The 1,144,661-nt window shown below is 40.2% G+C and overlaps 13 protein-coding genes, 1 long non-coding RNA gene and 3 pseudogenes across 58 annotated transcripts; 5 read left to right on the forward strand and 12 right to left on the reverse strand.

The window, feature by feature from the left end:
* The first annotated feature begins 2,304 nt into the window (after positions 1 to 2,304).
* NR2E3 (nuclear receptor subfamily 2 group E member 3) lies at positions 2,305 to 8,367 on the forward strand. The gene is made up of 8 exons (XM_036907577.2): positions 2,305 to 2,392; positions 2,894 to 3,020; positions 3,190 to 3,293; positions 3,383 to 3,631; positions 3,748 to 3,923; positions 4,818 to 5,064; positions 5,312 to 5,417; positions 7,462 to 8,367. The coding sequence occupies exons 1-8, from the start codon at positions 2,311 to 2,313 to the stop codon at positions 7,592 to 7,594; spliced, it is 1,224 nt and encodes a 407-aa protein (XP_036763472.2). The 5' UTR covers positions 2,305 to 2,310; the 3' UTR covers positions 7,595 to 8,367.
* A 3,284-nt stretch (positions 8,368 to 11,651) lies between these two features.
* On the reverse strand, positions 11,652 to 370,191 carry MYO9A (myosin IXA). Of its 8 annotated transcripts, none has more exons than XM_057488942.1 (44): positions 370,095 to 370,191; positions 316,667 to 317,577; positions 298,180 to 298,274; positions 290,725 to 290,787; positions 284,412 to 284,511; positions 282,895 to 282,951; positions 251,570 to 251,667; positions 247,907 to 248,033; positions 243,574 to 243,663; positions 230,831 to 230,947; positions 228,125 to 228,259; positions 220,074 to 220,195; positions 215,221 to 215,362; positions 203,269 to 203,464; positions 194,549 to 194,668; positions 185,141 to 185,216; positions 169,696 to 169,839; positions 168,751 to 168,790; positions 163,215 to 163,337; positions 156,887 to 156,967; positions 145,540 to 145,650; positions 144,549 to 144,671; positions 142,904 to 143,053; positions 141,761 to 142,080; positions 139,561 to 141,153; positions 136,560 to 136,659; positions 135,850 to 136,065; positions 125,414 to 125,526; positions 116,277 to 116,419; positions 113,558 to 113,781; positions 112,992 to 113,108; positions 107,076 to 107,264; positions 105,832 to 105,879; positions 67,991 to 68,102; positions 65,981 to 66,042; positions 57,469 to 57,661; positions 55,846 to 55,974; positions 54,915 to 55,020; positions 54,045 to 54,176; positions 53,178 to 53,301; positions 51,844 to 51,897; positions 19,114 to 19,316; positions 16,966 to 17,108; positions 11,652 to 16,356 (listed from the first exon to the last, which is right to left on the reverse strand). In XM_057488942.1, exons 2-44 carry the CDS (start codon positions 317,504 to 317,506, stop codon positions 15,893 to 15,895), a joined length of 7,935 nt encoding a protein of 2,644 aa, XP_057344925.1. In that variant the 5' UTR covers positions 317,507 to 317,577; positions 370,095 to 370,191; the 3' UTR covers positions 11,652 to 15,892. The 8 variants fall into 8 exon arrangements, with proteins under 8 accessions (XP_057344925.1, XP_036763727.2, XP_036763726.2 ...); XM_036907832.2 differs by lacking the exon at positions 370,095 to 370,191 and adding an exon at positions 369,789 to 369,929 and having other exon boundaries at positions 135,850 to 136,062; XM_036907831.2 differs by lacking the exon at positions 370,095 to 370,191 and adding an exon at positions 369,789 to 369,929.
* Positions 370,192 to 370,484: 293 nt separating this feature from the next.
* On the forward strand, positions 370,485 to 383,272 carry SENP8 (SUMO peptidase family member, NEDD8 specific). The gene is made up of 2 exons (XM_036907841.2): positions 370,485 to 370,567; positions 381,986 to 383,272. The coding sequence occupies exon 2, from the start codon at positions 382,022 to 382,024 to the stop codon at positions 382,658 to 382,660; it is 639 nt and encodes a 212-aa protein (XP_036763736.2). The 5' UTR covers positions 370,485 to 370,567; positions 381,986 to 382,021; the 3' UTR covers positions 382,661 to 383,272.
* A 12,353-nt stretch (positions 383,273 to 395,625) lies between these two features.
* On the reverse strand, positions 395,626 to 428,332 carry GRAMD2A (GRAM domain containing 2A). Of its 4 annotated transcripts, none has more exons than XM_036907837.2 (13): positions 427,964 to 428,332; positions 403,294 to 403,386; positions 402,947 to 403,126; positions 402,446 to 402,503; positions 402,032 to 402,107; positions 401,325 to 401,428; positions 400,665 to 400,763; positions 400,491 to 400,562; positions 399,920 to 399,982; positions 398,883 to 399,009; positions 398,536 to 398,632; positions 398,079 to 398,183; positions 395,626 to 397,819 (listed from the first exon to the last, which is right to left on the reverse strand). In XM_036907837.2, exons 1-13 carry the CDS (start codon positions 428,221 to 428,223, stop codon positions 397,813 to 397,815), a joined length of 1,341 nt encoding a protein of 446 aa, XP_036763732.2. In that variant the 5' UTR covers positions 428,224 to 428,332; the 3' UTR covers positions 395,626 to 397,812. The 4 variants fall into 4 exon arrangements, with proteins under 4 accessions (XP_036763732.2, XP_057344928.1, XP_057344929.1 ...); XM_057488945.1 differs by lacking the exon at positions 427,964 to 428,332 and adding an exon at positions 419,802 to 420,615; XM_057488946.1 differs by lacking the exon at positions 427,964 to 428,332 and adding an exon at positions 408,369 to 408,529.
* Positions 428,333 to 429,672: 1,340 nt separating this feature from the next.
* PKM (pyruvate kinase M1/2) lies at positions 429,673 to 455,313 on the reverse strand. 2 transcript variants are annotated; one of them, XM_036907829.2, is made up of 11 exons: positions 455,157 to 455,313; positions 444,756 to 444,937; positions 444,075 to 444,166; positions 439,751 to 439,882; positions 439,116 to 439,302; positions 438,326 to 438,596; positions 436,984 to 437,134; positions 436,618 to 436,770; positions 432,970 to 433,136; positions 430,944 to 431,125; positions 429,673 to 430,331 (listed from the first exon to the last, which is right to left on the reverse strand). In XM_036907829.2, the coding sequence occupies exons 2-11, from the start codon at positions 444,907 to 444,909 to the stop codon at positions 430,225 to 430,227; spliced, it is 1,596 nt and encodes a 531-aa protein (XP_036763724.1). In that variant the 5' UTR covers positions 444,910 to 444,937; positions 455,157 to 455,313; the 3' UTR covers positions 429,673 to 430,224. The 2 variants fall into 2 exon arrangements, with proteins under 2 accessions (XP_036763724.1, XP_036763725.1); XM_036907830.2 differs by lacking the exon at positions 432,970 to 433,136 and adding an exon at positions 433,518 to 433,684.
* Positions 455,314 to 461,867: 6,554 nt separating this feature from the next.
* Positions 461,868 to 488,221, reverse strand: PARP6 (poly(ADP-ribose) polymerase family member 6). 8 transcript variants are annotated; one of them, XM_057488947.1, is made up of 25 exons: positions 487,975 to 488,213; positions 487,274 to 487,353; positions 486,546 to 486,805; positions 484,431 to 484,628; positions 483,735 to 483,812; positions 482,907 to 483,001; positions 482,397 to 482,457; positions 482,064 to 482,154; positions 481,567 to 481,633; positions 478,771 to 478,920; positions 477,576 to 477,786; positions 477,008 to 477,061; positions 475,477 to 475,572; positions 474,779 to 474,871; positions 474,021 to 474,146; positions 472,728 to 472,793; positions 471,761 to 471,828; positions 470,469 to 470,517; positions 470,108 to 470,220; positions 469,139 to 469,211; positions 468,358 to 468,427; positions 463,269 to 463,348; positions 462,836 to 462,899; positions 462,582 to 462,666; positions 461,868 to 462,244 (listed from the first exon to the last, which is right to left on the reverse strand). In XM_057488947.1, exons 4-25 carry the CDS (start codon positions 484,431 to 484,433, stop codon positions 462,142 to 462,144), a joined length of 1,896 nt encoding a protein of 631 aa, XP_057344930.1. In that variant the 5' UTR covers positions 484,434 to 484,628; positions 486,546 to 486,805; positions 487,274 to 487,353; positions 487,975 to 488,213; the 3' UTR covers positions 461,868 to 462,141. The 8 variants fall into 8 exon arrangements, 6 of the variants coding, with proteins under 6 accessions (XP_057344930.1, XP_036763718.2, XP_036763716.2 ...); XM_036907823.2 differs by lacking the exon at positions 487,274 to 487,353 and having other exon boundaries at positions 486,546 to 486,802; XM_036907821.2 differs by lacking the exon at positions 487,274 to 487,353.
* Positions 488,222 to 496,106: 7,885 nt separating this feature from the next.
* On the reverse strand, positions 496,107 to 535,870 carry CELF6 (CUGBP Elav-like family member 6). Of its 12 annotated transcripts, none has more exons than XR_008992665.1 (14): positions 535,332 to 535,870; positions 531,511 to 531,593; positions 523,153 to 523,201; positions 506,400 to 506,540; positions 502,971 to 503,099; positions 502,785 to 502,864; positions 502,269 to 502,647; positions 502,034 to 502,183; positions 501,779 to 501,841; positions 501,445 to 501,525; positions 501,215 to 501,358; positions 500,442 to 500,597; positions 500,198 to 500,269; positions 496,107 to 499,565 (listed from the first exon to the last, which is right to left on the reverse strand). XR_008992665.1 is itself a non-coding variant. In XM_057488951.1 (14 exons), exons 1-13 carry the CDS (start codon positions 535,591 to 535,593, stop codon positions 500,470 to 500,472), a joined length of 1,587 nt encoding a protein of 528 aa, XP_057344934.1. In that variant the 5' UTR covers positions 535,594 to 535,870; the 3' UTR covers positions 496,109 to 499,565; positions 500,442 to 500,469. The 12 variants fall into 12 exon arrangements, 11 of the variants coding, with proteins under 11 accessions (XP_036763711.2, XP_057344935.1, XP_057344932.1 ...); XM_057488951.1 differs by lacking the exon at positions 500,198 to 500,269 and having other exon boundaries at positions 496,109 to 499,565; positions 502,269 to 502,401; positions 502,504 to 502,647; XM_057488949.1 differs by lacking the exon at positions 500,198 to 500,269 and having other exon boundaries at positions 496,108 to 499,565; positions 501,445 to 501,522.
* Positions 535,871 to 539,180: 3,310 nt separating this feature from the next.
* On the reverse strand, positions 539,181 to 539,652 carry LOC118923699 (nudC domain-containing protein 2-like; annotated as a pseudogene).
* Positions 539,653 to 547,889: 8,237 nt separating this feature from the next.
* Positions 547,890 to 579,276, reverse strand: HEXA (hexosaminidase subunit alpha). Of its 6 annotated transcripts, none has more exons than XM_057488955.1 (16): positions 578,981 to 579,098; positions 578,552 to 578,828; positions 557,614 to 557,706; positions 556,652 to 556,717; positions 555,757 to 555,850; positions 555,412 to 555,458; positions 554,799 to 554,909; positions 553,840 to 553,941; positions 553,231 to 553,363; positions 552,471 to 552,651; positions 551,456 to 551,542; positions 551,113 to 551,185; positions 550,228 to 550,411; positions 549,934 to 550,024; positions 549,219 to 549,323; positions 547,890 to 548,125 (listed from the first exon to the last, which is right to left on the reverse strand). In XM_057488955.1, exons 6-16 carry the CDS (start codon positions 555,412 to 555,414, stop codon positions 548,062 to 548,064), a joined length of 1,134 nt encoding a protein of 377 aa, XP_057344938.1. In that variant the 5' UTR covers positions 555,415 to 555,458; positions 555,757 to 555,850; positions 556,652 to 556,717; positions 557,614 to 557,706; positions 578,552 to 578,828; positions 578,981 to 579,098; the 3' UTR covers positions 547,890 to 548,061. The 6 variants fall into 6 exon arrangements, 5 of the variants coding, with proteins under 5 accessions (XP_057344938.1, XP_057344937.1, XP_036763697.1 ...); XM_057488954.1 differs by having other exon boundaries at positions 557,469 to 557,706; XM_036907802.2 differs by lacking the exon at positions 555,757 to 555,850.
* Positions 579,277 to 590,849: 11,573 nt separating this feature from the next.
* LOC118923594 (NADH dehydrogenase (ubiquinone) complex I, assembly factor 6-like) lies at positions 590,850 to 591,790 on the reverse strand (annotated as a pseudogene).
* Positions 591,791 to 594,314: 2,524 nt separating this feature from the next.
* On the forward strand, positions 594,315 to 602,330 carry TMEM202 (transmembrane protein 202). The gene is made up of 4 exons (XM_036907799.2): positions 594,315 to 594,649; positions 600,918 to 601,067; positions 601,391 to 601,522; positions 601,997 to 602,330. Exons 1-4 carry the CDS (start codon positions 594,430 to 594,432, stop codon positions 602,152 to 602,154), a joined length of 660 nt encoding a protein of 219 aa, XP_036763694.1. The 5' UTR covers positions 594,315 to 594,429; the 3' UTR covers positions 602,155 to 602,330.
* Positions 595,336 to 596,896, reverse strand: LOC130679630 (uncharacterized). The gene is made up of 2 exons (XR_008992667.1): positions 596,254 to 596,896; positions 595,336 to 595,544 (listed from the first exon to the last, which is right to left on the reverse strand). It is a non-coding gene; the product is annotated as an uncharacterized LOC130679630 (long non-coding RNA).
* A 16,230-nt stretch (positions 602,331 to 618,560) lies between the features above and the next one.
* On the reverse strand, positions 618,561 to 623,920 carry LOC118923593 (probable sodium-coupled neutral amino acid transporter 6; annotated as a pseudogene).
* Positions 623,921 to 640,354: 16,434 nt separating this feature from the next.
* LOC130679629 (40S ribosomal protein S27-like) lies at positions 640,355 to 640,685 on the reverse strand. The gene has a single exon (XM_057488956.1). It carries the CDS (start codon positions 640,670 to 640,672, stop codon positions 640,421 to 640,423), a length of 252 nt encoding a protein of 83 aa, XP_057344939.1. The 5' UTR covers positions 640,673 to 640,685; the 3' UTR covers positions 640,355 to 640,420.
* An 11,765-nt stretch (positions 640,686 to 652,450) lies between these two features.
* Positions 652,451 to 785,694, forward strand: ARIH1 (ariadne RBR E3 ubiquitin protein ligase 1). 2 transcript variants are annotated; one of them, XR_008992666.1, is made up of 15 exons: positions 652,451 to 653,137; positions 698,490 to 698,557; positions 729,434 to 729,578; positions 745,634 to 745,726; positions 746,227 to 746,282; positions 766,053 to 766,119; positions 767,428 to 767,534; positions 769,382 to 769,424; positions 769,956 to 770,027; positions 772,817 to 772,947; positions 776,242 to 776,299; positions 779,921 to 780,181; positions 781,193 to 781,305; positions 781,554 to 781,681; positions 782,341 to 785,694. XR_008992666.1 is itself a non-coding variant. In XM_036907797.2 (14 exons), the coding sequence occupies exons 1-14, from the start codon at positions 652,763 to 652,765 to the stop codon at positions 782,423 to 782,425; spliced, it is 1,674 nt and encodes a 557-aa protein (XP_036763692.2). In that variant the 5' UTR covers positions 652,452 to 652,762; the 3' UTR covers positions 782,426 to 785,694. The 2 variants fall into 2 exon arrangements, 1 of the variants encoding a protein (XP_036763692.2); XM_036907797.2 differs by lacking the exon at positions 781,554 to 781,681 and having other exon boundaries at positions 652,452 to 653,137.
* Positions 785,695 to 798,932: 13,238 nt separating this feature from the next.
* BBS4 (Bardet-Biedl syndrome 4) lies at positions 798,933 to 883,933 on the forward strand. Of its 8 annotated transcripts, none has more exons than XM_036907789.2 (16): positions 798,933 to 799,106; positions 835,659 to 835,710; positions 845,140 to 845,219; positions 847,274 to 847,337; positions 848,560 to 848,671; positions 849,618 to 849,690; positions 860,072 to 860,125; positions 861,820 to 861,947; positions 864,276 to 864,330; positions 865,269 to 865,337; positions 866,290 to 866,442; positions 866,541 to 866,712; positions 876,760 to 876,829; positions 877,432 to 877,603; positions 878,137 to 878,338; positions 882,508 to 883,914. In XM_036907789.2, the coding sequence occupies exons 1-16, from the start codon at positions 799,083 to 799,085 to the stop codon at positions 882,615 to 882,617; spliced, it is 1,590 nt and encodes a 529-aa protein (XP_036763684.2). In that variant the 5' UTR covers positions 798,933 to 799,082; the 3' UTR covers positions 882,618 to 883,914. The 8 variants fall into 8 exon arrangements, with proteins under 8 accessions (XP_036763684.2, XP_036763689.2, XP_036763686.2 ...); XM_036907786.2 differs by lacking the exon at positions 798,933 to 799,106 and adding an exon at positions 799,200 to 799,415 and having other exon boundaries at positions 882,508 to 883,909; XM_036907788.2 differs by lacking the exon at positions 798,933 to 799,106 and adding an exon at positions 799,201 to 799,415 and having other exon boundaries at positions 877,462 to 877,603; positions 882,508 to 883,908.
* Positions 883,934 to 890,149: 6,216 nt separating this feature from the next.
* Positions 890,150 to 917,459, reverse strand: ADPGK (ADP dependent glucokinase). 3 transcript variants are annotated; one of them, XM_036907796.2, is made up of 7 exons: positions 917,147 to 917,459; positions 911,718 to 911,943; positions 905,386 to 905,448; positions 899,464 to 899,584; positions 894,812 to 895,008; positions 894,090 to 894,188; positions 890,150 to 891,723 (listed from the first exon to the last, which is right to left on the reverse strand). In XM_036907796.2, the coding sequence occupies exons 1-7, from the start codon at positions 917,377 to 917,379 to the stop codon at positions 891,172 to 891,174; spliced, it is 1,491 nt and encodes a 496-aa protein (XP_036763691.1). In that variant the 5' UTR covers positions 917,380 to 917,459; the 3' UTR covers positions 890,150 to 891,171. The 3 variants fall into 3 exon arrangements, with proteins under 3 accessions (XP_036763691.1, XP_036763690.1, XP_057344940.1); XM_036907795.2 differs by having other exon boundaries at positions 890,150 to 891,726; XM_057488957.1 differs by lacking the exons at positions 905,386 to 905,448; positions 911,718 to 911,943 and having other exon boundaries at positions 890,150 to 891,726; positions 917,147 to 917,282.
* Between the last annotated feature and the right edge of the window lie 227,202 nt (positions 917,460 to 1,144,661).

Here is a 1,144,661-nt window from a genome sequence, read left to right on the forward strand (position 1 = left end):
GTCCCAAGTATTTGTGTGAGCGTTCTTCTTGCTTTCTCATTCTCATCATCAGCGAAACAAATGACCTCATAGGGCACCTGGCCTGGCTGACGCCTCCATCCTGGAACCCTTCCTTCCCTTGCACCCACGATTCTCCCTGTCAGCTCCCTTGCCGGAGGCTCTTCCTCAGCCCCAGCCGCCAGGACTAGAGGCCCTCTGTAGGCGCTCTCCTCCCTGCATACCTGTGCTCATGGTACCCCCTCAATCCTGGGGCTTCAGGGACCACCTCCATGCGGACATGCTGGGGACGGGTTGGTTGAGGCGTGCGGCGTGGGTCTTCACGCCAGGACTCCCGGTGGATCTGTGGGCGGAAGCTCGGGGCAGAGACCCAGGCGGAGCCCGGTGTGGCCACAGAAGCCAAGAACTTTTGCAAGATGGCCAAGGAGAGAGTGGAAAGGTGTGCCACCAACCTCTGGGCACACTGAGATGATGACGAGTTCAGAAAGGGGAGGGAGATGCTAACAGGAAGAAGAGGGGGAGATGCGCTCTGGGAAAGAGGGACAGGTCAAGCAAGGTCAGGAGGTAAGATGGTGCTGGACACCTGGCAGTGCAGGGTCCTGAGGGCTGCCTGTCAGCATGGGCTGGGGGCGAGCACAGGGGCAGAGGAGGCCAGGGGAGGGGCCTCAGCCGGTGGCCTCGATCTTCTGAGGCCCCAGAAAGCAGATTACCCTGCAAAGCCCCCCGAGCTGACTTTCCAAATCCCCGATAGTGCTTCTCTGTCACAGTGAGAGTTAACCCCACTTACATAAGGGACCTGGCCCACCCGCTGTGCCCTTAACTCCGTGACGCTTCCATACGCTTCATACAGTTCCCACTGACCTTTGGGCTCTAAAGACGGGCCAAGCCCTGCCCCCAGAGCTAAGCCCGGGTCGGCTGAGGATGGGGGTCCCCTCCAGGCCTATATGGGGCTTTCTGCGCCACCTCGGGCACGTGGTAGGGGCAGAGGAGCGGGAAAGGAAAGGCAGTTACTGAGGATTGCTCTGTGGTCTTCTCAATAACCTCAAGAAGCCGCAGTAAGAACAGTCCCCATCATGGCTTGTGCTTTTAGTCAGTACCAGGCACAGAAACGCCCTGAGAATTACCTCAGTGTCCCTAACTACACTATCAGACAGGTATTCTTGTCACCCCTTTTAACACACAAGGAAACTGAAGCTCAAACAGCTTAAATCACTTGCTCAGGGACACGCAGACCGCCTGTGAGAGCAGGGATTTGCACGTGGGTCTGTCTTGGCTTCCTCCACATTCCCTCTGGGGCTGGGACTTTGTCCACAGAGAGATAGATGCGTCCTTCCACCTCTTCTCAGAACCATTTCTGTGCTGGAGCTGAGAAAGCAGGGGACAGCCTGCCTAGGACTGTAAGGCCAACTCAGGGACAGGAGGGGAGGCTGCCTGAGAGCCTGTAACCGGGCTCCCTGGCCTCTAGTTCTGCAGGCCCCGCCCCCCAGCCCACCTGCTGCCTCACAGGCCTGAAGGAGACCCCCCACATTGGGTTCCAGCCTCCCTGCCTCTGGGCCACCTTAGTTCCTGTGTTAGACCCGTTCCCATGTGTGAAGGGGGCTGACTCTGCAGTGGGCGTCTAGGCACTGTTGGCCTTCCAGGGAGGTGAGGTCCCTGAATCCTGATCCCCAGTCAGTCCCTTATGAAAGGGTTGGGTGAGACCCACAGGGCAGAGAGCTGGACCCACCCAGAACCCACAGTGGGCACCGCATGCACAGAGCCCCACACAGACTCACACACAGCTTGGCAATGCACACTTGCTCACAGACACAGGCTGAGCAGCTCAAAAAGATTAAAGTCTTGGGGGCCGTGGAATCCACGCCACCCTTTAAGGTTTGTCATTGAAGGGTGAACGGCTTGAGAGCACAGGGCAGAAGGGACCCAGGGACACTGGGCAGCCTGGGGGCTGCTGTGGGGGCAGCAGGACTGACCTGCTCCAGGGACACCGTGGTAATGCTGCAGGTGTGGCTGGTTGATCCCCTGTGGAGACAGTAAAGATTAAGAGGATCACAAGCTGCGTCCTGAGCGAAATCTCCTCGAGCCAGAGCTGCTGCTGTGAGAAGTTGGGGCAGTCCCTGAGTCCAGAGGGAGGGAACAGGAGGCAGGAAGAGAGAGGGAGACCGCCCGGGCAGGGAGAAGGAGAAGCAGAGATAGAAGAGACACTGGCACAAACAGGGAGGCAGAGGCTGGGCCCGCCTCAGCACCCAGGAGGCGTCCCCTCAGGCAAAAAGGCAGAGACTGCCCTGGCGGCCCAGCACTGGGCCCTCAGAGCTGATGAGCTCCAACGTGGCTGCAGCTGTGGCTGCCTCCAGGAAGGAGTCCCCGGGCAGACGGGGCCTGGGGGAGGAGCCGACAGGTATGGCTTTCCTGGAGGTAGGGTCGGGGACACTGGGGAGTGGAGTGCGGGCCAGAGGTTTGCAGGGACCAAGGGCTGTGGGCAACGTGAGGGACCTTGCTGGTGGACTCAGAGTCCTAGACACAGGGGCCCAGCAGAGCCTCCACAGGCCGGCTGAGCTGATGGGGAAGGAAAGAAAAGAGAAGCAGCCTTAGGCTTTAGCAGCAGAGGTCCCCGAGACATGTTGGCAAAAATGTTCTTGTGGGAGGAGAGCCTGAAGCCACCTGCGGAGAGGGGCAGTGGGAGGTGCAGAAGTGGCGGCAGAGACAGTGCTCTGGTTGGCAAGCGGCCGAGAGGGGTGGGGCGGGGTGTGTGATAAGGGAGACACTTGTGTCCAGACTTCGGGCCACATTTAGACACAGGAGTGGGCAGGAACCTGGGGACAGGGAAGGGGAATGAGTGGTGGAGGACCGGTGTCCCTGGGAAGGGGTGCAGCCCCGCCCAGCCCTGCCCTGCCCCCAGGCGCGGGCCCCCCGCTGCGGTGTCGCGTGTGCGGGGACAGCAGCAGTGGGAAGCACTACGGCATCTACGCCTGCAACGGCTGCAGCGGCTTCTTCAAGAGGAGCGTAAGGAGGCGGCTCATCTACAGGTGAGCGAGGGCGGCCCGCCCGGGGAGCCCCACCAGCCTCCTGCCCCTGGGGCAGCCTGGCAGGGACGGAGGGTGTTCAGGGAAGAAGGGGCTAGGGCCAGCATGTCCGGACGCTGCAGCCCAGGGTCTGGGCAGGACATGGACATCCTGGGGCTCCCTCTGCCTGCAGGTGCCAGGTCGGGGCAGGGGTGTGCCCGGTGGACAAAGCCCACCGGAACCAGTGCCAGGCCTGCCGGCTGAAGAAGTGTCTGCAGGAGGGCATGAACCAGGACGGTGAGTCGGGAGCCGGTCTGGAGAAGCGTGACAGAGGAGACGGGGGTGCATTCCCACTGGGCTCTTCTAACCCTGCCTGCCCCCCACAGCCGTGCAGAATGAGCGCCAGCCACGGAGCACGGCCCAGGTCCGCCCGGACAGCGTGGGGTCAGACAAGGAATTGCAGCTGGAGCCCCGGGGCACCCGCTTGGCCCTGGCAGGGCCCAGTCCACGGGGCCCCATCCCTGCTTCTGCAGCCAGAGCCCTGGGGCCCGGGGCCTGCACACCTCCAGGGCAACAGCACTTCATGGCCAGTCTTATAACAGCAGAAACCTGTGCTAAGCTGGAGCCTGAGGATGGTAAGTGGGAGGATGAATAAGTTCCTGGGTCACAGAGGAGGTCACAGCTCCTGGTCTGTATCCTCACATTTGGAGCCCTGAGCAGGGGCTAATGTCACAACCTTGGCCTCCAACAGCTGATGAGAATATCGATGTCACCAGCAATGACCCCGAGTTCCCCTCATCCCCATATTCCTCTTCATCTCCCTGTGGCCTGGACAGCATCCATGAAACGTCAGCACGCCTGCTCTTCATGGCTGTCAAGTGGGCCAAGAACCTGCCCGTGTTCTCCGACCTGCCCTTCCGGGATCAGGTACACCTGTCAGGGGCCGGGGGTGGGCATGAGTCAGCCAGGTGCAGGTGATGATTGTGGTGTGCAGGTGATGACTGGGGTGCACAGGGCTTGCAGATGGTGACCATTGGGGGTGCACATGTCTGAGTCAGTGATGGCTGGAGGTAATGTCTCAGGGTTGAGACTGTTGGAGGTCTCATATCTCTGGGCAGTGAAGATGGGCAGGGAAGGCACCTGGGGGACCACAGTGGCCAGGGTTACACAGGGACCAGGGAGTTGAAGTCAGTGCTCCTGGCTCCCTGGGTCTTCTTTCCTCCTGGACCAGCCCTCAGGTCCTGCAGATGCTCTGCACTTGACAGGAGGGTCTGCATACCCGGAACAGCACAAGCAGGCAACTCCGGGTTCCCTTGGAGTGCAGATGCCTCTGACTTCGTGAAGGGTTTGAATTTCAGCCCAACCTCTTCACCTCTGTGATGCTGCTCTGGGCTTCTCCTGGGCAAGCAGACCTGTCATGATAAACTCGGGAAGAGGGGCCCACGGTGGGACTGAGCCCCTCGACAGTGGTTTGGATGGAGTAGCTCAGGAGGTAGGCCTAGTCTTCCCTGTACCCTCAGCTTAGCGTGCTCGTGGGAGTGTCTGCGAGGGGCTCCAACTTTCCCATTTAGGCTCTCTTAAATATTCCATCTGTGGTTCTGGATGGAACCATTAGAGTGAGATCCAAGGCCGCTGGGCCAGATGGTGCCAAATCCCCGAGCTCTTTGCCCCTGGCTGATGTCAGGTAGAGGTCAGGAGAACATTCTGGGCACCCAGGACCAGCCCTTCCTTTCCTAGGGCACCAGGAAGGTGGCGGAGGCTACAGGCTGAGCCAGAGATGCTGTGCATCGGCCATCACACTCCCTCCCTCTCTGTGCACAGGTGATCCTGCTGGAAGAGGCGTGGAGTGAGCTCTTCCTCCTCGGAGCCATTCAGTGGTCTCTGCCTCTGGACAGCTCCCCGCTGCTGGCCCCAGCTGAGATGTCCGCTGCTGGCCGCCCCCAGGGCCTCCTGGGGCTGGCCAGTGCCGAGGCTCGCGTCCTGCAGGAAACCGTCTCACGCTTCCGGGCACTGGCCGTGGACCCCACCGAGTTCGCCTGCATGAAGGCCCTGGTCCTCTTCAAACCAGGTAGCTGAGTCTTTGCCAAAACCTTAAAGAAAAGGGATTGGGGATGAAGAATGGAATCCCGGTGGCTTCCTTCTGCCTCTGGCTCTTCCTCCGTAACCCCGCCGAGGCCCAGATATGTGCAGGCTTCTTCCTCGGCGGGCAGGAGGAGAGAGGTATAGGGCTGGGCACCCCCCTCCGGGGCCCCTGGCAGGCTGTGAGTGGAGCAGGGTGGGCTGGGAGGGTTCTAACTGCTTCTGCTTCTCTCCAGAAACTCGGGGCCTGAAGGACCCTGAGCATGTGGAGGCCTTACAGGACCAGTCCCAAGTGATGCTGAGCCAGCACAGCAAGGCCCACCACCCCAGCCAGCCTGTGAGGTGACCTGATCGGCTGCCTGCGCGCCCATCTATCCTTCCAATCTTTCACTCCCTTACTCACCTCTCTGACACCGTCTCAGGGCTGCACCAATTAGCTCAAAGGTCTCAGTTCAACCAGCATGTATCCAAATGTATCCCACATCTGCTGTGTATGCCAGACACAGTGCCAGGCCCTGGGAATGGGGACCAAAAGGTGCATTAAGACAAAGTTGATGCCTTCCAGGGATGCCCAGCACAGTGATCACACCAAGATGAGAACTACCCTAGGCAGATATTGAGGGTTGCATGTATCTGAAGGAGACAGAGACCCACTGGGTACAAAGCAGAACTGAGGGGATTTTGAGAAGGCAGGATTGGACTTGGAAGGATGGGCAGAGGGGAGCCACTGTAGGTGCATGGGCAATAGCCCAACCCTGCCCGGGTTTGGGGGACCGTGGCTGCAGTCTGGGAGTGTGGCTGGGGAGGGTGGGGGCAGGGGCCTGTGCTCTGGGTCAGCCCCACTTGGCCCAGCACCAGATACAATGGAGCCCCAGCAAGACTGGACCACATGGCCTCCAGGCATCTGTTGGCTATTTTAGACCAAATTATCTACATTTTATTAGGGCTCCCAGCAGTTCTCTCTGAAGAAGTAAGCTAACATGGGCAGCTTCAAATCACCTAATCTGATAAATTATCACAAGAAGAGGTAATTTCCTTTTCAGATATGTCAAAGTATACCAGGAATATACTGTGTTGTACAGAAAGATTGCTGCTGCTTATAAGTATAGGGAGAACTGTTCCTAAGGCCTGACATGGCATCCTATGAATGGTCATCACAGACACCAGTGGTCCTCCTAGGCCAAGTTTCTATGGGGACCAGCTCCTGGAGATGTCTGGGCATAGGCTTTGTGTCAAATTTCAATATTCTTATTAAGATTTCCTATGTCACTTCTATAGTGGTCTAATGCCAACTACATGCAGAAGTGAGTGTGGAGAGAATGCTTTGAGATTCTCTAAGTCAGTGGATTTCAGTGTTTAAAAACTAATACTCAGGAAAAAGACAATTTCCATTATAACTCAGTATACACATAGATATTTCTATTGCATTTTTTTTTATAGGCTGGTTGTGACCCACTAAATTTAATTCCAGACCCACTAATAGATGCATTCCTGCAGTCTGACAAAGAATTTCTCCACCTGACTTTTATAGTTACCTCTTTCTAACATTCTTTAGACTGGAAAACAGAAGAAGAGAGGCTCGGGGAGCGTGTGTGACTGTTCAGCACATCCCCTTGGCACTGACAAGAGAAAGAAAGCCCTTGGGTTGGCCAAGTTCAGCAGATAATTGGGGGGTGGGGGAGGCTCCTTACAGAGCTCCGTGGAGGAAGTTCAGGGTGGAACCACCCCACTTTGGAGTGGCCTTCTTGACGCTGGGTGCTGACCACAGCTGTCGGCACTCCTTCCCAAAGAAGGTCTGACCCCTCTGTCTCTTGGGCCTTCCCCATCCGCCCTCTCTGCACCAGTGACCCCTTCCTTGGCAAATGGTTCTTATTACTACAATTACTTTTTTTCTGGATGAGTTTCCCAGCTACAAAAATTATGCTTCAACTTCAGAGCACTTCACTAATGGTAACTCTATCATCCTAGGTGGTTTACAGAAAGGAATTATATTTTTATTCAAATACATATATAAAAATTACCGTGGGGGCAGATGGGAGGGACAGCAAAAAAATATATAAATTATAATCATAATTATCATAGTCAAATATATGATTAATAACTCATATATATTAATATAAATAACTTCTCATTTTATAACCTTGCACATAATATTTATTCACTATTTTCATCACACTCCTCAACTGAACATATTGAAAGGGGGCCACCATGGGTTGGGGCAGGTGGCTGCAACCCCTCCAGTGAATGGGGACTTCCCTCAAAATTCCTGCTTACCCACCCTGGGTACCTCTCTTCTCTCCCTTCCCCTCTGCCTTCCCTGGGGGCACCCCAGGACTCCTGCTCAGAAGCTGGTAAGAAACCTGATGGTGGCCTCTCTCCTGTTCAGGTTTGGGAAATTACTCCTGCTCCTGCCTTCTTTGAGGTTCATCACTTCTGAACGTGTTGAGCTCCTCTTTTTCCGCAAGACCATAGGGAATACTCCAATGGAGAAGCTCCTTTGTGATATGTTCAAAAACTAATGTAAATGGAAGTAAAATGGGTACAGCCACTTGGAAAACAATCTTTTGGGGCTAAACATTTGCTGTGACCCAGCCATTCCACTTGTAGGTATGTGTACAGAGCAGAAATGTCCACCACGTATTCATAGCAGCTGTATTCATCATAATAGTCCCAAACTGTACACTGAGAGTAAAACTGATTAATACATTGTGGTTTATTCATATAATGAAAAACTAAAAAAGTGAACTCTGTGGCATCTTACTACACTGATGGACAGTGACTGCAATGGGGTATGGGGGGAACTCGATAATATGGGTGAATGTAATAAGCACATTGTTTTTCATATGAAACCTTCATAAGAGTATATATCAACAATACCTTAATAAAAAATAAAAAACGTAAAAATTAAGAAAAAGTAGTGATAGCTCTGGGAGATGCCAGTTAAATTGGAGGGCAAAACTCCATGCCTAAAATAAAGACCATGGGAACTGCTTTCTTCTGCAAAAAAAAAAAAAAGAAAAAGAGTGAACTACCAATACATGTGACGACATGGATAAATCTCAGACATAAAAGTTGAAGGTACGAGTTCTGCTTACACGAAGCTCAGGAACAGGCGAGACCTGCCGATGGTGGTAGAAATCAGAAGAGTGGGTACCTCTGGAGTGGGGGTCGGGTAGTCGGAAGGAGGCCTTAGGGGGCCTCTGGTATGCTAGAAATGTTCTTCATTTTGATCTGGGTGCTGGTTTCACAAATTCACTCATTCATAAAAATTAACTGAGCAGCACACTTAATATTTGCATGCCTACTATACCACGTTAGGCCTCGATAGAAGAGTGAAAAACAAAAGCAGGAAACTGGATGTGGCCCAGGCTTCCCTTTGAGGACACTGCAAGAAGGAGCAGAGGGTCTCGAATCCCATCTAGATTCCCCTGTGAGTCAGAGTCCGGAGACACAAATTCAAGCCCAAACAATCTCCCACGAGTCAACACCCCAGCTTTTCTCCAGACGGCATCCACCACCCCATGGCTTCTCGATCTCTCTCTTCCTTATCCTTCCTCACCCCTCCATAAACAAAGGTGAGTTACCAACAAAGGCAGCTACAGCCAGTTCTTGTGAGCAGGAATCTCCATCACTTCTTAATTTCCTTATGGAAGATAAAGCTTAGACAAACCTCATACTTCTCAAAGACAGACCCAGAAGACCTAAACAGTAATAATACTAACAAAATTTAGCATCTACCAGGCATTTTATATACTAGACAGTGGCCTGAACCATGAATGTGCATTGGTATTTAATCCTCAGGTGAATTTGGGGGTACAAATCATTCTCGTTTATAAATGCACAAACTGAAGCTTAGGGCTCAGACTTCGGTGGTATCTACTTACCTCTGGCACTGCCTCGTCCCCATATCCCTCCACGCCTGCAATTGGCTGAACAATTCTGTTGCGTTTTTTGTTTGAAATCAAGATGGAAAAGGTAATGTGAGAAATCTGTGCAATCCTAGGGGTTCTCTGCCCTTTGGCCTGTGTATGAACCCTAACCGACATAAATACCCTGCCGTGATGGAGAAAGGACGGTTCTGAACACTCTGCTCTGTAAACAATAGCTAGGCTGGTGCCCAGAGTGGAGAGTGTGGCAGTCCTGCCAATCACAAACCCCTCCCACTGAAGCACTCCAACCACTTGAGTCTCTTGATCTTCTGAAAGCATCAGACTTGCCTCAGTTATTCAGGTCATTTAATGTGTATGATGCCATCACCCTATCCAATTCCCTATCAAAAGTTTTATCCATAAGGTTTAAAGAACCATATATAGAAAGCCTGGGCAGAGGCACTTAGCTAAAAACGTGTTGACATATGACCAGATAAGCCCTGCTGTGTCCCAGTCTTGAATTTGAGAACCTAAGACTACACAGGAAGCTGAAGTTCCAGGCTAGTGTCTGAGACGTGTGAACACAGCAGTTCTACACTGGGAAAGATTGTTTGGGATGGCCAGGGCAAGTCTTGGAGAATTAGAGGAGCTACATAAACTGGATTATCTGCTGTCAACCTGGCATTAATACCAGCCCCTACCCCCAACCTCCCGACCTCCATCATCTCAGATCTTGTGTTCGTTGCAGAGATGCCAGGGACTACATTTGCCAGGATCCCCTTCCCCTATGGTTTGCTAACAGAAGGAAGATTTGAAAGGTAAACGAGAAGCCATCATTCTCTGGAGGCAGTTGCAGCCAGTTGTGTGGGAAGATAGAGATTTCACAGCAGCCTTCTTTGGTAGCTTCCAGACAAGCTTTTGAGAACTTTAGAACTTGGCTGAGAGCCGTGTTGGCTTTCTCAACTGTCGGGTACTTCTCTGACCTTTGTTTCCTCGATGTTTATGTCAAGTCCTCAATTCTTTGAGTGGCTTCTTTTTTCCTAATACAATATGGCTTTCTGTTGATCACAGGATTTACTCAACCTCCTGCAGTAAATCAGCTCCCCTGAAATCCAGATGGGTGACAGCTTCCACTGCAGTTAGGACTAGGAGAGGGGAGAAAGCTTTTTTGCCTTCAATGCATAAGTGCCTTTGGTTATGAAGCATATAGAGGTAGTCCCCGTGGGCCTATCTTGGCCTTTCAACCAGTTGTCAGATTTGTAAGACTCTTTCTCTACTTCTCCACCCTTATGGGAATTTTTTTAAAGGCAGATAAAGACTCAAAGATACCAAGAAGCACCCATTTAAATTATAAATATAATTTGATAGCAGAATCCAGATACTGTGGATGACTAGCCTCCATCTAGTAGACATCACTGGCTCTCCCCAGTGGAAACCCTGCTCTACAGGTGCAGGGAGCTTTGTTTTGTTCACCAATGTACTCCAAGCACCTCAGGCAGGTGGGTGTTGGGTATGTTTGTGGGATGCGTGGATAAAAGGCCACACAGAACTGGGAAGTGACAAAGATTCAGCAGACAGATATCATGTGTGTCTCATTTCCTTCCATTGTCGTGTCCCTGGCTCTAAGATGCTGAACTGCTACCCAATCTAGGAGAAAGAACAAAATGTAAAAAATGAAAGCTCTGGTCTCTTTAGAACTCCTTACACCTTTCTGCTCTCATCTTCTCATTTGGAAAGGCTTATTGTAGGACTGAGTAATCACAGGGGCAAGTTTTAAAAATGTAATTTCTAGGTTTTCTTTGATCAATTAAGAAAATTTTAAGAAACACTTCACTGCCATTTCTATGTAATGTCAATGTAATGCAAAACTGTAAAGTTAATACATATGGGAATGATAGTTTCAGAATTTAAAATAAATAAATAGAAAAAATTTGATTAGGGGATAACTCGCTACATTAATTTCTTTGCCATTTCATCTTATACCTGGTTTGACATTTGGAAACCCCTGATCTCACCCAGTACCTAAGTGCAGCCACCTTTTGTTAAGTGCTGGGGATCCAAGAGTCAGCAAGATGTTCCTTGCCTTGGGAAGTTTACATTAAACGGTTTTTAGATGCCACAAATATTGAGTTGTTCAGAACACAAGACATCTAACCCAATTTAAGGGGGAAGAGGAAATTTCCAAGTAGAACTGCCTTTTACACTGAGAAGAGTCAGTAGGAGTTATCCAGAGAAGTATACTTGGAGAAAATAACTTATTTTCAGACAGAAAAACTACATCCAGCAATGGCAAATGACTTTCCCAAAGTCATGCAGTAAAATGGCAGGACAAAATGACCAAAAAAACTAGGTTGGAATTCTCGGGCCCTCTATTAACAGGACATTGCTGCTGCTTCATGGCCTTTCCTGGTGAGAATCCTAAATGCAGATTTATTGCCTTTGCCACCCACCTAGCTCTAAACTGATTAAACAAAGTCTTGACAGCTAGCAGCTAGGATCATTTACAGGAAACTAAGAGCTTGGATCTCCTGCATTTGAATTCAGTGGAGTTCCAATAACTACCACCTCTGCACTTTGTCAATCTGGGGCTCAATCCTTTTTTTACCGAACCAAATGGTCTAATAATAATCACTGCTGTTGTTAGGGCTGGGTTGGAGCGGGTTGAGGTGGAAGCCACAATGGTCAGAAAACAAACCACACATATTGCTGCTTCTAGAAGCTTTGTTCTTTAATGAGCCATGGAGTGATTTGTTCATCAAGCTGCTTTTGTGTAGCCACACAGCGCATATTTTGAGTGACACAAACTGCACTTTATACAGATGATGTCTTGCTTGCTACCCCCCTTAAAAAAAAAACCCAAAAGGAAATTACAAAGTGCCTGTTGATTGCATCAGGAATGTAAGCAGTTCTATGGGTGAGATAAACCACTCTTCTTATAGAATTATTCTGTTAAACAGTAAAATGATATTATATTTCACAGGATATGTCCTTTTACAATACATAGTCTTTTAAAGATTTACACTCAGCATACTTATAAATTACTTTAAATCCATTAAAATAATATAATACTAATCTGTAGTCCACACCTTTCCCCTAGTGAATATAATTGCTTGGTTAAAAAGGTGCAACTTTTATATGACCTAAAAGGGCTGATAAATACCTATTAAGTATGGGTGGATAGCAAGATGACAGCCCCTTTTGTGGGGCTTTTTTGAAAATAGTTTGAACCAAGAGACAAACAAGACCTAACAGACCCATCTCCACAATCATCATTTTGCTGTTACCCTTTAACACCAAATCAAATGTGGGAGTGGTTCCAGAGACAAGGGGTTAACATTATTTTAGGGGCATGGAGAGACAGAGGACTCCCACAAGTACCAAGGAATTTTACTATCAAGGATAGCACGGTGTGGGCAACAGCGCTGGCGTGACGTAACACATTTGTCAACAGAGAATGACGCATGCCCCACGTCTAGCTCCCCGCTGAGAGGAGAGGAGAAAGGAGAAAGGAGGATGGGGAAAGCCAGCTGGACTGTGTTTCTTTTAACAGTTAAAACTCTTTTAGTTTTGAACACATCCTGAGAATATTTCTTCTCTCTAGTTCACCAAAGTGCTTGTGAAAGGTACACATTCCTTAGTTACAGCTGAACTCCAAGGGCCACAGGCACTGAAGTGGGCCTGTGGAACCTTGCTGGACCACCTCTTTTCAGCCTGCTTCTGGGACCCTCTAAGTTTGACATTGAAAACAATCCTATTGTGATAAACACAGAATCTCCAATTATTTCCCAGCAGGGCAATAGCTGTAGCTGGTCTCCAAACATGAGAGGGTAGGGCTCTGGTGTTCCACCCTGACCTCAGGACTCCCTGTCTCTGCCATATGCACACCGGAAAGGCTGTATCTCCCTTTGTGTTATCAGAAGCCTAGAGTGGCAGAAAAATTAAAATGACAGGAAGTACACAAAGCATTACAAAGTAAAGCATGTCACCTCCCTGAAGCCTCCCTGTATTTGCTGTTGAGGCAATCTGTTTCTATGTGACATACAATGTGACCCTGAAATCACACTTCTCTCTCCCATTACATTTCCTATGATAAGGAATATGTTGGCTTTAATGTAGACAACTAGGCTTTGACTGGGGCTGGCAAAGTGTGAAATGAACAAGGCTTGACATTTTGGAGTACAGGTTCCAAATGTGGGGCTGCCCCAGTGCTGCCATGCAGATATTTTCTTTCGAGGCATTTGAGGTCAAAGGAAACAAGCACAGGAGAAGTGACAGGAACCCACACTGGACACACATTAAAGTTACACATCTTAATCACAAGTGATTATGATAGCGCATCACTTTGTGATGACATAACTTTAACCACTGGAGAGGACCAGTTAGCACGAGATGGAAGGAGATATAGTACTTGGTTCTTATAGTTTTAAGAGTATGGCTTTATCTCTATCAGGCCAACAATGCCTGTTATCCTATGAGAACAACAGCTTTCTTTCCTTCAAAGGGAGGGTCCTACACTTTGCTCTCCATTCTTACAACTGCATGGATTTCTCCTCCCCATTACCCTCCATTCTGGCAGCTTGCTAAATGACTAGAAACCCACAAATCTAGCAACCAAAAAACAAATAGCAAAAACTTTTATTTAATTTTATCCAAATTCAGGTTTCAGGTCCCTGAGAAAAATTATAAAGTCTCTTAACACCCATCACTTAGTTCCTATAAAGTGACCTATATGAGTAGTTTTTTAACTGCCAAAAACTTAGCAAAGAACAAAAAAAAACCCAAAAATCCACAAAGATTTAGAAGGCAAAATATAGGCCAAAATGTGTTTTCTCTGGGACAAAGGAAATTATTCAACAAGGGTAATCTCTTCTCTTGTATGGTCATCGAGCCCATGTTCTGGAACACAGGGAGAGTAGGCATCAGCACCCAGCACTGAACAGCACAGAAGGCCCAGCGCACAACGCAATCTCCCGGGACACCGCGCAGCCTGTGCAGCCTGCTGTGGGGCCCTGGGGCCCCAGCAATCCCACTGTGACACAACCATGCTGAGGGGTTCTGTGAAATTCAAATTCTAAAAGCTTTACACTTATTACTCTGCTCAAAACAGCACAAATAGGGTGGCAGGTGTTTGCAGGACATAAAATCTAAAATTTACTTAGTAACCATCATCATTCTGGGGACTTAAAAAAGTTCCTTTCCCTAGCTCATTTCTGAACCCAAACCAGGAAGAAGTAAGACTTCTGCTACCTTTAGCTGCCACTCAGAATGACGTTCCAAGTCTGACCTCTGGGACTCCACAGTAACCACTGAGGCAGTGGCATGAGGTTCAGTGTTGTGTAACAGGAGAGCCTGTGTCTTAATAAGTCTTAGTATTTCCATAACTTCAAATCATAGAAGTATGAAAAGAACAACCAACCAAAATTCAGGTTATATATGGTAAAGGCTCTTTTTAAGAACAGTGCAAGTGGTAGTTAGACAAATGCATTTAGCAACTTTAAAAATAAACATTTTCACATATCTCAAGAAAGAGTATCATGTTTCATTTTCCATATATTATAAATAGCAAAGACAGATTTCTAATCCCACAAATGCTAAGAAGCTTAAAATGCTATTACAACTCTGGTGCACAGAGACATTCAGGTGAAAAAGATGGTTTGATTTTTCCTTTAACCCAGGAATGAGTGGCTCTCACTCCCCTGTCCACTGGCCCCTAATTTATGGAAAGAAATTCCACAGGGAGGAGGGAAGCATAAGGTTAAAAAGAAATCTGTATACTATACATATATATTTACAGTAAACTTCAGTAACCAGAATATTAACAAAAATAGTTTCAAGTAGTCCTTGATTTTTTTTTTCTCATCTATTTTAATACTGATGATCTGAGGAAAAGAAGATAAAAGTTGGAGGGGTCATATTAAAAACTCGAATATTTTTGGCAGCTTTCTGTAACACTTATTCATGCAGTGTTGTGTGTAAATGTTCAGTAGAAGGGATTAAATGGTCACACTATTTGTCTGAGTTTGTGGTAGATATCCACCAGCAGATGAATAGGTTCATATGTGATCTTCGGTTTACTCTATACAAAGAGAAAAGCATGGATGGATTAGGATGAAACCCTCATGTTTAGAGATGATCACGTCTCTGGGAGATTTAAAAAAAATTAGAGGAACCTGATCCCAGACCAGGGAATATGAGAACAGTATGGCTACCGAAACTTTAGCCCATGCAATGCATTTGGCAGAAACTAACTAGGAGTTAAACCAGCATCAATTACTATGACACCAAACATCAAAAAAAAACCCATGACTTTCTCTTCATTGTGTAACCAGATGTCTGAGAATCATGCTGTGATGGCTTAATGGAAACAACTGCTTTTTTACTTTCCCTAGAATATAACATGGAGTATTTTTCCAAAATCTTAAAATAGGGTGCTTAGACTTTTTGTTTATAAATCCTTGGAAAAAAATTATATTCTAACCCAGCTCCTAACTATCTCCAAATTAACCCAAACACTTTTGCCTGCATGGTGAAGAAAGATTTATGCTTTCTTCAAATGTCAGAAATCAGTGGGTTCCTCAGGCCCACAGCGTAACCCCGCCGAGTTCAACACCTGTGGCTAGGAAGGGAAAAGAGGACAGAGGAGAGGCAACTACAAAGACCTCCGCAATTGACCCAAATCCCCTGGGCCGGGGTGGCTTTGTTAAGTGAAATCTCTAGTCAATTGAAGCAGCCAAGGCACAGCCGGCACCATTCCCAGCAGGCTTCAAAGAGGCCCTTCCACTTCTGCCGAAGACCCAGGAATTCAGCACACAAGGTCTCAGTTGTATGCTTGCAGGAAACGGGACCACAAGTGGGATGGATTATTGTGGATGAGGCGATGAGAAGCAGCCCCAAAGACGAGATGTGGTTTAAGACTCTGTGGCCATAAAAGGACACACAGCTGCCAGTTCAGACCATAAACTCATTATTTCCAAAGAGAGTTAGCTGTTGGGTGGAGCTGCAGTCTGGGTCCACAGTTTTTCTGCGGCTAGACACCACTGTCCCCTCTGGAGTCTCTTTGGTTTTCTGAGGTGAGTTTTTCACATTCTTTAATTTTTGTTTTCCCTTTTCAGGGTTGAAGGTTCCTCTGCTGATGAACTGAGGCCTGTCTTCTAGGGATTTGGTCTGGCCCGGGGGCCCTTCCATTCCCAGGGCCTCACCAGCTGAAGCAGCTCGGTAGAATGGAGATTTGGAATAAATCTGAAATCGTTTTCTGGTCCCACGGGAAGATGCAGTGTTAGACGGACAAAGAGGAGACACCGAGGAGTCCGCTGAATCCCAAGAGTGTTGCTGCCTTTTTAGCTGCTTACTCAACCTGCTCGACGGTTCAGACTTGCCAGCTGCCTTCAGGGAGCCCAGGGCTATGCTTCTCTCTAAGCAAAAAGAGGCCAAAAGCTGTAAATGACAGTTCCCTCCAAAGCAAACCATCACGTGATGAATAGGTGTCACTGTTTACATGTGAAATTGGGTGGGCTAAGATTTTGAGGGTCCAGGCTGACCTACTTTGTGCACAGTCATAACTTCAAGAAGAACTCCCCATCCATTTCTACATTTATCATTTCAGAATCAACCCCAAGGAAGTCTGGTTTAACTATGCCATTAAGAGAGGCCTACAACTCACTGTCAGGCTGTATAGTAAGCCTTACCTCTCACAGCAGGGCACAACTTCTGCTACTCACCCTTAGAAAATGGACCACAGGTCAGTAAGACAACATGTATTGTGATTATTGGCTTTTCTCTGTGGTAAATATAGGAGAAAACACTAAATTACCCCAAAGAAGGCATTACATTGAAGGCTTGGCTAATGAACCACTTTATATAGAAGCTTCATGAAGACTAGTATATTCCAACTCCTTAGGACTGTGCCACCTTTTCACATAAGGTCAAGGCATTCTTGAAATGGACTTCGTCTCAGCTTGGGATTCTTTATTCCTCCCTCTGCAAAACAAATCTGGAGTCTTTTGTCTAATATGTTCATTTACCTGATCTCTCAGAGATGGCACCTTCAGTCTCAATATTCAAATTTTCTGAGCTATCGGCAGTCCCAATGGAGGCCTCAGACTCAAGGGTTTCATCATCGGAGGCACGAGGTTCCAGGACAAGCATCTCAAATGTTAGCTCCTCCCTGTATGATACAATCAAGAGATCCACTAGCATTTGGTAAGAAGTGGAAGAAGACAACAGGAAACAAGACTTTCCATGAAAGTCAGAAATTTAGGTAGCAAAATAGTCACATTCCTTACTGTTCCCATCCCGGGTGGTGATAAGGACCTATAAGCCACAGTAATGGTGCAGGCTAAAGACAGCAAAGGCTGGGACCTGGAATAGGGCTAAGGGTGAAGTGGGGAGGATGCTGCTGCTGTCAGGTATTTTGGTAAAATGAACTCTGGGCTGATAATCAGGAGATCAGGGTTGCAAACTATTAACAATATGTCAGCAAAGTACTTTTCCTCTCTCTGGACCTCAGCTTCCCCATCTACAAAGCAAACAGATTAAACTAGATGGTCTCTAAGATTCCTTCCAGGTCTCAAACTATTTTCCACAAAATTTACTAACTGGATACAAACTGTATTTTCTACTTTATCTAGAGAAACCTCTAAATGAAGTAAAACATTGATCTTTCTGTCCTTTGAAGCTTAGGCCATCTCTACTTAAATTATACTCAACTCTTCTTCATCAGTCACCCACGTACCACTCAGTATGTCCCCTCATTACCTGAAGTCTTTGGTACCTGGCTCCTAATCTTGCTTTCTCACTAATGCCTGATATCAAACAGTGTCTTTATGAAAGCTCACTTTAAGACCTGAAAACTAAAGTTCCTTTATGTCTGCAACTTCTAACATTTCCTCCACTTTATCTAGGCAACCTTCTCCAATGGGCAGATCCTAGAGTTTGTATTACCTGGAAATACATCAGCCCTGAATCCAGTACTCCACTCTGTCCACAGCCTCCTTATCCTTCCAATTCTTACTCCCTTTTCCATCAAGTCTCCTCATTTTCAGAGCCCTCTTCACTTCCACTCTATCTAGTTTGAACCATTCATCTGTCAGTACCTCTAATATAATCTCCTGAAGGGTAGTCTCACTAGCAGTTATAATTGTTATAAGCCAAGTGCACTCACACTTCTGAGAATGTGCCCATTCTTTTTTGTTTCTCTGGAAAGACTTTCCCATTCTTAACAAATTCCTATTCATTCTTCAATGCCTCGAATACCATTTTCATCAAAGCTGAGTTATGCCCTCTTTTCAGATCATTCTTATATTATAGTTAGCCCCTGGTCAATAAACACCACTTCTGCCTTAATGTTCTGCAGAGCTGAGACCTATCTGCTTTTTCAGATTGGCTAAATTCTAGAACCAATTTCAACAGGCAAAAAAGTACTTTTAAAGACTCATAGCCCCTCATGGATCAAGCTCTCAGATATGGGATCCAGGGATCCTGGAATTCAGGAACAAAAATCCCCTTAAAACTTTAGAGTCATCATTGTCAACTGAACCAGTATACAGAACCTTTAGGGAGAACCAAGGGATGTTCATATTATCTCCAAGATGTAGTGTTACCCACACCTGCTCCAGTGATAGTGGCTGTCACAGGGTTATTTATTTGTCCCTCTCCTAAACTCAACCGATTATTCTACTGAGTCTCTGAGCACCCTCTAGAGTTGCTGCCTTTCCCTGACCATCCAGTTCTGGCCCCGTGGCACTACTGATCTTCAGATAATAATCTTCCTTCATGGAGTTCTGAATAATGCCCATTCTTGAAAGGGACTTTTTCTAAGGACTGAGAATCCTTATTCCTCCTTTTAGAGACAAATCTGTTCATCAGTGCCGCTCTCTGCCCTTTTAGGAACTTGGCTAAGGCTGCCCACCCTGCCCAGTGAGCCTCTCCAGGGTCATGACTATCATACCAGCTTTAGGTCTCTCTGCCACAGAGCTTCCTTTGCTGAGGTGATAGCTTTCACACTGTTACCTGAGTACAGGCAACATATCCTTGTCATCTCTGCATCCCTATCACCTGACACAGTCCTTGACAGATAGGAAATACTTAACAAGTAAGGAAAAAGAAAGAAAAGAAGGAAGGAAATGAAAACAGGTAACAACTGGTTGCTCGCTTTCCCCCTGGAAACTCACTTCTCCTTCTGTAGGCTCTCAATCTGCTCCGTCAGCACTCGCTCCTCCTGCTGCATAACTGCTTGCTGCTGTTCTGTGATGTCGGTCTCCACGGCTGCCTCACTAGTCAAGGTCTCTTCGGGGATGTCAGACACAGAGGGCAGCTGAGCAACAGCAGGAGAGGAAGCACCTGGATAGTTTCCTCGACGAAGACGCCCCTTTCCCTGCAAAGAAATACATGTTATAATGTAAATTGAGTGGCTGCATCGGTTTTACATGGCCCATTGAGGGTGACAAGCATTATGTGCATCTCATTGAGTGGCAGGAATCGTGAAAACGCTCTGCAAGGCCTGTGACATTTAGTGAGGTACCACCCATCAAACTTAGGTTACACATTTCTGGCAAGAGCACTGGGAAATGGGTACTTCATGGGAGTGTACGAACACATTATTTACTGAGATGAGATTCTTTCAGTCTAAGCTGCATCCACTCCAAACTAAATATGCACATGTGGCTATTTAAACTTAATTAAAATTAAGTAAAAGTAACATTTAGTTCTGCCTTCATACCTGCTGTATCTCAAGTGCTCAGTACCCACAGGGAGCTTGTGACTACCCTGTTGAACAGTACAGACATAGAGCATTTCCATCAACACAGAAAGTTCTGATGGAAAACACTACTCTGTGACTTTAGCCCTGAATGCACAATCTCTCTAGGAACACTACAGATACATGTCCTGAACTCAGTTTTATTTAAAAAAGAGTAATTTATATATCACAGGGTGCTAGTGAGAGATATTCTCTGAGAACAACTCAATAAACTTCTTTCTTGAGGTCAGGGTTCTCACTGCTTTTAAATTGGTCACCTTGTATATGATATAATGGCAGCCTGGGTATTTCAGATTAAAGCTCCTTCTGAGAACAACTGGACCAAATGTAAAAACCCAACATATTCTTGAAGGTATGAGAGAGCTAACAAGGTAGACCAAGGAGAGGCTAGCCCAGATTTAGGGCTAATTTAAATTTAAGATGAGGTGGCTATGAGTCAAACTTTTGACAGACTACAGCAGGGGTCAGCAAACTATGGGCCAAATCTGGCCTTGTGCTTGATTCTATAAATAAAGTTTTACTGAAATACATTATGCTCATTAACTCATGCACTGTCTACAGCTCATCTGTATAACAATGGCTGGATTGATTGCTGCAACAGAGATTATATGGCCCACGAAGCCTAAAATATTTATTCTCTGGTCCTTTGTAGAAAAAGTTTGCCAACCCCTGGGGTAGAGAATAGTTGGAGTGCAGACCCATGCCAGGGTGTGGACAGCTACCTGGTAAGACCTCCATGCCTGATGCTATAATCCCCAAGGTTTGTATCCTAGACACAAGGGCATACACTGAAATTATAATAGTCCTTCCAGACATTACAGCCTAGCTTTAAGTCATTTGAATGATCCAAAAAATTGCAATCCCCAAAACTGGATTAAAGTAATTCTAGCTTGCTAGTGTCCTAAGGCCTGGCAGAAAAAAAATTAAAACACTATCTGGAGGAAAGAAACATAATCTCAGGCCTCAAAATATTTTTACAAATAATTTCTCAAATACTATTTCTGACACACAATCAAAGGTAACTAAGCACAAAAGGAGACAAGACAATGTAAATGAAAACCAGTAAAAAACAAAACAAAACCCAGAAGCCCTTAATGACCAAATATTGTAGCTATCAGACAGACTTAAAATAACCAAGCTAAAGGAAATAGAAAGACATAGTTGAATTAGGGAACTGGAAGTTAAGTCAGAAGAAAATATTGAAAAATCAAGCAGAGAAAACAACACCACAAATTTTTTTCTGGAAAAATCCAGAAAAGAAGGCAAAAGTTAGGGAGGACACAATAAAAAGATCTACTGAATGTAAAAAGAATAACAGGAGAAGAGACAGATCCTGTAGAATATTGAAGAGATAATGGCAGAGCATTTTTCAAAACCAATGAAAGATATCCACCTATTGATTGAAGAAATTCTTCAACCTCTAAGAAGTCCATATACAGATGTAACTACTAAAAATTAAAGGCAAGAGAAAATATTAAAAAGTCATAAAAAAAAGGTCAGCAAGAAAGAAGCAGCCATTAAATGGCTTGATTTTCAACAGAAACAAGGCAAGGTAGAAAACAATAAATAGTATTTTCAAAGTGATGAAAAGAAAAAGTAACTGTCAACTTACAATTCTAAACATAGCAAAATATCCTCCAAGAATTAAGCTGAAATAAAGAGATTTTCAGACAAACTAAGACAAGAGAATCTGTCATCAGCAGTCCTGTACTAAAGGAAATACTAAAGGGCAGACAGAGAATGACCAATGAAGAAAAGTCAGGGAAGGAAAAATGAAAAACAAAGAAAACCGTAAATATATGAGTAAATCTAAATGAATACTGACTGAATAAAACATAAGAGTAATATGTTGGATTTAAAATACACAGATAATTAAAAAGACAACAACAATAGCAACTGCATCATATAATAGCTAAAGCATATTAAAGTCCATGCATTATCTGGGAAAAAGATTAAAGTATCTATTAATTAATTGACTTTGAAGATCATAGATTTATGTTGTAATTTTTAGGTTAACTACTAAAAGAAAGTAAAAACATTTAAAGCTTATAAACTAACAAAGAAAAAATGGAATAAAAAGTAGTCAAAACAAAAAGGCAGAAAAGAACAAAAAAGGCAAGAAAAGAAGCATACATCAAGTGGGAAAAAATAAAAAGCAAATAAAGTAGATTCAAATACAAATATATCAGTGATTACATTAAATGTAAATAGAATAAATGCTGTAATTCAAATCTGAAGACTGTCAGATGGTATTAGAAAAAGAAAACCCAAATATATGAAGCTTACAAGAGACACATAAAACATAGAATTAAGAAAGGCTAAAAGTAAAAGGACAGGAATAAAAGATATACCATGTCTAATAAAAAAGAAAACTGTTGTAGCTACATTAACTCTAGACAAAGTAAACTTTAAGGTAAGAAAGGTTACCTGAGAGGAATATTTCACAATGATAGAAGTTCAAATTGCGAAGAAGATATATTTACAATTTGTAAGTTCCTAAGAAATGGTTTCAGAAGATTTCAAGTAAGAAATACTCAAAGAAATAGACAAAGCTATAATCAGCACAGAGAGTACAATTGTATACACATAAATTAGTAAAGTTATAGCACTGAACAACTCAATAATATAAGTGACCTAATAGACATATGTAGGATTCATTATAAATTTCCAAGGGTTAAGATAACTTGTTTCACCTCTAAATTAATTTAAATTAAGTTTTCTGATAGTGCAATTACAAAGAGAAAACTAAAAGTCACTAAATATTCAGAAATCAAGAAAGAGACTTATAAAACACCCATGGCCAAAGAAAAATCAGAATGAAAAATAGAAAATATTTTGAATTAAACAATATCAACATTTGTGGGATACAGTATTAACTCTGTCTACCTTTAAATTATAGCTTTATAAGCATACATTAGAAAGAAGTAAAGTTAAAGATTAAAATAAGCATCTATTTTAGGAACCAGATAGAAACTAAATAAACTCAAGGAAAGAAAAAGAAATAAAGATAATAATAAATAAACATTAGAAAAATGAAGACCAAAGCCAAAGTGCAGCTTTTTGAATGACTAATAAAAAATTTTAAACCCTGACAAGATTGATAAAGAAAAAAAGAATTCACATATAACTAACCACAGGAATAAAAAAGGGGATATTACTACAAATCTTATGGACAATTAAAAGGATAAGAAGGTACTATGAATTTTATGTCAATAAATCTGAAATTTTATACAAAGTAAGAAATTTCTACAAATATCCAAGTAATTAATTACTGTCATAGAAGAAATTAAAATTGTGAATAATATAAACTGAATCCTTTCCAGAGAGAAAACTTTAGGCCTAGATGACTTCACTAGCAAACAAGAAGGACGAACTACAAATTCTTCCACAGAATTTAATAAAAGAACTATTTTCCAACTCATTTTTAGAGGCCAGCATTATCTTGATCTCAAAACACAACAAGGACATCAAAAAGGACTATTACAGGACAATTTTACTTATGAACACAGGTAAAAAAAAAATCCTAAATAATACACTGTAAACTGAATCAAGCAATATATAAGAGGAACACTACCCTCATGATTGAGTTGGACGTATTGCAGTGATACAATGATGGCTTAACATCAGAAATTCACTCATTGTTAATATGGTGTATCAATAAAATAAAAAGTCTCACAAACACCTTAATACATGCAGTACAGTCATTTCATAAAGTTCAATATTAAGTCACAATAACAATTCTTAGAAAACCAGGGATAGAAGGTAACATACTTAATCTCATAAAGCATTTACAAAACTTCTACAGCAAACATCATACTTAGTAATAAGAAACTGAATCCAAGAATGATTCCCATCAACACTGTACTGGAGGTTCTAGTCAACACAAGAAAAAGAAAAGGCACAAGGACTATAAAAGAACAAATGAAACTATCATTATTCATGAACAGTAAGACTGTAGAGGTATGAAATCCAAAGGAATTCACAGAAAAATTATTAGAATAAGTGAGTTCAAGGTTGCTGGAGGGAGGCAGAGAAAAAGACGGTGGAGTAGGAAAGCAAGATGGAAACCTCCTCCCAAAAACACATAAAAGAAGAAAATAACAGTAAATACAACTAATCCTGAAAATGACCTGAAGACTGCAGAACAGACCACCTACACCTGGAGAAGAGAAGACCACACAGTAAAGGATAAAGTGGCAGAGCCATGCTCAAGCAGGACCCAAGCCCTCCCCTGCCACCATCCAACAGGTGGGAAAAAGGAGAACAGAGTAGGGAGGGGATAGAAGCCCAGGAACTCTGAAAGCCTGGCCCTGGAGATCTTCTCTGGGGACACGAGTCCACATTGCATTGGGTTTTGGTGATTAGAGGGTCTGGACACCAGGGACAGGCAAGCTCTGCCAGTCCTTAGACCCAAAGCAGAGGTGGCAATCTGAAAGACTTGCCAGCAGTGGGAGGAGTACCACAGGGGAAAGGGTTGGATGGAGCTCTCCCCTCAGGAGAAAGGGCAGGTGGAGGATATCTCCCCAGCCCTCGGGGGCCCCAGATGCTCCACTGCCCTCACTAGCAACTCAGCCCTGATGTGCCTCCCTGTGAGCACTGCTGGCAAGACAACCCACTCGGACCAAAGGCAGCATCAGACTTTGTTACCTGGCAGGCAGAGAGAGACTCTCCCAGCTTTCTCAGCCCCATTTCAGCCCAACTGGATAGGTGCCCGCAGGAGCCAGCTCCAAGAGCTCCTTCCTCCCCACAGGGGTCCAAGCCCAGTGCTGTGCATCCCGCCCTGCCCCAGAACCACACAACAGCCTGCCCAACCCATTAACCCTGCAGCCCCACCAACAGCAGAGCAAGCAGAGGGCAGCTGCACCCACAGCACCCCAGTAGCTTCTGCTGATCACAAAGGCAGCTGAGACTCAGACCACTACGAGACAGACAGACAGGCAGCCCCGCCTACTGCACACCAACAGCTGGGGCCCCTGAAAAACAGAACCAGGCACTGGAGAGAGAAGAGTCTTGAGCTTCTGGACACTACAGGACACCTCCTTCATAAGCTATTACTCCACAGGCCAGGAAGCATAGCAGATCCATCTACTACAAAGGAACAAACAGGGAAACCCTGAAAAAATGAGGAAGCAGAGAAGTACGTTCCAAACAAAACTACAGGACAAGATACCAGAAAGATGGCTAAATGAAATGGAGATCATTTTGAGATCAAATGGAGACAAATCTTGATAAAGATTTCAAAGTGAAAGTCATGAACGTGTTCAACGATTTACAGCAAAATATTCAAGACCTCAGGGAGGACTTCAACAAAGAGATAGAAGAACTGAAAAAGAGCCACTTAGAGCTGAAAAATACAGTAATTGAAATGAAACATATAATGAAGGGATTAAAGAGCAGATTACTGAAAGTAGAGGAGACACTCAATGAGATGGAAATCAGAGAACAGAAATACAACAAAGCTGAGGAAGAGAAAGAAAAAAAGATCTCTAGGAATGAAAGAATGATAAGAGAGTTGTATGACCAACCCAAATGAAACAATATTTGCATAATAGGAATACCAGAAGGAGAAGAGAGAGACAAAGGGACAGAAAGACTCTTTGAGGAAGTAATTGTTAAAAAACTTCCTCAATCTGGGGAAGGAAATAGACACTTAGGTCATAAAAGTTCAAAGAGCCCCTAACAAAAGAAACCCAGGGAAGACAACACCAAGATATAATAATTAAAGGGGCAAAGATCAAGGATAAGGAGAGAGTACTGAAAGCAGCCACAGAGAGAAAAGAAAGATTACTTTTAAAGGAAACTGCATTTGCCTATCAACAGACTTCTCAGCAGAAACTTTACAGGCCCCAAGGGAGCGGCATGAAATATTTAATATACTGAAACAAAAGGACTTTCAACCAAGAATCATCTACCTAGCAAGACTATCATTTAAATTTAAAGCAGGGATTAAACAATTTCCAGATAAACAAAAGTTAGAGGAATTCACCACTACTAAGTCAGCCTTACAGGATATGTTAAAGGGACTGCTGTAGATGGAAATGTACCTAAGGCTAAATAGCTTTCACCAGTGAAAATAAACCCACAGTAAAGGTAGAAGACCAATTAATTGCCAAGCAAGTATGAAATTAAAACAAAAGAAGCAAAATCAACTACACACAAGGCCAGTCAAGGGATACACAAAAAATGCAGATTAAAATATCTAATACATAAAGTGAGAAAAAGGACGAAGATGGAATAGAAAAAGTATCTTTAGTTGTTTGCAATAGAGTAATCAGAAATTTAAGATGGACTGCTATATAGTAAGGAAGCTATCTTTGAACCTTTGGTAACCACAAAACTAAAGACTAAATAAATACACACACAAAAAAAGGAGAAATCCAATTACAACACTGAGGAAAACCATCAGTAACAAGAGAAGAGTACAGAGTGGAAGGAAGGAACAGAGAGGAACAATAACAGCCAGAAAATGATTAATAAAATGGCAATAAATACATATTTATCAATAATCCCATTAATTGTAAGTGGACTGAACACACCAATCAAAAGACACAGAGTGACAGAATGGATAAGGAAACAAGACCCATCTCTACAAGAGACTCATTTCAGACCCAAAGACATGTACAGACTAGAAGTTAAGGGATGGAAAAAGATATTCCATGCAAATAATAGGGAGAAAAAAGCAGTAGTTGCAGTACTTGTATCAGACAAAATAGACTTCAGAACAAAGAAAGTAACAAGAGATAAAGAAGCACATTACATAATGATAAAGGGGCCAGTCCAACAAGAGGATATAACCATTATAAATATATATGCACCCAATACAGGAGCACCGACATATGTGAAACAAGTACTAACAGAATTAAAGGAGGAAATAGAATGCAGTGCATTCATTCTAGGATACTTCAACACACCAAAGGACAGATCCACCAGACAGAAAATAAGTAAGGACACAGAGGCACTGAACAACACAATAGAACAGATGGACCTAACAGACATCTACAGAACTCTATACCCAAAAGCAGCAGGATACACATTCTTCTCAAGTGCACATGGAACATTTTCCAGAATAGACCACATACTAGGCCACAAAAAGAGCCTAAGTAAATTCAAAAAGATTGAAATTGTACCAACCAACTTCTCAGAAGGTATAAAACTAGAAATAAATTGTACAAAGAAAGCAAAAAGGCTCACAAACACATGGAGGCTTAACAACATGCTCCTAAATAATCAATGGATCAATGACCAAATTAAAATAGAGATCAAGCAATATATGGAGACAAATGACAACAACAGCACAAAGCCCCAACTTCTGTGGAACACAGCGAAGGCAGTTCTACGAGTAAAGTATATAGCAATCCAGGCCTATTTAAAGAAGGAAGAACAATCCCAAATGAATAGTCTAAAGTCACAATTATTGAAACTGGAAAAAGAAGAACAAATGACGCCCAAAGTCAGCAGAAGGAGGGACATAATAAAGATCAGAAAAGAAATAAATAAAATTGAGAAGAATAAAACAATAGAAAAAATCAATGAAACCAAGAGCTCGTTCTTTGAAAAAATAAACAAATTAGATAAGCCCCTAGCCAGACTTATTAAGAGAAAAAGAGAATCTACACACATCAACAGAATCAGAAATGAGAAAGGAAAAAGCACGATGAACCCCACAGAAATACAAAAAATTATTAGAGAATACTATGAAAATCTATATGCTCACAAGCTCGAAACCTAGAAGAAATGGACAAATTCCTAGAAAAATACAACCTTCCAAGATTGACTAAGGAAGAAACAAAATCTAAACAAACCAATTACCAGCAACGAAATTGAATTGGTAATCAAAAAACTACCCAAGAACAAAACCCCTGGGTCAGATGGATTTACCGCTGAATTTTATCAGACATATAGAGAAGACATAATACCCATTCTCCTTAAAGTTTTCCAAAAAATAGAAGAGGAGGGAATACTTCCAAATTCATTCTATGAAGCCAGCATCACCCTAATAGCAAAACCAGGCAAAGACCCCACCAAAAAAGAAAATTATAGACCAATATCCCTGATTAACATAGATGCAAAAATACTCAACAAAATATTAGCAAACTGAATTCAAAAATACATTAAGAGGATCATACATCATGACCAAGTGGGATTCATCTCAGGGATGCAAGGATGGTACAACATTCGAAAAAATTCATCAACATTATCCACCACATCAACAAAAAGGACAAAAACCATATGATCACCTCAACAGATGCTGAAAAAGCATTTGACAAAATTCAACATCCATTCATAATAAAAACTCTCAACAAAATGGGTTTAGAGGGTATGTGTCTCAACATAATAAAGCCGCAGTCAACATCATACTTAATAGCAAAAAAATGAAAGCTTCTCCTCTAAGATCAGGAACAAGACAAGGATGCCCACTCTTATCACTTTTATTCAACATAGTACTGGAGGTCCTAGCCATGGCAATCAGACAAAACAAAGAGATAAAAAGGCATCCAAATTGGTAAGGAAGAAGTTAAACTGTCACCGCTTGCAGATGACATGATTATATATAGAATATTCTAAAGACTACCAAAATACTGTTAGAACTAAAAACTTAATTCAGCAAAGTTGCAGGATACAAAATTAATACACAGAAATATTTTGCATTCCTACATACTAACAATGAACTAGCAAGCAGAAAAATCAGGAAAACAACTCCATTTACAATTGTATCAAAAAGAATAAAATACCTAGGATTAAACCTAACCAAGGAAATGAAAGACCTATACCCTGAAAACTACAAGATACTCATGAGAGAAACTAAAGAAGATACCAATAAATGGAAATACATCCCATGCTCATGGAATAGGAAGAATTAATATTGCCAAAATGGCCATTCTGCAATCTACAGATTCAATGCAATCCCTATCAAAATACCAACAGCATTTTTCTAGAAACTAGAACAAATAGTTCTAAAATTCATATGGAACGACAAATAGACCTTAAATAGCCAAAGCAATCCCGAGAAAGAAGAACAAAGCTGGAGGATTAAGCTCACTGACTTCAAGTTCTACTACAAAGCTACAATAATCAAAACAATTTGGTACTGGCACAAGAACAGATCCATAGATCAGTGGAACAAAACGGAGAGCCCAGATATTAACCTATATATATATGGTCAATTAATATACAATAAAGGAGCCATGAATATACAATGGGGAAAGGACCGCCTGTTCAACAACTGGTGCTGGAAAAACTGGACAGCTACATGTAAGAGAATGAAACTGGATTATTGTCTAACTCTATACACAAAAATAAACTTGAGGCCTAAATGTAAGTCATGAAATCATAAAACTCACAGAAGAAAACACAGGCAAAAATATCCTGAACAAAAGTATGAGTAGTTTTTTCCTGGACACATCTCCTCAAGCAATGGAAACAAAATAAAAAATGAACAAGTGGGACTACATCAAACTAAAAAGCTTCTGTACAGGAAAGGACACCATCAGCAGAATAAAAAGGCATCCTACAGTATGGGAGAATATATCCATAAATGATTCATCTGTTAAGAGGTTAACATCCAAAATATATACGGAACTCATATGCCTCAACACCAAAAAAACCAGTAACTCGCTTAAAAAATGGGTGGAGAACCTGAACATTTTGCCAAAGAAGATATACAAATGGCCAACAGGTAAATGAAAAGATGCTCCACATCACTAATTATCAGGGAAATGCAAATCAAAACCACAGTGTGATATCACCTCACACCAGTTAAAAAGGCCAATAACCAAAAGACAAGAAACAACAAATGTTGTCAAGGATGCAGAAAAATGGGTCCCCTCCTACATTGTTAGTGGGAATATAAATTAGTTCAACTGTTGTGGAAAGCAGTACGGAGGTTCCTCTAAAAACTAGAAGTAAAAATACCATTCAATTCCACTAATTCCTCCTCTAGAAATTTACCTGAAGAAAACAAAATCCTGGATTCAAAAAGATATATGCAGTCCTATGTTTATCGCCACACTATTTGCAATAGCCAAGATATGCAAGCAACCTGTGTCCATCAATAGATGAATGGATAAAGAAGAGGGCACATATATACAATGGAGTATTATTCAGTCATAAAAAGAAATCCTGCCATTTGCAATAACATGGATGAATCTAGAGGGTATTACGCTCAGTGAAATAAGCCAGGTGGAGAAAGACAAATACCATACGACTTCACTGATTTGTGGAATATAAAACAAAAGCAAAACAGAAGGAAAAAACAGCAGTAGACTCACAGACACTGAGCAGTGACTAGTGGTTACCAAGGGGAAAGTTGGGGTGGGGGAGGGGAATAAAGGGGCACAAGAATTCGCAATCACAATGTAAGTTAGTTATGGGGAGAGTAGTACAGCATGGACAATATAGTCAATGATCCTGTAACATCTTTCTACATTGATAGCAACAGCACTAGAGGGGATGAGGATTTAATAATATGGGTAAGTGTTGAACTATTGTGTTGTACATCTGAAACCAATATAAGATGTATTATCAATGATAGTTCAATGAAAAGAAAAATAAAAAACAAAATTGTTGGATACAAGGTGAAAAATATCAATATCAATTGTATTTTTATTTAATGAACAATGTAAAAAACAATGTAAAAATCTTTAAAGAACATTTATAATGGTATTAAAATATTTAAATCTTAGTAATAATCAAACCAAAATGTGTAAGATCTCTACATACCAAATTATAAAACACTTTTATGAGGAATTAATGATCTACATGAATGGGGAGATATACCATGTTCATGGATGGGAACAATGAATATTGTTTAAAAATGTCAGTTTCCCCCTAATGTGATCTGTAAATTCAATGCCATCTCAATAAAGAATCCCAAAAGAATTTTTGTGAAGCTGATTCTAGAATATATATGGCAACATAAAGAGCCAAGAATAGTCAAAACATTATTCAAGAAGAAGGCAGAATGACTTGTTCTAGCAGGCATTTTCAGAAAGCTATAGTAATTAAAATAATTGTGTTAAATATAAAGAGCACCAAAATAAAGAGACAGATAGATGCATATATAGATTTGTGATTTATAACGAGGGAAACTTCAGGGCAGTATGGAAAGGATGCTTTTTTAATAAAGGTGCTGGAAAAACTGGATCCATGTAGAAACATAAAAACCACTCCGTATATTGTACCACATATAAAAACCGTCTCTAGGTGGACTATATACCTAAATATGAAAGGTAAAACAATAAAGCTTTTAAAAAATAATACTTTTTATAACCACTAGTAAGTAGTAAAAAATTTCCTAAATCTGACCGAAAAAGTACTAGCTCAAAGGAGCAGATAGATAAATTAGACTATATTAAAATTAAGAACCTCTGATTCATCAACACACAACTTTATGAGAAGAAGAAATTTGCAACAGAAATAACCAATAAAGGACTTGTATCCAGAATTCATAAAGAACTCCTACAGATCAGAAAAGGATGGACAATCGAAGAATGGGCAAGAGTTTAGAACAGGTCCTTCATGAAAGAGGGTATCTAAATGGCCAGTATACGTAGGAAAATTGCTGAAACACATTATAGTCTCAGCACAGAAATGCAAATTAAAGCCACTTTGACACACCTACTAGAATGGCTAAAACTAAGGAATCTTGAAATATAAGTGCTAGGGAGGAGGTGCAGCAATTGGGAACTCTTATATACTGCTGGTATATTATGACAATTTTGAAAAAAATATGGCTTTATGTACTAAAGTTGAAGATACATATATTCTAAGCCAGCAGTTCCACACCTATACACCCCCAATAAAAATATATACATGTGTCTATCAAAAATAAATGTATCAGAATGTTCATAACATCTTTATTCATAATTCTCCAAAACACAAGCTGAATGTCCATCAACAGTAGAATGGATAAATTATGCTACACACATACACTGAAATACTATAAAGTAACAAAAATGAGCTACGACTAAACACAACAATATGGGTAAGTCTTACATATCAGGCTGAGTGAAATAAGTCAGATATACAGTAATACATATTATATGATTCTATTTATATGAAGCTCAAAACAGGCAAACTGAGCTATAAGGCTTGAGGATACATACTTCCATGGGAAAACAACAAAGAAAGTGAGTAACATAAAATTCAGGTTACTGCTTACCTTTGTGGGGAAAGAAAGGATTGTGATTGAAAAGAGAAAAGAGGAGAGCTTCTGGGGATGCTGGCAATGTTTTATTTCTTGACTTGAGGGTGGATATTCACTTTATAATTCATATTGAATTATAATGAATATAATTCATATTGAATTATAATTCATCATAATGAAGATGTATATGCATGTTTCTGTGCTTTTCTTTACATGTTGTATTTCACAGTTAAAAAAAGGTATTTTAAGAGCTTTTCAGAGTTAGCTATTTATGCAAATGTACTAATATCTTTTGATCAGCAAGGGACAATAAATGGGCAGATTTCTGAGTTGATTTTGGAAGAAAGGAGGAAGATATTCTGTCTCAGAAATAGAAACTGCTAATATAGCCCAGGTGGTGAAGTCAAAGTAGAGGGCAGTGCTAAGGACATTCAGGCTAACTCTTCTAAATTCATGTGTTCTAAAACACAATGGGATGTGAATCAGGAATGATTACAAGATTGCTATTCCACTGTTAGTTCTGAGATCAAGAAATGAAGAATATATTTTAAAAAAGGCAAAACAAAAGATCAGTCTACAAATTTAACAAGGGATGACTCAGGAGAAGAGGGCATTGTGGAATGGAGGCAGAAACAGGGTTTGGAGTTAGTGTCAATGCATTGTTAAAGTCCATTATGACTGGTCAGAAACACATCATAAATTCTAGGACATCTTCCCCTTTCATTTGATTTTGACTATTTTAATGAAGCTAAATGAATAACTAAAATGTAAGTATCATATAAAAGCCTTAGGGAGCTGGAAATATTTGAGCTTACTCCTAGTATATACTTCAACTATTCAGTAAAAAAGAGTTGTCTTTGTTCAATGTTCATATACCATCACAGAGCCACTACAGGTCTGATCTCTTTTAAGACAGCATTAAACAAAGATAAAGGAAAACCTGAAATCCCTAGAGCTCAGAGTTCTCTTGTAGGTCAAAGAAAATACATCTTAAAGTTGATTACACAGAACTTTTAGAAATGGGATAATGCCAGTATTGTATTAAAAACTGGATATAAACTTGTATGTCGTTAAGTTTTTTTTTATTCTGCAAATTTATCAAATTATTAACAGTAGTTTTCTTAGTGGTATGACATCCTTTATTCTCTATACTTTTCTGTACTTTGCAAATTTTCCATAAGCATGAATTTGCTGTTTACAAAAATGGATGTTTTTAAGATCAACATTCAAATATATATTTTCTAGCAGTGCTTTTACCATTGTTTTTTAAGTAAGTGCAAAAGTCAGCACAGTGAAAAGGCAAGTATTTTCTTGGCATTCTGATAAAAATAGATTTGACCTCATGGACTCCCTCAAAGGGTTGGTAGTAGACACTTTGAGAAGTGTGTCACAGTATCCTTTGTTCATTTTTACAATAGGTAGCTAGTTTTCTCCGATTTGTAATAAGGGTTTCCTTTTATTAATTAGGGAAAATTAGACATTGTGACATAAAGTCTAAATATTCTTATGATGTGCCATTTCCCTTTTTGCCTTGCTTATAGTCATTTTTGTCCTGAAGTATCTATAGTTCTATATAATAGAAAAACCTTCTCTACTCCAAGATTACAGTATACTTTTCTATCCCTATATATTGGGATTTTATTGTTTTTTGATTGATTACACACTTAATCCAAGTAGTAAAACACCTATAAAGCCCTATTGTAATCCTTTTCTGAACAGTTATTCCAGTGACTTTCCAGCTTAAACTTTAAAGACAAATTATTCCTAAAACCAGGATATCAACTACATTTATCTCCAAATAGTGATTAAGTGTTAGGGCTGAAGTCTCACTAATCCATGATTTAGTATCATATATAACATTCAGATTTCCAATCCCTCACAGCATGTGAACAAAGTTACTAGGGAAAACTGGACTACCACTACCAAAGATGTCACAATTAACACACAATCTGACCAAGAGCCAAGATCAGGGAGGAGTTTAAGACAGTAACATGCTTATGAAGAGTTAACTATTTTCAGTTTGTATACAAAAATAAGCTACCATTAGATTTCATCCTTTCAGAATGGGAGGAGGTGGGATTCCCTTTTTTTTTTCCATAAATCTGTTACATATGTTCTTTGTGGTTTTTATGTGGACATACGTTTTCATACCAGTTGGAAAAATACAGTGGGGCACAACTGCTGCGACCATATGGTGACACTATGCTTAGCTTCACCACTATCTGGCAAGGTGTTTTCTCAAGAGGTTTTGTATTCCCATTGGTGATGAATGAGATTTCCTGATATCCCACATTCTTACCAGCAATTAGTATAGTCAGTTTTTGGTATTTAGCCATTCTAACAGATAGACAGAATATGTCACTGGTGTTTTAATGTGCTTTTCCCTAATGTACAATGCATATCATTTTCCAATAAATGCCCAGTGTTGAACAACTTATACATGTTTATTACCCACTTATATATATTACTCAGTAAAGTATCCACTCATTTGTCCTATTTATTTTAATTTGGGGAGTTTGTTTTCCTATTGTGAAGTTTTACTAGTTCTCTGAATATTGCACATGCAAATCTTTCTTCAGATATGTGTTTTGAAAATATGCTTAGTCAGTGGCTTGTCTTCTTAAAAAAAATGTTTTCAACCAAACTCACAGAACAGAAAGTAGACTGCTGTTTGTCCAAGGCTGGGTTTGGGGGAATTGGGTGACAGTGGTCAAAGGGTATAAATTTCCAGTTAAAAGATGAATAAATTCTGGGGATGTAATGTACAGCATGCTTGACTATAGTTACAAAACTGTATTATATACTTGGAAGTTGTTCAGAGAGTAATCTTAGATGTTCTCACCATCAAAAAAGAAAAAAAAGGTTACTGTGAGGTGATGGATGTGCTTATTAACCTTATTGTGGTAATCATTCATGATATATACATATATCATCAAATCATCATGTTGTAAACCGTAAACTTCCCAATGTTTTATGTCAATTAAATCTCAGTAAAACTGGAGGCGGACAGTAATCAAGACAACTTGGTACAGGCACAAGAACAGACCTATAGACCAATGGAACAGACTAGAGAGCCCTGATATAAACCCAATGGTCATATTATATATGATATGGTCAATTAATATATGATAAAGGAGCCATGGACATACAATGGGGAAATGACAGCCTCTTCAACAACTGGTGTTGGCAAAACTGGACAGTTACATGCAAGAGAATGAAACTGGATTATTGTTTAACCCCATACACAAAAGTAAACTCAAAATGGATCAAAGACCTGAATGTAAGTCCTGAAACCATAGAACTCTTAGAAGACAACATAGGCAAAAATCTCCTGAATATAAGCATGAAGAACTTCTTCCTGATTGCATCTCAAGCAAGGGAAACAAAAGCAAAAATTAATACATGAGACTACATCAAACTAAAAAGTTTCTGTATGGCAAAGGACACCATCAACAGAATAAAAAGGCATTCTATAGTATGGGAGAATACATTTGTAAATGACATGTCCGACAAGGGGTTAACATCCAAAATATATAAAGAACTTACACGCGTCAACACCCAAAAAGCAAATTAGCCAATTAATAAATGGGCAGAGGAGATGAAGAGACAGTTCTCCAAAGAAGAAATTCAGATGGCCAACAGAGACGAGAGGATGCTCCACATCACTAATCATCAGGGAAATGTAAATTAAAACCACAATGAGATATTATCTCACCCCAGTTAGGATGGCCAGCATCGAAAAGACTAAGAACAACAAATGCTGGCAAGGACGTGGAGAAAGGGGAACCCTCCTACACTGCTGGTGGGAATGTTAAGCTAGTTCAACCATTGTGGAAAGCAATAAGGAGGTTCCTCAAAAAACTAAAAATAGAAATACCATTTGACCCAGGAATCCCATGCCTTGGAATTACCCAAAGAATACAACTTCTCAGATTCAAAAAGACATATGCACCCCCATGTTTATCGCAGCACTTTTTACAATAGCCAAGATATGGAAGCAACCTAAGTGTACATCAGTAGATGAATGGATAAAGACGTGGTACATATACACAATGGAATACTATTCAGCCATAAGAAAGAAACAAATCCTACCATTTGCAACAACATGGATGGACCTGGAGGATATTATGCTCAGTGAAATAAGCCAGGCAGAGAATGCCAAATGATTTCCCTCATTTGTGGAGTCTAACAACGAAGCAAAACTGAATGAACAAAATAGCAGCAATCTCAGAGACTCCAAGAAGGGACTAGTGGTTACCAAAGAGGAAGGGTGTAGGATGGCTGGTGGGGAGGGTGGGTGAAGGGGATTGAGGTGTATTATGTCTAGTACACATGGTGTGGGGGATCATGGGGAGAACAGCGCAGCACAGAGAAGGGACATAGTGGATCTCTGGCATCTTGCTGCACTGACGGACAGTGATTGCATTGGGGTATGGGTGGGGACTTGATAATATGGGTAAATGTAGTAACCACATTGTTTTTTCATGTGAAACCTTCATAAGAGTGTGTATCAATCATACCTTAATAATAAATTTTTTTAAAAACTGGGGTCTGAGGGGAACAACCCAAATGTTTTTAGAGCTCTAATAAGGATGTATTTACAAAATAGTGATTAAAAAAATTATTCTGACTGGATAACTACATGCAAAAGAATGAAACTGGACCACTATATTACACCATACACAAAGATAAACTCAAAATGGATTAAAGACCTAAATGTAATACCTGATAACCATAAAATTCCTGAAAGAAAACACAGGCAGTTTTCTCATGACCAAATATATATTCCCTAGGTGTATCTGGTCTTCATCCACAGCTCCATGGAAAAATCTTAAAGGTGAAATAGTTGTTTTGTCATGTTGATGAGAGACTTTTGGACCCCATCCAGGGGCAGGGGCTGGAGGTTCAATCAGTCAATGGCCAATAATTTAGTCAATCATGACTATGCAATGAAGCCCTCACAAAAACCCCCAAGAAGAGCTTATCACTCTCTTGGAACCTACTTCCACACTTGGGGAACCAGAAAGCATCCACATGCCACCGAGCCAGGCCCTAAGCTCCACAAGCATAGAAGCTCCTTTATTTGGGACTTTGCCCTATGTATCTCTTCATCTGGCTGTTAACTTGTATCTTTTATGGTATCCCTCATTAAACTGGTAAATGTGTTTTCCTGAGTTCTAACAGCAGCTCTAGCAAATTAATCAAACCGAAGGGGAAGGCTGTAGAATCTCCAATCTGTAGCCAGTAGGTCAGAAGCACATGTAACTGCCTAAGGCTTGAGACTGGTGTCTGGAGTCAGGGGTGGAGGGCAGTCTTGTAGGACGGAGCCCTTAACCTGGGGAATCTGGTGCTGTCTCTGGGCAGACAGCATCAGAATTGAGTTGAGTTCTTGGACATCGGGGTGTCTGAAAATTGGTTGGTATTGTGTGCATGGGAAGACAACCTCCTCACCTCCACCACAACACACACTGGAATCAGGTCCAGGAAACCAAAAAGAGTTGTACTATTACTGCTGTGTATACTACTGTTGTATGTATTAAAAAAATTAACTGGCATTAGCAATTTTTTTTTGGATCTGTCTCCCTAAGCAAAGGAAATAAAACCAAAAATAAACAAGTGGGACTATATCAACTAAAAAAGCTTCTGCACAGCAAAGGAAACCATCAACAAAATGAAAAGGCAGCCTACTGAATGACAGAATATATTTGCAAATGATATATCCAATAAGGGGCTAATAGGCAATATATACAAAGAACTCCTATAACTCAACACCAAAAAAACAATCTGATTAAAAAATGGGCAGATATAGTCAATTTTCCAATGAAAGCATAGAGATGGCCAATAAACACATGAAAAGATGATCAACATCACTAATCATCAGGGAAATGCAAATCAAAACTTCAGTGAGGTATCACCTCACACCATTCAGAATGGCTAGTATCAACAAGACAAGAAATAACAAGTGTTGACGAGCATGTGCAAGAAAAGAGAATGCTCATACACTGCTGGAGGAATTGCAAATCAGTGCAGCCACTATGGAAAGCAGTATGGAGGGTTTTCAAACTAAAAACGGATGTATCGTATGACTCAGTAGTTCTACCTCTGGGTATTTACCAGAACAAAACAAAAACACTAATTCAAAAAGATATATTCACTTGTATAACACTGCAGTATTATTTACAATAGCCAAGGTATGGAAGCCACGTAAGTGCCCATCTATAGATGAATGGATAAAGAAGATGTGCAGTATATATATTGCACAATGGAATATTACTCAGCCATAAAAAAATAATTAAATATTAGCATTCACGACAACACGGGTGGACCTAGAGGGTATTATGTTAAGTATGTTAGACAGAGAAAGACAAATACACGATTTCACTTTTATGTGGAATCTAAAAAAAATTAAACAAAACAGAAAGACTCATAAATACAGAGAAAAGAACTGGCAGGTGCCACAGGGGTACTGATTTCCTCTTGTGTTCTTCAACAACTGCCCTTTTAGCTGCACTGAGATTTTTCTTGGTTTTTCTGGCAGTATGAAGGTGAACAAGTGTGGTGAAGTGCTTGCAGGATGCAGAGAAGTAAAGCAGCTCTGCAAAGCTAGATTGCCTAAGCTGTCCTAGTACTCTTTATTTTTTACAGTGTTTGATTCACTTGGACCATCATTTTAACTTTTGCTTTTTCTCCCCCACATGGCTATTCATTTTTCCTTCACCATTTATTGAATGATATTCCTTTGAAATGCCACTCACTTTAATGTTTTATAATCTTTTTTTTTTTTTTAGGATTTCCCTAGCTCCTTAGTTTTTCATGAATTTTAGTTTCAACTTGTAAGATTCCTCAAAATATTATTTTGTATATTTACTGAGATCACATTGTAGATAAAGGATTACAAAACTCTTCCCTTGTCTAAGGGAATTTGATCTTTGCTCAAAGTTCTAGCTCAGGACCCCTGGGAAACTTAATAAAGATAGCATGTAGATGACGTTACTAGATGACATTGCCTCTGGCAAATATTACCAATTGGTGAACTGCATCTGGAGAAGTAGGAATGATAAATAAATTATAAATATCTGGTAGGAAGCCATATATTTGGCTTGATTAGACATATCTTAATGGCAGTCTCAATTAGACATATCCCTTGAAGGAACCCTGGGAACTATGACTTATGGATATGAAACTTCTAAGGCAGAATGGGTCTGCACCTACTGGATATATACCTCTTTTTCCTTGTACCGGAGCTGTGACGTGGGAGGCTAGAGATAACTCCCTTATGTGTGGTAGCATGGACTGCTACAAGGACTCTGGCAGAAGAGGCAGACCTTATGCTGTCTGCTGGCATGCTGTGCCTTCCTTCCCATACCCTTCCAAGTTGATTCTGATGCCAACGTAGCCCATGGTAGTCTTATGAGTGCGAGTTTAGTTGAGTGTAGGAAGATACCTCTTTCCATCCTTTTGGGTGTTAAAAATAATAAATGAATATATGAATTTAGGAAGAACTGATATCTCCATAGAATTTAGTTTTCCTTTCCAAATGCACTTGTTCAAGTCTTCTCTTGCAATTCTTGGGGTTTTAAGGCTTCCTTTTATAAGTCTTCCATATTTCTTTTTCCAAATTTCTTTTAAGTGCAGTCCTTGGTATTTCATGTTGCTGTTTTGAGTGTGTGTGTGCTAATACAAATGGGTCTTTTCCTTTTGTTATATCATGAAACTGTTAATATTAATGTTATTATTTGTAGCGACACCCTATTGAATTATCTTACAATCTGCAATTGCTTTTTAGTTGATTTCTTGAGTTTTACATATATACAATCATACTGGAAATAGTGATAATTTTACCTCTTAAGTTTTAAACTTCTGACTCCTTTTTAATTATCTAATTCCATTAGTGAGTACCCCTAGATCAAAATCAAATAACAGTGGGGATAAAGGACATCTTTACCTTTTCCCGATTTTAATCAGAATGTTACTAAAGTTCTTCCATCAAACAAGATGTTGGCCTTTGGGATGAGACAGGTATATTTTATCAATCTATCCTTTTTAAAATAAGAATTAAAAAAATAATACTTATATATCAAATGCCTTTTAAATATTTATGAGGATAGTATGATTTTTCCCCCACAGATCAACTAATATGATTATGTTAATAGATACCCTAATACCCTTATAAAGAATATCCTTTCATTCCTAGGTTAAAATCCACTTGGTTAGGTTTATGATTATCGATTCCTGTTTATGTTTGCTAATATTTTAATTTGGAACTTTGGGATTAATGTTGATAGTTAAGGCAGCCCCCCCACCCCCACACACACATCAATGTATCAAGTGCTGTTCTTACGGCTTTACAATATTAACTCATTTAATCCTATGAGTTTGGTACTTAACCCCAGTTTATAGGTGAGAAAACTGAGGTATTGAAATTAAATGACTATCCATGTCTCAATAGTAAACTGGTGCTAGGACTTAAACACAAAAGTCTAGTCTAGAGCACATCTTGTATTATGCAGCATATAATACTTTTATGTCCAGTTTTGTTGGCTTTTCTTTTGGGGGGAGGGGTGGAGAGGTTGTGAGAATCAATGTTACACTCTTTTCTTAAAAAAGGATCTTTCCCTCTCCACTCTGGAACAGTTTAAACTGTACTGTAACTACGTCTTTAGAGGGTTTGTAAATTCCTCTGTGGAACTGTTTTTGTCTGGTGTTTTTATAGGAGGAAATGCTTAGATAATTTTCTCTAGCTCTTTTTTGTAATTGATCTATCGATAATTCTTCTTTTGAAGGAAGTTTTGGTAAAGTATATTTTTCTAGAAAACTTTCCATTTTTAAACTTATTTCAGAGTTGAATAAAGTTACAGTATCAGTCCTCCAAGATGCTGCTGGTCATTCCCATCTCTCAGTACTCATGCCCTTGTGTAGTTTCTTCCACACAAAAGAGGGCTGATCTGTGTGATCACTGCAGAAATGAAGAATGCAACTTTTGAGGGTAGGGTATAACAGACATTGTGAACTTCTTAGCCCTATGGAGAGGTCAATGTGATGAAGAACTAAGGCTCACCAGTATCTCACTAATGCTTCAAAACAAAGTCTAATGTGGTTTTAACTTAGGCCTCCCTTCTGCACAATCCCATATCCAAGATTCTAGCAATTCTTAGCTATACAGCTTTTTCCAGAATTAAGTTATGTATGCTTTGTACCAACATGCCTTTCTCCATCTGGTTAGTTTAGACTCATCCCTTAAGATTTAGCTCACATGTCAGCTCCTCTACAGCCTTGCCTAGTACTCCAGACAAAATTAAGTACTTCTTCTTTAATACTCTCACCACATAGTACACAGTACTGTCTGATCCCTCCCCTCTCTCCTTTTAAAACATTCTAATACCCACAGATTCAGTCATCTAATCACATAATTTTCTGAGAAAGTGTACATACAATTCTACTGTCTACTTTATCTGAGGATGTATGCTAAAACAAAAATCGTTAATTATTTGACTTGGGTCAAGATTCTGTGAGACCAATCCATAATAGGCTTCTCCATTATTCTGTGGGACGAGTTGACAATAGGCTTCTTTCCTGTTAACAAAAATACTGGGAACTAAATGTTTCAATGTGGAGGACATAAGTAAAAATATCCTTTGAGGTATTCCTCAGTTGAGCCCAACATTTCCATTTTCTCCTAAGACTTAGAGAGATAACAATATAAATGAGTAAAAGGTACACCAAAGTATTAAAATGGATAGGCCTATGATGAGAGTTTTGATTTCTTCTGAAAATGCTATAAGGCTCACAGTGGAGAACGATATGGAAAGGAATGGCAAGGCATGGTGAATGGGGCACAAAGGAATTCAGTATTTTGAGTCAAAGTAAGCCCAAAGAGTTGACAACAGATGAAATTAGAGAGATATTCATGGTGGTGATAAAAAAATGGACTGCGCTGCCCTTAAAATACCTGATGACAATGTAGGGAAAAACATTTATTACCCTCACCAGATAGTTATAACAATTTAAAAAGATCCAAGGGAAACATCTGTAACAGGGTTTCTCCATGGGTTGAACATATATGGTGGAGAAACTATGCACCATCTACATAGGACTGTATATAACTAGCTAGAGCATAGATTTCAGGATTCTAATGAAATTTTACCTCAAAATAGTACTTTGAGCCAAAATTGGTATCACTGTTGATCATCTTTTGTTAAGTCACAAAAATAGTATGCTAGGAATTGAATTATCACATCACTTGAGGAGTCTGCTTTCCTGATAATGAGAGGTCCTATATCTAAGGTTTTCTAGAAGACTGGCTGCTTTGCATAGGGTTACAACAAGGTAACCAGGCTTGTTCAAAAATTCCAATGCTTGTGGTTAGGATTCACAAGATAATGGGAATTAGCTATGTATTTTAAACACAGCCATTATGTGTTTGTGTGTGTATTTATGCCTTGCACATGAAAAGAAATTATCCTCATCAAATATTTCTGTACAGTGTAGCGAGCTGGCAGTGTTACAAGTACTGTACAGCAGTGGTTCTCAAAGTGTAGTCCATGGATTCCTGGCAAGGGCTAGGAGGTGTCTCTGAGCCCATTTAAAAGGGTCTGAGATGTCACAACTATTTTCATAATGTTACTAAGGTGCTATCTACCCATCTTACTGGTTGACATTTGCACTAACTGTCCAAAAGCAATCATGGGTACAACTGCTGGCACCATCTTTGCATGAAGCAAGGCAGGAGTACCAAACTATACTAGCAATCATTGTAATCTTTGCTATCATGCACAGTTTTAAAAAAAGGTCAGTTTAATTTCATGTCACCAATCAAGTACTATAAATTAATTTTACTAATTCTTAACACTTGAGCTATTATTTTTTTATTTTCTGTAAGATAAAATGGTAAGTACACATAAAGGACCTCTGCTGCATAAAAACTAGTTATCTTAAGAAAAAAATGTGTGCAGTTGTTTGAAATGCAAGATGAATTCAATGTTTTACTCATGAAATACTACTTACAGTAACCAATGAAATATGATTCAGACTTGGGTATGTGGCAGACATTTTCTTTAAAAATGAAGAGATACTACACTGATGGACAGTGACCCCACTGGAGCAGGTGAGGACTTGATTATATGGGTAAATGTTGAACCACTGTGTCATGTATTTGAAACCAACATAAGACTGTATATCAGTGATAATTTAATTTAAAAAAAAAAGCTTAGAAAATAAAATACAAAAAAATATGTATCAAGAGACATTTCAAGTGAAACAAATGATTATTTGTTATCAATGTCAAAATTTCAAGCTTTCAAACAAATATTAGAATTTAGAAAACTTGTAACTGCCCTGTGAATTTGAAAGCTGCTCAGTACTTAATTTTCTGAAGGGATTGGTGGTGACATTAACATGACTTTTGATTTTATGTAATGAAACAACATTTGAAAGATCTATATACCTCAGTGAACCAGTATTTTTAAAATGATGCATCTATAAAATTATAATGATGTACCTAGTAAAAGATCTACTCAAAGTGTAAAAGAACTTATGGATTTTAATGTCACAGAATATGAAACATTAACTGATACGGCTTCATATTCCATATTGAAACTAACTTGTAAGAAACTAAAAATTGTTGATTTGGGGAATAGGACCAAAGAGTATCCAAAATTATGTGAGCGACCAAAAATACACAAGCCATAATACATGTGAAATCTTCCCTCATTCCAGATACCACAGCTCCACAAATCTATTTGAACAGGAATCAGTTTGAATCTCTTAATAGCATTTTATTTGATGCTCCACATGTTTATGATTTTCTCACAAAATCTGTATGAGGTAGATTTTTAGAAAAAATTCAATCAACACCTTTGTTAAAACAGACCTAGGCAGTTGATTTGCACAAGATTTGCCTAGCTAGTAAGTGGAAGAACCAGGATTGGAACCTAGTTTCTCTGAGCCCATTCTCTCTCTCTCTTTCTCTCTCTTTTTTTATTAATGTATTATTTATATATACTCTTATGAGGTTTCACATAAAAAAACAATGTGGTTACTACATTTACCCATATCAAGTCCCCACCATACCCCACTGCAGTCATTGTCCATCAGTGTAGTAAGATGCCACAGATCCACTATGCACCTTCTCTGGGCTACACTGTCTTCCTCGTAACCCCTCACAACATGTGTACTAAACATAATGCCCATCAAATCCCTTCTCCCTCCCTCCCTCCCTCCCTTCCCACACCCCTCCCCTTGGTAACTGCTAGTCCCTTCTTGGAGTCTGTGAGCCTGCTGCTGTTTTGTTCCTTCAGTATTACTTCATTTATACTCGACAAATGAGGGAAAACATTTGGCACGTCTTTCTCCACCTGCCTTATTTCACTGAGCATATCCTCCAGCTAAATCCATGCAAATGGTTGGATTTGTTTCTTTCTTATGGCTGAATAGTATTGCATTATGTATATGTACCACCTCTTCTTTATCCATTCATCTACTGATGGACACTTAGGTTGCTTCCCTATCTTGGCTATTGTAAAGACTGCAGCGATAAACAAAGGGGTGCATATGTCTTTTTGAATCTGAGAAGTTGTATTCTTTGGGTAAATTCCAAGGAGCGAGATTCCTGGGTCAAATGGTATTTTTATTTTTAGTCTTTTGAGGAACCTCCATACTGCTTTCCACAATGGTTGAACTAGCTTACATTAGCACCAGCAGTGTAGGAGGGTTCCACTTTTTCTGCATCCTCGCCAGCATGTTGTTTTTAGTCTTTTCTATTCTGGCCATCCTTACTGGTGTGAGGTGATATCTCATTAAGGTTTTAATTTCCATTTCCCTGATAATTAGTGATGTGGAGCATCTTTTCATGTGTCTGTTGGATATCTGAATTTCTTCTTTGGAGAACTATCTCTTCATATCCTCTGCCCATTTTTTAATCGGGTTATTTGCTTTTTGGGGGTTAAGGAATGTGAGTTCTTTATATATTTTGGATGTTAACCCCTTGTCAGACATGTCATTTACAAATATATTCTCCCATACTGTAGAATGCCTTCTTGTTATGTTGATTGTGTCCTTTGCCGTACAGTAGCTTTTCAGTTTGATGTAGTCCCATGTATTAATTTTTGCTTTAGTTTCCCTTACTCGAGGAAATGCATTCATAAAGAAGTTGCTCATGTTTATATTCAGGAGATATTTCCCTATGTTGTCTTCTAAGAGTTTTATGGTTTCATGACTTACATTAAGGTCTTTGATTCATTTCGAGTTTACTTTTGTGTATGGGGTTAAACAATAATCCAGTTTCATTCTCTTGCAAGTAGCTGTTCAGTTTTGCCAACACCAGTTGTTGAAGAGGCTGTCATTTCCCCATTGTATGTCCATGGCTCCTTTATCATATATTAATTGACCATATATGGTTGGGTTTATATCAGGGCTCTCTAGTCTGTTCCATTGGTCTATGGGTTCTTCTTGTGCCAGTACGAAATTGTCTTGATTACTGTCCACCCCCAGTTTTACTGAGATTTAAATTGACATAAAACATTGGGAAGTTTACGGTTTACAACATGATGATTTGATGATATATGTATATATCATGAAATGATTACCACAATAAGGTTAATAAGCACATCCATCACCTCACAGTAACCTTTTTTTTCTTTTTTGATGGTGAGAACATCTAAGATTACTCTCTGAACAACTTCCAAGTATATAATACAGTTTTGTAACTATAGTCAGCATGCTGTACATTACATCCCCAGAATTTATTCATCTTTTAACTGGAAATTTGTACCCTTTGACCACTATCACCCAATTCCCCCAAACCCAGCCTGACTGTGGCTTTGTAATAGAGCTTGAATTTGGGAAGCGTAATACCCCCAACTTTATTCTTCTTTCTCAGGATTGTTTTGACTATTCGGAGTCTTTTGTGGTTCCTTATGAATTTTAGAATGATTTGCTCTAGTTCATTAAAGAATGCTGTTGGTATTTTGACAGAAACTGCATTGAATCTGTAGATTGCCTTAAGCAGGATAGCCATTTTAACAATATTAATTCTTCCTATCCATGAGCACTGGATGTGTGTCCATGTATTGCTATCTTCTTTAAGTTCTTTCATGAGTGTCTTGTAGTTTTCAAAGTATTAGTCTTTCACTTCCTTGGTTAGGTTTATTCCTAGTTATTTTATTCTTTTTGATGCACTTGTGAATGGAACTGTTTTCTGATTTCTCTTTCTGCTACTTCATTGTTAGTTTATAGGAATGCCACAGATTTCTGTGTATTGATTGTGTATCCTGCAACTGCTGAATTCAGATATTAGATCTAGTAGTTTTGGAGTGGATTCTTTACAGTTTTTTATGTACAATAAATATAATGTCATCTGCAAACAGTGACAGTTTAACTTCTTCCTTACTAATCTGGATGCCCTTTATTTCTTTGTGTTGTCTAATTGCTGTGGCTAGGACCTCCAGTACTATGTTGAATAAATGTGGAGAGAGTGGGGATCCTTGTCTTATTCCCGATGTTAAAGAAAAGACTTCCATTCGAAATTCCATCAATATCATCCACCACATCAACAAAAATGACAAAAACCACATGATCATCTCCATACAAGCTGAAAAAGCATTCGACAAAATTCAACATCCATTCATGATAAAAACTCCCAACAAAATGGGTATAGAGGGCAAGTACCTCAACACAATAAAGGCCATATATGACAAACCCACAGCCAACATCATACTTAACAGCAAGAAGCTGAAAGCTTTCCACCTAAGATTGGGAAAAAGACAGGGATGCACACACTCCCCACTGTTATTCAACATACTACTGGAGGTCCTAGTCATGGCAATCGGACAAAACAAAGAAATATAAGGCATCCAGATTGGTAAAGAAGAAGTCAAACTGTCACTATATGCAGATGACATGATACTGTATATAAAAGACCCTAAAGACTCCACTCCAGAACTACTTGAACTAATATCTGAATTCAGCAAAGTTGCAGGATACAAAATTAATACACAGAAATCTGTTGCATTCATATATATTAATGATAAACTAGTAGAAAGAGAAATCACGAAAACAATTTCATTCACAATTGCATCAAAAAGAATAAAATACCTAGGAATAAACCTAACCAAGGAAGTGAAGGACCTATATACCCTGAAAACTACAAGACACTCCTAAGATAAATTAAAGAGGACACTAACAAATGGAAACTCATCCCATGCTCTTGGGTAGGAAGAATTAATATTGTCAAAATGGCCATCCTCTCTAAAGCAATCTACAGATTTAAGGCAATCCCTATCAAAATACCAAAAGCATTCTTCAATGAACTGGAACAAATAGTTCTAAAATGCATATGGAACCACAAAAGACCCTGAATAGCCAAAACACTCCTGAGAAGAAAGAATAAAAAGCAGAGGGGATCTCACTTCCCAACATCAAGCTCTACTACAAAGCTACAGTAATCAAGACAATTTGGTACTGGCACAAGAACAGACCCACAGACCAGTGGAAGGGAACAGAGAGTCCAGATATTGACCCAAGCATATATGGTCAATTAATATACAATAAAGGAGCCATGGATATACAGTGGGGAAATGACAGCCTCTTCAACAGCTGGTGTTGGCAAAACTGGACAGCTACATATGAGAATGAAACTGGATCATTGTCTAACCCCATATACAAAGTAAATTTGAAATGGATCAAAGACCTGAATGTAACTCATGAAACTATAAAACTCTTAGAAAAAAACATAGGCAAAAGTCTTTTGGACATAAACATGAGCAACTCCTTCATGAGCATATCTCCCCGGGCAAGGGAAACAAAAGCAAAAATCAACAAGTGGGACTATATCAAGCTGAAAAGCTTCTGTACAGCAAAGGACACCATCAGTAGAACAAAAAGAAATCCTACAGTATGGGAGAATATATTCATAAATGGCATATATGATAGACGGTTGTCATCCAAAATATATAAAGAGCTCACACACCTCAACAAACAACAAGCAAATAAGCCAATTAAAAAATGGGCAGAGGAGCTGAACAGACACTTCTCCAAAGAAGAAATTCAAATGGCCAACAGGCACATGAAAAGATGATCCTCATCGCAAATCATCAGAGAAATGCAAATTAAAATCACAATGAGACATTACCTCACACCAGTTAGGATGGCTGCCATCCAAAAGACAAACAACAAATGTTGGTGAGGATGTGGAGAAAGGCTAACCCTCCTACACTGCTGGTGGGAATGTAAATTGGTTCAACCATTATGGAAAGTAGTACGGAGGTTCCTCAAAAAACTCAAAATAGAAGTACCATTTGACCCAGGAATTCCACTTCTAGAAATTTACCCTAAGAATGCAGCAGCCCAGTTTGAAAAAGACATATGCACCCCTATGTTTATCGCAGCACTATTTACAATAGCCATGAAATGGAAGCAACCTAAGTGTCCATCAGTAGATGAATGGATAAAGAAGATGTGGTACATATACACAATGGAATATTATTCAGCCATAAGAAGAAAACAAATCCTACCATTCGCAACAACATGGATGGAGCTAGAGGGTATTATGCTCAGTGAAATAAATCAGGCAGAAAAGACATGTATCAAATGATTTGACTCATATGCAGAGTATAAGAACAAAGAAAAGAAAAACCTGAAGAAACAAAACAGCAGCAGAACCCAAGAATGGACTAACAGTTGCCAAAGGGAAAGGGACTGGGGGGGATGGGTGGGAAGGGATGGATAAGAGCGGGGAAAAGGGGGCATTACTATTAGCAGACATAATGTAGGGGGCAGGCACAGAGAGGGCTGTATAACACAGAGAAGACAAGTAGTGATAGCATCTTACTACGCTGATGGACAGTGACTGTAATGGGGTATGTGGGGGGGATTTGATTATGGGGGAAGTCTAGTAAACATAATGTTGCTCATGTAATTATAGATTAATGATACCAAAATAATAAAAAAAAGAAAGGAAGAAAAGACTTTCAGCTTCTCACTGTTAAGTATGATGTTGGCTGTGGATTTTTCATATATGGCCTTTATTATGTTGAGGTACTTGCCCTCTGTACCCATTTTGTTGAGAGTTTTTATCATGAATGAATGTTGAATTATTTGAATGCTTTTTCAGCATCTATGGAGATGATCATGTAGTTTTTGTCCTTTTTGTTGATGTGGTGGATGATGTTGATGGATTTTTGAATGTTGTACCATCATTGCATCCCTGGAATAAATCCTACTTGATCATGATGGTTGATCTTTTTGATATATTTTTGAATTAGGTTTGCTAATATTTTGTTGAGTATTTTTGCATCTATATTCATCAGGGATATTGGTCTGTAATTTTCTTTTTTTGTTGTGTCTTTGCCTGGTTTTGGTATTAGAGTGATGCTAGCCTCATAGAATGAATTTGGAAGTATTCCCTCCTCTTCTATTTTTTGGAAAACTTTAAGGAGAATGGGTATTAGGTCTTCACTAAATGTTTGATAAAATTCAGTGGTGAAGCCATCTGGTTCAGGGGTGTTGTTCTTAGGTAGGTGTTTATTTCCAGTTCAATTTTGTTGCTGGTAATTGGTCTGTTCAGATTTTCTGTTTCTTCCTTGGTCAGCCTTGGAAGGTTGTATTTTTCTAGAAAGTTGCACATTTCTTCTAGGTTATCCAGTTTGTTAGCATATAATTTTTCATAGTTTCTCTAATAATTCTTTGTATTTCTGTGGTGTCCATAGTGATTTTTCCTTTCTCATTTCTGATTCTCTTTATGTGTTTAAACTCTTTTTTTCTTGAAAAGTCTGGCTAGGGGTTTATCTATTTTGTTTATTTTCTCGAAGAACCAGCTCTTGCTTTCATTTATTCTTTCTATTGTTTTATTCTTGTAGATTTTATTTCTTTCTGCTATAATCTTTATTATGTCCCTCCTTCTACTGCCTTTGGGCCTCATTTGTTGTTCTTCTAGTTTCATTAATTGTGAGTTTAGACTGCTTATATGGGATTGTTCTTCTTTCTTGAGGTAGGCCTGTATTGCAATATACTTTCCTCTTAGCACAGCCTTGGCTGCATCCCACAGATTTTGCGGTGTTGAATTATTGTTGTTGTCATTTGTCTCCATATATTGCTTGATCTCTGTTTTTATTTGGTCATTGATCCATTGGTTATTTAGGGGCATGTTGTGAAGCCTCCATGTGTTTGTGGGTTTTTCATTTTCTTTGCGTCATTTATTTCTAGTTTCATACCTTTGTGGTCTGAGAAGCTGGTTGGTACAATTTCAATCTTTGAGTTTACTGAGGCTCTTTTTGTGGCCTAGTATATGATCTGTTGTTGAAAATGTTCCATGTGCATTTGAGAAGAATGTTTATTCTGTTGCTTTTGGGTGTAGAGTTCTGTAGATGTCTGTTAGGTCCATCTGTTCTAATGTGTTGTTCAGTGCCTCTGTGTCCTTACTTATCTTCTGTCTGGTTGATCTGTCCTTCAGAGTGAGTGGAGTGTTGAAGTCTCCTAGAATGAATGCATTGCATTCTATTTCCCCTTTTAATTCTGTTAGTATTTGTTTCACATATGTAGGTGCTCCTGTGTTGGGAGAATAGATATTTATAATGGTTATATCTTCTTGTTGGATTGACTGCTTTATCATTATGTAATGTCCTTCTTTGTCTCTTGTGACTTTCTGTGTTTTGAAGCCTATTTTGTCTGATACAAGTACTGCAACTCCTGCTTTTTTCTCTCTTTTAATTGCATGAAATATCTTTTTCCATCCCTTCACTTTTAGTCTGTGTATGTCTTTGGGTTTAAAGTGAGTCTCTTGTAGGCAATATATAGATGGGTCTTGTTTTTTTTATCCATTCAGTGACTCTATGTCTTTTGATTGGTGCATTCAGTCCATTTACATTTAGGGTGATTATCAATACATACATATTTACTGCCATTGCAGGCTTTAGATTTGTGGTTACCAAAGGTTCAGGCATGTTTACCTTTCTATCCTCAGTTTTAACACCAGAGTAAGGCAAAGCACAAGAAAGAGAGAGGGCAGAGGCATGTGACAGAAAGAACCTACTCACCCACCCCTAAAGTTTTCAATTCCAGATTAAGGTTCACTCTGTCAAGGGAGAAAGTAAGAAGAGTACTAGATCAAGCATGTGACTGAAGTTTTAATAGGAAGAGAAATAAGTCTTAAATACTAGAATGAGACTACAGCATTTGTAAATTATGGAATAGTGACAAGATGCTGTTAAAGTAGTTGATATGTAGTAGGAAAGGGGGGTTTGACACATAGAGTTGGGAGCTAAGTTACTAGATAAAAAGCAAAACTGAGTTTTACTTATATCCCCAGTAAATAGATAACCTCAATGAAGTGGTTATAGATGGATGGTCTCTAAAACTTGTTTCCTTATATACTGGTGTTCTTAGCTTTACAATTCTCCATTCCTTTTTTGCACAATCAATGCAATCCTGCTATGAACTAATTTACATGATGATATTTAAGTCTAGAACCAGTCCATCGAATTTCTCACTACTATTTGCTGCTCTGTCTGAGAAATGTTAAGTAGGTAAGAGCCATGCTTCTATGTCTGGGAAGACACCATCAAAGTCTGAAATATGAGTGGGCAAATAAGCATTACTAATGGTGAAGGATGCTGAAGCTATAACAAGTATTAAAGTAGAGAAGATTGATGAGAACAAAATTCATAGGACATAAATTAACTTGATACCTCAATACTTTCAATGTTCACCCTTCAATGATCCAACCAAAGAAGAAATCCACAAAGAGGCTTATCTGACAAAGAGGATAAGTCAGTATATTGTAAATAGACACTGTTCAACTCCATAAAAGAGAGGAAGAAAAATAAAGATTCTAAAGAAAGAGAATAAGAGGCAATCAAGAGAAGGCTGGTCAGGAAGTGGGACCTGAACTGGGGCTGCACACGGAGGGTGGACAGGCATGGATGATAGACAGAGCAGAACAACTCCTGGATGAATGAGAGACAATAATGTAAAGTGGCTGTGACACATTTCAATATCAATACATACCGAGACTGAACTGCGGGTAATGCTCATAAATCTAACTGCAATTAGTACAGGTTTCTGGATTAGGAAGGACATGAAAAGGAAAGCAGAAGGTTAGAATGTACATGTCATTGCCCCATTAAAAGAGGTTTAATTTTTCAATGGACGGAATATATCCATGTTCTGCAGCATCAGCAAAACATCACAGCTTGTCTACCTACTTTGAAAAGCAACTTTACAGTAAAAGGTCCCCTTCTTCCTCCCTGGATGGGCACTGGAAAATTAGACCTCTCAGTACTGAGCTCCTGAACATTCATACTACAGAAAGGGCTTCACTTTTAAATGGAGATTTTCTTTTCATTTTCTGGGGAAAAGATTTAAGTAGTGTGATGGACTTTATTTAATACATTCAAACTGCTCAGAAAAGATCTGTGTTTATATTCGTAAAAGAGACCCTTCACTAAATTAATCAAATGACATTTGTTGAGTGCTCATTCTGTGCCAGTTTAATTAGTAAAGAAAGAAATAGTTACTTTAATGCTAATTTATATACCTACTATGAGGATATAGAGAAAGTTTGGCTAGGTCCCTGAAAAGGCAGGGGCACGATGATGTGGAAGCCTGCTTCTTGTTACAGATTTACAGGGGATCTGAGTGGGTGTTCATTATTACAATTTTGTTTTAAAACTGAAGCCGAGGGTAGCAAATGATTAAATTTTTCATTTAAATGTTTTTAAATTTAACAGGAGTAGTTTTCCAGTTACACAGACCTTTTTGATTATTGGTCAGTGAAAACTGGAGTTATCTATACATATGTCACTAGTTAAAAGGAAGATACTAAACAGAAAAGTGGGCAAATGTAGGAAATAAACTATCATTTTTGCAAGGCTCTTTTTAAAACCTAATAACCAAACCTTGAAGAAAGCTTTATTTGATAACAGTAAACACACAAATGGAATTCCATTCCTTTATAAATCACAAATGATTAAGGTCTCTACCTCCCAAGGAATACTGGCAGGACCACCAAAAGTGATATGGGTGAGGGTGAAAACAGACAGTGCAAGAAGTAGAGAAAAAAGTTAGGACAGGTTAGGTTTTTATAAAAAGACAGAAAAGAAAACATAGCACATCATTAAATCACCACCATTTTACCGCAACACTTGATTTTTAAAATTCTGTACATGTAACTAAAGAGAGCTAAAAGACCAAACATGAGGCTCCCATAGTAGCCTGAGATAAGGTGATTTTTCCCCCCACTTGTTCCATGTGAGAATAACCTTTTTCTATATCATAAATACACATTTTAAAACCCAGGAAGGCTCCCATTTTCCCCTGTGATTCCATGTCTTGCATCTTACCATTGATCTTCGAATCAGTGACAGCCTGGTTTTTGCCTTATTCTCAGCAAATTCCAGGCTACTGATGTCTTTGAGACGAGCCTTATATTTGTTCATTTGTTCAACAACAATCAGCTCCACACAGCTAGAACAGGGGGAAAGAGAGAAAACTGTTAAGAGCCAAAGTAAATAAAGTATAGCATCTATAGACTGTTTTTTGCTAAGTGCTGTAGATGGTAGAAGGAAAATGAAAGAAAAATCAACATCCCATCTTTTATGAGCTCAGAGACAGGATTTGGAATGGTGGTTCATAACTTTGGCTGCTCTGCACTTCAGCGTCTGTCTGAGGAGCCATCCTAAGTCCCAGTGCCCAGGCCATACCCCAGACCAATTGAATCAGACATTCTGAGGATGGGACACAAACACAAGGATTTTTTTAAAGCTTTTTTTGCAATCAAGGTTAAGAAATAGGGTTAAGAAGGAAAGCAGAGGCCCATGAAAAAAGGCCAAGATGAAATACAAGAATATTGAAATACTAAGACAAAAGGGATTCAGAGCCATAAGACCACAGTTAGACTAGATTACAGGAAGATACAAAGTGTACGTAATTTGGTAAAATGGGATTTTAAAACATAGTTAGAAACCATATTCCTTAAAAAGAACAGATTTTAAAAATAAGACCCTTCAAAACAAATGACACTCAGCTGAATAGAATCTAAAGAAATTTTTCATCTTCAACACAAGAAAACCCAATGGCGTTTAGCAATCTTCTTAAAAAATCTGAATTTATGAAATCATTCACTATGTTTGGTACCTAGATAAAGTGACTACACTGACTCAGAAGTCCCTGTAGTCTTCCTGTGGTGATGTGATAGTGACTAGACTTACGTGGTAGTCTTACTGATGTCCTGCACGCTTTGTAGTGGGTCAATAGAGTCAGGACAACGGAGAATACATGGTGCAAACACAATGGCCAAAGCATTGGCAGACATTCGATTAGTGTCTTCCTGTAGAGCAATCCTAAAAAACAAACAAACAAAAAAAAGTGAAACAGGGATTAAAAAGAGAAAATAGTAGGGAGATAAGAGATGAAAGAAAGAAGGCCTATGACAGCAACCACATAATAATGGAAAGATATATCAGCAGTTGAAGGGTGATACTAGAGACTTTTCCCCATGCTGCTCCTTTGCGTCTGGAAAATGCCTCTGGTTCCTTCCTTGAGGTAATGTAGGCCAGCAGAGAGCTTATCAAAGGAAATTTCTGACCCAGTAACCGAGGTCACCATCCCTAGAAGAAAGAGTCTGAACAATGCAGAGCACAGACTTTAAGGTATTTTCAGACAGTCATTATTAGATATTTATCCAGCAACAAAGACAGCTTTCTTCCCAACTACTGCTGATATTTACAGTCAGGGAAGGATAGTTTCAAGTCTCTTTCATCAGTCAGTCCCTGAGCACCATCTGAACTATCTCCTATGAATTAGGTGATGTCAACAGATACACATCCTTTCTAGGTCAGGAGTTAGGTAACAAGCTGGGCTACACAGTGCCACCATCAGGCTGAAGTTACATGGTCAACAGGGCAGAGAAACACCTGCCATGCAGCTGAGGCTTTCTGCTCCAAAGATTTGTAACCACCTGTTTGAGGCACTAACTTCATAAATAGGTTAAAAAAAGATCTGTCAGTTTACCAAACTCCTCATTTCTTTAAAAGAATCAAAGAGAAACTGTTAAATATGCCCTTGCTTCTGGAAGTTACCTGACTAGATGAAAGATAAGGCGTTCCAATGTATTGAGGTGAGTTCTGGAGAGCTGGTCAATCACAGAGTATACACCACGGATTGTTTCTTTCCTCTCCTGAAGGCCTAAAAACAGTAAGAGGAGCAAATAAGAGTGAATAACCCCTCTTACGAACATCCTTCTGGACAGACACTAGGTAGCAGGGGAGGTTGGCTTTAGAGTTTTAGAATTTTAGGAGAGATGGTCATACCTCTATGGTGGGAAAACTGCAACTCACCATTACCACAAATCTCCCTTTGCTTGAGTTCTATATTCATTAAGTAGTCTCCTTAGTTTTAATATGTATATCTCAGTAATCCTTGATTTTAGCTAGGTGAAAGAGATGCCCTATTTTTCAAGGCATTTTGTGGCAGACTGATTCACCATTAAAATGAATCAACTGCCAAATAATCCAAAAATCACTCTTAGGCGAATTTGAGGAATGATGCCTCAAGGTCTAAACACTCCTAGGCAGGCCTTCTTTCACCAATATCCTATATATCCTATATATGTGTAGCTCTGAAAAACTAAACTTTATAACCTATTAGGCCCAGCATAAAATAGCCAGCCAGCTTTACAGAGTTCTTGCTTAGATTCACAATTGAAATGAACATAAGCTAGCCCTGAAATCTTCTATTTAATCTTTTAACTTGTTTATAATCACAGCCTCTCAATTTCTTTGTGAGAATTGTGACTCACCCAGAAAATTTTAAAGACACTGACATTTTTATGAAGCTATAAAAGTATCTGAATAGGTCAAAGTACACTGGCAGTTTTGTATTGTCTGAAGTTTGCTTTTGGATCTATACAGACTAAACCAGTAGAGGATGGTTAAATAGTCTATAATGAAGATGACATTCCTTTCTCAAGTATAGAACTTCTCCTGAACTTTGAGGAAAGCCTGTGCTTACCCATTGCTCGGAGAAATTCCTCATAGAGTTCAAAGGTCATAAGTGGATTGGGCAAATCACGAAGCCATTGCTTGAACACACTTGCAATGACATGTATGTTATAGTCGTCTAGGTTTACACTCTCAGTATCTGTTTAGAGACAAGAGTTAGATAACAAAGCCAAAACATGCAAAGAGTTTCAAATAATTCACTTTAGAAACTATCATAACCAAAAGAAGCCTTCATGTTCTAAATCAAACTGATTATATCTTCAACAACCTAATTCCATGCTTTGGAACAGCACTTCTAACTGAAGTAAAGGAAGTTTTTTGTTTGTTTTACAAATCCGTTGTGGACTGATAGATGTAAAAGATCACGTTTTCATGTAAAAGCACTTTAAACTGCCATAAATCTTTCTAAATGCTTGCTCTCAATTTCTGTATTTGTGGATTGGTCTGTGTAACACACTTTGAGTAACAAACCTCTACAGGACAAATGGAAAAAGGACGCAGAGAACATTTTCAAAAAGTAAGACTGATTTTAAGTTATTCTTAAAGATGAAAGGGCTGTAATAATCAAGCTTAGGAACTGTAAAGGAAACAACTTATATGTTTCACTTATAAACTCCCTAAGGTTATACAGAAGAGATGACTGGAAGGATACAGGATAATTTTTCACTTGTGCTGACCCAAGATATAAGAGAAAAGTTGGCAACTGCCTTCAAACGGAGATTTTTGACCTTGGTAGGCAGAACCTCCTGCCTGAGTTTTACCAGGCATTTTATGTTATTTCCACACTGATTCATTTCTCCCTTATTTATTCATTAAAAAAAAAACCAAAAACCTAGAAAGAAAAAGCATGTGGATAGGTTCTTGGTAACACAGAGACAAACTTTGTACCTAATATGATTCCAAAAAATGTACTCCTCTCCAGTAGTAGTAAAGAGTAGAAGTTGAGAATGAAGCCAAAGTCAAACCCCAGGATACATTCCAGGACTGAAAACAGAGCTCTACAGATACACATTTAACCTGGTAACTATCAGTTTAAATAACTATGTCATTAATGTAGGAAGGCAAGAAGATGCCTCTGAAAGAACACCACTCTGAGTCAGAATAATAGAGACTAATAGGCAATAGTTTAGATTATAGATTGATTCAGAACATCTGATGTTATATCCCAGCATGGTCACTTACTGACTTAACTGGTGGTGAATCTTTGGACAAAATCCTCTGTAAACCTCAGTTTCTTTATCTGTGCCTAAGAGTATCACCTTAATTCATAAGATTGTTATGAAGATTAGCATAAAAACAGCACAGTGCCCTGCTCCATCAACAGCTTAATTTACCTGAACTTCAATTTTCTTTGTAAATTAGATATCATGATTTTACCAAATTGTTAAAAAGATTAAATAAGATGTCTGAAGTACCTAACAATGCCTTGTATTAATGACACACTCAATATATGTTTGCTGAATTGACCACACAAAAACAAAGACTTAGAAAGCCACAAAATGATAAACAAGCAAAACAGAAAAGATTACATTCTTTTGGCTCAAGAAAAGGATCAACATGTAATTAAACTTTTAAGAGCATAAAATGGCCTACTTAAAAGTATTTGGTCTTGGTTTGGAGGACACTATCTTACCTGTATCTAGACCTTGCCGAAGCTCCTTAATTTTATTGGTTGAACCAGACTTGCGGTAAATACCTTCTGTGTACAGTCCATGCATTTCAATGTAGTTTATGAGCTTCTCTACCACTAAAGGAACAGTTCGGTCTTCACTGGTCAAACGGGACAGTTCAACCCCAAATTGTCGAGATGATAGCTCTGGATCATACTAAATGGAAGATAACTGTTTTGTTTCCAAATACATTTAAACATTTTTAAACATATTTAAACAATTCTTTAAGGGGAACTATTCTTTATTTCCCTATAGTTTTAAGCATAGTTATGACAGTTGGGGAAAAGAAAATTATGGTTAATGTTGAGAGTGTGAGTTTCAGTTCTCTTCCACCAGGAATCCCCCCAAAAAATAATGGGTTAGAGAATGGAGGCAGTGACAACAGACTGCTGTTTCCCTTCCTGTTAAAAATCTCTTCATGTTGGGGTAAAATTACAGTATTTCCAGAATCTTTCCCCTGGCCACAGTCCAATTACATATCAATAGGTGTTTTTCCCACAGCCTCTGGGAAAAGGGGTGGAGAGGCTCTTCGCTCCTCCCCTTTGCTGTAATTGGCCTGGCGCCTGTCGGTCACCGGGGATCCGCCCACGGAGTTTTCCTGGAAGGGGCCGGTGGAGAGGCGAGGGCCCCTCCAGACTGGGGAGCGAGGGCGCCCGCGGATGGAGCGGAGGAACACGAGCGAAGAGAGTTCTCCCACCCAGTCTAGTTTCGGTCCCATAGGTTTATTATACTTCCCTCAGAGCCACAATGTAAAGATGAGATTTGAACAAGGGAGAAGGGGACAGACTTTGTATGTTAAACATTTATCAGGTACCATTAGAAAATATGATTTGATATGAATTGGAATTGCCAATAATTTCTGAAGCATAAAAATGCTTTGATGCTTATGTAAACTTTAGTGAAGATGAACTGAACACTGGTGACATAGTTAAAGGCAGAGGCATGTACAGACTGGCCCTTGATTAGTGTACTAGCTCTTACTTCAATAGTGTATCTGACATCTTACCTTACTGACTATAGTTTATGTGACTGCAAAAAACAGCTTCTTCTTAAGATTATTTGAAGCAATTCACAGAAACGAAGAATGCCAGGTGTTAACTCTGAGGCTGAAACCTTTTTTGTCAGTCTTCCTTGTTGTCCTTTCCTTCCCTTACACCATTCTCTTTCCCTAGCCTGACACTGTATACCCCGCTCTCCTTCAGTCTGCGTGGGATCAGTGACAAGTTCTTTTAGTCAATTAGTACACACTATTTTTTTCTTTCCTGTTCTCAGTGCCATCATCCAAGTTCAAACCTACATCACTGCCCACCTGGATGCATCCAACAGCTTCTAGATGAATTTCCTCACATCCATTTTCTCCCCTTTTAATATATTGTACAGTATATAAAATCTATTTTATTATCCTCAAGAATCTTCTGGGGCTAGTCAGTAAATATCAAAATAAGGTGCAAACATTCCTGATTCTAACATTTAAGGTTCTACTTGAATTAATTCTAATGTCTTTTTCCAATCTTAATACACTTGCCATTTATGTGCTAGGTAACAAAATCAAGTAAGAGTGTCCTAATAAATCTGTTGTTACTGTTTTATTTACCTCCACACACTAACACTTCTAGTTGTTAGTGTGTGGAGGTAAATAAAACAAGTGTTAGTGTGTGGAGGTAAATAAAACAGTAACAACAGATTTATTAGGAGTAATGGAACCACAGAAGTGAAACAGCAAGATCAGGAAGAATTGGGCTGAGCAATAAGTAATGACCTTGAGAAGGCCTGATGCCTGACCTAACTGTTGGAAAGCAAATAGTACATAAATAAAGAAGGCAAGAAAAGAACTTCTTAGGCAGAGAAAACACAGAACTACAAAGTTGGGCAAAACAAATTAAAAGTAATCTGCTATGACTGAAAAAAATGAGAAAAAAATCATAAAGGGTTTTGGGTACTAAGTTACAAAATTTGGATCCTGTCCTGAAAGCTAAAGGAAGTTACCAGAGAATTTTAATTAGGGGACGATATATGTTTTATATTTTATGCATTATTTATCTCTATATACTCTGCATTCCAGCACTTAATTCTTAGAAGAATTAGTGGTATGTCTACTTTGGAGCATGTTAAATTATCTTAAATGTAAGGCAACATCTCTTAAAAGTACATCTAGGTCTGAGGTGAAATAGAAAGACACTTTCTGGAATATTTAGAGGATGTAAGTTAAAATTTTGAACTGTTGCTCTAAGAAGTAAGTTATTGAGGTTGTTTCACATTTGCAACAAAAATATCACCATTTAATTACAGTGGGTTATTGTAAAGATTAAGTTACAGACCAATATACATAGCACAGTATCTGCTATATGGCAAATGCTCAATAAATTGTTAAGGAAATAAAATACTGCAATGATTAAAACAAAATAAACTTTCTGACTGGTATAAGGTAGTATCTCATTGTGGTTTTGATTTGTAATTCCCTGATGATTAGTGATGTGGAGCACCTTTTCATGTGTCTGTTGGCCATCTGTATAATATATCAACTATACCTCAATAATACAAACTAACAAACATAAACAATGTAAACTTTAGCCAAACTTCTTTTTATTACTGTGACACACACATGCATCCATATAATTTATTTATTTAAAGTTACAACTATCTCTAGGGCATTAAGAATGTTAACACTCCTCCAATGAGTTCTACACAAGGGTATAAAGGGCATATCAAAGTGTGGGCAAAGGGTCTGTTTGTGTTTATACAGAGGATCAAAGCCTAATTGGGCTACCCCGAAAATGAACTAAGATACGATATGAAAAAGAACTTCCAACATCAGCACTCTCTGGAAGGCTCATGCCAGAAGATGATCATCAAAAAACCCCAACAAAGATCCACGCACTGCTGCAGCTGTAGATGCACTCATCCCACCAGCTCCTGGACTTGCCATGGGAATGAGGAAGGAGATATCTAAGCTGGCCTGTGCATACAGTAAAACAACAAATTTGACTGGATCTGTACTGTTGGAACTCAACCAAGAATTAGGAGAAGTGCAAATTGTAGTGCTCCAAAATCTTACAACTACAGACTATCTACTGTTAAAAGAACATATGGAATGTGAACAGTTCCCAGGAATGGGCTGTTTTAATTTGTCTGATTTCTCTCAGACTGTTCAAGTACAGTTGGATAATATCCATCATATCATAGACAAATTCTCACAAATGCCTAGGGTGCCTAACTGGTTTTCTTCGCTTCACTGGAGATGGCTGGTAATTATAGATCTGCTTTGGTTATGTAACTGTATTCCTATTATGTTAATGTGTGTGGGCAATTTAATTAGTAGTTTAAAACCTATACATGCTTAAGTTACTCTACAAGAAGATATGTCAAAGAAATAATCAATCTTCCCATGTTTTCTTCCGTCTGCTACCTCTATAGCTTTTCTTCTTCCTTCCTAATTACAACCCTTAAATAGAATTCATGCCTCATATCGAATTTACTGAGTATCATAATTCCTCCAAGTGGTAATGAAACCTCAAGACAAATGCTGGGCATAGAAGCAACAGGGCATAAATATGCAAAGAAGTAAAAAGCTAACCTTTTCAAACAATATGGCTTCTCTCTCACTTACCAACTTTATACTTCCCTGTATGGCCCCGGAAGATGACTGGTTAGCCAGAGATGGGTAAGATTCCTCAAGGGAGGAACAACCTACGACAGGCACAGTCGCAGGGGGGCCATCAGGTGAGAAATTGGGGATCAACAGAGGTGAGGCTTAGAACTTCACCCCCCCTGTTTTGAGAGAAATCTTCTGCATCCATGGATGTTTTGTTGCCCTTGTCTAGCTTGGATTAACACATAGTCTACAGGCACACACCTGATCATCTACATTTGCTCTCTTACAACACTAAACTAAGTTTTCTACCTTTATCTTACATCTACCTACCACTTCAGCATTTTATTAAAAAAAAAAAAAAAAATAATAATAATAATAATAATAATAATAAATGGAGAAATGTGGGATCCACATATAAATCAAGTATAAAAATCAAACGAATATTCATATTTGACCTGATTGTTTATAGTTCATAATGCATGATCAAAACCAAAAGTTTCTGTGATGACTGCCCTTGTACTGTTCACCATGTAAGAACTTATTCACTATGTAAGAATTTGTTCACCATGTAAGAACTTGTTCGTTATGCCTCAGAAGATTGGAGACTGACGAAAATTAGGCTTGGGGTGGATTAATGATTGTGCATTGAGCATTGACTCCCCTATACAGAATTCTATTGTTGTTAACAACCATGTGATCAATAAATATGAGAGATGCCCTCTCAAAAAAAAAAAAAAAGAATGTTAACACTTAAGACTTGTGAAAGCAAAGAAATAAAATTACTTGAGGGCATTAAATAAAATTCTTAAAGTAGTTTGATCTGAAACCAACTAATCTAAGCCAAGCATGCTAAAAACTTGTTTTTTGAAATTAAGGGAAAAATTAATCTTACTATTTTCAACTGAAAAGAATTTAACATTGAGTTTCCTGTTCAGCTGACCCTTGAACAAAACAGGTTTGAACTAAGTCCACTTATATGTGACATTTTTTCAATATATTGGATTTTTTTTTGGAGATTTGTGACAATTTGAAAAAACATTTTCTTTTCCCTAGCTTACTTTACTGTAAGAATATAGTGTATATAATACCTACACTGTTTAACTGACTGTTTATGTTATCAGTAAAGCTACCCATCAATAGCAGGCTGTTTATTAGTAGTTACGTTTTGGGAGAGTCAAAGTTATACATGGATTTTTGACAACAGTGAGTGAGGGTTAGGAAGAGTTAGCATCCCAACCCCAGCATTGCTTAAGGGTCAACTGTCCATGTTTTTATAACTGTTTTCCCTCCAAATTAACTTGTGAATTTTAAATAAAATCTTATAGAAGTATGTCATACATATAGAAAAGTGTACAAATCATAACTGTACAGCTTGATAGACTTTGACAAAGTAAGTGCATACTTGTTACCAGGACTCAAATCAAGAAACGGAATATAACCAGCAGTATAAAATTCGCTTCAGACCCTCCCAGCCACTCTGTTTCACCATTCACAAATAACCAGTACTGTACTTCTGGCACTATAAATTAGTTTTACCTGACCTTGAACATTATATTAATGGTATTATGTATACCATGAGTTAATTTCACCTATTTTTTAACTTTATTTAAATGGAATAATACAGTATGCACTGTTTTGTTTCTGGCTTCTTTCATTCAACATTACGTCTGTGAGTACCAACAGTTTAATCTCATTGCTATATAGTATTCCAGTATACAAATACACCATAATTTATTTATTCAGATTCTACTTTAATAGGTATGACTCATCTTGATAATGACAATTCCTGTTTTTTTTAATTCTTTTTACTGATCACTTTTGCTAAGAGTTTATCCATTGTTTTGTGTTTTCAAAGAGCTAAAATTTGGCTTTGTGCATTTTTATCTCTTGCACAAATATTTTTTATTTCATTTATTTCTCTTTATTATCTTCCTTCTATCTCTGGGTTTAATTTGCTGGGATTATTTTTTTCTACTTCTGGAGATGCAAGTTTAGATAATTTCTGTCTTTGTATCCTTTCTAATTGCATTCATTTAAATAGCTAAAACATTCCTCTAATTATAACTTTACTGGTATCCACACTTTTGCTATATCATCCTTTGTCATTTAGTACAAAATATTTTTCCATTTTTATTGTAATTTACAGTATACCACTTAATTTCCAAACATTTGAAAATTGCCTATTTATCTGTTTTGTGTTGCTTTATAACAACTCCATTCTGATCAAAGAATATACTGTCAATATTTTCAGTACTTTGAAATTTCTATGGACTTGATTTATGACCCAAACTATGATCAGTTATGTCAAATGTTCCACATGTCCTTGGAAAGACTGTGTGTCCAAGCACTTACAGGATGCAAGGTGCAATACATGTCAACTAGGTCAAGTTTTTTAGTTCTGTTTTTTATATCACTTGCATCTTTACTTAATTTTTATTTACTAAGTATTGAAGCTAAAATATTAGACTTTTCTAAAGTGAGAATTTTTTATCTCTGATGGGTTGACCATTTTATCATTAGGAAACACTTTTTCTGAAGTAATGCTTCTTGCCCTAAAGTACATTTTAGTATTAGTACAGCTATGCCACCTTTCTACTGTTCACCCTTAGCATGCTGTATCTTTACATCCTTTTATTTTCAACCTTTGTGTAATTTATATCCATTTGTCTCTTGTAAACAGCAGCATGTCATTGAGATTTTTCAGACACTTTTAAACTAATCTTTTAATTGGAAGTATTTGGATATTTTAATTGGAAATTGTTTAACAGGAAATATTTGGGTATATTAACATTCCACGTAATTACCAATATACCTAGACTTATATTTAGAATTCACTATTTTCTTTGATGTGATTTATGTTTCCGTTTCTCTCATTTTTTTGTCTTTTAATCAACTATTTTTCGTTTTTCCATTTTCCCATCTCTATTATCTTAATTTAAGCTATATATTTGGTATTCTTTTAGTGGTGATTTTAAGGACTACAACAAATATACATAACATTTTTAAGTCTCATATATTAAAACCTTTACCACTCCCAATAACCCAAGAACCTTGGCAAAGTTTAACTCTATTCACCCAAACAACATTTGTGTTGCTGTCATGCATTTTAATTCTACATACACTTTAACCCACAAGACATTTACTGTTATTAGTTAATATTCATTTATATTTACACATATTATTTACTCTTTCTGCTGTTCTTCATTCCTTCCTATGTTTCTGTTTCCATCTGAGATCATTTTCCTTATGCCTAGAGAACTTCCATTAGTAATTATCTTAGTGCATGCCTACTGGTGACAAATTCTGAGTCTTTGTTTGTTTGGAAATGTCTTCACATCATTTTCACTGTGAAGGATACTATTAGTGGCTACAAAATTCTATGTTGGCATAATTTTCCTATAACACTTAAAATATGCCAAGCCACTGCCTTGGCTTCTATAATTTCTGTTGCAAGGTCAGTTGTCAGTCTTTTCGCTGCTCCTTAAGAAATTTTTCTTAAGACTGCTTTTAAGAAATTTTTTCCTTTCATTTGGAGCATTGTTCATCTGGCATGGTTTTCTTTTTATTTATCCCACTTTTGATTAAAGTGGTTCATGAACCTGTGACTTGATTTGTTGGACAAATGTTGTATCCCCCTGTTCTCTCTCATTTCCTCCTGGATTCCAGTTATACACATTTAAGAACCTTTCATCCTTTCCTATATGTTTCTCATGTTTATTTTTGTATTTCCCCATTCTTCTTACTCTCCATGCTTGGATCTTTCTACTAACCTATCTTTCAGTTCACCAATCTTCTCTTCTCCTATAGCTAATACACTGTTAAACCCATCTTTTGAGTTCATAATTTCAATTGCATGTTTTATTTTTAGAATTTCCATTTCACTCTTTTACTAATATGTATTTCAGTTTTCTGATAAAAAAGAAATTTCTTTTTATCTAGTATTCAGTATTCAATTTGTAGTATTCAGTAACTGGGCTATGAGTCTATTGATATTGTCTACTTGTTTTTCTTAGTCTCATTTCTTAATGTCTGATGCTAAAATTGAGCAAATTGTAAGACTCTAGACTATGTTATCTCTCTTTAGAGAGGGCTCATTCAATTTTCTCTGGTGGATAGCTAAAACAAGGAACAGATCATCTTAGTATAATCAAGAGTGGCCTCAAAACTAGTATGCAGTTTTTATAAATACAGTCTATCAATAAATAGTTTACCCCCTTTTCTAGAGTATAGCTCTTAAGGGGTCTCATTGAGATTATGAAAATCAGTTTAGTAGCTCTTTTGCAGTAAAGGTAAATATAGTTCCAGGAGTCTAGGGGATTGACTAGGGTCCCTCTTTGAAGATAAATCATATAATTTTTCTCTCTTATCACTGAGACTATAGAAAACTCTAATCTGCTTTTCTGATTAGATTCTTAGCCTTCTGACCATGTAGCCTAAGAATTCAGAAAATGCCTTGAGGGGAAACCTCTGGGTTTCAGGCTTACTTCTCTGTATGTCTAGACCATGGTCCCTCAAGTCTTGGCAATCACAAACTTCAACTTTTGTCTCTATGGCCCTATGAGAGTTCTAAAAGCTCTTTTGACTGCTCTGACTTCTAGGAAGCCTCACGAGTGTTTAAAGACTTGTAAGATTTTAAAGAAAATCTTTAAAAGCAGTGTTTAATAGATTTTCGGTTATGAAATCAGTTCTGTAGCTTCCATGTAGTAAGGGTAAGTATAGTTCCAGAAAAATCAATTCAGTCTATGCTGGATCATGACATCAAACGTATTTTCTTAGTATGATTTGTGATCAAAAAGTTTGAAAGCCACTGCTCTATAAAACTATCACAGAGGTCTTGATTTCTTTCCACAAAACACAAAGACCAAGAACTCTGTTATTCTTACCTTTTTAGAGCACTTGGCTGTGGTTTTCAGGCAGCACTTCTTATGGCAAGCATACTTGCATACTGAAAAACAGGTTAAGAATGTAGCATTTGTAGAAGTCTGCACATCAATGACAAGAACTTAGCAAGTTTACAACTTTACTTTGGACATAAACTTCTTTAAATCTAAGACTGCTGTAATATCATATATATACCTTAACAATATTAGAACAAAAAAGGATCTCAACTCCTTCTGTTTGGAAAAATGAAGTTAAAAAACATGTTAAAATTTATAATTAATTTCTGTGAAAAGCTTTTTATTCTTTCTAGACTGCCTAGTTTTTTATTTCTTTCCCTCCTTCCCATCCTTGCCATATTCCTACAGAATATCTGTCTATCTTTGTGGTTTGATTCACAAATTAGTTCTCATATATCTGTTCTACAATCTGCCAAAATGCCAAATATACCCATTAAGGATTATTCCAGTGGATAAAAAGACATTGCTACAAAAGACCCTTACAGAAATAAAAACAAACTGGATAGCACATTAAAATATAAGAAAGGTCCAGAATAGAGCTCTGAAGAACCAGAACATAAAGAATAGCAATTATGATTGGGAAGATGAGGTAAAGAAATGGTTCACAGTAGAAATAATTTCCTGGAACAGGAGATTTAACAGGGTGGCTAGGCAATTGGTGGGTAGGAAGAGGCACAGTGAGAGGAAGATACTGAGACATACTTGGCCTATGTCATTTTGCTATGCCAGCTCTGGCTCCTGCATATCAACACCTAAATATCCTTCTTGAGCTTCCGAAGTATTAACTTGTAGGGTTTTCAATGCCAAGATGAAGTAGGGGAGGACATATCATTGCACTGGTGAAATCACCGGTATAATCAAAAAGAAAGTTAGTTCTCTTAAGAAATCCAACCAAGCCAACCCAAGTCATAAAATAAGCAGAATCTTTACATTTTCAGTTTCAAATCAAAGAGAAAATTGTATCAAACCTATAGGAATCAAACTAACATTAAATTTAAACAGTCATGGTCATGGCAAGCTACTTCCTGTTTCACTCTTACAATAAATTTTTAGACTATTGATAATAAAACACAAGAAAATCACTGTTGAACCACAGAACAAGTAAACATATCCATCAATAGTAGTGATTTCACTATGGCAAACACAACTTTCATCCTTATTATCATAATGAACCCAGCCCTTCCTAATATTTCATTCATTCAATTCTGGCCCATTAATAAACAAAGCCTTAAGGAACTGCTGAAAGCACCGGAGTAAATGTATGGTACGGCAGGAGTGGAAGCCAAAGGTCCTGTGTAAGCCAGAACAAAGCTGACCCACAAAAAGTCACTACTTGCACTTTAGCATTTATAGTCTAAAGAAATGATTATAGAAGGAAAAAAGTACCATTTTTCTTTGTAACCTAAGATATTGTTAATTTATCCACCCATCTAAAGGCCCATCAATCCAACACATATTTATTAAAATCTATATTGTGCCAAACTGTTCTAGGCATTGATGGTGATTCAGAAAAGACAGTGTTTCCAGATCTTACAGAAAATACATTTTAGTGAGACAGACTGACAAACGGAAAAAAATTGAATACTTAGTATAATTTTGGGTGGTGATAAGTGCTATAAAGACTATTAAAGCTGAGTAAGGAAACAGAGAATTGAGGATCAGCATGGCATTTTAGATAGCATAGTAAGGAAAGAGCTAAGAGGTAACATTTCAGTATTCAGAGACATGAATTAAATGAAATGGTAAATCTATTTAATTAACATCTGAGAGAAAAGCATTTCAGATTAACTCTTGAACTGCAAGTATAGTGACCAAAGAAAACCCAAAAATATTGTGGTTTAACTACAGACAATAGGTGAAAGCACAGTGAGAGATGAGGTTAAAGAACTAGAGAATGTGAATTATTCCTTAATGTTAAAGAAGATACAAGAAAACTCAGGGAATTACAAATGTCAAGTGATTAAAAAAAATTCCTCAAAGATTTCCCATACTTACATTTGCAAACAGAGGCTCGGTCCATTATCCATATCAAAGAAGAACAGTACTCACAGTATGTAGGGATGCTATACTGGGTGGCCTTAAAGATGTGACCATTGTGCTCTTCCACCTGAATGAAAAAATACAGTTATTTATGTTAAAGCAAACATAGTAAATGCTGCCCTAACATGGTCAGCCAATGAGAAATCCTTCAAGGCCTTGCTAAGTCTTCACTGGGCACTTTTACCAGGAGAATTATGATCTTCTGAAATATAAAAAAGCAAAATATGCAGCCTCTGCTTTCAAAAAGTTAACGCTCTAATAGAGAGACACAAGCAACTTACATGAAAATCAGAAAGCAATGCTACAAACATGTAAGAGCTATCTTATATGACTCTCACCCAGCACCTTAAAAGCAGCAGTTCTCAAATTTTAATTTTTAACGTTCAGAACCTTTTACACTTTTGAAAATTACTGCTGACATCAAAGAACTACTATTTATATGAGTTATATCTATTGATATTCACTATATTGGAAATTAAAACTGAAAATATTTAAGCATTTATCCACTTCACTTAAATTAACATTAAACATGTTATATGTTAACATATATATTATTATATAAAAGTATACCTTTAAAAGAAAAAAAGTAGCATAATAGGTATATTGTTTTAAATTTTTAAAACTCTTTTTAATGTCTGGCTTAATAAAAGAAAACTGGATTCTTCTATCTAATTCTTAATCATCTGTTGGCAGCATGAATTTAGTTTGAAATATATGAAAAAAAATCTGGCTTCATACATATATGAAAATGTACAATGGAAGAATTGTCCTTTCAGATAATAATACAATACCAAAACTCTACAAATGATAATTTCAAGTATAACTGAAATATAGAAATCTAAAACTATACCAATGAACTTGTCATGCTCTATGACATTAAAAATCCACTGCTCTGGGCTTCATTAAAATTTAAAACTTTTACTTCAAAGTACCAGTAAGAAAATAAAAAGATTAGTGACAGACATAGAGAAAATATTTGCAACTCATATCTGATAAAGGACATATCTAGAATACATGTAGTAAAGAGCTTCTATCTAGGATACATGTAGAACTGTTACAATAATGAGATCATTCAATTTTAAAATGTGTAAAAAAATGAGAGGATATAACCAATATAAATATTTATGCACCCAACATAAGAGCACCCAAATATGTACAACAACTAGTAACAGAATTAAAGGGGGAAATAGAATGCAATGAATTCATTTTAGGAGACTTCAACACTCCACTCACTCCAAAGGACAGATCAATGAGACAGCAAATAAGTAAGGAGACAGAGGCACTGAACAACACATTAGAACAGATGGACCTAACAGACATCTACAGAACATTCCACCCAAAAGCAACAGGACACACATTCTACTCAAGTGCACATGGAACATTTTCAAGAACAGATCAAAAATACTAGGCCACAAAAAGAGCCTCAGTAAATTTTAAAAGATTGAAATTGTACCAACCAGCTTCTCAAACCATAAAGGTATGAAACTAGAAATAAACTGTACAGAGAAAACAGAAAGACTCACAAACACATGGAGGCTTAACAACTTCCTCCAAAATAATCAGTGGATTAATGACCAAATTAAAATAGAGATCAAACAATATATGGAGACAAATGAAAACAACAGCTCAACACCCGAACTTCTGTGGGATGCAGCGAAGGCAGTTCCAAGAGGAAAGTATACAGCAATTCAGGCCTATTTAATCGAAGAGCAATCCGAAATGAATAGTCTAAACTCACAATTAATGAAAATAGAAATAGAAGAACACAAGAGGCCTGAAGTCAGTAGAAGGAAGGCCATAATAAAGATAAGAGAAGAAATAAATTAAATTTAGAAGAATAAAACAGTAGAATTAATGAAACCAAGAGCTGGCTCTTTGAGAAAATAAACAAAATAGATAAACCCCTAGCCAGACTTATCAAGAAAAAATCAGTCTAAACACATAAACAGAGTCAGATATGAGAAAGGAAAAAATCACTACACACACTACAGAAATACAAAGAATTATTAGAGAATACTAAGCAAAATTATATGCTAACAAACTGGATAACCTAGAAGAAATGGACAACTTTCTAGGAAAATAAAACCTTCCAAGATTGACCTAGGAAGAAACAGAAAATCTGAACAGACCAATTACCAGCAATGAAATTGAATAATAAGTAATCAAAACACTACCCAAGAACAAAATTCCCAGACCACATGGCATCACTGCTGAATTTTATCAGACATTTAGAGAAGACCTAATACCCATCCTCCTTAAACTTTTCCAAAAAGTAGAAGAGGAGGGAAAACTTCCAAACTCATTCTATAAGGCCAGCATCACTCTAATACCCAAACCAGACAAAGACACCACAAAAACAGAAAATTACAGAGCAATATCCTTGGTGAATATAGATGCAAAAATACTCAACAAAATATTAGCAAACCTAATTCAAAAATACATCAATAAGATCATCCATTATATTCTAGTGCGATTCATTCCAGGTATGCAAGGATGGTACAACACTCGAAAATCCATCTTCATCATCTACTACATCAATAAACAGAAGGGCAAAAACCACATGATCATCTCCATAGACACTGAAATAGCACTTGGCAAAATTCAACACCCATTCATGATAAAAACTCTTAACAAAATGGGTATAGAGGGCAAGTACCTCAACAATAATAAAGGCCATATATGACAAACCCACAGCCAACATCATACTTAACAGTGAGAAGCTGAAAGATTTTCCTTTAAGATCAGGAACAAGACAAGAATTCCCACTCTCCCAACTTTTACTCAACACAGTACTGGAGTCCTAGCCATGGCAATCAGACAACAAAGAAATAAAAGGCATCCAGACTGGTAAGAAAAAAGTCAAACTGTCACTTTTTGCAGATGACATGATATTGTACATAAAAACCCTAAAGACTCCACTCCAAAACTAACAGAACTAATATCTGAATTCAGCAAAGTTGCAGGATACAAAATTAATACACAAAAATGTTACATTCCTATCCATTAACAATGAACTAGTAGAAAGAGAAATCAGGAAATCAATTCCATTCACAATTGCATGAAAAAGAATAAAATACTTAGAAATAAACCTAACCAAGGAAGCGAATGACCTTTACCCTGAAAAGTACAAGACACTCTTAAGAGAAATTAAAGAGGACATTAGTAAATGGAAATTCATCCCATGCTCCTGAGCAGGAAGAATTAATATTGTCAAAATGGCCATCCTGTCTAAAGCAATCTACAGATTCAATGCAATCCCTATCAAAATACCAACAGCATTCTTCAACGAACTGGGACAAATAGTTCTAAATTCATATGGAATCACAAAAGACCCTGAATAGCCAAAGCATTCCTGAGAAGGAAGAATAAAGCAGGGGGGATCTCGCTTTCCAACTTCAAGCTCTAGTACAAAGCCACAGTAATCAAGACAATTTGATACTGGCACAAGAACAGACCCACAGACCAGTGGAACAAAACAGAGAGTCCAGATATTACTCCAAGCATATATGGTCAATTAATATATGATAAAGGAGTCATGGATATACAATGGGGAAATGACAGCCTCTTCGACAGGTGGTGTTGGCAAAACTGGACAGCTACATGCAAGAGAATGAAACTGGATTATTGCCTAACTCCATACACAAAAGTAAACTTGAAATGGACCTAAGACCTGAACGTGGGTCATGAAACCATAAAACTCTTAGAAGATAACATAGGCAAAACTCTCTTGAATATAAACATGAGCAACTTTTCCATGAACATATCTCCCCAGGCAAGGGAAACAAAAGCAAAAATAAACAAGTGGGACTACATCAAACTAAAAAGCTTCTTTACAGCAAAGGACACCATCAGTAGAACAAAAAGGCATACTACAGTATGGGAGAATATATTCATAAATGATATATCCAATAAGGTGTTGCTGTCCAAAATATATAAAGAGTGCACACACCTCAACAAACATAAAGCAAATAATCCAATTAAAAAATGGGCAGAGAATCTGTACAGACACTTCTCCAAAGAAGAAATTCAGATGGCCAACAGGCACATGAAAAGATGCTCCACATTGCTAATCATCAGAGAAATGCAAAGTAAAACCACAATGAGATAGCACCTCACACCAATTAGGTTGGCCACCATCCAAAAAGCAAACAACAACAAATGTTGGTGAGGATGTGGAAAAAGGGGAACCCTCCTACACTGCTGGTGGGAATGTAAGCTAATTCAACCATTGTGAAAAGCAGTATGGAGGTTCCTCAAAAAACTCAGAATAGAAATACCATTTGACCCAGGAATTCCACTCCTAGGAATTTACCCCAAGAATGCAGGAGCCCAGTTTGAAAAAGACATATGCACCCCTGTGTTTATTGCAGCACTATATACAACAGCCAAGAAATGGAAGCAACCTAGGTGTCCATCAGTAGATGAATGGATAAAGAAGATGAGGTACATATACACAATGGAATATTATTCAGCTATAAGAAGAAAACAAATCCTACCATTTACAACATGGATGGCGCTATAGGGTATTATGCTCAGTGAAATAAGCCTGGCAGAGAAAGACAAGTACCAAATGATTCGACTCATCTGTGGAGCATAAGAACAAAGCAAAAACTGAAGGAACAAAATAGCAGCAGTCTCACAGAACCCAAGAATGGACTAACAGTTATCAAAGGGAAAGGGACCGGGAAGGTTGGGTGGGAAGGGATTAAGGGGTATTATGATTAGTGCACATAATATGCGGGGGCACAGGAAAGGAAGTTTAGCATAGAAAAGACAAGTAGTGATTCTACAGAATCTTACTATGCTGATGGACAGTGACTGTAATGGGGTATGTGGTGGGGACTTGGTAATAGGGGGATGTGTAGAAACCACAATGGTGCTCATGTGAACCTAAGCATAAGACTATTTATCAATGATACCTTAATAAAATAAAAAAATAAATATTGGGTAAAATATTGAATAGACAGTTCATTTAAGAAGTATACGTGGTCAACAGACATATGAAAAGATGCTCAAAAGAATGTCATCATAGAAATGCAAATTAAAACCATGATGAGATACTACTTCATACCCACTAGAATGGTTGTTAAGTAAAAAGACAATAACAATTGTTAGTGAGGATAAGGAGAGTCTTGAGCCCTCAGATACTGCAGATGGGGCTGTAAAATAATACATTTTATGAAAATATTAAACATAGTTACTATATGAGCCAAAAATTCCACTCTTAGGTTTATACCCAAGAGAAGTGAAAACATGTCTACACTTAAACCTATATACAACTGTTCATAATAGCGTTATCCATAATAGCCAAAAAGCAGAAACAACGGAAGTACCCATAAAATGAAAAAAGGATAAACAGAATGTAGTATATCCATACAGTGGAACAGTATTTCAGACTAAAGAAGACCAAACTACTTTCATACACACATGGATGAACCTAAAATACATTATGCTTAAAAAAATATGCAAAAGACCACATATGGTATGATTCCATATTTATAAAATGTCCAGAAAATGCAAAAGTATAGAAACAGAAAGTACATTAATAGTTGCCTCGGGCTGGAGACAGAAATGGGCAATGACTGAAAAAATCCTTTTTGGGTAATGTCAGTGATCTCAGATTGGATTTAGGTGATGTTTACAATTACATAACTTTATTAATAATCACTTAATTCTACATGTAGAAGGGCTAAATTATGTAAATTATATAAGTAAATTTACCTCAATAAAGCTATTTTAAAAACCCCTTTGGTCTACACTGCACTTTAAATGGATATTTTACTTATAAGTGATTTTAGAGTTTTATGCATTGATCATTTGGAAAATACTGGTTCACTGAGTTGTGCAGCTGTTTCAAATGCTGACATGTTTCATTATACACTACCAAAAAGGTCACACATTCCTTCATGTTACCACCAATCTCATCAGAAAACTCTATACCAGAAAGTTGTCACGCTTTCAGCAGCAGATAAAAGTTTTCCACAATTCTAATTTCTGCTTGAAAGCTCAAACTTTACCACTGATTACAAATACTGTCAGCTGTTTTCGTAAGTGACAGCATCACTTTATTTTCAAAAATGTCTACCAAATAACTTAATAAAGTCAAAGAGATGCTCTAATGAAAAGAGTTGCTAGAAACCAGTGTTGACATAAAAACTTGTACACAAATGTTCATAGCAGCATATTCCTAATACCTAAAAAGTGGAAAACCCAAAAGTCTATAAAGTGATGAATAAAATGTAGTATACCTATACAATGGTATATTATTTGGCCATAAAAAGGAATGAAATACAGTACATGCTACAACATAGATGGATCCTGAAAACATTATGTTAAGTGAAAGCTGACAGAAAAGGGTAGTATTGTTTGATTTTTTTAATCAGTATGAAATGTCTGTAACAGGCACATCAATAGAGACAGAAAATAAATTAATGATAGTCAGGGCTGAGGGAAAAGGGATTGGGGAGCGACAGCTTAATGAGTATGGAATTTCTTTTGGGGGTGTGACAAAAATGTTCTGAAATTAAATTGTGGTGCTAGGTGCCAAATACAGTGAATATACTAAAACCCATTCAACTATATACTTTAAATGGTTAAACTGGCAAACTATATGAATTTTGTCACAATTTTTAAAAACACTAGATCAGCTTATAACTCAATTGTATAAGTAATTTTTTGAAGATGACTATCATATGCAGTATTGCATACTTCCCATTCGTTTGGACAAATTGCCTTGATCTGCGCTAAGTTGTTAACAGTTTTGTCCAAGACAGCATTTATATCAACTTAGTGAAAAAGGAAAATAATGTAATCGTTATTATGAAAATAGTTTTGATCTTGCAAAGTCCCTGACAGTGACCCAGAAACCACAGCAGATCAGAGCTTGAGAGACATGCAGAAAAAACACAGAAAGATATGCACCATACTTATAATTACAGTGATTAATTACAGTGATTAACTTTGAGATAAAACACCCAGCAATAAATTAACATGAAATATTAAAACCTACAAATGAAAGCTTTTAAATACTCTTGAAGGACACAAAAATAGATCTGAATAGATGAAAAGATTCAAAATCATAAAAAATTCAGCTCTATGCTAACTTATAAATATAAGGTAATCTAAGTTACAGTACTAATCAATTTTCCCTCTTGAAACCAGACAACTGAATTCAAAGTTCATATGGAAAAATAAGTAAGAAAAGTAAGAAAATTACTGAAAAGGGAAAGTAATAGGGAGGAATTAGTCCTGCTAATTATTACATATAATACAAGCTCAATAATTAAAGTAGTGTGGTATTGGCTCATGAATGTTCAAACCAACTAATGGAACAAGATTAAAAGATCCAACCTTAAAGGGAAATTAGAATATAAAAGGGTAACATCTCAAAGTAGATTGGTAAAGCTGGACTTTTAAATAAATGATGTTGGACTTGGTAAGAGATAAAATTAGATTCATATCTCATACTATGCACCAGGATAAACTGTATAGAAATCAGAATTTAAATGTAAAAAAAATGTGACCATTAAAGTATTAGAATTAAAAAAATGAGAATATCTTTATAAACTTTAGGTGGGGGAAAGTCTGTGACTCAAACTTCAGCAGTCATGGAAAAAAACATTGGTAAGTAGTTTAACAAAAGTAAAAATCTTCTATATTGCATAATAAGGTAGGCCAAAAGACAACTGACAAACTGGAAAGCATATTTGCAACTTGTATCACAGACAAAAGTAATCTCCCTCATGTATGAATTTCCTACAGATTGAGAAAGACTAAAGTCCCAGTAGAAAAATGGCTAATAAATACAAACATACAAACCAAAGGGTAAAAAAATGCAAATGGTACTCAAGCCAAAGAAGAAATATGCAAACTCATTGATAGTAAGAGAAAAGCAAATTAAAACTATAGAAAAATACAATATTCTTTATCTAGTAGACTGGGGAAAATCTGAAACTTTAATAACCCTCTTTCATATATTATTGCTGAAACTGAAAAATAAGATTATTGTGATAGGGAAATGAGGCAATATTAATCAAACTAACAAATGTATTTTACCTAAGACTCAGTAATTCCAATTCTAGGACTCCCTATCCATTCTCTTACACACACACACACATACACACACACACACACACACACACACACACACACACACACACACACACACATTCATCGTGCCATTATTGTTTGTTAAGAACAGAAAACTAGAAACAACCCAACACACACACACACACACACACGGTTATTCATCGTGCCATTATTGTTTGTTAAGAACAGAAAACTAGAAACAACCCAATGGGCCAGCAAGGAATATTAGACAGCTATAAAACAGGTATCTATACACAGTTATTTTATCAGTTTTCTTCTGCTGTTGTTTAAAAATTACCATAAACTTAGCTTAAAATAGCACTCATTTATTATTGCAGTTTAGTCAGACACAGGTCTCATTGGACTAAAATCAGGACTTGTCAGGGTTACATGCTTTTCTGGAGGCCCTGCGGAATACTTTCTTTCCTATCTCATTCAAGTTGTTGGCAGAATTCACCTCCATGAGTTTGTAGAACTGAAGTCTCATTTCCTTTCTAGCTGTTAGATGGTGGTTGTTCTTAGCTTCTAAAGGCCACTCACATTCCCTAAATAATGGTGTCCCTTTCTCTAATGAACTGTGTCCTTCTCATGCTTTGAATTTCTCTAACTTTACCTTCTATCTTTCTCTTCTGCCACTTCTCTAACTACATCTCTCTGACTCTTCTTTCTTTTCTGAATCTAAGGGCCTATTTGATTATCCTTTGACTCATCAGCATAATCCAAGATAAACTCCTTATGTTAAAGTGAGTTGACTAGCAACCTGAATTCCCTTTGCAAAGTACCTTTACAGCAGTACCTAGATTAGTGTTAGGCTGAATAACTAGTGGACAAGAACTTTGAGGCAGACTTAGAATTCTTTCTACCAGAAATATAGAGGAATCACCTGAATATATTTGTTCAATGATAAAGCAAGGCACAAAAGAGTATTACTATGTTATTTTACAAACATGCCACTTTTTATGTGAGAAAGGAGAGAAAATTAGCATGTCTTATTTCTTATATTGGATAAAGAAACATTAGGAAGATAAATAAGAAACTAACAAAAATATATACTTCTAGAGATCAAAGGGGACAGGGAGAAGTTAGATTTCTCAGTACATTCCTTTTTAAAACAATGTTTCCATGATATTCATTATCTATTAGAAATAGAAATACTGAAATCGCTGGAGCCAAGATGGCGGCGTGAGTAGAGCAGCGGAAGTCTCCTCCCAAAACCACATATATCTATGAAAATATAACAAAGACAACTCTTCCTAGAATAAAGACCAGAAGACACAGGACAACATCCAGACCACCCACACCTGCGAGAACCCAGCGCCTTGCCAAGGGGGTAAGATAGAAGCCCCGGCCCCGCGGGAGCCGAGCGCCCCTCCCCCCAGCTCCCGGCGGGAGAAGAGCAGGCAGAGCGGGAGGGAGACAGAGCCCAGGGCTGCCGAACACCCAGCCCCCGCCATCCTGGCCAGAGCGCAGACACAGTGCATGCACTGGGGGCCCTGGATGCTACGGAAACAGGGCAGGAAGAACAGTGAGCGGGTTTCGGAGGCCTGGCGCCGGAGGACATAAGAAAAGCGAGAGGCCATGTTTTTTTTTTTTTTTTTTGCTGTTTTGTTTTGGCGAGCGCTTTTTGGAAGTCTTAAAGGGATAGGGACCCCAATACTAGGGAAACAGGGCAGCAAGTCCGGTGAGCAGAAGCATGAGGCTGGCACCAGAGAATAAAGAAAAATGAGTGGCCATTTTTTATTTATATTTTTATTTTTTTAATTTTTAAAATTCTTTTTTTTTTTTTGTGGTCACTGTTTTGTTTTGTCGGGTGCTACTTGGAAGTCTGAAAGGGGCAGGGCGGGACACTTAATCCAGAGGTAGGGAATCCGGGATCTCTGGGCACCCTAATCCCCTGGGCTGCAGGGAGCAGGGAGGCCCCTTACGGAGATAAATAGCCTCCCAGCCGCTCCTGCTCCAACGCTACTCCACCATTTTGGAGCAGCTGCCCGAGCCAGGCCACGCCCACAGCAACAGCGGAGATTAACTCCATAGCAGCCGGGCAGGAAGCAGAAACCCTGTCTGCGCGCAGCTGCGCAGCACAAGCCACTAGAGGCCGCTGTTCTCCCAGGAGAGGAGGGCCACAAACCAACAAGAAAGGAAGTCCTTCCAGCCGTCACTCGTCCCAGTTCTGCAGACTATTCCTATCACCATGAAAAGGCAAAGCTACAGGCAGACAGAGATCACAGAGACAACACCAGAGAAGGAGACAGACCTAACCAGTCTTCCTGAAAAAGAATTCAAAATAAGAATCATAAACATGCTGACAGAGATGCAGAGAAATACGCAAGAAAAATGGGATGAAGTCCGGAAAGAGATCACAGATGCCAGAAAGGAGATCGCAGAAATGAAACAAACTCTGGAAGGGTTTATAAGCAGCATGGATAGGATGCAAGAGGCCATTGATGGAATAGAAACCAGAGAACAGGAACGCATAGAAGCCGACATAGAGAGAGATAAAAGGATCTCGAGGAATGAAACAATGTTAAGAGAACTGTGTAACCAATCCAAAAGGAACAATATCCGTATTATAGGGGTACCAGAAGAAGAAGAGAGAGGAAAAGGGATGGAAAGTATCTTGGAAGAAATAATTGCTGAAAACTTCCCCAAACTGGGGGAGGAAATAATCGAACAGACCACGGAAATACACAGAACCCCCAACAGAAAGGATCCAAGGAGGACAACATCAAGACACATAATAATTAAAATGGCAAAGATCAAGGAAAAGGAAAGAGTTTTAAAGGCAGCTAGAGAGAAAAAGGTCACCTATAAAGGAAAATCCATCAGGCTAACATCAGACTTCTCGACAGAAACCCTATAGGCCAGAAGAGAATGGCATGATATATTAAATGCAATGAAACAGAAGGGCCTTGAACCAAGGATACTGTATCCAGCACGACTATCATTCAAATATGACGGTGGGATTAAACAATTCCCAGAAAAACAAAAGCTGAGGGAATTTGCTTCCCACAAAACACCTCTACAGGACATCTTACAGGGACTGCTCTAGATGGGAGCACTCCTAGAAAGAGCACAGCACAAAACACCCAACATATGAAGAATCGAGGAGGAGGAATAAGAAGGGAGAGAAGAAAAGAATCTCCAGACAGTGTATATAACAGCTCAATAAGCGAGCTAAGTTAGGCAGTAAGATTCTAAAGAGGCTAACCTTGAACCTTTGGTAACCACGAATTTAAAGCCTGCAATGGCAATAAGTACATATCTTTCAATAATCACCCTAAATGTTAATGGACTGAATGCACCAATCAAAAGACACAGAGTAATAGAATGGATAAAAAAGCAAGACTCATCTATATGCTGCTTCCAAGAAACTCACCTCAAACCCAAAGACATGTACAGACTAAAAGTCAAGGGATGGAAAAACATACTTCAGGCAAACAACAGCGAGAAGAAAGCAGGGGTTGCAGTACTAATATCAGACAAAATAGACTTCAAAACAAAGAAGGTAACAAGAGATAAAGAAGGACAATACATAATGATAAAGGGCACAGTCCAACAAGAGGATATAACCATTCTAAATATATATGCACCAACACAGAAGCCCCAGCATATGTGAAACAAATACTAACAGAACTAAAGGGGGAAATAGACTGCAATGCATTCATTCTAGGAGACTTCAACACACCACTCACCCCAAAGGATAGATCCACCGGGCAGAAAATAAGTAAGGACACGGAAGCACTGAACAACACAGTAGAGCAGATGGACCTAATAGACATCTATAGAACTCTACATCCAAAAGCAACAGAATATACATTCTTCTCAAGTGCACATGGAACATTCTCCAGAATAGACCACATACTAGGCCACAAAAAGAGCCTCAGTAAATTCAAAAAGATTGAAATCCTACCAACCAACTTTTCAGACCACAAAGGCATAAAACTAGAAATAAACTGTACAAAGAAAGCAAAAAGGCTCACAAACACATGGAGGCTTAACAACACGCTCCTAAATAATCAATGGATCAATGACCAAATCAAAATGGAGATCCAGCAATATATGGAAACAAATGACAACAACAATACTAAGCCCCAACTTCTGTGGGACGCAGCAAAAGCAGTCTTAAGAGGAAAGTATATAGCAATCCAAGCATATTTAAAAAAGGAAGAACAATCCCAAATGAATGGTCTAATCTCACAATTATCGAAATTGGAAAAAGAAGAACAAATGAGGCCTAAGGTCAGCAGAAGGAGGGACATAAAAAATATCAGAGAAGAAATAAATAAAACTGAGAAGACTAAAACAATAGCAAAAACCAATGAAACCAAGAGCTGGTTCTTCGAGAAAATAAACAAAATAGATAAGCCTCTACCAGACTTATTAAGAGGAAAAGAGAGTCAACACAAATCAACAGTATCAGAAACGAGAAAGGAAAAATCACGACGGACCCCACAGAAATACAAAGAATTATTAGAGAATACTATGAAAACCTATATGCTAACAAGCTGGGAAACCTAGGAGAAATGGACAACTTCCTAGAAAAATACAACCTTCCAAGACTGACCCAGAAAGAAACAGAAAATCTAAACAGACCAATTACCAGCAACGAAATTGAAGCGGTAATCAAAAGACTACCAAAGAACAAAACCCCCGGGCCAGATGGATTTACCTCGGAATTTTATCAGACATACAGGGAAGACATAATACCCATTCTCCTTAAAGTTTTCCAAAAAATAGAGGAGGAGGGGATACTCCCAAACTCATTCTATGAAGCTAACATCATCCTAATACCAAAACCAGGCAAAGACCCCACCAAAAAAGAAAACTACAGACCAATATCCCTGATGAACGTAGATGCAAAAATACTCAACAAAATATTAGCAAACCGAATTCAAAAATACATCAAAAGGATCATACACCATGACCAAGTGGGATTCATCCCAGGGATGCAAGGATGGTACAACATTCGAAAGTCCATCAACATCATCCACCACATCAACAAAAAGAAAGACAAAAACCACATGATCATCTCCATAGATGCTGAAAAAGCATTTGACAAAGTTCAACATCCATTCATGTTAAAAACTCTCAGCAAAATGGGAATAGAGGGCAAGTACCTCAACATAATAAAGGCCATCTATGATAAACCCACAGCCAAAATTATATTGAACAGCGAGAAGCTGAAAGCATTTCCGCTGAGATGGGGAACTAGACAGGGATGCCCACTCTCTCCACTGTTGTTTAACATAGTACTGGAGGTCCTAGCCACGGCAATCAGACAAAACAAAACAATACAAGGAATCCAGATTGGTAAAGAAGAAGTTGAACTGCCACTATTTGCAGATGACATGATACTGCACATAAAAAACCCTAAAGACTCCACCCCAAAACTACTAGAACTGATATCGGAATACAGCAAAGTTGCAGGATACAAAATCAACACACAGAAATCTGTGGCTTTCCTATACACTAGCAATGAACCAACAGAAAGAGAAATCAGGAAAACAACTCCATTCACAATTGCACCAAAAAAATAAAATACCTAGGAATAAACCTAACCAAAGAAGTGAAAGACTTATACTCTGAAAACTACAAGTCACTCTAAGAGAAATTAAAGGGGACACTAACACTTGGAAACTCATCCCATGCTCGTGGCTAGGAAGAATTAATATCATCAAAATGGCCATCCTGCCCAAAGCAATATACAGATTTGATGCAATCCCTATGAAACTACCAGCAACATTCTTCAATGAACTGGAACAAATAATTCAAAAACTCATATGGAAACACCAAAAACCCCGAATAGCCAAAATAATCCTGAGAAAGAAGAATAAAGTAGGGGGGATCTCACTCCCCAACTTCAAGCTCTACTATAAAGCCATAGTAATCAAGACAATTTGGTACTGGCACAAGAACAGAGCAAAAGACCAATGGAACAGACTAGAGAATCCAGACATTAACCCAGATGTATATGGTCAATTAATATTTGATAAAGGAGCCATGGACATACAATGGTGAAATGACAGTCTCTTCAACAGATGGTGCTGGCAAAACTGGACAGCTACATGTAGGAGAATGAAACTGGACCATTGTCTAACCCCATATACAAAAGTAAACTCAAAATGGATCAAAGACCTGAATGTAAGTCATGAAACCATTAAACTCTTGGAAGAAAACATAGGCAAAAACCTCTTAGACATAAACATGAGTGACCTCTTCTTGAACATATCTCCCTGGGCAAGGAAAACAACAGCAAAAATGAACAAGTGGGACTATATTAAGCTGAAAAGCTTCTGTACAGCAAAAGACACCATCAATAGAACAAAAAGGAACCCTACAGTATGGGAGAATATATTTGAAAATGACACGTCCGATGAAGGCTTGACGTCCAGAATATATAAAGAGCTCACAGGCCTCAACAAACAAAAAACAAATAACCCAATTAAAAAATGGGCAGAGGAACTGAACAGACAGTTCTCCAAAACAGAAATACAGATGGCCAACAGACACATGAAAAGATGCTCCACATCGCTAATTATAACAGAAATGCAAATTAAAACTACAATGAGGTATCACCTCACACCAGTAAGGATGGCTGCCATCCAAAAGACAAAAACAACAAATGTTGGCGAGGCTGTAGAGAAAGGAGAACCCTCCTACACTGCTGGTGGGAATGTAAATTAGTTCAACCATTGTGGAAAGCAGTATGGAGGTACATCAAAATGCTCAAAACAGACTTACCATTTGACCCAGGACTTGCAGAGAATGCAGCAATCAAGTATGAGAAAGACCAATGCACCCCTATGTTTATCACAGCACTATTTACAATAGCCAAGAATTGGAAGCAACCTAAATGTCCATCGATAGATGAATGGATAAAGAAGATGTGGTACATATACACAATGGAATACTACTCAGCCATAAGAAAAGGGCAAATCCTACCATTTGCAGCAACATGGATGGAGCTGGAGGGTATTATGCTCAGTGAAACAAGCCAAGCGGAGAAAGAGAAATACCAAATGATTTCACTCATCTGTGGAATATAAGAACAAAGGAAAAACTGAAGGAACAAAACAGCAGCAGAATCACAGAACTCAAGAATGGACTAACAGGTACCAAAGGTAAAGGGACTGGGGAGGATGGCTGGGTAGGGAGGGATAAGGGGGGGAGAAGTAGGGGGGTATTAAGATTAGCATGCATGGGGGGGTAGGAGAAAAGGGAGGGCTGTACAACACAGAGAAGGCAAGTAGTGATTCTACAACATTTGCTATGCTAATGGACAGTGACTGTAAAGGGGTTTATAGGGGGGACCTGGTATAGGGGAGAGCCTAGTAAACATAATATTCATCATGTAAGTGTAGATTAATGACACCAAAAAAAAAAAAAGGCAGTTCCTGTGTGGTGACCTCCAATGAGTTCTACACAAGGGTATGAAGGGCATATAAAAGTGTAGGTAAAGGGTCTGTTTGTGTTTATACAGAGGATCAAAGCCTAATCGGGCTACCCCGAAAATGAGCTAAGATATGATATGAAAAAGAACTTCCAACATCAGCACTCTCTGGAAGACTCATGCCAGAAGATGATCATCAAAAAACCCCAAGAAAGATCGACGCACTGCTACAGCTGTAGATGCACTCATCCCACCAGCTCCTGGACTTGCCATGGGAATGAAGAAGGAGATAGCTAAGCTGGCCTGTGCATACAGCAAAACAACAAATTTGACTGGACCTGTACTGTTGGAACTCAACCAAGAATTAGGAGAAGTGCAAATTGTAGCGCTCCAAAATCTTACAACTACAGACTATTTACTGTTAAAAGAACATATGAGATGTGAACAGTCCCCAGGAATGGGTTGTTTTAATTTGTCTGATTTCTCTCAGACTGTTCAAGTTCAGTTGGACAATATCCACCATATCATAGATAAGTTTTCACAAATGCCTAAGGTGCCTAACTGGTTTTCTTGGTTTCACTGGAGATGGCTGGTAATTACAGGTATGCTTTGGTTACGTAACTGTACTCCTATTATGTTAATATGTGTGTGCAATTTAATTAGTAGTTTAAAACCTATACATGCTGAAGCTACTCTACAAGAAGATATGTCAAAGAAATAATCAATCTTCCCATGTTTTCTTCCGCCTGCTACTTCTATAGCTTTTCTTCTTCCTTCCTAATTACAATCACAACCCTTAAATAGAATTCATGCCTCATATCAAATTTACCGAGTATCATAATTCTTCCAAGTGGTAAAGATACCTCAAGACAAATGCTGGGCATAGAAGCCACAGGGCATAAATATGCAAAGAAGTAAAAAGCTAACCTTTTCAAACAATATGGCTTCTCTCTCATTTACCAACTTTACATTTCCCTGTATGGCCCCGGAAGATGACTGGTTAGCCAGAGACGCGTAAGATTCCTCAAGGGAGGAACAACCTAAGACAGGCACAGTCGCAGGGGGGCCATCAGGTGAGAAATTGGGGATCAACAGAGGTGAGGCTTAGAACCTCACCCCCCCCGTTCTGAGAGAAATTTTCTGCATACATGGATGTTTTATTGCCCTTGTCTAGCTTGGATTAACACGTAGTCTACAGGCACACACCTGATCATCTACATTTGCTCTCTTACAACACTAAACTATGTTTTCTACCTTAATCTTGTATCTACCTACCACTTCAGCATTTTATTAAAAATAATAATAATAAAGGGAGAAATGTGGTATCCACATATAAATCAAGTATAAAAATCAAATGAGTATTCATATTTGAACTGTTTATAGTTCATAATGCATGAGCAAAACCGAAAGTTTTTGTGATGACTGCCCTTGTACTGCTCACCATGTAACTTATTCAATATGTAAGAATTTGTTCTCCGTCTAAGAACTTGTTCGTTATGCTTCAGAAGATTGGAGACTGACGAAAATTAGGCTTGGGGTGGATTAATGATCGTGCATTGAGCATTGACTCCCCTATACAGAATTTTATTGTTGTTAACAACCATTTGATCAACAAATATGAGAGATGCCCTCACAACAACAACAACAACAACAACAACAAAAGTACACACTTCCAATTGTAAAATAAATAAGTAACCGGGATGTAATGTATAGCATAAGGAATATAGTCAAAATATGGTAACAACTTTGTATGGTCATAGCTGGTACCTGGAATTATCATGTATATAAATGTTGAGTCACTGTGTTGTAAACCTGAAACTAATGTAATGTAATACTGTGTGTCAACTACCCTTCAATAAAAAATAATTATCTACAAAAAAAAAAAGTAATAAATCATCTACTTCTGCTTTGTGAAGATTAACTTAGATAAAATATGTAAGTGTTTAGCACGATGATTGGCAGAGAGTAAGCTCTCAAATAGCAGCTGTCATTAGTACTTTTCCACTGCGTCTACTAATAAAACTCCTCTAATAAAACCTTAAGTCTAGCTGGTCAAAAAAAGAAATAGAAATATTCCTTAAAAAGACACTGTTTATGTCAGTGTGGACTTATGAATTCTTTATTCAAAGGAATATAGTCTTTTACTGTCATTTGATTTTCAGATTGCCACAAATGGGGTTACTGGGATTTCCTTCATGCCATAAATTAGAAGAAAATATTCGTTATTCGTTTTTACAGCACAAATTCAACTAATGAATATAGAATGAGTTATGGAATTTTAAAAAATACTATTTAGCAACTATCATAGTAATAATTGAGAAACTCCAAGGGAAACTCATTTTAGTTGGTGAGAGTTTAAGGAATAAGAGGATATTACAGTCTCAATCGTTGTCCCACAAGCTACTCATTAATTGCGAAGGAAAATTATACTAACTTTGCTGCTGTTTTTTTTTTAAATAACATTGCTGATATCAAATGTAATGGGGCAGAGAGGTATCATACATGTTCTGGTATCATGCCAAAATACATAACCATGAATCTAACCATGAGGATATATAAGACAAACTCAAACTGAGGAACATTCTACAAAACAACTGGTTTGTGTTCTTCAACAATGTGATGACATGAAACCTAGATTAAAGGAAACTAAAAAGGTACGACAACTGAAGGCCACAAGATCTTTCGCTATAAAGAGACAATACTGGGACAACTGGTGAAATCTAAATAAATCTGGGTAAAGGGATACAGGACTCTAGTTTTTGCTGCAATTTTTCTGTAACTTTGCAATTATGTGAAGATGAAAAGAAGAGAGGGGAGGGCAGAAAAGGGGACAGGAAACAGAGAGTAGAGGGGGAGAGAAATGAAAATGAAACAAAAAGAACTTGTCCACTACAGTGAGAAGATTATGATGGCTAGAACAAGTTGAAGAACAGTGAAAAATAGTGAGAAAAAAGGAGTGCACAAGAGACTGTGTAGCCCTTTCAAATTACTCATGCATTCACTCATTCAATTACGTATTTATAGATGCTTACTATGTGACAGGAACTGAATAAGCACTTGTGGAAAAGAATGCTACCAATACGTAACAGAAAGAATTTCTTTGAATATAGAGCTGCCTGGTTCTACCTGGGCACATGACTATCTAATGTTTACATATTCCAGCTTCTTTTGCATCTACAAGTGGCCAATGGGTGGTTCTGGGCAATGAAATATGAACATTAAAAGTCCCACTTGCAGGATATGCCTGGAAGTTATGGGCTCTCCTGACCTCTCCCTATCCCTGCTGGCTGAGATGCAGATGCAGAGATTGAGACTGAAAGCAATGACTTTCAAAGTATGTACTGAGGTTAGCAGATGGTAAAAGTTTCAAAGTACTATGAAGCAGAAAGAAAGGAGTAACTAAAGGTTTCTATAGAAGAAAAGGTGTCACTGAAGATGGAGGAGGGAATGTCTGAGTTGAATTCATAGACTAAAGTAAATGCACAAAAAAGAACCGTATGCTTAAGAAAAAGTACTTCTACTTAAGCTGGGAAATATTTAAGACTTCTTTAGAGTCATGTGTTTATGGGGGTATACAAGTACAAGCCCCTGATAAAATAAAAAGTAATTTAGGATATTTGATGCATGCATAAACAGATCAACGAATAAGAAAAGAGAATTCAAAATTAAATCCAAATACATCTGAAATTGAGCATATATGAAAGTGGTATTCCAATTCAGTAAAAAAGAAATCTATCATTCAACAATGTTCAGAAAATTGTCATGCTTTTAAAAATAAAATCGGATTTTGGGAAGATGGCAGTGTGAGTAGGGCAGCGGAAATCTCCTCCCTAAACCATATATATATTTAAAAATACAACAAATGAAACTACGCCTAACAGAGACCAAAGGATACAGTACAACAGCCAGGCTACATCTACACCCGCGAGAACGCAGCTTCTCACGAAGAGGGTAAGATACAAGCCGTGACCCGGCGGGACCCAAGCGCTTCCCCACCCCAGCTCACCAGCGGGAGGAACGAGTCGGCGCAGGGAGGGAGTGGAAGAGCAGGACTGCCCAATAACCGGCCCTAGTAATCCGTACTGGGAGCACAGACACACACTGCATGGTGTGCTGGATATTAGGGAAACAGAAAAGTAAAATCTGCGAGTGGGTCCCCGAAGCCAGCAGCCCTGGGAAAAAGAAAAGCGAGTGCTTTTTGAAAGTCTTAAAGGGACAGGGGCTTCATAGGTGGACGGAATCATTTCCGGCACACGCAGCCCAGCAGCAGGGAATCCCGGGGAAATCCAGGTGCCCTAACCCCCTGGGTTGCAACGCAGCTCTGAAGCCCCTCACAGTGATAAAGAGCCTGCCATTCATTCCCCCTCCCACATGCCCTTGAACAGCGGCCGAGCAGCCTGGGAGCAGCAGTGCCCAAAGCAGCCGCCCAGAGCCTCCACCCAGTGTGCAGCCACCAGGGCCAGATCCAAAGGCCGCTGGCAGCAAGCAGCTGCCCAGTACAGGTAGAGGAAGCCAGAGCAGGGAGTGAAGGGGCACCGTTCTTGCAGGAGAGCACACCCGGCGCGCCTGCCTCTCCACGCAGGGCTCTGGGCTACCCCACCCACCCACCGTGGCTCAGGAAATTAACCCGGAGCCTACTCATGGTGTGTGGGTAACTGGCACAGGCAGCGGAGAAGGGCAAGGCACCCAGCAAGCAGGAAGGGACTTTGTTCTCCCAGTTGACACATGCGCCACCTGCCTACAGCTACCTCTATCATGACGAAAAGGCAGAAGAATTTGGTCCAGTTCAGAATTACCCAGACAACCCCTGAGACAGGGCCTGGGCAGATAGATTTAACCAATCTTCCTGAAAAAGAATTCAAAATAAAGGTCATAACCAGGCTGATGGACCTGCAGAGAAATATGCAAGAGCTGAAGATCAAGTTGGGAGGGAGAATACAGAAATAAAACAATCTCTGGAAGGACTTAAGAGCAGACTGGATGAGGTGCAAGAGGCCATTAATGGAATAGAAATGAGAGAACAGGAACACAGAGAGGCTGAGGGAGAGAGAGATAAAAGGATCTTCCAGGAATGAAAGAATATTACGAGTACTGTGTGACCAATCCAAATGGAACAATATTCGCATTATAGGGGTACCAGAAAAAGAAGAGAGAGAGAAGGATAGAAAGTGTCTTTGAAGAAATAATTGCTGAAAACTTCCCCAAACTGGGGGAGGAAAGAGTCTCTCAGACCATGGAAGTGCATAGATCTCCCAGCACAAGGGACCCAAGGAGGACAACAGCAAGACATATAATAATTAAAATGGCAAAGGTCAAACAAAAGGACAGAGTATTAAAGGCAGCCAGAGAGAGAAAAAAGGTCACCTACAAAGGAAAATACATCAGGCTATCATCACACTTCTCAACAGGAACCTTACAGGCCAGAAGGGAGTGGCATGATGTATTTAATGCAATGAAACAGAAGGGCCTTGAACCAAGAACACTGTATCCAGCACAAATATCATTTAAATATGAAGGAGGGATTAAACAATTCCCAGATAAGCAAAAGTTGAGGGAATTTGCCTCCCAAAAACCACCTCTATTTTAAAGGATATTTGAAAGGGACTACTCTAGATGGAAGTACTGCTAAGACTAAATAGATGTCACCAGAGAAAATAAAATCACAGCAAAGAAAGCAGACCAACCAAATACTAACTAAAGTCAAAAAATAAAATCAACTATGCACAAAAGCAGTCAAAGGAAACACAAAAGAGTACAGATTAAAATACCTAACATATAAAGAATGGAGGAGGAAGAATAAGGGAGAGAAATAATCATCAGACTCTGCTTACAATAGCTTAATAAGTGAGCTAAGTTTGACGATTAGATAGTAATGAAGCTACCCCTGAACCTTTGGTAACCATGAATCTAAACCCTGCAATGGCAATAAGTACATATCTTTCAATGATCACCCTAAATGTAAATGGACTGAATGCACCAACCAAAAGACACAAGAGTAATAGAAAGGATAAAAAAGCAAGACCCATCTATATGCTGCTTACAAGAGATTCACCTCAAACCCAAAGACTCACACAGACTAAAAGTCAAGGGATGGAAAAAAGATATTTCATGCAAATAATAGAGAGAAAAAAGCAGGTGTTGCAGTACTTGCATCAGACAAAACAGACTAAAAAACAAAGAAAGTAACAAGACATAAAGAAGGACATTAAATAATGATTAAGGGGGCAGTAGAAAAAGATATAACCATTATAAATATATATGCACCCAATACAGGAGCACCAACATATGTGAAACAAGTACTAACAGAATTAAAGGAGGAAATAGAATGCAATGCATTCGCTCTACGAGACTTCAACACACCACTCACTTCAAAGGACAGATCCACCAGAGAGAAAACAAGTAAGGACACAGAGGCACTGAACAACACACTAGAACAGATGGACCTAACAGACATCTACAGAACTCTACACCCGAAAGCAGCAGGATACACATTCTTCTCAAGTGCACATGGAACATTCTCCAGAAGAGACCACATACTAGGCCACAAAAAGAGCCTCAGTAAATTCAAAAACATGGAAATTCTACCAACCAACTTCTCAGATCACAAAGGTATAAAATTAGAATTGTACAAAGAAAACAAAAAGGTTCACAAACACATGGAGGCTTAACAAGATGCTCCTAAATAATCAATGGATCAATGACCAAATTAAAATAGAGATCAAGCAATATATGGAGACAAATGAGAACAACAGCACAAAGCCCCAACCTCTGTGGAACACAGTGAAGGCAGTTCTATGAGGAAAGTATATAGCAATCCAGGCCTATTTAAAGAAGGAAGAACAATCCCAAATGAATAGTCTAAAGTCACAATTGTTGAAACGGGAAAAAGAAGAACAAATGAGGTCCAAAGTCAGCAGAAGAAGGGACATAAGAAAAATCAGAGAAGAAATAAATAAAATTGAGAAGAATAAAACAATAGAAAAAAAATCAATGAAACCAAGAGCTGGTTCTTTGAAAAAATAAACAAAATAGATAAGCCCCTAGCCAGACTTATTAAGAGAAAAAGAGAATCTACACACATTAACAGAATCAGAAATGAGAAAGAAATACTCACAACAGACCCCACAGAAATACAAAGAATTATTAGAGAATACTATGAGAATCTATATGCTAACAAACTGGAAAACCTAGAAGAAATGGACAACTTCCTAGAAAAATACAACCTTCCAAGATTGACCAAGGAAGAAACACAAAGTCTAAACAGACCAATTGTGAGCAATGAAATTGAATCGGTAATCAAAAACCTACCCAAGAACAAAACGCCTGGGCCAGATGGATTTACTGCTGAATTTTATCAGACATATAGAGAAGACATAATACCCATTCTCCTTAAACTTTTCCAAAAAAACAGAAGAGGAGGGAATACTTCCAAACTCACTCTATGAAGCCAGCATCACTCTAATACCAAAACCAGGCAAAGACCCCACCAAAAAAGAAATTTACAGACCAATATTCCTGATGAACACAGATGCAAAAATACTCAACAAAATATTAGCAAACCTAATTCAAAAATACATCAAGAAGAGAATACACCATGATCAAGTGGGATTCATCTCAGGGATGCAAGGATGCTACAACATTCGAAAATCCATCAACATAATCCACCACATCAGCAAAAAGAAGGACAAAAACCACATGATCATCTCCATAGATGATGAAAAAGCATTTGACAAAATTCAACATTCATTCATGCATGATAAAAACTCTCAACAAAATGGGCATACAGGACAAGTACCTCAACATAATAAAGGCCATATATGATAAGTCCACAGCCAACATCACACTTAACAGCGAGAAGCTGAAAGCCTTTCCTCTAAGATCGGGAACAAGACAGGGATGCCCACTCTCCCGTTATTCAACATAGTACTGCAAGTCCTAGCCACGGTAATCAGACAACACAAAGAAATAAAAGGCATCCAGATTGGCAAGGAAGAAGTTAAACTGTCCCGGTTTGCAGATGACATGATATTTTACATAAAAAACCCTAAAGAATCCACTCCAAAACTACTAGATCTAATATCTGAATTAAGTGAAATTGGGGGATACAAAATTAATACACAGAAATCTGTTGCATTCCTCTACACTAATGATGAACTAGCACAAAGAAAAATCAGGAATAAAATTCCATTCACAATTGCATCCAAAAGAATAAAATACCTAGGAGTATACCTAACCAAGGAAGTGAAAGACCTCTACCCTGAAAACTACAAGGCACTCTTAAGAGAAATTAAAGAGGACACTAACAAATCGAAACTCATCCCATCTCTTGGAAGGCAGCTATGCTCACTACTATACCACCAACACAACCCCCATGCTCTTGGCTAGAAGAATTAATATTGTCAAAATGGCTATCCTGTCTAAAGCAATCTACAGATTTAAGGCAATCCCGATCGAAACACCAGCAGTGTTCTTCAACGACCTGGAACAAATAGTTCTAAAATTCATATGGAACCACAAAAGACCCCAAATAGCCAAAGAAATCCTGAGAAGGAAGAATACAGCAGGGTGGATCTTGCTTCCCAACTTCAAACTACTACAAAGCCACAGTAATCAAGAGTTTGGTACTGGCACAAGAACAGACCCACAGACCAGTGGAACAGGATAGAGAGTCCCAATATTAACCCAGGCATATATGGTCAATTAATATATGATAAAGGAGCCATGGACATACAATGGGGAAATGACAGCCTCTTCAACAGCTGGTGTTGGCAGAACTGGACAGCTACATGTAAGAGAAAGAAACTGGATCATTGTCTAACCCCATACACAAAAGTAAATTCGAAATGGATCAAAGACCTGAATGTAAGTCATGAAACCATAAAACTCTTAGAAAAAAACATAGGCAAAAATCTCTTGGACAAAAACACAAGCAACTTCTTCATGAACATATCTCCACAGGGAAGGGAAACAAAAGCAAAAATGAACAAGTGAACGATATCAAGCTGAAAAGCTTCTGTACAGCAAAGGACACCATCAATAGAACAAAAAGGCATTGTACAGTATGGGAGAATATATTCATAAATGACATATATGATAAAGGGTTGACATCCAACATATATAAAGAGCTCACACACCTCAACAAACAAAAAGCAAATAATCTAATAAAAAATGGCAGAGGAGCTGAACAGACACTGCTCCAAAGAAGAAATTCAGATGGCCAACATACACATGAAAAGATGCTCCACATCGCTAGTCATCAGAGAAATGCAAAGTAAAACCACATTGAAATAGCACCTCACACCAGTAAGGATCGCCACCATCCAAAAGACAAACAACAACAAATGTTGGTGAGGTTGTGGAGAAAGGGGAACCCCCCTACACTGCTGGTGGGAATGTAAATTAGTTCAACCATTGTGGAAAGCAATATGGAGATTCCTCAAAAAACTCAAAATAGAAATACCATTTGACCCAGGAATTCCACTCCTAAGAATTTACCCTAAGAATGCAGGAGCCAGGTTTAGAAAAGACATATGCACCCCTGTGTTTATCGCAACACTATTTACAATAGCCAAGAATTGGAAGCAACCTAAGTGTCCATCAGTAGATGAATGGATAAAGATATACACAATGGAATATTATTCAGCCATAAGAAGAAAACAGATCCTACCATTTGCAACAACATGGATTGGGCTAGAGGGTATTATGCTCCATGAAATAAGCCAGGCAGAGAAAGACAAGTATTAAATGATTTGACTCATCTGTAGAGTATAAGAACAAAGAAAAAACTGAAGGAGCAAAACAGCAGCAGACTCACAGAACTCAAGAATGGACTAACAGCTACCAAAGAGAAAAGGATTGGGGAGGATGGGTGGGTAGGGAGGGATGAGGGGAGGGGGAAGAAAGGGGGCATTATGATTAGCATGTATAATGAGGGGGGGCATGGGGAGGCCTTACAACACAGAGAAGACAAGTAGTGATTCTACAGCATCTTACTATGCTGATGGACAGTGACTGTAATGGGGTCTTTGAGGGGGACTTGGTGATGAGGGGAGTCTAGTAAACATAATGTTCCTCATGTAATTGTAGATTAATGATACCAAAAAAAAAAATTCCCTTTAGCACATTCCTTGTTCTTATGATGTACAACAAAATAAAATAACTTTCATTGCAGACATAATAGAAGCTTAAAAATGAAATAAGGACTATAACACTGGGTATTTATGAAATGCTGGAATGGTCTTTCTGCAGGACTGCTTTTTGTGGCCTTTTTGTTTCTTTGCTAATGTGGGTTTATCTGATCATTTCACAGACAGCATTCATTATTTTAAAGGAGAACATAGGTTTTCTATTTTATACCTTTATTTTATCATTATTTAATAATGACTTACAAGCTATCTATAATTGTCCACTCATATGTAATGTAAATATTCCTGGAAAAAGGATAATACTAAAATCCAAAATTTAATTAATCCACCATGCACAATAAGAATTTCCCTTCCTGTTATCATTTATGGAATAAACACTTGGAAATAAAAAATAAATAAAAATAAAATAAAATCAGACTTTGATCCTTCATCTTACTGTTGAGACTAAAGTAAATTCAAGACAATTAAGATTTCTATAGGAGAACAATAAAACAAACGTATGAGGAAAGGGCATGGAAAAACTAAAAAAAAAAAATTATCTGTAATAATCATAATTATTTGTCTAAAAAAGACAAAAAACTCAGAAACATAAAAAGACCAATGAATTTACATTTCTGTAATAAATAAATAAATAAACTATAAACAAAGTAAGAAAACAATTCCACTTAGAATATCCTAAAAAAGGAGGAGGAAAATAAATATATTTAAATGGTTGTAAAGGCACAGTGTATTTCTGGACCACCACCAAAAAAACAAAACAAAACAAAACAAAACAAAAAACTAGTAACAGTGGTTTTCTCTAGGAAGAAGGCCTGGGAAAGAGGCTTACTTCATAACAAATAACACTTAAAATGATGTTTATATGAGTTTTTCAATTAAAAATAAAAACTAGTTAAAAATTTTAAAAGGCTATGCTGGCAAAACAGAACTAGACCAAGAATACTTTCGATTCTGATTGGGAACATGCTGCCTGTATTAAAATATATGGTAGGTAAGTTTGTACAAACTTTTGGCTGTAAAGTAAGTCATGGAGATATAATGAACACAGTGCCCATTGTTAATAATACTGTATCACATATTTGAAAGTTGCTAAGAGTAGCATCCTAAAAGCCCTTATCAAAAAAAAAAAACTTGGTAACTATATATGCTGATGGATATTACTAGACTTATTGTGGTGATCACTTTGCAATATATACAAGTATTAAGCTGTACACCCGAAACTAGTATGTGAATTATACTCAATTTTTAAAACTAAACAAATAAAATACATGATAGAGGAGTATTAGTAGTGATTTTTATCTTAATAAACAAGTCAAATAAAACACAATCTAAAAAGGATTCAACTCATGGTTCATCTATCTCAGTTTTACAGTATTTCCTTGCTCTGTGATGTCTTGAACATTCCCAGATAATGACATTTTATCTCACAGACTATTCTATTCCATGAAATCACACACATGCACATTATTTTCCTTTACTGCAACTCTAATATTAAACTTGTGTTCATTGAAGATTACCTTATTCTGAATGGATAAGAAGATACAAACAGAATACAATGAAAAATGTCTTCCTCTTACCTCAAAGCCAACTATCTAGTTCCTCTTTATAGAAAGTTATATCAATTTCCTTTGTATTCTTTCAGATATTTTATATGTATGTGTATGAGTACAGATAAAAATATATTTTTGGTTTAAAAAAAATACAAATAATAACTTTCTATATAGTGTTTAGCTCCTTGCTTTTTTTACTTAATGAAACACCTTGGATAAGGGCTCCTTTTTACTTCCATACTAGGGAGCATTCTATTAAATGGATGTATATAATTTATTTCATTATTTCCTTATTGATTTATGGTGTTTTCAGTCTTTCACTATTACAAACTCCTCTTCAATAAAGAGCCTTCTACATGTCAGTGTGAACAAGTATGTAATATACCTATTGGATAAATTCCTAGATGTGGGATTGCAGGATCAGCGATCTTTCTTTTTGTTTTAATATTTTTAAGGCTTTTAATACATCATTGTTAAAGAATCTTCTCCAAGGTTATGCAAATTATCCCATGTGTAGTATTGAGAAAAATTTTTATCTATGTACACTTCCAAACTAAGTAACTTGTTTATTTTGAATTTTGTCCACTGTTATACAAGTATAAAATCATTGTTGTTTCATTTTAATTTGACTACTAACAAGAATAAACTTTTGTGTATAACTTTTCTTTTTATAACCTGTAGTTATCACAGTCCCTGAAATATAATAAAATAGCTGTTGAAAAATGAACTGTTTTTTGAATGTCATATGCTTTGCTGATTTTTATTTCAAGGTACTGTTCTCTTCCATGTAGACATGAAAAAGACTACTAATATAAGGCTTAATAAAAGTGTATAAAGTGCCTAAGCTAAATACCACCTATTAATAACAGGCCCTCCACCTTCCCTATGCTTTCCTTCATATACAAACATACTTAATCTACATAAAAATGCTCACTGGTGGGTGTCATTACTCCTATTTTATACATGAGGATATGGAGACTCAGACACAAGTTGTCTAAGGTTTCTTAATTGGAAAATGCTCCTTGGAAAACAGAAGTAAGCCATGCTGCAGGCTTAGATATGAGCAGACCTCATTTAATTTTAAGCTTTGCTTTACTGCACTTAGCAAATGTCATGTTTTTACAAATCGGCACCATCTTTCCAACAGCATTTTCTCACCTTTCAGTTCAATAATTTTCTCACAGTTCAATAATTCGGTAATGTGTCAAAGGTTTTAATTATTTTTGTATTTGTTATGGTGATCAGTGATCAGTGATGTTTGATATTACTATTGTAATTATTTTAGGGCACCACAAACAGCCTATATAAGACGGCAAACTTTAGTGACAACTGCTGTATGTGTTCTGAGTGCTCCACTTACCTACCGGCTGCTCTCCTGTCTCTCTCCCTCTCCTTGGGCATCCCTACTCCCCGAAACATAACAATATTGAACTCTGGCCAATTAACAACCCTGCAATGGCCTCTAAGTGTTCAAGTGGAAGGAAGAGTCACACGTCTCTCTAAATCAAAAGCTAGAAATGACTGAGGAAGACATGTCGAAAGCTGAGAGAGAACAAAAGCTAGGCCTCTTGTACAAACAATTAGCCAAGTGTGAATGCAAAGGTAATGTTTTTGAAGGAAATTAAAAGTGCTTATCTTGTGAACACGAATGATTTTTAAAAAAGCAAAACAGCCTCAATGCTGATAGGGATAAAGTTTTATTAGTGGTCTGGCAGAAGATTAAATCAACCACAACATTCCTTTCACCCAAAGCCTAATCTAGAGCAAGGTTCTCTCTTCAATTCTAAGAAGGCTGAAGCTGCTGAAGAAAGTTTGAAACTAGCAGACAGTTGGCTCATCAGTTTTAAGGAAAGAAGTAATAATCTCCACAAGATAAAAGTGCAAGGTGAAGCAAAGGGGTGATGTAGAAGCTGCAGCAACTTATCCAGAAGACCTAAGAAGATTAATGACGGTGGCTACACTAAGATTTTTAATGTAGACAAAACAGCCTTGTATTGGAAGATGTCATTTAGGCATAGGTAGAGAGAGATCAATACCTAGCTTCAAAGGACAGGCTGACTTTTGTTAGGTGCTAATACAGACGGCGACGTTAAGTTGAAGCCAATGTTTACCGACCATATGGAAAATTCTAGGGCCCCTAGGAATTACTCTGAATCTACTCTGCCTGTGCTCTCTAAATGGAACAACAAAGCTTGGATAATAGCACACCTGTTTACAAACATAATTACTGAATACTTTAAGCCCACTGTTGAGATGAACAACAAGACAAAAAGATTCTTTTCACAATATTACTGCCCATTGGCAATGCAACTGTCACCCAAAATCTCTGATGGAGTTATAAAATTAATGCTTTCATGTCTGCTAACACAATGCCCATTTTGCAACTGATGAATCATGGAGTAATTGTGGTGGTCTGGAACTGAACCTATAGTATCTCCAAGGTAGGCACCTGTGTACTACTTTCAGGATCCTGTGCCTGGAAAAAGGAAAAGACTTTTCAACAGGTTACAGTCAGATCATGCTTCTAACACAGACAGTAGAAAAGTTATAAACAGTTATCTAAAAGACCTCAGATTTCAGTTTACAAGTGAAAGGGGGATGATTTATAATCCTAATTTATTAGTAAGGTTGACAAATATTTTCAGATGAAAATTTGCCATTGGCAGCAGTCAATCCAGGTTTGTAGGCACTAAAGCATTAACATTTTTAAGGGGAAAGTGAAGAAGACAGGAAGAGAAAGGGAAATGGGAGGGAGGAAAAGAAGAGGTAATAAGTATAGCTAACACAGAGACACAGGGAAAATGGGAAGAATGAAGTGAGAGAGGTAGCCAAGCTCAACATCATGGCAAGTCTTACATGCATGGTAAGAACTCTGGGTTTTATTCTAAGAAACACTGGAAATCACTGGAGAGTTCTGTGTAGAGGAGGGATATTACCTCATTTTTCATTTCAATGGTCACTATGGCTATTATGTAGGGAATTTTAAGGGGAGAAGGGTGTAAAAGGCAGACCAATTATGAGACTATACAAAGGGACTATTGTTAATAGCAATGGAGGTGGTATGAAATGATCAGGTATTAGATATATTTTGAAAGTAGAATGTTGACCGGATTCTTACCTACTTTTCCAGCTACTGCATTTATAAACATGCAATACTTGAGCCAATCAAAGCTACCGACTCAACAACATGCCAGGCTTTCCCCCATGTTCCTTTGGACATAGAGTAGCCCTCCTAATCCATGGGGGATACTTTCCAAGACCCCCATGGATACCTAAAATTTTCTTCCTATATATACATGCCTATGATAAAGTTTAATTTATAATTAGGTACATTAAGAGACCAACAAAGAAACTAATAGTATCACTATTATAACAATATACAATAGTAAAATTTATGTGAATGTGTTCTCTCTGTCCCTTAAAATACCTTATGGTACTACACTCACTCTTCTTGAGATGATGTGATGATAAAATGCCTGTGTGATGAGGTGAGGTGAGGCAAATGACATAGTGTTACTTCACTATTGACCTTCTGACAATGGGTCAGTAGGAAGATCATCTGCTTCCAGACCGACTGCAGGTAACTGTAACCATGAAAAGTGAAACTGTGAATAAGGGGGGACTACTATATTCTTTTCCCTTGGTCAGATGTTGACTGTCTACTACTACTCACTTGTCAAGAACTAGGAAAAAATAGCTTTTCCTCTGTAAAGCATTCCTTCTTTCTCCCACTCTGTATTCAGACAAGACTTTATACTATTTCTACTCTTTCTATAATATTTATCACATCTGAGAGTAGTAATTTTTTAAATGCCTGCCTTCACTACTACTTTATGAGGCCCCCTAGGGGCTAATTCTTGTAATTACAGAGAATATCATAAAGTAATCTATCTATTGCAACAGAGATAAAAATACACTGGATAAGAACATGAGCAATGGTAAAATATACTCAAATGACTTTTGAAATGTCTTTTGAAGTAGTTCTTTTATTTGCAAAATCCTAAATAGTCCTCATTTTATTTTCTTAATTCAAGTATAGTTGATATACATTATATTGGTTTCAACTATACAACATAATGATTCAACAATTATATACATTATTAAATCCACACCCAGTGTAGTTACTATATGTCAAAGAAAGATGTTGCATTAACTACTGACTATATTCTCTACACTACTTTCATCCCTATGTCTTATTTATATTATTTTTGACATTTTGTGCCTCTTTATACCCTTCACCTATTTCACCCACCCATGATAACCACAAGTCACTTCTCAGTGTTTATGAGTCTACTGCTATTTTGTTCATGTTTTGTTTTGTTTTTAGATTCCACATGTAAGTGAAATCACATGGTATGTGTTTTTCCCATCTGCCTTATTTCACTTAGCATAATACTTTTTAGGTCCATCCGTATCACTGCGAATGGCAGGATTACTTCCTTTCTATGGATGAATAATATTTCATTGTACATATGTACCACCTCTTCTTTATCCATTCACCTATTGATTGACACTTTGGTTGCTTCCATATCTTGGCTATTGTAAATAATGTGGCAATAAACAGAAGGGTGCATATATCTTTTCGAATCAGGGATTTTGTTTCCTCTGGGTAAATTCCTGGAAGTGGAGTTACTGGATCATATGGTATTTCTATTTTGGTGTTCTAAGGAACCTCCCTACTGCTTTCCATAGTGGCTACACTAATACACATTCCCACCAACATGGTAGGAGGGTTCCCTTTTCTCCAAACCCTTGCCAACACTTGTTATTTCTTATCTTCTGGATAGTGGTCATTCTGACCAGTGTGAGGTGATATCTCACTGTGGTTTTGATTTGTATTCCTTGATGATTAGTCATGTGGAGCACCTTTTCATGTACTGTTGGCCATCTGTATTTCTTCATTTGTAAAATGTCCATTTAGGTCCTCTGCCCATTTTTTAATTGGTTTATTTGGGGGTTTTTTGGTGTTGAGGCATATGAGTTCCTCATATATTATGGATGTTCTATCAGATGAGTTGTTTACTCACTCATACTATAGGTTGCCTTTTTGTTCTGCTGATGGTGTCCTTTGCTTTCCAGAAGCTTTTTAGTTTGATGTAGTCCCGCTTGTTTATTTTTGCTTTTGTTTCCCTTGCCCAAGGAGATGTGTCCAGAAAAAAAATGCTCATGCTTATGAAAAAATACATTCAAGAGAATTTAGGATGATAAGGATTATACTTATCTGTTTTCTTCTAAGCTTTTATGGCTTCATGTCTTATATTTTTAACCCATTTCAAGTTTACTTTCATGTAGAAGTTAATAATCCAGTTTCATTCTCTTGCAGTTTTCTGCAAAACCAGTAAAGGAAAACCTGTAGTTTTCCCAACATAATCTGTTGAACAGACTCTTTTGTCCACTGTATATTCATGGCTCTTTTATCATATATTAATTGACCACTTATAGATGGGCTTATTTTTGGGCTCTCTATTTTGTTTCGTTGATATGTGGGTCTGGTCTTGTGCCACTATGATACTGTTTTGATTACTGTAGCTTTGTAGTATAACCTGAAGTCAGGAAGTTGTAATACTCCCAGTTTTGTTCTTTCCCAGGAGTGCTCTGGCTATTCAGGATCTTTTGTAGTTCCATATGAATTTTAGGATGATTTGCTCTAGTTCATTGAAAAATGCCATTGGTTATTTGATAAGGATTATACTTATCTGTAAGTTGATTTGGGCAGGATGGCCATTTTGACAATATTGATTCTTCCTATCCATGAGCACAGAATAGATCTCCATTTATATGTGACTTCTTCAATTTTTTTCATCAGTGTCTTACAGTTTTCAGAGTATAGGTCTTTTGCCTTCTTGGTTAGGTCTATTCCTAGGTATTTTATTCTTTTTTATGCAATTGTAAATGGAATCATTTTTCTCAATTTCTGATAGTTTGTTGTTAGTATATAGAAATGCAGCAGATTTCCGTGTATAATTTTGTATCCTGCAACTTTTCTGAATCCAGTTATTAGTTCTCTAGTTTTCTGGTGGAGTCTTTAGGGATTTCTATTTATAATATCATGTCATCTGCAAATAGTGAGTTTAACTTCTTCCTTACCAGTTTGGATGCCTTTTCTCTTTTTATCTGATCTGATGGCTGTGGCTAGGACTTCCAGTACTTTGTTGAATAAAAGTGGTAAAAGTGGGCACCTTTTCTTGTTTCTGATCTTAGAGGAATATCTTTCTTGCCATTGAGTATAATGTTAGCTGTGAGTTTGTCATATACAGCCTTTATTATGTTGAGGTATGTTCCCCATACCGATTTTGTTGAGAGTTTTTATCATGAATTGATGTAGAATTTTGTCAAATACTTTTTCAGCATCTATTGAGATGGTTTTTATCTTTCCTTTTGTTACAGTGGTGTATCACATTGATTGATTTACAAATGTTGTACCATCCTTGCATCCCTGTAATAAATCCCATGTGGTTGTGATAGAGAATCCTTTCGTTGTATTTTTTAATTCATTTGCTAACATTTAAGTTGATGGTTGCTCTTTTTCAAACATAATCTAATGGTACTACTTTTTTACTCTTCTTCCTCCTCCACACTTTCTGTATAAGATGTCATAATCTATATCTTCTGTGTATTCCTTGACTGACTTTTTGTGTATAGTTGATTTTACTACTTTTGTTTTTTTTAAACTTCATACTTGCTTAGTAAGTAATTGGCCTACTACCGTTACTCCAGGTGTATTTTAAATGATGAAAAATATTTAGGCTTAAGAACATTTCCATCTACAGAAGTTCCTTTAACATATCCTGTAAGGCTAGTTTAGTTGTGAATTCTTTTAACCTTTGTTTATCTGGTAAACTTTTAATTGCCCTGGCACAGGTCATGCTACTCATGCTGTTTGACAAGGTCCAGGCACTAGGAGGAATCCTGAAAGTCAGGAAACCTCACAGCTGGCCCCTGCTAGTCCCTGTATTTGTTTTTGCAGTTATGATGCTGATAATTGGATTCATGTAGGGGAAAATTTTCATGACAAATATTTTGACTAAAAATCTGACCCTTGTAAAGGAGAATAATCTGACCCAAAGCTATGATCAAAATAATAGTACTAGGAATGAAAGCAGTGCCCCGGGACCTACCATCCCAGACATGCTGCCACAAGCAATTACATTAGAACAACCTGAAATATTCATAGAATTAGATAAGGCCTATCTCCCCTTTTGCAATAATACAAACATGACTAATGAAGAGTTCTTTACTGGATTGGCTAAGAAAGAATTATGGGAACCTGGGCCATGGAAAATCCCATGTTTATTAGAAAGTTATATGAAACAGCAAAGTGAAATAAAAAAAGATCCAATAATCTCCACGGTTCAGGGGTCTCCCCATGTTGTTTATAAAATAAGGGGATGCCTTGGGTATCCACCCAGGGGAAAGAAGTCTATGGGTAAAATAGAAAGATGGACATTTACAGATATCCCTTACACAGGACTTTATGATGAAAACATGATAAAATACTATTACATCAATGGCAAAGTAGTACGTGCAGACTGTGTGTCACTATATGAGAGGATAAAAAGAGCTAGGAAACCATACTGCCTATGGACGCGAGAGGAAAGATGCAAGGAGTTAAAAATGTGGAATGATTATTATGACAGAATAAAATGTTTATACTGTATATGGAAATTAGATCCAGATTGTGAGGGCCTATACCTTAAAATAGGATGGGGATGGATAACTTTTGGGTGTAAACGCAAGTGGCAGACAATGAGTATAAGATGGTATTAGCTTAGAAAAGAATCTTATATCCTGAGTATCTTATAACCTTAGATTCTAAATATGAACTATATAAGTAAACTTTATATATAACCTCACACGCTTAAAAGCAAAAGCAGACATTATAAACCACATGCTGTCACATGCCATTTTCCTGTCTAGCACCTAGCATGTAACCTACATCTCTGCCCAAAAGGTTAGGGGAAAGTTAAAGATTAAACATTACAAGGAAGCTGTTCAAAGAAATGATAACATCTGTAATGAGCCAGAATTATACAAAAACTGAAGGGAAAAAACATTGTATCATCCATGATCAAAGAAAATGTTTAACATTATGTAAGACATAAAATATATAAAAATAAACACCCTGCCACTTGATGTCAGGAGATACTTCACGCTGACTCTGAGTCTCGTCTCCTCATTCACCGATGCTGTCCTTTCCTTCGTGGTTCCCACCCTGGTTGGAGCTGGACTCCAGCATTGCCCCTTCAATTCTGAATGATAACCTTACTGGGTAGGGGATTGTTGGTTGTAGGTTCTTTCCTTTCAATATATTAAGTATTTCATGCCACTCCCTTCTGACCTGTAAAGTTTCTGCTAAGAAATCTGCTGATAGTCTTATGGAGTTTCCCTTACAAGTAATGCTTTGCCTCTCTCTAGCTGCTTCAATACCTACTCTTTATCTTTAATCTTTGTTATTTTAATTATTTTATGTCTTGTGGTGTTATCTTCCTGGGGTTCCTTTTGTTAGGGGCTCTCTGAGCTTCCAGAGACCTGGAATGGACCTGGGTCTCTATTTGCTTCCCCAGATTGGGGAAGTTTTCAGCTATTATTTCATTAAAGAGACTTTCTACTTCTTGGTCTCTTTCTTCTCCTTTTAGGACCCCTACTATGCAAATATTGTTTCATCTGGGGTTACCACACGCTCTCTTCGCATCTTCTCATTTTTAGAAACTGTTCTCTCTCTTCCTCAGCTTGGTTACTTTCCTCATCTTTAACTTCCATCACACTGATTCTCTCCCCTACTTCCAGCAGTCTACTATGCATTCAATCGATTGTATTTTTCATTTTTGTTATTGTATTGTTCAGCTCTGAGTGGCTCTTTCTCAAATTTTCTCTTTGTTGAAGTTCTCACTTAATTGAGATCACCAATTCTTCTCCCCAGGTCAGTGAGCATCTTTATGACTGTTACCTTGAAATCTTTTTCAAGAATCTCTTTGTTAAAGCTCTCACTTTAATTGAGATAATCGTTTCTTTTCCCCAGGTCAGAGAGCATCTTTATGATTGTTACTTTGAAATATTTTTCAAGAATATTAGTGATCTACATTTCATTTAACCCTTCTTCTAATGTCTTACTGGTTCTTTTTTTGGAACATATTCCTCTGCTTTATTTTTCTGGATTTCTATGTTTCTTCCTTTGTATTATACAGAAAGTAACGGCTTTATGAAGTAGGCATCCTGGGGTATCCACAAGCTCAAAACTCTGCTACCAATGTCTGTTTCTCCTTTGTGGTAGAGCTGCAGCTGGTGTTGGTGCACTGTGGGTGGGACCATCTTTCTGCCTATATGCTGGCGGTGGCTGATCTCTGTTAGCAGAGGCTGACAGCTCACCTGTGTGCGCCCTTTGTGTGTCATGAGATACTTCTGCTGGGATTCGCTGTTGGTGGGGCCACCCTCTGCATGCTGCTGGGCCAGGCAGGCTGGGGGTGCTGGTGTGCAGGGGAGCAGTCAAGGGTCTGAGCCACTGGTGAGGGAGCTGGAGAATTTATAGAGCTGGCTCCTGCAAATGCCCCACTAGTTGGGCTGAAGAAGGGCCAAGAAAGTCTGGAAAATATCCTCCTTCCACCTGCCCATCAGGAAAAGCAGACGGCTGCTGGGTCCAGTGGACCAGGCAGGTGCACAGGTAAGCACCGCCATGGGGCTAGGTGCCAGCAAGGGAGATGGGATCATTTGGAGCTGGCTCCCATGAGTGCCCAACCAGTGGAGATGATAAGATGATGGAGGTCTGGGGAAGTGTCATCCACCTGTCCTTTCTCCTCCAGGAAGAGTTCTCTCTGACTCTGTCCCCTCTGGCACACTTCTTACTACTGCTAAATCTTTCAAACTGCCACCTCTGTGCTGTGTCTCAGTGGGACCACCAGAGCATTTCAGTCCTCCACAAGTGGCAGGAGTCTCAGCCTCCCACAGCATTCCATTTCTTCCTAGTGTCCAGCCCTGCTATCACCAAAGCCTGATGCAATGTAGACTTGCGTCCCCAGAGCAGATCTCCAGGGCCAGTATGCAGGATTCCTGAGTGCCTATTCCCTCCTTGCTCTGTTCTTCTCCCTTCTGCTTATGGGATGGAATGGGAAAAGGGCTTCGGTCCTGGCTGATCACAGCTCTGTCACTTTACCATTCTCAAGGTGGTCATCTCTGCTTCAGCAGGTATAGACAGTCTGTTCTGCAGTCTTCAGGTAATTTTTAGGGTTAGTTATATTTGCTGTAGGTGCTTCTTTGGTTATGTACATTGAAGGAGGTTTCTGCCTTGCCTTCTTACTCCACCATCATTTTTCTAGTCCTCATTTTCTTTAGAAGGGAGTGAAAGCTCCTAAAAGGCTCCTCTTCCCCTATCACTCCTGAAAAGGGCCCGTATTTGTACCTTTCATGAGTATTTTCAGTTTTCTGCCATTTTAGGATGCCACCATTGATAACAAGTCAAGTCATAGAATTCAAGACACATTTGTCCTTTTAAATTTTTGTAAAGGCATAAAGATTAGGTATCAGATAAACTTATTCCTTAAATATATTCACAGAAATACAGTATGATATACTTGAGACTGCTGGTCTAAAAATCATCTTGTTTAACATAAAAAACAGATCATAACTTACTAAATCAGTTTCTTTTTTTCTTCTTTTCTTTCTTTCTGTTTTTGGCACCTGGTGGGAGAGAAATACAGAAATTGTGATAAAGACATAATTTTTTCTTTGCAAATACTGAGATTTTGCTCAACAGGTAGTAGAGTAAGCAGCTCTTTATTCTTCAAGAGGAAATATGAAGTGCTAGTAAACAAATGTGAGAAAATTTTAAGTTTAGTAAAACACAGTGCCACAAAAGCAACAGAACAGAAAGATACTTTAGAGATTATTGTCTTTTTAAACCTCAGTTCCATCCAGAAGCCATGCTATATTAATGTAAATGATTATTTTAATTATTAATTAAATGATTATTAATTTTAAAGGTTGCACTTTCCATATTTTGGCTTTAAAAAATACTCCATCCCAGAGCTAAATATAAAGATTATCATTTGGGACATGGAAAAGCTCTTTTACATACGACATTTCCTAACAGCCACAGTATAGAAGAGTCCAAACCTAACCTTTTGAAGTTATAAACAAAGGCAGTATAAAGAATCTTATGCATAATATAAAGACCTTAGATCTATAGAATACAGATCTAGAACAGAAGGCCTTTCAAGGATTTAATTAAGTTTGACTACTTCAAAAATTATTTAGAAGGTTAATAAATCTAAACACACATAAACCAGAATAACTGAAAATAAAAAGGGACTTAATGAAAAAAGTATTAATTAATTAATTAGTAGTATCATGATACCTAATAATTTCATGCATAGTATTTCAGATAGGGTAATGAAAGTAAACATATTGATATCCAATCCTGCTATCTCTTCTGTAATATGGATTACATAAAAGTTATTTAATAAGGCTGAAGCAAGAATTAAATATCAAATACCTAGTACAATTCCTAGCACTCAATAAATAAAGGTTATTATTACTGTCATATAAATTTCCAGAAACATATTTTCCTAAAACCTAACTCAAAGAGAAATACAATTGTGGGTCATTATATAAAGGCCTATAGATGATACAATGAAGCATATCTTTAATTGCTGGTTTTCAAAAGGAAATTCATGCACTGACCTCTACCAAAGCAATTGCACAGGTTTAGATAATATGTCTAATGAATAATAAGACAGAATGGAGTTGTTGGGTCTAAAGTACTGCTAAGTTGACTTGTTCCTATAATGTTTTTCTCAAATACCAGATGTTCCAAACAGACTCTTAAGAAGAATTCATAATAGAATTCTTTTAGAAATCAAAGGAGATCATATTACCTTTGTGGGTATACAATCCAAAGTCTTGAATTCATTCATGTATTCATCTAAAAACACTTTAAAAGTGTTGACCCAAACTCTTACTGGAGATTCACTCCAATCACGCTGCTCAAGTCTCATGGTCTTTTCCAGGATCTGTTCAAATAGCGCGTAGAGGTCTTTATACCGTATGCTCTTCCCATCATCTGTCTAATAAGCAGCAAGAGAAGAAATGTACAGTTTTATAAAGAGATTCTCTAAATAAAGAAGATTTATATATTTATATTTACATTTATATGTAAATATAGCAGACAAATATACTCAATTTGTATAGATAGTATTTAAAAAAAAAATTAGGATCCTGAAATACTTTGGAATGGGCATGCTAATGAGGTCATGTGGTATTTGTAAACTCCCACTCTACTGTGGAATGACTACAGAATAAAACCTGACAAATTTTAGTAAAATACCTAAGAGGTTAAACAATATAGTAATTTGAGAAAGTTCTGAGAATCTCTCCAATAAATCTGGCTTTTTAACTATAATTAGCGGTAAAGACTATTTGCATCACATCCCTTTTAATGAATTACCTACCTCCCCAAATATGAACCTTGTTTAGATAGTTCCACTCTAAAATTGAAAGAGTGAATACCAAAATCCTTGTTTAATGATACATTAAATAACCTTTATTTTACTATATTTTGCCAAAGAAGAGTGACAGGCCCAGAATAACACTGTTTTCTGTTTTTCTGTTTTCAAAAGGCAAAAAAATCTTACACTGAGAAAGAAAAAATAGAGGATACACAAGAAAGGTCTCCTCATTTGTCTTTTTACAATGAATTAGAGATTGAACAAAGAAAAACCAATTAAATATGAATTTTTATTTTATAGAATAAACATGACAATTCAGATACCAATAAAGATTCCATAGATCAAAGCATTAATTATTTTCTATTTCAGCACCAAAAATAAATTTTCTAAAACACTACCAATACCATATGAAAGTATAAGATAAATTTGAAAATGACATAAATTTATATATAGGAATCAGTGAACATAAACTGATCTAATTGCACTGGGAAAAATTGCAAAAATAATTCCACACATGAGAATTAGAAGGTAGAGCTACAGCTAAAAGAATTATGAAATGTCAAAACAGTAGAGAGCCATGGGTTGAAACAGAATCATACTCAGAATATCTGAATTCAGTATCTTAAGAAGATTCAACAGGCTCTCTTGCCCCCTTCTGGTGTAAGCCAGGATCTCTATTTTCTCACTGTATCTCTAAATAAAAGCCTCTCCCTGGCTCTCCTACCTTGGGTGTTTGCTAAGTTCATTCTTCGACTCCGCAAACAAAAACCCTAGCATCATCTTTGGGGGCTCATCCGGGATAGTTTCAGAGATGGGAGCATCCTCTTCAAGTCTAAAGCCATACACGCCTCTGGCTTGCATTCTAAAGAACTTGAAGCAATTCAACCCCCAGACCCTGAAGAAGAAGTGTCTTATTTTCTGCACACAAGCCTGGCCTCAATAGAAACTCTAATGGAGAGGCTTGGTCCCTGAGAGAAGTAGACAATATAATAAGGTTATACAGCTGAATTTATTTTAATGCAAGGAAGGGAAATAGTCCAAAGTCCTGTGGACTACTATAATATGAGACTAGTTTCTAAATTTTTTTGGTGAAAATCTATTCTAGTTATTGGGTTCATTATTTTCAAAAATTGGGAGGTTTTTAAACTAGACTCCTTGAAACAGAAGAAATGTATCTTCTGCAATACAGCCTGGCTTTAAATGACTGGTGTTAGAATTGTACTTGTGTTTCATTTCCAGTCCCCTGGACATACACTGTCCCTATCAGTTCAGAGCCTTCATCGGCCCTGTTAGTCTGGGGCCATCTAAACCTTAACCCAGTTATGTGAACTGCTTGCCCGTAGAGTGTATTCTTGAAAACTGAGATACTTTCAGTCAAATAAGCTAAAAGGAAAGGCATTGGATATCAGTAACTCAAATCTCTGTATCAGTTTGTCTGTGTATACGTTCTTTTATGAAAAGTGTTACTAACTGTAGTCATTACATCTCAATCTGTATGTTTGTGTGTCTAAGCATGTAAATGAAAGATTTTTCTACCTACGGATGGTATTAATAAAACTGATTTAAAGACAAGTGCTTGTGAAAACTGGGCATTCTAAAATTTCAAGAAAATTCTAATAAAAGATATTAAGCATTAATGCTAATTTAAGTTGAACTGAAACAGACATGTCCTTATGGTTATCAGCTGCCTGAGTTTACCTAAAGTCATTTAAGTTGATGTTATCTGTTTAATCTTTCAAGAATAAAATGCTTAGAGGCTTGACTTTGTCTAATGTTCAGTAAAGGTTTTGTAAGTAATCTAGCATAGTTGTTAGGAATGAGTAAACTGAAGTGTAGCAAGTGAACATCTAAATAATAGTGTGTTACAGTGTATTACAGTGTGTATACCTACAAATGGCCTGAGAATCTTTGTGGTAACCTAAAACCTTAAAGTTTTGCTAAGTTTACACATATTTTGTGCTTAGTGAGATTGTGCTGTAAAGCACATGGTTCCAGAAATTATAAAATGTGTTCATAAATTTGTCAATCTAAAGAATGCTAGCGTAACAGTTTACAATAGCCTATTTCTCAGTGTTCACTGAAAATCAAGGTTCTGAAAAGCTTCTGTACAGCAAAAGACACCATCAATAGAACAAAAAGGATCCCTACAGTATGGGAGAATATATTTGAAAATGACACATCCGATAAAGGCTTGACGTCCAGAATATATAAAGAGCTCACACGCCTCAACAAACAAAAAACAAATAACCCAATTAAAAAATGGGCAGAGGAACTGAACAGACAGTTCACCAAAAAAGAAATACAGATGGCCAACAGACACATGAAAAGATGCTCCACATCACTAATTATCAAAGAAATGCAAATTAAAACTACAATGAGGTATCACCTCACACCAGTAAGGATGGCTGCCATCCAAAAGACAAACAACAACAAATGTTGGCGAGGCTGTGGAGAAAGGGGACCCCTCCTACACTGCTGGTGGGAATGTAAGTTAGTTCAACCATTGTGGAAAGCAGTATGGAGGTACATCAAAATGCTCAAAACAGACTTACCATTTGACCCAGGAATTGCACTCCTAGGAATTTACCCTAAAAATGCAGCAATCAAGTATGAGAAAGATCAGTGCACCCCTATGTTTATCGCAGCACTATTTACAATAGCCAAGAATTGGAAGCAACCTAAATGTCCATCGATAGATGAATGGATAAAGAAGATGTGGTACATATACACAATGGAATACTACTCAGCCATAAGAAAAGGGCAAATCCCACCATTTGCAGCAACATGGATGGAGCTGGAGGGTATTATGCTCAGTGAAACAAGCCAAGCGGAGAAAGAGAAATACCAAATGATTTCACTCATCTGTGGAATATAAGAACAAAGGAAAAACTGAAGGAACAAAACAGCAGCAGAATCACAGAACTCAAGAATGGACTAACAGGTACCAAAGGGAAAGGGACTGGGGAGGATGAGTGGGTAGGGAGGGATAAGGGGGGGGAGAAGTAGGGGGTATTAAGATTAGCATGCATGGGGGGGTGGGAAAAAAGGGAGGGCTGTACAACACAGAGAAGGCAAGTAGTGATTCTACAACATTTTGCTATGCTGATGGACAGTGACTGTAAAGAGGTTTATAGGGGTGACCTGGTATAGGGGAGAGCCTAGTAAACATGATATTCATCATGCAAGTGTAAATTAGTGATACCAAAAACAAAACAAAACAACAAAAAAAAGGGCAGTCCCTGTGTGGTAACCTCCAATGAGTTCTACACAAGGGTATAAAGGGCATATAAAAGTGTAGGCAAAGGGTCTGTTTGCGTTTATACAGAAGATCAAAGCCTAATTGGGCTACCCCGAAAATGAACTAAGATACGATATGAAAGAGAACTTCCAACATCAGCACTTTCTGGAAGACTCATGCCAGAAGATGATCATCAAAAAACCCCAACAAAGATCCACGCACTGCTACAGCTGTAGATGCACTCATCCCACCAGTTCCTGGACTTGCCATGGGAATGAAGGAGATATCTAAGCTGGCCTGTGCATACAGTAAAACAACAAATTTGACTGGATCTATACTGTTGGAACTCAACCAAGAATTAGGAGAAGTGCAAATTGTAGTGCTCCAAAATCTTACAACTACAGACTATTTACTGTTAAAAGAACATAAGGGATGTGAACATTCCCCAGGAATGGGTTGTTTTAATTTGTCTGATTTCTCTCAGACTGTTCAAGTTCAGTTGGACAATATCCACCATATCATAGATAAGTTTTCACAAATGCCTAAGGTGCCTAACTGGTTTTCTTGGTTTCACTGGAGATGGCTGGTAATTACAGGTATGCTTTGGTTATGTAACTATACTCCTATTATGTTAATGTGTGTGCGCTATTTAAGTAGTAGCTTAAAACCTATACATGCTGAAGTTACTCTAAAAGAAAATGTCAAAGAAATAATCAATCTTCCCATGTTTTCTTCCGCCTGCTACTTCTATAGCTTTTCTTCTTCCTTCCTAATTACAACCCTTAAATAGAATTCGTGCCTCACATCAAATTTACCGAGTATCATAATTCTTCCAAGTGGTAAAGACACCTCAAGACAAATGCTGGGCATAGAAGCTACAGGGCGTAAATATGCAAAGAAATAAAAAGCTAACCATTTCAAACAATAAGGCTTCTCTCTCACTTACCAACTTTACATTTCCCTGTATGGCCCCGGAAGATGACTGGTTAGCCAGAGACGGGTAAGATTCCTCAAGGGAGGAACAACCTAAGACAGGCACAGTCGCAGGGGGGCCATCAGGTGAGAAATTGGGGATCAACAGAGGTGAGGCTTAGAACCTCACCCCCCCTGTTCTGAGAGAAATCTTCTGCATACGTGGATGTTTTATTGCCCTGGTCTAGCTTGGATTAACACATAGTCTACAGGCACACACCTGATCATCTACATTTGCTCTCTTACAACACTAAACTATGTTTTCTACCTTTTTCTCGTGTCTACCTACCACTTCAGCATTTTATTAAAAATAATAATAATAAAGAGAGAAATGTGGTATCCACATATAAATCAAGTATAAAAACCAAATGAGTATTCATATTTGAACTGACTGTTTAGAGTTCATAATGCATGAGCAAAACCGAAAGTTTCTGTGATGACTGCCCTTGTACTGTTCACTATGTAACTTATTCATTATGTAAGAATTTGTTCTCCATGTAAGAACTTGTTTGTTATGCCTCAGAAGATTGGAGACTGACAAAAATTAGGCTTGGGGTGCATTAATGATTGTGCATTGAGCATTGACTCCCCTATACAGAATTTTATTGTCGTTAACAACCATTTAATCAATAAATATGAGAGATGCCCTCACAAAAAAAAAAAAAAAAAAAAAAAAAAAGGACAGACTTCCAATAGTAAAATAAATAAGTAACCAGGATGTAATATATAGCATAAGGAATATAGTCCAGATATTGTAACAGCTTGGTAGGGCGATAGCTGGAACCTAGAATTATGTATATAAATGTTTTATCACTGTGTTGTACACTTGAAACTAATGTAATGTAATACTGTGCGTCAACTACCCTTCAATAAAAAATAATTATCTAAGAAAAAATAAAAAATAAATAAAAAAGATTCAATATCCTAAGATGGGGGAAAAAAAAAAAAAAGTCAAGAAAATTCAAGGAAGCTATTAATCTTGGTTGGTCTGTATGCTTTTCCCTATTTACCCCTAAAACAAAAACAAGGAACTCAAGAAATCTCTGTTTAAGCATTGCCTCTATACTGTCTTCTATAGCACTGCCGAATTTTTCATACATTGAACCACTGATATCTCTTAACACAGTCCAACTTACCGCCAATGCAGATGAATAAAAGCTGAAGATATTCTGCCGAAATTCTTTCAGGGCTTTTTTAAATACAACATCCACTAGTGTGTCTTTCTTGCTGTCTTCATTTTCTAGGTCATTCATCTGGCAGCAACAGAAAGAGTTTTTGTATACAGTCAACTAATTGAAAAGAGGTGAATGCAACAATGGACACATACTGTTTTTTCAGCAATGACTGTCCTAAAATTGCAAGCCACTGCTATGATTTCTGAGTGCCTTCTACTGTTGTATGACTCAATAGTTCTGCTACAAGACAAACATTCCCAAAGTGAGCAATGGCAAGTCTCACCTTTATTTATGGAATACAATATGACAGTTACAGTAAAATGGAAGTCAACATGAAAGCCTAAATCTTAAGTCCTGTCTACCTACCCATCTACCTACACACATCCTATTATCTGCACCTTTTTGGTAAAGAACAGGCCTTCTAACTTATTGCAATATGTATAACCATGATCTCTAGAGGGGTATATCCTGATATACACAAGTATTTTATAAGTCAAAGTGGGCCTAACTTAGCATGCGAAGTATACCTTTTTCAGAAGAAATTCATCCATGCTTTTTAAATCACTGGTACTTGCTATGATCTGGACAGAATCATTCTGCCAATACATAGATTCCAAAGCCACACTGCTGATCTTCACACTTCTCTTACGCTTTGCCTTTGGAGAAGGCTCTTTGTTCTCTTTGAACTCCTTTCGGCAACTACCAGGTAATTCTGGGCTCAAAGGAGGTGTTGAGTGATACTGAGCTATTTCTACAATTCAAGACAGAACATTAAAAAAAAAATTTAGTAATAGTATTGAAATCTCCATATCCTTTTTTTAATAAGACACTGAAGGAACATATGAAAATTTCTGAAAAGCAAAGTAACATTAATGTTTGAGCTCAGGCAGTTGGATAATAAATCCAGATTGCACTTTTCAGTGGGAAATGCTATCATGTATCCAAGTCTGATACTGAAAACCAAAATCCTTGTCTAATGATACATTACATAACCTTTATTTTACTATACATCTTGTAAAACTGAAGACTAGATCCCAAAGACCTCAGTCCCAACAAAGAAAAAAAATGCTGTTAACTCAGTCATTGCTTTACTGTATCTGTTTGAAAGAAGAGTTATATACAAGTCCCCAAAAAAGTGAAATTAGATAATTATTATTTCTTTATTTGGGTCTAAAGCCATAAATGCTTCAGTGTTCTATCTGGTGTTAGCCTGGCAACCTGTTAAGCAGCCAGATAACTCAACTGGCTCACTTCTACTTGGGTCTCTAGTATTTAGGATTTTCTTATACATCTCCCAAATAACTGTCTGAATTAGCTTTGTATATAATATTAGAAAGCACAACAAATTTTCTCTTGTGATTGTTTACCAAAGAAGTTGGATTCCATGTAAGTCCCTTTAATCTAGAACTACACTGGGTTTGCCAAAGCCCTATGTAGGACTTGATGATAATGTTGGCCCTTTGTTTCCCCCACATGTATTCATTCACCTTATCATCTGTCCAAAGGTATGTCCTCATTTCATCTAATGGCTAATTCTGATAATCAAGAGAAAAAGTAGCCTCCTATATGCTAAATGCCATTTCAGGCAGAAAGTGAGACAAACCCTATCTCTAATATGAGACCAGAATAAAAATTTTGAAGACACAGGATACAAGTATATTCAAATTGGTTTCAACTGATTTTAATTCCATTATATAACCTAGATATATAAGTATTTCATTTAGCAAAGTCAATCTTTCTTATAATAAATAAGTTACTAAAGAAACTGTCTATAATTCCATTTTAGCATTAAAAACAAGGGCTACCTTAATAGATTTCTAACCAAAGATAAAAATAAAGTTACAATCTAATTTTTATAAACATATCCTTACAAAGCAAACACACAATGAAGTATGCTAATAATATATGCTTCAATTACAGAGCTTTATACCTCCTTGCTGGGAATTAGCAGCGAAGAATACAACTGTGAAAAATGAAAAATTTAGAATGACGACTGTAAAACAGATGTAAGTAATTGATCTTCTTAGTAATATAATAGTAAGGATCTCCAAGTTTTCCAAGCTGAACTTGCAGTATCCCTTAACTTGTTATTGGTATTATCCGTATCAGTTTGCCAACTGAAAGGAGCAAAACCACAAGACACAGAAACAGGCCTCTAACTACATGTCTATCATTTTTAGCTCTGACACAGGTATCTCTGCTCTGACTCATCCATTCCTATGTGAAGCCTGATGAGCTTTCCTCCTTGTCTCTTTATCTTCTCCTAGATATGAGCTTTGTTTGCTTATTGTAACTGGGTCTGTTTTATCTTTACTTAAGAAATAATAAGTTTCTTCCACTTTCTATTTTCTTCAGTAATGGTATGTCTGTCACTCACTCATTACCACATACCCACCTCTTACGTATATAGCTGTTGAAAATATAGTAAAAATCTTTACATAGTAATTAACAATTCTCATTCATGCTTGAGCAAAGGGCTTGGAAAAAATGGGGTAAACTAATACTGGGATTATTAGAATCCTTGGAAATTAGTAATTCTGGTATTTAGAAGGCAAATTTTCTCAACAGATGAACTAACTGCTGGGTACTTTCAAATGTGCTATGACTGATGCCCCAAAAGTTAAAACAGCTCCCATCACAAAGTCCCAGGTACTGACAGTAGGTACTTAATACATAGCATAGTGGTTAAGAAATGTGGACTCTGGAGCTAGACTGCCCGGATTCAAATCTCAGCTCTACCAATTACTTGTTTGTGTATAACCAAGTAACTTAACTGCACCTCAGTTTTCTCATCTATAAATTGAGAATAAAAATCATACCATTCTCAAAAAACTGTTGTGAAAATCAGCTGAATCAATACATACAATGTGCTTAGTACAGTGCCTTGCATGTAGTAGGCATCAAATATTAGCAGCTGTTAGTACTTTTTATGAATACATTTTGTTAAGTGAATAAGTAAAGGCTATATTTTTACACTTAAGGAAACCTGAGACCAACCAAAGGTCCACAATCACTCCTGAAGTTGTTGCTACACCATTTTGTACCACATTCCTTGAGACTTCTCTTATAGACACAAAGTGATTTTATTAATATCTTTTAGTTAAGGAAGGACTTAGCATCCTCATCCTATCTCATTAGACTATCTAGACAACAAGATTGTCATTAAATATAGTAGAAGAATAGCAAACTTTCAGCAAGAGTAAACAGAAATGATGAAGACAATCTCCACCCTTTATCCATTTTTACCATCTGGAAATGGATGAGCTGGAATCCTATCTGAGCCAGCAAAGGATGCTGAACTCTCTGGCTGCATAGCAGGTTTCACTCTGGTGGTCTTCTTCTCCCCTTGTTTCCCTTTGGTCCAGAATCTCATCCTTGCTCTCTGAGGTCTGTTTTTTTAAAATAAAAGTAAAAATGGAAATCGGCATATTCCAGTGACAATACTCGTACATCACTTTAAGCTTTCGTGTGTATTCCTTAATTTAACTTTCACACCTAAGTTTAACCATACTGAATCTTCATTTTCACATTTAAACTTCAATTGGAAGGTAGTTTCCTCATTTTTAATACAAAATTACATTTTGGCCCAGAGACGTTAAATAATTCTCTAAAATAAAATAGCTACAAAGCAGTGGAACTAGGATGCCAACTCAGGTTTTCTGATTCCTGAACTGGTATCTTTTCATTCTTGCCCTCCTTCCAGCTTGTATTTAGTATACAGACAATAACAAAGAAAATACATTTAAAGAAATCACTAATATCCCATCACTCTAAAATACACTGATTACTTCCTAAAATTTCTTTCCCATCTCTATCCACAAGAATACCCATTTTTACATCACTGTAATCATGATGTAGATACAATTTTAAATCTTTACATTTACCATTATACAATAAAGGTTTTGATGCCATTATTTATATTCATGAGTTATCAATGTTTTGTAAACATTAGTTAGCACTTCCAAGGATACACAGCCAGTGAGTGACAAGGTCAAGAATCTCACCTATTATGGTATATTGTCTCATTCTTAGTGCTATATACCCTCTCCCATCATATAAATCAAGGGAATCCTTAAGAAAATAACATCAGCTTACATTTACTGACCATAAATCAAATCCTAACACCACACTATGAGATTTATTTGTTCCTCTGTATGTTTATTCAGGAAAAAAAAAAAAATTAAGCATCTACCAGAAACCAGACACAATGCCGCAAATACAATATGCCTAATATTCACAACTATCAAGATAAATAGGTATTATTTTCCATACTTTACAAAACATGACCAAAATGAGGCTCAAAGAGCAAATGGAGCTGCAATGTCATATCTATCTGGTTTTGAAGCCCATGTTCTTTTTCTCTTTGTTCTTTTTTATTTAAATAAACATATTACTAAATTTAAACATCCATACAGTATAAAGAGAAATAGTTCTACAAGGATTATTACAAATGACAGCATATATTCTAAGTTCCTCTTCTGCTTTCTAGAGATGACCCTCTGAATCAACTTAATTTATTCCTTTACTATTTAACATACTTATATTGCTATTATATTAGTGCCCATAGATAATGATTAAGCATGTTCCACTACTCCTGTTCTACACCCTCCACAAACACAACTGTGCCCCAATAAAATAATACCGTAATTTTAGTTAGACCAACATACAGCATTTTCTTTTAGTAATATTCACTATTTCTATTATGTAAGTCTTATTCACAACTAAGGCATATAGTTCCCTGCATAACCTATGTTTTTCTAGAGTTAATGAGTGTTTTGTTTTACATTTGCTCACTTTTCTACATACATTGCACATCCAAGTATTTCCCCATTTGTGTGTGTCTCCTCTCAACAGGCACAAACAAAGTAGGAGCTCCAACAGTTTCATATTATTGAAGAAATCTCTCCCCAGGGCCTTCTTACCTGCCCCAATATGGTGTGGTTTTTATTCAGTGTGTGCTATGCAATTATCATTTGAAGAAGTCGTTCACCATCATAATGGAGATTCCTTTTATCTCTATTTTACATTGGCATATCTTTTGGTATGGGTCTATTTTCAGCCATTGTTTTGGGCACTCAGTAGGCCCTTTCCATCTAGAAGCTCATGTTCTTCAATTCTGTGAAATTTATTTTAATTACTTTATTAATAATTTTCTTCTCCACACTTCGTTGTTTCTACAGCTCCTACCAGTAGGTCACTGGATCACCTAAACTGCTCCTCTAATTTTATCTTTTCTTGTCTCTTCCATCTCTCTTTTTACTCAACTTTCTGAGATATGTTCTCAATTTTCAGATTCTTCTGACTTGTTTCTTTATGCAAATTTTTAATTTTCAAAAGCTCTGTTTATTATGAATGTTTCACCTTCATACACTCTGGTTCCACGGATGCAGTTATATTTACTTATACAGGTTTTCTGATAGTTGTATTTGTCTATCTTCAAATTTTCATTCCACTACACAGCTTATTTCTTCCAAGTTGTATTATATCCTTTAGTTTAAGTCTCTTCCATTATTAGAAATGAGTGATGGTCAAAAGTAGGGCTTTTTAAAAAAGCGCTGTTTGGATGCTCTAGTGTACATTGATTGATGGGGATTCCAAATGGTTGTTTTCTTTTTTTTTTTTTTTTAAGTATCATTGATATACAATCTTAAAATGGTTTCACATAAACAACACAATAGTTAAAACATTCACCCATACTATCAAGTTCTCACCCCCTCTGTTGCAGTCACTGTCTATCAACGTAGTAAGATGTTACAGAATCACTAGTTGTCTTCTCCATGCCGTACTGCCTCCCGGTGACCTACCTGTATTGTGATTGCGAATTATACTGCCATTTAGTACCATTCTCCCTCCCTAATCCCTCCCCTTTGGTAACCACTAGACTCTTCTCGGTGTGTGATTCTACTGCTATTTTGTTCATTCCATTTTGCTTTGTTTTTATACTCCAGATGTAAGTGGGATCATTGGGTATTTGTCTTTTTTGGTCTGGCTTATTTTATTGAACATAATACCCTCTAGTTCCATACATGTTGTTGCAAATGGGAGGATTTCTGTGCTTTTTATAGCTGAAAAATATTCCACTGTGTATATATACCACATCAGTATCCATTCATCCATTGATGGACACTTGGGTTGATTCCATATACTGGCTATTGCAAATAGTGCTGTGATAAACATAGGGGTGCATATGTCTTTTTGAATCAGGAATCTTGCTTTCCTCAGGTAAATTCTTAGGAGTGGAATTTCTGAGTCAAATGGTATTTCTATTTTTAGTTTTTTGAGGAACCTCCATATTGCTTTCCACAACAGCTGAACCAACTTAAATTCCCAACAACAGTGTAAAGGGTTCCCCTTTCTCCACTTCCTTGCATTTGTTGTTTCTTCTCTTTTGGACACTAGAAATCCTATCTGGTGTGAGATGATATCTCATTGTGATTTTAATTTGCATTTCCCTGATGATTAGCAATGAGGAACATTTTTTTATGTGCCTGTTGGTCATCTGTATTTCTTCTTTGGAGAAGTGGTTGCTCAGACTCTCTGCCCATTTTTAATCAGATTATTTTCTGGATGTTGAGATGTATGAGTTCTTTATATATTCTAGATGATAACCCCTTGTCAGATAAATTGTTACAAATATATTCTCCAATACTATAGGATGCCTTTTTGATCTGCTTGATGATGTCCTTTGCTGTACAGAAGTTTTTAGATTTATGTAGTCCCATTTGTTCATTTTTTATTTTGTATCCCTTGTCCGAGGAGATGTGTTCAGGAAAAAATTGCTCAGATTTATATTCTGGAGGTTTTTGCCCATGTTTTCTTCTAAGATTTTTACGATTTCATGACTTATATTTAGGTCTCTGATCAGCTTTGAGTTTACTTTTGTGTACAGAGTTAGACAATAATAGAGTTTCATTCTCTTACATGTAGTTGTCCAGTTTTCCCAACACTAGTTGTTGAAGGGGCTATCTTTTCCCCAGTGTATATTCATGGCTCCCTTATATTAACTGACCATACATGTGTGAATTTATATCTGGGCTCTCTATTCTGTTCCACTTAATTTATGGGTCTGTTCTCATGCCAGTATCAAATTGTTTTTATTACTGTGGCTTTGCAGAAGAGCTTGAAGTTGGGAAGCATAAGTCCCTCAGCTTTGTTCTTCTTTCTCAAGCTTTCTTGGCTATTCAGGGTCTTTTGTCATTCCATGTGAATTTTAGAACTATTTGTTCTAGTTTATTGAAGAATGCTATTGGTGTTTTAATAGGGATTGAATTGAATCTGTAGACTGCTGTAAGCAGGATGGCCATTTTAACAATTTTAATTCTTCCTATCCATGAGCAAGGGATAGACTTCCATTTATTGGTGTCCTCTTTAATTTCTCTCATGACTGTCTGTAGTTTTCATGGTATAGGTCTTTTCACCTCCATGGTTAGGTTTATTCTTAGGTATTTTATTTTTTTTTTGATGCAATTATAAATGGAGTTCCTTTACTGATTTCTCTTTCTGATAATTCATTGTTAATATATAGGAATGCAACAGAGTTCTGTGTATTAATTTTGTATCCTGCAACTGTGCTGAATAAAGTTATTAGTACTAATAGTTTCTTTGGTGGAGCCCTTAGGGTTAATATTTTCTGTTTCTTCCTGGGTCAGTCTTGGAAGGTTGTACTTTTCCAGAGTGGTTGTCCATTTCTTCTAAGTTGCCAATTTGTTAGCATATAATTTTTCATAGTATTCTCTAATAATTCTTTGTATTTCTGTAGTATCTGTAGGGATTTTTCCTTTCTCATTTCTGATTCTGTTTATATGGGTATAGTCTCCTTCTTTCTTGATAAGTCTGGCTAGGGGTTTATCTATTTTGATTACTTTGGGTTGATCTACTTTGATTCCCAAAGAACCAGCTCTTGCTTTCATTGATTCTATTGTTTTATTTTTCTCAATGTTATTTATTTTTGCTGTGATCTTTATTATGTCCCTCCTTCTATTGACTTTGGGCCTCATTTGTTCTTCTTTCTCCAGTTTCTTAATTGTGAGTTTAGACTGTTCATTTGGGATTGTTCTTATTTCTTGAGGTAATCCTGTATTGCTATGTATTTTCCTCTTAGAACTGCCTTTGCTGCATCCCAAAGGTTTTGGGCTGTTGAGTTGTTGTTTTCATTTGTCTCCATATATTGCCTGATTTCTGTTTTTATTTGGTCATTGATCCACTGATTATTTAGGAGCATGCTGTTAAGCCTCCATATTTCTAGTTTCATACCTTTGTGGTCTGAGAAGCTGGTTGGTACAATTTCAATCTTTTGAATGTATTGAGGCTCTTTTTATGGACTACTGTGTGGTCTATTCTGGGAAATGCCCCATGTACGTGTGAGAATATGTACCCTGCTGCTTTTGGGTGGAATGTTTTGTACATATCTGTTAGGTCCATCTGGTCTAATATATTGCTCAGTGCCTCTGTTTCCTTACTATTTTCTGTCTGGCAGATCTGTCTATTGGTGTGAGTGGTATGATAAAGTCTCCTAAAATGAATGCATTGCATTCTCTTCCCCCCTTTAATACTGTTAGTATTTTTTTCACATATTTAGGTGTTCCTATATTGGGTGCATAGATATTTATAATGGTTATATCCTCTTGATGGACTGACCTCTTTATTATGTAAGGCCCTTCTTTGTTTCGAAATTTATTTAGTCTGATATAAGTACTGCTACTCCTGCTTTTTTCTCCCTATTATTTGCATGAAATATCTTTTTCCATCCCTTCACTTTTAGTCTGTGTATGTCTTTGGGTTTGAAATGAGTCTTGTGTAGGCACCATATAGATGGGTCTTGTTTTTCTATCCAATCTGCCACTCTATGTCTTTTGATTGGTGCATTCAGTACATTTACATTTAAGGTGATTATCGATAGCTATGTACTTATTGCCATCATAGTCTTTAAATTTGTAATAATCAAAGGTTCAAGGATAACTTCCTTACTATCTAACAGTCTATCTTCAATCACTGATTACTCTATTTCAAGCACAACCTGAAGTTACTTTTTTCCCTCTCCTTCTTCCTCCTCCTCATCTACACTTTATGTATTAGGCGTCATATTCTGCACTCTTTCTGTATCCCTTGACTAACTTTGTGAGTAGCTGATTTAATTTCATATTTGCTTATTAATTAATTATTCCACTACCTTTACTGTGGGTTTATTTTCTCTGGCGACAGCTATTTAGCCTTAGAAGCACTTCCATCTAGAACAGTCCTTTTAACAGATCCTGTAGGAATGGTTTAGTGGTGATGAATGCCCTCAACTTCTGCTTATCTGGAAACCATTTAATCCCTGCTTCAAATTTAAATGATAATCTTGCCAGGTAAAGTATTCTTGGTTGAAGGCCCTTCTGTTTCATTACATTAAATACATCATGCCACTCTCTTCGGCCTTGTAAGGTTACTGCTGAAAAGTCTGCTGATAGCCCTATGGGCTTTCCTTTTATACTGATCTTTATTCTCTCTCTGGCTGCTTTCCATACTCTCTTTGTCCTTGATCTTTGCCATTTTAATTATGTCTTGGTGTTGTCTTCCTAGGGTTCCTTTTGTTGTGGGATCTTTGTACTTCCATGACCTGAGTGTCTTTTCCTTCCTCAGACTGGGGAAGTTTTCAACAGTTATTCCTCAGACACTTTCTATCCCTTTTTCTCTCTCTTCTTCTGGTACCCCTATAATGCAAATATTGTTGTTTGGTTTGGTCATACAGCTCTTATTATTCTTTTATTTCTAGAGCTCCTTTTTTCTCTCTGTCCCTCAGTTTGTTTTCCTGTTCTCTGATTTATATTTCATTTACCTTCTCCTCTACATCATCTAATCTACTTTTAAATCCCTCCATTGTAGGTTTCATTTCAGATACTGTATTTTTCAACTGAGTGGCTCTTTTTCAGGACTTCTATTTGTTGAAGTCCTCCCTGAGACCTTGAATACTTTTTTGTAAATCTGTGAACATGTTTATGACTTTTACTTTGAAATCTTTATCAAGAAGATTGGTGATTTCAGTTTCACTAAACCCTCTTCCTGGTGTGGTTTTTTTTGCAATTTTGTTTGGACCAAATTCTTCTGCCTCTTCATTTTTTTTTTTTTTTGTTTCCTATGGAGTAATAGCTTGGTGTAGGAGGCACCCTCTAGTGCCAAGAAGTTCAATTTCCTATGCAGGAGCACCAGCTGTTGGCATGCAGTGGGTGTGACACCTTTCCTTCTTATACTGATCTGATTTCAGGAGGGCTGTGTTGGCCATCAGTTGATCACACGAGCAGGGAGAATACTCAGGACTGCATTGCTGAAGCTACAAGTGGGAGGAGCTGCTCTCCCTCTGACCTACCACAATGGTGGGAGTGACTGGTGCACAGGACCAGCACCTGCCAGGAAGAAAGAGCTCAGCTGGGAGGGTTTCCTGCGTACTTGGCTGTAATGCTTGCCTTCACTTCCAGGTCAAGTGGGCTGTGTACAGACAGAACCTCGGTGCTGAGCTGCTGGAGCGGCCTACCACAAGGGCGGGGGCACTAGGTGAGCATGACTCGTGTCAGCCAGGAGGAAGGAGTGGCTGGCTGAGCACCACAGAGAGAAGCCTCTGGGCCCCATTGCTAGCCAGGGATATTTAGTGTATGAAGCTCCTGAGGGTTTCTAACTTGCTGAGCTAAGTGGGCCAGGCAGGAGTTGTCTACCTGCCCTTTCTCCTGAGCAGAGAGTTCAGTGTAATCTTTGCCCCTCTAGAGCTCCTCTCACTGCTGGAAATCCTTCAAACTGCCTATTTTTCTTTTGTCTCAGGTAGTGCATACCTGTCCTCCACAAGTGGCTGGAATCTCACCCTCTCCAAGTGTTCCTCCTGTCGTTGCTTTCCAGCCCCACTAATCTCCAGAGCACCATGTAATGTGGGTTCATCATTCCAGAACAGATCTCCGGGGTAAGGTGTTCAGTAGTCCTGGGCTTCTACTCCCTCCCTGCTCCACTTCTCTTCTGCCCACTTTTGGGCTGGGGTGGGGGGAGGGCTTGGGCCCTGCCAGATTGTGGCTTTGCCACCTTACCCTATTCTGTGAGGTCTTTTCTTCCCCAGATGTAGAAAGTCTGTTCTGCAGTCTTCAGGTCATTTTCAGGTTTAGCTGTATGTGCTGTATTTTCATGTTTTACGTGATTTTGGAAGAAGTTTACTGCTTTGCTTCTTACACTGCCATCTTTTCTCCCAGAATCAGTTGTTGTTTCTTTGTAGGGTTACCTGACTGGTTGGTTTTATGAGGGGAGCCCCTGATACCAATATCTTTAAGTCTTTCTCCTTGAGGGTTGGACAAAAGTCAAAGACTCTTTGGACCATCTACTTAGCAGGTATGTGAAATGTGGAAGCTGAGCAGAGGAAAAAAGCTGGGGGATCATAACATTCAGTAATGTTAATATTCATTAAATCCTCTGTTCTAAATGGAAGTCCTCAACTTGTAACCTCAAGTGTAAAGATCTATTTCATCCTTTCCAGATAATAAATCTGTTTTCTTCTAGGACTGGGGAAATCAATCAGATGTTTCTTTCACAACTCTAACCATCTGGTTTAGAATTTAGCTTTCTCCTATCTATTAAGATATTTTAATTTTGCATATGCATATTTACTTTTTGCATTCCTTTGTTTTATTATTGTTGTCACCTATTCTTTTGCTGTTCCTACTATTTTTTTATTTTTGGAGAAGGAAGTAGAAATTAAATTTATATATTAAATCTGCTATCTCCAGCTGCCACTATGGTTAATTCATGCATCCCAAAACTTGATTTCCAGTATAATCTGCTCTGTATTTGGGTGACCTTGCATTATTTCTCTACAGTCATTGAGGAAGCGGTCCTTAATTTAGAGTTATAAACCAGATAAATTTCAGCATGATCTTCAAGTGTACAGTGAGGGCCCAACTCCAATTACATTACATAACACAACAAGGGACAAAGATATTTACTTGACAAATAAAAATTCCATATACCCTCTTAAAAACAAAAACAGAATTATTTTCTGAAAGTCTTTTATAGTTCCATTTGTAAAACACTTAGCTCAGACAGCATCCAAATTCAAAGCTGGAAAATATTTTCAGTCTTAACTGATTTAATCTCTTGTTTCATGACAAAACAAAAATCACAAGTCATGTAATGATTTAAAGACTTTGCCCAAAATCACACTGCTAAATATATAGAAAGATAAAGTTCATTATATATATATCTGAACTATTACGTGCCTATCACACAATACGTACTTAATACTTGTTTAAAATAAATTTCAAAACCAGCTGCTCTATCAATTATGCTTTTAAAAAGAGGCTCAATATTTAATTATGGTCAATCAGTAAATAAAATTTTATTACTCCTATTAACTCTCAGTGTATAATTTATACCTTATATCTGAATCTGAAGCCTTCTGTCTCACTGCCAACTTTGTAATTTCTCCTTGAGACATAGTCTTATGAAGCTTTGCTTCTTCATCAACTGAAGAAAATCGTTGTGATGTCTGCAATAATTACATATATGAAAGACATTAAAACCAAGTAACTATATTGTACCACTGTAATTAAAATGCAGGTTGTGGAATTATTTGAGAATTAAATCTATTAGAAATACACAAAAATATATTCATATTATTCAGAGATTCACTGCAACAAAAGAACCTATTAAAAACTCTATTAACTTCTTACAGTAATCTGAAGAAAAAAGAACTTGAGGCAATGAAAATACTGAATAGGACCTATAAGTTCATGTTTCCTGATGATTTCATAAAGAATATTAAGTGGGAAGAAAGGTAAGAAAAAAGTCAAAACCATCTGAAGATACAGACAATAGACCTAGTATCTGATAAATCTAGGATGCTAAGTATTGTCTTTCATTTCTTCCTACAAGTTGATAGTTTTATTTGACCTTTTATTTGTCCCTACAAGGTGATAATTATTTTTATGGCTTAACTTGCTATTATCAGCTCTTATTCTATCCAGAAAAGGATTTAAAAGACCTAGAACAAAGGAAGCTAAGACAAATCAAAGGACCAAAAAACAAGACAGTTATCACCACAAACAGTCTAACTCAAAATAACCAACTTACATGGCTGTCAAACTAGGACCTGAATTTCATACAGTAATTCGTGTTCCATTTGTTTATGTGCCCCTTTAAAGACAATCCAATTCAGAGGAGAGAATTTCTTGTTACTTACCTAAATCACATCCTAATATATCATTTCTCTATACCTCTAATTTTTTTTAAGTCTTCTTGTCTGGTTGGATATGGCCTTATTAACAGAAATAGAAAATCCCTCAAGTTGTTAAAATTTAAAGACAAAGCTTCTTCTTCTGGCCAAGATGGAAAAACAGGGACCTGTTTTATCCTCTTGCTTGAAAACAACCAAAATCAAAACCAAGCCAAATCAAAAATCCAGACAAAAACATATGAAAGGGCAGTTATCAAACTGATAGACAGTTACCCCTGGGAGATGGGAAACAAAGGAAGTGAGTCCTACCATCTGTCCCAGCTAGGGCCTGGAGATAGTTTCAAGGCTGTGACAGAGTGGGGGGAATCAAGGTGAACCTCTGCAGACTAAGTTGAACAGATGAAAGTAAAAGTCCAAGAGACCCACCTGACTAGAGACTAAAAGACGAGTACTAAAGAGGATAGAAATGCACAAAGAAAATAACTTTGGAGATCTTGAGAGGGTCTGCACTGAATATTTAGCTGAGTAGTAATGAACATTTCTGTGTTAGACAACACCCAAAACCAGGAAAAGGACAATCTGAAATTATTAAAGATAATACTTGAAGGATGGCGGCGTGAGAGGTGAGACAGAGGCCTCCTCCTAAAACCGCACATAATATGAAAATATAATTAATACAACTAATCCTGAAAGAGCAACAGGAAAAAGGACTGCGCCAGACTGCATACACGTGGAGAAAAGAATAGACCTCACGGAACAGGGTAACGTACCAAAGCTGTGGCCTGGCAGAAAATAAGCGCTTCCTCCACCACAGCTTAACAGCAGGAGGAAGAGAAACAGAGCGGGAGGCCTGGGACTGCTGAACACCCAAACCCTGGAGATCTGCTCTGGGAGCACAAACCTACAATGCATGGTGCACTGGAGAATAATGGGGTTGGAAAGCTGAGATAGGCAGAATACCTGGAGCGAATGAGATTCCAGCCGCTGGTGGAAAACAGGGATCCATAACCGGCTACTTAGGAACAAAAGAAAGGCAGGCAGTCTGAGAGACTTCCTAACAGTGAGAGAGCTGCTAAAGGGGCGAGCATTGCACAGAGCTTACTGCTCAGGGGAAAGGGCAGGTAGACAAAATTTTCCGGGTGCACTCTGCCCACCAGGTTGGGAACTTTGACAATCTTCAGGCGCTCCAGCCCCCTGGCTAGCTACACAGCCAAGGCCCGACTGCATGATATGCAGCCTGCTGCCCCTTCCTCCCAGCCAGATCGCACCAGGCTTATAAACCAGCAAACCCTGCCCTGGTGTTAGGCAAGCCAGAGGGACGCCCCGCATACAGCAGCTAAAAATGCAAAGCATAGACGCTTACACCTGTGTGCTCGGCCCACTGGTTCTGGCAGTGGAGACAGGCATAGCAGCCAAGAAGCAGGAAACAGCTCTTTCCTCCCCCCAGGCACCAACACTGCTACCCTGAGACCCCCAACATTCCTCCAGGGGATGAGCAGCTCCAGAGAATAGAGCTTCTGTGCACTAGAGGGTGCCACATACAAATATGAAACGTCAAAGGAACCTGGCTCAAAGCAAAATCATAAATACACCATAGGAAGAGTCAAATGGAAATGACCTCGTGCATCTTTCTGAACGAGATTTCAAAATAAAAATCATAAACATGCTCATGGAGGTACAGAAAAATATTCAAGAACTCAGGAATGAATTCTGGTTGGAGATCCAATCATTATGGAACACAGTAACAGAAATGAAACATACAATGTAAGTTTTAAAAAGCAGATTAGATACGGTGGAGGAGACAATAAATGAGACAGAAATTAGAGAACAGGAATAAAAGAGGCCGAGGCACAGAGAGAAAAAAGGATCTCTAAGAATGAAAGAATATTGAGAGAACTGTGAACAATCCAACTGGAACAATATTTATATTACAGAGGTACCAGAAGAAGAAAAAAGAAAGAAAGGAATAGAAAGTGTCTTTGAGGAGGTAACTGCTGAAAACTTCCACAATCTGGGGAAGAAGATAGTCTTTCAGGCCACAGCAGAGGCACAGATCTCCCAACACAAGGGACCCAAGTAAGAAAACACCAAGACATATAATTAAAATGGTAAAGATCAAGGATAAGGACAGACTATTAAAAGCAGCCAGAGAGAGAAATAAGATCACATACAAAGAAAACCCATCAGGCTATCATCAGACTTCTTAGCAGAAAACATACAGTTCATAAGGGAGCAGCATGATGTATTTAATGCAATGAAAGAAAAGGGCCATGAACCGAGAACATTTTATCTGGCAATATTATCATTTAAATTTGAAGGAGGGATCAAACAATTCTCAGATAAACAAAAGCTGAGAGAATTTACCTCCCACAAACCATCTGTACAGTGTATTTTGGAGGGACTGCTATAGATGGAAGTGTTCCTATGGTTTAATAGCTGTCACCAGGGGTAATAAAACCACTGTAAAGAAAGTAGAACAATTAATTACAAAGAAAATTCAAAATTAAACCAACTACCCCCAAAGCCAATCAAGGGATAGAAAAAGAGCACAGAATATGATATGTAATATATAAAGAATGGAGGAGGAAGAAAAAGGAGGAGAAAAAAAGAACCTTTAGATTGTGTTTGTAATAGCACACTAAGTGAGTTAAGTTAGACTCTTAGATAGTAAGGAAGTTAACCTTAAACCTTTGGTAACCAAGAATCTAAAGCCTGCAATGGCAATAAGTACATACCTATCGATAATCACCCTAAATGTAAATGGTCTGAATGCACCAACCAAAAGATACAGAGTCAATGAATGGATAAAAAACAAGACCCATGTATATGCTGCCTACAAGAGATTCACTTCAAACCTGAAGACATACACAGACTAAAAGTGAAAGAATGGGAAAAGATATTTCATGCAAATAATAGGGAGAAAAATGAAAGAGTTGCAGTAATTGTATCAGACAAAAGAGGCATCAAAACAAAGAAAGTCACAAGACACAAAGAAGGACATTACATAATGATAAAGGGGTCAATCCACTAATAAGATATAACCATTATAAATATCTATGCACCCAACACAGGAGCACCTACATATGTGAAACAAATACTAACTGAATTAAAAGGGGAAATAGAATGCAATGCATTCATTCTAGGAGACTTCAACACTCCACTCACTCCAAAGGACAGATCAACCAGACAAAACATAAGCAAGGAGACAGAGGCTCTGAACGACACATTAGAACAGATGGACTTAATAGGCATCTACAGAACTCTACACCAAAAACAGCATAATACACATTCTTCTCAAGTGCACATGGAACATTTTCAAGAACAGATCATATACTAGACCACGAAAAGAGCCTCACTAAATTCACAAACATTGAAATTGTACCAACCACCTTCTCAGAGCACAAAAGTATGAAACTAGAAATAAATTACACAAAGAAAATGAAAAATCCCACAAACACATGGAGGCTTCACAACATGCTCCTAAATAATCTATGGATCAATGACCAAAGAAAAACAGATATCAAGCAATATATGGAGGCAAATGACGACAATAATTCAAAACTGCAAAATTTGTGGGATGCAGCGAAGGCTGTGCTAAGAGGAAAGCATATTGCAGTAAAGGCCTATCTCAGAAAAGAAGAATAATCCCATATGAACAGTCTAAACTCACAATTAACAAAACTAGAAAAAGAACAAATTAGGTCCAAAGTCATTGGAAGGAGGGACATAACAAAGATTAGAGCAGAAGTAAATAAAATCGTGATGAATAAAACAATAGAAAGAATCAACGAAAGCAAGAGCTGATTCTTTGAGAAAATAAACAAAACAGATAAACCCCTAGTACAGACTTTTTAAGAAAAATAGAGTCTACACACATAAACAGAATCAGAAATGAGAAAGGAAAGATCACTACTGACACCACAGAAATACAAAGAATTATGAGAATAGTATGAAAAATTATATATATATACTAACAAACTGGATAACCTAGAACAAATTAAATACTTCCTAGAAAAATAAAACCTTCCAAGGCTGACACAGAAAGAAACAGAAAATCTGAATAGACCAATTACCAGCAATGAAATTCAATTGGTAATCAAAAAACTACCTACGAACAAATTCCTGGACGAGATGGCTTCACCGCTGAATTTTATCAAACATTTAGTGAAGATTTAATACCCATCCTCCTTAAAGTTTCCAAAAAGTAGAAGAGGGACTACTTCCAAACTCATTCTATGAGGCCAGCATCACTAATACGAAAACAAGGCAAAAACACAACAAAAAAAGAAAATTACAGACCAATATCCCTGATGAACATAGATGCAAAAATACTCAACAAAATATTAAACCGAATTCAAAAATATATCAAAACAATCATCCACCATGATCACGTAGGATTTTTTCCAGGAATGCAAGGATGGTACAATATTAGAAAATCCATCAACATCATCCACTACATCAACAAAAAGGACAAAAACCACATGATCATCTCCATAGATGCTGAAAAAGCATTCAACAAAATTCAACATCCATTCATGATAAAAACTCTCAACAAAATGGGTACAAAGGGCAAGTACCTCAACATAATAAAGGCCATATATGACAAACCCACGGCCAACATCATACTTAACAGCGAGAAGTTACAAGCTTTTCCTTTAAGATTGGGAACAAGACAAGGAGGCCCACTCTCTCTGCTTTTATTCAACATAGTTCTGGAGGTCCTAGCCACGGCAATCACACAACAAAAGAAATAAAAGGCATCCAGATTGGTAAGGAAGAAGTTATACTGTCACTGTTTGCAGATGACATGATATTGTACATAAAAAACCCTAAGGAATCCACTCCAAAACTCCTAGAACTAATATCTCAATTCAGCAAAGTTGCAGGATACAAAATTAATATGCAGAAATCTGTTGCATTCCTATATTCTCTTGAACTAACAGAAAGAGGAATGAAGAAAACAACTCCTGTACAACTACATCAAACAGAATAAAATACATAGGAATAAACCTAAACAAGGAGGTGAAAGACCTATACCCTGAAAACTATAAGACACTCATGACAGAAATTAAAGAAGGTACCAATAAATGGAAATATACCCAAAGCTCATAGATAGGAAGAATTAATATTGTTAAAATGGTCATCCTGCCTAAAGCAATCTACAAATTCAATGCAATTGAATTGGTATCAAAATACCAACAGCATTCTTCAATGAACTAGAGCAAAGCATTCTATAATTCATATGGAACTACAAAAGACCCAAATAGCCAAAGCAATCCTGAGTAGGAAGAATAAATCTGGGGGGATTACGACTTCAAGCTGAAGAGCTCTCCGACCTCAAGCTCTACTACAAAGCCACAGTAATCAAGACAATTTGGTACTGGCACAAGAACAGACCCATAGACCAATGGAACAGACTAGAGAGCCCTGATATAAACCCAAGCATATATGGTCAATTAATATGATAAAGGAGCCATGGACATACAGTGGGGAAATGACAGCCTCTTCAACAGCTGGTGTTGGCAAAACTGGACAGCTACATGTAAGAGAATGAAACTGGATTATTGTTTAACCCCATACACAAAAGTAAACTCGAAATGGATCAAAGACCTGAATGTAAGTCATGAAACCATAAAACTCTTAGAAAAAAACATAGGCAAACATCTCCTGAATATAAGCATGAGCAACTTCTTCCTGAACCCATCTCCTCGAGAAAGGGAAACAAAAGCAAAAAATGAACTCATGGGACTACATCAAGCTAAAAGGTTTCTGTATGGCAAAGGACACCATCAACAAAACAAAAAGGCATCCTACAGTATGGGAGAATATATTTGTAAATGACATATCCGACAAGGGGTTAATATCCAAAATACATAAGGAACTTACACACCTCAACACCCAAAATGCAAATAACCCAATTAACAAATGGGCAGAGGATATGAAGAAACAGTTCTTCAAAGAAGAAATTCAGATGGCCAACAGACACATGAGAAGACGCTCCACATCACTAATCATCAGGGAAATGCAAATTAAAACCACAATGAGATGTCACCTCACACCAGTAAGGATGGCCAGCATCGAAAAGACTAAGAACAACAAATGCTGGAGAGGATGTGGGGAAAGGGGAACCCTCCTACACTGCTGGTGGGAATGTAAGCTAGTTCAACCATTGTGGAAAGCAATATGGAGGTTCCTCAAAAAACTAAAAATAGAAATATCATTTGAACCAGGAATTCCACTCCTAGGAATCTACCCGAAGAATGCAGGAGCCCAGTTTCAAAAAGACAGATGCACCCATATATTTACTGCAGCACTATTTACAACAGCCAAGAAATGGAAGCAACCTAAGTGTCCATCAGTAGATGAATGGATAAAGAAGACGTGGTATATATACACAACGGAATACTATTCAGCCATAAGAAAAAAACAAATCCTATCATTTGCAACAATATCAATAGAACTAGAGGATATTTTGCTCAGTGAAATAAGCCAGGTAGAAAACGACAAGTGCCAAATGATTTCCCTCATTTGTGGAGTATAACAATGAAGCAATACTGAAGGAAGAAAACAGCAGCAGACTCACAAACTCCAAGAAGGGACTAGAGTTTACCAAAGGGAGGGGTGGGGAAGGGCAGGCTGTGAGGGAGGGAGAAGGGGATTGAGGGGTATTATGCTTACTACACATGGTGTGGGGTGTATCGTGGGGAAGAGAGTGTAGCACATAGAAGACAAGTAGTGACTGTGGCATCTCACTACACTGATGGACAGTGACTGCAATGGGGTATGTGTGGTGCTCAATAATATGGGTGAATGTAGAAACCACTTTGTTTTTCATGTGAAACCTTCATAGAGTGTATATCAATGACATCTTAATAAAAATAAAAGATAAATAAAGATAAAGACGACAAATTCTGGAAAGCCATTTGGGAGTCACATGCATATAGATGATTGTTTTAAGTCTACAGAACGGTAGAAGAACCTACACAGAGAAAATTGTAATGTTAATTATATCAATCCTACAAATCAGGGATAGCAATGATTTTACTAATTCACTTACCATCCAGAAGATTAAGACCAAAAAACTGTATGAAAGTCAGCTTAAAAATATTGTTTAGCAGAACATGTCATCCTTTTTAGGTAAAAATCAACAAAGTGGGCATAATAACTGAGTGAGCGCAGCATACAAAAAATAAACCTTTATTCAAATGGCAGAGTTAAAGTAGGAAGTTAAGAAAAACACGAGCCATATACCAGAGTCAACTACTACTCTCTTCTCCACTCCTTCACAGCAGCTAACAAGTAATTAACAATTCACCAGCTCAGGAGGTAATGTTTATCAAATCCTCTTCAAGTAATTCATTTAAAACTAGATGTCTTTATCCCATTACATTAGTTATTTCACAACTAGAAAGGGCAGATGGCTTCTTTCAAAATTGAATGACACACTTCTTAGCAATGTCAGAGTGATGGGATTCACTTTGTTTAGGAGGGAAAAAACAAACTATCCAGACTTTAAAAATCCATGTGCCCAGAAAACCAATCCCACTTAAAATCCTGAAGATATATGGATTTTGATAATTCAGTAGATTCCACTTAAAAATAGTCTTCATTTTCATGATATAGATATTAATTAGAACATGGCATATTTTCAAGATAAACAGAAACACACTTGAAAACTGTTCCTACCCTCCCCCGCCCGAACCCCAATAAGCATCTATCAGCATATTCTAGAAAGCAAAGCTTCTCCATGCAAATGTCCACCAGAAACAACCACCACCACCTGTTCCTAAAATAGCTAGTGATCAAACAGAAGGGCAGCGAGAAGCTGGAGAAGTGACTAGCACACTTTGCAAGGGAGTGCTCTACAGCTACTGGCATGCAGTGACCATCAAGCAGTTGACAGAATCATAGGCAGAGGCTACCTTAAAGGAACTGAATGCTCCAAGCAAAAAGCCCAATTCCTAGCTCATCTCAGTAAGTGCTTTCTCAGTGAGAAAGAATTCTACCACATAAAGGACTACGGTTTGTAACAAAGAAAACTCTCAGGAACAAACAGCAATTACAAATGCTAAGTTCTTCCACAAATGAAAAACCTATGTACACTTTAGAGATAATTAAATATGCTCCCTATTTACATTGAAAAAAAAATAAAAGCAGTACTTTTCCTTAGTTTGTTCCATTACATAATCTTTAACATACTAATCAGATGATAAGAATATTGTCCTCTACTTAGAACTCAAAAACAGGGCACTTCCAAATGGGGTTATTTTACCTTACACTGAAGAGAGAGCTTTGGCTCTAATTATATATAGATAGATAGATTAGCAGGTATACAGATTATTTCCAATTTGTAAAATCCTACGGTTTGGCTCAGAGTAATGACTCATTTGTCTAATTAGAGAACTTATTATGCATTCTTCTGTTTTCATTGTTTTTGCTTTTTCTTTCTTAGAATATCAGTATTATCATTTAAAAAATTGGGTCTATCTCCAACAAAAGTTAAAGACAATGAAGGTATTCTGGAAATAAGCAGAAATTTTAATTAAATAGGTCGCTGGCATAATTAAACATCTTAGAACAGTTAAAGATAAAATATTTAGTAAGTCAAAAGAAGATCATCTTAAAATGTTCCTCCCATAAAGAACAGGTACTATAAAGAAGAACATTAGAGATCCAGCTTAATTAAGGATATTCATGGAAGTAAAGTACATTATGTCATCTACTTCATCAATGATGTTTTAGAACATACTAGACATACAGAGTCCTTATACTGTACATTTTCCAGTACAATTCTAAAATCAAATGCTTTGTATCCATAAATACATTCATACTTGTCAACCTTTATAAACCTAATTTTGGTTGAGATATGATGATAAAGTTATATTAAGTCAAAATAGTGCAGCTTTATTCAAACCTAACTTCAATGTTATAACTGTGGTTAACAGAAATCCACATTATGTACAGCCTTTTACTTGTCTGGGTTGGTCCAGAGAAACATTTTTGGCATTGTTCATTAAATTTTTTTTGAAAATTCATATTTGTTTTCTATTACTAAAAAATGGGGAGAGGCAGCAAGTTTAAAAAAAAAGGAAAAGAGAATACCTTTTCAGTTAGAAGTTATTGGATTATTTAATATACTAGAGAGAAATCAACAAACGATGGCCAAAAGGTCAAATACAAGGCCATTGCCTGTTCCCGCCACCAGTTTTGCTGGAACACAGCCATGCCCGTTTGTTTATTTATTATCTATAGCTGTTCTCATTCGAGTGGCAGGGTTAAGTAGTTGCAAAGATTGAATGACCACAGTGTAAAATGTTCACTGTCTGGCCCTTTACAGAAAAAAAATTTGAGGGTCCCTGCTCTAGGCCTTCTAAGATATAACAGAAAATTTCTACATTAGTGCCAAGTTAAATAACATTAGTTTTGCCTAATTTATGATTTAACATGCACTGCTCAAGTGTTATCAGAGTCCTACTAAATGAAGGTTTAGCTTTAGCTGCTGTGTTCACTGAGGTTTCCCATGTACAAACCACTACACAGGGAAGAAGCCGCAGAGGTTAGCTTTACATTAGCAAAGACGATATTCCCATCAGATTGGCTTGTTGCCTATTTTTCTTATATTGCTGTAAAAATTACCATTTCGGAGTCACTGTGAGAGGCCTGACCCAGGCTGGGTACAGACCCTAGCTCAGAGTGAGAAGCTTGGTCAAGGGAGAGAAGGGGCTCAATAATGTCATCGTAATCATCTTCCTCTGTATCCCCCTCCCCTGCAGCAAAAGTACCTCTAGTCAAGAAATCGGAGCGCGTCCGCGCCATTCGAGCTTTCTTTTTATGGGCCGGTCTGGCAACCTGCTTGACCAAATGATAAAACAAATAACACAACAATGTTTTGTCTTGGTATTTTTGGAGATGATGCCAATGGAAAACATTAGAGAGCTGATGAATTTCTTGAAACATCCCTCCACCCCACAGTGCTTTTTCCACTATATAACCAAAAACAATACATATACATTACTCTAGACAATGTAAAAGAATGGAAGCTAAATCTACACTGGTTTTCTCTGTAGCCAAGCAAGTCATCCTCCACTGCCATAAGTCACCAAAGTCACTTGCACAAATTGCTTTCTTTTCCCAGCAACGTCTTTTTTGTAAATATAATCTGGGTTTTTACACACCATTCCCCGCTGAAGTATGTGTCCCCAAGTATAACTCATGGTCTCTTTCCCTATAAACATTTGGGAGTAAATGGTAGATGAGGTGCTCTACCTACAAGAATAATTTTTTTCCAAAATAGCTTGCATCTATTTTGATGAATAGAAGATAGATAAACAAAATTCAATACTTACCTCTCCTTGGCCCGGCCCAGTTAATTTCATAGGTTTCCAAGCTGGTTCATCTCGTTTGTAGAGTTGAGGATTTCCAATGTTCAAAGCTTCCTTATTGACACTTAGGATAAAACAACAGGATTACATTTCAATTCCTAACAGATATCCTATGGCATCAGTTTTAAAGTATAGCAATGAAATACAGTTTAAAAAGCCAGGTCAAAAAATGCTAGCAAATTCCATAAATATTCCCAGACCTTATTCAATTACCAAAACAATAAGTCAAATTTTTTCTGCTTACTCAACTGATACTATTATGCAGAATTTACATGTCTGATTGAATTACTAGAGGCTCTGATCTGATAATCACTGGGTATATTCCACTATGATGACACATTTAAGAATAGTAGCAGAAATTGTTTCAGAAATGAAATGGATTTAATGATAAGAAAGGGAAGACTACAAATCCCCAAATCTTCAGAATTAGTCTTCAAGGGCCCTTTTACTTTAATCATTATAAAATACCTGATAAGTAGCTATCCAGTGATGAGGACCTCATTGTTTTGTTTTATACTGAATTGGTTCCTATGCTTACCAAATTTTCTTTCTGAAATCTCTGTAGCATTTATTTATTGTTTTAGTTTCAAAACCTGAGGTTGTACAGAATAAAATCAACACCAAAGATAACAAATTGTTATCAAGCTAAAAGAAGTATGCCCCAAATGATACAGATGGTATAGTGTTAGATTGTGATAATTTAATTGTGCCTGAATAACCTCATGATATATGACTGCTTTATCGTTAAGTTCTGTGTAGAAATGGGTGTCAGTGTCTGACAAAAATCTGAACAGAATCTGCACTTTCATGGCCTCAATTACCTATATTAACTCAGTACCACGAATCTTAAGACTGAACAACATAGTGCTAATCTCTCCTTAGCAGAACTGTTAGCTCATTGAGAATCCTATCTCATCTTCCAGCATAGTGCTAGGTTTAAAGTAGACACTAACTTATAATACGAGTTGACAGACTAATTGCTCTTTTATTCAAAATTTTTCAATTTAATTTTTATAAGTGAAGGCTGAAGGGCCATTAGAGGTTATCTTATGTCCCTAAACAAACCTAAATTCATAAAAACAAATCTTTCTTAGCTAAAGCCTTCTCAGAGATTTCCTTTTTTTTTTTTTTTTTACCAGTATATGATCAGACCTAACAATCCTAAATTGTCCTAAAAGATTCCCCTCTGGTTATTAAAATCTCTTTTGCCACAGTTGAGCCTATTGGCCTCTGATTTGTTCTCCAAAGAGAGAAACAATTAACAAGACCTTTGATAGCACTCGACCATCGTAACAAATTTTTTAACTCTCAGCATTTTCTTTAGATCTCTCTTTTAATGTCCTCCCTCATTAACCAGATAAAGACCACTGAGTACTTATTACCACTATGGTACTGATAGAACACTGATGTTACTTCCCAATCATAAAACCCAACGCTGATTCCTAATCATGAAACTCAAATTTTAGTCTCAGTTTTTCTCTAAACATGTGACCTTGAACAAGTCACTTCCCCTTTTTGGGCCCCTGCCAATCATCCATAATATGTGGGAACGGACTAGATAATTTAGAAATACCAACATTTATGATTCTATAAAATGCTAAAGTTTCTAAGTATTACTGATAGAATAAGAGAAAATTTGTAGGATAATTTTACTTAAGATTACACATAAATAAGCTACTATATAATTTTGAAGACAAGTAGATCTTGAGGAGATAAAGCAAGCTAGATCAAACAGACCTCAGATTATCTTGGAAAAATGATAAAAGGAGTAATTCACAAGGTTTATTTTTTAAATCTACAAGCCTTCTACAAAACAGATTTATGGATCCAACCACACACACATCACATATCACCAAGTTAATCAGAATGACAGGAAACTATGTTTTTAACACTCTTTGATGGGTTTATATGCTACAGAGTCACTGAACTTCTGGGCAATCTCTAGGTTAATGGGCAGGAATAGGATCAAGCTGCCATTTAGTCAAACTGCATTTTATACTGCATAGAAATTCTTAGTGGAAAAATAAAATATAAATGATCTTTTCCTCATATTTTCAAAGAGTTTCTATAAAATGTATGCAATTTTCAAGACTGAAAGATTTAAAAGCTCAGGCAATGATAAGAAAGAAAAAGTTATTTTCATAGTTCAGGTGAAACTTAATGTTTTTACCCATTTATCATTTAAATAGTGATATTCTCCCACAGGAACTGAAAACTACTGTATGTAAAGACTTGATATAAATATCTTAAATTTCATCAAACTTGTTTTTATGTACAAATTAAAAAATGTTTTTCTCATGGCTAATAAAGAAAACTTAAAATATAAAGAACTTTCAATTAGATGAGGCATCCACAGTAGTTATATTCTTAGAAACTGAAGTAGAGTGGGTAAGGGGAAAAGGGCAGATGTTGTTCAATGAGTACTGAGAGTTTGTCTTGCAGGATGAAAAAGTTCTAGAGATCCACTGCAAAACTCGTTAACACTACTGTACTGTCCATGTAAAAATGGTTATTAAGATTGTAAAGTTTATGCTATGTGCTTTCCACCACAAATGAAAGTATAAATAACTTCAGTAAGGTGTAAAGGTCAACAACTGTGACAAAGCACATTAACTTTAAAGCCTGACATTAATAAGCTAGGACTGCTACACCTAACAGCTCCAGAGCAACCAGTATTTGCTGATTGCCTATGTTTATAGGCACTATATTGCCTTTCACAAATGGCTTTTCACTTAATGGGGAGGAACCAAAAACTCTGCTATTTGTACTTAGCCAAAGATTCCTAGGGTAAAATTATATCCAATTTCATGTGGCTAATGGAGTCAATGAGCAGTAAATTTTTTTACACAGAGAAAATGGTTGATTAAAGTAGCACCCATATAAATGTTGAGGCACATATAGGCACCTTAATAAAATTCTCCAAAGTTTCCCATTCATAGATGAAAATAAATAAAATTTCACTTACAGGGAAATATTCATATTGTCCTTTGGCATGAAGAAAATGGCCCCAGTAGTACCATCTCTGGAAGGGTCATCAGATTTGTGACTATAAGACTGAGATGGCCTAAGGTGTTCTCTTTTTGAAATGCGATTATTACTGAACTTACAGGCTACATTCAGTTGGGTGCCTGTTGTGTCTGTCACCGATAATTCCTTGATAGAACTAGGCTGGCAGGAGCCTCCTCTTTTTTCAAAGAACAGAGTGACAGGTTGGTCCTTCAGGGGTAAGTGAGAAGAGGGACTGTCCTCTGCAGCAAACGCTGTACCTTTCACAGCTGATGGAGTCCCTTGTACCATGGGCTCTTCCTTATGCGAGGAGTTCAGGATGAGCAGAGAGGATGGCCTTTCTACTCTTTGCTTTGGCTGGCGCAGAGAGGACTCCACAGGTCTGGGCTTTTCCATCGTCTTGAAGGCTTTTCGTTCCTTCTCTAGAATATCTGTTTGCTGGCGTATCTGCTCCATCAGCTCTTTTTCATTCTGCTGCTGCAACTGCTTCTGCCTTTCCTCCTTCTCAGTGTTCAGCTTTTCTAACTTTTTAAACAGGCTGTTAGAAGACTCTGTATTCAAAGAAGCAATAAGCTGATTTTCTCCCGAGAAGTGGTACTTCCTTGCTTCCCTGCTGATACCCAAAGTAAGAGCTGAATGTGTTTGTTCACTTTCCAACAGTTTGTTTCTCTGTATACTTGTGTCTAGTTGGGAACTTGTTTTCAGTGGGTCTTGCTGGGGAATATAAAAAAATGTAGGCAGACTATTTGAAATGAAGGAGTCTCTCAGCTGGGGCTTACAAGAAATAGATTCAGAATTGCAAACCAGTTTTTCCTTCACAGTCCCATTCTTCAAATGCACTGAGTCAGAGGATGTCCCCTTTTGAATTAATGTGTGACTATTACTTTTGCTTGAGTCACCAAGGGCATTGTCCTGTGATTCAAATTTTGGACTGCTAGGTATCTTGGGTGATAGAAACTGCAAGTCTCCTTCATCTAAAGCTATAGACTCTTGTTTGTTCTTTTGACTTTCCTCGCAGCTCAGAAGTTCCAAACTTCCTTGAGAGCTTTCACTATCAGGTGTACCTTCCAGAGACTGAAGGCCCTCAGGAATCAGTTCTGTAGACCATCTGCGCTCCTCTGAAGGAGACGTGCTACCAAGAGAACGGACTTTCAGCAACTCTAAACTAAAGATAGCTTGCTCTAGTTCTCTCATTCTCCGACTTTCTCTTTTGGCCCGACCTACTCTTTTCTGGTGGAGATCCTCCAAGGACTTGGGTCTCTCTCTCACAATCACATCTTCCTGCAAGTCCACACCACTATGGCTTCTGGCTCTCTCCTGTCGCTTATTTGGGGACTCCTTCAAGAAGCCCATTGAACTTTCATGGCAAATTTGATTACTCTCTATCACGTATTTACATTCCTCTATGGCTTTTACTCTGTTGTCAAAGGAACAATCCTCCCATTCTGAAGGGTCTGAGCCCTGAATTTCCAGAGCTCCATAAGGCTCAATATTTGTCAATCCAAGTTCTAGTTTTGTTTCTCTTAGTCTTTGTTCTTTTAAGGCTTTAAACCTATATAAAAACATTTTTAAAAATGAGTGAGAGATATCTCTTGGTTATCACTGTGGAAAATATATTCAGAGAATTTAAGAAAAAAATGTAAAGTCTCCAAAATTTTCTTTTTATAATACCCAAGTCTTTCTTAAACTAACTAAAATGCATATTTCCTAAGTCTATTTCCATGAGTGAGATAGTTTATTAAGTGTACTATTCCTAACTGGGCATTCTAGTCAAAATATAAATTAACTCAAAAGCAAAGCTCTCATTGTAATAATTCCTTATTTTAAGGTAAACTTTAAAAATGGAATTAAAGTTTCTGAAGGTAAAAACAGTCGAATATTGCCAAATTTTAAAGACCAGAACCAGTAAAAATTAACTCTTAGCAGTTATAAAAACAGACCATGTAGATTTTCAATCCAATTTAACTCAATAAACACTTACTTAACTTCTCTTATATGCCACACAAAGTAGGTTAAAATTGCCAAGAGTATCACACTTTAGCAGAGAAGACAAATGTACATAACCAATTCTAATAGAAGTTAGGCAAATGTCGGAGCAAAGGTATCAACAAATTACTTGGGAAGAAAGAAGGAGTAATTTTTATAGCAACAAAAATTACCTTTGTCTTGCTTTGAATCCTCTACATACTGACTGCAAAAGGATAATTTTGTTCCTTTGCTCTTGATACCTCTTACTTTCCCTGCAGCCTTTCCATCTGGCCTGTATGCAAACAGCAGCCGTGTGTCTCCGCCTGCAGTGTTCCCTCCATCTCTGCTGGATGATGGTGGCTGCGGTCCGGAGCTCCAAATACCGCTGCCTCTCTAAGTGAGCACGCCAGGAAGCTTGGAGAAGAGTGGCTGCACTAACCATAAGGACAGCATCCTTCTGCACAGCTGCATCTCTGACTTGCTTCTGATTTAGATAATTCCTCCAGAATCGCTATGGAGAAGATAAAACAACAGAAATTGCCGTCCTATTTGATATAACATTTTCACAGAAATAGGAAAAAAGAATAAATTTCTTATGTCACAAGCAGAGCTTAAGTGTCTAAATGGCTGCTAAGTTGTAGGTGATTAAGAAAAAGTTTTCTTTTCAGATATGCTTGGCTAAAACAATTTTTAGATAATATAACCTCAATGAATTTAATTATAGAACTTAAAATAATTTTATATTTTTTGTTGCTCCCATGCCCTACAAATTAATTTTAACATTATATTATCATGATATAATTTGGCAATATTATTGGGTTTAAGGTCAACATGCACACATTTCAAAGATTAAGATACTAAAGATTTTCTTGTAAAAACAGAAAAAGTCCTATGGAGGACAGCCATCATATAAATCAATGAAGGAGAAAATAAAACACATAAATGTGAAATAAGGTACCTTATGAGTACATAAGATGAGTACATAAGAACAACATGCCTCTCAAATATCACTTAGAAAACTATTAAATAAAAAAAACTACATCAACAAAATTTAAGGCACATAACTCCTTTGCTCCTAATTATACCTCATAAAACATTGTAACTATAAATTCAATTTAATTTAAATTCAACTCCATCAATATATAGTAATAGTCTATTATAAGCCAAGTAATCTGTTGGGCACTTTGAACATTTAAAAAATGAGAAGGACATATTCTCATCACTGAAGTAGTTTACATTCTTATTTAAATTTTTCACAGTAAAATAGTTCTGGTTACTAAAACAAAGGCCAAATAAACTAGCTAATTTCATGCAAGGAATTCTTTGCTTCCCACCTGGATAATAATGGATGCCTGTCTCAGATGGAGGAAATGCTGCCTGCACAGCAAGACCCTGAACCACTGCTGCAACGATATGATTCTACGGAGCACCTCTTGGTGAAGAAGATCTTGTAGGTGCTGTCGTTCCTGCTCCTTTAGGAACACCTACCAGAAGAAAGAAAGATGAGTAATAAGAAATGAGAAATTTTATGAATCATCCTTTCTGTGGTTAAGTTTTAGAGAAGAACAATACAGTGGCAGATGGTCAAAGAAGGACTAACAAATATTTCTGTCAGTTTATCCAAAGCAGTCATTCTCAAATTGGAAAGGAGCCATTAGAAATCCGAAGAGAAAATAGAAAGCTGAAGATGAATACAAAAACCCCAATGCCAGAGACTGTCATACATTATTCCTTTGGGGAATTCACTGCCATCATGAGCCAACTTATTACTGATAATGTGTAGTATTTTTCAAGGATGTTTCAATGGGGGAAAAAAGGCTGAAGTTTCAGCATGACATGAGTAAACCAAATAGAATAGACTTTTTGAAACCCAGTATGCATCAAAGGCTTTTTGCTGTCCAAAGCTATTAATCAGTTTGCTTATTTACTCCTTCATTCCCTTAATGAATCTTTAGGGATGCAGGGGATACAAAGATAACTTAAACAGAGTCCTCTTAGAAATAGGATTTGCAATTCACTCTTAAGAACAGGCAGATATTAAAAACTGTATATATTTAAGGTATACGATGTGATGTTTTCATGTACATCTACATTGTGAAATGATTACCACTATCCATCACCTCCCATTTTTCTCAAAAAAATATTTTTAATTTAAAAAAAAGCAGATAGATTTTGATACCCAAAGAGAAAAGCAGTAAGCCAATAAGGTCAAGAGCAGAGGACTCCACCTGAGCAAAACAAGCAGTTGAAAATAATACTAAAGGCACATATAGGGGACACTAAAACAATTATTCTTCATAAAGAAGATATGAGATAATGTGAACTAACAGTATGGAGGCTCTTGAAGAAGACAAAGATGTTTGAATGTAATGAGCCCAAGTTGACATAAAGAGAAAGTATATTAAGGTGATTTTGATATATTATCAGTAGAGTTAAATGAAAGGACAAATAGACTGGAATCAGGTAAGGGATCTGTTTACTAGAAGAGAAATATAAGTGAGGGCTAAAGAAAGGAACTAAAATGGAAGCAGTAGGAATGAAGATAAAGGGTGAGATGTGAGAATCATTTGTAAGAAAAAAAAGAAACACAACCTTGTAAAACGATTAAAGTGAAGGGTAAGCCAAATATGATTATGGTTTCTAGCCTAAGAAACTACAAGGATGGCAGAGAAAGAAAATAGTTTATAAATTAAGGACAGCAGTGGAATCTGGTATGGTCACTTTAGGCAAATTGAGTTGGGGATTACAACAGAATACCTAAGGAGAGATGGTTTTTACTTGGAGAAAATTATAAATAGAACTAAAGCTATTGATTAATACTAACTATATTATTAAGTAAAAGTGTTTATACCGATTCAATTTACTTATGATAATCTGGTACACTACCTTTTTTATAAACATTGTCATAGGCAGATTACTGTTATTATTTAAATACAAAAATGTACCCAATTTTGACAAGACTGTATATATTATATTTACCATGGATTTTCCAACTTGATAATTATCTGGATTAAGATTTATTTTCCTGAAGAAATCCTGAATGTTAAATTTGGATGGAATAATATTTCGGGGAAGAAGTACATGGAAGTGGCTCACAAAATCCTAAAAAAGGAAAAGAAAAAGTTGTAAAATCAGAAGAGAATTGCATGTAAACACGATCCTGAAATAGCTAATTGTTCTTTTATTGATTCCTTTCTCATCTTTTAAAGAGAATGAAACCAAGAAATTATTTCTTAATTTAAAATATTAAAAAAGGTTAATTTATAAAATGGGGAGGAGGAGGTAGTTCGACATATTGTTATCACAGAGAATGGAAGAAGAAAAGAGGGGCAGAAATTAATTATTCCTTTTGAAAAAGCTGTATTAAAGACCAAATAAAAAGTTATTTAACAAGAATCTCAAGTTTTTAGCAGAAAAATAAGCAAAGGTGTCAGCTATAATAGTGTGTAAATGAGAATGAGGCACGCCCTTCCAGAACCACCAAAGACCTGCTTAGCTACTGAAAAGCTTCTATAGAGTTTCTACACTCAGAGCAGCAGTAGCTGATGAAAATAGAAGTGAACCTTGGTGGCAGATTCCTATGAAAGAAAATCCTGCTGAAAAAATGGCAGGGAAAACCAAATGGAATTCTTTGTTGTGAACTAGATAGTTCTAAATTTAAATACTTCAATTACTAGGGTAATCAGTGTAAAGAACTGCTATGTTATGAATAAACTTAGTATCAACAAACATTAGATCAACGGGAATATCCAAGTACTGGAATCTATTACAACACAAGCTTGATGATGAGATAGCTACCATTCAGTGGAAGTGAGTAACCTATATTGCTCTTCAATTCTGTAAACAAAAGATGGAATGGCAAGGAAGAATTAACAGAAATAAACAAGTGAGCCCCAAATAAAAAAGAAGCAGACATAGAAATAATTTACTTGATGTCATATATATTTAAATATCACTGTAAAACCATTACCTGGAAAGAATATTTACAACTGTATCCTGATTGGCGAATTCGAACTGTCTCCAGCATCCCAGTGTACCGAAGCTGTCTAAGTACCAAGGAATCATTGAACCTTAATGGTAGCTAAAACAAAGCACATGAAAAGAGACTGATTAACCCAGAAGAGTAGAACTCTGAATTAATACTTGCCTTTAAGTATGGTTAATTTTTTAGTATCTGGGGATTGACTGGAAGTTGTCAACTGGTTAAGATATAGCCCCAACTGGTAACTTTAGAAAAGCACTAACTGCCAGACACTAGGGAAAAAGAACAACCAGGTCTCTAGGCTCCTAGATATAGTTCTTAGAGGGAAAGGACTTTCAAAGCTCAAAAAGAATACAGTTGCCCACAGAGAAGACCACAGTATAATCACTATATAATCTGTAACAATAAAGAATCCACTCCAAAACTACTAGATCTAATATCTGAATACAGCAAAGTTGCAGGACACAAAATTAATAAGCAGAAATCTGTGGCATTCCTATATGCTAACAATGAACTAGCAGAAAGAGAAAAGAGGAAAACAATTCCATTCACAGTTGCATCAAAAAGAATAAAATACCTAGGAATAAACCTAACCAAGGAAGTGAAAGATCTATATTCTGAAAACTACAAGACACTCATGAGAGAAATTAAAGAAGATACCAATAAATGGAAACACATCCCATGCTCATGGATAGGAAGAATTAATACTATCAAAACGGCCATCCATCCTTCCTGAAGCAATCTACAGATTTAATGCAATTCCTATCAAAATACCAATAGCATTCTTCAATGAACTAGAGCAAATCATTCTAAAATTCATATGGAACCACAAAAGACCCCCAAAAAGCCAAAGCAATCCTGAGAAGGAAGAACAAAGCTGGGGGGATTATGCTCTCCAACTTCAAGCTCTACTACAAAGCCACAGTAACCAAGACAATTTGGTATTGGCACAAGAACAGACCCATACACCAATGGAACAGACTAGAGAGCCCTGATATAAACCCAACCATATATGGTCAATTAATATACAATAAAGGAGCCATGGACACACAATGGGGAAATGACAGCTTCTTCAACAGCTGGTGTTGGCAAAACTGGACAGCTACATGCAAGAATGAAACTGGATTATTGTTTAACCTCAAAGTGGATCAAAGACCTGAATGTAAGTCATGAAACCATAAAACTCTTAGAAAAAAACAAAGGCAAACATCTCCTGAATATAAGTATGAGCAACTTCTTCCTGAACGCATCTCCTTGACCAAGGGAAACAAAAGCAAAAATGAACAAATGGGACTACATCAAACTAAAAACCTTCTGTACAGGAAAGGACACCACCAACAGAACAAAAAGGCATCCTACAGTATGGGAGAATATATTTGTAAATGACATATCCAACAAGGGATTAACATCCAAAATATATAAAGAACTCACATGCCTCAACACCCAAAAAGCAAATAACCCAATTAAAAAATGGCCAAAAAATTGGCCAATTCTCCAATGGCCAGCATACACATGAAAAGATGCTACATATCACTAATCATCAGGGAAATGCAAATTAAAATCACAATGAGATATCACTTCACACCAGGAAGGATCGCCAGCATTAAAAAGATTAAGAACAAATGCTGGCGAGGATGTGGAGAAAGGGGAATACTCCTACACTGCAGGTGGGAATGTAAGTTAGTTCAACCATTGTGGAAAGCAATAAGGAGGTTCCTCAAAAAACTAAAAATAGAAATACCATTTGACCTGGGAATCCCACTCCTTGGAGTTTACCCAAAGAATATAACTTCTCAGATTCAAAAAAGACATATGCACCCCTATGTGTATCGCAGCACTTTTTACAATAGCCAAGATATGGAAGCAACCTAAGTGTCCATCAATAGATGAATGATAAAGAAGAGGTGGTACATATACACAATGGAATACTATTCAGCCATAAGAAACAAACAAATCCTATCATTTGCAACAACACGGATGGAGCTAGAGGGTATTATGCTCAGTGAAATAAGCCAGGTGGAGAAAGACAAGTGCCAAATGATTTCCCTCATTTGTGGAGTATAACAACGAAGCAAAATTGAAGGAACAAAATGGCAGCAGACTCACAGACTCCAAGAAGGGAATAGTGGTTACCAAAGGGGAGGGGTGTGGTAGGGCGGGTGGGGAAGAGGGGAGAAGGGGATTGAGGGGCATTATGTTTAGTACACATGGTGTGGGGGATAATGGGGAGAACAGCTGTAGCACAGAGAAGGCACATAGTGAATCTGTGTCATCTTACTACACTGATGGACAGTGACTGCATTGGGGTATGGGTGGGGACTTGATAATATGGGTAAATGTAGTAACCACATTGTTTTTTCATGTGAAACCTTCATAAGAGTGTATATCAATCATACCTTAATTAAAAAGTTTTTAAAATCTTTAACAAGATTAATTTACATATAGTCAAGAGTGGTTTTTTGTTTTTTTTTTAGTTTAGATTTTACCTATAATCTGACTCAGAAAACACCTATCCTATATTACCAGTTGCCTTGGGAGCTGACAGATTCTTCTTATCGCAACTAGAAAAATATTAAGAGTAGTTTATTTCCAGAGTCAGAAAAAGATGGTGGTATGAAAATGAGGCAGAAACTACCTGCAAAAGCACATTAAACACAAAAATACAGTAAATACGACTAATCTTGAGAGAGTGACCCAAAGACTTCAGAAAAGACTGACTACATCTGGGGAAAAGAGAAGACCTCACAGAAAAGGGTAAAATAGCAGAGGCAAGTTCCAGCAGGACTCAAGCCCTACCTCAACCCCAGTCAACAGGCGGGAGAAAGAGAAACAGAGAGGGGAGGAAGGAGAAGCCCATGAGTGCTGAACACAGCGCTGGGGATCAGCTCTGGGAACAGGAACCCACATTATATGGTGTTCCGGAGCTTAGTGGGGTTAGAATGCAAAGACTGGTGGAATACTGGGAGAGACTGAGATTCCAGCCACTTGTGGAGAACAAGTACACACAAACGGTCTCCTGGGACAAAAGAAAGGTGGGAACTTTGAAAGACTTCCCAGCAGCAAGAGGGGAGCTAAAGGGACTAAGATTACACATACCTCGTTTCTCAGGAAAAAGGGCAGGTGGACAAAAACGTCCCCGCACACATAGCCCAGAAGGTTGGGAACTCACAGGGGCTTCAGATGCTCCATCCCCCTGGCTGGAAACACAGCCCTGAGGACCGGCACTGCAGCATACAGTCTGCTCCTTCTTCAGCCAGGAACACACTGGTCCTGCACATCTGCTGCCCCTGCCAATGTGCCAAGCAGGCTGGAGAGTGGCCAAGCCTAAGCAGCTACAGGGCTGTAGCACAGAGCTTCCTCCCTGCATGCTCAGCCCACTAAATATGGCCCTGAAGGCTGGCAATACAGCCGGGAAAGCAAGAAAGAGCTCTTTCCTCCCGGCAGGTGACAGTTCTGCACAACTGCAACCCTGCCACTGCTACAGGTGCTCAGCAGCTCCAGAGAGTAGAGTTTCTGAGCATTAAAGGGTGCTGCCTACACAAAGTTCTTATACCCTAGCCACCTTTAAAAAAATGAAAAACCAGAAGAATTTTGTTCAAACAACATTTCAGGAAAAGACACCAGAAAGAGGGCTAAGTGAAATTGAAAGTGTCAATCTTCTTGATAAAGATTTCAAAATAAAAGTCATAAAGAGGCTCATGGAGCTAGAGAAAAATATTCAAGATTTCAGGGAGGACTTCAAGAAAGAGACAGTAACTTTGAAAAATACACTATTGAAAATGAAACATACAAAGGAGGGATGTAAAAGTAGATTAAATGAGGTAGAGGAGATGGTAAATGAAATAGAAATTACAGAACAGGAAAACAAAGAAGCTGAGACACAGACAGAAAAAAGGATCTCTAGGAGTGAAAAAATGACAAGAGAAGCGTGTGAACAATCCAAACGGAACAGACCACATGAAACGGTAACATATCAAAGCCGTAACTGAGCAGGACCAAGCCCTTTCCCAATGCCAGCTCACTGGTGGGAGGAAGAGAAACGGAGTGGGGAGGGGTGGAGGCCTAGGACTGCTGAATACTGAAGACTTGGAGATCTGCTCTGGGAGCACAAACCTACATTACATGGTCCTGTGGGGATAAATGAGGTTGGAAAGCTAAGAGAGGCGGAATACCTGAAGAAACTGAGATTTCAGCCACTTGTGGAAAACAGGAATCCACAACGGACTGCTCTGTAACAAAAGAAAGGCAGACAGTCTGAGAGACTTCCTAATAGTGAGAGGGCTGCTAATGGGGCAAAGACTGAACAAAGCTTACTGTTCAAGAAAAAGGACAGGTGGAGAAAATTATCCGGACACTATCTGCCCAGCAGGTGGAGAACTTTCAAGATACTCAGGTGCTTCATCCACCTGGCTAGCTATGCAGCTCCAAGACCCCCACTGTGATACACAGACAGCTGCACATTCCTCCAAGTGAGGCCCCACTGGCTCACAAACCAGCAGCCCCTGCCCCAGCATCAGGCCAGCTGGAGGGAAGCCTCACCTACAGCACCTGCAAACACAAAGCATAGAGGCTTAAACCTATGTGCTTGGTCCATGGGTTCTGGCAGTGGAGAAAGGCACAGCTGCTGGGAAGCAAGAAACTGCTCTTTCCTCCCCCCAGGCACCAGCACCACTCCCCTGCAACCCCCAACATCGCCCCAGGGGCTGAGCAGCTCCAGAGAGTAGAGCTTCGGGGCACTAGAGGGCGCTACAAAAAAATATGAATCGCCAAAGGAAACTGGCTCAAACCCAAATCCCACAAACAACAGAAAAAGGGTCAAGTGAAACCGAACTCCTCAATGTTCCTGAAAGAGATTTCAAGACAAAACTCATAAACATGCTCATGGAGGTACAGAAAATTATTCAAGAACTCAGAGAAGAAGTCCGGATGGAGAGTCAACCATTACAGAATACAGTATCACAAATGAAACATACAATTGAGGGACTAAAAAGCAGATTAGATGTAGTGGAGGAGACAGTAAATGGAATAGAGGTTAAAGAAGAGGAATATAAAGAAGCTGAGTCACAGAAAGAAAAAAGGATCTCAAGGAATGAAAGAATATTCAGAGAATGATGTGACCAATCCAACTGGAACAATATTCACATTATAGGGGTATCAGAAGAAGAAGAGAGAGGAAAAGGGATACAAACTGTCTTTGAGGAGGTAATTGCTGAAAACTTCCTCAATCTGGGGAAGGAGATAGTCACTCAGGCCATGACGGTGCACAGATCTCCCAACACAAGGGACCCAAGGAAAGCAACACCAAGACATATAATAATTAAAATGGCAAAGACCAAGGATAAGGACCAACTTTTAAACGCAGGCAGAGAGAGAAAAACACATACAAAGGAAAGCCCATCCGGCTATCATCAGACTTCTCAGCATAAACCTTAGATACCAGAAGGGACTGGCATGATACATTTAATGCAATGAAGCAGAAGTGCCTAAAACCAAGAATGCTCTACATGGCAAGATTATCATTTAAATTCGAAGGACGGATTAAACAATTACAAGATATGCAAAAGCTGAGAGAATTTACCTCCCACAAACTGTCTCTACAGTGTATTTTGGAGGGACTGCTATAGATGGAGTGTATTCGTAAGGCTAAATAGCTGTAACCAGAGGAAATAAAACAACAGTAAAGAAAGTAGAACAATTCATTACTAGGCAGACGCAAAATCAAATCAACTACCATCAAAGTCATTCAAGGGATATACAAAGAGTACAAAATATGACACCTAATATATAAAGAATGGAGGACGAAGAAAAAGGAGGGAAAAAAAGTAGCTTTGGATTGATTGTGTTTGTAATGGCATACATACTAAATGAGTTGGGTTAGACTGCTTGATAGTGGGGAGGGTGCCCTTGAACCTTTGGAAACCATGAACCTAAAGGCTGCAATGGCAGTAAGTACATACCTTTCAATAATCACCCTAAATGTAAATGGCCTGAATGCACCAATCAAAAGACATAGAGTCACTGAATGGATAAAAAAACAAGACCCATCTATATGCTGCCTACAAGAGACTCACTTCAAACCCAAAGACATACACAGACTAAAGGTGAAGGGACAGTAAAAGATATTTCATGCAACTAATAGGGAGAAAAAAGCAGGAGTTCCAGTACTTGTATCAGACAAAATATACTTCAAAAGAAAGAAAGTCACAAGAGACAAAGAAGGACATTACATAATGACAAAGGGGTCAGTCCAACAGGAGGAAATAACTATTATAAATATCTATGCAGCCAAAACAGGATCACCTGCATATGTGAAACAAATACTAACAGAATTAAAGAGGGAAATAGAATGCGATGCATTCATTTTAGGAGACTTCAACACTCCACTGACTCCAAAGGACAGACCAACCAGAAAGAAAATAAGTAAGGAGACAGAGGCACTGAACAACATATTAGAACAGATGGACCTAACACACATCTACAGAACTCTACACCAAAACAGCATAGTGTACATTCTTCTCAAGTGCACATGGAATATTTTCAAGAATAATCATATACTAGGCCTCAAAAAGAGCCTCAGTAAATTAAAAAAGATTGAAATTTACCATCCAGCTTCTCAGACCATCAAGGTATGAAACTAGAAATAAATTAAACAACAAAAAAAGAAAAGCCCACAAACACATGGAGGCTTCACAACATGCTCCTAAATAATCAACGGATCAATGACCAAATAAAAACAGAAATCAAGCAATATATGGAGACAAATGACAACAATAATTCAACACTGCAAAATCTGTGGGATGCAGCAAAGGCTATGCTAAGAGGGAAGTATATATACCAATACAGGCCTACCTCAGGAAAGAAGAATAATCCCATATAAGCAGTCTAAACTCACAATTACTGAAACTAGAAAAAGAAGAACAAAAGAGGCCCAAAGTCAGTAGAAGGAGGGACATAATAAAGATTAGAGCAGAAATAAATAAAATCGAAAAGAATAAAACATTAAAAACAATCAATGAAAGCAGGAGCTGGTTCTTTAAGAAAATAAACAAAATAGATAAACCCCTAGACAGGCTTATCAAGAAAAAAACAGAGTCTACACACATAAACAGAAACAGAAATGAAAAAGGAAAAATCACTACGGATACCACAGAAATATAAAGAATTATTAGAGAATACTATGAAAAATTACATGGTAACAAACTGGATAACCTAGAAGAAATGGACAACTTTCTAGAAAAATACAACCTCCAAGGTTGACACAGAAAGAAACAGAAAATCTGAATAGACCAATTACCAGCAGCAAAACTGAATTGGTAATCAAAAAACTACCTAAGAACAAAATCCCTGAACCAGATGGCTTCACTGCTGAATTTTATCAAACATTTAGTGAAGACCTAATACCCATCCTCCTTTAAATTTTCCAAAAAGTAGAAGAGGAGGGAATACTCCCAAACTCATTCTATGAGGCCAACATCACTCTAATACCAAAACCAGACAAAAACACCACACACACAAAAATTACAGACCAATATCCTTGATGAACATAGATGTAAAAATACTCAACAAAATATTAGCAAACCAAATTCAAAAATACATCAAGAGGATCATATACCATGATCAAATGGGATTCATCCCAGTGATGCAAGGATGGTAAAACATTCGAAAATCCATCAACAAAAAGGACAAAAACCACGTGATCATCTCCATAGATGCTGAAAAGGCATTCGACAAAATTCAACACCCATTCATGATAAAAACTCTCAACAAAATGGGCATAGAGGGCAAGTACCTCAACATAATAAAGGTCATATATAACAAACCCACAGCCAACATCATACTTAACAGTGAGAAGCTGAAAGCTTTTCCTTTAAGGTCAGGAACAAGACAAGGATGCCCACTCTCCCCCACTTTTATTCAACATAGTTCTGGAGGTCCTAGCCATGGCAATCAGACAGTACAAAGAAATAAAAGACATCCAGATTGGTAAGGAAGAAGTTAAACTGTCACTGTTTGCAGATGACATGATATTGCACATAAAGAACCCTAAAGAATCCACTCCAGAACTCCTGGAACTAATATCTCAATTCAGCAACATTGCAGGATGCAAAATTAATACACAGAAACCCGTTGCATTCCTATACACTAATGGTGAACCAATAGAAAGAGGAATGAGGAAAACAACTCCATTTACAACTGCATCAAACAGAATAAAATACCTAGGAATAAACCTAACCAAGGAAAAAGACGTATACCCTGAAAACTGTACGACACGCATGAGATAAACTAAAGAAGATACCAATAAATGGAAATACATCCCGTGCGCATGGACAGGAAGAATTAATATTGTCAAAATGACCACCCTTCCTAAAGCAACTACAGGTTCCATGCAATCCCTATGAAAATTCCAACAGTATTCTTCAATAAACTAACACAAATAGTTCTAAAATTCATATGGAACCACAAAAGACCGTGAATAGCCAAAGTATTGTTGAGAAGGAAGAAAAAAAATGGGGGAGATTATACTCCCTAATTTCAAGCTCTACTACAAATTCATAGTAATCAAAACAATTTGGTACTGGCACCAGAACAGACTCATGGAATAATGGAACAGAATAGAGAGCCCAGATATAAACCCACAAATGTATAGCCCATTAACATATGGTAAGGGAGCCATGGATATACAGTGAGGAAATGACAGCCTCTTCAACAGCTGGTGTTGGCAAAACTGGACAGCTACATGTAAGTGAATGAAACTGGATTACTGTCTAACTCCATAAACAAAATTAAACTCGAAATGGATCAAAGACCTGAATGTACATCATGAAACCATAAAACTCATAGAAGAAAACATAGGCAATAATCTCTTGAATATAAACATGAGCAACATTTTCCTGAACACATCTTCTCAGGCAGGGAAACAAAAGCATAAATGAACAAATGGGATTTCATCAAACTAAAAGTTTCTGTACAGCAAAGGACACCATCGGCAGAACAAACAGACATCCTACAGTATGGGAGAATATGTTCTTAAACAACTTATCTATAATGGTTTAACATTCAAAATATATAAAGAACTCATATGCCTCAACACCCAGAAAACAATCCAATCAAAAAATGGGCAGAGGATCTGAACACACTCTTCTCAAAAGAAGAAATACGGATGGCCAATAGGCACATGATAAGATGCTCCACATCACTAATCATCAAGGAAATGCAAATTAAAACCAATTAAAGCCACAATGAGGTATCACCTCATACCAGTTAGGATGACCAACATCCAAAAAACAAACAACAACAAATGCTGGCGAGGATGTAGAGAAAGGGAACCCCTCCTACACTGTTGGCAGGACTGTAAATCAGTTCAACCATTGTGGAAAGCCATATGGAGTTTCCTCAAAAAACTAAATACAGAAATACCATTTGACCCAGGAATACCACTCCTAGGAATTTACCCGAAGAAAACAAGGTCACAAATTCAGACATATGTGCCCCTATGTTTATCTATCACAGCACTATTTACAACAGCCATGATATCAAAGCAATCTAAGTGTCCATCAGTAGATGGATGCATAAAGAAGAGGTGGTACATATACACAATGGAATATTATTCAGCTATAAGAAAACAAATACTACCATTTGCAACAGCATGGATGGAGCTGGAGGATATTATGCTCAGTGAATTAAGCCAGGTGGAGAAAGACAAGTGCCAAATGATTTCCCTCATTTGTGGAGTATAACAATAAAGCAAAACTGAAGGAACAAAACAGCAGCAGACTCACAGACTACAAGAAGGAACTAGCGGTTACCAAAGGGAAGTGGTTAGGGAGGGTGATGGGGAAGGAGGGGAAAGGGGATTAAGGGGCACTATAGTTAGCAGTCACAATATAGGAAGGTCACAGGAAAGGTAGTGCAGTATGGTGAAAACAAGTAAAGACTCTATAGCATCTTCCTACCCTGATAGACAGCGAATGCATGGGGTATGGGGGGGACACTTGCTAATATGGGTCAATGTTGAACCCGCAAAGTTGTTCATGTGAAACCTTCATAAGATTGTTTATCAATGATACCTTAATTTTAAAAAAAAGTAATAGCTTTGTTTTTTAAAAACTAAATCATTTTGCTGATGACACTTGCATGACACATTGAAAAACAAAAAATTTCTGTAGTTCATAACTGATCTCTTCATTGTATAGGCATTAATAAGGAAGAGGAAGGTAGTCACTTATCATGACACCCTGTCACTTCTAGGTATCTCAATAGGCAAGTTTTTAGACATTCAAAAGAATATGTATTTGGAGCTTTTGATAGTTCTCTCTATTTCCTAAATATTATTCTCAATGATCCCCTAAGGCAATCCCATTTTTCTGCAGAGAGATGAGGAAGACCATTTGCCAAGGAAAAAAAAGTCAAATAGGCAATTTATGTTAATAATAGCAGTTAACATACTTATTCTATGTCCTGAAATGCTTCATTAATTGAACTCTTTCTATAAGCAAGTCTCAATTAACAATAGGGGTTCAAATGTCAATAGTCAATACTTTACTGTAAATAAAACGGTTTCCTTTTTTGTCACTATAAAATAATAGCTAACATTTACTAAGTGCTTAGTACAGGTTGGAACATTCTAAATACTTTACAGGTATTAACTCATATTTTCACAAAACTCTATGAGGTTGGTCATATGAATGCAGTATATTCTTACAGATGAAAATACTTAAGCCACAGAAAGATTAAGTAACTCATCTAAGTTCACAAAGCTTGCATACAGCAAAGCTGGAGAACGCTTTTTAAATATTAAGGAAGCTGAACATAATTCTTACTACATTTTAGCTGTTCAGGCTGGGAACTAGTTTTTTCTATTATGAATATAAAGAAAGATGATAAATGTTTACATCTATTAGATGTATTCTGCAAAGCTCTAACTAGGGGAATTGTCATAGAAACAGGAAGGAATCAAGAATGTCCACAGTACCTTCCCTATTTTATATAAATAATAATTTTTAAACATGAAAAATGCCAATTAAGTTCTCTGAAAGTATAGCTTATAGAGATTAATCTCAAGGTAACAAAGGTTGCATAAAACTCTCTTTTATGATGGGATTTCAAAAGGTATTTGCTTTCCAAATTCTAGAAAATACTAAATCAAGCCCATATAAATACTTATGGGCAGGTACGTGTGGAAATTAGAAGGATATCCATAGAAAATATAGAATACTGTTTTCCTCACAAAGACTGTAAGTTAGCTCTTCCCCTCCACTTAGTCTCCTTAGAAAGAATTTACAGCTTGGTCTGAAGTAAGTTGAGCTAGAAGTTCTCATTTGTAAGACATTGTTACCTTTTCGGCATTAGATCTAATGCATTTTACAAAATACGGTTCTGCTTGACCAAGTGTCTCCATCAGTTTGCTTAATGAGGCCTGTAATACAAAGCAATATAGTTATAATTAACATTTTCTCCCATTCCAAATGGCAACGAATGGTTTATAAATATAAACAAAACGTTGGCAAAATATACAAAAACAAGTGATATACACAGAAATAGGTTTGTTTCTGAAAAGCAAGTTGTATACATTCCCATGCTGATTAAGGATAATTAAGAACAAGAAGGGTAGTTTAATCTTAAAGCCGTTATCTTGGCAATAGTAAATATTGAAGATATATTTCAGCATAACCTAAATCTAGAATAAATTTTTCACTTTTCTTCCCATTTCATAAAACAATTTTATTCAAATTCATGCATTCCTGGAGCAACTTTGAAAATCATCCCATAAGACAGTCAGTAAGGTAATTAATATTCTCCTGCTTTACTTTTAATTTTTAATGTTTATAAAGCATGTTAGTGATGTCTCCTCATTCATTCGTGATAATGATAATTTGAACTTTACCTCTTTTTTCCCTGATTGGTCTGACTAAACGTTTATAAATCTTTATTTTCAAAGGACCAGTTTTTTTGTTTCATTGAATATTTTCTATTGTTTTACTGTTTTCAATTTCACAGAATATTGCTTTTACTTTAATCATTTCATTCCCTCACTTGCTTTTGGTTTAGTATATTATACTTTTTCTAGTTTCTTAGAGTATAAACTTAGATTATTGATTTGAGAGCTTTTTCATTTTCTAACAAAAGCATTTAATGTTTTAATTAACCTTGGAACAGTGCTTTAGCTGCACTGCACAAGTTTTGATATTTCATTTTCATTCCACTTAAAATATTTTTTTTAATTTCCTTCCTCTTTGACTCATGTTTAGATGTCTGTTTTTTATTTTCCAAATATTTAGGGATTTCTTTTCTTTTACTGACTTCTGGTTTAATTCCACTATGGTCGGATTGCATACTTTTTTTCTGAAGTATTCTATTTAATTTATCTAGTGGCTTTTCAGCTATATCTCTACATTATTTTTTAGTGGCTGCTCTAGGGATTAAAATATACAAACCTAACTTGTCACCATCTACTTAGAATCAATATTTTATGACTTCAAGTAAAACTTAGAAGCCTTTGACCATAGAGACTCCTGTCATTGTTGTTATAGTATCAACAAAGTTTTTACTTTAAGTGCTTTTTCTTGTAAGTTATTGTAGTATAATTTATATAAAATAAAATGTTTAAATCATAAGTATACTTACACTTTGATGAACTTTCACAAAGGGAACACAGTCTTGTAACCACAGAACAAATCAATAAAATATTTTCAGAATCTCAAAGCCCCTCTGTGCCCTGTCCCACTGAATTTAGCAAGGTCACTGAACATAAGCTATCACCTGCCTTCACCTTCATACCTCAACCAAGCGTAACCATTATCCGGACTTCCAAGATCATAAGCTAGTTCTGCCTGCTATTAAACTTCATGTGAAAAGAAAGACACATTATGTACAAGTTTGTATGTGTTGCATACAATTGTCTTGTACATTTTCAGTGCTATATAATAGTGATCCATTATATGACAATATCACAATTAAATTTATCCATTTAGGAAAGATTGGTTGTTCCAATTTGGCAATTATGAGTAAGTTGTTATGAACATTCTTCTACTACACATCTTTTAACGGTTTTCCAGAATGCCTGCATTAATTTATATTTCAGTAGCAACATATAAAAGTTCTGGTTGCTCCACACCCTTGTCAACACTTTGTAAAATCAGTCTTTTTTATTTCAGCCATGCTGGCAAGTATGTAGTATTTTTGCCCAAAACTTTAATTTGCATTTCCCTAATGACTAATAATGTTGAGCAGGTATTTAATAGGCTTACTGGCCTTTGGGATAACATCTTTTGATATCAGACAGTTTTGCCCATTTCTATTATGTCATCTATCTTTTAAAAAATTGATCTGTGGTTCTTCATATATTCCATATACAAGGACTTTTCCAGGTGTACTGCAAGTCTATTCTCGGTATCTTATACTGAGAATGAAACTGCCCTTTCATTCTCTTTTAACAGTGACTTTCTGTTTTCAATAGTTTCATTAAATTATTAATTTATGTACTATAAAAATGTACCCATGTTAGCCTACAAATCAATGTTTTTATTAAATTTACACAACTGTGCAACCATCACTACAATCCAGACTTAGAAATCTATCACCTAAAAAACATTCCCTCCTGCCCATTTGCAGTCAGTAACTGCTTCTGTCCACAGCCCCAGGCAACCATCAATTTGCTTCTTATGGCTATAAACAAACCATTTTTCAAAAAAAATAATCCTTTTTAGATATCATTTCTTCTGATTATAAAACCAATAGATAGCTATTATAGAAAACTTAATACATTGATATATGTTCAGAGAATAAAAATCAGCTTGGTTTAGTTTGGTAATGATTTAATTCTTAGTTCTAGGGGTAGGACTACAAACAGGTTATTTTCCTCAAGCTAATGGTCCTTTTACACAGAGAACTAAGATTTTTGTCCAAACACAAGCTTCATGTGTCCTACATAATCCTTAGACCAAAAGCTAGAAAGACCCTTAGGCCAAGGAAGAGAAAGTTTCCACAACTCCAAGCAAAGGACTGTCAACTAATGATGTAGTGGTGGATACATGTTCAACAAATGTGTGGATCTTCGAGCAGCTAGGCATGAATTCAGTGTATTTTATGATTTTGTTTTAGTTCTGCTGTTAGCTCATTACCTATATAATGAGTCTTTTTTTTAGTGTTGCTCTACAGTGACACTTTTAATATATCACAATCTACCTTCAAATATTATATCAGTTTCTGTACAGTATAAAAACCTTATAGCAATATATACTTGTATTTAGGCCCTCCCTTCTTTTGTGCTACTTTTGTCATACATTCTATTTGTACCTCACATTATACTATTTTTTTCTACAATTGATTACCTTTTTAACTGAGTAAAAAAACAAGAAAAAGTTATTTTTATAGTTAGTTACATTTCCATCATCCTAGCGCTCTTCATGTTTTATAGAAATCCAAATTTCCATGTGGTTTTCTCATCATTTTTCTTCCACACTTAACTTTCTGATATTGTAGATCTGCTGGCAATGAATTCTCCCAGCTTTTGTTGTCTGAAATAATCTCCACTTAACCTTCATTTTTACAAGAGATATTCGCTGTGCACAGAATTCTAGAGTGACAATTTTTCCTTCCTTTCAGTCTTTTAAAGATTTTACTCTTGACTTCTGGCTTTGTAGTTTCTAATGAGAAACCTATTGGTATTATTATCATTATTTCTTTGCACATAATATCTTCTTCTTTCTCTGGCTGTGTTTAAGATTTTCTCCTTTAGCAACTTGATGTGATGTGTCTTGATATGTTTTTGTTTGTTCAGCTTTAGGTTTGTTGAGATTCTTTGATCTCTGAACTTATTCATAAAATCAGGAAATACTTTGGTCATTAACTCTACAAATGTTTTTCTGTATCTCCCGCTTTCGTTTCCTTCCGAGATGTCAATTATACCTCTGTTCAGCCACCTGATATTGTCCGCCGCCCCAGTTGTTTTTTTACCATATTTTTTATTTCTCTATGGGCTTTATTTTAAAGCAAATATAACTTCAAATTCACTACTTCTGCACTAATTATGTGTTAATTCCATCTAGCTTATTTTTATTTTCAAATATTACATTTTTAATCTTAAAGTCTCATGTGAGTCTTTTTCATATTCCAATTTTTTCTTATATTCATGCTTTTTGTTATACCCTTGGACATATTTACATGATCTATAATAGCTATTTTGATATCCTTATCTATTATTTCCACCATTTTCAGGTTTATTTCTAAGAACTAACTTCTCTCCCTCATTAATGGGTTGCTTTGTCACTATTCTTTACATGGCTAGTAATTTCAGATTGGATTCTAGACACTAATTTTACATTGTTGGGTTTTGTACATTCCTTTAAAGAGTGACAGATATTTTTTCTGGCATGCTGTTAAATTATGTAGGGTCACGTGATTCAAAACTTGCTTTTAAGCTTTCTGAGAGTAGTCCAGAACAAAACCTCTGGCATTTGTTTGGGTCCCCTCTTTCTGAGCTATATCAAACTGCCTATATGCAGTAAGCTGGGGCTTGCCTCATTTATTTCCCTTTTCTCAGGTGTCACAGTCCTGCAATGCTTATTATCTGATATCTAAAAACACTTGATCCTTATTATTTGTCCAGTTTTCTAACTTGTTTAGAGCAGAAGGGCAAGCCCTGTATCAACAAAACCTTCAAGAGTTCTATGACTTCATTTTGATGAAAATAAACATTGATTCTAAGTACGGCATGCAGTCAGACACCTGGGTGCCATCCAGCTCCACCTCTCATAACTTGCTCAATATACAATAAGAATAACATATTTATCTCACAGAATTGGGAGGAAAAATGGATAATGCACATGTATAAACATGCAGTAAAGGATCTGAAAAATATACTACACTGGTAATTATAGGTGAACATAAACAAATGAAAATCATTTACTATCCAGAGATATTTTTTAAGTAATCAAAAAACAGTACTTTTATAACACTTAACGATGTGTTGGAAACACTAAAGATGAGCTTTTTTGCAAAAGTTAAATACAATACATGAATATAATTTGAGAATATCCAAAATTCTTGAGTTTGAGGAGATTTTAAGAGAAATAATAGGATTATAAATTTTTGTTTAGTAGCTATAATGTACTCTTCAGATTAAAGAATGAATTTGGTATAGAGGCATCTATAAAAGATCCAACATAACAAAACAAAGGACACAACTTTTTAAAGATTCTACCCTTCATAATTCTGAGATGAATGTTTCCATTTTAGATACTAAACTAACCAAGTTATCTTGATCAAATCTGGCTTCTAGTGTTGATTTGCTAATCAGGGGGAAATGTGCTAATGAACTAACACTTGTAACAAATCTGTTTATGATGCCTATTTTTCATGACATGTTACTAAACTTTAATACTGTTTTACACAGCAGTATTTACAGTTTATCGGTCAGCATTCATTTTTCATTTCTAAATCTACAAAGTGAAAAGCCAGACTCTGGAAATGTGAAGACAGCACCAAGATGTACAGACTTGGTCAAGCAATACCTTTCTCTCTTTCTCTCTCTTTTAATAATCAAAGGCCAGTAACCCATTGGATTATGGATTAAGAAGGATTTTTTTAATTCATGGCAGAACTTCTATTATATGTCTTTCTTCTAATCTTATTAACACACAATAAGCTATTTGGTTCTTCAAAGTTGCTTTCTTTTTTCTTTCTTTCTTTTCTTTCTTCCTTTCTTTTGACCAAATAGGCTTTACAAATACAACTTTTTCTCTAGGTCTATGATGACCTAGAGAAATAGAAATGAAATGACATTTCTAGTCCATAGTTTGAAGGATTGTGCTTATAAGTCAAATAATATCATACACACTGACAATTAGCAGATAATTTACATTTAAATATCCTGGCTTAAAAAGGAAGGAACATTGAAGAAAAAGATAAAGTATAGCAATATACTATAAACAGATGAAATTATTTTCAGTTAACAATGAATAGTGCTTCTGTGATATAGAGTAAAATTATGCAAAGCATTGTTACACATGAGATTTTTAGCTCATTTTCATAAATATCTAGCAAATGAACAACAGAATGTTAGAGAGGGGTAATGTGAGAAGAATGGGAAGAAGTAAATAGAAAAGTATTTTGAAAAGTTATTTCATAAGTTACTTAGCTAATTTACTATGATCATATTTATTCCTAAATGCCCATTCACAACAAAAGGAACTGGATTTCTATGTATACAAAACTAAAATAAACAAACCAGAAAAAGTCTACAATTCCATTTAAATATTGATGGCCATAGCATGAGGTTTAAATATATATGGGAAAAAATATATACATTATATTAATATTCACTATATCTGGGCATTAGTGTTTAAAGGCATATTTTGGTTGTAATGCCAATTTTCTGCTGTCTTTCTCCTCACACAGAAAATTAATTAATTATTCTTTGAGATATTCACTACCCAGAGATGCAAGGATGAGAAAAAAAGGCAGTTGATGTTTCTTCCATCTGTTACTTCTCTCCAAAATAACAATTATACCATGGCTTTTTAGTCACGTGAATCATATTATATTAGGTATCTTGCAGATCACTTTGACCTTTGAATACCAATCTGAACAAACAGATTCATTCCTCTTTATTAAAAGTAAAATTTAAAAAAAAAAATTTTTTTTTAAGTAAAATAGGAAATTACCTGAAACTGGGCACTGATACTAGGAGGTTTCTTCTTCTTGTGCAAATGAAGAAGAGACTTGGTAATACGATCCTGTAGGGTCAGTCTTGTCAGATGCTTTAAAGAATTTACGTCTAGCAAATGCTGAAAAGAAGGGGAGGAAAATCAAATTCTTCATACAAATTCATCTAAAACAGGAAAAACAAAATTGTAACCAGTTTTTCATTATTTCCTATGTATAACAACTGTGGTGCATATGGGACATTGATAGTCAACATCCACCTTACCCTCCTGTTTCCCATAGAGGCTCTGGCTAAAAGAAAATTAATTTCCCAAACTCTCTTGCATCTCAGGCTCTGGAGGTGATTTAAGTTCAATTAAATTCCCACATGTGAAACTGAGAAGGTAGAACTGAGGCTTCGGATGCTAACCTCTGTTTCTGCTGGCAAGCATGTACATGAAAGTACTTCAGTTTTCTATGATCGCAGTGTCCAGGCACTACACTTCAGGGAGCTGAGGGGTAGAATGCAGGGCATTTACTGTGCTGCCACTGCAACGCTAAGTCCACCTTACTATCAGTGCACCCTGACCCCAACAGCTGTAGCAGCTTCTTCCTGACTCCCACATCACAGTACAGGTGACACACACCAGGAAGCAGCAGTTACAGTGGCAGCTTCCTCATTGCCTAGCTTTCTGATTATAGCTGGGTCAGTTCTGTACTGTTTTCTAACACTCTGAAATTCCAAGGCTTCTAATGACTTTGTAAGCATCTCTGAATTAAGTTCCTTTCTACTTAAAAATATCTACAATGATTACTGTTACTTGCAGCTGAATCCTAAGTCACAGAGGCAATAAACTGAATTCAGTTCCAGGGCTATATAGCTGGTATGCCAGGAGCATGTACACAGAAAGCAAGAAAACATAGTCCCTGATCAACCCGTAAGACTGGACTTACACATAAAGCAATTAAAGAATATAAAGCAAGATATTAAGAAAGTATCTGGAAATTTTCAAGCCAATCAGAAAATTTTAAGCCATACTATATTTATAGCAATGAGTTTCTCAATGGAAAGACTATCTATTCATATATCTATGTATCTGTATAATGTAATTTAAAAAGTAATAAAAATTTTATTGTATGAGAGGCACAGAACTGAGTTAAAAGACAACAAATTTAAAATCTAAAGGGTATTAATTTTGGCAATATAAACTTAATAAAAATTTTCAAGTGGCACCAAGTACAATAATGAAACAACTGCAACTAAGAAAAAAATATTTCCAACAATGACAAAGACTTGTTATTTGAACATAAAAAGAGCTCTAAAAAAAGTCTTAAAGAATACATCCCACAATACTAAATAAGCAGAAGACCTGAAAAGGCAATTTTCACAGTATAAATGACAAGTCATATAAAGACAATGGTTCAACCTGTCTTTTAATCAAAGAAACATACATTTTCTTTTAAAGGTATTCTCTGTACATCAGATTGGCGAACATAATAAAGACTGACAAAACCCAGTATTCAAGAGGGATGTGGGGAAACAGGCATATTTATGCATTGTTCTTAGGAATGTAAATCAGAATAACCTTCTTGATAAGCACTTTCACTTCTAGGTATTTAAGGAGCTTATTGAAGATCTGAATGTTATTCTGACAATGTATTTCAAAAACTAGTGAAAAACTATGAACAGAGATATGAAATTATATGAAATTCTCTTCATAAAGTATGCTTTATCCACACAACTGAATACTATACAGCTCATAAAGATATTGTAAACCTTTATTTACTGACATAGCAAAATACTTGCAAATACTATTGACAAAAAGAAGCCATATAAAACACTAACACATATGTAAAATTGCATGTGTATGTGTATACTGAATTTTGGAGAGTTTTATTTTTATTAGTTTTTTTTAATTCACACAAAGGATTCACTATATATTAAGGAAAGAAATAATTTTAGATACTGTCAAGACTCAACTGGAAGAATTTTATACTTTACTCATGAGTAAAAACAAATTAGTTCTGAAGCCTAAAATAATTTCCCCTCCAAACATTAAAGATACTTCTGAGAAAAAGACCTTACAAATAAAATAGGTTTCATTTTATAAACCATATACAAAATCAATAGTAGTATTAATTACTAAGTGTTTGTCAGTGTATGAAAAAGCACCGTACAGACTGTGGAAACTTAAACACCCACACTTTCTAATAAAGTTCTTGTTTAAATACCTAAAAAGTAGCCCACCTCTAAGTCAATTAACATGTCATTTCCTTTTCCTCTTTGCACATATCATCTATATTATCTTTTCCTTTATTTCCATATTTGTGTGTATACATATACATACGTGTGTGTGTGTGTGTGTGTGTGTGTGTGTGCACGCATGCATGTGTTTCCTCTCTGGAAGATAAACTATGAGAGAGCAAGGGCTCTGACTAGACTGTTCATCCCTGTACCCCCAATGCCTAAAATAGTGTCTGTTACAGAACAGGTATTCAGTAACTATTATTGAGTGAATGAATGGTTAGCACCTAATGACTTTTTTTTTTTTAGCACCTAATGATTTTTGAGCAATGTTTCCTCAGCAACTGGAGATCACACTCCATAAAATCACTGTGATCAACTCAATCAACAAATGTTAAGAGTGATTTCTACAGATCAGGCTTTAAGTGCTAGGAATACACTGCACTGAAGTACAGGGAAATAGGCTATAAAGACATTAAATAATAAATAATTTGATGATTATTAAGATTTGTTACAGATGGAAGAAGATAAAATAGGGCCAGTGAGAAAGAAGAGACAAGTCAGAACAGAACAACATGAAGGACAGGAGGCTAAGAAGGCCAGAGAGAGATGAACCCAATTAAGAGACAGCTGCAATAGCCCAGCATAATGTGACAAAAAAAAACAAGAACTGGAATGTGTATCAAATCTAGTAGAAAAGGGAGATAAGAGTTCATTCCTATAAGTTCTTCTGTTTATTACCTACTTTATTTTTTTCTTAACTCCACTTTTACTGTTTAGTTTATTAAGCTTAATTAATCAGTTTATTCTATTTTTAGATAATAGTTTACTTCTTGCTTTACAAGATGCTGTACATACAAAAATTAAGGAGACATTGCTTATATTGTTGAAGAGGACCAAAATGGAAAATAAAATTAACTTCAAGTTTTGAGCCTTCATGACTATAAAAGACATAGTAGATCACTGTAGGCTTCAAGTTTGAGAGATGAGCAGTGTGTCATACAACACTGCAGCTGTTGTAAAAGATTGACAATTAAGAGATAGGTCATGTTAGAAAAGAAGACATAATAGAAGTGACAGTTTCAAGGTATGAAAAATAAATTCTAAGAGAAAAGGGAAGCTACTATTGAAACAAAACTACATTAACAATGGGCTAAGCACTGTTGAAGTTTCTATTTATTAAATATTTGTCTGTTTAAATATTTAAGATTGTAATAAAAACAAAGCATTCTAAATCCTACCTAGACCAATTAAAATGAGGAGCTACAGGTTCCCTTAAAACAGGTGAATCTTATTTGCATTAGGTATAAAAAGTCGTATGGATAACATGCAATGATATTTCACATAGCAAAGTAAGAAAAAGGCTGCAGAGGGCAAAAGAGCAAAAGAAAAAAAAAGCTCAGTTTATCTACACTTCTGTTGCTTCTTTCCACATTATACATAAAACTAACTTAATGCAACAGAAATATTTTACTGAGGACACAACCATGGTCAATGAGAATACAGAATCTATAATTTTATTTATTCTTGTCTTGCCATGGTCCAAAATTTGTATAGTCACACAGGCTCAAAACTTGAAAGAAACAAGTAAAATATTCCCTAAGCAAAATTAGAAAAAAAAATGAGGCATATTTAAATAAGGGTAGGAAAACAGGATGAAAAGTAAGGTCACTAAACAAAGCCACACACCATGCATGTATGTATATACAGAGATAAACCACAGATTCAGCTCTAAAGATTCTAGTAGCAAATATGAAGGAAAATACTTATTATTTGTTGACGGCTAACCATGCATATACCAAACACATATCTCTAACTCCAACATATTTTATCCCCCACATTATAGATTACCACAGAGGTTAAGACAAGTTAGAGAATTTACTCTAAAATTCAAAGAGCAAACAACAGACCCATAATTTGAATGTAGGTCAGTTCAACTCCAAAGTCTATACACTAATAGGCTATGTGTATGTGAATGTACAAGACAAACCAAAACAAGCAAAATATTAGCTACATTAATGCAAAAACAGAAATAGATGGGACTCTGTGATTGATGATTGAATGGAATTATTTACTTCTGATGTACCCAACATTCATGCTGGGTATCATATGAAGTTTGAAGAGAAGCTCTTCATTTGAGAACAGTGAAAAGTATAGTGCAAACAGCTGGGCCCAGAGGTGGCATTCAAAACAATAAAAGCTAGAGACAGAAAAGATAAACAGATAAAGATGTTTGGTAACAAATATGGTCTCCTTTTCTCTATGTAAAATCTTTTCATGATAAGAACACAATTACAAACCATTTACATAAATTTTCTTTGTGCTTTGTGGTTTCAAGCCAGCATTTACCACTATCAAAAACTCCATTAGCAATGCATTACATTTTTTTTGGAAACCTAAGAGTCCTAAGTAAAAGGAATAATAGAGGCACTCATTTTCTTGTTTCTTGAACAAAAGAATCATGAGAATAGCACTTTTTCAGTTCTTTTAAAATTTTGGAATTACATTCACTTAATTAAAAAGGTTATAAGTAACTGGACTCCTTCTTTAGAAGGAGGGTATAAAAGAAACACTCAGTAAGACTGTTTCTTAGGAAATTCAATAAACATTTTTGGAATGCCATCTCTATATAAAACAATGTAGATCAGGGTAGGCAAATTGTGGCCATAAGCCAAATCCAGGCCACTGTTATTATATGGTTTATATGGTTAAAATTTTTAAGGAATACTTAATGGCATTTGAAAAATTTCAGTGCCCATCAATAAATTTACTGGAATATAGTTGTGTTCATTCAGTTACATACTGTGTATAGCTACATTTACACTACAATAGCAGAACTAAGTAGTTACAACAGAAACCATAGGTCTGTAAGCCTGTCTGGACTTTTTTAGAGAAAAACTTGGTTGACTAGTGCTAATGCTGATGAAGAGTTAGGTAAGCACTGATTAGAAATTATTTAAAAATCAAGTAAAATTCAGAATTTGGTCTTAACCTGACTCAAGAAGAAATGAAAAGTTTTAGGTAAAGAGGCAAATTACTCAATAAAAATTTACACTTACATTCAGAAGCTTTTCAAACACTAGAAAATGGGATATATCACAGATAAATATTTACCTGAACCATTAAGTTTGGCCATTTCATAACATCCTATGTTATTTTTTAAATGGATTTTTAATATTTTCTGAATGCACACAATTAATCTCTATTTTGGGTAAAGTATTTATTTTTTATTTATAGACTCTTTGCATGAGCAATAAATAAATTATCATGAAGTAGAGCAGCAACGGAGAAAAGCTTTTCCTCATACTCACCTTTGGAAGGCCAGGCTTGGATTTGAAGTTTTTGTTTCTCCTATAGAGACAAATCACGTTAGAAAAAACTACTGAAAAGATAAATGATTTCAAGGTCTCTATAGAAATAACAGACTATATGTACCCATTTCCAAGATCTACGTCCTCTATATCAAAACATTACCTGATTCAGCTAAAGAAAGTGCCTTTGGAATGAAGAATAAGCTAAGATAACCAGAAAAGGGATGCCTGCTGTACAACATAGTTAAACACAGATTTAAGCCAGATGAACAGTAGCATAATGTTGTACATTCAAAGCTAGTTTCATTTTAATTTTGCCTTTCTTATTCCTACATGAGATTTATTTCTGTCATTGTAAGACTTTAAACAGATGCCTAATTTCATGAATTTTTAATAGGTACTTTTCACTAAAATCTGTGATCTTCCCCTTTTGAAAATTAAAAATTCTTTTTTCTTATTCATAACTCAATATCATATTTTTATCAAGACATTATTTTACAGCTACAGAAAGGAAATAAATCCCAATGCTTATGAACATGGACTAGAGAGTCAGAAAGACCTGGGCTTGAATTGAAGCCCATTCACCATCACATAGGGGATTTTCCTGCCCGATTTGTTAGGACTGCCAGGACTAAAGGACAGCTGCAGTTAAAGACTGGGAATCCTAGAAAGAGCTAACAGTTTTCTCTCTCTGGATGTAGAGACTGTCAAAGGGCAACAAAGAATCATCTCCATTATAGCATATTCAACCATGCTTCTTCTGGTGAGATGAAAACCAAAAGAAAACACCAGCTGTATCATATGTGAGATTCACAGCTCTAAAACCAACCGCTTTTGAGTCTTATTTCAGTCAAGATTCTACTCATGAAAATAATGCTTCACCATCACTCATCTTAATTTTAAACCAGTCATAAAAAACAACCCATATTACTAATCAATACTAACGTAAGGATTCCACGGGCTCTCTCCAAGAGTTTGCTGCTAGCGGAATTAGCAAATATCCCATCTTTGTCAAGAAAGGATGTGCTACTCGATAGCCGGCTCTGGCGAATCCCAGTTCTGCTATTCCAGGCAGTATCAAATGTATCGCTGTTAAAATTAAATATAGTACAATTTGCTTTAGTTAACTGAGACATCCCATCTCTACTTAAAACTCTAAATTTTTTAAACAAGTAAAATCAAACTTTAAAAACTGAAGTTAAAATTTAGAAAAAAATGCTAGACCAGTAGAAAACAGTTTATCAGAGAGATTACCAATAAATCTGGACTAACATTTTACTCATTCAGAACAAAAATTTTCTAAGGATTCTGGCCATTCAAACAAAACTGCATGTAGATGGTGCATCATAAAGCTAATATTTTTATTTTAAATTTAAATATATTTAAATTGTTAACCATACATTAAAACATAATGGCTTTTGTCTTTGTTAGATTCAGGACTTCCAAATGCTACTGAAGGAATTTATGATCCTAATAGGCTATCCCATTCTATGGGGTTTAATTTGCTCTTGCTCCCACTCTTGCTCTTGCTCTTGCTCCTGCTCTTGCTCTTGGGGGTCTTGTTCACACAGTCACTATACACACATCCACTAAAGTTGCTAGGTTCCTTCTATAGACTGAACACTATTCTAGGCACTGGGGATAAAGGAATGAGCAAAACAGGTAAAATTACCAGTGATTACAATATAAAGAGAAAAAGGGAGCCTTCCAGGAAAAGATAGCACATTGGACACACATTTGGATTTCTCCAGGAACCTATAAAAATGTTAATGAAATAAATTTTAAAGGAATAAACACTTAAGAATAGAAAGAATATACAAAGAGACAACAGTAACACATTTTTGAAACACGGAAAGCAGATGAATACATAAAGCACATTGCCTTCTTAGTAATAAACTTGAGAAAGTAATCTTAAACTGGCTGTGGGAAAAGCTGAGAAGCATCCCTATTTACTGTGCAGAACTCCTGAATGGCTCGAGTTGAGAGTACCAAGCATTTCTGGAAGTGATGGGAAATGTGGTTAAAAACAGGACTACTAGTTGAAAGTCAGCTTAAGAAGCAGTTAGAACTCCATGCAGCCTGATGATTGTCCCTTCTTTGCCTAAATAGGAGGATGAAAGAGAAAGTCCAGGGACTGGGCAGCACCAGGTACCAAAAAGAATGGGTATACTATGAAGAGTCAAAGGAAATAATGAAAACAGATTCTCAGTCCTCTTATGCAGTTGGCTCCAGAATACTGGCAGCTGAGCAGCAAATAGGAATAAACTTTTGTGTGGAATCTGACCAGCCCAAGAGGAAAGACCCAAAGACACTGACAAATAACCAGAAACTGCCAACACACCTAATTAATCAGAAATTCCAATTCATTTTTAATGTCTCAACCCTAAATATGTACTATCATTCAAGATGTACCAGACATATGAGGAAAATCCCTAGCATGCAACATAGACACCAAAACAAACAATTATGGCATAAACAACTTGAATGGAAAAAAGGCCAGGCAGGAAAAAGATATCTTTTAAAAAGCTACCATTAATATCTTTAGAGAGAAAATTTCCATCTATAAAATAAAAACACTGAGAAAAAAATTAATAGCAAAAAGCTCATGAAAATTTAAAAAGTCACACTAATGAAAATGCAGAACATGCTCATTCATTCATTCAAAAATATTTATTGAGCACCATCTAGTGCCAATTATTTTTCTAGCAGTGGGCACATATACCAACCAATTAATAAAACAAACTAAAATCTCTACTTCCACTCAGACTTAAATTCAGGTAGAAGAAGACAATAAACACATAAGAAAATATATTGTATGCCAGACAATAGATGTTAAGGAGAAATTTTAAACAGGGAAGAAGGAAAAAAAAAAGAGCCAGGTGCTAGACTTATTTATAGGGTATTCAGGGGATGTCTCATTGGTAAGGATATATTTAAACAGAGATGTCAAGGAGATTTTTAAAAAAGCAGATCAAGCAGTTACCTGGAAGAAGAGCATTCCATACAGAGAGAAGAGCGAACACGAAGTTCCTGAGAAAGGAACGCTGATGAGTCTGAAACACAGTAAGGACCTCGGCGAAGTCGGAGTGGAATAAGCAGGGGGAGAGTGGTGGGAGATACCAAGTCAGAGGGGGAGGAGAAGGCCATGTCACATACACAGCTTTTAGGTAATATGGGGATTGTTTGCTTTTAATGGGAATAAGAAAGACTGAAGAAGATTTTGAGCAAAACATTAACATAAGTCAGCTTAAATGTTAAAATAATGATCTGGTTACTATACTGAAAACCATTTGAGGGGCCAGGACAAAAGCAGAGAGATTATTTTAGGATGCTATTGCAATGATCCATGCCAGGGCAACAGCAGTGTAGTAGTGAGAAATGGGAGATTCTGGATATCATTTTATGGTAGAGCTGATATGACTTGCTGATGAACTGAATGTGAAATGCATGAAAAGAAGGGATTAAGGATGACGTCAAGATTTTTTTACTAGTTACAGGAGATTTAAGGATGAGTACATGAGAGAGATCATTTCTTATAAAGCAAAACAACGCATATGGAAAAACATAAACAAAATAGATCAATCAAGTAGGCTCAATACCCAGACAATAGGGTTTCTGGACAGATCCTACAAAATTCTGGTATTTAGGGACAAAAAAGAGATGTAACATACAAAGGATCAAGAATCAGATAAAGGGCATCTATTTAAAAAAAAATACAGCCAATACCATTCTTAGTGATAAAAAATTGCAAGATTTCCCACTAACAGCATGAATAAGACAAGGATGTGATGTGAGCTCCTATTCAACACGGAAATGAAGTTTCTAGCCAGGGCAGTTGGTGAAAAAAAAAAAAAAGACATCCCAATTGAAAAGGAAGAAGTAATTTTATATGTATTCACATAAGACATGATCTTATGTGTAGAAAATTCTAAGGAATCCACTAAAAAACTATTACAACTAATAAATGAGTTATACAACTCAATTATATTTCTATATAATAGAAATGAACAATCCCCAATAATGAAAGCAAAAAGTGTTTTCACCTTTACAGCATGAAAAATTATAATACTTAGGAATAAACTAAAGAAATGTAAGACCTGCACACTAAAACTAAAAAATATTGTTAAAAGAAATTGATCTAAATAAGTGAAAAGAAATCCACAACAATACTCACCAAACTGATCTGCAGATTAAACATAACCCCTATCAAGCCCCAGCTGCCTTTTTTGCAGCTGATCCTAAAATGCATATGGAAACAGAAAGAATCCAGAATAGCCAAAACAATGTTGAAGAACAAAGAACAAAGCTGAAGGCATTACAGTTCCTGATTTGTAAACATATGACAGAGCTACTGTAATCAAAACAATATAGTACTGGCACAAGGAGAGACATACTGATCAATAAAACAGAGTTGAGAATCCAGAAATAAATAGTTTCATTTATGATCAATTTAATTCTGACAAAGTTATAAGACTATTCAATGGGAAAAGAATCGTATTTTCAACAAATTGGGCTGGGATAACTGTATATCCACATGCAAAAGAATGAAGTTGGACCTCTCTATCTCACACCATATATATACAAAATAAACTCAAAATGGATCACAGATCTAAATTTAAGAGCTAAAACTATAAAACTCTTAGAAGAAAACATAGGGAGAAAACTTTTGTGACATGGAGTTAGGCAATGACTTCTTAAATATGACAACAAAAGTATAGCGAAAAAGAAAAAAAAAGATTTCAAAATTAGAATTCCATGCATAACTGCGGGGCTGGCCACCCTCTGAACAATGGGTAAGTCCTTCCATCTTTCTTCCCTACAGCAAATAAAAGATCCTGAGACACAAATCTTTAGGCTTCTCAGTTGGTCCCAAAGGGTTGAGCAACCAGTGGTCAATTCATTATTGTATGGGTTCTCCAGGCTTCCCTTTTTTATTCCCATAGTCTCAGTTCTACTCCCTAGGATAATATTCCTAAATAAACTACATTCTTAAATAAACTATTTGGTGTCTGCTTAAGGGAAACCCATAAGCCTAAATGGCATTTTGAACTTGATTCAATATGAAATACTCCCAGCTGAAATACCACTAAATGACATTACAAAAGTCATAAACTCACAAGAACAAAGAGTAGGAAAGAAGACTATGTAAGGGACAAGGAGCAGTAAATAATTTTCTTAATTTAAAAAAATTTTTATTAAAAAAACAAATTTGATATACATGTAATACAAGATGCATTAGAACTGACAAAAAGTTTATATGCATATGGGAATCATAGAAAAGGTGGTACATATGTGTATGTATAATTAAGAATATTATGTATGTGTGTGTAGCGATTTCCAGGGGGAGTGGGAGGCTAAAACAACAAGTCCACATTGATTCTCATTCAGAACTCTGGAAAGGTTCAGGTATTAGAGATAACTGGTACCAAGGTAAGGATGCTGCTGACTGGGGCCAAAATGGTAAGTTGAAAGTCTTTAAAATGAGCTAGTCCCTATCATTATCCTAAATAGTGAATTAACATTCTCTTCCTCATACCTGCAGAAGATGGGAAATTTACCTTATAGACAAGCTGGAACAACAGAATCTGAGGAGAAGTCAAGGACATTAAGTATAGCTAAAGGGGTGAGGAGCCACAAGGAAATTAGGAAGAATTAAGTGGAAGGACGCTTATGGAATCATACATGCCCAGAACACTAGTAGTCAAGAGTTATAACCTGTAGGCAAGGAAAACTGATTAACCCTAGAGAAATAAATTGAGATACAGACATCTGAGTCACCAACTCAATGGTGAGGTCCCTGATCAATTACAAAATAAATCTCTAGCCCAAGTATCATCTGAGTGTATCTTGTATCCAGCGATTTAGTCTATCTCTTGATGAAAGCCTCTCGAGAACCTCAAGATTGTTAACATGTCCAAGATGAAACTTTCATTCCCCCTCAAAACTGCTGCTACTCTTAGATTCCCTATGTAAGTGCTAAGCCATAAATCTAGAAATCATTCTTAATTACTCCATCTCCTCATCCAATATATTCCACAATTATCACAAAGATATGTAAATTATAAATTCTCCCTCTCATTTTTTTTTAGAAACAAAGGCAAAATAACAGATACAATCAGAGAATGAGAAAGGTGGGCCAAAACCAAATTTTTGGTGACTCCCAAACCAGGGCTCTTCCTCCTACATGCTATGGGAAGGCCTAAGGCAAAGGAGAAAGGTTCTACTTGTGTTTTTCACAGTAAGTAACCCTAAGAGTCCCAACATTAGAATGGCAGGCTCAGTGGTGAAGCAGAAGATTTGAAGTGGGGAAAAAAAAAAGGCTGTGCCACAAAGAGAGATCAATGGAATGCAAAGGAGAATGGAGAAACTCTGTGTACACTTGAAAATCTTTGTACCAGCTGGTTATTTCTATGAAATGAGTTAGCACAGGTATCTGTTTCAGACCTTCAAGGAGTCTCCCTTAGCTTAGCACACTGTTGCTAAGATGCATGGCATAAACAATGTCTTTGTTCTTTATATATATAGACTTATTTCTTGTACATATTAGACCGCTGTTACATATTTATTGCATGCATGTAAAAATTATTTGCACAAGGTAGAGAAGACCTAATATACACTTCTCATAAACTCTAAATCCTCATAAACTAAGGTGAGAGGCATACAGTTTCTCTCTTTTCCTTCTTAATATAGGTTCACATCAATGTATACCCACCCATACCAAGCCATCAACTCTTGCCAGAACTACAGGTCTCCCTGTATCCAGTCTATTGCCTCTTCATATCATTCTCTATAATGCAGCCAGAGAAATTCTTCTGAGATGTCAGTCAGTCCCCGCTTAAACATATTAAATAACTCCTCATTACCCTTAAGAGGAAGTCCAGTATCTTTAATATAGCTAATAAGGCCCTATAGGGACTAGCCCATGACTATTTTTCTTCCTAGAGTCAGCTCTCATCACTTCTCTCTTCATATTCACATAAATTCTTCACTTATGCCTGCTCTCCAGAGAGAGCTTTCTCTCTTTTTGTTCCTGGCCCTTCATACATGTTGCTCCTCTGCCTGTAATACACCATTCTCATCTTCACAGGGCTCATTCTTACTCTTCCCTCAGATAACAGTTTAAAAGATTTTTTTTTTCTGAAAAAGCTTTCTGATCCATCTGGCCCCACATCCAATCTTCAAAAACAGTATCAACATAAAAAGTTAAACAGTCTTCCTATATGTTTCTATATTATCCTGTATTTCTTTGATCATATCACTTGTCACACCTACCTTACAAAGCACTGAATCTCCAGTTTCTACCACATGAACTGGCACTAAGTATACTTGTTAAATAAATGATCTGCCAGGACTATAAATTGTATTTATCTTTATTTTTCTTTCAAGACTAATCTGACCTTCAGGAATAGATATAACAGGCAAATAATGCCTGAGTTAGAAAGCCATTAATTTTTAAAACAAAGAACTGACAAAACTATGTAAAAACATACAAATATCATTTAGGACACAGACATACTGTAAAAGTGAAAAAACTTGGAAAAGACTTTTGAAGTAACCACATTAATACTTAAATGTTTTAAATTTATACTAAAGAGTATTGTTTCATGATACTTAAGATTTCTTATTACATGAATTGCTCATCACATGCATCTACTTACATTAATACCCAAGTTCTAATATTTTTCCAAAAAAAAACATGGTAAACAAAATACATACTAGGACATGAAGGAATGTAATGAGATTTATCTAGCTGTAACATAAGAGAAATCACTCAAAGCTGTTTGTTGTTGATATCAAGTCATACTGATTCTAAGAGAACCTTAAAAACCACTCATTTTTATAACATTAAGCATGATCATTTCTAAAACAACCCTAGTAATAATTTGACTTTTTAATCCTTCAAACAATTTACTTTTGTTCTCATTGTTGCATTTTATAACACAATGCCTCGGGTGGTAAGTAGTCATTTGCCCAGATCAAAAGTATATTGAAATTAGCTGAAATCAGGATCCACAACATTCTACACAGTCAACTCTTAGAATGGTTCCATAACACACCAAGTATTAGTGAGAACTTACTCCTTTTCCTTAATTTCTGTAGCATGATAGTATTAAGACTATTTAATTATGAAACCTACCATATACTTCTACAGTGTACAAAATTCATTACATACTTTCTAACAATAAATTCTGATGATATACACTCCTGCTTCCTCATAGTTAAGTTTCCAAAGGCATTTTTTTTTCCAATATAGGCTGATGTATTTTACTCTTCACTCATTCTGCCCTATAAATATTTACTTATAAGAGCTTTTTCTACCTAGGAATGATTGCATCTTTGGCTATGAATGCACTCTCTTCAGTTCTTTATATTAAAGGTCTGTTCAGTAGCCTCTATAGTGCATTTATCATCTCTGCTTCATGGTATGTAATTATAGCCTTTGTATTTTTCTCAAATCATATTTTGATATAAAGACATTTGTTTCCAATTTTTACCCTTTTACCAAAAAACAACTGCCCTCTCAATTTTAATGTAAGTTTCATCGCTTGAGGATATTTGCACTGCCTAAAAACAGTTTTAATATTTGTATTTCCTTAGTTTTATATAGACTGTTGTCGTAGATCACCAAAAAATCAAACATTCCACTCCTCCTTTCCACTCACTTATTAGGAGTATTCCACAGGGAAGGTCCAAGACTCTACTTGGTAAATATAAGCAATTGATTTCATGGCTGATTTCATAAGTATCTATTTATTCTATCCTCTCCCTCTTCTCACCAATTTTCTCTAAAATGTGTCTAAAATAAATTCACCAATACAATAAATACAATCTGGAAGGATCTCTCATTAAGGCTTCTAGCTTATCTTTTCCCACAACATTACTTCTACGTTACTGCTATGTATCATTCTTTATTGTATGCAGTGGAAAAGAATCAAGCTGAGGTGATCAACTTCCCTGTGAAGAAAGGACTCATAAATGAGCTACATATACTTTACAAAATTACTTTATCACACCATGAGTATCTGAATTCCATTAATTTCCTGATCCTAGACCAACATGATCAATCTTAAACTAAAATATTAGACTAACCCAACTGATACATAAAAAACAGAAGCCTATACAGATCACTTTGGGCATCCAAAATTGAAAGTACAAAGAATCACAAACTAGAAATTAGGAGAATTATGAAAAAGAAATTGCTCTGGGAAATGGGACAAGTCACAATTTCCTTTTTTTTTACCCAAATCAAGACATGGATTTCCTTAAATTAGGGATGTCTAATGACCAGGATAAGAATATTGCCAATAGACTAAGTTGAAATCATACAGATAATCAGACTAATAATCTAATTCATTCTTGGATAAAATTTAACATGCAAATATAGTGGTTGATTTCATTACTAGCCAAATATCACTATTAAAAGTAAACAAAAGGGAGGGATCACGGGAAGATGGCAGCGTGAGTAGTTCAGAGGAAATCTCCTCCCCTAAACATATATTTATGAAAATACAATAAATACAACTTTTCCGAAAAGAGACACCAGTGGATGCAGTACAACAGCCAGGATACATCTACATCTGCAAGAACTCAGCATCACACGAAGGGGGTAAGATACAAGCCACAGCCAGGCGGGACCCGAACGCTCCCCCACCCCAAAACCCGGCGGGAAGAAAGGAGTAGGAACGGAGAGGGAGTGAAAGCCCAGGACTACTGAACAACCAGCTCTAGAAATCCGCACCCAGAACACAGACACAAGGTGCATGGGGTGCTGCATATTAGAGAAATAGAAAAGCAAAACCTGGGGGCAGGTCCCCTCAACCGGCGCCCCTGACACAAAAGAAAAGCGAGTGCTTTCTGCAAGTCTTAAAGAGACAGGGACCCCCATAGCTGGACGAAGTTGTCCCGGCAGTTGGGAATACCGGGGAAACTTAGGCGCCCTAAACGGAGGCAGTGCATCTCTGAAGCCCCTCACAGGACTTGGCAGCCTGCCAGTTGTTACTCCAACTGGCGCGGACCCCGACACACAGGCCGAGTAGCAGAACAGTGGGAGCGCGCGCCAGGGGTGGAAGCGCTGGAAGGAACTGAGAGCAGATCCGTGCGCCACTGGAGAGGCTTGTGCTAGCCCGCACCAGCGCAACCAAACAGCCCGGTTGCGGCTCACGCGCACTGGCGGCAGTGAAGCCAGAGCCCAGTAGAAGCCTGCGCGGAAAAGCCCCGCGCACACCGGCAGCGGAGCCAGAGGGAGCAGGCATGCTCCCAGGAGCTGACCGGAATCCCAGCCCAATGCACAACCATCTGGGCCAGACCCAAAGCCGCTGCTGTCACACAGCTGCCTGGCAGGGTTGCCGCTAGCACGGAGGAGCACACCTGGCATGCCTGCCACTCTCCACAGGGCACCGCGCTGCACTGATGGACACCCCGCCCACAGCAGCTTAGGGGACTAACCCGGTGGCTGCTCCAGGAGAGCAGGTAGCTGTCACAGGCAGCGGAGAAGGGCAAGGCATCCAGCAAGCAGGAAAGGACTTTCTTCTCCCAGCTGACACACCCGCAACCTGCCTACAGCCACTGCTATCACCATGAAAAGGCAAAAAAATCTGGTCCAGTCCAAGACAGTTACACCTGAGAAAGGATCTGCAGAGGCAGACCTAACCAGTCTCCCTGAAAAAGAATTCAAAATAAAAATCATAAACATGCTGACAGAGCTGCAGAGAAATATGCAAGAGCTAAGGGATGAAGTCTGGAGGGAGATTACAGATGTCCGGAGGGAGATTACAGAAGTGAAACAAACTCTGGAAGGATTTATAAGCAGAATGGATAAGATGCAAGAGGCCATTGATGGAATAGAAACCAGAGAACAGGAACGCATAGAAGCTGATGCAGAGAGAGATAAAAGGATCTCCAGGAATGAAACAATATTAAGAGAACTGTGTGACCAATCCAAAAGGAGCAATATCCGCATTATAGGTGTACCTGATGAAGAAGAGAGAGAAAAAAGGGATATAAAGTGTCTTTGAAGAAATAATTGCTGAGAACTTCCCCAAACTGGGGGAGGAAATAGTTGCTCAGACTACGGAGGCACACAGAACTCCCGAGAGACAGGATCCAAACAGGTCAACACCAAGACACATAATAATTAAATTGGCAAAGATCAAGGACAGGGACAGAGTATTAAAGGCAGCCAGAGAGAGTAAAAAGGTCACCTACAAAGGAAAACCCATCAGGCTATCATCAGACTTCTCAATAGAAACCTTACAGGCCAGAAGAGAATGGCATGATATATTTAATGCAATGAAACAGAAGGGCCTTGAACCAAGGATACTGTATCCAGCAAGATTATCATTTAAATATGAAGGAGGGATTAAACAATTCCCAGACAAGCAAAAGTTGAGGGAATTTGCCTCCCACAAACCACCTCTACAGGGTATCTTAGAGGGACTGCTCTAGATGGGCGCACTCCTAAAAAGAGCACAGAACAAAGCACCCAACAGATGAAGAATGGAGGAGGAGGAAAAAGAAGGGAAAGAAATAATCATCAGACTGTGTTTATAACAGCTCAATAAGCGAGAGAGGTCAGACACTAAGTTAGTAAACAAGCTAACCTTGAACCTTTGGTAACCACAAATCTAAAGCCTGCAATGGCAATAAGTACATATCTTTCAATAATCACCCTAAATGTAAATGGACTGAATGCACCAATCAAAAGACATAGAGTAACAGAATGGATAAAAAAGCAAGACCCATCTATATGCTGCTTACAAGAGACTCACCTCAAACCCAAAGACATGCAGAGATTAAAAGTCAACGGTCGGAGAAAGATATTTCATGCAAACAACAGAAAGAAAAAAGCAGGTGTTGCAATACTAGAATCAGACAAAATAGACTTCAAAATAAAGAAAGTAACAAGAGATAAAGAAGGACATTACATAATGATAAAGGGCTCAATCCAACAAGAAGATACAACCATTATAAACATATATGCACCCAATACAGGAGCACCAATATATGTGAAACAAATACTAACAGAATTAAAGGAGGAACTAGAATGCAATGCATTCATTTTGGGAGACTTTAACACACCACTCACCCCAAAGGACAGATCCACCAGACAGAAAGTAAGTAAGGACACAGAGGCACAGAACAACACGCTAGAACAGATGGACCTAATAGACATCTATAGAACTCTACATCCAAAAGCAACAGGATACACATTCTTCTCAAGTGCACATGGAACATTCTCCACAATAGACCACATACTAGGCCACAAAAAGAACCTCAGTAAATTCCAAAAGATTGAAATCCTACCAGCCAACTTTTCAGACCACAAAGGTGTAAAACTAGAAATAAATTGTACAAAGACAGCAAAAAGGTTCACAAACACATGGAGACTTAACAACATGCTCCTAAATAATCAAAGGATCAATGACCAAATTAAAATGGAGATCCAGCAATATATGGAAACAAATGACAACAACAACACTAAGCCCCAATTTCTGTGGGGCTCAGCAAAAGCAGTCTTAAGAGGAAAGTATATAGCAATCCAGGCATATTTAAAAAAGGAAGAACAACCCCAAATGAATAGTCTAATGTCACAATTATCGAAATTGGAAAAAGAAGAACAAATGAGGCCTAAGGTCAGCAGAAGGAGGGACATAATAAAGATCAGAGAAGAAATAAATAAAATTGAGAATAAAACAATAGCAAAAACCAATGAAACCAAGAGCTGGTTCTTCAAGAAAAAAAACAAAATAGATCAGCCTCTAGCCAGACTTATTAAGAGAAAAAGAGAGTCAACACACATCAACAGAATTATAAACGAGAAAGGAAAAATCACAACGGACCCCACAGAAATACAAAGAATTATTAGAGAATACTCTGAAAACCTATATGCTAACAAGCTGAAAAACCTAGGAGAAATGGACAACTTCTTAGAAAAATACAACCTTCCAAGACTGACCCAGAAAGAAACAGAAAATCTAAACAGACCAATTACCAGCAACGAAATTGAATCGGTAATCAAAAAACTACCCAAGAACAAAACCCCCAGGCCAGAAGGATTTACCTCGGAATTTTATCAGACATACACAGAAGACATAACACCCATTGTCCTTAAAGTTTTCCAAAAAACAGAAGAGGAGGGAATACTCCCAAACTCATTCTATGAAGCCAACATCACCCTAATACCAAAACCAGGCAAAGACACCACAAAAAAAGAAAACTACAGACCAATATCCCTGATGAACATAGATGCAAAAATACTCAACAAAATATTAGCAAACCGAATTCAAAAATACATCAAGAGGATCATACACCATGACCAAGTGGGATTCATCCCAGGGATGCAAGGATGGTACAACACTCGAAAATCCATCAACATCATCCACCACATAAACAAAAAGAAGGACAAAAACCACATGATCATCTCCATAGATGCTGAAAAAGCATTCGACAAAATTCAACATCCATTCATGATAAAAACTCTCAACAAAATGTGCATAGAGGGCAAGTTCCTCAACATAATAAAAGCCATATATAATAAACCCACAGCTAACATCATACTGAACAGCAAGAGGCTGAAAGCTTTTCCTCTGAGATCAGGAACAAGACAGGGATGCCCACTCTCCCCACTGTTATTCAACGTGGTACTGGAGGTCCTAGCCACGGCAATCAGACAAAACAAAGAAATACAAGGAATCCAGATTGGTAAAGAAGAAGTTAAACTGTCACTATTTGCAGATGACATGATATTGTACATAAAATACCCTAAAGACTCCACTGCAAAACGACTAGAATATCAGAATTCAGCAAAGTTGCAGGATACAAAATTAACACACAGAAATCTGTAGCTTTCCTATGCACTAACAATGAACTAATAGAGAAATCAGGAAAACAATTCCATTCACAATAGCATCAAAAAGAATAAAATACCTAGGAATAAACCTAACCAAGGAAGTGAAAGACCTATACCCTGAAAACTACAAAACACTCTTAAGAGAAATTAAAGAGGTCACTAACAAATGGAAACTCATCCCATGCTCCCGGCTAGGAAGAATTAATATCATCAAAATGGCCATCCTGCCCAAAGCAATATACAGATTCGATGCAATCCCTATCAAATTTCCAACAGTATTCTTCAATGAACTGGAACAAATAGTTCAAAAATTCATATGGAACCATCAAAGACCCCGAATAGCCAACACAATCCTGAGAAGGAAAAATAAACTGGGGGGGATCTCGCTTCCCAACTTCAAGCTCTACTACAAAGCCACAGTAATCAAGACAATTTGGTACTGGCACAAGAACAGAGCCACAGACCAGTGGAACAGAATAGAGACTCCAGACATTAACCCAAACATATATGGCCAATTAATATTTGATAAAGGAGCCATGGACATACAATGGGGAAATGACAGTCTCTTCAACAGATGGTGCTGGCAAAACTGGACAGCTACGTGTAAGAGAATGAAACTGGATCACTGTCTAACCCCATACACAAAAGTAAACTCCAAGTGGCTCAAAGACCTGAATGTAAGTTATGAAACCATAGAACTCTTAGAGAAAAACATAGGCAAAAATCTCATGGACATAAACATGAGTGACCTCTTCAAAACAACATATCTCCCCGGGCAAGGGAAACAAAGGCAAAAATGAACAAGTGGGACTATATCAAGCTAAAAAGCTTCTGTGCAGCATAGATCACCATCAATAGAACAAAAAGGTATCCTACAGTATGGGAGAACATATTCATAAATTACAGATCTGATAAAGGGTTGACATCCAAAATATATAAAGAGCTCACATGCCTCAACAAACAAAAAGCAAATAATCCAATTAAAAAATGGGCAGAGAAGCTGAATAGACAGTTCTCTAAAGAAGAAATTCAGATGGCCAACAGACACATGAAAAGATCCTCCACATCACTAATCATCAGAGAAATGCAAATTAAAACCACAAGGAGATATCACCTCACACCAGTAAGGATCGCCATCATCGAAAGGACAAACAACAACAAATGTTGGCAAGGTTGTGGAGAAAGGGGAACCCTCCTACACTGCTGGTGGGAATGTAAACTAGTTCAACCATTGTGGAAAGCAGTATGGAGGTTCCTCAGAACGCTCAAAATAGAAATACCATTTGACCCAGGAATTCCACTTCTAGGAATTTATCCTAAGAATGCAGCACTCCAATTTGAAAAAGACATATGCACCCCTGTGTTTATCGCTGCACTGTTTACAATAGCCAAGATATGGAAGCAACCTAAGTGTCCATCAGTAGACGAATGGATAAAGAAGATGTGGTACATATACACAATGGAATATTATTCAGCCATAAGAAGAAAACAAATCCTACCATTTTCAACAACATGGATGGAGCTAGAGGGTATTATGCTCAGTGAAATAAGCCAAGCGGAGAAGGACAAGTACCAAATGATTTCACTCATATGTGGAGTATAAGAACAAAGGAAAACTGAAGGAACAAAATGGCAGCAGAATCACAGAACCCAAGAATGGACTAATAGTTACCAAAGGGAAAGGGACTGGGGACGATGGTGGGAAGGGAGGGATAAGGGCGGGGAAAAAGAAAGAGGGCATTACGATTAGCATGTATAGTGCGTGGGGGGCATGGGGAGGGCTGTGCAACACAGAGAAGACAAGTAGTGATTTTACAGCATCTTACTACACAGATGGACAGTGACTGTGAAGGGGTATGTGGGGGGGACTTGGTGAAGGGGGGAACCTAGTAAACATAATGTTCTTTCTGTAATTGTAGATTAATGATACCAAAATTAAAAAAATTTTTTTAATGATTAAAAAGTCAACGGAAGTAGTTCTTGGTTGGACACACACACACAAAAAAAAGTAAACAAAATGTATATATTATAAAGATAGCAAGTAGTTCAACTTGCTGGCATTTAAGATGAGTAAGTTGAGGTTGGATCCTTGGGCTGTGACAGCTCTAACATAAGTAACCAGTGAACCTAGAATTCTTTTCACAAGCAATGGAGAGTTATAAAAATGTTATTAAGCAGAGAAGTGACAATACACATTAGAAAGACAAAGTAACTTCAATTGGAAAATGTGATTAAAGAAGTTATACTTTAATTTTAATGATAGGCCATCCTTATTACCAGGGCTCAATTCTCTTGATGATATTTAAAATATAGACAGCAGATTTTAGACACTAAATAATGCTCATTTGTGCATATAAAGTACAATCTTTATAAAATAATGTATGAGTAAAGGACAAGGGAACTTTATTTGCAAACTCAGGAAACTGTATTTGTTACTTTCAAATTTTACTCATGAATTCAATTAAAAAAAGGATACCTCAATTTAAAAAAATCTAGTTACTTCTTCTATAATTCCTTTTAATATAAACCAAACATACTTACTGTTGGTTTTTTTCATTAAGAGTATTCATGCCCTGTAGATCAGAAAGTGGTGTTCTGGGATTTTTCCGGGTTATACCTAGCATATAAAAAACAGAAAATTTTCAAATCAATGCTAAGAGAATCTAAACATGAAATAATTTTTCTAAGGACAAATGAAATTAATGTACTTTGGTGGCATATATTTGTTAAACATGTCAGAAACATATACGTAGTAATATGAACCAAGTCCTATGAATGTTACAAATCTGACTTAGCCAACAATGAACACAATTAGGGAATTTATTAATAAATTATTTTATTTCTCTGCTCATTTACGTATTACCAGAAAATACAAGGATAACTGGCCTAATGGACTAGAAGTGTACAAGCTCATTTCTTTTAATCTTCAAGAAATCTCTAATAATTCCTAAGCATCATTTTCCAACAGTAAACATATTGCTGACATAGAGTATAGATTTTAGAGATTAACTAATCTTACATATAAAGTCAGTAAGACTCAAAGACAACAAATTGTTTCCTTAAGGATTAGCAATATTTTTTGTTATAGTTCTCTTCAAATCTTTTGATAAACATTAAAGCTCTATAAGCATATGGCTATCAATTTTCATAACAAACATGCAAAGATACTTAATACAGGTAAGGTACATTGGAAAGAAAGAAGTAAAAGTATCTCTACTTGAGATAAATATCTTGTATTTAGAAAATCCTAAGTAACCCACAAAAAACAATTAGCACTAATACAAGTTCAGCAAAATTACAAGATCTAATATCAATATTAAAAAATCATTTGTATGTCTATACAATAGCAAAAAACAGTAAGAAAATAAAATTAAGAAAACAAGTCCATTAATAACATCAAAATAATACAAAGGAATAAATTTAACAAGAAAGTATAGAATGTCTACACTGGAAACTATAAAACATCATTAAAAGAAATTAAAGAAAACCTAAATAAATGGAACACCATCCATGCTCATGAACTGCAAACTTAATATTGCTAAAGTGGCAATGCTTCCCAAATTGGTCTTCAGATCAATACAATCTCTATTAAAATTTCAGCTCCCTTTTTTTGCAGAAATAATAAGCTCATCCTAAATTAATGCAAGGGGTCCTGAATACCAAAACAATGTTGAAAAAGAACATGGTTGAAGGACTCACACTTCCTGAATTCAAAACTCACTATAAAGATACAGTAACTGAGACAGTATGGTACTGGCATAAAGACAGACAAATAGATCAATGGAAAGGAAATGCAAGTACAAAATAATTTCCTGTGGGTTACTTAGGATATTCTACATATGAGACACTTATCTCAAAGATACTTTTACTTCTTTCTTTCTAATGTACCTTACCTACACTATATATCTTTATAAACATAAATAAACCTTCACATTTATGAGCAATTGAATTTTGACAAAGATGTCAACAATTCAACGGGAAAAGAAGAATCTTTTCAACAAATGATGCTGGGAAACCTAGGTATGTATACACATGCAAAAGAATGAAATTAGATCAAAGACCAAAATATAAGTGCTTAAAGTATAAAATTCCTACAAGTACTGATAAGAGTAGATCTGCCTAACACTAGATTAGGCAGTAGTTACTTAGATATGACACCAAAAATACAAGCAACCAAAGAAGAAATTAGATAAATGGGACATCATCAAAATTTTTAAAATTTGTGCTTCAAAGCACACTATATCAAGAAGTGAAGAGAAAACCCCCAGAATGGTAGGAAATGTTTGCAAATCACTTATCTGATAAGGAAATTCAATCTAGAACATAAAATCAACTCTTGAAACTAAATAATAAAAAGAAAACTCAATTTAAAAGTGAACAGAAGATCTGAATAGATATTTTTCCAAAGAAGACATGCAAATGTTAATAAGCACATGAAAGGATGCTCATCATCATTAGTCATCAGAGAAATGAAAACCAAAACTACATGAGCTACCCTATCACAAACCTAGCATGGCTAAAACAAAAAAGACAGTAAGTATTGGCAAGGACATGGAAAAAATGGACCTTACATATACTGCTGAACGTGAAATGACACAGTCACTTTGGAAAACAGTCCCGCAGTTTATTAAAAAAATTAAACATAGAGTAATCACATAACCCAGGAACTCTACTCCTAAGTATATATCCAAGATAATTTCCAGTAAAGTGTTACTGAAAATATGTCTTGTGATCAATAAATTCAGTTAGAGCTTTGAACAACTTAATTTTCTTATATATTTGAATGCATCATTTTCATTTTATTTAGTTCCTAAGTCATGGACACCAATTATCCCTATAACAAATGATCGTTCTCTATGCTCTATATCCATTCTTCTCTTCTGTGTATTAAAAAATAATCATCTCAGACCTTTTCTCAATATTAATAATTCAATTTTCGGCTATGTTTCCTCTATTTCTTGAGCTCATTTGGTGTTGCTTTATGCTTCTGCTTCTTTTAGTAGCTCAATACTTATTTTCAGTATCATTCTGATACTTTTTATAGTCAGCTTGCTTTACTGGATTCCTGTTCTTAAAATTCTTCTACATTGTAAAGTGCTCTTAAGGGATTTTCTTCTCTTTTTTGGAGGATCTTCCCTGCAAACACAGCAAGATATTTCTTTGAGAGTGATTCTTTTATACATGTTTGGCTTTTTCTCATTTTCCCTCTGTGTAATGATTTTTTTAATATCAGTTAATATTTTCTATTTTCTATTTTTCCTTCGGTCAGTTTTGATAACTTGCTGACATTCAAGGAATTTGTGCATTTCACCTAAGTTGCAAATTACTGGCATAAATGTTCAAAATCTCTCCGCAACCTTTTGATGGCAATATATAACTGTTCTACCCTTTCATCCCAGATAATAGTGTTTCTGTCTACTCTTTTTCTTAAACAAAATGGCTAGAACTGCACCATCCAATATAGCATCCACTAGCCATTATATGTCCACAAATTCTTTGGTACTCCTCCCTTCAAAAGGCACGTGCTATATTTAGTGATCAAAATGGCTAGAACTGCACCATCCAATATAGCAACCACTAGCCATTATGTGACTATTCAAATTTAAATTGATTTAATTAAAACTTCAGTTTTAAAGCTTAAAAAAAATTCAGGTGCTTAACAGCTACATGTGGCTAATGGCTACAGTTTTGAACAGCACAGTTGGAAAACATTTCCATCTTCGCAGAAAGTTCTATTGGACAGCGATGGATTCAAGTTCATCAATTTCACAGCTCTTTTGAAAAATCAGCTTTTGATTTCCACTGATTTTTCTCTACTATTGGTCTACTTTGCAGTCACTGATTTTAGCTCTTATTTTTTACTGCCTTCTACCTATTTTGGGTCTAATATTCTCTACTTGTAGCTTCATAAGGTGAAAGCTTAGATAATTGATTTTGACCTTTTTTTTCCTAACATAGGAGTTAAAGCTATCAATGTTCTTCTAAGTACTTCAATTGCATTCTACAAGTTACAATAAGTTGTTTCCATTATCATTCAGATCAAAATACTTCCAAGGTGCCCTTATGAATTCTTCTTTAATCATGAGTTATTTACACATGTTGTTTATTTTCCAAATATTTGAGGCCTTCTCAGATACTTTTCAATTACTGATTTCTATATTAATTCCAATTTGGTCAAACAACAACTTCCAAGTTTCAGTTATTTGTGTGACCATACTGATGTCTGAAGTCAGGGACACTAAGGCAGGCACTGTCAACAAGGTGAGGGTTGTGAGCTTCAAACTGAAGTGAGATTCATCTATTCTACCGTCTCTCTTTACTTCCTACCTTTTCATTCCTTCTCCTTTACAGGGCTCCTGAGCTTTGCAGAGGTGGATCTGCTGGTCATGCTCCCAAATTTTGCACTACTCCTCTAATTTCCTCCCTGCCAAATCTCAGAGAACAGTTCCGGAAGAAGGTGCGAGCACCACTAATGAAGAGGAGTAGGAAGGGCTGCAGTATCTTTGATGTCTTAATCTTGAAGATCATACACTCTCATTTCTGCCCCATTCTATTTGTTAAAAGTGAATCACTAAATATAGCACATGCCTTTTGAAGGGAGGTGTACCAAAGAATTTGTGTACACATTTAAAACCACTAGAACAATGTCAGTTTTTGCCTTAAATATCATATATCTTTTTAAAAGCAATTAAGAGAAGGAAATAAAATATTTATACTCACATGTTTATACATATTTATTATTTCTGGTTTCTTTCTTCCTTCTAAACAATTCATGAATCAGCAAACTAAAGTCCTAAGGCCAAATCAAACCCACTTCCTACTTTTGTATGGCCTGTGAGCAAAGAATGGTTTTTACATTTTTTAATGGTTGAGGGGAAAAAAAAAACAATGGAAGAACATTTTTGTGACATGAAAATTACATGAAATTTGTTTCAGTGTCCATAATAAAGTTCTTGAAACAGAGCCATGCTCATTCATTTATACATTGTCTATAGTTCCTTTCACAGAATGTTGTTGTTTCAACAGAGATCATATGACCTACAAAGCTTAAAATATTTACTGTCTGGCCTTTTGCAGAGAAAGTTTGCCAACCCCTGCTATACATCTATGGGTAAAATAGAAACATTTCCAGAATATCTCGCCTGGCTTTAGTATATCCGCATATCAATAGGCGTTCAGAGGTGGAAAGAAGTATGGCTTTAGTGCATTTACATCTTTCCTCAGGGGTGGAGAAGTTCATCAATGGGTGATTACCTGGGTAACACAGGGCTTATCTGTACCTGAGAGGTGAGGGGGAGGGCTGGTGGTGTTGCTGCTGGAGCAGAGAAGAAAGACCCCCTGGGACTGCAGTTTGTGAGCAATAAACGGGTTTTAAACTATTTCTCCCTTTGACTGATTTCGGATTTTAGAGGCATTTTGCCCCGGGATTTCCTTTCCCCGGACTTACAATTGGCCTAGTCGGCAGGGTTCCTGTGAACCCGAAATCTGTCATAATGGGTGCGACCTTTGGGAGGGCCACCCCTAGAAATGATGGGGAGAAGCAGCACTCACACCAAGGGACATGTGTCTTCACTCATGTAGTCGTGGAGGCGCCACCACCTGCTGGCCACCCCGACCCCGGCCCGTGGCCCGAGCCTAAGGCCACTGCTTCTGCCACTGCTGCTGCTCTTGCTGCCGGCCGGAGCCTGGCCACAACCATGGAAAGGAGCAGAGGTCCAGGCCATCTTGAAGCAACTGGCTGCTATGTATCTCACCTTGCTGGCTACAGAGCCCATCGCCGGAACAGCTCCGACCAAGGAAATAACCTCCTATCCCATCGCAGGGTGGGTGCAAGACTGGACCCAAAGGCCACGGAGTGGTGTGGCACAGACACCTCAAAAGACAACGTGGGCCCATCAGTGTGGCTTGCCTTTCACCTTTGAAGAAGTCAGCCGAGCCCAGAAGGAGTGCCCTGCACATTGTGCAGATCAGCAAACCACCAAGAGGGGCCTAGAGCGTCTCTCTGCAGCCTATGGTTGGTTGCCGGTTACTGAGAGTGATCGAGGTACCCACTTTATTGGACATGTGTTGCAAGGATGGGTGCAGCAATTAGGAGTAAAACGGATGTGGCCCTGGACATTTCAACACATGGACCAACGATGGCTGGCTCTTCTGGCACGTTGGAGAAAAGGCCTGGAAGCTGGCCTTCTGTGAATTCCTGTAATAACAGCGAATTGGCCCTCGACAATCATGGTTATTTGCTTCTATGGTCTTTGTGTCCTGGCTGTGTCCCCCCTGGCTGCAGCTGCCGCGTGATGGCTGGAATGGACGAGCTTTGGACTTAATCTGCAAGGGACTTTGAACCTACCTGAATCCTCTGGCCTGAGAATTATGATTGTGTTGCTGTTGTCAAGAAAATAATGTTTAAAGAGAGGCTTGACTTTGTCTAATGTTTGGTAAAAGTTTTGCGAGCAATCTAGCATGATTGTTAGGAATGAGTAAACGTGTAGAAACGTATTTTGTGCTTACTGAGAGATTGTGCTGTAAAGTACATTTACTTAATCTGCATAGGCTGAATCTTCTGGCTTGAGGATTACCAAGATTTTACTGCTGTTGCTATTGCATGTTACTGAATTGGTCGGAAGAGGGGGGTCGAGTAAATTGTAAGGCAAGATTTCTGGAAGGGTGGATTGTGGGTAAAATTGAAACATTTCCAGAATATCTTGCCTGGCTTTAGTATATCTGTATATCAATAAGCGTTCAGAGGTGGAAAGAAGTATGGCTTCAGTACATTTGCATCTTTCCTCAGGGGTGGAGAAGTTCATCTCCATATCAATGGGTGATTACCTGGGTAAGAGAGGGGTTATCTGTACCTGAGAGGTGAGGGGTAGGGCCGGTGTTGTTGCTGCTGGGGCAGAGTAGAAAGACTGCCTGGGACTGCAGTTTGTGAGCAATAAACGTGTTTCAAACTTTATTTCTTCCTTTGACTGATTTTGGATTTTAAAGGTATTTTGCCCCAGGATTTCCTTTCCCCGGACTTACAACATCAAAGTTACCATCCACTGTCATTTTCCTTTAGCATAAAGAATTGTATTCCACTTCTCATAGAATACATACTCTGGTGACAAATTTTCAGATTCTGTTTATCTGAAAACATCTTTATTTCTGCTTTTTGAAGGATATTTTTGCTAACTGATAATTGGACATTGTAGATAATATACTGCAGCAACACTACATCCTGTTATACTCCTCTAAAGACCACTGATTTTTTTTTCTAACAGATGGTTAACTTGTAAGGATCCAAACTACAAATACAGAAATTTTGCTGAAAGTTGTGTTGTTTCTTTGGGCTTGCTTTTGTTTTGGTTTCAGGATTTTGTTTTTTTGGATTTTAATTATGGTTTTTGGGTATCTTTCAGTCCCCATTGCTTTTAATGAGGAATCAAGTATTCATCATTATTCTCCTTTTCTTAATTATTTTTTCTTGCCTGCTTTCAAGATTTTCTCTTTATTTTTGGCATTCAGTAGTTTGCCTATAATGCATCTAGTTGTGGGTGTTTTTTTGTATGTATTCTACTTGGAGGTCACTGATCTTGGATCTCTAAGCTGGTTTTTTGTTTTTTTTTCTTTTAACTAAACATGAGGTTTTCAGCCATTCTCTCTCCAAATATTTTTCTGCCTCTTTCTCTCTCTGCTTTAAGTATAGGACTCCAACTAAGGCAGTTAGTATTCAGCTTTTCACCACAGGAGCTATGCACAGATACAAAAAGCCCTCAGTCAAAGCAGCAAACTTGCAAATCTCACCTACTGCAGTGTCTTTCAATGGCTATCTCCCATTTGTTTTTTTATTGCTTTGATGACTGGCCCCTACAATCTTCCTTGCATACTCACAGCAGCCAGCCAGGTATGGCTGGCAGAAATCATACCCTAACTTTGGGTTTTAGCCTTTTGACAGCTCTCTCAGTTCCAGGTTTTACCTTCTAATTTCCAAGCTGCTTTGCCAGTCCCCAACTGTGATACCTCAAGCCAGTATGGTTGTGTGGTTTTCTGTCTCTGGAGCTATGAGAGTTGGGAAGCATTTTGTGTAAAAAGTCACAAATTCACAATTCTTATTCACTGCTTTACTTACTTTAAAGAATAAGCTCTCCTCTGTTTTCTGCTTCTTTTTTGGTCTTTTTTGGTTTTTTAGTCTTTTTGGTCTTTTTCCAATGCTTTATAATCGTTTTGTTACTTTCAAATTTTTTCCACGTTTTATTGTTACCTGTGGAAGCGTTCATTCACCTCACCAATTCACCATAACCTAAAGACCCCAGTCTTCTGGATTTTTTTTTTAAATTCCCCTAAATTTCAATTTGTAATTTTATATGTTATAAAAATTTTAGTTAATGGTAGTACTATAATGGAAAATGGAATAAACTAAAGTAATGAAAAAACTCCATCTTTCACAAATGTAGAAATAAACTAGCATGTGATCACAAGCAATTGAAAAATTTCCTCATGCAGTCTATGCTGCAATTGGTGCCTTCTTTTTCTGGACCCATATATACTAGGCTGGAATAAAATCAAGCCTGGAGTTGTCAGACTGAGGGTCATGAATATCAACAAAGCAAACAGACCCTTGCACTATTTAAAAGTTAAAAAGAATTAACTTAAGCTCCCCCAAAAAGATTTGTAGACTATTATAAATAATGTCCCATGAGTTAAAAGATTTAGAAAAGGAAGATCAGTGTTTAGAATGAGGACTTGTATACCTTTCAGAAACAATAGCAACAATTAATTAATTAAGAGTAACATTAAAGGGTATCTTTTTAAAACGAAATACTTACCTTTATTCTAAAATGAGAAAATATTTTAAATGCATTTTTCAAAATGCATTACATATATTCGCATACCAAGACAGCAAAAATAAGAACTGAAGAACCCACAACACTTGCTTTTAGAAAATCTACTTATCTTTATCCTTATAGTCTATTTATATTCTCCTGATAACTGTATACTAAAATTTCAAGGAATTTCAATCACAGAACTGTGAAACTGACAAAGTAAATCTGTGGTGTTCTGTAAAAAGCTCAGAACAGAATAGATAAGTGGTTGGATCCATTACATACAAATTGCTGAGTTAGGCTTTGAGCATTCTCAAGAATCCCTACATCCTCACTATAACAGGAGCCAAATAACTAATCCCACAACAGGCAAAAGACCCATTTTCATGCAAAATGAATATAACAAATAAAAAAAGGAAAGAAATGGAGACCAGGGGCATCTTTTTACACCAATTTTATAAAAAAAAAAAAAAAAGAGAAGAAGAAGAATATCCACTATGACTCTATCACTCTTTCTTAAGCCAAAACATTTATGTGGTGGCTTTTTTCTAAACCAGGCATAGAGAAGTCTGATAAAAGGACTGCAATCAAACTAACTAGTAATACATAAAATCAATACCACAAAGGTTGAAATTCAAGCATAAGCAAGCATAAAAATCAGCTGAAATCAGGGGCAAAGAAAACTTTTGGCAGTGTTGGATATGCTAATTTCCTTGATTGAGGTGATGACTTCACAGGTGTATACATATGTCAAAAGTTACCAAACTACCCATTTGCATGTTTTACCTCATTAGATTTCAATAAAACTTTCAAAGAAAATCAGCATGAAAAAAATTATTTTTACCCATCACTCAATTACTTTAAAGACAAAAAAGGGAACCAAATTCAGAGCCTATAACCAAGTATATTTAACAACTCAAGGATCATACACAAATACTCATTCAAGTTAAAAGAATACATATATCAACTTCTTCAAGAGAAAGAACTAAAATCTCAATGGAAGTATCCTGAGACTGACTGGTCAAAAGGTTATGGAGGTCACATAGCCTATGTGACCACCCTGTCCCACCCTGGTGTAGAATGCTCCTGGTTTCCGTTTCCAAATGAACATGTGATAACAAAAGTTTATCAGGATTTGCAGCCTTACTGTACTTCTCTTCCTTGCACCTCTGCAGAATCTCTAAGCTCCTCTGGTGGACTGGGTGTTGAAGAAAGCTAAAACTATCCATACTTTTCAAAATTGCACATGGCGCTGTATCATCATGTCCTTAGGAAGCAAAAAAACAAAACAAAAAAATGGAGAAAAGAAAAAGACATTATATAAGCCCAAACCAATAAAGAATTAGGGACAATGCTGCCAACTATCTTAAGAGGATATAAAAATCTATCAAGTTAATAAGAGTTAAATGTGAACGATTTTTCCAATTAATTTACGGAAATTTAACAAAAACACTAGGAAAAAATAAAGTTCCTTTTTAGGTATTCAAAGTGTCTTTTTCAGTATTCAAAGTGTAATGAGTTAACACCATAGTGAAAATTTGTAATTTAAACTAGTAGGGAAATTTCAAAAACAATTTATATGGTTGATTTACTTTTTTTAATGCACTCATTTTTATCAGGTCTGAAATATAATTAGCATATAGTTGGCAACAATGTAAGGAACACTGATGGAACCCAAAGAGAAAATACCCAAAACAATTTACAAAGTTATACAATTTTTCCACAAATTTTGCAATTAACCACACTTGAGGGGATTTCAACAAGTGTGTCAATGTTAAAAGAGTAGGAAGAAAAGCGCCATAGAGCAGGAAAACCATTCTGTATTTATAAATCTGAAAGCAAAGCTGGAAAATCTGTACCTCACCACACTTTTTAGTAGAGTGAGACAGAATCAACTATTGGTGGGAAAGGGAAGAGAACATGTTCAAGAAAGGACCAAAGCCCCAGATTAGTGCTACTGGAACAGTTAATCATTCAAGCAATGAAGGGCAGGAGGCAGTGGGGGTAGGTGAGGGTGAGTTTGAGTACCACAAATATTAGCAATAAATGGAATGGAAAAGAGAATACAGGTTTTTCAGATTTGGGAAGATTTGAGTATCATTTACTCAGAGAATATCTCTAAAGTTAGAATGTTAAATTCAAATTTAGGCAGGTTTGCCTTTAAAAGATAAATGTGAATAGCTGAACAATATAGGCAAAGTAAGCCACACTAAAGTTTCATTAGTGTATATTTAATGTATAAGTAGGAATGAGGTATTGTCTATGAATAGTTCTCAAGGCAGAATCATTTTAAACGTTAAATAGAGGTACAGTAATTCAAAAAGGTTTGCAAAGCATGGATTAGTCTACTGTAATTCCTTAAACTACATTCTATATCCAGAGAATAGGCATGTACATTTTTTAGCTAAGGAAATGGGCTCTTACGGTACCATAACATCAGATAATAGTGTGCATATAAATAGGAGGCTTCTTTTTTAATAAAATGGGTTTGTTTTTTCATATCCAGTAACATAAAAGTAAGCTAATAAAACACTGTCTAATTTATTCAATATGAAGAGTCCATAGTTGCAAACAATGTTTCAAAACAAGAGACAAGTATTTGCAAGTTACCCATAATTTCTTAGGAAAAAAAAAACTCAGAAAAATATTCTATGCTCATTACCCCCTCAACCCCCTGCTTTGAAGGGCTCTTGGAGAAAGAATGCTTAGGCTCAGACTAGCCTGCATTTGGTTAGTTAGTTGGCCAGGGTGGGAATACCAGTTGAGGGGCACTGTTTGAGAAAAAACACCTGGTAAGTCCTACTCATACTCCATCCAAATTGTAATTTTAAAAAGTTATCCACCAGACTTTCAGGCCTTTCAACACCTAACTTGACAATCTGCTAGTCAGAAATAATTTAAGAAGACAATAGTATTAAAGTGTTTTATATAAAAATTCAGAATATTAAATACACTAAATTGTCATGTAGTTTAAATAAATCACTCAACTTCACTATAACCCCTATATTCTATTTTCTATCCTATCTAATAAATTGTAGCAAAGCCATTTACGATATGAGTAAATTTGTATCTGTGACTGTTTTATATCTCATCATCATACCTACCTTAGTTGTTTTATTTTTAACTTCTTTCATTCTGCTTCCTATGCCTCTTTTAACTAGTTAACTACTTCAAACATTATTTTACAGACTGTTATACTATTTCCAAACCTTAAAATGATATTCTGCTTCTTTGCTGTGTGAACCAACTCCCTGTCAAGGTGGCTTGGTTTCCTAGGATGGTTTATAACACATTTTCAGTGGGGAATATTTTCTAAGGAGTCTCATAAACTCTTAAAGGAGGTTTATTGCATGTTTGTTTATGCTAGCTCCTGGTCTGGTTTTGAAAATTTGTTAGTGTGAGATTATGCACCAAACACACAGCATAAATTCAGACCCCATACCAAAGCATGGTAAAGATATGGAGCACTGATTTTTTTTTTAAGTAACTTTTTTGTAAAAACCTTCTCTAAGGTCTAACACAGACTGCTGAAGTTATTGTTTCTCTAGGCAAGGCCAGTGGACAGAATTTTCTAATTATCTTTTCAGTGACAGAAGTCAAGCTCTTTCAAGATCCTGGACCACACAACAGGGGCTCAATCCCAGCTCCACTGTATCATTCAAACTTGAAGCTATGTCGTTGATCCTACTTGATCCTATAACCTTTCAGGCCCTCTAACAGTTTCGGTAATACCAACTCCCAGGTCATAGGGTCATTTTTTAAGATAAAATCACATTAACAAAAATCTACCAATCTCAGATATGTAGTTTGATGAGCTTTAACAAATATTTACATACATGTACTTGTTAATTAAGATACAGAACATTTCCATCTTCTTAGGAAGTTACTTTATTCCCTTCCCATCAATACCTCTCTTGACTTTCCCACAGGCAATCAAGTTATGATTTCTATCACTGTGTATTACTTGGCCAGTTTTTAAACTAAATGAAATCATACAGACTGTATTCTTTCATGTCTGGCTTTTTTGTTCAATATTTTGTGTGACTCATTCTTTATGAGTATCAGTATTTTGTTCTTTTTTAATTGCTGGATAATGTTATATGGTAGGAAAGTACCACAGCTTGGTTATTGTTTACAGACATTTAGGTATTTCCAATTGGGGGCTAATATGAATGAAGGCACTATGAACATTCTTGTTTCATGTATTTGTTGTGTAACAGCTTTACTGAAATGTAAGTCACATACCATACAGTTCACCTAAAGTATACAATTCACTGGCTTTAGTATAACTTCCAAGTTGTTTAACCATAACCACAATCAATTTTGGAATATCTTCATCATAGCAAAGAGAAACCCTACACTCTTTAATAATACTCCCCTCATCAACTCCCAGCCAGCCCACTCTAGCCCTAGGCAAACACTGATCTTCATTCAGTCCCTATAAATTTGCTATCCTAGACATTTCCTAAATGGAATTATAGAACATATGGCCTCTTGTGTCTGACTCTTTTCACTTAGTAAAATGTTTTCAAGGTTTATCCACATCATAACATGTACTAGTTCTCTGTTCCTTTAAACGGCGCAGTAACATTTCATTGTATGGATATACCACTTTTTGCCTATCCATTTATCTGTTGATGGACATTTGGTTGGATTGTTCCTGCCATTTGGCTATTAGGAAAAATGTTCCTAGAACATCGGGTGCAAGTTTCTGTTGAATATTTGTCTTCAGTTGTTTTGGGTATCTACCTAAGAGCAGAATTTATGGGTAAAATGTAACTACCCCACTACTTCTTAAAGTGACTGCACCATTTTACATTTCCACATATGAGTAGCATATGAGCCTTCCAATTTCTCCACATCCTTACCAATTTGTTATTATATCACCTGTCTTTTTTATTATAGCCATCCTAGTAGATATGAGGTAGTGTATCTTACTATGGTTTCAATTTGTATTTCCTGATGACAAATGATATTTAGCATCTTTTCTTGTGCTTATTCACTATTTGCGTATTTTCTTTATAGAAATGGCTTTTCAGATAATTTGCCCATTTTTAAATTAGGTTATTAGGTTTTTTATTATTGAGTTGTGGAATCTATCTGTATATATTCTAGATAGCACTTCTTTATCAGATATATGATTTACAAATATTTTCTATTATTCTGTGGGTTCTCATTTTCACTTTGGTAAGAGTATCTTGAGGCACAGTAGTTTTAATTTTGATGAAACCTAATTTATCCACTTTTTTCTTTGGTTGTTTATGCTTAGGTGTCATATCAAAGAATATATTGCCTGATCCAAATTGGGAAGTATGAGTCCTCCAACTTTGTTGTTTTTGCATTTCTGGATTTCTTTATATTTGAATTTTAGGATTAGCTTGTCAATTTCTGCATAAACGGAGCTGAGGTTTTGACAAGGACTATCAGAATCTATTGATCAAGTATTGCCATCTTCACTATATTAAGCCTTTCAATGCATGAACAATATAGGATATCTATCCATTTATATTGGTATTCTTTCAGTTCTTTCAACAATGTTTTGTAGTTCTCAGTGAACAAGCCTTGCAATTCCTTTGTTAAATTTATTAATAAGTATTTTATATTTATTGGTGCTGTTGTAATAGGATCACCAACTTAATTTCATGTTCAGGTTGCTCATTGCTAGCCTATGGAAATATAATTGATTTTGCATATTGACCTTGTGTCCTGCAACCTTGATGACCGTACATACATCATCATCTAATAGATTTCTTTTTTGTGGATTCCTTAAGATATTTTATATGTAATACATCATATGCAAACAAAAGGAAGAAAACAAAAGGCTTCTTCCTTTCCAATTTGAATGTCTTTTCTTTTCCTTGCCGAACTGCTCTTACCAGAACGTCCAGGATGATGCTGAATAAAAGAAGCAAAAGGAGACATCCTTGTCTTGTTTCTGATCTTAGGGGAAAAGCATTCACTATCAAGTATGATGAAAGCTTTAAGTTTTTCATAGATCCCTTTATCAGGTTGAGGAAGTCCCCTTCTATTCCTAGTTCAGTGTTTTTATAATGTAAACATGAAAAGGTGTTGGCTTTGTCAAGTGCTTTTTCTATATCTATTGAGGTGATATTTCTGTGCTTTATTGTATTGACATGGAATATTACATTGATTTAATTTTTTAAGTTGATTCCTGGGTAAATACCACTAGATCATGGTATATAATAATACTTTTTACATACTGTTGGATTCATTTTCCTAGGATTTTGTTGATAGGGTTTTTTTTTGTTTTCATTTTTGTGATTTCTTGTGTGGTATCCAGGAATACTTGTCTACAGAAAGAGAATTAAAATATTCCTTTATATTCTATTTTTCAGAAGAGTTTATAATTTTTTAGTGTTAATTCCTCCTTAAGTACTTGATAGAATTCATCAGTAAATCCACTGTTCCTTGGCTTTGCTTTGTGGGAAGTTTTTTTTATTTTTTGTTACTAATTCAATCTCTTTTCTGTTAGGGACCTATTCAGATTTTCATTTTCTTCTGCAGTCAATACTGGTTATTTACATCTTTCTGGGATTTGTCCGTTTCAACTAGGTTCTAATTTGTTCACAGTGTTATACACCTTTTTATTTCCATCACTTCAGTAGCAACAACCCCTTTCATTCTTGAAATTAGTTAATTTTTTGGTTCTGGGTTTTTTTTCTGAATTTTTTATATAAGTATCATTGATATACAATCATATTGGTTTCAAATGGACAACACAGTGGTTCAATAGTTACCATATTATTAAATCCTCACCCCTACTAGCATGATTACTATCTGTCAGCATAGAAAGATGTTACAGAATCACTGACTATATTCTCCATGCTGTATTACTATCCCTGTGACCAACTTGTATTATGCTTGAGAGTTTTTGTGACCTTTTATACCCCTCACCCTCCTCACCCCAACCCCTCCCCATGGTAATCACTAGTCACTTTTCAGTGTCTATGAGTTTACTTCTGTTTTATTCATTCGGTTTTGCTTTGTTTTTATATTCCACAAATAAGTGAAATCATATGGTATTTGTCTTTCTCCACCTAGTTTATTGAAATTAGTAATTTGAGTTTTATCTTTTTCTTGGTCAGCCTACCTCAAGGTTTGTCAATGTTGCTTAACTTTTCAAAAAAATCAAGCTTTGGTTTTGTTTACTTTATGGTTTTCTATTCTCTGTTTTATTTATTTCAAATCTACTCTTTATAAAGTCCTTCCTACTACTTGCTTTGGGTTAATCTCTTTTTCTCTAGAATCTTAATGTCAAGAATTAGGTTACTGAGTTGAGATCTTTCTTGTTTTTTAACAGAAATATTTGAAGCTATAAATTTCCCTCTAAGCACTGTTTCAGCTGTATCCTGTAAGTTTGTGATATATTTTCTTCCATTCATCTCAAACTATTTTCTAATTTCCCTTGTGATTTCTTCTTTGGCCCATTGTTTATTAATAAGTGTGTTGTTTAGTTTGCACATGTCTTAAGACATACTATTTCTGTTCCTCTATTTTTTCATTATTAGCTTGTTTTGTATGAAACAGATGTTTTCTAGTATACTATTTTAATTTTTTGTCATTTCTTTTACTACATTATTTTTTACTTATTTTCTTAAAAGATGCTAAAGGAATTATAACTGACATCTTAATTTATAAAAACCTACTCTAGATTAAAAACAACTTCATTTCAATAGTATATAAAAACTTTCCTCCTATATAGCTCCATTCCTCATCCTTTATGTTGTTACTGTCATAGGAAGTGAAAATATATTGTACTTCTACAGTCTACACCTCCTTACTTATTTATCTTTGACCTCTTATGGCTGTATGATATGTCTGTATAATACTCATGGTCATTGCTGAAGTTCTGAATCTTCTACTTATCCATTTTCATAGTTATTCTGTTACTTTTAATTTTGCAATGCCACCACGTTCCAACTTTGTGGTATCCCTTTATCCTAAAAGCACCAGAAAATAGTGGGTGCAGAGTGGTGAGGAGGGGACAAAAATGTTAAATGCTGGCATTGACACTAATATACTATAATATAAACAGTTATTCTTTGCACCAAATCTGCTCAATCATTGCTTCAAAATGCAAATTAACTATAGTTTTTTTCTTGATAAAAAGTAAAATTTTTAAAGTTTATCCAAGGGAATGGACTTCTAAGGTATTGGTAATATTCTATTTCTTAACCTAAGTGCCACTTTTTGATAATTCATTGAGCTATACATTTTTATTTTGTGCACTTCTCTGTATGCATATCTCAGAATATGCATGTAGAGAATATTTCTGTATATTACACCCTAAAATAAGACTTTTCAAAGAGTTTATTAAATGGAAGCTCTATGCTGGCTAGAAAGAAAAATTACAGTTGAAAACAAGAATAATCTAGAAATTATAAAAGTAGAGATAATACAATTTCCGTGTGTTAATCATTAATAACATTGTATGTCTGTACAAATTGATGATAAAAAAATATATACATACAACTAGCTTTCATGAATAATATTTTAAATGCTAAAGCGGCACTTACAAACAATGTGAAAATTATTATAAAGAGCAATATGTTTAATAGTAAATACAAGAAATGTTTCTTCTCTTAGTTACATCTTAGCAGGATACTTACTAATTTTCAAAATTTTTTAAATTGGTAAGTCAATTGTAATAAATAAGAATGTATGTTAAAAGAAAAAACTTTTCCTTAAAGTTTTTTGCAAAGATAGCCTCTTAGAAATAACTTTATGACAAGCAAAAGCAGGTTTATGATATCCCTTTTATTTTCCAAAAAACTGTAATTCTCCCTACCTACAAAGGCCAGTTTGCACATATTAGAATCTGAAAACAGAAACTAAGTTCAATTAGTTTTTACATCTCCTTTCAGAAATACTAACTCTCAAATATACATATTTATTTGAAATATCTAAAAGCTGAATTTCAAGTTTCACTGTTAATGTACATGCCAAAAAACCATGTAAGTTAGGTCTGGAAGTCCTGAAAGCACAGGTGTACCCTAGTGCACTTCTACTGAAACTTCTCTGGGCAGAAAAATTTATTTTAAATGACTACATATATATTAGAAAATCCTCTCTATGTACCAATTATCTGTCTAAGGCTAGAGCTACAGCCATCAACAGTGTGGTTTCCAGTAGGTAACAAGTGCTTATGAGATGCCCTTCCACAGAATGGGAAATGGGTATCTTCTGATTTAAGGGTGAGAGATACAGAAAACATACCCTGTTTTATTCATTTCTAAATTCAAAGTAAAATCCAATGAACTAAAAAGTAAAAAGAGGAAAATAAAATCAACATTTCACAGTACTTTGCATATGTTTCTAACTGTATTTTCGTATTTTGAAGTAAACTGCTAATAGTCACAGAATCAGTCAAGAGAAGATACTTGATTGATTATTAAAGCCAGATTATCTCCACTATACTATACTACACTTTTCTGTCTCCTGATTTTTGCTTTCACATTAAATTATGTTTTGTTCGTAGAAAAAGGTCATAAAAAGAAAATATAGAAAGGAATCAATATTAAGTTCTATATAATTAAATAATTATCATTTCACTTTTTGTTTAAAAATCATACCAGTGTATTACCAAGTGTCTACTAAATACCAGCTACTATGCACTCATCAGTCCTATCAGTATTTATTAACAAAAAAGTGCTAATACATATATACACACATACACCATATATCCACTTAATCGTATAAAGTTCACAGAAACTCATTAGATCTGAAACATGACGTAAGGGTATGGTAAAAAGAAAAAACCAGAGCAGAATAAGATTATTACATCTCTACTCCTTAGGTAAAAATCAAAAGAAGAAGCATGGTAGAATACTAATATCTACTGCTTACCAGTTTTTCTCTGAATGTGTCTTTTCCCAGCTTCCCTGAAAGCAACCATGGCTCTGAAAAAAGCTCTGAGAACTGCCCACCGGAAAACAGCTACAGGATCAATTCCAATCATCCCAGAGATAAAAGCACTCTTGCTACTTCTCAGAAGAGCTACAATGTCAGGGCGCATATGATCTGTATTTTTTTCCCGGAAATCCTACATGAAAAAAGTATCAGTGTTATTTCTGAAAAATTAAACCAAGAAGATAATGGGTGACATGTTTGAACAGTGGTTGAACAAGAACTGTAGAACTGATTTCTGTTCTAGGTAGCTAACTGGACCAGATTATCTTCTATCAAGTCCCATCCTACCCTAAAACTACTGAACCCTATACTACATTTCACAATTTTTTAGAATGAATATTTCACAATTTTATTGCAGCTTGTTAAACAGAGAGCCTCTCTGAAAGCTCACATAAAATGACAAGAGAATTGAGTAACAAAAAGGAGCCCGATACTAGAAAACAAGGAACAGCATTCTAAGTAAAGGGAACACCTACTATTTAGGTAGTAATGAGTTGGACAAGTTAGGAGAAAAGCAGTAAGACCAGGGCTGGAGCATTCTGGGCAAGGGTGAAAGTGGTGAAGATGAGGCAAATAAATAAGCTACATAAGCCTAAATTAGAAGTTTGGGTTTTATTTGCCTGTAAAGGAAAACCACTGGAAGGGTAATGATGTGAGCTGACTAGTGTTTGCTAAACTGGCTATTTACCACTGGCTGCAGAGGGAACAAATTATACAAAGAATAGAAAAGGGAGACCAGCTCTTGCAGTATTCTAGATAAGAACTGACAGTGACTTGGACAATGTTGGTGGAAATAATGGAAAGGGAAACAGTCATTGTATCTGAGATATGTTTTAGAGGTAAAGACAAAGGACTTGCTGCTGGATTAGGGCAAGGTGAGACAATGAGGAAATTAGGTTAACACCTGTATTTTGGGTTTGAGTAACTAGATAGATGGAGGTGTCATATACTAATATAGAAAAGACTAAAGAAAAGAGAAGGCTTGGGGATAGAAAATGGGTACCAAGAGATAAGTCTTGTCCAGTGAAGTTTGAGATGGTGAGGATAATGATAACAGCAAGTAACACTGAGAGGTTATTATATGTGTGGCATTTACATGCGTGGTCTTAGTTAAGCTCATTCATCCTCCTAATAACCCCTTAAGGTAGAAGATACTATTCCTACTTCATAGATAAGGAAACTGAGTCTCAGAGAGGTTAAATATCTTGGCCCCTATCACATAGTCGTAGAAGAACAGAGGTTTAAACACAGACACTCATAACCACTATAATATGTCTGCATACAGACATCAAATAGGCAAATGGATATATGTATCTAAAGGTCTTCAGGGACATCAGAAAACCCATTTGGATATCATCAGCATACAGGTTTTTTAAGTTTGGTAAGATTATCTAAGGACTGTAAATAGGCAGTAAAAGCCATCTGCTAGTTCAAGTGGGAGGGGATAGAAAACAAGAAAATGGTTTAAAATACCCCGCAGAAAGATAGGGAGGGCAAGAAGATCCCTGGGAGAAGATCCCAGACTGTTAAGCACAGTCTAGGTATTTAGTTATACCCACACCCAAGTGGAAGGATTAAAACTTGCTGAGTAAATCACTCCAAGTCGGTGCAGCTAACTCAGAATTCCATAAGGAGCAAGCCTAATATGGTGCCATCTACCCTCCTGTCCAGAAGCAGCTTGGACCCATCCTATTACCTTTATGGCTTTCCTTTCCTAATTTTTTGTTCTGCTGAGAACAGGGGAAATAGGGTAAAGAAAACAGAAGTCTTAGTCCTTGACTTATCCTTAAATACCCTTTGGGCAAAAGTATGTCTTATAAAAGTTAATGAAATTGAGAATTTTCAAGTCCAAATCATCACCACCACCATTATCAGCTAATACCTACCAAGGACAGACAAGATGTCAGGCACTAAGTTAAGCTCTATATATAATTCATTCAATTCTAAAAATTAACAAAGTAGAATCAGTTATAATAAAGTAGAACCATACTTCAACGAGAAGTGAACAGAGAAGAAACTTGCCAAAGATAAAAAAAGGGCATAATCACTGCAGAAACTGAAATACCAGTGTGCCCTACTCTAAAAACCATTTCATTCTATTAATAACTACTCTGTACAACTGAAAATTCTAGAATTATTTTCCTTGATGATTGTCGAAGGTTGATGAAGACCTTCATTTTAAAAGTATAATGGTCTCATCTCTCTGTCTTTATATTTCTAGATTAAGAATATTTATATTTCTAAACTAAGAACATTTCATAACTAATCACATCATTCTCCTGAAAACTCTTTTCTCTTAGTTTCTGTAACACATTTTGTGATTTAATACTTACCTCCTGTATTGCCCCTTCTCAGTCCCCACTGCTGGTTCCATATTGGAAATTCTTAGGATTTGATCTTGTGTACCCTTATTTTGCACTCAATCACCTTACATCAGGTGATCTCAATAATAATTATAGCTGTATAAACATTATCTATATGATGAAGCCCAAAACTGCATTTCCACCTCAGACCTTACTTGATATGTCTGAGATATACTTACACATCTTAAAAGTATCTTGAACTTGAAAAAGAATGCTCAAGGCTAGTATTATTTAAATGTTTAGAAGCATTCACCACAGCGACAATGTGGGTCTAGAACTTCCTTTTTTTATAAGTAAGCTTTAAACTACTGATTCAAATGATTTAGCAGACAATATTTTCAGGTTTTCCTACATTTTCTGGTCTCAGTTTTGGCAATGTGTTTTTTGTGGAATTTTCCATTTTATCTAAAATTTACCAAATGTATTAGCAAAATATGTTCATATTCTTTTAGTATCTGTACCTTATGTAGTTAAGACTTAAGTCCCTTTTTCATTTCTGATATCTATAATTTTTTAATTTCTTTATTCCTATTATAATGTTCTATTACCCTTTACTTATATTATTTTCTGTTATCTTTTCAAGGAACTAGCTTTGGCCTTCTTTCTTTATTGCATGTCTGTTTTCTATTGTGCTGATTTCTGGTCTTCCCTTTATTATTTCCTTCCTCTAATTTTTTGGTATTTAATTTGCTGTTCTTTTCCTAGTTGAGACGAGAGCTTAGGTAATCACTTTTGAACCATTCTTCCTTTCTAATATATGCATTTAAGTTATAAAACACTGATTTAAATGCATTGTACAGATTTTGGTACATCTTATTTACATTAATGCTCAGTTTAAAATATTATTTTAATGTGATTTCTCTTTGACTCATGGGTTATATAGAAGAATGTTGCTTAATCTCTAAATACCCAAAGACTACCTAGTTATCTTTATGATATGCCTAATAGATCAACTGTTTAATAATGCTGTTGAATTTTTTAGTTTTATTTTGTGTGTGCTTATGCACCCAAGTGCTAAGAGGTATGTATTAAAATATACAACTATAATGATGGACATGTCTACTTCTACTTTTTCTCTCCTTTTGGATTATATGTATAATCAAAGACATTAGGTATATACAGCTTCCAATGATTATGTCTTCCTTTTGAACTGCTCCCTTTTATTGTTTTGAAATGTGCCTCCATATCACTAATAATACTTCTTGCCTTGAAGTCTACTTTGATGATAGTGTAATTATGCCATCTTTTTTTAGTTAGTGTCTGCATGGTCCATCTTTTCCCTGTCCTTTTTCTTCAACCTGACATTATGGATGAATAATCACAGATATAAGTGTATATATTGCATGATTCCATTTATCTGAAATTTATTAACAAGTAAAACGAAGGATAAAAAATAAGGATAGTGGCGACTTTGGAGATTCAAGATGGTGGCGTGAAAGGTGAGATAGAGAACTCCCAAAACCACAAATACTATGAAAAAATAGTGAATACAACAAACCCTGAAACAGTAATAGGAAAGAAGGCTGAACCAGACTGTAGACAGACCTCACGAACAGAGCAGACCCCATGAAACAGGGTAACATATCAAAGCCGTGATCCAGCGGGACCCGAGCCCTTCCCCCACCCCAGCTCACTGGTGGGAGGAAGAGAAATGGAGCGGGGAGAGAGTGGAGGCCTGGGACTGCTGAACACCCAGCCCTGGAGGTCGGCTCTGAAAGCGGAAACCTACATTGTGTGGTGCTCTGGAGGTGGGGGAGCTGGGACAGGCAAAGTGCTTGAGAGACTGAGATTCTTCTGGCCGTTTGTGGAGGAGGGGGATCCACATCCAGCCGCTCTGGGACAAAGGAAAGATGGGTGATCTGAGAGGCTTCCTGGCAGCGAGAGGGCTGCTGAAGGGGAGGGGTTTACACGGAGCTTGCTGGCAGGAGAAGGGAGAGGTGGACAAGGTTGTCTGGGCACGTTCTGCCCAGCAGGTTGGGAGCTTTCAGGAGCATCAGGCGCTCTATCCCCCTGGCTGGCTACTCAGCTCCGAGGACCCCCACTGTGACGCACAGCCGGCAGAGCCTTCCTCCTGGCCTGCCGGCATCAGATTGCAAACCACCAGCCAGAGGGAGGCCCTGCCTACAAAATCCAGAGACACAAAGTACAGAGGCCTACCTCTGTGTGCTCCGCCCACTGGCTCAGACACTGGAGACAGGCACCACAGACGGGTATCAGGAAAGAGATCTTTCCTCACTGGAGGCACCAGCTCCACTCCCATATGACCCCCCAACCTCACTCTAGGGGTTGAGCAGCTCCAGAAACTGCAGCTTCTGGGCACTGAAGGGCACCACATAGAAACACAAAATGTCAAAAGCACCTGGTTCAGACCAAAATCTCAGAAACCCCAGAAAAAAGACCAAATGAAACTGAACTCACCAATCTTCCTGAAAGAGAGTTCAAAATTAAAATCACTAAAATGCTTATGGAGGTACAGAAAAACATTCAAGAATGCAGGAATGACTTTAAGTCGGAGATTCAATCATTAAGAAATTCCATATCTGAAATGAAACATACAATGGAGGGATTTAAAGCAGATTAGATGTAGTAGAAGAGACAGTAAATGGAACAAAAATTAGAAAAGAGGAATACAAAGAAGCTGAGGCACAGAGAGAAAAAAATAATCTCTGAAAATGAAAGAATATTGAGACAACTGTGTGACCAATCGAAACTGAACATTATTTGCAAAATAGGGGTACCAGAAGAAGAAGAGAGAGAAAAAGGGATAGAAAGGGCCACTGAGGAGGGAATTGCAGAAAACTTCCCCAATCTGGAGAAGGAGATTGTCTCTCAGGCCATGGAGGTGCACAGATCTCCCAACACAAGGGACCCAAGGAGGACAACATGAGCACACATATAACTAAAATGGCAAAGATGAAGGATAAAGACAGACTTTAAAAACCACTTAGAGAGAAAAAAGATCACATACAAAGGAAAACCCATCAGGCTATCATAAGATTTCTCAAAAGAAACCTTACAGGCCAGAAGGGAGTGGCATGATATATTTAATGCAATGAAGCAGAAGGGCCTTGAACCAAGAATACTCTACCCAGCAAGGTTATCATTTAATTTGATAGAGGGATTAAACAATTTTCAGATAAGCAAAAGCTGAGAGAATTAACCTCCCAAAAACCACCTCTATAGTGCATTTTGGAGGGACTCCTATATATGGAAGTATTCCTAAGGCTAAATAGATGTCACCCAAGGTACAAAGAGTACAGAATATGATTCATAACACACAAAGAATTGAAGATGAAGAAAAAGAAGGAAAAAAAAAGAACCTTTAGGTTGTGTTTGTAATAGCAAATGAAGTGAGTTAAATTAGGCTGTTAGAGAGTAAGGGAATTACCCTTTGGTAACCACGAATCTAAAGCCTGCAATGGCAATATGTATATACCTCTTGATGATCACGCTAAATGTAAATGGTCTCAATACACCAATCAAAAGACATAGAGTCACTGAATGGATAAAAAAACAGGACCCATCTATATGCTGCCTACAACAGACTCACTTCAAATCCAAAGACATACACAGAATAAGTGAAGGGACAGAAAAAGATATTTCATGCAAGTAATAATGAGAAAAAAGCAGGAGTTGCAGTACTTCTACCAGACAAAATAGACTACAAAACAAAGAAAGTCACAGGAGACAAGGACATTACATAAAGATAAAGCAGTCAGTCCAACAGGAGAATATAACTATTATAAATATCTATGCACTCAACACAGTAACACCTACATATGTGAAACAAATATTAACAGAATTAAAGGGGGAAATAGAATGTAATGAATTCATTTTAGAGACTTCAACACACCACTCACTCCAAAGGACAGATCAACCCAACAAAAAATAAGTAAAGAGACAGAAGTACTAAACAACGTATTAGAACAGATGGGCCTAACGGACACCTATAGAACACGCCATCCAAAAGCGATAGGATACACATTCTTCTCAACTGCACATGGAAGATTTTAAAGAAAAGATCATATACTAGGCCACAAAAAGAACCTCAGTAAATTCAAAAAGACTGAAATTGTACCAACCAGCCTCTCAGATGACAAAGTTATGAAACTAGAAATAAACTACACAAAACGAAAAACCCACAAACACATGGAGGCTTAATAATCAATGGATCAATAACAAAATAAAAACAGAGATCAAACAATATATGGAGACAAATGACAACAATAATTCAACACCACAAAATCTGTGGGACGCACCGAAGGCCATAAGAAGAGGGAAGTATGTTGCAATACAGGCCTACCTCAGGAAAGAAGAACAATCCCAATGAAGAGTCTAAACTCACAATTAATGAAACTAGAAAAGGAAACAAATGAGGCCCAGGTCAGTAGAAGGAGGGACATAATAAAGATTAAAGCAGAAATAAATAAAATTGAGAAGAATAAAACAATAGAAACAATCAATGAAAGAAAGCAGGAGCTGGTTCTTCCAGAAAATAAACAAAACAGATAAACCCCTAGCCAGACTTACCAAGAAAAAAAAGAAAGTCTACACATGTAAACAGAATCAGAAATAAGAAAAGAAAAATCACTACGGACACCACAGAAATACAAAGGATTATTAGAGAATACTATGAAAAACTGTATGGTAACAAACTGGATAACCTAGAAGAAAGGGACAAGTTTCTAGAAAAATACAACGTTCTAAGGCTGACCCAGGAAGAAACAGAAAATCTGAATAGACCAATTACCAGCAAAGACATTGAATTGGTAATCAAAAACTACCTAAGAAAAAAACGCCTGGAACAGATGGTTTCACTACTGAATTGTATCAAACATTTAGTGAAGACTTAATACCCATCCACCTTAAAGTTTTCCAAAAAGTAGAAGAGGAGGGAATACTCCCAAACTCATTCTACAAGGCCAACATAACTCTAACACCAAACCAGGCAAAGACACCACAAAAAAGGAAAATTACAGACCAATATCCCTCATGAACATAGATGCAAAAATACTCAACAAAATATAAGCAAACCGAATTCAAAAATACGTAAAAAAGATCACCCATCATGATAAAGTGGGATTCATCTCAGGTACACAAGGATGGTAGAACATTCAGAAATCCATCCACATCATCCATCACATCAACAAAAAGAAGGACAAAAACCACATGATCATCTCCATAGATGCTGAAAAAACATTCAACAAAATTCAATATCCATTCATGATAAAAACTCTCAACAAAATGGGTACAGAGGGCAAGTACCTCAACATAATAAAGGTCATATATGACAAACCCACAACCAACATTATACTTAACAGTGAGAAGCTGAAAGCTTTTCCTTTAAGATCAGGAACAAGACAAGGATGCCCACTCTCCCCACTTTTATTCAACATAGTTCTGGAGGTCCTAGCCACGGCAATCAGACAACACAAAGAAATAAAAGGCATCCAAATTGGCAAGAAAGAAGTTAAACTGTCCCTGTTTGCAGATGACATGATATTGTACATAAAAAGCCCCAAAGAATCCACTCCAAAACTACTAGATATAATATCTGAATTCAGCAAACTTGGGGGATACAAAATTAATACAGAGAAATCTGTTGCATTCCTATACACTAATGATGAACTAGCACAAAGAGAATTCAGAAAAACAATTCCACTCACAATTGCATCCAAAAGAATAAAATACCTAGGAATAAACCTACCCAAGGAGGTGAAAGACTTATACTCTGAAAACTAAAAAACACTCATGAGAGAAATTAAAGAAGAAACTAATAAATGGAAACACATCCCATGCTCATGGATAGGAAGAATTAATATTGTCAAAACGGCCATCCTATCTAAAGCAATCTACAGATTCAATGCAATCCCTATCAAAACACCAACAGCATCCTTCAATGAACTAGAGCAAATAGTTCTAACATTCATATGGAACCACAAAGACCCCGAATAGCCAAAGCAATCCTGAGAAGGAAGAATAAAGTGGGCGGAATTACGCTCCCTGACTTCAAGCCATACTGCAACGCCACAGCAATGAAGACAATTTGGTATTGGCATAAGAATAGACCCATAGACCAATGGAAAAGACTAGAGAGCCCAGATATAAACCCAAGCATGTATGGTCAATTAATATATGATAAAGGAGCCATGGATATACAATGGGGAAATGACAGCCTCTTCAACAGCTGGTGTTGGCAAAACTAGACAGCTACATGTAAGAGAATGAAACTGTATTATTGTCTAACCCCATACACAAAAGTACACTCAAAATGGCTCAAAGACCTCAATGTAAGTCATGAAACCATAAAACTCTTAGGAAAAAATATAGGCAAAAATCTCTTGGACATAAACATGAGCAACTTCTTCATGAACATATCTCCCCGGGCAAGGGAAACAAAAGCAAAAATGAACAAGTGCAACTATATCAAACTAAAAACATTCTGTACAGCAAAGGACACTAACAGTAGAACAAAAAGATACCCTACAGTATGGGAGAATATATTCAAAAATGACATATCCGATAAGGGGTTGACATCCAAATTATATATAGAGCTCATAGACCTCAACAAACAAAAAGCAAATAAGCCAATTAAAAAATGGACAGAAGATCTGAACATACATTTCTCCAAAGAAGAATTTCAGATGGCCAACAGACACATGAAAAGATGCTCCACATCACTAATCATCAGGGAAATGCAAATTAAATTCACAATGAGATATCACCTCACACCAGTAAGGATGGCCAGCATCGAAAAGATTGAGAACAACAAATGCTGGCGAGGATGCGGAGAAAGGGGAACCCTCCTACACTGCTGGTGGGAATGTAAACTAGTTCAACCACTGTGGAAAGCAGTATGGAGGTTCCTCAAAAAACTCAAAATAGAAATACCATTTGACCCAGGAATCCCACTCCTTGGAATTTACCCTAAGATTGCAGGAGTCCAGTTTCAAAAAGACATATGTACCCCTATGTTTATCACAGCATTTTTTACAATAGCCAAGAAATGGAAGCAACCTAAGTGCCCATCAGCAGATGAATGGATAAAGAAGATATGGTACATATACACAATGGAATATTATTCAGCCATAAGAAGAAAACAAATCCTACCATTTGCAACAACATGGATGGAGCTAGAGGGTATTATGCTCAGTGAAATAAGCCATGCAGAGAAAGACAAGTACCAAATGATTACACTCATATGTAGAGTATAAGAACAAAGAAAAAACTGAAGGAACAAAACAGCAGCAGACTCACAGAACCCAAGAATGGACTAACAGTTGCCAAAGGGAAAGGGATTGGGGAGGATGGGTGGGAAGGGAGGGATAAGGGGGATAGGGGGGCATTATGATTAGCACGTATAATGTAGGGAGGGGGACACAGTGAAGGCAGTATAACATAGAGAAGACAAGTAGTGATTCTATAGCATCTTACTAAGCAGATGGGCAGTGACTGTAATGGGGTATGTGGTGGGGACTTTATAATAGGGGGAGTCTAATAACCATAATGTTCAAGTAATTGTACATTAACAATTCCAAAATAAAAATAAATATAAATAAGGATAGTGCTTATCTCTGAGGGAGGAAATATGTTCTGAGAAGGGGTATGAAAGAAATCTGTAGACTTTAGATTCATGTACTTTATGTACCTCACTATATCATCTTACAGCTCAAGTTTTTTTGTTTTTTTTTAAATGTGTTTTTAAAATCTTTTTTAAAAATTTGGATATAATTTACATATATCATTGCTTAAGGTATACAACATGTTGAATTGATTCATTTATATATTGCCATATGATTTACCACTATTGTTAGATAATACCTCCATTAGGTCATATAATTATCATTTTCTTTTTAGTGATGAAAACATTTGAGATCTGGTCACTTAACAACTTTGAAGACAATGCTACAATCACAATGTTAAGTATAATTACAATGCTGTGCACCAGACCTCCAAAACTTACTCAACTTTGAACTGCAAGTTTGTATCCTTTGCCCAACATCTCCTGAACTCCCCCACATCTCAACCCCTGGTAACCACCATTCTACTTTCTGTTATTCTTAATGTTTGTTCTAAAATATTTTCCTTCCTGTCATTTCTGTCTCAGGAAATGGCACCTCAAATTCATGTATCAGCTATAGCGATAAGTCACATACTTACCTAGAAACCAGCAATTTACTGATAAGACCTTCAAAATATAGTCATAATTATCCAGACCTGTTCCATCTATAGTGCCACCCCTGTGGTTTAGTTTAACTTAATATTTCACCTTAACTATTTTAAAAAGATACCTAATTGGTTTCCCAGCTTCCATTCTCATTTTCCACTATTGTTCTCCTCAAAATTATGAAAAAATCTTTTAAAAACACAAATCATATCCTCTGCTTAAAATCTCATAGCATCCTATAATTTCAACAAAAACCAAACTCATGTAACTTGTCTAGAAGATCTAAGAATTAACTTGCTGTCCATTCTCTGAATTCATTTCATGCTACTATCTCCCTTAGTCACTTTAATCTACTAACACTGGCCTGTTTTCAATTATTTTAACATACTAAATTCTTTCCTCCCTCATGGCCTAGAATAGTCATCATCCCTACTCCTCACCAAGGTAACATTTACTTCAGGTCATCTCTCAAAATTTAAGTTTCTCAGGGAGGTGTTCATGGATCTACAAATTCAAAATCCACTATTTCACTACTTTTTCTCATAGAATGCATTCATTTATTTATAGCACATAGCCCCATTTACCTATATTTACACACAGATATATGTATATATGTATACATAATATACATACACGTACACGTATATATATTATATAGACAGCCAGGAGCATATCTGTCTAGTTTATCACTAGATCATTCCAAAAACAAAACACAGGGTCTGACACATGCTCTGTGTTTAATAAACACTTCTTAAACATGTGACTATGTCAATCAATAATGAATGAACAATCTTAATTTTGACTGTTACCTCACGACACAAGAGAAAACATATTGTTCCCCTATTCTCCAAACTGCCACTGCCTTGCCTGGGAAATTGTCTTAAATGGCAGGCTAAAACATCAAGTGGTTGAAGGATAATGCATTCACCAATTACAAATACCATATGGACAAAATTATGAAGATTCCCTTCCACAAGAGTTAAGAATTTCAATATATTCATTAGGAGTGCAAGCTCACAAATTCCTAATGGTGTATGAAGATTTCTGTTAGCCCTCAGGGATGTAGAGAAGAGGAAAATTCAACAGACTACACAGATAAGCTAACTGATGCTATTTTTTTCAGATCTAAGAAGAATAAACTGACATCAGCTTTATCTATAGGAGGAAACCAACAGAAACATCACCTAAGACAGTAATATATTGCAAGGTAGAATCTGAATCTTAGTAGTATCCTCACAAAATATCTCTGTGACCAGTCAAGAGCCTCCACAAACTACAAAGAGGTTAGTGTGACAGGGATGTTAATATAGTTAAGAATACACCTCTACCCTAAGCATATTCACTGAGAAATTTACTGACCTTCACTCCATATTTTACTTTCCCAGCATAATGTTTTATAATGAAAGCAGGCTCCATCACAGCTGGAAATTCAATGTAAGAATTCTCTTCATGTTGATGCTTAAATTTGTCTAGCAATGTTTGATTTGTAGCCTGTGGAAAGCTGAATTAAAATAAAAACAAAAATGTTAAAAATATATATATAGCAGTTAATAGTCATTTTTTAAAAAACACTGTATAATATAATTGCCATCTAACACATTTAGTAAATTACAAAGTTTTCACTTATATTACTTAATCTGATTCTTCTAGTGAGTATACTACTTTTTAGTGAGTGTACCAAGAACTGGCACTCCTATTTTGTAGATGAGGGATCAAAAGTCATGATTTGACCAAACTCACTTTTGCCCAAACTCTGCAAGTAGCAGAACTGAAAAATTAACTCAGGTCTTTAGGTTTTAGTTTAGGTTGCATTTTATGCACTACTGTAAAACCCATAGGAAAATTAAAACCAAACCATATATTGTTTGGGGCCAACAACTTCCAAAATGGAAATGATCTCTCAATTTAGACAGGTTCTTTAAATCCATAATCATTTCTTGTTTTCCTATTTCTTCATGTATAAATTAGGTAGTAATTGTCTTACACCAGTTACTACAAATTTTTATATATGTTATTATTTCAAATATGTATCAATGGGCTTATACTTATTGATGAGCATTTCATATCCAGAAATCAATAAATAATATTTATTAAGAAGTAATTACATAAAACAAACATAGAAACATAAAAGTTCAGAAAAGAAAAAAATTATCACTAGTAGTTAGAAGTAATGGAAAAGTTCAACGAGGATATAAGATAATTATTGGCTAGGTGTTGAAGGTTTGGATGGAGTTACAAACAGGAATATCAGGAAATATCACTGACAGAAAAAGGAGAGAGCAAATACCTTTCAGAGAATAGTTTAACAGTAGCTGAAATAATAAGAAATAATGTGACATAAGGTTGTAAATTTGCTGAATCATGTGTAAAAGTGATTGCAAAATTACAACAAAAATATTCAATTACATAAGTATTGGTCAAGAAGGAGAATGGCCTTTGGTGTTAGATAGTCATAGTTTGCATTACCAGTTCTGTCTGTGACCTTGGGCAAGCTAGGTAACCTTCTTTAAGAAATGTAAAGGGGATAAAGAGGCACAGAATCTCAATTATAATATAAATTAGTCATGGTGATGAAAGTACAGCATAGCAAATATAGTCAGTAGTTCTGTAACATCTTTCTACACGCACAGTGACTAATTGATATGAGCATTTAATAATGTAGATAACTGTCAAATCACTGTTGTATACTTGAAGCCAATATAATATTGTATATAAACTATACTTCAATTAAAAAAAAAAGAATTGGTTTTCTAATCCGTAAAGTGAGTACAATGAAGTGTCAATGTGCTGATACATTAAATAACACTGGTAAAAACATCTAACACTAGCTGGCATTCTATAGGTATAACATAAATGACATCAACTTTTTAATGCTGCCAGCATGCCATTTTCCTAGTCACCTAGATCCAGTTTTGCATTCAAATACTATCCCTTCCTCAAAACACCTCCACCATCTAGCTCTTCCTATCCATTCCAGAAGTCTAAAGCCATCTAGAATAGACTACAACTTTTACAATTTCAGAGAGTACAGAAACAGCCTCTATAATAATCTCAATGATTCTAATCTTACATTCTTCCAGTCACCAAACCAATAATAAATTTTCCTACAATAGTGTTAGTCATGTGTCTCCCTACTTGGGAAAACTTATGGATCATCAAGGCAAACAAATGGAATCCAAGCTCCTAAGCCTAGATCAACCCAACCTCTGCAAACTTGTGCCTCACTACCTCACAGCAGAATGCTTTTCTTCAGGAAGGATGCTCACTGCATTGTCTCTAGGCAAATCCTCTGAGTAACTGAAAAGCTTGTGATTTATTTTTCTCTTTCGAGTGGAGAAAAGACATTTTCAAAGGAAACAGGACAGATATGAGAACAATTTTTATTTCAAACAAGGAAAGTTGGAAAGGAAAAGCCCTCTCCATGTCCTGCATTCAACAAAGTTTTGTGGATATATTCCATGTGATCAAGCTTAGAAATCAGCAATCACCTTGCATTTCAAAGCACTTTATCTAAGTTCCCAAAAGGCTATCTGCAAGAGTAGCCTTAGATTAGTGTTTCTATGTATATAAAAACTACATGTGGAACTTTCTACAATACCAATGCTTCGGTCCCACCTCCTGTGATCGCACTGAACTGATACTAGAGTAGGGATGCATCACCGTTATGAATAGGCATGACTGACAAAATGCTGCTCTAAACGAACACTCTGATCTTAACAACAGTTTGTTAAAATGCAGATACTGATTCAAGAAGTCTGAGATTCTGTATTTTAATGCTGCCACAGCTGCTGTCAGCTGATCACACCTTGAGTACTACAGGAGAGACTGGTAACACTCCTCACATCCTGCTGATACCTAACTTTGCTCACACACTATTCCTTCTTTCTAAATTCCACACTGCATCGTTCAGAATCTAGTTTAAATAATCTGCCCAAGGTCAAGAGGCAGTAGAGAGCAGTGATAAGATTAAACAGAACTTGTGACTTCAAACCTATGTACCTAAAGCACTACAAACACACTGAATGAAGCAGGAACACCAATAAGGATATACCTCCTGTTATATATTCCCTATAGAACAAAATAGTTTTTAGAAATATACTCAGTCTAGTGGTTCCCAAAATAGCTCTTCCTAAGTCTAACTTATTTTTAACCTGTCTTTATAGATACATGGCAGAGGAAAAATATTTCATACCTCTGCATCCTCTGGAATGTTACAGGTGTCCATGTAGAAGGGGAGTTAATAGAACTGGCTCATAAAGTGAGGAAAATATCATTATGGTTTATTAAAAATTTTTTATATATTCAAGACTGAATATAGAAGCATAACTGAAGGGATGACTGAGAGATTATTCAGTCCATAGTCTCCTACCCACAACAATAACCTGACAGATGATAGCAAATAATTACTATAATGAGAAATTTTACTTTATGAAGCAGACGCTAATCAACTCTAATGATCAGAAAGTTCTTCCTTAGGTTGAACCAAAATCTGCCTCCCTCTATGTAATTTCTGGCCATGTGGCTTAACCCCAGAAGTTTTTGGGTAACAACAGAGGTAACACTCTCTTCACTGGGCAATATTTATATCTACATGAGGTAGCAACTGGCCAGAGGAATACAGTTCTTTTTTATAGTAAGATGTTCATTAAATGAAGTTTTATTTCTTTTTGTTAAATTGAAGTATCATTGATACACAATACTATAGCACTCACTGAAATTTTGCTTAAAGAATGACAGGCCAGAAAACACCCCTTTGCTCTATTCATGTTTTATTTATATATCCACTATCTCACTTTGCTACTCACAATCACCTTAAGATATAGTAAATAGCATTATCATTTATCATCATCATTTCTTTTTTGTATGCAAGAAAATTGAGGACCAAGAACATTGAGAGATTTGTCAAGGATAGTTAACAGAAACGGGCTACAACCCTGAACTGGCTCTACAGACCAAGTATTATTGGGAAGTAATACAAGACAATACTTCAAAGCAGAATTTAGTCAGAAATATGTGGAGAGTTTGAATCTTAAGACCATCATTCACTATCTATATGATCTTTCTCTCAAATTGCTTATACTTTTTTAATTACCACAAAATACTTAAAAGAGAACTGCTTATTATTTCACTGTCAACCACAATGGCTCTCAACACTGAATATCAAAATCACCCATGAAGCCTCAGAAAATAAAATACACCAGAAGTAAGGTATGCAAGCAGAGTTAAGAAGCACTAACCTTCTAAGAGATAATATATGTTTCAGGGAATAGAAAACAATACAAGAAACTTACACACAATGTTGGACATAAAATTAAAATTAACTATTTTAATTAATTTAGATGAACAGAAACAGACTAGTGATAGAGTAGGTAGATGTAACTGTTAGCATTCTCTTCTCCAATTTAGTATGCATTCTGCCGTATTACTTTATATTTCTATGGAGCAATTCTGTGTGTCTATGGCATATTAATAGAGACATATAACTTACTATACAAACCAGGACATTCTCAAAGTAAAAGTAGGCACCTTTAATAACTAAACTGACTACCCCACACAAACCTGATAAATGGTCATCCTACCTATGATAGTAAATCCCCAATACTTTATATATTCTAGTTTAAGGGGTATAATATTAAGCTAGAAATCAAGTGACCTGATTTAATTTCTAAATATTTTACTGAAGAATCATAGAAAACTTACTCTCCATCACTTCATTTCTCCAATTCTAGATTTGCCATTTCTTAGGATATCTTAACTATAAAGAGAGCACTGAGAACACTCTAGAGGATGTTATATGAAGTCTTATTTCTGAAGCTTATATATGTTTGGTATATTAAACAGTGCTAACAAGGGATGACAATCTTTAGCCTATGTTGCCACTTAACACCTGCACAGCCATGACAGATAGCACTAAACTATAATGATATTCTTTTCTGCTAAACATGAAAACTAACACATCTCATATAAAACTCAATTTAAGAAGAGAGGTACATGCAACAACAAAAAAATTAAACCAACAAATACAACAAAAGTGAGTTTGTAGAAAAAATCAAGGAAAAAATAGTGAAGTCCATCTAATTTTCCTAGAAACACACACACACACACAATGACAAGGGAAACTTTGGTTCTTTATTTTATAAAAGTTTAGAACTTAAGAAGACTGAAAAGCCCAAATGGCCAATACCAAAATTGAAAAGAATCATACTACTCACTTGCTTTCTTCATCCAAAAGATGGAGCAGTCCTGTTGGTTTTTTGCTAATAAGATTTATGCAACAGGTATTATCAATATAATCTATAGTATGCCAGCTGATACCTTCAGTTCTGTATTCCTCCTGGGAAATAACAAATTAGTAATTTATTCATCTTGCAGAAAATGATAGGCATATGATAATAACTGAAAAGCTTTTACCAGGCTTAGAAGAATAGTCGAAACTTTTCTTTTAAATCACAAATTGACACAATGAAATAATACATAATTTTAGTTGTATAAAATCTTGATACAATGTACATATGTTTTCCTTAAATAGTACATGCAGCCAAATTTTTTGGTTAGAATCCTATATGTGATACCACTCAGACCAAAATTTAGGGCTGGATTTCTTTTAGCCACACTATCTAATGACTGCACTAAGGAAAAACATAAAATGAAGCCTGATTTCCTTCACGACTCTAAGCCATCAGGACTAAGCATGGGGGTTTTGTGAAATAGTGATTTTGTAATTTTGTAATTTTTTCTGTATTACTGTTATCCCATAAAGAAAAATGGACCTAGCATGGTTCAATAACAATAACTACTCTAACTGGGATAGCTAAATGCTTAACTCTTTCCTTTTAATAATTTCACAGGGAAGTAATGGCTATATAAGGGTAACCCCCAAGGGGTGAAAAGAAAGGTTTTCCAATTTCTTCTTTTTTGTAGCATGACTAACAAGCACAGTAAGACAGCACAAGCAAATTTTTACAGAGATCACCAGTAGTCCAAAATCCCTCCTTATCCCCTCCTCTTCACAATGAGGATTCTGATCCTCTTGCCTTAAGTCAACTATTATCTGGCTTCTAATACCACTGATAAAGATTCATGTATTTAAAAATATTACACAAATGGAACCATACAATACATATTCTTTTCATCTGATTTTTTTTCTCACTCAACATTATGTTTCAGAGACATACCCACGTTGTAAGATGCATCTAAAATTCATTCAGGCATGGGTTGTGGAACACTATATTCACTCATTCATGCATTCATTATCTATGGCTGCTTTTCAGTATAACAGCAGAGTTGAGACCATATGGCCCCCAAACCCTAAAAGACTTATTAACCTGGTCTTTTACAGAAAAAGTATACCAATCCACTACAGAGCATTAGTTCTCCAACTTTCATGTACAATAGAATCACATGAAGGGCTTGTTAAAACAGACTGCTAGGCCCCATGCCAGAATTCCTTAATAAGTAGATGGAGGTTGGGGTCCAACATCTGCATTTCTAACAAGTTCCTAGGTGATGCTGAGGCTACCAATAGGGGTAGGGGAAGAACACTTAAAGAATCAATGCTGTTAAGTATTTATATAGAATTTATTCACTGACCATCCTATTGATAGACATTACAATTTCCAATTTTTGGCCATAAAAAATAATGCCTTTATCAACATTTCTGCATAAAACTTTTGGTGTACATTTATATACATTTTGTTTGTAGAAACACAGGCTTCTAAGGCTGTCTAAAGTGGTTGTGCCAATATATGCACCCAGCACTGGAGTATGGGACCTTCCTGTGCACAGTATCTCTCTAATACTTGTATTATTAGTCTTTCTCATTTCGTCATTCTGGTGAATACAAAGGGGTATCTTGTTGGTTTTAATTTTAATTCCCTGATGACTAACAAGTGAGAAGTCCTTACCTATGTTTACTACCCACTTGGATGTCCTCATGTGCCTATGTTCATGATAAAAACTCTAAAACTTAATCTTTGTCTTGTTCTCAATCTTAGGGGGAAAGCATTCAATCCATTTCCATTAAGTATGATATTATCTGTAGGTTTCCTGTAAATACACTTTTTATCAGGAAGTTCCCTTCTATACTTGGTATGCTAAGGTGTTTTTTTAACATAGATATGTAATTTTATCAAATGTTTTTTATACTTCTATTGAGATCCAATGCGTTTTCTTGTTTTGTTAATAGATTAATTCAATTGGTTGATGGTTATAGTTAACACACACAAGGAAAAAAATCTGCTTGGTTCTGATGTATCATCCTTTTATACATCGTGCTGGATTTAGTTTGCTAACATTTGTTTAGAATTTTTGAGTCTATGTTTATGAGTGATACTGACCTTAATTTCCACTTCAAAGAATATTCTTGACAGATTTTGGTATCAATGTTATCCTGGACCCTAAAATGAATTGAGATTTGTCTCTTTTTCTATTCCACGTAAGAATTCATGTCAAATTTATGTCTTTTTTCAGTTGGTAGAATTCACCAATGGGCTTAACAATATTCTTTATGGAAAGGTTTTTAAATTATATATTCAATTTCTTTAATAGTTACAGAATCAGATTTGTATTTCTTTGTGTTAGCTTTGTAAAGTTTTTGTTGGTTATCATTTGGTCAGTCTACTTTGAACATAATGTTGTTTAGTGTATCCTATTATCCTTTTAACATGTGTAGGATTCACAATCATGTCCTCTGTATCACTGGAGTTCTGGTATTTTATGTCCCCCCCTTTGTCCTTGTCTGTCAGTCTGTCTGTCTCTCCCGGATGAATTTCTTCAGGGGTTTATCGATGTTATTAAGTCATTTCAAATTATTACTTTTGACTTCGCTCATCTTTTCCTATGGTATATTTGTTTTCACTTTTATATAATATTCTCCTTTATCTTTATTATTTCCTTCTTTCTACTTTGCTTTGGTTTCATTTGCTGATCTCTTCGCATTTTATTGGTAGGAATACTTAGATCATTGCTTGGCAATCTTAGTATCACCTAACACCTATAACATTTCCTCTAAGTAACATCCCACAAGTTTTAGTCACATCCACAAGTTTTAATATGTAACATCTTCATTAAATTCAATTATATTTTATAATTTTTTCAACTTCTAGGCTATTTAGAAATACACAATTTTTAACCACACAGGTGTTTTCCAGTTACCTTTTTGTTGTTTCCTGGCATAACAGTATGGCAGATTGTTATGGTTTCAATCCTTTGAAATTTGACCTTTGTTTTATTAGTCCAGTATATTAACAAATTTTGTAAATTTTGTGAATCTGAAGTTATCTATATATGCCAATAAGTATCTGCTTTAAAAATCTTCTATATTCTTATTTGATATAGGCCTAGGGAAACTGGCATTAAAGGGCAGACAGGACTGGATGCCCACAAAAGCATCCACTTCATTCTCTGGGTGCTTTAATCTTCATTATCCTTACTGATTTTTTGTCTGCTTATTCTATTAGCTATTCAGCAAGGTAAGTTAAAATAGACCACTACAATTACAAATATGTTCCTTTTTTAGTTTTACTAAATTTTATTTTATATACTTTGAGGCTATGTTATCAAATACCTATAAATTTGGGATCGTATACTTCCTGATGAATTGATCCTTTTAACATTGTCAAATACACCTCTTTATCTCTAGCAATGCTTAAAATGTAATATTAATTCAGCTATACCATTTTTTTTTTTGGTTAAGGTTTATTACATCTTTTTCTATCCTTTTACTTTTAATCTTTATGTATGTTTATAGTTTAAGTGCCTCTCTTGTAAGCAGCAATTTAGTTCTATTTTATATCTAATCTGACAATCTCTGGCCTCTAGTTGGAATAATTAATCCATTTATATTTAATGCAATCACTGATATCTGTGGGATCAAATTAACCATCTCACCATCTGCTATTTGACTTGCTGTTTTGGTACTGCTTTCATTATTCTTTCTTGCTTTTTTTGGAGTACTAGAGTTCTTTCTACTTTACTTACTTATGTTAACTTGACAGTTTCATATTGTTTTATTGTTTGGTGGTTATCTTAAAATCATAACACATATCTTCACTTATCAGTATTGAACAAAGAAAAAAACCTCTCAATTGGCCTTTAACACAAAGATCTTTGAATACCTTAAATTCCATGTACTATCTTCCCCGCTTAAGTACTATTACACCCATGCATTTTAGCTCTACATAAACACTAAACCTCAAAAGATATTATCTTAAGTACTATTACACTCATGCATTTTAGCTCTACATAAACACTAAACCTCAAAAGATATTATCTTAAGTACTATTACACTCATGCATTTTAGCTCTACATAACATTACACCTCAAAAGATATTACACACTCACGCATTTTAGCTCTACATAAACATTAAATCTCAAAAGATACTATATTCACTTAGAGTCACCACTTTTTTACAATGTTCACTGCTCTTCAGTCCTTCCTGCATCTCTGCACTACAATAGGGATAATTTACCTACTTCTCAAGTAATACACTTCAATTTTAAGGAAAATACCCCACTGACAGGCATCTACTGTTTCCCCTGAAAGACTGATTTTCAGTGTTATTGTTGCTTCTTTAAGAGTACTGTCCCACCCTCCATCCCACCCCACAGGCTGCTTCTCACATTTTTTTTCATTATCTTTGGTTTACTATATGGCTGTCTTCAGAGTATTTATCATGATTTGGATAGTTAGAGCTTCTTAAATGTGTGCTTGTTGGATTTTTCTGTTTTGTATTTTAAGTTTTGGGAAATTCACAACCTTATTCTTAAAAATTCGTATCTTTTCAAATATGGCTTCTATCCTATTTTCTCACATACATCTTTCCATATTATCTATTACACTACACTACATTAGACCTTTTCACTATGCCCCATATGCCCCAAATAGTATAGTATTTTTATTTCTTTTTTAACCTTTATTTATCAGACTGAATACTTTCTCCTGCCCTTCCTCCAAATCACTATTTTTCTCTTAAGCTTTATCTAACTGTTAAAAACTATTATTTGTCTTCTTAATTTAACTCTATGTTTTAGTTCTAGATTTTCCTAAGTTTGAGATCTTTTTCAAGCTATGTGAGGTTCTTAAATAAAGATATCACTTTTTTAAAAAACTTCATGAAATCATTGTTACTTTAAAGTGCATGTCTGACAACATCATTATCCAGATCCCCTGTGGCACTATTGTCTCATTTCTCATGGTTTTTATTCATGTTCATTTCCCAATTAGTATGTCTTTAAAAAAAGTTCTCAGTTAAAAAACTGAATGCTGGATACTGTCTATGAAAAATTACAAGATAATTTTTCATAATTTACGAAAGATGATCCCTTCTTCCTCCACCGGAGACTAAATTTACTCTTGGTAGATGGCTAAGAACATTAGGAATTCTTCACCTATTTTAACCCAATCAAGAACTGAGATGATTTGAAACTGGGCTTCATTCAGCCCTTGTGATGCCTGATCTATCTCTGGTTTATCTTCACTCCTAAGATGTAACCCTTTGTGGTCTCAAACATAGGCTGTAGGGGTTGCCTGGGGGTTCCTTCATGTTCTTGAATCCGGAGAAAATCCTGTTCAGCTTTTCATATTCTCAAGTTTGGCTCTTTCAGAATCAGCAGCCCTCTACCAGAATAGAAAAATGTCTCTAGGAATAAAGCAGTCCCCAAATGCTGGGTTCATCTCCCTAGATTTCTGGCTTAAATATCTAAGCCCTGTAAAACTTCACTGATTTGAAGGTACTATAATGTCTTCAAATATATTTTGTTCATTTTTTTTACATGCTCTGCATGGCAAGTTTGGTAAAGAGTTTGGTAAAAATTTCCTAGTCTGACATCCCCAGCAGTGGGACAAACAAAAGAAAACCTCACTAGATTATCAATATGTCAATAAAGATCCCTGCACTCTAAATTTTTTATCTTTGGTGCCCAGCATAATGCCAGATAAACAACTATTTTTCAGTTTACTAAACAACCAATGACCTGAAGGATAATTCTAAGCAAGTAAAGAAAGTAAGAAGAGAACAGTACTATAAATGACAATAAGAAGTACATTTTCAAATCACAGAAACCCTTTCAGTCTCTTATTCCACATTGTCTCTACTAATACCTTGATTCAGGACTCATTCATTAGTGAGTCTATTAATGCCTTGATTCAGAATCACTCACTCACACTACCTTCAACTTGCTTATAGATTATGTCCTTCCTTCCAGTTCACCTTTCTTCAGTCTATCTTTCACAGTTCAAATTCAAGTCCTCTGTTAACTGTATTTCAAATAGCTCCTTATTCTCTGAAAGAAAACTTCTAATCTTCTTTGCATGACATATAAGGCCCACAACTATATGACCCTAGTCTGCTTCTTCAAACTTATCTTCCCTCCTGTCTCCATCCTTATAGCCTGTATTTTAGTCATACTGAACTATTTTCCATTCATCAAGAGTGCTATACTGCTTTAGGCCTCAGTTTTTAAGGATAGTTTTACCTTTGTTTAAAATAGCTTTTCCCCATTGACAATCTGGTGAGCTCAGCCTTTATTCAGAACTATATTCCAGAATCACTCCTGGGAAATCATTGCATACCTTCAGAAAGTTCTAATTAAATTCATCCTATATATCCCTAATATTTAACATCACAACCATATCCATTACAGCATAAATTACAGAAGAGAATACTGAGACTTGAATGAAAAAAAAATACGTATTTAAGATCTGAGTCTTCTGATCCATAATTCCACTACACCGCCTAAAAATATGATATCTAGAGTAGCAAATAAATTAAAATCACCCACCCCTAAGCAGTTCTGAACACATTTTCCATGAACTTTAAGGTTTTCTTTTTAAATATGTTTTAAGGCAAGGCATTTCTTATGGCTCTTCAATGTTTAATTTACACATCTAGAAAGGGTAAGAGTAATTTCAGTTCACAATAACACCCTTCTTCAAAAGCAACTTAATCAGTCTTCTGTTTAATGATCCACAAAGCAATTGTTTTGCTTTGTAAAATACAGACCACAATCAACACATATACCCATTTGCAAGAGATAAAAAAAAATACTAATTTAGTATGATCTAGATAAAAGAAAACTGGACTGAATCAAGAGACAAATCCCAGACGAGCTTTTGGTTAAAGCCAAGAATTATGGAGCCAGAGTGTTAAGTCTGAATACTGGCTTAAGGCATTATCTGTAAAGTGAGAATAAAAATAATAACTGCCTTATAAATAGTAAGTACTACATAAATATTAGCTAATATTATAACAAATAATACTATCTCTTAACAGCTTTATTGGAGAGTCTAGCAAAAAGTTTACGTGTTAAACATGTAATAAACTTTAAGTATCCATCAAGATGGCCAGGATTAATGATGCTTTTGCTACTGTTAATCAGTCCTTATAATCCTTTCAGCAAAAACAGAGGTACCTAAAGCTAGAACAGAAGGCAACAAACCCCAGCATAAGAAAGATATTTTTATTTCTGTTTTATATTCCTCTTATGGTCTTTCTGTTCACTTCATTTCTTCACTTCCCCTGAGTTTAATGTGAACCCTGCTTCTGCTTATATCTTGATATACAAACTGAAATTCTAGGCTACAATTTCAACTTGTTACTGAGTTCAAACTTGGCTTGGAGAAAGCCCACATTTTCTTTGACCCTGAATTTACCCTAAGATTTCCCATGGAAACTGATAACTCACTCCTTCTACATTAACTCAACAATTTGAGCTTCTCACAAGAAATATCTAGATACCATTTTCATCTCTCTACACTTCCGTATTTTCTTATATCCATAATCTGAGTTGATCTGAGATTCCATTAGTAAACTCTTTTTCTCCCACAGATAAAGAACTAAGAGACCAAAGCAATCAACTAGATTGGAATTAAAGACCAAAGGAAATCAAACAAGCATACTTAGCTTTGTAAACCATACAGCAAGCAAAGAACAGCAATTAAATATTAACCCCATGGACAGAAACCCAAAAGAAGTTCATAAATCTCTTCATTCTAAGGTGCACTCAAACAAGCACATATTATTAAATCTATTTGAGGCCTATTTTTTTTAAAAAAAAGAAAACCCTGTATGATAAGGCTCAAAAACTATGCTCTGATTTTTTATTTACTTATACTGATATGAAGGCTATAGTGTCTCTAACCAAATATAAGATTTAAAATGCTTACCATGACTATGACTCAAAAAATGTATGCATGCATGGTGTGTATGAAAAGTAGGGGTGCAGGAACAGGAGGGGACAAGCATACATGCACTTAGATACTCACCTGCTCCAATTTAAAGATATGCTGATTAAAGTAGTGTTGTAAACGTTCATTAGCAAAATTAATACAGAACTGTTCAAAGCTATTATTTTCATAATCTTCAAACCCAAATATATCAAGAACACCAATGGACAAAGTCTATAAAACAGGGGAAAAAACTATGGTTTAAAAATGATCTCAAATTTACTTCATGAGTAAAATATCTACAACATAAGTAACAAAATCCTCAAAGTTCTACAGTGGGGGAGATGAAATTTTGGGGGCCAGTGTTCAAACAAAATATGCCACAAATAAAAAGCATTTTAGTTCTCTTTGTCTTCATCTTTTTTCTTTTTATCCTTATTATAAAAAACACACCCAATATTTTAACACGTGTAATCCATGGATTACTTTACAGAAAAATACAAAGCGGAGTTATCTCAATCTCAGAAATCCCTAAATGTCAACAGATAAGAAAATGGAAAGAAAGAACATGTTATGGGGAAGTAAAAGGGTTACTTAAGTAAAGCTAGGTTACTTCTAGCTCTGCCTGGTTATAACAAGACCAAGCAAGTTTTTTTTTCCTATTTTGACTTTCATATCCTAGTAGAATTCTGCTTTAAGAACCAAGGTAACAATTTAATCAGCCTTGTACAAACTACGAATGATATCAGAATATGTATGTGGCTTTCTTGGAACTTAAAATTGTTTTGATTTACAAAAAAAAATTGTACAAGTTTTACAATATTAAATAGTTCTAACAGGAGTATAACAAAAAAAAGAACAATGCCTTCTTCAGTCTCAATTTCTGCTCCCTCAAGTCAACAATACTCAAATCTTTCAGCTGTTTGGTATGGCATGACGTATTAGAGTAGAATATAGAATAGTGTATAAATGCTTATTATTCTATTTCTTGATATTTTACTTCTAGAAATTATCTTCTAACTTCTTATTATTATGGATGATACAGGGATTCAGCTCTAATACCCCCACACCAAAATTCTCCTCACTACCTTATTCTTGAAATACAGTTGTATAACAATTTGGTTATATGAAAACAATTTTTCTCTACTGGTGCTAAGAGAGCTACTGGGCAAAATGATGTAATAGTTGATAAATAGTAATCGATTTTTTTAAAGTCTCCATTAAGAGCATTTTGTTTCCTTAATTTTCCTCACTAATTTAAAGCCCTTATGAAAAAGTGAAAATAATGACCTTCAAAAGTAAGTCAATTTGGTAAATTAGATTACAATTACAATTAATTTTCTAGCTGAAGGCTTACTCAAAGCATGTAAAGTTCACATTAAGAGCAATTTTACACTTAAGACAGTAAAATCTGCGATATTAAAAAATAAATTCTAATTATAAAAAAAGGCCTGAACATAAAAAGTTAAATTCTAAAAGTATGAGAATATCTTATAATTTGGGGCTGGAAGAGACCTTCCTATGTAAGAAAAATAAATCAATAAAACCCAGGCCAACGAAGGAAAAATGACAGAATTAACTGCACAAAAGTTTAAATCATACAGGCTCAAAAATAAAACATAAATATTAAAAGTCAAGAGAAAATACTGTAATATATATTAAACTATAAGCAATATCCATAATGCCTCCTAACAAGGAATAATAAAAAACAAAATAAACATAAAAACAGTGAAAGTATATAAAGAAATAATAAAAAGAAATAAAATAGTGAAAACATGAGAAGATGCTCAACTTTCATATATCACTGAAAAGATTGGCAATAAAATGGCATAGTCCTTCCTAGCCTATTAGCAGAAGAGCATACTGATAATATCCAGTATAAGTAAAAAAGCAGGGAAATAGGCACTTATATATACTACTATTGGAAGCATAGTCTTTTTTGAAAAGCGATTTAGCAGTAGCTATCAAAAATTTAAAACATACAGTTGACTCTTAAACAACATGGGTTTGAAATGTGCAGGACCACTTATACACAGGTATTTTTCAATAAATATATTGGAAACATTTTTAGAGATTTGCAGCTACTTGAAAAAACACTTTCTTTTCTCTGCTTACTTTATTGCAAGAATACAGTATACAGTACATAAAACATACAAAATACGTATTAATTGACTGTTCATGTTATCAGTAAGCCTTCTGGTTAAAAATAGGCTATTAGTAAAATTTCTGGGGAGTCAAAAGTTAAACACAAATTTTCAACTGCACCAGGGTTGGTGCCCCTAACCCCCATGCTGTTCAAGGGTCTACTATATATCCTTTAATCCGGCTACTTGTTTTGAGGATCTTATCCTACAGAAAGGTGCACAAAGAATATTTGTTACATCATGATTTATAACAATAAAACAAATGTAATATATTTTTAACAGAGAAATTTATGGTATGCATATATACTATATAATACTATAAAATTATTAAAAATAATGAGATCTAGATATATTTCAGGGCATACTAGGTAAAAAAAAATACAAGTTAGAAAAAATACAGATAGCATGATTCTATTTTTATGTCTAAAAGCAACATCTACAGGAATGTTAAGTACTTGAGAAAAAGGACTGGAAAGACACACAGAATAACAGTTTCTCTGAACAGGGCAATAAAAACAGAAGTAAGTAGGGAAACAACAGAAATAGATAAAAGGTGATTCTTACTTATTACTCTACATAACTCTGTTTTTAATTTTATGTGTTAACCTTTGTTTGAAGAAGTTTTCCAGGAAAAAAAAATAATAATCCAATATATGTCTACCTTGGTATTTTGTTTCAAATCTTTAGTATTCAGAAGTGCGTGATTAATTCGAAAAACTATCCAGTCAAAGAGGGCGCTATATAAAGACTTAGCCATGGAATTCCTCACTGTCACAGCCTGGAAAAAAAGAAAAGAGAAGGGTTAGCTGTACAGTTGAAACTGGCAAAAATCTGACTAAGATATTATAACAAAGTGTGTTTTGCTCTCATTCAGGAAAGAAAGCTTACTCTCCTGAATTAGACAATAATTTTTCTCTTAATATAAATAGCTATAATTGAAGTTTTCCATATATATCATTAATTTAGTCCAACTCAGGAAATCTAGGGTAAAACTGCCATGAAAGAGAAGGGAACAAAATGTGGGTCACTCGGCACAAAATAGTTTTACTGAAAATTGGGGTATATATATATCACCTAGTAAAGAAGGCACAATAGGGAGTTTACAAACAAATGAACCTTGCCAGGTAAAGTGAGAAAGAGTATTCCAGGCAGAGGAATGGAAAAAAGTGTTTTCCAAGCAGAGCAAAAGGCATCAGTTATCTGTGAATCCTAGTCCAACTCTTAAAACATAATCATTGTACAACAGTTACATTCCTGGTTGTCTTCAACTTGTCATCCACAGTAACCTCTAGAATTTCTCCACCCTCAGACAAAGTTACAATTCTTTCATTATGGAGTTTTGCAAACTATTTCTTCCCTCACTTTAACCTTTCTCCAGCTCATGGAAACTCTCTGTACTATCTGCTCAATTTTTCTGTAAATCTGAAATTGTTCTAAAAAATAAAGCTTGTTCAAGAAAATTCAACATTTAGAAAGCACTAAAACCTAAAAAATAAAGAGAAGGACACATATCTTAGCAAATTGAGTCCTGGAGCTTAGAAGACTACAACTTCTAATAATTTATATGTTTACTATCTAGGGACTTATTTTGAAGCCTGTATATTTAAGCGTATATTTATATCTCTGTTCTGAAGTTTAGAGGAAGTACAGAGTAATGATTAAGACCTAGACTATCTTCCAAACCCATTTCTCTATTTATTCTAGCTGTATGACCTTGGTCAAGTTATTTAAACTCTTAGGCTACAGCTTAAGTTTTTGCAAAATGGAGATAATACCAAAACCAACCACATAGATAATGAATGAATTTCTGAATTTTAGTGGGAAAAAAATTAAAGTTTCAAGTTCCTAGACCAAAAAATAACTACCTAAGTCATTACCTACATAGGAAAGAGAGGAAAAGTATCAACTGTAACTTCAACATTAGAAACTCTAAAGTAATTGGAAAATGTTTACAAGTTCTGAGAGAAAGAGGAATGTGGCTCTGGAATTCTATACTTAGGCAAGTTATCAATGAAATATATTTAAAATATCAAGAAAATCAACGGTAGAAAATACAGAAAGAATAACTGTTTTATTTATTATATATAACAAATATATAAAATGTATATAATACGTATTATATATACTACACAAATATAATATATATTATATTCCCAAGGGGGAAAAAGGAATGAAGACAATCAGATCAAATTCAGCAAAAGTACAATATTTTTTAAATGAACAAGTATATGACAAAAAAAATAATAAAACATATTAGTTATCACAATAAATATAAATGGTATAATTTTTTAGTTAAAAGGCAGATCTTTAAACTCAATTGGAAACTAAAACCCATCTATTTATGGTTTATATTAACTACTATTTTCATAAAATATCATAGTCTGATAGAATCCAGAAATACCAAAATACACTAATACCTATTCACCATATAACTCCATTATACTTTCAGTCTTTTTTTCCTGAAATTCAGTCACAGCTTAATCTCAATTAGCCCAAATACCAATTAATATTTTCCCAAACAATCAAGATTTCACTTAGTATTTCATATCTCACTAAATGGTACTGATTCTTATAGTTGTATGAACTACAAAATTAGGATTCATCCAATACCTCCTCCTTTCTCCCTGCTTCCCATTAAGAAAACATTTGCCAGATCCTGTTATTCTACCATCTAAATTTCTTTCTTTTTAAATATATCCATTTCTCCCTATCACTATGTCACCATTATAAAGAAAGCAGCGAACATCTTTCTTTCAGTGTCCAAACTCATCTTTCCACATTCACTCACCCTGTGTGTTAGAATCCTAAAATGGTCCCCAAGATTGCCATCTGCTGGTATACATGGTTCTGTATAACCACCTACTCTTAAGGGTGGGCATGACTGTAAAATGATGGATTTCACTCCCATAACTATGTTATATGACAAAGATGAAGGATCTTAATGATATAATTATGGACCAAAAATCAATTGATTTTTTTGGTTAATCAAAGAGAAATTATACTGGGAAGGGCTAATCTAATCAGAGAAAGCTCTTAAAAGGGACTGAGTCCTTCTATCAGAGATTCTCTTGCTCATCTTGAAGGAGCAAAATGCCATGCTGTGAATAAGATCACAAGGCAGGAAACGGCAAGTAAATTCTAGCTGTTGAGAATGGCCCCTGAGAGCCAAAAAGAAATTAAAGATTGCAGTCCTACAACTGCAAGAAACTGAAATCACTGACAACCTGTGAACTTGGAAGAGGATGTTGAGTATCAGATGAGACCACAGCCTTGATAGACATCTTGACTTCAGCCTCTTGGAAACCCTGGGCACGGGACCAAACTAACCTGTGCCCAGACTGAGTGACAAAGAATGGAAACTATCAGATAAAAACTGGTGTTGTATTCAGACACATGAAAAGATGCTCCACAACGCTAATTATCAGAGAAATGCAAATTAAAACTACAATGAGGTATCACCTCACACTAGTAAGGATGGCTGCCATCCAAAAGACAAACAACAACAAATGTTGGCGAGGCTGTGGAGAAAGGGGAACCCTACTACACTGCTGGTGGGAATGTAAATTAGTTCAACCACTGTGGAAAGCAGTATGGAGGTACATCAAAATGCTCAAAACAGACTTATCATTTGACCCAGGAATTGCACTCCTAGGAATTCACTCTAAGAATGCAGCAATCAAGTTTGAGAAAGACCAATGCACCCCTATGTTTATCGCAGCACTATTCACAATAGCCAAGAATTGGAAGCAACCTAAATGTCCATCGATAGATGAATGGATAAAGAAGATGTGGTACATATACACAATGGAATACTACTCAGCCATAAGAAAAGGGCAAATCCTGCCATTTGCAGCAACATGGATGGAGCTGGAGGGTATTATACTCAGTGAACTAAGCCAAGCGGAGAAAGAGAAATACCAAATGATTTCACTCATCTGTGGAATATAAGAACAAAGGAAAAACTGAAGGAACAAAACAGCAGCAGAATCACAGAACTCAAGAATGGACTAACAGGTACCAAAGGGAAAGGGACAGGGGAGGAAAGGTGGGTAGGGAGGGATAAAGGGGGGGGGAAGAAGAAGGGGGGTATTAAGATTAGCATGCATGGGGGGATAGGAGAAAAGGGAGGGCTGTACAACACAGAGAAGGCAAGTAGTGATTCTACAACATTTTGCTATGCTGATGGACAGTGACTGTAAAGGGGTTTATAGGGGGGACCTGGTATAGGGGAGAGCCTAGGAAACGTAATATTCATCATGTAAGTGTAGATTAATGATACCAAAAAAAAAAAGGGCAGTACCTGTGTGGTGACCTCCAGTGAGTTCTACACAAGGGTATAAAGGGCATATAAAAGTGTAGGCAAAGGGTCTGTTTGTGTTTATACAGAGGATGAAAGGCTAATTGGGCTACCCCGAAAATGAACTAAGATACGATATGAAAAAGAACTTCCAACATCAGCACTCTCTGGAAGACTCATGCCAGAAGATGATCGTCAAAAAACCCCAACAAAGATCCACGCACTGCTACAGCTGTAGATGCACTCATCCCACCAGTTCCTGGACTTGCCATGGGAATGAAGAAGGAGATATCTAAGCTGGCCTGTGCATACAGTAAAACAACAAATTTGACTGGATCTATACTGTTGGAGCTCAACCAAGAATTTGGAGAAGTGCAAATTGTAGCGCTCCAAAATCTTACAACTACAGACTATTTAATGTTAAAAGAACATATGGGATGTGAACATTCCCCAGGAATGGGTTGTTTTAATTTGTCTGATTTCTCTCAGACTGTTCAAGTTCAGTTGGACAATATCCACCATATCATAGATAAGTTTTCACAAATGCCTAAGGTGCCTAACTGGTTTTCTTGGTTTCACTGGATATGGCTGGTAATTACAGGTATGCTTTGGTTATGTAACTATACTCCTATTATGTTAATGTGTGTGCGCAATTTAATTAGTAGTTTAAAACCTATACATGCTGAAGTTACTCTACAAGAAGATTTGTCAAAGAAATAATCAATCTTCCCATGTTTTCTTCCGCCTGCTACTTGTATAGCTTTTCTTCTTCCTTCCTAATTACAACCCTTAAATAGAATTCGTGCCTCATATCAAATTTACCGAGTATCATAATTCTTCCAAGTGGTAAAGATACCTCAAGACAAATGCTGGGCATAGAAGCCACAGGGCATAAATATGGAAAGAAGTAAAAAGCTAACCTTTTCAAACAATAAGGCTTCTCTCTCACTTACCAACTTTACATTTCCTTGTATGTCAGAGACGGGTAAGATTCCTCAAGGGAGGAACAACCTAAGACAGGCACAGTCGCAGGGGGGCCATCAGGTGAGAAATTGGGGATCAACAGAGGGGAGGCTTAGAACCTCTCCCCCATTTTGAGAGAAATCTTCTGCATTTGTGGATGTCTTATCGCCATTGTCTAGCTTGGATTAACACATAGTCTACAGGCACACATCTGATCATCTACATTTGCTCTCTTACAACACTAAACTATGTTTTCTACCTTTATCTTGTATCTACCTACTTCAGCATTTTATTAAAAATAATAATAATAAAGAGAGAAATGTGATATCCACATATAAATCAAGTATAAAAATCAAATGAGTATTCATATTTGAACTGACTGTTTATAGTTCATAATGTATGAGCAAAACCGAAAGCTTCTGTGATGACTGCCCTTGTACTGTTCACCATGTAACTTATTCACTATGTAAGAATTTGTTCTCCATGTAAGAACTTGTTCGTTATGCTTCAGAAGATTGGAGACTGACAAAAATTAGGCTTGGGGTGGATTAATGATGGTGCATTGAGCATTGACTCCCCTATACAGAATTTTATTCTTGTTAACAACCATTTGATCAATAAATATGAGAGATGCCCTCACAAAAAAAAAAAAAAAATTGGTGTTGTATTAAGTGACTAAGTTTATTACACAGCTACAAAAAACTAATATACTCTCCTTCAACTGATTCTTCATAAAGCTGCCAGTGATCCTTTTAAAAATATATCTAAGATATCTTTTCTGCTTAAAACACTTTAAGAGCTTTCCATTGCTCTCCAAGTAAGATATTTAAATTCCTAACACCTGCTAATATTTTATCTTCAATACCTAAAATACTTCTGGGCACAAAAAAGGTTTTTGAATATTTCCTAAACAAATAAATTCACCAAACAAATGTAAACAAAAATAAAGCAGGGGCAACCAAAAAAAATCTCAGAAAGTTGAATTTAAAGTTAAAAATATAAATAAGATACAAAGAATATTTTTTAATGAAGAACGTGAAAGAAAGCCTAAAAAAACGGGACCTTTATATAAAAGAAGGGCAACACTCTTATAAAGGTTTGGCCTTTTTTGTTTAGAAAGAAGCTCTCAAAGATGGAGACTATAAAATATGACATAATGAAGAAATATAGATTCGTAGGTATAGTTAGGGAAGACCCAAAAATAGGAAAAATGGATCAATATCAGTCTAGAAATTCACATTCTCCACTTATCAATCATTTCCACAACTTTGTGTCTTCTAATCTCATATTCCTGTCTTATTTTCACAATAATTGTCATAGTTTGATTTCTCCTTATTTTTATAAGATTACACTACAAAATAGAAAGCTTTTCAATAATTTTCCTATTACTGTACACTTAAGTAGTATACAATAATAGGAATGGCTCACGACCAATAAAGTTCACCTAGAAGCCTGATATACAGCCATGGAACTAGGTGAGATCATCTAGAAGAAAAGACAAGCACTATGTCCTAGGGCACCTCATCTTTTAGAGGTCACAAAGAAATGAAAAACGCAGACAAACAAAACTATAAAAAGGACTGGCCAACAGTGAAAAAGTAAAACAGAATAGAATGATGTGCTAGAAAATAAGAAACTGCCTCAAAGAATAATCAACTGGGTCAAATACTAATTGTTTCTAATTCAACCTACCATGTCATTCATGCCATATTAATAATATGAAATTTAAGAATGGTGAATAGAGGAGAGGATTAAAGATGGTGGCATGAGAGGGGAGACAGAGGCTTTCCCGTAAAACCGCATGTAATATGAAAATATAATTAATACAACTAATCCTGAAAGAGCGACAGGAAAGAGGATGGCACCAAACTGCATACACCTGGAGAAAAGAGCAGACGTCACAGAACAGGGTAATGTACCAAAGCTGTGGCCCGGTGAGACCCAAGCCCTTCCCCCACCCCAGCTCACTGGTGGGAGGAAGAGAAACGGAGCAGGGAGGGAGTGGAGGCCTTGGACTGCTGAATACCTAGCTCCGGAGATCTGCTCTGGGAGCACGAACCTACATTTCATGGTGCTTTCATGATACTCTCATGATTAGGGTATTGGAAAGCTAAGACAGGCAGAATTCCTGGAGAGACAGAGATTCCAGCTGCTTGAGGAAAGCAGGGATCCATATCCAGCTGCTCTAGGACAAAAGAAAGGCAGGCAGTCCGAGAGACTTCCTAACAAGGAAGCCCTTAGCAAGAGGGCTGCGAAAGGGGCAAGGATTGCACAGAGCTTAACGCTCAGGAGAAAGGACAGGTAGACAAAATTGTCTGGGTGGACTCTGCCCAGCAGGTTGGGAGCTTTCACGATTTTCAGGTGCTCCAGCTCCCCGGCTGGCTACACAGCTCCAAGGACCCCCTCCATGATATGCAGCCTACTGTGCCTTTCTCCAGGCCAGACCCACCTGACTCACAAACCAGCAAATCCTACCCTGGTGTTAGGCCAGCCAGAGGGAAGATCTGCCTACAGCAACTACAAACACAAAGCACAGAGGCTTATACCTCTGTACTCGGCCCACTGGTTCAGGCAGTGGAGACAGGCATACCAGCCGGGAAGCAGGCAACAGCTCTTTCCAACCCCAAGGCAACGCTACCACTCCCCTGCGACCCCCGACATTACTTCAGGGGCGGAGCAGCTCCAAAGAGAAGAGCTTCTGGACACTAGACAGCGCAATATACAAATATGAAATGCCAAAGGAACCTGGTTCAATGTAAAATTAATACAACTCCTGAGAAAGACAACATCAACCTCATGAATATTCCAGAAAGTGAGTTCAAAATAATAATCATTAACATGCTCATTGAGGTACAGAAAGATATTCAAGAACTCAGGAATGAATTCCGGTCAGACATCCAATTGTTGGAAGAGCACAATGGAGGGTATTAAAAGCAGATTAGATATGGTGGATGAGACGATAAATGAAATAGAAACTAGAAAAGAGGAATACAAAGAAGCTGAGGCACAAACAGAAAAAAGGATCTCTAAGAATGAAAGAATATTGAGAGAACTGTGTGACCAATCCAAACGTAACAATATTCGATTTATAGGGGTACCAGAAGAAGGAGAGAAAAAGGGATAGAAAGTGTCTTTGAGGAGGTAATTGCTGAAAACTTCCCCAATCAGGGTAAGGAGGCAGTCTCTCAGGTCATGGAGATCCACAGATCTCCGAACACAAGGGATCCAAGAAAGACAACACCAAGACATGTAGTAATTAAAATGGCAAAGATCAAGGATAAGGACAGATTACTGAAAGTAGCCAGAGAGAGAAATAAGATCACATACAAAGGAAAATCCATCAGGTTAACATCAGACTTCTCAGCAGAAACCTTACAGGCCAGAAGGGAGTGGCATGATACATTTAATGCAATGAAGCAGAAGGGCCGTGAACCAAGATTATTTTATCCAGCAAGATTATCATTTAAATTTGAAGGAGGGATCAAACAATTTTCAGATAAGCAAAAGCTGAAAGAATTTACCCCCCACAAACCATCTCTACAGTGTATTTTGGAGGGACTGCTATAGATGGAAATTTTCCTAAGGTTTAATAGCTATCACCAGAGGTAATAAAACCACAGTAAAAAAAGTACAATAGCTAATTACTAAGCAAATTCAAAATTAAATTGACTATCCCCAAAGTCAATCAAGGGATAGACAAAGAGCACAGAATATGATATGTAATATATAATGAATAGAGGAGGAAGAAAAAGGAGGAGAAAAGGAAAGAACCTTAAGATTGTACTTCTAATAGCATATTAAGTGAGTTAAGTTAGACTCTTAGATAGTAAGGAACTTAACCTTGAACCTTTGGTAACCATGAATCTAAAGCCTGGAATGGCAATAAGTATATACCTTTCGATAATCACCCTAAATGTAAATGAACTGAATGCACCAATCGAAAGACACAGAGTCACTGAATGGATAAAAAAACAAGACCTGTCTACATGCTGCCTACAAGAGACTCACTTCAAATCCAAAGACATACACAGAATGAAAGTGAATGGATGGAAAAAGGTATTTCATGCAACTAACAGAGAGAAAAAAGCAGCGGTTGCAGTACTTGTATCAGACAAAAGACTTCAAAACAAAGAAAGTCACAAGACACAAAGAAGGACATTACATAATGATAAAGGGGTCAATCCACCAAGAAGACATAACCATTATAAATATCTAAGCACTCAACACAGGAGCACCTACATATGTGAAACCAATACTAACAGAATTAAAAGGGGAAATAGAATACAATGCATTCATTCTACGAGACTTCAAGGCTCCACTCACTCCAAAGGACAGATCAACCAGACAGAAAATGAGTAAGGAGACAAAGGCACTGAACAACACATTAGAACAGATGGACCTAACAGACATCTACAGAACTCAGCACCCAAAAGCAGCAGAACAGAATACACATTCTTCTCATGTGTACATGGAACATTTTCAAAAATAGATCATAAAGTAGGCCACAAAAAGTGCTTCAGTTAATGCAAAAAGACTGAAATTATACCAGCCAGTTTCTCAGACCACAAAGGTATGAAACTAGAAATAAATTACCCAAAGAAAATGAAAAATCCCACAAACACACGGAGGCTTCACAACATGCTCCTAAATAACCAATGGATCAATGACCAAATAAAAACAGGGATCAAGCAATATAGAAACAAATGACAAGAATAATTAAACACCACAAAACCTGTGGGACGCACTGAAGGCCATGCTAAGAGGAAAGTATATTGCAATACAGGCCTACCTCAGGAAAGAAGAACAATCCCATATAAGCAGTCTAAACTCACAAATAATGAAATTAGAAAAGGAAGGCCAAATGAGGCCCAGGTCAGTAGAAGGGGGAACATAATAAAGATTAGAGCAGAAATAAATAAAACCGAGAAGAATAAAACAATAGAAACAATCAATGAAAGCAGGAGCTGGTTTTTCAATAAAATAAACAAAATAGATAAACACCTACCCAGACTTATCAAGAAAAAAACAGAGTCTATGCACATAAACAGAATCAGAAATGAGAAAGGAAAAATCACTATGGACACCAAAGAAATACAAAGAATTATTAGACAATACTATGAAAAACTGTATGGTAACAAACTGGATAACCTAGAAGAAAGGGACAACTTTCTAGAAAAATACAACTTTTCAAGGCTGACCAAGGAAGAAACAGAAAATCTGAACAAATCAATTACGAGCAACGAAATTGAACTGATAATCAAAAAACTACCTAAGAACAAAACACCTGGACCAGATGGCTTCACCGCTGAATTTTATCAAACATTTAGTGAAGACTTAATACCCATCCTCCTTAAAGTTTTCCAAAGAGTAGAAGAAGAGGGAATACTTTCAAACTCATTCTACAAGGCCACCATCACTCTAATACCAAAACCACACAAAGACACCACAAAAAAAGAAAATTACAGACTAATATCCCTGATGAACATAGATGCAAAAATACTCAACAAAATATTAGCAAACTGAATTCAAAAATACATTAAAAAGATCATCTATCATGATCAAGTGAGCTTCATCCCAGGGATGCAAGGAAGGTACAACATTCAAAAATCCATCAACATCATCTACTACATCAACAAAAAGAAGGGGAGAAACCACATGATCATCTCCATAGATGCTGAAAAAGCATTCAACAAAATTCAACATCCATTCATGATAAAAACTCAAGTATGCCCACTCTCCCCACTTCTATTCAACATAGTACTGGAGGTCCAAGCCACGGCAATCAGACAACACAAAGAAATAAAAGGCATCCAGATTGGCAAGGAAGAAGTTAAACTGCCCCTGTTTGCATATGACATGATATTGTACGTAAAAAGCCCTAAAGAATCTACTCCAAAACTACTAGATCTAATATCTGAATACAGCAAAGTTGAGGGACACAAAATTAATACGCAGAAATCTGTGGCATTCCTATACACTAACAATGAACTAGCAGAGAGAGAAATTAGGAAAACAATTCCATTCACAGTTGCATCAAAAAGAATAAAATATCAAGGAATAAACCTAACAAAGGAAGTGAAAGACATATACTCTGAAAAGTACAAGACACTCATGAGAGAAATTAAAGAAGAAACCAATAAATGGAAACACAACCCATGCTCACGGATAGGAACATTTAATATTGTCAAAATGGCAATCCTGCCCAAAGCAACCTACAGATTCAATGCGATTTTTATTGAAATATCAACAGCACTCTTCAATGAACTAGAGAAAATCGTTCTAAAATTCATATGGAACCACAAAAAACCCTGAATAGCAAAAGCAATCCTCATAAGGAAGAGTAAAGCTGGGGGGATTATGCTCCCCAACTTCAAGCTCTACTACAAAGCCACAGTACTCAAGACAATTTGGTACTCGCACAAGAACAGACCCACAGACCAGTGGAACAGAATAGAGATTCCAGATATTAACCTAAACACACACGGTCAAATAATATATGATAAAGGAGCCATGGATATACAGTGGGGAAATGACAGCCTCTTTAACAGCTGGTGTTGCCAAAATTGGACAGCGACATGTAAGAGAATGAAACTGGATCATTGTTTAACCCAATACACAAAAGTAAACTCGAAATGGATCAGACTTGAATGTAAGTCATGAAACCATAAAACTCTTAGAAGACAACATAAGCAAACATCTCCTCAATATAAATATGAGCAAATTCCTCTTGAACACATCTCCACGAGCAAGGGAAACAAAAGCAAAAATGAACTCATGGGACTACATCAAACTAAAAAGTTTCTGTATGGCAAAGGACACCATCAACAGAACAAAAAGGCATCCTACAGTATGGGCAAATATATTTGCAAATGACATATCCAACAAGGGGTTAACATCCAAAATACATAAAGAACTTACACACCTGAACACCCAAAAACCAAATAAACCTGATTAACACATGGGCAGAGGATATGAAGAGACAGTTCTCCGGAGAAGAAATTCATATGACTAACAGACACATGAAAAGATGCTCCACATCACTAATCATCAGAGAAATGCAAATTAAAATCACAATGAGATATCACATCACACCAGTAAGGATGGCCAGCATTGAAAAGACTAAGAACAACAAATGCTGGCAAGGATGCGGAGAAAGGGGAACCCTCCTACACTGCTGGTGGGAACATAAACTAGTTCAACCATTGTGGAAAGCAATATGGAGGTTCCTCAAAAAACTAAAAATAGAAATACCATTTGACCCGGGAATCCCACTCCTTGGAATTTACCCAAAGCATATAACTTCTCAGATTCAAAAAGACATACGCACCCCTATGTTTATCACAGCATTTTTTAAAATAGCCAGGAAATGGAAGCAACCTAAATGTCCATCAGTAGATGAATGGATAAAGAAGAGGTGGTACATATACACAATGGAATACTATTCAGCCATAAGAAGAAAACAAATCCTACCATTTGCAACAACATGGATGGAGCTGGAGGATATTGTGCTCAGTGAAATAAGCTAGGCAGAGAAAGACAAGTGCCAGATAATTTCCCTCATTTGTGGAGTATAACAATGAAGCCAAACTGAAGGAACAAAATGGCAGCAGACTCAGAGACTCCAAGAAGGAACTAGTGGTTACCAAAGGGGAGGGGTGTGGGAGGATGGGTGGGAGGGAGAAGGGGACTGAGGGGTATTATGTTCAGTACACATGGTGTGGGGGATCACAGGGAGAACAGTGTAGCCCAGAGAAGGCACATAGTGCATCTGTGGCATCTTGCTGCGCTGATGGACAGTGACTGCACTGGGGTATGGGTGGGGACTTGATAATATGGGTAAATGTAGTAACCACATTGTTTTTTCATGTGAAACCTTCATAATAGTGTTTATCAAGAATACCTAAAAAAGAAAAAAAAAAAAGAATGGTGAATAGATTAATATTCTTGGAGAAATGTAAGTCTATTGCTGAAATTTTCAATTGTAAGTTTCCAAATTGGTGAAAGTGCATGGTCAAATTTCAGGGGCCCCAAAAGTATTTCAACCAAGACTGTTTGTTGTTGTTACTTCCATTCTGTTAAGAACAGAAACCCATACTTCTAGAAATGTTCAGAGTACTTTGATTTCAAGTAAAACCTATTCGTACCTCTGCCAGCTTGTATGGTAAAATAAGCTTTTCTCCCACTGTCACAGTCTTCCTCGTAACTAATGCTTCAAATAGCATCTCTTCTTTAACCTGCACAACAGAAAAGTAAATTCAGTATGTCAGATTTATGACAATAGGTCGAATTATTTATTCAAAAGCTAAATAGAGAAAATATATTTAATGAGATTAACAAATGCACAACAAAGAAAAAATAAAAACAGAAACAAAGACAATACACTGAAAAATTTAAATACTAGCTAAAGTGGAATTTAAGTGTCCATTCACTCTACTTCCCCCCCTAAAAAAAAAGAGAACAGGGGAAATAAGACAGATGGGTTTTTTGAAAGTTTTCTTTCTGCTCATAATAAACATGTTTCACTGTGCAGAAAATGGAAAATATACAATAGTACAAAAAACGCTTAATTAAGATGATCAACGATAATCCCAGGAGACAAGGACTAAAAAGTGACACTACTTCCAAAATTCCAGGAACATTACACTGAGTTTATGTATATTTACAGATGTTAAATTTAAGTTACAGTTAATGCTTCCTTTGCTTTCACTCTCTTTGGAGGCAAACACTATTATAAATTTAACTTGTCTCATTTCAGCCCATTTTTATTTATATATATTCATAAGCACTATATTATATTGTCCAAGTGTATCTTACTCTTATCAGTATGGTACTATAGTGTTCATATGTTTTTGAGATCTAATTATGTCGATAATGTAGAATAAGCTTATTCATTTTAACTGCTTTGTAGCATCCCAGTATATAAATTACCAGTGTGTAATCCATTCTACTACTTATAGGCATTTACACTATTTAAAATATTGTACTATTAGAAAATAAACTGCAGTGAATATTCTTGCATATGTGTTCACACCTGAAAATGTAATTACTAGGTTGTAGTGTAGACATTTTCAGCTTTACACCACCAAACTACTATACACAATTTGATATCTCAGCAGCAGAACTCAGAATTCCTATTTCTTCAAATCTTGACCATACTTGGTTTTATCAGACTTCTTGATTTTTGCCATACTGATGAGTATGAAATGGTAAAACAAGGACATTTAATAAACGCATCCATATATAATACAGATAAACATAATAAATATATAAAAAAGATAATATAATACAGATATAATAATAAATATACATAATAAAGGTATAACATTCATATAATTGTATGGAGACAATATATCAAGCAAAAAATATTTCTTGTTCAAAAATTTTTTCTGTATGGTATTAGCTTTCTAAAATAGTGCTTTCTAAAATATGTATGGAGTTAGCTTTCTAAAAATAAATGATCTATGCAGTAGACTGAAAACATTTTTTAAAGGAACCAACAAATGTAAGCTGCCAAGTACATGAAGCAAAGGTCACTTCCATACACTCGTATAAAATGGTACAACCACTGTAGAGAGTAATTTGTCAGTATATACTATAACCAAAAAATTCTACTTGGACTATACCCTAGAATTATTTTCACATGTTAATAAGGAGACATATACAAGAATGCCTATCACGGTACTTATCGATAAATGGAAAATTACAAACAACCTCACTCCCCACTAAAAAAAGATAAATTAAGTCATTCATATAATAGGATCTTATATAGTAGCTAAAAAGAATCTATCCTATATAGATCAGTATGAACAATCTCAAAAACATATTATAGAATAAAAATCAAGTTTTAGAATGATAAGCACAGTACAACACATATAAAGTCTGAAAACATATAGAATAAAACTATACATTCTTTATAGAAACGTCTATTCTGAAAATACAGAAGCAAGAATGGGACTGATAAATTCGTAACAGTGTTTACTTCTGGTGAGGGCAGAGTACACAGTGGGCTTCAATTATATGCAAGATTTTATTACTTGGGTGGGGTTGTGAGTACACAGGTGTTTATTATATTGTTTTCTATATATGTTGTAAGTAGTAATCATTTAACAAAAAAAACAAGGGAGAAAATATGTTAAAACAGAAATTAATACATAATAAGTAAAATGGTAGTAATGACAAATTTAAAGACCCATTATTTGAAAATAAATGAAAGACAAATCTCACACAAATCAAAAGAAAAAAATTAAGAAATACAAACAGCTAACACCATACAGAAAAAAATTTTAAACATTAAGAGAACATTTACGGTGACTATTTTTAAAACATTTGTTCCTAAAAACTAAATATGTATCATTGAGTTGAATTACTTTGAGGAAAATTAAATTAAATCTTAAGAGTTTATATTTTAAATAAACCAGTTATTGTGGCTGTCTTTAAATTTTATCTCAACAAAAAGCCTTACAGTTATTATTATCAATTTTAACCAATTAGAGGAGATCATCTTTAAAAATAATTTCTAAGAACTAATTATAGGCAGGATACATGACAGGTCCTCTCAGTACTTCTCTAGTTCCTCAACTTTGAAGATATCATTTTTCTACTTACTACCAAACTTCCATTCCTATAATTGTTCCAACAATACATAATAAGAAGGAATTTAACAAGCTTTGGTTCAAAAGTGATTTGTAATCAAATCACATATGTTGTTAGTATAACTCTGACACTGGTAAGAACAATTCTAAAAACTGGATTTCTCTTTTATCAATACCTGAGTTCCTCTTTGAATTCCGTGACTTGTTCTTAGTGATCTCTCACCAAAGAAAGAATATTGCACTAGGACCAGATGCCTTAGTACTCACTGAATGCCTGAACTAAGAACATTAGCCACAAAGCCCTGTATTACAATATCAAATATTTCTGTTGACTAAATGTTGACTAAAATACCACCTGAAATGCCTCACTGAAATACCATGTTCTCTGACCCTCATGACCTTCAAAATTACTACTTTCAGATACCATACTCCACATCCTAGTAGAATTTCTTTCCAATGAGTGAGTCTAGTTCCAATTCAATGTACTCCCTTCTGCCCCTTCTGCCAAGCTAACTCATTCCATTAAAGTTAACAGGCAATACCCAGCATGTAAAAAATAATAAACACTCTTAAAGCTAGATAAATAAGAAAGATAATGTTCCCCAGCAGTAAGGTGAAATGAGCTATCAAGGCAGAAAAACACATGGGTGAATATTACATGCATGTACTGCTACGTGAAAAAAGTCAGTGTGAAAAACATAATGCATGAGTCCAATTTGTTACCTTCTGGAAGAGGCAAATCTACAGAGCTAGTAAAAAGATCAGTGGTTGCCAAGGGCCTGGGGGGAAGGGTTGAGTAGGTGAAGCACAGGAGATTTTGTAGGGCAGTGAAATTATTTTGTATGATACTGTAATGGAGGACACATGACATGCATTTGTCACAACGTATATACAGCACAAACAGTAAATCTTAATGTATACAAATTTTTTAAAAATTATTTAAGACGTTGGGGGATCCTAGGAAAGAATACAGATCATGGCAAGAGAATTTAATCTAACTGTATGACAAATATATGAGACAACCCCAATGAAGGGGGTAGGAAAAAGTGCTGACCTAAGTAATTTCAAAAATGAATGGAATCTGTAAAACTAAAAGAGAACGGAACTACACATAAGCACTCTACTCCATCTGATAAAGTCATTTCCCACAGGCGTACAGGTTAAGAAACCTAACACTGCTATACATGTATACTGGAATTGAATTCAAAACATCAGTATGACCTTATGTTTATCTTTATATAAATATAGATGGCTCCATAAAAATATTTGTAGATACGTGAATATATACAGGTTAGTATATACTCTTGCATGTCCTTGTTCTGTCAAAGGAGAGGGACTAAAAGAATGATACCGCTTTAAGATGAATCTGGCAAGATGAAATATTAACTGAGAACACATGAAAAATTGTCATTCCAGAAAGAAAGAAAAAGATAATAAAGACATTGATAAGGGAAGAAGCTGGGCAGGAGATGAAGACCTTAGGCTCCTATTTAGACATGAAGAAAGAAAAAGTAGTGCACCCTTTTCTCCTCACTTATCCAGATACCCTATCTTCGAATAAAATAATTTAATCAAAAATTTAGTATGAGAAGAAATCTCAAATACAGGAGGAAAAAACCTAGCAAAGTTCTAGAACATTTTACAGTCTAGACTGAAATGTTCATCCTACCCAGCAAGTTGGGGGATTATGAATATCTGCGGCAAGGGGAGGCAGGGGAGAAATCTCAAACCTAAAGATTCCAGCACACTCACAAAAATTCCATCCTTCGGAGAAACAATGTTAGTAAAAAGCATTAACTCATTTACACCTACAAAACAGTCCTGCAAAATAAAAACTGAGAAGCTACCAGCATTTGAAATGACAACTGAGAATGTAATCACTCACTTCTAATAATTCTGAGACAATTGGCAGAACTTCAAGATTACAGATATCTATGGAGTCATCCCGGTATGTCTTCTTTTTATAACAGATATTACCCAAGTGTAGTATTGCTGAGAGAAGAGAGAAAATCCTGTGAAAATAAAACCACAAATTACAGATTGTTTGTGTATATTCTTTTATTTCATTTCAAAATTCAAATCAAACAAATTAGCTGGTACAAATATGAAGTATTTAGTCTTCAGAAAGATAAATATGGGAGTAACAATTTTAACTGTAAAATTTATTGAGTGTTTACTATGTCAAGCACTGTGCAAAGTGCTTCACATAACCTTGCTTTTTCATTTTGCATCACTTGTCAGAGTTGTTTGAAGGGAACTTCTTGCCATGGTCTGAATTGCTTCATTGTTTCAAAGTCCATGCCATTCTAAATGCTTTTCATCCTTTCTAAATGCCCTTTCCCTATTTCAGATCTCTGAATTATTCGAATCATTAAAGAAAAAGCCTTTGAAATCTGCATTTTTTAACCAAGTAGCTTGACTGATTTTTTATTAGTAATTATACCTAAGGAATGATTGCCTACATCATACTGTGGTGCCACTAACAAATGCTTTTTAAAAAACAGTATGAGGCCACTGCGGTATATTATGTATCAGTCCCCTGGTGTGAAACATCTACATCTGAATCCTCTCTTCTGTCCTTTCCTCTTGTTTGAAAGGAACAAAACAACTAAACCCTCCACTTGTGCTCTATATTCCATGAACTCCAGTTTACTCAGAAATTTTATTATACCTATTTCCTATCTCTCACATGAACCTATAAGAACTTCCATCAAAATAATCTCACGTCTGCTTTTCTCTTAAACAACCTATCCTAGATCCCACATCTTCTTGTTCCCTTCACAAACAAGCATATTGAAATGTTAACTTATACGGCTTGTCTTTACTTCATCATTCCCCATTTACTATCTCAATCTGGGGCCTGCCCCCGACTAAAATGTCTCATAGAGGTTACCAAGGACTCCATGTAACTAAGGAAAGTACATTATGTCCTTAACTTACCTGACATCTTAAAAGCATTTAACACAGCTTAACAATTCATCTAAGAGCCTTTCCTGGAAATACATATATATATATCTTTGTGCCTTGTCTACAAACCTGTTCTACTTATAAATTTGAACTATGTGTTTTCCTAAAATTAGGAAGTATTCTAAGTAAAACAAAGACATTGCTTTAGGAACCTAATACCTGTACTTTCAGAGGTCTTGAATCAACATCTGACTTGCAAGTCTAATTTCTCAAATAAATTAAAAATTTTTAATGTTTGAATTATTAACAAAATACAAGACAGTTATAAAGGAATAATTCATAGAAGTATTCTCAGTTAGATTAGAAAAGAAACTCATTATCAACTAAAACATTATGAAAACTAATGGAAACCAAAAGATATGAAATACACAAATTCACAGGCCATTTTTTAAAAACCATGTTTAGTAGTAGTTTATATGGTTGCTAATTACATTGTTTCAGAATCTGGGGTTCAATACTCAGAATATCAATGTTTTCTCACACAGAAATACATGATGCATAGTCTCAGCAATAAATGCCATAAAAATAATATGCTACAATTCAACAAAAAAAGATTTATAAATATGAATAAGAATCTCTGTTCTCAAAAAGCTTATAATCTTGCACTAGGAGATATAAATAAATAACTATACTATAGAGCAAGACATCTAAAAATACAGAAGGCAGAAACAGTTAAGAAAAATTTTATTAAAAAAGCAGGACATGAACTGAAGGAGCAAAACAGCAGCAGACTCAAACACTCCAAGAAGAAACTAGCAGTTACCAAAGGGAAGGGGCTGGGGAGGGTGGGTGAGAAGGGAGGGAGAAGGGGATTAAGGGGCATTATGACTAACACAAATAATGTAGGGGAATCACGGGGAAGGCAGTATAGCACAGAGAAGAAAAGTAGTGACTCTATAGCATCTTACTATGCTGATGGATAGCGACTACAATGGGGTGTGAGAGGGGACTTGATAATACGGGTGGAATGTAGTAACCACAATGTTGCTCATGGAAAGCCTTCATAAGATTGTATATCAATGACACATTTATGCAAACTAAAAAAATAATTTAGAATATTTAAAAGTTAAAAAAAAAGCAGGACATGAAAGTACTCTAAAACAAACAGATTTCAATTCACATGCCAAATTTTAGCCTGCCTGCAAGGTTGTCTTAAGAGGGATTGTGGGGTAGATCAGAGTGCAGTAGGAAAAAATGCTATGATTTGATAACAGAATCAATCATGATACAGGGGAGGGGAATAGCAGTGCATGTGATATGCTCTCTATCTACACAATTGAAACTGTGTGCAAGTGGAAAAGAAATGATGATCATTCCTTCATGGAATGGATGAAACCGTGAATATGCAAAATACAGTATAATGTTTGAGAGAACACCATCAGTCTAGTTAAAATGCAAAACTTGTGTTAGGAAATATCTAAAAATATCTGAGCAATACAGAAGGGCCAAATTGAAGGTCAGGCTACTAAGAACATATTATTTCCAGTGGATATGGGATAGTCACATCAGAAAATATAAAAGACAATACTTTGGTGTATAAGAAGTAAATACTGTTATTTCCAAATCAAGTTATCTACAAAAAAAAAATGAAGTTTCACTATTACTTAACATATAAATTGACACTTCAGTCCATATGTCAATCAGTCAGGTGTCAATCAATGATGTATCCTGAGTGAAGGATGTTACTACAGCATGAAGGCATTGACAGGAATATTCTCATTTATTTAAAGTAACTTTCAGTGAATTGTAATTTATGTCCCCAATAAAATGAGTTTGCAAATTTACAAAGTATATTATTTGGTTTTTACTTTCATAAAAGGATTCTGGCAAATAATCTGGTAAACAAAGATTGATACCAATAATGTAATCACAAGCAAACAAAAAAAAAAAGGCAGGACTGATATTCCTCTACTCCTAGTGAGAGATTACAAGTTGACAGTATAATCAGATCTGACATATTTATTGACTCTCTCTCCTTTAAAAAAAAGTGGTAAGTTACTATTTTTTTCTGGTGAGAGTCAAGGTTTTCTGTGACTTTATTTTTAAATAATTTGCTTTATTTTAAATATGATTTACTTCATCTCTATCTCAACCTTTTTCTTACATTTCCATTTTGTTTAAATTTACAATGACCAAAGTACATAGTACAGACATAAATTTACAGAGGAAATACATAGAAAATTATGTTTTACTACCAGGTATGCATATCTTAATAAAATAAAGAAATCAATGATATAGAAAACAAGAAATTATAAAAACTGTTACAAAGCAACTGTATTTAAGAAAGGTCCATAGAGAGGTTTTAGGGTCACCATGAACTCTTGCAATTATATGCACGTTTATGGATGCACATTTTACAGGAAGAAGAGCTCCAGCTTTCAACAGATTCTCAGAGAATTTATGACAAAAAAATTCAAAACAAGACTTATAGAAAAATACAGTTCTAAGCAATGCGTAAGATGGAGGCACTAGATCAGGAACATCAGTCAGAAAATTATTTCAAAGGACTAAGGAAGAAAAATTTCAAAACACAAATGATTTGTTCTCTACCAAAGAATAAGACTACAGTAAATAAACTTACTGTCTTCGTGTTTTGGGAAGAAATCCTACCATTTCCATGGCCAGTTGTAAGCGCTCAAAGTCATGCCTCAAATCTTCCCCCTCCACTGTGAAGCAATCCTGCTTATTTAAGGGAAAAGGGGGGAAGATCAAGATATACCTACTGAAAAGTAACATAAACCACTCAGAAATACAGTAATTTTAGACACACCTAAGTATAAAAATCAGGGCTGGTGAATTACTTGGACAAAGCCAAATTCATCAGACCTGTTATCTTTCTTCAGGTATGCAAACTAAGCACATACTTACCAAAATACCAGTAAGTTTCCTCTTTTCTCCCTTTCACAATCACTGAAGCAAGGACCTCAAAAGTAATTTACTGAGCTAGCAATACTTGAAAATGTTCTGATACCAAGTTTTATTTTGAGTGGTTTTGAAGAGTTTTAGATATCCAAAGCATTTAAGAGAGTTCAACTCCACAAATATTATTCATTCAATATATAATTAGTAAGTGCCTACCCATATACAAGGTTCTGAACTAGATACTGGGATACAAAAAAAATATTTTACAAGAGGCAATGATTAAGTTGAGAAGGGAAGCCTAAATTTATATAAAGATGTTTATATTGATATTAGATATAAATAGTTCCTTAAAAATAATATAAACATGGTAATGAGTCAGCAAAAGGAGTGAATGTGAAAATATAAAACTTGTCAAAGAATACACATCATATGAGTCAGTTCAAATAGTTCTGAACTACCAGATAAAAAATATTACTTTTTTTGAGTAGTCCTTATATTTCAGTTCCCAAAAGTCAAATGTTAACATTGTACACAAAATCCTCTTTAAATAGTAAGTCTTCAAATGCCTTTATTATATCTTCTCACAGTCCCTTACATTTTCAAAAACCTCCTCACATGCTATTTATTTTTTTAATGCCACCTTTCTATGGAATGTTGCATCAAACACTCAGTAAACACATGAACTATTATGTCAATCACTACAGATCTCTAGTATCAAGTCAGTGCCAAGGAAGTGGGTAATTACTGAACTAAATACATAATCACTGAATAACACTGAGTAAGTATGGAATTGAATGAAACACTTCTTTTTGAGAAATAAAGTATTCATTTATTTTTTAAAAACTTTCAAGTATCTACCATGTGCACCCTGATTTTCGCCACTATAAGAATGAGATAATGAATACAGGTAGACATACGGTTCAAAATACATACTAAGTGACAGAATGCTATTTAAAACTTTTATTTTCTGGAGGCGGAGCCAACATGGCGGCGTGAGTAGGACAGTGGGAATCTCCTCCCAAAAACATATATACTTTTGAAAATACAACAAACACAACTAGCCCTAAAAGAGAGACCAGAAGACGCAGGACAGTGGACAGACTGCAGCTACACCAGCGAGAACCCAGCGACTGGTGAAAGGGGTGAGATACAAGCCCCGGCCCTGCGGGACCCGAGCGCCCCTCCCCCCAGCTCCCGGCGGGAGAACAATAGGCAGAGCGGGAGGGAAACGGAGCCCAGGACTGCCGAACACCCAGCCCCAGCCATCCGGGCCAGAGCGCAGACACAGTACATGCCCAGGGGGCCCTGGATACTGGGGGAACAGGGAGTAAGACCTCTGAGCGGGTGCTGAAGCTGATGCACCTGTGACAAAGAAAAGCGGGGGCTTTTTGAAAGTCTTAAAGGGACAGGGACTTAACAGCTTGACGGAAACAACCCAGGTCACAGTACAGCAGCTGGAAATTACAGGGAAAACCGGGTGCACTAACCCCCTGGGCAACAGCTCTGAGACCCCTCACGGAGGCAAACAGTCAAGCAGCCCCCCCATCCATCACCCCACCGGGCGCTGCGAAAGCAGAGAAGCAGCCTGAGACAAATTCCGCCCACAGAAAGGGAAATTTCTCCCTTCCGGCCAGGCAAGACACAAAGACCCACTCTACATGCAATTACCCAACACAAGCCACTAGGGGTCGCAGTTGTCCCAGTAAAGAAAGGCCAGTAGTAAGTGAAAATTTTGGCCCTCCCAGCTGACAGTCAATAGCACCTGTCAACATGAAAAGGCAAAAAAATATGATCCAGACAAGACTAACCCAGACAGCTTCAGCATCTGCTACATCTTCCCCTGAGAAGGAATCTGGGGAGATAGATTTAGCCAGTCTACCTGAAAAAGAATTCAAAACAAAAGTCATAACCATGCTGATGGACTTGCAGAGAAATATGCAAGAACTAAGGAAGGAGAACTCAGAAATAAAACAAGCTCTGGAAGGACTTCAAAACAGAATGGACGAGATGCAAGAGACCATTAATGGACTAGAAAACAGAGAACAGGAATGCAGAGAAGCTGATGCAGAGAGAGATAAAAGGATCTCCAGGAATGAAAGAATTTTAAGAGAGCTGAGTGATCAATATAAAAGAAATAATATAAGAATCATAGGCATTCCAGAAGAAGTAGAGAGAGAAAAGGGGATAGAAAATGTCTTTGAAGAAATAATTGCTGAAAATTTCCCCAAACTAGGGGAAGAAATGGCCTCTCAGACCACAGAGGTACACAGAACTCCCATGACAAGGGATCCAAGGAGGGCAACACCAAGACACATAATAATTAAAATGGCAAAGATCAAAGACAAGGACAAAGTATTACAAGCAGCCAGAGAGAAAAAAAAGGTTACCTACAAAGGAAAACCCATCAGGCTATCATCAGACTTCTCAACAGAAACCCTACAGGCCAGAAGAGAATGGCATGATATACTTAATGCAATGAAACAGAAGGGCCTCGAACCAAGACTACTGTATCCAGCACGAATATCATTTAAATATGAAGGAGGGATTAAACAATTCCCAGACAAGCAAAAGTTGAGGGAATTTGCCTCCCACAAACCACCTCTACAGGGCATCCTACAGGGACTGCTCTAGATGGGAGCACTCCTAAAAAGAGCACACAACAAAACACCCAACATATGAAGAAGGGAGGAGGAGGAATAAGAAGGGAGAGAAATAAAGAATCATCAGATTGTGTTTATAATAGCTCAACAAGCGAGTTAAGTTAGACAGTAAGACAGTAAAGAAGCTAACCCTAAACCTTTGGTAACCACAAACTTAAAGCCTGCAATGGCAATAAATTCATACCTTTCAATAATCACCCTAAATGTAAATGGACTGAATGCACCAATCAAAAGACACAGAGTAATAGAATGGATAAAAAAGCAAGATCCATCCATATGCTGCTTACAAGAGACTCACCTCAAACCCAAAGACGCGCACAGACTTAAAGTCAAGGGATGGAAAAAGATATTTCAAGCAAACAACAGAGAGAAGAAAGCAGGTGTTGCAATTCTGGTATCAGACAAAACAGACTTCAAAATAAAGAAAGTAACAAAAGACAAAGAAGGACATTACATAATGATAAAGGGCTCAGTCCATCAAGAGGATATAACCATTATAAATATATATGCACCCAATACAGGAGCACCAACATACCTGAAACAAATATTAACAGACCTAAGGGAGGAAATAGAATGCAATGCATTCATTCTAGGAGACTTCAACACACCACTCACTCCAAAGGACAGATCCACCAGACAGAAAATAAGTAAGGACACAGAGGCACTGAACAACACACTAGAACAGATGGACCTAATAGACATCTACAGAACTCTACATCCAAAAGCAACAGGATACACGTTCTTCTCAAGTGCACATGGAACATTCTCCAGAATAGACCACATACTAGGACACAAAAAGAGCCTCAGTAAATTCCAAAAGATTGAAATCCTACCAACCAACTTTTCAGACCACAAAGGCATTAAACTAGGAATAAACTGTTCAAAGAAAGCAAAAAGGCTCACAAACGCATGGAGGCTAAACAACACGCTCCTAAATAATCAATGGATCAATGACCAAATCAAAATGGAGATCCAGCAATATATGGAAACAAATGACAACAACAACACTAAGCCCCAACTTCTGTGGGACGCAGCAAAAGCAGTCTTAAGAGGAAAGTATATAGCACTCCAAGCATATTTAAAAAAGGAAGAGCAATCCCAAATGAACGGTCTAATGTCACAACTATCAAAATTGGAAAAAGAAGAACAAATGAGGCCTAAGGTCAGCAGAAGGAGGGACATAATAAAGATCAGAGAAGAAATAAATAAAATTGAGAAGAATAAAACAATAGCAAAAATCAATGAAACCAAGAGCTGGTTCTTCGAGAAAATAAACAAAATAGATAAGCCTCTAGCCAGACTTATTAAGAGGAAAAGAGAGTCAACACAAATCAACAGTATCAGAAATGAGAAAGGAAAAATCACAACAGATCCCGCAGAAATACAAAGAATTATTAGAGACTACTATGAAAACCTATATGCTAACAAGCTGGGAAACCTAGGAGAAATGGACAACTTCCTAGAAAAATACAACCTTCCAAGACTGACCGAAAAGGAACAGAAAATCTAAACAGACCAATCACCAGCAACGAAATTGAAGCGGTAATCAAAAAACTACCAAAGAACAAAACCCCCGGGCCAGATGGATTTACCTCGGAATTTTATCAGACATACAGGGAAGACATAATACCCATTCTCCTTAAAGTTTTCCAAGAAATAGAAGAGGAGGGGATACTCCCAAACTCATTCTATGAAGCTAACATCAGCCTAATACCAAAACCAGGCAAAGACACCACCAAAAAAGAAAACTATAGACCAATATCCCTGATGAACGTAGACGCAAAAATACTCAACAAAATTTTAGCAAACCGAATTCAAAAATACATCAAAACCATCGTACACCATGACCAAGTGGGATTCATCCCAGGGATGCAAGGATGGCACAACATTCGAAAGTCCATCAATATCATCCACCACATCAACAAAAAGAAAGACAAAAACCACATGATCATCTCCATAGATGCTGAAAAAGCATTTGACAAAGTTCAACATCCATTCATGATAAAAACTCTCAGCAAAATGGGAATAGAGGGCAAGTACCTCAACATAATAAAGGCCAACTATGAAAAACCCACAGCCAACATTATATTGAATAGCGAGAAGCTGAAAGCATTTCCGCTGAGATCGGGAACTAGACAGGGATGCCCACTCTCCCCACTGTTATTTAACATTGTACTAGAGGTCCTAGCCACGGCAATCAGACAAAACAAAAAAATACAAGGAATCCAGATTGGCAAAGAAGAAGTCAAACTGTCACTATTTGCAGATGACATGATACTGTACATAAAAAACCCTAAAGACTCCACCCCAGAACTACTAGAACTGATATCGGAATACAGCAAAGTTGCAGGATACAAAATCAACACACAGAAATCTGTGGCTTTCCTATATACCAACAATGAACCAACAGAAAGAGAAATCAGGAAAACAACTCCATTCACAATTGCATCAAAAAAAATAAAATACCTAGGAATAAACCTAACCAAAGAAGTGAAAGACTTATATTCGGAAAACTACAAGTCACTCTTAAAAGAAATTAAAGGGGACACTAACAGATGGAAACGCATCCCATGCTCATGGCTAGGAAGAATTAATATCGTCAAAATGGCCATCCTGCCCAAAGCAATATACAGATTTGATGCAATCCCTATGAAACTACCAGCAACATTCTTCAATGAACTGGAACAAATAATTCAAAAATTCATATGGAACCACCAAAGACCCCGAATAGCCCAAGCAATCCTGAGAAAGAAGAATAAAGTAGGGGGGATCTCACTCCCCAACTTCAAGCTCTATTATAAAGCCATAGTAATCAAGACAATTTGGTACTGGCACAAGAACAGAGCCACAGACCAATGGAACAGACTAGACAATCCAGACATTAACTCAGACGTATATGGTCAATTAATATTTGATAAAGGAGCCATGGACATACAATGGTGAAATGACAGTCTCTTCAACAGATGGTGCTGGCAAAACTGGACAGCTACATGTAGGAGAATGAAACTGGACCATCGTCTAACCCCATATACAAAAGTAAACTCAAAATGGATCAAAGACCTGAATGTAAGTCATGAAACCATTAAACTCTTGGAAGAAAACATAGGCACAAACCTCTTAGACATAAACATGAGTGACCTCTTCTTGAACATATCTCCCCGGGCAAGGAAAACAACAGCAAAAATGAACAAGTGGGACTATATTAAGCTGAAAAGCTTCTGTACAGCAAAAGACACCAACAATAGAACAAAAAGGAACCCTACAGTATGGGAGAATATCTTTGAAAATGACACATCCGATAAAGGCTTGACGTCCAGAATATATAAAGAGCTCACATGCCTCAACAAACAAAAAACAAATAACCCAATTAAAAAATGGGCAAAGGAACTGAACAGACGGTTCTCCAAAAAAGAAATACAGATGGCCAACAGACACATGAAAAGATGCTCCACATCGCTAATTATCAGAGAAATGCAAATTAAAACTACAATGAGGTATCACCTCACACCAGTAAGGATGGCTGCCATCCAAAAGACAAACAACAACAAATGTTGGCGAGGCTGTGGAGAAAGGGGAACCCTCCTACACTGCTGGTGGGAATGTAAACTTGTTCAACCATTGTGGAAAGCAGTATGGAGGTACATCAAAATGCTCAAAACAGACTTACCATTTGACCCAGGAATTGCACTCCTAGGAATTTACCCTAAGAATGCAGCAATCAAGTATGAGAAAGATCAGTGCACCCCTATGTTTATCGCAGCACTATTTATAATAGCCAAGAATTGGAAGCAACCTAAATGTCCATCGATAGATGAATGGATAAAGAAGATGTGGTACATATACACAATGGAATACTACTCAGCCATAAGAAAAGGGCAAATCCAACCATTTGCAGCAACATGGATGGAGCTGGAGGGTATTTTGCTCAGTGAAACAAGCCAAGCAGAGAAAGAGAAATACCAAATGATTTCACTCATCTGTGGAATATAAGAACAAAGGAAAAACTGAAGGAACAAAACAGCAGCAGAATCACAGAACTCAAGAATGGACTAACAGGTACCAAAGGGAAAGGGACTGGGGAGGATGGGTGGGTAGGGAGGGATAAGGGGGGGAGAAGTAGGGGGGTATTAAGATTAGCATCCATAGCGGGGTGGGAGAAAGGGGAGGGCTGTACAACACAGAGAAGACAAGTAGTGATTCTACAACAGGTTGCTACGCTGATGGACAGTGACTGTAAAGGAGTATATAGGGGGGACCTGGTATAGGGGAGAGCCTAGTAAACAAAGTATTCGTCATGTAAGTGTAGATTAATGATTAAAAAAAAAAAAATGCAGTTCCTATGTGGTGACCTCTAATGAGTTCTACACAATGATATAAAGGACATATAAAAGTGTAGGCAAAGGGTCTGTTTGTGTTTATACAGAGGATCAAAGCCTAATTTGGCTACCCCGAAAATGAACTAAGAAACGATATGAAAGAGAACTTCCAACATCAGCACTCTCGGGAAGACTCATGCCAGAAGATGATCATCAAAAAACCCCAACAAAGATCCACGCACTGCTACAGCTGTAGATGCACTCATCCCACCAGCTCCTGGACTTGCCATGGGAATGAAGGAGATATCTAAGCTGGCCTGTGCATACAGTAAAACAACAAATTTGACTGGATCTATACTGTTGGAACTCAACCAAGAATTAGGAGAAGTGCAAATTGTAGCGCTCCAAAATCTTACAACTACAGACTATTTACTGTTAAAAGAACATATGGGATGTGAACAGTGCCCAGGAATGGGTTGTTTTAATTTGTCTGATTTTTCTCAAACTATTCAAATTCAGTTAGATAATAACCATCATATCATTGATAAGTTTTCACAAATGCCTAGGGTGCCTAACTGGTTTTCTTGGTTTCACTGGAGATGGCTGGTAATTACAGGTATGCTTTGGTTATGTAACTATACTCCTATTATGTTAATGTGTGTGCGCAATTTAAGTAGTAGCTTAAAATCTATACATGCTGAAGTTACTCTACAAGAAGATATGTCAAAGAAATAATCAATCTTCCCATGTTTTCTCCCGCCTGCTACTTCTATAGCTTTTCTTCTTCCTTCCTAATTACAACGAATTCTTAAATAGAATTCGTGCCTCATATCAAATTTACCGAGTATCATAATTCCTCCAAGTGGTAAAGATACCTCAAGACAAATGCTGGGCATAGAAGCCACAGGGCATAAATATGCAAAGAAATAAAAAGCTAACCATTTCAAACAATAAGGCTTCTCTCTCACTTACCAACTTAACATTTCCCTGTATGGCCCCGGAAGATGACTGGTTAGCCAGAGACGGGTAAGATTCCTCAAGGGAGGAACAACCTAAGACAGGCACAGTCGCAGGGGGGTCATCAGGTGAGAAATTGGGGATCAACAGAGGTGAGGCTTAGAACCTCACCCTCCCTGTTCTGAGAGAAATCTTCTGCATATGTGGATGTTTTATTGCCCTTTTCTAGCTTGGATTAACACATAGTCTACAGGCACACACCTGATCATCTACATTTGCTCTCTTACAACACTAAACTATGTTTTCTACCTTTATGTTGTATCTACCTACCACTTCAGCATCTTATTAAAAATAATAAAGACAGAAATGTGGTATCCACATATAAATCAAGTATAAAAATCAAATGTGTATTCATATTTGAACTGACTGTTTATAGTTCATAATGCATGAGCAAAACCAAAAGTTTCTGTGATGACTGCCCTTGTACTGTTCACCATGTAACTTATTCACTATGTAAGAATTTGTTCTCCATGTAAGAACTTGTTCGTTATGCTTCAGAAGATTGGAGACTGACGAAAATTAGGCTTGGGGTGGATTAATGATTGTGCATTGAGCATTGACTCCCCTATACAGAATTTTATTGTTGTTAACAACCATTTGATCAATAAATATGAGAGATGCCCTAACAACAACAACCAAGAAAAAGTACACACTTCCAATTGTAAAATAAATAAGTAACCGGGATGTAATGTATAGCATAAGGAATATAGTCAAAATATTGTAACAACTTGGTATGGTGATAGCTGGTACCTAGAATTATCATGTATATAAATGTTGAATCACTGTGTTGTACACCTGAAACTAATGTAATGTAATACTGTGTGTCAACTACCCTTCAATAAAAAATAATTATCTAAAAAAAAAAAAAAAACTTTTATTTTCTATATGGAAAGATACATGTGATCATTTAACATTTTAAATTCACTTCAAGAAAAGTTCTTTCTGAGAATATATTCATTTAAATTTCTACTTATAAAATTTTTGGTAAACAATTTTAAGACACATACCAATGTCATACTCACTAAAAAATTTTAAATTTACATATTTTTCTTTACCTTATAGTAAAGCTTTTCAAAAACCTCTTGATTTTCATACTCCCAAAACCACACACACCTCATTCAATTTTTGACTTACTAAATGTTTTTTTAACAAATAAGTGGGAGAAGAAAAAGCTATTCTACTTGTGAACACTCAGTGTTGTAGCAGTGATTCTCATAACTGAGTGTTTTTATCTACCCCAAAAAAGAACAAAACATGTATATAAAATACTGAGAAATATTTAAAAAAAAGATGTAAAGTCAGGGAGCATGAGGGTGTGGGGGTAGATGGCAGCATGAGAAGTGAGGCAGATATCTCAGAAATCTCCTCCCCAAACCACACATAACATGAAAATACAGCAAATACAACTAAAACTGAAAGTGTGAACATAAAGATGACTGCAACAGACAGCTTACATCTGGGGAAAACAGAAAACCTCATGGAAAAGGGTAAAGTAGGAAAGCCGTGATCTGGCCTGACCCAAGCCCTCCCCCAACCCTCAGCTCACCAGCAGGAGAAAGAGAAATGGAGTGGAAAGGGAGTAGGAGGCCAGGACTGCTAAGCAACCACCTCTGGAGATATACTCTGGGAGCTTGAACTCACATTATGTGATGGTCTGGGGATTAAAGGGGTTGGAAAGCAAAGAAAGGCAGAATACTCAGAGAGACTGACATTCCAGCTACTTAGGAGAAAAAGATAAACAAAACCCGCCACTCCAGAATAAAAAAAGGCAAGCGCTTTGAAAGACTTCCCAAAAGTGACAAGGAAGCTGCTAAAGGGGCAAGGAATTGCAGAGCCTGGTGCTCAGGAGAAAGAACAGGTGGACAAAATTATCCCAGCACCCTAAGCCAAGCAGGTTGGGAATTTCAGGAGCTTCAGCCACTTTATCCCCCTGGCAGGCAACGCATCACAAGGAACAGAACTGCGATATGCAGCCTGCTGCTCCTTCCACCCCAACGGCACAAGCTAGCAAATCTACTGACCCTGCCATTGCACCAGGCCAGCCAGCAGGCAGCTCCACATGTGGCAGCTCCAGGGGCATAAAGCAGAGACTGCGCCCTGCACACTCAGCCCACTGACTCAGGGAATGGAGGCAAGCACTAAGGCCAAGAAACAGGAAAGAGATCTTTCCTCCCAGGACACACCAACGCCGCTTCCCTGGGACCCCCGCCATCACTCTAGGTGCTGGACAGATCCAGAGAGGAGAGCTTCTGGGCACTAAAGGGAGCTGCCTAAACAAAGTTACTATTCCACAGTAATCATTGCAAGTATGAAACAGCAAATGAACCCAGTACAAACTAATATCCCTGAAACACCAGAAAAAGGATGAAGTGAAACTGAAATAACCAATCTTCTCCATATAGATTTCAAAATAAAAATCATAAACATTCTCTTGGAGCTATAGAAAAATATTCAATATCTAAGGGGAAACTTCAAGAAAGAGATAGAAACTCTGGAAAATACAGTATCTGAAATGAAACATACAATGGAGGGATTGAAAAGCAGATTACAAAAGGTAGTGGAGACAGTAAATGGAATAGAAATCACAGAACAGGAATACAAAGAAGCTAAGGTACAGAGAAAAAAAAGGATATCTAGGACAGAAAGAATATTAAGAAAATGTGTGAACAACCCAAACGGAACAATGTTCATACTATAGGAGTACCACAAGAAGAGAGAGAAAATGGGATAGAAAGTGTCCTCAAGGAGGTAACTGCTGAAAACTTCCCCAATCTGGGGAAGAAAAAGTCTCTCAGGCCAAGAAAGTACACAGACCTCCCAACATAAGGGACCCAAGGAAGACAACACCAAGACATATAATAACTAAAATGGCAAAGATCAAGGAAAAAGACACAGTATTAAAAGCACCCAGAGAGAGAAAAAAAGATCACATAAAAAGGAAAACCCATCAGGCTACCATCAGACTTCTCAGCAGAAACCTTACAGTGGAGAAGGGAGTGGCATGATGTATTTAATGAAACAGAAGGGGCTCCAACCAGGAATACTCTACCCAGCAAAATTATCCTTTAAATTTGAAGCAGGGTTTAAACAATTTCCAGATAAGTAAAAGTTAAGGCAACTTACCACCCACAAACCATCTATACAGTGTATTCTGGAGGGACTGCAATAGATGAAAGCGATACTAAGGCTACATAGCCATCAGCAGAGAAAATAAAACCAAAGCAAAGGAAGTAGGCGAATTAATTACTAAGCAAATGCAAAATTAAATCAACAAACCACAAAGTCACTCAAGGGATACACAAAGAGTACAGAATATGATATCTAATACAATACTGAGTGGAGGAGGAAGAAAAAGAAGGGAGAAAAAATAAAGAACCCTTGGATTGTGTTTCAAATAGCATACTAAGTGAGTTAAGTTAGACCTTTCCACAGTAAAGAAGATATCCTTCAACCTTTGGAAACCACGAATATAAAGCCTGCAATGGCACTAAGTATATACCTATCAATAATCACCCTAAATGTGAAAGGAATGAATGGACCAACCAAAAGACACAGAGTCACTGAATGGATAAAAAAAACAAGACCCGTCTATATGCTGCTTACAAGAGACTCACCTCAAACCCAAAGACATACACAGACTAAAAGTGAAGGGATGGAAAAAGACATTTCATGCAAGTAATAGAGAGAAAATGCAGGAGTTCCAGTGATTGTATCAGACAGAATAGACTTCGAAACAAAGAAAGTCACAAGAGACAAAGAAGGAAATTACATAATGATAAAGGGGCCAATCCACCAAGAAGACATAACCATTATAAATATCTATGCAATCAACATAAGACTACCTACATAAGTGAAACAAATACTAACAGAATTAAAGAGGGAAGTAGACCGCAATGCATTCATTTTTTGAGACTTCAACACACAACTCTAAAAGGACAGACCAACCAGACAGGAAGTAAGGATACAGAGGCACTGAACAACACATTAGAAAACATGGACCTAACAGTCATCTACAAATACTCCACCCAAAAGCAACAGGATACACATTCCTCTCAAGCGCACATGGAACATTTTCAAGAATAGATCACATACTAGGCCACAAAAAGAGTCTCAGTAATTCAGAAGGATTGAAATTGTATCAACCAACTTCTTAGACCACAAAGTTAAAGAACCAGAAATAAATTGTGCAAAGGAAACAAAAAAGCCCACAAACACATGGAGGCTTAAAAGAACATGCGCCTAAATAATCAATGGATCAATGACCAAATAAAAACAGATAAAGCAATATATGGAGACAAATGAAAACAACAACTCAACAGCCCAAAACTTATAGGATACAGCAAACACACTTCTAAGAGAAAACTATATAGCAATAAAAATAAACTCAAAAAAGAAGAACTGCAAATGAACACCCTAAACTCAAATTAATGAAACTAGAAAAAGAAGAAAAAATGAGGCGCAAAGGCAGCAGAAGGAGGGACATAATAAAGATCAGAGCAGAAGTAAATAAAAGAGAGAAGAATTAAACAATAGTAAGAATCAATGAAACCAGGAGCTGGTTTTAGATAAACCCTTAGCCAGACTTACCAAGAAAAAAAAAAGTCTACACACATAAACAGATTCAGAAGTTAGAGAAGAAAAATCACTATGGATACCACAGAAATTTCATATCTGAAATGAAATATACAATGGAGGGATTTTAAAGCAGATTAGATGTAGTAGAAGAGACAGTAAATGGAATAGAAATTAGAGAAGAGGAATACAAGAAAGCTGAGGCACAGAGAGAAAAAAAGAATCTCTAAAAATGAAAGAATATTGAGAGAACTGTGTGACCAATCCAAACAGAACAATATTCACATAATAGAGGTACCAGAAGATGAAGAGAGAGAAAAAGGGACAGAAAGTGTCACTGAGGAGGTAACTGCTGAAAATTTTACCATGGGAAAGGAGATAAGTCTCTCAGGCCATGGAGGTGCACAGATCTCCGAACACAAGGGACCAAAGAAAGACAACATAGGCACATAAAATAGTTAAAATGGCAAAGATTCAGGATAAAGACAGACTTTTAAGAGCAGCTACAGAGAGAAAAAAGATCACATACAAAGGAAAACCCATCAGGCCATCATCAGACTTCTTAACAGAAACCTTACAGGCCAGAAGGGAGTGGCATGATGTATTTAATGCAATGAAGCAGAAGAGCCTCGAACCAAGAATACGCTACCCTACAAGGTTATCATTTAAATTTGAAGGAGGGATTAAACAATTTTCAGATAAGAAAAAGCTGAGAGAATGTACCACCTACAAACCACCTCTACAGTGCATTTTGGAGGGACTCCTATAAATAGAAGTATTCCTAAGCCTAAACAGATGTCACCCAAAAGAAGACAAAGAGTACAGAATATGACGCATAACAAACAAATAAGGGTGAATGTAGTAACCACATTGTTTTTCTTGTGAAACCTTCATAAGGGTGTATACCAATGATACCTTAAGAAAAAAAATTGACAAATAAATTGAAGGAACCACTAAAATATAAATACATTTTCATTTTTTATCTATGATCAAATATTCTTCACAAGTACAAAGTGGTCTCATTGAACACCAAAATCATAATAAAATTTTTAAAACATGTACTTAGCTATTTCTCTGATGACAACAATATTAGAAAAACTATGGATGGCTTAATCTACCAGACCAAAAGCTTTAAGAAATCTATCTTAATTTTCCTATGGAAGCAGAACTTGAGGACCAAGATTTAGTACAAGTACCTAGGGAATGAGGAAGTAAAATAGGAAGAAAATGAAGATTGTACAATACTGAAAAGCTACCACAGTGGGTAACTGGAGTTCAATCCCAAAGTAATTTCTGGGAAACAGTATAAAACTGATGAGGTACGGGAGCTGGAGCACTTATATACCATCTCCCAACAGGTTGGGAACTTCTGGAGATAGGGGGAAGGCTGTTAATTCCTATATACTTGTAGAGGACTATAGAAGAGCCCCAAGGTCTTCCAGGATTCTGGAAAACATCGTTAGGCACTAAGATACAAATACTGGCTGTTAGAGGTCATTCAAACCACAATGAAATGGTAAATTTCAAAGAATAAGGCAAGTAATTAACCAACCACAGTACAATCCTTTCCCCTGAAAGGCAGCTGATTTCTCTTATCAAACTCAGCTCGTTTTAGTCTTACTTGATAAAATACTACTGCATACTTCCCACAAGCACATCAATATGTGCTTTCACACTATCAGCCTTTTTACCCTTTGTATGGGATAATGAGAGCCCTTTCTCCTTAAGAAGTGCCTATGATAAGCCTGGCATGTAGTAGGTATTTAATGTGGGTATGAGGAAGAGAAAGTGAAGAGTAGAGTCAAATCAGACATTTTTTTCCCTACATTGTATTTCTTAGAATGCTTAGAAAAAAAAACGTGCTTTTTCTAACTACTAGTTGATAGTGCAGTACATAAATCAGAATAATTGACCTTAAATGTTAGTAAAGATGCTGGAAATCATGTAAGAAAAAAGAATATAAAGGACATAGCCTGAACGGAATCCCACTCACACTACTAATTTGCTTCACCACCATGGCAGAAGTCTCTTAAATTATGAGCCACTGTTGCTGCTTGTGGCTCATAGTATTACATAGATAATCATAGTATTACAATGAGGAATTTTATAATGATCAAACACATTATTTATGTTAAAGTGGCTTTCAAGTGGAAAAATATATGCATAGGAAGTTGTGCAGCATACAGAGACCTCATATTAGACTGACAGACACTGAGGAGTAAAGCCAGAAGGGCAATATTTGAGGGAACAAACATGAACTTATGAACTAATTAAGACAGGGAATAACATAGGTGTTTTTATGCTGTAGAATTACTTAAAATAGAGGGAATAGATTATGGATTCAAAAGATCCTGCCCAAGTAGCACTGGGATCTGTCAAAGTACTGCAGCAGGTCCACCTCTTGGAAAAATGTGCTGCCACATATGAAACAGATGTTTGAGTTCCTGTAAAGGAAGCCATAACCAGGTGGGAGAGGTTGGTCTCAACAAGATAGTAATTTCTAATCCCTCTGCTACATAGTAGACTTGACAGTATCATGAGACATATTATGGAAATTTTCACTAGAATTCTTCTTGATAGCTGGACCCTAAAGTTATTCAAAGCTTGGCTCAGAAAAATTTTTAAATGAGCTGAGACTAGCCTTTTATATTGAAGTTATTTAGAACCAACTTAATGTAAAAACTATCTGAATAGATGATTACCAATTAAGGAAGGAAAATTAGCTATTTACTAAATATCTTCTACATTAAGAGAGTCACTTGACATACAATTTCACTAAATCCTCAAATACGAGGAGATAATTCTGTGTAAATATGTACATATAATTGTATACACATTTAAGAAGCGAAAGCAGACTCCGAGGTCAAATAATTCACCTAAAGAAAAGGAGTGGCCAAACCAAAATCTGTTCAGTTCTAAGACCTCTGTACTCTACCATGCAACATGAGTTGAGCTTATTTAATAGGATAACCTTTAAAAGAAATTAGGTCACCATAAAATGTGCAACAACAGCAATTATTAAAAACAATTTTCTCACTATAGTTTCTCCTGGGAACATTTACACAATTCCATAAAATGTGTGGTAAGGAACATAGAACAAATGGCAGAATGGTCCTTAACAATCCTCTCTTGATATAATACCAGCCACATGAGTTCTAATAACTCAGAGGGAAACAAAGTTTAGTTTGCCACCCAAACATACAATGAGGAGTTACAAAGAGGAAAGAACAAACCAAAAGGTCCTTTGATTGACTGACTGCTTTCATTAATTAACTTGTAAGAAAAAAATAACAGGGATTCAAGATGGCAGGGTGACAGGTGAGACACACAACACCTCCCAAACGACAGATAGTGTGAACGTATAGTTAATACAACTACCCTAAAACAGCAACAGGAAAGAAGGCTGCACCACACTGCACACAAACCTCACGAACAGAGCAGATATCACAAAACAGGATAACGTACGAAAGCCTTGATCCGGAGGGACCCGAAACCTTCCCCCACCCCAGCTCACTGGGGGGGGGGGGGAGGAAGAGAAATGGAGCGGGAGAGGGGGTGGAAGCCTAGGACTGCTGAAAACCCGGCCCTGGAGATATGCTCTGTGAGCCAAAACCTACATGTGTGTTGCCCTGGAGGTTGGCGAGCTGGGACAAGCAGAGTGCTTGAAAGACAGATTCTGGCAGTTTGTGGAGGACAGGATCCACTCCACATCCGGCCGCGCAGGGACAAGGGAAAGGCAGGTGGTCTGACAGTATCCCTAGCAGCGAGAGGGCTGCTGAACAGGAGTGGTTTGCACGGAGCTTGCTGCGCGGGAGAAGGGACACAGGGACAAGGTTGTCTGGGCTAGCTAAGCTCAGAAGATTGGGAACTTCGGGGAGTTTCAGGCACTGCATCCCCCTGGCTGGCTACTCAGCTCCAAGGCCCACCACTGTGATACACAGCCTGCCAAGCCTTCCTCCTGGCCTGAAAGCACGGGCTGGAAAACCAGCAGTCACTGCACTGGTGTCAGGCCAGCCAGAGGGAGGCCCCAAGTACAACAGCTAGAGATGCAAAACACAGAGGCTTACACATGTGTGCTCAGCCCACTGGGTCTGATACTGGAGAGAGGCACAGCAGACGGGAATAAGGAAACAGATCTTTCCTCATTCCAGGCACCAGCGCCGCTCCCCTACGAACCTCAACCTTACTCTAGGGGCTGAGCTGCTCCAGAGACTGCAGCTTCTGGGCAATAGAGGGCACCACAGAGAAATATGAAATGTCAAAAGAACATGGTTCAGACCAAAATCTCACAAACACCAGAAAAAAGGCCAAATGAAACAGAACTCACCAATCTTCCTGAAAGAGAGTTCAAAATTAAAAAGATAAACATGCTTACGGAGGTAGAGAAAAATATTCAAGAACTCAGGAATGAATTTAAGGTGGAGATTCAATCAGTAAGAAATTCCATATCTGAAATGAAATATACAATGGAGGGATTTTAAAGCAGATTAGATGTAGTAGAAGAGACAGTAAATGGAATAGAAATTAGAGAAGAGGAATACAAGGAAGCTGAGGCACAGAGAGAAAAAAAGAATCTCTAAAAATGAAAGAATATTGAGAGAACTGTGTGACCAATCCAAACAGAACAATATTCACATAATAGGGGTACCAAAAGATGAAGAGAGAGAAAAAGGGACAGAAAGTGTCACTGAAGAGGTAACTGCTGAAAATTTTACCATGGGAAAGGAGATAGTCTCTCAGGCCATGGAGGTGCACAGATCTCCGAACACAAGGGACCAAAGAAAGACAACATCGGCACATAAAATAGTTAAAATGGCAAAGATTCAGGATAAAGACAGACTTTTAAGAGCAGCTACAGAGAGAAAAAAGATCACATACAAAGGAAAACCCATCAGGCCATCATCAGACTTCTTAACAGAAACCTTACAGGCCAGAAGGGAGTGGCATGATGTATTTAATGCAATGAAGCAGAAGAGCCTCAAATCAAGAATACGCTACCCTACAAGGTTATCATTTAAATTTGAAGGAGGGATTAAACAATTTTCAGATAAGAAAAAGCTGAGAGAATGTACCGCCTACAAACCACCACTACAGTGCATTTTGGAGGGACTCCTATAAATAGAAGTATTCCTAAGCCTAAACAGATGTCACCCAAAAGAAGACAAAGAGTACAGAATATGACGCATAACAAACAAACAATGGAGGAGGAAGAAAGAGGAGGAAAAAAAAAAAGAATCTTTATGTTGTTTGTACTGGCATATGAAGGGAGTTAAATAAGACTGTTAAACAGTAAGGGAATTACCCTTGAACCTTTGGTAGCCACAAATCTAAAGCCTGCCATGGCAATAAGTACATACCTATCGATAATCACCATAAATGTAAATGGTCTGAATGCACCAGTCAAAAGACACAGAGTCACTGAATGGATAAAAAAACAAAACCCACCTATATGCTGCCTACAAGAGACTCACTTCAAACCCAAACACATACACAGACTGAAAGTAAAGGGATGGAAAAAGATATTTCATACAACTAAAAATCTGTGGAACACAGCGAACGCCATAAGAGGGAAATATATTGCAATAAAGGCCTACCTCAGGAAAGAACAATCCCAAATGAACAGTCTAAACTCATAATTAATGAAACTAGAAAAGGAAGAACAAATGAGGCCCAAAGTCAGTAAAAGAAGGGACATAATGGGAGCCAAGATGGCGGCGTGAGTAGAGCAGCGGAAATCTCCTCCCAAAACCACATATATCTATGAAAATATAACAAAGACAACCCTTCCTAGAATAAAGACCAGAGGACACAGGACAATATCCAGACCATATCTGCACCTGAGAGAACACAGCGCATCGGGAAGGGGGTAAGATACAAGCCCCGGCCCCGCGGGAGCCGAGAGCCCCTCCCCCCAGCTCCCGGCGGGAGAAGAGCAGGCAGAGCGGGAGGGAGACGGAGCCCAGGGCTGCCGAACACCCAGCCCCAGCCATCCGGGCCAGAGTGCAGACACACTATGGGCCCAGGGGGCCCTGGATGCTAGGCAAACAGGGCAGCAAGAACAGTGAGCGGGCACCGGAGGCCGGGTGCCGGAGGACATAAGAAAAGCGAGAGGCCATTTTTTTTTTTTTTTTTTTTTTGCTGTTTTGTTTTGGCGAGCGCTTTTTGGAAGTCTTAAAGGGATAGGGACCCCAATACTAGGGAAACAGGGCAGCAAGTCCAGTGAGCAGATGCATGAGGCTGGCACCAGAGAATAAAGAAAAATGAGTGGCCATTTTTTATTTATATTTTTATATTTTAATTTTTAAAATTCTTTTTTTTTTTTTTTGTGGTCACTGTTTTATTTTGTCGGGTGCTTCTTGGAAGTCGGAAAGGGGCAGGGCGGGACACTTAATCCAGAGGTAGAGAATCCGGGGATCTCTGGGCACCCTAATCCCCTGGGCTGCAGGGAGCAGGGAGGCCCCTTACGGAGATAAATAGCCTCCCAGCAGCTCCTGCTCCAACGCGACTCCACCATTTTGGAGCAGCTGCCCGAGCCAGGCCACGCCCACAGCAACAGCGGAGATTAACTCCATAGCAGCCGGGCAGGAAGCAGAAACCCTGTCTGCGTGCAGCTGCGCAGCACAAGCCACTAGAGGCCGCTGTTCTCCCAGGAGAGGAGGGCCACAAACCAACAAGAAAGGAAGTCCTTCCAGCCGTCACTCGTCCCAGTTCTGCAGACTATTCCTATCACCATGAAAAGGCAAAGCTACAGGCAGACAAAGATCACAGAGACAACACCAGAGAAGGAGACAGACCTAACCAGTCTTCCTGAAAAAGAATTCAAAATAAGAATCATAACATGCTGACAGAGATGCAGAGAAATACGCAAGAGAAATGGGATGAAGTCCGGAGGGAGATCACAGATGCCAGAAAGGAGATCGCAGAAATGAAACAAACTCTGGAAGGGTTTATAAGCAGAATGGATAGGATGCAAGAGGCCATTGATGGAATTGAAATCAGAGAACAGGAATGCATAGAAGCTGACATAGAGAGAGATAAAAGGATCTCCAGGAATAAAACAATGTTAAGAGAACTGTGTGACCAATCCAAAAGCAACAATATCCGTATTATAGGGGTTCAAGAAGAAGAAGAGAGAGGAAAAGAGATGGAAAGTATCTTCGAAGAAATAATTGCTGAAAACTTCCCGAAACTGTGGGAGGAAATAATCGAACAGAAAACGGAAATACACAGAACCCCCAACAGAAAGGATCCAAGGAGGACAACACCAAGACACATAATAATTAAAATGGCAAAGATCAAGGAAAAGGAAAGAGTTTTAAAGGCAGCTAGAGAGAAAAAGGTCACCTATAAAGGAAAACCCATCAGGCTAACATCAGACTTCTCGACAGAAACCCTACAGGCCAGAAGAGAATGGCATGATATATTAAATGCAATGAAACAGAAAGGCCTTGAACCAAGGATACTGTATCCAGCAGGACTATCATTCAAATATGATGGTGGGATTAAACAATTCCCAGACAAACAAAAGCTGAGGGAATTTGCTTCCCACAAACCACCTCTACAGGACATCTTACAGGGACTGCTCTAGATGGGAGCACTCCTAGAAAGAGCACAGCACAAAACACCCAACATATGAAGAATCGAGGAGGAGGAATAAGAAGGGAGAGAAGAAAAGAATCTAGAGACAGTGTATATAACAGCTCAATAAGAGAGCTAAGTTAGGCAGTAAGATTCTAAAGAGGCTAACCTTGAACCTTTGGTAACCACAAATTTAAAGCCTGCAATGGCAATAAGTACATATCTTTCAATAGTCACCCTAAATGTTAATGGGCTGAATGTACCAATCAAAAGACATAGAGTAACAGAATGGATAAAAAAGCAAGATCCATCTATATGCTGCTTACAAGAAACTCACCTCAAACCCAAAGACATGTACAGACTAAAAGTCAAGGGATGGAAAAACATATTTCAAGCAAACAACAGCGAGAAGAAAGCAGGGGTTGCAGTACTAATATCAGACAAAATAGACTTCAAAACAATGAAGGTAACAAGAGATAAAGAAGGACATTACATAATGATAAAGGGCTCAGTCCAACAAGAGGATATAACCATTCTAAACATATATGCACCCAACAAAGGAGCACCAGCATATGTGAAACAAATACTAACAGAACTAAAGGGGGAAATAGACTGCAATGCATTCATTCTAGGAGACTTCAACACACCCCTCACACCAAAGGACAGATCCACTGGGCAGAAAATAAGTAAGGACACGGAAGCACTGAACAACACAGTAGAGCAGATGGACCTACTAGACATATATAGAACTCTACATCCAAAAGAAAAAGGATATACATTCTTCTCAAGTGCACATGGAACATTCTCCAGAATAGACCACATACTAGGCCATAAAAAGAGCCTCAGTAAATTCAAAAAGATTGAAATCCTACCAACCAACTTTTCAGACCACAAAGGCATAAAAGTAGAAATAAACTGTACAAAGAAAGCAAAGAGGCTCACAAACACATGGAGGCTTAACAACACGCTCCTAAATAATCAATGGATCAATGACCAAATCAAAATGGAGATCCAGCAATATATGGAAACAAATGACAACAACAAAACTACGCCCCAACTTCTGTGGGATGCAGCAAAAGCAGTCTTAAGAGGAAAGTATATAGCAATCCAAGCATATTTAAAAAAGGAAGAAAAATCCCAAATGAATGATCTAATGTCACAATTATCGAAATTGGAAAAAGAAGAACAAATGAGGCCTAAGGTCAGCAGAAGGAGGGACATAATAAAGATCAGAGAAGAAATAAATAAAATTGAGAAGAATAAAACAATAGCAAAAACCAATGAAACCAAGAGCTGGTTCTTCAAGAAAATAAACAAAATAGATAAGCCTCTACCAGACTTCTTAAGAGGAAAAGAGAGTCAACACAAATCAACAGTATCAGAAATGAGAAAGGAAAAATCACGACGGACCCCACAGAAATACAAAGAATTATTAGAAAATACTATGAAAACCTATATGCTAACAAGCTGGGAAACCTAGGAGAAATGCACAACTTCCTAGAAAAATACAACCTTTCACAATTGACCCAGAAAGAAACAGAAAATCTAAACAGACCAATTACCAGCAACGAAATTGAAGCAGTAATCAAAAAACTACCAAAGAACAAAACCCCCGGGCCAGATGGATTTACCTCGGAATTTTATCAGACATACTGGGAAGACATGATACCCATTCTCCTTAGAGTTTCCAAAAAATAGAGGAGGAGGGGATACTCCCAAACTCATTCTATGAAGCTAACATCACCCTAATACCAAAACCAGGCAAAGACCCCACCAAAAAGAAAACTACAGACCAATATCCCTGATGAACATAGATGCAAAAATACTCCACAAAATATTAGCAAACCGAATTCAGAAATACATCAAAAGGATCATACACCATGACCAAGTGGGATTCATCCCAGGGATGCAAGGATGGTACAACATTCGACAGTCCATCAACATCATCCACCACATCAACAAAAAGAAAGACAAAAACCACATGATCATCTCCATAGATGCTGAAAAAGCATTTGACAAAGTTCAACATCCATTCATGATAAAAACTCTCAGCAAAATGAGAATAGAGGGCAAGTACCACAACATAATAAAGGCCATCTATGATAAACCCACAGCCAACATTATATTAAACAGCGAGAAACTGAAAGCATTTCCTCTGAGATCGGGAACTAGACAGGGATGCCCACTCTCTCCACTGCTATTTAACATAGTACTGGAGGTCATAGCCACGGCAATCCGACAAAACAAAGAAATACAAGGAATCCAGATTGGTAAAGAAGAAGTTAAACTGTCACTATTTGCAGATGACATGATACTGTACATAAAAAACCCTAAAGACTCCATCCTAAAACTACTAGAACTGATATCGGAATACAGCAAAGTTGCAGGATACAAAATCAACACACAGAAATCTGTGGCTTTCCTATACACTAACAATGAACCAACAGAAAGAGAAATCAGGAAAACAACTCCATTCACAATTGCATCAAAAAAAATAAAATACCTAGGAATAAACCTAACCAAGGAAGTGAAACACCTATACCCTGAAAACTACAAGTCACTCTTAAGAGAAATGAAAGGGGACACTAACAGATGGAAACTCATCCCATGCTCGTGGCTAGGAAGAATTAATATCGTCAAAATGGCCATCCTGCCCAAAGCAATATACAGATTTGATGCAATCCCTATGAAACTACCAGCAACATTCTTCAATGAACTGGAACAAATAATTCAAAAATTCATATGGAAGCACCAAAGACCCCGAATAGCCAATGCAATCCTGAGAAAGAAGAATAAAGTAGGGGGGATCTCACTCCCCAACTTCAAGCTCTACTATAAAGCCATAGTAATCAAGACAATTTGGTACTGGCACAAGAGCAGAGCCACAGACCAATGGAACAGACTAGAGAATCCAGACATTAACCCAGACATATATAGTCAATTAATATTTGATAAAGGAGCCATGGACATACAATGGCGAAATGACAGTCTCTTCAACAGATGGTGCTAGCAAAACTGGACAGCTACATGTAGGAGAATGAAACTGGACCATTGTCTAACCCCATATACAAAAGTAAACTCAAAATGGATCAAAGACCTGAATGTAAGTCATGAAACCATTAAACTCTTGGAAGAAAACATAGGCACAAACCTCTTAGACATAAACATGAGTGACCTCTTCTTGAACATATCTCCCCGGGCAAGGAAAACAACAGCAAAAATGAACAAGTGGGACTATATTAAGCTGAAAAGCTTCTGTACAGCAAAAGACATCATCAATAGAACAAAAAGGAACCCTACAGTATGGGAGAATATATTTGAAAATGACACATCCGATAAAGGCTTGACGTCCAGAATATATAAAGTCCTCACACGCCTCTACAAACAAAAAACAAATAACCCTATTAAAAAATGGGCAGAGGAACTGAACAGACAGTTCTCCAAAACAGAAATACAGATGGCCAACAGACACATGAAAAGATGCTCCACATTGCTAATTATCAGAGAAATGCAAATTAAAACCACAATGAGGTATTATCACACACCAGTAAGGATGGCTGCCATCCAAAGGAGAGAGAACAACAAATGTTGGCAAGGCTGTGGAGAAAGGGGAACCCTCCTACACTGCTGGTGGGAATGTAAGTTAGTTCAACCATTGTGGAAAGCAGTATGGAGGTACATCAAAATGCTCAAAACAGACCTACCATTTGACCCAGGAATTGCACTCCTAGGAATTTACCCTAAGAATGCAGCAATCAAGTATGAGAAAGATCAGTGCACCCCTATGTTTATAGCAGCACTATTTACAGTAGCCAAGAATTCGAAGCAACCTAAATGTCCATCGATAGAGGAATGGATAAAGAAGATGTGGTACATATACACAATGGAATACTACTCAGCCATAAGAAAAGGGCAAATCCAACCATTTGCAGCAACATGGATGGAGCTGGAGGGTATTATGCTCAGTGAAACAAGCCAAGCGGAGAAAGAGAAATACCAAATGATTTCACTTATCTGTGGAATATAAGAACAAAGGAAAAACTGAAGGAACAAAACAGCAGCAGAATCACAGAACTCAAGAATGGACTAACAGGTACCAAAGGGAAAGGGACTGGGGAGGATGGGTGGGTAGGAAGGGATAAGGGGGGGAGAAGTAGGGGGGTATTAAGATTAGCATGCATGGGGGGGTAGGAGAAAAGGGAGGGCTGTACAACACAGAGAAGGCAAGTAGGGATTCTACAACATTTTGCTATGCTGATGGACAGTGACTGTAAAGGGGTTTATATGGGGGACCTGGTATAGGGGAGAGCCTAGTAAACATAATATTCGTCATGTAAGTGTAGATTAGTGATACCTAAAAAAGAAAAAAAGGGCAGTTCCTGTGTGGTAACCTCCAATGAGTTCTACAAAAGAGTATAAAGGGCATGTAAAAGTGTAGGCAAAGGGTCTGTTTGTGTTTATACAGAGGTTCAAAGCCTAATGGGGCTACCCCGAAAATGAATTAAGATACGATATGAAAAAGAACTTCCAACATCAGCACTCTCTGGAAGACTCATGCCAGAAGATGATCATCAAAAAACCCCAACAAAGATCCACACACTGCTACAGCTCTAGATGCACTCATCCCACCAGTTCCTGGACTTGCCATGGGAATGAGGAAGGAGATATCTAAGCTGGCCTGTGCATACAGTAAAACAACAAATTTGACTGGATCTATACTGTTGGAACTCAATCAAGAATTAGGAGAAGTGAAAATTGTAGCGCTCCAAAATCTTACAACTACAGACTATTTACTGTTAAAAGAACATAAGGGATGTGAACATTCCCCAGGAATGGGTTGTTTTAATTTGTCTGATTTCTCTCACACTGTTCAAGTTCAGTTGGACAATATCCACCATATCATAGATAAGTTTTCACAAATGCCTAAGGTGCCTAACTGGTTTTCTTGGTTTCACTGGAGATGGCTGGTAATTACAGGTATGCTTTGGTTATGTAACTATACTCCTATTATGTTAATGTGTGTGCGCAATTTAGGTAGTAGCTTAAAACCTATACATGCTGAAGTTACTCTACAAGAAGATATGTCAAAGAAATAATCAATCTTCCCATGTTTTCTTCCACCTGCTACTTCTATAGCTTTTCTTCTTCCTTCCTAATTACAACCCTTAAGTAGAATTCGTGCCTCATATCAAATTTACCGAATATCATAATTCTTCCAAGTGGTAAAGATACCTCAAGACAAATGCTGGGCATAGAAGCTACAGGGCATAAATATGCAAGGAAGTAAAAAGCTAACCCTTTTCAAACAATAAGGCTTCTCTCTCACTTACCAACTTTACATTTCCCTGTATGGCCCCGGAAGATGACTGGTTAGCCAGAGACGGGTAAGATTCCTCAAGGGAGGAACAACCTAAGACAGGCACAGTCGCAGGGGGCCATCAGGTGAGAAATTGGGGATCAACAGAGGTGAGGCTTAGAACCTCACCCCCCCCTGTTCTGAGAGAAATCTTCTGCATACGTGGATGTTTTATTGCCCTTGTCTAGCTTGGATTAACACATAGTCTACAGGCACACACCTGATCATCTACATTTGCTCTCTTACAACACTAAACTATGTTTTCTACCTTTATCTTGTATCTACCTACCACTTCAGCATTTTATTAAAAATAATAATAATAAAGAGAGAAATGTGGTATCCACATATAAATCAAGTATAAAAATCAAATGAGTATTCATATTTGAACTGACTGATTATAGTTCATAATGCATGAGCAAAACCGAAGGTTTCTGTGATGGCTGCCCTTGTACTGTTCACCATGTAAGAACTTATTCAGTATGTAAGATTTTGTACTCCATGTAAGAACTTGTTTGTTATGCCTCAGAAGATTGGAGACTGACGAAAATTAGGCTTAGGGTGGATTAATGATTGTGCATTGAGCACTGACTCCCCTATACAGAATTTTATTGTTGTTAACAACCATTTGATCAATAAATATGAGAGATGCCTCACAAAAAGAAAAAAAAAAGTACACACTTCCAATGGTAAAATAATAAGTAACCGGGATGTAATGAATATAGTCAAGATATTGTAACAGCTTGGTATGGTGATAGCTGGTACCTAGAATTGTCATGTATATAAATGTTGAATCACTAGGTTGTACACCTGATACTAATGTAATGTAATACTGTGTGTCAACTACCCTTCAATAAAGTAATTATCTACAAAAAAAAAAAAAGAAAAAAAGAAGGGACATAGTTACGACTAAAGCAGAAATAAGTAAAACTGAGAAGAATAAAACAATACAATCAATGAAAGCAGCAGTTGGTTCTTCAAGAAAACAAACAAAATAGATAAACCCAAAGGCAGACTTAACAAGAAAAAAAGAAAGTTTACACACATAAACAGAATCAGAAATGAGAAGGGAAAAATCACTATGGACACCATAGAAATACAAATAATTATGAGAGAATGCATGAAAAATTACATGCTAACAAACTGGATAACTGAGAAGAAATGGGTAACTTTCTGGAAAAATACAACCTTCCAAGACTGACCCAGGAAGAAACAGAAAATCTGAATAGACCAATTACCAGCAAAGAAATTGAACTGGTAATCAAAAACCTACCTAAGAACAAAATGGCTGGACCAGATGGTTTCACTGCTGAATTTTATCAAACATTTAGTAAAGACCTAATACCCATCCTCCTTAAAGTTTTCCAAAAAGTAGAAGAGGAGGGAATACTCCCAAACTCATTCTACAAGGCCAACATCACTATAATACCAAAACCACACAAAGACACCACAAAAAAAGAAAATTACAGACTAATATCCCTGATGAACATAGATGCAAAAATACTCAACAAAATATTAGCAAACTGAATTCAAAAATACATCAAAAAGATCATCTATCATGATCAAGTGAGCTTCATCCCAGGGATGCAAGGAAGGTACAACATTCAAAAATCCATCAACATCATCTACTACATCAACAAAAAGAAGGGGAGAAACCACATGATCATCTCCATAGATGCTGAAAGAGCATTCAACAAAATTCAACATCCATTCATGATTAAAAACTCTCAAGAAAATGGGTATATAGGGCAAGTACCTCAACATAACAAAGGCCATATATGACAAACCCACAGCCAACATTATACTTAATAGCAAGAAGCTGAAAGCTTTTCCTTTAAGATTAGGAACAAGACAAAGATGCCCACTCTCCCCACTTCTATTCAACATAGTACTGGAGGTCCTAGCCACGGCAATCAGATAACACAAAGAAATAAAAGGCATCCACATTGGCAAGGAAGAAGTTAAACTGTCCTGGTTTGCAGATAACATGATATTTTACATAAAAAACCCTAAAGAATCCACTCCAAAACTACTAGATCTAATATCTGAATTAAGTGAAATTCGGGGATACAAAACTAATACACAGAAGTCTGTTGCATTCCTGTACACTAATGATGAACTAGCACAAAGAAAAATCAGGAATAAAATTCCATTTACAATTGCATCCAAAAGAATAAAATACCTAGGAATAAACCTAACCAAGGAGGTGAAAGACTTATACTCTGAAAACTACAAGACACTTACGAGAGAAATTAAAGAAGATACCAATAAATGGAAACACATCCCTTGCTCATGGATAGGAAGAATTAGTATTGTCAAAATGGCCATCCTGCCTAAAGCAATCTTCATTCAATGCAATCCCTATCAAAATACCAACAGCATTCTTCAACAAACTAGAGAAAATCATTCTAAAATTCATATGGAATGACAAAAGACCCCAAATAGCAAAAGCAATCCTGAGAAGGAAGAATAAAGTGGGGGGAATTACACTCCCTGACTTCAAGCTCTACTACAAAGCCACCGTAATCAACACAATTTGGTACTGGCACAAGAACAGACCCACAGACCAGTGGAACACACTAGAGAGCCCAGATATAAACCCAAGCACTTATGGTCACTTAATATACGATAACACAGCCATGGATACACAATGAGGAAATGACAGCCTCTTCAACAACTGGTGTTGGCAAAACTGGACAGCTACATGCAAGAGAGTGAAACTGGATCACTGTCTAACCCCATACACAAAAGTTAACTCAAAATGGATCAAAGACCTGAATGTAAGTCATGAAACCATAAAACTCTTAGAAAAAAAATAGGCAAAAAATCTCTTGGACATAATTATGAGCAATTTCTTCATCAACATATCTCCCAGGCAAGGGAAACAAAAGCAAAAATGAACAAGTGGGACTATATCAAACTGAAAAGCTTCTGTACAGCAAAGGACACCATCAACAGAAAAAGGTATCCTACAGTATGGGAGAATATATTCATAAATGACATATCCAATAAGCGGTTGACATCCAAATTATATAAAGAGCTCATGCACCTCAACAAACAAAAAGCAAATAACCCTATTAAAAAATGGGCAGAGGAGCTGAACAGACACTTCTCCAAAGAAGAAACTCAGATGGCCAATAGGCACATGAAAAGATGCTCCACATTGCTAATCATCAGAGAAATGCAAATTTAAACCACAATGAGCTATCACCTCACACCAGTTAGGATGGCCAACATCCAAAAGACAAACAAAAACAAATGTTGGCGAGGATGTGGAGAAAGGGGAACCCTCCTACACTGCTGGTGGAAATGCAAATTAGTTCAATCATTGTGGAAAGCAGTATGGAGGTTCCTCAAAAAACTCAAAATAGGAATACCATTTGATCCAAGAATTCCACTCCTAGGAATTTCCCCTAAGAATGCAGGAGCCCAGTTTGAAAAAGACATGCACCTGTATGTTTATCGCAGCACTTTTTACAATAGCCAAGAATTGGAAGCAACCTGAGTGTCCATCAGTAGATGAATGGATAAAGAAGATGTGGTACATATACACAATGGAATATTATTCAGCTATTTGAAGAAAACAAATCTGACCATTTACAACAACATGGATGGAGCTAGAGGGTATTATGCTCCGTGAAATAAGCCAGGTAGAGAAAGACAAGTACCAAATGATTTCACTCATCTGTCGAGTATAACAACAAAGAAAAAACTGAAGGAGCAAAACAGCAGCAGACTCACAGAACCCAAGAATGGACTAACAGGTACCAAAGGGAAAGGGACTGGGAAGTTGGGTGGGAAAGGAGGGATAAGGGGGAAAAGGGGGTATTACAATTAGCATACATAATGTAGTGGGGGTGGGGATACGGGGAAGGCAGTATAACACAGAAAAGACAAGTAGTGACTGTATACCATCTTACTATGCTGATGGACACTGACTGTAATGGGGTATGGTGGGGACTTGATAATAACAGAGTCTAATAATCATAATATTGCTCATTAATTGTACATTAATAATAGCAAAAAAACAGAAATTAATCAAAGATCAAACTATAATAGCTGAAAGCACAGTAAGTAGGAGGACAGTGACAAAAGTGTTGTTGAGGAAGGAGGAGAGTATGGCTACAAATTTATTCTAAAAGGAAAAGATGGGATAATGATGATTTCAACGGTGGTTGCAATAGTGGAAACATTTATTGTGCGCTAAGTATTAAGCACTCTATCAAGTGTTTAGATGCACTGTCTAATTTAAAACTCACAAAAGTGAAAGATAAAGACCATTAAGCCCTTAAATAGATGATGAAAACAAAAGAATCAAGTGACCTTCTTAGGTTCTCAAAACTGTTAAGTTAAATGAGCCATTATTGAAGTCAGGTCTGTCTGCTTCAGAGCCCAAATTCTTAAGCATGACTCAGACTATCTAAATAATAGTAGATCAGTTTACAATTTTACCATAAACTATGTCCAGGCAATCAAGTCTTATACTTGCCATATAAGTTTCCCCATCTCCTACCTACTTCCCAATGATGTATAATTACATGTTGTACTAAGTGAAAGATGGAAGCTTCTCCTGAGTAGCAAAACAGCATAAAATTTTTCTACTAAAATTTGTTTTCCAAAATGTTAAATCTAAAGCCATGAATTACTCAATTTATTATGAAATGGTAATGCAATTAAACTGTCTGAAGGAAAAAAAAATTAATGTTCATAATGACTGATTTTTCTAACTCTGAAAAAGGATAGTTTTGTAATTAGTGGAGTTTGTACTCATACACAGTGAGAATTATTGAAAGCAAGGACTAACACATGTTATGCTTCCAGGAGGTACAGTTAATGAATTAGTTAATTAATTAATTAATGGAGATTGATGAGTGCATGTTTTCAGCCCTTTACATCTCACCAAATTGCAAACTGAAGGGAAGGAAAAAGATATTTTGTGTTTTATGATTACAAACTAGTTCTTATTAAACATAACAAGTAATTAGCTAAATTTACCTGCTCATTTTATATAATGTGTGTCCTTAAATCATTCAATTTAAAACATAAAATAATCTAAATTCTAGGAATTCTAATTCTTAATTTTTAGAAAATTATATAGAGAATATAGCTTCTCTTGCTATTAAAAAAAATCAAATCAAAAATATGCATGCATTCATTATGGGAAAAGACTGTGAACTGAGATAAAACTAGAAGGATTAAAATACTACTCATAATATGTGGATAATGAAACTACTAAAAATAATTGAAAAAAAATAGCCCTCAAGAAACAAAAAACCTGTAGTTTATAAAAATCCACATCAGTGCTCAAATCAGTAATACAATTATTGTCTATCAAAATAAATACTATCTATAAACTAAACATTAGCAACAAAAAAAGATGAAAAATAAATTGGTCTTTAGTCAATAAACCATACATATACAAATAAACCTATTCAAAGAAATTAAACACTGATTTATCTTCTTTCCTAAATTCTTTGTATTTCAGCTGATTTTCTAAGTCACAAGATAGATGCAAATGAGCAAGGACTATTTAGGTACTTGTACTGACCGGCTCAGAATCATAGCAATAATCATCCCAGCTCTGTCTGAGGGGTTTCTTTGTTATCTGAAAGTAAGGCAGATTAGTTAGGTAGTAGTAATGGTCGTTATACTTCTCTAATCATCTCATAGGTGTAGTGCTCAGGCAGCTCTGCTGCTGTACAAAGCTATTTTGTATAGCACCAGAAAACAAGAAACAACTAGGCAAATATACAGATTCTGAGAGATTGCATATTATTATAACAAGAGATGTACACAACTACTCAATCCCATATTCTGTGAATACTGACCTTGACAAGGATATGTATGGTATGGCCACTGACTACAATAATAACTGGAAAAGAGTATAAAACAAAAAAAACTAGATTTCTCTAACAACAACCAGCTCACTTATGGGTAATTACTATTTTTTAAGAAGCAAAATATTTATCACCCAAATTTAATGCTTACAGTTTAAACAAAGGAAGAAATAACTCAGAAGTTAAATTTAAAAAATGTTTAGGCTATTTAATTCTGTAAAGTAGAAATGCCTAGTATTATTTCAGGAAGTAATATTTTGAATAATTATGAAATTCTCAACATTAATATAAAGTAATGCTATATTATATAAATACGTAGTTTCAAAATTAAGAAATACCAGCTTTATAGAATGCTTTGTATCTTGGGAAAAGTCTTTAAGATGTTACTTTCCTTTATATCTTGGGAAAAGTCTTTAAGATGTTACTTTCATAATCTGAAATACATACTATAATCTTTGAGACCCATCATCAAAGTGTCAGTTTGCTCCATGGACATTATATCTCGCCTCAAACAATTAAAAATATAAGGAGAGACAATATGTTACTTAAATGATCTGTAGTACCAGTTCCATCAATACTGGTTTTAGAATTTCTCTTAATATGAAGAATAAGATTGGAAAAACCAATTTAATGAAAAGTTGTGAGAATTACTCCTTAGTATGGAAGTTTAGGAGTGAATTTTGAGCTTCAAGGAAAGATACGAACTCACCAAATCATTTTCTTTGATAAATTTCATACTAAATGTTTAATAGGATCACTTGCTAAATATAAAAAATAATCATACTCTCAGTATCATAATATCATGCAAAGCTGTACATGCATTAGATTTCAAAACATGCAAATAAGGTTTCAAGTAATCCCTTGTAAAGGACAGGTATTAATCATTAGTAACATTTATTATTAGCATGCCATGGTCTATAAAAAGGTAAATGACTTTGGAAAGAGTAAATCATTTTTCTAATATGTAGGTATCTATAAGCAATTTGTTATCCTCTTAAATTAAAAGTCTCACAAACAGAAAAAGGCACATATCTAACTAATCTTTTAAAACTCATATGAAAGTAATAATAAGTTTTAAGTTTGAGAACTCCATCTTACATCACATATGAAAATGCTAGTTAACCTCCATTACCAGGTTCAGGAAACAAAGTACTAGAAAAATACCCTTATCTCAAGAGCTAAAATTTAATAATGCCCTACATTCAGAAAGTTTTTCATCAACTCTCACCTGATTGAGATAATGATATCCTTCTGGTTGTTTAAGATGGAATGCTAATCTCTCTTCTTCACTTGCTCCTGCCAGGAGGTAATAGAATACATGATAGTTCCTGTTGAAAGTAAAGAAGTATGGCTTTATAATGAATATGATTTATGGGCTGTCATTTAACAAGAAAAAAGTTAATTAATAAACTGTTTCAGCTTTGATTCATTTTTTTTTTATACAAAGATGATAAATTCAATTTTTAAGTACTACAAAAATAAAATGATGTTTTGGATGCTGATTTCAAAAGAGAGGAGTTAAAGGCAGCAATGTGGAAAAGTTGAGACCTCAGAAAATTCTTTCCTCCAGAAAATCAATTAGAAAACTGTCATATCTATCAGAATCTACTTTTTCAGATTTCTGGGAATTAACCAAAAGATTACAGTGATCCAGGAATGTTTACAGAAGAAAAATTGCTAATCTCAGTGAAAACAGCAAGCTTTGTAGCCTTTTAACCTGCCCTGTTCCATATCCTGCTCACCAGATGCATAGTAACCTTCAAAACCAACAGTTTACGATCATAGTGGAAACCAAAAGCCTGGCAGCCTACAAAAGAGGACAGACAGGTTGGAGACTATACAGAGTCTCATTTCCTGAGAAATACCACTATTTGAATGGTCTGGTGGCTCCCTGGAAGAAGCCACGTTCAAAACTGTCTGTATTTGACCTGACTCAGCAATAGCCCAGTGTGTAAATATTTCCCCCAGGGGGCATTTGAAGAAAACTATTATAGGCAATTTTTTAACATGTCAACTGCCAGACGCAGTGGATAAATACTGGGGCAAACAACAGGTTAACCAAAAAACTTAAGGGAAAAGCAGGGAAATGAGATCTCCACACAGACTTTTAAAAGCTCCAGTATGTTCCAGGTAATCTAGAAGGCTACACATGCACATTTTGTAAATGTGCAGGGCATCATGCCTACTCAGCAAAGAGCACAGGAAGTAAAGACTAAGACAAAATCATAAAATGTCTATCTGAATGTTAAGCACATGGTCCAATACACACAGAGAGCAAAGAGCAGAACACTTACTGTTTCCAAGCACTTAAGGAAAAAATCTCTACTCAAACATTAGCTTGTCAACTAAACTAGGGAAGCATTTATTTACATGGATATTAACAAAAAGAATACAGACTCTGCAAAATGAAATTAGTTATCAGAAACGTCACAAAACAAGCAGAAGGAACAAAAACATTCACAAACTCTGGGAATGGGAGAAACCCATTTTTAGAGATGCCACATGATTATTTAAAATATCCAATTACTTAAAACATCCAATTTTCAACAAAAATTTATGAGGCATGCAAAGAAACAAGAAAGTATACCACAAAGGAGAAAAAAACAATCAACAGCAACTGGAAGAAGCCCAAACATTAACATTAGACTTACGAGACAAGACTTTTAAATAGCTGTTTTGAATATGTTCAAAGAACTTAAGGAAACCACACTTAAAACACTAAAATATAAGAATGATATCTCATTCTTATATTCAATAATATAATAAACTATATATAAATATACTATCAATAAATATACGGAACTTACAAAAAAATCAAAAAGGAATTTCAGAGTTGAAAAATATAACTAAAATTAAAAACCATCTGGAGGCATTCAAGAACAGATATGAGCAGGCAGAAGAAAGAATAAGTGAACATGAAGACAGAAGAAAAATGAATAAAGAAAAATTAATAACATCTCAGATATCTGTGGGACACCATTTAGCAGACATCAACATATGCACAAAGGGAGTCCCAAAAGGACAGGAAAGAAAGGGGCAGAAAGAATATTTGAAGAAACAACAATAAAAAATACCCCAAATTTGATGAAAAATGTTATGAAAAACAAATGGAAATGCAAACACATTGTTCTGAAATATTTGGGACACAGTAAAATAAGTTCCAAGAGGGAAATTTGTAGCAATACAGTCATATTTCAAGAAACAAGAAAAATCTTCAATAAATAATCTGATCTTACACTTAAAGGAACTAGAAAAAAAAGTTAGCAGAAGGTAAGAATAAAGATTAGAGTGGAAATAAGTGAAATAGAGACCAAAAAAACAAACCCATACATACACACAAAGATCAATCAAACTAAGAGCTGGTTCTGTGAAAAGGTAAAATTGCAAAACCTTTAGCCAGAATAATCAAGGGAAAAAATGAGATCTCAAATAAGTAAAATCAGAAATTAAAGAGAAGTTACAACTGACATCACAGAAATACAAAGGATTATTAAGATGCTACAACAAAAATGATGCCAACAAACTGGAGAACCTGGAAGAGACAGGGGATGAATTCCTAGAAATGTACAATCTTCCAAGACTGAATCAAGAAGAAACAAAATCTGAGCAGATACTAATAATGAAACTGAATCAATAATCAAAAACCTCCCAACAAACAAAAATCTAGGACCAGCTAGCTTCACAGGTAAATTCTACCAAACATTTAAAGAAGAGCTAATACCTATCCATCTCCAACTATTCCAAAATATAGAAGAGGAAGGAATGCTTCCAAATTCATTCTACAAGGCCAGCATTACATGGATACCAAAACTTGACAAAGACACTACAAAAAAAAGAAAATCACAGGTCAATATCCCTGTTGAACACATGCAAAAATCTTCAACAAAATATTAGAAAACTGAATTCAATAATACTTAATGATCATTCACCACAATCAAATGGGACTTATGCAAGGATGGTTCGATATTTGCAAATCATTAATGGGCTATATACCACATTGAGAAAATGAAGCATTAAAAATCTTACTATTACCATAATAATAGATGAGACAAAGGCACTTGACAAAATTCAACATCTATTCATGATAAAAACAAAGTGAGTATTAAGGGAACACACTTCAATAGGCTATATATCACAAACCCACAATTAATGATCATACTGAAGGGTGGAAAGTTGAAAGCTTTTCTTCTAAAATCAGGAACAAGACAAGGATGCCCAATCCTGCCACATTTACTCAACATAGTACTGGAAGTCCTAGCCACACCCACAGTAAAGAAGAAGAAATAAAAGTCATCCAAATTGGCAAGAAAGAGGTACAACTCACTGTGCATGACATGACACTACCCACAGAAAACCCTAAGGACTCTACCAACTCCAACTATTAGAACTAGTAAATTCAGTAAATGTGCAGAATAGGAAGTTAATATACAGAAATCTGTTGCATTTCTATACACTAACAAAGAACTACCAGAAAGAGAAATTAAGAGAATAATCCCATTTACAATTACATCACAGAGAATAAAATACCTAGGAATTAACTGAACTTAGGAGGTAAAAGACCTGTATTATGAAAACTTTAAGACATTAATGAAAGAAATTAAGATGACACAAATAAGTATAAAGGTATTTTGTGCTCACAGATTGGAAGAATTAATACTGTTGAAACATCCATATTACCCAAAGTAATCTACAGATTAAATACAATCCCCACCAAAATACCAAGAGCATTTTTCACAGAACTAGAACAAATAATCCGAAAATGTGTATGGAACCACAAAAGAACACAAAAGTCAAAGCAATCTTGAGAAAGAACAAAGCTGGAGGTATCAAAATCCCAGATTTTCAAGTTACACTATAAAGCCATAGCAATAAAAACAGTACGGTACTGGACTGGCACAAAAACAGACACACAGATCAATGGAATGAAGTAGCCCAAACTTAAACCCATTATTGTACCACCAATTAATCTACAACAAAGGAGGCAAGAATGTACAATAGAGAAAAGACAGACTCCTTAAGAAAAGTTGATGGGAGAACTGGCAGCTACATGCAAAAGAATGAAACTGACCACCATATACAAAAATAAATGTGAAAAGGATTAAAGACCAAAATGTAAGACCTGAAATCATACAACCCCTAAAAGAAACACGTAATGAAGTCTCATATATCATCAATGTTTTTTTGATCTGTCTCCTTAGACAAGGGCAACAAAGCAAAAATAACCAATCTGGACTAAATCAAACTAAGAAGCTTTGCATAACAAAAGAAACCATCAACAAAATGAAAAGGTAACCTACAGAATGGATGAAGATATTTGAAAATAATATAGCCAATAAGGAATCAATATCCAAAATATATAAAGAACTCATACAACTCAACACCAAAAAAAAAACAACCCAATGAAAAAAATGGGCAGAGAACCTGAATAGACATTTTTCCAGAAAAGACATACAGATAGTCAATAGACTAATGAAAAGATGCTCAGCATCACGAATCATCAGGAAAATGCAATATCAAAACCACAGTTAGATGTCACCCACTACTCAGAGTGGCTAGTATTGCAAAAATAAGAAATAACAAGTGTCAGTATGGATGTGGAGAAAAGGAAACCCTCGTGGACTGTTGGCAGGAATGTAAATTGCTGCAGCCACTATACAAAACAGTATGGAGGTTACTTAAAAAATTAAAAACAGAAATCCATCAATTTTACTTCTGGGTATTTACCTGAAGAAAACAAAAACACTAATTCAAAGAGATATATGCACCCATATATTCATCACAGCATTATTTACAACAGCCAATATACAGAGGCAACCTAAGTATCCATGGGTAGATAAATGCATAAAGATGATGTGATATGTATATATGTATGCAATGGAATACTAACCAAAAGAGAATGAAGTTTTCCCATTTATAACAATATGGATGGATCTAGAGGGTATTATGCTAAATGAAATAAGTCAGAAACAAAAAGAAAAATATCATTTAATTTCACTTACATGTAAAATCTAAAAAACAAAGCAAATGAACAAACAAAACAGTAACACAAATACACAGAATAAACTGGTGGTTGCCAGAGGGGAGCATGGGCAAATTAGGTGAAGGAGATATTAAGAAGCACAAACTTCCAGTTATAAAATAAATAAGACATGGGGATGGAATGTACAGCATAGGAAATACAGTCAATAATACTGTTACAACTTTGTATGGTGACACATGGTAACTATTGATTATGGTGAGCATTTTGTAATGTATATAAATGTCAAATCACTATGTTGTATACCTGAAACTTATGTAATATTGTGTGTCAAGCATATTTCAAATTTAAAAATTTTTTAATATTTAATAAATAAATAAGAATTAGCCTAATTCTTCACAAACTCTTCCCATCTCATTCTATGAGCCAGTATTACCCTGATACCAAAACCAAGGGCATTAAAAGGAAAAAAAAGAAAACTTTATAGCAATATCCCTTATGAATACAAACGCAAAAAATCATCAACAAAATACTCCCAGGCCAAATCTAGGAACATATAATAAAGATTATACACACACCTGTGAATCAAATCCAGCAAGATAACAGAATCAATTTAAAAAGCTCTGGATCTTCCCTTAGCATTGATTCTTCAAAACCATGGAAACCAGGTTTATATCCCTACCATTATTAAAATGTGTTAGAAAAAGTTACTAATAACCTCCTAATTGCAGTACCTGTTAGTTCTACACATCTTTATGAAGCTATTCTCTTCCTGAAACTCTTCCCTTCATTTTGAAACAACTCTAATTCAGATTTTCTCACCCGCTGGTCACAAAAAAATTAACAGAAGTCTGACTTTCAGTCCTGATCTTACAAGTAATTCATTATGATAATGTTAGCTATTAATTCCTAAACTTTATTATACTGTATTAGAACCACACCAAGCAATTTATAAACGCTATTTCATTTAATCCTCTAAACAACTCTAGAGTAGTTTTCCATCTGTAAAATGGGAATAAATAGCTAAAAAGCAAAGAAGTGAGATGCCAAAGGCACAATTTGAATATACGTTTAACTTGAAACTCTGGCTATTAACACTGTCTCATTGAAGCATGAAGCAAATCATTTATCTCTCTGATGTTTGGTTTCTTCATCTGTAGGAAGTTACATATATCACCTCTGAAGTCCCATATACCTCATATTATAATGTAATTAAGAGGAATTATTAAAAACTTTCCTCACATTAGAGAAGGAACATTAAGACGGAAAAAAGTCCAAAGCTCAATGCTCACAGAGTAATAAAATACCACTTTAGATACCACTGTTTTTCTGTTGTGATAGTTTAGCTAGAATTTAGAAAGGGCAACAGTTCTATATACCTATTAAAAAATCTCTTAGCAGCCTCTGAAAAAGTACAGTGTTCTGCCCAGACAAAACTAGCAATTACATGTAAGCTATTTATAGCATAAACTGAATTAAAGTTCAAAGTACACAAAGATCCTAAAAGCCTGTCCGCAAGATATAAATGTAAACTTGATCTAATTATGCTAATAAAAATCCGTACCGTTCATTATGCTCTTGATAAACGAGTCTGGACTTCTCCAGTAGATATTTTTCAACATAGGCACTAGAAGAAAAATTAAATTGGTTGATATAAATAATAAAGCTTAAGGCACATAATTACTTTTTCCAAGAAGATGCACAATATAACGAATACAATGTAGACCATTTTAGTATATTTATCATTACAACTGAGTTATGGTCACTGCTAGTATTACCCACCTTAAATTCATGAACTTGTCTTTTTTTTTTTTTATTTCAGTAAAGCAAAATAAGTATAAAGTCTAAAAACATGGCACATAAGACACTCCCATGACAAAGACTTTACTTTCTTTCTATGCTCATATGTCACTACACATTCTTCCAGAGATGCTTCAGTAAGCCTACTAAATAAGGCTCAAAGATATACATTCTTTTTTTTAATTAAACTACCATTGATATATAATCTTATGAAGGTTTCACATGAACATTGTGGTTTCAACATTCGCCCATATTAACAAGTCCTCACCCGTACTCCTGCAGTCCCTGTCTATCAGTGTAGTTAAGATGCTATAGAGTCATTACTTGTCTTTTCCATGCTGTACTGCCCTCCCTGTGACCTACCTGTACTGTGATTGTGAATTACCGTGCCCTTTAATGCCCTTCTCCCTCCATACCCACCTCTTCAACCCCTCCCCTTTGGTAACCACAGTCCCTTTTTGAAGTCTGTGAGTCTGCTGCTGTTTTGTTCCTTCAGTTTTGCTTTACTGTTATACTCCACAAATGACTGAAATCATTTGGTACTTGTCTTTCTCCACCTGGCTTATGTCACTGAGCATAATACCCTCTAGCTCCATCCATGTTGTTGCAAATGGTAGGATCTGTTTTCTTCTTATGGCTGAATAATATTCCATTGTGTATATATACCACATCTTCTTTATCCCTTCATCTTCTGATGGACACTTAGGTTGCTTCCATACCTTGGCTATTGTAAACAGTGCTGCAGTAAACATAGGGGTGCATATGTCTTTTCGCATCAAGGATCTTGTTTTCTTTGGGTAAATTCCTAGAAGTGGAATTCTGGGTCAAATGGTATTTCTATTTTTAGTTTTTTTGAGGAACCTCCATACTGCTTCCTACAATGTTTGAACTAATTTACATTCCTACCAAGAGTATAGGAGGGTTTCCCTTTCTCTGCATCTTCACATTCATTGTTTCTTGTGTTTTGGATGTTGGCCATCCTAACTGGTGTAAGGTGATTATCATTGTGGTTTTAATTTGCATTTCCCTGATAATTAGCAATGTGGAGCATCTTTTCATATGCCTGTTAGCCATCTGAATTTCTTCTTTAAAGAAGTGTGTGTTCAAATCTTCCACCCATTTTTTAATTGGATTATTTGTTTTTGGGGAAAGATATACATTTTTTTATATAATTTGTACCACAGCCACATTCTGGAATCAACTTATTATTTATTGACTTAATAAGTATTCATTAATTGGGCACTGGGTTAGAATAAGCACTGTTCAAATATGGAATAAGAGATGCACTATCTGTTCTCAAAGCCTTGCAAACTAGGGGAAGAAACATGCAGGTCAACTGACAGCTATCATACTAAGATGACAGTGTGTACTATAGAACAATGACCCGGATATTATGGAGTTATCATGAGACATGTAAGATTCAATTCAAGAAGGCAGAATTCCCACAGATGGTAAGTACATAACATATAGTAACATTCATTAAATATATCTGGTCAGTGAGTAAATGACTCAAAAACTGAAAAGCTGTCCAGAAGACAAGGAACTGTCATTATGGAAAAGCATGAATGAAGGAGCGTATGTATCAACTTCAGGGAAGACAACATAGATAGGGAATGAGATGGGCAAGTGAACTAGATCTAGAAGGACCAATATACTGTGGGCCAGATAAATGGAATTTATCCTGAAAGCAATGAGGAACTGAAACATGAAGTCTACTTCTGATATGTTATTCTCTTTGCATAGCTTATATCCCTTTAAGTCTTCAATATCTCTTTTCCAAATTGGAGCAATCAGTTAAGCTCTCACTGGAAAATGGGGGTGTAGAGACTAAAATTAATAGCTATAGATTACTGAATCCAAATTACTTAGCACAAACTTCTTTAGGATCAAAATCTGACTCTTGACCTTTTATTTCCCTCAGTTCCTTCCCATTGCATGCTCTATGTTTCAGTCACTCCCAAATACAGGCTTTCCCTCAAGCATGTCCTTTACTCCTGATTGCTCTTCATGCTCTTCCTTCTAATTCTGTAGTCTCTTCCCACTTCCTCCAATATATTCCATTCATTAATTAAAATGAAGCTCAAATATGCCTTCTTTACTAATTCATTGCCACTATCATTACCAGTAATTAAAACATCACTTCTTTTGAATTACTGTTATCAACTAGTAATTGAAACAAGCTCTTTTCTAAAATGGGAGGAAGGGAACTAACATAAATTAGTCTGCCAAACTGTTACACCCACCTGCATGGACCAGTACTAACGATTCTGTTTTACAAGTGGAGAAACTTGATGCTCAAAGATATTAAGATCAGGCAGCTAGTGAACAGGAGAACCATGATTTCAACCCAGGTCTATTTTAATTACAAGAGTCTTCTCTTTAATTTATACCAACATATCCCTAAGACATCTCTCGTTCCTCCCCTCCAATCCATGAGTCACAGTACTATGAGACTTACCTACCTAGAAAATAAGATATAGTCATTTTATTCCTCTACTTTCTCTTACTCTTCATATTGAAGTATAGGGATGAATTGATGTTCATATGGAACTGCTTTTATAAAAAATACATCAACACAGAAAAAACAGGGGAATAGATGAAACAAATGTGGCAAAATTTGACCACTGTTGAAAGTGGGAATTCCTTCTGTTATTCTATTTACTTTTATGTATGTTTTACATTTTTCATACTAACATTTTTTAAATCTGCTTCCCAATATCAAGAGGATAAATTACAAACATTAGAGCTTTATTCACAACCTGAAACCAACTGACCTCTATACCTATAACCTGCAGCCACTGAACTATATACTCCATTACACCAAACTCTTATGATTCCATTCATTTGCTCAATGGACAATGTGGTATCCCACTTTTTCTGAATGGCATATTTTTAAGACTAAAGATAAAAATCACCTTTGTTGTGAACTCCTCTAGACACATACTTCAATCATTCCACTTATCTCGTTTACTGTTATCATCTTAAATATCTGTAGTCCCAAGAGACTATGAGAACATTAATGAAAAAGAACATGTCTACACCTTTTTATATCCCCAACACTTAACACAATATCTAGTATTCAAAATGAACTCAATAAATGCTCAATAATAAACTGAAAGATAAGAAAATTCAATATATATTTGTTGACTTCATTTTAAAGGTAAAAATGTTTACTATATATTTGTAGACTTACTAATCAAGAGTTTTGCTCATTGTTGATGGAAGAGAAACTAATTTTTTAGGTACTCAACATATAAGAGCCACAGTTTCATTAATAAAATGGGAAAAAAAACATCTTCCATTCCTAACTCATGAAACCATCTTAAGAATTACAGAATATATATATTTTAAAAATTACAAAGCAAACACCAAGACTTAAAGATGGCGGCATAAGTAATGAGACAGAAACCTCCCACCAAAACCACATATAATACGAAAATAGAGCAAATACAACTAATTCTGAAAGAGCAACTGGAAAGAAGACTGCAACAGATTACCAACATCTGGAAAAAAGAGAAGACGCACGGAAAAGGGTAAAGTAGCAAAGCTGTGATCCTGCCTAAAGCAATCTACAGATTCGATGCAAGCCCTATCAAAATACCAACAGCATTCTTCAATGAACTAGAACAAATAGTTCTAAAATTCATATGGAAACACAAAAAACCCTGAATATCCAAAGCAATCTTGAGAAGGAAGAATAAAGCTGGGGGGATTACACTCCCCAACTTTAAGATCTACTACAAAGCCACAGTAATCAAGAAAATTTGGTACTGACACAAAAACAGAAACATAGATTAATGGAACACAGTAGAGCCCAAATATAAACCCAAACATATATGGCCAAATAATAAATGATAAAGGAGTCACGGATATACAATGGGGAAATGACAGCCTCCTCAACAACTGGTGTTGGTAAAACTGGATAGCTACATGTAAGAGAATGAAACTGGGTTACTGTCTAATTCCATACAAAAAAGTAAACTCAAAATGGATAAAGACCAGAATGTAAGTCATGAAACCATAAAACACTTAGAAGAAAAAGGCAAAAATCTCTTGAGTATAAACATGAGCAACTTTTTCCTGAATGTATTTCCTCAGGCAACAGAATCGAAAGCAAAAATGAACAAATGGGACTGCATCAAACTAAAAAGCTTCTGCACAGCAAAGGACACCATCAGCAGAACAAAAAGAAATCCTACAGTATGGGAGAATATATTCATAAATGACATATCTGATAAAGCGTTAACATCCAAAATATATAAAGAACTCATGCACCTCAACACCCAAAAAACAAATAGCCCACTTGAAAAATCAGCAGAGGATCTCAACAGACACTTCAGAGAAGAAATTCAGATGGCCAACAGGCACATGAAAAGATGCTCCACAACATTAATTATCAGAGAAATGAAAATTTTAACCACAATGAGATACCACGTCACATCACTCAGGATGGTCAACAACCAAAAGACAAGGAACAACAAAGGCTGGTGAAAATGCAGAGAAAAGGAAACCCTCCTACACTGCTGGTAGGAATGTAAATTAGTACAGCAATTGTGGAAAGCAGTATGAAGGTTCCTTAAAAAACTAAAAATAGAAACACCATTTGACCCAGGAAATCCACTCCTAGGAATTTACCCAAAGAAAACAAGATCCCTGATGTGAAAAGACATATGCACCCCTATGTTTACTGCAGCACTGTTTACAATAGCCAAGGTATGGAAGCAACCTAAGTGTCCATCAGAAGATGAAGGGATAAAGAAGAGGTGGTACATATACACAATGGAATATTATTCAGCCATAAGAAGAAAACAAATCCTACCATTTGCAACAACATGGATGGAGCTAGAGGGTATTATGCTTAGTGAAATAAGCCAGGTGGAGAAAGACAAATAACAAATGATTTCAGTCAATTATAGAGTATAACAATAAAGCAAAACTGAAGGAACAAAAGAGCAGCAGACTCACTGACTCCAAAAAGGGACTTGTGGTTACCAAAGGGGACAGGAGGGAGAAGGGGATTAAGGGACATTATCATTGGCATACATGGTGTGGGGGTGTCACAAGGAAGACACTGTAGCACAGAGAAGACAAGTAGTCACACTATGGCATCTTACTACACTGATGGACAGTGACTGCAGTGGGGTGGGGGATGGGAGTAGATAATATGGGTGAATGTAGTAACCACAATGTTGCTCATGTGAAACCTTCGTAAGATTGGATATCAATGAAACCTTAATAAATAAATATATGTATATATAGAAGTTACAAATCAATATACAAAACTTAACTTATATCAACCTCTCCTGCACCACAATCATAAACACTAGGAAAGAGAAGCCTGAGAACCTGACTGCATCCCATTTTTATAAGTATCAACTGCTCCTTTGGAAACATGATTCCTCAAATTAATGAACTATATGCAACTTGCCAATGAAGGATTTATCCTTTTTTTTGTTTTTGTTTTTTGCAGGGGAGAAGAATACACATAGTTTTGGTTAAATTTTTTAATTAAAAGAAGAAAAAGTGGTAAGACCACTATCATTAAAGTAGCATAAAAAGAAAAAATACAGATATCATTCATTTATATGTAAAAATCATACAAAAAAAATCATACACAAAACCAGCAAACAGAGCACAACACCCAATTTATACAAATGTGTATAGGTATTGTATGCATTTGTATGTATGTATGTATAGTGTGTGTCCCTGTTGACCAAGTAGGATTTTTCGCCCCCAGGAATGCAAAATTATTGAATATTAGGAAAATAACGCTAATATCAATACATCTCAGAATGACTATCATGGTAACCTCCACAGATGCCAAAAAGACCTTTGATAAAATGTAACAGCATTTTGGTACTGACAATAACACTCAAGGAAATTTAAAATTGATATTTAATTCATTAACATGATAAAATGTCCTAAAGCCAGTATTTTACTTATTGGAGAAAAGTAAAGACATTCATCTGAAACACTATCATACTATAGGTGGTATAGAATCAGATAATAAGATTAATTAGATACATTATAAAATCATAAGTATTTTTTAGATATGATAATATACCTAGAAAGATAAAAGAAGGAATAATAAAACTAGTATAAAAATTAAAATAATTTACAGATACAAAACATAAAAATCAATAACCTCCACATATACAAGCAATATGCAATCAGAAAATATAATGCAAGAAAAACTGCATTTTTACTTCTAAAAAAATTAAAATAGGAAAACACTCAGCCAGAAATACAAAAAACTTCAAAACATTTCTAAAAAGCACAAAGGTGCTAATTATCCCCAAAGTATACACTTAACAGTAGTCCAATAAAATCAAGCCATGAAAAACATGGAGGAACCTTCAAAACATATTGCTAAGGCAAAGAATTCAACCTGTAAAGACTATGTACTAAATGATTCCAACTCTATGACATTCTGGAAAAGAGAAAACTACGGAGATAGTAAAAAGACCAATGGCTGTCAAAGGTTAGTGGGTCTGAAGGGATGAGAAAACGGAGCACAGATTTTTAGGGCAATGAAAGTATTCTGTATGGTACCGTAATGGTAAATATCTATCTATATAATATACATTTGTCAAAGTCGACAGAATGTACGACACAAATACAACACTATTAATAGATATTATTAATAGTGACAACTAGGGGGTAAGGGAGAAAAGGTATATGGGAACTCTGTACTTTCTACTCATTTTTGTTGTAAACCTAAAACTGGTCTAAAGTTAAAATATATCAATTAAAATAAAAGATATAAAAAAACATTGCTGGCACAACCAGAGGACTCTGATCACAGACTGCATAATAAAAAATAGTATGGTAACAAAATTACATCTCTTGAGTATAATAATAGTGTTATGTAGGAAAATGTGGTTACTTTAGGAATCACAGTAATTGGTGGGTCAAGTTATATGCCCAACCTACTCAAAAACCATTTTTAAAAATATATGTGTAATATAGAGATAAAGCAAATGCAGCAAATTGTTTACAATTAATAAATCTAAATTAAAAGCATATGAATGTTACAGTATTCTTAGAACTTTTCTCAGGTTTGAACTTTTATAAAAGAAAAACAAGCTGAGAAGAAAAAAAATTTAATGCAGACACTAATGTCACTCCTCTCATAAAAGAGCAAATGAACAATCTGTGGTTTAGGAAGGTGTAATGATGAAAGTATAAACATGCTCCAAAGCCTGCTACTGTTACTTACCCAAGTACAGTGCCTGTTTCTTGGTAATTCACTTGAATAAACTTGCCAAAACGACTTGAATTATTATTATGAGCTGTCTTTGCATTTCCAAATGCCTGTTAAAATAAATAGTTCTCATTAATTTCATTTTCAAAAATGGTAAATTCTGTTTAAGTCAGTTCAAAAAGACAAAAAAAAAGTTAAAGAGACAGTAGAAAAGCAATTCACGTACACCTTCAGATTCACATAGTTCAGATAAAGTAAATGAAAGCAATTTAAAATTGAAATAAAACCAAATAGGTAGTATTTTATGCTGCTCAGGGAAATAAATCTTAATTTCAAAAACGTAATGCTCATTAAAATTAGATTTCACTTTCACGTTCCATAGCTAGCAAATTCTCTTAATATAATTATACTATTAATATATTAATTCTGTTTTTTAATCTTGTTGAACTGAAATAACAAGAGAGGGAAATAATAAAATCAAAACAATTATAATTTTAGAATTGTATAAATGAAGTTTCATTACATAATGAACTACACTTCATTACACCTGCTTAAAACAAAGCTACAATACTATTTTTAAAATAAAACATATATGTTTCCTAAATTGTTACTTAAATCATATACAGTGGAATATTACCCAGCAATAAAGATGAACCAATGGTTACGGACATCAACACCAATGAATATCAAACATATCAACTGAAGAAACTAGACACAAGAGTACCTAGAAAAGGCAAAACAAGAATAACAGGAAGAAGATCACAAGTTTTCTGGGAATGGGGGTAGAGCTGAAAAACATCCACAAAGGGACGCATTCCATTTGAAATGAAAATAGTCTATAGCTTGATTGTATGATGGTGGTTATATGGGTTTAAAATTGAAATTTAAATGAAAGAACCCATTGTTGAACTCACATGCTCAACAACTTGAATAAGTCTACAAAACATAATTCTGAATGAGAAAAGCCAGTCTCAAAACTTTACATACCATATAATTGCATTTATATGACATCTTGAAGAACAAAAACAACAATGGAGAAGAGACAAGGAATTCCCAAGAGTTATAGGAGTATGGGAAGTCAGAGGATATGAAGATGAGTAATAGCATGAGATACTCTGATGGGGGAGGGCAACTATTCTGTACCCAGATTGTATATAGTTATACAAATTAATATACTTTCAAATTCATAGATCATTACTGAAAGTAACCTCTTTTAATTTTAGTATCTTCTAGAAAAAGTAAATCATTCAAAAATGAAGACCAAAAGAGGAACAATTTCAGGAATACAAATCTGAAAATATTCATCGTAAGCCAGCCCACACTAAAAGAAACACAAAGGAACTCCTTCATGAAGAAGAAAAATATTTCAAATATGGCTCAACACAGGGAATGAAGAACTGCAGAAATGGTAATCCAATGAATAAATATATAAAGTACTTTTATAACTTAAATCTCTTGAAAAGATCTTTGAAAGTGAGGCCAGAAAAAAGCTCAGTGTGAATGAAGTAAAGAAAAGCTCTTTGAAAATCTTATCCCCTTCATAAAAAAAAATACAAATAACAAAAATTGTCAAATCAACTATTTGATGTCTCTGGAAAATAACCAAAAGCTTGAATAATACTTTGTACGGGAATATTTAATAGTCAAGGAAAATAGCTGAAACTCAGAAAGAAAAGTATTGTGGCAATTAAATTTACCAATTACCATCTCCCTCTCCTTAGCTCAACTCTTAAGAGAAAACTCTACAATTATTTCTTTTTTAAACAGCAGCCCAGAAGCCATTAGAAGGATCAGAACAAGGTTAGAGTCAAAGCTCTCTCCCATAGATAACTGTCACAATTTGACCTATTTCCCTAAAAAGTGTTAATCAAAAGGACTAAATTTACTTGACCAAACTTGGGAGATGCACTCACTGAGAAAAGACTTTTCCCTCATGTCTATTAAAAACAATCAGAGGCACAGATTAAAGATGGCAGTGTGAGAGGTGAGACAGAGGCCTCCTCCCAAAACCACATACAATACAAAAATATAATTAATACAACTAATCCTGAAAGAGCAACAGGAAAGAAGGCTACACCAGACTTCATACACTTTCATGAAGAACAGACCTCACAGAACAAACCTCAGAAATCTACCGAAGCCGTGTCGTGGTGGGACCCAAGACCTTCCCTCACCAAAACTCACCAGTGGGAGGAAGAGAAACCAAGCAGGGAAGGAGTAGAGGCCTGGGACTGCTGAACACCCAGCCCTGGAGATCTGCTCTGGGAGCACAAACCTACATTGCATGGTGCTCTACTGATTAGTGGGGTTGGAAAGCTAAGACAGCTAGAATACCTAGAGTGCCTGAGATTCCAACCACTTGTGTAAAACAGAAATCCACACCCGTCTGCTCTGGGACAAAAGAAAGACAGGAAGTCTGGGAGACTTCCTACAAACGAGAGGGCTGCTAAAGGGGCAAGGACTCCACGGAGCTTACAGCTCAGGAGAAAGGACAGGTAGCCAAAATTGTCTGTGCTCACTCTGCCAAGCAGGTTGGGAACTTCCAAGAGCTTCAAGCGCTACATCCCAATGGCAGGCTACGCAGCTCCAAGGCTCCCCACCATGATACGCAGCCTGCTGCACCTTCCTCCTGAACAGCTCATACCTGGCTCGCAAACCGGCAGCCACTGCCTTCACATCACGCCAGCCAGAGGGAAGCCAACCTATGGCAGCTACAAACGCAAAACACAGAGGCTTACACCAGTGTGTTCAGCCCACTGCTTATGGCAGTGGAGACAGGCAGTGCATCCAGGAAGCAGGAAACAGCTCTTTCCTCCCCCCAGACACAAAACCAACTTCCCTGCCAACCCCGGCATTGCTCCAAGGGCAGAGAAGCTCCAAAGAGTAGAGCTTCTGGGCACTAGAGAGTGCCACATACAAATATGAAACTGTAAGATAAATTCTAGAATGTAAGATAAATTCTAACCGAAATAAGCAGGCGACGAGAGGCAACAAAGGGCCAGGCAGTGTATCTGAGCCCAATTCCCGGGTCATGTTCCCCAGTCTGGGTATTACAGGCCGGGGAAGTCACGCCCGGTCAGGGAGGTGGGGGCTTATAAGAGGTTAGGAGGGGGAGGAGTGGGCAAGCTATCCTAGGGGGTGTGGAGGGGTATGATTGGCTAAAGGTGACATAATAGACAACTAGAAACTTTTTTTCTTTCCAAGAGGGAGGAGGCTGACATCGGGTCTTAGTTGGCACATCAGAAGGATGGAATTCAGGAAGAGCTGTCCCCCTTCCAAATAAGGCAAGGACCTTGGGGTCTGGTCTGTTCTCCTTTTATGGTATCTCTCTGTTCTGTTTGCATGTCCTTGTTTTTCCTTCCTCCAGCCTAACAGAAACGTCAAAGGAACCCTGTCCAAACAAAATACCACAAACACTAGAAAAAGGATCAAGTGAAACTGAACTCATCACTCTTCCTGAAAAAGATTTCAAAATAAAAATCATAAACATGCTCCAGGAGATAAACAAAATATTCAAGAACTCAGGAATGAATTCAGGACACAGATCCAATCATTAAGAAATAAAATAGAGGGATTTAAAAGCAGCTTAAACACAGTGGAGGAGACTATAAATGAAACAGAAATTAGAGAAGAGGAATACAAAGGAGCTGACACACAGAGAGAAAAAAGGATCTCTAGGAATGAAAAAATATTGAGAGAACTGTGTGACCAATCCAAAGGGAACAATATTTGCATCACAGGGGTACCAGAAGTAGTAGAGAGAGAAGAGAAAGTGTCCTTGAGGAGGTAATTGTTGAAAACTTCCCCAATCTGGGGAAGAAAATAGTCTCTCAGGCCATGGAGGTGTACAGATCTCCCAACACAAGGGACGCAAGAATGGCAAAGAACAAGTGTAAGGACAGACTAGTAAAAGCAGCCAGAGAGAGAAATAAGATCACATACAAGGGAAAACCCATCAGGCTATCATCAGACATCTCAGTAGAAACCTCAGAGGCCAGAAGGTAGTGGAATGATATATTTAATGCAATGATGCAGAAGGGCATTGAACCAAGAATACTCTACATGGCAAGATTATCATTCAAATTTGAAGGAGGGATTAAACAATTTCCAGATAAGCAAACGTTGAGAGAATTTACCCCCCACAAACTGCCTCTACAGAGTATTTTGGAGGGACTCCTATAGACAGAAATATTCCCAAGGCTGAACACCTGTCACCAGAGGTACTAAAACAACAGTAAAGAAAATAGAACTGACTCCTAAGCAAATGAAAAATTAAATCAACTACCCCCAAAGTCACTCAAGGGACAAAGAGTACAGAATATGATAGCTAATACATAAAGAATGGAGAAGGAAGAAAGGAGGAGAAAAAAAAGAAACCTTTACATTGTGTTTTTAATAGAATACTACGTGAGTTAAATTAGACTGCTGGATAGTGAGGGAATTATCCTTGAACCTTTGGTAATCACAAATCTAAAGCCTGCAATGGCAATAAGTACATACCTATCAATAATCACCCTATATGTAAATGGACCGAATGCACCAATCAAAATACACAGAGTCAATGAATGGATAAAAAAACAAGACCTGTCAACATGCTGGCTACAAGAGACTCCCTTCAAACCTAAAGACACACACAGACAAAAAGTGAAGGGATGGAGAAAGATATTTCATGCAACTAATAGTGAGTAAAAAGCAGGATATGCTGTACTTTCACCAGACAAAATAGACTTCAAAACAAAGAAAGTAACAAGAGACAAAGAAGGACATTACATAATGATACAGGGGTCAATCAAACAAGAGGATATAACCATTCTGAATATCTATGCACCCAACACAGGAAGACCTACGTATGTGAAACAAATACTAACCGAATTAAAAGGGGAAATAGAATGCAATGCATTCGTTTACCAGAAAGAAAATAAGTAAGGAGACAGAGGCATTGAACACATTACAACAGATGGACCTAACAGACATCTACAGAACACTGCACCCAAAAGCAGCAGGACACACTTCTTTGCAGGTGCACATGGAACATATTCAGGAATATATCATATACTAGGCCAGAGAAAGAGCCTCAGAAAATTAAGAAAGATTTAAATTTTGCCAACCAGTTTCTCAGATCACAAAAGTATAAAACTAGAAATAAATTACACAAAGAAAATGAAAAAGCCCACAAACACATGGAGGATTAATAACATGTTCCAAAATAACCAATGGATCAAAGGCCAAATAAAAACACAGATCAAGCAATATATGGAGACAAATGACAACAATAATTAAACACCGCAAAATCTGTGAGACACAGCAAAGGCCGTGCTAACAGAGAACTATATTGCAATACAGGACTACCTCAGAAAAAAAGAATAATCCCATATGAACAGTCTAAACTCACAATTAACGAGACTAGAAAATGAAGAACAAACGAGGCCCAAAGTCAGTAGAAGGCGGGACATAATAAAGATTGAAGCAGAAATAAATAAAACTGAGAAGAATAAAACAATGGAAAGAATCAATGAAAGCAGGAGCTGGTTCTTCGAGAAAATAAACAAAATAAATAAACCACTAACTAGACTTATCAAGAAAAAAAGAGTCTACACACATAAACAGAAACAGAAATGAGAAAGGAAAAATCACTGTGGACACCACAGAAATACAAAGAATTATGAGAGAATACTATGAAAAATTACATGCTAACAAACTGGTTAACCTAGAAGAAATGACCAACTTTATTGAAAAATACAACCTTCTAAGGCTGACCAATGAAGAAACAGAAAATCTGAACAGACCAATTGCCAGCAATGCAATTGAACTGGTAATCAAAACACTAAGAACAAAACCCCTAGACAAGATGGCTTCACTGCTGAATTTCATCAAACATAAAGTGAAGACTTATTACCCATCCTCCTTAAAGTTTTCCAAACAGTAGAAGAGGAGGGAATACTTTCAAACTCATTCTATGAGGTCAGCATCACTTTAATACCAAAACCACACAAAGACACCACAAAAAAAAAAGAAAATTACAAACCAATATCATAGAGGCTAAAATACTGAACAAAATATGAGCAAACCGAATTCAGAATTACATCAAAAAGATCATCCATCATGATCAAGTAGGATTTATTTCACGGATGAGGGATGGTACAATATTCGAAAATCCATCAACATCATCCACCACATCAACAAAAAGGACAAAAACCACATGATCATCTACACCAATGCCATAAAAGCATTTGACAAAATTCAACATCCATTCATGGTAAAAACTCTCAACAAAATGGGTATAGAGGGCAAGTACCTCAACATAATAAAAACCATATATGAAAAACCCACAGCCAACATCATACTTAACAGCGAGAAGTTGAAAGCTGTTTCTTTAAGATCATGAACAAGACAAGGATGCCCACTCTCCTCACTTTTTTTCAACATAATTCTGGAAGTCCTAGCCACAGCAATTACACAACAAAAAGAAATAAAGGGCATCCAGACTGGCAAGGAAGAAGTTAAACATAAAAATCCCTAAAGAAACGACTCCAAAACTACTAGATCTGGTACCTGAATTCAGCAAAGTTGCAGGATACAAAATTAATACACTGAAATCTGTTGCATTCCTATACACTAATCATGAACTAGCAGAAAGAGAAATCAGGAAAACAATTCCATTCACAACTACATCAAAAAGAATAAAATACCTAAGAATAAACCTAACCAAGGAAGTGAAAGACCTATGCCCTGAAAACTATAAGACACTCATGAGACAAATTAAAGAATATACAAATAAATGGAAACACACCCCATGCTCATGGATAGGATGAATCAGTATTGTTAAAATGGCCATCCTGTCTAAAGCAAACTACAGATTCAATGCAATTCCTATCAAAATACCAACAGCATTCTTCAACGACCTAGAGAAAATAGTTCTAAACTTCATACGGAAGCAGAGAAGACCCCAAATAGCCCAAGCAATCCTGAGAAGGAAGAATAAAGCAGGGGGATTTGCTCCCCAACTTCAAGCTCTACTACAAAGCCACAATAATCAAGAAAATTTGGTACTGGCACGACAACAGAACCATAGACCAATGGAAGAGACTAGAGAGCCCAGATATAAACTGAAGCATCTATGCTCAATTAATATACATAAAGGAGCCATGGACATACAATGGGGAAATGACAGCCTCTTCAACAGCTGGTGTTGGCAAAACTGGACAGCTACATGCAAGAGAATTAAACTGGATTATTCTCTAACCCCATTCACAAAAGTAAACTCAAAATGTAAGTCATGACACCATAAAACTCTTAGAAGACAACATAGGTAAAAATCTCCTCAATATAAACATGAGCACCTTTTTCCTGAATGCATCTCCTCGACCAAGGGAAACAAAAGCAAAAATAAACACATGGGACTACATCAAACTTAGCAGCTTCTATACAGCAAAGGACACCATCAACAAAACAAAAAAGCATCCTACCTCTTGTCGGACATGTCATATTTGTAAATGACATGTCCGACAAGGGGTTAACATCCAAACGATATAAAGAATTCACACACCTCAATAACAAAAAAGCAAACAACCCTATTAAAAAATGGGCAGAGGATATGAACAGATAATTCTCCAAAGAAGTTCAGATGGCCAAGAGGCACATGAAAAGATGATCCACATCACTAATTATCTGGGAAATCCAAATTAAAAAAACAATGAGATATCACCTCACACCAGTTAGGATGACCAACAATGAAAAGACCAAGAACAACAAATGCTGGCAAGGATGCGGAGAAAGGGGAACCCTCCTAAACTGCTGATGGGAATGTAAGCTAATTCAACCATTGTGAAAAGCAATATGGAGATTCCTCAAAAAACTAAAAATAGAAATACCATTTGATTCCGGAATCCCACTCCTTGGAATTTATCCAAAGAATACAACTTCTCATATTCAGAGACATATGCACCCCTATGTTTATCACCGCACTCTTTACAATAGCTAAGATATAGAAGCAACCTAAATGTCTATCAGTAGATGAGTGGATAAAGAAGAGGTGGTACATATATACAATGGAATACTATTCAGCAATAAGAAACAAATCCCACCATTTGCAACAACACGGATGGAGCTGGAGGATATTATGCTCAGTGAAATAAGCCAGGCAGAGAAAGACAAGTGCCAAATGATTTCCCTCATTTGTGGAGTATAATAACGAAGCAAAACTGAAGGAATAAAATAGCAGCAGATTCACAGACTCCAAGGGACTAGCAGTTACTAAAGGGGAGGGGTGTGGGAGGGTGGGTGGGGAAGGAGGGAGAAGGGGATTGAGGGGTATTATGATTGGCACACATGGTGTGGGCGGGATCACGGGGAAGACAGTGTAGCACAGAGAAGGCAAATAGTGACTCTATAGCATCTTACTACACTGACCGACAGTGACTTCAATGGGATATGGGAGGAACTCGATAATATGGGTGAATATGGTAACCACATTTTTTCATGTAAAACCTTCCTAAGAGTGTATATCAATAATGCATTATTAAGAAAAATAGAAATCGTCTGGGTTGAAGCCTAGGTATTGGACTTCTTAGGCAGAGACTTTATATCAGCTATTTTTAATATTTTCAGCAAATAAAGGAAAGTATGACAAAGGTGCCTTAACAATAGAAAATATCAGCTAAAGGGTAGAAATTACAAAAATTCTGGTGTTGAAATGGACATTAATTAAAGTGAAAAATTCATTAGAGGAGCTCAAGTAAAGCCGTAAGCAAGAAGAATTGGCAACCTTGAAGACTGGTCAATTGAAAAGAGGTAATGTAAGGAATAGTGGGGGAGAATGAAGAAAAATGAACAGAACTTCAGAGACTTACATACAGAATACTATCAAACATACCAAAATATGTGTACAATGGGCAGAAAAAAACAGAATGAGTATTTTAACAAATGGCCAAAAATTCCCAAATTTCATGAAAAACATTGATCTACTTATCCTCCAAGAAGTTCAACATACTACAAGTATAATAAACTAAAAAATATACACAATTAGACAAATAATGATCAAAGAAATCAAAACTGCTCAAAGACAAAGAATAAGTCTTATAAGCAGCAACAAAGAAGCAACACTTACCACATAAAGGATCCTCAATAACAGCTGATTTCTCAGCAAAAACCATTAATGATAAAAGACAGTGGGATTATATATTCAAAGCATTGAGAACTGCCTGCCTGTCAACCATGAATTCTATGCCCAGCAAAGCCATCATTCAAAATTAAAGGAGAAATTAAGGCATTCAAATAAAGAAAAGCAAAAAATTTGTCAATAGCAGATAGGCCTTACTAAAAATATTAAATGAAGTAATTCAAGCTGAAATGAAAGGACCCTAGACAATGAAGCAAATCCATATTAAGAAAGAAAGACACAAAGTGAAGGTAAATATAAATACATATACAAAACACAGTATAAATACTTTTTATATTCCTATCTGATTCTAAAGAAAATTCCATGAAACTGTACATACAGATCTGTGTTTGAACACAGTGTTGAATTATATGACTTGTATGAAAATAAAAGCATAACAGAAAGCAAACAGAACAGAGCTATACAGAGAAAAGTTTTGTGCATTATGAAATTAAGTTGGTAGTAATTCAGACTGGTTTATGCTAAGTGGAATGCCTATGAACACGACTAATCACAAAAAAATTAAAAAATGAAGAGGCAACATAAGAAACTAAAATGGTGTGCTAGCAAATATCTACTTAACAGAAGGTAGCAATGGAAAAATACAAAACATAAGACCTATAAAAAAACAAAAAGCAGACATAAATCCTACATTATTAGTAATTACATTAAATGTAAATGGATTATGTGCACCAATCAAAACATAGATAACTGGCAGTATAGATTTTCTTTAAAAACCTAACTACATGCTTTCCCCAAAAAGCGATCAGATTCAAAGATGCAGACAGACATGACATAAAAGGATGGCAAAAAATGTGTTAATGATAACTAAGAGAGATCTGGAAGACCTATATTAATCTGAGAAAAAACTGACTTTACATAAAAAATTGGCACAAGGGAAAAAGATGTTTTATAATGATAAAAGGGCTAAACAAAGAACAATTATTAATACTTAAGTATTAGTTTAAAATTAATGATTGTTAACAATTATTAATTAATAACTAAAGAGCCCCAAATGCAAGATGGACAAAGTGGCAATAGACAGATTTAGATAATTCAACAATCTTTGGACATTTCACACTTTCAATAAGTTTCAAAAAGCACTCACCCCACCCCAGCTTACTGGTGGGAGGAAAAGAGTCAGACTGGGGAGAGAATGGAAGCACAGGACTGCTAAATAACCAGCCCTAGTAATCTGCACCAGGAGCACACACATTGCATGGTGTGCTGGATATTAGAGAAATGGAAAAGTAAAATCTGCGAGCAGGTCCCCACAGCCAGCTGCCCTGGGACAAAAGAAAAGTGGGTGCTTTTTGAAAGTCTTAAAGGGACAGGGGGTTCACAACTGGACGGAATCATTCTGGCACACTCAGACCAGCAGGCTGGGAATCCTGAGAAACGTCAGGCACCCTAACCCCCTGGGTGCCAACACAGCTTTGAAGCCCCACATGGTAATAAGTAGCCTGCCATCGGTTCCGCCCAGCCAGCACTGCCCCACCACAGCGGCCAAGCAGCCGGAAAGCAGCCCCACCCACAGCAACCACCCAGAGACTCCTCCCAGTATGCAGCTAACCCAGCCAGACCCAGAGGCTGCCGCCAGTGTGCAGGGGCCCGGCACAGAGAAAGCCAGGGCAAGGAACAAAAGGGCACCATTATCGCAGGAGAACACACCCCGCATGCCTGCCACTCCCCACAGGGCTCTGGGGTATCCCAAGGGCCACGGAGGCCACAGCAGCTCAGGGGATTAATCTGGAGGCTTCTCCAGTGTGCGGGTAACTGACACAGGCAGCAGAGAACGGAAAGGTGACCAGCAAGCAGGAAGGGACTTTGTTCTCCCAGCTGACACACGTGCCACCTGGCTAAGACCACCTCTATCACCATGAAAAGACAGAAGAATCTGGTCAAGTCAAGAATCACTCAAACAACCCCAGAGACACAGCCTGGGGAGATAGATATAACCAATCACTGGGAAAAGAATTCAAAATAAAGGTCATACCCATACTGATGGACCTGCAGAGAAATATGCAAGAGCTAAGGGATGAAGTCAGGAGGGAGATTACAGAAATGAAACAATCTCTGGAATGACTTAAAAGCACACTGGATGAGATGTGAGAGACTATTAATGGAATAGAAATTAGAGAACAGGAATATGGAGAACCTGAGGCAGAGAGATAAAAGGATCTCCAGGAATGAAAGAATGTTAAGAGAATGGTGTGACCAATCCAAAAGGAATAATATTCGCATTATAGGGGTACTAGAAGAAGAAGAAGAGAGAGAGAAAAAGGAATAGAAAACATCTTTGAAGAAATAATTGCTGAAACATTCCCCAAACTGGGGGAGGAGTCTCTCAGACCATGGAAGTGCACAGATCTCCCAGCACAAGGGACCCAAGGAGAACATCAAGACATATAATAATTGAAATGGCAAAGATCAAAGACAAGGACAGAGTATTAAAGACAGCCAGAGACAGAAAAAAGATCAGCTACAAAGGAAAACCATCAGGCTATCATCAGGCTTCTCAACAGAAATCTTACAGGCCAGAAGAGAATGGCATGATATATTTAATGTAAGGAAACAGAAGGGCTTTGAACCAAGAATACTGTTTCCAGCACGATTATCATTTAAGTATGAAGGAGGCTTGAAACAATTCCAAGACAAGAAAAAGTTGAGGGAATTTGCCTCCCACAAACCACCTCTACGGGATATTTTAAAGGGAATGCTCTATATGGAAGCACTCTTAAGGCTTAACAGATGCCACCAGAGGAAATAAAATCACAGCAAAGAGGCAGATGAACCAAATACTAACTAAAGGTAAAAAATAAAATCAACTATGCACAAAAGCAGTCAAAGGAAACACAAAAGAGTACAGATTAAAACACCTAACATATAAAGAATGGAAGAGGAAGAATAAGAAGGGAGAGAAATAAAGAATCATCACACTGTGTTTATAATAGCTAATAAAAAACTTAAGTTACATGGTTAGATAGGAAAGAACCTCCCCTTGAACCTATGGTAACCACGAATCCAAAGCCTGCAATGGCAATAAGCACATATCTTTCGATAATCACCCGAAATGTAAATGGGCTGAATGCACCAATCAAAAGACACAGAGTAATAGAATGGATAAAAAAGCAAGACCCATCTATATGCTGCTTACAAGAGACTCACCTCAAACTCAAAGACATAAAGAGACTAAAAGTGAAGGGATGGAAAAAGATTTTTCAAGCAAGCAATAGGAATAAAAAAGCAGGTGTTGCAGTACTTATATCAGACAAAATAGACTTCAAAACAAAGTAACAAAAGATTAAGAAGGACATTGCATAATGATAAAGGGGGCAGTCCAACAAGAGGATGTAACCATTATAAATATATATGGGCCAAAAACAGGAGCACCGACATATGTAAAACAAACACTAACAGAATTGAAGGAGGAAATAGAATGCAATGCATTCGCTCTAGGAGACTTCAACAAACCACTCATTCCAAAGGACAGATACAACAGACAGAAAATAAGTAAGGACACATGGGCACTGAACAACACACAAGAACAGATGGACCTAACAGACATCTACAGAACTCTACACTCAAAAGCAGCAGGATACACATTCTACTCAAGTGCACATGCAACATTTTCCAGAAGAGGCCACATACTAGGCCACAAAAAGAGCCTCAGTAAATTCAAAAAGACTGAAATTCTAACAACCAACTTCTCAGGTCACAAAGGCATAAAACTAGAAATAAATTGTAAAAGAAAAAAAAAGGCTCACAAACACAAGGAGGCTTAACAACATGCTCCTAAATAATTAATGGATCAATGACCAAATTAAAACAGATATCAAGCAATATATGGAGACAAATGACAACAACAGCACAAAGCCCCAATTTCTATGGAACAAAGCGAAGGCAGTTCTAAGAGGAAAGTATATAGTAATCCAGGCCCATTTAAAGAAGGAAGAACAATTCTAAATGAATAGTCTAAAGTCACAATTATTGAAATTGGAAAGAGCAGAACAAATGAGGCCGAAACTCAGCAGATGGAGGGACATAATAAAGATCAGAGAAGAAATGCGTAAAATTGAGAAGAATAAAACAATAGAAAAAAATCAGTGAAACCGAGAGCTGGTTCTTTGAGAAAATAAACAAAATACATAAACCTCTAGCCAGACTCATTAAGAGAAAAAGAGAATCTACACAGAAACAGAATCAGAAATGAGAAGGGAAAAATCACGATGGACACCACAGAAATACAAAGAATTATTAGAGAACACTATGAAAATCTGTATGATAACAAGTTGGAAAACCTAGAAGAAATGGACAACTTCCTAGGAAAATACAATCTTTCAAGACTGACCAAGGAAGAAACAGAAAATCTAAACAGACCAATTACGAGCAACGAAATTGAATCGGTAATCAAAAAACAACCCAAAAAAAACCCCCAGGCCAGATGGATACACTGCTGAATTTTATCAGACATATAGAGAAGACATAATACCCATTCTCCTAAAAGTTTTCCAAAAAATAGAAGAGGAGGGAATACTTTCAACTCATTCTACGAAGCCAGCATCACTCTAATACCAAATCCAGGCAAAGACACCACAAAAAAAGAAAATTACAGACTAATATTCCTCATGAACATAGACGCAAAAATACTCAACAAAATATCAGCAAATCGAATTCAAAAATACATCAAGAAGATCATACACCATGATCAAGTGGGATTCATCTCAGGGATGCAATGACAGCACAACACTGGAAAATCCATCAACATCATCCACCACATCAACAAAAAGAAGCACAAAAACCGCATGATCATATCCATACAATCTGAAAAAGCATTCGAAAAAATTCAACATCCATTCATGATAAAAACTCTCAACAAAATGGGTATAGAGGGCAAGTACCTCGACAAACACACAGCCAACATCATCCTTAACACCGAGAAGCTGAAAGCTTTTCCTCTAAGATCGAGAACAAGACAGGGATGCCCACTCTCCCCACTTTTATTCAACATAGTACTGGAGGTCCTGGCCAAGGCAATCAGACAAAACAAAGAAATAAAAGGCATCCAGATTGGTAAAGAAGAAGTCAACCTGTCACTATTTGCAAATGACATGATATTGTACTTAAAAAACCCTAAAGACTCCACTCCAAAACTACTAAAACTAATATCTGAATTCAGTAAAGTTGCAGGATACAAAATTAATACACAGAAATCTGTTGCTTTCCTGTACACTAACGATGAACTAGCAGAAAGAGAAATCAGGAAAACAATTCCATTCACAATAGCATCAAAAAGAATAAAATACCTAGGAATAAACCTAACCAAGTAAGTGAAAGACCTACACCCTGAATTCTACAAGACACTCTTAAGAGAAATTAAAGAAGACACTAACAAATGGAAACTCATCCCATGCTCTTGGCTAGGAAGAATTAATATTGTCAAAATGGCCATCGTGCCTAAAGCAATCTACAGATTCAATGCAATTTCTATCAAAATACCCACAGCATTCTTCAAGGAACTGGAACAAATAGTTTTAAAATTCATATGGAACAACAAAAGACCCCGAATAGCCAAAGCAATCCTGAGAAGGAAGAATAAAGCAGGGGGGATCTGCTCCCCAAGTCCAAGCTCTACTACAAAGCCACAGTAATCAAGACAATTTGGTACTGGCATAAGAACAGACCCACAGACCAGTGGAACACAATAGAAAGTCCAGATATTAACCCAAACATATATGGTCAATTAATATATGATAAAGGAGCCATGGACATACAATGGGGAAATGACAGCCTCTTCAACAGCTGGTGTTGGCAAAACTGGACAGCTACATGTAAGAGAATGACACTGGATCATTTCCTAACACCATACACAGAAATAAATTTGAAATGGATCAAAGACATGAATGTAAGTCATGAAACCATAAAACTCTTAGAAAAAAACGTAGGCAAAAATCTCTTGGACATAAACATGAGCAACTTCTTCATAAAGGTTATCTCCCTAGGCAAAGGAAACAAAAGCAAAAATGAACAAGTGGGACTATATCAAACTGAAAAGCTTCTGTACAGCAAAGAACACCACCAATAGAACAAAAACGCATCCTACAGTATGGGAGAATATATATTCATAAATGACATATACGATAAAAGGTTGACATCCAAAATATATAAAGAGCTCATGCACCTCAACAAACATAGAGCAAATAATCCAATTAAAAAATGGTCAGAGGAGCTGAGCAGACAGTTCTCCAAAGAACAAATTCAGATGGCAAACATACACATGAAAAGATGCTCCACGTCACTAGTCATCAGAGAAATGCAAATTAAAACCACAATGAGATATCACCTCACACCAGTAAGGATGGCCACCAACCAAAAGACAAACAACAACAAATGTTTGTGAGGATGTGGAGAAAGGGGAACCCTCCTACACTGCTGGTGGGAATGTAAATTAGTTCAACCATTGTGGAAAGCAGTATGGAGGTTCCTCAAAAAACTCAAACTAGAAATACCATTTGACCTAGGAATTCCACTCCTAGGAATTTACCTTAAGAATGCAGCAGCCCAGTTTGAAAGACATATGCACCCCTATGTTTATCGTAGCACTGTTTACAATAGCCAAGAAATGGAAGCAACCTAAGTGTCCATCAGTAGATGAATGGATAAAGAAGAGGTGGTACATATACACAATGGAATATTATTCAGCCATAAGAAAACAAATCCTACCATTTGCAACAACATGGATGGAGCTAGAGGGTATTACACTCAGTGAAATAAGCCAGGCGGAGAATGACAAGTATCAAATGATTTCACTCATCTGTGGAGTATAACAACAAAGAAAAAACTGAAGGAGCAAAACAGCAGCAGACTCACAGAACCCAAGAATGGACTAACAGTTACCAAAGGGAAAGGGACTGGGGAGGATGGGTGGGAAGGGAGGGATAAAGGGGTGAAAAAAAGAAAGGAAGTATTATGATTAGCATGTATAATGTGGAGCGGGGGCACAGGGAGGGCTGTACAACACAGAAAAGACAAGTAGTGATTCTACAACATCTTACGACAGTGATGGACAGTGATTAATGTGGTATGTGGGGGTACTTTGTGATGGGTGGAGTCTATTAAACATTATGTTCTTCATGTAACTGTAGATTAATGAAGAAGGAAGGAAGGGAGGGAGGGAGGCAGGAAGGGAGGGAGGGAGGAAGGAAGGAAGGAAGGAAGGAAGGAAGGAAGGATAGATAGATAGATAGATAATAAAAAAACAGAACTAGTACATGATCCAGCAATTCCACTTCTGGGTAAACATCCAATGGAAATGGAAATCATTATCTCAAAAAGATTTTTGCACCTCTATGTTTATTGTAGCATTATTTCCAATTGCCAAAATATGTAAGCAACCTAAATGTCCAACAGTGGATGAATGGATAAAGAAGATGTAGTACCTATATACTGTGGAATATTATTCAATCACACAAAAGGATATCCTGCCACTTGGGACAAACATGAATGGACTTTGAGTATATTATGTTAAGTGAAATAAGTCAAAGACAAATACTCTATGATCTCACTTCTATGTGGAATGTAAAAAACAAAACTCATAGCAACATAGAGAAGATTGGTGCTTGCTACAGGGTGGTTGCCAGTAGACTCAGAGGGAACAGGTGAAAGTGGTCAAAACTTATAACAAATTCTGGGGACGCAATGCACAGCATGCTGACTATAGTTAAAATAGTCTGTGTTACATATGTGAAAGTTACCAGAAGAGTAAATCTTGTACAATTTTTAATCAAGAGAAAGACAGGTGAAGGGTGTTAACTCAACTTACTGCAGTAATCACTTTGTAATATATATACACATAGCAAATCATTATGTTGTACATCTTAAACTATACAGTGTTATATGTCAAATATAGATCAATAAAACAGGGAAATTTGTTAAATTCTGTTCTTCAAAGGTTATTATTAAGAGAGGGTTAAATATGGAAGAAAATGTGTGCAAAATATATATCTGACAAAGAATTTACAAAAAAGTCTCAGTACAACAGTAAGAAAACCCAAAAAAGGTTGGCAATGGATGTTGACAGACATTTCACCAAAGAAGATACATGCATGGCAAATAAACACATAAAAAGCTGCTCACATCATCAGCCACCATAGAATGCAACTTAAAACCACAATGAGATACCACTGATGATTTATTTGAATGGTTAAAATTAAACAGAATGACTATATCGTGTTATCAAGGATATGGAGTAACTAGAATTGTCATACACTGCTTGGTAGGAATATAAAACTCTATGTACAATCACTTTGGAAAAGTTAGGCAGTTTCTTAAAAAGTTAAACACGTATCTATCATATGACCCAGTCATGCCACTCCTGGGTATTTATCCAAGAGAAAGTGCACACAAAAACTTATATACAGCTTTACATGTAACAACCAAAAACGGGAAACAACCCAAATTGTTGATCAACAGGCAAATAGATAAATCAAGTGTGGTATATCCATAAAATAAAATACTACTTGGCAAAAGGAAAAAAACTGACACACACGACAACTTTGATGAATCTCAAAATAATTATACTGAGTATAAAATAGTATGTACTATATGATTCCATTTATCTAAAACCATAGAAAATACAAACTATAGTGATTGAAAGCACACTAAGTGGTTCCAGTATATGAGTGGGCTGGAAAGAGTATGAGAGAGGGATTACAAAGAGATATAAGGAAACTTTATGGATAGAGAATATGTTCAGCATCTTGACTGTTGTGGTGGTTAATGAATATATATGTGTGTCAAAATTTATCAAACTGTACGCTTCCAATATGTGCAGTTTACTATCTCAATTAATCTCCTTAAAAACCTCACAAAATCTCCTTAAAAATTCAGCATTATGTTTTCCTTTCAGCTCTTTCCTTTCTACTCGATAGCATTTCTGCTAAAACACTACAGAACTAAAAATTTTTTTCCATATTCTGTACATTTTCAAAAGTGAACCTTTAGAATTCCAACACCAGACACAAATGTTACAGCTGCAAAGAAACAAACATACTGACAAGAATATTTTCTATAACCACCTATTTCCACAACCCGATTACAGACAGGAGTCCTGCCCCTACTATCACCCTTTACAGGGGTACATATAGGTCTGCATCATATCTCTTTTGCACTACTATGACCCTTCAATCTTCCACACCACCTTTTTGGCTTTCCCATCTCACAGCTTTCCTTGGTATCTAACAGTAACACCTATGCTTCTATTTAATTTCATTTTTTTACATCTACCAAATTTTTATCTTATTTTTTAAAGATTTAAGAGTAAGATAAGTATTTCTACATACTTACCTCAAGTACTGGCCCAGCTCCAAGAATAATTTGTTCCACTCCACTGGCAAATCCTTTCTGACTGAGAGCAGTAAGGTGATGAATAAGAAAGTTTGTGCTTTGAGTCTTCCCAGAACCACTCTCTCCAGAAATCACGACGCATTGATTCTTTTTGCGCTGAAGCATGGCATGATAAGCTACATCAGCTACAGCATAAATATGGGGCTCAAGTTTTCCCAACTGGTGGTTATCATACATTTTGACATACTTAGGGTTATAAATAGGAAGAAATTTGAAAGGGTTAATAACTATTAGAATACTGCCAACATAGGTATAAATTTTTTCGTGCTTAAAACGATTTCGTAAGTTTTCTAATAGAGTTTTCTCATTCAAATCAGGTAAGCTACATAAATCATCAAAGTCTTTCTGCTGAGGCTGTGGAAGAAAACCCCGTTCCATCATCCTGCGACGTTCTTCTGTTACCCGTAGCCATGACTGAAGACTGCCATAATGGATTGATCCATCAAGGTTTTTTTCTCTCAGAAGAAAGCGGTAGTCCTCTCCACTCAGGCGATTTTCCAGAGCCATTCGGGGCCACAACATCATTCGCTGAACAGGACAGTCTGTTGGATTGAGTATCCATTCTTCTCCACCAAATTCCTTTACCTCTGCTAGAACATAACATTTTGTTTTGTCAAGATGAAGTCTATTTATAAGAGACTCAATCACCTCAGCCGCTGTGGAGTTTTTTCCGGCAGGGACTGGACAGTAGATTGTTCCTTCTGAAATTGTCCCGGGATATATATGTAATGTATGTTCATTATCCTCAAAGCGTCGTCTTCCTCCATCATTTATATTCATATTGGATCCTGTCCCATCAGCATGGAGAGTACATGTTCAAGACTGTGCATACCATTTTCATGGCTAAAGAACTGTAACATAAGAGATGTGAAATATTTAGAAGTCATATTTCTCAATCAGTGCTTTCAGATGCTCAAGAAAGAAAGGCTTAACAAGATGTTGATTACATCTTTTAGAACACAAAATCCTAACACTTAGTATAGGAACAGTCTTGAAAATAGTCTCATTGAGACCACATATTACATAATATTTGACAATTTTATTGTCAAATTTGGACACTTTCTAAAACAGCAACACACCAAAATTTTTTTCAATGTTTTATTACATTAGTAATTCAAAATCCAAAAACTACACATAAAAGTTATTTTGTTCCCTAGTATCTCAGATGTTTCTAAGGTACCCCAGATGAGCATCAATTTCTTTCTTTCTTTCTTTATACTTGAAGAGCCTCACTGGAGACTGGATTAGGACAGACAGAAGGATCACACAAGTCTACTCACCCTGCACCCAAAAGCTCTTATGGGTAAAGCAAAAACAAGAAAGAATGCCAACAATGGGGCAAACTTTTTGTGAAATTAGTAAGATGAGATCAAACAAACAAAAAATTAAACTAGATGAAATTACAACTAAGAGAACAATGAGAGAAATCTGCTTAAGAATAGACATTTTTCAAGGACTTTTGGGCTCTCTCTACCTCCCTTAAAGTTGGAGAAGAAAGGGGTAACAAAAAGATCCTGCCCCAGGCCTGCTGAACAAGGCTGAAAAAAAGTACATTAAAGCACCATTATAAATATTATTCAACCTTCCTTTTCCTTCAGTGCTACCTTTTTATATCTAACCTTATTACATTTCTTGTAAGTATTCTATATATCCTCCCAATCTTTTCAAACCTGACATGTATCACAAATCTAGAATTATTTTAACTTTCATATCTGAAAAAACAGTTATTTCCTTTAAATGACTCATCCGACTCAAAACGCATTCCTATTTTCATCTCATCTCTGTTATTTCATCCCTGGGTAAAAAGAAAATGTGTCCCACATCCTTTCCAGGGCTGCTAGTAAAACCCATTTCGTATCATCTCCATCAGTAACTTGCCCGTCAAAAAACCACTCCCATGTGTTATCAATCTTATCCTTTTTACTTATCTCATCCTTTAACATACAAATATGCTGTTATTTTTTTTAAGCTACTACTCTCTCATTATATAACATATTTGTGGAAGTCCTCTAATGAAGAAACTTTGTGTACCTTTTTCTTAGATGATCTTGGATGTCTACCTTAGACAGACAGAGAATATCACAGAACATATAAAAAAGCAGCCATATATCTACCACCCAAATTCAACAAGCTTGAAAATGCTCTAATTGCTCCAGATCATTTTACAAACAAGTAAGATATGAGAGATACAGAGATCCTTCCTTTTCCCTGCAGAGGTAACCACAATCCTTAGGTTGGTATTATTCCTGTATATGTTTTTATATTTTTATTATATATGTGGCTCTCTATAAATTATAGTTTTGTTTCAGTTTTTTAAGCTTAAAAAAATAGTTGTCACATTACACTGAATAGTCTGTAACTCACTTTAACTTAATATTCTTTGCTCCTGTAAATGCTGATGCATGTAAAGCTCACTAACTGACAAATAATATGCCACTGTAGGTTTGTTAACTACAAACAAATGTACCCTCTGGTGGGAGATGCTGATAATGGAGGAGGCTATGCATGTGTGGGGGCAAGCTGTGAGCCTATCTCTGTACTTGCATTCAATTTTGCCCTTAACCTAAAATTGTTCTAAAAAACAAAGTCTGTCTTCTTAAAAATCACTGTATGATTATATCACAATTTGTAGATCAATTGTCCTTCTAGTGAACACTTAGAATGTTTTTCCAATATTACACTATGTAAAGCAATGCTGCAATTGCTTTGCAGCATTAGAAATCCTTTGCTAGAATTTCTCTGGGCTTTTACCTAGGAGTAGAATTTCTGGCTTTTAAGCTTCTTCGACTTTACTAGGTATTAACAAAATGCCCTCCAAAGTAATTGCACCAACTCTTTCATAGCCAGCATAGGAAAACTCACATTTCTCTGTCCCCTAACCAATAACAGTTAGTATTGTCAGACTTGAGTTTCTACCAATATAATTGTAAAAAGGGATATCATTACTTTAATCTGCATTTCCCTGATTACTAGTGAGGATGGGCAACACTTCTATCATTTGCCACTTGGGCTATGCTGCTTGTTCATTTTCTCTTTTTTGAGTTGTCTTTTCCTTACTGGTCTGAATGAGTTTTTCACATAACCTTGGATATTAATTGTCAGCTGAATGTGCGACAAATATCTCCTATCAATCATTTTGGTATGCTGCCTTTCTATTTTGCTTATGCTGCCTTCTTTTGTAAGAAGTTTTTATTTTTAATGTCAAATTTATCAGTCCTTTCCAGCTTATGATTTGTTTCTTTATTAATAAACAAGATTAACAACAATTACACTTAACTCTTATTGTGTGCTTCCTTTTACTAATTGTTTTTATAAGCATTTCACATAGATAATTTAACTTAATCCTCATAATTATTCCTAAGGGTTCATCATCCTCATTTTACAAATGAGAAAACAGAAATATTACATAAATTCCACAGTAATCAAGACAATTTGGTACTGGTACAAGAACAGAACCACAGACCAATGGAACAGATTAGAGAGCTCAGATATAAACCCAACCATATATGCTCAATTACTATACAATAAAGTTGCCATGGACATACAATGGGGAAATGACAGTCTCTTCAACAGATGGTGCTGGCAAAACTGGACAGCTACATTTAGGAGAATGAAACTGGATTACTGTTTAACCCCATACACAAAAGTAAACTTAAAATGGATCAAAGACCTGAATGTAAGTCATGAAACTATAAAACTCTTAGAAAAAAACATAGGCAAAAACCTCTTAGACATAAACATGAGTGACCTCTTCTTGAACATATCTCCCCAGGCAAGGAAAACAACAGCAAAAATGAACAAGTGGGACTATATTAAGCTGAAAAGCTTCTGTACAGCAAAAGACACCATCAATAGAACAAAAAGGTACCCTACAGTATGGGAGAATATATTTGTAAATGACAGATCCAATAAAGGCTTGACGTTCAAAATATATAAAGAGCTCACCCACCTCAACAAACAAAAAACAAATAATCCAATTAAAAAATGGGCAGAGGAACTGAACAGACAGTTCTCCAAAACAGAAATACAGATGGCCAACAGACACATGAAAAGATGCTCCACATCGCTCATTATCAGAGAAATGCAAATTAAAACCACAATGAGGTATCACCTCACACCAGTAAGGATGGCTACCATCCAAAAGACAAACAACAACAAATGTTGGCGAAGTTGTGGAGAAAGGGGAACCCTCCTACGCTGCTGGTGGGAATGTAAATTAGTTCAACCATTGTGGAAAGCAGTATGGAGGTTCCTCAAAATGCTCAAAATAGACTTACCATTTGACCCAGGAATTCCACTCCTAGGAATTTACCCTAAGAACGCAGCACTCAAGTTTGAAAAAGACCAATGCACCCCTATGTTTATCACAGCACTATTTACAATAGCCAAGAATTGGAAGCAACCTAATTGTCCATCAGTAGATGAATGGATAAAGAAGATGTGGTACATATACACACTGGAATATTACTCAGCCATAAGAAGAAAACAAATCCTACCATTTGCAACAACATGGATGGAGCTAGAGGGTATTATGCTCAGTGAAATAAGCCAAGCGGAGAAAGAGAAATACCAAATGATTTCACTCATCTGTGGAGTATAAGAACAAAGGAAAAACTGAGGGAACAAAACAGCAGCAGAAGCACAGAACTCAAGAATGGACTAACAGTTACCAAAGGGAAAGGGACTGGGTAGGATGGGTGGGTAGGGAGGGATGAGGGTGGGGAAGAAGAAAGGGGGTATTATGATTAGCATGCATAATGGGGGGGTGGGAGAAAAGGGAGGGCTGTACAACACAGAGAAGACAAGTAGTGATTCTACAACATTTTGCTATGCTGATGGACAGTGACTGTAAAGGGGTTTGTGGGGGGGACCTGGTATAGGGGAGACCCTAGTAAACATAATATTCTTCATTTAATTGTACATTAATGATAACAAAAAAAAAAAAAAGAAAAGGGGGATTACTCCCTGATAGGATAAAACTAACTGTAAATCAACAATTAATGCATGCTTTAAATATCCTTAATTTTGATCATTTAAAGGGTGTCAGATGATCAGCTATGGAAATACATTTTTCTGATAATATTCCTTTCTCTTAAAAAAAAAAAAAAGCAGTTCCTGTGTGGTGATCTCCAATAAGCTCTTCACAATGGTATAAAGGGCATATCAAAGTGTGGGCAAAGGGTTTGTTTGTGTTTATACAGAGGATCAAAGCCTAATTTGGCTACCAAGAAAACGAATTAAGATACGATATGAAGAAGAATTTCCAACATCAACATTCTCTGGAAGAGTCATTCCAGAAGATGATCATAAAAAAATTTCAACAAAGATCCTGGCGCTGTTGCAGTTGTAGCTGCATTCATCCCACCGGTTCCTGGACTTGCCATTGGAATGAAGAAGGAGATATCTAAGCTGGCCTGTGCATACAGTAAAACAACAAATTTGACTGGATCTATACTGTCGGAACTCAACCAATAATTAGGAGAAGTGCAAGTTGCAGCGCTCCAAAATCTTGCGACTATAGACTATCTACTGTTAAAAGACCATATGGGATGTGAACAGTTCCCAGGAATGTGTTGTTTTAATATGTCTGATTTTTCTCAAACTATTCAAATTCAGTTAGACAATACCCATCATATCATTGATAAGTTTTCACAAATGCCTAGGGTGCCTAACTGGTTTTCTTGGTTTCACTGGATATGGCTGGTAATTGTAGGTCTGCTTTGGTTATGTAGCTGTATTCCTATTATGTTAATGTGTGTACACAATTTAATTAGTAGTTTAAAACCTATACATGCTTATGTTACTCTACAAGAAGATATGTCAAAGAAATAATGAATCTTCCCATGTTTTCTTCCGGCTGCTACCTCTATAGCTTTTCTTCTTCCTTCCCAACTACAACCCTTAAATAGAATTCGTGCCTCGTATCAAATTTACCGAGTATCATAATTCTTCCAAGTGGTAAAGATACCTCAAGACAAATGCTGGGCATAGAAGCCACAGGGCATAAATATGCAAAGATGTAAAAAGCTAACCTTTTCAAACAATAAGGCTTCCCTCTCACTTACCAACTTCACATTTCCCTGTATGGCCCCGGAAGATGACTGGTTAGCCAGAGACGGGTAAGATTCCTCAAGGGAGGAACAACCTAAGACAGGCACAGTCGCAGGGGGGCCATCAGGTGAGAAATTGGGGATCAACAGAGGTGAGGCTTAGAACCTCACCCCCCCTGTTTTGAGAGAAATCTTCTGCATCCATGGATGTTTTGTTGCCCTTGTCTAGCTTAGATTAATACTTAGTCTGTAGGCACACACCTGATCATCTACAATTGTCTTCTTATAGCACTAAACTATGTTTTCTACCTTTATCTTGCATCTACCTACCACTTCAGCATTTTATTTAAAAAAAATAATAAATAATAGTAATAATAAGAGAGAAATGTGGGATTCACATATAAATCAAGTATAAAAATCAAACGAATATTCATATTTGACCTGACTGTTTATAGTCCATAATGTGTGATCAAAACCGAAAGTTTCTGTGATGACTGCCCTTGCACTGTTCACCATGTAAGAGCTTATTCACTATGTAAGAATTTGTTCACCATGGAAGAACTTGTTCGTCATGCTTCAGAATATTGGAGACTGTTGAGAATTAGGCCTGGGGTTGATTAATGATTGTGCATTGAGTCTCCTATACAGAATTTTATTGTTGTTAACAACCATTTGATCACTAAATATGAGAGATGCCCAAGGAAAGAGAGAGAAAGAGAGAGAGGAAGGAAGGAAGGAAGGAAGGAAGGAGGGAGGGAGGGAGGTAGAAAGAAAAAGAGAGAGAGAAAGAGAGAAAGAAAGAGAAAGAAAGAAAGAAAGAAAGAAAGAAAGAAAGAAAGAAAGAAAGAAAGAAAGAAAGAAAGAAAGAAAGAAAGAAAGAAAGAAAGAAAGAAAGAAAGAAAGAAAGAAAGAAAGAAAGAAAGAAAGAAAGAAAGAAAGAAAGAAAGAAAGAGAAAGAGAGAGAAAGAAAGAAAGGAGAAAGAAAAGAAAGAGAGAGAAAGAAAGAAAGGAGGAAAGAGAGAAAGAGAAAGAAAGTAAAAAGAAAGAAGAAAGAAAAGAAAGAAAGAGAAAGTAAAAAGAAGAAAGAAAAGAAAGAGAGAGAGAGAGAGAGAGAGAGAAAGAAAGAAAGAAAGAAAGAAAGAAAGAAAGAAAGAAAGAAAGAAAGAAAGAGAGAGAGAGAGAGAAAAGAGAGGAAGGAAGGAAGGAGGGAGGGAGGGAGGGAGGAAGGAAGGAACGAAGGAAGGAAGGAAGGAAGGAAGATGACCCCTGGGCAGGTGCACCACTCGAAAAAAGAAAAAAGGAAGGAAGATTACATAACTTGCCTAATGTCATTAAGTTGAGATCTGAGGCAGGCAGACTGGCTCTAAAGCCTACACAGTATTACCTCCTGGTATAGTTTTTAAAAAACCTTCCTCACCCTGAGAACATAAAGTCATTATTCTTTATTTTCTTCTAAAAAGCCTAAGTTTTGCTTTACTCATGTAGGCCATTAACCTATACAGAATTTATTTCTGTGTGTTGTGAGATAGGGCTCTTTTTCACACCAATTCAGATTAGCAATTGAACCAGCACTACAGTGAAAAGTCTAAAACCTTTCCCCACTGATTTATAATGCCATCTTTGTCATATAACAAATCCCATATAAATATCCATCTGTTTTAGGTTCTGTGTCCTGTTCCACTGGTCTATTTGTCCATCCCTGAGCCTATCTTAATCATTACAGATCTATAATAAGTTTTGATATCCGGAGGGCATATCACCTCAATTTGTCTTTCTTTAATGTTACTTTGGCTACTCTACTATAAGAATTTTAAGATCAGGGTGTCAATCACCATTAAAAAAACTTCCTGGCATTCTGAATGACACTGCATTGTTTTTATAGATTAATAATGGAAAAACTGACATCCTATTTTATTGACTTCCCATTCATATACACCACATTATTATTGTTGTTTATTATAGTTTTTTCACTTTTAAGGTTTCTATCATTTTCATCCCCCTGGTCTTTAGTCTACCTATCTAAATTTCATAATTGTTTTAATTTAAGGGATATTACTCCTTCACTTAACTACTCGAAAATCCTAAATGCATAATTTGATTATTTTTCAGACTGGTACTTTAATGTCATTAGAGTGAAGTGCTCTTATGATTGAATTTACTTTGTATCATTCTCAGCATTAGATGGCTTAATTTGCTTGAGAATTTAGCTTTGCAGATGCACTTTTTGATGGAAGACTTTTTTGGTTTTCATACAAACATTCACTACGAACCTACTACTTATTGCTTTTTTAAATACAACAATACCATTAATTATAACTTTTAAAATTAATAGTTTTTAATGTTACTGGTCAGTGCTCAATTTCCCCAGTTACCTCCTCAATATCTTTTTTACAGCTGATCTGTTCAAGTCAAGAAATCTGTCCTGCAGTTAACAGTGAGGATATGCTTTGAGCTGGCAGGTTCCTAGTTGTAAAGCTATGTCTGTGTTCTCTTGAATCCGTATGTTTAAGGCTTCATATAAACTGTGGCATCTGGCAGCGGTCAGTAGCAAAGCCCTTTCTTACAGTAAGCAGGTTGTGCCCGCACTACTTGAGGAGACACACTACTACTGACCACAGTCTGATCGCTAAGGTGTACCATATGTCAGCCTTGGAACTAAATTCAGAACTATGTTTTTCAACAGTGGAGCCCCACCTATCCTGGCCATGGTTTCCAATGATGAACCCAATTCCAGTGACCCCTCTCCATTATTTTCAAGAAGCCAAAACCTCAGCTGCTTTACTGCAAGCTTCTAGCCACAGTTCCACTCACTGCTTTGCATGCTGTTCCCTTTCTGAGACATAGAAATGTTTTTCTTTTTTGAGAATCATTTAGGACAACTTGGTTTGCTCATTTTGTTACTTTATCAAACATCGCTTTGTGTTTGGAAATAAGGGTTACCTCAAAATATCACTCACGAATACATCTTGACAAGCAACCATGGGCATTTATCAGAATCATCTGAGCAAGGTTTTAAAAATATACATTTCTAGGCCCAATAATGGTTTCAAGGTTGGGGAATCTAGGCAATTCTGTTACTTGGGAATCAATGGTATGTATTTCCATTCTTCAGTCCGTTACCACTCTTCCCACAGAGCAAGCAACTGCCAATGTTCTTTGGAAATGTCACCAATTACATAAAATTGCCAAATCCAAAGGCTTCTTCTCAATCTTCATCCTAACACTCCACATGATAGCATTTGACTAAGGATGCCATCTCATTCTTGAAACTGCCCTTATATGGACATCATTTTTCTTATAATCTTCCTAATAGGCCCACTCTCTTTCTGATTCACTTTTTTTTTTTACAAAGTTGCTATTGTAACATTATAAATAAATATTGTAATAAAATAATATTGACTATATTTCCTCTACTGTACTACTATACTTTTTTATCACCATGACTTATTTATTTTATAATTAGAAGTTTGTCTCTCTTTGTCCCCTCACCTATTTCTCCCATCCCTCAACCACCCTTCCCCTGTGGCAGCCATCAGTTTGTTCTCTGTATCTTTTTGTCTGACTTATTTCATTTAGCATAATACTCTCTAGATGTACACATATGGTTGCAAATGGTAAGGTTTTTTCTTTTTCATGGCTGAATAATATTCCATTGTGTGTGTATGACACACCTTCTTTACACACTCATCTATTGATGGACACTTAGGTTGCTTCCATATCTTTGCTAGTGTAAATAATGGTGCAGTAACATAGGGATATGGGGGTGCATATATATTTTCAAATTAATGTTTTTGTTTACTTTGGATAAATAATTCCAAAAGTAGAATAACCAGGTCATATGGTATTTCAATTTTTAATTTTTTTAGGAACCTCCATCCTGTTTTCCATAGCAGCTACACCAATTTATGTCCTCACCAGCAGTATCAGTGTATGAGGGTTCCCTTTTCTCCACACCCTAACCAACACTTGTTATTTCTTGCCTTTTTGATAACAGCCATTCCGATTGGTGTGTGTAATATCTCACTGTGGTTTTGATTTGCATTTCCCAGATGATTAGCTGATATTGAGCCTGATTCACTCTTATAGGTCCTTTCCACTACCTCACTTCAAAAAATAAATGTATTCTCCCAGTTTCTTATCTCAACCCAATGCTCCCTTATCTGGATGATTTTACCTATAGTTTATACTGTTACCTATTATCTATCAATGCTTTTGTACAACAATGGCAGAACTAAGTAATTTAACAGAGACCACATCGTCCACAAAGGCAAAAATATTTACTATGTGATCCTTAAAAAAAAGTCTGCTAATCCCTACTCTAGGGCAACCACTAAAAGTTTTGAAAAAAAATTTTTAACTTCCCAAATAGAGTGAAAAAAATGGAACCATTAAAAAATAATCAATTCAAAGAAGGCAAGAAAGGGCAGGGGTTGGTGGGGAGTTAGAACAGATGGAACAAATGAAAAGCAAACTAAATATATCACTAAATCTATTAAGTGTAAATGCTCCAGTAAAAAAACAAAAATTGTCACACCAGATTCTTAAAATCCAACTATATGCTATTTTCAGACAAATATCTATAAGAATACAGAATCTGAAAGAAAAAAAAGAAAAAAGAGATGATGTAACTAACATTCTAGCCATAAGAAAGCTAATATGATCAAAATAACATCAAGCAAAAGAGGAAAAACTGAATGAAGTATTTTTTAGTTCCCTTTTAGCCCTTACACATTGTAATTCTAGATATAAGCCTGAGACAATTATCTCTGGGTATCACTGGCGACCCTGCAAAGAAACAGAAAAAGGTTGTAAGAAGTTAAGGAGGAAGTGACAGGTTGGCAAGTAAGTAAACTTGTTGATCAAATATGCTCTGAAAAAACGAAGTAGTATGAGTTAAATGTTAAATCTGTTTAGAATGCATCAAAGCAGAGAAACAGAATCTGAAAACTTAAGAAATGAAGGTCTAACAGATGATCGAAGTTTCTTTGGTAAGCAAGACTGAATGAGATTTAAGCCAAAGGTGGACATGTGCCTCTGAGAAAGAAAAAAACACTATTTTTTTTTCGCAAATTTTTAAAAGATAGGTTGAGAAAGTTATCAGGTAAGATGTGACAAGAGAGCATATTAGTTTATCTTCTTCACTAGATGAGATATGGGATCCAGTTTTACCTACACTGAGTCAATGCCAAGTAAAAGCCAAATCAGGTGATGAAAGAAAAAACATCTTATAGTATTTTCAATGAAAGAAAAGGTGGTGGAAGAAATGAGTTATTTGACGTGTTATAGCATAGCTATATAAACAGTTACTGGAGTAGTCTGCCCAGTAGGTAATCTACACCTTCTTCCAGTCAAAGTACAGTTTTCCTTTGAAAAACTACTTCTCCTCCCTTGCCTTCTGACCAGTTTCAAAGGGCTAACCTCATCTCCCAATTAGGGGTGAAAGGTGGTATAAATTCAGACCCACATCCAGCCAATCAAAGTATTCCATTACCCTTAGACATAGTGGCTGCTCACTGAAATTCTATACTGGAACTCTGCAGGCAACTATTAAAAAACAAGCTTTTTTTTCTACTAGGTCTGTTAATCTAGAAACATGTAAACCTAGAGCAGTTGGCAGCCATCTTCCCTGAATGCACAGAAAAAGTAAAAGAACATGAACTAACACACAGAGCAAAACCTTATCAAAACCGGGCCAATGAATCTAGCTGTGCCTCAAGTAAACTGAACCACTGAACTTCCTTGTTAAGTGTGCCAATCAATGCCCTTTTATTCCAAATCTCTTTGAATTGGGTTTCTATTCTCTGTGATCAAAAGAACCCACTACAATAGGAAGCATTTCAGTATAATATTCTTTTAAGAATACTGGTATCTTGTGTTATCCAAGTTCCTGATGTCCAAAATTCTCACAATCTCAAACTCAACAACCAAATATATTTGAGTAACACTTCCTTTTTGCTATCCACATTTGGGGAATCAAACAGATTCAAATAAGGCAGTACCCCAACATCCAAAGTCAATATCCTAACTGAAGAATTAAATTTGGATAGTAAAGCGCACTTGTAATGCCAGCCACACAGAAACATGGCAAGGATGTACAACATGTCATATGAAAATCACAAAATACAAAATTGTAGATAAAGGCATATATATATTAAAAATTGACTAAAATATTAAACTTTTGGAAAACATTAAATTTTCTTTTGTAGTTTTCACCAAAATTAAGCTTGACGTGCATTACTTCATCTGAGTTGAATAGCAGTTCTCTACAACAGGGAACAAGCTATTATCCTTCAAATCAGAAATTTAAGGTCTAAAGAGAAAAATAATCCATGAAAACTTACTTTACGATACAGCATTTCAAATCAGCAGGGAAAAAGGAGATTACTCAATAATGATGCGGGAATAAATGACTGTGAGAATAAAACTTATGCATATAAAAAATGAAGCACATTACTGGTACTTACATAGCAATCAGACATTGTTGTATCTTTCATAAAGAAAACTGTTTATTCCTTATCCCAAAGAGGTTATTTCAAAAGTATATACTAACAGAGAGAAAAACAATGTGGTGAGACAGTTCTTGTGGTCAGTAGGGTGTGGTCCAGAACAGGCCAGTTTATAATGATGTTCACTGGACTGAGTTAGAAGAGACTAATTATAGAGGAAAACTGGTGAATAAAGAAAACAGAGTTAGGGAATATAGAGTTTCCTTTCAATTAGAAGTTCAGTTAAAAAGATAAAGGGATAACTAAAAATTTTTAAGGCAGTGCTCTGCATCCATGTGCAACTAAAATTTAATTTTCAAAAAAATACATATTGTTGCCTTTTTTATCAAGTTCTCCAGATTATTTACCAAAAAGAAAAAAAGAACTATATATTTTCTCTTTATATCTACTTTATCATAAGGGTCTACTAATGAATGTTAGGAAGCAGGACCAAACAAAACCATTCAGTTAACAAGAGAGAGGAAGGGTAGACTCAAACAAACAAATATATCTAAAAAATAAAAACCTAGCATTGCTACAGAAAAAAAATAATTCAAAGTAAAGGCTTTACCAGTAAATATTAAAAAGAGAAGATTCCACTATAAAGGCAGTGTCCATTTGAGAAACCAATATTGATTTGTGTATAGCTACAAATTTCATGGAAGATTTCATGGAAGAGAACTATTAAGTATTCAAACTCATTACAGAAAACTAAGTCTGTATAAGTGGTGCTCAAGAGCTAACATTCATATGTGTTCATTTTTTAGTCCTTACAATTAAAATGTTCTACAAATAAATCTAGTTATCACACTGTTACTGACATATATAAACATATATGTAACTTATTTAAACACGTATTTTAAATTTTGCAAACTATGTGATTTCAAATAATTTTTTCACAACCCCCAAATAATCTTTCCACAAACCTATTTCCTCCTCTTCTTGAGCACATAGCCACACTACTTTCCAACTATCCTTGCAATTAGTTACAAGTGGCCACGTAACCAAATCCTAAACTAATGATCTATGGGCAGGAGTGAGGTAAATCTCCTTCAGACTAAGCCAATAAAAGCCCCTTAAAAAAGGTCTTTCTCCTCCCTGCAAGCTCGACCAACTAGACATGGAAGTGGAGGCAGGCAATGCAGCTAGGAAGCAGGAAACAAATCCTTCCATGGGGGTAGGCACAAGGGCCATATACCTGCAACCCCCACCATCACTCCACCTGCTGGGCAGCTCCAGGCAGCAGATCTTCTGGGCACTAGAGTGCGCTGTCTACAAAAAGTTATTCTTCCATAGTACTAATTACAAATATGAAATGGCAAAAATATTTTGTACAAGCAAGAATTGCAACAAACACAAGAATGCTCAGTGACACTGAAACCATAAATCTTCTTGATAAAGATTTCAAAATAAATATCATAAACATATGGAGCAACAGAAAAATATTCAAGATCTCAGGTAGGACCTCAAGGAGGAGACAGAAATGTTGAAAAATACACTATCTGAAATGAAACATATAATGGACAGGTTTAAAAGTAGATTAGATGAGGTAGAGGAGATGGCAAATGAAACAGAAATTAGAGAACAGGAATATAAAGCAGCTGAGAGAGAAAAAAGGATCTCTAGGAATGAAATAAAATAAAAGAATTGTGAGACCCATCCAAATCAAACAATATTTGCATTATAGGGGTACCAGAAGAAGTTAGAGAAAAAGGGATACAAAGTCTCTCTGAAGAAATAATTGTTGAAAATTTGCCCAGTCTGTGGAAAGAATTAGTCTCTCAGGTCATGGAAGGGCAGAGATCTCCCAACACAAGGGATACTAGGAAGACAATGCCAAGACATACAATAATTTAAATGGCCAAAATCAAAGAAAAGGACAAAGTATTAAAAGCAACCAGAGGGAGAAAAACAATCAAATACAAAGGAAAACCCATAAGGCTATCATCAGATTTCTCAGCAGACACCTTACAGGCCATAAAAGAGTGACATGATACATTAATGTAATTAAACAGAAGGGTCTCCAACCAAGAATACTCCACCCAGTAAAATTATCATTTAAATATGAAGCAGGGACTAAACAATTTCCAGATAAGGAAAACATGAGGCAATTTACCACTCACAACCATCACCACAGTGTATATAAAAGGAACTGGTGTAGATGGAAGTGATCCTAAGGTTAATAGCTGTCACCAGAAAAAATAAAACCACAGTAAAGGAAGTAGACCAATTACTAAGCAAATGCAAAATTAAATTAACGATGCACAAAGTCAATCAAGGGATACACAAAGAGCATAGAACATGACATTTATAAAGAGTGGAGGAAGAAGACAATGAATAGAGGGAAAAAAAAAAAGAATGTTTAGATTGTGTTTGAAAAAGCATACATAGTAAAGAAGATACCCTTGAACTTTTGGTAACCACGGATTTGCAATGGGAATAAATCCATATCTATCGATAATCACACAAAATGTAAATGGACTGAATGCACCAATCAAAAGACACAGGGTAATAGGATGGATAAAAAAGCAAGATCCATCTATATGCTGCTTAAAAGAGAATCACCTCCAACTCAAAGACATAAAGAGACTAAAAGTGAAGGGACGGAAAAAGATATTTCATGCAAACAATGGAGAGAAAAAAGCAGGTGTAGTAGCACTTACATCAGACAAAATAGACTTCAAAACAAAGAAAGTAACAAAAGATAAAGAAAGACATTATATAATGATAAGAGGGCAGTCCAACAAGACGATATAATCATTATAAATATATATGCACCCAAAACAGGAGCACCTACATATGTAAGACAAATACTAAGAGAACTGAAGGAGGAAATAGAATGCAGTGCATTCGCTCTAGGAGACTTCAACACAACACTCATTCCAAAGGACAGATCAACCGGACAGAAAATAAGTAAAGACAGAAGCACTGAGCAACACACTAGAAAAGATGAACCTAACAGACATCTATAGAACTCTACACCCAAAAGCAGCAGGATACACATTCTTCTCAAGTGCACACGCAACATTTTCCAAAATAGACCACATACTATGCCACAAAAAGAACCTCAGTAAATTCAAAAAGATTGAAATTCTACTAACCAACTTCTCAGGTCACAAAGGCATAGAACTAGAAATAAATTGTACAAAGAAAACAAAAAGGCCCAAACACATGGAGGGTTGACAACATGCTCCTAAATAATCAATGGATCAATGACCAAATTAAAACAGATATCAAGCAAAGGGAGACAAATGACAACAACAGCACAAAGCCCCAACTTCTGTGGAACACAGCGAAGGCAGTTCTACGAGGAAAGTATATTGCAATCCAGGCCTTTTTAAAGAAGGAAGAACAATCCTTAATGAATAGTCTAAAGTCACAAATATTGAAATTGGGAAAAGAAGAACAAATGAGGCCCAAAGTCAACAGAAGGAGGGACATAATAAAGATCAAAGAAGAAATAAATAAAATCGAGAAGAATAAAACAATAGAAAAAAGCAGTGAAACCGAGAGCTGGTTATTTGAGAATATAAACAAAATACATAAACCCCAGCCAGACTGATTAAGAGAAAAAGAGAATCTACACAGAGAAACAGAATCAGAAATGAGAAAGGAAAAATCATGACAGAAACCACAGAAATACAAAGAATTATTAGAGAATACTATGAAAATCTATATGCAAACAAGTTGGAAAACCTAGAAGAAATGGACAACTTCCTAGAAAAATACAACCTTGCAAGACTGAACAAGGAAGAAACAGAAAATCTAAACAAACCAATTACCAGCAATGAAATTAAATCGGTAATCAAAAAACTACCCAAGAACAAAACCCTCAAGTGGCAGGTGGGGGTATAAGGCTGAAACAAGATTGGTCACAGTTAAGAACTGTTAAAGATGACTGGTAGGTACATGGGAATTCATTTTACTGCTTTTTCTACTTTTGCATTTTCTATACTGAAACATCAAACCCAACATCTCCTTCCTGCCCCATCCTCATCCCCACAGTTGCATCCAGCCAACTGCTAACTTCTGAAATTAAATTCTTATTTAGCCTTACAGACATACTTTTAATAGATATGCATCTAATACAAGTAACATATTAAATTTCTCTCCCCATTTTTTCTTACATAAATGAAGGCATACTAAACTAAATTTTCCGCATCTTGCCATTATGCAATACTGTATCTTGACTGACTTTTGATCTTTGTGGAATAGTATATTATTTAATAGATACATCGAAATTTACATAAACAGTCCCATACTGATGGGCACTTAGGTTGTTTCCAACCTTTTGCTATTATAAAAATGCTGAAATAAACAAAACAAAACAAAAAAAAAGAACAAAACCCCCGAGCCAGATGGATACACAGGTGAATTTTACTAGACACATAGAGAAGACATAATACCCATTCTCCTTAAAGTTTTCCAAAAAATAGAAGAGGAGGGAATACTTCCAAATTCATTCTATGAAGCCAGCATCACTCTAATACCAAATCCAGGCAAAGACCGCAAAAAAAAAGAAAATTATAGACCAATATCCCTGATGAACAAAGATGCAAAAATACTCAACAAAATATTAGTAAACCAAACTCAAAAATACATCAAGAGGATCATACACCACAATCAAGTAGAATTCATCTCAGGGATGCAAGGATGGTACAACACTCAAAAATCTATCAACCTCATCCACCACATAGACAAAAAGAAAGACAAAAACCACATGATCATCTCCATAGATGCTGAAAAAGCATTCAACAAAATTCAACATCCATTCTTGATAAAAACTCTCAACAAAATGGGCATAGAGGGCAAGTACCTCAACATAATAAAGGCCATATATGATAAACCCACAGCCAACATCATACTGAACAGCGAGAAGCTGAAAGCTTTTCCTCTGAGATCGGGAACAAGACAGGGATGCGCACTCCCCCCACTGTTATTCAACAAAGTACTGGAGGTCCTAGCCATGGCAATTAGACAGAACAAAGAAATACAAGGAATCCAGAGTGGTAAAGAAGAAGTTAAACTGTCACTATTTGCAGATAACATGATATTGTACATAAAAAACCCTAAAGACTCCACTCCAAAAATTCTAGAACTGATATCGGAATACAGCAAAGTTGCAGGATACAAAATTAAAACACAGAAATCTGTGGCTTTCCTATACACTAACAATGAACCAACAGAAAGAGAAATCAGGAAAACAATTCCATTCACAATTGCATCAAAAAGAATAAAATACCTAGGAATAAACCTAACCAAAGAAGTGAAAGACCTATACCCTGAAAACTATAAGACACTCTTAAGAGAAATTAAAGAGGACACTAACAAATGGAAACTCATCCCATGCTCTTGGCTAGAAAGAATTAATATTGTCAAAATGGCCATCCTGCCCAAAGCAATATACAGATTTGATGCAATCCCTATCAAATTACCAACAACATTCTTCAACAAACTGGAACAAATGGTTCAAAAATTCATATGGAAACACCAAAGACCCCAAATAGCCAAAGCAATCCTGAGAAGGAAGAATAAAGTGCAGGGGATCTCACTCCCCCACTTCAAGCTCTACAACAAAGTTATAGTAACCAAGACAATTTGGTACTGGCACAAGAACAGACCCACAGACCAGCGGAACAGAATAGAGACTCCAGACATTAACCCAAACATATATGGTCAATTAATATACGATAAAGGAGCCATGGACATACAATGGGGAAATGACAGTCTCTCCAACAGATGGTGCTGGCAAAACTGGACAGCTACATGCAAGAGAATGAAACTGGATCACTGTCTAACCCCATACACAAGAGTAAATTCGAAATGGATCAAAGGCCTGAATGTAAGTCACGAAACCATAAAACTCTTAGAAAAAAAACATAGGCAAAAATCTATTGGACATAAACATGAGCAACTTCTTCATGAACATATCTCCCCAGGCAAGGAAAACAAAAGTAAAAATGAACAAGTGGGACTACATCAAGCTGAAAAGCTTCTGTACAGCAAAGGACACCATCAATAGAACAAAAAGGTACCCTACAGTATGGGAGAATATATCATAAATGACATATTCGATAAAGGCTTGACATCCAAAATATATAAAGATCTCACGCACCTCAACAAACAAAAACCAAATGATCCAATTAAAAAATGGGCAGAGGAGATGAGCAGACCGTTCTGCAAAGAAGAAATTCAGATGGCCAACAGGCACATGAAAAGATGCTCCACATCGCTAGTTATCAGAGAAATGCAAATTAAAACCACAATGAGGTATCACCTCACACCAGTAAGGATGGCTACCATCCAAAAGACAAACAACAATTGATGTCGGTGAGGTTGTGGAGAAAGGGGAACCCTCCTACACTGCTGGTGGGAATGTAAACTAGTTCAACCTTTGTGGAAAGCAATATGGAGATTCGTCAAAAAACTCAAAATAGAAATACCATTTGACCCAGGAATTCCACTTCTAGGAATTTACCCTAAGAATGCAGCAGCACAGTTTGAAAAAGGCAGATGCACCCCTATGTTTATCGCAGCACTATTTACAATAGCCAAGAAATGGAAGCAACCTAAGTGTCCATCAGTAGATGAATGGATAAAGAAGATGTGGTACATATACACAATGGAATATTATTCAGCCATAAGAAGAAAACAAATTCTACCATTTGCAACAACATGGATGGAGCTAGAGGGTATTATGCTCAGTGAAATAAGCCAAGCGGAGAAAGACAAATACCAAATGATTTCACTCATATGTGGAGTATAAGAACAAAGAAAAACTGAAGGCACAAAACAGCAGCAGAATCACAGAACCCAAGAATGGACTAACAGTTACCAAAGGGAAAGGGACTGGGGAGAATGGGAGGGTAGGGAGGGATAAGGGCAGGGAAGAAGAAAGGGGGTATTACGATTAGCATGTATAATATGAGGGGGAGGAATGGGGAGGGCTGTGCAACACAGGGAAGACAAGTAGTGATTCTACAACATCTTACTACACTGATGGACAGTGACTGTAATGGGGTTTGTGAGGGGGACTTGGTGAAGGGGGGACCCTAGTAAACATAATGTTCTTCATGTAATTGTAAATTAATGATAACAAAATAAAGAAATAAAAAAATAATAATTAACAAATATTCACTAACCTACCATTATGTCTTTTGCAGTATACCTCCCTATTAACATATGACTTAGTTTTGAGAATGAGAGGTCAGCAGACATGATGTAAACAATGCCTTGAAATATGCTTGGCTGGTGTGGTTTGCCTTCTTGAACTTCTGCCACCACCGTGAGAACTTGCCTCATCTAGTCTAAGAGTCTCAGCAGGAAGATGAGATACATAGGGCAGCACTGTCCCAACTGACCCACAAAACTATGACCAAACAAATACTTATTGTTTATACCACTGGTGATTTTCAGGCTGTTTGTTAAGCAGTAATAGTTGCCTAATACAATACCATTACAATGGGATATTAACCTCCACCAAAATGGCTTGTCCGCAAAAACAGGTACGAATGTTCATTGCCACTTTATTCATAAAATAATAGACAAAAAGTGAAAACAATCAAAATGTTCATTAACAATAAAGTTAATAAATTAATTACAATACAGCATTAAAAAAGAATACAACATAAATCTCACAATGTTGAGTGAAGAAAGCCAGATACAAAAAGATAACCACTAAATTATCCTATTTATATGAAGTTTGCAAACAAACAAATCCACGGTAATAAGCTTCAAAAGCATGGTTTCCCTTAGGGGAAAGGGATTACAGAGGCAAGGCACAAAAAGGAGTTTTATAAACATTCTTGATCTGGGTGACAGATAAACAGGTATACACATAATTTTTAAACTGTGAAGACTAAAGATTTGTATACTTTACTTTATACTTTATGTTACGTCTCAGTACCAAAAGGAAGAAAAAACTTTAGCATAGGTAATGAGATTGGTTATTTGAAGTAAAATGGTAATTCTATGTAATAAAGTTTGATTATAAGTCACATTAATAATACTGCAATTATTAGTGTGTAAGTTAAGAATGTCTCAAAATTACACTTTAATCACTGAATACCTGGGGAAAGTATAAAAATTAGCACCTAGCTTAAATATTATTCCAAATATTTTTTTAATAGTTTCAAATAAACTGATCTTTTGCCAATCTCTGGGATACCACGTGGAGACCAGATTATAACCAAAACATGAACCTTTAACAACTTAGTATCTCTCCCCCACAAGATACATTTCCATTTTTTGTAAAACATGACTTTTTTTCTTAATACAATAATATAATATAGATGAAGTACTTATGAAGCTTTCTTGCTTTTAACTATATAATTAATAAAATTCTAGAAGCTTCAAAATATTTACTCATTCTAATAAAAATCTCTTAAGGCTATAAAAAAAATTTCATATTGTTTTACTCAGCAAATTTTCTACTCTGTAGAAACCCCAAGTTTACTTGTAATTACAATTCAACAGTTGGCAGAATAATTAAGAATCCAACCACCCTTTTTAATTCTTAATGAAAACACCAAAATTCTTTTTGTTATTAGAAAATCATAAATGATTTTTTTAGATCATTTATTATGAGGTTTCCTTTTACTAGCTTGGTGATATCTGCCTACAAGACTATCAAATCACCCTTCCACTGTCCTCATGGAAAGAAAACTGTACATGAAACAGCTTTCTCCCTAGGCTCCCATACCCTAAATAGATGTATTAAGTGAGTATGTATTTAATAACTCCTATGAGCTCAGGAACGTAATACATCTCAGCAGTACTTCACTTCTATGAAATTATGTAACAGTCTTTATTTCACTCATAGATTTAAGAAAAATACCTCCTCTTTACTGAGAATATTAGTTAGACACTGTCCCGTGTGCTTTATATGTACAAGCTCATTTAATGAGAAATGTGCGCTATTACCCTCATTTTCGATGAAGAACCAATTCCAGAGGGGTTATGTGATGTTCCCAAGGTAATCTAACTAGTACGTGAATGATGTGCAATTAGAAACCAGGTCCCAATTTCTTAACCAATATGCTACACTGAGCACAACTAAGAAACATGGTAATTACTAATAGCAACACTCATTTAGCATTTACTGTGTGCTTAAATTATTTAATCCTTTTAACAATCCCAATTAAATGTATACTACTATTATCCCTGTTTTACAAATCAAGAAATTGAATGGGATAAAGAGATACAAATTACCAATTATTAAAAAAAAGAAGAGGACAGGAGAAGAGAAGATAGGATATGAAAGGAAAGGAAAAAGAAGAAAGAAATTGAAGGACATGAAAGTTGCCACTTGTCTAAGGTTCATGCCAGTATATGGCAGAGCCAAGACTGGACTTCAGTGGTCTAGCCCTAGAATCTGGATTCTTAACTAATACGTTATTTTGCCTTTCATAAACTACCTTATGTTATAGTTAATAAAGTACAAGTCATATTTCCTCTATAAAATCATATGCCTTTAAAGAGCAGAGATCAAGACTTCTAACCCCACTACAACTCAGCATTAGATTTTTCTCTAGTCTAGCATAGAAACTGATAAATAATAAAGGGAGACTAAGGAGATGTACCAGGGTCCTATGAAAAGCTTCTTTGCAATAGCAATGTTTCTTTGAGTTTAGCCTTAGCCACTGAACTCCATTATTATATATGTAATTGCTTAGCACATTATCTGGTAGTCTCTCCTACTAGTCGATAAACTTTTTGAGGGCAGAGTATTTTTTATCTTTATATCTGTTACACAATGTTTGGTACTAAGAAAACCTCAAAAAATGTTGAATGAAAATGTATAAATGTTTGTTTTTTAAAAGTTGAATAAACATGATTTTAAAAAAACTCTTTTACAAAGTCTTTGTACAAATCCTACTATCAGTAGAATTAATTATAAAGGGATTCATAAGGAATTATATAATTTGTGATAAACCACTTATTAGACTGCTGAAGTCAACAGGAGAGTAGGAAAAAATAGTGATAGATAGTAGAAACATTTATTACTTACACCCAGCAATAAATATGGGAGCAAAGCCAAACAAAACAAAGACCTTTTTTTTAATGTACATATTCATAAATTTTCATTCCTTCAGTACTTTCAAGATACCCTTCCTTTGGGAACCTCTTCCTTTGATTTTCAATAAGAATCAGAGACTAGGTAAGCTCATCTATGGGCTGACCCATTTATGAGCTCCATAATGTCTGCATATTTTGGAGATCTTATTGACAAGATAGATATACTCAGTAACTATGAAATATGTATCAAGATGGTGAGACTCAGCTTCACTTTCCACATTCTTAAGCTTGTGCAAGAAAAATTTAGCATTTATTTAGAAGCATGGATGAGGAATATCTTTCAACCTACTTGTTTGTCTGTGAAACACATTCTTCCATAATATAGTATCTTGCAAGTACTTAGTGGCTTTTCTGGTGTGCATACTCAATCACTTGGATAGTTTCACAGGTATATTTTAAACTCAGATTTGAATCACCCATAGGAATGATTCTAAGGGCCTTTCAGAGTCATGTAAGCAGTAAATCCTCTTAAAAGACCATCTCTTCTTGATCACTTTGGGAGTAGTCCCATACTCTTTAGTCCTTGTCCGTACTAAATTTTTATCTATCCTGCTTTTCTACCCTTTTAACAATGATTCTAATACTCTTCTTATTAACTACTGGTGCTCAATTCCTTCATTCCAGACTACTTAACTAATATTCCAAAACTCTTCCACAATTAAGCATCCTGAGGACAAAAAAAAATACCAAGGAAACAAATGAACAAGTAATTTCTGACAGTCCAAAGTTTTTTCTGTAAAGGCCCAGACAGTGAATATTTTATGCTTTGTGGGTCACATAGAGCCTCTGTTACATGTTCGGGTTTTTTTGTGTGGGTTGTTTTACTCTTTTAAATGTTTAAAAATGTAAAAACCATTTTTAGTTTGCAGACAATATAAAAACAGGCCACCTGCCAGATTTGGCCTGTGGGCAGTAGCTCGTCTATCATTATACTACAGGGGGCTTAGGTGTGCTATTTTAGTTATCAGCAGTACTCAGTGAAGCCTCTGGTAGATGGTGGGTAGCCTAAAGGACATGAAGGAGCCAACTATGCTAACGTGGGAGAAATGCTCCACACTAAGAGGAAGTAGTGTAAAATCAGAAACAAAATTAGTCTAAATCAGAAACAAACTTGGCATGGCTGAGGAACAGAAAGGAGGTCAGCTGTGCAGTGGAAACAAAGTATTCAAAGAGGAAAATAGTGAGAGAAGAAGACAGATGTAGAAAGGGGTTGGAACTATGTAGTACCTTGCAATCTGGGATTTTATTTCAAATGTAATAGAAAGCCTCTGTGTGCTGTTTTGTTTTGTTTTGTTTTGTTTTATATACAGGGAATGATATGACCTGATTCATGTCTTTAAAAGATTATTCCAGTTACCTGAAAAAGAATGGATTACAGGAGGGAGGAAGGAAGGAGTACAAAGCATGGATTACAGGAGGGAGAGAGATCAGTTAGGAGGTTGCTGTAGTAGTCCAGGCATAAAATGGTGGTTCTTGGATAGAGTAGTAGGATAGAGTAGTAGAAGTGAAGACAGAAAGAAGTAGACAGATTGGGTATGTATTTTAGATGCACTGACTAATAGATTAGATGTGGAAACAACACCTAGATTTATCTGAAGCAACTGGGTAAATAGCGGTTCTATTTACTAAAGTGGGGAAGAGAGAGAACAGGTTTGTTTATGTTCATTTGTGGGTATTGTTCTCGTTGTTTGGAAGAAAGGGGAGAATATGGCTTAGCATGCCTTTGACCATATTAACTTTAAAATCCCAGTGAAAATATTACCTAAGCAAATGAATATATAATTCTGGAAAACAAATGAGAAAAGAGCTAGAGATAATGCACTTCTGATAATCATTAGCATGTGCAAGGTATTTTAAGCAATCTAATTAGTAATCCAATCTAATAATTTAGTATGTATCTTGTTGCATCTGACTTTTTTCACTCAACATTATGTCTGTAAGATTCATGTTGTGTGTATCAGCAGTTTGTTCTTTTTTAATACTGTATTGCATTACATTTATTGATTTTATTGTTGATGGACATTTTGAGTTTTTCATTTTTCGACTATTATTTTATCAAGTGGTAATGAACACTCTTGTACATATCTTTACATGGACATCAGTCATTCTGGAGGAGGTTTGGTAGCATCCCATTGTGATTTGCATTTGCATTTCTCTGACGGCTAAAGATATTCTATTAATTAACTATTAATGCTAGATGAACTCACATACAAAAAGACTGCAGGAAGAGAAAAAGAACTATGACCAAGCCCTGCTGATCAGCAGTGTTTAGTAATCCAGCAGAGAAATAAGGGGATTCAAAAACAGACCAGCTAATGACTTAAAAAAACACACAGTAGTTAACAGTAGTGCAGTAATAATAGTAACAATGGTTCACCCTAGAATATGTATTATGTGCCAAACTATTGAAGTCCCTAAATCTTCTAATGACTTTGTGAAAGTAAGCACTATTATCACCATTTTCAAATGAAGAAACCGAAGAACACAGGGTAAACACCCTGCTGTAGATGACACATCTAAGGAGAGGAAAACCATCACACAAATGAAGGCTCACAAAAGAAAAGAATTTCAAGAAATGCCAAATAAAGTCAGATAAGGATAGAGATATGACCTATGGATTTGAAACCACGGAAATCACTTGAGACCATTTCTGTATTTTTTGACTGTAGCTGGTTGCGTCTGGGCATGTACCTCAATTTAAATTAGTTACATGAAAAAAATGTAAAATAGTATCTGGCACATAGTAAGCAGGATGTAAGTGTTGGCAAGTATTATCACTATTACTATGATTACTGAGTATTCCATTACCTACCTATAAACCAACAGCTTATTTTCCTGTTATAAATCATTCATGGTTAGTCATATATTTTTAAATTACTAAAATATAATATATATATACATATAATATTAGTTATATTGTGTTTACTATAATAGCATCACTTCTAATAATATGAATATCTAAGACATGGTAGAGATACAGCAAACCATATACTCTCAGAAATTAAAGCCACTGCTAACCTGTCAAGTCTGACCTTTCAATAAATTAGTATTTACCTCTAAAAAGTTATCTATACTAAAATCAACAACTTGTAACATTTGCCTCAGATACTAAAAAATCACCCAAGTGGCTCTTATAAGTAGGATGAATCAGAAAGTGTACCTATCTCAGCCAACTGGCACTGCAATTATTGGGGTCCACATCACATCAAAAAATCATAACCAAGTAATGAATTTGGCAACAACCATTAGATCCTGGCATACTCTGCCATACTCACCATACTCACTTTTCTTCACATCTCAAGGGAATCTAAATTAAAATACCAATGACAGACTCATAAGAACTGAAAGAACTAAAAGGAAGAGCCACAAAAATCATTTGTTTGATTTAAACAAATGAATACACTACAGCTAGAATTGTGTATTATTCACCAATGGCAATAACTGTATAGCAAATCCTCATGGGAAAAAAAAAAGCACCAATAAACAGTAATCTTCCTCTATTTAGACAACTTTTACCAATGGAATTGTGAAGTCTACCAACAGGAAATGCCAACAGTGACAAGTGATGTGTAAATTTCATACCACTGTCTGCTGAAATTAAAAGCTTCTCCACAAAATTCTGAAAACAGATAGCTAAAGTGAGGTAGCCATATGACCTAGGACAAGTTATTTAACTTGCAATATTATTCATTGGCATTTAATCATGGTCTAGTACAGAGGATGACAAGCTTTTTCTGTCAAGAGCCAAACAGTAAATATGTTAAGCTTTTAAGGTTATATGGTCTCCTTCCCAACTACTCAACTCTGTCCTTGTAGCAGAAAAACAACTCACAAAAACTATCCTCATATCACCTGCCTTTTTCTCATAAAAGCTGAACTCCAGAAAAAAAAATTAACTAATGGAAATTTAGATTTGACTAAGAACTCCTGTGCACTAATAAAAAATTAACCATGCTCCATATAGTTTATATCACCTTCCCTATAAATAGGAAGGCAAGCAAAGCTTAAGACACTTGGGCATGCCAGCAAATTTGTTAATGCTAAAGTAATTAATAGAACACCCTCTTCGATCTGTACAAATGAAAACTAATAAATTTTCTAACTAATTTTTAACTCAACTAATAAAATAATGTCCTCCTGAGGGTTCTCTTCCAGTTAGAATATAGAAGGTCACAGGAGAGATACTTCCACTATAAAAACTAGAAAAAGCGGGACAAACTTCAAAATAAACATTTAAAACTTATCAGAGCTGAGAACAGAAAGAAATCTAAAGAAATTCAAATCCACAGAGGGACAAGCCCTTTCTAAGTAGAAAGACAAGTGATCACTTTCAATTCTAAGGTCATGGTGAGCAAAAGGGCAAACAACCCATATGATGGACTGAAATCAGGAGCCTCAGAAACAGAGCTAATCAACACAACCTAAAAATTCTTCCCCATGTAGTTTTCAGAGTATGAAGCAGTATGCATAAACCTAGGAGTAGACTAGGCAGGCAGAGTGGGATCTTCTGGAGAATGGGAAGCCAAGTGCAGGGCTATACAAAGATCTCTAGAATCTTGCTATACTTAAATCACAAACTCTGTTATAGGGTGGGACTAAATCCATCCTCAAAACATTGGAAACCAAAATTTACTATAGTTATAATCCAGCCAGATATAATTAAATTCCATGTCAGAATTAAGACATCAGCCCCTAATGCTCTGGTCTAGGAAGTTTGCATGGCTTTTTCTAGGAGAAAGCAGTTATAAACTTTATTCTGTTCTTTTCATACATAATATTTACATACAATAAAAATTATAGGATATTCACAAAATCATGAAAATGTGACCCATAAGCAAGAGAAAAAAAATCAAACCTACACATGACCCAGATGTGGGAATTACTTTATATTTTATAAATATGTAAGAAAAATATGCATTTAACATACTTTGGCAAAGAAATTGAAACTCTAAAAAAAATAATAGCAAATGGAAATCATCAAACTAAAAAATACAATACCTGAGATGAAAAGTTCATTCAGTAAGCTTAACAGACAAGATACAGAAAAGATAACTGAATTCAGGAGATCAATAAAAATTATCCAAACTAAAGCAGAGAAAAAAGAATTAAACAAACAAAAAAAAGAACAAGTTAAGGATTAGAGAGCTAAGAGACCTGTGCAGCAATATCAAAGAGTGAAGAAATGAAAAAGAGAATGGAGCAGATAAAATATTTGAAGAGAAAATGACTGAATTTCTCCAAAATCTCTGTAAAGAGAAAAAAACCCACTGATCAAAAAAACTCAGCAAACCACTAGCAAAATAAATATAAACAAAACTGCTTAAAATAAAAAATAAAGAGAAAATTCTAACACATACCCCAAGAAAAAGGACACATTACATCCAGGGTAACATGAATGACAGCTGGCTTTTCATAAAAAACAACAGAAGCTAGAAGACAATAGATAACATATTAATTGCTGAAAGAAAAAAAAAACCTGCCAATTTAGAATTCTAAACCTTGCAAAAAATATCCTTTAAAAATGAAGAGTGAAACAAAAATATTTCAGACAAACAAAACTGACAGAACTCATTACCAGCAGATAAACAGGAAACACTAAAGGAATTTCTTCAGACTGAAAGAAGATAGTCTCAAATGGAAGTCTGGATCTGCAAGAAAGAATGAAGAATATTAGAAAATACTGGGAAGAAGAAGGGTATGTCCACTCTCACCACTTGTACTCAGTATTGTACTGGAGGCAATAGCCAGTGGCATGAAGCAAGAAAAAGAACTGAAGGCATAAAGTTTGGGAAGGGAGAATTATAACTATCTGTGATATGTTGTTATGGCAGCCTTAGCAAACTACTGCAACTATACAGCAGTCTGGTACACAACTGCTAATATATCTTAACTTGACACTATATTATAACAAACTCGATAGGATACTAACTCTAGTTTTCTGCCACTGCCTAAGAAAAGCAATGCCCTCTGTGGTCTGTGTCATGTATTATGGCTTTCTTTTTCCATCAGGGTTTCAAATATTATACCCAAGTTCCCTTCTCTTCCATCCGCTCAACTGTGATCATCTCTGGCCTCTATTCTTAATATTTATCGTTGTCACAGGCCTATTTTCCAACACACTATCAAATTTATATTTGACGTATTTGCCTCTCTGACACCTTTCCCCTTCTCATTCACTCCTTTACCAGCTGCTTCAGATACACTTCCCAGCTTTGACACCGTTGACATCAGGCATTTACACTCATCACCAACCAATGACTGTGCTTCTGGTCACTGACCAAACCAGTAACATGCTGGTTTCTCTTTATTACCCATACCAGTAGGCTATTTTTTTCTGACTGTTGCAGCTGTTCTTTGAATTGGGAAAATTCAAATGTTAACTCCATGAAGCTTATTAAAGTGAAAAACACTGCTCTTCAAATACTATCTAGAAGAGTCCATCTTTGCTGATTACTATCAACAAAACACATGCTAAGAGCTGATTTTTTTACCTTAATTGGTATGTCTGTGCTCCTTTATCTCCAGTTATCCAGGCTCTCTTCTCTAACCAACAACGCACATTTTTGCAAAGCAAAAGCATTCCAAAGGTAGGAATATAATCAGAGAACAGAGTACCCTTTACCAACTTACTCAAGAATAAAACCTGGTTTTTGTTCTCATCAGAATGATACACTGAACAACTAAGTTTACGCTTCAATATACTTACTGCCTCAAACTCAAAACATTATGGAAAAATTTATTATTTTTATTTCTTCAAGATCTTAATCTTACCGACAGCAATACTGTCAGATCGCTTACAAAAAAATTCAATCTTAAAAGTTTCCTTGGTTTTCAGTCCTTTTAAAAATGTGCCATCACTATGTCAAAAAACTCTATTGTGCTAATTGTGCTCTCCTTTCCCCCTTTTCCTTTACAGCTCAATTACAAAGCAATTTCACTTGCAGTTCTTAGGCAACACATTAGAATGAGACAGGCTTACCTGGTTCATTTTATGTAGTCAGTTGCATCATGTAAGGTCTCCTAGCAGACTCACTACCCTGTGCTTCGCTTCTCCCTTTATGAGACTATAAAAACCAAAGCCCAAGTTTCTCTTTGGTCAGGGGTTAACTGGGCTTCAGCATTCTGCTTACATTTCTGAATTTCTGTCCTTACTTATGCTTGTACCTTAAAATTCCTTATTATCTTGTCAGCTCTTTGATACTTTTAAGAATATATATTTTCTATGTTTCTTAAGTTTTTAAAATTTCAGTGGGTGTTTTATTGTAAAGAATTTGCCATATTATTAGAGATTGATATTCTTTTTGGAGTATGAAGAAATGAAGGCTCAGAGAGATAGAATAGCTTGCCCCAAAGCTATATTACTAGCAAACAGCAGATAGAGACTTGGACTCTAGGTAGCATATTATGATCTAGGAATGTGAGTAGTTAGGATTGCATGCTTTTTCCCACGTTCCCAGGACTGTCTTAGGGATTTCTGCTGCTTGATCCATGCAGGAGAAGTGTCTCAGTTACAGAGGACAAGAAAGACCTAAAATACTCAAAAGTTATCTGGCAGGGAACCTAACACCATATAGAGATATTCAAGAACTTACAGATGTTGAAAAAGAAATGGAAAATATTACTGACTGTATAAAAGACAGTGAAATTCAGTAAATTTGCTACATTAACTATATGAATCAAAGATGAAAATAAACCTTTTAATTGTGCACCTACTTACTAGGAATCTTTTTTTTTTTTTTATATACAGTATCACATTTAATTTCATAGCGACTGTGAGTTAGGTGATGATGGTGATTTATTTTAACAAGTATACAAACTTTTAGGGAAAATGGTTTATTATTTACACAGGATTACAAAGCTAGTAACTGCTAAAAATTGGATCTGAACTCCTGTGTGACTATAAAGCCCATGTTTTTCCCATAAAATTATATTGCAAAAAATACCCTCTAAATGGATAATGGGTATCTTATGAAAATATATGGTTAACATTTTTATACTTACATGAGAATCCCTCAGGCTTTTATTTAGAGGTGATTCTTATTTTAAACAACTCAAATAAGCATTTGGTTTCTAAGGTCACGTGGATTAGAAGCAGCAATGAGAACAGAGGGGCATTTGTAGGTTATGCTGACAGCATAAAAGCTTTTCTATAAACTAAAAGTCAATCTGGTGTTATTGATATGGAAAGACAACCTTGCTCATACATATCAGTAGTTTCTATGAATACCACTGTCATTAAAAAAAACTGACAAAACAATATTCTAAATTATTACAAAATGCATATATTATATTCAGTATACTCTGCTTAAAAAGATAGAAAGTTAGAAATACATTGTACAAATAATTTTAACTAGAGTACAGAAAACAACTTCTAATACTTAAAGAACTAAAATTCCAGTTTGTTGGAAAACTTGGATTTCTAGAATGACTTCTCTACAGATTTGGAATAGGTGAACAAATTTTACTGCTATGCTAAGTAAATAATTTGTGACTTGCTATTTATCTGATTCTAATTTCCATAAAACTAGTAACTTTTTCATGAATACTCATTCTTTATAAGTTATAATTTTAGCAATATTATCTCACAGTTTAACAAAATAGATGTAAGATTGTTTAAATACCACTTGAAGCCTAAGCTACCACTACCCTGACACACACAGATTTGAGGCCCTAGTTCACATCACCTAGGTAACATTAAAAAAAAAGAAAGCCCCCCGGTTATAGGCATCTAGAAGGTGCGTGAGCAAATGTCATAAATAAGGTCCTAAGAAAAGGCATTATTTAAGAACAAACATGAAGGAAAGAAAATACCATGAATGAGAGCAAGCAAACAAATGAGAGAAACAGATCTGTGAAAAGTCCAGATATTGGAAGTGACCATACATAAAATATAAAATAACTAATAACTAATGTTTAAATCAATAAATAAGCCTGAAAATACCTGAAAGGGGCAAGGACTATAAAAAATTACTTGTAAGATTTGAAAGAGAACTAAAAAGAACTTCTAAAATTATAAAACAGAACAATTGAAATTTAAAATAAAATAGTTGAAGAGAAATTAGTGAACTAAAGATGTATCTGAAGAAATGACCCACAATGAAGAAAAATATTTAAAAAGCAAGATTAATAAACATGTAAAAAGAGAGAAAATCTATCTATGAAAAATAGAGATCCAAAAAAGGGAAAGAAAAAGCACTGAAATCATGTTCTTTGAAAACAAATAGAAATCAGTAACAAAAACATGACTAGCGGTAACAAATGGTATCTTTCACAGCGATCTATACCCCATCCCACATACCCTTTTACAATATAATGTTAACATTTTTCCTATGTTCTCTCCCCTTGAATTTGGATTTTTTGTAACTGTCTTGACCAAAAGAATGCAGCCAAGTAAGGCTGAGTGACTTCTGAGGCTAGATCATAAATAGCCACAGGGCTTCTACCTGGTGCTTTCTCCTTCAGGAATTCCATCGGTCACACCATAACAACTCTTAAAAAGGTCCATGGAAAAATCCACATAAAAAGAACTGAAGCAGAACTGCCAAACTAAACTGCTTCTGAGTTTCTGACTCACAAAAACTGTAAGTGATAACAAACCACTAAGTTTTGGATTTAGCTGGTTATGCTGTAATAGATAACTAACATACTAGGAAATCCTCACCTACTTGTAAATTTTTAAATATAGTCCTAAACAACCCACATGACAAATTAGTAAATAGAAAGTATTTTGAATTAAACTATAACAAAAGTACTACATTTCAAAACTTGTGAGATGAAGCTAAAGCAATACTTTATGGGGAAATTTATATCCCTAAATAGGTGTAATGGAAAAAACAAAAATTGTAAATGTCTCTTCAAAAAGCTAGAAAAAGAATAGCAAAATAAACCTAGGACAAGCAAACAGAAATAACAGAAGTGAGAAATATAAAGAAAATATACAATAGAAAGGGCCACCAAAACCAGAAATTGAATCTTTGAAAAAACTGTAAATTGGCAAACTGCTGGCAAGAATAAGGAAAAGAGAAAGGGGTCAGGAATAAGAAGGATGGCAAAAATTACCAATCCTGCAAATATTACAATAGTATGAGAATTTTCTTAATTCAGATGAAATCGAAAAAAATTCCAAAAAAAAAAATCAAAACTTACTGAAGATACAGAAAACCTGAATGGTCCCATAAAAAAAAACTTAATGACTTTCTTTCCACAAAGAAAGCTCCAAAGCCACATTGCTTTACCATCAAGTTCACCCAAATACTCAAGGAATAAATAATACAATCTAAACAAATTCTTCCCAATTCTTTTTATGAGTCTGGTGTAACTGTGGAACCAAAAAATCTAGTAAAAACCAGGCAAGAAAGAAAAATCATAGGCCAATCTTACTCTTGGAACTTGTATGCAGAAATCCCAAACTAATATGAGCAAGCAAAATCCAGCAATATAAGTATAAAATACTATAAAATCAAGTTAGGTATATCTGAGGAAAGCAAAGATAAATCTGATATTAATATCAGAAGGTCAATTAATAATAAGCAACCATATTTTAAGAATTCCATAAAAATTCAATATTCATGTCTCAAAGGAGTCTTAGCAAACTAGGAATAGAAGGAAACTTCCTTAATTTGACAAAAAGTATCTACACAAAAACCTACAGTGTATTTAATGGGAAAAGGTTAAACATATTTCCTTTGAGATCAAAAGTAAGACAAGGATGGCCCCTATCTACTTCTATCAACATTATACTGGAGATGCTAGGCAGCAGAGGAAAGCAAGAAAAAATAATAAAAAGCATAAGAATGAGAAACAAACAAAATGTTATTTGCATATGACATAACTGTGTATATAGAAAATCTAGAAGAATCTGCAGATTTCTTAATGATTCTATAACAGACACACAAGTTATTAGCTTTATATTTCTATGAAGCAACAACAATTAGAAAACAATCTTTTAAAGATACTACCACTTAAAATTGCAGCAGAAGATATGAAATGCTCAGGAATAAATCTAACAAATAATATATAAAATCTCTACTGAATAAATAAGGCTTTATTATGAATTATTACAGAAATGGAAAGATATCCATGTTCACAGGCCAGAAGACTCAATGTTGGAAAAATGTCAATTCTCCCCAAATTAATATATAAAGTCAATTCAATCTCAATAAAAACCCCAATGCTGTTTTATGTTGGATAATTTGTTGGGGGTTTTTGTTGTGGAATCTGACAGTGATTCTAAAACATTTATGAAAGTGCCATGGGCCAAGAACAGCCAAGGCTCTCCTGAAGAACATCAGCCAAATGGAAGACTTGCCTTACCGGAAATAAAAACTTATAAAGCTGTATGTAAGTAGTTAAGACAGTGTGTTACTAGTACAAGAATAGACAAATAAACCAATAACAGAGAAGCAATTCCAGAAACAGAACTACACAAAAAAGGACACTTAATAAATGTCACATGTGGCATGAAGATCAGTAGAGAAAGGATGAACTTCAAAATCAATGCTAGGACTACTGAGTAGCCATCTGGAGTGAGGGAGAATAAAACTGGACTTCACACTATCCACAAAATCTATTCCAGGTAAAGACCAAATCTGTGAAAGGTTAAAACTTAAAAGTTCTTAGAAGATAATAAAGAATATCTTCTTTACCTCAGCTTAGGAAAGGGTTTCTCTAAGAGAATTCAAAAAGTAATAGCCTAGGTTGATAAATTCAACTATATTAAAACAGAAATTCTGTTGATCAACAGGCATCAGAGAGTGAAATAAGCCAAAAACTGAAGATACTTGTAACAGGTATAACTGAAGGACCAGTATCCAAAACACACACAGACTTTCTAAAATAAAAATCAGAGAAAACTACAGACATCTAATAGAAATAATTGGGAAAAGAACTTGAACAGGCACATCATATGAAGAAAACTAAATTTAGACTATGAAAAGATGCTAAACATTTTTAGTAATCATAGGAATGCAAATTAAATCATGAGATACCATCACACCCCTCAGATTGGCAAAATTTAGAGTCTGACAGTACCAAGTATTGAGAATGTAGAGCAATGGGAACTCTCATACATTCCACTGATAGGAATATAAATTGAAATAATAATTCTGAAAAACATTTTGCCATTATCAAAGTTGACTATGTGCATACCTCGCAACCCAATTCCATTCCTAGGAATTCTAGAGAAATATCTGTGTAACAGCAAACATGAAAGAGGTACAAGAGCACTCATCACCAGATTGTCTGTTTAACAGCAAGAAATTAAAATCAACTCAAATGTCCATCAAAACTAGAATGAAGAAATTGTAGTAAAATCATACAATACTTTACCACAATGAAATCTAATAAACTATGGCTCACATAATACTTTGGAGCAGTGAAATCTAATGAATTATGGCTAACTACAAAAACCTGAAACTAATTTCACAAATGCTGAACTTAATTTTTTAAATCACATAAAATATGCGTATTTTTCAACATTCAAAAACAAGGAAGTTCAAAAACAAGGAAAACTAAACTATACTGTTTAAAGATATATACCCTTGGATTTTAAATTATGAAGCAAAGCAAGAAAAATGACAGTCTCAAAGTTTAGAATGGCCCTTCCACAGAAGGAGACACATTGACAAGGTTAAGGGGAGAATGAGGTAAAGGTGAAGCAATTTGGGGTTTCTTGGCCTGGGTGATGACAACACAAATACTAACTTCATAATTTCCTTTAAAATACACATTTTATTCATTCTCCTGTATATGTGAATAAAAAGGAAAAGTAACAACTACGTATGATTGCTATGGTAATTTAATATAATAAAACAGTCTATATAAGTCTGGTACCTAATGTGCAATCAAAAAAAAAAGCTAAAATAATCATTTAATTTTTTGTATCCTCCAAAGTGCCCATTACAAGTTGCTTGTGATAGATGCTCAAATATTTTGATCAATAAATGAAAAAATTCCTTTCAATAACTGGAGTAAAAGACAATTTACATTTGAATAGTTAAGTTCACTAACTTCCGATTTCTATTTCACAAGCCTCAGAGTTTGAATTCCTTGTATCTTAACAGGTACCCTTCCCTTTTCCTTTAGTATTCCTGATCTCTTAATCTTTACATTCATAGTATACTTCTTGTCTTCCTTACTAGACTGCAAATAGCTTTCCGTTGAAGGTTTGAAATCCTATAATCCGAGAGCTTATAAAGCAGAAAAGAGGAAGAAAGGCTGAAGTTCAGGAGAAGGGAAGCTGTAAGAAAAAACAGTGAGAACATCAACTTGAGTTGCCCTTACAGAAAAACACCCAAGACATCAGGTTTTTAGCTCCAATGCTCTCAGAAGCCAAGATGCAAGGAGAGAAAGCAGGTAAATCATTTATTATCCCTTATGACCCAAGTACCATAAAACTACTAAGACAGATTAACATTCATTGATATCAATCACCTCTGATATTTAGAGGCAAGAAAGAATACCTATGTTCCAAAACATATCTACTTCTCCTGAATTTCTCTTAACAAAAAAGCACAATAGAAAGCCCCCTCACACTATACAACTCTCAGAACAACTCAAACTTCTCAATTACTTGGGGAGGAAACTTTTTTTAAGTTAATTTCTTCAATATGTATGATTTATTCATAGACAAAAGATTAAACACAAATATTCATCTGATCCAGACTCATTAATAAAATTATAGTATAATCAACACCACAGAATATTATGCCTTCATAAAAAAGAATGAGAAAGATCTGTATGTACCAACATGGTATTCTCTCCAGCATATACTGTTAAGCGAAAAAAAAAGAAAATACAGAACAATAACATTAATTGTTACCTTTGGTGTATGAAAGGAAAATACACACATATATATCTTATTTTGGAATGAAAAGAAAATACTGAAATGATTGGTAATAAACTTACAAAAATGGTTACCTACAGGGGAACAATCAGGAAACAGTACAAGGGGTGAGTATGAAAATGAGATTTCTACATACACCTTTTCATTTGCTTTCTCCTTTTGAACTTTGTGTTTTCCATATTCAAAGGTAATATTAAACCAAAATACAAATTCAAAAATGAAAAACAAACGGACCTAACTACATATCAAATTGGTAACAATCACACTTAGAAAATAAATGTTTCAAGTGACTATGAATATAGTACTAACAATAAGTATATACTTAGTCAGACATATTCTAAAGACAAAATGAAATGCAAAGAAATCTTAAACTTCGCTGAGTAGTTTTATTTATTTTGAAAGTATGTCAGGTATACTTAGAAAAAAATCAATGTTAATTAAAACTAGTATTTTCAAAGTAAAAAAGATTAAGAATAAAGTAATTTTTTAAAATTAAGAAAAATAACCTGCAATGTTAATTTAAGAAATAATTATGGACAGAATGCAGCCTGATATTTAAATCACTGAATAAAGCCAATTCGAATCTCAAATAAATAAATAAACAGGTTGGAAGGAAGTAAAACTGAAGGAACAAAACAACAGCAGAAGATTCAAGATGGCGCCATGAGACGTGAGACGCAGAACTCCTCCCAAAACCACAAATAGCACGAAAATGTAGTTAATTACTACAACTAACCCTAAAACAGCAACAAGAAAGAAGGCTGAACCAGGCTGCATACAGACCTCACAAACAGAGTAGACCTCACGAAACAGGGTAACGTATGAAAGCCTTAATCCAGCAGGACCCAAGCCCTTCCCCGACCCAAGCTCGCAGTGGGAGGAAGAGAAAGAGAGCGGGGAGGGGGTGGAAGCCTGGGCCTGCTGAACACCCAGCCCTGGAGATCTGCTCTGGGAGCAGGAACCTATATTGTGTGGTGCTCTGAGACTGGGGAGCTGGGACAGGCGGAGTGCTTGAGACTGAGATTCCGGCAGTTTGTGGAGGATGGGATCCAGACGCAGTGGCTCTGTGTCAGAGGAAAGGCAGGGGGTCTGAGAGGCTTCCTAGCAGCGAGAGGGCTGCTGAAGGGGCGGGGTTTCTACGGAGCTTGCTGCACGGGAGAAGGGATAGGTAGACAAGGTTGTCTGGCCGCACTCTTCCCAGCAGGTGGGAACTTTGAGGAGCTTCAAGCGCTCCATCCCCCTGGGTGGCTGCGAGCTCCAAGGCCCCCAACTGTGATATGCACCCTGTTGCACCCCCTTCCTTGGCTGCCGGCACCAGTTTGCAAACCGGAAGTCACTGCGCTGGCATCAAGCCAGTCAGACAGAGGCCCCACCTACAACAGCTAGAGATGCAAAGTACAGAGGCTCACACCTGTGTGCTTGGCCCACTGGCTCTGACACTGCAGACAGGCACCACAGTGGGATCAGGAAACAGATCTTTTCTCCCCCACCATCTCCGCTCCCCTATGATCCCAAACTCACTCTAGGGACTGAGAAATCCAGAGACTGCATCTTCTAGGCACTAGAGGGCACCACACAGAAATATGAAACATCAAAAGAACATGGTTCAGACCAAAATCTCAGAAACCCCAGAAAAACAGCCACATAAAACTGAACTTACCAATCTTCTTGAAAGAGAGTTCACAATAAAAATCATGAACATGCTTATGGAGGTACAGAAAAATATTCAAGAACTCAGGAAAGAATTTAAGATGGAGATTCAATCATTAAGAAATTCCACATCTGAAATGAAACATACAATGGAGGCATTTAAAAACAGATTCCATGTAGTAGAAGAGATGCTAAATGGAATAGAAATTAGAGAAGAGGAATACAAAGTTGAGGCACAGAGAGAAAAAAGAATCTCTAAGAATGAAAGAATATTGAGAGAACTGTGTGACCAATCCAAACAGAACAATATTCACATTATAGGGATACCAGAAGAAGAGAGAGAAAAAGGGATAGAAAGTGTCATTGAGGAGGTAATTACTGAACATTTCCCCAATCTGGGGAAGGAGATAGTCTCTCAACCATTGAGGTGCACCGATCACCCAACACAATGGACCCAAGGAAGACAACATCAACACGTATAATAATTAAAATGGCAAGAATAAAGGATAAAATGATCAAGGATAAAGACAGACTTTTAAAAGCAGCTACAGAGAGAAAAAAAGATCACATACAAAGGAAAACCCATCAGGCTATCATCAGACTTCTCAACAGAAACCTTACAGCCAGAAAGGAGTAGCATGATAATATTTAATGCAATGAAGCAGAAGGGCCTCGAACTAAGAATACTCTACCCGGCAGGGTTATCATTTAAATTTGAAAGAGGGATTAAACAATTTTCAGATAAGCAAAAGCTGAGAGAATTTACCTCCCACAAACCACCTCTACAGTGCATTTTGGAGGGAACTCCTATAGAAGGAAGTATTCCTAAAGTGAAACAGACGTCACCCAAGGGACAGACAAAGAGTACAGAATATGGTTCATAACATATAAAGAATGGAGGAGGCTGTACAACACAGAGAAGGCAAGTAGTGATTCTACAACATTTTGCTATGCTGATGGACAATGACTGTAAAGGGGTTTATAGGGGAGACCTGGTATAGGGGAGAGCGTAGTAAGCATAATATTCGTCATGTAAGTGTAGATTAGTGATACCAAAAACAAAGAAAAAAAAAAAAAGGGCAGTTCCTGTGTGGTAACCTCCAACGAGTTCTACACAAGGGTATAAAGGGCATATAAAAGTGTAGGCAAAGGGTCTGTTTGTGTTTATACAGAGGATCAAAGCCTAATTGGGCTACCCCGAAAATGAACTAAGATACGATATGAAAAAGAACTTCCAACATCTGCACTCTCTGGAAGACTCATGCCAGAAGATGATCATCAAAAAACCCCAACAAAGATCCACGCACTGCTACAGCTGTAGATGCACTCATCCCACCAGTTCCTGGACTTGCCATGGGAATGAGGAAGGAGATATCTAAACTGGCCTGTGCATACAGTAAAACAACAAATTTGACTGGATCTATACTGTTGGAACTCAACCAAGAATTTGGAGAAGTGCAAATTGTAGCGCTCCAAAGTCTTACAACTACAGACTATTTACTGTTAAAAGAACATATGGCATGTGAACAGTCCCCAGGAATGGGTTGTTTTAATTTGTCTGATTTCTCTCAGACTGTTCAAGTTCAGTTGGACAATATCCACCATGTCATAGATAAGTTTTCACAAATGCCTAAGGTGCCTAACTGGTTTTCTTGGTTTCACTGGAGATGGCTGGTAATTACAGATATGCTTTGGTTATGTAACTATACTCCTATTATGTTAATGTGTGTGCGCAATTTAAGTAGTAGCTTAAAACCTATTCATGCTGAAGTACTCTACAAGAAGATATGCCAAAGAAATAATCAATCTTCCCATGTTTTCTTCCGCCTGCTACTTCTACAGCTTTTCTTCTTCCTTCCTAATTACAACCCTTAAATAGAATTCGTGCCTCGTATCAAATTTATCGAGTATCATAATTCTTCCAAGTGGTAAAGATACCTCAAGACAAATGCTGGGCATAGAAGCCACAGGGCATAAATATGCAAAGATGTAAAAAGCTAACCTTTTCAAACAATAAGGCTTCTCTCTCACTTACCAACTTCACATTTCCCTGTATGGCCCCGGAAGATGACTGGTTAGCCAGAGACGGGTAAGATTCCTCAAGGGAGGAACAACCTAAGACAGGCACAGTCGCAGGGGGGCCATCAGGTGAGAAATTGGGGATCAACAGAGGGGAGGCTTAGAACCTCACCCCCCCTGTTCTGAGAGAAATCTTCTGCATACGTGGATGTTTTATTGCCCTGGTCTAGCTTGGATTAACACATAGTCTACAGGCACACACCTGATCATCTACATTTGCTCTCTTACAACACTAAACTATGTTTTCTACCTTTATCTTGTATCTACCTACCACTTCAGCATTTTATTAAAAATAATAATAATAAAGAGAGAAATGTCGTATCCACACATAAATCAAGTATAAAAACCAAATGAGTATTCATATTTGAACTGACTGTTTAGAGTTCATAATGCATGAGCAAAACTGAAAGTTTCTGTGATGACTGCCCTTGTACTGTTCACTATGTAACTTATTCATTATGTAAGAATTTGTTCTCCATGTAAGAACTTGTTTGTTATGCCTCAGAAGATTGGAGACTGACGAAAATTAGGCTTGGGGTGGATTAATGATTGTGCATTGAGCATTGACTCCCCTATACAGAATTTTATTGTCGTTAACAATCATTTGATCAATAAATATGAGAGATGCCCTCACAAAAAAAAAAAAAAAAAAAAAAAAAAAGGACAGACTTCCAATGGTAAAATAAATAAGTAACCGGGATGTAATGTATAGCATAAGGAATATAGTCAAGATAATGTAACAGCTTGGTAGGGTGATAGCTGGAACCTCGAATTATGTATATAAATGTTCTACCACTGTGTTGTACACTTGAAACTAATGTAATGTAATACTGTGCGTCAACTACCCTTCAATAAAGAATGGAGGAGGAAGAAAAAGGAGGGGAAAAAAAAAGAACATTTAGGTTGTATTTGTAACAGCACACAAACTGAGTTAAATTAGACTGTTAGATAGTAAGGGAATTACCCTTGAACCTTTGGTAACCACGAATCTAAAGCCTGCAATGGCAATAAGTACATACCTATAGATAATCACCCTAAATGTAAATGCTCTGAGTGCAACAATCAAAAGAAACATAGAGTCACCGAATGAATAAAAAAACAAGACCCATCTATATGCTGCCTACAAGAGACTCACTTTAAACCCAAAGACATACACAGATTGAAAGTAAAGGGATAGAAAAAGATATTTCATGCAACTAATAGGGAGAAAAAAAGCAGGAGTTGCAGTACTTATATCAGACAAAATAGACTTCAAAACAAAGAAAGGAACAAGAGACAAAGAAGGACATTACATAATGACAAAAGAGTCAGTTCAACAAGAGGATATGACTATTATAAATATCTATGCACCCAAAACAGGATCATTTACATATGTAAAACAAATACTAACAGAATTAAAGGGGGAAATACGATGCAATGCATTCATTTTAGGAGACTTCAACACATCACTCACTCCAAAGGACAGATCAACCAGACAAAAACTAAGTAAGGACACAGAGGCACTGAACAACATATTAGAACAGACGGACATAACAGTATCTACAGAACATTCCACTGAAAAGCAAACAGGATATACATTCTTCTCAAGTGCACATGGAACACTTTCAAGAATAGATCATATACTAGGCCACAAAAAGAAAGAACCTCAGTAAATTCAAAAAGATTGAAATTGTACCAACCAGCTTCTCAGATCACAAAGCTATGAAACTAGAAATAAATTACACAAAGAAAATGAAAAAGCCCACAAACACATGGAGGCTTAATAACATGCTCCTAAATAACCAATGGATCAATGACCAAATAAAAACAGAGATCAAGCAATATATGGAGACAAATGACAACAATAATTCAACACCGCAAAATCTGTGGGACACAGCTAAGGCTGTGCGAAGAGGGAAATATATTGCAATACAGGCCTACCTCAATCCCAAATGAACAGTCTAAACTTACAATTAATGAAACTGGAAAAGGAAGAACAAATGAGGCCCAAAGTAAGTAGAAGGAAGGACATAATAAAGATTACAGCAGAAATAAATAAAATCGAGAAGAATAAAACAATAGAAAGAATCAATGAAAGCAGAAGCTGGTTCTTCAAGAAAATAAACAAAACAGATAAACCCCTATGACAAACTTTTCAAGAAAAAAAGAAAGTCTACACACAAAAACAGAATCAAATGAGAAAGGAAAAATCACTGTGGACACCACAGAAATACAAAGAATTATGAGAGCCTACTATGAAAAATTATATAGTAACAAACTGGATAACCTAGAAGAAATGGACAAACTTTCTAGGAAAATAAAACATTCCATGGCTGACCCAGAAAGAAACAAAATCTCAATAGAGCAATTACCAGCCAAGAAATTGAATTGGTAATCAAAAAACTACCTAAGAACAAAACACCTGGACCAGATGGTTTCAGTGCTGAATTTTATCAAACATATAGTGAAGACCTAATACCCATCCTCCTAAAAGTTTTCTAAACAGTAGAAGAGGACAGAATACTCCCAAACTTATTCTACAAGGCCAACATCACTCCAATATCAAAACCAGGGAAAGACACCACACAAAAAAGAAAATTACAGAGCAATATCCCTGGTGAATATAGATGCAAAAATACTCAACAAAATATTAGCAAACCAAATTCAAAAATACATCAAAAAGATCATCCATCATGATCAAGTGGGATTCATCTCAGGGACGCAAGGATGGTAAAACATATTAAAATCCATCAACATCATCCACTACATCAACAAAAAGGAGGACAAAAACCACATGATCATCTCTATAGATGCTGAAAAACCATTCGACAAAATTCAACATCATTCATCTCAAGAAAATAGGGATAGAGGGCAAGTACGGCAACATAATAAAGGCCATATATGACAAACCCACAGCCAACATTATACTTAACAGCGAGAAGCTGAAAGCTTTTCCTTTAAGATCAGGAACAAGACAAGGATGCCCACTCTCCCCACTTCTATTCAACATAGTACTGGAGGTCCTAGCCACGGCAATCAGACAACACAAAGAAATAAAAGGCACCCAGATTGGCAAGGAAGAAGTCAAACTGTCCCTGTTTGCAGATGACATGATATTGTACATAAAAAACCCTAAAAACTCCACTCCAAAATTACTAGATCTAATATCTGAATTCAGCAAAGCTTCAGGATACAAAATTAATAGGCAGAAATCTATGGCATTCCTATACCCTAACAATGAACTAGCAGAGAGAGAAATCAGGAAAACAACTCCATTCACAGTTGCATAAAAAGAATAAAATACCTAGGAATAAACCTAAGCAAAGAAGTGAAAGACCTATGCCCTGAAAACTACAAGACACTCATGATAGAAATTAAAGAAGATACCAAAAAATGGAAACACATTCCGTGCTCATGGACAGGAAGAATTAGTATTTTCAAAATGGCCATCCTGCCTAAAGCAATCTACAGATACAATGCAATCCCTATCAAAATACCAACAGCATTCTTCAACGAACTAGAGAAAATCATTCTAAAATTCATATGGAACCACAAAAGTTCCCGAATAGCCAAAGCAATCCTGAGAAGGAAGAATAAAGCTGGGGGAATTACGCTCCCCAACTTCAAGCTCTACTACAAAGCCACAGTAATCAAGACAATTTGGTTCTGGCACAAGAACAGACCCATAGACCAGTGGCACAGAACAGAGAATCCAGATATAAACCCAAGCATATATGGTCAATTAACACATGGTAAAGGAGCCATGGATATACAATGAGGAAATGACAGCCTCTTCAACAGCTGATGTTGGCAAAACTGGACCACTACATGTAAGAGAATGAAACTGGATTATTGTCTAACCCCATACACAAAAGTAAACTCAAAATGGCTCAAAGACCTCAATGTAAGTCACGAAACCATAAAACTCTTAGGAAAAAACATAGGCAAAAATCTCTTGGACATAAACGTGAGCAACTTCTTCATGAACATATCTCCCCGGGCAAGGGAAACAAAAGCAAAAATGAACAATTGGCACTATATCAAATTAAAAAGCTTCTGTACAGCAAATGACACCATCATTAGAACAAAAAGAAATCCTACAGTATGAGAGAATATATTCATATATGATATATCCAATAAGCGGTTGACATCCAAATTATATAAAGAGCTCACACACCTCAACAAACAAAAAGCAAATAATCCAAGTAAAAAATGGGCAGAAGAGCTGAACAGACACTTCTCCAAAGAAGAAATTCAGATGGCCAACAGGCACATGTAAAGATGCTCCACAACGTTAATCATCAGAGAAATGCAAATTAAAGCCACAATGAGATATCACCTCACACCAGTTAGGATAGCCAACATCCAAAAGACAAACAACAAATGTTGGCGAGGATGTGGAGAAAGGGCAACCCTCCTACACTGGTGGGAAGGTAAATTAGTTCACCCATTGTGGAAAGCAGTATGGAGGTTCCTCAAAAAACTCAAAACAGAAATACCGTTTGACCCAGGAATTCCACTCCTAGGAATTTACCCTAAGAATGCAGGAGCCCAGTTTCAAAAAGACATTTGCACCCCTGTTTATTGCAGCACTATTTACAATAGCCAAGAAATGGAAGCAACCTAAGTGTCCATCAGTAGATGAATGCATAAAGAAGATGTGCTACATATACACAATGGAATATTATTCAGCCATAAGAAGAAAACAAATCCTACCATTTGCAACAACATGGATGGAGCTAGAGGGTATTATGCTCAGTGAAATAAGCCAAGCGGAGAAAGACAAGTATCAAATGATTTCACTCATCTGTGGAATATAAGAACAAAGAAAAAAACTGAAGGAACAAAACAACAGCAGAAATACAGAAGCCAAGAATGTACTAATAGTTACCAAAGGGAAAGGGACTGGGGAGGTTGGGTAGGAAGGGAGGGGTAAGGGGCATTACGATTAGCACACACAATGTAGCAGGGGGGAACACAGGAAAGGCAGTATATACAGAGAAGACAAGTAATGATTCTATAGCATCTTACTACGCTGATGGACAGTGACTATAATGGGGTATGTGGTGGGGACTTGATAATAGGGAGAGTCTAGTAACTATAATGTTGTTCAAGTAATTGTACATTAATGATACCAAAAAAAAAAAAAAAACCAGAAGCAGACTCACAGATGCAAAGAAGGGGACTAGCAGTTAACCAATGGGGAGGGGTGGGGGAGGACAGGTGGAGAGGGAGGGAGAAGGGGATTGTGGGGTACCATGATTAGTGCACTCGGTGTTGGGGGGCATCACAGGGAAGACACTAGCACAGAGAAGGCAAGTAGTGACTGTGTCATCTTATTACACTGATGGACAGTGACTGCAAAGGGGTATGGGGGGGACTTGATAATATGGGTGAATGTAGTAACATTGTTTCACATGTGAAACCTTCATAAAAGAGTGTATATCAATAATACTTAATAAAATATTCTATGGAAAAAAAAAACAAGTTTTTTATTCAAAAAAAAAAAAAGAATTATGACCTCATGCTTTTTTACCCCCTCCTAACAAGGCCTAGGGATAATGACAGCCCCATAATACTCACCATACAGATACTGGTTTCTAAATCATCCTTCAGTATAAGGAAACTCCTTGGAGAAACTGGTAATTCCAGTCTAATGCAGGGAAAGTCCATGGTGAATCAAGATCTTGTACCCAAAAAAGTAAGGAATAACCCAAAGACTAACAAGGCATTCATACAAAAAGAACTCAGAAGTCTGCTTGGCAGGGCTATTTATTTATTTATTTTCATACAAAAAAAATAGAAATCTAAGAGGCCATAAAAAAATTTTTTCTTCAGCATTGCAGATGACTAATAGACCAAATCCTCATTCTGAAAGTTAGACGAAAAAGAATTAAGCACTTATCTACTCTCTCCTCTTAAGAGGAACTGTAGTTCACTCACAGTTGATGAAGATTACAAAGCTCTTATTAACTAACTGAATATGATAGCTAATAAATGTAAAAGAATTACAGAATTAGGAAAATCACCATTTTCAACCTTCAGTTAAAAAACTGATTTGCCTAAAATCAATGAAGGATTCTAAAATTATTAAGTAAATACTGAAAAATGGAGTATTTGTATGGTACCAAAGTATCACCCCCACATATTATTATACTTGATGATCACAAGAGGAAAAAATGTACTTTTCCAATGGAGGGACACAGCAGACATCACCTTAAACCCATAAAACTTAGACTAGTAATAATAATATCTACCTCCCACAGTATACAACATGAAATATAACATCACCTATGAAGTATTCTTGCCAAAATTTTTAACATGCATATAATCAAAACTTTAAAATATAACTTCCAACCTACAGAGTATACAGAAAACAGAAGAACAAGTTAAACAAAAGAAGTAATCTAATTCTAGAAAACAAGCCATTCTACAAGATGATATGTTCTTGTCAAAGAAATTTCAGTATCATAAGAAAAGAGAATGCAGTAAAGAACTTTTCTAGATTAAGAGAGACTAAAAAGATAATCAAATACAAAGCAAAAGTCTTGACTGAATTCTGGCTTAACATCATTTTATGGTACAACTGGGAAAATTTTAACACAGACTGAATATTTAATGTTATTAGGAAATTACTGTTATTTTTCTTAGGTGTTGGTAATGACAGCACTGTGGTGATGTGGAAAAATTAGGAGTGGAAAAATCAGTAAAAGTATATACACACACATACACATAGAGAACAATAAAGCAAATATGGATGGCATATTGGTAACTTAAATGTAGGTGGCAGATATATCAATGTTGTTTGTACTATTCTTTCAACTTTTGAATATTTTCTAAGTTTTTTATTATAAAAAAAAGTAGGGGGGAGTCAGGAAGAGAACTAAAAGAAGGTAGAGCTGCAAAAGGAAAAATAGCTAATAATCATTTATAAACATATATCCACAGACACCCAAAAAACTTTTTATTAAAAAAGAGATTACATTACATCCCTGACATTAAAAAGATTACTCAGCCTACTATTATCTGATCAATTTAAGTAAACAGATTTCAAACAAATACTTACACACTACAAATAGCAATAGTACTACAATCTGTCAATGATTTAAGAAATGTTTGTCATTGGCAAGCAGAACATTTTGTTATGATACCTCACAATGAATAAAAGTACCTTCTAACATCCACTAACCTTGTATAATGATACCAAAAAAAGCATTTCTTTGAAAGTTTTTGAATGGAAAAATATGGTCACACTTGAACAACAGCACATTACCCTTTCTAAGATTTATTTCTGTTAACAACCATCAATTTTGATTGGCCATTTACTCTCAATGCCACGCAATGAAATTATTTTGAATTCTTGATCTCATATTTCAACATAATAAGAAATCGACGTATTCAAGGAGGAAAAGGAAGACTTACTGAGTGTCAACTATGGGCTTGGTGCTTTATATAACTTAACTCTTGTGCAATAAATATTCCCATTTGAAAGATGGAATGTTTGTCAGCATCTTGCCTCCTGGCTGCTGTCAAAAAACTTGAGCTCCTGTTGCTAACTTCTTCCTTTTTTCCCTAGGATTTGCTGGTTTAAATTCAATTCAAATCCTCAATCTAAAAACCTGTCCTAATTCTTGAAGCTCAGAAATGTTAACTGACTTGCCCATAAATGGCAGTTCATTAAGTGAAGATGGAAATTGAATAGAGCAAAGTCTGTTGGAAATCCAGGTTTGAAAGTCCATATTCTTTCCACTTTATTGGCCTTAATGAATTTTATATTTACAAACAGAAAAGGTCACCTAAGGAAAAAGTACATTTAGAAGAATACCTTCATATTCAGGGCCACACAATCTTAAAAGCTTATGAAAAATCAAAACTGAGAAAAGTACACTCTAAAATTACAGCTATTTGAAAAAATTCTTAGCAAGCCAGCTGTCTATGACATTGGACAACTAGTCCTTTTCTCACTGTACATGTAAAATTACACTCCAGTTGCCCGCTGGATGACCCCACTGCCAAAATATGCTAGCAACATAATTCACATTGAAACCCAAAGGCCAAACACCATTTGGAAAATGCTTTACGTGTTTACTAATCCCACCTCACGCATGTTAACCTATGTTTGTTCTTTCTATAGGATCAAAACTCCAATACCTATGTGTCTTACATGTTTAAAGATAAAAATACATAGAGAAATCTATATGTTAAAGAGTTTTTCCACTTAAAATTAAATGCTCCTTGAACTGGATTAGTGCCTACAAGAGGGCACAAGGTGGCTTATGGAGTTGTAGTGGTATTTTATAGCTTGATATGAGTGTTGGTGACACCAGTGTTTGCTTGGTGAAAATTCATTCACTGAACTATGCATTTATGATTTGTGTACTTTTTGTATACTTTGTAACTTATAAAAAGCTTCCATATATTTTTCAAAACCTCCATCCAAAAACCTGTCCTACTATACAGCACTGATGCCAAAGAAGTTAAAGCCCAGTGAAGAAAAGAGACAAGTAATTATGAATTTCATCAGAGAACTATGACAGCAGCCAGCACTATGCATTACAGGAGAACACAGGAGTGGCACCTAACTTAACCTGGAAGAGGCAAAGGAAAACTTCCTTAAGATACACCTAAACTGAGTCCTGAAGGTCAGATAGGAGTTAATCAAGCAAAGAAAAGGAGAAGGGGATGAAGAGAAAGGGAACAGACTGCAAAGTCAAAAAAGAAAGCACTTTATCTGAGAGAAAGCCTAAGTCCAATAGGAGTAGATCAAAGAATTTAAGGAAGAGAGCAAGGGAAGAAAGCTTAAAGAAGAGTCAGATCCTAAAGGATCTCAAACACATGCCACGCTACAGGTTAAGCATTATCCTGAAAACAATGAGAAAGCACTGAAGATCTTTCAACAGAAGGGACATGATAAGGTTTGTATTTGTACTATAAATGTCAATTATGGTGCCTGCTGTGCTTGCAACCCCATTTTCTGAGAAATTAGCCTGCACACTGTCTGATGTTTTCCACCGTGACGACCCTGTCCCACACCCACATGCACAAATACACGCACAGCTAGAACTAAATGTCCACGGTGGTCACATGACCCAAGTACACAGCCTTGATAGCAGCCCATGAAAAAAAGAGCTGAGTCAAAGACATTGTTTCTTGGGAATTCAAACCAGCAAATCCTAGGGAAAAAAGGAAGAAATTAGCAACAGGAGCTCAAGTTTTTTGATAGCAGCCAGGAGGCAAGATGCTGGCATGGGAGTGACTCAGTAGTTATAAACAGGCAGAAATAGGAACAAACAGAAGCTAGAAGCTGGGCTGGGGAGTACTGGTAGGGAATGGGCAGTGATTGGAATACAGAGGAAAAAATAAGCCAAAAGGAAATACAGTAGCTTAAACAAATTTTATTAAGCTCCTGTTCTTGAGACCAAGTTGTTTAACTTTCCCCGGTTCCCTCGTGCATGTTTCCTTTCAATAAGCATTCCCCTAGTTAGAATAACTTGAGTTTCTTCCTTGCAATTTAAAGAGCCTAACTAAAAGAGCATCTCAGAACATTTACTCTGGCAGCGATGCAGAGAATGAACTGGAGGGTATGGCAAACCAATAGGCAGAGAGAAAAGGCAAGAGGACCACTCAGAAAGCATTACAAAGCCCAACACACATTTGGGGTTAATACAGAGGCAACAAAAATATTAAGAAGAAATGATCTGAAATATCATGAAGGAGAATATGCAGGAGTTAGTGATGTTGGTAACAAGACAGAGTGGAGTGAAGAGTGATTTTCAGGCTTCTGAAGGCTTCATGAGGAAAGAGTGATGTCATTTAACAAAACAGGAAATCCAAAGAAAAAAGTTTGTTGCAGGTTTGTTTCCCTCTACCCCACCTTTTTGGAGGGAAGAGGGAGACAGAAAACAGTTTCATTTTGAACATGTTTGAAATGCTTGTGAAATGTGAATCCAAATAGAGATGTCCACTAGAGTGATTTGCAGGGGTCTAGAATAGTCAAGAGATATATACGGTAGCTCTAGACTTAGGAATAAATAAATCAATGTTATGGTTTAAAAACATGACCAAAAATTCTTTGATTCGTGTTTATTTTAAACTAATATAACTAAAAATTATGCAGACTAAAAATTTTCATATTCTTGGCAAACCACATTTCCAAACTGCCTGTACTTCTCTGCAAACACTAAAGACTGAACAAAATTCTACAATAGTATAATCCAAATGATGAGGAAAGATGGGTTTTTATATTACTATTTCTGAGATTTTACTTTTTAAAAAAACCTAAATTTACTCCATTTCCCTCATGAAATATACACTACTAATGTTAACTAAGGGAAAAACTGTTTAAAAAGTCATATTAGACAGTGATCCTCACTATTGATGTTTAAACTACATAACAAGACTTTTTAAAGAACTTAATCACATAATGTACTAGCTGAGACATTCAACTGTACTGCATACCTGTACTGCAAATGTTGGATTTTGTCCTACAATTTTTTCTCCTTTCATCTATGCCCTTTGCCCCCAAAATCTCTTACTACAACTCAGAATTTGATGATGAGCTTAAGCCACAAATCCAGCTGCCTACTGGCTATCTCCATCTGACAGAAATACAACCACCCAAACTCAACATGTTACAAATTGAATTCCTTTCTTGACAAAAATAAAAATAAAAATCCCACTCCTCTCTCATCTGGATCCACACCTCAGTGAAAAGGCATAAAGTAGAAACCTGTTACCTTATCCTTGATGAAGCCTCTCCCTAATGCCAAATCCAATGAAATCACCAAGTACTATCTACTCCCTCTACTCAAATCCAGACCCACTGTAATAGTTTGCCTATATTATTGCTCTCTTGATATTCTTGCCTTTAGCCTTAGTCCACCCTTCAATTCACGCTCCTCATTGAGTGATATTTAAAAACACAAATTTGATCACTGCAGTCCCTTACTTGACGTCCTTCAGGAACTTATTTAGTAAATATTATAATCACTATCAAAGCTAGTCATTCCATGGAAGCTCACAGTTTCAATGAGAAATTTAGTTATACCCTCTTTTGTAGGTTCACTAGAAAATTTTTTCTAATCCAAAATTACTTAGAACATACATGTATAACAGCTGATACATTTAAAGAAAAGAAGGTAGCACTATTTGTAAAAGCAAAGACAGAAAATAATCTCAAAACCAGCAACATGGGATACTATGCAGCCAGTGTATTAGGCACTTCCAAATATATGATCTCTAGAATCTATTGTAAGTGGGAGGAATAAAAGCTATATACAGAGTGTATAATATCTGTGGTATGTTTTAAGAATATAAATATATAGGCATGTATACACTACAAATACCACAGGAAAGGAACACACAAGTATGGAAATAGTGGTTGTCTCTAAAAAGGAAAAATGGGTGGCTGGAGGATAAAGAGAGAAGAGAAACTTTTTACTACATACTCTTTTGAACCTTTTGACTTTTATGTCTAGGTATTACCTATAATTTTAATATGACTTTTCCCTTCCTCAGTTCCACACACACAAAAAAATTTCAAAAATATTATTTGGTTTAACATTACATTTCCTTCTTGACAGCTCAGGAGTTCAATTTCAACAAACAACTTTTCATTCAATATTTTACTGCTGCTGAGAAGGTTGTTCATAATGACATCAGTGAACATTGCATTAAGCGAACTTGCTCCTTGGCAAAGCAATATAGTGCAGCACCAGGTAACAATAAGTTATTACTACACTGACATTAACTCTTCAGGGATTATGAAAAGCTACAAATCTCACTTTTGCAGCAAACTCAAAAATAACAAATCCAAAAACAAGTCCACTGGCATCCTTCAAAAACAGTACAAAACATCTGTAAAAATATACAAGGAGATGAAGGAAATGACACTACACGGAGGCAGTTATATCCATGAGTTATATACTCAAATATCAGTGAAATTTGAGTTAATCCTTCGAGAGGTGCCTAAAATGTTAGCTCTGAACTACCTCACACGTTCCACAGAAGAGACAAGACGAGGAGCAGGCTGTGTGACCCCGTAATAGCACCCACACGCTGACTTGGGCTCCCATACTCTGCCCTCGCCCTCCCTCTTTAGCCACCAGGGTAAACCCTCCAAACATGGGTGTCAGCTGGTCCCCTTAAGTCCCGATGGGGGGAATACACTAGGCTAAGCAAACATCCCCTCAGGATTTCAGGGCAAAGCCCTTTTAACCAAAAAGATCACGACCGGACAAAAAAATAAAAAGGGCTGCCTGAGGAGAGAAGGCCCGGGGAGAGGCTGCAGGAAGGGGCCCGGGGGCGGGGGGAGAGGTCGCTGCCTGCTGGGGTCCGAGGAGGGCCAACAGCGGGAAGCTGGGAGCACCCCGTCACGGACCGTCTTAAAGCTGAGTTGGGCCGGGGAGGAGCTGGTCGGCGGGGCGCTGGGCGAGCCGGGCTGCCGTGGGGTTCTGCTGGGAAGAGGGGTGGGCAGCGACGGATCCGCCTGGGCGCGGGGGGTCGCAGCGGGCTAGGGGACGGCCGTGCCTGGGAGTCCCGGGGCGCGGGACCGGGTCCGCTCACGGAAGGATGTAACGGAGTCTCGAGGCCCTATCAAGAGTCCGAGGAGAGTCCAAGTGAGCTCCTAACGGGGAGCGCGGCGGGACGGGGGTTCGGTGACAGCACCGTCAGGGAGGCTGGAAGGCCGGCATGCTGTCTGGCCAATGGAAGATACGATGGGTGGGGTCTACAGGGGACCTGGGCCAGTGATCCGGGGTCTGGGAGGATCCGAGGCTGACCCGCTCGCGGGGCGCCTCCGCTGGGACGGGGCGGGGCGGCCCCGCAGGAGCCAAAGAGCGAGCCAGAGACGTGGGCCGGGCCGGGCGGCAGGGCCGCTGGGCGGCTTGGGCGGGTCTTACCTCAGGCTCCGCCGCGGTGGCCACCACAGCCCGCTCCTCTCTGGCGGAAGCCGCCTCCCACCCCCGGCCCCAGGGTCAGGCCGGAGGAGACGGCACAGGCCGAGGGCACGAGGGCTGATGGTCCTCGGATGGCTCCGGGAGGGTGGGCCCAGCTGCCTCAGGGTCCCGGAGAGCGGCCGCCGCGCATCCCCCGCCCTGTCAGAGAGACTCCGCCCGACCTGGGCAGGAACATCCCCCCGCCGCACCCCGCCCAAAGAGCACGCGTTGGCCCGCTGCCTCAGCCGCCTCCGCCGGTGCCGCGGGTACCTCCGCAGCCGCCTCGCACAGTCCTGGCCGGACTCGCAGCAGCCACGGGAAACTGCCGCCGCGCCCCCGGTCCGCTCCGGCCCGCGCGCCCTCGACCCCGCTCACGCGGCCCCGCCCCGCGCGACTCTGGCTGCAAAGGAGCAGGCGCGCGCACACTTACCTCCCACGCCCCCAGCCGCCCGCCTGAGCCAGCCCGCCCGCCAAGCCCCGCCCCGCCCCCGCACGTGACGCCGCCGGCAAGTAGAGCATGCGCTTGCGTAGACACGCCCCATTTCGTCCGCGCCAGGCTTCCCCGCCCAAAAATTTTTTCCTCACCTTACGGCAGAGCTGAGCTCTCTGCCTAGGTTCTCCCTCTAACTGGAGAGGAATGTCGCAAGGTTGTGGTAAAAAAAAAGGTTTGCGACCGTACTCTCGCTTTCCGGCCAACACAACAGTTGCTTGAAGGCTGGTTGAGGTGGTGAGGCCCGAGGCAGGTAAGAAGCCGCCTGCCCACTTCGGTGTGTTAGTCAGTGTGTCCCGGCGGGGGAGCGCCTTGCTGCTCGCGCAAATCTAGCGTACCCGTGCCCCCTCCCCAGTTCTGGCGCACGATTCTCAGCGCCGCCTCTCCTAGCCCCCGCCCCTTTCACATACACGCCCCCTCCCCTCGCATTTCCCCGCCCCCGACCTGCGTTTCCTAGTCTTCCCTTTTTCCATTCATTCCTCAGACTTCGCAGAGAGGTTTCCATGTTTTAGATTCCAGAAAGTCAGAAGCGAATGAAGTAATCTCAGCTTTCTGAAGTGTTGTGTTTTGTGGGAGACGATAAGAATCCACAGAGGTAGTAAAGTTAAATTATAATAGGAAAAAAAAAAGCGCAGGATATTGAGCATAGAAGAGGGGTCCCGGATTGTGTAGAAGCACTTGAGGAAACCCTTTCCAAGGTGAGCTCTGAATCACTTGTACGAAAAGGCTAGTGACCAGTAGCTGATCAAAGAAATGAGAGGAGATAGAAGCAGAGAGAATGACGGGCACAAAAGCGTGTGAAAGGATTGGCTGGAAGAGTAAAGTTAGAGGAATAAAACACAGCTGGTGGAAACCATAGTGGTGTAGACTACCATTTAAAGAAGCGTCATTATGAAGGATGAGAGAGATGAAGGGGGAGAATGGGGGCCGCAAAAATGTTTTCTTCAAAGGTGGGAAATTTAGGCATTAAAGTGTACCGTGGAACCGAGAAGTGGACAACTGATGGGTGGCTAATTTATAGCATCAGGAGCACTAATGGAACTCAACCTGGAATGCGCAGTAAAATCACTTGGGAAACTACTTAAAAGACAAAACTAATGCTGTTGCTCCACCGAAGACCAATTAATCAAACTCCGGGGTTAGTACCCAGACATCAGTTTTGTTTTGTTTTTAACTCCTAAGGTGACTAATGCTGAGAGCTGAGAACCAGTAAACTAGAGAAGAAGAAAGAATGGGAAGTGGGGAAGGCCAGGAAGTTGGAGTTGTCTCGGTAATATTAAGATGGGAGTTATTTGGTAAGAGAATTGGGAATGGAATGAGAAGTGGAGCAGAGTGATGAAAGTTTTGTATAACTGCTCTGGGAAAAGGGAGGGGGAGTCACCTCTGCCTTTCCCTACAGCGCAGTTCCATCCCTCGGTGTTAATCAGGTTCACCTCCGTTAGGGCTGCTCTCTTTCTTATCCCTTTCTTCCGTCCAGGATGTGTCAGCTCAGGATCCGGGCTTAGAGCTCGGGAGCATCCTCATTTCTATTCCCAGAAAAATCAGAACTAAGACAATTTATGAGATTCAAAGACTAACTTTGCTCCCTTAGAGACTACACACAGTGTCCTGCCGATTTAGGACCTCTTCTATTATTTATTTTGTCAATCATTTAAGTTAGGAATGCAATATAAAGATTTAAGATATAGCCCTATTAGGACCATATAGCAGTAGGGAAAAACCTTTAAAAGAATTCACTTGGTAGGTAGAGAGGGTCTATATAAGACAAAGCCAAATCAGTGCATGGCTATCTATTAACTAGTTAATCTAAAAACCTGTCTGCCTCCAGATAAGAATTACTGTTGTCTTGCTATGACTGGAGTTTAATAAGGAGAGTAGGGGTGAGGCAGAGATAAAGATGATAAAGTGGATGTGAACAGATTATAAAGAGCCTTAAATTCCATGCTAAAGCTTTCAGATTATATACTGTAAGCAATTAATAGGTATGAATAACAAAGGTAAAAATAAAATAACCTCTTGTATGCCATGGACTTCTTTGGCAGCTTGCCGATAGACCCTATCTCAGAATATTATTTTTAAATGTATAAAATAAAGTACATAGAAACACAAATGAAACAAATTGTATTGAAAGTTTGAAAAATATTAAAACAAGTTATATATGTGTGTCCTTATGCATTAAATAACATCTGCAGCAGGTCTAATTATGTAATTTCAAAGTCGTGATGAGTATAAATTATGTTTGGAGATATCTGTAGCAACATTAACGTGGTATGAAAATACCATATTTCTATTGGTAATAAAGACGTAGTGACTGCTAATACCGCTGTGGATTATTCCCTATACTTACTGAAGAAAACGGTGAATTTCAACTACAGGTTATTGAAAATAAAGATGCAATTTTTTTCCCAGGTTCATAGAACCCTTTATTCTAGCCACATCCTGTACTGTGGGTCCTAGTTTATAAAAAGCTCACTGTAATGGTTTTAAGCTAGAGCGTGATGGATCAAATCTGTGTTTCAGAAAGGCAGTAGAGCAGTGTTCATTCCCCATCCTCTCTATTGGAGTAGGATTCGGGTACTTGGCTGTTTCTTTCTCTTACACCTCAGGGGCAGCAACCAGCAGCCACACACTGTTGACTAAAAATTGGGCCTGCAGGATGACTGAGCTTAGGCTAGGTGTGTCAGAGCAGTACCAGAAAATAAATCGCAAAAGATAGGTTGGGGCTATTTTCTTGAAAATAATTGAATGCCAGGCTGTAATTTGTGCTTGATTTGGTAGACAACAGATGTTAAAGTTTTTGGAGCAGAACAATGTAACTGGAGTTCGGTTTGAAAAATGATCTAGCAGTAATTTGTAAGTTAGAGCATCAGAAAATAATATAGGAGTGAAGAGGTTAGACTAATAAATAAATAAATAATTTCTTAAACTAAATTTTATCATAAAGTGATCTCTAAAGAGTCTGCTAGGTTATTTTCCCACTGTAACTGACCAGTCTAAAGAAACAGATTGAAATAAATTTCAAACCTTTCAACTGGGATGTACATATCAGTGTAGAGGTCAGTTAGCATTTTATGTGGTCAAGAGGCTAGCCCACTCTTCTGTATTATAAATGATAATATTAGTACTTTTGATGAGCAGTGGCTTTACCACATATATAGGTTCCCAGATGTTGCTAAGGCCTCCTTGGTTAAATTTCATCTATATCTGTAAGTTTTACATTTCTGACTTTTTAAGGTAAACACTCCTCAATCCCTTAAACCTCTTGGATGAGTAAAATGTATCAGCAAACAAAAAGGAAGTCCTCAAGGCCCAGATAACCCTTCTCTTTGGAAACTGATCAGTACCAGACTGTATAAAATTGACTGCCCAAATCCCAGCTAGTCCCCAAATTGTGTGCTTTTTTTAAACATACTATTCAAAAAATTGGATATGGGGTCCAAATATTACTAATCCAAATTAGTAACATTAAGTTACTTAACGTTCTGAACCAGATTCTCTGAGGAACTACCCTTCTTCAGCATGACTAGCCTATATTGACTTTGTCCATTTAACTATTGGAAACCATTTAGGTGTGATATAGTTCAAAACAGACTGAAAATCAAGTTTACATAGAAGTCAACATTCATCTGTCTGCCCCCTTACAGGGGGAAGGAATGGGTCTGTCTTAAAGTGGAGAGAATACTTGCAATTTATGAGGCTTTTTAAGAATTTCTATTTCTACAGAAAATCTCTGAAAGTTCCTTTCTCTGGCTTCCAATTAAATGTCTACCCCTCTGCACATTCATCTGTTATAAAAGCATTAGAATACAGTCCTGATACTAAAAAAAAAAATTGTCCTGATTACGGTTATTATTTTTGAGCATCTATAATTTCAAGTTTAAAATCCTCAGGCCTGCCTTCTGGTGGCCATCAAATAAATAAATATACTCGCAGACTAGTGTGACAGGTTAAATCCCTTCAAAACAATAGTTTGGGGGATTTCTGGCCTTGGCTCTAATTTTCCCACTACTGTGTGTTGCAGCAACTTGGCACTTACATTAGCAGCTAAAATAGATAGTTGCTGGAAATGTCTGATCCTACTTTATAATATGGAATATAATTCAAATGTGTTCAGATAACTCACAAATATTTGTGTCAATTAATATTTAAAGACAAATTGCTGAGATAGAAAATCCTATGTGTCATAATTGGGTCCCATCAGACCCTGTTTTCTTATCAGCACAGTACAATGAAACAAATTCATTATTTCTTTCATTCCTTCATTAAATTTGAGCCCCACTATGTGCAAAGCACATTGTTGAAACCCATAAATTGAAAGTTTATAATAATGATTTACCTCTTAACTACCCATGAAAAGTAATTTACCAAGCTCCAAAATATACAGGACAAATAAGATTAAAAGTGATGGCTTTTTCCATACTCATCCAAACAGTATGTTTGCATATAGTTACTATGAGCTGAACACTGGTTATTTATGAAATCAAGCAGACTGTAACTTTAGCTTAACCATGACTTACCAGCTTTTTTGTTACTGTATATGCTAAAATTAAATGCTGCTGCTCCTTTATAAAATGTCTAACTCAGACCTCTCATTAGATCTAATGGCCTCCCTACATACTGTCTTTATAACCCCATTCATTTGTGTAAAGTCATTCCACAGAAAATTTTAAGCAAAATAAAATCAGTTTAAGAAAAGGCTGATAATTATACCAAGTTTATAGTAAGGAAAGAAACTGTGATACAGTTATAGATGGAACTCTTGAGATAGAAATGGTAGACTGAGAATAAAATTCTTTTCATGGTCAGTGACAACTTAGCAACTGATATCCATGCCTAGTAAGAGCAGTAAATGGAGAGAGCCTTGGTACTGGAAGCAATCCTAAAATGTCACCTAGTCTGTCTCCCTGGCCCAAAGCAGGACCAAATGGAACTTAACGGCAGTCAAGTTACCAGGCATCATCATCATCATACCAGGTGGTTTTTCTGCTTTGAGAGCTGAATTGCTCTATTCATAAAATATTACTGTTATAGGAATATTGTTCAAATTTATAAATAATTTATAAAATTGAGAAATCATCCCATGTTTGTAACAATTTGTATATTTAGCAGTTTTCCAAAATACATTTCACTTCTGTATTTTGTTCAGGAAAAAACATTGATTTATTAAAACTTCTCTAGTTTGTCAAGCACTGAAGGTAACAGACGGATAAAATCTAATGTCTGCCCTCAAGAGTGATATATAAATCTTGATGGTAATTTTTACATGTCACTTTATTCAAATCTCCGGTGGTTTAGGCTAGCATTAAAAGGAAATGTTTAATAGGGGGAAATTGAAACCAAAAAAAAAAAAAAAAAAAAAGGCTTGAACTTCCTTCCTGAAAATTTTTTTGCTTATGCTGCCATGAAAGTCATTTGGTCTTAGATGTGATTCTTTTTGTGAAATTGCAAATGGACTCATACATTAGAAGCTGGACATAATTAATTTTAGTAAACAGATTATTTTTACATCTTTGTGTTTGAAGGTTCATGGAAGACAGATTAGACTTAACTCTTTTTTCCAAAAGACAGAAGTGAGACCAGTGAGTTGAAGAAACATAGATTTTGGTTCAGTGTAAGAGTGGGAGGTGTGCATCTTTTTTTTTCTAAGTGAAAATTAGCTATACTTACTCATTATGAAAAGAAAGGGGGAAAAAATATGTAAATGATACCAAAAGGTAAAAGGAAAAAAATTAAGGAGTATTACTAATCCTTAAAACTATATTTAAATTGGATGACTATCATTCTTAATTATTTTTGTATATAGCTTTTTTCTCAAACATATTTTTATATAGCCTTTCTTATAGCACATCATGAGCATATTTCTATAAATTTATATCTACAGCTTTATTTTTAATGGTTGAAAAAGATTCCATTGTATGGAAACCCTGTTATCTAACTATATCAGTCCAGTTAGTTTAAATTGTTTCTAGTTTTTCTGTTAAAAATACTGCTGCGATGAACATTCTTGTTAAAAATTTGCATACATTCTTACTGTTTCCCTTAAGATAAATTTCTAAAAAGAAAATACCTATGTCCAGACATTTCTTTATAATTAAAATATAAGGGGAAATTACCCTGCAAAAAGCTTGCATTTGTTAACACTCCTATGAACAGTGAGAATGCCCATTTTCCCTTAGTCTCTAACAATGCTTGTTATTTCCAGTTTTCTCCATCTCTGCTAATTTAATAAGTAAATCTTGCTTTAACTTGCAATTCTGATTACTACTAAGGTATTAGTATCTTTTCTGGTGTTTATTGGCCAGTTATATAAGTGTATTAAGTTCTTTTTTCTTCTAATATTTTGTTTCACTTTTTAACATTTAAATTTTACTCCATCTAAAATGTTATGTGATCTAAGGTATGAGGGAGGGATCTAACTTCTTGTTTTTAATCAAATGACTAACAAGTTGTCCCAATGCCATTATTAATAACTCAGTGAGCATATTAAAAAATTCACTACACAGAAAATAAGGTATTAATGGATACTCTACCCAAAAAAAAGTTCATAATGAAATGAGTTTGGGGAAAAAAATCAGATCACAAAAAGCTAAACTTATTTATTGCAGAACTTCTAGCCTCTAACATACTGTATGCCTTATGAATCTCCTGTATAAGAAGTTTTAGAATGCAACATTTCACTGACTTCATTTAACCACGTAACCTTATTTTTTTCTTTCAAGAACTACCTATGAAATCTTATGGAACTGTGCTGTCCAAAACAGTAGCCACTAGCCACATGTGACTATTTAAATTTAAGTTCAAATTAATTAAAATTAAATATTCAGTTCCTCAGTCACGCAAGCCCATTTCAAGTGCTTTGTAGTAGCTACTGTACTGAACATTGCAGATAAAGAACATTTCCCTCACCACAGAAAGTCCTATTGGACAGTGCTGCTATAGAACATAGTGTTCACTGAAACAGACTGCCAAACTAGTGTTTTTTTCTACTGAACCAGCAGTTTCTTCCCTTACTTTGTGTTAGCAGGTAATCAGAATGGCTCCTATTAAATTGTAAATTTTCCCTTTAAATTAGTTTTTATTATTTAATTACCTTGTTTTTTAATAACAAATTTTCAAGTAGTGTACATTTTAAGGATTTTAAGATTAATATGAAAAATAATCTCTTCCTTTTGTTAAAATTAAACTTTTATTTAGGAAGTGTTCTATACTATGAATTCAATATTAGCTTCACATAGCTACAGAAGTTGGAAGATACCATGTAAATCCTGTAATGGCAGGGTTTGTGGATATTGACAGCATGCTAACATCCTTACTTCTCTGAGGTTGAGAGAAAAGTTTTCTCTGGAGATAGCATTCACTCTTCTTATGCCAAGAGCACAGATTGCTGCCCTAGCTAGATCTCTCCCTGATGACTTTGTGGCTTTATATAAAGAGAAAAACAATGCTTTATTTTCAAGAAAACTCTAACGTCTGTTATTACTGCCCCAAGTATAGGGAACAGGGAAAGAAACTAAATTTTTTGAGAGCCTGCTATGTATCAAACAATATACTGAGTGTTTTCACTCATGTTTTTAATTCTCGTAACAACCCTGTGAGGCAAGTTTTTTTACCTCATTTTACAGATGAGGAAAATGAGTCCTGGAAAGAGAATTAATAACTTGCCCAGAGTCATGGATAGCAGGGGCAAAGTCCAAGCCTAGACCCAAAGCCTCCTAGTCCCAAAACCTAGAATTATATTTTGTAGGATTTTACAAATAAAGCTATGAGGAGATCATTGTCTCCCCAAATCACTCCCCAGTCTTCCTTACCATCCACTGAAAGACATAGGTCTTTTAATTCCGAAGGGATTCTCTATGAATCAACAGAGGAAAACAGACAAAACAAAACCAAAGCAAAAATGGGCATGTTACAGACAGTAATAAAATCCCTAATCTGTATTTTGACTCCCTTTTTTAAATATTTCATTAATCAGGCAAATAGTTGTTGTACCTCAGATAATGCCAAGTACAGTGCTCACTATATAAAGAAATATCCATAGGATGGTTCTAGATGACGCTGGGTTCTTTTGGTATCCCCTTCTGTCTCCTTTTCCCACACCCCATTAATAATGGGCTCATCCTCCTCCCAGTTAACCCCAACTAAAACCCCCAGACAATTTGTTAATTCATTCCTCTCTGTTATCCACCATCCTCTGATCACGTACTGATTCTCTGTCTACAATATGTTTTCCCCCTTGCCTCCTAACCCACCTACTACCATTTCCCCTGGTTTAAGTCATTTCTTCCTTCGTTTACTTCCAATAAAAATCTAATTGATCTCTCTAATTCCTGTCCCTACCAATTAATCCTGTATGCTATGGCTGAATTATTAATCTTCTTAAAACACTGATCTAACCATTAATGGCTCCCCATTTCCTCCTGTATAAATTCCAAACTCTTTGACGTGGAATTCAGTCTGTTACCACTGAGCTTCTAATAATCTTCCTCTTTCCTCATCTACCATCTATTCCCATTTCATTCCAGACAGACTGGACTACACACTTAAAGGACTTTCCTTGCCTCTCTGCCTTCTTAATGCCCTTTCTCCATGCATCCAGTTCTACCTACCTTTCAAGAGCCCACTTTTATGCCACTCTCTCCTTGAAGCCTTTCCTGATCTGAGCTCTCCTTCTCTTACCCCCTGTTTGCTAGCAGTAATTGTTCTCTCTTCTGAATTCCCATACATTTTATTTGTGCTTTCTACAGATTCTTATCTCATTTACCATAAGCCATCTTATATATCTTGGTATCTCCCACAACATTTAATACTAGGTAGTCAGTATGTGCTTACTGACGGAAAGAATTGTATATATTCACTATGTGTTCATTGTAACATAATAGGCTTAAGCTCATTGAGGGTAGGAACTATGACTGTTTCATTCCCATACTGTATTTCTAGCCCCTAGCATAGGAAGCACTCGATAACCATTTGTTAAATGAAATGTGTTACAGTTATCAGTTACTGAGATATCAGTTTCCTGATCACAGAATAGATAACTGGAAATACTACTTTATATTTTTTAGAATCTTAGTTACTTATGTTTCTTCATTTTATATTGACAAATACCCTGATAAAGGTCATGTATTAATTGTCTCATTTTACAGAAGAGGATACTGAGGTTTAAAGAAATTAGTTTATGGATGATCGCACAACCAATGAGTAACAGAACTGAGCCTAAAATTCAAGTCTTCAGATGTGAACTACAGAGTTTTTCTTGGCCAAGGGTGGTGTGGCCAAACACTTGTTTGATTCCATTTGCTTTAGAATTTTTGGGGTTAAACTATTGCAATCATGCTGTATGGAATAGAATTAGGTCCTTGTCTCTGTGTTGGACATTTTCAAAATCAGACAAAACGCAAAAACTGTTTTCTGAGGGAAATCTTGGCTCTACCTGTGGATACTCTTTCCAAGTGAGATGCCTGTAGGCTTCTTTCCCTAGCTGGCTTGGCTGTTAGGAGGTGGCTCTTGCTTCAGCCGGCAGCACAGGGAGCAGATCTCTTAAGCATTTGCTGGGCAGTGCAGTCTGGCACTCACTACTGCAGAGTATTCATTGAAGGCCTGGGGAAGATTCAAGGAGACTTGCTTGAAGCACCTGCAGTCATTCCCTTTTCGTATTCATTTATTCTTAAATCAAGTCAAAGCAGCAGCCTGCTGAGCACCTACCTCCACAAACTGCTTTTACTAGATTGCTGTTTGCTCATTTGCCATCAGGCTGGACATGAAAGATCATTATAAGAAACAGTCCTCAGAGTTATTTCGATGTGTTATAAGGATATTGTGGGACGTCATTAATTATGATACACTATGTCTTCCATGAAAATTTCTTGGAAGAAAACTGACCTTAGTACAAAGTATGCATTTACTTCTCCTGAGCAATTGCTTTGTTTTTACCTTATGGACATTGTGAATGTTTAACTTAACGCTCTCTGGTTTGCTGCCAAAAAGCTTAGAGCCAAATTTGTGTCCCACCCATCACACATGTGCTCTATGCCTCGTTAACTTTGTTCCTGGCTCCAGTTTATGACTGCTCAAGTTATTCTTTCTTCTTAAAAAAAATCTTAATTCATGCCACCTTATTTGATATATCTATGTTTATATTTATATACATATATTTATATTTTTCTCATAAACATCCTTACTCTATATAGCTTAGATTATGATATTCTGTATGCACATAAAACCAGCTTTGTAACCTCATTTACTTCAGCTTTTTTTCTTGAGAGATATATTTATTTTTCTATACTGTATAGGTTTTTGCAGGGTTTTGATTGCATGAAAATGGTTGTGCCATAAAATTTTATTATTTCAGTAGAGTAACCAAATGGTAAAACAATGGTCTAATGGCCAGAATTGATCAAATTGATGCCATATATCTAGCCCAGTCTTTCACAGATGTGTTATTATTTACTAACAATATGCTTTGTTTTGTGTTCTCAGTCTTCATGAGACAGTTTATTGTTTTATGATTGTGCCAGATCAGTGCATAGCATTTAACTCTTTATTAGGCTCAAATATTATGTTACTTATCGGACTTCTTGTCTTTGTTAGCACCTTACCTCAGGGGAGCATACTAAATTAGTCTTATCATACAATTGTCTTGCTTTTATAAGTTAGTCATGCTTTTGTTTGGACAAGATAATATGAATGGATGTTTGTTTCCAAACCTCATTTGCTTTGATTGGTTTGGAGCACTATCCAGATTTCCTGATCATCTTACTACTGTCATGCAGTTAATAACATAAATATTATTTGTACATTTTATTATCTTTTAATATCTTCAAGCTAAAGCTATTTCGCCTTTTCTACAACTTTCTGAGGCATATAAAGCAGATATATGCCCTTCTTAATAAGACAAAAACAAGGACAAAGTAAATGACTTGCTCAATACCAGCAAATCAGTGGTAGATCTGGGTCTCCTGCTTCCGGTGCCGCAATGACAATAGAATTTCCAACTTACATTATAAACTTCACATAGTTTTTATCTTACCGCTTGAGGTTAAAGATGGGAAATAGCCAAAGGTACATTGATTACTCATGCTTCAGCTGGGCAGAAACAGAAATTAATTTCATCTGTATTACTCTCATGATTTTCTGTTCTCAAAATTACAGTTCCTCTTAACTGCAACTGTAACGCTGTCACTTTCCATTATGGAATGAGGAAGCAATATTTTATCTTATCTCTTGAAAATTGTGTTGAAATGGAAACTATTTCCCTTGGTAATTAGCAGCATTTTTCTTTAGACTCTTGGAAAATTCACTTTAATATAAAAATAATTTGCCATTGTTATCATATGTATTCATTAAAGGGCCAAAAATATGGTTAATGCTATAGAGTTTGCTAAACATTTATTATAATTTTAACCAGTCTCTGTATTTAGAGAGGAAATTAAAAATTCATGTTAACTACTTCAGCATGAAAGCTTTCCAAAGTTTTCATTCTAACTGTTAACATTCAGCACATAAGCTAGAGTTTCTTGAATGTTTACTCTTAGCCAGGCATTGTTGCTAAACACATTACAATTATATTTAATCTTTACTAAAACCCTAAAAAAGTAGCTGCTGCTTATGACTCCCCATTTTACAGCCAGGTATCATATTCAACAGGAAATACTGTCTTCTTCCTCCCCTTCAGCTTCTGGAATTTCTGAGCAGCCCCGGTCAGTACAAGATGGACCCTGTAGTCTTGAGTTACATGGACAGTCTACTGCGGCAATCAGATGTTTCGCTTTTGGATCCTCCAAGCTGGCTCAATGACCGTATTATTGGATTTGCCTTTGAGTACTTTGCCAACAGTCAGTTTCGTGACTGCTCTGACCATGTCTGCTTCATCAGCCCTGAAGTCACACAGTTCATCAAGTGCACTAGCAGTCCAGTAGAGATCGCCATGTTCCTTGAGCCCCTGGACCTACCCCACAGGGGAATTGTGTTTCTAGCCATCAATGATAATTCCAACGAGGCAGCTGGGGGAACCCACTGGAGTTTGTTGGTTTATCTCCAAGATAAAAATAGCTTTTTTCATTATGATTCCCATAGCAGGAGCAACTCCCTCCATGCCAAGCAGGTAGCAGAGAAACTGGAGGCTTTCTTAGGCAGAAAAGGAGACAAACTGGCCTTTGTGGAAGAGAAAGCCCCTGCTCAACAAAACAGCTATGACTGTGGGATGTATGTGATATGTAACACTGAGGCCTTGTGTCAGAACTTCTTCAGGCAACAGCCAGAATCACTGTTGCAGCTACTCACTCCTACATACATCACAAAGAAAAGGGGAGAATGGAAAGATCTCATTGCCAAACTTGCTAAAAATTAGATCTTGAAGTATATTTGTGACTTTTGAAGTCTCCTCTCTCTGCCTGTCCCCTTTTATTAGATGGCTGCAATCTCAGTGCCTGAGGGGAGATGCCTGGTAAAAGGAAGCTGTTGTTCTTATTTTTTCCTGAAAGAATGTTGTCCTCTGCATTATCCTAATGGAAAGTTTCACTTTAACCCTAACTTGAGAGCAATATGTTCTGTGAAAATGTCTTAAAGTTATGCACTAAAACCTTAAAACCAAGCTATCTTTTAACATTTATTAATTCCCTTTTGGTCTCCCTTATCCACATTGGCTCATTCCAGAGGAAAAGCAGTGATCTGTAAACAAACCACGCATATAAGAAATCTAGAGAAATGCAGGAAGAACACTGCAGAGGAACCAAAACCTTACTGCACAGCCCACATATTTAAAGAGACCAGCTGGCTAGAAACAGATCAAGACTTAACCTAATTCAAGATCTAAATATTATGAGAATCAATTATTTAGTTCTGTGGTAATCTCTTCCATTCACCATGCAAAGGCTTTCCCAGCTATCTCTGTAACCTTTGCAGATATTTGATAAAGGTGATGGTAGCCCATCTTCCCCCATCTGATTTCCTGGAAGGCTTTTTAAGAAAAGGGAAATCTTGAGTATCTATATTAAAATAAATGGCTGTAGTGGAGCTTTCTGTTTGCTCAGTGAGTGAGTCGACTTCCTACTCTGAATTGGTAACAGCTTCTGTTCACCCTGTCCGTTAGCCATGCATACACTCCTTCCTTATATCCAAAGATCTGTGATTTTAAAACTTATAGCTGATAACTTCCCAAGGATACCTGTTATTTCAGATAAATATTTCTGCTCCCTCTCCTCTCTATCCTTAACCTGGCAGAATTGTTCTCAGTATGTCATGGTGATTTCAGGAATGTTATTGTATGTAAAACTTGCAGACTATAAATTGGTTTGTTTTTGAGATGTAAAGGAAGAAAAGTGACCTTTCCCGACCCTTTCACTTAATTCAAAATGCAGACAATGTAATTTTTTAAATGTGGAACCAAGAGTAAAAAGAAATGCAACCCCTCCTAAATCACTGATTTTTTTTTCAGAGTTTTTTCAAATAACTAATAACCAGATGATACGTTGGGTACACACATTAATTCTGTTCCTAATGAGAATTAGATTACAACGCACATGAGACTTGGAAACCAGAGATTAGTTTCAGCCATGAAATTTATTTCAGCTCCCTCCCCAGCTTGACCCTGCCCCCAGCCTGCATAGCCCAAAATAACCTTACCACTCAGTGACCACAGAGGCAGTAATTCAGTTCCTTTTAGTCAGGGACAGAAACAAAGTGTAAATAATACAGGTTACATAGCAGGCCTGAATGAACACAAGTTGAAACTAAAAGTCAAAGAAAGCTATGAAAAAGTTCCCAGTATGTTTTGGATAAAAAGTAGACAAATGGAAAATGGGGGCAGGAAAAAAGATGAGGAGCAGCCAATCAGCCATCGAGGTGAAACAGAGGGGGACAGCAAGAGTGACAGGTTTCTGAGGCCATAAGTATAGACAAGATAATAAAGCAGTCCTATTTCAATATACTGTTGATATAGGCATCTAGTCTAGACTGAGAGTCAAATCCTCTGTGGGAAAAGCTGTCAATCTGATAATGCAACATATGTCTGTTCAAATGTCAGATTGTCTCTCATCAATACATAGGAGAGCAATCTTTTCTAACTCTTAAGATTAGTCCCAGAAATAAATTATTCTTTGGAACTAAATTAGTAAAGTCTTTTTAAAAAAAGATAAACACAGACTATGCCACAGGTTAGTCTCCTTCGATAAAACTCTGAGTATGCCATGCGTATGTGTGTGCATTATAAAAGGAGAATTTAAGAGTTTTAATATTTCACTATATAGTGCAATAGCCCAAAACTTGTGCACCTACTTGACCATTTACCAATGATGCTACGTGATACAAAATAGGAGAAAGATCTTCTGTGGTGCTATACTCCCTTCTTAGTGCAAAAGAAGCCAGTCTACAAAATTCACCTTCAAAAGATTGAAAAGGAAAGCAGGTTATTCAGAACTGGATTGAGCAGTTATTACATTGAACTGTTTTCAGATATTTTATTGCTCCATCAGTGTACTCACATTTGTCCAACCTGCATCTCATATGGAATTTAGAAAGATGAATTTCTGTAGATGGTAGTCAGAAATAAGTATCAAAGGGTTTTCTATTTAACACTGTCCAAATCATAAACATTTCTGCCCTTTGGCTAGATAGCTGTTGAAATTGATAAGCACTAGGCTTAGTTGGATCAAAAGAATTAAAAAATTGCAACTGGATTATATTTCTGATACCTACCTTATTTTCATTCTGTAATTTTTACTATATCCATATTAACCATATGTTTTAATAATAGGTATTCCATTGAAATGACAAAGTAGAATTTCTCAGTCACATGGTTATTTACTGATATTGAAAGTTTTCTTCACTACTTAAAATGGAAAGGGGGAAAGAATATATTTACAGAAATTTACATGTTGTGGCACAGGAAAGAGCAAGACTGTTTTAATCAAATACAAGTCCTGTCAGGTATAACTTTGAGCCTCAGGCAAATTTGAGATTGCATAGCCTCATCTCCAGAATGAAGACAGTAAGTAGTCTGTTTCAGCCAACACTGCAAGGATTAGGTATCATTTATAAAGCATATAGTGGACAATCAAATAAACATTTTCCCTTTCTGCCTACTGCCCAGTTCCATTTTAAGATTAGCAAAAAGTTTAAAAACTTAATTTTATATTACAGCTAAACAGCTATGCAAAAAAATGGCCTGATAAATACTATTATGTATAAAAAGAGAAAACTTATTCAAGGGTTGTAAATAGCAACAACTAATCTTTGTATCATTTTACAACGTGCAAGTTACTTTATTATATATAATCAGTATATATGTTCTCATTTAATTGTCATATCTTTCTCTTTTTATAGATAAACAATCTCAGAGAAGCACAATCACATGATTGGAAGTGACAGGGCCTCCACTTCCCCACACTATTTTACCTAATTCCTTTCTCCCTTTTCTGAGAAATTGGTGGCAAGAACTCCTTGCTTGAACATTTTTAATGCAATCTGGCCTGACTATAAATTTCATAAATTCTGCTGGTATGTTACAGAAACCAATAATGAGAAATTGTCTTCTCAATTAACTTCCAGTAACAGAACCTACATAACAACTGGTTTTGCTTTATACTTTAGGTCATATTTGGATCATCTCCTGATTACTGATGGATCTACTGATCTAAGGCATTTTTAAAGTCCTACATTGTACGTCCTTTCAGGTTACATGTATATGAAAGATGGCAGGTAGAACAAAAGCAGCAGTCTAGGGAATCTCATAAAAAAAGAGAGGGCTTAAAGGAATTGGGTCAAATTAGTGTAGCCAAGCAAAGATGGAGCACTCTACAGAAGTGGGAAGATTGGTCACTGAGTTCCAAAATGAGACAGATGAAATTCCAGTAAGAAAAAGTCAAGTGCTATATATATTTCAATGAAATTTCCTTCTGTAAGGAAAACTAACATGTCAGAGTTAAAAGGAAGTGGTAACCAACTTCAGTATCACTAGCAGGGAAGAGTTACCATTACTCTGGAAAAGATCAATCTTAGATCCTGCAGTTTGTGTTAAAAGACAAGGGAGAATAACTTTCTGGCTCTTTTCCCTCTGTGTTCAAACAAAGCAACCTGTGTTTGGAGGAAAGCCCTTTCCCCATGATGCAAGCTGGGATAAGGTTTTCTGCCCCAGGCTATGCATCCCTAGCCAGTTCACATCCCAGCTCTCTGCAGCTACTGTCTCAGTCTTCATTCCTCAAACCTGTGCAGCCCTCAGCTCCTGCACTCCAACTTCAGAAAGAAAAGTAGGAACTACCATGAACTTCACTTTCCACCAAATCTGCAAATATACCTACATGTGTGCCCATCTGTAAGCCTTCCTCCCTCCTACTGCAGTGACCCTCATAGCAAGGGCCAATCCCCTCACCTGTGCAAAGGGATTTCGTGCAAACAATTCCTTCACAGATACAAGCACATCATCACCCTCTCTCTGCCAGCTCCTTTCCATCAGCATTTAGATCATAGAGGTATTAAATCTCCCCCTCTTTAAAAATAAATAAAAGCATAACTTCCTGTCTCCCTCTGTATGCTGACTTTTCTGCCTTCCTCCTTTTCCAGCCAGATCTGAAGTGTCACAAGTCCTCAGCCCCCTCCCACTTCTCAACCCAGTTGAATCTAGACTCTGCTCCCACACTCTACAAAAACACTGATGATTATTTTACTAGTACTCCTTGCAACATTGAATCCTCCTTTTCAAATCACTGTTCCTTTAACTGATGTGATGATACCTAATTTTCCTAGGTACTGCTCTGACCACTCTTATTGCTAGTTTCTTCTCTGCTTGCTGTAGATTCTCAGGGTTTTGTCCCCAAAACCTTCTTCTCATTCTGTGCACATTTCCTAGTGTCTCCTATCCATTCTCCAGGCCAACCACAGATCTGGGCACTTCAGACCTGTACTTCTCTCCTGAACTCTCTCTAACTTCTACCTGTATAACCCTGTAACAGCCTGCTAGACATTTTCCCTTGGATATTTCCAAGGCAATCCAAACCTACTAAATCCCAAAACTCATCTTCCCCCATCAAGCTTGCTCTATCAGTATTCCCTACCTCTGTCCCACCCAGTTCTAGCCAGAAATCTAAGAGCCATCCTTGGCTTATCTCTTCACATCTATCAATCTCCTAGTCATGTTGATTCTACATCTTAAATATCCTTTTAATCCATATATTTCTATCACCAGTGCCACCACTCCAGTCCAAATAACCATGATCTTTCATCTGGACTGCCAAAGTAGTTTCTTACATAGTCCTCCGGTATTCATGCGCACTCTCCAGTCCATTTTATATCCTGCCAACATCTTCAGTAAGGCTCTGCACAATCTGCCCCTTCCTGCTTCTGCCTCTTCACAAGTCAGACCACTCCTGCCCTCGTTTACTGTGCTCCAACTCTGCAGACCTCCAATGCAACACATTTTCTCCCCTTAAAGCCTTCCTGCTTGCTCTTCTCTCCCCCTCTAACCATCCCACACTCTTCACTGGGGAAATTCCAATGTGATCTCTTCCTCAGAGAAATCTTCCCTGATGCACCAGACTAGGTTGCTTTCCTTGTTGAACAGTTCCCAAGGATCATGAACCCTCTCAGCATGCCCAAATCACAGATAATTTTTGGTGTTCTATTTCTTTTTCCACTAAACTATAAAAGCCCTAGAGACCAGAAACCATGTCTTATTCATACATCATTGAATCCCTGCTGCTTAATATAGTGCCTGGCACATAGACCCTGGTTGTTACTTGTTGAATGGATAAATACAAATATAGAAGCAATTTATCAAAACAGCCCATCATCCTTCCAAGGCAATGCAGCAGAAATCAAAATGCCATGTTAGTCAGCAAAATATTTCATGCTTGCATAAGAGAAAGTTATTGTGGGGGTAGAGTTTGATGAACTTAGGCAACCTGACAGAATAGGGAACTCACTAAACATGTAACTCTAACCAATGGGCGTCTTCAATTAATCTGCTGATTTCTTAGAGGTTTTCACATTTCACATAGTTGTAATCCATGTGCAAGCATATTTTAGTTCTGATTTTTGCCTTTTCTTCCCTTAAATGTTTTTATGTTTAAAGGTAGCATGGGGTTTCACCTAGGTAACAGGCCATGATGTTCTTAGCCATTTCCCCACTGTTGGGCTTGCTGGCTACTTCTGATGTTGTCATGAATAGCACTGCTGCAAATACTCTTCATAAATAACTCCTTCATTCCAAATTATCTCCTTGAGGAATACGAAAGTGGAACTGAGACATCCAAGCATATAAACTTACATCCCTTCATATAGACGGCCAGAGAGTTCTCGAAAGAATCAGTGTATAGCACCATTAATGTGTAATATATATGTGTGTCTAATTCCAAGGAGCCCTACCAACATTGGGTTTTATACTTGTTTAAATTCATTCCTTGAAATTTAGTAGATAATAACTAACTTTATTGGCTCTTTCTATGGTCCAGAGACTTCCAAGAATTTCACATGAATTTTCCTATTTAATAATGACCCAAACCTGTAAGGTAGGTACTATTATCCCCCTTTTAGAGATGAGAAAACTGAGGCTTAGAGTTGCCCAAGTTAAGTAAATTGATGAGGTTCAGATGTAGATGTACTGATTCCAGAGCAGCAGCCTGTACCCTTGACCACCGTGACACACTGCCTCCTGGTTGATCATTGGTAGTAGTAGTGGGGGATTTTTTTTGTTTTGTTTTAATTACCTAAAAGGAAAAATTGCTGTTTAGAACAAAAACTGAATGTGGCTTTTCTGGTTTCAGGAGTACAGCATAAACTATTGCTAGAGAGCCTGTTTGTTGCAGTGTAAATATCTAGATGGACCTTTTCTGGTTGAGACACATCAACTCCCTGGGTTTACCCTGAGTGGGCCAGGAGGTTATAAAGAGACATCAGTCTCTAAATAATAAGAGGAAAGAAATTTGAATTTTCATTGGATGTCCTAGAAAAAGAGAATGAGACTAGGAAAGAAAGAAGTGGAGGGAGGTTGGTGAAAAGAAATGAGATGGGGTGCATGCTAGAGACAGAGCAGGAGTCAGGGGCCTCCTGGAGAACACGGACAGTGAGAAGCTTCCTGAGACAGTAGGGAATGGCTGTTAAATTTCTACAAGCATTGAATTCATACATGCATTGAATTTAAGGTTTTCTGCCTTGTGCTATCATCTTCCTTTAACTCCAAACCTTTTGTGCAATTTGGGTACATCTGACCATCTCAGTGCAAATCATCTGGAGGAATGAAGGAAGAGCAAGAGGGCAACAGCCAAAGGAACAGGAGAGAACATACAAGCAGGCCGCACCATGATCTGACCCAGGACATACAGAAGCAACCTTGGAAACACTTGGAGAAATTGAGGTCCCAGGACTTCCCACAGTGGTTGGAAATGGAGCGCAGGCTATTTTTGTATCAAAAGAATGACCCTTTAAATTAAATTGCTTGGAGTTGTTCAAATTGGAAACTACTGGGTTACATTCAAGTAGAAAGAACTTTTGTTGAGCCACAATAAAAGAAATTTGATTAACAGCATTTGCCAGTCTCCTCCTTGATAATGGTGATTAGCTCCCAGAATGCCAAACTCTCCTGGTTTCCTCCTTCCTCATTAGGTACCCAACCATTTCCTTTGCTATTTCTTCCCTTTCTTCTTGATCCTTACTTATGGTGGAGCACAGGGCTTAGTCCTCCATCCTCTCCTCTGTCGACACTCAGCCCCTTGGTGATCTCATCCATTCTTATGCTTTTAAATACCATCCATATGTCAACTGTTTCCAAATTTGTATCTCCCAGCCTTCACTCCTGAGCTCCAGACCCACATAACTTATTGCCCACTTGGCAGCACCACTTGGATGTCTAGAACTCACCTCAAACTTACCATGTCCAATAGTACATTTCTGATCTTCCTTCCAAAAACTGCACCCTCGTGGCTTTCTCCATCTCAGTTGATGGCAACTCTATCCATCCTTTGAAGTCAAAAAACATGGAGTCATCCTTTATGACAATTGTTTATATTTATCTCTAGTTTGACAGGAAATCCTTTTGTTTTTCCCTTCAGAGTATATACAGAATCTACCATTTCCACCATCTCTCCTTCCATCAACCTCATCACAGCCACCATCTCTCACCTTTGTTGCCACAAGTCTCCTGATTTCCCGCCTTCCTCATTCCCCTCCCTAACAGCCAAGCATAAGCCTTTAAAAACCTATATAATAAAAGCTTATTATTCACCCCTCTGCTTCCTATTTCATTCAAAATAAAAGTCAGTTCTTAACAGTTGTCTTATATGGTCTCCCCACCATTACCTCTTCGGCCTCATTTCCTAGACTTTTCCCCTTGTTCTCTCTCTCCAGCTAAACCTGCATCTTTGATGCTCTCCTGAGCAAGCCAGCCACCCTCCCTGCTCACACCTTTTGCATTGGCTGTTCATCCTGCCTAGAATACCCAACTAAGTTTATTCTCTCACTTCTTTTAAGCTTGTGCTTAAATATGAACTTCTCAATCAGAAGCTCCCTCACCATCCTCTTTTAATTTGGTATTTCCATCATTTCCAATCCCCCTTTTCTTGCTCTACATTTTTTCCTTTAGCGCTTACCACCTTCCAACATGCTCTATTACATATTTATCTTTATTGCTTATTTTCTTATCTCCTTCCCCTCACCACTAGAATATATAAGCTCCATGGAGGCAAAGATTTTTAATCTGCTTTGTTCATTAATATCTTCCAAGCACAGAGCACAGTGCCTAGCCCAGCCCATAGTAGGTACTCAGTGATAATTATTTGAATTTAAAAAATTGAAATTGTGTCATCCCAAGCAACAGAATGAGAATCTGAGTCCAGAATTTTGTACAACACCGGCAATTTCCTTTAGACCAGGGATCAATAAACTTCTTCTTAAAGAGCCAGAGAGTAAATCTTATAGGCTTACAGATCAGATGGTCTCTGTTGTAACTACTAACACTGCCTTCCAAGCTCCATGGCAGCCAGAGACCATATATAAATAAATGGGCATGATTGTGTTCTAATAAAACTATTCACAAAAATAAGTAGTTGACAGCATCTTACTACGCTGATAGACAGGGTCTGTAATGTGGTATGTGGGGGGGACTTGGTGATGAGGGATGTCTAGTAACCATAATGTTCCTCATGTAATTGTGGATTAATTATACCAAAAAATAAAAAAATAAAATAAATAAAATAAGTAGTTGGCCAGAGGGTTGTACTTCACTGATTCCTGCTTTAGACAAAGACACATCTTGGTATATTCTTGCTATATCATAGATCTTCATTGGCAGGCCAGGATCTATTCATCTACTGCACCAGTTGTCAGGAACAGAATTTTAGAAAGGTGAACACAAACCCAGCAAAATCACAGATCAATAGCTTTCTCTGACTGCAGACAGATTGGGCATTCCTCACTCAAAGCGGCCACTGAGTAAGATGTGTCTTGGGAGCTGGGGGTAGGGAGAGAAATCCTAGTATCAGCCACTTTCTTGCTAATGAGTCCAGAGAGCACATTATCTATAGTTTGGGAGTATCCTCTAGAGGTTTCTAATATGCAGAATAATCTGCTTCAGAAGCTTCTTTTCTCTAGGCCATTAAGTCCTTCGGCACTGATGATCAATTTCCTCTGACAAGGAAACCATTTTTACTTTTGTCAGCTATTTTAAAAGTCAGTCGATTGATGCAGTTGGTTATGAAAATACTTGCCAATATTTTGAGACCCAGACCCTAATCACCTGCCATCTAGACCAGTGAGTCCCAGGGGCAATTTTGCCCCCACCCCTACCCCCAGGGGACATTTGGCAATGTCTGGAGATGCTTTGGGTTGTCACAACCAGGGGTACAGGGTGCTACCGGCATCAGGTGGGAAGAGGCCAAAGATGTAGCTCAGTACCCTGCAATCCACGGAATAACCGACCATAACAAAGATCATGCAGCCCAAAGTGTCAGCAGTGCTGACGCCGAGAAACCACGACGTCGACTGCTCGGCTTGACTTTTAATCGACCCTGCACTCCGTCGCCACACCAATATTTCCAAGTCCCTCACTCCTGAACTCCAGTAGTTCTAGTAGCTCCTCACTGCCTGAATCAAGTCCCTCCTTCTCATCCTGGCATTTAGATCCCGAGGGACTTTGTCCACTTACACGTTTGTTCCCCAGCAGGAACTCTGCTTCTCCCAAGGCTTTCATCTGCACCATCCTCCACACCACCATCCTTTTACCGAGTCACCCCTCCAAACACACATCTTGTGAGGATCCTCCCCACATCTCCTCTGATCCTAATCTTGCACATTGTTGGAAGCCCACGCATGCCGCACACCCCTCTGCCACTGAGGCAGTCTATACGCTCCCTGTGCACTATGGGAGCACATGCCTTACACTGTCAGACAGCTATTCCCCCTGTTTTGTCTCCTGAATGAACCCCCTGAAGGGTTCCATAATTCGTCTCTGGCCTATCAGTCTCAGTTCCCACAGTGCAAGGTGTGAGGGCTGTAGTGTTGTATTGAGAGTTTCTTGTATTTAGAGTCAAATGAGATGATTATGAAAAGCTCCTTGTATAGGGCCTGGTACCCAGTTAAGTGCTCAGAAACTTTCAGTATCCATAGAAGCATGCGTTCAGGAGCCCATACTAAGTGCTTAATAAATATTTTAAATGTAATCATGTACTGGAGCAGGCACGCATTCAGACTAGCCTGGTATTTGGAACTAGCAGTAAAGAAAATCTTCCATCGGAAATCCTACACCGTAACCCGCCTTCATGCTAGAGTGGATCCAGAAGCAGGGGCTGTCACATTTTCCCAAAGTGGTGCCTCAGCCAACCTTTCTGCATTTAACAAGTTAATGAACAGCTTGCGAACAACATTTTGCCCACTCTGGCCCAGTTTAGAAGGCTGCCAATAGGGTAAGAAGACAATATGCCAATCTGCTTTGCCGGGGTCCCAGCTACAGCCTTCCGAAGGGCTTCTGCTCTCAGCCCCTGGCAGTTGGTGTCCCTAGAGAAGTCGGGCCCAGCGGGATGGGGCGAAGCAGGGGCCTGGCCTGTCCCCAAGTGGGAGAGAGCCTGTCTCAGATCCTGTGAGAGAAGTGAGTGGGGCATGGTATTCCAAGCAGCCCAGGTTTGGCTCTAGGCCAGGCACTGAGGGGCAAACAAGAAGGAACACATTCCGGGGAGGCAAAGAGCCCTGCCAGCGTGAAGGCAGCCGGCAAGCAGGGCGTGCTGGGCACCAGGTGCTCCTTGGCTCAGTGGAGGTCAGGCACGCAGAGGGATGAACTCGGGTTTCTCTAGATCATCATTTCAGAGGCTTAAATGCCTCCCTCCCACTCATGTTCAGTGGACAAAGTTAACCATCAAATTTGAATCCTCTCTGCTCCGGGGTCCACCCCCTTGTCTCTAAATAAGGGTAGGATAGAGTGTTCAACCCATCCCATCATTTTGGGGATGGAGTGTTCTTGCCTCCTGAAATCCCCCTTTGCAGGAGCCAGGTTTCTGTAATTCTGTGCCCTGAGAAAGGGAAGGTGGTTACTGCCAGCGAGGGAGGGCAGGTCAGGGGAAGCCCGGGGTTTCTGTGCCCTTGTGGAAAAGAAGGTGAGCTCCCCACTCGCCCGCTGTGGTCCCAGCGCCCTCCCACCACAAACACAAACGCACGTGCTTCGCACCTGCCAGCCCTGCCTTCCTCCTGGCCTGACCTTCAGAGGGTCTGGAGAGCCATTGGGGACGATCTCCTTTGAGAATCACCTCGGGCCCTCCCCGGGGCTGTGAAAGGGGAGAAGAGAAAGGACCAGAGGGGACAGAGGAGACATGGCCCCGTAAGCCTGCCGTGGCTTCCCTTCTGCCATTGGGCAGGGGGAGCACTGGACTCGCACCAGGCCCGGGGCCTTCTGGACTTTGCTGCCACCTAGTGGCCCGCTCGCATCACCGCCCCTCGAGAGGGACCAGCCCGGAGATCTGACCTCAGTCCCCGCCGGGAGCCAACCCGACAGCCTTGTATTTATCTACCATATTTTGTCCATTCATCTGTCAATAGACACTTGGGTTGCTTCCACCTTTTGGCTATTGTGAATAATGCTGAGGGTGAGGGTGTACAGACAGCCATTGGAGACTGCTTCCAATTCTTTTGGATATATACCCAGAAGTGGATCATATGGGAATACCAATTTTAATTTAAGAACTGCTGTAGTTTTTTCCACAGTGGCTGTACAATATTACATTCCCCCCAACAGTGCATAAGTGTTCTATTTCTCCACATCCTTGCCAACACTAATTTTCTGTTGATAGTAGCTATCCTAATGGGTGTGAAGTGGTATCTGATTGTAGTCTTGATTTGCATTCCCCAAATGACTAGTGATGGTCAGATCTTTTCATGTGGTTGTCATTTGTATATATTCTTCAGAGAAATGTCTATTCAAGTCCTTTACCCATTTTTAAATAGGTTTTTTGTTTTGTTGTTCACTTGACCTCTCCAACTATCTCACTATCTAGGATTAGTGTCCTAGAGTCAGGCAGAAGGTCTCTCTGTTCCTCAGACATATGCACTCTTCTCTACCTTTTGCAATTTCTGATCCTGGACTAATTTTCCCAGCTCCTCCCATGACTGTCTCCTCATCCTTTAAGCACCAGCTTAATTCTCACTTCAGAGAGTCTTCCTTGACCACCCATCTAAAACCATCTCCTTATTTACTCTATCTTGTATCACTGTTACTTTCCTTCATGGAACTTATCCCAGTCACAATCTGCAATCCCATTGTTAGTTTATTTGTTTACTTTGAACTTATGTTTATATGAGAAACAAGGGCCATGGAGCCATGGAGATATTGCCTGACATGTCCACTGTTATATCCCCAGTGCCTAGCATAGCACCTGGCTCATAATCTGGGCTCTATATTTACTGAATGAGGGGGCATCATTCAGTAGATTTATAGTAGAGGGAGCATCCTAGGGAGAAAGAGAGGTGATATGGCCCAAATTGGAATTTAACTTCCCTAATCTAGGCTCAATGTCATAGAAAAGGACACAGAAGTTTTCTGGCTCTGAGTTCTAGGCTTTAATTCCTGAGTCAGAAGCACCATACTGTTCAAACCAGGGATACTGCTTTGGAGTTTCCCAGGAGACATGGGGAAGCATTCTTGGTGGTTTGCTGTGGCCGTCCTTCCCCTTCCCCATGTGCCTAAACTGTGAGTCAGCTCCACTAAAGTCTCATGAGGTTTACAGAGTGCTTGGGATTCTGGGAATGACTTCGGCCCTATCAGCTTCTTTGGTGCCAAATATGTCAGTAGGAGGACCTTTAGTGAGTACTCAAAAGATAAAAATGAATTTTCCATAACACAGGACATTTAAAAAAATCAGACTTTTTATTTAAAAATATTTTCAAAGACTAATGCCATAGTGCAACAACCCAAGGAGAGCTGAACCAAACTCTTAGGGAATTAGGGGAGCACCGGCCGATGCAAGCAAGGCCTGTCTAAATGCGTCTCATTTATAAATGAGCACAACAGAAGGTGCAGAAGCCTTACAGAACCAGCTAGGAGACAAAGGGGAGAAACAGGGCTCTCAAGAGGGGCAGGCATGCTTATGCCACCTGAAGCCCTGAACCCCAGGAGGGCCTCCAAAGCCACCTACCCTACAGTCTGCCTCCTGTCCTTTCTCAGCCTGGAGCGTGGCTGGGGACTAGGATCACCAGCATCTTGGCACAGCCACCCATGACTTGGCACTTCTCACGGCTTCTCATGAACCTCTAGTTCAACCCAGCAAAGCTCAGAAAATGGATCTATTCTCCCTGCACTTCAGCAAGCTCCAGGGAGGGGGGTGCTGGGGCAAGTAGGATTATTTCCCTGAAAATATGATGGAAAGAAGCAATGAAGGGGAGCTGCTCCAAAAAAAGGTTGGCCATTCATCCAGTGTGGCACTCTTGGGAGAACAGAACAGTGAATTTCACTGGAGACATACAGATTTGGTGCAAGCAACCCACGAGGCACAGGGGCCCGGCTCAGTCCTAGCACCTGGGATGGGGGAAGAATGAAGAGCCTGCACGGCGCCAAGGGTGCTGCCACCTACTGCCAGTCCCTCCCGTCCTCATTTGGGTTTCTTATAAACAGAACAGACAAGCACGGAGCCATAATAAATCATTTCCATCTGGATCTCTCCCCATTAACCTCTCAGGTGTCTCGAGAGGGAAAGAGTGGCTATTTCTGACACCACCCACCCCATCACCAGGGCTTCTCCCTGATACTTCTAGCGTCCTCACAAAGGCCCTTCCAGAACCTCCAAGAGCACCGTCTTAGCAGATGGGAGTCCCAGGGAGAGCAGGCCAGCAGTCTGAAGCACAGAGAAGCTTTTCAGAATAAAGGCCTTGACAGAGAAGAGGACTACGGCAGAGCTACCGTCATGCCTACTCTTCCATCCCCTCCCTCTCTCGTCTCCAGAGCTGTCCGACAGAGCCCCTTGGCTGGTACCCGCACTACATCAGGCCCACCTCGCGCACCTCCACCTGCTTCATAGAGAACAGAGCCCGTGGAGCAGAGGAACCCCCTCCATGGCCTGCAGCACACTGACTGCAGGTGACACAGGTGAGCCCTGCCTTCCTGCCTGGGGCGGCCCAACGCCATCACGCTGCCCACCCGACAGGCTACTGCTGGCCAAGCCTGAGGTCTGGGCAGTCAGGCAGGGAGCACAAAGCAAGACCCCAAATCAAAGCCACCACCCCTCCCACCCTTCCCATCCCCTACTCCCTGCCTGGGGCACCATGGAAACTTTGAGCCCCTGAGGAAGATCCAGTGCCAGGTCTGTGGCCACAGTGATCAAAGGCCCCGCCCCACCTGCCTCCCTAGGGACCGTTAGCCGAGGACACAGAATGCCGGTCCTCTGCTCTCCTTCACAGCCCCGGCCGGCGTCCCTCGTGCAGGCAGTGAGCCGCAGCACAGAGCATGAACCTCCTCTCCTGCTGGAATCTAGCCACGAGCCCCCCCTCCTCACTCATAGCTTGCCCCACCTTCCCTCCAGGCTGCTCCAGGTCTGCTGGGTGCCTGGATCCCTTACAAGAAGCCCTGTGGGCCCCAGAACAGAGACTCTCAGGGGTCCAAGTGAGAGCACAGCGCGCTGGGAGAGAGCAGAGCCCACACTGGTGGCTTGAGTTCTGGCCTCTGTCCCACCGTTGGAGGGAGCCGTGTGACCTGGCCTTCGTCCCTTGGGGTGGTGTTAGTGCTCTGCCCGTGTGCCAGACTGTTTCCAAGGAGCAAGTTCATTTTTTGTTTGTTTGAGTGGTGCTGAAGCCTGGTGTACAGAATTCCTCATGGGTTCCAAAAATCTGCCATTTTGTCTGAGTCCCAAAACCGGAGGAGCTTTGTAAACAAGTACTTCAGATCACTCACTAAAGGAGGGAGAGTTGGAGGAGAGGAAGGATCTGGAATATTTTCCTTCATACACAGTCTCAGCACAGCAGCAGCATAAACCACGGAGACTGTCAGCAGAAGCTTAGCACCCAGAGCATCCTTCTCGGAGGAGTGGGACAGAGGCCCAGCAGCTACTGCCTGCACACAGGAGAGACCCCAGATCAGAGGCAGGACGGGAAGCCAGGCCGGCAGGTCAGGGAAGCCCTTCTGCCTCCAGGAGAGCCGGTCAGGGTGGGATGTGTGTACCTACGCACTGTGCCCAGTCCTGCTTAGGGCTGTCAAGCTAGCTCAAGGGCAGGGCCAAGGCCAACCAGGGAAACAAGCAGCCTGGGCATAGGTATTGGCTCCTCTCCTTTACCCTCCAACCCACAGGCATTAGGAAGAGAAAGAGTTTCACCTGTGCCCAGGGGCAGGGACATCCCGACTCAGGGAGCATAACTGCTGTTCCAGTTGGGAAATGCGGAAGGCCAGGTAGGATGAGAACGTGACCAGGAAGCAGGTCCTGGAGAAAGAGGTCAGGGGGAGCTCTCCCCTACTCTACCCGACGGCCCTCTCCAATTTTGCCAGCTCTCCCCCTCCCCCTTCCCAGGCAACTTTTCTTTTTCTCAATAATTTCATATCCTTCCTTCCCCACTGCATTGCCTTAACCCTGAATTATGGGGCTGGAAGAATAAAAATTGGAGATACTTAGTCTTGCCACAGAAGGGCCGGCTTTGTAGCCTCCAGACACCACCAGGAGCTTGCTGTTGAGTCAAAACCTTCCCTGCACTCGACATACCCTCCCCTCCCCTCACAGCAAGGCCCCAAACACCCAGACCCCAGGCAGCTTGCCCTCCCCCCCCTACAGCACCTACAGCACAATGAAGACCCTGAGGAACTGGTAGTCCCAGAGCCACAGCTCCCGGCCCCTCCTGGGCTCCTCCAGATTCTCCTCCTCGCAGGCAGCATTTCCTGCAACCAGACAGCGGTTAGGCGTCTTCCCAGGGCAGGAGGCAAGCCCCCAGCCCCACCCCGCCTCTGAAGCTGCTTGGCTTCCGGCCGTCCGGCCGTCCAGCTGTCTGGCTGTCCGTTACAGATTTGGAGAATGAAAGAAAGAGCTCTCAGAGGCCCTGCTCACTGTGATGACCCCTTTTCGAAGAAGGGGGAGGAAGAGGAGCCTAGTCGTTGCCACGGTTGCCACGGACAAGTCCCCTGAACTCACCACAGCCTGGAGGCTTCCCGGAGGGGAAGAAGCTGTCCGGGGAGTCCGTGGGTACCCGAGGGGCACGAAGGATGCTGTCTGGGGGGGACACTGTTCTCCACTTCATCTCGGGGATGAGGACTTCCTGCTGAGAAGGCAGGAGGGGCTGTCTGACCGCGGCCCTGGACTCTCACTTGCATAAGGCGCCCACACTACGTTTAGCAGAGCTTCTCCAGATACTACCCAACAGTCATCCAGGAAGCATGGAAGCCAAAGCCCGGAACGGGGAGACCCACTGCCATAGCAGCCCCGTCCCTCCCACCTGCCTCCTTTCTGTGACCAGCCGCTCTGTCAGGGAATAATGTCTTTGAAGACTGCTAGTGCAGAACCACAGTGGGATCGCAGATGGGAGCCAGCCAGGACTCTAACATATCTTAGATGGGATAAATCGTGACTCCTAATCTGGGCTCCAGCCCTAAGTACAGCACTGACCTTGGCAGGGGCACTTAAGGTCCCCAGCCACAAAAATGGGAGCATCACCTTCTATCCCCTGCATGGCACTGTGCATATTGCATGCTTGGGTAACCATTTCGTAGTTAGCGAGGGAGGCTTCAAACACCCTGAGGTCATTTCCACCCCCATCCCTGCCCCAGAAACTCAGCTCTGCCTACCTAGAACTCCAGCAGCAAAGGAAACTGCTGGGACCTTAGCAGATCTAAAATGAGCCTGTCTGCACTCTACAGTGATAGCTTTGGAGGCCACCTCTGTCCCCTCGAAGGCCCTCCTGACTCCGCTAAGGGAAAGAGGACAGGTCACTGGCTTCTTTGTCTATACAGGGGTGGGATCCAACCCGGGGAGTGTTCAGGGGGCTGCACATCTATGCTGCCCATAGTCAACAAATCTGCCCAGGACCATGGCATGGAGTGTGGCAGGTCTCGGGGACCCCCCGCCCCCTAGCACAGCATGGCCACTGGCTCTCGGGCCCGGCGCCCAGGTGTGCACTGTGGGCCCCTGGAGACCTCAGGCCAGCGGCTTTGGCTCCCAGCCTCAGCGCTCACCACAGACTCGCACTCAGGTTCCTCCGGAAGTTCTCTTACACTCAGACTCTTCTTGCTGGAAGGCTGAGGAGGAAAGAGGACAGGGATCGTGGCATCTGGACCAGCTGAAGTCAGGCGTGGGGGAGCGTGAGCGCTCTCCGAGGCAGCTTTACCTCCAAACGAGCCCCTGGGGGTCAGGTGGAGCCTAGCACCCAGCATTTGCAGGGGGCGCCCTAGTCAATGCCACTGCAGAGGGCAAATGCAAGACGACCTACTCCCCGACTGCCACCCCCACTTCCTCACCAAGGGCCAGGGAGACTTGCAGGCACATTGGGAAGTGGCCATGTGTCCTGTCCATACTCGGAAAAAGCACAACTTGGGCAAATGTCTGGAGAAACACGATGGCCCGCCAGCCTCAAGCGTAGACGCACAGTCCCCAGACTGCCTCTGACGCTGAGACTGAGCCTGTTCCTGCCCTCTCCCGGCTCCTCTTCCCTGTGCTGGACACATGGGCCAGCCTCCCCCAACAGCCTGTCCCCAAACCTTGGTCCAGGCCTGAGCAGCCTCCAGCGCTCGCCCCTGCGCTCCATACCTGAAGGTGGGTGCAGACCCTCCTCAGCACGTCATACACGCTGTCGCGGGACAGCAGTGACACAAAGACATACTGGACATAGGATGAAAACAGAACGGGGTGGGGTAAGTGCAGACCTGGGAGAGGGCCAGAGTCAGGCTGTGGGCTCCAGCACTGGCTCAGAGACTCACTGACCTTCTGGCTGGTGGTGGTGGTGATGGCCAGGCCATTGGGAAGGAGCCGCGCCATCTTGTGTTTTTTGATCATTTGCACAGACACCACAGGAATGACCACCTGAGGGGAGGAGGTATGCTTGTCTCAGGACACGCCACAAGGGCACAGTCTCTTTGCTCCTGCGTTGGGCCCTGGCAGGGAGTCAGGAGCCTGGCTCCATGTGGGAGAGCGCTGGAGCCGTCCACCCTCTCCCGCGCGCTCCCCTTCCGGCTCTGCCACTGCCCTGCCCAGCCTCGGCATCCCGGCAACTCCGGGCTCTCACCCTATACCAGGAGGCCGGGGGTGGCCGCTTGGGTGAGTCCCCTTCTCCAGTCATGGGGTTCCCCGAGCTACCGCCTGGACACACATTCGGCTCCCTCCCACTCTGATTTCTGAAGGCATTTGGAGGCATTCAGGCCAGCTCAGGCGAGAGGTGGAGTCCAGATCAGGGCCCCCGTCTTGGAAGGGGTGGGGCTACTTCCCTGGACACCAGGTGGGATGCCTCGAAGTGAGAGCCTTCGCCAAGTGCCGGCACACAGAGACAGGCATGACTTGGGCCACACTGTGGGCCAGGGCTGTCTCTTCCCGGGACTGGGGCTAGGGCCTCACTGGGTTATGGCAGCCTTTACCGCTTGTTACTACCTTGATGTCCTTGCCAAAGAGGCTGGCATGGAAGCAGAGCCAGTTGGGGGAGATGTAGAGCCGGCCCTGGAGAAGGAGGTCCCTCCGGAGGGCACAGGAACACACTGGGAAGACACAGGGAAGAACACTGCCACAGCAAGGCCCACTCGGAGGCCCCAGGGACTGGGCCTCACGCTCAGCTGTCCACAGAGTCCAGCCTCAGGGCCTGTCCCCTCAGAATCCCCCCCTGCAATCCCAGGCTCCAAACAGCCCATTCCCCCAGCACCCCGACAGTCTTTTCCTGAGGAGTCTGACTGCCCCACCCACCAGCCTACTGGACACTTCTTCGTTCACCCTTGCCCCAAAGGGTCCGGGCAGGTTTCTGACCCATCCCCCAAGTCTGGATTCTCACTCCCTCAGGCAGGACTCCTGTCCGGCCCTGTGCTGGAGAGAGGGCCTCGACTGTGCAAACACTCCCCACACTCAGTGAGAGGCCTGAACAGGAAGCAATGGTCACGGATACATAGAGTGAAATAAGATTTGGAAGCCCTGACATTTCCTCAAGAACACTTTCATCAATCCAACTTCATATGCCAAATCAGCGCTGTCTTCTCACATTCTTGAAGGGAAAAGAACCAACCACACCCGAAGGGCAGCCAGTTGCCATATCTAAATCATGCCTTGGGGGCCCCTGAGGGAGCACCCGGGCCTACCGGGGAAAAGCTCACCTTTGAGAACCACCTCCTCCACGGGGACGTCCTGAAACAACTTGTGGTACTGCTGGTTGTATTTACTCAGTAGTGTCTGCAAACACACAACCTGGGTCTGAGAGGTGCTTGCAGATCAGACCAGCAAAGGGGGGCCCTGCTCCAGCCATCAGGGGGCCCTCTGGGGACTCGGCCGCCTGCTAAGCAGCCAGTGGGCGTGGAGGGCTGAGTTCCCAGCACAGCTTGTCTCCTGGTGACACTGGGTCCTGACAGGCAGCCTACGACTGGAGGGGACACACCACTCCCACCCAGAAGGTAGACACCCACTCAGGTTTCCTGGTGACAGGCTTGGTGGCCAAGAGCAAACAGTTACTCAATTCAGGCCACTCAGGGCCCCTGTCGGTGGGCAGTGAGAAGTCAGCTTCACACACTTACCCCTATCTGGCTGCACTTCTTTATCTCTTCGCCCTTCAAGCCTTCTGGCCAGTGCAGACTGCAAAGGAGACATTCCGTTCCAGAGACAAGGAACCCTTGAGTTCTACCCATGCATCCTCAGTGCCAGTTCTGCCCTGGCTTCAAGCCAGAAGCTTGGGGCAAAGATTGGAGGCCAGGCTCTTTTCTAGGGGGCTCAGCAAGGGGATAAGCACAGTGAGCATGTAGCTCCGCCCCGGGAAGGGCACTCCTGGATGCAGCAAGGGGTCACTGGGAGCCTTCCTCCCAGACAGCTGTGAGCAGCACCCCCCGCAGGATGCACGCTCCGCCCGAGCCTCCACCTCCAGAGATGCTTAGGAGCCACCCACCCTGGGGTGTCAAAAACCCTCTCACATTTCTCTGGCCAAGGGATAAGCAGAGGAGCAGCCCCGAGAATAAATAAGCAGGAGGCACAGGGATGGGGGTCAGTTTGGGGAATGGGTGACATGGCGCGGTCAGACTCACGGCTCCGGGGCCTGGCCATGGGCCATGATCCCAGCAGGACTGCCCTCCTTGCAGCCTCCTCCCGTGGCCTGGAGCTCTGCAGTGAGGAGCCCAGAAGACTCACCTGACCTGTTGGAGGCCACCAGGGCTGGGGAGGAGGGGGTAGTGCTGAGATGCAAACCTTTGCCCTGCCAGGTTGGCCTGAGGACAGGTGGGCAGGGAGGAGGCTGGTAACCAGAAAAGCCTGGACTCTGCTAGGCTGGGAGTGGGACTCTGACTCAGCCTTAAGTTCCCCTTTCTAACAGGTCACCTCCTGAAGGCTTCCCACCCTCTATCTGTCAGTGTATCTGACTGGGAGGGGGCCTCACCTGGAATCCAGAGGTGCCTGAACCCTGTCTAGTTTCTCTGTGTAGGACACAGGACTCTTCAGAGAAGCCACCTTTCTGTGCATCTGTTGGTTGCTAAGGAGAAACAGGCCCACATCAGGAAAGGGAGTCCATGGAGACACCTTCTCCTACCAGCTCTACCATGCCCAGGGCAGCGGCCCCTGCCCCTCCGCCAGCTGCAAGCCTGGCCATGCTCCTCATGGTGAGGCTGAAGATGGCCCAGTCTGGAGGCAGCAGCTCAAGTAGACGTTCCGGGGCAGCTGAGAGACAGGAGGCTCACACCCTGTGTTTCCTCAAAGCCTGAAGTTCATGTCATGCATGAGCTGGAAGGAAAATCAATCTGCCTCATCCAGAGTGCCAGGCAGCTGTTGGGCCAGGCAGAGTTCGGCCTCTGGCCCCACCCTCGAGAAGGCACACTGGGAAGGACACTGAGACTCGCTCACAGCTGAAAGCAAAAGTTTCTGCGGTGCCCTGGCAGCATTACCAGAAACCATCAGCTTCTGGGAAAGGGTGCTGAGCACAGGAGGCCTTATCAAAGCTGAGGGGCTGATGCAGCTTACGGTGTGGGAGTGGACGCCACAGCCAGTCCGCAGGTGAGTGTGGGCTGAGAGGGAAGGGGCTGCCCCACGCCAGCAAGTGGTCTCAGTCCCCATCAGACAAACAGGGCAGCTCAGCCCTGAGAGCCAAACAGTCTCAAAAATGTCCCACAGGGAAGGCTCCGGAGGGAGGAGGCCCACTGTTCCTGAGTGGGTCAGCTCCTGAACGGCTTTGAAGTTCATGCCTCTGCTAAATAGCTCTAAAGCATAGGATGCCCCCACCCTTCCTGCCCCTCAGCACAGACAGGCTAGGAGTCAATAAAGCCTGAGCAGTCAAAGTAGCCCCCCACTGAGAGGGCCAGGGGCTGATGGGAAAAGAGGGTGGCCCAGAAGCAGGGCCAAAGCAGGGCAATGCACGGGTGGGGAAGAGATAACGAGGTCCGAGGCAATGGTCTCTCAGCAGGGAAGGAGATGGCGCCTGGCGCCTGCACATCCCAGGGCAAGTCCCTCTTGGCTGCGGCAAATAAAAGTTCTCTTCTTTCAAGAACAGTCACCAATTCTGCTGAGATCATTTAGTCTAAATCCTTCCCACCATACTATTGTTCACTGAGACCTGCCCAGGGACAGGCTGTACCCAGTATCGCGCCGTGAAGAGCCAAAGGACCTCCCCCAAGAATCAGCCCTGCCGCAGCCTTATGGAGATACTAGCATATACATCAACATGCATTTCCTGAGGCTTGCAAAGTGACAGGTCATGCCAGTGATTTGACACTTTGATTCCCAAAGTTAATTTCTGGATTTATTTGGTTCCATCATTTCCCATTTCACAGAGGGGATTTTTTTCCCCCTTGATTTATTTTATGCTTGTTATAGAAACTATCAGAAATATAAAATATATAAAATATGGTGATCAAAATCACCCATAAGGAAAAAAATTCCTCAAAAATCACCAGAAGAAAATATTTATGCATAAGTATGTAATTTATGTGAGTGGGGTTATATATCATATCATTTGTATGCCCTACTTTAGTTGCTTAACGTGATTTCATGAGAAACTCCCCATGTTCCTGGGATAGATTCTCGTAAGTGAAATTTGTGGATGGAGAGTGAACATTTCTCAGGCCCACATCTGTCGGGAGCTGGTCGGAACCGCCAGGCTGATGACACAGTTCGGGCAGTCGGAGGGAAGGGACTGCACGGCGGCCTTCCCAGAGAAGCAACCCCGATGTCCCCCCTGCTCAAAATGTCCCTCCTAATAAATTTGCTTATTTTGGTTTCAATTCAAGCTGACCCTTCAGGGAAGAGGCCATTTCCAATTCTCCCTGAAAAATTTAGGTACTGGCCCTAAAGGAAATTGGAAAAAACCACTACTGTCCTTGTCACTATCCCCAATGTGGGGAAAGTGAGACCCCATGAGTATTGGACCCAAGTTTATGGGAAAAAAAGATAAGGAAAATTTACCTGGGTGGAGGTTCCCTCCCCCACCCCTACATGGCTTCCAAATGACATATTCAGTGATTAATGGCAACAGGTGGGTACAGAGAACAAATTATATTCTTTGGCTAGCCTGGCAAATTATAAACCAAATGAGAACAGGGCATTACCTAACCCCAGATCAGAAAAATCTCCATTGTAAGTCTTACTGAAAATGGGTCCGAGGCACAGTCCATAAAATTTGTCCCTGCCTGTCAAAAGGTCATCGTGTCCTTTTAGAGAGAGCCTCCTTCTGTCCTACTGGCAATGAAGAATGGGAGTATAGCTATGAAAGAATGAGGGCCCTACATAAAAATAATAGAATAGTGAACTTTAGATAGTCATCTGTAAAGAAACCAAGAGTCTGGCACCTACCTAACCTTTGCAAGATTTTCTGACCACAATAACTAGGAAGAAGGCCAAGTGATTTAATCTCATCTTCCAAACTCATGTAACCACGCTATGTGTCAGATAAATGATCAATGCCTGAACTTTATGTAGTCAAAGAGTATATAAACAAACCACTACTTTTCATTAAAGGCCAGGCTCAGCTTTTGCTAGTGTCTGTGTCCTCACTCATTCATTCAGTCGCCGACGCTGTCCATCCTTCAGGGACTCCTGGACTCGCTGGAGCTGGACTCCGGCATTCAAAATGCCCCCCAGATGCTACACTAGTCGGCATGGCCATCAGCACTACAGGAGGGTGCCCCTTTACCCACCCCTGGGCCTTACACTGGATGTTACCTTTTTCTCACTTTTGCAAATTCCATAGGTGAAAATACATTGTTTTCATTTCTATTTCTGCTTACTGATAGGTCGAACATTTTTTTCCCAAATATTTTCACCCAAATATGTCATCTGTGAACTGTCTATAAGGATCTTCATGTTTCCCTTATTGATTTGTATAAATTCTTTATTGAGAATATTAATCCTTAGTTTATCATTTTTATGAATATTTTCCCCAATTTGTCACATGCCTTCTAGTTCTGTCTGCAGTATTAATTTTTGTGTCGTAGGTTCTATCCATCGCTTCCACCTCTCTGTTCCTCACTGGGTTTGAGTGTTTTGATAGGAGAGGCCTCAAGGCGGGGCCCTTACAGAGCTTGAACCCGCAGCCTGTGAGCCCACTGGGCCACCAGGGGAGACAAGGGCACGGGCTCTGCTCTAAGGGACACCCTTCCAGTCTGCAGGACCAGGGACCCTGGGGAGGAGAAGGAGCTTGGCCATGGTTTCAGAGGCAGGGGGCCTGTCACCCAGGCACGGGAAAGCATCGTTTGACTTGTCAGGGTTGCAGGAGCTCGGAGGACATGGAGTGAGTCACAGAAGGGCTCCGAGAGAAGGGAAGTGAGCATTCCAACTGGGAGGGATTCTGGACCTGCTTGGGTCCCAGCATCTAACCTGCATGGGAAACCATGCCTCTGTAGAATCCTGAACTCAGCTGTTCCTGAGGTCCAAATGTGACTTCCTCATGGAGGGAGCTCTCCCCCAGCCCCTGAGGTGGCGCCCACAGCAGCCGAACCCCAGCCTCCCTCTCGGCACCTGTCCCCCTTGGTGGGTGAGCTCCGATCATCCGCACTGCCACTGAAGCCCCCGAGCCCAGGGCAGTGCCCTGTGCTGCTTGAGGAATGACCGTGCGGGGACAGCGTAAGTAAGGCTGGAGGAGAGATGGATCAGGAGAATAACAAAAGAGGGCTGTGCCCATTTCCCATGCCAGCCCCATGAACAGAATAACAGTGATAAATGACAGTCGCTGGGAAAAAATGACTTTCAAGTATCTTTAAACTAAAAGCAACCCCTCTACATGCGATGAACAGGATGGTTAGAAGTCCATCTGCTGTCCCTCCTGGCTGTCTTGAAAATACCATTGATTTATCAGCTTTTGCTAGTGTCTGTGTCCTCATTCATTCATTTAGTCGCCGACGCCGTTCATCCTTCAGGGACTCCTGGACTCGCTGGAGCTGGACTCCGGCACACATTGGCCAAAATGCTCTGCTTTCAAAATTATCTTCAATTCAGACTTTTTACTAATTAGTCTTCTCCCCTCAAGTGTTTATTTGGGAGTAAGAATAAAGACACGGGAGCAAAGCCGGATGAGAAGGCAGGGGGAGGGCACGCACCAAGGGACCAGTCAGGCAGTGCTCCCCAGGACCAAGGGCCAGGAAGGAAGTGCCCAAGGTGGGAGCCAGAGGGTGGGGAACCAGCCTGCATCCCCCCACCTGCTGGTGGCCTGCATCCGTTCCCACCTACACCTCCTTGAGCTTGTCGCTCTTCCTGTGCAGGTTGTGACTGAGCCCTGCCCATCCATTCCCACCCCACCTCCATGGGCAGACTGTGGAGTAGCATCAGGGTCTCCAAGCCATAAAGATGATCATTACTGTCATGTCTAGATGTACCAAGGTGAGCACAGCATCATGCCCCCAGGCCAGCTTCCTTCTGAGCACTGAGTACCCCTGAAAGCTCCCGTCCTCCACAATTACCCAAGCCCAAACCCTCGACTTATTCTCCTCTCCAGCCCCACAACCAGTCAATCCCGAGGCCCTGAGAGCCTTTACTGTACTTAACCCATAATGCCATTCACTTTCTCAGCTCCTGCTGCCTGGCGTAAGCCCAGGCCACCATCGTCTTTTTCCCAAATGCCGGCGATCGCTAACACTGCCCCCAGCCTTGCCCTTACATACCTGACCTTCTCCCACATCCACACTGGCAGCAGAGCTGTCTGGGCCCAGATCTGACCCTGCCAGTCTCCTCCTCACTTTCCTTCTCCAGCAACTCTGGCCTTCCTGACCTTCCGGCTTCCCTTTGCAGCCTCACCCACGCAGTCCAGCTGAGCCCCGTAGCCTCCACCACAGTGGCCCTTCATGCCGACATATTCACTCTACCAGCAGCTCAGGTAACATGCTTATCTGCTGTGGGATTCCCAGTCATCTGTTAAGCCCCAGTGCAAATGCCACCTCTGTGCAGCCCTCCCTGACATCCCCCCTGCAGAGCTGGCCAGTTTTCCTCTGTAGTCCCTCGTCCCTTCTTTCATGCTGCTGCCCTAGCACTTACCACAGCCAACTGGGCTTGTCTGTCCATACATCTGTCTCCCCCAGTCAACTGTGACTCCACCAGGGCTGTGTCTTCTGTATCTCTGTATCCTTGCACTCGGCAGGCACCCAGCACTTGTTAAATGAGTGAGTGAAGGAAACAGACAGAAATGATGACATCCCAAGAGGGAGGGGGGAGGAAAAAGCAAAGCAGTAAGAGCAAGGAGACACAGAGAACTGCTGATGCCCAGCGGGAAGTGGGGCATGGGGGCGGGGGGGTGGGGGCAGGCAAGATCTGATGTGGGTCTCCCACAGATGGGCCCTTCCTTTAGGAGCCCTAGCCCGTGGGGCAGGCAGACAGCCCTGGTCCAGCACCGCCAGGCACCCATGCTGGTTGACTGACCGAAGGGGCAGCTCAGGTCAGAGGCAGAAGAAAAGGTTAAAGCAGCTCAGACAGGACGTGATGGGGTTGTGGGGGAAGCAGAGTCCGGGCCCTCCCGCCTCCCCTGCAGTGCTCACTAGGCGGCACTTCCCTGGGCTGTCCTGGGCCCAGGCAACACTCTGCCAGTTGACCCAGCCCTCTTCCCCATGGCCAACCCTTCCTAACCACAGCGCAAACCTCCCTCCAGGACTCCTCCAAACCTCGGGCAGGGGCAGGGCCGGGGCGATGCTGAAGAGGAAGGCTTAGCCTAGCCTAGCAGCCTGAGCCTGCGGGGCCCCTGCGGTCACGTGGGCGGGTCCCCCTGCACATCTCCCCCCCAGCGAGGAGCCCACACCCCCCCAACTTGACTTCTCCTGGACGTCTTAGATGCTAGGGCATCCTGCGGGGCCTGCCAGCCCTTCTCAAGGCCAGGCCCAGGGACAGGCCCACCCGCTCCCGAAGCCAGCCAGGACGCTGGGCCCCGGGGAGCTCCAAGGAGGGCCCTTCTCTTCCAAACAGAAAAACACATTTAGCAGCAAGTCCCTGAGAGTACAAACCCAGACACCAGGGAAATAGCCTTCTAGGGACAGGGAGCTGAGTGGACATGTCCTGGAATGAACGTCAGCACTGGAGCTCAGCAGCCGGAACCGGGGGCTGCTCCGAATTCGGCCTGGTTACCCCACTCCACCTCGACCACTCACTCGGAACACTGCGCACCCCTGACTTCACACAGAGAGACTGTCCTGTTAACTCTGATGTATAGCCTGTTGGGAACACAGCAGAAGCCTGTAAAGCCTTTTAAAAACACAAAAAGTGATGCCTGAGCCCTGTCTCAGACCAATTAATACCTGTGGGGGTAGCATTTAGGTATTTGTCCAATTTTTTTTTTTTAGAACAAAAGTTATCACTTTACTACAATACAAAGTATATGTTACACAAATATTATCACTTAATTCTTTGATTATATTCTAATATTTTCCCAATTTTTTTTTAGAACAAAAGTTATCACTTTACTACTATACAAAGTGTATGTTACACAAACACCATCACTTGATTAATTCTTTGATTATCTTCTAATATTTTCCCAACATGTAGCGTTTTTTTTTTTTGGTATCATTAATCTACAATTACATGAGGAACATTATGTTTACTAGACTCACCCCATCACCAAGTCCCCCCCACAAACCCCATTACAGTCACTGTCCATCAGCGTAGTAAGATGCTATAGAGTCACTACTTGTCTTCTCTGTGTTGTAAGGCCTCCCCATGCCTCCCCCACATTATGTCCGCTAATCATAATGCCCCCCTTTTTATTTCCCTTATCCCTCCCTTCCTACCCATCCTCCCCAGTCCCTTTCCCTTTGGTAACTGTTAGTCCATTCTTGGGTTCTGTGATTCTGCTGCTGTTTTGCTCTTTCAGTTTTTTCTTTGTTCTTATACTCCACATATGAGTGAAATCATTTGATACTTGTCTTTCTCCGCCTGGCTTATTTCACTGAGCATAATACCCTCCAGCTCCATCCATATTGTTGCAAATGGTAGGATTTGTTTTCTTCTTATGGCTGAATAATATTCCATTGTGTATATGTACCACCTCTTCTTTATCCATTCATCTACTGATGGACACTTAGGTTGCTTCCATTTCTTGGCTATTGTAAATAGTGCAGCAATAAACATAGGGGTGCATCTGTCTTTTTCAAACTGGGCTGCTGCATTCTTAGGGTAAATTCCTAGGAGTGGAATTCCTGGGTCAAATGGTATTTCTATTTTGAATTTTTTGAGGAACCTCCATACTGCTTTCCACAATGGTTGAACTAGCTTACATTCCCACCAGCAGTGTAGGAGGGTTCCCCTTTCTCCACAACCTCGCCAACATTTGTTGTTTGTCTTTTGGATGGTGGCCATCCTTACTGGTGTGAGGTGATATCTCATTGTGGTTTTAATTTGTATTTCTCTGATGATTAGTGATGAGGAGCATCTTTTCATGTGCCTGTTAGCCATTTGAATTTCTTCTTTGGAGAAATGTCTGTTCAGATCCTCTGCCCATTTTTTAATAGGGTTATTTGCTTTTTTTGTTGTTGAGGTGTGTGAGCTTTCTATATATTTTGGATGTCAACCCTTCATCGGATCTGTCATTTATGAATATATTCTCCCATACTGTAGGATGCCTTTTTGTTCTACTGATGGTATCCTTTGCTGTAAAGAAGCTTTTTTTAGTTTGATATAGTCCCACTTGTTCATTTTTGCTTTTGTTTTCCTTGCCCAGGGAGATATGTTCATGAAGAAGTTGCTCGTGTTTATGTCCAAGAGATTTTTGCCTATGTTTTTTCTAAGAGTTTTATGGTTTCATGACTTACATCAGGTCTTTGATCCATTTCGAATTTACTTTTGTGTATGGGGTTAGAGAGTGATCCAGTTTCATTCTCTTACATGTAGCTGTCCAGTTTTGCCAGCACCATCTGTTGAAGAGGCTGTCATTTCCCCATTATATGTCCATGGCTCCTTTATCATATATTAATCGACCCTATATGTTTGGATTAATATCTGGACTCTTTATTTTGTTTCACTGGTCTATGGGTCTGTTCTTGTGCCAGTACCAAATTGTCTTTATTACTGTGGCTTTGTAGTAGAGCTTGAAGTTGGGGAGCAAGATCCCCCTGCTTTATTTTTCCTTCTCAGGATTGCTTTGGCTATTCGGGTCTTTTGTGGTTCCATATGAATTTTAGAACTACTTGTTCCAGTTCATTGAAGAATGTTGTTGGTATTTATATAGGGACTGCATTGAATCTGTAGATTGCTTTAGGTAGGATGGCCATTTTGACAATATTAATTCTTCCTAGCCAAGAGCATGGGATGAGTTTCCATTTGTTAGTGTCCTCTTTAATTTCTCTTAAGAGTATCTTGTAGTTTTCAGGGTATAGGTCTTTCACTTCCTTGGTTAGGTTTACGTCTAGGTATTTTGTTCTTTTTGATGCAATTGTGAATGGAATTGTTTTCCTGATTTCTCTTTCTGATAGCTCATTTTTAGTGTATAGGAAAGCCACAGATTTCTGTGTATTAATTTTGTATCCTGCAACTTTGCTGAATTCAGATATTAGATCTAGTAGTTTTGGTGTGTAAAAGCACACATAAAATAAGCATATAATTCAATGCATTTCACAAACGGAACACACCTGGCGACCAGCCCCCGGGAAGCCCTCCTGCTCCATCTAGTCTTGCTGCCTTGGTCCCACCCCCGGAGATAACCCCCACCCTGACTTCCAGCTACACAGCCTGCCTTTGCCTCCTGGGGCCTTCCCGTGGGTGGAATCACACGGTACACACATACGTACTCGTCTGTGTGGCTTCTTTCACTCAGCAATGCATTTGTGAGATTCCTGCAGTGCTGTGTGTACAAAGTTGTAAACTGCGTTTTCCCTAGTGTTTAGAATTCCGTTATATGGACATACTACAACTGACTTAGTCATTTTACTATCAATGGGCACAGTTTTTGCCTGTTATGGAAGTGCTGCTCTGAACATTCCAGCACCTGTCTGGTGGACGTAAATATTCATTCCCAGGGGTAAACACTTAGGGTTGGAATTTCTGGGTCATAAAATAGGCACATGGTCAGCTTCAGGCTTTTCAAATCTCTCAGGTGATTTCAGACTCGTAGCCAGTGTTAAGAAACCACTGGATGAATCTTGTCCCCACCCTTCCTTTGGGTCTCAGAGTGCAAAATACACCTCCTGGCCTCCACAGTCAATCCCCCCACCTGAGCTCCAGATCTAGGGGCCTGCCCCTCCTGTGTCCTCACCCTGCCTCTCTGGAGCTACTGGAACATCTGTGGCAAGATGGAATCACATTGTTGATAGAGCTTGCTTCCTCATGTTAAGATCATAAGCACATTTACTAGGTTGTGCCAAGTAAGTAAGACGACCAGATTTCCCTGTGGCAGAGGCCAGCTCACACCACGCTCAGTCCTTCCTGAGAGCCGCCCTCTGTCCTCCTGCAGCCGCACCCCCGACAGACAGCTCAGAGCCTGGTCGACAAGCCCTCTCTTGAAGGGAAAGTGGAATAATGTGGATAGAGTCAAACGCATGATCAATACGCTGAAACTTGAAGATAAAAGATAATCTCCTCTTGCAAAAAATAATTCTATTGTTTCTTACACAGAAGCTGCACCTCATTTCTTATTTTCTAAGCTGATATTCCATACCTAGCACAAGTGCTTGGCCCTTTCTGCTGACTAGAAAAAGGGAGAAAAACCCCATCATAGAATTCCGTATTCAGTGTCGGGGGTGGGGCTCAGTGAGTTGTGGGGGCCACGCTGGGTCCCCATCCACCTGTCCTGCTCAGCAACCCTGGCAAAAGACTCAGGAGGGGCAGGTGCTCGGCACAGTCACAAACCCTATTTCCCAGGAGCTGGGCTGAGAACACCTGGGCCAGGACTGTGCTCAGTTTCCCTCTCTTACCTGTGGCGGCTTTGAAATGAAGGGGGATGTGGAGGGCCAAGGGCCCTGCTTCCCGAAACATCCGTTTGTACCAATGACCCTGGACGCAGCAGACAGAACCACGGGTGCGCTCCAGACCCAAGCAAAGCATCTGCAAGCTGACCAGCAGCCTCTTTAGAGTGAAAAGATGAACTGGCCCATCAGATTCCCTTTCTAGTGAATCCTAACAGGGAAACCCGAGCTGAGGGCGCAGCCAGAGCTAGTGCGCAGGCAGGCGAGCCAGCCGGACATGGGGTCTCGGGCAGGGGAGGCAGCGGCCCTCCCAGTCTGGGGGAGAGCAAAGAGGGTCCGCTCCCCTCAGCTGCCCGTTAACCAGCTCCCCAGACAAGAACCCCCCCATACCTAGTTTGCCCAAAGACCAGGGCCCACAGGGAATGTCATTTAGGATATTAATGTGGCACTACTTACACTTCATGGGTGGAGAACAGAGGCTCAGCTAGGTCCAGCCTTGCCCACACAAGTCACTGACAGGGCCGGGGCTCCGCGGAGGCCTGTCAGGCCCAATGCCGGGGGTTACCACACCCCCAGTGAGCCTCAGGGCCGTGAAAAGGGCAGAACTCTGAATGTTCAAACCAAGTTAAACCCTATTCGCCGAGGGAGCCTCTGGGGAGAAAAAGACTCACTCATGAACTCCTCTGGCCCTCAGTTCAGCAAGGGCGATGGCATCATCCCCATTACACAGATGAGGTCACTGAGGCCCAGAGAGGCGAAGCACCTTGCCCCTGACCACATCACTGGAAAGTGGTGAAGCGTGAATCCAAACTCCACCCCAGCTGAAAGTGCACACTTTTTCTGTGCCACACTGCCACGGGGCTCGGGGCCCCGGAGTGCACCCTCTGCCATAGCTTTCCCTGGCTGCAGGGCCAGACCCCAGCTGTCTGCAAAGGTGCCAGGAGAAGGGGGTTGGGAAGACACAAGGGGTCTCAGGCTGAGATGACCATGCAGGGGCCCCCCTCTGGGGAGTGGGCTTCCCTAGATCACACCTTCCCCAACAAGCCTTTATCTCGGCTGCTCAAAGGACTAAACAAACTGGGAGAGCTAGTTGCCCAGGAGATGTGGGCTGGCCCAGCCCTCTGGGGATGGCTGGATCGGGCGTGAACAAGGACCCCTTTGAGCTCTGTTGCTAACAAGAACCCTTACCTACAGAGATTTCAGAAGCCCCTGGGTGCTCCCGTCCAGTGGGAACTGGGTGCACTAAGAGTAAGGTTGGCTCCATCTCCACCCTCAGCAGCCAAGATGCTGCCTGCTGTCCAGGCCTCTTAGTGGAGCCCAGAGCTGGTCAGCCACGTCTTTTGCTGCTTGGCTGAGTAGACCAGCCCTGGTTAAAGGTCTCAATCCCCCTTTTCCCTGCTCTGGGACCTCCTACCCAGGCCTGGACTCTCTCAGCACACCAGAAAGACGCAGCTCCTCATGGGGATGGACTTCAGGAGCAAAGCGCTCAGGCTGACTTCTCTCCTGCATCTGGGAGGGGTGCAGCTGCTCTCCCGGCTCTGCCTGGACCCTGCTTAGCTAAACTGTCCATGCCCAAGACGGAGCCCCTCCCGTTCTCACTCCCAAAAGCCTCTCCTCCCTGAAGCCTGGCTCCCTGTGTCCACAGGCATCTGCTCAGATAGCTTCCCCTGCTGCCCTGCCTTTCAGGCGGCTGTCTCCCTTAGACTGTCTTATTCTTCTCTCACCCAGAGCCTCACATAGCCTCAGGCATACAGTAAGTGCTCAATAACTACCAAATAAGCTGTGTGGCTTGTTTAGCAGGGCCTTGGGGCACAAACACAAGAGCTGGAAGGAGAGCAACTTGCTCAAGTTTGCTTCTGGCTGCTTGGACCCTCTGCACATTTGCTCCTCTATAAAACAGGGAAAACCCCCTCCTTGACCTGCACTTCTCCAGGACTGCTGCGAGCCTCTGAGAGGTCATGGCCCCAGCCTGGGGAGGGAGCCGGTTCTCAGAGCCTTGCCCATGGAGCTTCAAGCCCCCTCCCCTGCCAGCACCACTGAGAGCTGAGTTGGCTCAGGAGTCCCATCGTGTACCTTGAAAAACAATGAGACGTGTAGCTCCCTGTGGGAAGCAGAGAAGGAGGCACCACCAGGCCCCAAACTGCACCCACAAAGCTCCAAATGTGTCCTGCATGACCGATCCTGCCCTGTGACTACAGCCAGAGAGGGGCTGTAAGGAGAGGCCTCTTTACACCTGGGCCATACGGGTGACTACCTCCCACCCCTCCTGGACCTGGAGGCACTCCCACAGGCCAGGCCCAGCCATGCTCAGGATCCCTCTCTCTCCTCCCTCCACCAGGGAGGCCAACAACTGCTGCCCCTCCCTGGCCAGAGCTCAAAGGCCTGCAGAGTAAGAACAGTCACCAGGGAGACAGATGGGACAAACAGCTGAAACGTAAAAGCTTTGCTCCTGGGAATATTCAGGATTTCCTGTGGAGCCCAGACCTCGCCATGGAGCAGGCAGTAGGTTCTGCAGAGAGTGACCTGCCTATTGCCGGCCTTGTCCCATAGTGCCCACTGCTATATATTTGAGCTGGCACCCCTGGACCTGGTCACAGACCACTTTTTCTTGGCAGGCCACTTGGGACCTGGCCGTTTCCAGACAAGAAGCTGGTCATTCAGGTCTAAAAACAGACTTGCATTCATTAAGAAACAGAGCGCCCCTGTGCTCCTGATGGCCACCCTCTGCCAGGCCTGCTGAGGAGGGGCCCGGGGACACCCCCAGCTACTCAGACAACCCTCTGCAAGGCTGCCAGGGAGTGTGGCTACTCCTGGCTCCAGTCAGCTCTGTCCACCCATGGACACCATTCAGCACACCCACCCCAACCACCCCCTGCGACCCCCACTTCAGAAGCACTCGGGCCACAGGCAGCTTTGAGGGGGCCACAGCGTCCTTAAAGAGCCTGGATTTGGGGACAGGAAGGTAGGGAGGCAGGCCCGGAAGTGGCTTCTCACTGCTGAGGGGCCTTGGAGAAGTCACTCTCTCTTTCCGGGCCTCAGTTTCTCCTCTGCAAAGGAGCAAGAAAGTCTGAGCCCAAGAGGGAAAGTAAATGCCTGAGGAAAAATCAAAGCAGAGTCAGGAACTGGCCCTGTGTCGGAGGACCCCTGTCCTAGGAGAGGCTGGCAGGCACACAGTCTTCAAAGGCCTGCCAGCCTCTCTGCCTCCCTTCTGCAAACGCCGGTTGAGTGCTTGCTGTTTGCTCAGCTCTGTGCAAGTGCTGTGTATACTAAGGGGGATAAGGCAAGCAACTATCCCCAAAATGCCTGGCGAGAGAGGCAGACATGAAGCAAATATTTATATAAATCAATACATATTTATAACTGTGTAATATATGCCATGAAAGAAAAGCACAGTGTCCTAGGAGAACCTCTCTCAGGGAGTCCTGACTCAACCATGGAGAGCAAAGAAGACTTTCTTGAAGAAGCAGCAGGATTTGAGCTGATAGCCAGTGCATGCCCATCAGATAGGGGTCAGTTGTAAGGAGCTGGAGAGGGGTCATTCTAGAGGGGTTATAATGTGCAAAGGCCCTTGAGGCCAGAGGTGTGCGGCATGTATGAGGAGCATAAACAACACCTTTGTGTCTGGAAGGTAGAGGTGAGTAGTCAAGTGACAAGCAATAATACTGGCAAGGTCAGTGGCACTAGCCCATGCCGGGCCCTTTGGGCCCCAGGAAGGGTTTGCATCATTCTCTTAAAAGCAATGGGGAACCAATGAAGGGATACAAAAAGAGAAATACACTATTGACTTTGTGCTTCAGAGATCACTCTGATACACAGATTTGCTTCAAAATAATCCAAAGGAGGTGGGGTAGAGGGAGTAGAAGATGAATATTGATGGAAAGAATAGGGACAACCTTGTGTTGGTGGTGGTTTTAGCTGGGTGATGGATACATGGGGATCCACCCTACAACTCCCTCCTCTTTTGGAATATGTTTAAAATTTTCCATGGAGGCAGATCAGTTAGGAGATTGTATTCCAGCAGACAGATGATGTCTCAGACTTGGTGCAGCGATGATGGAGGGCTAGGAATGGATTCAGGATACGTATTTCCAAATGTGATCAACCTGACTTGGTGGTCAACTGAATGTGGGACATAAGGGCAAAAGTGTCACATAAGACTCTAGGTATCTGGCTTAAACAAGTGGGAAACTGATCTGTTTTGCTGAGACAAAAAAGGGAAAAATATATTGTAAAAAGAACATATTGAAGGAAACATTCGTTCACTAATTTAGTCTTGAACATGTGTGAGAAACTTTTAAGTGGAGATGTCAAGCTGTATATGCAAGGAGCTCAGAAGAAAAGTCCAGGCTGGAGAGAGAAATTTCTGAAATACTGGCCCAGGGATGGGTACAGGAGGTAGGAAGATCCCCCAGGGACAATGGGTACATAAAAAAGAGAAGCTATCAACAAGGCTGTTAAGACCAACCCAGTGCAGTAAAGAATTATCTTTCCATAAATGGTGCTAGGACAACTGGATTATGTTGGACCTCTATCTCTTACTATATGTGAAAATTACTGAAAAATGTCAGCTCTATAACTATAAAACTCAGAAGAAACCATAGATATAAATCTTTGTGACCTTCAATTAGGCAATGGTCTCTTAAGATGTGACACCAAAAGCACAAGAAACAGAAGAAAAATAGATCAACTGAACTTCATCAAAATTAGAAACTTTCGTACTGCTAGTGATATTATTAAGAAAGTGAAAAGACAACCCACAGAATGGGAAGTCATATATCAGATGAGGGTACAGCATCAAGAACATATAATGAACTCTTACAAAGTTGAAGATATTATCATTAAGTGAAATAAGCCAGCCACAAAATGACAAATACGGTATGATTCCACTTATATGAAGTATTTGGAACAGTCAGATGCATAGAAACAGAAAGTAGAATGGCGGTTGCTGGGGCTAGAGGAAGGGGAAATGGAGAGTTGTTTAATCGGTATAGAGTTTCAGTTTGGCAAGAAGTTCTGGAGACTGGTTGCACAACAATATGGTATGCTTAACAATACAGTACAAACGAACTCGGAAATCATTAAGATTGTAAATCTTATGTTTTTCTTAGCCTCCATTTAAATGTAAAGAAAAGAACTCTTAAGACTAAAAAATAAAAAGACAATACAACTAAAAGGGAGCAAATGTTTGAAAAGGTGTTTTTCCACAGAAGATACTAAATGACAAATAAACACAGGAAAAGATGCTAAACATCTCTAGTGATCAGGGAAATGCAGCTCAATGCCGCCATCGGATACCACTTGATACCCACCAGGAGGCTATCGTCATTAGGTGCTGGTGAGGATGTGGAGAACCTGGAACCTCATACATCCCTGGTGGGAATGCAAAATGGTGTAACTGCTTTGGGAAATAGTTTGGTGGTTCCTCAAATGGTTAAACACACAGTTACTATAAAACCCAGCAATTCCACTCCCAGGCATGTACCCAACAGAACTGAAAACATACGTGCTCACAAAATCTTGTACAAGAATGCTTATACATTATAATTAACCAAAAGAAATGGAAACAGCCCAAATACCCAACAAATGGTGAATGGCTAGACAAAATGTGGCATATCTATACAGTGAAATATAATTCAGCCATAAAAAAGAATGAACTACTGACATATGTTACAGAATGAATGAACCTTAACAACATTATGCTAAGTGCAAGAAGCCAGTCACAAAAACCACATAGCATGTGATTCCATGTACAGGAAATTTCCAGAATTGGCAAATCCATAGAGACAGAAAGTAGCTAAGTGGTTGCCAGGTGCTGGGGGTGGAGGTGGGGGTTACGGGAAGTGACTACTGCACATAGGGTTTCTTTTGACGGTGATGAAACCCCATCTTTATGAATACACTAAGAGCCACTGATGGAACCATTTAAAAGGGTGGATTTTATGGCTTGTGAATTACATGTCAGGAGGGAGAGGGGGGTGCAGAGGGGGTGGAGGGAAGTCTGGGACCTGAAGAACCCCAACACTTAAAAGACTGTGTGGAGGAGGAAGAGGAGTCCCCAGGAGGAGCAGGGGACAGTGAACCTAGAAGTAGAAAGAAAAGCAGGTATACAAAGTGGAAGCCAAAGTTGTGATTCAAAAAGGGGGAACGGAAAGCACTGAAGTTTGCTGAGAGGCCAAACAGGAGGAAGACTGAAAGGCAGTCAGCCACTTCAGCTACAGGGCGAGCACCAGCAGGTTCGGCCAGGGCAGTGGGGGTGCAGCAGTCGGGGGCGAATCCAGGCTCAGGGGCTAAAAGGTCGGCTTCTCCTTCCTCCCCCCAGGCTGCTGGCTGTGACCGGGACGGGCAGTGAGGACAGGCCTTCGAGCACACCTGAGGCTGCTGCGGCGCCCAGCAGAAAGCCCGGGTCTCCGGCCAGCCCAGCAGCACGCCGGCCCCGGGTCCCGCCTTCCTGGCCGGGAAAGAGCGCGGAGATACTGGCGGGGAGGAAGGGCAAGGGAATGCGCGCTCCTCGCCTGCTGCCTTGGGCGGCGCGTCTGCCGGCTCGGAGGGAGGGGGTGCTGCCCGGTGCCCCGCTCCCCAGCCGTCTCACCTGCCGCTCCTCCACCCCTGGGGCGTCTGTTCGCCGCAGCCCCCGAACCACAAGTCCTTCTTCCGCGCCTGCCCTTGGAAGAAGCCGGGAAGCGCTGGCTCGCGGGCGCAGAGGGCAGCCCCACCCGAATGCCAGCACCTCCGCGCCAGCGCCGGGGCCAGAGCCACAGATCCCGCCCGGCCTGCCCTTCGGGGAGGGCGGACGGTCCGTAGGGCAAAAGCTGGGGCAGAGTCGGGTGGCTGGCCGGGGCGCAGCAGCCGCACCCGCGCCTCCTGGCCTCCCTAAAAAGGCAGCCCGCGCCCCAGTCCGGTCCCCGTCCTGGGTCGGGGCCGGCAGCGGGCCGGGACTTGGGAGCCCCAAGCAGGGTGGACTCCGCGCTGCTCAGGCTCCAGCCAGCTCGGCTCGCCTGCGCTCCTGCTGCGAGTTCAGATAAGTGAGTGATGACCTGGCCTTAAGGGGCCTGCTGGGTCCTGGGACCTCCTCCCCCACGGAGAACCCCAGGTTGTCTAACTGGTGGAAACCCCCTAGGAATGCCTGCTCTCGCCACTAGTATTCAACACTGTTCTGGAGGTTCTAGCCATTGCACAAAGGCAAGGAAAACCTAGAGGACATAAAATCAACGGAAAAATCGTAAGAAAGTGGCCCAGATACTCTTTATTTGGGCCCTGGGCGAGGCAGAGCTGTGATGGGGATAGACACCTAATGAACTCTTGTGAAGTTCATTCTTATTGTACTGGTTACAAGATCAAGATCAACATGAAAATCCATAGTTTCTCTGTAGACCTGCAATAAACAGTTATAAAACATGTTTGGGACAATGATTCTATTCATATGGCAACAACACATACAAGATGCTCAAGAGTAAACTTTTAAAATGTAGAAAATCCATGAGAAGAAAACCACAAATATTTTTAATAATATGAAAGAAGCCTTTAATAAATGGACAGAGAAACTCTGTTCTTGAGTGGGAAGATTCAAAGTTAATCTTAAAGCAGTGTATTTATACTAAATTTAATGCAAGGGCTTTGCCCTACCAGATGTCAGAACAAATTACAAAGCTAGAGCAACTAAAATAAAATGGAATTTACTGGCTTATGAAAGATTTATAGATCAATAGAACATAAGAGGGAGTCCAAACAGAACATTACCTATGGGTATCTGAGAATTTAGTATATAGTGAAGAAGGTGTTTCAAATAAGTAAAAGAAGAATGGATTGTCCAATAAATGCTGTTGGGGCTACTGGTTACCATTCACAATTCCAGGTAGATAAAACATCCAAATATTTTCTAAATCAATAAAGAACTAAAATAAAATAGAGGAGAATATTCGAAAATCAGGAAAAGTCTTTCTAAGCAAGGTATAAAACCCATAACATACCAAAAATTCAATCGCATAGAAATTTAAAACCTTAGTACATCAAAATTTAAACTGGTAAAGAATTGGTGTTTTTAACATATGAGTTCATTCAAGCCAGCAAGAAAAAGGTAAACAATCTAATAGATTGTAAAGTAAAGAACATGAACAGGAAAGTCAGAAAAGAAGAAATTTTTCTCTTATCGATCTTATTGGTAAACATTTAAAAAAACGATACCACTCAATATTACCAAGGTTGTGGGAAATAAACGCTGTTCATATCCCATGTTGGGACTGAAAACTGAGTTAATCTTCCTGACATATATCAAATGCTTTAAGAAACAAATTATTTGATCCAATAACTCCATTCATGGAACTTGTATAAGGAAATAAATAGGCAAGTAGGCAAAAATTTATATTTATATGGCTAACAATTATGGGGAGAAAAGTGGAAATACCACAATAATATTTTATCACTATAATAGATACCTATGCAATTGACTAAAAGATTGGAGTATAGCTGCATGTGCTTATATGGACAAAAGCCCAAAATGTGCTGCTTAGCGTTAAACAGGTACAGATTAGCAAGTAAGATATAATCCATTTATATAATCCAATTATAAAGTTTAAAAATCTATACTTCAGGGTCAAAAAATATCAAATATAATAATATATCAAACAGTAGGGATTATAACTCAGGAAAGAATTATGGGTGATTTTTACTCTGTAATTTCTGTTTTGTTTTAACTTATTATAACAGGCATGTAATACTTTTAAAGTTGGAAAAAACAATGAAGATATTTAAAAATAAAAGGTAGAAAAGATATCTTTTTTTTTTTTTTACTTACTCAACTTCAAAGGCTGAAGAGTTTAATAATATCTACTGTTGATCAAATCAACACGGTGGGTGAATGGGCAGTCTCACTACTGTGTGTAGGTCAGTGTGAGAAAAGGTACATACATTTTATATGGAGATACCTGTTGGACCCATAAAATCCATTTCTAACAATTTATTCTTAAGATGTAGTTGGACACAAATTTAATATGTATAAGAATGTTCACTGAAGTATAGTTAGAAAAGAAAAAAGGCATGAACAAATTATGGTTTACTTATAGAATGGAAGGCTAATGCAACTATAAAAATTATATTTAAAAGTTTTTTATTAAAATTTATTAAAAACACATCTATATTAACATGGAAAGATAGCATTATAGAACATTGGAAAAAGGATTACATAGAACAGCATGCAGAATAAAATACACGTGGAATGGATGCTCACCAAAATTCTAATAATATTGTGAGTTGGGATTTTAGGTATTTTTTATTTTTTTCTATGAACTTTGCCTAAGTTTTATGATCATAATAAATTACTTTCATTTGGTGAAAAGAATAAAAAAGAAGGGTAGCGCAAGAAAAAATCTATTCCAAGGGCACAGTAAGATTCACAGATACCTTTGAAATTCCAAATTCCTAAAACATCATTCTTCTAACATGTAAGCCCTCAGAACCCAACAGAAAAAGAAACTGATTTTAAAAATGAACTTTGCCAAATCCCCACATGTAATAAAACACCCACACAGAGACACACAAACGAGTGCATGTAAAATGGGTAATATCTGAATAAGAATAAGGTCCTTGGATCATACCAATTATCAATGTCAGTTTTCTGGTGGTGCTATTGGGCTATGGTTATGCAGAATGGAGCCAGTGAAAGCGACTGGGTACATAGTCTCTGTACGGTTTCACACAGTTGCTTGTGAATCTGCAATGACCTCAAAATAAAATGTTTATTAAAAAGAAAAATCAACTGTGCACCCTGAAAAGGAGACCAGACCAAGCTTTCCTTAGAGCTGGGGCTCAATCATCAGAGATGCCTGGTCTCAGAGTCTCAAAGCTGGAGGCACCACAGGGAAAATAGCTTTTGGTGAACACCAACTGTGTGCCAGACCATTACAGAGCCTGAGAACCTTTCAAGTGGGCCAGATGTTAGTCTGTATTATAGATGAAGAAAGGGAGGCTCAGAGCCAGCAGTAACTTCTGGAGCAAGGATGTGAATCCAGGTCTTTCTGAAAACTCAGCCTCTTCCTGTTATGATATCTGCGAATGACTTAAAAGGAAAAAAAACTTAGTATTATCCGTATCAAGAACCTTGGTGTAAGCAAATAAACATTAGAGTGGGTGAAATAGAGGTGGGGTTGCAAGTAGGCACAAGGAATTTCAAAATGTGTGCCTACATGTGAATATTATCCATCAGACACATCACTGCAGCCCGGCTTATTAGAAAGTTCTTTCCAGTACCCAAATGGAGCCTGCTCTGTTTAGCAATCCTTCACCGAAGAACAAACCTTAGTCCTCAAGTTCATTCCTTGATCTAAACTGCTGGTGAGACCAGTACAGAGTTTGGGCCATGACCACTCCTAACCTCCCCTGGGTCTGATATTGCAAAACCCATTAGCTTTCACACTTGCTTTCAACTCCCAGGTCTTCCTCCATCATTATGGACTCTGACTGACAGTCTAATGGACCCTGGAGTCCAGGCAAGAGTTGCAGAGCATGTCTGTGAACTCCTGGAATTTGGGGCAAAATTGTTGCGTCTGAACAAAGGGACCTGTTTCTGGAAAGAGAGCATTTCACTTTTATTAGATTTTTAATGTAGCCTATGACTCCAAGAATGATAGGAAATACAACCTTAATTTGATCAGTAATAAAATGGGTTTAAAATATGAACTCCAAAATAGATTACTTTAAAAAATAAATGTTCAGGTAGCAATAAACACCCCTGGTGTTTAGACTGTGCTCTCTAAAAACCATTTCCCACTAAGAGAAACCAGCACCCCTTGGAGAGATAGCTGATTCCAGATTTGGAGCAGGAAATGCACTATTGAGCCTAAAATATCTAATCATACCAGAAAGCAAGAAAACCATCAAAGACTGAAGGCAGGGCACATGGATGCAGGAGCCAACTGGAAGATGGAAAGCATCAGAAGGATTGATGTCTAAAATGGACTGAAATATATCAAATATGTTTAAACCCATGAGATCATAATAATACAAAAATGACTCACTGGTCAACTTTGGTAGATACTAGGAACCCATTACATTATTTTGAAAACTTGTAAATAAACGGAAAAAGTTAAATATTTATTCTATTTTTCAAGTAGTACTGGCTATACCTCTGGGTAAGCGAATAGTTGAAGAGGGGACATTTCTTTTTATAGAGAGATTCAAGATGATAGGAATAAATGATGGAGTAACAGAATTAGAGTAATAATTCCATTTTGCAGTCTCTAACGAAATAATAGCCTAAATGAAATAATCATCAGTGGCTAATAACATCCCCCAAAGAAAAATAACCAGATTTCTTGTGCTCCCTCAAGTGCTCTGTACCTCCTGAATCCAACCAACCTCTAGATCCAGCTCCCAGTTTATAAGAAATACAGGAGTCAGAGGAACATTTGAAACATCAACAAGCTGGGAAATGGTATAGGACAAATAACCTGATTTTTTAAACAAATAATTTGCAAGAAAAAAAAAAGAAGAAATAGAAGGGGAACCCATAGATTACAAGAGATTATAGAGAGATATATTCAATATGCCAGCCAGCTGTATAAACCTCATTTGGATTCTTATTAAATAAACAAATGGTACAAAGACATTTACGAGATGATGGGGAAATTTTAAACACTGACTAGCTACTGAATGATTTTAAGGAGTTACTGTTATTATTCAGGTGTGATAACAGTATTGCAGTTAAATTTTTTAAAAGGACTTGGTCTTTTATAGATCAACACCAAGATAGTTGTGGAAGAAATAATATAAAATCTTAGATTCGCTTCAAAATAATCCAGCAGTGAGAGAGACTAGAGGCATATAGGAACCGAGACTGGCCGCTCACTTGGTAACTGTGGGAACTGGGTGATGGGCACACCATGCTTATACTATTCTCTCCTTTTGTATATGTTTGAAATTTTCTACAATAAAAAGATTAAAAATATAAACATTTTTCAACGTTTTGGTAATCAAGGAAGCCCAGTATTGTCAATTCTGAGGTATTGTCCCTGGATTATTTTAAAATAAAATTTCTAGATAGCCCTTCAGGATTCAAAAATAATTTTTAAATAGCATTTTGTGTGGCCTGGGTTGGTATGAAGAAGTTTTGAGTAACTTGGTCAATGCTAACACATATTAGTACTTAATTTTTTTCTACAGAAAAGAGAAAAAAAAATTCTCATAACCAATCATACCACCTGTTTGCTCAGAGATACCACCCACACTGCTGCTCTGACCCTAAGTCAGAGGAAAAAAGGGGTGCCGATGAAATGAAATACAAGCAGGATTTTGACAATTTTACCATTGACGTGTCATGTCAGCATGTTAGGAGAAAAAGCAATTCATGTTTGATTTAAACCAGTTCTTTATGTGCTTTTAATTCCAGATATTTGAAAAAGTAGTGCCAGCCAAAAACAAATGTCTGTTTAAAAAATGAATAATGCGATTTTTAAATGGATATTAAACACCACCTGAGGAAACACTAATTTAGGACAAAGACTTAAAGAGCAGTTCAACCTCCACAGGTTTTAAAACTCCAGTCCTAAATAATGACCAAACATTTCTAAACTAATGTAGTTGTGGTGTAGAGAAGAAACCAGTTTTCCCTGTAGGGGTTTACATTTTGGGGAAGAGCACCTTCCTTCTGAACTCTATGCCGAGCCCAACAGGTTCTCCTTGGGGAAGCAGCTACTTAAATCCCAGGCCATGCCTGGGGGCACCTACCCCTCCCCTCCTCCTTTTCCTACATTAGGTGAACAGTTGGGGAACTGATCAAAGTTTCAAAGATTGGTGGTAACAGGTGGTGACAGTGATGCCCCGCAGTCCAGGTGAATAGCTGCACAGTGGCCAAGACTGACTTCATGCCAAACTCACCCTCCCAACAGAGATGGCTGCAGCCTTGGGGGGAGTTATTTTCACTTTCAGGAAACGAGAAAAGCAAATTATTTTCTGGGTGTCCAGACTCAGACACCAAAGTGGAATGCTGTACCATTCGTGACATCACAGCTTTCCATAGCCAGTCATAGCAAAGAAAAATTATGTAAAGAAATGAAAAAAATTCCTTCAGAAGTTGAGGGCTAGTTAGCAGAATTACTGAATGACTGAATGGAGAAAGCTCTCGCGAGTCCACAGTCCTATTTCCTTACTTTATGATGGCAAAGTAGGCCCACAGAAGGGATCTGACTTGTTCTAAGTCACAGTAAAATAGGACCAGCAGGAAGCTTAGAACTCACTTCTGATTCCTGGAGCAACGCCTTCCCCTCTGGTCTGATAAATAGAGTAGGTGGCATTCAAGGGCCAAAGCAACCATTTGACCGGGTTAAGGACCGGGCAGAGCACCCAAGCAGGCAAGGGGAAGAGCTTCAGGAAGCCTGGCTGGCATAAATGCATCTTCAGTACTGCCAGTCTCAGACTCCGGGTGTCCCCCTGGGAGGACACCCTGGCACACAGGCCTTTCTGGTCTGCACCAAGGCTTTAAGGACTCACCTAAGCTCGAGAATTGGAAAGGACCAGTAACCTCAGGCATAGAGAGGGCCTGGGCTGTTCTCTAGGCTATTCAGAAAATTCTCCCAAAGGCAGGTCAGGAAGGAGAGCTTGGATTTGGCCCCAGCAGAAACTCTCCAGGGTGCTCAGTAGCAGCCTCTGCCAGCTTTGCCCTTTAGACCTGCCCATTGGCCCCAGAGATGCTCACTGCTTAACTGGCCCTGTCAAAGTCTAACCTCAGACCTGAGAGTGTCTGGCAGCGTGGACTGGATGGACTCCAGCCGCGTATCAGAGGACGGCGGAGACGGCATACCAGGCCCCTACCTGCAGGAGGGGAGCTACACCCTGTACTCTACCTTTTGCTGCAAACGCTAAGTCTTTGCTCTGAAAAGAGCTGGACTTCAAAGCCAGCTGAGGTATACATGGGCAAAGACCTCATAAATTGTCAGGCACTCTCTCCCACTCCCTAGGAGCCTGGTCCCTGCAAGGACGGGCACCCTTAAACAATCATTGGGGAAGGGAGGGGCACGCGGAGCAAAGAAGGGCAACTTAGACAAAGGGAACTCCAAAACATTTCACCAGCTCCACACACCCCTCTGGAGTGGGCACAGGGCTCATACATTCATCCTACCCGCGCCGGTGCTAGCTGGCCAGGGGTGCCTGTGATTGTGGGGTTTGGGGCCTGGGCAAGGAAATTACAGGTTTAGCCACTGGCTCAGTCTTCCCCAAATAATCCCACACTCAGAGCCCCAAGCCTCGTAGACCACAACTGCTGATGTCTCCTGAAACGCCACCTCCCGCCTGCCCTACCTCCTCATCCCTTTCCTAGCTGCGAACACTTTCCTTCCTCTAAGGGCGACTTTGGATCAATCTCGAGGCTGAGAGATCAACCCAAGCCCGCCAGGCTGGCACCAGCCCGGAGCACGGGTGCGGCCAAAGCGTGCTGGGACAGCTCCACGCCGCCTCCTGGGCAGCCACAGGCCGCCACAGTAGCTAAGCGGGCTGCAAGAGGCGGGAGGCCGACCCCTCCGAGGGCCAGCTGGGAAGCCCAGATGCGGGGCGGGGGTCAGTCCGGACCAGGGGTCGATATGGCTGGGCATGAACGAGTGAGTGGCGATGGTGGCGGGGCGGGCGGGGGCGTCCCAAGGAGTGTGCCCTGCACCGCCCGGATGCCCCTCACGCCCCAGGGTCGGGCCCGTCGCCCCGCGCCCCGCCGGGGCAGAGCCCGCACTCCGGGAGCCTGAAGGGCGCGCCCAGCGAACAGAAGCCCCTTACCTGCCCGCCTCGGTGGCCTCGCCCCGGCGAAGAGCGGTCATCGCGGCGCCTCCAGGCTCGGGAACCGCCGGCGCGGAGAGGCTCCCGCCCGCCGCACCCCCGAGGGCCCGCCTGCGCCCGCCCACTGGCCGCCAGTGCGGGGCGGGCCGGGGCAGCCCGTTGGCCCTCCTTGCCCCTCCTCCACACCCAGGTGGGGCCCAGGCTCTGCGCGGATCCCGCAGCTCTGTGCCCGTCTTGGAGGCCAGCACCTGGGTCCGCATCTCCGGCTCCTTAAACTAGGCCCTTGGGTCCCCTCTGGGTTCCTCCTCTGCTCCCCTTCCAGTCCTGGGACCCAGCACCCCCTGTGAACCCACCCTCCCCACGCTGAGCTGCAGGTAGGTTTGTTTCTCTCCTCACCGTATGAGCGAAGACGGGTAGGGGACCCACGGGGAACTCTGGACATGGTAGTCTGACAGGCCCGGGGCTAGAAAGCTGTGTGCACTTTCCCCAGTGTTGGGAATTTCGCGGTCTCCCAGGTAAAAAGCTTTTGGTGCCTAAATTGGAACTGAAGACGGTCAGAAATTGAAGACTACAATAACACAGGCAGAAGAGCCCGGTTGGTAGGGTATGAAAATGAACTGGGCCTTGAGAATGAGACAGAAGTCCTATTCCCCCATCCTAACTGGGCTGCGAGCCCCTTCCTCCCTTGAGATTGGTCAGTGTGGATAAAATGAGAGTTCCTGGGGCCAGGATTCTCACCTGGCCCTGGTTGACTGGCTCACTGCACACCTGTGGGCAATTTGACTCTTATAGAGCTCCACCCAGTGCTCTGGGCGCAACATGGTGGCAGGGCTGCAAGGCTACAGGAGAGCAGAGCAGAGGTTGGAGTGGTGGCAGCGCCGAGGACAGACGCCCGGAGGATGGCTGTGCAGGATGACTGTGCAGAGGGGCCCAGAGGACAGCTGTGCAGGATGACTGTGCAGAGGGGCCCGGAGGACAGCTGTGCAGGATGACTGTGCAGAGGGGCCCGGAGGACAGCTGTGCAGGATGATTGTGCAGAGGGGCCCAGAGGCAGAGACAGGCTTGCTGCATGCAGACTCGCTCTGAGTGAATGGGATTCTAGTGACTGACCCCTGGAAAAAAAGTTGGGTATAACCCTTTCACCCCAGGAACGTTTTGCTGTCAATTTCTTTGGTCACATTGAATCCATAGCAAACTTGCCGGGGGCTGAAACCCATTGGCAAGACGGTCAGGAAAGACTCAGTTTCATTCCCACACTCATCCCCCCTCCTTGGCCCTGCTTCATCATGGAGAGAGCATCAGCAGAGGGGCACAAAGGGAGCCAGAGGTCCACAAATATTCTGGAAACTCGAGTGGAACCTTGCCTCATCTTCCAGCTGCAGGACCTAAGATGAGGGGCAGGGCAGGGCAAGGGCTGTTCACGCTGGTTCACCCACCAGAGCAGGAGGGAGGGGCCCCCGTTGCTGCCGTCTCCTGTCTCTGGTCCCAAATAGCCGCCGTTAGAATTTCCCCAGCGGCAGAGCCTCAGCTACACCTCCTCTGAGGCCCACGGGATAAACCCGCATCCTCGACATAGTGAGCTACAGCTTTGCAGCACTTCTGCACCCTGGAGGGCAGGACAAACCACCAGGAGACTCCAGGCTCTTGCCATTTTCGCCCTAGTCAGAGGGCCCTTCAACCATTCTGCACCCCAAACAGGAGAGGAAACAGGTGCTTCAGCTGTTGTTTATTGACACACAGGTAGACTCTATAGCAACAGGCCTGCCATAGTAGGGAAAATGGGAGGTGGAGGGTGGAGTGTTTGCAGCAACAGCTGAGAGGAGTGTCGGAACACAAGTGCACTGTGCACAACACAGGGGGAGTGGGAGAGCCCGCGGCTGGAGCAGCAAGTAAGGGCCAGGGCCTGCCTGAACTGGAACCACTACCCCAGGCCAGGGTTCAAGTTCTCTGGGAATCTCTTTTCTACAGGAACTGAATCAAGTACACGAATGAACGGAAGCAGGAGCTGTTGCCCCGTGTGCTAAGCGCTGGGGCCCCCATTCCTGCACCCTTCCCTCCTTTATCCTCCCTTGCTTGGGTGGAGCCACATGACCCAAGGTCTCAAAAACAGCCATGTTTCAGAGGCATTCTTCTTCCCTTGTGCCCGGCCTACAAGTGCCACACTACAGCCCCCGGTGAGCACTACAAGCACTGCTGGTATAATGGATGGGTGGGGGGGAGGGGGGGTGGGGCAGGGGCTGGAGGAGGGGCTCTGGGCCCCATCATGGCACAGGGACTACACGCATGGTGTTGGTGAAGCCGGAGCCAGGGCGCCACCCAGTCAGCACAATGACCACATCTCCCTTCTTGAAGAAGCCTCGAGCCTTGCCTAGAGGGAGAGGAGAGAGGTTGGGGAGTAAAAGCCAAGCCAGGTAGGTACGCACGTCGACCACCGCCTCCCAGACGCAGGAAGCACAAGCCGGGACGGCCGACCATTACTTCCTTGTACCACAAGGTGGCGCCAGCCGCACAGCCCAGGCAGAGGGGACGAGGGAGCTCTGACATGTCCTTTACCGATGGGTTGGCTGAGCTGGCCAGGACGCTTGGGCACCGTTTTCCAGGCTGGAGGGTGGAGTGCCTTGCCCAAAGGTCAGAGCCAGCTGCTCTTATCCCATGATACCTTACTTCTACACAGGGGCAAAAGCCACACTGTAGGAGCTCTGGCTAATTTTATAAAAAACCTCAGTAATGACGAGATGCCAAAGAGCAGACACTCCTGACTCTCCTGGACCCTTTTGCTTTGGGCCCCAGACTGGAAGAGAGTGAGAAGGACCAGGCTGCTCAGCTCCGGATTCCAGGGAAGGGGATGGAGGGTCAGAGGACATACCAGTGAGAACAGCTAGGGCTCTTGCACCCTAAGGTCTGCATGTTCCCCCTCTCTTAGGGTCTCAGGCCAGGGTTCAAGCACCTAACCCATCCCTTCAGGCTCCCAGCCACGCACCAACATTCATGGCCAAGTTCACCCGGAGGTCCACGTCCTCTGCCCAGGCCTCCTGCACTGGGTCCTTACACACCACAGGGAAGATGCCGCGGTACAGGTGGGCCTGGCGAGCTGTCTGATGATTCCGGGTCACAGCAATGATGGGGGCGCGAGGGCGGTACCTGGCCACCTGGTGAGCAGACCTGAGATGGGATGGAGCACAGGCAGAAACATCATTAAACACTGTCCCCAGGAGCCTCCCAGGAAGCTCTCAGGGCCTTCAGCCAACAGTTTGCCCTCTGATCCAATGATTACGCCAGCCTGAGGCTCTGGCCACTTCAGTGTCTGCTCACAAGGCTGCAGCTCACCACAGCAGGTAACTCTTCTTCACAGACAGGCTATCCACTTGCCTGTCACCCTCCCCTCCCCACAGGCTGCGGCCCCAGGACCATACCAACTCAGCACAGTGAGTCTCACCCACTTACCCCACATGGCCCACGGGTGACAAAACCCCCCCACTGCTAAGCTCTTCCATTCTGGCACAGCCCTATCCAACCTCACCAGCACCCCCAGCCCTTGCTGCCAGCAACAGCTGCAAAGCAATGTGTGAATGGCAGCTGAACCCTGACATCTGCAAATAGGAGCACAACCCCTCAGCCCCCAGCAATCTCCAGTACAAGCCTTCCCTATAGCTGTGCCCCCTCCCCAACCACATGGCTCCAGGTCCCTGGAACAACCTCAGCAACTGGGCTCCAGAGCCCAAGAGGCATGATATCCCATGATATCTTACTTATACAGGGACAAAAGCCACATGAGTAAGTAATCTGCCATCTGAGAATCTAAGTAAGGCTTGGAAACCTGGGTGCTGCCCCGGAGGCCAGACCAGGAGATAGATGGCCGTGCTGTTGTAGGCGGCTCTGCCTGTGAAGGCTCCTCTTGGGGCTCAGGGCCCTTTTCAAGCCCCAAAGCTAGGTGCTTCTTTGAACATGGACCCTTTACACTTTTAGTTAGAGTTGGGGAGGAGCTTGCTTGCAGGAGAAACTGGACCCCAGAAGGCAAGCCATGGGAACACTCAACAGGTGTCAGGGAAACTTAAGTCATGTGACAGCTGAGAACTGCTCTGCTCTAAGGCCGGGCCTCCCTCCTTTCAGAGGGAAGCAATTGCTAGAGTCCAGCCGAGCTAAGAGTGAAATTCAGAAGACTGGACCTAAAAATAGCCCAATAGCAAAGGTTGGGCCTTCTCACAAAGGTCAGCCCCTAACAGTTGGAGCTGTTTGTCCTGAGCCCTCTGCTGAGGGAAGCCGCACAGGTCCCGTGTCCTAGGTTTGCAGGCAGCCCCACCTGCTGCTCCTCAGTGCATGGGGGCTGCCTGTCTTCTCCTCTCCACTCTCCCCTTCCAGGAAACCCAAGCTACCCCATGGGCAGAGGCCAGGGGCACACTCCCAGACTTGAGGAGGGCAGGATGATGTCTCGGACAAGAACGGATCCCACACTCAGGTCAACGCTTCGCTGCATGGCGCCAGAGTGCCAGGAAGACAACTTGGTGACCTTTCCTGGGCCAGAACCCACTTGCCCTTAGGGCTTAAAGATAGACGGGGGCAGGTGTGCCAACGAGCATGACATGGACGAGTGCTCCTTCCCCAAACTGAGCTTCTAAGAGCACACAGTAACTGAACAAGCAAAACTGGCTGTCTTTTACTTTACAAAGACCAACTTTTAAATAACAAATAACCATTTTTGTCAATCTAACAGCAGTAATGCAATTTAGTCTCTAGTTCATCTTGAGGGCAAAAACTTGCTGGGGACCCAAATGCTCCAATACACGTTACGAGTGCTGCCTGGAGTCCTTTGGGCCAGGAAAGGGGCTGTGCTCCTTCCTGGATCCTGGCCTGGGGTAGCTCCTGCCCTGCAGGGTCCAGGTGGCAGGCAGAGGGGTCTTACCTTGGCAGAGTGCCATCTGATCACTGTGCAACGCACTGCTCCCAGGACACCCAAGGGAAGGTGCTACTGAGCAGGGCACTCCCAGGGGCCTGCCGCCACCTCCTACCTGCCAGACTTGGTGAGGACGATTATGGCCCCACTGCAGCACTTGAAGGAGGCCTCCACGGCACCCACGGCAGCGGCTTCTGTGGGGTCGCTGGTAATGGGCGCCAGGCGGCGGAGTTCCTCAAATAATTGCAAGTGGTAGATGGCGGCCTCTGCCTCACGGGCAATCTAGGGGAGCAATATCCGCCCAGAGGGACGAGAGGGGGACAGAGCTTTGTCAGAGCTGCGTCACAGTGGGAGAGGGGGAGGAAGAATTTCACAGACAGCTGGTGAGGAACACGTCCCTAGTGCAAAGGCCAAGAGGACCGCTCACGAGCGAGTCTGAGGCTGAGCAAGATCAAGACTCCAGGAAGCAGCCCTGCTCCTGGGGCCTGTGGTGTCCACCGTGCCTACCAAGCTGAGGGACCCTTTGGCCCTGCCCTGCCCTGCCTGCCTGCCTTCCTGCAGGTGAGAGAAGAGGCTCAGAGCCCAGGCCCCGGGGTAGGGCTGGGCACTGGCTGGAGCAAGAGGCTGGTTATTCTACAGAGTCACCTGCCCTCAGGGCCCTACCTGCCAGACTCCGTCAGAACTATCAAAGCTGCCGCTAAACACTTATAAGAAGCCTCCACGCTGCCCATGGCCATGGCTTCCATGAGGTCTGTGGAGTGACTTGAGCCTCGCACAAGTTCTTCAAACAGCTTGCGGTGGAACATGGCTGCCTCAGCCTCGCGAGCTATCTGTAAGGTTTCAAGAGGAGGAAAGGCAAGGAGAGGGAAGAAGAAAGGAAAAACAAGAGACAACACATGGAAAGACAGAATGGGGAATCAATCAGAGGAAGGTAACCTTGGGTGAACTGGCTAAATCTATCCTTCAGGCAGATGCAAAGAGGCAGCGTGGTAAAGCCCGACTGCTCTGGGATGCGCGGAGACTTTCCAGCACCAACTGCTGCTGCCCCTCCAATGGTGGAAATTAGTTCTTCCATTCTGGAAGGATTCTGACCGGGGGCTGGGGAGATAATACAGCAGCAGGCTCTAGCGCCTTGGCAAGGAAAATGCCCCAGCTGGGCCCTGCCACTCCCAGGCAGGACCTGACCACGCTGCCTCATGCCACAGCTTACAGGAGGGAACAGGCCCTCTGTCCTCACATGGCTGTCTGGTTACCACAGGGCTTCCTGCCCAGCTCCCATGTACACATGGAGTGCTGGCTTGGCTTCAGGCCCAAGAATACTAGGAGCCTTGGCCTGCCATGGAATGCACTGGGCAGTGCTGGAAAGCTGGGGTCAGACAAAGCCAAAGCCACGCAGCTTAGCCATGTCCTGAGCAGGAGGGTGGAAAGCTGGCGAACTGGTGAGGGGCATGCTGACAGCCATGTGAAGAGACAGATGCCTGTAGAAGCACAGTTATGTGTAACAGGTATTTGATTAAAATCTAATGATTAAAACAGTCAGGAGAAAGCCACTCAGTTATTTACAGGCAACCTGATCAGGTAACACCAGGAATCAGAAAAACTTAAGCTTTAGAGGATGAAATGAAGTTACCAGCATCTTAGAGAATGATGGGTGAGGGACCGATCATTAACACCAGCTCATTAATTTGACAGTGTAAGCAGGTATGTGGCAGGATTTACCAGGTTACAGGTCTTCTTTCTGCAAGAATGGGATGCACGCAGCGCAAAGGACAAGGGACACAAGCAGGAAACAATCATACGTGGCACTGCCCAGCCCTGGGTTCCAGGCCAGTAGCTGCATCAGTTAGACACAGGAGGAAGCGGGGACCCGTTAGAGGCTGTCGGCAGTGTTAGCTGGGGACACAGAAAGGGGAAGCCCATACTGCCTGCCTCGGACCCCGTAACTTATCTTCCGAGCAGCGCCTTCCAAGCCCTGCAGTTCTAAGGAGTCTGTTCGTAAGGAAGACCAGGTATGGAAAAAAGGACACAGAAATCAGAGCCCAGAGCCTGAATCTGTCTCTGACCCCAGTTCCGGCTCCAGATGGAGACCTGGCCTTACTGCCGGCACTCGCTGCAGGAGACGCTGTCAATCTACACAGGGACTTAGCATATACTGATGGCAGTGAATGTTTAATGCTAAGGCTACCGTTAAACCTATCTAACTCATTTTACAGATAAGGTCTTAAAAGGCTAAGGGGTTTGCCTAAAGACATATAAGTCCTTACAGTCTGCACGGTCTCACGGTTCAGAAATCCGGGTCAAGATCACGCTCACACCTGCAAGGCCACGCAGCTGAGCAAGGCAATCAGCGCACGAGTGTGTGGAGAGCCCCGTGAACGTCCTGGCAGCCGCTCTAGAGGGCGCAGGTTCAAAGCCTGTTTGCTGAGAGCGAGCCCTTTGCCACCACCCCTGGGGGCAGCTGGGAAGACGGGCCGGAGCACCGTGCATCACAGGAGCGAGCCAGTGTCACAGGCAGAGGGAGGCATGGGAGCCGGGCACACAGCCACCCTGACGATCGTTCTCCGACGACTTCAACATGGGGATACCCACCAAGGATGCCAGTGACAACCCAGAAGACATCTTTAGTTAAGACGTCTTGACACACCACTGACAATGTGTTTACCTGTTACATATAAATGACATGTCTTCCCTGGAAGCCAATTTAAACCTAACAATCAGACACAAAGGAAGTGAAGGAGGAAAAGAAGATACCTAGTCCCGAGGTTCTTTTTGGAAGGTTATTTTAAACTTGGGGGAATTTAGGGGTGAGGGTGTCACACAAAGGGCAGGGGGTCCTTTATTGGCTGGAAAGGGAATAGGGAGGTTAAAAAATAAAACCACTTCAGGAAAAGCAGCACTGAGCTACACATAAACAGTGACCTAGGACTATTATGAGGAAGTTAATTGGGAGGATTCATTTTCCCAGGCCTAAGTGACCTTGATAATGGATTCCTACGTTAACTCTTCAGCAATCTTTAGAGCAACACCAGGGCAAGGAGTGAAGCGGCAGCCAGGGAGTGGGAATGGCTGAGCCCAAGGGAAGTGCAACCCTGCAGGACTCTGCCCAATGCTTTCACTCCAGGGCCAGCCAGGATCAGCCACCCCTCCACCTGTTTCTATTTGCAGACCCTGTTGGCAGTCACCTAACCCCCCAGTCTGGGGCAACTGCAGCAGCTCAGCAAAGCAGGCCCCGCCACAGGCACCATGCAAGGCCAGCTCACAGTCAACTCAGTGCGAGCAACAGCCCCCAGTGTAGGCCCAGACTGTCGGGGAGGTGCCTGCATGGGGGGCAGGTGGGGACTCAAAGTGGAAGCCAAAGAGGATGGCTGCGAGCATGTGCCCTTGGCTTTTTCCAGAACAGGGCAGGGGTACTCTGGTCCCCTGGGCTGTCCAGAGGAAGAGGTACAAGTAGTTCAGTACTTGAGCCCAGGGAGGATTCATGATCCTGAAGCCAGAAGTGAATCGTGATCCCTCATGAAGGAGGATGCCTCCAACAGAAGGCAATAGAGGGGGTGTGGGCAGAGAAGGCAGAACCGAGAAAAACAAAAGACCCCCCCACCCCCGCCCCCAGCATACACCTCCTCATCACTCTTCTTGTTGCGACTTGGAAAATAATATAAGAGTGTGGGACAGAAGTCGATAAAAGGTGTTGCTCTGTATGGGAGGCTGCCCCATCCCCGCCCCGGCTGGAGCCCCAGGAGGCGGGCAGGCCCGACGAACTCACCAGATGCTGCATGCGAACAGCCTCCAGAGGGTAGTCCCCTTTGGCTGTCTCTCCAGACAGCATGATACAGTCGGCCCCGTCCAAGACGGCATTGGCCACGTCGCTGCCCTCAGCCCGGGTGGGCCGGGGCTTCTTGATCATGCTCTCCAGCATCTGGTGGGGGGGAGCAGAACGTGAGTGAGACGCGGCCTGGGCCGTCTTCAGAGACAAATGAATGCGAGCTCTCTCCCTGGAGAGTGTTTACGTGCAAAGTATGGATTTGTGAAGGTGCATGGTGTGTGGGTGTGAGAGAGAGAGAGAGAGAGAGAGAGAGAGAGTATGTGGGGTAGGCTCCATGGGAAGAGACCAAGTAGCTTTGGCACATGCCTGCGTGGCACAGATGACAGGCTTCCCAGCTCGGTTGCACCGCCCAATCATCATCTTCTGCGCGAGGAAGACCTTCTCTGCCGGAATCTCAATGCCTAGGTCACCACGAGCCACCATGATTCCATCGCTGGCTTCCAGGATCTCATCAAACCTGCAGGGAAGGTGGGGAAGAGAGAGGGGTCAACAACACTGCAAGCATGGTGACACGCAGGAAGGCTTCCTGGGGTTCTGACTTAGCTGTCCTCGCACCAGGACAGCCATCCACGACATAACCATGGGTGCATGGCGATGGTGGGGTGTTCAGCTACCTTAGCCCCCAAAAGTGAGCCCGCGGTTCTGCCTGCCGAGCTTCAGCACCCGTACAGATACTGCACTGAGGGGGGAAAGAGGTAATGAGGTGTCCTCCCAAGTCACACGGCTCGTTTCCTCCCGTCTGCCTCTTGTGAGGCCCCCCTTAAGCCATCTCTGCGCCATCTCCACTCTAGCCAGCATTTCCAAGGCAGAAAGAGAACCTGAAGCCTGCTGGCTGCTCGGGACATGGCCTCCTCCAGCCCAGGGCACCTGTGGGTGCTCCTTGAGGCAGCCCCTTCCAACTTGAAGGCAAGAGGAGGACACGTGCTTTGCGTGGCCTGGGGCCAAAGTCAGCCAGCGCCCATGCTTATCAGGATGGCAGAGCAAGGACCGCAAACCACTTGGCACAAAGGACATCTCCCCTCGGCTGAGGAGAGCTGCAGGGTCAGGCAGCGGGTGGGGCTGCGGCTCCCGCCTCGCCCAGGCACACGCCTAGTCCACGAGCGGTCTAGGGTTTTAGCTGCGCTGAGACAATCTAAGCCTGGGGGACAGCCACCTGCTGTCCTCTGGGATGCTGCTGCCACGCCAGAGCCAGCCCGACCATCATGCCCGCTGCTTGCTAAGCGAAGACCAGGACACCGCGAGGGGCAGTGTCAACACCAGGCTGAGTTTCTACATGGCTCCCAACTGAGGGGCCAGAAAGAACCCCTTCTTCAGAGCCTGCGGTTTTCCTTCCACTGGAAGGAATGAGGGGACCATCCATGGCTCCTGATGCTGTGAGGGGGGACCCTGTGCTCGCCAGTGTTGGTTCCTGAGCCTATGAAACAATGTCAAGACTCTGGTCCCCAATTACTTAGGAAGCTTAAAAAAAAAAAGGCCATCGATTCCCCCTCTTAAGATATTCTGATTCAGGGGGTCTTGGATAAGCTGGGGGGCCTGAATTCTGATGGGCAGGTCCCCAAGTCTGGGAACCAGGTATTCACAGGACACACCTTGCTCTCCAGAGAACTGGGTGGGGCTGAAGGAGGCCGGGACAGGCTGGGGAACTTACCTGCGAACTCCCTCGTGATTCTCAATTTTGCTGATTATCTTGATGTTTTTTCCTTTATCTCCCAGGACCCTCCTGACTTCATGGACATCAGATGCCTTACGGATGAAAGATGCAAACACCATATCTACATCCTGCTCTACCCCGAACTTCAGATCCTGGACGTCCTTCTCTGACACGGCGGGCAGGTCCACAGCAGCCCCGGGGAGGTTCACACCCTTCTTGCTGCCCAAGGAGCCGCCATTCTCCACCTCCGTCACCAGGTAGTCAGCACCTGTGCGGAATGGGGCAGGTAGGGGAGGAGGGCCATGAGGGCATGTCCTCACCAGGGGCTGGCACATCCGGGCCTGAGAGCCACAGTGCCAGAGTTCAAACCCCAGCTCACTAACTGTGTGGCCTCGGGCAAGTCAATTACATTCTGTGCCTCAGTTTCCTCATTTTAAAACTTTAACAAATTATCATGCAAAATGCTTAGAACAGTGTCTGGCACAGCAATATTAGCTGTCCCTCGCAGGCACACAGGAGTCCCCGTGTCATGTTGAAGAGCAGAGGGTGGAAGCAGAAAGCCAAAGCAGTGAGGATGGATTTAAAAAGGTACCTTGTCACGTGCTCCCCAAGAGCACGATTAAGCTGGACTGATGTCGGTTAAGGATAAGGAGTTACAACAAAAGGAATTCCTGAGAACATACAGACTCGACCCTGCTGCGAAGTAAGCTTTCTGTCTCCCTTGTGTAGAGGCAATCTAGAGACGGGAGCTGGTTTTAGACAATGAGACCCAGGGTCCAGTACCTACCTTTCTCCTTCACCTGCAAAGAAATAAGTCCATCATCCACGTAGATCTTGCTGCCCACTTCCACCACCTTGCAGATGTTCTTGTAGTCCAGCCACAGGATGTTCTCGTCACACTTTTCCATGTAGGCATTATCCAGAGTGATCTTGAGAGTGGCTCCTTTCTTCAGCTCCACCTCCGCGGTGCCACTCTACAGACAAGACAATAAGCCACGGGTCCAAGCTGCAAAAGTCAGGCCCTCCCGGCAGGAAAAAAGAAAGCTCTTTTCCCAGAATAATGTTCAACCAAATCTCAGCCGGAAGTAACAATAAAGCTTTTTCCTCTGGGGGTAAATGATATTATCTAACTTAGTGTATTACAAGGAAATCACTGAAGACAAACCTCCAATGTTTTAATTGTGCTGTTTTTTAGCGACAGGGGAAAAAAAGACAAAGAAATTGCTCACCAAAGTCAGAGAGACTTGGAAGTAGGTTTGTGAGTAAAAAAGCTTCCTCTCTGGTATAGTTTCTTAGTGAATAGATGAAATTAACTTTTTTTTACAATGATGTATAAAACCCTCATTTATAGACCTGAAGTCTCAGGGACATGGCTGCACAGGGCAGGCAGAGGATGCCCTCTCGCTTCCCCCGAATACTCACGCCCTTGATGAGCCCCGTTCGGATCTCGGGTCCTTTAGTGTCCAGGGCCACAGCAACGGGCCGGTAGAGAATGGGGTCAGAAGCAAAGCTCTCCGTGGCAGTGCGCACGTTCTTGATGGTGTCTGCGTGGTACTGGGGGAAAGAGGGGAGATGACAAGCGTCCTCCCACGTACTAAGATCTAGCCCCGGAGCTGAAACTGAACACCCAGGGAAGACCTCTGGATGTCCTAGACACCCCCTCTTCCTTCATCCAGCCTCGGCGCCGCCCACTCACCGAGCACCCTCTACCTGCTCATCCGACCTCCGTGCCTTCCTCCTACTCCTACCACAGCACTAATTCATTTAAGGGCAAATCTTGGGAACTTAAGGAGATGGCCACAAAAATCTCTTGAAGGTATGGTATAAACATGTCTCAACATAAAAAGTGCTTGTCTCCCTTATTTTCCCCAGGACTCATCAAATACCCTCAGCAAATAAGGCAGACAACTGGAGCAGAACGCCTGAGCACTTGTGTTGGGTGATACCTGTCTGGTAATCAGTGTCAGAGTCTCACAGATTTGGTAATTCTGAGATTTCCCTCTACTATTTCTATCTACAATTCAAATTCAAAATTAATTTACTTTAGCGAACAATGGCCAAAGCTAAATAACGTATTGCTAAGGTCATGCAGACCTGGTTTTCACAATCACTTTTTAGAGTGTGGTTAGAGACTGAGGTGGAATAGGGAAAGGTGTGAATATGCCTTCCTCTGAATTAATTGCCCTTAGCTGTTACCCACTTGCAACAAATCCTGATTTCCATCTTCTTTCTTAAAACCTCTCTTTTTCCATTTACCATCACTGTTTGGGGACTCATGGGCAAGGCGTCAGATCTCAGGTGATGTAACTGTATGACACTGCTGGTAACAGAGGCACTCAGCCAGCTCTGTGGGCCTCGCCCCTTAACCCCTACTTTCCAGGAGAGCGGCACCTGGCTGGAGGGGAGTTTCATCTCCAAGGATGGCCCTGCCTGAGGCTGTGTCTGAGAATCTTCTTCTTCTGATCCGGGCACACCCTATGAAGACCACTACCCTGTTTTATGGAAGTAGAGGTCCTTACTGTAAGTTAGGAAAATTTCTTTCTATGGCTTGCAATAAAAATAGTATAGAACATAGGAATAGCTTTTTAAAAGGAATGGGTGTTGAATATTGTTAAATATTCATAAGAGTTGATGTGCGTAGTTAACAGAATACATGCATTAAGTCCGTAGAAGAGAGATGAGCATTGACAAATTATTTAGTGTTACCTATTATCATCATCTTCTGTTACACCAAGCACTCTGTGTAATCCCAATGTGAACTTTGTGTTCCCAGAATAAAATTTACTTGGTACGGGTCATGAATTTCCTTTCATAAATGACTGGAATTGGACTGTCAAGTTTTATTTATGCTTTCTGTATCTTTCTAAGTGAGCCTGGTACTAACTTGTCTGGTTTTGGTCCGGTCCTTGTCTCATCTTACTATCAGGTTATGCTGGTTTCAAAGAACGTACTGGGAAGATCTACCCACACTTCTCTAGGCTCTGGCATAGCAGAGCAAAGGGCTCAACTGCTCCTTGAAGGAGACAGAATTCAGCCACCAAACCACTTGGGCCTGGTATTCTGAACAGAGTTCAATCTGTTACTTTAAAAATTTCTTAAGGTTGTTAGTCTTTTCATATTTTCTTCATGGATATTTATCTTTCCTTGGAAAATAAATCAATTTCATCTCAACTTATAGAAATTAAGGTATAAGTCTTTTTGTGACTTTTAAACTCTCTTCTAATGTACAGGAAATACTGCCTTTTTTCTTCAGTCTGTTTTGTGCATCCTTATTCTTAACCAGGTTTTCCAGAAGTTTCTGTTTTACTGTTTTTTTGTTTGCTTACCCTGAAAGAATAAACTCTTGGTTTAATCTGTCAAATTTATTTTCTATTCCATTAAGCTACGTTTTTATAAATAAAATCCTTTCCTTCACTCCTTTTAGGTTATTTTAGTTAGTTTCCCCTAGTGTGTTTTAAGTATTCTGTTTTCTTTCAGATTTTTGCTTTCTGTTAAGTACAGTTAGGTTTCTAAGTTTTCTTGCTGACTATATTAGATTTTGTTCATAATTTCCATTAAAAAATGTCAGAGAATATAGTCTGTAGCATTTCTCCTTCATGGAACTTGAGGTTCTTTTGATGACCTAACAGATTTTATAGCCATGGACACTTTAAATAAACACGTTTTGGTCTTGGGGATGTAAAATCACATATTATGTACAGAACCAATTAGATTATTCAGTGTTACTCAAATCTTCTGTATTGTCCTTTGGTACGTTTCTGGGAGGTGTACTGAAGTATTCCGCTACGGCTGTGCCTTCACAGGATGTTACACCAAGTGGTAACGAATCCCACCCATCAGTGTTGTATTTGCAGAAGGTTCTAATGTAGACTGTTAGAGAGTCAGTATTTCTGGCCAACGTGGCTTTATGGGACCATACGTTCAGTAAGAACACATCTTGTCCAAGAGAACTGCCAAAAGTGGGGGCTAGAGACACTGTGGCAAAGCTGCCAAACATTAGATGCAGACAGTGTATGTCCCTCTGTCACTCACTGTGAGGGAGAGAAGGCAATTCCAATGTTCTGCCTAGAGGGGTATTTAAATTTGTCAAGAGCTGGAAAAGCATGTCCCAGCTGCTAGTCAAAGGTGCGTATGAATTAAGAGCCCTGAAGTGCAAACTAAAACTGTTCATATTACATCATAGAAGTTTAGAAGAATTTCAGATCAGTTTCCAAAACCCTAATCCCAAGGACAACCTCATCCTGTTCAAAAACCTCAAAATAAACTCACAAGAGGGAATAATCTGGGAATAAGAGTTAAAGCACAGATTATCTCCAAATGTCTCTTGCAGTTAAAAAAAAAAAACAAAATCCCCAAGCCAGCTCTCCTCTCGCAGGCGCAGCAGACACCCCTCACCCTTGCCGTTTCAGAGCTGCGTGGTTGTTACTTTACAGGATGGAAGAGGCCAGAAACCCTCGTTAAAGGTCAACTTCTTTAAATCTATTTCTGCTCCTTCTCCTGCACACAGGGCGCACAGGAGACCCCGGCACACTCCAGCAGAAGGCATCAGCAGGGAACTGGTCTTTTCTGATGTCTTCAGATCTCTCTTTGGGCTAACTTGCGGCGATTCCTGAGGACTTCTGCTGAGAACCCTAGCCTTTGGAAAATTACAAATGCCAGCATGGACATGTCTACACCTGCCTGAGATGCCAGCTAGCAGCTCCTCTCAACTTGGTCAGGCCCCCATGGCATTTGGAGGCTGGCTGCCTGCCTGGCCATAGGCTGTTTATGGAACACAGGTTAGGGAACCTCTGATGAGTAGTCTCATGTGTCCAGAAAGGAGGAATTCACTTCTAGAGTTGCACTTCTGAAGACTTTATTTTTAGTCTAAACTTAACACCAACTCTCAAATGCCAGAAGGCAACCCCTCACTACTTGACCTTCCAAGGTAGCATTTTCTTTATTCTGAACAGAAAGTACAGAAGTCAAGAGTACAGGAAAGTGTGCCTTATCCATTACTCCCCTATCGATGCCAGTATGAAATCCCATGGCCAATGGTTAAGCTTTAAGGTTTTTAAAAGGCACTGTCCCTCTGGAAGCCCCTGCACTCCTCCCTCAAAATGGGCTTGTTCTGAACTTGGGAACAGAAGCAGGAATGGAGCACTTCTTAAGAGCTGCCACCTGGTCCCTGGGTAAGGCTTCTGTCCAAGGGTCATGTCAGCTCATAAAACAGCCCCAGGAGTACTACGTTCATAACAGGCTCCTGGGGCAAGTGTGCTCACTTTTTAAAAGCTTTACTGTTATGTTCCTGGGACACAATAGGAGCACAATGCTGATGATGTGGGTGTTATATGCCAGAAATTATTAGTGTCTTACACTCGGTCCTTAACTTGCAGTAGTGGAAACCTTCCTCCTGGATCGGCCCAGGTACCTCGGATCTCAGCCAGAATCAATCTGCAAGGTGACCTTCTGGTTCATCACTGCCAAATGAACTCTTACAGAAACCCTGGGATAGGAATGTCCAGCTCTGGCCATGGAACCAATGCCTTAGAGGGGTTTCCAGCAGAACCCTTCCACACCTTCCTTGTGAGGACTAATGGCAGCACAGGTATGTGGCTGACTAGGGATGGGACAGTGAAGACAGTCTTCCCACTGGCTGTAAACCCCAGACTCTTTCTTGCTTGGTGCTCTGTGGCTAAATGAACACTGCATCCCCACTGTTTCTTACAAGCTACCCCAGTGGCCAAACTGTCCAGCCAAGACTCACTTCATGTGTTCCATGAGAGAAGTTCAGACGAGCCACATTCATTCCGGACTTAATCATCTCCTTCAACATTTCCACTGATCGGGAAGCTGGGCCTAGTGAAAGAGTTTTAAAGTTGTAAGTGTTAATTATTCAAAGGAGGAATAATACTTTAAATTTGATTAAGTCTGATGAATTCTTGATATTTTATTTTTTCCCTAAATTTGTCCTCTCCCAGTTAGCTCAAAATTTGTTCAAAAGCATGTAAGTGACTATTACTACTAGCCTACTCTCTAGATTTAGGGGTACACTTCTATTTCCTTCAAAGTCTACAGGCTCCTGTCTAATTAGGAAAACCTAGGTAAGACTTAGCCAGCCCTCTTTGCTCTCCCTGAAGCCCAGCCATGTGTCTAAACACAGAATCTTGGTTGTAAAGAACATGTCAAAAACATCTTTCCTAGGTCTCTGAGATGCCCCTACAAAGATCTGCTAAGGAAGATACCCACTAAAATTTGTCTTAAGTACTAACATAAAGCATACTAACTCTTAATTGCAACTTCCTATGACCCGAGATCCCATGAGAACCTGGGTAGCATCTTACTCAGCTAACCCAGGTTTGCTACATTTATTTTGTCTTTTCAGGAGAGAAAACATCCCTGTCACACAAAACCCTTGTCTTGCAGGGGAGGGGCTGTAACTACTCACCAATGGTACAGATGATACCAGTGTTCCGGGCTGTGATGGGCGGTGAGTCAATGTCCAGGCGGCACATGTGCTCCAGGAATGTGTCGGCCATGGCTGCATGCAGCTGCTGGGTCTGAATGAAGGCAGTCCCGACATCACTGTGAGGCTTCGACATGGTTTCTGAGGTCTTGGGTCCAGAGGAACTGAAGAGAGAATGATCTGCCTGAGAAGTCTGTGGTAGTTAATATACCACTTGGACTAGAGGGTTTCCTGCTTACACATTAACTCAATAAGCATGCTTTGTGCACAAGCCATAGGAGCCCCACACCACACTCTAGCTACATGGGTGCTCCTCAAATCAAGCAAAGGGCTCTCATGACCATGAGCAAGTGTAAAGGACCTTAAAGAACAAGTCAAAACCTATACTCTATGCACGTATTACCTCTCAGGCATCCACTATAAGCAGACCTTACACCTCCCTTATAAGCTAATACCTACCTTGACAGTGTTCTCCGAATCCTGTAACATCATTCTACATGCACTGAGGCAGCTTCCTCAAAAGGAAGTTGTAACCAATCTTCCAGTCACAACTGACTCCTAGTTTAGTACCTTGGCAGATCCAGGTCTTTGTATAAAAAGTCGTCTTAAAGCTTCAAATATCTGCCATGGGGTGGGGCACCCACACTGCCTCTTAATGATCCCTACCCAAACTCAAAGTGACTTTCCTGAGTGTTAAGACAACCACCATCCAGACAGTCCTGTTTTCCAGCGGCCTAGGTTTTCACTAACGAGAGCACCACCTAAGTTCATTCCTCTACTCACTCTATGCCCGAGAGGAGATCCCAACCCACTGACAGGCAATAAAAACCAGTGCCTGGACAGGAAGCAAAGTTCAACCAGAATCTTGGGATGCAAAAACCTCTTGTCCCAAGAGTCTGTACCTAAAAGGCACTTCTACTTTTTTGTTAGGATGACTTCAGGATGTGCAAAGTAATTTGCATAAACCAAGGATAACCACAGTGGCACAAGTCTGGCTCTAAAATTATTACAAATTAACAGGCCAGCTGCAGCATGAGGAAATTAAGGCTACTTGTCAACTTTTCCCCAATTAATTTTCTGATGCACCATCCTGATCCCCTTTCTCAGCCTGACACTATCCCCAATAACAAAGAACATCAGTTCCAGGTAATTAACCAGCCAGGGTCACAATCCTGACAACTGCCTGACCTTTGTTTTTCCTCATTACCGACTTACAACTAAACTCACTCAGCTGGCTAGTTAGCAGACTAGAAACAACTTGAGGAGCTTCCAGGCACTGTCTGAAGAACCATCAGGTAAGGACGGGAGGCAGAGTTTGATACTCATCAGGAGGTGACCCTTTCCTCAAGTTCTCAGACCAAGGACTGCTCCTAAAACCTGAGCCTAAATGCTTCAGCTCGTGCACAGAAATTGAAACAGCCCCTCTTTAGCTCTGTCCCACCTTCTGCTCCAAATCAAGGCACCCCCCACACAATCCCAACTCTTTCTCCTCCTCCACCTCCAACTCTGTGGCCTCTCTGGAAGCTGGAATACAACATGCATCTACACCCACCTCTGCTGTCTTCGGGAATTCTGGTGAAAGACCAAGAAGCTTTGTTACTGAAAACTAATGGTTACAAGTCCTCACCTACAGAATCCAAAACTTAAAAAATGGGGCAATACGATAGCAGCTAACTACTCCACATGGTAGATGCACCATTCCTTTCAATGTGTATTCCCTAACTCCTGAATATATAATATATACCAGCTATGAAAACATCAACCCTCTCCTCTGTGACAGAGTTGGTTTTGTATCTCTTTTAGCACCTCGTAGGTGGAGGTATTCCAGGGTTTGTTGAATGACCTTTCAGTGGTTCTTAACACGTTTTTGTCAAAGTCAAAGTTATACCTCCCTCACCCCACCGCAAATCTTAGAAACTTCTGACAGAACAGCCTGGGCAGCCAGGGTCCCTTTACCTGCCCCCATGCAGGTTTTCCCTGACTTTAGAACATCAAGGGCTTTCGTAAGTCTGGCTGTTAAGGGACCACTGCAGAAGAGATGGTGCCAGGTGGTACACTAAGCCAACTAGAACCCAAAGGCCTTGCTGTGGCCTCCAAATGGAGAGTCATCCAGCCCAAGGACTATATCCTGAACAAAATAAGGTCTGAACAAGTGGGTTGGAGTGACTAACCCCTCTCTTCTTAAAAATTATCAGCTGGCTGTTCTCTAAACCTGAGACATTAAGGTCTCCTTGCAAAGACCTGGCTGGGGCCACTGATTACTGGGTCATACCTTGTGCTCTCTGGGCTTGGGCTTCCGGTAACATAATGCTCTTTTTTTGGCTGAGGGGGGCTCCTTGGCCCCACTTGCAAAGACCGCTCGGAGCTGGGTAAGGTTTGCCCTGCAGCGCTGTACGAGGGTTAAGGTAAAAGCCGAGTTAACTAAAGCTCTTTGGGGTAATAGAGAAACTACCTTAATAACCAGGTATTCAGGATGGTAGCTGCTCCTAGAGACTCAGCTATGTCATAAAGAAAAACAAAGAAGCCTCCCAAGAAAATACCAAAAAAATGAAAACAGAAAATTTGCAGGTAAAAGTTGAGTTCTTACTGGCCTTCTATGATGCTTTTATCCCTTCCCCTGGCACCTGAAGAGCGCCTTCCCGCAAGCACACCCTTACTGGTGCTTTACTAACCCATCACTCCTCTACACAAGAACCTGGTCCTTCCCTTTTTGGAGGGGGAAGGGGCTCTGAATTAAACATAATGAAAGGACTGACTGGAAGGCCATCTACCAAACATTAACAGCATGTTATCTGGGTGGTATAGGATTACAACAAGACTTTTTCTTCTCTTTACTAATAAATTTACTGATATGAAATACTTTTATAATAAGAAAAATTACAAATGTACCTCTTCCAAAAATTATATATTCACAAGCATCCTGGCAATTGTTGGAATTAAAACAAATGTGAAGCTCCCAGTTCCATTAATCACCTGCGGCCCTATGCACTTCAGGAATACTGTTAAAGGTGGCATGGGCGAGATAATGCATCTAGGCCCCAGATCACAAACACGCTGCAGGAAAGTCTCACTGGTTTAAGACACTGATCCGTTCATAACCACAAAGCAAAAAAAAATTTATATACCCTATAGGATACTTCTATGCCAAAAAGCTGTTAGTACGTGCCCAAATAGAGCAAACCTCTTTTCCTGTTTAGTCTCTCCTCAAGCTTCACAGCAAGATCTTTGGGACAACGATGTTCTGGTACAGAAGGGCTGCCTCCAGGACCGGGAGATGCCATTAGCAGACACAGTCATACTGGCTCAAAAGCTAACCCTACTGCACCGTCTCAAATTACACCTGAGGTTTATAAGCTCTGATCTTTTGTGCACCCAGGCTATTAAGTACAAAAATAAATGAAAATTGCTTGGGCATTTGAGATTTACACACCAGCAATCAAAAAAGCTTGTATGTCAGCAAGTCTGTTCAGGCTCCTATAAGATCTCAACATGTCCTTGAAACCCTCTTGTAAACCAGAAACCTCCTGTCTCATCCCTAGGTCACCAACTGATCTCTCTCCACTCAGGCTGTGCCCCAGGGCTCCTCTTGCAGGGAGGGACCTCTGGACTCCCTGTACAGAAGGGCTGCCTCCAGTACCTGGAGATGCTATTAGCAGATACAATTATATTGGACTCAGACACGAACCTTATTGCACCACCTCAAATTAATTCTGAGGTTTATAAGCTCAGCAGCCTCAGCCCTGGTGTCTCAGGGTGGGCCTTTGGACAGAGCCTGCCAGGACACGCGGCCCGGCATGACTCACTAATGCATCCTCCTCCTTGGGAGGCACAGACATGCAGAGCCAAACTCCAGCTAGCAGTGGAAGCCCGGTGTATCCACTGGTGGCGGCAAATACCATGCCCACGTACAGGAGCCTTATTCTTGAGCCTGAGCCCCTGCAGGAGGATCTTCCTCAGAAACATTTTCTCCTCTGTGAGAGAGAGACACCATCAGAGGCCTCAGCACAGGCCAACAAGCAGGGGTCGGCACAGCCCAGGTTCAGCTCTTCATGGCCTAGCCCTGCCTTCTTTCCCTTCCCATCTCCCAAAGCCCCTGGTTCACTACAACTACAGTCTCGCTTGTGCCAGACACAACTCATTGGCCACTCTTTAGAAACTGGCGCAGGGGGTCATATAAGAAAAACCCCAACATGCCATTTCTTAGAGCCAGTACTGTGGGCAAGTTGTGCTGGGATGCATGCTTCGCTCCACCAATTCTGGCCTTCACAAAGGCCTGAGTCATTCTGCCCTAGTAAACCAGCTGGCCCGTGAGCCTGCCTAAGCCAATTTTTAACCAACCAGAGCTCTCTGCACCAATTCTGCTCCCATGCCAACGTCACTGCACAGACGAAGCCAATGATGATGGCACCTGATGCCCATGATAGTGCCTCTCACTCTGACATCAACGTGCTGCCTATGCCTCCAAAAGCCAGAGCGAAGGCCTCTCAGTTCCCTAATCTTCAGAGCGCCCGCACCCATTAGAAAGTTTTTATCACAATAGCCAGACAAGGCATTCAGGCCAGCCTGCTCTCCAGGAGCTCCTGTTCTAGATGACGGAGCAGGGAAATAGAATCCCCAAGATGGCTCTAGCAAAATCAAGGCAGCAACAAAATCAAAATTGAGCCCTGGGCCAGCGATGGAATCTGGCAACGCTTGGAGAGAACGGCTGTTCATCCTGATGCCCAGAGTAATAACAGTGTCTCTGCACAGGGAGTGGGATGGAGGACAAGCACTTCTGAGCTAAGAGATGTGAATGTGAAGTCCAGCAGGCTCCGCAATGGAAAGCTAAGTCTGTTTTACCTGGTTACACAATACAAAACGAGCCCACGGTAGGTTTAAGTAAAATTCCCTTGCTCTTTTATTTATTCCGGGCTAGAAATAAGTGACTTAAACTTTAAGCAGGAGCCTAAGGTCCTATTTCAAACCAGACTGTGGAACAGGGCACACAAGCCGACACTAAATGGGCCTACCCCCGAAAAGGATCAGCCAACTACAGGACAGTAAGTCCCATGTCAGAGAAACGACGTCCTCAGATGCTGAGGATTTCCTCATCTGATCACTAATGCCCAGAGCAGAGAACTGATTTCAGCCTGAAGGAGGAAGTTTGGTTGAAGCTTTTGTGGTACTGTTACAGTGCCTCCTTACTAAGCTTAAGACAACGAGCCGGTGTTGGGGCATGACACGCACATTCTGGAAGCAGCAAGGGACTTGGGCAATGCATTCAGGGTCCTTCCAATTCAGGTACAAGCAGGATGGGTGATGGCCTGAGCAAAGTCGGGCCCTGGCTGAGCATTTTGAGGAGGAGGAGCTGCCCTGCACCACAGGAGAGGTATGGAGAGGGAAGGGGGACAGAAGGAGGAAGGGCAGTGCAAGCTCTCCCAGGACAATGACCTACTTAGCATGGCTGCTCTTCCTACAGAGACCTTCATAGGTTGCTTCTATTTTGTTTGTTTTAAACTAAATAAAAAGAGAGAAACATTAACATCTGTATTACAACCACCCAGAAATGACCACTAACATTTGGCCAGATTTTTAGCTTTTTTTTTAATTGCAATTTTGCACAGCTCATCTTTCCTCCATCCATTGACCCCTCCAACCCTTCTGCAGTTGGCCATAAACTTTGACACCCAACCACCACCACGAATTTTGTCTCCTTCTAGGTCATTTAAGTGTGATATTATATGACACATAATATTGTTATTGAACCCAATGATACTGTTTTCGAAAATGCTCTAAGTTGTACAAAACAACTTGCTTTTTCAGCACATTTAAGACCTATCTAGTTGGTATATAAATCCAGTTAATTCATGTGAACTGCTATACTAGTTCACTGCACAGGTTTATTTTCCCTATTAATCAACACATACTATAACTATCTTCTAAGTAGTTTTGTGCAGCATGAGATTCTGTATATCCAGAAATGGAATTCCTGAATCACAGGTTTCTTTTACTAAATACTGAACTGCTCTCCAAAGTGATTTTATCCATTTACAACCGACCAGTAATATGAGTTTTTGCCTTCCCACACCTTTGCCAACACTTGCTGTCAGACTTTTAAAATGTTTGCCCATCTGACAGGTGACATTTGTTCATCTGCTCTCTAATGTAATTAACAAAAGATGGATATTAGGTATCAAAAGTCCCTATTTCCCTATCTCTTAACTAGATCAAAACTCCCAGGGCTCCTTCAAAAGGCACATGGTTTTTCCCTCATACACCATGGCTGACTCAGCTGACTGGCAATTGGTTTGCATGCATCATCAGAGATAAGAAGAGATATCAATTGTCAAAATAATTATTATCCTTAAATTGATTAAAAATGTTTGGAAGAGACAGGGCTTTTCTCAGAGAATTTTTTTGTGGCTGCATCCACTGAAGCTGGCCCCTACGATGCTATGACCAGCAACCTCACTGTCCTGTCATTGCTGGCCCTGGCACCTCCCCTACCACAGCCCCTGCCTAACTTCCAAACACAGCTTGCCGGCCTCAGGAAAGGGGCTTACAACGCCCCAGGAGCTCTGCCTACAGACAGAAGTTGGGGAGGTGAGTCTCAGAGGCCACCGGAGGTACTGCAGCCTGGCTCTCCCTCCTACGTGCAGACAGGCACAAACCGCTGCAAGGGCGGGACCTCAGCGCTTGGTGGCTCTGCCAACCTCCCGCCTGAGCTGGGCAGGTATGCTAGGCGGCCAAAGGGCCCAGCAGAGGCTGCACACCACCACCCACCATGGCTCACCTTCCCCAAGACAGCTTCTTTAACAAAGCCTCAAATAATCAGACTATTCATTTACCTAGTCTAAGGTTGGCTCTTGTTTAAAAAACACAAGTTCCCAGAAAGTACGGTGGTAGTAAGAATGGTTTTCATTTAGCTCTATTTCTATGTGTACCAGAATTGATGCTTAAAATGATGAGTCAAGGTCTTGTAAGACCTTTTGCCAAATAAATCGCTTACACATTTCACAAGCTCCTCAACAAGGCTGCAAGAAAACTCTGCTAACATGGGCAACTCATTCTTGAGGTGTACCAATTAATAGGGATTTGACTGCAGATATCTGGAATGACTCAGAAATGAAGATCATGCCAAATAAGTCATTTTCCGCTACCTTCAACTTAGTTTTAGCTCTTGGCCAAAATAACACATCCTGACATGTCTTCATAAAAGCTGAAGCAAAATAACTTAAAACCCATGTAGTGTGAGTTTGTAATGCAAGAGTTACATTTTTTTCTACCTTTCTGCTCACAGCCATTTCCTCATTTCTTCCACTGCCTCAATATTAAGAAATAAACAGCTTTTAGAAATAAAATGGTTTTTCCTGTGACCCCACATTAATGTCACAATATTCAAAGCAGAAAAACAACACAAAGTGCTAAGGGACTTCTGCTTGAAGTCACAGCTGCTAAATTTGCCAAGTCACTGGAGGTGCAATTCTTAAAGATCCAACAATGCTTTTTGTTAAAACTATGAACTCAACACTAAAATTATTTACTTCTAATGCAGTGCTTAAAACGAGGGCTGTACCTTAAAATTCAACTGTACCAGATAGGAAGAGACTAATGTCCATGTATTTTGGCTCAAGGCCAGTAACTCAGAAATGAGTTCAAGGACATCCTACAAGTCATTGTTCATGTCTGCTACAGCCCTTACTCAGCAAAGGGCTCAGGAAAGTGGGTATACAGACTGCATTACCTGGGCATGGGGCTCTGCCACGCTGTACTTAAGCTCTTGGGGCATTATACAGAGCCTGGGAAACTGGGCCAACCATTTTTAACTGGGGAAATGCATGCGTCACTATCTGACTCACTGAAAGGGAAAGGGGACTTTTTAAACCTGCGAAGACCACAGTTCAGTTTCCCACTCACCCAACGAAGATAATTCTCTCAAATGCACTTAAGTCAGAAGTCGTCATCTTCCCCAGACAGCCTCCCCCACCCACAAAGACCTGGTGAAGGGTTACATACCCTACCCCTCAGAAAAGCCCCAACCCATTTTCCAAGAGCATCCTCAGACAACCAGAGGGCAAATTATTTGCTAACAATCCTGACCCAGGCCACCCTCTGTACCCTTGGGAGTGGCCACACCCGTACTGCCAACAAGGGCACCTGCCCCCTGCCTCCAATCCTAATATCACACTTAAGAGCCTGCTGAGCAAATGCTAGAACCCCACCTGGAGTGGGCGGAGATGTCAAGATTTCAGTCTTGGTGTGGGAAATCTGTTTCTACTCTTACAGCCTAACACCCAAGGCTGAAGTCATCCCCTTGCTTCTCTTGTCTAGAGGTCCCCATCTTCAAGAGAGCAAAGAGCCCCTATTTCAAGCAGAGAGTTACAGAGTAACATTATCAGTTACTCTGTAAACACTGGCAGGGCATCCCCCAGGGGATTGGTTTCCAAGCGATGGCTTGCAGTTAGGAGAGCCTGACTCCCAAAGATTAACGATGAACACGTGTTTAGGGATGATCTGGAGAAGAGGAGCGCTCAGGGCCAATTACGGATTAAATAACTGTGCTCAGTGACCAAAAGAACACGTTTTGGAGGCATTTCATCTAGACATTTCACCGGAGATTAGACTCTGCACTGAGTATTCAACATATCTGTGTGTATAGATAGATAAGATGTGCGTATATGATACACATGTTGTACTGTGACCCACCCTTTCAACAATCATGAGGAAAATGTTACTCCCAGTTTACACATGGGAAACTGAGGTCCTTAGGCTGAATTTCCTCCATCATTCTGTCAGTTACGTTAACAAGTCAAACCTGATTCTAAAAAACCTGTTCCCCAATGCTTCTGTCCCTCACACCTGGATCTCAACTATCAGGCTCACTTGTACGGGGGCGGATCAATGTCCTGAGTTTAAGAACACAGGTAAGAAGCCAAGGCATGCCCTTCCATGACTGGGCCTTTAAATAACCTCCAGACTGCAAGGGGCTTTCCTGTTTCTTCAAACCCTCCGTCATGCCACCTTGTGAGGCTTCCCGTCTGTCCCACCCCTCCCACCAGCCCCCAGCCTCGCCCGGCAGGAAGCGCGAATCTTCCTCACAGCATTGCCAGCGACGACGTCTATGTTCATTCCCTAATTAGATCGAGAGCTCCGGGGGCTATGACCATTCCAGTCATCCTGGTCTTCACCCCCTCCCCCCGAAACCAGCTTTTAGTTTTTACTGAATGAACGCAGTACGTGGCACCAAACTCCTGCCTCCTCTCTGCTCCCTCCATAACCTGCTCGTATCCGGGCCGCATCGGTCAAGCAAGGTGAGGCAGAGGCGAGGAGCCCGGGAGTGCCTCGATGCCACGAGGCCTCTGCGCGCACGCAGCTGCGGATCTCGCCCGGCGCCAGCCGCTACGTGCAGCCCTGCTGCGGCAGGAGGGAGCTCTGCGGCCCCCTCGGGAGGAGCGCGGCGCCTCCGCTAACGCATCGAATCCGGGGCGGCACACAACAGAACAGCCACCCTTTCTTCCCCTGCGGCGGAAAGGCCAAGGGTTACATAACTCTCTGGCTGCGCCCCGGACCGCAGCTGCAACCTCCGGCCGCAGGGCGCTAGCCCTGCCCATCCGCGGACCTCTGCAATGCGGGCGGGGACCCCGGGACGTGGGTCCGAGGCCCCAGGAAAGCCCGAGACTGGCGCTGTGATGGAGAAGGGGACAGGACTGCAATGGGAGACCATAGAGGCGGGGGATGGGGCGGAGGGCGGACGTGACCACGACTGAGGGGGCGGGGGGACGCGTGCGGCGCAAAGGAGGGAGCAGAGAGGCACGCGGAGGAGCGGACGTGACCAGCCTGGCGGGGAAGGGAGGGGGCAGGGCGCGAAGGGGGGAAGGGGTGGGCACGCAGAGGAAACGAGGATGCGGGCAAGGTGGACGGAACCTGAATGGAGGGGCGGAGGAGGGGAGCCGGAGAAGGAGTTTCGAGGAGAGGTTACACCGCGAGCACGAGAATGAGGGAGCAAACGGCGTGGTATTAAGCGGCAAAGGGAGGCGGCGAGCGTGGGAGCCGAGGGGGGAGGGAGAAGAGGAAGGGATCAGATTAGGATGGGAAGGCAGGCCAGGATGAACCAGATCGAGGAGAGAGGCGAGGATGGGACCAGAACGGGCGTAAGAACTGGGGCAGGAAAGGGGATGGCTGACCCATCTGTCTTTGGAAGAAACAGGAACTGGGGGCTTTGAAGAGCGGGACTCGAGCGTGAACAGACTTTCTCCTCTCTCCAGACCCTTGCGGGTCCAAATGCCCAGAATGCTGCTCCACCCCGGGTATGGATGCCGCGAGTACGCGGGCAGGACAGGATTCCGCACCAGCCGGGAGCCCGGAGCCCAGGTGGGACAGACGGCTCAGCCTCGCCCCGCTCACCTCCGGCGTGCTCCGGTTCGGGCTGCGCTGCCACTGCAGACTAACCAAGAAGCTCCGCAGGCTCGCAGCGCGCCGCTCCACTGCCGGACTCCGCTGCCTCAGCCTCAAGGTTATCCCGGCTGCAGGGTCGCCGCGATCCCTCCGCCGCCCCGCCCCTCGCCCAATCCTGGCTCCCGGCTGGCCGGGCCCCGCCCCTCAGGGTCCTGGCTGGGCGCAGTCACCTTCATTCAGCAGGAAGCGCCGCGGTGTCGTAACGGGTAGTCAGATCGCCGTTTTCCGAGGACTACATATCGTGGCGGAAGGACACGGTACATAGAACTATCACCATTGCCACACTGTCAAGGCCAATGGGAAAGCGGTGAGGCGTCAGGGGCCCGCCCTCCGATCCCGGAGGCCGCCCTCCCTGATCCCCGGGGTCCGGAGCCACCTGTTGCCCCCGGCTTGCAATGCAGCAAGAAAGCTCTTTTCTTGACCCTCGGTACAGGCCACTCCAGCTGCCCTGGCTTACCGGGCAGCGCCCAGATTTATGGGTTCCGGGGCAGCATTCCCCCAGCCCCGCCTTGCGTCTCCCCATCCCTCCGGGTGTCAGCCCCAACGCACACCTTGGAGACTGGGCCGAACAGGAGTTGGGCCCGAGGTCGAATCAGGAAGTGGGGAGAGAGAGACCCCGGGGTGGTCGGAGGTCTGGGCCGCATTCTAGAAGGGCTCTGGCACTGGGCGGGAGTAGGGAGGACTAGGGAGGGCGGAGTGTGCCTGAGCCGGAGCGCCAGCCCCTTTTGTTCTTAGGTCTAGAACAAGGAAGGTTAAGTTGGGGCCGTGAATACTTCAGTAGGGGCTGGGATCCTGCAGAGCGAGTGCCTGGGGGTAGAAAGTTGAAAAGAAGATATTAATGTTAGTGCAGAAGTGACCTAGATCAGGAAGTACGAAATCAGAATGTTAGAGCCGGTAAATCTCTACAGGAGCCAGCGCTACTGTTTTCAACCTTGTGTTTTTAAATCAATATTGTTGGAGCTTATACTATTTTTCTCCATGGCATTTTCCAGTTTCCCAGTAATTAGCCAACAGTTATGACTGCAATTATCAGTGAAACAGCTGTTAACTCCTGCCTTCATTCAGGCAAGTTTTTACAGCAGATACAATGTTGCTTCATTCAAAATTGTGAGACCTATTCTTTCACGTTCTTTCCTTTTCCTGGACAATGAGAACATTGGGTGTGACCTGCTCAGGCAGACAACCTGCCTGCAGCGGAATCACAGGCCTTCATTGCATTTTCCTGTTACCTCATATAAGCTGGGAGGAGAGAGTGACAGCCTCAAAGTAAATTTCTGCTTCAGATACAATCTTTTAATTTCTCCTGTAAGCCTTTTCTGGTCTCTTCAGTAGATACGGAAGTAAATGCTTGGTTACTGAAGTGGTGAGAGCACATGAAGTTGTTGAGAGGAAAAAAGCCATGCCCCAGCAGGAAGAAATCACATTCCTTTGGATCCAGAGAAAAAGGAACGACATAAATGGCCCTCTCTGGCCCCTGAGCTAAAGATAAACTTAAGGATAATGGTGGATAATACTGGAGGATGGGAGAGGTGGGCAGCAATCTGGCCAATGCTGGACCATCTTGCATTCTAAGTCCTAAATCTAAATACATTCCCAAGATTGACGTGCACATGTACTAAACTAGAGAGCTAGTGGCAAATTACTGCCCTTCAGTTACAGATGTTGATCATCCAACAGCTATAAAAATGATGTCCATGAAACTGGCAGAGACTAATCCAGCATATACTTGCTTACGCAGAATGCATAGTGAAAATCTATCACATGGAGTTTAAGATGATTATCATTGTTTTGCCAAAAAGTAGCATAATATAGAAGAAAGAGTAGGTTCCATCATATCTTAGTTTTAATTCTATTCACTAGCCCTACAGCTCTATCCTGTAGTTTAATGTGCAAGAGTCCAGGTACTTAAATTTGAAAACAATTCCTGCTGCATAGGGTGGGGTTTGATCACAGTATATGTGAGTACAGCACAGTGCCCCATAAGCATCCTCTTGCTTTGGGAATTGATTAGTCCTGGAGGGTTGTCCTTGTGATAGTGCCAGAACATCTTTCTGAATTCAGTTAACTTGGTTTGCTTCTCTCTGAGCCATCTTCTTGAATCTTTACTCCTTTGATCTGGCAGTAAGTAACCCCAAGGCTACAGAAAACTGGCGGAAACTGAGGGAGGACACAGACTTCCCTAGAGGCCAGGTCCCTCCCCAGTCAGCCCTTCCACTGTGCTCACAGACTTTGCAGGGTGGGAGGGGAGCTGCTAGATTCACCACCGCACTGGAGTGCGAGTGAGGGTATAGAATGCTGTGTTGTTTGGATTCTCAACCACAGAACCATGAATCTGAAATTTAATGGTTTACTCTAATGGGTCATTTGGAGTCCCTGGCAGGATAGATGTGTCAGCAAATAATACTGGACCCAATCCTGAAGCCCAAAGACAATCTTAGGCCCTGGTGAAGAGGGTGAGGTTATATTACAGGCTTTACCATTATGTGACCTCCTGGCCTCTACCTGAAAGAGCAGCATTATCTCTCTCAGGCCAATACAGCTTTCCAAGGCAGCCCACAGGCCCTGAATGTCAGGTGTAAAGCAGAAGTGCTCCTCACTTCAGACTGCATATACCCTTTCCAGAGCCAGGCCAAGTAGGCTTTTTCTTTATTCTGTGCCATCCTCCAGACTCTCAAGATCTCTTCAGGGCCACCAAGGTGGTAGAAAATCTTGACTCCAGAGTTTCACGCCAGAAAATCCTGGAAGGAAGAGATGGTTCACCTTTTGAAGTTAGGGATAAAGAGAGAACAGGATGTCTGTGTATGAAAGGAAAGACTTTATGGAAGAAGAGGAGACATGGAGGGTTGGTTAGGATAGAGATACATGGGAAGGCCATTCCAGGGGAAAGGACCAGTAAAGAATATTTTCTGAATGCAACTGTGTGTCTAGGTCCCCCTCCTGAGGAAATGCCTCCTCAGTACTTATAATCAGGAGGGGAGAAGCGTGAGGAGTGCTTGCTTATCCCAGTGAAACTACTGCCGGAGCCAGGCGACCCTGTCAGCTGGAGTGGCTTCAGCAGCCCTTCGCTAGCCCAGAACTGCTAGGGCTCCCAGGACAGAGCACCCTCAGGACGGCTCAGTCCTATCCACCAAGCCGCTCCCTTGCAGGCCCTTGTGTGCTTTTCATCCTGCCTACAAATGTAGCCAGAGCTCAGGGTTCCCAAGATGCAAGTGGGATTGGTAAGCAGACTCTGACCCCCAAAAGTAACTGAGCTTTGGAAGACCAAGAAAGGCATCAGTGAACAATGAATCGAGTGTCCCCTTCCCCAGGAAGTCCTCCTGTTTCATCAAAGTCTGCTTCTTCCTTGGTGCCATACTTTCAGTCCTCAGTTTCATGCTCACTGGCTACCCACTGACGCAACCCCTTATCCTGGGAAGGACAGCTAGGACTAAGGAGACTTTGTCAAGATTAAATCATTTTTGTAAGCAATGCTTTAACTTAAAGGATGGCATCTTTGGCTCCACTGTAGGGGATTCTGAAGCATTTGTGGAAATCCTATCCTCCACAGAGAGAATGTTGCTCCTTCAAGTGAACTGGAGCCTACTTTACTCCCACCCCTTCTGGGGGAGGAGGGCTCAGGGGAAATTGTGTGACCCACGAAGCTTCCTTCCTGCCGTTCCCACATTGGTCCCAGAAGCTGAGACATGTTCCGAACCTCCATCTCAGAATCCGTACTGTGAGAACCTGGCAAGTAACCGTTTATGACTCAGCGCCACACTCTTCCTTCTCTCCCCAGACTAGTTAGACGGAAAGGCAGAATCAAGCAGATGGCTCCTCCCCTGTGGACAGCCATCCCCACCACAGACTGAGTCACGGCCACACCCTGCCTGGATGGAAAATTACCATGAGAGGGAAGGGGAAGGTTAAACTGGAGAGTTTTTGAATTCTCTATCCAGAAATCACAGCCATCTACTCTCCACCTGGAATTAACTGATGAAAGTAATTCTTTTCCTGGCCATAGTCCTTAACCATGCACAGGTCTAAATGAAGTAAGGCTGCTTGAGCCCAAGACTATGTGCAAGGCAGGCGTCTGTCAGCTTCTGCCTGCCGCATCTGTCATGACCTGGCCTCTGTGTCGGAGGATCTCGGTCTCAGGCCCCACTTCCCCACCTCTGAGGTAGCCAGGTTTGGACCAGGGGAAGGGCAGCTCCCTCAACTCCCCCTCCAGGCTGTGGGGGGATCCTCTCCAGAAACTCAAGGCCCCACCCTGCAAGTTTCCCTGCATGAAAGCAGGGGTGGTGTTATAGGAATGCCATGGGTTTTAATTAGATTTGTTTTACACATGCTTTGAATTTTTTTAGATAATGATTAGGTATGGCTGCCAAACTTCTCAGATTCAAAGAGTCCTGCTGCTTTTATGTGGAACACTATAAAATGGAGTATTTAATTTCATTAAATTTTACTGGCATAAAAAAGGCATAATGATGAATATGCTATAAAAGTGATGTCCATGAGGCTAGCTTAGGTCTTTTTCTAGTAACATACACTACCTGTTCTTTACTTCTCATTCCATCATTTGCTAGCACTTGCTGTATCAGATGCCAGTGATTAAGAAAAATGTTAAGAGAGGCTTACAGTTTCTGTAAGAGAAAAATCTAACAGTTTCTGAAAATTGAGCAAAATGTTGTTACACCATTTGCGTAGCCAAGCACCTAGGTTCAGGTGCTAGAACACCAGTGGGAGCAGTTTGGAGAACCTCCAGGGAATTTAAATAGTTTAGAGCTCAGGTCCTCAAGTTGGGGAGTATTTGTTAAAAACCCAGCACTGCCACTAACCAACTGTGAGAACTTAGACACATTATTTTAAGATCTCTAAAGAAAAGCTGTCTTCCACCCTTGTTGTCAGGATTAAACCAAAAAAATATTTTTAAAGTTCGAAAGGCCATATAGCATAGAACTGGAACAGCAGTTCTGAAGTCAGGTTGCCTGTCAGTCACTATCTGTGGAATATGGGCAAATCACTTACCCACTGTGCCTGTTTTCTCACCTATAAAATGGGAATAATGGTACCTACTTCATAGGCTTGTTGTGAGAGTTCTATTAGTACATGTAGAGAGCATACAACAATGCCAAGCACTCAGTAAGCAAGCCAGTTTAGCAGATTATTAAAGTACTTAGCATAATGCCTGGCACCTACCTAATAAGAACTAAAAAAATGTTAGCTCTCTCTTATACAGATGTGTTGCAAGCATTATCCCCACAAGGCAGGAATTTCAGGGTAGGCTCACTGGGTCATTTACGTAGTGAAGAGGTTTTTCTCCTAGACCTGAAACTAGAATGAGGCAGGAGCCTTAGGAGACTTGTAGAGTCTGAATATAGTAGTCTTGATCAAGAATGGGTAAGTTTCAGAACAGCTTCTACTGGAATACACCTTAAGAATGGTACTTCTATGTTAAGGCAGGTCAGGAATTACAAAGCCAGGTAGGGAACTCAGGCAAATGTGGGGAAAATGGAAGTTCCTCTGGCCAGGATCCTCACCTGACCCTAAACTACTTGATGATGTAACTGGCCTGCGGCTAAGGTCACTGCTTCCACACCCTTAGGCAATAAGCCATTATTGACTGAGTCACTGGATGAAGAGCTCTGCCCAGTGCTCTGGGCCAAGGCAGAGGCGGATTAGGGGCCTGCAGACTGTTGGGTGCAGACATGATTCTAGTGCTAGACCTACCACCAGGAGAATAAAGCCAGGTATAAACCCTTTTACCCCCAAAACATTCCATTTTGATTTCTCAAGTCTCACTGAATCCATTGTGAACTTGCCCAGGGCTGAAACCCTCATGCAAGACAGCAAAGAAGGTCATCTCCAAAGTAGGGTGAAGGTAATGACAACAGTCTACAGCAGGCTTTGTAAATCAAGAAACTATAACAGAATAAAAAAACCTGTACTTGAGAAGTCAAGCTTGTTTAATGCTTTCTGTATTCTTTGTGCTTATATTGTTTTTCTTCATTAATATTTCACAAAATATTTCACAGTGTCCAATCTGTCTCTTAGACTCAGTGTTTTGGGTACATACGTACAGCCTGAAAGGCCAGCAGGAGGTTGGCAGTGGGAATTTCAACAGGGAGGTAGATTTCACTGAATCAATTAGGTCTCCTCGAAAGCTGTCTTCCCTCACCTTGCTCACTTGGAGAATTTAGGTTTTGTTTCTTTAAGGGAGACTGCATTTCCTTAGATCTCAAGTTAGAGACCAACCCAACTTCCTGCACCTGCCAGCTCTCCTCTCACCTCTCTTACCCCAAAGAAATACCTGGGAGGAGGAAGAGTGGGACCCAGCCCATAAAAGGGAGAGGCTAGGTTTTATGCAGAGAGCAGGTGTCCTGAGGGCAGGAAATCCAAGGTACCTTGGCCTCAGCAGTCCTGTTAAATCTTGCAGAACAGGCATCAATGGTATTCTAATCCTCAGTGTGTGACATCTGCATAACTGGTATATTTCCCTTCTTTGTCTAATCCTTTGGTAAAAATGTTTACAGATCTGTAGCACACCACACTAAATGGACGCAGCCTTGACTCCATCCAACATTAGTCCCAAGCCTCAGGATATCCCACCCTCTCCACCCCACCCCTATGTGGAGGCCGGGGGCAGGTGCTGGGCCAAGGCTAGTTCAGACCACAGTGATCATATCCAGTCCACAGCACCTTCCAGTTTATTGTTTTATTTACAAACAGGGTGAAGTCAACTGGGAAAATCAGGAGTAGGGAGTCAGTCTGGGCCATCCAAACGTGGAGTGGTTCCTGGGTCAGTCTCCACCATGAAGGCCGCCTCTTCTATCCTTTTCCTGCCCTTGGTAATGGCCCCTTGATTCCTCAGGGCAGCCTCGCCTGCTGCTCCTGAGCCCTTTGATGAGGGCAGATGGGATCCTGGGGGAACGGGAGTGGTACGAGGGCTGGGGCCCCCTCAGTTTGTGTAAACCTGAGTTCCGATCACACGCATGATTTCCTTCTGTATCTTGGGGTCCTGAGTATTAATGTTGGCATCGCCCACCTGACCATCCTCATATCTGCCAAAGATAGGGCAAGTGTGAGCATAAGTGGGAGAACAGTATCAGAATAATGTCAATCAGTGGAACGGTATTCAGAGGTATGGCCATCACATCCCAAAAGTCAAAATCCTTTCTGGCTACTCTTTAGGACGAAAGAGGTTGAGGTTATCTGGTTTCCTCTAAGCAAACTCTGATCTATACCCACTCCCATCCTCCAAGGGGAAAATGCCACATCCCCTTAAATAGCCAGGGGCAAATCTCAGGTAACAGGAATAGACTTGCCCCATAGTCACACACCATCACACTCCCACCCTCACTCCTCAGAGTAATCCCCAAAGTACCCTCCTAGACTTACACAAAGAAGAACCGTGTGCAGACATGGTCGGACACAGGGCACACCCAGATGTTCCCATGCTTCTGGAGGTCCTTAGATGTGATCACTGGGAAGAAGGGGGCCAGAAGTTATAGATACAATGCTGAAGTTACAGGGTCCAGGCAGGGGAGGGAAGACATGATGCTTCAACATCACCCTTGGCTGGATCATGTGCCAAAGCTACACCTGAAATAAAGGTTGGGGACCCAAAAATGTGAACTGGGTGAGCTACCTACCTTCACAAAGTGCTATACAGTTTAGATTCCGACTCTGCAGGAACCTGGACTGAATGGATCGGGTCTGGAAGAGAAGGAAAGCAGAGCCAGACGGGCTGACACAGCTTTCCCTAGCAAGGCTGGGTAGCTGGTGATGGTGAGGGATAGGGATCAGGGATCCCAGTCCCCCCAACAAAACTTTACTTTTCCATAGTCCACAGCTTCCATCTTTACATTTTCATACCACTGCATTTAAACTCAGTCCCTGCTTTTATACTTATTACTAAAGCCACAAATGCCTGGAAGTGTGTTCATGTTAGAACATAACCAATTTTTTCAAATGATCTTTAAACCACCCACTTCCACAACCATCGTTTCCCCATCGATCTCTGTAGCCTAAACTTAGCCCAGGGCAAGGGTTCTGCCTCACCGGAACAGAGCCAACTCATAATACCTGGGGGATGGTATTCATCCTGTTGTATCTCTGGACCAGCTCATCCTTGGAGGGCATCCTGTGCTGTCCTTTTCCCATTCCTGTCACAGAACAACAAACCCAGTTCACTCACCCATTCCTTGATCAAATTATTTCCTGAAGTGCCTACTGCGTGCCAGGCACTGAGCTAGACACTTGGTGATACAGTGGTGAATAAAACAAACAAGGTATCTGCCATCACAGAATTTAGTCTGATGGAGATTCAGGGAAAGAACAAGCAATTACAACACAGTATGGCAAGGGTTGTGATGGGGAGAATACAGAGCACTGAGTGAGCAGAGGAGGGGAACTAGCCTAGTCTAGGGGTTTGAAGAAGGCTTCCTGGTAACAACTAGGCTGAAAATTTAGGGTTAGGAAGAACTAGTTAAATGAAGAGGGGAGAAGTGTCCTGTGCAGAGACAATAAAGCATGAAAGGCCTGGAGGGAAGAAAGCAATGTGCCTTGGTTTCTGTGGAGCACAGTCAATGGCAGAGGAGCAGCAAGAGAAGTTGTGAAGAGGTGAGCAGAGATCAGATCAAGCAGGCCTTGCAGACCATGTTAAAGCGACTGGAGTTTGTTCTGAGAACATCAGGGAATCACTGAAGATGGGGAGTAACACATGACATGAGCCAGGAACAAGGAGCCCAGGAGAGTGGTGACATCTACACCTCAGACTGAATGCCAGGCTGAGTAAAATGAGTGGAAAGGAAGCAAGCAGATCAAGTCAGATCGGCTCTAGTCTCAAAGTTATATAAAACACCATGACCAGAGTCACTCAAGAGAAGAGAAAGCACAGCAGTTAAGGTGATGAAAAATTTTCCAAAATTAACCACAATGGCAACAAACTTAAAAGAATCCTCCTTCCTTCAGAAAGTCTTCCCAGACTTGAGAAGTGGTACTAATTCCCTCTATTTTCCACCCTATCTAAATCCACAAATCCTCCACCATCCTCACCACCACCCTCACCCCCTGTCCCACTGAATAGCCCTGTTTATAACCTCTATACATTCTAGATTTTTCTTATTTAAATATGAAACAGTGCCCCTGCTTCCAACTCTTTTTGGCCTGTGATTAGAAATTCATTGCATTCAGCTTTACCATAGGCCCTGCCATATCACAGTTAGGGGAAAGGGTCTGTGTGTGTATATACGAGACCGAGAAGGAGATGGATGAGAACGGGGTATGATGCTATCACTGCAGGCCAAAAGCAGACCTTTAGCTCACCACTCCATCCTGAAACCTTCTGTTAACTCTACTCTCCTTCAGTTCTTGGTTTTGTGATAGCCACGGTGTAGTGGTGCCGATGATAATCACTGGACTAACATTCTTCATTGCTCAGGCTGTCAATTCATCATGTACTCACACTAAAGTCCCATGACAGATACGTGGCCTGAACAAAACGCAGGGCAATGAAAGCTTCAGGACTTGAACTGCTAACTTCTTCCTCCTACAGGATACTCAGCACCCATCTGTTTCCACCTTCTCCATTAGCCTTAACAAGTTTAGTTTTGTATCCAAACAGCATGACCTCAGCCTGGGTACTTCAGGGCAAGATTCTGAGTGAAATTCTTATTCAGGTTCTATCCCAAAGGACAAGAAAGAACAATGTGATTTCTATAGTGATCTTCTGTCAGTTTCCCAAGACCAGACTCTGAAAACATGGTGATTAGACAAATCCCTGGATGCTTTGGGTCCAGAGTATATCAGGAGTCTAAACAGGACTAAACAAACAGATGGAGTTTACCATCTCCTTTCTCACTGGTGCTCATTTTAACCTGTGGCCACGTTTGGAGTCTCCACTAGTAAAATGGATGCTCTCCATTTACACCTCTCCCCAGAGGGCACCCAGTGACACTTGGCTAAGGATACCCCGAGGAAGAACAGGAAAACCAGAACAGAATAGGGTGGAAGGAAACATACAGTAAGACAAGAGTTGGCCAAATGCTAGAGTGACTACAGTTTAAGTTAGACATTTGCACACATTTCACTGTTACAGAGACTCTCACGTACCTATAGGGCCCCCTGAGACTCAGTCATTCAAGCAAAGCCTATCCTGTCAGTCCAATACAATGATGAGAACACTGGCCTAGAAGTTAAGAGACCTGGATTCCAGTCCTAGCTCTGATACTCATAGCTATGTGACTCCAAGAAAGTCATTTAACTTCTCTCTGTACCCGCTTTCTTAACTGTAGAGTAAGAAGAGATGGATGGGATGATCTATAACTCCAATAATAAAATCATAAGGTATTCTGTATCTATAATCAATCAACCTTTGCAGAGGGAGATGCATGGTGTCATATGATGTTTTTACGCAATCAGTAAAGTGATGCAATGAGATAAGAAGTCAATGGAGATTTCTGGCTCCATCTGATAACTAAAGGTATTCAGGCACTTATTGGTAAACAAAAGTCAGTGAGAGCAGAAAGGGAGAGAATAGGGAGAAAATGGACAGCAAGAAACTTGTGAGCACTGAGAGTTAGGAGAATCTCACTACTTGCAAAATAATAAGAGCTTAATTAGACAGAAGCTCAGGCTTTATCAGGACAAAGACAGAAATTGGAGTACCTAGACAAAGAAGCTAGAAAGATTACCCCATTCCCCTACCCCGGCTTTGGACCCCAGGCACAAAGAATATGTATGTATTCATGAGCTGACACAGACCAAGTATCCATGATGGGGGAGACAACATACATTCAATAGTTATTGGGCACAACCCCATGTGGATTAATCATATTTGGTTCATGACACACACTATCATTTATTTAATAAGACAATGAATACCTATAGACCCAACCTAAGGACTAAATCCAAGAATTAAAATATTGCCCGTGACTTACATCTAACTATGTGCTCCTACCCTATCTGAACTAACTTCTTTTCAGGAGGTAACCACTATCCTGAAATTTCTTTAGTTTTATCACGCACACACATACCTAAATGATGCTTAATTTTGTTTGCTTTTGAAAAATATAAAAGAGGTATCATACAGTAGTTTTCTGAGCTTACCTTTTTTAACTCAATTTATTACTACTAAAATTTTTCCATGTTATTGAATGCCACTGTGTTCATTTTCATTACTGAATAATAAACAATTGTGAGAATATATTAAAATGTATTTATTCATTCTCCTGATGATGAGTGTTTGGGCTGTTTACAAGATTTGCTGTCGTAAACAGCACTGCTTTGAACATTTGTGTATATACCTTTGCACATATGCAGGAATGAAAATGCTGCGTCACAGAGACACAATCTTCCAACTTCATGAAATTTAACACCCAACTGTTTTCCAAAGTGGTTGTAACAATTATATCCCCATAAACAAAGAAAACCTGCTGATCTATGAACTCCAGCAAAATCAGAGGAATTATCAGAGTTCCTAATTTTCACCAGTCCACAAGGGTGCTATATGGTGTCATTTTGGTCTTGATTTTATTTCCTTGATTTATACAGTTGAGCATTTTTTCTTATGTTTTGGTCATTTCTTCAGTGAAATGCCTGCTAATGTCGTTTGCTTATTTTTCTAATGGGTTGTCTTTTTATTTATAAGAATTATTTAAACACCCTTGTATTACTAACCTTGTGTGGTTATATGTGTTGTAACTGTCTCCTCCCAGTTTATAGTTGTGTTTTTTTTCACTTTCCTAAGATGTCTTCTGATAAAAAGAAGTTTTTAGTTTTAATAAATTCAAACTTACCAATCTTTTATTTTTTGTAATTCCATCTTTTTCTACTCTCTGGATGACTGTGTAAAGTTGGAATGTGTTCCTTAAAAGTTTGGTTTAAGACTCACTTGTAAAACTATCTGTGTCTGGTGGGTTTTTCTTTTGTTTTGTCTATGGAAAATTTTAAACTACCATTTCAATGTCTTTTACAGTTTTATGGCTATTCAGACTATTTCTTCTTGAAACAGTTTTGTTAAGTTAATATTTTTCTAGGAATTCAACCATTTTGTAAAAGTTTTCAAATAACTGGCATCAGAGAATTCTCCCATTAGCTTTTTAAATTTTGCTGTATCTATAGTTACACTCTCTTTTCCATTCATAGTATTAAGTGGTTGTGCTCTTTTTGTCCTTAATCTAACTAGGTGTAACTGTTCGGTAAGTTTTTTGGAAGAATCATCTTTCAGTCTTTTTAGTCTTATCTACTGTAACTGTTTTTATTTCCTTGATTTTGGTTCTTACCTAAATTACCTCTTTTCTTCTATTTTGTTTGGTTTATTCTGCTGTTAAAGACTTCTTTAGTTCTGTGATTCTGGACCTACATTTTATCTTTATACCAGTACAATAACTTGGAGAATCCTAAATAATAATCTCTAAAGAATCTAGCACTATCCCCTTCGTATGGTAGACATGCAACTTTATGGTGGCTCTCCTTTATACAGAGATTATGTAGAACAAGAACAAAAGCAGACCGAATAGGAACTAAGCCATGAACCTGGACCACTGAGAGCCCTAGGTCAGATTCGTTTTCTCAGCATTACAAAGCCAGACTCACCTCCTAACAAGAATCTGGACCTCATTCATGCCTTCTCTTTGGATGAAAAAGCTTTCTCGTGCATTCAATGTGACTAAAAAGCTTTCTCGTGCATTCAATGTGACTAATATAATACTGTGTAATTACAGACAGTTTAAATTTTATGAGTTGGTTGACAGGAAGAATAATGTCTCCTGAAATGTAAGCCAATGGAAGGGACCAAGCCTTCACACACATAAACTCACAAGTGCATGTGCACACATACTATCTACAATGACAAACTATTGTCAACACCAAAAATGTGGTCTACAGAAAGCCTAGTTTCATCTCCCAGTTATTCCCTAACCCAATACCAGGGCCAAGCCCCTAAACTGAATAAAACTATCCCCGTGAGGACAATCTAAGAGAAAAGAGAGGTAACTGGACTTAACCTCCTAAAGGACCTAAATGTCTAATGAGATTAAGCAGAGAGACAGACTACGTAGGTATCCATGAGCTGACACGGACCAAGTATCCACAATGGGGGGACAGCATAAATCATGTATTCACAAAATGGATGCGATGTAAAGAGTCAGGGTGGCCACAGAGTATTTCTTACCTGAGTATCCAAAGGAAATACTGGAGATGGGGCTCAGGTAGATGCCTTTGCCATAGGCTGCTCCATGCAGCTTGCAGGGAAACACCAGGATGAGCAATATGAGCCTGGGCCCTCCCATGGCTATATATTAGGCAGCCACAAGGCTGATCCAGCCCTCTGTCCCTCCATTTACCTTCTTATTCATTCAGGCAACTCTAGACACCTATTCTTGAAAAGCTGATTGGCTGAAAACCGGATGCAGGTTAACCCCTTTGCCTATGACGTATTAAATACTGACGCCTTGGAAAGTAAGGAGCAGCAAAGCCACTGAGTCAGTCCTTCAGAATCCATGTTTCTGTCCCCAAACCCTGGGATACATGCAGATTCCCAAATAAAAGAACTATGGAACAGGAAACCAGGAGGAGGGACAATAACCATTCCTTGGAATCTCACAGGACAAAGAAATAAAGCTCCTGTATCAAATATCTGGATGAATAGTCACATACACTAAAAAGCTCTAAGAGGTTAATTCAGCATAGTGGCTTCAGTCAGCAATTCATATTCCTGTCTACAGCTATAATCCCATTCCCAAACTACCAAAAACACAGCCTGGGGTCATACATACAACATTAAGTAAGGGCTCTGTACATATAGCCCAACTTCTTCCTCCCAAGGGAAGCCCCATGTCAGGCTAGATTTGAGGATTCTGAGGCCAAAAGACCTCATTACCCTACAGCAGCCTTCCCCAAAACTGAGTAGGGCAGAGTAGGGTGGAGAAAAGGGAGAAGCAGCACAGCCTCACCTGCAGTTTGGTGTAGGATGCATTGACCAGCCCATTGCGCAGTATCGAATGCCAGTTCTCAATGTGGGACCCACTGTAAAGCAGGGTGGAATATGTGTCTCCTCATGGTATGAGGTCCCCAGGAGTACTTCCCAGATTGCCACTCCCACCCATTCTCACCCACATAGGACACTAAGATGGACACAGATACACCTAGTGAAGGACATGAACATGGATAGTCACAAGCATGTATGATGTGTGTGTGGTGTGGTTAGCCCCTGTATCTTAGTTTCCAGTCCCATCCTCTCTTCTGCACTTCAGTTAGTCCCACCCTAAATCCCCAACTGCTGGTTCAGTATTGTCACTGCCCACTCTCCTGCTATTCCATTTAAACAAATTCATCTCAAACTCAACAAATTAATTAATGATCCCAAACTGATACAGCTTTAAGAAAATACCACCACTCCCTCTAAGTAACCTGTAGTATCATTCTTTCTCTCTCCTCCCACAATTAGGCATAAATTGTTCATTTCCTTCTAAGTAGCTTTCAAATCTATCCTCTCCAATCTTGTCCTTCAACTATATTTTTTATAAGCAAATGCCATTCTTCCTCAACTACATCATAAGTAGCTTGAGAGTAAAGACTGTATTGTATCATATGTACCTTTTTATCCTCTATAACACCTATCACAACAGCATTTAATAAATATTTGTTGACTGATTGGTTGACGGACAACCAATCAGTAACACAAATCCATATACCTAAGTGAACTTGCCTCCCATTCCCCTGCATTATTGAATCCTCAGAAAGTTTGTTCTAGTTTCTTCTGTTACTTTTTCCAGCCCCAAACAGTAACTTTCACTCCACCCCTCCCCATCCCTGAGAGCCTTCAGGCTTCCTCTAATCTCCGGCAGGATGGCCCCTGAACCTTGTTCTAAGTTTCTAGAATGGCCCCCATCCCCTGCCCACCCAGTCCCCACCCTCCTCACTGGAAGGCAAAGGTGCTGCCGTAGAGTTTCTTGGCGGTCCGGAACCGAGCTTCCTTGGCAGGAGGGCTGCTCAGCAGGAGGAACTGGTGTGAGGTGTGCATGAACTTCAGCTGCTGCCCAGGGTGGGGGTGGGGCCAGGAAAACAGCAAAAAATGGAGATCAGGGAGGGAAAGGTTGGGGGTAAGGAGCAAATCAGGCTTGCGCTGACTCCAAATAAGGGGACTATGCTTGGGCCCAAAGATTACTGTGAATGGACAGAGCCAACCAGGCAAGTCCGGAACCAATGTGGTTAGCTGGTTTGGAGCCCATCCCTATCCCTCACCGGAAGTTTAAAGACTTTAGAGGGAGAATGGTCACTTACCCTGCTGAGAGGTAGTTTGACAATGTGTGACCTGTTGCTAGAGATGATCCTAGGACAAGAGAGAGAAAAAGGAAAGAGTAGAATAAGTGTGTGGCTAGGCCATCCCAGACAAAGCAGAAGCCTTGCTGTGCCCCTGGGAGAATAAGCAAGGATTCCAGGCTGTCTGAATTGTATGAAATGTCCAGGTCACTGTCTGGATATTCCTGTGGGTGATATCCATAAAAATGTAAATGGGAAGCTACTGACCAGACACCAACTAGCTAAACAATGGGTAAAAGAAAGAGAGGGGTGAGGGGTGGGGGGTGGGAGGTGGGCTGCCTCATCTAGGGACAGAAAAGGAGGAGCACATCCAGAATTCATCTACAAAAAACATAATGATTAGAAAGGAGGGGTCTGTATTAGGGTGGTGACAACTTATACTTGGGATTTACCAACTTAGAACTGGGGCTCAGAAGCCATCCCGCCTGAGACCAAGGGAAGCCTGAAGGCTCTTAGGGATGAGGAGGAATGAAGAGAAAGTTACTTTTTGGAGCTGGAAAAAGAAACAGAAGAAACTAGAACAGAATTCCTGAGGATGCAAAGATAGACTGGGCTATATGTAGGCTGAACTCAAAAGACTAGGAGAGAATAAAGGCATAAGACACTGAGGGCTCAGCAAGGGGCATTCTCTCATGTTGTGGATACAGTTTGGGTTTTTTTGTGTTTCACCCATGTCCTTGTGATGCCATCCTGGGTGGTCTATGGTCCTTCCTCATGCTGAAAGGAAGCATGTTGCATTGAGGAAGTACTTATGTCATAAGCTGATGAGGAAGAGAGGAAAGCTATGTCAGGCAAACAACAGAAGTCAAGATCAAGGAGGGAGGGCAGAAGAGAATGGTCAGAATCCTTGCCAGAAGGGAATAATAATAGTACCTCAAGGCTCTGGACTGTCTACAGAGGTCCTGAGGCAGGGAAAGGGGGAAAAGGGGGAAACAGGACTCTCTGGATGCATAGAAAATTTAGTTGAAATGAACAATGTTAATTCCTATAAGCAAGGTGTTTTTAAAAAACCTCCTGGGAAACAAAACACCTACAGAGAACTTGAGACATCATGTCAAAATTTGTAGGATCTGATTTCTTGTCAAGGCCATGTGTATCAATAAAACCCCAAGAAAAGGCAGCCATAGTACCTGTACCCTGGGGAAGGACGCTGAAGCTGCCTCTAAGAAAGCGTAGGCCCCACATCTAACACACGCCCTGTGCCCCACACCGCTACCCCTGACCCTGGCGAGGATAAACCATTCTGCCCATACCACTGCAGGAGAGGGTGGGCCAGGGGATCCAGCTTGTCCATCTGCTTCTTGATTTCCAGATATGAGCCCTGTAAGACAACGGCCACAAAGTTACCTCCCAGGAGAGGGGGAGCCCTCCCGCTTTCCAGACTATTAGGACCCAGGACAAGGCGAGCACTGAAGCAGGAGGGGACGGGGTTCCCACCCTTAAGGGGCCCAGTCAGGTGGGGAAGACTCATAATTAAATATGAAAATGACTGCAGATGCTTACAAAACAACATGCAGGTGGGTCTCCCTCATTTTATGCAATTCCTACAGCCCTAAAAAGTTGATGTAAATAAAAAGATAAATAAAATCAATGTCCCAGAATGATTAGGCTAAGGAATCCTGTGGTAAAACTTCACATAAAGCAGAGTCCTTCTGACAAGTAAATCATCCCTCCTAGGTATATCTTATATGTCAATCTGAACTGTGATATATAGGATTTGCTGAGAAGAGGCCCACCTGTAAATGTGAGTACAAATGAATGTCTATTCATGCAGAGACTGCAGACGAGGGGTGGGGAAGTCTGGTGAGGGGCAGCCTTGAGTCAAAAGATGGTCACTGCTCCATGCGGCCGCCCCACCCCTAGAAGGACAGAAGATGTAGACCCCTGCACCTAGTCCCTTACCTCCGAGCTCCCCTCCACACCCTCCCAACCCTGGGCACAGGTCCTTCCCTCATTTCTCTAATTCCCTATGAATTATGGGAAAAACATTAAATATGAACAACTTGTGAAGGAATTAGCAGCAAAGGTAAAGGTTGAAAGACATTAGGAGTGAGAAAGAGGAGTAATAGCTAACAAAACAGAAAATAAGGACTGGAAGGTTAAGGAGGGAAGACTAAAGAAAATACAGTAAGGTATTTGCATAGCAGCTCTAAATCTTCACTCCATTCTCATGATTCCCAAGCAGAAAAGGGCCCTTGAGTTGGGCAGAGGGCAGAATACCTGGGTCATCTCCCGGATGGACATCACACTATCCAGAGCTTTCTGAAGACGCTCATAATTCTTCTTCTGCCAGAAACCAATGGGACGAGAAAAAAACAGATAGATAAAAGTGATGAGAAGACGGGCCAGGTATACAAAAGAAGTCTAGGCCCCAGGAAAACAGTGCAGTATGTCATGGAAAGAACATAGATTTAATGTCAGACAGTTCTGGAATTGCATGCTAGTTCTCTTACCAGCTGGGAGTAATAGGGTAAGTTACTTAACCTCTTAGAACCTTAGTATTCCTGTGTGTAAGTGAAGATTAAAATTCCACTACTCTCAAAGAGATGTTCTGAGGATTAAAAAATATATGTAAAGAACCTGGGATGGTGTCTAATACACAGCAATGAAGGTAATAGTGAGACACTGTGCTAGGTACTTGTGATGATTGTCAATGGTTTAATGTGTCCATTTGACTGGGCCACGAAGTGACCAAACATGTGGTCAAACATTACTCTGACTAAGTCTGTGAGGGTACTGCTAGATGAGATTAACCTTTAAATAGGTAGACTGAGTAAAGCAGATTGTCTTCTCTAATTCAGGTGGGTTTCATTCAGTCAGTTGGAGGGCTGAGTAGAATAAAAAGGCCAAGAAAGAGGGAATTCCTCCTGCTTGACTGCTTGGAGCCAAGACATTGGTCTTTTCCTTTGGACCAAATCTGAACAATCGGCTCTTCTTGGACCTCGAGACTGCCAGCTTTTTGGACTGAAATTTACACCGCTGCTCTTCTAGGTCCCCAACTGCAGATCCTGGGGCTTCTCGGCCTACATACTGCATGAACCAAATCTTTGTAATAAATCTATCCTGTTGGTTCTGTATCTCTGGAGAGCCCTACTACAGTACTTTTCACTTATCACCTCTGAGTTTTATAACAATCCACAATGTAGATATTACTCCCTTTTATAAATAAGGAAATTGAGGTTAAAAAAGGTTGAGTGACTTGCCTAACACCATTCAGTTAGAAAACAGCAGAACCACAGATGGAATCCTGGTCTGTCCAGCTCCAAAGCTTTTATTTTCCCCTAGCATGACATAACTAATATGAATTCTTCTCCCTTTCTTCTGACAAACTCAGTTATTTATTCATTAAAATAGCTAAAGCTTTGGGTTCAAGAGTTCCCAAGAAACAAGTGTTCCATTTCTTCTGTCCCTCATTTCGGGCTGCTGTGTACACTAGAATGATGGCCCATACTCTCCCACTATCTTTTTTCATTTCTGTTCCTCAGCCCTGACTTTCCTCCCCAGCAACTATACCTTAGGGTTAAAGGCCAGAGTCTTGGGATCAGTGGGGTCCACCACAGACGGATAAGGCTCAAAGATGATGCTCTTTCTAGGGGACTCCAAAGCTGCCCTACACATGGCCACCAGGAGGTCCACCACCTTAGGGGAAAGGAAAGAAAGGAGGCAGAAGCTAAGGGATTTCCCAGTGCTGGGAGTCACCCAATATCTAGTATAGGTCTACCTTCTGGAGTCTCTCAGCATTTCTCTCTACTGTTTTTTTAAATGCACATAGGTTTACAGCTTTTTCTTTAGAAAATACATGCTTATTATACACATTCAAGTAACAAAGACTAAAAAATTGATTAAAGAAAAGATAAAAATCATCCCTATGCCCCCAAATTTCATTCCTCATAGGTAACTATTGCCAAGTTTTATGTATATCCTTCCAGATATTTTTCCTATGGAAATAGTTATTTAATTACATAGGCAATTAAAAGGAGAAGTATATTATACATACTATCATATTTTCTTCTTTATGTATGTTATTTTTCCATCCATAAATAATAGCTGTAATAGCATTTCTACTATAAGGATATATCATTGCTTCTTTATCTGGACCCCCTACAGAAGGAGATTTGTTTTTGTTTTCTGATATTTTTTGCCTATTACAAACAATACTATCATGAACATCCTATGTATATGAAAGCATTTCTGGAGGTTAAATTCCAAGGAGTGAGACTGTTTGATCCCCTGGCCTCTCTTGACCCCAGCAGCTTTCCCCTCTCCCATACCTCTGCTCCAGTGGCCACCTCCTCTGCAGCTCCAGACATGACTCCCAGTGTGTAGAAGGAGAAAACACACAGCTCACGAGTACAGACGGCTGGCTGAAGGGACATATCAAACAGACGGTGGGAGCGGGTATGCAGTTAAGAAAATGTTGTAGGGAGAGAGGAACAGTCTCGACCTCAGACTACTCTAGGACAACGTAGGAATTTGGGGCCCTCTCTGTCAGAAGAACACTATAAATAAGGGAAATCTTAATTTAAATACCTTATTGATAAGTCTGAGAATTAATGCTGTCACCTCTATGAAGCACTCCACGACCTTCATAGGTAGGTAGATGTTCTCTCTTCTGAGTTTCCACAACACTACTCCTCTCTTCTACATACTTACAGGAAAATGTCTATCTACCCACCTAGACTTGGAGTCCATGAGGGCTGCATCACATCCAATCATCTGGGTCAATATCTGACCCCTGTTTTTAAATGTTGGATAAGACTTATATCTTAAAAAATATTCACATATCTCATCTTTCCAAACAGGACTGTTCCAATTTGTTTTTTGAAACAACAATTGTTTCTAGAGTCTTGTGGAATGTGAATGGCATTCTGCCTTTATCAAAGCCCAAGGAAGAATGGAAGAAAGGAGATGAGGAATGAAAGGGACTTGGCTAAGGGTCCAAGGAGAGGTCACAGAATGAAGCACATACCTTGAGCATGGACCCATTCTGGAAGACATGCTGTTCATCACACACCACGCAGTACTCATTCAACGTTGGAATCCTCTGCTCTGCATATTTCATAATCTGGGGAGAGAAGAGATTCTATCCAGTCTTTAGGAAGTAAAGGCACAAATATGGGAAATAAATTGAACTTCTTTTCTAGCTGTTCTCCTCCCTTCCAGCCCTGTGCGTAAAGTAGAATCTATTCTTGGGCCCTTTACTTAGTTAAACTGATGGTCTGACTCCAGAGTTAAGACTACATACTATGTAAAAATAAGACCAGCCAAGATAGAAGACCTGGATTAAGATAGCCCCTCTACTTCTTAATACCAAATACAACTTTGACAAGTCAGTGAGCCCAAGCCTTGGTTTCTTCATTTATGAAGTGGGACATTATTCACCTCAGAGACATTGAGAGTAATGGTATGATTTCCATGAAAGTATTTTATCAACACTAACAGGTACTAATCAAACTATCAACATCAGCTGTAGTAACTACAGACTATGCCTCTGGAACAGGTTAATATTCAGTCCATGATCAGATGGCAGGGCACCTGAGAAGCCACTTTGACTAGCTAGAACAAAACCACAGATTCAACTCTGTGCTGGGAAGAAGTATAAATCCAGAACTCATACACCAATATTCTAAAGTATTTTCTTAAACACTCTGTCTTAGCATGGCTTTTTCAAGCACGTACACCTAATATATAAATCAAGTTGTTCTCATTTCATATACCTTTGGGGTGGTAAAAGGACAAGCAAGGGCTTTTATTCATTCAAATTTACTGAATGTCTCCTGTGTACCCAGCCTACTGAATGGTCTCCTTGATCATCCAGTAATATAACAGATTGTCTTCTTAGACCTTATATCCAACAGGGGAGACGTGGCATGTACACAAATTAATGACAATTCAAAGCAGCACGTGGTACATGACACACAGATGCCATATAAAAAAAAAGCATCATTGTAAGAGTTCAGTGAGAGGAGACATCACTTCTAGCTAATACAGTTGGAGTAACAGAGATTTTATGGAAAAGATGACTGCAGTAGGCAGATGTGCAGAGGAAGGCCAGGGGGGGATGACATGAACAAATGTAACAGAGATGCAAAAGTGGAAGTATGTCCAGGAAATAGAGATTTAAGAAAGAAGCAATGACCAGTAGTGGCCAAGCAGTGAAAGGGGTCTGTGAGGAAAACTGAAGACCACTCGAGCAAGGATACTGGGGAACATAAGTAAATTAGTGATCTCTCTCATCTTGACACCTATGCACTTAAAATTTGCAGTGCATCATTTGGCACTTGATCATTAACGGTCTGTACGTGTTATCTTCCCAATAATGCTATAAGCTTCTCAAGGATGGAAATTATGTCTCCTTTTCTCCTAGCCACACAACACTTAGTATAGTTCTAGTATAGCAGAAATATTTGTTAACTGACTAAACAGCTGGGAAATGTTACAAAACCAACTGGGTCAAACAACAGAGGAGTCGCTTTAGACGAAGCTTTGGATTTCATTACCTGGACAAGGAACCCATATTCCAGAGTGGGGGTGTTCTTGCAGTGACCACTGACCTGATGAGAATAAAAAGGCCCTATGAGCCTCCTAGGAAGCTTGTGCCCAGACAGAGCTCACTCACCTCCATCACCTAGGCATCTCCTAAACAATCTAAAGCTTAGCCCCAATCAGACTAAAAATAAAGGCTGGGGAGAAGACCTTTGGACATTTTTACTAACAGTTCTTGAAAAGGGCTCACTTATCGTCAGCCTTCTTCAAGGTAGGCAGAATAGGTGAGTACAGCAGCTGATTACTAAGTCCGAACCACTGCCTACTAAAGCCATACGAAGCATCTCTCTGGGATGCCCAAGCCCACCCTCTCTGCTTCATGGCCTACTACCAGAGAAGCTTACAGTTTAGGTATGAGTTTTCATCCATTAAAAAATGTGTTCCATTCCACCCGCTCATGGTATATGCCCAGGTTTGACTTATATGCCTGGAAAACCATACTCCCACCCCATTTTGAAAGCTATACTCTCACGTTTCCACACCCTCCTGACACCCAAGTCAAACCCTCACCAGCCCATGTACCAAAGGAGAGGTCCGTGCTGGGGGAGGGAGGCCCACGTGCTGGGGGCACAGGAGACCTGCCTGGGGGCTGGGAGGGTAGCCAAACACCTCCACCTTGGGGTTCTTCATGGTGCAGGAGATGGAACGGTTCATGAGGCGCCCAACCCGAAGCTCTGGTACACCCAATTTGCCTTTCAGCATGGAGTCCTGTATAATAGGGAAACTGGGAGACCTGGAGAAAGAACAAAGAGAAGTAGTGAAACTAGGGATTTAGTATGAGCCCTAGAAGAAGAATGGAGACAAACGGGACCTAGACAAGGATGGGTGAAATGACTTACACCAAAGAGGAACTTATATCTGAGCGAAGTTCCATTGGATCTTAAATACTGTTAAAACAAATAGATCACGCCCCTAAATTGAATTTTATGACATTATTTGTGTGTTCTTCAGATAAAAACATGAAGGGTAGGCAAAGGCAAAGCTTAGGTCATTCTCTGCAACATCTGGGCCAGGTACAGAATGATCCCTTGGAAAGGATGTCTGTCTCATATACTCAGTATCTGTGTATGTTTATATACATATGATTAAGTGCTAAACACAGAATTAGGCAAGCAGTAGTTTCATCCCAGAGGGCCTAATGTCTGACTGCCTGTAAACAATAGTGCCTGGAAAGCTACAAATCTAGGTTTGTATTTGCCTCTGGGAAGATCACAATGTGAGAAGAGGGAAGGGATATAAGCCTGGGGTCAAAAAATAGAGCTATATTTATTTCCAGAACCTAGGTAATAAATCAATGTACCCTTGTTTACAAGCAAGCAGTTGACGCCTGTTCAGATAAGAAATAAGGATGCCTTCCTAAGATACAGAATAAGGATGAGGGTCAAACCAAGGAAAGATGGAGAGATTAGCATACACTTCTCCACATGTATACCATAACCTAGGTATTGTGTTTTATATAAAGGATGAAGTATGCATATTGGGGTCAGGAGTAGAAGTAAAGCACACATAGGGGACAGGACCATGTAATGATGTTAGTAGTTAAAGGTCCAGAATTCAGAGGACCTAAGGAGAGGACAGAATAGATAAGTTTAGGTAATCAAGAAGGTGGGGTAAGGGTTTAAGACAAGACAAAGGTTGAAACAGGGTGGAGGGAGGGAATAAAAAAAGATAAGACAAAGGTAATTAAGAGACGATCGGCTCATAGGAGAGCACTTACTTGGGGATGGGTGAGAAGATGCTGAGGCCAGCTCGGAACTTCTTGATGGTACCACCTGCCTTGAACCAACTGTGTCTCTTCTCCTGCTGGGTCTTCAAGAAATCGTTGCTGAGATGTTTCCATTGTTGAGATGTGAACATACCCAGGATCCTAAGGAATCAAAGAGAACAAACAGGCTTAGGAAAGCTCAAATAAGGGAGTCGATCAAGAAATAAGACTGACAAGTAACTACTCTAAACTCAGACCCAGGGACTGCAAAGCTAATGTGGTAGTGGAAAGTATGTCGAAAGATCCCCCTGAAATGACTTTAGCACATGGAAATGTACTGTCCTAAAGTATCTCTTTACCCTAGGGGATAAATATCTACTATCATTACCTAACGTATCAGAACAATTCTGAGATACTTTTCTTTTAGAGGGTGATCCCAAAGGTGAGTCTTTAAAGGCTGTGAACGTTGGAATTTCTTGCCAGGAATAACTATACTGAGAGTGGAACAGAAGTAGTGGGATGGAGGTGAGTACCATCTTCTGCCTTGTGAATAGTAAAGAAAAGGACTAGGGACATGAGGGGTACTGACACTGTTAGGCAAAATACTACATCCCCAAATTAATGATTTCCAACTTGAGATGAATCATCTCCCTTTCATTCATTCATTCATAGCCCTCCACCTGCTATCAGACTGAGTCAATCCTTTCTTTGTCCTTCATCAGTTCTCTCTAGCATAAGCTATTATTCTAAATCCTTATCATCTTCTTTAAGCTCCTAACTTCACCTCTCTTCCTTCCTAATAGAGAAAACTGAGACCATCAGATATCAGCTCCCTTAATTTTCCAATCCTACTGCAGAATCTGTTTTCATTTCCACCCTTACCTTAATTCTTCCTTTCTCTGGAGACAAGGTGACTCTCCTAATAAGGATTAATTCCTCTATTTGTGCTCTAGATCTCAGCCCCTTCTTACCATTTTGGGGATCTTGATCCCTCATTCATCTCCCTCTCCTGTCAGCTCTTTCCCAAGGTCTAAAAAAAAAACCTCAAGTTTCTGCACCTCAGTCCAGCTACCTCTCCGTCTTACCCTCCCATCCTCAGCCAAATTTCTCAATCCATATTTAAGTGTTTTTAATCCATTGCCAACCACTCATTTCACAACTTACTGTACTTTTGGTTTCTGCCTTCACCACTCTGCTATAACTGCTTTCACCCTGATGCCAAATCCAACAGAAATTCCTAAGTTCTCCTCTCATCCTCTCTGCCACCTGCCCTCCTTGTAGAAACTCTCCTTGCCTTCTATGACACCTTCTCTTCCCATTCTTCTAAAACATCTATGACCTACTTTCAGGGTTTCTTCGTCTGACTGCTCATTTCCTAAGTATTTTGTCTGAGTGTTAAAGGTGTCTTGCCCTTGATCCTGTCTTCTTTTCATTCTATAATGCTGTCCCTTAGCAATTTCATATTCCACACTGGTTTTAATTTCCACCCATACACTGATATAAGTATATACCTGATCTGGTTTTAATTTCCATTCATACACCCGTACATACCTAATCTCTCCTGTAAGTAACAAATCTACATACCTAACAATGTATTTAGTATCTCTACTTGGATATCTTGAGATTACTTTTGACCAACATGTTTCCAATGGAACTATTAATCTATCCTCATCCCACAAACCTGCTCCTCTTCTTAAATCCCTATTTAAATTGGTTCTACAATTTACCCAGACATTTAGGCTGGAAACCTAGGAGTAATTTTCCACTATTCCTTGGCTTTTATGACTAAATACAACATATCCAAACCAGTCTTCAAGTCTTATACCTCACAAATTTCTCTAATCTCTCATCTCTATTCTCACCAACAGTCATACTTTGGTTCAGTCCCTCATCATCTCATGTCTAGGCTTCTACAAAAGCTTCCTACTAAACGAATTCTGGTCTCTTGTCTCACCCTCTCCTATCTATTTTGCACAATACTACCAGAATGTTTTTTCTAAAGCTAAATGTGACAATGTCCTTTCTTTGCCTAAATCCTTTCAATGGTCCCACTGCCTACAAGATAAAAACCCAGGATAGTCTCTGATTTGGACCCCTTCCTCCTTCTCTGGTTTCAGTTCCTACCACTCTCTCCTTGCATTTTACTGGAAATATTTAACAACTTAAAGCTTCCTACACATGTGCTGGTTCATCTGACTGTGCCCTTGCAAACGTATTTACTCTCAGAGTTGGTCTATATCGGCATCTCTTATCCATCCTTGAAAACCATGAATCATCTCCCTTTCATTCATTCATTCATAGCCCTCCACCTGCTATCAGACTGAGTCACACCTTCTTCTGTGTTATTTCTCAGTATTAGAACATGTATCCACTGGACTCTATTCTGGACTTCACTGAGAGTAGGATTTGTAATTCGTTTCTGTTTGTATACCAAAGCTTAGCAGTTGCTCAACACATTCAATAAACTTAGAACAAACCATCTGAGCTCCTAGAGCCCAACTCCCAGGAAACCACAAGAGGTAATGTGAACAGCATGACTCTAATTCCAGGCTTGTACTTTTCCTTAAATGCCAAGTACTGATGAGCCTCTCCTCTTACCTCCAGGAAATCTCGAGGCCAAATACCCCAGAACCACAAGTCCCCTAACCTAACCATAAATCTGCCCCACAAATTTATTTTAATCTTTCTTGGGAATATCTCAGAAAGACATTTTGAAAAGAAATATTCCATTCAAGGGTCTGCCTATTCATCCACAGTTCTCTCTACTTTCCCTCATATGTTCATAACCAGAAAGACAAAAATTCTTACTTTTTCAACTGAAGACCCAGCCCAAACCCCTCCTTATTCGATGGCTGGAAAACCTCAATTGATGGTTCTGCAAAGAGAAGAGAAAGCTCCTAGAATGTTCAAGTCTCTATCCTCCTGGGTGTCTAACGGCCCTAGTGCAGTGGACTAGTTTCCTTTGATTCTAAGGGTATTCCAAACAATAATGGTGGAGAAGGAAATCATCTGACTGAGACAGAGAATAGATTCCAGGAGCTATCTGACCGATTTCAAATAACGTTCTGTGGGAAGGTGAGGGGAAGGAAAGGGGTAAATACTACCTGAGAACCAGAGAATACAATTTCATTAACCAACAAGGCCTTTAGGGGATGGGTAACAGGTGACAGGGGATGAAGACACCAATGACAGGAGACAGAACTGCCCTTACCAATGATCTAAAGATTACACCTAAGGGCCATGTTCCTAGTTTTTCCTCTCAGGTAACTTAGGACTTTGGACTAGACCACTCTTATGGCCTTTACCTGGTCCATCAAGGTATTGGGAGAGGGAAAATCGCAGCCTCAACACAATAGGTTCTGTACGGAGGACCTTCCAGGCCGTAGAAACTTCCTCCTACAAGAGAAAGGGAAATAGTTTCCACTACTTTAGCAACAGAGAGGAACGGACTTTAAGTTTTCCCTATGACACACACATACACATGACAGTACACACCACTGTCTACTAATGGCCTAGGAAAGATAGGGATGCACAATATGTGCTCCAAATATAGCACCCAGGAACAAAACTCCTAGCCTCCATGACAAAATCCACAAGTACAGCTACACATGTTGTTGACAGGTATTAGCACCACTTACATCGAGGAAGCTGATGTTGATGTGGAGGTCAATGTCCACGTCATCGATAGTTCCATATTCTCTATAGAGATACAAGAGACCACAGGTGAGACTGATTAAGGGAGAAAGACGGTAACAAAGACTGAGCTGGAGGGAGAGCTGGGCCTAAGGCCAGGGAAGAGGGAAGGGTGGAAGGCAGGTCTGTATCTAGAATCTTAGCTGCAGCCTCAAGCCACTTATATAGTATCAGGGCCTTCTCTAGGCCAGAAGCCTTTCTAACCTCAAAGGTGAAACCATCAACCTTAGAGGGGTCTAGGACAAGAGGGAACTTCTAGCAAAGTGGCCACACTTCCTTAGAGACTCCTGTCAGCCAAGCTTAAGGATTTTGGGCAACTCTCACTATCATTAAGCTCATAATTTACCAATGTCCACAAATCCCCTACCATACCATAAAAAGAAAAATCTTCTAGCCTTTTAACAACTCAGAAAGAAGTGGCTTGCTCCCGTGCCATCCCGGGAGCGGAGTCCCACCTGATGGATGCAGAGTTCTCACTGTAGATCTCCTTCACAGCCTCAATGTCTGCGTCAAGCTGGGGGTGTCGGTACAGGTCCGCTGCACAGCTCCCCTGAGTCAGCAGCAAACGTGGCGGACAAAGGGGGAAGAACAAGGGAGGAAAGAGAGATGAAACATAAAAAGAACATTAAGAACACTAGGAACAGGAAAATCAAACAGCAGCAGAACATATAAACAAAAAGCTGCTCATATGAAGGAACTGGCGGCAGCACTAGCCGGGGACTTCACTGACAGACAAGCCCCCCTCCATCATCGTCTCTAAGAAGTTTCAGTGTACAGTGGCGGGCTTTGCTTAAGTTCGCATTCTTAGGTCTCCAGCGTTTCCTCTCAGACCTTGACTAGTATATTTAGGTATCCCTTCTGAGAACACAGAATAAGCTGAAGATTTTTTAATTTAACTCAAGACTGGTTCTGTCTGAAAAGTGCAACATTCCTGTGCAGGATCGTGCCCCGGGTAGGGGTGGCATAAGCAATCACTGGCAGCTAATGAGTGCAATGACCCCAGCCCACCCCCAATGGCTAGTAAGGGAAAAGTCAGAAAATACATATTTTCAACTAAGAAAATATGGGTAGCCTCCACATACAGAGGATGTAGTTTATTCTGGGAAAAGTATCAGTCCCAGGCAAAAGCAAGGATATTAAGACAAACTCTGACAAGACAATGCTCAGCCCAAACCAACATTGTATCCTCTTATCTCTGCTCCAGAATAATCTTTCTCTCCTGATGTATCCAGAAACCCACATTTAGACCATCCAAAATGGGTCTTGGGGGGATGTAATCTCACCTGAACTCCATAGAGAAATTCCTCTGATTCATTATCTCCCTCCGAATCATCATCATTCCAGAACTGGCCTTTGATGTCCTAGTGATAAGAAATAAGAATACAACCCTTTGTTGGGTCCCTGTTATGCCATGGAACAGAGTTGGGTGATAGGATGGGAAACACATTCCCACAGAAAATGAAGAAGGTCCTCTGGGACAAAACAACTGAGACCCTATTCCCTTCACCTCACCATTTGGGAGTGTCTGTCTCTTCCTGAATTTGGTCATATCCACAGCCTAGCCCTGACTTGGAGGGATGGAGGAAAACAGTATGGAATTTCGTCCTTGAGTGTTGGTCTGAGGACTGAGGCTCTGATATACAGTGGGGTTGGGATGCAGAAGACTTCAATGTCAAGGTTGATTCCTAGGCGTATCTAGGTTCTAGCACAAGCTGGCCTCTTCTAGGATCATTACCCAAGGCAGCTTCCAAGTGTACCTATGCTGTCCTGTCTCATTATTCCCTTTCTATCTCTTCAAGCATTTTAACTCTCCCCTTCCTTCCCAAGAAAACCCACCTCTATACAGGCCAAGTAATACTGTTTCCATGCCACTTCTCCTCCAACTTCAAATAGCTATTCTACCTTCCAAAAGGGTGGGAGGAAAAATACTAGGATTTGCCCCTGATGATCAGTTGGAGAGGAAGGCAATCAGTTCTCACCATTGGGTCAGTGGATCACACACACTCCCAGGTCAGTGCTAGGCAGCACCCCTCCATACCACCAACTGAACCCAGGCCAATGAGATGGGCATTTAGGAGTCCACAAAGGGAGACAAGGAAGGGGGTGATGTCAGGGGCTGACTGGAGATCTGCTGGAGACGGCAGGCTCTGCTGTGGTGGTGGTAACAAGTCACTGTCCTGCACAAAGTAGAACAATTGGTTTTATCACCACTGAACAACTGGGTGGCACAAACACAGGCACAAATGTTTATGGATACATTTTTATTATGCATATGTACAGACACTTGCACATAAACAGACATACTTGCATGCACGTACACACACTTGTACACAGTTCTTTAATGATAACGAACCATGAAAGCACTATACAAACACAGAAGATACTACTGTTCTGTTTAAGCTAGAGAGTGGGGAGTAGAAAAAGTTCCTGCTGTACTTCATAATATAGCCCCTGAAGCCAAAAGTGATGGTGGCAAGACGCTTATGCTACTATCTAGTTAGGTCATTTTGAACATTTTTCATATCATCAACCCCCATAAGAATCAGATTCTTCTGGGAGTCTTTACCCCTGTTATTTTTCCTAATTAAGTCACCATCTCTTATTAAACATCAGTACCACTAGAAGCCTTTACATGACAATCATAACTAACTTAAAGAGTCCTAAACAACACTGAACATCCTCTGGTAGACATGATCTGAGCCAAAATAACGCCCAGAACTCATCTTGGATCTTACTCCCCCAAATAAGAATGCAGTGATGAGCCCAACACAGAAAAACACTAACCCTTAGCTTCTTTTTTTTTTCTCTAACCCTTAGCTTTTTCACAAAATTAAGAACCACTATTCTAGGCCTTCCTGGCTCTGCATATATTTTAATCTCACCTACTTCAACCTTCAACAGAGGTGTTCTTGGTCTCTAAAATGGTTCCACTGAACCTTAGGTTTCTAGATCAGTGGTTCTGGAGTAGCATCTATGGATCTGCAGCATTAGTATCACCTAGAAATTTATTTGAAATGGAATTTCTTGACCCCTACTGTGAACTACTGAATTAGAAACTCTAGATATGGGGTCCAGTAATCTGTGTTTATCAAGCCCTCCAAGTTACTCTGAAGCATGATAAAATTTGACAACATTCTAAATCCTTGTGTGTTCCATGGGCCTGTGGTCTGTTCCTCAGATACCAACTTAAGTCTGGCAACCAACCCAAGATGAGAACATAAGGCAAAATGCCAAAGCAAACAGCATCCCAGTCCTACAACTCATTACACTGCCTGAACAATCAAAAACAATATGCAAAAGGAAACTGCAACTGCAGTTCTTAGAGACAAAATGGCTTGTTATCCGAGATTTGCTTTAAAATACTCTCCCAGCACACAAAAAAAGGAGGGTGGGGAATGGATGAAATAATATGGCAAAATGTTAATTATTGATGAAGCTGAGTGATGGGTATGTGAGAGTTTCTTATATCTGTGTACAATTGGAAAATTTTTAAATAAGAAGTTAAGAAAAAATCAGAAGCTATTTTTGTTCCTTTACAGGGGCCCTTCTTAGAAGTCAACTCTAAATGTGAACAGGAAGATTACCTGAGACTCCACAACAGCTTCCTTGTTGTTCTACAAACATATCAAGTATAGTCCTACTACAGGCCTTTGTCCTTGCTGTTCCCCCTTCCTGGAGTGCTTTTCACCCAGATATCCACATGATTTGCTCCTTTATTCTTTCAGATCTCTGCTTGAAGGTCACACTGATCATTCTACATAAAACAGCGAAGTCCCAACACACACTAACAAGCTTATCTCCCTTCCCTGCCTTTTTACCCCCACAGGACTTATCTTAGCCTGACATACAAAACGTGTCCATTTGCTTATTGTATTTATCTTCCACAAGAAATGTAAATTTTATGGTGGCAGAGGTTTTGACCATTTTCAGTGTCTATGTTGTCAGTTCCTTAACACGTATTTACTGAACAAGTGAATGAATGAACCATCTGCTGAATACCCAAGCCATAATGGAGATACATAAAAGAATCTAAATGTGTCTACACATAGACAAAATCTTACAAAAATGACTTTAAAAAGCAAGACTCCATTCACCTTCAAGTGCAGCTGAGAACCAGACTTTGAAGATCTGGGGGTTAGGTTGTGAGACTTGAAAGTAAACAGTCAGGTGTTGATGTGCAGGATCGCAGAGGAATAAAGCAGGAGGCACTACTGTCCGGCCTGCGCTGTCCTGGGCCAGCGGTAGAATGACGGCAGCATAGAGCGGAAGTACCGACTTTCTCAAGGCCTTTCGTCACTGTAGCAGTCAAGAAAAACTCAGCTTCTCTCCAAGGGCTGTTGCTGCTTGGTTTCTGCTGTTATCACAAGAAGAAAAAGGTAGTTCAGAGGGACTTTTTCTTGTCCAGGGAACAGACAATCCAGAAACTACCATCTTTTTCAGACCAGGCTGTTTCAGTGAAAAGGACTTCCACCTTCTATTCTCAATGTCCATCCTCTGGAGAGATGGAAAATGGGTTTCAAAGGTGAAGAGTGGGAAAAGAGGAGTGGTCAGTCATGGAAGTCACAGAATCACAGGCATTATGAAGAGGAAAGAGCAGCCTATTTCAAGGCTTTCAGGTTACACTTAGAATACTCAGGTGCAGCAAGGTCAAGCGACTTGCTAAGGTCAGGAGCGCAGTGGAACTGGGACTCAAGCACATTTGACAGGTCTTAATCTCATCTGATCATGTGATGTGGTTCTATTTAATGAAGGGAGTTGTTAATGAATTAAGCAAGAACGACCTGTCTGATTTATCTAAACGAAGTAAAGGAGGGAACCTTACAAAAGAAGCCGGGCTGGAGATAAACCGCGAAGAGTGCCTCGAGGAGGGTGTTCTTCAGCTCAGCTGACAAGGGATGCGCACTGGGATGGGAACGAACCGAACGCAAATAGGCCCCCAGTTTGGATCACAAAGGGCTTCCCTAGGTCCTCGCGCTTCTCAGTGGGACAATTTTACATCTAGTTAAAGCAGCTTCTGATCTCGGCGTTTAAACGCTGAGTTTGACTCGCAGCTGTGCGGTCCTGGGAAAGGAGGTCACTCCGCTCTCACGGGGGCTCCTTTCTAAGGCTCGTCCGCTGAACGGAGAGCGCGGGGCAGGGCGCGCCGAGGGGTGACGCTCGCGGGCTGACTCTGTCTCGGGTACCGGCTGGAAGGAGAGGTGGGGTTGGCCCGGAAAACACCGGCTGCCACCGCGCTTCCCGGGCAGGCCCCGAGGTGTCCCTTGGGGGAGCAGAGCTCCCCTCCGGCTTCCTCCAGAGACCCGAAGCCACCCAACACCTGCCTCCCGGGGAACAAGCTCTGTGCCCGATCTGGGCCGCCGGCCGCCCGGCCGTGAGCGAAGCCTGTCAAGCCTAGGCGGGCCCCTCGCAGACACGGTCCAAGCCCCTCACTTCACCCACCGCGGCCGAGGCTGGGCGGGCCCCTCACCCTGCCCGCTGCCCGCTGCCCGCTGCCCGACCGCCCCCGGCCTCGCGAGTACTCACGGCGACCCCGGGCCGCGCGCGGCCGCCGCTGAGGGAACGAGCGGCCCGGGACGCCCCGCGGGGGCGGAGCGGCAGGCCAAGGGGCGGAGGCCAGGCCGGGCGGGCGAGGTCGCGCTCCCCCACGCCTCGTCGTTCCGTCACGGGGGCGCTGAGCCACTCTGCGCACGCTCGCGCGGCGTCGCCTTGGCCACGTGGCCCGCTCCCGACCAACTGCCGCGCGGCCTGCCTCTGGGCGCGCCACCGCCCCCCCTGTCCCCCCAGGCTGGCTTTGGGACGCCTGCGTGGTGGTCGCCGGTTGGGCGGGGTGCAGAGCGCGGGTCTGGTGGGCCCGTCGGGAAACAAGAGGGATTCTGGGGTGCGCCGAGGGCCCTCTGAAAGAGACTGTTGGCGTTTGGCGCCCCGTGTGGTTGGGAGGAATGAGCAGGGAAGGCAATCCTTGCTGCCTGTCCCCGTGAGACCCAATGACTCCAATAATCCTTGCTTTACAATGGGAATCAAGCACCTCCGGGTCTTTTCATTCTTAAATTGAGCTCAGTTGCTCCCCTGGTAGTTGCGGTCAGCTGGAAAGCACTCTGCCCTTCTATTTAGATAATCTGGTTTCAAAGCTTGGTTTCAGCACTTACTGTTTAGCCTTAAGCCAAGACTTACACTTTTCTGAGTCTGTTTTCTCATCTGTAAAGGGGGCACAGTAATTCCTATTTAATGGGGCTGTTGTGGTGAGGATGAAATGAGATGGTAGGTTAACTGTATGAAATTGCTGTTTTGTAGGATATAAAGAGTGGAATACCTGCAATTTCATACGGTTCAAGCTAATGCATACAAGGTGACCAGCAGAGTACCTGAGACTAGGAAGTAGTCCGTTAATGGAAGCTGTGATGGTGGCTACTATGGTTATTAACCTCAGACGTTGCAGACCTCCCTTCACCCAATTAGAACTGAGTGTCTTAGGGCTCCCCTTTGACCCTCTTCTCCATCAACACTAATGGGGAAAGGCTTAGCTTCGATCTACTCTCCTTCCTCACTCCCCCTTTTTAGCTGGACACAGCACACACAAGAAAGGCTTTGGCCCTGAGTGACAAACACCATACCCATCCATCCTGAGCCGGCCTCAGTCAGAATTTTCCCAGTGATGTTTTTTAAACTCGGATATCCTCAGCATATCCTTTCTGACTCCCTCTTCTTAATGCTGTCCTGTCCCCCTCCATCCTCTCCTCCCTCCACCCTACCCCCAACCCCGACCTTGCCTCTCAGCCTGGACCATAACACTTGTCTTAGCATTAGTTACACCCATTGCTTATAATAACTGGAAAAAATGAGGGATATAAATAACAGGACTCATAGCCTTAGTCCCAAAGGGCAGAAGAGTAATTGGGAGTAGTTGGCTCTGCTCCCTAAAACAACTTACTGGCAAGGGCCCCATTACAGTTTTCGAGAGCCATGCATGCATAAGAGTGTTTGAACATAAGCACAGGGGTCTATCCCTACCACTGAAATGTCGAAATCCAGTATTTTCATAACCTGCCTGGGTTTCTCCTCCTCACCCCTCCCATCTCAAACGAGTTCTTCCATCCATAATGAATCACATGAATCTTGACTGCCTCACAGTTTGTCAGTAGCTCTCTGGCTTCACTTCTTTTCCTCTCCAGCCCAGGTCCTATGATCAGTTACTTTAACCACTTTTTTGTTAATGTGCTTGCCCTTAAAATTACAATCTTGTATCATCCCAGCCATTTACCTTCTCTACTCTCCCATCCTAAACCAGGAAAAAGGAAATCACCCAATCCTGCAGAATTGAGTTGGTAAGTGGACAATTACATTTTCCACACTCATTCTCCAGATTTACAGGCCCCACAGCCATGTTTGCCTTGTGTGACCCTTGGCATCCCAGCGGCAGTTTATTGAACTGAGTGGATTCCTAATCCAAGCAGTGCTAAGCAAATGTTCTCTCCTGGGAATCTTGAATTAGGGCTGAGAGATGATGATTCTCGAGCAGAAGAGCTATAAACTCTGGAGCTATGGTGGACCCACCTCTAGCTACTATGAGGAATGAGAAATGGAGAGAGACTGTGGAGAGAGAATGAAGCATGGAGAGGCAGAGACCACAAATGGTGACGCTGTTTTCTGTTTCCTAAAAGCTTCCCAGGCCCTTTCTGAGGCCCTCTGACCTTAGGGTCTATGAATCACCTTGTTTTTTCTCTTTTTATTTTTAAATAAAATTAAAATTTTTAAAATCTTATTGAGGTACATAAAGTGCATAAATTTTAGTGTACAGCTTAATGAATTTTGACATGAGTATACACTTATGCAACCATGCCCTAATCAAGATGGCAAACAATCCAATTTTTTTCCCCTTCACCTATTTCACCCAACCCCTCCCCACAAATCCCCTATTGTACCCAACCCTCAAGCCCCCTGCCCTATGGCAACCACTGGTCTGTTCTCTGCGTTTATGGGTCTATTTCTGGTTTGTTTGTTAACTTTTAGATTCTACACATAAGTGAAATCATATGGTATTTGTCTTGCTGTGACTTATTTCACTTAGCATAATTTCTTCTACGTCCATCCATGTTGCAAATGGCAAGATTTCATTCTTTTTTATGGCTGAGTAATATTCCATTGTGGAACTGTGGGGGGAAAAAACCACATCTTTTTTATCCATTCATTCTATCAATTGACATTTAGGTTGTTTCCATATTTTGGCTATGTAAATAATGCTGTGATACACATAGGAGTGCACATATCATTTCAGATCAGTGATTTTGTTTTCACTGGGTAAATTCCCAGAAGTGGAATTGCTGGGTCATATGGTATTTAAATTTTTTGTTTTTTGAGAAACCTCCACCCTGCCTTCCATAGTGGCTGTACCAAATTACATTCCCACTAAGGGATTGTCTTTTCTCCACATTCTGACCAACACTTCTTATTTCCTGTCTAGTTGATGTTAGCCATTCTGACTGGTGTGATGAGTCACTTTATCTATAATAAGTAGTTTAACTGAACTTGTACCCAATGCAGAGCTACCACAAATTCAGTCTCCTCAGGTGGGCCCTCTGTGTACCCAGCAATCTTCCCACAAGTCAGCTTCAGCCACCATCCCCCATTCTGCTTCACGAGAAAATTAAGGTAATGCGGAGAAAAGTGCCTTTATTTTCAGCCCCCTCCATACATTTGAATCTCTTCTACCCTTACTTTCTAAGAGGTAGAAAGGTCTCCCTTCAAACCCAAAGGTATTCTTTTCACTGTGATCTGTATTTCATTTGTCTCTTCAGGAACTGTGATCCTTCACTTAAGCCTCTCCTTCATCCATGTTCAACTTTTTCCTCTCCTACTCTTTGGTCTCAGCATAGAAACTTGATTCACTAGCCCAACCAAAAAAAAGAGTCCAATTTTAACCCCACACACTACTGACCATTGCACATGTTTTCTGACCTCAATCAGGCTTCTGGGGAGTAGTGAATACTCCATCTGCACATCCTCACCTTCCACATATTCCTTAAATCTTGCAACATCTGACCTCTTCCCAAAATGTCTACTGAAAATACTTAAACTGAAGTTAGGACTTTCAAACTGCTAAATCCATTGGAAAAATATCGGGCTTAACTTATTGAGCCACTTGATGTCATTTGGCATTGTTATCATCCTGTCCCTGCATTCCTTTCCTCTCTTGGCTCCTATGGTCTACATTCTAGTTTCTTCTTACCCTCAACATAGTTCCTTCACAGCATTCTTAATAGACTCCTTGCCTGTCATTCACTATTTAAATAAACAGTTTAGTCCACATGCATTTCTCACCTCCTCTACCAGTAACCTCATCAGCGCCCACTTGAAGCAGACTTTGGTAATTCAGGGCTTCCCAGAATCTGATTCCCCTCCTATGCTACAAGTCTTAGAGGTAATCAGAGCCTACCTTCCATGAAAGACATTGAAAAGGTTGGGTCTTTGCTTTCCTAGCTCTTTGGTAGCTCAGACTAAGGCATGTGACCTGGGTCTGGCCAAATAGCCCCCACAAAGTGTAGATTCTGGAGAAAATGATTCAGAGAAATAGAACCGTACAGAATTCATCCTGGTGGCCATTGCTATGTAGGGTCAACTTGGGGTCTGTAGTGAGTACTGGTGGTGATAACACCAGCTCTCCAATGATGATGACAATGGCAGTAGTCTTGGTGGGCTGGTTCCAGCATCTGATTTTAGCTTTTGCCTGGTAGACTGGCCTCCCATTGTTCCTGCTTATTTTCCAAGTTTGTGTGTCCTACGTGGCCATCCCATGACCCACCCACTGCCCTTTCAACAAATGGCTTTTCTGTTTAAATCATCTTGTGTGACACACTGACTACAAGTGACCAGGATTCTCAAATCTGCCTATCTTTCTTGTTTGAATTTGGGATAAGTTGTGTTTTTGACAATTCTCACAGGCAAGTCATTTTCTTCTCAATCTGCCTTTTTTTTTAAAGTGTTCTCAGCTTAGTAAACATCACCTATAACTTGTTCAGCCTGAACACTGAGAGGGAAGCATCTTAGACTCCTCCCACCCTCATTTAAACTGAACCAATTTTATAAATATCTTACCTTTTACCTCTTAATACATCTTAAATTGATTGGTCTCTTTGCTTTCCTACTCTTCCTCACCAGAACCATTGCACTAGCCTCCTCTAGACGCCCTATCCCAATATCTACCCCTCTGATCTATTCTCCACTTAGCTGCCTAGTGGAATCTTTCTAGGACCCAAATCTAATCATGTCATTCTGCTATTAAAGCCCTTCAGTGGCTCATTATACCCTTTCTATGGATGTGGCTCCTACTTGACTCTCACCCTTTCCTCACCTGCATCCTACACTCCTGTCAGGTCAACTTACATGTTCTTACAGACCACAAAGGACATGTCTTTATGCTCCATAAGTACTTAATGGGGCTGACAGTCACACTGCCACCTCTTCCCCCTGCCCACTTCCACCGTTCAGAGGTAGATACATGACCCACAGGCCAGGCAGGGGACTCCTTCACCCAGACCAAAGTAATTAGTTCAGGTATGGGTTTGAACTGAGTAGAGCCCAATCACAAGCTTCCCCTCAAAGCTCTCTTGCTTTTGAGGTCATGGTGCTAGAAGCATGTGAGATAAAAGTTGCTGGCACCAAGATCTCCCTGGAAAAAGTGTGTCTACATCAGGAAAGAAAATACGACCAAGGCACAAAGAGAAGGAGAGTCATTAGAGAGATCTGATGACCTTTCTTTGAGCCCTTGAATTCGGCCCTGCCTGAGGTCAGTGATTCCATGACACTTCTCAGCTCCCTTCTTCTTATGCTGGTTTGGGTTGGTGCCTATCACTTGTAATTAAACAATATAAAATGGAATGGAGTGTGCAGACAACAGACTCTAGAATGTGGAATTGGAGGAACTAAGTGAAATCAGCAGGGAGCTGATAACCCTTGACTGGGAAGTTGGCAATCCCTGTTATGCGGTATCAAATCCGCTGGTTAAATGATTTCCTACTTTATCTTGAGATTTGGGTCACACATCCACTCTAGATGGAGATTTCAGGGACACACTGGGAAAATGTCTGGATGTTGGAGTATGCTGGCCTCTTCTCAAAATTTTCAGTTGTGTCCTGTGGTTTTAATCAGGTCCATGCTGGCAGAACCAGAAACATACGTGGCTGTGTTTAGAGTTGTTGTTTCTGCCTGTAGCCAGCAAGCCTGACTGCCAGGGCCAGACAATCATGCATCTTATAGATTATAAAAACCAGATCCTTGTCTCAAGGCTAAAGTGAGAACAAAGGCACAGAGGTGGAAAATCCAATAGTAGATATGATAACCTAGGGCCTGGGAAGTTCCAGAGAAAAAGCCTGAGCCTCCAAGCCAAGCCACACCTGAATGTGTCTTTTTTCTCTCAAATTAAAGAACATTTATTTCACTGGGAATTCAGTCAGCCCTGGGGGTTCTGGTGCCTTGGGGACCCTGGCTGTGAATCCTGCTGGAGAGAGTGGGAGGTGCTGGTCACAAACTTCATGCACCTTCTTGGACTCCCTAGGATCCCTCCTCATTTCTTTCTCTGTCAGTACCTACTATGCCAAGAACCCCCTCCACTCCCACATCTGTGGTAGAAATGCCACATGGCAGCAATGGGATCTGACTTCCCAAGGGGCAAATGATGCAACTCACAAGTACAATGGAGCTCTCTGTGGAGTATGCCTTGGCCAATGGAAAACAGGAGATGAGAGAGGAACGGAGGGATACGTTCCCTCTCAGTTCTCCTCCTGGTGAACTGCCCAGGGTGCAGTTTTCCTCACAAATACCATGTGGTTTGCAAACAACCCTTTCAAGTGACCTACTCTCTCCTCGGGGCTCGTATGTGGCACTGGTCAACACAATGATGTGTTGTCTCGCATTGCTTTACGTCTTTCCTTGCCTATGTCTCTTCTGTCCTCTCATCATCCTGAGCTTCCATCTTCCCAAACAGTGTGAGCACTTTAATCCTTGCCTCAGAGTCTGTCTAGAGTACTTAGGCTAAGATACAGAGCCACAATCAAAGCCCCCTTTCCAACACTGAGTCCTGGGGTAGCAGGGAGGTTCTGAGGACACAACTGATTTCACCTGCTCAAATGCAGGACGTATGGCCCAGACTGCTGGCTTCCTGTTCGGAGCCCGGTGTCAAGGTCACTGGGTCAGGCCATTTCTGGTCTGCTCCCTAGGGAAACTGGGTTTTACTTCACAGGCCTTCTTTGTGGTTCCCTGAATTTTCTCCTGGCACCTAAGAATTCCCTTGGGAAAATTCAGACCACCCCCTCCTCCCCAGGCTTGCAGCCTGCTCTGCCTTCTGGGTCTCTGTGTTCTTAAGCAATTAGAGGGCAGTTGGCCAGAACCTGGAAGTTCAAAGTTTCCTCTACAAATGGTGAAAGGCTGTGATTTCCCCAGGTGGCTAGAGGGTGGAGGACACGGTGATCACATTATCTGAAGCCAGAGCTAGGGAGAAAAAAAGTAGCTCTCTGCCCTTTCTGAGTTTGTGCTTGGCACAGACCTGGTCACTTCTTTACAGACTCCACATGGCTCGGGATGGAAGGGCAGCTGCAGAGTCTGCATCGGCTCTGAGCTCCTTGAGCCCAGGAGGTTTGTGTAACCTGATTGTACAGATATACTGGCCATGGAGGGAGGCCAAGAGGCCAAAAACAGCCTCTTAGTCCCTGCTGGATTCAGCTGTGTCATGATACACACAGGTGCCTTTGGGACTATGGATACCAACAATTATAACAAAGCTGGAACAGATCAAGAAAGATTCTGTGATAGCATCCTTAGCATGCTCTTTTGGAGAGCATCACATGCATGTTCTGTTCCACTGAGGCAGAGGTGAGAGTCCAGGTCTAGTCAGAGCACACAGTAGATCTAGAGCTGCTTCCAAGGTAAGAGGTCATTAGTTCCATCTCAGACAAAAGGTCTTTTCTTCTTATGTCCAAGACACCAAGGCTGTATCCAGAGAGACAGAAATTACAGGGGCTCTGCTAAAGGCTAAAGACTTTACCACAGTCCCCCAGTTATACAAGTTCTCAGAGGGCCCCCAAATTCAGTGTCCACTGATAGACTCCTCTCAGGAGTGCTTTGGTGATGTGGCCTCACAGTGTAATGGACCATGGCCAGAGGCTGAGTGGAGTAACAGCTGCAAGTTGGCCAGAGTTAGTACTGTGCGGTTGCCTTACTCCTGTCCTACGCATCTGTTTCGGGCTGAGGCCTAGGCACCAATTCCATTCAGGGATTTGGGCTCTCTGGTCAGGGCCACTGGAGCACACCAGTCAAATGTTGAACGGGTAATCCCTCTCTGCTGATACTGAGTAGAGTAAGGCTGATTTATCACCATAGACAGGCCCTTACGGAAGCCTAGAAGCTGAAGTGGAGGGGAATGGCAAAGCGTGACATGTTGCTAAGAGACAGAAATCATAAGTGCCAGACTCAGACTCAAGGACTAGGACTCAGCAAGACACTTGATGCTGGTTACAAGCTCACAGAGAGCCCAGAAACTGAATGAGTCCGTTTGAAAGGAATTGCATCACCAGAGGACCCTCAGGCCTGGCAAACAGGGATCTGGGAACGCATATTCTTCAGGGCAATCTTTAGGCCCAAGAACACGTTCAAAGAGCAGAGGAAAGCTGCAATTCCAGGTGGGGCATCCTCTCAGAGATGTCCACAAAGGACAATGGATAAAGGAGATATTTCCCAGTGGAAAGGACCAAGAGCAATCAGTTTTGTTGACCAAGAAACTTACTCCACTGTCCAGAATCTATATGCTATAGATTAATGACCACTGTTTTCTCTTCTCCCCTATCCCAAATGAAAGGTGTTTTCTTTTCTTTTTTTAAAAAAAAATGGTTGTCCTCTTTCCCTCCACTACTTTATATGTTATGTAGGGATAGCTAAATTTATCTTTTAGCCAGAGATTGCAAAATCGTGTTATATCCAGACCTGATCAAGAATTGCACATCACTCGATAAAGCAACTGGACATGTCTGTTTTGTTACTCACTGGGAAGTAGGTGAGTGTTCTTTTTGTTGGGCCTAGGATCATTGCATTGTTAGGAAGCACATATTTGAAAAACTGTGTTTGTCAAGAAAACATAGGTGGATGCTGAGCAATAAAGACATGGAATATAGTAGATGCCTATTGCTTATCTGTCCATCATCCCTTCCTCTGGGACCCATTTCTCTTCTCCACAGAGCCCTGGTTAAGTTGTCAATCACGGCAGTCTATTCTTCTACCCCAGAGATGGGCACAAACTCATTCTGGCCAAAGTCCTCCTTAGGACTTGAGAGCTAGAAGTAGTGAGGCAAACATGCAGAAGAAAGCAAAGCCAAGAGATGGAAATATCATCATTTGAACCCCTAAATCCAGCCATGTCTAACAGATATATACCCTTTGATTTATCAATTATATAAGCCAATTAATTATGTAAGGTGCCACCATAATTCCTATTGGCTTAAATGTTTAAGTTTGGTTTTTGACACTTGCAGCTGAAATGGTTCAGACTAATACATGCACATACAACAGAGACACAAACACCATGTTGTTCAAATTCATTAGATATACAGGTCTTCCATGACCTTATAGGGGTCAGCAAACTTTTTACCCAAAGAACCAAATAAGTATTTTAGGCTTTGTGGGCTACAATAAGTCTCTGTCTCATATTCTTTTTTGTTTTGTTTCTATTTTTAAAGCCCTTTATAATTGTAAAAACCATTCTCAGTTTGTAGGCCATAGACAAACAGGCTGAAGGCCAGATTTACCCAGAGGCCATAGTTTGCTGACCCCTAATCTAGACCCTGCCAACCCCTGCATCATTGGTGCACAGCCAGTCCCTAACCATGGAGCAAAATACTTTGCCATTTTCGTTCAAGTGTCTTGACATGACTTGGTGATGAGTTTGGTTCAGAGTAGAGTTAGGAATGGAAAAAGGGGTCTTTTCTTGGTGCCCACTGTCTGCCACATAATAAGCACTGAGTAAAGAGTGATCATTACTTCTCGTTGATAATTTATCAAAATAATGCAGCTGCCCAAATGGCTTTGTCTAATTGTCCTAGTTTATGCTTGAAGATCCTTCCCTTTCTCCATCTCTTTCAGGAAACCTTTCCTTGACTTCCCTTACCACTCAAGTCCAAAGTAGGTACTCTTCTGCTTGCTATCACGGACTGTGTGGCCCCCAGTTACAACTACTTACCAGTCTCTTTTCCCCAACTCTGAGTACTTAGAGCGTGCCTGAGCCCCAATTCCTAGCACAGTGCTTAGCACCTAGCATGGTGAGTCTCCTGTGCTTCCACGTAGCTGTTCGAATATGCAGGTGTTACCTAGCTCCATCAGAGTCCAGGGTGGCCAGTCTATGATGCCCTTGACACTGGTTCCTCTCTCAGCTGGAAATGTGTTGTTGGTATATACCACACCTTACTTGGTAATATTATTACCATAATTATTTTTCATCCCATCCCCTCCAAAAATGAGTCAAAGACAGAGGAACAGGTGGGAACAAGTTTTCTTAGAAACCGTTATGAAGGAGGAACCTCCAACCTCACCCCCACATCATTTACTGTCTGATGTGCTTTCAGATCAAAGGCTTCCAGCCTCAGCAATGCTGGGGACCAGAGTGCCCACCACATAGTTAGGGCCTCAGACTAGTTTGATCCGTGTCTATGGGGTAGAGGGGAAATCTCCTCCTGGGAAAAATATGTGCAAGGCCCTGCAGGCCCAGGAAAGGCTGACCAAGGCAAGGTGGAGTCGTGGTGTTTGTTCTAAGCTGAATCTTTTGCCCATCTCACAGAAGCAGGCAGGAGGCACCACCACTGATCAGCTTTATATGGCACCCACTGTATACAACAGACAGACAAAGACAGACAGACAGAGCACACACCACTTCTAAGCTGAACACTGCTCACCATCTAGAAGCACCTTGGATAAGCACGTGAGACACTCTTGCATAGGAAAGATATACTTTTTAAAGGTGTGAAGAAGTATTTTGGCAAAACATCTACTTCCCTCCCACATCCTGGGTAAAGAGGGACCTCTAAATTCTGAAGCTTCTACACATTGAAAATTATCCCCTTCTCAATGGCAGTATATGTACAGTAACAGACCTTCCAAGTCGGTTGTCACAGCCCTCTACATAAATCCTGCATCTACTTTACAGACGGGCAAACTTAGGTGGCCCAGAGCCAGGGGACACAGTGGCCGGCTCAAGGTGAGGGCAAACAGGAGGTGTCTCGGCTCAACTGAAGGCAGGGCCTCTGTCTATCTGGATGGGGACGGGAAAGGCTGGCGTGGCCCAAACTCTCTTTCTTCCTGCCGGGAAGCCCCGGTTCCGTGGGGAAGGCTGTCGGGAAGGAGAGGCAGGTTCCCATGCCCGCGGGCTAGGGGGCCTCTCAGGGCGGGAAAGGCCAGGGCACACCAGAGTCCCTCCCAGGCCCCTTCAGGTCTGCCCTCTGAGTTTGAAGGTTATGGGTTCACTGCTTCTGTAACTCTCTCATTACCTGCATATGAGCCTAGAGCTCAAGTTTTAAATTCTTTTTAAAAGGTGGTTCAGGAGGATGGTTGAAGTAGGAATGAGACACACATCAATCTTTCCATAGCCCCCTTCTGCTGAAGCCGGGGCTTCCGTGGGTCTCCACCCTGTCTCCTAGGAATATTTAAAGGCAGCTTTTACGAGACTATATTTTCTTTGTTGCTTTTCATGTGTGTGGATTTTGTTTTTGTTTTCTGTTTCTTTGTTTTAATTTATATATATATAGTCTTAAAAAAGCAATAGTCCTTTGGTCCCTAAACTCTAAGGAATGATATGATTTTGAAAGAAGTAAATACGGGCTTCTTGGGCAGAGAAGCCCATGGCACCCCCAAGGCCCTCCACTGGTTCCCCTGGACAGTCGGTCCTCAGCCAGCCCCAGCTGCCTTGCCAGCCTGACACTGTGCCACAGGCGAAGTCCAACCCACTTGACGAAGATGTCCCTAACGTGGCCCGAGCCCCAGGCGCTGGCCGCAGGTCCGATCCACCTCCCTGCGGCTGCTCCCGCGGGAAGGGCTGCTCAAGCATTGCTGTGCTTTTCCTTTCCTTTCTCTTCACTCTTCACTTTCTGTTGTTGGGTATTAATTGATAAGGAGAGAGGGGAAAGAAAAACAAAGGCAAAATCACTCTGGAGGGCAGGACAAGAGCAGCTTGCCCCACCAGACACCTCAGGGGAGCGGCTGGGCCTCTCTTCCCGAGAAGCAGGGCGGAAGCAGGGCCAAAGAGATAGCCTGATCTACTGAAGCCAGGCCCTGGGTCCTGGGCAGATGACCCCAGCCCCACACCTCCTCCAGAGGGCACTCTGAGGGAAGCTCAGGTGAGGCGGGGCCCCGTGGATCTTCTGAGACAGCAAATCTCTATAAGTTGCAGGCAGCTGGCCCTGCCAGAAACCCGAGAGCTTGTCATTTCCTTCCCCGTCACCCACCAGGCCCTGCAGACCCTGCTTCTTGGCCACATTTACTCCTCTTCTCAGCTCCCTATTCACTGCCCATTATCCCAGCCCTTGCATCTCATCCCTTCTTTGCTTAAACTCAATTGTTCTCTCCCATTTCCAGGATGAGGTTCAAACTCATGGCCTTTAAGACCCTTCACACACCGGCCCAAACCTACTCTTCCAGTCTCATTCTCCAGCCCCTGCCCTGCCCACACAGAAGTCCTCTCCTCTGGTAGCCCCTGTGGCTATCTCTGGAGTGAAACTACCTGGTTGGATCTTGCTGCAATCGTCTCTCCCAGACCGTGGGGGGCAGGAATGTTATCTAGTTTGTCTCAGTCCTGGAATGAAGGAAAAACCCAAAGTCTTCAAATGAGGATTCCTCCTAACTCCTGGCTCTACTCTCCCAGACTTTTACAGAGGGGAGCACCTCAACATCCCAAAAGGAACATCAAAGCTGATAGGGCCTCCATCACTCAGGCACCATCTGCCCAAGATCCACCAAGGACCCACCTTTCTGCGGCTGGTCAGTGGGAGCAGATCAGTAAGGCCGATTGGCATCCTTGGGCCTCTTTAGCTGGACCTTGAGCCTCTTCATGCCAATTTGAAAGCCATTCATGGCCTGAATGGCTGTCTGGGCACTGGTTGGATTGTCAAAGCTAACAAACCCTGGAGGGTGTGGGCAGAGAGGTTAGCTGGGAACTCTGCTTGGCAGGGCCTCCTTTCTCTCTGATTAGCCCCCTCTTCTCCCTGCTCTGTCAGGCCAGTTCCATCAAACATATACCCCTCCATCCTCCATCATTTGCATGTGCACGTGCACATACGGACACACACTTACAAGGGCAATTGGCCTGAATTTCCTAAAGGTGTGATTCTTGGAAGGACAGGAGGTAATTCCGAGTGGATGTGTTGTGGGGTTGTCCCTTTTCCTCCCTGGCACAGGTTGACACTCTCCCGCCACAGCTCCCAGTCTGGTTCTCTGAACTGCAGTTGGATTTGAGGCGTTCTTTGGTCCCAGGTCTAGGCTCCTCCTGCCCTGGCTAGACTCTAAATAGACTCTGAAGCCTGACCTGATCAAGCATCTTCCAGACACCTGACTTTCCCAAGTGAACCTGAAATGGACTTGTTCCTGGTCTGGGCTTAACACTGTCACTGGTCTGTGACCTTGCTTTGTGCCATATACACTCAGTCTTTGGAAATCATTTATTTATGGAGGACAATCTGAGGGTCTGTAAGGAATCTTGAAGTTAGGAATGGGTGTGGCCCAGGGATGGGGCTCAGCTCACCAAAACACTTGCTCTGGTTGGTGGCTCGGTCCACAAAGACTTTGGCAGAGACAACAGCTCCAAAGGGCAGGAATGTCTGTATGAGTTCTGCATCACCGAACTCCTGAGGCAGGTGATAGATGAAGAGGTTACAGCCTTCAGGACCTGCAGGAATAGCGGCAGGCTGGTTCAGGGGAGGGACCCTGGGTCTGGCCCCACCAGGCCCTGATCTCCAGCCCCCTGTCCCTCACCTTCTCTTTGCTGCTGGGGCAGGGCTGAAGGCTGCTGGGGAAAAGCTGTGCTCACTGGGGCATAGGCCGATGGATAGGCTGCTGAAGACAGAGGTGGGAGTGGGCAGTGACCCCCAGGAGCCATCTCCCAAGAAGGGCCCCAGCTGCCTGGCTACCTCTGACCAATTCAGGCCATAGCCTGGCAACCCTCACCTCTAGAGAGGTCGTTCTGGGCCCAGGGGTGGGGGCACGGGAGGGTTGACTCCTCAGAACAGAGCCTAAACCCCCCACAAGTCTCCCTACTCCTTTCTGGGGCCCTTCAAACCCCCCCAGGCCGCGAAGCGCCAAGTGAAACCTGCGAAGTGGTGCATCCCAGCGTAGGCCTGCTGCAGGGGGTCAGCCACGCCCGGGCTCTGGGCTGGGGAGAGAGGGGCGCGGGGCCCACGGTGAAGGCCGGCGGGCGGGGTCCGGCAGGGAGTGTGGGAGGTGGAGGGAGGCTAGGAGAGGTAGCAGGGAAGGAGGAGGAGGCCCTTCCAGAGAGGCTGGTACCCCTCCACCCCCGGCTCCCCACTCCATTTTGGGGAGATTTGGGCGCAGCGGGGGGGCCCACCTGGGTAAGGGGAGAGCCCGTTATTGTAGAGAGTGTCGGAGCCCGGCTGTCCGTTGGTCTGGGGGGTCAGAGAGCCGAATCCATTGACCCCGATGGGCGCTGGAAGTCCGGGAAGCGCGCCGGGGCCGCTGCCGGGCGCGGAGTTGGCTGCTGGTAGTGGCGGAGGGAGAAGAGTCGGGCCACGGCTCCGCCGGCCCCCCCCCCGCGCCGCGCCCGGGCCCCCAGCGGGCAATACCTGCCGCCGGCAACAGCGGCGCCGCCACCAGGCTGAAGGCGGCCACGTGCTGCATCTGCGCCGCCACCGCGGCCACCGGGCCTAGGCCTGGGCCCTGGGCCGCCGCCAGCAGGGCCGCCTGGTGCTGCAGGATCTTAGGGAGTGAGAAGGGCGGGTGTGGGGAGCCCAGCGGCGGGAAGCTCTCCCGGCCCCCGGCCTGGCCTGGCTCGCCCGCCCGCCGGGGCCGGGCACCTACCGCCGTGGTGTAGGCCCCGCAGGCCCCTAGCGGCAGCGGCGCCGGGTGGAACGCGCCCAGCTGGCCGGCCATCTGCTGCATGCGACGCAGCGCGCGCTCCCGGTCCGTGTCCGCCAGCTTGACCACGAGGCTGGAGGAGGCGCCCTGGGTAGGGCAGGGAAGGTCGCGGTGACGGGTCCAGACCGCAGCGCTGGCCCTGGGCCGAGCGCCGTGCCCATCAGGCCCGTTGCTGGGGCACTGGTCACGTGGGGAGGAGCCCGTCCCCACCCCCCCGGCCTCACCGCCATGGTCCGGCTACCGTGCAGACTCTGGATGGCTGCCTGGGCTTCCCCCTGACTCCCGAACTTCACAAAGGCACAGCCTGGAGCAGGTAGAGGGACAGCGGCGGCTCAGGCCACAGGGACCGAAGGATCGTGTGACCCAGTGAGGCAGGGTCACCAGGAAATCCCGGGGTCCTCTCAAGTCACCTTTACTGGTGCCGTCAGGGCTCCGCAAGACCGTGCACTCCTCTATATGGCCGAAGGGCTGGAACAGGCGCCTGACATCCTCCTCGCCCTGCTGCTTCCCCAGCATCCCCACGAACAGCTTTCGGTCCTCTGGGGAAAAATTGAGTCGTGACCTGGGGAGCCTAAATCCTCCTGGACGCCCTAGTGTAGCCGGAGGAGCTTAGGAAGGCAGCTCACCACCGTCTAGCTCTGAGGGTCAGAGGAGGTTTAGGGAGTGAGAAGGCCCTGGGACTTCAAGGCTGGGTTTCTTTGCTCAGGCAGATGATCTATTGACAGATCTGGAGAAAAACTCAACCCAGATTTCCACCAGGAAAACCTGGGTCCTGGAGAACCCAGAAAGACTCATTGCTGCTCTTGCGGAAAGTGATTCAGTCAGTATTTTTGGTTGGGCAGAGCCCTATATGTATCTTTTATCATGTTTGACCTTTCTGTTCTTAGAGTTTTAGAAAGACTACTTTGGGCTGTTTTAGCCCTGTTTAGGGAGGGGCTCCTCAGAGAAGGCCTTTGTAATCAGACTGGCTCTGGAGAAGAGAAGGACCTTGTTGGTAAGCCCGCTATCAGTGGCTAGAAACACTGCCCCTTCCTGCTCCAGTCAAGGAAGGTTCTGGGTAAAAAAAAAATACAGCACAGAAAACAGTTGTCTAGTGGTCCTGCCTCATCCCCAGACACAGCATTGGAATGATGAATCCCCACCCTCAGGACCAAACTCCACCTGCATGCCCCTCCCAAAGGCCTAACAGGGCAGGAAGTTGGGGTTCCTAAGTCTCCAATATAATGTTTTCCCCACTGCACTTGCTGAACCACTGACCCCTTTCCTTAATCCCCACTTCCACTACCTCATTCTCTCACTGAGGTTCCAGGGTCCCCATGAGCCCTGCTGCCTCCTTTCTGACTTCCTGTTTTCTTGCTCTGATCTCTCCCCAGGTAAGTCTCTGAATTTGGGATGGGGCTTCATCCAGACCATACAAGTTGGGAGAGAAAGGGTGGGTGGGAATCTGGCTTCACGCTTCACCTTTGTGAGATCCTAGAGCCCGAGAAAACCCATCCCAAACTCCTTAACAAGCTTGGCTAGGCCAAAGGGGACCATGGATCCTGAGAGCAAGGGAAGCAAGGCTGGTGAGGGTCATAGACTGAAGCCTGGAGGACAGTGAGAAGGTACGTGAGATTGCCTGGAGTTAGCAGTGGAGGGAAACCCCAACAAGGCTATGTATGTAGCCACACTGTACCTGGATATTGTGGGGTTCAGCCAGGGCTGCCCTGGGTACCCTGAGGTGCCTGTCTGTCAATACTGTGTGTGTGTGTGCAGGGGCTGTGGTTTCTGTGGGACCAGCAGAGTGTGATTCAGCAGCATCCCGCCCTTTCTCTAAAGGATTACTGCCCGGTGATCCTGAGGGGGACGGGTGCACAACACACTTGTGGTGGGAATTCTAGAGGAGGTGCTGACCTCTGGAGGGTACAATCTTGTGGTATGCTTCACTTCAGGGAGTGTTAGCCACACAATACTGCCTTGGAACAGATCACTGGCTTTCCAACCTATTTTTAAAAAGCTATGGAATCCATTGTTTTAATAAAAATATTAGGATGAAGCTCAAAATGTAAGAGAAAAGCAGAACTGTTCTGACTGAAGCCAGAAAAGTATGGGGGTTGGGGTTGGGGGTGGAGGGCCCAGCAGCGGGAAGCTGTCCCGGCTCCCGACCCGGGCCTAGTTCATCTTGCTTGATCTTCTCTGGTAGCCACTACAGGGGACTCCAGGGAAAGTCCTTTGAAAACTCCTGACCTGAAAGATAAAGAATAGCATTCTACATGGTGTATGAAGAGGGATCTGAGATCATCCTGTTCAGGAATCTGAGAAGACAGCGAAGGTCTTTCATAAATCTCTTGACCAGTCTGATGGTGCCTTTGCCTTGACATCGGAAGACAGGCCCCATTTGGTCAGGGAATCAAATCTCAGTAGACTGTGTCATTGTTCTGAGAATGCTAACGTGTATTATGCAGAGAGGTCCAGGAGGGGCTGAAGAAGATCATAGGGTCTTCAGAGTCCCAAGGCTGAAAGGGGGCTTCAGGATGCCCGCCCTGATTTATAGTGCAGCCATGTCACTGTGTGGAGTCTGCAAGATGGTGGTGACACCTAGGTAAGGTGTCATGCCACATGGGCCAGCACCCACGTAGCCCCGGTAGGAAGAGAGAGATCAAGGCCAAGATGAAGCCCCCAGGACAGGAAAGAAGGTTGTGTAGATGGTGTGGTCTGATCCTTCATCTGCTCTTCCTTATGTTCTCTATTCTGCTGATAGTGGTCAGTCCAAGGTCATGTCACAGACCATGAAATTCTGATTTTTCTTGTCTAGTGAGAGTCTCTCAAGTTAAGATTTTTCATTTATGTGACAGGGCAATGACCCTATGGTTCTGGACTCTGAGCTGTATAGAATTTTAAATTGAAATGAGGTTGGGTTATAATCTGGGCTCTGTGTTGCCCATTTCACAGATATCACCTTGAATCTTGTTATCCTAAGATTTACAGGAACCTTGATGGTATTTGAATGAGGATGATCTGGGTCACAGTGACCATGAGCCTCAGGTGACCCCGAAATGGTGGGATAAGTTTCTTAAGAGACCTGGTCAAAGAGAAGTACAGGCTAGACCCCTGAGAATAGCCCCCAGATCCACAGCCCTGAAGATTCTGAAGGCTGATTAATGTCCCCAGAGAGAGCTATTACTGGGATTTATCCCAGAAAATTCAATTTCCTCTAGGTCAAACTCTACCAGTTTGGTAAGAAGAGGATTCTGTAAGAGGTAGGATAGAAATGTCTAAATAAAAGCATCCCGTGGGTGGTGGATGGGTCCCTAGAAAGATAGGAATAACAAATCAAATAGGAAGTCTCAACTTTCTTGGAATAGAAGGAGTTGGAAGTTAGCATCAGTGTGGAGTTGAGACATAGTTGGAAGGACACACAGTTGAATGACATAATTGCATTTCCTTTTGGCAAACAATGTGTACTCCTTGCTTTTTCACAAAATGCTGCTTTGAACCCAAACAAAGGTGTTGGGGCCCCTAAGGCTCATCTCCATAAAGCTGTTTTGTGCAGTTGGTCATACAGCTCAAGGATTCTAATAAAGCAAATGATGGGGTTGACAGCCCACAGTTAGTCAGTCTACTCCTTCCTCCTCAGGAAAGGTACCAAGACGCTGTTCAAGAAAAGAGGCTATGCCTCAAGTTGGCTCATAGGAATTCCTAAGGAGCTCAAGTTTTTGGCTTCTAGGCCTCTCATACCCACTCACCTCCAAGTCATGGGGTATCGTGACTGTACAGGCAGTGTATGGGCAAGGTTTCAGCATCAGGGTGTCTGAATATATCCTTAAAATACTGGGCCACCTTTCAGTTCAAATACCAACCTAGAAGATCCTGCTGGTGGCAGCATTTGGAGCAAAACATCTCTCCCTGATGTTTTAGTGATGACAGCAGCATAAGAGGCCAAGGAAGACTGGGAAAGTGATTGAAGGAAATATCCAGGGCAAACACTGTCCTGGCCAGATCTGATGGGCATCAAGAAGAGCTTCAATTCCACATATGCAAAAAAATACCTGTTAGAACTAATAAACAAACTTAGTAAAGTTGCAGAGTACAAAATCAACAAACAAAAATCAGTAGTGTTTTTGTACACTGGCAATGAGACATCTGAAAAGGAAATCAAGAAAACAATTCCACTTATAATAGCATCAAAAAAATGAAATACTTAGGAATAAACATAAGGAGACAAAAGACTTGTACCCTGAGAACTACAAAACATTCTTTCAACTAATTGAAAGAAATTAAAGAAGACACAAATAAATGGAAAACATCCTGTGTTCATGGACTGAAAGACTTAATATCATTAGGTAACACTACTACCCAAAGAGATCTACAGATTTAACACAATCCCTATCAAAATCCCAATGGCATATTTTTGCAGAAATAGAAAAATCCATCTTGAAATTCATATGCAATCTCAAAAGACCCTGAGTAGCCAAAACAATCTTGAAAAGAAGAAAGTTGGAGGTCTCACACTTCCTGATTCCAAAATTTATTACAGAGCTACAGTAATCAAACAATGTGGTATCTGCAGAAAGACAGACATATAGACCAAAGGAATGAATAGAATAGAGAGGTCAGAAATAAGCCCTCACATATATGATCAGATGATTTTTGACATGAGTGCTGGTCTTTTCAACAAATGGTGCTGAGAAAACTGGATACCTACATGCAAAAGAATGAAGTTGAACCCTTACCTTTTACCATATGCAAGAATTAACTGAAAACATATCGAAGACCTAAACACAAATGCTAAAACTAAACTCTTAGAAGAACACACAGGAGAAAAGCTTCATGACCATGCATTTGGCAGTGATTTCTTGGATATTACACAAAAAGCACAGGCAATAAAAGTAAAAATAGATAAATTGGACTAGATAAAAATTAAAAACTTCTGTGCATCAATGGATACAATCAGAGTGAAAAAGCAGCCTACAGAATGGGAGAAAATATTTACGAGTCATAGATATGGCAAGTGGTTCATATCCAGAATAAAAAGAGCTCCTACAACTCAACAACAAAACAAATAATCTCATTTAAAAATGAGCAAAGAAGAATTAATACTGTCAAAATGATCATCCTGCCTAAAGCAATCTACAGATTCAATGAAACCCCTATCAGAATACCAATAGCATTCTTCAACAAACTGGGACAAATAGTTCTAAAATTCATATGGAACCACAAAAGACCCCAAATAGCCAAAGCAATCCTGAGAAGGAAGAATAAAGCTGGGAGGATTACACTTCCCAGCTTCAAGCTCTACTACAAAGCCACAGTAATCAAGACAATTTGGTACTGGCACAAGAACAGACCCATAGACCAGTGGAACAGACTAGAGAGCCCTGATATTAACCCAGGCATATATGGTCAATTAATATACAATAAAGGAGCCATGGACATACAATGGGGAAATGACAGCCTCTTCAACAGCTGGTGTTGGCAAAACTGGACAGCTACATGTAAGAGAATGACACTGCATTACTGTCTAACTGCATACACAACAGTAAACTTGAAATGGATCAAAGACCTTAATGTAAGTCGTGAAACCATTAAGTTCTTAGAAGAAAACATAGGCAAAACTCTATTGAATATAAACATGAAAACTTTTTCATGAGCATATCTCCCTGGGCAAGGGAAACAAAAGCAAAAATGAACAAGTGGGACTATATCAAACTAAAAAGCTTCTGTACAGCAAAGGACACCATCAGTAGAAGAAAAGCTATCCTACAGTATGGGAGAATATATTCATAAATGACATATCTGATAAGGGGATGACATCCAAAATATACAAAGAGCTCATGCACCTCAAGAAACAAAAAGCAAATAAGCCAATTAAAAATGGGCACAGGATCTGAACAGACACTTCTCCAAAGAAGAAATTCAGATGACCAACAGGCACATGAAAAGATGCTCCTCATTGCTAATCATCAGAGAAATGTAAATTAAAACCACAATGAGATATCACCTCACACCAGCAAGGATGGCTATCATACAAAAGACAAACAACAACAAATGTTGGCGAGGATGTGGAGAAAGGGGAACCCTCCTACACTGCTGGTGGGAATGTAAATTAGTTCAACCATTGTGGAAAGCAGTATGGAGTTTCCTCAAAAACCTCAAAATAGAAATACCATTTGACCCAGGAATTCCACTCCTAGGAATTTACCCTAAGAATGCAGGAGCCCAGTTTGAAAAAGACATATGCACCCCTATGTTTATTGCAGCACTACTTACAATAGCCAAGATGGAAGCAACCTAAGTGTCCATCAGTAGATGAATGGATAAAGAAGATGTGGTACATATACACAATGGAATATTATTCAGCCATAAGAAGAAAACAAATCCTACCATTTGCAACAAAATGGATGGAGCTAGAGGGTATTATGCTCAGTGAAATAAGTCAGGCAGAGAAAGACAAGTACCGGATGATTTCACTCATCTGTGGAGTATAAGAACAAAGCAAAAACTGAAGGAACAAAACAGCAGCAGACTCACAGAACCCAAGAATGGACTAACAGTTACCAAAGGGAAAGGGACTGGGGAGGATGGGAAGGAAGGGAGAGATAAGAGGATTAAGGGGCATTATGATTAGCTCACATAATGTAGAGGGGGCATGGGGAAGGCGGTATAACACAGAGAACACAAGCAGCGACTCTATAGCATCTTACTATGCTGAAGGACAATGACTGTAATGGGGTATGTGGTGGGGACTTGAGTGGGAGGAATCTAGTAACCACAATGTTGCTCATGTGATTGTGTATTAATGATATCATAATTTAAAAAATGAGCAAAGGACTTAAATAGTCATTTCTCCAGAGAAGATACACCAACAAGCTTTTAAAAAGATGCTCAATATCACTAATCATTAAGGAAGTACAAATCAGAACCACAATGTAATATCACCTCACACCCATTAGAATGACTGTTAATTAAAAAAGAAGAGAGAGAAGAAAAGAACAAGTGTTGGCAAGGATATAGAGAAAATGGACCTCTTGTGCAGTGCTGGTGGGAATGTAAAATGGTAAAGCCACTATGGAAAACAGCATGGAGGCTCTAAAAAAAATTAAAAATAGAACCTACCATATGATCGAAGAATACCAGTTCTGGGTATACATCCAAAAGAATTGGAAGCAGATCTCAGAGAGAGATTTGTACACTCATGTTCACGGTAGCATTGTCCACGATGGTCAGACGGTGGAAGTGACCTAAAGGTCTATCAACCCATGAATGGATAAGCAGGATGTGGTTTAGACACACCATGGAATATTATTCAGCCTTAAAAAGCAAGGAAATTCTGACCATGGGACAACGAGGATGAACCTTGAAGATACTATGCTAGTGTTTAAATAAGCCAGTCACACAAAGACAAATACTGTATGATTTCACTTATATGAGGTATCTTCAGTAGTCAAGACTCATAGAAACAGAGTATAATGATGATGACCAGGGGCTGGAGGGAGGGAGAAATGGGAGTTGTTGTCTAATGGGTACAGACTTTGAGTTTTGTAAGATGAAAGAGTTCTGGAGACTGGTCACACAATATGAATATACTTAACACTACTGAACTCTACTTAAAAATGGCAATGATGGTAAAGTTTGTTTTTTGTCTATTTTACCACAATTTAAAAATATAATAATAAAGAAGGGATTTAAGGAGGGCTAAAAGATAGGGAGTTAGACTAAAAAAGAACAGCGACTGTACTGTCCCTCCATCCCGATCCAGGAGAGCCGGGAGGTGAGTAAGAAAGGTAGACCAAGCCTGGCGTCCAGGTTCTCTTAAGAGAGAAGAATCTCAACCTCCAGACACGCGTTTCCCTTTGCAGGCTATATACCTCTATCTGAAGGACTTGTCAGAGGCTCAGCCATAGTCATGGCCTAAAAGTGTTACCGACAATCAGCTTTAGGTGATCCATTCTGAGTCAAGCTGACGGAAAGCATCTCTCTTTACCTCTGGAGATAGAATGCATTTCAGAAAGTGAAACATTAATTTGAGTAAAGCCTTAAGCAGTACTGTGAAATGTATTAAGTCAGGTCTCAGATGGAAGAATAGTTTTTAGAATTAAATAAGTATATGGATCAAAAACAGATATGAGTGTCAACTGATACAGATGTTGCTAAGGTCCCTAACTGATTTAGGTCAGAGAGTATGTCCCAGGATTAAGAAATTCTGAAAATTCCAGCTTAAATTTTTATTTTAACTCAAAGTTTAGTTGAGAAAAGATGGCTGACCTTGTTAGATGGTAATATGTTTATTACTCAAAATTCACTGCTCAGGGGCGGAAGATGGCGGCGTGAGTAGAGCAGCGGAAATCTCCTCCCAAAACAACATATATCTATGAAAATATAACAAAGACAACCCTTCCTAGAATAAAGACCAGAGGACACAGGACAATATCCAGACCACATCCGCACCTGAGAGAACCCAGCGCCTCGCGAAGGGGGTAAGATACAAGCCCCGGCCCCGCGGGAGCCGAGCGCCCCTCCCCCCAGCTCCCGGCGGGAGAAGAGCAGGCAGAGCGGGAGGGAGACGGAGCCCAGGACTGCCGAGCACCCAGCCCCCGCCATCCGGGCCAGAGTGCAGGGCCCTCGATACTGGGAAAACAGGGCAGCAAGAACAGTGAGCAGGCACTGGAGGCTGGGCGACAGAGGACATAAGAAAAGCGCGCGACCATTTTTTTTTTTTTTTTTTTTTTGCTTTTTTGCTGCTTTGTTTTGGCGAGTGCTTTTTGGAAGTCTTAAAGGGACAGGGACCCCAATACTAGGGAAACAGAGCAGAAAGACCGGTGAGCAGAGGCCTGAGGCTGGCACCGGAGAATAAAGAAAAACGAACGACCAACTTTTTTTTTTTTAATTAAAATTTTTTTTTTTTTTTAATTAAAAAAATTTTTTTTCTTGTTTTTTTTTGTGGTCGTTGTTTTGTTTTGGCGGGTGCTTTTTGGAAGTCTTAAAGGGGCAGGGCGGGTCACTTAATCCAGAGGTAGGGAATCCGGGATCTCTGGGCACCCTAACCCCTGGGCTGCAGGGAGCAGGGAGGCCCCTTACGGAGATAAATAGCCTCCCAGCAGCTCCTGCTCCAACGCGACTCCACCACTTTGGAGCAGCTGCCCGAGCCAGGCCACACCCACAGCAACAGCGGAGATTAACTCCATAGCAGCCGGGCAGGAAGCAGAAACCCTGTCTGCGCGCAGCTGCACAGCACAAGCCACTAGAGGCCGCTGTTCTCCCAGGAGAGGAGGGCCACAAACCAACAAGAAAGGAAGTCCTTCCAGCCGTCACTCGTCCCAGCTCTGCAAACTATTCCTATCACCATGAAAAGGCAAAGCTACAGGCAGACAAAGATCACAGAGACAACACCAGAGAAGGAGACACACCTAACCAGTCTTCCTGACAAAGAATTCAAAATAAGAATCATAAACATGCTGACAGAAATGCAGAGAAATACGCAAGAAAAATGGGATGAAGTCTGGAAAGAGATCACAGATGCCAGAAAGGAGATCGCAGAAATGAAACAAACTCTGGAAGGGTTTATAAGCAGAATGGATAGAATGCAAGAGGCCATTGATGGAATTGAAATCAGAGAACAGGAACGCATAGAAGCTGACATAGAGAGAGACAAAAGGATCTCCAGGAATGAAACAATATTAAGAGAACTGTGTGACCAATCTAAAAGGAACAATATCCGTATTATAGGGGTCCCAGAAGAAGAAGAGAGAGGCAAAGAGATGGAAAGTATCTTAGAAGAAATAATTGCTGAAAACTTCCCCACACTGGGGGAGGAAGTAATCAAACAGACCACGGAAATACACAGAACCCCCAACAGAAAGGATCCAAGAAGGGCAACACCAAGACACATAATAATTAAAATGGCAAAGATCAAGGACAAGGAAAGAGTGTTAAAGGCAGCTAGAGAGAAAAAGGTCACCTATAAAGGGAAACACATCAGGCTAACGTCAGATTTCTCAACAGAAACCCTACAGGCCAGAAGAGAATGGCATGATATATTTAATACAATGAAACAGAAGGGCCTTGAACCAAGGATACTGTATCCAGCATGACTATCATTCAAATATGACGGTGGGATTAAACAATTCCCAGACAAACAAAAGCTGAGGGAATTTGCTTTCCACAAACCACCTCTACAGAACATCTTACATGGACTGCTCTAGATGGGAGCACTCCTAGAAGGAGCACAGCACAAAACACCCAACATATGAAGAATCGAGGAGGAGGAACAAGAAGGGAGAGAAGAAAAGAATCTCCAGACAGTGTATATAACAGCTCAATAAGCGAGCTAAGTTAGGCAGTAAGATACTAAAGAGGCTAACCTTGAACCTTTGGTAACCACGAATTTAAAGCCTGCAATGGCAATAAGTACATATCTTTCAATAGTCACCCTAAAAGTTAATGGGTTGAATGCACCAATCAAAAGACACAGAGTAACAGAATGGATAAAAAAGCAAGACCCATCTATATGCTGCTTACAAGAAACTCACCTCAAACCCAAAGACATGTACAGACTAAAAGTCAAGGGATGGAAAAACATATTTCAAGCAAACAACAGTGAGAAGAAAGCAGGGGTTGCAGTACTAATATCAGACAAAATAGACTTCAAAACAAAGAAAGTAACAAGAGATAAAGAAGGACACTACATAATGATAAAGGGCTCAGTCAAACAAGAGGATATAACCATTCTAAATATATATGCACCCAACACAGGAGCACCAGCATATGTGAAACAAATACTAACAGAACTAAAGGGGGATATAGACTGCAATGCATTCATTCTAGGAGACTTCAACACACCACTCACCCCAAAGGATAGATCCACTGGGCAGAAAATAAGTAAGGACATGGAAGCACTGAACAACACAGTAGAGCAGATGGACCTAATAGACATCTATAGAACTCTACATCCAAAAGCAGCGGGATATACATTCTTCTCAAGTGCACATGGAACATTCTCCAGAATAGACCACATACTAGGCCACAAAAAGAGCCTCAGAAAATTCCAAAAGATTGAAATCCTACCAACCAACTTTTCAGACCACAAAGGCATAAAACTAGAAATAAACTGTACAAAGAAAGCAAAGAGGCTCACAAACACATGGAGGCTTAACAACACGCTCCTAAATAATCAATGGATCAATGACCAAATCAAAATGGAGATCCAGCAATATATGGAAACAAATGACAACAACAACACTAAGCCCCAACTTCTGTGGGACACAGCAAAAGCAGTCTTAAGAGGAAAGTATATAGCAATCCAAGCATATTTAAAAAAGGAAGAGCAATCCCAAATGAATGGTCTAATGTCACAATTATCGAAATTGGAAAAAGAAGAACAGATGAGGCCTAAGGTCAGCAGAAGGAGGGACATAATAAAGATCAGAGAAGAAATAAATAAAATTGAGAAGAATAAAACAATAGCAAAAATCAATGAAACCCAGAGCTGGTTCTTCCAGAAAATAAACAAAATAGATAAGCCTCTAGCCAGACTTATTAAGAAGAAAAGAGAGTCAACACAAATCAACAGTATCAGAAACGAGAAAGGAAAAATCACGACGGACCCCACGGAAATGCAAAGAATTATTGGAGAATACTATGAAAACCTATATGCTAACAAGCTGGGAAACCTAGGAGAAATGGACAACTTCCTAGAAAAATATAACCTTCCAAGATTGACCCAGGAAGAAACAGAAAATCTAAACAGACCAATTACCAGCAACGAAATTGAAGAGGTAATCAAAAAACTACCAAAGAACAAAACCCCCGGGCCAGATGGATTTACCTCGGAATTTTATCAGACATACAGGGAAGACATAATACCCATTCTCTTTAAAGTTTTCCAAAAAATAGAGGAGGAGGGGATACTCCCAAACTCATTCTATGAAGCTAACATCACCCTAATACCAAAACCAGGCAAAGACACCACCAAAAAAGAAAACTACACACCAATATCCCTGATGAACGTAGATGCAAAAATACTCAACAAAATATTAGCAAACCGAATTCAAAAATACATCAAAAGGATCATACACTATGACCAAGTGGGATTCATTCCAGGGATGCAAGGATGGTACAACATTCGAAAGTCCATCAACATCATCCACCACATCAACAAAAAGAAAGACAAAAACCACATGATCATCTCCATAGATGCTGAAAAAGCATTTGACAAAGTTCAACATCCATTCATGTTAAAAACTCTCAGCAAAATGGGAATAGAGGGCAAGTACCTCAACATAATAAAGGCCATCTATGATAAACCCACAGCCAACATTATATTGAACAGCGAGAAGCTGAAAGCATTTCCTCTGAGATCGGGAACTAGACAGGGATGCCCACTCTCTCCACTGTTATTTAACATAGTACTGGAGGTCCTAGCCACGGCAATCAGACAAAATAAAGAAATACAAGGAATCCAGATTGGTAAAGAAGAAGTTAAACTGTCACTATTTGCAGATGACATGATACTGTACATAAAAAACCCTAAAGACTCCACCCCAAAACTACTAGAACTGATATCAGAATACAGCAAAGTTGCAGGATACAAAATCAACACACAGAAATCTGTGGCTTTCCTATATACTAACAATGAACCAACAGAAAGAGAAATCAGGAAAACAACTCCATTCACAATTGCATCAAAAAAAATAAAATACCTAGGAATAAACCTAACCAAAGAAGTGAAAGACTTATACTCTGAAAACTACAAGTCACTCTTAAGAGAAATTAAAGGGGACACTAACAGATGGAAACTCATCCCATGCTCGTGGCTAGGAAGAATTAATATCGTTAAAATGGCCATCCTGCCCAAAGCAATATACAGATTTGATGCAATCCCTATGAAACTACCAGCAACATTCTTCAATGAACTGGAACAAATAATTCAAAAATTCATATGGAAACACCAAAGACCCCGAATAGCCAAAGCAATCCTGAGAAAGAAGAATAAAGTAGGGGGGATCTCACTCCCCAACTTCAAGCTCTACTATAAAGCCATAGTAATCAAGACAATTTGGTACTGGCACAAGAGCAGAGCCACAGACCAATGGAACAGACTAGACAATCCAGATATTAACCCAGACATATATGGTCAATTAATATTTGATAAAGGAGCCATGGACATACAATGGCGAAATGACAGTCTCTTCAACAGGTGGTGCTGGCAAAACTGGACAGCTACATGTAGGAGAATGAAACTGGACCATTGTCTAACCCCATATACAAAAGTAAACTCAAAATGGATCAAAGACCTGAATGTAAGCCATGAAACCATTAAACTCCTGGAAGAAAACATAGGCACAAACCTCTTAGACATAAACATGAGTGACCTCTTCTTGAACATATCTCCCCGGGCAAGGAAAACAACAGCAAAAATGAGTAAGTGGGACTATATTAAGCTGAAAAGCTTCTGTACAGCAAAAGACACCATCAATAGAACAAGAAGGATCCCTACAGTATGGGAGAATATATTTGAAAATGACACATCCGATAAAGGCTTGACGTCCAGAATATACAAGGAGCTCTCACGCCTCAACAAACAAAAAACAAATAACCCAATTAAAAAATGGGCAGAGGAACTGAACAGACAGTTCTCCAAAAAAGAAATACAGATGGCCAACAGACACATGAAAAGATGCTCCACATCGCTAATTATCAGAGAAATGCAAATTAAAACTACAATGAGGTATCACCTCACACCAGTAAGGATGGCTGCCATCCAAAAGACAAACAACAACAAATGTTGGCGAGGCTGTGGAGAAAGGGGAACCCTCCTACACTGCTGGTGGGAATGTAAACTTGTTCAACCATTGTGGAAAGCAGTATGGAGGTACATCAAAATGCTCAAAACAGACTTACCGTTTGACCCAGGAATTCCACTCCTAGGAATTTACCCTAAGAACGCAGCAATCAAGTTTGAGAAAGACAGATGCACCCCTATGTTTATTGCAGCACTATTTACAATAGCCAAGAATTGGAAGCAACCTAAATGTCCATCAATAGATGACTGGATAAAGAAGATGTGGTACATATACACAATGGAATACTACTCAGCTATAAGAAAAGGGCAAATCCAATCATTTGCAGCAACATGGATGGAGCTGGAGGGTATTATGCTCAGTGAAACAAGCCAAGCGGAGAAAGAGAAATACCAAATGATTTCACTTATCTGTGGAATATAAGAACAAAGGAAAAACTGAAGGAACAAAACAGCAGCAGAATCACAGAACTCAAGAATGGACTAACAGGTACCAAAGGGAAAGGGACTGGGGAGGATGGGTGGGTAGGGAGGGATAAGGGGGGGAGAAGTAGGGGGGTATTAAGATTAACATGCATGGGGGGGTAGGAGAAAAGGGAGGGCTGTACAACACAGAGAAGGCAAGTAGTGATTCTACAACATTTTGCTATGCTGATGGACAGTGACTGTAAAGGGGTTTATAGGGGAGACCTGGTATAGGGGAGAGCCTAGTAAACATAATATTCGTCATGTAAGTGTAGATTAGTGATAGCAAAAAAAAAAAAAAAAGGGCAGTTCCTGTGTGGTAACCTCCAACGAGTTCTACACAAGGGTATAAAGGGCATATAAAAGTGTAGGCAAAGGGTCTGTTTGTGTTTATACAGAGGATCAAAGTCTAATTGGGCTACCCCGAAAATGAACTAAGATACGATATGAAAAAGAACTTCCAACATCTGCACTCTCTGGAAGACTCATGCCAGAAGATGATCATCAAAAAACCCCAACAAAGATCCACGCACTGCTACAGCTGTAGATGCACTCATCCCACCAGTTCCTGGACTTGCCATGGGAATGAAGAAGGAGATATCTAAGCTGGCCTGTGCATACAGTAAAACAACAAATTTGACTGTATCTATACTGTTGGAACTCAACCAAGAATTAGGAGAAGTGCAAATTGTAGCACTCCAAAATCTTACAACTACAGACTATTTACTGTTAAAAGAACATATGGCATGTGAACAGTCCCCAGGAATGGGTTGTTTCAATTTGTCTGATTTCTCTCAGACTGTTCAAGTTCAGTTGGACAATATCCATCATATCATAGATAAGTTTTCACAAATGCCTAAGGTGCCTAACTGGTTTTCTTGGTTTCACTGCAGATGGCTGGTAATTACAGGTATGCTTTGGTTATGTAACTATACTCCTATTATGTTAATGTGTGTGTGCAATTTAAGTAGTAGCTTAAAACCTATATATGCTGAAGTTACTCTACAAGAAGATTTGTCAAAGAAATAATCAATCTTCCCATGTTTTCTTCCGCCTGCTACTTCTATAGCTTTTCTTCTTCCTTCCTAATTACAACCCTTAAATAGAATTCGTGCCTCATATCAAATTTACCGAGTATCATAATTCTTCCAAGTGGTAAAGATACCGCAAGACAAATGCTGGGCATAGAAGCTACAGGGTATAAATATGCAAAGAAGTAAAAAGCGAACATTTTCAAACAATAAGGCTTCCCTGTCACTTACCAACTTCACATTTCCCTGTATGGCCCCGGAAGATGACTGGTTAGCCAGAGACGGGTAAGATTCCTCAAGGGAGGAACAACCTAAGACAGGCACAGTCGCAGGGGGGCCATCAGGTGAGAAATTGGGGATCAACAGAGGTGAGGCTTAGAACCTCACCCCCCCGTTCTGAGAGAAATCTTCTGCATACGTGGATGTTTTATTGCCCTGGTCTAGCTTGGATTAACACATAGTCTACAGGCACACACCTGATCACCTACATGTGCTCTCTTACAACACTAAACTATGTTTTCTACCTTTATCTTGTATCTACCTACCACTTCAGCATTTTATTAAAAATAATAATAATAAAGAGAGAAATGTGGTATCCACATATAAATCAAGTATAAAAACCAAATGAGTATTCATATTTGAACTGACTGTTTATAGTTCATAATGCATGAGCAAAACCGAAAGTTTCTGTGATGACTGCCCTTGTACTGTTCACTATGTAACTTATTCATTATGTAAGAATTTGTTCTACATGTAAAAACTTGTTTGTTATGCCTCAGAAGATTGGAGACTGACAAAAATTAGGCTTGGGGTGGAATAATGATTGTGCATTGAGCATTGACTCCCCTATACAGAATTTTATTGTCGTTAACAACCATTTGATCAATAAATATGAGAGATGCCCTCACAAAAAAAAAAAAAAAAAAAAAAAAAAGAAGGACCGACTTCCAATGGTAAAATAAATTAGTAACCGGGATGTAATGTATAGCATAAGGAATATAGTCAAGATATTGTAACAGCCTGGTAGGGTGATAGCTGGAACCTAGAATTATGTATATAAATGTTCTACCACTGTGTTGTACACTTGAAACTCATGTAATGTAATACTGTGTGTCAACTACCCTTCAATAAAAAATAATTATTAAAAAAAAAAAAAAAAAAGTAAACAAAAGAAAAAAAAAAAATTCACTGCTGACATTTAACCAAATTCTTGCAGAGTCAGGAAGGAATTAAACAGTTATAGGGTGGTGATAGGAGGGTTGATGTGAAAACAATTAGCTTTTGAGTTAAATCAAATTTCAACATTAAAAGAGTATTGTCTCACCTCAGAGAATATTTAAAATTTTAAAGTTAAAAAAATGAAAGTGCAAACAGTGCTTGGATTAATTACTTAACCTATTTCTGTACTTTATGCATCTGGGGTACATAAATATTTGCTGGGTTAAAAATATAGCCAACTGGGGGAATGGAACAAATAGAGCAATCACCATTGTGATTTATGAATTTATTGATTTTATGTTATAAAATGTGAAAGAAAGGGAAGAATATACAGGAGTTCAACAATTGTTGGCGAGGATGTGGAGAAAGGGGAATAACCCTCCTACACTACTTTTCCTTTAAGATTGGTACTTACAATTTAACTAATTTTTAGTGCTTCCATAGTGGAGATAATGTAAGTTAGGAAAAATGAATCACATCTCCATGCTGAAGAGCAAATAAAGTAGACTTATTTGGTTACCATTCTCTGAGGGATTTGGAGATCCCTAGCTCTGACCTCAATTAATTTGAGGTTAACATTTTGAAATATATGAACCTTGAATTTTCATCCAGACAAACCTTTTAATGTTCACATTCAAATAAATCCAAATACCAAGGGAAAGGTTTTGGCAACTATGTATGTTTAATGTATAAATGGGTGAATTTAGTATAATTAGGAGACAGTTTCATTTTGGAAAATTAGGTATGTTTTCCTTTAAGAGTATATTGCTTATCCTGACATGGGATGTAAAATATAGGCATGGAGTATGGAGGACATGAATAGCATGGAACTTAGCTGCAGAATCTATGGAAACTGGCTGGCACACATTAAAAGGCTGCCATGACATATTCCATGAAGACTTGGGTGCACATTTGGCAACCAAGTGCCCCCAAGGCTGCAGGGGATGGCCATGGGAGAAGAGGATCCCAGCACATCGATCAGGCAGATCCTGTAGTGTTGGCTGCAACTATTATTCCATTGTAGTATCGAACGTGCAAGTGCTAACTTTCAGTAACCTCTGAAGGTAATACAACATACAGTATGTTAAAAATATAGGTCATACCAACCACAAATCTCATGTCTATTGATTAAAAATAAGAGTAATACTACTATGTTGCATTGGCATCAGAATTCAAGACACACAAGGTAAGTAACTATTTTTGTTAAAAAGCTCACATGTGTACAATAGATGACTCCTGTGTGGCAGATGGGAAGAAACAGAAGTCTTTGGGCCAAAGAAGCAAACTGACAGGTTTGGTTAGGCTCTCACAGTGCTGGTCCACTTAAAATATTAGTTACTGACATTTAATATAATTAACATGTAAAATTTTAACTAAATCGTGACAGTCTCACCCACTTAGGGTTACCTAGCTAGCTCCTGTAGCATTTGAGTTGGTGATTCCTGTGCAGAGTTTTGGAAGGTGTATTTGCCTTGATACCCCTTAGATTGCATCTGCTTTGATACCAGTATTCTTATCAGATATAGAAACCTCTGTTAACTGTAAACTAAAGGATTTAATTTCAGGAATAATAAAAAAAATTCAGGCTCACATGCTTAAATATATCAGGAGAGGTGTGACCATTCACTGCAGGTTTACAGAATGTTTGGCTGGGACCACAGAGATAAGACTTGAATAGGGTAAGCAAGCTGTTCCACATTAGTGTCAAATGTTACATTTTGAAAGCAAAATTCAATACCATTACAAAAGTTGAGTTTCTAAAGCTTTAGTTTGTGTTAAATTCAGCAGAGAGATGAACTCACTTAAGAAGAGATATAGGATAGCATTGAGGAAAAGAAACACATTTTGATTAGTAACAAGATTATCTAACAGATCTGTTGGTAGTAAAATACTTGTAAGTTGTAAAGATCCAACTGCTCTAAAAGATTTGGTACATATGCCTCCTCTCTCGAGTAAGTAGGAGGGAGCATTTGGTGACTCTGAAGGGGAGCAGAGAGGAATTGAGAGGTCTGGTCATCCAAACCTGCAAGAACGATTATCCATGGATGCATTTGGACTATGTGCTCCTTAAAAGCCACCAGTTATCAAGAAGCATCTCCGTAACACATAACTACTAAAACTGGGGATTCTGTTGCCAATTTTATTCTGCAGACCTTTTCAGTTGGGTTTGCTTTTCCTGCTCTCTTGAGCTGCTCTGAATCTGAACAGGTGCGTAGGTGGGCTGCCATAGATACAGAATTTGTCAATAATCTGACACCTGGAAAACTTGTACAAAAATGATAAAGCTCAGGCTGATGCCACTGCCTGGAGCCCAGATGGCCGGGACCAGGCCAAGCAGAAGCGTTATTGGCTCCTTTGTGCAGCTGCCCTCACCCTGACAAGATGTGTTAGACTCTGAACAGCAGGAGTGCTGTGAACTTAGTTCCTGAACCAGACTTCAAGCTGCATCAGATTCTGAGCTCTGTACATGCCATTCCCTCTGCCTGAAACACTTGCCCTCTCTTTCCTCCTTCCTCTGTTTGACTGCTTCTTGTTCATCCTTCAATGTCAGCTTAAATATTACTACTTCTGGCAGTCCACCATGACCTCCCAGACTAAGTTAGGTGCCCCTTCTTTGTGCTCCTGTAATCCCTCCAGGACTTGAAAAGCACAGATCACACTGACTTAGAACCCCTGGTTTACTTTCCTGTATCACCTCATAGCTCCAGGGCTCAATGAGGCCAGATTATACGTCTGTGTTGTTCATATGTGTATTCCTAATGTGCAGTAAGGTGCTCAGAAGATACTGGCTGTATGGTTGAATAAACTACAGCCCAACCTGACTGCTTTTTAGCTTCCTCAAGCACTCTCAGCTGGCCTCTCAGCCATGGGATTGTCTAGTGTTTGTAGGCAGGGCTTAGAAGATGGCCAGCAACGGCCTTGATGCTTAACAGTTTCCTAAAAGGCAGAAATTCTTGGGACAAGTGAACCAGAGGTTTGGAATGGAGGCTATAACTTCTCAAAAACCTGTCTGGAAGGAATGAGATGGGAAGGGAGAATGTGTGTATGGAGGGGACGGAGGAAGCTTGGAAATATCTCTTCAAGGCAAAGATAACATTTGACCTGAAATGAAGAATCAGACCAGAGGTCATAGAATCTAAAAGGATGAAGGAAGGATTTCTTGGAGGAAAAACTCCACAATGGAACCATGAAGCTCCCAGAGCCCCTGGTGGCTGTGGACACTGAGCGTGACGTTTGAGAGGGCATGCACAGCTAACAAATGTCTGTCAGTTGGGTTCCATTCTCTCCCTGATGTTGGGAAGCGTCTTTCACCTAACAAAGCCATGGCTGATCTTGGGTAAAGTAGGGGGAGATGCTCACCTAAGGGAGAGAGTCAACAGACATCAGGGAGGGCTACAGGCGGATATCCTGGGATGGTGTGAGGCCCAGGGGCGAGAAACACAGCAAGAGCTGAGCCCAGAAGCTGGCATTGCTCTTCCGGGGCGGAAGCTGCCCAGAACACAGCTGGTTGTCAACAGGCATAGGCTCGCCACCCTTTCTTTTCTTAAACAGTATTGGTCTTAATGGAAACAGAGCAGCTAAAAACCTCTAAAGACTTTACATGGTTCTCAGTAGAGAGTCAAATTCCTTCATGTGGCCGGCAAAGTCTGTCTTACCAGCCTCCTGTTTTACCAGGAGTAACCAGGCAATTGCAGCGAAGGAATGAATGGCCCCAGTCTAGAGTGGACTGGGTTCTCTGTAATCAGAATCAGAGAAGGTGGAAAACTCATCCTGGTTCTTCAAACAAAACTGTAAGTCACACCTGGAAAAACAGGAACCAACTCTTCCCAGGGCCAAGATGGCCAGAGCTCCCTTCCTCTGTCCCCAGCATCTCCTTTGGTCCCTCCTGCCTCTTCTGGCTCTGGGGATCCTGGAACCCCATCCCTCCTCAGTCTGAGCTGGGAAGGCTGAGCTGTTTCTGGTGTTGATCAACTCTGGGCCCTACTTGTCCCCCTAATCCAGGGCTCTAGTAATGAACCACGGGCAGGACTGACTCCAGGAGCGGCACCGCCATCCCCTGCATGTGTGGTGATCCCCAGGTTTATCAGACAGGATAGTTACCTCCTCGACCCTCACTGGCGGCCGGCTTCACTTGGATCGGACGATTCATCTGAAAGACATCAGACCAACACACCCCGTTGGCATGAATGCCTGGTCCTGGGGCTCCAGTTCTCCTCCTCTGTACTCCTCAGGATCTAAGTAAGCCCCAGGCCCTTTGAACTCTGCTCTCCATCCCTCTCACAGTAGGACTGTAGAATTTCTCCAATATTCCTCAAAGCCAAGAATTTAAAAGCTGTTGAAACCTGAAGGGTTGGGTGACAGGAAGTTCAGTGGCAAATACAGGATGGACTGTGGCAGCTCAAGAGATTCTCCCGCCTTGGCCTCTGGGCAGGGACCATGTGAGGCCTCTCCCTCCGTCGCCTGGACCTCCTTAAAGGCTTTGGAGAGAGGTGTTTAATGGGAGGGTAAAACTGATACTGCAGATGTGTGTTTTGTGTCTAAAACTGAGAATATAATTCTATATATGCCATTTAACTTAAACAATCTAGGACTCAGATTTAGTGCTGTCTACCCTAACTCTGCCATTTAAATGGTTGTAGGACATCGAGTAAATCACCCTCTTTCAGATTCAACTTCTCAAATAGGGAAAGCCTTCCCCAAGCCTCTGTATCACCCCTCAGTCCCCTCCCTGGGCCCCCCGTCCTGGGCCCTGCTCATCCCACTCTTCCCATTCTTCCTGGACAGTCTCACCCGCACCCACAGCCTCAGTTACTGTCTCCACAGGGTGACTCAGAGATCTGCGTTTCCAGCCCACACCTCCCTCCGGAGCTCCAGACCCATGTGTCCTGGGCATCCAACTAAGAAGTCCCCCTGGCGCCTTCCACTCGACACCCCCAAACTGGAGCTCATCTTTTTGCCCAGACCTGAACCTTCCGGTCATCCAGGCTATAAACCTGGAAAGCAGCTGGACTCCTCCCCTCCCCCCCTCTCCCACCAACCGATTCCACTTTCTAATCCAGGGGTTCCCTGATAGGGGGCAGATAAGAATCACCTAGGAGCCATATCAAATTCTCAAGTTGGGGGACTGTATCGCTTGTAAAAACGCCTAGATTTCAATATACACCCCATACATTCCCAACCCCCAACCACCCTGAGAGAATTCATGATTGAATCCCCATCTCACCTTCCTCCCATGGGTGTTGTGGGGATCACATGAGATAATGGGGGACGCAAAAGGTCTTTGTAAACTGCCAAGAGCTGGGTGCGTAGGACGTGAGGAATTATTGTTGGGGGGAGACAGCTGAGTGCCGGGAGGAAAGAACAGCGGCCTTCCTGTTCATGGAAGAAGGGGCACTGATGCCCAGCTGGCCTGAGGAGAAGATGATCTGACCCCCTCCCCTCAGGAAATGCACTGCTTCTGCACCAATCAGGGGCCACCCCATCACCTACCAATGTGCTAGTTGCCGAGACAACAGGCAGCTTCCTGTTACCATAGCCACAAGTGCTACCCGGTAACCATGGTAACACCCTGGCAGTCACAGTTGAGCAATTTCCTTTGGATCAAATTTGGGAGTGGGGGAGTAGGGAGGGTTTATTAAAAATTTTTTTCAAGGACAGGAAAACAGGCCAAGCCTGAACCAGCACAAGCCCCTCCCTCCCAGGCCTCAGGTTCTTCTAGACCCTGACACACCCACCCGCTGGTGGTGGAGCCCCTGCCGTGTACCAGGCTGTGGGTGGGGGCCGAGACACCGACAGGACTCAGGCTGCAGTCTAGAGGGGATGACAGATCAATCCAAGCAGATCAGGGCGAGCTGGACAGGTCTGGACTGGCCTGGACCAGGGACCAGGAGGACAGGACCCGTCCCTGGGCATGGCCACCTGTGATTGTGGAGGAGAGACCAAGAGACAGAGCCATGGAGAGCGGGGACACAGGGAGAGATGAAGAGCCACAGGCAGACAGAAATGATGAGAGAGAGTAAAACAGACCTAGAAAGGGGCAAGTAAAGAGAAAAAAATACTGGTGGAGAAGGGACAGGAATGAGGGGAAAAGGGGACAGAGGAGGACACAGGAAAGGTAGGGAGAAGTGTGGTGGAAGAGAAGAAAAGCGGGGGAGAAGCCTGGGGTGGGGGGCAGTGAGGGTGAGCAAGACCATCATTATTTTGTTAGTTCTTGAATAGATCCCAAGAATTTTCTCCGGAGCCTAGAGTGAAGAGCACGTGTGACAGCAGTGGTTTCCATGGCAGCTGCCTCCCCAGCTGGCTTTCTGGGAAGACAGCTCATCAGTGCTCTAGGGATGCCCCTTCCCCACCCCCGCATTTCCCCCACTCCCCCACTCTGCTGCAGAGTGGGCATTAGGTGGTACATACATGCCCCACATGGATCTGGCAGGTCCGGGCCTCAGAGACTAGGCACCCAGGCTTTCCAACATTCAGGCATGCTGCCAGCATTTTCTGAACTGAATGCCTGGGGCTAGGTCCTTCAGGGGGGACAGTGATGACCCTTGGCACCCTGTTCTCAAAGGCTCACAGAGGGGAAGATAATACCACTATTTCCTGAGTATCCACTATGTGCCAGGCCCTTCCTTGGGGTACTTTACACATATTGTCTCTAAATTCCTTCCAAGCATTCTGCAAGGTAATATCATTGTCCCCGTAGTATGGGTGAGAAAGCTGAAGCTGAGGGAGGTTGAATCACTTGTCCAAGATCACATGGTGGGTAAGTGGTTGAGCTGGGATTTGCCCCCAGTTCTGACACTAAAGTCCCAGATTTTTGTATTTTGCTGCACACCTCTGTTTGTAAGACATGAACACAAATTATGAGGCACAGAGGGACCAGGGCCCCAGGAGGAGCGCTGTGGGAGAGGCTGACTCCAGCCGGAGAAAGCTTCATGGAGGAGGCAGAGTTTGACCTGGGCCTTGCAGGACTGGGTCATCGGCCATGTGGAGATAACGGCAGAGATAGGGCCGGAGGCTGAGCCCTCCAGATGGCTGGGGCGCGGAGGAGAAGCTGCAAGTCTGAAGGAGCAAGAGTTCTGGTGAGCACCTGGCTCGGAGGCAGCCAGAGGAGAGCAAAGCTGCTTCTGAGTCCGACGTGGATTTACATCACAGCTTCATCACTGGCACCTTCTTTAAGGTCTCCGAGCCTCAGTATCCACCTTAGCAAAAGGGGGGATCATGATCCTACCTTGCAGTGTTGTGGTGAAACGACAAAAGCTAGATCTTAGTAGGTACACCAGACGTAATTAAAAAAAATTTTTTTTTAATGGCAGGATGTGAAACTGAAAGGTAGGCAGGGGTCAGATTGGAACAGGTTGTGAAAACCGTGACAAAGAATTTTTATTTTGTTGTATTTCAAAGGCAATAGGGATCCAGAGAAGGATATGAAATAGGGGACTGGTCTAATCCTGTCTGGCATTTGAAGGATTCCATGAGCTGTCACTACGCAGAGAAAAGACCGGAAAGGGAAAGATTAGAGGCGGGAAAATCAGTGATACAGGTAAGAGGTGAGGATGACCTAGACCAGGGCAGACGGAAATGGACAGATTCAAGAGATGCTTAGGAAGAATTAACCAGACGTAAAGCACTGTTGGATGTGGGGACTGAGGGAGAGGAGGGACCCTTGGGTTTATGGCTTAGGTGTTGGGGAGGTTGGGAGTTCGGAGGTAACAGGGCAGGCCCCGGGGGAGGAACCCAAGAGGATGGGGACAGAGCAGGGGGACGCTGCTCCTCTGGGCTCCGGGCCTCCAGCCCCCACCCGGAAGGAGTCACAGAAGGTGTCTGGGGTTCAGGTGTGCTCTGTGCGGCTGGAGATAGACAGCTGCCCACATGAACTGGCTGGGCAGCCCTACCCTGCCTCATTCCTGCCAGAGCCAGAGGAGGGACGTGGGAGTTGGGTGAGGTAATCACAGTTCTCCTTTGAGGAAAAGAGGTCCATTGCCTTCCTGGCTGAGACCTTTCATGGGATCTCAGGTGAGCTCTTGCCCTTGGCTGAGCACCTATTCCCTTGAGTTTCCCAGGTAGAGCCCAGGCCCATGTCTGCTTCAGGGCCCATCCCTGAAGGGGAAATCAAGAGAGAATGTCAGAAAGAGGAGAGAACAACTTACTTCAGGCGGTGGAGTGGGGAAGGTCAGAGGCAGCACAGACATGCGTGAGGCCCTGGTCCTTCTGCCCCTGTGAGCAGAGGGAAGGCAGGGCCTAAAGACTTGCCTAAAATCCCCGCCTTTGGGCTTAGCACTGCTTCCTTCAGACTCTTCTGTCTTGATGCCGCCTGCTCCCTCCACTCGGCACATGTGCCCTCAGCCCCTCCCCCACCACAGGAAAAGTATTCATCAGAACCTCCCCAAAGAAGGGACCAAAGCAGGGCCTGAGAGAGGTATCATGGGTGCAGGGAGGAGTGGAGCAGAGAAAAAGCAAACTTTTCAGCCCTCTTCTACTTCACCCCCGCCTCTAATTCAATCCACTACCGAGCCCATTGTTCCTACAATCTGCATGGACATCCTGAATAGGCCTCCAGGCCGTCCTCTCCTCCCATCCTGCCCTAGCCCAGCTCTGGGCCGGCCTCATCACTCACCTGCACTCAAGCAACAGTGTCCTAAAGGGTCATCTGCTCTGTTGTAGCCAGAGAGACCTCTTAGAACCAGTCCCTCACTCTTCCCCACTTAAAATCCACTATGGTTTCCCGTTACAAGCCTCCCAATAAAGCCCCAAATCCTATGTCTGGCAGTCGAAACTTGTGAGTCCTGCCAACCCCTACTGCTCACCATGCACGATACTCTCCAGTCACACGGAGCCTTAGCCGTCTTTGCTGGACACAGTCTCTGCCACTTCTCATACTGTCCCCAGAATTCCAGAATTTGTCTTTGTCCTTTAGGTTACTAGACCCTCAAACATGAAATATGATCATGATTCAGCTCACATAGCGTCTCTCTGTTAAGCATCGACTTACTCTCTGCTTCTGATGCCTCTTTTATGTGCCCAGATGTAAACCCCACTGAGATGCAGTGAGTTATTTCTGGGCTGGAAGCTCCTTGAAGGCAAAGGCTAACTCACTCACTGGGTGGCTGCTAGCACATACGGTGCCTTTGTGTGAGTTACAAAAAGGCACTCCCTCCAGCCCCGCAGATGAATTAGAAAAAGTGTGTCCCTTCTTCTGGGCTGGCACAGCCCTGTGATAATGTGCCTTGCTTGGTCAGTAGAGCATGGCTGCCTTTTAGCTTTTCCACCCGAGCTGCTTGCACAACCTGCAAAGGCACATGTACTCAGTTACGTCCGGCTCCTTCACAGTGTTGGCTGGCTGGCTGCTCAGGGGAAAAGAGGTCCTGAGCAGGGAGAGAGACAAGTAGTGGTGCACCTTCCAAATCCCAGGATGTGGGCTGAGGTTGGGCCTCACCTTCTTCAGGTGGATTCTGGAGCCTAAAGTGAGGCAGAAAAATGTCCCTTCTTCATGGGGAAGAAGCTGCAGGAGGTGGGCCAGACCACTTAGCTCTGAAGGAAGACCTGCGTGGGGAGCCAAGCCTCGACGGGCAACAGAACTTGGCAGGGGGCAGGTAGAGGGAAGCCAAGGGGAGGTCCCAGCCCAGTGGACACCATGAAATTGCCCCTAGGGGTTCAAGTTTTCTGGACCCAACCTCTTGATCCAACTTTCCCGGCCCCACTGTGCCAGGGCAGCCTGTCTCTCATAGGAACCCAGACTGGAGTCCTCTCCCTGCTTTTCCAGAAGATGGCAGCTGTGCCCAGAACCCAGTGCCTGCAAAGATCTGGGCACCTTCCTGCTTCCATGTGGTGGGCCTGAGGCCAGCTGACGAAGGCTGCTGCTGCCCCTGGCAGGCCCAGGGGAAAGACTGATGGCACGGACATCGCTGGGGCCAGCCAACACAGTCATGGATTTTCATTTAGGAGAATAATTAAATATTAATTTTCACTTTGTTAAGCTGGAGAGGGTGAATAAAGCCAATCCTGGCAGAGGAAGCCAGGCCATGTTGGAAGCCTGCAGATGGAAGGGTGGGAAGGGACAGGTGTTCCTGGTCACCATCTCCTCCAGAACCTTGGACCCCTGTCTGCCACCAGCTTGGCTCAGGTAATAGTGCAGCGGTTAAGTGCACGATTTCTGGAACCAGACTACTTGGGCTCAAAGCCCAGATCTTCCTATTAGTAGCTACATGACCTTGGGCAAGCCCTTGTTTCTATGACTCAGTTTCCTCGCCTCTAAGACAAGAATTCCAATAACAATACCTCTTAATAGAGGACTAAATGAATTCAAACATGTAAAATGCTAGGAGCACTGTCTGGTATCAACAAATATTAGTTATTATTATTTGTCTTTTCTCCTACCTACAGAAATTATCACATGAGTGTAGGACTTCACATTCTTTATCTCAGGTGGCCTCAGCCTCATAGAGCCTCCAGGTAGCCCTTATCTCATGGCACCCTATGCCTGGCTGAGAAGGAGTTTTGTTCTCCCACAGTGCATCTTCTGTTTTCAGTGCCTTCCATTGGCTTTCAGGATAAAGTCCAAATTCCTCAGCCTGGCATCCAAAGTTTCCTCTCCAACTACTGCCCTCTGTGGATCTTCTCTTGGCCTGGCCCATGCTCATATGGGTCCTCCCCTATACTGCCAACTCCCATTTCACACCCATCTTGCTCCTTATGTCTCTGCATCTTTCCCGTGCTGTTTCCCACATGGAGTGTTACAGCTCTTCTAACTGACTCTCAATTTTAGCAGCAGAAGTCATGGTTGGATGAGTAACTTCTACTCCTACTCCTACTAATGCTGCTTTACTATTACTACTACTACTATCACCAGCTAACCTGTGTTGACTGCTTATTGTCTGCCAAGAACTGTGCTAAGCACTTAACATGCATTAGTTCATTTAATTATTACAACAACCTTATGAGTTCAATTTTACAGATGAGGAAGCTTATGCTTAGATTGGTAAAGACTTGCCCGAGGTCACAGTTAGTGAGTAGGGCCTGGATCCAGACCCAGGTCTGTCTGACTCCACAGCCTGCATACAGAGGGTGAGAAGTTGGTATTACTTGACACTGAGTGTTCAAACATAAGGCTCAAGTTGCTTCAGTTACTAGGATTGGTTCTAGGATCTGACACAAGATTAACAGTTTGATCAACTCTAGGCAAAGCTTGTCCCATTTCTGGACAGCTCCAATTCAGAGAAATGGCTGCTTTATACTGCTATCTGCTCTTTATACCCATTGATCCTGTTCCTGCCCTCTAGGGCCACCCATAGAAAACCAAATCCCTCTTCAGAATCTGAATATGCAAACAGTAATATTTATGAGATCTTACTCTGTGCCAGGTCCTTGCTAAGCCTCAGCTAATCCTCATGATAGCTCATTGGGCTAAATGTTAGCATAACCCACTCCTTATAGAGGAGGAAATGGAAGTTCAATAGTGTAAGCAATGTATCTGGAGACACAGAACTGGTAAATTGGCAAAGCTGGAATTCAAATCTAGGTCTGCAAGACTAGGAAAGTAATATTTTTAATTATTATGTTATGATGACTCCCTATTAAAGCCCCACTAAGCCTTATCTTCTCCAACTAAATATCCCAAATTTCTTCAAACTATCATCCCATAATATATTTTAAGTTGCCGTCCCATCCTGCTTTCTTCCTGGTAGGCTAATGACCCTCTTTAACCTGAAGCCTAGAACTAGATATAGTCCCAGATTTGGCGTGCCTAGCACATTTGAACAATGCTCTTGTTCTAGACACACCACTCTTGACAATAATACATAAGGTCATGTAGTATAACTTGCTCTTGGTGAACCCACACTAGTTCCTAACACCATTTTCTTCCTGCCATATGGTCAGTAGGTCCCACTTTGCCTTTGACCAGTGATTAGCCATTAGCCAAAATGACAGCAGATGCATTGATATATAATGGCCTAGCTGCCTATACAATCAGGTCTCTCCAAACTTTAGTCAAGTGTTTGGGGTGTGGAATGAAAGCAATCTTGGTGAGTCAAGGTACCTCAAAAAACATGACAGGAAGAGGGCCAGAGGGAAGTGCTACTAAGGACCCTAGGATTGGAGACAGCCCAGCAGAGCCTCCACCCCATGTATTTGTATACATGTTAACACACGTGACAAAGGACACCTGAAGCCATGATTTTAGCCAGGGTGGACAAATTCTAGCATAGCCTACAACAACTGATGCCTGTCCTAAAAGATGGAGTGGAACCCTTGGCCCAAGGGTCTCGAGCCCATTTCTTTGAGCCAGAAGACTGAAAATAACAAAGAACCTGCAGCTTTTCAGGGAACCAGTAAGCCCACTCTTAGAATGATGACTCTGCTTCTAGTTTCTGGCCCCAACCCAGTCCCTATATGCTTCTTTGGCATGCACACAGGGCATGTCCCCAACCTGAGGTGATTCCCACCCCCCAACCGTGGTGGACTTACCCCTGGCAGGGTCTTCTGCTCATGCAGTGCACTCTGGGCCTTGAGAGCAGAGTCCCGGGCGCAGTAGGTGAGGAAGGCACAGCCTGGGGAGGAAGAGGCTGGCTCAGGGGGTTTCCCGAAACCCCCAAGTACTCTTCCTGGAAAGACCCCATTAAATTGACAAAAACAAGGCCACTCTCCTTTAAACAAGGGCACTGCTTCTGAGAAGACTTCTCTAGCTGCCACTCTCTATGAAGGGAGGCTTCATGTGCCCGTGTCCCAGGCCCTGGATCCCTCTCATCTGCTCCTGGCTTCTTGCCAAGGGAAGGTCAGTACCCACGCCCAGTCATATGCTAATGTAATCCCACATCTCCCCTCCTTACTCCAGCCATAAATCCTGTTGGGGTTAAACCTCTCTAAGCAGCTTTGCTCTCAGCTTTAACCCCAGCCTCCCACTTCTTTTGGGGATTCATACTCACAGAGTCTCCCAGAATCAGCCTCCCTTCCTTCCCAACTCAGTTTCAGATGGAAGGAAATGGAAGAGGAGGAGGGTTGGGAGGCGAGCCCAGGATCCCACAACTCCTTTCTAACACATCCCTCCTCCAAGTTGGAAGCTGAGGAATGGATTAATTTGAGGCTTGGAAGACAAGACTCCTTTAAGGGCTTCCTGGAGGTGGCTGCTTCCAGGGACCTCCAATCCTATCCAAGGAGTTTGACCTATCAGTTCTCCCAGGGCTTCAAGACAGGACCTGTTAAAGGGTTTTTGTGCCCCAAATATGACTTCTCTAAAAGAGTCAGTAGATAAAGGGCAGAGAAGGAATCTGGGTTGAGCCAAAGGGTCAGTCCTACCCTTCTTTGTTCAGCCTCAGAACCTCAGTGGGCTGCTAGGAAACAGAGGCAGGATCCCTTCCTTTCCAACACTCACTGAGTACTCACTCATTCTGAAAATATTTATTGCATACTTACTTATTATAGAGGGACTTTATAATATGCTTGATTATAAAGTGGCAACAAGATACATTCCCTGCCCTGTATATGGGGATTATGTAAAGGCTCACGAGGGGCATGTAATTGATTTCAAAGGGTTGAGGACTGTCTCAAAGAACACATTGAGTTCTCAGTAAAAAATAGGGGTTAACCAGGTGAAAAGAAGGGTGGTGATTATGTCGGGCAGAAGGAATAACACATATGAAACTGAATCAAGAACTTGGTGTGCTCAGGAAATGGATGGAAGACCAGTATGGTTGGAGACCGGTGAATGGGGGCAGAGTGGCCAGTGAGGTATACAAAGATCAGGTCATCTACAATCTTGTATGCCTCAGTCTGGATTTTGAACTTTTTCCTAAGAGCACTGAAAAGCCACTAAAGCATTTTAATCCGGTTGTGATATTAGATCTGTGTTTTCAAAAAGAGCCTTCTGCGTATAGGAAGAAGAAAGACTGAAGGAAGGGAAAATGGGTGTGGGAATCCATTAGGAGCTTGGTGCAGTTTTCCACTTAGACTAGACTAGAATGGCAAATAGGAACATTTTCTCCTATGTTTTCTATGTGGCTTCCCCCTTAAGATGGGTGGATATCTGCCATTCCTTGAGTTAAAAGGACATTAGAGAACTCCTGGGACAAACTCTCATCATATCAGTAGGAAAACAGAAGCCCAGAGAGTATGTCAGTGACAGGATAGGGTTTGGAATTTCCTAACTCCTAGAATGAGATTGTTTGCAAAAACACTGTGGCTGCCTCCCTTGGTACCCAGCCATCAAAAGGAAAATGAGTCACTCTGGCTTTTGGATGTCACTGTTGCTAGGGAGAGGGTGAGGAAGATACTGACTTAGAGATCCAATCTTAGAAGGCAACCCTTGCTTAAAGAGTGGCTGGTTGGTTTGGGGATAGTTCACCAAACACTTGATTCTGCTTATATCTCTGCTCCATCTTCTGCCATCAAGCCATATCAGCTGGTATCAGAATTGGGCAGGGCTAGAGCCCTGTCTGAAAGGCTCAAGGGCACAGTTGCTGCCGAAAGGAGCCCTGTGTTGACTACCTGGAATAGCGGGTGGAAGACGGAGGGAGGGAAAGTCAGAGAAGCATGGTTTGAGGGACAGATGAATGAAAAAACAGGAAGAATTAGAGCTAGAGAGAGAGAGAGCAAGAGCGAGGGAGAGAGAGGGAGAATGAAGGAAGGACTCAGAGACTCTGATGGGGTTTGAGTAAGAATTAAAGTTCCTATGGACTTCCCTTATTATACAGATGGCGCAGAAAGATTAGCTTGTACTTATGTACTAAAACGTCTAGGAAATAAGAAAATAAGTTGCTATGGGTGGACGGACAGCTAGGCAGCTGGATTGCACTAGAAGGAATCTGGATGGTATGGTCTTGTCCATTCATGCCTCCCTTAAAATAACCCCACCTCAGAAGGTGGAAGATGCACTGCTCCCTAGCTGGTCCCAAATCTTCTATGGGTGTTTTCCTGAAGCCCCTACATGAGTGTGCCTAGGAACTCCCCAAGGTCTCCCAGTTAAAAAGAGGTGGCAGCCTAATTCCAGCTCTCAACCACTGGGAAAGTACCTTTAGCTGGTACCCAGATCCTACCACTTCTTAGAAAGATCACGTAGGATAGTTGATGACATTTCCCCCCAAATCCTGAAACTGCTGCCTGGTGAAGGTGGGGAGAAAAAAAGGTGCTTCTGCTCAAATACTCAAATCATTTCCTTCCCCTGCCCATGTATGACCTGTAACTCTGGCTGTCTTACTCTAGCCCAGCCTGGACAGACTTTCCTGCATGTAAACAAGCCTCCTCCCTCTCTGTACAGGAAGTGAGGGGTGTGGCTGGACAGGACCGTGGTGCCTCTCTAGCGAGGGCGTAGAGAAGGCCCCTTTCTGCCTTTTCAATCTGACCCATTCTGAGGCTCTGGTCCACAGTCTGTGCTCCAGGACCAGCCTGTGGGGGAGGGAACGCAGGAGGCTGTGAAGAGGATTTGGGAGGGGCAAAGATGAGGCACAGGAGGGGGGAGATTATAGGATAAAAGAAATGTAGGTTCCGCTGAAAGGAAACCATAGATGAGGGGAGACAAGGTGGCAGGAGTTCCCAGCTGAGGTCTGAGTTAAGGGTTCAACAAATCAGAAGAGGCAGAGTACTGGAATTCTGGAGGCGGGTGGGAGAGATCAGGATTACTATTAAACACAAAGGTGGGATTTGGAGCCGAGAGCCTCCTGGGAGGGGAATTGGATTCTACGAGTTTGACAGGCCTAGGTTCTGAAGAAGGTGGGAGTTTGGGTCTGTGGGGTTTTAGGTTGGCAGTCTAAGAGTCAGAAGAAGCCTCTGGGGGCTGGCTGGACACGGAGGCCAGAATGAGGGGTGCAAGTCCAAGACGTGTCTGTGGGTTGTCAGGCCTGAGTGGCATGGCATCAAATGGGGGTGGGAGGATCAGGAATAACTGGGTCTGGGGTTTGGGAGACTGAGGGTACAGAGACCTAGAAGATGAAATAAGTTTCCAAATTCCAGGATTTGAGATGTGTGTGTGATAGTAGGGATGGAGGAAGGTCCAACTGAAAGGCAGGGACTGTTGGATGTGACAGGTGAAGGGTAGGGAGTTGGAGCTTGGAGTGAATAACATGTCTAGGAACCAGTGATGAACAGATGGAGGCCAGACATCAGAGAGAAAATTCTGGGTTGGGGGCTCCTGAATCTGGGGAGGGGACTAGGCTGAAGGGCTGGTGTTGAACTGGTGTTGGACCGGCTCTAGTTAGGGCTGGAGTTGGGGCTGCGGTTGAGGCTGGGGTTTGGGCCAGGCCGCACTCTAATCGGATTGGGGATGGGCTGGGCTGGGCTGGGCTGACCCCGCGCACCTTTGTGGAGGCCGGTGAGCCGGTCCTTCAGCACCGTCAGCTCGTAGATGCGGCCGAACTCCTCGAACAGCGGCTTGAGGTCTTGCTCGTCCAAGCCCCGCGGGATCTGCCCCACGAAGAGCTTGATGGCGTCGTGGTCCTTCATGGGCACGGCAGGACCGGGGTTTAGCCCGCTCATGCCGACGCCGCTGTCCGCGGTGCTGAAACCCAGGCGCGGGCTGGGGCCGGCGGACGGCGCAGACCCTCCGGGCGCCGCGGCCATATCCACCCCCGGTCCGCCCTCCCGCCGGTCCCACCGGTCCCGCCGTCCCCTCCCTGGACCGGTGGCGAGGGCCAGGGGGAGGGGGCGGGGCCCGGACGGGGAGGGCGGGGGGCTGCACAGGAAGGCGTAGAGGGGGTGGGACGGGCTGGAAAGGGGCGGGGCAGGAGGCGGGGCAGGACCGGGCCGAGGCGGCGGGACGCTGGGGTCTGGCTTGAGGTCCCCGCGCGGCGCTCTCTGGGCTCCCGCCCGAGCTCTCCCGGAGCCGAGCCCAGAGCCCCAGCCCCCGTGCTTGATGACGTCAGGCAGCTGGCCGCCGAGTCTACGCAAATTATTTGCATAATGAGGAAGCAGCGACCAATCAGAGCTAGAGTTGAACGGGCTCGGCCGGGGGCGGGAGGGGCAACTGGGCTCACGCGCTCCAACTCCCCATGGCAACCGGACCCTCGGGTGCCCTGGGTATGTAGTGTGTATGAGGGCGTGGCCGTAGATCGCGCGTGTGCGCCTTGGACCGCGTGAGGGGAAGTAGCTTCGTCATGCGTGCTGATGTCTGCGGGAGTCAGAGCTACCCCCTTCCTCACACACAAGCACCCCTCCCATCGCTGGAGCGTTTCCTGCGGGGGTGGGTGGGCATTCCTCCTCTCCATTCCTCCTCGGAGCCGATCCCACCTCGCCGCATCACACACCTCTCTTAGGTGTCTTCAACCACTTTACTACAAACCAGCTCCAAACACGTTCGTCTTTCCTGATCCCAACAATAAATTTTTTTTTTTTTAATTTTAAAAGAAAGAAAAAACAAAACAAAAACTCCAAAACACTACTTGAGCACGGACTCCTCCTCAGGAGAGTGAGGGAACTTAAATTAGCCATATTTGCTCAGGTGCCTGGCTCGTTCCAATTCCCTGAGCTTGGGAGTGTTACCCTCCTTTTCCGGAAAAGGAAGCTGAGGGTCTGAGAGTCCAGGAGGTTAGGACCAGGCCTGCCTCTAACGTCTGCTGGGCCCAGGGCAAGAAATGGAAATAGACATACCGCTTGTGTAAATATTTAAAATATTTAAATAAAGTTACAATTTGTTAAGTAAAATGTTCATCTCTTTTTTCATAAATGCACGTTTATAATAAAAATGAAAATATGTGTAAAGCTGTTTTTATATGACTGAAGCTTGATAAGATATAAGAGCTGGTGGGATTTTATTGCTCTTGCTCATGTCTGAATAAATATAAATATTTTATAAATTACGTATTCCATAAAACGTTTTTCTTGCCTTCTTTCAATGAAGTTGCTAACCTGTATCCATTGACTCATTCAAGAAACTGCTCAAAAGCAGCAGTAACAATGGGAATCATCAAAATATTTTAACATCAATATTCAAATTCAGAAATTGTGGTTTAAAAAAATTAATTTAAAACTTGTATTAGAAGCAGGTTACTAGAACATTTCACTTTCATTCAGTTCAACGTATTTTAAAATTTCCTTGAAACTTCCTCTTTGACCCAGCGATTATGTATAAGCATACTGTTTAGTTTCTAAGTGTTTGGATATTTTCCTGTTATCTTTCTGTTACTGATTTCTAGTTGCAAGCTATTTTAGTCAGAGAGCAAACTCTGTATGATTTTAATTATTTTCTATTTGTTAAGGTTTTGTGACCCTCAGACTATGATCTATCTTGGTAAATGTTTTGTTAGTATTTGAAAATAATTATAGTCTGCTGTTCTTGGGAGAAGTATCCTATAAATGCTGATTAGATCCTGTTGGCTGATGGTATTGTTAAGGTCTTCTATATCCTTGCTGGTTTTATGTTTTATTAACTGTTGAGAGAGGGCTGTTGAAGTCTCCAACTGAAACTGTATTTATTTCTCCTTTCAGTCCTATTAGTGTTTGTTTCGCATATTTTGCAGCTGTTGGTTGTGCATACACATGGCAAATGGACTCTTTTATCATTAAGTAATGTTATTTTCTGTTTTTAATAATTTTCTTGCTCTGAGATCTACTTTATTTAATATTAATACAGCCATTCCCAATTAATTTTGGTTAATGTTTGCATAGTGTCTCTTTTCCCATCCTTTTACTTTCAACCTACCTATACTGTTCTATTTGAAGTGAGTTTCTTGTTAACAACATGTAGTTGGGTCATTTTTTAAATCCAGACCACCAGCCTTTGTCTTTAATTGCTGTATTTAGACCATTTATATTTAATGTAATTATCAACATGTCAGGGCTTAAATTTTCCACTCAATTTTTTTTGTTTGTTTACTCTGTTCATTTCTCTATTTTCTTGTTTTTGCTGCCTTATGGGTTACTTGTTCCTTATTCTAGGTACATTATACATACATGTCCCCATTTACTCTTGACATTTTATCAGTTCAAATGAAGTGTTGGAAACTTACTTCACATACCTTTGAGTCCCTTTATTGTTCCTCATTTATAATTGTCTTAAATATGTCCTCTACATACTTTGAAAACCACATTGATGTTATTCAAGAACTTTGGAAAAACTCAAGAGCAGCAGTCAGTTATATTTACCCATATTTTTCTTCTTTCCATTGTTCTTTCCTCCTAGATAATCCAAGATTCCTTCTTATGTCATTTCCTTTACACTTTAAGAACTTCTTTAGCAATTCTGTTAAGGTAGTTATGCCGGCGACAAATTCTCCAAGTTTTTCTTCATCTGAAAATGTCCTGATTTTTCCTTCATTCCTGAAGGATATTTTTACTGTATCAAAAATTCTGGTTTGACAGTTTTTTTCTTTCAGCATTTAAAAAATGTTGTGCCACTTCTTTATGGCCTTCATAGTTTCAGATGAGAAATCTGTTGTCCTTTGAATTGTTTTTCTCTTAAAGGTATCATCTCTTTCTTGCTGCTTCATTACTATTCCTTTAGTTTTCAGAAGTTTGGCTATGATGTGTCCTAACATGGATTTTTCTGACTTTATCCTGTTTGGGATTTGCTCTGCTTCTTTAATCCATAAATGTATGTCTTTTGTTAAATTTGGATAGTTTTCAACTATTCTTTCTTCAAGTACTTTTTCAGCCCCTTTTTCTCCTTTTTTTCCATGACTATGACAGAAATGTTAGATCTTTTTTTCCATGACTATGACTATGACTAGGTCTCTGAGGCTCTGTTAAATTTTTTTAAATTATATTTTTCTTTCTGTTGTTCGGGTTGGATAAGTTCTATTCTTTTTTTCCTATTGAGAAAATTTTATTGAGCATTATTCCTGCATCACACTTATTGAAAGAAAACCTTAATTTTTCCTGAGGGCATTCTATTATTTCACATGATCTATAACCTAATGTTTTTTGTATTAAAAGTCCACATTAAATATGAAATAAGTAAAATGCAGCATATAAAACTTCATACTTAGCAAAAGCAAGTCCAAAAAAGTTACCATATAGTAATAGAACAGTACCCACAGTATTTAAGATGTTTCCTATGTAAATCATATTTGAATGCAATTTTTAGAACTGTAGTTAAATATATTTTGCAATTTAACTGCAGGCATACACATTTTTCTTCCACCATATAATCTGTTCCTTTGATTGAGTTGACATCTGCTAGGAACCATGGAATACAGCACAAAAAACAGTGGTTATTTTTCAAGATTTGAGTAATCTGGTCCACCTTTACTGTAGTTTCCTGAGATTTCTGCTCCACTGAAGTCAAACCAGGGTTTTCTTTCTGAAATCTCTCTAATGTAAGTTTTCTCTGCATTTGGTCTTGTATGCAAGGATCACTACATATTCAGATTCTAGAAGAGAAGTCCATCAATTTGCTGCATCTCTCTTTATCTTTGTAAGAACAATGCGGACCATTTTTCTGTCCTCCAAAGTCCATGTTCCCTCTTCAGCTATTGTAGAATCAAAAAGTTTGCTCTTGAGGATCTCGCGGCCACCTGCTGCCAGCACCACATGGCAGCTCTGCAAGCCATACTGGATATCCTGGGTGCAAGTGCCTGGTGGCACTTGAACTTCAGTAAACACCTCTTCCAAGGTCTGGCCCCACTGGCCCCATGGAGTCCAGCACAGAACCACTCCACTGCGCTCATCAGATGGAGCTGACATACTTCAGCCGCCTCCTGGCTGCAGCCTCTATTTGATCTTTAAGTTCACTGATTTTTTCCTCCATTATCTACATTCGATGTTAAGCTCATCTAGTGAGTTCTTCATTTTGGTTGTGTTTTCGGTTCTAAAATTTTCATTTGGTTCTTATTTATATTTTCTATTTCTTTGCTGAGACTTTGTTTTTTTCATTTGTTTCAAGTATGTTTGTAATTGCTTACTGAAACATTTTATAATGACCGCTTTAAAATCTTTGGCAAATAATTCCAACATCTGTGTCATCTCAATGTTGGTGCCTATTATGTGGCTCTGGACATTTTATTATGCCACTGAATATTTAAAATTTCCATTTTGGCAGGTTTCCTTTGACCCTATATTAGGTGAGAGAACAGAGACACTGCCTTGTTACTGTCATGTGGGGGTTGAAGTTCAGGTTTCCTGCCAGAACTCTGTTGAAACTACCCCAAATTGTAGGGAAGGGGATCGTGTTACTACTGGTTGGAGGTGGAAACTTCCAGCTAGGCACCTTTGACACCATTTCAGCATGGAATGTGGCCCATGTGGCCTCCACTGAACCCACAGAAGAGAAGCTTGTTAACACTGGGTAGGGATGAAAGTCTTAACTCTCTATTTGACCTTCTCTGACACCACCTTGGTGGTTCTGGAGGTGGTGTTACAGCCACACCCTAGGTGAACTGAATCAGAATTTCTTGGGTGGGACCAAGGCGTATGTATGTCTTAAAACTGTCCTGTTGATTCCAATGTGCTTGCAAACAAGATTAAGAACTATTGCTTTAGAAGTTCTTTTCATGAGGAGTCTGTTGGTGGTGAACTCTGCTATGCTTATCTGGAAATTCTTTATATTGGCCCATGTCTTGAATGGGAGTCTACAATAATTTTTCTCAACATTTTGAGGTATTATTTCACCATCCTTTGGTTTACATTGGTAATTGGCTTCCTCTGTGGCCACTCAAGATCTTTTCATTTCTTTTGGTAATCTTCATTTTCAAAATGATGTGTTATTTTGAGTGTATTTTAATTTTTGAGTTGTTTAAGTGTACAATTCTTTTTCTTTAAATTGCTTGAAATTTCTAGTGCTTCCTAAATCTGCATACTTATATTTTTCTTCATTCTGGGGAAACTTTTGTCATTATTTCTTCAGTTAGTGTCTTTCTCCTGTGTGCTGTGATGTGCTGACAAAGGCCTCCTTCCCTGCACTCCGGTGAAGAATCTGTTATAGTTGTGGGGAGTACTGTGGGAAGACAGTTTTCAGCTGTCGGCCCCTCCAGAGACTGTCCCAAGATCACGCTCCTTCCCAGAGAGGCGCACACCCAGTGACTGACCAGTATGCATTATAAAGGTCTACGTATCTCAGCCCAAAGCAGAACAATTCTGAAGGCCAAAAGAGCTCCGTTGGGGTCAGCTGTAGTTGTTGACCCAGAATCACAGCTCATCTTCTTCCTCTATTTATTACAGTTTCCTCTCCCTCCCTTTTAATGAAAATTGATTCCAACAGTGCTTCTTAATAAGGACCTGAATGCTAAACTTGATCTAAGAGGTAATGTCCTAGGGATCCAAACCTGCAGTATTCCTTCCTTTAAAAAAATGTCCTCCATTTACTGTTTGTGTGAAGATAAAATCCATTGTCATTTTCTGTTTGGTTCCTTCTAGTTTAGTTTTCATAACAGGTGTGTAATCATATCTTATTGTGGTTTTAATTTCCATTTCCCTAACGACTAATGATACTGAGGATCTTAGTTTAAACTTTTTTTCCTTAATTCTGTAACTTATTTTTTAAATTGTTAATTTTTTCCAATGGTTACATTTCTGAATTTTTCTAATTCTTACTTATTCTCATTTCTTTTATAACATTTCACTTTCTTGATGTTTTTTTCTATCCTGAGTAAATCTTTATGCTATGCTTTCATTGTCAATAGGGACATTGCTGTATTCCTTATTCTCTTTTTTATAGTGACTTAGGATTCAGTTGAGGTCAGTTTCAATTGCTCATGTTTAAGTGCAATGAATTTTTCTGTTTATACGGAGCAATGCAAATAATAATTTTAGCTTCAAAACTTTAGTTTTTTCTTTAAAGAAGCGATAAAAATAAGCCCTTTGACTTCTGAGATCTGCATCTTCAACTATCCCACATACTTTTATCAGGGCCTTCTGTTTTGCCCTATTGCCCTCACCCAGTTCTATTTGAATTCTATTCCCATCAGTTTTTCTTCAGTTTGAGGTTTGTCCTGAAAGATTTTTTTGTTACTATCAAGATACTATAGGGCTTAGATCACTTCAGCATCTCCAGAAATTAATCTAGTTCCTTGGCATTCACTTGCAAATGAAGCCTGCATCACTTCCTCTTAGTTTTGGCGACCAGACTGTACTTACCATTTGCTTCCTGTCAGCGATGTGTGGGTTCTCCTGTTCTCCAGGACCTAACACCCCTTCATTACTTCCCCTTTGCTTTCTCCTGTACAGATGCTGAATACATACTGGTTTTATAAGCACTGATGATTCATTCCCAAATGCTAATATTTTGGGGTTTGTAGGGTGACTGTTTTAAAACTGATTTATTGAGGTATGATTGAGTACAATGAAATGTAGAGTATATAATTTGACAAACTGATATGAGCCCATGAAATCATCACTACAATCAAGATAGTAAACATCACAGCCAAAGATTTAATTGTGCTCCTTTATAATCTCCCTGCTCCTTCCTGCCTCCCCCATCCCCAAGCAACCATGCAACCACTGTGTGTGTGTATATATATATATATATATATATATGCATATACATATACATATATTTTTGCTGTGGATTAGTTTCTACTTTCTATAGTTTATCTAAATGGAATCAAACAGTAGGTACTTTTTTCTGACTTCTTTCACTTAGTAACTTATTTTTAGATTCATTCATGTTATTGTAAGCATCATAGTTCATTTCTTTCTATCGCTAAGTAATATTTCATTGTATGTACATACCAGTTTGTTTATCCACTCACCCTTTTGATGGGCATTTGAGTTTTTCCCAGTTTTTGGCTATTAGAAGCAAAGCTGCTATGAACATTGATGTACAAGTCTTTCTGTGGACATGTATTTCCTTTACTCTTGGGTCAATACCAAAGAATGGAATGCCAAAGGTGTATGTTTAGCTTTTTAAGAACCTGTCAAACTGTTTTCCAAAGTAGTTGTTTTATTTTACATTCTTACTAGGAGTGTTTGAGAATTAAGTTCTCCCACATTCTTGTCAACACTTGTTATAGTCAGTCTTTTACATTTTAGCTATTCTAATAGGTGTGTATCTCATTATGGCTTTAATATACATTTCCTTAATGATGTTGAGAATTGTTTCATGTGCATATCTACATCAAAATCTTTTCCCCATTAAAAAACTGGATTTTCTTATCTTTGCATTATGTGAGTTCCTTAGATATTAATAGTTCCAAGTCCATTGTCAAATTTATGTTTTGCAAAGATTTTTCTCCCAGGCTGTGGCTTGTATTTTCATTCTCTAAACAGGGACTTTTGAAGAACAGTTTTTAGTTTTAATGATGACCAATTTATCAATTTGGTATTTAATAGATTATGCATTTGGTAGCATATCTAAGAAATCTTTGCCTAAACCAAAGACACAAATATTTCCCGTTTTCTTCTAGTTTAATACTATTAGGTTTTGCATTTAGTTTTATGAATCATCTTTAGTTAATTTTTGTGTATGGTGGGAAGAATGAGTTATGAATTAAATTTTTTTTTTGCACATGGATATCCACAACCATTGTTCCAGCACCATTTGTTGAGAAGTTTCCTTTCTCTGTTGAATTGCCTGTCAAAGGTCAGTTGTATGTATTTATGTTTTTATTTCTGGGCTTATTTTGTTTCATTGATCTATTTGTCTTTAAGCCACTACCACTCTGCCTTTATTACTGCAGCTTTACCAAAATTCTTGAAATCAGTTAGTGTTAAACCTCCAAGTTTGTTCTTTTTCACAGAGCAGATGTCTCGTGCAGTGCAAGGCCTGGCTGATGGCTGAGTGCAACATAGGGTGGAATTAACTAGCTGAGCCTGGGTCCATATTCCAAGTACAAATCCTGACTCCGCCTGTGTGACCATGAACAAGTCATTTAACCTTTCTTTGTTTCCTTATCTGCCAGACAAGACGTATACTGATACCCACTCCTCACTGGTTGGGATAATTATTAAATAAATTTGTTAACAACCAATGAAGTGTTTATACAGTGCCTCACGCACCAAACACATGCAAGAGATGAAGCACTTTTATTCTCTTTGATGCAATCTCTACAAGTATCTTCATTCAAATTTCTGATTTATGTGAGTCTAGATAAACATCTGCATTTTTCTCGTAATTTCTATATTCACATTTTCTTTTATAACAGATTATCCAGACACCCCCAAAATGCTCTTATATTCAGCAGCACAACAGCATAGCACACACTCCCATCTTCCCAGCCCACACCTGCCTGACAACTGGTTTGTCTCCCCTCACACACATACTCCCTTTGAGTGGCTTCCAAAACATTCCTTTCTAATTTGCTATAAAGTAAGACATAAAGAGTAACAATGAAGAAAAAAAATCACAGCTAGGTATCAGATATTCCAGAGGAAATGGGATTTAAAGTAAATTCTAGAAAGTGGTTACTTTGGAAAGGAAGGGGCTGGGAAGGGAGCAAATATATAGTTCTCATGTCTTAAAAAACAAATCTGCAGCAAATAAGACTACTGAGGTGTGGTAAAGTCAGGTAGTGGTTATACTGTGTTTATTATTTTAGTCCCTATACTCCTCTGTTTGAAACATTTGAAATCTTTAAAAAATAAAAGTATTTATTGTGATAGGGAAGACCTAACATGGATGTGGTTAAGGAACAATAATTATTGTGAAAATAAGCAAGGTTCATGGACATTTTCATTTTAAAAGCCTTGTTGAAAAATGCAGGATGGTACACAGCACACACACACACAGACTGCTTCAAAAAGGACTTTTTAAAATTGTTAGGACTGTGAAGATTTGTATAAATAGTAATGAAAAACTTCAACAAGTAAACATTTCACTGAAGTTAGTAATATGTATTTGTGTTATATATATATTAAGTTGGAATAAATGGATACTCATTAAAAATTTTTTTTATTAAGGTATTATTGATATACACTTATGAAGGTTTCACATGAAAAAACAATGTGGTTACTACATTTACTCACATTATCAAGTCCCCCCCCCCCACCCCAATGCAGTCACTGTCCATCAGTGCAGCAGGATGCCAGAGATCCACTATGTCCCTTCTCTGTGCTGCACTGTCCTCCCCGTGATCCCCCACAGCATGGGTACTAAACACAATACCCCTCAGTCCCCTTCTCCCTCCCTCCCCACCCGCCCTCCCACACCCCTCCCCTTTGGTAACCACCAGTCCCTTCTTGGAGTCTCTGAGTCTGCTGCTACTTTGTTCCTTCAGTTTTGCTTCACTGTTATACTCCACAAATGAGGGAAATCATTTGGCATTTGTCTTTCTCCACCTGGCTTATTTCACTGAGCATAATATCCTCCGGCTCCATCCATGTTGTTGCAAATGGTAGGATCTGTTTTCTTCTTATGGCTGAATAGTATTCCATTGTGTATATGTACCACCTCTTCTTTATCCATTCATCTACTGATGGGCACTTAGGTTGCTTCCATATCTTGGCTATTGTAAATAGTGCTGTGATAAACATAGGGGGGCATCTGTCTTTTTGAATCTGAGAAGTTGGTCTTTGGGTAAATTCCAAGGAGTGGGATTCCCGGGTCAAATGGTATTTCTATTTTTAGTTTTTTGAGGAACCTCCATATTGCTTTCCACAATGGTTGAACTAGCTTACATTCCCACCAGCAGTGCAGGAGGGTTCCCCTTTCTCCGCATCCTTTCCAGCATTTGTTGTTCTTAGAATGGATACTCATTTTCAAACTGTCAGAATTTATTTATAAAGGGAAAAATACAGAAAGATTTTAATAGGCAAAGCTCCCAATTCCTACTTATTTTCTTCCTTGGTGGGAAAAAAAGCATATGATACACAATTATCACGGCCTGTATTGATGAGTCTTACAAGTGATATTGACAAAAAATATAAAAATCTAAAGTTTAAAGTAATGCTGCCCCCAGGCATGTCTACCTCCATTAATATAAATTAAATCCAGTCTACATCCACAGAATCCTTTCGCTCTTCCTCAGTGTCATTTTGCTTTCCTCACCCCCTTGCTGCCCTCACCACTGGTGCTGTGGACCGGCTGTGCTCCGGGGTCCTCTGCTGCCCTATCCCTACGCTAATCCACTGAGATGCTCCCCAAAGCACCAGATGGCAAAAAGGGAGGAGTGGCTGGCATGCGGCCTCAACTCCCCCCAAGGAGAGGGGAGGTTTAATGCCTTCCCAGCCTCTCTTCCCTCCTTTACTTTTATTACCATTAGGTCGGCTTTTTGCTTCCAGGGTAGATTCACAGGAGGGGAGGGGCAGACTCTGCGCCCTAAGATCGCGGAGCCAAGAAATCGGCGCAGGCACTTCCCCGCCCCCTGGTGGTGCACAGAGAACACACGGGTGCCCTGCACAGCGCAGCATGCTGAATCCACAGCCCAGGGGAAGGCTGATGAGTGGGGGAAGCAGTGGTTCCGGGCGCGGGCACCGCCTGTCAGCAGTTCAAGGTCTGATGATGCTCTTCGGACAAATGCCCTCATGATCGGTGGGCCCAGACGGGCAGCGTGAGGCTGGGGATCGCACAGCCCAGGATCCAAAGTCTTGAGTTGACCACACTTTTTTTTTAATTGTAAAAATAACATTAATGAAAATGTTTACAGTAAGAATAAGAAATCAGAGACTTTTACTGCTTTACCACAAGTGTTTTCATGCTCTCTTCCTTCACTGTCTTGAGACCGAGAACTTGGTGTCTGATCTTATTATTTAACATCATCTCACATAGCAGTGTTACAGTTGCGATCAAGAAGGAAGCGGGGGCATCTGAAATTTAGCAGCAGCTCTGCACAGTACCTGCCTGGGACCACCTCACCGGATTATCTGAGTAATGGAGGTAAGGGCGCCTCTATGGGGGGCACAGATGGTAAAGCCTTAGCTCATGTCTCTCTAGGCCACAGCCCTGGGCTGGGCTAATCTGGGCTGTGTTAAAACCCTTTCTCCAAGACTCTGCAGGTAGAAGTCTTGCACAGGAAGGCAGAGCTGGCGTACCTCCAATCAGGTTCCCAAAGGAGCATGACTGAGGGGCTGAAAGATATTGTTGAGGGACCAAATTTTACTTAGCTCTCTCCTCAGACCTGCCTTCCCCAAGTTTCTCTATTCACCAGACTGGAAACTTTCTGAAAGAAATGCCTGGGACTTCTCCATTGTCCTTCTAACCCAGAACCACATAAAAAAACTTAAATAATGGTCAGAGAGACCCGCATCTAGAACAGTTGCTGTCCACTATCACCCCAGTCTCTGGGCTGCATTGTCACTTCTGAACATGAACCCACAAAGGGGCAGCCTGAGTCCACGATGAGCCATTTCCTCCTGGGGAAAACCAGGCGCATGTGCCCAGACCTTCTCTAAGAGCCACGTGCTCACCTCCTGGCCCCCAGGGGGCTTTCCTCTCATGGTCTCAGCTGGGCCACTGATTCTCTGAGAAGATGCTACTGGGCTACAAATGGGTGGGAGTTGCTGGCATTTGGAGGAGTTGACCAGGGACTGAGTCCTTCGATTCAACACCTTACCACAGTGCCAAGACCACTATATATGTTCAATAATATTTAAAAAAACAGTTGCATGAAACTAAAGTAATAAGAAACCCAAAGCACTAGGGGAGGAGGTGTGTGAGTGTGCGCAGTAGAGGAACTATTCCATCCCAGATCGGGGCCAGAGCCCTTCCCACTGCCCAAAGCTTCTTTGGGCTCCCTATGTCTTCTGCCATCTACAGGAGGCTTGGGGTTTTAAGTGACTTCCCCTTGGAAAGAAGTGACCAGGCTGAGGACAGGGGGATGTGTCTGGACTACGGCTGGTGGGTGGGAGAGGTGGCACATAACTCATAAGCTCTATAAGGGTTACATGTTCCGTTCCCAGCCCTCAACTTAGGAGATCCCTGCAGGGGCAGACACTGAGCCCAACCTGGCTGGGCCTGCTGGGCCCTATCCCTCTCAGGAGCAGCAGGCCAGTCCTGGCAACTCCCCTGCCCAAAGCCACTCACTTGTTTTGGCACAGGTAATCCAGGCTCATTATAGAAAAATGCCAAGTCACTCTTTATTGGGCACCAGCACCAACCTCCTTCTCCAAGCACAGGGACACGTGGGCAAGGGGCTCCACCCTCCGGCCGGGATGCAATGGAGGCTTGGCCCCACTACCACTGTCCTAGGGCCAGCACCCTCCTCAGTGCATGGGGCTGCTTGCTCAGGTCTGTTCAAACTCCCGTTCACAGTAGCCCACATTGAGAGGCTGGGCCTGGACACCTCGCCTGCAAGAGGACATGAAGAAACGGTGAGATGAGCCACTCAGGAAAGGGGCTGGTGTCAGGCACGAGCAACACCGTCTCCGCCACAGCCAACAGTTACCCTTCTTCCCCGATTTCAGTGGATCTCAAACTGCCACCGTACACCAAAAGCTCTCAGGGATCTCACGTCCAGAGATCCTCATTCGGGGTGGGCCGCACACTGGCAAGAACCCAGGTCCTGAATAGGTGCCCCAGGTACCCAGGAACTTTGGGGACCACCTCCCTATTTCTCACTTGCCTGTCTCTGCACCCCAGCCCCAAACTGCTCAGTCCCTTTAAAAAACAGGTCATGCCTGAGGGGTGCTCTTGGCCCACTGAGCCCCCTTTCAGTGGCTAAAGTGCTCTACATGGAGAGGTGGTGGGGGACTGAGACACTGTGCAGTCCATGCCCAGGGTGTGGGCATGACATCCCGCCCTTGGGTCTCAGCCTCACAAGTTCCAGGACCCGGCCAGTCTCCTTAGCAGACTTCTAGGCATACCTCCTTTATCACCCAAATGAGCAACACGCTTAGAGATGGTAAGGAACTAGTGCAAAGTGGCCCAATGAATCACAGGCAGTTGAGACTTAGACCCACCATGACTGGCTCTCTCAGCTGTGCACTAGGCCGTGTCCCCCAGGTTCTCAAGACCTACTCAATGTAGGGTTCAGGGAAATGACTGTCTTACACAGGTTCAGCCCCAATGGGGGCACAGGTGTCACGGAAGCCGCTTACACAGGTTCAGCCCCAATGGGGGCACAGGTGTCACGGAAGCCGACAGATCATGGCAGTGGCTAAGAGCACGAACTCTGAAGTCGGCCTGCTCGAAACCCTGGTTTTAGTGACTTTGGGCAAGTTACTTAACTTCTCTGTGCCTCTGTTGCCTACCTCTAAAAGGGGGGATCAAACCTACCTTGTAGGGTTGTGGTGACGATTCAATGAAGTAATACCTGTAAAAGGCTGAGAACAGTGCTTGCGACACTGTAAGCCTCTGTAAATGTTTGCTCTTCTCCTATCAGTAAGGGGCCCCAGGGCTCTGACCTGCCCACCCTCTTGGGAAGGTCCCACAGCTTGCTTACCTCAGCAGCTCACAGCGGAAATCTGCCAAACGTTTATAGGCAGAGTCCAGGTTAGTCACTGACTTGTTGCTCCACAGCCTCTCAGCAACAGCCCCTGCTCTGGGCCTGGAAGAAGGGGACATGTGCCAGGTGGGGCCTCCATTCCCTGCCAGGGTGCTGGACACTCACAGGCTACTGCCTCTTGTTTAGGTGCCTTGGACTAGTTCATGGTCAAGGTTATTTAGAGCGACAGCTTGGCTGGAGGGCTCCTAGGGACTTCTGGGGCCCAGCTCATCTTCATTAAAATGTGGATAATGATCCCACTCTCCTCCTCTCCCAAGATATGGGAACCAGAGTAAGTCTCAGAGGCAGCGTGAACTGTTACTGACAGTAGCCGCAGCAGCAGGGGTTCTCGAGATATAAAATCTACACACCCAGCCGGGCTCAGGAAGGTCGCCAAGGAAACAGCACAGGAAGTCTTGACAGGAATCACGGACACCAGTGTGGGTTCCTGAGCAAGTCGTCTGTGCTCTGCGGGTCTTGTTATCTTATCTGTGATGTGGGACAACAGTCTCTGTCCCACATACCTAATGGCTGTTGGAGCCGGGTGGGAGGTGCCCCTTCTCTCAGGCCCGGAAGGAGGGCACCAATCTGGGGGCATCTGGAGGGCACTGAGTCTGCAAGCGAGAGCCCATGCCCACAGCATCCAACCTCCACAGCCTCAGAAAGCCCTTACCAGAGTCTGGGGGCCAGGTTGGTGCTGTCCACATACTCCCCCCACATACAGGCCTCACCGCCGATGACGAGAGCCTTCTGCTCAGGGCTACCTGAGGGAAACAAGCAACAGCAGGCTGCTGGTGGTGCTGGTGGGTTCCTCTAGGGTTCCCCTCAACACTTTCCCATGCGGCCCTATTCCTGGATAGGACATTTCATCTCCTAAGCGGAACTGTCTAGGCCAGACCCTCCTGCACCCGGCCCCGTGTCCCAGCACAGCCTCTTCTGGTCAGCAAGGAGAGCCCCCTGCTTTCACCTTCAAAGGCCAGGGGCTCCACCATGTAGGCATTCTTCCAGTCAGGGCCGTAACTTATCCAGTTCAGATACCAGGGAGCAGAGAGCAGGGCCCGGAAGCCAGCGCTGGTGATCTGGTGCAGCTCATTCCAATAGTTTACTGGTATCTTTTGTCGCCATACCTGGATGATTGTATCCGGCCGAACCTGCCACAGAAGGTCAAGTGACAGTAATGGCAGTAGCTGAGGGGTGTCCAAGGGCTACCTTCTTCTGCAAGCAACCCAAGCCAAGGAGTGTGCGCCCCCCTGTGCTCCCCAGCAGCAAAGTATTTCTTTCTGATCGCTAACCACTGAGCTCCTAATCCAGTGCGGAGGCCAAAGATTCCGGAGGCCCTAGGAGAACTCCCTGTTGCTGCCTCCCTAAGTCCTCGGTAGCCTCCCTGTCCACACTGACAGAGTAACACTGGCTGTGAACCAAGGGCGGCTGGCAGAGGGGCCCAGGAGACTCATAAGAAGCTACCATGTCCAAGAGCCCCCAGGTGTTTCTGAGCACGGATAAGGTTCCTGCGGAACCTCCGCATGTGGCGGGAAGCTGGGATCTTACTGAGCAGCAGTAAAGGAGAAGACGGCCATGCTCCCAGACGCGGGATCCCAACCCATCATACCAATCTCAGGGATCCCAAGTAACCTAACTGCAGAAGTAACTCTTGATCGGTCGCTAGTGAGGAAAGACAGAGGCTCCGACACCCACACCCAGGGCTCAGGCCTCTGTGACCTTTCTAGAGGACAAGAGCTTGCCTCCAGTGTTCTGGACATTAAAAACTAACCCCAAACAGGAGGATCACTCCATGCAGTCAGGGAAGGGGCTGGGAGACCAGAGGGAGGCACCTCTCTCTGCCCTGGCTCACCTTTACTTTATTATCAAACACCTCCTGCCACACCACATAGCCCTTGCCATAGGCAGAGACAATGTCCAGCAGCCTGGGGAACAAAGAAAGTGTCTGCTTAGTTCAGATCGGCTCTAGGCTGTTGGTGCCAGTGCTCTAGGGGTTGAGCCTGGCTAGGGGCCCATTCCTGACTGAGCAGTGCTCCCCCACCTGGGAACTGCCTCCTCCAAACCTGGAAGGATGGACCAAGGACTCCTTCAGGGACCCAGAGAGAGGCCAAGCAGGGCTGGACCCTGGTTCTGAAAGTGAGGACCCCACACCAGGTGACCCCAAGGGACCCTGCCCACCCTCCTTCCTTTCTCACGTCTGGATGTAGAAGGATTCCAGCTGCTTGAAGTCACCGCCGAAGCCCTTCTGCTTCATAAAGGCCTGGATGTCTGGGTTGGACTTCCTGAGTCCCAAGAGAAAATGAAGATTAATTCTTTCAACATCGTTAAAGCCCAAAGCTTGGGGATTAGTTACCTGGCATCTCACAACTTCTTTTTTTCACTGAAAAACTGTTCACAGAAGAACTCAGAGGCCGAGAAAGGATGAGCCTGGACCTGAAGAGTTTTAAGTTTAAACTCTCACAGAGAACGCAAACGGATCTCTGGACTTCCACACGTGCCTCTGCGGTCTCGGCTTGGGGCTCTGGCACACGGGATTCTGGTTCCCTTTCCAACCCTTTACCCCAGGCATATTCTGTTTTTCTGTTAGTACTTATTCTTTATCCCGGTTGGACACAAGCATTGCTGTCTGTCGCCCACTGCAGCTCCCTTGTCCCACAATGTCTACGTTTTGCTCACATTTCCTCCTGGTCTGGTTTTCCCCTCCTTCACATCTCAAATAAGCCAGACTATTTCCCCAGATCCGGTTTAAGAGCCCACTCCTCAAGAAGCCCTTCAACCTCTTTTGAACTAAGTAGATTTAAGGATTTAGACCTTCCAATTTAATACTAACTAGACACTATCAGATATTAGTCTCAAAGTCATCTGTGGGTTAATTCTTCAACCCACCTATTTTTAGCCTTCAAAGGCAGGGATTATTTTCCTTATCCTGCATTTTCCCAAGACAATTATGTTCCCAGAGCTGGTTTTTCCATATCTCAAGGATATGACAGGAGGAAGGGAAAGTTTCACACTCAAAGCTTTGCCAAAATCAGGCAGGCCTCTCCGTAGGTAGAGAAGAAAGGCCCAAACCTGAGTCTTGGGATTGAGAAAGATTGTTGTCTCAGAGGTTAGCTCCTGAGGAGCACCTGAGAAAGGCAGCCTCTCAGAGGCTAGCCCTGTTCTAAGTAAACAATTCATCGGGCCAGCATGGGAAGAACAAAGGGCTCTTACCAGCAGGAGAAATCAACTTCATCTCCTCCAAGGTGAAGATAAAAATCTGGGAAGACAGAGCTGACCTCCAAGAAGAATGAGCTCATGAACTCATAGGTACTGTTGAGAATGGGATTCACTGGTCCAAAGATGCCAGAGGGCTGAGACCCAGAGTAGCAAGGAGTCAATAATCCAGGGACACCTAAGCCAATAGAGAAGCCCACAGAAGTGTCACAAATACAGACTCCCACGCACAGTCTTATACGTAAGGACACTTAAGTTGCACAAAGTAAGATAATTGTGTACATAAACATTACACACACACAGGCAGGAATACCAGGCCCTTACAGACACTGGTAATCATGAATGTTTAGTCACAATCAAATACAAATACATCCGCAATCAGAGGCTGGGTTACAGCCAGGCAACCGGCAGCGCACACATTCTTGCCTTGACACGCTGCTTCCAGCAGGGGTCACCCTGCTCCCAAAGGCTTCTCTCTCCTTCAGAAAGCAGAGGAAGCCTGATCCAGCCAGACTGGCAAAATCTCTCCTTCACTCTAGGGGATAACCTGCAAGGGCATCACTAAAACAAGGACATCTGAGAAGAATTTACCCATATTTTATTAGTAAGAAGTGGTCTCCTTTGCCCAAAGTAAGTTCTGCCTATCCAAATTCCCAGGGGAAGGAGCTGATGGAAAACATTCTTCCAAGGACCAAGATCCTGAAGCCCCACTGAGGGGGGTCAGCAGACTCCCTCCAACCCCTGGCATTATTCTTACCTGGTCCCCAGGACAAAGTGTGGCCAGGAGTGTCAAACTCTGCCAACACACGGATACCCCGAAGCCGTGCATATTCAATAACCTTCTTCACATCTTGCAGTGTGTAGATGTGGGTGGCAGGGTTGTAGGACCCCTGAAAGGCACAAGACACCCTTCAAGATCTCATTTCCTGAAGGCAGGCAGAGTAGAGGGTATTCAAAATACCCTCCAGGACACTGACTCTAGCCATGCTCTTTGGTATCAGGGATTATCTTCAAGTAACTTTATTGTAATTTCCAACAAACTGTCACATCTATTGTTTTATCTGAGTGTTATAAGCCAGTGAGATGAGCAAGGTAAGTATTATGCCTATCTAACAGAATATAAATAAATAAACAAAAAGAAAATGAGACCAGAACAGATTATGCCCTGAATATCACAGAGCAAATTAACAGCAAAGCTTGGACTTGAACTCAGGTTCAGGTTCACCCTAAATCCAGTGCCTGTCCCCTATGCCAGTGTGTCCCTAAAACTGGCTGGTTAGGATGAGAGTTGGTGTCCTTATCAGCAGGGCTATGGCCAGACTCAGACATATACCCTAAACTTGGTCTGGGAAAAATTGAGACATACCTTTCTGGTAAGCTCTGGAAAACTGAAGCTCTCATATGGGAAAGAAGGGTCATCGACCAGATGCCAGTGGAACACATTGAATTTATTATAGGCCATGACATCCTGTAGATCAGAGCACAGTGTGAACCATCCCAGCTCTCCCAGTGTCAGCCTCAAGCTTGGGAAGGTGGGCAGGCTGGCAGGCTACTCCACACATCTTCGTACGCTAACCCTGCCCGAGCTTCCTGGTAAGTGTTTATAGAGTCTCTATCAACCCTTCCCATCAGGAAGTGCCTGGCTTGGAGGGAAGACCCAGCACATTTCTTCTTTTCCCAGGACACATCCAAAGACGGCTGACAGAAGTCACTTTTGAGATGACTTCTGGCCACATTGAGAGGAGGGCTGCAGCTGTGTGGTGCCTGGAGTCTTCCAGAAGCCCCACAATACCCTGAATTCGGACACTTCCTCCTCCCATTTGTTTTGGGTTGTCTGAATAGTGTTTATATAAACTGTGATGTCTGTTGTGTATTCAGCAGCCCCATAACCCATAAACCTCAGATGCCAAGATTTATGGATGTGTCTACTCCTTTGGTTCCACTAGAGGAGCAAAGGAAAAGGTAGTCACACAAGTTGGATCAGCAGGTGTCAGATAAGATGGCCCATCAAACCCAACATCTCTTTCCTACAACCTTGTCTTAACGAAACTAAAGTCAGCTCTGCTCTTTCAAAGCAGCTAATTCCGCACACTACCTTCTGCACCCCTGAGGCGGCCTGGACATAGATCCATGGTAGCCAAGGGGGTACACTTAAATCACTCTTACTATTTTTCTCTTAGACCAGGTAATCTTACACATTTTTTCCTAGGAGCTCCTAAAATCCATCTGTTCTTCCTGTAACTATTTAGGGACACAGTACTTGGTCTATCCCTTACCCCATTACCCCAGGACCTGAGGGCAAAGAAGGCCTTAAGGCCTGGGTACCAGAGTGTCCAGGATGCTAGCCAGTGGCAGGTAATGGCGAGAGGTATCCAACAACAAGCCCCGGTGGGGGAAGCGGGGAAAGTCCTCAATCTCCGTCTTGTTGATCAAATACTGTGCAGAACAAACATTGACCATGTCAGGATTTAAAGGGAACTCACTGTTGGGGTGGAAGGAGATGAAGAAAAGTCTCCCGAGATCCTGGAAAAGCCGACCTGTGACTGCTGGGGTAGCTATCTCCCCAGATGCCCCACACCGCTACCACAATGACTGTAAGCAGGCACCTATCCAGAAAGTGACTGTCCACATAGGGCTGTCCCCCACACCACTCAGCCTATGGACTCTGCATTTGCACTGACGGTTTTTTTTCTTCAAAGCAAGGTGGTCTCAAGGTCATTACTAAGTAACACCTCAAAAGTACTAAATAACAGTGATTCCAAAAGACAAATTTACCAAATCAGTTCCTCCCACATAGCTCCTTGTATACTGTTGTTGGGGCCACTGCAAGCCACCAGGGCTCTGTCTAAAGCAAAATGAGATAATTCTAGGTCTCTCAACTCTCACCATTTAAATCCCAGAAACTTCCAAGGGGCCCTTTTTGAAGGCCGACACTCACCATGCCCACAGGAGATCTCCAAACAAGCTGGCTAAAAGTCTCTAGACCTATGGGGAAGTAGAGAGGCAGAGTAAAGACTTCAGAGGTGGGAGAAGAGATGCACCCATTTGCAATGTTCCCAGTGTAGCAGAGGATAATGCTTAGCACCCAGTGAAAGTGGATGAAGTATAGTCTCGATGATTCTCAACCTCATGAAAAGGGGATACTAGGAAGCCAGGTATCTATTTTTTCTCTGTATTCTATTCTGGGAGTGGCAGTGTAAGGGGTTTCAGTGCCCCTCCTAACAACACACTAACTCTCACAACCCCACATACCTCTTATCCATATCCTAAGCCTTGAACTCACAAGAATATTAAGAAGAGAAGCCAAGATGTGTGAGTCCAGAGCTTTCTATGTCCTCCAACAGCCAAGGCCCACTTCTGGAAACCCAGCAGAAGCCCTCTGGAGGATTTCCAGAGGTCTAGATTTTCAGAATGAGAGAATCTGTGAGTTCTCAGTAGTCACTCAGCACCTATGCTGAGGCAGACTTCTAGCATACTTGGCTTCTCTCCACTCTGATGCTGATGCCCAGCATTCTGGAATCCCAGATTTCCCCTTCCCTCAATCAGACTATGCAGGAGCACCTGCACGAAAGAAAGTCCAAGAGGGCAGAAGGGGAGTCAGCATGCTGGCTCCCCAAAACACAGGGAAGGGCAGCGCAGGCGCAAGTGAGTGAAGACAAACCAAAACTAGGTTGGGACCTCTGCGGGAATCTCCCTCCCATTCAGCAGCAGGGCTTTTACCAAAGGTAGCAGGGGGACCTGGCTAAGTCTGTATCTAGGGACCAAATATATACATTTCAGTAAATCAACTGGAAGAGCACAGCCCTCTCAGCTAATCTGCTTCCAAAATAATATGGTTCTTCATATTTTACTACTAGTTCCCTGTTCTTTGACATTTTCTGCTTCTTTTGATATAGTTTTCCTTTTTAAATAACCTTTCCAATTTCTACGTCTTTAGCAAAAGCAGAATAGGCTGTGTTTTGGCAGACTCGGCCCCTCTCCCCAGCTGCCTGTGCCCTGTTGGCACCCAACTTCTGGGGACAGCTGTAAAGACAGCACTCCCTTCAGGGAGACGGGAAGCATTCCAGCTGGTCTCCATAAAGAAAGTTCCCTAAAGGGGGGGTGCTCGCTGGGCCCCAGATCTGTCCTCCCACACCACCCATGCCGACCTTCCCACAGCATCAGCCCCACCGTGTTACCTCGGAGAGCACCCCAGACAGTCTCAGAGTGGAGGAAACATTGCTCATCATTTATGGTCAGGGTGTCTGAAATGACAGAAATAACCCCATTTTGATTAGGAATTTCTACTCTCAGAATCCAGGTCACATGTTCTGTTTAAGTCCTTGGATTACAAAACAGCAGAACCAACTTTTTTTTTCATTCAAAGAGGAGGCATCCCCAGAGCAGAGCAGCTACAGGTCAGCCAGGCCGTGGGCCTGAGTGGGTGGGTGGTGAGCGGTGGCTGTGCAGGACCTGGAACATAATGTGTGATGAGGTTCGGGCTGGAGTACAGTCCCCTGCAAAGCACCACCATCCCTGTGGGTCAGGTTCCCCAACAAGACACAAACTCCTGACAGCCCTTAGCTGAAAGTACCCAGGGACAGGGGTGCTAGGAGGGCTGTGTCCTGGTTACAAAGTTTCTGAAGCCTTTGTAATCACTTTCCTTTCCCTACGTCTCCAGGCTTCAGCTCCTTCATCCACGAATGTGAGGGAGAAGCTAAGACTTGAATTTTGGCTTTGGAACCTGAGGAGTCCCCAGATGCCACTGCTCAGGGAAGACAAGCGGCAGTCACAGGACTAATGACTTGGCTTCATCTCAGTGCACATTATCAAAGACTCCTTCTCTTCCCAGTGTAGGATCTCTTAGAAAAAACCAGCAGAATGTACTAATTCCTAGAATGACAATGTTATGATGTTCAGTCCAGATGGCAAGTGTCCCGGGGAGTCAGTGAACAGCCACTGTGATGCTGTACAGTCAACCCTCAGACACTGGTTAGAGTGCATACGAAAACTCACCTTCCGTGGCTCTCAGTACTTGGTGACCTTGGTCTCTAAGTCACAGAGGGCTCCAGGCCCACCATCGGCAACTTAGGCCAGGCCATCAGGTATAGCTCCAGACAAGTGCTGGCTCTTCTAGAACAGCGAACAGTGTGGTACTTACAATTCTCCACCGACTCCAAAGAAGGAAGCTGGTCACATCCAGGAGTGACCACAAGGACAACCAATGAATTCTTCTCCAATGTACTCTTTTTTCCTGCAAGGACAAGGAAAATAAACTCAGTGTGGCTGGTTTGCCACCAGAAGCAACAGGTAAAACCAAGGCCCTACAGGAAGGTTCCTGGCTCTCCCTTCAGCGTGCATGTCTGTGGGGAGAGGAGGAGAGGAGAGGGCATTGCCCCCTGGCCCAGGCACTGCCTCGTCATTGTTCAACCTTTTCATTTTCGTTGTGCTTCCCTTTCTCCCCAGTAGCCCACCCCAACCCATGTCTGAATGATATGGTGGCAGCTCTTTGTGTATTTCTGGCTTGGTACAGCCCAAGCACATGATTCCAAGACCTCAACAACTGCTCCTGAACTAGAAGCAGCTCTACAGCATTGCCACTCCAGGTGTGGTCTCCACCTTACCTGCTGGTTTGCACAATGTGTTATTGGCTGGCCAGTGGGTAGGAAGCGTACCCAATGCTGGAATGCGACTCAGTTGCGTCAGGACAAACACAATGTTTAGTTCTAACATTTTTTTCATAACAAGGTCTTCTTGATGAAGAAACAGTTTTACCTCCAGTACATATGCTTCTCATCTCACTGCAGACTGGCACTTGAAGTAGCACTGCTCGAGGGCCCCAGTGGACAAAGCCCAGGAGCTATGAAGCGATGATAGGAGGATCTCTTACTCACAGGAGGCCTGGAACGATCCAGCTGGTGCCCCAGTGAAGGCACATGGTCACCAACCCATTCTACTTCCTTCCCTCCTCTTCCAAAATAGATTCTCTGACCAAGGTAGACTTCTGCCAACAGTGGACAGCCACCCGCTCTGAGCCAACATATGTAATGTAGTTCTACAGATCCAGTCCACGCAGAAAGAAAGCTAAAGCCAAAACACTAATGCACACCTCTTCCCACCCTCCTACTGGTTCTTCTCCATGACCTTTGGGATAGTTTTGATTGTTCTGCCCCAAGCCTGAACCTCAGTGAACTCCCTTTCTCCATCCTTTTCTAGAACCGCAGCATTCCTGCTGGCACCACAGCATCCATGACTTCCTAGGGAACCACACAGTCAGGCATAGGATGGCCTGGCAGAAGGCAGAGAGACAGAATTCAGTAACAAACTGGAACCCCGTGTATTATCCATCTCAGGCAGAAGGAACTCAAGAGCCTTGAACCATCTCAAGGGAGCGTGCTCAAACCTGAGCACCCCCACATGGCTACATCTCAGCTCTCGGGTCTGCTGAGAAGCAAGCCCTTTCCTACCAACATGAACAAACACTGTCTTTCCCTTCTCTGTAAACACCCTGTCTCCACACCCGAATATCCGCCTAAACCCTGCAGAGAGAAGGGAATTCGAGACCATTCTGGGCCAGGCAACTCACATCTCCATTCTAAACCCTGAGAACTCATCCCCACAACACAGAAGGAAAGCCAGACGTTCAGAGCAGAGACCACTCTCAAAGCAGGCTCTCTAGGGCCATCACGAGCTCCTGCCGCAGCCAGCCGCCTCCATAAACGGCAAAGACCAAGGAGGACTTAACTGAGGGGCAAGAGTGAACACCCTGTAAGAGAATAGCCCTCATCCCTTGCATCCCGGCCCCCTCCAACGACCTCACAGTCACGGCGCCCTGAAGTCACTGTGCAGAGGGCTCATGCGCACGACCACCCAGGCGGCCATCCAAGTGAGGGCAAAACTCCTGAGCTTAAACGTTAATCCCCTGGACATCAACCTACCACACTGAGGAGAAATCACAGCTATCAAGACGCAATTCACCGTCCTGATGGCAGGAGAGGCTGCCTGATTACCAGATTTACTTAACTATTACTTGGAAGACAAGAAAACATCTACTGCTTGTTGTGGCTATTATATTTTTGTTTTCCTAAAACACACCTGCAACTCCATTCTCTAAATTCACAGTCTTTTGTGGGGACAGTCACAGACTCCTTTGATGATCTGATGAGAAAGAAAGGATTTTTTTCCCTAGGACAATGACCCTAATTGAAGGGCTCATCCCTCCACCCCCTGCCACCAACCTTATGGGGAAGAATCTCTGCCCTAAGTGCCCCCAATGACTCATCTGGGTTTGGGCTGAGAGAGAAGATACAGAGTCATCGCTGCTACTTAAACAAGCTATGAGGGGGGAGGTCGGGGGAGGCGGCGATCTGAGAGCTGGCAAAGCAGGAGGGACACTGGGTCAAGCAAAGGTTGTAAATAGGCTTTCATCAGGTTTTCCACCTCCAAGCTGTTCCTCTGAAGGGAGCAGGAAATAGGACAGGCCAGCGGCCTCTGCTCGCGCCCCTGCACTGGGGCGTGCTGAGGTCTGGGAAGCCGGGTGTGGCAGGCAGCCTGCGCAGCCGGCAGTCTCAGGGGCAGCTCACGAGCCTGGGGGGACAGCAGGCAACTGGCAGCCGCAAGTGCTCAGGAAGCAGCAAGGAAAACAGCACTGAGCGGGAAATCAGGAAAGGACGGTTCTGGTTCTGGTTCTGCTGCTGCCAAACCCTCGGGGCTCCCATTTCCTCCCCCGTAAACAATGGCAGGGTGGGGCTGGCGCCCGCCTCCCCTCAGAGCTGACATTTCGTGGTCCCACAGACTCCAAACACTCTAGGGTCCCGCTCCGTGACCCATCTCCGCAGCTCCTACTTCCCCGCTTTCACATAAACCTGCTCTGTCCTTTGGGTTCACTGAAGTTTTTTTTTTTAGTTTAAAAAGTTGAAGAAATTGTAAAATGGAAAACAGCACAGAAGTGTTTACCACACACAAAAAAACAGAAGTTATCTTCGGCATCCCTCTTCAGAACCCTCCCTTGTGCCCCCTTTTGGCATAAATCAGCCTTATTCATCACAGACAGGCCAGCTCTGGATGTGGAACCCTGAGCCTCCTTGAATGCCAGGGTCCTGCGGTCAAGCCTTCGCGGGGCGCTACGACCCTTCCGTTGCCTTTCTGTTCTCAGTCCTCTCCCATCTTCACTTCCTTCCCTGCTCACCCGGAAGGGGTGACCCATCACCTCAGACACAATCTAGCCAATACTCTCAACCATCTGTCTTTTTCTTCTGATGCAAAACCCTCAGCCCTAAGTCAGTCTAACATCTGCCTTCTGTGCCCCTAATCCTGGCTGCCGCACCCTACCGGCGGGAAGGGGCAAAATCATGTATCCGTGGGACTGGGCCCCTGTGACATCATGGTCTCTCAGCTTGGCTGGGCCCTTGATGCTGCCCTGACACCTACCTCCACCACTGCTTTTTTTCTGTTCTATGCAATAGCTATTTCAAACTTGTACCACCTTCTTCAAGTCTGTAACTTGCCACAAACTCCTTTACTCTCGGCAGACAAATCAGAAGAGGACTCCCATCCATCTCTACCTTCCCCTCTCCTTCCTGACAAAAATACCCGCAACACACGCCTGGTCTTTACCTTCTCCTCCTACCTTGGTGGAAGGGGTTTCCTTTCACCTGTGCCTGGATTTCTCCCCAGGTTCCTCCTGTATCAATTATTTCCCTTTTCCCCAAAGTCTTCAAATTATTTCTTTCTGCTGATTCTTCCCCATCACTATTAAAATAATTACAAGTCTGCCTGTTCTCAACTCCATGTCACTTCAGTCCCTCTCTCTCCTTCCGGTCACAAAGAAACTCTAGAGGAAATGTAGCCTGAGCAGCTAGATGCTGAACCTCAAAGGCAGACAGATCTGGGCCCAAATCTTGGTTCTGACACTTTCTGGCTGTGGTAACCTATAGGCAAGTTATTTTTCCTCTCTGAGCTGCAGTCTCCTCATCTGTAAAATGGGGACCTCAGAGTACCTACCTTTTTGGGCTATTGGGAAGATAAAATGAGTCAATGCAGGTAAAGCGCTTGGCTCGGGCCCGGCACCTAAGTGCTCATGGAGTTGGTCATCCTCGGTCCGCTCCATGTAGCCACTTCTTGACAACCCGTCTGCTCCTCAGTCCACTATAACCTGACTTCCTCCTCTGCCACTCCTCTGAAAATGCCTTCACCAAGGTCCTGTGGTTCAGTGACTAAACTCAAGGGATTCTTTTCAATTTGTTCATTCATTTATTTAACTGTTATTTACTGAGGGCTTACTCAGTGCCAGACTGTTCTAAGTGCCAAGGGTATAGCAGTGATCAAAACAGACAAATATCCCTGTCACAGAGGTGATATTCTAGTGACAACCCACTTCCAGGACCGCCTGGTAGTATCGGACATCCCTGACCTTCTTGAAATCACACCCCCGACTGAGGAGGCACTGCTCTTCGTCGGTTTTCCTTCCGACTCCTCACGCACGCTCTTCCTTAACCCTGCAGGCCGGTGTGCCCCAGGGCCTCCCGGGCCCCAGGCTTCCCTTCTTCTCCTCACTTACACCCTGGATGCCATCAACTCCCCACAGAATACTGATGGCTCTCAAATCTACCTTTCCGTGCCAACTCTTCTTCTGGGGCTCTGGACTCATACACCCCTTACTCAGATGTCTCAAAAGTACCCTGAATCCCAAATACAAAACTGAACTAACCCTTCACTCCACTAATTCACCCAGACCAGAAACATCCTTCTCCCATCTTTTGAGTGGATCACAAGTGCATTCAGTCAGAGTATTCACTGACTGTCTACTGTGTGTCAAACACTATGCTAAGCACTGAGATTTTAACAGTAAAAAAGAAAGATCCAAAGATGTCTTAGAACTACTTATCATCTCTTATCACCATCACCATCTTCCCACCGCCATTGGGTCAAAGCCTTAATTCAGTCTCCCATAAATTCTCACCTGGATGACTATAAAAAAATCCCCCAGTTGCTCTCCCTGCCCCCTATATATATACCCCCATTTCAATCTACTATCCTCTGTGATCTTTTAAAATGAAAATCAGATTATGACAACGTCGTACAATGGTTCCCCACAGCTTTCAGGAGAAAAGCCCAGAATCCACTGCATGACTGTGAGAACTCCAGCTTTGCCTTGTCTTTCTCAGCTCCTGTGCAGGAACCCTCGTAGTAGCACAATGGGCTCTTTACAGAACTCTGAAAACCCCACATTTTCTCCAGAGGAAACAAACTTTGCATTGCCTCCACATCTTACCTGATTAAGAAACAACTCTGGTTTTCCTTTTATAAAACTTTCCTGTCCTTCCTGCACCCTTGGTCCTGAGAGACTTTCCTATGTGACCATAATGCAATGTATACATACATTTTTCATTCGATGCATCTTAATATATGCTATTTGTCTACCTCCTCACAGAGGCTGTGAGTTCCTCAACTCACAGGGGACCAATCTCAGTATCTTTGTATTCCCAGGGCCTGACACACGGTAGTCATTCAATAAATGTTTGCTGAAAAAATGAATGATGCTAGAATTTTAAAAATGTATGCATAATGATTGTGCTACATGATAATCAGGCTTACCTGGCAACCAGTTAATGTAGAGATTACTTTTATACATCCAAACCTGGTGTTCTCAGGTCCTGGGACAGGTGGGGAATGGTAAGATGATACCCAGGCATACAGAAAGTGCCTTTTCAGACACTGCTCTGAAGACCCCTGGGTCCATAAATCCAAAGATTCAGGTCTTTCTGCTTCTCTGGAAGGGAGAACTCATTTCTGCCTCAGGGTACCCAGAGACTATGTCTTTACCTCAGTGCACAATTGCCTCTCCCTCCGCACACCCTGCTCCTCCCTGAATCAAAACATTTCCTTCATATCAGTGTGTTTCACACAATCTTAGCAGCACATTCATTTTGGTTATAAAGTAGCATTTGGTTTGGCTTCAAGCGTGGAACCTAGGACAGTCACCCCAGCATCTGGCACCTTTCTACTCTCTCAGGTCTACTCTGCACGCTATGTCCTAGCACTCTCCTAGGCTGGTGCCAACACTGGTTTTCCATGCTAACTGTTCCCCTCCATTCCCACCTTTATATATGTCACATCCAGGCTTCCCCTCCCCATATTTAGCCTAATGAAAGCCCTTGAAATCATTCATTGCCCACTCATTTCCTCATTCCAAAGAAGATACACTGAGCATCTACTGTGCATCAGGAACTGGGCTAGGTGCTGGAGTAGTTCAAAGGCAAACCAAGCCCTGGGTCCCTGCCCTTGAGGAGCTCACAGTCCAGTGGGAGACGCAAATACAGACAAGTACAAAACAGTGTAATAAGGGCTACGGTAGGTATCACAGCCGCCTTCAGGAAGGAGGGACGGCTTAATGTTGGAGGGGACCTCTGAGTAGGACTTTAACCCCTGAGTTGGTGTTGGTCAGGCTACCAAGAGGGGAAAAGGTACTCCAAGCCTGGAAACAGCTGATGCAAAAGTGTGGCTAAAGGAAGCAGTGGGCCACTATTGTCACACTTCTCATCCCAGTAAAGTGGGATGAGAACCCACAGAGCGCCCAGCTGCCCTCAGCGTGGGGCCTCTCCATAGCGCTGCTGCATTCGGTCTGGGCCATGATGCCTCCTCCCACGAGCCCCAAGACCTTTCACCCTCCAGAGACTGCTAATGAGGCAGGGCAGGGACCTGGGACAAGCATCACGACTAACTTCTCCTGACTGTGATGAAAAATGCTGAGATATAGAGAGTATGGTATGAACAGGAGGGACCCCATCTTAAGGCTAAGCTTCTATTTTAAAAACCAGGGAGTCAGGAGGTAAGGTCCTAACATATTCTTTGGTAATCAGCAAATAACCTACCCTATTTTAAGGTGGGGCAAGCAGTCCTAAATGATATGTCCCCACTACTTGAGGGTAATCACTATCTTAGAGGGGAACAGGATCAAGAAATTCCTCTGTTAAGTTTATCTTACAGAATATGTATAAGACTGACTGTGGATGGTGACATGATGTCTCTCCTCAGAAAGAGACATCGTGAGACCACATGTCAAGCCTACACACCCCACCAACCCATTGCCCCACTCTTGAAAGCCTTAAAAGACAGAATCCTAAGCCCTTAAGCACACCTCCTCCTGAGGTTACCCACACTCCCCTTTCTTCAAGTGTGTATGTTTCACCTTAAATAAAGACTTCTCTCTGCTCAAGTTATTGTTTTTTTGTCTCTGCAAGCATCTTTTGTTACTTCACTATTTCACTCAATTTCCTAGACTTAAAGTGCAAATTTTTACTCTCTCTGTCCTACTCCGGATAAGTAGGGAGGGGCTACTGAGAGCTCTGGTTTGGGCTTGCAAGTTCCCATCGCCTGTATGACTCAGGGCAGCAGCTGTAAGATCATGCTCTTTAGAGCCGGCTTGAAAATCTCCTTTCCTTGCTTTTGGGGAAGTTCTCAGAAGATAATCTCACTCCATCCAGTGCTCTGCGGCTCCCCCAAATGCTGGGGTGGTGAGGGCTTAGTTTCCGCCCTGTGCAGATCCAAGCGGACACTGGACACCAGGTGACCCTGGCTTTAGGAGTTGGCAAGGGATCTGCCCTGGGCCGAGCAGGAATTCAGTGAGCTTCCCTTTCCTCTCTCTGCTCTTCCTTGCTCTCTGCTGCCTGCAAAACCGCTGCAATTCCCTGCTGCTCTCACTTGAATGAATTCCTTCCTTACCTACACTCATTCAACCTGCCAGAGAATTCTTTCTCGTTCAGAGCCAACCCTCCCCCACCCAGGGTTGAGGTTTCACCTAGTGCCCAGGGAGAGATCTTCCCAGACACAGCTGCCTGACAACACTAATACCTACTTGGAAGTACAAGCTATACAGCCCATAGATGAATCTTGAACATTCCTCCTTCCATCTTCTTTTGTCAAAGTTGTAGTTAAAGGTTTTCTTTTTTCCCTTACTTTAAAAACTTAACCTGTTCTCCCTACCCTAAATGGAAAGACAACATCTCCCTGTACTTCTACATCTCAAGAGATAACTTCCATAAACAGTCATCCCTACATATTTTTTAACTAATACATTTTTTCACTTTTGATGAGAAATGCTTCCTTTATTATATGCTATATTCTTATGTGTGTGAGTGTTTTGTAAAACTCTTGTCTCTGGAACTTATTATCGTGGCAGTCTTATAATCAGGGAATTCTACCATGTCACACGGCCATCATCTTTTGTCACTCTGCCCAATATATAAAGGAATCTGCTCATTTCTGGACCCACACTCCCATTCCTATAAATGTTTTCTCTCCTCCGCCAACACTCCTGCACTGCACATCACCCACCCCCACAAGCCCCCTGGCACCTTGTTCCACTGCTAACATCCTCGGTCTCTTCTACCTCCTGCTAAACTGCAGCCTGGCTCTCCCCAGTAGCACTACTTGCCCTACACTTGCTGTGAGAGGCAGCTCCTCCTCGTATTCCGGGGCTGCTTCCAGGCTGCTACCCTCTCTTCTCTGACATTCAGCTGTAACATCCTGCGCCTCTCCTTGACCCTGCACTCTGCAACTTCCCGGTCACCTCTTTATTTACCCAAGACTGGATCTCGGCCCCGACCCTTCCTCTCTGTGACGAGGCTGGCTACCGTCCCAGGTGACTGCAACTCCACAGGAAGAACTAACCCACCTTCTGGCTCAGTAGTTATCCAACGACATCCTCCTCCTCCTTCTCAACACCCTCCCAGAGTCACCTTTTGGGCCTTCTTGTCCCCTTCTTGCTTCACTTCATTCTCTCAACCTTCAGCACCATGTAGCCAACGGCTAGATGTGAGACACCTCACACTCAACAGGCCCCAAATCAAACTTCTCTCACCCTGTCTCTAATCTCTTAATCACTCACTTCGTCTCTCTCTCTCTCTCTTTTTTACTCCTTCCCTCCCTCCCTTCCCCTCCTCTCCTACTATTTTCCCTAGCTTTGTGAATGGCTGCAGAATACATCCAACCTGCTAAATCATAAATCTGGAGTCATCCTCAGCACCTCCCTCTCCATCATAACCCTCTGCTTTCAGACATCCCACCTCCTGAATTTCTCTTCCATCTTTCTAGTTTTCTCTGTCCCTACAGCCACCAACCTATTTCAGCCACTATTATCTCTTACCTAGACCACTGTGACAGCCTTTTAACTGGGTTTCCTGCCTCTAGTCCTGCTCCCCACCGATCCCCAGGTTAGTCACATCACTTATCCTGTTGAATGGCTTTTATTGGCCTTCCCTGACCTTAGGATAGAGTTCACATCCCTTACCAGGGCTTACTAGGTCGCTTCATGACCTAGAGTCTACGGCCTCTCTAGCTTTCAGAACCTGCTGACCCATCCTAGAGCGGTGTGCTTCAGCCATAGTGACCTTGTGTTTCTTGAATAGGGTATGGAGGCTTTTTTCCTGAAGGCCTTTCCCACATGCAGTTCTTACTATGTACATTACTACCTTCATCCCCACCTACTTTCAGATCTGATGAGACAGCTCTTTACAGCAGCCTTCTCAAAACGAACCCTCCTCTTGGCTCAACACACACGTGAATCTGGGTCGGGTGTTCCCATAGCACCTTGTACTTCAATTATCAGCAAAAATCACACTTTACCATATGTCTGTATTCCCATTTTCAGGGACTGTCCGTTCTTCAAGGGCAAGGACAGTTCAATTAATATTCTTTGGACTAGCACTACTGACGAATTATAGGTTCTTAATAAATACTACTTGTAATAAGGATGGATGGAAGGAAGCCAGCCAGGAATCTGCTGACTATGAGCTGGGGATCAAAACACACATAATTTGAGTGCTAATGATTAAGCAATTAGACGTTGTAAGTTACTACTTTAAGTAAATGACACTAAAGTGTGACTGGTGCTTAAGTCTACCAGAGGCCAGTAGTTTCCCAAATCGCTAATTGTTATTAATATTTATGAATAGTAGAATCCCCAAGATTGCACAGTGAAAAGAGGAAAATCTTTGTGGACAAACAAACCCGACTGAAATTTCTGCTCTACAACTGGCTGTGTCACCCTAAACATGTTACTTAGCCTCTGTGAGTCTCTGTTCTGAAAAACGGGGATAGCACCAACTTCAAGAGCTATCATGAGAATTAAAGGGCATAACATACAGCAAGTGCCAGACAGTCAATAAATGCTAGTTTCCTTCCATGTCTTGGTTCCCTTTTCCTAAAAGGTCAGGTTTTTGCCACTTGACCAGAGGAGCCCACGGGCAGGGTGCTTTGTGGGATGACCACACCACGGGCGTAGCTTCCCTGAGGGCTTTCCATGAGCTTCCTACAGGAGCCTGGAGGCTCCACTGTGTGCCCGACCGGGGTGGCAAACAGGCCGGCCCTCCCACATATAAGGGATGCGAGCTTGGACCTCGGACTCTGCCCCCAATCAGGACTGTCGTCCTAGTCGAAAGACCAAAGCCACTGATGCGTGGTCCTAGTGCTAGTTACTACCAGGACAAAGCTGAAATGGACAGTAGCTATATTCTTCACCTAGGACACAGTATACCTGGTAAGCCATCCCCCTGTTCTCATCCCAAAGCGTTACAAAAGAAGGGGAGGCTGCTTACTGACACCCTAGCTGAAAAGTGACCAAACTTCCTGCATCTGAGTGTACACTTCCACAGGGAAGAGCTCTACTCCATATCCCAACCCCCATCAACCTCAAGATGTGGACACAATCAGCACACCGCCACTGGGGAGGGGTCAGGATTAAGTGCACGGCCAGGAAGTGTAAGTAATAACAGAAGCTTAAAACAGAAACAAAGGAAATGAAAAAGAGAAGTTCCTGTCTCAATAATGGGTCTTATTCACTACAGTCAGGAATAGAGAAGGAAAGCAAATCCACTTCTCTATTACAAGGGACCAGAGACCCGTAAACCTTGAGGCAGATCACAGAGCCTTTCACACAGACATCTCTCTCATCCCTACAGACCTAACTCCCCCTCTTTCGCTGACCTTGTTGTCCGTGGCCCCCCAAAAGTGAGAGAAAGCTCCTAATCCGAGTGGTTAAACCTCTTGATGATGCACACTGACTCTATTCTTATCAGTTATTTCCAGGGCTAGCAGAGGAAATTTAAGAAAATGCAGAAACTTAACAGTAAACTCTTTAATTTCTAAACAAGTATTGTTTGGGCAGTAAACTTCCTTTCCTTCTTTACAATCAACAGGAAAAGGACTGAAGTTTAAACCCTTAACAGGCTAGGAAACCAACAGCACACCCGCTGTAAGCTGTAAGGGGAAAACCCACACCCGCTGCTAAAAACAAATGGAAAAAGAAGGTATCAATCGGCAAAAACCTGCAAGGCCTCGCTTCCCTCTTCTGTCTGGAGGTGGGGCAGTGGGAGGAGGAAGGTGGGAGAGAACGGCAGCTCTGGCCTCACACTTTTCTTTTCCCTCCAAGCTTTTAATCTTAGTCAATCTGATGAAAATAAGCATCTCAGTGAAGTGCTAATTTACATTTTTCAAATTATAAAGAAGGTTGCACATCTCCTCGTGAATTTATGAGCTGCTTGTATGGCCTTTTGCCCATTTTTCTAGCGTGTTATCGATCTGTTCTCGAACAGTCTCTAAAAGCCACTCATACTGTACAGAACTCGGTCCTTTGGGATATACTCACTTGTACTTACATTTTTCCTAGGTAATATGTCTTTTGACTGTGCTTCTGTCATAAAGGATTTTTACAGTTGAGTTTTCATGACTGTTATATTTTGTGGCATGCTTAGCTAGGCCTTCTCCTAACCAGGAGACCTCCTTGATTTTCCTAACCATTTGTTTTTTTTCACTTAGTCTTTCATCTACTTGGAATTCATTTTGGCCTAGGATGTCAGGTATGCCTGATGCAACACTTTTTTTCTAGATTTTTTTCAATATGGCTCGACACCATGTACTAAATATTCTTCCTTTTCAGTTGTTTTGAAACGATGCATTTATCAGAGCCTATATTCCCATATACCTTTGGGTCCATTATTTGAACTTTCTGCTCCAATACACTGAACTATTTATGTGCTAGTATAAAACTATTTGAATTTATTTAACTTTATGTTCAATGGTCGAAATTTTCCTGGCCATTCTTGTTTTTTAATTTTTCTACATGATCAGCTACATTCATGACTTATCCAAGCATGTGACATCCCTTTTCATTTACTCAAGTTTCCCTACTCTGTCCCTTAGGAGATTATAACGTTTTCTTCAGCTAGATCTTGCACAATTTTTCTTAGAAATTTTACCTGTTATTGTTATTGTTGCTATGATAGAATTGGATTCTTTGCCATCACTTTCTCTAACTGGTGCTAATTTGTACATATGATGGTTATTGCTCTCTTTACATGGATTTTATATCCAGATAGCTTTCTAAATTTTTATCATTTGAATAAATTTTCAGTGGATTTTTTGGGGTTTCCAAAAAGAACAATCCAAGTTCTTCCCCCCTTTCTCCCTCCCTTATAGTACTTACTACTCTTTATATAATAAATTACATTAAATTTCCTTTTTCTGAACTATCTGTAATACTGGAAATAAACTCTAGATGGCCTTTATATAATATGGCTTTAAAGTGATACTAGCTTCTGTTTGCCCATTTAATTCATGGATTTTGCATCAACTTTTTAGAAATGAAATTGATCTATCGGTTTTTTAAAAATTCAATCTTTATTAGACTTCTCAATTTTATATTACTTCATCAAAGAATTTGGAAGCTTTCTTCTTTTATATGCTCTAGAACTATACTGTCCAGTACAGCAGCTGATAGCAACGTTAGCTATTTAAATTTATTTATTTTTGAACTTTTTTTTTTGGTATCATTAATCTACAATTACATGAGGAACATTATGTTTACTAGGTTCCACCCTTCACCAAGTCCACCCCTCAAACCCCATCACAGTCACTGTCCATCAGCGTAGTAAGATGCTGTAGAATCACTACTTGTATTCTCTGTGTTGCACAGCCCTCCCCGTGCCCCCCTCACATTATACAGGCTAATCGTAAAGCCCCCTTTCTTCCCCCCCACATCCCTCCCTTCTCACCCATCCTCCCCACTCCCTTTCCCTTTGGTAACTGTTAGTCCATTCTTGGGTTCTGTGATTCTGCTGCTGTTCTGTTCCTTTAGTTTTTTCTTTGTTCTTATACTCCACATATGAGTGAAATCATTTGGTACTTGTTTTTCTCTGCCTGGCTTATTTCACTGAACATAATACCCTCTAGCTCCATCCATGTTGTTGCAAATGGTAGGATTTGTTTTCTTCTTATGGCTGAATAATATTCCATTGTGTATATGTACCACTTCTTCTTTATCCATTCATCTACTGATGGACACTTAGGTTGCTTCCATTTCTTGGCTATTGTAAATAGTGCTGCGATAAACATAGGGGTACATCTGTCTTTTTCAAACTGGGCTCCTGCATTCTTAGGGTAAATTCCTAGGAGTGGGATTCCTGAGTCAAATGGTATTTCTATTTTTAGTTTTTTGAGGAACCTCCATACTGCTTTCCACAATGGTTGAACTAGCTTACATTCCCACCAGCAGTGTAGGAGGGTTCCCCTTTCTCCACATCCTCGCCAACATTTGTTGTTGTTTGTCTTTTGGATGGTGGCCATCCTTACTGGTGTGAGGTGATATCTCACTGTGGTTTTCATTTGCATTTCTCTGCTGACTACCGATGTGGAGCATCTTTTCATGTACCTGTTGGCCATCTGAATTTCTTCTTTGGAGAACTGTTTGTTCAGCTCCTCTGCCCATTTTTTAACTGGATTATTTGATTTTTGTTTGTTGAGGTGCATGAGCTCTTTATATATTTTGGGTATCAACCCTCTATCGGATCTGTCATTTATGAATATATTCTCCCATACTGTAGGATGCCTTTTTGTTCTATTGATGGTGTCCTTTGCTGTACAGAAGCTTTTCAGCTTGATATAGTCCCACTTGTTCATTTTTGCTTTTGTTTCCCTTGCCTGGGAAGATATGTTCATGAAGAAGTCTCTCACGTTTATGTTCAAGAGATTTTTGCCTATGTTTTTTTCTAAGAGTTTTATGGTTTCATGACTTACATTCAGGTCTTTTATCCATTTTGAATTTACTTTTGTGTATGGGGTTAGACAATGATCCAGTTTCATTCTCTTACATGTAGCTGTCCAGTTTTGCCAACACCAACTGTTGAAGAGGCTGTCATTTCCCCATTGTATGTCCATGGCTCCTTTATTGTATATTAATTGACCATGTATGTTTGGGTTAACGCCTGGTGTCTCTATTCTGTTCCACAGGTCTGTGAGTCTGTTCTTGTGCCAGTACCAAATTGTCTTGATTACTGTGGCTTTGTAGTAGAGCTTGAAGTTGGGGAGCAAGATCCCCCCCACTTTATTCTTCCTTCTCGGGAATGCTTTGGTTCTTCGGGGTCTTTTGTGGTTCCATATGAATTTTTGAATTATTTGTTCCAGTTCATTGAAGAATGCTGCTGGTAATTTGATAGGGATTGCATTGAATCTGTAGATTGCTTTAGGCAGGATGGCCATTTTGACAGTATTAATTCTTTTTAGCCAAGAGCATGGGATGAGTTTCCATTTGTTAGTGTCCTCTTTAATTTCTCTTAAGAGTGTCTTGTAGTTTTCAGGTATAGGTCTTTCACTTCCTTGGTTAGGTTTATTCCTAGGTATTTTATTCTTTTTGATGCAATTGTGAATGGAATTGTTTTCCTGATTTCTCTTTCTGTTGGTTCATTGTTAGTGTATAGGAAAGCCACAGATGTCTGTGTATTAATTTTGTATCCTGCAACTTTGCTGAATTCCGATATTAGTTCTAGTAGTTTTGGAGTGAAATCTTCAGGGTTTTTTATATACAATATCATGTCATGCGCAAATAGTGACAGTTTGACTTCTTTACCAATCCGGATTCCTTGTATTTCTTTGTTTTGTCTGATTGCCATGGCTAGGACCTCCAGTACTATGTTGAATAACAGTGGGGAGAGTGGGCATCCCTGTCTTGTTCCCGATAGCAGAGGAAAAGCTTTCAGCTTCTCGCTGTTCTGTGATGTTGGCTGTGGGTTTATCATATGTGGCCTTTATTATGTTGAGGTACTTGCCCTCTGTACCCATTTTGTTAGGAGTTTTTATCATGAATGGATGTTGAATTTTGTCAAATGCTTTTTCAGCATCTATGGAGATGATCATGTGATTTTTGTCCTTCTTTTTGTTTATGTGGTGGATGATGTTGATGAATTTTTTAATGTTGTACCATCCTTGCATCCCTGAGAAGAATCCCACTTGGTCATGGTGTATAATCCTCTTGCTGTATTTTTGAATTTGGTTTGTTAATATTTTGTTGAGTATTTTTGCATCTATGCTCATCAGGGATATTGGTCTGTAATTTTCTTTTTTGGTGGGGTCTTTGTCTGGTTTTCATATTAGGGTGATGCTGGCTTCATAGAATGAGTTTGGGAGTATCCCCTCCTCCTCTATTTTTTGGAAAACTTTAAGGAGAATGGGTATTATGTCTTCTCTGTATGTCTGATAAAATTCTGCAGTAAATCTATCTGACAGAACATAAGAGTTTTGCTCTTGGGTAGTTTTTTGATTAGCGCTTCAATTTCGTTGCAGGTAATTGGTCTGTTTAGATTTTCTGTTTCTTCGTTGGTCAGTCTTGGAAGGTTGTATTTTTCTAGGAAGTTGTCCATTTCTTCTAGGTTTTCCAGCTTGTTGGCATATAGGTTTTCATAGTAGTCTCTAATAATTCTTTGTATTTCTGTGGGGTCCATTGTGATGTTTCCTTTCTCGTTTCTGATTCTGTTGATGTGTGTTGATTCTCTTTTTTTCTTAATAAGTCTGGCTAGAGGCCTATGTATTTTGTTTATTTTCTCAAAGAACCAGCTCTTGGTTTCATTGATTTTTGCTATTGTTTCATTCTTCTCAATTTTGTTTATTTCTTCTCTGACCTTTATTATGTCCCTCCTTCTGCTGACTTTGGGCCCCATTTGTTCTTCTTTTTCCAATGTTGATAATTGTGACCTTAGACTATTCATTTGGGATTGTTCTTCCTTCTTTAAATATGCCTGGATTGCCATAAACTTTCCTCTTAAGACTGCTTTCGCTGCGTCCCACAGAAGTTGGGGCTTTGTGTTGTTGTTGTCATTTGTTTCCATAAATTGCTTGACCTCTATTTTAATTTGGTCGTTGATCCATTGATTATTTAGGAGCATGTTGTTAAGCCTCCATGTGTTTTTGAGCCTTTTTGCTTTCTTTGTACAATTTATTTCTAGTTTTATACCTTTGTGGTCTGAGAAGTTGGTTGGTACAATTTCAATCTTTTTTAATTTACTGAGGCTCTTTTTGTGGCCTAGTATGTGGTCTATTCTGGAGAATGTTCCATGTGCACTTGAGAAGAAGGTGCATCCTGTTGCTTTTCGGTGTAGAGTTCTATAGATGTCTGTTAGGCCCATCTGTTCTAGTGTGTTGTTCAGTGCCTCTGTGTCCTTACTTATTTCTGTCTGGTGGATCTGTCCTTTGGAGTGAGTGGTGTGTTGAAGTCTCCTAAAATGAATGCATTGCATTCTATTTCCTCCCTAAATTCTGTTAGTATTTGTTTCAGATACATTGGTACTCCTGTATTGGTGCATATATATTTATAATGGTTATATCCTCTTGTTGACTGACCCCTTTATCATTATGTAATGTCCTTTTTTTATCTGTTACTTTCTTTGTTTTGAAGTCTATTTTGTCTGATATTAATACTGCAACACCTGCTTTTTTCTCCTTGTTGTTTGCATGAAATATCTTTTTCCATCCCTTGACTTTTAGTCTGTGCATGTCTTTGGGTTTGAAGTGAGTCTTTTGTAAGCAGCATATAGATGGGTCTTGCTTTTTTATCCATTCTGTTACTCTGTGTCTTTTGATTGGTGCATTCAGTCCATTTACGTTTAGGGTGATTTTTGAAAGATATGTACTTATTGCCATTGCAGGCTTTTGATTCGTGGTTACCAAAGGCTCAAGGTTAGCTTCTTTACTATCTTACCATCTAACTTAACTCGCTTATTGAGCTATTATAAACACAGTCTGTTGATTCTTTATTTCTCTCCCTTCTTATTCCTCCTCTTCCATTCTTTATATGTTAGGTGTTTTATTTTGTGTGAACTGTTTTTTTATTTTATTTTATTTTTAAAAAGTGTTGAGGTACATGCAATAAAAATGCCCAAATCTTAAAATGAACAAAGCTCAATGCATTTTGACATAAGTACATGCTTGTGTCATCTATATATAGACTTTTTAATTTTATTTTGCTTTTAATTTTAAAATCACCAAGTCCTTCTTTCTACAGTACCCCCCTTCAGAGACAGTGAAGACAGTCATCACTATTTCCTTGTTAGTTTTGGAAGTGCTTGGAATGTAGGGAGACTTAAAAAAAAAAGCCTCAGCAACTGCTTTGAAATTAGGTGATTTGCCTGACAGAACATAAACAAGTGATTAATAAACTTGTTACTTTAATAAATTGGCTGATTCCTGAATAAACATGTTGCAGACCCTGTGTCCTCCACTGTATATGGTCTTCAAGCAGAATATATAAGGCAGGCAGAGCAATGATACCTCAAAGAAATTAGACTAGAAATTTTCATCAACCAGGCCCAGACTACCCACCACACACCTTGATCAAGCTGACCTTCTTGGCCACAGTACTACCCACGGCTACTGGAACAGAAGTATGATTTAGTAATAAAGAAAACAAAAGGGTCATGGATAGAGGCTGGTTGAAGATTGCAGGCCAAACCAGTCTAGACCCTGGGATTCAAATGGAACATAACCATTTTGCCCCTCACTAACAACTATGGCCCTGCTTCCTATCTCCTTCCAAATCATACTTCTCCCCTTCATGCATCTGTCCATTCTCTGCATACCCCTTCACAAGAAAAATAATTCTCTACTACAAAACTTTCTCCCTCTGTTGTTTTTCCTCTTTGTTTTTAAAACAATAAACACCGGCAATCTAAAGCTTAAAGTGTACATAGCCACTGATGAGTGCAGAGAGGAGCGGAAAGAACAAGTTGCATTGCTGTTTCCCCCCAGCCAGCTGCCCGATCTTATCTGTTTCCCTCCTACGATTCCTAGATGGATTCCCAATGTCTCTCCAGTATTGGGCTACGAGCAGCTGGAGCTGGGACCACAGCAAGTATCATCTTCCTTTTCCTGGAATCACATGCTAATATTCCAAATTTGAAACCTGAAAGGAAAGGCAATCAATTCTAAATGAAACCTGCAAATCATCTCCTTTTTGATGGTCTTAGAAAGAAACAAAAACCATGAAACCTTCTTAGACACTTTTATACAAAGTAGCCACTTTAGGCTAATATATCCAACAAATAATTAATTATCTACTGTGTTCCAAGCATAGTTATAGAATGAATGACCAAAGGCAGCAGTTTAGGAGATTTCATATTATAATGAACTATGCAACTTATTAACTGAGTCACTTGTTTAATACTGGAGGATGAGCAAATCAAATATTGATAATGACTGCAGAAGGATTCCAATATTCATATAATAATTTTCCTTCCATTGTAGAATAAAAGGGCTTGGGAAGGGGTTGGGAGTTATTCTGTACAGGGATAGTGGCATCCTAAATAACTCACAAGGATGAGCATGTGAACGTTAGAACAGGATGGAAATGTATAATAGCCATTAAATATTATGGCCTCAGTCAACCAGTTTCAGGAAAAGCAAAGAATGCAGTCAAATGGCTCAGATTTAGCCACTTTACCTGAAAAATTTCAGGCTTTATCAGCTCTATCAAGCCCCCCCAAAAGTATTTGGAGCAATGTAAGATGCATGCCATCCCAAATGATCAGATATTTGATTTGCAAACAGGATGTGGCTAATAATCAAAACAGAGAATTAGGTTCATTCAAGGATCTAGAGCCTAGAATAATGTCATCTAACACGTTTAACAGCATGCAACACACACACTCCATTTGGCAGAAATATTTCTCAATGACAAAGGCAGGTAGCAAATACTAAGCACCTCCACAGATCATTTAGCAATTGGTGGACTACAGCTAATCCTTGAAGGTGAATTCAGAATAGAATTGAACCTCAACAACACACTTATTTGTCAGAGAAAGCATGAATTACACTGAATTCCAGGTTCAGATAAAAACCAGAAGTTGCGCTGCATGCCGAAAAACACTGGCCCAGAGCCTACAAGGAAGTTATTTGGAGGAAGGGATACAAAGCTGTTAGCTAAAATTTAACTTGTCTGTTAATTTCTTCACTAAAATCATCCCCCTAGAGAAATATACTTTGGCATGGGCCTTGTTACTTTTGCTTTCCCCTCCATTGATTCACTCTACTTTTTTTTTTTTTTTCCAGAAATAGGGTTATAGCTCCTTATCTGAAAGCCTCTGCAGCCAACTAAAGGGCAGACTCCACAGGACGAACAATAGTGAAATGACTTATACGTCTTTGGTAATGTTCAGCCAGACCAGTTTTCATTATCTCTCAATGGATAAGAACCCTCAACTAACAGGAAATTCATGCACAGGAAAGTAGTAAGTCGAAATAAACATCTTAGTTTCTTAGTTGTCTCTGAATCTCTTTTTAGAGCACACATTTTTCCACATAATTATCTCCCCATTTCTATTTTCTTGGTTAAACTGTAGACAGAAAGCAGTGGAAATAAGGGCTTAATTTAGAAGTACAGGAATTATCCTAATTTACACAGTAGAAGTAAACGTTCTAATTTGAGCACTTTATAAATACATCGTGGTCTTTTGCTTCATATTTCTCCTATTGGACTGCAAAGCATGGGCCTAAGTCTTAGACTTTTTTTGTAATGTCCAGCTTACCCAGCAATGGGATAGGCACATACCAATTAGATGACAGATGTTTTTTGCACAAGCCAGGCCTTGACTGTTTTATACCAAAATAAACACATTCTGAGTGCCAATCTGTGTAAGGCATTCTATTATTTGTCATGAAGGAGTCACAGAAATATGCGACCCTCCACACTCACAACAGCAGGCCTTTTACCCTCTCCAGCCTAATGTATCTTACCAGTTAGGAATTACCTTGATGCTGAGACTCTCTTTATTTCCCTAAATCATCTGTCATCTCTAAGCACCATCTGTTTAATCAAATGCTTCTAAGTCTATAAATCAAATGAGAACATTTGTGAAAGTAATTTAAGCACACTGAAACATCATACAAAATAACGTTACCATATGGCCCAACCATAAATATGGCTTCCCCCCATAACACTTATACATCATAATCAGATAACTAGATTCTAGGAGAGTTTCGAGAAAACTCTAAATTTGAAGCCCGTAACATAGCACTTTATTTCGTGGCGTTGCTAACTTTGTTACGGGTTAAGTTTGTTTTCCTCAGTGCTTGTCCCCACCACCAATGAAGCAGAATGAAAGTTCTATTTGAATACACTCCTAGGGAGGAGTGGGCCAGAGTCAGGGTAGACACAGGCAGGCTCCTTACTGTGAGGCTTCTGTGCAGTTTTTGGCAGGGCTGAGAAGTTCTTGGTTGATTCTTTGGCCTTGAGAGTTTGATCTGATTGTTGGATTAAAGACATGGGACTGCGCTCTGACATTTTGTATCTGGGGAATTTTTGTCAGCTGGGGAGTGTCTGTGCCCTTCAACTCACTCTTGGGTCCTGTGGCTTCATTTAATAAATCTCCGAATTATCTCCGGCTCTCTGGCATTATCTGATTAATTTCCTGAGTTCTTGGGGGGCCTCACCCTCTTTTCATCTGGCTCCTGTCTTTCTGCCTAACAACTTCACTCATGACTCTACTCGTCAGTTTGCAGAGAAATAATAATTCTTACACACAATTTTCAGCAGCTGCCTTAAGGCGAATTGCCTGCCCCGGCTATTCTGTTTTAGATGAAACCAAATCCGAAGCAGCCCTGACTCTTCATTTCAACCCCACACTTTCCCCCAGGCTCATTCCTCCCCACCACCCAGCCCCCACCTTCTGGAAGTGCTCTGTGATTTCTCTCACAGTTTAAACATTTAGTGAACATGCTATGTGTCAGGCATTTTTGTGTAACTTTGTGTAAGTCAGTACATTTCTCATGTCTTGTCTTACCAATTTTTGGTGTCAGCTCTGGTATCCTCTACCCAGCCCTGGTCACAGCCTCACTAGGACCCTGCGACACTTGAACACTGTCAGAGGGATCCCTTGATATGTCTACTGGCGTAGTATTTTCAGTAATTTGACATCCTGGTTGAACTGTGGTCCTACCGCAGGCATTGGGGGTGAAATATAGCCCGAGGGCAGGACTGTGCATAAATCGTGGTCCCAGAAGTCAGCTCAGTCAAGTGGATGAAGATGGGTAACCAAACCTTGGACACTGAGAAGACAGCTGTAGAAAAAGGGCAAGAGGAAGTGGAGGTTTGGGACTCCACCACAGGGTTGGGCACAAGCCAGAAAAAGGGCATCTCAGAAGGTTTGGGGAGTTGTCTCAAGGCAGGCCCTCTCAGAGCCCGGGAACGAGGAGGGGCCGGTCGGACTCACCGCCGGGGAGGGCACTGTACCCAGACCGCAAACCGAAGAGCAGGTCACGGTAGCGCAGGAAGGCTTCGTCCAGGACCGAGCAGCCCGCTTGGGCTGCGGAACTGACATGGTACCGGAACTGGAAGCTGTGCGGGGTGATGGCGTAGTGCGTGTCCGAGGTCTGGATGTACTGGGGCCAAGGCCACACGGCGGTCGCCGGCCCGGCGAACGCTGCCGTCAGCAGCAGCGAAAACCGGAGCCTGGCGCCTGCCATGGCGCGCCGGTCACCTCCCTCCCGGGGGCCGGGCCACGTGAGAGCCGGGTCACGTGAGCGGCGCCCACGTGACAGTCAGCGTGTCACGTGGCCGCAGCGGCTCCTCGGCTGCTCGCCGGGAGGACGGGCTTGTCCGGCGGGAACCGGCAGCTCCTGTGGCGGGCCGTGGACTGTGCCGGGCGGCGGCGGCGGCGGCGGCGGCTCGCGGGCCTGCGGGAGGGGAGCTGAGTGTCCCCCAGAGCCAACGCGCACGCACTGCAGGGGCGCCCGCAGGGGAGGCGGCGGGGCCCGCGGGAAAGGAGTTGGCCCGGACCGCGGACTTCCGGGCTGACTGTCGAATGAGGCATGAGTTCGCCAGGCGTGTTCAGAGGTCAGGGACGCCCCAGGCCCGGGGAATTTAAGAAGCAGAGAAGCAGAGGGTTAAAACCACAGGCCGTTGTGATATGAAACGCTGTGAGATGGAAAGGGGCCGAAATTAAGCAGCCTAAGTGGCTCCGCTAGAGAGGGAGATCAAAAGGTCAGTCTCCCATTTTCTGCCTCCAGTGTGTGGGCTCTTCCCTTGGTAGTTGATAATCTGCTAGTAACTGCCCCCAAATGCCCTACCCCCAGACAAAATCACACACTGGGGAATGTACTTAATGCAGTACGACAGTGCTTGAATTTAGGGTGCAAGATGGAGAATACCCAAGATAAGACCTGGTCCTGCAGGGGCTTACACAGGAAGTCCAGGAGTCAGGACTTTATTTTGTGGGCAATCGAAAATCATCCTCCGAGATTTGCATTTTGAGAACTCATGTTGCATAGTTGGATGGCTAAGATACCAATGAGGGGGTCCTTTTTTATTGGAGGTGGAAGATAATGAGAGCTTGAATTACAGCAGTGGGGAAGGAAGAGGGTGTAGAGCCAGGAATAGGTGGGTGCCCAAAAGCAGAAGGGTTAATACAAGAGAGGCTTGAGGGCTGATCGGTGAAACCTCTGCAGATGCTGTGAGTCCAGGACCCTGTCTTCCTTGTTCACCACTGTATTACCAGAGCAAGTTGAATCCCTGACTACAAAAAGAGATAAAAATAATGCTATGTATGACATTTGGCTAGCCAGGAATTTTTTAAACCATAAAACTGCATTTTAGTGTTAGAATAAATAAAGATCAGGAAAATGAACTTTTTAAAATAAAGGGTCCTTAAAAATCATAATAATTTAGGTTTTAGTTCCTAATTTAGTAGTTATATGCACATGGCTAATAATGGGAAATCAGATAAAGAAACACTGTCTCTCATTTCTGTGACTTCCAGGGATTCAACAAGAAGTTTATCTTAGGTGATTATGCTAGAATGGAGCTTACAGCAAAGGAAGTAGAAATTAGATCTCACAAAGAAAGGGCAGGGTATATTCCACATTTTACCAAATGGGGGACTGAGATACTACTTACAGTTAATACAATAAAACTAAATACGTAATTACAAAGCAAACAGGAAATCAGATCTCACAATCACAGTTTCAAACTCCAATATTGCATATTTACACTAATTTCTACATTTCTTAAACCTAAATGTTCATTAGCCCTAATGAATGGGCACTTGTGTGATCACAAGGCCAATTGCACACCCAGCTGGGCAAGTTGTGATGGGAAAGGGCTCCAGAATTTAGAAAAGAACAGACAGTATATGAGACACGGGGGTTTATTGGGACTCACCTACAGGGAGTTCAGGAGCAGCAGCTGGACAAGGTTGTGCATCACTTTTGTGGACAAGGAGGGAACTGTTTATATGGGGTGAGGAGACAAGAGGTCATATGTGTGCTGGGGGTGAAGGAACAGAGACTATGCGCTTTACTGGAAGGTCTGCCTCCCAACAAGATGTTTCCATCGATAAGGTGGGCCTGTACTTGGCTAGCCCCAAGCCATCAACATACTATATACTTAGCATACCACTTCAAGGAGGGGGCCATGTGGGCATGTGTTTCTGGGACAAAAGGTTACAAGCAGGCAGTGCTTGTTCCCACACTCTATACCCCATGTGTCCATGAGGCCCTTCTGCTCTTCATACTCATTGCACCATTCTGCCAGTAGACCCTTCAAGCCAGACACATAAAGAAGCACTGTAACCACAGACCACAGAAAGAAATATGTATATGTCTGGGTTCAAGTCCCAACGCTTGTTTTATAATTCCTCAATGACAACACGATGACAACTGTTCTTAGCTACTTCCTGCTGACAGTGAAGTGAGGAGCTTGAGGAATGAAAATAGGAGAACTGCTGTTGAAAATAAGCTTAGGTACGCAGACTTCATTCTCGTAAAGACTCGCAACTTGAGATTCCCACCTTGAGTGGCATAGAAATAGTCCCAAGGGCTGTTCTAAACCCCTTCAGTCCCGCTTTAGCAATAGAACATCTTGTTGGGAGGCAGTTCCTCAACCAAGGTTTTGTTCCTTGGGGTGCTGGTCACATGAAAATGATCTTTTCTAGTAAAGCACATAGTGTCTGTCTCCTTGCCCCATATAAGCAGTTCCCTCCCTGTCCAGGGTAGCAGTGTGCAACCCATCCAGTCGCCACTCCTAGACTCCCTGCGCTTAAGTCCCAGTAAACCCTCATCTTGTATGCTGTCTCCAGTCTTTCCTTCAGTCTCTGGAGCCCTTTCCCATCACAACTTGCCCGGCTGGGTGTGCGACTGGGCTTGAGAACACACAGTACTCCAACAGTAAAAAGAGACTTTACCCAAGGTACCAAGGGAGAAGATCCCAGAATCACTGTCCGAAGAGCCAAATTCATAATCAGGTTGATGTCCCATAGGACCAATAGTTTGGGGAGGGTTCTTGGTAGGTTCAAAGAGAACAGTAGGTCAAAGTAGAGTTTCAGGACTGAGCATTTGCAAAGGCACCGCTTTAAGTGATCTGTACCAAGGGAGAGGGGTCATTTACTTAAGTCACAAAAGGAAGGAGCTGGAACCAAATAAAGAGATTGTAAAAATTACTAATGCATATGCTTAGAGATTTTTGTTGAGAGAATATTCCAAACTTAGTATTCCAATTATCCTGTCTCTGACCAGTGTATCAATCAGAAAAGTAATAAACAACTATAAAAGTGAAAAAATAATCATAACCAACAGAAATATTCAGAGACTAGCATAGAGATAATAGCAAAATTTTAAATTAAACTTTTTAACAATATGAATTCTTTAAATTAGTATATATACAATTTGCCATTAATTCTGACAGTAAGTGAATAACAAAAATAATGACACAGATAATGCAGCATATAATATTTGTTTTCTTCATTTAATTTTCATATCTATAGCTTCTAATAAAATTGGGTTACGTATCAGAAAAAGAATTCCATGTCAGACAATTGTGTCCAGATTGTGGTTCGCAAGGTAGAATCATCCCAGTAGAAGCTGGACGAGGAATGACTAATTTTGTCTGGGGAAGTCTTTCACAAAGTAGGTGACTTTTGAGCTGCCTCCCAAAGCATGAGTTAGCCAGACAGGGAAGGAGAGCAGGGGCTGAACCTAGAAGTGGGAAAGAAGGTGGCTTGTTTAGCAATGGGTTTAGGGAATAGCAAAAGAAGATCTACCATGATTATCTCACTTCCACCATACTCCCTTCCCTCTAGAATGCCTTTCCCAGTCCCCACCCCCACTCCCATCATCCACTTGAAGGTCTAAACTTGTATTTTACCATCCCGTGAGTCTTCTTTGACTTCTCAAACCTGGCTGAGATCCCACGACTCTGCGCTTATCTCCACCAGAGCACTTACCTTGTTGTAGTTTCCTATCCATCTGTCTGTATTCTCCACTAGTGTAAAAGCTCCTTAAGGACAGATTCTGTGTTCACTATTGTATCCCTAGCCCCTGACAGAGTGTCTAGCACATAGTAGATGCTCAACAAAGGCTTATTAAATGAATGGCTGCAGGGCCCTGAATCTCTCTTCACTGTTTACCGTCTACTTATCCTTAGGTCTTAGCCTAGACTAGACTAACAAGTATGTTGTCAATGGAGTATGAGTGTGCTGAGAGGGTGATCCCTCAATCCTCAGGGCAGCCAGCCAGAGCATAGGGCAGTTAGACATTCTGGTCAGTCATTTTCAGCCAAGAGCACTCTCCTTTATGTTCTATAATGTGAGAAGCTTTGAGAAGCCCTTAGACATCACCTCTGTTTGGGTGCTTCTTTATGGTACCCCCATTTTAGCTTCTTGTCTGTGTCCCCCACAGACCACATGCTGAATGAGTGGTATCTTTTTCAGAGTTGTATCTTTAGTGCCTGAGCCAAAACTCTGCACCCAGCATGTGTTCAACAAGTATTTATTGAAAGAAAGCATGAATGAGTAAGCATTTGTACTAAAATTTTAAAGGCAATTTCAATATGTAGAGGGAAAGAGCAGTCCATAGAGGACTACAAACTAGAAGGAAGATATTATCTAACTCATTCATTTTAATATCCACAGGTCCTAGGCCAGTGTCTGGCACACAAACATTTAGCGAATATTTTTGAATGAATAGAATGAAATAGCAAAAAACAATGACAGAGATCTCTGAAGAATCTGAGTGATACCAGCGACGTGAGCAATTCTGTCTAGAACCAATAGCGCATGAAGAGAAATACTAATAAAAATAATGTTAGCCTCCCCTTCACCATGGGAGCTGTTTGATTAAGGCTCTTACCTACTTTAAGCATATATTGAAGTAAGATAAACTAGGGAGAAACATCAGAAATCCTATCTAGAGTTAGATCAACAGTCCAGAGCCTCCAATGTTGGGATTTTTTTTACCAAAAAAGGGCAAGTTTATATAATTAAGACAGTTGCGTGGTATTTAAGGCCCTTTGAATAGGGGTTCCTTTTGCTTAAACTCCCTCTTGCTCCAGGCATCCTGAGGTTTGCTCCCGACTAGGATTATCTTGGATCTTGTCTGATCTCTTAGGCCTTTATGCCTAGAACCTCAATGGCCATAAATGCTCATGCTGGCCCAACCCACAGAAATGTTCTGAAATTCATTAAGGGAGGTGAAACACCAATGAAACTTTAAACTGGGTATATAAGTCCTTTACAGAAAACCATTCAGTTCATACATTATTGCCCACTGGAATGATCTAATTGGCCCTAAAAGATTTTTCACTCACTCCTTTGTTTTCACTTCTTCCTACTCTGCTGCCTGGGTCCTCCATATCTTATTTTCCTTCCTTGCCTAATAGCCAGGCCATGGCCTCCAAGAGCCCCAGGACACAAATCCCTTCAACTTTCCTGTCCTTTGGCCATCTACTGACATGTGGCTTCAGAAAACACTAGTGGATACTACTGTGCTGAAGGTTTCCACAATGTCCAATTTCACTGATGTTACAGGTGGACCTTTTTTTGTTAAGAGCCCAGTTAAAATGTCTTATTTCCATTGGGAGTACCTTTTGGATCTTAACTCCTTTTTTTCATGTTGGGATTGATTATCCCTGTTAGGATTTGTCTCCCATGCAGGTGGTACAGAAAGGCTCTGGGGCTTCCTCCCACATGGGAGACAACTGGGGAGAGGAGGCAGAAGGTGTCTGGAAGAAGGGGGCCTGGAGCAGGACGTACTTTAGGCAGAAGGAGTCCCTGTGGCACCAGGGTGGTGATGCCATGCTTGCCTGTGTAGAGTATTCATTAGAGATCTGGGTCAAGGTCCCAGCTATAGTGTTCCTTGGCCTGGAGTGTCCTCTGCATGTCTCTCCTAGGGACCTGGCAGGGCTGTAGCCACATTAAGCAGATGGTCAGAATGTAATGGTTCAAAGATTCTGCTCCTGGCGTCATACTATTCTGAATAAAGTTCAAGCATCTGTAATACACCACAGATTAAGAAACAACTCCTAACAAAGATTTAGGGGGAAGCATTTTATCAATAAACTCATCATATTTGTAATGTATGTAATGTATGTTTGAAAACTTGATTTAACCCTCTATTGTCAACTTCTGCTTGGACTAAAACAACAACAGAATACTTCTCTCCCCCTCCTCCCCCCCTCCCCCCCCACCAAAAGGAGTACAAAGATCTAGGGGAAATTCTTGAGAATTATAAAGGTTCAGACCTAGATGTGATCTTATCAGTTCACTTATCTCATTTGAGATAAGAGAACTTAGGACCATAAAAGTGAAGTGCTATTCCTTGTGAGCAAGACTAGGGTATTATTCATAGAGATACTTCCAACATCTAGCACAGCACCAAGTACATAGCAGGTGTTGAATAAATGTTTGTAAAATGACTAAATTCATTCCTTGCTATACATAATACAGTGTTTTGCATGCAGTAGGCACACCAATAAACTTTTACACTGAAATCATTAAACCAAGTGTGCATGGAGCCAGGGAGTGGTAAGGCTAGAAATAGACCTCAGGTGTGTGGCCTTCCTGACCGGGACTCTCCCCACCTCACTGGACTGTGCCTCTGGAAATGCATGCAGTCATTTGGTCTCCTTGAGATTAATGCAGTTTGGTCATGGAGCCCACTGTGCCTACATCCTGTTCTCAGCCCACTGCCTTATTCTAGAAATGCATGATCCTTGGATTTGAATGTGCATGGCCAACTTTCAATTAATTTTTGAACTAGAAAGAAACAACCATGCAAATAATCTAAAAGTCACTGTGTTTGGCAAATACTTTTCTCTCTTGGGAGTAGCTGATTTACCTTCCTAAAGAAAGTTTGCTTAGGAAAATATTAAAATCCATTAGCCCTGAGTCCACATTAGCCAGATAATAGTAGGAGGCCAGTGGAAGGATAAAGATTTGTTCAGAGCCAACAAGGGGACATGCATGTAATTCTGAAGTAATTAGAGCTCTAACTATGGAGACAAAGGTCAGAGAAACAGCCCTCCTTGCCATTACTATGAATGATATATGTAATATAAGAATGCTTCAGTAACCAAAAAGATTCTTCATGTTCTGGGTGCAAAAGGTTAAACATTTTCTATTCTCATCAGAGATCTTTGACTTGCAAGGAAGAGAACTCCCAGTTAGCTAAAACGGGGAGTTTCTCATCTCCTAAGCATGTAGATATAAAGTAATTACAGCCAGGGTCAAATAGGCTGGAATTAGGAATTCCGGCCTTAGGACTCAAAGTGACCCCTTTGTCTCTAGGACCCATCCCATCTCACACCCCTGCTCCTGCATCTGCTTCATTCTCCTGCTCTGCCTAACTTATTCCTGCAGTATTCCAGTTTCAAATTCTCCAGACGGAGAATATGATTGGCTCAGCTAGGAAGAGATGTCGTTCTTGATCCAAAGAGCTGTGGCTATAGGTAAGGCGTGGCGGGTTAATCCTTAGATGGTCAAAGCTCCATCCTTGAACAGGTACTAGTGAGGGAATAGATTCACTTAGAAGGGAATTCGTGGGGAGGCAATGGCTGTCATTTTTTCATTATAAAAACAATGCATATTTATTTTGAAAAGTTCAAACAACACAATACGGTGTGTAGAAGGTATGCTTCTCAGTTCATAAACTCAGCTACACAGGAAAATTACAACTTTGTTTTCCAGAATAATTTGTTTTCTGAGTTCATGACTCAAGCCCCTGATCTTCTGGGTTTACAAGAAAATGTCAGAACAGTGTCTCCTGATGTCTGTCTACACCCTTCCCTGGGCTCATTTTACACCTTAGAGCCCTTTGCAGTGCCAAGGGACCACACAAGAGCCAGAAAGATAAAGACTATTGGCACTGTAGCACATATTGCTATGTATGTATATATATGCATAGTATGTGTGGTCATTTGTGTGCATGATATTTTTCTATATACACACATCCATAATTTCAAACAAAAGATTAGAACATGATATAACCACTATTCTGTGAATTTTTCAGTTAATGGTATTTAATATTATGTAAAAGAGATTCTCACGTTCTCCCTCAGTTTTAAAGAGATATAATTGACTGTGTAAGTTTAGGTTGTATAGCATAGCGACCTGACTTACACATGTCATGCAGGGATCACCACAACAGGTCAGTTAACAGCCATTATCTCATACAGATCTGGGTGTGTATATATATATATATATATATATTTTTTTTTTCCTTGTGATGAGAACTCTTAGGATCTACTCTCTTAGCTTCATATTATGTAGCAGTGTTAACTACAGTCATGTTGTACATTACATCCCTAGTACTTATTTATCTTGTAACTAAAGTTTGTGCCTTTTGACCACCTTCTTCCAGTCTCCCCTCCTCCTACCCACCATTCTGTCTCTACAAGCTGAATAGTAATAAAAATAATAGCTAATATTTATTGTGTACTTACCGTGTGCCAGACACCACCATAAGGGCTCTCCATAAGGTAATTCATTTAATTCTCACAATAACTTTGATAAAGTTGCTCATAGTATCCCCATCTTATAGATAAGGAAGTCAGAATTGAGGGGTTAAATAATTTGCCCAGGATTAGACAGAGCGGGAATAATGTGAATGTCCCATACTTTATACCTAATTCCCTATTAACACACATTTAGGTTGCTTCCAAATTTTCTCAGTTATAAACAATACTCCCCTGACCATGGCAGAGGATATTGGTTGCCATGCCAGCATCTATTTCCACCCTTTCTCACCATTAATACCTTGTTTTTCATTTGGAAATTTCATTCTTCAATTTTGTAGCTTGGATGAGATTGGCCATAGCCCTAGTTCCTCTATTGCTTTAGCCATGTCATCAGAGCTACTCTCCCCATCCCGTTGCTATGAACACTTGGAAACATAGGATGACAATTTACATTCCCATCGATAATGTGTGAAAATGCCCATTTCGTTACTTCCTTCCAACATTAGTATTATCTTTTCATCGCTACTGTTGATGCGTTGAAATTAATTTTAAAAAGATGTAGCTAATAAAACTGATAGGTAAGCTCTAACAAGACAGAAATAGGACACATGACTTCCACATCATTATATAAAAAGAAAAGAACCAAAGAAAATAGGATCATTCTGACAAAATACAGGAAGAAAGCAACAATAATTAACAGAGTATACAAAGAATAGGAGGATAGGAATAAACCCAATCTAACCTATGACACTATACATAAATAGGTTAACTTCCCCCATTAAAACAAAGACTCTCAGACTGAGCAAAGAACAGTTTAAATGTTGATGAAAAGAGACATCTAAAATGATACCAAAATGATGACAGTGAAAGAATGGCACATCAAAGATATATCGGGAGAATGCAAACAATAAGAAAGCAAAGGAGGCACTTATTAACATCTGACAGAACCCAAGGCAAAAAATTTAAATGGAACAAAGGTGAATATTTTTGATGATAAAGTTCACAAAGAAGATAGACACCATGATCCATTACCACCTAGAAACAAAGAAACAAATATGTATGTGTAAATCAAAAACCAGAAGAAATATAAAAGAGTAAAATATAATCATGGTGCGAAATAATAACATTTCCCTGAGAATATTTTATCACGTGCAGAAAAAATAAAGGATAGAAACATCTTGAATAATATCATTAATAATTTAAGTGTATTAGACCTAGAATCTTACATCCTAAACGAACACAGTCAAACCTTTGTATCTTATGCATTATTTTAAAATTATTTTTAAATATCCACAGGACATTCAGAAAAACTGTCAAAAAGACAAATATTACTAAGTTCTGAAAGGCACAATTCTTTCATTTTATTGAGGTATAATTGACATATAACATTATATTAGTTTCGGGTGTATACTGTGATTGAGTATTTGTACATACTGCAGAATGATCGCCATGATAGTCCAGTTAGCATCAGTCACCATACAGTTACAAAGTTTTTCTTCTTGTGATGAGAAGCAAAAAGTACAATTCTTATAGGACATGTTTTTTTACCATAATATATTAAAACTGGTAAAAAAAATTAAAAATATGGATACATTAAAAAAATTCTAAATAATTCTTGGGTCAACTATAAAAACAAATACTCCAAGCAGTAAATCAGAAGAAGAATGTATTCTGTGCAACATATTTTAATACAGGAATACAAAATTAGATAAACATTAGAAAATGTATTAAGGCAATGTTTACATTAAATAGGTTAAAGGAGATTATATTCCAGAAATTAAGGAATTTGAAAGAGCCATTGTAAATGAAAAATGCTGACTAAAGAGAAACAAAATGAGACTTCTTTAACATGAAAATATATACATACTAAACAAAATGCAATAGAGTCAGTTTCCATGAAAGTCAAGAATAAGATTAGGATGGGCTCTGTACCCTTAATAAAATTGTTCTATGGGGTCCAGTCAACGCAATAGGACAAATTTTGCAAAGGAAGAGACAGAATAATCATTATTTGAAGATGATATGATGTTTATTTAGAAAATCCAAGAGAATTATCCAAGGAACTATTGGAATTAAAATAATTCAGTCAAGTTGCCTGATAAAATATAAATACATAGAAAAAATAGTTTATTTATATGTTAGCAATAAAAAATTAGAAAAATGAAATGAAAAAATTTGATTCACAAAGCGAGCAGGTTAATATATGTGAAGCACTAGCAGAGTTCCTAGTAGATAAGAGGTTATATAAATATGCTGTAATATTAATAATAATATCGATTTTATAAATTCCAAGAGGTGAAATTAAGATTTCAATTCCAAAACAAAAGATATATTTGTAAGATTCTTGATTTATATACTCAAATTATTCTTTAACTGTTTAATTCAAGTATAATATACATATAGAACTCTGGTAATCAGTATCCAGATGAAGAAATAGAACATTGCCAGCACCCCCAAAGTCCTTTGCATGTCCTCTTAGTCTCCAGTTATCTTCCTCCTAAGGGTATTTCTGACTTCTGACAACACAGACTATTTTTTTCTGTTTTGTATGTCATATGAATGTAATCATACATATGCACTCTTTTGTGTCTGGCTTCTTCAGCTCAGCATTGTTTACAAGATGTACCCACATTGCTTGTGTGCTTGTGCATTATTCATATTGCCGCACAGTATTTTATTGTATGAATGTACCACAATTTTCCATTCTTCTGTTGATGAGCAATTGGGTCGTTTTCCATCTGAGGCTATTATAAAAAGTGCTGCTGTGAGCACTGTAACATATGTCTTTTGGTGGGCATAGGGATGTTTTCCCATTGCATACATGCCCAGAGTGAAAAGGGCATGTGTGTTCATTCATCTCTAGCAGATAGTGCCAGGAAGTTTTTCAAAATGCTTATACCAATTTACACTCTGGCAGAAGTGTGTGAGAGTTCCAGTTGTTCCACATACTTGTCAACACTTTTTCATTTGAGCCTTTCGAGTGGACATGTAGCAATACTGCATAATGGTTTTAGTTTGCATTTCCCTGATGACTAATGAGTTTGAGCACCTTTTTATGTTTATTGGCCATTTTGATGATCTTGCAAAGTGATAATCAAGGACTTTGCTCATTTTTAATAGTCTCTTCCCTATTGATTTGTAAGAGTTCTTTATATATTCTTGTTAGAAGTCCCATGTTAGATATACATATGTATATCTAATTCCTTAGATTGCCTTTTTACTCTCTCATTGGTATCTTCTAGTGAACAGAAGTATTGTTTTAAAAAAAAATCTTGGCCAACTTCACGGTCACAAAGATGTTGCTCTCTGTTTTCTTTTAACCAAATTGCCTTTTTTTTCAGTGCCATCAAATTATTTTAAGATCTTTTTTCCCATGACTGAATATACAAAAATAATGGAAGTAATATATTCTTCTACAGTAAAGATGGTTGGAATATATTAAAATCCACTTGAATTTTTGTTAAATAGTCCTCCAGAGCAACTTGAAGAAATGCAGGAAATGTTTCCACAAAAACACCCTTATAGAGGGACCTAGCATGCTTTTATTGCAAGTGTACCTGACTAACAATGACATATATTATGTCTTTGATATTTTTGTCTTGGTTATTCCAAAGAAAATCCTCTTGTGAAACACTGTGTGTTGTATTTGCTAAATATACAAATATCCAAGGGAAGGAACACCTTTCTTCCACTACCATGATAAGGCATTGCTCTCAAGCATGTGACAATGCCTTGTGTTTTTCAAGTGTGGCTTATGGCATGATCTGCTTGAAGATCCTTTATACCTAATATATCTAGTGTTAAATAAAGAAGAGAGTTCTGTGTGTTTCTGCATAATTTTCCAGTTTGGGATATTATGATATGTTTAGTCATCCAAATTTTTTTTCTCCCTCATGAATGATTTTCATAAGCCCATCTTTTATTCAATTGATGTTTTTTGACAGCGGCTTCCCATCCACTTTTTTTTCTCAGTCCCCTGGCTTTCTATCCTTCCTGGGGCTCTGTGAAGTCAGTCTGGGGCCCAGAAATGGGGCCTGCCTCTGCTGGGCACAGACCTTCCATTGTTTCACAGCCATAGGCTGATGCGGTTTACTGTCACAGTATATATCATCCACATTTTTTTCCAAAACTGCATTCACATCAGTCCAATTGTTTTCTCAGAGAGAGAGTCCTTCACCAGCCTGGCCGGTTCCCCACTGAAGAGCCTCAGTGCAGAAGCAAAGCTCTGGGATTCTGCAGGGAGCATAAATAGCCTTCATAATCTCATTTCCAGGGAAGTTCCACATAGTGTCACATCAGTGCCTGAGGCACTCGACCCTCCAGCCTCAGCCATGCTCCACCTGGACCCTGCAGGCTCAGGGAACTACCATATTTGCCCACTGGCTCTGGGGTGGCTCACCACAGCACAGGCTGATGACCCCATATTCCTTTTTAAAGTAGATGAATGGCAAAATACACAGACACCAAATATGAATAAATTGCTTGTTTCACTACACACATCCAGGCCCTAGCAACTTCCCAACTGGCCAGAATACCCTACCTTTTGGTAGAATGTAATTGGCCTTAAAGTAGGCTTGAGTGGTGCCTGACCTATTTCTTTAATAACTAGACATTTGCATCATTTACCAAATCGGACACTGTTCACAGAATGACCTGTTATTCCATACTACATTAATATCATCTCTTTGTTTAGTGGTAGTAATGAAGTGGGGAGGTGGACACATCCTATCCATTAACATTAGTATTTCATCTGTCTCAGGGTGGCCTGTGGCAAGGCCATGCTCAAGCAAACTTGGAAAGACAGTTTAAAAATAATAACAGATAGCATTTGCTGAGCACTTATTAAGACCCTGTGCCAAGAGCTTAATGTGTATTATCTCAGTTAATCTTCCCAAAAATTCTATGAGGTAGGAATGATTACACTGATGTTCAGTGAGGTCAAGAAAATTTCCAAAAGGAACCTAGGCATTAAGTGTTGGAACTGAGTAAGTGCTAGAACCAGGACTGAAATCCAGAAGGCAGACTGCATCTAGCTTTCTAGCCATGCACATATATCTAACAGTCATTCTGCACAAACCAATTTTCTGTAGATGCAAAATTGTTCCCAGTAGAGCTAGAGTATTGTAGCAATCCAAAGCTCACAATATAATTGCATAATGTAGTATAAAATACTTTGTGATCTAGCCCTTACTTTTATCTGCAACCTTCAACATTTATCTTAGATTTTGTGCCTAGGAGAACCATACTACTTCGCTGCCCTGAGAACTTCATGCTGTTCATGGCTTCCTGTCTTCAGACATACTATTCTCTTTGCCTCAAATACCCTTCTACCTTGATTACCTGGCAAATTCCTTTAAAACCCAGCTAAGACATCACTCCTTTCAGTTAACTTCCCCTAATTTTCTGACATTGTTAATCATTCTATCCTCTACATCAACCTTTGTCCTTTTGACAAAGCTGTATTGAACACTCTTTCATTCAACATGAACATTCTTTCCAGACACTAGCCTAAATACTGGGAGAGGGAGAGTCAAATAACACTTTTGCAGAAGGAGGACCATGTGCTAAAGCGTGGACATAAACTAGCTACTGCCAGTAGCTCCTACCATCTGACAAGTATTGATTTTTGGCAGGTAGGGGTGGGCGAGGAGAGAAGTGTGACAGGGCAGTCTGATTCAGCCCACATCTAGGAATCAGAGCTTTTCTGTCTGTGGAAAATAAGAGCTGGTAATCCAGCTGGGAATTTATATGAATCAGTGTTCTTGCTGTGGAATAGGATGGCATCTGTTCAACATCTTGGATTGATTTTGAGTCTTTCTGGGGAGAGGATTTAGGACCATCACTGAGAGTGTTGTTTGATAAAGAGATGTTAAGATATTCTGCGCACAAGTTGTGCTCGCTGTGGAACCAGGGAAAGGCCATTCTCCTCACTTCCACATAACACCAAACACGGATGTAGTATCTTGAGTGGTGGCTTTCAGCACATTGGCTGGTAGCCCATTGGGCTGGGGATACTGGCATTTTCACTGTGGGCCTCATCAGCAGGGGCAGTGCAATGGCCTCATGACTAGAGGGCATTAAAGAGAGGGAACAAGAGCAAGAAGGGAAAGAAGGGTGAATGCTGCGTGGAGAACAGTGGTGGACAGACTGGTTCATGAACCTATTGAGATACACCTGGACCCTTCCACTTGGAGCTGAGGCAAAAGCATGAATTCTGGGCAACTGAGAATCATAAACTGTAACTACAGTTACTGAGTTCTGGGGACATCTGAGTTAACCTTTTCTTTTGCTCTTACAGAATTGTGTCTTACTCTTTTCTGTATCACAGGACCTAACACAAAGCCTGACACAGCTGACAAAATATTTGTGGACTTACTTAATAAAGGAGCTGGGAGGAGTCAGAGGAGAGAGGGTGGGAGCATCATACATATATGAACATGCTTAAAAGGTGATGATTTCATTCTGCCCAGATCTGGAATAGGAAACAGAGATGGGATCTGTGCTATGGGTTCTGGCCCCTTTTGATTCTGTCAGCATGTCAGTTACTGAGACAAATTCCATGGCAGTTAGAAAGGGAACAGATTGCCAAGACGAAGAGGAGGGAACAATTGGTCTTGACCTTCTACAATCCTGAGGTTCCCAAAATTAAGGGGAACTGAAAATATCAAAGGGTGAGGAGGTACCTAATTGTAGGTCCGATGGGAGGAAGAAGGCTGTAGGCGGGGGTAGACAGTGTCCTAAAGATAAACGTCACCCTGAGAACTTGTTTTTTGTAGAAGGGGTAGGGATAACTATCTACAACTTAAACCGACATGGGGGTACTTGAGGCAGAGAAGAGTAGGGGATCCTGGGGATCAAGGGTCACCTTTTTGAGTAGGCAATATTTCCCTCATCCTTGTAGCCTACCCTCCCTACCAACAAACATCTGCTGCCTCGATGCCACCCCAGAGGCAGCAGGAGCATGTGGATCAGACACACGCCTACCTCCGAATGTTCTGTGGCAGCCTGTGTGGTTTTAGCCTCCTGATGCTGATCTGCGTGTCCCCACTGAACTGGGTGCAGTTCCTGGTGATCAAGAATGGCCTTGAGCTTCATGCGGGACTCTGGACTTCATGCAACCACGAGCTGTGCTGGAGCCATGCACCTAAGCCACCATGTGAGTGCCACTAAATTAAATGCCACAGGCCCCCTGTTTCAGAGCTTTCTGTTGCACTGGCCTTTTACCTTTCTTCCTCCAAGATCTTTTGGTCCTCACTGCTCCCAGTCCAGGATGGCTCTCAGCCAGACTGTGAATGTAGCCATCCCTTCCTTTGGTGTCCTCAGTGTACCCTTTCTCCCTCCTACCCCAAATTGTTCCCTGTCTCAAAGTAGGAGGTGATCCTCTCTTTACTCTCTGGGAAGAACTCTATTGTCATTTATAAGCTGTACTGTGAAGCACTGTGATTTTATTCTAATGTGGCTTGCAGAAATAGAAGAGAAGCGATCCATCAAAGCTGGGAGGTAAAGCAAAGTGTCTCAACATTGATCAGGTTTAACTTTTAAGGTCAGCTTGCTCTTCTGCTAACTGTCAAAGATAATTTAAATATGTATCAGATATGTAGTATAACAGCTGCTGGCTATTTAGGGTAAATCATTAATGTCAAATTTTAGATGAATTTAAGTAAATCTGTAAAGGCAACACAAAATATTTAAAAACAAGTTTCTAGGTCTAGAAGATACATATGGAAGTTTTTCAATCAGAACCAAGACTGAGAGGAAAGACATAACTACATTAAGTGGTTTCCCAATTATCCACAAGAAATAGGTTTACACAAAGCAACAGGCATTGTGAAAGAAAACACATGTAACTAAGATGTTTATTTCTCCTTCTCGGATAAGCCGTGCTCCCAGATGCTGGCAGTGGGGGACGTACCTAGGTTCAACCTTGAGGTAGAACATTAGTCATCTGGCCACTGTCTGTGGCATTTGGACCTAAGGGGCAGGACCCCAAAGCAAGATCTTTGGAAGAAACTAAAATCAAAGACAGGCACACAATTCAACTGCATCTGCGACTAAAAAGAAAAACCAGGGAAAATGTTTGCAACAAATATGAAAGATAAAAAGTTAATGGCATTAATATATAAAAATGATTAATTTTATAGAAAAAGACAAATATCCAAATAAACAAATTCTTTATAAACAGACAATTCACAAAATAGAAACTACAAATGTCTAATATACATAGGAAAAACTACTTTAAACTCAATTGTTAACGAAAGGCAAATCAAATGGACAATGAGAATTTTTCACCCATGACATTAACAGATTTTTTAACTGGTAATGTACAATGCTGTACACTTCATACACACTGAGGATAAGGAAATGGGTATAACCAAAGCAATATGATTATGTATATTGAGATTTACATACTCACTAATTCCATTTCTAGAAAAATGGAGTAAAAAATATAGACATAAAAATCAGTCGGCGATTATATTTATGTAACCATGTACCCATGCTAAAATTCAGGACTTGAGATTATTTATTAAATCCTTAATGAGTTAGGATCTTAAAATTTTGTCACTTTTCAAGTAGCAAGTAGTTTATTTCTTGGAGCCTTGAATTCACTCACGAGATCACCTGCTAATGGTTTAGAGAAAGTCAGCTAAGGGACTCCTTTAAGTACAAAATTATAAGTCAGGCATCCACCCTATTTCTAGACCATTCCAAGTTTCTGTCCTGGACTTGCTTCAGGCCATAGTGCCCCTGCACCTACTTCACCTGGTTTTAAAGGACTGAGAGCCTTTCTGCTGCAGCTGTTGCTAGTGGGGTGAAGAAGGGGTGGGCAGCAGAGGACACTTCACTTTGACTCCGAGGTCGCAGGTGCGGAACAGACCTTCTGTTACTACCCCCGCCAGCACAGGGGAGATCAGACCCTAATGGAAAGAAACGTGTTGCCACGGAGAGTCACTTGAACTTGTTTTGCAGAGTGGGTGGGGAGAAAGGGAGGGTCTTAAAGTTCAGGCCCTGGGCTCTAGAGATCTGGGGCCTCGGAACCACCACAAAATAAACACCACCAAGCTGTGTGGGATGCTTTGTTCTGGCCCTCCAGCGGGGTTGCCCGGGTACTAAGTACTAAGCAGATTTCACAAGCTCCTCCGGAGTGCTAGGTCCCCACCCAGGATCTTTCCATTCCAAAACTACCTTCCTTGCACACTTCCCTTGAATCTGGGGAAGTTTTGTCTTGGCTTCATGTGCCTAGAGAGCGCAATGGCAGCAGCGTGCAGGTTTAGATTTGGCTGTGCATTAAGTGGGCTGATTCCCCAGCTTGTCTCCAAAATGAATATCTTCTTCATCTTCAAAATCAATATCCACACCCTACCTCTATCCCCTCAATCTAGCTCCCCATAGTTAAAAGGAGCACTTTCCCTGTCCTGGCTTTGATTTTTGCTGAAGGGCCTAGGGTGTCCCACCATCAGATCTCTTTGGAACAGCTGAGTACCAGGTGCTTAGCTTTATTATGGCTGACTTCTCTCCCCTACAACTTTCTTCTCATGTTATCTTGGCCTCCCCACTGCTTCCTCCCAGGTGCTAACAGCTGTAAAGGAGAAGAACATCTAGTGTTAACAAAGTCTGTTTGTGCATAATGTTACTGGAGATGATGGGTCCTTGGTCTGGTTGGGAGAAAGAATTCAAGAACAGACACAGAAAAGCTGATGAGCATTAAGGGTTTACTTGGAAAGTTAAAATTCAGAGAAAGACAAGAGCACATCTGAGGGTGGTGTGGGGGTGGGGGGCAGACCCAGAGGGGGTTCCGCCAGAGAACAGTAGGGAGCCTTTTTTATAAAGGGAGATGGATATTCACTGAATGAGATTAGGTTTCAAAGGGGGACAGGTGTAGTCTTCCTGGAGTTCAGGCCTGCCCCACCCTTTCTTTGCTGGTGTGAGGGATTTTTTACTGTATTTGTCATGGCTTGGGGAGGCGGGATTTTTACTATGCTAATAACAGAGAGGTGTAATTTTTACTATGGTAATATCTTTTGAGGTGAACATTTGGTCAACTTCTCCTCAGTGTTGGAACCAGCCAGTTTTGGCCAGTCTGTTTTCTATAGCCTGACTCCACATCACGCAGGAAGAGCTTACACAGAATGTGTAGAATATAAGCAAGCATCTAGCCGATGTAAACACCAGCCAAAGTCCACCCCCACTTCCCTGCTCGTGTCTGGCTCTCTACCGACCACAACAGTAAGGGTGGGGTGGCATATGGCCCTAACTTACTCACTTTCCAAAGCCAAAGCTTTACTTTCCTAACCGTAAAAGGGATCCTGCCCATCAGTCACGGACTGCCAAATGGTGAATGTTCCCAGTTTACTGAGAACTGGGGAACACTACTGCTTTTGGGTTGGTTTCTTGCAGTGTTGGTAGCTTTTACATCGTACCTGATGGTGCTCTGAAGTGCTGAATCACTGGATGGGATGATCCTGAGAACACGGCAAGGATCTCACCAAATTTTTCAAATAGTTTGGACTTCTTCCTCTTCCCATGGCATTAGCTCCATTGCCTTCAGGACACTGGGAGGCTTGTCTTGCTATTCTTGCAACCTAAGCTCACATCAAAGCCTTTCATTAAGCAGGCTTGGATAACAGAAATGTTTGGATGCAGGTGACCCACACGGCTGTTCCTTCTATCTTGCGCACTCCTTACTCCCTGGATCAAGGCTTGTTACTGACACAAGTAGGGCCTTTGGTAACTTAGGTCCTAAGATATTTGAAATTTTGATGGGTAAGCAGTTGTAAAAACTCATTAAAAGCTGAAGTAGGTTTTGGTCTTGCTGGAGAAGGAGGCTTGAAGTCAGTTTTAGGACCTTTGTTCTGTTAAATGAATTTAAAAATTATGAAGTTAACCAAATGCAGCTGTTTTGATTCTGAAGCAAAGTGTTTGGTTTGGTTAGATAATTTGTTGTGTACATTATGACTGTGAAACTTGGTTCCTTCGAGATTTCCTTTGAGGATATATATAGGAGCTTGAAATAATTACAGTACAGGAGTTAGAGTAAATGTAACTTGATTTTGTAGTCACAGGCTGACAAGGCCTGTAAATGTCAGATACATTGAAAGAGAAAAAACAAATAGAAACGAAGTCCAAAGGAACATAATTCCATACTGCAAATCTTTCCTTTGCAAGTTGCTCCTTTGAAGTTGTGAGAGATCTTGTTTATTAGTTTTAGGAAATGAGGGGCTAAGGTACAGAAGGTTGTAAGAAGAACATGGAATCACAGTTTTCCCCTCATGGTAGAAGAAAGAGCAGACTGTAACATATTCTAGACAGGAGTTGGACTGATACCGTAGTGTGCTTTTGTGTTATCAGAAACCATTTGAACTAGCATAAGGTAAAGAGTGAACTTATTTATAAAGATTCCTAAGAATTTCATGGACTCCTAAAGGCAGGAAGTTTGTTGGACCTTAGAGGATTCCAGATGACACTGGGACCTCAGATGACGAAAATCAAGCCAGCCAGTCACTCAGTGTCTCTGGAGTGGCTTTGTCTCTGATCTTTGTTTATGCTTTGTTTTATCTCTGTAGCTCAGTTTTTCCTGTTTATTAGTGTGTTAAGTGCCCAAAAAGGGATATCCTAGTTTAGCTTATATCTTCTTGGTTTAAGCAAGCAAAAGATGAAATTAGTCTCATTAGTCCCAAATCCAAATTTTTAAGCAGAAGAATCAAATTGGTCCAACATGGGTCAGATTGCCTTCCTAGATCCAATTAGCCATAGTCAGGCAGGCTACAGGCAAAGGACAAGGGCTGCCAGGGCCTGTGGAGGATTGTGAGCTAATGCCATAAAAGATGCCTGTCACCCTGGGCTTCGTAGAGCTCAGTCTGGGCTCATGGTTCTGACTGGCTACATGTACTGCTAATTCTGAATGACCCAGTTTTCAGAAAATGTGCTACTCTTGGGTTATCATGTTTAAATATGATAAATATGGCTAACTTGTTAAAGTCACAGAGTAACCTCCCTCTGTGGGTAAGGGTGTAGTTTCTCTTCCTAGAAATTACTAATTTTGATTATGTTAGCAAGTGGTAATTTCTAGAGAACAAAATAAAACTTGGACTGGGATAAGAAGATAATTCCTTCTCTTTGGGTTACTTGGCCTCTGGACTTGGGTTCTTAGGCACAGAAGTGCTTAGAGAACTTTCATTGGCAGAGATGAGCTGGCCCCTGCTACACTGAGACAGGAAAGAAGCTAGACAAGGAGGCACCCTATAAAGGGTATTGAAGATATTGCTGGGTCTTGATATCTCTGAAAAGCTATATCAACTTGCAGTTGTAAGTTATCCTCTATTTCTTAAAACATTACTGGGGAAGTCAAGGGAAGGATTTGTTCCATATTAGGGATGTGGTAGCAAACGGTAAGGTTTAACACATTCCTTTGTATCTCCTACAAACATCCAGTCTGCAGTGGCAGAGCCAGAGAAGCAGAGATCTGGAACCAGGAGATGAGGGAAGAAGGGGTGTAAGGCACCTGCAGAAGAGCTTTGGAGCACAGGAACTTCAGCAGTCCTCTCCTTGAACAAACATGAGGGGGACCTTGAGGGATTCCCAAGGAAAAAAAAGGGATATTTTTGGGGTGTTAAATCCTTGTAATCCAGTAAATCGGGGCTTGAAATCACTACAAGATAGGAGTTAAAGTAAATGTGACTTCATTATGTAGACACAAGCTGACAAGGCCTCTATATGCCAGGTATATTTGAAAGAAAAAAAATTAGAAACAAACTCGAAGTCCAACAATGGTTCAGTCATTAAGCAAGGTATGTTAATATGCTAGATTGTTTTGGAGCCATTAAAAATGATGTTTACAACAGGTGATCTGGGAAAAATCTTACCATATAATCTTAAGAAAACAATCACAATATTCAGTATCATATATGCAATGTACAGTGGATAGAAAAATAGTAGAAAGAAACAACTAAAATGTTAACAGTGGTTGCCAATGGTTAACTCAGGAGTGGGACTGTGGCTGATTTTCTTCCTGCTTTTTGGTACTTTTGTGGTGCTTCCAGTGCTTATATTGAGCATGTATTACTTCTAGAATTAGAATTAGAAACAAAAGTTTTAATCTGTGTTGTAATGTTAGAGTCACACCTCTTACAAGCTAGTTTACATCTGAGTTAATGTGTTAATGCACTGAGAATTATTTGTATATTATCTTAGTTTCACCATGAAGGCTTTGCCTTCATAGTAAAGAAATTCCAAGTTATCAATAAAGAGCTGGAAAGAAGACCTTCATTTGTGTCCCGGATGCCACATGTATAGACGAACAAAGACGCAGTTCAGGTTCATCCTCCACCGTCCTCACTCCCTTCTCCAAGTCTCTACGAATTCTGGTTTTCTTACGAGGGACTCCCCGCTGGACTAACCAACCTCTCCTTTCTCCTTCTCCTTGGCAGATTACCTCCAATATTCCAGGGCCTTCTTCCTCCTCTCTGTCCTCACCATACTCATTGCCCTTGCCTGGCTCTTTGGCTCTTGCCTCCCTAGAAGAGGAAGCATGACTACCCACTTGGATCTGAAGGTCTCCATGCTCAGCTTCAGCTCAGGTAGACCTAGCCTGCCAGGGGAAGACCGGGCTAGAACTGTTGAGGGAACCAAGTGTCTCTGAAGGCCTTCCATCCTCTTTTTCTGGTGTCTTTCCTAGTCCTCAGTATCATATCGAGTTGCCAGATACCTGCCCTATCTTACTGTATAAAACATACTTTGGCTGACTTATGCCAGGGGAGAGGCAGTGTCTCTCTCTTGCCTATCTTGATGAACCCCCAAATTTTGATCTTTTGGCATTTGGAAGCAGAAGAAGAGTAAGGGGTAGCAGTTAAGGCAGACTGAAGACACTGATGGTCTGTGACATCTTTTCTTCCGGTCCTAGCCATCTGCTTGCTCTTCTGCCTCGTCCTATTTCTGGCACAAATTCGCGGGCATATGAGGGATACCATGGATTCAGATCTCCTATGGACCTATCATTTTAATTGGTGGGGTGTCTTCTTATACATATTTGCTGGTGAGTCAGTCCCTTGCCTTATGCTAAAAGGATGGGGGGGAATTACTTCTTGAAAGGGAGGTAAAATCTAAGAGAAATAGAAGCACTAACTACCCCTATGCAGAACATTTATCTGTTGAAAGGCAGTGTGGTATGGTGAAGAAAGCATGGATTTTGGAGTCTAAAAACCTAGAATTATTAACCTGTCCCACCACAAACTGAGGCATGGACACCTTGTGTCTTGCCTAAGACCACACGGAAAGCAGTGGAACTACAATTTGAATCCAGGAGGTTAAAACTTTGTCCAAACCATGTGAGAAATATTATAATGCAATGGGAGCAAAGGAGGGCAAAGTAACTCTGCTGTGGGAGAGGTGGGTTGGCTTCACTGAGAAGAAGTCTTTGAACTGCATTTTTAAAGGATGCATAAGACTTTTAAAAGCCAAAAGACCATCTGTCTGTTAGAGGTCACCTCAAATTCTTCTCTTCTCCTAGGGATCATCTCCTTCCTCAACTACATAACTTCCAGATCTCCTCCCCTTGATCAAAATGCCCCTGTGACTCCCACAGAGAAGTCAAGGCTGGGGATTGGCCCAGTTCCTGCAGCATTGCCTGCTGAAGATGAAGGGCCAAAGTCTGAGACAGTCTCCTAACATGGAAGAGAAAAACCTACCAAATGCAGAACTACGATGGGGATAGGAAAAGCCAACTATTGTCTGTCTTAAAAATGGTGGAGGAGCTAACTGAGTTGAGAATATTGTGCAGATTCTAGGAAACCCTTCTAATATCATGTTCATATTACTGAAGGAGAGAGCATTAAAGCTGTTGAAATGTCCGTTGTGTGCATTCGGTCCAAAATATATATGACAGTCATAAAGAAAGTAAAGAAACTCAATAAAAAATTTCTAAAAGAAAACATCAGTATTTAGGGTCATACAGATGCAGTGTGTGGATCAGAGACCTCTTTGGGCATCAGGGATCTTGTGGATCAGAATGGTCTGTAAGAAAAATGTCACTTAATTGTGTTTTGAATTTTTCTTTATTATGTGTGATTTGGGGCACACTCAAGATAGAAGGCACTTGGACAATTTGTTGAATCTGACTGGAGACCATTATCAGAAATGGAATGCACACCAGTGGAGATAATAACTACCACCCAAACAAATTGATAGGGGCTGGGGGTGTTCTGGGGAATCTATGAGGTACAACTTCCTATGAGGATTGGTAATTTGAAACCCTTAGAGTCTATTATGTGAGCCCACTGCTTCTCCCTAGGCTGGGAGATACCTTAACCAGGTATTTAAAAACTGTCTGAAATTCTATATGAAACTTATGCATGCAGTTTTCTGTAAAGAGGGCAAAAGACTCCACCAGATTCTTGACAGGCCTGTGACTCTTGCTTCCTTAGGTATCAGTTACAATTTACTGAGCCAAGTGGGGATAACAGACTTTTTTCCCCACCTAAATGTATACATGTGGACCAAGTTAAAAGATTTTTAACTTACCCTGTAAGACTAAGCAGGGGATGGGGGCCTCAGGCGCTCTCACAGATCTTCTGATGACTAGAAATCCCTTTTGAATCCAGTCCAGATTCCATGCCAAAAGCAGCTGACATTCAATTCGACCTTTATTACTTTGGTAGCTGCCACTACTAGGCTATGATCTGAGGTCCATTCTTCTCCTCCCCAGGCCTGCAGTGGAATGGACTACAGTGTCCGGCTTCATCCCTTCCTGCTGTTAAAGATAAGCCCTTCGGTCCTTTGTGTTTGATTTAGAGATTTACTAGTAATCCTTTGTAGAAAACAACTATTACAGACATGGAGCACTTCTGTAGTTCTTATAAACCTGGTCTCTGACCAGTAGCTCCCATGCATTTCCAGATGGAAACTGGTAGCCGATTAGGTTACTATTTCTGCCATATGCATGTGTGCACCCACACACAGAGACAAGTGGACAAACTCACATAATGTATACATGTGCCCAGCTTTGACCCTGCCTTAGAAAACCTCTTCTCCATGTCAGTGTCTCTTTCTATCAGGTGATCTTAGTTAGTTATTACAGAATGACTGGTTCTTCCTTACTTCAAGTGGCCCCATTTCAGAGGCTTTTCAAGCTATTCTTGAGTCTTTGTCTGGTTGTAAGAAGAGGCATGTAGTCAAGACCAACTCCCTGACATTGTCACCATTCACACACTGAGAATACCCCACACGTTGACTAATTAAGGACTCACTGGTTTCACAGGCTTTATTTATAATTCAGCCTGCTTAAATTGAGCTAAGTACTACTGACTCTTCAGGGAATGGAAGTTTTAAGTGGGGTGAGGAGAAGGAAGCAGGTCTGAGTGAGAATGGAAGGTGTTAGACACTAAGAAGGCAGCAATAAGTGCCCTGGCTATTAGGGGAGAACAGACAGTAATTTTAGCTAAATTTTCTACTTCACTAGCGGAGACTGATCTTATAAGCAGAGGGAACCTTCCATTGTTCCTTTAGAAACTGAAATTTCTCTCCATTTTCTCCTTTCTTCCTTTGAATGTAGAGATTTTTTTTAAAGATTAAATGAATTTCCAATAAGATAGCTCAGTAAACTTGACACATCCCCTCTGCTCCAAATATACTGCATGATAGATGAGAGAGAGAGAGAGACAGAGAGACAGAGAGACAGAGAGACAAAGAGACAGAGAGACAGGTCAAAACAAGACAAGCATTTCCAGAGACCAGAAAAATAACAATATCACAAGGCTATGATTTGAGTTAAGTCACAGACTCAATGGGCTTTAAGTCTGAAAGTAAGCAGAGGTGAACAGGAAGATAGCTCCTGTGGAGTGAAAAAGACTAAAAGTGCTTCTCAAAACACAGACTAGAGCCAGGTTCACAGTCTGAGCTCAAACTAGGCACTTATAAAAAGAAGCTGAACAAAAACTGCCAAGTACTGACTGGGGCTGTATCTTATTTGGAACTACAGACCCAAAGAGGTAAAAGGACAAAAATACAACCTTGCTTAACCAAACCACCCACTGGCTCATCAACTGGGTTTGCAAGATTCCCTGAGAGCAAAACAAAGTAGAAAATCTGAAATTCCATGTTATGAGAGTTGATTGTGGACTGGGGCCTTTGGCCAAAGTAAGAAAACCCCAAAACTAGTGGATGGAATGAGTACTGAGGGAGAAAAAGCAACAAAAATTGTTTTGTGCCTGTAAATAGGAATTCCTATGTGACTGTAAATAGGAATTCCAAACATGGGAAGAAATGTTTAGAATATGAATTTATTTCAGATTAATTTAGGATATATTATGATAAAATGAGTATTTTTAGGATACTCAAAGCAATATATGACAGAATCATAGAAATAAAGTAAGAACAGGTTGAAATGAAAAAGAACCAATTAGGAATCATGGAAATGAAAAATATAGTCATGAAATAAAAAATTCATCAGGAAAAATGTAGATCATATACTCAACAAATAGAAAATATTTTACTTACAGATATATCTGGAATGTTTGTAAAAATTGACCAAATACTATGTCTGAAAGAAAGTTTCAGTAAATTTCAAAAGTTATCAATAAATCTGTTTCCTAACCACAATACATTAAATTAGAATTCAATAAAAAGAGAGTGAGTTTTTTAAATTCTCTGTATTTTTAAGAGCTAAAAAATGTTACCTAAAAAATCATGGATAAAAAGGACATCACAGTGGAAATGACAAAATATTTAGAACTAAACAACAGTAAAGAATTACTACAATCAAAACCTATAGGTGCATTTATTTAAAACAAAACAAAAAGCAGAAAATAGTTTAAAATAAATGATTATAATTTATACTCATGAATCTGAAAAAGAACAACTAGATAAACCAAAAGGAGAAGAAAGAGAAAATTTAAAGTAAACATTAGTAAAATATGAAGAAGTCTTTAGGTTCAAACAATAACCTAAAATCTAGTTCTTTGGGGAAAAAACATCAAATAAAAGACAAAATATAAGCAAATTTAATTAAGATGAAAAAAGAAAAAACATTTAAAAATAATATAGGAATGAAAAGGAGGGCATACTAAAATGTATATATATTTATATATATGTTAAGCACATTTTGTTGTTTTAAATTTGTTTCCTTACTACTCCTTGTGTTATGCTTCTCTGTGTTAAAATCTTCCATGATGGTTTTAGATTTTCCCATTTTTTTCCTTGTAATCTTATAAGTGTCTACTTAATATTTTGGACCAAAAAGATATTAAATATCCAAATTAATCTGTGTGTTCAATGTAACACAAAGTCTGACAGAACTTTTTTTGTGGAGAATGACAAGTAGATCCTAAAATCTAGGAAAGTTCATTATTTTTTCCTTGCCAAGGGCCAAAAAAGAGTCACTCTGAAAAATAAGATGATGGAGAGATTTACCCTGCCTGACATGGAGATGACTTACCAAGCTATTGTAATCAAGACAGCGTGGTACTGGCACAGGTTTAAAGAAACAAATGGAACAGAACTCGTAGGTACATACGTATGTGGCAATTTGATGTATTACAGTGGTAGCGTTGAAACAAATGAACGAGGAAACTGTGGACTGTTCAACTAGCAGGGCCGGTTAAACTGGTTAAATAGGGAAAAAACAGAAAACTACATCCTTGCTCCATGATCACACTGAAAATGAAGCAGAAGTAGCATGAGTCATCTGGATAGATTTGAAGACCTAAATGTGAAAAGTGAAACTTTAGAGACCTCCACTGGGCCATCTGGAGGAAATCTGAGCGTCAGAAAGAATAATGACAGTAACAGATTATAACACTTAAAAATTTTTTTTTGAAAATCCACGAGTTTTTAATGATACTCAACAACAGAGAGAAATGGTGAAAGGGGGGAAAAAAGGCGGTAGATTTTCTTTGTAGAAGAATGCCAGCTAATAAATAGAGAAGGAATGAGAGAAATTGATGACCGTTATTTTTTAATCCCCCATATTATCAGGCAAGGATCACCAGGATATCATCATTAAAAAAAGGTTATCAGAAAACTGGATAAGGAGTTATTCATCCACAAAGTGGAAATGTACTGTTACAATGGAAAGGTTTGGCATTCACAGTCTTAACAAGAGGTTCAGCTTGGCACCACCAATGAAGGATGATCTAACATCACATGCTTACTGTGAGGCAGAGGGAGGTATACACCATCACTTGCGCAGTGTTTTTGCTAGAAATGTTGGACTTGAGTCTAAAGACAGAGTCACACAAATCCAAAATGTGAGGCCTTCTACTTGACAACTGGCCCAAACTATTCAATGATTTAATACAATGAACAACAGAGGGAAGTGATGGGATTTTTCTATTTGAAGAAGACTGAAGACATGAAACAGTCGGATGAAATTCATTGATTCTGGATTTTTAAGAAATGTACAAACATTTTTTGACAGTTGGGGAAGTCTGAGTTTGGAGACTCTGTTAGGGGTTGCATTGAATTCCTGTGGTGTCTTAACTTTTCTCAGGTGTAATAATAATGCTGTGGATATGTAAGAGACTATACTTGCTTCTTAGGAGATATGCTGAAATATTTTGAGGTGAAGTGCCATGATTTCTATACCCCTCTCTCAGATGATTTGGCAAAAAGGAAAAAAATATGTGAAGACAGAGAGTATGTAAAGCGAGTACGTCCAGATGTTAATAGTTGGTAAAAATAGGTAAGGGGTATAAAGCAATTCATTTTACTGTTCCTCAACTTTTCTCTGCATTTGAGATTTTACAAAATGAAATTATTAATATTTCTGAAAGCAGAAATGTAAAGAAAAGCAGTTTTTAAGATAAAAAATATATAAGTAGAAATTTAAAGAAAAGCAATTTTTAGGATAAAAAATATATAAGCCACAAAGAAAAATCTTGATAAATTTGACTATTTTAAATTTAAAACTTCTGTACAACAGAATATAACAGAAGACAGTCAAAGACATAAGCTAACCTGTGGGAAGATGTTCACTATATACACTATATAGCTGACAAAGGGTCAGCATTTAGAATATATAAAGAAATTCTATGTAAAGAAAAGGGAGAGATGGGGCCAAATGACCCAGAAGAAAAATTGGCAAAGGATCTGCATAAGTAGTTTACAAAAAGAAACCGAAGTGGCAATAACATAAAAAAGATGTTCAATTTCACCAGTGATTAGGGGAATATAAAATAAAGCAATAATGAAAAAATGTTATTATAATAATTGTAACACATATTATGATAAAGTTATTAATATAACAGTAAAATGTATAATTAAATACCATAATAAAATTATTATTATATTAAAAATCTGACATCATCAACTACTAATTGGAATTTTATGCTGGTGGGAGTATAAATTGGTTAAAAAATGCTTTGGGAAGCAATGTTGTAATACTCAGTAAACTGAAAGATATGTATATTCTATGACTCATTAATTATATCTCTAGATGTTAACCCTAAAGAAAGATTTTGTCATACGCATCAAGGGGCATCTGCTCAACTGTCACCTTTTCAGAGACACTTTCCCTGACCATCTTATCGAAAAGATTACTCCTTCCCTTCATTCTCTATGCCCTTCACTTGCTTTATATATTTATTTACTTTCTGTAAATAAAAATACACACCCTTCCTTATGGTAAATTGGATCATGGTATTTACTCACCCCTCCATATTAGAATTATACATCCATGCTCTCATCATGTGACTCTGCAAAGCCTCACACTATTGTTGGTGGGATATATTTCTCTGCTCCACTGGGCATAGCATATGCCATGCTTTGGCTAATAGAATGTAAGCAGAGGTGACCATGACAATTCTGAGCTGAGGACTTAAAAGGCATTGTGTATTTCTACTCACCTCTCTTGTGTGTCCATCACCCACCATGGGAAGAATGTGTCTCAGGCAGGCAATTTGTCCCAGAATGGTGAAGACATGTGAAGCAGGCCTAAACTTGACCTGGAGCCTGGAGTCCAGCCTAGCTGAGCCAAACATAGGTAAACTGAGTCATGATCAGGCAAATTAATCTGATCTACAGACCTATGAGTGAGAAAAATATTTGCTCTTGTAAGCCATTGAAAACATTGAGAGTGTTTATTGTGCAGCATCATTATATTAATAGCTGATCTGACATATCCTTCTAGAATTTAAACTTCATCACAGCAGGGATTTTGTCATTTTTTCACTGCTGTATGCTCAGTGACTAGAACAGTGCTCTGTATACATAGATGCTTAATAAATATTTGTTGAATTAATTATAATTAGTGCATTTGTACTAAAGCTATAAAACTATTGGTGATCCCAAAAGGCAAGGCAAGGGTTCAAGTATACAAAGAAATAATTACAGTTGGCTCTGTTATAAATGTAATCAGTCAAAAGCTGACACCAAGATAGAGTGAATGCCATCAGCAATCAAATAAGCAAGCTTATTCTTGAACCAGCAATAAATCCTTAGGAAGCCAAAGGATATTGATGAAAGGATCAGAAATAGAAGGTCCTACAGGGACTTCAATAAAATAAATATCTGCTCAGATATTACTGTCACTATGAGTTAAAGGCTGTTTTCAGGAACAGATGGGCCACACAGAAAGTGTACCACAGAAAAAGTGACATGAGATATTGTCAACTATGAGCTGGCTGGTGGCAAAAAAAGAAGTCAAAGAGACCTTATGAAAGAGTTCTGTGTACATAGGTAGATAAAAGAACACATTTTAAAGTGAATGTACCAGAATGTTAATAAGTGGATTTAGGTAAAGGGTATAGGGTATTCCATTCCATATTCTTGCAACTCTTCTAGTTTGTAATTATCTTAACAATTACCTAGCTTTTTAAATGGAAAATGGAATGTGTTGTCAGAATGTCCAGATGAATACTGCCCTCCAATGGAATGAGCTTCTCCTGTGTCTGCTGTTCATATGTTCTTCATACTGTCTTTTGCCACCTGGAAGTGTCTTGAAGATCAATAATACTATTCCTCTTGGAAGTTTGTCATCTCGCTTAGGTGTGTTGAGATTCAGAACCATTTGAGCAAGCAGTAGATTCTTTAGCTGGGTGCCCATGTGCCACCTGTCTTAATTTGAGTTCCTCCATAGTCAATCTTAGACACAGTTTCAGGGGTAAGTAGGTTATTGGGAAAGTGCAAAAGGAATATTGGGAGGAGTTGATGCTCCAAGTGATCTTTCTCATTGATACTTTGGTCTCCATCTCAGGATATTAGGCTACATATAAAGTAGGAAAGAGGAGAGGTGAAGTGGGGAAGTGAGAAAATTGAGAGAGGACAGCCAATAATGGATGTATTTTCAAGCTAGCTACCACTATGGTAAACTGGAACTTAATCCTGCAGAGAAGATGTTTCCCATACTCCAGAATTATACTTCCCATACGCAGGATTAGGGAGCTAGTTGACATCCATCACAACTAGATGTAAATTTCCCAGCACATCTGGGCCAGTTTAGGAGAGAAGCTGTTAAGCAAAGAGGTGCAGATGTTGTCTACTGGAAGTTTTCCAGAGAACACCAAGTATTAAGGCCCAAGGGACATAGGCAGGGCACTAACAGCATCTGCTACTGGATCTAAGGAGGTCTGCAGAACACCTACTAGTGAGCCAAGGAACTGACTAACACTAGGGCTCAGAAAGGTAATACAAATTAAAGATGTTACACAGTCATCCTGATGGCAAAAAGATGCCAAGATGCTATACAGTCTTCCTTTGACGAATAGACACCGTCTACCTTGGTTGAAAATAGAATACACTGCTTAGGACACTGACATTCCACCTGCAACCACTCTATACACAAAGATTCGTCCTGTTTTCTACCATATTATACAATATCTGGCCCTAAACAGTTCTCTTTCCCACCTAGTGTTCAGTCCTAACATTCTAAGATGAAAAGAGTGTAAAATGAAAGTACAGATGCCATTTGGGGCACTAAGTTATAATATGCTTAAGTGTGGTTTTCTTTGTATTTATCCTTTTTGGCTTCTTTGAGTTTTTTGAATCCATTTGTTAATGTCTTCCAAAAAATTTGGGAAGTTTTCAGCCATTATTTATTAAAATATTTTTTCCACCCCATTCTCACTTCTAAGATCCCTCTTTTGGATCCAACTGGACTCTGATGCTGTTTATTTTTCTTCAGTTTTTTTCTCTCTTTGTTCTTCAGATTGGTAAATTTCTAGTTAGTTATATTTAGCTTCATTGACTCTTTTTGTTCCACTGTCTCCAATCTTAAGTACCTAGAGCAGATTTTTCATTTTAGTTATTTTTCAGTTCCAGAATTTCCATTTCATTTGTTTTCATATTTTCTATCTTTGTTGAGATCCCATATCTGTTCAATTAATTAGGGATTTATCTTCTTTTAAGTCTTCATAGAAAGCTGTAGTGGCTGTTTCAAAGTCCTTTTATGATAAAATTGGTATAATTTCTTCCTTAAATGTTTGGTAGAATTCACTGGTGAACCCATCTGGGATTGGTTCTTTCTGATTTGGAAGGTTATTAATCATTGATTCAATTTATTTAATAGATATAGGCTTATTCAGATAGTCCATTTCTTCTTGTGTGAATTTTGGGAGATTGTGCCTTTCAAGGAATGGGTCCATTTCATCTACACTATGAAATTTGAGGACATAGAATTGTTCATAATATTCCTCTATCATCATTATAATGAGATGTGCAATAATGTTCCATATTCCACCTCTAATATTAGTAATTTACATCTCTCTTTTTTCTTAGTCTGGCTGGAGGCTCATACATTTTATTGACCTTTTGAAAGAACCACCTTTTGATTTTGTTGATTTTTTTCAATTTCATTTATACATGCCCTAATTTTTATTAATTCTTTTCTTCTGCTTACTTTGGGTTTAATTTGCTCTTTTTCTCGTTTCCTAAGGTGGAAGCACAGATGATTGATTTTAGATCTTTCTTCTTTATTAATGCATTCATTAATGCCATATATTTCTCTCTAAACACTACTTTCACTGCATCCCACAAATTTTGAGAAGTTATATTTTCATTTTCATTTGTTCAAAATATTTTTAAATTTCTCTTGATATTTCTTATTTGTTATTTAGAAGTAATGCTTTGTAGTCTCCAAGTATTTGGGGATTTTCCAGTTATCTTTTTAATACTCAATCCTAGTTTAATTCTACTGTGGTCTGAGAACATACATTGTATGATTTCAATCTTTTAAAATTAGTTAAGGTGTGTTTATGGCTCCAAATGGTGTCTATGTTGGTGAATGTTCTATGTGAGCTTGAGAAAAACATGTGTTCTGCTGCTGTTGGATGAAACAGTCTAAAGATGTCAATTATACTCAGTTGTTTGTTGACGCTGTTGAATTCAGGATGTCTTCACTGATTTTCTGTCTGCTGGGTCTGTCCATTTCTATAAAGGGGTGTTGATGTCTCCAACAATGATAGTAGATTAATCTATTCTTCTTGTAGCTCTGCCAATATTTTCTTCATGTATTTTGACGTTCTGTTGTTAGGTGCAAACATCAGGATTGTTATGGCTTCCTGGAGTACTGAACCCTTCCTTTATCATTATGTAACACTCTTCTTTATCCCTTGTAAATTTTATTTCTCTTAAGTCTGTTCTGTCTGAAATTAATGTAGCTATTCTTTCTTTCTTTTGACTTGTGCTAACATGGCATATCTTTCCCCATATCTTTACCTTTTGTCTATATGTGTCTTTAGATTTAAAGTGGGTTTCTTTTAGACAACACATAGATGGGTCTTATTTTCTGATCCATTTTGAAAATCTCTGTCTTCTAATTGATGTATTTAGATCATTGATATTTAGATTGAATATTTATATAATTGGATTAGTATCAACCATATTTGTTACTATTTTCTATTTGTTGCTCTTGTTCATTATTCCTATTTTTGTATTCTACTCTATTAACTTTATGGTCTTCTATTGAAGTATAGTTAATGTACAACATTATATTGGTTTCAGGTGTACAACATAGTGATTCAACAATTATATACATTACTAAATGTTCACCACAATATAGTTACTTTCTATGTTACCATACAAAGTTATTACAATATTATTGATATTTCCTATGCTGCACTTTTCATCTCTGTGACTCATTTATTTATCTATTTATTTATTTATTTTTACTTATTTTTATTAAGGTATGATTGATACACACTCTTATGAAGGTTTCACATGAAAAACAATGTGGTTACTACATTTACTCATATTATCAAGTACCCACCCATACCCCAATGCAGTCACTGTCCATCAGTGTAGTAAGATGCCACAGATCCACTGTGTGCCTTCTCTGTGCTACACTGTTCTCCCCGGGATCCCCCACACCATGTGTACTAAACATAATACCCCTCAGTCCCCTTCTCCCTCCCTCCCCACCCGCCCTCCCACACCCCTCCCCTTTGGTAACCACTAGTTCATTCTTGGAGTCTCTGAGTCTGCTGCCATTTTGTTCCTTCACTTTTGCTTCATTGTTACACTCCACAAATGAGGCAAATCATTTGGCATTTGTCTTTCTCCGCCTGGCTTATTTCACTGGCATAATATCCTCCAGCTCCATCCATGTGGTTGCAAATGGTAGAATCTGTTTCTTTCTTATTGCCAAATAGTATTCCATTGTGTGTATGTACCACTTCTTCTTTATCCATCTATCTACTGACGGACACTTAGGTTGCTTCCATATCTGGGCTACTGTAAAAAGTGCTGCAATAAACATAGGGGTGTATATGTCTTTTTGAATCTGAGAAGTTGTATTCTTTGGGTAAATTCCAAGGAGTGGGATGCCCAGGTCAAATGGTATTTCTATTTTTAGTTTTTTGAGGAACCTCCATACTGCTTTCCACAATGGTTGAACTAGCTTACATTCCCACCAGCAGTGTAGGAGGGTTCCCCTTTCTCCACATCCTCATCAGCATTTGTTGTTTTAGTTTTTCGATGCTGGCCATCCTTACTGGTGTGAGGTGATATCTCATTGTGGTTTTAATTTGCATTTCCCTAATGATTAGTGATAGTGAGCATCTTTTCATGTGTCTGTTGGTGACTTATTTATTTTATAATTGGAAGTTTATACCTCTTTATCCCTTTCACCTATTTTGCCCATCCCCCCAACCCCCTTTGCTATGGCAACCATCAATTTGTTCTCTGTTTTTATGAATCTATTTCTGTTTTGTTTGTTAGCCTCTATTTTTTTTAATTCCACATATAAATGAAATCATATGGTATTTGTCTTTCTCTGTCTGACTTATTTCACTCAGCATGATACCCTCTAGGTCCATCCATATTGTTGCAAATGGCAAGATTTCATTCTTTGTTTTATGACTGAGTAATATTCCATTGTGTATATGTAACACATTTTCTTTACACATTCATCTATTGATGGACACTTAGCTTCCATTTCTTGGCTATTGTTCATATTTTTCCACTCTGTTTTTGACTTGGTGGCTTTAATTGCACATTTAAAATAATTCCATTTGCTTTCTTAACACATCAGTTATACTTTTTGTTGTACTATTTTTAGTGGTTATGCTTGAGTTTGCAAAATACGTTTACATTTCATCCAACTTCGCTTTCAAATAAGACTGTACCATCTACAGGTAGTGCAGGTACCTTATAATAACAAAGTAATCCCAATTCCTCCTTCCTGTTACTTGTATCATTGCTGTCATTCATTTAACCCATACATAAGTGTATCACACACACACACACACACATAAGCATAAATAAATGACTACACTATTGCTATTATTATTTTGAACACACTGTCATCTGTTAAATCAATTAAGAATAAGAAAAATAAAGCATTTATTTTACCTTTACTTCTTCCTTCTCCAATGCTCTTCTTTTCTTTATATAGATTGAAGTTTCTGACATAGATAGTTTTCCTTCTCTTCAAAGAATTTTTAAAAGTTATTTCAAGGCAGATCTACTGGCAACAAATTAAACTTTTGTTTGTCTTTATTTCTCCTTCACTTTCGTAGGAAGTTTCACAGAGTACAGAACTAGCTTGGTGGGTTTTTTTCTCTCAACACTTAATATTTCACTCCTTGCTTGTATGCTTTCTAAGAAGTCAGATGTAATTCTTTTCTTTACTCCATTATAAGTAAGGTATTTCTTCCTTCTGACTTCTTTCAAGATTTTTTTCTCTACCTTTGATTTTCACAGCTTGAATACAACATACTAGGTATCATTTTTCTTTTTTGGCATTTACCCTGCTGTTGTTCCCTGAGCTTCCTGGATCTGATTTTGTGTCTGATATTAATTTGGGGTAAATTGTCAGTTTGTTTTTCCAAATATTTCTTCTGTTTCTTTCTCTTTCTTCTCCTTCTGATATTCCCATTACGTGTATGGTACACCTTTTGCAGGTGTTCCACAATTCTTGGAATTTTTGTTCCAGTATTTTCAGTCTTTTTCTCTTTGCATTTCATTTTTGAGGCATCTGTTGACGAATTCTCAAGCTGAGAAATTCTTTTCTCAGCCTTGTCCAGTCTACTAATAAGCCCATCAAAGGCATTCTTCATTAATGTTATAGTGTTTTTTAAATCTCTAGCATTCATTTTTTATTTTTGTTAGAATTTCTATCTCTGCTTATATTGCCCATCAATTTTTGCATACAGTCTACTTTACCCATTAGAACCATTAACATATTAATCATCGTTGTTTTAAAATACCTGCCTGATAATTCCAACATCCCTGCCGTATCTGAGTTTAGTTCTAATGCTTGCTCTGTTTCTTCAAACTGTGTTTTTTGCTGTGTAGTATGCCTTATAATTTTTTCTCGGTAGCTGGATGTGATGTACTAGGTGAAAGGAACTGTGGTAAGCAGGCCTTCAGAAACGTGGTGGTAAGCTATGGGGAGATGGGAAGCATTCTATGGGTCAGTGATCTGGCTTGGTGCTTTAATAACCCTGTGCCTCTGGACTGTGAACTTCACAAGTGCTTCTTAGTGCCCCCTGCCCCTAGGTGGGACGAGATGCCTAGAGCTGGAGTTGGGTATTACCCCCAACCCCCACCCCTGCATGGAAGGCTGGAGCAGGTTGGAGTTGAGTGTTTCCTTTCCCCAGGTCAGTTAGGCTCTGATTAAAATCCCAACAGTTTAGGCTCTGGTAGGATAGTTTCTCTGCAGGGAAGGCCTTGTTAAGAATAACAGAGTGTTACGGCATATTTCAAAATGATTCCTTTTCCCCCTCCCTATGCCAGAAGCACAAGGAGATTTTTCTCTGATATTCACTGTAAGAGCTTAACAAAGCTGCTGGAGGTAAAATCCACTGAAGTGTGGGGATCTCCCTAAGAAGGGTTCCCCTAGAATCTTTAATCTCTCAGACTTGTTGATACTGAGCCTCCAGCAAATTTTTGGTACTGGTTCCTGCAGAGGTTTCTGTTTTAGAAAGTTGTGGTTCTCTGTATGTACCTTTCTCTCTCCAATTTTGGGGGCGCCAGTTTGCCTTGAGGTCTTACTTCTCTGACAAATCTAAAGAGTTGTTGATTTTTTAGTTTGTTTTGCTTTTTACTTATTGTTATTATGGAGTGACCATTTCCAAGCTCCTTTCTTGCTAGACTGGGAACCCAAAGTATACTTTTTCTTTTTACCTTTTTTATTTTCATTAAATCAAGAAACATTCCTGAGTGATTATTATGTTCCAAGCACTATGCTAGATGTTTAGTATATATGCTGCTGAAGGAGTTCACAGACCAGAAGGAAATACAGACAAATTGCAGTACTATGTATAAAGGGTATGAAACAAGTAAGCACGAAGTACCCTAGGAGCACAAAGTCTAGGATTGAGGTTGAATTCAGAAGAGGCTCCCCAAAAAAGATTAGACTAAAGTGAATCTTGACTAATGTTAACCCAGACTAAGTAAGAAGAAAGATACCAATTACAAAGGCAGGACCAAGGTGGGCTTAAGAAACTGCAAGAAGGCTGTAATTTGCAATCACAGTATAGGTAGGTCATGGGGATGGTAGCACAGCATGGAGAAGACAATTAATGACTCTATAGCATCTTACTATGTTGATAGACAGTGACCACAATGGAGGAGGTGAGCACTTGATAATCTGTTGAAACCACTATGCTGTTTATGTGAAACCATCATAAAATTATATATCAATGATACTTTAATAAAACAAAATAAACTGCAAGAGGAATACAACTGTTTGGGACACAGGAGAGAAGAAGGGAGAGAACGAGCATATATATCACTAGACTTTCTACTCCATGACAATAAAGCTTGTTCAGCAGGAAAGAGATGGTTCAAACTGTTTAATTTGGGAGAGTTAAGGGACTATTTTTTGACTCAATATATTTAATAACATTAAAAATGTCTGTTCTAACTGAAGTAGATGAATGGATAAAGAAGATGTGGTACATACACACAATGGAATATTATTCAGCCATAAGAAGAAAACAAATCCTACCATTTGCAACAACATGGATGGAGCTAGAGGGTATTATGCTCAGTGAAATAATCCAGGCAGAGAAAGACAAGTATCAAATGATTTCACTCATCTGTGGAGTATAAGAACAAAGAAAAAACTGAAGGAACAAAACAGCAGCACACTCACAGAACCCAAGAATGGACTAACAGTTACCAAGGGGAAAGGGACTGGGGAGGGTGGGAAGGGAGGGGTAAAGGGAAAAATGGGGCATTACAATTAGCACACATAATGTAGGGGGGCAGCATGGGAAAGGCAGTATATACAGAGAAGACAAGTAATGATTCTATAGCATCTTACTATGCTGATGGACAGTGACTGTAATGGGGTATGTGGGGGGGACTTGATAATGGGGGGAGTCTAATAACCATAATGTTCAAGTAATTCTACATTAATGGTATCAAAATTCTACAATAATGGTATCAAAAATTAAAAAAATGTCTGCTTTGCAAAAGACAATGTCAAAAGAATAAAAAGGCAAGCCACAGACTAGGAGAAAATCTTTGCAAAACACATATCTGTTAAAGGACTGGTATCTAAAATACACAAAGAATGCTTAAATGAGATCACAACCCAATTTTTAAAACAGGCAAAAAACCTGAATCTTAACAGAAAAAATATATAGATGGCAAATAATCATATGATAAGATGCCCCACAGTATATGTCATTAGGGAAATTTGGTTTAAACAACAATGAGATACCACTACATGCCCATTAGAATGGCAAAAATCCAAAACACTTACAACACCAAGTGCTGGCGAGGATGTGGAACAACAGGAACTCTCAGTCATTGCTGGCAGGAATGTGATATATTACAGCCACTTTGGAAGGCAGTTTGGCAGTTTCTTATAAGACTAAGTATGTTCTTACTATACCAAATAAACTGAAAACTTATTTCCACACCAATGTTTATAGCAGCTTTATTCATAACTGCCAAAATTTGGAAGCACCAAGAGATCCTTCAACATGTGAATGGAAAAGCAAGCTAGTACATCCATACAATGAAATATTATTCAGTGATAAAAAGAAATGAGCTATCAAACATGAAAAGACATGGAGGAAACTTAATTGCACATTGCTAAGTAAAAGAAGCCAGTCTGAAAGGTTAGATACTATGTGATGCCAACAGGATCATTCTGGAATAGGCTCATAGTTTTTAATGCAGGCAGTAAAAAGATAAGTGGTTGCCAATGAGTGCCAATGGTTGCCATCAAGAGTGAACCCTAATGTAAACTATGGACTTCAGTTAATAATAATGTATGAATAATGGCTCATCAAGTATAGAAAATATACCATACTAATGCAAGATGTTAATAATATGAGAAACTATGGGTGTGTTGAGGGTGAGGGAATGTAAGGAAACTCTATGTATTTCTACTTAATATTTCTGTAAGCATTAAAACTAACCTAAAAAATTAAGTCTATTAATTATAAAAAACAGTAAATACACAAATATTGACGTAATATATTTAAGAGCATTTTAGTTTGTTTCTTATTTTGATTAAAACTGCTATAAGCCTACTTCCCCTACCCATTCCCATTTTGCTCTGCCTTTTTTAGTTAATGTTTACAAAAATGTGAACCCATATCAAGATTTATCCAAGATGCCTTCCAGAATTATTCTTTTTTTGCATATGGAGGTAAATTATTCTTCATAAGAAGTGGGAAAATATTTCATTTATTAATCCAATTAAAAATGGTTAATGCTAAAATAAAATCCCCAACCAAAATTCCAAAGAGGAGCCAAACAAAAGCTCCAAGCTTTTTCCATGACAGAAAATCCTCTCAGTTAAGTTTAAAATAAAATAGTCCTGGGAATACAAAAAATCAAACACATTGACATCCTGGCACCAACTCCACCAAATACACTCCTTATGTCAGGAACATATGTCACAAGTACGACAATCATAATACTTATAGCTAGAGTGGTAAAGAATGAGAATGGAAAATTGGAGAAAGACATCATCACTAAAGCTTTCCTTGCAGGAAAACGGATTAGAAGGACTGTCAAAAGCAGAGCAAATAGTATGCATAACTTCACAGAGATGATAACAATATTATGTGGTAAGTATTTACTATAACCTTGTAGTAAGTCTGATGCCACTTGGTCATAAAAAGTGAGGTACCCAAAGAGCATAGATATAAAATAAATGAGAAAACTTAGAGCAATTCTGTATTGGCTACATTCTGCACTCTTCTCTTTGAAGAGCTTTGAAGTTCATGGCATATGGGTGATACTGAGGTATGGGAGAGAAATGAAAAAGCCATAGTTGGTATGGCATAAGCACTCTCTCTGGAGAAATGAAATAGCTTTGGTTTACAATCATCTGTAACATTTGAAATCTGGAGGTACTGCTCTACATAATTTAATCTCAGAGGACAAGGGATAGACAAGGGATTTTTAAATTATTATCACAAGAGCAAAGAACACCATAAAGAAAAATGATAAACTACTTGTTTAGCCAAGAGAGACTATTGTAGGAATAAGTGCAAGAGGGAACATAATGAGAACACAGATAGTTATTAGTAGTATTTGTCCATCAGGATACCAAGACCCACTATAATCTCCAGACAAAAATTCTGAAATAGCATCAGGAAGCTCTGTTTCAATAATTAAAAGATAAGATGACATGGCTCCACCCAGGGATGCAAGAATGGTACAACATTCGAAAATCCATCAACATCATCCACCACATCAACAAAAAGAAGGACAAAAACCACATGATCATCTCCATAGATGCTGAAAAAGCATTTGACAAAATTCAACATCTGTTCATGATAAAAACTCTCAACAAAATGGGTACAGAGGCAAGTACCTCAACATAATAAAGGCCATATATGACAAACCCACAGCCAACATTACACTTAGCAGGGAGAAGCTGAAAGCTTTTCCTTTAAGATCAGGAATAAGACAAGGATGCCCACTCTCCCCACTTGTATTCAACATAGTACTGGAGGTCCTAGCCATGGCAATCAGACAACACAAAGAAATAAAAGCATCCAGATTGGCAAGGAAGAAGTCAAACTGTCCCTATTTCCAGATGACATGATATTGCACAAAAAAAACCCTAAAGAATCCACTCCAAAACTACTATAGCTAATATCTAATATTCAGCAAGTTGCAGGATACAAAATTAATACACAGAAATCAGTTGCATTCCTATACACTAATGATGAACTAGCAGAAAGAGAAATCAGGAAAACAATTCCATTCACAATCACATCAAAAAGAGTAAAATACCTAGGAATAAACCTAACCAAGGAAGTGAAAGACCTATATGCTGAAAACTACAGGACACTCTTAAAAGAAATTAAAGAGGACACTAATAAATGGAAATTCATCCCATGTTCTTGGCTAGGAAGAATTAATATTGTCAAAATGGCCATCCTGCCTAAAGCAATCTACAGATTCAATGCAATCCCTATCAAAATACCTACAGCATTCTTCAATGAACTACAGCAAATAGTTCTAAAACTCACGTGGAACCACAAAAGACCCCAAATAACCAAAGTAATCCTGAGAAGGAAGAATAAAGCAGAGGGAATTTTTCTCCCTGACCTCAAGCTCTACTACAAAGCCATAGTAATCAAGACAATTTGGTACTGGCACAAAAACAGACCCATAGACCAGTGGAACAGACTAGAGAGTCCAGATATAAGCCCAAGCATATATGGTCAAATAATATATGATAAAGGAGCCATGGACATACAATGGGGAAATGACAGCCTCTTCAACAGCTGGTGTTGGCAAAACTGGGCAGCTACATGTAAGAGAATGAAATTGGATTATTGTCTAACCCCGTACACAAAAATGAACTGAAAATGGATCAAAGACTGAATGAAAGTCATGAAATCATAAAACTCTTAGAAAAAAATATAGGCAAAAATCTCTTGGACATAAACATGAGCAACTTCTTCATGAACATATCTCCCCAGGCAAGGGAAACAAAAGCAAAAATGAACAAGTGGGACTTTATCAAACTAAAAAGCTTCTGTACAGCAAAGGATACCATTAGTAGAACAAAAAGACATCCTACAGTATGGGAGAATATATTCATATATGATAGATCTGATAAAGGGTTGACATCCAAAATATACAAAGAGCTCACACACCTCAACAAACAAACCCAAGAAAAATATAGGCACAGGATCTGAACAGGCACTTCTCCAAAGAAGAAATTCAGAAGGCCAACAGACACATGAAAAGATGCTCCACGTCGCTAATCATCAGGGAAATGCAAATTAAAACCACAATGAGGGGAGGAGCCAAGATGGCAGTGTGAGTAGTTCAGTGGAAATCTCCTCCCAAAAACATAAATATTTTTGAAAATACAACAAATACAACTATTCCTAAAAGAGAGACCAGTGGATATAGTACTACAGCCAGGCTACATCTACATCTGCGAGAACTCAGCATCACACAAAGGGGATAAGATACAAGCCGTGGCCTGGCAGGACCCGAGCACACCCCCACCCCAGCTCCCTGGCGGGAAGAAAGGAGTCGGAGTGGGGAGGGAGTGAAAGCCCAGGACTGCTAAACAAGCAGCTCTAGTAATCCACACCGGGAGCGCAGATACACAGTGCACGGTGTGCTGGATATTAGAGGAATGGAAAAGCAAAACCTGTGAGTGGGTCCCCGCAACCGGCTACCCTGGGACAAAAGAAATGCGAGTGCTTTTTGAAAGTCTTAAAGGGACAGGGACCTCACAGTTGGACAAAATCGTCCCAGCACACTCAGCCCAGCAGCTGGGAATTCCAGGGAACTCTAGGTGACCTAACCCCTTGGGCGGCAGTGCAGCTCTGAAGCCCCTCACAGTGATAAGGAGCCTGCCAGTCATTCCCCCAGCTGGCACGGACCCGGACACACCAGCTCAGTAGTGGGAGAGCGGCCACATGCACCCGTGGTGGGGAGTGGCCTGTGTGAGCCTGCAGCGGTGGCAGCAGAGCGGTCCAGGAGCAGCCGTGCCCCCAGCAGCCACCCAGAATCTCCTCCCATTGCACAGCCACCCAGGCCAGACCCAAAGACTGCCGCCAGCACGCAGCTGCCTGGCAGGGGCGCCGCTCTCGCAGGAGAGCACACTCGACATGCCTGCCACTGCCCACAGGGCTCTGTGCTACCCTGACGGAGACCCCGCCCACAGCAGCTTAGGGGATTAACCCGAAGGCTGCTCCAGGACTGCGGGTAACCAACGCAGGCAGCAGAGAAGGGCAAGGCGACCAGCAAGCAGGAAAGGACTTTGTTCTCCCAGCTGACGCATGTGCTACCTGCCTACAGCTATCTCTACCACCATGAAAAGGCAGAAGAATTTGGTCCAGTCCAGAATTACCCAGACAACCCCCAAGAGAGGGCCTGTGGACATAGACTTAACCAATCTCCCTGAAAAAGATTTCAAAATAAAGGTCATAATCACGCTGACAGATGCACTCCTATGTTTATCACAGCACTATTTACAATAGCCAAAAAATGGAAGCAACCTAAGTGTCCATCAGTAGATGAATGGGTAAAGAAAAAGCGGTACATATGGAATATTATTCAGCCATAAGAAGACAAATCCTACCATTTGCAACAACATGGATGGAGCTAGAGGGTATTATGTTCAGTGAAATAAACCAGGTGGAGAAAGACAAGTACCAAATGATTTCACTCATATGTGGAATATAAGAACAAAGAAAAACTGAAGGAACAAAACAGCAGCACCATCACAGAACCCAAGAATGGACTGACAGTTACCAAAGGGAAAGGGACTGAGGAGGATGGGTAGGATGGGAGGGATAAGGGCAGGGAAAAAGAAAGGGGGCATTACGATTAGCATGTATAGTAGGGGGGCACAGGGAGAGCTGTACAACACAGAGAAGACAAGTAGGGATTCTGCAGCATCTTACTATACTGATGGGCAGTGACTGTAATGGGGTTTGTGGGGGGGACTTGGTGAAGGGGGGATCCTAGTAAACATAATGTTCTTAATGTAATTGTAGATTAATGATACAAAAAAAAAATAGAGATACCATTTGACCCAGGAATTCCACTTCTAAGAATTTACCCTAAGAATGCAGGAGCCCAGTTTGAAAAAGACATATGCACCCCTATGTTTATCACAGCACTATTTACAATAGCCAAGAAATGGAAGCAAGCTAAGTGTCCATCAGTAGATGAATGGATAAAGAAGATGTGGTACATATACACAATGGAATATTATTCAGCCATAAGAAGAAAACAAATCCTACCATTTGCAACAACATGGATGGAGCTAGAGGGTATTATGCTCAGTGAAATAAGCCAGGCAGAGAAAGACAAATACCAAATGATTTCACTCATATGTAGAGTATAAGAACAAAGAAAAAACTGAAGGAACAAAACAACAGCAGAAACACAGAACCCAAGAATGGACTAACAGTTACTCAAGGGAAAGGGACTGGGGAGGATGGGTGGGAAGGGAGGGATAAGGGGGAAAACGGGGCATTATGATTAACACACATCATATAGGGGGGTGGGGTCATGGGGAAGGCAGTATATACAGAGAAGACAAGTAATGATTCTATAGCATCTTACTATGCTTATGGACAGTGCCTGTAATGGGGTATGTTGGGGGGACTAGTAACCATAATGTTGTTCAAGTAATTGTACGGTAATGATATCAAAATTAAAATTTTTAAATTTAAATTTTAAAAAAAGGAAGAAAAGATGACATGGCTCCAATGTTCTGAATTATTATAGTGCCTGCCACCACCACCTTTCTAGGTAATCCAAATACACAGAGTCCAAGGTCTTCCTGAGATATCACAGGTGTCTGATACACATACTAAGCAGGGGATGCACTGAGTAAGAAGCTAGGAGAGCAACTATCAGCATCAAGAAACTAAATCCAAGGATACCAGTATGAGCCGTAACATGAGCTAAGCCAAGAATGCCACTTACCATGATGGCATTCATCAAATTAAACACAAAGAGCAAATGAAACACCTGGGGAACCCTGTCTGTGAAGTTCGTTGCTCAGCAAAGGGCTCAATTCTCCTCCCTTAGCCTCTTTGGACATACCAGCGGGTTAATCGTTGATGATCCCCCAGGGTGCCTCCATGCTGCTCACTGGCCTGGCCACCTACCAGGTCCATCTGCGATCTACTATCACTGCCCTCCCGGCGTTCTAACGGACTGTGTATAAGTTCCCCCACTGAACTGAAAGGACTTAAGGAAACCATCAGTGGAAAATCATTACCACTCTTAAGCCTGATCACTTAAGTGAAAAGAGCAGTTACCAGAAGAGAAAACTGGCTCTAAGAAGAGGGCCGCCTGCCAGGAGCTCTGTGTTAGGTAAAGGGACACACAACCATCTGAAATCCGGGAAGGAGAGAAGCAATGAAGAAACACACAGAGCTCTGGATCTCCTGCCATTAGTCAAACCTAATCAGAATATGGATGGCAAGGGAACCCACTGATGTCGTCCATATCTGTCAGCCTCCATGAACAAGGATGGAGGGTAGATCTGGAGATACACATGAAAGACACCAACATATCACTGCACCTTCAGTAGCAAACGCAACCCCAAGCACGGAGGAGGTATTGAATGATTGCATGAGGTTAGATAACAAGCAGAAAAACTAGATCTAGCTGGGTTTAACCAATTCATACTAAGAAGTTAGGACTTTAGCTCATAGTGGTGGGGTGCAATCAGAGTATTTTAAGCAGAAGAGAAACACAATCAGATTTGCATTTTAGAGGCATCAATCTCAGTACCTTTGTGGAGAATAGGATGGAGAGCACGCCTGTAGCAGAGAGGCCAGGTGAAAGTCTGTTGCAGCAATCCAGGGCAGAGACAACAAAGAGATATTCTAAGGAAGTGGAAAAAGAAATATAAGATGGGTTTCAGAACATTAAACAGGTGGAATTGGCAGGACCCACTGTCTGTGAGTGGTAGGTGATCATACAAGGGCACAAGACAGGTGCAAGATGGAAAGAGGATGACTGCGTTTCTCAAAGACTTCTTGAGTGTGGCAGTATGTCTGTGAGAACTTTGCAAGCATAGCTGGAGGTGTCTGGAGCTCCACAGAGACCTGGGCAGGACAAAGGGATTGAAGCAGACCTGGCAAATGAGAGGAAACACTGCCCCCATGTTATGTGTTCGGACTCCTGGTGCTCCCCTGGGGCGGGGGAGGGGCAGGAACGGCTGTTGGGACAGTGGGTGAGGTTCTGTGGCAGTTGAGAAGGGCGGTGAGCCAGAAGCTAGGGTGGAAAGGAGGCAAGGAGACACCATGACCTCCCACAGTGGTTGCAACACCAGTGTATTGGGCTACCCGACGTACCAGGTGAGGAAGCCTCTGGCAGCCTAGGTTATGGTGCGTCCTCTTGGAGGAAGCCGCTTGTGTATGGCCTGGGGGAAACGTCAAGGGAGGAAAGGCAAAGGTCACTCAACTTTTTAAAAACTGGGGATGGGTGAAAAGACTATTTAAAAAAATTTAATACTAACAAATATTTATTAAAAAATGAAAGCCTGCGGGAGGCTCTGGAGCCAGAGGAGAAAAAGAACCTGAAGTGCGGAGGGTGGAGGAGCTTCCCGCTGTAGGATCCAGGGCTTGTCTTTCCTGTGAATGCGGACGGAGGTGCCTGAGATGGGAGCCCTTCCACGGGGCCCTCCCCCACCGCATGCCCTGCTCCTGTGCTGTGCCGCCCTACCGGCGACGGCTCCTGGGGGACCCAAAGCTACACCCACGTGTTCAGCTCTGGCCTCATGGGCTCCACCTTTGGCCTGCTGCTCTGCCTGTCCCCAGCGCACTGGGTGCAGTCCACGATGCTGAAAGACAAGAAGCAGCTCTTGGCAGGGCTCTGGACCTTATGCTGCGATGATCTCTGCTGGAGCGACACCCCAAGGGCACCCTGTGAGTTCCTTGCAAATCCAAGAGCCCCCGGCTCTGGCGGATCTGCTCAGATCCCCCACAGCTTGCCTCTCTCTCTTTCTCCTTCCCACAACCCTGCCCCTTCTTTTCTCACAACTCTGCCCCTTCTTTTCTTTGCCCCTTCTTCTTGGCTTTACATGATTCACAAGCATGTAAAGACAGCTCCTCCAAAAAAGGGTAAATTTGCCCAAGTTTGTCGTCTTGATTAGATTCTCCCATTACTTAAAAGCCACATTCCCTTAATTATTTGAAGCTAAGGCCCAAGTGCCTTTTACCTTTTCTTACCTTTGCACTCACCACTTCCCTCAGAAAAGGAAGTCTTTGTCATTCACATCTTCATACGAAAGTTAAATCATAATATACCTTTTAAGGTTATAGTTATAATTTCAACTTTCCCCTCATTGTGGCATAAATCATTTCTTTCCTCGTTAAAGGAATTCCTCATGCCAAAGAGGAGATGGGAGGAGGGTCTTCCTTGGGGGCTCCTTACCCTGACTCCATTGCATGTGAGATGAGCCCTGATCCCATCCTCCTTTGTCCCTCACTCTGTGTCCAGCCCTCTTTAAGGGCAGGTCACCTCTGCTCCAGTCAAGCCTCTCCTTTTCCCCTTCTACTGGCAGACTACCTACAATACTCCAGGGCCTTCTTCCTCATCTCTGCCCTCGCCATCCTCATTATTATTATATGGCTCAGCATCTCTCTCACCAAAGGGCCAGGAGACAAAACCTACATAGATCTGGGCATATCCATCTTCTGTTTCATCTCAGGTACAGCATGATGAGGTTGGAAAAGTTTGTTCCTGGAGTCCCTGTATTTCTTCCGCTTCCTGTGCCATTTCCTCTTCTTTTACCAAGTTGTTCCCTGCCTCACATGAGTACTGCTACAATGGGAACCTGGTCTCTTCCCAATGGGAGGAACACTTTTGAGAAGTTTCCACTCCTTACAGGGCTATTGCCTCTAAAAGAGGGGACTCTGAAGAGATTATACTTAACTCAATGGAAACATCTCTAAGAATTGTTATCTGATGGATGAGTTGGGGAGATATTACAGGCTAGAGTCCCTCTGGCACCCAGAAAAATTACTTTGTGGCTAGCTAGCTGCCTGTTCTACCCAGCTTGCTTATAAGGGCCATCTGACACCCTTATTCCAGTCAAAGCAGAAACCCTGTGCTCCCCATCTTGGTTACTTGCTAAATGGGTCTTCCCATGACCACTGCCATGTAATAAGCCTCTTTGTCATAACTGAAGTGACTGACAGTGACAAAGAAGCACGAAGAGAGGGGGGAGTGTGGGATGGGAGGGGTGGCAGAAGGAGGATTCTGATGGGCAGTGACAGCTTTTGTTCTGATCCCAGGCACCTGCCTGCTCCTCTGCCTCACGCTGTTCCTGATGCACGTGAAGCTGTACAGTGGGAGCATCTTGGAGCCCCATTTCCCATTAGCCTACCGCCTCAGTTGGTGGGGCAGTATCTTCTACATGATAGTTGGTGAGTTAAGCTCCTGTTAAATAGTGAAGGTACAGAAAAGGCAATTCTACATGTCTGGTCCTCTCTCTTTCTTTTGGTTGTTCTTTAGGTATATTAGAGGCTCATAATTTGGAAGAGCTCTGCAAGAGTCATTTCCATGTTAGTGAACAATCCTTAACAGCAAGTGCTTCCAACTTATCTAAGCATTTTTTTTTCTTTAGCAGTACCTGACCCTGCAAAGACAGGAGCCAGATTCAGGAAGTAGAGGGAAGTGAAGGAAGAGGGCAGAGACAATACTGAGCTATTTATAGTTCTTCTGTCCTCCCAGAAGACAGTTCCTAAATTCTCTATTAATTCTTCTAAGCCACACATTTATTTTTATTAATTAATTAACTATAATAGTGATCTCCAAATCGTTGCGTCACACACCCTATTAGCAAAACACTTTTTAGGAAGCATTCCAAAAGGACACATGTCTGTTTATAAAATATGTGCATGCATTATATCCCTAATATGTTCATTACATTGAAAAATATACTCACAAATAAACTTTAAAACATGATGTCCTAAAAATACAAAAAGAAACTACTATTTTCTTCCTCTGCCCCAGTGAACTGGCTTGCATACTCCCTGGGAATCACTGCATTACAGAAAAGCTGGGATCAATGTTTTGAATCTCTGGCCCCAAAAGAGAATGAATAATAGGATATTCAGAAATGTGTTGTCAATCAAATTCTGTTTTAATTAAACCAGTACTACTCTTCAGGGATGTTTGATGACTTCAGATTTTATCTATTACTAATCCACAGTGCTGACCCTGAACTTTTCTTTCTTTTTCTCCAGGGTTCCTGTCTGGACTCAATCACATAAGTTCTCAGGTTTCTCCTCAAGATCAAGATCTCATTGTGTTCCCTATAACAAGGACAAGGATAGGAAATATAGCCACAGTCAAATTGGGTCTAACTGAAATAAATGTAGGCATTTCTCCATTGATGAGTCAAGCACCAGAAAGGCGATCAAGTTCAGTGACACAATCAAGGTCCCAAACAGAGGCAGGGTTCCAGACAGAGCTAGAGACTCAGACAGGACCAGAGACCCAAAAAGTGATAGGAACTCAGACTAAGCCAGAGGCTCAGACTGAGTCAAGGACCCAGAGAGAGCCAGAGATAGGAAATGAATCAGTAATAATGGATGGGTTAATAACTCAGGCAGGGTTAGCTACTGATGTAGAACCAGCTGACATAGTAAAGCCAAGGCATGAGGCAGAGATAACAGGGAATGTGACTAGTGATGTGTCAAGCAACAGACTTCACAGTAAATGAAAAGAAAATGACTGAAGACAGAAATGATGAGGACAGAAATTCAGCTGAGAAGAATGATAATGACAAGACAAAAAATAATTCTTAGATATAAAGTAGAGGGCAGATACACACACACACACACACACACACACACACACACACACACACACACACACACACAAACACATATACAAAAGTCTGCAGAGAGATTTCCCTTCAGGGCTGAAGATGTTTCGTTGGGCCTATATGAAGAGCAGTTGGAGTATCATAGGTAATTCTGAGATAATAGTATAATCACTCTGTGGAACCCTCACTAGATTAGGTCTCATTCACTAACAAGTCAATATTCTAGATGAAAGAAATGCAAGGATGGTTTAGGTCAAAGACACTAACAACTGAAGAGTCATAAGGAAAGTTATTCAAAGCTTATTAAAGGAAGTTTTCATATTAATGCTAAATGCTGTTGCAATAGATGGAGTGGCCAGGCCACCAAGTCTTCACAGATTCCCAAGGCCACACGATGGGACACCTCCGCAGAATGGAGAGAACATTCAGTTTGCAAATTCAAACTTTCGTTTTTGGTCCTCACTCCCCAAATTAGTTAGGCTGACTTTTGGCAAACATTTAATGTTCTTGGGCCTAGGTCTTTCATTGACCAGCTAGACCATGAGATTTCATCTAGTGCTCTCTGTGGCCATAAGAAACAACAGAGAAGTTATTTCTGTTGACTCATATAAACCAAGACTGTTTTTAGCAAGTCACTTCTTATTTTTTATGTAGATATCTCATTGAAAAATGTAGGTGATTCCCACTGTTTTCAACAATTTGTAAGAACTGGAAAGGAAGGAAAAAGAGAAAAGCAAAAGGACCCAGACTCTCTGAGAGATAGTGTATCATCTAGATCCAGGGAATTTAAGAAGGCCTTACAAAAGGGATTGTGATCTTTGAAACTGAAAGCTAGTTTTTTGGTTTGGAAGTATTACTTCACTATGAAAACCTGCTCTTAGCTCCTTAAACAGTCACTATTTTACCATTGCTGGCTGCCAATACCTCTTACTAGTTAGTCAAATTCTCTGGCCCTTAATTTTATCTTTAAATTTGGCTTCAACAAATGATATCATCTCTATTCCACATATTTTACTTTCTGGAACATTAAATAAGGAACCAGGAGAGAACAGAGAATGGACAGGCCAGAAAGCATTAAAAGATATTCCTCCCAGTAAATATGAATTAACAGACGTTTTTATAAAAAAACACAGATTCTCTAAGGGGATAAAGCTGTAGTCATACCTTAATTTAGATTACTTAAATCGATCAGATAATTACTTAGCCAAATACTAGTAAGCAGATGCTTTGAGAGTTGAGAGAGGAGAAAGAAGAAGAAATTTTACACAAGAAAGGTCTAGATAGGGGGACAATTTTGAGAGTTTTCAGACAGGATCTACCAGGAGGGCAGGGATACTGAAAAAGTAAGAAGAAAGTGGGAGACTGATAAAGACAAACTTCACCTCCCTTACAATGTTGCCTAAAACCATGAAGGCATCAGGTGTTTGGAAACCTGCAACCTTCATTTTCTTTTATTCATACCTATCTTCCCACACATCCATCCATCAAAAATTTTAAAAAGATGTATTGCCCATTAGCAAGTGGCTCACTGTGTAGCGGGGAATAAAGGCAAAAAGAGGAAAGGGTAAAACACAGGTTTGAGCAATTCTAATAACACAAAAAATGCACAGCCCAATTTAGTCTCAGGGCTTAAGGGATAGCTACTCAGAATTGGCAGAACATGAATCAGCTCATTCTTGAAAAAGCAAAAATGATAAGATTTTATCTAGGAGAAAAATCACTGAATAAGTCTTTAGTGTGATGCTGGCTTTCCCAAAGGTTTTGAAAAAATTTAATATAACAACAATACAACAATTTAAAATCATTTAAATTTAGTTTTCAAAAAGTAAAAAGCAAAATAAAATGCAACTTAGCCATTTTTGCTCTTGCATCCGAGCCTCTAATTATAACTGCTTAACTTTCCTATCTCCTTTCTTCCTTTTGCTCTCTTTTACTTTTTGCTGCCCTCTTTTTGTTTTTTTTTGGAGCAGTATTCATTTCCCTCACATTTTCCTACACCCAGAAAATTCTCCAATTCTTACACCCGGGATCATCTCTGGGTCTCCCTGTGGAGATCCAAGGGTTCAGCTAATTATTTGAAAACATTGTGTTTAAAACTCTTAGTTTTTAGAAAAGATCCCCTATTATTTAAGGAGGGATTTATAGTGTTAAATTCTCTCTTCACAGTATTTTGAAAAAGCTGTTCTACAAGTTCTCTTGCCAGGAGTAGGTGAAGACAAGACAAAGCACTGCTTAATTGTGATGCCTTTCTTTCTTGTCCTTCCGTTCTGGGATATTACTACAGCTTTTCTGCCCTCAGAGTGGGTATTTGCTCCGCTGCTCTCCTCTCCGAGGTGTGCTGTTGGATTCTCCCCAGGCTTTCCTGGGCGGCTAAGCTAGTTTAAAGAGCCTGCATTTGCAGTGAGCTCTAAGGAAAAAGCCGTACTGATGCCCCATTGCGGAGCGCCAGGTACATACTCCTCTTCCACTCACTGTCCCAACTTCTTGTCAGAACTAACAGAAAACTTGTTTTATGGATGAATAAAAGAGCAACATACCAGCATTCAAAAATCAACAGCTAATTTGAAAATTAGCAAGATAATCAATTAGAAAATGTAACAATAAACATACAGTAGAAAAGAAAATAAAGTACCCAAGGATAAACCAAAATAAATGTAAAAGACAGTAGTATGCTAAGTGAAATAAGCCAGGCAGAGATAGACAAATAATGTATAATTTCACTTATAAATGGAATCTTAGAATAAAATAAAAAGAACAAAACAGCCACAGACTCGCAGACACTGAGAAGTGACTGGTGGTTACCATGGGGGAGGGGTTGGGGTGGGTGGGAGAAATAGGTGAAAGGGATTAAGAGGCACAAAATCTCAATCATAATATAAATTAGTCACAGGGATGAAAGTACAGCATAGAGAATATAGTCAATAGTTACGTAACAGCTTTGTGTGTTAACAACTACACTAGTTGGGATGAGCATCTAATGTGGATAACTGTAGAATCACTGTTGTATACTTGAAGCCAATATAATATTGTGTATCAACTATACTTCAATTTAAAAAGTGAAAGATCTATATGAAGAAAACTGAAACATTTTCTACAGGATGTAAGAGAAAACTTACTTAAATAGTAACATACCACCTCATTAGTCACATTCTAGCCTCCCCTACAGCTAGAGCTGACCATGTGACATATTTCCGCCTGATGAGATATTCGAGAAAGTATGTTGTGGAGCTATAGGAAACATGTATTTGCAAACACTAATGGTGCTGCTCTTGGCTTTTTCATTTTGCCTAAAATGCTAGGGTGATGGCTAGGGCTGCAGAAATCATCTTGGAAACACAAAGCAAGAAGCATAAGTTAAGAGCGAATATTTCAGGGTGGTAGAACAAAAATATAGAGAAAAACCTTAAGTCTCCAATGGCATTACTGATCAGGTGAAACAATGCTAAGAATTACCTCCTTCCAGAAATCTTGCTATGTGACAAAAATAAGTGCCGCACAAATAAATTTTTTATGCAGATCCATTACCTATTGTTAAGTAGCTACTAATGTAAAGATTATTCCCTTTCCCGAATGTAGTGAGAGAGACTTTCTCAGACTGTGCACCCCCAAAGAGAGTTTACAGATTGTGTAGGTAGGACAACAGCCATGTGAATGAAGACTTGGTAAGAAAGCCAGGAACCCAGAGACTCTAGGTCATACACTTATTGATTACATTATCAAATACAATTTTGCTATACAGTTTTAGGGCTTAGAGCCCGTCACATTTTTTTTTATTAAGGTATGATTGATATACACTCTTAGGAAGGTTTCACATGAAGACAATGTGGTTACTACATTTACCCGTATTATCAAGTCCCCACCCACACCCCAATGCAGTCACTGTCCATCAGTGCAGCAAGTTGCCAGAGATCCACTATGTGCCTTCTCTGGGCTACACTGTTCTCCCCGTGACCCCCCACACCATGCGTACTAAACATAATACCCCTCAATCCCCTTCTCCCTCCCTTCCCACTCGCCCTCCCACACCCCTCCCCTTTGGTAACCACTAGTTCATTCTTGGAGTCTCTGAGTCTGCTGCCATTTTGTTCCTTCAGTTTTGCTTCATTGTTATACTCCACAAATGAGGGAAATCATTTGACATTTGTCTTTCTCTGCCTGGCTTATTTCACTGAGCATAATGTCCTCCAGCTCCATTCATGTTGTTGCAAATGGTAGGATTTGTTTCTTTCTTATGGCTGAATAGTATTCCATTGTGTATATGTACCACCTCTTCTTTATCCATTCATCTACTGATGGACACTTAGGTTGCTTCCATATCTTGGCTATTGTAAAAAGTGCTGTGATAAACATAGGGGTGCATATGTCTTTTTGAATCTGAGAAGTTGTATTCTTTGGGTAAATTCCAAGGAGTGGGATGCCCGGGTCAAATGGTATTTCTATTTTTAGTTTTTTGAGGAAACTCCATATTGCTTTCCACAATGGTTGAACTAGCTTACATTCCCACCAGCAAACAGTGTGAGAGGGTTCCCCTTTCTCCGCATCCTCTCCAGCATTTGTTGTTCTTAGTTTTTCGATGCTGGCCATCCTTACTGGTGTGAGGTGATATCTCATTGTGGTTTTAATTTGCATTTCCCTGACGATTAGTGATGTGGAGCATCTTTTCATGTGTCTGTTAGCCATCTGAATTTCTTCTCCGGAGAACTGTCTCTTCATATCCTCTGCCCATTTTTTAATCGGGTTATTTGCTTTTTGGGTGTTGAGGTGTGTAAGTTCTTCATATATTTTGGATGTTAACCCCTTGTTAGATATGTCATTTACAAATATATTCGCCCATACTGTAGGATGCCTTTTTGTTCTGTTGATAGTGTCTTTTGCCATACAGAAACTTTTTAGTTTGATGTGGTTGCATGAGTTCATTTTTGCTTTTGTTTCCCTTGCTCAAGGAGATGAGTTCAGGAAAAAGTTGCTCATGCTTATATTCAGGAGATGTTTGCCTGTGTTTTCTTCTAAGAGTTTTATGGTTTCATAACTTATATTCAAGTCTTTAATCCATTTCGAGTTTACTTTTGTGTATAGGGTTAAACAATAATCCAGTTTCATTCTCTTGCATGTAGCTGTCCAGTTTTGCCAACACCAGTTGTTGAAGAGGCTGTCATTTCCCCATTGTATATCCATGGCTCCTTTATCATATATTAATTGACCATATATGGTTGGGTTTATATTGGGACTCTCCAGTCTGTTCCATTGGTCTATGGGTCTGTTCTTGTGCCAGTACCAAATTGTCTTGATTACTGAGGCTTTATAGTAGAGCTTGAAGTAGAGGAGCATAATTCCCCCAGCTTTGTTCTTCCTTCTCAGGATTGTTTTGGCTATTTGGGGTCCTTTGTGGCTCCATATGAATTTTAGGATGATTTTCTCTAGTTTGTTGAAGAATGCTGTTGGTATTTTGATAGGAATTGCATTGAATCTATAGATTGCTTTAGGCAGGGTGGCCATTTTGACAATATTAATTCTTCCTATCCATGAGCACGGGATGTGTTTCCATATATTGGTATCTTCTTTAATTTCTCTCATGAGTGTCTTGTAGTTTTCAGACTATAGGTCTTTCACTTCCTTGGTTAGGTTTATTCGTAGGTATTTTATTCTTTTTGATGCAAGTGTGAATGGAATTGTTTTCCTGATTTCTCTCCCTGCTAGTTCATTGTTAGTGTATAGGAATGCCACAGATTTCTGTGTATTAATTTTGTATCCTGCAACTTTGCTGAATTCAGATATTAGATGCAGTTTTGGAGTGGATTCTTAAGGTTTTTTTATGTACAATATCATGTCATCTGCAAACAGGGACAGTTTAACTTCTTCCTTGCCAATCTGGATGCTTTTTATTTCTTTCTGTTGTCTGACTGCTGTGGCTAGGACCTCCAGTACTATGTTGAATAGAAGTGGGGAGAGTGGGCATCCTTGTCTTGTTCCCAGTCTTAAAGGAAAGGCTTTCAGCTTCTACCTGTTAAGTATAATGTTGGCTGTGGGTCTGTCATATATGGCCTTTATTATGTTGAGGTACTTACCCTCTACACCCATTTTGTTGAGTTTTTATCATGAATGCATGTTGAATTTTGTCAAATGCTTTTTCAGCTTCTATGGAGATGATCATGTGGTTTTTGTCCTTCTTTTTGTTGATGTGGTGGATGATGTTGATGGATTTTCCGATCTTGTACCATCCTTGCATTCCTGGAATAAATCCTACTTGATCATGATGGATGATCTTTTTTATGTATTTTTGAATTCGGTTTGCTAATATGTTGTTTAGTATTTTTGCATCTGTGCTCATCAGGGATATTGGTGTGTAATTTTCTTTTTTTGTGGTTTCTTTGCCTGGTTTTTGTATTAGAGTGATGCTGGTGTCATAGAATGAGTTTGCAAGTATTCCCTCCTCTTCTTCTTTTTGGAAAACTTTAAGGAGAATGGGTATTAGGACTTCACTAAATGTTTGAAAAAAAATTCAGCGGTGAAGCCATCTGGTCCAGCAGTTTTGTTCTTAGGTACTTTTTTGATTACCACTTCAATTTCATTGCTGGTAATTGTTCTATTCAGATTTTCTGTTTCTTCCTTGGTCAGTCTTGGAAGGTTGTATTTTTCTAGAAGGTTGTCCATTTCTTCTAGGTTATTCAGTTTGTTAGCATATAATTTTTCATAGTATTCTCTAATAATTCTTTGTATTTCTGTGGTTTCTGTAGTCATTTTTCCTTTCTCATTTCTGATTATGTTTATGTGTGCAGACTCTTTTTTTCTTGATAAGTCTGGCTAGGGGTTTATCTATTTTGTTTATTTTCTCTAAGAACCAGCTGTTGCTTTCATTGATTCTTTCTATTGTTTTATTCTTCTCGATTTTCTTTATTTCTGCTCTAATCTTTATTATGTCCCTCCTTCTACTGACTTTGGGCCTCATTTGTTCTTCTTTTTCTAGTTTCATTAATTACGAGTTTAGACTGCTTATATGGGATTGTTCTTCTTTCCTGAGGTAGGCTTGGTTTGCAATAAACTTTCCTCTTAGCACGGCCTTGTATGCATCCCACAGATTTTGCGGTGTTGAATTATTGTTGTCATTTGGGTCCATATATTGCTTGATCTCTGTTTATGTTTGGTCATTGATTCATTGGTTATTTAGGATCATGTTGTGGAGCCTCAATGTGTTTGTGGGATTTTTCATTTTCTCTGTGTAATTTATTTCTAGTTTCATACCTTTGTGGTCTGAGAAACTGGTTGGTACAATTTCAATCTTTTTGAATTTACTGAGGCTCTTTTTGTGGCCTAGTATATGATCCATTCTTGGAAATGTTTCATGTGCACTTGAGAAGAATGTGTATTCTGCTGCTTTTGGGTGTAGAGTTCTGTAGATGTCTCTTAGGTCCATATGTTCTAGTGTGTTGTTCAGTGCCTCTGTGTCCTTACTTATTTTCTGTCTGGTTGATCTATCCTTCAGAGTGAGTAGAGTGCTGAAGTACCCCAGGATGAATGCATTGCATTCTATTTCCCATTTTAATTCTGTGAGTATTTGTTTCACATATGTAGGTACTCATGTGTTGGGAGCATAGATATTTATAATGGTTATATCTTCTTGTTGGATTGACTCCTTTATCATTATGTAATGTCCTTCTTTGTCTCTTGTGACTTTCTTTGTTTTGAAGTCTATTTTGTCTGATACAAGTACTGCAACTCTTGCTTTTTTCTCTCTATTAGTTGCATGAAATATCTTTTTCCATCCCTTCACTTTTAGTCTGTGTATGTCTTTGGGTTTAAAGTGAGTCTCTTGTAGGCAGCATATAGATGGATCTTGTTTTTTTATCCATTCAGTGACTCTATGTCTTTTGATTGGTGCATTCATTCCATTTACATTTAGGGTGATTATCAATATGTATGTACTTATTGCCATTGCAGACTTTAGATTCGTGGTTACCAAAGGTTTACAGTTAACTTCCTTACTATCTAAGAGTCTAACTTAACTCACTTAATATACTATTACAAACACAATCTAAAGGTTCTTTTCTTTTTTCCTCCTTTTTCTTCCTCCATTCTTTATATATTAGGTATCATATTCTGTACTCTTTGTCTATCCGTTGATTGACTTTGGGGATAGTTAATTTAATTTTGCATTTGCTTAGTATTTAGCTGTTCTACTTTATTTACTGTGGTTTTATTACCTCTGATGACAGCTATTAAACCTTAGGAACACTTCTATCTATAGCAGTCCCTCCAGAATAGACTGTAGAGATGGTTTGTGGGAGGTAAATTCTCTCAGCTTTGCTTATCTGAAAATTGTTTAATCCCTCCTTCAAATTTAAGTGATAATCTTGCTGGATAAAGTACTCTTTGTTCAAGGCCCTTCTGCTTCATTGCATTAAATACATCATGCCACTCCCTTCTGGCCTGTAAGGTTTCTGCTGAGAAGTCTGATGTTAGCCTGATGGGTTTTCCTTTGTATGTGATCTTATTTCTCTCTCTGGCTGCTTTTAATAGTCTGTCCTTACCCTTGATCTTTGCCATTTTAATTACTATATGTCTTGGTGTTGTCTTCCCTGGGTCTCTTGTGTTGAGAGGTCTGTGCACCTCCATGGCCTGAGAAACTATCTCCTTCCCCAGACTGGGGAAGTTCTCAGCAATTCCCTCCTCAAAGACACTTTCTATCTCTTTCTCTCTCTCTTCTTCTTCTGATACCCCTATAATGTGAATTTGTTCTATTTGGCTTGGTCACACAGTTCTCTCAATATTCTTTCATTCTTAGAGATCCTTTGTTCTCTATGTGCCTCAGCCTCTTTGTCTTCCTCTTCTCTAGTTTCTATTTCATTTATCATCTCCTCCACTGTATCCAATATGCTTTTAATTCTCTCCATTGTGCTGTTCAACGATTGGATCTCTGACTGGAATTCATTCCTGAGTTCTTGAATATCTTTCTGTACCTCCATTAGCATGTTAAGGATTTTTATTTTGAAATCCCTTTCAGGAAGAGTCAAGAGTTCCATGTCATCTTTCTCAGGAGTTATATTAATTTTACTTTGAATCAGGTTCCTTTGGCGTTTCATATTTGTATACAGCGCCCTCTAGTGTCCAGAAGCTTTACTCTCTGGAGCTGCTCAGACCCTGAAGCAATGTCTGGGGTCTCAGGGTAGTGGTATTGGTGCCCGGAGGGAGGGAAGAGCTGTTTCCTGCTTCCCGGCTGGTATGCCTGTCTCCACTGCCTGAACCAGTGGGCTGAGCACACAGGTATAAGCCTTTATGCTTTGCATTTGTAGTTGCTGTAGACAGATCTTCCCTCTGGCTGCCCTGACACCAAGGTAGAGTTTGCTGGTTTGCGAGCCAAGTGGGCCTGGCTGGGAGAAAGGCGCAGGAGGCTGCCTATCACCGAGGGGGTCCTTGGAGCTGTGTAGTCAGCTAGGGAGCTTGAGCAGCTGGAAATCGTGAAAGCTCCCAACCTGCTGGGCAGAGTGCCCCCGGACAATTTTGTCTACCTGTCCTTTCTCCTGAGCAGTAAGCTCTGTGCAATCCTTGCCCCTTTAGCAGCCCTCTTGCTAAGGGCTTCCTTGTTAGGAAGTCTCTCAGCCTGCCCACCTTTTGTCCCAGAGCAGCCGGATATTGATCCCTGCTTTCCACAAGTGGCTGGAATCTCAGTCTCTCCAGGAATTCTGCCTGTCTTAGCTTTCCAATACCATAATCACAAGAGTATCATGAAAGCACTGTGAAATGTAGGTTTGTGCTCCCAGAGCAGATCTCCGAAGTTAGGTGTTCATCAATCCCAGGCCTCCACTCCCTCCCCGTTCCATTTCTCTTCCTCCCGTCAGTGAGCTGGGTTCAGGGAAGGGCTTAGGCCCCCCCCGGGTCACAGCTTTGGTACGTTACCCTGTTCCGTGAGGTCTGCTCTTTTCTCCAGGTGTATGCAGTCTGGTGCAGTCCTCTTTCCTGGTATTCTTTCAGGATTACTTGTATTAATTATATTTTCATATTATATGTGGTTTTAGGAGAAGCCTCTGTCTCACCTCTCATGCCGCCATCTTTAATGCTTGCTAGTCACATTATATTCATTTTAAAACAAAGTGTTTGTAGATTGAATCTCACAGTATTTTTTATGTATTGATAATTAGGATATTTTCAGCTGCATATAATGATGCCTAACTCATGCAGGCTCAAACAATGCATAATTTTATTATCTCACAAAACACTCCAGTGGTTAGAGTGTTCATAGAGGGAGAGTTCTTATTTCTCTACCTCAACTTGATTAGAGTTTTCTGAAGTTTAAAACAAAACTTAAACCTAGTCTTTGCTCTCCTATGTATAGGTATCATGCTTTCGAGGACTTGTTTATATAATAGACTTTATATTGGAGGCATTCAAGCAGAAACTGCATGAATATTATTATGATATTGGTGCATCTAACCAAAAGTTGGACTAGAGAATATTTCTAGGCATGGATGATTAAGAGTAACTGGGTACTTCTCAACAAATACAGATTCCAAATCCTTGTCATTCTGAATCAGAATCTCTCGAAATGGAGCCCAGGATAAGTATCTTTAAGAAGCTCTTCCAGTAATTTTTCTACAGCCAATCTAGCAGTTTCTGGATCTGGTGGATCAGGGTTCTTTTTTCTTTTTTAAAATGATCAGTTAAACTATGCAAGTTAATAATCCATCACAGTGGAAAGAGCCCTACGCTAGGAATTAGGCAATTGCAATTCTAGTGTCAGCTCTGCTATTGGTCACTGAGATAACAGGCATGTCAGTGTACTCTGTTGAGCCACAGTTTGTTCTTTTAAAAATGAGGGACTCCTAAAGTCCCTTCCAGTTCTCAATGAAGTAATTCTACTTGTATGGTTGCTCAGAGGACCCAAAAACATATTGTAGTGCTTCCAGTTTCCAATTCTTTTTTAGAGGAAATTATGCAGATGGAGCACTGTCATCTCAGAAGAAAGATTCTAGATGGGGTCTATAGAACTCTTAGGGGTACTGTCACTATTATGGTCACTTCAAATAAATCTCTCTGGAAAAAGTGGTGAGAAATTGCCTTAAACACTTGGACAAAAGCCTTTGTTAACCAGTGGTAAACATGTACATTTGCAGCTACCACCTGAAACTGTTCCAGGACCAAATTTTCTGCTCTTTAACTCTTCAGTAGGGTGTTACAAACCCCATCATACTTACGCTAGCTCTTTAGGAGTGTAAATAATTTGCTTTTTTTAACTAAGGATATAGGAAGATTTACCTTAGAATGTTTCTTAGTTCTGTACATTTAGTGTCCAATGTCTTTGCCTCATTCCTTCTGTGCAACTCTCAGTCTCTCTTTTGCCTACTTTCCCAGAGAAAAGCTCATTCAAACTTCTCAATCCCTTGCTATTTCTACCTACATGTCAGATTTCAGCTCTTTTCTTGGGCAGACAAGGATATAAAGCTGACTCTCTCCCTCACTGGCTCACGAATCTTTGAAAACTATTCCTACTAAGACTCTAAGGCTCACAGTTTCACAATAGCCCCGATCTCTACAGAGATTTTGGTCCGTTATTTTGTTTTAATTCTCCTATGATCCAGTTTCCTTCTGGTTATCCTGCTCTAACTCACTCAGTCCTAGTTTGTTTCCTGACTCATACTTTCTCCTTCTGCCCCATGCCCTTTTATCTCTTCCCTGCCACCACATATAAATTCAATATTTTTTTTTTGTATCCAAAATGTGTTTATTGGGATGGTTTCCCACTCATCTTGATTCAGGGTGCTTTTAGCACTGCTTCCATCTAAAGGAGCACCCTTCTGTAAGCCTTGCTTTTCCTTCTTTAGGCTGGCAGAGAACAGTGCAGCCGCCAACACACAAAACTGTTTGTGCATGGCTAAAGATGGTGGTGATTTTATAGCATCCTAGGCATTTCACATCCATGAAATAGGATTTGAGACTCTGCACCAGGTGCTTCTTCTTGTGTTTCCTCTTCTCCTCTTCTGGAGAGGAATGAAGAAGATCCTTTGCCAGAAGCATGTTCTTGTGGGCAAGTAGGTCATCACCACTGGAAACAAACTCAGCTTCTTTAACTCTGTGTTCTAAAATTTTTTCGTCACATTCCTGTCTCTCATGTTATTATTTGAAAACTTCATTTACACTGCATAACAAATAGCTAATGTTTATTAAAAGCTTACTATCTGTCAGGCACTATATGAAGCATTTTACATATAGTATTTCAATATGAAGTAAGTTCTATTAGTTCCTCCACTTTCCAGATGAGACCCAGAAAGGTTAAGTGCTTACCCAAGATTAGTTAGGTGGTGACCCAGGATTGGAAACCAAACACTTTGATTCCAGAGCCTCTACTATATTGCTTCCCATAAAAGCAAAAATTAAAGTAGTAAGTAGTAGACTAAGAAGAAAGAGATGACAGTTTCAGTTTTTTGACACTAAGTTAATGATTTCACTATGGACAAACATAATCTAATTTTCTTATTCAAAAAAATAACTAGTATCTCATTTCATAACACCCTGTGATCTTGTTATGTGAAAAATATACCTTTGGGTTTTATTTTTTCCTGACATGGAAGGGTTTTGGCATGTTACCCTCCTCTTCCCATATTTTCATATTTATTTCAGCACTAGCTTACTAATGGTGAAACAAAGGTATGTGTTCTGTTTCTATTTCTATAAAGCAAAATGTGTTTGAGTAGGATAAAACTTTGGAATATTTCAAATCTCATCCCTATTTACCTGGCATTTCCAGATCTGCTCTCTCAGTGGTGGCATAAGATGTTTAAAGGTGGTAAATTACTGTGGTTTTTCCCAGGAAATCGGTTTTTATTTGGTACATACCATATATTTTCCACAGCTACAACAATTGGTTGTTACATGTTGATCTTTGAAGTAGCAAACAATTCCACTGTCATATTTTTTCTGATTTCACGTTCCTATTTACTTCTTGAATTCATTTTTTTCATGTTTATCAAGCCTAATTCCATTTGCTTTTAAGAATTGAATTAGGAATGTTAATGGCTCCAGAATTAAAACTCCTTATTCCTTTAAGCTAAATATGTTGAGAGGATCAACAAGGTTAGGGAGAGAGAGAGCAGGTGGGGATAAAAGAGTAAAGCCTTTTTGCAAATAAGCACACTTATACAAAGTGAAAACAGGTCCTTCAATCTCTATGAGTCTTCACTCCCTCTATAAGAAAGTATATTTACTTGCTATCCTTTTCGTTCTTTGGAAAACCTTTTAACTACCATTATAATTATTTTGACATTTTATATTTTGCCTCTTCTTTTTTGGAGAAGTCAGTAGTAAAGGAGGAATTCAACTTTAAAAATTACTAATTATGCACACCTATTAGAAGTACAAGAAAAATCCCTTTAACTGAAATATGATGGTCGCACAACTCTGTGAACTTACTAAAAATAATTTAATGGTACACTTAAAATGGGTGAAATTTATGATACGTATATTAAAACTTAACACAGTTTTAAAATTCCCTTAACTTACTTTCTTTCTGCTCATACAAGTGCACATACACAGCATAGGACCATCCTCTACCATTTAAAAGGGCTTTTTAACTGCCATTCCTCCCCATTTAGCCACATATCATGACCATCTTTTCAGATAAATTCATATTTTTATACAATATCATTTAAAATAGTGGTGTAGTTTTCTATTTTCTATTATAATTTGCCTAACCAGTTCATTCCCTGAATATTTTTGCAGCCAGATTTTGATATAAATTTCCTTAACATAAGTTACTAAAGGAAATATTGCTAGGTCAAACAAAGGTATGCTCGTTTTAATGTTTTTCTTGCTTACAAATTGCCTACTAGAAAAGCTGTACCGATTTGTACTCCTACAAGTCGTCATTCTGTTTCTGCTTCTCTCTCATCAAAACGATTAGGATTTTATAAATTCTCTATACCATTTTGACAGGTAGAGAATTTATAAAAGTGGCATATTAATATTAATTTCTATTTAATTTACTAATAAACTGACCTTTTTTGGCCATTTATTGGCCATTCATATTTCAGTTTATGTCCACCCCCTAAATTCACTTATTAGGGGGTATTATATTTCTTATTAATTAATGTGAAATTTTTATACATTAAATACCTTTTGTCATATAGGTTGTAGATATTTCTCTCAGTTTGTCTCAGTCTTTTATTTATGGCGTTTTTACAGGAAGAAGCTTCAATTATGTAGCCTTATCTGTGAACATTTTGTTTTATGGATATTGCCATTGCTACTATTCTTGATAAGGCTTTTCCCTTATCAAGAATGATATTCAATCAATATTGATATTCGAATATGCATCAGTATTTCCTCTATCAATTTTATGCTTTCTTTCCTTATGCTTAAATATTTAATTTACCTGGTTTTTATTTTGATATATGATATAGGCTTAGGACCTAACTTGGTAGAAAAAACGACGGGGGAAAACAATTTAAATTAGATCCTTACCCTATTTATTGTATGCCTCCTAAGAATTGAAAACTGTGTTATATATATATAGTCTGTATGTATTATGTGAATATATATATTCACACAAGCATGAGTATACACAATTATTTTATTTTTAGGTATATATATTGCCTATAGTAATAAACATGACAACAATAGTCTCTGCTTTTAAGCAACTTGCCAACTCAGAGAGAAGACAGATATTATACAAGCTTGATGATGCCTATGACGAAGGGCTGAATTCTATGTAGAATCTAATAAGTTATTCTGGCACCAATTGAACATGTAAAAGATCTTTTAGTTAGAGTGAATGAGAATTCAATTTAAGACAATGAACATTTATTATCTCAGAGTACCTGTGGGTCGGATACTGGGTGTGGCTTACAGGGTCCTTTGTCTCAGCATTTCTCACAAGGATGAAACGAGGGATTGGCCCGGGCTGCAATCTCACCAGAATGTGTGACTGCAGGAAGCTTCACATCCAAGCTCACTCACCTGGTTAGCAGGATTTGGCTCCTCACAAGCTTTTGAACCAAGGCTTCCAGTTCTTCGCTAGTTCCTTGATACATAAGTCAGGAGAATCCAATTTTGTCCTGGAGTGGATATTTCCGCTCTATAAATGAATTTGTAAAGAATATATGGGATAAAAATTAGCACGGCATCTGCGTTCTTAGTTCTAGACTGAGGTCTAAAATGAATGTGTGTACACTGGTGTACACTTCTGAACTGTATATAAATGAACATGTGAGTGAATTTAGCATTCACAGAGAAATGATTACATATTGCAGAGGACAAACAGTTCTGTATAAGATAGGCATGTCGGGAAGAGTTGAAGATGGTTAGAATGCGCTGATGTTGAAATGATTTATGAACTTGAGCTTCTCTTTCAACCACATCATGGTTATAGCTTTCAATTATTTTCCATTCTCTCCTTCCAGTCCCAACACACAGACTATATTGTAAATATACTGCCCTGGCTACAATGGGGTAGCCCTAAGCTCAGCCACACAAGTATGAATATATGCAATTATTTTATTTTTAGATCCAATGCTGAGTTTTATTTTTAACTCAGGAAATTTAATTTTTAAATTATATTTAATCTTTGGTAGGTATTTAACAACATTTGAAACTAGAATTTGACTGTCAATCTTAGAGTTTGAAAGCAATAGCTTTGCCTGGTGCATACCTTCTCTACATGGCAATATTGTCTCCCCAAGGGGGCAAAACTGGTTCTCAGGGTGTGTGGAAAAAAAGTACTTTTTATATACATACAGTACATAGATTACAGTATTCTGTGGCATTAAAATGTCATGGGGGGGAAGGTAATTAGGATTAAAAGGTCTAAAAAGATTCTTTAGGAGCTGATAATTAAAAAAATAAAAGTTGAGAAACACTGCCCTAGTGCTAAGCTTAACAGATAGCTGTTAGATGAGCCATCTCACATTAGATATTTTTCTGGAAGTATATTTCCTGTATTAGATTGCAAACTGCTTAAGAATAGGAAACATTACCTGTTTTGTGTTTTCAATAATACCTAATACAATGATTTATGTTCAATTACATTCAGTAAATGTATATTTCACCAAATTGAAATGGAACACATCTTCCCCTCCTTGTACCCATCCTATTGCCCCATATATCTAAATTCAATGATCAAAATTAGCTTAGGAAAGCAAACAACCTGACAAAGTCTCCCTCACAAAAATTCTAGGAAAATAATGACAAGAGAGTGAAAAATCTTCAAAGTGCATAGCAGGAGGAGCAAAGACTCTGGACTCGGAGATGAGTCAGGGCTTTGATTTTAGTTCTACCATTAGCAAGCTGTGGAACGTTTGGCCCAAGTTACCTAAAAGAAGGGGAAAGAGGATAAAAAAGAATGGGAAAGGGGAAAAGAATATGAGAAGGGTACAGAAAAGAGATAAGGGCATTTTTAATAGTTTTATATACACTCTGAATTTCAGGTATGTTAACTTAGTGGCAGCTCACCACACAGCCTATGCCACAAATATGCCATATTCTTTCATACTCACATGCACAGACATACTCCATCTTTTCAGAACATCATTTATTTTCCCTCCAATAATCAGCTCAGGCCACACCTCCCCTAGGAAGCTCTCCATGACACCCTTGTCTGCCTCCCACACTGAAATGACTATCTTCTTGCTCCCCTAACATTCAGATCATATGTCATTATAGTATTTATCATATTATAATGTAATCAATAGTTTGTCTGTTTCCCTCAGTAGTCTGTGGGCATCTTGAGAGTGGAAATGGTTTTATCTCATTCTCAGCACCTACCACAGTGCCTGACATATTGTCGGTGAACAATGGACTCCATGAATTAATACAAATATAAGCATACATGATGAGCACAGCAACATTTTAAAACAATTTGACAAATGAGTAATGATCTGTACTCTGTTCAAAGGACCACTGCCTTAAAATTGAGTGAATAATCATCTTTGTATATTCTCAGGTTTGAAACATTATACATTTTCTGTCCAATAATGATAATGAGTCCTTTATATTGTCAATTAATTGTTCATTCCTGCTGTTTTTTAGATGGGCTCTTAAAGGCTCTTAGAAGAGTAAATAACTTGCCTAAAGTCATATATTTAATAGGTGGGACTTTCTGCTCTGAAGCCTATGGTGTTAACCGCCACATATAGAGCCTCTCAAAGTTAGCTAAGTAAGAACATTCACTTTTGCTCAACATCCGTCTGTCTGACCCTCTCCACCTGCAACCTCCCACAAACACCCACCTACAAGAAAACAAAGACTCAGTCCATATGTGCAGTTTGTTACTGTTCACAAAAAAATGTGTCTGCATTTATCCAGCCTTGCTGTATATGAAAATAATATACCAATCAGTAACTATGGTATAACACTTTGGTAAGGTTCCATTTTAACAGCATTTAGATACAATGTAGTGATCTAATTATTTTACTGATCTTTCAAACTCTTTAAAACTAGAATTCTGTTCAGTGCTTCAGTATTTGTGTTAAACCATGTGTCCAACATGTTAAATTATCTTTTCATGAAAGCAAAATGTGAAGTAGCTCATAAAAAATTCTGAACAAAAAGTTGTGTATCACAAGCCCTCCATGATTACTTTACTGATGATGTCTGTAAGAGCATAGTTGTAAAGACAGAATTGAAAAACCGGTTCTTGTCACATTGCAAAATAATTGTAAGGAGTGGCATCTGATTCCTGAAGCTGGAAGAGATGACTATGCCTTTTAAATCAGGGTATTGTCGCAACCAAAACAAATGAAAAAAAAAAAAGAAAAGCTTTTTCATTTCCGAAGGCTTTGGGGCGAGGTGGGCCTGTCAGGTGCTGCTGTTCTGACTTTCCCTCAGTTACTCTAATCTTCAGGTCTTGTAGGCATTTCTTTTTTGCTCCCTACTGCAGGCCTTCACTCATTCATAAACAGGCTGCATTGTGTCAGTTGTGTCCAATATGTTGAATTCCAGTATCAATCCTCTCTTGATGTGAAGTATTAAAAGCTGAGGTACTACTGATGATGTAAGAGGTGGGATGAGGATTTGCCCCAGAGAAACCCTAGATAAGGGGCACTGTGGAGGACATGCATATCAGGCCCCCTCTTCCTCCTCCACACGACCTCTCAGTTGCATGAAGACCCAGAAGAATTAACAGGTAAGAACATCAATGTTGATATACTGTCAGCAAGATTCTACATACTTTGAGATAAGACAATAAATGTCTATTGGTTTACAGCTTTGGGTTTATATTCATTCATTCCAATATCATCAAAAGTTTGGAATTTTGTTAGTAATCTGAGATACAAAGATGACTCCTGTTCTAGGCAGCAAGTACCAGGTTTGGAATGGCTTGAAAAAACAGTGTTCTTGAAGCATATGAATCAGTTGGGGATAAAGGATGGGTGGGAAGGATTTCAGGCAGAGGGAACAGCAGGTGCAAAAGCATCGAGGTATGAAAAAGTCCAGCATATAATGCCTTCTTAGAACATCCCGGTTTAGTGTCTTCTCTCCTTTAAACTCCTTTAGCACTCACCGTTTGTGCCATTCTTCTTGGTTTGTGACATCTCTTCAAAGCACAGTTATCATTTTATAGTTAGCCTTTTCTTTTGAGTCTCTTTGCCTTAAATAAATTATAATTTCTTAGATGGCGGGTTTTTTTTTCTTCTCTTTCTCCAGAATGTCTCGAAAGGTACTTTGCACTGCATAGACGCTATTAAATAACCACTTATTTGTTGACCAGGAAAAAATCATGAGTTATGTATTTCAGGTTTTCATTAAAAACCTTAAGATTGTATTTACAAGGATAAAACAGAACTATGTAAATAGAAGATAACATATCTAGTCACTATTCTATTTTTATTACGTATTTCCTGAAGAAGCAAACATTGCATACAGTCTATGTTTATGCTGCCAATCTGCACAACAGTAGCCTTGATAGCAATTACTCCATTATAACAAACACAAGGACACACTTTAGAACAGGAATAAGATCTTATTGCAATTATTGAGAATTGTTTGGTAAAAACAGTGGGGCTGAACTCTGAAAACTTGGATTTGAATCAAAGCTATGTCACCTGTTGTGAATTTTAGCACATTATTTTTCATCTTCGAGCCTTTTTCCTAATCTATAAAATGAAGGGAAGCTTAAATTCCAACTTCACAAGATCATGAGGAATAAATTTAAGACATACACACACCTATTACCTACTCTGGCATAAAAGAGAGACTTAATAATATATTTGATCACTTTCTGCCCATTCATTCATCCATTCATTCAAATATATTCGTAAGGCAACACAATAAACTAGAGATAATGTGAACCACAGAGAATTTCTTTTATAAACTTTTGTTATGAAAACATTTTTTTCTAGCTACTTACCTCTGGAGCACTCCCGCACTCCCTCCTTGAGTTTATACTTGGCTTTATTAAACTACTCAGCTTGTGTCTGCTCGGCCTACTTGTGCATTAAATAAAAAACAACTTTTTCTTCAAATGGTTAAGTCGTTAGGACAAACATGATTCACATTTTCAGGGAGTGTTCAGATGCTATTTTTTGCTGGAGTATAAGCACATTATTTAGACCAAATAAATGTGTCTTGTAGTTACGGGGAACATGGACATTATGGTTTTGCACATTTGTCTAATTGCATGAAGGCATGCACTCTACTTCTAGTTCCAGCATTATCTTACCACACACACATTACCTTACCATGCATTAAACAATTACTTGTATAAAATCTCAAGCTTAATAATAAAGTATATAGAACCTGTATTCTAGAAGAAAGATAAGGTCTCTACTTTAAGGGCTGTGGTCAGGAATCTCAGGTTCTATTTTCGGTTATTACTATCTCTATCAGACTTTTAATGAGACATATAACCTCAGCTGCTCTAAGTCCTTTTTTTTACCCATAGACTGGTATGATAACAATATCTCTGAACAATGGTATATTGTTGTTTGTAACAACATTTGAAGTACACAGACATGTTATTAAAGAAACGCAAAGTACTCAATTAGTATCTCTTTTGCACTTTTGCTATGATTTATATTAAAATTAAAATTAAATTTTCTTACCTCCTGTCTGATAAAACACAGGAATAAGTAAAACATTTTAAGAAAACAAAAGTAAAAGTGCTACATTAAAAAACAAACTTTGTAAACAAAATGACAAAAAGCAATTTCTTTGCATTTAGTTTTTGAAACTGTTTTAAATATATTGTACAAAAATTTTTGATGGGGTGCCCTGTGAGGTGACCAACCATCACAGTTTGCCCAAGATTTCCCAATTTTAACAATGAAAATATCACATCCCAGGAAACCCCTGTTCTGTGCCAATGGGGACATTGGTCACCTAGTGCCCTGCCATTACTAGAGGTACTTTTCTGTAGCTTACAGCTCTATATTCTACCTTTAGAAAAATTCCAGTGCAATTTTAATTTCTATTTATCTAACAAGTATTTTTGCATATTCTTCCTGTTGGAATTTCATTCATACCCAATTGGTGGGCATATAAATATATATGTAGTTTTGCTCTATCAGTAGATGTTTGACCAATGTATACTAGTATTTCTTTACTTTATTAGGACACGGGACAATGGGAGTACCTGATGCCAATAGTGATTCTTTTGGCACCAGGAAATATCAACTTGCCTATTATCTTTTTCAAGGACCTGTCCTGCTGTTGTTTACAGACTAATGTACTTCCACCCAGTAATCACCATACCTGAGAAAGCAGCAACACAGGCAATACCTTTAGGAGCAAGTCATTTAAAAAAACATTATATGTGGGTCATCCTTTGGCTAATCTGGGGCCAGAGAGTAGTTGTTATATTGGTTTCCTTAAATAGCACTATAACCTAACACAATTCCAGGATAATTTCCAAAATACCAATGCAACAACTACTGCTGAAAATCTGGTTATGAAGGTTTATCCACAAATAGGAGACCCCAAAATTCAGAACTAGGATATTTCCATGATATTGACCAAAAAAGAAGTCATGAGACTATGGAGAAGGCTTCTGAGAAAAAAGACAGACTAATTTTCTTTCTTAGAAAAAGGGGATGGCACAGGCCATGTACATATGTGCATAATTAAAATAAAATCAATTAAGAGATTATAAACCCAGTTGGCCAAAGTTTTTTACACAAGATGCAAGGTGACTTATGACACTTTTTAAAAATTACAATTGTGTGAGCACTTAGCTATGTGCCAGGCACTGTGTCAAGTGCTTTAAATGTGTTATTTCATTTGATACTCATAAATATTAAGAGAATAGGAATAATCCTATGAGAATAGGAATTAGAATTCTCCAAAGCGAAGCTCAGAGAAGTTTGGTATTTTGCTTAAGATTACAGACAGCAAGTGGAGGGGCGGAGGCAAACTCAAATTGGTCTTCTCCAAGGCCTAAGCTCTTAACCTTTAGCCTATGCTGCTTCCCAACATTATTGGTGAAATTCTGTCTGCAGCCCTAACTTCTCCCAACCTGCAGTCTTGGACATTAGTATATGGAACTGCCTGCTCCACGTCTCTATCCCAATGTCTAACTGCATGTCAAATTTAACATGTTTCAGTAAATGGTATCACCCAGTTGCCAAGACCCAAAACTAGTAGGCATTCTCAATTCCTCTTTCAACCCCACAGTCAAGCCATAGACAAATCTGTTGGTTCTAACTTTCAAATTATACCTGAATTTGGCCACTTTTCATCATCACTGTCACAACCCTAGCACAAGCCATTGCTTCACCTGGATTTCTGAGACAGCCTCATAGTTGGTCTCTGCTTTCATAGTCCATTCTCCACAAAGCAGTCATAGTTATTTTAGCCATTGTTATTTAAAACACAGATCATATTGTTTTATTCTTCTGCTTAAAACACTCTGATGCTGCCTAATGCAGTAATACAACTTCTTAAGATGATCTACAAGGCCCTACTGGCTTCTGCTTTATTCTGAATCCTCTGACTTGATCCCTTAAGACTTTCTTCTTTGCTAGAATGCTTCAAATTTCCGTGATGTTGTCATTTACTTTGAGAGGATTTGGAAGGGCAGGGTTTTAGAAAATTGATGAAGGTTTGAAAGAGTTGCCTACAGCAGAATAATTTAGAAAAATGTAACAGGATTGCTGGGCGTCCTTGAGGGTTCAGTTGTGCTTGGTGATTGGAATTTAATAGTAGAACACATTATGCAAATTTCTCCAATATTGGTCAGCTGCTCCAGTACCAAAGGGGAGGATAAGGATGGTAGTGCTCACTCAAGGTAGGGGTATGATGAAAAGAAAGATGGGGCAAAGGAGTTTAGGGTATTGACAAGTGTTACTGAATTTTCCCCATAGGTATTTAACAATGTGGATGGGGCAGAGAGAAGTGTTGCTAATGTACTTAGCTTGCCCTAGTTGTGGCAACAACCTAGACTTGCGAAACAGAAAGAATCAAAGGACCAGACCTACCAGCATTAATGTGAAAAGCCTTAATTTGCAAAACCTGAGGTCATTTTAGGAAGTCTTGATTATTTAGAAATTTACAAAATGGACAAATTAGTAGAGGTTTATTTATAGTATAAAGGAATTTTTCACTTCTTAAAATCAATTTCCAAAGGGAACCAATAAGTTGAAAAATAAGATTTATCAGTAAGTTAGAGATTCACATTTTAAGATTTCCAATCTGGCCAGTCCTTCAAGTCATCTCAGGTGAGCGTTCTCATGTCTCTTCTTTCTTCAGAACACTTCTGTAGCTCTCTTGTCCTATGTACAAAGATTTAAGTCCACCCTTAGAATGGCAGAAAATAACCTTACTGTCCTGGCCCCTACCTTGCCTAATATTTTGCCATTTACCCTCCTTGAATTTTAAGCTTCCCAAACTAAACTACTTTACAACTACTGTATTTCACTTTTATTCTCCCAGGCTAGACCATCTTCCCTACCTTCTCTGTTAAACCCTTAACTCATTCGTCAACATTCAGCTCACACAGTACATTTCCAAGTAAGAAACAAACACTCTCTCTCTGCTGTATTTGGTCCTTGTAGATACTTCTAATATTATTCATTGTAAAGCATTTTTGTGACCGATGTTTTAGGTCACCAAGCTGCTAAACTAGGACAAATGGCCTGTGATCTTGGTCAAGTCCCTTTCTCTTTGTGCCTCAGATATAAAATGAGTACTGCGGCTCCAGGAAGATGAGAAATAATACATGTAAATCCCTTAGACAGTGCTCGGTTAAGAAAAGCCATGCCTGTTGACACTGGAACACTCAATGGATTCTCCTTGCGCTGAGTTCGGGAAAAGCTTCTTTAAAACGACATCACTATAAGCGACTTAAAAACCACTGCACGACTGTACCAGTGCACAAAATCAAACGAACTACTTAAAATGAGGTTCACCTGTCACACAGTTTAGAGGTTCTGCATAAGCAATTTCCATTTAGTAGCCCGGGCAACAGGAATTTTGGCTCAACGGCCGAGGTCTTCCCGGAATTACTCCAGGGCGGGCGGGAAGTCTCTACTGCACGGTGGGAAAGTCGCCTTCAGCGGATGGCGTGAGGGGGCTGGATCCCTACGGCCGTCTGCAAAGCAAGCAACTGGGCGGCCCAGGGAGCGTTCTCTCGGTGACTAGGAGGCCGCAGCCTCCTCAGCTCAGGGCTCGGCGCGTTGGCCGACAGAGCCACAGCAGCCGGAACCAAGAGGGTGACTCCCCCGGTTCCCCGGTCCCAGGGCCGGGCCGGGCCGAGGGGTCTCCCGCACTCCACGCAGGGGCGGCGGGGCGGGGCGCGTGACGCCAGGAGGAGTGACGCGAAGACGCAGCGCGACGCGGTGACGCACGCCCCTTTGTTGGCTCAGTAGCGGTGGCAGCGGCCGCGGAGGTGGCGCCGGGGACTGTTTTCTCTCGGAGGCCGGAGTGGAGCCGCGTCTGACTGGGGCGGGCGTCCAGCGGCCCCCTCGCTCCCGTCCTCCCTCCCTCCTCCGCACCCTCGCCGCCGCCGCCGCCAGCCACCAACTGCCAGCCGCCGCCCCCGGGAGGAGCCGCGGCCCACGGGGCTGGAGCCAGGCCTGCGTCCGGTCATCAGTGGGAGTCGGAGCGAGAGCCGGGGCCTCGGCGTCCCCGCCCTCTCCCCGCCTCAGGGCCAGCGTCCGTCGGGCCCCCGCGCGTCGCGCCATGGACTCAGACGAGGGCTACAACTACGAGTTCGACGAGGACGAGGAGTGCAGCGAGGAGGACAGCGGCGCCGAGGAAGAGGAGGACGAGGACGAGGACGAGCCGGACGATGATAACCTGGATCTGGGCGAGGTGGAGCTCGTGGAGCCCGGGCTGGGCGTCGGCGGGGAGCGGGACGGACTGCTGTGCGGGGAGACGGGCGGCGGCGGCGGCAGCGCTCTGGGGCCCGGAGGCGGCGGCGGCGGCGGCGGCGGCGGCGGCGGCGGCGGGCCGGGGCACGAGCAGGAGGAGGATTACCGCTACGAGGTGCTCACGGCCGAGCAGATCCTGCAACACATGGTGGAATGTATCCGGGAGGTCAACGAGGTCATCCAGGTGAGGGTGGCCGCCGCGCGTGCTTGGCCGGACCGGATCGTGGAGAGCATTAGGGCGGCCCGCGGGGCCCCCAGGGACGCGCCTGGGCCTGGTGCGCAGCCCAGCCGGGTGCCTCCCGGCCCTGTCTCTCCCTCGGCCCCTGCTGGGGATAGAGAGTGTCGGTAGCCGACCTTCGCCGGCTGGCCGGGTGTGGGGAGGTGCGCTGGGGGCGGTGCTTTCCAGATCCTATGGCGGAGGCCTCCGGCCGCCTAGGACTTCTGGAAGGCAGTTCCTGCCTGTCCCTGGATCCGGTGTCCTTCTTTTGGCCAGAATAGCGCCTACAGGGGCGGGGATGGGGTGGTGGTGCTGGTGGGGTTGGAGAGCAGCCTAAAGAATTGGGTGCCTAAGAGGGTTGCCCCAGCCTTCAGTGTCCCTTGAGCGCTTTTGGAAGGGGTTGAAGTAGGCCTAAGAGCAACTTGGTGTACGTTTGCCCCAAGTGGGCACCAGTTAATAAAGAAATGGATGTGCTTGGCAGTCTTAAGTGCCTACTTAAAGCTGGGGGAAGGGAACTGTTTATCGGAAAAGGTGCTGATGGCTTTTCCGATGGTGAGGCTTCTACTTACATCTTTTTACGCCTTTGCTGTTTGGAACCTAACTGCTACTTTTTCTAGTTGTAACGTATGACTTGAAGCTGTTGGAATAGTTATTGCACATTGCATACCCAGCCTTGCAGCTAAAACATAATGTCGTGTTACTATTTAGACAAGACTCTATTGTGAGTTAGAAAGTAGAGGCTTTCTGCTTTTGGACGAACTCCTTTCTCTGATAATTGCTATTGCGTGGTAAGTTAGGCTTGGTTTAACTTATTAACCACAGCTCATTTAACCTTCCTGTGGGTCAGATTATGCTTTTTTGAGCTTTATGAAATAAGAAGTTTACATTTGTTTGGAAAAAACAGTTATGATGGGAGGGTCAAGGATACAGTTGAAGAATAAAAATGAAAATCTGGATTCAGTGCAACTTTTAGAAAACACGAATTATATGGAAGGAAACTATACAAAAGCAGCAAGTTACTATTGACTTTTTCATGTCAGTCATTACTGCCCTCCCCTGCCCCCCTTAAATGGGTTGGCTAATATTCACAGGCAAATTAAAAGTATGAAACGAACTGCTTGTTGAGTTTGCATGAATAACAGATTTTTACAGTATTGTCTAGTAAGCAACACTTTTGAAAATTGCCCATTTGAAAACAGTTGTTTTGAATGATACTAAAAAAGTCTGATATCTAGTGCTATTACCAAATGACGGAAATCTCAAACTTCTTTATAGATAATGCAGTCTAAGGAAGAAATTGTAGGATTGTAGGAGGAAGTTAATACTGCTCTTTTTCTTATCCTAAACACATGTGAATTGAATTCTTAGGCTCCTAGATTGAGAAATTTTCTTCTTTTGAGGAAACTTCATTAAAAGAATCTACAATATAACCTTCAATTATCTTTTCATTTATTTATAACTATGTAAAATCTCATGTTTTGAGACATTTCCTAGCTTATTGACATTTTAATTAGCTGTAAAAAATACTTAGTTTTTTATCTTAGTCTGTTTTCATGTAGTTGAATCTCATCCAACTTTCTCAGGTCTTAGGTGTGTCTTAATCACTCAGGCCAAACCTTACAAGTTCTTTATGTCACTTCTGGAACAGAGTTGTAGCTAACGCATATGACATCATTCTTTCTTTGTTAGTTTAGGAGAGAGAGAAGGGAGAGGGAATAAAGGCGGATGGACTGAATTAATAAGAGCTACAAAATACAAGGGATTTTTAATGTCCTGCTTTTACCGTGTTTCCATGCCCGATTTTTTAAAACTCTTTTTTTCTAGTCTACTTCGTGTTAAGGACACATCTTAAGTAGAATTCCTGAATATATAAATATCTATTCCTTGTTAAAAGTTGATACTTAGAAATACCAATAAATCAAAGGATAGGAATTTCCCAGACCATCTTTTCTCCAAATGGTATACTTACCTAGACCTAAACGAGGCTTTGGTTATGTTATAGGGTATTTATGTTAATAGATTTAAACTTAAAAAGTTACATAGGTAGTACATGTACCTTGCAAGAAAAAAACTAAGGCAAGGAAAAAAAAAGACTAAGACTGCTACTCAGAGATTGAATTGTAGTTCTATTTCCAGACCTTTGGGTGAGCTGTATATATATATTTTAAACAACAGAATCATACTGTATGTTCTATTTATGTTTGAAGTAGAAAAAAGCGGGTTACAAAAAGAAGGAATCTCAGCAACTTTCTTCTGTCAGTAACTATTTTTCAAGTGCTTTTGTGGTTACAAATCTACACTAATTTATTCAATCAATCTTATTATTGGTCTTTTATGTTTTCTAGTTTATGGCTTTTTATAAACCTCATTGGGATGTCTTCATAGATAAATCTTTTGAATGTTTTGTTTTCTTGGGATAAGTTCAATTGTTGAGTCAAAGGATGTGCTTATTTTCAAGGCACTTGACACATACTACCTACCTCATTGCTTTCAGAAAAGTTATGCTAGTTTTCCCTCACCATTCAGTGCTTGATAGGGATAGTGGTCACCATTTAAAAACTGTTTTGTTTTTTTTTTTAACTGATAAGGTTGAACTTCTAACTTCTTTATTGGGCATTGATATTTCTTTTATAAATTGCCCTTTGCTTTTGCTTATTTTACCCCCTTTTGGGTTATTTATCTTTTATTGGCTTAAGACTTCGTTGTATTCATAGAGGCTTTAAATATCAGTAGTTTAGGTTTTTCAACTAGAAAAAACTAATGTTGGTTTAATGTCACAATAAGTTTCTTAAGTTTATCAAGAACCAATGGTTTATTTAGTTCACATTAGAGAGCTCACTGTTAATTCTAAAAAATTTAAATCCCTTGTTCCCCAGTGCTGCTTTTCAATATGAAATTCAGGCATGTTATTAGCGAATTGGCAGATTTGAAGAAAAAGATCGAAGTGTAAAGAATGCCAAGTTAATTTTTCCTTGGGAATTTGATTGCTTTTTCTGAGAGAGTAGTTCTGGTCAACAACAGATTAATACTGTTATTTGTATATATCTGCAGGTTCTACAATGAAATCAGTTAATACTTTTTCTTTTAGAAAACTCAGTATGCTGGCTTTCTGTAACTCTTCTTATAGTTTGCTTAATTTGGGCTTTTTTTGTTTAAATCCTTTGTGGCCACCTAGCTTACCTTTTGACCTTTTAAGAAAAGGTCGAGGATTTTCTTTAACCTGTATCAGTGATAGAGAAATGCTTAAAGCCCTTAACTTACCTGACTATATTAACTTAACTAGTAGTTAATGTTAAACAGTGGTTTTCTAATGTAATTGCTTAACTAGCTAGGTAATTTATTTAATGGCACAATTCTGCAGTTGAGGGATGTTTAAAGTTGCCATTGTTTTCTGTAACAATGTTCAGCATATATTGCTGTGCCTTGTGTGTGTGTGCCAGTCACTGTGTTAACTAGAGGGTATGGTTCTTGTCTAAAGGAGCCTGTAAAGTTGGGGAACGTAGAGGTCCTTGGGTTCCATTTCCAGAGATTGTTGTTCATTAGTTAAGTCTGAGTTGGAGCCTGAGCATCTGTGTATTTTTAGCCACTCCAGTGATAGTCCTGAGCATTGGAATAGTCATAGTTCATTCACTGTCATGATTTTGACTCAAGGAGAAAGAGAAGGGCAATAATAAATCTCAGGAATACCACAGGGTGTGCAGAGGAGGAGGGGCATGGGGTTGTTGGATATGAGTGGTCAGAGGAGGTATAGAGAAGTGGGTGAACATCTTACTATCATAAAATTTATTACACTAAATAACCTGTTTTAAAGACAACAGATATATCTAACCTTTACAGGGAAAATTTTCTGTTGGCTGCTGATTGGAACTCTTTCAAATTTCACCTATTAACAGAGTTAAAGAACTTCTCAGGTGAAATTTCAAGCACAAATTGATAGACAGTATATTCCAGCATATATTATGTATTGGCTTGGAGTAAGTTCTAGCCTTGGCTTTTCCTCTGACAAGTTAATTTACATCTTGGAACCTTCAGTTTTTGTTTTGCTTTGTTGTTTTTTTTTTTTTTAATCTGGGAAATTAAAACAAGAGTTGAACTACTAGATTGGGCCTCTTTACATTAATACATTATTTACCTGACATCCTTTTAAAGCCTCAGTTCATTGGAAAGGCTCATTGTTTCCAAAAAAACTGAATTCAAGTGTGCATATCAAGGTGAACTTAGCTGGCTAACCTGTTTGGGTAGAGAGGGGAAGGGAGGGAGGGAAGAGAGAGAGAGAATGTGTGTAGGTATGCGTGTGTACATGCATGTGTTGAATCTTTTAAGGTGTTTGGTATAGTTTATTCTTCTTGAACTGTTACCTTTTCCCAGCTGATCTTCTCAAGCTGTAAGTTTTGAATAATTACATTAATTCTTGAATAGCTTATGGCCGTCGTCTTGTGAATCAAGTTCTGGGGGTGGGGTCCAGCAGTCTTGTTTTAACAAGCCTTGCAGGTGATACTGGTGTAAGCTGAAGTTTTAGAATCACTGATCTAGTTGAAATTTAACAGCAGTGCTTCTCCATGTGTTATGACTACTGATAAATTACTACAGATGTGGGTTAAAGTTAGAAGGCAAGTTGTTTAAGAAACTAGTAAAAGGAAGATTTCAAGAGTCTGGTCAACACTTACTGGGTAATGATAGAGTTGGAGGGTATTTGTCATCATTGCTGCTATCCTTCAGATGAGGTGGTCTTTTTCAGTTATTTCAAATGTACAAACCAAACTAGTGACATCTCACATTCTGGATTGGAACACTTGGTTTTCCTTTCACCCTTTCCTATCCCCTGGGTTTCTTTTCTTTTTTTTTTTTTTTTTAAACAAAAACAGTTGTGAGAGTTTAACACACTGGAAGGGATGTAAGATCTCGGATGCTGTAAGTACACCTGCTTAGTGTACTGTACTAACTTAAAGAGAATATGAGGAGTTATTTTCAGGGTTCATGATCTCTTTGATTTTAGACACCCAAAACTATTAGGCCAGTAAGTATTTTATAATCAGGTGCTAAGTGGATAGTAATACATATGCATGGAAGAGAGGTCTGTGAGTGTTATCTGGAAGGTGGCTAGGATTTGAATGTATAGAAACGAGGGATAGAAAGCCATGCTAAGAAATTGAACTAAGTGAGAAAAAGGAAGGTGTCTGGGTAATGGTGAGGTCAGCTAAAGTAGAACAGAGATTATAAACTGTGGGTGATACTGTGGGTGATAGTGTTAGAAGCTGGAAGGTTTGGTAGATACTATGAGGAAACTTAGGCAGAAGTCATCATATTAAGATTCGTTTCCTTTGGGTTTGACTCGTGGGAGATACGTGTCAGTTATCTTTAGCCCTTTATTATCCCAAAATTTAATGGCTTAAAAACATTCATTATATCCCACAGTTTCCATGGGTCTGACAATTACGGGTACAGTTTAGCTGGGTGCCTCTGACTCAGGGTCTCTTCAAGGCTGCAACCAGATATCAGTCTTAGAACTAAGATGAATTGCAGTTCTTAGGGCTTGACTGGGGGAAGATCCCCTTCCAGGCTCACTCATGTAGCTGTTGGCAGGCTTAAGATTTTCACTGGCTCGTTTTGGTTAGTCATCAGTTCTTTGCTATATGGGCTTCTCCAGAAAATGACTTGTTAACACTGTAGCTTCTTCCATTCAGAGCAGGAGTCTGGGCTCCCAACATGGAAGCCAAAGTCTTTCTATAACCTCATCTCAGAAGTGACAGCCTATCACTTTGCTATATCTTAGTTGTTACAAGTAACTCAATAAATCCACACATTTAGGAGGGGATTACACAGAAGTGTGAAAACCCAGAGGGCAGGGATCTGTTGGGTCATTTTAGAGGCTGCCTGCCATGATATATATATATATATGTCTACTTAGTGAAGAGGTGAATGACAACTATTATACAGTGCTTATCTAGCCTGTCAATTTATATACTTAGGGAAAAGGCATAGTAGTTTGGATTTTTTATTTTGAATTAACCACAAATTATTTGTATTGGCACTGCAAAGCATTATTAAACATTATGATAAGCATTCGTAGTTACCTTTCAGTGGCTGAAATTAAAAGAATAGTTTGCAGTCTCAAAATTGGCAGGGATTTGAGATTCTTCAGTCCACTGATATTTAAAAGGTTTATTAAAATTTTTTTAACTTCCTAAACTACATAATGGGAGGGCCTGGGGATTTTATTATCACACTTTCTGTTTTAAGATTATATATTCACATGCAGCTGGGAGAAATAATGCAGAGAGATCCCACATACCTTTTACTGATTTTTATGCAAAACTCTAGCATAATATCACAACCAGTATGTTGACATTGATGCAGTCTACTCATCTTACTAAGATTTCTTTACCAGAAGACTTTTTGAAATTCAGGCACTCGAACCCCACCCCAGACTAAGTAAATGGGTCTTTGGGAGTTTGGACCAGGCATTGTCTAATTCAACAGAAATCTTCCCTGAATTATTTTAATGCACAGCCAGGTTGAGAGCCCATGTTCTTGTCCCAAGTCTCTAAAGAATCCTCTCTGTAATATTCCAATCTCTGCTTAACTACAGATAAATGGCAGGGAGCTATTTTGTGATGCAGCTCGTTCAGAGATGAACTCTTGATTTTAAAAAAAATGGAATTAAAATCTGCTTCCATTTTAACTCACCCACTGTTTCTGGAGTGGACCTCTGGGAGAAGTTTTTTTTAAACATAATTGTTTAGAAGTGTGAAGGACTCTCCTGAAATTAATCCCCCTTTTTTCATTCCTGTTAGGACACTGAACCTCTGTCTTTGACTATGCACATTGCCTACTTCTCTGTTTTCCATTAGACACTGTCTTTTAACAGGCATAGTGTCACAGGCCATAACTTTACTAAGAACTTGACAATATACACACAGGTAGGTCATTCCTTGATTTTGACACTATGATACCATGTAACTTTGTAAATAGCTTAATTCCCATTAAACAGGATAAATAGAAGAATGAGAATTAATTTAGGTTGACATTTGATGGTCTCTTACAAGTAAGAGATGATCTATATAATAAGAGGCTTCTTCTAACCTAAGAATGACTGAATCCTTTAGAGCCCATGGAGATAGTGGCAGTCCTTGCCTTATTTTTAGTGTTTATTTAAAGCCTAATGTATTTAAAACAAAGCCAAACAAAACTGCCCAAGCTAATTAAAATGTGGGCTAATAGTGCATCTTCAGTCCTAAAAAACCGCATATTTTGTAGAATCAGTACATTCCTACAATCATAAATCATATGTAATTTAAGATTCTTCCTAAATTTTTGCTGTTGCCTAAATTTTCATCAGCCAGTGGCAAGTGGTCATCTGGCTTGATCTTAATACCTTTTTTCTTGATGTTATTGTGGTGCTTAGTAGATGCCCAGTGGTATTTAAATTAAATTGATGGGTAGTTTGATATCTTAGAAGGCTAGCTTTATAAATTGTTACTCAGCTAGCAAGCAGTTTGGGCAGATTAACTTTTCAGAGGAAAACTTTTTTTCACTTTTAAAAATGAGAATACTAGTATTGAAGCCAAAAGGTTATGAGGATTTAAATGAGAAATGCCAAATACTATACTGGGAGTTTTACCATGTAATTTTTTTTTCTTAACGTAAACATTGTTCAGTAGCATTTTCCTTTTTTGCTGTGCTCCATTTAAAGGAATTGTCACAATTGACCTGACACTTAATACATTTTGGCAAAAAGTGCAGCAGATAATGAAGTATTAGGTAACATTTCCTTATTACTAAGACATTTGTTTAGACAATGCTAAGAATAGCTATAATCCCAGACACTTCTCCTCAGGCTTTGCCATCTCCTTTGAAACTGTCATACTTCTAATTCAAATATTAGCTGACTCCAATTACTTGATAATGTATCCTTTCTCTTAATCACAATTGTTTATTTTTTAAGGGACTAAGTATAAGTTAGAGAGTTTCTGATTCTTAGCAACTATTTATAAGTAAAAACTTCTAATGTAGACACATTGAAACTTACGACATTTTGGGCAGGTAGTTATCTGAAACCCATTGGAAACCCAAATTTACTGCTTTCTCTTCTCAAGGCTTTTCTTCCTTTGAGTGACTTACCAGTTAATTATTCTTGGATTTTGAAAGTCGTCCTTTTCTCCCCCCTGCATTTCCCATATACAATTAGCCCTGATCAGGTTACTTCTGAAATTTGTTTTATGTTATTCTCTTCTTTTTAACTACCTAATCCTAATCTAGGACCTCTTTTTATTTTGCCTCCTTGTCACTAGGCTTCCAGTCTACCTACCAAATAGAAATATAGTAGTCATTTTCCTTATCTTCCCAGTCCTTTCTAAGTCTGGTCCAGATTCCCTAGTATGGCATCCGTAATTCCTTAGTAAGTTATCCAATATGGCTTCCGCATCTTGATGTTAGCTAATTTTTTCAGTTTCATCTGCTGCTTTTCCTGATTCTCCCACCACCTTCAGTTGCACTACTTATAATTCCTTAATATGCAATACACATTTGTGGGTTTGTTTTTTTTTTTAACTAATTTTATTTATGCTGGTCTCTCTTGTACTCTTTTATTGTGTATCTGAATCAGACCCTGTTTAGACATTAACCCTATTTCTTAGCAGGTGTCTCTTTACCATTGCAGTGCTTCCTTGTCTGTGTTTGTGTAGCACTTGATATGGATGTTTGGTGTAGCCTACATGAGGTAGTAACATAGTCATCATCTTACCTCTGTCCCTCTAGCTAGCTAGATACGAGGGTTTTGAGGGTGAGAGCTGAGTCTTCTTCATCCATAGCATATGGCCCACTAACAGTCTCTGACGTAGTAGAAACTTAGTAAATGCCTGGTTTGTCCTTGCCTAGTAAATGCTTGCTGCCTCAGTTTCCTTATCTGTAAACCAAAGGGAGCCAGACAGGATTTTCTTCTGACAGTAATAAATTATTTTATGATTTATAGAAAATGCTATAGTGATAGTGTAAGAAAGTGGCAAGAAAAAAGTATTTAAATTCCAAGAGGACATGTTTTTTTAAGGCCTCTGAATAAATAGCTACCTTTTTCGATTAATCTTTATTATTTGCATGTAGTTCCCTGGCACATTATATGAACAGTGTTGAAACCAATTAAATTACTCTAATACAGTACTGAAAGTATGGTCCATGAGAGCAAAACTATTGTATGATAATACTAAGAAATTATTTGCCTTTTTTAATGTGCTGACATTTGTTCTGATAGTACAGAAGCAGTGGGTGGATAAAACCATAGGAATCTTAGCACAGATCAAATCAATGGCATCAAACTACACTAGTAGTCATTGTATTCTTTGCCACCACATACTCAGTAAAAAGAATCAGTTTCACTTATTGTCCTGGATGAAGCAGTAAAAATTACTAGTTTTATTATATCTTATCCCTTAAATTAAGTACACTTAAGAAGTGCACTGAAGTACCCTTGAGAAGAAATTGGAAGTATACATGAAGCATTTCTGCATACTAAAATACAGTTGTTGTCTTGAAAAAAAATTGTGTGATGTTTGATTTGTGAGTTGAACAAGTTGCTTGTTTGATAGAACACCATTTTTACTTGAAAGAATGACAAACTGGTTATTTAAAGAAATAGCAAATAAACATGGGAAACATTTCTTCAGATTAATGAAACACCTGTCATTTCAAGGATAACTGCTTACAGTATATTGCCAATGATAAACATTTTTTAAGTGAAAATTAGAATTTTGGAAAACTGTGTGCCACTGTGAGACTGACAGCTTCTTATTACTTAAAAACTTTTGATGAGATGTTGCATAATAAAATATATCAACCTTTGGAAGATCTGCATAACATAATGAACCAATACTTTCCAAATGACCAGTTTTCCAGTGACCAATTGTGGTATTCACAATTCTGCATTGGCAAACGATTCATTGAAAGTACAAGACAGACCACCTGATTTTTTTTTTATTATTAAGGTATCATTGATATACAATCTCATGCTTAGGTTTCACAGGAGCAACATTGTGGTTACTACATTCCCCCTATTATCAAGTCCCCACCACATACCCCATTACAGTCACTGTCCATCAGCATAGTAAGATGCTATAGAGTCACTACTTGTCTTCTCTGTGCTACACACTTCCTTCCCTGTGCCCCTCCCTATATTATGTGTGCTAATCATAATGCCCCTTAATCCCCTTATCCCTCCCTCCCCACCCACCCTCCCCAGTCCCTTTCCCTTTGCTAACTGTTAGTCACTTCTTGGGTTCTGTGAGTCTGCTGCTGTTTTGTTCCTTCAGTTTTGCTTTGTTCTTATATTCCACAGGTGAGTGAAATCATTTGGTACTTGTCTTATTCCACCTGGCTTATTTCACTGAGCATAATACCCTCCAGCTCCATCCATGTTGTTGCAAGTGGTCGGATTTGTTTTCTTGTGGCTGAATAATATTCCACTATGTATATGTACCACATCTTCTTTATCCATCATCTACTGATGGACACTTAGGTTGCTTCCATTTCTTGGCTATTGTAAATAGTGCTGCAGTAAACATAGGAGTTCATATGTCTTTTTGAAACTGGGCTCCTGCATTCTTAGGGTAAATTCCTAGAAGTGGAATTCCTGGGTCAAATGGTATTTCTATTTTGAGTTTTTTGAGGAACCTCCATACTGCTTTCCATAATGGTTGAACTAATTTACATTCCCATTCCCACCAGCAGTGTAGGAGGGTTCCCCTTTCTCCACAACCTTGCCAACATTTGTTGTTGTTTGTCTTTTGGATGGTGGCCATCCTAACTGGTGTGAGATGATACCTCATTATGGTTTTAATTTGCATTTCTCTGATGATTAGCGATGTGGAGCATCTTTTCATGTGCCTGTTGGCCATCTGAATTTCATCTTTGGAGAAGTGTCTGTTCAGATCCTGTGCCCATTTTTTAATTGGATTATTTGCTTTTTGTTTTGTTGAGGTGTGTGAGCTCTTTATATAATTTGGATTCAACCCCTTATCGGATCTGTCATTTATGAATATATTCTCCCATAATGTAGGATGCCTTTTTTTTTCTACTGATGGTGTCCTTTGTTGTACAGAAGCTTTTTAGTTTGATATAGTCCCACTCACTCATTTTTGCTTTTGTTTCCCTTGCCTGTGGAGATATGTTCATGAAGAAGTTTTTCATGTTTATATTCAAGGTCAGTCTTAGAAGGTTGTATTTTTCTAGGAAGTTGTCCTTTTCTTTTAGGTTATTCAGTTTGTTAGCATATAGATTTTCATAGTGTTCTCTAATAATTCTTTGTATTTCTGTGGTGTCTGTTGTGATTTTTCCTTTCTCATTTCTGATTCTGTTTATGTGTGTAGATTCTCTTTTTCTCTTAAGTCTGGCTAGGGGTTTATCTATTTTGTTTGTTTTCTCAAAGAACTAGCTCTTGGTTTCATTAATTTTTTATGCTGTTTTATTCTCAATTTTATTTCTTCTCTGATATTTATTATGTCCCTCCTTCTGCTGACTTTGGACCTCATTTGTTCTTCTTTTTCCAGTTTCAGTAATTGTGAATTTAGACTATTCATTTGGGATTGTTCTTCCTGCTTTAAATAGGCCTGGACTGCAATATATTTTCCTCTTAGAACTGCCTTCACTGTGTCCCACAGAAGTAGGGGCATTGTGCTGTTGTTTTCATTTGTCTCCACATATTGCTTGATCTCTGTTTTGATTTAGTCAATGATCCATTGATTATTTAGAAGCATGCTGTTAAGCCTCCGAGCCTTTTTGCTTTCTTTGTACAATTTATTTCTAGTTTTATACCTTTGTGATCTGAGAAGTTGGTTGGTAGAATTTCAGTCTTTTTGAATTTACTGAGGCTCTTCTTGTGGCCTAGTATGTGGTCTATTCTGGAAAATGTTCCATGTACACTTGAGAAGAATATGTATCTTGCTGCTTTTGGTTGTAGAGTTCTGTACATGTCTGTTAGGTCCATCTGTTCTAATGTGTTGTTCAGTGCCTCTGTGTCCTTACTTATTTTCTGTCTGTTTGATCTGTCCTTTGGAGTGAGTGGTGTGTTGAAATCTCCTAAAATGAATGCATTGCATTCTATTTCCTCCTTTAATTCAGTTCATATTTGTTTCACATATGTAGGTGCTCCTGTGTTGGGTGCATAGATGTTTTAATGGTTATATCCTCTTGTTGGACTGACCCCTTTATCATTATGTAATGTCCTTCTTTGTCTCTTGTTACTTTCTTTGTTTTGAAGTCTATTTTGTCTGTTACAAGTACTGGAACACCTGCTATTTCTCCCTATTGTTTGCATGAAATATCTCTTTCCATCCCTTCACTTTTAGTCTGTGTATGTCTTTGGGTTTAAGATTAGTCTCTTGTAGGTAGCATATAGATGTGCCTTGTTTTTTTGTCCATTCTCTTGCTCTGTATCTTTTGATTGGTGTATTCAGTCCATTTACATTTAGGGTGATTATCGATAGATATGTACTTACTGCCATTGCAGACTTTGGATTCACGTTTACCAAAGGTTCAAGGGTAGCTTCTTTACTATCTAAACATCAGACTTAACTCACTTGCTATGCTTTTATAAACACAGTGTGATGATTCTTTACTTCTCTCTCTTCTTTTTCTTCCTCCTCCACTCTTTATATGTCACTCTTTTTATTCTGTACTCTTTTGTGTTTCCCTTGACTGACTTTGTGGATAGCTGATTTTATTTTGCATTTAGTTATTATTTGGTTGGTCTACTTTCTTTGATGTGGTTTTATTTTCTCTGGTGACATCTGTTTAGCCTTAGGAGCACTTCCAACTCTAGCAGTCCCTTTAAAATACACTGTAGAGATGGTTTGTGGGAGGTAAATTCCCTCAACTTTTGCCTATCTGGGAATTGTTTAATCCTGCCTTCAAATTTAAATGATAATCTTGCTGGATACAATATTCTTGGCTTGAAGCCCTTCTCTTTCATTGCACTGAAGATATCATGCCATTCTCTTCTGGCCTGTAAGGTTTCTGCTGGGAAGTCTGATGATAGCCTGATGGGTTTTCCTTTGTAGGTGATCTTTTTTCTCTCTCTGGCTGCATTTAATACTCTGTCCTTGTCTTTGATCTTTGCCATTTTAATTATTATATGTCTTGGTGTTGTCCTCCTTGTGTCCCTTGTTGTGGGAAATCTGTGGATGTCCGTGGTCTGAGGGACTATTTCCTTCCCCAGAATGGGAAAGTTTTCGATGATTATTTCTTCAAAGACACTTTCTATCCCTTTTTCTCTCTCCTATTCTTCTGGTACCCGTATAATGTGAATATTGTTCTGTTTGGATTGGTCACACAGTTCTCTTAATATTCTTTCATTCATAGAGATTCTTTTTTCTCTCTCTGCCTCAGCTTCTCTGTATTCCTATTCTTTGATTTGTATTCCATTAACAGTCTCTTCCACCTTATTTAGTCTGCTCTTAAGTCCTTCCAGAGATTGTTTCATTTCTGTTATCTCCCTCTGGACTTCATCCCTTTGCTCTTCCATATTTCTCTGCATGTCCATTAGCATGCTTGTGACTTGTATTTTGAATTCTTTTTCAGGAAGATTGGTGATTTCCATCTCACCAGGCCCTCTCTTTGGCGTTTGAGGAATTTTGGACTGAACAAAGTTCTTCTCCTTTTTCATGGTGATGGAAGTGATCGCTGGGAAGTGGGGCATGTGTCAGCTGGGACACAAAGTCCCTTCCTGCTTGCTGGTCATCTTGCCCGTTTCCACTGCCTGTGCTGGTCAACCACACACAGGGAGCAGCCTCTGGGTTAATCCCTTGTGCTGCTGTGGGCGGGGTGGCCCTCGGGATGACCTAGGGCACTGGTGGGGGTTGCAGGCAATCAGCGCATGTTTGCCGTGAGAACAGAGCTCCTATGTGCTTTCCGGACTCTGCGCTGGATTCCTCTGCCTGTTTTGGTCATTTGCGCCCAGGGTGTAACCTCTGGGTTAAGCCCCTGAACTTCCATGGGTGGGGTGGCCCTCGGGGTGGCCTACAGCACTGGCAGGGGTTTTAGGCAAGCAGTGCGTGTTCACAATGAGAATAAAGCCCCTTTGTGCCTTCTGGACTGTGCGCTGGTGTCCACTGTCTGTGTCGGTCGACCGCAGGCAGGGGGCAGCCTCAGGGTCTGGCTCTGTTAGCTACACGCTGGGAGAAGCCTCTGTGTGGTTGCTGTGGACGGTGCTGCTCCCTGGTTGCTCTGCAGCAGTGGTGAGTCAGCCCGTTTGCTTGCAGTGCCGGTTGGGGGGAATGAACGGCAGGCTGCTTATGGCCTTGAGGTGCTTCACAACTGCATTGCCACCCAGGGGTTTAGGGCGCCTGAAGTACCTTAAAGTTCCCAGCCTGCTGGGCTGTGTGTGCCAGGACGATTTTGTCCACCTGTTAAAACCTTGTCCTTTTAAGACTTCTAAAGTGCCCGCTTTTCTTTTGTCCCAGGGTAGCCGGCTGTGGGAACCTGTTCACAGTGTTAGTCTCGGATTTTACTTCTCTATTCCTCTAATATCCAGTACACCATGCAATGTGTGTCTGTGTTTCTGGTGCAGATTGCTATGACTGGTTATTTAGCAGTCCTACTCCCTCCCCACTCTGTTTCTTTTCCTCCCACCAGTGAGCTGGGGTGGAGGGAGTGCTTGGGTCCTGCTGGGTCATGACTTTGTATCTTACCCTTTCTGTGAGATTTAAGTTATCGCAGATGTAGCCTGGTTGGTGTACTGTATCTTCTGGTCACTCTTTTAGAAATAGTCATATTTGCTGGATTTTCAAAATATGTATGGTTTTGGGAGGAGATTTCCAACACCCTACTCATGCCGCCATCTTGGGGATGTCATCCTATCTTTCAGTCTACTGTTCATCACTTAAGTTCTTACGAAGTGAAACTTAGAGTGGGCTTCCTATTGTTTAATATTACTTCAGGTTGAATATTCAGTAATTTTCCTTTGAGAAGAAAGTGTATACAGTTGACCCTAGAATGACATGGGTTTGAACTGTGTAGGTCCACTTACATGCAGATTTATTTCAGTAAACATTGGAAAATATTTTGGAGATTTGCAACAGTTTGAAAAAACATTTCTTTTCTCTAGCTTACTGTATTGTTAAAATACAGTGTATAATTTATGTAACATACAAAATGTATTATTTGACTATTTATTAGCAAGACTTATTATCAGCAAGGCTTCCATTCGGCAGTAGGCTATTAGTAATTAAGTTTTGGGGGAGTCAAAAGTTATACTCAGATTTTTGACTTGGCAGGGTTGGTGACCCTAAGCCCTGCATTGTTTAAGGATCAACTGCTTATAACTTTTTTACCAATCTAACTTTTTAATTGTTTCATTAGCTCTGAACATTTTATCTGTTTTCTGTAATCATCTCAGCTCATATTGCAATGATACCATTAATTATAGCTGGCTATTGGGACTGTGTCTGAAAGTCGACTTATAATGTTGTATTCCACCTGACTAAAAGTGAAAAGGGTGAAAATAGGACTTAAAATTTTACAAATCCTCTAGTCCCTTAGGAATGAAAGTATAACATATAAACAATAGCTAAAGAATTAAGGGTGGGACTAAACTTACCTAATCTTTGTTTCAAACCAGAATTAACAAAATTTTTGATCCACATAAAGTCAGATTAACAAGGATGAAAGGGGTTTTATAGTTATTCTGGCCAACTATTTACCATACTACTCTATAAAGTGGTCCCTGACCCTATTCTTAACCCTCTACTATGATTTTAAACTCCCACACTGCTACTGGAAATGTGCACATTTTATATTTGAACAGCTCTGATTTCTAGTTCTTCCATATATTAATATTTTTCTCTCTAGCTTTTTACTTGAGCCTACCTTGTTCTAATCCTTGCTCTTGCTCATTATAGCCTTTCTATGATTATAAAGACTTATTTAACATACTGGAGACTACCAATGTGTTAAATTTTACCCAGGCTAATATTTTTTTTGTACAGTATCCAGGAAAAAGCTCCTGCTTTACTCCTCATGGCCTGTTGATTGGGCCTGTTGCACTGGTATTTTGGATTCACACGTGTTGTGAGTCTTCTTAAGCAGAAAGTGACGTCACGTAAGGTAGAGCACTGCAGCAGCACATTTGCACTCTGTTCAGTTTGAATAGATGACAAGGCAAAGGTGGGGTTGTTTGTTCATGCCCCCATTGCAGACACTGGCAGGTTTTGCAGTGACACCTGAATGGGTAACTCATCTTGGTGTTACCATGTTAATAGTTTGGGGTTTTGAGTTCTGTCTGTTTCCTCTGACTCTGCATTCATAAAAACAAAAGCAGTTGCTAGATAGTGTTAACTAGTTATGAGTAAAATGTTTTCTACCTTTTTTAAGCTTCTGAGTCAGTTTAAGTGAAGAATATCCTGAAATTACAATGCAAACTTATCTTTGTGAATTAGGATTTTCTTCATTCTGTGTAATCAAAGCAAAATACAGAAAGTATTAAGTTACATTTTGATGTCAGTATAGGTGAACTCTTCTCCATAACCTCTGATTTAAAAAATAAATAACAGCCTTAGTATTCTAAGAGTATTGATGACCTCCTTTTAGGATTTAAAAAATTTTATTGTTGACTATGCATTTATTTTCTTGGCTTAAAATGCAAAAAGTCCAAAAAATTTAAAAAGTAAAAAATATTTCATGTCAATATCTTTACTACCTGATTTCCTCCTTCAGGGACAACCACTGTTACTAGTATCTGCATTCTTAGTACTTTTCTCTTAAAAGTAGGATCTCCACTCTTCCCTAACCCGATTTTTTTAATCTTCCTTTTAAGACCCTAATATATTATGATAATTTTATGAATTTCAGGGTTCCTGAAAATATTGCTTCAGTTTAATTGGAACAGTATATAAGTACTTGATTAATTTTTATCAGCTAATCTTTTTTAGCTGCTGTACTGTACTGGGAGAATGCAGATAGTGTGCAATGCTTTAAAGAAGCATATATAAATAAATTACAATACAGTGATGTGTGCAGTAGTGTAGAACTATAGGCCCATACAAGGAATGTTTAATACTATTTTCTGGGAAGGAGTGACAAATCTTTAGTAGGTCTGATGCTGGATTTTGAAAAATGAATAGTGTTTCATTAGGCAGATGGGGATAGAAATGGCATTTCAGCAGAGGAGAAGGAAGAGTAGAATGTATAAAGGCAGAAGCTTTTGATGGTCTGGTATGGTGAATGAACAATGAAGAATTGGATATTGCTAAAATTACTGGTACCTAGTACGGTAGGAGCTGGGGCCAGACGGGCAGTTTTTGAAAAGCTTTAGCATAGTGCTAAATGAGATGAATTTATCCCTCATACTTAGGTGAAACTTTAAACTTTTACAGTTGACTCTTGAACAAAATGAATTTGAACTGTGTGGGTCCACTTACATGCAGATTTTTTTTCAATAAATATATAGGAAATATTTTGTTGGTGACAATCTGAAAAAATTTCTCTTTATGGTAAGAATACAGTATATAGTACATATACAACATATGTATTAATCAACTGTTTGTTATTGGTAAGGCTTTTGGTCAACAGTAGGATATTAGTAAAGTTGTTGGGGAGTCCAAAGTCAACACGTGAAATTTCTACCATATGTCGGGAATGATTTTATGCCAAACCCCTATGTTCAAGGGTCAACTGTCAATCAATATGGGATTAGTATTTAGAAAGACCACTTTGCTTGAGTACAGGGAGTGAGAACAGGATGAGATTAGGAAGCTGGGAGAGTAGTGAGAAGTCTGTTACATTAATTTGAGCATGAAATATATGATGAAGTTATTAGCAAGGCTAGAATAGAGGAGAGTAGGGAGAAGCATTCAAGATAATAGGATGTAAGTAGAATCCATGAAAATTGGTAAATTATTTTATTAGGAGACAGTAGCTTAGTGGTTAAGTTTTTGGCATTATTTAGAATTAAATTCAGTTCCAGCTTTGCCTTTTAAGGCAGATGTATGACTTTTTATCAGTTATTTAATTTTAATAGATTCTCATTCCTCAACTGTAAAATGGCTATTATAACAGTGTAGTTGAAGCTTTTAGCAGCCTTCATTTAACTAACTTCTTGAATTAATAGTTCCTCTCCATTCCTTCAGTAAAATAGACCTATTTGATGTCAATAGCAAGAAGCTCTCAGCTTGTTGGCCTTTCTAGATAAGTAAAGCTAAATGATGCTGTTAACCAGTCACAGTGGGCCTCATATTTTATGATGCCACTTATATGAAATATCCAGAGTAAGGAAATGCATAGAGACAAAAAGTAGGTCAGTGGTTGTCAGACTGGGTGGGGGAAAGGGAGAATGGGAGTGACTGCTATTGGGTATGGGGTTTCTTTCTAGGGTGATGAAATGTTCCAAAAATTATGGCTGACACAAATATGTGTCACGACTCTGAATATAATCAAAAGCACTGAAGTATACACTTTAAAAGTGAATTATATAGTATATGAATTACATCTCAATAAAATTACCATTGGAAAAATTAATATTCATACCACCTTCACATTTCCCCAGTTGTCCAGTACATCTTCTATAGCTTTTCTTCCAGTCTAGGATTCAGTCAAGGATCTTGCATTATATTTGATTATCACGTCTTATTACTTGCTCATATTTTTGATGGGTTACAATAAGAAATGTATAAATGGTTATAGATGCTTTGGAAATAAAAGGGGAAAAATGTTTCTCCTCAGTCTTTCTTAAACATACAGCATGGGTCTATATTACTTTAGATGCATGCAAAACAAAATATTAGATTAAATTAAAATGGCTTTTATATGGATGTAAGCTTTTGATGAAGCTTAAGCCAAGTTATCATTTTGAGGTGTTAAAGTGTTTTTTAAAAAAGAACTTTCAGAAGCTTCTTCAGGTATGAGTATTGCTTGAATGGATTTGAAGTAACAGAAATCTAGCTTTTAAAGATATTGCTGATAGTTTTGTATAATTAGTGTTTTACTGTATCTTGGTAGTTGGCCTAAATGACACTATATCCTTTTACGCCCCCAAAGTTCTCTAAATATGGTGCTAGCAACCATTTTTACACACAAAGATAAGAAAATATAGAATGGTAAAATGCTGAAATACGACTTTTATTCAGTGATTCCAAATATAATTGCATAGATGTTGACATTATAGTAGAAATGTTTTGTGTGTAAAAATTGCCATTTTAATTTTGGCATAGAAAGTGTTTAGATGTAATGTTTTTTGTGTATTAAAGGGCTATCTTTAATTGAAAAAATTGTGTCACATAGCTACAGAAGGGCCTATTTTATCTGTAACTGTCAATGGTATTAAAAATACTGATTTTGCCTGTTGCAGGGATACTATTTCTACTTGAAAGAAGGGAATAATACAGAAATCAAGAATACTTTGGGCATATGTGTGGGAGGGTTGTAGTCCTGAAGTTCAGGTATTTTACTATATAATAAAGGTAGATATGTATTCTTCTGGTTTCCCCCTCCCCTTTATATATCTTGATTATAATTTTTATCAAGTCTATCTGGCCTTTGCCGCTGTGGCCCATTGATCTGTCCATCTGTCTGTTGCAGTGCATATTGGGTACTTCCAGAAGTATGAATTCAGTGATGCAAAGGACAGGCGGGCTGCAGCAGCAAAGGTAGGACAGAATCATTCCAAAGAAAAGTCATTAAAGGACCATTAAACACATAAGTGTGCACACATTTTGGCAGCAGCTATCTCATTTAAGGGGCATATCATTTACCCTGTAAATATGAAAAGCCTATTCTGACATGACATATTTGACATACCTATAAAAACACAGTTTTATTATATTTTAAACCAGAAGCTTATTTGGCACTTAGACAACAATATTAATTGGTGTTTGCCATTATCTTTTTTGGTGAATAATAGAACAGATTATTAAATAGAGTATGTTAATGGTATTTGCTTGATTTGTGGACCTTACTGATTTTCAGAAACTGTCAGGACAAAGGGTCCCATTTGTAAAACTGTGAGAGGAAAAGAATCAGGAAAGATTGATCTGGCCATATGTGTATATTTATATATCTGATTCTGGGATATTTTAATGGAAATAATCTAAATCTTCCAGGTTGTTTTTTAACTTCTGTAGGGAAGCTTAAGGACTTCTATTTAACTGTTTATACCATTTACTTAGACATTTATATCCATTTACTTGCTAAATGATAGCAACTGTAATAGCAATTTCTATCTTTTTTTTTTAAGTTCTGGGTCAGAATGAGAGAGCAATAGCATTTTTATACTAAATCCTAAGATCCAAATCACAGCAAAGTTTTAAGAACTTAGGCAATATAATGCAAATATTTGAATGTAAAAGAAATGGAAAGTGTATGTATAAGGTAAGGTATTAAATTGCTTGTTTAAATTAGTATTGGCTGTTAAGTTAGATTGTACAGATAGCTGAAGGATAATTGATATTTGCATCATTTTCTTTGCTCTTAGGCTTCTAAAAAGGAAAGCTGTGTTTTTCTAAAGAGGTTAATACAATGCTTCTTGGCTTCCCAAATGAAAAGGCAGATAAACGTTTGTTTTTGGTTTTCAATGAAGATTGCTGGGTTTTCAAAATAACTATATAACCTGTGACCTTAAGTATCCTCAGCCTAAACTCTGACCTAAAAGGCTGAAATTAGTAGTTAATACTTTAATAAGCTCTCTGTACTGTACGGAGGAGATACAGTTGTTGTCTTTTGAGTGTGGAAAGACATTTTGAAGTGAAGTTTCATGGTGTAGTACAAGTACTGAATCAATAGTGTTTAAACAAGTGTGTTGATGGCCTTTTTTTTTGATCTTGGAAACCTTTTTGGTTGTTAGCTTTTTTTACTTTCTTTAGAATTTCATATTTTGTACCTTCTTCCAAATGAATTTTAGGTATTTCATGGTCTACACAGATCATAAATCTTTTACTCTTGTGGCAATATTAAAATGAATATTAGTTGTGGGTCTATAGTTTTGTTAAAAATTGTCCAACTCAATATAAAGTAAAATAATTCTGAATCTTAGAAACCTAAGTTTTTTTCTAATCCTGACTCTGCTGCTGTTGACATTTCAAAGGTAACTTCTACTTTTCAGATTTCTCCTTTTTTTAAATGCATGTTGGTGGTACCTATACAAAATTTTCTTAATCTATGTCTCTTTGAAAAGGAATTCTTTGTCAGGGGTGAAGATGAGAACTGTTTAACTTTATCTAAATCATGGCTAAGATTTTTATTTATTTATTTAGATAGTGCTTTCTCATGTCAATAAACTTTAATCTACAAATGAAATGCTTTATTTTAGAAGAAAAAGAAGGTATATTTGTGCTTTTTCCCACTTAGTGTTCCAGTTCTTTATTTTGCAACAGTGTACTATGGATTTAACAAATTGTACAGTATTTTCTAATACCATGTTGGTTTATCATTTTCCCTTTTGGACATTTTGTTCATTCTGTATTGTCTATCTCCTTCCTGTCCTTCCCTTCCTTTCCTTTCTTGACATCACTTAGCCTTAGAATGTGGACTTTGGGTATAGACATTTGCAGTTTTTATAAGACTGAATGTTTTGAAAAAAATAGTGTGTGAACTATCATTTTTCTCAACATTCTTGCTGACACTATTAAGAATCTTAAAATTTTCATTAGTCTTACAAAGAAAGTTAATTGGTTGTTTTAATTTAATGTTTCTCTGAACTGCCTTCTCACATCCTTTGTACCTTAATGAGTTCTAAATGTATGATAGTTATTTTTTAATTTTGGCATCATTAATATGCAATTACATGAGCAACATTGTGATTACTAGATTCCCCCCATTATCAAGTCCCCAACACATACACCATTACAGTCACTGTCCATTAGCATAGTAAGATGCTATAGAATCATTAGTTGTCTTCTCTGTGCTACATACACTGCCTTCCCTGTGCCCACCCCCACCACCGGCCCCCCACACCTACATTATGTGTACTAATCGTAGTGCCCCATTTTCCCCTTATCCCTCACTTCCCACCCATCCTCCCCAGTCCCTTTCCCTTTGGTAACTGTTAGTCCATTCTTGGGTTCTGTGTTTCTGCTGTTGTTTTGTTCCTTCAGTTTTTTCTTTGTTCTTATACTCCACAGATGAGTGAAATCATTTGGTACTTGTCTTTCTCCGCCTGGCTTATTTCACTTAGCATAGTACCTTCTAGCTCCATTCATGTTGTTGCAAATGGTAGGATTTGTTTTCTTCTTATGGCTGAGTAATATTCCATTGTGTATATGTACCACTTCTTCTTTATCCATTCGTCTACTGATGGACACTTAGGTTGCTTCTATTTCTTGGCTATTGTAAATAGTGCTGTGATAAACATAGGGGTGCATATGTCTTTTTCAAATGGGGCTCCTGCATTCTTAGGGTAAATTCTTAGAAGTGGAATTCCTGGGTCAAATGGTATGTCTATTTTGAGCTTTTTGAGGAACCTCCATACTGCTTTCCACAATGGTTGAACTAATTTACATTCCCACCAGCAGTGCAGGACGGTCCCCTTTCTCCACATCTTTGCCAACATTTGTTGTTGTTTGTCTTTTGAATGGTAGCCATCCTTACTGGTGTGAGGTGATATCTCATTGTGGTTTTAATTTGCATTTCTCTGATGACAAGCAATGCGGAGCATCTTTTCATGTGTCTCAGACTATTTTTGCATTTAGGGTTTTGGCTGTGGAATAGTTGCTGACAATTAGATAATGCCTATGAGAGATTTGAGAGAAGTTTATCTTCCCTTTCCTATCTCCTCTCCTTTTTTACTTGGTTGTAAAGATGTTAGATTTTCTGCACTAGCAGAAATGCAGCATTGCATTGTTCTTCACCTTTCTGCGTTTTCAAGAGGCATTTGTGGCAAAGGCAGCAGCTAGACTTTTGTTGTATGTATCACCTAGCTTCCTGAGTATCTAGAGGCAGTTATGGCAGTGGCAGTGGCAGTGGTGACTTCCTGTTTCCAGCTTTCTAATTCTTGCATGGATTCACCTGTTCTTGAACTTAGTGGTTCTACTGGTGACCTAAGTGAACAGAGCTCCTTGTGATTCAGTTGTGTGGTGTTCTGGTGTCATTCCTGTAACAAAGCCTTATGACCCCTCCTCTAGTTCTTCCAACAGTGAAGCATCTAATTCCTTTTATTAACTTCTCAGAATATCTGCTTAGTGATTTCAAAAATTCCCTGCATCAAATCCTGATTGATCAAAGTCAGGAGCATCTTTTGATGACAGATACTACTATTCCATTTTGTATGTGCTAGTATATGAACTTTGGATACATCAAGAGTTTATTTTAATGTATGTCATTAAGTAAACATCAATTAAAGTGCCACCTTTTAGTGACTCTAGATAAGTATAAAGTTCTCAACATACACCTTTAAAAAAAACTTTTTTTCTAAAGGTATTATTGATACACACTTTTATGAAGGTTTCACATGAAAAAGCAATGTGGTTACTAAATTTACCCATATTATGAAGTCCCCACCTGTAACCCATTACAATCACTGTCCATTAGTGTACTAAGATGCCACAGAGTCACTATTTGCCTTCTCTGTGCTACACTGTTTTCCCTGTGACCCCTCACACCATGTGTACTAAACATAATACCCCTCAATTTCCATCTCTCTCCCTCTTGACCCGCCCTCCCACACCCCTCCCACACCCCTCCCCTTTGGTAACTGCTAGTCCCTTCTTGGAGTCTGCGAGTTTGCTGCTGTTTTGTTCCTTCAGTTTTGCTTCATTGTTATACTCCACAAATGAGGGAAATCATTTGGCACTTGCCTTTCTCCGCCTGGCTTATTTCACTGAGCATAATATCCTGCAGCTCCATCCATGTTGTTGCAAATGGTAGGATTTGTTTCTTTCTTATGGCTGAATAGTATTCCATTGTGTATATGTACCACTTCTTCTTTATCCATTCATGTACTGATGGACACTTAGGTTGCTTCCATATCTTGGCTATTGTTAATACTGCTGTGATAAACATAAGGGTGTATATGTCATTTTGAATCTGAGAAGTTGTGTCTTTGGGTAAATTCCAAGGAGTGGGATTCCCGGGACAAATGGTATTTCTATTTTTAGTTTTTTGAGGAACCTCCATATTGCTTTCCACAATGGTTGAACTAGCTTACATTCTCACCAGCAGTGTAGGAGGGTTCCCCTTTCTCCACATCCTCACCAGCATTTGTTGTTCTTAGTCTTTCCAGTGCTGGTCATCCTTACTGGTGTGACATGATACCTCATTGTGGTTTTAATTTGCATTTCCCTGATGATTAGTGATGATGAGCATCTTTTCATGTGTCTGTTGGCCATCTGAATTTCTTTGGAGAATTGTCTCTTCATATCCTCTGCCCATTTTTTTATCGGGTTATTTGCTTTTTGGGTGTTGAGCCATGTGAGTTCTTTGTGTATTTTGGGTGTTAACCCCTTGTCGGATATGTTATTTATAAATATATTCTCCCATACTGTAGGATGCATTTTTGTTCTGTTGAAGGTGTCCTTTGCTGTACAGAAGCTTTATAGTTCGATGTAGTCCTATGTGTTCATTTTTGCTTTTGTTTCCCTTGCTTGAGGAGATGCGTTCAGGAAGAAGTTGCTCATGTTTATATTCAGGAGAGTTTTGCCTATGTTGTGTTCGGAGAGTTTTATGGTTTCATGACTTACATTCAGGTCTTTGATCCATTTTGAGTTTACTTTTGTGTATTGGGTTAAACAATATTCCAGTTTCATTCTCTTGCATGTAGTTGTCCAGTTTTGCCAACACCAGTTGTTGAAGAGGCTGTCATTTCCCCATTGTATGTCCATGGCTCCTTTATCATATATTAATTGACCGTATGTGCTTGGGTTTATATCAGGGCTCTCTAGTCTATTCCATTGGTCTGTGGGTCTGTTCTTGTGCCAGTACCAAATTGTCTTGATTACTGTGGCTTTGTAGTAGAGCCTGAAGTTGGGGAGCATAATCCCCCCAGCTTTATTCTTCCTTCTCAGGATTGCTTTGGCTATTTGGGGTCTTTTGTGGTTCGATATGAATTTTAGAACTATTTACTCTAGTTCATTTACTGTAGGTATTTTGATAGGAATTGCATTGAATCTGTAGATTGCTTTAGGCAGGATTGTCATTTTGATACTATTAATTCTTCCTATCCATGAGCACAGGATGTGTTTTCATTTATTGGTATCATCTTTAGTTTCTCTTAAGAGTGTCTTGTAGTTTTCAGAGTATAGATATTTCACTTCCTTGGTTAGGTTTATTCCTAGGTATTTTATTCTTTTTGATGCAGTTGTGAATGGAATTGTTTTCCTGACTTCTCTTTTTGCTAGTTCATTGTGAGTATATAGGAATGTCGCAGATTTCTGTGTATTAATTTTGTACCTGCAACTTTGCTGAATTCAGATATTAGATGTAGTAGTTTTGGAGTGGATTCTTTAAGGTTTTTTATGTACACTATCATGTCATCTGCAAACAGGGACAGTTTGAACATACACCTTTCATGGGAAGAAAACTTATACCTGAATTACACAAGATAATTTCTTAGGAAAAAATGAATTAAATCTGAGGAGAATTTGGAACCTTTCACAGTTAAGGGTAACCAGCTATCAAAATGTCACTTCCTGTAGCCTTTATGAAACTTTAATGCGCTTCCCAAATGTTAATGTACGTATAAACATATCAGGTCCTTGAAGTTCTTGTCGAAATGAAGATTCAGTAGATGTGGGTTGGGATTTGGATCTTGCTTTTCTATCAATCTCTCAGGTGATTGTGATTTTGTGGTCTGCGCTTTGAGTAGCAAGGCCTATATTGTTTATAGTTATAAAAGAAATTTAAAATACTACTTTTATAATATGATTATAAAGTAGGAAAAAACCTGTATCTTTTCATCCCAATCCTAAACAATTCCCAAGGATGCTAACTCTCAAGGACAAGTTTAAGATAGATCCTTGTAAACTTCTTTATTGCACATTCAGTAGATCCTAGAAATTTATTACTACTTTTTTTTTGTAACAGAAACATGGAATGTTGTACATTGCTCAGGTACTTGCCTTTTTCATTTGGTGGTATCATGAATATCTTTCCATGTCAGCACATACAGCTCAACTTTACGTTTTTTTTAATTGCTGCATAATATTTTAAGTATGGAGACAGCATAGTTTATAGTCAGTCTCCTATTGGAAAAATGCAGGTTATCTTTGCTATATTACTGCTTTTCCAAACAATATGCATGTAAAATTTCATTTTGCTAGCTTTTACCACTTAAAATATTTCTGTTGGGTTGGTTCCTTGAAGTGAAATCTCTAAGTCCTTGGTCATGTGCATTTAAAATTTTGATCATTTATGACAAACTACTTCACAAAAGTTTTTATCAAAATTGCCATCTTGCTAACATGTTATGGGTCATTTCCCCACACCTTTGTGACTGGGTATTAATCAGTTTCTAAGATTTTAGCCATTGTGGTAGGTTTGAAATACTCACTATATTAAGAAGGTTGAATGTTTAGATTTTATAGACCTCTACAGTTGTATTCTTAAAATTCATAAACTGTCCATTTTTGTTGGATAATTTGTCTTTCTTGGATATGTATGTTTGCTTATTTACCTTTTTTTTTGGTAGGTATTGCAGTTATTTCTATACAGAAGGTTTTGTACTTTGTGGCTTTTGGGTTTCTAGTATTAAGAAGGTATTTAAAAGCAATAGCCTGCAAAATTTAGACCATCAGCAGCTCTCATAAGAAGCTTACAGATTCAGCTAGATAGAAACATATTACGGAAACAGGAGTCCATTTTTGTGTACAAAAATCATCATACTTAGTTTTGAGATGGAGTCTAACTACTTCAGATCAAATTCTGAGATAAATAAAGGCTAGGCTTTGGAGGCCTTTCTTTCTTTTTATTTTGGTGTCATTAATCTACAATTACATGAGTAACATTATGTTCACTTGATTCCTCCCGTCATCAAGTCCCCCCTACATGCACCATTACAGTCACTGTCCATCAGCATAGCAAGATGCTATAGAACCACTACTTGTCTTCTCTGTGCTGTACAGCCCTCCTCGTGCCCCCCCCCCACTAATTATGTCTGCTAATCGTAATTGGAGGCCTTTCTTTTTATTTAACTGGTGTTAAAAAATTTTTTTTGCTGTTTTATCTTAGGTTATTCTTTTATATTATAAAACCCATTCGTTTACTACTTAGCCCTGAAAGGGAAAACAAGGCTGTTTACTGAGACTTTTCAGAAAATAATTGCTTCCCCATAATACTAATCATAGGAATGTCACTCAGCAACTTGTTGATTCCATCAGGAGCTTCTGTCACATTCTTAAATGTGGGCAGGTCTGTTTACAAAATGTGTGCATCTAGAATTGTGGCTCTCCACCATGGCTCTATATTGGATTCGCCAGGGAACTTTTAAAAAATGGTAATGTTCTCATTGTGGGTGTGTCTTCCCAGTATTCTGATGTATTTGGCCTGGGGTGTGGCCTCACCAGCTTTTTTTTAAGTTCCTCAAACAAAATATGCTACCAAAGTTGAGAATCTTGACCAAAGTATGGAGGGTGGTGGTGCATTGATATTAAGGCTTCAGCTGGGACAGTTGGCATATTCAGAGCTACCTTTAAAAAATACATAGCAGAACTTTGGAGAGACTTTCAATGCAAACACTGCTGCTGTAACCCTGGAATGTATTTTTCTTTAAATTACTAAAATATTACTCTGCTGTATTCATATGGGAGTTCTACACATATACTTTACTTTTTCAGAGCTTGGATAGTGGGAAACTGGTTAGAGCAGTAGTTCCCAGTCCAACTGCATGTTAACTATCATCTGGATAACTTTAGATAAAAATTTTGGGTGAAGAATATGCATACTTAGGTCCCACTCAAGACAATTGAATCAGAATTGTTGTGGCAAAGTCCAGGTATTGGTATTTTTTAAGTTCCCCAGGAAATTCTAATATGTAGCCCAAATGGGGGACCATTGTTTTAGCACTTGTAACTGTAGATTATCTAGAGGAGATGTGAGATTTGAGATTGCTTTATTATCCTCAAAGTTAAATTTGCTGCTGCAAGTATTAGTTTTTTAATTATAGTGATTTTGCTCCTTGCTTTTGTTTGATTTAAAAAATAAGGACCGTGTAAAAAAACACCAAATATATCTGTTGCTATTGATAAATTCAGATGAATAAACTAACTTATTAAAAGGAAATACTCAGGCTGGACCACAAAGCAAAACTCAGCTATTTGCAGCAATGAGCAGACAGAAAATATGATAACAAAGGACCTCTAAAATGGACGTATGGGGCAGAATTCTGGGCTATATCAATAAAAAGCAGAAATTATCACTTAATAAAAATCAGGACAAGCATTAAATGGGGGTGAATAAAGGCAACTTACAATAAGAGGCGAAGTACAATGAAGACCTTACATTTGTATTTATTTATACACCAATTATAATACCACTCAAATTCATTAAGCAAAAACATAAATAGAAGTAAGGCTCTCTTAGGCAATGACTAAGGTAAAGTTCACAATATAATAAATAAGCTGAGAGAGGATCTAAATAAAATACTTAAATTTAATGCGTTGAATTCTACACAACCAAAGCAGATAAAAATATCGTATCAAGAACCATACAATATATAACATTCACCAGTCTTCATGCAAGAAAACTAAAATCAACGACAAAACAAGGGAACAAAGAAAAACAAAAACTATCACTACTGTCGACTGAAAGAGGAAATCACAGAAGTTACAGAATATTTAGAAAATAACAGTAATGAAAACATTTCACATTCAAATTCATGAGATGTGACTAAAATCATGTAGAGAAAAAAATTCATAGCCAAAGACATTAGTATTTATGAATAATAAAAAATGAAAATAATGTAATTCAAGAAGTTAGAAGAAGAATAAAGTAAGAGTATAAGGAAAAACTAAGATAGAATTTAATGTATTAAAAATAAAGGTATAAGTAAAAGGTGTTATTTAGAATAAAAACAACTTAAAGGAGAAAGCACAAAAAACATGAAATAATAAAGAATGATGAACTAACAAAGAGTGGTGAAAAAGCCTTAAAAAAAATAATAAATAAGGACCACTGATAATAACGGGATGAAGACTTATTTCAACCATGTGCTTGAATTGACTTTCCACTCAATTAATTTAGAATTTTGGAAGCACAAGTAGGTAGATTTCTTTGCTTTGACTAGGCCCCAACCTAAGGCCATTAAATCAGAAACTTAGAGGGTTGTGCTGTAGGCATAAATTTTTATGAACATCTTCTAATATTCATATCCTGTTAGCCTATTTAATCTTGGGTCAACCCACTGAACCACTCTAAACTCATCTGTAAAAAATAATGCCTACCTTGTACAAAGTATTGATGTGAGGATTAAATGAAATAATAATGTGTATAAAATGCCTGGCACTAAATAATTTCACATCTTTGTTCCATCTGTTCAAGATGGCCTTTTTGGCACTCCACTATAAGGTGCTCCTAGTACAAGTTAGATTTTACTTTAACATTCAGAATTTTTATTTTAATTATAAAATTTATACTTTCAGATATACAATTCCATGAGTTTTGACAAATTTCTAGAGGTTTTAACTACCACCAGTGAATTCAGAACAAACAGTTCCATCACCCTCTAAAAAATTCCTCCTTCTACCCCCTTTGTTTAAACCCTCTCCACCCTTAATCTCTGGCAAGCCAAGATGTGTACCGTCTTTATAGTTTTGCCTTTTCCAACATGTTATATAAATGGAGTCATATACAATGTAGCCTTTTGTGTCTAACTTTCATTTAGAATTTACATTTGAGATTCATATTTATATATCAGTAGATCTTTTTATTGCTGAGTAGTACTCCATTGTTTTTTTTAGCCATCCCCAGTTGCAGAGCATATGAGTTTCCAGTTTTTGCCAGGTACAAATAAAGTTGATATAAACATTCTCACAGAGGTTTTTAGATGAACACAAGTTACATTTCACTTAGGTAAATTCTAATAGGGAGTTTTAAGGGTTGTAGTAAGTATATGTTTAACTTTACAAGAAACTTATTTCCTGTTGGCTGTATTATTTTCCCACCAGCAGTGTATGAGAGTTCTAATTGCGCCATCGACTGCAGCAGTTGTGAAAGTTAGATCGGTTCTTCCCTGCAACACACTTTCTAATTGGCATGTTGGTAGTATTGTGGGTTCAGTTTGTCCCATCAATATAATGATGTTGAGCATCCTTTCACGTGCTTTTTCATGTCTCTGTAGATTTTCTTTGGTAAAGTGTCTGTTCAAACCTTTTGCCTATTTTTAAAATTGGGTTTTTGTGTATTTTAGGTACAAGTCCTTTGTCAGATAAATGATTTGTGAATATTTTTCCCCCTTCTATAGCATGTCCTATAGCATGTCTTTCCATACTCTTAATAGTACCTTTTTTATTTTGCTGAAGTACAGTTAATCACTTTTTCTTATGGATGGTGTTTTGATATCTAAGAACTACTTACCTAACCCAGATCACAAAGATTTTCTCCTAGAAGTTTTATTTTATAGTCTTGTTTTACATTTAAGGGCTGGTCCATTATTGTTTGTATTGAGTCTGAGGTATAGGTTAAAGTGGATTTATAAAAATACAGATGTCTTAATTATTTGAGCACTGTTGAAAAGACTGTTCCTGCTTTTCCCCTTGCAAAGTTGTTTTAGCACCTTTGTGTAAAAAAAAAAATCACATTGCTCTATTTGTGTGGATTTATTCCTGACTTTCTTTGATCTGTGTGTTTATCCTTTTGCTGGTACTGTAGCTTTATAGTATGTTTTGAAATCAGGTGGTGGTCTTTTCAAAATTATTTTGGCTATTCTAGTTTCCTTTCTTTATGTAAGTTTTAGAATCATTTTGTTGATATCTACCAAAAAGCCTACTAGGATTTTGATAGCTATTGAGTTGAATCTGTAGGTCAATTTGGGAAGAATTAATATTTTAACTATATTGAGTGTCCTAACCCATGAAAATGGTGTATCTCTCCATTTATTTGTTCTTTCTTTATTTCTTTCATCGGTATTTTGCAGTTTTCAGCATACAGATACTTCATAGATTCTGTTAAATTTATACCTAGTATTTCATATTTTGGTGCTCTTGTAAATGGCACTTTAAAATTATTCTTGACTTGCAGTTATTTATTCTAGTACCTGAAAATCCAGGTTAATTTTTTTCTTTTTTTTGGTCTTGTATTCTTGAGACCTTGCTAAACTCATTTATTCTAGGAACTTTTTTGTAGATCTGTGGACTTTTCTACATAGGTGATCATGTCATCTATGACTAGACAGCTTTCTCTTTAGTGTCTGTGCCTTTTTCCCCTTTTTCTTGCCTTACTGAATTCCTTAAGACTTCTTGTGTGAAGTTGATAAGGAGTGGTGAGAAGGGACATCTTTGCCTTGTTCATATCCAAGGGGAAAAGCATTCAGTCTTCCATCATTAAGTATGATGTTAGCCGTACCTTTTTTATATAGATTACCTAATTGAGGAAATTCCCTTCACTCTTAATTTGCTAGAAGTTTTTATGAGTACTGGATATTAAATTTTGCCAAATGCTTTTTCTGTGTCCTGTTGATACAATCTCTTAGTTTTTCTTCTTTCTATTTTTAATATGGCCAATTAACATTTATTGATTTTTTTTTTTAATGTTTAACCAGCCTTGCAATACTGGGATAAATACCTCTTTGTTGTGATGTTATCCTTTTTATATATTGCTAAATTTGATTTCCTAATGTTTTGTTGACTCTTACATGCTTTTTCATGTAGTAGTTTCTTATAATGTCTTTGTTTTTGTCTGATTTTGGTAACAGGTTGATGCTAGTCTTTTAATAGGAATTGGGAAGTGTTCCTCCTTCTGTAATCTGAAAGAGATTGTGTGGAATTGATTTTTTTAGATTCTTTAAATGATGGTAGAATTTACCAGTGAAACCATTTGGGTCTTGTTTTGTTTGTGGAAGGGTTTTAATTACACATTTGGTTTGCTTCATAGGTGTAGGAAAGTACTATTTTTTTCTGATACTCGTTGTTTGTCTCTTTTATTTTGTTTAGTGTTTGCAAGAGTTCTAGTGTTCTTTAGTACCAGCTTTTGGTTTCATTTATTTTCTCTCATTTTTCTGTCTTCATTTTCATTGAGTTCTCTTAATTATTTCCTCCTGCTTGCTTTGTAGTTTGCTTTTTTTAAAAGCCATTTGTGACCTTTCTTCCTTTTTAAAAAAATAAGCATTTAATGTAGTATTTTTCCCCCTAAACAATGTTAGCTATATTCCACACATTTTGATATATTTTCACTTTCTTATGTTCAAGATGTTTCCTCATTTTCTTCAAGACTTCCTCTTTGACCTTTGGGTTATTTGGTAGAAGATGGTTTAATTTCTAAATAATCTCACTTGTTCAGTGAATTACTGAGAGGAGTATTGAAATCTCCAAATGTAATTGTGGATTTGTCTATATTTCTTTCATTTCCATCACTTTTGGTATATTTTGAGACTTTGTTGTTTAGGTGCATTCATATATTTAAGGTTATTATGGTTTTTTTTGGTGAACTGACCTTTTCATCATTGTAAGGCTTTTCTTTTCACTGGTAATTTTTTGTTCTGAAGTTTATTTTGTCTGAAGGAAACATAGCTGCTGTAGCTTTTGTTTCATTCGTGTTTTGCATGGTACATATCTTTTTACATCTTTTTACTTTTAGTCTCTATATGTCATTATATTGAAAAGTGGGTTGTAAGAACATAGTTTTTTTTGCCTTTTGAAAAAAACTAACCTGATTAATTTTCATATAGCAGCATAAAGATTTCTTTTTTAAATTAAAGTATAATTGATGTAAAACGTATTAGTTTCATGTTACAATGACTCAGTATTTATATCTATCTGTGTCTCTTAAGTGGAGTTTTTTGGGGGAACTATTTACATTTAATGTAATTATTGATGTGGTTGGACTTAAGTGTTTTAAATTTTTCTCTTTCTCTTCTGCCGTCTTTTGGATTGAAAATTTAAAAATATTCCACTTCATATATCTATTGCCATATTTATTATATCTCTTGTTCTTTTTTTGTAGTGGTTGCTCTAGGGATTATAATATAAATATTTAACTTTATATTCTACTTATAGTTAATATTTTACCACTCTCAAGCAAAATATAGAAGCCTTACAACTATATAGGTGACTTTTCTATCAGTTCCTTTATATTATAGTTGTCATATGCGTGCCTTACATTTATGTACATTTAACCCTTCCCACAAGCATGACTGGTTATAATTTTTGGCTTTATATGTTTTCAAAAATGTAAGAGGAGAAAAATAATCTGTGATAGTTTCCCATTTGCCATTTCTGTAGCTTTTCCTTCTTTCCTGAATTTCTAACTTGCCCTGTGGAATCATTTCCCTTCCACATGAAGAAATTTTAATGTTATCTTTAGAGCAGATACGCTGGCAATAATCTCTTGGTTTCCTTTGAGAATATTTGTCTTCATTCCTGAACTATACGTTCATTGAATATAGAATTCTGGGCTGACAGTTTTTGATGTTATCCCCATAGGGCCCCAAGTAGACTGTTCCTTGTAAAAAAATGTTTTCCTTTTATTAAAATTGAATACTTTATATTTATATATTTAAGTTCACTGACTCCTCTATTATCTCCTTTACACTATTGAGGCCAACCACTTTTTTTTGTTGTTCTTAACTACTTTATTTTTTTAAATTAAGGTATCAGTGATACACACTCTTATGAGGGTTTCACATTAAAAACATTGCACCTACTACATTCTCCCATATTATCAAGTCCCCCCCACCCCACTGAAGTAACTATCAGTGTAGTAAGATGCCACAGAGTCACTACTTGTCTTCTCTATGCTACACTGTCTTCCCCATGACACCCCCCCACACCATGTGTACTAATCATAATACCCATCAATCCCCTTCTGCCTCCCTCTGTACCCACCCAACCCTTTTGTAACCGCAAGTCCCTTCTTTGAGTCTGTGAGTCTGCTGCTGTTTTGTTCCTTCAGTTTTGCTTTGTTGTTACACTCCACAAATGAGGGAAATCATTTGGTACTTGTCTTTCTCCACTTGCCTTATTTCACTGAGCATAATACCCTCCAGCTCCATCCATGTTGTTGCAAGAGCCCATCCATTTTTTAAATTCTAAATTTCCATTTGGTTCTTCCTATAATTTATGTTTTCTTTCCCCAAGAATTTCTTTCACTCACTTTAAGGTGTTCACCTTACCACAGAAAACTCGTGTTCTTAAAGCTGCTTTAGAAGTCTTTGATAATGCCCAGTTTTGCCACTTTTATTCAATATAGTACTGGAGGTCCTAGCCACAGCAATCAGAAAACACAAAGAAATAAAGGGCATCCAGATTGGTAAGGAAGAAGTCAAACTGTCACTATTTGCAGATGACATGATATTGTACATAAAAACCCTAAAGAATCCACGCCAAAACTATTAGATCTAATATATGAATTCAGCAAAGTTTCAGGTACGAAATTAATACACAGGAATCTGTTGTATTCCTATACACCAATGATGAAGTAGCAGAAAGAGAAATCAGGAAAACAATTCCATACACAATTGAATTGAAAAGAATAAAATGCCTAGAAATAAACCTAACCAAGGAAGTGAAATACCTATACTCTGAAAATTACAAGACTCTTTGAGAGAAATTTAAAAAGGATACTTAATAAATGGAAACTCACATGCTCTTGGCTAGGAAGAATTAATATTGTCAAAATGGCCATCCTGCCTAAAGCAATCTACAGATTCAGTGTAATCCCTATCAAAATACCGATAGCATTCTTCAACAAACTGAAACAACTACTTCTAAAATTCATATCGAACCACAGAAGACCCCAAATAGCCAAAGCAATCCTGAGAAGGAAGAGTAAAGCGGGGGGGATCTCACTCCCCAACTTCAAGCTCTACTACAAAGCCACAGAAATCAAGACAATTTGGTACTGGCACAAGAACAGACCCACAGGCCAGTAGAACAGAATAGAGAGTCCAGATATTAACCCAAACATATACGGTCAATTAATATATGTTAAAGGAGCCATGGATGTACAATGGGGAAATGACAGCCTCTTCAACAGCTGGTCTTGGCAAAACTGGACAGCTACATGTAAGAGAATGAAACTGGATTACTGTCTAACTCCATACACAACAGTAAACTCGAAATGGATCAAAGACCTGAATGTAAGTAATGAAACCATTAAATTCTTAGAAGAAAACATAGGCAATACTCTATTGAATATAAACATGAAAAACTTTTTCATGAGCATATCTTCCTGGGCAAGGGAAACAAAAGCAAAAATGAACAATGGGACTATATCAAACTAAAAAGCTCTGTACAGCAAAGGGCACCATCAGTAGAACAAAAAGGCATCCTACAGTATGGGAGAATATATTCATAAATGACATATCCAGTAAGGGGTTGACATCCAAAATATATAAAGAGCTCACATGCCTCAACAACCAAAAAGCAAATAACCCGATTAAAAAATGGGCACAGGATTTGCACTTCTGTAAAGAAGAAATTCAAATGGCCAACAACAGACACATGAAAAGTTGCTCCACATCGCTAATCATCAGAGAAATGCAAAGTAAAACCACAATGAGGTATCACCTCACACCAGTAAGGATTGCCACCATCCAAAAGACAAACAACAACAAATGTTGGCGAGGTTGTGGAGAAAGGGGAACTCTCCTACACTGCTGGTGGGAATGTAAATTAGTTCAACCATTGTGGAAAGCAGTATGGAGGTTCCTCAGACAACTAAAAATAGAAATACCATTTGACCCAGGAATTCCATTCCTGGAATTTTAACTTTGACAACAGGATCACAGATGCAAAAGGATATATGCACCCCTTTGTTTATCACAGCACTATATACAATAGCCAAGCAATGGAAGCAAGCTAAGTGTCCATCAGTAGATGAATGGATAAAGAAGAAGTGGTACATATACACAATGGAATACTATTCAGCCATAAGAAGAAAACAAATTCTACCATTTACAACATGAATGGAACTAGAGGGTATTATGCTCAGTGAAATAAGCTAGGCGGAGAAAGACAAGTACCAGATGATTTCACTCATCTGTGGAGTATAAGAACAAAGCAAAAACTGAAGGAACAAAACAGCTGCAGACTTGCAGAACCCAAGAATGGACTAACAGTTACCAAAGGGAAAGGGACTGGGGTGGGTTGGATGGGAGGGATAAAGGTATTAAGGGCTATTATGATTTTAGGATACATAATATGGGGGGGGTACAGGGAAGGGAGTGTATATATAGCACAGAGAAGTAGTGACTCTATAGCATCGTACTGCTATGCTGATGGACAGTGACTGTAATGGGGTATATGGTGGGGACTTGATAATAGGGGAAATGTAGTAACCATCATGTTGCTCATGTGAAATCTGAGCATAAAATTGTATATCATTGATACCTTAATAATTAAAAAGGTTAAAAATTAAGTCTTTGATAATTCTAATACCTGGGTTATCTCAGATTCAGCATCTATTAATTGCCTTCTCCCTTGAGATTGGTTAGATTTTGCTGTGTCTGGTAATTTTGGATTCTCTGATGGATGTATTGAATATTATGTAGTGACATATCCAATAAGGGGTTGATGTCCAAAATATATAAAGATCTCACATGTTAAAATTCTTTATAGAGAATGGTGAGGGGTTTTTGTTCTAGTAAACAAGTCAACTCAGTTACCTTATAACTACAAGTTCTTTCTCACTTTATATAGAGTGCTTCCATTAGCTGTTTAATATTCAAAGGTCTGCTGTGTTGAATTTGCCTCTTCCGTTTCCACTTTACAGGAAGCTAGACTTGGGCGGTAATTTACATCATAGTTCGTTTTGAAAGCCTCAGCTATTTTACTTTGACACGTGTTCCACACATGCACAGCTTTCAGGGGAGCTCAGGACTTGGTTCATACACAGAATTAGGTATCTACTTCTCTCTGCTCTCAATGATTTCCCCTATACTTTCTGGCTCCCAGGAGCCCTCTGTACATTCTTCTAGCCAGAGGCATGAAGTTTTCTCAACTTTAGTTTCCTGCTGTTCATGCCTTGAAGTGGCAAGAGAAAAAAAGAAGAAGTAATAGGGGTACCCCCACACTCTTCTTTTCACAATGGGGGCTCTCTTCTTGAAGCCTCTACTCAGAGTGATGGGTTTTCTCTTACACTTTTCCATGGTCACTGTAGCAGTAGTTTCATGGCTGGGGCTGGCCTCAGGGCAGGGTCCAAGGCAGGGTTGGGAGAAACAAAGGAGGGGGGGAAGTGTTCTCCCACATTGACCAGGAGCCTTTTGCCCTAGTGCTCTGGCCAAAGAGCACTTGTGTTACTATTTTTTTGTGGTCATACCTGCTATAGTTTTCCTATTTGACCCATTCTTAGGACAAAACCAGGAAATAAAGGAGAAAAACCGAACAGGATACTCACCACCACCGTATTTCTTGTTCTTCATGTCTCCCCCAATCTGCCTGCTGTTATTTAATTATCAGAGTACTCTGTTAGTTGTATTTTGTATTTTGTCCAGAGTTTTTGCTTGTGATCAGTAGGAGAGATGCTACAGTGAGCTGATTACTCTATCTTTGCTAGGACGAGGTCAGATTGTTTTGTTTTTAAGTAAATTAACATCATTGCTGTATAACTTTTATATGAGTAAATGTACCCATTTTTAAGTGTATAGTTTGTTTTGTGAAATGTTTTCCCTCATACAGCCAACCATCACATTCAAGAAAGAGCATTTTCAGTCCCTCAGAAAGCTCCCTTGTGCCTCTTAGTTCCTTATATCTCATACTGTCCTGAATTACACTTTTGTGGTGGTTATAAAGGATATTTAGTCATATGACTAGTAGTTAAATGAGATTTTTAATATTCACATTGACCAATCAAAGAAATATAAGATCTGACTTGTTCTGGCTAGAATTCACAATTATTCTGCTTAATTATCTACACAATACTGGGTAATTTTTGTAACCTTTTGGAGCCTAATCGTAGTTTTCTCATATTTAAAAATGGGAGTTAAGTATATTTATCATACAGAGTGCTTTGAGAATTAAATAAGGTGTATGAAGTACTTTGTTACAGGGCCTGGCATACAGTAGATGCACAATAAATGTTATTTCACCTTTCCTTATATTCAGTGCACATACATGACTTGAGCCAGCTACACCAGAAAATTGAACCAGATGTTTTTATTTAGTTGGTATTGTGAAATACACCCCATACCATAGAAACATAGCAGAATATTGGTATTTTGGCATTCTCATGCCACTGTGTTTTTAGATGATTTTTTTTTTTCAGTAATATCCTATTGGGAAAAACTTTAAAGCATGTACCTCCAATACAGTATGCACATTATTAACACGTACACCTACACAGAACAAATGAAGAGTTAAAAATTAGAGAAATGGGTTGTCATGTTTTCTTCACCTTGGGGGACCACTGGAGATTGTTTTGTGAATCTCTTTGGACATAACCACATTTGGGGACGCCCTGCCCCAAACATATTAAATAAAAACTTGAGGGTAGACTCCAGGAATCTTGTGAATCTTACGTTTTAACAGAACTTTCCATAGTAATTTTTGGTGACCCAATAAACAGGTTCAGGAACCTCTAGGTAGGACCAATTTTTGATACAGGAACTCAAACACAGAAAAGGCACTAGCAACATCAAGTCAGAGTGGGCATTCCCCTTGCTTTTTAAAAAAAATAACTCTAACTCTGTTTTATTTATTTTTTCTATTATTAATGTACAATTACATGAGCAATATTATGGTTACTAGACTCCCGCTATTACCAAGTCCACACCACATACCCCATTACCGTCACTGTCCATCAGCATAGTAAGATGCTATAGAATCACTACTTGTCTTCTCTGTGCTGTACTGCCTATCCCCTATTCCCACAACCCACGCTACATAATGTATGCTAATCGTAATACCAGTTTTCCTCCCTTATCCCTCCCTTCCCACCCAACCTCCCCAGTCCCTTTCCCTTTGGTAACTGTTAGTCCATTCTTGGGTTCTGTGAGTCAACTGCTGTTTTGTTCCTTCAGTTTTTGCTTTGTTCTTATAATCCACAGATGAGTGAAATCATTTGATACTTGCCTTTCTCTGCCTGGCTTATTTCACTGAGCATAATACCCTCTAGCACCATCCATGTTGTTGCAAATGGTAGGATTTGTTTTCTTCTTATGAAAATGGTAGGATTTGTTTCTTTCCAGCCATAAATTTAGTTTGATATAGTCCCACTTGTTCATTTTTGCTTTTGTTTCCCTTGCCTGGGGAGATACGTTCATGAAGAAATTGCTCATATTTATGTCCAAGAGATTTTTACCTATGTTTTTTTCTAAGAGTTTTATGTTTTCATGACTTATATTCAGGTCTTTGATCCATTTTGAGTTTACTTTTGTGTATGGGGTTAGACAGTAATCCAGTTTCATTCTCTTACATGTAGCTGTCCAGTTTTGCCAAGACCAGCTGTTGAAGAGGCTGTCATTTCCCCATTGTACATCCATGGCTCCTTTAACATATATTAATTGACCGTATATGTTTGGGTTAATATCTGGACTCTCTATTCTGTTCTACTGGTCTGTGGGTCTGTTCTTGTGCCAGTACCAAATTGTCCTTATTTCTGTGGCTTTGTAGTAGAGCTTGAAGTTGGGGAGTGAGATCCCCCCTACTTTACTCTTTCTTCTCAGGATTGCTTTAGCTATTCTGGGTCTTTTATGGTTCCATATGAATTTTAGAAGTAGTTGTTTCAGTTTGTTGAAGAATGCTCTTGGTATTTTGATAGGGATTGCATCAAATCTGTAGATTGCTTTAGGCAGGATGGCCATTTTGACAATATTAATTCTTCCTAGCCAAGAGCATGGGATGAGTTTCCATTTGTTAGTGTCCTCTTTAATTTCTCTTAAGAGTGTCTTACAGTTTTCAGGATATAGGTATTTCACCTCCTTGGTTAGGTTTATTCCTAGGTATTTTATTCTTTTTGATGCAATTGTGAATGGAATTGTATTCCTGATTTCTCTTTATATTAGTTCATGTTAGTGTATAGGAAAGCCAAAGATTTCTGTGTATTAATTTTGTATCCTGCAACTTTGCTGAATTAATCAGATATTAGTTCTAGTAGTTTTGGAGTGGATTCTTTAGGGTTTTTTTATGTACAGTATCATGTCATCTGCAAATAGTGACCGTTTGACTTCTTCTTTACCAATCTGGATGTCTTGTATTTCTTTGTTTTGTCTGATTGCCGTGGCTAGGACCTCCAGTACTGTGTTGAATAACAGTGGGGAGAGTGGGCATCCCTGTCTTCTTCCTGATCTTATGTGAAAAGCTTTCAGCTTCTTGGTGTTAAGTATGATGTTGGGTGTGGGTTTTTCATATATGGCCTTTATTAGGTTGAGGTACTTGCTCTCTATACCCATTTTGTTGAGAATTTTTATCATGAATGGATGTTGAATTTTGTCGAATGTTTTTTCACTATCTCTGGAGATAATCATGTGGTTTTTGTCTTTCTTTTTGTTGATGTGGTGGATGATGTTGATAGATTTTCAAATGTTGTACAATCCATGCATCCCTGAGATGAATCCCACTTAATCATGGTGTATGGTCCTCTTCATGTATTTTTGAATTCGGTTTGCTAATATTTTGTTGAGTATTTTTGCATCTATGTTCATGAGGTATATTGGTCTGTAATTTTCTTTTTTTGTGAGGTCTTTCCCTGGTTTTGGTATTAGAGTGATGCTGGCTTCACAGAATGAGTTTGGAAGTATTCCCTCTTCAATTTTTTGGAAAATTTTAATGAGAGTGGGTATTATGTCTTCTCCATATGTCTGATAAAATTCAGTGGTGAATCCATGTGGCCTGAGTTTTTGTTCTTGGGTAGTTTTTTGATTACCGATTCAACTTTGCTGGTAATTTGTTTAGATTTTCTGTTTCTTCCTTAGTAGTCTTGGAAGATTGTATATTCCTAGGAAGTTATCCATTTCTTCTTGGTTATCCTATTTGTTAGCATATAGATTTTCATAGTATTCTCTTATAATTCTTTGTATTTTCGTGGGGTCCATCGTGATTTTTCCTTTCTCATTTCTGATTCTGTTTCTGTTTATAGATTCTCTTTTTCTCTCAATAAGCCTGGCTAGGGGTTTATCTATTTTGTTTATTTTCTCAAAGAACCAGCTCTTAGTTTCATTGATTTTTTTCTATTGTTTTATTGTTCTCAATTTTATTTATTTCTTCTCTGATCTTTATTATGTACCTCCTTCTACTGACTTTCGGACTCATTTGTTCTTCATTTTCCAGTTTCAGTAATTGTGACTTTAGAGTATTCATTTGGGATTGTTCTTCCTTTTTTAAATATGCCTGAATTGCTATATACTTTCCTCTTAGAACTGCCTTCGCAGTGTCCCACAGAAGTTGGGGCTTTGTGTTGTTGTTGTCATTTGTCTCCATATATTCCTTGATCTCTATTTTAATTTTGTCATTGATCCATTGATTATTTAGGAGCATGTTGTTAAACCTCCATGTGTTTGTGGGCCTTTTTGTTTTCTTTGTACAGTTTATTTCTAGTTTTATTCCTTTGTAGTCTGAGAAGTTTTTTGGTAGAATTTCAGTCTTTTTGAATTTACTGAGGCCCTTTTGGTGGCCTAGTATGTGGTCTATTCTGGATAATGTTCCATGTGCACTTGAGAGGAATGTGTATCCTGCTGCTTTTAGTTGTAGAGTTCTGTAGATGTCTGTTAGGTTCATCTGTTCTAGTATGTTGTTCAGTGCCTCTGTGTCCTTAACTTATTTTCTGTCTGGTGAATCTGTCCTTTGGAGTGAGTGGTGTGTTGAAGTCTCCTAGAATGAATGCATTGCATTCTATTTCCTCCTTTACTTCTGTTAGTATTTGTTTCACATATGTAGGTGCTCTTGTATTGGGTGCATATATATTTATAATGGTTATATCCTCTTGTTGGACTGCCCCCTTTATCATTGTGTAATATCCCTCTTTATCTAGTTACTTTCTTTGATTTGAATTCTATTTTGTCTGATACAAGTACTGCAGCACTTGCTTTTTTCTCTCTATTGTTTGCATGAAATATCTTTTCCTATCCCTCCACTTTTAGTCTGTGTATGTCTTTGGGTTTGAGGTGAGCCTCTTGTAGGCAACATATATAGCTGGGTCTTGCTTTTTTATCCATTCTGTTACCCTGTGTCTTGAGTGGTGCTTTCAGTCCATTTACATTTAGGGTGATTATCAAAATATAACGCAGTAATTGCCATTGCAGGTTTTGGCTTCGTGGTTACCAAAGGTTCAAGGGTACCTTCTTTACTATCTAACTGTCTAACTTAACTCTCTTGTTACACTGTTATAAACACTGTGTGATGATTCTTTATTTGTCTCCCTTCTTATTCCTCCTCCTCATTCTTTGTGTGTTAGGTGTTTTATTCTTGTTCTTTTGTGTTTCCTTTGACTGCTTTTGTGAATAGTTGATTTTATTTTTTGCCTTTAGTTAGTATTTGGATGGTCTGCTTTCTTTGCTGTGTTTTTATTTTCTCTGGTGACATCTTTTTAGCCTTAGGAGTGCTTCCATCTAGAACAGTCCCTTTAAAATATCCTCAACTGTAGCTTGTCCAGGAATTGTTTAATCCCTCCTTCCAATTTAAATGATAATTGTGTTGGGTACAGTATTCTTGGTTCCAAGGCCTTCTGTTTCATTGCGTTAAATATATCATGAATTATCTTCTGACCTGTAAGGTTTCTGTTGAGAAGTCTGATGAGAGCTTGAGGGGTTTTCCTTTGTAGGTAATCTCTTTTCCTTTGTAGGTGATCTCTTTTCTCTCTCTGGCTGCCTTTAATACTCTGTCCTTGCCCTTGATGTTTGCCATTTTAATTGTCAGTGTTGTCCTCCTTGGGTCCCTCATGTTGGGAGATCTTTGTGTCACCATGGCCTGAGAGACTGTTTCCTCCCCATGCTTGTGAAAGTTTTCAGCAATTATTTCTTCAAAGGCACTTTCTATCCCTTATTCTCTCTCTTCTTCTTCTGGTATCCCTATAAAGCAAATATTGCTCCGTTTGGATTGGTCACACAGTTCTCTTAATATTCTTTCATTCCTGGAGATCCTTTTATCTCTCTCTGCCTCAGCTTCTCTGTATTTCTGTTCTCTGATTTCTATTCCATTAACAGTCTCTTCCACCTTATTTAGTCTGCTCTTAAGTCCTTCCGGAGATTGTTTCATTTCTGTTATTTCCCTGTGGACTTCATTCCTTTGCTCTTCCATATTTCTCTGCATGTCCATCAGCATGGTTATAACTTTCATTTTAAATTCTTTTTCAGGAAGATTGTTTATATCTGTCTCAACAGGCCCTCTCTCTGGGGTTGTCTGAGTGATTTTTTGACCGGACCAGAATCTGCCTTTTCCTGGCGACAGAAGTGGTCTTAGGCAGGTGGCACGTGTGTCAGCTGGGAGAACGAAGTCCCTTCCTGCTTGCTGGTTGCCTTGCCCTTCTCTGCTGCCTATGTGGGTTACCCGCAGACAGGGAGCAGTCTGTAGGATAATTTCCTGAGCTGCCGTGGGCGGTGTGGCCCTCAGGATAGCCTAGAGCCCTGTGGGGAGTGGTAGACACCTAGGGTGTGTTCTGCGAGAATGGCGCCCCTTTATGCCCTCAGAACCTTGCTCCGGCTTCCTGTGTCTTTGCTGGGCCGCTATGCACCGGCAGCAGCCTCTGCGTCTTTCCCGGTTAGCTGCTCACTGGGAGGAGACTCTGTGTGGTTGCTGTGGGCGGGGCTGTTCTCCAGCTGCTCCGCAGCTGTGGCGGGTCAGCCGGTTTGCTCGCAGCGCCGGCTTGGGGGAATGAATGGCAGGCTGCTGATGGCCGTGAGAAGCTTCAGGGCTGGGTTACCACCCAGGAGGTTGGGGCACCTGAAGTTCCTTAGGATTCCCAGCCTGCTGAGCTGAGTATGCCTGGACGATCTTGTCCATCTGTTAAGCCCTTGTCCCTTTAAGACTTTTAAAAAGGCACCCGCTTTTCTTGTGTCCCAGGGGAGCCAGGTGTGGCGACCCACTCGCAGGCACCGTCTTGGATTTTACTTTTCCATTCCATCCAGTACCCCCATGCAATGTGTGTCTGTGCTCCCCGTGCAGATTACTAGGGCTGGTTATTTGGGATACCTGTCCTTCCACTCCCTCCCCACTCTCATTCTTTTCCTCCTGCCAGTGAGCTCGGTTGTGGGGAGTGCTCGGGTCCCGCTGGGTCGTGGCTTTGTGTCTTACCCTTTCCGTGAGATTCTGAGTTCTTGCAGATGTATATGTAGCCTGGCTGTTGTACTGTATCTTCTGGTGTCTCTTTTAGGTGTAGCTGTATTTGTTGTATTTTCAAAAGTATATATGTTTTTGGGAGGAGATTTCCGCCACCCTACTCATGCTGCCATTTTGATCCTCTTCCCACTAAATCCTTTCATGACATTTTTATACAGGGTTACTTGTTAACTATTACTGTGGTCTAGCTATAATGAATTAAAGGTTTTATTTACAGAGACCTTTATTTTTGGAATGATATTTGATGTAATAAAATTATACTTGAAATACAATAAACAGACTCAGGTTTGAGTTCCATCTCTGATATTTTAACTAGCTCTAGTGTCTTTGAATGAATCAGGCTTAGCCCAACTTTTAGGCCCCATTGCACTTCTAAGTTAAAATTCTCTACCCAAATAGTAAGCTAACTTTATAGTAAGTAACCCAAATAGTAAACTAAGTTTCATGGGAAATGAAAATATTTGTGACAGCATTGAATGATAGGTCAGTAAACTTCAGGTTTATTTCATGGTGTTAGACTTTGCTTCTGGAAATGAGATAGCATCCTGAGATTATACTCTGATTATTGCACAGTACAGGTATTTGGTTGTATTCTTTAAATATCTCAAAGTACCTGTGACTTAAAAATCGTTTACCTCATTTGAACTATTCAATACATACGGTATAAGAAATTTTATTAACATTGTGTTGATGTGGCCGTCTGTTAAATCTTAAATTGCAAAAAAAGTTAATTAGTGCTTGATTTAATACTACTGTTCTTTCATTTTATTTCTTTTTGGCTTATTTTGAATTCTACTTTTAGAATCCCATAGAAATCTGGCATATTAATGTGGCATACTATTTTTAACTAGTCTTGATCTTAAAATTTTGTTATTAGAATAAAGAATTACCTTAAGAAATTTGGGTGGGGTGTTGTCAAAATTTAAGTTCAACCTAAAAATTCACTAAGTGTCAATGAAGTGCTATTACCTTAAAATGACTTTTTTTCCCCCCTTTAGAATCCAGCAACTATTACAAGAATACTCCTTAGCCACTTCAATTGGGATAAAGAGAAACTAATGGAAAGGTAAGGAACTATATTGTCAGCTTGTGCTTAGAAGTAACATAGAAAACCTGTTGAACTGAGTTTACCAGAAGCAAGTAAGGAGTTGATTTATACACCATTATGTGACAAACCAGTGTGCAGGTAGTATCTGTTTTAATTTCCTGTATTTCCATCTGCACATTTTGCAGTAAACTCAGTGCTAAAGGAATTCATGTTTAATGTTTCTTATTTTATTCTGAAGATAAGGTGGAGGGCTCTACTTCAGTATCTTCTACATTATATCCTCTTGAGTACTGAGAACTAAGGATAAGTTTTTTAAAAAGGGCTTGATACATTCTTGGAACACATGAATAAGATATTCCTTTAATTACTTAACTATTTCTTGCTCATAAACCTTTTCATTAGTGTTAAGCATATTAATGACATTCAGTAAAAACAAAGAAGTTTCTCAAGGTATCCTGGCCACCAAAACAGTTGTTTTGATTGGTTCTCTGGTTTCAGTGCAAGATTATATTCCATTGAATACTTTTTACATTTCTCTCTGAAAATGTTTCTAGTTCTAAAAGGGAAGAAATTACTGGGACTGGAGAGTGACAATATTAATACTATTTTTAACTTTTTTCTCCTTATATTGGAAATTTGAGTATATAAGGTGATAGAGTGATAGCCATATTTATTTTATCAGCTTTATTCTGTCTGTCTAAAATTAGCAATCCTAATTTAAATAAAACATTGCAGTTATTTGTTGGGAACTAAGAACCCAAATATGAGAAATAAATGGAAAATATTTCCCATTTGATTTTAAAATTGAAGACACTTTGTAAAAAATATTAAATAATACCAAGACTATTACCAGATTTTTCACACCTTGCATCCCAACCACAGTTTAATAATAACAATAATAGTTTCCAGTTATTGAGCCCTCTGTATCACGCATTCATTCATTTTATCCTCCTAATAGCTTTATGGGGCCAGAAACTATTATCCCCACTTAACTGATACAGAAAGTAAGGCATAGAGCTTAATATATGTACCTCAGTTTTGTAACGTAGTTCTGATTTAGGACTCAAGCTCTGGTTTTTTGGCCTCCAAAGCTTATGTTCTTAAACATATACTACATAGCCTTCCCCAGGGTTCATGAAGAATAATATGCTCCTTGACTGCTGTCATTCTCTCCCCCACCTCTCCTCCTGCCCACCCGACTGCTCCCCCGTGGATCTGATCATTTTATTTGAAGTCAGTGGTATTTCTTGGTACTGTTTATTTTCAGGCTTATTTTATGACACCTCTGTTAGGGAAAGGTGTTTTCATTGTTTACACCTGATACTCTTCTAGTGAACAAGACTTATGTACAGTTTGTCTCTTATTAATGTATTTCTCCCAAGATGTTTTGAATTTTCTCCTATAACATTTGACACTGCTGAAAGCATTTTTCAGTTTAATATTGTATTTAAATGTGGTAGGTATGAATAAAAAGTAGGTGGCTTCTGGGAAACTGTATATGTGAACTTTTCAGTTTCTCTTTATAATTTCAATTTTTGTTTTATATATCCAGAAAATATGTTACTGTGTGCCAGTATATCTTTAGTGTTTTAAAAATTAATCTGCAGTATCTTTCTTTCTCATTTAATGAATTTCACATTATATCCTATGTTGTCTGCCATACTTTATTTATGATTACTAATGTTTAGGTTTAACTACTGCCTCTGTACATTGTGCTTTATATATTTACTGTTTTTCTATTTGGTTATTTTGTTGACTTGATCAAATTTTCTTTTTTTTTTTCCCCTTTCATTTCAGAATTCTGTGTTTTATTTCAGTTTTCCTAGTGGTTACCCATACAATTTGTATATGCATACCTAAAACTCTTAAGATTATAACAGTATTTAGTTACAGTGTTTTTATCAATGCCCTGCACAAGACAAAAACTATAGCATACTTGTTTCCTCTATCCTTTCCTCTTCCCCTCTCAGCCTGGTAAGTTGATAATATAATTTTTCATTTGATGTCAAACACTTTTACTATCAATATACTTAACTTTTTGTTTCTAATGTGTTTCTTATGTACCACTGTTTTCTCCAAATAAACCTTTTTCTTCTAGACTTCAGTCATTTAAATAATTTCATATGTGATAAATTTTTGTGTGCCCTCAGAGAAATAATTAATATTCTGAGAGTTGTGGGATACATTTTGAAAACATAGCCAGTTGGGCCCTTTAAACGTTAAGGATTAATATTTCTGGTTTGGGGAAATTTTTAGCTGTTATCTCTATGGTATTACCTGTTCTCCATTCTCTTGATGCTTTCTGGAATTCCTGTCACATGTTGAAACTTCTGGATCTCTTTTCCGAGTCTTCTAACGTTTTTCAAAATGCTTTTTATACTTGTCATCTTTGTTTTTCTACTCCAGTCTGTGAAAATTCCTCAGGTTTACCTTTGATTCACCAACTTGCTTTTCTTTCTACATCCATTCTGCTATTTAGCTATCTTGAATTATTTCAACAGTATCCAGCTTATTCATTTAATAACTTTATTCTTGCTCACTCTCCCCTATCTCTCTGGGCATGTAACTGTTCTTATACCAATGTTTTCTCCTAGACAGTTTATCAATAAACAAACATAAGACAGGATTTAAAACATATATTGGTATTTGGTAGTCTTCAGAGCATATTATTCTCTCAGATTGGTCACATTCTAGAAAATTCCAGTGAAAAGTGATATGCATTCTATTTTCAAACTTCCAAATAACTCTTAGAATCCAAAAATGAAATTATTAAAATAATTAGAACTACATAATGAAAGTACAAATGTGGGATGTGGCTAAAGAGGTACAGGGACATTTACAGTCTTATTGGTAGAAAAAAAACAAATTAAGTCTTTGAAACAGAAAGTTCCAAAAATACACAGCAACAAACCCGAAGAGAATAGAATAGGTATTTAAGAGAAAAACAACATTAATGCAATTAGAGAGCAAAATGAATAAAAAGGCAGATCTTTTTTTTAAAGGGAAAGAATCAAGAGAATGAGAAAAGAAGCTGCAGACCTGGAGAAAATATTTGCAAATTGTCTGTTAAAAGATCATTATTCAAAATACACAACGAAATCTTAAAACCTAACAGTAAGAAAACAGCCCAATTAAAAAATGGGCATAAATTGGAATAGATACCTTGCCAAAGAAGATAGGTAGGTATCTCCTGTATATGAAGAGATCATTATCATATATCATTAGAGCATTGCTAATTAAAATGAGATACCACTATACACCTATTAATGGTCAAAATTCAAAATACTGACATTCGTAAATACTGATGATAGTGTGGAGCAACAGGAACTCTCATTCATTGATGGTGGAAATGCAAAATGGTACAGCACTTTACTTCCAGTTTGGCATTTTGTTACAAAACTAATCATAACACTTAGCATAGGATACAGCAGTCATGCTTCTTCATTATTTCTCAAGTGAGTTAAAACCATATGTGCACACAAAAACCTGCACACAGATGTTCCTAATTGCTAAAACTTAGAAGCAATCAAAATGTCCATCAGTAGGTGAATGGATGAATAAACTGGTACATCCCAACAATGGATTATTATTCAGTGCTGAAAAGAAATAAGCTATTATGCCATGAAAACACATGGAGGAACGTTAAATACATATTACTTAGTGGAAGAAGCCAGTCTGAAAAGGCTACATGCTATATGATTCCAACTAAATGACATTCTGGAAAAGGCAAAACTATGGAGACAGTAAAAATGTCAGTGTTTGCCAGGGTTAAGGGGAAGGAAGGATGAATATGTAGAACAAAAAGGTTTTTTAGGGCAGTGAAACTTAACTGTAAGAAACTGTTATGGTGGATATATGTCACTGTACATTTGTCTAAACCCATAGAATGAATAACACCAAAATGAAACCTAATGTTATCTATGGACTTTGAGTGGTAATGATGTGTCATTGTAGGTTCATTGGTATTTCAAATGAACCACTCTGCTGTGAGGTAATGGATAGTGAGGTGGTGTGTATGGTGGTGTTGAGGAGTATATGGGAACTCTGTACTTTCTGTTCAGTTTTGTTGTGAGCTAAAACTGCTAATCATCTATTTTGTAAAGGGGCCGCGGGGTGGAGGAGTCAGCCATTGCCAAATGAGGGTAGGGGGAAAAGGACAAATAACGTTAGGAATAATGCCTTACAGATGGGAAAACGGCATCTTTTACCAATACACTTGAAAGCTTAGAAATGGAAATTACCTACATTGCTCTCCCAGAACTAGAAAAATAACATTGGAAAAATGTACTAAATATACTAAAGATTCCTCTCTTTCTCTGAAAACCTGTAAGTTATTTTATGGACAAGTTCTGTCTAATTTACATTGAAGAAACAGCTAGTTCCTATTGAAGATTATTTCAGATTGTAGAAAAGGTTAGGACATCATTAACTCATATTAGCCAAATCCGAATAACCTGGGTTAAATTAAAATATTTGACAAAGACAGCATAAGAAAACCATCTTTATTATGAACATAGCTATTGAATTCATAAATAAAATAATACTTAATTCAGTTGAAAGAATTAATGGTCTAGGAATGCAAGAATAGATCACCATTGGGGAAAAACTCCTCTATATCATTTACTACTTTAACAAGTTAATAAATAGGAACCAAAAGGTAATTTTAGTAAGTGCCAGTAATGCATTTAATAATGTGCATTTACCCAGGATTTAGAAAAAAATTTTTTTTTAGCAAACTGAGAAGGTAATTTCTTGACTTAATAAAGGGTATCCACTAAAAATCTACAGCAAAATTATATTTAATTTTGAAACATTGGAAACATGTCTCTTAAAATAAAAAAAGGTTATTGTCTGTCACCACCATTTAAATGTATTGAAAGTTCTGATGAATAATATACAGAGAATTAAATAAGTGCATGAAGATTATTTTTGGATGAGAAGATGATGGATTATTTTATATTTTTATGTATTCTGTGAATTTTTCTCAGTAGTCTCAGAAAAGCTTTATACACAAGATAATACAGAAAATAATCACATTTAAATTGAAAACATTTTCATTAAAAAAAAATTATGTAGGCAATATAATCATCTACCTAGGAAACCAAAGAAAATCAACTGGTAACCTATTAAAGTGGTTGCATGTTAGAAGTACCTGAGAACTTTTTTTAAATACCAGTACCCGGACCCTTCCCTTTTCCATTCCCCTTCCCCCATACCCTTGGAGAATGAAAACAAACACAAATCTAAGCAAGCTTAGCTTCAGTCACACTGTATGCATCCCAGTTCTTGAGTATAAAAAGAGAGATCACTCATGTGATGATCTTGTAATTATTTAGGATCCCAGGAATCACAAGAAAAGGTAGACAATGTGGCAGATAAATTTTATTACAAAACAATTTTTAAAAATCTTGCTTCCTTGTTGATAACAAAGAATATATTCATGTATCATTTCTATTCATTTTGACATAGGGATAAATCTTACCCAGTCAAAATTGTGATGTGTTTTGAATTTAATTTTCTTGCTCTATTTTCTAATTTCCATACACCAGGTATATCAATGTTTCTTTTATTTTATTCATTTGTGAGCCATCATCCCTGCCCTGGAGGAGGAGCTCATGGTCCATTAAGGGCAATAAAGTTATAGATTATTGCCACTAATTCCTCTGGTCCACAGTTTAAACAAGTTTGTCCTGACCATAAAAACAAGTAATACATTCTTTTAAAATCCATTTTGGTGAAGGTGGGAAGGGCTGGTGGAGGAGGGACCATTTTATCATTTGGTTTCTTCTTTTACCTCTCATAGCAGCTTTCCAGACCTTGGCCATTTTGTTTCTTACACAGTCTTCTGCTGTTTTACTCTGTAGATTAATTTTTCTTCTGTTCTGCAGACTAAATAGAATTTTCTCTATTTCACTACATTTCTTCCCGTGCTTCTCCAGATGAAGCAAACAGCAAATCAGAGACTCAGAAGTGCAGCAGCCATATCTGCCCTCCTTCATCCATATGGGCTTTGATCTTAATCATAATTATTGTGGGATGTTGTTTCCATTATTTCAGCTATCATATCTTGAACCTTCTCCTCCTCTCCTGATATGTCAGTCAGGGTTTGTAGTTGTAATCAAACTTTAAGAAGTTAAATGAAAGACATTCAGGGTTGAGGTCAGCCATGAAGGCTGTGTGCCCGGGTAAGTGCCAGAATCTCCATGGCAGACGTTTGAGTGGAGGCTCCGTTGCTCCCCCTGGGCACCGGCACAGCAGCTTGTCCCCTGTGCAGAGCGTGAGGCCAGGACTCACATTTCTGCTGCTGCAGCTTCTAAAAGCTGGGTATTTCCTTATCCTGTGGTTAGAATGACTTCCTCATGGACTCTTCTTCAGGTACTATGCTTTTCATAACCTGTAGGTCACCCTGCTCAGGGATCTGCCCAAGCAGGAGAGTCTGGGAGAGTGCATTGTGCCTTCTTCTGTTTCTTTTTATGACAGGACAGGACTCTTAAAAATCCAATTTCTGTCTGCCTTGTGGCACCTTTTCTTATTTCTGTATCTTTATTTCTGTTCTCATATTATATAGTTTAGTATTACAGAACTTCTGAGGTGATCACCAAATACATTTTTTGTGTTGCTTCAACTTTGCATCTGCTTCCTTTGTCTGACACAGGCCTTTTGTGTGGGTATCAAGTAGGCTGTTAGCAGTACAGCTCTAGGGAGCATCTTTGGAATTGTACTGTCATTGGCCCACACATGGCATGCCTTCCGTATTATCGTTTTTTCTAATTGTCCTTCAGAACCCAGTTTAATCTTTACTTATAAGGTGCTTTTCCTTATTTCTCAAGACATTAATCACTCCTTCTTTTACATCTTAATGTGTATTTGACTTATTATTTCATCACTTCTGTTAGAGTTCTTTGCATAGAAACTATCTTTTTTCGTTTTTCATCTTGCACCTAACATAACCTAGCACATAATACATGCAGTCAGTGTTTAATAAATATTTTAATTAAGTCCAGCCATTTCTACGTTTTCTGTAGTTAAAGTTTTATTGAAATTATAACATGCATGTAAGTCAGATTTCAGTTTGGCAGAGTTAGAGACACAACCTCCTAAATCAAGCTCCTTTAGGGTTGGTAAGAAGTAAAAATCAGTGTCTTCTCTCCTGTAACTCAGATTTCTTTTCTTAGAGGTCTAGTTTTATTAATTATTAAAAATTCACTTTAGTTGGTAGTTTATAAGGTAGGTATTAATGAGGTAACTGATATGTTTGATTTGAGGTAAGGGGAAATATAGGTGGTCCATGACTCACTTTCAGTGGCAGGTGTAATCAGTCTTGAAGATTGATTTCAATTTTTCCCAGGGTGTGTTGCAAATAGCTTCCCACTTTTCATTCTGAAGCATTAACACCCATTTGGTGAATAGTACTGGAGTTAGCACTTTTATGTTACTGTGATAATACGGAGCTTTTCTTAGCTACGTTAGTAGTAATGTATTTGACAATTAACTTCTGGGATGTGAAAGTAAATAATGGTTTGTCAGAAACCTGCTTTTGTGATGGCATTCATCACTATTCTTCTACAATATAGTGGGGTGTTTCCTGTTTAAAAATTCAGGTGTTTGTTGGGGAGCAATGTGGAAAGCAGCAAAAGTACCATCTTCTTATGCTATATCCATTATGAACATGGCATCTCTGCTCTACCACCTACTAGCTGTAGGAACTTGGAGCAGTTTTCTCCCTTAATTACCTTGTCTGAAGTTTTTAAAAAAAATCCATTCTGTCATCCCAGTAGTCTCCCTGCTATCTCTCTACTTCATAAATTTCAAGAATGTTTTTGAGTATAAGCTGCATTTAAGATACTGAGTAGAGGTTTAGTGGTGAAGAGGTGGGTGCATACAACAGTGTATCACACATACACAGTTTCTACACCCAGGGTACTTAGAGGTAAAGTTTTATGAGAATACTAAAAGATTATTTCTGACTTCATGAAAGGATTTTTTGATGAGGTGGCATTTGATGGACTTGGAAAGGCAGGGGGATGCGGGAACCTGGAGATTCCAGTTCAGAAAAAAGTTTGGGGGAAGGTCTGAGGAACATTTGTTGAATGGTAATGAGACTTAGAGTGGCTAGAGTATGTGAAGAATAGAGGGGAGATGATTGGACATGTTTAATAGGAAGCATATTTTGGAGGACTTTGAATTCTAAGCAAATGAATTCAGGCTTTTTCCCTTAAATGGGAAGTCTTTGGAGGTTGTTTTATGGAGAAATGTGGCATAAGATCATTATTGCAGAAAAAAATCTTATCACAATATGAGCTGATTGGAGGCAGGAGGACCAACTGGAAAACTTGTAATAAAGGGAAAAGGCTAGGATGGTAACTGTTAATTGAAAGTGCAATGTAGATGGAAGAGATGTGAAGGTGGTTGAGTTTTAACAGAGAAAATACAGAAGACTGGGAAACTTCTCACATTGTAGACCATTCCAGTCGCTAAATACAATAGAGAAAGCTAGACAAAATACTGAAACATCTCTGAAAAAATCAAGAGCATCAAAAGAATTAGTAAAATAGGAATTAGAGAGTTACGGCCTGAGAGAATCTAGAGAAATAAGTCAAGCAGTCCAGGCTGCTTTGCCCTGGAAAGACAGGCTGATTCAGAAGAAGTAGCTAAGAGACTGAGCTGTGATTTTGTTTGGTTAGTGGGAAAAAGTTGGAGTCATAGGCTCTCCAAAAGTGAGGATTATGTCAAACAAGTTTTTAAGGACTAAAGATAGTATTCATGTCGTCTAGGTGGCCCAGAAAACCTCAAGCCTTGAACTTGTACAAAGATGGTTCCAGACTGTTAGTGTAGCCTGGCACTTGACAGAAGTAAATGATCTGTCCTAAGAAAAGAACTTTAAGTCCTCAAACTACTTCCTCAAATTATTTTTCTAATTAAAACATGCCAACTTGGGACTCCAAATTTTAAAATTGTCAGATACAGACTAAAATGGGTATGCTGTCGGGAAACTGGAAAGTATGAGCTGACAGGTGTGAAAAAGAATTTGCATAAGCAAAATAAACAAGATTAACTCAGTGAATTAGCTTGACAGCAGATTGGACAAAACTTAAGAGAGTTTTTAGTGTACTGGAAGATCAAACCACTATCCAGAATTAATAAGCACATACACTAAATGGAAAAGCGACAAGAAAGGTTAAGAAATAGGGAATATATGAGAAGGTCTCATTGAGTCTTAGAACGAACCAGAGGCAATATTTAAGATATAATGGCTGATAATTTTCCAGATTGGTAAAAGACAAAAGTGCCATACATTCAAGGAACATTGCAGTTCCCATGAATAATAAATACTCCTTCATTGATTCTAAAATACTTTGACATTTTAACATGACTAAAAATCTAAATATATCTTTCAATTGAAGGTACCTTACAGTCCAGCAATACTGAAATTTTGAGTTACGTGAAAATCTTCCCATTTCACTTTCTGGTAAGATCATGAAATTTCAGTACCAAAGCATTTCAGATTTTAAGAAATATGGTAAAATAGTTCCACATTTTTTAAAACATCGTAGGGAAACTACAGAAACAACAGCAAAAATAAAGAGAGAATCATAAAAGCAGTAAGAACTAAGTGCTTTCAGAAAGTGAAAGTATGTATAACAATGTATATATAGAAAATATGTAAAATAGATGTTTTATGCTCTTTAGAAAACAGTTGACTTCCCAAAAGCAGTAGTGGAAGTATACTAGAATGATACTTCAGTAGGTTGAAAGAAAATAATGCCAACCTGGAATGCGATGTTCATTGGAAATGTATTTATAAACAGTGCTATCTTTTAACTGAGATAAATAGCTTTATGTTGTACCTAGCCTTTGTTTTGTTTTTTTACTTTGGTATCAATGTACGATTATTTAAACAACATTATGGTTACTAGAATCTCCCTATTATCAACTCCCTCCCACATACCCCATTACAGTCACTGTCCATCAGTATAGTGAGATGCTATAGAATCATTACTTGTCTTCTCTGTATGTACTGCCTTTCCCGTGTCCCCCCACTGCTACATTATGTGTGCCAATCGTAATACCCCTTTTCCCCCTTATCCCTCCCTTCCCACCCATCCTCTCCAGTCCCTTTCCCTTTGGTAACTGTTAGTCCATTCTTGGATTCTGTAAGTCAGCTGCTGTTTTGTTCCTTCAGTTTTTCCTTTGTTCTTATACTCCACAGATGAGTGAAATCATTTGATACTTGTCTTTCTCTATATGGCTTATTTCACTGAGCATAATACCCTCCAGCTCCATCCATGTTGTTGCAAATGGTAGGATTTGTTTTCTTCTTATGGCTGAATAATATTCCATTGTGTATATGTAGCACATCTTCTTTATGCATTCATCTACTGATGGACACTTAGGTTGCTTCCATTTCTTGGCTATTGTAAATAGTGCTGCAATAAACAGGGGTGCAAATGTCTTTTTGAAACTGGGCTCCTGCATTCTTAGGGTAAATTCCTAGGAGTGGAATTCCTGGGTCAAACGGTATTTCTGTTTTGAGTTTTTTGAGGAACCTCCATACTGCTTTCCACAATGGGTGAACTAATTTACCTTCCCACCAGTGTAGGAGGGTTGCCCTTTCTCCACATCCTCGCCAACATTTGTTGTTTGTCTTTTGGATGTTGGCCATCCTAACTGGTGTGAGGTGATATCTCATTGTGGCTTTAATTTGCATTTCTCTGATGATTAACGTTGTGGAGCATCTTTACATGTGCCTGTTGGCCATCTGAATTTCTTCTTTGGAGAAGTGTCTGTTCAGCTCTTCTGCATATTTTTTACTTGGATTATTTGCTTTTTGTTTGTTGAGGTGTGTGAGCTCTTTATATAATTTGGATGTCAACCGCTTATTGGATATATCATATATGAATATATTCTCTCATACTGTAGGATTTCTTTTTGTTCTAATGATGGTGTCATTTGCTGTACAGAAGCTTTTTAATTTGATATAGTGCCAATTGTTCATTTTTGCTTTTGTTTCCCTTGCCCGGGGAGATACGTTCATGAAGAAGTTGCTCATGTTTATGTCCAAGAGATTTTTGCCTATGTTTATTTCTAAGAGTTTTATGGTTTCATGACTTGCATTCAGGTCTTTGATCCATTTTGAGTTTACTTTTGTGTATGGGATTACACAATAATCCAGTTTCATACATGTAGCTGTCCAGTTTTGCCAAGACCAGCTGTAGAAGAGGCTGTCATTTCCCCGTTGTATGTCCATGGCTCCTTTATCATATATTAATTGACCATGTATATGTGTGGGTTTATATCTAGGCTCTCTGTTCTTTTCCACTGGTCTATGGGTCGTTCTTGTGCCAGTACCAAATTGTCTTGATTGCTATGGCTTTGTAGTAGAGCTTGCAGTCAGGGAGAGTAATTCCCCCTACTTTACTCTTCCTTCTCAGGATTGCTTTGGCTATTCGGGTCTTTTGTGGTTCCATATGAATTTTAAAACTATTTTTTCCATTTCATTGAAGAATGCTGTTGGTATTTTGATAGGGATTGCATTGAGTCTGTAGATTACTTTAGGCAAGATGGCCATTTTGACAATATTAATTCTTCCTAGCCAAGAGCATGGGATGAGTTTCCATTTTTTAGTGTCCTCTTAAGAGTGTCTTGTAGTTTTCAGGGTATAGGTCTTTCACTTCCTTGGTTAGGTTTATTCCTAGGTATTTTATTCTTTTTGATGCAATTGTGAATGGAATTGTTTTCCTGATTTCTCTTTCTGCTAGTTCATCGTTAGTGTATAGGAATGCAACAGATTTCTATGTTTTTTTGTATCCTGCAACTTTGCTGAATTCATATATTAGATCTAGTAGTTTTGGAGTGGGTTCTTTAGGGTTTTTTATGTATGATATCATGTCATCTGCAAACAGGAACAGTTTGACTTTTTCCTTGCCAGTCTGGATGCCTTCTATTTCTTTGTGTTGTCTGATTGCCATGGCTAGGACCTCCAGAACTATGTTGAATGAAAGTGGGGAGAGTAGGCATCCTTGTCTTCTTCCCTATCTTAAAGGAAAAGCTTTCAGCTTCTCGCTGTTAAGTATGATGTTGGCTGTGGGTTTGTCATATATGGCTTTAGTATGTTGTGGTACTTGCCCTCTGTGCCCATTTTGTTGAGAGTTTTTATCATGAATGGATGTTGAATTTTGTCGAATGTTTTTTCACTATCTCTGGAGATAATCATGTGGTTTTTGTCTTTCTTTTTGTTGATGTGGTGGATGATGTTGATAGATTTTCGAATGTTGTACCATCCATGCATCCCTGAGATGAATCCTACTTGATCATGATGGATGATCTTTTTGATGTATTTTTGAATTCAGTTTGCTAATATTTTGTTGAGTATTTTTGCATCTATGTTCATCAGGGATATTGGTGTGTAATTTTCTTTTATTGTGATGTCTTTGCCTGGTTTTGTATTAGAGTGATGTTGGCCTCATACAGTGAGTTTGGGAGTATTCCCTCCTCTTCTACTTTTTGGAAAACTTAAAGGAGGATGGGTATTAGGTCTTCACTAAATGTTTGATAAAATTCAGCAGTGAAACTATCTGGTCCATGGCTTTTGTTCTTAGGTAGTTTTTTGATTACCAATTCAATTTCTTTGCTGGTAATTGGTCTATTTAGATTTTCTGTTTCTTCCTGGGTCAGCCTTGGAAGGTTGTCTTTTTCTAGAAAGTTGTCCATTTCTTCTAGGTTATCCTTGTATTTTTTTTAAGCCAGCATTTTATTGGAAGTTCTGTCAGTGTTGATAGAAGTTTCAAATACTCATACTTGTTGTTTAAGCAACTTTTTTGAATGTTAAGGGGAAAATTGGGGAATGCAGCCTGAGTTGTGTTAAAGAGTGGAATTTACAGCCTTGAATGTGCATATATAGTAAAAGTAATGAGCTAAGCCTTCATCTTAAATGTCTAAAGTAATGAGCTAGAATGTGTCAAGATAGAAAAGGAACAGCAGAATTAATTCAGAGAAAGTAAAAGAATAAATAATAGAATTTAATAAAATATAAGAAGCATATAATAAATGGAATCAGGAAGTCAAAAGATGTTTTTTTTTAAAAAAACTAATAAAATTGACACAGTGGTGAGAATAATCAAGAAAAAGGACACAAATAACATCAGGAATGAAAAAGAATGTCACTTTGAATTCTGCAGATACTTAATAATAACAAACTCCTAAGAACATACTGTCGATAACTGTGTCAAATTTGAAATTTCACACGAAATGGATAATATCTTAGAAATTTGGAATTTAACAAAATTCCCAGTAGAAATAGAAGACCTGTATGAGGCTTTAACTATAAAGTGAAATTTTTCTATGAAGAAAAGCATTAAGTCCAGATGGGTATACTGGAAAATTCTATGAACATTTAATGAGACAATAACTCCAGCCTTCTATTTCTCTAATCCTTATATTCTTTAAAAAAAAAAAAAAAACAGAGAAAGAGGATCCCCTTTGTGAGGCTATCACAACCTTGATACCAAAACCCAAAGAAAAATTTCAGGCCAGTTTCTCTCATGTATGTAGGTGGAAACAAACAAAACCCTCAAAATACTTGCAAATTGAATTCAGTGGTACGTAAAAGGGATAATTACTTAGCATGGCCTATCTAGATTTATCCCAGGAATGGTAGGTTGATTTAAGCTGAAGCAATTCCGTATGATTGGTCACTTGATTAAACTAATGAGAAAAGTATTTCTATAGATGCAGAGGAGTAGTTGCTAAAAATCAGTAATCTGATTTTAAAGAAGCCATTAGTAAGCTAGGCACAAAAGGAAACTTTATTGATCTAATCTATAGAAATATCTGTAGGAGATATGATAATTCATGCTGAAATATTGAAAGGATTTCCCTTTTAGGTGGAGTTCAGCACAAGGATATCTGTTATTTTCATTTCTTTTCATTATACTGAGGATGATCCTAGCCAATAGTGTACTAAAAAAGAAAAAGTAGCATTTGTAAGGGAGATGGTAAATACATTCATTGACCATATAGAATTGTGTACACAGAAAACCCAGTGGTTTACAGATGAGATATTAAAATAAATGATTTTAGAAAGAAATATAAAAATTATTTTCTCTCTTAGCATTTTATGTATATCTTTGACCCAGTAATACCATTCCCAAGTATATACCCGATAGAAATAAACCATGCATGTCTAAATTCAAAATCATAAGTACGTTCTAAGTAGCATTACCCTTAATAGCTGTTAACCTGCAAACAACTTAAATGCCTATATATAGGTAATAATAGTACATTTATATAATAACTATTCAGCAAAAAATATAAATGAACTAGAGCTATCATTGACTATGTAGATGAACCTTAAAAACCCGTCATATTGAGTGGCAGAACTAAAGGAATACCTATTTCTCATATGGTTGTGTTATATGAAATTCAAAAACAGGCATGATTAGGCTGTGTTGTTAAGATACATGTTTAAGTGGTAAAGCTATAAAGAAAAACAGGATAGTGATTCCCTCTTGGGTAGAGAACTTGTTACCGAGAAGGGACATTTGGAGGGTTTCTGAAGTACTGGCAATGTTTTAATTCTTGTCCTGGGTTATGCTGATACACAGGTGTTTGTTTGCTTTATAACGACATGTAAGCTCATGTTTACACACTGTTGTCAAATTGTGTTTTCACAATAAAAACAATTTTAAAATGCACATAGGAAAAGGAGCAATTTTAGAAGGTTCAGCTTGTTTTTGGACATGCAGAGTTAACAGTGCCTTACAACACTTTTTTTGAGGCAGTTTCCTCATTGTCTTCCTAGGCTCCAGGATAACATCTCTCCTAAACTTAACTTTGATCACGTCAGTTCATTTTATCAACCTCTGCTACTGTTGTGATTTCTACCACATCAAGGTTAAACTGTTTGACTCCTGAAAACCTATACCTTCATTTCATCCTGTATGTCTGTACTTGTCCCTCTGTACCCTGTTGGGATTCCCTCAAGTCTTCACGCCCCAACCTCAAGAGCTATAGCTTTCCATAGATTCAGAGAGCATCAATAATATTTCTTTCTGGGATTGTGCTCACAGGCATCATGGACAAGTCTGTACATCATATACAGCTTGGATGTTGCCCCTGGATCTCTGTACTCTGAATTCTTATCACCTTTACTGTTATTTTGGCTTTTTGAAGTTAGTTGCTATTTTCTACACTAACCTAGCATTTTCCCCCCACTTCTCAAATGCTGAGCATGTCATATTGCAAATAGCTGTCCATCTCCTTACTTCAGAGCAGTTAATTAACACTGCCAGTCACTAGCATAATTCCCATGTGTAGTTGCTTAATCTGTGAGGGAACTATGTAAAAATTAATCATGGTATACACCATCTTTTATTTTGATTGATTATTCTTAAGTTTTAGTGTAACTAGATTTTAAACATCCTTTTTTAATTTCTAGTGCTCAACATTTACAACCTGAGGCCTTCATTGAGTATATTGAAATACCATTATCAAAATAAAGAAGATTTCTTTTTATGTTCTAGAAGAAACTGTTTTTCTCTTTAGTTGGAATCAGATACATTGTTGCCTAAATCACAAATAGATTGTTTCATTTTATTTACTAAGTTTGTGTTGCTCATGTGTAGTAGGAGAAGAAGACCTTTGAGCAGAGCAGGGGGTGTAGACTTCCCTTGCATGCATATATTTAGGCAGAGGACACAGAAGCCATTGTCTTTGTTTTCTTTGAAGTAAAAAATTGTTTTTAAAAAAATACTGGGTCTTGTCATTTGGGGGTTGATAGTCTCTTTTGAGAAAATAATAGAAGCTTTGAGGCTTTTCATCATGGGGGAAAATAAGCCAGAAAACATGGACAGACTACTAGTAAAGGTGACACATGTGTCTTGAAGTGTGAGGGAAACCATCATCTGTGTCTTCTGAAGCTTGTAGTGTAGAATTCTCCGTTCTCTTTTATGAAGGGAATAGTCATCAGCTTTTTCCTAAAATGTCCAATATACTTTCATATCTACCTTGGAAGTCATATGAGAATAAAATCTTCCTCTTCAAAAAAGCCTTTTGATTAGCAAAATGTTGATAATTGTTAAAGCTAGGTGATGGTTATGTGGGAGTCCAGTTTTACTGTTTTTTGGCTTTTGTATATTTAAATTTTTCTATAGTAAATGGGGGTAGGAGCCTTTTTTGGAAGATGGCATGTCTTAATTGTTTACATGTTTCCCTTACGATTTTGCTAATTCAAGCGTGGAAGGAATTATCTTACATCTGTTTCACTGTGGTTAGTTTCTTAATGCACTTGCTTTCATCATGGCTTAGAACCAAAAAGGATAAAGTCTGGAGGAACAAATGGCAGAAAGTTTCTCAGAAATTGTGCGATAAGATTTTTGTACTGAAACTTGAAAGTAGTATTATTTAGTGGCTTCTTTGTCAAGTGGTGTTTAAATTAGCAGTAAGGAAGCTCAGGAGATTTTATTATCGTGCTGTTTTTTTTATTAGGTTGAGTTGCCCCCAAGAGGGGGAGAGTCTTCTATCAGAATCTCAAAAAGTGTTTTTTCTCTTAAATACATGATGAGCATGTTTATTTAGCTATAAAACACATGATACATTAATACTAAATGTGAAATAAATTTTTTAGATTAGCTTAAAAGACCCAAAACTTTTCAAGCAATTTCTTATAAACTTGTATAAGTCCTCATTAGATCTTATTTCTTAAGGGTACCCAAAATCTTCCTTAGAAAAAAAATGTCTTCTATCCCTAAGTCCTTAAGGAAGTTTTAGTTCTCTGAAATTCTGAACTTTACCTGCTAGAGGTTCATAAGTGTGCCAGTCATCTTACATTCTAATTTTAGTTTGTCTTTTGAAAGACTACCTTTAAAAACCACAGAGGATGCAGTGAATCTGTTAATTTAAATGAAATTTACGTTCTGTTTCTTTTTTTGATTTAAATTTTGATTAAAGTAACAGTTACATTTTTTTTAACATCTGATAGTTTTGTAAGGGTTCTAATTGAAAAATAGTGCTCCAAACTTTCAGTTCCAATCTTAGTCCCTAGAAGAGCATTGTAAACACTTAAGTATTTCTTACTAACTTATTTGTACTGCCATACTGTGCTTTATCTGTTGGCTTTCTACTACAGACTAGGAAGCCTTCTCTCTTCGTGTATCTACTCTGTTTGATTTTGCTGTTTTAAGAGTGTCATTTTCATGCCTTACCTGTTACCTGTTATCTTTGCTTTTTACAAAAACAGTGGCAGTTCTTATTCACCCATATCATTTAACCAAATTTAATGTAGCTTTTTGGTCTGTTGACATTTTTGCTTAAATATAGCTTTTCTAAAAGTAGAAAAAATTATACCAGAAGCAGGTTAATGTGGCCAATGGATAGTTGACATGGCAGTTCCTAGAAGAGATGTGGAGGTCATGGATCATTTTTAGTGCTTTGTCCTATAGTTCTTAGTTTTATAGTTTTTTATAACTATAATTAATGTATAGAATAATTGTGACTGTTTTGTTGCCTTTTGAAATTGAAATTTGATAGCCATAAAATGCCACATGAAAATATTGAAACAAAAATTTGGTTATTTAAAAGTAAAAATGTGTATGCATATTTATACATGGATATATATATATATATATATAACATATAATGTGTTTTTATAAGTTTTCATATATGTATGTTTTGCTTCCTCAAAGGCTCATTTATGGCAGTACAATTTATTGTTATAAATATCTAATGGAAGTTTTAAAGACCTGTAAAGAGGGTTACAAACTCTCTTTAAGAACCTAAAAATATACAGTAGAAAAGCCCACTATATGACTTTACATTAGCTTAATATTGTTGCTTTTCTGAGTCTGTTGGGAAAATAAATACTTCTTCAGTAGTAGTCTTTTTATGAAGTGTGAAGCTCCAGAGCCTTTAAGATAAAATCCTAACAGGAAAATGGCAAACAATGATGTCGAAGTCATTCAGAATTCAAAAAGAAACACACACTAGCCAGTGATGTGCCCTGCCAGCCATATCTCTCTTTCCTGCAACTGGACATAGGTTTTTGGTTGTAACTGCTCCTGCCATGAAATTTAGTTCATATTATTTAGTATATTTCTTTCTAGGAATCAGATGAAATGAAAAAATTAAGATCTAAATATTCTGGCAAGTTGGCTGATTAAGTGCTAGTTTGCTTAAGTATATTTCTGTAAACAATACTGAGTGAACAGAAAGAATCCTGGAGAGAGACGATTTATATCATCTCTACTGAGAAACCTCCCCAGTTTCCCTTCTAACAATCTTAATCTAGAGAAGTTTAGGCTATGTGAGAGATGGGGTGGAGTGCTGAGAAAGGCTTGCACTGAAGGAAAAACCATACTACTGCCTTTCTATTTTTTATTTTCATCAGTACAGTGTTCTGAAAAAGGATGGGCAAGAGTTGCAGGAAAGAATGGAAGCAGGGTCCTAGGATAAGCTTTGCAGTGGTTAGCAAAGTCAGTGAAGCAGAGGCAAGTATGTGTTAACTCATCAAACAAGGTCTAAACTGCAGTGCTTCACACTGAGTCAGTCTCTTCATTTTTTAGCCTGTTTTTTACAAGCAAGGATGTACCTAAAAGTCAACAAAACTGAAGGAACTCTCAAAGAGTGACTGAGTAAAAACAATATAAGGAGTTAAGAATCCACCCATATACTTGAGCATGGTAGTCCTTAATAAAACTATAATTAGAAAGAAAAGGGTTCTTTGTTCTTTTAAAGAAATTAAAGACTCTAAGGGATCAAAGATAAGCTGATAAAACAAAAATGAAAAAGCTGACAAAACTAAAAAAGAATGAAGAGACAATCTCACAGAAGCACGTTGACAACAGCAAGAAATAGGGTAAATACAATGGAAAATAGAGATACGTAAGATGGAAAGGACAAAGAAGGAATTTGTGGACGTGAAGGTCAAAATGAACAAAAAGACTGAGTACAGTTCAAGCAGAGAACAGTCTTAATAAGTAAAAGATCTTGAAATAATTAATATATGAATGGCATTGCAAACAAGTTAAATGTTGAGATAAACCCTTATAGAACTACTTAAATTTCAGGACTGAATAAACCTACATATATGCCAGTTAAAAAGATTTGAATTACAAAGTGAAAGAAAATTATTTTGACTACAGAATTCAGTAATGGAAGGAAATGAATGCTGTCAAAATAGAGATTATTTGCAGGGAGGCATAAATTCGGATTTTGGCCACACACATTTAAATTTATGATTAGGTCTAGGTAATTGAGGCAATCAAGTTAAGGAAACAAAAAACAGTTTTCATCATTGTTGAAAGAAGAACTATATAATGTGAAAACAGTGTAATTAGTAAAAAATACATATATAAAATGATAAGCAACTCGGAAAAGCTGTAGAAAGTTCCAACCAAAACTAGAGGGTTAACATGAATGTAAAACATATTATTTAAAGTTGCCAAATTAAGAAACAGGTGTAAGTATTGAGTTATATTTGGTAAAAATAAAACAGATTTCATTACCTTCCAAATAACCACTTCAAAGTCACTGGTGGACAGACCATGTAATAAATACAAGTAAAAACAAAAACTTCAAAATGTTGCAGTTTTTGTAAAATGGAGCTTAATAAAAGAAAATTTTTAGGCCTACTATACCAAACTATGATTAGATTCTTAAACTCCCTATTTTATTTACCTGGGTAGTATTTGGAAGGTCTTTGGTGGCTTCTAGAATGATCAGAAAGCTTGTAAATTTCAATATATACTATCTTAAAGAAATATGCTTGCAGCAAAGGAATTGAGATTTAGCAATATCTTTAAAAAGTTTCTCTTTAAGTTAGTTAAGTCTCCTAGACACTAGGCCTACAGCAATAATAAAATAGTTTTCATGGGCTTTACCAAATAAATAGTTGTTGCAGAGTTGGTAATATGGTAAGTGTTGTGCAAGAAAACGTAGTACAACGAGGATGTAGTAGAAGGGAACCTTACCTAATTTTGGTGGGGAAGAACTGTCAAAGATTATTTGAGAAAGTGAGGTTTAAGCGGAGACCTAAAGTAGGAGTGTTTCAGACTATTGAAATACCCTTCAATTAGTAAATAACTATTTGCATTAAGTAAGATGGAATCGCTACTTTACTCCTGGTTACAAAAAAAATAGTTTCCATGTGAATCAACAGTTTTAATGGAGACAGTTTAAAGGAAAGTCCTATATCATGGGTGAATTTTTATAATCTTTCGGTGTAGAGATCTTTTAAAGCTTGGTGTGAAATCAGAAATCACAATGGGATTGCATGGTAAATGCCTACTTAAAAATTACAAGGGGGCAGTCAGACACTGTTAAATAAGGTTGAAAGGTGTGTTACAGACTGGGGAAGAAAACAATCCATGAGACTACAGAGTTCTTCCTTTCTACATACTGAACCCATAAAATAATAGTTTGATCTTCACAGAAAAAATACGTTCAGTGTCACTAAAATAATGCAGGTTAAGTCTAGATATTTTCCCCCATCAGATGGGCCAGCATTTTTTTTTTTTTGGTATCATTAATCTACAATTACATGAAGAACGTTATGTCTACTAGACTCACTCCATCAAAGTCCCGCCCACAAACCCCATTACAGTCACTGTCCATCAGTGTAGTAAGATGCTATAGAATCACTACTTGCCTTCTCTGTGGTGCACAGCCCTCTCTGTGCCCGCCCCCAACAGTATACATGCTAATCGTAAGGCCCCATTTCTCCACCCATCCCCCCTTTTTCCCCCCTTCCCACCCATCCTCCCCAGTCCCTTTCCCTTTGGTAACTATTAGTCCATTCTTGGCTTCTGTGATTCTGCTGTTTTGTTCCTTCAGTTTTTTCTTTGTTTTTATATTCCACATATGAGTGAAATCATGGTACTTGTCTTTCTCCGCCTGGCTTATTTCACTGAGCATAATACCCTCTAGCTCCATCCATGTCGTTGCAAATGGTAGGAGTTGTTTTCTTTTTATGGCTGAATAATATTCCATTGTGTATATGTACCACATCTTCTTTATCCATTCATCTACTGATGGACACTTAGGTTGCTTCCATTTCTTGGCTATTGTAAACAGTGCTGCAATAAACATAGGGGTGCATATGTCTTTTTCAAACTGGGCTGCTGCATTCTTAGGGTAAATTCCTAGAAGTGGAGATGGGCCAGCATTTTAATCCAAGTCTGCTTATATGTAGAACATCTAAATGTCCCTCAGTATAAGGTTGGCTAAATAAATTATAGTGCATCCCTACTCAGATGTATATGCAATATTATGTAACAATGAAAAACAGCATAGACATTGTCAAAGAATGTCTGTAACATGTTGTTTTGTGAAGAAAGGTCATAAATTTAGAATATTGTATTATTTATATGAAATTATAGAAAAATGTCTCTTTAGCTATATATGCATATAACTGTCTAGAATGTTCACCAAAGTATAGGAGTCACTAATTGTGTGTAGTCAAGTTTTGGATAAGTCAAGTTTGTCTTTTCTAGTAAGGATGAATAGTTTTTGTAATGAAGTATTGTTGATATACAAACATATTGGTTTCAGATATACAACATGGTGGTTCAGCAGCTACCCTTATTAATAAATGTTCACCCCCTGTAGTACCATCCTCACCATAGAAAGATGGTACAGAATCATTAACTGTATTCTCCATGCTGTACTACCATCCCTATGACCAACTTATGATTGAGAATATTTGTGCCTGTATCCCCCTCAATCCCCCTCACCCTACCCACCCCAACCCCTCCCCTGTGGTAACCACTAGTCATTTCTCAGTGTCTGTGAGTCTGCTGCTGTTTTGTTCATTCAGTTTTGCTTTCCTTTTATATTCCACAAATAAGTGAAGTCGTATGGTATTTGTCTTCTCTACCTGGCTTATATCATGGAGCATAATACCCTCTAGATCCGTCCATTGTTGTTGGAACTGTCAGTATTTCTCTTTTAATAGCTACTTTAGCCATTCAGGTAAAGTCGTAGATGTGGAATTTCTGGGTTGAATAATGGTATTACTGTTTCTAGTTTTTTGAGGAACCTCCATACTTCTTTCCACAGTGGCTACACCAATTTGCATTCCCACCAACAGTGTAGGAGGGTTCCCATTTCTCCACATCTTTGCCAACACTTCTTATTTCTTGTGTTTTGGAGAGTGGCCTTTCTTAATGGTGTGAGGTGATATTTCATTGTGGTTTTGATTTGCATTTCCCTGATTATTGATGTGAGAATCTTCTCATGTGCCTGTGGGCCATTTGTATTACCTTTGGAGAAATGTCTTTTCAGGCCCTCCACCCATTTTTTTAGTTCGACAATTTGTCTTTTTGGTGTTGAGGCATATGAGTTCTTTATATGTTTTGGATATTAAACCCTTAGCAGATAAATCATTTATGAAAATATTATCCCATACCATAGGTTGCCCTTTTGTTCTGCTGATGGTATCCTTTGCTGCACAGAAGCTTTTTAGTTTGAAGGAGTCCCACTTGCTCTATTTAGATTTTGTTCCCTTGCCTGAGGAGATAATGTCCAGGAAAAAATTTTTCAAGCTTATATTCAAGAGATTTTTGCCCATGTTTTCTTCTAAGTTTTATGGTTTCATGTCTTACATTCATGTCTTTGATCCATTTCAAATTTACTTTTGTATATGGAGTTGAGGATGAATACTTTTATAAAAATAGGGTGTTTAGGTCGGTTTAAAGATGGTGGCGTAAGAGGTGAGACAGAGAACTCCTCCCAAAACCACATATAATAAGAAAATATAGTTAATACAACTAATCCTAAAACAGCAACAGGAAAGATGGCTGTGCCAGACTGCATACATCTGGAGAACATACCAGACCTCATGAAACAGGGTAACATTCCAAAGCCTTGATCTGGCGGGACCCAAGCCATTCCGCTGCCCCAGCTCACCAGCGAGAGGAAGAGAAACGGAGCAAAGAGGGGGCAGAAGCCTAGGTCTGATGAACACCCAGCCCTGGAGATTTCCTTTGGGAGCACGAACCTACATTACATGGTGCTCTGGAGATGAGTGGGGTTGGAAAGCTAAGACAGGCGGAATACCTGGTGAGACTGAGATTCCAGCCATTTGTGGAAAAGAGGGATCCACATCTGGCTGCTCTGTAACAAAAGAAAGATGGACAGTCTGAGAAACTTCCAAACAGCGAGAGGACTGCTAAAGGGGCAAGGGTTACACAGAACTTGCTGCTCAGAGGAAAGGATAGGTGGACAATATTGTCTGGGTGTACTCTGCCCAGCAGGTTGGGAACTTTCAGGAGCTCTGGGCGCTCCATCCCCCTGGCTGCTTGCTCAGCTCCAAGGCCCCCCACAGTGATATGTACCCTGCTGCACCTTCCTCCTGGCCTGCCAGCACCAGCTTGCAAACCAGCAGTCCTGCCCTGGTGTCGGACCAGCCACAAGGAGGCCCTTCCTATGGCACCTACAAATGCAAAGTGCAGAGACTTAGACCTCTGTGCTCGGCTCACTGGTTCTGACAGTGGAGACAGGTACTGCAGCTGGGAAGCAGGAAACAGCTCTTTCCTCCCCCCAGGCACCTGTGCCGCTCCCCTGCAAAAGCCCAACATCACTCCAGGGGCTGAGCAGCTCCAGAGACTAGAGCTTCTGGGCACTAGAGGGACGTCAAAGAAACCTGGTTCAAACCAAAATCCCACAAACACCAGGAAAAGGGCTAAGTGAAACTGAAACCATCAATCCATTCGAAAGAGAGTTCAAAATAAAAATCATAAACATGCTCATGGAGGTGCAGAAAAATATTCAAGAATTCAGGAATGAATTTAGGACAGAGATTCAATCATTAAGAAATCTCATATCAGAAATGGAACATACAGTGGAAGAAAATTAGATGTAGTGGAAGAGACAATAAATGGAATAGAAACTAGAGAAGAAGAATACAAAGAAACTGTGGCACAGAGAGAAAAAAGGATCTCTAGGAATGAAGGAATAGTGAGAACTGTGTGACCAATCCAAACAGAACAATATTCACATTATAGTGGTACCAGAAGGAGAAGAGAGAGAGAAAAACGGATAGAGAGTGTCTTTGAGGAAGTAGTTGCTGAAAACTATGCCATCTGGGAAGGAAATAGTCTCTCAGGCCATGGAGGGGCACAGATCTCCCAACACAACAGACCCAAGGAAGACAACACCAAGACACACAATAATTAAAATGGCAAAGATCAAAGATGAGGACAGACGTTTAAAAGCAGCCACAGAGAGAAAAATGATGACATACAAAGAAAAACCCATCAGACTTCTCAACAGAAACCTTACAGGCCAAAAGGGAGTGGCATGATATATTTAATTCAGTGAAACAGAAGGGCCTCGAAACAAGAATACCCTATCCAGCAAGATTATCATTTAAATTTGAAGGAGGGATTAAACAATTACCAGAGAAGCAAAAGCTGAGAGAATTTACCTCCCCAAAACCACCTCTACAGTGTATTTTAGAGGGACTGCTATAGATGGAAGTGTTCCTAAGGCTAAATAGCTGTCACCAGAGCAAATAAAACCACAGTGAAGGAAGTAGAACAATTAATTACTAAGCAGATGCACAATCAAATCAACTACCCCAAAGTCAGTCAAGGGATAGACCAAGTAAGTGTACAGAATATTATACCTAAAATATAAAGAATGGAGGAGGAAGAAGAAGAAGAAGGGAAAAAAAGAACCTTTAGGTTGTGTTTGTACTAGCATACTAAGTGAATTAAATTAGACTGTTAGAGAGTGAGGGAATTACCCTTGAAACTCTGGTAACCACGAATTTAAACCCTGCAATGGCAATAAGTACATACTATCAATAATCACCCTAAATGTAAATGGTCTGAATGCACCAATCAAAAGACATAGAATCACTGAATGGATAAAAAACAAGACCCATTGAAATGCTGTGTACAAGAGACTCACTTCAAACACAAAGACCTACACAGACTAAAAGTGGAGGGATGGAAAAAGATAATTCATGCAACTAAAAGGGAGAAAAAAGCAGGAGTTGCACTACTTGTATCAGATAAAATACACTTCAAAAGAAAGTTACTGAAAAAGAGAGATGCACCCCTATGTTTATCGCAGCACTATTTATAATAGCCAAGAAATGGAAGCAACCTAAGTGTCCATCAGTAGATGAATGGATAAAGAAGATGTGGTACATATACACAATGGAATATTATTCAGCTATAAGTAGAAAACAAATCCTACCATTTGCAGCAACATGGATGGAGCTAGAGGGTATTATGCTCAGTGAAATAAGCCAGGCAGAGAAAGACAAGTACCAAATGATTTCACTCATCTGTGGAGTATAAGAACAAAGGAAAAACTGAAGAAACAAAACAGCAGCAGAATCACAGAACCCAAGAAAGGACTAACAGTTACCAAAGGGAAAGGGACTGGGGAGGATGGGTGGGAAGGGAGGGAGTGACTCGGGGGGAGAAGAAAGGGGGCCTTACAATTAGCATGTATAATGTGAGAGGGGGCACGGGGAGGGCTGTGCAACACAGAGAAGATAAGTAGTGATTTTACAGCATTTTACTATGCTGATGGACAGTTACTAATGAGGTATGTTGGGGAGGACTTGGTAAAGGGAGGAGTCTAGTAAACATAATGTTCCTCATGTAATTGTAGATTAATGATACCAAAATAAAAAAAAAAGAAAGAAACTCACAAAGAGACAAAGAAGGAATTACATAATGATAAAAGGGTCAGTCCAACAAGAGGATATAACTATTATAAATACCTGTGCACCTAACACAGGATCTCCTACATATGGAAACAAATACTAACAGAATTTAAGGGGGAAATAGAATGCAGTGCATTCATTCTAGGGGACTTCAACACACCACTCACTCTGAAGGATAGATCAACCAGACAAGTAGAGAGACAGAGGCACTGAACAACCTGTTAGAACGGACCTAACAGACTTCTGCAGAACATTCCATCAAAATGCAGCAGGACACACATTCTTCTCAAGTGCACATGGAATATATTCAAGAATAGATCATACATTAGGCCACAAAAAGAACCTCAGTAAATTCAAAAAGATTGAAATTGTACCCACCAGCTTCTCAGATTACAAAGGTGTGAAACTAGAAATAAATTACAGAAAGGAAACCAAAAAGCCCACAAACACACGGAGGCTTAATACCATGCTCCTAAATAATCAGTAGATCAATGACCAAATTAAAACAGATCAAGCAATATATGGAGACAAATGACAACCATAATTCAACACTGCAATATCTGTGGGATGCAGCGAAGGCCATGCTAAGAGGGGAATATATTGCAATACAGGCCTACCTCAGGAAAGAAGAACAACTCCAAATGAACAGTCTTAATGCACAATTAATGAAACTATAAAAGGAAGAACAAATGAGGCCCAAAGTCAGTAGAAGGAGGGACATAATAAAGATTAAAGTGGAAATACATAAAATTGAGAAGAATAAAACAATAGAATCAGTGAAAGCAGGAGCTGGTTTGAGAAAATAAACAAAATAGATAAACTCCTACCTAGACTTATCAAGAAAAAAAGAGTCTACACACATAAACAGAATCAGAAATGAGAAAGGAAAAATCACCACGGACACCACAGAAATACAAAGAATCATGAGAGAATACTATGGAAAATTATATGGTAGCAAACTGGGTAAACTACAAGAAATGGACAACTTTCTAGAAAAATACAACCTTCCAAGGCTGACCCAGGAAGAAACAGAAAATCTGAATAGACCAATTACCAGCAAGGACATTGAATTGGTAATCAAAAAAGTACCTAAGAGCAAAACCCCTGGACCAGATGGTTTCACTGCTGAATTTGATCAAACATTTAGTGAAGACCTAATACCCATCCTCCTTAAAGTTTTCCAAAAAGTAGAAAAGGAGGGAACACTCCCAAACTCATTCTACAAGGCCAGCCAGCATCACTCCAATACCAAAACCAGGCAAAGACACCACACAAAAAGAAAATTACAGTCCCCTATCCCTGATGAAGATAGATGCAAAAATACTCAACAAAATATTAGCAAACTGAATTCAAAAATACATCAAAATGATCATCCATCATGATCAAGTGGGATTCATCCCAGGGATGCAACAGTGGTACAACATTCGAAAATCCATATACATCATCCATCACATCAACAAAAAGAAGGACAAAAACCACATGATCATCTCCATAGATGCTGAAAAAGCTTTTGACAAAACCGAACAAGCATTCATGATAAAAACTCTCAACAAAATGGGTATAGAGGACAAGTACCTCAACATAATAAAGGCCATATATGACAAACCCACAGCCAACATTATACTTAACAGTGAGAAACTGAAAGCTTTTCCTTTAAGATCAGAAACAAGGCAAGGGTGCCCACTCTCCCCACTTTCATTCAACATAGTTCTAGAGATCGTAGTCACGGCAATCAGATTAAACAAAGAAACAAAAGGCATCCAGACTGGTAAAGAACAAGTTAAACCGTCTCTGTGTGCAGATGACATGATATTGTACATAAAAAACCCTAAAGAATCCCCCCTAAAACTACTAGATCTAATATCTGAATTCAGCAAAGTTGCAGGATACAAAATTAATACACAGAAATCTGTTGCTTTCCTATACACTAATGATGAACTATCAGAAAGAGAAATCAGGAAAACAATTCCATTCACAATTGCATCAAACAGAATAAAATACCTAGGAATAAACCTAACCAAGGTAGTGCAAGACTTATACTCTGAAAACTACAAGGCACTCATGAGAGAAATTAAAGAAGAAACTAATAAATGGAAACACAACCCGTGCTCATGGATAGGAAGAATTAATATTGTCAAAATGGCCATCCTGCATAAAACAATGTACAGATTCAATGGAATCCCTATCAAAATACCAACCGCATTCTTCAACGAAGTGAAACAAATAGTTCTAAAATTCATATGGAACCACAAAAGACCCCGAATAGCCAAAGCTATCCTGAGAAAGAAGAGTAAAGTAGGGGGGATCTCACTTCCCAACTTCAAGCTCTACTACAAAGCCACAGTAATCAAGACAATTTGGTACTGGCACAAGAACAGACCCACAGACAAGTGGAACAGAATAGAGAGTCCAGATATTAACCTAAACATACATGGTCAATTAATATACTGTAAAGGAGCCATGGATATATAATGGGGAAATGACAGCCTCTTCAACAAATGCTCTTGGCAAAACGGGACAGCTACATGCAAAAGAATGAAACCGGATTATTGTCTAACCTGATACACAAAATTAAACTCAAAATGGATCAAAGACCTGAATGTATGTCATGAAACCATAAAACTCTTAGAAGACAGCATAGGCAAAAATCTCTTGGACATAAACATGAGCAACTATTTCCCGAAAGCATCTCCTCAGGCAAGAGAAACAAAATAAAAAGTGAACAAATGGGACTACATCAAGGTAAAAAGCTTCTGTACAGCAAAGGACACCATCAGCAGAACAAAAGGCATCCTGCAGTATGGGAGAACATATTTGTAATTGACATATCCTACAAGGGGTTAACATCCAAAATATATAGAGAACTCTCATGGCGTAATACCCAAAAAGCAAATGGGCAGATGATATGACCAGACACTTCTCCAAAAAAGAAATTCAGATGGCTATCAGGCACCTGAAAAATGCTCCATATCTCTAATTATCAGGGAAATGCTAATTAAAACCACAATGAGGTATCATCTCGCACCAGTTAGGATGGCCAACATCAAAAAGAGTAGAAACAACAAATGCTGGTGCAAATGTGGAGAAAGGGACACCCTCCTACACTTGTGGTGGGAATGTAAACTAGTTCAATCTTTGTTGAAAGCAATATGGACTTTCCTCAAAAAACTCAAAATAGAAATACCATTTTGATCCCGGAATTCCACTCCTTGGAATTTGCCCAAAGAAAACAACTTCTCATATTCAAAAAGACATGTGCACTCCTGTGTTTATCCCAGTACTATTTACAATACCCAGTACATGGAAGCTATCTAAGTGTCCATCAGTAGATGAACGCTTAAAGAAGATGTGGTACATATACACAATGGAATACTATTCAGCCATAAGAAAGAAACAAATCCTACTATTTTCTTGAGCATGGGTGGAGTCAGAGGGTATTATGCTCAGTGAAATAAGTTAGGCACAGAAAGACAAATACCAAATGATTTCCCTCATTTGTGGAGTATAACAACGAAGCAAAACTGAAGGAACAAAGTAGCAGCAGATTCACAGCCTCCCATGAAGGGACTAGTGGTTACCAAATGGGATGGTTTGGGGAGGGCTAATGGGGAGTGTGGTTGAAGGGGATTGTGGGGTATCATGATTGGTGCACATGGTGTGTGTGGAGTCACAGGGAAGACAGTGTAGCTGAGAGAAGACAAATACAGACTCTGGTATCTTACTACACTGATGTACAGTGACTGCAATGAGGTATGGGGGGGGGCCTCGATAATAAGGTTGAATGTGATAACCACACTGTTTTTCCTGTGAAACCTTCATAAAAGTGTATATCAATAATTCCTTAATAAAAAAATAATGTTTTTTTCCTATTTTTATAAATAGGTTTTCCTATTTATATTTTGTGTTATCTTCATTTGCTTTCTATCTACTTTTCAGTAAGACTTGGCATCTTAGGTTTTCTTTTCATATATACAATTTGTAGGAAAACATTTAATGTTCTGCTCTGTACATGTTTACTAGCTGAATCATTAGGGACAACTTTAACTTTATATGAGTTCCCTTTTTGTAATTCTTTGACATTTTGATTTATAATTTGATCATTTCATTGAAACAGACTGTAGTCAGAGTATTTATAAAAAGATGCATTATTAGTGTCCGGAAAGTGATGTAATTTTTTTCTCATTTGAATGATTTTTCTGGAGATACAGTAAGTGCTTTGACACAAAGCCCAAAGAAGACCTTCATTAAAAATACTGGAAATCTTCCATGGATATTGATTATTTTTTAGCTTGAGATCCTTTTTGTATGTAAAGAAAGAGGTATGTAAAGAAAGAGTGACTATTGAAACCTAGCCTCTCCAAGCTAAAAACTAATTGACCATATTCTGCATTACTGTTTTTGCTGATTTTATCAAAGCTTTTATATCTATTGCTTTTCCCTTTAGAATATTAAGATATTTTTAGGAGGCCAGGGACCATGTCTTTTCTGGATGAATGGGAAAGATTATTGTAAGTATTTAGGCACTGTCTTCTGTGAAGAAGTTTGCAGCAGCACTTGAAACTGTAGATAGTACTTAGCGTACGATGCTCGTGCTATCTTAGTGAACTACTTCTGTATTAAGATACATATTTTATGAAAACAATATAATTTGATGTGAAAACATTTCAAGATATACTTTGTCTCCTACCTCCCCTTCCCTAGTAAATTAAACATTTCAAAAGAATATTCAGAAAGCAAGTCTATTTTGTGGAATGAGATATGTGTAATTCATTTTTTTAAATGATTTGTGGTTTAAAGTATATGTTTTGTTGGTCGTCATTAATTATTTAAGCTGGTATAACTAAAATTATTGGTAATAATTCATTTGTATAAAGTAGAGCCTCAACCTTTAAAATACCATTACTCTTCATAAGGTATCCCTAGAGAGTACAACTTCTCAACCTTAAGTTTTGGTTGTTAAAATACTGATAGCTTAACTTACCTGGAGAAAAACAAAGTGAAAATATCAACATAGCAACAAAAACCAGATCTGCTCTCATACACATGTATTTCTATTTTGCTACAGTTTTTAGCCATACAACTAATTTCTTCAAAAAAGGATATGATCTTGGTTCATGTTAATTTAGTTTATTGCTTTTCCCTATAGAGAATCAGGGTTTTGGAGAGCTCTATCAACGTGCTATTGCTGGGCTTTCATCCTTTCTGTTTAAATAATGCAGGTACTTTGATGGAAACCTGGAGAAGCTCTTTGCTGAATGTCATGTAATTAATCCAAGTAAAAAGTCTCGAACACGCCAGATGAATACAAGGTCATCAGCACAGGATATGCCTTGTCAGATCTGCTACTTGAACTACCCTAACTCGGTGAGTATCTGGTAATTTAAGGCTGGCACTGACTTATTTCAGAGGGTAAATGAACTTTCGCTTTTTAAACGAAGGAAGATCTGGGAGTCTGGGGCTATAGTAAAGCAGTAACCTATCAATATATTAAGAAAGAATGAGGGCTTGTTCTCTGTCCCTACTCCCTGTTTGCTTTTTAAAGTAGCAACTTGTTCGCAAGTTGTCATTACACAGCTGATTACAAGTTTATTTTACCACCGTGGGAAAATTGTGTAATATGTAGGCAGTGAGTAGAACTGTTTTTCATATTAATTACAACAGATTTAAATTAAGCTTTTTAAATAAATGCTTGAAATGCTTTAAAAATGTTTGAAGTACTATTTCACTTGTAGGTTCCTTTATAAAAAATGTCACTTACACAGATCCATCCTAGTGTAGCAAGTGGTGACAAAAGTTGGAGCAGAGACTGGGACCAATTAATTTTGTTTTTCTTAAGTATCCCTGTTAAAACCTATTGAATTTAAATAATTTGCTTTTGGCGTGTTTAGTGAAGAAATTTTAGGCTAAATAAACAATCTGTATGATGGCCTTACTTCATATTAAGAAAGGAGGAAATTTACCTTAGGAAAATTACATTTATGACATAAATGTAGTTACTTGAAATTCACCTGTAAATAACATTCAACCGTAATTATAACAATAGTGTTCATATTCTCTGCATTAATAGTCAAGCAGTTCTTTCTGATAATTACTATATACCAGGACTTTGTCAACAGTATTACATATTTTAACATGTTGAAGATTTTACATTGTGTATCTCTACATAATGTAGTTTTATATGTATATCTCTTAAGAGCCATTTGAAGATAACTGATTTTAATTTGTTCACATGTACAAGTGCTTAGAAAAGAGGTTTTAAAAGAAAGTTAATGTTCATTAGAGAAATAGAAAAATCAGGACTTAAAATAATTTAGTAAGTAAAGTGCTGAATTGAATTTTCAAATTCTCAAGTTTCATCATAGCTCTAACACTTGCTATTTGACTTCAGGTAGTAAATCATTTAAACTCACTGGGTCTCAGCTTTTTTTAAAAAAAATTTTTATTAAGATATTAATGATATACACTCTTATGAAGGTTTCACTGAAAAAACAATGTGGTTACTACATTTACCCATATTATCCAGTCCCCTCCCGTACCCCAATGTAGTCACTGTCCATCAGTGTAGCAAGATGCCACAGATTCACTGTTTTCTGGGTCTCAGCTTTTTTTTTATCTTTCAGCAGTTTAATAAGATATTTCAAATCTCTACCAGCCTGACAATTATATCATTTTTCTCTCTTAAATCACAGTCCAAACTGGAGTGTTTTTTTAAAAATCAGCACTGCTGTTAAAAATACATTAAATTCATGTTTTGATCATTTTATTATCTTCAACAGATTCTCTTTCATAGTTGACATTTGCGTTTACAATTTATAAATGTTTCTGTGAGGCAATATTAAGACTCAAGTAATTTGTCCCAGAACTGCTTACAAATATTCCTTGTAACTTTCTCAATGCACTTAGTATTGTCTAAGAGTCTCAACAAATCAGAATTGAAAATCATAACTAGAGATTTTGCATTGTAAATTTCACTTGCACTGGTATCTGATGATGGAAAAACTACTACTATTCATTTCTTCAACACATCAGCCACTGTTCTAAGTGTTAGAAACAAAATGGAGAATAAAGACATAATGCCTTCCTCTGTTAACTTACAGTCTAGCTGGGCAGATAAGTAAAATGACATTCAGAAAGAATGGGAAGTGCTTTGATAGGCAAAATGCTGTGGGAATATGCTGGAAAGATACCTAACCTAGTTTTAGATCAGACTTCCCACAAAATTGACCTTTGAAATAATCTCTAAAGGTGTGGTAATTAGGCGAACCAGGAAAATGTAGCAATAGAGAAGCCAAAGGAAGAGAAAGCGCTTCCAGGAATGATAAACAATGCTAAAAGCTTCAGGGAAAAGAATTGAAAAGTGAATTTGGAATTAACAGTAAGTGTGCTGATGATCCTGGAAATTATTTTAAGTAGCGTGGTAAGATGGGAAACCACATTGCATTGGCTGAAGAGTCACTGACTTGAAGGTGAGAAAGGACATGGAGGCAATAAGTAAACAGATATACTCTTTTAAAGGAAGTTTGGCTATAGAAGTGACAGGACAAGAAAGCAAAACAAAACAGCATTGGTTAGAAAGTCAGAGTTATGGAAACTATGCCAAGTGTTATGAAAAATATAATCATGAGGAAGCTTAGGACTTCTTTTTTGATAGTTGTATAGACTAATAGAGAAGGATAATTTTAAGTTCTTAAGTTTACAAGTAAATGTGACCTGAGATTCTTCACTGAAGCTTTATTAATTGAATGTGTGATTGCTTTACTTACATCATGTAACTTCCATGTTTCGATTTGTACCACTCTCCTCAAACACTGATGCTCGCCTTTTTGTAATGTATATCTTCAGTACCATTATCATTTTAGACAGCAGCTTTATCTTTATACAGTGCCACATGAAAACAGGTTTTTAAATAAAGCTTCTGGTAGCTTGGTTCGGAGTTAGCTATCCTATCCTAGGTGGTTATCTTTAAAAACAATTGCCTGAGACTTTGGAGCACATTTTAAATTCATAGATTCCCCCCCCACCCCACCCTTGTGTGTGGCCAGTTCTTAACCCTGGCAACAGTTACTCACTTTATTACTATGTTTTGAATCAAAGCATAAGATCTAGTTGTCCTAACCCCTCACTCTACCAGGAACTAAAGCTTGAGCTATCATATCTCATTTTTATGAAGTAAATAAGATGTCTTAGGTAGATAAAGGCAAAGTGAATATTGTGAAGAGTAGTCTGTCCCCTACGTCTGAGGCACCTCTGAATCTCTGTACTCCTGGGGACACTGAAAACATCTGCTCTGAGTCCAACCTTATCTTCCTTTTTTAACCCATTCAGTTTTACAGATGAGAAAACTGAGCCCTTGATTACTTGGTCAGTTTTTATGAACAAAATGGCTTCAACTTTAGAGATTACATGGCAACTTCTGATGGAGGGAAGTTAATTCTTAATATGTTTTCTTCCTGACATTTGACATTAGTTACTATGTATGTAAAATGGTAAGAGATAAATGAAACCTTTAAAAGTGTTTTTTTTCCCAATTCTTTTTCTACAAGGTCATTACTTTTTTAAATTTTTATTTATTTATTTTAATTTTTTTGAAGAACATTATGTTTACTAGGCTCTCCCCTACCCCAAGTCCCCCCCACAAACCCCATTACAGTCACTGTCCATCAGCATAGTAAGATGTTGTAGAATCACTACTTGTCTTCTCTGTGTTGCACAGCCCTCCCCATTCCTCCCCCCCCCACATTATACATGCTAATCATAATACCGCCTTTCTTTTTCCCCGCCCTTATCCCTCCCTACCCTCCCATTCTCCCCAGTCTCTTTCCCTTTGGTAACTGTTAGTCCATTCTTGGGTTCTGTGATTCTGCTGCTGTTTTGTTCCTTCAGTTTTTCCTTTGTTCTTATACTCCACAGATGAGTGAAATCATTTGGTATTTGTTTTTCTCCACTTGGCTTATTTCACTGAGCATAATACCCTCTAGCTCCATCCATGTTGTTGCAAATGGTAGGATTTGTTTTCTTCTTATGGCTGAATAATATTCCATTGTGTGTATGTACCACATCTTCTTTATCCATTCACCTACTGATGGACGCTTAGGTTGCTTCCATTTCTTGGCTATTGTAAATAGTGCTGTGATAAACATAGGGGTGCATTGGTCTTTTTCAAACTTGAGTGCTGCGTTCTTAGGGTAAATTCCTAGAAGTGGAATTCCTGGGTCAAATGGTAAGTCTATTTTGAGCATTTTGAGGAACCTCCATATTGCTTTCCATAATGGTTGAATTAATTTACATTCCCACCAGCAGTGTAGGAGGGTTCCCCTTTCTCCGCATCCTCTCCAGCATTTGTTGTTCTTAGTTTTTCGATGCTGGCCATCCTTACTGGTGTGAGGTGATATCTCATTGTGGTTTTAATTTGCATTTCTCTGATAACTAGTGATGTGGAGCATCTTTTCATGTGTCTGTTGGCCATCTGAATTTCTTCTTTGGAGAACTGTCTGTTCAGCTCCTCTGCCCATATTTTAATTGGATTATTTGCTTTTTGTTTTTTGAGTTGTGTGAGCTCTTTGTATATTTTGGATGTCAAGCCTTTATCGAATCTGTCATTTATGAAAATATTCTCAAGGTCATTACTTTTTATTGTAGGTAATATTTCATATGTTTTTAGTGTATTCTTAGTCAGATTTAGTTATACTATACACAGGGATAAGTTTGATGACTACATAATCTGATCCCCTGAGTCAGGGAAAGGCCTACGGAGCTAAGTAGGAAAGCATAAGGGAGTAAGGGTACAACTATGTCAAAGGAGGAGGTGGGAAAGAGAAGTAAGACAGGACGATACTCACAAATTTATCTCATTTAATTTTGTCATCTCTTTAATTAGAAAAGTTATTGCAAGGAAGTCTCTAAAGAATAACAAGCTTTCTTTTTTTTTTTTTTTTTTTTTTTTTAATAATTATTTTTTATTGAAGGGTAGTTGACACACAGTATTACATTACATGAGTTTCAAGTGTACAACACAGTGGTAGAACATTTATATACATAATTCTAGGTTCCAGCTATCACCCTACCAGGCTGTTACAATATCTTGACTATATTCCTTATGCTATACATTACATCCCGGTTACTAATTTATTTTACCATTGGAAGTCTGTCCTTTTTTTTTTGTGAGGGCATCTCTCATATTTATTGATCAAATGGTTGTTAACGACAATAAAATTCTGTATAGGGGAGTCAATGCTCAATGCACAATCATTATTCCACCCCAAGCCTAATTTTTGTCAGTCTCCAATCTTCTGAGGCATAACAAACAAGTTTTTACATGTAGAACAAATTCTTACATAATGAATAAGTTACATAGTGAACAGTGCAAGGGCAGTCATCACAGAAACTTTCGGTTTTGCTCATGCATTATGAACTATAAACAGTCAGTTCAAATAATGAATACTCATTTGGTTTTTATACTTGATTTATATGTGGATACCACATTTCTCTCTTTATTATTATTATTTTTAATAAAATGCTGAAGTGGTAGGTAGATACAAGATAAAGGTAGAAAACATAGTTTAGTGTTGTAAGAGAGCATATGTAGATGATCAGGTGTGTGCCTGTAGACTATGTGTTAATCCAAGCTAGACGAGGGCAATAAAACATCCACGTATGCAGAAGATTTCTCTCAGAACGGGGGGGTGAGGTTCTAAGCCTCACCTCTGTTGATCCCCAATTTCTCACCTGATGGCCCCCCTGCGACTGTGCCTGTCTTAGGTTGTTCCTCCCTTGAGGAATCTTACCCGTCTCTGGCTAACCAGTCATCTTCCAGGGCCATACAGGGAAATGTGAAGTTGGTAAGTGAGAGAGAAGCCTTATTGTTTGAAAAAGTTAGCTTTTTACTTCTTTGCATATTTATGCCCTATGGCTTCTATGCCCAGCATTTGTCTTGAGGTATCTTTACCACTTGGAAGAATTATGATACTCGGTAAATTTGATATGAGGCACGAATTCTATTTAAGGGTTGTAATTAGGAAGGAAGAAGAAAAGCTATAGAAGTAGCAGGCGGAAGAAAACATGGGAAGATTGATTATTTCTTTGATATATCTTCTTGTAGAGTAACTTCAGCATGTATAGGTTTTAAGCTACTACTTAAATTGCACACACACATTAACATAATAGGAGTATAGTTACATAACCAAAGCATATCTGTAATTACCAGCCATCTGCAGTGAAACCAAGAAAACCAGTTAGGCACCTTAGGCATTTGTGAAAACTTATCTATGATATGGTGGATATTGTCCAACTGAACTTGAACAGTCTGAGAGAAATCAGACAAATTAAAACAACCCATTCCTGGGGACTGTTCACATGCCATATGTTCTTTTAACAGTAAATAGTTTGTAGTTGTAAGACTTTGGAGCGCTACAATTTGCACTTCTCCAAATTCTTGGTTGAGTTCCAACAGTATAGATCCAGTCAAATTTGTTGTTTTACTGTATGCACAGGCCAGCTTAGATATCTCCTTCCTCATTCCCATGGCAAGTCCAGGAACTGGTGGGATGACTGCATCTACAGCTGTAGCAGTGCGTGGATCTTTGTTGGGGTTTTTTGATGATCATCTTCTGGCATGAGTCTTCCAGAGAGTGCAGATGTTGGAAGTTCTTTTTCATATTGTATCTTAGTTCATTTTCGGGGTAGCCCAATTAGGCTTTGATCCTCTGTATAAACACAAACAGACCCTTTGCCTACACTTTTATATGCCCTTTATATCCTTGTGTAGAACTCGTTGGAGGTTACCACACAGGAACTGCCCTTTTTTTTTTTTTGCTATCACTAATCTACACTTACATGACGAATATTATGTTTACTAGGCTCTCCCCTATACCAGGTCTCCCCTATAAACCCCTTTACAGTCACTGTCCATCAGAATAGCAAAATGTTGTAGAATCACTACTTGCCTTCTCTGTGTTGTACAGCCCTCCCTTTTCTCCTACCCCCCCCATGCATGTTAATCTTAATACCCCCCTACTTCTCCCACCCTTATCCCTCCCTACCCACCCATCCTCCCCAGTCCCTTTCCCTTCGGTACCTGTTAGTCCATTCTTGAGTTCTGTGATTCTGCTGCTGTTTTGTTCCTTCAGTTTTTCCTTTGTTCTTATATTCCACAGATAAGTGAAATCATTTGGTATTTCTCTTTCTCCGCTTGGCTTGTTTCACTGAGCATAATACCCTCCAGCTCCATCCATGTTGCTGCAAATGATTGGATTTGCCCTTTTCTTATGGCTGAGTAGTATTCCATTGTGTATATGTACCACATCTTCTTTATCCATTCATCTATTGATGGACATTTAGGTTGCTTCCAATTCTTGGCTATTGTAAATAGTGCTGCAATAAACATAGGGGTGCATCTGTCTTTCTCAAACTTGATTGCTGCGTTCTTAGGGTAAATTCCTAGGAGTGCAATTCCTGGGTCAAATGGTAAGTCTGTTTTGAGCATTTTGATGTACCTCCATACTGCTTTCCACAATGGTTGAACTAACTTACATTCCCACCAGCAGTGTAGGAGGGTTCCCCTTTCTCCACAGCCTCGCCAACATTTGTTGTTGTTTGTCTTTTGGATGGCAGCCTTCCTTACTGGTGTGAGGTGATACCTCATTGTAGTTTTAATTTGCATTTCTCTGATAATTAGCGATGTGGAGCATCTTTTCATGTGTCTGTTGGCCATCTGTATTTCTTTTTTGGAGAACTGTCTGTTCAGTTCCTCTGCCCATTTTTTAATTGGGTTATTTGTTTTTTGTTTGTTGAGGCGTGAGAGCTCCTTATATATTCTGGACGTCAAGCCTTTATCGGATGTGTCATTTTCAAATATATTCTCCCATACTGTAGGGATCCTTCTTGTTCTATTGATGGTGTCTTTTGCTGTACAGAAGCTTTTCAGCTTAATATAGTCCCACTTACTCATTTTTGCTGTTGTTTCCCTTGCCCGGGGAGATATGTTGAAGAAGAGGTCACTCATGTTTATGTCTAAGAGGTTTTTGCCTATGTTTTCTTCCAAGAGTTTAATGGTTTCATGGCTTACATTCAGGTCTTTGATCCATTTTGAGTTTACTTTTGTATATGGGGTTAGACAATGGTCCAGTTTCATTCTCCTACATGTAGCTGTCCAGTTTTGCCAGCACCACCTGTTGAAGAGACTGTCATTTCGCCATTGTATGTCCATGGCTCCTTTATCAAATATTAATTGACCATATATGTCTGGGTTAATGTCTGGATTCTCTAGTCTGTTCCATTGGTCTGTGGCTCTGCTCTTGTGCCAGTACCAAATTGTCTTGATTACTATGGCTTTATAGTAGAGCTTGAAGTTGGGGAGTGAGATCCCCCCTACTTTATTCTTCTTTCTCAGGATTGCTTTGGCTATTCGGGGTCTTTGGTGTTTCCATATGAATTTTTGAATTATTTGTTCCAGTTCATTGAAGAATGTTGCTGGTAGTTTCATAGGGATTGCATCAAATCTGTATATTGCTTTGGGCAGGATGGCCATTTTGACGATATTAATTCTTCCTAGCCACGAGCATGGGATGAGTTTCCATCTGTTAGTGTCCCCTTTAATTTCTCTTAAGAGTGACTTGTAGTTTTCAGAGTATAAGTCTTTCACTTCTTTGGTTAGGTTTATTCCTAGGTATTTTATTTTTTTTGATGCAATTGTGAATGGAGTTGTTTTCCTGATTTCTCTTTCTGTTGGTTCATTGTTAGTATATAGGAAAGCCACAGATTTCTGTGTGTTGATTTTGTATCCTGCAACTTTGCTGTATTCCGATATCAGTTCTAGTAGTTTTGGGGTGGAGTCTTTAGGGTTTTTTATGTACAGTATCATGTCATCTGCAAATAGTGACAGTTTAACTTCTTCTTTACCAATCTGGATTCCTTGTATTTCTTTATTTTGTCTGATTGCTGTGGCTAGGACCTCCAGTACTATGTTAAATAACAGTGGAGAGAGTGGGCATCCCTGTCTAGTTCCCGATCTCAGCGGAAATGCTTTCAGCTTCTCGCTGTTCAATATAATGTTGGCTGTGGGTTTATCATAGATGGCCTTTATTATGTTGAGGTACTTGCCCTCTATTCCCATTTTGCTGAGAGTTTTTATCATGAATGGATGTTGAACTTTGTCAAATGCTTTTTCAGCATCTATGGAGATGATCATGTGGTTTTTGTCTTTCTTTTTGTTGATGTGGTGGATGATGTTGATGGACTTTCGAATGTTGTACCATCCTTGCATCCCTGGAATGAATCCCACTTGGTCATGGTGTATGATCCTTTTGATGTATTTTTGAATTCGGTTTGCTAATATTTTGTTGAGTATTTTTGCATCTACGTTCATCAGGGATATTGGTCTGTAGTTTTCTTTTTTGGTGGGGTCTTTGCCTGGTTTTGGTATTAGGGTGATGTTAGCTTCATAGAATGAGTTTGGGAGTATCCCCTCCTCCTCTATTTTTTGGAAAACTTTAAGGAGAATGGGTATTATGTCTTCCCTGTATGTCTGATAAAATTCCGAGGTAAATCCATCTGGCCCGGGGGTTTTGTTCTTTGGTAGTTTTTTTATTACCTCTTCAATTTCGTTGCTGGTAATTGGTCTGTTTAGATTTTCTGTTTCTTCCTGGGTCAATCTTGGAAGGTTATATTTTTCTAGGAAGTTGTCCATTTCTCCTAGGTTTCCCAGCTTGTTAGCATATAGGTTTTCATAGTATTCTCCAATAATTCTTTGCATTTCCGTGGGGTCCGTCGTGATTTTTCCTTTCTCGTTTCTGATACTGTTGATTTGTGTTGACTCTCTTTTCTTCTTAATAAGTCTGGCTAGAGGCTTATCTATTTTGTTTATTTTCTCGAAGAACCAGCTCTTGGTTTCATTGATTTTTGCTATTGTTTTATTCTTCTCAATTTTATTTATTTCTTCTGTGATCTTTATTATGTCCCTCCTTCTGCTGACCTTAGGACTCATCTGTTCTTCTTTTTCCAATTTCGATAATTGTGACATTAGACCATTCATTTGGGATTGCTCTTCCTTTTTTAAATATGCTTGGATTGCTATATACTTTCCTCTTAAGACTGCTTTTGCTGTGTCCCACAGAAGTTGGGGCTTAGTGTTGTTGTTGTCATTTGTTTCCATATATTGCTGGATCTCCATTTTGATTTGGTCATTGATCCATTGATTATTTAGGAGCGTGTTGTTAAGCCTCCATGTGTTTGTGAGCCTCTTTGCTTTCTTTGTACAGTTTATTTCTAGTTTTATGCCTTTGTGGTCTGAAAAGTTGGTTGGTAGGATTTCAATCTTTTGGAATTTTCTGAGGCTCTTTTTGTGGCCTAGTATGTGGTCTATTCTGGAGAATGTTCCATGTGCACTTGAGAAGAATGTATATCCTGCTGCTTTTGGATGTAGAGTTCTATAGATGTCTATTAGGTCCATCTGCTCTACTGTGTTGTTCAGTGCTTCCGTGTCCTTACTTATTTTCTGCCCCGTGGATCTATCCTTTGGGGTGAGTGGTGTGTTGAAGTCTCCTAGAATGAATGCATTGCAGTCTATATCCCCCTTTAGTTCTGTTAGTATTTGTTTCACATATGCTGGTGCTCCTGTGTTGGGTGTATATATATTTAGAATGGTTATATCCTCTTGTTTGACTGAGCCCTTTATCATTATGTAGTGTCCTTCTTTATCTCTTGTTACTTTCTTTGTTTTGAAGTCTATTTTGTCTGATATTAGTACTGCAACCCCTGCTTTCTTCTCACTGTTGTTTGCTTGAAATATGTTTTTCCATCCCTTGACTTTTAGTCTGTACATGTCTTTGGGTTTGAGGTGAGTTTCTTGTAAGCAGCATATAGATGGGTCTTGCTTTTTTATCCATTCTGTTACTCTGTGTCTTTTGATTGGTGCATTCAACCCATTAACATTTAGGGTGACTATTGAAAGATATGTACTTATTGCCATTGCAGGTTTTAAATTGGTGGTTACCAAAGGTTCAAGGTTAGCCTCTTTAGTATCTTACTGCCTAACTTAGCTCGCTTATTGAGCTCTTATATACACTGTCTGGAGATTCTTTTCTTCTCTCCCTTCTTGTTCCTCCTCCTCGATTCTTCATATGTTGGGTGTTTTGTGCTGTGCTCCTTCTAGGAGTGCTCCCATCTAGAGCAGTCCATGTAAGATGTTCTGTAGAGGTGGTTTGTGGAAAGCAAATTCCCTCAGCTTTTGTTTGTCTGGGAATTGTTTAATCCCACCGTCATATTTGAATGATAGTCGTGCTGGATACAGTATCCTTGGTTCAAGGCCCTTCTGTTTCATTGTATTAAATATATCATGCCATTCTCTTCTGGCCTGTAGGGTTTCTGTTGAGAAATCTGACATTAGCCTGATGGGTTTCCCTTTATAGGTGACCTTTTTCTCTCTAGCTGCCTTTAACACTCTTTCCTTGTCCTTGATCTTTGCCATTTTAATTATTATGTGTCTTGGTGTTGCCCTTCTTGGATCCTTTCTGTTGGGGGTTCTGTGTATTTCCGTGGTCTGTTTGATTACTTCCTCCCCCAGTGTGGGGAAGTTTTCAGCAATTATTTCTTCTAAGATACTTTCCATCTCTTTGCCTCTCTCTTCTTCTTCTGGGACCCCTATAATACGGATATTGTTCCTTTTAGATTGGTCACACAGTTCTCTTAATATTGTTTCATTCCTGGAGATCCTTTTGTCTCTCTCTATGTCAGCTTCTATGCGTTCCTGTTCTCTGATTTCAATTCCATCAATGGCCTCTTGCATTCTATCCATTCTGCTTATAAACCCTTCCAGAGTTTGTTTCATTTCTGCGATCTCCTTTCTGGCTTCTGTGATCTCCCTCTGGACTTCATCCCATTTTTCTTGCGTATTTCTCTGCATCTCTGTCAGCATGTTTATGATTCTTATTTTGAATTCTTTGTCAGGAAGACTGGTTAGGTCTGTCTCCTTCTCTGGTGTTGTCTCTGTGATCTTTGTCTGCCTGTAGCTTTGCCTTTTCATGGTGATAGGAATAGTCTGCAGAACTGGGACGAGTGACGGCTGGAAGGACTTCCTTTCTTGTTGGTTTGTGGCCCTCCTCTCCTGGGAGAACAGCGGCCTCTAGTGGCTTGTGCTGCGCAGCTGCGCGCAGACAGGGCTTCTGCTTCCTGCCCGGCTGCTATGGAGTTAATCTCCGCTGTTGCTGTGGGCGTGGCCTGGCTCGGGCAGCTACTCCAAAATGGTGGAGTCGCGTTGGAGCAGGAGCTGCTGGGAGGCTATTTATCTCCGTAAGGGGCCTCCCTGCTCCCTGCAGCCCAGGGGTTAGGGTGCCCAGAGATCCCGGATTCCCTACCTCTGGATTAAGTGGCCCGCCCTGCCCCTTTAAGACTTCCAAAAAGCACCCGCCAAAACAAAACAACGACCACAAAAAAAAACAAGAAAAAAAAATTTTTTTAATTAAAAAAAAAATTTTTTTTAATTAAAAAAAAAGGTGGTCGTTCGTTTTTCTTTATTCTGCAGTGCCAGCCTCAGGCCTCTGCTCACCGGTCTTTCTGCCCTGTTTCCCTAGTATTGGGGTCCCTGTCCCTTTAAGACTTCCAAAAAGCGCTCGCCAAAACAAAGCAGCAAAAAAGCAAAAAAAAAATAATAATAATAATCGCGCGCTTTTCTTATGTCCTCTGTCGCCCAGCCTCCAGTGCCCGCTCACTGTTCTTGCTGCCCTGTTTTCCCAGTATCGAGCGCCCTGCACTCTGGCCCGGATGGCTGGGGCTGGGTGCTCGGCAGCCCTGGGCTCCGTCTCCCTCCCGCTCTGCCTGCTCTTCTCCCGCCGGGAGCTGGGGGGAGGGGCGCTCGGCTCCCGCGGGGCCGGGGCTTGTATCTTACCCCCTTCGCGAGGCGCTGGGTTCTCTCAGGTGTGGATGTGGTCTGGATATTGTCCTGTGTCCTCTGGTCTTTATTCTAGGAAGGGTTGTCTTTGTTATATTTTCATAGATATATGTGGTTTTGGGAGGAGATTTCCGCTGCTCTACTCACGCCGCCATCTTCCGCCCCTCATCAACAAGCTTTCTTTTTATGTTACCTTACAATGGGCCCCTTTTCTAGAGGTTCCAAAGGCAGAGCTGTTACTTACAATGATTACTTAGTGATAACTATTGTGACCTTTAATCTCTAAGTTTTAAATTTGAGAAAAAAATAAAGCACATGAGGATGTATATAGGTTTTTAAGTTATGAATAAAACATTTTAGAATTGTTGATATATTACTCTACTCTGTCCTTTACACAATACCTCTTCTCATTACAGCATTGATCTGGCCACAAGTCAGTGCAGATCTCCTTCACTGGTTGGGGTTTAATGAGAATAGATTCTTCTGTTTCTCAGTTTTTTTTTTAATGGACAAGAATATTGATATCCCAAATATTTACCTCCACTTGTTTTGTGAGTTAGAATTATTTTCAGTCTGAATAGCACCATATTTTATACTTGATAAGTATTTTCTATATTGTTTGGTCTGTAAAACCAGTCTTAGGATTCTGATAGTTTCTTACATAGCTGCTTCTAGTCATTTTTTATGTAGTTGATTATGCTATAATACAAAATTTTGTATCCTATTTGTATCTAATAAGTAACATTAGAAATTTTCATAAGCTTATTTCAAATAACAGCTAAGTAGAAAATGTAATGGAATAAAAAGTAACACTTATGTGAGCCACAAAAATAATAAAATAGCTAGGAATGAACTAATAAACTTGGCAAGAAATGGAAAAGATTTATATGAAGACTTAAATACTAAGGGATAGAAAAGGATGATGAGTATTTGGAAAGATATAATAATAATAAGGTAATTGAAAAAGAAAATTTGATGGAGGCTGGAGGGAACTATACCTACCAAATACAAGAATAGTCATTGCAGTGGAACAGGACAAAGTCAAATATGCACAAGGAGAGAGTTTAGTGTATTACATAGGAGGCATTTCATATAACATGGACTATTCAATAAATGGTGTTAAACAACCTGGTAGCCATCTGAAGTGGAAACTTAGATTCCTACTTAACTCTTTACATGAAAGTTAATTAATTTAGAAGCCATAAATTTTTAAAGAAATAGCATTTTGCTACATTTAAATAAAGAGCTTCTGCATGACAACAAAATGTGAGCATTCAAAATTGAAACTGGAAGAAAATAGTTTCCGTAACTTAAAAATGGCTGATTTACTAAGTAAGTAAAAATCCCCACAACACCATGGAGGTGGAGGGAGGGAACAGTGGAAAATGTGCAAAGTAGGTGAAGAGAGTGCGTAGAAAAAGAAATATATAGCCTTAAATCTTTTTCCAAATGTTTAAACTTAACTCATAATAAAAAAATCAAAATCAAAACTAATGAAATTCATTTTCACCTGATAAATAGGCAAGATCAGGAGTTGAATAATATGCTTTGTTGGCATGGGTATGGGAAACCAAGTTCTCTTGAACACTAAATATTGCTATAACCTCTTTGAACTAAACCTGGTAATAATCTGTCAAATAACAAATGTGTAACTGTTACAGTTGAACTTGTACAAAGTTGTCCTAAGATAAATTCGCATGATCACAGAGATGTGTATATAATCATGCAGTAGCAAAGGAGGAAAAAAACTGTGTAATTTATTGTCCATCAATAGTAGACTGTTTAAATAAGTTGTGCTACCTTCGTAGAGACAACCAAAAAGAGGTGGACCCATATGTACCAATGTAGAATACCATCAGAAATTAAATAATAATAGTAAAACCAAATGCAGAAGAGAGTGTGTGATACTCTTACTGTGTGTGTGTGTGTGTGTGTGTGTGCCCATGTACATTAGAACATCTCTGGAAGAACATGTAAGGTATTGGAAATCTTGGTTATTTCTGGGTAGAGAAGTAGAAGACAGGGAAGGGAATGAGGAAGACTTATTTTTCAGCATAAATTCATAGTGTTAAATAATTGTTTTTAACCATATTTAAGTGAATAATAATTTTATTAAAATAATTTAAAGTAAATATTGTGTATTTAAAGTAAATCATTTAGTAGTAAATAAAATATTCTTTAACTAAAATATGGTACCAATATTTGTCTTTTTAAAACAATTCTCTTGACTCTAATATTATTTAAAGTACTTAATATCCCATTATTCAATACAGTATACTTCATTTAACCATCTTTCAAATAGTATTTCAAGTCATATACGTAATATAAGATTAGACCAACATGTTACTATTATTCTCAGCTATCTTAATCTTTTGATATCCCTAAGATTTTATTTTCTAGGTTAGCTATATTCCGTGAAGCTCTATGCAGCCTGGTGAAGTCCCATATTTGGGTGACATTTTTTAGATGCTTTAATGAGATGTAATTCACATACCATACAATTCACCTTTTTAAAGTGGTTTTTAGTATAGTCACAGAGTTGTGCAGCTATTACCAGAGTTAATTTTAGAACATTTAATAGCCCCAAAAAGAAACCCCATATCTTCTTACAGTCACTTCCTGTTGATTTCCCCGATCCCTGAAGCACTAGGCAATCACTTAACCCACTTTCTTTCACTTTCTTTCTCTATGTATTTTCTGATTCTGGACCTTTCAGATAAATGGAATTAGATAATATGTGGTCTTTTGTGATTGGTTTCTTCCCTTTAGCATAGTGTTTTCAGGGTTCACCCATGTTTTAATGAAAATCAATTCTTCGTTAATTTTTACGGAAGAATAGTAGTTCATTAAATGGATATTCTGCCTTTTGTTTATCCATTCATTAGTTGATGGGAATTTGGGTTGTTTCCATCTTGGACTATTATGGATAATTGTGCTATGAGTATTTGAATACAAGTTTTTGTGTGGAGATATGTTTTCATTTCTTTTGGGAATTGCCAGATCATATGGTAACTCTATGTTCATAAATTTTTTGAGAAACTGTCAAGAGTGTTTTCCAAAATTGCTGTATCATTTTCCTTTCCACCAACAGTGTATGAGAGTTAAATTTCTCCACATTCTTGCCAACACTTGTTACTGTCTCTATTTTTGATTATAGCCATCCCTATAGGTATGAAGTGGTGTCTCGTTGTGGTTTTGATTAACAATTCCCCGATGGCTAAGGATATTGAACATCTCATATGCTTATTGGTACACAGCATATTCTTACATTGAATGCAAACCCGTTATCTGCCTTGCCTAAAAATTGTAAATATTGCTGTTAGAGGCATTGCTCACTAATGACATGTTTTGTGTTGAATGTATTTGCATATCTAGATTTCACAACCCAGAAGTTCATTTTAGGAGCCCATCTAGTTTTATCAAATTGGACATTTTAACCACTATGAGTATTGTGACCTAATGGAGCTTGTTGAATCACTGTGTATAGTGATTTTTCTGATAATGTCTTTTACAAGTCCATGTGTTATTTTTGTTGCAGTATTTCACTGGCCTTGAATGTGGACATAAGTTTTGTATGCAGTGCTGGAGTGAATATTTAACTACCAAAATAATGGAGGAAGGCATGGGACAGGTAAAGATGCCAATTTGTTTTTTAGTTTTTTTGTTGAGTTTCCTGCAGTGTTTAGTCACTTGCACAAATACGAACAGGTAAAACATTCTGGATTATGAATTGCATAGGTCACTTTTTCCTAGATTAAAACAAATTGATAATTTAAGGCTTTTTTCTATTTACAATGTGGTGATCCAGTTAAAGCTCCAGTCCAGGTAACGTTTTCTTAGCAGGCATTAACATTTGTATATGTAAGTCTAAATAAACTTTTTGAGCAATTTTGTCCATTCTGGTGCTTTTGCCTTTCATGTTTAATATTGAAAAAGCAGTTATTCAGGTCAGCCGTTCTACTTACCCTACAGTGATAAACACACACATATACATTTCCTTTAATAAAAAGGAAACAGTTAAGATCCTGTAAATATTTAGGTATCCTCTGAACCTAGCAGTGCCTGGCGATGGTAAGCATTCAGTAAATATTTGTTGAATGAAGACATAGTTTAAATTTCAATCTTTTTCAGACTATTTCGTGTCCTGCTCATGGTTGTGATATCTTAGTGGATGACAACACAGTTATGTAAGTATTTTTGATAGATTCTGCATGTTGAATACTGGTTAGTTGGTTAAGCCAAATTAATTTTCACTTAGCATCTCAGGTGAAAATTTTGAAGTCTAAAGAAATATTCTAATCTACATTCCTTTATAGTACAAAAGCCCATTTGACTTGGTTGAATGCCAAGTCACTATTCTAGTAAATTCGCCAAATATGATAGCTAGATTTCATGAACCTTGGAATTGGAGAATAGGAAATGGTATTATGTCAGATCCTCTGGGAAGCAGATGCCAAGATAGAGTTAAAAAGGAAGGAGATAGATTGTGGGTTAGCATTTGGGCAGGCTAAAGAGGAGGAGGAGCAGAAATAGATAGATCTTGTTGCAGATCTGACACATGTTAAAGGAGAGAAGAAGAAAGAAGGATTTAATAGGAAGAGACTCAAACTGTGATGCAGTTGTGAGAGTCTCTGGCAGCCCTGTGGAGACCTCCAGTGCATAGATTGCCCATGGAGGAATACCTCAATAAGCAGAAATGGTCAGGCCCTTGTACTCTTGCCATGCTCAATCATTCACTGGGAGCTACCCAAGAGAAATGTGAACTTGATTGGAACACTGCTATAGATCTTAGAGACACTGCAGCTAGAGGCCGTTGGCCAACTATTCTCCTGTGAGAGGTTCTCTTTTGAAGAGAGAAAGAAACTTGAAGAAACTAGCATAGTTAGTTGTTAAACCTGGGGTAAAGTTCCAGGTTGCTTAATTCCTGAGTCAGTGCTGTTTTCATAACCTCAGCCTATCTAACTGACTTCACCTTAGGAGGATGAACATATTGAGGGCCTCAACGACACACAGACAAATTGTATAATTAATCCTGGATAATTGCCTGCATAGAAAGATATGTCTGTGTTTAAGCACTGAGATTTGAAGGTAATAAAAGTAAAAGCAGCCATGAACTCTAATGAGCAAATTTCTTAACCTAATAAAACCATAAATTGATTTAACCAGCACACTTTATAAAGCTCACTGATTCCATTTTCTTAACCTCAACCTACTTTGGTTTTACTAAAACATTTATTTTCGTTGTCAGCTCTCTGTTAATACTGTTCTGATCTTTCAATAAATTTCATTTCCATTGTTTTAAGCTAGCAAAAATAAGTCATGTATCCTCTTGAAGTACCATCATCGTTCCAGTTGTCTTTATTTTGTACCCTGATACTTTCAAATTCATTGTATTCTATCATGAGTACATCAGTTTCATCAGTACAGATTTGCCAATACATTTTATCAGTATAGGCCATTATATCTTTTATCCATACAGCAGCATTTATGGGCAGCCTATTTAGACATTTGACCAGGAGAACAAAAAAAATTAGATACATTTCTTTTACCTAAGGGGTTCATAATTATGATGACTAAAATGCAGATTTTAAGTTTTATATTTTAAAATGTGTATAAAGTACAGTTAGAAAAAAGTAAATTATTCCACCTAAAGAGTTCAGGGAGATTTGACTTCAGAAGTAATATAAAAGGGGTAAAAATTTGGGTTGAAGGGGTGGAGGATAAGATTGCTTAAAGAAAGAATGCCAGTATTTTTTAAAAAGGTCATAAACTTGTCTATTCAGTACTCTCTGGTGGCTAGAGCAGAGAGTTACAGATTATTAGAAATGAAGGATAAAGAGTTTATGAGGGAGCTAAGATGGCGGCGTGAGTAGTTTAGCAGAAATCTCCTCCCAAAAACATACATATTTTTGAAAATACAACAAATGCAACTATTCCTAAAAGAGAGACCAGGTGGATACAGTGCAACAGCCAGGATACATCTACATCTGCGAGAACCCAGAGCCTCACGAAGGGGGTAAGATACAAGCTGTTGCCTGGCAGGACCCGAGCGCTCCTCCCCACCCCAGCTCCCTGGCGGGAAGAAAGGAGTTGGGGTGGGGAGGGAGTGAAAGCCCAGGACTGCTGAACAACCAGCTCTGGTACTCCGCACTGGGAGCGTGCACACACAGTGCACGGTGTGCTGGATATTAGAGAAATGGAAGGGCAAAATCTGCTAGCAGGTTCCCACTAACAGCTCCCCTGGAACAAAAGAAAAGTGAGTGCTTTTTGAAAGTCTTAAATGGACAGGGACCTCATAGCTAGACGTTACTGTCCTGGCACACTCAGCCTAGCAGTTGGGAATCCTGGGGAACTTCAGGCAACCTAACATCCTAGGCAGCAGCGCAGCTCTGAAGCCCCTCACAGCGATAAGCAGCCAGCCAGTCGTTCCCCCAGCCGGCGGGGACCCCGACAAAATGGCCCAGTAGGGCATGAGCCGGCGGCAGCGGCTAAGGAAGCAGCCTGCATGACCCGGCAGCAGCGGCAGCGGCAGATAGACCAGCCCAGGAGCAGCCCACGTGAGCTGGTGGCAGTGGTGACAGTGGCCAAGTGAGCAGCCCGCGAGACCATGCGGAGGTGGCTGAGTTAGCGGCCCAGGAGCAGCCCATGCAAGCCCGCAGTAACGGCAGCCAAGCGGCCTGGGAGCAACCGTGCCCCCAGAACCCACCCAGAATCTCCTACCGGTGCACAGCCACCGGGGCCAGACCCAAAGGCCACCGCCAGCTCGGAGCTGCCCAGTGGGGATGCCGCTTTCGCGGGAGAGCACAGCCGGTGTGCTTGCCACTCCCCGCACGGCTCCGTGCTACCCTGACGGAGACCCCGCCCACAGCAGTTTAGGGGATTAATCCGGAGGCTGCTCCAGGATTAAGGGTAACCGACACAGGTAGCGGAGGAGGGCAAGGCGACAAGCAAGCAGGAAAGGACTTGGTTTTCCCAGCTGACACATGCACTACCTGCCTACAGCTACCTCTATCACCATGAAAAGGCAGAAGAATTTGGTCCAGTCCAGAATTACCCAGACAACCCCTGAAAGAGGGCCTGGGGAGATAGATTTAACTAATCTCCCCGAAAAAGAATTCAAAATAAAGGTCATAACCATGCTGATGGATCTACAGAGAAATATGCAAGAGTTAAAGGATAAAGTTGGGAGGCAGAATACAGAAATAAAACAGTCTCTGGAAGGACTTAAGAGCAGACTGGATGAGGTGCAAGAGGCTGCTAATGGAATAGAAATCAGAGAACAGGAAGACAGAGAAGCTGATGCAGAGAGAGATAAAAGGATCTCCAGGAATGAAAGAATATTAGGAGAACTGTGTGACCAATCCAAACGGAACAATATTCACATTATAGGGGCACCAGAAGAAGAAGAGAGAAAAAGGAATAGAAAGTGTCTTTGAAGAAATAATTGCTGAAAACTTCCTCAAACTGGGGGAGGAAATAGTCTCTCAGACCATGGAGGCCCACAGAACTCCCAACCCAAGGGACTCAAGGAGGAAAACACCAAGACACATAATAATTAAAATGGCAAAGGTCAAAGACAAGGACAGAGTATTAAAGGCAGCCAGAGAGAAAAAAGGTCACCTACAAAGGAAAACCTATTAGGCTATCATCAGACTTCTCAACAGAAACCTTACAGGCCATAAGAGAATGACATGATATATTCAATGGAGTGAAACAGAAGGGCCTTGAACCAAGAATACTGTATCCAACACGATTATCATTTAAATATGAAGGAGTGATTTAACAATTCCCAGACAAGCAAAAGTTGAGGGAATTTGCCTCCTACAAACCACCTCTACAGGGTATTTTAGAGGGCTTCTCTAGATGGAAGCACTCCTAAGGCTAAATAGATGTCACCAGAGAAAATAAAATCACAGCAAAGAAAGTAGACCAAGCAAATACTAACTAAAGGCAAAAAATAAAATCAACTACTCACAAAAGCAGTCAAAGGAAAGACAAAAGAGCACAGAATAAAACACCTAACATATAAAGAATGTAGAAGGAGGAATAAGAAGGGAGAGAAATAAAGAATCATCAGACTGTGCTTATAATAGCTTAATAAGTGAGTTAAGTTGACAGATAGATAGTAAAGAAGCTAACCTTGAACCTTTGGTAACCACGAATCTAAAGCCTGCAAAGGCAATAAGTACATACCTCTCAATAATCACCCTAAATGTAAATGGACTGAATGCACCAATCAGAAGACACAGAGTAACAGAATGGATAATAAAGCAAGACCCATCTATATGCTGCTTACAAGAGACTCACCTCAAACCCAAAGACATACACAGACAAAAAGACAAGGGATGGGAAAAGGTATTTCATGCAAACAATAGGGAGAAAAAAGCAGGTCTAGCAGTACTGGTATCAGAAAAAATAGACTTCAAAACAAAAAAAGTAACAAAAGATAAAGAAGGACATGACATAATGATAAAGGGCTCAGCCCGACAAGAGGATATAACTATTACAAATATCTATGCACCCAATACAGGAGCACCAACATATGTGAAACAAATACTAACAGAATTAAAGGAGGAAATAGAATGCAATGCATTTGTTCTAGGAGACTTCAACACACCACTCACTCCAAAGGACAGATCCACCAGACAGAAAATAAGTAAGGACACAGAGGCACTGAACAACACATTAGAACAGATGGACTTAACAGACATCTACAGAACTCTACACCCAAAAGCAGCAGGATACACATTCTTCTCAAGTGCACATGGAATGTTCTCCAGAATAGACCACATACTAGGCCACAAGAAGAGCCTCAGTAAATTAAAATAGATTGAAATTCTACCAACCAATTTGTCAGACCACAAAGGCTTAAAACTAGAAATAAATTGCACAAAGAAAGCAAAAAGGCCCACAAACATATGGAGGCTTAACAACATGCTCCTAAATAATCAGTGGATCAATGACCAAATTAAAACAGATCAAGCAATATATGGAAACAAATGACACCGACAGTATAAAGCCCCAACTTCTGTGTGATACAGTGAAAGCAGTTCTAAGAGGAAAGTATATAGCAATCCAGATCTATCTAAAGAAGGAAGAACATTCCCAAATAAATAGTCTAAAGTCACAATTATCGAAACTGGAAAAAGAAGAAGAAATGAGGCCCAAAGTCAGCAGAAGGAGGAACATAATAAAGTTCAGAGAAGAATTAAATAAAATTGAGAACAATAAAACATAGGAAAAAATCAGTGAAACCAAGAACTGGTTCTTTGAAAAAATAAACAAAATAGATAAGCCCCCAGCCAGACTTATTAAGAGAAAAAGAACATCTACACACATCAACAGAATCAGAAATGTAAAAGGAAAAATCACGAGAGACCCCCACAGAAATAAAAAAAATAATTAGAGAATACTATGAAAATCTATATGCTAACAAGCTGCAAAACCTAGAAGAAATGGACAACTTCCTAGAAAAATACAACCAGCCAAGACTGACCAAGGAAGAAACATAAAATCTAAACAGACCAGTTACCAGCAAATAAATTGAATTGGCAATCAAAAAACTACACAGGAAAAAAACCTCTGGGCCAGATGGGTTGACTGCTGAATTTTGTCAGACATATAGAGAAGACATAATACCCACTCTCTTTAAAGTGTTCCAAAGAATAGAAGAGGAGGGAATACTTCCAAACTCATTCTATGAAGCCAGCATCACTCTTAATACCAAAACCAGGGAAAGACCTCACAAAAAAAGAAAATTACAGAACAATATACCTCATGAACATAGATGCAAAAATACTCAACAAAATATTAGCAAACCAAATTAAAAAATATATCAAAAGGATCATACACCATGACCAAGTGGGATTCATCCCAGGGATGCAAGGATGGTACAACATTCGAAAATCCATCAACATCATCCACATCAACAAAAAGAAGGACAAAAACCACATGATCATCTCCATAGATAGTGAAAAATCTTTTGACAAAATTCAACATCCATTCATGATTAAAAACTCTCAACAAAATGGGTATAGAGAGCAAGTACCTCAACATAATAAAGGCCATATATGAAAAACCCACAGTCAACATCTTACTTAACAGTGAGAAGCTGAAAGCTTTTTCTCTAAGATCAGGAGCAAGACAAGGATGCCCACTCTCCCCACTGTTTTTCAATATAGTACTGGAGGTCCTAGCCACAGCAATCAGACAAAACAAAGAAATACAAGGCATCCAGATTGGTAAAGAAGTCAAACTGTCACTATTTGCAGATGACATGATATTGTACATAAAAACCCTAAAGACTCCACTCCAAAACTACTAGAACTAATATCTGAATTCAGCAAAGTTGCAGGATACAAAATTAATACACAGAAATCTGTTGCATTCCTATACACTAATGAATTAACAGAAAGAGAAATCAGGAAAACAATTCCATTCACAATTGCATCAAAAAGAATAAAATACCTAGGAATAAACCTAACCAATGAAGTGAAAGACCTATACCTTAAAAAGTACAAGACACTCTTAAGAGAAATTAAAGAGGACAGTAACAAATGGAAACTCATTCTATGCTCTTGGCTAGGAAGAATTAATATTGTCAAAATGGCTATCCTGCCTAAAGCAATCTACAGATTCAGTGCAATGCCTATCAAAATAACAACATTCTTCAATGAACTGGAACATATAGTTTTAAAATTCATATGGAACCACCAAAGACCCTGAATAGCCAAAGCAATCCTGAGAAGGAAGAATAAAGCAAGGGGCATCTTGCTTCCCAACTTCAAGCTCTACTATAAAGCCACAGTAATCAAAACAATTTGGTACTGGCACAAGAACAGAGCCACAGACCAGTGGAACTGAATAGAGAGTCCAGATATTAACCCAAACATATACGGTCAATTAATATATGATAAAGGAGCCATGGACATACAATGTGGAAATGACAGCCTCTTCAACAGCTGGTGTTGGCAAAACTGGACAGCTACATGTAAGAGAATGAAACTGGAGTATTGTCTAATCCCATACACACAAGCAAATTCAAAATGGATCAAAGATCTGAATGTAAGTCATGAAACCATAAAACTCTTAGAAAAAAACATAGGCAAAAATCTCTTGGACATAAACATGAGCAAGTTCTTCATGAACATATCTCCCCGGGCAAGGGAAACAAAAACAAATATGAAGAAGTGGGACTATATCAAGCTGAAAAGCTTCTATACAGCATAGGACAGCACCAAGAGAACAAAAAAGGCATCCTTCAGTATGGGAGAATATATTCATAAATGACAGGTCTGATAAAGGGTTGACATCCAAAGTATAGAAAGAGCTCACCCTCCTCAACAAACAAAAAGCAAAAAATCCAATTAAAAAATGGGCAGCAGAGCCTAACAGACGGTTCTCCAAAGATGAAATTCAGATGGCCAACAGACACATGAAAAGATGACCGACATGGCTAGTCATCAGAGAAATGCAAATTAAAACCACAGTGCGATATTACCTCACACCAAAAGTCAAACAACAACAAATGTTAGCAAGGTTGTGGAGAAATGGGAAGTCTCCTACACTGCTGGTGGGAATGTAAATTAGTTCAACCACTGTGGAAAGCAGTATGGAGGTTCCTCAAAAAACTCAAAATAGAAATACCATTTGACCCAGGAATTCCACTCTTAGGAATTTACCCTAAGAATGCAGCAGCCCTGTTTGAAAAAGACAGTGCACCCCTATGTTTACTGCAGCGCTATTTACAATAGCCAGGAAATGGAAGCAACCTAAGGGTCCATCAGTCGATGAATGGATAAAGAAAAGGTGGTACATATACACAATGGAATACTTGTTCAGCCATAAGAAGAAAACAAATCCTACCATTTGCAACATGGATGGAGCTAGAGGGTATTATGCTCAGTGTAATATGAACCAGGTGGAGAAAGACAAATACCAAATGATTTCACTCATATGTGGAGTATAAGAACAAAGAAAAACTGAGGGAACAAAACAACAGCAGAATCACAGAACCCAAGAATGGACTAACAGTTACCAAAGGGAAAGGGACTGTGGAGGATGGGTGGGAAGGGAGGGATAAGGCAAGGGGGAAAGGGGGCATTACAATTAGCATGTATAATGTAGGTGGGGGGGGGCACGGGGAGGGCTGTGCAACACAGAGAAGACAAATAGTGATTCTGCAGCATCTCACTCCGCTAATGGTCAATGACTGTGATGGGGTATGTGGGGGGGGCACTTGGTGATGGGGGGAGTCTAGTAAATATAATGTTCCTTATGTAATTGTAGATTAATGATACCAAAATAAAAAAGTAAAAAGAGTTTATAACGATGAGTTTCATCAGAGAAGGTTCTTATGACTGATAGTAAGGTTTGCATTTTCATATAACTTTCATGGTGTAGTGTAGGGTAGTTCAGAATGGTGAGGCAGTTAGGCACTGAGATGTAGTTAAAAGGCTTTTGTTTGATGAAATTTTATGTGAGAGGAAATGGGAAAAATATTTCCAACACATAAATCAGTATAAGAAATGTAAATGGTCTTAAACATTAGCTGTTATGTCTAAACGAATATAACCCAAAATTCAGCACTACCAACTTTTTAAATACTTTTTTTTGCACTTCACATTGGTAAAGATTAAAGATGGGTAATTTCTAATATGAAAGAGGATATAGTTCAGTAGGGAATATTGCAACCTTTTTTTTCTGTATTAAAATAATTTTTTTATATCATTAATGTATAATTACTTGAACAACTTTATGGTTACTAGACTCGCCCCATTTCAAGTCCCTCCCACATTCCCCATTACAGTCACTATCCATCAGCGCATTAAGTCGCCACAGAATCACTACTTGTCTTCTCTGTATATACTGCCTTTCCCATGTCCCCCACCCCCTACATTATGTGTGCTAATCGTAATGCCCTGTTTTCCCCCTTATCTCTCCCTTCCCACCCACCCTCCCCAGTCCCTTTCCCTTTGGTAACTGTTAGTCCATTCTTGGGTTCTGTGAGTCTGCTATGTTGGAACCTTTTTGTAATGCAGTTTGACAGTTTGTAAAAATTTATATGCTTTTTGGCTTTTCATCCAATCGTTTTGTCACTTTGAATATGACATTCCCTGCCTTCTAGCATGCTGTTTTTAAGTCAACTGTTAATCATGTTGTTGGCCCCTATTTGCTGCTTTAAATATTTGCTGTGTCTTTGGCTTAAGGCAGTTTGACTGATACATCCAGATGTGGATCTCTTTGTGTTTATCGTCTTTGGTGATTCTCGAGCTCTTTGGATATGCAGCTTTGTGCATCATAGAAAACTTTGAGAATTCTTATAATAGAATTTTAACAGTGATACCAACTGGGGGTTTGGGGATTCAGAGGAAGGATTTTTATTTTTCACCTTAAATAGCTGTGTACTCTTGATATAAATCTCCCATTTTCTGTCTTTTAATTAAAAAATCCTTTCTTTTAGAATTAAAAAAGTTAATTGAGAGAGTGTGCTGTTTTGATGTTTAATCTTCAGGTCCAGTAACTGAAATGTGCTCAAAATTTTATTTTCTTAGTTTGAAAAGAACAGAATCCTTCCCAATCATGGTATTATCATTTTTAAGTTTCCAATTCAGTAGGTTGAAGATAGGTTCTTGTTTTAATTTGAATTAAACTCATTTGGGACTTGAATTGAAACTGAAGCTCAGTTCTTTCCTTTATACACTCCCCTTTCACTATATACACTCCCCTTAGGCATACTTTGGAATTTCCCAAATTTCTATTTCCACATCAACACTCTCCTGGGACCCATATCACCACTGCCTGTCAGACATCTTTATATGTATATTGCTTAGGCTTTATCTTGTCCAACCCTTTCCTGAAGACGTATTCCCCTATAACCCGCTCAAGTTGAAGCCAGCTTTTTTCGCTTATGTACCTTATGTTCATGAGGTGAAATAATTATCTCCCTCAGTTCCAAATGCTGTATTAAGACTGTTTCTCTGTTTTAAAATTCATAGATCCTTTAAGGTTTGTGTTGTCCAGTTTTCTCAACAATCCTTTATGCTTTTATCTGCTTGACTTCTTAATCACTCCCACTTAATTATTCACAGTGCTAACACCTCAACTACTGTCTTGTCTTTCTCCCAAGGCTTGCTGTCATCCAGTATGACTCAGTGCCCATATGTATAGTCCGTTCTACACCTTAGTCCTGTAGTTCCCTGGCCAGCAGTAGCAGCTTGGAGTCTAAGAATGCACATTCTCAGGCCCAACTCCAGACTTAATGCAGAAGCTCTGGGGATAGGGCCCAGCAGTCTGAACAGCAAGCTCTCCTAGTGTGATTCTAATGCACGCTTAAGTCTTAAGAACCACTGCCATAGCTTCTCATCTCCCTGATCTAATCATTTCTTATAAAATCCCCTTCATCCCAGCCATCTACCACCTGCGGCCACCACCCTGGGCCTACTGCGGATCTACTCTGACTTTGTAAAATCGTCTTTTTCTGCCTCTTTCTAAAATATTGCTCCTTGGGGTTTTGTCCAGCCCACTAATTGCTTTCACTATATACACTCCCCTTAGGCATACTTTGGAATTTCCCAAATTTCTATTTCCACATCAACACTCTCTTGGGACCCATATCACCACTGCCTGTTGACATCTTTATATATATATTCCTTAGGCTTTATCTTGTCCAACCATCCTACTACCTCCAGCACTGCCAAATTAACTCATTGTTCTTGCTTCTCAGTATCAAAGAATGGCATTACTAGGTGTTGAGGACTTGCCTAAATTAGAAACTTTGTTATTTTATGCCTGATTCATATTTCTCCTGCATTTTCCATAGTCATCCTTGCACCAAATTTTGTCCATTTCACGAATGATTACCCTTAAATTCATCCATTTCTCTCAGTTCCTACTGACAGTAACCTGATTCAGGCCATCGTCTTCTCTTAGCTGGGAATCAGCAACCAGCTATGAAGTGACTCCCTTATACCCAGTTTCATCACCTAATTCTTCATCTCGATTGTCCTATATTGCTTACCTGTGCAGCTTCATCTTTTGCTTGTTTTTTCACACATTCTCTATTGTAACCATGTGGAACTTAGTTTCTTGAAAGTACTATGCTTTTTATTTGCATTTGGTTTGATTTGATTTTGTTTACTTTTTTCTTTTTGTCTTTCTTGGCATTTTTACATGCAACATTCTCTTCTATCTTATTCTGCAGTTCCTTTAACCTACTCATCCTCTTAGTTATTCTTCAGGCCTTAGGTTAAATTTTCATTTTGGTTTGGGCAGACATTCTATGTGCTCCTTAGCTCTGTATTTTCATTACCATACACTTTTGTAATTTCTTATATTCATGTCTGTATTCTTTCTTAGGCTATAAGCTGCATGACCCCAGGTCCCTATTTATGTTGACTGAATCCTTTAGTTGATTTCCATTCAGGATGTGTCACTCCAGCCTTGGCAACACTACACTGAGTATTTATTCACTAATCTCTCAATGCTTCTTTAACTCTTAAATTCTTAAGATCAGTGATTTAATGGATTCACCTTTTTATTCCCTAGCAATTGTGTAATAGGCATGTATCTTTGAATATGTACCTAGAAACATGTTATTCTCCCTTGCTTTCATAAGCATATGTCATCATTACCACTATTGTGATTAATTTGTGCTATGTTGCCATCAGTGCTATTTGGCTAAGTGAGGCTCCTTTACACAGTGGCCTCATATGTTTATACTGCCAAAGTCAGGAAAGTAATAGTATAGTTGGAGAAATTTTCTTTGTCCCCAGATATGTCCTTGATGCTTTCATGAGATTAATGAAAATTATCTCTCTAAATTGTTTATCACTTGAGACCACATAAATGTTCATCTATTTCCGTTCATCCTACCAGTTAATGAGATTTTTTGTGAATTTGTAGTTGTTCAGTGCCTGAATTTCTTTTCTGTATATAGCCACTCTAGTAATCTTAGAGATGATAAAGGTAAACATGAACCTACTAAGTCTCTAAAGATCTTCAAGTAACATATTTAGTCTCATCTTGACTAATTATTAACAGCATTAACACACCTCTGAAACTGTGATATTCTGATTAAACATTCTGTGAGGTGTGTCTAAAAAATAGTATGATATATTTTCATATATGGGGTTTTAGAAACAGATAAACAGAGATGATGATAAGAACTCATTGCCACTCAGCAAAATTATACCAAATGCCTTTAAAAAAGCTTTAAGTGATACATGAAGATTTTTTTTAATGAATCGTAGGATCTTAGTATAGATAATACTTACCTCTGTTGACTAATTCTCCATTTGTTGAAAGGGTCAGAAATGTTCTTTATAAAAATAGTTTGGTTTAAATTAGGCAGTGTAACTCCACTGCTGTTCTTTAATAGTATTTTTTGTTCTATTAACTTTAAGCATAGCGTAATACCTTACTATGCAAAATGAGGAAACTGGTCCCTCTGTGCTGTGTTGTTTGCCTTTATCTTTTCTACCTCCTAATTTCTGTTAGATGTATAATTATGTTGCCACTTCATATATTCTTTTCTATTCTGGAACAGATTCATGTTTTGTCAGGATTATTCACAAAACTGTAAACCAGTAGTTTTATAATATTTAAACTATGTAAATATTACATAAAACCAAGTAGTTGAATGGATCCAGAGGGAAGTAAATGTAGTCCTCTAAGTCTGTGCTTCTCCAAGAATGTTCCAGCCATCCAAGTCAGATTATTATTTTTTACATTCTATCAGTGTCTTAAAAATCACAAATAGGGTTGTGAAGCTGCTTTAGGCCCATAAGTGAAGTCATGTGGTTTGTATCCTCTTAAGGCAAAAGCCAAACTAAACTTTGGTATGTGTGTTAATAATCACTGTACAATAGAAAATCTTATCTTTTACATTGGAAACGGCATTCTTAATAGGTTCATTTTGCTGTGTATTGACTTTTGTTTTACTCTTTTATTAAGTTCTAAAATATATTCAGTCAGGAGTGTAAAGCACACTAACTTTAAAAGTATGTTTGTTTTACTGATCGCCCAGATCAAGGGATAGAACTTTTCCAGCATAGCAGGTCCATCCTTGCACCCCTCTAGACAGCATCTACCTCACCCCTGCTACCTATCCTGACTTCTGCCGCTGTCAGGTGGTTCTGCCTATTGTTTAACCTCATTTAAATGGAATCATGTAGCATGTGTTCTTTTTGTGTGTACCTGCTTTAGTTAACATGTCTTTGAGATAATGCATGTTACTAGATATATGTGTGTGCTTTTAGGGTTTTTGTTGTTACTGCTATATAGTATTTAGTTCTAACAGTAGACATTTGGAGGTGTTTGGTTTTGACTACCATGAAAAAGCTACCAAGAATATTCCTGTCTGTGTTTTTTGGTGGACAAGCACTAATTTCTTTTAGGCATATATACTCAGGAGTGAGATTTTTAGCTTTAGGAAATACTGTCAAATGGTTTTCTAAAGTTGTTGTGCCTCCGCTTCCCTTAGTTACAGGTGACTGCTCTAGTCCTCGTCCGACCTTGTATCACTAGTCTTTAAAAAATTTTTTCCATTCTGGTGAGTGTATAGAGATAGCTCATTGTGGTTTTAATTTGCAATTCTCTGGTAGGTGAGGATGTCAAACACCTTTCCATTAGCCATTTGGATATCCCTTTTTATGAAGTGCCCATTCAAGTCACTTGCCCATTCTTAAAGTTTTGTTAGTTTATTAATTACTTTGTAAAAATTATTTAAATATTCTAATATGTGTCTTTTGTTAAGTATATGTATTACATCTGTTTTCCCCAATATGTGGCTTCCCCTTTCTCTCTCTCAGTGATATTTTGGTAAACAGAAGTTCTCATTTTAATGGCATCTAATTCATAATTTTTCTCTATTTATGATTACTGCTATTTAAGAAGTGTTTGCGTACTCCAAGGTTGTACTTATTTTTAACACAGTCCATAGAGAGTTAATATGTCTTTGATAACTTGTAACTTTAGAGTTTTATGTCTCAAAGGAATAAATTGAATGCCTGCCATCATTTCTTCACAGTGAAACAGAAAAACATTACTTTAGCATCCTAAGTAGGAAATTTATCACAAAAGCCAGAGAACAATGTGTTTTAAAATCCATTCTTAAGAGATCAGAGCTCAAGTTCATACTTAAATAATTTCCTAGTCTCATTGAAATGCAAAATGAAATAATCTGTCAAGTTTTAGGTACGTAGACAAGGAGTAAATTACTGGTAATTATTAATTTAAAATGTTTTTGAACAATTAAGTGTAAACTTACAGATTGAAGGGAGGCAGAGAAGGGTATGGTGAGGGTTGCCGAAGCTGATTATGTAGGGCCTTACAGGCCATTATAAGGTCTTTGGCTTTTATTCCTAGAGCCATGAGAGAATTTTGGGCAGAGGAGTGAGATGGTCAGAGAGGGTTGCATCTGGATCCTATACAGAGACTGTATAGCTGTTGCTGGTGTTATAAAGAGACTGTAAGTAGGAGGAGGGGTTTGGGAGACTATTAGAACAGTCTGGGTGAAAAATGATGGTTTGATCCAAGATGGTAACAGAGGAGGTAGGGAGAAATAGTTGGATTTTGATTTACCTTCAAGGGAGAGTCAGAGTTAAATATAAGGGATATAAGAGAAAAGAGTTAAGCCAGAGATGACTGTAAGATCATTTTGATCTTTGATTGTGATTAGATTAATTCATATAACAGTAAATGTTATATTTATTTTTAAAGACAAACTTGAGCAAAGATTTTATTATAAAAATGTTAATCACATTGTAACCTTACAACCCAAATGTCCCAGAGTAGGGGAAGATGGAATGCCGTTTAAAAAGGTTTATGGATTACTTTACTGCATTGGAAAATGCCTATAATGAAAAAACAAGATAGGATTATATGTACTTAAGTTCTCTATTTAAAGTTACATAGCATATATTTACAAAAAAAATCGGAAAAGGTTTAGATTCATGAAAGTGTTGAGTAACAATTTCTCCTGAGTGATAGTTACAGGTGATTTTTTAAAAAAATTTTTTGTTAAGGTATGATTGATATACACTCTTATGAAGGTTTCACATGAAAACACAATGTGGTTACTACATTTACCCATATTATCAAGTCCCCACCCATACCCCAATGCAGTCACTGTCCATCAGTGCAGCAAGATACCACAGATCCACTTTTGCCTTCTCTGTGCTACACTGTTCTCCCCGTGACCCCACACACCATGTGTACTAAACATAATACCCCTCGGTCCCCTTATCCCCTCCCTCCCCACCTGCCCTCCCACACCCCTCCCCTTTGGTAACCACTGGTTATTCTTGGAGTCTCTGAGTCTGCTGCCATTTTATTCCTTCAGTTTTGCGTCATTGTTATACTCCACAAATTTGGCATTTGTCTTTCTCCGCCTGGCTTATTTCACTGAGCATAATGTCCTCCAGCTCCATTCATGTTGTTGCAAATGGTAGGATCTGTTTTCTTCTTATGGCAGAATAGTATTCCATTGTATATATGTACCACATCTTCTTTATCCATTCATGTACAGATGGACACTTCTATAGGTTGCTTCTGTATCTTGGCTATTGTAAAAAGTGCTGCGATAAACATAGGGGTGCATATATCTTTTTGAATCTGAGAAGTTGTATTCTTTGGGTATATTCCAAGGAGTGGGATTCCAGGGTCAAATGGTATTTCTATTTTTAGTTTTTTGAGGAACCTCCATATTGCTTTCCACAATGGTTGAACTAGCTTACATTCCCACCAGCAAGCAGTGTAGGAGGGTTCCCCTTTCTCTGCATCCTCGCCAGCATTTGTTGTTCTTAGTCTTTTTGGTGCTGGCCATCCTAACTGGTATGAGGTGATATCTCATTGTGGTTTTAATTTGCATTTCCCTGATTATTGGTGATGTGGAGCATCTTTTCATGTGTCTGTTGACTATCTGAATTTCTTCTTCGGAGAACTGTCTCTTCATATCCTCTGCCCATTTGTTAATTGGGTTATTTGGTTTTTGGGTGTTGAGGCATGTAAGTTTTCTATATATTTTGGATGTTAACCCCTTGTCGGATATGTCATTTACAAATATATTCTCCTATACTGTAGGATGCCTTTTTGTTTTGTTGATGATGTCCTTTGCCATACAAAAACTTTTTAGTTTGATGTAGTCCCATGAGTTCATTTTTGCTTTTGTTTCCCTTTCTCAAGGAGATGGGTTCAGGAAGAAGTTGCTCATGCTTATATTCAGGAGATGTTTGACTATGTTGTCTTCTAAGAGTTTTATGGTTTCATGACTTACATTCAAGTCTTTAATCCATTTCGAGTTTACTTTTGTGTATGGGGTTAAACAGTAATCCAGTTTCATTCTCTTGCATGTAGCTGTCCAGTTTTGCTAACACCAGCTGTTGAAGAGGCTGTCATTTCCCCATTGTATGTTTATGGCTCCTTTTATCATATATTAATTGACCATATGTGGTTGGGTTTATATCAGGGCTCTTTAGTCTGTTCCATTGGTCTATGGGTCTGTTCTTGTGCCTGTACCAAATTGTCTTGATTACTATGGCCCTGTAGTAGAGCTTGAAGTTGGGGAGTGTAATTCCCCCTGCTTTATTCTTCCTTCTCAGGATTGCTTTGGCTATTCCTATTCGGGGTCTTTGTGGTTCCATATGAATTTTAGGATGATTTTCTCTAGTTCATTGAAGAATGCTTTTGGTATTTTGATAGGAATTGCATTGAATCTATAGATTGCTTTAGGCAGGATGGCCATTTTGACAATATTAATTCTGCCTATCCATGAGCACAGGATATGTTTCCATTTATTGGTATCTTTAATTTCTCTCATGAGTGTCTTGTAGTTTTCAGAGTATAGGTCTTTCACTTTCCTGGTTAGGTTTATTCCTAGGTATTTTATTGTTTTTTAATGCAATTGTGAATGGAATTGTTTTCATGATTTATCTCTCTGCTAGTTCATTGTTAGTGTATAGGAGTTACAAGTGATTTTTATTCTTTATATTTCTTTTTAATTGGTATCAGGAAAAAACCCTTTTGAAGAAAAGTATTTTATCACTACTCCTAAATTAAAGCATAATATTGATTTATTCAGGTGCTGTATAAACATAAGGCATGGTTTAGTACCTGGCATACTAAAAAAAGTCATGGAGTTTAAAATCTCCTGGTTTCAAATAGCACATAATTTCACTTATATGTGAAAACAAACAAAACAGAAATATGCTCCTAAACAGAGAACAATTTGTGGTTGCTATATGGGAAAGGGGTGGAAGGTTGGATAAAATAGGTGAAGGGGGGAAATTAGAAGGTTTGGCATCTTGATCCAGGTGAAGGCTACATGAGTGTATACACATATCAAAATTCATTGAGCTGTACACTAAGGTGTGTACATTTTATTATCTATACCTCAAAAAAATGTTTTTTAAAATAATAAAGTCACCTGGTCTCAAATCATAGCTCTCCAGTTAGCTCATTTGTAAAAATAGAAAATTATCCCAAAACTCAAGGATGGCTAAATGCATCTGGCACTGTGCTCAAAATATATAGTAGACATTTAGTAGAAGTCATTTTGTTTACCTTCATAAAGAGCAGCCTTCCACTAAGAGAGCTGGCATAACTGTTTTCAACATTTAGTGATGGCAACATGTTGTTAAGAGAATTAGCTTATTAGAGACCAGGATGATATTTGCCTTCTTCCCTATCACCAGATAAACTATGACTTAATAACTGAGGCCCAGTAACCTTGGCCTAATAACTGTGGCTGACCTTTGTCTTCTCTTGTTAGGTTAGTCTCAGCTATTAAGAAATCATTAGGGTTTGTCACATGAGAGAAGCATTTATGGGTACTAGAAGTAAGATGTGTTTGGGAATCAGGGCATTTGACTTTGGGTATGGTTCTTTCCTTAGGTTTCTTTTTTTTATGAAAATTTCACATAACATTATATTCACCATTTTAATTACTTTATGGTGTATAATTTAGTGGCTTTAGTTTATTCATAATAGTTTATCACTACCATCTTATTCTACATCATCATCTTCATCCCCAAATGTAATTCCATACCCATTAAACAGTCATTTCCCATTACCTCCTCCTCCTAGACACTGACAATCACTCATCTGTGTTCTGATTGTACTGATTTGCTAATTCTGGACATTTCATTCAAATGTCATACAGTATGTGGTGTTTTGTGTCTGGCTTCTTTAACTTAATTTTTTTAAGGCTCATCTGTGTTGTAGCATGTATTGGTACATCATTCCTTTTTACGACTGGAATTCCATTGTATGGATATACCACCTTTTGTTTCTCCATTTATGGTTCTTGGATACTTGGGTTATTTCATATTCTGTGGAAATGTTTGTGTTATTATTTGAACATTTGTATGCAGTATTTTTTATTGAACACTTTAATTCTCTTGGATATATATACCTAGGAGTGGATTTGCTGGATCGTGTGATAATTCTGTATTTAACTTTTTGAGGAGTCTCCAGATATGCCTACTATTTTTACACCTCAGTTTCAACATCTCTATTGTGCAATTGTGGAGGTTTGCTCATTTAAAATATTTATTGAACACTCTGTGGGCCAGCCACTGTGCTGGACACAAAAGAGATCCTTGCATGGGGCTTATGGTGTGGTTGGGGGTAGGAGAGCAGGAAGGCAGATATTAAATGATTATACAGATAACTGTCTTACTTAAAATTATGGTAAATTCTGTAAAGGAGAGTTGTGTATAAGGTGCCATGAGAACTGAAAGGTTTACACCTAGACTGGTATAGGGATTTGTCCAAAAAGGCCTCCTAGCGTAACAATAGATTATAGCTAAGTGAAGTAAAATAATAATAGCCGCATCTAATATTTATTGAGTGCTTACTATTTGCCAGGCACTGTTCTAGTCCTACAACTCTATTTCTGATATCCATTTTATCATGGATTAGTAAACTGAAAAATGGAGAGGCCACAGAACTCGCCCTCAGTTTATAGCTAGTAAGTTTTAAAGCACATAATTCCAACCTCGACTGTCCATCTCAGTACCCCACTATGATAATATTCTTTTACCTTTCTGGAAGAGGTAGCCCTGTGCAAAAGCCTCTTAGAAGGGGTGCTTACTTTTTGAAAGAACACACGTGTGACAGGAGGACACTGAAAGTGGCACAAGACATGATTGGGGTCTTGTGGAAGGAGAGCAGTGGGATTAGAAACTCAAGAATTAGATGAGCCCAGATTGTACAGAACTTTCTTGTTCATTTAAAAGATTTTAATAATGTTTGACTAAGTGCATATTTGTTGCAGTTCTTACCGGCTTTGTCAGTAGTTACTCTTTTTCTGTTTTAGCACCATTTTCTTTTAAATACTCTCCCAGGAGTGTTTGCCATTAAAATTAATGAAACTTAAGCTTCAGGATTCTTCACTTTTATGGGCTCCTGTGAGTTCTAGAAATTGTTGAGAAATTACTGAGTGTTCTAGGTGTCTAGATTGCAATCAGTAAGCATTTCTCGTAAATTACCAAGAAATTTCAGAAGGCCCTCAAAATTAAATATATCAAAAACTGGAAACTGGATCCATTTCTTAATATTCCTGTCAACATCTTACTTCACAAACTGATTTTTGGGAGGGGATCTGAAAGAAGGTGGATGAGGATTTCTGTCTTGAGGCAAGATATTCAGAGACACACGACTGAAAGGGGCCTCAACTTGGCAGTAGTTGGTAAGTCTAAATTAAAGTATAATACAAGCTAGGTGAAAAGAATATTTGGAGTATAAGAAACATGGGGGGAACATCTACCTAAATAAAACTAGAAACTTTGAAATTATTGTTTTGGTCACTACAGTTACATTTATTGATAGTCTTATGTCCATTTTAGTATTTCCAGTTTATGGACATTTTTACAGCCATAGCATTGAAATTTTATTTTAAAAATGTGAAACATACTTTTGGCTGAAAACTAATAAACTATTTTTATTCTTGCTTTCAGGCGCTTGATCACAGATTCAAAAGTTAAATTAAAGTATCAGCATTTAATAACAAATAGTTTTGTAGAGGTAAGTGATTTCTCTTTAGTTTTCCTTTTAATAAAAGAAATTCTTTACTAATAGAAATATTATTTTTTCTTACATAAAGTACTCTTGACAGTAGAAACACCTTTACCATAAACTTGGGTTATGGAACTTTATTTATGAAGCATAGCAAAACACCTTTATTCTCAAAGGAATGTGGCAAACCAATAAGTAGATGTCTCTTCATAGGTTTTGAGTTTGGTAATGAAACTGTTTTTACAGTGTTCTTTCTCCCTTTTATAGCTTACTTTCTGGCTCTAGCCGAGAATTGTAGTTGATTATTAATGATGTCAGGTTAATCATGCATGGCATGCTAAAACCCTGCTGTATCTCTGCTTATTTTAGTTGCCATTACCAGTAAACTTTGTTAATAAAGAAGCTAGTTATTTGTTTTTACCAAATGTCTCTTGTCAGAACAGAGGTAGGCAAGCTATGGCCTGCCTGTTTATTTAGTAAGATTTATTTGGACATGCCTGTTTGGTCTATGACTGCTTTTGTGCTTCAGTGGCAGAGCTGAGTAGTTGCTAGAGAGGCCATTATGCCACAAAAACCTTTGCTCCCTGTCTCTGTACTGAAGAAGTTTGCCAGCCCTGTATAAGAGTATCAGTGTAACTTAGTATTTGAATTCTAGAAAGTAACTTCTTTTAAACTGAAGGTCATATCTTCCAGAAAACAGCATATTTTAGAAATAGTGTATGTTTTTAAACAGTTAATAAAGTTCAGATCTGGTGTAGAGTGCTACTTGAGCCATGTTTTGTTCTGTACTAAAAATAATTCAGAAGTTGTATTTCATTTTTGAATGACTAAAACGCAATCTTTGCCTTGGTTTAAGAACTGCAAAGAGTTCTTGATGTTCAAAGGGAGAAATTATATGTATATCCCTTTGTTTCAAACTGTTGTTTAGCATGTAAACACACACTTAACCCTGAGTAGGAGCATATCTTGTTTACTTTCATCTTTGAAAATTGCCCTGAAAGAGAACCATAAGCAACTGATGTTTGTTAATGTTCACAGAATGGGTAAGTAAGGTTTCTCAGCGGAATTTTGAAGAGACAGCAAGAGCCAGTAGTTCGTATATTTTGTAAATACAGGTCTACAAGGGGTCTATAATCCTGGGAAAACAGTGCACCAGAAGTGTTGCTGCAGGATACTAAGTACTGCTGGCAGGTTTTTATATGCCTGTGTCATCATCCTCCCTTTTGTCTTGTGCTAAGGAAGCATATAAATAATTGCTTGGTGTGCTAGTAAATCTTGCATGTGGTTTAATTTGTTGTCTATATTCTTGTGTTTCAGTGCAATCGACTGTTAAAGTGGTGTCCTGCCCCAGATTGCCACCATGTTGTTAAAGTCCAATATCCTGATGCTAAACCTGTTCGCTGCAAATGTGGGCGCCAGTTTTGGTAAGCAAGTGATTTCCTAAATTGGAATAGTACACAGCTTTTCTATTCATTCTTGGTAGTAAAATGGAAAAATTTATACCTCAGGTAAAGAGGTGGGTGATGTTGATTTACAATAGTGTATATTTCTTTTAAGTAAGAATTAGATTAAAAGATCACATCTTAAATAATTGTTCCTCTTGTTGCTCTAACCTTTGGATATATTTTCTTACGGGGGAAAAAATACAACTGTGATCACATTTCTTGTGGCTCTGCTGGAACTTAATAGGAGCAAAGTTGCAGATCTGGGACAAGAACTCAGTTACTGTTACTGACTGCTGCTTATTTTGTCAAGTTATGTTTGGTTCTTTTATGGCTCTTGCTGTCTTTTCAATAAAATACACAGTTTATTTTTTTCTTCTGACAAGTTTAATATTACTCCTAGAAATAAAATGAGCAGGTAAATTTGGACAGGTAAAACATGGTTGATGTGCGTTTTAACTAAGAGTTTTCCTATAGCTCCTCTGGCCCCTGCTTTGTTGCTAAAATTAGTTCTTGGAGTTCTGTAGCACTTTTCAACCATTGAATCCTACACTTAACAGGGAATTTCCATTTCCAATACCACATATTAGAGAGCTAAGATGATCTTCCATTCCTTTGTGGATCTTTTAGGAATGAGAAGCCAGTCAGGCCAGAGAGCTGTAGAGATAGCAAATAGGCATTTTATTGGTATTCCATAGCATTCTTTTTCTCCAGATATGTATAGAATTAGGCTTACACATCATTAACACTAAATATTTCCAAAAAGAGATCAACTCAGAGATTAAGTATGTGTCAAATACATGCTATTTTTGTAAAATTAAATATATATTATTGTTTCAGAGTTTTACCCTGTGTACAGGGGTATAGTCTGATTCTATACCTATTTTCAAGTATTCTTTAATGTGAAATATTTTGAATACAGACTAAACTATAGAGAACAACAATAATGAATGTTCATGTAGCTACAACCAGCTTAATCAGAATCAGTATTTGTCTTTATTGAGATTTAAAACATGACAGATACAATTGAGGCCCATTAGTCCCTTCTTCTTTTCCAGAAGTTAACTATTCCTAAATTACTCAATTAGCCATTCCATAGTTATTTTTTATAAGCATTTTTGTTTATTCTTAATTTATGCTTTTTAAATAAATGTATATACCATGTACCTGGAAAACAGGAAGGAATTAGCATTAAAATATTCTTAGAGACTGTTTAGTTACACTTTTCTGTTTTATACCTTGTACAGCTCTCTACTGGGCTGAGGTTCATTTGTTCGGCTCATGCAAAGACATGACCTCTTTGCTTTGCGTAAAGCTTATTGTGCATTAGCACTAAATTATATAATTACCTTACAGACTCAGGTTTTTACTCTTCATTTGGGATTTAGTATATGCTGATGAAGCAGTGGTTGAAAGTTAAGTTCAAATTATTGAAAATTTATTGCAGGTTGTTTCAGTTATAGAATGGTTGCAGCAAGGAACTAGACATAACAAAAAGTATCAGAAAAACACAGGCCTAACAGAACTGATTTTTTTTTTCTAATCAGTTTGGTAGCTGTTCTGATATTATGAAATTGTCATCATAACATGTCTTAATGCTTACAGTCATTCTTCATTTTACACATAGTACATGCTGATCCTCATACTAAAAATCTAAATAATTTACTGTAGAATGAAATAGACATAGTCCCTACCCTTTGTATTTGTCAATCACTAGAAACTGGTGAACTTATTGTGGAGAACTATAAAGCATGAAAAGGTTAGTTTACTTATGTTCAGTAGGTAGAACTTAATTCTTATACTCTTTTAACTTCTGTGTCACTTAACAGCTTTAATTGTGGAGAAAATTGGCATGATCCTGTCAAATGTAAGGTGAGTTTGTCTGGCATTTTCATTTTTAAATAATTTAGTAGAGCGCTTCTAGGACTTGATGACTGAAAACCACATTATAAAGAACAATATTGTAAACATAATGTTATAATGTTAGTAGATAGAAAATTTTTATTTTTCCCTTTTTATTTTAGATGGTCATTGCAAGTACTCATAAAGCTTTCCTTAAGAATAAGCCAGCTCCTGATGATTATCAGGATAATGATGACTAAGGCACCTCCCTTGGCAGTCTTTGTGATTAGCTAAGGGGAACAATACTCCTTAGGTCTTGGTTTCTCATCAAGCCTGGGCTCCCTACTCAGCTTCAGCCAGAGGAATTCCTCCTCTGTTTGATTTTGTATATATTGGATATGAAAACTACAGAATTTTCTTAGTTTAAAAGGAAGTAAACTTAATGGTAATCTTGTCCTTGGCTTTTACATTTTTTCTTGACTGTACTTAAGTGTTGAAATAATTTGGTATCCTTTCTCTCAAGTGTTTTGTTGTATCCTAACAGTTGTTGTTTTCAAACAGTGGTTGAAGAAGTGGATTAAAAAGTGTGATGATGACAGTGAAACCTCTAATTGGATTGCAGCCAATACAAAGGTTGGTATTTTCCTTCAGTAAACTCTTGGTAATGAAACTGATAAGGATAGGTGCATTAACGTAAGCACTAAGTTTGCGTAGTTAAGAGCCTTGTCTTACCTTTTTCTCAATTTAAGTTTTTTTTGTTTTGTTTTTTCCCCAAACAATTGGCTATTAATAATTTTCCTTTATTTCAGTGTTTGACTTTATTTTATTGAGTACTATATACAGTGTGCACAGTACTCTGCTTTAGAAGCTTTCCTCAATGGAAAAAACATTAGTTTCCTATAGAAGAAAAGCTGATAATTTTCTGCTTCAGGATTTAATAATGCCTTTCCATACTGTTCTTGACTGCCTTTAGTATACTAATGTATTGGAGAGTTTACTTTACTAGCTTGGTTTTATTAGGCTAATTTACATTTCTGCGTTAAAAATCCCCAAGGTCTAATTTACAGGGGTCTTCTTTAGAGTAGTGTTCAATCAGATTAACTGAGTGGCACTTTTTATTATGTAACTGATCTGGGCTTAGCAAGTTGTTTAACATGTTAAAACTTCTAAAATATGATTTATTAAGAGAGTTGACTCCTGAGAAATAGAAGTTTTGGTGTAGTATAGATATCTCTTAGTTTTTTGTTTTTTGAAGTACATTGCTTAATTGTACTAGTTTGAAATTCAATCTCATTCTGACCGTGAAACACTTCATTAATGCTGGACAAATGTCTTACAAATGCAAATAATCTTGAGCACCCTTCTACATAGCAAGCATTTGAATCCCAAGTGTGTACCCAGCCCATCTCCTAAAAGAAAATTGTATAAATAGCCAATCTTTATTTAATTCAGTCTTGTTATCCTATCCATATAGGAAGTTATTTGGGTGATAAGTGATAGGATTATTCATAGGCTGTTTTTAGTGTTGTCTTTTACATGTGAAGGTGATGTTTTAAAGAATACTGAGTTGTTTGACCAATGTTCATTATAGCTTTGCACTGTTCCATCACTCAGTTGCAGGACAGTGATAAGAACAAGCAGTGCTTAAATGATGAAGGCCAGCACAATTTAATCCACTACTACTATGCTCTTCTCGAAAGATTAAAACAAATAAGCATTTCTGTCTCCCAGAAAGCATTAGCAGTGAAACATTGAGTCTTGTCATATAGAACAAAAATGCCCACACTTTTAAGGAATGCGTGGCTGAAATTAATATTTTCATGCTCCCTAAAGCATAATATCTCAAAAAAAATTTTTTAATTTTTAATTAAAAATAAACATCTCTAAGGCAAACATAACTCATTAACTGATGTCAGTCAAGGAAAACCTTACTTGAGTGTCAGGGAGTAGTTTCTTTAGTTATTTTTAAAAATTTCCTAAGCAAGCATTCTTTTTTGAAAATTGAAGGTTTCCTCACTGGATACATTCATTAAACAGAATCCTTGAATATGCTCTGTAAAACTAATATTTAGAATAAGGCAGTTATATTTTCACTAAGTAGTGTGATTAAACTGTAGCCTTCTTTCTGCATCTAGAGAAATCCCTGAATACTCGAAAGCCCCAAGATGTTGTTTAAAATAGGGAGTACAAGCTTAAATATTTTTTACTTTGTTTAGAAGGTAGGTTACTGAGGAAGAATGGCAATTTCTAATAACAGATTTATCTATTTGGCAGTTTTGAGATGAAGTGGAAGAGTTTTCCCTTGAGAGGTTTCAGAAGCTTTTATTTATTATTGTTACTAACTTCTTGAACAGATGTGCAGATTGTCAGTTGTTAAGAGCTTAGTACTGTTTGTCTAATGGTAACCAAGAAGTGTAGAATTTAGAAACAGGTCTTTTAGGCCTGATAATTTGCTTTTTGGGAAAACATGAAATATCTTATATGAGTAATTTCAAAAATTTGATTTAAAATGTACGATTAAAAATTACCTATCTAAAATTATTGTAATTTATGGGGAGTGTAGTCTATTTCACAAAGGCCGAATTATGCACATAATATAATGGGTGTTACAGGCATCAAACACAAATACAAAAGTATAAGCTTTACATCTTATTGATACTTTCATTAAAAATAACGAGTAGGTTTAATTTTCTAGATTTTTCAAAAGAAAAAAGCAGTAGGCTCACAGGGTAGTAACTTTGGCTCACTAGCAACCAAGAAAATGATACAGACTTGGAAAAAAACATATTTGTAGCACAGTTGTAAATGGACCATGGTGAAAAGAATTTAAAACAAGAGTATTTGGCAGAAGAAAGTTGGAAAATTCAGCAACATGAAAAGAATTGTAATACCAATTATACTTTGCATGACTCTTAAGGCCAAATTGTTTAGGTTTGAGTACTGACTGTACAATTTGCTACCTGTGTGACCTTGGACTAGTTTTTTAATGTTTTTCTCTCCCTTTATTCATCTGACAAATGAAAATAGGAGTAGCACCACTGTAAGGATTATGAGTTAATGCATATAAAACACTGAGAACAGTGTATGGGATAAAGTACTCAATAATTATTTCTAGATGACTCTGGAGAGTATTTTATATATACATGAACAAACTTCTATCTCCCATAAAACTATTATTATTATGTTTATGGTTAAAAGTACTTAAAATGTTTTTGTCTCCCACCCCACTAAACCAGATTCTTAACTTGTACATCTTAAAAGCCAGTAGTAATAACAGCTCATTTTCAGTAGTACTAAGTGCATGTATTAATTACAATAAACGTGGTATTGAAAAATAAACTAATCTGGAACTGGCTTTTCCTCAGTGGTAGTAATACAACCTAGTGTAGCATTGACACCAACTTTATAGTTTCTCTTCATAGGAGTGTCCCAAATGCCATGTCACAATTGAGAAGGATGGCGGTTGTAATCACATGGTCTGTCGTAACCAGAACTGTAAAGCAGAGTTTTGCTGGGTGTGTCTTGGCCCATGGGAACCACATGGATCTGCCTGGTAGGTTGGGGAAATGAAGGGAAGAATTTATTCACATAAGTATGTGATACACACCATATATTATGAATAAGGTTTCTGCCTCATGGAAATCACCATCTAACTTGGGAGCTACATAAATGAATATATTATGTCATCAGTATTAGAAGTATATGGAAGATACCCAGAGAGATGAGTTAATTAGGCATATTTCTCAGAGGAGGTAATCACTGAGATCTTTAAGGAAGAGAGGACTAAGAGTTCATTACTTGAAAAAGTGGCAGAGAAAATATTCAGGGCACAAGATGCAGCATGAATGAAGGTAGAATGATGTGAAAGAAGAGTTGCATTGTCTAATGTCTCTGTTGGCAGTAATTAAAAACCAAGAGACTGTTGGCAAAACCCAACCTGCAGTGGTGTTTTGCTTACCTTGCATACCATTAGACAAAAAAACAGTCCTAATTTTTAAAATTGCCCTGTGCAATCCAGATTTTTAGCTTTTCTTTGAAATGTAGGAATAGGCCCATATTCCTGGTTGGCAACAATCATTTGGAATTGATTCAGTAGGCTTTTAGATGGGGCCTTTACTTCCAATTTGATATGTATCCCCAAGACTGAATTTCATTGGCATTTGCATGTATCTTGATGGCACCAATCATATTTAGTAGATTTATATCTTTGTTTCATGTGTACTTCTTATCAGCTGGGGAAAATTCAAGTTTGACTGAGGGAGCCTTAAGCTTCTGAAAAAATGGTAACTAACACATCTGTGGTAAAAGTGAAAATATCTCTGAGTATTGCAGTATGCAGGCGGCTCTTTTCATTAATTTGAGTTAACTGCATCGATCTTATGACCTCTCATAAATTGTGGAGAGTAGGGAAAGAATTAGAAAGTAGAGTGGGACCTAAAGTAGTTTGGACATTCTCAGAAGGATTTTAAGTGGGGAGTGACATGATTAGATCTGTAATTTAGATGAGAAGACTCTGTATTATGTGATTTACATACATTGTCTCATAATTGTGGCTGCTTTGTAGAGAGTGGATGGCAGGGGAAGACATTGTGGTTCAAGACAAGATGAAGAGGATTGGATCTTAAACCAATGGCAAATCTTCTCTTTTAGTTTCATTAGAACTTTCATCAGTTTAATTAGAGGAATAGTAAGAGGGATTACTTATCTGAAATTAATTCTGACCTAGGTAAAAACTAATTGGTTAAGTGGAAGTAAAGAAAGTGATTTTGCCACTGTCAGTCAAGGAAGGGGTGTTTGGTGTTTAGCCAAACAGGTACTACAAATTTTAAGAAGGCAGACTGAAGGATTAGAGTTTTCCCAGAAACTAAATTCACTCTAGTATGCTTAAACAAGCCTAGTGAAGGGGAGAGGAAATGGGGAAGAAGAGTTATTTAAAAAGGTATGTTTTCTGTGTGTCAGAAAATCTCCAATTGCAACTGAAAATCTTAAGTGAGCTGTGTTGAAAACTGAAAAGGGTATAAAATAAATGATGTATACAAAAGAATGAAGAATGGCCTGGACCAGGGGTCCAGAAATGTTGATTGTATCTTGCCTTTACCCATAGCTAACACTGCAAATGAATAATGCTGTGCTTTCTTGTTTAAATCTGAAAATGCCTCAGAATCCTCCAAATAGTATTCCAAGTAGTACTGTCTGTCATCTGAGCTAGAAGTAGAGATGAATCAGGTTTGCTCTCCTGGCCTTCAAAATCCTTAATAATGTTGGCAAGTAAAGTGCAGAATGCTTGAGGCTTATAAATATTTAAAAAATATCAAAAGGAAAATTTTTAAGGTTATAGCAGATAGGAAGTAGAGGTGTTAAAAGTTGACTAGTAGAGGACAAGGAGAGGCAATCTTTGTGCTAATCTGGGTAGAGTAAATTATTGATAAGAGAGGATTATAACCCAAGACGGTGTTGGGGGAAATAGTCTTCTGACTCAGACGAATTGTGGTCTGGGTTACTTTAAAAACTCAAAGATGAGATCAGTGAGCTATTTTTGGTTATTTCTGAACAATTATGGAAAATAGGTACCAAAGACTGATAGCAGACAAAATGTAATCCCAGATTTCCAAAATTTGTGATTGATTTCACAAACTACATAAGAACCACATAACTTAATTTTTCTCTAATGCGAAATCCCAGAATCAAATGGTATTATTTGGATGATGGATTGGGAAGTGTTTCATAGATCTCAGCAAGGTATTTCAGTGTGTACTGAGAAGTTTGTGGTGTAGACTATGAGTATAGACAGGGATATTTGGGATTAATTGGATTACCATTTCTTAGAATACAGGTAATAGATTGTGTCTTCCTAATAGAATCCTCTTAATATTTTGTCTTCATCTTTTGTATTCACATAAACTGTAAACAGCTTTTTTGATTAGTTTTATCAATGACTTTCTTGAACTAATATGAGAATCCGGCATACAATTTGGGGTTACATCAAAGAAAGGTATTGGCTATATGGACCACTGAAATCCTAAAGAATTTAACCGTCTGGAACAAGGCGTCCAGTTTACCAAGATTTAACTTGTTATTTGACCTTCAGTATGTTACTTGTCAAATTCTAACCCTTCCTCTGCTCAATGTGGATAATAATAATACATTTCATAAGGTGGTTGAGGGGATTAAAGTACATTTAAAGCCCTTAGTAAGTGGGTCGTATGTAGTAGGCATTTAGCTATCCAGCTGCTACCAGAAAGGAAAAGGTAGAGTAATCAGCACAAGGGAGGTGCCAGTCTTATTTATTTCCACTATGACCTGACTTCCCCTTCCTCCTGATAAATTTTCTTATCATTCAGTTTTCAGTGACTCCTTTAAATTGTACTAACATGTAAAGCATATAGCATGGCATCTATTACCTAGTGGTCTGTCACTGCTGGTTCTGTTTGGTTTATAAAAAAGAAGGTAAGTAACTCTGGAGAACTTGGTAGTATTCGGCCTAAATAACAACATAAAAGATAAGGTGATTTCTTTCTTCAAAATACAGTCAGTAAATGGGGTTCTAGAATGACAGTGTTTTCCAAAGATTCTGGTGAGGTGATTTTTGGAATGAACTACCTAGAGAGGTGAGCAGAGAACTGATACACTATTGTAGAGAAGATTCAGACAGTGTGGATTAGATTCAACAAGGTAAAAACAGTTATTTCAGTCTGGTGATTCTGTCATAATGGTGGGATCCTGGGTTTTAGCACCTCACTGTGTCTGTAAAGGAGGATTTTGCATCTAGATAATCTTTAAATGTAGGCTAAAACTCTGATTTGTTCCCTTTTCATTGCTTTATGGCATCTTCCTAATTTACCTTAAGGTACAACTGTAACCGCTATAATGAGGATGATGCAAAGGCAGCAAGAGATGCACAGGAGGTAAGTACATTTATTTTCAAGTAACAGTTGAGCAGGAATGTGTATTACACGGTTATTCAGGAATAAAATTCAGAAAGAGTTGTAGCAGGGCACCTCCAGTAAATACTGGGCATTTGTGTACTTTTAGAAAGGGAATCTTATCCAAAATGCATATCAGGAACATTCCTATTTATAGGTTTGTTTGCTTTCTTTTAATTAGCCATATAGCACAGTTCCACATTTCAGTAGTCTTAGTTACAAGATTTTCCCTCCTTAGCCTGGCGACTAGAGAACCGTATTTGCTAAATAGCTCTGCTACTCTTTATATGGACTCAATGTATTTTTAATTCTTTGTTTGTTTGTTTTAACTTATTGTTCATCAAGAAACTCTAATATAGGTAGGCTGATTTGGAATTGACTGTCAGGAGGTGGGGAATTCCCTGTTAGAAGATAGGGAAGTCACCCATCACTGTAGAAGGGACTCAAACATTAGATATGGATTAGATTCAACAGCACTTTGAGTTCCTTTCAGCCTGGATTGAAAGGATCCAGTGTCTGAATTCTGTTATAGTCCTGGAATTTAATAATTCCTTTGTACTTATCCATTCCATATTGAAATTCCCCAGTTGTCTCAAAAGCACTCTTTTCAAATGGTTTTCCTTGCCAGGATGTAATCCAAAACATGATGTTTCTTACTATTTCATTTTTTAAATGTCCTTTTAAAATTCATTTCTAATTAAAAATACCGGAAATCCAAAAGAATATATACAACCTAGTCCTCATTTTGTTAGAATGAGAATTCTATCTCACCATCTTAAAAGACTGAAAAACTATATTTTGTATTTATAAATATTGAGTGGTGTTTTACAGACTTTCTTAATATTTGTGATCCTATTATTTTTTCTATTATTTATTTGTTTTCATTAAATTGTGATCCCTTTAAAAGGGAAGAAAATCCCCAAAATTCTAATGTTCATTCATATTATAGTTCTGTATTATAATATTACTTTAATATGTTTGAACATAAAGCCAGCTGTAAACTCTTAATGCTCTTAACCAACTAACTATACAACCAAACCAAAGAACTACAAAACCAGTGCAACTTGAGTTAAAATTAATTTAGACAGATAAGTTGTTTGCTGAAATTAAATTACTGTTGGTAGACTGCTATATGGTCAGGGTTTTTTTTTCTTAATTTAGTGTTACTATACTACTGAGTGCCTTGTAATAACCTGTTCTCCCACCAATTTTCTCTATCTTATCTATTGCAAACCTTTATTCCTACAGTGCATCATGATTTGATCAGAATGTACGACATACATTTTCTTAGGCTGGTACAATTAAAGTAATTCTGCTTGACAGCAATTTTAGCCATTTCACAAATGTAAGGCCTGAAATAAAACTTTGGTTCTCAGTGATAAGTTCATTCATATGATCTAGAATGTTTGTATTTCCTTTAGATTAGCATTAGATTGTTAAATAATTTAAAATTCCATACTGCTTAGAGCAGTTCATTTGGCACCCACCCCACTTCTATCTAGTATCCTTGGATTCCAATTGGAGATTCATCACCCCATGTGATTTTGATTTATAAGTTCTACAATGTCAGTCATGCTTTTCCAATCTCCCATTTGGACTTAATTCTACTGTTGCATTTTTTACTTGGCCAATTTGTCGTTGAATCTCTTTCTGTTCTTTTTTAACCTTTTTTTCTCTCTCGTGGTTTTCTGCTTCTGTTTTAAGCAGTCACAATTATCTTAAATCCTATTGAAGAGACCATAAATTTTTCTAAAATTTTCTTCTAATTTTGATCATTATTATTTTTGAGTCCATAGAGAAATGTTCTTTTTCTCTTATGCTGCATTGTATTTTGCCTAACTACTGAGGTGGGCTTTTAGTTTTTACTTATCCTGAATGAAGAGTACTCTACCCAAGTTCTAGCCAGATACGGTATTTGCCATGAGAGAAAGTATATGGGTTATCCTTGGCCTCACCTGGTCTTTATTTGGGTACTGGTAGAATGAATCCCTTTCTGAAACAGGGAGGGTGGATTATTGTGCACATCTTCTAAGCCAGTTTCTAATGTCTTGATTCTGGATGCTAGAATGCAGTATTTTTCTAGGCCACATCTATTGGACAAAACTAGAATATTCTTTCTGATTCTGATTCTGTGGATATACAGGGAAAGCTTTCATATGAGTGCCTTTGTTTATTTGGTGGAAGCCATGCTTCCCAAAATGGAGCACACTATTGCATGCTCATCTGGCCCCTTCTTTCCTCGTTTCCCCCACTGCTATACTCTGGCCTAGTGTTTGCAGAGAGTTATAGTCTTCAAAATTACTAGAAGATAGGTACACAGTCCACAAATAATATAGAGGCTACTTGATTGCCTAGTAAAAGTGTACCTGTGTTTTATGTAGAAAGTTATTGACTTAATATACTATGCCCCAGTGTTGACAGTGGTGGACATTTGATTTTTCTTATTTCTAGACCAGGAGTCAGTACACATTTTCTGTGAAGGCCCAGATAGTAAATATTTTCAGCTTTCCAGACTGTATGGTCTGTGTTAGAACTGCTCACCTCTGCCTCTGCTCTTGTAATGCTAAATCAACTTAAAGTCTCCTCTAGAGATGTACTTTGTAATGAGAGAGACCTATGTAAATTATTTTCGTGATGTGGTAATTATTATAAAATAAATCTAGACCAGCTATCATATTGTTTCTTTGGTAATACTTATGTATCTTTAAAAGACTCTTTTAAAATAATTGCAATACCATTATTATGTTTATATTTATTATAATTTTATGATTATACTATATGTATTATATATTTTATATATATGTTAATGTGCATATGCAATCCTATGTAAATATCGACTGTCCAGTGTTCTGATGTCTCCATTTATCTCATAAATTTTCTTTTATAGTTGGTTCAAATCAGGATCTACACAGGTCCCTAAATTGGATTTGATTGATATCTCTTGAGAGTCTTCTCATCTATAAGTCCATCCCTCTTTTTTTTTTCCTTTCCATTTATTTGTTGAGAAAGTTAAGTCAGTTTTTTTGGTAGAATTTTCCACATTCTGGATTTTGCTGATTGCAATCCCTAGTGTCATTTAATAGGTTCTTCAGTCCCTGTATTTCCTGAAACTGGTAGTTAATTCTGAATACTTGAACTCAGACTCGCTTTGGGGTTAGTAGGGAGATACAAAACACTTAACTGGCGGTACTATATATTTCCCATTACATTGTATTAGGAGTTATATGACATCTGATTGTCTCTATTGTTTTCTACTTGAAAATACTGGTACATCTTGCTTGTTTTATAGCTAATCTGCATGCTGCAGAGCAGTGCTGTCCATTGGAATGGTCTGTATGATGGAAATGTTTTTTATCACCACTGTCCAGTTTGGTAGCCACTGACCACATGAGCACTGAGGAACTGAATTTTCCACATGTGGCTAGTGGCTGCTGTATTGGAAAGTATTCAAAGCAGTATTAAATAACAAAGATAGCAGAAGGTGTCTGTCTGTTCCTGATTTTAGCCTAGATTCCTATACTGTTTCATCAGCAGATGAGATCCATCTTCTGTGTATATAACATTCTTAAAATTATGTTACCTTAATTTCTCTAAATTGGACAGCGATCTAGGGCAGCCCTGCAGAGGTACCTGTTCTACTGTAATCGCTATATGAACCACATGCAGAGTCTACGCTTTGAGCACAAACTATATGCTCAGGTAAAGCAGAAGATGGAGGAGATGCAACAGCACAACATGTCGTGGATTGAGGTGCAGTTCCTGAAGAAAGCAGTTGATGTCCTCTGCCAGTGTCGTGCCACACTCATGTACACTTATGTCTTCGCTTTCTACCTCAAAAAGAATAACCAGTCCATTATCTTTGAGGTAGGAATAGTTACTGAGTAGGGGCAAAAAGCCCATCTGTGTCATAGGACTACTTGGTCTTTCATTGATAAGATACACAGTTTTAAAGGTTCCTCTCTGCTCAGAAAATGTGGATGTATAATTTAGTAGGAAGATACAAGAAATTTAGGTTTCTTGTCCTAAACTACATTCAAACTGATAGCAATTAAATGTGCAGACTCTAAAGTCAGCCCTGAATTTGAATCTTGACATCACTACTTTTTAGCTCTACTGAGTAAATTAATTAAGCAAATTACTTAACCTCTTCTATATATCTGTTTTAAAATGGGGATAATACTTTGCTAGGATTTTAGGAGGTTTAAGTGAGACAATCCATGCATATTGCATGTTTGCATAGCACTTGACACAATTTGAGTTCTCAGTTAAGGCCTTTTTCAGGCAAAACCATGGTGCTTATCTTTGGTGGAGTAGTAACGACTTTAAGGGAGCTTTTAACAGGAAAGGTTTTCCAAGTAGAGATGCTCATTTAAAATTACTGCATGAAACATTGATGTCCATAGATTACCAGACAATAATACTGACTAGCAGATGGGTAAAAATGTATACAGAACTAGCTATAGTAGTAAGGAATAGCAAAATTTAATCTTCCATGTGGTGTTCTCTAATAAGAGGTAGGTGCAGCCAGATGTAAACAAGATGGGTTTCTACTTTTTCCTTAAATTTTCCTTTGAGTTTTAGCAAATAGCAGTTCTCAGAATGAGAAGATTCCAAAGACTTTAAGTCCTTTCAAATTGTCCTTGATATTCATCCAGAGGTAATGAATGGGTAAATCTTTAGCTCTTTTAAAAAACTGCCCTGGAAAAGAGAGAACAAGTTGTTAGAGGTGAAAATGATAAAGGGATTTTACAAGTACAGTTAAACCACCTGTGGAAGTTACAGAATTGGTGTTGAGAGCAGTCTTTAGGTGAAGCAGCAGCTAAGACGGCTTATCTTAAAGCCAAATTTTACTATGTATTCTTCCTCCCTTTGCAGAATAACCAAGCAGATCTAGAGAATGCCACAGAGGTGCTTTCGGGCTACCTTGAACGAGACATTTCCCAAGATTCTCTGCAAGATATAAAGCAGAAAGTACAAGATAAGTACAGGTGAGGGTTTTTTTTTTTTAATGGTTATTGAGCAAAAGTTTTTTTTGGTGGTGGTCTGGTATGCCTTAGTGTTGAAATTAAGTGATAATGAAACTGAAGTTTAGCATATCCAGTAACTGAGCTGCTGCCGTATTTCTCACAATTGTTTCTGTCCTCTGGGCAACAAATGGCAGATAGTAGTGCTACTCAAGTAAAGCGGAGGAAATCAGCCATTTATTCCATTGGCTGATTCTGTTTCTCCCATTCAGCTTTATCTACTTAGTTGCCCTGCCAGGAAGAAAGAACGTAAAAAAAGGCAAGTGACCATTAGTATGAGGGGCGAAATTAGGATGCTGGTCCTCACCTTGGGATCTTTGTGGAGCATGGCTATTGACAAGTGAGTTACTCACACTTTGTTTAGAATTTTTATTAGATTTGTTTTTTCTGAGGAGAGAATTAGTCTGTCCTAAGGTAGATGGTACTTCCAGATATGCTACCTCTTAAGCTAAAAATGCAAAATGTTTGCTTTATCAGCAGTGGAGCACTTTTCCCAAAGTTGTTTCCTGGCAAATACTGTCTTTTTAATAATAGTAGAAACCTTTGGGAATTTGGAAGGTTTGGAGATTTAGTCCTAAGTAATATTTTCCTTCCCTTAGCCAGGTATAGCTGCTACATTATGTTTATAGTACTTTCACAGTTAACAAAGATTTAACAGATACAAATAAATAACCCTTGAAATTACTGCTTCCTGAAACTGTTACTTAATCTATTAACTGGATTGAATCAGATGATTTCTAAGTCCCTTAGGAATTTCCGATAATTAATTGCTCTAAAATTCTCAAAATTGAGAATCATTGCTTTTGAAAAGTACCTTTTAAACTTAGAAACAATCTGTTTTGTCTTTACATCTAGACCCAAAAATGCGCCTATTAAAAAAAGGTGCTTGGTTACAGTCTGGATAAACTCTGTAGAGGTGCCTTAAAAAATAAGTAAATGCCTCTTTTCTTAGTTATCAGAAGCTGACAGACAACACATTTTTTTTCTTTTTGATTACAGATACTGTGAGAGTCGACGAAGGGTTTTGTTACAGCATGTGCATGAAGGCTATGAAAAAGATCTGTGGGAATACATTGAGGACTGAGAAGGGCCCTGCATAAAATGAACTCTGAAAACTTTACCATCTAGAGTGCTCCTGCAATTAAACAAAACAAAACAAACACAAGCAAGGAGGCACTAAGCCTCTTCTGACACCTCTGGTCTGTAGTACCAGAATTCTGTTTTGTTAAAGGAAAGTTTAAGTAAATTATATTGTAATAAAAAAGGTAGATAAACCATTGTACAACAGTATTCTAGGCCACCAACAGAAGTGTGTGACAGACACACTAAAAGCCCTCCAACTTAACTTGTAACGTAGCTTCATTCTCAAAGCTGACTCCTTTTATTCTTTTTCTTTCTCCTGAGTGTAGTACAGTTAAAATTTAAAACAGCTCTTTGACACTGCTTTTCATGTCCAAACCAGCCATTTTGTTGTACTTTGGTAAATGCCCTCTTCCCTTTCTTCCTCTACGCTTACAAATTCACCCAACACACACAGACTGACTCTTTCTCTCATACCCCAAGGTCATGAGTGAATGATGATTAGTTCCTTGTAAAGAAAATTCTTGGGATGGGGAAGGGGGTAGGCAGCAAGAGGAATTAAAAACAAAAAACAAAAAAAACTTTATATATGACTTTTAAAACAAGAGGACAACACAGTATTTTTCAAAATTGTATATAGCGCATATGCATGGACAAAGCAAGCGTGGCACGTGTTTGCATAATGTTTAATTACAAAAAAATATTTATTCTTTAAAAATCTTCAAGATTATGTCTATTTGCTGTGCATTTTCTTTCAGTTTGCTTTATCTTTCCAGAGTTGAAGGTTAGGATAAAAGGCGTGTGTTGATGCAGCGCCTCTGGAAGACCTAACTAGAGCTCCTTGATCTCCCTTTCCCGACATTACTTTGCCCTTTCTGGTTTTGATATGTCTGTTGCTGGCCATGGGCCTCTTGCCTTCAATTCCCAGCTCTTGATCAGGGACAGGGAGGTCAAGCTCTGACTCAAATGCCATGGCCTGATTAGAGCTGCAACAGGGATTCTTTTGCTGCAGTTCAAGAATGACCCTGTCCCTAGCCTCATCCCCCTCTGTGGCCTCATGTGTTTGCCTAAGCCTCTGTGTGCCCATCCATGCTCACAGCCGAAGGCTTCCTAGGCTCCCTGTCATACCCGGAGGAAACATTTCAAATTTTTTTCCCCTTAATTGCTGCTTTGAGCCTTTTAAGATTTTAGTTATGGCTCTTCTCTCACCCCTTATGTTAGGGTGTCAAATAGAATGTTTTTGCTTTAAATATAAATATAAATAAATAGCCATTCACTTAGTTTTGGATTGTAAATGTAAAATGGCAGATACTGAAGTTGCGTGTGTGTGTGTTGCTGTGGGTTCAGTTTGAAGGCAAACACCCCCAGAAATGATATTCCCATCTAGTGCATTCAGATAGAAATCACTGAGCTTCTTTTCTATTGTCAGCAGATAGAATTAATAAGCATTTTTAGATGTGATGCCCATTTTTATGAATTTCTACTAAGAGCTATGTTAAAAGTAAAGGATGGTGGTGGTTTTATTAACTATGTACCTGTTTAGGCCATTCTGGCTGTGGTATTTTTCAACAGGTCAGCATCCCTAAATCTGTCAGTTTTATACAGGAGTGCAGAGTGAACTAGGCAACTAGATTAAGAGGTCTTAATATTAAATACCAGTTTGGGGACCTCTTTGTCTTCCTTTAACTGTCTTGTGCCTAGGGAGTGTTTACCATTTGTGAGGCAGCTTTGTCTGCTCTTGCACTGTACATCTTATTACTCCATTGGGAAGTAGGTTCACTTTCCTCTGGCCTTTTGCCTAAGTTAGGCTTTGCTGAATCACCCCTACTTTTCCTTTTAGAAAAGGTTGTTACATGAGATGTACTTGCAACAGTTCTTTCCCATCAAAAATCAGTGAATGTTTGCTGAATATATTAATGCTGCTTCCTTAAACCACTTGTCGCTTTAGGATCAACTTTACCTGCACCTTTTATCTGCCCCGTTCCCCCACCCCCCGCACCTCAGGTGCAAGCATCTGCTTCTTTTTCCGTCTCATCTCCTCCCCTATCCCACATCATCCATGTGACTTTGTTTTAAATGACTGCATCAATCTTAAAAGACATCTATCAAAACTAAGGAGATTTTTTTTTAATAGGAAGCTTGAATAAGTTCCTTTCCCTGGTAACTTTGAAAAGCAGCCAGAGTTGCTATCTAGATATATGTGGCTCCCTTAAAATGTTTTGTGTATGTGTGGTGTTTTAAAAAAATCTTACCAGTTAACTGCAGTATCTAGGTTTCAGTGTCATAAATCCCCTTGCAACATGCATCCAAAAACTGTGTGCACTTCATAACCAGCCCCCACCCATGGAGGTACAGTGCTTTTTAGAAATGCTTTCTAGTTTCAGTGTTGGCATATTACCTGAGGGTGTTGCATTTGTGGGTGTGTTCCCTAATTTGTATGGATCAAGGCAAACTGGTCTTTTCTACTTCCAAGCTTTTAACAGCTGTCTCTGTATTTGACAGAATTCCCTGAGTTAAGTGCTTTCATTGTTAATAGCTTCAGTGACCCCCCAGCTGGGATAGGCAAGCCATATTGTATGACAGCTTCCCTATTTCACCTACGTAAGTCTTTCTGTCAGAGGGCTCTATTCATGGTAAGCACCAGGGTCTCCCTGTCTTAGGACGGAATTATGTTGTCTTTTGAAAAGTGCATGCTTCATTTGGACAATTCATTGAGCAGTAAGTAGATGGACTATAAATGACTTAGAATAAATTTTGATCCAGAGCTCAGAATACAAACCACAGTGGTAAAATTGAGTAGCATATAATTAATCATGACTAAATTCTGTATAATTTGCTGCGACCCAGATTGTATGTGTTTTATGTGTGTTTAAATAAATATATTAAATACACATGTGTATACATACACACATATATAACAGATCCAAGACTGACTGACTTGATTTGAAATGGTTGAATCTGCAGTGTAAAATGTAGTTCAGCCACGATTAATTGAAATTTAGTACAAGAGAGAAAAGAACTTGATGTAACATGCTGTTAGCTACAAATCCCAGCCAGTATAGAGCACTTGGGGGATGGGAGGGGGTGGGTTGGTGAGACAATCAGATCGGTAAATTGATTAAATGCTCCTAACCCTGTAATTTTGTGCATAGAGCACCCTGTGCTGTGGAAATAACTGTTCTTAGATTTTCATTGTAACTGGACTGTTCAGGTTGCCCAGAGGGAAAGAACATTCCTAATTCTAATAAAATAAACTTTTATTTTGTTATTCCATTAGTTATTTATGTTTATTTTTATAGTCAAAAAAACTTGGTGGCCTAACAGTCACCTGTATTATGTGCCTTACTCACTGTTCCTACTTAATATAAAATGTCAAGATTTGGTTCAGTTACTGTGCAGGAAACTGAATGAGACCATCCCCAACAATTAAATTGGTTGATGGAAGTCTTCAGAGCATTTTCCTAAAAGTTTACAATTTCTTTGTCTTGAACATTGAACTTAGATTCCTATTTGTGTTATGAAGTAGTATTAGATGATAGTAGATCTCTGTCAATTTTTTAAAGATAAAATATTTTAAAAGTTGTATTTAATCTTAAAACCCTTTGCATTACTTCCATTTAGCTCACTCTAAGAAGCTAGTTTCTCCCATAGGGATGGAGAGAGAGTTGTGTTTAAAAAGATCCCACAGTTGGAGATCTTTGTCATGGGTATTGCAGTGAAGTCCAGATTTTAGGACAATTAGATTTGGTCTATAATTATGAGTGTTTTTTGATGATCATTTTCAAAGCACTTTCAACTTGTATTACCACCTGAGGCAAGTTGGGTAGAAATTGCTCTTGTTATACTAAAGACAAAAATAAGACTCAGCAAGGTTAAGTAACTTGCCCAAGTTTAGAGTTTCTTCTCTCTGGGATATTCGATCAACATTTTACTACCTCTTTGTATCTTACTTTCTTAATCTGGTCTCAGAGTGACCTAGCATTCCGTACCAGGAAAGGTGATTCTTAACCGTAGTGTGGTACTTTTAAGTCAGATCAAAGACTACGTAATATGCTTGTCACTGCTACTGTTAGAGGAATGTTATATGCTATCTCTGATGTTTTATTTGTTGTTGCAGAATTTGCAACTAATGTGGCTCTGTGTTTTTGACTAATCAAAGGAAGCCAGCCATGGATAGAAGAGTAGATCTTCTCACTTTGCTGATTTGGACAGTCCTTATGAGAAGATTGCCACATGTACAGTGGAGAGTAAATGGTTCAGCATCATTTAATTTGATCGAGTAATGGCCAAGCAATTTGCAGTTGTTGCTCTAGTTATTTATTCAAGGGAATCTCCAAGGTAAAGAATTTTGGGAAGTCTACTGGAACTTGTTACAGAATTTATTCTATAACTGATAGCTAAAAACACACAGAACAGTCTATATACATTTCTTCTCAGCATTTGTCCTCAGAACTGGATGGCCTTTGGGTCTTTAAGAAGATAAGTAGTGAGCCTTATGGGTAGATCTTGGCTCAACAGAAATGGAAAAGTGGGGGCACATCAGATTTTGAGTTGGCATATTTCTGTTAATTTAAGGAATTTTCTTCACTTAGTCACCCATGATAAAATAGCTAACTCAAAAATGTTCCACTGGAAATAATCAAATAGTCCCTACTGTTGGAGTAAGCAGAGTAAGACAGCTTCTGAGTTTTAGTTTTTTGCTTTCTGTGGAATCCAATTTGTAAGGCTACTGTTGATATTTCTCTAGGCAGTAGCATTTACTGTGGGAAAAATAATGTGAGATTCTTTTTGGAAAGCAGTTTCAAACTATGATTACACCATAGACATGCTGGTTTAGGGCCATTTTCAGACTGGGAGCCAATTAGTGTATAAGTAACCCTGATATGTAGCAGCTCTAGCAAACCAAAAGCACAACTGTATAATCACAGTAATCCAGGGGTCTGCAGATAGTTTAAACTCAGATGTCTATAAGAGCCAGGTAAATACTTTTACAGACTACCCTGGGCTGAGTGGGCTCTGAGAGGAGCCTGTGAAACACGTGTGTGAATTCTCTCCATGTTGAAGTGTGGGTAATTCACAATATTCTTAAACATGGGTCAAAGGAAAACCGCTTGAGCTGTATCATTTTCCAACTTGTGTTAGTTTTGGGTTGCATCTTAATGCCACTGCCCATGTGACATACATTGGAATCACTGAGAAACCTTGAAAGAAAAACTACAACAAAAACCTAATGCGTGAGTCTCATCTCACAGAGATTTATGATTTAATTCCTGGGCATAAAATTTTAAAGCCCTGTCCCCACCCCCATCCCCAATGATTGAGCAGTATAATTGGAGACCTGCAGACAAGGTTGGGGCTACTGATTAAGGTTGAGACATCTCTATAATGTCAAAGAGGGACCATAGGTGAGCGCACTCTGTCATAAGGGACAACAGGACTCCTAAATTCACAAGCTCTGGAAATGCCTCATTGTAGGCGCTAGCTGAGCGGCTTTGTGGAATGGTGCCTCCTAAGAGTCTAGGGTGAAGTGCCCGATTTTTGGTCAGTGTTCTGGTATTTGCCTATCCTGGAGAAAATTGATTTAACAACAACAAAAATGGTAGAACTGACAAGCAGATTAGAATGTTCACATCTACTGGCAACATAAGCTTTTCTCAAGGGAGAGAAGTATCAGGGAAATAAACCAATGTAAGTCTGAGCAAAGATAGTTGATGTAAGCAAAGTTCTAAACTCTGTGTCAAGTCAGTGCACAGTTCCACTTAATTGCTCAGTTTAATTCATAGCACTGAAGAGTCAGGTTTCTCACTCCATTCTTTTGATGACCTTGTGTTAGGAGAGTAGATTTTCCTCTTCTTACCCAGTATGATGTAATGGAAAGAGTATCAGTGTTTCTCAGCCATGGTTTTCTATAGGATTTTCTTTTGTAAAATGGGGATACTAATAGGAGCTATAATTTGTTGAGTGATTCTTGCCAGATGCCTTACTTACGTATCTATCTTCTAAGCCCTAGAACAAAGTAGGCATTTGTGGAGGCCAGCTCCACAAACCAGCTGAACCTGAGGAGTGGGTAGGAGATTTAAAAGAAACACAGAGATAGATACAAGAAACACAGAAACCAAAGTTGCAATCAGGAGTTTCACTGACCGCTGGTGGCGGACAAGTGACGCAATATTATTTCTGAGCACAGCTTATACATAGGCTCACAATGATGTCACTTCTGGGCTGATACCATATTGGTGTTGTCACTTCCTGATCTGGTGATCTCATTTCCGGAAGTAATCTCACATCTAGCCCTCCGCAGGCATTGCTGTCCTGTTTCACAAATGAGAAAATAGGTTCATAAACAACTACAGAGAATTTGTGGCAGGGTTATGGTGTGCCTGACTCCATGTGTTCATTCCACATACTATATTGCCTTTTATAGGAATACTGTCAGAATTAAAATTAATGGAAAAACATCTTAGTTACAAAAACAAGCATGCTAGTATGAACTTAGGCAAAAATATAAATAAGGATTTAGAGTGGTCTCATAGACTCCCAAAGGCAGGATGAGATTGGGTCCAGGAACTAAAAGACCAATTTGGACTCCTAAACTGGCATTGTCCATCATCTGTACACCCACACCATTCTGTTAAAAGCTGTTGGCTTCTGCTTTTCCTGTCTGCTACCCCATAGCTCCAGGTGTTAACATTTTAACTATTCAGACACATGGTAGACAGAACCAAACAGCCATGGGACAGGTACAAATAAGGCTCTTGAGGGTTTACTCCTCTGGATTGGGAGGCAGATCTTGTAGATCATGGTTCGCTGGCTGCACATCACAACTGTCCCAACAAAACCAAAGTGTCCCAAAAGCTTTTCTAAAAGTAAATGTTAGGAAAAAACTAAAAATAGAAATACCATTTGACTTCGGAATCCCACTCGTTGGAATTTACCCACCGAATACAACTTCTCAGATTCAAAAAGACATGCACCCCTATGTTTATCACAGCACTTTTTACAATAGCCAAGATATGGAAGCAACCTAAGTGTCCATCAGTAGATGAATGGATAAAGAAGATGTGATACATATACACAATGGAATACTATTCAGCCATAAGAAAGAAACATCCTACCATTTGCAACCACGTGAATGGAGCTGGAGGACATTATGCTCAGTGAAATATGCCAGGTGGAGAAAGACAAATGCCAAATGATTTCCCTCATTTGTGGAGTATAACAATGAAGCAAAACTGAAGGAACAAAATGGCAGCAGACTCAGAGACCCCAAGAATGGACTAGTGGTTACCAAAGGGGAGGGTGGGGAGGAAGGGAGAAGGGGTTGAGGGGTATGATGTTTAGTACACATGGCTGTGGGGGATCACGGGGAGAACAGTTCACGAGGAGAACAGTGTAGCATGGAGAAGGGACATACTGGATCTTGCATTTTACTACACTGATGAACAGTGACTGCATTGGGGTATGGGTGGGACTTGATAATATGGGTAAATGTAGAAACCACATTGTTTTTTCATGTGAAACTCTCATAAGTGTAAATCAATCATGCCTTAATAAAAATTTTAAAAAATAAAAAATAAATGTTAGGAATTGGTATATAAGTTATAGCTAGCTTATTTGGTGTTTACTAAATGCTTCATGTCCGTCTTTTTAAAACAATCCTATGAGATAGCATGTCCATTTTGTAAGTAAAAAAATAGAAGCTCAAAGAAGGTAAGTAACTTCCCTAAGATCATCTGTTTGTAAGTGGCAGAATGAAGATTCCAGTCAAGGTTCCTTCAATCAACAACACATGGCATCAGGCACAGTTGCAGGCCTTGGAGGTACAACCATGGACAAATGGTCTGTTGATTTGTCTGAAGTTCTTACTCCTGATTCTACATAGAGACTTAGTGGATTGCCCAAGGTCACCCAGCCAGTTAATAGAGATGGATGCACATTTTGACCACTACATTATTTTCTTAACACCCTAGCTACTGCTCAAACAGCCTTGCAAAAAGTACTTGCTAAAATTACATAGACTGGTTAGGGGATTTCCAGCCTTAGGTCGCCCTGGAGACTCAATGACCAAATCCTATATTTGGCTCTTGTCTGTTCAAAACATGCCTCTTGTTAACGTCAGATATTCCACTACAAAGGCCCTAAAGTACACCTTTTTCTCCGTCATTTGAAAAACACCCTAGTGTTTAACAAGGGTCAGTAAGCAAGTCCATACTTCCAAACCCTTCCAGGAAGCCAATCTTAACCTATTTTGAGCTGATGACTTGGCTTCATGTGCACAAAGTAACATTTCCTGACTTGTCTTATTTGGCACCTGTATATCCCTCTTCACTGACTACACCTGTATAAAAACTCTGGTATTTAGTTTTCAATCTGCCTGCTTTGCCATGGAGTATTCAAGTTTCTTTCAGGGTGGGATTTTGGAAGGTGATTATAGAAATGTAAACTAATTCTCTATAATAGGTGGTATAATTCCCCAAAAAGCTGTCTAGGCTGAAAACTTGCTTCTGTAGATTTTAGATTTCCTTCTGATGGCTAAAATCGGTTTCTGTATGCATAAAAACAAGGTTGTGCCCTGGAAGCCACTTCAATGCATATTAAATGGATATTTCTTAGAATTATGAATCAGGGACTTGTACTGTGAGGACTTGGCTTTCTGGAATCAGTTGCCCAAGTTCGGATTCCTAAGGAGTGAGCAAACACACAAAGCAGAAATTCATCCTAAATTTTCTGAGGGACCCTATCCAAAACTCCATATACTTAGTGAATTTCTCAGCTTCCTCTTGCAGGGAGACTTCCTATGTGTACTCTAACCATGTCTGGTCACATTTTCTCAGAGTACAGCATAAAATGATAACGAGTATGGAGCACCTCCTGTGAGCCTTCTTGGGCAGTAGACTCCTTAATGGAAATTGTAAGTTCTTGCACCTGCTCTCAAGTCATTTATAAACCGAATTGCTAGTCTTTCTGGTATGAACAAAGTTGTTTGTTAATAAATTCCTACCATATGATCCTGACTTGTGGTTCATTTCTGCATAACTAGGGCAAATACTAAAGGCTTCTCTAACAAAAGAGAAAGCATGACTTGAGTGTCCAACGGCTTTGGGGAAGATGCTCACTTTGGATAGGAAATGGATTTGTATCCAAAAATCCTGCAGCTGGTTTGGAGCATTGTAAAGGTCATGGTAGTAAGAACCAGTGAATGGGTTTAATCTAGAGTGATAGTATTTTATATGCCTTTGAAGAATTAATTTTCACTCCGTTATTTTGACTGGCCTGTGATAGAGTAGGTTAAGTATTATACCATCTATTCATGTAAATCACATTAGTATAAATCAGTGCCTTATAATGGTCAAATGGTTTGCTCACTAACCAGTAAAAATAAACTCTCAGTTCCATAAAGTTGCTTCACAGATTCTAAATGCTATTTCTTCGGGACACTGAATTGTGTCCTTTAAGATATATTCTATAATCAAGGAGCTAGACCTGAACAGATTAGAGGACAAAAATCACACTGAGGAGAACAAATCAGGCAGGTCAGTAAATGGTTGGTGACAGATCCTCCACTCACCTTTATTTTAAATTGATACATAGAAATCAACATATTGTAAGATGCACAATCTTGTGTTCAGTTTGGTTGAAAACACCTGTGTGATGACTATCCAAAAGAAGATAGAGAATATTACCATTAACCCAGAATTGTCCTGTGCATCTTTCAGATCATCCATACTCCCCTCCTTATTCCAATGATTATTTGCTGATTTTATCACTAAAGATTTATTTTGCCTGCTTTTGGACTTTCTACAAATGGAATCATACATGTACTCCTTTGCCTCTGGCTTCTTTCACTTAAAATGCTTTAAAGACATCCATATTGTCCTATGTATTAGTAAATTATTATTTATTTCTGAGCAGTATTTCATTCTATAAGATATGTACCACAGTTTGTTTATCCATTCTTCTATTGATAGACTTTTAGATTGTTTCCACTTTAGGATAATTATGGATAAGGCTACTATGTATTTTCTTAGGTAAATTTTTTTGGTTTGGTTTTGTAAATATGTATTTTCATTTATTTTTAATAAATACCTAAGAATAGAAAATTGTTGAATCATATGGTAACTTTTTAAGAAACTTCCTATATTCTAAAGTGGTTTACCATTTTGTACTCCTATCAATGATGTCTGAGAGTTCCAGATACTTCCTACTTCCCATATCTTTGTTAACATTTACTGTTGTCAGTGTTCTACTTAATATCAGCTATTGTAGTGGGTACAGAATAATTGATTTTAATTTACATTTGCCTGATAATGTCGAGCACTTTTCATATGCTTATCTTAATGTGTATATCTTTCATGTCTTGTCCCATTTTAAAGTTAGATTGTCTTCTTATTGTGGTTATTCTATGAATTCTGATACAAGTCCTTTGAATGGATACATGTGTTGTGATTTTTTTTTTTTTTGTAGACTATGGCTTATCCACTTTCTTATTGGGATCTTCGGATGAGCAGAAATTTTATTTTTATAAAGTCCACATTATCAACTTTTTTATTTTATGGTTTTAGGACAAGATCACAGGAACATATTTTCTTTTAGAAGTTTAATGGTTTGGGGTTTTATATTTATGATCAAAGACCATCTATGATCCATTTCAGTGGTTTTAGGTTTTACATCTATGGTTTGGAGCTTTACACTTGGGTATATGACCCATCTCTAATTATTGTGTAAGGAATAAAGTTTATTTCGACATGGAAATCCAGTTGTTCCAACAGCATTTGTTTAAAAAAATTTTCCTTCACCCATTAGATTGGCTTGGAATCTTGGTTAAAAATATTGACCATAGGGGGTAGTTATTTTTAGACTCTATTCTGTTCCCCACAATACTTGATTATTATGTTTTTCATATTTTTCAGCAAATCTAAGTTTCCATCTTTTATACATTCGTTTAATCTGGAGAAGTTCATTTTTAGCCTTTCTTCTATTGCTGTTTCTAGAGATGAATTCCCTTGGCTTTTATCAGAGACTTTTACTTTACTTTAGAATACCTTATGGAGTATTTACTTTAGTTTCTGAGGGCTATTTTAGCTGGATATAGAATTCTATGTTGACCTTTATTTTTTCTTCTTTCAGTATTTTAAATGAGTCATTTATTTGTCATCATGTCTCATTTGTTTCTGGTAAGAAATTACCGCTTCTGTTTACTTTTGAAAATGTGGGTTTTCCCCCATATGGTTATTTGCTTTTTATCTTTGGTTTTCAGCAGATTGACTTTGATATGTCTAGGTATGGGTTTTGTTTTTTTTAATACAGAATTTACTGAATCTCTTGGATCTGTGGTGATGTTGCTCATTAATACTGGTTATTTCTTGGCCATTACCTCTTCAAATACTTCTTTTGTTCCGTACTTTCTCACCTCTCCTCTCCTTCTGGCATTCCAGTTGCACATATATTAGATGAACTGGTATTGCCTTACAGATCTCAGATGATTTTCACCCATTCTTTTCTCTTTTAGTTCTCAGGTTGGATACTTTCCATTTAACTGTCCTCAAGTTCTCTGATCTAATTAATCCTAATCTTAAGATATCATATTTTTCATTTCTAGCATTTCATTATGCTTGTACAGTTACCATGTTTTTGGCATGTTCTATTTCTTCATGTATAGGCAACATTTTCCACTAGATTCTGTAGCATTTTTACATCTATTGCTTCCAATTTTGACCTCCACTAGATTTTTTAGTATTTTAATCAGAGTTATTTAAAGATTCCAACTGATAATTCAACATTTGGGTCATCTCTAGTTCTGCTTCTATTGGACCCTTGCTCTGTTACCATGGATTTCATATTCTTGCTTTTGCATACATCATATATTTGATTGTGTGCTGGAAATTTTGTATAAAAAACAAATACCTTCAAAGGAGAGACTGAAGTATTACTTACCTTCAAATGGATCTAATCATTTTTCTTAACAGCCATTTGAGTCTGTTTCTGTGAGCTCACAGACTCAGTCATCTGATGTATATTTGATCTAGATCTCGGATTATTGCAGCTTTAATTTGATTCAGTTTACCACTACTTCAAATATTTTGGAGATAGGATCCCATTCCCTTCAGCAGGGCCTGGGTTTTGGGCATTAACAAGATTCCAGAGATATAACTTTGTCTCATGGCCAAGCTATCAGCTTTTGGAAATATCAGAGATCTCTCCTTTCTAGTGGAAAATATGAACAAACCAGCCAAGCTGACAGGTTTTTGGTTACTAGGATAGCTGGGTGGGAACGTATTTATCTCAGCTTGTGTGTGTGCTCTACCTTGGTCTTTTCAGGAAGAATTCCCACAGGGCCTTGGGGATGGCTCTCAGTTATCTCCTTTTTTAGCCTTCAAGAGCGCCTCTGATATATTTCTCAGAATTCCTACCTTGCCTCCTCATTTTGAAAGGATATCTTGTACTTGGGAGAAGCTTCTCTTACCTCAAGGAGGTGATTTATCTCAGCTCTTCTATTATCTACCCCCTCCCACTTTTAGTCTATTATCTCCCTGTACTTGGCTAAGATTCAAAAGGTAAGATTGGTGTGTGGGTGCAGGCTTTCTCTGTGCATTTGGGTCATCTAGATTCAAATGGCATGCCAGCCTCTATAGGGCTATTAAAATTTTGTTAAATTTCAACTAGTTTTTCTGTACTTCCTAGTGTAGTTCAGCCAGGAGTATGAGCAGTCCTATGAAGGACTTAATACTTTCTTTCTGGAGGTTGGTTCATTTAGGTTTCTTTATATTCTCAGCTTTCTGATCAGTAAAAAATATTTTTGATTTTCCAAATAATCTGGCCTCTTCCTTGTTTGTTAGGGTGGGACCTATCTTCTCCTGTGATTTTCTACATCCGGATCAGAAGTGAATTCCAGGAATGGGAGTTTAAAAAATGGTTTCATTTGCATATTTTTATTAACTTGTTTTTTTAAATTAAGAAATGGATAATAGGAAGTTACATTTTATAGAATGGTAAACAATGCAAGTGCTAGGTCCCTGATCCTCTCTACTCTTTCTACAATGAAGATCATTACCAATTTCTTGTGATTTCTTCTCAAAATTTTATTTACGTGTGTGTCTTCTCCCTTACTGTGTTTAAAACACAAATAGAGGCATAATTTCTACACTTTGCTTTTTTCATTCGACTATTTTCACCATCGTTTTTAGTCTTTTACAGGGCTGCATAATAAATCTTACTTTGGATTTCTTTGATTTATTTAAACAATCCCTGGTGATGGACATTGGGTTGTTTCCAGTATTTTTTCCCACAAACAATGCAGTATATATGCCTTTTTTCACATTCGCTGTCCAGTATTTCTGTAAAATAAGGAATGGGCATACTTAAATTGCTTCATGAAAGCTCCTGGAACTCCATTTTATTTTGAAGTGTTTCCCTAGGTGTTGGCTGGATTCTTAGGAGTTAGTGGTATGGATTTTGTAAGGCCTGCAAAAGAGGCATAGGGTGCTAGAGTTGCCTGGCAGGTGGCAAAACAAAGTTGGCTGTAGACCCTATCAGAGGAGGAATGACATATTAAAATATTTAAAATGTAGAAACTCAACTACAATCCCTTCTTTATATGTATATTGGGGATGTTGTAAAGTTACTGATGCTTGGTTTCTCTCCTGCCTTCTCAACCCCTACCACACAGCAGGGAAAAAGATCAATGATATCTATCTCCCTTTCCCTCATTCCCACATATCCAGTTCTACTGCACAGGAATTTGTTTGGAATGCCTTACCCAGCCATATTACTTGAAGGATCCTGATAAGCAAGGTTATATCCATGGTTTTCTAAGGGAAGTGAAGACGTGTGCTACACACAAAAAAACCTGTCTATGTGATTCTGGGATCTTCCTGTGAATATGAGTTTCTGAAGAGATTTTTCTAATTAAAATTAGAAACCTATCTAATTAAAGCACAGTTTGGTTATTGCAATTTGAGGAATCCGCATCCTTTTAATTTAAAAGGCCCTTGTAAAGAAATTGCTCTTATAAGATCTGGGATCAAAGGATTTAAAAACAAAATAATAATAATGACTTCTGTTTATTTAATAACATAGGCATAAACAATGTCATTTAGTTAGTGCTCACAGAAACCCTTTCAGAGAGATCTCAGCCATCAGGAAGCACGCTCATGAGCTTCCCACCGACACCTTCCTCAGGCTGCCCATCTCAGTAATTGACTGTACTGTCCATCCAGTTGCTTTTAAAGTTAGAAACCTAGTAATCTTCCCGTGATATCTATCTCACTTTCCCTCATTCCCGCATATCCAGTTCTACACCATAGGAAATTTGTTTAAGCTCCTAAAATTCTTGAGAATCTATTTTTTACTCCATTTCTTTTCCCATCACTCTAGTCCAAGGGAATTATTTCAGCATCTCTCGTTTTGCAGTATGCTTTAGTCTCTCCTAGATTGTCAATTCTTGCCTCCCTTCTCAATTAATTCCTTACTCACTTAGCTAACATGAACTCTTTAAATGTTAATTATGACCATGTCAGTCTTGCTCAAAACTCTGCTCTCCCAATGCTCTTAGAATAAAAATCCCTCACACAGGCTCTGAGGATCTGCACCACTAATCTCTGCTACCTATATACCTATTGCCATTAATTCTCTTCCCTGTCACGCTTTCCAGGCACATTGTCTTCTTTCTGTGCTGCAAACTGGTCAGGCATCATCCATCCTCAGGGCCTTTGCACAAGCTCTTCCTTTGCCTTAGAGTTACTCCTCAGCCTACTCCTCCCCCAAGCTAATGCCTTATTCTTTAGGTCTCCTTTTAAACATCTCTTACCCAGGGAAATTTCTTTGTCCAGATAAGCCTAGATTGGATCTCCCTGTTATTTGCTATTACTACTATACAGGTTTCTCCTTAGCATTTACCAAAATTCTCATGATATATGATGTTCTTTTAATTTCATTTTTCTCTATTAGAATAGGCAATACATCATTTGGTACCAAAGTGAAATTGTACAAAGATATAGGGTAAAAAGTTTCTTCCTTTCCCTGTCCCTCTACCATCCAGTTCTAAGAAGTAACCACTTTTAGCATTTTGAATATCCTTCCAGAAATATTATCTGAGTATACAAGCAATAATATACATAATATTCCTTTTTTTACCTTCTCTTTTATTAACACGGATACTATGTACATTTTTATGCACTTTTTAATCTGTTAATATCTTGGCAATTCTTCTCTATCAATATGTAAATAGTTGCCTCTTTCTTTTTCATGTATTACATAGCATGGGTTTACCATAATTTCTTTAACAATTACTGGGCATTTGTTTTCAGGCTTTGGATATTACAAACAATGCTGCATTTCATAACTTTGTATGTAAAGTCATTTTCCACATTTATACTTACGGAATACATTCTTAGAAATGAAATAATTTGGTTAAAGGTTATGTGCATTTAAAATTTTGGTAGTTAGTGCCAAATTAGAGGTTTGTACTAATTCACATTCCTACTTGCCACAGATAAAAAATGTGTTTCCTCACAAATGGACAAATTTTTGTTCTTTGCCAATGTAAGAGGTGGAAAGTATCTCTTGGGAACTTTAATTTGCATGTTTTTCTTATTAGCCAAGTTGTATTTTCATGTGTTTAACAGCCATTTATATTTTTTATTTAGTGCACGGTTTCTTCATAAACTTTGTTTACGTTATTACATAATGTCTGACTTCCTTGCTTGCACTCTAAGGTCGGTGCTCTGGGTGCTGGGATTCTATTGTTTTTTCAACCCATTGCTCTCGGTGCTGGAATGATTGAAGCTCAGGTCATGCAGTAGTAAAGTCCAGAACTCATGTTTGACTCCAAAGCCCACACGTACTTCCAAGATCACCCATTGAAAAGACCAAGGATTTAATTCAGTACACAAGGGGCCAGATAGGTAATGAAGTGTCCGGTCAGTGAGGACACTGGCCAAAACGCAAACAAGTATCTACAGTCGCAGCCCTTTTCAGATATATTTTATGGCCAGTCAGGCCCACTGTCTGATCTTTATTCGTTCCCAGGCCGGATTTTTGGCTTTCTTGTTAAATCTCTTGTTTTTTTTTTTTTTTAGTCTTTCCAATCAAAACAAGCCTGCACTCAAATGCAGGCCACCGGCAGCAGGTTTGCAAACTGGATTAAACAACAGTGGAAGACTGAAGAAGCGAGTACCTCAGTTGGGTAGTGACAGCCAAGAAACGAGGAGGTTTTTATGTAAGGCGAGAACGAAGTTTTCTGCCCTTGGGTTTGGGTTTGGGGAGCTCGCAGGAGCAGGACTGGATCAGAGTGGCGTCGGAGCAGGGCGTGGCAAAGTGGAGGGTGAACCGCGCTCCAGCCGCCCGCCACTCCCGCCAGCGCGGTCCCGGGTTTCTCCAGCGGCGTCCAGACAGTACTTGGGGCGGTAGGGACTGCCCGGGATGAAGGGTACGTCTGGCTGCGCAATCCCTCCCTGACTCCATTACAGCCACGCCTAATCTGTGTAGAATAAGCCTACCCTTCCCTGGGTTCCAGAAGACCCTCCCAGGCGAAGCCTTTCACTCGCGGTCTACTTCCTCTCCAGCTCAGGCCCCGCCCCGTACTACCCCAGTTATACAACTTCCGCTTGCTGGTCGTCGGGGAAACCCCAACTTCCGGCCGCTCAGCAGAGGGCGGAGCCAAGATGGCTGAGGAGAACCTTGCGACGGTGAGCGCCGCGATTATGGTTTAGTGTTCCGACCGCCAGGCGGGGGCAAAGGAGCGCCGGCCGGGGTGGGGTGGCGGGCGGCCTGTGTCCGACGCTGCTGACCCTGGGGAACAGCGCAGCCGGTCCGGAGTGTCTCGGGGCGGGCGGGGCGACACCGTTCCGCTCCGGGAACTGGAAAGCCTGGGGCAAGGCTGAACGTTTGCAGCCCTGGGCCTGTGCTGGACTCTGGTCCCTCCTGTGGTGCGCTGGATGGAAAGGGAGATTTCCATCAGAAATGGCTCTTTAGCCCCGTCTTTTCTGTTTCACGAGGTTTGGAGGTTGTGCACTACCACTTGTGCACAGATTGTTTCTATTAATGCCCGGATTAGGGATTAAATATGAGGAAGCTTGCAAGCTTTCAGCGTCATCGCCTTCTGCCGGTGGGATGGGCCCACGTTTCTCTGTTGTGGTTAAGTATCGGAAAGTACTGTTTTGGGTATCAGCTGAAGCCTGAGTTAAGCGTTGATTCAACTCCACAGAACTTGCTAATACAAAGTAGCTCAGTATTATGGGATGACTACATAATAGTTATTTTTGAGGCGTCTGTACATAATTGGATTTAATTTCTGTACCGTTCCAACTGTGCAACCTTGTCTATGTTGTTTTAATACTGGGTTTCAAAGCATGTTCTGCGCGTTTGTTAGAATGACTTTAGTCTTTTTTTTCCGGAATTTATTGCCCTTTGAAAAACGCCCTGGAAAACAGGAGAGACAGTTTTTGGTTGTTTTACAACTTAGTGTTGGCTGTAGAGGAACAAGGCCATTGTCAGTCTGTCAGGGGGGCCTGTTTATTTTCTAGTCTTGCAGAGAAATCAAGTTGTTTTAGTGTAATAAGAGAACTATGAGTTCAGAAAAGGTGGGCCAAAGCAAAGATTTTAAAGATACGAATTAAAAAAAACAAACATGGTTAATGTTGCTAGGTTTTACATTTAGAAACATACCAAAGAAAATACTTCAACCAGCATAATCTTAAATGTAAGGTGTAATGGTAACATGACATTGCTACAGGTATAGTCTATAGTGTTCATTGCAGGTATAGGTAGGTGTTTATGATTCCCGTGATGGCAGAAGTATCCTGTAATTTTAAATCTCTTAATAGTATTTTAAAGAGAATGGCTTTTTTGTTTTGGTATGACTTTACTTCAGCCCTTGAGCCTAAAGTTAGCTAATTGTTTTCACTATTGTCAAGTTTGGTGCTAGCAGTGCTATGTTTACAGTAATTTCATCTTTTCAAGTTACCACTGCATGGAAATTTGAATTTCTGTTCTTTTTTGAAGTGATCTGGCATCTTGTAATATAATTGGAAGGGCTCAACAATCCCATTCCCAGAACTGTATGTACCCTGTTGAAATAAAAGCAAATGTAATAAAAGCACATAGTGCAAAGGTATTTATTGTAGTACTTTGTAGTGGCAAAAAGCTGGGAACAAAGTGAATGCCCATTAGTAGGGTAATGAATGGCTTCTGAAAGGTCCATACTGAGGAATATTATGCAGCCATTAAAAAGAATATTAGAACTATAAATGTTGATGTGGATGGTATACATTTAAATAAAAGCTAGATGTGGAGTGGGGTGTTAAAGTTCAACTGAATACATTTTAAAGATCTTACTGGTTTTATTCAGCAGTTCATGAATGGGCAGCATCCAATCTAGCAGATAGAAAGGAACATTTGAGTTGCTGTACAAAATGAAAGGCTTTTATAGGCAGAAGGGAGGGAGCAGGAAGAAGGAAGTTATGCTAGACAAAAAAGCAGGTTCGTTATTGAAAGGCCACTTTCTAGAGGGGATCGTAGGGGTCTGTTAGGCAGATTAGCTAACTAGTGCTGATCAGATGATTCCTGACTGGTTTAAGATTCCATTTCTGGGAGAGCCAAAACTGTCACTAAGTCTTGCTTTGGTGACATGGGGCTTAGCATAAGTAACTCTGGGGCCTGTGGTCTTATTTATTTATTTTTTTTGGAGAGCAAGGTACAGGCTTTTATTTAGAAATAAAGTGAGAGAATAGAGCTCCTGGCTCACACCAGGAGGGGACAAGAGAGCCCGTAGTGGTGCGTTGTCTAGGGGGTTTTATAGGCAGTTGAGGATTTTTCGAGAACATGAAAAAAACTTAGGGGTGTGGACTTGCATCACCTGCCCTGTCCTCAAGGTGGGCTGGGTCATAGTTTGATTGCTGGGGCTGACAGCGGGGTCACGGGTTATGCTGATACCCTTGCAGAACACTCAAACATTCCAGGCCAAGTTGCTCCTGGCCTTTTGACTTTTAACTGATCTCACTGAAGAATGACTCTAGAGCTGAATGTTTACCACAGAGTTTTGGTAGGCGGTTTCCTTGCATATAGTTACATTGCTCTGACTGCAAATATCCTGCCTTGTCTTTTCCGGAGGCCCTCACCCTATTCTGTCTAGCTCAAGGTCCCTGTCTCATTCCCCCCTCTACAGATGGAGACCCTAGCTGCTGCTAGGGAAAAGGGGAGACCACCGCTCTGGCTGCTTCATGCTGAGAGGGGGTGCATAAAGGGTGCAGTTAGGTCTCCATCAGTGGTCAGTTGAGAGGGCCTCAGAAGATTGGCGCTTCTATTCCAGGTTCCATTTCTATTACTATTTGCAGTTTTGTGGCTTCTAGGCAAGATAGAACAAATTGTGTTATTAGGTTAAGTAGCAATATCTGGAGTTGGATTTTCCATTCTGGAAGGACAAACTTGATGAGATTAAGAATGGATGGTTGAATATGAGAACTAGAAATAGTAAAACTTTAATTGAAATGATAGGAGAAAACTAAAACATCTGGAAAATCATAGCCAGATATTTTGAAGAAGCTAGAATTCTGGATCTAGTTTATGTCCTAATGACTAGTATTAGGATTTAGTATGGATAAGGCTGCATTATGAAAACTATTAATACTCTTCTCTAAAATCACCCTCATTTTTATTAGAAGTAACTAGATTAAGAAAATAACACTTGTAGCAAGAAGTGCAGCAAGAAGAGCAATTGATTACATAGGATCTTTTAAATGATCTTTGCTGGAACTTTTTTTTTTTTTTTTTTAAATAATTATTTTTTATTGAAGGGTAGTTGACGCACAGTATTACATTACATTAGTTTCAAGTGTACAACACAGTGGTAGAACATTTATATACATAATTCTAGGTTCCAGCTATCACCCTACCAAGCTGTTACAATATCTTGACTATATTCCTTATGCTATACATTACATCCCAGTTACTTATTTATTTTACCATTGGAAGTCTGTCCTTTCTTTTTTTTTTTTTTTTTTGTGAGGGCATCTCTCATATTTATTGATCAAATGGTTGCTAACGACAACAAAATTCTGTATAGGGGAGTCAATGCTCAATGCACAATCATTAATCCACCCCAAGCCCAATTTTCGTCAGTCTCCAATCTTCTGAGGCATAACAAACAGGTTCTTACATGTAGAACAAATTCTTACATAATGAATAAGTTACATAGTGAACAGTACAAGGGCAGTCATCACAGAAACTTTCGGTTTTGCTCATGCATTATGAACTCTAAACAGTCAGTTCAAATATGAATACTCATTTGGTTTTTATACTTGATTTATATGTGGATACCACATTTCTCTCTTTATTATTATTATTTTAAATAAAATGCTGAAGTGGTAGGCAGATACAAGATAAAGGTAGAAAACATAGTTTTTGTGTTGTAAGAGAGCAAATGTAGATGATCAGGTGTGTGCCCGTAGACTATGTATTAATCCAAGCCAGACCAGGGCAACAAAACATCCACGTATGCAGAAGATTTCTCTCAGAACAGGGGGGGTGAGGTTCTAAGCCTCACCTCTGTTGATCCCCAATTTCTCACCTGATGGCCCCCCTGCGACTGTGCCTGTCTTAGGTTGTTCCTCCCTTGAGGAATCTTACCCGTCTCTGGCTAACCAGTCATCTTCCGGGGCCATACAGGGAAATGTGAAGTTGATAAGTGAGAGGGAAGCCTTATTGTTTGAAAAGGTTAGCTTTTTACTTCTTTGCCTATTTATGCCCTGTGGCTTCTATGCCCAGCATTTGTCTTGAGGTATCTTTACCACTTGGAGGAGTTATGATACTCGGTAAATTTGATATGAGGCACGAATTCTATTTAAAGGTTGTAATTAGGAAGGAAGAAGAAAAGCTATAGAAGTAGCAGATGGAAGAAAACATGGGAAGATTGATTATTTCTTTGACAAATCTTCTTGTAGAGTAACTTCAGCATATATAGGTTTTAAGCTACTACTTAAATTGCGCACACACATTAACATAATAGGAGTATAGTTACATAACCAAAGCATACCTGTAATTACCAGCCATCTCCAGTGAAACCAAGAAAACCAGTTAGGCACCTTAGGCATTTGTGAAAACTTATCTATGATATGGTGGATATTGTCCAACTGAACTTGAACAGTCTGAGAGAAATCAGACAAATTAAAACAACCCATTCCTGGGGACTGTTCACATGCCATATGTTCTTTTAACAGTAAATAGTCTGTAGTTGTAAGAGTTTGGAGCGCTACAATTTGCACTTCTCCAAATTCTTGGTTGAGTTCCAGCAGTATAGATCCAGTCAAATTTGTTGTTTTACTGTATGCACAGGCCAGCTTAGATATCTCCTTCCTCATTCCCATGGCAAGTCCAGGAACTGGTGGGATGAGTGCATCTACAGCTGTAGCAGTGCGTGGATCTTTGTTGGGGTTTTTTGATGATCATCTTCTGGCATGAGTCTTCCAGAGAGTGCAGATGTTGGAAGTTCTTTTTCATATCGTATCTTAGTTCATTTTCGGGGTAGCCCAATTAGGCTTTGATCCTCTGTATAAACACAAACAGACCCTTTGCCTACACTTTTATATGCCCTTTATACCCTTGTGTAGAACTTGTTGGAGGTTACCACACAGGAACTGCCCCCTTTTTTTTTTTTTCGCTTTGTTTTTGCTATCACTAATCTACACTTACATGACGAATATTATGTTTACTAGGCTCTCCCCTATACCAGGTCTCCCCTATAAACCCCTTTACAGTCACTGTCCATCAGCATAGCAAAATGTTGTAGAATCACTACTTGCCTTCTCTGTGTTGTACAGCCCTCCCTTTTCTCCTACCCCCCCATGCATGTTAATCTTAATACCCCCCTACTTCTCCCCCCCTTATCCCTCCCTACCCACCCATCCTCCCCAGTCCCTTTCCCTTTGGTACCTGTTAGTCCATTCTTGAGTTCTGTGATTCTGCTGCTGTTTTGTTCCTTCAGTTTTTCCTTTGTTCTTATATTCCACAGATAAGTGAAATCATTTGGTATTTCTCTTTCTCCGCTTGGCTTGTTTCACTGAGCATAATACCCTCCAGCTCCATCCATGTTGCTGCAAATGATTGGATTTGCCCTTTTCTTATGGCTGAGTAGTATTCCATTGTGTATATGTACCACATCTTCTTTATCCATTCATCTATTGATGGACATTTAGGTTGCTTCCAATTCTTGGCTATTGTAAATAGTGCTGCAATAAACATAGGGGTGCATCTGTCTTTCTCAAACTTGATTGCTGCGTTCTTAGGTTAAATTCCTAGGAGTGCAATTCCTGGGTCAAATGGTAAGTCTGTTTTGAGCATTTTGATATACCTCCATACTGCTTTCCACAATGGTTGAACTAGTTTACATTCCCACCAGCAGTGTAGGAGGGTTCCCCTTTCTCCACAGCCTCGCCAACATTTGTTGTTGTTTGTCTTTTGGATGGCAGCCATCCTTACTGGTGTGAGGTGATACCTCATTGTAGTTTTAATTTGCATTTCTCTGATAATTAGCGATGTGGAGCATCTTTTCATGTGTCTGTTGGCCATCTGTATTTCTTTTTTGGAGAACTGTCTGTTCAGTTCCTCTGCCCATTTTTTAATTGGGTTATTTGTTTTTTGTTTGTTGAGGCGTGTGAGCTCCTTATATATTCTGGACGTCAAGCCTTTATCGGATGTGTCATTTTCAAATATATTCTCCGATACTGTAGGGTTTCTTTTTGTTCTATTGATGGTGTCTTTTGCTGTACAGAAGCTTTTCAGCTTAATATAGTCCCACTTGTTCATTTTTGCTGTTGTTTTCCTTGCCCGGGGAGATATGTTCAAGAAGAGGTCACTCATGTTTATGTCTAAGAGGTTTGTGCCTATGTTTTCTTCCAGGAGTTTAATGGTTTCATGGCTTACATTCAGGTCTTTGATCCATTTTGAGTTTACTTTTGTATATGGGGTTAGACAATGGTCCAGTTTCATTCTCCTACATGTAGCTGTCCAGTTTTGCCAGCACCACCTGTTGAAGAGACTGTCATTTCGCCATTGTATGTCCATGGCTCCTTTATCAAATATTAATTGACCACATATGTCTGGGTTAATGTCTGGATTCTCTAGTCTGTTCCATTGGTCTGTGGCTCTGCTTTTGTGCCAGTACCAAATTGTCTTGATTACTATGGCTTTATAGTAGAGCTTGAAGTTGGGGAGTGAGATCCCCTCTACTTTATTCTTCTTTCTCAGGATTGCTTTGGCTATTCGGGGTCTTTGGTGTTCCCATATGAATTTTTGAATTATTTGTTCCAGTTCATTGAAGAATGTTGCTGGTAGTTTCATAGGGATTGCATCAAATCTGTATATTGCTTTGGGCAGGATGGCCATTTTAACGATATTAATTCTTCCTAGCCACGAGCATGGGATGAGTTTCCATCTGTTAGTGTCCCCTTTAATTTCTCTTAAGAGTGACTTGTAGTTTTCAGAGTATAAGTCTTTCACTTCTTTGGTTAGGTTTATTCCTAGGTATTTTATTTTTTTTGATGCAATTGTGAATGGAGTTGTTTTCCTGATTTCTCTTTCTGTTGGTTCATTGTTAGTATATAGGAATGCCACAGATTTCTGTGTGTTGATTTTGTATCCTGCAACTTTGCTGTATTCCGATATCAGTTCTAGTAGTTTTGGGGTGGAGTCTTTAGGGTTTTTTATGTACAGTATCATGTCATCTGCAAATAGTGACAGTTTAACTTCTTCTTTACCAATCTGGATTCCTTGTATTTCTTTATTTTGTCTGATTGCCGTGGCTAGGACCTCCAGTACTATGTTAAATAACAGTGGAGAGAGTGGGCATCCCTGTCTAGTTCCCGATCTCAGAGGAAATGCTTTCAGCTTCTCGCTGTTCAATATAATGTTGGCTGTGGGTTTATCATAGATGGCCTTTATTATGTTGAGGTACTTGCCCTCTATTCCCATTTTGCTGAGAGTTTTTAACATGAATGGATGTTGAACTTTGTCAAATGCTTTTTCAGCATCTATGGAGATGATCATGTGGTTTTTGTCTTTCTTTTTGTTGATGTGGTGGATGATGTTGATGGACTTTCGAATGTTGTACCATCCTTGCATCCCTCGGATGAATCCCACTTGGTCATGGTGTATGATCCTTTTGATGTATTTTTGAATTCGGTTTGCTAATATTTTGTTGAGTATTTTTGCATCTACGTTCATCAGGGATATTGGTCTGTAGTTTTCTTTTTTGGTGGGGTCTTTGCCTGGTTTTGGTATTAGGGTGATGTTAGCTTCATAGAATGAGTTTGGGAGTATCCCCTCCTCCTCTATTTATTGGAAAACTTTAAGGAGAATGGGTATTATGTCTTCCCTGTATGTCTGATAAAATTCCGAGGTAAATCCATCTGGCCCGGGGGTTTTGTTCTTTGGTAGTTTTTTGATTACCGCTTCAATTTCGTTGCTGGTAATTGGTCTGTTTAGATTTTCTGTTTCTTCCTGGGTCAATCTTGGAAGGTTATATTTTTCTAGGAAGTTGTCCATTTCTCCTAGGTTTCCCAGCTTCTTAGCATATAGGTTTTCATAGTATTCTCCAATAATTCTTTGCATTTCCGTGGGGTCCGTTGTGATTTTTCCTTTCTCGTTTCTGATACTGTTGATTTGTGTTGACTCTCTTTTCTTCTTAATAAGTCTCGCTAGAGGCTTATCTATTTTGTTTATTTTCTTGAAGAACCAGCTCTTGGTTTCATTGATTTTTGCTATTGTTTTATTCTTCTCAATTTTATTTATTTCTTCTCTGATCTTTATTATGTCCCTCCTTCTGCTGACCTTAGGCCTCATCTGTTCTTCTTTTTCCAATTTCGATAATTGTGACATTAGACCATTCATTTGGGATTGCTCTTCCTTTTTTAAATATGCTTGGATTGCTATATACTTTCCTCTTAAGACTGCTTTTGCTGTGTCCCACAGAAGTTGGGGCTTAGTGTTGTTGTTGTCATTTGTTTCCATATATTGCTGGATCTCCATTTTGATTTGGTCATTGATCCATTGATTATTTAGGAGCGTGTTGTTAAGCCTCCATGTGTTTGTGAGCCTCTTTGCTTTCTTTGTACAGTTTATTTCTAGTTTTATGCCTTTGTGGTCTGAAAAGTTGGTTGGTAGGATTTCAATCTTTTGGAATTTTCTGAGGCTCTTTTTGTGGCCTAGTATGTGGTCTATTCTGGAGAATGTTCCATGTGCACTTGAGAAGAATGTATATCCCGCTGCTTTTGGATGTAGAGTTCTATAGATGTCTATTAGGTCCATCTGCTCTACTGTGTTGTTCAGTGCTTCCGTGTCCTTACTTATTTTCTGCCCAGTGGATCTATCCTTTGGGGTGAGTGGTGTGTTGAAGTCTCCTAGAATGAATGCATTGCAGTCTATATCCCCCTTTAGTTCTGTTAGTATTTGTTTCACATATGCTGGTGCTCCTGTGTTGGGTGCATATATATTTAGAATGGTTATATCCTCTTGTTTGACTGAGCCCTTTATCATTATGTAGTGTCCTTCTTTATCTCTTGTTACTTTCTTTGTTTTGAAGTCTATTTTGTCTGATATTAGTACTGCAACCCCTGCTTTCTTCTCACTGTTGTTTGCTTGAAATATGTTTTTCCATCCCTTGACTTTTAGTCTGTACATGTCTTTGGGTTTGAGGTGAGTTTCTTGTAAGCAGCATATAGATGGGTCTTGCTTTTTTATCCATTCTGTTACTCTGTGTCTTTTGATTGGTGCATTCAACCCATTAACATTTAGGGTGACTATTGAAAGATATGTACTTATTGCCATTGCAGGCTTTAAATTCGTGGTTACCAAAGGTTCAAGGTTAGCCTCTTTAGTATCTTACTGCCTAACTTAGCTCGCTTATTGAGCTGTTATATACACTATCTGGAGATTCTTTTCTTCTCTCCCTTCTTGTTCCTCCTCCTCGATTCTTCATATGTTGGGTGTTTTGTGCTGTGCTCTTTCTAGGAGTGCTCCCATCTAGAGCAGTCCCTGTAAGATGTTCTGTAGAGGTGGTTTGTGGAAAGCAAATTCCCTCAGCTTTTGTTTGTCTGGGAATTGTTTAATCCCACCGTCATATTTGAATGATAGTCGTGCTGGATACAGTATCCTTGGTTCAAGGCCCTTCTGTTTCATTGTATTAAATATATCATGCCATTCTCTTCTGGCCTGTAGGGTTTCTGTTGAGAAATCTGACGTTAGCCTGATGGGTTTCCCTTTATAGGTGACCTTTTTCTCTCTAGCTGCCTTTAACACTCTTTCCTTGTCCTTGATCTTTGCCATTTTAATTATTATGTGTCTTGGTGTTGCCCTTCTTGGATCCTTTCTGTTGGGGGTTCTGTGTATTTCTGTGGTCTGTTCGATTACTTCCTCCCCCAGTGTGGGGAAGTTTTCAGCAATTATTTCTTCTAAGATACTTTCCATCTCTTTTCCTCTCTCTTCTTCTTCTGGGACCCCTATAATACGGATATTGTTCCTTTTGGATTGGTCACACAGTTCTCTTAATATTGTTTCATTCCTGGAGATCCTTTTGTCTCTCTCTATGTCAGCTTCTATGCGTTCCTGTTCTCTGATTTCAATTCCATCAATGGCCTCTTGCATTCTATCCATTCTGCTTATAAACCCTTCCAGAGTTTGTTTCATTTCTGCGATCTCCTTTCTGGCATCTGTGATCTCCCTCCGGACTTCATCCCATTTCTCTTGTGTATTTCTCTGCATCTCTGTCAGCATGTTTATGATTCTTATTTTGAATTCTTTTTCAGGAAGACTGGTTAGGTCTGTCTCCTTCTCTGGTGTTGTCTCTGTGATCTTTGTCTGCCTGTAGCTTTGCCTTTTCATGGTGATAGGAATAGTCTGCAGAGCTGGGACGAGTGACGGCTGGAAGGACTTCCTTTCTTGTTGGTTTGTGGCCCTCCTCTCCTGGGAGAACAGCGACCTCTAGTGGCTTGTGCTGCGCAGCTGCGCGCAGACAGGGCTTCTGCTTCCTGCCCGGCTGCTATGGAGTTAATCTCCGCTGTTGCTGTGGGCGTGGCCTGGCTCGGGCAGCTGCTCCAAAATGGTGGAGTCGCGTTGGAGCAGGAGCTGCTGGGAGGCTATTTATCTCCGTAAGGGGCCTCCCTGCTCCCTGCAGCCCAGGGGTTAGGGTGCCCAGAGATCCCGGATTCCCTACCTCTGGATTAAGTGACCCGCCCTGCCCCTTTAAGACTTCCAAAAAGCACCCGCCAAAACAAAACAACGCCCACCAAAAAAAAAAGAAAAAAATTTTTTTTAATTAAAAAAAAAAAAAAAAAGGTGGTCGTTCGTTTTTCTTTATTCTGCAGTGCCAGCCTCAGGCCTCTGCTCACCGGTCTTTCTGCCCTGTTTCCCTAGTATTGGGGTCCCTATCCCTTTAAGACTTCCAAAAAGCGCTCGCCAAAACAAAACAGCAAAAAAGCAAAAAAAAATGGTCGCGCGCTTTTCTTATGTCCTCTGTCGCCCAGCCTCCAGTGCCTGCTCACTGTTCTTGCTGCCCTGTTTTCCTAGTATCGAGCGCCCTGCACTCTGGCCCTGATGGCGGGGGCTGGGTGCTCGGCAGTCCTGGGCTCCTTCTCCCTCCCGCTCTGCCTATTCTTCTCCCGCCGGGAGCTGGGGGGAGGGGCGCTCGGCTCCCTCTGGTCTTTATTCTAGGAAGGGTTGTCTTTGTTATATTTTCATAGATATATGTTGTTTTGGGAGGAGATTTCCGCTGCTCTACTCATGCCGCCATCTTCTGCCCCCTGCTGGAACTTTTTATAAGGAATTTCAGATTGGACTTTTGAAGCCTCTTGAGGCCAGAAAGCAAAGCCAGACTTGCCATCAGGTTTTGCCTGCAGTACCTGTAGATTTGGGTGAATTCCTCTCTTCTCGAGGTCCCCAAGACATCTTGAGGTTCCTGCACCTGCCAGGAAGTGACCTTCCTTCCTCACCTGATAAGGCTGCTGGGAACCCTGTAAGCAAGGTACCAGGCCTGTTTTCCAAGGGGCTTTGTTGGCTCTGTAAAGTCAACTTTAGTTCCTTAAAGCTGTCTGTTCATATTTGAGTTTATGCACATGTCTCTTAGGTATGACATTCCAGTCAAAGCCTTGGTAAGATAACCAGTGTTTTTAATTGGTCTTGTTATAAGGAAAGCAGATTCTTACTGAGCTTATGCAAATAAATATACTGCCATAAAATATAAAAATACTGAAAGCTTTTAAATTCTGGAGGGGTCAGGTAGAGAGAAAGATAAATGTTTCCATTCTGCTTATAAAGGTATTGTCATTTATGAAACTGTTGTCAGTCAGCTTAAGAGAAAAAGCTTAAAACACTTTATCAGCAACATTTGAAACAAAATCATTTCCCTAGTTTACTTAATCTTATGTAACCAATACTTGTTCTGCTGAAGTCCAGTTCTTTACTAGTTTAGGAGTAATAAAACAGTGACCATAAATGAGAAAAGACTTACAAATGACAATGGTTAAAGACCTAATGAGAGCTTACTATAAGACAGTTGACATAAGAAAATTTGGATATTTCTGTAACATAAAACATTCAGTAACAAAGTTTAGCATCATTCCCTTTGACAGTGCTTTCCAGGTAAATATATATCAGATAAATAAACCAAATTAGCCAAATATTTTGCCCAGTGAGAAAAAATTCCTCTGACATGTTCCAGGGGCCCTCTGGAAAATATCAGAGTTAACTAGAGGTAAAAGCACCTTTTTGCATTTTTTTTTTTTGGCACTTGCTTAAATAGGATTATAGGTTTTTCCATGAAGCAATACTTACTCATTTAACCAGAATGACAACAAAATACCTCAAAGGCAAATAAAGGAGGTTACACAGTTGTTAGTGAAGTTTAGCTTTTAGTCCTTCTAATATTAAGATCTCATTTTCTTAAATACTCTGACAACTCACTGAGACTTTAAGCATGAGAAACTGCTTTGATAAAACAATTAGAGAACCCTTTGCAATCTTTCAACATTAAGAGCAGACTAACAGTTAAGAAAACTTTGTCTTTTTAACTGAAAACAAAATTCTAATTTTGCTGTGTACTTGATAACAAGACTCATTTGCTTTAATTTTATATAACATGACCATATCAATTCTTCCACAAACTTTCAGCAATTTCCTTTTACATTCAGTTCTCCCTCTTTAAATAACAGCTGTACTTTAGAACAGTTACTTTCTTTTATCAGAAGACACATTCTTTAGCATGCAGAACGAATTTCCATTCCTTATATCTTCTCTTATTAAAACATACATCTTTTAGCATACAGAAATGTTTTCCTTATTACTTTAAGTAGTTTTAATTGGAACTTAAAACCATTAGGACCCTTAATGAACACTGAGAAGTAGGCTATTCTAAACTGTTACACTAACAATCTCAAGATTGATGAATTTATGAACACATTTTATAATTTCTGTAACCATGAGCTTTACAGCACAATCTCTCACTAAGCACAAAGTATATCTTCTTAACTTAGCAAAACTTTAAGGTTTTAGGTTACCACAAAGATTCTCAGGCTGTAGGTAGGTATACACACTGTAACATACAATTATTATTAAGAAGTTCACTTGCTACGTTTAATTTACTCGTTCTTAACAACTATGCTAGATTACATACAAAACCTTTACTGAATATTAGACAAAGTCAAGCCTCTGAGCATTTTATTCTTGAAAGATTTAGCAGATAACATCAACTTAAATGACTTTAGGTAAACTTAGGCAGCTGATAACCATAAGGACATGTCCATTTCAGTTCAACTTAAATTAGCATTAATGCTTAATATTTTCTATTAGAATTTTCTGAAAGTTTTAGAATGCCCAATTTTCACAAGCACTTGTCTTTAAATAAATTTTATTAATACCATCCGGAGGTAGAAAAATCTTTCATTTACACGCTTAGACACACAAGCATACAGATTAAGACATAATGATTACAGTTAGCAATATTTTTCAAAGAAGAACATATACACAGACAGATAAACTGATACAGAGATTTGAGTTACTGTTATCCAATTGCCTTTCCTTTTAGCTCATTTGACTAAAAGTATCTCAGTTTTCAAGAATACACTCTACGGGTGAGCAGGTTACATAACTGGGTTAAGGTTTAGATGGCCCTGGACTAACAGGGCTGATGAAGGCTCTGAACTGATAGGGACAGTGTATGTCCAGGGGACTGGAAATGAAATGCAAGTACAATTCTAGCACCAGTCATTTAAAGCCAGGCTGTATTGTAAAAGATAAATTTCTTCCGTTTCAGGGAGTCTAGTTAAAAAACCTCCCAATTTTTGAAGATAATGAACCCAGTAAGTAGAATAGATTTTCACCAAAAAAATTTAGAAAACTAGTCCCATATTGTAGTAGTTTACAGGACTTTTGAGTATTTTCTTTACTTGCATTAAAATAAATTTAGCTGCATAATCTTATTATATTGTATACTTCTCTCAGGGACCATGCCTCTCTATTAGAGTTTCTATTGAGGCCAGGCTGTGTGCAGAAGATAAGACACTTCTTTTTCAGGGTCTGGGGATCAAAATTGCTTCCAGTTCTTTAGAATGCAAGCCAGAGGAATGTATGGCTTTAGACTTTAAGAGGATGCTCCCATCTGAGAGAGAGAGAGAGAAAGACGGGTGTTCAGCACCTGATCAGCCTCTCTCTCTTTGGGGGCGTCCCCTCGCCTTGGAGCCTAGGTGACAGTGGTTAGTCACCCCCTCTGCCGGCCTACTCGAATTAACCACTCCTTACCAGCTTGGCCTGTACCTTGCCTTGATTTCCCTCTTGTCTTCCCACACTAATTAAGAGTTGCTTCAGAGCTCTGAATCTTAGGGGGGACCTCACCACTGTGCTCTTACTTTACGCCTTCCGGGAGTCCTGATCCAGACCCTAGTTTCTCTACACAGGCTTTAGCATAGTCCAGTCGGGCTGTCGGGGTGTGGTCTTATTTTTAACAGGGATGTTGTATGATCTTTATTTTGTGACATAAAGGGAAAAAAATATAGGTCTATAGAGATGGAAATATACATGTGGAGGAGAGAACACTAAAAGACTTAAAACTCAGAGAGAATTTTGAACATAGGCATAAGTAGAAAAATCTAAGAATGCTGTATAAAGGCCTTGAGGCCAGGATGTATCCCAGTAAAACTGAGTAAAACTAACCCAGTGTGTCACACAGAGATGCTAATATGCTGTCCAAACTACTGATTATTACCAGTCCCTTAGGAAAACTGGGGACTGATATTTATATTATTTATTTAAAAGTATAAAAGTGGTTTAGACATCTTACAGAAGAACAGGCAAGAAACTCTGGTTTCCATGATTGTACTTAGAACATTTTTTATAACTTCCTAATTTCCATTATATGATGTATTTGTATAAACATCTCTCTTCCTGTAAATTAAGAGATTAAACCTTTCAGAACAGCAGAAATTACTACTATATGCTAGTTGATTTGGCTGAGAATTAGTGCCTAGCACATACGAAGTGTTACATGAATAAGTGATCACAGAACTACATAAAAATGAAAGAACTAAAAAGAAAGAATGAATTTATTCTGTATACATTCCCATTTATGAATGAGATTGAGTGGGCTAATAGAATCCTTTCCATCTCAGAATGTTTTAGAAGATCTTTGTAAAAGACTCATCAAGAAAAGTTATAATTTATTTTAATTCTACTTTGTGCAGAAAGGATTGCTAAATCACAAAGATGCTTTTTGAGCCTTTAAGATTCTTAATATGTTCCCTATAATAAAAAAAATCCTAGTTAGATTTTTTTGGTATAATTAATGTACAATTAGATGAGCAACATTATGGTTACTAGACTTCCCCTATTTTCAAGTACCTAACACATACCCCATTACAGTCACTGTCCATCAGTATACTAAGATGTTGTAGAATCACTACTTGTCTTCTCTGTGTTATACTACCTTTCCTGTGTCCCACCCACCTGCATTATGTGTGCTAATCGTAATGCCCCCTTTTCCCCTTAACCCTCCCTTCCCACCCATCCTCCCCAGTCCCTTTCCCTTTGGTAACTGTTAGTTCATTCTTGGGTTCTGTGAGTCTACTGCTGTTTTGTTCCTTCAGTTTTTTCTTTGTTATACTTCACAGATGAGTGAAATCATTTGGCACTTGTCTTTCTCCACCTGGCTTATTTCACTGAGCATAATATCCTCTAGCTCCATCCATGTTTTTGCAAATGGTAGGATTTGTTCTCTTCTTATGGCTGAATAATATTCCATTGTGTATATGTACCACTTCTTCTTTATCCATTCATCTACTGATGGACACTTAGGTTGCTTCCATCTTGGCTATTGTAAATAGTGCTGCAATAAACATAGGGGTGCATATGTCTTTTTCAAACTGGGCTCCTGCATCCTTAGAGTAAATTCCTAGAAGTGGAATTCCTGGGTCAAATGGTATTTCTATTTTGAGTTTTTTGAGGAACCTCCATACTGCTTTCCTTAGTAGTTGAACTAGTTTACATTCCCACCAGCACTGTAGGAGGCTTCCCGTTTCTCCACAACCTTGCCAACATTTGTTGTTGTTTGTCTTTTGGATGTTGGCCATCCTAACTGGTGTGAGGTGATAATCTCATTGTGGTTTTATTTTGCATTTCTCTGATGATTAGTGATGTGGAGCATCTTTTCATGTGTCTGTTGGCCATCTGAATTTCTTCTTTGGAGAACTGTCTGTTCAGGTCCTCCGCCCATTTTTTAATTGGCTTATATACTTTTTGTTTGTTGAGGAGCATGAGCTCTTTATATAATTTGGATGTCAACCCCTTATCGGATATGTCATTTATGAAAATATTCTCCCAAACTGTAGAATGTCTTTTTGTTCTACTCATGGTATCCTTTGCTATACAGAAGCTTTTTAGTTTGATGTAGTCCCACTTCTTCATTTTTGCTTTTGTTTCCCTTGCCCAGGGAGATATGTTCATGAAGAAGTTGCTCATGTTTATGTCGAAGAGATTTTTGCCTATGTTTTTTTCTAAGAGTTTTATGATTTCATGACTTTCATTTAGTCTTTGATCCATTTTCAATTCACTTTTGTGTATGGGGTTAGACAGTGATCCAGTTTCATTCTCTTACATGTAGCTGTCCAGTTTTGCCAACACCAGCTGTTGAAGAGGCTGTCATTTCCCCATTGTACATCCATGGCTCCTTTATTGTATATTAATTGACCATGTATACTTGGGTTAATATCTGGACTGACTCTCTGTTCTGTTCCACTGGTCTGTGGGTCTTTTCTTGTGCCAGTACCAAATTGTCTTGATTACTGTGGCTTTGTAGTAGAGCTTGACGTTGAGAAGCGGGATCACCCCTTCTGTATTCTTCCTTCTGAAGATTGCTTTCGCTATTCGGATCTTTTGTGGTTCCATATGAATTTTTGAACTGTTTGTTCCAGTTCGTTGAAGAATGCTATTGGTATTTTGATAGGCATTGCATTGAATCTGTAGATTGCTTTAGGCAGGATGGCCATTTTGACAATATTAATTCTTCCTTGCCAAGAGCATGAAATGAGTTTCCATTTGTTAGTGTCCTCTTTAATTTCTGTTAAGAGTGTCATGTAATTTTTAGGTTATAGGTGTTTCACTTCCTTGGTTAAGTTTATTCCTAGGTATTTCATTCTGTTTTATGTCATTGTGAATGGAATTGTTTTCTTGATTTCTCTTTCTGCTAGTTGATCGTTAGTGTATAGGAAAGCAACAGATTTATTTGTAGTTTTTTGAGGAACCTCCGTATTGTTTTCCACAATCGTTGAGCTAGCTTACATTCCCACCGGCAGTATAGACATGTTCCCCTTTCTCCGCATCCTCGCCAGCATTTGTTGTTCTTAGTCTTTTCAATGCTGACAATCCTTACTAGTGTGCGGTGATATTTCATTGTGTTTTTAATTTGCATTTCCCTGATCATTAGTGATATGGAGCATCTTTTCATGTATCTGTTGGCCATCTGAATTTCTTCTTTGGAGAACTGTCTCTTTATATCCTATGCCTGTTTTTTAATCATGTTATTTGTTTTTTGTGTGTTGAGGCATGTAAATTCTTTATATATTTTGGATGTTAACCCCTTTTCAGATATGTCATTTACAAATATATTCTCCCATACTGTAGGATGCCTTTTTGTTCTGTTGATGGTGTCCTTTACTATATAGAAACTTTTTAGTTTGATGTAGTCCCATGAGTTCATTTTTGCTTTTATTTGTCTTGCTTGAGGTCACGTGTTCAAGAAGACATTGCTCATGCTTATATTCAGGAGATTTTTGCCTGTGTTGTCTTCTAAGTGTTTTATGGTTTCATGACTTGCATTCAGGTCTTTGAACCATTTTGAGTTTACTTTTGTGTATGCAGCTAAACAATAATCTAGTTTCATTCTCTTGCATGTAGCTGTCCAGTTTTGCCAACACCAGCTGTTGAGAAGGCTGTCATTTCCCCATTATATGTCCATGGCTCCTTTATCATAGATTAATTGATCATGTATGTTTGGGTTTATATCAGGGCTCCATAGTCTGTTTCAATGGGTCTGTTCTTGTGCCCTTATGAAATTGTCTTGATTACTGTGTCTTTGTACTAGAGCTTGAAGTTGGGAAGTGAGGTGCTCCCTGTTTCATTCTTCCTTCCCAGGATTGCTTTGGCTATTCAGGGTCTTTTGTGGTTCCTTATGAATTTTAGAACGATTTTCTGTAGTTTGTTGAAGAATGTTTTTAGTACTTTGATAGGTATTGCTTTGAATCTGTAGATTGCTTTAGGCAGGATGGCCATTTTGACAATATTAATTCTTCCTATCCATGAGCACGGGATGAGTTTCCATTTATTGGTATCTTCCTTAATTTCTCTCATGAGTGTCTTGTGGTTTTCAGAGTATAGATCTTTCACTTCCTTGGTTTGGTTTATTCCTAGGTATTTTATTCTTTTGATGCAACTGTGAATGGAATTGTTTTCCTGATTTGTCTCTCTGCTAGTTCATTGTTAGTGTATAGGAATGCAACAGATTTTTGCATATTGACTGTGTATCCTGCAACTTTGCTGAGTTCAGATAGTAGATCTAGTAGTTTTGGAGTGGATTCTTTAGGGTTTTTTATGTACAATATCATGTCATCTGAAAATAGTGACAATTTAACTTCTTCCTTGCCAATCTGGATGCCTTTTATTTCTTTGTGTTGTCTGATTGCTGTGGTGAGAACCTCCAGTAGTATGTTGAATAGAAGTGGGGATAGTGGGCATCCTTGTCTTGTTCCCAATCCGAAAGGAAAAGATTTCAGCTTCTCGCTGTTAAGTATAATGTTGGCTGTAGGTTTGTCATATATTGCCTTTATTATGTTGAGGTTCTTGCCCTCTGTACCCATTTTGTTGTGAGTTTTTATCAAATGGATAAATATGGATGTCGAATTTTGTCAAATGCTTTTTCAGCATCTATGGAGATCATCATGTGGTTTTTGTCCTTCTTTTTGTTGATGTGGTGGATGATGTTGATGGATTTTTGAATGTGTTCCATCCTTGCATCCTTTGAATATATCCTACTTGATCATGATGGATGATCTTTTTTATGTAGTTTTGAATTTGGTTTTCTAATATTTTGTTGTTACTTTTGCATCCATGTTCATCAGGGATATTGGTCTGTAATTTTCTTTTTTTTGTGTGGTGTCTTTGCCTGGTTTTGGTATTAGAGTCATGCTAGCCTCATATAGTGAGTTTGGAAGTGTTCCTTTTTCTTTGACTGTTTTGAAAACTTTAAGGAGGATGGGTAGTAGGTCTTCACTAAATGTTTGATTAAATTCAGCGGTGCAGCCATCTGGTCCAGGTGTTTTGTCTTTAGGTAGCTTTTTGATAAGCAATTCAATATCATTGCTGATAATTGGTCTGTTCAGATTTTCTGTTTCTGGTCAGCCTTGGAAGTTGTATTTTTCTAGAAAGTTGTCCATTTCTTCTAGGTTATCCATTTTGTTAGCATATAATTTTTCATAATATTCTCTTTTAATTCTTTGTATTTCTGTGGTGTCCGTAGTGATTTTTCCTTTCTAATTTCTGTTTCTCTTTATGTGAGTAGACTCTTTTTTTCTTGATAAGTCTGGCTAGGTGTTTATCTATTTTGATTATTTTTACGAATAACCAGCTCTTGCTTTCATTGATTCTTTCAATTTTATTCTTCTTGATTCTATTTATTTCTGCTCTAATCTTTATTGTGTCCCCCCTTCTACTGACTTTGTGCCTCATTTGTTCTTCTTTTTCTACTTTTGTTACTTGTAGGTTTGCACTGCTCATATGAGATTGTTCTTCTTTTTTTATGTAGGCCTGTATTGCAGTGTACTTTTAGCATGACCTTGTCTGTATCCCACAGATTTCGTGGTGTTAAATTATTGTTGTCATTTGTGTCCATATGTTGCTTGATCTCTGTTTTTATTTGGTCATTGATCCATTGGTTATTTAGGAGCATGTTGTGAAGCCTCCATGTGTTTGTGTGCTTTTTTGTTTTCTTTGCGTAATATATTTCTAGTTTCATACCTTTGTGGTCTGAAAAGCTGGTTGGTACAATTTCAATCTTCTTGAATTTACCAAGGCTCTTTTTGTGGCTAGTATATGGTCTGTTTTTGAAAATGTTCCCTGTGCACTTGAGAAGAATGTGTATCCCGCTGCTTTTGGGTGGAGAGTTCTGTTGATGCCTGTTAGGTCCATCTGTTCTAATGTGTTGTTCAGTGCCTCTGTCTCCCTTACTTATTTTCTGTCTTGTTCATCTGTCCTTTGGAGTGAGTGGATTGTTGAAGTCTCCTAGAATGAATGCATTGCCTTCTATTTCCCCTTTTAATTCTGTTACTATTTGTTTCACATATGTAGGTGCTCCTGTGTTGGGTGCTTACATATTTATAATGGTTATATCTTCTTGTTGGATTGACTGTTTTATCATTATGCAATGTCCTTGTTTGTCTCTTGTGACTTCCCTTGTTTTGAAGTCTATTTTGTCTGATACAAGTGCTGCAACTCCTGCTTTTTCTCCCTATTAGTTGCATGAAATATCTTTTTCCATCCCTTCACTTTTAGTCTGTGTGTGTCTTTTGGTTTAAAGTGAGTCTCTTGTAGGCAGCATATAGATGGGTCTTGTTTTTTTATCCATTCAGTGACTCTATGTCTTTTGATTGGTGCATTCAGTCTATTTACATTTAGGGTGATTATTGATAGATATATACTTACTGCCACTGCAGGCTTTAGATTTGTGTTTACCAAAGGTTCAAGGTGAAGTTCCTTCCTATCTAAGAGTCTAACTTAAGTCACTTAATATGCTATTACAAACACAATCTAAAGGTTCTTTTTTTTTCCTCCTTTTTCTTCCTCCTCCATTCTTTAATATTAGGCATCATATTCTGTACTCCTTGTCTATCCCTTGTTTAACTTTGGGGATAGTTATTTTAATTTTGCTTTTGCTTGGTAATTACCTATTCTGCTTTCTTTCCTGTCGTTTTATTACCTCTGGTGACAGCTATTAAACCTTAGGAACACTTCCATCTGTAGCAGTCCCTCCAAAATACCTGTAGAGATGGTTGTGGGATGTAAATTCTCTCAGCTTTTGCTTATCTGGAAATTGCTTAATCCCTCCTTCAAATTTAAATGATAATCTTGCCAGATAAAGTACTCTTTGTTCGAGGCCCTTCTGCTTCATGGCATTAAATACATCATGCCACTCCCTTCTGGCCTGTAAGGTTTCTTCTGGGAAGTCTGATAGCCTGATGGACTTTCCTTTGTATGTGATCTTATTTCTCTCTCTGGCTGCTTTTATAGTCTGTCCTTATCCTTGATCTTTGCCATTTTAATTACTATATGTCTTAGTGTTGTCTTCCTTGGGTCCCTTGTGTTGGGAAATCTGTGCACCTCCATGGCCTGAGAGACTATCTCCTTCCCCAGATTGGGGAAGTTTTCAGCAATTACCTCCTCAAAGGTACTTTCTATCCATTTTTCTCTCTCTCCTTCTTCTGGTACCCCTATAATGTGAATATTGATCTGTTTGGCTTTGTCACACAGTTCTCTCAGTATTCTTTCATTCTTAGAGATCCTTTTTTCTCTCTGCCTCAGCTTCTTTGTAGTCCTCATCTCTAGTTTCTATTTATCATCTCCTCCACCATATCTAATCTGCTTTTAATTGCGTCCATTGTGCTCTTCAGTCATCGCATGCCTGACTGGAATTCATTCGTGAGTTTTTGAATATCTTTCCATACCTCCATAGCATGTTAATGATTTTTTATTTTGAACTCCCTTTTAGAAAGATTCATGAGGCCAATGTCATTTAAGTCTTTCCCAGGAGTTGTATTAATAATTTTACTTTGAACCAAGTTCCTTTAGCCTTTCATATTTGTATATGGCGCCCTCTAGTGCCCAGGAACTCTACTCTCTGGAGCTGCTGAGCCCCTGAAGCAATGTTGGGGGTTCCAGGGGAGTGGTATTGGTGCCTGGGGGGAGGGAAGAGCTGTTTCCTGCTTTCCGGCTTCTATGCCTGTCTACACTGCCTGAAACAGTTGGCCACGCACAGAGGTATAAGCCTCTATGCTTTGTGTTTGTAGTTGCTATAGACAGATCTTCCCTCTGGGTGACCTAATGCCAGGGTAGGGTTTGCTGGTTTGTGAGCCAGGTGGGGATGGCTGGGAGAAAGTCACAGTAGGCTGCATATCACCGAGGGGATCCTTGGAGCTGTGTAGCCAGCCAGGGATCTGGAGCACCTGAAAATCGTGAAAGCTCCCAACCTGCTGGGCAGAGTGCCCCCGGACAATTTTGTCTACCTGTCCTTTCTCCTGAGCAGTAAGCTCTGTGCAATCCTTGTCCCTTTAGCAGCCCTCTTGCTAAGGGCTTCCTTGTTAGGAAGTCTCTCAGCCTGCTCGCCTTTTGTCCCAGAGCAGCCGAATATGGATCCCTGCTTTCCACAAGTGGCTGGAATCTCAGTCTCTCCAGGAATTCTGCCTGTCTTAGCTTTCCAATACCCTAATCACAAGAGTATCATGAAAGCACTGTGAAATGTAGGTTTGTGCTCCCAGAGCAGATCTCCAGAGTTAGGTATTCAGTAGTCCCAGGCCTCCACTGCCTTCCTGCTGCATTTCTCTTCCTCCTGCTGGTGAGCTGGGGTAGGGGGAGGGCTTGGGTCCCCCTGGGCCACATCTTCGGTATGTTACCCTGTTCCATGAGGTCTGCTCTTTTCTCCAGGTGTATGCAGTCTAGCTCAGTCCTCTTTCATGGTGCTCTTTCAGGATTAGTTGTATTAATTATATTTTCATATTATATGTGGTTTTAGGAGGAAGCCTCTGCCTCACCTCACACTGCCATCTTTAATCCTCTGTCATCATTATCTTACGTGTGGCATTGTTTTTTTTTGTTTGTTTGTTTTTTGTTTTGTAGATAATTATTTTTTATTGAAGGGTAGTTGACACACAGTATTACATTACATTAGTTTCAGGTGTACAACATAGTGATTCAACATTTATGTACATGACAATTCTAGGTACCAGCTATCACCATACCAAGCTGTTACAATATCTTGACTATATTCATTACATCCCGGTTACTTATTATTTTACCATTGGAAGTGTGTACTTTTTTTTTTTTTTTTGTGAGGGCATCTCTCATATTTATTGATCAAATGGTTGTTAACAACAATAAAATTCTATATAGGGGAGTCAATGCTCAATGCACAATCATTAATCCACCCCAAGCCTAATTTTCGTCAGTCTCCAATCTTCTGAGGCATAACAAACAAGTTCTTACATGGAGAACAAATTCTTACATAGTGAATAAGTTCTTACATGGTGAACAGTACAAGGGCAGCCATCACAGAAACCTTCGGTTTTGCTCATGCATTATGAACTATAAACAGTCAGTTCAAATATGAATATTCATTTGATTTTTATACTTGATTTATATGTGGATACCACATTTCTCTCTTTATTATTATTATTTTTAATAAAATGCTGAAGTGGTAGGTAGATACAAGATAAAGGTAGAAAACATAGTTTAGTGTTGTAAGAGAGCAAATGTAGATGATCAGGTGTGTGCCTGTAGACTATGTGTTAATCCGAGCTAGACACGGGCAATAGAACATCCACGTACGCAGAAGATTTCTCTCAGAACAGGGGGGGTGAGGTTCTAAGCCTCACCTCTGTTGATCCCCAATTTCTCACCTGATGACTGCCCTGCGACTGTGCCTGTCTTAGGTTGTTGTTCCTCCCTTGAGGAATCTTACCCGTCTCTGGCTAACCAGTCATCTTCCGGGGCCATACAGGGAAATGTAAAGTTGGTAAGTGAGAGAGAAGCTTTATTGTTTGAAATGGTTAGCTTTTTATTTCTTTGTATATTTATGCCCTGTAGCTTCTATGCCCAGCATTTGTCTTGAGGTATCTTTACCACTTGGAAGAATTATGATACTCGGTAAATTTGATATGAGGCACGAATTCTATTTAAAGGTTGTAATTAGGAAGGAAGAAGAAAAGCTATAGAAGTAGCAGGCGGCAGAAAACATGGGAAGATTATTTCTTTGACATATCTTCTTGTAGAGTAACTTCAGCATGTATAGGTTTTAAGCTACTACTTAAATTGTGCACACACATCAACATAATAGGAGTATAGTTGCTTAACCAAAGCATACCTGTAATTACCAGCCATCTCCAGTGAAACCAAGAAAACCAGTTAGGCACCTTAGGCATTTGTGAAAACTTATCTATGATATGGTGGATATTGTCCAACTGAACTTGAACAGTCTGAGAGAAATCAGACAAATTAAAACAACCCATTCCTGGGGAATGTTCACATCCCTTATGTTCTTTTAACAGTAAATAGTCTGTAGTTGTAAGATTTTGGAGCGCTACAATTTGCACTTCTCCTAATTCTTGATTGAGTTCCAACAGTATAGATCCAGTCAAATTTGTTGTTTTACTGTATGCACAGGCCAGCTTAGATATCTCCTTCCTCATTCCCATGGCAAGTCCAGGAACTGGTGGGATGAGTGCATCTACAGCTGTAGCAGTGCGTGGATGTGTGGCATTGTTTTTATCTTCTCTGTTTTGTTGCTTATTTGTTTGTGCCCTCTCTCTTCCTCCCGATAAGTCTGGCTAAGGGTTTGTCTGTTTTGTTTATCTTCTTGAAGAAGCAGATCTTGGTTTCACTGCTTTTTTTTCTTTTATTTGTTTCTGGTCTAATCTTTATTATGCCCCTCCTTCTCCTAACTTTGGGTTTTCTTTTTCTTCTTTTTCTGGTTCCTTTAGTTGTAAAGTTAGACTGAATTTGTTCTTGTTTGTTGACATAATCCTTTAATACTATATACTTCCCTCTTAAAATCACTTTTTCTGCATCCCACGTATTTTGATCTGTTGTGTTTCTGTTTTCATTTGTCTCCATGTATTGTTTGATTTCCTTTTCTATGGTTTGATTTCCTTTTCCATCTGTTTGTTAATCCATTGATTATGTAGGAGGATATTGTTTAGCCTCCATGTGTTTGTGTTTTTTCCAGTTTTTTTCTTTTAATTGATTTCTAATTTCATACCATTGTGGTCTGAAAAGTTGCTTAATAAATGTTCAATCTTCTTGAATTTATGGTGTCCTAATATGTGTTTTTTTCTGGGGAAAAAATGGTCCATGTGACCTTGAAAAGCATATGTATTCTACTGCTTTTGGATGGAATGTTATGTCTATCTGGTTCAATATACTGTTCAATGTCAGTGTTTCCTTATTTATTTTCTGTCTGTATGATCTATCCATTCATGTAAGTGGTGTGTTAAATTTCCTCCTATTACTGTGTTACTGTCAGTTTCTCCCTTTAGGTCTGTTTATATATTTAGGTGCTCCTATGTTGGGTGCATATATATATATTTATAATTGTTATGTCTTCTTGGACTGATCCCTTTATCACTGTGTAATGTCCTTCTTTGTCTCTTGCTACTTTCTTCTGAACTCTGTTTTGTCTGATGTAATTATTGCTACTCCTACTTTTTTCTCTCTTGTATTTGTGTGGAATATCTTTTTCTGTCCCTTCACTTTTAGTATGTATGTATCTATATGTCTAAATGAGTCTCTTGTAGGCAGCATATAGATGAATACTGTTTCTTTATCCATTCAGCCTTCCTATGTCTTTTGATTGGTGCCTTTAGACTGTTTAAATTTAAAGAAATTATTGATAAGTATGTACTTAGCACCACTTTGTTAGTTGTATTCTGTTTTTTTTTTTTAGTTACTTTCTATTCTTTCTTCCTCTGTTGCTCTTTTCCCTTGTGACTTGATGATTTTCTTTATTGTTATGATTGGATTCCTTTTTTTATGCATGTGTATCTATTACAGGTTTTAGATTTGTAGTTAGTATTAGGTTCATATACGTTTACCATATATAAAACAGTGTATATTACATTGATGGTTGCTTAATTTCAAGCACATTACAAAAGTACTATTTAATTCTTCCACAATTTATGTATATGATGTCATAATCTCTTTTTATTTTGTATATCCTTTGACTAGTTTTGTGTATAGTTGATTTTACTACTTTTATTTTTTGAGCTTCATGCTTACTTTGTTAATGATTTACTACATTTACCGTAGGTTTACTGTCACTGATGAGAAGCATTTCAACTTAACATATTTCCATCTAAATAAGTCCCTGTAACATGTCCTGTAAGGTTGGTTTAATCGTGATGTATTCTTCTAACCTTTGGTTATCCGGAGAACTTAGAAATCTCTTCTTCAGTTCTGAATGATAACCTTGCTGGGTAGAGAGTTCTTGGTTGTTAGGTTCTTCCTTTCCAGTGCTTTGAATATTTCGTGCCATACCCTTCTGGTAAAGTTTTTGATGAGATGTCTGCTAATAGTCCTATGGAGTTTCCTTTGTAGTAACTGTCTGCATTTCCCTTGCTGCTTTTAAGAGTCTCTCTTTAACTTTAGTTTTAGCCATAAAATGGCAAAAAAACCCACAAACCTACACCTTACATTACTGTGTGTTTTGGAGTAGACACCTTTGGGTGCATCTTGTTAGGGGCTTTCTGAACCTCCATGACCTGGAAATCTATTTCCTTTCCTGGATTGGTGAAATTCTCAGCTATTATTTCTTCATGTAGACTTGCTAACCCTCATCTCTTTCTTCTCCTTCTGGGACCCCTTATTATGCAAGTATTGTTTTGTCTAGAGTTGTCACAAAACTCTTTTAGTATCTTCTCATTATTAGAAATTCTTTTTTCTCTCTGTTCCTCAGCTTGGCTACTTTCCACTACCATATCTTCTAGCTTGCTGATCCATTCCTCTGCTGCCCGTAGCCTACTATTCATTCCCTCTCTTGCTCAGTTATTGTATTCTTCATCTCTAAATGGCTCTTTTTTATACTTTCCATCTCTGTTGAAGTTCTTGCTGAGATAGTCAATTCTTTTCCCCAATTCAATGAGCATTTTTATGACTGTTCCTTTGAATTATTTATCAGGAAGATTGCTTATCTCTATTTCATTATCACTTTCTGTGGTGTTTTGTCTTGTTCTTTTTGGAACATATTTCTCCACTTCCTCACTTTGTTTGGGTCTCTGTGTTTTTCATTGTATTACATAGATCAGCTATGACTCCTGGTCTTGAAAATAGTGGTTTTATGGGTCCTGTGATGCCCAGAAGCACAAACCTTGTGTTCACCAGAACCCAGGTCTTTGTTGTGGCTGAGCTGTGGCTGTTGTTTGTGGGCTGTGGAGAGGGCCCACCTTTCTGCCTGTCTGCCAGGAATGGTGGATCCCCACTGCTAACCTCCTTGTGCCCTTTGTGTGATGTCTGTCATTTCTGCTGGGATGTATTGTGAGTGGGGCTACTCTGTTCCTGTCTATCAGCAGTTGTTGATTACTGCTGGGTTGAACATGCTGCGTAGGGCAAGTCCATAGGGGAATGACAAGGCTGAGCCAGTGAGCAGGTGTAGAGTTTCAGAGCTGACACCAGCAAGAATCTGGTTGGGCTGAGGGAGGGCTGGAGAAGTGTCAGATACCTGGTTGCTCTTCTCTGGAGACAACACCCTCAGACTCCTGCTCCTCTGGCACACTTCTCAAGGCTAGCAAATCTTTCAAACTGCTTCCTCTGCCTTGGATCTCAGAGGGATCGACAGAGCATACCAGTCCTCCATAAGCAACCAGAGTCTTGGTCCCCCATAGTGCTCCATCTCTCCTTGGTATCCATCCCTGCCAATCTTCAAAGCCCATGGCAGTGGGGACTCATCTTCCCGGAGCAGATCCCAAGGACCAAGTGTGCCAGGTACCTGAGCATGTATCTGCTCCCCACGCTGTTCCTCTCCCTCCTGCTTGTGGGCTGTGATGGGGGCTCAGATCTCAAGAGATTGCTACTCTGCCTCTTTATCTTTCTCAATGTGGTCTGCTCTTTTTTGCCAGGTGTAAACAGTCCGTTCTGCAGTTTTCAGGTTGGTTTTAGAGTTAGTTGTATTTGGTGTAGTTGCCTCCTTGGTGTATACATGGGATGAAGTTACCAGAGTGATCTCCTATTCTGCCATCTTCCTCCAACTCCCTTAAAATGTCTTAATGTGATAACTTCCATTTTTAATTGTTGTGAAGTCAGTTGTTGGTCTAATTGTCCTTTTTTTGTAGGAAATCTGTTATGTTTTTTCCTTGGGTTGCTTTTAAGAACTTATTACTATTTTCGGTGCCAGTCCCTCTGATATATCTAAGAGTGGATTTGTTTTCATTTAACCTGGTCAGGATTGGTTGAGCATCCAAAATATAAAGATTAATGTCTCATTACTTCTAGAAATTTTCAGCCATTAATTTTGCTTATATCATACCATGTCATATAACATAGAAGGTAGACATAAGAAAAATCCACTTCAAGATTTTCTGCAGAGTTATAGTGTAAGAAAGTATTACATAATTCTATTGTATTAGATTATGTGTCTCTAAAAAAATTGCCTCCTAGAATTGAGCACTAGAAAATTTCTGTGTAGATGACCTCATAACCTTCCTTTTATCAAAATTACCCCTTTTTTGGTTTGGCTGCTGAGAAGTATAGCATTAAGTATAATACTAATGTGAAGTGTCTAAGAACTAAGTACATTTATTTGTGCACATTTTATGCATTATAATTATACATTAACAATACACATATGTATATATTATAATATACATTATACATTGTTGATAGTTTGGGTAGCAAAAGTACACTTTGACATTTGTTTTTTTTTTTTTTTTTTTTTAGATAATTATTTTTTATTGAAGGGTAGTTGACACACAGTATTACATTACATTAGTTTCAGGTGTACAACACAGTGATTCAACATTTATATACATGATAATTCTAAGTACCAGCTATCACCATACCAAGTTGTTACAATATTTTGACTATATTCCTTATGCTATACATTACATCCCGGTTGCTTATTTATTTTACAATTGGAAGTGTGTACTTTTTCTTGGTTGTTGTTGTTAGGGCATCTCTCATATTTATTGATCAAATGGTTGTTAACAACAATAAAATTCTGTATAGGGGAGTCAATGCTCAATGCACAATCATTAATCCACCCCAAGCCTAATTTTCGTCAGTCTCCAATCTTCTGAAGCATAACGAACAAGTTCTTACATGGAGAACAAATTCTTACATAGTGAATAAGTTACATGGTGAACAGTACAAGGGCAGTCATCACAGAAACTTTTGGTTTTGCTCATGCATTATGAACTATAAACAGTCAGTTCAAATATGAATACACATTTGATTTTTATACTTGATTTATATGTGGATACCACATTTCTCTCTTTATTATTTTTAATAAGATGCTGAAGTGGTAGGTAGATACAACATAAAGGTAGAAAACATAGTTTAGTGTTGTAAGAGAGCAAATGTAGATGATCAGGTGTGTGCCTGTAGACTATGTGTTAATCCAAGCTAGACAAGGGCAATAAAACATCCACATATGCAGAAGATTTCTCTCAGAACAGGGAGGGTGAGGTTCTAAGCCTCACCTCTGTTGATCCCCAATTTCTCACCTGATGACCCCCCTGCGACTGTGCCTGTCTTAGGTTGTTCCTCCCTTGAGGAATCTTACCCGTCTCTGGCTAACCAGTCATCTTCCGGGGCCATACAGGGAAATGTGAAGTTGATAAGTGAGAGGGAAGCCTTATTGTTTGAAAAGGTTAGCTTTTTACTTCTTTGCCTATTTATGCCCTGTGGCTTCTATGCCCAGCATTTGTCTTGAGGTATCTTTACCACTTGGAGGAGTTATGATACTCGGTAAATTTGATATGAGGCACGAATTCTATTTAAAGGTTGTAATTAGGAAGGAAGAAGAAAAGCTATAGAAGTAGCAGACGGAAGAAAACATGGGAAGATTGATTATTTCTTTGACAAATCTTCTTGTAGAGTAACTTCAGCATGTATATATTTTAAGCTACTACTTAAATTGCACACACACATTAACATAATAGGAGTATAGTTACATAACCAAAGCATACCTGTAATTACCAGCCATCTCCAGTGAAACCAAGAAAACCAGTTAGGCACCCTAGGCATTTGTGAAAACTTATCAATGATATGATGGTTATTATCTAACTGAATTTGAATAGTTTGAGAAAAATCAGACAAATTAAAACAACCCATTCCTGGGCACTGTTCACATCCCATATGTTCTTTTAACAGTAAATAGTCTGTAGTTGTAAGATTTTGGAGCGCTACAATTTGCACTTCTCCTAATTCTTGGTTGAGTTCCAACAGTATAGATCCAGTCAAATTTGTTGTTTTACTGTATGCACAGGCCAGCTTAGATATCTCCTTCATTCCCATGGCAAGTCCAGGAGCTGGTGGGATGAGTGCATCTACAGCTGTAGCAGTGCGTGGATCTTTGTTGGGGTTTTTTGATGATCATCTTCTGGCATGAGTCTTCCCGAGAGTGCTGATGTTGGAAGTTCTCTTTCATATCGTTTCTTAGTTCATTTTCGGGGTAGCCAAATTAGGCTTTGATCCTCTGTATAAACACAAACAGACCCTTTGCCTACACTTTTATATGTCCTTTATATCATTGTGTAGAACTCATTAGAGGTCACCACATAGGAACTGCATTTTTTTTTTTAATCATTAATCTACACTTACATGACGAATACTTTGTTTACTAGGCTCTCCCCTATACCAGGTCCCCCCTATATACTCCTTTACAGTCACTGTCCATCAGCGTAGCAACCTGTTGTAGAATCACTACTTGTCTTCTCTGTGTTGTACAGCCCTCCCTTTTCTCCTACCCCCCCATGCATGTTAATCTTAATACCCCCCTACTTCTCCCCCCCTTATCCCTCCCTACCCACCCATCCTCCCCAGTCCCTTTCCCTTTGGTACCTGTTAGTCCATTCTTGAGTTCTGTGATTCTGCTGCTGTTTTGTTCCTTCAGTTTTTCCTTTGTTCTTATATTCCACAGATGAGTGAAATCATTTGGTATTTCTCTTTCTCTGCTTGGCTTGTTTCACTGAGCAAAATACCCTCCAGCTCCATCCATGTTGCTGCAAATGGTTGGATTTGCCCTTTTCTTATGGCTGAGTAGTATTCCATTGTGTATATGTACCACATCTTCTTTATCCATTCATCTATCGATGGACAGGTTGCTTCCAATTCTTGGCTATTGTAAATAGTGCTGCGATAAACATAGGGGTGCACTGATCTTTCTCATACTTGATTGCTGCATTCTTAGGGTAAATTCCTAGGAGTGCAATTCCTGGGTCAAATGGTAAGTCTGTTTTGAGCATTTTGATGTACCTCCATACTGCTTTCCACAATGGTTGAACAAGTTTACATTCCCACCAGCAGTGTAGGAGGGTTCCCCTTTCTCCACAGCCTCGCCAACATTTGTTGTTGTTTGTCTTTTGGATGGCAGCCATCCTTACTGGTGTGAGGTGATACCTCATTGTAGTTTTAATTTGCATTTCTCTGATAATTAGCGATGTGGAGCATCTTTTCATGTGTCTGTTGGCCATCTGTATTTCTTTTTTGGAGAACCGTCTGTTCAGTTCCTTTGTCCATTTTTTAATTGGGTTATTTGTTTTTTGTTTGTTGAGGCGTGTGAGCTCTTTATATATTCTGGACGTCAAGCCTTTATCGGATGTGTCATTTTCAAAGATATTCTCCGATACTGTAGGGTTTCTTTTTGTTCTATTGATGGTGTCTTTTGCTGTACAGAAGCTTTTCAGCTTAATATAGTCCCACTTGTTCATTTTTGCTGTTGTTTTCCTTGCCCGGGGAGATATGTTCAAGAAGAGGTCACTCATGTTTATGTCTAAGAGGTTTGTGCCTATGTTTTCTTCCAAGAGTTTAATGGTTTCATGACTTACATTCAGGTCTTTGATCCATTTTGAGTTTACTTTTGTATATGGGGTTAGACGATGGTCCAGTTTCATTCTCCTACATGTAGCTGTCCAGTTTTGCCAGCACCATCTGTTGAAGAGACTGTCATTTCGCCATTGTATGTCCATGGCTCCTTTATCAAATATTAATTGACCACATATGTCTGAGTTAATGTCTGGATTCTCTAGTCTGTTCCATTGGTCTGTGGCTCTGTTCTTGTGCCAGTACCAAATTGTCTTGATTACTATGGCTTTATAATAGAGCTTGAAGTTGGGGAGTGAGATCCCCCCTACTTTATTCTTCTTTCTCAGGATTGCTTTGGCTATTCGGGGTCTTTGGTGGTTCCATATGAATTTTTGAATTATTTGATCCAGTTCATTGAAGAATGTTGCTGGTAGTTTCATAGGGATTGCATCAAATCTGTATATTGCTTTGGGCAGGATGGCCATTTTGACGATATTAATTCTTCCTAGCCATGAGCATGGGATGCGTTTCCATCTGTTAGTGTCCCCTTTAATTTCTTTTAAGAGTGACTTGTAGTTTTCAGAATATAAGTCTTTCACTTCTTTGGTTAGGTTTATTCCTAGGTATTTTATTTTTTTTGATGCAATTGTGAATGGAGTTGTTTTCCTGATTTCTCTTTCTGTTGGTTCATTGTTGGTATATAGGAAAGCCACAGATTTCTGTGTGTTGATTTTGTATCCTGCAACTTTGCTGTATTCCGATATCAGTTCTAGTAGTTCTGGGGTGGAGTCTTTAGGGTTTTTTATGTACAGTATCATGTCATCTGCAAATAGTGACAGTTTGACTTCTTCTTTGCCAATCTGGATTCCTTGTATTTTTTTGTTTTGTCTGATTGCCGTGGCTAGGACCTCTAGTACAATGTTAAATAACAGTGGGGAGAGTGGGCATCCCTGTCTAGTTCCCGATCTCAGCGGAAATGCTTTCAGCTTCTCGCTATTCAATATAATGTTGGCTGTGGGTTTTTCATAGATGGCCTTTATTATGTTGAGGTACTTGCCCTCTATTCCCATTTTGCTGAGAGTTTTTATCATGAATGGATGTTGAACTTTGTCAAATGCTTTTTCAGCATCTATGGAGATGATCATGTGGTTTTTGTCTTTCTTTTTGTTGATGTGGTGGATGATATTGATGGACTTTCGAATGTTGTGCCATCCTTGCATCCCTGGGATGAATCCCACTTGGTCATGGTGTACGATGGTTTTGATGTATTTTTGAATTCGGTTTGCTAAAATTTTGTTGAGTATTTTTGCGTCTACGTTCATCAGGGATATTGGTCTATAGTTTTCTTTTTTGGTGGTGTCTTTGCCTGGTTTTGGTATTAGGGTGATGTTAGCTTCATAGAATGAGTTTGGGAGTATCCCCTCCTCTTCTATTTATTGGAAAACTTTAAGGAGAATGGGTATTATGTCTTCCCTGTATGTCTGATAAAATTCCGAGGTATATCCATCTGGCCCGGGGGTTTTGTTCTTTGGTAGTTTTTTGATTACCGCTTCAATTTCGTTGCTGGTAATTGGTCTGTTTAGATTTTCTGTTTCTTTTTGGGTCAGTCTTGGAAGGTTGTATTTTTCTAGGAAGTTGTCCATTTCTCCTAGGTTTCCCAGCTTGTTAGCATATAGGTTTTCATAGTAGTCTCTAATAATTCTTTGTATTTCTGCGGGATCTGTTGTGATTTTTCCTTTCTCATTTCTGATACTGTTGATTTGTGTTGACTCTCTTTTCCTCTTAATAAGTCTGGCTAGAGGCTTATCTATTTTGTTTATTTTCTCGAAGAACCAGCTCTTGGTTTCATTGATTTTTGCTATTGTTTTATTCTTCTCAATTTTATTTATTTCTTCTCTGATCTTTATTATGTCCCTCCTTCTGCTGACCTTAGGCCTCATCTGTTCTTCTTTTTCCAATTTTGATAGTTGTGACATTAGACCGTTCATTTGGGATTGCTCTTCCTTTTTTAAATATGCTTGGAGTGCTATATACTTTCCTCTTAAGACTGCTTTTGCTGCGTCCCACAGAAGTTGGGGCTTAGTGTTGTTGTTGTCATTTGTTTCCATATATTGCTGGATCTCCATTTTGATTTGGTCATTGATCCATTGATTATTTAGGAGCGTGTTGTTTAGCCTCCATGTGTTTGTGAGCCTTTTTGCTTTCTTTGTACAGTTTATTTCTAGTTTAATGCCTTTGTGGTCTGAAAAGTTGGTTGGTAGGATTTCAATCTTTTGGAATTTACTGAGGCTCTTTTTGTGTCCTAGTATGTGGTCTATTCTGGAGAATGTTCCATGTGCACTTGAGAAGAACGTGTATCCTGTTGCTTTTGGATGTAGAGTTCTGTAGATGTCTATTAGGTCCATCTGTTCTAGTGTGTTGTTCAGTGCCTCTGTGTCCTTACTTATTTTCTGTCTGGTGGATCTGTCCTTTGGAGTGAGTGGTGTGCTGAAGTCTCCTAGAATGAATGCATTGCATTCTATTTACTCCTTTAGTTCTGTTAATATTTGTTTCAGGTATGTTGGTGCTCCTGTATTGGGTGTATATATATTTATAATGGTTATATCCTCTTGATGGACTGAGCCCTTTATCATTATGTAATGTCCTTCTTTGTCTTTTTTTACTTTCTTTATTTTGAAGTCTGTTTTGTCTGATACCAGAATTGCAACACCTGCTTTCTTCTCTCTGTTGTTTGCTTGAAATATCTTTTTCCATCCCTTGACTTTAAGTCTGTGCGCGTCTTTGGGTTTGAGGTGAGTCTCTTGTAAGCAGCATATGGATGGATCTTGCTTTTTTATCCATTCTATTACTCTGTGTCTTTTGATTGGTGCATTCAGTCCATTTACATTTAGGGTGATTATTGAAAGGTATGAATTTATTGCCATTGCAGGCTTTAAGTTTGTGGTTACCAAAGGTTTAGGGTTAGCTTCTTTACTGTCTTACTGTCTAACTTAACTCGCTTGTTGAGTTATTATAAACACAATCTGATGATTCTTTATTTCTCTCCCTTCTTATTCCTCCTCCTCCCTTCTTCATATGTTGGGTGTTTTGTTGTGTGCTCTTTTTAGGAGTGCTCCCATCTAGAGCAGTCCCTGTAGGATGCCCTGTAGAGGTGGTTTGTGGGAGGCAATTTCCCTCAACTTTTGCTTGTCTGGGAATTGTTTAATCCCTCCTTCATATTTAAATGATATTCGTGCTGGATACAGTATTCTTGGTTCAAGGCCCTTCTGTTTCATTGCATTAAGTATATCATGCCATTCTCTTCTGGCCTGTAGGGTTTCTGTTGAGAAGTCTGATGATAGCCTGATGGGTTTTCCTTTGTAGGTAACCTTTTTTTTCTCTCTGGCTGCTTGTAATACTTTGTCCTTGTCTTTGATCTTTGCCATTTTAATTATTATGTGTCTTGGTGTTGCCCTCCTTGGATCCCTTGTCATGGGAGTTCTGTGTACCTCTGTGGTCTGAGAGGCCATTTCTTCCCCTAGTTTGGGGAAATTTTCAGCAATTATTTCTTCAAAGACATTTTCTATCCCCTTTTCTCTCTCTACTTCTTCTGGAATGCCTATGATTCTTATATTATTTCTTTTATATTGATCACTCAGCTCTCTTAAAATTCTTTCATTCCTGGAGATCCTTTTATCTCTCTCTGCATCAGCTTCTCTGCGTTCCTGTTCTCTGTTTTCTAGTCCATTAATGGTCTCTTGCATCTCGTCCATTCTGTTTTGAAGTCCTTCCAGAGCTTGTTTTATTTCTGAATTCTCCCTCCTTAGTTCTTGCATATTTCTCTGCAAGTCCATCAGCATGGTTATGACTTTTGTTTTGAATTCTTTTTCAGGTAGACTGGCTAAATCTATCTCCCCAGATTCCTTCTCAGGGGAAGATGTAGCAGATGCCGAAGCTTTCTGGGTTAGTCTTGTCTGGATCATATTTTTTTGCCTTTTCATGTTGACAGGTGCTATTGACTGTCAGCTGGGAGGGCCAAAATTTTCACTTACTACTGGCCTTTCTTTACTGGGGCAACTGCGACCCCTAGTGGCTTGTGTTGGGTAATTGCGTGTAGAGTGGGTCTTTGTGTCTTGCCTGGCCGGGAGGGAGAAATTTCCCTTTCTGTGGGCAGAATTTGTCTCAGGCTGCTTCTCTGCTTTCGCAGCGCCCGGTGGGGTGATGGATGGGGGGGCTGCTTGACTGTTTGCCTCCGTGAGGGGTCTCAGAGCTGTTGCCCAGGGGGTTAGTGCACCCGATTTTCCCTGTAATTTCCAGCTGCCGTACTGTGACCTGGGTTGTTTCCGTCAAGCTGTTAAGTCCCTGTCCCTTTAAGACTTTCAAAAAGCCCCCGCTTTTCTTTGTCACAGGGGCATCAGCTTCGGCACCCGCTCTGAGGTCTTACTCCCTGTTCCCCCAGTATCCAGGGCCCCCTGGGCATATACTGTGTCTGCGCTCTGGCCCGGATGGCTGGGGCTGGGTGTTCGGCAGTCCTGGGCTCCGTCTCCCTCCCGCTCTGCCTATTGTTCTCCTGCCTGGAGCTGGGGGAGGGGCGCTCGGCTCCCGCCGGGCCGGGGCTTGTATCTTACCCCTTTCACCAGTCGCTGGGTTCTCGCTGGTGTAGCTGCAGTCTGGCCACTGTCCTGCGTCTTCTGGTCTCTCTTTTAGGGCTAGTTGTGTTTGTTGTATTTTCAAAAGTATATATGTTTTTGGGAGGAGATTCCCACTGTCCTACTCACGCCGCCATGTTGGCTCTGCCTCGACATTTGTTTTTTAACCATATAAAAAATGATTCTTTGCACCTGTATGTGGCTAAAAGATTAATTGTGTTATTGGAGAGCTATTGTTTATGATGAGTTGAATGCTTTAAGTTAGCAAGATTTATGGTGGTGCCTTAACAAAGACTTCTTTCATTTCAGAGAACTCAGTTTCCTGCATCTGCCAAATCTCAAAAACCCTGGCTGAAAAAAGGTCTGTATGCAATTTCATTTTATGTATATAGTAGCACAGATCTTTGCCTTATTGATTCTTTGTATGCATTAGAGCTTTTTGAAATGTGAGTTTTGAGGAAAAGTAGTAATAGTCTAAATATTCTGCCATAAAGCTTTTATCAGATATTAGGTGATTGATTTTACCTGTAAATGTGTTTATTTAAATGGTATTTTATTATTATGTAAATATGTATTCATTTTCTACTTGTGGAAGAGCCACTGAAAGTTCCCATAGTACATATCAAGCTTCAAATAATCCTTATGTGTATGTCAAATAACTGTGCTTTTATGAAGTTTCATATAAAACTGAGTCTTGAAGACTGTCTAGTGAGTACCTTTGTTTTACAGAACTGCATTTAAAAATCTGATAGAGATATTATATATGTTATCTATATTTATTTGTTAATATTCTAATTAATTTAGTTTTATTTTACATAAAGGAACAGGATTCCTTCATTTGTTAACATATAAAGTCTTAAATTTGCATAAGATTGTAGGTAACTATACTGGAAAATTTCCCACGTCTAATGGACTGGGTGCACTTGCTACTCATTGGGCTGGAAAACACCTAAATTTTTTATTTAATCAAACAGACCATCTATTTTTATTATTTATAATTTTCTAGATGAGGAAGCTAAGGCTGAGTGGAAGGGGCATGACTTGCCTGGGGTCTTGTATGTAGCTATTGTCTGCATACCTGAATTACAGTTACCAGGCTAAATACATCCTTTTGCAGCATAGATTTTTCTGTTGTCTGCTAAGAGTTTTTTGTTTGTTTTTTTGGTACCATAAATCTACAGTTACATGAGCAACATTATTGTTACCACACTCCCCGCATCAAGTCCCCACCACATATCCCATTACAGTCACTGTCCATCAGCGTAGTAAGATGCTGTAGAATCACTACCTGCCTTCTCTGTGTTGTACAGCCCTCCCCCTGCCTCCCCCACATTATGTCTGCTAATTGTAATGCCCCTTTCCCCCCCTTATCCCTTCCTTCCCACTCACCCTCCCCAGTCTCTTTTCCTTTGGTAACTGTTAGTCCATTCTTGGGTTCTGTGATTCTGCTGCTGTTTTCTTCAGTTTTTTTCTTTATTCTTATACTCCACATATGAGTAAAATCATTTGATACTTGTCTTTTTCTGCCTGGCTTATTTCACAGAGCATAATACCCTCTATCTCTATCCATGTTGTTGAAATGGTTGTTGTTTTCTTCTTATGGCTGAATCATATTCCATTACATATATGTACCACATCTTCTTCATCCATTCATCTACTGATGGACACATAGGTTGCTTCCATTTCTTGGCTATTGTAAATAGTGCTGCAATAAACATAGGAGTGCATATGTCTTTTTCAAACTGGGCTCCTGCATTCTTAGGGTAAGTTCTTAGGAGTGGAATTCCTGGTCGAATGGTATTTCTATTTTGAGTTTTATTTTTTTTCTTCCCATCCTCTCCATAAGGGGCTGTCTCATTCACCACTGTATCCTCAGCACCTACACAATTCCTGACATACACTGCAGGGGCTCAGTAAATGTTGGTTGAATATGCATGTTTGTGCATAATAAATGTTATATCTCTCAACTAATACAATTTTTTTTGTAGATCACTTGCCCTCTCACTGCAGAATTTTTTATTTTCGGTATCATTAATCTATAATTACATGGGGAACATAATGTTTACTAGAATCCTAGAATCCCCCCATCACCAAGTCCCCCTACATACAGCATCAAAATTCTTAATCCTTGACTTCTTTACAGCCCTGGAATTGTGTTTTTCAGTCCCTTGACTCTTCCACGCTTGTGTGTGGTCTTTCTGCACTTTGGTGTAGTGTAACACAGGCTGTCTGTCCAGGACAGAAAATTGGTGGTGGGCTTTGACAGAAAAGTCTGAGTTCTCCTAGTTCACATTCCAAATGGCTTAATCCCAGCTCGATTGGTCCCATCGATCCAGAGTTGTTGACCAGGGTAGATACTCAGAGAGTGAAAACTGACTGCTTTAATATGATCAGTGGCTGTGACAGCTGGCATGAAAATTATGGCAGCGATCTTAGAATTTTTTGTTGTGGCTGATTTGGAGGATCTCAGATTCTGTGCTTAGTACTGCACCAGGCAATTGTCCTGGAAGAATCAAAGAAATTCTCCAGGAATCCCCTTACCTGACGCTTCATTTGTTATTCAACAAGTATCTAGAGACCTGGGAGAAATGTGAAAGCTAAAGTTTAGAGAGAAAGCTCCTGAGGCAGGCTTAAGTGGTAATCACTTCAATTGTCAAATTAGCTTTGACTGATCCCATTTCACAGGCTGTTTTAGAACCCACTTTTTCCTACTTAATATAATGAAAATATTTTCCCTCTTCTGAAAGTATTCTTCATGTCATTTCTAATGGCTGCACAGCACTCCATGTTATGCATGTCTTTTGGTTTAACCAGTCAATTGGAAAAATACATGCTGTTTTAATTTTTCCATTATTGATATTCCATGTGGCAAAATCTTTTGGGATACCCATGATTATTTCTCGGAGATAAACTTCGAAAATTTCTGTGTCAGCGTATGTGTATCTTTAAATGTTTTAAAATGGATTGCTAAATTACACTCCAGAAAGTACCAATTTATGCTCTTTCTTGATATGTATAAGTATATATATTCCTCTGTCACACCTTTACTACACAGGGTATTAACATTTTTTAAAAAGCAGTTTGTCAATTTGATTAATAAAAATAATATTTCACCACTGCCAAAAACAAATTGGGAAAAGAATACTTCTTTCACAAAAGAAATGACCAATGACCAATAAGTAAATGAAAAGATGTTCAACATAACTAGTCATCTAAATAATGTGAATTAAAGTCACAATAAGATGCTATAACATATTCACCAGCATGTCTAATATGAAAAAGACTGACAGTACCAAATGTACCATTTAGCTTTTGGCATATTTTACTTAACATAATGTTTTGAGATTTATACATGTTACTATTATATATCACTAATTTGTTCTTTTATTTTTGAAAAGTGCTGCCTAGTATCCGATTGTGTGAATATGCCAGTTTAGCTTTTCTGTTGATGAACATGTGTGTTGTTTACAGTTTTTCACTATTACATAAAAGCTTATATGGACATTATTTACGTGTGTGTGTGTGGCATGTGTTTTCATTTCTTTATAGTAAGTACCTAGGGAGTGAAATTGCTGGGACAAATATAAAGTGTATGTTTCATCATTATGAGAGACTTTCAAACTGTTTTCCAAGGTGGTTGTACAGTTCTACCCTAGTAGCAACAATTATGAGAGTTCTGGAGGCTGTAAACTCTTATTAACATTTGGTACTGTCAGTCTTTTTCATATTAGACATACTGGTGAATATGTTATAGTATGTTATTGTGATTTTAATTCACATTATTTAGATGACTAGTTATGTTGAACACCTTTTCATTTACTTATTGGTCATTGAATATTTCTTTTCTGAAAGAAGTGTTCTTTGCCCTATTTTTAAATTGGATTGTTTTCTTGTTGATTTTTAGGAAATCTTTATATATTCAGGATACAATCCTTTGTCTGTTATATGTGTTGTGAATTTTTTTCCCCATCCTGTGCTTTACCTTTTCACTTTCTTAATGTATCTTTTGATGATCAGAAGTTTTAATTTTGGTGAAGGCCGATTTATTAATATTTTTCTTTTGTGGTTAATGCCTTTTGTGTCTTGTCTAGGAAATCTGGCCCTTACTCTCAGACTGAGTTGCATGCCCTCTTCCCTCCTCTTCTGCATTGGAATAGCAGAAATAAATTTTTGACTGAGGTGTTTAATTTGACTCCTGACACTTCTTACCTGACATGGAACATACATGCAGAAAAGTGCATAAATCATAATTATACAGCTCAGTACATTTTTACAAAGGGAACATGTTCATATAATCATCGTTGTGTTTAAGATGCAGAACACCATCAGCATACCAGAAGCCTTCCTCCTGTCCTCTCCAGTCATTAACCACTCTTTCCAAAGGTGGTTACTTGTATCTAACTTACATCATGTAGGCCCATTTTGCCTTCTTCTGAACCTAGTAGAAATGGAATACTTCAGTATGTAGTTCTTAATATCTTTTGGTATTTTTCATTGTTATATAGTATTCCATTGTGCAGCTATACCCTAATTTACTCATTTTACTTTTGATGAATATTTGGGATACTTTCATTTTGAGATACTATATTTGAGTTACTTTAATTTTGAGATGTTATGCATAATGCCACCATGAAGTCTTGTACTTGGTTTTTGAGTACACATATGTACCTAGGAGCAGGATTGCTGGGTCACCAGGAAGGATATATTTAGCTTCAGTAGATATAAACAAACAGTTTCCAAGTATATTTAATATAATCCCCTTTGTATACATGTACACATGTACATTTGGCCATATACTTATATACATGATGTAACCACCAAATTCCTTAGAAAATATTCAAGAAATTATTCTACTGAAAAGGAGGACTTTAGAGGGTCTTTTACTTAATACTCTCTGTACCCTTTCAATTTTGCTTTACTGTAAATATGTATTTAAAAAACCCAACGAATTATTTTCTTTTAATTTTTAAATCTTGCTACTTTAACATATTGAAAGTCCTTTTCTGCTTTTCTTTTTAATAATAGAAAAACTTGAAAATCAGTATTAATTTTCTGTTGCTAAGTTATGTCTAGTTGACAGCCCAAACACTTAAGTTTGAAAATTGGAAAGTTCTTCACAACTGGCAGAAACTTGCTGTAGTTTAACGAAGAACCTTGGAGATGTGGATTATAGTCTTGCCTCTTCCATTAATTGGCTATTGAATGTGGGCAGATCACTTAACCTCTGGAGTCTTAATGTCCTCATCTGTAATGTTGTAATAGTCCCTGAATTGCATGAATCACTAGCCTCATGGAACATTCAGTGGTATAATATAGATACATATCAAATATATATATATAAAAATAAATTACATATTATATACATTTATATCATTTAGGTAATCATATATAAATAAACACGAAATTATATATATAAAAATACATATGGGGGATACACACATATACCTAGGTACCCCTAAAAAGAATAAAATGTAATTAAGTATTAGGTTTCAATATTAGTAAGTAAAATAATTTTAAATACTGTAGAATATATAGTGAAACTATAATTGATCTTTTTTCATGACTTTCTTCCTCATCCCACTGCAAGCTCATAAGAAGCAAACAAGTTGAATAGCAAATAATTTAATAATAATAATAATAATAATAATAATAATAATAATAATAATAATAATAATAATAAAAGCCATTTTCTAGCATATGTCCTTGGGTGAGTACTGATTCAGTTGCCTCCTCTTCCTCCTCCATCATCATTTCTGTACCTGAACAGAGATGGTATTTCTGCTGATCCTGGACCTTTTGCCTGCAGATCCAGTTCTCACCCTTCCTTCTCTGCTGTGCATTGTGAGGAGCTGACCCTGGCAGGCTTCATTCCTTCCCAGGCTACTGGGTCAGCAGGTTCTGGCTGGATTGGGAATTGGAGGACCTGGCAGGAGATGGGAGGGCAGAAGGGAGGGGGAGCAGGGCTAGCCCCTCTTTCTCTCTGCTTGGGAAATTGGAAGGCTGTAGTGGTCTGTGGAAGCATCTCATCTGTTGCTTCTGCCAGTCAGCGCATCTTGTTTTCAGCTTTCTCCAGGTGACTCCAGCCTTGGATGCTGGTAGCAATACCTTTTTTCCTTTTTCCTACAGCCTAGAGGTGGTAGTGGCTTTTTGCTCCCAAGCTAACCTCTGATTTTCCTGTGTTGAGCCTCTCATTTCCTCCATGACCTGTTCACTGCATCAAACTCCCTCAGCTTTAGATCCTCAGGTGGTTTCCATGTTTCCTCATTACACCCCGACTAATACAGAGCTGAAATTGGTAGTAATAAATTTGTCTGATATTTACATTCTTTTCAAGATATACCTTTTGATGTCCCAAGTAATATATCAAGGTAGAAAAGTGTTATAATTCCTCTTAAAACTTGAGGAAATTAACATTTATTGAATGATCACTTCCTTTTTTCCCACAGTTTTCTAGTGGAAATTATAGGGGGAAAATGGAAGCCCAGAGAAGTTAAATAACTTGCTCTAGGTTCCATAGAAGGCTAGTATTGAATCAAAACTAGAAGTTTACATACAAAAAGTCTATGTGCTGCACATCTGCTAGTCCTGGAAGAGATCCTTTATCAGAGTGTTCATTTATAATGTGCTTACAAAAGCCTTAGTCATTTTAGAAAATTTTTCAACTAAAAATTCAAAGCATAATAATTTTCTGCTTAGCCCTCATATATCCAGCTTGCTATTCCTTAACTTAATCAAAGTTTAATGTAAAGGTTTGAGTTAGGGCTATTCCTAAGGAAACTTAGCACCTAGGAAAATTACTAGGGCAAATGTCATGTTTATTTGGTTATGGAATTGTTTAAGGTGTAAGTCTGTCATATCCTTAGAGGAGGAAAGAAGGAGAATAGATGTCACAAAAGAGTGGAATGGGGGCACGAGAAGAGAAGGACCAAGGGAGTATTGTTGCCAGTTTGCCAGCCTTCCACCATTACTGCCTCCATGATGGTGGAGGGGCAGTGTGCGAGCTGAGATAGGAATAAGGTGTTCGTACACCCGCTGAAAGGCTTTACCTTGTCTTCACTGATGATGGCGGGGTGGGGGTGAGGTGCTGGGGGGCAGTGTGGGAGCAAGGTCTTTTTTACAGTCAGCTGAAAGGCATCGCTTTGCCTTTCTCATGGGCAGGCCACCTGACCTCTGTGGTAATACAGGCTTATAAGGTGTAGCTTTGGTGGGGACCACCATGCTCTGCTATATAATGGAGGACTCTACTTTGCACTTACATGCCTATCTTTTTTAGAGGGTCTTTCAAATGGGTAATTCTCATAATACTTGTGAAAGCATATAAGAACCAGTATCCCTGTCTGTAAGGGGAATTGGAGTGAGCAATGATTTGGAATATAAGAAATTCGACTTACACATTTACAGATAAAATTCTAAATTCAGGCTTCATAAACTAGGGTTTTCTAAGGCATTCAGAATTCCTTCATCTTTAAAAATTAATAATGATAATAAAAATAACAGCAATAGCTAAATGCTTCTTTTGGCCTTACTATGTACCAGACACTATTTGAACCTCTTTATATATGTTGTCATTGATCTTCACAACTCTATAACAATACTTTATTCCCTTATTTTCCTATTTAAAAATGTAGTCCCTTGCCCTGTACTACCTATCCCTCTTCCCTGCTTTTTTCCATAGAAAAATGTCTCTCATAAATATATATAACTTGTTTGATTATCACTTATTCCTTGTGCTAGTACTCTCCATTCTCACTGTCCCCCATATCCCTAGGGCCTAGAACAGTCCCCAGCACATGGTAGGTACTCTGTGAATATTTTTTGAATGAATGAATGAATGGGTGAGCCTCTATTTTATAGATGAGGAAACAGTAAATTTAGATCACACAGTTGGTAATAGGACGATTATGAAACCCTGAAATGATTTCTAAAGTCTTTGCTGATTCTACTGTTCTTTTAGCTTTTAGATAAACTATCTCTCCAGGAATGTGAAATGACGTTTAAGCATTTGGGTTTGTGGTGCCTTCCTTCTAATCCAGAGGCTCCATTTCATGAGCCTCTGGGCAATTGAGCTACTTTACAAGTTGAACATTTTTTTCTCCATTCTTCGCCTAGGGAATACAAAAAATTACTCCTCTTCTATTGTGAAATTTTAGTAATAGGCAAGACTCAAATTTGCATTTCATAATCTTTTAGGCTGTAGAAGCAATAATGTTTAGTGATATTGTAAATCCAAAGGGTTCAGTGTCTCCTTCACTTTTACTCTTTCTTCTTAGAGGGTAGGTGACAGAGGGATAGGCCATGCAACTGAGTCTTGGTCAAAGCTTTCTCAGTAAGCCACCTGTCCTAGAACTATTCATCTTGGTATATTTATTTTCACACTTTATCTGCATGTACACACACACATACAAGCCCTTAAACTCGGTGATTTCTATGGCCTTTTGTAGGAATTTTAATTCTGGAAGTGATTAGACAGAAAATGAATGGCCAAGATCTGATGAGTGATGGGGCTTGGGGGAAGAGAAGGGAGAAAACAAAGGTCACCAAAGAATCTCAGATAGGCCCATGCTGAATAGAAGAGGGGTGGTCCCATGCCAAGAATGTAGGTAATTGGAAGATAAAGAGCCAATTGCTGAACACCTCATCTTTTTTTTGTTTCTTTCATGTGGCATATAAAATCATTTCCATATTTTCTGTCATAATTTCATCTTATAAATTCCATTGATATTTCCTATTCTTGGGGAGGAAAAGGAAGCATTATTTCTTAATTTTTGAGCTCTGGCAACATTAATTATGGGTTCCAGCTTCTCTGTCCTGTCATATTGTGGATATAAAAGTCTTAGGTTTTCTGTTGCTACATCTCCTAAGGTTCTGGAATGGAGTGTTTACAAATAAATACAAATCATTTCCCTCTCTTTCCTTGCTGTACCCTTTCTTTTACATTTTCAAATATCAGGGGATATCTTAAGCATGTCTTAAAGTACATTAAAAATACAAACATTGATGTACTCACTGGCCAAATTTAATAAATAAAACAATTTAGCCATGTATACTTTAGAACTTTTTTTTTCCAGAAATAAAGCATTAAAGAGCTGAAGTCTCCTTTTGTCTTTTCCTAATCCCATTGCTTCATCTCCCTTCCTTGAGATCACCACTGTTTTGAGGTTGATATGAATCCTTCTCCTCCTTGTTTCCATGAAAAAGTAATTCCATAATGAATTTTTGCCTGTATTTTAAACTTTTGCATTCAAAGAGATAGTAATTCATTTTATAGTTTATCATTTTCAATGACTCATAGATTTTTTTAAATTCCTGGGCAATAGTATAGTATTTTTTACATTTGAGCTATCTCTAAGACTGTATTTAACTATTTTTGGTTCTCTATCAGATGTGATACACTATATTTTATAAATAAAATGTGTGTGTGTATATATATATATTTTTCAGAACATTCTGAAATATTCCTTACAAAGTCTTCTTATTCACCTTCCATAACTAAGGCGGTGGGGAGAGAGAGGAGACAGAATGATTTTTTTTTTCAGGCTAAGTTAGCATTTGAGATACTGACATTATAAGCCACAAAAACTGAAGAGAAGCATATATTCAGTGTTTGATACAGGACAAATATCTGTTAGTTTAATCTGTAACTTTTGATGCACTATATTCTTAGGGTTAGCAGCATGAAGAATTGAATGTGATAACTGCAATATGCTGTGGTTAGTTTAGACATGAGGACAATGCTAAAGGAGAAAATCTAACAATGACTGTTGTTTATTTTGTTAAAATATGCTACCAGCTCCAGAGTTCCCTATTTTGGAGAAGCTGAACTGGTTGATACATCTCCACTATATCCGTAAGGATTATGAAGCATGCAAGGTGAGAGGTTGCAATGACAGAGACAATGGGAGGCTGGTTGGATTAGGTAGCTAACAGTGTCTGTCTCATGGAGTTTGTGGCAGTTTATATCCCACTAATAATGTGTGAATTCCTCTCTCCCTACAGTTTATATATTGGTTAGCTTTTGCTATGATAATGCTGCTCAAAAAAAAGACAACCCTGTATTTCAGTGGCCTCCAACAACACACATTCATTTATTGCTCAGGGGCTTTCAGATTGGCTGTGGGCCAGCTGGATTCACTAAAAGTCATGGGTCATGTTCAGGTGTGTTCCACGTGTCTTCTCATTTCAAGACCAGGCTGATGGGGCAGCCCCTCTCTGGGGCTTGGTGCAGTAGCAGAGGGCAGATGTTCAACACAGCATAGTACTTAATTTTTTGATCCCTGAATAGGTGAAAAATGGTATTTCTCTGAGTTTTATAATTCTCTTATTATGGTGAACCTGCTCATCTTTGTATATTTAAAACCATTTGTATTTCTTTTTTTCTAAATGTCTGTATCTTTGATAACATACAGTATATTATATACTACATACTATAGTATAAACTGTATACTCTATACTATACTATACTACATACTGTATATATGTCATATATACATATATATAATTCTTGCTGGCAAACAGTAGTATTAGTATCAACATATATCCTTGGTATTGTCTTTTTTGGCATACGGAGCTTTGTAATGCTTCTAAGGTTGTATTTTTAAATTTATATCTGTGGCACCTGTGTCTATGGCAATGCATAGAACTAGCAATGTTTAGTACAAATATGAATCTTGAAAAGTTTATTTCTTTCCTTCTGTGATATTGTCCTTTTGTTCTTTCCCTTTTCCTTTTTTGACCACTTTCTCTGTTTCCTTTTTTTGGCTTCTCTTGTTCTGCTTATTTCTTAAGAGTTGGGGTTATTCCTAGGTCCTCTCCTTGATCCCTTCCTTCTCTCTTCATTCCATATACTTGCTCCTGAACTTTAGACTAGTCTGATACCTACTGAATGTTTCATAGGCATTTCAAATTCACCTTTTCTGTAACTGAATTTATCTGCTTCCTTTCAAACCTATGCCTTCTGTTCCCCTGTCTCGGGGACAGGTACCATCCTTCACCCAGCTGTCTGTGTCAGAGTACCCTGACTCACTTTCCCTAATACAGTATAGATAGTCATCAAGTTCTGTAGATCCTTCTCTTACTATCTCTTGAAATTGTCCACCTTTTCCCCTCTCCATGTCCCCATTTTTTTTTAAGTTACCACAAGAATTCTTAGAGTTCTTAAACATTGCCTCTCTAATCTTGTCTCCTTTCCACCTGTTTTCAACAGTGCTCCAAAAATGATTTTTCTGTAGAGCAAATAAAATTAGGTTTCCCATGTCAAACTACCCAAAATTTCCCATCACTCTCAATCTTTTTAGCATGGCATTCAAAGCCCTTCTCTTTCTGACTCTCCTCACCACCTCAGCTTCTCTACCCGCTGCCAACATAGGATCTGAAACTGTTTACTCTGAAAAGCCTTCCCTTACACTCTCCTATATAGCACTCTAGGCTCAGCCCATCACAGTGGAAAGGCAGAGCCTGTATTTTGCTCATCAGAGAACCCCTAGCATCTATAATGGTGCGTGGAAATCTTTTCATATTTTTCTTAGCTTACCCAGTTAGATCCTAGATAGGGAATAGCAAACTTTTTCCTGTATGGGGCCAGATAGTAAGTATCTTAGGCCACATATAGTCTCTGTCTCATATTCTTCATCTTCTCTTATTTTTTTAAATAACTCTTTAAAAATGTAAAACTGCTTTTAGCCTGAGAGCTGTACAAAAATAGGCTATGTAGGTCAGATTTGGCCTGTGGCCTATAGTTTGCTGACCCCTGTTCTAGAATAAGTAATCATAACAAGAGAGCTGAGATTTTTAAAAATTCCAAATAATTGCTTTATTAGTAATTATTGGTATCCCACATTTCTTAAAATATGCTCCTTGTCTATGTCTACCTATTCTTAAAAACACTTCAAGACACTTCTCTACTACTCACAAGTATTCTTTTTCAGGCTGTTATCAGAGAACAGCTTCAGGAGACTCAGGGGTTATGTGAATATGCTATTTATGTCCAAGGTAAGACATATATTTCTTCTGTTCTTGTTAGAGGATTGAACTCTTTACTTAGAGTCTGGTAAAAGAGTGAAACAACTTAGGAAATACTTAAATTTAAGTAGATGTTCCACAAAGGTCTTACTCAATATTACTGTTTTTTTGAGATTGGCCCATAATTTTTATGCTGGATTTGACCTAAGAAATGACTTGTTCTGTTGAAAAAAAATTTGTACAATCCTTCACCCTTTTTCTAGTTTCTGGCTAGTGTTTTCTAGAATGAATGTTAGGGTCCCTGCCTCATGCAGCAGTTTAGGCCTAGGAGAGGCCTTTGGAAGGGTTCCTGGTATTCAGGCTCAAAGAGATGAGGAAAGGCTTACCTTATTTTTTGTAAGGTGAGCCAGGATGAAGGAAAGAAGCCTAGACAAAAAAGCAGATAATAAGTGAAATTCAACAGAAACCAAATATAGGAACCACTGACTGAAATTTTACTCATTAGTGCCCAAAATAGCATTCTTAGATTTTCCAGGGGCTTTCTTTTTGACTTTGTTGTAAATGAATGGCTTTGTTACCATACATTTGTAGTCTTAAGATTAATATAGAATTTTCTGACATAATTGGCAAGATGTTGACACGTCTAGGATATCATGGCAAAAAAATGCTCTATTCTAAATATCACAAGTTCCAGACATTCAGTGCTAATACTTAAGTGTGTAAATTTTTCTGAAAACTTAGGCCTAGGGAAAATGATTGATTCTGATTGATTGTATACTGAAAACTAAGTCTGAAACATTACTGTATTCTTTGGCAGAATATTCTTGTTGGACTTAGGTTATTGATTGCACTTGCCCCATTTGAGTATACACTTTGAAAACTTACCAGGTGAAAGTCAGAATTATCCTGATAAATAGAGCATCTCATGGGGAAGTCCAAGAATGTTGGTTATTATGATGAGTTTATGGAATAATTTATAAGGCATCTGATTATCTATGTGGTGGATGCTGGGAGTGGAGAAGTAAGTGGGTTTGAGTTACCTTATTAGGAAAGGTTTTAGCTTGTTAACAGCTTTGCTACTTGTTTTAAACCATCTGAAATTATATCTGATTGTATTAAAGATAACAACTGTCCGAAGAATTTCTTTGATAGGATTTCCCATTTCCCTCTTTTCTAAGTTTTTTGATACCAGGCTCCATTCCATTCTTCCCAGAACATGATTTTATTTTCTGTATTTTCTTTTTCTTGGCAGCACTGATATTTCGCCTGGAAGGAAATATCCAAGAATCACTAGAACTCTTTCAGACATGCGCTGTTCTGAGCCCTCAGTGTGCTGATAACCTCAAGCAGGTGGCCAGATCTTTGTGAGTATTGGCAGCCTGGAGGCGCTTGGGCACTCACAGAAAACCATGTAAAGTGTTTTCTCAAGCAGAAGCTGCTCTGGCAGCCTGATCAGCCTGATACATAGAGGGAAAGTTGCTTAGTAGGTATAATTCACTTTAAAGAATGTGAATTACTTTTGAAATTTGAAAAAATGAGAAAACTAGTATAAAGGAACTGTAAATATGCAATGTCAAACATTGTACATTCTGGTTTGATGGATGAACACTGATGTTTATCATATAAATTATGACTTCTGACCTCATCCCTAATCTTAGTGGCAACCCATGGATTTTTCTTATCTACTGTTTTAACACTTAGCATACTTGACACACAGTAGATTGAGCAAATGCCTTGAAGGCTCCTAGATGCAAGCAACCTCTGAAGTTTTTATAAGCTGTTATGTACACTAATACCTTTGTATTTGATACTCCAGAGTGTTTAAGTGTTCCATGCTGTTTCTGTCCCCACTTTCTTAACTATGTTGTCATTCATGCCTGTATTGGTTTAAGTGGAGCCTGGTTTTCCCCTGTCTCTACAGAATCATTATTCAGTATCTAGAAAACAGACTCAGGCTTGGGAGGGAAGGGCATGTCCCTAGTAGATGCTGATGATAAATGATGGCAGCTTTTGCTTAACTGGCATATTATTTCACTTCTGTCTTCTTTGGTCTACATGCTGTGGAAAAAAAATTTAGAAGATGGTGTATAATGGGACCAATGCCCCAGAATAACTACCAGTGCAGTCCCTACCAAGAAAGCTTCTGTTGTTGGTATAGAGCAGCCTTACTGCCAAACCAGCACAACCAGTTCATTAGGGAAGAGGCTTCCAGACTTCTCTGCTGGATGGAATCTGAGTCAAATGCAGGACTAGTGGGGTTAGTCTTGTAAAAGCTTTGAGTTAATTATAGAAAATATATTTCTTTCACAGATTTCTTTTGGGAAAACATAAAGCTGCCATTGAAGTATATAATGAAGCAGCTAAACTTAACCAGAAAGACTGGGTATGTAGGGAAATTAAAGTTCTTTGTTATTAGTAATATGCTAATGCTTCCATTTATCATATGGTTTTTTTGTTATTATTGCTGAATTCTTAACATGCCAGGGATGTTTTTATTTTATCCTCAGACTTGATTGATGACTTGGGTAGATATGAGATATAAAAAAAGTCATGTATCCTCATAACTTATTAGACATTGCTGTTTCTGGCAATCACAGCAGTCTGTAGCCAGTCTGATTCTTGTTGATAAACCTGCTTTCTGCTCTAGAAGCTTTGAGTTATCCAGTTATCACTGGAGTTCTGAAATGTCAGTCATAGTTGTCTAGATGTGTTTCTTTTTATTTTCCCCTTGACTGTGGAACACTCAGTTGGCTCTTTCACTCTGAAGACCTTTGCCTTTCCTTGGCTCAGGGACATTTTCTTTGAGTAGTTCTTTGTTTATTTTTCTCTTTGTGTCAGTTATGGATTGTGATTAACTACACAAAAAATTTGACTAATGTTGGCTTTGCAAATTAAGGATTTACTTTTTTCTCATGGAACAGGAAGTCCAGGTAAGTAGTTGCCAACATTGATTTGATAGTCCAGCGATGTCAAGGCTGCAGTTTTTTCTTCATGGTTACAAGATATTAGCTGCAGCTCTAACATCACACCATCATTCTAGCAACAGAGAGAAAAGACATAACCTGTATCAGGATGGTACAACCTTCCCAGAAATCTCCAACAGGCATCAACTACCCCTTTTATAAGGAAGACTGGAAAGTGTAGTTTTTGAGTAGGACACATTGCCTCTCTACACAAGACTAAGATTCTTTTGGTAAGGAAAAGGAGGAGACTGGATTTAACCAGTAGCATATGCCACACTGTTTTTCACTCTGTCAGACATTTTCTGTGCCTATTCTCCATGTCTCTTAACTTGCCTCTCATATTTTCCACCACCTTCTTTCTGCTGTATATTCAGAGACATTTCCTTAATCTTAACTTCCTGATCATTTTGATTTTATCTGTTCACATTCTGTTATTTATCCTATCCATTCAATATTTTTTATTTCAGTAATTTTTAATTTCCAAGAAGTTTGTCTTTTCTTTTTCTCTTTATAGACTCTCTGTGTTTTGACTCCTGAAGTTCTGTTCTGCTTTCCAGAATTCTTTTTTCCTCTTCTCTTAATTTTGTTTCTTCTTTCTCATAATGTTCTGTTTTTTTTTTTTCTAAAAATAGCTGATGATTCTTAGAAAAACTTATCTGGGAATTAATGATTAGTTTGATTAATATAGACAGCTAGCATGGGTTTCGATACAGTTCTTATGGCACTATTGCTTACTTATTTTTTATTAAGGTGTCATTGATAAACAATCTTATAAAGGTTTCACATAAGCAACATTGTGGTTACTACATTCACCCATATTATCAAGTCACCCTCAACACCCCATTGCAGTCACTGTCCATCAGCATAATAAGGTGCTATAGAGTCACTACCTGTCTTCTCTGTGCTATACTGTCTTCATTGTGACCCCACATACACCATGTGCACCAATCATGACACCCCACAATCCCCTTCTCCCTTCCTCCCCACCAACCCTCCACAACCCCTTCCCTTCAGTAACGTTTTTCCCTTCTTGGAGTCTGAGTCTGCTGCTGTTTTGTATTGCTTTGTTGTTATAATCCATAAATAAGTGAAAACGTTAGGTACTTGTCTTTCTCTGCCTGGTTTATTTCACGAAGCATAATACCCTCTAGCTCCATCCATGTTCTTGCAAATGGTAGGATTTGTTTTCTTCTTATGGCTGAATAGTATTCCATTGGGTCTATGTACCACATGTTCTTTATCCATTCATCTACTGATGGACACTTAGGTTGCTTCCATATCTTGACTATTGTAAATAGTGCTGCGATAAACATAGGGGTGCATATTTTTGAATCAGGGATCTTTTTGAATAAGGGATCTTGCTTTCTTTGGGTAAATTCTTAGAGGTGGAGTTCCTGGGTCAAATGGTATCTCTATTTTTAGTTTTTTGAGGAACCTCCATATTGCTTTCCACAATGGTTGAACTAATTTACATTCCCACCAGCAGTGTAGGAGTGTTCCCCTTTCTCCACATCCTTGCCAGCATTTGTTGTTGTTTGTCTTTTTTTATTATTTTTATTATTTTTTGTTTTTCCAGTTTTATTGAAATATAGTTGATGTACAACATGTAAGTTTAAGATAATGCAATCTGTTAATTTCATTCATTTATATATTGCAAGCTGATTACTATCCTAGCATTAGCTAACACCTGCATCACTTCACATAATTACCATTTCCTTTTTTTTATTTTTATTTATTTTGTTATCATTAATCTACAATTACATGAAGAACATTATGTTTACTAGGCTCTCCCCTACCCCAGGTCCCCCCACACACACCCCATTACAGTCACTGTCCATCAGCATAGTAAGATGTTGTAGAATCACTACGTGTCTTCTCTGTGTTGTGTTGCTTGTCTTTTGCATGTTGGCCATCCTAACTGGTGTGAGGTGATACCTTATTGTGGTTTGAATTCCCGTTTCCCTGATGATTAGTAATGTGGAGCATCTTTTAATGTGCCTGTTGGCCATCTGAATTTCTTCTTTGGAGAAATGTCTGTTCAGATCCTCTGCCCATTTTTTAGTCAGATTAATTGCTTTTTGAGTATTGAGGCATGTGAATTCTTTATATATTTTGGATGTTAACCCCTTGCCAGATATGTGGTTTATGAATATGCTGTTCCATACTGTAGGATGTCTTTTTGTTTTACTGATGGTGTCCTTTGCTGTACAGAAGCTTCTTGGTTTGATGTAGTTCCATTTGTTCATTTTTGCTTTTGTTTTCCTTGCCTGAAGAGATGTGTTCAGGAAAAAAATTGCTCATGTTTATATTCAAGAGATTTTTGCCTATGTTTTCTTATAAGAGTTTTATGGTTTCATGACTTACATTCAGGTCTTTGATCCATTTCGAGTTTACTTTTGTGTATGGGGTTAGACAGTGATCCAGTTTCATTCTCTTGCATGTAGCTGTCTAGTTCTGCCAACTCCAGTTGTTAAAGAGGCTGCCATTTCCCCCATTGTATATCCATGGCGCCTTTATTGTATATTAGTTGACACTGTATGCTTGGGTTTATATCTGAGCTCTCTATTCTGTTCCATTGATCTCTGGGTCTGTTCTTATGCCAGTATCAAATTGTCTTGATTACTGTGGCTTTGTAGTAGAGCTTGAAGTTGGGGGGCATATCCCCCCAGATTTATTCTTTCTTCTCAGGATTGCTTTGACTATTCAGAATCTTTTGCGGATCCATATGAATTGTAGAACTATTTGTTCTAGTTCATTGAAGAATGCTCTTGGCATTTTGATAGGGATTGTATTGAATCTGTAGATTGCTTTAGGCAGGATGGCCATATTGACAATATTAATTCTTATCCATGAGCACGGGATGTATTTCCCTTTATTGTTGTCTTCTTTAATTTGTCTCATGAGTGTCTTGTAGTTTTCAGGGTATAGGTCTTTCACCTCCTTGTTTAGGCTTATTCCTAGGTATTTTATTCTTCTTGATGTAGTTGTAACTGGAATTGTTTTGCTGATTTCTCTTTCTGCTAGTTTAGTGTAAAGGAATGCAACAGATTTCTGTGTATTAATTTTGTATCCTGCAACTTTCCTGAATTCAGTTATTAGTTTTAGTAGTTTTGGCGTGGATTCTTTACAGTTTGTTATGTACAATATCATGTCACCTGCAAACAGTGACAGTTTAACTTCTTCCTTATCAATTTGGATGTCTGATTGCAGTGGTGAGGACCTCCAGAACTAAGTTGAATAAAAGTGGGGAGAGTGGGCATCCTTGTCTTGTTCCTGATCTTAGAAGAAAAGCTTTCAGCTTTTTGTTGTTAACTATGATGTTGGCTCTGGGTTTGTCATATATGGCCTTTATTATGTTGAGGTACTTGCCCTCTGTACCTATTTTGTTGAGGGTTTTTATCATGAATGGATGTTGAATTTTATGAATACTTTTACAACATCTATGGAGATGATTGTGTGATTTTGTCCTGTTTGTTGATGTGGTGGATGATGTTGACGGATTTTCGAATGTTGTACCATCCTCTTATCCCTGGAATAAGTCCTACTTAATCTTGATGGATGATCTTTTTGATGTATTTTTGAATTCAGTTTGCTAATATTTTGCATCTACAGGGAATTGGTCTGTAATCTTCTCTTTTTATGGTGTCTTTGCCTGGTTTTGGTATTAGAGTGATACTGGCCTCATAGAATGAGTTTGGAAGTATTCCCTCCTCTTCTACTTTTTGGAAAACTTTAAGGCAGATGGTTATTAGGTCTTCTCTAAGTGTCTGAAAAAATTCCAGTGGTGAATCCATCTGGTCCGGAGATTTCATACTTAGGTAGTTTTTTGATTACCAATTCAATTTCATTGCTGGTATATCGTCTATTCAGATTTTCTGTTTCTTCCTGGGTCGTTCTTGGAAAGTTGTATTTTTTTAGAAAGTTGTCCATTTTAGATTTTCCAATTTCTTAGCATGTAATTTTTCATAGTATTCTCTAATAATTCTTTGTATTTTTGTTATGTCTGCAGTGATTTTTTTCCTTTCTCATATCTGATTCTGTTTATATGAGTAGACTCATTTTTTCCTGATACATCTGTCTAGGGATTTTTCTAGAACCAGCTCCTGGTTTCATTGATTCTTTCAATTGTTTTATTCTTCTCGATTTATTTCTGCTCCATTCTTAATTATGTCCCTCCTTCTACTGACTTTGGGCCTCATTTGTTCTTGTTTTCTTAGTTTCATTAATTGTGAGTTTAGACTGTTCATTTGGGATTGATTGTCTTCTTTCTTGAGGCAACCCTGTATTGCAATGTACTTCCCTCATAGACCGGCCTTTGCTGCATCCCAGAGATTTTGGGGTGTTGAGTTGTTTTCATTTGTCTCTGTATATTGCTTGATCCCTGTTTTTGTTTGGTCACTGATCCACTGATTATGTTGTGAAGGCTGCATGTGTTTGTGGGCATTTTTGTTTTCTTTGCATAATTTATTTCTAGTTTCACGTCTGTGTGGTCTGAGAGGCTGGTTGGTACAATTTCAGTCCTTTTGAATTTGCTGAGGTTCTTTTTGTTGCCTAGAATGTGATCTATTCTGGAAAATGTTCCATGTGCACTTGAGAAGAATATGTATCCTGGTGCTTTTGGGTGAAGTGTTCAGTAGATGTCTGTTAGGTCCAATGTGTTGTTCAGTGCCTCTGTGTCCATACTGATTTCTGTCTGGTTGATGTGTCTTTTGGAGTGAGTGGTGTGTTGAAGTCTCCTAAAATGAATACATTGGATTCTATTTCACCCCTTTAATTCTGTTAGTATTTGTTTCATGTATGTAGGTGCTTCTTTGTTGGGTGCATATATATTTATAATGGTTATATCCTCTTGTTGGAGTGACCCCTTTGTCATTATGTAATGTTCTTCTTTATCTCTTGTTACTTTCTATGTTTTGAAGTCTTGTCTGATACAAGTACTGCAATTCCTGCTTTTTTCCCCCTATTATTTGCATGAAATATCTTTTTCCATCCCTTCACTATTAGTCTGTGTATGTTTTTGGGTTTGAGGTGAGTCTTTTGTAAGCAGCATATAGATGGGTCTTGCTTTTTCATCCATTCTATTACTCTGTCTTTTGATTGGTGCATTCAGTCCATTTACATTTAGGGTGATTATCAGTAGATATGTACTTATTGCCATTGCAGGCTTTGGATTCGTGGTTACCAAAGGTTCAAGGGTAGCTTCTTTACTATCTAACTGTCTAACTTTAACTCACTTACTACGATATTATAAACACAGTCTGATTATTTATTTCTCTCTCTCCTTTTTCTTCCTCCTCCACTCTTTATATGTTAGATGTTTTATTCTGTTCTCTTTTGTGTTTCTCTTCACTGCTTTTGTGGATAGCTGATTTATTTTTTTTCCTTTAGTATTTGGTTGGTCTGCTTTCTTTGCTGTGATTTTATTTTCTCTGGTGACATCTGTTTAGCCTTAGGAGTACTTACATCTAGAGCAGTCTCATTAAAATACTCTGTAGAGGTGGTTTGTGGGAGGCAAATTCCCTTAGCTTTTGCTTATCTGGATATTGTTTAATCCCTCCGTCAAATTTAAATGATAATCTTGGTGGATTGAGTATTCTTGGTTGGAGGCCCTTCTCTTTCAATGCATTAAATATATCGTGTCATTCTTTCTGGCCTGTAAGGTTTCTGTTGAAAAGTCTGATGATAGCCTGATGGGTTTTCCTTTGTAGGTGATCTTTTTTCTCTCTCTGGCTGCCTTTAATACCCTATCCTTGTCGTTGACCATTGCCATTTTAATTATTATATGTCTTGGTGTTGTCCTTCCTGGGTCCCTTGTGTTGGGAGATCTCTGTACCTCCATGGCTTGAGAGACTATCTCCTTCCCCAGATTGGGGAAGTTTTCAGCAGTTACTTCCTGAAAGACACTTTCTATCTCTTTTTCTCTCTCTTCTTCTTCTGGTACCCCTATAATGCGAATATTTTTCTGTTTGAATTGGTCACACATTTCTCTCAGTATTCTTTCATTCTTAGGGAGGGGCCTCTACATTACACCTTTGTGGCTGCCATAGGCGCTGTGGCCCTCCAGCTGGCCTAGCTCGATCATGGGGACAGCAGGTTTGCAGACCTGTGCCAGCCAGGAGGAAGGATCATCAGGCTGTGCATTGCAGTGGGGGGCCTCAGTGCTTCGTCACCAGCCAGGGTGGTGTATTGCTTGAAGCTCCCAAAATTTCCCAACCTGCTGGGCTGAGTGTGCCAGGATGACTTTTTTTCACCTGTCCTTTCTCCTAAGCAGCAATCTCTGTGTGATCCTTGCCCGTTAGTGCCCCTCTCGCTGTTGAGAAGTCTTCCAAAGTGCCTGCCTTTCTTTTCTCCTGGAGTAGCTGGTTGTGTGTATCTGTTCTCCACAAGCAGCTGGAATCTCAATCTGTCCAAGTACTCTGCCTGTCTTTGCTTTCCAACCCCACTAATCTCCTGAGCACCATGTAATGTGGGTATGTGCTCCTGGGGAAGATCTCCAGGGCTTCTGGGTGTTCAGAAGTCCTGAGCTTCTATTCCCTTCCTGCTCCATTTTTCTTCCTCCTGCCTTTGAGCTGGTGGGAGAGGGCTTGAGTCCCACTGGATCACAGCTTTCCTACTTTACCCTTTTCCATTAGGTCTTCTCTTTTCCCCAGATGTAGGCAGTCTGTCACAGTGTTCTTGCTGGTTGCTCTTTCAGGATTAGTTGTATTTGCTGTATTTTCTTATTATATCTGGTTTTGGGAGGAGGTTTCTGCCTCACTTCTCATGTTGCCATCTTTTCTTCCCCAGATCAGCAGTACTATTTTTATGTGTATGAATTTGTTAGTCACTTTTCTTCTGTAGCTCTGAATATTGAGATGTTTAAATCTTTATGCCACTCAGTATTTTATAGCTAAAAGTCAAAGTGAAGCTACTTTAGAAAAGGAAAATTCATTTACTCTTTCATTCATGTAGTCATTCTTTCAAGAAATGAATGTGTACTATGTACCAGGCACTGGTATATGCCCTGGGGATGCAAAGATAGATTGTGGATTATGGGACAATCAGCTAGAATGGGAAATATAGGATGAAAGAGTAGCAAGTTTTTGGAGATGGCGATAACAAATCAGAGTTACATACTCTGTCTTTCAATAGGTTATGGACTTGATAAGTTTTAGCTTTTAGTAGGATATCTAAATTGAGATGTGTCCCATGTGGTTGGATATAAAATTCAGAGACTAGAGTATTCTGGGCTATAGATAGACACTTTGGAGTCAACAACATAAAGGTGATAATTAAAACCATGAAATTCGATGAGATCACTCTGCAATGAGCGAAAGATGGAACATTGGAAAAAAAGTTTTAATGGAGTTAGCTGAAGAGAAAAAATGGGAGGTAAGGAAGTGATACTGGAGAGATCAGGATCACAGAAAGAATGGAGAATATCTGTTAGTCCGTGTAGTTGGTTGAAAGAACTTACTTGGTATTACTGACTCACCTGAGATAACTCTTCCATTGGTGCGAGGAAAGGTGCTCTTTCCCCCAGTAGGCATTCTACATCCTACATGCTTCATAAGTGCCCATGAGCTGCAGAAAACCTTGTAATCCTATTTTCTTGGACTCATCAGGGCATTCCAGAGTCTGGCTGCAACGGAGTAATAATTCCTCCTTCCATTATCTCATTTGACTTTTAAAACAGCTGTGTTGAATAAGGAAAATTTCCCCCATTGATAGGTGAGAGAGCTGAGGCTTTGAGAGATGGAATGACTTGTTGATGAATGCATAGCCAGATAGTGGCAGAAACAGAGCTAGAACTCAGGCCTAGAATCTATGATTCCTCACTTTAGGCCTATGTCTTTCCATTGTCCCAGCCACCTTTGCAGGGTGTCTGCTGGATTCCTCCCCATGGAAGGAGGATTTAACTCTAATTTGTTCCATTTTCCTTTGCCGTCAGTTTGCTGATGGCATATTACTGCTGCTTTCTCAAATAACATCTATGACAAATGATTTTTAAAAGTAAGTGGTTAGTTGACTTTCATTATACTTAAAGGGCAAGTAGGGCTACATTTCTTCCCTCTTTAGCTCCATTGTACATTCTTATGGGTTAAGAAGTGGAAGGTCCACAGGTGTGGGAGACCGTCCTGAGTTCAAGTCTTAGTGCTTTGCAATGTGTGGACATTATTTGAATCATGACTTAAGAAAAAAATTTTTTTAATCTGAGGCATTTATGTGACTATCAGAAATTTGAACATTATTCAATATCTGATATTAAACAGTTATTAATATTTTTATTTTTTAGGTATGATAATAGTATTGTAGGTAGTTTAAAAAAAGACCTTATCTTTTAAAAATACATACTGAAATTATTTGTGAATGAAATGAAATTTGCTTACAAAAGCAGTGGGATAGATAGATGGGGGTATCAATTATATGGTTTTGGGGGCAGAATGATAAGTACATGGTGATTTTGTCTATGTTTATATATGGTTGAGATTCTCCTTAATATTTAGGCCTATAGAAAGAAAAAAAATCCCAGTGCTAACCCTTTGTCTTAACTTAGGCAAACTACTTAACATCCCTTAGCTTCAGTTTTCCCATCCCTAAAATCAGAATTGTTACAATTTACAAATTTGCTAGGAAAGTTAATATGTATGAAAAACATCTGGCATAGAGCCTGTAGTGAAGTAGGTAACCAATCAATAGTCACTATTTTGTTGTTTTTTAGGAAACTTGGAATGTTAAATCATTTATTGTCTCTGGTCTGAGTCCCATGTTTCTTCAGACAGTAACATTTCCGAGTCTGAATGTGCTTCCACACCTCTTTACTACTAAGAAGGTCCTTACTGTTTCCCAAGAGCAGTTCCCTCACCCTTGCTTTCTCCTTTCTCTAAAGCTCCTTAAATAAAGGGAGATTTAATTTAAAGGGAATTTGAGAGATTCTACAGAACTCAAGGTCAGGAAGAACAAGTTGGCTTTGCAGTAAACTAGACCTGCAAAGCTGTCAGTAACCAAGGTAGCTACCCTGCATTTCTGCTTCACTTTTTATTTCTTCATATCAATGATTGCCAAACTTTTTGTAGAGGGCCAGTTAGTAAATATTTTAAGCTTTGTGGCTTCTATATAGTCTGTGTTGCAGCTACTTAATTTCTGAAGTTCCAGTGTGAAAGAGCCATAGAGAATAAGTAACAAATGGTTGTGTCTGTGTTCTGATAAAACTTTATTTACAAAAACAGGCAGAGGATGGATTTGGTCCCTGGACTTCAGTTTGCTGACCTCTGCTGTAGGCTTCTACAAACTTTGTCCAATTACATATATTCCATCGTGGTGGAATGGCACCCTTCAGATGGCACTGTCAGTCCCCAAATTCATATCGTCTAGTGAATTCCTGGATTCCTAGGAGAAGGAATCTGATTGACATATACACCCCTCGCCCACCACACACACACCTATCTCCTTAGTGGTAGAGTAGAGGCTGTGGGTAGCCTCTTCTAAGAAGAGGGCACAAAGGTGTGGGCAGTAGGTAGCAGTTAGTTAGAGAAAAAGGTAGGAAGATGGGCTGGGTGTGTACCCCCCAAAGATCCAGGAAGGTCTACTGTTTATTCTGTTTTTATCTCTTATAATCTGTAGGGTTTTTTTTTAATATTAAAGAACCCATTTTGTAGAATTAAGTATTATTTGAGCATGAAATCTAGTCAAAAAGTAATTGTAGCACACATTTTACACTTTAAACTGCTGAACAACAACAACTTGTAGATGCCTATTGTTTTACTGTAACGTTTACTTTGGAATTTACACCTAAGCTGTTTTCCTTTCTTTTGTGCATAGGAGATCTGCCATAACCTAGGAGTTTGCTACATTTATCTGAAACAATTCAACAAGGTAATTTGTAGAAATGGTAGTGGCAGTTGAGAGGCTGGCCAGGGATTTCTGAGGGTGCGCTTGTGAGAGAGGTGCCTCTGCTCATTTTGTACTGTAGTGCTTGCAGAGATTCTTGGAAGTAAATATTCAAAGTTTCACATGCATTTATTCCATTTTTATTCTCATTTGTTGATATCCATCTCATCTTTTTTCTGCTGTTAATAAAAAATGAAAAATTATAGAAATATTATGAGACTGATTATCTAATTGCTATTCTTTCTTATTTTTCTCCACTTCCAGTTTAATTTTCCAATATAGAAATAAATGTTCAGTAAAATTTAGACATCTTAAAAGTGTGATCATGACCATGTGAATTATATTATGCTCTGATGGCACTGATTTTAGTTTTTAAGGATATTGGAAATGAATTTTAAGTGGATCTGATTTCTGAGAGTCTCAGTTTTTAAGGTTATTTTCCATGTGAGAATTTATATTTCATTTTGATTAAGCTGTAGGCCCTTAAGTCTCATATATCAGATAAAACATTTGAGCCTATCTTTGGTAGTTGAATAAAGGAAACATGTATATATCTTGGATGAAGGGTGAGCTAAATTGTGGAGAGCTCTGAAAGGTAATATATATTATAATGGGGGGTTAGGTTGAGTTTCCTTCATAAAGCTCCCACCTAGTAATTGTGAAGTTTTATTCTTCTTAATGCCAACAGGACTAGGAATCTGAGTTGGTTAATACCCATTTGACAATGTTTAATTTGTGTCAGTTTGCAAACTGATGCCACTAATCTCTCTCAGGGGTGTGAATAAATAGTACATCAGCAGTTGAGGTGTAAGAGTAACTCATTCTCCTATGAGATCTATAATACATAACTAATATATATAAATAAAAAATATCTATTTAGTGGGTCCCTTAGGTTTTCTGGGCAGATCAGCAGTGTTATATACTTGGTTAGGAGAGTTTTCTCTTCAGAAGATATTCCAAGCAAATACATTTCTAGTCACAAGATTATTCTAAGCTAGAGGAGAGGTGGCTTTGGTCTTCAGTCAGATCTATACTGAGGAGAAGGAAAATTATGTTTAGATTTTCTGTAAAGCTAACAACAAATATAATACTTGTCATTTATGTAAATATTTGTTGAATCGATAACTAAGTGAATCCCTTTTGATCATTTACTAGGATACAAGCTCTTCTAGCGCAAGGAGTTTGTTAGCTCTGGTATACCGAGCACCTAGAACCATAGGCACTCAATGAATACATGTTGAGTAAATAAATGAGAACAATCCATTCATTCGTTTATCAAAATATTGGTGAGAAAAATGAGACCCACCTTGGGGAGGGTTGTACAAGTACAATTGGTCAGCAGTGCAGTGGGCATAGAGTTTGGGGCAGTACTGTATACTGTACAATGATGTCCCCTTTGACTTATGGAGTATGAAGATCAGGAAGCAGAAAACACTAAAAAGAACTAATCATCTTATGCAAACTTCCCCAAGTAGCTCTAGAGGCAGACATCCCATGTGGCCAGTTGTCGTGTCAGCAAGCACAGTTTTGGCATGTTCTGTTTTTTTTGGGTAGTGGGGCTATTTCCCAAAATGGTAAGGTTCCTGCATTGGTATAGCAGGAGCTCTCTTTTGCCATACAGAGCCCGTTGCCCTTTCACGGTAGTGATTTGGTTCTCTTTACTTCATCAATCTTGTTAGGCACAAGACCAGTTGCACAATGCCTTACATCTTAATCAGCATGATCTGACTTACATAATGCTGGGGAAGATCCACTTGCTGGAGGGAGATTTGGACAAGGCCATCAAAATCTACAAGAAAGCAGTAGAGTAAGTCTATCTGTTTTCTTTAAAGCAGTGAGAAACAAACAAAAAAAGGAAGCTGAAATATGGGCTCCCAAGCCTAAGATGGAATATGTGTGACTGATTACTAGTTGTAGGAGTAAGAGGAAAGGTTAAGCCAAAGTTAAGAGCTCCCAAATGGCTTAAATAAGGAAGACTTGTATTTATTTCTCACCTGTCAATCTAGCTGGTCTAGCCTACCTAGCTGGGCAGCTTTGCTCCACAGGGTTGGTTAAGGATCCAGGTTCCTTATTAACCCACCATTCCTTAGGTTGCTTCACCTCCATAGTTGAAGTTGACTTACTGACCATCCATTTTCCAGTCTATGGTGACGGAGGTGGTACAGGAAACTAAGTACCGAGTAAGGAGCTTCAAGTGTGTTTTACATGGCCTAGAACTTGCATACATTGTTCGTGCTCACATTCCATGATTCAACATTAGTGAGGTGGTCACACCTAGCTGTAAGGGAAGTGGGCACACGTGCCCCCCAAGAAAGAGAACTGATTTGAGAGTCAGCTGGCAGCCTGCCATTGTGGTTTTAAATATAGCAGATCTTGTGTTGCCAGAGACGTTAGGGACAGAAATTGCCTCAGTCAGCAATAAACATCTGGCCTTATTAACATGAGACAAATATCTTGTTTTTTAAAAGATCATCAGAGTAGGCCAAACTCCTGTTGGTGATGGAACTAACTGGCTTCCCCAGGGCGGAGTTCCATGTCCTCTCTCTAGGGACACACGCTGCCTTGGCTTTCTGTATAGGGTCGCTCTCGTCTCGTTTAAGTGGGATAGCTGTGGCAGAAGGCTTTAGTATTTGTTCGGTCACCTAACAGGATGCCCGATACGTGTTTCAAGGCTGTATTATTCCTGATAGTTAGACTCTGAACTAAACTTAGATTTCTGTTAATTTGTTATTTACCTTGTCTTCTAGCATGGTAGTAACTTTTCTGGTTATATCAGTCATAATGCTGCTTTCTGAATTTTCTTCATCCACAGTTTGTGTCTAATGAAAGACATAAAAATCCCTTGGTTTTGTTAAGCTGCAAGAGACTTTTGTCATCAAGAGGCCAAGTTCATATGTACAAATAGGAAGGAGCCCATGTAGCACATGTTAAGCTTCTGTAGAAGCCTTGATCCCTGACCCCTGCCTTCTAGAAGTTGGCTCTTTGAGATTAGCTCATGTAAGTCTGAAGGGTGACATTCATCCAGTGGCTGGTCAAGGACTTAAATCACTAAAATTCCCAAAGGAGAAAAGGGAACGTCTTAACATTTAGAGCCTCACTGAGAATGGAGAGAATATTGTTTATGACCCACAGCTTTGGAGGTAATAGTCATGTTTTGGTGGGGGATAGATGCTGTCAGAATCATGGAAGTTACTTAATTGGTTTGGGGGCACGGAGTGATCAAAGTGGATATTTATTGTGGCAGAAAGTGGTGGGCAAATACTCAGTTGAACTAGTAAGTAAGCTTTGTTTGGCCAGGTAGCCTCCCCTGGCTGGGGGTTTGGTCCCTCTGGTCCTGGTCTCCTTATAGGTAACCAGCACTCTACCTCATTCCTCAGAAGCTGGAGACATTGTTCCTCGCAGACTGGCGCTTTCACTGCTGAAGCCGCCTGGTGATGCTGCAGTCAGAATGTCTCAGCTCACTGTTGCTCCAGCTTTGCGACACAGACAAGTAACAGTGAGGGATTGGGAAAGCAGATAATCTTTTACTTAACCAGTGTTTGCTCCCCAGAGCCAATGGCTAATCCTTTCCTAGAGCTGATACGTGTCTTCCTTTTTTTGTTTAATTTGGCTGCTTACTATGGCTTTTTGGTTAATGTAGAGAGAAAAGCGTGAGGGCCCTTGGGATCCTAAATTGTGTGGAAAATGCTGCTGGCTGGCATAATGGTGAATACAGTGAGAACAGGAAGAAAAAAAAGTCCCACAATAGAGAACTTACTAAAACTATGTGTGTTCTAGACTGAGATGGTTTATGAAGGGTTCTTTAATTCTATCAGTGTAATCAAGACAGTCACAAATTGTTGTGTTGGTTCTTTTTTAGGACTATGCACTAAGAAAAGGTCCTGAGTAAGGGGTCTGGATTCTAAGCATCATTTCTTTCTTGCTGAGCAGTATTCCCTGTAGCCAGGGTTGAGATGACCTAACTTTTGAAGGAAATTCCTAAATCACCTTTGGGAATTTCCATGGGAAGTGGGAGGCACAGTGGCTGGTGTCTCAGGTGTTATGCTAGAGCACGTTACTACATGCGTGTATCCCAGTGTCTTTCACACACATCTTGTTTCCCTCTGAGTATCTCTATGTTGATATCTGTGTGCAGGTTCTCACCAGAAAATACAGAACTTCTTACAACTTTAGGATTACTCTACTTACAGGTAATGAGAAGTCTTTACTCGTTCATGCATTGGTGTCAGAAATGCTTTTGGATTTGTGTGGATTATGGTTTTCTTGCATTTTGATTTTACTTTATCACATATTACTAAAGGTCATGAAGCACATGAACCTTACTCTCTACATTTGATATTCCTTGTCTACCAAAGGAAGTAACTTAATTTTCTGCATTCAAATAAGAAGCAAATAAATCTGTTTGAGCCTAGTGCAATTATAATTCTTACCCATATCCAAGGAAAGAGAATATATGAGAAATTACTGTGTGGTCAGGGGAGATACTGTGGTACAAGTTAGCACTACTAGGGCTTCCCCGCAAAGCCATTTTCTGTTGCTCCTTCTCAGTCAGGTCCTACAGGAAAGAGAAGACAAAGCATTATCTAGAACAAGGCTAGCCCCCTCCACATGCCTGAGTGTGAATGGCATTCTTTTAGCCCCGTCACTTCTCTGTGTTAGCTTGAGGACCTGGGGCCCAGAGATCTGTGAGGCCTCTCCCTGCCATGCCCCCCACCAACTCTCCAGGCAGCCAGCTCAGCGGGTCCTGCCTCCAGCTCCACCTCTACCGTGGTCTGTTTCCTTTTCCTTTAAAAGGAATCAGGAAATTGGCCTCAGGGGAGATGAGACTGACCAGCCCATTTCCTGCCAAGGAACATGAGCTGTGGAATCAGCACTAGTGTGACAGAGATGGTTCCTGGTAAATAGATTACTTCGACCTTATCAGGAGACAAATCAACAAAATACAGGGGTGGTGGAGACAGCAGGAACACACACAAATGTGTGGATTTATTTGATTATCTGTGGCTTTTTTTTGTCAAGAGAATTCATCAACGTTAGGGTGTTTCTGTTCAGGGTGTGGCTGGCCAGACTCCTTAACTGCTTCCCTCCCCCTGTCCCCCATAATTCTCTGGTTTGCTTTTTCTCCAAGCTCGGCATTTACCAGAAGGCATTTGAACATCTTGGAAATGCACTAACTTATGACCCCACCAACTATAAGGTATGCTGGGCTCTCCTGCCCCAGAGCCTTTATATCCATGGTCACACTGTTCTTAGAGATGCTCTGACTCTAAAAGCGTTTTGAATACCTGAGAAATTATCTTTTTCTTAGAAAATTATAAATGAAAGAGGCTTTTCTTACTTGAAAATATTGTAGAGTGTTGGTACTCTGCTTCTTATTTTCTAAAAGCTGTGACTTATGCAGAAAGTGAAATTATAGTGCTTGTAAAGTTTTATGTGTTATTTAGGACATTAGCAAAGTCTCCACAACTATGAAAAACAACTTTAGTGCAATGACTTCTAGATTCTTAATGAATTTGTGGTTATAATTCTTGTGCAGCTACGATTTTGGGGATGAGAAGATCATCAAGTGGATAAATATCGTCTGGGGGGGTACAGCAAAACAGACTGTTGAAAGATGCAGACTAAGTTCTATCTCGGGAGTCGTCCCAGCCTGACTCATCAGCTCCCCACCTCGACGTTCCTTGGAGAAGTGACAGGGCGGGACTGGTGAAGCCTAAAGCTGACTTACCCTCAGTCCTGCGGCAGAAGGAGCTGTGTCTTACCTGGCCAGAGACAGGAGTACTTGAGTTGTCTAGAGCACTTTGTAGGGGCTGCAGGGAACAGGTTAAAGGCACTTTTTACCTAAAGGGCCCTGATGTTCTGAAATACTGATTTCCTGGGCCAGAAGTAGGAAACAGATGAGCTGGGTACAGTCAGTCAGTGACATTTCTGTCTTTTTCTGTACTGTGCCAAAGGGAGCTGCAGTGTGGGGTGTGGGGACATTGCTCATGAGCATTTGGCTCAATTGGTTAAATATATACATCCTGGAGAAAGGTTTTCAGATGTATCTATGCTGATGGGCCTGCTGAGTACCTACCCAGCAAGGCTACTTCACTGCTATAGTCTGTTGGGATAACTGAAGCACCAACTTCCTCGTCCTGTGTTTTTAGGCCATCTTGGCAGCAGGCAGCATGATGCAGACCCACGGAGACTTTGATGTTGCCCTGACCAAATACAGAGTTGTAGCTTGTGCTGTTCCAGAAAGCCCTCCACTTTGGAATAACATTGGAATGTGTTTCTTTGGCAAAAAGAAATATGTGGCAGTAAGTTTCTTCTTGTCTTCCCTGTTGGTTTCATATGGAGTTACTGGCTCTGTCAAGCCTGACCCAGCCTCTCATTGAGTGCCTCCTCTTTCCTGCAGGCTATCAGCTGCCTGAAACGAGCCAATTACTTGGCACCCTTCGATTGGAAGATTCTGTATAATCTGGGCCTTGTCCACCTGACCATGCAGCAGTATGCATCAGCTTTCCATTTTCTCAGTGCAGCCATCAGCTTCCAGCCGAGGATGGGGGAGCTCTACATGCTCTTGGCTGGTAAGAGATATTTATGTGGAGAACCCGCTCCACAGTCTGTAATGAGGGAAACATGAATTAGAATTATAGGGGACTTACAGCAATTATAAGGAAGTATAGGAGAGTTAAATGTCTCATAGAAGTCATTCCCTTGCATATCCCATAGAAATCTGGATTACTGTCATACAGCTTGAAAAAATATGAAAAAAAAAGTTGACAAAGCGCCTGTTTATTTCTAACTTGGGGGAATTTCACTCAGAGATCAACAGGTTAAATCAAGATCATCCCTGGTTCATCATTTGCCAATTTTTTCTCTTGGCTTGACAGTTCATTTATATACATATTAATCTAACTAAGTTCCAGATATTAAGTGTTATGAGCTTAGGCTTTAGGTAGGGTCCTGCATCCCCTGCTTAACTAGATTTATCTCATTGGGTTGATGGAAGGATTACATGATTTAATAATCAAAGAATATTAACTGTTGGTTTTAGTGTCATTATGTAATTGGTCTATTATTATTGTTACTGTTACTATTAAAGTATTGACTAAATATTCTTTCTGGCAGGTATTTCTCTATATACTGAACTTACTAAATGTAAGCCCAAAGGCAATTTCCATGGACACTGATCTTCAGGTGTTCTATTTTTTTTAAATTGCAATAATATGCATATACAGTATTATGTTGGTTTCAGATGTACAATATAATGGCCCAGTTATTGTGTACATTACTAGATATGTGCCACAATAAGTGTACTTACTCCGTTATCATACCAAGATACTAAAATATTATTGGTTATAGTCTCTATGTTGTACTTCCATTCCTATGTCTAACTTATTCTACAATTTGCAGTTTGTACCTCCTCTATTCACTTCACAAATTTCACCCATCCCCTGACTACCTTCCCTATGGTAACAGACTTGTTGCCAATATTTGTGGGTCTATTTCTTTTTTGTTTGTTTTTTAGATTCTTCATATAAGTGAAATCATATATTTGTCTTCTCTGCTTGGCTTATTTCACTTAAAGATGGTACCCTCTAGGGTCCATCCATGTTGTTACAAATTGCAGGATGTCTTTTTTATGGCTGAATAATGTTCCATTATGTGTATGTACCACATCTTTTTTTATCAATTCATCTATTGGTGGGCACTTGAGTTGCTTCTATATCTTTGCTATTGTAAATAATGCTGCAGTGAACGTAAGTGTGCATATATCTTTTCAAATCAGAGATTTTGTTTTCTTCAGGTAAGTTCCCAGAAGTGGAATTGCTGGGTTGAGTGGTATTTCTAGTTTTTAAAGGAACCTCTATATTGTTTTCCATAGTGATTGGACCACTTTACATTCCCACCAATACTTGTCATTTCTTGTCTTTTCAATAGTTGCCATTCGGACTGGTATAAGGTAATACCGGTAGGGTTTTGATTTGAATTTCCCTGATGATTAATGATGTGGAGCATCTTTTCATGTATCTGTTAGTCATCTGTGTATCTTCTTTGGAAAAATGTTCAGGTCCTTTGCCCATTTTTAATTGGACTCTTTGGCTTTTTAGTGTAGAGTTGTATGAGTTATTCACATATTTTGGATATCTAACATATCATCCTTATCAAATATATCTTTTTTTTTTTTTGGTTTCATGCCTAATTTTTATTTTCCATTTAGCTAATTCAAATGCCTAACAACTAGGCAAAAGAAGATTATGTAATTCTTTTCTCCATGACAAAGGATAATCAAAGCAGATAAATTGCACATAATCTTTTGACTTCACATGCATTGCTACTCAGATTCAGAGATCAGAAATATATCCTGCTGACTAGAACAAAACCAAGAATTTTCTTTATCTACCTTGTACTCTTAGCATTGCCTCTAATTAACTGGATTACTGTAGACAAGTCATTTAACTTCTTTGTATATCATTCAAATATATCTTTTGCAAATATATTCTTCCATATAGTAGGTTGCCTTTTTGTTTTGTCAGTGGCTTCCTTTACTTGTTTTTTGTCAATGGTTTTCTTTGCTGTAGAGAAGCTTTATAGTTTGATATAGTTCCACTTGTTTATTTTTGCTTTTGTTTCCCTTGCCCAGGAAAATGTATCTGGAAAGAAATTTCTCACATTAATGTTCATGAGATTCTTGCCCATGTTTTCCCTTTTCTTATTTTTTTTAATTTGTTTTTTAATTGAAGTATAGTTAATATGCAATATTATATTGGTTTCAAGTATACAACACAGTGACTGAACAATTACACACATAATAACCAAATCCTCACCCCAACTAGTGCAGTTACTATCTGTCAGCATAAAAAGATGTTACAGAATCACTGACTATATTCTTCAGGTTGCACTTCCATCCCTGTGACCAGCTTCTCTTATGATTGAGATTTTTATGCCCTTTTATTCCTCTCATCCTCCCACTCACCCAACCCCTCCCACAAGGTAGCCACCACTCATTTCTCAGTGTCTGTGAGTGTACTGCTATTTTGTTTCATTTGTTTTGTTTTGTTTTTAGATTCCATGTATAAGTGAAGTCATACTGTATTTGTCTTTCTCCACCTGGCTTATTTCACTTAGCATGTTGTCACAAATGGTAGGATTTCTTTCTTTTTTTGTGGCTGAATAATATTACATTGTGTATATGTAACACATCTTTATCCATTCATCCATTGATGGACACTTTGGTTGCTTCCATATTTTAGCTATTTAAATAATGTAGCAGTAAACATAGGGGTGCATATATCTTTCTTTTTGAATCAGATTTTTAAAATTTTTTTCAGGTAAATTCCTAGAAGTGGAGTTACTGGATCTATTTTTAGTTTCTTGAGGAACCTCCATACTACTTTCCACAACAGTTGTACCAATTTACATTCCCAGCAACAGTGCAGGAGGGTTCCCATTTCTCCACATCTTTGCCAACACTTGTTATTTCTTGTCTTTTGGATAGTGACCATTCTGACCAGTGTGAGGTGATGATATCTCATTTTGATTTTGATTTGTATTTCCCTGATTAGTGATGTGGAGCATCTTTTCATGTGCCTCTTGTCCATCTGTATTTCCTTGGAGAAATGTCTATTCAGGCCCTCCACCCATTTTTAATTGAGTTGGTTAATTTATTGTTTTGGTGTCAAGGCATATGAGTTCTTTATGTATTTTGGAAGTTAACGCCTTATTGGATGAATCATTTACAAATATAGTCTCCCATGCTGTATGTTGCCTTCTTGTTTGTTGATGGTGTCCTTTGCTGTTCAAAAGTGTTTAGTTTGTTGTTATCCCACTTGTTCATTTTTGCTTGTTTTCTTTGCCTGGGGAGATGTGTCCAGGAAAAAAATTGCTCATGCTTATGTCAAGAGGTTTTTGCCTATGTTTTCTTCTAAGAGTTTTATGGTTTCATGCCTTGTGTTTAGGTCTTTAATCCATTTTGAGTTTACTTTTATGTATGATGCTAGACTGATCCAATTTCATTCTCTTGCATGTAGCTAGCTGTCCAGTTTTCCCAAAGCCATTTATTGAAGCAACTGTCTTCCTCCCATTTTATATTTTTGCCTCCCTTATTATATATTAATTGACCATGTATGCATGGGTTTATTTCTGGGCTCTCTATTCTGTTCCATTGATCTATGGGTCTGTTCTTGTGCCAGTACCATAGTGTTTTAATCACTGTAGCTTTTTAGTATAGCTTGAAGTTAGGGAGTGTGATACCCACAGCTTTGTTCCTTTTCCTCAATATTGCTTTGGCTATTTAGGGTCTTTTGTGGTCCCATTTAAATTTTGGGATTACTGCTCTAATTCATTGAAAAATTCCATTGTTATTTTTTTTTTTGAGAGGGCATCTCTCATATTTATTGATCAAATGGTTGTTAACAACAATAAAATTCTGTATAGGGGACTCAATGCCCAGTCATTAATCAACCCCAAGGCTATTTCTCAACAGTCTCCAATCTTCTGAAGCATAATGAACAAGTTCTTACATGGTGAGCAAGTTCTTACATAGTGAATAAATTCTTACATGGTGAACAGTGCAAGGGCAGTCATATCACAGAAACTTTCGGTTTTGATCACGCATCATGAACTATAAACAATCAGGTCAAATATGATTATTCGTTTGATTTTTATACTTGATTTATATGTGAATCCCACATTTCTCCCTTATTGGCCATTGTTATTTTGATAGGGATTGCATTGACTGTAAATTGCTTAGGGCAGGATGGCCATTTTGACAATATTAATGTTTCCTATCCATGAGCATAGGATAGCTTTCCACTTATTTGTGTCTTCCTCAGTTTCTTTCATCAGTATCTTACAGTTTTCAGAGTACAGGTGTTTCCTCTCCCTGGTTAGGTTTATTCCTAGGTATTTTGTTCTTTTTGATGCATTTGTAAATGGAATTGTTTTCCTGATTTCTTTTTCTGATAATTCATTGTAGTATATAGGAGTGCAATAGATTTCTGTGTATTGATTTTGTGTCCTGAAACTTTGCTGAACCTGTTTATTAGTTCTAATGGTTTTTTGGTGGAGTCTTTAGGGTTTTCTTTATATAGTATCATTTCATCTGCAAATAGTGACAGGTTTACTTCTTCCTTACCAGTTTGGATGCCTTTTATTTCTTTTCTTGTCTGACTGCTGTGGCTAGGACTTCCAGTAATATGTTGACTAAAAGGGGTGAGAGTGGGCATCCTTATCTTGTTCTTGATCTTAGAGGAAAAGCTTTCAGCTTTTCACCTTTGAAGATGATGTTGGCTGTGGGTTTGTCATTTATGGCCTTTATTGTGTTGAGGTATGTTTCCTCTGTACCCACTTTGTTGAGAGTTTTCATCATGAGTGGATGTTGAATTTTGTCAGATGCTTCTTCAGCATTCATTGAGATGATCATATGGTTTTTATCCTTCCTTTTGTTAATGCAGTGTATCATTGATTTGAGGATATTGTATCATCCTTGCATCCCTGGAATAAAATCCCACTTGGTCATGATGAATGATCCTCTTGGTGTATTTTTGAATTTGGTTTGCTAATATTTAGTTGAGGATTTTTACATGTATGTTCATCAGGGATATTATTCTGTAATTCTCTTTTTTTTGTAGTGTCTGTCTGGTTTTGACATTAGAGTAGTGCTGGCTTCAAGGAATGAGTTTGGAAGTATTTCATCCTCTTCTATTTTTTGGACTACTTTAAGAAGGATAGGTATTAGCTCTTCTTTAAATGTTGGGTAGAACTCACCCTTGAAGCCATCTGTTTCTGGACTTTTGTTTGTTGGGAGCTGTTTGATTACCAGTCAAATTTCAGTACTAGTAATTGGTCTGTTCAGATTTTCTGTTTCTTCCTGGGTCAGTCTCAGAAGCTCATATGTTTCTAAGAATTAATACATTTCTTCTAGGTTTTCCGGTTTATTGGCATATAATTTTTCATGGAAGTCTTTTATAACTCTTTGAATTTCTGTGGTATTGACTGTAACTTCCTTTTTCATTTCTGCTTTTGTTTATTTGTGTCTTCTTTTTTTTCTTAGTAATTTTGGCTAAGGGTTTGTCTATTTTGTTTATCTTCTCAAAGACCCAGCTCTTGGTGTCACTGATATTTTTTGTATTGTTTTTTTAGCCTCTATTTTATTTATTTTTGCTCTGATCTTTATTATGTCCCTTTTTCTGCTAATTTGGGACTTTGTTCATTTTTTCTAGGGCCTTTAGTTGTAGGGTTAGATTGTTCATTTGAGCTTGTTCTTGTTTCTTGAAGTAGGCCTGTATTGCTGAACTTCTCTCTTGGAACTGCTTTTGTTGTATCCTACATATTTTGAGCATTGTGTTTACTTTCATTTGTCTCCATGTATTGTTTGATTTCCTCTTTGATCTGTTCATTGATCCATTGATTATTGAAAAGCATGTTGTTTAGCCTCCACGTGTTTGTGTTTTTCTCCAGTTTTTTTCTTGTAGATTTCTAGTTTCATACCACTGTGGTCTGAAAAGATGCTTGATACAATTTCAGTCTTCTTAAATTTGTTGAGACTTGTTTTGTGTCCTAGTATGGGATCTGTTTTGGAGAATATTCTGTGTGTACTTGAGAAAAATGTGTATTCTGTTACTTTTGGGTAGGAAGTTCTGTAAATATCTGTAAGTTCATCTGGTCTAATGTGTCATTTAACACCTCTTTCTTTTTTAAATTTTCTTTCTGTATGATCTATCCATTGGTTTAAGTGGGGTGTTAAAGCCCCCTACTATTGTGTTACTCTCAGTTTCTCCCTTTAGGTCTGTCAGTATTTGGTTTATGTATTTAGATGCTCCTATCTTGGGTGCATGGATGTTTATTTATGATTGTTATATCCTCTTGTTGGACTGATCCCTTTAACATTATGTAATGTCCTTCTTGGTCTCTTGTTACTTTCCTTGTTTTGAAATCTATTTTGTCTGATACAAATATTGCAACTTCAGCTTTTTTTCATCCCTATTTGCATGGTATATCTTTTTAGTTACCTTCAGTTTCATAGTTTTTAAAAAAATTCATTTAATCATCCTATGTTGTTTGATTGACACACGTAAGCCATTTACATTTAAAGTAATTATTGATATGAGTGTACTTATTGCCATTTTGTTAAATCTGGTTGTTTTTGTTCTCTGATCCTGTCTTCCTCTTGTGGTCTTTTGTATTTTATGATTCTCTTTAGTGTTATGATTGGGTTCCCTTCTCTTTGTTTTTTGTGTATCTGTTATAATCTTTTGGTTCATGGTTACCATGGAGTTCTTAGATGACAGCCTATGAGTATAACAGTCTGTAATAATCTGATGGTCACTTAAATTCAAACGCATTCTAACAGCACTATATTTCTCACTCCCCCTCCACCACATTTGATACATATATCTTCTTTTACACCTTTTTATTAAGTGATTCCCTTAACTAATTATTAGATGTAATTGCTTTTGTTACTTTTGTCTTTTTGACCATACTAGTTTTCAAGTAATTGAAGGTCTACCTCTGCTAAATGTTTGCTTTTGCCAGTGAAGATTTTTTCCTTTCTTAAATTTCTTGCTTCTACTTAGGATCTTTTCCTGTTAAAGAAGTCCCTTTAACATTTCTTGTAAGGCTGGTGTAAGTAGTGGTGAATTATTTTAACTTACGCTTATCTGTGAAGCTCTTTATATCACCTTCAATTCTGAATGATACTGGGTAGAATATTCATGATTGGAGTTTTTTTTCCATTCAGCACTTTGAATTATCATACCATTCCCTTCTGGCCTGTAGAGTTTCTGCTGAAAATAAGCTAATAACCTTCTGGAGTTTCCCTTATATGTAATTCATTGCTTTTTTCTTGCTGCTTTTAAGATTCTCTTTGTCTTTGATCTTTGACATTTTGATAATGATGTGTCTTTAGAGCTCTCTGTGCTTCCTGGGCCTGGCAGATTGTTTCCTTCTTGAGGTTAGCAAAGTTTTCAGCTATTACCTCTACAAATAAATTTTATACTACTATCTTTCTTTCTTCTTTTGGGACTCCTATAATATGGATGTGAGGACATTTGATGATGTCGTCTCATAGCTCTCTTACCCTATCCTCATTTCTTTTAATTCTTTTTCCTTCTGCTGTTCAGCTTGAATACTTTTCATTATGTTATCTTCCAAGTCACTGATCCATTCTTCTGCATCCTCTAGCCTCTTGTTCATTCTCTCCAGTGTATTTTTTATTTCATCCATTGAATTTTTCATTTCCAATTCGTTTTTTTTTTAGATTTTCTCTTTTTTGAGGTCTGCCTTGAGTTCTACTATTATTTTCTCACATCCAGTGAGTATCTTTATAACCATTGTTTTAAATTCTTTATCAGGTAGATTGGTTAACTCTGTTTCATTTATCTTTTTTTTTCCTTGTTCTGTTGTTTGCAGCATATTCCTTTGTCTCTTCATTTTGTATGACTGTCTATGTGTGCTTGGTTCTGTGAATTAGTTAAGAGGGCTTGCTCTCACAGTCTTGAAGGATTGGCCTTGGGTAGGCAAGTCCCCTGTGTAGACTGCATTTGCCTCATGGTTTTGGCAAGCTGGAGGCTGAGTAAGTGTGAGACAGGCATTTTCCTGGTCCTGGGGCTCCCAGGGGCGTGGCTTTGGGGGCCCTTTGGAGGGGCTCCTGGGTGGACACCATTAAGTTCTGTGCTGGCAGGGGGATGTGGTGGGCCAGGGCTGCACTCCAGCTGAATCTCCTGTGCCTCCTCACCCTTATGCCCATGTGTGCTCTGGGCCACTTGGGACCACTCCGGAGAATTCCTGTGTTGGGTGTCCACCAGTCCTGTTTGCAGCATGGAGTCAGGCTCTGTGCACATTCCCACTTGGCTCCTGAGTGTTCTGGGCTCTTCCTCAGGATTCTCACGTAGGTGCCCATGGTCTTACTGCCTAGCTCAAGCCCTGTGCACGCTCGGGTTTGCCCACAGCCCCTGTGTGCTTCGGGCTGCTCTAGGGCATTCTGGCCTTGGTGCCCACCGGGTCCCACTGTGACCTGGGATCAGGCCCAGCACACAGGTTCCCCACTGTGCTCTGGGAGTTAGCTGCCTTGTGCGCACCAGCCAGCAGATTTGTGCACCCTCCCTGTTAGCTGGGGAACTTTCCAGTCCTGCTGATGGGGGCTGGGCAGGTGGATAACAGCAGGCAATAAGGCGGGATTATTAGATTGAGGCCCAGATCCCAGTCTTGGTCACACCAAGATGTGCAGAAAGGAGCACAAACAGTGACGCTGGCTACCTCCTCCGATACGGGATCACCGCCAGTGGTTTCCTCGCCAAGTGGTGGATGTTCACTTCTGAAACTTAGGTTCTTTCACTTACAGTCTATTGCACTTCAAACTACAAGGCTTTTTTTCCTCACCTCAGGGCAGGGAGTCCAAACCTGGCTCTCCCAGTGATATCCCCACCCTGCAACTCCTTCTGGTGGCTATGCTGGGGGTGGGGTTCCTGCAGTTACTGTGTCTCTGTCTCTCCTGCCATTTTGAGCTTTTAAAAAAATTTGACCTTTTCTTCCCTTGTTGTACAGAAAGTGTTCACTTAGGTCTCCATTCTTTCAGGGTAAAATACTCTGTATATATGTAGATTTGGTGTGTAGGTGGGAGAAGGTGGATAAATTCAGGCTCTCTCTGTCATCTTCCCAGATACCCCTTCAGGTGTTTTTTTTGGTCATTGTTGTGGGGTTTACTTAGAAGAGAAAGATTGCAAAGCAAATTTTGAGTGGTGGTTATTTGAGGTTGCCCGAATACAGAGTTAGCCCAGTTCTAATGGGAGTACAGGAATATAAACAAACAGCTACTCTAAGGCACAAGCAGGAACACTGACTTCACAGAGATGACCTTGACACTGTGGCTTGAAAGATACATTGGAATTCAAGAGCACAATGGCTGAGGAGCCACTGAACCGTGGCATGCAGCCATGAAATTGCATGATGTATACCCTGCAGTTAGTGGGCTGTAGTGTTACATAGTGGGAGATGAGTCAGGAAGGACAGTCTGGGGTTCAGGTTATGGGGGGCCATGATTATACTTCAAGGACATGTTTTTCCAACTATATTCCTGAATCTCCTCTGAAGTGTCTGGTAGAAGTGAGTGTATGGTTGGTAGGGAGGTAGAATGGACAGGGCTTCCAGAGCAACTGGTTTTGTTTTACAGGTCAGGCTTCCAGAAAATACTGATTAAAAAGGGGGATGTTGTTAAACAAAAGTTTAAAGGTCATGACTATGGGTAATGCAGAACAAATGAGAATTCTTAGGTAGAATTGTGACATAGTCAGATTTGTTCATAAGCCAGTGAGATACCTGGCAGCATTGTGGCACGTGGATGGGGGCAGGTGGGGATATTGCCATGGGGAAGAAATGGAAAGCCTGAACAAAGGGCAGTGTCAGAGAAGAGACTGCAAAAAACAGGATTCACAGAACTTGGCAGCTGAGTGTGGAGAGGGACTGCTGCAGATGACACGAGGTATCGAGCTGCTTGACTGAGTCAGTGGCGGTGCTGGGAGCTGAGGGCGAAAGCGGAGTGACGTTTGAGGCCTGAATGGACTGTGGTCTTGGGACGTTCCTTGTTTTCTTAGCTGGGCTTCCAGCCACAGAGCTTGCTCTCTTTGTTGCAGTGGCTCTGACCAATCTGGAAGACACAGAGAATGCCAGGAGAGCCTACGCAGCAGCAGTCCGCCTGGATAAGTAAGCCGCTCTGCTGGGAACGGTGTTGGGGAGGGCTGGGCTCTCCAGAGCCACAGGGCGGCGCCAGAGCACGCAGTCCACCCACGTGCTTGCTCGCCGTGGTCTGCACAGCAGGCCCGAGTGCGGAAGGCTGTGGTTCCTGAGCACGTGGTGGCGCAGCAGGATCTGACACTGCCTGTTTCTGAGAAAGTTTCCAGCCTCAAGTTTGGCAGTGAGGAAGCCGGTGGAAGCCAGAGCCGGCAGTGGGCTTGAGTTGCTAATACCTGTGGGCCAGCTGGAATATCAGTTGGGACTCTGGGATTAATTTAATCTAAGATAAGCTTAACTCTCCTAGGATTTATTCCACTGGCGCCTGCTAGGCAGCAGAGTAGGGAGCCCTTTTTCAGCTCTGCCCTGGTGGTCCCTGTTGAGGCCTGAAATGTCAGACTTGGTCCCAGTACCTGCACTGCTGTTCATAGGCGGTTGATTCCTTGGTTCTTCTCCACAGGCCCACACAGCATGTGTGTTCCCACCTTGCTGCAGAATGGTGGAATCTCAAATTAGCCAGTTTTGGTTTGTTTTTGTGTAACGAGAAGGATCTTAAATGACCGTTTGTTGCAGAGTGTCAGCGCCATAGACTCTGTTTGCCACAGGTGTAACCCTTTAGTAAACCTGAACTACGCTGTGCTGCTATACAACCAGGGCGAGAAGGGGGGCGCCCTAGCCCAGTATCAGCAGATGGAGAAGAAAGTCAACCTACTCAAGGACAGCAGCTCTCTGGAATTTGACTCGGAGGTATGTCTTCCGTTAGCTCACGGGGGTTATAAGCCACCTGTCAGGAGACTTGAATCAAGCCCCAATATCCAAATATATTATCAGCTCATGGTTGTTTTGCCTTTCATGCCTATTTTGGCCTTAATGTTCCTGGTGGCATCGATTCTTCAATTAGTAATAGCCTGAGACAAAACTTCTCTAGAAGAAAATAATAATGAGAGGAGATTCAGGCTTCCTGAGTTACCTGTTGTTGGAAATACAGCTCATGTAGGTGGAGGGCTATTTGTAGCTTCCTGCCATCATACAGGAAAGGCAGGAGACTGGCCTAATACAGCCCCAGACTTTATTGTTGAATTTTGAGATCCTGCATGAACCCACTTGCTGTCCGCTAAGGGCAGTCTGTGCGCTCTACCACGAGAATAATTCCTTGCAATACGTACTTCCTTCCTCAGATGCTGGTACCAGCAGACATTAAGTTCAGCTAAACCCCAGCGGGTAGGCTTGTCCTACAAGTCATACCTGTGACTCTTCTTTTCCTTCCCATGTGGCACAAGATGGTAGAGATGGCCCAGAAGTTGGGAGCTGCTCTTCAGGTTGGGGAGGCACTGGTCTGGACTAAACCAGTTAAAGATCCCAAATCAAAGCACCGGACCACTTCAACCAGCAAAGCTGCCGGTGTCCAGCAACCTCTGGGCTCTAATCAAGCTCTGGGACAGGCAATGTCTTCAGCAGCAGCTTTCAGGAAGCTCCCCTCAGGTAGGAGGCGACGAGCTCCTTGAAGACCTCGCTGGTACAAGTGCCAGCAAAGAGATCACAGTTTTGAGTGAGGCTTGCACTTTTCAGCTCAGAACACGTCCAATGTGGTGTTGCCTAGAAGGGAAAAAAGCCACAGGGTGGCCAAATTGGCACTTGTTTCCTTAAGGCGAGCTGTGCACTGGGTAACACTTCCTGGGGGCTTACTTGGATGGTCAGTGCAGTGGCTCTCTGTAATATAGGCATAGCTCATGTTATTGTGCTTTGCTTTACACTTCACAGACACTTTTGTTTTTATAAATTGACGGTTTGTGGCCCATGTCAAGCAAGCCTTTTGGCACCATTTTTCCAACAGCATCTGCTCACTTCATGTTTCTGTTCACATTCTAGTAATTCTAGCAGTATTTCAAAATTTATAATCATACTTGTTATGATCAGTGTTCTTTATGGTACTGTTGTAATTGTTCTGGGGCACCACAGACTGTGCCTGTGTAAGATGGCAAATTTAATGATAAATGTGATGTGTGTTCTGGCTGCTCCACTGACTGACTGGCTGTTCCCTCATTTCTCTCCCTCTTCTTGGGCCTCCCTGTTCTGAGACACAACATTGAAATTAGGCTAATTAACAACCCTGCAATGCTTGCTAGTGTTCAAGTGAAAGGAAGAGTTGCATGTTGCTCACTTTAAATCAAAAGGTAGAAATGATTTGACTTAGTGAGGAAGGCATGTCAGAGGCCAAGACAGGCCAAAAGCTGGGTCTCTTGAGACAGGTAGCCAGGTTGTGAAGCAAAGGAAAAATTCTTGAAGAAAATGAAAAGTGCTAGCAACTTCTTCCTGAACCCATCTCCTCGAGAAAGGGAAACAAAAGCAAATTGAACTCATGGGACTACATCAGACTAAAGCTTTTGTATGGCAAAGGACACCATCAATAAAACAAAAAGGCATCCTACAGTATGGGAGAATATTATTTGTAAATGACAGATCCGACAAGGGGATAACATCCCAAATATATAAAGAACTTATATGCCTCAACACCCAAAAAGCATATAACCCAGTTAACAAATGGGCAGAAGAAATGAAGAGACGGTTCTCCAGAGAAGAAATTCAGGTGGTCAACAGACACATGAAAAGATGCTCCACATCACTAATCATCAGGGAAATGCAAATTAAAACCACAATGAGATATCACCTCACACCACTAAGGATGGCCAGCATCGAAAAACTAAGAACAACAAATGCTGGAGAGGATGTGGAGAAAGGGGAACCCTCCTACACTGCTGGTGGGAATGTAAGCTAGTTCAACCATTGTGGAAAGCAATATGGAGGTTCCTCAAAAAACTAAAAATAGAAATACCATTTGACCCGGGAATCCCACTCCTTGGAATTTACCCAAAGAATACAACTTCTCAGATTCAAAAAGACATATGCACCCCTATGTTTATCACAGCACTTTTTACAATAGCCAAGAAATGGAAGCAACCTAAGTGTCCATCAATGGATGACTGGATAAAGAAGATGTGGTACATACACACAATGGAACACTATTCAGCCATAAGAAAGAAAACAAATCCTACCATTTGCAACAATATGGATGGAGCTGGAGGACATTATGCTCAGTGAAATAAGCCAGGCAGAGAAAGACAAGTGCCAAATGATTTCCCTCATTTGTGGAGTATAACAACGAAGCAAAACTGAAGGAACAGAATAGCAGCAGACTCAGAGACTCCAAGAATGAACTAGTGGTTACCAAAGGGGAGGGGTGTGGGAGGGCGGGTGGGGAGGGAGGGAGAAGGGGACTGAGGGGTATTATGTTTAGTACGCATGGTGTGGGGGGTCACGGGGAAAACAGTGTAGCCCAGAGAAGGCAAATAGTGGATCTCTGGCAACTTGCTGCACTGATGGACAGTGACTGCATTGGGGTGTGGGGGGGACTTGACAATATGGGTAAATGTAGTAACCACATTGTTTTTTCATGTGAAACCTTCATAAGAGTGTGTATCAATCATACCTTAATAAAAAAATTAAACTAAAAAAAGAAAATGAAAAGTGCTACTCCAGCAAACATACGAATGATAAGAAAGAGAAAGAGCCTTACTGCTGATAGGAAGAACAGTTGAGTGGTCTGGATGGATGATCACACCAGCCACATTCCCTTAAACCAAAGCTTAGTCCTTATCAAGGCCTTTACTCTCAGCTCTGTGGAAGCCGAGGGAGATGAGGATGCTGCATAAGAAAAGTCTGAAGTTAGCAGAGGTTGGTACATGAGGTGTAAGAAAGACGCCATCTCCATAATACAACAGAGTGCCAGGTGAAGCACAAGTGCCGGTGTAGAAGCTGCAGCAAGTCACCCAGAAGATCTGGCTAAAATGATTCATGACAGTGTCCACATTAAACCACAGACTTTCAGTGTGCACAAAACAGCCTTATACTGAAAGAAGGTGGCATTGAGGACTCCCATAACTAGAGAGATGTCAGTGCCTTTAAAACTTTAAAACTTTACAGGACAGGCCGACTCTCTTGTTAGGGGCCAGTGCAGCTGGTGACTTTTAAGTTGAAGCCAGTGCTCATTTGCCATTCTGAAAATTCTAGAACCTTTAAGAATTATGTTTAATCTACTCTGCCTGTGCTCTGTAAATGGAACATCAAACCTGGATGACAGCACATCTGTTAATATGATTTACTGAATATTTTAAAGACTCAGAAAACTAAGATTCTTTTCAAATTATTACTGCTTGCTGACAATGCACTTGGTCTCCCAAGGGCTCTGAGGGAGCGGCTGTGCGTCGAGATTAATGTTGTTTTCCTGGCTCCTAACACTACATCCATTCTGCAGCTCATAGATCAAGGAGTCATTTAGACTTTCAAGCCTTACTGTTTAAGAAGTACATTTTGTAAGGCTACAGCTGCCCATTCCTTTGATGGATCTGGGCAGTCACTTGAAAACCTTGTAGCAAGAATTCACCATTCTAGATGCCATAAGAACATTTGTGATCCATGGGAGAAGGTGAAAATATCAACATTAACAGGAGTTCAGAAGTTGATTCCACCCTTCATGGATGACTTGGAGGAGTTCAGGACTTCATTGGAGGAAATAACTGCAGATGTGGCGGAAATACGAGAACTAGAATTAGAAGCGGAACTTGAAGGTGACTGAACTGCTGTAATCTCAGGAGAAAACTTGAGGAGGAGGAGTTACTTCTTATGGATAAACAAAGTAAGTAATATTTTGAGATGGAATCCACTCCTGGTGAAGGTGCTGTGAAGATTGCTGAAATGACAAAAAAGGGCCTTGGAAGATGACATAAACTTACTTGGTAAAGCAGTGGCATGGTTTGAGAGGACTGACTCCAGTTTTGAAGGAAGTAATGTTGTGGATAAAGTCCTTCCAAGTGGCATCCTATGCTACAGAAAAATGTTGGTGAAAGGAAGAGTCAGTTCGTGCAGCAGACATGATTGTTGTCCTATTTTAAGAAATTGCCACAACTACCCCAACCTTCAGCAACCGCCACCCTGGTCAGTCAGCAGCCATCAAGGCAAGACACTACCCCAGCAAAAAGATTATGATTCATGATGGTTAGTGTTTTTTAGTCATAAAGTATTTTTTAATTAGGGGACGTACATTATCTTTTTAGATATACTGCTGTTGCATATTTAATAGACTGTAGTATAGCATAAACTATGCATATAGCATAGCTCCATATGCAGTGGGAAACCAGAAAGTTTACTGGACTTACTTTGTTGGGATACTCACTTTGTTGAGGTGGCCTGGAATCGAACCCACAGTGTCTCCAAGGTATGCCTGTATTCCAGCTTAGAAATACATTGTGGTATTTTAGTCTTCCTTTAATCTTCACTGCCTTATTATATAAGTCAATGTGGTGCAGATAATTAAAGATTTCAGTGAGTTTTTATTATTAAGGTATCATTGATATACACTCTTATGAAGGTTTACATGAAAAACGTGGTTACTACATTCACCCATATTATCAAGTCCCCCCATACTGCATTGAAGTCACTGTCCATCCGTGTAGGAAGATGCCACAGAGTCACTACTTGTCTTCTCTGTGCTACACTGTCTTCTGTGGGGTTTCTTCTTAAAATTTAACAGTAAAAATAGTGGTTTCTTCTGGAATTGTGGAATCAAGAATTCAAACTGTTTGTTTTGTTACTAGGTGCTGGAGGAACACCCCTGCTCACAAAGCCGCCATCTCTTCCTCTGGAGCCAGAGTCCACTGAGCAAGCATGTCCACCAGAAGCATCAGCACAAATAAGAGAAAAATAGGAGTAGGATGACCCCACCATAGGGGTTTTTCTTTGACGAGGGTGTATGAGATTAGGAAAGGTCACATGACACAGGCAGTTTGGAGACCAGCATGTTCCCTGGGCACCACAGAATGCAGATTTGGTATGATGATGAGAGCCTGAGGCTTATTTTCAAGTCCCCCCCACTGGCCTTGTGATCCGGGAAATAGAAGATAGCCCAGAAAGATCCTTTTAAGAATTGAGAGCAAGGCTCATGGCTCTGTATGGAGCTCCCGGACCCAGCAGGGCATGTGACACTTGTTTGCTTTTGAAAGGACTTCTGTGTCCTGGCAGACTAATGCCCTTCCTTTGTGGAAGGCAAGGCTGGGACGGACCTCTGCTGAACAGCCCTGCCATGGCTAAGCGGTGGTTTAGCTGAGGTGCTCATCTGGCTGTGGGGGGTGTCAGCCCCCAAGGCAAACACAAATCTGGGATTGGTAATCCCACTCTAATAGTTTAAAAGAAAGAACACGATGAAAAACTCTATAAAATGAAGCCCAGCCTGTTGAGTATCCCCGCTGCACTTGCCCAAGGGAATCCAGAACTAGTCCCTGAGTCTTGTGCCTGGGTGAGGTCAGAGTGCACAGCCAGATCAGGGCCACGGGAAGAGAAGTAGGAACGAAGGGGGGTCTGGGACCAGCACCAGGCATTCAAAGGAACGGAAGAGCTGCTTAACCGAGGGACGTTAAGACTGTCAGTGACACCACTGACCAGATGCTATCAATACATTAAAGTAAAGATTATGTATCATCATCCCTTTGGGGAAGGTTATTCTTTGGGTGTAAAAACAAGATATCACAATAAAAACTTTTTAAAAGAACCTATGATAATAGTCTTTCCTTACCTATTTCCAAGCCTAGTTTGAAGCCGGAGAAGGAACCTCCAGGCCAGCACCCTGCCCGGTGCCAGCACAGCCTCTACTGCACCGCTTGATGTGTAGCAGGCCAGCAATTTGCTTGAGGGCCAGTCCTCATTTTGCACTCAGAGTACCTTTAATCACTGTAATTTGACGGTGGAGGACCTACCTATCGCCAAGCCAAATTCTGTTTGGAATTCTTTTAACTGGATCTTTCCTGACATGGAAGGAACAGTTAAATCTTTAATTCTCCTATCTTAGAAATAAACAGCAAGGTATCAGAGGCAATACCTTTGTCTCTGCAGCTGGAATGTGTCAGAACTGGGATTTGTACTGAGCAACTGAGAAAGCTCCCTTTTCAGTGTGGAGTCTCCTGTGCCTGTGATGGAAAAGGTCTTTTGGTGAGAAATAACAAGAATGTAATGGAGAAGAGGGGTTAGTGTGAGGGAGATTTGGGTGGGAAGTAAAATGAACAGAAATTGGGGTCTGATCAGATGTGGCAGATAACAGACAGTAGGATGAGTACCCAGATCAGACAAGAGGATCACTGGGGAACTGTGGTTGAGGGCTGTGAAGTCTAGCTTTAGACACGCTCATCTTTGAGACATCCAAATGAGACCCATGGCAGACTCGAATAGCTAGAGTTCGGGTGTGAAATCTGAGTTGAAGATAAAGATTCAGGAGTAATTTGTATTTGGGTGACAGCTGAAACCACAGATTGAAAGGAGTCACCTGAGGAACGCTAGGAGTAAGACAGGAGACCAAAAATGGAAAACCAATGTTTGCAGGGAGAAGCAGAAGAGCCCACGAAGGAGACAGAAGCAGCAAGGAATATAAGGAAGGAAATGGAGAGTGGTGGGGAAAAAAAGCTTCCAGAAGGGACTGGTCAGCCTCACTGAACAGAGGGACTGCTGTCCCTGTTTTATAAAGGAGGACGCTGAGGTGGGGAGAGGCAAAAGGAATTTTCCAAGGTAAGTGACAGGATCAGAATTTGAACCCGGGTCTGGTTGCAGAGCTCCTGCTCTTAACCGTTAACCATCAAGCAGTGACACACCTTTGATGAAGTAGCAACAGAGACCCAAGGGCTTGAAGACTGAAGAAGTGAAATTGGCCTGCTTTTACTTCAAAAAGTAAAGGGAAGAGAGGTTTTTAAAGGGCAGAATTGAATTCATTTCTCTGACCTGAGAAACTTTTAGCATTTGGGCAAAGAAAGTAAAATGGTCTCCTCCCTTTAAGTGCATGTGGTGAAAATGGAGAGAATCGAAGAGCAGGACTCTTCAGTTTTTCCGTACTCCTTGGGGCAGGAACATAATGGTACCTTGCATTCCAGGGATAGCAGTCAAGAAGCACTGTTTTCCAATTAATTTGAGCTTAGATATTAAAGAATAAAGATGAGAGTGTATCTGCTCAGTCTTGGGGGCATGTGAATGTTCCATATTTCACTCAGGTGAGAATGGGGCTGTTCTAATTTCTTGTATGGGAGTTGCTCATGTCATCACGATAAACTTTTAAACAGAATTAGGAGAATGAGGCCAAGTACACAGATGCAGATGTGGCTTTTGATGGCAGGAACTAGAGGCAGGAAAGTGGAAGTATGAACCAGCAGTGGGAAAAGCCCCCTTCTTACTGAAAAGTATTAGAACAAAACTGTGTTCCAAAGCAGTAACACTTTGTGTGATTACAATGATCATTTTCTTCTTAAAGATGAAACATTGATAACGGCAGAGTAGCTTATGTTGGACCAGTCCTCCCCTAGACAATAAATATAAACAATTGAGTAAATATAAAACATGACCTTAGTTTAATTTTTAAGAAATACCTGTGCCCGTTCCATGCAAAAAACCCCCCTATATTGTGAGGTTTAACATATAAATGTAACTGAAGGACAAGAGGGCATACGGAAACTTAGGGTTAAAGGATTTATATTTTACGTGACATGGTATAAAACCAAAGAGTTTGTGAAAAGTTAACTATGCATATTCTATTTCTAGAGCAACCATTAAAAAGATGGAAAGTATAGCTGAAAAGACAGTAGAGCAACTAAAATACAATTAAAAATGAAATTTCATAATCCTCTCCTGAAAAGAGGGCAGGAAAGGAAGAAAAACAGAAGAAACAAAGGTAAAATAAATAACAAAATGTTAAATGTAAATCCAATCATATAAGTAATTACATTAAAATGTAATTGGACTATATATACCTAATTAAAAAGCAGGAGAAGATTAAAAAATTAAAGCCTAGTTATCAGCCATTGAAAGTAAAAGGATGGGAAAAGGTCTGCCATGCAAACTACAGGCACAGGAAGTCGAGTGCTGTACTAATATCAGCTAAAACAGGTCTCAACATGCGGAGTATGACCAGATATAGAAAGGAATTTCATGATAGGGTCAGTTCAATGGAAAAAAAAGTAACACACACACCTAACAACACTACAAATATATTAAGTAAAAATGGAGAGAATTAAATCCACCTAGTTGGATGTTAGCACTTCCTCTTTCAGAAATTGATAGAATTAGTAAGTATAAAAGGACATTCCGCCACCTTGACCAACTGGCATGCAGAGAACACTACAACCAGTAGCTGCAGAGAAATCATCCTTTGCAAGTGGACATAGTACAGACAGACCACATACTGGGGCACAAAATAGTTCTCAAAACATTGAACTTTACAGAATATATTCTCTGACCACAATCAAATTATATTTGAAATTAATAATACCTAAAAAACCTAAATATTTGGAAATTAAATGGTAATGAAAATAAAAATTTGTAGGATTCAGCTAAAAATGCTTACAGGGGAACTTAGAGCTACCATGTGTTTCTTTTAGAGAACAGAAGGTAGGAAATTAGGAAATACATGATACAGGTTCCCACCTTAAGCTAGAGAAAGGATAAAAATAAACCCAAAGTAAGTGGGAGGAAAGAACAAATACTTAAAAATCTAAAAGCCAAAGTAACATGGGAAAAGAAATGGACAAATCCCCAGTTAACTGATGAAGGAAAAAACACAAGACAAATTACCAATATGAGGAATGAAGGAGGGGATTGCTTTAGAGATCCTCCAGACATGAAAAAATATAAAGGAACATGATGAAAAATCTTATGACAATAAAACTAACAACTGAAGCCGAATAGACAAAATCTTTGAAAAACAGAGTACCAAAACTGAAACAAGATGAAATGTAAGCCCTTAGTAAATCCTATCTATTTAAAAGACTGAATTTTGAAATCAAAAGCTACCCATAAGTGGACTGTCGGGATTAAAGATGGCAGAATAGGAAGGCAAGATAGAAACCTCATCCCAAAAACATATAAAAGAGGAAAATACAGAGAGAAAAGATGTCTGCATGACAAGCGAGACAGAAACCTCCTTCCAAAACCATACATAACATGCAAATACAACTAATCCTGAAAAAGTGACTGGAAAGAAAACTGTGACAGTCTGCCTACATCTGGGGAAAAGAGAAGACCTCATGGAACAGGGGAAAGTAGCAAAGCTGTGATCAAGCGAGACCCACGCCCTCCCCTCACACCAGCTCAAACGCTGGAGGAAGAGAAACGGAGCAGCGGGGAGCAGAGCCCAGGACTGCGGAACACCCAGCTCTGGAGACCTCCGGGAGCACGAACCCACATTACACGGTGCTCTGGAGATGAGTGAGGTTGGAAAGCAAAGACAGGCAGAACACCTGGAGAGACTGAGATTCCAGCCACTTGTGGAGAACAGAAACCCACAACTGGCTGCTCCAGGACGAAAGAAAGGTGGGCTCTTGGAAGACTTCCTAACAGCAAGATGGGCACTAAAGGGGAAAAGATTACAGAGCTTGCTGCTCAGGAGAAAGACAGGTAGACAAAATCATCCTGGCACACTCAGCCCACCAGGTTGGGAAATTTCAGGAGCTTCAGGCAATACACCACCCTGGCTGGCAACACAGCACCAAGGACCCCCACTGCAATGTGCAGCATGCTGCTCCTTCCTACCAACTGGCACCAGTTCACAAACCTGCTGCCCCTGCCATAGTGTGAAGCCAACCAGAGGGTGGCACCGCCTCTGGCAGCTACAAGGGCGTAACACAAGAGGCTCCTCCAAACATGCTCAGCCCACTGGCCCTGGCAGTGGAGACAGGCACTGCAATCGGGAAGCAGGAAAGAGATCTTTCCTTCCGCAGGCACTGGAGCCACGTACACACTTATTATTTCATAGTAATCATTAGAAATATGAAATGGCAAAAGAATCTGGTAAAAACCCAAATCCCTAAAACACCAGAAAGAGGACTAAGTGAATCTGAAATCACCAATCTTCTTGATAAAGATTTCAACATAAAAATCATAAACATGCTCATGGAGCTACAGAAAAATAAGACCTCAGGGAGGACGATTTCAAGAAAGAGAAACTTTGAAAAATACAGTATCTGAAATGAAACAAAGAGGAGGGACTTAAATGCAGATTAGATGAGGTAGAAAAGATGGTAAATGAAATAGAAATTAGAGAACAGGAAATCAAAGAAACTGAGACAGAGAAAAAAGGATCTCTAGGAATGAAAGAATATTAAAAGAACTGTGTGACCAATCCAAACAGAACAATATTCGCATTATAGGGGTACCAGAACAAGAAGAGAAAAAGGGGGTAGAATGTCTCTTTGAGGAAATAATTGCTGAAAACTTCCCCAATCTGGGGAAGAAAATAATCTCTTAGGCCATGGAAGTGCACAGATCTCCCAACAAGGGACCCAAGGAAGACAACACCAAGACATAAAATGGCAAAGATCAAGGATAAGGACAGAGTATTAAAGGCAGCCAGAGAGAGAAATAAGATCACATGCAAAGGAAAGCCCATCAGGTTATCAGACATCAGACTAGCTTCTGAAATTTCCCAACCTGTTGGGCTGAGTGCCGGGGTGATTTTGTCCACCTGCCTTTCTCCTGAGTAGCAAGCTCTGTGTAATCTTCACCAACATTTGTTGTTGTCTGTCTTTTGGATGCTGGCCATCCTTACTGGTGTGAGGTGATATCTCATTGTGGTTTTAATTTGCAATTCCCTGATGATTAGCGATGTGGAGCATCTTTTCACATGCCTGTTGGCCATCTGACTTTCTTCTTTGGAGAAGTGTCTGTTCAGCTCCTCTGCCCATTGTTTAATTGGATTATTTTTGTTTGTTGAGGTGCGTGAGCTCTTTATATATTTTGGATGTCAACCCTTCATTGGATCTGTCATTTATGAATATATTCTCCCATACTGTAGGGTACCTTTTTGTTCTATTGATGGTGTCCTTTGCTGTACAGAAGCTTTTCAGCTTGATATAGTCCCACTTGCTCATTTTTGCTTTTGTTTCCCTTGCCCGGGAAGATATGTTCATGAAGTCGCTCATGTTTATGTCCAAGAGATTTTTGCCTATGTTTTTTTTCTAAAAGAGTTTTATGGTTTGATGACTTACATTCAGGTCTTTGATCCATTTCGAATTTACTTTTGTGTATGGGGTTAGACAATGGTCCAGTTTCATTCTCCTACATGTAGCTGTCCAGTTTTGCCAGCACCATCTGTTGAAGAGACTGTCATTTCCCCATTGTATGTCCATGGCTCCTTTATCATATATTAATTGAAAATGTTTGGGTTAATGTCTGGAGTCTCTAATCTGTTCCACTGGTCTGTGACCCTGTTCTTGTGCCAGTACCAAATTGTCTTGATTACTGTGGCTTTGCAGTAGAGCTTGAAGTTGGGGAGCGAGATCCCCCCACTTTATTCTTCTCAGGATTGCTTTGGCTATTTGGGGTCTTTGATGTTTCCATATGAATTTTTGAACTGTTTGTTCCAGTTCATTGAAGAATGCTGTTGGTAATTTGATAGGGATTGCATCGAATCTGTATATTGCTTTGGGCAGGATGGCCATTTTGATGATATTAATTCTTCCTAGCCAAGAGCATGGGATGAGTTTCCATTTGTTAGTGTCCTCTGTAATTTCTCTTAAGAGTGTCTTACAGTTTTCAAGGTATAGGTCTTTCACTTCCTTGGTTAGGTTTATTCCTAGGTATTTTATTCTTTTTGATGCAGTTGTGAATGGAATTGTTTTCCCGATTTATCTTTCTATTAGTTCATTGTTAGTGTATAGGAAAGCCACAGATTTCTGTGTGTTAATTTTGCATCCTGCAACTTTGCTGAATTCAGATATTAGTTCTAGTAGTTTTGGAGTGGAGTCTTTAGGGTTTTTTATGTACAATATAATGTCACCTGCAAATAGTGACAGTTTAACTTCTTCTTTACCAATCTGGATTCCTTGTATTTCTTTGTTTTGTCTAATTGCAGTAGCCAAGAAATGGAAGCAGCCTAAGTGTCCAGGACCTGCTTGAGCTGGGCATGAAATGACCAACCTGGCCTAAGTGGCCTGCCACCAGCTGCTACGTCCGTGCTGCTCTTTGAGAAAGCTCACCACACTTTCAAAGTGCTGTCATTACGGCCTGGCTACTTGATACTAGCTATCTTTTGTCACTTTAAACCAGAGGACAGACCTACAGCTCAGGCTCAGTGTGAGGGACTACTTAACCTAGCGATGGGAAAGACAAGATAAATACCTCAAGAGCAGATACACATAACTTACAAGTTTTTCAGGATTGTAAAGATTTATGTGGTGGTAGAAACCGAATCAATTACAAATAGACTGAGGATTCCTGAAATGTAAATTGTTTTTAATATATTTAAAAGCACACAGAATTCTCCTTGATTTTATAAAAAAATAAATACATAACACGACAAATTTGTTGATGATCCTGGGGCTTTTATGAGGTCAAACTCTTCGGTGGATGTGTCAATGTAAAACACACGACCTGTCATACACACAGAAGCATATTCCAGTTGTATAAGCACACCTTCCAATGATCAGAATGCACAAAAATCAATCTACTGCAGACGGCATGTCCAGAGCTGCGTGAGGAGGCTGGGCCCAGCCACGGGAGCCTCTGACCGGCTGGCCCTACAATCTAAGGCACCAAGGAAGGAATGGAATCAGGTTGGCTCACAATGCCACCCTGCAGGTCCTCCCGGCCAAAACCTGCAGGGACTGACTCCCTCACAGGCTCCACAAGGCTCCTGGCCTCTGAGGGACTGAGCAGCACAGAGGGGTCTCATTTGTCCTTACTGTGGCTCTGCCCTACGTCTGCGAGTGGACGGCTCAGAAGGTGTGCTCGCTGAATACTCTGATGGTAACACTGAATGGAGACCATGACCCTGCCCCATCGTGCTGAGCTGAGCGAGAACGTGAGAACTCGTGGGGCTTCCCGAGAGCCTGGGAGGGCAGGTGCGAGCGTGCACTTCTGAAGGGGCGAGGAGGGAAGGGCTTCCATCAGCTGACGTGCTCCTGGGGGCCAAGGAGTTGGGCCTAAAATACCTGACGACATTGCTTAAGTCAGATTTGGGAATCAGGTTTTTACCCCGTAACACACAACATAAAAAAACAAAAACCCAGTCTCGTTAGTAGACAGCTAAATTTTGATTAAAACCTGAAATGTCTGTTTAATTGTGAACAGGCTGGAATGTAGCTGATACAGTTGAATCTGCTGTTGCTTCTTTGGCTGTCTTTTATTTAGATCTAGAACTATTTGACACCCTCAAACTTATTTTCCAAACCACTTATAATTCCTGTAATTCTTCAGTTGGCTAGCTCTCCTTCCGGTTGGCCATGACAACCTTGCTAAGAGTGAGGGTGTACCTCTGAATAGAAGAGTCCTTCAGCTGAAATCGCATCTCCCAGGCCCACCGTTCGGATAGGATCTTTACAGACCAATACTGGTGTGAAGTGGAAGGATATCCCCTCCCTGTGCCATTCTACTACTGGCTCATTAGGGTCTAATACGATCCTGGAGCCTGCCTCCGAATGGGAGGTCATGAACTCATGCGGAGCCCTCAGAGACACTCGGCTGGCATCTATGGCCTCTGCTGCGCAGGCCTGCATCCCGGCCACGCGAGCTCCTGCAGCCACAGCTGCCAGCTGGTTGGCCCAGTGTCCTTCCACAGTTGCCAGGATGTGGTAGACCAGCGTGTGGAAATGGATCCTGGTGAGGTCCGAGGCTCTGCTTTTACTCTTCCCATGTTCCTTCAAGATCCAAAAGAGGATGTCACTGACCATGCCAACATCGGGAACACCGTCCCAGGAAGAGAGGGAAGCGTGAGGTCCAGATGCTGACTGGCTGAGAAAGAGCAGCTCCTGTTCGTTCAGCCCAAGAGAAGTCACCGCGGGAAAGACCTGCTAACAGAAACAAACAGGTCTCTTTCTGGTGGACATCTAGCTCCTAAGGTAGCTTGGCACACAGCCGATGGCCACGCTCAGGGAAGGCAGGCAGTGCAGCATCTTTCTTCCCCACCGTAGACTGCCTGCTCCCCAAGAATGGGCTAGAGAAGGGACGGATCATGGGCCACTGTTTTGGCTATTAAACCTCTAACCATCTCCACCTTCATTATCACTTGGGATAAACTGGAAAGTCACAGTAACACTGTTTTAGACCCAGTCTTTTGTTATAGCTGTAAGACAAAGGGCCCAGATGCATGTTTTGTGTTTCTGTGGAGCCTAGCTTTTGCCTTTGCATACACTGCCTCCTACCACTACTGGAACATGACTCACTTCCTGAATGTCAGCAGGCATTACACCAGTAAAATGGAGAAGGCCCTTGCAACATACAGTCAGCCTCATAATGGTTCCATGTATGAATAACAAGAAGCAGGGAGAATGGAGAATAGTTTTGTGTTAGGTCTAAGCTGTTTAAGCAGATGTGGGGTAGGAAGACTGTACTTAGGAAGAACATTGTGTGAAAAAGGGTACCAAACAGGAGCTGCTGGGCTTGATTTCTACCTTAAGGGGAACCACCATGTCCACCTCTGTCTTTCTTAGCAACTTCACTTCTTAAAACCAGAGACCTGTATGTAAGGTGAAACGTTTGTGCAACAGATGAGCCCCTGTATGTCTGTAGGTAGGTAGGCAGGGGTGTGTGTGATTTAAAGATAAATGGCCTACTCCTTTGCTAATGTAGCCCTTCCATTACTGCGTGTTCCAGGCCAGGCACCGAGCTAACGGCTTGATTTCATTCACGTCTTACTGTAACCCCCGAGGGAAGGAGGGACTGAGGCTCAGGAAGGTGAAGTAGACAGTTAGACAGAAAATGAAATAAAGGTGGCTTGTTTAGGAAAAAAAGTGAGAAGATAACCTCAAAAAGAGAAATACAAATAAAAACTATACTAAAAAACACCCAGAGTGAAGCCTGATGTAAACCATGGGCTCTGGGTGATAAGGACGATTCAGTATTAGGCTCACGGCTGTGACAAACGTAACAGCGCAGGAGGCTGTGGGTGGGCAGGCAAGGGGACACAGGAGCTCTCTTCATTGTACTCATTTTTCGCTGTGAACCTAAAACTGCCTTAAAAAGTAGTTTATTTAAAAAAACTACTCAAATACCATTTTTCACCTGTTAGACTAGTAAGAATGCACCTTTGTAATCCCATTCTGGTGGCAAAGATATGAGGAAATAAGCACTTGTAAAGAATTCTAGAAGTAAACTGGGACAGTTCTCAGGGAGGGCAATTTGGCAATATCAGACTTACAATGCTTTTTATGCTCTAACTCAGCAATTCTACTTCTGAGAATTTATCATACGTATGTACTCAGGCAAAATGAAATCACATACAAAATTATCTGCTGCAGCATTGTGCGGGGTAGCCAAGGACAGTAAACCAAGACGCCCAGCAGGAAGCTGCAGGGTGAATGACCCGGGGCACGTGAACCACGCGGCCTGAGAGGCCTGAGGATGCTCCCCACGTGCTGGCAGGTGAGAAAAAGAGTGCCGAGTGATGCACTCAGTATGCTCTGCCGCCTTTTAGGGTAAAAGGGATGAAAAAAATCAAGACATATTCCCGTATTTGCTTATATTCGCACACACTAACTCTGGAGGGACACAGAGCAAAGTAAGGAGATTCCTAATGGTGGTACAGGTGGCAGGAGGGAGACTTCATCGTGTAGCTTTTAATACTTGGGCATTTTGAGTCAGATGAATATATTGCCCATTAAAAAGGTCAAATAATAAATAAAATGGACGGTTAAGTAGCTTCCTAAGTTCATAAAGCTTAGCAAGCAGCAAAGCTGGCGTTCCCACCCAGGTGTCCAGCGACTGTGCTGTTGAGCATCGCGCTCTTGGATTTATCTCATCATTGCTACTCCTGAAAGGCAGGAGTCGAACACCCTCATGCCTGGTGCTGAGCGAGTGAAGCTCCCCGTTTCCTTTCTCTGAGTTTCTGGAAGTTCAGCTGAAAGCTGAGCCGGGCTTTCACAGTTCTCTCTTGAGTGGTACTGCCAAAAACCATTCACTTCCAACTCCCCCAATTCAGGAGAAACATGACCTATGAACCTACCACTTAAACTACCACATTTCTACCCTAGGAGGAGACCTTGTGCCACAGCAGTCTTGGCTCCTTATTTGAATCTCCAGGGACCAGGGACATGACAACCACACCTCTGGCAGCTGGCCCGGGGACCCAAACAGCTGGTCCAACCAAAGGCACTTGTCTGCAAGCCCCATGGGGATCAGGACCCATGTGGGCCCCCCATGGTGCCCGTGTGGTTACCTGATGCACAATGCTGCGCATGAGCTCCCCATCGGTCATGCTGGCCAGCTCTAGGTGAACCGGGATGCCTGTGGGGATGTCGGAAATGGACGCCACAACCTGCGGAGAGAAGAGCACAGCACTTTTAGAAAGAGAAGTTAGGCGAGAGGGGAGAAAGGATCAGGTCCTGAGAGGCAATGCCTCCTGTCACTGCCTCTGCATCCTCATGAAAGCTCCAAGCCATGTGGGCCACCGTGGCCTCTGTGGATGTGGGATGCTTTTCCCAACAGGGAAAACTAGGCTCTGCAGAGAGGCACTGGGGTTATACTCAGAGAGCACAAGGAACCGCCCCTGTGTGTTCACGGAGCCAGCCTATTCCTGGGGACCTGAACGGAGCACTCGGCTTCAGCTGCGTGTGAGTCTGCAGGGACTGCAGTGTGGCCGATGTGAACTGAGACAGTACGGAGGACACAGAGGACACAAACTACAAACACTGCAGCTTGCAGCACGTCTGATTCTGCAAACAGGATGCAGAGGCTCGCCAAGAAGATGTCCTAATCTGTCTGACTCAAGCTGCTGCCCGTGCCTGAGGTGCCTCACTGGGGCAGGAGGCAGGCTTCAAAGCTAGCTTCCATGAGGTGGTCCCAGGGAGGCCAGGGCCAAGGACAAGGCGGAAGCCGAGTGAGGCAGGGATCTGAAGGACGCCAGCTGCGATCTGTGAAGGTCTGTAATAGAGCTGTTACCTCCAGGAGTCTCTTCCTCTGGAGCTCCTTGCTCTGTCCCTCCATCATGTGCAATCCGGAGAGGACCACCAGGTCTGGCTGAAACTCCTCCAGGCTAGACACAAACACCTCCAGCATATTCATTGCCCCGTTGGAGAGGTCGTGGGAGAAGATGAATCGGTTGGCATGGGGAGCTTTTAACCGGCCCCACTCCTCCCCTAGAAAGGCCCAGTCAACACAACGGGAAGAAAAGGAAGAGGCTTTAAGTCTCCTAGCTGTGGGGGGCCTGTAGGGACCTCACTGGAGCCCTGGCTCTGGGCAGGCTGGCTTCCCAATGAGTGGCCCTGGCTGTGATGGCCTAAGGGAAGCATGGCACTGCATCTGGGAGGATATGGTCGGTAAAGAAAGCAGAACAACAACCCAAACCCCAGCCCATCAAACACAGAGACACAGTCTGGGTGCTTTGTCCCGGCTGGCAGGTAGCTCCCCTCGAGTCCCGAGCAGGCTCTACCGTCCACGGAGCCCTCAAATGCAGGATGCCCGTAGCCTTTCCCAGCTCCAGAGCAACAGCATGACTTCCACGTACCAGCATGTGGTGCACAGGACGCACATCCCTGCACAGAGGGCATGCTGCCCTTCTCAAAGCCCCTTCCCCCTCCCAGCAGTGTCCTGAACACCTTTCATTTAACTGGGACCTGAGGAGGCCACATTTCCGAGGGTCGAGCTGACCGCACCCTTCTCCCTGCTGCCCACTGGTGCTCTCCAGGCATCTGACCCAGAGGGCGAGAGTGCCTGCCTGCTCTAGCCTCCTCTTGGGGAGCTGCTTTGGAAAAATGGCTGTTCAAGACCTCAAGTGCTACTTTCTCCCTAAATGGCTGCCAACTGCTCCAGCCTAAAGTGCACTTTCACTGCTTTGAGCATCCAGAGATTTGCCTTTAAATGGTCCGGTGATTAATTATTTTGCTTTGCATTCTCTCTTCTAATATCCTGAACTAGTTATTCAAACCTGTATCACTATTTAACCTTTCACACATCTGTGCCGCATCTCCCCAGACTGCCAGCTCTTTAAAGGGAACACTGTAGGTCTTTGATTGTAGAGCACCCGTCACAGTCCACTGAACAGGAGCCCCCTCGGTATCTGCTGATCTGATCTAAGCAGAGGGAGGCCAGAGTGGGTCTTCTGGAGTGGGGAGGAGTTGGACTCCATGCATAACTACCTGCAATCTGTGCACATCCATACCAGAGGCTCTTGGCAGGTGCCATGCAACAGAATTTCCCGGAGAACCTAGTTTTAAATGTGCAAGAGGCAAGGCCCCAACCCTGGAGATCCTGATGTGCAATGAACTACTGATTAAGACCTCACAGCTGCCAAGTATTTGGCAAGTTACACCATTGCTGTGAGTCCTTTAGCAAGAAAGTGACAGGCCCTCTCTGAGCTCGGTTGGTGAAGCGTCACAATCAGAAGCTTTAACATGCAGAGTTCACTTTCTTCTCCATAAAGACTTGGCAAGAAATTCTGAAACTCAGTTAGCCTAAAGGTCTCCAAGGCTCTGCCAACATGTAGGGCTATTCCTAGGGGCCATTTCCCCTGATCACCAGGGGGAGCCAGTCCCACCAGCATGGAGGTGCTCCCAGAGCCTGGGGGACAAGGACTTCTCATCTAGGTTTTACATAGCTTTCCCTCCGCAGATAGGATTTGTCCCATTTACAAAATTAAAATCCACATGCTGAAACCTAGTTTTTCATTGACTGCTATCATATTTACTGGATATTCTGTCAGAAAGTTTTTCTTCAAAGCAGAAAAACCACAGCACAGGGTTTCCTCATACTGCAGGGTGGTTGCCAATGGTAGTTGGCAGCCTGCTTCCTCTGTTCCACAACAGGCCGCTCCAAACAGAAGCCCTGCCTCCCCGTGAGGAGTGTGCATGTGTGCAGCAAGCGTAGGGCTTTACTCCAGAGCAGGTGTCAAGGCTGGGAGAACCCATCCTTCCTTTGTTTTGAGTCCAGCTTTACTAAATCCATTCCCCTGAAAAACATTTTGTCAGTCATTTACACATTTACATAAAATTCTATGAAAGCAGAAGAAAAGACATTAGCCTATTTGCTAAACCTCAACCCAACGATTATATTTCTTAAAACACACCAATCCTATCTTAACTCCTAGCCCATGTCTTATTTTTCCAAAGAAAATACCCAGGGGCGGTCCACTCTGCTTCATCTCTGAAGGCCCCAACACACGGACGCTCCTCTCCCACCACAAAGCCTTTCCCAACTCTGCCACCCCCAGGCAGACTCAACTGCCTCCCTCCCCAGGCCGCGGCTGCACCCTATTACCGGACACGGCACATGGCTGTGCAATCATGTGCGCAACAGTCCATCTCCTGCGGTGAACTGTGAGCTGAGGGCGGGCCCACGTCATCTTCTACCTTCTCATATTCCTACTGCCTCAACTCTGCACCTGGCACACAGCCACGGGGTTGAATTAGCAGAGGAACAAACGGGGAAGAGAACAGACTGATGACTTAAATGCCCATAATAATAAAAACGATGGTACAAACTCCAAATCCAGCATTTCCCTAACTAACAAGACTGTACAGGAGGAAATACATGCCATCAGTATTCCCTACAGGGCAAAGCCTGGAACCGACCCTTTAAGAGTGCAGCTGCTAAGAAGCACTGCCTAACTTAACAAGTAGGAGAAAAGAGCCACACAGCACCCAAAATAAACTAATTTATTCAGGAAAAAATTGAGATAAGCAAAAATAAACAGGCTTCCACAAGGTAAAGACAAGGAGAAATATGGAGAGCTGTTCACTGGATGTTTCCACGGGACACAGGACTGATGGAAAGCTTTGAATTTATTTAAGTGATCCCCTTCTCTCAGTTTATCAGCCTGCCCTTCAGCCACTAACTCAGCTAAATCTATGTAGTGACTCCCTGGACCTCCAGCCCAAAGCCTGCAAACAGGCTCTCCGGGAAGTCTAGTAGGAGAGGAGAAGGAACAACAAAGGTGACGGATCCTCTGCGGGAACGTATTCATCTGGGTTAGAGAGAAGCTGGGACGGATTTCTGTTAAGAGAGTGGCCCCGAGGGCTGCTGCCCCTCAACGAGGTTCCCTCTGGGGCTTGTGAAAACAAAACTTACGACGTTTAATGGAAGGCTGCTGCTCTGTGTTACAAAAATAAGGCAATGAAAAGAAAACTGAAGTGTGCAGCATTTAAACCCAAGGATGCAGATGATCTCCTTCCAAGATAAGCTGTGCTGCTGTCTTAACTGCACGCAGGCATGGCTGTCAGATACAACCACAAAGTCTCGTTGAAGAAACCGGTGTCTCCACTCGGTAGTCACCAGGGAAAATGACAGAAATCAGGAACCAGAAAGGTCCCAAGTTCAGGATGTGAGCACCAGTGGGGTGAAGCAAGGCGAGTCTGGAGTGGGGAGCAGCAGGGGCACCTTCAAAGGCACTTCTCTAGCTATTCTAGACCCTTCCAGTCTTGTTGATGCCTTTCATTTAAGCAGCTCACACTGCTAAGTACACTAGCCTGTTAGTGCTTACCACAGTCTCCAGGCAGTAAGCGCGGCACTCTGAGTCCCCATTTGGGGAGACTAAAACCGAGAGAAAGCGAAAACTTGTATATCGTTAAATGTGAACTGCCTACTCCAAACACTCTGTTCCTAATTTTCAGACCTTGCCCTTCCTTGTGGACTGATTCCAGTAAGCACCCAAAAAAAGAGCCAGAAACAAAAAACAATTAATTTTTTTGTACTTGGAGAAAGGCATAATTTCAAGAAGCACTGTATTTCATATCTTACGTTAAAGTTAATTACTCTAATAGGTGAGGTTCTCTTAACCCGCTGACTTGGAAGCAGTTCCCGGAAGCTTATTAAGTACTGTTTTAAGGCACCAATCAGTCTGGTAGATGCTTGAGTCTTTCCCTTGAATTAGTGATGTGTTCAGTCAGAAATGTAAGAGTCTGAGTTCTGAGCAAAGGAAAGATTCAGCAGCAAATATACAGAATAAAATAAACAATTAAAATATGTTCAGGTATTTAGAATTCTTTTAGAAATTACATCTGTGTACTCTAACACATAAACCTACTAGAGGTGGGGTTGGTGGTAGACTTGGATTTATAAACACTGAAACATCATATAATGGGATAGAACATGGCTGTTATCCCATCATATAATGGGAATTTAAGGGCTGTTAAATAGAAACACTTCCACTTATACACCCAGGGCAAAATAAAATCCTTCAAAGGTAGTTTGCCAGAGGCTTGGGATCACTCCTAAGCAGCTTTTAATAGTGGGCCAGAAGGCCTAGGGCAGAATCCTGCAGAGTTGACTGAGCATGTTACCTGTCCTCTTTTCTTAGTAATAAAAACTTTACATATGTGTTTAACCCATTTTCATTTTTACTCAAGATGCCTGATTTTCTCTTGGGTTCGGATCAATTGTTTGTACAGACCTGGGAATTTTCTTCAATACTGTAATACTCCATCACTGTTGAGATGATGGCCAGCGTCAGCTCAACAGAACCAAGAGGTCAGGGACCTTTGGTAAGGCAAGAGCAGGATCCTGACAATTTACAAAGACACATTTCTAGCACAATCACACCCTAGTATGAGAATACACCCCTCATCAGTCTTATACCATTACTTACTCATTTCTCTTACCTGCTTGATACTCTAGAATGAGGTGGAACTCATCCACTTCTTGCAACGACTCTGGTGGAACAAATACACTGTCATCAAGAAGTTCATGCAGCTTTGGACCAACTGGGCCGCAAAGAAGAACCTGGGCACAAGAAATACGAAGTCTATTGGAGACTTGTCTCGTCTCCCATAGAATCTGTACAGTAACTGAGAAGGTATATCCAAGCCACTTCTATTCATTTCAACAAAATAATGGAATCCAAATATGATTTTGAAAGTTTTTGAGGGAATGACAAAAGAACCATGTCATATATGTTAGACAAGTACCTACACAGCTGACTGCCATACACCCATAAGGGAATGAGTGTTTACGTCCTCCCAAAACCCACCTGCTGAAGCCTGACTGCTGTGTGCTGGTGTTTCCATAGGGCTTTTAGGAGGTAGTTAAAGGAGATCCTGGGGGTGGTCTTAATCACGTAGTCCATAGGCCTTAGGAGGAGTGGAAGAGAGCCGCCCCTCCCCCCACTGCCACGACTGAAGGAAGGCCACGCGAGGACACAGTGGGAAGGGAGCAGCCCTCGCCAGAGACTGAGCCACGGGAACTGGAGCTTGGACTTTCAGCCACCGGCACTGTGGTGTGAGGAAGCGATTATCTGTTCTTTAAGCTATCCGGTCAGTAGCACTTCGTTATTATGGCAGCCTGAGCAGACTCAGAAAAACCCTACCCAACCTTCTTTTCTTTGCCAACTCAGATTCTATGTAGGCAGATAGACAGGGGATGGTGTCTGCTTGAAGCTGCTGGATTAAAACAGTTTTTGAATTTGACACAGTACAGAAAGGAGCCTCAGGATCACAACAACCCCCAGCCAGGTGACCGAATCTGTGGGCTCAGGCTCCCTCCCAAACTTACCTTTTACGTGAAAAGGACAGCTTTCCAAACGTGAGAATTAAAGAGCATCTCAATTTAGAAAGTCTCGAGGGAGGTGCTCTGCAACTTTTCCAAAACCTTTCCTTCAACTCCAAATGTGACTGAAGGCCCTCTCAGGCTAGTCCTCCTAGAAGCCATTTTCCATCTGCTGCTCCCGCCATGCCGGCTCTGGACGCCACTCACGGCCAGGCCGACAGGCTTGAAACCACCGGACAATGAGGGTTTGGCCTGGGACTTAAAGAAAGTTCCCAGAGACCACTGAAATTATTTCACATCTAATATGCCCCATCCAGAAGCTTCAAAAGACAGTTTTACTTACTAATTAACTGCTTGTTTGTACAGAGGCTCTTTCATGTATCTAAGATATCCCAGCTTCTAGGTGAAAATACACCTCCTTTCCCTTTCTGCCTTGACCCTTCCTCCCCTTTCATGCCCATCAGTTGCCAGTTGTAAAAAGTCTTATCTCTACCATTTTATTTCTTTTCTCTAACTCCTGGCTAGAACTTTAGTTTCCAGATAAGACAAGGGCCAGATTTACCCTCTTGCCTGAGACAACAACAAAAACAGACAAAACACATGAAAACAATGGTTTTCAAAACATCTGGATGCTGGGAAAGGACAGTGATCCCTAACAAACAGAAAAAAAAATTGAGTAAGCCCTACAAATGCCCCAGCAAAGAGTTTCCAGATATGCAAAGTCTGAAAGAATTCACCAGCAGATGTGTGCTGCAAGAGATGTTAAAACAAATCCTTCAGGCACTAGGAATAAAATGATACCAGATGGAAATACAGATCTAAACAAAGGAAGAGCACCAGAAATGGTTACTGGACAAGTACATAAGGTCTTTTTATATTTAAATCTCTTTAAAAGATAATTAACTATCTATAGAACAATATTAACAACATAGTAAGAGGCTTATAACATATGCAGAAGTAAACCATATGACAATAATCGCATAAACACTGGAGGGGAGAAAAGAAAGCACCCTATTGTAAAGTTCTTACATTATAAGTGGTGGGTGGTACAGTATCACCTGAGAGCAGAATGTAGTAAGCTAAAATGTACACATAAACCTTAAAGCAATGACTAAAATAACAAAGTATTATAGCTAATAAGCCAGAGAAGATAAAAAGAATGCAGAAAGAAGAAAAAGGGAAGATAAAAAGGTGGGACAAACAAGATAAACGGCAAGATGTTATATTTAAACCTAACCTCAATAATCACAATAAATGTAAATGGCCTAAACAGCCCAATTAAAAGATATTGTCCAAGTAGATTAAAAAGCAAGCCCCAACTATATGCTGCCTACAAAAAAAATGTTACATATAAAGATGCAAATAGGTTAAAAACAGGATGGAAAAAGATAAATCATGCTAACAATAATCAAAAGAAGGTGCTGAAATAGCTATTTTAATCAAAATAGATTTTGGAGCAAAGAACATTATGAAATGATTTTCTTTATCCCTAGCAATGATAAAGGGGTCAATTTATGAAGGGTATATAATGATCCTAAACAGTTATGCACCTAATAACAGCTTTAAAGTATACGAAGTAAAAACTTTTTGAACTGCAAGGGAAACAGACAAGTCTACAATTATAGTTGGAGATGTCAATACCCCTCTCTCAATAACTGATAAATTAGAAAAACCAGTAAGAATATAGACTTGAATGACACTATAAACCAATTGGGCTTAACTGGCATTTATAGAACACTCACCCAACAGCAGCAGAAAATAACATGCTTTTCAAGTGCATGTGTAACTTCACCAAAATACACCATATTCTAGGCCAGAAAAAAAGTCTCAATAAATTTAAAAGGAGTCAGAAAGGGATATTCTCTGCCCACAATGTAATAAAAGCAGAAATCAATAACAGCAAGATATCTGTAAAAACCCCAAATATTTAGAAACCAAATAACACTTCTAAATATCCATGCATGGGCTATAAAAATAGCCCACTCAAGAAATCACAGGGAAATTAGAAAGCAATTTGAACTGAATGAAGAGAAAAATACAATGTATCAAAATCTGTGGGATGTAGCTAAAGAAGTACTGAACAGGAAATTTATAGCACTAAACAGCTATATCAGAAAACATGAAAGGTTTCAATTAATGCCTCAGGTTCTACCTTAAGAAACTAGAAAAGAAGAGCAATTAAACTCAACATAAACGGAAACCAATTAAATAGAAAAGAGAAAAATTAGTGAAACCAAAAGCTTGATAAACATCAAAACTGATCTCTAATCGAACTGATCAAGAAAATAAAAAAGACAATGTAAATTACCAGTATGAGGAATGAGAGAACATTACATATTCTACAGATCTTAAAAATATAAGAGAATATCATGATTAATTTTATATCAAAAAATTCAACAATGTAGACAAAATGGACAAATTCCTTGAAAGATAAAACTACCAAAGCTCACTCAAGAAAGAGAAAGTCTGAATTTCTATCTATTAAAGAAATAAAATATGTTGTTAAAAACCTTCCCACATCAAAATGTCAAGCCTAAAGGGCTTTACAGGTGTTCTAAACTTAAGTTATCATGCCAATTCTATATAAAACTCTTTTTTAAAATCTGAAACACATTCCAACTCATTCTATAAGGTATTACCCTGATACCAAAACCAGACACACATACAAGAAAAATACAGACCCATATCCCTCATAGAAACTGATGCAAAACTTTTAAGCAAAGTTTTAGTAAATCAAATCCAACAATATATCAAATGTATCAGAACCATGTGGGATTTATCCCAGGGATGTGAGGTTAGTTTAACATTCGAAAATCAATGTAATTACCATACACCAAATTAAAAAACAAAAATCGTACAGTCATCCCAATAGATGCAGAAGTAGCATTTGAAAAACTCAACATCTACTTCTAATTCTTGGCTAAATTCTACAAATATATTTTCTAAAGACCTTGTTTTCCCTCTGCAATTTGGCTTCTATTCCAATAAATGTGCCTTTCTTATATCCATCAGCGTCTATTTTGAGCCACGATACAGTATTAAGAGTGTGGACTCTGGAGCTGCAGCACTTGGGTTCAAACCCCAGCTCCACCCCTTCCTAGGTATGTGACCGTAGATAGTTTTACTTCGTGCCTCATTTTTCCTACCTACAAAATGGAGATAATAAAAAGACCTCCCTTATGTGGCATTGTGAGATTAAATGAGTTAATATATATGTAAAGCACTTAAACAGCGCCTGGCATAAGTAAGGGCTACATAAGTGTTGGCTATTATTGTTATTATTATTACCTTTGGAAAATACCTAGTCCTTAATCTCTCATCATTCTCAGATGATTACTCAGTCCATGTAGAGAGGCATTTAACAAGTTAAACTGAATCTCTCTGAGAAAGCAGCAAAGGGTGGCAAAGTCATGGCAGAGCATGGCATTTGAATCCTGGCCTCATCATTTACTGGCTAGGTGACCTTGGGCACATTAGTTAACCTCTCTGGACCTCTTTTCTCATGTTTAGAAGGTAATAATACCTTACTTCATCAGATTGCTGTAAGGATTGAGTGGCAGGTATTCATTCCTTTTCTTTCTTCAATGTTCTACCAAGGCCAGACTTGTTTAACTACAATGCTTTTCAATTGACCTGGTTTGGGCCCTCATTCCACAAAAACCCACAGAAGCAGCTGGTCCCAGGGGGAGGTCAATATTGAGAGGCCAATCTTGTATTCACTCATGACTTCCAGGGTGTTGTCCTCCCAGAGGCTAGAATTACTTCTCAGTGTCAGGAGACACACAAATGCCCAGGATTCTGATGGGAAGGCCTGGGCTCTCTTTAATGAGGTTATAACTGATTATGTCTTCTCTTCTATCCATTAACTGGTAATATTTCTGGAGGTCAGCCCTGGACTTTCTCATCTCTTTTTGGGAATTAATTCCTATCCATGACTACAAAAAAATCTGTATTTTCTACCCTAAAATTTCATAAGAAATTTCATTCTCATTAAAATGTGAATGTTCACACTTTAATATGCTCTCCATATCTAAGCACATCCATCTTTTGGTGTACAGTGAGGGCCATATGAATTTTTTCAAACTGTTGATCATCTACTTGTATTTCTGGGTCCATCTCTGGGATTTTGATTCTGTGCCAACCCACACACTGACTTTCAGGCCTGCTCCCCGACACCAGAGGGCTGTTCATGGTTCTTTTTATCACCAGTAGCTATATCTAGTCTGCACTTCTCAAGTCTGTTTACTCTGGAATCATATTTGTCAAGTCTATGCTCTCTGTCTTCTCGTATGCTCTAGTACCAAATGAGTGCATGTTCGCAGGCTTTAGACACATGCTGCTGCTCCTCTTCTGGCTCCTCTACTCCAAACCTTAATCATTTTACAGGAGGAAAACAGCAGTAGGCTTCTCACTGCCTCCCCCACACCTACTCCACTCACAGCAAATGATGAACCTTCTTACTCACATGTTATTTCGAACACAGCACTTCAAAAGTTCCTCCTGGCCTTCATCTAGTGGCCTTTGCTTTTCAGCACTGTGGAACCAGGCTCACAATACAGCTAACTATGTTCTCTCATCATTGTATAATCCTGTCTCAGGTACTATCTCCAGAGCCCACATACTCTTAACCACTACACAGTACAGTTTTAAGAACATGGGCCCTAGGATCCTAGGTTAGAATAGTTCCACTTCTGATTAGCTGTGAACCTCTCTAAGCCTCAAGTTACATGTCTTACAAGTAAGACAGTAACAGTGCCAAAGACAGCACCCCCAGCCTTATTGGTTGTTGCAAGGATTCAATGAGATAATCTATGTATAGCACTAAAGACAATGTCAGGCACACTGTAAGTGCTCAGAAATCATTAGCTATTACTGCTTTCCTATTACTATGGTGCTTCCTAACAAGAGGCCCCAGCATCTAGCACATTCATACTAGGTGGTCTGTAAGTTGACTCAAGGAATAGACATTCATTCTTACTCCTAAAAGTATTGAAACTCTAAGTGAAAGGCACAGGTTTTAATTTGGGAATTTGACCTACCTTTAAATCTGAGTTGGTTGCAAATTTCTGTCCAATCAGAGCTGCATTTCCTCCTACATAGTGCTGCAAGATAGTTCAAGGTTACTAGACAGTATTTGAGCCAACTATGTTACCCAAGGTTAATAATTTTTAAATTTATCAAATTAATTTCTGGCCCATGTTTTCCCAAAAAGTCTTGAGGTGACTTTACAATGACACACAGATGAGGTCAATAAAAATCATAAACACCATAGGTAAACAGACAATCCAGTCATAAGGAAACAGATAAGTTATAAGGAGGAGTTAAAAAAAAATATATATATGCCAGCCATGAAAATTAGTATAATTGCTTTAACCATAGATCAAATTTAGCCTGCAGCTTCTAAGTAGCCAGAACAGGTAAAGGACAAATGATAAGTATGGATAGATGTTATCTTCTACAACGTGATCCTACCAAAACGAGTATATGATTCAGTTACCCTCCTCCATTCCATAGATTCTATAATGAACTAAAATCTAACTCCTGAGTGAGGCACACACAGGTCACTCTTTACCTGCCCCCTGCTTCCCTTCCTACCTTCATCCCCTGCCTTCCCTTCCGTATCACACCTGCAGTTCTCCAAGCCTGCTTTCCTCTCTCTCTGCCTTCAGCACACGCCATTTCCCTCCCTTAGGATACCTGCCCTTCCCAAGCTCTGGCAAATCGTTACTTCTCAGGAATCAGCTGCAGCCTCACCTCTTCCGAAATGTTTTCTGTTCCCCTCCCACAGATCCCTGGCTGCCCTTATATGCTCAACAAACCTCTTCTACAGCCCTTGCCCATGTGGGCTATTATCATCTGGGTGCAGAACTTGCTCCTTCAGGGCAGGTGCTGTCTGTCTTACAAGAAGAGGTTGGTTGCTAAATTTTGAGAAAGGAAGAAACACTCTGATGTGATAGGAATTCCTTTCTCAAAATGTGGCATAAATCTAAAGGTGACGGACGCTAATAGAGGGCAATGTTGTCTCCTAAACACCGCACCTCTCAGCTGAGAAACGGGCAGCAGAGAGCAGATAATTGAAGGCTGGTATTCCACATCGCTCAGGATGGATTCATGTGCTTCGAAAACTGACAAGTAGGAGGCAAGGCTGATGTTCTGTTATCAATGTTGAGAAGCCTATATAACCTTGCCTGGGTAGAAGGAAACTACCCCATCTTCCTGGTCTTCAGCCTCCTGCAGAGGCACAGACTAAACAAACAATTCCAGATGCTAAACCTCACTTTTACCCCCACAGTTTGTACTGACATATCTCTGGATTCAGTTGAACAGTAACAGCTCAGTATAGGCAAATTAAAAACTTTTTGTGATAAAACAGCTGAAATTTGGTCTTTTGACATGTTAGCTTTAATTTTTTTTTTATTTAACTATAATGTCTAGAAGAATTTACTATAAGTCTTGGGGAGAAATATTAAGATTTTTTTTTACTTATTTTTATTAAGGTATGATTGATATACACTCTTATGAAGGTTTCACATGAAAAACAATGTGGTTTCTACATTTACCCATGTTATCAAGTCCCCCCCCACACCCCAATGCAGTCACTGTCCATCAGTGCAGCAAGTTGCCACAGATCCGCTATGTGCTTTCTCTGTGCTACACTGTTCTCCCCGGGATCGCCCACACCTTGAGTGCTAAACATAATACCCCTCAGTCCCCTTCTCCCTCCCTCCCCACCCGCCCTCCCACACCCCTCCCCTTTGGTAACCACTAGCTCATTCTTGGAGCCTCTGAGTCTGCTGTTATTTTGTTCCTTCAGTTTTGCTTCAGTTATACTCCACAAATGAGGGAAATCATTTGGCACTTGTCTTTCTCCGCCTGGCTTATTTCACTGAGCATAATGTCCTCCAGCTCCATCCATGTTGTTGCAAATGGTATAATCTGTTTCTTTCTTCTACCATATTATAGTATTCCATTGTGTATATGTACCACCTCTTCTTTATCCATTCATCTACTGATGGACACTTAGGTTGCTTCCATATCTCGGCTATTGTAAAAAGTGCTGTGATAAACATAGCAGTGCATATGTCTTTTTGAATCTGAGAAGTTGTATTCCTTGGGTAAATTCCAAGGAGTGGGATTCCCAGGTCAAATGGTATTTCTATTTTTAGTTTTTTGAGGAACCTCCATACTGCTTTCCACAATGGTTGAACTAGCTTACATTCCCACCAGCAGTGTAGGAGGGTTCCCCTTTCTCCACATCCTCTCCAGCATTTGTTGTTCTTAGTTTTTCAATGCTGGCCATCCTTACTGGTGTGAGGTGATATCTCATTGTGGTTTTTATTTGCATTTCCCTGATGATTGGTGATGTGGAGCATCTTTTCATGTGTCTGTTTGCCATCTGAATTTCTTCTTTGGAGAACTGTCTGTTCAGCTCCTCTGCCCATTTGTTAATCGGGTTGTTTGGTTTTTGGGTGTTGAGGCGTGTAAGTTCTTTATATATTTTGGATGTTAACCCCTTGTCAGATATGTCATTTACAAATATATTCTCCCATACTGTAGGATGCCTTTTTGTTCTGTTGATGGTGTCCTTTGCTGTACAGAAACTTTTTAGTTTGATGTACTCCCATGAGTTCATTTTTGCTTTTGTTTCCCTTTTTCGAGGAGATGCATTCAGGAAGAAGTTGCTCATGCTTAAATTCAGGAGATGTTTGCCTATGTTGCCTTCTAAGAGTTTTATGGTTTCATGACTTACATTCAAGTCTTTAATCCATTTTGAGTTTACTTTTCTGAATGGAGTTAAACAATAATCCAGTTTAATTCTCTTGCATGTAGCTGTCCAGTTTTGCCAACACCAGCTGTTGAAGAGGCTGTCATTTCCCCATTGTATATCCATGGCTCCTTTATCATATATTAATTGACCATGTATGTTTAGGTTAATATCTGGACTCTCTAGTCTGTTCCATTGGTCTGTGGGTCTGTTCTTGTGCCAGTACCAAATTGTCTTGATTACTGTGGCTTTGTAGTAGAGCTTGAAGTTGGGGAGCATAATCCCCCCAGCCTTATTCTTCCTCCTCAGGATCTCTTTGGATATTCAGGGTCTTTTGTGGTTCCATATGAATTTTATAATGATTTTCTCTAGTTCATTGAAGAATGCTTTTGGTATTTTGATAGGAATTGCACTGAATCTATAGATTGCTTTAGGCAGGATGGCCATTTTGACATTAATTCTTCCTATCCATGAGCACGGGATGTGTTTTCATTTGTTGGCATCTTCTTTAATTTCTCTTAAGAGTGTCTTGTAGTTTTCAGGTATAGGTCTTTCATTTCCTTGGTTAGGTTTATTCCTAGGTATTTTATTTTTTTTGATGCAATCATGAATGGAATTGTTTTCCTGATTTCTGTCTCTGTTAGTTCATTATTAGTGTATAGGAATGCCACAGATTTCTGTGTATTAATTTTGTATCCTGCAACTTTGCTGAATTCAGATATTAGAAATAGTAGTTTAGGGGTGGATTCTTTACGGTTTTTTATGTACAATATCATGTCATCTGCAAACAGGGACAGTTTGACTTCTTCCTTGCCAATCTGGATGGCTTTTATGTCTTGGTGTTGTCTTCTGACTGCCGTGGCTAGGACCTCCAGTACTATGTTGAATAGAAGTGGGGACAGTGGGTATCCTTGTCTTGTTCCTGACCTGAAAGGAAAAGCTTTCAGCTTCTCACTGTTAAGTATGATGTTGGCTGTGGGTCTGTCATATATGGCCTTTATTTTGTTGAGGTACTTGCCCTCTATACCCATTTTGTTGAGAGTTTTTATCATGAATGGATGTTGAATTTTGTCAAATGCTTTTTCAGCATCTATGGAGATGATCATGTGGTTTTTGTCCTTCTTTTTGTTGATGTGGTGGATGATGTTGAGGGATTTTCAAATGTACCATCCTTGCATCCCTGGAATAAATCCTACTTGATCATGGTGGATGATCTTTTTGATGTATTTTTGAATTCAGTTTGCTAATATTCTGTTGAGTATTTTTGCATCTATGTTTATCAGGGATACTGTAATTTTCTTTTTTTGTGGTGTCTTTGCCTGGTTTTGGTATTAGAGTGATGCCGGCCTCATACAATGAGTTTGGAAGTATTCCCTCTTCTACTCTTTGGAAAACTTTAAGGAGGACGGGTATTAGGTCTTCACTAAATGTTTGACAAATTTCAGCGGTGAAGTCATCTGGTCTAGGAGTTTTGTTTGATTTTGTTGCAGAAATATTAAGATTTTATGAAGTGGATTTTAGAGTTTTCATATAATACTTATTGTTTATCAGCCAATCTGCCCTAAGTTTATAAGGGAGTTTGAAAAGGCACCAAATGGAAGTGTCAGACTATTGTAATATAAGTAACACACTTAGGTTTTATAATTTTAAGAAATAACTTTGACGATCAAAAAGCTTAAGTTTGTATAGTTTTTTTCCTTTTTCTCTTTTGCATTATGAAGCAAACAGTAGGATCAAAGCAGAGAACAGAACAGGAATCAAATTGGAGGTGTAAACACCACAGTCTTAAAGACTTTTAAGCAGTAGACTCATCCTCATATTAGAATTATTGAGATTCTTTGTTAAGAAATCAGAATCTCACTACTGAGCTCAGCTGTCAAATGATTGTAACTGAAATTTTAGCAGCTCACTGTCAACTTTGGAAATGCAGCTGGGTAATGCCCGTGCACACTTCTAATTTTCAAATGGGAAGCTTCAAAAGAAAAAAAACTTAAAAATGTTAAAAGTTATCAAAATAAAAGTGGTATTAAAAAATGGCCTGTGAATGCTACCAATTAAAAATTGCATTAAGAGCTTCCCTAGAGAGAACCACACCCATACTGTGGTGAGTAGCTAAAGGAAGATCTTAGGTAAGAAGAACTGTGGGAAGTGGGGTGGAAAGACACTGCAATGAACAACCAAACCAGGCCTCAAGAAGTGTGAGGGCTCCCGCAGCAGTAGGCATGCTGGGGGTGAGCACAGGAGCCATGGTTGGGTCTCTGGCTCCAGCACTGCCTCTTTGTGTGAGCCTCAAGGAAGCGTCTAGACCATGCAAGCCCCTGGACTTCAGGATCCCAGGTGGCAGGGAGACTCTTCAGTTCTCTGCACCTCCTGACAGGTTCTACCTTGTAGACACCAGTGGTTCTCAAAAAGTAACAGCATCAATGTAACCAGGGAACCTGCCAGAAGGGCTTATTCTTGGGTCTCATCCTACATCTACCAAAACAGAAACTCTGGGAGCAGGGCCCAGGAATCCACGTTTCAATAACCCTCGCAAGTGATTCTGTGTTTCAGGTCTCAGGTCTGAGAACCACCGATCTAGACCAGTGGGTCTCACGACAGTGATTCGCTTCCCTCCTCTCCTCCACCCTGGGAACAACTGACCATCCCTGGAGACCTTTTTAACTGTCACAACTGGGGAAGAAGGGGAGTGCTACTGTTATCTAGTGGGCATAGGCCAGAGATGCTGTTAAAGAGAGCCTTGACAACGAAGAATTAACCGACCCAAAACATCAATAGTGCTGAGTTTGACAAGCCTTGCTCTGGACCAGCAGAGCAGAGGTGAGGACCCAGCCTCCTTTCCCATGCAAAAGCTTGGACTACCTTCTCTGTAGGTCTGCCCTTGTTCTCTTCCTCAGGAAAGACTCAGCCATAAGATTACTGCAAGTTTTCAGCCATAAGCAACATCCAATCAAGTTAGGAGTAGGTATCTTTCCTACACCCTAACTTGGGTAATAAAAAAAAAATCAATTTAATGGGTGAACCAGAACCAAAATTTCAGTAAATATGCATCATGACAAAATAGCAGCAGACTCAGACTCCCAGAAGGGACTAGTGGTTACCAAAGGGAAGGGGTGGGGAAGGGCGGGTGGGGAGGGAGGGAGAAGGGGATTGTGGGGTGTCATGATTGGTGCACATGATGTGTGTGGGGTCACAGGGAAGACAGTATAGCTCAGAGAAGACAAATAGGGACTCTGTGGCATCTTGCTACGCTGACGGACAGTGACTGTAATGGGGTATGGGAGGATTTGATAATAAGGGTGAATGTAATAACCGCATTGTTTTTCTTGTGAAACCTTCGTAAGAGTGTATATCAACGATACCTTAATTAAAAAAATGCATCATAAAAGTTGGCCGAATTGAACTGACTAGAAACAGCAGAATTAATCGAAGATCAGATATACCATTTTATAAAAAAGGGAAAACATTGTAGAACTGGATTCTCAACAATCACCATCTTGGGGAAAACTGGAGGAAAATGTTGCTTGGTTGCTTCTAGGAACCCGACGAAAAGGTATCTTTTCCCACCCTATCTTAATTTACTTCTGGTGAATGAACCAAACAGACCTGGGCTCCTGGGAACTCTGATGCAATCTGGGCAATGTCATGGAAAGTTTCCTTATCGCTGAAGAAGCGCTCAGCAGCTGCTCCCTTCCCCATGAAGTGACTGAAGGCTTCTTCTAGATCATTCCTTGAATGTAGAACGGTGTGATCTTTCCCATTCCCAGGACTCAGGCCAAGTGCCTGCAAGAGCTTCACCCCTGAGAGCACTACATCCACACATGCATTGACTCTGGAAGGAAGGAGAGAGACAGCATGAAAGAAAGAAGCACTGGGGCAGCTACTTTGCATGTAACACCAGGGAAGTGCTTCAGAGACCTGTACTCAAACAGAAAAACAGCTGAAATGGATCTGAAACCTGAGATGGAGAGTTAACAGCAGAAGGAAGATCACTCTATCTGGTGTCTGTCTTAATATCAGAATACAGGACTCTTTTCAGTAGTTTGGCAAATTTTTACACTAGTTACAAAAAGAGATGACACTTCGGAACAAAGCCATCACGGTAACACAAGCACAGCATTTTTGAGAACATGCTGGCAGAGCCAAACTGGCTTCATTCTGGCTGTGTGACTCGAGCAAGTCACTTTAATTCCCATGTCTTAGTTTCCTCATTTATAAAGTGGCATAATATGAGTATTTATTTCAGGGAGCTGTTGTGAAGGTTAAATAAATTAACATATGCTTAGGAGTGCTGCTTGGTGCAGAGTAAGCAAAATTAAGTTTTGGTCAGAAGCCAAATATTAGACACTGTCCCTCCAAAGACACAATAGGATGGTGGTAAAATACACCAAACACTGAAATGTCTAAATGCTGCCAGTTGAGTGGTGCCTTAAAAGACTTAAGCACACCTGTGGTCTTGCAACAACTCATCACTTGGCAGGTGTTCACTGGGCCCATCCATGAACTGGAAAAGGCTGGCAAGTAGTCAGGGCTGCATCACCTGGCTGGCTCTTCAGAAATTATAAAGTACTAAGGTTGTCTGGCATAGCCTCTCCTGTGTATGCATGGAAAATATAATCAATGTTTATATAGTCAATGTTTCTTTGCTAAAAATCATCCCTTAAAAGAAAAGGACCAAGTAATATGGGTAGCTAGATAAGGTCTTCCTACCTTCCCAATGGGCACCTTTATTCCTGCCTCTGTCTTTTGGGGATGTCATTCTTGCCAGTGGCGAGATGCCCGTATCATCAACTCCCAGCCTCTGGGAAGAGCAAGGCTCATAGCAGGCCAACCGAAACAGCTCTGGGTGATAAGGGTGGCTGGCTTCTGGGTTAATTCTGAGCAGCTATGATACCAGAAGGTAAAATCATCAATAAAGAAGGCCCAGTGGACTGGGTTTTAGTGTACAATATAGCTACAATGTTTCCTTCTAGTCTCCTTTAAAAATATCAATTGGGAAATTAATACACCAAATTATCAAGGGTAGCAAACTTTAGAAAGAGGAATGAGATTGGGGTAAGGGAGAGGAATTTTATTTTTCATTAGATATTTCTAATTTTTAACAGTATGCATTACTTTTGTAATTTAAAAATTACCAATTTTCAGAAGGTTTATGTGTAGGCTAGGTATTCACATTGCTCAGGGAAAGTTTACAAGAACAAGGGGAGACATATCCCTCTTTGTGACACAAACGGACTGCATCCTCTCCACAAGGATTTTTAAATTTTTCCTCTATGAAACCCATGTTTTAGAGAAGATTTTTGTTTATGAAACAGCGTTTAAATACTCAAATTTTCACATACAATTACTCTGGACAACTGGAAAGGCATAAAGAGTTATTATGCCTTTCAATGCATAAAACACATTGACATGCTGTGACAGGTGCTTAACAATGTTTAAAACACATTCCTCTCACAGGCTTACACGATAATAAACCAAACATGCCTCGTAAACTAATCTCTATTCCACCTCCTACAAAGTGTCCTTTATTTCTACTGAAAGGAGTATTAGATGTCTGAAGGGTGGCTGCTAGGAATACAGGTATCCTTGGCATTCAGACTCCAGCATGTTCTGAGTTTCAGACTTTGGATAGTGAGGGATATGATTTCCACCAAACAGCCCTATCTGGAATATGTATCCCAACTGATTTGGCTCCTGAGTCTGGGGGATACCTGTATTTGAAAACAGCAACTCCAACAGAACACATAGCCTTTATATCTAGTTCTGCTTAGAACTTAAACAGAGGTTGATTCTTTAAAGATGAGAACCAAGAAGTTGAGTTTGTGAAAGTTACAAGAAAAAAAATTGAAAGGAACAACTGTCAGCATATTTTGCAGCCCAAAACAAAAAATAATCGAACTGAACTTTTTAGCAGCTTGCTGTCTCCTTTGGAAACTCAGCTGGGTAATGCGCATCACCATTCCTAACGTTCAAATGGGAAACTTAAAAAAAAAACCCAAAACTCTAAAATCTTAAAAGCTATCAAAATAAAACTGGTCATAAAGAATGGCCTGTGAAAGGTACCAATTCTGGTACAAGTACTGAATCTTCTCCCCTTTTCCTATATCCTCATCTTTAGGTAAAAATCCTTTTGGGCAAGCAATGAGAAATGTTACCATTGAATGTCTGCTACCCACACAAATGATGTGACTGTCAAAACAGGTTTAGAGCAGGTTCTCAAAATCTACCCTTCACATAAGCCAGGCGGAGAAAGACAAGTACCAAATGATTTCACTCATCTGTGGAGTATAAGAACAAAGAAAACCTGAAGAACAAAACAGCAGCAGAATCACAGAACCCAAGAATGGACTGTTACCAAAGGGAAAGGGACTGGGGAGGATGGGTGGGAAGGGAGGGATGGGGGGGGGAGAAAGAGGGCAGTAAGATTAGCATGTATAATGTGGGGGTGAGGCAGCAGGAGGGCTGTACAGCACAGAGAAGACAAGTAGTGATTCTACAGCATCTTACTACGCTGATGGACAGTGACTGTGATGGGGTTTGTGGGAGGGGGACTTGGTGATGGGGGGAGCCGAGTAAACATAATGTTCTTCGTGAAAAAAAAAAAAATCTACCCTTCACACTGCCACAAATTATTCTCTGCAAAGAACCTAGTATTATTTACTTCCTTATAAACCTTTATGGCTTTCCATCACCTGATACAAAAGGCCCTTCTCAGCACCATTTCTTGCCATCTCTCTACCATAAGATCCTTGCACTAAACACAGGGCCAACATGCCGTTTCCAAACTACTACTTTTTCATATTTGGTTCTGTTTCCTATGAAGGTTCTCACCTTCCTATGGAGAAATCTCTTTTCTTCTCCAGGGCCTATCCCATAAAAGTCACTATAGCAGAATATATTTTCCAAGTTGGCCAAAACAGGCCCCATCCCACATGTTCTTTTCAGAATACGATGTTGACATTCCTTCCATCAGGTGTGTTTTATGTTCTCCCCACTTAAAGCCACTTGGCCCAATGACTACGGTAGCAGTGATGCTATGCACTTCTAAGGTTAGGTCATAAAAGGCTCTAAGGTTTGTACCTTTTCCCCTTGGACATTCTGGCTCCTAACCCAGTTGCTGTGCTTTGAGAAAGGGAAATAGCTGCACAGAACACCTGTAGGTGTTCAAGTGAAAACGTCAGAGGGGGTTGTAGCTGCCAATCACAGTTAAGCTTTAAGATGACTCCAGTCCCAGCCACCATCTGATTGAAACTGCAGGAAACCGCAAGTGACCACTGCCCAGCTGAGCCCAATCTTACCTCAGACTAATGCGACAAAATAAAATGACCAAGCTTTAAAGTATTAAGTTTGGAAGTGATTTGTGATGTAACAATGTAAACAGAACATCACCTTCTCAAATGGAGCTTTGTCTGGAACCTGATTGTGGAAGAATTAGTAATCCTGTGGGACACAAAGCTATCTTGTTTTTTTACTGCTAGTTCAAAGCACTTTTCATAATTATTGACAGCTTTGTTCCCCTTCCCATTTATATGCTCAACCCCTAACCGTAACTGTGCCTGTATTTGGAGACAGGGACCATTTAAGGAGGTCATTAAGGTAAAACGAGGCTATAATCTAAAGGACTGGTTCCACATAAGAGGCAGAGACACCAGGAGAGCACGTGCGGAGGAAAAGACATGTGAGTGCGCAGCAAGAGACCATCTGCAGGTCCGGATAAGAGGACTCACCAGAAACCGATCCTGCCAGTACCTTGATCTTGAACCATCAGCCTCTAGAACTGCGAGAAAATTAATTCCTGTTGTGCCACTCAGTCTGTGGTATTGCTATGGTAGCCAGAGCAGACTAATCCAATAATGAATACATTTGCTTCAAAAGAATGAGACAGGGACCTTGCTTCACATTCATCTCTGTATCCTCAGAATCTAGCACAGACTAGATACATTCCATATAGTTGATGAATATTTGTTAAATGAATGTGCATAAAGCCAGACAGGACAATTAAGAAGCTGGTAAGGAAGTGGGTGAAAGGGCCTGAACTGAAAGAAGAGATAAAGGACATTTATATGAAGAAACAATAAATGTGTTGATCGCTAACAGCTGCTCTTTAAAGAAGACATCATGCTAGAGTACCATGCATTATTTCATTTAATCCTCAGCATAACTTTGCTCTACTTTACCCTTCCTGACTCTAATACAGAAATAAGCAGAGTACTTGGTGGAAAGCCTGCTTTTGAGATGATTGCTGGATATTCAAGTCGAACGCAGTCAGGGACTAAAAGTTGGTGTGATGGGAATAATTACAATCCCGGAAAGAAATGCAAAGAAAGGAGGGATGCCAATTTGGGAGAACTCTAAATTTGCAGTGTCCCTAAAGTCAAAAGACTTTCAAGAAACAGGTGACGTTTACCGCGTGGAAGGCTGAGGAGTTGATAATGAAGACTAAAAAGAGGGAGAATTTGAAAGTCAAGGCACCAGTGAGCTTTGAGAGGAGTTTCAGTAGGGCGGTGTCTATAGACTACGGCGTTAGGGAAGGGTAAACACGCATAAAGAAAGTCGGTAGCTAAAGGCAGCGACCACTCTACTCGTTAGAAGAGACAGAACAGTGTCTTCAAAGTGGGTAAGACCACGCATCTCTGTCTGCAAAGGAGCAGTCGCCAGAAGAGCAGTAGTTGCTGAAACTGGAATGAAGACGGTTCGAACAGGAAGGTGTCAGGCTGAGCGGGATTTACGAGAGGCTTTTACGCTGGTCCGACAGAGACTGGAGAAGGGCGGCGGGGGCCCGCCCAGCAGCAGCAGCAGTTCGGTAAGTCCCTGCGGCTGCGACAAACCAGGGCTCGTCCCAGCCGTCCGACGCTTCTCGCCAAGGAGGCAGGGTGAATACCAGCGCCCAGGGGCCTCCCGGGAGCCTCTGTTTCCGCGCGGGCTCTACCTCCCAGCTCCCAAGGTGCCCGAACTCTGCCAACTATGCCCTCGGAGGCCCGGAGTGTCCGCACCTCCAGCAGAAGCCCAGAGACGCAAGTTCCGCAGGCACTCACCCCACGGCCACGCGGCGCCAGCGCCGGGCGGGTCGCACGATAAGCGCATCCCAGGCGGCCGCCAACCGGCCCTCAGGGGAGCCGGGCCCCGGTGGTGCGGGCGAGGGCCCCCGCTGCAGCGAACTCCACAGCGAGCGCAGCGCCGAGCCTGGCAGCTGCGGCTCCAGCAAGAAGACGCAGCCCACCGCCAGCGCCAGGAAGCCCGCGTACGCAGAGCCGCGCCAGAGCTCCATGGGGATCGAGGCGCGGAAGAACCGACGTGAAGCTACTTTCCTGGCCCGCGCCTCTTCCGGGCTCGGCGCGCGCCGACGTCTACATACGTGCTACGTCACGCCGGCGGGCCGCGGGAGCCCCTCCCTCGAGGGGCGGGGCGATGGCCTTGGGGCGGGACAGAGAGCAGCCAGCCTCCTGGGTCCGAATCCTCGCCCTTGGGAGTGCGGTTCCGGGGTCCTGAGGGTTGTACAAAGGCGATAGTGCGGGTTTGGGCTCTGCACCTCTTCCCGGAACTCAGCTGTACGCACAAGAAAGGGGCGAGGGTATTTTTGTTTTCCCAGCAAGACGAAACGGACGGATTATGAAGAAGCGGGTAAACCTCATGTTAATCTTTAAGCGAGTAGTCCCAGTTTGAGCTGTGCCTGCAGATTCTCAGGCGGGAACGAATCGCACTCTTCGTTTAATCCGTCCCTCCGCCCGTGTGTCCATCCTACACCGTTTACTAAGGTCATCCTCTTTCAGACCCAGGTCTCGACGCTCCCCGGAGGACCTGGCTCAGACTGGCAGCGCTGCAGCGAGCCCCTGGGGCAGGCGTGGCAGGGGAGTCTTCCCTTTTGGAGGGCAGCTGAGACCTTCAGCCGCTCCGGCCCTACCCCAGAACCGAGGAAAGCCCGCAGTGATCGTCCTGGAGGGATGACCATTCAAACCTAAGCTTTTAGGGGACGCTCTTCCCGATAAAAATCGCAGACAAAAATGCACAAATGAACACAATAGTGTATGAGATAGGGAGGTTATGGACCTGGCTTAAGAAACCCTGGTTTCTCCTCCTCTGTCTTGGTGATACTGCTTAAACCCAGGCAGGCCCTTGTGTTCCTTGTTGTGGCCCTTCTGGGTGTGAGCCTAGGTTGAGAGCCAGTGAAGCTAGGCCTGCTGCCAGCTCATGCTTGGCCTGGTCTTGTACCTTGGCCTATTTCCATTTTTCCAGTTCTGCTGGCTCCTGACCTAGGCTCTATGTCTGATTTTCCACCCTACCCCTGACTTTTGGACTTGGCTGCGAAACTTTATTTCTCTAGCTTTGATCTTGAGCAATAAGCTTCAGCTCCCTGCAGCCTCACCTCACCAGCACTTCCCCATCCAAGTCATCTACCAGCCCCTAGATTAGCCCACCCAGCCCACCTGGTCATAGTATCCCTTTCAAAGGAGATGTTCACACAGGAAGAGATTTGGGTTACCATTGTAAAGAAAGAAGCCAAGGAACCAATGAGATCTGTGTGGCACCATAAAGCTGTCTTCCCTAGAGTTGCCTGTCCTCTCTCTGCTCAGGGAGACATGTCACATCAGCTCCCGGAGAAACCGCTTCCTCTAACGGTGTGCAGTGGGCATGTTGCCCTACCACTCCTGAGGTGACTGAACGAGCACCTAACTCAAAAACAAGGAATCCACTGACTGCTGGAGACCACTTCTCTCTGCTGAAAATTTGGGCCAAGAGTCAGAAGTCTGTAGCCACTTAGTTTTTTTGGGGACCCACAAGGCCACAAGGGTTGAAGGTCAGATGGGGCCCATTAAATGTATTTCCAAGGTGAAGTTTTGGGAGGGCAGAGAAAGCTAAACCATGGGGAAGGCCACTAAGCAAACAGGCCTAGAGAAGCAGGGAAGAGCTCCACGCAAAAGAGATACATGGAGAAAGGAAGCCTGGGGCCTTCCTTTCTAGTTCCCAGGATAGCCGCTGAACTGCCAGCCCTGTGCATGTGACTCTTCTGCTTTCCAGATTTGCCAGAACACCTCCTACCCCCAGTTCTGCCCCAACCCTGCTTTTGCCTCGAGATATAACCGACATTTAACATTGTATACATTTAAGGTGTATAACATAATAATTTGATATATATATATTGCACAATGGTTACCACAGTAAGTTATCATTCATCACCTCACATAGTCACACATTTTTTTCCCCTTGTGTAAGGAAAAAAATTATTTTAAGATCTACTCACTTAGCAATTTTCAAACACATGGTACCAGAACTTTTGATATAGAGACAGATAAAACAAGAGCTTGAACAAAATGGAAGTTTATTTCTGTGGGGAAAATTGTAACATTTCCAGAATATCTCACCTGGCTTTGGTGCATATGCATATCAATAGGTGTTCCTCAGGGATGGAGAATAGTTCATCTCCATATCAGTGGGTAATTACCTAGGCAACCAAGGGCTTATCTGAACCTGAGAGGTTAGGGGAGGTCTTGCTTGCTTCTGCCTGAGCAGGGAAGAGAAAGCCCCAAACTGCCGTTTGTAAGCAATAAGTGGGTTTTAAACTTTATTTCTCCCTTTGACTGCTTTCAGTTTTAGAGGTATTTGCCCCAGGATTTCCTCTCCCCAGAGTTATAATTTCTCATGTAAAAGTTCAAATACGCTTTCTGGCCCTTAGTGGGCTGCAGCAGCAAGTATGTAAGCATGGCTTTGTCAGGGCCCCGTGGAGGCTGCTCTGGGTCTCCTGCTGGTTGGTCATTTAATGGGACTGCATTGCAGGTGGTGGCAGGGCTGGACAAGAAGCCCAGAGTGGACCTCAATTCCAACTGAGAAGTAAAGAGGCAGGAGCTATAGGGAGTAAACAACTCCAGCCATGGTAAAGCCTGATGTGATCTCTGGTCATGTACACACCACAGTGGCCTTAATTCTTTCTCACTCATCACCAGGGCCACAGGGGCAAGCATTCCGCTCTCTTGGTACTAAAGTAGGGCAGGGCCAGGGGACAAGCATCATGATTCACTTTTCCTGCCTATAATGAAAAATTCTGAGATACAAACAGTATAATAAGAACAGGAGGGACTCCATCTTAAGGCTAAGATTCCTTTTCAAAAACCAGGGAGTTAGGAGGTAAGATTCCTAACATATTCTCTGGTAATCAGACAAAAATCCACCCTATCTTAAGGCAGGGGCAAGCAGTCTTAACTGCTATGTTCCCAATGCTTGAGGGAAACCATTATCTTGAAGAGGAACTGGATCAATAAATTCCTGTGTTAAGTTTATCTTACAGAATTATCTAGAGGACTGACTATGGATAGTGACATAACATTTCTCACCAGAGAAAGACATCCTGAGACCACAAGTCAAGCCTACACCCAACAACCCCTACCCCCACCCTTTGCCCCACTCTTGAAAGCTTTAGAAAACAGAATCCTAAGCTCTTACGTGCACCTTCTCTCTGAGGTTGCCCGCACTCCCCTTTATTGGAGTGTGTATTTTTTAAATAAAGCCTTCTCACTGCTCAACTAACTGCATTTTGTCTCTGCACTCTTCCAGTAAGTGTCTTTGTTGCTTTGCTATTTCATTCTATTTTCCAGACTTAAGCACAAGTCTTCACTCTGTCTCTGTTCTACTCCAGATAAGTAGGGAGGGGCTACTGAGTGCTCTGATTTGGGTTTGCAAGTTCCCATCACCTGAATGACCCAGACAGGGCTGCAGCTGTAAGATCATGCTCTTTAGAGCTGGCCTGAAAATCTCCTTTCTGTGCCTTTGGGAAGTTCTCAGAACATAATTTTACTCCATTCAGTGCTGTGCAGCTCCTCCAAATCCTGGGGTGGTAGGGACTTAGTTCCCACACTGTGCAGATCCAAGTGGACGCTGGATGCCAGGTGACCCTGGCTTTAGGAGTTGGCGAGGGATTTGCCTTAAGCTGAACAGGAGTTCAGTGAGCTTCCCTTTCCTTTCTCTACTCTTCCTTGCTCTCTGCTGCTTGCAAGGCAGCTGTCATCCCCTGCTACTCTGGCTTTAATGAATTCCTTCCTTAACTACATTTGTCCAACTTGCTACAGAATTCTTTCTCGTTCAGTCAAGAACCCTCCTCTGTCCAGGTTAAGGCTTCACCTTGTGCTCAGGGAGAGACCTCCCCAGATGCAGCTGCCCGGCAGCAGTATTACAAGTCCCTTGAAATATTTCATTTCAGATTCTATTCATCTATCTTTTAGAGAGTTTGGTATGCTTTACAAGCCATTGTTGTTCTATAAGTTAGATTTCTGGGGGGCAATTATATAGAAGAGCCTTCACTGGGCAGCAATGATCCATTGCCTAGGCTGAACAGAGAGAAAGGGGCTGGCCAGGCCACAAGACACCTCCTCCTCCACCCAAATTGCTTCCAGACATGTCTTTGCTATTTTTTCTCTCTCCTAGGGCCTTGAAATGAGAGAAAAAAGCAGTTCAGTTCCAGAAATTTTAGAAGTAAATGGAGGGTCCAGGTGTCCCATCCAAGACCCTGACCTGGAATGCCAAGGAGCAGGTTCCATATTTTTACAAGGAATTAGCAGAGTCCAATCAGTTCCCAAATTAGCCTAAGGCTTTGGCTTTGACATAGCATCAATCATCCCCACCCATGTGAGCTGAAGGGTTTTAAGGAGCAAGTTTGTTTCCACACTGGAACAGAAACTAAGTGGGACCAAATGGCCCTTTTGAAAGCTGGGATAACCACTTTTTCAGCAGCTACAGGCCTCTGGGATTTCATCCAAGCCGCTCTCTGAAGTCCACACCATGTCAGTGCCTTTGCTGATGCCAGGAACACAGCCCACCACAGGCCACACCCAAAGACTAGAGTCAGAGCACAGCTTTGAAGATTACAGAAAACTCCAAGGAGGGAAAAGAAAAGAAATAGAGGATCTCAGGATCCGCAGAGCGGAAGGTTTATGTCTGCAGCTAGAGCCCTGCGCGATCAGACATCCTGCTCCCTAATCTGCCATGAGGACAGCACCAGAAGAGCAAGGAGGCCGCATCACCAAATGGAGAGGCTGAAGTGCTTGAAGGCACACAAGGAGGGCGTGACAGTGCCTTCACAGTAATAGGTCTTCCAACACAGATTTGGACGCAGAGAACTTCTCATTTTGAGGGGATGATGTAACAGTGTGGTGGCTGTGCGTTTCTACTTCTGAATTAGCTGCTTTGGACTAGGGGGACGTGCTGGGCATGGGAAAGTGGGAGAGGCAGAGCTGTCTGGCCTTCCGTCTGGCAGGGGCCTTGGAGCTTCACAGGGCAAGTGACTGAGGGGGCAGGATGAAGCCTGGGCCTGTCCCACAATGCTTTCTTGGACTCTCAGGCTTCCTGGAACATTATACCACACTGCTTCCTATGGCCCTTTCTCACTCATGGTCCTCCTGCTTGGTGTTCTTCTGCAGGCTGTGTAATCCAGCCTTGATGTAGATCATGTGTACATGTTATAGTCATGTGATTTGGATTTTGTAATACTTGCAAAGTACTTTGGAAGGAAATGAAAAGTTTCCCTTCTAGCTTCATTTCCCTCTTGATTCAAGAACCCTAACAATTCCAGAAACAGCCCAAGAGTTGTTTTCCAAACTAAAATAAAGGAAAAAATAAATAAAAGTGTGGGTAAAATTGTAATATTTCCAGATTTAGTGCATTTGCATATCAACAGGCATTCCTCAGGGGTAGATATAGTTAATCTCCATATCAATGGGTAATTACCTGGGCAACCAAGGGCTTATCTGAACCTGAGAGGTTAGGAAGAGGCCCTTACTTGCTTCTACCAGAGCAGGAGAGAGAAATGGTCCCAGACTACAGTTTGTAAGCAATAAATGGGTTTTAAACTTTATTTCTCCCTTTGACTGAGTTTGGTTTTAGAGATAGTTTACTCTGATATTTCCTCTCCTTGCACTTACAAAAAGGAAGCAAAAACATCCAACTGGTATGGCATGGCTGTACCTTTGTAGAGTTGTCTGGGGCCCAGACTTGTTTTGTCTTTTGCTCTGCCGTCCCTAGGGGAGCACCACAGAAGAGGGGTACATTATGACAAAATCAGGGTTCTGAAAGAATGGAGAGGTGGTAAATGGTCCTTGCTAGGCAATCAAAAGTTTCTGTTTCAGTGGAAACAATGTGGGATTTTATTCCTGGTTTTAAATCTCCATTTCTGCCACCCATTTCTTGTGTGACCTCAGGCAAGTCATTTAACCTTTCTGTCCCTCAGTTTCCTTACCTGCCAAATAATTTGTATTTTACCAGATAGTTTTGAGAGGTAGAGGTTTCTTAAGCACAATGTCTACTTCATGTTGACACATTCTAAAACACTCCCTGACATTGCTATGGTTGATTTTTAAGAACTATATAGCTCCCCCTCGAATAACCAGGTTTGAACTGTCCAGGTCCACATATACCCAGATTTATTTCCAATAAATGTATTGGAAAATTTTTTTTGAGATTTGTGACAATTTGAAAAAACCGTTTTCCCCTCTATCTTACTTTTGGTAAGATACATTACACATGCAAAATATGTTAATTGACTGTTTATGTTATTGGTAAGGCTTCTGGTCAACAGTAGGCTATTAGCAGTTAAATTTGGGGAGAGTCAAGGTTATACAAAGATGTTTAACTACATGGGATGCGGGTCACTGCTCCTGACTCCCATGTTGTTCAGGAGTCAACTGTATTTAGTTTTGTCAGCTCTGTTGGTCTGTCATTCTCTCACTGTAAGGAGGACAGTCATCTCTGCATAGATTACTATGCAATGGGCTTTTCTATTTTTTGGCTGCTCAGCATCTGTATAGTATTCTGTTGACTGAAAATAGTAGAATTATTTACACATTTTATAGTAAATAGGACATTTGGAATTTTCCAACTTTTTTACTATTACATATACGATATTGCTATGTACACACTGCTGACAGACATGTATCAAAGTTTCTTAAGGGTGTAAACTAAGAGTGAAACTTCTGTGTCATATGATACACCTGTCTTCAACTTTACTAGATAATGTCAGACATCTTTCCAAAGTGGTATGCCAGTTTACTCTCCCACATCTGAGAGTTATTATTGCTCCACGTACACAACAACAGACTCTTAAAATTCTGCCATTCTGTAGGATGTGTAGTGGTGTCTCACTGTAGTTTTGACAAGTTTTGTCAGTTGCAAATATCTTATCTTCCACCCCTTCATTTGCATTTTCATTCTCTTTCTAATATCTTTAGTAATGAAGTTCTAAATTTTAATGTAGTTCATAGTTTGTCCCTTTTTACTGTTGCCTTTTTCCTTTATCCTTAGTGCTTTTTGTTATGTGTTTACAAAGAAAAATCTTTCCTTCCCTGGGGTCAGGAAGATATTCTCCTACACTACCTTCTCAAAGCTGTATGGTTTTGCATTTCATGTTTAGGACTTAATCTACTTTAGAATTGATTTTTTAAATTATGGGAGGGATCTTTATAGATACCCGATTGACCAGTGCCTTTTACTGGTCATTTCTCAATGACTCTGCGTTCCTACTTCTGTCCAATATCAGGAGTCCATACATGTGTGAATCTGTTTTTGGGCTGTTTATTCTGTCCCCTTGGTTTATTTGTTTATCCTCATGCCAGCACCTCACTATCTTGATATGTGATAATGTAAATTCTTTTACCTTATTTTTCAAGAACATCTTGGCTATCCAGGCCTTATTTCATTCCTATGTATATTTTCAAATTGACTTGTCAAAAAAAAAACCACCCCAGTTAAGATTTTGATCAATTTGGGGAGGATTCACATCTTTACAATATTAAATTGTCCAGTCTAAGACTATGGTATATCCTTTCATTTATTTAGATCTACCTAAATGTCTTGCAATAACATACTAGAATTTTATGTGCAGAGACTCGCACATTTTTAACATGATTTATTTCTAGGTACTTAATCTTTTTTAGTACATTTATTGAAGTAAAATTGACATACAATAGAGTGTATGATTTGATAAGTGTACCATATATATTCATCCTGAAACTACCACTACAATCAAGATAATAAACATAATACCACCAAAAGATTCCTCATGTCCCTTTGTAATCCTTCCTTCCTACCCTTTCCTACCCAAACATCCCCCCTCCTTACCCTGAACCCTGGCAATTGATGACTGGCTTTCTGTTAGATCAGTTTACACTTTCCAGCATTTTATATAAATGAAATCATACTGTGTATTCTTTTTGACAGGCTTCTTTCACTCAGCATAATTACTTTGAGATTCATCTAGGTTATAGTGTGTATCAATATTTAATTGCTTTAAAAAAAACTTTGTAAAGAGTAATACATTCATAGGAAGTTCCAAAAATAGTACAGAGATTTCCCCTGTACCCTGTCCCTTGATCTTTGCTTGCCTGGCTGCTTTCTGTCATTCATATCTCTGCTCAAATACAATCTGCTCAGACATGCAATATAATACCAGCCTATAGGGCTCTACTTTTATTTTCCGTTTAGAACTAATTAATATCTGATTTTTCTCATTTATTTATTTATTTTATTGTCATTTTAATATGAATTCCATGAAAACAAGAATCTTATCTGTTCAATTCATGACTAGAAGAGTGCCTGGCACTCAATAAATAATTGTTGAATAATAGAATAATAAATCTTCCAGCAACTGCTTAACGTGGATATTGTTCTCTCCATTTTACAAATAAGAAACTGGGCTGGGAAAGATTAAGTGACTTGTCCCCTAACTCCCACAGTTTGCAGTAACGGTGGTGGGGATATTGGGTGTTGAGATTTGAATCCGGGATTTCTAAAGTCACACTACACTCTCTTTTAAAACAATTCTGAGGCAGGAAACAGGACAGAATGAAGCTGATTGTATCGATCTCCTATGGCAGTAATGCATCTTTATGCCATAGACTCTGACCATACTGCCCAGCTGCTGCAGACATCCCAAGGGGTCCATGCTTGGGGTCACTGGCCTCAGCAGCAGTGGCAGAGCCTGCAGGTCCAAGTGTGGGTGTTACTCCCCTACCTCCCAGAAAGAGCAGTCAGTTTTTCCCCTCCCCCATCTCCATTCATACTTAACGGTGGTGGTGGCGGTTTTCATAAATCAATATTCCTAGCAATTTATTTCTAAATCTTTCTTTAAAGGGACATTACAGTTCATTACAATTTATTGTGAGTAGATTTAAGCATATCAGCCCTGATGTTGAAACTGTAATACACGTTTTCTTAGTTTTTGGCACAATGTACTGTTTAGAAAAATAGAGAATAGCTTTTTAAATAAAAAGTGGATAGTACTTCACTGGGGAATATTCTAAAAAGCAGATTTTATTTTCATATGAAAAATCTACATATTTTTAGTTAACGTTATATTAAAAAGTTGCTTTCTAAAAAGATACAAGTTTAAAAAGTCATTATGAAAGCTAGCTGGATTTCCTGAGAAATGAAATTAAAAACAGACTGCATTGTTTACTTTTCATCAAATTCCACTTTGCCAAGTTTCAAAAGGAAAAAGCTTAACAGTTTTCAGTGTTGTCCCCTTGCCCGGGAGAATCTGGAGGACTTGCTGCTTTCTGACAGCCTACCTGTCACCACTGCTCCTAGTCACTACTGAATCCATCAACACAATGCCCTTGCATGCTTACCATGCACAGCCTGGAGCCCCCAACCCGGGCTGGGCTGCATAAATCCCCTGCCTTTTCAACGGAGATATGGATTTCAGAAGTTGCTCTATGTGCTGGAGCTAGCGGAAGGAGGGAACCACATCACCAAGTGCATGTTTATCAACCTTCTGGAACAAAAATCGGCCTCATCAGTTGGTTACTTCATTTGTTACAACTCGAGTAGGTAGGTGTTCAGTAGTAATTTTTCTTCCAGAGCTCCTGACTTGTGGCCAATGTAATGATCCACCAGTTGAATCATGTTGCAAATACGTTGCAAACTATGTTAAAATCAACACTTTGGGAAATTTATGATTACTCATATTCTGTAGAAGGAGCAGCTTTTGGTGGCCATGATGCCTCTGACTGTCTTGGGGTTGGGGAAAGAAATGACCCAGTAATTCCCTTCCCTACTTCCTTGATTCAACTCATTAGGCAGCTCTGTTCTTCCTGGGATGGGTAAGTGAACACTGGGCCTTTTCTGCTTAAAAAAATAAATTATAAGACAATACATAGTCAGTGTATATAATTTAGAAAATACAGAAAGATTACAATGCCTTTAAAATTGCTCTTAATTGCACTGATCAGTGTTAGTTTTTTGGTGTACGTCTTTGCAGAAACTTAAAAAAAAAGTGTGACATCATACTTAACAGCGAGAAACTGAAAGCTTTTCCTCTAAGATCGGGAACAAGACAAGGATGTCCACTCTCCCCACTGTTATTCAACATAGTACTGGAGGTCCTAGCCATGGCAATCAGACAACACAAAGAAATACAAGGCATCCAGATTGGTAAAGAGGAAGTCAAACTGTCACTATTTGCAGATGACATGATATTGTACATAAAAAACCCTAAAGACTCCATTCCAAAACTACTAGAACTAATATCTGAATTCAGCAAAGTTGCAGGATACAAAATTAATACACAGAAATCTGTTGCTTTCCTATACACTAATGAGGAATTAACAGAAAGAGAAATCAGGAAAACAATTCCATTCACAATTGCATCCAAAAGAATAAAATACCTAAGAATAAACCTAACCAAGGAAGTGAAAGACCTATACCTTGAAAACTACAGGACACTCTTAAGAGAAATTAAAGAAGATATCAATAAATGGAAACTCATCCCATGCTCTTGGCTAGGAAGAATTAATATTGTCAAAATGGCCATCCTGCCTAAAGCAATCTATAGATTCAATGCAATCCCTATCAAAATACCAACAGCATTCTTCAATGAAATGGAAAAAATAGTTTTAAAATTCATATGGAACCACAAAAGACCCGAATAGCCAAAGCAATCCTGAGAAGGAAGAGTAAAGTAGGGGGAATTACTCTCCCTGACTGCAAGCTCTACTACAAAGCCACAGTAATCAAGACAATTTGGTACTGGCACAAGAACAGAGCCACAGACCAGTGGAACAGAATAGAGAGTCCAGATATTAACCCAAACATATATGGTCAATTAATATATGATAAAGGAGCCATGGACATACAATGGGGAAATGACAGCCTCTTCAACAGCTGGTGTTGGCAAAACTGGACAGCTACATGCAAGAGAATGAAACTGGATCATTGTCTAACCCCATACACAAAAGTAAATTTGAAATGGATCAAAGACCTGAATGTAAGCCATGAAACCATAAAACTCTTAGAAAAAAACATAGGCAAAAATCTCTTGGACATAAACATGAGCGACTTCTTCATGAACATATCTCCCTGGGCAAGGGCAACAAAAGCAAAAATGAACAAGTGGGACTATATCAAGCTGAAAAGCTTCTGTACAGCAAAGGACACCATCAATAGAACAAAAAGGCATCCTACAGTATGGGAGAATATATACATAAATGACAGATCTGATAAAGAGTTGACATCCAAAATATATAAAGAGCTCACGCACGTCAACAAACAAAAAGCAAATAATCCAATTAAAAAATGGGCAGAGGAGCTGAACATTCAGTTCAGTTCTCCAAAAAAGAAAATCAGATGGCCAACAGACATGTGAAAAGATGCTCCACATCGCTAACCATCAGAGAAATGCAAATTAAAACCACAATGAGATATCACCTCACACCAGTAAGGATGGCCACCATCCAAAAGACAAACAGCAACAAATGTTGGCAAGGTTGTGGAGAAAGGGGAACCCTCCTACACTGCTGGTGGGAATGTAAACTAGTTCAACCATTGTGGAAATCAGTATGGAGGTTCCTCCAAAAGCTCAAAATAGAAATACCATTTGACCCAGGAATTCCACTCTTAGGAATTTACCCTAAGAATGCAGCAGCCCCATTTGAAAAAGACAGATGCACCCCTATGTTTATTGCAGCACTATTTACAATAGCCAAGAAATGGAAGCAACCTAAGTGTCCATCAGTAGATGAATGAATAAAGAAGAAGTGGTACATATACACAATGGAATATTATTCAGCCATAAGAAGAAAACAAATCCTACCATTTGCCACAACATGGATGGAGCTAGAGGGTATTATGTTCAGTGAAATAAGCCAGGTGGAGAAAGACAAATACCAAATGATTTCACTCATGTGTGGAGTATAAGAACAAAGAAAAAACTGAGGGAACAAAACAAGAGCAGAATCACAGAACCCAAGAATGGACTAACAGTTACCAAAGGGAAAGGGACTGGGGAGGATGGGTGGGAAGGGAATGACGGGGGCAGGGGATGGAAAAGAAAGGGGGCATTACCATTAGCATGTATAATGTGGGAGGGGGGCATTGGGAGGGCTGTGCAACAGAGAAGACAAGTAGTGATTCTACAGCATCTTAGTACACTGATGGACAGTGACTGTGATGGGGTATGTGGTGAGGACTTGGTGATGGGGGGAGTCTAGTAAACATAATGTTCCTCATGTAATTGTAGATTAATGATACCAAAAAAAATGTGTGCACACAGACACATGCATCTTCACAGAAATGGAATTTTTTTATTATATATGTTGTAACTTTTTTTTCCTAACAATATAATAAACATTTTGATATATCACCAAAATCTTTTTCTCCAACATGATTTTTCATGGCTGCATAGACTATTATTATTTAACCTATCAGTAGACTGTTTACAAGTATTGGCTATTACAAACAATGAGGGATGAACAAAATAGTAAAATGTTTTCTGAGTTTCTTAATTTTCTCTTTAGGGTAGTTACACAGGTGGGTCGGCTACGTCCAAGGGCACGCCCGATGCTCTTCTCAGATTCTCCCCGGGCAAGTTGATCCCCGTCCCTTCGGTGGTAGACAGGGGCAGCCCCGCCCCGCCCACACTCCTGTCCACACCGCAGCCCAGCCAGCCGGCTCCAGGAGGGCTGCTCCCGGCGACCTCTCTGGCTGCCAGGAGGGAGAGGGAGCTTAGAGACCCGCAAACCACAGAGTCTGCGGCCCACCTAGGCCCTCCAGGGCAAAGGAGAGGGATGGGCAAGGGAGAGGGTGGGCCTTAGGGTCCCGCAGACTCCCCCTAGTGACCCTGGGGGGAGTCACTTCTTCCCGCGTGGCGCAGGCTCCGTCTTTGAGCCTCGGTTTCCTCGTCTTTGGAATGGGACTGGATGTCTCGGTGATGGAAATGCATAGATGCGGCGCCTTCGGGGTGCGCAGCACCGAGCCCCACATGCAGGAGCGCACCCGGCGCCTGGGGGGACCGGGGAGGGGACCGCCTGGCGGGCAGCCGGGGCGCCCCGCCCGCCTTCCCACGGCCGCCCCGCCGCCATCCAGGGCGGGCTCCGGGAGAGCGATGGGGAGCCGGCAGGGGGCGCCGCGAGCCCACCGCAGGAGCGGCAGCGGCGCTAGGCGGGGTGGCGCGGGGGACGGAACAGGGTCGCCTGCCGCGCAGCTCCAGATCTGTCCGCCCGGACCCACGCCGGGGCGTCCTCTCCTGGAATTTCTTTTTATGCAGAACAAAAACGCCATCCGCTTAACGGGGCTAGGCTCGTAGGTCTTCGCTTTTTTCCTCCCCGCTCAATCCAGCGGATGCCGCACATCTCTTGCGCTCCAAGCCTTTGCTCCATGTTTTTCCGGCCTCAGCGCAGAGACCACCGCCTCCGGGGAGGCCTCCTGGACTCCCCCGGACTCAGGGCTGCTCCTGTTTCGCGGTGCGCGCCCGCTTCCTACGTTGGTTTGTCTCTGAGGATGAGGGTTTTACCTCCCTGCCGGGACTCGAGCCCCGGGTCGCCGCGCTCTAGCGCCACTCAGCCTCTGGCCCGCGGTTATAAGTGAGGCAGCCACCTCTTCCAGGAGGGGACAGTCGAGGGTCCGCAGAAAGGGCCACACTCCATCCCCCAGTCCTGCAGCTGCTCTGCTGAAGAGCACCTGTGTCCCTGTTAGAGAGGAGAAGGGAGGCGGGAGTGGTGGTGCAGGAGTGTGTGCAGCACGTCAGCGGGGTGTTTGCCTATACGGACTCTGTGTGTGTGTGTGTGTGTGTACGTGTAAGAAAGCATCTTCTAAACTAACGATGTGTGCATATGGAGTAAGTATTCAAGTGAATTGGAAAGGATTTCAATCTTCGTTACTTGGTGATGGAGGCAAACTAGCCGAGAAATTTGAGGCCGGGATTGCTATAATAATTGCAACCATGGGCACATAACCTTGGGCAGATCTCTTCCTCAACTGGTCTTCATTGTCTCCATTTTGTTAAAAGATAATTGTTTAAATGGAAAAGTCGTAACTCTTATCAAAATATAAAATGAACACGTGTCAGATTTTATTAAACTCATTAATTAATAAGGGAATTGGTGATGTATTAAAAATCGGTTCATAGGACAGTACAAAGACCAGATACATACACATATAATCAGGACTAGTGAAATGAATATATTAATTGATACAAAACTGGCTCCTTCCACAGTGGGGGAAATCAATCACCTCCACCGGACAAAATTCATTTGCAGTGCCATGGACGGAATCATTTGCATTATTTTCAGTTTTCTACAATTTAGAGACTCAAAAACAATGAAAGGTGGAGAATCGGATAGACCGAAAGGGTATGCTAGCCTGGTATTCCAAAGGGTACTTTTTCTCCCTATGTCAAAAGTTTTCCATAATTTTTCCTGGAAATTTATACAATAGAGTTGGGGGGCATAAAGGTTTTTCAAAGTTTTTACTGCTGGAACTCTTTCTAAATGAAATGCTCTGGGAAACCCTAGTATATTTTTTTAAATCTCAGTTAAGATAATTTATTATGCAGTTAATATGTGCTCATTGTAAAAATGTCTAGTAGTACAGAAGGTTATTAGGTAAAAATTAGTCCCTTTCTTTTGCACTCCCTCTTCTCTTTCAATTCCAGAGCTATGTACTCTAACAGTCTCTTACACAGTGCATAGATACCCTCTGTGCATTTACAAACATATGTTTTAAAAAACGCAAGTGGGATTAAAAACAATTCGCTCCTCTGTGCTGTACTTTGATTTCAATTAAAAAATGTGGATATATTTCCATGTCTGAACATTGAGGTGCACTTCATTATTTTAGATGTCTAAGTAGTATTCCATTGTATATATACGGTTAACTTATTTGGCTAGGTGTCTGTTAATGAATATTTTTTAGTTATTTCTAATTTTATGGTATTATAAACAAATGCTGCAATAAACATTCTTTTTATTTTCTTTTTTCCCTTTCATTTACTTTTCAAATTGAAACAATTCATATAACATAAAAGTTCACACAACATAATGTAAAAATTCTTAGAATATAATTTAGTGGTTTTAGTATATTCACAAAGTTGTGCAACAATCGCACTGTCTAATCACTACTATTTAATTCCAGAACATTTCCATCATTCCCAAAAGAAGCCCTAGCAGTCACTCCCAAATCCTACCTCTGTCAAGTCCCTGGCTACCATTAATGTATTTTCTTTTTCTTTTTGGCCCTTTGCTCCCCCTCCCTCTTCCCCTTGGTAACCACTAGTCACTTCTCAGTGTCTATGAGCCTACTGTTGTTTTGTTGCTTCGGTTTTGCTTAGATTTTATATTCCACAAATAAGGGAAATCATGAAGTATTTGTGTTTCTTCACCTGGCTTATTTCACTGAGCACAATACCTTCTAGATCCAACCACGTTGTTGCAAATGGAAGGATTTCTTTTCCTTTATGGCTGAATAATATTCTACATGTATACATACCACATCTTTATCCATTCATCTACTAATGGACACTCAGGATGCTTCCAGATCTTGACTATTGCAGTGCGGTGATAAACATAGGAGTGCATGTATCTTTTTGAACCAGGGATTTTGTTTTCTTCAGATAAATTCCTAGGAGTGGAATTCCTGGGTCAAATGGTATTTCTATTTTTAGTTTTTTGAGGAACCTCCATACTGCTTTTTGCAATGGTTGAACTAGTTTACATTTCAACCAGCAGTGTAGGAGGGTTCCCCTTTCTCCACATCCTCACTAACATTTGTTATTTCTTGTCTTTTGGATAGTGGCCATCCTAACTGGTGTGAGGTGATATCTCATTGTGGTTTTGATTTGCATTTCTCTGATGATTAGCAACGTGGAGCATCTTTTCATGTACCTCTTGTCCATCTGTATTTCTTGTTTGGAAAAATGTTCAGGTCCTCCACCCATTTTTTTTAAATTGAGTTATTTATTTTTTGGGTGTTGAGGCATATTAGTTCTTTATATATTTTGGATGTTAACCCCTTATCAGATGAGTTATTTATGAATATATTCTCCATACTGTAGGATGCCTTTTTTGTTCTGCTGATGGTGTCCTTTGCTGTACAGAAGGTTTTTAGTTTGATGTAATCTCACTTGTTCATTTTTGGTTTTGTTTTCTTTGTCTGAGGAGATGTATCCAGGAAAAAGTTGCTCATGTTTATGCTCAAGAGATTTTCACCTGTTTTCTTCTAAGAGTTTTATGGTTTCATGTCTTTGATCCATTTTGAGTTTACTTCTGTGTATGGAGTTAGGCAATAATCCAGTTTCATTCTTTTGCATGTAACTGTTCAGTTTTCCCAACACCAGCTGTTAAAGAGACTGTCTTTTCCCCATTGTATATCCATGGCTCTTTATCATATATTAATTGACCATATATGCATGGGTTTGTATCTGGGCTCTCTATTCTGTTCCATTGATCTGTGGGTCTGTTCTTGTGCCAGTACCATACTGTTTTGATTACTGTAGCTTTGTAGTATAGCTTGAAGCCAGGGTATGTAATATCCCCAGCTTGGTTCTTCTTTCTCAGAATTGCTTTGGCTATTCAGGATCTTTTGTGGTTCCACATGAATTTTAGAACTGTTTGTTCTTGTTTATTGAAAAATGCTGTTGGTATTTTGATTGGGATTGCATTGAATCTGTAAAATGCTTTGGACAGGATAGCTATTTTGACAATATTAATTTTTCCTATTCATGAGCATGGGATAGATTTCTCTTTATTGGTGTTTTCTTTAATTTCTCTCATGAGTGTCTTGTAGTTTTCAGAGTATAGGTCTTTCATCTCCTTGGTGAAGTTTATTCCTAGGTATTTTATTCTCTTCTGTCCAATTGTAAATGGAGTTGTTTTCCTGATTTCTCTTTCTGCTAATTCATTGTTAGTGTATAGTAATGCAACAGATTTCTGTGTATTAATTCTGTATCCTGCAATTTTGCTGAATTCAGTTATTAGTTCTTGTAGTTTTTTAGTGGATTCTTTAGGATTTTCTATGTATAATATCATGTCATCTACAAGCAGTGAAAGCTTAACTTCTTCTGTACCAATTTGGATGCCTTTTTTCTCTTTGTGTTGTCTGATTGCTGTGGTTAGCACCTCCAGTACTATGTTGAATAACAGTGGGGAGAGTGGGTATCCTTGTCTCTTCCTGATCTTAGAGGAAAAGCTTTGAGCTTTTGCTTTTAAGTATGGTGTTGGCTATGGGTTTGTCATATATGGCCTTTATTATGTTGAGGTACTTGATCTCTATACCCATTTTGTTGAGAGTTTTTATCATGAATATATGCTAAGTTTTTCAAATGCTTTTTCAGCATCTGTTGGGATGATCATGTGGTTTTTATCCTTCTTGTTAATGTGGTGTATGATACTGATGGATTTATGAATATTGTACCATCCTTGTATCCCTGGAATAAATCCCACTTGGTCACGATGGATGATCTTTTTGATGTATTTTTGGATTTGGTTTGCTAATATTTTATTGAGGATTTTTTCCATCTATATTCATCAGAGATATTGGTCTTACAATAAATATTCTTAATCAGCATTTTTGTGTGGAAATATATCTATATGTCTGTAAAGTGTTATGAGTGGAATCATGGGTCTGAAGGTAGCTGCACTTAACAGTCTGGCATGTACTGCCAAGTTACCTTCCCCAGAAGTTGTCATCACTTGTGGGTTTTTTTTCTGCCAAATGACATATCTTTACATTCCCATCAACACTGGGTATTATCAAACTTTAAAATTGTTGCTAATCTGATAGAAGGAAATGGGACCTCATAATTTCAGGGTATTTTTCTACGATTATTTCCAGCAGTTAAAATCTCCCCTTTGGTGGGAAATTGCTGCATTATTTGTGCAACTTCAGTCTGCAGAATAATTCACATGGTATAATTTGAAAACCCTTTAGCTAGATTGATTCTCTGGGATGTTTTATTTGAAGAGGTAGGTTCCCAGGAAGTGGGTGTCTGGCTCTCTGCTTTGTGTCTGTGGGAGACTGTGTGCACCTCTGTGTGTCTGTGTGTCCGATGTGTGTTTCAGTCCCAGTGTGTCATGTCAGTGAGCATTCATGTCTCCCTGGCTGTGGGGAACAGAGACTTGCTCGTGATAGCACAGCTTACTGGGGGGTTTAATGTATGGCACAGAGGTCTCTCCCTGGTGGGAAAAGAAGAGCAGTTGGATCTTTTGTGACCTAGAACTGCAAACAGAAAAGGGACTGGGGACAGAGGCAACCTCGTGCTCTCTGTCTCTCTCACTGTACTCTGATTCTCTTGGGGTGCTGCTCCCTTCTCTCTGCAGACCCGTAAACACGCCCATGGACCCAAAGCAACCACCCCAGTCATACCTTTCAGCTGCCGAGGTCATTGCTCCCTGGAACAGTGACTCAGAGAAATGAATCACTCAGTGTGACTGGGGAGGTGAAAACAGCTATCAACAGGGTCTGTTGGAGGGGGTTGAACAAATTATTATAAATCTCTGCTTCACAACATGCTTCATTATTCAGGAAGTGGCTGAAAGCTCAGTTCACTGTCTACTGGCAGTGCTAGCAGCGTGTGGAAGAAAGATCAGAACTCAGGAGGGTTTAGACCTGGTTTCCAAACTCAGCTCTGCTACTTAGTAGCTGTGTGACCTATGGCAAGCCACTTGATTTCTTTGCACCTCATGCCCTCATCTATAAATCAAAGTTAATGGTGCCTACCTCATGAAGTCATTGTGAGGATTAAGTGAAATAACATATGTAATGGATCTTAATAAGTGCCTCAGTCATTTTGATAATCACCCCTTTCACAATGAGGGTCTCAAAGAATGTCCCCAGACATCAGCATTGGAGATGGTCCTTCCTCCTTTGCTGTGCCCATTGGACAGTGGCCTGGTGTCTCTGTACTCTCACGAGAATGGCAAGATCTGGCTCTGCCTACCCTCCTGTGCCACTCACTGCTGCATGCTTTTAATTTTAGCCACCTCATGCTGCTACACATCTCCAGGGCTTTGCTCTGCAGCTCTGTCAGCCTGGAGTGCTTTTCCCAGTCCACTCCACCTGGCAAATGGCTACTTATACCTTAAGGCAATAGATAGATTAATTTAATCTGGCATATCTGGTGATTTGTCTGGTACAGAGTCAAAGTAGACTCTTATCTTACCATTTACAAAATGAAAATTCCAGAGGCATTAAGGACTTAAAATGTAAAAAAGAAAGTATTAAAAATCTGGCAGAGCAGACCACGATGCATGATGCAGTAGTACTTTCCCCCCGGAATGGTTAAACTGAAAAAGTCAGACGATGCCAAGTACTGGGTGTCTCTTCTGTTATTGGTGAGAGTGTAATTGGTACAACCACTTGGGAAAACTGGCAATATTTACAAAAGCTGAACATATACTTACTCTGTGATCCCCAAATCACACTCTCAGGTGAATATCTCACGGAAACACAGACAAATTCACCACAAATATGTAGAAGAATTTTCATAGCAGGACTATTTTTAATAGCCCTTAGACTGGAGGCAACCCAAATGTCTGTCAACAGTGAAACAGATAAGTAAATTGGGGCATATTTATACAAAGGAATACAATGAGAAAGAATGAATTATGAGTGACTCTTGCAAAAACAATATTGAGTTAAAAAAGCTAGACATAAAAGAATACATATGGATGGTTCATCTAAAGAAAGTGTGAACACTCACCCATTGACGTTAGGTGTCAGGGTAGAGGTTAATCTTCAGGGAGAGTAGTAAATGAAAGGAGATATGAAGGAGCTTCTAGGGTGCTGGAATATTCTGATTCTTGATCAGAATCCTGGTTACATGAAGTGCTATTGTTACAATTCACAGATCCATAAAGATATATGCTCTATTTCATATGTATGTAAAAGTTCAATAAAAATTTTGGTAAGGAGGCCTCATGTAAACTAGGGGTTAGAAGACCTTATCAACCAAGGTTAGAAATTTAGGAAATAAAGAAGATAGATATCTTTGCCTTTGGGATATAGAAAGCATTTTTATAGCAAAAGATACTGTAAGCAATATCAAAAGACAAGCAGATTTGGAAAAAAATATTTGTAATGCAGATGACAGACAAAGGTTAATTGCTATAACATGCGAAGAGCTTTTATCAATTGATAAGATAAACAACCCAATAGCGAAATAGACAAAATGATCCGAATAGGCAATTCAAAGAAAAATATCCAACTGGAAAGATTCTCAAATGCATTAGAATTCAGGGGAATGCAAATTAAAGTAATAATAAGATACTAGTTGTTTACCCTTCAAGCTGGAAAAATTAGAGTTTCTACATCTACTGCATGTGGGGGAAAGTATGCCCTTAATCATTGCTGGTGGGGATGTAAATTATTACTGCCTGTTTGGAAATCAATCTGGAAAAATCCATTAAAATAAAAAATACATACTCTTTGACCTAGCAATCCCACTCCTGGGACTCTATTCCAGGGATATAAAAGCCTATGTGCAAGGGTGCTCATTGCAGCATTGATCATAGCAGTGCATACATTGTGCGTGTGTGTGTGCAGATATACGCAGGCACACACACCCTGGAAACAAAGCAAATGCCTCTCAGCAGGTAAATGACAATCCCTTTAGGACTTACAGTCCAGAGGCCTGGCACAAAATGCCATCTTTTCAGTCCCCAGGAGGTCTCTACCTGGGACGTTGGACGGGTGGACAGTTACGGATGATTGGAAGCCCTCTAACTCCTGCCCTTAGCCAGCAGCTTTGATTCAGAGCAGCATTTGGAGAGAGATAATCTGAAACAGAGGTGTGTGGGTAGCCTCTCTCAGCAGGGCTCAGATCCTTCCTTCCAGGGTCAAAGAAGGGACACCAACAAAGGAGATCATGGGGGCAGCTCTTATAGGCAGCCATTGCCTGTATACCATGGTGGCTTTCTTAAGGCAAACCAGGCAAAAATCTTTACTAATGGAAGAATAAAAGAGACATAGGATGAATTGCAAATGTATTTCTAAAAACCGTATCTCCCATGTTTGTGTGCAAGTCACATCCGTTCACCTGAAGCTCTCTTTCTTAAGTAAATTAACATGTAGTGTGAATTCACTAATCTCCAGTCGGCTTTTGGGCAGCCCTGGCCTAGCTTAGGAAGGCAGCTTTAAACAGGACTCTATGTAAATAGAGGCCCACATAGTATATGTGCAAATACTTAAAATTATGAAGCAAGTCAACAAACTATTAGGTAAATGTATTCTACCCTCCTGCTTTAAAAAGTATGCCCTCATAAGATCAAAAACATTTTAAATATAACATTATGATTTTTATATGAATAAAAGTTGAAAAAGCTATAAAGACGATAGAATTTAATTATTTTTACACATATTTGGATATTCTGTTGATTGGTAATGTTAGATAAGTAATAATGTTAAGATACACAAAATTCATTATTATTATATGTCTTTTCTTTTTTTATTAAGGTATCATTGATATACACTCTTATGAAGGTTTCACATGAAAAACATTGTGGTTATTACATTTACCCATATTATCAAGTTCCCATTGCAGTCACTGTCCATCAGTGTAGTAAGTGCTCTAGAGTCACTACTTGTCTTCTCTGTGCTACACTGTCTTCCCCGTGAAACCCCCCACACCATGTGTACTAATCATAATAACCCTCAATCCCCTTCTCCCTCCCTCCCCCACCCATCTTCCCCCACCTCTTCCGTTTAGTAACTGCTAAATTGGAGTCTCTGAGTCTGCTGCTGTTTTGTTCCTTTAGTTTTGCTTCGTTGTTATACTCCACAAATGAGGGAAATCATTTGGTGTTTGTTTTCTCTGCCTGGCTTATTTCACTGAGCATAATACCCTCTACCTCCATCTATAATGTTGCAAATGGTAGGATTTGTTTTCTTTTGGCTGAATAATATTCCATTGTATATATGTACCACATCTTCTTTATCCATTCATCTACTGATGGACACTTAGGTTGCTTCCATATTTTGGCTATTGTAAATAGTGCTGCGATAACATAGGGATGCATATGTCTTTTTCAAACGGGGCTCCTGCATTCTTAGGGTAAGTTCCTAGGAGTGGAATTCCTGGGTCAAATGGTATTTCTATTTTTAGTTTTCTGAGGAACCTCCATATTGCTTTCCACAATGGTTGAACAAGTTTACATTCCCACCAGCAAGCCGTGTAGGAGGGTTCCCCTTTGCATCCTCGCCAGCATTTGTTGTTCTTAGTCTTGTCAATGTTGGCCATCCTGACTGGTGTGAGCTGAAATCTCATTGTGGTTTTAATTTGCATTTCCCTGATAATTAGCGATGTGGAGCATCTTTTCATATGCCTGTTGGCCATCTGAATTTCTTCTTTGGAGAAGTGTCTGTTCAGATCTTCCGCCCATTTTTTAATTGGGTTATTTGCTTTTTGGGTGTTGATGCATGTGAGTTCTTTATATAATTTGGATGTTAACCTTTTGTCAGATATGTCATTTATGAATATATTCTCCCATACTGTAAGATGTCTTTTTGTTCTACTGCTGGTGTCCTTTGTTGTATGGAAGCTTTTTAGTTTGATGTAGTTCCATTTGTTAATTTTTTGTTTTTGTTTCCCTTGCCTAAGGAGATGTGTTCAGAAAAAGTTGCTCATGTTTATATTCAAGAGATTTTTGCCTATGTTTTCTTCTAAGAGTTTTATGGTTTCATGACTTACATTCAGGTCTTTGATCCATTTCGAGTCTACTTTTGTGTATTGGGTTAGACAATAATCCAGTTTTCATTCTCTTGCATGTAGCTGTCCAGTTTTGCCAACACCAGTTGTTGAAGAGGCTGTTATTTCCCCATTGTATATCCATGGCTCCTTTATCATGTATTAGTTGACTATATATGCTTAGATTTACTATTCTGCTCCATTGATCTGTGGGTCTGTTCTTGTGCCAGTACCAAATTGTCTTGATTACTGTGGCTTTGTAGTAGAGCTTGAAGTCAGGGAGTGTAATCGCCCCAGCTTTATTCTTCTTTCTCAGGGTTGCTTTGGCTATGGGGGTTCTTTTGTGGTTTCACATGAATTTTAGAATTATTTGTTCTAGTTTGTTGAAGAATGCCATTGGTATTTTCATAGGGATTGCATTTAATCTGTAGATTGCTTTATGCAGGATGGCCATTTTGACAATATTAATTCTTCCTATCCATGAGCACAGGGTGTGTTTCCATTTACTGGTATCTTCTTTAATTTCTTTCATGAGTGTCTTGTAGTTTTCAGGGTATAGTTCTTTCATGTCCTTGGTTAGGTTTATCCCTAGGTATTTTATTTGTTTTGATGCAATTGTGAATGGAATTATTTTCCTGATTTCTTTTTCAGCTAGGTCATCATTAGTATATAGGAATGCAGCAGATTTATGTGTATTGATTTTGTATCCTGCAACTTTGCTTAATTCAGTTATTAGTTGTAGCAGTTTTGGGTTGGATTCTTTAGGGTTTTTTTTATGTACAATGCAATGTCTTCTCCAAACAGTAACAGTTTAACTTCTTCCTTACCAATATGGATGCTTTCTATTTCTTTGTGTTGTGTGATTGCCATGGCTAGGACCTCCTGTACTATGTTGAATAAAAGTGGGGAGAGTGGGCATCCTTGTCTTGTTCCCAATCTTAAAGGAAAAGCTTTCAGCTTCTCGCTGTTAAATATGATGTTGGCTGTGGGTTTGTCATATATGGCCTTTATTATGTTGAGGTACTTGCCCTCTGTACCTATTTTGTTGAGAGTTTTTATCATGAATGGATGTTGCATTTTGTCAAAAGCCTTTTCAGCATCTATGGAGATGATCATGTGGTTTTTGTCCTTTTTGTTGATGTGGTGGATGGTGTTGATGGATTTTCAAATACTGTATAATCCTTGCATCCCTGAAATAAATCCTACTTCATCATGATGCATGATCTTTCTGATGTATTTTTGAATTTGGTTTGCTAATCTTTTGTTGAGTGTTTTTGCATCTATGTTCATCAGAGATATTGGTCTGTAATTTTCTTTTTTTGTAGTCTCTTTGCATGGTTTTGTTATTAGAGTGATGCTGGCCTCATTGAATGAGTTTGGAAGTATTCCTTCCTTTTCTACTTTTTAGAAAACTTTAAGGAGAAAAGAGATTCAAGATGGTGGCATGAGAAGTGAGATGGAGAACTCCTTCTGAAACCACAAATAGGATGAAAATATAGTTAATTAATACAACAAACCCTAAAAAAGCAACAAGAAAGAAGGCTGAACCAGACTGCATACAGACCTCACAAACACAGGATAATGTATGAAAGCCTTAATCCGGTGGGACCCAAGCCCTTCCCCCACCTAAGTTCACCAGCGGGAGGAAGAGAAACAGAGCGGGGGTGGGTGGGTGGAAGCCTGGGCCTGCTGAACACCCAGCCCTGGAGGTCTGCCTTGTGAGCAGAAACCTACACTGTGTGGTGCTCTGAACGTTGGGGAGCTCAGATAGGCGGAGTGCTTGAGAGACTGACATTCTGGCCATTTGTGGAGGATGGGGATCCACATTGGCCACTCTGTGTCAGAGGACAGGCAGGCAGTCTGAGAGGCTTCCTAGCAGCGAGAGCGCTATTGAAGGGGTGGATTTGCATGGAGCTTGCTGCACGGGAGAAGGGAGAGCTGGATAAAGTTGTCTGAGCATGCTCTGCCCAGCTGGTTGGGAACTTTGAGGAGCATCAGGTGCTCCATCCCCCTGGCTGCCTACTCAGCTCTGAGGCCCCCCACTGTGATATGCTGCCTGCTGTGCCTTCCTCCTGGTCTGCTGGCACCGGTTCACAAACTGGCAGTCACGGTGCTGGCATAAGGCCAGCCAGAGGGAGGCCTGCCTAGAACAGCTAGAGACGCTAAGCAGAGGCCCACACCTGTGTGCTCGGCCCACTGGCTCTGACACTGCAGACAGGCACCACAGTGGGATCAGGAAACAGATCTTTTCTCCCCCGCCATCTCCGCTCCCCTATGATCCCAAACTCACTCTAGGGACTGAGAAATCCAGAGACTGCATCTTCTAGGCACTAGAGGGCACCACACAGAAATATGAAACATCAAAAGAACATGGTTCAGATCAAAATCTCAGAAACCCCAGAAAAATGGCCAAATAAAACTGAACTTACCAATCTTCCTGAAAGAGAGTTCACAATAAAAATTATAAACATGCTTATGGAGGTATAGAAAAATGTTCAAGAACTCAGGAATGAATTTAAGTCAGAGATTCAATCATTAAGAAATTACATATCTGAAATGAAACATACAATAGAGGGATTTAAAAGTGGATTAGATGTAGTAGAAGAGATGGTAAATGGAATAGAAATCAGAGAAGAGGAATACAAAGAAGCTGAGGCACAGAGAGAAAAAAGAATCTCTAAGAATGAAAAAATACTGAGAGAACTGTGTGACCAATCCAAATGGAACAATATTCCCATTATAGGAGTACAAGAAGAAGAAAAGAGAGAGAGAGAAAAAGAGATAGGAAGTGTCTTTGAGGAGGTAACTGATGAAAACTTCCCCAGTATAGGGAAGGAGACAATCTTTCAAGCCATGGAGGTGCACAGATCTCCCAACACAAGGGACCCAAGGAAGACAACACAAAGATATATAATAATTAAAATGGCAAAGATGAAGGATAAAGACAGACTTTTAAAAGCAGCTAGGGAGAGAAAAAAGATCATATACAAAGGAAAACTCATCAGGCTATCATCAGACTTCTCAGTAGAAACCTTACAGGCCAGAAGGGAGTGGCATGATATATTTAAGGCAATAAAGCAGAAGGGCCTTGAACCAAGAATACTCTGCTCAGCAAGATTATCATTTAAATTTGAAGGGGGGATTAAACAATTTTCAGATAAGCAAAAGCTGAGAGAATTTACCTCCCCCAAACCACCTCTACAGTGCATTTTGGAGAGACTCCTATAGATGGAAGTATTCCTAAGGCTAAATAGATGTCACCCAAAGGATAAAGAAAGAGTAGAGAATCATTCATAACATACAAAGAATGGAGGAGGAAGAAAAAGGAGGAAAAAAAATAAGAATCTTTAGGTTGTGTTTGTAATAGCATATGAAGTGAGTTAAATTAGACTGTTAGATAGTAAGGGAATAACCCTTGAACCTTTGGTAACCACAAATCTAAAGCCTGCAATGGGAATAAGTACATACCTATCAATAATCACCCTAAATGTAAATGGCCTGAATGCACCAATCAAAAGACAAAGAGTTACTGAATTGATAAAAAAAAGATCCATCTACATGCTGCCTACAAGAAACTCACTTAAAACCCAAAGACATATGCAGACTGAAAGTCAAGGGATGGAAAAAGGTATTTCATGCAACTAATAGGGAGAAAAAAGCAGGACTTGCAGTACTTGTATCAGACAAAATAGACCTCAAAACAAAGAAAGTAACAAGAGACAAAGAAGGACATTACATAATGATAAAAGGGTTAGTCCAACAAGAGGATATAACTATTATCAATATGTATGCACCCAACATAGGGGCATCTACATATGTAAAACAAATACTAACAGAATTAAAGGGGGAAATAGAATGAAATGCATTCATTTTAGGAGGCTTCAACACACCACTAACTCCAAAGGGCAGATCAACCAGACAGAAAATAAGTAAAGAGACAGAGGCACTGAACAACATATTAGAACAGATGGACCTAATGGACATCTACAGAACTCTACACCCAAAAGCAACAGGATACACATTCTTCTCAAGTGCACATGGAACGTTTTCAAGAATAGATCATATACTAGGCCACAAAAAGAACCTCAGTAATTTGAAAAAGACTGCAATTGTACCATTGAGCTTCTCAGATCACAAAGGTATGAAACTAGAAATAAATTGCACAAAAAAACAAAAAAGCCCACAAACACATGGAGGCTTAATAACATGCTCCTAAATAATCAATGGATCAATGACCAAATAAAAACAGAGATCAAGCAATATATGGAGACAAATTAGAACAATAATTCAACAACACAAAAATCTGTGGGACATAGTGAAGGCCATGCTAAGAGGGAAGTATATTGCCATACAGGCCTACCTAAAGAAAGAAGAACAATCCCAAATGAGCAGTCTAAACTCACAATTCATGAAACTAGAAAAGGAAGAATAAATGAAGCCCAAAGTCAGCAGAAGGAGGGACATAATAAAGATTAAAGTGGAAATAAAGAGAATTGAGAAGAATAAAACAATAATGAGAATCAATGAAAGCAGGAATGGGTTCTTTGAGAAAATAAACAAAATAGATAACCCCCTAGCCAGACTTATCAATAAAAAAAGAGAGTCTACACACATAAACACAATCAGAAATGAAAAAGGAAAAATCACTGTGGACACCACAGAAATACAAAGAATTATAAGAGAATACTTTGAAAAATTACACGGTAACAAACTGGATAACCTAGAAGAAATGGACAACATTCCAAGGCTAACCCAGGAAGAAACAGAATATCTGAATAGAGCACTTACCAGTGAATAAACTGAATTGGTAATAAAAAACAAACTACCTAAGAACAAAAGTCATGTACCAGATGGTTTCATTGCTGAATTTATCAAACATTTAGTGAAGACCTAATACCTATTCCCCTTAAAGTTTTCCAAAAAGTAGAAGAGGAGGGAACATGCCCAAATTCATTCTACGAAGCCAACATCACTTTAATACAAAACCAGGTAATGACACCACAAAAAAAAGAAAATTACAGTCCAGTATCCCTGATGAACATAGATGCAAAAATACTCAATCAAATATTAGAAAACCAAATTGAAAAATACATCAAAATGATCATCCATCATGATCAAGTGGGATTCATCCCAGAGATGCAAGGATGGTACAACATTTGAAAATCCATCAACATCATCCACTACATCAACAAAAAGGACAAAAACCACATGATCATCTCCACAGATGCTGAAAAAGCATTTGACAAAATTCAACATCCATTCATGATAAAAACTCTCAACAAAATGGGTTTAGAGGGCAAGTACCTGAACACAATAAAGGCCATATATGACAACCCCACAGCCAACATTATACTTAACAGTGAGAAGCTAAAAGCTTTTCCTTTAAGATTGGGAACAAGACAAGGATGCCCACTCTCCCCACTTTTATGCAACATAATACTGGAGGTCCTAGCCACAGCAATCAGATAACACAAAGAAATAAAAGGCATCCAGATTGGCAAGGAAGAAGTCAAACTGTCCCTGTTTGCATATGACATGATATTGTACATAAAAAATCCAAAAGAATCCACTTCAAAACTATTACGTCTAATATCTGAATTCAGCAAAGTTGCAGGATACAAAATTAATACACAGAAGTCAGTTGCATTCTTATACCCTAATGATGAACTAGCAGAAAGAGAAATCAAGAAAACAATTCCATTCACAATTGCATCAAAAGAATAAAATACCTAGGAATAAACTTAACCAAGGAAGTGAAAGACCTCTAACCTAAAAGCTACAAGACACTTTTCTTAAGAGAAATTAAAGAGGACACTAATAAATGGAAATTTATCCCATGCTCATGGATAGGAAGAATTAATATTGTCAAAATGGCCATCCTGCCTAAAGCAATCTACAAATTCAATGCAATTCTTATCAAAATACCTGCAGCATTTTTCAGTGAACTAGAGCAAATAGTTCTAAAATTCATATGGAACCACAAAAGACTGTGAATAGCCAAAGCAATCCTGAGAAGGAAGAATAAAGTAAGGCAAATTACGCTCCCTTACTTCAAGCTCTACTACAAAGCCACAGTAATCAAGACAATTTGGTGCTGGCACAAGAACAGACCCAGAGACCAGTGGAATAGAATAGAGAACCCAGATACAAACCCAAGCATATATGGTCAATTAATATGCGATAAAGGAGCCATGGATATACAATGGGGGAAATGACAGCCTATTCAACAGCTGTCTTGGCAAAACTGGACAGCTACATGTAAGAGAATGAAATTGGATTATTGTCTATCCCCATACACAAAAGTAAACTCAAAATGGATCAATGACCTGAATGTAAGTTATGAAACCATAAAACTCTTAGAAAAAAGTATAGGCAAAAATCTCTTTGACATAAACATGAGCAACTTCTTCATGAACGTATCTCCTTGGGGAAGGGAAACAAAAGCAGAAATGAACAAGTGGGACTATTTCAAACTGAAAAGCTTCCATACAGCAAAGGACACCATCAGTGGAAGAAAAAGACACCCTACAGTATGGGAGAATATATTCACAAATGATATATCCAATAAGGGATTGACATCCAAATTATATAAGAGCTCATGCTCCTCAACAAACAAAAAGTAAATAATCCAATTAGAAAATGGGCAGAGGAGCTGAACAGACACTTCTCCAAAGAAGAAATTCAGATGGCCAACAGGCACATGAAAAGATGCTCCACATCGCTAACCATCAGAGAAATGCAAATTAAAACCACAAGAAGATATCACTTCACACCAGTTAGGATGGCCAACATCCAAAAGACAAACAACAACAAATGCTGGCGAGGATGTGGAGAAAGGGGAACCCTCCTACACTGCTGGTGAGAATGTAAACTAGCTCAATCATTGTGGAAAGCAGTATGGAGGTTCCTCAGAATGCTCAAAATAGAAATACCATTTGACCCAGGAATTCCACTTCTAGGAATTTCCCCTAAGAATGCAGGAGCCCATTTTGAAAAAGACAGATGCACCCCTATGTTTATAGCAGCACTATTTACAATAGCCAAGAAATGGAAGCAAGCTAAGAGTCTATCAGTAGATGAATGGATAAAGAAGATGTGGTACATACATACAATGGAATATTATTCAGCCATAAGAAGAAAACAAATCCTACCATTTGCCACAACATGGACGGAGCTAGAGGGTATTATGCTCAGTGAAATAAGGCAGGCAGAAAAAGTCAAGTATCAAATGATTTCACTCATCTGTGGAATATAAGAACAAAGAAAAAACTGAAGGAATGAAACAGCAGCAGACTCACAGAACCCACAAATGAACTAACAGTTGCCAAAGGGAACGGGACTGTGGAGGATGGGTGAGAAGGGAGGGATAAGGGGGAAAAGCAGCATTATGATTAGCACACATAATGTAGCTGGGCATGGTTACATGGGAAATTCAGAGAAGATAGGTAAAGATTCTGCAGTGTCTTGCTGTGCTGATGGACAGTGACTGTAATGGGGTATGTGTGGGGGGCTTGATATTAGGGGGTGTCTAGTGACCATAATGTTTTCAAGTAATTGTGCATTAAAGATACCAAAATTAAAAAATTAAAAAAAGAAGTTGAAGGAGAATGGGTATTAGGTCTTCTCTAAATGTTTGATAAAATTCAGCAGTGAAGTCATCTAGTCAAGGAGTTTTGTTTTTAGGTAGTTATTTTTATTACTAATTCAATTTCATTGCTGATGAGTGGTCTGCTCAGATTTTCTGTTTATTTCTGTGTAATTCTTGGATGGTTATATTTTTCTAGAAAATTGTCCATTTCTTCTAGGTTATCCAATTTGTTAGCATGTAATTTTTCATAGTATTCTCTAATAATTCTTGGTATTTCTATGATGTCCGTAGTGATTTTTCCTTTCTCATTTCTGCTTCTATTATGTGTGTACACTCTCTTTTTTTCTTGATACATCTGGCTAGAAGGTTATCTATTTTGTTTATTTTCTTGGAGAACCAGTTCCTGGTTTTATTGATTATTTCAATTGTTTTATTATTCTCCATTTTACTTATTTCTGCTGATTTTTATTACGTCCCTCTTTCTACTGACTGGGCCTCAGTTGTTCTTCTTTTTCTAGTTTTATTAATTGTGAGTTTCTACTGTTCATTTGGGATTATTCTTCCTTTCTGAGGTAGGCCTGTGTTGCAATATACTTCCCTCTTAGCACGGTCTCTGCTGCTCCCCACAGATTTTGCAGTGTTGAGTTATTGTTGTCATTTGTGTCCATATATTGCTTGATCTCTGTTTTTATTTGGTCATTGATACATTGATTATTTAGGAGCATGTTGTTAAGCCTCCATGTGTTTTTTTGGGCTTTTTCATTTTATTTGCATAATTTATTTCTAGTTTCATGCCTTTGTGATCTGAGAAGGTGGTTGATACAATTTCAATCTTTTTGAATTAACTGAGGCTCTTTTTGTGGCCTAGTTTATCATCTACTCTTGAAAATGTTCCATGTGCACTTGAGGAGAATGTGTATCCTGCTGCTTTTGGGTGTAGAGTTCTGTAGATGTCTGTTAGGGCCATCTGTTCTAATGTGTTGTTCAGTGCCTCTGTGTCCTTATTTTCTGTCTGGTTGATCTGTCCTTTGGAGTGACTGATGTGTTGAAGTCTCCTAAAATGAATACATTGCATTCTATTTCCTCCTTTAATTCTGTTAGTATTTGTTTCACGTATGTAGGTGCTTGTATGTTGGGTGGATAGATATTTATAATAGTTATATCCTCTTGTTGGACTGGCCCTTTTATCATTATGTAATGTCCTTCTTTGTCTCTTGTTACTTTCTTTGTTTTGAAGTCTATTTTGTCTGATACAAGTACTGCAAGTCCTGCTTTTTTCCCTCTATTATTTGCATGAAATATATTTTTTCATCCCTTCACTTTTAGTCTGTGTATGTCTTTGGGCTTGAAGTAAATCTCTTGTAGGCATCTTATAGATGAGTCTATTTAAAAAAAATCAATTTAGTGACTCTATGCCATTTGATTGTTGCATTCAGACCATTTACATTTAGGGTAATTATTGATAGGTGTGTACTTATTGCCATTGCAGGCTTTAAATTCATGGTTTTGAAAGGTTCAAGGGTAGCTTCCTTACTATCTAACAGTCTAACTTAACTCACTTAGTATGCTATTACAAACACAATCTAAAGTTTCTTTTTTTTTTTTACCTCCTTTTCTTCCTCCTCCATTCTTTATGTATTAGGTACCATATTCTGTACTCTTCATCTATCCCTTGACTGGCTTTGGGGTAGTTGATTTGATTTTGCATTTGCTTAGTAATTAATTGTTGTACTTCCTTTACTGTGGTTTTATTTCCTCTGGTAACAGCTATTTAGCCTTAGGAACACTTCCATCTATAGCAGTCCCTCCAAAATACACTGTAGAGGTGGTTTGTGGGAGGTAAATTCTCTCATCTTTTGCTTATCTGGAAATTGTTTAATCCCTCCTTCAAATTTAAATGATAATCTTGCTGGATAGGATATGCTTGGTTCGAGACCCTTCTATTCCATTGCATTAAATATATTATTCCAGTCCCTTCTGGCCTATAAGGTTTCTGCTGAGAAGTCTGATGATAGCCTGATGGGCTTTCCTTTATAATTCATCTTTTTTCTTTCTCTAGTTGCTTTTTATACTCTGTCCTTATCCTTGATCTTTATCATTTTAATTATTATATGTCTTGGTGTTGTCTTTCTTGGGTTCCTGGTGCTGGAAGATCTGTGCACCTCCATGGCCTGAGAGACTATCTCCTTCCCCAGATTGGGGAAGTTTTCAGCAATTACTTCCTCAAAAATGTTTTCTATCCCTTTTTCTCTCTCTTCTTCTTGTACACCTATAATGGGAATATTGTTCTGTTTGGATTGGTCACACAGTTCTCTCAATATTCTTTCATTCCTAGAGATCCTTTTTTCTCTGTGTGCCTCAGCTTCTTTTTATTTCTGTTGTCTAATTTCTATTTCATTGACCATCTCCTCTACTTCATCTAATGTTTTAAATCCCTCCATTGTATGTTTCATTTTGGATACTGTATTTTTCAAAGTTTCTATCTCTTTCTTGAATTCCTCCTGAGGTCTTGAATATTTTTCTTTAGCTCTTTGAGCATGTTTATGATTTTTATTTTGAAATAAAAGGTAAATTCGTGAGTTGAGTTTCACCAGGCCCTTTTTCTGGTGTTTGTGGGATTTTGGTTTGAACCAGGTTCCTTTGACATTTTTTATTTGTAGATTGCACCCTCTAGTGCTCAGATGCGCTGCTCTTGAGCTGCTGAGCTCCTGGAGTAAATGCAGGGGTTGCAGGAAATTGGTGCTGGTGTCTGCCAGGAGGAAAGAGCTGCTTCCTGCCTCCCGGCTGCAGTGCCTGCCTCCACTGCCACTGTCAGTTGGTTGAGGGTGCAGGGAGGAGCCTCTATGCTATGCACTTGTTGCTTCTGAAGGTGGAGCTGTCCTCCAGCTGGGCTGGTGCAATGGTGGGGGCAACCATTTTGCAAACCAGTGCCTGCAGGCAGGAACATGTAGCAGGCTGTGTATTGTAGTGTGGCACCTCAGAGGTGTGTGAGTGGGATGGAGCACCTGAACGTTCTGAATGTTCCCAACCTGCTGGGCAGAGTGCACCTGGACCATTTTGTTCACCTGTCCTTTCTCCTGAGCAGTAAGCTCTGTACAATCCTTGCCCCTCTAGCTGCCCTCTTGCTGTTAGGAAGTATCTCAGAGTGCCTGACTTTCTTTTGTCCCAGAGTGGCCAAGTGGCTGGAATCTCAGTCTCTCCAAGTATTCCACCTGTCTTAGCTTTCCAACCCCACTAATCTCCAGAGCACCATGTAATGCATGTTTGTGCTCCCAGAGCAGATCTCCAGGGCTGGGTGTTCAGCAGTCCTAGGCCTACATCCACTCCCTGATCCATTTCTCTTCCTCCTGTGGGTGAGCTGGGGTGGGGGAAGGGCTTGGGTCCTGCTGGATCATGGCTTTGGTAATTTATCCTTTTCTGTGAGGTCTGATCTGTTCCCCAGGTGTAGACAGTCTGCCACAGCCTTCTTTCCTGTTGCTCTTTTAGGAATAGTTGTATTTGCTATATTTTCATATTATATGTGGTTTTGGGAGGAGGTTTCTGTCTGACCTCTCATGCTGCCATCTTTAAGCCCGACATGATGGTCTTTTCATTAACTTAATTTTTGTTGCCTTCCTTATTGTAAAATTACTTATGTTGTTGTAATCAAGATTTTTGCACAATTTGTGTTTTGTTGATGATGGTGCCAAAGTAAACGATCTTTTTATGTCATAATTCCTAGATAGTTTTCAAAATTAATTTCAATTTGAAGAAAGTTTCAGTAATAGGTGGAATTGTCATCAAAATGTCATTAAAGTACTTGGGACAGTATTTAAATTTGGAAATGAATAATGAGTTGTACATATCCTTTTCAAATATTTTAATAGAGTTGCATAAATCATCATTATTGCCCAAAATCTTACAAAATATTTTAATTTCACAACATAAGTTTCTTCTTTTATATTGTAAGTTTCACCATTTCTTAATACCTAGATTTTTGCAGTGATGGGAAGAATGAGTTACGCATTTGTTACATCTATGCTTATATACATACAGATTCAAAGATAAAGAGTTAATATTGCAACAAGAGTGTATATCAATGATACCTTAAGAAAAAAAAAGTTAATATTGCAAATGTTCCTTGGCTATCATGTACAACTGTTAATAATGCACTAATTCATGAGTACCCCCTGAACCATGAACTGGAGCACACAGAGAAGCAGGAAATAGGCACATGGCTCTACTGGGAAATGCTACTTCACTTGGCAAGAAACTACTGCATTCAGGTTATCTGCGAAAAAGGATTTGACAAGTTAATTAATTTGTCTTTTTTTTTTTAAGTGCTTCTGCCACTCAAATCTTCCTCTTACTCCAAAGCAGTGTCTGTCCCTGATGCTGGCAGAAACACAGCCCATAAACTTCTGTGACATTCAGACACACTTGATTTTTGTTGGGGACTTGGGGCAGAAGATGTGGAGCGGCGGTTCCCTGGGGCCTGAACTGTGTTGTCACTGGAAGTGATGTTTAGGCTGCAGGCTGTGCTCTGCCAACACAGAGCACCAGACCCCATGTGCTCCTTAATCAATTTATTGTTTGTCTATTTGTGATATGTGGGGCCTTCTAAAGCTGCACTTTGCAAATTTTCTGTGGTGCAGGATTAGTTTTTAACTTTTCAATCTAATACAGACCAATACTTTAAAAAGTCCAGTAAAAAGAAATCACTAGAAAAATGGAATTAAAAAAATCCATACCAAATGCAAGTCTTAATTTCTAAATATTCAACAGATAGAAAGTTACTCTCTGTGTAACTTATCAAAAACCAGTAACTGAGTATGTGTGGACTGACACTGGTCCACAGACCACATTTCTTAGAGGGCTGCTTTAAGCCCTGAGACCTGGGGAGGGGCCCCCCTTGGCTCTGTCTAAGGGTGGCACCAGAAACCACCAGACTGAGTCCTACCCCACAATCTTCTTCCATCTCCGTTTTAGGGCTTCCTCCCATGTCATGTAGCATTCATGGCAGGCCACCAAGTGCTCTGTTCTCTCACTGTCCTGACACTGGGGCAGATCCCAATTGCCACATGCCTCTGCTTCTCCCTGAACAGTCCATGTCTATCTTGGGGGTCTTGAATGTCACAGCTACTGCAGAGGCTTCTGAGCCAGGGGTCACTCTGAGTGTGAGGTCGCCTTTGACACAGCCAGGACCACTTCTGGGCCTGGTGGTCAGCCCCAGAGACTGTGGGAGGAGGGGAGGGTGTCAGGCTCAAGAAGGCTCCTTTGGCCCTTGAACTTGGGAAATGTGCTTACTTTTCTGGCAAGGCCACCTACAGAGGTCAGGTACACTGTGGGGCTAATAAGACAAAACTGCTCAACTGTCCTTACTCTTAGTGGCAGGGGCCAGAACCTGGGACTGAACTGTTTCAGTTGTTGCCTCTGCTTGAGAAGCCAGGCCCCTACATCCAGTGCAAATGGTCATGCATGCTGTGGGAAGCAGGAGATGTTTGAATTTGAGGTGTTTGTGAAGATTAGACCAGAAAGCCTGTAGTCAGCCCCAGATAGGCAGCTGGGGAAAGAAGGCCATGTGCTGCTGGCCAGAGCTGATGTCTCCCTATTGTGGGGAGAGGAGACAGGGCAGAGAAGATGCTCAGAATGCTTTCAGATTTCTTACAGAGGTAGCGACTTCCACCTTGCTGGGGTCAACAGCTATTCCAGAGCTTGCAATGCGCTTGCAGAAATCCTACATGGGACAAACACATGCCTCTAAAATTACCCACATACATTTTTATGACCCTACTCAAATTTTCTATCCTTGTTATTTCTTCTTATAGATAATTTTGGAGTGGATTTAGCTTTACTCATTACAAACTACTGGCAATTAATTCTCCTTTACTGTTTTAAAAGTACAAAAGGAATCCAGAAATATATAAAATGCAGGTCTGTCTTTTTCACCCCCACAGTCCTGTGACCCTCAATCCCCCTCCCAAGAGTTAAGGATTTTTACCAACTACTAGAGTGTGTCCTTCCCAGTTCCCAACCTTACATTTATAAACACCTGTCCCTTTCATCACTCAATCTGGGGGAAGCAATGTCATGAATATCCCTAAGGGGGGCCCATGCAGAGAGGAATTGAAGCTTCTAGCCAGCAGCCATGTAGTGTGTTTGGAAGCAGGTCCTCCAGCCCTTACCAAGCCCTCAGATGAGACCATAGCCCTGGCTGACATCTTGACTGAAGTATCGTGAGGAGTTCCTTTATCTCAGAAACTGTGTGATATGATAAATATTTATTGTTATTTATTTATTTATTAAGGTTTCATTGATATACACTTTTATGAACATTTCACATAAACAACACAACATTGAGGTCACTACATTCACCCATATTATCGAATCCCACCTTCACACTTCCACCACAGTCACTGTCCATCAGCATATCAAGATGCCACAGAGTCAGTATTTGTCTTCCCTGTGTTACACTATCTTCCCTGTGACTGCCCCACACCATAAGTGCCGATCATAATGTCCCTCAATCCCCTTCTCCCTCCCTCCCAACCCACCCTCCATAACTCCTCCCCTTTGGTAACCACTAGTCCCTTCTTGGAGTCTGTGAGTCTGATGCTGTTTTGTTCCTTCAGTTTTACTTTGTAGTTATGCTCCACAAATGAGGGAAATCATTTGGCACTTGTCTTTCTCCACCTGGCTTATTTCACTAAGCATAATATTCTCCAGCTCCATCCATGTTGTTGCAAAATGGTAGGATTTGTTTTCTTATGGTTGAATAATATTCCATCATGTATCCATTTATCCATTCATGTACTGATGGACACTTAAGTTGTTTCCATGTCTTGGCTACTGTAAATAGTGCTGCAATAAACATAGGGGCGCATATGTCTTTTAGAAAGTGGAATCTTGTTTTCTTTGGGTAGATTTCTTTAAGTGGAATTCCAGGGTCAAATGGTATTTCTATTTTTAGTTTTTTGAGGAAACTCCATATTGTTTTCCACAATGGTTGAACTAATATACATTCCCAGCAATAATGTAGGAGGGGTCCTCTTTCTCCGCATCCTTATCAGCATTTGTTGTTCCTAGTCTTTTGGATGCTGGCCATCCTAACTGGTGTGAGGTGATATCTCATTGTGGTTTTAAATTGCATTTCTCTGATAATTAACGATGTGGAGCATCTTTTCATGTGCCTATTGGCCATCTGAATTTCTTCTTTGGAGAAGTTTCTGTTCAGATTTTCTGCCCATTTTTTAATTGGCTTATTTGCTTTTTGGGTGTTGAGGTGCATGAGCTCTTTATATAATTTGGATGTTAACCCCTTGTCGGATATGTCACTTATGAATATATTCTCCCATACTGTAGGATGACTTCTTATTCTACTGATGGTGTTCTTTGCTGTACAGAAGCTTTTTAGTTTGATGTAGTCCCATTTATTCATTTTTGCTTTTGTTTCCCTTGCCTGAGGAATTGTGTTCAGAAAAAAGTTGCTCCTGTTGTATTAAAGAGATTTTTGCCTATGTTTTTTTCTAAGTGTTTTATGGTTTCATGACTTACATTAAGGATTTTGATCCATTTTGATTTTACTTTTGTGTATGGAGTTAGATGACAATCCAGTTTCATTCTCTTGCATGTAGTTGTCCAGTTTTGCCAACACCAGTTAAATGTTTATTGTTCTAAGCTAGGCTTGGGAGTAATGGGTTACACAGCAATATAATTAATACAATGTTCATTTTTCTCTAATCACTGCATCATTTTTTAGTTCCCTTAAAAAGCCAAGCTCTTCAAAAGAGTTTTATACTCATCTTCTTTCCCTCGCCACACCCTTCCCCCACCAGTCCTATCTGTTCTGTTAGCCAATGTTTACTGCCTACGTCACGAGGATGTGAGAACACAGTTGTCTTGCCAGTGGGTTTCAGCCCCCGGCAAGTTCGCTATGGATTCAATGTGACCAAAAAAATTGACAGCAAAACGTTCTTGGGTTGAAAGGGTTTATTACCTAGCTTGTTCTCCCGGTAGTAGGTTGAGCACTAGCGTCTCTGCCCCCGCCGAGAGCACTGGGCCGAGCTCTCTGTATAGCACAATAATAGCTTATTGCCTAAAGGTGTGGAAGCGGCAGCCTAGCAACAGGCCAGTTACATCATCCGGTGGTTTAAGTTCAGTGAGGATCCTGGGCATAGGAGCCCCAACTTCCCCACAGCAGTGCTATGTTCTGATTGGTTGAAATGTTCCTATGTTACTTGTCTTAGGCACCTGCTGCAGACCTGTCGAGATGAGGGTTCCCATGTAAGAGATGTACTGAGGGAGAGTTCCTAAGAGAAATCGGAAAGGGAGTGGGGGAAGCAGGACAGGGGAGGGGAGGAAGTGAAGTAAGGATGACATTTCAGGCAAAGTCCAAATCTCAGACCGATCCTGGACTGCTCTGGAGAAAATCATACCTTAATGTGTTGGTTCCACCATGAGGCAAGGGATCTGGGCTTCCATATTGCCATTCTAGTCAGTCATTGTGTGGGCTAACCCACAGGACCTAACTCCCAGACCCTCCTGGCTGTCTGCACGTACAGGCAAAGCAGCTCCTGTAACCCAAGGGCAATCGTCTGAAGATGCCCACAGGTGCAAGCTCTTGGAATCACAGCACCTAGACAGAAGCTGGGGGAGGCGCACAGAGACCCATTTGGAGGTTCCAAAGGGAGGCGGCCAGAGTACAGTCAATATTTGCTGCAGCTGTGCTTCTTAAATGTTAAGGTGCATTCCATTCATCGGGGGTCTTGTGAAAATGAAGCCTCTGGTTTAGTGAACTTGAGATGGGGCTGAAATCCCACATTTGCCCTAAGCGTCCTGCTGATGCTGAAGCTGTGAGCAGCAAGGAACCACAGCACCCTTCACGGGATCTTAATGTCATCGTAGGTTTTCCCTGATCCACCAGTGGAAGAACATCACCCATGCTCTGAGTATTTACTGCTGTGTGTAAAACCACTCCCCAAACAGAATGGCTTATAAAAGAATCTATTATTCTGTGGGGTGCCTGGGCTCAGCTCAGTGGTTTCTCACAGGGGGTTTCATGCACTTGCAATCAGAAATTGGCTGGAGCTGTGGTGTCCTGGGCTGAACGTCCAGGAGGGCTCACTCATGTGGCTGGCAGCTGACACAGGTGGTTGTCAGGAAGCTCAGGTAGCCACTGACTGTCATACCTTTGTGGCCTCTCCATGTGGCTTGGGCTTCTTGCAGTCTGGTGGCTGTTCTAAGGTGTACCCTGGATTTGTTTTAATCAGGTATAGTGAGACATGAAGACGTGGAAAGGAGGAAGAAACACTCTAGGTCGTTAGAAAGAGGAGGCACTGCATGCCATGTGAGGTCACACAAGGAAGCACTGGGGTTGGTCAGAAGGCAGAAAGGGGGCAGAGTAGTGCAAGGCCCAGAACCTTCACTGCGGTTGTCCTGGGAAGCAAAGGGGGAGGCAGGATAGGTACATTGAGTAAGTTTAGGATTGGAGAGTTTGAATAATTTCTGTGGGCTCTGGCTCTAGGGGTGGTCCTTAGTTGTCTGGTACTTGGCCTTGGGGTGATTTAGGGCAGGGGAATATTGACTTGGTGTGTGAGGATTTGGAAAACGAGGTTCTTGGAAGGGTGGGCTCTGGACTGGTTGGTTTGTAAATCAAAGGAGCAATCAAAGGGAGGTGCTAGGAATGAGCTAATCCTGGGAGGGGTAGTCTCTTTAGAATTAAGGCCCCCACTGCTAGAGCATTAAGAATACAGAAAATAATAAAATATAGCCAACACAGTAGCTGAGTTCTGAGAGGGATAATCCCAAGAGCACGCATTCCTAGAGGCAGGAAGCAGAAGCTACCAGAATAGTTAAAAGCTGTGCCCAGAACTGGCCCAGTATCACTTCTGCTGTATTCCCGCTGTTGAAACAGACCTTGGACAACTCAGACGCAGAGGGAAAGACAATCCACCTCCTCACAGGCTTATATTACAGAAGGATGTGTGGGATGGGTGATATTGCGGTGGCCATCTTTGGAATTTACAATCTGTCAAATGTATATTTTAATCAATGTGAATATCTGTGTAAGTATCTGACAACATCCAACTTGGTGAATTCTGCAGGTGAAATGCTCCCAAACAAAAATACCGCCATGTATGAAGTCTCTGCACCCCCACCAACTGTATAGCATGAAGTCCATCCTTCCAAGGGTTCCCCTCCTCATATTTCCAGTTCCCAGTAACGCAGAAATCAGCCCGCCTACAAACTACTCCAGGTTCTTGCTCATCGTTGCCTGCTGGTGTATAAGAAACCCAGACACTCCCACTGGCAGGATTTCAAACCACCGTTCCCCACCCTCATCCTAGGTCCCAGAGACCCTAAGTCACAGGATTGGATTTGAGTGCCATTAAGGTGCACCCCTCCTAGGGGTTATGAAATGAGATGTCTGCCTGGGGCCACCCCTGTCTGTTAGATATGTTTTTCTGTCCTTCTCCATTGTGTGAGAGTGATCATTATTTTTTTCTCAGGGCAGTGTGTGGATATAAACAGATACTAAAGACAGCTCAACATTACTGCCAGCAGACTTCAGGCCCAGTCCTGTGAAACATCTAACTTGGAAGGAGTGTTACCTGACTCGACTGGCACGGCACCCCCTGATTTCCCAGGAGGAAATGGGTGGGTGCAGCTTGAAGAAGAGAGGAAGGGTGTGGTTGTCTCCTTTTACCAAGGCATACGGGAACCCAGTGACCACCCAGTTGGAATGTCCTATGACTTTAGACTTTATAATTTAAACAAACTACCCTCAGGTGACTGGATAATGGCCATCTTTTCCTAAAAGGTTGGTTACTCCACCTTCTTGCTTTAATCTGGGCCTGTTTCTTGTGGTTTGGAAAGGGCTTTGAATATGCAGGACCCGAGCCCACTTTTGGGTGGACTACCCCTGCTATGGTATTCAGTGGGACGTAAGGGCAGCCTCATGTCTGCCTGGACAGGAGTACCCAGGTGTCTTTGGGACTACATATAGCCCATGTGACCACTATAGCTATTCATTCATCCTCAGCTGGGCCTTGAACTGTGCCCCTCACAGAGCTCCGGGACTTCTTCACAAGGGAAAAAGGTGTGACGTTTGCTTGATATTAATTGTTTGCTATTAGTAACTGCCCACTGCCTCCTAAAGGAGATGGAGCTCAAAGGCTGTTTGTTGAGCGGGGTCATGGGAGGGAGACTGCAAAGCCAGATGCAAGGCAGGGGAGAGGGAAGCTGCTCTGCAGACAGAGAGGGAAGTGTGGTGGGGGCGGCAGGAGTGGAGACTGGGGGAGAAGGGTTGAGGAGGGAGGGAAGGTTGTGGCTGAGAAACTTTGCAGAGAGAGTGGAGACATCTAGTTGGAATTCCCGTTGAGTCTGTTGTGTGTTCTGAGACAGGACCCTTTACTATGTCTTCCCTGTTGGAACTTCAGAACAAAATCAATATCTTACTCTACGGCATTGTACGGTGGGGCTTCTCTGGAGGACTGCCAAGTCTTGCTTCAGGGTTGGTGAGGGGCGGGTCAGAAGCACCCCCGGGAAGAGCACAGACCTGGGTTCATGGCCGCATGGACACCCGAGTACCTCTGCACTATGTTCTCCAGTCTAACTATCACCTTCTTTAATGAAAATAACATGTAAAGTAGAGGGCACAGCTACAGCAGAAGGTGAGTTTGGAGAGGGAAGAAGAGACCTGTGTGGGTGAGGAGGGTACACAGGTGTGTTGGGAGGTGGTGTGAGGAACAGAGAGGCAGGAGATGGTGCTCATAGTGGGCTAGGGCTCTGGGTGGGGCCTTGCTTACGTTCCACATCAAGGGATCTCCCAGATATCCCACTAGTGAAAATCTGAAGGTGATCCAAATAAATCTCAGTACTCTGTGTGGCCTGACCTTGATTCTGTTGGGAGTTCTGTGTATTTCTGTGGTCTGTTCGATTATTTCCTCCCCCAGTTTGGGGAAGTTTTCAGCAATTATTTCTTCCAAGATACTTTCCATCCCTTTTACTCTCTCTTCTTCTTCTGGTACCCCTATAATACGGATATTGTTCCTTTTGGATTGGTCACACAGTTCTCTTAACATTGTTTCATTCCTGGAGATCCTTTTGTCTCTCTCTATGTCAGCTTCTATGCGTTCCTGTTCTCTGATTTCAATTCCATCAGTGGCCTCTTGCATTCTATCCATTCTGCTTATAAACCCTTCCAGAGTTTGTTTCACTTCTGTGATCTCCTTCCTGGCATCTGTGATCTCCCTCCGGACTTCATCCCATTTCTCTTGCGTATTTCTCTGCATCTCTGTCAGCATGTTTATGATTCTTATTTTGAATTCTTTGTCAGGGAGACTGGTTAGGTCTGTCTCCTTCTCTGGTGTTGTCTCTGTCATCTTTGTCTGCCTGTAGCTTTGCCTTTTTATGGTGATAGGAATAGTTTGCAGAGCTGGGACGAGTGACGGCTGGAAGAACTTCCCTTCTTGTTGGTTTGTGGCCCTCCTCTCCTGGGAGAACAGCGACCTCTAGTGGCTTGTGCTGCGCAGCTGCGTGCAGACAGGGCTTCTGCTTCCTGCCCGGCTGCTATGGAGTTAATCTCCACTGTTGCTGTGGGCGTGGCCTGGCTCGGGCTGCTGCTCCAATATGGCGGAGCCACGTGGGAGGAGAAATGGCCGGGAGGCTGTTTATCTCCGTGAGGGGCTTCTGAGCTGCCCTGCTATCCAGGGGTTTAGGGTGCCCGTAGTTCCCTGCTGCTGGACTAAGTGTCCCAGGATGCTTCCGTCCAGCTGTGGGGTCCCTGTCCCTTTAACACTTCCAAAAAGTGCCCGCTTTTCTTTGTCCCCAGGGCGCTGGCTGCAGGGACCTGCTCACAGGTCTTACTGTCCTGCTTCCCTAGTGTCCAGGACCTCACGCATGCCCTGTGTCTGCTTTCTGATGCGGATGGCTGGAGCTGGGTGTTCAGCAGTCCTGGGCTCTGTCTCCCTCCCGCTCTGCCTGCTCTTCTCCCGCCGGGAGCTGGGGGGAGGGGCGCTCGGCTCCCGCGGGGCCGGGGCTGGTATCTTACCCCCTTCGCAAGGTGCTGGGTTCTCTCAGGTGCGGATGTGGTCTGGATATTGTCCTGTGTCCTCTGGTCTCTATTCTAGGAAGAGTTGTCTTTGTTATATTTTCATAAATATATGTGGTTTTGGGAGGAGATTTCCGCTGCTTTACTCACGCCGCCATCTTGGCTCCCCCCCGACCTTGATTCATTATCACCTTCAAAGCAGCGTAGTCCGTCTTCACTGTGTAATCCCTATCTGCTCTGATCACGGTGAGCCTCCTCCAAATGGGATCCTCAGTTCTATAATGAAGAAGGCTCTACCCTTGGGTCAAGCCCTCCTTCAGGGGCAACCACCACGTAGGGCTTGGCCAAGGCACTGGACGATTCTAGGCTGCTCAGGACAGTTTACAAGGCATATTCCAGAGAGAGGATGAGCTGGTACCAGGAGATTAGGGCCCTGCTGGCTGTGGGCAAGTGTCCGGGCATCTCACTCTCTCTATGTGAGAGAAGTGAGGTCTCCAAAGAGCTTCCTGGCAAAGATTTGTTATACTTTTTAACCACTTGGCAAGTGGTTTACAAATCCTTCTAAATACTAGCAGATTAGTCTGTGGAAATCCAAAACTTTAGAAAAAATTAATTGAATGAGCTATTGAATCGAGGAGATTTTGCCTGAGTAAATATTTTCTCTGCAGAATTCTGATCTATTCATTTGGTAATCTTAATTATGGTTTTGCTAATTTGGGGGTAGTTTCAGAGAAAGTGCTTTATTCTATCAGGAGCTGTCACTAGGTTAAGAGGATTTTGTTTTTCATTTGTCATGTTTCAAAGAAAATTCATTCTTTCAACAGCTTTATTATTCTTCGCTTATGTCTGATGCTTTGTTACTCAAGGTTGACAAGAAAATATCTCTGGCTTTTGTTAGTTCCCATGGCTGGTCCCTCATTTGCAGGCCACATTCTTTCTCAGCCCTCCTGGGGACTCACAGCAAATAAATGAAGAAGTGGATATGCTGCACTTTGCAGGTTTCCATTTTCTTCATTATCTTCAATATAACGGCCGGACTGTCAGAGTGGCGGCCAAGCCCTCCTGGGCCTTGGGCTTTTGTGTATGTGGTGCCTTCCACCTGAAACACTGCCTCTCGCTCATCTCCCCCTCACTCCCTCTAAGTCATTCTAGGGTTCTCAGATCAGCCATCACTTCCTCTGGGAAGTCTTCTCTGGCCCTGCGTCTATATCCATAGCTATGGACCCGTCATCGGGACTCTAGAGCTGTGGACTCATCAGTATCGGACATTTTCATTGGCTGCCTCATAAGCACTTCAAATTCAGCATGACATGAACTGAACGCATCAGTGCCCTTTGCTCCACCTCCATCTCTGTCCTCGCCTCTGCTCTGAACCTGCTTCTTCTCCAGTGCTCTGTGTCTCTAGGTAGGGCCCTGTGGGCCATAAAGTCACCAGTCCCAGAAATCCAAGAGTTATTCCAGAACTTTCCCTTTTCCGTATCTGCACATCGCCCTCAGTTCTACTCCACGCCTCAATCCTGTGGATCCTACCTCTTAAGCTCCTCTTAGATCCAGTCCTTCCTTTCCTTCTGTTATGGACTTTGTGTTCATGTCCCTTCAAAGTTCACTTACTGAAACTCTGCTCCTCAGTGTGATGACATTTGGAGATGGGACCGTTGGGAGGTGATTACGTCGTGAGGGTGGAGTCCTCACGTGGGCTAAAGGGTGTTTGAAAAGGTGCTCAGACCACAATTGGTAATCAAAGAAATGCAAATTAAAACAACAGTGAAATGTTACTTTACACATGTTCTGCTGGCAAAAAGAAAAGGTGAGTAACACCAACTGTTGGCTAGGATGTGAGAGGAGTGGAACTTTCACGGCTGGGAGAGTGTCAAGTAACGCAACCGCCTGACTCCATGCTCGCCCCCTGCCATCAGACACAGAGAGAAGGTGCCGGCCACACGTTCCTTTTTAGTGACCTCAATGCCTCAGAGCTGTAAGGTACAGGGCAACTGTGCAAACATGCCCTTGCTGATTGTGGAAGAGAGAGAAGGGAACAGACAGCGCTGCACATCTTGGCTGGGAGAAGCCTTCCCAAAAGACGTGAAGGGAAACCTAGGATAGATGTGCCAGTAGGAGCATTACCTCAAGTGGTGGCCCGCTGGAACTTGGTTTGGCCTGGGAGAGGGAGAGGCAAGTTCCAGGTGGCTCCACCTAAGTCAAGGTCCCCCTGAGCTCCAGCTCTGGCCAATTTTCGGCCTCCTGAAGCCTGTAGGAGGCAGTTTGAATGCAGGTACAGACAACACTTTGAGATGGTACGAAGGGAGCACAGGACCAAGCGCAGCACATGCAGGAAGAGCTTCACCTGGACGTGGTCAGAGAGGCAGGGGGAGGTCCTGGGAGTAGGCGGGGCTATAGGAGGCTGAGGCATTATGCAGGATTGGGGTGAGAAGGGGCCACCACACTTCATGACAAGGAGGAAGGAAAAATACGAGAGATCATGGAGGGGTTTTCCTCCTGGTGATGTATAATAAAGACTAAGCAATATTTAAGCATGATTGAGGAGATGAAAAGTTCTGATATTGTGAATTGAACATCAAATTAAAGCACACCTGCCTCTAAATCTGATGCTTACTCAGGAGAAAACCAAGAAATTTGTCCAAGGACATAAAATGTCCATGAAACCATCATTTGTTGCTTGTAAGGGCTGTTTTCATTGCTTGAAAGATTGTGCCCACCTTTCCGATGTTATAGTGAGCAGTAAAGCCTCACCTGCCAACACAGAAGAAGTAAAAAGCTTTATTAAATTGGAGCATCACTCTCATTGAAAGTGGCATCTCTTACAGAGCATCTCTGACCTCTGTAAGATACATGTGAGGCACAGGAACTTCAGGGTGTCAGACTTTGGGATTTCAAGGATCAGTAAAAAAAAAAAAATCTTTTAAAAGGGAGTTGATATAGATTGAAAATTTTATTTTGTCAATAAGGGCATGAAAAATATCCCATCACTTCATAAAATATAGGAAGGACATAATGTGAGAACTAAGGAAGCCCTTTGAAAGGAACACATTACGCTTTAGGTAGGAAACCAGGTACGACTAAGTCTCTACCACTGCCCATGTCCATACTGGAGCAGGACTCAGCATTTAGTCATATCCCCCCAAAGTCTTCTAGGACTCCCCAAATCACTAGCAAGCAATAAGCATTTTACTAATGAGTTGGTGAAGCCACGGGACAGAGAGTGATCTTGAAAATCACCAAACAGAACTCAGGTCAAGCGCCTCTGGTGATCTCTGTACTTCCCCACTTGCCTCCTCTCCATCTCCTCAGTCCCCTGCTGCCTTCATCTTTCCCCAGCTCCACTCCCAGGAAGTTTGAGGGAGACACCACGATGCCAATTTATTGTGTTACAGTGTTACAAAGGTGTTGCTCCAGGAGGAGGAGGTTCCCCACCTGGGGCAAGTTCCCTATGAAATTGCTGAGCCTGAATAAAGGCAAAGGCAGGAAATTGGGGGCTGAACGGGTGGTTTTATTCTGACAGCAGTAGGTCTGAGTCTTTCCTCGCTACTTGCTCTTTCCAGCCAGTTGCTACCTCACCGCCCCTAGCAGGAGCAAATCTGTGGGCCAGTCCCTGGTGACTGGCAGCTGCTTGACCAATTACATACCAGGAACTGAGGGGAGGAGAGAATGGGTGTTTCCTCTGCGCCCCTTCCCTGGGCCAGTACTCTGGTGACTGACCAGCTACTCTGCCACTGATAAACATCCCATAGATGTGCAAACAGGCTTTCATATGTATGGTGTTTATTAATCATAATGAGTGGTGCTTATTATTAATAACGGGTGCTTATTAGGGCCATGCAGGAATCCTGGTCAGAAATTCCCATTTTCTCCACAGAAGACAGCAGCCCAAAATGAGGTCACTTGTGCTAAACCTCATGTCAGCAAACCAAGACTTAATACCTAACCTAACTATGGTTTCAACCCCTAGGAATGTCACTTTACCCAGTCAGTATGGAATTCCCTGGTCTGTACTACTGAGGTAATCTGCCCAATAGACACTTTCCGTTTCCCTTAGGAGGGTGAACTTGCCTGAAACAATGCTAATAATTTCCTTTTGCACCCCCTTGCTGCTTTTAAAAACTTTTCCTTTCCTACATCTTGGCAGGGCTCCTTTCTATTTGCTAGATGGGCTGCAGCCTGATTTATGAATCACTGAATGAAGTCAATTTGATCTTAAATTCACTCAGTGGAATCTTTGTTGTTTGACAATAATGGGAACTTGTAGACCTAGGGAGTGAAATACTTGAAATCTGTAATTTGGACACCTCTGCTTTCCAGCCCTCTAGGCTGCCCTTTCCATTCACATCTGGGTAAAGCGACCCGAGGTGCTGGGGGAAAATCCTAGCTGTCAGTGCGAGTAGTGGGTGGGGAGGGAAGGTGTGCCTCACGCCCTGCTGGCTGCTTTTTCTTTAGGCTCCCGACTTTTCTCCTCTTGCTGGGGACCCCTTTCCAAAAGCTGCCTCCTGAGATTGGTCCAAAATTCCTGTGAATTTAGCATGTAGTACAATTTAGCTTCCTCTTTGTCTCATCCTTCAGGTCCAGAACAGCCCTGAGGCCTCTCTTTGCATAATTAAAAGATTCATTAAGGTGTTTTCCTAAACAGAAGAGCAGCCCTCTTCCTCAGAGGAATTCTATCTTCCTCTAAGGACAAGTTCTGCTGATCGCAGTCAGATTTTCACACACACACACACACACACACACACACACACACACACACACACACACACACACACACACGGGGGTGGGGTGGAGAGAGAGAGAGAGAGAGAGAGAGCAAATGAGAGAGAGTGAGAGAGAAAGGCATTAGGGCATCTTCATTCTATGATGAAGGTTGAACCCTATCAGCCAGGAGTGGCTGGAGTGAATTTACCAGAAGTGACCCGGAAGGAACCCGTGGCCGGCACCTTCTCTTTGAGCCTGCAGGCATGGAGCGAGCATGGGTGAGCGGGAGGTCTGGCGCTTCCACCTCAGGACTGCGATGTGTCACCGGTGTCACCGTCAGCACGGGAAGTGCTCCTGGTCTGCCGCTTCCCACCCTTGCGTACACCTTCATGCACAGACATCCTCAAGACCACGGGCGTCGTGTCTTTCTTCGCACACAGCTTGCGCGGCCCTGCCGTCACCTTCTCGTCCCGGTGTTCCCTCCTGGAGCCCCTTCCTAGAGTCCCTTTGGGACTGACCCAGGAGGGCAGAGAGCCTCGACACTGGTTACAGTGCTGGTCCCTGCTCCGGGTGCCACCCCCCACATCTGGGGCCTTCCCGCATGCCTCAGCGTGCTGGTCTCAGAGCTGAACTAATTGTTGGTGGGGCTGCATCATAGCACCAAATACTGACCACCTGACATCCCACATTCCAGCAAGAGGGCATCAGATAAACTTAAAGAAATCAGAGAACTATTGAAGTTCTTGAAGGCATTTTTTTAAACTTTGGGGGCAGTTAAATGACCAGCAGCTCTTGTTCATCTCCTCAGACTGCCAGGTTCTAAGATGCTCTTTCCTTCTAACTTCTTAGGTTCTGTGGCTGGCATGAAAATTAAAAGACGTAGGGCAGATAAACAACAACAAAAAGCATAGAAATTTATTTACTCTTTTTATGTGCACATAGGAATCCTTGGAAAGAAAATGAAGATCAGAAGAAGCCATTAGGGCCGAAAGCTTGTACACCTTTTTATGCAAAGAATTACAAATTGTGGGGATGTGACAAGACAAAGAGAATGTGAGTTGTGGGACAGCAACTAGGAAAAATATGGGGCAAAGTAATGGAAGATAAGGGTTTTTTTTTGTAGGATTGCTTGTACAGGTTGATTTCAACATTGACTTCTAGGCTCTGGTGATAAGAATCCTTGGCACCTTTCTCAGGGGACATTTTGTGTCCTGCTTTTAGGTGGAAAGGGAAGGCCAGGAGCCCCTGCTGCACCTGCTGTTTCTCAGATGCCTTCAGCTCATAATGATCAATGCACCAAAGCAGCATATTTTGGGGCGGCAGGCTCCGAACCTCCTCCCTCCCTTTGCTGCTCCAAGCGGGGATCATAGCCCCCAGCTGGTCCCCAGGATCCTCCGGGCTGGGGACCTCCCAACTGTGAGAACTTGCTCTCACTCTGAGCCAGCTCTCTTGGGGCCCTCTTTTCTCTGAAGAGGCCTCTGAGGCTTCCAGGGTCCAAAGGTGCACAGTCGCGGATGTCGTTAGCATCGTTCTAGAGAAGAGTGTGGATATTCGGGTGTCCAGCCAGAGGCTGACTCTCCTCTCTCACTTCCCTGTAAGTACAGAGGCTGTAGGTGACAGTTAAAGCCTCTCAGGGCCAGACTGAAGGGGAAGTGAAGTTGAGGTCTGAGCAGAGTCCCAGGGGAGACCAGTTAGCAAAGCTGCAGCATCAACAGTCCTCAGGGCCTGTCTCAGAGCAGCAGGGCGGGAGCTGGAGACATGGGAGGGGGCCCTTGGGGGAATGTTGTTTCTAGTACGGGTCAGTAATCCCTCTGTTCTACACCAAGAGTTGTCATTTTATATGGAAAAGTAGCAAGTAGGGCGAGAGGTGTGGTTATGGGAAGCATCGAGTTGAGACCCTCTATCCTTGCTCACTACGCTGGGAGAGACGTGATGGACAGGTGTCACTCAGCCCTCCATAGAACACAAGGATCTGCCTATGGGGATGTGTTCTTGCCCTGTGGGCTGTCTCAGGGGTAGTTGGTGGTGAGCAGTGCCAAGACAGGCCCTGCTTCTGATATTATTAAGGTATTTTCATTACTTTTGCAGGCTGAACAAGTGTCTGTGTGTAATGGGGCTCCTAGCTTGAGTCAAACCAATCCCCACCTCCAGAATTCAGGTGAGGCTGGATATTTCTGGCAGCAGGTGGGAGAGCATCCTCTTGTGGGTGCCCTCTGGACTTTCCAGGGAGAGTCTGCACCTAAGGGAAGGGTGGCCAGGCCAAAGGGTTTGCTCAGTGAAGTCATTAGGGGCAAAGCAGTTCTGGGTTCAGCTGTGCCTCTGTCTCCATCACCATGTCTGGATGCCAAGGTGTGGTGAGGGGATTGCTGGGATGGTCAGAACCACCGAACTCATTTCTTTAAAATTCAGTAAGGCAGTGGGGCCCGAACAGCCCTACACTGACAGTGTAGTGCAGGAGGAGACAGTTTTGCTCCACTTCACGTGGCTGTGGGGCAGCTTTGCATCTGGGGACAGGCTCTGGCTCTACAGTGGTGCCCAGGGGACCTAGCAGTACCCATCAGAAGGGTCATTGTCACGCAGACACAGTCCCTAGCAGAAGAGGGATAAATCTGCAGCTGTCATGTAGCAACTGACCAGCCTCCTCTGTGGGCACATGTGGGTCACTTCCTGGGACGCCCTAGAAACACTCGGGGGGGGGGGTGTTTAGCAGGTGGTGGGGACCTGCATTAGTCAGGGAACTCATGTGCTTACTGGTTTCTTCCTTTCTAGAGTTTGTCAGCAGCCTCAGAGTTATGTGAGAAGGAAAAGAAACTAGGTTTTCTGTTTAAGAAAACAAAACCTCATTTTTGTCCAAAGACGATCCTGCCAAGCAGCTGCTCTCTAAAAGCCGGGGAGTCCAGGTTCCCGCTGCACATGTGCCCAGGGCACGGAGGCTGCCTGGCGGGGCTGTTCGTGGTTGGGCTGTTGGGCTCTGGGGGCCTGGATGCTGGGTGATCTGACCCTGGTGGCACAGACAGTCCGGCCCAGGCTCACAGGGCCGGCTGCCGCCAGCGCGGGCAGTTCAAGGTGAAAGCACTCTCCAGTGGGCCATTCCGGCTGCGTCTGAGTGGTTTTCTGTTCGCCGAGTCATTTGTTTCTGGTGTCAGGGAGGCCCAGGGCAGCTTTCCCCGCTGGCTGTAAGTGCTCTGAGCGTCATCGATTCGCCTGCTCCCACCGTTGCAGATCTGCTGGAGCAGCAAGTCTGTGTCTGGGATTCCTAGTGGGGGTCGGGGGAGGGCAAGGGCCACAGTGGCTTCGGCTGCCTCCCTCTCAGCAGAGGCCCCTCATCCCCTGGGGTGGGGGGCAGTCTCTTGGTTTGGACATCACGTTGAGTTTCCTGGCCTGAAGCCAGGGGAGTGTGGTTAGCTGCACACCCCTAGGCTTGCAGTGCCACCTGACACTCCTCTTGGGGCCCAACCTGTCCCAGGTCCACTGTGTGCACCCCTGAGCCTGGCTGAGGACTCTCCCTTCAGAGAAGCCCCCAGACCACCCTTTCCCCTCCTCCTGTTATAGGCTGCAGCCCAACCAGGTAGGGGCTGCCACTAAACACCAGATTGTAGGGAGGGCCACTGCCCAGTCCCTGCTAGAGCACAATGGGCTCGAGCCACCCTGGTGCACGTGCCCACTGAGGTTTGGGTGACCTCACGTGAACTCGTGTGCATGCGAGAACCTGAGTGTGTGTCTGTGTGTGCACCGTTGGCTGCACGTGTGTACCTCCTTACTGTCTTTGTGTTTGCCTGTGATCCTGCGTGATAATGTGAGTGCCCACGGCCTCTTGTAGGTAGGCATGTTTATGTGTGCTTCCTCAGTGCGGGGGTCTGTGTGTCTCAGTATGGGTGTGTGCCTGCATCTGCATGGGTGCGGGTCTCTGTGAGTGTCCATGCTTGTAGTGTGTGTGTGCCAGCGTCTGAGTGGGAGGTATGTGCATAAGCATGCCTGTGCGTGTGCACCTCTCTGCAGTCCTCCCTTGCTTTTCTTAGTCCTTGTCTCCCTGTCACCTAAGGATTTATGGAAAAATCCCAGGAAGGAGGTGGTGGCTGTGGAGGGGGACCTCACATACGGGTCTCTTTGACCTCAGAGCTGCTCTGGAGCCACAGGGGCAACATTTCCCAGGCTGTAAGAGCCTCTCCTGAGAGGAAAGCATCCATCTGCTTGTCAGGGGGAAGACGGCTATTTGTCCATGTCCGGAAGGACCCAAGGGCAGGGCTGGCACTGAGTTATCACTGTCCTGTGGGTCCAGCACAGGGGAGGAGGAGGGGAAGTGACAGACTGATGAGCTCAGGGGCTGGGTGGGATGCGCACCGCGGGGGCTGGAACAGGTAGGCAGCCTGGCAAGGGGCGGGCTGCAGCCCGGGGCAGGCGCGGGAGTCCCGGGGGGTCCTGAGGGAGTGACGAAAGGGAGCCTGGTCACGTTTGCTTTCGGACTGCCTCAACTGGCAGCTGGGCAGGAGGCTGGGGATGCTGCGTGAGTGGTGAGGCCCGGGATGGGGCAGTACTTCCTTCTGGGCCAGGAAGAACTTGGCGAGCTCAGGGCCTGGAGGTACTGGTGGGCAGGAGGAGGGTTCCGTGGGGGTTCCCCGGGGCAGGCGAGCGGCTGCTACTTCCCCTGCAGCCTCTCCTCAGCGCCTGGGGCGAGTCCCGGCGAGTCTTCCCATCCGCATTGCGTCTACGGAGTGACTGTGTGAGAGAATGAACGAACCACCAGAGGGCCGACCCTGGGGCCTGAGGCCGAGCTCTGCCAGTGACCACTGACCACAGGCTCCCCTCTAGGCCTCCATTTTCACCACGCAGTGGTTAGGGGCCTTCATGGTCTTGCTGTCTGTGGTCCTGGGTCTGGTGAGGCCTTCCCAGGGGCTGGGGGCCAATGGTGGTGGAAACATTCCAGAGCATGCTCCTGTCCACCACCTCCTTTCTATTTGCCTGCCGTTTGCGTCTCTGGCCTCCAGGGTGAGGCTGCTGTGTCGCTGGGCCTCAGGGGAGAGCATTCCTAACATGGTGAACCCCGCTTGACGGCCCACGCGGGCGGTGGGCAGGAGCCTGTGGACACGTGGGTTACCCCTCTGGGCTGGGCCCTCGATCCGGGGGTGAATGGATGGAGCTGGGAGTCCAAGCCAGAGATCATAGAGGAAGGATGGGGACCTGCAGAGGGCAGGACGGTGTGATTTTTCTCTTCTGGTGCACATGACTCTCGGTCAGTGAGGGGACACAACTCACACATTCATTTGCCCATTTGTCAGGTATTGACTAAGCACTTAATCTGGGTCAGAGGCTCTTCTTTGGCCTAGAGGGACCCAGACCACTTCTAGTCTTTCAGGTTCCTTGATACATTAAGAAATGAAGGTACAGAATTTGTGCCCCTTTGTCGTTCTTTCACACACTGAATCTGGGCTGGCCTTGTGACTTGCGTGCGCAAAGAGAATATAGCAAAAGGGATGCTGTGCAAGTTCTGAGCCTGGTCTTGACGGTGCTTTTGTGCCCCCCTGAGACTCCCTATGAAGAAACCCACGACAGTTCCCTTGATAAGAAGCCTTGTGGAGAGAGAGTGAGGCCCAGGTCACCCTCAGCCCACATCAGTCACCCCAGCCAAGTGCTGGGCACGTGAGTGAGCTCGTCTTGGTTTCTCCATCCACGGCTGAAGCATCAGCTGGCTAAAAAGTCACAGTGAGTGACCATCTGTGGCAGACACAGATTGTACAGTTGACCACAGCCCAGATGGCTGATTTTAGGCCGCTAAGTTTTGGGATAGTTTTTTAATGTAGCAGAGGCTAATTGAAGCAGAAATTTGTACAAAGGAGTGGAGGTGTTACTGTCACAAAAATTTAAGACATGCTTGTAGTCCCTGGAGCTGAGCGGCAGCTGGAGCCTGGAAGGATGTTGAGGATGTCGATGGTGGGGAGACAGTGAGTCCTGCTATTGGAGGCTGGAGAAACAGCAGCCTGCTCTGTACTGTACAGTCAGTGTTGGCTTGGAGAATAGCGGAGCTCGTTTATGAGCATGTGGACCTGGTGAAGATTTCCAGGAAGAATATTGCAACTGCCCACGGCTTCCTTTAGCAACACCTGATGAGGTATTGTAAGAGGAAGAGGAACTCAAGAAGGAGCTAGTTAACTTGCAAGCACTTAGAGGCAATATAGAGGTTCCAGGATGGTATCTCCAACAAAAGTCTGAAAGTAAGAAATGGTTCAAGGTGAATAATGGATCAACATTGTGGCTCTAAGACTTTTGTTTAAATCTGAGACAGATTTAAGGCAGTGCTGTGTAGATGCTTTCAGCTAGACAAAGGGGCTTCTGTCACAACCTGACAACCACTCAAAGTAGAAAAAAGCTTATCTTAGAAAGTATGAATGTGGCTTCTGTGGCATAAAGTGACTCCTAGCCAGATTCATGGGAAACCCACACAATTTATTTTTTCCTTTCAGCTTTTTAAAAATAATCGAAGTATCATTGATATACGATCTTATATTGGTTTCAAATATACAACACAGTGATTTAACAGTTACCCATACCGTTGAATCCTCACCCCTTCTGGGCAGTTACTCTCTGTCAGCATAGGACGATATTACAGAATCATTGGCTGTATTCTCTATTCTGTACTACTATCCCCACGACCAACTTATATTATGATTGAGAATTTTTGTGCCCCTTTATCCCCTTCATCCTCCCCAACCCCTCCCCCATGGTAACCAATAGTCACCTCTCCATGTCTATGAGTCTACTGCTGTTTTGTTCATTCTATTTTGCTTTGTTTTATATTCCACAAATAAATGAAATCATGTGGTATTTGTCTTTCTCCACCTGGCTTATCTCACTGAGCATATATCCTCCATAATAATAACATCATGCATCCATCCATATTGTTACAAATGGCAGGATTTCTTTTTTTTTATGGTTGAATAATATTCCATGTGTATATGTACCACCTCTTCCTTATCCATTCACCTATTGATGGACACTTAGGTTGCTTCAATATCTTGGCTACTGTAAATAATGTGGTAACAAACATAGGGGTGCATATATCTTTTTGAATCAGGGATTTTTTTCTTTGGGTAATTCCTAGAAGTGGAATTACTGGATTGAATGGTATTTTCAGTTTTCTGAGGAACCTCCATACTGCTTTCCACAGTGGTTGCACCAATTTACATTCCCAGCAACAGTGTAGGAGGGTTCCCATTCTCCACATCCTTGCCAATGCTTATTATTTCTTGTCTTTTTGGATAGTGGTGATTCTAACTGGTGTGAGGTGATATCTCATTGTGGTTTGGATTTGCATTTCCCTGATTATCGATGTGGAGCACCTTTTCATGTGCCTGTTGGCCATTTGCATTTCTTCTTTGGAGAAATGTCTGTACAGAACCTCCACCCATTTTTCAATTGGGCTATTTGTTTTTTGGTGTTGAGGCATATAAGTTTATATATTTTGGATGTTATTCCCTTATTGGATGACTCATTTATGAATATATTCTCCCATACTGTAGGATGCATTTTCATTCTACTGATGGTGTCCATTGCTGTACAGAAACTTTTTAGTTTGATGTAGTCCCACTTGTACATTTTTTATTTTGTTTGGAGATGACATGATTTTGTACATAAAAAAGCCTAAAGAATCCACTCCAAACTACTAGAACTAATATCTGAATTCAGCAAAGTTGCCGGATACAAAGTTAATACACAGAATCTGTTGCTTTCCTATACACTAACAAGAACTAAAAGAAAGAGAAATCAGGAAAACAATTCCATTCACAATTGCATCAAAAAGGATATAATACCTAGGAATAAACCTAACCAAGGAAGTTAAAGACCTATACTCTGAAAACTACAAGACACTCATGAGAGAAATTAAAGAAGATCTAATAAATGGAAACACATCCCGTGCTCATGGATAGGAAGAATTAATATTGTCAAAATGGCCATCCTGCCTAAAGCAATCTACAGATTCAATGCAATCCATATCAAAATACCAACAGCATTCTTCAACAAACTGGAACAAATAGTTCTAAAATTCACATGGAACCACGAAAGACCCCGAATAGCCAGAGCAATCCTGAGGAGGAAGAATAAAGCAGGAGGGATCTTGCTTCCCAACTTCAAGCTCTACTACAAAGCCACAGTAATCAAGACAATTTGGTACTGGCACAAGAACAGACCCACAGACCAGTGGAACAGAATAGAGAGTACAGATATTAACCAAGCATATATAGTCAATTAATAAATGATAAAGGAGTCATGGATATACAATGGGGAAATGACAGCCTCTTCAACAGCTGGTGTTGGCAGAACTGGACAGCTACATGTAAGAGAAAGAAACTGGATCATTGTCTAACCCCATACACAAAAGTAAATTCAAAATGGATCAAAGACCTGAATGTAAGTCATGAAACCATAAAAGTCTTAGAAAAAAGCATAGGCAAATATCTCTTGCACATAAACATGAGCAACTTCTTCATGAACGTATCTCCCTGGGCAAGGGAAACAAAAGTAAAATGAACAAGTGGGACTATGTCTACCTGAAAAGCTTCTGTACAGCAAAGGACACCATCAATAGAACAAAAAGGCATCCTTTAGTATGGGAGAATATATTCATAAATTATATATCTGGTAAGGGGTTGACTTCCAAAATATATAAAGAACTCATGCACCTCAGCAAACAAACAGCAAATAATTGAATTAAAACGTGGGCAGAGGAGCTGAACAGACACTTCTCCAAAGAAGAAATTCAGATGGCCAACAGGCACATGAAAAGATGCTCCACATCACTAATCATCAGAGAAATGCAAATTAAAACCACAGTTAGATATCACCTCACACCATTAAGGATGGTCACCATTCAAAAGACAAACAACAACAAATGTTGGCGAGAAAGAGGAGAAAGGGGAACCCTTCTGCACTGCTGGTGGGAATGTAGATTAGTTCAACCATTGTGGAAAGCAGTATGGAGGTTCCTCAAAACACTAAAAGTAGAAATACCATTTGACCCAGGAATTCCACTCCCAAGAATTTAACCTAAGAATGCAGGAGCCCAGTTTCAAAAAGACATATGCACCCCTATTTATCACAGCACTATTTACAATAGCCAAGAAATGGAAGCAACCTAAGTGTCCATTAGTAGAGGAATGGATAAAGAAGATGGGGTATGTATACAGAATGGAATATTATTCAGCCATAAGAAGAAAACAAATCCTACCATTTGCAACAACATGGATGGAGCTAGAGGGTATAATACTCAGTGAAATAAGCCAGGCAGAGAAAGACAAGTATCAAATGATTTCACTCATATGAGTATAAGAACAAAGGAAAAACTGAATGAACAAAACTGCAGTAGACTCACAGAACCCAAGAATGGACTAACAGTTACCAAAGGGAAAGGGATTGGGGAGGATGGGTGGGAAGCGAGGGATGAGGCGGAAAAAGGGGCACTACGATTAGCAGATGTAATGTAGGGGGGGGCACGGGGAAGGCAGTATAATGCAGAGAAGGCAAGTAGTGACTGTATAGCATCTTACTACGCTGATGGACAGTGACTGTAATGGGGTATGTGATGGGGACTTGATAATGGGGGGAGAGTAGTAACCATAACGCTGCTCATGTAATTTTATATTAATGATATAAAAAAATGCTTCCAATATGCCATGCCCACCAATAAAAACTCAGTATTACAAAGAAAAAAAAGGAATTGAAACAGCAAAATGAAAAAGGTCTCTGAGTTTCCAGCTTTTCACAGGCAGGAAGTAGGTAGAGAGGGCTGCCTAGCTGTAAATATGATCCATTAGTTATTGAAAAGGAAAGGTATGTCTGATGGTGGATCCCAGAATGTGGAGTCAAGAACCAAGGGGAACAATGATTTGGAAACCACTCCCAGGAATAAGAAAATGGCCCTAGTTGATGAGAGCCCTCTTTGCCCTTAGAATTGGGGGAACTGTTGACATGTGCCCAGCTAGATTTCAAAATGTTATGGAACAATGATTACTTTGTGTTTCTCACTTACCTCCGTTTTAAGTGGAGATGTCTCTTGGGGGATATCTTTTCCCTGTCTCACCATTTTCTGTTAAGTGTCCTGAGGTTAAATTCATAGGACACTGGATCAGCATGAACACTATCCAAGGAACCGCACATAAGGAGCCGCATCGACATCTGAATCTGGTTTTGATAATGAGATCTTGGACTTGGAAATAGATGCTGTAATTGGTTGAAAATTTGGGGGTATGTGAGATGATGAGTGCATTTGAATGTGGGAGGGATGTAAATCCTGGAGCCAGAAAGCCAACTGTGGTAGATCATTATAATAATGGATCTCAGTGGATCCTGCCTTTTCCATATTCACATACCTTTACAAGTGACATGGCCTCTTCTTTCACCAAGAGATGGTTGATTCTCTATCCATTTGAACATGGACTGGTGTAATGACTTGCTTTTTTCAATAGAATGTGTCCCAAATGAACTTTTGTGAGTTCCAGAGCTAAGCTTTCAGAGGTCTTGAAGCCTCTCATCTCCTTGTCTTGAAATTCTGCCCTGAGACCCCTGTGTAAGGAAGCCAGTCTACCTACTGGAAGATGAGAGGCCACATGGAGAACCAAAGTGCCCCAGCTGACATTAGCGCTGGGCATGTGAATGAGGCTTCCTTGGACCTTCCAGCCTACCTGAGCCTCCAGCCAAATGCAGCCGAATGAGTGAACCCAGGAGAAACCAAGAGAGGAATTTCCCAGCCCATCAACAGAATCATGAGAAATAATAAATCACTGTTGCTTTAAACCTCTAGATTGATGGTGGTGGTGATTTGTTATGCTGTGATAGACAGAAGATACATCTAGTGTTTGTGAGTCTAAGGAAACCACTATATTCATATGTTTATAGGAGAATTAATTGGTTTAACCTTTTATTAGGAAGGATGATTTTTTTGGGGGAAAAAAATTTAGGTAGATGTAAACACTCAGGTGTGTAAGAAGTGCACATATTCTTCATTCCTTAAAACAACCTAAAAATTATGTTGTGTCTTTGTCCCACAGTGGTAATGGAAATTTCCATTTCAGTAATTATTGAGCCTCTTTCCGCCACCTCAGGCTCTCACCAGCATATGGAGTTTGATGTAGTGTCTGGAAAATAGAAATAGGTTTTCTAATTGCCAGTTGGTCATGATTGTTCCCGATACTTAAGCTCCTCAGCCTCTGCCCCTGTGGTTCCCTGAGGTTCTTCTGTTCTGCGCTGGGTGTGGGGTATAAGAATTGCTGTTTAGCAGCCCTGATGTCTCGGTGCCACTTACTTTAGGGAAACTACAGGTAGCCCTGCAGGTCTCTGAGCCACTCTCAGAGGCTTTCTTCCCTTTTCTTGAAAAAAAAAAAAACCCCACACATGATCATAGCTAAGTAGCTCTGTTAGCTGGCCTCCTTCCTGTACAATCCCAGAAGTCAGTAGCTTTCCTTCATTTTTGTCCCAGCTCTGTTTCCTTCAGTTCAAGCTCACAGTGTTTTTGGTGGAATAGCATTCTTAAAAGATTTGTCGGTCTTTTGTGTATGTGTAGAGGATTCATGTCATGAGATATGTGAGTTCTCTATAGATTCATCCTGGACATTTCTATTCCCATCTCTATTCCTGGCTTCTGCTGAAATGGTTGGTTGGGCTCATAGGAGTTACACACCTAATCTCTCAAGCAGAAGGTTGCACCTTAGGTGTTCCCTTCAGAGCATGTCTTAGCACCTTTCATGGTATGGATAGACTAAGAATTTTCCAAATTTTAAAGTTCTATTTCCTTTGTGCTTAATTGTTCTACCTCAATTTCTCTCTTTCTTTCACATTTTACTGTAAGCACCAGGGATAAACCAGGCTGCAACTTCCATGTTTTGCTTGGAAATATCTTCAGCTAAATATCCAAGCCCATCAATTGTAAGTCTTACTTTCCACCTAATGCTAGAGCACAACTCAACCATCCTATAACAAGGGTCACCTTTCATCCAGTTTCCAATAACATGTTCCTCATTTTCATCTGTGATCTCACCAGAGATATCACTAATGTTTGTAACTCTACTAATTTTCTGCTCATGACAGTATACGTTTTCTCTAAGATGACAGACGCTTTCTCCACCATCTTTTCAACTTCCTTCTGAGTCCTCACCAGAATCTCCTTTACTGTCCATATTTCTACCAACAGTCTCTTCAAGTCAATCTAGGCTTTTTACATAATTCACCTCAAAACTCTTCCAGTCTCTACTCACTACCTAATTCCAAAGCCCCCCCGCATTTAGGGGTTTGTTACAGCAGCACTAATTCCTTGACCAAAATCTTTATTGATTTGCTAGGACTATTGCAACAAATTATCATACACGGGTAGGTTAAAACAACAGAAATTTATTCTTGCATAGCACAGGGGGCCAGAAGTCCAAAATCAAGGTGTCAGGAGGGTTGATGCCTTCTGGGGGCTCTGAGAGAGAATTTGTTCCATACCTTTCTCTTCATTTCTGAAGGTTGCAGGCAATCGCTGGCTTGTGACTCCATCATTCCCACTTCTGCCTCCATCTTCATATGGCTCTCTTCCCCATATGTGCGCCCTGTACCTCTTTACTGCTTTCTTATAAGGATGCCAGTCATTGGATTTAGGGCCTGCCCTAATCCAGTATCATCTCATCTAAATTAATTGCATCTGCAAAGGCCCTATTTCCAATAAGGACACATTCTAACGTTCCAGGTGGACATGAATATTTTTTGAGGGGACACTGTTTAACCCAATACAGATATTAATTATTTCTTAACTTCTACAATCCTTTGAAGGACAGATATTGGCCACATTTACAAATGCATAAGCAGAGGCAGAAAGGAATGAATTACTTCAAAGAGACTATGGAAAGCATTGGGTCCCCTTTTCCACCCAAAGCTGTGTTACCTGCGATAGTGTTCGCTGTGCTGTTCCTTCTCTTTCTGGGCTCTTCAGTGCAGTGCTCCCTGGTCACTCCAACTAAAAAGTCAACTCCTCACTCACCCTGACACTTTGAGTCTCATGTCTCTGCTCTATTTTTCTCCCTAGCATTCATCACCTTTTAATAAACCTTATATTTTGCTTATTGTTTGTTTGTACCATTAGAAAAGGCCCTGTGAAAGTAAGGATTTTTGTTCATTTTATTCTTTTCTATATCCTCAGTAACCAGAATAGTATCTGGCACATAGTAGGTGCTCAATAAAAATTTGTCAAAATAACTGAATGCATGCGCGAGGGAAGGAATTCCTGGGATGCGGGTATCTAGCTGCTGTGGACAGGGAGCCATTCCTTCATCAGGCAAATTTTGCCCTTGTAAGTCACTCAGTGGATCATTAGAAGAGCCAGTGTCAAGGTCCCTAGAGTCCTCACTTCGAGCCCCATGGCTTTGTCTGGCAATTTTGTACTCTTGGGAGATAACTGGGATGTTAGCTAGCTGGGAGTAAGGAGAAAATAACAGTTGGGCTGCTCCGGGGCTGCCGCTGACTTGCTGGGTCATCTGGAGATCTTTGCCCCATGTCTCCCTGGGCCTGTGGCTCTCTGACCTCAGCCTCCTTTACTTGACTATCTTGAAAGCAGTTGCTTTTCTCCTGGCCCTATTTTCTCTGTCTGGGATGTGAGAATTAAAGACAAAAAGTCTCAAAATCACTTTGAACTCCACGGAGGAGGGTGCCAACTAAGCTGAGGATGTTATTAGTGAAAAAGACAATTCCTTTGAAAATGAAAATTGCTGTATCACACAATCTCCCAACCGCAGGGTGGAATTAATGAGGAATTTGCTCAGGATTCACAGCGTCAAAACGATCTTCCAGGTGGCCAAAGGACATTTACACTTCAATCGGAAATTCCTTTGTAGAATATAAGAGGGGAGGGTTTAATTTTCTGAGATCGCAAATGGCCATCCCCTTCCAGAGAAGAAGAGAGCCCGTGATAAAGACCAGCCTGTATCTGTGAACTCTCCAGCTAATTAGAAAAGTGAATCTAATTTCACGGATTTCAGCTCCTGTTAATTTATTCTGAGCTTGTTGCTAATGAAGCTGTGTGTTTGTTTCTTAAGAAGAAAATATCAGAGAGGAAAAGAATGGGGTGAGTCTGTGCTGTTTATCCCCTACCATTGTTCTGTGAATTGAGGGAATAACATATGATTTAACTTGATTTCTATTACTGTGTCATCAACACAGCATTTGTTTTAGCTACTCAAAGAGCCCTGTGGGGTTAGCCCATAACAGGGAGTCTATTTTAACATGACTAAAACACAAACTTACTGGGGTAACGGAGCCATAGGTCGTAAGAGCACCTTTGGTGTCGAACAATATGGGTGTAATTGTTTCAAGACTTATACTCCAGTCACAGTCACCCCATGCCCTTGGCAACACCCACATTTCCCTGGAATGAATGGCAGGTTTTCCTTGGGAACTGAAGTTTCAACCATGGCTGATGTTGAGGAAATCTAGTGTTTACATCTCTTGAAACAAGTGGTTAATGTCGGCCAAGGCACTGGACTTCCGCATTTCGGTCTTGAGCCAGAGCCCATTGCTGCCTCTTGTCAGTACCTGGATTGTATCTGGAGCTGAACTTTTCTCATCGCTAAGGCCAAATCCTCCATTTTGCTTTGGTTAGTATCAAGTTTAACCAGATACTGTTGCTACTAGTCTGCTTCAGGATTTTATATTTATTTAAACATTTCCTTACCTTTACTAATCTCTGCTGCTTACCCTGAGCAATTAATAATCTGAGTAACATCTAAGGCCCTTTGTCCTGTAATGCCTGAACTTTCCTGTCAGGCTGGCTAACAAGATATATGTATGGGAAGAGGGCGTACAGAATATGCTACTTCTTTTTAAAGCCTTCATTACAACTGTAAATGCACAATTATTTATAATAATGCTTTGCTTTATGATTGTCTTCTACAGAGTCTAAAATTCCTATCTTGTTTAAAGTCCAGCTTGCCTGGAGCATGAGAGATGCTCGTAAGTATTTGTTGAGTGCTACGGGAAAGAGTTCAGCTATAGAAATTAGAAAAGGTAAGGATCTGCAGCAGACCCTATTGGCCACTTCCCAGCCGTTTATTTATTCTTTCTTCTTCATTCGCAGTTGTGGCAGACACGGTAAGCTGTTCCGGTCACCCCCCATTCCAACCCCCTTCTAGTTTACCTTACTGTGCTGTAGGGACTGGAAGGCTAGAAACATTTCCCAGGGTTCTGCAGGTGACCTAGATCCTTCCAGGTAAGACCTGGATATGGAAGGGAGCAGGGGGCGGGTGTGTGTATGTGCAAACACTGTCTGGATCTCCTGATGCTGCAGGTTGTATTTTCTGAAAGCAGCCACAATCCGTCAGTTCTTACGTGCTCTTCCAGAACTTGCCCCTGCCTCATAAGAGGTAGATTCCGTTCCCCCTCTCCTTGACTCTGGACGGGGCTTTGTAACTCCTTGGATGAATACAACACAGTGGAGGCGACACCTGACACTGCCCGCCTTCTGAGGCTAGGTCATGAAAGGAGGTACGACTTCTTCTGGTTCTCTCGCTCTCCGGACGCTTGCCCTTGGAACCCAGCCTCCATGGCATGAGGAAGTCCAGGTCACACAGAGAGGTCGCAGGGACATGAGGGGATGTTTGCAGGGGGACTTTCAGGAAAGGTTTCCTCACTTCTAATAAATAGCCCCAGGAAGAGATGCTCTTCCTAATTCATCCAGCTGTGGTGCCTGGAAGCTTCTGTGGCCATTTTGCTACCAACCAACACACAGAGTGGGCCAGTCCTCAAGAAACCACGCAGGGAAAAGTTGGAGCCCTGAAGTACACTGCCTGGAGTCTGCTCTTTCCATCTCTGGGCTTCCGGGTATGTGAGATGATAAACTCCCTTACATGTTAAAGTTACTTCGAGTTGAGGCTTTCTGTCCCTTGTGGCTGAAAACATCCTAAATGATTTAGAATTTGTTCTGTGCGGGCCGTTGTCAATTCCTGCTCTCTCTGTGTGTTCTGGGGACCAAGACTCTCTGAGAGGAGCCATCAAGCTACAGACCCAGTGGGTCAAGTTGGGGCAGAGCTGTGCTCTGGAAGCTAAATGTGAAACTTCTGGGGTTTGGATCCATTTTCTAGAAGTCTTGATAATTTCAGCAGGACCTGCTTTGTCTTTTCTCCTGAGATTACATGTGCAAGCTAAGCCTCCTTTGTACTTTAGAGATCACTTCCTGGGACTGAGGAGTAGAGAAGGAGGCCGGGAGAGGTGACAGAACAAAGAAACCTTGCTAAAAAACACAAGAATGACCCTTACATTTCCTAGCCCAGTTCTGATCAATACAACATAAATTAAAGATTTGCTTTCCTTTCTTCCCACTAAGATCATGTTGATTAGAGTCACAGCAGCCATATTGTGACCATGAGGAAAATGTCAAGAAAAGCAGAGACTGCAGACTTGACATCTTTGAGCCACTGATACAACACCACTACCTTTATCTCTGATTGTGTGTGGGGAAAATAACAAACTTTCATATGTTGAAGTTCCATCCCCATTATTTTTGACTGAATGTAATTCCTAACTGATAAACTGTCCTTAACCTGGGGTCTGGGACTGGGGCAGGTAGCTGAGGACATGCCTATTTTATACCTAATTCTTCCCCTCCTCCTTCTCTTCTCCCCCCCCCACCCCTTCATCTCTCCTTTCCTCCATTTCCTCCTTCCCCATTGAGCTCTGGGCTGGGCGCTGGGAGAGAAGAGTGAAATTTTGGGCAACCCTGGGGAGAGCCTGCCATCTGCTTTAAGGGGTGAAACTTATCCTCACATAAGCCTGGATCTCAGAGATCCTTTCTAAAGCTCCCTCAGCTGCACGTGGGTTCTTTCTCTTCTTAGGGAGACAGGAAGTAGAGGAGCAAAAGGATGTCTTTGAGTCAGACAGACCAGGTTTGAACCTCAACTCTGCTCCCTGTTGGCTGAGATCTTGGGTAAATCTCTGAGTCTTTCTATGCAATGATTATTGTGACGATTACAATCTTGTGCAGTGAGTTGTCGCAAGGATACAGCAGTAGCTTACCCATAGTGAGTGCTTACTCTGCGCCAGGTGAGGCTCAAAGGAGGATTATATTAATAAAAAAGAAGGAGGGGGGGTTGGACATTTAGACTTCCGGCAGTCTCTGCCACGAATGGGAAAATAGGACCTATTTCCTCGTTGAGCCAGTGATCTTCCCAGCTCTGGGGATAACATTTTCTCGGGCTCTGCTTTGCTCTGGGAATGAGAAGCTTCCTCTGCCTTTGCCCCTCCCCCTGTCTTGACCGGGCGTGGGGGTGGGGGTGCCCTCATTCAGTGAGTGTGCTCAGGGCCCATGGTTCCAGGAAGACGGTTGGAGAGAATCCATGTGTCTGGGGACAGCTGGATCACAGCCTTCCAGCCCTGGCTGCACACCTGTTAGAAACTATAATTGGAACAGTAAATCTTGGGGCAAAGAAAAGAGAGAAGGCAAAGGAGAAAAGATAAAAAAAAGAAAAGAGCCCAGAAAAATGGGATGCTACTCCCATTTGGGCGGTGAAGTCACAACGTTCTCTGGGCTGGTCCTTAAGAAGGACTGGCCGGTGGGCATGCCTGGAATTAGGAAAACTGTGGCTGGCATGGTTTGGGGAGCTGTAAACTCTGCTTGTGTTGTGCAAGGCTGGTCCCGAGGAAGCCCTAGAATCCCCTTCTACAACTGAAGCTCCCTGACCTTTTGGCTGTTGCACCCATAGGCAGGATTTAAGGCTTTGTTCTCCCTGCACCTCTTGAGTTTCCACTAGAGAAAATGCAAGGACTATGAAAAAAGGGAAGAAGAAAAGAAGTCAGACATATCATGTTGCTAGTAATATAAGTGATTCACTTATTGATTACTTTAGCAGAATATGAACATACCTACTAGATTTTCTATACTATAAACAATTTCCTAAAAGCTTAAAAATAACTCAGTAATTAATTTTCCTTACTAACATAGCCAACATTCACAAGCAGCCCATCATACATGACATGCTTCTCTACAAGCAACAGGAATGTGAACAATTCATATTTGTATACCAAACTCATATGGTCTTAAAGCCTGCTAGAGGAAAATTATAGGTTAAAAATTTTTGATGCACATCTGGACCACTGTAGACTGTGAAATTAACCTAACAACCTACAAAAAGCTAAATGGGTTAAATCTAAACTAAAAGATACTTTAATAATAATATAGCAAGACCATCCGTGATGAGAAAAACACAGCCAGTCAACACTGATGAAGTACTGACTGACTGTGCATCCTTCTTGAAGACTGAAATCTAACCATCTGTGAGTGTGCATGTAGGGTGGGAGTTTGACAACACTGCTAAGTGCTGCTTGGCAGCCAGATTTCTTAGCAAAGGACACAATTAGAGTCACGGGCCTTTCAGTTTATAAATAGTACATTTTACCAACCTTTCATGATTCACTCTTTGGGTTACTAGTTAGTAACCTTTAGTTTTACCAAAATACAAGAGTCTATAGAAGCAGGAGTCACTTGACTGTAATAATGGAAGAAAACTTGTATTCTTGGATCACTTTGATCCACTGGGGGCCCCCTGTGGCTTGTAGTCCATGTCAGGCCACTTGTTGAAACTGATTCAACAAGTGTGTTTCGCCTACTGGAGGGTGTTTCTCTGCAAATCTCTCTTCCCTGTGTAGTACGGTATTATCAAAAGTGTTCTGTCAATTAGATCATTTCCATTAGTACATAAACAGGCTGTACTGGCTCCCACCTTAAAGTTTACTTCCTTGACTTTGTATCTGCTCCAGCTGCTAACACCATTCTCTCCTTCCTGCCACAACAAACTCCTTAGAAGAGGTGGTAATCTACATTCAGTGCCCCCAGTTCTTCTCCTTTCTGTTCTGAATTGTTCTAAAAGGCTTTTGTTCCCATCATCCTCCTGAAACAGTTTTTGGCAAGATTGCCACTGACTTCCCTACAGTGGACGCCCCTATCATTCTTGTTAGCATCATTAGTAGGGTAACCATCTCATCTCTATGTGTCTGGGACTTACTCAGCTTTAAAGACAGAAAGTTTCATTTCCAGGAACCACCTCAGTCCCGGGCAAATCCAGACAGTAAGTCACCTAGACTGATGACCTCCATATTATTGAACCCATTGATGAATTTTTATTAGACTTTGCAGCAACCTTTTAAAAAAATGGCTTCATTGAGATACAACTTATATACAATAAAGTGCCATATTTAAAGTGTATAAGTAGTAAATTTTGACATTTGTGTATACCCACGAAATCATCACACCATTGAGATAATAAACCTATCCATCACTCTCAAAAGTTTTTCATGCCCATTTGCAACCTCGTGCCTCTCACACCTACCCCAACCCTAATCTACAGATATATTAGTTACCTATTGCTGTGTAACAAAACTTATCCACTCAAAACAACAAACATTTATCATCTTTGATTTTCTGTGGGTCAGGAATCTGGCCACAACTTACCTGGGTGCCTCTGCCTCAAGGTCTCTTCTAAGGTTTTAATCATGGTGTTGGCCAGGACTGTGACCTCATCTTCCATCTGGACTCCATCCGAGCTCACATACACGGTGGTTGGCAGGCTTCTTTTCAGTTTTTCGGAAGCTGTCAAACAGAGGATACCGATTTCTCATTAGATATTGACTGGAGGCCTCCCCGAGTTCCTAGCTATGGCCCTCTCCTTAGAGCAGCTCATAACATGGGAGCTGATGTCATCAGAGAAATAGAGATAGGGAGAGAGACAGAGATAGAGGAGAAAAGAAAGAGAACGAGAGAGAGTCAGACCAAGAAAGTGGGAAGTCACCGTCTCTTTATAACCTAATCCTCCTAATTAAACCTATCATTTTGGACTTTTTCTGTTTATTAAAATTGAGTCACCCACTCTCCATGGGAAGGAATTACACATAACCCAAGGAGGTGGCAATCACAAGGAGCCATTTTAGAGACTGCCTATCACACCAGGCAACCATCAATCTGCTTTCTGTCACTATAGATTAGTTTGCATTTTCTAGAATCTTATATAAATAGATTGATATAATATGTACCATCTTAAAATCTATCTTCTTTCACTCAGCATAATTATTTTGAGATTTATCTATGTTGCATCTATCAACACCATATCCTTTTTATTGCTGATTAGTATTCTGTGATATGAATTACACCACAATTTATTTTCCTATTCCCTGCTGATGGATGTTTAGTTTTGGTTATTACAATAAAATAAAAAAATCACAAATAAATCTGTGTGAGCATTCATCTGTAGTCTTTGTATAGATATATGCTTTCATAGTCTCTTGGGTAATCATTGAGAAATGGAAAGATTAGAAAGGTGGGTATATATTTACCTTCTTAAGAAACAGACCAATTAATTTTCAAAGTGGTTGCCGTATTTTACATTCCCACTGGCTGTATATGAGGATTCTAGTTTCTCCAACGAGGGTTCTAGTTCTTGCCAACACTTGAAAACAAGATACAGAAACTCATTCAGAATTTTAAGTTGAAGGCTAGTGTGAAATAATAGAAAATAAACATCAGTCTCTGTCCCTGGATACTGGTACAGAGCCCCTAAAACCCCAGTAATTTCCTAAGTGATAAGGCTTTGGGAGCAATTTTTGTTCTAATATTTGGTCTTTAGCCATAGTTCCTGACACAGAGCATAAATCCTGGGTAATAGGAGCATCTTTTGTTGCAATAAGATGATGCTTGGTGGGCTCCTGGATGGGGACTGGCCACCAGAAAGACCAAATGATGACTAGGAGCTTGGAAACATCAGCCCCACCCTGATCCTCCAAGAAGGGGAGAGGGGCTGGAGATTGAATTCATGATTGATCATGTGTATTTGGTGAAGCCTCCATAAAAATCCCCAAAGTACGGGGATTAGAGGACTCCCAGGTTGGTGGACACATCTAGGTGCTGGGAGGTGGCCCATGCCAACTCCATGGGGACAGAGGCTCCTGTGCTTGGGGACCTTCCGGCTCTCAACCTATGTATCTCCTCATCTGTATCCTCTATCGTATTCTTTTTTATATAGTAAATTGGTAAATGTAAGTATCTCCCTGAGTTCTGTGAGCTGTTCTAGCAGATGATTACAGCCAAGGATCAGGTCAGGGAACCTGAACTTGGTAGTGGTTCAGCCTGAAGTGCAGGAGAAAATCTAGACTTGTGACTGGCATCTGAGGTGTCTGAGGTTGGGGGCAGTCTTGTGGGACTGAGCCCTTAACCTGTGGGGTCTGAGATAACTTCCCTTGCTTCAGAACTGAATTGAATCATAGGACACCCAGCTGGCATGACAGAGAATTTCTTGGTATGGGAACCCCCCCCATCTAGTGTCATGAGTGTGATGAATGTGGTGGTGGTGTGAAAGTAGTGGACACAGGAGTGTTCTTCCTAAACAGCCAGTTTATTAGAAAGATACAAAAGAAATTAAGATAAACCAATTGGGAGTTTTGTTTCATTTTTAATTTTAAAAAAATTTAAATTTTTGTTGAAGTATTGTTGACCTACAATCTTGTATTGGTTTCAGACATACAACACAGTGGCTCAACAGTTACCCAATTATTAAATCCTCACCCCCTATAGTGCAGTTACTCTCTGTCAACATAGAAAGATGTTACAGAATAATGGGCTGTGTTCTCCATGCTGAACTATCATCCCTACAACCAACTTATATTATGATTGAGAATTTTTGTGCCCCTTTAACTCCCTTACCCACCCCACCCATCCATCCCATCCCTTCCCTTCCCTTCCCCCATGATAACCACTCATCACTTCTCAGTGTCTATAAGTCTAATGCTGTTTTGTTCATTCATTCTTTGTTTTTATATTCCACAAATAAATGATATGGTATTTGTCTTCCTCCACCTAGCTTATCTCACTGAGCAAAATACCCTCTAGATCCATCCATGATGTTGCAAATGGCGGGATTTCCTCCCTTTTTGTAGCTGAATAATATTCCATGTGTAGATGTACCACCTCTTCCTTATCCATTCATCTATTGATGGACACTTAGACTGCTTTCATATCTTGGCTACTGTAAATAATGTGGCAATAAACATAAGGGTGCATACATCTTTTTGAATCAGGGATTTTGTTTTCTTTGGGTAAATTCCTAGAAGTGAAATTACTGGATTGAGCGGTATTTCTATTTCTAGTTTTTCGAGAAACATCCATACTGCTTTCCACAATGGTTGCATCAATTTACATTCCCAGCAACAGTGTAGGAGGGTTCCCATTCTCCACATTCTCACCAACATTAGTTATTTCTTTTCTTTTGGATAGTGGCTGTTCTAACTGGTGTGACATGATAATCTCACCATGGTTTTGATTTGCGTTTCTCTGATGATTAGCAAGGTGTAGCATCTTTTTAGGTGCCTCTTGTCCATCTGTATTTCTTCTTTGGAAAAATGTCTGTTCAGGTCCTCCACCCATTTTTTAAATTGGGTATATTTGTTTGTGGGTGTCGAGGCATATGAATTATTTATATATTTTGGATGTTAACCCTTATCAGATGAGTTATTTATGAATATATTCTTCCATACTGTAGTATTCCTTTTTGTTCTGCTGATGGTGTCCTTTGTTGTACAGAAGCTTTTTAGTTTGGTGCAATCCCACTTGTTCAGGTTTCATTTTGTTTTCCTTGTTTGAGGAGATGTATCCAGGAAAAAATTGCTAATACTTATGTTCAAGAGATTTTTGCCTATGTTTTTGTCTTAGAGTTTTATGGTTTCCTGTCTTACATTTAGGTCTTTGATCCATTTTGAGTTTACTTTCAGGTATGGAGTTAGACAATAATCCAGTGTCATTCACCTACATATTGTTGTCCAGTTTTCCCAACACCAGTTGTTGAAGAGACCGTCTTTTCTCCATTGTATATTCATGGCTGCTTTATCATATATTAATCAACCATATATATGTAAGTTTGTATCTGGGCTCTCTATTCTGTTCCATTGATCTCTGGGTCTGTTCTTGTGCCAGTACCATACTGTTTTGATAACTGTAGCTTTGTAGTATATCTTGAAGCCAGGATGTGTAATCCCCCAGCTTGGTTATTCTTTCTCAGGATTGCTTTGGCTATTTGGGGTCTTTCATGCTTCCACATGAGTTTTAGAGCTATTTGTTCTAGTTCATTGAAAAGTGCTGTTGGTATTTTGATAAGGATTGCACTGAAACTGTAAATTGGATAATCATTTTGACAATATTAATTCTTCCTATTGATGAGAAGAGATTTCCATTTATTGGTGTTTTCTTTAATTTCTCTCATGAGTGTCTTGTAGTTATCAGAGTACAAATCTTTCACCTCCTTGGTTAGGTTTATTCTAGGTATTTTATTCTTTTAGATCTAATTGTAAATGGAAATGTTTTCTGATTTCTCTTTCTGCTAGTTCATTGTTAGTATATAGGAACAGAACAAATTTCTGTGTATTAATTCTGTATCCCTCAACTTTGCTGAATCTAGTTATTAGTTTTAATAGTTTTTTTGGTGGATTCCTTAGGGTTTTCCATGTATAATATCATGTCATGTGCAAACAGTGACAGTTTAGCTTCTTCCTTACCAATCTGGATGCCTTTTATCTCTTTGTCTTGTGTGATTGCTGTGGCAAGGACCTCCAGAACTATGTTGAAAAAGAGTAGTGAGACAGTAATCAAGACAATTTGGTACTGGCACAAGAACAGACCCACAGACCAGTGGAACAGAATAGAGAGTCCAGATATTAACCCAAACATATATGGTCAATTAATACACGATAAAGGAACCATGGATATACAATGGGGAAATGACAGCCTCTTCAACAGCTGGTGTTGGCAAAACTGGACAACTACATGTAAGAGAATGAAACTGGATTGTTGTCTAAGCCCATACACAAAAGTAAATTCAAAATGGATCAAAGACCCAAATGTAAGTCATGAAACCATAAAACTCTTAGAAAAAAACATAGGCAAAATTCTCTTGGACATAAACATGAGCAACTTCTTCATGAACTATCTCCCTGGGCAAGGGAAACAAAAGAAAAATTAACAAGTGGGACTACATCAAGCTGAAAAGCTTCTGTACAGCAAAGGACACCATCAGTAGAACAAAAAGGAATCCTACAGTATGGAAGAATATATTCATAAATGACAGATGTGATAAAGGGTTGACATCCAAAAATATAAAGAGCTCATGCACCTCAACAAACAAAAAGCAAATAATCCAATTGATAAATGGGCAGAGGATCTGAACAGACACTTCTCCAAAGAAGAAATTCAGATGGCCAACAGACACATGAGAAGATGCTCCACATCACTAATCATCAGAGAAATGCAAATCAAAACCACAATGAGATATCACATCACACCAGTTAGGATGGCCACCGTCCAAAAGACAAACAACAACAAATGTTGTCGAGGATGTAGAGAAAGGGGAACCCTCGTACACTGCTGGCGGGAATGTAAATTAATTCAACCATTGTGGAAAGCAGTATGGAGGTTCCTCAAAAAACTCAAAATAGAAATACCATTTGACCCAGGAATTCCACTCCCAAGAATTTAACCTAAGAATGCAGCAGCCCAGTTTCAAAAAGACATATGCACCCCTATGTTTATCGCAGCACTATTTACAATAGCCAAGAAATGGAAGCAACCTAAGTGTCCATCAGTAGATGAATGGATAAAGAAGATGTGGTACATATACACAATGGAATATTATTCAGCCATAAGAAGAAAACAGATCCTATTTGCAACAACATGGATGGAGCTAGAGGGTATTATGCTCAGTGAAATAAGCCAGGTGGAAAAAGACAAGTATCAAATGATTTCACTCAACTGTGGAGTATAAGAACAAAGAAAAAAACTGACAGAACAAACAGCAGCAGACTCACAGAACCCAAAAATGGACTAACAGTTACCAAAGGGAAAGAGACTGGGGAGGATGGGTGGGAAGGGAGGGATAAGGGGAAAAAGGGGCATTACGATTAGCAGACATAATGTGTGTGTGGGGCACTGGGAGGGCTGTACAACACAGAGAAGAGAAGTAGTGATTCTATAGCATCTTACTATGCTGATGGACAGTGACTGTAATGGGGTATGTGGGGGGACTTGGTGATGGAGGGAGTCTAGTAACCATAATATTGCTCATGTAACTGTAGATTAATGATACCAAAAAAAAAAAAAGAGTAGTTGGAGTGAACATCACTGTCTTGTTCCTGATCTTAGAGGAAAAGCTTTTAGCTTTTTGACATTAAGTATTATGTTAGCTATGGGTTTGTCAAATATGACAACTGTGAGTTTTTAAAAAGCTTTATTGAGATATATATATTTCACATAGGATAAAATTCACCTTTGTGAAGTTCAGTGGTTTTTAGTATATTCACAGAGTTATGCATAACCTAATTTTAGAGCATTTTCAACAGAGCCCGAAAAGAAAATAAATCCTGGGTAAATTAGCAGTCATGCCCCATCCCCACTCCCTCCCTCCCCCTAACATTCCTCATTCCCAGGCAACCACTCATTTACCTCTGTCTCTATGTCTATTCTGGACATTTCATACAAATGAAGTTACACAATATGATATTTTGTATCTGGCTTCTTTCACTTAGCATAATGTGTTCAAGTTTCAGACATGTTATAACATGTATCAATACTTCATTTTTTATTGCTTAGTAATGTTCCATTGTATGGATATACCATACAGAGTTGGGTGCTTGGGTTATTTCTACTTTTTGGCTATTGTGAATAATGCTGCTGTAAACATTTGTGTAGTTTTTGTGAGGATATATTTAATTTCTCTTGGGCATAAACCTAGGAGTGGAATTGTTGAATCATATGTTAACTCTCTGTTTAACATCTTGAGGAGCTGACAAAATGTTTTCCAAATTAACATAACGAACAATGTATAAGGGTTCCAATTTTTCCACATTTTTGATGACACTTGTTATTGTCTGCCTTTTTGACCCCTACTAATTATCCTAGGTGGTATCTTATTGTGGTTTTGATTTGCATTTCTCTAATGATCATGATTTGAGCATCTTTTCATGTGCTTTTTGGCACATGAATTCCATCTCCCCAAATTAATATGTTGAAGCTTTAGCCCTCAATGTGATGGTATTTGGAGATGCAGCTTTTGGGAGAGAAGGTCATGAGGGTGGAGTTCCCATGAAGGAATTAATGCCCTATAGGAAGAATCACTGGAGAGTTTGTCTTCTCTCTCTCCACCACGTGAAGACACAGAGAGAAATTTGCTGTCTACAAGCCAGGAAGAATGTTCTCTTCAGGAACCGGATGAGCCAGCACCTTGATCTTAAACTTCCCAGCCTCCCGAACTGTGAGAAACAAATATCTGTTCTTTAAGCCACCCAGTCTTCTATGATATTGTGTTGTAGCAGCCTGAGGAGGTTTAATACACTATCTAAGAAAGCTTGTTTAACCTAAGGCCAAGAAAATTTAGTCTCATGGTTTCTTCTAAGAGTTTCATAGTTTTATTCTTATATGTAGGATGATTATCCATTTTGAGAATTCAATTGGCTTTGCATGGACTAGGGATCCAGTTGGTCTAATTAGCTATGGCCAGGGAGGTGTAGTCCCATGGGACACAGAAATGCCTTTTCTGGGGCTGTGGGCAGAGCTGGGACATTAGGAAAGGGATTCTTCAAGAAGCAGCATCTGAGGCAAGGATTTGAGTGCAAATGATTTATTAAGAAAGTGCCCCTAGGAGAAATCAGAGGATAGGGGAAGCAGTATTAGAGGAGGAAGAAGCCAAAGAAAGGAAGGATTTCAGTTAAGTCCGAACTCCGCCTGACCCCTTGGGGAGCTCTGGAGTATAAATTGCGTCTGGGTGTTTGTAGCTGCTTAGGCAATAGAAGCGGGCATTTTAACCTTACACCAGCTAGTCATTGCTGGAGGGTGGGAAGGGGATGAGGAGTAAACTCCCGGACCTATAACTCTGGATATGTGGATATGTGTGTGACAGTTCCAGGAGCCCACGGGCAAGCCTCTGAAGAAGGTCACAGCTGCAAACAAATAGTGACAAATATTCAGAAGCCAAAAGTGGGTATGGGGCACTGGGAAAGGGGATCTGGGTGGGGGACTGAGGATGTTCCCCAAAGGGTGCTGGGTGAGCATGCACATGATGTGGCATGAGAAAGAAAGTAATACATGACAACAGAGAGGTGCAGATGAAGTCCTGGGGGACTTATGGGAAGGGAAGGCTTTTCTTCTCTTTTTTGCTGTTATGTGATGAGAAATTTATTGTGATGACATTCAGAGATGCAGAAGTGCCCTTAAGATGCTGCAAGGGTCCCATGAAATAGCTAAAAATCCTTCTGTTGAGACTATACCAGAACTCTCCTTCTGACCACAGAGTAAGCTCTCAGCACCTTGGTGAGTTCTCAGCAGGCACACTGTGTGCCCATTATCTCCTGGCTCTGTCACAGTCTCACACCATGTAGACTGAAACTGCTGCCTGCTTGGGACATCAGGGGCAGACCTTGCGGACCCCTGGTGTCTGTCTCTGCCCAGCCCCAGGTATTCTGGGTGCAATCCTTCCCACCATTTACTTTCCAAATGGAATCCCCTCCTGGCATGCACCAAATAACAGGGTTCTCTCTTCTATCTCTTTAAGAAGCTCTTTTCTAAATATAATCGTGATGTATTATGGGAAGACATAGTGATACAGTTAATGAGTCTCTAAAGTGGACAATTATAACCTAATATACAGCTTGGTTCAGTTGTCTCCCACTCACATTCACAGACTGATTCAGTAAACCACACCCACTCACAATTACACTCTTACGTCTGAGAAAATACCGTACCCAGGCCTCACAGGCAATAGACCCGCACCCACGCATGCACACACAGGCACACAAATGCCCACGGGCCCTCACACCCTCTCAGAAACGTCTACTGTAGTAGATGTGCTTGAGTGCCTTTTTGGACAACACCTTTCTTGGAAGGGACCTGCCATTGTATCCGTAGGTCAAGGAGGCTATGTTTGTCTCTTTCCACCTGCTTCGGCTAATTGGATAAAAAGGTCACTTGCCCTTGCTTTCCATAAGCACAGGTGCTTTAGGGATTCTTTATAACAGAAACCAACCTGGGATATCTTAGGATTCAGTGGTATCCACAAAACACAAGGCAGGAAAGACACACGGGCTTTATGTAGGATCAGAACTGACACCAGAAGCCTTCTTCAACTTAGGCGGCTGGTTGCCCTTCTTTCTTTTGCTCTCTGGGGCAGTGAAGGCCTTTCACTGCTCATCTCCTCTTTTCTTTCTGGCTGAAATACTTGCATTCAAATCACTTGGAGCATTTATTGAAATTCAGAGCCCTGAATCCCTGCGTAGTGAGAACCAAGGAAACCACATTTTAAACAAATGCCCTCAGTGATCCCTTGGCAAGCAAAAGTTTGAGAACCACTGTGCTAACTACATAATTCAAACACTGATACATGGCTTTGAGACATGTCTTCCTGGTTATACCACCAACAGTTAACTAATTCATATGCCTGTGTCCCAAATTTCTGTAAGTGAGAAGCCAGCTGACACGGCCTGGGCCAGATGTCCTGTTCCAATGGGCTGTGGCTGTCAATGATGGAGATGGTCTGATCCAATCAGAAGGTGGAGTCTGACGGGGTAGGGAAATTGACCAACTTGTCTGTTGCAGTGAGATGTTCCCAGTTCCTTGTAATAAGTCCCCCTGTACTTAAGTTGGCTTGTGTGGGCTTTTTGTAGACTTTACAATGGCTTGTAAGGTGCAAGTTCTCAGAAACACTCAGGCACATGCTCTCACTTGCACATGTGCATACGTACATGTATGCACATATCAGCTCACAAGCACACCCCCCTCAGTGGGGCACTGCGGGAGAGGTTTGTTCTGGTAATGATCTCCTTTCAGCTCAGCAAGACTATAAAAAAGGAGGGGGACCTTTATTAATTATATATTTTACATTCAATGAAACATAATATTTAATGTAAGTAATTGCAGGAGGCCGCTTTGGTACTTTGATTCACTTGCCAGAATACATGGTTTCTCTCCTCCCCTGGCCTGCTGAGCTCATCTCTCATGATGAAAGACCAACCTGGTCTGTCCCTTTCACAGGATTTTTGTCCTAGAAAATGATGAAATGCTTTCTTGCCTGAATATCAAACAGGGGTTGTAGCTGCTTCATCAGCTTTGAAAAGGAAATGCCAGAGAAATACATCCATTTTATCTTTTCTAAACAACAGGTCGGGGAGCTGATGCTTAGAACAGGGTGCTTCTGCACCACAGCCTGAGAGGCTGGTCGGGGGCAGGTGCTCTGTGTGGACGCCCTGCAGGTGTGTTGATGGTAGACACTTACTCTGAATCTCCCTCCCCTCCGACTGGCTGTGTGTCCTGATCTTGGCTACTTCTTCCTTTCTGCTGAGTCCTGGCCGTCTCTGTTGGCTCTCATCTTCTGCTGGCCCTGTCCCCAGCAAGGTCTCCAGAGGTGAAAGATTGTGTCCTGGTGACAATCTCAGACAACCCCGGAACACCGTGACACTGCAACAGCCCGTACCGAACTCCAGCCCGGACAAAACAGGCTTCTGACAAAAGCATCCAGAGTTCAGGGGGCCAGAGGGTTCGTGCCAGCGTCTCATCGGGAGAAGGTATCTCAGGATCCTTCCTCAGCTGGGAGCTTCTGAAGCAACACATCTGGCCAATCCCAGAGCAGCTGGAATCGCCTCTCTTCCAGGAAGACGAGACACTTGACACTGAATATAGGTCAAGTTTGTGCCCAAGATTCTTTTCTCTTTTTCCAAAGAGGAAGTTCGGGAATTAGCTGAGCTGGGTGTGGTTTGGGACAGGGACGAGGGGCTCTAATGATATTAAATGTCTCTGATGTGTTCAGAGATGGTGGCCCGTGTATGAATGACATCAGATTGGAGCCTCACCAGGCTTGCGAATGAGGCATCCTTAGCTTCACTTTACAGATAAGGAAACTGGGGCTCTGAATAGTCACTAAAGCCATCCAGTGAGTCACTCAGTTAGTAAGAGCCGAGCCAGGCTTTTAAGCTACATTGTCTGGTTCAGAGGCTTCCCTTTCCCAGACACCTGTTATAGGAGAAAGGTCGGGTGAGGGACCCTGCATTTGGGATTGTTCCCCAGCTTCTAAGGTGCATGGCAGTGGAGGAGGGGGCCAGGCAGGGCCTAAGGGCTCCTCTTCTTCTGCCATGAGCTTCCCTGTTCGGTCCCTGGATACTCTTTCTTCTGGGTCTTCATATTCCCCCTTTGTCAATCAAATACCCTCCATCAATCTGATGGTAAACAAACAGCAATGACAAAAGATGAAACCTTGACCTTCCTCCACTTCCGGTCAATTTGTTATCTGTGGATTTCCCTCCAACCTCTTCCCTATTCCTTCTCCATCCCGTTTTCATGCTCCTTCTCCTCCATCCAAACTTCAGCTATCCAGGTTTTTCAGGGCCTGGTGTCGGCCTCTTCCCTTCTTACTCCCTGCTTGCTCTCCAGTCTCACCCACTTCCACGGTTTGAATTCCTTCAGATGCTAACAATGCCCCCATTCATGTCTTCCACCCTAGATGAGCCTCCTGAGCTCCAGATCCATGGATCCAATTGTCTATGTAAGGGTCTAGCAGAGTTTTTTGTGTAACAGGCCAAAATAGTAAAATATTTTAGGCTTTGTGGGCCAAATAGTGTCTGTTCCAAACACTCAGCTCTGCCATTACAGCACAAACTCAACCATAGACAATTTGAGAACAAATGGGCATGGCTATGTTCCAAAAAAACTTTGTTTATGAACCCTGAAATTAGAATTTTATGCAATTCTCATGTGTTAGGAAATGTTCTCCTTTTGATTTTTTCTGATCATTTAAAAATGTAAAAACCAGATGGCAAGCCAGATGTGGCTGTGGGTTTTGTACGGGCTGCGCCCTGGTCTCTGTGTCTGTTCGGTTGGATGTTCCGTGGATATCTCCCACCAGGATGTCCACCGTGGAAATCTGGACTTCCACTTTTGGGTCTCAGTGTTCCCAGCTCCATGCAGGACACTCGAATTCTCACAGCTGCTTGTGCAAGAAATCTGAGAGTCATCCCTGGTGGATCATTTTCCTCACTCCTCTTTGCTTCCAACGTCCAATCCCCAAGTTCTGTTGATTCTCCCTCCTAAATACATGCAGCAAGATAACATTGTGGAACATCCACCATGGTTCTTATTCTGGGAATTTCGAGTTGGTTCACTCCGTCATCTCCTTCAAGTCTTTTTTCAAATCTTACCTTCTCCAGAAGTCTAGCTGGACACCCCTTCTCCCTCCCCCATCCCTTTACCTCGTTTTATTTTCCTCTCCCTTCACACTTTTCACTTCTGAATGGACCATGAAACTTAACTACATATTGTCATTGTTTCTTGCCTGTTTCTCTCCTTTAGAATGTCAGCTCTCCAAGGGCAGGTTTTTATGTGTTTCCTTCACTGCTATGTCTCAAGCACCTAGAACAGTGCGCACAGAAGGGACTCTACTAACGTGTGTTGAATCAGTGAACAAGCCTGAGCCTTAAATGTCTTCATGGAGGGGGGCAGGATTTATTTACTAAGACAAAATAAGTCACTGAAATTCATCATCAGGACTCTTTAAAGCAGTGGTTCTTGACCCTGGCCATACACAGAATCATCTGGGAGCCTTCAGCACCCCACTGCCCAGGCTAAGCCCCAGAGCAATTACATCAGAAGTTCCCGGAATGGGAGCTTTTCAGGTCCTACAAAGTGCAGCCAAGGTTAAGAACTACTGCTTTAAAGTGAGGGGAAGTATAATGGTCATAAAAGAAAGATTTCCATTTGCAAAAGTCAGACTTTGTGTGGAGAAAAAAGCATTTGTGGGCTCTGAAAATCCTGAGCTCAGAGGACTGCGTGTTTGAGCTGAGAAAAAAGCCGAGTATGAAACGGAAGGGGATAAAGGTCCAGGTGGGGGGCAGTGACAATACAGTGGGGACTGACACCTAGTCCCCATGGCATGGTCCAGGCTGTGGATGGGTGTGGGGATGTCAAGGTGGAGGAGGCTTTCTTTCCCCACCTTTTAACCTTTCATTTTGAAATAATTTCATATCTATAGAAAAATCAAATAAAAAACAAAGCACAGAAATTTGCCATATATCCTTCACCCAGCTTGCCCTAATGTTATCATATTACGGGACCATAATACAGTTAGAGAAACCAGGAAATAAAACACTGATGAGATATTGTAAAGTAATCTACCGACCTTACATGAATTCACCAGTTTTCCCAGTTATGTCCCAATCCAGGGTGCCACACAGCCTTTAGTGGTCAGGTCGTCTCCGCCAGCTGGGGACAATTTTTCAGTCTGTCTTTGTCTCTCATGATGTTCACACTTTGAAGAATACCAATCAGTTAAATCTGTAGAATGTCCCTCGATTTGGGTTTGTCTGTTGTTTTTCACGGTTAGCCTGAGGTTATACATTTTTGACAATAATATGACAGAAGTGATGTGCCCTTCTCAGTGCATCATGCAGGGGGTAGGTGATGTTGATGTGTCTTACGGGTCTGTTAATCTTAATCACTTGATTAAGGTGGTGTCTGCAGGTCTTGATCGGGGAACCTTTTGTCTGATTTCTTCTAGAATCCTGTGAATAAAAGGGAGGGAGGAATTTATACAGGGAGAACCTGAATTAGTCTATTCCACCTCATCCAGAGATTCTTTCACCCCCAGGGGTTTGTGATGGGGATAAGAAAATGCTCCTGGGCCCTGGAGAGGAACCAAGCATGTGGCTGATGATAGGGAGCTTGCTTGACTGCCAGGGGACCACTGGGTCGTGGGGTCAGGGGACCCTGGAGCCAGAGGCAGTGGGAAGGACTGCCCCAGGCAGGGTGGGATGGAGATGAGGTCAGTCTCAGGGGACTGACAAGGCCGGCCATAGCAAAAATGAGTGGGTCAGAAGAGAGAAGATGACCAGAAGGATCTTCCTTGACTTATGATAGGGTTACATCCTGATAAGCCCATTATAAGTTGAAAATAGCATAAGTCAAAAATGCATACAATACACCTAACCTACTGAACATCGTGTGTAGCCTAGCCTATGTGAAATGTGCTCAGAACATTCACATTAGTCTATGGTTGAGGGGAAAATCAGCTAACACAAAGCCTATTTTATAATAAAGTGTAATGTATCTCACGTCATCTATTGCATACTGGACTGAAAGTGAAACACAGACAGTTGCACGGGTACAGAAGAGTTGTGAGCATATCGCTTGTCTCCGCTCATGATCAAGCTGCTGGCGGACCTGCAGCTCGCTGCTGCTGCCCAGCACCACGAGACGGTACTGCGCCATACATCGCGGGCCAAGGGAAAGGTCAGAGAATGCAAAATTCAAAATAGAGCTTTCACTTCATGTCCCTTTGCCGTTGTCATGACATGGTGAGGTGTACATAATCATTCAGTGATTATTTGCTGTTTTAACTCTAAGGTTCTGAGGGCAGGAAGCACACTTGTGTCCCCAGAGCCTAATACAGGGCCTGGCACATGGGAGTGAATATTTGTTGAATGAATGGGAATCACACCCTTAGTCCTGGGCTGAGGGGTTGGGGCAGGATCCCAGACACAGGGTCTGTCTGCAGAACCTACTAAGGAGCTGCTGGAGGAAGTCCTCCTCCTCGGTGACTTGAAGGCAGGGACCGTGCATTCTTTGGCTTGTTTTGCTGATTTGCAAGGGTCCTGTGCTGGTCTCTGCCTGGCTAAGCAGTACATGGGATCTGTCAGCATGGGACACAGGTATGGGACACATGCCACATTGCCTCCTGCCTCAGCCCCAGCCTCCTCCATGCTTGGCTCCCCTGCACCCAGAGGGCCCTTGTCCTGGCCACAGGCTCTCCTGGCTCTCTCGCCCTCCCAGCTCTGTCCTCCCCATGGGCTGTGGGGCTTCCCCACCTCCTTCCCACTGGGGCCCCTGCCTTCCTGTCTCATGGTCCATAAAAAGTCACTTTGGCCTCAGTCAATAGGCCATCTCCTTAACAAGGGAGATGCTGGCTCTCAGAATGGAGCCTCCAGGCAGGCGGGGGCAGAGCCAGCCCCCGCAGACAGCTCTGCTTTTCCGGATCATGCATCAGGCAGCATCAGCAAACTTTTGCTTTTTATGAGGACATATATGACTCCCCAAAGATACCTTATGGAGAGGGTATAGGGAGGGGAGAGAGCAGGGAGAAGAGGTCTGAAGGTTCAGATTGTTGCAAAGGCTGACCCAACTCTGTTCTCTGCCACTTTCTGTCCCTTCCTTAGAATCTCCCAGGAGGGCTGTCTACCTAAGACATCAACTTGCACAGGGTAGACACACAGGTTCACCAGGCACAGAACATGCGCTAATGCACTCACGTGCTCTTCACTCAGCACCACTGCATGTCCCTTGGTCCACTGTGCTCCCCGGCCCTTCCCACCTGGTCTCTCCACCCAGCCAGTGCCTGGTCTTCACCCTGCTTTACCTGGCCCAGACTCCTGGTGAAACACCCTCATAGCCCCATGTGCACTCCTGTTTCTTGAGGTGTTTTCTTTCTTTTTAAAAAATTTTTTATTAAGGTATTATTGGTATATACTCTTCTGAAGGTTTTACATGAAAAAACATTGTGATTGTGATTACTACATTCACCCATATTATCGTGTCCCCCACATACCCCATTGCAGTCACTGCCCATCAGTATAGTCAGATGCCACAGTCACTTTTTGTCTTCTTTGTGCTACACTGTTCTCCCCATGACCCCCCCCACACCATGTGTGCCAAACATAATACCCCTCAATCTCCTTCTCCCTCCCTCCTCACCTGCCCTCTGCCACCCCTCCACTGTGGCAACCACTAGTCCCTTCTTGGAGTCTGTGAGTCTGTTGCTGTTTTGTTCCTTCAGTTTTAATTCATTGTTATACTCCACAAGAGGGGAATCATTTGATACTTGTCATCAAGTGGATGATGTTGATGGATTTTCTTTCTCTGCCTGGCTTATTTCAGTAAGTATAATACCCTCCAGCTCCATCCGTGTTTCAAGTGGTAGGATTTGTTTCTTTCTTATGGCTGAATAATATTCCATTGTGTATATGTACCACATCTTCTTTATCCATTCATCTGCTGATGGACACTTAGGTTGCTTCCATTTCTTGGCTATTGTAAATAGTGCTGTGATAAACATAGGGGTGCATATGTCTCTTTGAATCTGAGAAGTTGTTTTCTTTGGGTAAATTCCTAGGAATGCAATTCCTGGGTCAAATGGTGTTTCTACTTTTAGTGTTTTGAGGAACCTCCATACTGCTTTCCACAATGGTTGAACTAGCTTACATTCCCACCAGCAGTGTAGCAGGGTTCCCCTTCCTCCACATCCTCACCAGCATTTGTTGTTCTTAGTCTTTTTGATACTGGCGATCCTTACTGGTGGGAGGTGATATCTCATTGTGGTTTTAATTTGCATTTCCCTGATGATTAGTGATGTGGAGCATCTTTTCATGTGCCTGTTGGCCATCTGAATTTCTTCTTTGGGAAGTGTCTGTTCATATCCTCTGCCCATTTTTTAATTGGGTTATTTGCTTTTTGTGTCTTGAGGCATGTGAGTTCTTTATATATTTTGGATGTTAATCCCTTGTCGGATATGTCATTTACAAATATATTCTCCCATACTGTAGGATGCCTTTTTGTTCTGTTGTTGGTGTCCTTTGCTGTACAGAAGCTTTTAGTTTGATGTAGTCCCATGAGCTCATTTTTGCTTTTGTTTTCCATGCCTGAGGAGATGTGTTCAGAAAAAATTTGCTCATGTTTATATTCAGGAGATTATTGCATATGTTGTCTTCTAAGAGTTTTATGGTTTCATGACTTACACTCAGGTCTTTGATCCATTTCGAGTTTACTTTTGTGTATGGGGTTAGACAATGATCCAGTTTCATTCTCTTGCATGTAGCCGTCCGGTTTTGCCAACACCCATTGGTGTCATTTCCCCATTGAACATCCATGGCTCATTTATCATATATTAATTGACCATATATGCTTGGGTTTATATCTGGGCTCTCTAGTCTGTTCCATTGGTCTATGGGTCTGTTCTTGTGCCAGTACCAAATTGTCTTGGTTACTGTAGCTTTGTAGTAGAGCTTGAAGTTGGGGAGCATAATCCCCTCAGCTTTATTCTTCCTTTTCAGGGTTGCTTTGGCTACTTAGGGTCTTTTGTGGTTTTATATGAATTTTAAAACTATTTGCTCTAATTCATTGAAGAATGCTGTTGGTATTTTGATAGGGATTGCATTGAATCTGTAGATTGCTTTAGGCAGGATGGCCATTTTGACAATATTAATTCTTCCTTCATGAGCATGGGATGTGTTTCCATTTATTAGTATCTTCTTTAATTTCTCTCATGAGTGTCTTGTAGTTTTCAGAGAATAGGTCTTTCACTTCCTTGGTTAGGTTTATCCTTAGGTATTTTATTCTTTTTGATGCAATTGTGAATGGAATTATTTCCTGATTTCTCTTTCTGCTAGTTCATCATTACTGTATAAGAATGCAACAGATTTCTGTGTATTAATTTTGTATCCTGCAACTTTTAAGTTGAATTTAGATCTAGTAGTTTTGGAGTGGACTATTTAGGATTTTTTATGTACAATATCATGTAATCTGAAAACAGTGATAATTTAACTTGTTCTTTACCAATCTGGATGCCTTTTATTTCTTTGTGTTGTCTGATTGGCATGACTAGAACCTCCAGAACTATGTTGAGTAAAAGCGGAGAGAGTGGGCATCCTTGTTTTGTTCCTGATCTTAAAGGAAAGGCTTTCAGCTTCTCACTGTTAAGTATAATGTTGGCTGTGGGTTTGTCATATATGGCCTTTATTATGTTGAGATACTTGCCCTCTAAACCCATTTTGTTGAGAGTTTTACTATGAATGGATGTTGAATTTTGTTGATGATTTACAGCATCTATGGAGATGATCATGTGGTTTTTGTCTTTCTTTTTGTTAATGTGGTGGATGATGTTGATGAATTTTCTAATATTGTACCATCTTGCATGCCTGGAATAAATCCTACTTGCTCTTGATGGATGATCTTTTTGATGTATTTTTGAATTTGGTTGGCTAATATTTTGAGTATTTTTGCATCTATGTTCATCACAGATATTGGTGTGTAATTTTCTTTTTTTGTGGTGTCTTTGCCTGATTTTGGTATTAGGGTGATGTTGGTTTCATAGAATGAGTTTGGAAGTATTCCCCTCTCTTCTACTTTTGGAAAACTTTAAGGAGAATGGGTATTAGGTCTTCACTAAATGTTTGATAAAATTCAGCGGTGAAGCCATCTGGTCCAGGAGTTTTGTTCTTAGGTAGTTTTTTTTTTACTACCAATTCAATTTTGTTGTTGGTAATGGGTCTGTTCAGATTTTCTGTTTCTTTCTGGGTCAGCCTTGGAAGGTTGTATTTTTCTAGGAAGTTGTCCATTTCTTCTAGGTTACCCAGTTTGTTAGCATACAATTTTTCATAGTATTCTCTCATAATTGTTTGTATTTCTGTGGTGTCTGTCATGATTTTTCCTTTGTCATTTCTATTCTGTTTATGTGAGTAGACTCTCTTTTTTTCTCAATAAGTCTGGCTTGGTGTTTATCTATTTTGTTTATTTTCTTGAAGAACCAGCTCTTTCATTGATTCTTTCTGTTTTATTCTTCTTAATTTTATTTATTTCTGGTCTAATCTTTATTATGTCTCTCCTACTGACTTTGGCCCTCATTTGTTCTTCTTTTTCTAGTTTCAGTAATTGTGAGTTTAGACTGTTCATATGGGATTGTTCTTCTTTCCTATGGTACGCCTGTATTGCCATGTACTTCCCTCTTAACAATGGCCTTCACTGCATCCCACAGATTTTGCGGTGTTGAATTATTGTTATCAGTTCTCTCCATATATTGCTTGATCTCTGTTTTTATTTGGTCATTGATCCATTGGTTATTTAGGATTATGTTGTTATGCCTCCATCTGTTTGTGGGATTTTTTGTTTTCTTTGCATAATATATTTCTAGTTTCATACCTTTGTGGTCTGAGAAGCTGGTTGGTATAATTTCAATCTTTTTGAATTTACTGAGGCTCTTTTTGTGGCCTAGTATATGATCTATTCTTGAAAATGTTCCATGTGCACTTGAGAAGAATGTGTATCCCACTGCTTTTGGGTGGAGAATTCTGTAGATGTCTGTTAGGTCCATCTGTTCTAATGTGTTGTTCAATGCCTCTGTCTCCCTTACTTATTTTCTGTCTTGTTCATCTGTCCTTTGGAGTGAGTGGATTGTTGAAATCTCCTAGAATGAATACATTGCATTCTATTTCCCCTTTTAATTCTTTTATTATTTGTTTCACATATATAGGTGCTCCTGTGTTGGGTGCTTACATATTTATAATGGTTATATCTTCTTGTTGGATTGACCGTTTTGTCATTATGCAATGTCCTTGTTTGTCTCTTATGACTTCCCTTGTTTTGAAGTCTATTTTGTCTGATACAAGTACTGCAACACCTGCTTTTTTCTCCCTATTAGTTGCATGAAATATATTTTTCCATCCCTGCACTTTTAGTCTCTTTATGTCTTTGGGTTTGAAGTGAGTCTCTTGTGGGCAGTGTATAGTTGGGTCCTATTTCTTATGTATTCATTGACTCTATGTCATTTGATTGTTGCATTCTGACCATGTACATTTAGGATGATTATCGATAGGTATGTACTTATTGCCATTGCAGGCTTTAGATTTGTCATTACCAAAGGTTCAAGGGTAACTTCCTTGGTATCTAAGAGTATCTTAAGTTACTTAGTATGCTATTACAAACACAATCTAAAGGTTCTTTTTTTCCACTCCCTTTCCTCCTCCTCCATTCTTTATATATTAGGTATCATATTCTGTACTCTTTGTCTATCTCTTTTTGTTATCTCTGGTGACAGCCATTTAACCTTAGGAACACTTCCATGTATAGCAGTCCCTCCAAAATACACTGTAGAGATGGTTTGTGGGAGGTAAATCCTCTCGGCTTTTGCTTCTCTGGAAATAGTTTAATCCCTCCTTCAAATTTAAATGATAATCTTGTTGGATAGAGTATTCTTGGTTTTAGACCTTTCTGATTCATTGCATTAAATACATCATGCCACTCCCTTCTGTCCTGTAAGATTTCTGCTGAGAAGTCTGATGATAGCCTGATGGGTTTTCCTTTGTATGTGATCTTTTTTCTCTCAGTGACTGATTTTAATAGTCTTTCCTTATCCTTGATCTTTGCCATTTTAATTATTATATGTCTTGGTGTTGTCCTCCTTGCGTCCTTTGTGTTGTGAGATCTGTGCATCTCCATGGACTGAGAGACTATCTCCTTCCCCAGATTGGGGAAGTTCTCAGCAATTACCTCTTCAAAGACACTTTCTATCCCTTTCTCTCTCTCTTCTTCTTCTGGTACCCCTATAATACGAATATTGTTCCATTTGGTTTGGTCACGCAATTCTGTCAGTATTCTTTCATTCCTAGAGATCCTTTTTTCTCTCTGTGCCTCAGCCTCTTTGTATTCCTCTTCTCTAATTTCTATTTCATTTATCATCTCCTCCACCATATCTAATCTGCTTTTAAGACCTTCCATTGTATGTTTCATTTCTGATATTGTGTTCTGTAATGAGTGGATCTCCAACCAGAATTCATTCTTGAGTTCTTGAATATTTTTCTGTACCTCCATGAGCATGTTTATGATTTTTATTTTGAAAAATTCCTTTCAGGAAGTTTCATGAGATTGGTTTCATTTGACTCCTTTTCTGGTGTGTGTATTATTTTACTTTGAACCAGGTTCCTTTGACATTTCATATTTGTATATGGCGCCCTCTAGTGCCCAGAAGCTCTACTCTCTGGAGCTGCTCAGCCCCTGGAGTGATGTCGGGAGTCACAGGTGAATGTATTGGTGCCTGGGAGGAGGAAAGAGCTGTTTCCTGCTTCCCCACTGCTATGCCTGTCTCCACTGCCTGGACCAGTGGGCTGAGCACACAGGTGTAAGCCTCTATGCTTTGCGTTTGTAGCTGCTGTCGGTGGGGCTTGCCTCTGGTTGGCCTGAAGCCAGGGCAGGGTTTACCGGTTTGCAGGCCAGGTGCAGGCTGTCTGGGAGGAAGACGCAGCAGGCTGCATATCATGGATGGGGGGGCCTTGGAGCTGTGTAGCCAGCCAGGGGTATCGAGCACCTGAAGATCGTGAAAGTTCCCAACCTGCTGGGCAGGGTGCACCCAGACAATTTTGTCTACCTGTCCTTTCTCCTGAGCAGTAAGCTCTTTGCAATTCTTGCCCTTTTAGCAGCCCTGTCACTTTTAGGAAGTCTCAGACTGCTCACCCAGATCAGCTGGATAAGAATTCCTCTTTTACACAAGCAGCTGGAATCTCAGTCTCTCCAGGTATTCCACCTGTGTTAGCTTTCCAACCCCACTAACCACCAGAGCACCATGCAATGTAGGTTTGTGCTCCCAGAGCAGATCTCCAGGGCTGGGTGTTCAGCCGTCCCAGGCCTCCACCCCCTCTCCACTCTTTTTCTCTTCCTCCCGCCGGTGAGCTGGGGTGCGGGAAGGACTTAGTTCCCGCCAGATCATGGCTTTGGTATGTTACCCTGTTCCATGAGGTCTGCTCTTTTCTCCAGGTATATGCAGTCTGGCGCAGCCTTCTTTCCTGTTGCTCTTTCAGGATTAGTTGTATTAATTATATTTTCGTATTATATGTGGTTTTAGGAGGAGGTCTCCGTCTCACCTCTCATGCCGCCATCTTTAATCCATTCTCTCTTGTGGTGTTTTCTATAGTGGAATTTGACATTCATTTTTGTGTTTCTTTAATTATTATGTTCCTTACCTACCAGGGTGTAATCTTCAAGTGACAGTCACAGTTTTGTTTTCTCTGAATTTCTTTTAGTTAGGAAAGCAGGTACTAATGTAGGTCTTTTGTAAAAGCAAAGTTGTGAATGCAAACTTTAAAACAGTGGGTGGCACTGTAACAGGTATGCCAGGTATTTTCTGAAATAGCCCCCAGTGATCCCACCTCCTCGTAGCGATGCCATTGTGGAATCCTTCCCCTGAGTGTGGCTTGATCCGCTGAATCCCTTCCAGTGAATAGAATATGGCAGAAGTGATGGATGTCATTCTGAGATTAGGCTGTAAAAATTGTAGCTCTCACCTTCTCTCTCTTCTCTCAGCTTGCTTGCTCTAATGAAGCTGGCTGCCATGTTGAGAGCTGCCCTAAAGAGAGGCCCATGTGGCAAGGAACTGAGGGTGGCCTCCAGGTGACAGCCAGTAAGAAACGGAGGCTCTCAGTCCACCAACCAGAGAGGAACTGACTCCCACCAACAGCCATGGGTGTTGGGCCTGGAGGCAGATGCAGACTGGGCTGATACCTTGGTTCTGATTTGTGAAGGAGTCAGAGCCAGAGGACCCAGCCGAGCTGTGCCTGGATCCCCAGCTCAAAGACGCTGTGAAATGATGAATATTGTTCAGGTAGCCACTAACTTTTAGGGTCTTTGTTATGCACCACTGTTATGTGTAGATAACTAATATGACAACTGGATGTGTAGATAAATATTACTTGATAACTAATACAACTAGATGATTGAGAAGCACTAGCAATCAACATCCCATCATGAGCCCCCCTTCTTAGAGCCCCCCATCTACATAACTCAGCCCTATTTCACCACGCATGAGCAACGTTCACACACACACACACACACACACACACACACACACCTGAGTCCTGAGAGGCGTTCTCCCTTTCTCTACATTTGCTACCTTACAATTCCATTCTGGTGTACACCTGCCCATGCCCAGTAATTCCACTGTGTCAGGGCAGAGTGCCAGGTCCACTTGGAAGCTACCCTCTGCTCTGCTGCTGAGCCTCTTATCCTCAGAAACCCCCTGCCCCAGCTCTGTGTCACTGCTGAGCCCAGAGTTACCAGGTGCCCAGCAATCCTGTGAGCATGGCTCAGCATGAAGGCGAGGCCAGCACAGCCTGTGGAGCCGTAGCCAGGATGGGCGAGTGCAGTAGACACTGCCTCTCACCCCCCGGCCGCCTGCCTCTGCCCACACAAGCACCAAGCAATGTAGATTTGCAAATCAGGCCGCCTATGCTCCTGCAGTGGCCCGGCCCCTCTCCTCTCAGCAGCAGGCCTGCCCTGGCCAGCAGGAGGAGTAAAAGGGGACTGTTCTCAGCCTGGAGCCCTCTGCTGGGCCGCAGTGGGCAGCTGGCTGGGCAGCAAGCACACAGCCGACCCCAGCCCCCTAGCACGCAGGAAATCCCCTTTCTCCTCACTTGCTCTGTCCCAGCCCCCCCGAGGCTCTGGAGGAAGCTTCTCCTAGCCCAGGATTCATAAGACCCATCCTCTGGGAGTTGTTGCTGTAAGTAGGATTGCTGTTTGAAACTCTCAATAGAGGAAGCTCATGTGTCTGGTGATGAATTTTAGAAACTTGTAATCTAGGCAGATTTCCTGGCCATCACATGAGTGTCCTTTCCTTCATTAGTTGGAAGAAGAGGTCCAGAAAGTCCATGTTGCCTGCTTCTCTCTCCCTGCTATCCTAGCAGCGACTCAGAGCCTCCTGCCTTGCTCTGGGTCTAATGAAGTTATTCGGAGTCCTGGGCAGACTTCCTTGGGAAGGATGGTTGAGGAACATCTGCAGGCATTTGCTTTCTCAGGCCTTATTCTCTCCTTGGGCTTGCTTTCTTTGGGCAAATATGGGGGAACCTGGAGCTGTTCAAAGAGAAAATGAGCAGCACATGCAGGCTGGAGAACTGCGCTGTCGAGACGGGCTGTCTGCACAGACCCTTGGGGCTGCTGAGGCTGCTCTGCTTGGCTTAGCCCTCAGGCTCTGGGCAAGGTCAGCTGACACCCCTCAGGTTATGCTTCCTGCATGCAAGGCCAGGGCAGCAGGCAGTCTCAGCTGTTGGTCTTGCTTGCCACCTCTGTCTTCAGGCCCCAGAACATGGGCGGCAGGCTTTTGGCCCGAGAGGGTTTTACTGGCACCGGGACAGTCATAGCACTGACTGGATAGAGGGTGAGGTAGAGCTTGAGTCTTAGTTTGAAAATCAAAGTTGAGATGGCTTTAGAATTATTAATGGCAAATCCTTGCCCTGGCCTTAGTCTATGTGTTCTGTTAGCATCTAATCATAATGACATTTATATAGTGAGGACTTTGGTTGCAAGTGATAGAAGTTCAATTCACACTAGTTCAAGCAAAATTTTTTAATTTTTTTGTGAGGCGCTTGTGATTGCAGCTGGAGATCCTAATTGGACAGGTGACTAAGGCCTGGGGGCAGGTAGCAATGAGCAAATCTTGGGGTGTGTGCCTCACAGGGTTTGGTATAATGTCCAAACTGCATTTATCATCACCCCGCTCCAAACCCAAACCTGTTATTTCTATGCTTCCTGATTCGATGAGGAGCAGCACCATGGAACCAGCGACCTGTGCTAGAAACTTTAGGGTTGATTTTGACTTTTCTCTTTTCTCCCATGTTCAATTGATGGCCAAATGCAGTCAGTTCTGCCTCTAAAATATCTCTACATTCTTCTTTTGGGCCCCATTACCACAGGACTCTTCCAGGCCACCATTTTCTCTAGCTTAGATATTGCAACAGTTTCCAAATGGGCTCCTTACCCTTTATCTTATCTACCTCCAAAATGCGTCTCTCCCTGCGGTCAGCATGACCTTCCTGAAACACAAATCTAGTCATTTTCTCACCCTGCAGGACGATTCTCCAGAGGCTCTTCACTGACCTTAAGACAAAGGTCCAGACGCGCGGCCCTGCACGATCGGCTCCCACTTAACCCTCTTGTTGCTTGTCTTGCTGCTTCCTCTTTCACGTGCTTATAAAATTGAACTTCTTGTAGCTTTTCTACCATGCTATGCTCTCCCTTCCTCACTCTGTACGTTCATCCAGCAGGTGTCCGGTGAGTGTTTACTGTGTCCCAGGCCGCTGTGGGATGTGCTAGTCACCAGCCTTTGCACGCGCTGGGCTTCCTGTCTGGAATGTTCTTTCTTGTGGCCAACAATGGGGATTGGCTACTCCAAACCTCCCTCATCTTGCTGTTAGAGTGTTTCCCAGGCTTCCTTGCTGGTAGAGGACATAACACAGTTCTGGCCAATGAGATCAAGGCAGCCATCCATACAGAAGGTATTCTTCCCTGAGTAAAAAACCTCATGAAGGGCCTTTTGCTTTTTCCTCTTCTTTCTGCCATGGATTTAAAGCCTGGGGGCACAGCAGCTGCCCTGCAGCTATGAGGAGGCAAGAATGAAGATAATGGCCTCCATGCTAAGAAGAGTGAGTGGAAACAGGAAGAGCCTGGTGCTGAGGGTGAGGTAGGGCGGGGAAATGGGACGAGGGTGATGCCATTGCAAAATCTACTTACCCTGCAAAAAAGGCCCGGTTTATTCTTTAACTTAATCTATGGGCTCTTCTTCCTCTTCTTCCAGCCCCTTAATTAAGTAACTTTGTAACCAGGACAGGAGATAGACCTCTGAAGTGTAAAGGAACCTATGTGGATAAAGAATGCTGGGATATGAATCAATGCAATCACCTAAATAACCTATTCTTAAGACAAAACTTCAAAGGAATTGTGAATCACCTGTATACATCATGCCTTATGCTGACCCCTTCCCAAAAAGGCCTATAAAACCCCAAACCCTAAACCCTTAAGTGCGCCTCCTCTCTGAGATTACCCACGCTCCCATTTCTTCGAGTGTGTATTTTTTTTTAAATAAAGCCTTCTCGCTGCTCAACCTACTGCATTTTGTCTCTGCACTCTTCCAGTGGTGTCTTTGTCACTTTGCTATTTCATTCTATTTTCCAGACTTTAAGCCCAAGTCTTCCCACTCTTTGTCCTTCTCTGGATAAGTAGGGAGGGGCTACTGAGAGCCCTGATTTGGGTTTCACGTTCCCATTGCCTGGATGACCGAGACAAGGCTGTGGCTATACAATCATTTTGTTTAGTAGCCTGCCTGAAAATCTCCTTTCTTTGTGTTTGGGAAATTCTCAGAACATTATCTCACTCCATCCTGTGCTCTGTGACTCCCCCAAATCCTAGGGTGGTAGGGACTTAGTTCCCATGCCATGCAGATCCAAGTGAACACTGGATGCCAGGTGACCCTGGCTTTAGGAGTTGGCAAGGGATCTGCCCCCTGCCAAGCAGGAGTTCAATGAACTTCCCCCCCTCTGCTCTTCTCTGTTCTCTGCTGCCTGCAAGGCAGCTGCCATTCCCGGCTGCTCTTGCTTTAATGAATTCCTTCCTTACCTACACTCTTCTGACCTGCTTGCAATTCTTTCTTGTTCAGTATCAAGAACCCTCCCCTGCCCAGGTTGAGGTTTCACCTGGTGTGCAGGGAGAGACCTCCCCAGGTGCAGCTGCCACTGCACATAGTCATGTAGACTATGACACAACAACTGAAGATGGATATTATTAAGCTGCTGTGCTGGTCCTGGCTTTGCTCTAATCTCTAAAGGGAAGGGAATGGAGTGGACATGAAACTTTGAATTCTGTGATTTGTGAATTCTCCCAAATCTCTCCAGCAATCAAACTGTTTCTCTAACCCTTTATGACTAGGCTTTTGAAACTCAAATGCTGAGAATCTACTCCATCTTTTGCTTTGTCAGCTCCGCCCTGAGGCAACGAATGATGACTCACTTAGTTCAGATGGGGAAGGAATCTGGGCTGAAGGAAAGTGTGAGGAGGGGTTAGAATTCATTGGCTAATATTTCAAACCATTATTCTACAACAAGCGTGCACAAGAGGGGTCTGTTGCAAACTATACAAATAATGGTGAAGCACCCATTCTGCTCAAGTTGGAGTAGGAAATGGGGAAAGCTGAAGTCTTCCCAGACAGGATGATGGTAGGACTAGACTTTGAAGACTCAATTTGGGGAAGAGTGTTCTACACAAAGTTCTGGCTAAACAAAGTCAGAGAGGCCAGTGTGTGTGGCACGTTGGAGGAAGTGATCAGGTGAGGCAGGTCAGTGGCAAGAGAATGGCCGGGAGGGAAGCTGGGGACAACTTCTTGAATGTACAACTTCCGAAGAGCTGAGGAAAGGGTGAAGACTTATCTCCTTGCAGATGTCTCAGGGGTCCGTGCAGCCCCATCACCTGTTCAATAAGTAGTGGCAGGTGCCGGCCACTCTTGGGGGAGCCTGAGCCAGCTCTGGGAGCGTGGACACTCCAGGCAGTGGGGTTGCCCCTGACTCAGGGATTCACGGACTCCTGACAGCTCGGCCAAGTCTCCTGGTATCTCCTGGGAAAGTCCTTCTCCCTCAGGCCCTAAGGCACACCTCTAAGGAGACAGAGAGGTGCTGTTAGCAGGATAAGCACAGGGCTCAAGTGAAGAGCCCAGGTTTCTTGGCTTATGGGTGAAGGTTGCCCTTCTGAAGTTGTCTGCACGATTCTCAAAAGGGAGGCTGGTCTGTGAACTGGAATGCCACTTACGATGACTGTGACATTACCTGCAAGATTCTCATGGTGGGAACACACCTTATAATCAAGAGGAAAGAGGAATATCAAGGTGGTACCTTACTGGGTACAGGGCTAGGAGAATAAGAACCTCAAGTTTACTAGTCACATAAACATCTTCCCTACCACCAGACCCGAGAACTAAAGAGCACCAATCAGTCCTTTCAGGAACCTTCCTTCTCTACTCTCTTTTTTACTTTCAACCTTTGCAGCATCCTCTGCCATCCTCGTCTCATTTGTCCTGAGTGTCATACCCTTTATAGGTTCACTATAAATAACAGCACTAATGTTTCACTATAAAAAAATCACTAGATGTATTTTGCCACAGTAAAACAGTCACTACACTTGTGATACTCAAACCCTGGTGTGCTTGGGAACGGCCCAATAGCAACCGGTGGTACTTTGAGCTGCACTCTCAGAAATCCTGATGTGGGTTGAGGGTAGGGTCTGAAACTCAATCTTTAACAAATTGTATTTTAAACAACTCCCAAGGAAACTGATGCAGCTTACTGTGACCGGGAAGATCAATCCATGCCACCACCTGACTGTCTTTTTGGGGGTGGGTACATTTGCTAATTTTGTTTTAGTGTCCTTCCTTCATAAACTAGAAGTACTTTTGGCTTGGACCAAGTTCGATCCAGTATTTGGTACAGATCATAGTATATTGACAAATTTGAATAAATACTTGAATAATTTTTGTTTGAAACCAGACTTTCAACTCTGAATCAAGTCACTATTGGCTATGAATTCAGCTTGAAAAGATAAATATATTAGTTATTTGTATTTGCATACCTAACAATAGCAAAAGTACTCTGGTGTGATCTCAGTGGATGATGATCTATTTTCCTTTATTCATTCAACATTGGTTAAGCAGGAACAGAAAGGTAACACCTTAATAAGTCCTGAGTGTCATATGCCATAGGTCCTGTGTGCTGAACCTTACCTGTGCTCCAGCCTAATTTCACAACCATAGGAACTCCCAGCCCTGCACCAGCCACCCTTGACTTCTTCCAGGCCCTTGAAGTTGCTAAGTTCACTCTTACCACTGGGTCTTTGCCCATTTTATTCCCTTTTCCTGAAATACTTTTCCCTCCTCTTTTTAGTTAATTCCCACCCAGCTCAAAGGACACCATGTACTCAGGGAAATATCTCTGCTTTCCCAGACCTGGGTCAGGCTGGGTCCCCATATTTTAAGATGTCTTAGTGTTTCTCCTTAGCTCCCCTTATGTGTTTGATGCATAACAGGCTCTCAGCAAATATTTGTTGAATGAATGGATACATGTGAGCCCTGGGATCTTTAAATCCTTAGCTTGTTCACAGACTCGTAGGAGAAACGGATGTGTGAAGTGATCATTGTAATAGGCACTATAGTAGAGGAACATACAAGATTCACTGGACAGAGAGAAACTTAAAGATGATTTGATCAGAACCTCTTTTCGAGTTGGTCCAGAGATCTTATAAAGAAGGAGATTCTTGAGATGGATTTTGGACAATGGGTATGTCTTGCCAGTGGGTTTCAGCCCTAGGCAAGTTCACTATGGATTCAGTGAGACCGAGGAATAACAATGGAATGTTCTTTGGGTGAAAGGGTTTATTAGCTGGCTATTCTCCCAATGATAGGTTGAGCACTAGAATTATGTCTGCATCCAACAGTCTGCAGGTCTGTAGTCCTCCTTCGTCTCTGCCTCCACCCAGAGCACCGGGCAGAGCTCTTTATATAGTGACTCAGTCAATAATAGCTTATTGCCTACAGTGTGGAAGCAGGAGCCTAGCAGCAGGCCAGTTACATCACCAAGTAGTTTAGGGTCAGGTGATGATCCTGGCCAGAGGAACCTTCACTTTATCCACAGATAGTTTGCTGAGCATATGTGAGGGCATTCCTGGCTAGGAAAGATCGTATGCACTGGCAATGGAAGTGAAATGTAGTGATGTGTTAGGGTAGCCTTGGGTAATTCATTGCACCTGGAGGGATGGGGTTTTGGTTCACTGGCAGGACCCCCCACTCAATGCCATTTGGGGGCTCAATTCTATGCTGTGGTGGTGTCTTGCCAATGGACTTCAGCCCAGACAAATTCACTATGGATGGACTCAGTGAGACCAAAAAAATGACAGTAGAATGTTCTTGGGGTGAAAGAGTTTATACACAACATTATTCCCATGGTGGCATGTCAGTCACTAGAATCCCATCCGCTCAGAGCGAGTCTGCATGCAGTAAGCTGGTCTCTGCCTCTGGGCCCCTCTGTACCCACAGCTGTCTCAGTCTCTGTCCTTGGTGCTGTCACCACTCCAGTCTCTGCTTTCCTGCAGCTGTGCCACCGTGCTGCTACGCCGCCATGCTGCCTAGAGTACTGGGTGGAGCTCTTTATGTAGAGTCAATAATGATGTATTGCCCACATGTGTGTAGTGAGCAAGCTGACCAGGGCCAGGTGAGAATCCTGGCCACAGGAACTCTCATTTTAACCACACTACACCTCTCCAGGATTCTCTCCTCTCAATCTATATGCCCTTAGTCCTCTGCAATGGCCCTTGTGTGGATAAAATGAGAGTTCCTGTGGCCAGGATTCTCACCTGGCCCTGGTTGACCAGCTCACTGCACACCTGTGGCAATACATGGCTGTTGGCTCTATTAAAAGAGCTCTGCCCAGTACTCTGGGTGCGACATGGTGGCAGGGCTGCAGGGCTGCAAGGCTGCAGGAGAGCAGAGCAGAGGCTGGAGTGGTGGCAGCACCGAGGACAGAGGCCCAGAGGATGGCTGTGTGGACAGAGGGGCCCAGAGGCAGAGACTGGCTTGCTGCATACAGACTCGCTCTGAGTGGATGGGATTCTAGTGACTGACCTGCCACCTGGAAATAAAGTTGGGTATAGCCCTCTCACCCCAAGAACATTCTACTATCATTTCTTTTTTCACATTGAATTCATAGCAAACTTGCCAGGGGCTGAAACCCATTGGCAAGACAATTGGCATAGTTGGCAGGATTCATTGTTAACCAAGGAAAAAGACAGGCTGCCCTTATAGGAGGGGTGCTTCAGGGGGCTGTCCCCCAGTGGGTATGTGGTCTGAGGTGGCTTGCCTCCTAGAGGACTGGGCTCCACCCCAGGACTGGAGGCAAGGGGTGGTGACCCCTGAGGCAGGAGGGGTGGCCCTTGGTATAGTAAGCGGATCCTTTGAGAAGCAGAGTGCCCGGGAGGCAGTGGGGACTGTGGGTTGGCAGCTTCTCACAGTCTTAAAAAGGTCTACAGAGGAGACCCAAGAAATGGTGGCGCGAGAACACGAGCTGCAAACCTCTGTGGATTCCCTGGGGAAGGAGATGGCCTGGATGCGGGAGGAGGCAGCACGAGAGCGCCGGCAGCAAGGGGCCATTGGAGACGAGACGGCAGTGCTGCCAGGTGTTCTGAAGGAGGAAGAGGCCATCAAGGAAAAGGACGAACTCCTGAAGGAAGCACAGATGGAGATGGCATGAGAACGTCAGCTGTGAAGCATTGAGGTGAAGGTAAGAGACCTTCTGAAGACTGAGCTGGCATTGCTGTGAGACACTGTAGCAGAGGAGGCACTTGGGGGAGGGGAGAGGAAGGTGCCATCAGCCCCAGAAGTGGAGGAGCTGGGGAAGGATGAAGGGGTGGTGCGGAGGCTCTGGCCCCTCCTGTATTGAAAGTATGCCCAGTGGTTGTAAAAAATAAAGACCCAGCAGCTGAAAGTTCCCCAAGGAGAGGAGCAGCCCCCTCCCCAGGTCGTGGAGCACCCTATGGTCCACCCCTACACTCAGGCTGAGCCGGGGGCTGTGGGACTTAGGGGTGGATGGACTTGCTCTGTCGGGATCAGAGATGGGAAAGCTGGCTTCCCTGACTGTGCAGCCCGCCTTGAGGCAGTGATTACAAAATGTGAGGTGACACGTACAGTAGCTGAAGCAACGAGAACCAGGAAAGAAATAAGACCTGTTACAGGAGGAATTTGAGGGGCCTCGTGAGGGTTATGAGGGCCCAGATGTGGGTTGATTTGATATGGGCAGGAGTAGATGGAAGGAAATTAGACGGGAAGCCAAATAGGATCTTCCTGGAGCTGTGGTAACAGCTGAAAGCAGAGCAGCAGTTCCCGCCATTAAGACCGAAGAGGCAGAGGTCAGAGACAGAGCCACGAGTCTGGCCTGTGTGTCTGCAGGACTTTTCGCTGGAGAGGCTGGAGAACATTGGGCTTCCTTGCACAGTGTCTTGCCAATGGGTTTCAGCCCCAGGCAAGTTCACTATGGATTCAGTGTGACCAAAGAAAACTGACAGCAAAATGTTCTTGGTGTGAAAGGGTTATACCCAACTTTATTTCCAGGTGGCAGGTCAGTCACTAGAATCCTATTCACTCAGAGCGAGTGTTCATGCAGCAAGCCGGTCTCTGCCTCTGGGCCCCTCTGCACAGTTGTCCCACACAGCCTTCCTCTGGGCCTCTGTCCTTGGCGCTGCCACCACTCCAGCCTCTGCTCTGCTCTCCTGCAGCCTTGCAGCCCTTTCACCGTATTGTGCCCAGAGCACTGGGTGAAGCTCTTTTTATAGAGTCAACAGCCATGTATTGCCCACAGGTGTGCAATGAGATAGCCAGGGCCAGGTGAGAATCCTGGCCACAGGAATTCTCATTTTATCCACAATGTCCAAGTCCTACTCATTGTACCTGTGACTGTGACCTTATCTGGGAAAAAGCTCTTTGCTGATGTAACTGAATTAAGGGCACAGAGATGAGATCATCCTGGATTAACTGGGTGGGCCCTAAATCCAATGGTGAATATCCTTATCAGAAGAGAAGACACATACAGAAGAAGAGAAGCACAGGGCAGCAGGCCAAGTAAAGACGGAGGCAGAGATTAGAGTTAAGCAGCCACAACCGAAGGAGCACCAATTACTGACACCCACCAGAGGCTGGAAGAGAAACGTGGAACAAACTCTTCCTCAGAGCCTCCAGAAGGAAGCAGACCTGCTGATTTTGGACTTTTGGCCTCCATAACTGTGAGAAAATAATTTCTGTTGTTTTATGCTACCTAGTTAGTGATCAATGGTATGGCAGCCACAGGTTCCTAATACACAGCCCCAGATGCCCAGCCCAGGCCCGTCATGGGTCTATGACCGGCAACATGTGTTATTGGAATCTAGTCTCTAATGAATGTTTCACCCCAGGTCCAGCTTTTAATTGCTTGACACAGAGGAAACCACTGCCATAGAGAGTAGTATGCTTGTAAGCACGTAGCCAATCGGCTGTCAAAAGGGTGGCCTTTCCAGCCTTGAGATGGGGCAGTCTCTCTGGCTGGGAAGAATTTTGTAAAATCCCTTTGTCAGTAGCTCCTCGTTCTGACCAACTGGCTGAGATCCTGGGGGCTTGGCATCGTTCCCTTCATGTGTTTGGAGCCCTGCAAGTACCTTTATGAGGCCGGGCATTTGCATGAGTGGCTTCCAAGATCTTTTAGGGAGGGAGAGAGCACTGGGGTGTCATGGGTGATGTCTTATGTCAAGAATTAAAAAAAAAAAAAAGAACATTTTTGCTGTTCGCCAAACTTCTTTGCCCAAAGCGAATTCGGGGAAGCTCTCATGATGCACCCTTTTTTTTTTTTCACTTCTTGGAAACATATCAGTTGTTTAATCCTTATAATTAGCTAGATTTGTGGGGTTTTGTGTGTGTATGTGTGTGTGTGTGTATGTGAGGGGGTAGTAGGCAGTATAATGGCTCCCAAAGGTGTCTATGTCCTAATCCCTCGAACCTGTGACTATATTAGGTGATAATTGAGAAAGAGAATTAAGGTTTCAGATGGAATTAAAGTTGCTACTCAGCTGACCTTACAACAGGGAGAGTATGCTGGATTATCCAGGTGGGCCCAACGTAATCACAAGCGTCCTTGTGAGAGAAAAAGGGAGGCAAGAGGGTCAGAATCAGAGTGGTGCAAATTGGGGAAGATGCTTCCATCAGCAAAATGCTGGCTTTGAAGATGGAAGGGTTATGAGCCAAGGAATGGCCCAGCCAGCGCCTTGATTTTAGCCCAGCGAGAGCCATTTCAGACTTCTGAGCTCAGACTATAAGACGGTAAGTTTGTGTTGTAAGTCATTACGTTTGTGGTCATTCGGTACAGCAGCCATAGGAAGCTAACAGAGGTGAGAGGGAGGGAATAGAGAGGGGAAGGTTCCTGGGAATTCCCTTCTGCTTTTCCAATGCGGCTGCCCTCAGGAGAACTGTTGATGAAACACAGGCCCGAGCTACTGTCAGTGGCAGAAGGAGAAGGTGGTACGGTGCTAAGAAGCCCCTGACCCATGATTTCTACTGTCAAGAATGCTGACAGGACTCCCTCCCTGGCTTCCCTGGAGGGTGACTGTCTCAGACATTTTGATTGTAGAAGATTCCCTTGGGCTTCCATGCTGGGAGCGGCCACACTGACTGGTGGCTGCAAAGTGTAAGGACACACGGGATTCTGCTCTCCCAAACCAGAGAGCCAGCTCTGGAGGAAGGCCTGGCTTTGCCAGCCTCACCAGGCCTAATGGAAGCTTCACACCCTCTGTGCTGTCTGGTTCTTCTGGCAGAGAACCTGGAGGCTTCACTGCCTGCTTTCCTCTCTTCTCTTTTTTTCGTGAAAACCTCCTTTATTTCTAGACATCATACAGATTTAAAGGGGACTCCTACCTTCACCAAATCGCGCTTGCTGTATTTGAGTTAGGTGGAACCAGAAGTTACTGCCTCCTAAAACAAGATTTGGTCTTATTGCTTCCAAACAATTACAACCAAAATTCCAATAACCAGAACATTTGCTAGGTTTTGTAGGTGTACAAAGTGTTTTACGTAGACCGTTTCTAAAGATTTGGCTTCAAAGGTTTTGCATGTGGCATTCACGCTTATTTTAATGAGCTCAATCTAGTCTTCCCCCAAGGCCCACCCAGGCCTTGTGGGATCTCCTGGGGCACCTGTCATGACTGGCGCACGTGCCCCTCCTCCGGCTCCGGGGGCGGGGAGGCGCGGGGGTGATTTGGAGAAGTGGCTGGACCTGCAGATATTCCAAGCATGTTCTCATGAGTCATTTTTCCCGGCAGCTTTCATCTTCATCTTCTCAAATGTCTCTTGGAGCACTGGCTGCCGGCCTCCTGGCTGGGAATTCATGAGACCAGGGCTGCTGGAATTGAAACTTGCCAGGGATGGCTTTGCCTGCCTGGCATCAGAGCGTCAGGAGCAGACATGGCGGGGGAGGGCTTGTGGGGCTGGGCAGCATGACCTGGGTCTGCATTGCCTGGCACAGTCTGAAGGGCTGGGAACTGCTGTGACTGGACCTGTGTGAGCCCCTCCCCAGGGCCGGAGGAACCCAGGGCTCCCTGCGATCTCTTCTGGAAGCTCCTCAGTGATCTGGTTAAACGTGTGGGCTCTCGGTGAATCGCTCTTCCCCCACTCACTAGCTCTGTGACTTTGAACAAGTTGCTTGGCTTTTCTGAGCTTCAGTTTTCCCATGTGCATAAATATAAAATGGCAAGCAGACAATAAGCATCAGCTATAATAACAGAAATGACAATAGTATCATTATTGAATCTTTCATCTTTGAGAGTCACGAATCCCTAAGTATTCTCCAGTGACATTCTCCAAACATCTCAGGCCCTCATTTCCTAGTTCTCCTTGTCTGTTGATCTGTCTCTCTCACAGTGTTATTAAAGTATAATTGATTTCATATTAAAGTATACAGTTAGATATATTTTGATGTATGTGTACACTCAGGAAACCAGCACTGCAATCAAGATGGTGAAAATATCCATCATGTTCCAGTTTCTCTCGGCAATCCTCCCTCCCCATACCTCCGTGCCTTGCATCGCCTGCTCCCAGCCTTCAGGCAACCACTGATTAGTTCCCTGTCACTCTAGATTAGTTTGTATCCTGTTGAATTTGACATAAATAGAGTTATACAGTATGTATTCTTTTTTAGCCTGGTTCACTTTATTTAACATAATTATTTTGAGGTTCTTCCATGTTGTTGAATGTGTCAGTGGTTTATTCCTGTTTATTGCTGAGAACTATTCTACTGCACGGCTATCTCATCATTTGTTTATGCATGCACCTGTTGATTCGAGTTTTTGGCTAGTTTGAATGAAATTGCTATGAACAACATTCATGCACAAGTCTTTGCATGAACATATGCTTTCATTTGTTTTGGTTAAACATACAGTTATGGAATGAATAGGTCATGTGGTAGGTATAAGTTTATGTTTTAAGAAACTGCCAGACTATTTTCCAAAGTGATTGCATCATTTGCATTCCTACTAGTGGTGTATGAGACTTCCAATTGCTTCACTTTGTCACCAATGCTTGGTTGATCAGTCTGTTTAGTTTTAGATATTACAGTGGGGTGTATTGGTTTTAATTTTAATCACCCTGGTGGTTAATGATGTTGAGCATGTTTTTTAAGTGTGATTTGCATATTTTTTAGTAAAGTGTCTCTTCATATTTTAATGTATATTAAAAATTGGGTTGAATGTTTTCTTATTACTGAGTTATGAGTGTTCTTTATATATTATAGATATAAATCCTTATCTGCTATGTCTCTTTGAAAATATTGTTTCCAAGTTTGTGGCTTGTTTTTCCTTTCTCTTATCAATGTCTATCAAAGAACAGACATTCTTAGTTTTGATGGTGTCTAATGTATCAATTTTATCTTTTTATGGACTATGCCTTTTGGGTTCTATCAAAGATGTCTTTGCCCAAACCAAGTTCACAAAGATTTTCTCCTGGGTTTTATTCTAGAAGTTTTAGTTTTAAGTTTACATTTAGGTTTATGATCCATTTTGGTTTCATTATTGTAGATAGTGTGAGGTGAGGACTGAAGTGGTTTGTTTGATCATCATTTGTTAAAAATGTTAACATTTCTGCACTGAATTGCCTTTGTACCTTTCTTGAAAAATCAACCGACCATATAGGTTATGGGTCTGTTTCTAAATTCTAGTTTGCTCCATTGATCTGTTTTTCTGTCTTTACACCAGTGCTACATCTTCTTGATTACTGTTTAGAAGTCTTTAAATCTGGTAGTATAAGTTCTCCAACTTTGTTTTTCTTTTTCAAAGTTGTTTTAGCTATTCTAGGTTCTTTGACTTACATGAATTTTAAAATAAGCACACCAATTTCTATAAAAGGTCTTTCTGGGATTCTGGCTGAGACTGTATTGAATCTCTAGATCCATTTTGGGAGAATTGATATCTTAACAATACTAAGTTATTCAAGCTATGAGCACAATTACTCATTTATCAAGGTTATCTTTCATTTCTTTCATCAGAGTTTTGTGATTTTCAATGTACAGAGCTTATACATCTGTCACCAGATTTATTCCTAAGTAATTTATATTCTTGATGCTATTGGGAATGATATAGGTCTTTACATTTCAATTTCTGATTCTTCACTGCTATTATAAAGAAATAGATTGAAAACATCCAAATAGGAAAGGAAGAAGTGAAACTGTCACTGTTTGCAGATGACATGATATCATATATGGAAAACCCTAAAGACTCCACCAAAAAACTATTAGAACTAATAAACAAATTCAGTAAAGTTACAGGATACAAGATCTATATACAAAACTCTGTTGTGTTTCTATACACTTATAACATACTATCAGAAAGAGAAATTAGGAAAACAATCCCATTTACAATAGCATCAAAAAGAATAAAATACATAGGAATAAATTTAACCATAGAGGTGAGAGACCTATACACTGAAAATTATAAGACATTAGTGTAAGATATTGAAGATGATACAAATAAGTGGAAAGATATTCCATACTCATGGATTGGAAGAATATTACTATTGTTAAAATGTCCATAATATCCAAAGCATTCTATAGATCCTGTGCAATCCCTATCAAAATTCTAATAGATTATTTCAAAGAAATAGAGCAAACAATCCTAAAATTTGCATGGAGCCACAGAAGACCTTGAACAGCCAAAACAATCTTGAGAAAGAAGAACTAAGCAGGAAACATCACATTCCCTGATTTCAAACTATATTACAAAACTTATAGTAATCAAAATAGCACATATTGGCATAAAAACAGAGACATAGATCAATGGAACAGAACAGAGAGCCCAGAAATAAACTCACACATGTATAGTCAATTAACTTATGACAAAGGAGCCAAGAATACACAATGGGGAAAGGACAGTCTCTTCAGTAAGTGGTGCTGTAAAAACTGGACAGCTACATGCAAATGAATGAAACTGGGCCACTATCTTAGACCATACACAAAAATTAACCCAAATGGGTTAAAGACTTGAACATAAGACCTGAAATCATGAAAGTACTGGAATAAAACAGGCAGAAGGCTCCTTGACATCAGTTGTGATGAATTTTTGGGTTTGACACCAAAAGCAAAAATATGCAAGTGGGGTGACATCAAACCAAAAGGCTCCTGCACAGCAAAGGACAACATCAACAAAATGAAAAGGCAACCTACTGAATGTGAGAAAATATTTGCAAATCATACATCTGATAAGGAGTGAATATTCAAAATATGTAAAGAACTACACAATCCAATAGCAAAGCAAACAACTCCCCAAACCTCCAATCTGATTGAAAAATGAGCAAAAGATCTGAATAGACATTTATCCAAAGAATACTTTTGATATATTGTGTTTTTATTTTCAAAACACTTTCTGATTCTCTTTGATTTCTTCTTTGGCCTGTGGGCTATTTAGTAGTGTGTTATTTCATTTCCAAATATTTAGAGATTTTTGCAGAGATATTTCTGTTACTGATTTTTTATTTAATTCCACTGTGATCATAGAACATTCTTTGTATGAATTAACTCCTTTTAAGGTGATTGAAGCTTGTTTTATTTCTTAAATTATGGTCTATCTTATAAATATTCCATGTGTATTTGAGAATGTACATGTTGCTGTCACGTGCGATGTATATTCATAAATATCAATTAAGTCAAGTGTTTTGATAGTGCATTTCAGGCGTTGTATGTTCTACAGATTATTTTTCCATTCATTCTATTAATTACTGAGTCAGGTATGTTGAAATCTCCAATTGTAATAGTAGGTTGTCTATTTGTCATTGAAATTCCATTAGTTTTGGCTTCAGGTAGTTTTGAAGTTCTGCATAGTGTTTGGAATTATTATGTCTCTTGATTAACTCATGCTTTCATCAACATGAAACAATATTATTATCCTTGGATATATTTATTTGCTCTGAAATCTACTTTGTCTGCTAGTAGTATAGCTACCCCAGGTTTCTTTGGATTGGTGTTAGAATGTGTAGTAGCTTGAATAGTGTCCCCCGCCAAATTCATGTCTACTTTGAACCTCAGAATATGACCTTATTTGGAAATAGGGTCTTCGCAGAGGTAATTAAAGTCACGATTATGGTGTGACCACAGTGGATCCGGTGCCCTACAGCCAATGAGAATGTCCCTGTGAGAGGCAGAAAAGGACACATGGAGACAGAGGAGGGGCCTGTGAAGACAGAGGCAGATACTGAAGTAATGTTGGCGCAAGCCAGGGACCAGGAGCCACACGAAGCTGGAAGAGGCAAGGAAGGGTTCTTCATTAGAACCCTGAGAAGGATCATGGCCCTGCCTGCAGCGTGGTTTCAGAGTTCTGGCCTCCAGAATAGTGAAAGCACGAATTGATGTTGCTTTCAGCCGCCGGGTTTGCGGTACCTGTCCCAGCGGTCTGGGAAGCTAATGTAGCCTGGTTTATCTTTTTTTTCCTTTTTTTTAAATTTTGGTATCATTAATCTACAATTACATGAAGAACACTATGTTTACCAGGCTCCCCCCCTCACCAAGTTCCCCCCAACACACCCCACTACAGTCACTGTCCATCAGCGTAGCAAGATGCTGTAAAATCACCACGTCTTCTCTGTGTTGCACAGCCCTCCCCGTGCTCCCCCCGCCCCCCACTATACATGCTAATCGTAAGGCCCCCTTTCTTTTTCCCCCGCCCTTATGCCTCCCTTCCCACCCATCCTCCCCAGTCCCTTTCCCTTTGGTAACTGGTTTACCAGCCCCTTCCTTTGAATCTATTTGTGTCTTTATACTTAAAGTAGGGTTTCTTGTGCACAGCCGATAGCTGGAGTTTGCTTTATTTACCCAATCTAACAGTCTCTGTCTTTTTCAGGGGGAGTTTAGACCATATACATGAATGTGATATTTTTATATGGTTGGGTTTAAGTCTAACATTTGCCATTGGTTTTCTGTATTCTTTTCCTGCTTCTTTTGATTCAGTTGTACATTTTTAAAATTTCATTTTATATAGTTTGTAGAGCTACTAGCTATGCTGTTTAAAGCAATCAATTATGATGTGTCTTGGTGTATTTTTCTTCATATTTCTTGCATTTGGAGTTTGTTGAGCATTTCAGATGTGTGAGTATATAGTTTTCATCAAGTTTGAAAAATTCCAGCCATTATTTCTTCAACTTTTTTTCTTTTTTTGGTCCTCTTCTCCTTGGGGGACTTCTTTGCCTGTGTATTCGGCTTCTTGAAGTCAATGCTCCGTTTATCTTTTTCAGTCTTTCTTCTATCAGTGTTTTCTGTGGGTGGTTTCCATTGCCATGTCATAAAGTTCACTATTCTTTTCTCTGTGTTTCTAATCCTATCTCAGAAATTGTAATTTATTTTTATCTCTAGACATATGATTTGGGTCTCTTTAATATCTTCTGTGTCTCTACCAAACATACCCAGTCTTTCCTTTAGCTTCTTGAACATATGGAATGCAGTTACAGAAACTGCTTTAATATCCTTGTCTATTAATTCTATCATCTGTGTCATTTCTGGAACAGTTTCAATTTGTTGGTTCCCACCTCATTGTGAGTCTTACTCTACTATTATTTTCCATTCCCAGTTTTTTTTATTAGATGTCAGACATTGTGATTTTACCCTGATGTGTGCTGGGTATAGATTTTTCTTCCTATAAAATCTGTGAGCTTTATTCTGGGATGCAGATAACTTACTTAGAAACACTTAAATTTGGGGGGTGGCGTCTTACTTTTCAGGTTTGCTAGGCTGAACCGACAGAATTTTCTCCAGGGCTCGCTCTGCCTCACAGTTAGGCAAAGCCCTTCCTTGTACTTCACCTAATGCCCCATGAATTCTGAAGTTTTCCAATCTGGCTGTTGAAAACAGGAACATTTCCAGCTTTCTGTGAGCTCCAGGAGTTTTCTCTCTAATCCTTCCTCTTCCTCTGGTCTTGGATTGTTTCTTCACATGTATGTAATGATCAGAACTTAGCTGAGGGCTCAAAGGGGATTCTGTAGGTCTCCAGTGCTCTGTCTCCATGCACAGTCCTCATTTTCTAGTCTCTGGCCTGTGGATTCTAGCCTCCTTGGCACCCCACCTCCATCTCCTCCACTCAGGAGACCGCTGGGCTCTGCCTGGGTCCCCCTGTCTACAGTGTGTTCTGGGATCTCTCCAGGAACTTAGATGGGGCAATCTTATAGGACTAAATTAGTCTCCCACCTTGCAAGGATCACTGTCCTTCTCTTCCTGATAGCCAGTATCTTAAAAACTGCTGTTTCATATATCTCATTTGGGTTTTTAGTTGTTTTAGACCAGAACATAGCTGGCCATAGAAGTCATCCTTTGCCTTACTCTTTATCCATTCTCCATTCCCTCCTAGACCCCTGAACTCTGCTGTTGCCAAGAAATACCATCTATGTAGAACCTTCTTTAGATCAGCAGGAGGCAACATGGGCAGCAATTAAGTACATGTCCTCGGAGTCAAACCACGTGCTATGGCTCAGATCTCTGCCAGTTCATTGTGTAATTATGGCCACATTGTTTCACTAACTTGAGCCTCAATTTCCTTATTTCAAAAAGGAAAATAAAAGACACCTAGCTATAGGGGTTGTTGTGAGGATTAAGTAAGGTAATGCATAGAAAGTGACTAGCATTAGGTAATGGGCTCAGTAATATAATTCAATGTCTGCATGACCAAATAAATACAAACAGGATTAGTTTTTAAAACTGCCTAAAATTTCTTATTGTCTGCTCTAGCTCTGTTCCCGAACAATTCTACCATTACTCTTGAGCTCCTAGAAAGATGGGTATGGCCAACTCTAAATTTTTTGCACCAACAGAGGGGAGCAGTCATGTGGAGAAACTCCCGGTAGCACATACCAGAAACATCATGGACAGTTGGCTGCATGAAGCATTGTAATGATCTTTTCTTTGCGGCAGATTGACTTTACTAATTAGGTTGGGTTTGAGCCAATGTTAAATACAGTTTGCATGTACAGAACACAAACCAATTGGCAGAAGTGGGGAACTCAGAAACATTTGGAGTATCAGGAAAAGCCAGCTATGATAAAGCTTTGCTTCAGATACTCTTTTCCCTCTCCTCCAGCCTCTGTTTCTAGGAGCTCTTTAAATATTAAGGATATTAACCCTTTGCCATAGTTGCTGCAAATAAACCCTTCCTATTTGTTCTTCAATTCTGCTTTTGAATTCAAATTTGTTTTAAACTAAATTTTAAAGTTTGTATGCAGTTACAGCATGGATCTTTCCTTCTGTAATTTCTTCTACTGCTTTTAAATGTAGAAAAATCCCACCTAGTGATTTCCTTATTTTATTCTAGTTTTTAACATTTTATTTCTCATTCTAACTAGAATTTGTTTTGATTTAGATGTGTGGCATAGGTACCAAGGTGCTGCATTTGAGATAATTAAATGCTAGCTGCTGCCACTGTCAAACCTTGAAATCTCAATGTGTCAGCACGCCAAAGCCTTGATTCTCACCGATGTCAAGCCCCAAAAGGGTCAGGTGGCATTCTCCTAAGTGGTGCACTTCTAAGTGGTGACTTAGGGATCCCGGCTGCTTCTACCTGCAATTCCACCATCTCAAAGTCTTTTGTTTCCAGTTGGGGGGATCTTATAGAATGCCAGTTAGCACAGACTGCCTCTGTTTCAAGACCTAATTAGGTTTTTCAAATAACTAACCAATGACATGGCATCATTTACTGATCACATATGGAGTTGTACTGTGGGCACTACAGTCTGGCAAGTAGGGAGACAGAAACAAGTTGATGCTTCAAAATGTTCCCCCGTCTCTACACAAAACTTGCAGAAATAACAAGGAGTGATAATTCCTGGGTTTCCCTCCTTAGGAGGGCCCACCTCATCTTGGGAAACCTTGAGCAAGTTATTTCAACCCCCCCATGAATCTACACTCTCCTCCCTGTGGCTGGGGTTGAGGGCATGGAAGGAGAGAAAGTGTAGCGAGGGTCCTGTGGTACCAGCTCAGAGGTTGGCACCAGCTGCCAGCAAGAAGCCAGCATGGATGCTCTTGCATAATCTGCAATGAAGGACAGGTGCAAAGAAGCACATATTACTGTCCTAAAACAGTATTAATAGTAATTGCTCCCAGTTATTGAGGACCTTCTACGGGTTGGATGTTTTTTAACATTAACTCATTCGACTTTTCCAACTACCCAGAAAGTTAACCAGTGGTACCTGTGCACAGGTGAGAAAACTCAGGTTAGAAATACCAAGTGGCTTACGTAAGGCCACAGAGCAAATGCTGAAGCAGAGCCAGGATTTAAACCTAGGTCAGTTGACTCCAAAGTCTATGTTTCGACTACTCAGATATGCCCTATCTGCCATCTTTCAAAGTAGTATGGAGACCTGGACTGTTCAAAAGGTTTGGGAACAGAACTGAAAATTGTCGTGAAAATTTGTTATAGTTGCGTGGGAGGGATGACAGTCTATATTAATGGTGGAAGGAGAATTTAATTCAATTCTTCATGCTGAAGAATACTCATGTGTGTGGTGAATAACCAAATAACCATTGGCTAGAATAACCAAAACTGAATTTCTGGACATTAGACAACTGCTAATACTTGCTCTTTGCTTTGACAGACAGACCAGCTATGAAGAAAGAGGGCCTTACATACCTTCCTAATATATAATATGCAGGAACTGGTTAAGAAATCTTAACCCACCTTGAACTAAAGTTGGGCTGGGACAGAGCTGCAGTATGGACCAGGGTAGAGACCAGCTGGCCTTTTAGATGACTGGAGGACATATAGGAAAAGAAAATGTTTTGTCTGTTTCAAAAGACATCACTGGTGTTCTGAGAAGCTCCCTCTTCCATGGCATCCAACCTTCAGGGTATTAGCACTTTAGATACAGAAAACCAATCATCTAACTGGCCTGTGATAGTCATGAAACTGGGTGACCACACTCTGTTAGCTCTCTGATTCCAAGAAGGGTTATTCTGATCAATTTGGATTAGGAAGCAGAAAGAACCCTTATTCAGAGCTTTTTATAAGAAAAATGTGTGGGAGACAGAGTGGAATGCGTTTAGGTCTGGCCATGTTCCATCTGGTGCCATTTGCCACTAACCTAGATCACTCACATGACTTAGTTGCAAAGTCTCAGACAAAGGAAAAACTTCAGAACTTTTGGCATTTGTTGAGCATAACACTATTTCCACAGTGTTTAGGGTACATGAAACAATTACGCATGTTGCCTAGTATGCCTGTTCCCTTAATGATTATATGCATGTGTATTTTAGGAGAACTTCAGTCTTCTGTTTCTTATTCATTTACACTTAACACTTCAAAAGACTGTTTTGTAAGAGCTACTCAATGTACAAGCAGTCTCATGAGTTTTTCTTCTAAATGAGCCAGCAACTTTCCAAGAATCAGGAAGCTGTGCATTGCCAAGAATAAATAAATGAACTCCAGAAGGTTCAAATTTGGTTTAAAACTCTGCAAGGTTTTAAGTAGGTTCTATTTCTGGCTTAACTCCATGTCCTCATCTAAGACGTAAACCACAGGAGGGAATACTATTTCTGGCATGAGACTTTTTTCCAAGCATTGACTTTAATGATCATTTCCAATAGTGATTAATTAGAAAATCTAAGAAAAATAATCATGATGCAGTGACATAAAGGAGGAAGAGAGGAATGGCAGAATAGCTCTTTCCTGAAAGTTAGGCAGCCACAGGGTTGGTTCTGTTACAAAATTTGCTGCACAAAGTAGATCCTATCCATGGCTCGGTTTCCTCATCTATGAAGTGAAGACACAACGGTAGATGGTCTCTAAGACTATGTGATACAAATTCAAAATGACCCCTTGCCTAATTGAGAGAGCAAGTGGGCTGGGGTGTCAGTAGTGTTCCTAAGTGGAATGAATTGCCTGTGTTCATGTCCAACTATGAAGGTTTAAAGAAAGAAGGGAAAGTAGGCTAAGGACAGACCTGTCAAAAGAAAATATGTGTGGTGGAGAGAAAGTAAGGGGGATGTCGTAGTCAGCTAGGACTGCTATGACGAGACACTATAGATGGGGTGGCTTGAACAGCAAACATTTTTTTCCCACAATTCTGGGATCTGCAAGTCTGAGATCCAGGTGCCGGCATGGTTGGGTGATGGTGAGGGCCTACTTCCTGGCTTGTAGACAGCTGTCTTCTTGCTGTATTCCTCACATAGCCAAGAGAGAGCTCTGGTCTCTTTATTCCCTTATAAAAGCACCAGTTCCGTCCTGCGGGGTCTGCCTGCATGGCCTCATCCGTACCCAGTTACCTCCCAGAGGCTTTCTCTCTGAATACTACCACACTGGGGACCAGGGCCTTAACATGGGAATTTTGAGGGCACACAAACATTCAGTCCATAGCCAGATGTTGTGTAACAGATGTTCCTGGTCTCACCCAGCTCCCCTGTACCAGGCCAGTGCACCCATCCCCTAGCTGCTGTGGGTGTTGACTGCGAGGAGCTCACACCTGTACTCTTGCCAGGAGGCTTACCCTTGGAAGTGGGAGCTGCAGGAGGTTCCAAGACCTGCCCCCAGGAGTCATCTTGGCCAATGGCGACACATGGGAGAGTCTAACAGCCCAGCCCCCTTGCCTCCGGGCCCTTGATGCTCCAGGGCTCCCCAGGGATCAGGTTGTGGCTACATTTCCCCTGACGTCCTTGTTGAGCTTCTTCTCCTGCTCCTCTCACACCTCTATGGGTTCCTCCTGACGGCACTTCCTCAATGTGTCACTCGCCCAAGAATCCCCATCTCAAAGCTCTGTTTCTGGGGATCTGACCTGAAATGAGAAGAAGAAAAACGAGCTGTGTGAATAACGTGTTTGTGTTACAGGAACCGTGCGAGGCTCACGTGTCCTGGGCTTGGCACAGAGCAGGTCACGAGGGAGACAGCGGAGGTGCAGGGCACCAGAGAGCCCTGGAAAACAGCTCTGTGGTCTGGGTAGGACAGCCAGCCTGCAGTCATCTCAGAGAGTCGTTCTGTGATGGCTCTGAGCCTGCAAGCTGCTTTGCCCGGGTCAGCTCAGTTCACGCTGTAACTTGACCAAGCTGGGCCTTGCGTATGCTGGGGCCTCGGCCGCATGCTGAGAAGGGGAGGGGGTGGGCATTGCAGCAGGCCATGGGCAGCATCTGTTCTGCCCCACAGACATACGAATACAGGACTAGGGGATTTGAGAAGGAGGAATGATCACATTCATCTGGAAGATCAAAGAACTTTCTAAAGATGCTGGAGATACTATTTCTGGAGATGCTGTTTATTCCAGACTCTGATGGTTGTGTCTGATTTTAAAATGTGGAGACATGGGGGAGAGTTTTCTGGGTGGAAAAAAGAGTCTTATCAAAATGAACATGCTCTTTTTATGTGTCTGCCTTGCCCAAACAACTGTACCAAAATAAAATTTCAACCTTGGGCATGATTCACAGGTTTGAGACACCATGTGGGGAATCGAAACTAAGATCCTCTGGGACTTAGAGCCCAGGATCTGGTTTCCTCCTGGTGGAACCTCTATGTCCCTTGTGAGGCTCTCAAATACTTCCCAGGAAGCATTCCTTTTTCTGTAGTCCCATGGGATGGCATATATGACAGCAGGGGACTCATTCAGGGAGGGTTACAGAGCTCAATCCCCGTGGGGAAGCCAGGGTGATACTAAGTGAAGAGGAGAGATTGTGAGCACTCCGCAAGATAAGGACCCAGCCTAGCAGGGGCAGGAGGGAATACCATGTGCCTGCAAGTCCGGGAGTCGCAGGGGAGATGGGAAAGCTAAGGCGAGACGGCAGCTGGTGGCAGGCATCAGCAGATGGTGTGCCTGGCTGTTTGAGATGGAACAGTAATTGTAGACAAAGACGCCATCCTGGAGAGAGGACAGCCACACCGGCCTTCTGCAGGCGTCCTTGGCCAAGCTGGGGAGAGAAGCCTCTCACCTTCTGCCAGGAAGTGGGATAAACAAGGGATAGAAGCATTCTCCAGCTTTCATTTCTAGGAGAGTCAGGAAGCAAAGACTGATGGAAGGAAGGAGAGTTAAGGATTATAATTGTTTTTTGTCAAGATCAAGAAAGGTGCCTATTTCACTAGGACCCCTCAGGTTGTCTTACAGGAGGGGTGGGAATGAAAATGAATAACCAGGGACCAGTCTGAGCCACCAAAGAGAAGGGAATGGAGGGACATTAAATCCAACAGGCTGAAAGGTTAAGGAGCCTTATGCTCGCATTTCTTTCAAAGTGTGCAGTTATCGCCTCAGGACTTGAGATACTATTCTGACTTTATAATATTATGATATTATAGAATTTTTATATAGCAAATCCTGTTCCTCTCTCTTAGTATTCCTAAATTTAGAAATCCACCCCTTTCAAGAGGTTTGATTTCATGTTCTCCAAGTTTTCTACAATTTGAAAAATTAGCCCTTTAAAATCCCTTTAATGTTGGTGCATAGAGTATGGTGAAGATCTTATTTTAAAAATAATCTGGGGGCTCTCTTGTCCCCCCTGGGGCTCACACCAGGGTTTCTGTCTGTCCTCTCACTGAATCTCTCAATAAAAGTCTCCCTGGCTCTCCTAAAAAAAAAAAAAAAATCTGTAACTCTCTCATTGATGAAAAAAGAAAACTGATGTTTAATCATTTTAGTAGTAATTAGGAAAATAAGGAAGCTTTGATTTGGTACATTCTCTTTCATTCTTTTATTGTCTGTAGATTTACTGATTATTGTCATATAATACATGCAAAATTATAAAGGTTGATTTTTAAAATTATAACTATTTTCACAGTAAATCTAATATATGCTCATTAGAGAAAGTTTGGAAAATACATAAATCCAGGAGGCAATGAAATTCAGTTTTGTATATTTCCTTATAGTAATGTAATTTTATAGTAAAATAATTTATGCTTTTATGTCTTTTAAATCACTGTGACCATACAGTAAATGCTGAATTTCAAGAACTGTGAGCACATATTAGGCTCTAGATGGAAGACGATATAAAGAGGGATGTGGAAATATATCTGCATATATATTTAATCTTTATCTTATGTCTATCTGTGGAATCTGTTGTTTATTAGTCTTTCCCAAATAGCATATTCAGTTTTTCTCAGCTGCTTTTTTTTTTTTTTTTGAGAAGGCTAGAAGACAGTTTTATTGAGCAAGAAGAAAGTACTCTGGAAGGGAGAGCAGGTGGCCTGTTAGCTCAGGACCAGCCCTGCATTAGTAATATTTTATTCCTTAAGGTGGATACATACTATGTGCTGTATTTTGCTTTATTTAAAATTGGGGGGCATCAAAATGTTTGGTTACTTTTTAATTTTTCATCTGGCAATAATTCCAAATTTATAAAAATAGAATAAAGGAGCACCCATGTAACTGAATTTACTTACTAACATTTTAAATCCATTTGCTTTAACATGTTCTCTTTCTTTGTGCATAACTATTTTCTGTACCATTTGATAGTTAGCAATATATAAATCATAGTCCTTCATCCCTATATATTTTGTATTTCCTAAGAATAGAGATATTCTCTCATGTAACTACATAGGAGATAAATGTACAGTTATCACTTCATACATTTACAATTTACACTAATACAATTTTATATAATCTGTCCATATTCTGACTTTGTCAGTATTAACTACATAGGAGATAAATATATGGTTATCAACTTCATATATTTATAATTTACACTAATACAATAATTTTATCTAATCTACTGTCCATATTCTGTCTTTACCAGTTGATCTAATAATGTTCTGTATGGCATTTTCCCCTCCACAGAATCGGGTTGAGGGCCATATTGCATCTAGTTGTCTTATCTCTTTAGCTTCTTTTAATCTGGAACATGTCCACAGCTTTTCTTTCATTTTTATGACATTGACACTTTTAAGAATATAGGCCCTCTCACCTATCTTTTAAACTAGAATGTTCCCCATTTATGCAGATGTCCATTCTGGGTAAATTGTGGTTATGCCTTCATGACCGGAATACTGTGTGGGGGCTGTTGTGTTCCTTTCAGGTATCACATTTGAAAGAGCAGAATGGTCTCCTGTCTCTTGTAGCTGTTGTTAAATTTGATCGCTCTATTAAGGTGTTGCCCTATTTCTTCACTATAGAATTCTTTTATTTCCTCTCTCTTGCAACTAATGAGCAGCCTATAGATAGACATTCTGAGACCATAAAAATAGGCTGCTTCTCATCAAAATTTCCCGTACAGTAAGTATCCACTGGTGATTCTTCCCCGATCCACTCTTTATAAAGAGGACTACAAGCATGCTGATTCGCGTGCTCTCACATCCCTGCGCAGCCGCCAGCCGGCCTTTGGCATTCTTCAAGAGACTTCCTTTCGCCACCTTTGTATATTTATTTATTTAATCAGTTTTTAATATAGGCTCACAGACTCATTTTTTCCATGGTTTATGACACATTACTGCACTTCAGTATTTTGGCGCTCAGCTTCTCCCAGATGGGGCCAGTGTGAGCCCCTTCAACTGGCTCATGGGTCCTGTGCATGCCCCAGAGTTGTTCAGGCGCTGTCTTACTTGTTGGCATAACAAACTGGTCTAGGCTGGTCTCGCGCCCACCCTGACCTAGTCCTGGAATCCACCGTTCCTCCAAGGAGCTAGGTGTTGTGTGCTCAGTTTGAGAGTTCTGCTTGTTGGAGAGTAAGGCTTGTTACAGAAACTGCAAACTCACCCCTTCCCTTCCCTTCCTGCTCCCCAGAGGCAACCACATGCGACTCTTTAACTGGTTCTATTTACTCCTGAATAACAAATCACATGTTTCTACTGCTGCTTCTAGATTTTTCACAAGCATGCCTATTTCCCATCTCCTTGTGCTCTCAGTTCATTTATATCATAGATTTGGTTACATCAGTATTCAATGTTTACATTATTTATTATGATGGCGTAAATACTATTCATGGCTGAACTATGAGTGTCCTATGGTTAAGATTACTTTTGCTTTCTTGCATAAGATTCTATTTGCCCTGGAATTAACTGTCTTAATTTTTTGTGTGTATCATTTTCACTACTTCAATCCCAAATCCTCTGTTGGTTCTCCAGATCTGCTCATGATCTCTCTAGATGCATCAGATAAAGCATTCAGCTTCATTTTCTTGAGGTATCTGCCCGAGAGCCCCCTGGCCTGCTCTTGTTTGGGCTGGTGGTGATACAGACGTGGATCCTCATTTCCTTCACCACCATCCTGGGGAGTCCGCTTCATTCCTCTCATGGATGCCCTGGGCCCTGACTCTCATCTCTTTCTATATTTCATCCTTTGTTTTGATGAATTACAACCTCTGGAAGTTCCTTGAAACAAACTTCAAACCATGTAAAGTACATTTTTTGAGACCTTGTGTGTCTGAAAATATCGTTAATATAACTTCACCATCAATCAACAATTGGACTTGATTTAGAATTCTAAGTCAGATATAACTGTCCCTCAGAATTTAGAAGGAATCATTCATTCAGTCTTCTAGCTGCTAATGCTGTGATCAAGAAACCTAAAGCAATTCTGATGCTTGATCATTTGTATGAAAACCTTTTCCACCTTTCAGAAATGTCTCCTCTTCATTTTTAGTTCCTGAAATTTCATCATAATATGCTTTTGTGTGGGTCTGTTTTCATCCACTAGATGCTCAGTATGCCCTTTCAATCTGGAAACACCTATCCTCCATTTCTGGAAATTTTTCTTGACTTATTTCTTTGAGGATTTCCTAGTTTCCTTGTGGAACTGCTATAACTCACCTTGGCCCTCCTATGTTGAGTCTCTTTCCTATTTTCCATCTCTAGGTTTCTTTCCCTCCTAATTTCTGGAAGATTTTCTTATACTCTTCCACCACTTCTGTTCAGTTAAAAAAAATTTTGCTGTTGTATTTTTAATTTACAAGGGCTATTTTTTTTGTTCTCTGAATATTCTCTTACTATAGTACAGTTTTTTTGTTATGTAGATGTAATATCATTTTTTGAAGAAAAATATCTCAGAAATTAATATTAAGTTTTGCTCTTTAATTTTTTTTTGTCCATACACAGTCTCTGTTTTCTTCATCTTGCTTCTGTTGTTTTCTTTCCTTGGTCTCTGTCTCCCAGATTAAATGTTTTTCTCAAATGTTCAGTGATTCTTGGTGATCTGCTGAAGTTTTTAAAAAACACTTTACTGAGCTATAATTTACATTCTCATTCCACTGGCATAATTTACATACAATAAATACACCCATTTTAATGTAATGTTTGATCCATTATGACATTCATAGGTAATTGACACCTACACACTCATGTAACTATCACCACAATCAAGATATGGAACATTTCCATCACCTCAGTACACCCTTTACAATCACATTTTCCCCACCTCCAGCCCCAGGCAACCACTGATCTGCTTTATGCCAGTATGGATTAGTTTTGCTTACTCTAGAATTCCATATAAATGGTGTCATATGCAATGTTTCTGAGATTCACCAATGATGTATGAATCTGTAATTTACTTTCCTTTTTATTGCTGAATAGTATTCCTTCACATTAGTACACTGCAATTTTCTTATTCATTCATTTAGTGGTGGACCTTTGGTTTGTTCCTAGTTTGGAGCTATTAAGCATAAAGTTGTTATGAACATTCATGTAAAACTGATCATATGGACAAATGTTCTCATTTCTCTCAGGTAGCTGTAGATACCAAGTTCTTCCTTAGGATTTTTATCTCTCTGCTTATATTGCCCGTTTGTTCTTGCATGTTGTCTACTTTATCCATTAACATCCTTAGCATATTAATCATATATTTTTAAAAATTCCCAGTCTGATAATCCCAACACCCTTGCTTTGTCTCTTTCTGGTATTTGCTCTGTCTCTTCAAACTGTGTTTTTTGCCTTTTATTATGCCTTGTAATTTGTTTTCTTGATAGCTAGACATGATGTACCAGGTGGAAGGAACTGCTGTAAATAGGCCTTAGCAGTATGGTGATGAGGCGTAGGGGGCAGGGAAGTCTTGCATAATTCCATGGTTAAGTCTCAGTCTTTTAGTGCGCCTCTGCCTCTGGTCTGTGAACTTCACGAGCATTTCTCAGGCTCCACCCCTTAAGTAGGGCAGGATCACTAGGTGGGCTGGACTTGAGTGTTTCTCTCCCACGAGGAAGGCTAAATCTGAGTGGAGCTGGACAGTCTCCTTGCTCCTGGTCAGTTAGGCTCTGAGATACTCTAGTTTTATAGAAATCCTATTTTTTTGTATCCTGTTAAGGGATGACAAATGATTTTCTAAGTTTCTTCTGATTCCTATAAAAAATAATATTCTGGTAATCTTATGTCTTCATAAGTTCTTCATGGGCCCTACTCTGCAGCCCATTTGATTTCAGTGGACAGCAGGGGGGCATGCACATCTCATCCCATAGAATGCAGGCCCTGGGTCTTCTATGATCGAGCGCATGAAAAACTCCAATCCCCAGGACGCATTGCTCCAGGACTCCTCCTATCTCCAACTCTGCCTAAGGTGTTCGGTGGGAGCAGCATTTCGTGAGATGAAAAGCAGCACCACCAGCACCCTCTTCCCCTACCTCCAGCTGTGGTGTTTTCTGGAAATTGGAACAGCACGCGGAATGGAAACCACCGATAGCTGGCTATCATGCCCACTGACCACATTTCTCCTTTGTTGGTTTACTAGACTGAAATACAAGAGGATATTTTAAAAATGTCTTTTACGATGTAATGTATTTATTTATTTTAAAGTATCTTTTGAGCACTTCCTGTGTGTAAGGCCCTCTTTTAGGCCATGAATATAGAGCAGTGAGCAAGGCAGATGTGGCCCTACCCTCGGGTTACATCTCAGGGTGGGGTGGGGTACATATTAAACAACTGAGTGCGTAATTAATCATTGTCACTACAATAGTTGTGATTAGAGTCCCAGAGAAAAGCTTCCCCTGACAGGGCAAGGGGCAGGGGCAGTGGTGTTGGTGCTTCCAGGATAGCCTTCCTTGAGGAATTGGTGCTTGAGTTGAGCCCTGAAAGATCAGAGTGAATAGACTCGAAGAGATGGAGCCTATGGATGTTCCAGGCATAGGGAACATATACCAAGGCCCTGGGGCAGGAGGGAGCAGGGTGGGCTTGAGGGCACTGTGGAAAGGCGATGTGGCTGCAGTATGGAGGAGAGAAACAAGAGGAGGTGAAGCCGTGTTCATTGTTGGCTGGGCAGAGTAGGGGCTCTATCAGTGTTTTTGTTTAATGGATGAAAGAAGGCAGTTGAGCTGCTTTGCAAGGAACTCCCTGAAGGTGGGTGTGGGTGCTCTTACCAGGGACTAGGGTGAGAATGCAGAAAACATGCTCAGTTGACCAGGAGACGAGGAAAAAGGTCAAAGGCAGAGAAGGAGTGAACAAGGGACAGGCAATGTGCAACTGAGCCAAAAAGGAAGAGCCCGCACTGATGTGAAAAGGCCCAGAAAGGTTTCACGGGGAGACAGCTTTAGAGGCAAGTCTTGAGGACTGGGGGTAGAAGGAACCCGAGAAAGCAGCAAGGTCTCAGAGAACAGAACAGTGTGAACGAAACTCCAGGAACGGGAGGCTCAGGCGTGGAGGTTGCTCTGGGCTGCAGGACCGGGGTGTGCTGTGTGGGGAGGCTGCATGATGAGGGGGACCAGGAAGCACCTCATCTGACTGGGTCTGCGAGAACACGTCCCAGCTCGGTGCGCCCCCTTCACGAGCCCGTCAGCATGAAGCTTCTCTGGGCTCCTCCGTCCAGAGCCCCGAGGTCCACTGCTTTTCATACTTGAGCATCAGGTAGGTACAGGGCACTTGGTTATGGTTTCGGTTTCTGGGAGGTAAAGAAAATGGCGAAAGCTGGGAAAGCTTCTACTCTTCAAATGCAGACGTCGGCTCTCACTGCTTCCCAGTGAACTTGAGAAAGAATCTGTCCCATCCCATGGCCCAGATGTCATCAGATCTCAGACCTAGTAAAAACTCTTCTCCCAAAGTCTTACAGAACCAGGACAAGGAAAAAGAGAAACCACGATAGCTGTGGCTGCAAGCCATTAGTTTTGATAAACGTGTGTGTCTGCGGAGCCAGCGCCATCCATCCAGCAAACATCCCCTGTGCGCCCTCTCTGCCGTGCACACCGGTGGGCGCCAGGCGGTTCAGCGATCTGTTTTGATGCTGGGAAATGCCCGACACAGCTCCATCTGGGACAAGAGACAACCCAGAGTGCAGCCTCTGAGGAAGTGGCTTGGCTTCTCTGAGTGCCCAGAAGTCTTTGGCATTCACTCCTAAGGGGGAAAGGACAGAGGGAGGGGGAGGTGAGGCTTCCTCAGAGACCAAGAAGCCATGAGGCTGCAGCTCCCCGGGAACAGGCACAATTGCACAAACTCAAATGAATTCGGAGTGTAAATTGAGCAGTTTGACTTGGCTTGCATAGTACAATAAAGATCTGCAAACACTCAGCTCCGTATTGAACCTAAGGCAGGGTGATTAATTCATTATTCACTTCCCAGCCCGGAAGGGAAAGCCTGTATACCCGGGGGCCAGCATGGATGAGCACAGCCATAAATCACACCATTTACAAGTCTAGCAACGAGAAAATCAGCGGGTGGAGGGGGCCGCCCAGCAGGCAGCGGCAGCGGCAAGCGGCCTGTCAAGGCGGGTCAGCCTGCTGCTCTCTGGAGACACACCAGTTGGCCAGTCACTCAGCCTTCCAGCCAAGGCGGCCCGCCTCTTGGCCACCCATTGTGGTGCTTCCTGGCCCCCAGACCATGAGGAAACAAAACCCACTCCACCCAAGAGGAGTGCTCCTGTGACCTGAGGTGGCCTCTTCCAAAAGTGGACAAAATACTAAGAATAGCATTAGGATCAGTCCAAAGGCCACTATGGGCCAACTGGGACAAACTACTCCCTGTTCCCTTCATTGGGCTGTGCTGGGTTCCAGGTCTTCTGGCCCAGCTGTGGAGGGCCTGGCCCTTGTCTGCTTAGCACCCTCCAACCAGGGTCCCCGGACATCATGGGCCACCAACCCTGAGCCACAACCTTTCCCCTCCAGTCTCTGCTGCCTTTGGGGTAGAGCCCTGTGCAGGGACGGAATTTCACTTAGAGTTGAAGGGTGCCATCCAGCACAGGACATCCCTATCGGGGGCTTTTTAGACCCTGTTGGAAGACAAGGTAGCTGTGTGAATTCTTGATGGTCTCTTCTAGGTAAAACACCCTCAGCTTCCTTAACCGTTCCTCATTTTTTAAGATGTCCAGACCCTCCCATGTCCTGACATTTTGTTATTGACTATTTCCTACTTTACATTTCCTCTTAGATTTCCAGACTCCCAGAATGGGACGCAGCCCTCCTGTGCGCTCCTATCGCAGCAGTAACAAAAGCATTAGGACTTCCTCCGTGCAGGTGCGGTACCGTTATCTTCTCACTTAACTTTCATAGCAACCTGACAAAGGAGTTTGCAACTCTAGTGTACAGACCAGGAAACTGAGGCCTAAAGAGGTAAAATGACTTGCCAGGATCCAACTCTTGGTCAGTCTGACACCAGAGATTGTGCTTCTAACCTTTTTATTACGCTGTCTCATTCACCAAGAGCCTAGTGGGTTTATTAGTTAAAACACTAGCGACGTCTGGGTCAGGGCCTGCCCAACGTGGGGGCCCTCAGAGTCAAGTTGAGCTTTGAGAGGAGGATTTCAATTTCTACCAAATGCAGCATCAAAAAAAATAATAAAATAAAGTAAGATATTATTCACACTGCTTCCCATCCTCTGCCTGAGCTGAGCACCACTGCCAGAAAAGAGGAAGGGAATCCTCATTTCTCTCATTCTTCTTTTCAGGACAGATATTATGGCCCAGGATGTAATATGTTTACAACTTCCTTTTACCTTATTTAGGACACAAAGGAGCACAATTCTCCCTAATCTATTTAAGGAGCAGAAGAGCAAAAAGGCAGGTTTCCTTAACAGAAGAGTCTCTAACCGGGAGATGAGTGGATAATGTGTATTTTCCACAGGGCTCCCAGAGAGATTTCTTGCATAAAAGAGCTTGGTGACGGGACCCACCGTGCCCATGAACAATAGGCGTAATCAAGTAAGCCTTTCCCTTCCGCTGAGAAGGGAAAAACATTTTTTGGGGTCCAGACTTCCGTTGGGGATTTTGCAAAGAGTGCCCATTGCAACAGCATATATGTATTAACGAAGCTTCAAGGGATTCTTTACAGAAGCATATTCTGATTGTGAACACCTGTGGGCCGTATCTGACTTTATGATTAAGGAGAAAGGACTGGGGATTGGGCTGCTGATTATACAAGGCTCTCTCATGCTGATACAAGTTGGGTGACCAGAGTGGGCAGCCAGGTGGGCCCTGCAGAGCCTGCTTCCTGACCACACCACACCAATGGCAGATCAAGGCAACCCGAGAGATGGTGCATGGGGCTCAGCCTCTGCATTGCTCTGGCAACCTCAAGGAAGTTACAGTTACTCATGGCTTGCCCAGTGGACTGGCATTGCTCCAAATAAACCACAACATGGAAGCAGGACCACAGTCCTGCCAACCGTCCATTAGGATTAGCATGGGGTGTGGCTAGGTGAGAGCTGTCTAATTTGAACAAGGGCGTGGAGACTGAGGAAAAGCTGGAGAAAATTGTTTGTGGCTCAATTCCAGATGCAAATATCCACAATTACCTGAACTCAGGACACCATGTGCTGATGCATGTGTGTTTCAGATTCATCTCCCAGCATGAATTTACTGATTATGTGCTACAAAAATTACACTGTAATGGAATTGAATATGCTCTGAGATTTAGCATACTTCTACTATGCAAATGAAGTGAGCATACCAAATAGGTACCAGCCAGAATATCTGCTAATTTTCCTTCAGAATTAAAAATGCACCAAAAAAGTATGTAAAACCCTAATTAAACTGTAAACCAGAGGTAAAAATATTCAAACATGGTGTGGTGTGGAATATACAAAAATGTAAATAATAATTTAGTGGGGTGTTAACTTACATTGAGTAAAAATGCATAGATCTTAAGAGTGGAGCTTGATGACTTTTTGTGGGTGATTTTTTGCGTATGTGGTCACTTCCCAGATTAAGAGAGAGAACCTTTCCTTACCCTGGAAAATTCCTCTATGCTCCTTCCCATCAGTCTCTATCCCTGGATAAGAACTGTACCAATCTCTCACCATATTTTAATTTTTGCCTATTCTTGAGCTTGATCTAAATGGAATCATACCTGTGCATTCTCTAGCTTCTTTTGCTCCGTGTAATGTTTTTGAGATCAAATGTTGTTGCATATATCAGTAGTTAACTCCTTTCTGTTGCTGAGTAGTAATTCATTGTTTGAATATAACCGAATTTGTTTGTTCATCTGTTGATGGACATTGTTATTTTCAGTGTTTGGTTACTACAGATAAAACTGGTTTGAACTTTTTTGTTCATATTTGTTATACAAATGGGTGTAAACCTAGGAATAGAACTTTATTAAAAGTCTACCAAGTGATATGTTTAACATTTAAAAATAACATAGAAATGTGAAATAAAAATAGAAGCCCCTTAAAATTTGCTTACTTATTCACAAAATATATCTACATATATTTTTTATTTTGGTATCATTAATCTACAATTACATGAGGAACATTATGTTTACTACACTCCCCCCATCATCATGTTCCCCCCACACACCCTATTACAGTCACTGTCCATCAGCCTAGTAAGAAGCTATAGAATCACTACTTGTCTTCTCTGTGTTGTACAGTCCTTCCCATGCCCCCCCACCCCACATTATGTGTGCTAATCATAATGCCCACTTTTTTTCCCCTTATCCCTCCTTTCCCACCCATCCTCCCCAGTCCCTTTCCCTTTGGTAACTGTTAGTCCATTCTTGGGTTCTGTGATTCTGCTGCTGTTTTGTTACTTCAGTTTTTCTTTGTTCTTATACTCCACATATGAGTGAAATCATTTGACACTTGTCTTTCTCCACCTGGCTTATTTCACTGAGCATAATGTCTTCCAGCTCCATCCATGTTGTTGCAAATGGTAGGATTTGTTTTCTTCTTATGGCTGAATAATACTCCATTGTGTATATGTACCACATCTTCTTTATCCATTCATCTACTGATGGACACTTGGGTTGCTTCCATTTCTTGGCTATTGTAAATAGTGCTGCGATAAACATAGGGGTGCATATGTCTTTTTCAAACTGGGCTCCTGCATTCTTAGGGTAAATTCCTAGAAGTGGAATTCCTGGGTCAAATGGTATTTTTATTTTTAGTTTTTTTTTTTGTTATCATTAATCTACAATTACATGCAGAACGCCATGTTTACTAGGTGCCCCCCTTCACCAAGTCCCCCCCACAATCCTCATTACAGTCACTGTCCATCAGCGTAGTAAGATGCTGTAGAATCACTAGTTGTCTTCTCTGTGTTGTACAGCCCTCCCCATGCCCCACGCCACATTATATATGCTAATTGTAATACCCCTTTTCTTTTTCCCTGCCCTTATTCCTCCCTTCCCACCCATCCTCCCCAGTCCCTTTCCCTTTGGTAACTGTTAGTCCATTCTTGGGTTCTGTGATTCTGCTGCTGTTTTGTTACTTCAGGTTTTTTTTGTTCTTATACTCCACATATGAGTGAAATCATTTGGTACTTGTCTTTCTCCGCCTGGCTTATTTCACTGAGCATAATACCCTCTAGCTCCATCCATGTTGCTGCAAATGGTAGGATTTGTTTTCTTCTTATGGCTGAATAATATTCCATTGTGTATATGTACCACATCTTCTTTATCCATTCATCTACTGATGGACACTTGGGTTGCTTCCATTTCTTGGCTATTGTAAATAGTGCTGCAATAAACATAGGGGTGCATCTGTCTTTTTTCAAACTGGGCTCCTGCATTCTTAGGGTAAATTCCTAAGAGTGGAATTCCTGGGTCAAATGGTATTTCTATTTTGAGCTTTTTGAGGAATCTCCATACTGCTTTCCACAGTGGTTGAACTAATTTACATTCCCTCCAGCAGTGTAGGAGGGTTCCCCTTTCTACACAACCTCGCCAACATTTGTTGTTGTTTTTCTTTTGGATGGTGGCCATCCTTACTGGTGTGAGGTGATATCTCATTGTGGTTTTAATTTGCATTTCTCTGATAATTAGTGATGTGGAGCATCTTTTTATGTGCCTGTTGGCCACCTGAATTTCTTCTTTGGAGAAGTGTCTTTTCAGATCCTCTGCCCATTTTTTAATTGGATTATTTGCATTTTGTTTGTTGATGTGTGTGAGCTCTTTATATATTTTGGATGTCAAGCCTTTATCGGATCTGTCATTTATGAATATATTCTCCCATACTGTAGGATGCTTTTTTGTTCTATTGATGGTGTCCCTTGCTGTACAGAAGCTTTTCAGCTTGATATAGTCCCACTTGTTCATTTTTTCTTTTGTTTCCCTTGCCCAGGGAGATATGTTCATTAAGAAGTTCCTCATGTTTATGTCCAAGAGATTTTTGCCTATGTTTTTTTCTAAGAGTTTTATGGTTTCATGACTTACATTCAGGTGTTAGATCATTTTGAGTTTACTTTTGTGTATGGGGTTAGACAGTGATTCAGTTTCATTCTCTTACATGTAGCTGTCCAGTTTTGCCAACACCATCTGTTGAAGAGGCTGTCATTTCCCCATTGTATTCCCAGGGCTCCTTTATTGTATATTAAATGACCATATATGTTTGGGTTAATATCTGGACTCTCTATTCTGTTCCACTTGTCTGTGGGTCTGTTATTGTGCCAGTACCAAATTGTCTTGATTTCTGTGGCTTTGTAGTAGAGCTTGAAGTTGGGAAGTGAGATGCCCCCTGCTTTATTCTTCTTTCCCAGGATTGCTTTGGCTATTTGGGGTCTTTTGTGGTTCCATATGAATGTTTGAACTATTTGTTCCAGTTCATTGAAGAATGCTGTTGGTATTTTGATAGAGATTGCATTGAATCTGTAGATTGCTTTAAACAGAATGGCCATTTTGACAATATTAATTCTTCCTATCCAAGAGCATGGGATGAGTTTCCATTTGTTAGTGTCCTCTTAAATTTCTCTTAAGAGTGTCTTGTGGTTTTCAGGGTATAGGTCTTTCACTTCCTTGGTTAGGTTTATTCCTAGGTATTTTATTCTTTTTGATGCAATTGTGAATGGAATTGTTTTCCTGATTTCTCTTTCTGCTAGTTCATTGTTAGTGTATAGGAAAGCAACAGATTTGTGTGTATTAATTTTGTATCCTGCAACTTTACTGAATTCAGATATTAGTTTTAGTAGTTTTGGAGTGGAGTCTTTAGGGTTTTTTATGTACAGTATCATGTCATCTGCAAATAGTGACAGTTTGACTTCTTTTTTACCAATCTGGATGCCTTGTATTTCTTTGTGTTGTCTGCTTGCTATGACTAGGACCTCCAGTACTATGTTGAATAACAGTGGGGCGAGTGGGCATCCCTATCTTGTTCCCGATCTTAGAGGAAAAGCTTGCAGCTTCTCGCTGTTAAGTATAATGTTGGCTTTGGGTTTGTCATATATGGCTTTTATTATGTTGAGGTACTTGTCCTCTATACCCATTTTGTTGAGAGTTTTTATCATGAATGGATGTTGAACTTTGTCAAATGCTTTTTCATCATCTATTGAGATGATCATGTGGTTTTTGTCCTTTTTGTTGATGTTGTGGATGATGTTGATGGATTTTTTTAATGTTGTACCATCCTTGCATCCCTGGGATGAATCCCACTTGGTCATGGTGTATGATCCTCTTGATGTATTTTTGAATTCGGTTTGCTAATATTTTCTTGAGTATTTTTGCATGTATGTTCATCAGGGATATTGGTCTGTAATTTTCTTTTTTGTTGGGGTCTTTGCCTGGTTTTGCTGTTAGAGTGATGCTGGCTTCATAGAATGAGTTTGGAAGTATTCCCTCCTCTTCTAGTTTTTGGAAAACTTTAAGGAGAATGGGTATTATGTCTTCTCTATATGTCTGATAAAATTAAGCAGTGAATCTATCTGGCCTGGGGGTTTTGTTCTTGGGTAGATTTTTGATTACTGATTCAATTTCATTCCTGGTAATTGGTTTGTTCAGATTTTCTGTTTCTTCCTTGATCAGTTTCGGAAGGTTGTATTTTTCTAGGAGGTTGTCCATTTCTTCTAGGTTTTCCAACTTGTTAGCATATAGATTTTCATAGTATTCTCTAATAATTCTTTGTATTTCTGTGGGGTCCATCATGATTTTTCCTTTATCATTTCTGATTCTGTTTATGTGTGTAGATTCTCTTTTTCTCCTAATAAGTTTGGTTGGGCATTTATCTATTTTGTTTATTTTCTCAAAGAACCAGCTCTTGGTTTCATTGATTTTTTTCTATTGTTTTATTCTTCTCAATTTTATTTATTTCTTCTCTTATCGTTATTATGTCCCTCCTTCTGCTGACTTTGGGCCTCATTTGTTCTTCTTTTTCCAGTTTCAATAACTGTGACTTTAGGGATTGTTCTTCCCTCTTTAAATAGGCCTGGATTGCTATATACTTTACTTGTAGAACTGCCTTCACTGTGTTCCACAGAAGTTGGGGCTTTGTGCTGTTGCTGTCATTTGTTTCCATATATTGCTTGATCTCTGTTTTAATTTGGTCATTGATCCATTGATTATTTAGGAGCTTGTTGTTAAGCCTCCATGTGTTTGTGAGCCTTTTTGTTTTCTTTGTACAATGTGTTTCTAGTTTTATACCTTTGTGGTCTGAGAAGCTGGTTGGCACAATTTCAGTCTTTTTTAATTTACTGAGGCTCTTTTTGTGGCCTAGTATGTTGTCTATTCTGGAGAATGTTCCATGTGCACTTGAGAAGAATGTGTATCCTGTTGCTTTTGGATGTAGAGTTCTGTAGATGTCTATTAGGTCCATCTGTTCTAGTGTGTTGTTCAGTGCCTCTGCGTCCTTACTTATTTTCTGTCTAGTGGATCTGTCCTTTGGAGTGAGTGATGTGTTGAAATCTACTAGAATGAATGCATTGTGTTCTATTTCCTCCTTTAATTCTGTTACTATGTGTTTTACATATGTTGGTGCTCCTGTATTGGGTGCATATATATTTATAATGGTTATATCCTCTTGTTGGACTGCCCCCTTTATCATTATGTAATGTCCTTCTTTATCTCTTGTTACTTTCTTTGTTTTGAAGTCTGTTTTGTCTGATACAAGTACTGCATCACGTGCTTTTTTCTCCCTATTGTTTGCATGAAACATCTTTTTCCATCCCTTCACTTTTAGTCTGTGTATGTCTTTGGGTTTGAGGTGAGTCTCTTGTAAGCAGCATATAGATGGGTCTTGCTTTTTTATCCATTCTATTACTCTGTGTCTTTTGATTGGTGAATTCAGTCCATTTACATTTAGGGTGATTATCGAAAGATATGTACTTATTGCCATTGCAGGCTTTGGATTTGTGGTTACCAAATGTTCAAGGGTAGCTTCTTTACTATCTAAACATCTAACTGAAGTCTCTTATTAATATATTATAAACACAGTGTGATGATTCTTTATTTCTCTCCCTTCTTATTCCTCCTCCTCCATTCTTTATATGGTAGGTGTTTTATTCTGTACTCTTCTGTGTTTCCTTTGAGTGCTTTTGTGAATAGTTGATTTTATTTTTTTGCCTTTAGTTAGTATTTTGTTGGTCTGCTTTCTTTACTGTGATGTAGTTTTCTTTGGTGACATCTATTTAGCCTTAGGAGTGCTTCCATCTAGAGCATTCCCTTTGAAATATCCTGTAGAGGTGGTTTGTGGGAGGTAAATTCCCTCAACTTTTGCTTGTCTGGGAATTGTTTAATCCCTCTTTCATATTTAAATGATAATCGTGCTGGATACAGTATTCTTGGTTCAAGGCCCTTCTGTTTCATTGCATTAATTATATCATGCCATTCTCTTCTGGCCTGTAAGGTTTCTGTTGAGAAGTCTGATGATAGCCTGATGGGTTTTCCTTTGTAGGTGACCTTTTTTCTCTCTGTGGCTACCTGTAATATTCTGTCCTTGTATTTGATCTTTGCCATTTTAATTATTATATGTTTTCATGTTGTCCTCCTTGGGTCCCTTGTGTTGGGAGATCTGTGGGCTTCCATGGTCTGAGAGACTATTTCCTCCCCCAGTTTGGGGAAGTTTTCAGCAATTATTTCTTCAAATACACTTTCTATCCCTTTTTCTCTCTCTTCTTCTTCTGGCATCCCTATAATGCGAATATTGTTCATTTGGATTGGTCACACAGTTCTCTTCATATTCTTTCATTCCTGAAGATCCTTTTATCTCTCTGTGCCTCAGCTTCTCTGTATTCCTGTTCTCTGATTTCTAGTCCATTAACAGTCTCTTGCACCTCATCCAGTCTGCTCTTAAGTCCTTCCAGAGATTGTTTCATTTCTGTAATCTCCCTCCTGACTTCATCCCTTAGCTCTTGCATATTTCTCTGCAGGTCCATCAGCATGGTTATGACCTTGATTTTGAATTCTTTTTCAGGAAGATTGGTTATATCTATCTCCCCAAGCCCTCTCTCTGGAGTCGTCTGAGTGATTCTTGACTGCTCCAGATTCTTCTGCCTTTCCATGGTGATAGAGGTGGTCGTAGGCAGGTGGCACGTGTGTCAGCTGGGGAAACAAAGTCCCTTCCTGCGTGCTGGCCACCTGGCCCTTCTCTGCTGCCTGTGTCGGTTATCTGCACACTGGGAGCAGCCTCTGGGCTAATCTCCTGAGCTGCCGTAGGTGGGGCAGCCCTCGGGAGAGCCCAGTGCCCTGCAGGGAGTGGCAGGTGGCCAGGTGTATTCTCCTGTGAGAACAGTACCCCTTTGTGCCTTGCCCCAGCTTCCTCTGTCTGTGCCAGGCAGCTACGTGCCGACAGAAGCCTCTGGGTCTGTCTTTGTTAGGTGTGCGCTGGGAGGAGACTCTGGGTGGTCGCTGTGGGCGGGGCCGCTCTCCGGCTGCTCTGCTGCTGTGGCGGGGCAGCACCGGCTGGGGGTATGAATGGCAGGCAGGCTGCTTATCACCATGAGGGGCTTCAAAGCTGTGTTGCCACCCAGGGGGATAGGGCACCTGAAGTTCCTTAGGATTCCCAGCCTGCTGGGCTGAGTGTGCCAGGATGATTCTGTCCAGCTGTTAAGCCCCTGTCCCTTTAAGACTGTCAAAAAGCACCTGATTTTCTTTTTTCCCAGGAGACCCAGCTGTGGGGACCCGCTCGCAGATTTTACTTTTCTGTTTCTCTAGTATCCAGCACACCAAGCAATGTGTGTCTGTGCTCCCAGTGCAGATTTACTAGGGCTGGTTATTTAGCAGTCCTGGGCTTCCACTCCCTCCCACTCTGATTCTTTTCCTCCTACTGGGGAGCTGGGGTGGGGGGCATTCTCGGGTCCCGCCAGGTCACGGCTTTGTGTCTTACCCTTTTCATGAGATGCTGAGTTCTTGCAGATGTAGATGTAGCCTGGCTGTTGTACTGTATCTTCTGGTCTCTCTGTTAGGCGTAGTTGTATTTGTTGTATTTTCAAAAGTATACATGGTTTTGGGAGGAGATTTCCGCCACCCTGCTCATGCTGCCATCTTGAGCCTCCTCAACAAAATATTTTAAAATATTTAAAAATAAGATAGAAGGCATCACCAACATTCAAAAAGCTTGTAAAGATAGAGTGATTTTATCCTTAGGAGCCACAAATGTGCTCTTAAGATAGAAATTTTCAACAGTTGAGGTGCTAAGCAAATTGACTTTAGGCAAATTGGCCCACCAGCTCAATACGGGCTCTTGCCAAGACAAGTCTCCCCCATTCTGTTGTGGTGCGACTGAATTTTTAAACGTGCAGACTTGATATTCATCCTGTGAGATTTCACACCACTGGGAAGTACATATACGTTTATGAACATGGCTATATGGGATCAGGAGGGTGGAACAAGTAGACACTTGGTGCAAGGAGGGAAAGGAATTCTGGCCCTGTTCACAGAGCTCTAGGGGGACTGATAATGGGCCATGTACTGGCAGGATGCCCAGGGAGTTACAACCTGGATGAGCCAAGGCAGGGGCCTCAACTGGGAAAGGTCTTGATGGAACTCAGGGAAGTAGTGGATTTTGCCTGGTAATGTCGGGACCCGTTTGTGGGAGGGGCTGGGATGTCATTACAGTTAATGAGAATAAGGTAGAGGCTGGCCCTGGGAACGGGCACAGAGGACTATGTAACTGGGAGCACTCACAGTGTCAGTGGGCTGTGCAAGTTCACATTTGTCTGAGATGGTGAAAAGACTGTGCTTGAATCAGCCCTAAGCAGATATTTCAACCTTCATTGCCAAAAATGTGTCAGCAGGTATGACAGCAAATATTTAAGAACTTAAAGTCATTCATATGTGTTCGTTATCCCTTCTGCTTTAGTGTCTTCCATACTTTTAATAAAATTGGCTTCTATGTCATATTTCAAGTTATTAAAAAAAATACTAACCTGGACAGAACTGGAACAAAGCCTACTGGAATGCCACCAGAGATTTGCCTCCAGGGTGACAAGGATTCATTAATCAATACTTCCAGAGAATGATTGTCCAACCAGCTATAAATCTACCTCCTAGTCCTGACTGACACATTTCCACTTTTTTGCACAAGAGAATCATGAGGGGTTTAGAAAGGCCGCACCATAATAAGATGCCTAATCTGTGACATCTGCCCCCACCATCCACTAATCCAATAATTTACACAAAAAGAAATGAGGTTAGATTTATTCTTAGTGAGTCTGCATTACTTCCTACCAAACATCACTTTCTTTTTGAAGTACCCAAAAACCATCTGCTTAATAATCCCTCCTAGATTTTTGTTGGCACTTGGCAGTACTTATCAATCAAATTGTAAATTCCATCTATCAGCCTATTTTAAAATCAGGACAACATTTTCCATTTCATCCTTTGGCTACTCTCTCTGACTTTGTAGGACATAGCAAAGATTTTACAGGTGACTCTTGTGGTCTTCTGGGAGGTTATCTGTCTGGACCAGCTGACTTAAACTCATTTAAGCAAGCTTGGTAGTGTATTTGGTGTAAGTCAATTCACAGCATGTAACTGGAAAGCAACTTTATTTTGACTCCTTCTGTCCCTTAAAGTAATTTGGTGGGAGATACCCTTCTGATGTTTGTGGATGAAAATTCATCAGTCCTGTGACGTTTCTGATCACTCATGATAAATAAAAGTTCTGTAATCATCTTATGTCATCAAATAGTCTCTATTTAGATGTTAGAATTCTACTCCTATGTAGCTACCAAAATTATAAGCTTTGTTTGAAGTTAAATCTTCCTCATCACCCTGGGTGTACTGTAGGCAGGAGGCTTACAGCTGGTGAAAGTGTGTTGGGTTTCTTTTTTTTACCTTTTCCCCTACCTGAGTTTGTAACACTGGAATCCTGACTTCTCTGGGGTGGAGAGGTGCTGAGAGGTCAGGAGAGAGGAAATCTCTTCTCTGATTGTTGCATTTATAAAAGGCTTTTCACTTTTTGGGCCTGGCAAATGTTTCAAGCCTTCTCATTCTTTACATTTTTTTCTGGCAAGAATCAAACCCCGATTTCCTGTGTCCTTTCCACAGCCTCTGCTCCCCAACTACTGTCATTTGCAGCCTCTCTCTCCATGAAGGGGAAGCACCCCACGGAACACAAACCATCCTCTCCAAAGACTTCTTCCTCCCAGATCCCGCTCTTCTCCACTCCCCAGACCCTCAATACTCTTTTGGTTTTAAGGGGTTCAGGAAAAATCCCACCAGTTCAAAGACACTTATGCAATATTTGAACAGTGGCTTTCTGTGGAATGTAACTTCTTTCTTCATGCTGCAGCCAAAGGGAGGCAGAGTCCAATTTGTATGTTTAGTTAAAATAGTTTTCCACTATCTGCTCTTCTATCTTGACCTTCGATTTCCCCCACTCGGATTTGATAGCATTTATTTTTGATAGGGAGGCAGATGAAAATTGTAGTTAAAAACATCTGCATTCTCTCCGAAACCTCCCCTCATTACATTGTCTTCCTCAAGCAAGGGGATTTTCCTCCTTTTGGAAACATGTGCTTTTAAAAACCACAACCATCAGCCACTCAATTAATTAATAATGAATAATACAATGGTACACAGATATAAATACATTCTTTTCATTACTTCCTAGTGGTAAAATTAAAATAGATGTGAGGAGAAGGGAAGCATGGGAAAGAATCTAACACTTACAAAGCACTTACTACGTGCTTATCACTTTACACTCATTATCTGATTAATTAATCACAATAGCCATGGGAGTTAAATATTATTATTCCCATTATATAGATGACAAAATTCAGGTATAAATGAGGAGATCTGTCTAGTCCACAGCTATCCAGGTATGTGCTTTTTCTATGATATCTCTGAATCCCAAATTACTCTCATAAGATAAACTGGTGAGTTTCCATTATTTCTACAAACAAACAAAACAGCTATATCTCTGGTGGGGAATACAAAGAAGAAAATACAAATCATCAGCTATGAACCCCTAAAGAGTTGATATTTCTTTTTAATATTTTATTTAGGAATATGCACGTAATTGTTTTATAAAGTTGTACTGTATACATGGTTCTGAGTACTAATCTTGCACTTACTTATACTATGAACATTTCCCATTACCAATAATATTCTTCGAAAGTAATTTTTAATGGCTTCATACTAGGTCAACATGTGGGTTTGCCATGATTTATTTAACCTGCTTCCCTTATTATTAAATACTGAGGTCTTTTCCATTTTTTACCATTTTGGGTAATACCATAATGTACACCATCACCATAATGCACAAGTCTGTGTTTGAATTGCTGACAATTATTTGAAGAGGAGTTACTGGATCAAAGGGTGTGGACTTTTCTTTTAAAGGTTCTTGATACAAATTGCCTTATTGCTTTCTAGAGAGGTTTGTAACAGATGGGCTTATCTTAACCAGCAATGTCATCAAACTCCATCAGTCCAAAGACTCATTTCTGCACTAGAACCCGCCCGCAGAACCAGAACATTTGTGCAGATGGGCCAGATCACCTTCTCCTCTGACCAATGTCAGAGACATGAACAAAAGTATTTTTTGGCTACAGTAACCATAATGTCCAAACTAGGAATCCCCTTGGAGGGAGCACATTAGTAGTATATTTGCATATTTGTAGTCAGGGTTGTCCTGGAAGGCGGTACGCTCCTCTGATCCAGCCTGGGTTTGGTTCGTTGCCCTGTAACACAGCCCTGCTCAGCCAGGCGGGCCGTAAAGCCACAGGGCAGGGCAGCTTTGTTTGCTCTCAGTCACATTCTGGTCACACCTTCCTGCGCATAAACCCAGAGTTCCTCCAGAGAGCCAGCGTGGTCCCCCAGAATTCCCAGCAACAGTTGAGAAACAGATCTTAACGTGGGCTTGCTTTGCATCTGTTACAGCTTGAACTGTCCTGCTTTTGCTTCCAAGTCATGACCTGTATCCAGAGCCTATTCCAGACCCTGCCCATTTCCCATCCTAGAACCATACTCTAATGACAGGAAAGCCACATACATCAGTACTAAAGAATCATTTCAATGACAATATTTTAATAACCACCTTTCTTTTCTAATTTCAAAAAGCAGTCCATGTTTAAAGCAGAAAACTTAGAAAACCCAGGGAAACAGGAAGGGGAAGAAAGAGTGACCAGCATGGACGGTGGCCTGCCTGGCAGATGGGCAATATACAAGTCTTGGCTGACATCTGCGCAGGGTCAGCAGGGGCGATGTTCAGCTCAGCAGATGTTGGGCAGGTGCACCATAAAGACTGAGAACCAGCAGGAGCTCTCCCCCTTGATACTATGTAAGCCCACGGCCTCAGTTCCAACTCTAGGGAGAAGGGGAGGGGGATGCTCCTGAAATGACTGAGACGAAAATCCTAAGGGCAGTAGAATGGTGCTTGATGCAGAAATTAAGTTCATTTGTAAGGAAACATGACACTGGGATCTAGTTTTGTATTCCCTTTGGTTCTGGTCTCCAACATCACGCACACCTCACCACCAGCCTCTTTTCTGGGGCTCTGGCCCAGTTCTGTTCCAGTACCCAAGAGGGTTTGCAGGACAGAACTGCAACCTCTTTGGTTCTCCATGGGAGCTAGCCCTGCAAATCACCATGGAAACGACTGTTCATGCTGGGCATAGATGGAGGTTGTTCCCAGGTGAAGGTTGGGGAAAGCCGCTCTTAACAGTGGTGTGACTCTGCCAATGGCCCTCCATCTCTGAAGATTTCTTTCCCTTAACTCTCCTCATTGGATTAGGGGAATGCAGTCTCTGAAAGCAGCAGATGGATGTTAAACAAGACAACCAAACAAAATAAAGATCCCAATAGGGCCAAGATTCCTGGCAGGAATCTGGTTTCCCTGAGCCATGATGCTAGACCTGGCTCTTGATCCCGCCAGGGCCCCCCAGAGCCACCTGGCACAGTTGCTTTTCTCTTGGGATGGGGGGGATCCTTCTTTTTACACACCTGCAACCTTGGCAATGTATCAGGGGAGCCCCAGGGTAAGACAACATCCTGTCAAGATGACGCAGCATCAGGAGTGTCACTGAGGCAGGCAGGCTCTGGGATCCCTGAAGACTTCCAAGAACAGAACACATGCACCACCGTTGTCACTGTGGTGATGTCTACAGTTACAAAGAACTTGAAACATCCACAGGAAGCCACTTAAAGCGACAAAAGTCCATTCATACACAAGAACACTATGCAGTCATTAGAAAATAGATTCATGTAATTAAAATATGAATATATTCATAATACATTTTCGAAGAAAAAAAGTTTAAAACTTAGAGTATGCTTTTGTTTTTAATGTATGCATATAATATACATTTAATAGTTTAAATATGTTTATTTGCATATATTACATGTAGAAATCTGTAGGCTAACAATCACCTTTCCTTTTTATATTTTTCTATGCTTAAAATGATCTTGATATAAATGCATTGCCTTAATTTTTAAAAATTGTAACATTTGTGGACAGAAATGTTGCTAAAACCTGTGTGTGGCAGGCAGCCATGGAGGTGTGACGTACATCTCCTGTCAAGAAAGAACTTGATTTTGCTGAGGAGGGCGGTGCTGACAGCCTCTGGCAGCGGCACCTTGGGGATCCGCCGCAGCATTTGTGCCAAGCTGGTGCTCTTCCTGGGCAGCTCCGGGGCAATGACTGAGCGTGGAGAGGGTACTAATTCCAGCTTTTCTGTCCCACGTGCAAGTCCTCTGGGGTGCTCTTGATGCCGGAGTCCCCGCTGAGCTGACAGCTTTTTCAAAGCTGTGCCGTCGTCTGGAGCTCTTCCCACCCAGCCCTCCCTCCGCGCCTCTCCATCCACAGGTGTCAGACATTGCGCATTGTCCTCTGCCCCCTCTTGCTCCCTCTCTCCTTGATTCTTCCCAGGCATCACTCCAATAATCTCTTGCACTTCTAACTATTGATCTCTGCTTCCTGGAGGACCTAACACCATGTCTCTGTTCTTGAACAAGTTATAAGAAACTCGGACTTGGTCATTACATTCTTTACAGAGATATACGCTTTCCTTGCTCCTTGCAAGGAATTATTATCCCAGGCGACTCCCAAATGGTCTCACAAAAGGAAATGCCTTTTTCTACAAGGATTTTCCTCTGCTGATTGCTGTCGCCTGAAACTTGCTATTTCACCTAAAGTCTCAACTCCCTGGAGTTGATTCAGAAAGGCCCACCATGGCCCGGTCAGTGTCCATGACCTTTGTTACTTCTAGAATGAGAAAAGCCAGCTGACAAAGACGAAGATAGAACAACCATAGATGCTTACATGTCTCAGAACAGCACCTGAAGTAACTACAGGAAAATGCGGCTGACGCCATAGTTGCTGAGACTTCGGAGCCAGGGTGCACTCTGAGTTTTGCCACCTTCAAGCCTGACCCACTCTCCCCAGATCAGGTAGCTCCTGAGAAGCAGACCCTCCTCTTCCCAGCACCCAGCTCAGGTTCCTTCTGGCACCCCTACAGAGTATAACAGTCTCTTGCGGCACCCATAGCAGACACACACCATATCTTGGGAGCTAAGATGCTAGAAGGCGGCCCTCTGGGTCAGCCTCAGAACTCCAGCCTTACATCGCCAGAGGATCATAGAGTCAGCACACCATGAGCCACTGAGAGAGAGACAGAGCCAAACGAGAGAGGGCCACCACAGCACACGTGAGGGAGGCCAGCAAGGGTAGGGAGAGTCAAGCATCAAAACACAGCTGGATTTGAGACCAAGTGTGACTGTGAGAGGAATGTATCTAATATCCATTTATCCTCCCAGGAAGGCTGACTTTCTGCTCTGGGTGGAGGAGTGTTTGCCTCCCCTGGGCAGGAGCCATTATCTGTGTCTGCGCTGCTACAGTGGTGTGGTCACAGCATCTGCCACCACCTGCCCTGCACATGACTTGGGGACAGTGGCCCTGGGTAGATAGCCTTCAGGCTGTTTCTCCAACCCAGGCAGAGAACCTGTGGCTACTTAGTATCTTTTAAAGAGACCTCCTTTCTTCTTAAATCAGCCAGAATTGGTTTCTGCTGCTTCCTAACTAGGACACCACCATCTCTCACCCTGTTCCCCGCCCCTGGTTGAAATGCATACATAATAGTAGTACTTTTGTACATGTTAAATTAGCATGGAGCAAAACATGTTCACAAAGAAGTAACAACGAGGTAACTGACACAGGTTGCCTGGGATGGGAGTGAAGTGAAGATTAGGAGGAGGGAAAAAGGAAGGAGGCAAGGAAAAACAGAGCAAGGGAAGAAATAGTGCAACTGCCTGGAGGGAAAGCTCAACATGAATTACGATATGATCTTGTGTTTGCGTCCACAGATTCCGTATGTTCACACACCAGCCTCATCTCTGATAAAAATACCAGCCCCATCTCACTGAAAAAGAAATTTCCTGTGATTACGCCCAAGCCTGAGTATTTTTCAGAGCACCTCAGAGGAAGCTGATGAGCAGACAAAGCTGACGAGTGTGCATTTACCGATGTGATCCTAGACCACCTACATCAGAACCGGTGTGGTATTTGTTTAAAAATTCATGTTCCTGGACTTCACTGCAGACCTCCCAAGTTAGAATCTGGAGCAGGAGATATTTTCTGTCCCGAGTGAGGGAGCTCAATATCCTGTGTCCACAGGACTGAATTCCTGGGGCCTTGGAGCAACCGCAGGGTTCCCTGGTGCCAGGCCAGGTCTGGTGCAGGGGGCCCCATCTTTTCAAAGATCTGCTTTCAAAATCTTTACGGACTGTTTCACCCAGCAGTTCCATGTCTTGGAAATTATCCTAAGAAAATAACCACACAATGTCAAAAGATGTATGAGGAAGAACGTTCATCACAAGTCTTGTTTAATTAATGAACATTTGGAAGCAACCCAAATACCAATCAATAGGGGAGCAATTAAAATAATTATGACACATCCATAAAATGGAAGGCTATGTAGCCATTAAATTATGAGGGAGATCTCTATGTACAGAAATGGAAATACATCCACAATATATTGTGTTAAGTGGGGAAAAAATCAGATGGCAAAAGAGCAGTGACGTCTCACGCAACAGACGGCATTCACGTGTATGGCATAGCTGCACGTCAGGCGTAATCTTGGGGACATTTTCTTTTCACCCAAGAAAACAAATCTGAATGACATTATGGAGAATCTTCCATTTTATTTTATTTTTTACATACATATACTTTTTATTAATAATATTATTTATGATTTACTTTTTCTTATGACAAATTTCAAGCATAAATAAAAGTAGAGTGAGACTATTTCAAACTAAAAATCTTCTGCACAGCAAAGGAAACCATCAGCAAAATGAAAAGGCAACCTGTGGAATGGGAGAAAATATTTACAAATCATGTATCTGTTAAGGGGTTAATATCTAAAATATATAAAGAAGTCATACATACATCAATAGCAAACAAGCAAGAAAAAACTGTTTAAAAAATGGGCAGAGGAACTGAATAGACATTTTCCCACAGAAGACCCACAGATGGCCAACAGGCACATGAAAAGATGCTCAACATTACTCATCGTTGGGGAAATGCACATCAAAACCACAGTGAGATACCACCTCACACCTTGTTGACGTCGTTGATCTGTTGGCCTCGAAAGTTTTGTTGTATTGTTTTATCTTTGAAATACATCTGTTAGAAATATATTTCTATGTCTTTATGGCTTATTTCATTTGGTCTTGTATGTAATGAGTTGGGTTTTACATTTTGAATTTAGGCAACTTTGTGTTTTTGTGCTAATGGTTACCTTTATACCAGTTCTAGAATTTAACATTCCGAGTCTCTTCTTTCTCAAGCTGTTGTCTATTGGTTCTCCCTCCCCCATGAGCAATACTGAAATTATCCAGTAGCTTCCTCTTCCCCCACACCATCTCCTCAGCATCTAATTTGAAGTGATATCCTTTTATTCTCAGTTAAAACCTACAAGGCAATTTGCAAGCTTATTGAACTTTTTATATACTTTCTTCATTCTCCATCTCCTTCCCCCAGTTTTCCATAGTTGTACTCTATTTACATCGTCATAATATAGTTCTCATCATCATTCATACAATTCTCTCTTCCTAAGAACCACCATTTAGTCTTAATTCTACAGGAAAATATATCTTTACTGCTCACCACTGGTCTTTGTGCTTTTACCTCTTTAGTCATTTTGGTTTTGTGAAACTCATTCTCTAGCAGATTCCTCAGGAAGGTCTCATGGGAAAATATTCCCTGAGTTCTTTGCATGTTCATCACAGTGTATCTGTGCTCTATGTTTGAAGGTCAGCTTGTTACACAATCCTCACTTCACAGATTTGTTGCTTGAGCTGTTTAAAGATGTGGCTTCAGTGTCCTCTGGCATACACTGTGGTGTTTCAAGTCTGGTATAATCTGATTTTCTTTCTTCTATAAGTGAAATGCTCTTCTTTGCAAAGTCTTTTCTTTTTCTTTGAAGCCCAGTAATTTTACTAGAATATTGACTATTGTAGATTGGTTTTCCCACGTAGGAGATGTATCTTTCACTATGAAGTTTCAAGCCCGTTTTACTCCAGAAAAAAAATTCTTAAATATTTTTTATTTGTTTTATTCTGTTTCTTTGGTTTTTGTCTTCAGGAATTCTATTCCACATGCACTGGGTCATCGTGTGTGTGTGTGTGTGTGTGTGTGTGTGTGTGTGTGCATCCATGCATACTATTTTGTCTTGAATCATTTTTCACTTTCTTCTTTTTTATTTACAAATCTTTTATCCTTTGCAACTGGTGTTCATTCATATTTAGGTTCTATGGTGTTTTAAAACATGGCCACAAAGAGTGGGGGATGGGTGACATAGGTGAAGAGGGAAAAATTAGTGAGAATGTTTGATATCTTGATCTGGGTGATAGTTATATGAGTGTCTACGCCTGTCAAAATTTACCAAACTGTACACTAAGATTTGTGAATTTTATTGTATGTTCCTCAATTTTAAAAAAAAGTTAAAAAAAACATGGCTGCAACAAGGCACAAGAAAACGTTTTAAGGCAAGGGAATTGTTCTATATCTTGACTCTGCTGGTAGTTACAAGACCAGATAATTAACCAAAGTCATCAAATTGCACAATTATAATGGATGGGTTTTATTGTTTGCAAATTACACTTTAATAAAGCTGAGAAAAATGGACAAAACTTCTTGACATTCTTCTCAACAAGACAATCTATGTCCCCTTCCTTTAAATCTGGTGTGTGGGTGTGTGGGGGGGGTGGCCTGTGACAGCTCTGAATAGTGGAGCGCACTGCCAGGGCTGCTCCGTAACTTCTAAAGCTGGCTCAGAAGGCGCCACGTTGGTAGCCTTGGTCTTTAGAACACTCTTGGGAATGAGCCATTATGCACAAAGCCTGGTACCCTGAGAACACTATGCTGGGTAGGCCACCTGATGGCACTCCAGTGGCCCGTCCTAGCTGAGCCCACCGTCCAGCCATCCAAGTGCCAGATGTGCAACCAAAGAAGCCATCTTGGACGTAGACCTTCTGTTCCCCTGTCTGTGCCCACAGCCATTCAAGTCATCCCAGCCAGGGCCCGAATCCTCAAGCTGGTACAAGGGTTTTACTCCGCTCAATTTTAGGGGAATTCATTATGTAGCAGTGGATAGTGGGAACATGTCCCTTCCATTTTAATCTTCATTTATGAAATTATGTTCTTTATTTCTTATTCTTTTCTGAGTTCTGCCACTTCTCTTTTCAAACCTATCTTTTATTTATTTTTTATTAGCAAATGTACATCACAGTGGTTCAAAAATTCCATGGTCTTATGGCTATGATCAGCTCTACTTTAGAGTTTGTTATGATGCCATTCACCTGACTTTGTTGTAGATCAGTAGTTCTCCAACTTTAAAATCAGCTTCACCAGAATTTCCTCGAAGGCTTATTAAAACACAGATGGAGAGGTCTAGAGTAGGCCCTGAGACCTGCCATTCCAACAAGTTCTCAGGTGATACAAATACTTCTGGTTTGGAGAACCCATTTTTGGAACCATTGTTATTGATGTTTGTGAGCTTTTTGTTTTGCTATCCTCACTGTTTTGTCTATATTCGTGGAGAAAATTGAGGAGTTCAAAAATTTTGCTGCTTCACTTTGAAAAACAATCCAGGAGTTCCTCAAAATGTTAAGCATGGAGTTACCATATGACCCAGCAATGCTACTCCTGAGTATATACCCAAGAGAAATGAAACAGATGTTCAAACAGAAACTTGTTCATGAGTATTTATAGCAGCATTATTCATAATAGCCAATAACTTAATAGGAAATAACTCAAATGCCCATCAACAGATGAATGCATAAACAAAAGATGGCATATCTATACAATGGAATATTATTTAGCCTTGAAAAGGAAGGAAATTCTGATAATGGTACAACATAGATGAACTTTGAAGACATTATGCTAAACATGATAAACTAGATACAAAAGACCAGATATTGTATGATTCCATTTACATAAAATATCCAGAACAGGCAACTCTGTAGAGACAGAAAAATAGATCAGTGCCTGCCTAGGGCTAGGGAGTGTGAGGACAATGGAGAGTGACCGCTAATGGGTGTGGGGCTTCATTCTGGGGCAATGAAAGTGTTCTGAATGGATCATGGCGATGGCTGCACAACTCTGCGGATGTCCTAAAAACCACTGCATCACACGGTATAACATGTGAATCATATCTCAGTCAAGCTGCTATCTGAAGAGCAACCATGTTGTCACAACTGCCATCTTCCCAGAATCCTCTTAGTCTTAAAAATATTAATTATTCACAGATGTTACTTCTATTCATTGTAACAAGCTTCACGTAAAACTCTTTGCCCACAGTTGCACCATGGCAGTCTGTGGAGGACGTGGTGACGGGAGCTGCTGGCTGAGGGTACCCCAAGGGAGGCTTTGCGGCTCCAGGAAAAGCTGTGGTGAAGTAAAGTGGGGTTGCCCTGATAAAGCCATGCCTCTGCCTCAGAACAAAGCCTCGGGGCTCTGGGAATTGCCGCCCCCGCCTGACCCTCCACTCAGCCCACAGCTGGTGTCTCTGTTGTGAAAGCAGGCGGACCCCTTAGGCACTGGCTCTTCCTCTCCCCCTGCAGACCCCTTCCCAGCCCCTCCCGTGGTTCCAGGGCGGTCAGGGCCGCCCTCCCTCCCAAGTCTCCTACCCCCGGCCCCAGCCACACTCATTCTGCTCTCCGTCTTGTCAGACAACAAAGACACTGAAGGACTTTATTTATACCTCCAGCCAGCTAATGAGACAATTCAATGAAAAGCAGCCTGGGTTTGGTGGAGCCTCCTCAGTCCTTTGATTGCCTCTTCTGTGTTCCAATTCCCAGCATTTACTCTACATATAAATTTTCCATGGTGAAAGGACACCATTCTTCCAGGAAACCCATTTGTTCCCTTGGCTATTTTATTTCAGTCTCTTGTTTTGCTTTTATTATTATTGTTAAACTGTAATTAATTCTTTTCCTAGCAGCTTCTCTTCAATGTACAATGTCTAACACAGCATGAAGTGTCTTTGTGCATGCCCCCCCCAGCTGCACACCTATTCTTGAGAAAAGGGAAGCGTCTAACGTTTTGAAAACACACAAGCCCCTAGACCTTTCCTCTATGGAATGCGAGTGGCAAGGGAGAGAGGAAAGTTTGCACACGTGGAGCTGAAGTGGTTTCATAGTCAGGTGACCATGGATTCCAACTTAGCTGAGGTAATTCTGTTTTTAGCAGACAGACACTTGAAGGGTCAAAAGAATCTTGGTGGAAGCCTGAGAGAAAAGCCAAAATGCACTTTAAAGTGAGGCACCTGTCCTGCTGCTCAAGTTTGCAGCTACCGTCCTCTCTCCATCTCCAGAGCACCTCTGTGGTACCGTGTTCCGTCCAGTTTTTTGCAGAATCCCCTTGACATCGGCCTCTTTGAAAGATTTCCCAGCACCATGGACAATTCTGTGCCAGATATGTCCATGTCTAAATCCAGAACCTGTATGTGACCTTGTTTGGAAAAAGGACCTTTGTTGTTAAGAATCTTGAGATGAGGAGGTCATCCTGGATTATCTGAGTGGGCCCTCAATTCAGTGACAAGTGTTCTTGTAATAGACGCCCAGAGGAGAGAGACAGACAGAAAATAAGGTGATGTGAAGATAGAGGAAGAGACTGGAGTGGTGTGGCTGGAAGCCACGGATTGCTGGGCAGCCACCTGCAGCTAGAAGAGGGAGGGGACAGATTCTCCCCTGGAACCTCCACAGGGAGTGTGGTCCTGCTGACACCTTGTTTTTGGACTTCTCACATCCAGAGCCATGACAGAACACATTTCTGTTGTTTTAAGCCACCCAATTCGTGGTAATTTGTTATAGCAGCTGTAGGAAACCAATATTGCATCCATGATTTGCCAAGTCACCACGAGCAGAAAACACAGAAAAGAAAAAGGATTAGTGAAAAACACCAAGTCACAGAACTTTCAAATGTCAGGCTGTTCCCTTCAGATGGTGACAGGCTATGTTGTCAGATCAGATGAGGCTGTCCACATAATTCAAGCCTAAAGCATGCATTGGAGACAAGAAATGAATGCCTACAGCCCAGACCTTGCCAGAACTGGATGTCCACAGTTTTGCTTTTCAGGAATATTGTTTCTCTTGTGCACATATGACATGGCATGTACTTGCTCAGCTGTGACTTGTTGTTTATACACGAGATCCCTCCATCCAACAGATTTCTAAGCTCAAGCTTTCCATATTTTATCCCTACACTTCCTCTATTTCTTTTAATGGTTGCAAAGAACATATTTATGAGGCTAGAGACATTTCCAGGAGTCCAGGGTCTTTCCTGGAGCCATGGGATCTTTCTGAGAAGTCATGCTGCCTGTGAGCTGATGACCCTGCCTTCATCTCATGGAGTGACCTTTCCCAGCAGGCCAGGTCACGAGATGGGTGCCCCTTTCTACCACCTTAGGATCTGGCTCTCCTTTGTATATTCATTCCTATTAAAAAAATGCTTATTTTTAAATATTTTAATTTATCTCATCGGGGACGATACTTGAACCATTTTTCTTTCTCACTCTATTAGTTCAGGCAACTTTTGGCCATTCTCCCTTATAAATTTCTCCTTAGGACCTCTCACGTAATATTCAGTATCCTTGTCCTGTCCTGGGATTTAAGCCAACCTAGTTTGGGTCAGTAGAAATTTCTCAGTAGAAACAGTGCCTATATGGGACCTGCATATTGTAGGTCCTCATAAACCATCTGTTGAACAAAGGGCCAAATCTCCGGAGGTTCTAGCCATATATATAGTACCACTTTGGTATACTTTGACTTATCCTATGGGAAAATGTTTAAAAATTCATATTTAACCTGCTTTCATTTCTATTATTTTAAACAACTTGCACAGCTTACAGAGTGGGTCTTTATCCGAAATGACAGCTACACATCTCCCTGCCTTGTAGTTTTGTGTGTGTGTGTGTGTGTGTGTGTGTGTGTGTGTGTGTGTGTGTATGTGTGTGTGCTGCATCTGTGTGTGCATCTGTGTGTATGTTTGCACACAAAATTCCTCTGGCAACAGAAAGTTTATTTTTCCTCTTTCCATAACTCGAAGTCTACTAAATGAATTTAACTTAATTTACCTCTCCTGACCCAAATAAATAAATAAATAAAATGCCAACAGGCTAAATTATGGCCTCAAATGTTATTTTCTTATTTTCAAAAAGTGAAAAAGTAAGTGTGATTGAGTCTGTTGCTTGAATCACAGCTCTCACTCCTGGCAACACCCTAAAATAACACTTTCCACCTCAGTTCTGCAGCCCAAACACAGCGGCGGCCAGGCCCCGCTTCTCCACTGATGAAAGGTTTTCATGTCTGGCTGGGCATGTTGTAAACCGAGGCCCACAGCAGTGAAACAAGAGGTGGTGTGGAATTTACAAAGCTCAGAGGGGCAATCTGCAGCCATTTGTGGTGATTAATATCTCCTTCCTTTGGGTTGAATGCCAGCCTTCAATTAGAAACAGAAACAGAACTTTGCTTTTTACAGAGCAGCCCCCCGAGAGCCCCCAAAGGGCCTGCCCCTGGAAAGGAAGGCCTGGTAAAATCGGAAGAGAAGGAGGGTTAAACCCCACTGGCAGAGGGCATTTGCGTTCCTGGACACTTCCTGTGGCTTTCAGGCCATCCCTGCTGGCACCTTACGAGATGGCAGCAGTGACCTCAAGAAGGCAGGGACTTGAAGAAGGAAAAATACTTAATGGATTTCTTCTTTCTTTTTTTGTGACTATTTTTATTAAAAAAAATATTCCACTTATCTGTGGGAAATTTCCTAGGTCCGCCCACCCCAGCCCCTGCCTGCCACTGGATTCAGTAACTCGCCAGCTGGGCCAGGCCCATTTGGGGGACTTCCGCTTCCAGTCAATGCTGAGGCTGATATGCCCAAGGCCAAGGCCAGTTAGGGGAAAACAGGACCACCATGAACACCAGTTTTCAAAATTTTTCACATTTGTTGTAGGTGTGTGAAAAATAATGCAAGTTCTGCGTCATTATCACAGCCTGTCCTCGCTCGCCCAGTGTCTCCCCTCCGAGTTGGCACGGTTACTCGCAGCTCCGGCAGGTGAGTCACTATAACTCTTAAAAAAGGCCTTGGTAGGAGGTCCTGGCCCGGATCCCACCAGAACTCACTGCGAGGGTCGGTTCCTGCTCTTGGGTGTTGGGGGGCACATTACTGGTTGCCCCCACTCCTCCACATTCATTCTCCACCTACTTTCTCACCCACAGAGGACGTACATGGCTCTGGGGTTACAAGAGGGAGTAAGATTGTCATACCCCCTCCCCCACGGGGTTCACTCCTAGTTTGGGAGACAGACTGAACATGACCATCAGTTCAGGTGGTTCTAAGCAACAAGAAAAAAAGAAGAAAGAGGTTAATGTCATAGAGTAGCAAGAGGTGAGCAAAGTGTTTTTTTAGGCCGATTGGGAAAGGCCTCACTGAAAAAGTGGTATTTGAGCTTGGGCCCTCTATGATAACACGTATATAACCTCAAAGTAACGCATAGCCAGTCTTGAAAGGTCATGCATTAGCCATAAAGCAATGAGTGTGGTCAGGCATCTGGGTCTGTTGCCAGGAAGCAAATAGACGAGGAAGGCAAAGAAGCATGGTTTTCCTCTTACTTCCCCGCCACCCTAAGGTCCCTCAGCTGCAGACACTGATGTCGCTGACACCCTGTAGAGTAGCCCACAGCCTCTTCTGGAGCCAGGCCTGTGCTGGGCATTAGGACCACCAACCCTGCAGCCAGTGTTCCATCAGCCATGATGGCTCGCTTGGGCCCCGTCGCATCCAGTCTTCACAGACAGAGCAGTGATGCTGACCACGCGTGGCCTCGGCACTGAGCCACAGTTCTCTTCCCACTTGTCCCTGCAGTCCAGGCAGGGAGGTCACAACCCCACAAACTGTCTCCACACAGACCATCGCGATCTGGTGTGCTCGGTGCGCAGGTAGATGGAGTGATGGCTCAGCAGGCAGCGGCAGTGACGGGGACAGGGGGCAGCAGGCTTCCCAGGGAAGCTGGATCGCTCCCGTTCACCTTCAGTCCATCTGCAGATTGGACTCTTTGTACGGCTTTCCAGCAACTATCTTGGCTCCACCTGATGATGGACGACTGGCTCAGCACCCGGTGAGGCTGCTGTGGTGAGCACACCACCAAACTGGACCGGCTCCGGGACACCTGCACCCCAGCCACCCGGTGCTGCTCTTAGGAGATGACACTCCATGTCCCCCCAGCCTGACGGAGAAAGACGAAGAGTCTGTCCAGGGTCAGGCACAAGGCGGGGGCCCTCCACACCCCATGACCCCGGGCGCCCAGCCTGGCCCAGGCACACACTGCACTTCTGCTCCTGCTTCCTGACCAGCGCCCTGTTGGGATTTCCATCTAGGGCTAAGCCCAGCCCACAGGTTAGAGATCAACAGGCCCTGAGAAAATGTCCCCAGAGTGATCATTCCAGGCTGGGCTGGGCTGAGGGACCCAGGATGGCTCGGTCCTGCAGGCCTCATGGATGCAAACCGCCCACTCGGTCCCTTGTGTTGACCACAGGGCCAATACGAAGAGAGACTCTGTGGTCAGGGTGGGAGCAAATCCCTCGCAGAGAGCTGCTGTCCCAGAGGAAGTCAGGGACAGCTGGGCAGGGACCGTGAGCGCTTGTCCACACTGGGAGCTGTGACCCCAGATCTGGGTCTCTGGAGTGAGCAGCAGCACGACTCAAATCCAGAGAGCTCCAGAGCTTGCTTCCAGGGCCTGCAGAGGAGAAAGGGGGTGGGCTCTGTACTTGACTCCAGAGCCAAGCGGAGGGGCCAGGTCTGTGTCTCAGGGGGGACACCAGGGCACAGCACAGAGCCGCACGTTCTGACGCCCACTCTCACCTGCCTCCCTTCAGTCTGACCTGCTGGCTGTGGATGCCTTCCTTTGGCACAGGGGTTCAAGGTGCTCATGAAGCCCAGTCTGCTATCTCCCCACTGGTGGGCATGTATGTGGGGGGTGTCCTCCCTGAACACTGCTATTTCTGAATGATGCTGGCATGGAAACATCTAAGATGGTTTGTTATCAATGGAAAAGCAACTTGTAGAAAAACACATACATAATGAATTTACAAGCAAATTTTGCACATACATCACAATGGTACGTACTCCCAGATGTATGTAAACACATAGGAAAGGGCCTGGACGGCAACCCCTGGAAAAATGGCGGTCATCTTCCTGGGAGGATTGGGACTAAAAGAGGGAGTGGGAAAGTGTGGCTTGTCTGTGTGGTTTGAATTTTTTACAGCAAGGATGTGTTCAGGTACTTCTTAGGTAAATTTTAAAAAGTGGAACATTTCATAACATCTCCCTGTTCTCTGTGTTGCTCTGGGTGTCAGGCCAGGATGGCTGGTTGGGGAGCACAGCTTCTGCCTTGGGCATTCCACAGCGGGCTCTTTGGTTCTGAAGAGGACGGTCCAAACGGAAGGAAACTGAAGCCAAAGAGGGCTAGATTACTCTGAAAAGGTCACCAGTTTCGTCCTGGCAACCAGGCAGAGAGTCTCCAAGGCCCTGGAATGAAAGAAAGATCTGGAAAGGAGAGAGTAAGAGAGACAGCCAGCCCAAAGAATGGCAGATGTTGGGGCCTGACCAGTCCCCCTCTGAAGATCTTCCTGGCCACTGACATATCCCATAGGAGAGGTCTTCAAAATCCCAGAGGTCTGAACTTCTCCTGTAGGTCGCCTCCTGCTCAGTACTGTCCCACAGACCCCTTAGCTACGTCCAAACCTTCACAAAAAAGCCTGTCACATGTAAAACCTTATGAGAGTGGAGCTTTAGAACATAAAAAAGAAGGTAAAATGGTTACTCAAAGGGTAGACAACAAGGGAAGATCAAAATTTCAGAGGGATCAGGGCTCTGAGGTTAGCAGGAGAGTGCAGAACCTCTTGCAACCCCTCAGGGATCCTGGGAAGGGTTGTAAATTTTCCACGGCACATGGGATGGAGGCTTGAGCAGGTTTAATTGGCCACTTGAGTGGTGGTGATTCTAAAAAATTGAAGATCCTGAGGCTGAGTTAATATAAGTAAAACACAGGCTAACTGATTTTTAAAAATCAGAAACCTATAAAGAAGTAAAAATTGCCAGCATAGCATTTCCATCCATTTGGTGTAATCCGTTCATGCATTAAAAAGTAAACTCACCCGCTGCCCCTTTCAACTTTCCCCTGTGCCGCTGCGTCTGATGGTCCAGCTTTTACAGTAATGCAGTGCATGGAGTCAGAAGCCCAGAGATCCATAAACCATCCCGACATCTAACAGTGCTTTCCAAGGGGCCCTGAACGCTGGAGGGTAAGTGGCCGGTAATGGCTGAGCTGGGCAGAGAGGGGGAGGAGAGAGGGCTTCAGGGGAAAGTGAAGTAGAGAGTATAAGGAACATTTTTACAGCAGCTATAAAAACAAGCCCCATGCACACACAGCTAGATTCTGAGCTGGCCAAATACACTCAGGCCGCTCACAGTTCAAGTTGCCAACCTTGGCTTCAGTTCTGGCAGCTACTGTCTTAGAGACCCAGCAAAAAACACTTCAGGAGAGAAAGAGGCACCACCATCTCATTGTGGAGCCAGTGCAAGGATGGCTGTCAGAAGGCTCGCCGTTACCAGGAGTTACAGGCAGCAGGCAGTCCGCCTGGTCAATAGGCTCCTGGCAGGTGATTATTACTATTCAGCACTGGCCTTTGGTTCCTGGGAACCAAACAATGGTTTAGGCTTCTGAGGGAGGGCCCCACTTCGCAGACATGGAAGAGAATGTCTGTATTTGCAAAATGCTATGATTTAGGGTTGCTGACCCTGCAGCCCATTCCCACAGGAGCACCGAATGGAAACTCTCACCCATCAGGGCTCCCTGACTCCCTGCTCTCAACCAGTTGCTGGTGACAAATGGAAATTTCCTGCCCCAGCACTGCTCTGGAGAGGTCAGAGCACACTTAACGGCTTCACTGAAACTTCCAGTTTAGAGATACTGGGAAAGGGAGGCTGGACCCAGGCTGACAAATGTTTGACGACCAGCTCTCTAGGGGACAAAAGCTCTGATTTGTAGCATTTGCTGACTTCCACGGAGTAAATACTCCCACCAGCTACCCAGTCCCGTCTCTGGACAGAGCTGGGAAGGGGTGTCCAGCAGCAGCCCAGGCAGTGACAGCTGGAAGGAATCCCAAGAACATGGATGATAGCAACATGGAGTGAGACAATTAGGAAGTGATGCATTTTGAGTATTTACCCCCTTTGTCTTTGATACAATCATTTGATCAGAAGCTTATATACTTTAATTGTTAATCATCACTGTGTTTGACAGTTGGCTTACAAAATTCCTCAATATTTAGCCACTGACTCTCATGAGCTGGTACACCAGCTGGCTCTCACACACCACCGGGTGGGCCCTGCGGTCTTCTTGCTTTGGGTTCTGGACCTAATTTCCTTTTATTCGTTTCTTCCATGCTTCTCTCTTCTGTCCTTCTCACTCTCCCTAGGCTTTTTCTCACCACTTTGCCCTATTTATTGACCATGGATCCTCTGTGCTGAGCATGTTACACGTGTACCTGGAGAGGCCCTCTGTGGCAGAGATGTCTAGTGCTTACCCATACCAGTGGTCCTCTTCTTTTGGCACCAGGAGAGTAATACTTCTCTGCTTCCCAGCAGTTAGGCAGCGCCACATGACCGGCTCTGGTCACTGGTTGTGAATGGAAGTGACATGTGTCACTTGTACACTGAAGTATTTAATTGATGGTGTGAGACCTTTCAATGTTCTCTTTTCCTGCTGCAGTGATCTCAGTGAGCTTGAAGAAGGTCCTGTGTGAGGATGGCAGGGCCAACAGATGCAAGGAGCACAGGTCACTGAGTCACCACATGGAAGATGGTCGCCCTGAAGAATCACCTGGATGCATGGTGGATTTGTACAAGTAAGAAATAAGCATTTGTACATTAAGTGTTGGTGCTGCTTGTTAATATAGCATGATCCAGTCTATCCTAACTAATAACCTTCCTTACAGTTAAGGGCTGATCGTATGCTTGTATTGACAGGAAACCCCCTTCAAATTCCCACTCCCCTATCAAAATTTTATATAGGAATTTCCATGTGCTTTAAGAGTTTGTTTTAATGAGGGAGTTGGACATTCAAGTCCAGTTGAACTTTATATCAGTTAGGAGACAAAGAAACCGAAAAATGTGATCACATAAGATAGAAGTTTCAGATGCTTATTTCTCTTGAACATAACGTTCAGATTTAAGTGATGCAGGGTTGGTGAGGTATATCCTGAATATGTGGCTTCCATGTCTGGGTCCAAGGCACACGAACCATCTGTTACTCTTTCCCACCCAGAATGGAAGAGGAAGGGGCCTAGGAAAGGGAAACTCCACCCTTTTAAGCTAAGACCCAAAAGGGACACATCACTCCTGCTCACATCTTATTGGCCAAACATGTATCACATGGATATAACTAGCTGCAGGGGAGGCTGGGAGATGTAGTCTTGAGCTGTCAGCCACATGCTCCCCTAACATTCGGTGGGGCATTTGTTAGTAGAAGCAAGAAAGAGAGAAGGAATACAGCAAGAAAAGACAGTCTCTGCCATCATCTATGATGATGTCCTGGCAGGGGAGGAGCTGCCTGGGGCAGAGGAGCTATTCCCAAACACAGTAACTGGTCCTCTCTGGCTTCCACTGGAATAGGCCATTTGGGATAGGACCTTGGCGTGAAGGTGACTCCGCTGCTCCAGTATTATGGCTCCACCCTAAATGGGCCAAGGCTGCCCATTTCCCCCCAGCCTTGGCCAGGGTGGGAATCTGTTCCAATGAGGCTGGCTGCCATGGAGTCAGAGGGCAAGAAGTACTTATTAGACTGTGCGGGGAGATGGCCGAGGAGTGGGGTGGGGGAGTGTGGGTTCCAGAGTCAGACTCCCTCGGACAAAGTGCTTAATCTTTCCTACCCCAGCTTTGTTACCTTTAAACCGGGATAGTCATGGTGCCAAGCTCATAAGACTGTTGAATTATTAGAGGGGATAATGGTATAAATGTGCTTAGCAAAGTGCTTTCCTAACCACCAGCAGTAACTGCGGCTACCACTACTGGAGTACGTGGCTGCCACCACGGTGGGAGTGCCTGGTTCTTTCACACACAGCTGCATCTGTGCGGAGGAGGCCTCCACGAGAGGGGGTGCTCCGGCGTGCCTTGTGTCCTAAGTCCAGAACCACTCTCTCCCATCTCTCCTCTGCGACTTGTACAGAGCAGCCTGCTGGTCTGCCTCTGCTCTCGTGGTGCCTTTGTTTTGGGGTTCTCCTTGCTCTTCCCCGGCACTGGGCCTCGGTCAGGGAACTAGCCCCATCGCCCTGAGAGGAGCTGGTTCTCCCCAGAAGGGTCTCTGGGTGCTCTCTTCAAATGGATTATCCTACTCCCGGAAGTTCTACATGCTCAGGGGATCATCTGGCTTTGCCACATCAAATAAGTCTTGTTACACCTTTTCCCAAAAGCTGGCCTGACAATTTGCATAACTAAGAGGGGTGGGTGAGATGATCCCTGTCCCCACCTAGAATGAGATGCAGCTGGCAGCTTTCCTCAAAACAAACTATGTATATATGTAACAACAACAACAACAAAACATAACATTTTGGTAAGCTGCCCTGTGCCACTCATTACAGACATCTTATGTCATGTGATCCCCACAGTGAACCTGTGAGGTAGGGATCATAGAGCCAGACCTATCTATCTAAGTCCAAAATATTTCCTTACTCTGGTCATTAACTTGTTTAGGCAGACCTAACATAAAGGAAAGGAGAAAATTTAACATTCATCAGAGCTTATTTTTAAGGTTTTGAGAAACATTGTTAGATAGGATTTTTGCAGATATAACCAACAAACTCAAATCGAGTGGATTAAACAAAATCTGCAATGTATTGGCTCAAGAAGGGTGCTATCCAGAGGGGCTGGCTTCAGGTGGAGGTGGATCCAGGTGCTCCGATGATGTCACTAGTGCTGTGCTTTTTCTCCTTTATCTCTGCTCTCCCTGTGTTGGTTTCATTTCCAGGCCCACCTTCTCTCCATGGTGGCCCCAGAAACTCCAGGCCCACAGGCTACTAGCTTCCAGTCCAGAAGAAAGAATATTTCTCTTTCCCAATAACTTCAGAGAAAGTCTGAAGCTCATGGAGCCCCAGTGTACCTATCTGGGCCACATACCCACTGCAGAAGCTGGGGGGATTGGGAGAAAGTATATAGAAATGGGAAGGGTGGTTCCCCAAAGGAAAATGACTGTGCCATTACTGGAAGGTAAAGCAAAATCACCAGGTGAACCTGTATGCACCTATGTAAAGAGGAATGATGAGAGGGCATTTTTGCCTTCCTGCAACTGAAAATGAATTTCTCTCAGTCTCCCTAATCCAGGGCTTCTCACCTTAACCACACACTGGTCTTAAAAATTCTAGTGCTCAGACCACATCCCAGACCAGGGAGATCAGAATCTCTAGGGAGTGGGGTCTAGGCACCAGAATTTTAAAAACCTCACCAGGTGATTACAATGTGCAGCCAGGGTTGAAAGCTATTGCTCCAATTTCCTGGTCTTATATTAAAGCCCACGACTTGCAAATACATTGATCGTGCTAAGTTCCAGCCCAGTGGTTCTGAGTTGTGAGCTGGGTACCTGGCGGGTGTCTGAGCCCCTTCTCTCCCAAACGCTGAGCCAAGGGCCACCTTGTCCCCCAGCGAAGGGTCTGGATGTTTACAGCTCTCCTCAGTGCCAGGAACAGGGCTTGCCTCCTCAAGGGAAGGAATGACTCCCCAGAGGGCTCCCAGGCGGGGGGCCCGTCGCAGCTCTCGGCACTGCTGTCGCCCTCTTGGTGTGACCCACTCCTTCTGCAGGCCCAGGGAGGCCTGACGCTGGCTGCCCCAGGGTAAACAGAATCCTGGCCGGGTGCCAAAGGGGAGAAGCGGTGGTGTCCTTTGAGGGAGAGGGAGAGCCTGCCCAGAGCAACGTGGCATTTGTTGAAGGGACAGAAGCCAGTTGCTTACCCTTCTGGGAACAGAGTCTCCTGGCAGAGGGGGTCTGAGCTGGCAAACACAGACTGAGTCTTTCAGCATCCGCACCGGGAGGAAAGTGCTGGGAAGACAGCAGGGAGACTTGGTTTCTGGACGGTTGCCTCTCGGAGTCCCCCTGCTGATGAAACACCGGGATGGGTGGCAGGACTCATCTGCCACCATGGGCAGGTCCTCGTGCTCTGGGCCCCGTTTCCCTTGGTTACGTGAAGGGGTTGGACTTACTTCCTGGAGGTTGTTGCACGGTCTGCTGCGGTGCCTGATGACTGGTTCCCTCTGGAGCGGCTGTACGTCTGTGCTCTGCTTTAACACCCGGGCAGAGAGGAGAGTCTCGTGGCGCCCCCTGGACCTGCCCTCTCCTGTCATATTCGAGGCCACTCTCCGGGTCTCATGGTCGGCCGCTGCTGCTTCACTGCCTCTGCCGAGCCCCCTGGATGCCCCAGGGGGGTGTCAGGGCGGGTCCACCTTGAGGACCCTGTGTTCTGAGCAGTGCAGGCGTCTCCTGTGCCTGCTGCCCCCAAGGGCTCAGGATCTCCAGGCGGCTGTCCCAAACCACGCGTCTCTCTGGCTCCACAGGACTGTCATAGGGCTGAGGGTGCACGCTGGGGTTTCCCTTGGCGGCCCCAAGGGCTGATCCTCCCAGGCTCAGGCCTCCTGAATAACCAGCCACCCTTGTCATCCCTTGCTGTTTCCCACCCCCTCACCCTAATCAGAAACCTTGTTCGCTTAGCTGCAGCCCTGGCCTTGCGGTTCTAGTCCATAACTCAGGCCTTTCTTGCCCCCCTTACAATTGCACCACTGTAACAGCCTCTTAACCTACCTCTCGGAGGCTCTCTCTCCTCCCACCCCACCCCATGCTACCTCGGGCGTCATCTTCTAAAAACAGCCTGACTTTGGCCAGCTGGCCTTTAGGCTCAAGAACCTCCGGCGGGTGGTCAGTACCTCTGCACTCAGTACGAGTCCCTGCCCGCCTTTCAGGGCCCTGCGGCCTAGGCTGCTCTGTGGGGACAGCCTCCTTGTGGAGGGGCCGGGGAGCCCCTTCCGTGCAGCCCCGCTGCCTCCCCCCGTGGCCCCCTGTGCGTGCGGCAGTCTTGTCTTCTTATTTCGTCGCCTTCGCCTGTGTGTGCCCCCTCCAGTTTGAAGTGGCCTCCGTTTTAAAAGTCCTACCATCTAGTCAAGGCTTCTGCTCTGTGCCTAGTAGTCTGTTCAGACTATTCCAGCGCATACTGGTCTCTTCATCCTTTTATTTCTTACCTAACTCAGAGTCAGTACCATTGTTTTGTTTGCATTTAACTGATACTGAGCTCCTTGGGGGTAGAAACCATGGCTTATGTTTATTTTGTGTCTCCCCGTGAAGTTTAGTTCCAGGCTTGTGCACAGTAGGGTGGGAGAACTCACGGCCGTCCACCCAACAGCAACACTTTCCAGCCTCCCACTACAGGAGGGTGCTGAGGGAACCCGAGAGCTGGGGTTGCCAGCCTCATGGGATGTAGTGGGGGCACCTGTACCCAAGCCAATCCTTGCTTTTGGAGCCTGCAGGGAGTTCTGATGGGGGCCGGGAAAGATTCCTCCCTGTATGAGGCAGATATTCCCTTACTTTTCACGCTGTGGAAATCAGCCACAGTACCAGTTCCTGCCTCCTCCCAGCCTTGAGCCTTGATCTAGGACCCCTGAACAGCATCCCCCGAGGCTCTTGGTAAGTCAGTGAGACCTCAGAAACAAGCCTGAGAGAAGCCATAAACACATGGGGCTTTGTTTGTCTCATTTCTGATCATTTCATCCGAGTCAGTGACCAACAATTAATGCTTCAAAAGCTCAAGGTCTTTGATAATGGACCTACCCACTAGTGTAATTCTAAAAAATATGCCTTCCTGACCCCTCCAGGCAATCAGCTCATACCCTGAAATATGAAATCCACACATGCATAACTGTGAATATTATTAATGATCATAAAACCATCCAACTCCTTCAAAAATCTAAGCCTTATTCCCGACACAATTACCCCCTACAGCAGTGTGGTTATTCATGGTGGAAAGATGTATTTCCTCTCCTTTGTTAAACTTTAGCAGTCATTAACCCTACTGAATAAGAGGCTTCTCATATTATGGGACAAGTTAAAGTTTTTCCAGAAGCAGAGAGCTGCGCAGAAATCTGTCTGCCTGGGTCTGGGGATGTCCAGCAACAGCCTTTTCCTTACCTAGATGAGTTCTGTCAGGTCCACTGACAAGTGTAAGTTGGTATCTTGGCCCAGCAGGGTCTGGGCACCATATGCTCTTGGGGAATGGAGTGAGACACATCAGCCCTCAATCTCCAATGTGGCATCTACTTGCCCTGGTTAACACGAAAGGGAAGTGGTTTGGTGAGCTATGGAATATCCACGTAGGTTGGCTGAGAGCCTCCCCCTGTCCCAGCTTTCTGAGAGCCCCCTCTCCCGTTCCCCCTCACTCTTTGGTTCACATTTCAGTAGGAGAAGACAGCTTCCTACCGAATGACCCTGGCCCCCTTTTCCACCGTTAACTGGACAAAGGTCAACACCTGATCAAAACTGGGCCTGTCAGGGCATCTTCCCAAATGTGTGAAGGTACAGCTGAGAGGCATCAGCCTCCCTCTGGAGCTGCTGGACATGCAAACTCAGCAGTGCTCAGTGGCCACGTTTTCTGCAAAAGCCAATTTACAAACACAGCGAATGCTGGAGGAAAAGTACAGAGGAAAATGGATGCAAGTTGAGGGAGGCTTCCTGGCTTTTCTAGGCTCTGTTCCAACCTCTGCTCATAATCTAGCTCTGAGGTCTGGCTGCATCTCTGCCTTTAGTTTCCAGGAAACATCCCTGATCCTCATAACAAATTTCTTTCATTTAAAAAACATTTATAGTTGCTTGAGTAGGTTTCTGTGACTTCCAACCAAAAGACTCTTAACAAATACATAGAACACTGGGTATTAGGTAACCATTAAGTTTGCTTATAAATAATTTTTGGTGTCAGGGAGAATGTTTATGATATAATGGTGAGTCATTTAAAAAGCAGCCTATAAATTATATAACCAGCGTGATCTTAATAGTGTAAAACAATGGAGGAGTAAAAACTATCAAAACACTATTTGTAGTTATTCCTAAGTATTGGGTAGGATTTATTTTCTTCACTGTGTCTCTTTTCCTCTATGTATTTTATATTTTTTCTGAAAAGAGTATGTATTAATTTATAATCATAAAATAAGATTCATTTGTTCAAAAGTAAAAATACTTGAGAATCTTTACCTGCTTCCTCTCTTTCCCCTCCCCCCAGTCTGCAATGGAGTTACACCTTGAGTCCAAAGGTACTGGCCAATCAAATCGAAACATATCTAGAGAATGTGTGAGCATGAGGGGTTGAGGAGCCTGCTAGGAGAGAACCCACTGGAGTCAAGTATACCAAACCGACCCACTCATGGAGCCTTGGTTTTCTGGAAGGAGAGGAAATTCCAAATAGAGGTGGCTGCCCATCTCACTCAGACCTGCCCCAGCCACTCTCTGTGGCTCAGGCGACAGCCAGAGAGCGTGAATTAAAACGAAAAGGGTTCTTTCACTGAATACTCGGGGAGACAGAAGGGTATATATAAGCAGCCCCCACTTGGGGATCCTCTAACAGTGTCAGAGGACATCAAGGGGTAGACGCACTCTCTCCCCACTTGGCTACAGACCACTGTGCAGCTTTGACACCGTGGGGCCTGGAGTACTGGCAGTGATGCTGATGATGGTGGCAGCAATGCCTGGCAGAGGTGGCAGCATTCAGGAGGAGCAGCGGCCACGCATGCAAGCTGCAGCAGACCGGTAGATGCCGTGCCAACTTCCGGTTCATGCAGTGAAGCGAGGGAGTCCCGCGGAATCTACGGTGACATCGGCAAAGCCAGCAATGCCCAGTGGACGTGTCAGGTCCAGCGATAAAAGGACAGGAGTAAAGAAACTAGCGTAGAGAAAAAAGAACAAAAAGTTGGTGACCAACGACTAAATGGTAAGCTCACAGCTAAAGCAGAATCAGAAGCGCTCAGGAGATGACACCGCGTTGACCCAAATCGGGCTACATGGCCACCAGTGCTTCGGAAAAAGTTGAAAAAGCAAGTTTTCAACCTTTCTGTTGATAATCTAGAAGTATGCAAGGAAGAGGAGTAATGGGAATGAATATTGACTTGATAAAGGGGAGTTTAAAAATAAGTATCAAATTAAATATAGGCAAATATTATAAGAAAAAAATCTAGAGGAATTCTGCATTCAGATTGTAGTTCTATGACCCACAAAAATAAAATATCCTTATATCAAAGAGTGAACAAGTGTTCATTTACATGTTCTAAATTAAAATAAGTTGTTTAGCATATGCCTATGTCATTCTTTATGACTCCCCACAGCAACTGACATTTTCCAACTTGTCAACCATGGATCTCATCATATCCCGCAGATCAAGTCGACTTTTACTACATTTGTTATTCATTTTGAAAAGAGCTTTATTCTGTTAAAATTCATGCTCTTTATAAATATTGAAATGTACAAAGAATAAAGTAAAATTCAACTGTTAGGGGGAACATTCTTCCAGACATCATTCTATGTGTACCTATTAAAAAAAAATAAACAAATGGGATCATGCTGTTATCTCCCTTTTTGCACTCGATTACATGTGTCATAGGCAAATTTCAATGTCATTAATAAAGAACTACATCATCATTTATGTTACCTATTTGGAGGTGTCATGATTTTTTTTAACATTTAACCTTATTGATGAATATTTAGGTAAAGATCCACTTTCCTTATTATAAACGAAGCTGAAATGGAAACCCTTGGTTTAGATTATTGCATGCTTTGGTGATTATTGTCTTGGGGGAAATTCCAAGAAGTGGGATTGCTGGGTCAAAGGCACACTCATTTAAAATGTTCGTTCTCCCATCCCTGGGCACTCCATTTGGAAAGACTGGACCTATGTCACCACCAGCAGAGCACAAAAGGGCTGAACCTCAGCCCTTTACCCATGGTTTTGTCATTCTTGTTTCTTGGAGTAAAATTTCAGATTTCTCTTCATCTTTTATCTATTGTGGTCTTTTTGTAGGTGCTTTTCTGGATAGGTTCCATGCTGAGTGTTTTTTCTGCTCACTTATCTTTAATTGAGGGTAGTTCTGTTAGGGTTTACCATTTGCTTAAAACTAGTATGAGTGAAAGCTCCTTGACTTCATTCCACATCACTTTGGTTGTTATTTGGATCTTCTTATAGGATATGAGCTAAAAAGGCTAAACTCTAATCATGATTTTTCTCTGCTAATTTATTAATTTACTAGAAATAGTTGAAGGGATAGAGCCTGATTTCCCTCCTAAAACTTCACCACAACTGCCATGTTGGGGAGTTAGTGTTTTGGAAAGGTTGGCCACTTTGGTGAGAAGGTGGGTGAATGGTGCCCTGTGGTTCACTGGATGAATCCACGCTTCTCTCCTAAGGAGAGGGGACTGACTGAGACAAACACAAGGAAAATACCAGCTACACCAACATCCTTCTGGTTAATTGGATCATATCTAGATCACTGGTGTCCAAGCACTGTCCCCAGGGGGTCCCTCAGGAAGGGTTAGGCCTGTCCTTGGCTGGTCCCACAGCTCAGAGTTGATGACTTCTATCTGACCCAGGTGTCAGGGAGACCTAAAGGCTTCTCAGCGGATGTCTCTGTCCTCAGAGTCTAGAACCACACCCTTGACCTCCACAGTTCTCCTTCTGGGGCACAGAGTATCCTGTGCTGCACTGGATATACCTGTTCTCTGCCCATGGACCGTTCTTTCTTCTGGGAAGGCCTCAGGGCAACTCTGGGGTCTCTTCACTCAGAAAGCCACCCATCAGCAGATGAATGGGACCAGGACTGCCACAGGAGGGCCCAGATATCCTCCATGACAGCAGTGCATGAGCAGGAGGGGTTCCCTGTTCAGACCCAGAGCCTCAGGAGGCTGGTAGAGCAGCCCTGTGAGAACCCCATCCAGCAGCTCTTCAGGAAAGTGTAGACGGCTGGGTACACTCCAAGACAAGGCTGTGGACCGATTCAGTAATGTCTCTCAGCCTTCCACCTCCGTGTTAGTTTTCTATTGCTGCCATGACAAATTAGGGGCTTAAAACAACACCCATTTATTATGCCCCAGTCTGGAGGTCTGGAGTTTGACATGGGTCTCACAGGCTGACATCAAGGCACCAGTGGGGCTGTGCTCCTTATGGAGGCCTTGAAGGAGGGCCGCTTCCAGGCTCGGGGAGGTTGCTGGCAGAATGCAACTGCATGGGGTTGTAGGATTGAGGACCCCATTTCCTTGATGCTGTTTGCTGGGGATCATTCTTAGTTATTAGAAGCTGACCCACATTCCTTGGCTCATGGCCCCCTCCATCTTCAAAGCCAGCAACAGGCGTTTAAACCTTTGTCATGTCTTCTTTTTTCCGCCTTCTATTTTGCTACATCTCTCTCTCTCTTCAGCTGCAAAAAGTTCTTCTAAGGCCTTAGGTGATTACACTGAGCCCACCAGGAATAATCCAGGATAATTTTCCTATCTTAAAATCCATAACCTCAATTTTATCTGCAAAGTCTCTTTGGCCATGCAACTTAACATATTCACTGGTTCCAGGCATGAACATCTTTGGGCAGGGGGTGGGGTTAACGTGGCCTCCCATGACCTTTTGGGCCAGGATTAATCCAGGAGTAAGAGTCTCCTCAGAGATCAGTCCAAGGAAGACCTGCATGATTCCTGCCCCTCCGTCCCCCACTCCACACACACCCACCTCCCTGGGACCAGTTGGCCCAGGCCTCCCAGCTGAAAACCCATGTCACAGTGCATCATGCTCCAGGAGGGGCTGGGCACCTGGCATAGCCCGCTGCCTCTGGAGGGCTGGGGGCGAGGCTGGCCCTTTCACCCCAGGCCCTGAGCTGTCCCATCTGTCTGTCTGCTCACTGCTGTTTCCTGAAGCTGAGCCAACATGCCTGGGAGGATCCCAAGGACTTTGGGCTTTAGTCCAATGTACCCATAAGCAGAAGGCTCTGCTCTCCCTTTAGAGGGGACCATTGAAGGCTGGGATTAAGGTTTCAGTGGAATTATCAATATTGCGATAGAATTGCAGCCAGAGACTCAAGTACTGTCCTGCCAATCAGCCTGCTCCTTGGCATCCTGTATAAGGAAGAGTAGTAGGATGAGAATTAAAAGGGTCATATATTTTTTTTATTAGCCTTGTTCACTCAAATGAAGAAGCTGGCGAACGACGATTGTGTCGGGTGGCTGAGGTCTAAGCAAGATCCCCCACTTCCCCTCCTTTTGAATCTAAATCCAGGGGCAATAAAAGCAGGTCCATATGCAAAGAGTGAGCAGGCCCCAGTTGAACTTACTTGCTTACGTACGTATTCAGGGAGAGGGAGCCATGGCTGGGCTCATGCTGAGGTAGCAGCAGGTCCCGGGTCTGTTTGCCACATCCGGGCAGGAAGCATAAGCACAGCAGGCCCCAAGGCCAAGCCTTCCTGGGACCCAGGCAGGAAGTTGAAGAGAGAAAGCGAAATCCGGGATGGGTGCCTTTAAAGTACAGTAACCCTACCCGCCAATAAAATGTGGCCCAGTGAATATTCTGGACTCCGACCTGTCAGATTATCAACTGCGCTTCCTTTGGGCAGGGTGGAGAGCTAGGAATGAGTTAGAAAGAGGCCTGCTGGTGTGCGCAGAGTGGATAACGGGGTATTTCACTAGGGCCTGCCTTCATCTGCTTCTGTTTTCAACCCAGTGGCTGCCCCTAAATTTCTGGGGATAGAGAGTGTGAGTGCTTATTGACCCACATGTTTGTGAGCCCAGGCTCCTTGAAAACCATGTGCCCTGCCGCTGAGGTTTCTAGGTGACCACACCTACCAGTGGGGGGACACATCACCCAGAGAAAGCCACTCAGTGAGACCTGCAATGGTTTAGCCTCTTTGAGACCTTCTGGCCTATAATGCTGAGATGAACTGCTCCCTGAAATATCAAGGACATTCTTATTGCTGGAGGTTCAAGTTACCTTATAGGCTTTTTGTGCTGAATTTCTGTGCTAAGATCTTTCTGGCCTGGATTTTGGGTGACACAGATGGTTTTCTGTGGTCAACAAATTATCAAAATTCTCTCCAGGAAGCTTTCACTGATGGCCAAGCAAGACTTAGGTGTCCAAACTGGTATCTGCCTCATACTCTACTGAAATCACCTTTTATTGTTCTGTCTTCCCTAATAAACTGAGTCAGGGGCCCTCTCCTTTTTGACCTGCCTTCCCCACCCTCCAACTATCTTTTCATCATCTGCCCCAACTGGTAGTCTAATGTCCGTTTTGCTTGTTTGTTCTCATTACACTCTTACATTGGTAAGGAATTGCAGGAGTGGGGAGCAATCAGCTACTGGAAGATTTTGAGTGAGAAATGATGCAGTCAGAGTTGCTCTGTGGTAAAACTGTTGTGGCAGCAGAAAATGGAGAAAACTAGAGACCATTGGAGGTACTGGTCTAGACCGTGTGAAGGATCTCAACTTGAACAGAAGTAGTGTATGGAAACGCAGTGATGGTGGTGGCACCACAGACACAAAATATCATGGAAGTAGAATTGCAAGATGTAAGAAGGGAATGGATGCCGAATTTAGGGAGAGAAAAAAATCAATGAAATCACCAAGATGAATAACCTAGGTGACTGGGACTCCAGTAGTGCCATTAACAGAAATACTGAACCCAGGAGATGTATGTTTCTAAGAAATCATTTTAAGTTCACTTTGTGATATATTGAGTTTGTAATTTGGGTAGGATACCTAGAGAGAACCATTGGGAACTGTGCACGTCAGCCTGGGAGAGGGGAGGATTGTAATGACAGCTACAGGAGTCATCGGTGTAGACAGTTGAAAACAAAGCAGAGAGAAAGCTTACAGGGAAAAATACTCGGAATGTCCCTGGGGCTGGAATACTCTTTCTCCAAATCTGGTGCTCCAGTTATCTATTGTTGAGTAATAACCTCAAAACTTAGTGACTTGAAACAACAACAGTCATTTTATTGTTAATTCCTATGGTTCTGGGGGTTGATACTGGGCTTGGTTGGGTGGTTCTTGCTCAGGATGTCTCAAATAGTTATAATCAGGCTGTGATTAGGACTGAAATAATCTAGAACCCAGGCTCAGAAGAATCCAATAGGTGGGCCAAGAACCACTGGGGTTCCTTGGGCAGCTCTCTCCCTCCCTCTCTCATTTCCTCTCTCTCTTTGTTCTGTCTGGCAGGATAGCTCAGGTATTGGGGTAGCCAGATTTCTCACGTGGTGGCTCCAAAGGTTCGTGCCTCACGTGAGAGTGGGCCAGGAGGGAGCTGCATGGCCTTGTACGACCTGGCCTCGGAGGTTATACAGCGTCATGTGTCCATGTGCTAGTCCCGAAAACAGTCCTAAAGCCCTAAAGTCCCACGCAGGTTCAAGGGGAGGGGGCAGAGACTCCGCCTCTAGCTGAGGTGTTCCACAAGAACATCTGAAACCAGTCACTCTGGGAAAAAAATTCTGCCTTTCTCTCCAAAACTCAGCATAAGAAGCCTCTCCAAATCTCATGGTTGGGGTAACTCTCACCCTTAAGTAGACTCCCAGCATTTTACACCCCTATAACAATACTTGGTGCTACAGACACGTTAATCTAGTTATACATGAAGGCATTTGTCTCAGTTGTAAGGCTTTATAAGTCAAGGCCCATGTCTTGTTCTCTTTTGGTGAAGCATGAAGTAGCGGATAGATGCAGGGCTTACTGACTAAAATCCAATTTCAAGACAGGAGGAAAGGATTGAGAACAGAACCTTAGGGAAAGCTACATTTGACATACTAGGAGCAAAACAATCAATGAAGGAGTCTTTGGGGAGCACATTTCCAAAGCTAAACTGTAATAGCCTTTGCAAAATACTGCGGGCATTTACCCTAACTGAAAATTAAAGCTAAGCACGTCTACAATAATTGGCAAAATCCGAAAATCCTCCACAATTAATACATTGTAAGTAATAGTTGCTGAACAAGTTCCTTATTTTCATAACAGGAAACTCCTGAATATAGTTAAACCTTGGAATAAATCTGAATTATAAAACAGAATCAAAGCTTGCAAGGAATTTTTTCTACCCAGAAATTTAGAGTGTCACAAGGCATAGCTTCGGCAATAATCAAATAGTCTGAAAAAACAGAGATACTATCTTATGCCTGTTAAATTGGGAAAGCTTTAAAAAATTTTTTTTGTAAAATAGTCTAGTGCCACCAAATGGATGCTCATTTTTTTCTGACAGAAAGATGTGGTGGCCAAGCCTTCTGGTGGATAAAGGTCTTTTAAGAGTTCATTCCCTTTGATGCAGTAATTCCACTCTAGAAATTTATTCTAAGGAAATAATCCTGATAGGGTAAAAATTCAAATTGAGAATGTTCAACAAAGTGTATTTTATGATAGTAAAAAATTATATTGGAAACAACCTAAAGGTTTAGAGTTTAGCTAAAGAGATCGTGGTTAATTCACTTGCTAAAACATTAGGCAGCCATTAAAAATGATGTTTTTGAAAATATTTGATAGTACAGGAGTATGCTCATAATATAATATTCTCTATAAATACAACAGAATTCAAACTGCATAAATTACAGGAAGCAGTATGATCCCAGTATTGTTAAAAATTACTTATGTATACAGAAAAGACTAAAAGCGAATTTCACAAAATGTCACCAGTACTTCTGAGTGACGGAATTACAAGCAGTTTACATTTTTTCCCTCTGCTTTCTACAGTAAACCTGTAATATTTTTATGCTTGGGGGGTAAATGTACTTCTCAGAAAAGATCCAGCAATTGTGTCGATGACCAGCTTTGGTGATTAACAAAACGGGGAAATGTTCTTCTGGAAAAGAAATTAAATAATTTATGATAAAGGTCTTGGTATTGACTAACTCACACTTTCTAAAATGATAATATGCAAGCAAGCAGCCCGGACACACACAGAAGTGCTATCTCTTAGGTGTGAAATTTCACACATGCCAAAGCCTGTGCGGCTCCACGGAGTATTTTCTTTAACGGCACATGGGAACTTGGAGTCTTTCTGGCTGTAACTAAGACAGACTCTAATGGGCGGCAGGAGTGCTGAGCTGTGCCTTCCTGGGTAACAGGGAACAAGCCCATTAACATCCAGAGCTTCTTAAGTCCCTCTCTGACACAGAAATCCACTAACATCAGTAGACACCTAATGGCAAAAGCAGAAGAGAGTAAAAGCTACAAATACAGTGGCTTTAGACAGATGCCCAGGCCAGTGGAATAGGGACACCTCACATCTGGCTCCAGTTGAACTGTTAAGATCCTTGGTTGGGGGTCTTCCCAGGGTCCCATGTCACAGCCCTCTCTTTGCCACATTGCTGTAAAGGGAGCCCAGGGAATGGCTAAGCTTTCTGCACCGGCAGATGGAGCTACCTGGTCCCACTGCTGCTGCTCTGGTAGGACGTGCCTCAATTGCAGGAACTAGTTACCACAATGCCATAAAGCTGTTGGCCCTCGGCAACGCATCACGCCGTGGTGACAGGCTCATAAAACCTGACTCCCCTGTGGACACTGTGTGCTGGCCCTGAGGGCATATATGGTCAGCATTCAGGACTTTCCCAATTTGCAAAAGGGCCAGGATCCCAAGCCTTGTTTGTAAAGCAGTCCTGAGGAACCTGGAGTGCCAGGGAAAACATGTTATAAATATAGAGCAGTACATGGCACACGCTACATACTCAGTAAACATTTGATGACAATTGAGGGTCAGCTGGTCAAAGTGCAGTTCTATCCCTTAGAAGCACATTGAGCCAAATGTAGTCCAAGGCTGCATATTTTTCAACGTAGGAAACATTTTTGCTTAATACTAGCAATTAAAACAGAAGAAGTATGTCCATAGCATTAAATAATTGAATAATGAGAATTAAAAATATTTCTGTTAATGTGACTGTTGAGAAGAAAGCAAGCTTAAGCAGGGAAAGTTAAAAAGGTAGGTAGCTGAGACTAAGGAGTAATCTGGGCAGTTTCAAGGAGTTTTGAGATGCGTGGCACTAGGTTTTTATTATTTCACTTTTCATATCCTTTATATAAATGAAAAAGTACTTCCTTTTTGGCTGACAGCCAGGATCAGGGTCCTTTCATAACGATTACAAGAAAAAAGAAGAGAAACAAGAGAAGAAGAGGCAGTGTTAATCCACGCTAAGGCATTACAGAGTTACATGGGGCTCCTGCCACACGCCTGGGGGGGAGACAGGGCCAGTGCACGAATCTGAGGCCCCGGACCTGGCTCAGCCACTCACCAGCTCTGTGACTCAGCACTGGAGGCACCCCTCCCTGAGCTTCAATTGCTGAAGCATAAGAGCACCCGTTTTGCAGGGCTATTGGGAGCATTCAATAAGATCATATGTTTAAGCACTCTTAATGCTTGAATTCTGGCACACAAATGCTAAATAATGGAGCTTGTTGCTGTTAGTAAGGGGTTTTCCTTCCCTTTTCCTCTAAACTCTGAGTTTCATGAGAGTGGGACCATGTGCCCGTTTGTTCACTGCTGTATACCCAGCATGTATGTAACATGTGGCAGGGGCTTAACAAATATTTGTAGGGGAGAACTTACACATTCTCATTGTTCCCTATGATCAGTGGCAAAAAATAATTGATTTTGCTTCTTCTTTCTCTTTTTTGATTTTTTGCTCAACTGTTTTGTAATGAATTATAGAAATTGTAATGCTTAATCTTTAAATAGTGTAGTATGCATCTCTAAAAAGTAAGAACATTTGCCTCCATAACCATTACGGCATTATCATAACCAACAAAATTAACACTGATTCCTAAATATCATGTAACACCTATTCCACATTCAGATTTCTTCAATTTTTCCCCAAAATGCCCTTTATAGCTGATCTTCTCACACTGGAACCAAATAAAAGATCAAAATTACATTCAGTAATTAGCTCTTTTCTTTTTTGATCTAACACCTCCTCTCCTTTTTGTTTTCTATGGCACTGACTTGTTGAAGATAATGTAGAACAGCTCATCTTTTTTGCCTGATTGCTTCGTTGAGGTCCATGACCTAACATGCTCCCGTCTCCCTTGCATTTCTCCAGAGATGGGAGCTAAATCTGAAGTCCTGATATGGTTCAGGTTAAGCATTTTTATTCAGAAAACCTGATAGCTGATGCTGTGTACTTAGCGCTGCGTCACACCAGGAGACATGGAATGTCAGGTTGGCCTACTGTTGGTGATACTAAGATGGATCACTGGGTTATAATGGCAATAGCTTTACCCTTCATTGCAAAGTTAAGGTTTTTTCCCCCTTGGAACTAGCAAGTAAACTATGGGGTGGTAATTGGTACCTTGTAAATATGTAATTCACTATCAACCTTCTGCTAGATGGTTTTTGCATCCAGGGACGATCCTCGCCTGAATCAATTATCCCAATAGGGGGTTGCAAAATGGTAATTATCCAATTCTATCATTCCTTCTCCATTTATTAGCTTGCATTCTTCTGTGAAATGACTTTCCTTCATCAACTGGGGCTATTTGGTTATCCTGAAATATAGCTCCTAATGGAAAGACAGGATGTGTATATGTGATTCTTTCCCTTTAATAACCAATAAAAAATTATTGGTAAATAGCAGCCTATTTTAAATACTAAAGTCAAAACAAACCTTATAAAAGGGTTTTCCTCTATCATCTGGCCCAGGTAGTTAGTTGTCTTAGCATCACCCTGGGATGGGACTGGGGGCTGTGGAGTGTGGCAGTTGCCCAGACTGCTTAGGTGGAAATCACATCTCCCATCTCACCCCTCAGTTCCTCAGATTTCTTCTCCAGGGGGCTGATCCTGAATCTAAGATAAAATGGCTATTGTGGCGCAGCAGGTCTTGGTTATGTAATTTATGAAATTGGTGCTAATCTCTCCTCTATAATTAGAAGAATCTCATAATGTAATTTTTCTAATGCTTCCATCATAATGGTATTCCACAAGCTGAAGGAATTTGATTGCAGTTATTTTTCTCTTTGGCTGAAAATTTTATTTTGAGCATTCCAGTGACACCTCAATCCCCAAACCTCAACTCAGAGTAAATAACTCCCTTCCTTCCCACTGACTACATGGTGTACATGTGGCTGGGCCCATTGCTAGCATAAAACCTTGACTCTCCATCCAGCAAAGCAACACAAACTGCACCGAGCTCTTCCATACAGCCTCACAGATCCAGCCCTGCTGAGTGCCTCTCCATCCCGGCACCCCTGGCTGGGCCCTCCAAGCCCTGCATTTCCCCAGAACCCAGATCAGCGCAGCTGCCATGGTGTGTCCTTCCTGAAATCAGACGCAGAATGTCCTACCCTCTCTTTGACCCCCTTGCCGCCACGCTGCAACATAAGCTCCCATCTAATTGCTGCTCTGCCTCTCTCAGCAGAACTTGACCTCTTTCTGGGCTCCTCTCTTAAAGCAACTGTCTGTGTTTTTCATTACGTTTGCCAAGATGTATTAGCTTTAACTTTTCCCGGCTGAGGCCCCTTTTGTTACTTTTTCTTCAAACCTCAGAGGCAGCAAGCTTGAGAATGCCTCCTGCAGGGGCAAGTCTTGAGTCTTGCAGCCTCCAGCCAAGACAGTTGAGTTTCTCAGACTGGTGCTGCATGAGAACTGGCCCTTTAAGATGTGGACAAATCCTGGTTCCAACTTCAAACCTCAGTTAGACGTTCCAGCTACAATTTGAACACACGCATCCTGCCCAGAAAACTGTCCCAGCCTTGAGTTGATTTTCTCCTACAAGACTGTCACCCTCAAACCCTACCCACACAAACACAAACATCTTTTAAACACTGAAGTCTGAGAGCCTCCACCCTGAGAAGAAAGTTGAAAGCCGAGTTCCAGGGACCCGCAGCGTCTCTAGTCTGACCCATCAGCTGTTTGCCCCACACGATGCCAGCGAGAATTACTCCATGATCACTGTGGATGTCCTCTCTCTGTCAGCTAGCCCTTCCCTTAAAGATGACAGTGCTCATGAGACTGAGGGAGAAGAGAGGGCAGCACAGAGCCGTGAGAATGCTGATCAGGATGGAGGGAGTTTTCCGGCATTTGCTTTGCTAGCTAAAAAAAAAGTCATCTACAAAGAGCGCTGAGAGGCTTTCGCTTACAGAACAGGCCTTTGCCAGGGGACAGACCTCTCTCCCTCATCTCAGGTTCTTCCAGGCTCTCTTCTTATGTGTTTTTCTTTCTTCCTTCTTTCCTCCTTTAACTGGGAAGCCATCTGGGAAGCCATCTGCAGAGAGCCAAAGGGGCCTGCGCTGTGCAGACCCTGGAAACAGGGGAGGCTGACTCCCTGCTGATGTGGATACTAGGCCATTTGGGGTAGCAGTAGGGAGACCCCACTCCTCAGCCTGGTGTGGTCCTGTCAAGGCCACACCCAAAGCTCCCTGCGGCTTTTTCTGTCACCTTCCATGCTGTCTCACTCCATTTCCTTCTTCTTCTGGACTCTCCCCGCAGCACAAGACCTTTCCTTTGGCAGCAAGATGACCAAAAGGAGTCAGCAGGCCTGAGGCCGCCGCCTCACCCCCTTTCCCTGCATTCGGTTTTTGACAAGGCTGATCTGTGCAGTTCAGCACATCCAAAGATGGCCTTCCCCTGTCCCCATTGTCCAGATGCACGACCCCAGTGTCTTTTCAAATAAAATAGTATGATCTTAAGAGGCTTGCTGCTATGGAGAGAGGAATATATAAATCAATATGTAAATAAATCCACAGGAGCAGGGGTGTGTACTAGGACTTTGCAAAACTGTGATAAAGCATTTTAGAAGATGCATGTTGCTGTTTCTGGTGAGCTCTGATTGAAGGGCCAGGATTCCAGCCATGGGCTATGCAACAGAGAAAGCAAGCTGTGACTGAAATTCCCTTGTGGATTGATCTGACTTAAATATATTCCAGGAGCTGCGTTAATTGCTGGTTCAGTCTCAGGCTTTGATTTTTCCTTCTCTCGATTCCCTGCATTTCAAAGTTTTTATCAAGGGGCCCTGAGCTGCCCTTAGTTCTACTGAGAATCTGTCTGGATTCATGATCGACTCTTCTGAGAACACGGTGCTGGGAATTCGGCCCCTGGCCAAAGGAGGAACCAGGCATTTCCTACCTGACAGAAGCATGCTGGTAATTTCCAGGGAAAAAAGGTAGTTCATTCTCATTTTGAAGTAGAAGTTCAGATGGCAGGCACTTAATGTTCAGAGAGTCAGAACCACATTGTGACTGGGGTGGAGTCCAAGAGTAGGTGGGCGGAGAGCCCCCCATCTTGTGGGTCTTCTTGCACCACCCGGCCAGATGGAGAGCCACAGACTTCGACCTCTGGAGTCTGACAGCCCTTGACTCTCTCCCCAGCTCAGGGCCCTGCCCCACTCCCGCTGCCAGTCTCCTCTGCTGGACCCCTGCATTGCTAGCCTGCTCCATTCCCCTCTCCTCCTCTCCCCTCCTCCTCTCCTTCTGGGAAATTCCAAACATATACAGAAATAGAATAGTGAAGTGACCCCCCAACATACCATAAACCTATCACCCAGTTTCAACAATTGTCAACTCATGGCCAGTCTTGTTTCCATCTTATGCCTACTCATTTTCACCACTACTCGTCAAGTCCCTTTTTACTGGGATGATTGTGAAGCAGATTTAAAATATCATTTAATCTGGAAATAGTTCAGCACACATCTCCAAAGATAAAGGCTCTTTTGTGAACATAACAATAATCTATTATGACATCTAACAATAATAACAATAATTTCTAAAGTCTCCAAATATCTGGTCAGTGTTAAAATTTCCCAATGTCTCAATTTATTTTTACATTTGTTAAAATCAGGATCCAAATAAGCTTCATATATTGTAATTGGTTTATATGGCTTATAAGTCTTTTTTTTTTCTTTTCCATGTAGTTTCTCTTTCTCTTTTAAAACTTATTTATTGAAGAAACTGGGCTATTTGAAATGTAGCATTTCCCACAACCTAGATTTTGCTAATTGTATCCCTGTGGTGTTATTTAGTAAGTTCCTCTGTCCCTTGTGTTTTTTTTTTAAGTTGGTAGTTGAATGAAGAGCTTCATTGAGTTCAGGTTTGGTTCCTTTACTCTTTCTTTTTTACTAGAGTACTTCACAGGTAGTGGCATGTTCTCCCATCAGAAGGCACACAATTCTATTTGTCTTTCTTTTTGTAATATTAACAGCTATTGGATATTATCATCTAGATCTACTATTTTATCTATTTAAGGGTTGCAAAACAGCAATATTCTATCACTCTATCTTCATTTATGAACCAAATGCTTCTGTGAAGAGAAATTCCCTCCATCAACCAACTGGAAATCAGACATTTTAGGCTACACAGCCAGAATATGAAAGTGTTTTGTGGCCAGTGTTCCCCAAACCCTTGGGCAGATTCCACAAGGGGAAATCGATTTTTTTTTTCCCTGGGTCAACTATGTCCATTTTTTCTCCAAAGATATTTCAAAACTCATTTGCCAGCCAAGAGATTGGCCCTTCTTCAGTATTTGTAAGTTCTACATTTACCAGTGGAAAACAGAGTATCAATAGCTCAGAAAAAAATCTCCTCTACTGGCTTTTTCCAGGCTCAAGTCACCCCTCCAGAGTTCATAGCTAGGCCTTGCACAGGGTGTGGTGTGGCCCTCCACAAAGGATAGGGCCATGACCCCACACTCCCAGATCATCCTGTTGGCTGCCTGGTAAGAAAGACCTATCCTTGGTTTTGAAGGTGTGCAGTCTTGGCTCTCCAGAGGAGGAAAGCACAACTTCCTTTACAGAGAGAGGCCTTTGCCATCTGAGGACAAGGGTGAGGCCAGGGTCTAGCTGCTTATTTTAGGCCAGCAGCTTTGCCTACGGACCATGATGGCTCCAGTCTCAGAACTGGGAAAGACAATCTGGCTACCCAGGTTCCTCTGCAATTGTGGAGACTTGTAGGCTGCAGATGGGTCATTTTCCATCAGATTATACACCAGCAGAGGTTTGCCTGCCCACACGTGACGGGGAAACCAAGAGGTGGTTCTTCCCATACAAGCTGTCAGCAGCTCACTTAAGGGCTCTTGGATTACCAAGAGACCCACCTAAGCAGACAACATTCAGGATCCACGGTTGTCTGTCCGGGCCAGGCCAGCCAGCAGCACCAACAGGGTCTCCGAGGAACAAGCCGTAGAGAACTGGGCTGGAAGGCAGCCACAGGCTCGAAACCCTGCTGCCCGCTGGCTGTACCTGCTGTCCAGCCCGGGTTGGGACCAGAATTGCCTCACCAGGGGTAGGAGGAGAAACAATGGCAGGAGTAGAGCAGCTTCTCTATTCTTAGCCCCAAGGAGTCAGGTGCAGAGAGAATACAGTAAGTACCACCCACCCTGACTATCATAGTGAAGTTTGGTATTTAGGGACCCAGCTGGGTAGTCTCTGTGTCCATCTACAAGAAATATGGGGAGAGAAATCAACCAGCTCTACCTGAGCATTTCACCTACCACCTCAGGTTCCTCTCTGAGCAGAGTGTTCTGGTTTCTCAACACAGTGTAAGGAGAGATCTTGGTTCATTTCCATCCCTGCCAAATCTGTGAGCTGGATTCTGGTTCAACAGGCCCCATAAACCACCTGGTGCAAGTTGGTCCCGGTCCAGGTGGTTGTGTCTGCTGAGCACCCAATGGGGGCCGACTAGCAGGGAGTAGAACCGTAGAACCTCTTATTTATAAGATGCTTCAAGTCTTTCCTGTGGAGTTTGAGGTGGGCAGCTGGATTTGAAGAGGAGGGACACAGGAGAGGTTAGCGTTGTTGTTCACCTTATGTTCATGTTTTTACTTCCTGTTAATAATCAGATGCACCTGGCATGAATCCAGGGGCTCTGCCAACTTCATGCCACGGTCCTGGTATCCACAGACCGTGCATATACCCATATAGCCTTCTTGGACAGGAACCAAGCAAACTTGCAACCTGTAGGCTGTACTGGGACAGATCTTGCCAAGTATAGGACATGTTTTGAAAGCCTCATACCCAGGTCCGCGGGAGCTGAAAAGCCTACATCAGATCTTTACCACACCCTGGGGCTTTCTGTACAGAGGGAAGCTCAAGACAAACCAGGCCTGCCAGGAGGCAACATAGCGACGATATGGGGCTGCCATTTGCGTCTGCTTGACACAAGCTTTTGGAGCAGCTCCAATCATTCCTAAGATTCACAAAAGTAACCTTGTTGGGAGCACAGCCTCATTCATATCAGGAACCAGTAGAACACACTAAATGTAGTAGTCATTAATGCTATTTACCAAATATCTGTGGTTCTTTGACTTCTGGACACATGGCAAGGTTGTCTTTCCTGATCTCATGGTGTTTGACTGTGACCACTGAATAGCTTTAACCAATTAATTGTGAGCAGAAGTGATACATGCCACTTCTAAGCCCAATATTTAATTGCTGGATAAGCCACACCCCCTGCCCCCAACCACGATCTGTCCCTGTCCCTCTGCCATGACAACTGATAGTGTTTGAAATGGTGATGGTTTGGTCAGCCTGAGTCTCAGAGTAAAGAGCCCTGAGCATCCACGACAGATGTGAAACATTATCAATATACCTAGGTTGTTATAAGCTACCAAGATTTGAGGATTATTTGTTACTACAACATAACCTCGACTATCCTGACAGATACATATATCAGACATGCCTAGGGCAAAGGATTGTCCAGGGTGGCCTGAAGACTGTACAACCTTCTTGAAGTTCCAGGCTCTTATGTAAGCACCTATGTGACCAGGAATGATTATCCATTTCAGTAATACATCCATAGGTTTCCTGGTCTGCCTCCAGATACCCAGACTAGTGCCCTGGACTTCCAAGTTCTTGCATCTGTCATGATGCCCTGTGATATCTGTAGGTCATGAGCAAATGATAGGCCCAGGAAGCCCAAAGTGTAGTAGAATAACATCCCCCCAAAGATGTCTGTATCCTAATCCTCAGGACCTGTGAATATACACTATATGACAAAATGCGTGATTAGGTTAAGGATTTTGAGATGGGGAGAGTATCCTGGAATATCTGTGTGGACCCAGTGTAATTACAAGTGTCCTTATAAGTGAAAGAGGGAGGCAGGAATGTCAGTCAGAGAGAAATTTGAAGGTGCTATGTTGCTGGCTTTGAAGACGGAGAAAGGAGATGATGTGCCAAGGAACACAGGTGGCTTCTAGAAACAGGAAAAGGCAAGGAAACAGCTGTTCCCCTTGAGTCTCCAGAAGGAATGCAGCCCTGCCAACACTTTGATTTTAGCCCCATGTGACTGTTTCAGACTTCTGACCTCCTGAATTATAAGATAATGTATTTGTGTCATTTTAACTAAGTTGATAGTAATTTGTCACAGCAGCAATAGGAAACCAATACACAATGGAAAATCCCCTCCTGCTCCTAAGCACTCTGAGGAGACTGTCACCCAAACTTGCCAGTGCCACAGCATGACATGTACTGGATGGAGCCCTGGAGCCCCCACCAACCATACCATGACTACATGGCCTGTCAATAGATTCTAATTCCTGTAGTGGTATGGCAGATGTTCTTCAAAATCCTCCAAGTTTGAATCTTCTGCTCATTACCTATCACTCTCAAGTTGCCAAGTGCCCTTGAACCAATGCACTGTGTCTTCCTCATTCACTATTATATTCTGAGCATGTAGTAAACACCAATAAATATTAGATAAATAGAAGAATGAATGGGTGAATAAATGTCTCAGGAAGCATCTGATTATGTCTTTAGTTCTTGATGGTTTATTGAAAATCTCCAACAAGAAACACATCAAGCTGAATTACTCACAGTAAAAAATTCAAACAAAACAGCAAAAATGAATACAAGAAAGAATTTAATGCTTTGCCCACTCTCAGTTTTGTCAGGTGCAAACACAATCTGTATGATTCTCCTTAGTTGGCTGATTCTTTTCATGCCTTCTGCCATGCATGTTTTATTTGCGTATGTGCTGGCAGAGGGGTTTTATGACAGTGTAACAGATCCATCCTCCCCTGGGCACCTGCTTCCTCCAGCTTGTTAAAATTTCACTCATTTTTTAGGGAAGTGGCATGATTTTGTAAACAAGGATGTTCAATGGGGCTAAAACAAAGCAAAGCACCGTTATAGTTTAGTGACCTGAATATGGTTTCATCCATTCATATTTGTTTCAAACCTGACATTGAATAACAATTTTCAGAAGAATTAGAGTTTCTGCTGCTAACAAACAACATTTTGGATGAAACCTAAAGAGGTAAAACTCCCATCTTAAAAAAACCATACATATCTCACTTAACATTAGTAATCTCTTCCTGAAAAACAGATGTCCTGCCCCCAAACACTGGTCGTTATTTTAAATGGGATAATGTATTCCATAACAATCCAAATCTCTGATAATTTCCTAAAACATAATTGAAACATGGCAAGATGCCTACATGTATAACAGCCATCAGCTACGCTTATAAAATGCTTGAAACATCATTTCTGCTAATCCAAATTACGAAGTTTAGATAAAAATGGGTCAAACATTTAAATGAAAAGTCTAAACCTACAAAACTTCTAGAAGAAAATATTTATATCTTTGAATCAGGAAAAGATTTCTCAGACAGAACAGTAAAAACAATCTACAAAAGAAAAATAGTTCGCTAAGTTGGTTTTATCAAAATTAAGAACTGCTCTTCTAAGGTACATGCTAAGAAAATGAAAAAACTAGCCATAGGCAGGGAGAAAATGTTTTCAAGTTACACATCTGATAAAGGACTTGATCCAGGAATATATAAAGAATTTTTAGAACTCAGTATTAGAAAATATAAATCATCCAATTTAAAACTGGGCAAAAGATTTAAACAGAGACTCCATCAAAGAAGATCTATGGGTGACAAGCACATAAAAAGATGTCAATCGTTATTAGTTATTAGGGAAATACATTATACACCTATCACCATTGCTAACATTTTTTTTTTTAAAGCTGACAATACCAAGTACGAAGAATTCTCATTCATTGCTGGTGGAAATGTAAAATGGCACGGTCACTTTGGAGGACTGTTTGATGGCTTTTATTTAAAAAAAATTTTTTTTTAGGCTTTATGCCATGACTTTGAAGTATTTTTTTTTATTTTGGTACCATTAATATACAATTACATGAGCAACATTGTGGTTACTACATTCCCCCCATTATCAAGTCCCCATCACATACCCTTACAGTCACTGTCCATCAGCGTAGTAAGACGCTATAGAGTCGCTACTTGTCTTCTCTGTGTTATACTGCCTTCCCCGTGCCCCACCCCCTACATTATGTGTGCTAATGTTTGATGGCTTTTTATAAAGTTAAACATACAATAACCACATGACCCAGCAATTCTTCTCCTAGGTATTTATCCAAAAGAAATGAAAATTTGTGTTTTCACAAAAACCTGCATGTGAGTATTTATGGCACCATTATTCATAAGAATCAAAATCTGGAGACAACTCAAATGCTCCTCAGTTGGGGAACAGATAAATGGACTGGCCTATCCATGCAATGTAATGTTACTAGCAATAAGAAGGCGCAAATATGATATATACCTCAACACAAATGGATCTCAAGTGCATCATGCTCAATGAAAGAAGCCAGATTCCAAGGCTGCCTACTGTCTGATTCCATTTATATATCATTCTGAAAAGGCAAAACTATAGGATCAGAAAAATATATCAGAGGTTGCCAGGGACTGGGGGTAGAGGGAGTTGACTACAAAGGCACCTGGGGAATTTTTGAAGTGATAGAAATATTCTGTAACTTGATTATAACAGTGGGTATATATTTGTCAAAACTTGCAGAATTGTACATTTTTTTTAAAGGATGAATTTTGCTATAGTAAATTATATCTTAATAAACAACAGCAACAAAACAAAGGCCAGGTGCTTGTGTGCAGCAGCATGTGTCTTTCCCATGACCCTTGAGGACACTCAGCACGCTTTCAAAACATCATGCACGTGGTTCTGATATTCTACTATTTGAATTTAGAAAGTAAGTTAAGACGTCTCTGCATGTTGTTTTGTTAAAATGTTGAGTTGAGGCTTTGGTAATGTAAATATAATTTTTCCTATTGTAACCATCAGCCAAAAATATATTGACAAATACATGTGCTCAATAAAGTTTAGGTATTAAGAACTCCAATGGATTCTACGGGGGAAACAAACTTGAGAGACATTCTACAGGGCACGCCAGCCTCATACTGCTGAACTCTATTTTTACATCCTGGATGACAGCCTATACCAACCATCACTGTTAAACTGATGGGTATATAACAAATCCTGCTGAATAAAAAATCATCTGTATTTAGCATATCTTTTTCAGTCACGATCAGTTAAACCAGCCAAAAATAAAGAAATCCAAAGGAGCTGAATGATTGAAAGAATACAGATGATCTAATACTGATCAATATTAATACTAATTTTGATTGCCATACTGGTAACTAGAGAATACACCAACTTTTCATGTCCATGGAATATTTACAAAGCTTGCTATTTTAGCCTATGAGACATTCTAAACTGTACAAATAGAATAAACTATATTCTCTGATTAGAATTCAGTTCTACTAAAAATAGATAATGGGAGAATAACCAAAAACTTCTAACTACTTGGAATAAAAATTACAGTAACAGAATGTTTGCTAAATATCAATGTTGCTAATACTATGTGTCAAAACTTTTAGATATAGCCAAGGCTGTTCTTGAAAGGAAATGTATAGACTTAAACACCTCAACTACCGAATTAGAAAAGATGAAAATGAACAATGAACTAAGTAATCAATTGAATATGTCTGGCGCATTTAGCGAAGGAAGAAATTGGAGGAAAACCACAAACCAAGCTTAGGAAAATGAGATACAGAAAAACATTTAAAAACTTTAATTACTAGTTTGAAAACAGAAAAATTAAGTCAGATAGCTGGATGGGGAATGAGAATGCCATAAACCAGATGATCCACTATGTAGTCAGTTCAAGGAGAAATAGAGGAAGCCTGACTATACACAATTTAGAGTAAGAAAGGAGATGCAGCCATAAATACAGATAAAACTTAAAGAATTATAAAAGAATACTTTCTATAATATGCTGTACCCTTGATAATCTAGATGAAACAATTTTCTAAGAAAATAAATTATTGAAAGTATGCAATAAGTATAAAACCAGGGGACATTATTAAAGCAAAGGCAAAGAGTATGAATTTTGGAGCCAAACACTCCTGATTTCAGGTCTGAGCTCTGCCTTTTGGCAGTTGTGTAATCTTGTCAAATTACTTAACCTCCTCACCCTCGGTTGCCCTATCTGTGAAGTGGCACAAACAACAGAACGTATTCCACAGGATTATTGTGGGGATTAAAACATATATATCTGAACAATTTGTGAATGCACTGTTCTAATTATTAAAATTCAAAAAGACCATGGAAGAAATCAAGAATGTGGTCAACGAGCTGCCCCTCATCAGAATACTAGGAACAAAGAGTTGTCCTGCTTCCCCTGCTATTTAAGCTGCTTTAGAACTTAGAAAAAGAAGACAGATACCTCATTTGTTTTTAAGAGATTAGCACAACCTGACATCAAAACCTGACAAAGATAGTACATGGAAGAAAAGTACAGACCCACCCTTTAGGTATACAGATTATAAAGTTTTCAAACAAAATATTAGAACTCACCTTCAATGGTATTTATATATAGTGTAGGTGTCAAATTAATATTGCTTTGTTATGCTTCTGGTTATATAGTGCCTTAGTTGCCTATTGCTACTGTAATGAATTACCACACTTGGTGACTTGAAAACATACAAATTTATTCTTTTACAGTTTGGGAGGCCAGAGGTCAGAATTAGATTTCCTGGGCCAAACCAAGGTGTCTGCATTTCTGTACTTCATCCAGAGACTCTTGCAGAGAACTGATTTCTTGCTTTTTGTAACTTCTAGAGCTGCACTCCTTGCATTTTGCAGCTTCTAGTTTCTGACTATTCCTTGGCTCATGGCCCCTTTCTCCATCTTCAAAACCCAAAGTGTCTTTAAATCTTTCTCACTTTGCTGAGGTCATCACATTGCCTTTTCTCTTCTGTGTGAGTGAAAACTCCCTCTGTCTGCCTCCCTCTTATAAGAATATACGTGATTGTATAAGGGCCCACCTGACTAATACAGGATAATTTTCCCATCCCAAGATCCTTAACTTAGTCACATCTGCAAAGACCTTTTCCTCCCATATAAATTAGGATATGGATATCTTTGGGGAAACATTTTAGTCTACCACAGTCTGCCCTTTGGCCTTCAAAGATTCATGACTGTCACTCATGCAAAATACAGTCACCCCATCCCAACATCCCCCAAGTTTTAATCCATTATGGCATTGACTGAAGTTCGAAATCTTACCAGTTCAAAAGTCCAAAATAGCATCATCTATATCAGGTATAGTCAAGACTCTGGGTATAATTCTTCCTGGAGCAAAATTCCTCATGATTTATGCACTTGTGAAACTAGAAAACAAGTTCTCTATACCCCAAATACAGTTGTGGTATAGGTAGAGGTAGATAATTGTTGTAGATATTCCCATTCCAAATGGGGAAAATGGGAGGAGTAAAGTGGTCACTGTTCCCAAGCGATTTCAAAACCCAGCAGGGCACATTTCCTTAGGTTTCAAGCCTTGGGAGTAATCCTGTGGTTCAAGATTCTGCCTTTAGGGCCCAAGGATCGGGCTTCTTCCTCTTTCGGTTTTTCTAGCTTCTAGGTCTGAGGCTCTGCCCTCTGATTTATCCTTCTTTTTCTTGTTTGCAGCTTAGCAGTTTTCCTGCCTATAGAATTTTGTGAGTTTGACAGCCTTCATCTATTTCACCTTCTCCCTGCCCCTTGAAGCCCAAGTTAGCGGTCCTTCTGCTGGTATACATTCTCAGGGGTCTCCCTTACATTTCACAGAAGCTCATGCCATTAGATAAGAGACTTCTCTATGGATCACTCCTGGCTGATCCCACATCTAGTCCTGGCTTCAAGGTTGAGATAATTAAGAGGACCCGTGAGTCACACCTGTAATTGCCTCAGCACTAGCAAAGGTTGTGCAGCCACACCCTTGACTTTCTCAGTAGAGCGTAATTTCCTAATAGCAAATCTCTTAATATTAGCATTTTTTTGCAATCTGGATAGGCTGAGAATTTCCCAAATCACCAAGTGCTACTCCTTTTTGCTCAATAATTCTTTCCTGAATGTGTGTCTTTCCTCTCACATTTCACATATGTGTTAAGAAGGAACCAGGCTGCATTTTTGCCACTTTGCTTGGAAATCTCTTCAGCTAAATACACAAATTCATTCCTTAGAAGTCCTGCTTTCCACAGAACTGTAGGACACAGTTCAGTTAGGATTTCTGCCTTTCCTCCAAGTTCCAGTATGTTCCTCATTTCCTTCTGAGCCCTTGCCAGCGGCACCTATAAAATCCGTATTTCTACCAACATCCTGTCTATGAGCATATGTGTATACTCTGCAATGGAGCAGGCATTCTCTACCACCCTCCCTACTTCCTGCTGAGCCCTTCAACATCCGTATTTCTACCAACAGCCTGTTCAAGGCAATCTAGGCTTTTCCTATCATCTGCCCCCAAATTCTACCAACCTCTACGCATTACCCAATTCCAAAGCCACACCCTCATTTTTAGGTATTTGTTATAGCGGCATCCTACTTCCAGCTGCCAAAATCTGTATTAGTTAGGGGCCCACAAGAGAAACACAACCAGTTAAAAAAAAATACACACACACACATACACACACACACATGCAGATTTATTTATGGCTCATGTAATTGTGGAGGCTGGCTAGTCACGTTTGAAATCCATGGGGCAGCCGTCGGGAAGCGCAGGCTGGAACCCTCAGGCACGAGCTGAAGCAGCAGTCCGCGAGCAGAACTCCTTCTTCAGGGCAGTTTTGCTCTTAAGGCCTTTTAACTAATGGAATCAGGCCCACCCAGTTTATTGAGAATAATCTCTACTTAAATACAACTGGTTGTAGACATTAATTATATCTATAAGACATCTTCACGGCAACGTCTAGATTAGTGTTCAGTTGAATAACTGGAGACAATAGCCTAGCTAAATTGACACATAAAACTGACCACCACATACTGTAAATAGATCGTTAATGTGAAATATTTAGGCAACCCAGAAATATAAAATCATGCAATGAAAACTTCCAGGAGGTCTATCACCTAGGGATACCACTGCTAACCTCTCAGTGAATATTATTCCATCTGTATTTTATATAAATACAAATACGCATACATGTTTAAAAATATGATATAATTTCTGTTAACTTTTACAAAGTAACTACATATATATTTTTTATTTTAGAAGTAATGCATGTTCACTATGCAGCATTCAGAAAGATATAAAGGAGAAAATAAATACTATTGAAAGTGCCATTACTCAGAGATAAATCACCACTGACACTTCAGTGTACTTTAAAAGATTTTTTCAAAGATATGTAGAGATAAATATATCTATATCATTACACACATTCAATTCTAATAGATGTATGCATCATATTCCCAGTATGTACCATAATTTATTTAACCAATCCTTTTCTGCTGATCCTTGCATTTTCATTACTGAGAACTCTTTCTACTGCAAATGATAAAAACCCAACTCAAACTAGCTTTACAAAGGGATGCATTTGCCTCAGTAACTGGGAGGTTAAGGCACAGCTATAACAAGGAGTCAAATGACGTCAGACCCCTGTCTCTCCGGCTCGTGGTATGTTCTCTCCACATGTGGTGCATGATAGCTCCCAACTGCTCTAGACTCGCTTTTTATAAGCCTAACAATCTGAGGCACAGACTGCTATTAGGCTACCAAGTTCCCTAATAGAACCCAAGTTTTATTTGGGGAATCAATGTGCCCAGGTACAAACTACAGTTCTGAGACTCGCTTGCAAGTAGGACGCTGTTCTGACCACAAACAAGAGTCATAAGGTGGGGCTACAGCAGAGCTTTTCAAACGGTGTTGGCTCAGTTAGCATGCATCCTGCTGCCCTATTCCTTTTCCTCCTTTTCCCCACCTGTCTCATGGATATGATGGCTGCAGCCTTCGTGGCCGTGAGGACCATGAGAAAGGAAGTTGCAGGCTAAGAAAGTTAGAGCAGAAAGACAAGAGGATCATGGGTAATGGAAAATAAGATGGAACTGCTGTACTATTCTATATTGCCTATATCAAACTTCTTTTATATGAAAAAGTAAGATTATTCCACTGTTTTTGAATTTTCTGTTATATGTAGCTCACTCCCTAAATGATGTACAACCCCAGTAGAAAGAGTAGGTCTGTCCAAATAACTCTGGCATAAAATCCCAAAGGGAGAATCTGACTGGCTTCTGAGATCTCTGTCTGTCTCAGAGTCCATGAAAATATGACATCAGTAGGGATGTATGTTGTCCCAAGACACAGAAAACCCCAACTTGAGACACCAGCTCATTGTAACCGTTGTGCAATGCTGGTAAGAATGTAAAATGGTGCACCTGCTATACACAACGGTATGGTGGTTTCTCAAAAAGTTTAAAAAAGAATCACCATATAGTCCAGCAATTCCCCTTCCAAAAGAATTGAGAGCAGGGACTTAAACAGATATTTGCACACCCATGTTCATAGCAGCATCATTCACAATAGACAAAAGGTGGAAGCAACCCAAATGTCCATCAATAGATGAATGGATAAACAAAATATGGTCTATAGATACAATATGATTCAGCCTTAGAAGGAAATCACACTATGACAGAGATGATGCTTGACCATTATGCTAAGTAAACTAAGCCAGATGCAAAAGGACAAATACTGTATGATTCCATTTACATGAGGCACTTCCAGGAATCAAATTTATAAAGACAGAAAGTAGAAGAATGGGTGCCAGGGCCTGAGGGGAGGGGAGAAATGGGGAGTTAGTGTTTAAAGGGTACAGAGTTTCAGATTTGTAAAATATAAAGAGTTCCGGAGATGGATGGTGGTGATAGTTATATAACAACGTGAATGTACTTAATACCACTGAAAATGGTACTTAAAAATGGTTAAATGGCACACTTTATGTTATGTATATTTTATCACAGTAATAATAATAAATAAATGGAACGCAAAACAGCAGCTTGATTAACACCAACACTTTCACTTATGCCTTATTGCCCAGAGCTGGTCGCATGCTGGGTTGCCAAATAAAATACACAATTCCCAGTTTCATTAGAATTTCAAATAAACAAATATTTTTTGAAATGTAAGTATGCCCTAAATATAGTCTGACTAAAAGAAAATTTCATACTAAAAAGTTATTCATTGTTTATCTGAAATACAAATTTAATTGGGCATTCTGTGTTTTTATTTGCAAAATCTGGCAACCCTATTCACATGGCCACCCAGAGCTGTAAGGGAGGTTAAGAAGGGAGACAGAATATTTAGCTTTTCTACCTCTGTTTTAGAGGAAGGAGCAGAGGAAGGGGAGGGCAGCTGCCGTTAGATCATCTAACCTGTAGTGTCTTCCCTCACACTGCCTTGTTCTTCTAGCCTCAAATTCTTTTCTGTCTGAAATTAATTTTGGGACCCACATATTTGTTGTTTATTTTGATCTGGAATGTATTTGTCCATCTTTCTATCTTCAAACTGGCTACATCATTTAGGTAGAACTCTAGAATGTAGTTCTGTAGCTTGTTTCATCTTTCAAGGTAACTCCAATCTCCATCTTTATCTTTTGATAGAGGGATTCAACCCTCTTATGCATTTTACGGTATTTGCCTCCTTAATGTACTCTTCTGTTTTGTTTTCTTTCCTCTTTTTCTGCCGCCCCTAGCCCCCGTAATGGCTTTGTTTCCTTCTCTTTTCCTTTTCTTTTAGGATTTGAATACTACATATTTTATTTCTGATTCATCTACACTTACCTTTACCTTACAGTTTGTAACAAAAATATTTGATCACATATTTCTCCAAGAACTCCCTGCTCAACAAGAAAAGCTGTCCATTCTTACCTCCTCTGTTACCTTACAACCTTGTTTATGAATTCCAGAGTACTACTGATTTTGTTTGCCATCATATATCCTTCTCTTTCAAGAAAGTTTTAAAAACATTTGCATTGTAATTTGCAACCACATTATTAGCATTTACATTTAACTGTTTTTTCAGTTTTTTATGCTCCTTCACTCTTTCTTGATTCCTTTATTCTTATTCATTTTTAATTTAAGTAAAATTCTTCTCTGAGAAAGTTTTCTGGAAGGATGCATGAGTGGCATCCTTTCGAAGTCTGAGCATGTTTTCTCTTGTCCTTACACATGAATAATCCTTGTCTTATCATAGAATCCACAGACATAATCCACTACCCTCAGATGTCTGTTGTCTAGTCATCTCCTGACATTTAGCAGCACAGAAGAAAAGTTCAGCACAATCTGGTAGATAGGAAATGCATTGTTTTTATGGTAGGAAATGCGTTGTTTTCTGACCGGATCATTTTAGAATGTTCTCCTTATTGCTTGGAATCCATAAGATGCGAGGCTTTAAAAAAAATCAACCCATTGTTTGTGATAAAATACTCAAAGTAGGAATAGAAGGTGTATTCATTTCCTAATGCTGCTGTAATAAATTACCATAAATTTAGTAGCTTAAACAACACAAAGTTATTATCTTACAGTTCTGAGGAAAGAACTCTGATACCTGTGAGCTTCTGGTATAAAAATCAAGGAGTAAGCAGGCTGTGTTCCACGTACCAACTCCAGGGAAGATTCCATTTCTTTGCATTTTTCAGCTTCTAGAAGCTGTCTGCAGCCCTTGGCTACTGGCCCGCTTTCTCCATCTTCAAAGCCAACAACATAGCTTTTCTCTCTGACCTTGCTTCCATTGTCACATCTTTCTCTTAGGCTCTCCTCTTCCACATTTAAAGACTTTTGTGGTCCTATTGGGCCCACCTGGATAATCCAAGACCATTTCCCTACTTTAAAGCCAGCTAATTAGCAATATTAATCACATTTGCTGACTGAATTCCCCTTTGCAATGGAACCTAAAGAATTCGTAAGTCCCAGGGATATGGCATCTTTGGGGAGCCATTATTCTGCCTACAACAGAAGAGATCTTCTTCAACCTGAAAAAGGGAATCTGCAGAAACCCATAGTTAAAAATAAAAATTGTATTTTTATACATTAGCAATGAAAAACCAGAAAATACAATTAACAATTCCAGTTATGATAGCATTGAAAGAGAATAAAATACATAAGAGTGAATTAAATAAAAAGTATAAAACCTGTGCTCTGAAAAATGCAAAACAGTTTTGAAAGAAATTAAGGACAACCTAAATAATGTTCACAGATCCCAAGACTTAATATAGCTAAGCTGGCAATTGTTTTCAAATTGATCTGCAGATTCAATGCAATCCCTGTCAAAACCCCAGGCGCCACGCAGCCCCCCTTTTTTTCCCAGAAATTAACAAGGTAATCCTAAAATGTATTAAAGAAATGTGAGAGACCCAGAATGCCAAAACAATATCTTCAAGAACAAAATTGGAAGACTCACTTCCCAATTTCAAAACTTATTAAAAACCTACAGTAATCAAGACAGTGTGGTACTGGCATAAAGGTAAATATATAGGTCAATGAAACAGGCTGATAATCCAGAAATAAATTCTCACATTCATAATCAATTGACTTTCAAAAAATGTGTCAACACAACTGAATGGGGGAAAGAATAGTCCTTACAACAAATGGTACCAGGACAGCTAGATATTCATATATAAAATAATGAAGTTGGACTCCTACCTCATATGACATACACAAATATTAAGTCAAATGGGTAATAGACCTAAATGAAAGAGCTGAAACTATAGAACTCTTAGAAGATAACAAAGAAGTACATTTTTGTGACCTTGGGTTAAACAAAGCCTTCTTAGGTATGATACCAAAAACACAAGTGACAAAAGACAGAAAAGATAAATTGGACTTTGGCAAGCTTAAACTTTTGTGTTTCAAAGGACACTACTAAGAAAAATCAAAAGACAACCCATCAAAGGGGAGAAAATATTTGCAAATACAGGCAAGAAGGGTCTAATATCTAGAGTATATAAAGAAGACTTACAACTCAACATTAAAAAGATAAACAACTCAATTTAGAAACAGGCAAAGGATTTGACTAGATATTTCTCCAAAAATATACCAAGTGGTTACTAAACACATGAAATGATACTGAATATCATTAGTTATCAAGGAAATACAAATCAAAACCACAATGAGATATAATTTCACACCCACTAAGATGGTTAAAATCAATGACAGGCAATTCCAAGTGTTCATGAGGATGTGGAGAAGTTGCTCATGTGAAGGCATACTTATTTTATTGTGCTTCACTTTATTATTCTTCACAGATATTTGTTTACATAGTGAAGGTTTGTGGCAACTCTGCTTTGAGCAAGTCTATTGGCACCATTTTTCCAGGTGAGCATCTGTTCACTTCATGTCTGTCATATTTTGGTAATTCTTGCAATATTTCAAACTTTCTCTTTAGTATTACATCTGTTATGGTGATCTGTGATCAAGAATTATGACTCACTGAAAGCTCAGATGATGCTTAGCATTTTTTAGTGATAAAGTATTTTTAAATTAAAATATGTATGTTCTGTTATTTAGACATAATGCTACTGCACAGTCAATAGACTACAGTATGGTATAAATATTACTTTTATATGCACTGGGAAACAAAAAATTCATTTAATTCATCTTATTGTAATCCTTGCTTTATTGCAGTGACCTGGAACTAAACCTGAAATACCTCTAAGGCATGTTGGTATTGCTGGTGGGATTGTAAAATGACATAGCCACTTTGGAATATAGTTTGGCTATGCTTTAAAATGCTAAGCATGGAGTTACCATATGATCCAGCAATACCACTTCTAGTTCTATACCGGAGAGAAATGAAAACATATGGCCACACAAAAACAGATACACAAGTGTTCACAGCAGCATTACTCATAATAGCCAAAAAGCACAAACAACCCAAACTGCCATCAGATAATAAATGGATTAGTAAAATGTGATATATCTATACAATGGAACGTTATTCGGCCATAAAAAATGTGCTAATACATCCTACAACATAAATGGACATCGAAAACATGCTAAAGTTAAAGAAACTAGTCACAAAATACCAGTATTTGTGATTCCATTTATACAAATGGTCCAGAATAGGCAAATGCAGAGAGCTACAAAGTAGATGAGTGGTTGTTTATGTCTGGGGGTGGAACAGTGGGATGTAGAGGTGGGAAATGTCTTCTATTGAGTATGGCTTTCTTTTTGAAGCAATAAAAATGTTCTGTAGATAGTTGCATAGCTATGACTATACTAAAAACCACTGAATTGTACACTTGGAGTGATTTGTATCATGTGAATTATATCTTAATAAAGCTGTTAAAAAATAGAGGTAGCCTCTCATTTGATGTTCCTTTTGATCTGAAGATGATCTATCATTTATTTGATAGTTTCTCCTCCACTTGCTCATTTACCTACTTCTGGAACTTGTGTTACATATAGTATATTTTCAACTTCCATTCTTCCATCAAGGCCACATTACACAATCCAAAAGCCAGCACTCATACATGGTGAGAGGTACACCAGCAACCCACCTTCCATTCCAGCCCCTGCCTCAGTGGAATGATGCACCATTATGACTCTTTCTGTACCTCTTATTGTTTGTTGATTCCTGAAAATTTCCTGTCTCTTTTTTAGGAGCCTGGGGAGTGTCTTGCCTTAGGGTTTCAGCCTCAGACAAGTTCACTATGGATTCTGTGAAACTGAGAAATAACAGAATTCTCCTGAGGTAGTTTATACCTGACTTTATTCTCCCAGGTGGAGGACTAGAATCACGTCTGCATCCAACAGGCTGCATGTCTGTAATCCTGCTCCATCTGTACCTCCCCCCAGAGCCCTGGGCAAAGCTCTTTATATAGTGACTCAGTCAGTAATAGCTTATTGCCTACAGATGTGGAAGCATTAGCCTAGCAGTAGGCCAGTTACATCATCAAGTAGTTTAGGGTCAGGTGAAGATCCTGGCCATAGGAACTTCCATTTTTCCCACAGGGAGAATCCTTTAGGGCTATCTTCTCATTTAGTGGTTGCAAAATCTGGGATAACCTATCAAAATCACCTCCAGAAGCTTATTAAATATGGATTCCTAGCCCCACCTAATGATTTTGATTCTAAAGTCTAGGGTAGGACCCAGAGACCTTTTATTAAAGCATGCTGGATGATTGGTGACTTTAATTCAGCTAGTTGGGCACTTTTATAATTCACTACTAATTCCTTGTTCTGTAATACCGTACATTGTGCTATTTACTGCTCTATTGAGCATTTTATTTTAACAAGGCTTTTCATCTCTAAGAACTCTTCCTTGTTCTCAGATTGCTCTTTTTCATGACAGTTTTTTTCTATTTTAGCACTGCAATGTCCTCTCAAATCTCCACTGAGAATTCTAATTAGAGAGTTTTTCTAAATTCCCTTCCTTTTTTTGTATTAGTATCTGTGCATGCCCAGAGTACTCACATTTTGCAACTCTTCTTCTGCCTTAGTGGTGACTCATGTACAAACAGGCTACTCAGCAGGAAGAGGACTCAAGCTAAAGCAAAGTTATCTCCCCAGCTTTGTTAGAAATTTCCATCAACAATCACCCAACGAATACTGCATGTTAGAATCACCTGGGGAGCTTTTAAAATATCTGATGCCTGGGCTGCATCCAGAGCAATGAAACCCGCAGTCTGAGAGCTGGGTTCCAGTATCAGTATGTTCTAAAAGCTTCTCAGGTGATTCCATTGTTTACCTAAGGTTGCACACTGGTGTTGTAATCTAAAGAGACACTTTTCAAACATTCACGTGATGCGAATGGTGATGTTAGTTACAAGCAGATCTGCATTCATAAAGTGTGGGGAGGAGCTTGATATTCTGCATTTCTAACAAGACCCCCGGTGATGCTAATTGCTGGTTTGTAGGAACCATATTTTGAATATTAAGGGTTTAAAGCAGCAGGTTGCAGTGTGATGTCAGGACCAGCAGTATCACTTGGGAATTTATTAGAAATCCAGGTTCTACGTGAATTTCACCTGAATCAGAAACTCAGGAGGTGGAGCCCAGCATCTGTGTTTTAACAACCCCTCCCAGTGAATGTGATGCTTGCTCACGATTGAAAACCTACAGCATACTTCTCCAGTCATGAGACTTTGACCACCCTCATCAGAATCACCTGGCTCTGTAAATGCAGATTCAAGGACCCCACCCTGGCCCACCCAATCAGACTCTCAGAGGGTGACATCCCCTTCGCCATTTTTCACAAGCTTTCCCAGGTGATGCTAATGCATTAACTTTAAGAACTACTGTCTCCAGTGCCTCACCCTTGCCCAGCCTCTGAAGAGGTTTCAATGTCCCAACACAGAAGCAGTTTTGGTTATTTCGATGCCCCAGGCTATTTCTACCTGGTTAATTACCTGTGTATAAGCTTAACATGATTAATTCACATGGATACCATCTTGAAGTCCCATAGAACCCTATAATTATGTGTGAAATACACATTTAACTTAAGCACAGGAGCAAAGATTACCCTGATGATGCTCAGGGGCCTAAGGGTGTGCAGAGCAGATTTTGAGCAGGGCATGGGAGCTGTTCCTTCCTAAGCTTATGCCATAACCATCTGGTGCCAGTAGAATGCTCAAGATTTGGGCTTTCCTAATTCCCAAGTCAGTTTTTATAGCATCCAATTAAGTCTTAATGCTGCTCATTTTCCTAAGCTCAGAAAAAAATAGCCGAGTCTCTGTAGATAACACCCAGCAGAGATCGAGGTGTAATTATTTGGATAACATGACCAACAAAATGCATCAAGTGAATTTTTTCTTTACCCAGATATATTTTTGGGGCCCAAAGGATCAAAACCTCATTGGTGTTTTGCTTTGGTTCTTGCAGGAACTGTGTCTCTAAGTGTTTGTTTTCCCAAAAAGTACGTGTTCATGTGTTATGCTATGATGTGTTAAATGCAGAGATTTGGTTCAGAAATGCTGATGTCCTATGTACTGGCCAAGTGTTTCAGATGATTTGGCTTTGGCTTCAGTGTTCCTTTGGAGAGCTGATTTTTTTGGTTTTTTGGTAATGCCTTAATAATGCCTTAGGCCAAAAGACAAAAAAAAAATCAACTCCAAACTGCCAAAGGGACAGCCAGAGCAACTCCGTAACTGCTGCCCCGCCCCTGGGCAGAAAAAGCAAACTCCAGACAACAGAAAACAGTTCAACAGGCCATCCCCTAACTAACCAAAAACAGTTTTTCAGGAGATGTTTCCTACCCAGGGCTTTCTCTCCACGGCTGCGTCCTGGCTGGGTCTGGAAGAGAGGGCCAGGCCCCCGCACCTCCTTGCTTTTGATTGCTGTTTATCCCCTGAAACATGATTGTCTGTAATTACGTGTAATCTCTCCCTTGTTTACTCTCTTCCACTGAAGCTTGAACACAGTTTGGTTGTATCTCTCTCTTTGCTCTGCCTGGGCGCAGGGAAGAAACATTGCCTGTACTTTCAACTTTTATTTTTTAAAAAAATAAGGCATAGGTCTCCATTTGGCCCTTCATTCTCCAAAGCCTGACATTGTGGTCATTCCTGAATTGATTCATTGAACATCAGTCGAGTGCCCAGCACTGTGCTAAGTGCCTTAGAGGAGTTAGAAGTGAAACCACAATGGACCCTGCTCCCAAGGACTTACCAGAATAAGTAAATAATAAATTTATAATAAAAAGTGTGATGACTTAAAGGAAAAGAGTGTAATTGAGAAAACAGTGGGAAGAAATAAAACTACTCATCTTTTCTTAACTGACAACATGACCATCATCAATATTTTCCCTTTCTCAGTCCCTTGCTGGTTTAATGCCAGGCCCTAAAGTAATCACTAATAGCTGGGTTTATTATCCTATTGATAGGATTAGAGGACTATCCTATTTAGCTTTTTCTACTATAGGCCATCTCTACTCCCCTGCTTTAAAGACAGTGCAGTAGAGTTCTCCACATGTAAAGCAGATCCCTAAAACCAGAACAGGCACATAGATACATGCTTACAAGAATATGAATCATATGTGCAGCCTTCCTGGGCATGTAGCCTGCACTGTCACATGGGACCCCACACTCTGTTTGGTTTAATGCCCTGCGGTCACCACTGAGACATTCTTAATCATTTTTGAACAAGGGGCAGGCATTTTCATTTTGTGCTGTGCCCCACAAGTTAGGTCCTATTTCTACAGATACTCCAGAACCTGTCTTCCCATGGCATTCTCATGCAACTTTGAGCAAAAATGAATGGAAATTCATCCAGAATCTGATGGCACAGAGGGAGCCTGGAAAGAAAGAAAAGTTGTGTGTGTTCATGTGCTAATGACTTTAGTGGCACGCCTCCAGTCAGTGTTTAGATTTCTTTAACATGCCTATTAATCTTGTCAAGTTTTAGTTTAGCACCTCTGAAATAGAACTGACCCTCAAAATATGCTGGCAGTGGGCTGTTCAGGCCCTGACACCCTTCATGGGGCATCCTGCTCATGAGGGCGCTGTTAAAGGGTCAACTGTATCCCTCAGGGGGAAACTGCTAATGCCTGGGATTGTGTTTGAAGGACAGAGTACAAATGCCCCTTTCTGGGATAAAGCGTGTCCTGAGGGAGGGGAGGTAGAGCCTGTTTGCTAAATCACCAGAGAATTACATAAAGGGAAAACCAGGGTCCACCCCGAAAACCTTAATTTATAGGTTTGAAAAGGAGAGAGGGGAGGTTACTTCCCGTATCGTGAAGAGGTTGAGCCCCATCTCTAGAAAGGACCGTGGATGGCAAGGGTCCCCAGGCTGTCTACATGGCCCAGCAGTGCATAAGAAAGTGCCTTTTCCCTTGACACACCCCTTTGTGTTGTCTTATAAGATTTGCTTTGTATTTGGTGAGGCAAACACTGGCACAGAGTCAGTTGCTTTTTAAAAAGAGCAGAATCTTGGAAGCCAAATCTTTTAAAAGCCTGGAAGAAAATACAACGAAATGTTGCAGCACTTGATTTTGGATGGTAGGAAAATGATTGGGATATTTTACCCCTTCTTTTTACTTCTGTTTTGTTTTGTTTTGTTCCAGAAATACCTTATAATTTTCATAATACAGAAACAAATTTATTGACAATGACTTAAGGTTCAGAATTTAAAAATATAGACGCATGGCATATATTTAAGTACGCTTGGGTCATCTGCATAAGCTGAGAACATTTCTCTGTCAGTTTCCAGCACTGAGTCTTAATGAGGAAGGCAGAAAATCATTTGATTTGGACTTTTCACTTCAACATTTTTAAGTCTTAAGGGATATTTGTATGCAAGAGGAATGTGAGCTTATGGCTGGCAGAATTCAGTTGTACCTGTTGAACATTCCCACCTGAATTTCAAATCATTTCTCCACAATTTCCAGACCAGAGGGAATTAAAGCCATAAAAAGCTGGCTGTGGCATCAGGCTATCAAGAGACACTGATGTCCTCCTGAGAAGCTGGGTGCCCTCTTTTCCACAGGCAAGAAGGGCATGAGGACTACTGTAAATTTCCTGGCATGCGTAAGGATCGATGTTTGCAAGGAAGTCTTCCAATGTTTTTTTCCAAGAAGTTTTGGTGGCTCTTTCAAGTACCAATTATAAATTTCCAAACCCCAGACATTTGGGTGCCAGTCTGAAACAGGGACTGTTCTTGCTAAGACTTGTAGTAAATTGCAACAGTGTGGAAAGTGGGCGGTTTGTTTCCCAGAGTTCAAGCAGGGACTGCAACTGCAGGCGGGATCTCTTCGAGATGCTTCTACACAGGGCTCTTAGCTATTCCAAGATGGGAAATAGCTTTCATTGGCTCCCAAAAGGGGCTGGCTAGAGGAGTGACCAGCAGGAGAGAGAGCTCTTGGGCTTGCGGCTCTAGGCTCATCAATAAAAAAGTAACTGCTTACTATGGCTTCCAGCTATGAGAGGAATATAAATGAACACTGTGTTCTTCCAAAGGCCTCTAATCTGAGGTGTCTGGGGATGATATACATGTATGTGTTAAATTTATCTATAAAGAGTCAGGACTGTGGATGTCCCTTTATGGTTTACAAGTCAAAATGTGTGCAGCTTTAGAAGTTAACTTCACAGATACGGCCCTGTCTCAGACTGAAGGTCACTGGGCTGTCACTGAGAGACTCAGTGAGGAAAAAAATCATGATGTGAAACGCCTCAGGATGATAGCACATTAACTGAGGTAAACACCAGCATGCGGTGTGTTTTTACACTTGTATACACATGTATGTTTATACCTGTCAGATGACTAGCACCACAAAACTGGTATTTAAGTGATTAAGTATATTTGATATTTTATTGATTCTAGAAGAGATGGTATATGAAAGGAGGGCTGGGCAGGCAGAAAAGAGTATGTAGGTTGCAAATAAAAGAAGGATGTCCTTTCTCTGTGGGTGGTTGGGAAGTGCTGGGCCTGGAGGGAAATGCTTGAATTAACTACCAGCCTCTGGGACCAGATCAATATGGCTGCTGCCTTACCTGAACATAGAAATTCCAAAGGTCTAGAGGGAAATCTGGCTGTACAACCTGGCATCTCAGGGGTTAGCATCAAGACCCGTGACCTAGTAGAGCGGAGATGAAATCAGAAAGAACTTCTTGTGGTAAAGCCTCCAAGTGAAAGAGAAGGCACACAGGCTTCCTCCAAACACGTCAGAGTCCCCTGACGCAGTGAGCAAGCTCCAGTCAGCGGGAGGGGGGCCGGCACACCTAGGCTCCACCTGTGGTGCTCGGCGTGGAAGTACAGCTTGGATTTTGACATAAGGTGGTGCCCCTCAAACTGGGAACCAACAGACCCACAGCAAGATCCTCAAGAGAAAAAGTTCTGAAAACAAACAAAACCCCTGAGCAAGTATGGTCATCCCTTCAACAGGCACTACTGGAGTTGTGACACTGACTGAATGTGAGGCCTGGGCCAGAGCCGGGACAGATCAAGGACTAGCAAGAAAAGGGCAAGAGGAGGTGTAACCCCAGAGCTCCGGCAGATAAAAGCAGGTTTTGGATGGCTTCAAAGTTTCCTCTCTTGGTAGAAGCTGAGGCTGGGGACACCAGGAGAAACGAGGGCCACTTAGAAAAGGCTTATAACGATGACAAGAACCTGTTGCTCAATATGAACTTGGAAGTCAGAGCACAAAAGCACAGACCATGGCATCAGAGAGATCTGACTTCATCACTTACGACCATCCTGAGCTTGGCTTGGTTAACCTATTTGAGCCTCAGTGTTCTCATCTTTCGAATAATAAAACCTACCTCATGGGCCAGTGAGAGGATTTAACAACAAAATGCAAAATACCAGCAAACAATAGTTCCCTTCTTTTTCCCTCTCTCCCCTCTTTGACCTTCTTGACTCAGATCACTTACTCTTTTCCTTCAGTTATGCCTGTTCTCAATTTCAACTCCATTAGCTTTCACAGAATGATACAGCTTAAGAGTATACACCAACCCTCCTTGTCCCTGGCCATGCCTCCAGTTTTGAGACCTCCTACCCCTGGTCAGATAGGTTAGACATGCAGAGGGCTCCCAAATGCCACAGAGCTGACAACAGAGCCCCTTGTTGGCTTTGACCTGCATCCCAATTCTAGAACAGTCTGGAGAATTGCAATTCTCTTGGAGTAGGCCACTTACAACTTCAAATTGGATTGTTATCATGCTTTGGCTTGATAGTATACAGTTGTAAGCCCCCCACAAAGTCTTTAAGGAATTGTCCTGCTCAGCCTCCACTCCTGGACCAAATACGACAGACCCAGTTCTAATTCCCACAGCCAATAACTATGGGATTGTTTCACAGTTTTGAAGATAGACCCGAACTAGGTCATCTGTTATCAAAGGATAAACGCAGTGCAGAGGAAAGCAACCAATAAACATAGAAGTATAGATAATTAAGTTCTTTGAGTTCTTTTACTTTTTTTATTAGATAATATATTATCCTGGTTAAAAATCAAAATAATATAAAAAATTATAGAAAGATTTCTGTCCCATCCCCCATCCACTGTGTTCTCTACTCCTCTGCCCCAAAAGACAATCACTTTTACCATTTTAAATATCCGTTCAGTTTTCTTTTTGCCAGTGTGAATACATTTTTCTGCGCTTTTCTCCCTTTCATACACAAAAGGCAATAAACCATACACCTTCCTCTGTGCCCTGCTTTTTTCATTCTGCAATGTCCTGTACATTTTAACGAGCCAGTGTACAGAGAGGGCCCTAGGTATCTCTCTCTCACTTCACAAATAAACAATATCCCATCGGTGCATTTGCCTTAGTTTGAGCAGATCCCAAGTCATGGACACTTCAGTCATTCTAATCTGCCAAGACAAACAATGCTGCAGCGACCTGACTTGGGTGTCTGTTATTTTGTACAGGTAGGTCTGTACAAAATAGGATGAATTCCCAGTAGTAGGCTTGCTGGGTTAAAAGGTCAGCACTTTTGTATTTTAATGATATTGTCAAATCGCCCTTCACAGGGCTGTGAACACCAGTGGTGTATGTGAGCAAATGCCTCTTTTCCCACAGCCGTACCAACAGAGTATGTTGTTACATGTTTGGATTTTTGTCAATCAGATATGTGAAAATTGGTATCGCAACAGCACTTCAAATGGCATCTCACTGTATTTCTCGTATTACGAGTTAGTGTGAGTATCTTTTCATATATTTAAGGATCATTGCATTTTTTTCTCTGCTGACAGTTCATGGCCTTGCCTAATTTCCTATTGAGTCATTGGTCTTTATCTAATCAATTTTTAGGCCTCTTTATAAAATCAGAGATTAGTCTTTTTTTTCTGATATGAGTTGTTTTTTTTTCCATTTTTGTCATTTGACTTTACCATAGTTGAACTTACCATAGTTTTCTTTTATGACTTTTGTGTCATTATTAGAAAGGCTTTTCCTAGTCCATTTTTATAAAGGAATTTGTTCATGTTTTCATCTAGTATGTGTATGACTTTACATTTATGCAGAAACCTGTGTTTAATCCACATGGAGTTTGTTCGAGTACACAGTGTGAGGTAGGGATCCACAGACGGCTGCACACCTATCCCAATACCGTTTTTTAATAAATCAATTTTTTTTTACCTGTACTTTTTAAGGTTATATCCTTTATCTTATACAAACATTCATATGTATTTGGATCTATTTCTGGACTTTCTGTTCTGTTTCCTATAACCCTGGAGATACATAAAGGGATGATCAAGAGCAAGAGGTTTGGAATCAAGCTGCCTAGACTAAGATCAGATACATCATATGCTGTGTGTGTGGACTAGACAATTTACTATCTCAACCTATAAAATAGGATGAAATGTGCCTGCACTGTGCCTGGCACATGGGCACAGTAACAGTAACAGTGAGGTTAGTAATGGTGGTGTGTTTCCCACACATTCCAGTGGGTGATATGTATTATCTAAGAAGCTACTGGAGAGGGTGCCTCATCCTCTTCCTCTTTGCTAGTCCGCAGTTAGAATGCTTCCTCCTATACCACAAGTCATCTCTCCTTGTGCTCCTGAAGTTGCCAAAGCAGGCCCGTATCAGCAGATTTCCTTACCATGTCAGAGTCACCCAGGAGTCTCGGGGTATTCCAAGCCCCTGTGGAAATGGTTCCTTCTCCAGTTCTTCTCTCCACAGACCTCAGGCCTGAGTCCTTCAGAGAGGGGCTGTAGAGCAAGTTTCCAGAGGACACCAGGCTCTCCTTTCATAAACTCCTACAAATGCCTTATCTTTCATACTAAGCCTTCATATAAATAAGCTCTTTGTGGATCTATCCTTCAGTTCATCAGACATTCCTGGATAGGTCTGAATCTCATCTCAGGCCCAGGACAGGTCATCTCTCTTTCTCTCTTACACAAATACACTACTTACATACACATGTATACACATGCATGCACACACACACACACGCATGTGTGCACACACACACATATTAATTAGAGACCTGTAGATCTAAGAATGTGAGTGAATGAGTCCTAATGGATTGGAGAGAGGCCATCTGTGATTCCAAAAAGCCCTGAGATAGCAGATTGCAAATGTGAGTCAGGAACGCACTCTTCAGGCATTCAACCATTCACCCCTGTTCAAGATCCCTCACTATACAGACCACAGCTAGATTTTGTGGAGGAGAACAAAGGAAAGTGAAACACCAGGCTCTTTGTTTTTTTAAATCTCAAATTGTTTCCAGTTTGACATGTGTGCAGAAGACATACATCCAGAAAAAAGAGAAACAAGTGTCCTATAGCAGCCAGCCCATCATGTACACAAACACAGACCTGGTCACATGTCCTTCAGTTGTGGCCACCTGATTGGAAATCCATATTGAACAGGGCACATTACTTTTCAGTTGAGAATAATGGTATAGTATACTGTGAAAGTCCAAAAATACCAAAGTAGCTAAAAAACAAACAGCTAAATAAACTTTATACATAGAAGTGCATAGTTAAGGTCTCCTGTGAATAACTGATCAATTTGAGCCAAGTCAATGAAAACAGAGCTATTTAACAGACCAAGCACATAAAATGCAGATAAACATTTACTTTGTTTCTTAATCCCTCGGGCTCTGTCTCATGGACTCCCCCCAGTTTTAGCTACTCAGCAACTTCAAGGACACAACACAGTCACTAAAAATTGAGTCCAAGTGGTCCATCTTAAATGTTTGGGGGCAGGAAGAGAGTTAAACAATTTTCCTCTTGTCAGGAATCTCTCATGGTGCATGAGCTTTATTCTATAATTTGGTTGGAAATACCAACCATTGAAATAGCAGCATCTAGTACTCACTGAGTTCTCCCAGGGACTAAGCACCACGCTAGTGTGCTATAGTCTTAACTAGAATTTCCATTTAATCCTAACAGCAGCTCCCTGAAGCAAGTCCTATTATTATTCCCATTTCATGAATGAGGAAATGGAGGCCTAGATAGTTTAGGTGATGTTCCCAGGGTCTCAGAGCTACTAAGTGGCAGAGCTTGAACTCAATTCTGTCAGAGCCCATATTCTCAATCTCAGTATTAATTAACCAATGTCATTTGGCCTTCAATTCTAAGGACAAATTGAGTCAGGCCTGCTAATGGCACCTGGAGGCATCCGTTACACAGCATGCGCAGGGGCAGGTGGTTTGACCCTATTCTGTTCCAGTTCATGTGCGTGAGCTCGTTGCCAAACATTCTCTTTGCCTAAAAATATCAGGCAGCCCACACCCTGGAGCCCCACAGCTGCTCATAGCAGTTGCCCTAGAAGAAGTAATTGCTAATAAAGCCTTTATAAAGGCTTTTTGACCATGATGATGGTGAGGGGAGTGAGAGGAGTGGAAGCAAGAAAGGCAGAGACACAGTAGGAGGTGTGTAAACAGAGCACGGACCAGTGTGTCTGCTCCCCCTTCTGAGGAGGCCGGTCAAGTGCAAAGGTGCCTCCGAGAGTGTCAGTCTAGGCCAGCTAGCACCTTTACTTCTTCCTGGCCTTTAAGGATGCTTCCTGAGTTCTAAGGGAGAGCTAAGAGTGGCTGGGTAATTGACACAATCATTCAATCCATTCAACAAATATCTATTAAACTACCATATGCCAGGCACTGTCCTAGATTCTGGGGCCACAGCAATGAACAACCCATCCCCCCCAAAAATCCCTATGTGGGTCTCGGGGAAATTACATTCTCGAGGGAAAGGAGGAACCACAGAAATCAGAAAAATAATAATTTTTTAAAGTACATGTCATAGGTCAGATGGTGATAAGGACTATGTAGAAAAATAGAGCAGGCAAGGAGGGTGGAAAGTGAGGGGGCAGTGGAGAGGAGGGACTCTCTATCTCAGTGAGGGTGGTCAGGGAAGGCCTCCTCTGAGAGTTAACTCCTGTGCAGAAACCTGAGGGGGTCAAGAAGTGACTCATTCTGCTCTCCAGGCAAGAATGTTCCAGCTGGAGGGAACAGCTAGAGCAGAGGCCCAAAGGCAGGGACATGCCTAGCTTATTATTTATTGAGCAGCAGGGAGGTCAGTGTGTATGGAACAAAGTGAGACCAGGAAAGTTAAAGGAGATAAAGTAAGTGAAGTAAGCAAGGGCCAAATTTTGTAGGGCTTTGCAGGCCTCGGTAAGGATTTGTCTTTTGTTCTGAGTATGTGGGAGCCATTTGAGGGCTTTGAGCAGAAGGGTGACACAATCTTGGGTTTTAAAGAGACCACTCTAGCTGTTCTACTGAGAGTGAGAAAGACAAGCTGTAAAGGTATTGCAGGGATCCTGAAGAAAGGTGATGATGGCTTCAACCAGGGAGACAACTGAAGAGGTGACATGAAGTGGTCAGATTTGGGCTGTATTTTGGAGGTAGAGTAGAATTTGTTGAAGGAAAGGATGTGAGGTGTGGAAGAATGAAAGGAGTCCAGAAAAACTCCAAGGTTTTTGGCTTGAACAATTGGAGAAATGGAATTGCCATCTACTGAGGTTGGAGGTTGAAGATTGACAGAAGAATAGATTAGGGGATAAATGAGGAATTTGGTTTGAAGACCTAAATTTAAGATACCTATTAGCTATCCAATGAAGATGTTCAGTAGGTAGCTCGACATTTAGTGAAGTCTGGGTCTCGTAAGAGTTATATGGGCCCTTCTGTGTCCAGCCTTCCCAGAAAGACACTTACTTTCATTCATTCTCACCAGCATAATCCACTGATTACTGTTATGTCACTTGATGCAAATAGATTCATTACTGTTGTATTCCATTATGGATGAAATAGCTTAGCTTTATTTTCTGCTTTGAAGTCAACTTTATCTGACAATAATATATCAATTTCTGTTTCTTTTTTGTTTGTTTGCATTCCTAGTAGATCTTTTCCCATCTTTGTATTTGTCATTTTTCAGTCACTATGTTTTAAAAGTACCTCAAATAGATCATCTACATAGCATTTAAAAAATAAAAGGCCAGTCTGTGTGTCTTTTACTTTTAATAGGCAACTATATCTTGTTTATATTCATTGCTGCTGAATCAGAACAGAGTCTGGGTAAGATTTCCACTAGCTCATCTGTGATAAGGAACAAGAACTTAATTTCAAACCCCCCCAAATATAGGCTTAGAAACTAATAGTCTCATTCCAGAATATGGGTTCATTGATTTCCATTTGTTTCTTTTATAAAGTCCTTGTAGATATTGCAGTACATGCATTTCTAGATAGGAAGGCACTACTCTTCTTAGCACAATAAGGTTCTGGGAGCCAGAGCTGGCAAAACCTGGTAAGTAGCTTCTTGTTTAGAATGCTTAGCTGAGCTCTTTTTTCTTCTGGGTGTGCAATACATTCCAGGAATCATCAGTTAAATCTGCCTGACTGGAGGGCTATGAGGTTTTCCGAAGGTGAAGGCATTTGGACTGGAGTATGAAAGATGTGGAGGGAAATTGAAGCATACTTCAAAGAAAGGGAAAAACATGAATGCAGACATACTCCTGGAATCTATTTGAATAGTCCAGAGTGGTCAGAAAGTGGGGGTGAATAGTAAAAGGATATATGGCCATAGCAGAACATAAGGTTGTAAAGGGACAGCCGGACTGTGAAGGCCCTGAATGCTATGCTAAGGAGACTAGACTTCCTGGAGTAAGAAATAGCTATAAGAGGAGTGTGAGGGGAAAAGTGAATATTCCTAATTATTTAGGAAAAGAATATTGTACAAGCAAGAGACTGAAGGTGAGGAGATAGTGGGGAGGTTGTTAAAATTCTGGGTTAGGGATGGCATATACATGGTTGACATACTGGCCTTCCTTCTCCCACATCCACAGTAGACATTGCTTACTGATCCTGACATTCTTCCCCTGTGTACCTGGGCAATGCCCCAGAATCCTTCTCAATATAGCACCCCATTCCACTTGAACTGGCACAGGGGTTAATTGTAACTTCTATCCCTGGTTTAGACAAGAGGTGTTGAGGGTGAGTTGGGGCAGATATGAGATACACTGTGTTGGTAAAATAAAAAAGAATCAAAAGAGGTGGATGAGGAAGAAAAGGGTGTTTAGGATGAGTGGAATGAATGGCTTTAGTCTTGCAGAAATTCTGCTATAAAGTGTACTATGAAAGCATATCTCTGGGGGCTTTGATTCTACACTGTGAATGTATTGGGCTTTGCTGATGCAAAGAGGATTACTCTGTTCAATAGTAAATATGCAAATCAACAAACCAGCTACTCATTTTGAAATTAATTGGTATGAAAACGCAATGTGAAAAAAAATTTAAATTATTTTTATGTCATTTCCAGTCTGTAATTGATTCTCTTATTGAGTGTTTTATGCTAAGTGCTTTATGACATGGAGTTAAGGCTATTGCATAAAAATAAAATGGACTGTACTGGGTAGGTCTCACATATATAGCCCAAACCCAGCTCCATTTGTCATTGCCTTAAATTAACTTCAACGATTACAAATTTTCTTTCTTTTGCAGCTCTTCATTGATTTTTTTTCTTCCGTCTCCTCTCAGTGACCTTTATTAGACAGTCTTTTCTGATTCTAGTCTCTCCTACTCCATTTCATCTTTTCAGTTTCTCCCTGATGAGATACCTTATCTTGCTGGTCCTGTTTCAGACAAGACTGAATTATATAGATTCCCCAGAGAGCCTGCATCGAACCAAGGAAGTGACTGATATTTCTACAATAATATATACGAGTTTGTAAAAATGTTCTTCCACTCTATTCCTGAAAATTGGCTATTAATTAATTTATTAACTTGGAAATAATTATCTGGCACTTTTTATGCTCTGGACACCAGCCTAGGCACTGGAAATATGAATGTCTATCCACAAGCTCCATATCACAATTTTTATGCTAGTGACATGTTCAATGGACTAAAAAATTTATTCATACCCATCTCAGACATGCAGAGAGAGTGCTGCTTATTTAGGTTGTCCATAGTATCTTCTTCATGAGGTCTCACCTGCTAGGAAGCCAGAAAAACTCCTAAATTTTAATCTTACAACCTGTGTGATTGCACAATCATTTGAACAGTGTCCTTAATGACATAGGAGGCAAGAATATACAATGGGGAAAAGAGTCTTATCAATAAATGGTGTTGGGAAAACTGGAAAGCTACATGCAAGAGAGTGAAACTGGACCACTTATACAACCCACAAAAATAAACAGACTGGATTAAAGACCTAAATGTAAGACCTGAAGCCATAAAACACCTATAAGAAAACATAGGCAGTAAAGTTTTGGACATCATTCTTAGCAATATTTTTTTGGATCTGTCTTCTCAGGCAAGGGCAACAAAAGCAAAAAATAAACAACTGGAGCTATATCAAAATAAAAAGCTTTTGCACAGTGAAGGAAACCATCAACAACATGAACAAACAACCTACAAAATGGGAGAAGATATTTGTAAATGGTACATCTGATAAGGGGTTAATATCCAAAATGTTTGAAGAACCCATACAACTCAACACCAAAAAACCCAAACAATATGATTTTAAAATGGGCAGATCTGAATAGACTTTTTTCTAAAGAAGACTTAGAGATGGCCAACAGACACATGAAAAGATGCTCAACATCACTAATTACCAGGGCAATGCAAATCAAAAATCACATGCGATATCACCTGTCAGAATGGCTAGTATCAAAAAGATGAGTGTTGATGAGGATGTGGAAAAAGGGAACCCTTGCACACTACTGGTGGGAGTGTAAATTGGTGCAGCCCCTCTGGAAAATAGGACGGAATTTCCTCAAAAAATTAAAAATAGAACTACGATACAATCCAGTAATTCTACTTTTGGACATTTACCAGAAGGAAACTAAAACACCAATCTAAAAATCTATATGTACCCCTATGTTTATTGCAGCATTATTTACAATAACCAAGATATGGAAGCAACCTAAGTGTCCATCAATGGATGAATGGATAAAAATGTGGTACATATATATATATATATATACAGTGGAACATTACTTAGCCACATAAAAGAATGAAATCTTGTCATTTGTGTCAGCATGGGTGTAACTGGAGGGTATTAAGATAAATGAACAAGGCAGAGAAAGACAAATACCACATGATTTCATATTTCAAATACCACATGAATCTAAAAAGCAAAGTAAAACAAAACAAACTAGAAACAGACTGATAAATACAAAGAATGCACTGATGGTTGCCATAGAGGAGAGGGGGTAAAGGATAAGCAAAATCAGTGAAGGGGATTAAGAGGCACAAACTTCCAGTTATAAAATAAATAAGTCATGGGATGAAAAGTACAACATAAGAAATACAACCAATAATATTATAACAACTTTGTGTGGTGGCAAATGACAACTATACTTATTGCAGTGAGCATTTCAAAATGTATAAAAATATTAAATCATCATGTTGCACACCTGAAAACTAATATAGGTGAATCTTCAATTAAAAATAAATTAAAATTTTAAGTAAATAAATGAAGGGTCCTTGAGAAAATGCTCAATCCCTTTAGGTAAAAGTGCTCTGCCTTTCAGATTTCCAGCTGTCTTCTCTTCTCCTCTACAAGATGGTGCCTTAGGTGGATGAGGAAAGGGTGTGGTTCGGTGACTTGGCAGCAGGAAAGAAGGCTTTAGATCCAGATCTATGCTCTGGTGTAGCTTTCTGAGTCCCGGCTGACCTCTGTGGCAATGGCGTCCCTTCCTAATTCAGCTCCATGTGCTCTGCGAGCCTCCTCTGCCATTGTCTGTGGTCTTGTCTCTCAGCCTGACAGTTCCAGAGTGGTGCTCCCTGGCTGATGGCTCCTCAGCTCTTGTGGGCATCACAGATCCCCTGAGGTTCTGTCTCGTCTTGCCCCCAACCCCCTGGACAAGTCTGACTCTGCCCCTCCCCATCACAGGCCCCGCTGCAGGCCCACCGGCACTCAGCTCAGCTCCATTCTGAACACACACCTGCTTAGGGCCATGTGGGAACTTCTAGGTTCTCCCCAAACCAGCAACTACTCAGGAACACCGGACTCCAGTTTTCCCTCTGCAATCATGCTGCCCCACCAAGCATATTCTCATATGACCCCCACAGGCTGGGGCAGTGCAGCCTTTGAAATGGGCTCCTTCCAGAATGACAAACAAAAAGCAGAACGAACATCAGCCCGCCCCTAGAGCTCCCCATTACCCACCTGCCGTTCCTCCCAAGTCCGTGTTGACACCTCCCAGAAGAATTCTGAGCACGCTGGATTCTGCTTTTCTCTTCCTTCTTCCTTCCTGTCTCTTTTACATCCCCTTCCTGTCTGCTGGGACTCCGTCTCGGTAACCTGGGCTAGAAGAGGTGCGCATCCTCTTCTTCTCCCTCCACGGGTTTCCTCCTCTTTTCAGCCTTATGGCTGAGCCCCAACAGCAAATGGGGAGAGCAGGGGAGAGAGGCTTAAGGATAAAGCTAACCTAAATTGAGAGGTATTTTGAAAATACTATTATACGATGAAAAATAACTAGGATTTCTTTTTAACTGTCAAAACATTGGGTCACAAGAATTTAGCTCTGAAATTCTGGATCAAAGGAGAAGCCTCTTGGAGACTCCCTTGTGATTTGGATCACTCCATGATACTTATTTCTGTTGCATCATGGTTTGATGATATATAAAAGTATTGCATGAATTTGAATATTATAATGCTTCTGTTATAAATCCCATACTAAAACAGGAAGGTGGAATAGAAATCTTAGAGTTCAAAGGAACATCAGGGATCATTTAATTGTTCCCTTCTGTCTTGCCAATGGGTTTCAGCCGGTCTCTGCCTCTGGGCCCCTCTGTCTGCACAGTCATCCCACACAGCCATCCTCTGGGCCTCTGTCCTCGGCGCTGCCACCACTCCAGCCTCTGCTCTGCTCTCCTGCAGCCTTGCAGCCCTGCCACCGTGTCGCATGCAGAGCACTTGGCGGAGCTCTATATAGAGTCAACAGCCATGTATTGCCTACAGGTGTGCAGTGAGCTGGTCAACCAGGGCCAGGTGAGAATTCTAGCCACAGGAACTCTCATTTTATCCACACCTCCAAATAGGAATCTTGGCCTGTATGTTGGTAGCCTTTGACTTAACATATAAACCCTAAGTACTAAGACTCAACAAGCAGTTTCTCAATTGTGAGACAATCCTGCCTCACACAGAGTCAAATTTGTCCCCCTGAGACTGCTAGGCTTTAGTCCTGGTCCTGCCACCTGGAGCTACAGAGGCAAATTATGACTTTTTTTTACCTTCATAATACCATTTACAGTATTCTACTTCTGAAATATTCTGCCTCTTCCTGCATCTTTTCTTCTCAGTTCATGGTGTAGCTATGTTTTCTTTCTTTTTAGTTTCTACCGCCTGGATGCTGATTGCCAGGTACATTCCGTGCTCTCAGTGTAGCCTCCTTAAAAAGAGGGGACAGGATGTGGGCTCCGTGTCTCAGCTGCGGTCTGCTGGCACCAAGTGCAGCAAGATCTGATCACAGGACTTCTAATGTCACAGTCTATTAGTGAAGATTAATAAATGTTTGCCCTTCACCCTCCACCCCCAAGACCCTGTATTTCACTGAAACTCCCAGCCTGGGCCCTTAGCTTCAGCTGGTGCCACACAACCCGCTGCTTCTCCCCGTGCGTCCTCGCTTCGCTGCAGAGCTCGTGGAGTTCAGGAGAAGGACTTGCCTAGGCTCGTACAGCTGGTGGAGGCAGTTGTAAAAACATATGCTGAAATAACAAAGCTCAGCACTGCTGTGCTTCATAGTAAGGGGACAATCTGAGTGGTGGTGGTGGGAGGAGGGTTGAGGTCAGGAGAAAAATTTAAATTTTCTTTTTTTTTCTTTTTGTCGTCTCAGTATCTTACCTGCCCCACCCTACCCCATAAGTTTTAGGAAGTCTCTTCACATTTGTAGGCACTTAAAGAAAGCAAAGCTCTCGATGTTCCACAAGGAGAAATCAACCAATTCAATACCATACTCTCTTATTACGAGACACCATTATGGTTAGTATGAATCATTTTGAAATGGATGGTTTGTCAACCTCCCCCCACCAGTACAATATTAAGACAGTCACCCCTTAGTATGCACAACTGTAAATACGTAATTCAATCCTAATGAAATATTAACCTATGACTATTGCATTAACACATGTAAAGTAGGAAGTATCTTAGATTACTGTGCTTCTTAAGTGAAATACCTTAAGTGAATGCAAAGATGGTGATATAATATTCCCACAAGAACTGCAAATTTTGCATTTCCTGAATTGGGTAGTTTTCAAGTTACATCATTTACTTTGAAAAAAATACACAGGTGGCTTCTGGGTTAGCATGGCAGCAGAAGGCTGTTCCTGATACAGCTCCTCCTGCCTTCCCATTAAAAAGGGCCATGACCAAAATATAAAACAACAGCACTGAAACTGTAAGTATGACAATATGTAGGCCTGCAGTGGGGCAGGCTAGAAACAAGACTAGGAGGCGCATTATTTTATCTGCCTCCTACGTACTCCACACTCTGAGGGAGAATAGGGCAGATGGCCCCAGAGAAGGAAGGAATTATTTAGAGCCTTCCTTCATTATTTATACATAAATCAGGTGCAAGCCAGACAATCTGGAAAAATAAATTGCCATTTCCTGACTGGGCTGGAGTCATGTACTGCATGAGCCGGGCTCAGCCCCCAATGGCTCCATCAGCAACACTCTCCAACTTCCTTGGAGACTGAAGTCCCAGCAGGCAATAGAACAGGAAGCAGCAGGAAGCAAACCGAGAGGCGCCATAGCCTGGAGAGAGTCACCTCCGCATTGTGAGCAAGGATGGAAACAGGAAGACTGTTGGAGGTGTGTGGCCTGCGTGTCTGACAATATTTAAAGAAAAGCCGCCAACCGCACCTGACTCTCTTGTTTAGAAAATGAACATGCTGGAACGGATTGCAGGTTGACTGGAGTGTTTCTCTGGGTCCAACAGAAATACACCATAAAATGTCTGCTAGGGGCTCCTCTAGCAGCCCAGTCTCTAGTTTTCAGCTGAAAACACCAAGCAAATTCTAGACATCTTGCCTGCTGCCAAACCCTGAGTGAATCTATTTACTTCCTTCATCAATGACTAAACAGAAAAAAGTAGCATGAGGTTTATGAAAAGGCTTATGTTCTCACCGTTGATAAAGAAATCAAGATTTAAAGATAACTTTTATAAGTCTAAAGACATTAGTAGAACAGTTAAAAATAAAATTTCTGAATTCTAAATCCCACATAGAATTCAAGCAAATAAAATGTCTATTATTTTTAATACAACAGAATATAGAACAAAAAATAGAAATCAAAGGAAACATCTAAAAAACACAAAAAGCAAAAGAAATGAAATAAGTTGACAAAAACAATCCCTTTGACAAAATACATAAATAAGTTTATATGTATGATTTCTATGAAGAAAACAACAAAAATTTTACTTGGAGGTCATAGGAAAATATTTGCCTAATAGAGAGTCATGCTACCTTGCTGATGAAGAAAACTTACTCTAGGAGATACTAGAACATTTTATAAAGCTATAGAAATTAAAAGAGTCTTGCATAAGAAAGACAAATCAGTGGAATAGAATTCAAATTAGTGGCAATCAGATGACATTCAATAAATGGTGTTGAGACATCTTGCTGGCCGTTTGGAGGGGAAAAAAGTCTGGAGCCACTTGTATTTGTTTATATCAAAGTAAATTCATGACAGATTACAAATTAAGCATTAAAAACTTGAACCATAAAGATATCTAGAGAACAAATGGCAAAGTCCTTTTTGAAGCTTGCCCCTAAAGGCAAGAACCATGAAGAAAAGACTACTAGGGTAGATATCTTAAAATAAAAAATTTATAGAGAGGGGAAAACACCCCAAAATCAAAGTTTAAGGAAAAATATGTGTTTGCAACATATATAATAAGGAACTAATGTCTTTAATACATAAAATTCTTATGAACTGATAGGAAAAGATGAGCACACAAATAGAAATATAGGTAAAGGACATTAACAAACAATTCCCCAAAGAATACAAATGACCAGTAACCATACAAAAATATGTTAGGCCTTACAAGTAATCAGATATACAAATTAAATAATCACCAAAGGAGAATTTTTGTATCACAATGGCAAAGACTAGAAAGACTAACACTCTTCAGTGGTGTCAAGCATGTGGGGAAATCAAATACAGCTCTGCTGCCATCTCTGCTGGACATGGTTACCACGCCACCTCTTAACACCAGACACCACTTCTGATATGAATGTCTCAGGAAACAGAATGCTGTTTCTGCTAAAGTTGCTGATAGGCAAGTAAAAAACAGAAATTCAAAGGAGTAACTCCTATGAGGCCCCAATATTGTTGCAAGGCAGAAATGATAGGAGTCATTGGATGAGCAAGATGGAAGGATAAGAAGCTGTGGTTGGTAGTAGGATGTCGATATTCACGACATGGTCATTGGTACAGTTTCTGCAAAATGAGGTGATCCAACATGAGCCCCTAGGCAGAGATGGCCGGAGTGCTGTGGGAGGGAAGGCCTTTGACAGTGAGGGGTCAGTGACTGGGAGACCAAGATTTTGCTTGAATGGACCTCAAAGTCCCCCAGGATGATGGTGTGGGTTGGGATGGACGGGAGCCTGCGAGTCAGAAGCAAATGTCAGCAGTGAATGAGAGCGGGCACCAGGAGGGCAGAGAAAGGCAGCACTGAGGCGAGAGGGGGGTAGTAAGGCTGAAAAATGGGCTCCTTAGTTTCACAACAGAGAAAAGTCTAATGGTCCAAAGCAGCATTTTGGAACAAGGAGGACAAGGTGCCAATTTCTGAGCCAGAAGTACATGAATTATACAGAAGGATCAGCCTCCATTTAAGAGGGCAGCACAGGAAGTGATGTCACTGGGAGAAGTCTTGGTAGCAGTTAAGACTGAAGACAGAGGAAATGTTCAGTGAAAACACTGAAGATATAAAGGAATTTGGTAATTAGGGAATAGAGCTTCAGAGGAGAAGAGGCAGGATTTGGAAGGATGGGGGAAAGTGGAGTTGAGTAAAGGAGAGGAGGTTCAGTTGAACAGAGATGAATGGTCAGGTAGAGAACTTGCCTTAGGGGATAACAACAAGCCAGCTGAGCCCAAGATTACAGCTTTGGCCAAGGAGGTGGTGGCGATCCCTCCATGTGGAATCTGTCACGTGGGTTTATCTCCCAATGCAGCCCACCCTGGACTCAGGTATGAAGAGGGATGGTGTAAATATTGAAAGACAAGTGTCACAGTGTGGTGAGTGTACTTTGGTTAGCAAGTGACAGGAACCCAAATTAAATTAAAATTAATTAATTAATTAAAGCAAATATGACTCATGTAACCAACTCACAGGAAGGGTGGAGGTGCAGCTGGGCCTGAAACCCAGCTTTCTGCTTCTCTGTGCATGCTGGCTTTCTTAGCTCAAGTTCTTGATTGGGTCAGTTTAGGTCAACTGCATTCCTAGCCAGTAAGGAGGACTGAAAGCATGGCAACAATATAAGGCAAAAAGGAAGAGAGTCAATCCCCCCATTCACAGTAGAATGTGGGGACAACCTGCGCCAGCAGCAGCTAGAGGAAGAAGTGCCTAGCTGAACACCAGGGCTGGGTGGCTTTAAACACTCCCGCCGGAGGGAGATCAGACCAAACAGGACAAGAACAACAGAACCTCATACGGTGGACCTGCCCTATTCATAATTGCATGCAAGACATGCCAGGGAAACCCAGGAACGCTTGCTAATAGGGAAGCAACTTGAAGTTGGGTCCTGAGATTGCAGCTGGGGCAAATTAGCAAAATACAAGGTATCATCTTAAATGTGACCTCCTATATAAACACAAGCTGGAGTGTCTGGGAACCTATGCTACAAAGAAATGAATGAACAAATGAACAGCTGATAATGCACTTTTGTTATAATGAAAAAAGCAATTTATAGGTAAGGAACACGTTCACTTTCACCAAACACCTCTCTTACCATTTCCCAAACCATGCTTTTCAGATCTAAGCCTCTCCTTTCATGTGTATAAAAGAGTGACTGAAAATCAGCTACTCTGTGTAAGAGCAGGGTCCACCAGAGATAGGAGCTATGTATTCTGAATCCTTCAGCAAGTTGTCCTTCTTAAGAAACACACCCCACATTTCACTGAATCGAAAAATCCTTCAGAAAGTTGTCCTTTCTTAAGAAACACATCCCACATTTCACTGAATCTAAAACACCATTGTTTGTAAGACATGCCATTGTTTTATGTTCTGCTAAGAAATAATAAAGGCTGCCAGTTAAACTCTGATATCATGCTGTTTAATCACTTAGAAGTTTTTATATTTATTGAAAGAACTCTTTAAACTTATTTAGACATAGATTTTTATCCTACATCACTCTTGTGTATACATAGAAAGGAAAAATTTATGCAAAATAAATTGCTACAGTATTCTTAAAACTTTTTCACATTCAAAGTTTGGCTCTTGTAAATCATTTTTGGAATTAGAATTGTTGATGACTGCTCATTTCTCCTCCTTAAACACACACACACACACACACACACACAATCATGCCTGCTGATGCAAAATTTTTTTAAAAAGAGTTCTTCACGAATATTTCCCGGATTTTCTTCCAAGTCCCCAATCAAATTTTGTTGTACACATGCAGGCAATAACAGCTCCCTCATCAACTGCTACCTGGCCAGCACATCCTGATTTTAGAGCTGCTAAAAATATGGTAGAAAGGGTGTTTTAGAACCAAAGAAGCATAGTATTCATAACAAGTGCTGTAATTTACAGTGGGAAGTGCCATTTTAAGTCAAAGGCAAAATTTCTAGTGACCCTTAAGGTTCAAGACCACATAGTAGTGACATCACTTTAGCTGGTACAATATTTTCCAACTCACTGCTTGCCAAGCCTATGACTTCTTCCCATACATTTTCTGATAAGACCAACCCTAGAGGTGATGTTGGAGGCAATTACTTTTGAATGAAGCTCATGTGACCTAAATCAGAAAGACAAGTCATGCTCTTCTTCTTGTTTTTTTTTCACTTAGTATAGTAATATATTCTTCAAACCTTCCCATACAGGCAATTGTAAAATGAATTCATTCTTTGTAATGTCTATATAGCATTTCATTGTATGGATGAACCATAATTTATTTTTCTTGTTCACTACTTCACTTCACTAACTTAATTAAGAAGTGATCCCCAGTCCTTAGCAAGGCCTGTTGCAATAGACATCTTGAGGTTCAATTTCATTTCTAATAATATGGATATATTACAAAGATGTTAAGGAATCTGTTCTTCTGCAGGCATGGTGTATTTTTAAGCATTTAAGAGAAATAAAATTCCCCAACATCAATTTCAAAACTCCATGATTTTCTAAGTTTATTTGGGTCAGTGTTCTATTTTTTGACTCTCTTGCCTGAGAGTACTTGACTTAGCTTCAGACCAGGAACTTACAAGAGTATGTACTATAGTTTTTTAAATGCACATTTCATAAATAAATAGGGGACAAAAGACAAGTCTTCCCAAATAATACATGTGGAGACCCTCCCCTGTTGTCTCCCACCACCCAGGATGAGCTGGACTTAGTGACTCAATTCCAAAGAAAAGAAGTTGAGAAGGTAAGTTTACAGTGGAAGAACTTGGAAAACACCACCTTCACCAAGTGACCGGGATTACCTTAATCAGTGATGTCAGGTGGCTGTCAGGTGACGAGAAGGGCACTTGGCCTCAGTGGTTTTCTTGCCCAAAACACCCAGAACCCCAATCTAATCTAATCTAATCATGAGAAAATGCATCAGACAAACCCAGATTGAGAGAAATTCTACAAAACACCTGATGATTATTTTTCAAAAATGTCAAAGCATGAAAGACAGGGAAAGACTAAGGAACTCTAACAGATTAGAAGAGACTAGGGAGATGTGACAGTGAATTGCCATGTGGGACCCAAAAATTGGACCCCAGAACAGAAAAAGGACCTTAGTGAAAAACCTAGTGAAATCTGAATAAAGTTAAAATCTAGTTAACAGTACTGTTGGCTTCTTAATTTGTTAAATGCACCTTAGTAATGTGAGACAATATTAGGGGATATTGAAACTAGTTGAGGAGTAAACAGAATTCTCTGTATTATTTGCACAACTTTTCTGTTAATCCAAAATTAAAGTTTATTTTAAAAACTTACATTTGTGTTTTCTCTTTTCGAGATTGTAAACCAGTGAAGTTAGGACTTTGGCATAATTATCTCTGTCCAGAGCCTTGCGTGATATGATGAGAAAGCTGCTATGCTTTTGCAGAACAGAGCTCTCATTTCTCCCCTCAGTCCGACAACCAGGAACAACGGTGGGAGGACATCAACAGCCAGGGCAGAGGTGAGAGAGCGTGTCTCCCAGACGACCACCATATCTGGCCTTACTGGCCACTGCGGTTTCAGGGCCATCACCCTGACTGCGGCTGCTGCTCTCGAAGGTGGTGACAAAGGGGGTCACTGTGAGACCTCCAGCTGCTGCCGTCTTTCCCAAGCAGAGGGACTGCTGATAATCATACTGTAATCAGTGAGATGGCAGAAGCACCTTCCTCAACGGCATTTGAAAACCCTGTCTTGACTAGCAGAGTCTTTCAGAACGATCACGCTAGTTGTTTAAACGTTATTACAATGATAAAGATTCCGTAAACCACAGAGAATCAGTAACTTCTTTCAAGGGGTTCCATCCACAAATCAGAGGGGGAAACACAGACAAACAGGTTCTTATCACTGGGCCAAGTATCCTTACCCACATTTTAAAGACTGGCCTCCATCTTTAGCTAAGGGAAACTTTCCAGGTCGTCGGAGTAGGAGAGAAGATTTTGCTTCTCTTCCTTCCATCCTGCAGGAAAATGAAGGAGCTGGCTGTGAACTGAACTGTGTCCCCTCCAAAATTCATTGCTGAAGCCCTAACCACCCCTTTTTTACACGACTGTACTGGAGATGAGGCCCTTCGCGAGTTATTTTTAAAGTGAGGTCATAAGGATGGAGCCCTGGTTTGATAGAACTGGGGCTCTTCTAGGAAGAGTTGTGTGTCCACCGTGTAAGGACACACGAGGAGGCAGCCAGCTACACGCCGGGAAGAGAGCGCTCAGCAGAGCCCGGCGACCCGAGCCTCCGGAATGGTGAGAAATGGATTTCAAAGGTTCAGCCGCTGGTCTACAGCATTTTGTTATGGAAGCTTGAGCAGACGAATAGAGAGCTTTTCCCCATTCCTTTTGTCTCTCTTTCCACTAGAAGGGAAGACCAATATACGTAAAACTCAGAATGAAGCTATTATAAAACAAAGGGACTCCCATCACTTTCAATCCCAACAGTGGCTTTTGGGGGAAGGGACAAGAATGATAAAGCAGGAGGAAGCCAGAGAATATGTCACCTTTCCTGGGCTCCACTCAAACTCCCAGGCACAAAGGCAAAGTTTAGCTGGCCAAAACCGATATTAATAAAATAATAATAGTAATAGAATAAAGACTAGAATTTCCCCACTTTCTTTTTTAACTCTGCTAATTGAACGACCTGGAGTTTCTTCTTGGGTCCTTTAAAAGCATTTACAGTGAACTTATAAAATCTCCCTCTCTTTTTCCCACTGCAGAGGTCTCTTAAGGCTCTTGTAGAAAATTGTATGAGGTAATGGATGCGAAAGTGTTTTGTGAAATACAAAGCCTGCCGCGCATGCAAGCTATTATTGGAAGGAAGCAGAAGAATGAATTTAAATCCCAAGATTCCCTGAAAAACGTGTGAAAGGTGGCCCCATTTAGATTGTTGTCCTCTCTGTGAATTTACAGACCATTTAGCAATTTCTCCAAGCGCTCACGCCAGTTCCCTCAGTGACATCCTTGCCCTGTGCTGGGGAGCGCAGGGGGAGACTGGGGCTCCCAAGCCTGGCCCCGTGGACAGCAGCAATGCCTGCCGAGGAAGGGGCTCAGTTGCTAGGAGACCAGCAAAAGTGGGCAGCCAGCTCCCAAGCAGGTTAGAATCTGGGAAGGAAGGATTTTAAAAGCCTATTTCCGTCTGCTTCTGCTAGAATTGAAATTCTCTTCAGGGCCCAGCCACCAGTGATACAATCTGCTTACATTATTGGTATTGAGAGGCCCTTGAAAGGGATCTATTTGGTCATTTCTTGTGCCTCCCTCCCACAGTGCCTAGAAAGGCAGAAAAAAAAATGTGTGGGGGGAGGGCAGGGTTGAGGGGGACACCAGCTGATGGAGTCCATAGCAGAAGCAGAGAAGTGACAGTAAGTATTAACCCAAGCACATCTGATCGTGATCCTCAGGCCCCAAAGAGGAAATAATTGTGCTCAAGCTATGTTAAATTACAGCGCACCTTCCGCTTCTGAGTACATCAAGGCAGGCAGCCACACAGCACTGAAAATGGTTTTCAGGTCCACAAAAGGTGTGTCAAGCAAGTCTTTTCTTGGAGTTTATCTTCACAGAAACAGTTTGACATGTGCTTCTGGGCTAATTGGATGAGGCTGACATTGTTTTTAAGCTTTCCCTTTGAAGATTATGAAAAGAATACAATTTTCAAATAAGAATTGTTTGGTTTGGTTTGGTTTTCCTAAAGCATGCAGCATACCCAAGAAATCAAATGCTTTCTCAAACCCTGCAAGCCTTCAAGCAAGATAGAGTGACGCTTACAACTGTGTGGGCCAGAGTATTCAACTCAGGAGAAATCACCTGGGAAAACACTGGGATAATAGGTGCATTTAGAGTCATTTATGGGTTAAAGCTTGACAGTCTTTGTGCCTTGTTACTGCTGGAGCATGGAGAGTAAAGCAGCAGTGCTGATTCATTAGGAAGAAAGAAGCCCACAGGTCGTATGAAAATAAACCGTCTCTGAAGAGGTTCCAGTGTCTTCCGCAGACATGCTTTATTTGGTTAAAGCATAATGTCTAATGACAAAATGCAATAACAGTTTCAGTATTTATCAGGACATTCTGGCGTCCAGCCTGCTTTTATCGGCAGTTGGGGTGGGGTGGGTGGGTGGACTTCCGGGGGGGTGAAGTAATTGGTTGAGAAAAGAGATCGAGGAAAATAGAGGAGATGCACAGGACAGTGCCTGCTGAATGGAGGTGACGATGAGGGCAGACTTGAAATCTGAGAATAGGGGGCATTGAAAAAGATGAAAAAGACGGAAAACCCTTCATTGGCTAATAGTAGGATGAGCTGATGTGGGGAACTGCAGTGCAGTAATGTGGGGAGGTGAAATACCATGATATTATGCATGCAAATGAGAGATAACTGCATCTCATAATATGCTTCTTCATCTAACTCACTGAAGAAGTGGGAAGCACTAGAGCCATTTCCCCCTAGTTTCTCCATTGTATACAGAAGAAATAAGTATCTGGAGAAAATTTTAAAAGATTTGGGGTCACAAAGACCTGGGCTCAGATGCGGCTCTTCCATTTAGCAGTGTGGGGTCTCAAAGTATTTAAACTTCTGAGTCTCAGTATCCTCATCTGTAACAGAAGGGAGGTGCTGCCTTCCTCCAATGTGACATTTTTGGGGGGAAAGCCCAGTTTCTTCTGTCATCTGACGCTCTGTGCTCCCACCCCAGATTCAAATACCTGGGAGAGAGGGTCTGATCGGGGATTGGGATGGGAGGCAGACCCTGAGCTTTGCAGCTTTCCCCAGAATCACGTAGTGTGAGGGAGGGGCAGTTTCCAAAGGGAAAGATTCCTAGCAGACCAAAACATGATCCAAACAAACAACTTGAAAGAAATTTTTGAACACTTTAGACAGAAGGCCAGGTGAAACCGTACTTCTTTGGAAATTGATAATAAAGTGGTGGTAGCTTTGCAGCATCAAAGAAACGTCACTGTAGGGTTTGGGTCACCCTGACAGCACTGTCCACCTCTCCCCAGAGGAGTCTCTGGGTCTCCAAGGTTTCTCATAGTCAGCTCAAACACTTACATATCCTACTATGCGGGGGTCCTGAAAAGCAAGTTTAAAGCCGCCTGCTGGGGAGTGGAATCCATGGGCCAAAATTCTCTGGGAGATGTCTTCTCTCCCAACCTCTTGACCCAATTCTATAGGCCTGGCTGCTCCCCTTCAAGATTCAGCTTTGGGAATACTGAGGTCCTTGGCCAGATGGATAGAGTAGGAGCAGGGATCAGCTCTCAGCAAATGCTGCATTCAGGCCTGACGAGCAAGTGGGACCTCAGCTCACCTTCTTGTCTCAAACAGCACTAGGACCCCAGCAGAAGCAACTGAGTTCAGGTCAGAAGGCACCCCAGAACTAAGCTGGGGGTGAGGCTCTAACTGAACGTTGAGGGAGGGGGCAGCTCTTTGGCTTTCTGCTCCCTGGGGGACAGTCTGTGTGCCCTTGGGTCATCTGAGCAACAGGAGGGGAGCAGGCGAAGAGGCCCCCAGGAGAGAAGGCAGCTCCTGTCCAGGTGCAGATTATTCTGGCAGCAGTGCAGGTCTTTCTGGGTCGATCTTCTCAACCTAGGCATGTCCTAGCTGTCTGATCAGTGGCTGCAGGTGCTTCTGGAGTCTCGTTTGACCGTCCATCTCCCACTGCCAACAAGGGCCTGACTGACTCTAGCCATGCCTAAGGGAGCGGATTGCCAAGTCAGTTACCTGTGCCTCCATGTCTAGCTACATATGAGGGTGACCCAGTTCTTAACCTCCCTGGGCAGGCAGAAACCCAAAAAGGCCACTGTGTTGGTTTATTTTATGTGCCAGCTTGACTGGCCATGGGGTGCTCAGATCAAACCTTTCTGAGTGTGTCTGTGAGGTATTTCTGGATGAGATTAGCATTCAAATCAATGGACTCAGCAAAATTAATTGCCCTCCCTGATGTGAGTAAGCATCATCCAAGCCACTGAGGGCCTGAATAGAATAAAAGGCAGAGGATGGAGGCATTTGTCCTTTATTCAGTCTCTCTGCTTGAGCTGGGATATCTCATCTCATCTTCTCCTGCTCTCAGACCAGGATTTATACTATGTCTCCTCTGGCTTCCAGGCCTTGGACTTGGTCTAAATTACACCACTGGCTCTCATGGGACTTCTCAGCCTCCATAATTGTGTGAGCCTATAAAAACACACACACACGCGCACACACACACACACACTTCTCTAGATAGCCCCAATACAACCATTCTCTCAATTACCCTGAGGATTGCAAAATGTCTAGGGTTATAAGTCTTCTAGCTGGGTCAGACGCTTCACCCCTACATTCCCCAAAAGCTAGAACCTCCTTCCTGTGCTAACCAAGTTCATCACACTTTCATGCTCAAGGTGTTATGTGCAGATTTGTGTCCAGGTCCTAGACTGGTCAGGCTGGGTCTGCCTCAGGGGAGCAGATGGGTGGAGAGGTGCTGGGGGCCATGTCAAGGGCGACCTGGAAAGCTGGTCACGGGACTCACAGGCGAAGGGGAGGAGCTCTGAAAGCAGCAACGAGAGAGCTGAACTGAAGTTAGAAGCCAAGAGAACTACGTGGTTTATGAAGAAGCACTAATGGAAGATGAGCCTGGGGGTGGATAACAAAGAAGCTACAGAGAGCTGCCATTTTGCCAGGGGAGGTGTATATGTTTTTAGAAAAGTCAAACCAGATGAGACAGAAATGGTAACCTGTTCCAGGCTGGAGAGGGCCTAGGCGAGGTTGGGCAGGAAGGCACAGTCTTTGTTTCAGGTCTCAGAGGCTGGGATCTGTGCAGGTGGCGAGGGAGGGAGCCCCTGGTACACTGCCAGCAGCTGGGAGCCACAGGGATCCTCAGCCTGCGCTAGAGAAGTCCAAGAACACCTGCCACACCTGAAGTTACCTTTTAAGGAAAGTGGCTCAAACCGGTTCTTTCCTGCGTCAGTTGCTATTGCTTCTGCTATGTTTTGAGTGAAACCAACTCAGTGCCCTCACCGTAACCGGCTTTACCAGACACTGATGCCAACCTAAAGGCAGCCACCCATGAGCCGGACACAGCAGCTGCCGCTGAGGTGGCGTGGGATACAATCTGCCCAGGGAGGGCGCTCCGTACTGGGAGGCAGCAAACCCACCTGCGATGGGCTGAGTTGTGTCTGCGTCTACCCCTCAAATTCATATGTTGAAGCCTTCACCCCTAATACCTCAGAATGTGACTGTATTTGGAGATAGAGCCTTTTAGAAAATGATTACGTTAAAATGAGGCAGTTGGAGTGAACTCTAATCCAATATGACTAGTGTTCTTACAAGAAGAGGAAAGCGTGCAAAGAGAAAGACCGTGTGAGGACACAGCGAGAGGTGGCCACCTGCAAGCCCGTAAAGAGACTTGAGAAGAAACCAAACCTGCTGACACCTTGCTTTTGGACTTCTCGCCTCTGGAACTGTAAGAAAATAAATGTCTGTTGTTAAGTGACCCAGCCTGTGGTATTTTGTTATGACAGCCCTAAAATACTAACACACACCCAATTCAGTTCTCCCTTTTGGGGACACCGAGTGCAAGGATCACTCACAATCTAGTTGGAAATACTGGAATCTAAACAGAGAGTCCATCTGGGAAGACGTGTCCCTTATGACCCCACATTCTTAACTCTGCTGCCAATCATTCCTCATCGCTAAAGATCAGGTGTGTTAGTCTCCTGTTTGAAGTGTTATGGAGCCAGGTTAATACACAGGAAGACCGAGAATGCAGGGAATGGGCTTGGTATGAGTGCCTGGCCGGGCTGGGCCGGGCCAGGCAGAAGCTGACGAAATCACAAGCCCTGACCAGGAAGAGCAGACGCTCTGGGAAAGAGAAACAAGAGAAGATAAAAGACTGAAAATGTGTGTTCTTCTTTATAAGAAACCCGAAGATATTAATGGAGCTCTAACCAGACTTACAGACCAGGAGCAAATAATTATGTCTAAGATCAGCACCGAGCCAGTGACTGGGTCTACAGAGAGTGGATGTTAGAGTCTTGGAGTCTTCTGGGGCCCTGGGAGAGTCACTGGGGTGAAATTTCTATATCAGATAGGGGTGAATGGCTCCTGCTGAGGACAGGGCTTGTCCCAGTGGGTTCTAGATTCCAATTCTTAAGGCTGAAGACCACCTATTTGCTTTCCCTCCCTTCTCACAGAAGAAATAAAATTAGATTTTTTTTCCTATAATCAGCTCACAAAATGGTTAAGCCAGCTATTTTTGCAAACTTGTTTTTCCCTTTTTCCTACAATATTGTTTATAAGCATATTTTAAAACTACTTGGTGAACTACTGATATTTTGTTACTCTACCGAACTTTGGGAGAGATGGGAATCCAGGTAAAGGGACATAAACTCCAGCTGCCCTTTCAAATGAATTCTGTCAACAGTGTAAAGAAGTTCAATAGCGTGCCAAACATGCAAGTGGACTGTAAGGCAGGGCGAGAAAAGGTTCCTTGCACTCTACAGGCTCCCACAAGTGGTCTGCGGTTTTGTTTGTCTGCCTGGCTTTGATTTTCTTGCTTTACTGGTCACAAGGAGGGCCCAGCATGAGGGCCAGGCAAGGGCATGGGGCAGGTGGGGGGGGTGGGGGGAGGTCTTCTGTACTGAACACATGGGTTCAAGAGGACCATATCCATCACATGCTGTGCAGCTTGTCCATCCCCTCGTCTTCTCTCATTCCTTGAAGGATCAGCCTCAAGCAGGTGCTCTGGGAAGGAGAATGATAAAGTGTGATAGTCAACTTGGTCTGCAATGGACTGTGAGAGTCTTAGTTCTAATGGGGGTTTAAAAGAGCATAGAATTCTTGCCAACAGCTAAATTAATTTTTGTTCTGCCCTTCCAGAAAATGAGGAATTTCTGGAAATCTCCAGGGGTCCTATAGGACAATGGCCCTATGTGCCAAGGAGGCAATCAGCCTTGCACAGGCCGGGCAGTGGTGGGTAAGCACCCAAGGACCCTTTAGGTCAGGGGCAGGGGGAGCCTGGAGGGAATGAAGTTGGCCCCACGTACTCCAGGGGCATGTGTCCTAAGAGTTTCTTAATGAATTTTCTAAGGTCACATGCCTAGTGCCTTCCTTGGGAAGGAAAACAAATTTGATCCTCCTTATTTGTGGGAATTCCCAAGAGGTTGTTTGTTTGGTGATAAGAAAACACTTTTAGATATGCAAATAGGCTTCATAAACAGAATAGAGATCTTCAGTAAGGGAACATTAACTCTCCATTCTGATCAGTTGAGACATTTCTTCTGCTTACAGATAGGTGCGTGGAAAGACGATCTCTTGAGAATTCTCTCGGATTTATGACACTATTTTCTCTGGGTTGGGTAATATTGCAATTGTATTACTTGAATTTATGATAAAGGAAACGAGTGACAAGTATCTTTTTATTATGGGTGCCACATAAACATGCATGTTATGTATGCCTGCTGTATTGTTAACGTGCTTGCCTACATTTTTATTTTTCATTCCCATGCCACACTATGACCATGCATTTCAAATGACCTAAATACAGTTTTTAAGACGTTCCATGTAGCCATGGAAGAATGACCTCTTTAACAACATCAGTTCCTTTGGCAGCGATTCATTTGAGGTGCTCCCAATGGGCTGCAGCAATTCTGTGTGTTACGAGGGCATGTGAAAGGCTGAGTGCAAGGCTGTTTAAATCAGAGTTTGTTAGAGGCTGGGGAAGCTACACTACCGCGGGAGCAGTAATCAAAATGCGGAAGGCAGCCAGTAGAGCATGTCACTCTGGGGCACTAGAAGCCAGGGCACTTGGAACCCATCTGCCCAGATGCCACCACAGCTGCTCTGTCTCCTATATGAGAACCAGATTTCATAGCTGGTATGTGGCTGCAAGTACCCTGTCCATTTGCCCTGAACTTCCACAGAGCGCATAAGACACACAGTAAACTAGCAAGAAGCCCTGTGCACAGAAACTAGCACGAGGCAGCAGTGCAAAGGGCAGAAACAGAAGGCTTAGTGTGGAGAAAGGGAGCTGAAGAGTTTGTACTACAAAGAAATCAGGAGGTTGCTAGAACAGGTGAGCTGCATACAAATCAGAAGGGTAGAGAAGGAGGAAAAAGTTATTCCACGCAGGATGGCATGGTACAAAGATCCCTAGAATTGTGGTCAAAGGGTTTGGTTGCCATTCAGCAATCACTTGTGTTACCTTGGAAAAGAGGCTCTCTCTTCTCACCACCAGTTCCTCCTCAGTTAAAAGAAGAGAGGGAAGGGGAAAGCACCCAGCCCTGAGCACCCGACATGACCAAACACTTTACACACACGGGCTCACTTTAATTCAGTCTTGTGTGGCAGATACCATCCCCATTTTACAGATGATGACTTGGAGGCTTAAAGGAAAAGGGAACTTTCCCAAAGAAGCTTAAAGAGATGAATGATCTCCCCAGTTCACAACACTAGTGTGCTGCTGGTGGGAATCTGAACCCAGATCTACCCAGCCTGCATCCGGGCTCTTGCCGTTGTAAAACACGCCCCCTCCACACATACACACATATCACAGAAATGAGAGTTTAAAGGGCAGCATGGATATGAAAGCATTTTAACAACTGTGAAAAACTAAATAGATGTAAAGAATTTTTGTTATTTAAAGCCAAATCTCTCCAGACAAGCCCATGATGAGATAGTGGAAAACTGTGGTTCAGAGAAAAGCTCTCACTTGCCAAGTCAATGATACTCCTTCCCAGATCACCAACAGTCATAAAGTGAGTTAATGATTGAATAAAGCTTTTAATGGTGGGTTGGATTAGATGACCTCTAAGGTCCTGCCAAGTCAGTATTTCTGAGAATCAGGAATTTTATCAAAGCAATAAGAATGCAGCCCTGCGCTGAACTGACCTCAGAGAAAACTGGAAAGTCAGCAAAATGTTTCCTTTTTGTCTCTCATTTCATTTCTCTGTTCTTTCCCCTCACTTTCAACACTCTTGCCAGGCAGTCATCACTCTCAAGGCTATCCTTAGGTTTTGTGTGCCACAGAGGAAAGCAATTTGATAAATGAATTCAGAGTACAGGAGAGAAAGGTCACGTTTGATGGCTGTTTCCAGCATTGAAGGCTGTGTGATCTGGGAGTTTGTCATTTAACCTCTCTGGACCTCAGATTCCTCATCAATAAGATGAGAAAACCGACTCTAACCATCACTGCAGGAGTTATCAGTGTGACATGTAAAGCGTCTAGCACACAATTTGACCCTGTTAACTGTTAACTCTCTTCAGTCTTCCAGACGCAGTGACTGTTAGCAAAGTCTGATAACCCTCCAAGAGTTGTCCACATATTTTCAAATGATATCTAGAGAAGGCAATTCAGTACAGAGTAATAATGATGGATTTTTCCCCTGCATCAAAATATCTGGGTAGAAGAGATCAGTTGGGATAGGGAGAGGGAAGTGTGTGTAGATGGGACTTCCTTGGGCTTCTCCCAGTTTACTCCGTAATGCATGTCATTCTCTGGCATTGTACTTGTAAGATCAATATAGGTGCAACAACGTGAAAATATCCCCTCACTAGTCTTGATTAGATTTAAATTACTAAAACTACTTTTTCTTAAATACCAGAGATGTTAAAGGGTTGTTCTTGCAGGTGGGCAATCAAGTCAATCTGAAAAATTGTTGATCATTTATATAAAGAAATCATTCTAGGAATCCAGAGTTACTTTGTCCAGAAATGACCATCCATGGTTACAACAAAATACTGATGGGTTTAACAAACACTGATCTGGGCAGGGGAGGAGTCTGGAGATGAATGTTTCTAAGACCTTCCTTCCAAGAGGATACCAGCCCAAAAGAAATCTGCAGTCGGACTGTGGAAGCCTGTTCCCCTTTGGGTTCTAGTAATTTTTTGTGTACTGTATTTACTTTTAATATGCTGGTACTGTTAAAGAAACTGAGAGCTTCATCCCACAGCTGTAAAGTGCAGGGATTTTTCTCTATTTTGTTTACTGTTACAGTTCCAGTGTCTAAAACAGTGCCAGGCAATAAACATTTGTGAAACAAATGAATTATGAAGGTGATACTTACAAGATTAATTCTTCAGATCCGCCATAGGGATGCATTTTAGCAGGCAGTTGGTTAACAAATTCCTAGAAATATAACTGATGTGGAATGATTTTGTTTCTAGGCTTAGGAATACTTAAATGCTACTGCTAAGAACTCATGTGTGTGACACAGAGCCTTCTATTACAGCCTTTGACTTTTTGCTAATAAACAATAAATAATTCCTTGGAAACATTTGCCCTTTATGGGTAATTGGAGAAATGTTTACTTTGGTGGTAGGATGAGAAAGATGTGACCTTTTAACTTTTATTCAATTAGTAGGTGAGGGGGGAGAAAAGGAAAAAAATATAAACTGGAGAAGATAAATATTCTGGCAAGCTTTCAAAAAATGAAAAACCAGTACATTTCTTTTCTAAAATGGTCACCACCATAAGTGTAGTTACCAATTGTCACTATACAAAGATAGTACAGTATTACTGACTACATTCCCTATGCTGTACTTTTCATCCCTGTGACTTATTTATTTTAAAACTGGAAATTTCTATCTCTTTTTCCCCTTCATCTATTTCAGCCATCCCCGTACCCATTTATTCTCTGTGTTTATAAATCCATTTCAAAAAAAACAATACAGTTTAATACAGTCCCAAAGCTTTATATATTCCAGCTATTTTTGGCAAAAAAACAGAGGAAATTATTAAAAGAATTCATGAGGTTCTTAAATATCAAATAGCACTTTAAAACTACCTTATTAAGTGAAAAGGAATGAAAATCATGATTAAATGTCCTTTGAAACCTATTTGTACTTTTAAGATTAGAAGACAAATTTCAGGGAGACCACATTTCGCATTCTGTTGAAAACCAAATATTTGAAAATAGCTCTAAATAATTGGTTAAAAACACAGCTCTACTGTCTGTATATCTCCCTAACACACATATTTTGTTTTGAAAAATAGCAGAGAAAGTTACTGTACATTTTGAAATTTAAAATAGAGGAGGTTCAGCATTAAACAATTATAATTTAGGTTTCTAGGTTTTTTTTTCTATAAAAGTACCCAACCTGTATTTGGGGTGGAGTTTGGAGGAAAATGGGGTGATGTAAAAATTAATTTAAGTACCTTACCTGCCTATTTCAAATGCTGTGTATTTATCATTTGTGTAGCATTATATTTGTATATAATATTTTAGAAATTGTTCTTTTACCTCATAACTATCCAAAAATATGTGCTCCTTTAATTCTTTTCCTGTTTGTTTTAACTAGACAGGGAGTTAGAGTATCAGATTGTCTGGTTCAATCCCAGACACCTGGCAAACCTAGAGCTCTTTCCCTGGAGACTTTGAGTTTATTTGGTGCCAGCTTAGGGGCTGAGGGGAGATACCCACCAAGCAGGTCCCACAACTGTGGTAAGACGAGGCCACCGAAGCCCCAGGAGGGGAGCCCCGAAGCAGCAGCACACTTGACAGTGAGGTGCAGAGACTGGGCTCTAACTCTAAGGGTCAGCACTGCAAAGGCAGAACTAGGTCCAAACCATCCAACTGGCAAGGTGGTTGCAAGTGCTAAACTCAACAAGGAACAGACACAGCACAGACCAGGGAGAATTCCAGAGCTGAGCCGGGATGGATCATCTCCAGCTACAGTCAGTCTTGAGGCCACGAGAGGCTCCTCCTTCAGTACTAAAGGTATTGGTGGAGGATGAACGTGCTTGTAAATTCCTTATATGCTAGGGTCTCATTTAAGGACAGTGACTTGGTGTCCCCTGACTCACCACCTGAGCGAGCAGTCCAGGCAGGATGGAAGCAGCAGGGCTGCTCCTAATGAGGCAGCAGTGCATGTCCCAGGGAGATGGCTGGGCCTGGTTGAAGAAGGGTGTCCAAAAATGTCGCCGAAGCAAGGAAGGGCTAAGGTGAGCCTTGGTTGCTGAGGTGCAGAGGAAAAAGGAGGTCAATGACCCAGGAGACATGAGTAGGGATGTGGATGAAATGAGAGATCCTGTGGCCAGGATTCTCACCTGACTGTGGTTGACCAGCTCACTGCACACCTGTGGGCAATACATGGCTGTTGACTCCATAAATAGAGCTCTGCCCAGTGCTCTGGTCGTGACACGGTGGCAGGGCTGCAAGGCTGCAGGAGAGCAGAGCAGAGGCTGTAGTGGTGGCAGCGCTGAGGACAGAGGCCCAGAGGATGGCTGTGTGGGATGACTGTGCAGAGAAGCCCAGAGGACGGCTGTGCAGACAGAGGGGCCCAGAGGATGGCTGTGAGGACAGAGGGGCCCAGAGGCAGAGACTGGCTTGCTGCATACAGACTCGCTCTGAGTGAATGGGATTCTAGTGACTGACCTGCCATGTGCAAATAAAGTTGGGTATAACCCTTTCACCCCAAAGAGCATTCTGCTGTCAATTTTCTTTGGTCATATTGAATCCATAGCAAACTTGCCCGGGGTGGAGACCCATTGGCAAGACAAGAGAGTAGCAGGTTAAATAAACAAAATTGGAAAGTAGCCTTAGTGAATTCTGGAGACTGGGCCAGACCTGGTATAAGGAGGTGAAGAAGATTATATTAACAAGATCACCTTTTGGGAAGAATATTGAATATAGTTCAGTGCCTCTTTGGTGTGGTGATGACCCCTGAGAGTGTGCTTACATAATAATATGTAGTTACTACCTTGCCTTCTAAGGAGAGTGCTAGGTCTACTAATTGCAAAGCTTTTACTGAGGGGATGATGCAAATCTGGGGGCACAGCTGAATTCAGAGTGATATGGATGAAGGACAGTAGAGAATTGCTAAAGAGAAATACAATGCTCATGTAGACGATGATGTCTGGGCGGAGTTTCTGTGTAGTATGGATATTAACTCTCTCCATTCATTCCTGTCCTCTCCCCAATTAAATCTTCAGTAAAGTCTATATTCATTACTGACATTTCTGTGACAGTGGACAGAAAGGAGATAAACAGCAGAGCGCTGTAGCTGCATTCAAGCAGTGTGGTGGCAACAGAGCCACCATGGTGACAGCTGACAGCTGACAGACTCCTTTTAGACCTTTGAGCCCTTTTCCTTGGATGAGATTAGACTAGGGTTTCCACCTGGTAACCTGATAGAAGGTACAAATGTTCTCTAGCATGTGGCACAAGATGAGGTCTCACAACCACTTTTCTGGCCTGCATTCCCCCCAGCAGTCCAGACAGACAGCTAGTGGAGGGTCATCGGGAATTGAGCAACTTTTCCATGAGAATTTAAGGATCCTCATCTTGGTTCACTGGGGACCTCTTTGGGTGTTGGTGAGCTGAATGTGGAATCAAAAATGAGGTAAATATGCCTGGAAAGGGGCAACTGGTGTTTTTTAAAAGTATGAATTCAGTGATTTTCATTACATCAAAGGGCCCATAGTAGGCGCCTTCAATTATCAGCTTGGGCAGTCCAAATATGTTGTTTTTTGCTATAATGAGAATATAATCCCTCCTGGATAAAGAGAAAAACATGGTGATAATAATTTCCAGACTGAGTAGAGTAAGAAAAGTGCCAGTACTTATTAAGAAGTAGATGATCCAAGTTAGTAAAGTGGCTTTTTTTTGTGCCAATAAGTTGTGTTTAGCAATCAGGGATAGAACACATTTATCCCTTCCCCCACAGCCTTCTCCTCAGTCCATGCAAAACAAATTGGAGTGAAACAACACCATCTGCTCATTTCACACTCAGTGAAGAAGCACGTCAACTCCTTTTCAAGGTTAGGAAGTCCAAACTCAAAAAGACGCTCTTCTGACATGCAGTAAAAATGCCTCCTAAAAGCAGGTTCTCGTACACTTAGAAGAGTCCAATATTCCCCAACACATGATATTGCAAGGACGGAGCTGGCGAGGGCTGAAAGCTGAGGACTTTCTTACAGGGGCATCACCTGGGGCTTTACTTAGG

The sequence above is a fragment of the Manis pentadactyla genome, chromosome 11 (assembly GCF_030020395.1).
Source record: "Manis pentadactyla isolate mManPen7 chromosome 11, mManPen7.hap1, whole genome shotgun sequence".
NCBI classification, from domain to species: domain Eukaryota; kingdom Metazoa; phylum Chordata; class Mammalia; order Pholidota; family Manidae; genus Manis; species Manis pentadactyla.

Coding starts and splice junctions, on each gene's coding strand:
- NR2E3 (XM_036907577.2), top strand. CDS start 2,311: ATGAGCTCCAACGTGGCTGCAGCTGTGGCTGCCTCCAGGAAGGAGTCC. Junction 3,294..3,382: donor GGAGGGCATGAACCAGGACG/GTGAGTCGGGAG, acceptor TGCCCCCCACAG/CCGTGCAGAATGAGCGCCAG. Junction 5,418..7,461: donor CACCCCAGCCAGCCTGTGAG/GTGACCTGATCG, acceptor TCTCCTGTTCAG/GTTTGGGAAATTACTCCTGC.
- MYO9A (XM_057488942.1), bottom strand. CDS start 317,506: ATGAATATAAATGATGGAGGAAGACGACGCTTTGAGGATAATGAACAT. Junction 215,363..220,073: donor CTTTTGGATGAAGAAAGCAA/GTGAGTAGTATG, acceptor ATTTTAATTCAG/CTTTCCACAGGCTACAAATC. Junction 185,217..194,548: donor GTGCAAGGAAGAGAAGTACA/GTAAGGCTGCAA, acceptor TTTATATGCTAG/GTATAACCCGGAAAAATCCC.
- SENP8 (XM_036907841.2), top strand. CDS start 382,022: ATGGACCCTGTAGTCTTGAGTTACATGGACAGTCTACTGCGGCAATCA.
- GRAMD2A (XM_036907837.2), bottom strand. CDS start 428,223: ATGCGGACCCAGGTGCTGGCCTCCAAGACGGGCACAGAGCTGCGGGAT. Junction 402,108..402,445: donor AGAAGTGCAGCCAGATAGGG/GTAAGTGTGTGA, acceptor GTGTGTTTGCAG/ACACTACTGAGTAAATACAA. Junction 399,010..399,919: donor AACCTGAGTGCGAGTCTGTG/GTGAGCGCTGAG, acceptor CTGCCTTCTCAG/CAGGAAGTCCTCATCCCCGA.
- PKM (XM_036907829.2), bottom strand. CDS start 444,909: ATGTCGAAGCCTCACAGTGATGTCGGGACTGCCTTCATTCAGACCCAG. Junction 439,883..444,074: donor TCTCTCATGGAACACATGAA/GTGAGTCTTGGC, acceptor TCTTTCCCCCAG/TACCACGCAGACACCATCAA. Junction 430,332..430,943: donor GAACTTGGCCATGAATGTTG/GTGCGTGGCTGG, acceptor CTCTCCCTCTAG/GCAAGGCTCGAGGCTTCTTC.
- PARP6 (XM_036907823.2), bottom strand. Junction 477,787..478,770: donor ATCTTCTCACCCATCCCCAA/GTAAGTGCTCTC, acceptor TTCTTTCTCCAG/GTCTCCCAGTTTCCCTATTA. Junction 469,212..470,107: donor GGCAGCACCTTTGCCTTCCA/GTGAGGAGGGTG, acceptor CCTGCTTTACAG/TGGGTCCCACATTGAGAACT.
- CELF6 (XM_057488948.1), bottom strand. CDS start 535,593: ATGGCCGCGGCGCCCGGAGGGTCTGCGCCGTCCGCCGGCCCCAGCCCG. Junction 502,865..502,970: donor CCCTGACGGCACCAGTAAAG/GTGACTTGAGAG, acceptor TACCTGCTCCAG/GCTGTGCCTTTGTGAAGTTC. Junction 501,526..501,778: donor TGGGATGCACCACTTCGCAG/GTTTCACTTGGC, acceptor CTCTGTCTTCAG/CAGCCTATCCATCGGCCTAT.
- HEXA (XM_036907800.2), bottom strand. CDS start 579,233: ATGGCAGGCGCCAGGCTCCGGTTTTCGCTGCTGCTGACGGCAGCGTTC. Junction 553,364..553,839: donor TTCCAGAGCTTACCAGAAAG/GTATGTCTCAAT, acceptor TGTGCCTTTCAG/GGGTCCTACAACCCTGCCAC. Junction 552,652..553,230: donor CACTTTGTCCTGGGGACCAG/GTAAGAATAATG, acceptor CTATTGGCTTAG/GTGTCCCTGGATTATTGACT.
- TMEM202 (XM_036907799.2), top strand. CDS start 594,430: ATGCCACCCCAGAGGCAGCAGGAGCATGTGGATCAGACACACGCCTAC. Junction 594,650..600,917: donor CCATGCACCTAAGCCACCAT/GTGAGTGCCACT, acceptor TCTCCTTGGCAG/ATTACCTCCAATATTCCAGG. Junction 601,523..601,996: donor CTTCTTATACATATTTGCTG/GTGAGTCAGTCC, acceptor CTCTTCTCCTAG/GGATCATCTCCTTCCTCAAC.
- LOC130679629 (XM_057488956.1), bottom strand. CDS start 640,672: ATGCTTCTGGCAAAGGATCTTCTTCATTCCTCTCCAGAAGAGGAGAAG.
- ARIH1 (XM_036907797.2), top strand. CDS start 652,763: ATGGACTCAGACGAGGGCTACAACTACGAGTTCGACGAGGACGAGGAG. Junction 745,727..746,226: donor TGGAGGAAGGCATGGGACAG/GTAAAGATGCCA, acceptor AATCTTTTTCAG/ACTATTTCGTGTCCTGCTCA. Junction 770,028..772,816: donor GGATTGCAGCCAATACAAAG/GTTGGTATTTTC, acceptor TTCTCTTCATAG/GAGTGTCCCAAATGCCATGT.
- BBS4 (XM_036907786.2), top strand. CDS start 799,356: ATGGAAAGGGAGATTTCCATCAGAAATGGCTCTTTAGCCCCGTCTTTT. Junction 847,338..848,559: donor ATATGCTATTTATGTCCAAG/GTAAGACATATA, acceptor TTTTCTTGGCAG/CACTGATATTTCGCCTGGAA. Junction 865,338..866,289: donor ATGACCCCACCAACTATAAG/GTATGCTGGGCT, acceptor CTGTGTTTTTAG/GCCATCTTGGCAGCAGGCAG.
- ADPGK (XM_036907795.2), bottom strand. CDS start 917,379: ATGGAGCTCTGGCGCGGCTCTGCGTACGCGGGCTTCCTGGCGCTGGCG. Junction 911,944..917,146: donor TGGCGCCGCGTGGCCGTGGG/GTGAGTGCCTGC, acceptor CCTTCCTTCCAG/AGTCAATGCATGTGTGGATG. Junction 891,727..894,089: donor TGCGCAGCATTGTGCATCAG/GTAACCACACGG, acceptor TGTTTCTGTTAG/CAGGTCTTTCCCGCGGTGAC.